At 43.3% G+C, this 1,119,476-nt stretch overlaps 100 protein-coding genes, 4 long non-coding RNA genes, 2 other non-coding genes and 2 pseudogenes across 305 annotated transcripts; 53 read left to right on the top strand and 55 right to left on the bottom strand.

Moving 5' to 3' along the window:
- Nucleotides 1–2,985: 2,985 nt before the first annotated feature.
- Nucleotides 2,986–13,475, top strand: LOC100123262 (60S ribosomal protein L35a). Its single transcript, XM_031930833.1, has 4 exons — nt 2,986–2,992; nt 12,339–12,598; nt 13,011–13,169; nt 13,403–13,475. Exons 2-4 carry the CDS (start codon nt 12,347–12,349, stop codon nt 13,424–13,426), a joined length of 435 nt encoding a protein of 144 aa, XP_031786693.1. The 5' UTR covers nt 2,986–2,992; nt 12,339–12,346; the 3' UTR covers nt 13,427–13,475.
- A 301-nt stretch (nt 13,476–13,776) lies between these two features.
- Nucleotides 13,777–17,069, top strand: LOC100114836 (SPRY domain-containing protein 7). Its single transcript, XM_001607715.6, has 4 exons — nt 13,777–14,118; nt 14,242–14,519; nt 14,601–14,703; nt 14,781–17,069. Exons 1-4 carry the CDS (start codon nt 14,013–14,015, stop codon nt 14,876–14,878), a joined length of 585 nt encoding a protein of 194 aa, XP_001607765.1. The 5' UTR covers nt 13,777–14,012; the 3' UTR covers nt 14,879–17,069.
- On the bottom strand, nt 15,317–21,482 carry LOC100123272 (heparan-sulfate 6-O-sulfotransferase 2). Of its 2 annotated transcripts, none has more exons than XM_031930830.2 (5): nt 20,945–21,482; nt 20,331–20,459; nt 19,657–20,060; nt 19,399–19,578; nt 15,317–18,770 (listed from the first exon to the last, which is right to left on the bottom strand). In XM_031930830.2, the coding sequence occupies exons 1-5, from the start codon at nt 21,207–21,209 to the stop codon at nt 18,453–18,455; spliced, it is 1,296 nt and encodes a 431-aa protein (XP_031786690.1). In that variant the 5' UTR covers nt 21,210–21,482; the 3' UTR covers nt 15,317–18,452. The 2 variants fall into 2 exon arrangements, with proteins under 2 accessions (XP_031786690.1, XP_031786689.1); XM_031930829.2 differs by having other exon boundaries at nt 20,331–20,519; nt 20,945–21,481.
- Nucleotides 21,483–21,639: 157 nt separating this feature from the next.
- Nucleotides 21,640–25,018, top strand: Dctn3 (dynactin subunit 3). Of its 6 annotated transcripts, none has more exons than XM_032598777.1 (3): nt 21,640–21,727; nt 23,831–23,955; nt 24,057–25,018. In XM_032598777.1, the coding sequence occupies exons 2-3, from the start codon at nt 23,951–23,953 to the stop codon at nt 24,622–24,624; spliced, it is 573 nt and encodes a 190-aa protein (XP_032454668.1). In that variant the 5' UTR covers nt 21,640–21,727; nt 23,831–23,950; the 3' UTR covers nt 24,625–25,018. The 6 variants fall into 6 exon arrangements, with proteins under 6 accessions (XP_032454668.1, XP_008214524.1, XP_031786088.1 ...); XM_008216302.4 differs by lacking the exon at nt 21,640–21,727 and adding an exon at nt 23,657–23,729; XM_031930228.2 differs by lacking the exon at nt 21,640–21,727 and adding an exon at nt 23,657–23,760.
- Nucleotides 24,629–44,424, bottom strand: LOC100123288 (protein piccolo). Of its 4 annotated transcripts, XM_016989785.2 has the most exons (12): nt 44,109–44,424; nt 33,409–33,812; nt 33,129–33,300; nt 32,698–32,838; nt 32,065–32,189; nt 30,899–31,984; nt 27,152–30,838; nt 26,679–27,075; nt 26,182–26,601; nt 25,909–26,110; nt 25,638–25,832; nt 24,629–25,555 (listed from the first exon to the last, which is right to left on the bottom strand). In XM_016989785.2, the coding sequence occupies exons 2-12, from the start codon at nt 33,707–33,709 to the stop codon at nt 25,382–25,384; spliced, it is 6,900 nt and encodes a 2,299-aa protein (XP_016845274.1). In that variant the 5' UTR covers nt 33,710–33,812; nt 44,109–44,424; the 3' UTR covers nt 24,629–25,381. The 4 variants fall into 4 exon arrangements, with proteins under 4 accessions (XP_016845274.1, XP_008214864.1, XP_016845273.1 ...); XM_008216642.3 differs by having other exon boundaries at nt 27,152–31,984; XM_016989784.2 differs by having other exon boundaries at nt 27,152–31,984; nt 32,698–32,835.
- A 4,177-nt stretch (nt 44,425–48,601) lies between these two features.
- Nucleotides 48,602–54,279, bottom strand: LOC100123296 (uncharacterized MFS-type transporter). The gene is made up of 8 exons (NM_001160023.1): nt 54,172–54,279; nt 53,437–53,532; nt 53,069–53,359; nt 52,875–52,995; nt 52,569–52,795; nt 52,102–52,277; nt 51,661–51,829; nt 48,602–50,535 (listed from the first exon to the last, which is right to left on the bottom strand). The coding sequence occupies exons 1-8, from the start codon at nt 54,277–54,279 to the stop codon at nt 50,224–50,226; spliced, it is 1,500 nt and encodes a 499-aa protein (NP_001153495.1). The 3' UTR covers nt 48,602–50,223.
- A 612-nt stretch (nt 54,280–54,891) lies between these two features.
- Nucleotides 54,892–59,848, bottom strand: LOC100301488 (uncharacterized). The gene is made up of 4 exons (NM_001160024.1): nt 59,561–59,848; nt 56,388–56,480; nt 56,023–56,304; nt 54,892–55,955 (listed from the first exon to the last, which is right to left on the bottom strand). Exons 1-4 carry the CDS (start codon nt 59,694–59,696, stop codon nt 55,651–55,653), a joined length of 816 nt encoding a protein of 271 aa, NP_001153496.1. The 5' UTR covers nt 59,697–59,848; the 3' UTR covers nt 54,892–55,650.
- Nucleotides 59,849–62,817: 2,969 nt separating this feature from the next.
- Or226 (odorant receptor 226) lies at nt 62,818–64,306 on the bottom strand. The gene is made up of 5 exons (NM_001190657.1): nt 63,525–64,306; nt 63,355–63,454; nt 63,183–63,278; nt 62,939–63,106; nt 62,818–62,871 (listed from the first exon to the last, which is right to left on the bottom strand). Exons 1-5 carry the CDS (start codon nt 64,304–64,306, stop codon nt 62,818–62,820), a joined length of 1,200 nt encoding a protein of 399 aa, NP_001177586.1.
- Nucleotides 64,307–65,400: 1,094 nt separating this feature from the next.
- Nucleotides 65,401–66,885, bottom strand: Or225 (odorant receptor 225). The gene is made up of 5 exons (NM_001190656.1): nt 66,104–66,885; nt 65,936–66,035; nt 65,771–65,866; nt 65,518–65,685; nt 65,401–65,445 (listed from the first exon to the last, which is right to left on the bottom strand). Exons 1-5 carry the CDS (start codon nt 66,883–66,885, stop codon nt 65,401–65,403), a joined length of 1,191 nt encoding a protein of 396 aa, NP_001177585.1.
- A 523-nt stretch (nt 66,886–67,408) lies between these two features.
- On the bottom strand, nt 67,409–68,962 carry Or224 (odorant receptor 224). Its single transcript, NM_001190655.1, has 5 exons — nt 68,184–68,962; nt 67,942–68,041; nt 67,771–67,866; nt 67,527–67,694; nt 67,409–67,462 (listed from the first exon to the last, which is right to left on the bottom strand). Exons 1-5 carry the CDS (start codon nt 68,960–68,962, stop codon nt 67,409–67,411), a joined length of 1,197 nt encoding a protein of 398 aa, NP_001177584.1.
- On the bottom strand, nt 70,749–72,330 carry Or223PSE (odorant receptor 223 pseudogene; annotated as a pseudogene).
- Or222 (odorant receptor 222) lies at nt 73,363–75,050 on the bottom strand. 2 transcript variants are annotated; one of them, XR_004227667.1, is made up of 5 exons: nt 74,225–75,050; nt 74,058–74,157; nt 73,891–73,986; nt 73,636–73,787; nt 73,363–73,564 (listed from the first exon to the last, which is right to left on the bottom strand). XR_004227667.1 is itself a non-coding variant. In NM_001190654.1 (5 exons), exons 1-5 carry the CDS (start codon nt 74,995–74,997, stop codon nt 73,511–73,513), a joined length of 1,191 nt encoding a protein of 396 aa, NP_001177583.1. The 2 variants fall into 2 exon arrangements, 1 of the variants encoding a protein (NP_001177583.1); NM_001190654.1 differs by having other exon boundaries at nt 73,511–73,564; nt 73,636–73,803; nt 74,225–74,997.
- Nucleotides 75,051–76,831: 1,781 nt separating this feature from the next.
- Or221 (odorant receptor 221) lies at nt 76,832–78,381 on the bottom strand. 2 transcript variants are annotated; one of them, XR_004227666.1, is made up of 5 exons: nt 77,558–78,381; nt 77,390–77,489; nt 77,221–77,316; nt 76,976–77,127; nt 76,832–76,898 (listed from the first exon to the last, which is right to left on the bottom strand). XR_004227666.1 is itself a non-coding variant. In NM_001190653.1 (5 exons), the coding sequence occupies exons 1-5, from the start codon at nt 78,349–78,351 to the stop codon at nt 76,845–76,847; spliced, it is 1,212 nt and encodes a 403-aa protein (NP_001177582.1). The 2 variants fall into 2 exon arrangements, 1 of the variants encoding a protein (NP_001177582.1); NM_001190653.1 differs by having other exon boundaries at nt 76,845–76,898; nt 76,976–77,143; nt 77,558–78,351.
- Or220PSE (odorant receptor 220 pseudogene) lies at nt 79,587–81,062 on the bottom strand (annotated as a pseudogene).
- LOC100123377 lies at nt 81,516–98,118 on the top strand. Of its 4 annotated transcripts, none has more exons than XM_032599288.1 (10): nt 81,518–81,648; nt 85,917–86,136; nt 89,713–89,950; nt 94,241–94,931; nt 95,007–95,773; nt 95,845–96,085; nt 96,143–96,406; nt 96,747–96,873; nt 97,187–97,342; nt 97,818–98,118. In XM_032599288.1, exons 4-10 carry the CDS (start codon nt 94,374–94,376, stop codon nt 97,946–97,948), a joined length of 2,244 nt encoding a protein of 747 aa, XP_032455179.1. In that variant the 5' UTR covers nt 81,518–81,648; nt 85,917–86,136; nt 89,713–89,950; nt 94,241–94,373; the 3' UTR covers nt 97,949–98,118. The 4 variants fall into 4 exon arrangements, with proteins under 4 accessions (XP_016845277.1, XP_032455179.1, XP_031786688.1 ...); XM_031930828.1 differs by lacking the exon at nt 81,518–81,648 and adding an exon at nt 84,153–84,549; XM_016989788.2 differs by lacking the exon at nt 85,917–86,136 and having other exon boundaries at nt 81,516–81,648.
- Or219 (odorant receptor 219) lies at nt 82,177–83,659 on the bottom strand. The gene is made up of 5 exons (NM_001190652.1): nt 82,887–83,659; nt 82,719–82,818; nt 82,548–82,643; nt 82,305–82,472; nt 82,177–82,230 (listed from the first exon to the last, which is right to left on the bottom strand). The coding sequence occupies exons 1-5, from the start codon at nt 83,657–83,659 to the stop codon at nt 82,177–82,179; spliced, it is 1,191 nt and encodes a 396-aa protein (NP_001177581.1).
- Nucleotides 84,543–85,921, bottom strand: LOC116417467. Its single transcript, XM_031930834.1, has one exon. It carries the CDS (start codon nt 85,563–85,565, stop codon nt 85,248–85,250), a length of 318 nt encoding a protein of 105 aa, XP_031786694.1. The 5' UTR covers nt 85,566–85,921; the 3' UTR covers nt 84,543–85,247.
- Nucleotides 87,124–89,406, bottom strand: Or218 (odorant receptor 218). 2 transcript variants are annotated; one of them, NM_001190651.1, is made up of 5 exons: nt 88,574–89,355; nt 88,409–88,508; nt 88,240–88,335; nt 87,422–87,589; nt 87,298–87,351 (listed from the first exon to the last, which is right to left on the bottom strand). In NM_001190651.1, exons 1-5 carry the CDS (start codon nt 89,353–89,355, stop codon nt 87,298–87,300), a joined length of 1,200 nt encoding a protein of 399 aa, NP_001177580.1. The 2 variants fall into 2 exon arrangements, with proteins under 2 accessions (XP_016845188.1, NP_001177580.1); XM_016989699.3 differs by lacking the exon at nt 88,240–88,335 and having other exon boundaries at nt 87,124–87,351; nt 88,574–89,406.
- LOC100123369 (protein takeout-like) lies at nt 92,058–93,910 on the bottom strand. Its single transcript, XM_001606953.6, has 3 exons — nt 93,390–93,910; nt 93,076–93,316; nt 92,058–92,622 (listed from the first exon to the last, which is right to left on the bottom strand). The coding sequence occupies exons 1-3, from the start codon at nt 93,472–93,474 to the stop codon at nt 92,181–92,183; spliced, it is 768 nt and encodes a 255-aa protein (XP_001607003.1). The 5' UTR covers nt 93,475–93,910; the 3' UTR covers nt 92,058–92,180.
- A 128-nt stretch (nt 98,119–98,246) lies between the features above and the next one.
- Nucleotides 98,247–101,642, top strand: LOC100114918 (circadian clock-controlled protein-like). The gene is made up of 4 exons (XM_001607758.5): nt 98,247–99,192; nt 100,295–100,675; nt 101,120–101,269; nt 101,341–101,642. Exons 1-4 carry the CDS (start codon nt 99,129–99,131, stop codon nt 101,487–101,489), a joined length of 744 nt encoding a protein of 247 aa, XP_001607808.1. The 5' UTR covers nt 98,247–99,128; the 3' UTR covers nt 101,490–101,642.
- On the bottom strand, nt 101,627–106,039 carry LOC100123390 (putative beta-carotene-binding protein). The gene is made up of 6 exons (XM_001607764.5): nt 105,343–106,039; nt 104,666–104,706; nt 103,909–104,111; nt 102,606–102,777; nt 102,375–102,524; nt 101,627–102,051 (listed from the first exon to the last, which is right to left on the bottom strand). The coding sequence occupies exons 1-6, from the start codon at nt 105,366–105,368 to the stop codon at nt 101,897–101,899; spliced, it is 747 nt and encodes a 248-aa protein (XP_001607814.1). The 5' UTR covers nt 105,369–106,039; the 3' UTR covers nt 101,627–101,896.
- A 1,990-nt stretch (nt 106,040–108,029) lies between these two features.
- Nucleotides 108,030–110,860, top strand: LOC100123397. Its single transcript, XM_001606987.5, has 3 exons — nt 108,030–108,240; nt 108,584–108,946; nt 109,325–110,860. The coding sequence occupies exons 1-3, from the start codon at nt 108,174–108,176 to the stop codon at nt 109,627–109,629; spliced, it is 735 nt and encodes a 244-aa protein (XP_001607037.2). The 5' UTR covers nt 108,030–108,173; the 3' UTR covers nt 109,630–110,860.
- Nucleotides 110,861–111,849: 989 nt separating this feature from the next.
- On the bottom strand, nt 111,850–116,011 carry LOC100123404 (circadian clock-controlled protein). Its single transcript, XM_001606995.6, has 3 exons — nt 115,708–116,011; nt 115,083–115,317; nt 111,850–113,450 (listed from the first exon to the last, which is right to left on the bottom strand). Exons 1-3 carry the CDS (start codon nt 115,775–115,777, stop codon nt 113,009–113,011), a joined length of 747 nt encoding a protein of 248 aa, XP_001607045.1. The 5' UTR covers nt 115,778–116,011; the 3' UTR covers nt 111,850–113,008.
- A 5,369-nt stretch (nt 116,012–121,380) lies between these two features.
- Nucleotides 121,381–125,281, bottom strand: LOC100123411 (protein takeout). Of its 2 annotated transcripts, none has more exons than XM_001607003.6 (4): nt 124,106–125,281; nt 122,966–123,253; nt 122,363–122,512; nt 121,381–121,961 (listed from the first exon to the last, which is right to left on the bottom strand). In XM_001607003.6, exons 1-4 carry the CDS (start codon nt 124,281–124,283, stop codon nt 121,810–121,812), a joined length of 768 nt encoding a protein of 255 aa, XP_001607053.1. In that variant the 5' UTR covers nt 124,284–125,281; the 3' UTR covers nt 121,381–121,809. The 2 variants fall into 2 exon arrangements, with proteins under 2 accessions (XP_001607053.1, XP_008214867.1); XM_008216645.2 differs by lacking the exon at nt 124,106–125,281 and adding an exon at nt 123,922–124,015.
- Nucleotides 125,282–126,205: 924 nt separating this feature from the next.
- Nucleotides 126,206–131,096, bottom strand: LOC100123417. 2 transcript variants are annotated; one of them, XM_008216646.4, is made up of 4 exons: nt 130,676–131,096; nt 127,726–127,988; nt 127,451–127,562; nt 126,206–127,001 (listed from the first exon to the last, which is right to left on the bottom strand). In XM_008216646.4, exons 1-4 carry the CDS (start codon nt 130,725–130,727, stop codon nt 126,703–126,705), a joined length of 726 nt encoding a protein of 241 aa, XP_008214868.1. In that variant the 5' UTR covers nt 130,728–131,096; the 3' UTR covers nt 126,206–126,702. The 2 variants fall into 2 exon arrangements, with proteins under 2 accessions (XP_008214868.1, XP_032455172.1); XM_032599281.1 differs by lacking the exon at nt 130,676–131,096 and adding an exon at nt 128,854–129,477.
- Nucleotides 131,097–133,841: 2,745 nt separating this feature from the next.
- Nucleotides 133,842–137,122, top strand: LOC100123423 (uncharacterized protein). Its single transcript, NM_001160025.1, is given in 5 exon segments — nt 133,842–134,077; nt 134,322–134,455; nt 135,090–135,262; nt 135,933–136,141; nt 136,583–137,122. Coding segments are annotated over 5 exon segments (747 nt in total). The 5' UTR covers nt 133,842–133,998; the 3' UTR covers nt 136,735–137,122.
- A 216-nt stretch (nt 137,123–137,338) lies between these two features.
- On the bottom strand, nt 137,339–139,686 carry LOC100114965. The gene is made up of 5 exons (XM_001607800.5): nt 139,357–139,686; nt 138,813–138,905; nt 138,470–138,736; nt 137,758–137,916; nt 137,339–137,684 (listed from the first exon to the last, which is right to left on the bottom strand). Exons 1-5 carry the CDS (start codon nt 139,436–139,438, stop codon nt 137,533–137,535), a joined length of 753 nt encoding a protein of 250 aa, XP_001607850.1. The 5' UTR covers nt 139,439–139,686; the 3' UTR covers nt 137,339–137,532.
- Nucleotides 139,687–141,511: 1,825 nt separating this feature from the next.
- LOC100123430 (protein archease-like) lies at nt 141,512–144,451 on the top strand. The gene is made up of 5 exons (XM_001607022.6): nt 141,512–141,632; nt 141,824–142,380; nt 142,578–142,602; nt 142,940–143,144; nt 143,571–144,451. The coding sequence occupies exons 2-5, from the start codon at nt 142,323–142,325 to the stop codon at nt 143,754–143,756; spliced, it is 474 nt and encodes a 157-aa protein (XP_001607072.1). The 5' UTR covers nt 141,512–141,632; nt 141,824–142,322; the 3' UTR covers nt 143,757–144,451.
- A 356-nt stretch (nt 144,452–144,807) lies between these two features.
- On the top strand, nt 144,808–154,734 carry LOC100123437 (transcription factor E2F3). Of its 3 annotated transcripts, none has more exons than XM_016989790.3 (8): nt 144,808–144,968; nt 149,823–149,921; nt 150,007–150,170; nt 150,249–150,378; nt 150,446–150,659; nt 150,737–151,010; nt 151,086–151,443; nt 151,684–154,729. In XM_016989790.3, the coding sequence occupies exons 2-8, from the start codon at nt 149,843–149,845 to the stop codon at nt 151,806–151,808; spliced, it is 1,344 nt and encodes a 447-aa protein (XP_016845279.1). In that variant the 5' UTR covers nt 144,808–144,968; nt 149,823–149,842; the 3' UTR covers nt 151,809–154,729. The 3 variants fall into 3 exon arrangements, with proteins under 3 accessions (XP_016845279.1, XP_003428202.1, XP_008214870.1); XM_003428154.5 differs by having other exon boundaries at nt 144,816–146,305; XM_008216648.4 differs by lacking the exon at nt 144,808–144,968 and adding an exon at nt 144,975–145,550 and having other exon boundaries at nt 151,684–154,734.
- Nucleotides 154,735–156,046: 1,312 nt separating this feature from the next.
- Nucleotides 156,047–216,430, top strand: LOC100123444 (maternal protein pumilio). 9 transcript variants are annotated; one of them, XM_032599262.1, is made up of 18 exons: nt 156,047–156,214; nt 158,074–158,295; nt 158,380–158,508; nt 158,584–158,724; nt 176,421–176,550; nt 180,514–180,622; nt 180,723–180,822; nt 180,902–181,029; nt 184,137–184,491; nt 204,005–204,391; nt 204,923–205,163; nt 206,092–206,256; nt 207,020–207,139; nt 208,376–208,694; nt 208,781–209,021; nt 209,237–209,627; nt 209,773–209,941; nt 210,074–216,430. In XM_032599262.1, the coding sequence occupies exons 2-18, from the start codon at nt 158,098–158,100 to the stop codon at nt 210,387–210,389; spliced, it is 3,639 nt and encodes a 1,212-aa protein (XP_032455153.1). In that variant the 5' UTR covers nt 156,047–156,214; nt 158,074–158,097; the 3' UTR covers nt 210,390–216,430. The 9 variants fall into 9 exon arrangements, with proteins under 9 accessions (XP_032455153.1, XP_031786525.1, XP_031786524.1 ...); XM_031930665.1 differs by lacking the exon at nt 156,047–156,214 and adding an exon at nt 156,777–157,563 and having other exon boundaries at nt 208,394–208,694; XM_031930664.1 differs by lacking the exon at nt 156,047–156,214 and adding an exon at nt 156,778–157,563.
- Nucleotides 169,902–170,006, top strand: LOC116417502. Its single transcript, XR_004227752.1, has one exon. It is a non-coding gene; the product is annotated as a U6atac minor spliceosomal RNA (small nuclear RNA).
- On the top strand, nt 173,953–174,057 carry LOC116417501. The gene has a single exon (XR_004227751.1). It is a non-coding gene; the product is annotated as a U6atac minor spliceosomal RNA (small nuclear RNA).
- A 2,633-nt stretch (nt 216,431–219,063) lies between the features above and the next one.
- LOC100123452 (pre-mRNA 3'-end-processing factor FIP1) lies at nt 219,064–221,225 on the bottom strand. The gene is made up of 4 exons (XM_001607046.6): nt 220,937–221,225; nt 219,861–220,817; nt 219,512–219,777; nt 219,064–219,430 (listed from the first exon to the last, which is right to left on the bottom strand). The coding sequence occupies exons 1-4, from the start codon at nt 221,120–221,122 to the stop codon at nt 219,307–219,309; spliced, it is 1,533 nt and encodes a 510-aa protein (XP_001607096.1). The 5' UTR covers nt 221,123–221,225; the 3' UTR covers nt 219,064–219,306.
- Nucleotides 221,226–223,503: 2,278 nt separating this feature from the next.
- Nucleotides 223,504–226,280, top strand: LOC100123465 (pyridoxal kinase). 2 transcript variants are annotated; one of them, XM_001607057.6, is made up of 7 exons: nt 223,504–223,975; nt 224,174–224,273; nt 224,411–224,554; nt 224,653–224,773; nt 224,855–224,997; nt 225,095–225,274; nt 225,351–226,280. In XM_001607057.6, exons 1-7 carry the CDS (start codon nt 223,883–223,885, stop codon nt 225,458–225,460), a joined length of 891 nt encoding a protein of 296 aa, XP_001607107.1. In that variant the 5' UTR covers nt 223,504–223,882; the 3' UTR covers nt 225,461–226,280. The 2 variants fall into 2 exon arrangements, with proteins under 2 accessions (XP_001607107.1, XP_008214875.1); XM_008216653.4 differs by having other exon boundaries at nt 223,703–223,975; nt 224,174–224,300.
- A 10,574-nt stretch (nt 226,281–236,854) lies between these two features.
- LOC100123469 (PR domain zinc finger protein 1) lies at nt 236,855–248,505 on the top strand. Of its 3 annotated transcripts, none has more exons than XM_031930671.1 (7): nt 236,855–237,314; nt 241,614–241,898; nt 241,977–242,105; nt 242,186–242,312; nt 242,486–244,264; nt 244,351–244,692; nt 244,782–248,505. In XM_031930671.1, exons 2-7 carry the CDS (start codon nt 241,620–241,622, stop codon nt 244,874–244,876), a joined length of 2,751 nt encoding a protein of 916 aa, XP_031786531.1. In that variant the 5' UTR covers nt 236,855–237,314; nt 241,614–241,619; the 3' UTR covers nt 244,877–248,505. The 3 variants fall into 3 exon arrangements, with proteins under 3 accessions (XP_031786531.1, XP_016845282.1, XP_008214878.1); XM_016989793.2 differs by lacking the exon at nt 236,855–237,314 and adding an exon at nt 240,672–241,098; XM_008216656.4 differs by lacking the exon at nt 236,855–237,314 and having other exon boundaries at nt 240,672–241,898.
- Nucleotides 248,506–248,619: 114 nt separating this feature from the next.
- Nucleotides 248,620–251,483, bottom strand: LOC100678105 (protein FAM76A). Its single transcript, XM_031930683.2, has 7 exons — nt 250,990–251,483; nt 250,462–250,526; nt 250,167–250,380; nt 249,961–250,097; nt 249,638–249,881; nt 249,318–249,552; nt 248,620–249,243 (listed from the first exon to the last, which is right to left on the bottom strand). Exons 1-6 carry the CDS (start codon nt 251,083–251,085, stop codon nt 249,322–249,324), a joined length of 987 nt encoding a protein of 328 aa, XP_031786543.1. The 5' UTR covers nt 251,086–251,483; the 3' UTR covers nt 248,620–249,243; nt 249,318–249,321.
- Nucleotides 251,484–251,867: 384 nt separating this feature from the next.
- LOC100123474 (DNA-directed RNA polymerase III subunit RPC2) lies at nt 251,868–256,610 on the top strand. Its single transcript, XM_001607066.6, has 14 exons — nt 251,868–252,172; nt 252,261–252,415; nt 252,496–252,672; nt 252,732–253,023; nt 253,110–253,267; nt 253,337–253,442; nt 253,514–253,699; nt 253,773–253,886; nt 253,967–254,167; nt 254,242–254,519; nt 254,594–255,570; nt 255,650–255,814; nt 255,891–256,021; nt 256,099–256,610. Exons 1-14 carry the CDS (start codon nt 252,089–252,091, stop codon nt 256,480–256,482), a joined length of 3,408 nt encoding a protein of 1,135 aa, XP_001607116.2. The 5' UTR covers nt 251,868–252,088; the 3' UTR covers nt 256,483–256,610.
- LOC100123480 (isovaleryl-CoA dehydrogenase, mitochondrial) lies at nt 256,562–259,155 on the top strand. The gene is made up of 8 exons (XM_001607073.6): nt 256,562–257,242; nt 257,421–257,510; nt 257,707–257,928; nt 258,009–258,336; nt 258,401–258,494; nt 258,552–258,642; nt 258,711–258,879; nt 258,938–259,155. Exons 1-8 carry the CDS (start codon nt 257,099–257,101, stop codon nt 259,069–259,071), a joined length of 1,272 nt encoding a protein of 423 aa, XP_001607123.1. The 5' UTR covers nt 256,562–257,098; the 3' UTR covers nt 259,072–259,155.
- Nucleotides 259,156–259,734: 579 nt separating this feature from the next.
- On the top strand, nt 259,735–269,617 carry Zasp66 (Z band alternatively spliced PDZ-motif protein 66). Of its 9 annotated transcripts, none has more exons than XM_032598820.1 (9): nt 259,735–259,987; nt 261,218–261,453; nt 262,041–262,206; nt 265,504–265,659; nt 266,076–266,126; nt 266,948–267,036; nt 268,599–268,740; nt 268,863–268,892; nt 268,980–269,617. In XM_032598820.1, exons 1-9 carry the CDS (start codon nt 259,937–259,939, stop codon nt 269,070–269,072), a joined length of 1,014 nt encoding a protein of 337 aa, XP_032454711.1. In that variant the 5' UTR covers nt 259,735–259,936; the 3' UTR covers nt 269,073–269,617. The 9 variants fall into 9 exon arrangements, 6 of the variants coding, with proteins under 6 accessions (XP_032454711.1, XP_008214547.1, XP_032454709.1 ...); XM_008216325.4 differs by lacking the exon at nt 259,735–259,987 and adding an exon at nt 260,518–261,004 and having other exon boundaries at nt 261,218–261,348; XR_004344815.1 differs by lacking the exon at nt 259,735–259,987 and adding an exon at nt 260,556–261,004 and having other exon boundaries at nt 261,218–261,348; nt 267,676–268,740.
- Nucleotides 269,618–269,625: 8 nt separating this feature from the next.
- Nucleotides 269,626–282,098, bottom strand: Ogdh (oxoglutarate (alpha-ketoglutarate) dehydrogenase (lipoamide)). Of its 13 annotated transcripts, none has more exons than XM_031930260.2 (16): nt 281,318–281,451; nt 278,937–279,191; nt 278,657–278,860; nt 276,336–276,438; nt 275,777–275,839; nt 274,532–274,787; nt 274,216–274,450; nt 273,957–274,136; nt 273,700–273,880; nt 273,333–273,613; nt 272,739–273,246; nt 272,487–272,665; nt 271,974–272,408; nt 271,755–271,909; nt 271,160–271,297; nt 270,014–271,042 (listed from the first exon to the last, which is right to left on the bottom strand). In XM_031930260.2, exons 2-16 carry the CDS (start codon nt 279,183–279,185, stop codon nt 270,943–270,945), a joined length of 3,267 nt encoding a protein of 1,088 aa, XP_031786120.1. In that variant the 5' UTR covers nt 279,186–279,191; nt 281,318–281,451; the 3' UTR covers nt 270,014–270,942.
- On the top strand, nt 281,752–285,132 carry LOC100123501. 2 transcript variants are annotated; one of them, XM_001607095.6, is made up of 10 exons: nt 281,752–281,978; nt 282,064–282,159; nt 282,237–282,794; nt 282,856–283,099; nt 283,165–283,405; nt 283,485–283,787; nt 284,184–284,267; nt 284,363–284,505; nt 284,577–284,712; nt 284,774–285,132. In XM_001607095.6, the coding sequence occupies exons 1-10, from the start codon at nt 281,933–281,935 to the stop codon at nt 284,993–284,995; spliced, it is 2,073 nt and encodes a 690-aa protein (XP_001607145.3). In that variant the 5' UTR covers nt 281,752–281,932; the 3' UTR covers nt 284,996–285,132. The 2 variants fall into 2 exon arrangements, with proteins under 2 accessions (XP_001607145.3, XP_016845350.1); XM_016989861.3 differs by having other exon boundaries at nt 284,366–284,505; nt 284,774–285,127.
- Nucleotides 285,133–285,144: 12 nt separating this feature from the next.
- Nucleotides 285,145–299,812, bottom strand: LOC100123508 (protein FAM13C). 6 transcript variants are annotated; one of them, XM_016989859.2, is made up of 12 exons: nt 299,699–299,812; nt 296,936–297,547; nt 296,289–296,868; nt 295,614–295,866; nt 289,995–290,153; nt 289,688–289,786; nt 289,326–289,494; nt 289,016–289,246; nt 288,739–288,936; nt 288,019–288,675; nt 287,694–287,938; nt 285,145–287,609 (listed from the first exon to the last, which is right to left on the bottom strand). In XM_016989859.2, exons 3-12 carry the CDS (start codon nt 296,833–296,835, stop codon nt 287,396–287,398), a joined length of 2,772 nt encoding a protein of 923 aa, XP_016845348.1. In that variant the 5' UTR covers nt 296,836–296,868; nt 296,936–297,547; nt 299,699–299,812; the 3' UTR covers nt 285,145–287,395. The 6 variants fall into 6 exon arrangements, with proteins under 6 accessions (XP_016845348.1, XP_016845347.1, XP_016845349.1 ...); XM_016989858.2 differs by lacking the exon at nt 299,699–299,812 and adding an exon at nt 298,014–298,144; XM_016989860.2 differs by lacking the exon at nt 299,699–299,812 and adding an exon at nt 298,009–298,132.
- Nucleotides 299,813–299,940: 128 nt separating this feature from the next.
- On the top strand, nt 299,941–301,184 carry LOC103317751. The gene is made up of 3 exons (XR_512958.3): nt 299,941–300,021; nt 300,095–301,058; nt 301,138–301,184. It is a non-coding gene; the product is annotated as an uncharacterized LOC103317751 (long non-coding RNA).
- A 1,838-nt stretch (nt 301,185–303,022) lies between these two features.
- Nucleotides 303,023–310,347, bottom strand: LOC100123512 (protein argonaute-2). Its single transcript, XM_031930669.1, has 15 exons — nt 310,017–310,347; nt 307,010–307,200; nt 306,574–306,918; nt 306,297–306,503; nt 306,103–306,226; nt 305,553–306,025; nt 305,351–305,470; nt 304,996–305,272; nt 304,748–304,909; nt 304,507–304,666; nt 304,331–304,424; nt 304,087–304,250; nt 303,727–303,994; nt 303,472–303,656; nt 303,023–303,386 (listed from the first exon to the last, which is right to left on the bottom strand). Exons 1-15 carry the CDS (start codon nt 310,027–310,029, stop codon nt 303,290–303,292), a joined length of 2,880 nt encoding a protein of 959 aa, XP_031786529.1. The 5' UTR covers nt 310,030–310,347; the 3' UTR covers nt 303,023–303,289.
- A 39-nt stretch (nt 310,348–310,386) lies between these two features.
- LOC100678226 (protein argonaute-2-like) lies at nt 310,387–315,044 on the bottom strand. The gene is given in 13 exon segments (XM_031930580.2): nt 310,387–311,104; nt 311,194–311,307; nt 311,309–311,340; nt 311,413–311,689; nt 311,815–311,969; nt 312,059–312,152; nt 312,239–312,401; nt 312,485–312,649; nt 312,698–313,010; nt 313,228–313,634; nt 313,722–313,845; nt 313,916–314,122; nt 314,193–315,044. Coding segments are annotated over 13 exon segments (2,538 nt in total). The 5' UTR covers nt 314,583–315,044; the 3' UTR covers nt 310,387–311,007.
- Nucleotides 314,441–316,864, bottom strand: LOC103317752. 3 transcript variants are annotated; one of them, XM_031930691.1, is made up of 4 exons: nt 316,362–316,863; nt 315,395–315,809; nt 315,225–315,278; nt 314,441–314,543 (listed from the first exon to the last, which is right to left on the bottom strand). In XM_031930691.1, exons 1-3 carry the CDS (start codon nt 316,372–316,374, stop codon nt 315,266–315,268), a joined length of 441 nt encoding a protein of 146 aa, XP_031786551.1. In that variant the 5' UTR covers nt 316,375–316,863; the 3' UTR covers nt 314,441–314,543; nt 315,225–315,265. The 3 variants fall into 3 exon arrangements, with proteins under 3 accessions (XP_031786551.1, XP_031786552.1, XP_016845337.1); XM_031930692.1 differs by having other exon boundaries at nt 314,445–314,537; XM_016989848.3 differs by lacking the exon at nt 314,441–314,543 and having other exon boundaries at nt 314,810–315,809; nt 316,362–316,864.
- An 82-nt stretch (nt 316,865–316,946) lies between these two features.
- Nucleotides 316,947–322,845, bottom strand: LOC100123519 (protein argonaute-2). Of its 4 annotated transcripts, none has more exons than XM_008216660.4 (17): nt 322,546–322,770; nt 322,277–322,412; nt 321,430–321,917; nt 321,130–321,180; nt 320,693–321,040; nt 320,407–320,604; nt 320,219–320,342; nt 319,699–320,135; nt 319,499–319,618; nt 319,147–319,423; nt 318,900–319,061; nt 318,661–318,820; nt 318,485–318,578; nt 318,245–318,408; nt 317,792–318,059; nt 317,527–317,711; nt 316,947–317,443 (listed from the first exon to the last, which is right to left on the bottom strand). In XM_008216660.4, exons 2-17 carry the CDS (start codon nt 322,284–322,286, stop codon nt 317,347–317,349), a joined length of 3,183 nt encoding a protein of 1,060 aa, XP_008214882.1. In that variant the 5' UTR covers nt 322,287–322,412; nt 322,546–322,770; the 3' UTR covers nt 316,947–317,346. The 4 variants fall into 4 exon arrangements, with proteins under 4 accessions (XP_008214882.1, XP_032455160.1, XP_008214883.1 ...); XM_032599269.1 differs by lacking the exon at nt 322,546–322,770 and adding an exon at nt 322,831–322,845 and having other exon boundaries at nt 316,953–317,443; XM_008216661.4 differs by having other exon boundaries at nt 316,953–317,443; nt 322,648–322,770.
- A 667-nt stretch (nt 322,846–323,512) lies between these two features.
- Nucleotides 323,513–328,161, top strand: LOC100123526 (ubiquitin carboxyl-terminal hydrolase 16). Of its 2 annotated transcripts, none has more exons than XM_001607122.6 (13): nt 323,513–323,967; nt 324,110–324,249; nt 324,323–324,507; nt 324,579–324,747; nt 324,817–324,981; nt 325,064–325,282; nt 325,355–325,617; nt 325,696–325,901; nt 325,980–326,514; nt 326,587–326,851; nt 326,934–327,203; nt 327,291–327,472; nt 327,557–328,161. In XM_001607122.6, the coding sequence occupies exons 1-13, from the start codon at nt 323,886–323,888 to the stop codon at nt 327,627–327,629; spliced, it is 2,754 nt and encodes a 917-aa protein (XP_001607172.1). In that variant the 5' UTR covers nt 323,513–323,885; the 3' UTR covers nt 327,630–328,161. The 2 variants fall into 2 exon arrangements, with proteins under 2 accessions (XP_001607172.1, XP_016845332.1); XM_016989843.3 differs by having other exon boundaries at nt 323,613–323,967; nt 324,113–324,249; nt 327,557–328,148.
- A 76-nt stretch (nt 328,162–328,237) lies between these two features.
- LOC100123533 (ribonuclease ZC3H12A) lies at nt 328,238–339,988 on the bottom strand. Of its 7 annotated transcripts, none has more exons than XM_031930675.2 (7): nt 339,789–339,988; nt 331,608–331,887; nt 330,973–331,480; nt 330,623–330,908; nt 330,246–330,549; nt 329,917–330,169; nt 328,238–329,841 (listed from the first exon to the last, which is right to left on the bottom strand). In XM_031930675.2, exons 1-7 carry the CDS (start codon nt 339,807–339,809, stop codon nt 329,475–329,477), a joined length of 2,019 nt encoding a protein of 672 aa, XP_031786535.1. In that variant the 5' UTR covers nt 339,810–339,988; the 3' UTR covers nt 328,238–329,474. The 7 variants fall into 7 exon arrangements, with proteins under 7 accessions (XP_031786535.1, XP_031786532.1, XP_031786533.1 ...); XM_031930672.1 differs by lacking the exon at nt 339,789–339,988 and adding an exon at nt 334,045–334,489; XM_031930673.1 differs by lacking the exon at nt 339,789–339,988 and adding an exon at nt 334,045–334,344 and having other exon boundaries at nt 330,973–331,468.
- Nucleotides 335,414–339,236, top strand: LOC103317753. The gene is made up of 2 exons (XR_004227709.1): nt 335,414–336,195; nt 336,770–339,236. It is a non-coding gene; the product is annotated as an uncharacterized LOC103317753 (long non-coding RNA).
- LOC100123541 (GRIP and coiled-coil domain-containing protein 1) lies at nt 339,988–342,801 on the bottom strand. Its single transcript, XM_001607138.6, has 8 exons — nt 342,469–342,801; nt 342,349–342,398; nt 342,116–342,277; nt 341,896–342,041; nt 341,580–341,823; nt 341,210–341,510; nt 340,376–341,129; nt 339,988–340,310 (listed from the first exon to the last, which is right to left on the bottom strand). The coding sequence occupies exons 1-8, from the start codon at nt 342,539–342,541 to the stop codon at nt 340,139–340,141; spliced, it is 1,902 nt and encodes a 633-aa protein (XP_001607188.1). The 5' UTR covers nt 342,542–342,801; the 3' UTR covers nt 339,988–340,138.
- LOC100123543 (fatty-acid amide hydrolase 2) lies at nt 342,801–346,375 on the bottom strand. 4 transcript variants are annotated; one of them, XM_031930677.2, is made up of 10 exons: nt 346,022–346,375; nt 345,681–345,711; nt 345,207–345,412; nt 344,902–345,131; nt 344,501–344,830; nt 344,137–344,429; nt 343,971–344,066; nt 343,734–343,892; nt 343,468–343,647; nt 342,801–343,392 (listed from the first exon to the last, which is right to left on the bottom strand). In XM_031930677.2, the coding sequence occupies exons 2-10, from the start codon at nt 345,702–345,704 to the stop codon at nt 343,303–343,305; spliced, it is 1,608 nt and encodes a 535-aa protein (XP_031786537.1). In that variant the 5' UTR covers nt 345,705–345,711; nt 346,022–346,375; the 3' UTR covers nt 342,801–343,302. The 4 variants fall into 4 exon arrangements, with proteins under 4 accessions (XP_031786537.1, XP_003428208.1, XP_016845334.1 ...); XM_003428160.5 differs by lacking the exon at nt 346,022–346,375 and adding an exon at nt 345,914–345,991; XM_016989845.3 differs by lacking the exon at nt 345,681–345,711 and having other exon boundaries at nt 346,022–346,277.
- LOC100115037 (charged multivesicular body protein 1b) lies at nt 345,225–347,878 on the top strand. The gene is made up of 3 exons (XM_001607900.6): nt 345,225–346,764; nt 346,889–347,354; nt 347,432–347,878. The coding sequence occupies exons 1-3, from the start codon at nt 346,743–346,745 to the stop codon at nt 347,544–347,546; spliced, it is 603 nt and encodes a 200-aa protein (XP_001607950.1). The 5' UTR covers nt 345,225–346,742; the 3' UTR covers nt 347,547–347,878.
- Nucleotides 347,879–347,997: 119 nt separating this feature from the next.
- On the top strand, nt 347,998–350,022 carry LOC100115002 (IST1 homolog). The gene is made up of 4 exons (XM_001607902.4): nt 347,998–348,753; nt 348,845–349,409; nt 349,474–349,527; nt 349,597–350,022. The coding sequence occupies exons 1-4, from the start codon at nt 348,485–348,487 to the stop codon at nt 349,777–349,779; spliced, it is 1,071 nt and encodes a 356-aa protein (XP_001607952.1). The 5' UTR covers nt 347,998–348,484; the 3' UTR covers nt 349,780–350,022.
- LOC100123548 (odorant-binding protein 59a) lies at nt 348,287–351,952 on the bottom strand. Of its 6 annotated transcripts, none has more exons than XM_008216666.4 (5): nt 351,565–351,732; nt 350,742–351,296; nt 350,490–350,525; nt 350,222–350,422; nt 348,287–350,128 (listed from the first exon to the last, which is right to left on the bottom strand). In XM_008216666.4, the coding sequence occupies exons 1-5, from the start codon at nt 351,628–351,630 to the stop codon at nt 350,102–350,104; spliced, it is 885 nt and encodes a 294-aa protein (XP_008214888.2). In that variant the 5' UTR covers nt 351,631–351,732; the 3' UTR covers nt 348,287–350,101. The 6 variants fall into 6 exon arrangements, 4 of the variants coding, with proteins under 4 accessions (XP_008214888.2, XP_016845336.1, XP_031786547.1 ...); XR_004344880.1 differs by having other exon boundaries at nt 349,928–350,144; nt 350,490–350,545; nt 351,565–351,726; XR_004344879.1 differs by having other exon boundaries at nt 349,928–350,128; nt 350,490–350,545; nt 351,565–351,726.
- LOC100678218 lies at nt 351,780–354,290 on the top strand. The gene is made up of 4 exons (XM_003428163.4): nt 351,780–352,490; nt 352,914–353,342; nt 353,419–353,561; nt 353,640–354,290. Exons 1-4 carry the CDS (start codon nt 352,473–352,475, stop codon nt 353,821–353,823), a joined length of 774 nt encoding a protein of 257 aa, XP_003428211.1. The 5' UTR covers nt 351,780–352,472; the 3' UTR covers nt 353,824–354,290.
- LOC100123561 (1-acyl-sn-glycerol-3-phosphate acyltransferase gamma) lies at nt 353,820–357,436 on the bottom strand. 4 transcript variants are annotated; one of them, XM_032599276.1, is made up of 9 exons: nt 356,661–356,959; nt 356,191–356,236; nt 355,975–356,105; nt 355,589–355,827; nt 355,339–355,511; nt 355,102–355,263; nt 354,676–355,014; nt 354,384–354,603; nt 353,820–354,290 (listed from the first exon to the last, which is right to left on the bottom strand). In XM_032599276.1, exons 4-9 carry the CDS (start codon nt 355,767–355,769, stop codon nt 354,202–354,204), a joined length of 1,164 nt encoding a protein of 387 aa, XP_032455167.1. In that variant the 5' UTR covers nt 355,770–355,827; nt 355,975–356,105; nt 356,191–356,236; nt 356,661–356,959; the 3' UTR covers nt 353,820–354,201. The 4 variants fall into 4 exon arrangements, with proteins under 4 accessions (XP_032455167.1, XP_032455166.1, XP_008214894.1 ...); XM_032599275.1 differs by lacking the exons at nt 355,975–356,105; nt 356,191–356,236 and adding an exon at nt 357,049–357,436 and having other exon boundaries at nt 356,661–356,899; XM_008216672.3 differs by lacking the exon at nt 356,191–356,236.
- LOC100123576 (F-actin-capping protein subunit beta) lies at nt 357,267–359,500 on the top strand. 2 transcript variants are annotated; one of them, XM_001607181.6, is made up of 4 exons: nt 357,267–357,840; nt 358,194–358,405; nt 358,496–358,868; nt 358,942–359,500. In XM_001607181.6, the coding sequence occupies exons 1-4, from the start codon at nt 357,838–357,840 to the stop codon at nt 359,173–359,175; spliced, it is 822 nt and encodes a 273-aa protein (XP_001607231.2). In that variant the 5' UTR covers nt 357,267–357,837; the 3' UTR covers nt 359,176–359,500. The 2 variants fall into 2 exon arrangements, with proteins under 2 accessions (XP_001607231.2, XP_032455168.1); XM_032599277.1 differs by lacking the exon at nt 357,267–357,840 and adding an exon at nt 357,885–358,058.
- Nucleotides 359,501–362,489: 2,989 nt separating this feature from the next.
- On the bottom strand, nt 362,490–365,291 carry LOC100115070 (eukaryotic translation initiation factor 5A). 7 transcript variants are annotated; one of them, XM_001607926.6, is made up of 4 exons: nt 365,074–365,291; nt 363,650–363,948; nt 363,433–363,567; nt 362,490–363,345 (listed from the first exon to the last, which is right to left on the bottom strand). In XM_001607926.6, the coding sequence occupies exons 2-4, from the start codon at nt 363,923–363,925 to the stop codon at nt 363,274–363,276; spliced, it is 483 nt and encodes a 160-aa protein (XP_001607976.1). In that variant the 5' UTR covers nt 363,926–363,948; nt 365,074–365,291; the 3' UTR covers nt 362,490–363,273. The 7 variants fall into 7 exon arrangements, with proteins under 7 accessions (XP_001607976.1, XP_001607974.1, XP_001607980.1 ...); XM_001607924.6 differs by having other exon boundaries at nt 364,430–365,128; XM_001607930.5 differs by having other exon boundaries at nt 364,969–365,128.
- LOC100123581 (proteasome assembly chaperone 4) lies at nt 365,209–366,434 on the top strand. 2 transcript variants are annotated; one of them, XM_001607936.6, is made up of 2 exons: nt 365,209–365,756; nt 365,862–366,434. In XM_001607936.6, the coding sequence occupies exon 2, from the start codon at nt 365,873–365,875 to the stop codon at nt 366,254–366,256; it is 384 nt and encodes a 127-aa protein (XP_001607986.1). In that variant the 5' UTR covers nt 365,209–365,756; nt 365,862–365,872; the 3' UTR covers nt 366,257–366,434. The 2 variants fall into 2 exon arrangements, with proteins under 2 accessions (XP_001607986.1, XP_016845360.1); XM_016989871.3 differs by having other exon boundaries at nt 365,392–365,710; nt 365,862–366,428.
- LOC100123586 lies at nt 366,429–370,732 on the bottom strand. 2 transcript variants are annotated; one of them, XM_001607939.6, is made up of 9 exons: nt 370,559–370,732; nt 368,747–368,868; nt 368,518–368,629; nt 368,301–368,428; nt 368,033–368,238; nt 367,645–367,940; nt 367,327–367,573; nt 367,058–367,252; nt 366,429–366,974 (listed from the first exon to the last, which is right to left on the bottom strand). In XM_001607939.6, exons 1-9 carry the CDS (start codon nt 370,617–370,619, stop codon nt 366,872–366,874), a joined length of 1,470 nt encoding a protein of 489 aa, XP_001607989.1. In that variant the 5' UTR covers nt 370,620–370,732; the 3' UTR covers nt 366,429–366,871. The 2 variants fall into 2 exon arrangements, with proteins under 2 accessions (XP_001607989.1, XP_031786538.1); XM_031930678.2 differs by lacking the exon at nt 370,559–370,732 and having other exon boundaries at nt 368,522–368,629; nt 368,747–368,867.
- A 302-nt stretch (nt 370,733–371,034) lies between these two features.
- Nucleotides 371,035–372,278, bottom strand: LOC100115134 (coiled-coil domain-containing protein 134). The gene is made up of 3 exons (XM_001607961.4): nt 371,900–372,278; nt 371,491–371,709; nt 371,035–371,426 (listed from the first exon to the last, which is right to left on the bottom strand). Exons 1-3 carry the CDS (start codon nt 372,093–372,095, stop codon nt 371,086–371,088), a joined length of 756 nt encoding a protein of 251 aa, XP_001608011.2. The 5' UTR covers nt 372,096–372,278; the 3' UTR covers nt 371,035–371,085.
- On the top strand, nt 371,998–375,084 carry LOC100678492 (protein YIPF6). The gene is made up of 7 exons (XM_008216676.4): nt 371,998–372,705; nt 372,785–372,922; nt 372,992–373,070; nt 373,141–373,183; nt 373,252–373,383; nt 373,460–373,617; nt 373,684–375,084. The coding sequence occupies exons 1-7, from the start codon at nt 372,679–372,681 to the stop codon at nt 373,797–373,799; spliced, it is 693 nt and encodes a 230-aa protein (XP_008214898.1). The 5' UTR covers nt 371,998–372,678; the 3' UTR covers nt 373,800–375,084.
- Nucleotides 374,065–377,389, bottom strand: LOC100115105 (tetratricopeptide repeat protein 8). Its single transcript, XM_001607953.5, has 9 exons — nt 376,844–377,389; nt 376,346–376,538; nt 375,986–376,124; nt 375,674–375,818; nt 375,351–375,599; nt 375,107–375,282; nt 374,826–374,997; nt 374,553–374,759; nt 374,065–374,469 (listed from the first exon to the last, which is right to left on the bottom strand). Exons 1-9 carry the CDS (start codon nt 376,997–376,999, stop codon nt 374,353–374,355), a joined length of 1,554 nt encoding a protein of 517 aa, XP_001608003.2. The 5' UTR covers nt 377,000–377,389; the 3' UTR covers nt 374,065–374,352.
- A 469-nt stretch (nt 377,390–377,858) lies between these two features.
- Nucleotides 377,859–383,034, top strand: LOC100123591 (sodium- and chloride-dependent glycine transporter 1). Of its 2 annotated transcripts, none has more exons than XM_016989872.3 (14): nt 377,859–378,032; nt 379,475–379,747; nt 380,334–380,465; nt 380,539–380,693; nt 380,764–380,852; nt 380,922–381,054; nt 381,112–381,246; nt 381,327–381,430; nt 381,508–381,632; nt 381,697–381,809; nt 381,878–382,006; nt 382,072–382,272; nt 382,481–382,633; nt 382,690–383,025. In XM_016989872.3, the coding sequence occupies exons 2-14, from the start codon at nt 379,492–379,494 to the stop codon at nt 382,846–382,848; spliced, it is 1,884 nt and encodes a 627-aa protein (XP_016845361.1). In that variant the 5' UTR covers nt 377,859–378,032; nt 379,475–379,491; the 3' UTR covers nt 382,849–383,025. The 2 variants fall into 2 exon arrangements, with proteins under 2 accessions (XP_016845361.1, XP_008214899.1); XM_008216677.4 differs by having other exon boundaries at nt 377,869–378,054; nt 382,690–383,034.
- A 10-nt stretch (nt 383,035–383,044) lies between these two features.
- LOC103317755 lies at nt 383,045–390,597 on the top strand. 3 transcript variants are annotated; one of them, XM_008216678.4, is made up of 6 exons: nt 383,045–383,393; nt 387,239–387,389; nt 388,863–389,003; nt 389,083–389,247; nt 389,567–389,713; nt 390,384–390,597. In XM_008216678.4, exons 1-6 carry the CDS (start codon nt 383,212–383,214, stop codon nt 390,504–390,506), a joined length of 909 nt encoding a protein of 302 aa, XP_008214900.1. In that variant the 5' UTR covers nt 383,045–383,211; the 3' UTR covers nt 390,507–390,597. The 3 variants fall into 3 exon arrangements, with proteins under 3 accessions (XP_008214900.1, XP_031786546.1, XP_031786545.1); XM_031930686.2 differs by lacking the exon at nt 383,045–383,393 and adding an exon at nt 383,620–383,912; XM_031930685.2 differs by lacking the exons at nt 383,045–383,393; nt 389,567–389,713 and adding an exon at nt 383,620–383,912.
- Nucleotides 390,598–391,976: 1,379 nt separating this feature from the next.
- On the top strand, nt 391,977–395,206 carry LOC100678676. Its single transcript, XM_003428168.5, has 4 exons — nt 391,977–392,346; nt 393,133–393,418; nt 393,824–394,067; nt 394,430–395,206. Exons 2-4 carry the CDS (start codon nt 393,133–393,135, stop codon nt 394,620–394,622), a joined length of 723 nt encoding a protein of 240 aa, XP_003428216.1. The 5' UTR covers nt 391,977–392,346; the 3' UTR covers nt 394,623–395,206.
- On the bottom strand, nt 395,169–397,926 carry LOC100678294. The gene is made up of 4 exons (XM_003428049.5): nt 397,348–397,926; nt 395,728–397,170; nt 395,506–395,651; nt 395,169–395,422 (listed from the first exon to the last, which is right to left on the bottom strand). Exons 1-4 carry the CDS (start codon nt 397,761–397,763, stop codon nt 395,298–395,300), a joined length of 2,130 nt encoding a protein of 709 aa, XP_003428097.1. The 5' UTR covers nt 397,764–397,926; the 3' UTR covers nt 395,169–395,297.
- A 157-nt stretch (nt 397,927–398,083) lies between these two features.
- On the bottom strand, nt 398,084–400,406 carry LOC100123613 (uricase). Of its 2 annotated transcripts, none has more exons than XM_001607229.6 (5): nt 400,275–400,406; nt 399,736–399,965; nt 398,880–399,298; nt 398,492–398,802; nt 398,084–398,405 (listed from the first exon to the last, which is right to left on the bottom strand). In XM_001607229.6, exons 2-5 carry the CDS (start codon nt 399,960–399,962, stop codon nt 398,229–398,231), a joined length of 1,134 nt encoding a protein of 377 aa, XP_001607279.2. In that variant the 5' UTR covers nt 399,963–399,965; nt 400,275–400,406; the 3' UTR covers nt 398,084–398,228. The 2 variants fall into 2 exon arrangements, with proteins under 2 accessions (XP_001607279.2, XP_016845485.1); XM_016989996.3 differs by having other exon boundaries at nt 398,880–399,295.
- Nucleotides 400,407–408,013: 7,607 nt separating this feature from the next.
- Nucleotides 408,014–410,685, top strand: LOC100123624 (transcription initiation factor IIB). The gene is made up of 5 exons (XM_001607241.6): nt 408,014–408,141; nt 408,793–408,903; nt 408,978–409,164; nt 409,240–409,710; nt 409,805–410,685. Exons 1-5 carry the CDS (start codon nt 408,125–408,127, stop codon nt 409,964–409,966), a joined length of 948 nt encoding a protein of 315 aa, XP_001607291.1. The 5' UTR covers nt 408,014–408,124; the 3' UTR covers nt 409,967–410,685.
- Nucleotides 410,686–411,325: 640 nt separating this feature from the next.
- On the top strand, nt 411,326–417,795 carry LOC100123632 (akirin-2). Its single transcript, XM_008216786.3, has 5 exons — nt 411,326–412,190; nt 413,570–413,757; nt 413,842–414,004; nt 414,103–414,158; nt 414,233–417,795. The coding sequence occupies exons 1-4, from the start codon at nt 412,004–412,006 to the stop codon at nt 414,111–414,113; spliced, it is 549 nt and encodes a 182-aa protein (XP_008215008.1). The 5' UTR covers nt 411,326–412,003; the 3' UTR covers nt 414,114–414,158; nt 414,233–417,795.
- Nucleotides 417,796–417,909: 114 nt separating this feature from the next.
- Nucleotides 417,910–420,198, top strand: LOC100123635 (actin-like protein 6B). Of its 2 annotated transcripts, none has more exons than XM_016989745.3 (5): nt 417,910–418,161; nt 418,328–418,670; nt 418,747–419,076; nt 419,162–419,611; nt 419,693–420,198. In XM_016989745.3, the coding sequence occupies exons 2-5, from the start codon at nt 418,347–418,349 to the stop codon at nt 419,906–419,908; spliced, it is 1,320 nt and encodes a 439-aa protein (XP_016845234.1). In that variant the 5' UTR covers nt 417,910–418,161; nt 418,328–418,346; the 3' UTR covers nt 419,909–420,198. The 2 variants fall into 2 exon arrangements, with proteins under 2 accessions (XP_016845234.1, XP_016845235.1); XM_016989746.2 differs by having other exon boundaries at nt 417,915–418,257.
- A 493-nt stretch (nt 420,199–420,691) lies between these two features.
- LOC100115165 (arrestin homolog) lies at nt 420,692–423,283 on the top strand. Its single transcript, XM_003428170.5, has 7 exons — nt 420,692–420,935; nt 421,006–421,127; nt 421,202–421,501; nt 421,786–422,013; nt 422,225–422,413; nt 422,490–422,658; nt 422,746–423,283. Exons 1-7 carry the CDS (start codon nt 420,869–420,871, stop codon nt 422,913–422,915), a joined length of 1,245 nt encoding a protein of 414 aa, XP_003428218.1. The 5' UTR covers nt 420,692–420,868; the 3' UTR covers nt 422,916–423,283.
- Nucleotides 423,284–423,493: 210 nt separating this feature from the next.
- LOC100123640 (general transcription factor IIE subunit 1) lies at nt 423,494–426,152 on the bottom strand. Of its 2 annotated transcripts, none has more exons than XM_008216687.4 (8): nt 425,948–426,152; nt 425,376–425,509; nt 425,149–425,315; nt 424,940–425,068; nt 424,640–424,866; nt 424,363–424,573; nt 424,062–424,287; nt 423,494–423,977 (listed from the first exon to the last, which is right to left on the bottom strand). In XM_008216687.4, the coding sequence occupies exons 1-8, from the start codon at nt 425,974–425,976 to the stop codon at nt 423,802–423,804; spliced, it is 1,299 nt and encodes a 432-aa protein (XP_008214909.1). In that variant the 5' UTR covers nt 425,977–426,152; the 3' UTR covers nt 423,494–423,801. The 2 variants fall into 2 exon arrangements, with proteins under 2 accessions (XP_008214909.1, XP_001607311.2); XM_001607261.5 differs by having other exon boundaries at nt 423,685–423,977; nt 425,839–426,151.
- On the top strand, nt 425,962–427,459 carry LOC100123644 (rab-like protein 3). Of its 3 annotated transcripts, none has more exons than XM_008216686.4 (5): nt 425,962–426,154; nt 426,439–426,648; nt 426,734–426,867; nt 426,954–427,067; nt 427,147–427,459. In XM_008216686.4, the coding sequence occupies exons 1-5, from the start codon at nt 426,109–426,111 to the stop codon at nt 427,324–427,326; spliced, it is 684 nt and encodes a 227-aa protein (XP_008214908.1). In that variant the 5' UTR covers nt 425,962–426,108; the 3' UTR covers nt 427,327–427,459. The 3 variants fall into 3 exon arrangements, 2 of the variants coding, with proteins under 2 accessions (XP_008214908.1, XP_001607315.1); XM_001607265.5 differs by having other exon boundaries at nt 425,963–426,154; nt 426,734–426,882; nt 427,147–427,456; XR_004344878.1 differs by having other exon boundaries at nt 426,031–426,373; nt 426,416–426,648; nt 426,734–426,882; nt 427,147–427,452.
- Nucleotides 427,460–427,673: 214 nt separating this feature from the next.
- LOC100115203 (integrator complex subunit 11) lies at nt 427,674–431,446 on the top strand. Of its 5 annotated transcripts, none has more exons than XM_032599260.1 (7): nt 427,674–427,828; nt 428,047–428,204; nt 428,298–428,345; nt 428,417–428,551; nt 429,249–429,546; nt 429,632–430,879; nt 430,979–431,446. In XM_032599260.1, the coding sequence occupies exons 5-7, from the start codon at nt 429,298–429,300 to the stop codon at nt 431,267–431,269; spliced, it is 1,788 nt and encodes a 595-aa protein (XP_032455151.1). In that variant the 5' UTR covers nt 427,674–427,828; nt 428,047–428,204; nt 428,298–428,345; nt 428,417–428,551; nt 429,249–429,297; the 3' UTR covers nt 431,270–431,446. The 5 variants fall into 5 exon arrangements, with proteins under 5 accessions (XP_032455151.1, XP_003428221.1, XP_001608037.1 ...); XM_003428173.4 differs by having other exon boundaries at nt 427,694–427,969; XM_001607987.6 differs by lacking the exons at nt 427,674–427,828; nt 428,047–428,204; nt 428,298–428,345; nt 428,417–428,551 and adding an exon at nt 428,907–429,147.
- Nucleotides 431,447–431,959: 513 nt separating this feature from the next.
- LOC100123647 (kinectin) lies at nt 431,960–446,180 on the bottom strand. Of its 23 annotated transcripts, none has more exons than XM_008216693.4 (17): nt 445,823–446,180; nt 444,530–444,690; nt 444,270–444,424; nt 442,443–442,628; nt 441,935–442,262; nt 439,528–440,330; nt 438,852–439,454; nt 438,600–438,772; nt 438,344–438,518; nt 438,064–438,144; nt 437,706–437,966; nt 437,465–437,611; nt 436,957–437,088; nt 436,719–436,883; nt 436,567–436,647; nt 435,811–436,053; nt 432,303–432,775 (listed from the first exon to the last, which is right to left on the bottom strand). In XM_008216693.4, the coding sequence occupies exons 2-17, from the start codon at nt 444,675–444,677 to the stop codon at nt 432,755–432,757; spliced, it is 3,702 nt and encodes a 1,233-aa protein (XP_008214915.1). In that variant the 5' UTR covers nt 444,678–444,690; nt 445,823–446,180; the 3' UTR covers nt 432,303–432,754. The 23 variants fall into 23 exon arrangements, with proteins under 23 accessions (XP_032455137.1, XP_032455135.1, XP_032455138.1 ...); XM_008216692.4 differs by having other exon boundaries at nt 444,530–444,827; nt 445,823–446,173; XM_008216694.4 differs by having other exon boundaries at nt 444,530–444,827; nt 445,548–446,164.
- Nucleotides 446,181–447,127: 947 nt separating this feature from the next.
- On the top strand, nt 447,128–452,219 carry LOC100123649. The gene is made up of 3 exons (XM_001607274.6): nt 447,128–447,612; nt 448,596–451,341; nt 451,417–452,219. The coding sequence occupies exons 1-3, from the start codon at nt 447,397–447,399 to the stop codon at nt 451,563–451,565; spliced, it is 3,111 nt and encodes a 1,036-aa protein (XP_001607324.1). The 5' UTR covers nt 447,128–447,396; the 3' UTR covers nt 451,566–452,219.
- LOC100123653 (pre-mRNA-processing factor 39) lies at nt 452,220–459,138 on the bottom strand. Of its 22 annotated transcripts, XM_032599251.1 has the most exons (16): nt 459,003–459,138; nt 458,564–458,700; nt 458,027–458,491; nt 457,849–457,936; nt 457,526–457,689; nt 457,324–457,398; nt 456,978–457,149; nt 456,876–456,899; nt 456,652–456,812; nt 456,249–456,374; nt 454,943–455,091; nt 454,466–454,859; nt 454,218–454,382; nt 453,749–454,135; nt 453,382–453,668; nt 452,220–453,307 (listed from the first exon to the last, which is right to left on the bottom strand). In XM_032599251.1, exons 1-16 carry the CDS (start codon nt 459,052–459,054, stop codon nt 453,028–453,030), a joined length of 3,126 nt encoding a protein of 1,041 aa, XP_032455142.1. In that variant the 5' UTR covers nt 459,055–459,138; the 3' UTR covers nt 452,220–453,027. The 22 variants fall into 22 exon arrangements, with proteins under 22 accessions (XP_032455142.1, XP_016845225.1, XP_016845227.1 ...); XM_016989736.2 differs by having other exon boundaries at nt 456,969–457,149; nt 457,526–457,939; XM_016989738.2 differs by having other exon boundaries at nt 456,652–456,803; nt 456,969–457,149; nt 457,526–457,939.
- Nucleotides 458,898–461,065, top strand: LOC100123656 (FK506-binding protein-like). Its single transcript, XM_003428176.5, has 3 exons — nt 458,898–459,168; nt 459,249–459,608; nt 459,675–461,065. The coding sequence occupies exon 3, from the start codon at nt 459,688–459,690 to the stop codon at nt 460,543–460,545; it is 858 nt and encodes a 285-aa protein (XP_003428224.1). The 5' UTR covers nt 458,898–459,168; nt 459,249–459,608; nt 459,675–459,687; the 3' UTR covers nt 460,546–461,065.
- On the bottom strand, nt 459,846–468,974 carry LOC100123659 (atlastin). 15 transcript variants are annotated; one of them, XR_004227721.2, is made up of 10 exons: nt 465,962–466,540; nt 465,793–465,888; nt 464,848–465,110; nt 463,995–464,774; nt 463,702–463,923; nt 463,416–463,630; nt 463,271–463,337; nt 462,620–462,984; nt 462,264–462,379; nt 460,615–462,183 (listed from the first exon to the last, which is right to left on the bottom strand). XR_004227721.2 is itself a non-coding variant. In XM_008216699.4 (9 exons), exons 2-9 carry the CDS (start codon nt 466,158–466,160, stop codon nt 462,046–462,048), a joined length of 1,980 nt encoding a protein of 659 aa, XP_008214921.1. In that variant the 5' UTR covers nt 466,161–466,185; nt 468,843–468,905; the 3' UTR covers nt 460,698–462,045. The 15 variants fall into 15 exon arrangements, 8 of the variants coding, with proteins under 8 accessions (XP_031786680.1, XP_008214921.1, XP_032455148.1 ...); XR_004227720.2 differs by lacking the exon at nt 462,264–462,379; XR_004344875.1 differs by lacking the exons at nt 462,620–462,984; nt 465,962–466,540 and adding an exon at nt 468,843–468,974 and having other exon boundaries at nt 460,698–462,183.
- Nucleotides 468,975–469,313: 339 nt separating this feature from the next.
- On the top strand, nt 469,314–717,533 carry LOC100123674. 11 transcript variants are annotated; one of them, XM_031930806.2, is made up of 21 exons: nt 469,314–469,874; nt 525,880–525,942; nt 560,688–560,741; nt 567,720–567,782; nt 600,803–601,109; nt 618,338–618,475; nt 652,014–652,123; nt 656,904–657,022; nt 660,753–661,065; nt 674,960–675,274; nt 693,585–693,917; nt 696,655–696,769; nt 700,019–700,389; nt 700,480–700,746; nt 701,898–702,896; nt 702,973–703,555; nt 703,634–703,737; nt 703,810–704,193; nt 704,294–704,380; nt 704,912–705,105; nt 706,135–717,533. In XM_031930806.2, the coding sequence occupies exons 4-21, from the start codon at nt 567,765–567,767 to the stop codon at nt 706,490–706,492; spliced, it is 5,115 nt and encodes a 1,704-aa protein (XP_031786666.1). In that variant the 5' UTR covers nt 469,314–469,874; nt 525,880–525,942; nt 560,688–560,741; nt 567,720–567,764; the 3' UTR covers nt 706,493–717,533. The 11 variants fall into 11 exon arrangements, with proteins under 11 accessions (XP_031786666.1, XP_031786665.1, XP_031786669.1 ...); XM_031930809.2 differs by lacking the exon at nt 469,314–469,874 and adding an exon at nt 506,177–508,866; XM_031930805.2 differs by lacking the exon at nt 560,688–560,741.
- LOC100123663 lies at nt 540,969–542,367 on the bottom strand. Of its 3 annotated transcripts, none has more exons than XM_003428177.4 (4): nt 542,090–542,367; nt 541,867–542,029; nt 541,488–541,808; nt 540,969–541,425 (listed from the first exon to the last, which is right to left on the bottom strand). In XM_003428177.4, the coding sequence occupies exons 1-4, from the start codon at nt 542,259–542,261 to the stop codon at nt 541,080–541,082; spliced, it is 1,002 nt and encodes a 333-aa protein (XP_003428225.1). In that variant the 5' UTR covers nt 542,262–542,367; the 3' UTR covers nt 540,969–541,079. The 3 variants fall into 3 exon arrangements, with proteins under 3 accessions (XP_003428225.1, XP_008214932.1, XP_001608076.1); XM_008216710.3 differs by having other exon boundaries at nt 541,488–541,730; nt 542,090–542,366; XM_001608026.6 differs by having other exon boundaries at nt 541,488–541,766; nt 542,090–542,363.
- A 734-nt stretch (nt 717,534–718,267) lies between the features above and the next one.
- Nucleotides 718,268–720,386, top strand: LOC100679392 (uncharacterized protein CG4449). 2 transcript variants are annotated; one of them, XM_008216714.2, is made up of 7 exons: nt 718,268–718,579; nt 718,719–718,810; nt 718,893–718,974; nt 719,044–719,308; nt 719,381–719,602; nt 719,682–719,826; nt 719,918–720,386. In XM_008216714.2, exons 2-7 carry the CDS (start codon nt 718,738–718,740, stop codon nt 720,211–720,213), a joined length of 1,083 nt encoding a protein of 360 aa, XP_008214936.1. In that variant the 5' UTR covers nt 718,268–718,579; nt 718,719–718,737; the 3' UTR covers nt 720,214–720,386. The 2 variants fall into 2 exon arrangements, with proteins under 2 accessions (XP_008214936.1, XP_003428226.1); XM_003428178.3 differs by having other exon boundaries at nt 718,270–718,602.
- Nucleotides 720,387–722,192: 1,806 nt separating this feature from the next.
- LOC100123679 (nephrin) lies at nt 722,193–857,004 on the bottom strand. 6 transcript variants are annotated; one of them, XM_016989967.3, is made up of 17 exons: nt 856,082–857,004; nt 838,242–839,160; nt 745,954–746,086; nt 743,778–743,986; nt 742,608–742,724; nt 738,723–738,926; nt 737,713–737,864; nt 735,141–735,285; nt 734,185–734,315; nt 733,220–733,379; nt 731,028–731,321; nt 730,640–730,957; nt 727,419–727,793; nt 725,165–725,434; nt 724,541–724,674; nt 723,429–723,764; nt 722,193–723,364 (listed from the first exon to the last, which is right to left on the bottom strand). In XM_016989967.3, the coding sequence occupies exons 2-17, from the start codon at nt 838,396–838,398 to the stop codon at nt 723,281–723,283; spliced, it is 3,219 nt and encodes a 1,072-aa protein (XP_016845456.1). In that variant the 5' UTR covers nt 838,399–839,160; nt 856,082–857,004; the 3' UTR covers nt 722,193–723,280. The 6 variants fall into 6 exon arrangements, with proteins under 6 accessions (XP_016845456.1, XP_016845458.1, XP_008214937.1 ...); XM_016989969.3 differs by having other exon boundaries at nt 723,429–723,725; XM_008216715.4 differs by having other exon boundaries at nt 727,452–727,793.
- Nucleotides 857,005–908,091: 51,087 nt separating this feature from the next.
- LOC100123690 (nucleosome assembly protein 1-like 1-A) lies at nt 908,092–909,374 on the bottom strand. The gene has a single exon (XM_001607331.4). The coding sequence runs from the start codon at nt 909,123–909,125 to the stop codon at nt 908,157–908,159; it is 969 nt and encodes a 322-aa protein (XP_001607381.1). The 5' UTR covers nt 909,126–909,374; the 3' UTR covers nt 908,092–908,156.
- A 36,619-nt stretch (nt 909,375–945,993) lies between these two features.
- On the top strand, nt 945,994–950,860 carry nAChRa8 (nicotinic acetylcholine receptor alpha 8 subunit). Its single transcript, NM_001172551.1, has 12 exons — nt 945,994–946,220; nt 946,587–946,747; nt 946,830–946,874; nt 947,335–947,444; nt 947,705–947,885; nt 947,992–948,148; nt 948,232–948,359; nt 948,441–948,616; nt 948,952–949,104; nt 949,568–949,692; nt 950,192–950,304; nt 950,511–950,860. The coding sequence occupies exons 1-12, from the start codon at nt 946,169–946,171 to the stop codon at nt 950,721–950,723; spliced, it is 1,614 nt and encodes a 537-aa protein (NP_001166022.1). The 5' UTR covers nt 945,994–946,168; the 3' UTR covers nt 950,724–950,860.
- A 72-nt stretch (nt 950,861–950,932) lies between these two features.
- On the bottom strand, nt 950,933–956,341 carry LOC100123699 (E3 SUMO-protein ligase PIAS2). 14 transcript variants are annotated; one of them, XM_032599591.1, is made up of 9 exons: nt 956,242–956,341; nt 954,244–954,410; nt 954,074–954,172; nt 953,574–953,739; nt 953,168–953,470; nt 952,991–953,092; nt 952,676–952,916; nt 952,183–952,596; nt 950,933–951,502 (listed from the first exon to the last, which is right to left on the bottom strand). In XM_032599591.1, the coding sequence occupies exons 2-9, from the start codon at nt 954,405–954,407 to the stop codon at nt 951,276–951,278; spliced, it is 1,716 nt and encodes a 571-aa protein (XP_032455482.1). In that variant the 5' UTR covers nt 954,408–954,410; nt 956,242–956,341; the 3' UTR covers nt 950,933–951,275. The 14 variants fall into 14 exon arrangements, with proteins under 14 accessions (XP_032455482.1, XP_003428227.1, XP_008214944.1 ...); XM_003428179.5 differs by having other exon boundaries at nt 955,406–956,249; XM_008216722.4 differs by lacking the exon at nt 956,242–956,341 and adding an exon at nt 954,887–955,322 and having other exon boundaries at nt 953,559–953,739.
- A 537-nt stretch (nt 956,342–956,878) lies between these two features.
- Nucleotides 956,879–968,933, bottom strand: LOC100123706 (transcription factor IIIB 90 kDa subunit). Its single transcript, XM_016989976.3, has 15 exons — nt 968,765–968,933; nt 968,222–968,435; nt 968,056–968,140; nt 967,840–967,976; nt 967,657–967,761; nt 959,378–959,527; nt 959,199–959,292; nt 958,902–959,128; nt 958,653–958,823; nt 958,475–958,563; nt 958,268–958,400; nt 958,092–958,193; nt 957,838–958,021; nt 957,573–957,754; nt 956,879–957,502 (listed from the first exon to the last, which is right to left on the bottom strand). The coding sequence occupies exons 2-15, from the start codon at nt 968,433–968,435 to the stop codon at nt 957,369–957,371; spliced, it is 2,007 nt and encodes a 668-aa protein (XP_016845465.1). The 5' UTR covers nt 968,765–968,933; the 3' UTR covers nt 956,879–957,368.
- LOC100679673 (BTB/POZ domain-containing protein 3) lies at nt 960,711–967,401 on the top strand. Of its 5 annotated transcripts, none has more exons than XM_003428181.5 (7): nt 960,711–960,967; nt 962,613–962,897; nt 962,976–963,123; nt 963,204–963,420; nt 964,727–964,913; nt 965,069–965,247; nt 965,339–967,401. In XM_003428181.5, the coding sequence occupies exons 1-7, from the start codon at nt 960,871–960,873 to the stop codon at nt 965,801–965,803; spliced, it is 1,578 nt and encodes a 525-aa protein (XP_003428229.1). In that variant the 5' UTR covers nt 960,711–960,870; the 3' UTR covers nt 965,804–967,401. The 5 variants fall into 5 exon arrangements, with proteins under 5 accessions (XP_003428229.1, XP_003428230.1, XP_008214939.1 ...); XM_003428182.5 differs by having other exon boundaries at nt 964,727–964,934; XM_008216717.4 differs by lacking the exon at nt 960,711–960,967 and adding an exon at nt 961,691–962,153.
- Nucleotides 968,934–969,468: 535 nt separating the features above from the next.
- LOC116417431 lies at nt 969,469–970,902 on the top strand. The gene is made up of 3 exons (XR_004227691.1): nt 969,469–969,691; nt 969,851–970,651; nt 970,721–970,902. It is a non-coding gene; the product is annotated as an uncharacterized LOC116417431 (long non-coding RNA).
- Nucleotides 970,903–971,013: 111 nt separating this feature from the next.
- LOC100678376 (potassium/sodium hyperpolarization-activated cyclic nucleotide-gated channel 4-like) lies at nt 971,014–973,787 on the top strand. 2 transcript variants are annotated; one of them, XM_008216730.2, is made up of 10 exons: nt 971,014–971,155; nt 971,306–971,367; nt 971,452–971,690; nt 971,750–971,965; nt 972,023–972,194; nt 972,383–972,522; nt 972,609–972,799; nt 972,872–973,077; nt 973,155–973,364; nt 973,423–973,787. In XM_008216730.2, the coding sequence occupies exons 2-10, from the start codon at nt 971,320–971,322 to the stop codon at nt 973,708–973,710; spliced, it is 1,710 nt and encodes a 569-aa protein (XP_008214952.1). In that variant the 5' UTR covers nt 971,014–971,155; nt 971,306–971,319; the 3' UTR covers nt 973,711–973,787. The 2 variants fall into 2 exon arrangements, with proteins under 2 accessions (XP_008214952.1, XP_016845495.1); XM_016990006.2 differs by having other exon boundaries at nt 971,259–971,367.
- Nucleotides 973,788–973,874: 87 nt separating this feature from the next.
- On the bottom strand, nt 973,875–977,607 carry LOC103317756. Its single transcript, XM_008216733.3, has 3 exons — nt 975,721–977,607; nt 975,045–975,372; nt 973,875–974,809 (listed from the first exon to the last, which is right to left on the bottom strand). The coding sequence occupies exons 1-3, from the start codon at nt 976,053–976,055 to the stop codon at nt 974,342–974,344; spliced, it is 1,131 nt and encodes a 376-aa protein (XP_008214955.1). The 5' UTR covers nt 976,056–977,607; the 3' UTR covers nt 973,875–974,341.
- A 359-nt stretch (nt 977,608–977,966) lies between these two features.
- On the top strand, nt 977,967–980,195 carry LOC100123713. The gene is made up of 2 exons (XM_001607357.6): nt 977,967–978,765; nt 979,401–980,195. The coding sequence occupies exons 1-2, from the start codon at nt 978,400–978,402 to the stop codon at nt 979,848–979,850; spliced, it is 816 nt and encodes a 271-aa protein (XP_001607407.1). The 5' UTR covers nt 977,967–978,399; the 3' UTR covers nt 979,851–980,195.
- Nucleotides 980,196–980,281: 86 nt separating this feature from the next.
- On the top strand, nt 980,282–981,959 carry LOC100679754. Its single transcript, XM_003428183.5, has 5 exons — nt 980,282–980,454; nt 980,566–980,650; nt 980,738–980,949; nt 981,030–981,365; nt 981,440–981,959. The coding sequence occupies exons 1-5, from the start codon at nt 980,335–980,337 to the stop codon at nt 981,779–981,781; spliced, it is 1,095 nt and encodes a 364-aa protein (XP_003428231.1). The 5' UTR covers nt 980,282–980,334; the 3' UTR covers nt 981,782–981,959.
- Nucleotides 981,960–982,026: 67 nt separating this feature from the next.
- LOC100123719 (cell growth regulator with RING finger domain protein 1) lies at nt 982,027–1,005,704 on the bottom strand. Of its 2 annotated transcripts, none has more exons than XM_031930514.2 (6): nt 1,004,203–1,005,704; nt 1,001,032–1,001,189; nt 986,121–986,292; nt 985,692–985,833; nt 985,325–985,432; nt 982,027–984,614 (listed from the first exon to the last, which is right to left on the bottom strand). In XM_031930514.2, the coding sequence occupies exons 1-6, from the start codon at nt 1,004,301–1,004,303 to the stop codon at nt 984,144–984,146; spliced, it is 1,152 nt and encodes a 383-aa protein (XP_031786374.1). In that variant the 5' UTR covers nt 1,004,304–1,005,704; the 3' UTR covers nt 982,027–984,143. The 2 variants fall into 2 exon arrangements, with proteins under 2 accessions (XP_031786374.1, XP_031786375.1); XM_031930515.2 differs by having other exon boundaries at nt 985,692–985,830; nt 1,004,203–1,005,692.
- Nucleotides 1,005,705–1,006,252: 548 nt separating this feature from the next.
- On the top strand, nt 1,006,253–1,007,911 carry LOC100123723 (acylphosphatase-1). Its single transcript, XM_001607371.5, has 4 exons — nt 1,006,253–1,006,780; nt 1,006,882–1,006,898; nt 1,007,423–1,007,532; nt 1,007,599–1,007,911. The coding sequence occupies exons 1-4, from the start codon at nt 1,006,636–1,006,638 to the stop codon at nt 1,007,717–1,007,719; spliced, it is 393 nt and encodes a 130-aa protein (XP_001607421.1). The 5' UTR covers nt 1,006,253–1,006,635; the 3' UTR covers nt 1,007,720–1,007,911.
- Nucleotides 1,007,912–1,013,527: 5,616 nt separating this feature from the next.
- On the bottom strand, nt 1,013,528–1,018,943 carry LOC103317758. Its single transcript, XM_008216735.4, has 2 exons — nt 1,018,812–1,018,943; nt 1,013,528–1,017,220 (listed from the first exon to the last, which is right to left on the bottom strand). Exon 2 carries the CDS (start codon nt 1,014,587–1,014,589, stop codon nt 1,013,801–1,013,803), a length of 789 nt encoding a protein of 262 aa, XP_008214957.2. The 5' UTR covers nt 1,014,590–1,017,220; nt 1,018,812–1,018,943; the 3' UTR covers nt 1,013,528–1,013,800.
- A 2,925-nt stretch (nt 1,018,944–1,021,868) lies between these two features.
- On the top strand, nt 1,021,869–1,026,471 carry LOC100123738 (poly(U)-specific endoribonuclease homolog). Its single transcript, XM_001607390.6, has 9 exons — nt 1,021,869–1,022,227; nt 1,023,554–1,024,015; nt 1,024,207–1,024,266; nt 1,024,339–1,024,392; nt 1,024,472–1,024,525; nt 1,024,597–1,024,896; nt 1,024,987–1,025,287; nt 1,025,362–1,025,794; nt 1,025,925–1,026,471. Exons 1-9 carry the CDS (start codon nt 1,022,176–1,022,178, stop codon nt 1,026,156–1,026,158), a joined length of 1,950 nt encoding a protein of 649 aa, XP_001607440.2. The 5' UTR covers nt 1,021,869–1,022,175; the 3' UTR covers nt 1,026,159–1,026,471.
- A 723-nt stretch (nt 1,026,472–1,027,194) lies between these two features.
- On the top strand, nt 1,027,195–1,032,325 carry LOC100123741 (probable 2-oxoglutarate dehydrogenase E1 component DHKTD1 homolog, mitochondrial). 2 transcript variants are annotated; one of them, XM_008216739.3, is made up of 13 exons: nt 1,027,195–1,027,775; nt 1,027,987–1,028,276; nt 1,028,409–1,028,628; nt 1,028,715–1,029,058; nt 1,029,129–1,029,350; nt 1,029,440–1,029,597; nt 1,029,671–1,029,947; nt 1,030,020–1,030,227; nt 1,030,293–1,030,705; nt 1,030,847–1,030,967; nt 1,031,040–1,031,228; nt 1,031,354–1,031,439; nt 1,031,518–1,032,325. In XM_008216739.3, the coding sequence occupies exons 1-13, from the start codon at nt 1,027,610–1,027,612 to the stop codon at nt 1,031,623–1,031,625; spliced, it is 2,802 nt and encodes a 933-aa protein (XP_008214961.1). In that variant the 5' UTR covers nt 1,027,195–1,027,609; the 3' UTR covers nt 1,031,626–1,032,325. The 2 variants fall into 2 exon arrangements, with proteins under 2 accessions (XP_008214961.1, XP_001607444.2); XM_001607394.5 differs by having other exon boundaries at nt 1,027,196–1,027,775; nt 1,029,671–1,029,938.
- On the bottom strand, nt 1,030,730–1,034,121 carry LOC100123744 (NAD-dependent protein deacetylase sirtuin-2). Of its 2 annotated transcripts, none has more exons than XR_004344868.1 (8): nt 1,033,849–1,034,121; nt 1,033,434–1,033,685; nt 1,033,002–1,033,358; nt 1,032,733–1,032,928; nt 1,032,466–1,032,649; nt 1,032,338–1,032,391; nt 1,031,522–1,032,262; nt 1,030,730–1,031,080 (listed from the first exon to the last, which is right to left on the bottom strand). XR_004344868.1 is itself a non-coding variant. In XM_016989849.3 (8 exons), exons 1-8 carry the CDS (start codon nt 1,034,003–1,034,005, stop codon nt 1,031,504–1,031,506), a joined length of 1,305 nt encoding a protein of 434 aa, XP_016845338.1. In that variant the 5' UTR covers nt 1,034,006–1,034,121; the 3' UTR covers nt 1,030,730–1,031,503. The 2 variants fall into 2 exon arrangements, 1 of the variants encoding a protein (XP_016845338.1); XM_016989849.3 differs by having other exon boundaries at nt 1,030,730–1,031,554; nt 1,032,209–1,032,262.
- Nucleotides 1,034,122–1,034,526: 405 nt separating this feature from the next.
- LOC100678448 (protein PFC0760c) lies at nt 1,034,527–1,044,387 on the top strand. 2 transcript variants are annotated; one of them, XM_008216737.4, is made up of 5 exons: nt 1,034,527–1,034,743; nt 1,035,066–1,035,411; nt 1,035,556–1,035,800; nt 1,035,887–1,035,967; nt 1,038,912–1,044,387. In XM_008216737.4, exons 1-5 carry the CDS (start codon nt 1,034,695–1,034,697, stop codon nt 1,043,198–1,043,200), a joined length of 5,010 nt encoding a protein of 1,669 aa, XP_008214959.1. In that variant the 5' UTR covers nt 1,034,527–1,034,694; the 3' UTR covers nt 1,043,201–1,044,387. The 2 variants fall into 2 exon arrangements, with proteins under 2 accessions (XP_008214959.1, XP_003428099.1); XM_003428051.5 differs by having other exon boundaries at nt 1,036,056–1,044,387.
- Nucleotides 1,044,388–1,044,711: 324 nt separating this feature from the next.
- Nucleotides 1,044,712–1,046,344, bottom strand: Ndufv2 (NADH dehydrogenase (ubiquinone) flavoprotein 2, 24kDa). Its single transcript, NM_001172314.1, has 4 exons — nt 1,046,203–1,046,344; nt 1,045,789–1,045,851; nt 1,045,247–1,045,705; nt 1,044,712–1,045,156 (listed from the first exon to the last, which is right to left on the bottom strand). Exons 1-4 carry the CDS (start codon nt 1,046,236–1,046,238, stop codon nt 1,044,983–1,044,985), a joined length of 732 nt encoding a protein of 243 aa, NP_001165785.1. The 5' UTR covers nt 1,046,239–1,046,344; the 3' UTR covers nt 1,044,712–1,044,982.
- A 570-nt stretch (nt 1,046,345–1,046,914) lies between these two features.
- On the top strand, nt 1,046,915–1,053,116 carry LOC103317778 (coiled-coil domain-containing protein 142). The gene is made up of 14 exons (XM_031930511.1): nt 1,046,915–1,047,166; nt 1,049,571–1,049,830; nt 1,050,125–1,050,342; nt 1,050,400–1,050,532; nt 1,050,593–1,050,744; nt 1,050,807–1,050,991; nt 1,051,057–1,051,248; nt 1,051,477–1,051,622; nt 1,051,725–1,052,033; nt 1,052,095–1,052,211; nt 1,052,265–1,052,418; nt 1,052,486–1,052,603; nt 1,052,691–1,052,878; nt 1,052,951–1,053,116. The coding sequence occupies exons 2-14, from the start codon at nt 1,049,660–1,049,662 to the stop codon at nt 1,053,085–1,053,087; spliced, it is 2,220 nt and encodes a 739-aa protein (XP_031786371.1). The 5' UTR covers nt 1,046,915–1,047,166; nt 1,049,571–1,049,659; the 3' UTR covers nt 1,053,088–1,053,116.
- Nucleotides 1,047,160–1,049,273, bottom strand: LOC116417429. Its single transcript, XM_031930512.1, has one exon. It carries the CDS (start codon nt 1,049,152–1,049,154, stop codon nt 1,048,480–1,048,482), a length of 675 nt encoding a protein of 224 aa, XP_031786372.1. The 5' UTR covers nt 1,049,155–1,049,273; the 3' UTR covers nt 1,047,160–1,048,479.
- Nucleotides 1,053,117–1,054,691: 1,575 nt separating the features above from the next.
- LOC100123757 lies at nt 1,054,692–1,063,919 on the top strand. 3 transcript variants are annotated; one of them, XM_031930448.2, is made up of 7 exons: nt 1,054,692–1,054,959; nt 1,055,066–1,055,283; nt 1,056,949–1,057,597; nt 1,057,799–1,058,089; nt 1,059,445–1,060,072; nt 1,060,140–1,060,601; nt 1,061,012–1,063,919. In XM_031930448.2, exons 2-7 carry the CDS (start codon nt 1,055,159–1,055,161, stop codon nt 1,063,096–1,063,098), a joined length of 4,242 nt encoding a protein of 1,413 aa, XP_031786308.1. In that variant the 5' UTR covers nt 1,054,692–1,054,959; nt 1,055,066–1,055,158; the 3' UTR covers nt 1,063,099–1,063,919. The 3 variants fall into 3 exon arrangements, with proteins under 3 accessions (XP_031786308.1, XP_031786309.1, XP_001607463.4); XM_031930449.2 differs by having other exon boundaries at nt 1,054,712–1,054,959; nt 1,055,071–1,055,283; XM_001607413.6 differs by lacking the exons at nt 1,054,692–1,054,959; nt 1,055,066–1,055,283 and adding an exon at nt 1,055,548–1,056,262.
- A 2,939-nt stretch (nt 1,063,920–1,066,858) lies between these two features.
- On the bottom strand, nt 1,066,859–1,072,110 carry LOC116417432. Its single transcript, XR_004227692.1, has 3 exons — nt 1,068,183–1,072,110; nt 1,067,522–1,067,756; nt 1,066,859–1,067,224 (listed from the first exon to the last, which is right to left on the bottom strand). It is a non-coding gene; the product is annotated as an uncharacterized LOC116417432 (long non-coding RNA).
- A 9-nt stretch (nt 1,072,111–1,072,119) lies between these two features.
- LOC100678502 lies at nt 1,072,120–1,073,510 on the top strand. The gene is made up of 7 exons (XM_031930579.1): nt 1,072,120–1,072,129; nt 1,072,218–1,072,370; nt 1,072,442–1,072,525; nt 1,072,831–1,072,911; nt 1,073,020–1,073,088; nt 1,073,205–1,073,267; nt 1,073,363–1,073,510. Exons 1-7 carry the CDS (start codon nt 1,072,120–1,072,122, stop codon nt 1,073,422–1,073,424), a joined length of 522 nt encoding a protein of 173 aa, XP_031786439.1. The 3' UTR covers nt 1,073,425–1,073,510.
- The last annotated feature ends 45,966 nt before the right edge of the window (nt 1,073,511–1,119,476 follow it).

Below are 1,119,476 nucleotides of genomic sequence, written 5' to 3'. Positions count from 1 at the left end.
ATACATAGTCGTACGATCGATATTCTTTCCTTGCGTATGTACTGAAATTTTCAAATGAAAAGCTCAAAGCCGCAATATCAACACCTACCGTACTAAAGCTCTCTCGCGGCAATCATAAGAAACGGCGAAACCGCTGACTCGTATACGAAATTGCGAGTCGCTTCGGGAAAATTAATCGTGTTTATCCTGACTGGGAAAGTTTGCCCTTTTCCGCGCGCAGCCGCTCACAATACACTTGCCACATACTTCAAGGGAGCTATACTCTTAGACGTGAGGGAGAACACCTAGCGTTACTTATACACACTATATATACTGCAGGGCGTCATTCCCTTCGGTGTATATGATGTGCAGCGTCCGAAACTAGTTTCGGAGACACTTCGCGGAGCCGTGATTAACAGCGAGCTTCCGACGGGGCGTTGTTACAATACAGCCTCTGGCACTTGACTTTTTCACAGTTACGGTTAGGTCATCGACCTTATTTATATTAAACTCGCTTTCCTAATCATTCCGACCATCTTGTTTGTACTTGAAGCGTAATTTATCGCGAATTTACAGCACAGAGAGAAGACGTCCGCCGAAGTATTCTCCTCCGCGCAACTCGTCGCAAACGATAATTTTGCAAAAGGTCCCCCTCTATTTCAGAGCGCGGACTCTCTGCTCAAGCAAAGGCAGTTAAGAGAAGAGAGAACGTCGCTGAAATATCGCCAACTCGCGCGGAGAAGCAAACGAGTGATGGTGCTATATGCTCCGGCTCTCTGTGTATATATAGATATATTCAGCTATGGCTAGAATCGCGATCTCGAGCGAGCGGAGGTAATAAAAGGTCGCTATATAATGGATAGACGTCGCGGACGTGATTGAGGACCGATGGCTGCAGGACTCGCGAAATACGGCGCTTTTCATTAGCCCAAGGGGCGCCGATTGTTTGCGGACTCGTGTAAGCTGGTTAATGGCGTGTAAGAAGTTTTCCACTGACCTTTTAGCTGCGCGAGTTTAATTCAGGAGACTTGGAAGATCAGCGATTTGTAGCCGAGTGTCGACATGAATTGGATTGCGCCAAGTAGCTGGAATAAAAATGCAAAATTATTTATTTACCAGAAGAAATTTACATAAATAATATTTAACATTACAAAATGCATAAACTGTTTGTTAAGAACGAAACGGAGGTGGGACGTTCGATCGAAAAGTGAGCTTTCAAGAAAAAAGCTTAATCCGTTTCCACGTCAAGTGGGCCGAATTCATCGAGCTTCTTATAATGCTCGATTCCGAACCGCGAACGATCGTTCTCCCTTGGCTCCGGCGCAAAGCGACTAAAACGGCCTTAAAATTCTTGCCCCGAGGGCTTCCTGAGAGAGAAAACCTGTCTAATTCAATTGAATTGATAATCAAAAGGGAGAAAGAGCTGCTGCAATGCGAATGAAAACAAAAAAAAAGAGGAATTGAAAGAGAGACGCTGGAAAGGGGGATGATCAAAGATGGGGTACCTAGTAGTTACTTAACGCCGGCGATGCTACTACTGCGAGAGAGAGGAAAAGGAGGCCGTAGAAAAGGAATGAGACATCGATTTCTCTTCGATCGACAGTCAAAGTGCGCCAGATAACGTCTCACTTCACGGTATAGACGCCGCCGAGCAATTAATTAAGAAGCCAAGAGCGCGAAAGCGTTGATTAACACTTTTCTCAACGCAATTTTTTTCTCTTCAAGAATTTCGTTTACTCTGCGGCTAAATAATAATTGGTTGTATGTAAGACGCCTTTTATAATATCGCGGCCTGTTTGGAGAGAAGACGCGCGGGTACGTTTAAATTACGGCGAATCGCGAGAATCAACTCTCAACGGTGGTGTTTTCGCGCTGCTGTTATCTCTCGCTGTGCGTGAATAGTCCTCGGTACGGTATTTTAATTTATTTTTGCTTCTGCTCCGCAAGCGCGACGGAGAGAGATGGGAATTGAAATTTAATAGTTTTTTTCAGAGACGCGAGAGCCTGCTTGAAATAACGATGAAGAGCCCCGAGGTAATGGACAAAATTTGTAGTTGTAATTTTACCGAGAATAAAGAACGCAGAAACTGATTTATTTTTCTTTTTATTTATAAAATAAAAGCTTCGCAATTCACGAACGAAAAAAGCTTTTAGTATAAAATTTTACTCGCATTGTGGCTGCCACAGCATTATCGTACACGAGCCTTTGACATATCGCGGAAAAAGATCGACGCACGCGTAATAATTGCTTTGCCAATATAATTATTATCCGCTATTAATATCAAATTGAATGCGACATACGAGCAATGTATCAATCAATCGTGAAATGAGCATATTAGCGACGGTTCGCACACGCGAATTTCGAAATTCGTCCAACAATGCGCTCTAAACCCGAATTCGAATAATTACATCAGCCTCGACAAAGCTCCGCTATTATGTTATATATAGAGAGAGATTAATCAAACTCGCTCTTCGGGCTTTTTCCCGCGGCGACACTTGGCACTCGATACCCAAAAGAAATATCCCGCGGCGATTACACAAAATCGAGGGATTAAAGCCAAGAATCAGCTTTTCTCTCTCTCTCTCTCTCTCTCTCTCTCTCTCGAGCGCGATATTTACCTCTTTTTTGTCGGAAAATCGAATCGAGAGAATAAGCGCGCGAAGTTCGAACCCGCAAGCGGAGCGAATTGAAGAGGGCATTGAGAGAACGCGCCGAGAAGCTGTATTATATAACGCGCGGAAAAGTCGAGCGGGAGAGAAATTTCATTCGGGCGAAATGAGTCGAGCTATGCTGGAAAGTTTTCGCTAGTCGCGCGGACATTTCGTCGAACGACGCCGAGAAAACGTATAATATATATATATATATATATATATATATATATATATATATATATATATATATATTGAAAAAAAGTGAGGTCACTGGACTCGGGCTCTGTCTAGTCTGTCGGCGTTGACTCATTATTATAAGAGTGCTCCCCCTTTGTGCGGCGAAAACAAATGTACACGTCAGGTGACAGCGTGTGTGGGTGAGATATACGAAACGAATTTTTACACGCAAGTATGTATCTCTCTGTGGAATATTCTTTTGTGCCCTGCTGCCGGGAGTGAATTGTCGTGTTTTTCCGCACTCGACGCCGCTTTGAGGGTCTGTTTTGCACTCTCGTTCGTTACATTTGATATCGTCGTGTCTGTGTGCGTGTAAATTTAAAATAGAACAGAAACAATAGCTTTCCAACCTAAGAAAAATCGGCGCGAGCGAGAGAGCCTCTCCTCGAAAAACAAATTACTCTCAGCGAAACAACGACACTTTAATAATAGCCCTCTTTTCTCACGTCCGCAAGCGCGTATGCATCTTATTCTCGCGCGCGAGCCGATACATTATCGGGAGTCAGCTCGGCTACATCCACATCACGTTCGGCGTATCGTCGTATGCAGCAGCAGTAGCTATATATATATATATATATATATATATATATATATATATATCCTCTGACAAATGCGCGAGCCATTAGCGCGTCCCCGAGCATTTAGTTTGCCTGCAGTGGCTATACAGCAGCGCCGGTATGCGAAATGAGTTGAACGGGGAGAAAAATACCGACGATAAATACACAGGGCTAACAATTAAGCGGCTCTAGGGTACAGCAGGGAGGAGATAAATTTTAACGAGAGCCGGCCGAAAGACGCTCTTTCTAAATCGATGCTTTTTTCAATTTATCCTCGCTGCACACAGGCTGCGGATAACGATCGAAGGATTTGTTTACGCCACCCCCGCAGTCCAATTACGCTCCTAAACGAGCGCTTCGAAGCAATTCGCATAAGTGAGCTAGCGCAAGGATAAAACATTTTACAGCATACACCACTGCACTTCCGGCGATGCTTTTTTATGGACAAGCCCACTACGATTCAGATGTCAAGAGCAAGTCGGTGCGCTATATGGCTGAAGAGACGAGAGAGAGAGAGAGAGAGTTGGAAGTGCCGAGTGGTGCCAAGAAGTAGGGCGCGAGAAGCCGAAGAGAAACAAACATAATAAGATACGTGGAGAAGTGTAAGGCAGAGAGGGAGAGAGTCCGACCGAGGCTGAATAGAGTGCTCTCAGCAAATTGGAGCGCTCTGGCTTTTCTATTACCAGCTGCGAGCTCTCCGCTCCCACTTGGCGCTCCCTACCAGCGCACAACAGACGCGCAAGAGTATCAGCCTCCTTGTGCCGCTACTTACTTCCGGCATCGAAGATCATTCGTATTCATCGCGTTGTAATTGCTCATTATCACTTGTGCCTCGTAGCGATGAAAAATCACTGTATGAATATTCTCGCAAAGCCTCGCGAATGTAACCATCGAGATACGAAGAAGCATCGGAAAAATTCCCTAGCTGCAGCCAGCGAAGTATCTTATGTATGTATATATAGAGCAAGACACACGGAGAGGATGAAGAGGATTTCCGATAACCCGACGGCGCTGCAGCGCAGAGAGTTAAAGGGGAGAACCTGTCACCGAAGACGAGCGAAAACCGAGAGAATCGATCCTCCTTCGGAGATATACCGCGCGAATCATAAGAAAAGTTAATTGTCTCGGGTTTCTCAAGGCTATTGTTGACTACTCGACTGTACGAGAGCCTGTGTATAGATAGTTCTGTGGTCGAGCTGTGGCTGTACAAGATTCCCTCGGTTGAATTTGCCGGTTATTTGCTGGGCAAATGATATTTTTATTCGAGCTGAGCTCAAGAGGTGCTGTTGTGTGTGATATTCGTAAGTAATTATTATTTTTGTGAACGCAGAGTTATCGTGGCTATTTTTCATTAATTTTTTTAGTGTGCTTCATCGCAACACGAGAAAATTGGATCTGATGGCCGGAAAAAATATGTTTACCGATCGACGTCTGAAGAGTCGAAAACAACTTGCGGGTCTGGTAAATATAGAAACAGAGAAAATTCAACAAACCCTTTTTTCTCAACCCAATCAAACGTTCCCCGAAGCCGAACAAAGCAACTTCCGCAATAACCTAATAACTAAATATTCCCTATATATACCGATGAATACAACACCGACACCGCAACGTTTTCCCTACACACACACACACACGCATACATCTGGTCGTCGCTCATCGAAAGCAATATACATCCTACCGCGAAAGACAAACACACGACGGCGTCGAAGCTCCGGCATAAATGATTCGCAAAAACAACAAATAACCGCAAAGCCGGAAGGCCGGCTGGCACTGAAATTCCGCAGCGTCGTCTAATCGGAGTATTCAATGTTTGTCCAAAGCAACAGAGTTTACGCGCAGCCAATACACAACACGCTCTCACACACAAACATACCCCTATACTGTACCTGTGTATATGCTTATACGTCGTCGCCCACACACACACACACACAGACACACGTATTATAGATATTCGCGTCGAAGCTGTATAAGCAAAACGTTAGGTCCTTATCGCGGGCGGTCTATACGCAGCCTACGCGGATTATACGCGCAGCTGTGTGTGTGGGGTATTGTTTTCGAAATATAAGTGTGTGCTTGTATAACGAGTAAAAACGAGGACGATGGCATATATTACGGGAGAGTTGACGTTGCATCAACTTATCGGGCGAAATCCCGGTGCACACCGGGGCTAAATAAGTCAGTGCTACATATATAGGTATGTATACTGGCACTGGCACAGACGCGCAGAAATTTAGGCAGTACGTATATACACGCTATACTCTATATATAGGGTGAGAAGAGCAAAAAGGGAGTCTGCATCGGGGCGTCGGGGGGAAAAGCAACGAAATGGACTTACATACATGCATATAGGCAGGTGTGTATAAACTGAAATATACGAGTCTCAGTGAAAATCCAGCGCGGAAATCTGCTCGAATGCCGTCATAAATCTGCCCTCGATATACGCGTGTGTGTATGTATCGAGCGACGACACCACCCACCCACACACATAGACGTATACTTATATCACACAGACTATACATATTTATGCGTCTGCATTGGAGCCATTTCACGTCAAATCTATAAGCGATTTTTTTTTTGTTGAGGGGTAAACGCACGCAATTTTATTTTCGGTTTGCTCGCGTATTTCCGCGCATCCGCGTGCTAAAGCGTATAAATATCCATCATCCGCGAGTTTGACTCGTGTGTGTGTGTGTGTGTGTGTGTGCCTGGAGGAGAGATCGATGCTCGCATGTATGGGCGTATCTCGTAATCTTCTGAGATCGAGCGTTTGGTGACGTTATTTTTTTTTTTATCGAGTTTCTTATTTATCAAAGGTTAGCTAATTATCTGTTAATTAACAGTTAGCTAACTTTTCTTTAAATGTCCACTCATACAAAATATCAATTTCTTCCAGTAAGAATTTCTCCCCATCAAGCTTCACTCGTACTCGCATTAATCAATTAATCAAAAAATAAAATAAAATCTCCACACCCACTCGCGTACTACACACCAAGAAGAAGAAAATCCACCTCGAGCGCGTCAGTCAGTTCGATAGGCGAAAAAATTACGCGAGTGAATTTATTTCCTCCGTCGCGCAGCGTTTTAATTTTCCTCAACGCGCCGCGCTCACGTTCGCCGCCGCGACGACGAAATGCCAAAAGCCAAGCGCTACTCGGCTCTGCAGCAGCCGTACGTGCGCGTCAGAGATCTGGAGCCGGTATATATAGCTAGTCTCGTCGTCCTACGGCGTCGTACGCGAAATTCATTTTCCGCTAGCTCGGCTGCGAAAGACCAGTCCGTGCCGTATACGCAAAAATGTATTTCATTCGCGAGAGAGAGAGAGAGAGAGAGCTGTGTGGAGGCAGATCGAGCGTATACGCGCGTTTTATTCGTCGCGCCGCGAGAGAGCTGAATAATTTTTCCCGAGAGAGAGAGAGAGCTGAGGGACTATTTTTTCTAATTAGCCCCCCCCCCCTCCTCCACCACCGCTTTGGAATTTTAATCCTCGCGAGCGTGTAATCAACCGCTCGTTTAATCACTTTAATCGAGGGGGTCATTATTTCCTGCGCGACACGATAATTGGATTACACAACGACGTACGCGTATAGTGGCTTTTTATTTTCGATGAATAATCAATCCCCTCTGGACATCGCGAAAGAGTAAAGCCCAGCAGCAGCACTGAAAGCCTCTCAATATTGACAACAGCTGTTCCGTCGGCTAATAATCACGGATCCCCTGCTTGAAATTCAACGGGCATCGCTATACTCGCTCGCGCGCACACAGCGATTTCCCGCGAAAAAAAAAAAAAAGAAGAAGAGAGAACGGCCGCAATTGTAGCCCTGTGTATAAGCTCGCCGGCAAGTTAAATTTTCCCAGGCGCGCTCTCTCGCGAGCGCGCCTTTTTCAGTTTCGCCGGCTAAGAAACCTTGAATAATTCAAACTCGCTTTTTCCGCCGCGTTCTCGGAATCCGCTATCTCGCCCTCTCTCGACTCTACGGCAACTTTCGTATCACGAGAGAGAGAGAGAGAGATGAATTTTTGCGGGGGAGGCACTCGTTGGGAGTATAGTTTCGCGAGTGGGCAAAGTTAGCCGTGATCAAACGGATCTCTTTTTACCTTTCTGTGCGAGCGAGGGTATAGTGAGGGGGAGGATGAGGCATGACTTCGAGCGAGCTTGAGCTTCAGTGAGATTATACGCGGAGGAGACGATAAGTTTCTATTAACGCTGCGAGGATGGGTCTTATCAATCGAAGCTTTTTTTCGATTTGGGTATTGTTGGATGTTGAGAGCGTTTAACTTTACAACGAAAAAAGGATAAACTTTGCACATCAGTAAAGGGAACTGTGAACAGTGAAATATTTACTCCAGGAAATAACGAAAAATTGCACTTCAGCTAAAAAGTGCTTCGTACGTAGAATCGCTTATCATGTTAAAACTGTCGAAAATTCCGTAGCTTGTATTCAAATGCTTCATTTAAATGAGAATATTTTTTACTCAAGGGTTCAAAAACACAGTAGCCCTTCATTATTCCCGGAAAACGGCTAAAGATTTGAATTTCTTTCCGCATTTAACGTATACCACACATGCGACGTTCAAGATTAGGCGTACATGCCAAGCTCTCGCGAGTGTCTTATCAGCCTTCAAGCAGAAGACTCCCTCGCAAGCGTCTCTTTCACTGATGTTTGCCTGCAGCATTCACAGAACGAAGCAGTCGCGTGTAACCGCTCAAATCCGCGATATCAAGCGCCTCTGTCTCTGCGATATAGTGTATATACACGTAAGAGCGACTGTCGACGATATTAATACAATACGCGGGGAGTACAGTGCGCCGTCAAGTGTTGGCTGTATGTAAGGGAGAAGAGTGTAGAGAAGTATGGAATGAGCGGCTGTGACGTTTCAAACGCGAAAACCGCGAGTGCGGGGGCGTGAGGTATCTTAAGCGCTGAGGGTGTAGACGTGCTCGTAACAGAGCAGGGATATGGGTTTTGACTAAATAATTGGGATTAGGAGACAAAGGGGATTATTTCGGTCTTTAATTTTGAGGAGAAAGCATTTCGATGGTCGTGAAATTGTGAATTACTCGTTGCGATATAGATGCTGCTTTAAAAAAGTGCCTGGACACCTGAACGTGTGTGTATCTGTGTGGCTTTAATTATTATTCTGCAGCAATTCTAGTGAAAAATCTTTTTTGTATTAAAACCTCACTTCAAATACGAACACACTTTTGATAATTAATAATGTATAGCATGAACAAGCTTCAGCGAATTCAATTGTTCCATCAAGCGAACGCATTCAAAAGTAACAGTCTTCATTAATCCCCCCCTTAAAATTTGAATAAACCAACCATTACCCCAAGAAGACACCTCGATCAAAATAAGGGCCATTAAAACGAAATCAGTACACACAAGCGTCATATCTCTCGAATTCCATCGGGGAGAAATCGTCCTCGTCGTCCTACTGCGGCTCAGGGCCGCGAGTCTAACCAAGAGAAACATAACAAGGGTTCGCCGACGCGTGTATAGCATCGTTGTCGTAATAGACGTGAGACGACCGGCGACGGGATATCGCTCGGAGGGCGCATGGAAGATGGATGATGTTGTTCGCGAGCGAGACGCGGCGACGACTGGCCCGTCATTCGCTCCTGCCTCTGGCCTTGCCCAACATCGACGGGAGCAATTAGCCTAACGGAACTGTTCATGGATAACAATAGCTGGATGACTTGAATCTTATTTATTTATTTATTTTTTTTCGTGAAAATACAGGCGCGAAAAGGTCAAACGTGATACGCGAGGAGAAGAAAAAGACGAGCTGGAGAAGAGAAATCGAAGACGGCAAGAAAAATACACGGAAAATAAACTTGCGGGAAAGTAAAAGGACCGAGCAAACAAGAGCAAAGGAAAGTTGAAGGGCAAGAAAAATACAAAAAGGACAGAGGGTTGGAGATGGCGAAGAGACACAGGCTTAAGTTTGCTCGAGTGAGTGTATAACGCCAGCCTCTGCCTCTTGTTTTCAACAAAGCAATCTTGTGGGTTTGTACATTTTATAACAAGAATTAAAAAACATGATTCTATTGTGATTTTATGAAAACAAAGCTCCAGTAGTATTCTGAAAAGTTGTGAATAGTTTATGGAAATATAATTTTTATTGTACGCGCGTTAATTTCATGTTCGTTGAATTCGATGAAACAATTTACTATCATTTTTGTTTGAGAAGTACTAAGCGATATATCACGGTTCAGCCCAAGCTTCTTTTTGCAGAAATATCGGCTCGTTACGCACTTTGATGAAAACTTTATTCGGAAGCCTGATTGTCCATTATTTTGCGAGATTCACGCGTTTCGCGCGCATTTTTCGACAGATTTGAAGCTATTTTTAATCGCTCGTCACTATTGATTGGGCCGAAGCTTTCCCTCCATATAGTCAAAATATCCATAAGCATTTTAGTACATGACACAAATCAAAGTCGACATTGCTTAAAATCCAACATGAAATGTATGAAATGCTTTATAACCACTCATATGACACAAGGAATAATAAAGTCAACTAAATCCGAGCAATAGAGGCTTATCGCGCTGTCGTATACGTATTTTACTGATGCTTTTGAATACACGCGCGCACTTGTGCTTGGAACAATGAAAATTTGACCAAATGCATTTCGCGATGTATAGCATTCACTTGTTTAATTGAATGGCACACGTAAAATGAACGTTTCTGAAACTGCTAGGACGAAGACTAATAGACGGACCGATGGGGGAATGATTAATTTAGACATATTGCAGCAAGTTATGTATATACATATGAATAATGGTATTTGCCGAAAGTAACTTGTCAATCGGACCCATTATACACTAATGAATATTGATACGACTCTCGTCAGTGTTATAGTCAGACGTATCAATACAGACAATTCATCTGACGGTTACGTAATCGCTTCAAAAGCGCGCGAAAATTCAAACACGTCCAACACTAAATTTTTTCCAAAAAAAGAGAACAATAACGAAGCTACCCAGCCGTCGCATATCGCGTTTAATTATTATTTTTCGAGGCTGAAAAAAAAGCGCGCGCGCAGAATGTCTTCGTTAGATCCCTCTCCGCGGGGCGAAAATATTGTTCCACGATGACGATCGAAAGCCTCGACTGCCAGCTGTAACGAGAAAAGTCAACGCTCGAAAAAGCGAATCCCTAGGGTCCCCCCTATGGCTACACAATAACGAGTCCGCGAAACGATTTTTGGCGCGCTCTGCTATATATATAGTATCGACGTTTGCGGCGCCTCGACTCAAATGTCGTTAGCGGCGACGCGACAGGAAAATCTGACGCGCTAACGAGGCTCCCCAGCATTTTTTTCGCCCGCAGTGTCCTTCCCCCCCCCCTTTTTTTATGTTTGCGCCCACGCGCTTTCGCGTCGTCTACGCGTGTATATACCTATATACCGAAGCTTCAACAGCTGTCAACTTGAAATTTCGTTTGTGGTTCGCGCGTTTAGCGGCAAAGAGCGACACATGTCCGGGCGGGGGGAGGGGGGGGGGGATGTCGTGATTGACGTTTTCCGTATACGTATATATGCGTTGAGGTACGGGGGCCGTTTCTCGGTTTCATTTTTGCGTATAACGATGCAGCGAGCGCCGAATGATTTCCCCGAGCGCGACGAGAGTGCACTTCATGCTTCATTTTGCTGATTGCGTTGCGTACGCGCTCGAAATCGCGTTTTATTTTCGTCGACGAATTGAAGATGTCGCGCGATGATTTTACTGCTTCTTCGGTGTGCTTTTATGATAGTTAATGTAATTAGGAGCGTGAGGGAATTGATGTTAAGGAGGTCGCTGAGTCGATTTGAATATTCAAATTTCCCGCCGTACCGGAGCAGACGACAAAAAAGTAATTTGCTTATAACAAATGATAAAAATGGAATTACACGATGAAACTAGGCATGGTTGCTCTCTGTTGTGTAATCATCCATCATTTTACAAAGTTCTAGCTGTCCATAGGTTTTTTGCTAAATGGCATTTAAATAATCTCGTAAATGCACCAGTTTACAAAATTAATATATAACTGAGCGCAAATACGCATGACTTATCACAATTTTGTTTTTATCGTTAATTATGTAAAGCAAACTGGTTGAAATTTTAATTTTTAGTTGTATATTGTGTATTGTACTCTTATCAATACTTACTGATAAAGAAATTTCCTTCCCAGAATGATATCGGTCGATAAAAAAAATTAGTTCGCATCATTCGATCGATATTTTTGCAAAAATTCACAACAAAATATTAAACCGTCGCGAGTATATTAACATTCCGATGATAACAAAAAAGCTTTCGTTGCCAACGTTGTCGACGCTTCAATTCACACGGCGCTCGCGCCATATGGGCGCGAGTAGCGTTTGCCAACTTAACCGTTAGAGGGGCGCAGTGTTTCCTGTTTCTTTTCATCCGCGGTACACGTCAGGTACGCTGCGTGATTCGGGTAACCCCGCTATTTTTATTAAAAAATGACATTATTTAAGTGAACAATACGAAAAATATTGTTGAAAACCGTAAAAGTGACCTTTGCTTTGTTGTTCTTTCGAGTTTTCGTCGTTGATTTTTGTTTTTTAACACTGATTATCATGGATTACGAACCGGATATCTCGTGTGGTCTACGGACACTTCGCAGCAGAATTGTACAGATACATTGGCGAAATTGAATTTTCTGTGTTAAAATCGTGTTGTTTATTAATTTACATCTGTGTACACTGTTCTATGCGTCTCTGCGAGTGATTGTTAATGTTTTAGATTTGTTGTTCGCTGACCGACGAGTAGTCGCGGTTCCTAACCTGTTTTGTACACATAACCCCGATAATTTGTTGATCGAACGTGACAATACGATGATTTCGATTAGAACACTTAGTTAAGTTAGAAGGAAGATAACTGATCATTGTTTAAATATTTTTTAGGCACCGACATGGCGGACAAAGTTGCAGAAAAGCCCAAGGCTACGACCAAGAAGCCAAAAGAGAAGCCAGTGGAACCTGTTCCCTTGAAGAAGAGGCCTTTCAAGAGGCACGGTCGTCTTTATGCCAAGGCTATCTTCACTGGCTACAAGAGAGGTCTGCGTAACCAACATGAACACACAGCTCTTCTGAAAATTGACGGAGCTAGGGCAAAGAGTGACTCCGATTTCTACATTGGAAAGCGTTGCGTCTATGTGTACAAGGTTTGTACATGAAAACTCTTATTATTTGCTGATGTATGTAAAATTTGTTTCATATTCTCTTGTGAAATTTGACTGTTCGAGTTTTATAAGGAAAAGACGAATAGAAACAGTATTAAACTATACTTTTGCTCATTCGCTGATACTTAGGACAAAGATTAATTATCGTCTTAGTTTGAAAAAAAAGCTCTTTATAATCTTAACAAGACTATTTTTACAGCTAGAACATGATTCTTCAAGTGACATGATTCCATTCTATAATATACTCATTTTCATTGTAATTCTAGATCGTGTTAAGAGAAATTGATAGAAAATTTAATATAAAATATTGAAAATCATTCTTTGTCACCTGAAGTTTTCTTTAAGTGAATAGATATGTAGATCTGAAGTACTTATTGTTAATTCAAATGTTTAGGCCAAGAACAAGACTCCAGTTCCCGGAAAGACCACCAAGAAGACGAAAGTCAGGGCTATCTGGGGAAAGGTCACACGTCCACATGGTACCAGTGGATCTGTGCGCGCCAAGTTCAAGAGGAATTTACCTGCTAAGGCCATGGGTCACCGTATCAGGATTGTAAGTATTATTTTCATTGCAAAATTAAATCCCACAACTAGTGCATTTTAAAAGATATTTTCCTCGTATTGTGATAAATCATTTAAATGTAAGACAGCTTAAAAATAAATAATTCTTTAAATGAGTTAGTCTTTGCCGTGGAGCAGTGATATATGATAATGCGCTCCAAAATAATTAGAATGTAGAAGCAATATCTATATCAATACTAATCACAATTAATTTTTTTGTTGCAGATGCTGTACCCAAGCAGAGTTTAAATTTATGTAAAATATTAATAAATAAAAAAAAACACCTTTTGGTACCAAATACTATGTTTTCTTATTCAACCCTGCAATATCATAATTTTTTTTTAATTTGGAGTCAAAGTATGCACCTAATAGAAACAGCTTTATAAAATAATTAAAAGCATTCTATCTTGTCAGAAACCTAAATTTAGAGCAAATTTAATTTGATAAAATACCACACATGACATATGTTGCTACTAACTTATCAACAAATGATAAAGCAACCACCGTTTCACTTAACACATCGTCATATCGATTGGATTTGTGAATGTGACGGAAGCCATTTTCCTACCACTACCAAGCATATACCTATATATGTATACAGACGCACAAACACTACGACGCGAGCGTCAAAGCAGTGAAAGGTTTTCTGTCATCTGTCGTTAGTCGTGCTGCGATACCTGTGATCTACTGATGTCCACTTATTTATTTTTATTTAATACATTAATTCCTGACTTTGTATAATGTTCAAATTAATCGCTTTATCTCGGTAACACAGACTATAGTGTATTCTATAGGAGTATGGTTATGAAAAAGTGCCAAAAGTGTAACTAAAACAATGTTTGCCTGCTTTAGAAATTGCTTTGATAATTTTGGGCTTGTTACTGCTCAACATGAGCCCCAAAAAGAAGAAAATTATATTTGTCTGGACACAAATAATATGGGTAAGTCTTTATCAATTTTGTTATCAATTGATTGCCCCTTTTAAGGAAAACTTAATTCGACATCATTGATCTACCATTTGTGTTAAATTAATGATAAGTACAACGTTTTCTTTCATTTTTCAGGGCAAGAAGTAGTAGTAGTAAAAAATTGTGGACGAGTATGTGGTCGGGGAGCAGTATTAGGAAATGCTCCATTAGTACAAAGCAAAAGTTATTTTGAAGTAAAAATACAACAAGAAGGAATATGGGGAGTAGGCATTGCAACAAGGTCTACAAATCTGGACACAAGCGTGGGTGGAATGGATGCTGAAAGCTGGGCTTTTAATTCAGATGGAGTAATACGACACAATAAGGAGGAGTTGCATAAAGTGCAAAATTTGCCTCAGGAAGGAGATATAATCGTAAGAGAATGAAAAATATGGTTAAGAAAGAGCCACAGTGAAAGTGACAGTTAATCTCATAGATTTTGTATTGATTTCTAGGGTATCTCTTATGATCACGTAGAACTGAATTTTTATTTGAATGGAAAATCAATGGAAGCACCTATTATGGGCATCAAGGGAACGACTTATCCTGTACTTTATGGTAAATCACTGTCTTAGCATTTATCAATGGTGTTAAAATTGAGAAAATAATTAATATTCAATTTCAAATTGTTTCAGTGGACGATGGTGCAATTTTAGATTTTATTTTAGAAAATTTTGCTCACAGCCCACCAATGGGTTTTGAAAAAATTATGTTGGAGCAATCTCTGCTCTAGAAAACTAGTGCATTTTCTCTAAACAACTACATTCCTTCCGATCATCCATCCACATGTGTACATTTGAGCAGTGTGATTAATCTTCATTTTGTTTACATCTAAAGCATAATCAATATCAAAGGAATGAACCTAACTAATGATTGAATCATTAAGAATGTACTAAAACATACATTTTCAAAGTTCCTCTACCCTTGGTATTGCTGCATGCTAATGTCTTCTCGCAACGAATAAATTTTAATTGTCAGAGAGCAAATATAAACACAGTGTGTGAATATATTAACTTAAGTGTATGCAGTACATTGTAATATAACAAAAAATACTGTTGATACAGAAAAAATATTTATCGATATATAATATACAATTCTATTTAATCTGTGCTGTTGTATAAAAAAATTATTTTTACCACAATGTGATGAAGGTGAAAAAAAATGGAAGAGATTTCAAAATCAAAATACTTGAGAATTCTCAGGATTTATTAAAAGGTTTACATAATCAAACAACTTTTAATCAAGCTGCCACGTATTACAATAACTATATATTTTCTTATTTTTATAATAGTAGTATACTGAAATCTTAAATATAATATATATATATATATATTGTATACGTGTATACAATTCATATAAGATTTTTTATATCCAGTAGTTCAGTAATACTTAGATCTATTCGATACATTATTTACACTCGCATAAACAAGATATAAATGGCTTAGACCTTTTTGTTCACTTCATTAGGCATATGTCATGGGTTCGTTGACCATTCATCTCAAATTTGACTTTCTTATTATTATTATACATTCCCTAATGGACAGATAACTATTCTAAACAAGTGCAACACCCTGTTAATAACACAATTTTACATAATGTGTAATTAACAATTCTAATGATTATAACAAAGAATTTTAGTAAGTATCATTTTCAGCAACTAGATCAAAAAAGTGGGTTACATGCTTCCTCAGTCTGCCATTAGTTTTGCCAATAAACTTTTATTAAGTGTCATTTAAATACTAGTTTTCAAATGTTGCTTTTTGTGAACCTTGGATTCACTTATGGCACTGTTATGGTATTTTGAAACCTGCTCAAATCAGATGTGCAATAGTTGTTATTTACTTTCTCAGTAAATAGAATTTTCAATCATAAATCAATTTCAAAAAATAATTTTTAACTCGTTTGCCTCATTTTCTGGCAAACTTTGTACAATATACAGAGAATATAAATTCCGCAGAAAAAAATTTTAGCAAAAAAAAAAAAATAATAAGTAGAATGATTAAAGTGTAAACTTTTAAAAAGTCCACATAAAAGTCTTTTAATAAATGTCTTTGGTCCTTAATATTATCAATATTTTCCAAAAACAGTAAAACATTGTGTAAAAAGAAGAAAATTGTATGTATGGTATACGTTTGTTTAAGATCTCTTTTTTAGGAGCAAGCAATTAAAATAATTGATATTCCACACAATGGCATAACAATTATTGCTACTGTGTACTTACTTTAAAAATTTACTACTACTAGAATGCATAACAAGATTTCAAACTCAAAAGTTTGTTCAAGATACCATAAAATTGTTAAAATCGTTCAAAACAACATGATTAGATAAACTTACTTAAATCAAATCTACAGTGTAACTACAAAATATGTTAACATTTCTTAGCAATTTTTCGACAACTCAAACCGGAAAGATCGCACTTGATAAAAAAATTCATCAGTATTTAAAAGATATTTGCTTTATGTTACAGTTAGGTTTATTATAATATTCCAATCGTATGAAATAACTACTCTGGTAACCTATAGTCTTATTGCACGTATCAACGTTCACTGTTGAGTATTAGTTATTATCCTATGTGATAGTACAACTTTCTTATTTTTGCTTACATAAACTTTAGGCTGTTTCGAGAGCGCGATTTCTTTTAAAATACAATTCATTGATCGTTCCGCAAATAAATCACAAAGATTTGTAAAATTTGTACAGTGGTAAAGCAACATTTATAAAAAAATATCGGGATAAAAATAGTTTAAATTTTATCGAATAATGTTCATGAATAACTCTTGATTAAAAATCGTTCTTTAACACTATGCTTCTGCCGTTAAGAACTGCCAGTTTTATGATCAATCAGAATCCTTATGAATCAGATAAATGATAGAGTTAATTCAAATCGTAACAGAGACTCCACATAAATAAATGATGTTTTGATTTGTTATCATCTTAATAACGCATAACATGATTGATTAGAAACTACACGTCTGTATATACTGAAGTTATTATATACAAAGTCAATGATATAATAGATTTCAACATTTCTTATGGGGAAAAAATTAAAAAAAAAATCAAATATTAATATCCAATAATTAAAACTACTGGTAAATGTTAATGTGCACAATAATGTTCACTGTTCTGAGATCTTTGTATGGCCCTATCATCAATAAACCTAATAAGATCAACTGTGTTTATGACCCATAACAATTCTTAGCATACACACAGAGGGCAATATCAGAATTTATTTGATTTTGCGTATAAAAAAGATTTTTTCATCATAAGAACAAGCTGTAATTAAATACGAACTCGTATGTAAAATTTTTCTGGAAGAGCATAATTAATTGAGAAATCATCCAACAAGACATAATAATGTGTATGTACATTGATACTGAGTCATATTCGCTGTTTGCCTCTTGTTTACTGCCTTTCTTTGCAGTTAGACCTTTGGAAATAAAGTACTTTAAAGTAGTTTGTATATCACAATTTTTCCACTTCTCGAGCTCTTATTCGCACTATCACACATATATCATTACAATATGAATAAACACGAAAGTTATATTTTATTTTCATTTTAAACTTCTTTGTTAATTAATTTAATTAGAGAAAATGTACAACTACAATAGCAATTTAGTTTTGATCTAATTTTTAAGATTAGGAATAAATTAATGGCACAACTATGTACTAAATGTAATGGCAGTTATTCATATGGATTTAAATGCAAATGAATGTACAGCAAAAAATGTATGAAGATTTGTTTGTAAAATAATTTAAAACGCGAGCTTGATATTGACCTGTTGAAATACATCAATAGATTTCAAAGTCATTTATAGTATTAAGCATTCTGTGTAAAAACGAAACATATGTGCGTACAAGTGGAAGAACTTTGATGAAAAGATGTTCTAAAATTAAAACAATGACGGTCGCACGTGAGATACTTTCTTATAAGATCAAACGCTGTTTACATGTAAAACAGCTGTGAAATAAGTATCGAAGAATGGGCCTATGTTTTTACGGTTTTTCTTTGGTCTCGTCCAAAAAAGCTTCTATAAAACTTTTGGTGAGTTCAACTATGTGCAGCATTGATGAAAATTTCCTATTCGCGTGGAATCGTTAAAATAAAGAAAATTAGTTGCCTCTGTTAAATGTACCACGCAAGCAAAAAATATTTCACAGTACGGCTGTATGCAGGTGAACGGACAAATTTACAAATGTAAAGCGATTTTTAACACTTTACGTAAATAAAATGCATGATATCCGTTTGCACTTGGCAAAGGACAAACTTTCATTTTTGTGCTGACCTCTCTGTGCATTGCACAAAGGGTCTAATCAATGTCTGTTGTATCTTCTATCACTGAGTCCCAATTGAATTCAGTCACACTTTGTCTTGATGGCAACTCACCAAGGTGCTGGAATCGTTGAACAAAGTAGGGGTCACGATCTCGGAGATGTCGAAATCTTTGAAATGCAAGATTCGTCGCGAATTCGTACAGTTCAAGATCCAATTTGTTAAGCCTTCTAACAGCATCCAGTTGTTCGGGAGTAAGAGTTGCCATTGTCGCAGCGCTTAGCGTTGCGTTGTGTTGTTCGAAAGCAACGGCAAATCTCATTCCGAACGTTTCCTCGAAAGAATATTGTCCTACCTGGTGATAATTATTGCATTATTGAATCAGCCGTTAATAATTAATCTAGGCAAGCAGTGCACTTTGAAACGATGAATTCTTGTTTGATGCAGGATAAGGACGTGTGAAAAAGCTCTTCGTAATGTTAGAAAATAGCGTTAAAAAAATCTTCTTTGAAATTTCTTGGAACCCTGTTCGATTTTAAAGCTGATCTTATTGTGGTCAAATAATAATATCCACAATTCTATTGCGGAAAGTTTAAGGTCTTCTGCAAACTTTTTTTAGTCTTTACTGAATTTAATGAAAGAAAGATGTCTTTCAGATCCTTTCTTTCATTACATGAAACTGCTTGGTCCAAATGTGAGCAAGAGGGTTAACACGAAGCAGCTGTGCAGTTCATTTTAAGATAAATATACATAGAGGGAGAAAGAGTAAGAAAGAGAGTAGGAAAAACAAAACTGTGGTATACGTAAGGCATCTGGGGTTCACGTAAATATTTGCATTGAAACATCTTGAAAGATGCCTTTGAATATTGATGATGTTTATGATTAAAATAAACGTACATATTTGAATAATAAATGAGCTATTGAATTGTTAATATGTTATGCTTGACATGCACGCAAAAAATAAATAAACAATTAAAATTTACCTTTTGATACTCCGTAAGCATGAAGAATGGCATGTATTTCAGATTTCTCTTTGCACTAGCTAACATAAGTCGATCTCGTTCTATACTACTAAGTGACGAGTTGTAGCAACCAACAAGAGATAGATCTGCTAACATTCTAGTCTGTCTATTGCTTGCTAAATTATGTGGGCAGGCCATAAACTGCAAAGAAAACGACGTAAGGTATTTGCAGCTGCAATATTTCAAATAGTCAAAACAAGGTGAACGTTGCAACTATACCTGTTCTAAAGTTACTCCCTTCCAATTAGGTCCTGGATAGCACTGGGGTATGTTAGCCTGAGCACCTCCACACCAGTGACGAGCACCTTTCCAAGTGGCTCCTCTTTGCACGTGTCTAAACTCGGATAGGTACCTCGCCACAGGATGTCGAATAATCGTTATGTAAAAATATCTTCTTTTAACATTATCTCCTTCAATTTTGTTCAACTCAGAATCAACGCAACTCGTTAATTCTGTCCAATCCGCGTGCAATCCACATTTCCACCCAGTGGAATATCTTGAGAATAACCAGTTTTCATTTCGGTTTGGACGGAAGCAAAAACAACGTTTACGTCGCCTTTGACAAGAGCATGGCCTTTGCAGATCAAGATCACGAACCAAGTGTTTACCAAACAAAGTGCCTCCTGCAATAGAAATGGTTGCATAAGACAATTGTTGTACCGAAGTAATTGGTTTGAGTACATCATCAAACGGATAATTTCATTGATAACATAATGATGATGCAAACAAGCAATAGGAATGATGGGAGTAAAAAACAGAATATCCTTAGCTCAATGCAAAGAATAACGTACAAAGAGCAGGAAATTGCAATTTTTATGCAAATGACGGGTGCGTATTGAATAATGCAAAAGAAACGTATATAAAGTTGTCATTAAGAAAATAGAATTCATTACCAGTCTTTTGAATGTGCAGGAACACCATGACATCGTGAGCATTGATGTCGAACTGAAAGGTGTCGTTCAAAAAGATATCGTCGTAGCCCAGACTTCCTTGAATGCTCTGCAGCTTGAACGCAGGATGTACTGGCAAAAAATTATTTTTTTCTAGTTCAAGTGAATTAGATCCTAGGCCAAGGGTGTTACCTACAACCAAAAGCACACGCGCACACTCGTTTCATGCAGAACAGCAAATTCGTCTACCTAAATGTAGAGCCTCTCCTTCGATAAACAAGCGGTTAGAGCGTATAGCACACATAATCAAAGCCTCGCATGCATATATACATATGAGACTTAAGCGCGCGATTACAAGCGCAATCTCGGGAAAAATCCCCAAGAGCGAAGAGTGCGCAGAGAGATTCCGCGATTCTCGGCTAAATAAACACACATATGCAGCATCGCGTAACACAATCGTGCTGACTCGGATTATTATTACGCAGCGAAACGCATCGCCGGCGCGTCGTCTCTCGATTAAGAAAAGAAGCGAAAAATGAATCCTCTCCCCGAACGGAAATAGCCTCGCGCGAAAAACGAGCTGCCTCTGATACTTATAAGTGCTGAATGTGTCTCACCCGAGAGAAGAGGTTCGGAGAGTCTAGTCGTCTCCTTGGGATCTCGGCTGCTGAGGGCACAGACATGATCGGGGCAGAAGTAGCCAAGGTAGAGCATACCAGCCAAGGCCAGTAGGAGGCAGATACCGACTATGCCCCGTAACCTCGAGCGCCTCGTCGTCCTCGAGTCCGTCATCGTCGCGGCGCTCGTATCCTCCAACAACAGGAGCGACAGGTCACTCTCGGCAGCCGACGTCGTCCCGTCCGGAGGAGCTCGTTTGCTCATCTTTCTCCATATCACTCCACACCGCTCAGCTTTAGACCGACTTTACGGCCCTCGCCGAGCTCCAACTTTTCAGAGCACACGACGACGAGGATGATAAGAAGATTTTGCACTGGGATGCTGCTGGCTCCGCGCCATCGGCCATGACAGTGTGTAAGTATATGTGTGTGAGCTCAGACTCGACTTTGCTCTCTCGCTCGCCCGCGCAGATCTCTCTGTGCAGCGCCGAGTGTGCTGCTGGCTCGCTCGCGACTGCGGGAACACTCGACGTCGAGAGAGGAGAGATCTATCCCTCTCTCTCTCTCTTTTCGCGCGATGGGGGCGCCCCTACTACGCTGGATATATGCAGACGTTTCGCGGAATATAATGAGCTTATATATGTATAGATATGCAAACCTCGGCTGAAGTTTCGCGGAAGCCGGGGATTTGTTTTTCCTGTACTGCACACACGCGCGCGCGGTGGATGTATATTTTAGGACGACTGTTGCGTCTTGGCAGGAGGCTTCGATGTATGTACTAAGGTTAGTGGATTTTTTTTTTATTGGATATACATAATAGTTGTGATAAAGAAAAGGTTCGAAAAAGACGTTACTAGTCCCCCCCGACTTTTTTCGTTCTTTGTCTTAGAAATTACGCCGAAGCAATATAACACCGTACCAGCTATCAATCAACGTCTTTATCGCCGGAACGATAAGTACCACACGTAACAGACATCATCTAAAAGAGTATTTTAGAGCCCGCGTATATAAAAAAAAGATCCGTCTATATACGCGTAGCGTATATCCCAATAAAGCGAATCGTTTGATAAAAGCGAAACGCGACCGTCTCTACTATACCTTTATATTTGAACTGCAACAACAGCGTAAAACGGCCGACTCGCGCAGTCTCTCTCTCTCTCTCTCTCTCTCATGTATTTCTCTGTCTGTCTGTCGTCGCCGAGGTCTATACAGTTTCTGTTCCCCTCCCGCCATAGGGCACGTACTTTGAATATTGAGTACAGTGCCTGCTGTTGTTGTGTTTCAAGTGTGCGTACACTTATATATCCTCTCTGACTCTCCCTCGTGCTTCTCTGCTCTCGTTGCCGCTCGTTTGTTGTCAACCGCTATATCTATAGCTAATATGTATATAGACGTATACAGGACTTTTTTTAGCGCGAAACGAAAAGAAGAGAGGAGAGGCTAAAACAGAAATCGTACAACTTGTATGGCCGTGATGGTATTAAGGGAAAGCGTATATATATATATATACATCTGTGCGCGTTTATTCCGGGCTCGAAAGGGTCCGAGGGAAAGGGCTATACACATTGCCGCAAGATGCATCAGTGAAGGAAACGAAAATCTGGAAACCAGACGTCGCGGGGATGTTTATGACACGGCTCATTTCCCGCAGAGAGCGGGTATGTGTCTCTGTGTGTGTGTGTGTGTGTCGGAGCCTCCTACGAGCTCCCCATATGACCGGGAGCTTATTTGTAAAATCTCTCAAGGTTTAACCGGCTATACTCTTGGCTTGTGCGTATGTATACCGTTTATACATAGGCTGCAACTATGCAAATGTGGACGCATATGAAAGTTGAAAATTTTGAAATTGCACGCGCGCCGCTAATGAAGAATGCTGTACGGGTAATTTTACGCTTCTGGAGTCCGGTATCGGTGAAGAATTGCGGTTTTTACAGAATTTTTTTTTTACCCTGGTGTATACATTTTTTTTATTCGATTTGGTGTTTGGGTATATTATAGTATATTGTGTACCAAGGGCGTAAAGTGGGCTTTTTTAGGCCGAGAGTGGATTTTGCGGTACGAGTCGCAGACGAGTACTGCAAAATCCACGAGGCCAAAAAGCCCACTTAGCCCTTGGTGCACACCATATTTTATGTAACGCGCGGACGTATTTTCGCGTTTTTTCGTACGTGTTAAGAGGGACTGATGTGACTATTTTTTGACACGGCAACCGTGCTCTTGTCTTGTTCAAACATTGTATAAAATAAATAAATAATGCAAATTTATCAAAATCAACTTTTTTTTTTAAATTACAAAAAAAAAATTTTGCGGGCAATAAAGGCCATTATTGCCCGCTAAAATAACTTTTTTGCCCGCCGGTCAAAAAAGAGTCACTTTAGTCCCTATTAATAGGTACGAAAAACGCGAAAATTGTTCGCGTGTTACATAAAAGATTTTAGAAATTTTGATGTAGGAAAAACTTTTATGGCATTATTACTTAATTTTTTGAGTTTACGATGATGAGGAAATTTGCTCTTTCAAACTTATTTTTAAGTAAAATGGGGTAGAGCAGGAATAAGATAAAAAATTATGTTACAGCCGATTTTATCATTCATATAATTAAGTATCAGATGAACGGTGGATGTAAGAATGAATATTATTGCCTCGACTGAATTTAAATTTTCCCACCCATTAGTATAGTTTCGATTATCGATTCTTACCTACCTTCAGTTACCTCTTTTTACGCCATACTTCACGTTTGTTACCAAATACGCAGATTACAGCAAGTAGAGAATCTGTCAAAAATGTATTTGTAAATAGAGAATGTGATTGATAAAGTATAAGTATTCAATTTTACTGTAGAAAAAACATGCATTTTAGAAATTTTTCTGCTTTTTAATGATATAGGTAACGTGCTATAAAGAATACAGCATCGCCTTTTGATGATACAGTTAAAACAGTAATCGTCATCGACTTCTAAAGTTCTCCATTTGATTTTTCTACATTTCACTTTAAAAAGCCTTTAAGATGAGGTAGGTGTTGTATGGGATACAATCTTCATCATTTTTACACTAACTTTATTATTTTATATGTACAATATTGCTTCAATAATAGTTATGAATTTGCCTTTCAGTTCGTCAGTTGAAGAAATTTTGGAAAATAGAATTAACGAATTGGAAAAAAAGATCTATGGGTTGGAAAAGAAACCTAATACTGAAGGTCCAATGCCAGAAAACAGCATTATTGAAAGTGTTGCACATGCAAATACTTTGATTTCTTCTGCGCTCTCTGGTCGAGAGAAGATCAATACTTTGGTTAAGAGGTGGCCAGAGTTAGAGAGCTATACAGAATCAGATTTTGAGCCTACGGATTTGCAAACTGAAGTGAAATTGGAATACATCTTGGCCGTGGAACCAGAAATCCGAGAGAATGCTCAGAGGTTAATTCAGTTAAAAGAACTATTGCCAGTATTAGAAAGTGATCGTTTTAAGAATTTGCCAGAATTGTCAGAAAAGCTACATGACCTATCATTGATGTACGTCGATCTTGGGGAAAAAGCGGAACAAGTGAATTCAGAAACAAGAAGTATGATCAATAGATATAACGATATTATTATGAATGTTTCTAAAACGTTGATTGCTTTGGAGACTGAAGTAAGCGAATTAGAAAGAAAGGCTGAGCCAAAAAAAGTAATGGATTAAATCATTTTTTATAATTTATAAGAATAAGAATATATTTAAACAATTTTATCTTAATTAAATGCTTTGACTTATAAGCAATTACATGTTTTATTACTTTTTAGCTTATTTCCTAGAATACTTGCACTCAAATTAATGACTAAACATATACAATATTTAATATTTTCAATATAATAATAACTATAACAATCTATGGTTTTATAACTAATGTATTATATACATTGATCTTAATAATATACCTCTCTCTGCTGTTCAAAATCTATGCAGAGGATACATTTTAGTCGATCCTTACTCGCTCTTAATCACATAGACTTATTTATACATAAACTTTTGGAATCTTAAGTACGTCCATTAAAAAATCAAGATAAGCTATGTATAAAACCGTCGAGTCAATTAATCTTTGCTCTATACATTATTTACATCATTTTGCCGAAGCATAAGTACGCGTGTCGATAGCGTGCCTTTAATTGTCTGTTCTTACACCATCTTGGACCAAAGTCCATCAAGATCTGCTTTTGATTTGTTCGATTGAGTTGATAACAAAATTTGTCGCTTTTGGCACTTGTGAATTATGATTATTTCGTCAACAACGAAATAAATAATAAAAACGTCTTAACAATACGAGCCATAGAAAATAATGGCTGATATTTTCTTGTTTTTTTTTTCTTTTTTGTGAACTTTGCCTTTTTCATCGTATCGTACAAAAAACAAATTAAAATTATTTAATATTATGCTTTTTAAAAATATTCTCCGCGTCGAATCAAGTGTTGGCTTGCAGCGCTGGCACGGAATTTCTCAACCAGGAAAGAGCTGGCGTCAAGCTTGAGAATATCGCAGGATGACCTCTTGAGCATCTGCTGTGGTGACTTAGTAGTCCTTGAATTTCCCATCTACCTGTTTCGCTGACACACATCAAAGGTGCACCTTCGTCGTTCTGAAAAAGAAATTCGTCTCGATTTATCTTCTGCGACTTTCAATTTCTGTTAAATCGTTAGAACATCAAAATTAATAATTACATAGCAAGGTCCTTTATCGTTATCGGTAAATCCGGCGCAGATGTTGTTTTTCGTGATAAAACCGGCGTAATGGCTGGTTGCGTTGCATTCCTCGGAGTCGTAAGTGGGCACAGGCAAAAATTTCAAGTACTGCTGTAAATCGACTTCTCCGTTCACGGGGAATCCCCATCCAGCCGTGACGCACAGCTGTCGTGGCTGAAAAATTGAAACATCAACGTTAACAATATTCCTCAAATTCATAACAATTCAATCATAGCAATTCACAATTTACCTGGAACGACTGATTAGGAAGACAAACTGCGCTGACGTTCCTCGAGAAGGTCAGCGGCTCTGCTAGTTCAACGAGTGCGATATCGTTGTTGTAGAGGAATTGATTGTACTTGACTTGCGGGTAAGGTACGATATTCTTGACTGTGTATGGTTTGAGGAGATTTCCACCTACGAAAAGTTGCCATCCGCTGCTCTGTCTGAACCTGGTCACAAAAATGTTCGTTTTAAAACTCGAAACCAAAAAATATTCAAATTCGCGCCAATCATCACTTACCTATGAACGCACGAGTAACTCGCTAAAGCGTGCATAGGGCTGAGGACACTCGCTGTGCAAGCAGCCCCGTGCTTGGGTTCCTTTAGAAGCGCAACGCTGGACCATTGACCTACGCTAGCGGGTGTTCCTCCCACTAGTCGAGCCGTAGGGCCGACGCTTTCGTGAGATCCGCAGGAAAATTCCTGACAAGATACCTCGACGATTTTTTTCGACTTGCAAGCGCTTATCTTCTCCAAATTGATGACCAACGAGGAATTGGGACTCGCGTTCGGAGTTAGTTGAAGCAGGTTCTGATTCGATCCCTGTTCGACGAATTGCGTCACTTCGGATGAAGCGAATCCTAGAGTTCGGCAGTATTGATCGCTGAACTCGTCCGTCCAGCCGTCGGAGCAAACGAATCTGTCGTCGCCGCTTGATTGTCTGGAGAGTAAAATTTAATTAATTTCTCATTTTTGTTTTTTATAAAATGAAATATTAACATCGATTTGCGTACGAACCTTATCTTCACTAAACCACTTCGCGTGGCGAATTCATTCTCTTTGTTTTCTTTGTCAACCTCAGTACTGCTGGTTGTATTTTTACTGAATCCACTCAGACAGTTCCACTCGTCCGATCTATCCGGGCAGTGTTCGACTCCGTCGCACAATTGATCGGCGGGAATACATCCTCCAGTATCGCATTTGAATTGATCGATGGCGCATTCGCACAACTTCTCATCTTCTCCGTTCACGCATTCGGATACGCCGTTGCAGCGCCACGTTTGAGGTATGCACCACTTTTCAATCGGACAGAGGTACTCGTCGTTGTCACAGCTTTCAGAGCACGAATATTCGTCGACGTGATTCTCACAGTCGGGACGACCGTCGCACCGCCACAGAATTGGAATACACCTTCCTGCGAAAGAATAGCGAATATTTGAGTTATACTGCTTTTGTTTTTTTGCATTAATAATAAGATCTTGAGGACTTACCATTAGGGCACTGCAACTCGTCGAAGATGCACTTCCACTGGGAGCATTCTTTCTCGTCGCTACCATCATCGCAATCGACTATGCCGTTGCAGACAAGGTGTCGTTTGAGACACTGACCACTGGCGCACTGGAAGTTTCCTGGACAGCCCTTTTGTTCGCAATCGACCTCGTCTGATCCATCGGAACAGTCGTTTTCCGAATCGCATTTGGCGGACAGATTGACGCAGTAAGCTCCGTCTCTGGAGGTTCCGTTGACGCATTGGAATTGACCACTTTTACACTTGGAGAAGAAAACTGGAGGCGTTTCGTCTTGCGAAGTTAGAATCGCTACTGGGATGCCCAATATTTCCGGCTGAACTTCGTCTTTTTTCTCGGGCTCTTTCGTGGTTTCGTCAGTCTTAGTCGCGTTAGCTGCACTTTCCGTGGAAGAAACCTCAACCGCTGGTGAGGAGGCAGTAGTAACTTCGGAAACGTTTTGCGTATTCTCTGTATTTATAGTGGACTCTAGCATGTCCGTAGTAGCGAGTCGATTGTTGAAAGTTAACAGGATGGTTGGTTCGGTGAAATGGTAATCATCTTCGAGATCTTCCGAGACGGGAATGATGTTCGGGTACGAACTCGAGCTGGTACTTGATTCGGTGTTGTTTGGTTTATTAATTATTTTTATATCAGCATCGAATGTGTGTGCCACTTCGTCGGATTTTGTGTTCGTTTCAGACTCTGATACTCCAGAAGTGAGTTTTGGAATATTGTCGTCCTCTACAGTCCTACTACTTTTTGTGGGTGCATTGTTCGCAAGCTCGCTTGATGCTTCCAGATTCAATTCCTTTTCTTTTTTAATTTTCATCTGTTGATCGTCAGATGGCTTTTTGAATTCTTCTCTTTCTTCCAAAGGAACAACGCGTAGTTGTTCTTCAGTCAGTTCTTCATATTCTTGTGGTGTCATTGATTTTTCAGTAGTAGTTGTGACCTGGAATACGTATTCGAACGATTGTGGTGTAGTATCGTCCGCAATGGATTCCGATACTGGTTTGATATCCTCCATAGTATCGCTCTTCTCCAATAGGACATTGTAATTCATCGTTGTTTTGTCAGGAATTTCTTCGCCTAGATTAATACTCGTCGTTACAGATTCTGATGTACCAGATGCGTGTAACTTATCCTCATCTTTTTCATCGGCATCCTCGGTTGGCTCATCAATACGCTTGCCGATTGTATAATCAGCTGTAGTTTCTGCGTGCTCTTGCTTGTTAGCATCCGTGGTTTGCAGTTCTTCTGGCAATATTGGGATTTGCTCGGTGGTCTTTGCCTCCACGGGTGACAATTTGGATAAGGTAGTTGTCAACATGATTTCTTTATCAGGTTCTTGAGACGTTGCTTGCGCTTCTAATTTTTCCACAGTTTCAGTCGTAGACATGTCATTTTGAATTTCAATCGGTAAAATAGGTACCTGAGACGTCATATTGGGATCATCGGTATGTTTGTCAAGTGCGCTTTCAGTTGTCGACGGTTTTACAGATTCAATATTTTTCATTTCTTTGTAAACCTTTTGAATCTTCTTTTCGTCTTTCTTCACGTCCTGCGAGGATTCTATATCGTTTTGACCATATCCTTTGGGAACGAGCTCGTCTGTTATATCGTTGTATTGATCTTCGGGATTTTCTTTACTCAGCGAATTCTCTGCCTCTTTATTTTTGTCATCCGGTACATCGTTGAGCGAATCAGAAGCGGCAGTTTCTGTTACGTTAGCTTCAACACTAGAGCTTTCTACATCTTTTACATTTGATTCAATTGGGTTAGGATTATCTTGTTCATCTTTGTCAAGACGAGGAGCCTTTTTAACGAATCCTTGATCTATATTTAAGGGGGTCTCCGTCGATGTATGTTTATTTCTACTTATCTCAGTAGTTTCAATCATTTGTAATATTTCTTTGTCTTCGTCAAGTCCTATGACAGTCGCTGGTTCGCTTGTCGATGTTGTGGAGACTTCCACATTACTTATCGATGCTGCATCTGTAACTTTTTTCGTATCAAGAGTTTCGTTATGCGGTTCACTACTTGGTTCGGAGGGTACTTCAGTCTTATTTTCATCAGGAACTTGATTGTCCGTAGTTTCATCGTGTTTTGCTGCCGATGAAGATTCTGATTCGCTATTGGGTTCATCTGCAAGTTCTTCCGAGATCTTCGGTGGCTCTGCAGAGGAGGCCGACGGTTCAGCCGTTGGTTCAGATGTTGAAACTGATAAGTTTACAAATTCAGTGGATGACTCTGGTTGAATAGTAGGTTCAGCAACTGGTTCTGGTTCAGCAGAGGGCTCAGACACACTCTTAGGCTCTGCCGAGGTTTCCGGTTCAGCTGCAGATTCTGAGCTTCGTTCTTTTTCGCTTTGAGGCTCTGCCGAAGGTTCTGGCTCACTTGCCGGTTCAGTGACTGGTTCCGGTTCACTCTTGGGTTCAGACAATGGTTCACTGGAATCCTTTACAGCCGATTCGCTCTTCGACTCAGCAGAAGATTTCTCCCCACTTACAGTTTCAATAACTGGTTCTGGTTCACTTTTCGGCTCGGGAGTAGATTCCAGAGATGGTTCTGGCTCACTCTTTGGCTCAGATATTGGCTCCGAATCGCTTGTTGGTTCGGCAACAGTTTCGGGTTCTTGTTTTGGTTCAGCGACTGGTTCTATATTCGATTCCGGGTCACTGATTGGGTTCAATTCGCTTTTTGGCTCGGCAGAAGGTTGGGAGTCACTCATTGGTTGATCAGCTGGTTCAACCTCGCTTTTGGAATCTGCAGAAGGACTCGGCTCTGATGTGGGCTCTGCTGCTGGTTCTTGCTCACTCTTTGGCTCAGATTCTGACTCTGCTTCACTTTTACTTTCTACTATTGATTCGAAATCGCTCATAGGCTTCAATTTGTTTTTGTGTTCTTCAGTTAAGCCAGGCTCGCTACTTGGCTCCATCTCGGACTCGGGTTTGCTCGTTGGTTCTGCAGTTGGCTCTGGCTCACTTGCGGGATCAGCAGTTGGTTCTGGTTCGCTTTTAGGCTCTGCAGATGGTTCTGGCTGACTTGCGGGCTTAGCAGCTGGTTCTGGTTCGCTTTTAGGCTCTGCACTTGGTTCAGGCTCACTTTTTGGCTCAGCAGTAGGCTCTGATTCGCTTGATGGTTCCGCCAGACTCTTTGGCTCAGCATGTGGTTTTAGATCGCTTGTCGGCTCTGTAGAAGGTTCTGGCTCAGACGCAGGCTCCGGTTTTGCCGCTGATTCTGGCTCACTTTTTGGCTCTGCCGTAGACTCCGGTAGGATTGTTGGTTCTGCAGCTGGCTCAGCAGCGGGCTCGCTCTTAGGCTCTGCCGATGGTTCGCTTGCTGGTTCGGGCTCACTTTTTGGCTCGGCAGCAGGCTCGGAATCGCTAGTTGGTTCCGAAGCTGGTTCCGGCTCACTTTTCGGTTCGGCCACAGGTTCCAAAGCTGGTTCGGGCTCGCTCTTTGGTTCCGCAGATGGTTCCGGTTCACTCTTGGGCTCGGATACAGGCTCCGAATCACTTGCTGGTTCGGCAGATGGTTCCGGTTCACTCTTGGGCTCGGATACAGGCTCCGAATCACTTGCTGGTTCGGCAGATGGTTCCGGTTCACTTTTGGGCTCGGATACAGGCTCCGAATCACTTGCTGGTTCGGCAGATGGTTCCGGTTCACTTTTGGGCTCGGATACAGGCTCCGAATCACTTGCTGGTTCGGCAGATGGTTCCGGTTCACTTTTAGGCTCAGCGGTTGGCTCTGAAGCGCTCGTTACATCTGCAGATGGTTCGGGTTCGCTTTTGGGTTCAGCAGCATGTTCAGGTTCACTTTTAGGTTCTGCTGCTGGCTCTGGTTCGCTCTTAGGTTCCACCGATGGTTCTGGTTCCGATGATGGTTCGGGTTCGCTTTTAGGCTCCGCTGCTGGCTCTGGCTCGCTCTTGGGTTCAGAGGATGGTTCGGGTTTGCTTTCAGGTTCCGCTACTGGCTCTGGTTCGCTCTTAGGTTCTGCCGACGGATCGACCTCGCCCTCAGTTTTGCTCTTGGATTCATCGTGTTCATGGTGAAGACCATGATATGGATCTTGCCAATGGTGATCATCCGTATGATACACATCATCGTGTATTCTACTTCTTCCTTGTACGTCTTCCGTCATAGTTTCTTCGAAATTGATGTTGCTCAATTCCATACCTTCAACGCACTGTTTACCACTTTTATCCAAGATCTTTCCTTCCGGACACGAACACACGAAAATCGCTTCAACGTAATCGTAAACACAGCTATCACTACACCCCATGCTTCCAGACTGACATTGATCGACGAGCGAATCGAAAGCTAATCTGTTCACGTGATATTTGCTAACCGAATTGCCATTCAGTCGGAATTTGTGTTCAAGATACTCTTGAGTGTCTAGCGGTTTATCGAAAACAGGTTGGCTCACGCGGAATTTAACTTCACCATCTTTGGAAATGGAATAAACTTTAACTAGCGGCATGCCTTCGTCTAAGCGTAACATGTTAACTAAACTACTTTCTATGTCCCTGGCGACATCTCTGTATACTCTCGACTTCGGATCATTCATCGCCTCATTCCATTCTAAGTCATCTAATTTAATAACACCATCCAATGCTTTAGGAACAAGTTTATATAGTGTTTCATCCGTTGTTTGCCATGGCGGGAAAGTAGACGTTGCAGGTGGCGGACTCGGCGGAGGATTTTTAATGTACTCCTGACTTCCTGCAGTTTGCACGTCATTGAGTTGTCGAGAACTGGTTTTGTCTCCGTTCAGCAGTGGCTGCGTAGCTTCTTGTGTTAATATAACACCAGCTGAAATTACATATCTCGGCGTTAGCAGCCATCATTGACAAAAATGATATTCCGACGTAACATGTGACGTAAAAACTTACTTCCAGCTAATATGGCAATAATAGCAATGACTGCTACTATCAGTAAACCACATCCCCAGCACAGTACCCTTCTCCAGTACGAACCCGTGGACCGCTTGTCCTTTGTGACGTAGAGTTTCTCTCCTCTGAAAAGAGAAAAGTGAGGGTTAATTATCATCGCCTCGGACGAATTCAGGTTCAAAACGCCATGTAGTCTAAAGCAATTTATACAGCTGTGCAGTGTCCCTCGTGTCAGCCGCTAGTTGCATATTAAAAGCTCCCTCAGTTTTGTTAAACCGACAATGTTTTAAAAACCTGACAAACCAAGAGTGCTTCATATTATTTCCTATATTTATGGTGATATAGTGTTAAATTACATATTTCATGCCATCTGTATCGACAGCCTTCTCCATATGAAGTGATTGTGGGTTTGAATGAGACCTAGTACGACTAATATCTAGATTTGTCTGACTAGATGTTTTTGCTAATCAAGGTACTGCCTAAGATGGAACTCGACCTATATGTCGCTAAAGAAATGCCCCGAGAGAATATCGTATGAAGCGAGCGTTAGTGTGAATAATCCTGGACCACAGCGTCAATTCGGGGCTTCGCTTTGAATATTGGGCGAAAGCATTCCGTGGTTCTGGGAAGTACCTGAGGGCAGTCAGCCAGTGGGAATAGTCGACTAGTCCGGCGGCCGGGTCTCTCAGGCTGAGTCCCTCACGGCCAACACCCGGACCCAAGTCAAATCGGACTCCAGCCACGGTGGTTTCGACTTCTGTGTCAGGGCTTCTGCTGATTTTCGGGTCGTAACAACCAGTAAAAAATACCTCTGAGTTTTTTCAAAAAAATTTTGTAAAAAAATAACATCCTAAGCCTTATTTGCATACGTTTTCCCATGTGACGGACTGTGGCAAATCATTAGATACACACATACACACACGTGAAATGAAAGAGTGAACAAAGCGAATCGATCCCGAACGACGCAAAAATGCAGATTTGCAAACAGAAGAACGGGTGATTAAACAGCACATCGACGCACGCACTTATTACCGAGTTAGGTGTATTAATTAACAATCGCATACCTGATGCATTTTCTGCGCTCGTTGACCGGTACGAAGTACTCCTCGTAAGGGTCGGCCGGTACTTCGAGGGCCTCGTGATTCTTGGTCTGCAGGTTGTTCTTACCGGCGTAGGGCTTCATCGATACCAGCTCGAGATTAACGGCCTCGATCTGCTCCTTCTTATCGGTGACGTCTGAAACATTGGAAAACCCCTATGAACGATCTCCCGGAGAAATCAGCCAATTATCAGTTCACGACCTTGATCGAATCGGGCGATTAAGGTCACGTAAAACAAACTCACCATTGTTGCTCACACTGGTGACGCTCGTATTGAGAAAGCTGACGTCGTTATTATTCCCGTTGCCGTTAACGCCGTTCTGCTTGGGCTTCCCAGGCGTCTGGCCATTATCCTCCGGCAGTTCGATCCTCGTCTCGTTCTTGCCGTTCTCCAGGAGGCTCGTCTCGTTCTTACCGGTCTCGGAGTCGGACTGGTGATTGCTGTGACCGGCACTGGCCGTCGACGTGGAGTTGTTGCAGGAGGTCGTGTCCTCGTCGTTGCTGAAGGCCGGGTTGTCCGTACCACCGCCCCCGTCGTCCGACATTCTTGCTCGAGTTTACTCTCTCTCTCTCTCTCTCTCTCTCTTTCTCACGTTGCTGCAGCAGTAGCCGATTTCACGCGCTCAGTCATGCGGTGGTAGTGTCGATCTGTAAGTGAGAAATACGCGTTATTACAGCTGTGTACTATATTAAAACCGATTCGCGCTACATTATAAACGGGGCAAAATTCATGGAGGCTGAAAAGGACGCGCGGTTCTCGCGCGTGACGTCATCGCAGAAGAAGCTCGAGGGAGATCCTTCTTGGTCTTTCTCAGAGAAGCCTCTTTCTCTTTCTCTCTCTCTGGGCTGCATAGCCACGCACACGCCTGCATATTACGCCGGACGAAGCGGCAGCTCGGAGAGAAGATCGTTTTCGTTTTTTAAAGCCTCTCGGCATCTCTCGGATTCTCTCTCTGCCCCCGCTGCTGTTGCCCTTCGCGACTCGCGATGCTTCTTTTTCTCCGGTGCGCTTTTTCTTCTCTTTTTCTACTCTCTCTCTCTCTCTCTCTCTCTCTCTCTCTCTCTCTCTCTCTCTCTCTCTCTCTCTCGTCGGCGATCCTTCTTCGCGACTCTGAGAGGAGGAGGAGGAGGAGGAGCCGCGTATACGTGCAGGGTATTATATAGGATGTATGAAAGCGAAGATGCCCAACTCTCCGGGCTATAGAGATATGCATAAACGCGTGGGTCATTACACCGTGCGATGCATCGATGATGAAAATCGCGCTCGTTTTTTTCTTCTCGAGTATACAAGCGGCAATAGATCATTTTGGAGATTCGCGGAGGCAGCTCTCTTGGAAGCCGTAAAAATCGCGCGGCCCCCGATAAAAGCCTGAATTTGACGACTCTCCTGCGCAGAAACGCGTGTGCGAGTGTGGACACACACACCCAGAGGGCAAACGACCAGCAGCAGCGGTGGTGCTGTGTTGGCGTGTAAACATCGTCGGGCAGACCTATACGAAACGAAAAGTGGTTGACCCTGAGAACCAGCCTCTCTCTCTCTCTCTCTTACAAAGGACTGAATCACCGCGCGAGAGACGAAGGGTTCGCTCTTTTCGCTTCGGCTGTAACCATACACACGCTCTCGCGGCTGCAGTTATACGCGCAGATTTCCCTCGAATATATATAACTGACGTAATTCGCGCGCGGCTCTTCCTTATTAGCGCTGATTCAGCTGTCCGTTCAGGATGTGCTACGGTGAAAAAATTAGAGGAATGTATATATACCTGTATAGATAAAGAAGAGGGAGTTATTTCGGATTGTTTTACTCGCCGCGTAACTCCTAGGAGGATTTGCAAGTTCGACGACCAGTAAAGCTCGCTGTTTATCGTCGGCTGAAACACCGAGCGCGCAATTAGTCGGATAAATTGTAAATCATCGCCCGGTAATTTACATCATTGTTCTCTACCAGCAGTATGTGGATTGTTATACACGAACGGTATGGAGAGTTACGAGCAGACGTTCCTTTAAACACTGCTATTTCGCGGCCTTGGAAGAGCGGCGACTTTTATTATCGAGAAGAAAAAAGGCTCTTGGAAATTTTACACGAAAAAACTATATTAATCCACTTGCGACTAAATAATGGGATTACGCCAGTATACTCGTCGCGGAAACTTAATGTAATTAATTAACTTGGGAAACTCCGCCGAGTTTGTCAATAACCTGCGCGACTCGAGAGAGAATAGGCTTAACGGGAGCGTCATCCTCCCGGAGATAGATTGAGATCGATCGTCATTGATTAATCGATGCGGGAAAGTAATTCGACTTGGCAAAATAACTTTCGCTCATTGTGCAGCGACTAATTGAGTTTTTTCTGTTCGAAGGGGTCAGTACCAGCTATTTTTTTCTCTGATTTACGACGCCGATCGTATCTTCCCCGTGGAGCATCCTCCTTTCACCGAGAGCCACAGTGAAATCCCATTGTGTGATTAACAGCGCCTTTTTTTTCCTTTGATTAATCGCACCGCTATTAAATGCCTATATCCGAATTCGTCGTATTAAACGCGACTTTCTCGCCTGGAGTATCGGGAAAACGTAAAATTGGATTTATGCAAATGCGTATTTTTAGATTATCCACGCGCACGTACGTGTCTTTACGTAACCTCGAGCGAATAACCGGCTCTCACCGTGTCAAAGTCCGAACGGAAGTATCAAGGTTGTTCGCCATGTGAGTTGAATTCGAAATTTTACAAGAAAAAGCTCCAAACTAATAATCGATTCGCGTAACGACCAAAAAGGTTCGACGCTCGCTCGCTCGGCTACAGTATAAACTTTCTGTCATTTCGCTCTCGGAAGAGAGAGAGAGAGAAACGAGATCCGATTTCGATCCGGTCTGACGAGTTTCGGTAAAAGTGCAGCAAAGCAGTAAAGAAAGCTCCATTTCGATACCGCTTCCTCCTACGGCTGGTATCAGCAGCGGCTGCTGGAATTCTCTCTCCCCTGAACGAAAGGTAAACAAGCGCGACATTGCATTTTCCGCGTTTGTATGAAACTCCTCTGTTTTTCTTCTATCTGTCCATACGTATGAGCCGTAAATTTTATTTACGATCCGGGAAACTCGATATTACGCGTCGAGCTTTCCTCTCTGCAATCGAGTTACGCCTCTCTACATTCTTATTACATAAAAAAAAAAACAAAAGAAAAATCGCGCGGGTCTCGTCAAAACCGACTTTTTCCACTGATCGCAACGTAAACTCAGAAACAAAGTGCCTTGCACTAGCGGCGCAAAATGCCATTTGCCGACGTCGCCTCTCTTGGATGACCTTTGCCGCGCGCATCTTCGTCGGTGTATACATAGGTATACAACACCGCGTGTTGGAGTCGAGAGAGGCTGTGTGTGTGTGTGTGTATTACCTAAGAAACATACTTTACTTTCTACATTCCGTACGGAACAATGCGAGTACGCCCACGCAATAGGCTGCAGTCGAGCGTGACCGCGCGAGTATGGACGAGGAGAATTTTGCAGCGATTATTAGCTGTTTTTTTTTTTTTAAATATCGAAAATTTCACACAGATACCCAAAGTAGATCGTCATCTCCGATACCACCACCTGTGTATAAAAAAAACCTCGTGTCTGACATTGAAGGCAGTTCGCTATGTTCACTTCTCTCCATCCTTCGCTTAATTCTCCTTTCATATACAATAAAGAGCCGATAAAGTGAGAGGATCGAGGACACGCGATAGGGCACACGATCCTCTCTCAACGCCATCAGCCATTCACTTCTCCATAGCACAACACACGTACTCTGCGACGATGACCCGCCGATGCACAGATGCCGCATCTCGATTAGAAAGCTCCCCTCGCACGCAGGAAAACTCGGCAGACACTTTTCCGCGTTGAAATTGCCATCTACACGGCTGAACAAAAAGCTATAATGTTTTCTAAAAAGAAAGTGTTATAAAAGCTCTCTCGAGGCGGCGGCAATTATTTAATGAAGCGTGTAAAGCGTTTTCTATTAACTTAGTTTACAAGTGCTAGTCATTATTAACAGCTGTGCAGTGCACAACATCGCCGTGATTGATAACCTTCCGCGGAGATAATACACTAATTTTCGCGATGTTTATTATTACTTTATACGTTGGGCGCGACGTCTTGCGAAATATCCCCGGCCTTGCATCTATACGTACACCTCTACTTTTTTTTTTTTCTCGCGACCGAGCGCTAATCAGTTCACGTCTGTCATTTCTCCAACTTTGCAGGGAAAAATATTTCGCGACGCCGTGCTGATTGACGATTTCACTTCGCGCGTCTTTTTACTCCATAATAACTGTACATATTCGAGCGCGTATGGGTGACAGTCGCGAGAGACGTTTGTTTGCACTTTTACAGAGCAGCATCTCATACACGCGAGATTGGAAAAGCCGATATTCATAACGAGTGATCGAGATATAATTTTGCATATTAACATAACGGATTAATTCAACTTCCGATAAAAGCCGCAGCTAATATACCAGATTTCTAATACCCAATTAATATTCAGCGCGATTAATGGCCCGCGATTAAAATTCAATTAAATCCCACTTACGGAAGCTTGAAAAAACCGAAAGTCAACGACACTATATAACGTTTTAAAGAAACAGCTCTTCCCGCACACTCCGCTGCGCCGGACCCTTATTGCTATTCCCTCCGTCTCGCGTCTCTCGAATTAATTAAGTCGGGGGCGCGACTTATCGACCGACGCATCGCACGTGACTCGAAGCGCGACGAGGTTGTATATTTTTTTCTTCGCGAAAACTAAAAGTAGTATGTATCTATACGAGGGAGACGAGTTTGTGGAAAGGTATCAGCTTTCGAAAGCAGATATACATGGCTGACGGCTGCAAAATGCCGGATCGGCCGCTTCATAGAAAGTGTATGGCCATATGGATAGACGGAGGCGACAGCCTTGCCTCGAGCCGATACTTATATAAGTGCATATCTTTCTCCTACAGGCGACTTTTACGATTCGGAGTCGTAGGAGGTGAGGCTTAATCGCGTAGAATGTTTTCTGCGATTGGCTTTGTTTGAATTATTTTATCGTCGATTTTTCGCTCCTTCTGGCGATGGTTAGCGGCTCAGATCAAATAGCGAATCTTAAAGTGGCCGTTCGTTGACACAAGATCTCGCGCTCGACTTTCTCCTTCGAAAAAATCGAACTCAAAAGCTACCTCCGAGCAGCCGTTACCCAATGGATAGGCTGCGAAAAAAAACCTGATTTATCATGGAAACATATACACGCACGGTCGGCTTTTGCAATAGTGAAATTTCGTCGATTTCAAGATGTGACCATACCGATATCGGAATTTTCTCTCCGGCACAGCCATGAATTTATACGGTTTTGAGGACTTTTCAGAAGAAACGCGAGTCGAGGCCTTGATTAGACACAGATCTTGATTTCAATGACTCTTCACCTTCGTTCTCCGCGTGTAATAGGGACCTTGCGATCTTTCAAAAAATCCCCTTTCAAAATACAATCGTCGAGCTGTCGAGTCACTTTTCCATCAAACACACACGGCGCCGCCAATACGACTCCATCAATTTCCATCGATTTCGAGCCAGCGGACAAACAATTTTTTATACTCTTCAATGAATCAATCCTTCTCGTATAGCCCACAATTAACCAATATAATCCGGGAACGTCATTCCGCGTAATAATTCCTCGCGCTGCAGAAGAAATCGGTTAACCTTCCCGGAATCGGCGTAGACGGTCGGGCCTATTAGCCGCTGTGGGTCCGCTGGAGATGGAGAAAGAAAACGTTTCGATTTCGTTCGAGACGATCCTATATTATACTATACTTTTGGCGGACGGGGTCGTCCGGTTTCAGTCTCTCGGAGCTTTGTTTTCGCTTTTCGCGCCGACTCGCTCGACTGGCCCCGCCGGTGTATAAATAAAGTGGTTAAACGCGAAAATCGGTAAACATCCTTAACGATCGCTCATTGCGTAATGTAGTCTATAATCGGCTTCGATCTAAGATGCTCCCGATTAGCTATATATATATAAAACACATTACACATGTAACCGCACGTCCGAAACGATCCATTCTTCCGCGAATGGAAGCGCAAAAAGCCGACCTTGAGCGTCTCCTTCTATGCATACACACACGTATCGAATTCAATCCAAGATATATGTATATAAATCTCGCGAATATCCTTCGCGATTTTCAACCGCAGGAATTACGCATCACAAAAGCGCTGCTCCGCGGATTAATTCGTTCTCTCGCATTAGTCCCGGCCACTTTATTACACTGAGGACGTGAGGCGGATTAACGCCTCGAGTTTTGTTTTTTTTTCCTATATGGATCCTTTCGCTCGCGCGCGGCCGAAAAACCAGTTACGCGCCTAACTGTTACGACACAGTGCTCGGCGCGCGCGGAAATAACGAGAGCTATATATTGTTACATATACATATCAAAGGTCGTAAATCGTTTTTTCTCTTATCGGAGGAACGATGTTAATTTTTCAACTTCTACTGTCGGCGCATACTCTTCTCTCTTTTGAGAGGATGACGTGTATGTGTGTGTGTGTGTGTGTGTAGAGAGAAGAATGAGATTTACGAAAGGAATCGGATTATACGGTTTTTATTGTTGCGCTGCGGCGCCAGCGCCGCGTGTCTCGAATTGTGAAATTAACAGCTGCTTTTGTGCATTACGCGCTCGACTTGTCGTGTACATTGTGTCTGCGGGATGGAATTATATTCGTTGCATAAAATGGTGCAATAATTGCGGCTTATTCCACTTCCCTAGGGCCGCGCTATGGCAAAAATGTGAATTTTTCTAATTCAATCGTGCTTTTTAGTTTAATATTACGAGCTATACTTATCCCTCTCGCCTCTAGCATATTAGAGTATAGAGCTTGTGCTCTAGCGCGCGGCGGCTAACGCAAAAAGATAGAGCGGAACAGCTGCGCGCACGTGTACGGCGTCAACCGAAAACTATGCAGAGGCGTGGCGGCGCAGCCGGAATGCTGAAAGCGCCGTGAGTTGTATTAGAGGCGGCACGTGACACAGAGGCTCTGTATACGTGTATTTAGTATACATATAGTATATACATGCGAGCGACTGGACGAACAGAGGAAGCCGAGAGTTTAGAACGTCTGTGATAATGGATAATACGCTTTGATTTTTCGGTTGCGCAATGCGCTCTCCTTCTGGAATTTCGATACTTGATTTATCGATCGAGATGGTAAAACATACGTGAACTAGCAGAAAAATCGTCAACTTTACAATTTTACACGAGGGCCATGTGCATTTCGTCAAACTTTCCATTTTCGCGTTACGCAAACAATGTATACACAGCCGAATTCGAACAAAAAAAAAAAAAAAAAAAAAAATAGAAACTCGAAAGAAAAATAAATCTCTCTAAATGCTCCATCTTGACGCCGTGGACATTTCACAATAAGAGGATATATATGACTATACCGCTGCACTTGTGCATTTCGGGCCTCGTTTCAACGAGCTACTTTCGAATCCGAAGGTCCAAAATGAAAACCTGCAGAAAAGCCATAAGACGCCGTGTATAATCGGACATCGACGCTGTATACACATGTATACATGCATAAGTGAAAGTGTCGCGCGTATACGCTTAGAAAATCCGCGTCAATGCCTCGCTGTATCACAATCAGCACAGCAGCAGCGCCGCGTCCTCATGTATACACATATGCACATTCCAAGCGAATATCATTCCAGAGACGATTTTTCTCCGAGTCGAGGCCGGAGGAAACGATGAACTATACGTACTGCACCTATGCGTGTGTTGAATACTCGAGAATAACGCGCGGATGATTGCGCGCGCTCGTCGGAGTCAACGCTCTCGTAAATGTGTCTATATCCTTTTTTTTTTCTTTTCTTCTGTGTTGTTGTTATCATAGATTCTAAGAGAATCGATCTGCGAGTTTTTCTCGCCTTAATCACGTACATATAACCGCATCTCCTTTTTACGCGCGATGGATAACGCGTAGGCGGCGCTTTTAGTCCAGCTTCTACATTGCGCAACGTCTGCAACACTCGAGACACCAGCTTATAACCGCTATCAGGGCTGATGCGTGTGAAACCACTCGATCGTATACATATATATTTAGCAAAAGCGACGATCGGCCGACTTTTGCCGGAGCTTTTCTCGGTGGTCCCTTCGAAATTTCATCCGGGCGCACCGGTGAAAGTATATTCGCGAGTTTATGTGTATAACTTTCGCCTCGTATGTAGCAAGGGCCGATTTTTACGGATATGCAGCGCGTGTGTGTGTGTGTAGGTACCTGTCGCTTGAATTTTCGATTTTTGTTTTCGATCGGAGCGTCCAAGTGAGCGGTAAAAGTTTTATACGCTGAATTCAGCGACGCGACGACTTTTACTTTTTCTCGGATGTGTGTGGGATCTCCCCTCGATATATATAGTTATAAAATGCTCGATATATCTCAAGGCTGTGCGCTGGTGTGGCTTGTAAGCGCATATCTTAGCGCTGAGGTAATGATTTGTTTTTTTATTGAAAAAATAAAAAAATCGAAAAAGCTGCATTATTACACGGAGAGTGAGAAACTGTGTCGCGTATAAATCAGCCTATTATTCTCTCCTCGGATTTAGCATAAAAAACTACACACGAAGCCCATCTCTCTCTCTCTCTCAGCTCTAATGAATCGTCCTATAAAATCCTTCGGCGACACCTCCGAATCCTTGACCACAATACACTCCAAAATCCATCACGACCCATACAAAAAACAACGAAAAATCCCTGCACATACAGCGAAACGGCATTAGAAAGCATAATGGAAAAAAGGAACGCACATCATCGCTTCCGGTGCAGCAGCGATATTTGTTCCCGCAGCAGCAGCGCAATAAAAGGGCCGACGAGCTCCAAAGGTGCACGAACGCGTGGCCTCGACTCGTTGTGTGTATATATATATATATATATATATATATATATATATATATATATATATATATATATATATATATATATATATATATATACCTGTATAGGCGCGCAGGGCGTCAAGTGTGCCACTGGAATCCCATTGTTTTAAAACGAGTTCCCTCGAACTTATTACCGCGAAAATGATATATGTATGTGTAACGTATGGATATAGGTGACGCGTCGTCGTAAATTTTCGAGGGTTTATGGATGTGTAACTTGTGTAAAGCTCCTCGGGTTGTGATCGAGGAGAAATCGGGAATTTCAAAACTGTATATATATACACGCATTTATATATTATTATATAGTCCCTTACGCGGTGCTGATGGCGACCGGTCTCGCGGCCGTAAAAGAGCCCCGCACGCGCGAGGCTGTTTACCCGCATCTGCGTCTGTATACCTATATATACAGACGAGAAAAGAGAGAGAGAGAGAGAGAGAGAGAGAGAGAGGAGTGTAATGTCTATACCCCTGGCGTAGAGCCATTGTTCGGCGTATACACACTATACACCGCGAGGGCGACGTTCGCGGAAAGAGCTTTTCCTCTCTCTCTCTCTCTCTCTCTCTCTCTCTCGCTTTTTCGAGCGATTTTCTCTCGTGTCTTTTCTCCGACATTCGTATGCGAGAGCCTCGTTACGCAATGTGAAAGAGAGAGAGAGAGTAAATACGAGGATAAGAAGAGCCGGTTGTGCAAGGATGATAATTATTCAACGCGTTTTTTCGTTGTAAAATCGAAATCGAAGCCGATAACGAGTTGCCGATTCTCGATTCTCCGTATTGTGCTGCGCATTTGTGCACCGGTGAATGAGAGATAACGGCCCGTAGACACTGGCCTCTCGACACAATGCCTGTGCATAGGTATATCGGTTCTCTATGCTATCACATCGCAGTTATATATATATAGGTATAGGCTCGTATAATGACGTTCGGCGCGAAAAAGTTGATGAAGCCTCGTGTAATCATCTACTCTACGTAACTCCTGTACATGCCCCAATTGAAATCACCTAAAAACACGTCACATCGCAAATACAGCGAATATACATAAAACTCCGTCAGCCCATTAAACGCTCTCGAGAGCAGCTCTCCATATAAGCGCATAGCCGCCTGCAGCAGCCGTATGGAATTTTGATCGAAAGCGAGTGAGAGGAAAGCTGTATAGCAACACGATCACGACTGGCTGCTGCTGCTGCTGAGCTTTCGCCGCTACGTCGAGCCGACGAGACACATCGCGAAAATCGAGTTTCTTCGGAGATCACATGCATGTATGCGCTGACCTGTTTCACCGAGACGATCAAGGTTAAGAAACGATATCCGGGCCTTTCTTTCGCTCATTTTTTTTTCTTTTTTTTTTTTGTTCGTTTATGCATGTGTATTGGGACAGGTGGCAATTCAGCGCGTTGAGAGAAAGGAAAATTGCAGAAGAGAGTTTGGCAACTGTAACGGCGGCTCTGGTGACACGTGGGAAATGGAAACGGCTTTACGCGCATTGTTATCGTTGTTTTTTGCTGTAACGATTCGTCAGGGATAATTAATTAAGAGGAATATCTCCAAGAGAGTGAAAAGTCAGCGGAGAGATTATTCTCTTTTGCGTTATCGCGACAAAAGAAGAAATGTCGAAAACTGCAGTGTTTCCCGTTTCGATCGTCGGTTGACAAACATCACGGGCATTCAAATCACCGCGAGGCTATTATTTTCCACTCGATATTGGCCAACTATAGTCTCCGATGCGCGCGTTCCGAATCGTTAATTCCACGCAATACACTAACTGTATATAGGCTATATATTTATAAGGTAAAATTGAAAAAGTGCCTCGTCGACCATTACGAAATTCGGCTTACCTAATCCCGCGTATTAACACGTAAATTATCGGTGAAACCACGAGCGAGGTGTATAAACGTCGCGTTATTTATACCCGTGTCTCCCTCACCGAAGAGGCGAGTTCACCCCCGACAACAGGGCGTACAGAGACGAAGAAACGGAAGCGACGACGCTTCCCATAACGGCCGGCCGATTTCGCGGCACTTACCTCTCAACTTATTGGGATTCACTGATCGGCTTCGTCCATATCCTCCGATGCGAATCTCTCTCTCTCTCTCTCTTATTCAGCCTTAAGAATTGCGGGGGAGAATCTCAATGTCCGCAGCGCGCACTGAATGCCAATAACTATATATGTATTATAAAGTCACTTGTCTTCTCATCCCCCACAACAGTGAAATCACTCGTATAGAACAATAATATCGGCGATTAAGGACGTGTATGCTAGTTAAAAAGCGCAGTTGTGCTTCCTCCCTCCGATGCTCGCGCGATACGTTTGGGCCCTCGAGTCGGCGTAGACTCGCGCGCGCGCGTCGTCGCCAGCCGGGCAAAGGACCCGCCGGGGCCTTAGCGCATGCGCGCGGCGCCTCTACTCTCCCCCTTATACTGTGTATAGTAGGTGTATGTGTATACCGGCTACCCGTTTCCCCTTCTCTCTCTCTCTCTCTCTCTCTCTCTCTCTCTCTCTCTCTCTCTCTCTCTCTCTCTCTCTCCAACAGCTATATATATATATATATATATATATATATATATATATATATACACACACACTAAACTCGTGTGTATAATGCGAGACCTGTTGCCAGCGGCTCACCTGCGATCCTCAGGTGGCAGCACCTTGTTACACGCACACATGCGCAGGTATACTGCTTTTTGGAGATGTGTCCGGGGCACAGGTGCCGAGCTGGATATTTCTATGGCTGTGCGTCGCTTTTCCAGCTCTCTCTCTCTCTCTCTCTCTCTCTCTCTCTCTCTCTCTCTCTCTCTTCCTATGTTTATTTATGCACCCTTTTCGATTAATCAGCCTACTATTCGCGCTTGGCTGAAGGAGGATGTGTGTGTGTGTGTGTGTTGGAGTGTTATTGTTGTACTGATTCGTAAAAAGCAGAGGATATACACTGAGAGAAATTTATAGTAAATTTTACTATACTGGATAGGAAATTTTAATAAAAAGTTTGGTAATCCACTCACAGACTGACAGTCTAGTAATTTTTACTAAACTGTATAGTAAATTTTACTATACTGAGTAGTAATTTTTACCCTGACTAAATTAAATATAAAAATGCACATAGTCGAAAAATTATTTTCAATTATTATATGGCTCTAAATTTTTATGGTTATGGAAGGTTACTCTTCTAACGCACTTCATTTCAGAGAACATTATCGATTCACTCGCCGCAGTTGATTTTTAGAGACATTAAACTAACCTAGATAAATTTCCTACAACTAAACGCTTAATTATTATACATATTGGCAATTCACAGTACATATGCTTATACGCTAGCAATTGTTACAACAGGGTTGCTAAACGGACTTATATACTAACTGAGCTAACTTCTTACCGCTTGCGGGTTTTATTTCCCGTGCACCCCCTAGCGGCAGCACACAAAACAGCCATGTTTGCTAAACGCGCATGCGCATAACGCGTCAATACGCATCAGTTCCGATTTTCAGATGAAAAGTACTATACGTTCTATTAAAAATTACTATCAGGTAAAAATTCATACATTGGCGATTTTCACTATAGTTTCTGTTAATTTTTCCTATTGAGTATGGTAAATTTTATATGGAAGTTTAGTAAAAATTGATATAAATCTAGTAAAAAGGTCAGTTTTGTCAGTCTGTGACGAGATTACCAAACTTTCCAGTAAATTATCATGAACATATAGTAAAATTTACGCACTATTTCTCTCAGTGTAGAGGAAGTCGTTATATCGTTGCTTTTTCGAATTGGAGCTAAGAGGAGGAAGTTTATATTCCGGATACTGGATGGAAATTCCGCGAAATCGCGTTTTTCTGTCGGGAGGGAATCGATCGGTATATCACTTTTTTTGCACAGCCGAAAATTCCTGACTCACCTATATCCGTACACGTGATCCCATAAAAATCGAAAGCAAACCGGTCGCTCTTAACTCCCAACTTTTTCACGGCTCGATCGGCTCAAGAAAACAATCAAATTACCTAAATCATCAGACACATCCTAAAAAAATAAGAGACGGTGAAATCCGATGGTCCCGTAAACCCACAGCCGTATAGTAGAACTCGGTCCCACGATGCGATCCACAGTATATACCTGTATATCCGTGCACAGCAGCGCGTGTCGCAGCCAAGAGACCTTGGACAGGTACTTTGCGCTCATAGAGATGACATAATGATCGGCTTGAATGAAAGGGAAAAATTACGCTCGGTTCTTTTCTGCATCTTCTCGTTATGTTATTATCCGAGAAATAGAAGAGCACCGCAGAGTCGCATTGTACACGTCCACTAATTACCGGTAACATTATATACACATATATATATATATATATATATATACGCATATCCGAGAGGGCAGGGAATTTTCAATCTCGACTATATACAGCACCCACGTTTTCGAGTTCCTCGCGGCGAGAGAACAGCCCACAAAGAGGCTGTATATAAACGCACAGCATCTTATCGCGGAACGCAGCGCGTCAACGCAGGTATAATATACCTGCATCGCTCGGGGCTACAGACGCTCACGCATATATACTTGTGTATACGTGTGTGAGTATCCGACGACGGAGAAATTGGACGGCTTTCGTACAGGCTTCAGAGTAGAGACGAAAAGACGCGATTTTTGTTTTTCTTCTACGGAAGTGTGCAAGGTGAACGGCGCGATTTCCCGCGCGAGTTTTTTATTATGTAAAAGCTCGGTGCAGTGACGCGGAGCTTTTATTTTTGGAAAGTCGATGCGTTATATTAACCTACTATTTGAAAGCCGGTTCGATATTCGGACGATTTGCTGTATTATCGTATTCGCAATTACGTGTCGGGATTTTATTATAAAGACGCGCTTACCTTATACTAGAACTAAGCCGATCACAGCTTTTTCCTCTCCTTAAGAAGCTTTACCGTTTAGCCTCGCGATGTATATAATTTAGTCTCTTCTATCGACGATCGTTACATTAAACGACTACTGTTCGTGTAAAAAAAAACGAGACATAGTCGCGCGAGTGGATATACATGGGATATATTAATTAGACTCGCGTAAAACGAGAAAAGCCCTCGTTAAGTAGACTTCGTCCTCGAGATTCCTACATTGCAATAATTATTAAGCGAAGAATTAACGTCCCTCTGCGAATATCGGCTCGATAATACATAAAAAAAACACGCGACAATGTAGCCTAATCAGGTAGTACAGTCCGCGGTACGTATTACGGATACGGCACACAGCGTGTAATTAAATAAAACGCTTCGCATCTCTCGAGGCGCGCGATGCCGTTGCGGCGCTTTTAACAGTAATTGGCTCTCTCTCTCTCTCTCTCTCTCTCTCTCAGGAGATCTATACTCGGGTGTACGATGTGAACTATTGGAGCCAATTATCGTTCCGCTGTGGCGGTGTGCCTTTGGGCGGGAGATTTAAATATAAGAGAGCTACTCTGATTCACGCGTGTACACAACGTTTAATTAAGCCGAGCGTTATGGCTTCGAGATTTTCTTTCGCGGTGAGAAGGTCGTGACAAGCCCTAAAAGCGTGAATATCGTCTCAGGAAACGAATATTTGTTACTACGCTAACTCCTCGCGGGAAGCTCTCTCGGCCTCTTCCCTCCGCCCAGCTTGTTCTCCCTTCAGAAAATAATGCACACACGTATCGAGTGGCTCTCGGGGCAATATACTCGGCTCCTTCCAATCGCGTGTATACTGACCAACATACTTCGATGCACACCGCTGCGTCCACCACATATACATGTATATACCACCTGTGGTGAATTTAATTGTGTGTCTTCTACCATCGCACGTATCGTCGCTTTTCTTCCAGACGTTATAAACGGCTGTATATGGATAAAAAAAAAAAGAATCTTGGAAAAATTATTAAAAATTGATTTCATTCGGGCCGACATTGCCAACGACTCTGCGCAAGAAAATTAGTCACGTTTGCCAATACTGCAGCGAACGCGTTCTTTTGTTCACATTCAGACATTTTCCAATGCACATACTTTCACCGCGTATACAAGCGAGAACAGAGTGTATACAGACAGTAGATTCGAAGAAGTCCTAACACGTTTCGCGGTCCATTATTCAAATCTCCCGCGTAAAACGCATCCATTGTCCCCCAAAGTGCATAAACGCGCGGTTTCTTATCGAGACTCCCACGATAAATAATCCCGCGATCATTAACTCTCTCGGCCTTGAGCATCATCCGAGCTTCCGCTCAATTTGTCATCCCTCTCGTTTATTAACAGCGAAAAACTCTCCGGGATAGCTATAAAATATTTGTAAATTTTCTCCGGCAGGTCGGCTCGTTTGCATATCACGCCGTGTGCTCACAGGCCCCGGGAGAATACCAATCAGTCGTACGAGCTGTATATATATATATACATGTATCTACCGGGAATTCACTCCTCTCGACACTTTGGAATTCAATCGGCTGAGATCCTGCGCGTATTATGCCCTGTGGAGACAGCTGCGATGTATACAGACAATTTGTTCGTTTAAGTGTCCTAAAGAAGTACAGTTGTGACTGTTTTTAAAAACAATTTTATTCTATCGTACATGTGATCGCGTTTGTGCTGCTACAAATAAATTATAAATCCATCCTAAATAGGTGTATTACATTTCATTATATTCATCCACACTAAAATCCATATAATATCGTATACATGTATAAATGACAGTAAAACTAATTAGATCTTCGCTAATCTCCACGTATACTTTCTCTTCCGATCGTAGTGACTTTGTGACGTTCATCCGATACAATTTTCCTCGAAATTGCCGTTACACGCGAGAAGAAAAAGACACGAGGAGAAGGATATACAGGCGTGTTTAAATTATATCTACAAAATTAAGTGATACACACAGGATATGCATCGTGTGCTTTTTTTGATTTTTATAGCCTCCTTTTACGTAAGATAATTGCAGGTTCTGTGTGTGATCTCCAACGGATACCAACCGCTCACAGTTAAAATCATACTTATATTTACAAAATCGTGCTATACGATGTAAAACGTATGTGTGTGTGTGTGTGTGCGTGTGCAATTCACACGTAAAATTAATAATAGTTATTAAAAAAAAAAATTCTCTAAAAATACACCAAAAAGCATCATCCACATCTATACACAGCGTACAATGTTTGAAAGAACGCGCGGCGGGAAAATTCGAATCCCGCTCGTTCCCCGGCGGTTATTTCGAAAATTACATAATGAATCGTTGATGTGCGTCGAGCTAGCTAGCGACTTTCCCGAAAATTGTACACACACGTACTCGCGCGTGCATCCGCGCGAGCTTTGATGTATAAAACTTTCGAACCGTCAATTTCACCTCGCAGCGCACAAACGCATGTCGTTCGATTATAATCGCATACATACCAGGCTCTTATTTTCCGGACGAACGTTTGCGCTTTTTATTGTGTAAATAGATATATAAAAGTGTGATTTTCAAGCTTCCGCGAATCGAAACGAATTAGCAATAAATTTAGCAATAAAAGACGGAATTCGGTGTATTACAAAACGAGACACGAGGGCCTTTATACATACCGGTTCGGCAGAAGAACGCTCATATTTTTCCATCTGCGAATTCCAGCCGCAGCTCATTTCACGCATCCCCAGAGATCCACCTGTGTTCCTGCGTTATGTACACGACGCGCATCATTCATTTGACGTTCAACGGCCAGACACAATAAAACAAAAACAAATAAAAAAGACCGCCCGAGCATTCGTCCGTGGTACTGTATCCTTTACGATTCGCAGAAGAGCCTCTCCTATAACGTATTATGTGTGTGTGTGTGTGTATATATATATACATATAGATATATACTGTATGGGCAGCAGGAAGGACGAGAAACGTGGAACAGCGCTGAGAGCCCTCCCCCGCCAAAAAGAAAGAAAAACGTTCGAACGGTATATATCAGCGGTAGTGTATATAGTAATAATAATAACAACGAGCAGCGAATGCGCGCATGTATACAATATGAAGAAGCGACGAAAAAAGGAAATCTTTCATTCTCTCTCCTTGCTGGGTTTGGCGGTATTGCGATATAAGCAGGTGTTGTATATATCTATGGTATAACGGGTATAGCATAAGGTATGTCTAGGTATACGTCTAGTCCGTCCGTCCGTCCGTGTATTTATCATATTTTTTGCGCAGCTCACGTAGTCCTCTCAAAATAGCGCTTGTTGTCGAAGCTGCCGTAGCTGTTCAAGTAGCGGCCGTTGAAGGAGGCTCTGTGCCAAGCACTGGCCCGATTCGAATAGCTGTTGCAGGCGATGAGACTGTTCATACCGCTTGGCCGGTCGATCGGTACACCCCGGGCGACGCTGCCGTTCACCAGGGCCATACTCGTGCTGTGAGACCGGCCGCTGTCGGTCATCGAGACCCGCAGATCGTCCGTTGGGTTTACCTCCGTGTACGGCTTAGGGCCGCGATCGCAGCAGATGACGAAGACGAACGCTGTCACGCCCTGTGGAGTTGTTGATTTGAGCTTAGATTTTTATTTTAGGGCTGTGGGTGTTTCTGTACCGACCGTCGGTAAAGCAGATTCAGTGTATAGATGAAGGCGTTCTAGACCCCTAATGAAGCATACTAATCTCCTCTAATGCTAAACCAAAATATCGTGAGCTTATAAATGAATTTAGTTGTTCAGTGTACGGTCGGTAATGCCGTTTCGGAGATAATGAATAGGGGGGCGCTACAATCTTATAACTATTAAAAAGCGTCACTGAACTAAAATTTCGATTGTTCACTATAACGAGAATTCACGCTTGAAAAGTCGCGGCGAATCTTTCCCCGTCGCCGCAGCGAAATCAAAACTGTCCCAATCACAGAAATAAAGATGTCTCGTTGCAGCGGAAAAACACGCTTACTGCATTCGAAGTTTGGCAACGCGGAACGGAAGTGAAACCGCTTGATCAATCCAAATTATATATATATCATCGTGGCAGTTCTCGTAGTTTTATACACCGATTTTCACAGATCGTTTACGTAAAATCGTTATAGAAATACTCGCGACTTTCGTAAGCCCCCTGCCGAATCCTTTCGAAAAATTCGGTTTATCATTAAACCTTCTCGTTGATTAAAATTCCATTCGTCGTCGCGTTTTCATTATTGCTCCACGTTTCCGGTTCGCCGCAGGAGTTTCTGTTTGTTTTCGCAGCAAATCGCGCGTGCCAGTTTGAAACACTTTCGGATTTCCAAAGGAGATTCGATTGTTCCGCGCGCGATCTTTTCTTCCCATGGTTTTTCACTCGAGATCTATGACCAGGCAACGCCTGTGAGTAGTCTACGTAACGATGTATGGGAATTTGCATAACTCACGCGAAGATCGACTGATTACACTACTGCAGTGAGTGGATGTATATTAATTTCAAAAAGCAATGAAAATTCGATTCCACTCCGCGAACTATGATACATCGCTCGCGATTCCCTATTTACGAAACATCGAGAGATGTAAAGTTCCGCGAGTTAATTAAATATCGAGAGTCGATATCAATAATCGTGCGCAGTTTTTTTTTTCACATTGCTGCGCGATTTCTTTAAATAACACATAAAACAAAAAAAAAAGACCTGTATCGTAGTCTATACTTACCACGACCAAGTGTAGTATGACGATAAACATGGAGGCGTTCCTGAAGCCGATATTGTCGAACAAAATACCCGCGACACTCGGTCCAATGAACGCCCCGAGAGCGAACGTACTGGTCCAAAGTCCGCTGATCAGTCCGTAAGTGTCGAGATTATTCGGGAATCCGTTCGATCTGAAAATACGATAAAGCGTATTACGATGCATCGCGAGAAAAGTGCGCCTGTGACCCCCCGATGACCCGGTGTACAGCTGTGCACGACTGGTTGCAGTCTCGCAGGGGCCAGTGCAATGTCGATAAGCAGCTTCGAAAAAGAAACGCGCGGCGCCAGAGATTATCGCGCTTTCTTCAATCTCGCGATGATGCAAAACTGCGCGATTTTCAATGCAGCTCTGATAAACGAATCAATTATTAATCGATAGTACAGAAATATCTTCTAGACTCACATGGCGAGCCTCAAGGCGTCGGTGAAACTGGCGACGAGCTGAGCAGCCATTCCTAGTCCGTGAATGACCAGACCGCAGATCGTCATCCAGATCATCGTGTTCGAGGGTATGAAGGGGGCAGGTCCGATCAAGCCGAAGCCGACCATCACCAGGGTACAGCCGGCTATTGTCGCCACCTGCAATAATTGCCTATGAAACTCTTAACTCTGATAAACGTTATATTTAGGATACGTTCTAACGATGCTATTGACTCCGACGGTCTCATCTTGCGATAAACGCGACACATTGCAGCGCGTGACGTAAATTGCGTTATGGGCTTTTTTGTCCTCGTGTTTTCGCTAATTTTTTCTCGAGACAAGATCAGCCGATAACGCATGCCTGGCGGATTCGAATTTTTAAAATATAAAAATCCTCGCGACGTATCGCGTTACACAAGAGCAATTCGAAGCGCTGTACAACACACTTGCCTTAGGGGTAGAGTGTTTATCGCAGAGCCAGCCCCAGGCCGGCGCAGTCATAGCGTAAGTACCGCCGTTGATGACGAACATCAAGCCCAGGACGACGGGGCTCATCTCGAACTGGCGCAAGTGGGGCTCGAGCGTAGCCTGGAGGAAGCCGATGCTCATGCTCGTGACGACGATCGATGCCGTGGCTACCAGTACTCCCGGTATCCTCAGTACCTTCATGAATTTCCCTGCGATGGAAATATGGAAAATTGTTATGCGTGTGGGAGGATTGAATTTTACGTCGTAATTCGCGGGATTAGGTCTCACCTTCGATGCTGTGGTTGTCCTCCTCGTTGTTCTCGTGATGGGGCAGGACGAAGGCTGTCATCACCGCGGCGAGGAAGAGCGCCGAGCCCAGAACGGCGAACGGCGTCGTGTAACCGCCCAGCTGTTTTGTATTACGAGCGGTTTAGTACATTGAAAAAGAGGAGCGAGGACGATCAGTCTTTAAAATATTCAACCTGAAACAGAGCCCCACCAACGGTGGGCCCAACGATGAGCCCGAGACCGAAGAAGGTCTCGAGACTGGCGAACGTCGTGGCGACATTGTTCGGGAACTCCTTGGCGATTATGGCGAAGCTAGCCGTGAGAAAAGCCGCGTTTCCAAGGGCCTCGACTATCCGAATGACGAACGACAGGATTATGAAGGGGTAATGGCCTTGGACCTTGTCGAGCAGTCCGAAGAAGATAGCGCACGTTCCGGTCGTTAGGATGCCTCCGTTGAACAGCAGCTTCGGTCCTATCCGGTTTATCTGAAAGCAGAACGTTTTTTTTTTTTTTTTTTTGCTGTTGAAGATCGAGAGTCCAAAGTCAGTCGATATGTACTTACGTGCTGTCCGTAAATCGGGCTGATGACGAAGACGACGAACTCGAAGATGCCGAAGACCAGTCCGTACTCCGTCGCCGAGGCTCCTTTCTTCTCCGCCTATATGTACATATCAACATCGTCAACACACATGTTCTCTCTGCAACTAGTGCGTTTAGATGCTACGCAGTTTCAGAAGCTGTGCGTGTGTATGTGTAAGCGAGAGAGATGAATAAACGGAGTAGACGATAAACTTTGGACGTGGCTATATCGTCGCGTGCACTCGGCCCTATCGTCACGAGGCGACATTATCGAGGAGATAGAGGATGAATCGGTATGGATAGTCGAATTTCTTTGGAAACTCGTGGCGGATCTTATCTGCCTTTCTCTACAAACTCCGCGCTTAGGTCGAGCGAAGCATAAACATAAACAGCGTTTACGGAATTGTACGATCCTTATTTTCGAATTCGACGCAAAAAGCTGCGTTCGGATGCGTATCTCTCGTCGCGTTTCTTTTTTTGCGACAGAGCTGCGCTTGCGAAATTCGATGCGAAGTCTCGCGGTCGAGCTATTTTCGTACACACGTATCGAGAGACGTCCGATCGCGACGGAAAACAATTTCGTTGAATCGGCAGCGAGACAGGCTCGCGACATGTAAATATTTGCCGGTCATCAGAAATTCACGGTCACTACGCGTGATATCTCTCGAACGTAATAACACGAGGTGTAAAATCGACAAAATCAAAGTAGACAACTTACCTCCTGGGGGTAAAAAGGCGCCTGTAGAGAGACGCAGACCGCGTTGGCGAAATCGGCAATGCTGATGACGATCAACGTGAGCCACTGCCTCTTGGTGAACTGGCCCATGGCTGCTACTCGAGGATTAACCTATACCGCTGATTATCGAGTACGTCTGCGTATTTTCACGCAACCGGCCACATGTGCACGGGCTTACGATCCGGTCGATTGTCACTTTCTGCGACACTACAGGGCCTACGTCTCCGTCTCCTGCCCGAGAGAGAGAGAGAGGGAGAGAGAGAGAGAGAGAGAGAAAACTAAACCGGTACACACAGCTCGAGCATCGTCAGTATACGTGTGAGGACTGCGACGACTTCTTGTATACTCACAGAGTGTCAAAGTTCACAGCTGATAGCCAGCGCGCCACGGTTCCGATTCATTATCGAGAGCCAGTCGTATACAAGCTGCTATAGGCCGCTGTATGCGTGTATCTTCTTCTTTTCGAGACTGTGCTTTCGAGAAAGCGCAACGACGCAGACACTAGATCTCCGCACTTCCTAGAGTCTTCGAGTAAGTCATGGCGCCTGTACCGACGATCACAACAATGTGCTGATATCGTGTGCGTCCGCGGTGTCTATTCGAGAACAGGCTCTGTTTTTATGGATCGAGTTTCCCGAGATCGGCTTAGGTTCTTAGCGTTATGTCCTATTTCACGCTTATCTAAGAGGTTGAATAATTGCATTTTTACTATATGGGATAAATTTTATTTTCACAGTGACTATTTACAATTCTCGTGCTTTCATTATACATACACTAAGAGGGATAATTACGAGCTAAAGGTATATTGGTAATGCTGTCGCGATGCGAATAAGAGTTAGAGTATTGAATAAGAGTACACAGTATAATACTAAGTTAAAATCATGCATATACTCCCACGCTTGTCCCTTCAATACTGATGACGATGATTTTTACAACGATAAAAAACAAAAAAAAAATTTACACAACGCTCTCGGCACCGCATCGGAGAGGCTCAATGCCAGGATCGAAATAGCTTGATTAAAAGTCCAAATGCAATGCGCATTAATATACCGGAACGACGTTCGCTGAATGACAATCGGTTTCGCGCTCGAGCAACGTACACACAGCCCCGAGCGACTTATCGTAAGCTAGACTACAAAGTATAAAATAAAAAAAAATCGGTACGCGTGACGAAACTCGATTTTTCGGCGGCGACGTTGAAGTTGAATTTAAAGTCGACGGTTAAATGCTCGCGTTCGCATACCGTCTGTTATCATAGATCCGCGAAAGCGTCTAGCCGTGAATCAAAACAAACGGACTCGGCCAAAAAAAGAGAGCATAATAGAGAAGTATAAACGACGATAGCCTATACAGCGATAGAGGGGGAAAACACAACAGCGCAGAAGAACCGGTGTTGGATTGTTTGGAACCGACGACACGGATCACATTGACAATACGTGTATCAGCTGGAGATTCGCGCGTCTACGTGTCGTGGAGCCAGACCTTCATGGGGACCTTGGTGAAGGCCGTGTTGAGGAAGGACATGAAGTGCTTGGCGATACTGGCACTGGCAGCTGGTCGCATCTCCTCGATGATCTCCTTGGCGTTCTGGTTGAGGAACTGGTTCATAGCCTGGCCGATGACGTTGTTGCCGTTCAGCTGGTCCACCACGCGGAAACGGGCTCGGCCCAGGCTGAAGTCGACCAGGAGCCGGGCGATCTTCATGTAGCGGATGCCGTCGCGCTTCTCCTCGATCCCCTGGACCCTGGCGATGGCGGCCACGTCGCCTGGAACGAAGAGGAGTGAGTAATTATTTTTTTCAAGTGGAATTCGTAGGATAGGACGAAGCCTTACCGAAGAAGGCCCAGAAGTCGCCCTGCGACTGGATGGGGAAGAGCAGCACGTTACCGGCCACCTCGTAGCGGCCCTGAAGCTCGATCTTCGGTATCGTTAGGTGGAGATCGAGTCGGAGGTTCTTCAGGTCGGATCGGACCTTGTTGACGGAGTAGTTGCCTGGGCCAAAGGCCGTGATGTTGGTGAACAGGGCCTTGATCCGCACAGCGCCCTGGCCGTTCTCCATACCCAGTTCCGGGATCGTCAGAGGCTCGATTGGAGGTAGGTCCAGCTCTGGTATTCCTGTGACGTTGAACAAAAAAATTAGTACATTAAAGCTTCGCGAAAACAAGAATACAGGTATATATTGCAGGTATATACTTCACCTTCGACGAGGTAGGGCTTCAGGTGGTTGAACGCCTTCTGTACGCAGGAGTCGATGGCCGGGTCGGTTCGGGCGCAAGGCAGGATGTATTCGGCTGCAACGGGAAAATTGCTCCGATTAGAATAACGCAATACTTAATAACCTCCGTATTTTGAAACAGTCTCTCTCTCTCTCTCTCTCTCTCTCGCTGGGCTAATTAGATTATACGCACCGGTCACGCGACCGTCTTCCTACTTCCTCGTCGGCCCTCGTGGATGGTAATTATTGAGGTATGCATGAAGAAAATTGATCGAGAATGCGAAATTACCGAGTGAGTGTCGAAACAGGAAGCCAATTAAGCCGTCGCTTATACACAAAGAAAACTCGCTGCCCTCGAGTATAAGGGAGGCTAACGACTTCGACGAGCCGAGATCGACCTTCGAGAGCTTCTTATCGTCTATTGTTTTCCATTGTGCAGTTCGAGAAAGCTCGCGAGCTTTTGAACAATCCATATACGGGTACACGAAATGTTAGCTAGATTTTCATCAGCTCTCGCTTATCTCTCACTATCTAGCGGATGGAAAAACACCCTCGAGATCGACGATAGCGGAGGCTTCGACGAAACTGCCAAGTATTTCGTGTAGTTTTTTGGAGCTTCTGGAACTATACGATCTATATAGGTCAGCGCTTGCAGCATCGCGTCGTGGCTATTTTTAAAGCTGCGCGTCTATGTGAAAAAAAGAGACGAAAAAAAGGAGATGAAAGAGACACAGTAATCTGTCGCACGGGGCGATACGCCAATAGTCGAGCGATAAGCTTCTATTTATAGTTACATAATTGTCATGATAGACGCGCGCGCGCGCGCGCAAAGTTCAATCAGCAATACAGCGTCAGCTTTGATTAGGAATCGGAGAAATGTCTGCGCGCGGAATAATCACAGACGATAGAGACGCCCGACGAGATACACGGAAAGAGTGAAAGCTATAACTATATCATCGGATAATAACCGAAGCTTGCGCACATTAATTCTTTTTGTTTCATCAACGACGGCATTCAGGAGGAAAAATCAACTTCCAGTTCAGAACACAAAAAAAGTAAACGCGCGAGGAACGAGTATTGTAATTCCGCGCTTACGCGCGCCAAATTCAAATCGCTAATTATTGCTTATGACACACGTACACCCAGTGCGCGTTATATTTGCTGACGAATCGCCGGCGTGAATTTATACAGCGCTTTTTATGCTCCCCTCTCTCTCTCTCTCTCTCTCTCTCTCTCTCTCTCTCTCTCTCTCGCGATTAGATAATGTACAGCGTAGAGGATCTTCTTTCGCTCATGGGCATATATTAGATGAAAGCCCGCGTTTTCGCAACGGCCCCGACTATATCGTAGCGACAAAGTATATACAAGCGATAGTGCGCGCAATTAATTATCCGGCGTGAAAAATAACGAAATTAAGAAAGCTCTCACTCTCTAGATAAGCCGGTGTACGTATGTGTAGCCTTATCGTGTTCCGAGCGTCTCGATCAGCGGCTATTTCTTTTCAATAGGATAGACGTGATATAATAACCGAAGGAGTGTGTGTGTAAGGAGCAGTCGATTTTGAAACTCGGTTCCATTGACCTCTTTTCGCTCCTGTAGTGTAACGCGGAGCAAAAAGTTTTCTATGGGGTTTGCTCATTCCTGACCCGTGTATAGGGAATCCCAATTACGTAAGCTAGTACCAATTGGCGAACGATTTATACATCTGTCTTGTGTAAAAACTGTAAAGGTGTAAAATCCAGCTTAAAAAAGGCAATGCAGAGTGTAGTCAACGTCCTCGCGACGCGTCGTCGTGTGCCACTTAAAATTCGCACACTCATAAGGCAAAGCGCACGCGACTCATCATCGCATCAGCTCTACACTGCAGCGCGCGTGTTCTGTTGTGTATAGCCCCGCGGCGCTTTCACTTATACATACACACAAAGACCGGCCGCCTCGCCGTCATTGACTCGCCGGCGCGTCTCTGTGTCTAATAAACGCGGGAGAAAGTCGCGCGTTCTACACATCGAGAGTGCCATACCTGAGCGGCTTATGCAACCTTACGGCTCTGACATAACCTTCGCCACCGCACGAGTTACGCCACTGTAGCGGCTCGCACACATACACGTAGTTTGGGTTATGTGCGGTGAGACTGATTGATTCGGGATTTATGGGTCGGGAGTGGAATTCGCGCGGGGGGGTTTGAACCCGAGTCCGAGTGAGGTTTGTTATTCCACCTGTTGCCTATTTTACGTAAGTATAGTTTTAGAATTACAAAACCGATGGGATGAGGCTTACATAAGTGTAGAACGCGAGAGCCTTACAAATACAGGTAAACAATCCCGAGTCAAGAGTTCAAGTGCAGCCGATTGAAATTCCGATGCGTTGAACCCGGTGTGTGGTTCGATTCCCATACAAACAGCCGCGAACGAAAGCGAAAGCCTATCGGATTTCGGAAACAGGTCACACAGATGTATAACGAGCTCGTAACTCGGTCAGCTCTACATAAGAAAAGATCGAGAGAAAGAGAACGTCCTTGAGTCCAAAGAAGACACGACGAGCCTCCCATCGTCGTAAATAGAGAAAGTCTCCGCAGCAGGTCGCTTCGTGATTCTAATGGAAATCCACGCAACCGATTACGCGATCGGCAGATGCAACGATTCATCCGGAAATCTTCGCTCGTTATTACTCTCCTTTTCTTCTTTCTTCCGCGAACGTCTTTATCCTCTCGCTTGCATAATTGCGGCGGTGCAGGCGAGTCCGTGAGGATCAACCGATTTTCGCCGGGATCGTGTCGTTCTCGAGCATTAAAACTCGCCGATACACTTGTTTGGATAGATTAGAGCTCATACTTCTCACACGTAACCGATTACGCGATACGCGTTTCGGCGTGCGGATAAAGAAGACGACGAGGAAGGCGGAAAAAAATCGGTTTGGAAATCGGCTCCGCGCTGGATGATACACACGTCGCGCCGTGTAATAAAGTCAGGCCTGTTTAGCATTTCATAATTTTGTATTATGAAAAGTAAATGCCCGGGTTACGAATTTTGCCGAAACGCCGTTGTATAACGTGAGAGATCGTTACAAAATCGATTTTTGTAAGGCAGCGTTGTCCGATGTTGTGAAAATACGTTCCAAGATCGGTAAACATAATAAAGAGCAACGCATCCAACTTACGAGTCTTGAAGTCCGGCTCACTGTCCCCAGGACTGGTCACCGGGTCCTCGCTGGCGGTGATGACGACCTGCGCACTGACTAGATACCCGTAGGTCACGAGGAGCAGCAACATCGTGCACTGTATCCGTCCCTTCATCCTCCTCTTCGTGTTAATCGACGTCGAATAAGCAAAATCGAAAATCACAGAGAGACTACCGCAGCGCAACGATCACACAGAGAAAGAGAGTCAGCGGCGGCGGCGCGAAGGTAACTAAGACATGTCACGGAAAACTCGCGCGGGCTTTTTCGAAGCGAGTGAGCTCTCTCGCTCTCCGGCGGTGCCAAAGGTAGAGGGGGCAGACACACTCTGAGTATTGTGTATACGGAGGGTTAAAGAGAGCGAGAGTGAAGCGAATACGCGGCACTAGCTTTGTCTGATAAACTAAAGACGGGCCCCTTCGTATCCAGGCTTATATGCGAGAGTCCCCCTTCTCCCAGGGCCCGGTCGGCTCTCTTCTTTCGCGCGCACGCTGGTAGAGGGGCCGAGCCGTAAACAAAAATTCCTTTATGTTCTCTCCGCTCCGCACCCTGATGCGATATTGCCTTTGGTTTTACCTGCACGAGTGTACTTCACTCTGGATCGTTTCCAGGTCGAGGAAAACCTAGGATGATAAGCAGGTTGCGAAAATGAGGGAAGATGCCATTACGCTGCTGGAATTGCCCTGAAATTCTGGTTTTTCCCGATTATTGTCTCGAAGCGTGGCTCTATTGCGCTGCAGCGCACGACGACATAATAACAGAAGAGAAAGAAATAGAGACGTGCATACACTCGCCCGTCGGCCGTATGAATTCGTAACGAAGCATTGTCTTATTCCAAATTCGGCGGCGATGCGCCAGTAGCCTCTAACGAGCTCCACGCACACATAAAAACTTTTGCGCGTTGCGAGAAAATTCTTATGCTTGTTTGTACCGGTGTGTAATTTATGCGCGACGCGTCGATTTAGATCCCGATTGAGCTTTAAATATAGAATCTCTTAGGGGACAAAAAACGCTCGACACGAGGACGCGTGGTTGTTTTCGCGATTTTCGCGGCGACGACACTATGTCAATCGATTCACGTCCTCGTATATACCAACGGCCGTAACTTTTCCCTTAATCGTCCTTGACAGGAAAAACAGGCGGATCAAAATATGAGCGTCGCGTGTGTGGCCAATTGCGAATGCCAGTGGCGTTTCTACAAGTTACACATGTGCGACGCAGAGTCTCGAAATATCTCGAGCGACAACATTTTTTACGCGTGTGTGCATATCACAGCCGGCTATGTTTTCGCGACGTTACTTTTGATCAGCAGAGATCGAGAGAGAGAGAGAGAGAGAGAGAGAGAGAGAGAGAGAAATCTGGAAGTAGTTAATGACACGTTATTACTGCGCCACTATCTATTAATTTTGTAATATTCTATTGTTGAAATCGGTACACGGATACGCGAGAATATAACATATTATTGCCGAAGCGAGAAGGAGAGAGAGGTGCGAGTTAAGAAATTGCACGATCTTGGCACATGTTGTACGAATAAGAAACATCTCGAGCTAGAGGACCGTGTTTCGACACTGTATGATGTGACGAAAAGAAGGAGCTCAAAGTCGTCCTTTTCGCTTTATTTTTTTTTTACTTATAAATTCAAACGACCCATTGATTTATATTAAAATTCATGAAGGGAAAATTTCGAGCCGACTTATCGGTGGGTATGCAAATCGATAACGTCGATTATCGGGCGTAGTTTACAACAAAAAACGAAAGAGACGAAGGAAAAAAATAGAATTACACAGCGCATTGGAGAAATCCAAGCGCAGAGAGGCATCCGTTACTCAATCTGCTGCTACTGCAGTAAAGGCTATAGCCGACTTGTCTTCTCTCTCTCTCTCTCTCTCTCTCTCTCTCTCTCTCTCTCTCTCTCTCTCTCTCTCTCTCTCTAGCTGCTCATTTGAACTTCGAGTGTATAGAGTCGCGGCGCATAATGCCGGAGAGAAGAAGGAAAGGATTTTCGCCGCGTGTATAACGAGAGCCGAGAAATTTACAGGGAGATTGGATATTGTCCGCTTTGTGCGCTATTCCGTTGTGAGCTTTCGAACTCGAAATTGGATGTTTGCTCGTTTTCGCTCAACGGAAGAGATTAATGTTTATGTCCTCTCTTTAAAAAATGATGGCCTTTGTTGTAAAGTATTTAATACATGATTCTGATTGGTTGCTGGTTGGTTGCCTAGGCAACGAGATCAGAACCGCGCTTTAAATTCATAACCCTCAGAACAGTCATAACTCATAACCCTGGTAGAAATGTTTGAGGTGTTTAAAATGAAATGTGGAAACCTTGATAACAAATAAAATATATAACTAGCAAGAAATTTTAGTAAAAATTAATCATTACAATATGTGTATTGAAAAGTGGCACCCTAACCCTATTTGAAGTAGTAATAAAGTGTGTGAATATTAGTTAGCTTTTTTTAAATGTCAGTGAGAAGTTCAATTAAAAGAATAAAGAGTTTGAAGATATACTGTGTCTCTGTGCCCAAAGTCGCCCTCGATGAGGTTTGAGAGGTGAATTTAAAGAAAAGTTCAGTATCCGAGTCAGTAAGTTTAAGTCTATCATTATACAATGCTGATTCTGATTTAACTGTTTTCGTTTATATTTTCACATCCAGGCTCATGTTACATGCTTATAAAATATTAGACGTTAGTGTGCCGCCCAACACTTATGGTAGATTTTCTACCAGTGTTATTAGACAGAGATAGAATCAAGAGCAGTTCGGAATTCGGATTCATTCCTAGTATTATTAAAATAATAAACTAAAGCTCTTGAAAAATTCAGTGACTTTGTAACACCGCAGCTTTACAGTGTGGCGAATAATTACATAGATTAAGTCCACCTTCAAAGAGGAAAAAAACAAACACAAAGGTTGGCTCGCATCGTTTATTCACGATTCCAAAGGGGTGTTGCGCGACTGCATGCAATTTAAACTTTTTGCAGAGCCTTGCCACGTCATACTTGTTGTGCATGTGATCGATGGACGACAACGTTTGTGTATGCATAAATAAATTTTATACTGTTGTATGGCCAAATTCATATTTATTGTAATGAAAATTCTTCTGAACTGGAATAGCACTTCTTGCGTTGAATTAAATATTTTCGTGCGTCTTCTACCTACTTACTATCCGGGTTTTTTTTTCGTAAGAAAATTTTAACATGTTGATAGATGAAGTAAAAAAAAAACACTGCTATCTCCTCAACCGCTGAAGTTTCTCAAAACCGTAAAGAAGGAGAACGCGCTTTTTGTCATCTGTACAAACATAAAAACGATACAAATTTACGAATCATGATTATACAACTTGTTTATCGAGTCTTACGGCTCCAAAAGTCTGGATCGACAAGTTAACGAATCCACCAGCTGTCAGTTGCACCGGTTTCTGGGCTCTCATTATCATGAAGTACAGTATTCCATTGATCTTCTGTCGGTGACTCGGCGCCTGTGGTCGTAAGCTCGCGGAGTAGGCGGCTACTGCGATGCTTTCGCTCTTTTGAGTTATAGATAGTCAGTTATAGAATCGAACGTTCTCGTACGTGTATTGGAATATTGAGTAAATTTCATACTTCTTCCGTCAGGTATTCAGGTGCCCATTGACAGATGAAGAATTGAAAGTAGTTGTAGACCAGAATCACGATGAATTTGAATTTGTCTTCGTCGTTCTGATTGATCAAAGTCATCGTTTATGCGTGTCACTTTATAATAAATGAAGTGAGACCAAAGTTTTGCAATATTTACCTCCAGAAGCTTGATACCTGCGATGGAGACATTGTAGATGGGAGCAAAGCAACTGACCAGGAAAAGCGTCTTCGTCATCTGACCTATTTCTTCGCAGTATCTGTTGGTTTGAAAAAGAAATAATAATTTCATTTCTCGAACGTCAATCAATACTACTAACCCACACTCACATCATGATCTGCTGATGGAAATGTGCACATCCGACAACCACCTTCAACGCAGCTTCTCCCTTCTCACTAGAGTCGTTGTCGTTTCCTTCGATCTTCAAAAGTCGATTCCGAACTGCTCGCAAATACCCACAAGCCATCAGGACCAGATAAAGCGGAACCGTCTCAGCACTGGCGAATATCACGTCCGTATAAAAAACGACAACGTCCTGAAACACGAACGCGGCGGCGTACCCCGGATTTTCCTGGACGTCCATGAAAAATCTGAACGGAAGCATCCTGGTCTCGGTACCATTAGGTTCCATCGGCGGCAGCTTAACAAACGCCGCCGTTATGGTGTACAGAGTCGCCATGAACATCAAGTTGCCGAAAAAAAAATTCCGAAAGTTGTAGCCCTTGCGCTCAAACTGTCGCACGAAGACGGTCTCACCATCCTCGAGGAGGTCCCAGAGCTTCTCGCAGGACTCGACGAGGTGGCAGAGCAGTTCCCGATTGAGACACAGAATGATGTACCTCAGGGTGAATCCGATCGTAATAATGTTTTCACAGATGAAGTCGATCTCCATTTCGCCGCGTTTTATCATTCGATATCCGTAGCCCTGCCACAACGAGGTGAACGCGATGACGTTGATGTGATCCCAGAGTTGAAGCAACAGGCTTAAAGGGTGGGAAAAGCTCTTGCCCTTCAGTGGCAAGAACGAAGCAACCCTTAGGAACAGGATATGCGACCAGGAAAGCGATAGAAAGGTGTCGCCTTCCTTCTGAACCTTCTTCTTTGCTGACATTGCTTTTCTTGCCGAGGAAAATACTTCAAAGGGTCTAACACTAATTCGGACGTAGAACCTGCGCCGGGTTGCTCCTTTTTAGCACTGGCTTTTAATTTAATCTAACATCGCTGCCAAGCAGTATTTCTTCGGTCGTGTTGTGGAGCTTCTCAGTGTCGGGCAGAAGCGGTTGCCTGGTACTCGGCTACTATACGATTAAAAACAGAGCAACAGACGAGTCATCAAAGTTTTCGCTTTTGCAAGTTTTCCAACCGCAAACGTTGGCTTTGCCTCTACCTCTCTTGGCACTAATTAGCAATCGCAACTTTGCTCCGCGAGGCCGTTGATCGAATTTGATCGAAGCAGAAGAGACCCGTAGAATTCTGTTGCGCCTTGGAGAGAAACGCTTGTCCGTTTGATGTGTAGGAAGATACACCTAGAATACTTGAACAAAACAAAAACTCCGACCGTGAAATTTGTAATTGAATGAAAGTTTAAATAAGCTTTCATGATTTTATATCTCAGGTATGTGTTAATTTTATTCATTTTATATAAGACAGCATGAGGTTAGTCAAAGTCAAAGGTTTACTTAATTAAAAAAATATACCATGTTGATGCATTCTATTGTTCTTATCTTCAATGAATTAAAATAAAGAAATCTCGCGCAGCAATATTTTGTCAAAATTAACAGTGTTATAATGAAGTACGTCATCTCAAGTCCTAATTCCGCAAGACCATAAAGAAGGAGAACACTCTTTGCCATCTGTACAAGCATAAACGATGATGAGAACTAATAAATCACTTGCATTAATTTGCTGAGACTTACCCAACCAAAAGATTTTATCATCGTGAAGTATAGTATTCGATTGATCTACCTTTAAAGAGAAAAAAATACGTAAATCGCGCTCAAACCGTGTAATTAAAACTTCATTCCACCACGCCACGTGCTTCCATGCGTAATTAATAAAACAGAAACTAGTTGCGCGTACTCTTTATAAGCATTAAAAGATTTTTCGTTAAAATAGGTATATATTATATTTTTCTGTAATGTTTCCGTGGAGATTCTCAAAACAAAATACAAATTATCTCTGTTACAATTTACGTCTCTGCAAGTCCTAATCTCTCAGGACCATAAAGAAGGAAAACGCACTCTTCGTCATCTGTACAAGCAAAAACAACGAGATGAAAAATAAAACATCAGGCGCATATTGATCTTACTCGTCGACACTTACCGCTCCAAAAGTCTGGATCGACAAGTTAACCAGTCCACCAGCTGTCAGTTGCACCGGTTTCTGGGCTCTCATCATCATGAAGTACAGTATTCGATTAATCCTTTCCCGGTGACTCGGCACCTGCGGTTGTAAGCTTGCGAAGTAAGCGGCTTCTGCGATAGCTTCGCTCTTTTTTCAGTCATCGAAAATGATAACCGATCATAGAATCGAGTGATTTTGTAAGAATATTGAAAATATTAAATAAATTGTGTACTTCTTCAGCTAGGTATTCCGAGGCCCACTGACAGATGAAGAATTGAATGAAATTGTAGACCAAGAGCGGTGTGAATTTCAAAATGTCCTCGTCGCTCTGTTTTTTGATTAAATCTCACGTTAGCGTTAAAGCAACGAGTGATGATAAAAGTTATCAGATATTTACGTTGAGAATCGCGATACCCGTGATGGACACGTTGTAGATGGGGCAGAAACAGGCGAAGAGGAAGAGCGTCTGCGTCATTCGTTCTATGTTCTTGCAGAATCTACGCAGATAAAGAATTTCAATACGTTTTTATTTGTTCATAAATCAATCAACGGCATTAATCTTCACATCATCATCTGCTGATGGAAATGCGCGCAGCCGATAACCGTATCCAACGCAGCTTCCCCCTGTTCGCTCGTATCATAGTCGCCTCCTTTGAAGTTCAACAATCGGTTCCGAAGTGAGCGCAGATATCCACAAGCCATCATAATGAGATAAAACGGCGCTGCCCCTGTGCTAGCGATGAGAAAGTCCAAGTAATAGTCGAGGATGACTTGCATCACGAACGTCACAACGTATGCCGGTTGCTCTTGAACGTCCATGAAGAACCTGGCGGGAAGCATCCTCCTCTCGGTGCCATTGGCTTCTAAGGCCGGTAGCCTGGTGAAATACGCCGTCACGTCGAATACAGTCGACACCAAAAGGGAGTTGATGATAACGAAGTTCCGGAAGTAGTAAACTTTACGCTCGAACTGACGCACGAAGATATCCTCACCGGCTTCGAGGTAGCTACAAAGCCTCCCGCAGGACTTGACGAGGCAACAGAGCTGCTCGCGATTAACGATCAGCAGAATGTACCGCGCAGTGAAGTCCAGCACGACTATCTCCTCGCAGATGAAGTCGACCTCTACCTCGCCATGCATCACCATGTGGATCCCGTATCCCGTCCAAAACACGTTGCTCGCGAAGACGACGAAGTGGCCCCAGAGCTGAAGCAAAAGGCTTAAGGGATGAGTGAAGCGCTTGTTCTTTAGCGGGAGGAACGAAGACAGCTGCATGAAGATCAGGTGCGATGAGGAAATCGACAGGAAGGTGTAGCTCTCGTGCGGATCCTCCATTTCGGTGGACATGGCTCTAGTTTAAGATTTGGGATCGGTCGGCGATGCGACTTAACACTTGTACTGATCCTGTACTGGTTGTTCTGCCGATAATGCCTGGTTTTATGCATAAATGGGTTTTTAGTGGCTGTATTTTTGACTCAGAATTTGTTGTTTCAGTGCTTTTTAATGCTCTACGATTATTCACAACAATTAAAAGTTATTTTTTAACAAAGGCAACAACGCATTGCCAATTTTCGACCACTGAATTCATGCGCCCGTGAAAATACATGCTCGTAAGAGGCAAAATTAGTACAGCTTGTCTCGACGTAATTGCGTTAATCGTTTATTCACGGCTCCGTATAGGGTTGTTTCGACTGCGCACATCGAAACTTCTTGCGCCAGTAATAATCAATAAGGGACAAACTCGTTACATACATACTGTGCTTATCCAGGACAACATTGTTTTCGATAAAATAGGCGTATATTTTTCCATTGATACTATATTGTATGTACACGCGATAGAATGAGAAAGTATGATTCAATGAACGTCTTCTCAAGAGCTGAAGTTTCGCAAGACCATAAAGAAGGAGAACGCATTCTTCGTCATCTGCACAAGCATAAACGACGATGAAAAATGATGCATAACATTGTTTACCTTAGTTGAAACTCACCGCACCGAATGTTTCCACGGACAGTCGAACGAACCCACCTGCCGTCAGTTGCATCGGTTTCTGGGCTCTCATCATCATGAAGTACAGTATTCCATTGATCTTCTCCCGGTGACTTAGCGCCTGGGGTTGTAAGCTTGCGGAATAGGCGGCTGCTGCGATGTCTTCGCTCTTTTGAGTTGTGGATGATCAGTTATAGAATCGAATGATCATGAATAATTGTCAAATTGGAATATTGAGTTCTTACTTCTTCGATAAGATATTCAGGGGCCCACTGACAGAGGAAGAATTGAAAAAAATTGTAAACCAGTATAACAATGAACTTAAACTTGTCTTCGTCGTTCTGTTCGATTAGGATGACCTACTGTTAACGCAGCATTTGATGATGATGATAACGAAAAAGTTTGGCGATATTTACCTCGAGAAGCTTGATACCCGTGATGGATAGATTGTAGATGGGGCAGAAACACGCGAATAGAAAAATTGTCCTCATCGTATGCTTTATATCCTCGCAGAATCTACGCAGTTGATAAATATTGTATAACAATCTCCAAACACATAATTCGCCAAATATTCGATCTCGAAACGGTTCCGATTGATTTCTGAATCGTTTAAAACCACTTCGAGGTTGAATATATCCACGGTTCCATCAACTCTCACATCATGATCTGCTGATGAAAATGCGCACAGCCAGCGACGAACTTAAACGCGACTTCGCCCCTCTCACTCGTGTCATCGTCGCTTCCTTCGATACTTAAAAGTCGGTCCCGGACTGAACGCAAATATCCACAAGCCATCAAGATCAGGTACAGAGGTACCGTCTCTGTGCTGACGAACATAAAGCAGATAAAGTAAGTGACGACGGACTGCGAGACGAAAGCGATACTGTACGCAGGTTCCTCCTGAACGTCCATGAAAAACTTAAACGGAAGCATCCTTCTCTCTGTGCCGTTAGCTTCCAACGGTGGTAACGTGGCGAAGTGCGCCGTCACGATGTACAACGTGCACATCAGCAGTAAGTTCAACATCATGAAGTTTCGATAATAGTAACCTCTGCGCTCGAACTGACGAACTAGAGCATCCTCGCCGATTTCCAGATAGTCCCAGAGCTTCTCACAGGACTCGACGAGGTGGCAGAGCTTCTTGCGCTTTGTGGCTAGAAGGATGTAGCGCATAGTGAACCCTACCATGATTATGTCCTCGCAGATGAAGTCGATCTCCATTTCGCCCCGTAGTGTCATGCGAATCCCGTACCCCGACCACATCATGTTACCCGCGAGGACGGACCAGTGGTCCCACAGTTGGAGCAATAGGCTTAACGGATGAGAAAAGCTCTTGCTTCTCAATGGTAGAAATGATGCGAGCCGCAGGAAGATCAGGTGCGACGAGGATATCGACAGGAAGGTGTTCTTTGTTTCGGCAGACATGGCTCCTGGCATTACGGGCAAAACGAGACCGCTCGGCATCGCGACTCGATTCCAACTGACGTTGGATTGGTTGATTTAATATTCAAGGGCTCGTGAGACCACGGGCGGAGAACGTTTTCAGCAGGGCTTTCATTTTTAATGAATAGGACGCGCACGGTTGAAACGATATGCGATATTCTATAGCTGTTTTAGCCAGTCGCGTTGCGGAGCTGCTCAGCATCGGACATGAATCGTTGATTCGCACCTGGCTTCTATCCGATAATTAAGCTGCAAATCTTATTTGTAGTTTATTTCATTTTACTGTGGTTTGCATACTATCGATTCTTGAAATTTTTGTTTTGGTGCTTTACCGTCGTCATCGTTCCGAATAACATGGAATCGTTGTCATTGACGAAAACGAATAAGTGCATGCGTACTGCCGTTATCTGACGCGACAATACTTGTTGTATAAAGAAAGCTGGAAGATAATGATTTGGACAATCACGACTGTTATTCGTTGTGCTGAAAATAAAATATATACGAGGCAGGTAAAATAGTGTTACGCGTTATGCTAACTCTTTCATTTCGGAAACTGTGCCGGATAGACGAAAATTTACTTTTTCTATAATAATTGTCTGATACTCTGATACGACACTCAAAAATCTGCCAACAGAGTGATTTTCCAGTATTATTAGTTTTCTTCAATTAATTATACCAGTTTATATTCTGAAAGACTACTGTATTTGAGTAGCTCTAATGATATACATAATCATTTATAGCAGTTTTGGTGTTTTCCAATTTTTTTATCACGACATCTGCTTCTTCGTAAAAAGATTTTTAGTCGCTAAAATACACAAAATTTGTCATTACTGGTATACCTGTTGAGAAAGATACAAAAGTTATATAATTTGAATACAATTTCAATTTTTAATACCTACATGGTAAGATGCTTACATGTACTGTGTTGATGATGGAGTCATCTTCACTGGAATGTTTATACCAAGTAGTTGACCGCAGACTTCTCGATGATTTGTAGACTGGGTCGCGGATGACTAGCCATTAAAGGTCCTTTACTCCAATGACAAATAGTTTTTATCATAATATTTCTATTCACGAAGACTCCTTGAAATTCTCGAGTTTATTTCTGTGAAGCATTCTATTTTCGCATCCAGAGAAAAATACTAATAAATACATGCTTTACACTATGAGCTTCAGTATATAAGCGAGACATTATAGCCACTGATAAAAAATTAATTTCTAGTTAAGCTCTCTGTTTTTTCCGCGCAACAAACGAAGCTCATCAAAAATTCATCGACATGCGTCTGCAGTTTTACAATATCACGGAAAACTATATTATGTACATGCATTGTTTCTACCATCCACCATCCAAGAGAGAAAAAATACGCAAAGCGTGTCTGGAAATAAAAACGCGCTCATTGTTTATTCACGATGCTAAAGGGTTGTTGCCCGGCTGTACCGATGAGCCTTCTAAGCCCACGTCATACAATTATACATGTAATCAATAAGCAGCGAATGCGTAAAACGCACTTTTCATTTAGAATAACATGGTTATATCTCATTGAAATATTAGACAATCATGCGATTCTCAGTTTTTGTATAAATAAGCTACTTGAATTATGAAAATTAATTTATACTGCCATAAAAAAATTTACAATCCTTATATTGCATAATGATATTTCTTCAGGACTACATGGTATCGTCGTCTTCTACCTTTACACTATTCGTCTTTTGTAAGAAGTCCTGTACACGCTTATGAGGTAAAGAAAAAGTAAGCACCGTCGAAGCAGAGTCCGTCGTTTCAAGTCCTAAAGTTTTGCAAGACCATAAAGAACGAGAATGCGTTCTTTGTCATCTGTACATGAATAAACGAAGATAAAAAACAATTACAGGCACGTTCATCTTAATTACTCAGACTCGCCGCACCAAATGTTTCGATCGACAGTTGAACGAATCCACCTGCTGTTAACTGCACCGGTTTCTGGGCTCTCATCATCATGTAGTACAGTATTCCATTGATCTTTTGTCGGTGACTCGGCGCCTATGGTTGTAAGCTCGCGGAATAGGCGGCTGCTGCGATGTCTTCGCTCTTTGGAATTGTTAACAGTCATGGAATAAAATGATCATTTATAACACTATTTATATATATCATAGGTCCTAGAGTCACGAAAATTGATTTTGATCTTTGGCTTCAACATACAAAATGTTCGGGAGCCGAGATTAAACATTTTTGAAACTCTAGGACCTTTGAAATGCTATACTTTTAAATCTTGTTACTTCTTACTTCTTCGGTTAGGTAATGGGGTGTCCACTGACAGAGGAAAAATATAAAAAAATTGTAGACCAGGTTCGCCATAAACTTGTACTTGTCCTTGTCGTTCTGTTCGATTAAAGCTTACTGATATCAGAGCAAGTATTTATAATAGCAGGAAAAAATGTGATATTTACGTCGAGAAGCTTGATACCCGCGACGGACGCGTTGTAGATGGGACAGAAGGAGCTGATGAGAAAAAGCGTCTGCGTCATCCGACCTATGTTCTCGCAGTATCTGCGTATTCGAATAACATAAAATTATGCTTTTCAAATATAAACAACAAAAAGATTACTCTAATCTCACATCAAGACCTGCTGATGAAAACGCGCGCAGCCGGCAACGATCTTAAACGTGGCCTCGCCCTTTTCACTTTTGTCGTCGTTGTTTACTCTGAGGTTCAAAAGACGGTTCCTAACCGAGCGTAGATACCCACAAGCCATCATGATCAGGTTTAGCGAAACCGTGTCTACGCTGACGAACACGACGCTGAGAAAATAAACAAAGACGACCTGCGACACAAACACGGCACTGTACGGCGGTTCCTCGTGAACTTCCATGAAGAACCTGAACGGCAGCATCCTTCTTTCTGTGCCGTTAGCTTCTAACGGTGGCAGCCTGACGAAGACGGCCGTTACACTGAATACCGTGGTCATAAACATCATGTTGAACATAACCAAGTTCCGAAAGTAGTAACCCTGAACACGGTCTCGCCGTCCTCGAGAAGGTCCTAGAGCTTCTCGCAGGACTCGACGAGGTGGCAGAGCTGCCTGCGATTGATGAACAGCACTAGGTAGCGACGAGTGAAACCGATCGTGACTATCTCTTCCCAGATGAAGTCGATCTCCATGTCGCCGCGTTGCATCATCCGGACCCCGTAGCCGTGCCACATGACGTTGAACATGACGACGAGAAAGTGACCCCAGAGCTGGAGCAACAAACTCAAGGGATGAGAAAAGCTCTTGCCTTCGAGTGGCAGAAAGGAAGAGAGTCGCAGGAAGATCATATGTGACGAGAAGATAGACAGGAAGGTGTGACCGTCCTTCGTTTTGATCGACGTGGCTCCTCGTACGAGGTGAAACAAGACTGCCCGGCGCTGCAACTCGATTCGAACTGACGCTGTACAGGCTATTTTAATATTCAAAGGGCTCATAATATTCCGAGCCAGGAACTCCGTCATGTGCGAGGAAATATTTATGAGCATCGTCGGACTACTCCTTTTTAGCGGGGCTTTGAATATTAAAATAGCCGGTAAATAGCCTGCGAAAGATTGAACGACGTTAGATAAAATGGTATTTACTTTGGTTATTGTTTCACGAAGAATATATTTATAATTTTCAAGATAATTTGACTAATGCACTGCTATATGCGATCTTTCGGGTTAACCGGTTATTTGCTGATCGTGAATTCGATTCCCTTATTCTTCTGATGCTTGCACGTATTCATATGCAATTTCCTGCAAAGACAAACCATGGTTTTAATGCATCTTAATTAATTTAGTCGGAATATTTTTTGTTACCTCACCAATTTTCATAATTTTTACCGCAGTTTAAGTCAAGCACGTCCCAGATGTCCACACTCAGCTGAGATTCTCTGAAGGTACGATGGGCTTCATGATTCCAGCAGCTCCAGTCCACTTGGTGGAATACTTTGCTAAGTGCCTAACTCTCAGGGCACATCAAATCTTCCCAAATGAGGTTAAGAAAACTTGGGAGCTTTCAACAGCTAATACAAAACATAAATTGTGTACAAAATAATAAGAAGGTGGGTAATGAGCCATGTTCTTCTCCCAAAGATCATCAAGAGATGTCACCGGCTGACGCTTGGTATTGATGTCATTTCTATTTCAAGTCAAAGTTTCTGCAATTTTGTTACGATAGTTCTGTGTGCTTGGAAGAGTGATCTTGTTTTTAAAGGGTTGATATCCGGCTGTATGGTTGAAACTTTGTGTAAAGCCTTACAAGGCCACGTCATATAATTTTGCGTGTAATCAATAAGCTGCAAATACGTCATACGCACTTTCCATTTAGTACAATATTGTTATATTTAGTTGAAAAACAACAAAAACATTACATTTCCACGCAGCCATAAAAATCACCAGAAACACATTTACACCGATATAATCAAATTCGTATCCCTCATACATTTATTGTTTTACAAATTATCGCTTCATCTTCTACCTGCATGCTGTTCTTTTGTAAAAGGTTTTTAATATGTTCAAACAGAATAAAGTAAAAATAAATACTGTCGCTTCAACTCCGAAAGTTTTGCAAAACCATAAAGAAAGAGAACGCATTCTTTGACATCTGTTCATGCATGAAATAAAAACAAAAGATTATACATCACGAATACATTGATCTTATCTACTGAAACTTACCGCGCCAAATGTTTCGATAGATAACTTAACGAACCCACCAGCTGTAAGTTGTACCGGTTTCTGGGCTCTCATCATCATGAAAAACAATATTCGATTGATCTTCTGCCGGTGACTTGATGCCAGTGGTTGCAAGCTCGCAAAGTAAGCGGCCTCTGCAATGACCTCGCTCTTTTCAGTTATTGACAGTCAATTATAGAACTCAAAAAAGCATGAACGTATTTAGGAAAGATAAGCAAATTGAATCCATTTTTTCACCTCTTCGGAAAGGTATTCCGGAGCCCACTGGCAGAGGAAAAATTGAAAAAAATTGTAGAACAGGTTCAGGATGAACTTGAATTTGTCCTCGTCGTTCTGTTCGATTAAAACTTGCTCATAATACAGAGAGTAATTACAAAGGTAAGATGAAATTTTGAAATATTTACGTTGAGAAGGACGATACCCGTGATGGACGCGTTGTAAATCGGACAGAAGCAGGCGAAGAGAAAGAGCGTTCGCGTCATGCGTTCTATGTCTTTGCAGAATCTATGGAGTTCAAAAATAAAGTATTACGTTCTTGAAACATAAATCTGTAAGGCCGATCCATGCTTACATCAAAATCTGTTGATGAAAATACGCGCAGCCGACAACCAGCTTAAACGCGGCCTCACCCTTTTCACCAGTATCATCGTCGTTTCCCTCCAGACTCAACAGTCTGTTCCGAACCGAGCGCAGATATCCACAAGCCATCATGATCAGGTAGAGCGAGACCGTCTCCGCGCTAGCGATCATGAAGACGACGAAATAGCAAACGAAGAACTGCAACGTGTACATGGCACTGTACGCCGGTTCCTCCTGAACGTCCATGAAAAACCTAAATGGTAGAATTTTCCTCTCGGTGCCGTTAGCTTCCAAAGGCGGCAGCTTGATGAAGTGCGCTGTAGTAATGAACAACGTGCACATCAGGAGCAAGTTGAACAGCATGAAGTTCCGAAAGTAGTGGCCTTTGCGTTCGAACTGGCGCACAACAACCTCCTCGCCGACTTCGAGGTAGCTCCAGAGCTTCTCACAGAACTTGACGAGACTGCAGAATTGTTGGCGCTTCATCTGGATCACGATATACCACACAGTGAAACCCATCACGACCACGTTCTCGCAGATGAAGTCGATCTCCATTTCACCGCGTAGTATCATGCGAATCCCGTATCCCGTCCACATCGAGTTGTAAACCATGACGACGAAATGGTCCCAGAGCTGAAGCAAAATACTTAACGGGTGAGAAAAGCTCTTGTCCTTTAGTGGCAAAAAGGAAGAGAGTCGCAGGAAGATCAGATGTGACGAGGATATGGACAAGAAGGTGTAACCATCCTTCGTTTTGGTTGTCATCGCTCTCCGAATTAAGCGACTCTAGTCTACTCGGCACCGCGACTCGATTCCAACTGACGCTGAACCGGCTGTTTTAATATTCAAAGGGCTCATAATAATACTCTGGGAACTCGACAATGTCGGGAGGAAATATTAATGAGCGCAGGGTTGTTCCTTTTAACAGGGCATTCATTTTTCATCGATAACACGTACATGGTTACAGCAATACATTGTTGCTAAGCTTTTTCAGTCGTGTCGCGGTGCTGCTCATCGACGGATATAAAACTTCTGATACTTCGTGTTATACGATAACAATTCTGAACATTTCAAGTTTATTCAATGTCTCTTGTTTGCCCGATACTGATTCTCAAAATCATTTGTTTTAGTGCCTATAGCATCATAGCATGGGACATCAAAATACGGGTACTACTGGAAGAAATTTATTAATCATTTGCCGACTAATTCCAGTTTGATTATTATCGGTAAAAGAAACGAGAAGAAATGCTTGACAGATTCGAAAGTAAGCTTCGAAACATTTGTTACATGAAGACAATGGAGAGAACACATAATATAGAGGTAAAATAGCGTTACATCAAGTCTGTCCTTTTAATGTACGCAGCTAGGACAGCGGTTAGCAATATTCAGATGGAAAATTTATCTATTCCTAACTGAGTCTGCTTTCTGAACCGCTAAATATATTTATTTAATTTTGGAGTCCTATTCATGTGTTTTTAGAAAGCGGCCATATGGATTATGAATAATGATAGCGAAGTTAAAGGGCTTAAATAGTCTCAACGTTTTTATACCTGTACGGTTAGATTCCTAAATATACAGCCTTGAGTGTAGTCATCTTCGTAAGCGTCGTCTAAGCTCTGCGAAGAGATGCATTCAGTGAAGATCTCAAAAAGGTGTCGCGAGCCTGTTCTTGAACCTTTACCACGAAAGCACAAGGTAGTTTCAACAGCAAATTTGTATTCGGCTGAAAAAAGAAATTTAACTGAAAATAATCATCATAGTATCTTATAATCAAGACTTTCGTGCAGACATTTTATGCAGTAGCATAGAAAGAGCCCTTAGCAGTTCTTGTATGGTTTCCTCAAATCTCTTCTAGAATATTTGTACGCAGATGTCGATGGCAGGTTTTGACATGAGGCGGTTCCAGTGACGAATCATTCTTTTCAATGTTGCTATAATTTTTTCAACTATCTTAAATTTTGCAATGTTGTTTCTGTTAAAAAAAAACCTACGAATCATCCAGAGAAAAAATATCAAGCTCGAGCTTTTTATTTTTAGCTTCAGCGAGACATAGCTACTACTTAAAAATTAATTTCTAGCTAAATCCTCTTCTTTTTCCACGCACCGAACGATGCTCTTTAAAAATTCATCGCCTTGCGTCTGTTGCTTCACAATATTGCGAAAAACAATTTCGGTATGCGCATATTATATCAACCTTTCAGAGAGAAACGAGAGACGTAAATATCTCGAAATAAAACGCACTCATCGTTAATTCACGATGCTAAAGGGTTGTTGCCCGGCTGTACCGTTGAAACTTTGTATAGAGCCTTGGAGGTCCACGTCATGCGGATTTGCGTGCAATCAATAAGAGACAAACGCGTATGCGCGCGCTTTTCATTTCGAACACTTTTTGCGGAGCTGCCTGTGTGATTGTCGAAATGAATTGACACTCGTATAATAAAATTGATTTTTTTTTATAATAATTATAACAAAATTTCACTGGACTAACAACAAAGTGCTGAATTAAATATTTGCATGCATCTTCTACTTCTATTTTTTTTTTCTGTAAAAAGTTTCAAACAAGCTTATGAGATAATGTAACAAGAAACAATGTTGTAACAGAACACGTCTTCTCAATTCTTAAAGTTTCGCAAGACCATGAAGAAGGAGAATGCATTCTTTGTCATCTGTACGAGCATGAAATAAGAAAAAATAGTAAATTATCACGTATACATTGATCTTGGTTACCTTCAATGAGACTTACCGCACCAAATGTTTTGATGGACAAAGGAGCGAACCCACCAGCTGTCAATTGCACCGGCTTCTGAGCCCTCATCATCATGTAGTACAGTATTCGATTGATCTTCTCCCGGTGACTCGGCGCTTGCGGTTGCAAGCTCGCAAAGTAAGCGGCTTCTGCGATGTTATCGCTCTTTTTTAATTATTGAGAATCGATCATAGACTCAAATGCTTGTGTACGTCTATTGGAATATTGAATAAAATTCATACTTCTACGGTTAGGTGCTCGGGGGCCCACTGGCAGAGGAAGAATTGGAAGAAATTGTAGAGCATAAGTGGTACGAACTTCAAGTTGTCTTCTTCGGTCTGTTCGATTATATCTTACACTGTTAACCCGCCAAGTGATGATGATAATATCAAAGAGCTTTACAATACTCACGTTGAGAATCACGAGACACGTGACGGACACGTTGTAGATGGGACAGAAGCAGCTGATGAGAAAAAGCGTCTCCGTCATCTTGCTTAAGTCCTCGCAGTATCTAGGCATTTGGAAAATAACATATTGCATTGTTAAAAAATACTCTGTATAAGTTTGATACATGCTCACATCATGATCTGCTGATGGAAGTGCGCACATCCGACAACGGCCTTGAGCGCAGCTTCGCCCTTCTCACTCGGATCACTATCGCTTCCTTTGAGATTCAACAATCGGTTTCTAACCGAGCGCAGATACCCACAAGCCATCATGATCAGGTAGAGCGAAATCGTCTCTGTCATGACCATCATAAAGTCAAGAAACTGAAGGGCGATGGACTGCAACACAAACACTATACTGTACGCCGGTTCCTCCTGAACGTCCATGAAAAACCTGAACGGTAGGATCTTCCTCTCGGTGCCGTTGGCTTCTAAGGGCGGCAGCCTGACGAAAGGCGCCGCTATGCTGTACGACCCGGCCATCAACAACGCGTTGCACAGAATGAAGGTCCTGAAGTAGTAACCTTTACGCTCGAACTTACGCACGAACACGGCCTCGCCGTCCTCGAGAAGGTCCCAGAGCTTTTCGCAGGACTCGACGAGGCGACAGAGTTGCTCGCGCTTTATGCGCATCACGATGTAGCGTATGGTGAAACCGATTGTGATTATATCCTCACACAAAAAGTCCACCTCCACGTCACCACGTTGTATCATGCGAATCCCGTATCCCTGCCACATCGCGTTGAAGCCGAAGACGGCGAAGTGGTTCCAGAGCTGAAGCAATCGGCTTAACGGGTGAGAAAAACTTTTGCCCTTCAGCGGCAGATACGAAAACATTCGCATGAAGATCAGATGCGACGAGGAGATCGACAGAAAGGTGAAGCTTTCGCGCAGATCCTTCGGTTCCGCCGACATCGCTCCTCGCATTTGGTAAAACGAGCGAGACTGCCCAGCGCTGCCACTCGATTCGAACTGACGCTGTACCGGTTGCTTTAATATGCAAAGGGCTCATTATACTCCGTACAGAGAACTCGATAATGTACGGAGCGAATATTAATGAGCGTCGCGTCTTTTTTTTAGTAGGGCTTTCATTTTTTATCACAGGGTACGTGCACGGTTGTGGGGATACATTGTTGCTAAGCGTTTTTCTTCAGTCGTGTTGCGGAGCTACTGAGCATCGAACTTTAGCCCTTCGATGATACTCGATAATATACGATGACAATTTTTAATATTGAAACATCCATTACTCATTGCTGTTTGCGTAACGATAATTCCAGAATTTTTTGTTTCAGTGGACTACCGGAGTGTAGAAGAATAAAAGAGGAAATTGCAGGGTGACATTCGCCAAGCGTTAATATCTGTAAAAAATTGAATGAATCCAAATGATTAGATTGCAATTTAATTATTCATCCTTTTTTTCAAGGTAAAATAGTTCAAGACAGAACTGAAAAAAAGATCAAATCACGAGAGTATATTGACATACTTAGAACGGTCCATCCACTGCCGTACATGGAATTTTGGTAGTTCATCAAATTTTAGTACCCGAATGAAGTTTCTCACAATATCTTTTCTCGTCTAGCATAGGCTTTTCGTTTTAAGCTTCAACTAAAGCAAGACATAGCTACAATTTTAAAATTTATTTCCAGTCAAACACTTAGTTTTTCACGTACATACATCATAGCTTTTCCAAAATTCATTTTCAAGTGCTGGCAGCTTTACGAAATTGCTAAGTTAAAAGAGGAAAACATTCCGTTCCTAATTTCTTTCTACTAACAAGAAGAGTCCGTACTTTTGGGTCACGGATTCGGCTGAACGTGATTGTGTAGAGTTTATGTGTACAGTGTGTTGGATGTCCATTAGTCGACTCAAAAATTAATTCCTCAAGTTTCCGCCGAATCCGTGACCCGGAGGCTGTGAACTCTCCTCGTAAGCTACTCGAATATTAGAAATGAATTCATCAAGAAACGAAATTTATTATATTCATTCTATTTATTATACTAACATTTTTCTATACTACATGGTTTAAATTTAATACTTGCATACATCTTCTACCCGTATACTAAGAGTTTTTAATACTTTTCGTTTTTTTTTTCTTCTAAAAAAGCTTTAACAAGTTTATAGTATAACGAAAATTTAACATTGCTGTAAAGAAGTGGGTTACTTCAAGTCCTAAAGTTTCGCAAGACCATGAAGAAGGAGAATGCGCTTTTGGTCATCTATGCAAGCATAAATTGCGATGTAAAATGATGTAAGACACGCGAATTAATCTCTCTTACTTACCGCACCAAACGTTTGGATGGACAATGTAGCAAACCCACCAGCTGTCAATTGTACCGGCTTCTGAGCTCTCACCACCATGAAGTACAATATCCGATTGATCTTCTGCCGATACCTTGACGCCAGCGGCTGTAGGCTTGCAAAGTAAGCAGCTTCTGCGATGACTTGGCTCTTTTGAGTATGTACAGGGAATAAATAATGGATTAAATAATTGTTTTAGTACGTATTGGAATATCGAATTATTTGCTTACTTCCTCTGCGAGGTGTTCAGGGGCCCACTGGCAGAGAAAGAATTGAAAAAAATTGTAAACCAGTAGTGGCGCGAACTTGAACTTGTCATCGTCGCTCTGTTTGATTGAATCTTACTGTTAACGGAAAAAGTAATCAAAAAAGTATTAGTATAATGTTTTGCAATATTTACGATAAGAATCACGATTCCCGCGATGGACACGTTATAGATGGGACCGAAACAGGCGAAGAAAAATAGCAACCGCGTCATCCGTTCTATGTCCTGGCAGAATCTACGCAAATAAAGAATAGCACATTACGTTCTTTAAGCATCCATCAACGACACTGATCCACGCTCACATGATGATCTGCTGGTGAAAATGCGCGCAATCGACGACGAACTTATACGTGGCTTCGCCTTTTTCATTCGAGTCGTCGTCGCAGCCTTCGAGACTTAATAATCGGTTCCGAACCGAGCGCAGATATCCACAAGCCATCATGATCGGGTAGAGTGAAACAGTCTGCGTACTGCCGATTATGAAGTTGATGAACATTAGGATGATGGTCTGTGACGCGAACACGATGCTGTATGCTGGTTCCTCCTGAACGTCCATGAAGAACCTGGCTGGAAGGATTCTTCTCTCGGTACCATTAGCTTCCAACGGTGGCAGTCTGACGAATGTCGCTGTTATAATAAAAGCCGTTGATACCAGCGCCGAGTTGATCACTACGATGTTCCGAAGGTAGTAACCTTTTCGCTCGAATTGAGAGACAAACATGTCTTCTCCTTCTTAGAGGTAGCCCCAAAGCTTCTTGCAGGACTCGATGTGATGGCGAAGCTGCTCGCGCTTGAAGAGCAGCAAGAAGTACCGCGCGGTGATATCCAACACTGTTATTTCCTCGCTGATCAAGTCGATCTCCATATCACCGCGTTGTAACATGCGAATCCCGTAGCCATGCCACATTGCGTTAAACCCAAAGACGGCGAAGTGGTTCCAGAACTGGAGTAACAAACTGAGCGGGTGGGAGAAGCTCTTGCCCTGCAATGGCAAAAGCGAACACAGCCGCAGGAAATTCAGATGCGACGAAGATATCGACTGGAAACTGTCGCTGTCCTCCGTTTTGATTGACATCACTCCGCGTATTCCAGGTAAAAAGAGACTGCTCAGCTCTACGACTCGATTCGAACTGACGCTGAACCAGCTATTTTAATATTCAAAGGGTTTAATATTCTCCGAGCAGAGAACTCGATAATGTTCGGAGCGAATATTAATAAGCGTCGCGCTTCTTCTTTTAGTAGGGCTTTCATTTTTTATCACGGGTGCGTACACAGTTGCGGCGATACATCGTTGCTAAGCGTTCTTCTTCAGTCGTGTTACGTAGCTACTGAGCATCGGACTTTAGCCATTCGATGATACTCGATACTATAAGATGACAATTTTAATATATTTTAACTTCCATCGCTTATTGTTGTTTGCGTAACGATGATTTCAGAATATTTTTTGTTTCAGTGACTACCAGAGTATTGAAAAACAAAAAAGAATATTACTCGGTGATATTTTCAACCGCTTGTCTACAGATCACATATCGGATTGTTATGAAGAGTAACAGTCAGAAGAAACGATTGATGTGAGACATAACAATGCTGTAAAAAAATGAACGAATTTCATCATTCACATCCGTTTGCTACAACTGAAGCATAATCTTAATAATAAAAAGGTAAAGTAGTAGTTCAAGTCTAAACCAATACCTGTTATAAGGGTTTTTTATATTGCTTCACTTGCATCACTTGTACATACCTGAATCAAGTTCCTCACAGTATCTTTTCTCGAGTAATATAGGTTTTTCATTTAAAGTTTCAACTTAAGCAAGACGTAGCTACAATCTTTAAATTGATTTCCAGTTAAACGCTCAGTTTTTGACGCACATCAAAGCAATTCATCTCAAGTACTGGCAGCTTACGAAATTTCTAAGTCAAAACTAGGAAAATATTCCATTTCTAGTTTTTCTACTAAGCAACTCGAATAATCAAAATCAATTTATTGAATTACAAACAAATGTATTATATTCATTATATTTATTAGAATAACGTTTTTCTAAACTACATGGTTTAAATTCAATACTTGCACACGTCTTCTACCTTTACCCTAAAAGTTTTTAGTGCTTTTCGTTTTTTTTTCTGAAAAGGCTTCATTTTTTCTAAAAAAATAACGAAAATTTAACACTGTTGTAAAGTAGTGCGTTTCTTCAAGTCCTAAAGTTTCGCAAGACCATAAAGAAGGAGAATGCACTCTTCGTCATCTATACAAGCATAAACGCCGATGAAAAATCATATTACACACACATTGATCTTTCTTACCTTCAATAAGACTTACCGCACCAAATGTTTGAATAGACAATGGAGCAAACCCACCGGCTGTCAATTGTATCGGCTTCTGAGCTCTCACCACCATGAAGTACAATATCCAATTGATCTTCTCCCGGTAACTTGACGCCAGCGGCTGTAAGCTTGCAAAGTAAGCGGCTTCTGCGATGGCTCGGCTCTTTTGATCATAGAAGATTAATCATAGGATCAAATGATTGTGTACATATATTGGAATGTTGAATAAATTTCATACTTCTACGGTAAGGTGTTCGGGGGCCCACTGACAGAGGAAGAAAAGAAAAAAATTGTAGACCAGTAGTAGCACGAACTTAATTTTGTCCTCGTTGCTCTGTTTGATTGAATCGTACTTATAACCCAAAAAGTGAAGGTGAAAAGTATAAGAAGAATGTTTTGCAATATTTACGTTGAGAATCACGATACCCGCGATGGACACGTTGTAGATGGGACAGAAACAGGCGAAGAAGAAGAGCATCCGCGTCATTCGTTCTATATCCTCACAGAATCTATGCAGATGAAAAACTGACGTGTAACTTTCTTCGAACAACAATCAATAACACTGATCCGCGCTTACATAATGATCTGCTGATGAAAATGCGCGCAGTCGACCACAAACTTGAACGTGGCTTCGCCCTTTGCATCAGTGCCATTGTCGCTTCCTTCGAGACTCAATAGTCGGTTTCGAACCGAGCGCAGATATCCACAAGCCATCATGATCGGGTAGAGTGAAACAGTCTGTGTACTGCCGATCATCACGTCGACGCTCAGAAGGAGGATAGACTGCGAAGCGAACACGATGCTGTACGCCGGATCCTCCTGAACGTCCATGAAAAACCTGGCGGGAAGCATCCTTCTCTCGGTACCATTAGCTTCCAACGGTGGCAGCCGAACGAATGTCGCCGTTATGATGAATGCCGTCGTTACCATGACCGAGTTGATCATTACGAAGTTCCGAAGGTAGTATCCCTTTCGCTCGAACTGAGAGACAAACATATCCTCCCCTGCTTTGAGGTAGCTCCAGAGCTTTCTACAGGTCTCGATGTGGCGGCCGAGCTTCTCACGCTTGATCAACAGCAAGAAGTACCGCGCGGTGATGTCTAACACTGTTATTTCCTCGCAGATTAAGTCGATCTCTACGTCGCCACGTTGTAACATGCGAATCCCGTAGCCATGCCACATCGCGTTGAACCCAAAGATGGCCAAATGGTTCCAGAGCTGGAACAACAGACTAAACGGATGAGAAAATCCCTTGCCCTGCCATGGCAAAAGCGAACACAGCCGCAGGTAGTTCAGATGCGACGCTGATATCGACTGGAAAGTGTGGCTGTCCTCCGCTTTAGTTGACATCACTTCCGAGTAAAAAGAGACTGCTCAGCTCTACGACTCGATTCGAACTGACGCTGAACCAGCTGTTTTAATATTCAAAGGGCTTATTATTCTTCGAGCGGAGAACTCGATAATGTCCGGGGCGAATATTAATAAGCGTCGTGCTTCTTCTTTTAGTAGGGCTTTCATTTTTTATCATGGAGTACGTACACAGTTGCGGCAATACATCGTTGCTAAGCGTTTTTCTTCAGTCTTGTTGCAGAGCTGCCCAGTGTTGGGTTCAAGCCATTCATTTTAGTCAATCTTCGAATCGAGCCTTAGTTAACTTGATGGCCAAGTCAAATTACCAAGCTTTATCATGTTCTTCTTCTTTAACATCCATGTCAACGCCAAGGCGGATAATGAGACGAAGTTTAAAATTACCAAGTCTGTAAGAAAAAATAAGAAAAGTCGAATCTCTTTAGCATAACCAAATGAAATAAATTAGTTTTTTATGAATGAAGTACTTGCGAGATTTCTTAACTGCAGATTGTTAAATTCAAGGCCAAGCTTATCACATCCTGGACGCTGCAATCGGAACGTGCAAAGCGTTTTTCTTTAGTCGTGTTGCGAAGCTGCACAGCGGTAGACCGAATCCATTCCATGACTATTTCTGACCCTTAAACGTTGTAGTGTATTTTAGTTGTGTGGTACTAAATTGCAATTTTTTTTCGTGCTTTGGAACATCATGATCATCATGTTGTACCACAGAGGAGAAAATGGATGAGTCCACAAATCTAATAATAGATTGTTATTACAAGAGCAAAGAAAAAGAACGTTAAAGATAAAGATGATGTGGCGAACATTGAATGATGCTAATAATCGAATAATTTATTGCCTACGCTATAATAAACAACAAACTTAATAATAAGGTAAAATGGTATTACTTAAAGTCTCTAGGCTTGGAACCGAATTTCAATTTTATCAGTCATATCGCTCCAGGCTTCAGATAGACTAGGTACTTAAAATAGTTTCATATTTTGATCAGAAGCAGTAAGAAATTGATCATGTTCTTGACGCTGAATTTAGTTTGGTCAACCATGGCAAGTATCTTTTATCGTTAATTAGGTATATAATGTTCATAATCCAGACAACAAACGGTTGGCTTTTCTTCATCTATAACTGCGACTTACGTTTCACCTACGGTTAGTCTACTTTTCTTGGTAATCGGCAACGTAGACTTGTCCGTTACAATGCCAGCAAGGTGAAGTTTTGTAGTTTCACTTTGCTAAAATGTTAGCGGTATCATCCTTAGACTAAATTCATGTATTCGTCACCGCCTTTGAATTCTGTATTTTTTCAAATTTATTTCAGTTTATTTCTGTAAACGAAGCTTATGAATTATCTATAAAAAGAGATACTGGTTATAAGCTTTTTATTTTAAGCTTCCACATAAGCGAGACATAAGCTACTGCTTAAAAATTAATTTTCAGCTAAGCCTTTCGTTCTTCCGCGCTCCAGACGAGGTTATTTAAAAATTCATTGTCTTGTGTCTGCAGCTCTACTATGTTGCAGAATATTATAATAGTATGTCTCAAAATAATACCTTGTTCATCATTTATGCACAATCCTAAAGGGTTGTTGCCCGGCTGTAGAGTTGAAACTGTATGGTGTACCGTATCGTGAAACCAACAGTGATTATGTCCTCACATATAAAGTCGCCCTCCACGTCACCACGTTGTATCATGCGAATCCCGTATCCCTGCCACATCACGTTGTACCAGATGACATTGAGGTGGTCCCAGAGCTGGAGCAGTAGGCTTAACGGATGAAAAAAGCTCTTGCCCTTCAGGGGCAGAAACGAAGACAGCCGCATAAAGGTCAGATGCGACGACGAAATCGAGAGGAATGTGCAGCTTTGGTGCTGATCCTTGGTTACGGTTGACATTGCTCCTCGTATTTGGTAAAATTAGACTACTCGGTCCTGCGACTCGATTCGAACTGACGCTGTGCAGGTTGCTTTAATATGCAAAGGGCTCATTATACTCTACAACGAAGAACTCGGTAATGTTTGGGGCGAATATTAATAAGAGTGAATTTCTTCTTTTAGTAGGTCTTCCATTTTTTATCATAAGTGTGTACACCGTTGCGTCGATAGATTGTTGCTTAGCTTTTTTCTTTAGTCGTATTGCGAAACTGCTCAACGTCGGACTTAATCCGTTCCATGACAATTTCTAACACTTTAACGATATCCGATTTGCTGGTTGCGTGGTACTAATTTTGACATTTTTTGTTTCAGTGCTTTGCAACATCATTATTATCATCGTAAACTAAAACAGAAAAGAAAATCATTGGATAATATCAACATAATGAGCTCGTCAAGAGCAACGATCATTCCTTCGAATGTTCGATTGAAGACAATGATAACGTGGTGAACATTGAACAATGCGGAGTGATCCGATAATAACAGAATAATTACTGCCTACGTTATACGAATAAAAAAGAAACTTAATAATGAGGTAAAATGGTATTATGTAATGTCTCTTATTTTAGAAACGACGGATGGAAGAAAATGTTCGGATAGACAATTCACTTTTTCTATCTCTTTCCCAAGTGGTCCCGCTTCTCAACTTGTTTTACGTTGTGATTCGTTTGGTGTTCTATCTACTCCCATTCCGGAAAAGCAGTGGAATATTAGGTTCCAAAGACGTCATTATCTTGCTTATAATAGTACACATCTGGCAGACTTTCCTATGATATCTCAGTACGTGTCGTTAGCGAATCAATTAAGCTTTTTGTTTTACTATCGCCCATATTATCCTTTGCAATTTTTTAAACGGTACTATCAATTTCATCAGGCGTACCTTTAGAACGTTTCTCTTAATCCTCTGTCACTCCACTTTGATTAGGATTGATATTGCTTCTCACTCGGTATAGCTCAAGACTTTAAATAGACCAAATACTTGAACAGTAGATCTGAATTTCGATCGGAAGCAGTAAGAATTTCATCATGTCCTTTTGAAATTCACTTTCGTTTATTGCCGTAGAAAAATCCTATGAATCATCTATGAATACAATACTCATCACAGGCTTTTTATTTTAAGCTTTCACATAAGCAAGACATACCCGCTGCTTAAGAATTAATTTCTAGTTAAGCCCTCAGTTTTTCCGAGCTCCAGACGAAGTTCTTAAAAGATTCATCGTCTTGTGTCTGCAGCTTTACAATGTAGCAGAATACTATATTAGTACGTCTCAAAATAATACCCCGCTCATCATTTACTCATTATACCAAAGGGTTGTCGTCCGCTCTTTAAAGTCGAAACTTTGTGTAGAGCCTTACAGGGCCACGTCATGCGATTTTGGATGTAATCAATAAGGATAAAGGCGTTGTAAGGACTTTTCATTTTAAGAACATCGTTGTGCACTAAGTTAAAATAAACAAATATTCCATCGTTAGTTTTCCATAAAGCTTAGTGAACTATCAAAATTAATTTATACTCGTATAAACGAATTGATGTTTATTATACCCAGGATGATAAGATTTCATCTGTTCTACATTATGCTACAAATTAAATATTTTCATGCGTCTTCTACCTTTGTACTATTCGATTTTGTGAGAGATATCTAACACGTTTACAAGCAAAGTTAAAACGAACACTGTTTCAAATGAGTGCGTCACTTTAACTCCTAAATTTTCGCAAGACCATAAAGAAGGAGAATGCACTCTTTGTCATCTGTGCAAGCATAAAATACGATAAAAAATGATACATCAAATACACATTGATCTTATTTTCTGGAACTCACCGCTCCAAATGTTTCGATCGACAAATCAACGAATCCACCAGCCGTTAACTGCACCGGTTTCTGGGCTCTCATCATCATGAAGTACAGTATTCGATTGATCTTTTCCCGGTGACTTGGAGCCTGTGGTCGTAAGCTCGCAGAGTAAGCAGCTAATGCGATGTCTTCGCTCTTTTAAGTTATAGATAATTAGTCATAGGATTAAATGCTCGTATAGGAGTATGGAATAGTACATTACGATATATGTGACCTAAGAAGCACTTTTTGCGCGGCCTACACGGGTAGGAATCTTGAACAAATATTGCTCAGCTGTAGAGCAGAGCTGGTTGAGTAATATTTACTCAGTGAGTTAAGCAATTTTTGCCTAGCTCGTCTCGCAAGAAAATGGCCAGAACAGTGAGAGGAATTCAAATGTAGTAATGCTTATTAAAATTACTTACTAATATTTATTAATAAATAATAAGAAATCAATGCTGATGGAAAAATTGTAGGAAAGTGTCCACTCGGCCAACGTGCAAACTGTGGATGTCTCGTTTTTTGCTCAACTAGTTAAGCAAATTTAACTCAACTAAATATCAGCAATTCTTACTTGACCAAGTTCAGTAATATTTGCTCAAAATTTCCACCCGTGTGAGGTTGCAGAAGTGTTACTTAGGTCACGAGTATCGTATCGAATTTTATAGCACAGCCTGTCTAAGCCCTCTGCCACCCCTATTCGTGTCATAAGCAGTACTATTTTGCACCGTGAGGTTAGCGCAGGAACGAGTTGAGTGCGGGCTTGGATCACACTGTGCTATAAAAATATCGAATTGATTTCATACTTCCACGGCAAGGTGTTCTGGTGCCCACTGGCAGAGGAAGAATTGAAAAAAATTATAGCACAGAAGTGGTAAAAACTTGTACTTGTCTTCGTCGTTCTGTTCAATCAAATCTTACTGTTAATCCAATAACTAATGATTAAAGTTACAAAAATATTTTTGCAATATTTACGTTGAAAAGTACGATACCCGTGATGGACACGTTATAGATGGGACAGAAACAGGCGAAGAAGAAGAGCGTCCGCGTCATTCGTTCTATATCCTCGCAGAATCTGTGCAGACAAAACAACAATAAACTTTCTCTAAACATCATACATTAACACTGTTACGCGCTCACATCATTATCTGCTGGTGAAAATGAGCACAGTCGATGACAAACTTCAACGCGGCTTCGCCCTTCTCACTAGTGTTGTCGTCGTTTCCTTTGAAACTTAACAGTCGGTTTCGAACCGAGCGTAGATATCCACACGCCATCATGATCAGGTAGAGCGAAACCGTTTCCGTACTCACGATCATCAAGTCGATGAACTGAAGAAGGATGGACTGAAACGCGAAAACGATACTGTAGGCCGGTTCCTTCTGAATGTCCATGAAAAACCTGAACGGTAGGATCTTCCTCTCGGTGCCATTAGCTTCTATCGGCGGTAGTCTGACGAACGGCGCCGTAACGCTGTACAACGCGGCCATGAGCATAGCGTTAATCAGAATGAAGTTCCTGAAGTAGTAACCTTTACGGGCAAACTGACGCACGAAGATGACCTCTCCATCCTTTAAAAGGTCCCAGAGCTTTTCGCACGACTCGACCAGACAACAGAGTTTCTCGCGCTTGGCGCACAGCAGGAGGTACCGTATGGTAAAACCAACGGTTATTATATCTTCACATATAAAGTCAACCTCCACGTCACCTCGCTGTATCATGCGAATCCCGTATCCTTGCCACATCACGTTGTACCCGATGACAATGAAGTGGTCCCAGAGCTGCAGCAACAGGCTTAACGGATGAAAAAAACTCTTGCCCTTCAGTGGCAGAAACGAAGACAGCCGCATGAAGGTCAGATGCGACGAGGAGATCGAGAGGAAGTCGTAGCTTTTGCGCTGATCCTTTGTCTCGACTGGCATCGCTCCTCGTATTTGGTAAAACGAGACTGAGACTGGTACTGCGACTCGATTCGTACTGACGCTGTTCCGGTTGATTTAATATGCAAAGGGCTTGTTATACTCCGAGCGGAGAACTCGATAATGTCCGGGGCGAATATTAATAAGCGTCGAGTTTCTTCTTTTAGTAGGTCTTCCATTTTTCATCGTAAGTGCGTACGCAGTTACGGCGACACATCGTTGCTAAGCTTTTTTCTTTAGTCTGCTTGCGGAGCTGCTGAGGGTCGGACTTGCACCTTTCCATGATACTTATTTAACATTGAAACTTCGTACGATTTTCGTTGTTTGAGTGGCGTTGATTCTGAAATTTTTTTGTTTTAGTGCTTCACCATCGACATCGTATTGGATCGACAACAAGGAAATAATCGGATGATATTTACTAAACATGTCTATAAATCATACAGTGGATTGATGTGATTTGAAGCAATGAGAAGAGACGTTAGATTAGATATGAAGCCAACTTGCTGTACATCGAATGATGCTAAAGGATCATATGATGATCGAATAAATTGTTGCCTACGCTATACTATTCGAATAAACAGCAACATATAAAAATGAGGTAACAGCTCTTCATCATATTTGGCATCGTTATCCACTATAGACATGTCTTATATCCTTAATGGGTATAAGACGTTTATAATCCTGTATCATTTATCACTTCAGCGTTACAGTAACGCTCACCACATCTCTCCCTAAGCACACGCATTAAATAAAAAATTATAGACTTCCATACAATCCAGTCTTCGATGATTGCACTCTACGCGACGGAATAATGAATTCCAAAATTTATCCTACAGCTTCACCGAGTCTGATTCACCGCAGACATATAAATCAGTCCCTCTTTCTCTCTCCGTATCGAATTTAAATTTTATTAATCGCTCGACATTGCAGGTGCACCTCGTTATATAACGATAATATTCAAGGATTCCGCGAAGCGCTCGATCAAAAGCGACGAGTATTTTATTAATCATCTACCGGATCCACTGCAATAACCTTCTCGTACGTACGTTGTAACAAACCGTAAAAATAACGTACGATCTTAAGAAAATTTTTTTGCTGTACCGCGAGTAAGGAAACAAAATCGGCGCAAAACATTCATTTTCAAGATCGTATGCGTCGGTCTTTTTTAGCGCGATGAGACGTTGACAAATCGATCGTTAAATGAAAAAAAATAATCCATCGCACCACCTGCATTATCTTAAAAATTCAGCGTATAAACGTTCCCTCGTCGCTGAAGACGCTATCAAAGTTAAAAAAGCCTATGGCTCTTTCACTCGACGCTATTCCACATTGCCCAATACGCGCGTAAATCCTTTTTTCCCCTCTCATTACCATTCCGCGTCACGCTGCAGGTCGCAAAAAGCTGGAAAATCGAAGGAAAACCAGCGAGCCGTCTACGAAAACAATAATACGAACTGCAGCGATCGGATAGTTCGTTATCATTAGCCTCACGTAGCCACGAAATCATATACAAATCCTCTGTCGGTCAAACAATGACAACTATACAGAGATGATACGCACAAGCGCTTTGTAATTCATCCAACGTACGTAAACTCGCGCAAACAGCCACGATGATGTACGCGCGGACGTTGTAATGCAGCGTCGGCGTAATGCTTACTTAATTTCGAGCGATATGCCGTTGCCCCACAGGCTGATGTAGTGGAGTTCATAACCCGAGGGAAAATGTAATTCACCGCAGGCGTTAGCCCATTTCGGCCTTTTCGGCGTTAGATAATACAACGCTGTACACAGTGAGGAGATCACGTATAGTGTACGTATTTTTTGTTGTCGATGCAACGAACGTAAAGCCCAAACGTCTCTCGTATGACTCATCGGAATCGTTATTGCCGAAAGTCGACGATGCGCGCGAGTTTTGTTTTATAATTTACGATAGCGATCCTTGATTTCAAAACTCGAGAACGTTGCAGCTGGAGTTTATCGTTGTGGAACACAGCGCAGTGTGTTTGTCGTTTGCGAAAATCCGTCCAATTGCGCGCGAATTATGAAAATCGACTTTTTGCCCCCTTGACGCGCGACTAATTTTTTTTTTTTTCTTTCCACTTTGCTTCTGCATATGCGCGAGTGTGACGGAAATCGCAATTAGTAAACAAAGTTGTAACGAGCCGCATGTCGAGTGCATAACTATTATTATTGTAATTACGCGACTGCGATGTTGTCGGTGGAGAAAAAAGGATGCAATTTTGCTGGTTATAAAGTCGCGGCGACGTTTTTTCTGTAAGCCTTTCGGAGCAGGAAAACTAGAAAGAATAATATTATTACGCACTGAGCTGACTATCGCGAGTTTACGTAACCGCTCCGAATTTGACAGCCTAACGGTCGAGAAAAAAAGCTTACGAAAGAAGCGTCTATTGTGTACTCATGTTACATACACTGTTGCAATTTTTAAAAATAAAACAAAATACACCTATAAATATATTTGCGTCTCGCAAGGTCTCGCTAATCGTCTGTGAGTATTCTCGCTTTGCGTAATCCGCGAATCCATCCGGGACGGCTTAACGCGATCGGAGTTGGAGGGAGAAGCGCCTGGAAGCTTGAGAAGCCGACTTACCCGAGAGCCTCGAGTGGTTGCCCGCTTTCGGGGATACTCGCTCTGTGCGCTGGAGCGTTACGAGGAGTCGGATAAGGGATTATATTAACGGGACTGGTTGGTGTACTTTTCTTTTTTTATAAAGCGTAGCAAAAGTACAAAATTGTTGGGAAAATGCTATTAAACGTTTGTAATAATGTAGAAAGAAAAACTGTGCAACAATGAACATAAACACTAAATCCTAAGGAGGCAGGAGCGTATCGACGGGATACTTGGCGTAAATCTTGTTGGAGAAGCTCTTGAATAGCCTAGACACGGTGTCCTCGAGAGCAGGTTTCATCTCGGCAGCGACGAGTTTCCAGTTGTCGTTGAGGAACAGATTCATAGCGTCGGCGAGTGTCTCGTCGCCGTTGAAGAGATTGTCCAGGTGGATACTCGCGTGGCCGACGTCGAAGTCGCAGTAGAACTCGTTGACCCGGAAGTGGGTCTTGTCGGTGCGTTGGTTCTGGTACTTCTCGCCCTGGATCGTCACCACGACGTCTATGTCCGTGTAGTTACCGGAGGCGAGACCTTTGCCGGTGATCGGCAGCATCAGGATCTTTCCCTCCATGTTGTAGTTAGACAACATCTCCAGGTGGGGGATGTAGAGCTTCAGGCGGATTCGGTCCTTGTCGAGGTCGAGTCTGTTTTGGGAGTTATTTTTGTGACTAAATGAGGTAATTTAAGTTACGTCACGAGGCTCATATGTACGTGAGTATCGCTCGTTGATTAAGACACCTGACAGCTAGTGATATGAGCGCGCGTGAAGATGATTTATACAAAGTTAACGATGTCTTAATGCGCAGCGTCGATTTGATTATGCGATGACTTTTGTTTTTAGAAAAGTGATCGTATACTCTAACGAGAAGACAGTTTATGCAAATTCAACGAGCGTCGGATAATAAAAAAAAATGTATGCGATCTTTACGCAGACTCTTAAAAAGCTCCGTAAAAATTTGTACCAATTCAACAGTATACTCGCGCGATTCATACGCACTAATCCGCCTCGTCATCCTGACTCACCTCGTCGTCTTCTAACTAAAAAAAGCCACTTTCAGAAACTTCGCGAACATTTTGCCCCCGTCGACAATACTCACTTGACGCTCTTGAGAATGAAATCGGTGCCACCCCAGACCTTGATGTTGGTGTAGGCGGAGCTGATGGAAACGGGTCCAGCCGCTTGGCTGAGCTCGATTTCCGGCACGCCGAGTGGCTCGCAGGGCGGAATGTGAAGGGCCGGGATGCCAGTCCTCAGATACGGCCTCAACGAGTCGACGCTACGCTTGATGCACTCGTTCAGGTGCGGATCGCTGCGTCGGCATATCTTCAGAAAGGAAGCTGTCCGACATTTTCACGTTTAATTTACGAGCCATCGGACAGCCACTCAAATAGCATAGAACTATCTACTCACGTATCTCGGCGCTGGAATCCGACGGCACAGCATCGACTCGGAAGAGAGACGCGACAGCGAGGAGAGTTACTAGACGGCCGAACATCGTGCGACGAGTCTGATACGGATATTACACTCCTGACCGAGCGAGAAAGTCTCGGAGGAGCCGTGCAGCCTTTTAGTGCCAAGTCAGCGCTGACGATCCCGATATTGTTTGGCTGTTTACGCAAGCACGATGCATTCCGAGAGCTAAACAATTAACCGATTTCTTTCCGCTCGATCAAATTCCGAGAACGTCGTGTGCAATGCTCTCGCGCACTGTAAATAGACCGTTTTAACGGCCGGTCGCGTTTATGCATGTGTAGAGCTACTTTTAACTTTTATTGAAGTTTCGAGCAAAAACAGAAGGAGAAGAAGAAGAAGGGGAACAATTAACCCGCACCTTGGAATTCATTCCAGATGCTGCTGACACCAGGCTTACACACACACACACACGCATACACGTCGTCATCGTCATCGATCGACCCACTTATACCGCGTGTGTCTTGGCCGTGCCGTCGTTACACGCGCGATGATTAATTCGACACCTGCAGCGCGAGATTCTGCTTTAAAAATAGAGGATTATCGCGAATGCGGAGACGATGCATTGTTTACGCGTATAATACCGACCCTTCCCCGTTCGGTACACACCGTATTCTCGAGATGGACGGAATGAGCCTCAGCGAGTCGACCTTGCCCCCCATTGTGTAGACTTAAGGAAATCTCTGACTAACTCGTAGACTTCGCTTAGCGGTCCATGGCCCAGATCGTACGCCCTTCCACGTTCGCGTATAAAACGCAAGCTCCTGGCCGGCTGAGGTTTGTTTGTGTAGATGTGCATCGCGGTGAGCTGTTCGGTCTTCCTGGTCTGTTTGATGATCGCTCTCCTGTTGGTCTTCCTCTACAAGCCCTTCCACTTCTGGGAAGTTCGTCGCGAGTACCGCAACTGATAGAACAACGTCGATCATGAAGCTTCTGATCGTCCTGGGACTGGTCGCGACGATGACCAGCGCATCGTTGCTGGACATGTCGCAGGTGTTGTGGTCGAGAGTGTTGGACGGTGGTTACCGCAAGGTCGGCAAGGTCGATCCTCTGCTGGTACCGGTGGTCAAGGTGGACCAGTCCGAGGGTAACACCAGCTACCGAGTGATCCTGAGGAACCTGCGGGTCACTGGGCTGAACACCTCGACCATCGAGAGCGTCCACGTGGTCAGGGGGAAGCTCAAGTCGAACTTGAGCGACAGCGAGGCCGGCTACGTGAGCTACAACGAGCAGAAGGGCATGGACTCGATCAGGTACAGGTTCCACACTCTGGTGAAGGAGCCCAAAGGTCAGAGCAGCGAAGTGGAGCAGAGAGCGACAGAGCAGTTTGAGAGGATCGTGCAGTTCGATCCCATGGCCACGAGGGTCAACGGTGAGCAGGAGGATCTGCTGAAGTCTGGACAGAAGATGAGGTCCGGGGTGAGGCAGGAGCAGGGAGAGGACAGGATCTACAACTTCGGCGACATGAGGGTCGTGATGAACGTTAGTACGATTTTGGTCGAATTTCATCCATCAAACATCGTTTCACTTGTCATCCTTCGAACCGTGTGATTACAGTCGACGCCCAGAAACCCATCCCAGGTCCGAGTGGTCTACACCAACAATTACGCCAACCAGCAGGCTTCGAACGTGCGGCCGTGCATCGGCGCCTGCAGACCCTCTTACCTCCTGCAGCAGCAGAAGCAGCAGCAGCAGCAGCAGAACGTCCGCACTCGCGTCGACCAGAACCAGCGTTACGCCGATCGAGTTGCCGATACTCAGGAGTCGAGCACTGCCAGTTACGCAACCAGCCCGAAAGGAGCTGGCAATTCCGGAATGCAGTTTTCCGGCAGTTTCGGAAACGGAAGATTCTCGGTCGAGAGCCAGGCTACTGGATCGACGGTCGCTCCTGCCGCCAGTGGTCCCGGACTGCTGTACTCGGGTAACCTCGGGAACAGCCGATTCTCGGTGAACGGCCAGAGCGGACAGATAGCCAACCCTGGAGAACGAGTCAAGGGAGGTAATGAGTACTCCGGTAGCTTTGGGAACAACCGATTCTCGGTGAACAGTCAGACGGCTGCTCCTGGAGAACAGCCTCCGGCCCAGTTCTCCGGTAGCTTCGGTAACGGAAGGTTCTCCGTCGAGGGTGGAAGCCCCTACGGAGGACAGGAGGAGAACACCGCCACTACCGGCAGCTACGAGGCGACGGCTCAATACGCTGGAGCTACCTCCGACGTCAGGGGAGGTAACAACCCCCCGTTTTACTACTCCGGTGACATGCCGGCCGGCACGACCTTGGACGGGTTCACCGGTCAACCGGTCGAGTACGCCGATCCCGAGTATCGGTAAGGATTTTAACGATTTCGCGACTTTTACCCTTACGACAAAGAATGCCACATAAATAATCGGTTCACAGATACCTCTGCGAAGGCCAGCAAGACTCCCGTCCCCTGCACTTCGAATCCGGTCTGCGCAGCAGAATCGGTAAGGAACCTACCACTCCATTGTTCGATCAGTTCGAGCCGTACAAGGCCCCCATGGTGCGCATCGAGAAACAGCCCGGCTTCGTGGACATCGTCTACGCCGGTGACAGGAAGCAGACCAGCGAGTCCCGGAAAGTCGAGAACCTCAACGCCGGCTTCATGGAGATCATCAAGGTACGCGCAAAACTCTCTCGACCAACCGATCTCGGCAATTAACGCAATCGTACACAGGACCTCAGCGGCAACCAGCGTTACATAATCCACAACTTCACCGAGGGCGAGTCTCTGAGGAGGCGCAACGACGCGGTCCGCGTCGCCGCCGAGTCGAAGCGCATCAAGGACCTCCTAAGATACGCCAAGGACTACCAGGAGCAGCAGGGCTACTTCGAGGAGGGCATGGAACTGATCTACCACTTTGGCGATCTCAACGATAATAAAACGGCCAACGAGACGCTCGCCCGTAGGAAACGACAGCAGAGCAACGACACGGAGGAGGTGAGTGGGATTTTCGTTAAAGTCACATTTGCGCGCAGCGCGTGCGATTTCGCAACGGCGTTAATTGTGCGGTTTTTCTTTTTCGCTGTGTATAGCGACGGCTCGTTGCGAAACTGCGAGAGGCGAGGTATAATAAATAGAGAGAGAGAGAGAGAGAGGGAGAGGGATAAATACGGCTGTTATTATGGGTTTTTGTAATGGCGAACGTTCGGCGTTCCGTCGAATTTGCTTCGAGTGGGATAACGAGTTTTGCTGTGTTCTGGAAAAAGTAATCATAAAATCTTCCGATGCGCCGATTGAATTTCTCGGAATAAAAAATAATTTTCTAACTTCTCTCCAGGAGGACGTGATGCACGTGATCGTGAGGCTGCGCGTCCCGAAGCTTAACGTCAAGGCCAACTACGCCCTTCTGGGTCAGGTCGGCAAGCAGCCGATGCGCGGAGCTGGCCTCCTCGACGGAAACTTCAGTAAGCGAGACTTTACACTCACGTTATATATCCCTCCCCACAGCTGTTCTGTCACTTTAGCCGGCTTACGCAATGCCGATAGTGGAAGTACTAGTCGTCTTCGCGGCTTTATGGAGATAACGAAATCGTGACGCACGTGTGTGCAGTCGGTGCAACATCTCTCAAGCGTGTATATGCTATAGCTGTAGGCGAGTTGCGCAAACCACTGCACCGCCCGCCTCGGTTTTTTTCTGAGTTTTTACGATACAGAGGATCTGAAGCTGCGTTTTACGATGAATCCAGTTATTCGACCGGCTTTGTTCTTGCCTTTCAGCCGACGTGACAGCCGATTTCACGGTCGAGCTGAAGAAAGTCGACAACAAGACTATGGTCGTACGGGCAGCCCGGGCGAAACTCGTCTCCAAAGACCGCAGTATCAAGCTCCAGGGTATGGACGAGAGAGGACCAGTCAGTCGGATTCTGAGTCACGGTGAGTAATTGTACCGCGAACCTTTCGGAAAATCCCCCGCGCGAGAACCGGTATGAAACGCAATAATAAGTGTAAGTGCGTTACATAAACGTTACGCGGTGTGTAATGCAACTGTGTAATAATAAGGGGATAATTCGAGCAGTCGGCTAGAAAGAAACTCATTGTACACACACACACACGTTTTTTCTCCAGTAAGTACAGCTATGATCGTTTCCGTGACTCTACACGATGAAAAAAAAGAGAGAGAGAGAGAGAGAGAGAAGAAACAGCTGTAAAGCCTGTCGTAAGGCTATGCGCCGATCAATTAAGCCGAGAAACCACCCGCGGTTAATAATCGAGAGAGAGAGAGAGAGTCAGGCTTTTCGCAATGGCTCGCGTATAAATCTGTCATTAGAAGAGCCCAAGACAGGAGTTGCACAAATAGAGAGAGAATAATTAAACCTCACGCGGTAAACTTTTTCCCCCACACTTATAGGTCTGATGGCAGCCGAGGCTGTGGCTGCGATGATAGCCGACGACCTGGCGAGTAAGGCCCTGAACGAGGACAACAACGAGGCGATGATCTACAAGATGTACAAGAACCTGCCGATCGTCGAGAAACCGTGACGATACAGTGAGATATGGACGTGGGCCAGATCCTGGTGTACTACAGGCAGCTGATCATCTACCTGTTCGCCTACCTCTTCGTCTACCTGTCCGCCATAATTTTCGCCTACCTGTGCTACTACCTGATGACGACTTGTTTGTACTGACGAATAAAATCTTATTTTTGATTATATGCGAACGTTCCGTTCTATTTCCGAAGCGATCGATTATTATACCAGTCGGTTATTACGGGATGTGGAGGAAATAAGCGCGAGAGCGTAATATGGGAAAAATGAATTATTTATTGCGCGATTATCGATATTCCAGCGAGGATTAATTGGGTGTGGTTACGCAAAAGGGGGATTACGGAAAAATATCGTTGAACCCGCGGACGATGCAAGTGTAAAATTCAAAACTATCCTAAAAGCTAGTGCGACCTACAAAGCCATAAATGTGTATAAAAATCACAGCCTTGCGGCTCTGCGAACAAAGGCCGGCAAACAATGAAATAAATCGGTTAAACCTCTATACCGCGCACATCTGCATCGAGTATTACACGGAGAGAAGACGATAAAAGTTAATCGTCGAGTAGTTACACATTGCGCAAGAGAGCTTAATTAAGCCGTTTTCGAGCCCTAGAATCACGATACATAATGCTCGCGCATACATATATATATATATATATATATATATATAATACAATGCGTCGATCCCTTATCTGCCCCGTTTCCTGTCCGCTCATACCCGCACGAGCGTCGTAGCTTCAAAGGCCGTCGATTACAGAAGGATATAATGAAAACCGCGCGTTTAAAGGGGACAATGACACGGATGAAGAATCATCTCGCGTATACGCACACACTCGTGTTTACCTTAGCAGAAAAGCGAATGAAAAAATGAGTACCTGCGACGGCCCTGACGGCCGCAGGAGAGGGAATCAGTCTAGCGTGATGGATGTGTTCGGCTGTATATAGATATCGAAGGCGCGCTTGGATTCAATATGGCAAAGGGAGAGCGAGTGGGGTTCGGATCGAACGGGAGAAAGTGCAGCTTTAGTTTATATATACGGCCGGCGCCAGGAGCATCGCACGCATTTTCGCAGTCGCGGTGTAAGGAGCTGAGGCACAAGCTCCTTGGGAGGAGCTCGAGGTTCTTTTTTTTTTTTCTTTTTGGTTTGTTGGATTGAGAGATATCGTGGAGCATCATGAGCGGGTACATCGCGTTGGCGGCTTTTCTATGCTTGGCGCAGACGGCGTTCGCTAAATTGCGTGAGTTTATTTTCATCTGTTATTTATATTTTTGTAATAACGCGTTTGTCAAAATTGAAAAAAATAAATAAATAAACTATGTAAACTATAAAGCGTGATACTTGTAGCGTTTCTATAATTATTAGTCGACGCGCGTGTCGGTTATCGATTGTAATACATGGTATACATTGTGGTTAATTGAGTTACAGCAGTATTGTCGGTGTCGAAATGTCCTACTGATTTTCACTTAATAAAAACAAAAATGACTCAGCTAGAAAATTAATATTTTTAATAAGTTAAAGCATTATCTTGCTTATTAAAAGTGTTAGTAATTATAAAATTCTGAATTAAGATATCACATTTTCAATGAAAAATAACCAAAATCCCTTCTCTCCCCTCACCCAACAAAAAGCAAATCTCCACTCAGCCGACTAAAACGTCTCGCTCTTGCTTTAGCTTTCTAAACCAAAGCACTTATCCTCCAATCCAACGTCGCGAAACTGCCGATAATCATCATCGTCGTCATTAAGAGTCCAAACGTAGCAAATCGTAAAATTTCGCTAATCGATGGACCGGCTACTCCCGTATACTATACAGTGCGTGGAAAAAGCAAGCTCGCCCGAGCGCACCTTCACTTTCTACATGGGCGTTGCAGCGCGCTTTCGATTTTCGAACGGCACTTTGACCGCGAGCGATGTAAATATAGGACTTTTGCCGCTCGGTCGGAGCACATACGGCGCTTTAAATTGTTGAATGCACGCGTCGTGTTATCGCGTCTGCCAAAACGCTTTCTTTTGGCATTGTTTTCTGGGAAGGGTAAAAATTTTGAAAAATAAAGATTTGCAAGGAGAAAATCACGAAATTATTTATAACCAAAGGTAAAATTTTAAGTTCCAAAATATTAGAGAGGTATAGTTTTAAAAAACTAAATTAACAAAATCTCAGTTTATAAATTTTTTATTTCTAAACTTTACTAATCCTAATTTTTATTTTTTTTTATTTTTACCCTCGCCCTTCTTTTTTTTCATTCTCGGGGAGACTTTCGGTGAGATTTATATCTTACGCAAAAATTATGCAAACGCGTTAAGTAACAAAAAAAAAAAAAAAATTGTTCAACCACCAGCACCCGGAGTGACGGTCTGTCCTCGTTCCGACAAGCCGAACGAGTACAACAAATGCGTCCTGAAACAGCTGGAGATCCTAACGCCTCACTTGGCAAAGGGCATCCCTGCGATGAAGCTTCCAGCCTTGGACCCTCTGCTCTTGCCGTCCCTAACCGTCGACCGTAATCTCGAGGCTCTGAAAATCAAGGCCAACATGAGCAGCATCCAAGTGTTCGGCGGCTCCAGCTACATCATCGACGAGCTCAAGGCTGACCCCAACGAGCTGACCGCCTTCCTCAAAGTCCAGATACCCCACCTGCACGTCAAGGGCAACTACGACGTCCAGGGTCGGCTCCTTCTTCTGCCTCTCAGTGGTGTCGGCAGCTTTAAGGGCAACTTCAGTAAGTGCATAATTATGCGTCTCTTCTTGTTTATGCTAACCGACGCGGAAGAGCACTCGCGAGTTGCGCACGAGATCCTTTGTTCCATTCAGGAATGAATTATCGACAAAAAGAAAAGGCTGACCCCTTATCTCTCCGCAGGAGGAAGTGTGCGTGTGTGTGACCGGTTACATACCCGTCTTGCCATACCCGACTGGTTCCACTCGTCCGACGTGATTCCACTTCCGTTGTTATTATTCAATCCCGATTGGTTGCAGTATAGCTTACGCTAAAAGCTCTCTCGGAAACGGGAACAAATCCTTACGCAATTTCGATCTCCAACTTTCTATCCACGCACGAGATCGATCTCGTTTTTTTCTGCGTTACGTGATCGATCGTCGATAAAAGCCCGTCATCCTAAAGAAGCTCGTACGTAACGTTTTCTTTGTCTCTTTTCCTCCTCAGCGAACACCGAGGTACGAGTGAGCGCTCGAGGAAAGGAGGTGACCGACAAGAACGGAGTCGGTCGCATCGAGATCGACAAGCTCCAGACGAAGATACGCGTCGGCGATGGAAACATCAAGCTTAAGGCGCCGCCTTCGCACACAGTTACCGGTAAGAGCGCGACCTTATCGACTGACGGTATGCTCGGAAAAAAATACTCGAACGTTTTTTAATCGTTACAGCTGACGCAGCGGCGAACTTCTTCAATTCCAATCCGAGGCTGGTTCTCGACATCGCCAGTCCCATAATCGAAGACACAGCCGCGACCGTCAGCCGAGCGCTCGTCGCCAGGGCCCTGAGCGCCTTCACCAAAGAAGAACTAGTACCTTGATCGTAGTCGCGCCCCCTACTGCTACTTTTTTTTATTCCCTTTGTTGCGTTGTTTATTATTATTAATATTATTATTATTATTGTTTTATACGATCGCGTTTGCGCGCGTTAATGAAGACAGTAAATACACAATTTTCTGTGGTCGTTGAAATTATTTCGTTTATTTCATTTTACAAAAAAACGTTTCGGGTATAACAAAAATTACGAAAATTAATGATTCTAAAGCTACACACGTATTTGAATAAATTTTGATTTACTGTCGATACACACGATTTATTTTGATTTGAAGCACTTTGAACCTTGATTCACGATATGACTGTGTATAGGGATAGTATATGTATAATACGTTCGTGTGGATATAGAATCTATATGATATGCATCTATGTAATAACTTAATAATCGTAAACGTTAATCCTTTGGAAATAGCTCGTCGTAGGTGAAGGATCCGGTGATTTTGTTGGCCACGTTCGTGAAGAGATCGGCAAGGGCCGTCTCCAGAACAGGCCGTAGTTCGTCGAGGAAAACTGCGCTGTTGGCGTTGAGTATGTCGTTGCTGGCGGGTCCTGAAAAGAAAAGCGAACAGTTTCTTTTTTCACGGGTGAATGACTCTCGCGCTAAAATAGAATTGGATATGACGAAATTTTTCGGGCTATTTGAAACGATCGTTAGTCGGCGATCGGGATCAAGATTAAAATGAGGTATATATAAAAATGTAGACTAATCGCTGATGCTGACTAATTGGGAATAACAAATAACACAGCGACGGATCAACGACCGTCGCGAGCCTAGACCTCGATTGTCTCATCGCGCGAGTCGAGCTGGTCCGTGACTGGAGTTTTTAACGATTCGATCTGCGCTTGTATTCGTTTCGAATGAAAAATCATACCTAGAATAGGGTCTCCTCCGAACAGGTTACTCAGGTGTACCTTCGCCGAGCCTATCGTTATGGCCAGCTTCATCTTCTCGAAGTTCAGGTACACGTCGTTGTCCCTGTGGACCTTCCTAGCTCTCAGCACCACATCGGACTCGTAGCCGGCTGAAAAAGTAAAAATAGAATTCCACGTGAAACAAAGGCGCGACAAAAGAAGAAGTTAACAAAAAAAAAATAGTTTCCTACTGAAGTTTCCGGTCAGATCTCCGCTTCCCGCGAGCCTTAAAAGCAGCAGCCTTGCGTCGATCGAGTACTTTCCCTTGAACTGCAGCTTGCCGAACGAAACTCGGAATGTGAACTTGACGTCGTTGGTGTCGGCTTTCAGGTCTCGTATTTTGAAGGAAGACGGACCGAAGACCTGCGAACGATTTGCGTATAAAGTTTTATCGGCTTTTTTCTGATTATGAATTAAAAATCGAGCGATGCGACTGGGAGACCGGTTGTGTCTGCTTTTGTAATTTTATAGCTTTGGATTAATCGCTATACCAAGCGCTGAGCTATCGACTGAACAATGTCGAAGGAAAAAACTGAAAGCGCATCGATTGAATAATCATCGGGTCGGCCGCCTTGCTCCATTTCGAAATAGCGGAGAATAAAGAGAGAAAATCGACGAAATGCATCGCATGTCTCTAACGAACTATGCCAACGAAGAAACTTGGAAGCACAGCTTTATTTTAGTTTTATTCGAGCAAAATATGCCGAATCGAATCGCGAAGAAAAAAAACCGTATGATTCAGAACTCGTCTCGAGGAAAAACAGCGAGAGCTTCAATCATCGTTTCGTTTACACCGGCAAAACAAGTCGGAATCCTCGAGCGATACATTGTAAACCGATGAGGTATAACGATTTTTTTTCTCTCTCTCTCTCTCTCTCTCTCTCTCTCTCTTTTCTCTCCCTACACCAGCGTCGTCGAACGAGTCTTACACACTTTGCGCATTTAACTCGCCTACTGGAATCGCGTTTTTCATGCAATTCCATGCAAATTACATCCCGAGCTAAGAAACCGCTTTTTCAAAGTGGATTTTCGCCGCCGTAGTTGCAGAAGAACGTTAATACGTGCCATTAGAATCGGGCGTCATTATCGTGCACTTATTCCCTTACCGGTGATTAACGGTGTACACGGGCCGCTTGAACTTTAAACTCTGTATTTAAAAAGCGACGTTTCGGAACATTCTCTACTCCGATATTTCGTACGCACGTGATTACAGGCGAGAACTTTTTTTCTCTCCGCCTCGTCTCTCGAGAAAAAACGGTACATTAGCTTAGTAATCAGGTGACTTAGATATACCGATTGTGTTACGTAAAAAATACACATCGTACGGATTATTACATCTGAAAGTAAAATTTATATTGAGAAGCTTCGCTTTGCTTACGCTGACGCAAAACACTTTTGCAAAACCCAACGCATAGTTAGAAAGGCAGAGAGAGAGAGAGAGAGACGGAGAGAGAGAGAGAGAGAGAGTCTTCAGGTCAAGAAGAGCATATTTACCTGGAGACCCGTGACGTTGATGTCGAGTCTCGCGCCGGTTGGTCCCCGGAGCAGCCTTATCTGATCGAGGTTGAGAGGCTCGATCGCAGGTGCCTCGAGCTCGGGTATACCCGTGGCGAGCTTCTCCCTCAGGTCCTCGATCGAGTTAGTGATGCAGGCGTTGATGTTCGGGTCGGACCTTTTGCACACCTTTATGTAAGGCGCTGCAGCAGCGCATAGCTTTCATTATTCAATCGGTTCTTTCGCTTATAAATTTATGTTATCGCGCGTTATTAGTATATATAGTAGTAGTTCCGTAATGCGGAGGGAGGAGAACAATACGACTCTCGTGGGTGGTGGCATTATCGTGTATGTATTTACAGACATTATTTTACAGGATCTGATCGATCGGTATGGTATCGAAAAGAGAAGAGAAGTAAACGTATGTACAAAGAAAAAAGAGAGAGAGAGAGAGAGAGAGAGAGAGAGAGAGAGAGAGAGAGAGAGAGAGCGATAGACTGTCAATCGGTGAAGACGTGGAGGATAAAAGCGACGGAGACGAGGAGGAGTACGTGGAAGAAGAGCAGATAGAATATGGCCACGGTCTGGAAGAGGTAGTCGATGAGGGGAGGCAGGAATCTGATATTGACAGGCGGCAGCTCTAGATCGTCCTGATTATCGTAAAGGTAAGCGTCCGCGCTCGGCAGAGGTACCCAGACGCTGCTGGCGCACGCGTACACGTGAAGCGCCGCGGCTTGATGCTGATGATTGTACTCACGTAACGCGCCGAGCGCCGATCCCGTGATTGTTGCCGCCAGGCTGCAAAAGAATTACTTATTGTACACATGTCGCTCGCTTCTGTAATTATTAGTAGTGTGACCAACCGATCTCTTAAGATCGTTTTCAGTAATTAGTGAATATCGCCTCCCCGTACAATTAGGCTGAGAAAAATCGGTTGAGATCGGTATATTGCACATACCGATCTCAACCGATTTTTACCGATCCACCTCGCCGGTTATACCGATTTCCGCGAGAAATCGAAAAGAAAACGATGCGGCGAACAAAGAACGCCTTTCCTTTTTTTCGCAAGGACCGCCAGTACGCCCCCTACTCTCTTAGGCATTTCGCAAAGGTTTGCACAACAACGCGCGCACTGAGCGCGCTCGCGGAATCCACACCGGCACATTTCACTCTCGTTTCGCGCTGCGCTACAACTGCGCCGCTATTATGCAACTCTCTACGATTCGCCGTTGTATCGCCCCTTTAAATTCGTCCTCACTTTGTCTCATCTCACTCGACGCCGGTGCGACGCGGGTTACGTCACGAGTCAACAAACCGAAGAACCGAATCGACTGACCCACTGCACGCGCGCCGATGTTCGCCGTTCACTTTCGGTGGAGTATGTTATGAGTGTGTTAAAGTCGAAAAAGAAGGATGAAAATTGATGAATCGTACCACACGCGTGCGAGAAGTGCGAACATGTCCACTTGCGGCGGTCGGACACTCGTGTCTGAGAGCCTACAGGCAACGAAAAGCCGAGGAGCCTTTGGTACGAGATGCGGTGGAATTGGCAAAAGTGGAAGCCCGGATTCCTTGCACTATTGCATTCGGCCAGTTGATTGCCTCGTGCCACTTGCTGGCCATTGGTCCAACGCCGTGAGTTCGCCCGTTCGCCGACTCGTTATTGCCACATACATTCGAGCCTGTGTACTATAGCTGCTCGGGCTCTCGGTGCGTTTTATACATGGGAAAACGTACTTTTCCCCCCTTCGAGAGAACACGAGTTGCGATGACACGATGGGTCCGACGCTGGACGTGTACTACTGTATACTGTTCTCCACTCCACACTGGGTCGTGGGCGTTTTGAGCGAGTCGAATAGAGAGAGGCTACGTTAGATGCTTGTCATGGGGGGGTTTGTGCGTGGGAGGAGAAGGGAAGGGGTGATTTTCGTCGAGCTGATTAGACCGTGTGTTTCGCAAGGATGACTCTCTGTGGTTCGTGGATATTACGCTAGGAATTCTAGCGAAATTATGGCTCTTCTTTTTCGGTGGAAGTCGCGTAATCGTACAGCTTCGAACACTGCAATGAGATTCTTAACGAGTTTTTAAACCGACTGTCCTGACTCACCGAAAACATACCATCAACTCTGTCTTCTAATATGTGAAAAAAAAAATTATTACACACGAAAACGTTCAGCCCCCCCCCCCCCCCTCCCTCTCAACTATGCACCTACTAATTTCAATGCAACGTATCGAACTTTCTCTTTCGTTCCCCCGTCGCATTAGCGAAAAGCACACGCGAGCGTGACCCGCTACACTCGTGTGTGTAATACGTCAAAATCGACGAGTTCCAGGATAGTCACGTAGGCGAAACGAGCTCTTAAGGCCCTCTTGGAACGGACTAATTACAGCCGGTGCTCGATTAATCGACCGGCTCTATTTCGAGTGCGTTAGCCGCAGGCTCGAGTTGATTTTCGTCGATTGCGCGCATACCGGACTGTAACGAAATTTGCGGGGTATATGCATAGGAGTGACCTCGTGCGTGCGCGGATATGCCGCGTAATTTTAGTCTGTGGGATTTGAATTTGGGGAGATTTCGTTGCTTTGTGAAAGAGTCGGCGATTTATAGCGGAATCGTTAGTTTGGAAACTCGAAGTCACGGCGCAACGTTTTGATATGTATTAATACTTCATATTTAACATGAATATTCTATCCACGACAAATACAGGAAAAAACTTATTGATCGTCCAACTCTCGGGCAGTTATATAGTATGAACGGCCCAAGCCGACGATTTTGGCACGACCACCGCGCCACTGTATATATACATTCTCTGCGCAGATTGTGATTGGGGAAATGAAGAGTGACCTATGCGCCACCTATCGTCCCTAGCCATTAGCTAGGTCGTATCTCTGATTCGCTTAAAATGTAGATTTGCAAGAAAAAATGATAATTCATACTGATAAAAAGAACATGCATGTTTAATCATTGTTTGAGAAAAAAAATTTCAACAGATGCTTTCGAGAACTAATATTTTATTCAAGCTGTAACGCAGTGTAGATTTAGCTAATATGTGTGCAAATTTTCATATGCATCCGTAAGGCGGTTATGATAAGTGCAAGTGGATTCGGTTACGTACTTGCACACGTATGTATATTTATTTTAAAACGCTACGTTTACCAAAATATCTGAAGAATATTTTTAAAAAACGTTTTGCAAACTCAAAACATAAATAATACTCGTTGCCCATGAATTGACGAGAATCGATCAGACGCTCCATATGAGATCGACGCACATAATTGTTCTTTTTCCAGAAACGCGTATAATCAAAATTCAATCTAGCCGGGTCACTTTTTGCAGTCGTAACAATAAATCATAAGTAGATGCGCATACGACCGATCGATCGTTAACCGCTCGTCGATAGCTCGTAAATTTTTTAATCGTTCGCTTCGTCCGATCTTCATGGAATACATTATAATATCAGCATCCATCGACCTTTCTTTCCTTTTTTTTAAACGATTCTACCGCAAAAACAACACTTGCAAACTCGAAATCGAATCGGAATTTGTTAAGAAATGAATAATTAAGCGATCCATCTTTAAAAATAGCAGTAGATCGAGCGCGATAAACGTTACAGGGAAAGTCGAGAGAAATACCTAGAGACGTCGTAGAGTCGTCATTCTGTCACAATCCATACACTATTTTTAAACCTCGACGTATCCGCATCCGCGAGAGAGAGAGAGAGAGAGAGAGTCGGTGCCGACAACAATGAACTAATGGCCTCTGGGACAGCTTTGAGCTTTTTTCTCTCTTTTTCGAAGGAAGCGGGAGGAAGGCGGCGCCATTCGAAAAGAGAGTAGTAGGGATTTCTCTCGACGCAGCCACAACAATGGCGAAACCGAGAAGTGCTATATCGTCGCGCGTATCGATACACATACACACACACACACACTCACACACACGAGCCATAGCGATGCACACATGTGTCAATGAGACATCGACTCTGGCAGGAGTGTCGAAGTGGGGGACACGAGCACCGGGATAGGTGGATCTCCTCGCGACCTTGAACTTAACAGAATAGGAGTTATTCTAAGGCCGCGCCGCAGCTGTATTGGGATTATGCTGTTGAAGGTATAAATATGGGCTTACCACTTGCGAGAGTCAGCAGTGCGTGTTTAGAAATTGCATCCACTTGTTGTAGCAGCAGCTCGTCTCCGCACTGCTCGTTCGCTCGGCCGTAGCTCAACCGATTTTTGGCTGAAGAATCCAACCGATTTCCTTACCGATCATGGCTCGATTCCTACTGACCGGCCTCTGCGCGGCGCTTGTACTGGGGTTGGCTTCCGCTGTTGTTCGTAAGTACTTGGATGTTAGTTAAATTGTTGTTGTTCTGCTTGTGCGAAAAAGGTCCTTTGACACAATCGGTGTGATAAGTGATTGCTGTATTGATGGGAAACGAGTTTTGCGCGGAGATTATCGCGAGAGATCAAACGATCGGCCTTGATTGATAATGCCAGATATGTGCCGCGATGCAGATGCATGTTATTTTCCATTAGTTTTATTACAATTTCTGATTAGACACCGATTTAATTACGTTTTCTGCGATATTCCAGTAGCTTTGCTTATTCTTTCTCGATTCTTTAAGGTTAGAAAATCGAATTTCGCGCCCTATTTAAAAAGCTTCTTACGATCTTCCAGCATCCTACATCAACGTCTGCGGCCGCAAGAATCCCCAGCTGGACAAGTGCGTCGAGGAAAGCGTGCGTCGACTCACCCCTAAGCTGAAGGACGGCATTCCCGAATTGGACGTTCCATCACTGGAGCCACTTTTCGTCGAGGAAGTAGCCCTGGCTAACCTCGAAGACTTCCGCGCGGTAGCCACCAACGTCAAGCTCAGGGGCCTATCCAACTTCAACATCAAGCACCTCAAAGTCGATCTCGAGCAGCAGAAGATCGACATCGAGGTGACCTTCCCCAAAGTCTACTTGGACTCGGACTACGACGTCAAGGCCAAGATCATCGTGCCGATCAACGAGAAAGGACCGATCAACACTATCACTGGTATGTAAAACGAGGATTTAACGACATTCCGAGATCGCTCGGATAGCCGGTGTGAAAGTGGTGCAGTTTAGGCTAAATGACTAATTTTAGATAAATTTTATTCGAAAAACAAGTTCAGTAGCAGAAGAATATTAGGCTAATGAAAAGAAGGAAAAATGTATTCGCGATTTTCATCAGACTCTTACCAGACGTGTATGTGAACCAGGAAAAATATTCAACACACTCCACTAATTAGTTTCTAATCACCTCTTCTTCTTCTCCGTAGCACAGATCCATCATTAGATCAAAATTCTTTCATCTCGGATGTCACAACAAGTGCATATCCAGACCATACAATAATCACAATACACTCAATAACCTTCCTCGTTCGCATTTCAGACGACGTGTACGCGAAGGTCTCGATGAAGTTCCAGACTGTGGAGCGCCGCGGGCGCAAACTCATGTACTTCCCAACGATGACGACGAAATTAACGATAAAGGACTACACGGCGAACTTCATGCCCGGCGCCGAGGCCAATCCTCTGGCACAGGCCATCAATTCGGTGCTGATGAACAGCCGACAGGAGATAATCGCCAGTATGACGCCGAACCTCGAAAAGGCCATCTCCCAGAAGGTCCTTGACGTGTCCAACCGGATCTGCAAGCACTTCACTTACGACGAGCTCTTCCCCGACACTGCTTGAACGGCTGTGCTTCATCTTCTTCCTTGTTCTTTTAAATCGTTAATTTGAGCGAGCTATTTTTCACACGCGAATAAGAGGATGTTGTTGCGTAAAAAATAGTCTGGTGTAAACGCTCAAGGATTTTTTAAAGTATTTCTCGTCGTTCTTTCCTCTTTTTAATATAATGCATATTTTTGTATAAAGCGTGCGTTGACCAAAGTAACACTGCATTTTCATCGGAGTGATTTTTTTTTTTTTTTTTATGCATTGTAGGGTCTTGTATCCAGTAACTGATTGATAAGGACCTAGAGGCATAATGCATAGCCTAGATAGACATTGTATATTTCGTATATAAAAATCAAAATCCGAATTGTCCATTCTTGTCATTGCGAGCTGCCTATAGTAAAGCTCGCCACCTATAAAGATGCCATGTAAACCTCTATAAACTAGTTATTCTCACGGAAATACACGTGTCACCGCTAGGGTGACACGTTACGCAAGCAAGAAGCAAAATAGTACATTACGATACGTGTGACTGAAATGGTTCTTTTTTGCACGGCGCAGTTAGCACCCGAGCGCAGCGAGGGCGCTAACCGCCGTGTAAAACTGAACCATTTAAGTCGAGAGTATCGTATAAAATTTTATAGCACAGAGTGCTAAAATCCGCGAGTCTCGCCTATTCGTGACTTGCGGATTTTAGCCACACTATGCTATAAAAGAAATTACACACCTTTGCTGCACATCCTAAACAAGTTTGTCAAAATCGCATTACTGGGATTTTCGTGCGAATAAACACTTCCATAGTTATTAAAGTTCTGTTCATTAGCCCGTAGCATCGTTAACAAAGCATCGACCTCTCTCGCGTGTCTGTAACGAGAAGGACCTTGTCGAAGGTGAATATGTAGTATTTTTTTTTTTTATTCGCCTCTACAGCAGTACAAAGAGAAGGAAAGAGCTCGCGCGCATGATTTAGCGCCTCAAGTTTTTGTAAATCGCAGCGCGCGAGATGCACGTATCGACCTTCCTGTGGCCTCCGCGACTTGTGCGTGTCGCGTGTGCAATGGCATCTTGATACATTTTTCTTTCCTTCGAATGCTACATACACTTTTGTAATCTGCACGTGATCCGAGGCTAGTGAAATTTTTGCAAGCTTTTGACCGGCACGAGATCGATGATCGGTATGTATCGGGTGTTTTTGTGTAAAGTGATCGTTATGGATAATAATTATAGAGAAGTGATATTGTTGATGAGATTGTTGTATGTTGTTATTCGATATCCCGTCTTACGTAAGAGTATCCCGAGAAAACACCGGTGAGGTCGGTCTTACCGATTTCCGCAACCGATTTTCAAATCAGAAGAAAAATGAGCGAGTGTTCGAAGGTGCGGATTTTCTTAATTTGTACCTGTAGATCGGCACTTTACCCAATAAGCGTTGTACAGAGCAAAAATAAATATTATATACCCAGCTAGCAAAACAAAATAGAGGGCTTACCGATCTACGATAAAACAGACTTACCGATCCTCTAACCGGAATTTTCGCAGGTAGTGTAGAACACGATCGTTAACAAATACGCTTTAACAAATTGCTCGGCAGTTTAGAAGTGTTGGACTACTTTTGATAGATGCCGCTCGGCAATTTTATGCGAAATTTGATCGTTTGTAAATCTACCGGACTTTGTATCGTTAATAACGTAATAATTCCAGTATGACATTTTTGATTTTGAAATTCAGCACCAAAAAAATCGTTATCACTTCCTGCAGGCTTAATCGAATTTTTTATACAGCCTTCGCGATTTAAAGCTGCTCACTTTTAAGGCAGCTACTACCGGTTTCTGAAACTCGTATTTTCGTTAGCTCTTCTTCGTTCCGCCGATAAACTGAAATGTAGCGCGAAAAATCATCTCCTTTCAGCGTCCATTACGTAATGCACTATCTGTTATCGAGAGACTCGCATTAGCATATCAATAAAATCCATTTCAGATCACCGTTTACGTCGGGCTATTTTTATTTGAAGCCATGAATTTTTTCGAAAAAAGCCGCGGACGCACTAAAGAGAAAATTTTTTTTCTTCGACACCAAACTTCAAAGGATGGTCTTCTTAAGGACGCGCTTGGCCGTAAATTAAACAGACTATCAAAGCTGCATTTGCATTTCGCACCTGCGATTAGCATATCGAGATGCAACTTATTTTCGGTGGTTAACAGAGTGTATGTAAAAAAATAATAAACAAAGCTAACGCTGTACGTTTTCGATGGCAATTTATTAAAGTTGAAAAAAAAAATAAAAATAAAACGTTTAAAAGCTGATTTACATCCAAAGGTGAGAAGATAGTGAAGAGAAAAAAAGGGAATCGCTAACGACCTGTACAGAAGCGGTCATTACAGCGACGCTCTCGAAGATAATCGTTATTAATTATACAGCACATTTTCCTATCATAATACAACGCCTATCATACACAATCAATTAACAAAAAAATTCCTTCAAGATAAAGACATGTATTATAAATTCGCTCGGATCCATGATATACATATATATTTTTTTCAGTTTTTAAATAAAAAGTCACATATAAATTAAACCTTATGTAAAACACACACATATAACGATTATATCGCTCAGCGATTTCCGGCCTCGTGCGCGCACTGGGACAATTTACCGTCGTGTATTTTGAGTATTGCACGTGCAGCACGCGACGATTCGAAAGATCGGTAAGTTTCATCCAACTAGTGTATACATATGCGTATCGTCATCGTCTTTGTCTTCGGGGAAGAATTCGGTATGCATATATGAGAATACGACTGTCGTTACAATATTACATTACATGTACTCGCGGCTCTCCACACACACACTCGTTATTGCGTGTACGAACCGGGGAAAAAAAATTAATAATAATAATAATAATGATAAAAACAAAAAAAATAATAATAAACATCGGGGGGCGAAAAAAAAGTTCTAGAAAGAGAGAGGTAGTATTACACGAGGTCAGTGAAGGAGGTCCGCGATGAAAAAGTCGAGGCTATGCATCATGCGCAGGCTGCGATGCAGCGCGCGGAGCATCGCTCGCTCATCGACGCAGGGTCACCGGTTGTGTGTCGTTTTTCGTACATATACATATACACGCACGCGTCGCATATTGCAATAATAGCACACACACGCACACACGCGTGTATTTCAATAAACGCATAAACGCGTCGTAAAAATTATAATAAACATAAAAATCTAATAATAATAATAATAATAATAATAATAATAATAATAATAAAATAATAAAAATACAATCAACGATGATGGTTTCTGCAGACAGATTAGGGGGAGGGTCAAATAAGGGGGTATCAACGAGTAAAAATAAAAGAGATCGCGCGATTTTTCATATGTGGTAAGTAGCCGTGCGTGTAGAGGGCGCTTATGACATGGGGAAGAGTTGCTCGTAGGTGAAGGGACGGACTATGCTGTTGCCGATGTCCGTGAAAGCGCTGGACAGGGCCTTCTCGATGAGAGGCTGGAGCTCCTTGATGAAGGCGTCGAAGTTGGTGTTGATGGCGTTGTTGACGACGTTGCCGAGGGTCGGGTCGCCGCCGAACAGGTTGTCGAGATTGAGGGATCCCTTGCGGATGGAAATGCGCATGCGGAACTCGCTGAGCTTGAGGTGATCGTTGCCCTGGTCGTCCTTGAACAAACCCGCCTGGATCTTGACCGAACCGGTCGCGTCGGTGAAGTTACCGGTCATCGGGCCGTTACCGCGGATCGGCAGCAGCAGAACACGTCCGTCGATCTCGTACTGGCCCTCAATGTACAGATGGGGCAGAAGGATGTCCAGGGCGAAGCGCAGCTGCGAGACGTCGACTCTGCGAGAGGGAAATATCGGCATTGTTATAATCGACGTCGGAGGAGAAAAAAATCGGTATCGTTATACCGGCGAGACAAAAATCGGTATCGATATAAACTTGCTGAGAAAATCGGTATGCGAGATTCAGAAATCGGTATTGACGAACACCGGCGAGTAAAATCGGTGATAAGATCGGTATTGTTATACCGGCGAGAGAAAAATCGGTAATATCGCATTCATCTATTCGCGTCCGCGATGTAAAAATTTGTATTCCCGACGCGACAAAGTCCCACAAGGTTAATGACAAAAATTCCATTAGACGCACACACAAGCGAGCGAAAATAATTGCCAACCGTTATTGCATAGACTCTCGTCGGCGCGTCGAATTTTTATAATATCGACATGGGACTATCGCTTATACGGCCGTGTCATGGACGCGCGATCGTCGGCTGGAATACAAACGAAGCGCGAGCGCTGCTGTTTATTCCTCGCGAATCCAAAGCAGGTTAAACCGATGTAAGTAACATCCGCGCTCCTTTGCATCTTGTGAATGGAGCTTCGTTCTTTTTTTTTATCGCCTCGCGAGCGGAGCGTGAGAGTATTGAGATTCTTTCGCGAAAATTACTGTACCGCGTGTGCTCATTGAGAATTCGTTTATCGGCCGTTTGAATTCATTGTTTGACACTTCGGCATCGTGTAATTGCTCATAGCCTTCGCTCGAATCTCTCACATCAGCGTGTACGGCAATTAAATTCCGTGCTAATTAGCGATAATGCAGCGCGCTGCATATACAACTAATAAATTAAAACTGTTTGCCTGGCTTTATTTCCCCTTTTCGCGCTAATTTTCTGCTGTCGCGAGCTCATCGCCTCAATTATTACGTAATTCGAGAAAGACCGACTCGCGTCCGACTTAATTATACATGCGGCTGCGGTACGTAAAAAAAAGGCACGAATTCCGCGATACCAAATCCATTACTATATGTTAAAAGAGCGGCGAATTTAGAGATAATTTTTTTAATGCATTTCCGCACGCGCATGAATCGAGACGATTCGACGAAGAAAAAGAGAAAGAGAGAGAGAGAGAGAGAATGGAAAAGTGACGGCATTACGGGATGTCTCCGCGCTGCGACATAACGAATAACGCGTCTTTGTGCAGCAGCGCATTACACCTAATAATTTTCGTCCTTCGCCGGCAAGGCCGCTTTTCCGCTTCCTGAATAAGACGGTCGTCATTTTCGACGGTATTTCTCGCTCCCTCGTAACGATTTTCCAGAGCATTAGCAGGCGCGTCGTCGGCTCTAATTTCGCTTTCTGTTCAATTCTCGCGCATCAAAGAAAAATGAAGATGAAGAATAAGAAGAAACGAATGTCTTGATTTGGAGGTCGAGAAGAGGATACGAGGCATATTGCATAATGGAAGCTCTCGGCGCATAATTGGAAGCGTAATGGAGAGATAGACGTTACGATTCGCGTTCGTACATGACTCTATTGTTTTCCCCGCGGCGCGACAATTTCCGCGAAAATTGTTGCTATTCGTTCTCCTTTTCGATTTACGTCCGCGTACAGGCATCATTCCCCGCACGCGAAATTGACATCCGATCTAATTCATCCTCCCGCGAAAATGTCACCTGTTACGAGAGTCAACTCACCTGAGCTTCTGGACGACGAAGTCACTGGCACCGTAGGCGTGGACATCCTTGGCCGTGATCTTGAGTCCACCGGCACCCTCGGCTGCCACCAGTTCCTTCAGCAGAAGCGGCTCCAGCGACGGGATGTTGTACTCCGGCACACCTGTCATCAGCTTCGGCCGCAAATCCTCGACGCTCTTCTTGATGCACGCCTCGATCTGGGGATCGTTGCGCTTGCAGACGTGGATGAAGTCGGCTAAACGATGCGCCAAGGAAGTAGGATCGTTTAATACCGGCGTTTCGAAAATTCTATTTATATGTGAACGAGACGACCGGATTTGTGTACAGCCGTGGATTCGCGGAACCGACCGCGTCATCGTCCGAAATTTTCCTATGTGTTCGCGGCGAGCGAGTGAGTCTATAGTAGAGGAATTCGCTTTGTTGGTTTTTTTTTTTTTTTCGAAAATTTGCGGTGAACCGCACTCGCGGCTGTAAGTTTTACGCTTCATTAAGCTGAATGGAAGAATTAAACGATCGAATAGAGCAAAAAATTAATTACTCGAGTTGCGACAGACTGACACGGTTTGAATCGCGTGTACCAATTTCCCAACGAAATGCGCGTAAAAACTACATATGTTCTACTCACGCAATTCGATGGCGAAGCCACAGGCGAGAGTAGCGCAGAGGACGAGCGCGAGGGTTGTTCCGTGAGCCATGATGTCTTCTTCTTCTTCTTCTTCACCGAAGAAATCCGTCTCACACGGTGGGTGTACGAAACGAAGCGAAGAAAAAAAGAAGAATCGGTATATACGCGTCCCAACAGTCGAGAGCGCCGATCGGAGGAGATACAATTGTTCGGAGATGGTCTCGTAGCAAATGGATAGAATGAAGCCAGTGTTGAGGACCTTATAGCTGTCCCCCACTCTATATCCTAAGTGAAACCATTGTGCGCGCCGACGACACGCACGCGCGCGCGCATGTAAGTCGTCTCTCTCTCTCTCTCTCTCTCTCTCTCTCTTTCTTTTTCTCCGCTTGCGATCCCCACTGCCGGCGCGAAAATACGAAATACCCGCGTCGGTATAGGAGAGAATGCAGTGCGTTCCTCATCCCCCTTCCCCGTAGGCGTTTGTCTCGACATGTTAAAAATCGAATCGGGAGTTGCAATTGACTTTGGCCTTCGGAGGACGCTTGGTGTCACGACCTGCGCCAGCGCGACTTCCTCCTTTTTCCTCTCTTTCATATCGCGCATACGCTTATATGGAAGACACGCAGGTACCCGGCTTCCGAGAAGAAATTTTCGGAGCGACTCGCCGCTAGAATTCTGATATCCGACGGCGACCCGCTTCTTTTGCTTTATTTCTTGTACGATCGCGAGGGCTCTGACTTTCCCCCCCCCCCTTACCCCCCTCGCCGCGGGTGTCACACGTGGCTTTTTCGGATGAAGTCATGCGAAAACCGGTGCGAATATCTCGCGAGTCGAGGATTTATGTTTATGTGGAGCACGTCCGAGTGTGCGATGGGGACGCGGAAAGCGCTGAATGTATGATGTTTCGGCTGGAGGAGAAAAACCGGTGCTTAGTTGGCGAGAGTATGATGATTATCGGGATTTTGGACAGTTAGATGGGGTACGCAGAGGTCGATCGGTTTGTGGTAGCAGGTTTGGGTGTGTGAATCGTTGAAGTTCAGTGAAACATTTTTAATTTGCTAAATATTGTCCTCGAGATGTCTCGGTCAAATGTTTGGAATCGAAGGGTACCTCGAAAGCAAGGTATATCGTTTAGGTTCCTGTACACGAGGTCTTGTGCGAAGTCGGACTAATTTATGGATTTGATAGAAAGTAAAAAGCAACGAGATAAAAAACTATAATTGGGTATACCTCTAAGTAATGAAAAAAAAATGTTAACTTTAGGATTGGGATAATCACTAAACGAGCGAATATCAACGTTATTTAAAAAACAAAATTAGTCGAACATGAAAATGGTACATTTAGCGTCAAAAAGTGAGTCAGATCAGCTTCCTTATAAAACTTCATATTGACAATTAGAAGAAATGAGTGTACCGTAATTTTCGTAAACAAATAAAATCCATAAAAAGCCTTCATTTAGAATCCGCGACATCAAAGCAGCCCATTAAGAAACTAATTATGTCGCACTTTATAAAGTCTCGCTCGACACCATCGTCCTGAAAAAAGTCGGATTACGGAGTTTTATTATTAAAATTGTTCCAACGCCGCGTGTAATTCTCACACGAAAGCCGCATGCAGCACCGAGAATAAAATGAACGTCCAAAGGAAATTTGCATTTTCGTGTAAAAACAAACGTGCCATTCGGCTTGACATCTTTATATACATACGCACTTGACGCGTATGCGTACGTCGTCTGAAGACGCATAGCTATATAACGTTTTTTTTTTTCTTTTTAAGAAAAAATATACAGAGACACTCGTCTCCTAACAAGTAATTATTATACAGAGACATAAGTGCGGCATAGACGACTCGACACCCCGTATGGAAGCGTTTACTATACACGCGATATCTCCTCAATGCCGGCAATGAATATATACATCATCGTTGTCAGCTCGGCTTTTTTTTCCGCGCCGAAATCTTCCGCGTTTTTTCCGCTCTCAAGGATTCGGACGTGCAGCTGTACTCGTGTATACTTCCTCCAGTCGCCGGAGCCCTAGAATATTAAAGTAACGAAAAATTTATTCCTCGATGCGAGCCCGAGGCGCATCCTCGAAACGCGCAGACGTGCGCGGGGCCGTTCTCGGCTTGATTTAAACCGAGTAGTATATATAAAAACAATATAATTTACGGGTCGGAGTTGAAGAGGCTTTTTTTCGGTGCGTCGCGCCCTCGATCTTGTTTGTTTTTATTTTTCGCGCGGGAAAATTTATCGAGCTTTGAATTTTTTTAAATAGACCTGCGCCGATCAGTTGTGGAAAAATCGGCAGGATAATGTTGAAAGTGTGCGCGCGACGTTTTTATTTCTGTGTAATAATAATAATGGATTTTGCTCGTGTCGTTTTTCTCGGACATAACGCGAAGGAATGCGCGAAAGTGAGTATAACAATAACGAAACTCGACGATATAAACGTAAGAATTTGTCAAAACACAGGATCGAATTGACGTCAGGATCTATTTTCGTAAAAAAAGAAAAAAAAAAGAAAAAAAATTCGGGATCTCGTATGTAAAAGTGACTGCTAAATTCCAGACTGTATCGTGCCCGATATGGGCTATGTATTTATAAGAACGTTAAGTGACGCAACTGAAGTCAAAGTCAAGGAGGATCGTTGTACTTTGCTGGTAATTGCACCAAAACAAAAATAAGTATCCAAGATTACTTCAGCGGCTCGTTCTGTAACGAAGTAGCGCGTAAGATGTAATTTGTCAACGAGATTCATGCTGCGCTGTGCTGTGATTATATAGTGCGAGCTGTGCTGATGTTATTGAAAAGCCATTAGTCCGCGGGAGCTCGACATATATATGGATGTTATATGCGCTTCGAGTTTTCGTACGCAGCTGTTAATTGGAGACTGTATGTGTCATCAGGAACTTGGAGTTTGCACAAATTTGTTGTTTACTTGGGATTTTGTTATTCGAGGTCATTATTGCTAAGGATAACGCGTGATACTTATTTCGATTCGAACATTAGCCGATAGTTAGCTAAAAAAACGTTAACACGCTGAACTTGCTACCACAAGGACAACTACTGCATTTCCTATTATAGACGCTGCGCCGAGATCTAAATTTACAGCCGAATAACTACGTCAAAGGCATTAATTCCGGCTGAGTTTTTCGAGATATAGCGATCGGTATAAAAAATAATTTGCAAGACGACAATGCCTTCACCGCGAACTATAGTACCGACTTAACCGTCGCGGATAACAACAAACTTTCCTCCTGTGTGTTTTTTCGCGAAATGCATATGCGAAACCTGGAAGCTGTGCGATAAACGCGGAAGAAAAAACGATTCTACGAGATCGAGTAATTTTTGCAAATCGTTTGTCGGAGATAAGTGGCGATTGAAAGTTTTTAATCCTTGTCGGGAAAAAATGCTGTGTGCACATGCATCATGTCGACTTGTCATGATTAATAACTTTTCGATTAGCTTTGCGATGATGGATTGGATATAGTTCACTTTTGTATTTTTTGACATTCAATCGAATATTCGTACGTTTGCAATGGTTCTTTGAAGAAATGCAATTTTTTCTTTTTAAAATACTGATTTACATAGCTCCAACTATAATTATACAGTTTGTTGGAAATTCCGACTTTTCTAAAAACGCTTTACAGAGGATAAAAAATCGTCATAATCACGCATAAACTGCTTTTGAGAACGCATGTAAGTAAATATTTACACAAAAGTATAATACCTACCGATTCCTACTAAACACTCATTCACAACTGCATTCGCTACATTCATTATTTTAAATACCTTCTCCTCGTGTTTCCGTTTCATGCTAATAGTATAGTTTTAAACGAAATGCCTTGTTTCGGTTCATCGTAAAAGAGTAAAAAAAAAAAAAAATAAATAAAATCTAGTCGATTTGCATGACGTATAGTCAAAAAAAGCAGAAGCCCAGTGGATCCAAGATATCAATTAAGAACCTCCCAATTCACCCGATCGGTAAGCCGATTTCTTTCGTCAAATCTGTAAAACGTTTATCATCGGCAATAAATACGTATAATTCCCAGTAAAAATCGCTTTAAAAATTGCGAACAAGATAAAAGTCGTCAGAGTATAATACAATATCAACGACGCTCACAAGCCCCGTCGGTTTTCCCAGCAGAACGAGATAATCGCTATACGAGCGACGAAAAACCGGCAGCGCAGCGACGAGAGAAAAAAAGCAACGAAAATCGTCGTCCTCTATCTACGTGACGGCGAGCATGAGGTCGCAAGAAACAGAAAATTTTGAAGCAGGCATCCGTCGCCAAAAAAAAACAAACCACCGACGTCTATACTCGTCGGGGGGAAAATCCAAGCGCTATAGCTATGGCACTATATACGAGGGGGTAAATTAATTCGACTTGTCGATTTGCCGAATAATCTCCTTTCCAGAGAAATCAATCTCGAAATCGCGGCTCTGCTGCTCGGCCAGCGTGACATAATTATTATGCAACGTCCCCGGGCATCGTTCAATTACACACGAGCCAAAACACACGGGTCGAAGAGCGCAGGATGTGTAATGAAGAGACGTCTATATAGTCGATATCAGTATAGTCTCTTGATCTTGAAATCTTCGAACGTGTCGCGCAGCGTTGAATAACGTCGTCGCTCTGCTACTGTGTGTTTTTTTCCGCAGCGACGTGTGTGTGTGTGTGCGTGTGTGACGTCGATGGTCACGTTTTTTCGTTCTCTCCTCAGCGCGAAAAAGGACGTCGCGGTTTGTTTAAATTTATAGTTTATTGTAAAAATACATAAATAATCGTCGTGGATTCGGCGAAAGACGATTAAACGAGTAATACACGTAGGCTGGCAGACAACAGGTTTACGAACTAAATTTTGCAATGAATCAGCGCAACGTATATAACCCCCGTGGATCCTTGCTTAGCATGGGATGCGGCTAAAATTTCAATTTTCCGGTGAAGGTTGAACGACACGCGCGTCTATGTCCTTAGCCTAGAGAAATCATCTCTCGAGTTATAAGTGTGTCTCTCTCGCGCGCATTATATGGATCTTGAAAAACTACTTCTATCCCACTTGTCTTTGCATAAAATTTATGTTCCTTAATTAGTTATGACACTTTGATTGTCATTGCAGGAAACTTTTACAACTTGCAGAATTGATACTCAATCATCGGAGGGATAAGAGGTTTATCGATAAAAATGTCTTCGCGACGACGACTCCTTTCCAACTTTTATGACGTCGAGACGCAGGTTTTTGCGACCCTTTTTAACGCCGCAACGTTTACGAAGCTTCTTTTCCTTTTAGTAATGATGATAGGCACCTCGTGATTGATGCGCTAATCGTTCTTAACCCATATTTTTCCGTGCAGCGCAAAAAGCGACTGCTTTCTATTTTTTTTTTTTTTTATTGTGTTTTTGAAGAAAAAAAGTAAACAATATCAGTGTTCGCAGACGACGACGTGTTCGAGCGTAGAGAAAAATTTTAATGATGAGGATCACGATTCCCATAGCGTCAGAGAGGCGCCAAGGGTTTGGAATACCGATCGACTAACTCTGTGTTTTGCCGAAGTTCACGGAACGTCTTTTGCGTCACTGATGATGTGCGTAATTTTGATTCGTATGGTGGGATGACGCCCGTGGAAGTAACCGCAGAGACGGTTCGCGCGTCGAATGAAAAGAATTTATTCGTTTGTTTGTCCCGCGCAAAAGCTGCGCGGATTTTTTTTTTTTTTTTTTTTTTTATTAAACAAATAAACAAGTGTTATATGTATAAACTTTTACGTACTCGCAACGTATGAATAAACGTACGTTAATACATGTAAATACTACTTGTATTTTTTATAAGTCGACGATTTTCGCGCGGATAATTGAACAATAATAAATTATAGCTTAACGAACTAGTGGCTTATATAACGAAGTACTCGACATAAATATACATCGCAGAGGCTTAACAGTCTATGGCCGCTGCTTTGTTTGTTGTTAACTTTTTCTATTTTCATCGCCGGCGCGATAACGTGGAGTAGCTCTCGTATGTAGCGAGGAAAATACGTGAACGTTTTTATGCATTCGATGGAAGTGCGTATATGTGTGTGTGTGTGTGTGCACGTGTAATTGTACTCAGTCTGTAACGAAGGCATCGTAAGGTACTTGGGCGAAGATTTTTTCCACGAAGGTCGACATGACTTGAACAAGTTTCCTTCTGAGATCCGGTTTCATTTCCTTCAAAAGTTCCTGACTGTTGCTGTTGATGAAGAGATTCAAAGCTGCCTCTGAAAAAATCGCAGATATTTTTCCTTTCAGTGCTGAGTGTGTCGCTTCTTTATCACCAGACAGCCGATATGGGTTTGTAATACTGGTTTAAACTTATTCCAAGCGAGTGGATCAACCGGTCAAGGCGTTTAAGCTTGTCGCGTAAAATTATATTCCGATACAGCAATATGCGCATATTGTTGTGCCAGAAATTTCCAATCCGTTTCGAAAATGTCACTCGGAGTTATACGCTCAGCGATTCTACCAGGAAATAGAGTAGTCTTGTTGTTTGATTTGAAAAACCGAGCGAGCCGAGCTCTCAAGAACACTCATTTTTTCGAAAGTGCAAACGAACCGATCTTCAGGATGTGAAAGTGACTTTGGGATAAGTATCCGAAAAACGTATGACAAATGGACTTACGAAGAATAGTGTTGCCGTCGTGGACGTTGTCGACGCCCATTTTGATGTCCCTTACGGTAAAGTCCATCTTGAGCTGTTGGAGCCTGAGGAACTGCTGGCCTTGAACCGCGTACGGCTTAGCCCTGATGAAGACCTTAGCCTTGACTCCCTCTGAAAGTCGTGTATGCAGTTTTAAATTAGTTTCCTGGACTTTGAGAACGAGACTTTTTATCATTGCCTTCATTAAACATTAATCGCGCTCATTTTTTTCTGAGAAAATTCGCTAACCGTTAGATATACCAGAAAACTAGTTTCTTAATGGAAAAAAATTGTTTGGGCATGAACGAATCAATTTTTTGCAATCTAGTCTAGACAGAAGCAACTTGTTAAATGTGCCTTGGAAAAAATCAAATACGCATATTTCCAGCCGATCGAATTACGGCGAGTAATTAACGATCGATCGGTGAATTCCCTTCCTTACCGACCCGATTTCTGCGAGAGAAATCTCGGAGTAACCGGTTTCTCCCTATCACACATCAGCGTACAAGTGGTTGCCTAGAGTTAAGGGGCCTCACTCGTGTCGGTAAGGAAGGGAGCGACAGGATGAAAGGATAAAATACCAACCGTATTCTCCCCAGTAGTCACCGGCTCCGCTGGCCTGTACGAGGATTAGGGTCCCGCTCGATCGGTACTTGGCATCGGCTTGAATCTTGGGAATACTGAGCGCTAATTGCAGCTGCACCTCGTCGTCGCTGAGACGAGCTCGCAGACCGGTAATTCGTACGGAGGAGACGCCTCGAGCTGCGATGTCTTTGAATTGGGCCTTGTAGCCGTTGGGACCACCGCCCAGAGCTATGTGAAGCTCGTCCAGGACTATGGGCTCGACCTCCGTGTAGCCTAACTGTGGTAGACCTGGAAATCGTTTGGGTGACGTGTTAGTTTTGTTTGTTTTGCAATTTCATATTTATGCGGTATTTATTATTTAAGTATGCCTACATAGATAAATTTTGAAATTGAAAAAAAACTCACGCAAATATGTTGAAATGTGAACTAAAAGTTTTTATTATTTTAAAAATCCGTTTAGAATCACCATGACAATGTTTAAAAAAACGACTTATAAATACGAAAATTTCTTCAAAAAGAACAACGCTACGCGTACCTATAGACCCCGATTCACTGTAATTCTAAAGTAGCTTTCGCAAATTTACAACAACAAAAAAAAATTACATCATTCCAGTGCTTGCGGTAAAAACGTCAAAACTCATATTCGCAAACTGCGCACGATTCAAAAACCGCGGGACTCCACAAGGAAAGTGCTTGCGGTCACGCTCCCGCGTCTCTCGCCGTGAATGCGCCTTTTTTTCTCGCGGCTCTCCACACCAGTGACTCATCCGTCCACAAAGCGCCGCGCGCGCGCGCGCGCGGATTTAGGGTCAATATTTGACTGGAAAGAAGCTATGCAGTCCCCGCAAGACGTCGTTCGTCTGATATGGGACTGCGGCACAAAGTCGTCGCTCCGAATGTAGGACATTCGGTAACGACGATTCAAATACACCGTTATAACCTGCTTTTTTCCTCACCTCTCGCGTCACCTTTTTCCCGAGCTACAACGCGCGACTGCATCCTCCTTGTGCGCTTTCCAAAGCGGTCGCTAAGAAACCATCGCGCGTTTTTCGTTTATTTTTGAATTTAACAATCGTTCGAATTTAAAATTTAGAAGGCGGCGTTTCTCCGCATTCGAAATTCGCTGAATAAGTCACTCACCCCGTCGGAAGTTCTCAGCCAGGCTGTTAGCCGCCCTGGCCAAGCAGCTCTCGAGTTCCGGATCCCTCTTGGAGCAGGGTTCCAAAAACTCCAGTCCCCTGTACTTGCCAGCAGCTCTAGCACAACCGATCGCCACGACCAAGCAGGCCAGGCTCAAAATCCTCGTAGCAGGCTTCATCCTATATCTCGTTCCACAAACGTCCAACGAACCGATCGAACCCGTTCAACGCGACGAATGACCGGTTCTAAGAGATGCGTCCGGACTTATAGCACCTTGACATTGCCCCTGCCCCACCAGAAGATCGCCGCCGCCGGGAGAGTGGGGCTAGCACATCGCGGTGTAACTTTCTTCAAAAGCATCGGCCGATAATAGCCGATGCCTATTATCTCCTCCCTCCAAGAGACGCAGTACAGTAGTGGAGAACACTCTTGGCCTTGAATCGTACTCGGTCTCTGTGTGTATATACACATCGGAGACGAGGGGATCTCGAGTGTGTGTGTGTGTGTATTATATTAAGCACGTTAGGCACGTGTCTTTTGATTGGGCAGAATTTAAAATAAAATTTCTATACCGATTTAGTGGTGCCGATCGTCCAGTTTCACGTAACGCCGATTTGTTGTCCGATCGGTATTATGATCGATGGCGAACAATTTTTGAGGATAAATATAATGCGGACTTTCGATTTTTTCCAGTGAAAACTCTGTACTAGAGATGTACTCGCAAAAAACCGATCCTATTCTCCGGCGGCGCCGAATGTAGAGCGACTAACTGCGAGAGAGCCTTTCCTCGTGTCACGGCTTATTATACTTTGTACCTGACTTTATTTTATAATTTTTCGAGAGAACCGTTAAGGTATACGCACACCTCGGGTGTGACGCACACGCCGGTGGTCTTTGCCGATTTTTCGAACGAGTGAAATCGGTATACTTATAATTCATGAAAAACGAACGTCCTCGCGCGCATTGTTTGGTTGATGGAGTAGGTTAATTGCTCTTTCTGATTCTGCAAAGTGTAAACTTGAGATATTTCGTTGAAAAATCGATACAGTGCTAATACAATTACCCGTACACGGTTTCAATTAAGATATCGCTTTCTCCGGGTGAAAGCTCCTCATTTATTGTTTCAAATTCAAAGACGAGCTGTAGTACGACCGCAGATGAAGAGCCAAAAATTATACTGCACTCGCAAGTGGTTAACCGATTCATCTCTCGCTCTTGATCATCCTTTCCGCGGTGCAGCGCTAAAATCCCTGAATAATGCATTTTTTCAAGTGCACTTTAAATAATAAATGCGTCGTTAAATTGCAAAGCCCGCAAACAAAGCGTATGTGCGATCCTTTTAAATTTTCAAACCCGGTATACACCGGTGTTTACACCACGTCGTCATCGAATAAATTCCAGGCTTACTCGTCACGAGAGTGCATTTACGAAAATCCCGTAACCGTATACCCATAACACACGCGAGTATACGTATATAATACAGGTTCGACAGCCGGAGATGAACCAAACGAGCGGAGGTCAAAGTACGGATGGCTTTTCAAGGTAAACAGCTATACTCGCAGCTCCGGCAGCCGATCGCGGCGAGGAAAATGATTATTTCGACTCGACTGCGGGAAAACGCTGAGAAAAAAACCGCAGCTCACGAATATCCATCTCGCGTGTACACGTTTATTTCGGCTGTGCTCTGCAAATATTACAGTCTTTTGTCGGTTGGCGCGGAGGCGAGAGCTGTGCTGAGGAAGAAAGATCGTTATTCGGACGGACGGATCTGTGATGGGAAATTTTCTCGGATAAACCCGTGAGTAAGTGTATTATGAGGCTGTGTGCATGTGTGGTTTTTTTTTAATTAAGAATAATTAGAGAAATCTCGAGGCGACGCTGATGAGCCGAGTACGGGTTTATCGATTTCATCCGATCTTTACGCGATTTTATACGTTGTACGTGTGGGAGGATGAATTTATAATCAAGTTACACGTCGCTTTAACGACTTGTTTCCACTAATTGTACGTAAATAAGTGACTCTTAGTTTTAGCTCATAAATATTTTTAGTTTTAGACCTCGAAAATTTCGCAGGATTACACCACAACGTCAAACAATGCATACATTAAAGAAGAATTTTTATACAATTTCAAACTTTCAGCATTTACATGATTTTCTTTATTTATTATCGTATATAAACACGTTATGATATGTACAAACAACTGAATGTAGAATATTACAAAAATAAAAAATGATTATTTTACAAAAAAAAGAAGCGAAAGACATAGATACACTAAATTAATTATGGCGAATGAATTAATTATGACAACACGATGTTAGTTACATCTTACGACTCTAAATTAATACGAAATACTTAACTAATAACGTAATACAATCTCAACAGGAAAAATTTGTAAACAAAAATCCTTAGTCATCTCCCATCCAATAACGACTTCCTTTTGAAACGGACGGCGATAAACTAAAACCGCATCTAATTTGGTATTTTTCCGGTTCTCGAATGCCCTTAACAGCCAATTACACGCGTCAACAGACTCGACTCTGCTCTCGTCAGGCGAAACCGGACACTTTTACAAAATTTTCCTTCCCGCAAACGATCATTAGAGCGCGTTGTTGGACTTGGTCCTGATGATCCTTTCGAAGGGAAAGTTCTGGAAGGCTTTGCCGAAGATCTCGGTGAAGCCGGTGGAGACGAGCTCGTTGATGAGTGGCCTGGTGAACACGAAACCGGGTTGCCAAGCTCCGTTGATGATCCTGTCGAGGATACCCTCGAGGACCTCGCGTCCGTAGAGTAGGTTCGAGATGTGAAGCTTGAGGTCACGGATCGTCTCCACGTTTACGCTGACCTTTATCTTCTTGCCCGGCTCTTTCGTGATCGTCGTCGTCTGGACGAGATCGTCTGAAAATTTATAAGGTTAATGAAAAATTAATTTTTTTTTTATTTACGAGCGAGCTTGGAATCTAGAGTAAGAATTCTAGCGAGCGTTCGAAAACTAATAAGAAAAAAAAAACATTACTCAAAAGCATATAATACACATGCAAGCCATTGGAAAATGCGAAAAATCTTTTTCTTGCGATTGGGTTTTTTATCGTCGATGGAAACCAGGTCGCTCCTCTCTCGCGCGTAATTGCAGTGAAATTATGGAGAAAATTCCCAAGTGTCATTTCATTACAGGGGCAAATTTTTTTTTTCCAATAATCGACAATTAAACGCACCGCAGACATCAATTATAAAATTTTCTCCCGTTACACTATCAGCGAATACATCTATTTCTAGGTTTTCCGCCTCGCCAATTTTATAAACATTTGCAGTAATTTCCATCGTGAAAAGAGCGACTCTATACTCACACAGTCCCAAGGTGAATTTTCCTTTGTTCTTCATCTTGGAGCCGAGCATGGCCCCGTCGAACTCGTAGTCCCCGGAGAGGAATTTTTCTGGGAAGCTCTGGGTGTAGACCACCTGCAAAATCGCAAATACACGATTAAGTGTGTTGTGTTGCACAATCTCCCGAAAAAACATATGCCAAAACTAATACACGACGTCTCTGTCAATATACACGAGAGAGAGAGAGAGAGATGTAATACGCGTATGTTTGGAGTGTCGACTGTGTTTAGGCGCCGACCTTGTGGTTCTTCAAATCGCTGACGAATTTGGTGACCTTACTGGCGGACCAGCCGCTCTCGGTGACGTTTCTCAAGGTGATGCTGAAGCCGAGATTCGGCAGGCCCCGTCTGGCGCTTATTTCTTTGGCGAAGAACGGATCGAACGGAGCCACGTTGTATTTCGGCAGGCCAGTCTTGAAGTAGGGACGGATGGCGTTCAACGCCTCGCGGATGCAGGCGTCGAAGTTCGGCCCGCCCATGCGGCAGTCCTTGAAGTGGTCCTCTGCAACGAGACGGCGAGAGTGAGTATTTTTTGTTTATTTTATTTTTATCGCGCTAGGAGAATTCAAATGCGTTTCGCGCACTCCTTGTATCGTGTCATGGATAAAATTTTAATTTTCCCGCCTACTGAGCACTAAGAGTTTAAAACGTTTGTAGGTTATGTAATGAAATTCGCGTTCCTAAATTCTTGTGCCAGCCGATCGATTATCAATTAAATGCTCACGAGAAAGCCCATCGCTTTTTTAAGAAAGGATCACTATAACACTAAGGCATTAGACAGTTTTAGACTTTTCTGCCCTGATATAGTTTCCGGCTGGCGACGGTAGGTGGCGCATGGGCACTTTATTGCACTCCTCATCAAAATCGACACGCGGAAGGTATGTACAGAGGTGTGCCGTCCATTTCAAAACTGAGTCGCTATCATTTGCATTTTATTTCGCATCTTTACTCTATTGTGTTACAACGAAGGAGTTTCTTCTGTTATTTGAATGTGTTGGCAGCTGGTACTTACTGGACGCAAAATAAAATTAATCGCCGTCAATTTTAAAGATAACTTCCAAGCCAATAATCGTAGACAATCAATCGAATGGCTTCGTTTCCGAGAAGTTATTCACATTACATACATCCTTCGATCTATCATTGAAAATCGAATTTGCATAACGAGCTCGCTAAAAATAAAAAAAAAAAAAGTCTATACAAAAAATGTGCACCGTGTACCGCCAGAAAAACTAAAATACTTGATTACGCTTCTTCATGACGTTCTCCTTTTACGAGCCATAATCGATTACACCGTAATTTTCATGTCATCAAAGCGCCAGTACCTATATACACATACCCTCGACAATTTTCGATCAAAACTCAATTACCTCGACTATAAATTATTCTGATCCTCCGGTCAAAACCGACTTTCACTCCGTCGGCGGCATTTGATGAAATCGGCTCCAAACGTCTCTACACACGCACTCCTGCACGTGCCGGTCAACGCGTCGTTGTATACACGTAGGCGCGAAGCTAGGTATACCTCATACTTTTGTACATATACGCGGCGGCGAGTAATTGCGCGCTTCGAACGAAAATTCCGCTAATGGAGAGTTGCGCGTTTGCCAATGCGCGAGTCTGTGTTGTGAAATTTCCGACTTTGATTTTCTAGGATTATTCTTTCTTCTTTACGCACACATACTGCCAGGGGTATTTGCGCTCGTTCTATTTTCGCTCAGGTATATATATATATATATATATATATAGGTATACCTGATGCGTGTTTATCCGTTTGACGAGTAATTAACGTATAAACGGTTGGGTAATAAAGATACACCGGGTAATCGAGACGGTCGGTGATCCTAATCCAGAATAAGAGATGCACTCGTTACCAAACAACCTGATGCATACCTGAAATGCAGTCCGAGACATTATACCATCCGAAAAATAACACGCGGACGTAACATAAGGCGCCGCCGCTGAATAATTAATACTAGCCTGGAAATTTTGAACGTTATACTCGCTACATTTCGTCACGCATATTAAAATCGTGCAATTATATCATTCTATTAACATAAAAGATATATCCAACTCGCGCTCGTGCGCGAAAGCCTCCCGTAGAATGCAGCGTATTATGTAAGAAGCGCGCGGACGAGCTAACGCGGGTATGTAAATTTTTTTTCTCGAAAAAATAATCACAACACACCGCGCGCACACTCATTACAATAATAAACGGACAACTCGCGTCTCTAAAAAATCGAGAACAGAGCCGCTGACCGACTACGCGCGACTTTCCCTATCCTTCGCGAGTTCTAGATAATATTATGCTCGTATATAACGCATACCTGCACTTATAGCCGCGCGCATGCGTAATTTTACGTGCGCGTGCGCGCGTGTGCGTGTTTGTTTAAGATAAATATTCTGAAGGTTCGTTGGGATTTCGGTGAAATTCAGAGTGCGGTAACGTGTATTGGCGGGAATAAAGCCGATTTTGAAATATACGATGACTGTGTCTATTTCGTGATATATATATATCTCGCTCGAATGGTCCACGCCGGCGTTGCAATTATGTAATGCAAAATCGCGTATAAGGTTCCGCGCTCGTGAGCTCGAGATATTATATACATGTCCATCTTGCAATTGGCAATTTCACTCGGTCGAAGGACAACGAGTCCTGGGATATAAGCGACGTTCACCGCTCGCGCTTGGGTTGAATTATCATCGAAATTCCGAGTTTTTTTTCCATTTCCCATGAGGTTTTTTTCATTCGCTGATCGGATATTGAATATATGGAAAAGTACCGAGTTTTTCATTTTAACAGCGGAATTTATCGTCGGAGGATCATTGCGAAAGACGAGTGTATCTCTATTTTGAACAAAAAACGCACCGAAATTCGAAAGGCTTTCGTTACCTCACACTAGCTAGACGCGTTAATCCAGATATACCGATAATCGGACCACAACAAAATTAAAACATCGTCGCGAGATCGAGCTAATAATGAACTTAACACACATAAGTTACATCGATCATTATTAGGCAATAACGCGCGTAACCTAATCAGAAAATCCTCACGTATACCTCCGCACTTAACGAATACCCCAAAGCCAGACAATCTTCCCAATTACACCGGAGCGTCATTAGCCCACGCAATCGCACTGATGCACTGGCTTAATAGCCTCCCCAACACTCTATACTCAACACAATACTTGCCGAAATCAGCAGCAACGGCGATTCCGACCAGTAGCAGCAGCAACTTCCACATGACGATCGATTGAAATAAATAGTAAAATTAAATAAAAAGATCCAACGCTAAGCGAGCTGACAAGTTGTTGGCGCACCGGGACTTATGTACCGTGTGTTGTACCGCTCGCGTTCTCCAAAGGGGCCTTACAAGCGCGCGCGCGCGCTTTCACTCTCGACGACGGTACAGTATACAGTGCATCAGTTGCTGGCCCCGAGAGATCTGTCGGGCGACTGGCTCTGTGTGAAATTCTTTTCGATCCCGGCACTTATGCTCCGTGGATTACAGAGGCGGTTGCACAATTTTTATATTACAGACGGGAGTAGCGATAACCTCGCGAGTCGATGCTGTCCGGAGCTCTGGATCCGAGCTGACCGGAGGTTTAGCTTTTTAAAGCGGCAGCGAGATGTTATTATTCTTATTATTATTGCAGTCGTTGGGAAGACTAGTGGAGCGAACCTGTTTTTTTTTTCTTTCGAATGGGAAAAGTACCGGCGCGGGAAGAATTTCCGCGGATTGGGAGAAGCTTGCGGTTCTGGGAGATTAGCTAATCGGTCGCATCGAGGAGAGATGCCTGTGACGACCTTTGGAGCGGTACATCTGCGATTGGCTTTTCGCGTTACGTAAAGTTGCTACTGACATCTCGTAGTAATTATTGCAGAGGATATTTTCCATTGTGCTCCTGTTCAAAACGCGTAGCGTTGACTCTTTTTCGAAGCCGTTCCGCGGAATTAGCTCATCAGGAAAGCTGATTGTCGCGAGAGTCGATTTGAAAACTAAAAATAAAAATTGACCCGGAAATGAGCGAAATTCGATTTATAACGTCACATATACATACGAGTTGTCCGAGGTCCAGGCTTGAGTTATGCTCGATTCCGAGACTTTTGCACGTCACGTTGTAAAATCCCCGCGTGTATACGTCAGATGTTTCAGGGAAGGTATATAGTTTCGCGGTGAAACTGGAAATTAATTCCGTCAAAGGCCGAGTGCGAGAGCAGAAAAAAAAGGTGCATTATGTTTATCTGATTATACACTTATGAGTTCCGACTAAACGATGCATAATATTTGCATTTCAAAGCAGTTATTGGTGGGAAGTATTTTTTCGAGGCGTAGCTCGGCTGATGGGATTGAACGTAAACAATGTATAGGCAAAACCGCAGCGATGCAGTTTAGTGAGGTTTCGATGCAAATAAAACGTTGTGTGACTGTGATTGGAAAATTTGAAGCTGGAGTTATGGATATAGGTTTTTTTAATTACTAGGAATGAAGGCGTCTTGATTCTATCTCTGTCTAATAACACTGGTAGAAAATGTATTATAAGTGTTGTGCGGCACACTAACGTCTGCTAATATTTCATAAGCATGTAACATGTTAATAAATCCCTCAAAACTATTTTTTAATAAATATATTAATAATGCTCAATGTCGTCATCATTGGTTCGAATAGTGAATTTGAAGAAAAGTTCAGTATAAGTGGGTTTGTCTATCGTTACAATGCCATTTATTTGCATTATAAAAAAATGGCTATACAACTGAAAGTTTACACGGATACTTACTATGCTACCTAGAAGACATGTAACCTACATGATTATGATTTAACTGTTTTCATTCATATTTTCACATCAAGGCCCATATGAATTTTTTAATTTAGCGTATCAAATTTTTCTTGTAGACAGTTACACAGAAACTACCATCTCTAGCACATTGTATTTCTGATATTTTTACATGAAAAAAGTGATAAGTATTTTAGCTTTTTTGTCAAGGCATTAATTAGAATTTTGACTTTTAACAGTTGTGAGAGATTTTGAGACCGATACCTGTTACTCCATTTTTGCATTTTTTCTCATTCGAAAACTAACAGGTCTAGAAAGCTCATATTTTGCATGTAGATTTCTTTTGTGATTGTGGAAAGATAGAAAATTCTAATTACCTAAAACCTTGACTAAAAAGCCAAAACATTTATCAGTTTCTCCATGTAAAAATATGGTAGAAACCAGAAATACAATGTGCTAGAGATAGTAGTTTCTGCGTAACTGGCTATATGTAAAATTTGACCTGCTCAATTAAAAAATTCGCATGAGCCTGGATGTGAAAATATGAAGGAAAACAGTTTAATAATCAGAATCATCTAGGTTACATATTTCTAGGTAACATAGGAAGTGGCAGTGTCATATTTTAGTTGTCTAGTAGCCTTTTTACAATTCAAAGAGCATTGTATAATGATAGACTTAAACTTACTGACTCGGATACTGAACTTTTCTTTAAATTCACCTCTCAAACCTCACCGGGGCGACTTTGGGCACAGAGACACAGTATATCTTCAAACTCTTTATTCTTTTAATTGAACTTCTCACTGACATTTCAAAAAAATACTACACACTCTTGGTAATGATTAATTTTTACTAAAATTTCTTGCTAGTTATATTACATATATTTTATCTGTTATCAAGGTTTTCGCATTTCATTTTAAACACCTTAAACATTTCTACCAGAATCACGTATTAATTGCTTCACAACAAAGGCCATCATTTTTGTAAGAGAGGAATAGGCCCATGAAATAGGCCCTTTATTCCATGCCTGAAATTGGGAGAGAAAATTGATCATTTCTAGCGTGTTTTCAGCAGTGTTAGAAATGGACCCATTCTTTTTAGTTTTATTACGTAATATTAAATTCAATTTATTGTTGTTAATATCGTGTTGTTGCTCAATGTACTATTTCCATGAGATATATTCTTTTCAACGTGAATATAATTCAAAGCGAGAATTTCACCATTACAAAGCTCCAATCTATAGCAGGAAGCAAAACTCTATAACACTATATATGCAATCTCACACAATCTCTCTCCCACACTAACAACATCGTCGCCAAGATCCAACCGAGCGAACATCCAGGACACGCGTCTTCCCGATAACAAACCCACCGCAACGTCACGACACATCGCTGTACGTTACAACCTGTGAGGATGAGCACATTAGATGCACCAGACACACGTGCGGTAATAAGGGAAGTAACGAGGTCAGGGAAGCTGATTCGCGCCGTAGTAGTAGTAGTAGTAGTAGTAGGCGCGGAGTGAAGCCCGCGAGTGGGATAGAGGAAGAAAGAAGCAAAGCCGCTGCTGCAGCGCGAGTCTATAGCAGAGCGACTCCTCTCCGCGGCTCTATTGCACTTCGGCAAGTGCAGTCGCGCGCAGTGAAAGTGCCGCAAGCAGTGCAGTTCTCTCTACCCGTTCTTATACGCGGCGTCTCAGCTTAAGCTGTACAATTCGTTAATTTTAATTCTTTCGAAGTTCAAGATGTTGATGATGTACGCAAAGTTGATGCTGACGCTGCTGGCGCTGGTGGTCCGGGCTGACATCAGCGATGGGCCGCTTCGTGAGTACACGTATATTTTATCAGAGAAGCTCGCGTTTTGGGCTTTAAACGCGTTGGATAACGCTGATCGATATTTGTGTGTAAACGTATGGAGCGCAGTGTCCTGGCGAGAAAGTGGAATTTGCAACGCGCCGACTCTCACCGCAGTGTGAACGGCCGCGAATTCATCCCAGGCACTCGATTGTATCTGAATTATTTGTAAAAACGCACGGTTTTGATAAATAAACATTTGGTGAAATTTCAGCCGAGTACGTGAAGCAATGCTCGAGGAGCGACCCTCAGCTCAAGAGCTGTCTGATCGACTCTCTGCACCACCTGCGGCCGTACCTCCGAGCGGGTATCCCGGAAATCGAGCTGCCGACTGTTGAACCGTTTCACGTAAGTATATATATATATATATATATATATATCCTCTAAAGAAAGGAAAGCGCGAACGTTTTTCGCGGGAAATTCAAATTCAAACGTACAGCCGTATTTCCTAACGCAAGTCTCGAGCATCTACGCGCCGACTTATGCTAATCGCGAGCATTAAATCGGGTTTCTAAAAATAACTTCCTCACGCGCGACAATGTGTTGCCTTATACGCCGATTGACAATGGACCCGGTGAAAAAAGCGATCGTTAACTCTACAGCCGGGCTATTAAACTACTGAAAAAGTTGATGAGCTTGTGTATTACCCTATATGCAAAACTGTTATTAAATCCTCGGCTTTGCCAAGAGTGCGTCGTACAAAGGGTCGTAAACAAAGCGTAAACTCTGCGCCCCCGCTTGGAAAGTTTAATCCTATCCGCGTGAGGCCATTATATTAAAAAAAAAAAAAAAAAAAAAAACAAAGTAAAGTCCCTCTACGCACTTCCTCGTACGCGCAAGTATCAAATCTCGGCATCGATTAGCATATGTATTCCGGCACATCCGCGCGTGTGTCTGAGCGAGAGAGAATCGTATAGTCGCTGTAGACTATACAGAGAGTATAGACTCGGGTGAATAATGGGCCAACTGCGTTTGCCAACAGATGGACGAGCTGAAGCTGTCCCTGACAGGTGGGCCGAACGGTTACACAGTACGGCTGCGCGACCTCTTGGTAAGGGGGGCGAGTAACTACACGGTAGAGGACATCAAGCTTGGCTCGGACTTCGAGGCGATCATCCGAATGCCGGCGCTCATCCTTGACGCCCAGTATACCAGGTGTGTGCATCGTAATAGAGGGAATATTGCGCCCCTTGACGACCGAGGCTTATGTTTTCTTAGCTGCCTTGGATGATTTCTTTTCTTTTTTTTTTCTGTAGAATCGAGTTGACGTAGTAGCGAGATTTTTTACTGTAAATCTCTTTGATTGCCTAATTTAAATGCAGCACGTACGGAGCTGCGCTTTAATCTTTGAACTCTTTTCCTCGTGCGCGCGTCTGCATACGTCGATGCGAGTGATGAATCGTAATTTTAAGAGATAAAATTTTTATGCGATACTTGGTTTGATCAATCCTCGGTTTTTGCGAAATAATCGAAATTCCATGCCCAAATCCAAGCATAACTCGATTTACGACTGGCTCATCGCCCGGTGTCTTCGGTCAGCGCCGACAGGTGGCGCATAGGCGCTTTCCCACTTCCCTCATCCTTATCCGCGAGCCCAGTGCATATGTATAGCGGTCTCTCACCTATGCAAAAACTGACTTTCGTTCGGCCTGCTTGAGCCACTCGTGCTTTTTTACTGACTTACTGTGCAATTGTTGCAGTGCCTTACAGGTCACACATCGATTATCTGAAAAAACTTGAAAAGTCGTATCGAAGTTTTATAACGCATTCTGTAACACATAACGATGATGACTGTGTTCCACACTAACGCTCGATCGCTTTTCAGTTCCGGCGTGCTGATCATCCTACCGGCCAGTGGTAACGGGACGTTCCACGCGAGATTCGGCAACGCTCGGGCCCTTGTAAGGGGTTCCGTATCGACGCATCCGCGCAACGGCAAGACCTACCTGAACGTCGACAATCTCGACGTCCAGCTCGGCGTGAAGGACGTCAATATGAGAGTTAGAAAAATCTACAATAATAATCGGATATTGAGTAAGTATTATTATACGTATGTGAAAATTGAAATTTATGGGTGTATTATAGTTACAAAATTCGAAGCGGTTGCGTATAGGCGTTTGCTTCGGTGTTCGAGTTGACTGAACTCTCCGCGCAATTTCCATTGATGAGTTTGACATTGGGACTTTGAAAGTAGCGTTGGAATAACGCAGTGTTTGTTTACTACAAAATCATCGCGGTATGTGCGATGTAATTCAGCTTTTCAAATTTTCATTTAAAAAATCAGCTCGAAAATATCGCGTAAAAGTCCAGAAGCTGCTCTGTTACGCAATTGATCCGTTAATTAAAATACGAAATTTCGGAGTGAAATCTCGGGGAATACGCATTATTCAATAGCGAAACACGCATACTTAATTAGCAAGTCGGTAAGGCAGAAACCTTCTCTCTGACACGAACGTAAAAATCTTATCATTTCAGCCGAAGCGACCAATCTCTTCCTGCGCGAAAACGGCCAGGAGGTCCTGAAAGTGATGGAGCCTCAGCTGAAAAAGAAGCTCTCGACTCTGTTCGCTGGAATCGTCAATCAGATAGTTCGGAACGTGCCCGTGGAAACGTTTTTGCGGCCATAAATCCTGCAGTATTACACTTCTCTCTACGCCTTTTGTACTTGCCTTAATTTTAAAATTTTTTTTTACTCTCGGTTGCGAAGAATCAAAAGTTGGAAATTTGACATTGTACGAGCCATATATTTATATACCTGTCTGTAAAATTGAAAGCTGACGTCGATATGGGTGCAGCGAACGTTTTGACTAGTTTTAAGAGTGTCGGTGTCTTAATTTTACCTAAATATCGTGGCTATACACACTCTTCAGTGATAACCGGTGCAATTTTGTTATACATATGACATTGCGTTTTGTAGATAGTTGTTTTTACTTTTTGTTAATAATCTAGGCGAATGTTCATCTACCCCTTATGCATCAGGGCGAATCGATAATAAACAGGGTCTCATAGTTGTTAGAAAATTGGTTCCTTCTATTTTCATCACTAGCGATATTTCACGTAAGATTCAGCGAAAGTCCAACTCCACTCGCTGAAACGAAGGAAAGTTTACAACGGCGCCGAGAAAACTTTCTACGATACATCTCTGCCGTACACATAGCGCAACGAGCTCTCCAATCGATACGGAGTACTGTTTACGTGTTTTTGGCGCGAATCGTAAAACTGGAGGAGAAATTGAACGGAAGAAAATTTTTATTTCTATATTTACAGCAAGTACTGGCATCATTGTACTCTCAAAAACAATCATCGTCATGTCCCCTCGCAATACGCAATTTCTCAGCTCGTCTGCTCGTTCCATCCTTGTCTACGTTTTGGTGAAAATCTATTCGACAGCCGCTGGCATTAGAAAAGTGACGAGTTGAGGAAATTCAAGGGAAGACCTTGGAAGCGGAGATCTGGGAGAAGATCAGTCGGTTAACGAAGTCGGTAAGGTGGTAATCCCAGTGCTTCTCGACCGTCGGTAACATGCCCTTGTAGAGTACCGGCCAGTACTCGTTAACGAAGTTCATGGCGACTTTGTCTGAAATAATTTCGATTTGGATTAGACATTATCACTTCAACATTGACTATTCTGATGCGTAAAGGAAACTCACTCATCTCCTCGTTGCCGTTGAACAGGTCGTCGAAGTAAACCTTCATCTGCTGGACCTCCGGGTAGACGTGGAAGTGTTGGATGGACCATCGGTCGTCTTGGATTCGTCCTTCGATGCCCCAGGTGACGCTGATGCCCTCCATGCTAATGTTGAAATAACCTGCGGAAAAGGCGCGAGCGTATATAGCCGTCATACTCCAGTTACCTTAACGCCTATTACGACCTAAATATTTCCCTCATTATGACGAAAGCCCGCCAGCGCGCAAACCTATGCGTAATGGAGTGTAGGTACGACGAACAGGTGAGCATTTCTGATTTATCGTGCTGTTTTTCAATTTTTTTTTTTTTTAGATGAGATTATTTCCTTATTTTTGAAATTATTTCCTTCTAGTTGAAATAACTCGAGTTTTTTCTTCGGTAAGCTTCGCTATACCGGATAAAAAAGAGGCTAGAAAAACGATGAAAATTCAATCGTCATGAATTAAAAAATTCAGTTATTTCCTTGAATATTCAACGATCATAGCATGAAAAATGCATAACAAACGCTTGAAACATTCAGTACTGTTGCACTGAATGAAAATTCCAGTATATCGAGTTCAATTTATTCATTTTCTCGTACCGCATAGCCGTCTGCAAAAACCGCCGATTTCTCCTGACAAAACCCACGAAGGTCCTATATATAAAAAAAAAACAAATCTCTCTCTCTCTCTCACCCTTGCCGCCGATCTTGTAATGAGCGACCTGTCCCTCGGCCTTGTAGTCACCGTCTATGAAAATCTTGGGTATCTCGAGGTCGATCTCCAAGTTCATGACGTTGTCGCTGCGGTAAGGTCTGACCGCGAGGAAGTTGGCCTTGGCCAAACCGTAGGTCTTGACGTCGCGCAGGACGAATCTACCCTGGACCTCACCGGCCACGTACTCGTTCTCCATCATGTCCACGACCATCGGGTCCAGGACCGGCAGGCCCAGCTCGGGGATACCTTAGCATTAAACTTTTATCTTCAGTCGAGAATGAAAAAAAAAATATATATATATATGGTGTCCATCGATTTTCACCTTTGACGAAGGTCATCCATGACTCCTGGATGGCGAGTCTGAGACAGGACGAGTAATCGCTGGACTCGTGCTGGCAGGTCTTGACGCTCCTAGCTGGAATTTCATTGATGGGTGTAATTTGTTTAAAAGGAAGCTCTGAATTTTCAAAATTCGTAATGCTATAATACAGGGGCCGGAACCGAGGATCTCCGCGTAATCGGCGGTTAAGCGCAACCGGCAATCCAAGGGTGGGCTGTGTCATCCTTCCCCGCGATTTCGTAATCTTCCGTTTTTCTTCGCCGGAAAAATTTTCCAAAGTACGTAATATACGCATATACTCTCATGGAGGAATGCGCGAGCGACGTTGCATCAGCGAGAAATACTCGTTCTTTTTTTTTTTTTTTTTTTTTTTTTTTATTATTGTAAAATACGCCTCGCTCGGCGCAGAATTAGCATATCGAACGCGCGATGCATCATACTCTAAATTTCCACACTGCCCGTACACATCAGCCCCCTGTGCGAACACTCGGCTTTTATTAACAAAAAATGAATGTCAAAAACTCACGCAGAAGCACTTCCTCGGCACCGGTCACCTGGGCCACTATGACCGCGCAGACGAGCGCGCAGATCTGCCTCGACGGCGACATTGTTATATCGATATATATATATATTTTTTTTTGTTATTAACAAGTTTAAACAAAATCCTCGCGGACACAGACGCAGCGGCTGCACGCTTGAAAAATGCTATGCCCAGCCGGCCAATTAAACGCTCTCTTTATATAGTTTCCCGAGCCAAGGACTCGCGAAGCAACAGCAGCGCCGCTATAGACTTCTCCTCGACTATGCATACTCGCGGCTCTGACTTAGCTCGCGTTGTTGCAAAATTGCATGTCATTAATGCGCTACTCGGGTGTACGGCTTCTGCTTCGTTGTTTCTTATATGCATGACGATAACAAAGTGCGTACAGTGTAATGGTCGAATTTTACTCGTTGCAAAATTAATTGAGCCGCGATGGGGCTGTTGCAACGAGAGAAGCGTCGGCGGAGGAGGGAAAGTGAAATTGAGGGAAAAAAGCGTATACGATAATGAGCGGATTATATGTGTGATGAACAAAGAGGCTTTTGTTCGAGGAGCAAACAAAAGCCAATATAGCGAGGATCCTGATGCAGAGGCTGCAACGCATATTGGCTCTCTCGCTGTGTACTACTGCAAATACGAGACATGAATACGTCCGAGATATGATGCACCGATTGCCCAGAATAATCGCTGTAGATACTCCGAGAGATCGAAAAAAAAGCTGTTGTTAGTTCAAAAAAAAAAAAAAAAAGAAGAAACTTTCTTTTAGCCTTACGCTCCTATGGAATGCGCGTATCGTATGCACCTCGTACGTGTGTATGTGTACTTATTATGTAAGAAACGAAGAATCTCATTGTGATCGAAGCCGCTGCCCTTGAATAAACGAGAATTAGCTCTCTATATCTCGTATCGAGAAATGTTTATTTATCGAGAGGGATCGAGAGATCGACCTGCTATTACAATACAGTTAGGTGTTATAGAGAAGCTCTCGTGTCAAGGGAATATCATAGCCGTATAAACTTTGCATCTCTCGCGAGAGCATGATGTCATTTGTGCGAGAATCTCGAGTGTAATTCATTACGGATTCGCGCCTTTTTTTTTTTTTTTTCAAATGCATCAGCGATAAAACGTCTCGTCTCGAATTGCGCGGAAATAAAAAAATTGTTTGCATTTTATAGATCGGCGAGCTAACCGATTTTTTAACGAATATACAAAATCGGGTCGATGAACCGTCGTACAAGAAAAAGCATCGCTGTAATATTTCCAACTATAACTATATATAAGATACTGCGCGTTATATGGTTAAATTTATGGCGAAGATTAAAGCCGTTTATTTAAACGAAAAACCGGTTTCTACGAGGCGCTTCGCGATCGGTGATCGACGATTGAAAAAAAAATGACTACTATTATTATTAAAAAAAAAACACACACATACACACACACGAGCACTGCACTCGGAGATGATTAAAAGACTCGCCGTGTTTACCCGTGTCTCGATCTCAAACCTGCGAGTTCCGATCTTAAGGAGAGAAAAAACGCATCGCGTAGCAAATACACATCTCTCTCTACACGCTGACACACTTTTGTTTCGTACGTCTTAAGGACGACGAGATGCTTCTCTCTCTCTCTCGAATTTCGATACCTAGAGTTTCTCCCAGCTTCGCTCCTTTTGTCCAGAAAATAACCAAGTGCGTTAAGCTACTAGTCTCTCTCTCTAAGAATTTATGTAGGTCTGCAGCGACCTCCGCTCTCCGCTGCATCGAGATCATGTGCCGAGAGCGACGATCTTTCGCTTACATATTTATGCGCTCGTGCGCCAGTTCCATAATAAAGAATATTATAACGAGAGCCGAGTGCATTAATTTTTTTTTTTTAGCTGCCAATCCTTGACAATCGCTTCGCTCTGCCGTTAAATGCAAATTCGATATTGCGCAAAGTCGAGGGAACAGTAAAATCCTTTTTGGACGTGCTGATGCGCAATTCGAGTCTTAAAACACGTGCTCGTCGAGGTAATTATCGGATATCTCTCTCGCTTTTCCGCATTCGACTATCGCACTATCCGCACGACGGAAATTTTTTTACGATACGCGATGCGAATAAACAGAGGAGTATAAAAACGTTGAATAAATTGTACCGTTGATGGAGAGGATAAGGAAGTGTTGTTATAGAATAGTCACATCTGAAGGAGATAAACAAACTCGGTGCGTGTGTGTTTGGGTATGGTTCCAGCTGATTTGGCTTAGATTATCGCTAAATTCGAGCAGGTGAGTTTCGACAACACAAATATTTCCCAAATTCATTCAGCTTTCCTACACGTGGCCTTTGCCCTCGGTTATTCAGGATTGTCACGTTACGCAACTTTTTCCTCCTCGTATAAAAGGCTGCTAAATCAAGTCCCGTCATCCGCGTACGAAAACAAGCCTATATATACTTTATAACCATTTTTCATCTGCAGACACGTGCGACACAAATCAAATCGCGCGTTTGAAATTCGCAGCCGCGATTACCTTCGACTCGTAAAAAAGGCTCGTCGTCATCAGCAGTAGAAAATCAGACTCGACGCAGCACAACTTTACCATCTCTCATCGTACCGAAAAGATCACATAGTACTCAACGTGTATATATACTCGTATACACGCAGAGATATCGGTCGATCAGGTTGGGCACCGCTAACGGTCGGTAGTCAGGCTGGTAACATGTCCGACGAAAAAGCGCGCGCAGATGTATCAGCAGGCGGCCGGCCGGCTGAGCGGCGGCAGGTGCTGCCATCTGTCTCTACTACGAGTCCATTGATCGGCGGCGAGCTGTCATACGGGATCAGCTGATTCGGCCGATTCACGTGGGGAGCCGATCAGCTGTGACGCCGTCGAGGAGCGAGAGGGGGAGAGCGAGCGCGCGCATTTCTGCCCCGCAGCAGCGCACGCTATACAGCTTATACATATATATCTTTCATCATGGAAGACGACGAGCTCACCGACGACGATTTTATTGTTCCGCCCTGCAAGTACGAGTGTGAGTATTTTTCTTTCGATGATTATTTTTCGGAGTAGCTTTTGTTTACAAAGAGGCTGGCGGTTGAGAGCCGTTGGGATTGTGGGGATACTCGCGGTGGAAAAGCGGCGAAGGATCGATGCTGGCTCTTCGCTGAGTTTTCCCTTCGGCTCGATTAAGATTCGAGGTGCTCACGGCTTTTTTGTTTACTTTTGCAGATCTGGACCACACGGCGGACGTACAGTAAGTGCACTTGTAAGGATTATTTCGCTCGAACCGCGTTAGCCGTTGCTTTTGAGGTTGGAATGGCAACGTGGTTCGCGCGCCAGAGAAAATTTCCCCGACGACGGTTTTTTTCCTAAAAATCGACGGGATCTTCTCGAGGGACCTTCCGCGAGTAATTTTTCGATAACCCAGCGTGATAATCCCGCAGCGATTACCGGGATTGAGGTTATGGATCGAACTTAACCTACAAAGTCTCTCTCCGGCGCCGCGCGACAACGACGACGACGACGACGAGGCAGGTTAGAATCGCGTTCGAACGCGACGTTCTGAGAATGTTTGAATTTTTGAATTTCAGACTGCACTCATGGGGCGAAACCATGGAGGAGGCGTTCGAGCAGTGCGCCATCGCGATGTTCGGCTACATGACCGAGCTGGAGCGCGTCGAGGTGAAGCAAGTGCACCACGTGGAGGCTGAGGGACACGACATGCAGAGTCTGCTCTTCCACTTTCTCGACGAGCTGCTCTTCATGTTCTGCGCAGAGCCTTTTCTCGTCGCCAGGGTATGCTTCGAATTACGTAAAGCCGCTGTAAATCTAGTACGACTGTCATCCCGGATCACATTCGGTTATCGGAAATATGTCGCTGATAATCATTCCATCGTACGCTCGATTTTAATCTGTGAAGTTCATCTCTGTACAGGCGCCTTTTGTGTAGCTTCATAATCGCGCATTTCAGAGCACGAAAATCTCTACAAGCGATAAAATACCTCGCGCTTGCATCGTAGCAACCCAACTCCGGCCTGAAACGTTGCAAAAGAATGCGTACACGCTTATAGCTCTCCCGCAGCGATTACGCAGCTCGCGTTCTCGAATCGCCTCGAAATACCTACACAATAATCCCCCTACACGTCCGCGATACCATCACACACACACACACACACACACAAGCATAATGTATCCTTCGATTGATTTTCGTCTCTGTTCCAGCGAGTCAAGATCACCGAATTCGACCGGGTGAACTTCAAGATAAAGGCTCGCGCTGCTGGCGAGGAGTTCGTAATCGGCAAGCACACTCAGGGCGCCGAGGTGAAGGCCATCACGTACTCGGCCATGCAGATCCACGACCGGCCGGAAGTCGAGCGGCCGGAGCTCTTCGTCATCGTCGACATATGATCTCGTTCTTGGCGAGGCTCTCCTTTTTTTTCTCGCACTCGCTGCCGCTGGGGAAAAAAAAAAGAAGAAGGAGAAGAAGTATAGGAGCGCGGCTTATACAACATATAACGCTTTAAATGGCTGCGGCGATGTCTCGGCGACATATTTCAGAGTCAGAGGGAGAGGGGGAGGCTGAAATGCAGCCCCTACGAAGTAGGGTGCAGTCCTTTTGTACTCGCGTACGCTTCGAATAAATACGTTACGAAAGAAACGCACCGGGCCCTGTACCCCCCCCCCCCCTTTCTCTCTCTCTCTCTCGGCGCCGGCCCCCTTTTCTCGCTCGGGCCCCGAAGTCAGATGCGTCTATGCTCCGAGTCGCGACTCCTTTTTTTTTGCGCGCGCGACGACGCTGCCGCCGCGTATGTACGTATACTTTTGTTTTCCTGTATACCTAAGGCAGCTCGCTCGCGAATTCGCGAGACATTCTGAGGCGAGAGCGTACTTTTGTACCTTTTTTTTTTTTTTAACGTACGCGTAAGATTGCGAGCTAGAGGGATGACCTCGTTTTTTTGTACAGTGTATAGCGTATATAAATAAAAGAATTTGAAAAAATCCTTCCAAGTATATACGAAGCCTGAAAGGAATCTGCGCTCGCATCATTGAAGCGTGTGTTATATACGGAGGAGAGAAAAAATAAAGACCACTCAATAACCCCCTTTTCGGCGTCGAAAGAACAAAACCAGACTCTCCCATATCCACACACACACACACGTCCGGATGTAATAACACACGCGTAAAAATTGTCCAATTACGCGCGGGGGCGCCAGTTCTTTAGAGCTACGGCCCTGCATACATATATATATATATATATATAAAACGTAGCGTCATCGCCGCGTGCAGTCCGGCGAGGGAGACGGAGGCATTGTTGCGCCCCTCTGGAGGGACGAGGACACGACGCGCGAGAGTGAGAGAGAGAGAGACGGGACTGGTATATACAGCGTATAACCCAGCAGCGCGAGAGAACGCGTCGGGCTGTTTAGTTCGGGAGCGAGCGCTCGCAAGGAAAGCTGCTGTTTCTCTCTTGCGCGCGGGGCATGTAGTGGGAGAGAAAGCGAGTGTACACTGCAGAGGCACCTTCCGCCGCCCCCAGACACGCACGCAGCTCTCTCGCGCAATATTACGGGACTCGGCTCGCAGCTCGTCATCGTTGCGGCGTCCGGCCTGCTGCACCTGGTAAATAGTAGAGCGAGAACGAAATGGGCCCACTGCCAGCGTCGTACGGAAGAAGACCGCAGTTATAGCGTCGCTCGTGCGCGTCTTGCGTGTGTCGCCTTTCCGAGGACATATATATATAAGTATTCTAAGCTACGGGAAAACAAGAGAGAGTAGTGCGCGTCGTTCCCGGGAGAAAAGAGAACGTCGCGAGCGTATGGTTAAAGATCACCGAGATCTGTATAAATATACAGACGTAACGGATGCCTGTGCGCGTGTTTCGAGTATATAGCGAGTGAAAAGCCGAGGAAAATCGCCGGAGTAAATCTCCGTGGGAAAGCAAGAGAGAGAAAGAGACAAAGCTATACATCCTATCCATCGGCGCTCGGTAGGTTGGCAGCAGTAGCGGAGCGGGAAATACGAGCTTCGGTTTTGGCGCGCAGAGAAGCTTTAGTCGAACGACCGGCAGATGGCCGATGCCGGCGACGAGGAGTTGCTCCGCATCAGGCACTACTACACGACGGCGACGGGCATCGCGCACGGCGGAATTACGGCGGAGCAGCCACTACTCGGCGGCGCAGCGACCATCAGCGGCAGTAGTGAGTGAGTGCGCGCGCGAGAGAGAGAGAGAGAGAGAGAGCGAGATATATCGAGGTGATAGGGGCATCGAGTATAGCGGCAGCAGCGGTCTGCAGTGCGCGTAGTGGCCTAAGCTCACGAGCCGGCCTCGTGGCGCCGCTTTTACACACACTCTCTCTCTCTCCTCCGCTGCCCTGTGCAATACTCTCTCCTTGACTCGAGAGAAGACAGGCCTGCAGTAGTAGAAGCCGGAGTTCGGCCAGCCCTTTTCGCGACGACGACGACGACGACGACGACGACGAGGAGACCATGGCCGAGCTGTGCTGAAAAGCTACAAGACAGACGGGCCGTGTGCAGGACGTCGTCGTGCGAGAAAGACGGACCTCCTCGTGTTCTCTTTCTCTGTCTCTCTGGTTGCGGGCGACGATCGCAGAAAATGGAGACCGCGGCGGCAGCGAGGCGCCGCTGCTGAAAAGAGAGACAGCCAGTCTACGTCGCGCGAGTGTGTCTCGAAGGCCCCCTTTAAACTCTCTCGCACGTACACGCATATATACACATACAGCAGAGAGCGAGAGAGAGAGAGAGATACGTGCGAGGAACCGAGTATACAGCTCAGTATTCGGTGAAGGAGTGAACGGCTCGATGTCGCCCCGGATGAGGTACTGACACGCCGCAGCAGCCCGGAGAAGACGACTCCCGGACACACGGCCGCACACCGACACACCCGCGCAACCACGCACACACAGACGAACCGCCTTCCGAGTACCGCGAGCTCTCAAGTGAGTATATCTATATATACACGGCAGTTCTCTCTCGCTCTCTCTCTCTCTCTTCCTCTAAGCTACTTTGGCGTGTACAAGTGCCGCGCGAGTGTGTAACAGTTGCCGTGGCTTTGTTTTCCTTTTCTTTTTAGCCAGGCTACTCTAATTCCCGCTGCTAGAGAGATTTCTCTCTCTCTCTCTCTCTCTCTCTCTCTCTCTCTCTCTCTCTCTCTCTCGCCCGGGCATCGGCTCGATACAGGCTGTACATTATACAGCATATAGGCTGTGCCTATACACACGTATAACCGGGAGGACGACGTCGTCGCCGTTGAGGCCCCCGTGGCTGCGCCGACTCTCAACGGCCGCTCGTAGCTCCGTCCTTCTCTTTCACTCGCGCGCGGGCTGTATATATACATGTGTGTTATACAGGCGGCCGCGCGTATATGGGTGCCTCTCTCGGCGTCGATGCGAAAAACCGTCGCTGATGTAAAACGCAGAGGACGATACCGGCTCTTTAAAACACGCCGCTAGACAATCTGGTCGATTCTCGTGGCAGTGGCTTTTTTCCCCGGTATTTACATGCCCATCGCGCTTTCTCACCTTGGCTCGGGACAGAGCTACAAGGACGACGGTTATGTAGCGTGTTGCTCGCATCCCCGGGTACCGTCGTCGTCGTCGAGATACTACACGCGTGTGTGTGTCGCGTATACACGGCCGAGACACTCACACACGCATATAGCGGGTGCCTCTCTCTCTCTCTCTCTCTCTCTCTCTCGCCACGTTCGACGGAATTCCACGCAGTAGCAGCAGCGGCAGCAGTGCTCCCCGATGCGCGCGTGTGTTGTGTTAGAGCCGAGAGTGGCTCCGCGGGTATGTATACATATACGTACTGATGTATCGCCGCTGTGTAATAATGTTCGCGAGCGACAGCCGAAAAGAGAGCCAAAACGGTACATAACGACGGGAGCATGACGCGCTTAATTGCCACACACAGCTGATCGGGCCAGCTACTTAGCTACTCCGCGACGACGACGACGACGACGACGACGACGACTCTCGGCTCTTACGTTCTGCCAGAGTGAAGAGCTCTGGCTATCCGTTGCGATAAAGATAGACCGAAAAAAAGAGGGGGGAGGAGGCTCTCTCTCTCTCTCTCTATCTATCTATGAGAGATTGACACGAATATAATCCATTGTGCTCGGGGACACACGAGGGTGAGTAGCTTTCTCTCTCGCTCGTTCTCGCGCGATTATACTTTTGCGGTTATAAAGGCACACATGTGAATTTCCATGTCTCGATCTTCTCGTATTCTTCTTCTTCTGCTTCTTCATCTCTGCGAATTGGATTTCCGCCGGCTGCTCTATACGTGGGGTCCTCGGATGCATCCACTGCACACGCACACACACACACACACACACACACACAGAGGGACACCCCTCGCAGCAGCACGTGAGAGCTTTCGCTGCGCTCTCTCACGGCCCGGCCGGCTGCTCTCCCCACGTCGGCGAGCCGGGGGATCGATATTTTCAAAAAGCAAAGCCCTTTCTGCTCTCTCTCTATCTCTCTCTCTCTGCACACATGCAGAGAGAGAGAGAGAGAGAGAGAGTCACTCTCGCGAGAAATTTTGCCGTATAAGCGCAAACGGGTTAAGCGATAATAATTTTCGCGAGAGAGGAGATCGGTTGGAACCGGTTGGATTATGATCCGCGCGTATATGGCTTTTTCGAATCTGGAGTATCGCGAATTTTTCGAACGGTCCCCTCGCGGCCACGTGTACCGGAAGTGTGGATAGCTTCGATCATTTCTTCTTCTAACGCGTTAATCTGTAGAAACGGGATGAGGAAAAATCGTGCTGCTATACACAGCGAATGAAAAACGCGCTTACGTAATGCACGAGATCGCGAGAGAGAGAGAGAGAGAGAGAGAAACGTGGGCACAAAATACAGAAGGTTACACACGCACACTAAAAATTTCGGCCAACGCGATCGATCTCTCTGGCGCTATTTTTAGCGCGTGCAACGCAAAAAAAACACACATCGGATTTTCCATCCAGTATACATAGACACACAGAAGCGCACTTCCTGCCGAAGTACCGCAAGAAGCGCGCGCGCGCGGGGCAGCATTAGCATTTTGCGAGAGAGAGAGAGAGAGAGAGAGAGCCGCCGCTGGGGGGTTAACGCCGTGTAATAGCAGCAGCAGACAGCCGGCGCGGAAAAGTCGCATGACCGGCGCTCATCGATTTCGCGGCTAAAGGGACAACGTCCCCCCCCCCCCTCTATGTGTGCTATACTATTTTCCGAGGGAGTAATTTTTCAGGGCCAGATGCCGTAGAGCGGACACAATCGTTGCGGGCATCTGCCGCGCGCTGATGGGACTGACTCGAGGAAATAATACCTTGTGTGTGTGTGTGTGTGTGTGTGTGTGTGTGTGTGTTGTAGAAAGACTCTTGGAGGAGGAAAGCTATATACGCGTGTGTGACTCCTTGCTTATCAGTCGGACCGGCGATTATACGTTATACGAACGCCAGATAGCGATTGGCGCATATAGGCCTGCGGACGTATGTGAATTTGAGAAAAGGCTATCGCGGGGCTTTTGTGTGTCGAAAAAAAAAAAACTGTATTATATGTTTTTCTCGCGAATATCCGCTTATACAGCTTCGGGGAAAACAAGAGCGAGGACTCGAGGAGATTTACGCGGCGATAAGGGCGAGAACACACGTATACACTACACACACACATGTATGCAGAGAGAGAGAGAGAGAGACGCTTGGCGCATGCAGAGTATCGCTCCATATAGATAAACAAAAAAGCCGCACAGATATCGACTTCCGTTTCTTGGCCTACGACGACGTCTACTCTGTCGTTGTTTTTTCTTCTTCGTCGATTTTTTTCCTTCTCCTGTATGTGTTTATTCGTGTAACTCCTCCGGCTTCCATACCCCCCGTATGTGCAGCAGCAGCGCGCCATCGGCAGAAAGAAAAGACCTTTTGAAAACCGGTAACTTTAGAGAAGGAAGGAGCAGGGAATGCGAAGCTAAGAGAGAAGTGGGGAGGAAGAGAGAGAGAGAGAGAGAGAGAGAGAGAGAGAAAGAGCGATTATGCGAGAGCGCCTTGATCTTCTTTCTTCCCTCTCGGAATGCGCCCGAAAGTCCTGTGGCCCCACTCGGCCAAAGAAGAAGCTCACGCCCTTCGACAGGACGCCGCCATTGCGGCTTCTCTCTCTCCCTTTTGCCCTATGCGAGATTTACGATTAGGCCGCAATTTCGACTCTCTCTCGCTCGCTCGCTATGTGTATAATACGCGTATGCGCGAGAGAGAGAGAGAGAGAGAGAGAGAAAGCGATGAATCTCGGATGTTTTCGGCGCGCGGTATTCGGCCCTGTGTATACCTGTACGTGTATGTGTGTGTGTATGAGCTTGTTGTCTCGACTGGCTTTCGAGAGAGAGAGAGAGAGAGAGAGAGAGCGTGTACTGTATGTGTCGGGTTATGCGTCTCTCGTTGTTAATGAAAGTCTCATTTGGTACTTTGTTTTTGCAGAGGCTTGAAGCAGCAGCACGATGCCACGTGTGAAGAGGCAAGTGATGCTTGAGGATCTCGCCAGGCCTGTCACGCCCGACATGGTCGACACCAAATTGGGTAATTTTTTTATTTTATTTTATCTTTATTTTTAATTCGAGTTCGTTTATCTTTGGTTGTAACCGTCTTGCTTTTGCCTTCACAGTGAAGACCGAGTTCGTCGACGTGGACGGGCTGCACTACGACGAGATGCAGGCGCAGAAGATCGCGGAGGAGACGCCGAGTCCACATCTGCAGGATCATCAGTATGGACAGACTCCTTGTTACCAAGTGACGAGGAGACCCACGCAACCGCCACCTCGAGCCGAGGTAAGAGATCACGATTTTATGTGCATCGGATGACTAGAGAGATTTTTTTTACCGACGCTCTTGGCTCTCGTTTTGCAGATGTCGGTTCAGGCAGTCAAGAGAAGACTGAATCTTGAGGTAGGACCCAGTCAGTCCACCTTCAAAGCGCCAAAAGGCAAACGCAGAAGATCGGGTTCGAGCTCGCTCACGGGTCACACTCCCACGAAAAGTGAGTATACGCACGTCCTTACATAGCTGCGAGTCGCTTGACTGACACGATATGTTGCTTGTTGCAGGCAAAACTGTGGAGAGGACGCGGTACGACACCTCCCTGAGTTTACTTACCAAAAAGTTCATCAACCTAGTGGAGGACAGCAACGACGGCGTAGTAGACTTAAACGTGGCGTCGGAAAAGCTCGAAGTTCAAAAGCGTCGTATCTACGACATCACCAATGTCCTAGAGGGCATTGGCATACTCGAGAAGAAAAGCAAAAACAACATTCAGTGGAAGTGAGTAACGGCGACGAACAACGATGCTTCTGTTAATTTGTCAATGTACTCATGATGTCGATGTTTTGCGAAATCAGGGGTGGCTGCCTGCCCAGCAATCAGAGCGATTACGCGGATTTGCGAAGGGAAGTGGCAGATTTGGACGCGAAGGAGAACGCTCTGGATAGGCTGATTCACGGAGCGCAAAAAGAGCTTAACGAGTTCACCGCGGACAGAACGTACGCCTACGTGACGTACCACGACTTGCGCTCGGTGGCCTCGTACAAAGACCAGTCCATAATGGCGGTTAAAGCGCCACCTGAAGCCACTTTACACGTTCCTCAACCTATCAATAATTTCGGTCAGCCGAAGGTACGCGCACACGCTCTTTGAGTCGCGAGTTCTCGTTTTCGAAAGCGCCCTAAACGAATTCCAATGTGCTTTCAGCTTCAAATACACATGAGGTCCACGCACGGCGAAATCGAAGTGTTCCTGTGTCCGGACGACCCAGCAGTGAAGGCGCCTCTGACTCCGGGATACACGACGACGACAGCTGCTACAACGACGACGACGCAATCCCCTGTGCCAAAACCCACGAGCGAGTACTTGATGAACAATTGCGGCGACGTCAAGGTGGAACCTGTTCCTACCACGGAGAGCTGCATGCCGACCGACAGCAAGACGATGCTCTCGGCGCTTGCCTCGTCTGGAATGAGAGACGCGCTTTTGAGCGAAATGGACGACTTCGGCTTCATCGGCAGCGGCAAGCTCCAGTTGCAGACCGAAGATCAGCACATGTCGTCAGGTAAAGATTTCTCGACATTCACTCCGTGGACGATTCGCGAGCTTGGCGGAAACGCATTGGCCACTCCCTGGTGGGACTCTGTCTGTGACTTGTGTAGTCTTGAATGGTCACATCACAGGCAGAGTTCTAGTTAGGTGGTGGCTCATTTCAACGAGGTGCAGCATTTGAAAGGAATGCAAATATTTCAGCTCATTTTACGATAAGATAAGCATTAACAGCTCGCGTGTTCTTCTGTTGCAGACATGAGTATTCTGGACTTCGGAGACGCGTTACTGTCGCTGGAGCCACCTCTTTCGGAAAGCGACTACTCCTTCTCACTGGGCACAGAAGAAGGCCTCTCAGATCTCTTTGATTTACAATTTTAATTCGCCGGTGTATTGCAAAGACAATGTTCGCATCGAATTTTTTATTGAATTGGGTTCGTCTCCGTGCGGGGTTGATTTGGCCCTTCGTGAAACGCAACTTTGTACTTAGTGGTACCTGTCCATGACTCGACAGAGTCATTGTCATTAATCTGTTTTCTTCTCAGTTTCAATGGACATCAAAGAAGGCACTCGAGACTTTGATCAATTCACTTTTCCCAAATTTACATTAAAACAAATAATGAAGGTCAAAGTACACATATCACACGTTGGCGGTATAATCGTACCAGTTTCCGGATCACTTTAGTTCGCCGTATCAGGAATTAATAGTTATTAATTGATTGCGGGACTAACTGCGAGCCTTCGTAATGCAGCGAACCATGCCTAGGGCTATTTCCGTGCAATTTAGATTTGTGTAATAGTGCGATTGAAAGTTGCTCATGTGTCCAAAACAGTACCAGCGTGAAGGTGTGCAGGAAGCGAGACTGCTAGACTATACGGTTCTAGGTTATATACGACGTGTATTTTTCGCGTGCGGATCAAGAGATTGCAAAGCATCTTAGATCTGAATTTGTAATATATTATTTTGTTTAAACTTCGCGCCTTGGTTCATGATATGGACGCATTGGATCTAAGACTTTGTAATGCAAATCGAACCTTGCAGACTTGAATGATGAAGCTATATGCTCTGAGCTATTGATGGTCTCTGGTTTCCTTTCATCAGTGTGTGTGCGCGTGCGTGTAAACATGTATGAGTGGATGTATAAAAGAATGTTTGCTAAACGCAAAAACAAATGATTGATTCATTAAGGGAAACAAATATAAATATATAATAAGTCAATCTAATTGAATTAGCCTTTCTTAGATTTTTGTAAAATTATTTTCCGTTGTTCGTTTTTTACCCATGTACCTTGCTTAGCACTCACATTTCATGATAATACATCAAAGTACCTTAATTGCGTTGACTGATTATTGTCCAGCGTTAATGTTCAAAGCTCATCACATATTTTGAAACTCGAGTGTCGAAACTGAAAGTGGAGTAAAAGCAACAAAGACCCTTAAAATATATCGTCAAGTATAAACGCATATTTAATATTGTAACGATTGTCTAAGATTTATTCAGGACACAATGTCATTCTGAACCTGATTAAGGGGTTTCCAAAGGGAAATTTATTATTTTTCTTTTTTTTCCATTGACTCAAAGATCGTTGATCAAAATGGCAGCCTTAAACAGTGACACTTCATTCGTAATCATTTTAACGTACTGCGTTGCTTGCGGTAAAACGTAAATTTCTACGATTATCATTCGAAAGGCCAAGTTTTTGTAAATATTCGTTTTTTTTTATTCAATTCTAATTTTTTAAAAAGTTCTTTGCATGAGCATGATTATCTGGATTATTTTCCTTAGAAACCCCTTAAGGATGTACTCTAATGTACAAATTAGTGTACGTCCAAAGCCATAGTGCCTACATTATATTGATCACACTTTTCTGCAATTGTAAATACTTTGTATACCTACGTATGTATGATTGTAAGGACGTAACGGTACCAACGGACAAGAAAGATACTACTGTTAACTCAGTACGCTTATCGTAAATTGTATCAAATGATGATAGTTATTTTTAATTCTCAACATTATTATCGCTATGAATATATTATATTATTATTATTATTATTATTATTATTATTATTATTAATGATTATTATTAAATCATTAAACGAGAGAATGTTAGTTTATGTAGTTACTTACGATATCTATTCACTTGAAGAGAAGATTTTCATTTTTGATCATCCGACGCTGCTTCGACAAAGCCCATTAAGTAACGGTTCATGTGTTCATAATAAAAGTGAAATAACGCCTGTCGAATTAAGTTTTAATTCAAAAATGTAGATCAAGCTCCCCATAAATTGTACACCCTTTTACTCTCACAAAGTGGAACTTTGTGCAAATAAACAAAACCATACGTTTTTATTTGTGTATTTTATCTTAGTGCGTGAATAAGAACAAAACGTCAAATGCAGAGTTAATTTAAAATTATCGAAGTCCAGTTGGAGCATTCAATCAAAACTCGTACTTTCAACAACCCGTTTCGTTGATTTGCACAAAGCCAATACTTGAAAATATGTACGTTGTCAGCGACAAGTAGATATAAATGTACGTAGTTATGTTCGTTTTTCTCTTTTTTTTGTAAATGAAGGGAGCGCGCATTCACCATTTTTTCGTTAAAGTGCATTACAGTGAGAGGAGTTGTACGATATTTTCTAATTGATGTTACACAATCGCGCTAAGGACGCATAAATCGTTATTATTATTATTTTTTTTTTTAAGAAAAAAAAAGAAACCGATATGTCCTACAATTGTTTTTAACAGTATGTCGATAATCGGCAATGCAAAGTCTCTGGACGGACCGTGACGTTTCCGTCCGAAGCTGTTTTTTTTATAGATCCTTTTTTTAATCTAAACAAGCGAATAACGGCTAGTTTCGCCACAGAGATTGTTATTGTGGTTTTCGAAAATCGCCCGCACGCGGCATGTAATAAGGTTCTATACGTCTCTAATAATTCTTTGCTTTTTGTTTTTCTCTTCGATTGTTGAGACTGTTCCTTGCGAAACTGTACGTACTTCAAGCTCAGGATTTCTCGTAGCGAAACTAGCGACTATAGAATGAGCGAAAGATGTGTGTAAACTACGTAAGGATCAAGAGATTGCGAGTGCTATTTGTTAAATTTTCGAGATAAGAAAAAGTCAACGTTTAGAGGAGAGAACATTTTTTTTGTTTATCGCGCGCATGTCATCCCGATTCGATGTACTCGATTTTCAGGACTCACGAGAATCGGAGCACCGGACGACTCTGCGTACGTCAAGAGCTTTTGCAATTTGACACAATTAACTCGTGTAGTTCTGTAAATAAAAGGAAAAATAAGAGAATGCCAGAATATGAGAATTATTATAAAATATAATCTTGTGTAACGGGATAAAAAGCAGGCTTTATCATTTTTATGGAATTATTGTTCCCGAAAAGTTTCTTTTATTTTTTTTTTTTTTGTTCACCCAATATCGATGATGTCTCCTCAACTCGGTTAGTTTTTTTTTTAATTCAACCAATTTTTAAACTGTTACGAATGAGCTATGCATTTATCATCTCTTTTGCCAAATCGTATTTTCAGTAATAAAAATTATGCTATATCGAAATGCAGATGCCATATGTTAGTGATGGATAATGTAAATTTATTCGTTGTATTGATAAATTTGTACTTTTGGAGCACAAATAAACAAATTATTAATAGATATTAATTGCAGGATAAACTTTTTCTAATTATTACAAACTAAAAAAATATAATCCCTATTTAATCAAATATAAACAGTAATTTCGCTGGTTCACATAAAAGTAATACTGAGACTACCCTAAATCACGTTTTTAAAAATAATCATATATTTGAAATTAAATAATGAATCGCGTTATCTCAATAATACTTCTCATGCTACTGACAAGAGAATTTAAAATATTAAAGTATAAAATCTTTTGATAGAGACTGATAGGAAATTATTTAAATTATTCTTCTGTTCTATCTTGCATAATTTGGTTAAGCAGCATAATTAATAAAATCGATATTTTGGTCGTATCTGCCGGCGATAAAAAAGACTACTTATTAATTCTGTGACTAAAAGGCACACAGTGACTTCAGTCATATACTTGTGATATTTTTTTAAGTAAGTGATAACAAATTATCAGCGGTTATTGTTGCCTAACGAGTTTTTTCGCGTATAATTTTAAATTGAAGCTCTTCTTTACTATATGCATTTTTCTTATATGAAAACATGTAATAATTAAAAAGGACAAAACAGAACTTTAACTAAAAAAAGCGTTATATTTTTAGCCAGAAAATAAGCTTATATAATAATTTTGAATATTAATGAATTTTCAAAAATTTTGTTTCTCTGTGGAAGTGTTGTTGTGCAGATTTAAGGCATTTAAGAAAAACGCAATTTTTGAAATTTCAAAGAGGAAGTAGCTTGTACTGAAAGGCTATGAAGATAATTATAATTCGCAATATTTTAATCATTAAATTTTGTTGTTTTCTTATATTTTTTAAAATTTTCGATAAAATTAGCAATTAAAAATTCAACCGTATACTCCTTTGCAAAAATTAAGCCTCCATAAGCCAAATACAAGAATCATAAGTAGACGAAGCATAAGTGAGTGAGTCAAGCGGAGTAAAGATAAAAAAACGAATCATACACTTGAAAACGCGACTGCCCTCGCTAGTCGCGCACATACATGCATGCATAACATCGAGAAAGAAACCCGTCGTACACGCGCGACCATTTGTTTCACGAGCGGCCCAAAATAAAGTGGGACTTACTCGGGGACCGACGTCGGAAAAGTTGCGAAAACCAGCGCTGCCACGTGAGTACTTCAGTCATCCTATTATACACGCTACTTTTACAATACATTTAAATACCTATATGTATAGTCGCGCTCTGCGAAAAAAAGCGACAAGCGCCGCCAAAAAACAAAACAGCGCATTAATGACGGGTATACGCTCCCGTCGCACCTAACCTCACTTTATACAGTTTTGAGCGTCGTCTCCCTCCAAGCGAGAGAGAGAGAACACGTTGTATATCTCGATATTCAGCGTTTTCGCACACTGTGCATAGATCTGTCATCGAAAATTCCGAAAACAGCAGCGAGATTCGCGACGATCCGGCTGCCATTGTTAGGTATACTTGTATAAATTCTCGAAATCTTTAAAAGAATCATCCCCGTCTTGATTTCCCTCGGAAGTGACAGCACAGGTGAGAGACGCCGTGTGATATGTGTATTTCCCCGGATCGTCATCCCGCAACGAATAGAGAGCTGCGATCGGCGTTTTTTTTTCGCGCGCGCGCGCGCGCATCCTACTGCATTTGTGTGCTGATAGCGTGTGTACACATACGCGTGTATACGCTTGTACGTACGTGTGAAGTATAGACGCGAGTCCAAACTGGCAGAAAGAGAGAGAGAGAGAGAGAGAAGGAGCGACGGCAGCGTCAAAGCGCCCTAATAGAGCCAGAGAGCGTACAGCTGTATATCTATATAGACGCGAAGTCCATTGAAGAGGGAGAAGGAGAGAGAGCGCGCAAAAGCGGCGCAGGGCGAAAACGCGTCATGCGTAGTCGGGCAGCTACGGGAGAGGATAGCGCGCGCGCAAGAAGAGAACAGCAGAGTGTATAGTGTGTACATATACGTGTGTGCGTGTGCGAGAGTGTGTATTACATCCGCAGCCGGTTTCTCTCTCCCCCGCCGCCCCGCGGAGAGGTAACCTAAAGCGTAGAGAGAGAGAGAGAGACAGAGAAAGAGAGAGAGAGAGAGAGAGAGCAGTAGCCCCGAGAGAGTCGTGTGTGTGCGTGAGCGTGTTGTACTATAGGCTGTAAAGCACCGTCGTCGTCGTCATCCCCTGGAGTCGTTGTCCTCCTCCGCGTCGTCGTCATCGTCGTCGTGTGTCGAGAGAGAGAGAGATAGAGAGAGAGAGAGTGTGTGCATCACGTCTCCCTCGCGGTGTGCCCCTCCGCCACCGCCCGCCGCTCTGCCGCCGCGCTTAGTAATATACCGCCGCCAGCATCGCCGACACTTATTCGCCCTGGGCCCGTATCGAAGCCCACGACACCGGAGCAGACAGGATGAAGTGGTTAGGCGCGGGCAGCGCCGGAGCTGGAGGCGAACCGGCGCCCCCCATGCAGCTCCATCATCCATCCGCTAATGGACATCTACCCACGGTGAGTCTTCTACTCGTCCTCGCCGTCGTCCTCGTCGTTCGCTCGAGCGTCATTCTCTTGTTCATGGCTATTCTTTCGCACTGCGACTGTGTATGCGATTTTTCCACATTCCCTGATAGATGGGGCATAAAACTGTCAGCAAGTCATTTCCTCCGATGACATTAGCATGGAGTGCTCTCAATGTCAAAACCTGTAGGCTTTGCTGATGATGAATCGTACCTGGTCTCTCCGGTCAGACATTTTCATTCATTAGGCTGATTATTGCTGGCTTTAGTTTTATGACACGATGGCTTCGAGCAGGTATATGCTTGTGCAAAATTCTCGCTCGAGGTTTATTAAGTCTGCGAATACAAGAGTGCTTGTAAGAGCACCGATATGAGTTTTTTAATTTAAGGTTAATTTTAATTAGAGTCGAAACATCGTGTCAATGCACAGCGGTTGACTTAAGAGGAGTTCAGTAATATAAATCACGTGGTTGAGAGTGTGCATCTAATGATTATTGTTTTACAGGACACTGAGACGTGTGGACAGGTTATGGCAGGTGGAGATGGAGTTCGTCTACCACCAGGACAAACACATCCAATCGGAGTCAATCGGGTACAAGACGAAGCAATGGTGGGTTACGTGTTTCAACGGCCAACAGACCAAGACTTTGGTATCCAAAGTTCTGCGTTCCAGACCAAACAAGCACCAAGAGCTTGGGCGTTAGCAGACGATGGAATCATCGATAACGTAAGTCATTGAATCATTTCTTATGTTCCTAATAAGATGCAGTGACAACTGTACCAATTGACTTACTAAATTATCATTTTTCAGAATCAAGAAAAGTGGAAATATCCTATGAATAAACTCGGCGTGCCACAACAGAATCAGCCACAACAGCTCGGCCTGCAAGCCATGAATAATGTACATATGCCCTATGAAATTCATCCAATGCAATTGAAGGTAATTCTTATAAATACTTAAACTGCCAATTTTATAAAACACTAGTTGCATCAACTAATGCACGCAATATTTCAGAGTGCAACACCAGGAACAGAACACCTTGTATATTTAAATAATCAAATGAGTGCGCAGCAACAAGTAGCATTATTTCACCATCAACAGCAGCAGCAGCAGCAGCAACAACAACAGCAACAACAACAATTTAGAAATGGACAGGTTAGTTGTGTTTTAGCATTCATTAGATTCATTGTAGGTAAATTGGAGTTTACAAGTTGTTGGCTGTTTTTTCAACTTTTATGCTCTGATATACTTAATGAGCTTACTTATTAGTATTGAAAAAAAAGTTCTGATATGGATCGATTTACGGAATGGGAAAAAGAAGGAACTTGTAACAACAATGCTTCTGTATGATTTACAAGTTTTGTAGAACTCGCGTGTTACTTCCTATGGGCTGCGAATACCCACTTTCAATAAACCCACAACTTCTGCGTCGCCCACTAGCGTCTGTTTCTCGATAAAAGCGCACCACGCCTGGCAATATCATCACTGCTTGTTTGTGTAAATTTGAGTAGGATCTTTAACTGTGTACAAGTAGCTTCTGCGTAAAGTCAATTTATTCTTTAGAACATTCTGGAGAAAATCCATAAAATGTTGACAAATTAAGAGATGGATATCAAGCTATATTTTCGATTTGCAAATAACCGATATTTACGTAGATTAGGCATATACAAGCGTACCAAGTAGAGCATCTTCAGATGCTTACGATTTTGTTAAGCCTCTGACTTATTTGATAACGTTAGACGTTTGTTAATTGATTTTTCCCTGTCCTTTGCAAAAAGCGACTGCCTTTCCAAAAACTCGAAAAACGAAAATACGTTCCTCTAATAAGCCATCGCAAGCTCATCCACACAAGCTCGCGTGACATCGCAACGGCGATGCTGCAACGTTGTAATTAAACCAAATCAATTTCGCCGTGTATACCCGCGAATCGAACGATAAAAGAAACTCAATTTCCCGGAGATAAGTATAAGCCAAAGGACTCTGCCCCAAAACAAGATCATCGCTAAACAAAGAAAAAGACCTGCAAAAAAAAAAAGAAGTCAAGCATAAAGCCCCAACCGCAGCAGCAGGTCCGTCTCTCGCGGACAAGTAGCCGAACCGGCCGTCGTTCTTGCAGGGCGCTCGCCGACTATTCCGAATCCCAAGGTAGAACTAGGTACGATATCCCGCTCTCACGTACACACTCGCTGCACACATGTATAGATGGTCGGCTCGCTCGCGTTAAAAATGCAGAGAGCGAGCGAGACGAGAGCTCCGAACACCTACACAAGTTCGCGGCTCCGGGGACGAGTAGGAGCTGCGCGAGCGGGGCGCCACCGTCGAGCGTCGTTCTTTGTTTCGGCGTGCGAGAGAACAGTAGCAGCAGCAGCAGAGAGAGAGCAGTCTCCATCGCGGTGTGTGCGCTGCAGAGAGGCACCCGGCTAACGAAAATTTGCCGCTCGACGACGCGCATCGTCGTGTCCCTGTAAATATACACGCTTTTCGAGAGGACACAGCCATCGGCGGGGAAAAACATCGCACCGCACGCGAGAGGAGCATCAGCCGACGTATAGGACAAGGCCCTCCCTCTCGTTCATCTCTCTCTCTCTCTCTCTCTCTCTCTCTCTCTCTCTCTCTCGCGCGCTATCACGTCGGTGTGTGTGTGTGTGTGTGTACAAATCTACACATCAGCGCGACGTACAAGCCCTGCAGGACCAGGCGAGCGAAGAGTAACGACAGCGTCGTTGTCGAGAAGATACGCTACGCGCTCTAACAGAGGACGGAAGTATATCCAGTGCTGTATATAATATATATATATATATACGTGTGTGTGTGTGTTGCGGACGACGTCGGCGCCGGAGACGCAGCAGCAGCAGAGCGGAGTGGAGTAGAAGGGGAGCACAGTCGGCTTGCGAATTCGACGGAAGATAGAGCGCGCGCGAGCTAGCGCCCGTGAACGAACGAGAGAGAGAGAGAGGAAAAGCCGCAGCAGAAGAGGGGCGCTCTCTCTCAGGAAATAACCTCGAAAATTCGCCTGCGTGTTTTGGCGGCCTCTTAACACTGTCATCAACGCGCGCCGCTGTATCGGGTATATACTGCACACATCGACGGCTGGAACGAGAAGAAGAAGAAGAAGAAAAAGAGATATATACAGCAGTGCGGCGGAGCTCTTCCAGCACACATACACACACACACACAGTGCCGGCTGCTTCGACCAAAGCGCCCCTGGTGGCGGCGACTTCGTCTCTCTCTGTTTTTCGCCGCCGTACAGCCGCTCTCCCTGTCATTTGCGATAACGATTTTTCTGCCGGAGAGTCGTTTCTTTCTGTCTCTCTCTCTCTCTCTCGCCGCGGCTCTCCTCGAATGTTTTGCCGCCGCCGGCGGCGCGACCAAGTGAGCCTCTCCGGAGCAGTGTGTAACGTAGCGACGACTGTATAGATCGAGTAGAATCAGTGCTTCGTTTCGGTCAGTGCTGAGTGCTTGTATGTATATAGTATAAGGGTGAGAAGAAGAAGAATAAGCAAGATCATCGACTGCTCGGTCGGTCAGAGTTCTCTCGTGCAACGAGAGGGTTAAAGACTGCAGAAGAGGATCACAGTTGTTGTTTTTCGTGAATTGTGCTGTCGTCGCGACTGTGCACAGTCGGGACGACCCAGGGCGGTCCAAGGGTGAATTTCGAGGAGGTGACGCGACTGGAGAGAGCATTGGAGACGGTGGAGAGTTACACAGGCGGCTGGATGAAGCCGCCGGGGGACCTTTTTCTCTACTGCGACATGAAAGACCTGGGAGCTGACATGGTATATATACTCACACACTTGCGTTCTATGTCTGTATATCCTATGCGCATCTTGCGCCCGAGTTTGTAAACAAACAGTGCAGCCAGTGTATTTTATAGGGCCGACTGTTGCATAAAAATCTCTGCGCACTGTAAACCACCGCGATTCATTATAAAATCGTTCAAAGCCGAATGTCTCTATAGTCCGCGGTACACACCGGTGTATATTTAGCGACGATGTGAAGAAGAAGAAAAGAATCAAGCGATCGAGAAAATAAATATAACCACCGCTCTTTCTCTTGCTGTATCCGAAAATACCCCTGACTCACCTATTTATCAACGTCTCTGCCAAAATAATAACGCTCTCCTCTCCACGCGGAAAAGCTTCGAGAGCTTTTTTCGCCTTTCGTTATCAAACTTCACTCTGGCGAGACTCCACCGCAGAGGAAACGCGCCATGACGTCACGTAGAAGATCGTTGCCTCTGTGTAGTGTGTATACAGCGCTGCTGTCAAAGCTCTCACTAGTCGGTGAGCGCACGCGCTTTTCCACCGCCCGGTTTTCTTCACCGGCGCAGCCGAATCTCGTTCGATTACACCGAGAAATTTTTTCTATTTCGTTTCCGTTTGTACAGGGATTTTTTTTTTCGAATTTTGACGTTGCTGTCGATGCGAATTTTTTTTTCAGTGGTGCTCCATTTCCGGAGCTCTCTACGCAAGCTTCGACCGACTACTCTGTCCGACGAGATTAATATGTAGAAAGCGGCCGCAATTTCATTGTCTCGGAGCAAAGTCTCGCGGCAATTTTCGCGCGCGATTCGATTTGAATATAACGCGTTTTAATGACTCTCTTTGTAGTCGGGAAATGCACGCGCGTGAGACGTAATGGCGTAACGGTATTATGCCAGCCGCGAAATTAGTAATTTTAAATTAGGAGACAGAACTCCCTTTTGATGCAACGTGCCAACAAAACGATACTAAAGCAAGAGTTGGATCATTGTTGAGTATCCGCACACGGTTCGGAATTATACAACGCGCGAAAGTAGAGGATTATATTCGAATTCTTGATTGGCGGGAATTTTAAAATTAGTGGATAATCCAAAGGACGTCAGTAAGCGAGAAACCGAAAGTCAGCAACGCCGCGAGAACAGAAAGCGCGAGAAGCGTATACTTAATTCGGGAAACTTGTGCGTTATAGTCTGTTCCGATACGCGCAGGCGCTCTCTCTCTCTCTCTCTCTCTCTCTCTCTCTCTCTCTCCCACTTCGCGAGGATTCGGAAAGCCGTAACTTATCGTGTTTCCGGCCGCTTCGTCGAATAAACACGTTTTAAAAACCAAAGATACTTCGCACGTTTACACAATATACAAGCGGTTGATGATTCTCGTCGTCCCACACAGGTTAAAAAGTCGGGTTTGTTTACTTCCTGGAACACGAAGCCTTGCATTTCCTAAGCCGGTGTAATCAGCGGCGTTTGGGACACAAAGACGAGAGAGCTTTCAAAGCCCCTCGCCGAGAACGTTCCGGCCGACGACGCGCAGTCTCGTCGCCGCGATGAGCTGCGGCACTTTTGTTGTGTGTACGTTGAAAGGATGGGCGGAGAAGGAGAGAAAGAGAGAGAGAGAGAGAGAGGGAGAAGGAGGACTTTAAATAAATTCATATCGGGTTTTCAGCTCAGCCTTTGTTTGAGCTCGCGTTTTGCCGATAAGGTTCGGTTTTGCGTTTTCGCATATGTTCTGCCGAGTTTTGAGGTTAGGGTGTGAGAGGAGTTTATTTATAAAAAATGATCGAATCCCTATACTCGAGAGCGAACTAATATCCACGGTAGACTGACTATATCATATCGCATACAATTTCCCAAAGCTCTTTCGATCGTCGAATAGTTTTCAATTAAACTTCTCCAGCGCGCGGAACGTCCCCACATGAAAGTACAAGCCGGCATCTATCGAGTCCTTTGTTTTCCCTCTTTTTTTCCATTCCTCTCTGTCTTCACTTCCACATGCAGTCCAATTGAATAACGGCACGAGTATAATATCGAGGGAATCGAAAAACTCGCACGAAAGGGTCATGTCCGTCAGTCCGAGGCAAATGTCGCGTTCTCATCTGCTGCACTAGTCTTCATTCTGTATTTCATCTCGCGGAAGCAAACGTGTAACCTTCGGCTGTCTATTTTTTCGTGTTTCTCATGGTCAGTATTATATTATAGTACACACATGATTTTTCAAAGCGATAACGCCGCACAACTTCAGATAGCAATGATGCCTCTTATCGTTCTAGATCACAGTGCTGTACAACAATGCTCGTGTGTGCAATGTTTCAATGAACGCGGAAAAACCCCGATAAGCAGAGTCGACCTTCGATAATAACGAGTTATACACTCGTTCGATTTTCTCCGTAAGGTCCGGAAGGCCGAGCCCCCTTGGTGCCTTTTTTTCTTCTTCTTCCTTCCTCGTGCCATAATAATTAAAGTTAATAAACAGCCAATAAGGTCTTGCCACAGCAACGATGGCGTCAGAAGCTTCGGAGCACAGCCTCGCCGATCTAATAAAGCCCAGAGCAGCGGTCGTGCCTTTGATTCCATTAACCAATCGATCAGTCAAAGGCGGAAAGGTAGAGCGTGTATATACACGGCAGAGAGTCTCTCTCCTCTCTCACAAAGCCCCATAGACGACGCGTGTCGAAAGGAGCATCTCGTGCAAAATATCCTCGCGATGATAATAATAATAGCCGTAGACTCGTGCGCGCGCAAGCTAGTATATGAGTGAGAGAAAAGAGAGCCGTGTGTTATATAGATATCGATTCGCGTCTGTGTGAGTCACTCCACGCGACGCCCGTGTGTCGGTACACCGACGACTAGTCGTCTCTCTTTCGTTCAGAGGTTCGCCGGCTGACCTTACTTGGTTGGTATATAGCGTGTGGGAGAAGGGGGGGGGGAGACGGTGCAGCGTCGATATTACACACGCGTTGTGTCTTTCCCTTGGGCTGCTTTGAATTACTTACTCACCCCGACGACGCGGATTGTTTTACCGGAAAATTTAAGGACGAGCGAGGAAAGGGCTGTTTACTCCGGGAGATTAAAATTAGCCGAGTTGCTGTGCGGGAGAGTTATCGGGAGAGGTAATCGGATTTAAAGCCAATTCGCGTAGTCGCGTAATGCTGGAATAAGCTTTCAAATTACAGGAAGCTCGGAATACTCGGTGGATTTTTTACGAGTTCGCTTTTTGCTTTGATGTCCAAAACAAAGTTCAACTATTCATTTTAAAAAAGTGCCCGATTTTCGAGTCCAGTCCAGTAAACTTTTATTTTTAGCCTCTAACATCCCACTGTACACTTCACGCGAACAATTCCAAATCGTAAATAACAGCAGCAGGCACATCTACACGCTTGCGCCGAACAGCTGCGCGCAGAGAGAGAGAGAGAGAGAGAGAGAGAGAGAGAGAGAGAGAGAGAGAGAGAGAGAGAGAGAGAGTAGTGGCTCTTTCCGCATTGGCATAAAAGCTGCTTCTCCGCACGAACCGAAAAAAGAGCCCCCGAAAGAAACCGTGCGAGGCACCTGTCACGCGACGTGTACTCGCCTTCTTCTTCTTCTTTTCACTCGTCGACATTTTATTTCCCACAGCGAGTCGATACTTTTCCCATATCTCTCTCTTGAATTAGACCTGTATACACGTCGTTGAGATCGTCTAGAAAAAAAATAGAGCCGGAGAAAAGTTCGCAGAGGGGGATCGATCGCGGCCAGTGCGTCAGAGGGCCGAGATTTTCGACTCGTTTTCTCTCTCTCTCTCTCTCTCTCTCTCTCTCTCTCTCGTTTCGTCAAGGGTGTTCTTGTAATATACCTGAGAGAGTGTCGCCTTCGATTCGCGCACGTCGGAGGAGAAAGAGAGAGTCGTGTGTGTTTCTTTAATTCAAGGTGACGCACGGCAACGTATAACGTAATCGTTACGAATTTATTCCTCATTATGCGTGCGCGTGTTACCATAACCTAGATATCTCTATCTCTCTCTCTCTCTCTCTCTCTCTCTCTCTCTTTCCGTTAATTTTTGTGTCTTGCGTCATGGGTATCTCTCGTGTGTTATAATCTTATGATCCACAATGTACGAATGATTGTTTTAACGACGACTGACCTCTTCTCTGCATCGTGTAGAGTCAATTATCGCTTTCTTCCTAACGATGCGCTTCTTTCTTTCTTCTTTCCTCTCAACCGCGAAAAATCGCGTCGCAGGGCCTGTATATAGTAGCACACGAGTGCCGAGACGTGCTGCTTGGCCGGCCAGCAACAATATCCTCATTAGCCGTGTATATAACACACGGGCGGCGAGGAGAGAGTGTATTTATCGATCAGCCCTCTCTCTCTCTCTCTCTCTCGGTTATATAGCGTATACGATCGCGTGGCAGAACTCGACGTCGCGCGTAATATCTCTCTCTCTCTCTCTCTGTTGTCGTCGCCCACGCTTCGATGATTGCGCGATCGTTATGACATCGAGCTCGATTGTTTTCACTTTTCTTCTGCGCTTGTATAATTGTTCGCAGTTGATCGGCTGATTTTTTACGAATTTGCACGATTTCTTGCGGAAACGATAAGAGTATCTCTCTTTCTCTCGCGTAAGGACATGTATTGAACTGAGAGGGCCGGAAGTTGTTTTCAAGAGAGAGAGAGAGAGAGAGAGAGAGAGAGAGAGAGAGAGAGAGAGAGAGAGAGAGAAGTTGCCGCCATTGGTTTACTGCCTCTATCTCGTATTGATTCGCTTTCGCGGCTCTCTCGCTGTCGTCAAACCGAATTACCCCGCGTGCCTAGCTGCCTCCTATCCGCTCATTCGTAACTATATACCGAGTGTGCGTGTGTGTCCCTCGGACATTTTTTTCATATTCTTCAACTCTAAGCGTTAATACTGAGACTTTAATTCTCGACTCGCGATCCTATTTTTAATCTCTTCCCTTTTCAGCCCGCCGAGGTGTACAACACACCGGGGCTAAAAATAGCTGCCGCTCATGAATTATTACCGAATACACACTGCTCGCGGCGATTAATTTCCCGGTATGACCGCGGAAAACGAGAAGCTCTCGTAATTTTTTCGCGACTCGCCTCAACCCGAGTTTTCATTGCGACTCGCAAATTTAACGAAAGGCTAACTAGCGATCGCGTTAACGAACCTGTGTGTGTGTGGGTGTACGTTACGCGGAAAATTCGACGGAATTTTCGTCGAGTCTGGGATTATACACAGCGAAGGGGAGAGAAAGGAAGGAAGAGAGAACGAGACGACGAGTGTGGGTGGATGGCCTCGCGGTCTGTTTTTTTCTTTGTGTAACAACGCGAAAATGCGAAAGTTAAACAGCGTGATGTATGCACGCGGCGCCTAATTTCGAGACTCCGGTGCCGTAAACTTTCGCTTTTATATTATTCTGGACTGGATTTTTTTGGATGTTGGGATGGTGGTACTTTAGAATTCGGACTATTTACTTCGCGGGGAGGAACGTATGGATGTGTCTTTCTTCGGATAATAGAGATTTGTTCGGAGTTAGATTTATGGATATTCTGTCGCAGAACTTTCTAAGAACTCTGAAGTAACTTCTGCAGCTTGTTGTTATTTGTTAAGAGTATAATACCGTCGAGTGCCAAGGTCAGCGAGGACTACGTGTTGTCTTTTCTGCTGTACACGTATAGTTTTAGATGTAAAAATTATTCGATGCAATAATCGAACGGTAAATTCTCGGATTCGAAAACCGTAATAGCCTTGACCGACTGGACAAGCCACGAGAGAGATCTTTGTCGGATTAAACAGCTTCTTTGTAACGCTTACGTGATATTCGGAATATGCTAATTTTTGATATATTTTAAGCTACTCTTCGCCGGCGCGATTCGCTGGCCTGATTTACTTCTGAGTTTAAAACTTTCGTGACCAGCAACCACTTTAATATTAGATAGTATGAGCGAGTTCCATTAACGTTAGTGGAAAAATGGCAGCAATGATACACATTGCACACATATCCCAAAACAGTATCTAATCAGTTTAAGGGAGTTCCAAAATAAAATGACGCTCAAAAAATTCTGTAACTTTTTATACCGGTTCATGCATGCCTCAAAATCGTCTAAATAAATTTTCAGAAAGCTAGGGTAACTACAAGTCGAGATATCAATGATTTAATTTTTGCTGTTTAACACAGCTTCTTATCAGAAACCGCAATTTCGTCGTACTCATTTATGTATTTAATGCTAAGATGCCATATCAGTTTTTACATAACAGTCTTGGTTCGGCTTTTCATCCTGAATCCTATGGCTTCGGCGTCAAAAAATGCAGGTAGCTGTGTACATGAAAGTTGAATTCATATCATCTAGAATGAATTCAACTCAATATATTGTTGCAACATGCCAACACAAATTAAGTTGCAAAATTTCAACTCTCTGAGTATGATAGTTTTCAAATGAGAGCCAAAATCAAATTTTATTGATTTTGATTACTTTTTTCACAATTTTATTTTGGCTCTCATTTGAAAACTATCATACTCAGATAGTTGAAATTTTGCAACTTAATTTGTGTTGGCATGTTGCAACAATATATTGAGTTGAATTTATTCTAGATGGTATGAATTCAACTCATGTATTGACCCACCTGTATTTTTGTCGCCAAAGCCATAGGGTTCAGGGTGCAAAGCTGAACCAAGACTGTTAAGTGGAAACTGAGATGGCAGGCTGTTTCTAAATAATTTAACAAGTCTTAATGCAAAAGAACAGACATCAAACTTCAATATCAAGGATTTAGCATGATTATGAGACATTTGGTGGTTGACAGTGACTGCGCTCGCATACTGATGAGATTGAAATGCATGTGCAAACCTCACCATTGGTGACTTTGAGCATCGATGACACTTTTCACACAGTAATTGCACTTGAACAACACAAAGTCAGTCAGTACAGCATGCTTGTACGTACTATGTCATATATGACAGTATGCATGTGTAGGGTTAGGTTTTCACTCTTAATGGGCACTTTGAAAATCATATTTTCCCTTCAAATTCATTCTAGATGAATTAATAGGCTAAATATTCATCATTTGACATTGACTGAAACTGTGAGAACTGTAGTTCTGTCTGCTGTGCTATTCTGCTGTATAACATAGCAGACAACCTCTACAATACGCGTCATATACTTCTAGTATTCCTGTGCCTGGCCTGAACCGTACACGATTGCTCGGGTTTCAGCGTAGAAATTACGCATATTTCTCGACGGATTCTGGGTTTCATTTCTACCGAGTCGCTAGGGAACGGGCCAGAACTTATCGACCATTTGCTACCAGGGCACTAATGAAAAAAAAAATAAATAAATAAAAAATAAACGAAAAGTTAAAAAATGTGCGGATTTCGACCAACGTAGTAGCTATAAAACCTTCTTAATTCGTTGAATATGAAAAAATTCAGCGCGAAATTGAAACGTATACAACGGATGCCGGTTACATCCAAGACTGCATAATATATAACACTCGTAATTCAAAAAAGTAACTCTCTCGCGCGCGCGCTTGAGAAATCGAAAGGGGGAACCAGTAGTAGTATAGCAGTGGAGTCGCGATGACTGCTACCGGAGGACCATAAAACATTGTCAGGATCAGGTTGGCCGGTTAGAAAGAGCAGCTCGCCGATTACGCGGACGTACACACATACACAGCGCTATTCGAGCTATTACAGGAGAGTATTATGGCTCGTGGGGAAAAAAAATCGTTGCGAAAGAGAGGGACGAGCTGCCGCTTCCGAAGTGGGAAACGTAATAATGTGCGCGAGTCCGTTTCGACCCCAGCTCTGTATCTTTCTTCTCTATTGCTGGCTTTGAAAACTTTCTCGTGACTGTATATGCTCGTATGCTCGGCATAATCAATTAGCTTTGGCCTCGCCTGCTTAGAAAATATCTCGGCTCTCGGCATGTGTCGTTTGAAAATTTTAGGTGTTGTGTGCGTGTTTATGTATTGCGAATTCTTTAGGCTCACTCTCTGTTTTCACTTTTTGCTCGTTTGTTTTCTAACTCTCGACTGCTGCCTCTATCCCATGCTGCTTTTTTGTGCTGTAAGAATGTGATTTACATGCGTTTGCATTTTACGCCGATAGTACAATAAAAAATATAGTTTGTTGTTCACAAACGTAGGACTGTCGTGTAGTAACGTTCCACTTAAGTCACGAGATTAGTATACTTTCTTATAGTGCGTATGTCCTGAAATATTTTGAAATTATCAAAAATTGAGAAAAAAAATTTAACTTAAATAACTTTTTAGGTCACATGTAAGCGTGACATAAGTGCAAGTTTGAAATGTCATCCAACGACCGACTTCAGACGTGTCATAAATTTTTCTCAATTTTCAATTTCCGAGGTGACGTCAATTGGAAATCGATATTGTTCTATTTACATTCTTGACACAAATAAAAATAATGACTCATAGCATAAGTTGTATTAAACAGATTCATAAATTGGCGCGCAAACGCGGTTCGATACTCGGAGCTTCGAATTTTCGCCGCTAGGCGTCGCTTAGATTTTCCTCTCTCGCAAGCGGCAAGAAGTGATGCCGGTTGGTATATAAGGCGCCTCGCAGTCAGCGCTGAACGTGTTGTATGAAAGGAGAGAAGTTTAGCACTCCCCTAGACAAGGATGGAATACATATACTCGTAAGGCACTCGCCGTGCTTGCACGGTTCTTACGACATTTTTTTGGCAAATCTAGATCCGGACATATCATCATTAATTTTTATTAACCTCGTAAATTAAAAGTTTTCACTATTTTAAGTTTGTAGAGAGTATCAAATAGGAAAAACTAAAATTTGTTTCAACACTTGTCACAAGATTGTTAATCGAACACCCGACACCTAACGCAAATCGATCACACCCTCGATTCCGGAGCACTTGAAGCCCATCCAGAAATTACAAAGTATCCGTCGACTCGGCAGCGCCAATAAAAAGTCTATAATCTCGCATCATTAATCGCCACCTGATCAAATCTCTCTCGTCCCTATTTCCCCCTCCCTCCCAACACATATAACTAACTAACAGTGAGAAGCGCACATCAGCAGTCTGTTGTCGAGCTCTCTCGCGCGCGAGGACAGTGGCCGTGACCTGAGCCTCCTCTCGAGCGCGCTTACTCTGCCCCCGGGGGGAGGGGTCGCTGGCCCCGCTAGCGCTGTGTACGCACACACACACACACACACACACACACCTCAGTTCGCGCGCGCAGCGCATGTACCGCGCACTCGACGAGTCTATGTACTAAACGCGGGTTCGTGTAACGAGACAACGGAATCAATTACACGACACCTGATGCGAGACAGACGTCGGCGGCATCAGGAGTCGGTATATACTACATACTCATATGAGCTTGAGTCATCGAGTCACCGCGACGCCGGCGGTTGTACGAAGAGAGGGATGGAAGGTGAATTAGTGACTTTTGTCGTCGGCTTTTCGTTTTGCTTTGGCTTCGGTGCAGTGTAGGGACTGGAAGGTATAATTTTTTCCTCTTTTATAAGAGTATAAGTATTAAATCACTGCCCTCTCGGTGTGTAATTACGATAACACGTCGAACTGGGTTAGAACAGCGCATTACCGAAGGGTGGGTATCAATTCCAAACTATAACGGACAAAACGAACGACTGTTCACAAGCCGTAGTCGCGCTACGTTTCACGGTTTCCAGCTCACCTCAAGAGAGAGCGATACAAGCCGCGCTATTAGGTAACGCTTATTACATCCTCCACCTCGACGTTGTAAATAAACAATCCGAACACTTATATTTCTCGTGTACAAAACAGTGTGTCGCCGCGGCTCTGTTTTTGCGTCGAGGGAAATTGCTCATTTTTTTTTAAACGTCGAGGGGACCATGCGCTTAATGCCCGAGTGAGCGCGAAAAATTCTCTACGTCGAGTTTTGCATGCTTCGTATACACTCGAGAGAGCCGAGTTTTAACTCTGCGGGAGAGACGTGTGGTGAAAGCGAGGGCATTTGGGTTTTAAGTGAAAATTACTAATTTTTTTCACGGAAATGGAATTTTCCGGATCGGGATTTTCTTTTCGAGGAATCGCGCATACACTTACTATTTTTAATAAACGCTGCCGCTGCTGTGCAGAGAACTACAGAATTTTAAAACATATGCAACGCGGTTGAAAAACCTCGCGGGTCTATTCACTCGGCGCGCTTTCTCAGCGCCGAGTGTTACGACACATTCCTTTGCAACCGAATATGCAGACTTCATAAATTTTTTTCAGACTTTAAAAAGTTCTTTCATAAAAAAAAACACCTGACGCCCACATTCCTCACGCGTATAACACAGCTACGTCGCACAGTGTGTACCATACAGCGGAGAGAAGAGGAGTCTCCCTATTTTCGTGTACACAGTGCGGAGAGAGAGCCGGTCGATACTTTGCCCGGCGTTATCATCAACCCCTCGACTGACCGAGCCTTTCCTCTATACCTTTACTCTCGCCGAACTACGGCTCCGCGTATATAGCTCTCTGTATAATATCGTGTGTATACATGTATCTATAGGAGGTAAGAGGAGGATCGACCTGTCGAGTGGCTGCGTTATTGCGCTGGAGCGAGTTCTAGAGAGGGGGGGGGGGATTAAACTGACCACTTCTCGAGATTGAACTTCGACTCTGCGCCGTCTTTTTCTGTATACTATACAATGCACCTGCTCGGCTTTGTTTACAGTCTCTCGCGGCGCGGCATCATCATCGCTTACGCCACATGTCATTATAAGCGAAAGCGCATAGCTTCTTCGCACACGTATACTATTACGTGGGCGATGACGCGATCGCCTCGGATTAGACAGCTCGGTACAGCAGCAGCAGCAGCAGGCTTATCATCTGTTTCTCTTCCTCGTTTTACACACGACTTTCCTTCCTCTCTGATGTGCGGTGCGCGCGTCCTGCATTCCGATGATAAATTGCATAAGAGCCTCGCAACGGAAAGATAAAACTATTGTTATTGTTATCATCACGCTTAAACGCTATACTCGCTCGGCTTCCAACTTTAATTGGACGAATTAATCAGCCCTCTCGCAGGGGACCAGTGCCTTCTGTGTGTGTGTAAGAAAGTATCTATATAATACCTGCGCTATGCGACACTCGAATGTAGGTGAATGTATAGGTACGCGAACTTGGAAAGCTGTCCCGGCTAATTCAGCGCTATCGGACGTAGAGCACGCGCGCTTAGTCCATATGTATGTATATATTTTAATGCGGACTTGTCTGCTGAGTTCCGACGTGTGTGTGCGTGTGTTTCGCGGAAAACTTCTTATGCCCTTAGAGAACGCTTTGAAGGCTGAGCCAGACTCTCGAACACGCTCGGCTTCTCCTTTCATTCTCTGTGTGGGTGTATAGGTATATTCGCGGGAGCTTTCGTTGGCTTCTTTTTTTTTTGGGGGGGGGTAACTAGTTTTTCTCATTCGCTTTTTTTCATAAGGAGAAGAAATGTGTTGACGCTATGGATTTACCCTGTGCACACATGTATCCGGATAATTGTTGCCGAGCTGTCTCTCCTCTCAGACGACGGGTTAATTCAATGCAAACATTCGTGGATGATTGCTTTGGCTTAATTAATTTGCCTGCTTTGCCCCACCGGCAAACAATCGGGAAGTTTATAATGAGACCGAGAAAATAAATGCTGGTGTTATTACGTTGGCACTGAGAGAAAGATATCATTGCCGTAAACATGTACACACGTTAGGAGCAATGGTTGCTAATATATTCGTGTACATCTTACAAATATTCTGTACGAAACAAAAACAGTTTGTATGTATACTATAGATTTCTATAGTATACATACAAATATTGCGGGAAATATCTGTATGTTAATAGTTAACATATGAATTTCATGGCTATCGTGCGTAGTATTGCGTGCAGATGGCGTTTCTCTCGTACCGCCTAACCTCAAGATCCGTCATCCTCTTTCATACAAAAAATATTCTTGAAGAATTATTTATCATGAATAATCAATAAATCATTAATAATAGAACGAAAAGCAACTGAATATACCTAAGGAAGCATGCAAAGTGCCTTTGGAATGATATAATGTCAAAATTCAAAATTTTGTCTTTCATCGGCCGTTTGGGTCTAAATACCAGATCTGATAGTTCTAGAAATAAAATAATAAGTGTGATTTCAACTGATTCAGCAGCCTCTGGCATGACGGCCGATGAAAGACAAAATTTTGAATTTTGACATTATATCACTGTAAAGTTACTCAGCTTTATTAAAATTCATACAAGTGTGTTTTCTAATGATTTTCATCTGATTACTTCATAAAGTCTATGGAAAATCGTAAAGGGCAGCCATTAGTTAACTATTAACACACAGATATTTGACATTAAAAATTTTCTGGTGAATAAATAAATAAATAAACATAGCTATGTTAACTATTAACATACGTATTATTGGCTCAAATCGAACATGCCTATGTTAACAGTTAACATATATGTTTGCTGCAATGTTACTTTTCTCTCAGTGTAACATAAGTTTTATTAAACAGATTCATAAATTGGCGCGCAAACGCGGTTCGATACTCGGAGCTTCGAATTTTCGCCGCTAAGCGTCGCTTCGATTTTCCTCTCTCACAAGCGGTAAGAAATGATGCCGGTTGATATATAAGGCGCCTCGCAGTTAGCGCTAAACGTGTTGTATGAAAGGAGAGAAGTTTAGCACTCCCCTAGACAAGGATGGAACACATATACTCGTAAGGCACTTGCCGTGCTTGCACGGTTCTTACGACATTTTTTTGACAAATCTAGATCCGGTCATATCATTATTAATTTTTATTAACCTCGAACATTAAAATTTTTTACTATTTTAAGTTTGTAGAGAGTAAGTGTGAGTAGAGTGAAAGTGTATAATCTCGCATCATTAATCGCCACCTGATCAAATCTCTCTCGCCCCTATTATTTCCCTCTAACACATATAACTATACAGTGAGAAGCGCACATCAGCAGTCTGTTGTCGAGCTCTCTCGCGCGCGAGGACAGTGGCCGTGATTATGATCACGTACCATACAGTGCCACATGATATGATGTTTAACACACTACAGAATTTTTCCAATAACTTTTGAACTAATAGTGATAAACTAGTTGATATATACCTTTTTGGAAATGCCAGAGGCTGCTGAATCAGTTGGAATCACACTCATTATTTTATCTCTAGAACTATCAGACGTGGTATTTAGACCTAAAAGGCCGATGAAAGACAAAATTTTGAATTTTGACATTATATCACTGTAAAGTTACTCAGCATTAATAAAATTCATACAAGTGTGTTTTCTAATAATTTTTATCTGATTACTTCATAAAGTCTATGAAAAATCGTTAAGGGCAGCCATATGTTAACTATTAACATACAGCTATTTGACATTAAAAATTTTCTGGTGAATAAATAAATAAATAAACATAGCTACGTTAACTATTAACATACGTATTATTGGCTCAAATCGAACATGCCTATGTTAACAGTCAACATATATGTTTGCTGCAATGTTACTTTTCTCTCAGTGGGGTAGGTGATTCGCGTTTGATAGTGAAAAATTGAATTTACAAGCATTTTTACTAAAATTCTATCTATTGTTATCTGTTGAATTTTTTTTAAGTATGAAAAGCTTAACTCTGCTCAAAACAAACTCGAGTTTGGAAAAAAGAATATACCTCAAATTCAATGAAACAAAATCCTCTACGCATCGAAGCATCAATTCTAACCCGCCGAATAACGTTCAAACGTGCAGTACGCAATGGAAAACGAAAATCCAATTGCTCAAAACTATTCATCCAACCTTCCGAAAATAATCGATGTACGTATGCTCCATAGCGTTCGTCCAATTAAAATTTATTGAATCGACACACATGCAAATTCGCATCGTTGCGCCACGCGCTTCTCACCGCATAATCGGCTCACGCAAAAAGTACTCGAAATTTCGCGAGAAACCGCTATCCGTAACACGCCTCACAATATCGAGTTGCTCAGCTCTCGACGTTGCATTATGCAAGTCCGAAAGTGCGGCATGTACACACACACACACACAACATAATCTACTGACCAGCTGGAATTAGTCGATTGTCGCGCTATGGCTTTTGATGATCGAGCCGCGCATTGTCGCGGCGTCGGGGGAGTATACCTGCTGTGTTACATCAGTGACCTTGATATCGCCTGAAGACCACTGCGGAGAGTATATGCAGCGTATAGCGCAGAGGTTGTATGGAGTGCAGTGCGTAAGCAATACGCGGCGCGCCTCGATGACCTCGAATTATATGCGGCGGCGATTTTCAAGCCAAGGTCAGCTGTCGCTGGTCTCCGTGTTGTTGTATGTGGTGTGTGCGTATGTAGAAGCTGGTATGTGTCGGCTGCGTGATTTGTGGAAAATTGCGTGAGATGGAAGGAAATCTTTCGAGAAGGCGGTGACAACGACACCGAAAAAACTGTACATATGAATACCTTACACAAACGTATTTTTCCTACACGAATAATTTCTACACATTTATTTTTATCATTTTACTACTCGGCACAAACGTATAACCTATTGTTTTAACAATAGGTTTGGTTAAATGTGTCATATAAAAATACGTAAATAAACTCATGCTCTACCATTACAAAACGAAAAATTAATTGCCCAGCAGTAATGCATAATACATACGCCTTAATTACCATCTCCCTTACAATACTCCGCAACGACTTTCTCAAACATGCAGTTCAGCCGGCGCCATTTGTTCCCTCTTCTTCCTGTGACTTTTAATCATCAGCATACAGCGCGTTGTTGCGCTGCGGCGCATGAATAAACTGTAAGCTACTACGTATACGCGCGTCCGTGTTTTCCGCTCTGTCCTGCATGAATAGAGGATAAAAAAGCGCTAAGTAGAAACGAGGCGAAATAATAAAAAAAAAAATCCAAAAAATGGCACGCAATCTTCTCCAGAAGCCCTCCCGCGGATTAATAGGGAAAAACAACAGCCCGCCACTTTTCCGAACGCATACGTGTACGTAATCCCTTTACGCGTCCTTTCGCCACACATAAGCCTGTGGGTACATCGACCTCCCATATGCAGTAATATATAGTGGTATAAGACACTCTCTTTTCTAACGACCCCCTTTTCGCCTGCTTTCAGATCGCTCCCTCGGCAAAAAAGTTATGGGGCGTCGACGAGGGCGGCTCCAAGGACGAAGGTGGTGTAAAAGGCGGTGGGATACTCCACCTGGGCGACCAGATGTGGCGGGACTCAACGTGGAGCACCTCTGGTATGTTACACACACTGTATATTCTAATATTGCTCTAAGATTATTGCCTATACATGAACAATACGTGTGGGCATCGGGACGTGTTCTTTGTTTCGATTCCGCGCACACCCACGCGCATGGTTGAGAATAAGGCTTGTCGTCGACGTTGGTAACCTTGCCATAGGATGATTGAATTTTTAAAGGTCGTGTTCGTCGATGAGAAGGAATTATTAAAACTGTCGTTATTCGAAGAGCGATTTTCGACTTATTGTGGTACAGTTTCTCTCTGAAATATACTGCTTCATCGACCCACTTGGCAAATACAATTTTCTTTTATGCTTCGCCGTTTTTTCGACGACGACAACGTAAATTTCGCAGCAGTATTTGCCCAATCTGAGAGAAACAATTCGGCTGGAGATTCCTGTCGGGGCTTGTGATAATGAATTTGTATTCTCTCGATCGTGATTGCATCGGCTCGGTGTGAATCGAAGGGTGAAATATAGGCGAAATTGCTTTTTTCAAGAATGTGAAGGGGAGTTTGAAATCTTCCGTTGACTTTGGTGCGGAAATTTCAGCGACTTCGGGAATGATAAATTTGATTTAAAAGTGTTCTATTACCGTAGAATGTGATTATTTCTAGCATTAGAATCTACATTCAATTCTCCTCCGAATCGCATTAAAATCTAAATCAAGATAGATAACTCTCCTAACGAAGCAGAGAAAATGGCACACGACTATACTACACAGGCGCTCTTTATGAACTAAAAATCAGAAGCCTCAACGCTTTTCCCTACCGTCACTGTCAATTGAGCGCGCGCGGCTGTAACGTCTCGGGCAGTTTGTTGCCCCCCGCTTAGCGCCAATTGGTAAATCTTCTTGTCAACCGAGTGTATAGCATCTAGAGCTAGATGCCAAGTCGCTCATCCAGATTCACCAGGGCGAGGCTCGTTTTCTTCCAATCTCCTATCTCTCGAGGGAGCTATAGTAGTGGTGGTGGTGGGTTAAACGCGCAGGGAAACTAATTACGTGATTTCGCGAGTCTCGCTAGCTTTCAATCTGATTAAAATATACTAAAGGAGATTCGATTAGACTTGCAAAGTCAATTATATACCCTTTTTGAGACGGCTTTATGTCTTATTGTAGACCCAGTCGGGAGTATCGTATAATCTCTTGTAGCGTTATCATAACACAGTCGATATTTTTCGAAAATTAAATCTGGAGCTTTTATTTGGAATTTAACATTTCGTGTTTCCGACAATGCTAAAATAAAACTATGCTGTCGTAATCGTTATAATAACGTAATATTTAGTAACATATAAGGCTATTTGGAGGTTAGGTGAGGTTTTCTGTACTCGCCAAACACTCAAGTTCAATCGACCTCAAACTTTGACATAATGATTCTACAAGACTGATTAAGTTGCTGAAACCAAAATCATCGCTTCGATCCAACCCCGCACCTCAAAAGATCACAACCTCAACGAAACGAATTCCCAGCTATGATACAACGCAAGCATCGCGTTGAATATCGACTATACAGCGCAGCAGAGCAGCATCCCCGCAGATCAATCGAGCCAATCCTTTCGCTCGGCGTCGAATCTCCCTTCTATTTACCAATCTCATCTTGCCGGCACGCAATATAAAATACATAGAGATTCACCTCTGTGTGTGTGTGTGTATACACGCGCTTACTCACAGAGCTCTCGGAAAAGCTGTATAAGAGCCGGAAAGTCTGCGGGGAAAAAGAAGACGCAGTAGAAGCCCTAGGCTAATCTCCGCGCGCGCGCTCGTCGGAAAAGCTCCGGGCGCCTCTCGCGTCAATATATACATATATACACGTACACACCGCAACGTCGGCAGACGTGTACACTAGTGGCGAGCTCGTCGTCTATGAGGATATCCTCCCGGAGGCAACAACGCCACCCTCCACCACGAGAATCCCATGGATATATAGGAGACACTGTCTGTGTGCGTGCGTGTATTTGTGTGTATGTGTATATATAGTAGAGAGGGATGCGGGGGTGCGTGTGGCGATGGGTGCAACGCGGCTGTTACCATGGCGACAGACGCCCGGCATCGCGGCGGTGGGGGCAACGTCCCACCGCCGCCCAGGCTCGTAACCGTACCACTGCTGCTGCTGCTGCTGCTGCTGCTACACTCGTCAACCCCGAAGCGAGAGAGGGCAACCCTCTCGTCGCCAGGCCGTCGCCGACGCCCGAGCTTTTACCCTATCTCTCTCCCTCTCTTATTCTAATTATCATTTTCTCTTGTCTATTTCTCTCGCTGTAATTGCCTGTTTAGCCCTTTCCTCGATGCTCCGCACTTTTTACGTACAATCATGCTCTACTCTGTTGTTGTTTCGCGTGATGAGAGAGAGAGAGAGAGAGAGAGAGAGAGACTTTGTTTTTCAATACTCTCTAAATCTCTTAGAGTGAAAAATCACTCTAAACCAGTGATAAATCACTCTAAGCTTTCCGCAAAAATTGAGTCACTCGGCTTCGAGTAATTCCTAACTTTTGAAAAGAGTGATATTTTCACTCTTTGCCATGGGTAGGGTGATTTTAGATTTGCAGGTTATGGTTGAGGTTAGGTATTGCAATTACATTCGAGATGATAAAAAATGTTGGAGTCTAGAGCATTACACGCATTTAATGTTTCCTAAAAACACAAAGTATTTGTTATTATTGTTAATGTCCTAACCTAACTTCTTTATATGTATGCACGTATACATGCACATTGCATAGGCATACACATATATGTATGTATATACGAATCGTAAATATATATTTTCATCTCACCTCAGGCAACTTTGATATCATTGTCGACATCCTATATTGTTAAAAATACTGCAACAAACACTTTTGCACATTTTCTAACGAAGCACGTGTTGACGAAGAGAGGGCTCCTTATCAAGTGACTTATTCTTTAAAGAGTGATCGAACAAAGAAAATAGAAATCACTCTACAACGAGTAACCTATAGTTAGGGACTTCACAGTTTTCACTCGAAGGCAAGTCATTCTATGAACTACTCTTTTTTAGGGTGAAAAAATCACTCGAACAGATTTAGAGAGTAGAATGATATATCTATACACACGTATGGATAACGACTGCGTCTCCCGTCGCTATTGATTTTGCTTAAATACCCACGTCTACTCTCGTAGAATTTCTACGTCGCTTACACTTGCCGGAAAGCTCTTTCAATGATTGCAAGTGTTTAAGGATAACAGCGCATTTTCGGTCTAGACACTCGGTGTTAACCCAGAGCGTGTGTGTGAGAGAGAGAGAGAGAGAGAGAGAGAGAGAGAGAGAGAGAGAGAGAGAGACGATTCAGAATTAGGCCGTGATATTACCGGTGTCGGCTCGGTTTCGCTGTTGAATTTCCTAATCAAGCCCTGCATTATTAAAGGGACACCACAGTCTGTATGAAGTACCAGCTGATTAACGCTGGGAAGCTTGTAATTTACAACCTACTCCATATCCCACTAATCACAATCACAGGCGACCTCAGCCAAGGTCGTTTTATGTCTATCTCTCTCAAAAAACAAGTTTCTCTCGCGCAGCCGTTTCCTCAGATGTAATTTCAAGCTCACCGGTACACACGGCCTGACGACCGATAACAGTCGGGGCTGCAGAGAGAAGTTGCTGCAGCTGTCGGCGTTCGGGAAATGGGATGCGAATCTAGGACTGTTTCTCCTCTTCACTTTGTTAACACCGGCCTCGAGACTGGTTATTTACTCCATTTTCTGTCTCTCTTTTCCTTTGATACGTAAGCACTCGTTGAAATAGCTTCGCGACAGTGTACACACAGAGGATCCACTTACACATTGTTCCACGCAAAATTAAACAGCCGTTGCTGCAAGCTGCTGCTGTGGCGCAAAGACAAAGGCCTGTGTGCAGTGTGTATACCTGATGGTATAATTATTGCGAGCCTTTCGATTGGATTTAATATATTGTTTGTTACATCTATGCCGTTTGCATTGTTGCAGATCACGCAGTTTCACAACCGATTTCAATGGGCACCGGAAGGCGAGTCGGTGTCGGCAGCGGATTTCATCAGACGACAGAAGTCGGAACCGTTCTCAGTCCCAGAAGCAGGTTGGCCTTTTAACTTTTTTTTCTATCTTTTATTATAATCGGATTTGGACTCTTTTGTTGTGCTTAAACGATTTTCGGTAATAATATGATTTCTCCACAGCGAAACTGGCGGACTCGGAGTTAAAATGGTCGAATACGTGCTGGGTTCGAGTCCTACGACCCCGAAAGAATTGGAGCCGCGAATGGTGTCCCTCAGATTGGTAAGCAAGTTGTCACCAAAGCTCCCTGGAGCTTTTTTGAAAATCTGAATTAATACTCATCGTTTCATGTCCCACGCAGAACGACACAGATAAGAAGGACAAGGATAAAGGCACAGCTAGCCCCTTTGATAGCTCAAAGGACGACACTGGTCCCCAAGGAAACGGACTGTCTTCTCAAAATGGTCTCGACGATGACAAAGGATTCAAGTGAGTAAACTGTAATTGGAAAGTCAAAACGACGGAGCAACTGCAATCCAGTTGTGTGACGGTGTATCGGTATTTCGAAATGATTATTTTCAAATTCGGCGTCGCTTGAGTCATCGCTGTGACACGGATACATTTTCTGCGCCTTAATGAGCTTGAGCTTGCGAGATTATCAAAATCAGGCTTTCTCGAGGGGTTTCGTAATTTTTCGTGAATTATGCAGATGCACGCGGTTCGTTACTCTCGCGCCACTTTCCAAACGTCAAATTCATTATGTGCGGTATAAAATTGAACACGCGAATATCTTTGTACATTCGCGGATCGACTTTCATTTTTCGATTAACGGCCTGACGTCAATTAAAGACTTTTCAAGTCCACTCGAGGAAACTGGCGTTCTCTCGCGATAAAAAATACTGTAACAATAAATTCAAACCGCGTTGATATCCGGCTCGATCGAAAGTGGCCGCGGAGGATTTCGAAATACTGGTATGTCGCTTCTGGATGTGCAGCTGGCTCGGAGAAAAAAGGCGAAATAGAGAGAGTGAGAGGGAGAGAGAATCGAACGAGAACCATTAAGGAAATTCGCCGAAGAAAATGGCATTTTTCACTTTCGTACAAATCGAGCTGCTGGTAAGACGAGAGAGCAGTACAGCAGCGCCCAACGCCGTCCGCCTCCTTTATATTCAACTCTCGAGCGAAGGATAGATAGAGCGCACGAGCGAGAGAAAGAGCGAAAGACTCTCCGCTCGCGAAGAGCCGAGGCACTGCGTAAGAACAGGACGATAGCTGTCAAGGGCGCGCGTGCACACACACACACACACGGGTTCCAAGCAGAAAGAGAGAGACGGAGAGAAGCAACGGCATGCGGCCAATGACAGCGCGCCGGACGCCGCTGCCGAGGAGAGTGTACATTATATGCTGCACAGGCTCCGGGACGCGCAGGAGACCCCTTCTTTATCGAGTTCGGCTGCTGCGCGCGCGTTGCGGTACACCCGGTTCTCGGCCGTGAGGCCGGTGCCGCGACATCTAGCGGAGGCCCGGTAACGCGCGAACTGCCTTGCCGACAGGTGATACCAAGCCGTTAGAGTGGAATGAGCTTGTAGCGTTCGCCGATACGACGTTGGGAGCTTTTGTATGAAAAAGATGCGTTTTTGTTCAATAATCCGTAGCGTTTCTCTTTTGTTACGAAACTGCAGCGGAATAGAGTCATCGCTGCCTGTTGTCATTCGTATTGAACGATTGTAGCGAGTTTAAATTTATGTGCAGTTTGATATGCGTAGGGAAAGTCTTTCAAAATTAATTCTCGACTTATTATTAAGTTGAATTTTACTTATTAAGAATCCTCCGTCATCCGTGGTAAATTACATTTTTTTCCTCGACGTTTTCGCAACTGTCAATTTTCTGCTCTTCTGCCTCCGCCGCCGCCGCGATAAATAATTTATTTATCCACCTGATATGATGGACTTTCCTTTTAATAAACTCGGCGGAGAAATCAGAAAATTTCTTTTCATATCGTCGAGCAGACGGAAAGAGATAGAATGGTATAGCCGGTGTATAAAACATGAAACCCGTGTCGAGGCAGCGGCGTCGTCAGCTATATAGAAAGCCAGGCAGGCATCCGTTTGCCGCAAACGCTAGTTACGGCTGGGAAGAAATATTACACGCTAGAGGTTGCGTTGGCCTCTCTCGTAACTGTGCTCTCCTTTGCGTCGTTATTGCGCGAACGGGAGACGCGGCCGTCTTGCGGTATCGCAAAGTCTAACCGTTATTACGATACACAAAACCGAGGGCGATTTTTCATTTGCCATTCGGTTTTTCTCCGTTACCGAGTACCCGTCTCACTCTCAAGCTTTTACCTTTGATGCGGGTTTTGCATTCTGTGCAATTTTCCCGTGTTAACCGAGCTTCTTTCGCTAGCGCGCATATTTTATTGTCGAGGAGAAAATTTCAAAGGACTCGTGCACTTAATTTTATTAATTAGGTAGAACATTCCAATTCTAATCTAAAATAAGACGCAGGTGTATTTTAACTAAGAGAAGAAAAGCAAGTAAGGTCAGGTCATTGGCGAAGCAATCACGGGGCTCCTGTCATCTCCGCGGGACTAGTCTTTGAAGGCTTGAAATGCAGGAGGGAAAAGAGGCTTTGTTTACATAATTCTTACATACGGATGCGGCTCGCAGGACCTCGTGGAATTTAAATTTCGTCGGAGGGACATAAATTACTGCGCATTATGTCACAAAGCGCGTTACAAGCTCACCGGGCATTAGCATTTGTCGACACCCGGAGAGCCGCTTCAGTGCTACTGCTACTGTACGCCGTCGCGCTTCATTGATCGTTGACGGGAAACGTCTAACTCCGACGAATGACTCAACTGAATTAACCATCTTCTCGGAGCGCCTTTCTCTCTGCGCCTATAGGTGCTCTTTTTTTCGCGACGGAAATTTCTCTGATTAAACAGCGAATCGTTCTCGCTTCAGAGTCTCGAGAAATTGAGATCTCATCCTGAAAGAAAATGGTCGCTCGAAGCGTATTAATCTGGGCAGAGACGCTTGCCTCGTAATTTTCGTGACTAATTGCAGGTGGAAACTTCGGCCCTTTCCTCAAACTGTATACAAATATTATAAAGGTCTACCGGCTGATCATGAGTAGGCAATACTTTGCTGATACCTGTCAATAATTTCGATTACAGTGCTCACTTACTAGTGGACAGTACCAAGTTATTATTTGAAGTTTTAAAAGTTTTAGACACTCCTGAAGAGTTTATTTCCAGGATGTAGAGAAAGAGATCGCGGCAGTTAGAGTCGTACGTTATGAGTTTTAAAATTAGAACGACTTTCATTCGAGGAATTAACAGAGTTGTAAAACTAACTAGTCAGACATAAATCAGTGGTTGTGCAGGTGCTGAATCGGCGAAATTGTCTTCAACTTTAGCGGTGTGTGGAGAGCATCGAATTACCGAACCTGCACGACCACAGAATTTATGCACGCGCGGCAGCACGTTCATCTCTCTCTCTCCCTCTGCCACATATCCGTAACCAAATAGAAAGAAAATTTCAATAGTTTCCAATTCAAACAAAAGTATCTAATTGTCTCTTTGAAATTCTTTCCAGTCGCACACCGGGCAGCAGGCAACCATCGCCCGGCGAGGAGGAATTCCAGAAGAATGCGACACTCGCGGTGAGCACCGGTGCCGGCGGCGTCGTTCTGTTGAAACCCGGCGTCGACGTGATGGGCGGAGGCGAGGAGCACTTCATGACCGCGTTTGCTCCGGCACCGCCTCACCACCTCCAGCATCATCAGGCCCCACCGACTCATCATCTGCCACATCTACCATCTCACGCCGCTCAGCTGTTCGGTGCTCAGGGTCCACCGCAGGGACCGCCGCCGTCTCAGCAGCAGCAACAGCAACAACAACAGCAAGGACCGCCGCAACCGCAAGACACAACCGGACACTTCGACGTACAGGTTAGTCACGGTTTCTCGATCACGAGCGCGCGAGTGCGTTGACCTACGAGAAAAGTCATCGTAGCTACTTAAATGTTTGTATATTATATTGAAAAAAATAATTAAACTTTCTCGTCGGTCGCCGTGCCCTGTGCCAAGAGCTCGCGCACTCGTCGTTCCCAAAATACACCTGCACTCGAGCATACGAGGACAAACAGCGGAAGAAAAGAAAACACATGCCCAAGAGCGAGACAGGGAAAGGAGTCCAGCGTTCTGTAGCGTTAATTTGAATATGGACTATTTCTTTTTTGTGTGTCGGTGGAAGAAGTGCGCCCGCCGGCAGCGCTAACGAGGCCCCGTCCGCGGCATCGTCGTCGTCGAGCACCTCTCCACGTGCCACCAGAGCACGTAGCTTGTTACAAACGTGTGGGCTTCGGCACAAATAAGCCGGTTAATTTCAATCCGGTGTCCTTGTCGTCTACACCATCCAGCAGCTAGTAGCAACTATTTTACGTTTCTCGACGCCAGACGCCGAGATTCTTGCTCGAATGCTGGAGTCGCGCATTGTTTCAAAGTAGTTAAGATCTTATTTTTGCCACGAGAAAGCGCCAGCGAAGCGCAGTTTCATTGTGCAGCGGGAAATTTAGAGGAGCTTCAATTCCAAGTTCGCTCCCATGAATGGGAGCCGAATCAATTAACGAGGAAAGTCGGATAATGAAAGATTGTCAATGAAAGCGTTGACAAAATATACCTACCCTATTTAAAACTCTTGTACGCGTCTTTCGTAACCCGAAACTTCGGAGTCTCCGACTGGAAATACAAAAACATTTTCCGACAGTGCGAGATAAGCAAATATTATTCTTCCGAAAATACAACGACCGCCTAATCGATCGAAAAGCTTTTCGTGAAAAGCTGACAATCCGTGAGTAGCAGAAATGCTGTTACAAAACATCAATCAACTTGTACGTAAATTATTTTTTGTAAACCAAATACGAAAAAAAAATGGAAAATGTAACCAACGATGCGATGCGTGCACAAAAGGTGTCAGCGGCGCAAGCGCGTGTGTAGGCTTTAAAAAAAATACTCCGAATCGACCGCGGGAAAGTTTTGCTAAAATAAAGAGGCTCGAAACGAGGAAACGCGAGTGAAACAACACACACAGACACAAACAAGCAAGCCGGAACAAGGGAGATAAAGGGAGCGAGAGCGGCGCGCATATATGCATGGAATAAAAAGGTAGACAATAAGCTCGGCGCGCTCGTCCTCGATCCTCGACAGTTCGCAATATAAATCATAGCCAAGCGTGTGACGGCCAGTCACCTACTTTGAATGCCTCCATCGGCAGTCTCACTCTCTTGTATCCCGAAAAATAGAACGACGAGCAAAGCTCGCTCAGACGTCCATAGTAGAGGGAGAGAACACGTGCAAGCTCGCCGGCGCGTTTATCGGTTCTTACGATGCCGCTGCGGCAAGCGGCTTTTCATGCGGTGTCGCGTCGCTCTCGGCTATTGTGTCGGCCTGTAATAATCGCGCCGCCACCGCACGTCGTGAAAACGCCGGAACATTAATGTAAGGAATGCGCGCGCTCGGCCCAGATCGATACCGACGCCGCAGTGCGCGTGATTTTTTTTTCTCTCTTTTAACCCTCGCTCGCAAGAATTATCGACAGGGCTGGAAATATGCAAGTTAAAACTCTTGCCCTCTTCTATGAATAATTTCGCTGGTGTAGACGAAAGTTGATCTTATATTTCCATTGGCACAAAGCGGAATTTCCATTTTTAGTAAACAGCTCGTGAAGATGCGCAATTAAAACTTTCCTCGCGGTTCTCTATCCGCGGAGCAGCACAGAGAGCCTCGTTTCTTCGCCTCGCCGCAGCAGCATTGTGTAGCGAGAGATTTTCAATTTTCGCTTCGTTTTCCGCTGGCCTGCAGCCAATTAATATTTACAGCGCTAATTAAAACTCCGAGGGTTCGATGGCGATAATAACAATACCGTTTGACAATACTCTCTCCTGCAGATGCGGCTGACACAACTCGCTCGCTACTACTGCAGCGCAGCCGCGAGTTAGTTTTCCTCAAGGCCACGCAAGAGAAGCCTCTGTTCTCTGAGAGAGAGAGAGAGAGAGAGAGAGAGGACGCCCTTTCCGGTGCGCGAACGCATCGCGCGAGAGGATTGTTTTCTTGCGCGAGAAACGCGAGAGCTCTCCCACGCTTCGCTGCAGCAGCTATTCATTTTTCAGCGTCGTCGTCGTCGTCTCTAGCCTCGTCTTCCCGTCAAGGAGTTTGCCCTGTCCTCCATTGTTTGCGCTCTGTAAAAACATCACAGACAACTAAGGATTATTATTCGATGGCACGCTCGAGCCGCTCCCGTGTCGTTTGTCAAATTAAACGTTGGAAGAACTAATCTCGACGCAGAAAGAATCCGTTTTATTTTTACAACAAAGTGTATGTGTGTGTGCAAAGCCGGGCCTTCAAAAGCCCGCCGCTCTCTCGTTCACACGTGCGTGTATAACCCCGTCGTCATTTTCCACTCTCTATATTTAACCCGGCGTCTACGTCGCGACTCTCTTCAAAAAAAAGGAGGGTCTTTCTGCTCTCTCTCTCTCGCTAGTTTTTTCCTCAACAAGTTTTACATCATTTAGCCCCTTCCGCGCGACTCTCCCTCTCTCGTCATTATGTTTTCCGCCTCGTTTTTACATTCGGCGAAACGGAAAAAAGAGTAGGCGCGCAGTCTAGAAGAAAAAAAGGAGAGCCGAGTGGCACAGCCTCGTCGTCGGACTGCAACACCCTCTCGTGCGTGGTGCTCTACTATATGTACGGCGACGACGACGAACAGACGTGGAAGAGCAAGAGAAGGAGAGAGAGAGAGAGAGAGACCGTGATCGCATTATTACGCGAACGGTTCGCGCTCTGCTCGGCAGTGCATGAAGCGATTCCATGCCATCGCCCCCTTCTTTCTGCTTCTTCTCGCTTTTATCCTCTTTTTTTTTTTCAAAGTCCGCGGTTTTTCCTCCATACGCGTGCGTTGCACCGCCGCAATTACTCGAGCCGCTGCTCCGGGAAATAGACGAATCGTTGTATTCGACTCTCTTGTCTGTGCGGCACAGAAATATTAAAGGTGAATCACGTGGACAAATTCATTAGACCAGCGGCCGTCCACTCGGCCGACTAATCAATCACCGAGAGCTTTATACAAGGGAATCGTCGTCTAGAGGGGCTTCTTTCCCCGTCGACCCTTGAATCAGTATATATACGCCGATGTAATTAGCATCGCGTGCATTGCGGCCGCCGTCACACTCGAGTTCGCGCACGTCGTCTTCGCCGAGGAGAAGTGTTGGAGCTTTACGACTCGACTCGTCGCCTGTCACTCAGGGACGTATTTTCGGTATATCTCTCTCGCTTATGCGTCTACTCGCGGCGTTACGTAAGCCGATCTTTACGATCGGCCCGGAAAAATTTCTGCCTTTATCTTCGATTTTCCCTCCCCCGCCGCCGTTTTTTTAAAGGGGCGACCTCGTAAAGATCGTTTTTCGAGATAGGTGTAAGAGCTCCGCCGCAGGGCGATATTGATTTCGCGTTAAATTTGTCGCTGATTTTAGCTTTATGATTCACGCTGCGCTGTGTATATATTTCGCGTTTAATTTTGGCACGTGTCGAGAGAACGTTTTACTGCCGTGCGTGCGGTTCGTTAGGGCTAATTTATTGAATTTTCGAAGAGTCTCACTCGCTGATTTTTATTGCGATGAAATTCCTTTATTACACGACGCGACAACGAAACTCGGTTGCAACGAAGTTAAACGATCAAACCAGTTTAGTTAGATAGCTACACCGAATTACGGTGCAAATATAACTTTTTCCCCTGTGTATGTGTGTCGCCTAATCCTTCATCAAATTACGCGAAAGTACAATGCTCGCTCTATCCACATCCCTCGCGCAATTTAGGTTATACGCAGAGTATATATGGCACATTCAAGGCGCTCTCGGTCAATTGCTGCTGATGCACACCTGTATATAGCAGGAGCCGGGGGTATTCGTGTGATTTATCGCCGGCATAGCCAAGCAATTTGCCGGGCTCGCGCGCGCATAATCGCTTTCAATGTTTAATCGGAGTCTCGACTCATTTCTCCCGCGCGATTTGTCGCCGATAACGCCAGAGACGAAACTCGATGGATTTCCCTTGGGATCGAGGAAACTTGTCGAATCCTCGACTAGACTGTCTTTTTTCGTCGCTGCGCCCGAGGCTCAAATATACTCAAAAGGGTCACGGCTGCTGCACTAGGCCTGTCGTTTGAATACACGCGCTTGTGTTAGCCATTGTGTGGCCGAGAGTTTTTTCTTCGCTCTTAAAATAGACCAAGTTTAGCTTGCGGTATTGATGATTACACATCTGTGTAATACGTATACGAGATGTGGCGCAACGACGCGAAATGGTGTCGAAAATTCGACAGTAGCCCCCAACTTAATTAAATTCCTTCCAGCGCTGCTTGCTTGATTAAAAAGCGCACAGCTATACATCATAATAGCTCGAAATTATCATCTCGAGCAGCTGTTTATCGCTGCACACGATGTTACTCGGGAACAAAAGAGAGCCGAGGAGAGCCTCTCGAAAACGCAATCAACCGTCAAATCCGAATCGAATTCCTTGTACTCCCACGCACGGCAGTAGTAAAAGAAAGTGTGACGCGAGACAGAAGTTTTCTCTCTTTCGATGTTTTATGCAGTCGCGAGTCAACGACTCCTTCGCGCATTTTATCTTCCCGGCGAGCGACGTACGCATCGAGTGGATGGCTGTGTGTGTGTGTGTGTGTGTGTGTGTGGGAGGAGGAGGAGGATTTTAATTAAAAAGCTTCGTCGTGCGCTACACACACCAGCCTGTCTCTCTCCTTTTCCAGACGAAGCTTCTAGTGTGGAGGATTATTTATTTTTTCTCTGGAATATCCTCTTTTTTGCCCAATATCGATCGCCAGTCTATTCGGAGCGCATTTAGAAAGCATCGTTCGTTTCGGACAATAAACGCACGGTTTTAACGGGCTAATAAAATTCTAAATTACGCTTTCTTTTCCAGCAGACTCGACGCGAATCTAGATATCCCTATAGCAAACGGGTCGAATCAACGTTTAATACAGGCTGTTCTCGAGTATTACAGACTGGGCACAAACTTCCTTTTGTGTCGCGACGGCTGCTACTTTTGTATCACATTGTTTTGCATATGACGCGAGCTTGCGGATCGAAGCTGAAAATAGAGCAAAACTCTCCGGGCACATTTCTCCTCCTCTAGCTCTGTGTATACAGAGAGGAACAATGCGACGACGGTATACGTGTATCTGGCAAAGTCCATCGGCTCGATTCTCTCTAGTGTATAATACCCAAGAAAGAGACACATATAGGAAAATTACTGTTGATTTTTCTCTCAATCTCGCTTGAAAGTTTTATCGATCGACCTTATAAAATGCCGTGGTCGAGCTCTGATCGATTTTGCGATTTGTCAAAAGCAAATGGGATCGTTCATATGCATACGTTACACGATCGGGAGAGCCTTGGCCGCTTGGCTCGTGTTATAGAAAAATCCTTATACAACACACGAAGGTGTGTGCAAGAATATTACTTTTCTAATAGAGGATGAGTAATTACGTTTTCTCACGTCCTCATACACTGCAGCAGCATCAAACACGCGATACGTATATAAAATTCAGGCCGATGAAAATCCGTCAAAGCTGTGTGCGGAGATAAAAAGCTCGTCGCAGCTCATTAAATAAAACAAGCCGAAGCGAGAGAGTGAAGAAGATCATCGCTGTGTGTGTGTGTGTGTGTGTCGCGTTATATCTAAAACGAAAGGCTATTTTCTCGGTGACTGGCTTTTCCCGCAGCTTTTTTTTTTAAACTCTCCTCTCGACGCCCTGTACGTATGTGTACGTGTGTACTTTAATAAAGGGGAGCACAGAGCCGTGTGTGTGTGGTGAGAAAGGATGAAAAAGAGGGGGTTATAACACGCCAACTCGCGTGCTCGTCCATCCCTTAGATATTCGCGGGGGTTCTCAACTCCGGCCGATCGCAGGCGATAACGTATCAATGCCGTTCGCTCATCGGCGCGCGATCCTATATACGCGCTTGGCAATTTATAGGCAGGTTTTTCTCTCCCCCTGTATACGCGCGCTGTGTGTATGCTTTTTTTATATTCTATCGAGCTTGCGAGCTTTAACGATCGACTGCGCGCGAAATTTAATTCTGTGTACGTGTTGCAGCGGGCCTTGGTGAATTTTTTTTTTTTTTTTTTGCTTTTTATCCGTGCGAGTTTATGCGCGCCAGGAGGAAGGAGTGCATATCTCGGCGATAATTATAAGAAAGCAGAGCATCGCGATTTCGGAATTATCGCGGCGCTGCGCAGTTTTAGATTGTGAAAATTTCTCGAGTTTATATTGTGTGTGTGTGTGTGTGTGTATAAGAGAGACAAAGAAACGTGTACAGCTATGTGTGTATGTATAAGAAGCTCTTCGTGTCAGCCGACATTAAACCAAGCGTCGACGACGACGTCGTCTCCTTTTTCATTATTAAACCATCGCGCGGCTTTATGCACAAGCTACACAGCGGCGGCTTTCTTCTTATTCCCTTCTCTCGCCTCTCGCGTTGAAATGGACATTGAAAAGCGCGACGCGCTTGTAATCGACGTTTATTCCTATATTGGCACTCCGTACACACACACACATACACACACCCACGCAGTTTCGCGCAGGGCCGAGGTTCATTATGTAATGCACTGTTTCTTTGACAAAATGCAGTCGCGGCTCTCTCGCTGAGAAAGAATAAAGAAGCTGCAGCAGCAGTCGGGGGTAGTGGTATACTCAGAGAGAAAAAAACAACAGCATACAGTTCCCCCTTTTTTTCGTACATACACGTATATGCATATGCACGTGCCCACGTCGTCGTCATCATGCTCGCGAGTAGTGTGTCTCCGCACGTCTTCTCTGTTATATATACGTGTATACATTCCCCTCCGGCAGTTTCACCACAGGCTTCTCTCTTTCTCTCTCTCTCGTACTCGAGAGTACTCGAGTGAAAATCAAGGCAGGGTCAATTAAAGCCGCGCGCGAGACGCCGCCCGCGTCAGAATAATACATCACGCGAAATGAGATGAAGTGCAGAGAGTGAGGGTAGAGACGAATGAAAAGAGAATCGAATATGTGTGTGTGTGCGGTTGGGAGGCGGTCGATGATAAAGGAGGCGGCGGAGCGGAGATCGAAAATTTTTCAGCTTCGCTCGGCACAAGATGGAAAAAAATTCGCTCGAGAATTTCCGCTTTGCGTGGCGCTTAGAGAGTGGAATGTTTTTCGGGGAAATTTATACACACAAACAGAGGAGGGTGTTGTGTGCAATCGAGGTTGGATACAGCGGCGATCTGGGGCTCCTGATAAGGCACGCGAGCCGAAGGCGCTGTTACGAGCTCGTTACGCGCGTTCCCGATACTAACAACGTTCCGCAGTATTAGTGCGTGAAAAACTTTGAAAAAATGCATCGCCCCAAGAATATAATCCGAAAGTGCGCGCAGGAGCTCTCCCTCCCTTTGAATCTCAAGAAATTCCCGCCTTTGTGTCGCCCTTGCCAAAGTGCTGCCGGCTCGAGGCGACAGAAGCTTCTCTCTCGGCAACAGTATAGCGAGTGCGGAGTTGAGGAGAAAAAAAAAGGAAAGAATTCGGCGCCAACTCCGATAAGGGATGGAACTCGTCTGCAGCCTGCATACTTTCTCTCTTCGCTTGGGGATAAAGGACACTCGCCGGATTAATCGCGCGAAAGCTGCGCGTTTTGATCGCTTTAAAAAAATGTACTATAACGCGTATAATGCTCTTCAGGGGCCGAGAGAGATTGCGAGCATTTTTACTCGTTGGAGTGATGGTTCCGGCTGCTGGCGATAGGTGGCGCTCAGGCTCTTAACCGTTTCCCGCATCACAATTGCGTGGACGGGTTTTCATCTGTCGATTGCTGATTTAACAGCCAATTCTACTGAGAAGTTTTTTATTTAAAATAAAAATACACACAGCACTCCAGAGCTAAACTGACGCAACAGGACAACACCACCTCGTATACGCGTACAGAGCCCGGAAGAAAGAAGCATAAGCGAGAGAAGAGCACAGAGTACAGAACACATTACTGCACAGCGAGCAAGAGAGCGTCACACCGGCGGCCGCGGCGCGCGTCAGTCATGGGAGAGAAGAGAGGAGGAGGCCGCCACCACCGCTCTCGCGACTCTATACTACACCGCCAGCACCACCGGCGCCGCCGCCGCCGCCGCCGCCGTCAGTTCTCAACTGCCTTTCTACGCGGCAGCAGCAGTCCTTCGCCGAGTGAGAGAGCTCACCGGCCCCCGCGAACGATATAACGCACGCGTGCGTAGCACCTTTCGGTGGAAAGAATCGAACAGTGCAGCCCGCAATCAGCTCTTCCCGCGAGTTCCTATACGTGAAACAAACGAAGAGTACATAACAAGGATCGTCGCAGCAGTTTGCAACAGAGTGTTTTATTTTTATCTGTGCGCCGCAGTAAGATAATAGATGCAAACCTATAACAGTGTTGTCCGCGAGTGGTAGCTGTAAGCCTGTCTTCGTCTTCGTTCTCTGAATAATGCAGCCGAGGCCGTGAAAAACACGTGCGGAAGGCTGAGAGAGAATATACCTCTCCGAGATTTGCATTCCTTGGCTCTGGTTGTTGTTGTTGTTGTTGTTGTTTTCGGAGCCTACGCTAGGGAATATCGCGAGCACAGCTGCGGCGGCGGTTCCATCGCACACAGAGCCGAATAGAGCCGAATATTCAAGGGAAGAAAACATGATCAGCGTCGAGGCGAGTACACGCCGCAGCGGAGAAGCCGCGATACCAGAGGAGAATCTCGAGTAGTGTGTGCTGCTCCAAAGCCAGATTGATGGAGTGCCTTTGGCAGCCGTCGACGTAGCGCTGGGCTACGCGAGAAGAAAGAAGGAAGAAACAACGTCGAGTACATAGGCTCATCGCGATAGTGAGTGCGCTGTAATACCTGGAGCTCGAAGAGGCAGCAACATCAGCAGCCGGCAATATGGTCGTGCTGGAGTTAGAGACGGTTTACGCGCAGGTCGCGCCGCATACGAAGCTTCTCAACAAGCGCTTCGTCGGGGCCCACAACTGGCTTGGGCCTCTCAAGGAGGCTCTAGTCGCGAGGCTAGCTGCTGACAAGGTATTTTTTTTTCTATGGGAAATCAGTTTTCCGATACTTGAAAATTCATCTCGCGGATTAGCCTGATTCGAAAGTAATACCTCCGGCAACTTCTTTCTCTCGCGCAGCGATTATACTTTCATTAAATTTCACGAGAGATTAAGTTCTGCAGCTGGATATCTCTTTATTCATGAGCCGAGAGAGGATCGAGCTTGAGGGAAAACAGTTTGTCCGCGCAGCGATTGAGGTTATATGAGAATTCCTATATCCGCGCGAAAATTTCCAGCCCGTGTGGAAACATGTGTACGGCGTAATTGGATTACACAGCGAGCCTCGGATAAAATAATTTATCAATGTTAGGCTCGCGCGAAATTCAATAACGTTACCGCCGTAATTATTGATTCTCAATACGACTACACACCCCCAAGGGGGGGATAAAACACCGTTAGCGGATTCTGCAAGCTCTAGTTTTAGGCAGAAAAGGAAGCTTTCGATTCGACTGAAAGCCATTGTTGTGTTTATGGCCGATGCTTCAACTAGGCTCTAAACACCGCGGGGGGGAATAACGCTGATTCCAACGACACATGGTTATCGATTATTTTCAACGATGAAACATTCATACCTGCGCTTCCAGCCTCGAGTGTAGTACACGTCCAAACGGTTACAACGAAGCATAAAGCGCGGAAGATTCAAGTTTGTTGCGGAAAAGGTTCCACTCGACGGGCTACGCTTGCGCAAACTTTTGCGCACCACACGGGGGAAAAATTTCACTCGTCGGCCACACGCAAGCCTGTATTATTCAATGCGTATTAGAAGGAAAACGCAAGGAAACCGCTCTCTCTCTCTTCCTCTCAATTCGTCTAATTGAAAGCGCGAAATGAATCGATCGACTTCCGGGTCGAAAAGCTCGCCGACACAAAGAAAAGCTCTGGTTCACGTGTTATATGTAGGACTAAGTAGCGGCAACCCACTTAAAATCGATCACTCGGCGCGCGCTCTCGCCGCCCCTTCCGACGTTAACACGCGTTATATGCGCCTTCTATATACATTGTTGTAGGCTCGTGTGTGTACGTTGGCAAGCGAGACGGACTTTTTACAGGGGTCGAAAAGTTTTCGCCGAAACTCGCGTAATAGCCCGTGTAAGCCTTCGAATTGCTCCTCGTTGCGGTCGAAGCTTCGCTTGCGATGATGCAGTGTGTACTTTTTCTCCTCGTCTCGGCCGTTAAATACCTTTTCTACGTGTTGTATATAGAGGGGAATATCGTCAGGTTACGGATGACGACGACGTGTGTGACTCAGTATTTATGAGTGTCGGCTTACTCTTTCTACAGCGACTATACACACGACGTTAACGGCTTCGTCGAATTTGATTAATCTGTGACAATGCACGAGAATAGTCTCTCTCTCTCTCTCCGGCTTGTTTTCTTTTTCTATAATTAACCCTCGTGTATACGGAATGCTCTAGATCTAGCCAATATTTCACGCTGACGTCTCGCTTCTGTTGCAGCGACGACTGCATAAATCATTAATTTCAAGCGTAGTCCTTCAAAATTCCATTACGCAATCTCGCCAGCTTCACTTTCGAAAAAACAACAACGGCTAAACAGTCCTAATGACTTAACCCTTCCCTAAAAGGGATCAAATTCTTTGTTAATTAGCGCAAATTACTCTCCCAGCGAAGAACCGCCACACAAGCGTCCATCACCGCGTGTGTCTCAAAAGCTCGAGGGTTAGAGAAAAAAAAAATCTAGCCGCGCGTTTTCCCAGCTCTGAAAATTTAATTATCGCATACGCAAAGAGATGCACACGCAGACGCACTCGAGCTGAATTATTCCGGCAGAGCGCGCCCTCGTTAAAAGGTCCTTGCGCTCGCTAGTGCTGTGTGTGTATGCATCGAGGGGGAGGAGCTTTTTTTTTTTCTCTTCTTCTTCTTCTTCTTCTCTCTACTTTCGCGAATAGTCGTATAGTCGTTTCTCTAGATCTAGGCTAGAGATGACGGCTGCGGCGGAGCAGTGGGACCGATAATTAAAAGGTTATTGGAGCGAGAGGGAGGAAAAATTTAACGAAAATTTCCCCGAGTTTCTGTCGACTTGTTCCGCGAGTCTTATAACGAGCTACGTTATATTTCCTTTGTATGTGTGTCTATTATGAGGAAAAAGCTTCTTATGCGATTGGAATAATTGACTTTCTTCGATAGGATCTCGCTAAAAATATAGCGAGCGAGATCAACCTGTTGATCCTCTACGCAAGACAGATCGCTGAGGATCGAATGAAATATCCTATACGCAAATCATCTCGTTACGATTTATGCGAAAACAGCTTGTTTCCAGAGCGCGTCAGCTGTCGAAGCGTAGGCCCGTAATTAATGCGCGCTAATAATCGACAGATCAATGCTCGCATTACACAAGAGCCCATCCGCGATGCATTGCGTAATGATAATGACGAAAACAATGGCTATACTGCGGGGGCGTATAACGCGGATTATCCTTGGCTAAAACCAGAGCGGGAATGAAAGCGCGCGCGAGGTAGGCGACGGTAATTGGCAGAAAAAGAGTATACGGCTTTGTCTCTCTCTCTCTCTCGCGCGCGAGCCGCCGCTGTGGAATGTGTACACGCATCACACGAGTATACGTTGTACCGTTGCACGAGAAGAGCGAGTTTCTCAGGGCTTCTTCGTTCTTCGACTCTTTCTAACGTGTTTTTCCGTGCGGGCGATCGATAATTTCGTAGATCGCGAACGAGAGATAGTCTGTAATCACACTCGTACGGTCTGCTTCATCTTCTTCTTTTTTTTTCGCGTTTCGAGGTAAGCCGCGCGTGATTAGTCGGCTGAGTGACGAGAGAGAAAATTGAGATTCCGAGGGCTGCTGCTGTACACACCGAATGAAAATAAATGGGCCGTGGCATCGATTCCGCGTGATGGTACCAGCATTACGTAATAGCTCCCCATTGACAGCCGTGTATTAGGAGGAAGATCCTCTCGAGGTCGACGACCTCTCGATGTGTATAGACTCGTTTTTTTTTTTGTCGCCTCAACGAGTCGCTGCGATTCGCGATGCAATTGCGTGCACGTATACGTATCACGTCAATTGGCATTAATTGAAGAGCGTATAAACATCAGGCGGAGAGAGAAATCGACTCGGGGTGTCGTCGAGAATATTACAAGGAAGAGCCGCGCGTGACGAGTCTCTATTCGCGGCTCTTTTCCCTATATCGATATAACACCTTCTGTCGCCTTTCCTTTTTCCTCGAGACACAAGTGGCAAGTCTCAGCGCGCGTTGCACACAGAATAGGAGCCGCCCCGGGCCATTGTCTGATGCGCCATTGATCACTCTGGAAAAGTCTCTCTCTCTCAGGGGCGAGAATACAGCGAAGCTCTCTTCCGCAGCGAGGAGATAGCTGCCGCCTAGGAACTTTTCAGTTTCCGATTCCGATGGCTTGCTACATAATGCCTACTTGTCTCTTCCTCTCGATGCCGCGACGACGACCTACCCCCTGCGCGCGGAGAAAAGCCTTTACAGAAAGCTGTTATCATCGTCGCAGCGTTTTTCCTTCCGCAGTCGGCCGTGAGACTGGATTTTCAATGCGGACAGCTGTGTGTGTGTGTGTCTGTGTGTGAAAAGCGTTTTTTGCCTGTTAATTACCAGCCGCTTTACGGCTATTTTCGCGCTATAAAAGCTCGCGGAAAAACGTAGAAAGCTCGCGAACAAAAAGCTATTGTGTCGCTTGTGTGTAGTGTTTTTCGAGGGAAAAAACAATTTTTTCTCTACGTGGTGATAAAATTCCGGGAAATTAAGTGCACTGCACAGGACAGATCTCAATCGGCCCTAGAAAGCGCCCGATCATCGTAATTTTGACTCCCACGCGAATTACCCAAAAACATGGCCTTATGGCTACTTCCTCCAGATAGCATCGCACTCGCCTCCTAATTCCATATCCTTACTATAAAACTCGGCGAACGAGGAGAGCATCAGCGCCGCAGGAGTAATTATCCGGGACGTGTACGAAACAATCGAGCAATTCCACGGCTAGTCCACTGGGGATGTGTATGGACGCGGTCCATATGTGCCTGGACTCGCGGGAGGAATCTAAATACCGAAGGTTCTTTGATTATGCATTTCGATAATTGAACCGCGAGGACGAGCGCTTCATCGATCGTATATAGTTCCTGGAAGGCCGACGCGAAAATAATCGCTGATTCGAGGATATATTATTAAGAAACTGACGAGGAAGATTGTCGTTGATAATTGCCGAGAGGCACAGCAGATAGTTTCTCCTCTACTCGTCGCGTTACACACGTCGTGTCTTGCGTTACCGCGAACCGCGTGAAAAACTACACTATATGCCCTCGTCTCTCGCGGACAAGCTTGTTGAGAAGGGAGAGAGCGTCTACTACTGTGCACTGCTGAGCCGTCCTAAATAAAACTGCGACGTGTGCTAGCTCTCTCGCGAGCTTGTAATACGACAACCTCGATCGTCGCGCGGAAAACTTTTCCGACTAGTGTTTGTATGTGTGTGTGTGTGTGTGTGTGTGTGGTTAACGCCATTATCATCATCGCGATGCTTCTAGGAACGAAGCTCAATAGAATTGCAGCGAAATACGTCATATTGAATGTTCGAGGAAGTCGATTAAAAATTCGAGTTTTAATAATTTCAGCTCCTAATAACGCTTAGCTAAACGGAAAACAAGAGCCCGCCCGTGGTGTCGTTTCGCTCTAGAAAAATGCGCAACGCTGACGCGGCCAGTCTTTCGTTACAACAAAGTCGGCGCGTGTCATGCTGAAGAAACTTGCCGAATCGTCGCAGCCAACGCCAGCGAAAAAAAAAAAAGAAGAAGAAAATTCCTCGAGCGTACGGTGTACGACTTCAGGTGACGAGAAACAATTTCGCAAGCCAGCTTCGCGTGAAAAAATAACCAGAACGTTCCTCTCGGAAAGCTCAGTCTTGCACGCGCGCGTTATCTTATCAGCGCACTTTCCGCTTCGCGGTCGTACTGCTCTCGCCGGAAACCGTGTCTTCCGTTCTCTCCTCACTCGGTGAATATGCGAGCGAATATGCTCGTGTGTTTTCGAAGAAAAAATTCAAAAATTTTCAAGGCTCTCTCGCTTTCAAGGTCTCAAGACACAGAGAGAAGACGGACAGTATCTCGTAAATATAGCGGTGAAACTGCCCTAAAAATGTCTACGGAGAGGCGTTTCAGCGAAATTGGCACTCGTTAAAAAAATGCTTTCTAGAGCGACGTGCGCACGTATATACGAGAGAGGCGAGTTTATGACCAGCCGCATAATTTTCCTCGCAGGCCAGCGGTTGATGCATACGTATACGCGGTATTATTTAACCTCTACCGCTGAGGATTGATTTTCGTGATTGATCGCCGGTACACACGGCAATTCGACGTGTGGAGCGATAATTAGATAATAACAACGGCTTGATTTGATATGCTTTCTCTCAGCGCTGGGATTTATCGTCCTCGTAAAATCCCTCGAGTGTGAAACGACGACGACGACGAATCTCTCTCGTGCGAGCGAAAAAAAAAAAACAAATATACACAAGCAGACACACACAGAGGAGAAGAAGAGGAGAACTCGAATAATTGGCGTCGAGAAAGTTGCGGGATTTTCATTACATTAGAGCCGCGAGTCTCGCCGTGGCGATGACGAATTCATAAGTTCTCGAGAGCCCTGTCAGTCGCATAACTCCCAAGGGCCATCCTCCCTCCCTGTATATACCTTCCAGAGAGCGAGTCAGTCGGGCGCATTCAGACGCAAATTCTTCCCCTAATCGAGAGCCAACCTATGTGCAGCGAGCCTTCGCCGAAGCTATATACATTCGCAGCTGATATTATACATCGGCGGAGTCGAACACTAAAAATAGCGAGCGCTGGCCCTGACGTCCCCGAGGCGTCGTACAGACGTTGTTGTACACGCGAAAACGCCAGGAGAAAGAGAGAGAGAGAGAGACAGTTAAGAGCTCCTAAGTGCAGCGGCCCGTTACGCGCGGCGATAAAACAATCTCGCGAGCAGCGCTCCGTAATGAAAGAGCGCATCGCTCTGAGAATCCTTTCGGAACCGGCGTTGTCGCTGTTTTATCGTTCGAGGGTTTTCTTTTTATTATATATACTGTATCGAAATCGAGCCCTAAACATACACACACACACACACACGTGTTTAATAGGTAGATCGATAGACGTGAATCTCTCTCTCTCTCTCGGTTACGCTCGACGCGTCTCGAAACCAAGCGAGGGATGAGTTAGCATACCTGAAGCTTTTGTTGTGTCATCGATCGCGCGCATTACGCATCCGGAGGCTCTAAGCGTGAGATGACGATTAATAATCGCGTATAGCGTCTCTTGGCGCGTCGCCTTATTTACGTCTCTCTAGCTGCAATTAGAGGAGAGAGTTCGGGTGTCGGCGCGAACTCGTAAAGCTCCAATTGTCCTACACGCTTCGCCGAGTCTGATGTATAACCATTTCTCTATCTCTGATACACGTGAGAATGCGTTATATCTATGCATGCTTGCGTAATCTGGCGAAACTGTGTCGAACTCTCCGATCGAACTCGTCCGTCTATATATACATATATATATATATATATATTCGTTGCAAATTGTTGTACGAATTCATTTGATTAAGGGAAGCCCCTATAGCTCTCACACACACACACACACACACACACACAGGCTGGAGTTTTTAGCAATAATTTGATTCCATCGCGTGCGCGAGCCGTTGTATACGCAAATATGTCTCGGGGCGTAAAATTTCCCCTCGAAATGCCCCGCGCGTCTCGATTTAATTGGATTAAAGGCGTAGCTGTAGACGCGCATCAGCGCAAAGTAAATAAAAGCACACACGGGGGAGTCTATAGCTTCCCTTACGTTATATCGGCTCTGCTCGCTAATGAGCGCAAGTATATACCTGTTCGCGTTATATAGACCGGAGAGCGATTGTGTAACTCTATATAGGCTATATGCGACAGACCGAGCTGTTGGATTATAAGCCCATAGCCGCTCGCTCGCGCTAATGGACTGCGAGGTACATAAAGAGACAGAGTAAAGACAAACACAGATATAACGGCCTAATAAAATCCGGACTGTGTCTCTTGTCAACGTCGCCGCGTCTAGAGACAAAGCCGCCGCCAACGACGGTTTCTCGCAGCCAACGGATATGGCGACTTAATAATACAAATTGGCCGGACATGTGTTCCTCGTCACAGCGGGTAACCCTTGACCTCGACGTCTTCGCTTCCCGTTTTTGCACTAGTCGTGGACGACTGTATGCTATAGCTCACGCGATAAGCGTAATTTCTCGAGCCTATATACTATAGCACCGACAAAGGAATCGACTCGCCGAATAATAGCGAGGATTCTCTCTCGACCTACATGTCGAGGGAAAGAATAAGAAGGACGTGGATACAATGCTTTCCACGCGTACCTGTACACCCACGCCTCGACCCACGTGTGTACGTGGTTAAAATTGTTTTAGCATTCCGGAAATTGTTTGAAAAGAAAGAGAGAGAGAGAGTGAAATTTCTCCGACGACGACGATGATGATGGTTGTTTTGGCAATTTCACGGCCCTGGGATTATAATTAGACTCTAGAGCCAAGGAAAACACGCTGCGTTAATCGAGCTGCATAGATTCAGGCGAATAATGTATTAAGGGTCATGCTTCACAACCGCTCGTATTCGCGGATATCACGTTATCATTCCGAAAATTGCCTCAAAGGCGCTCAAAAGTTTGCAACATTAAAAAAACCCAACGGCACAGCCCCTAATTCACACGAATACATTCTCGTGCCGCTGCGCCCTTACACCCTCCCCCAGGATCACAGCGTATCCTATAACGAATCGAAGAAGGCGAGGCCGGTTACCGACCCATTACACACATACCTGCCCTCTCTCTCTCTCTCTCTCTCTCTCTCTCTCTCTCCTAAACTAAGCGCGGCGCGCCCATCCAATAATAAAATCCGCGTCATTTGGCTAAAAGCCGTCCGTCCAGACACGCGAAACTCGCCCTGTACGTATATATACAACGTGTTATACACACAGGGAGGGTGTGTACCCATCAAGGCGCGGCCTCGCCCTTATCACGCGACGCCTTTCCTCCCCCGCAACCCCCGGCACAGTATAAACGCGTATGTCGTGTATATAGGTGTATACACTATACGGGAGGGGGTGAGAAAAGCGTCGAGCGGGCAAAAGAGAGCCGCTTATATTCAATTGAACGCGCCGCGTGTGTGTGCACTGCCGCAAGTAGGTTAACATCTAACGGGAAAACGGCGTGACGCTCGCTGCTGCAGATATACACTCGCAAGCAGCCTAGTTGGGCCTATATATATATATATGAGAGAGAGCCGGTGCACCTGCACAATGCCTATTGTTGATCGCGCGCGCAGGGCGACGTTGATGCCGCGAGTGAGAATATAATCGAGATGCGCTGCTGCTGCTGCTGCTGCTGTGTTTTAGCTTCGGTCGTTATTAAACTAGCCTTTCGTCGCTAAATCGCGATATTCCTCTCATAGCTACATGAAAAAGAATAAACAGCGCCGTGGGATACAGACTCTTCGCTCGCGTAAACCGAACTTTCTCGGAGAATTTTTCCGGAAGGCAGTAAAAAAAAAAGAGAGCCTCTGCAGAAGAAGAGGTTTATCGAGAAGTATAGCTTCACGCACACACACAAGCGACTGTGTGTATTCCGTGCGCGCAGCGTCTCTCTCAGGTGAGATAACGGTGTCGCGCGCGGTTAAGTAACGGACTGAGAGAGAGAGAGAGAGACTATCGGGATGCGTTCCCGATGCTCCTCCTGCATTCTGTCCACTTCCACACGCACGACGTGTTCCGGCCCTTACGTGAATTTCATAATTCAAGCTCTTCTATATAATCGAATCGTTTTTTTTTTCTTTTTCTGGCCGAGTGAACAGTGGGACGACTTTACGGCTGTTTGATCTCCGGGAAAACGTATAATGCGGATGTTTGAAGAGCACACACACGCGCTAATTCGAGTCCAGTTAAAGAGAAAGAGAGAGAGAGAGAGAGAGAGAGACTGGTCTTTTTTAACGGTACACACGCATATACGCTCGGGATTTTACGCAAAAAGTCAGTGTCTGTGTGTGTGCGTTTGCGCATACGCGTCGCGCGCTTGTCATGAATAATTCACGTCTCTTCCCTGAAAAGCCAAGTGCGCGACTCTCTCTTTCGAGCAAAAATACACATCTAAGGAAGTCGAGGAGAGACGGAAAAGATTATCTTCGTTTCTAGCGACAAATTGTGAACCGGAGCACACAGAGTACATTTCTCTCTCTCTCTCTCTCTCTCTCTCTCTCTCTCTCTCTCTCTCTCTCTCTCTTTCGCTCTATTTTTATTCGCCCCGTTGACGTTTTAATAACACTACGGCCGTTGTCAGGTGTAACGCGTGAAACGAGTTCGCGGAATCTCTCGTATATCTCTAATCGCGAGTATACATAGGCTATGCATTATTCAGGGGGTATGACAAACAGCCGAAATTGCTCCGCGACAAACACAGACTGCGGCAGGTCGATAACGGCGACAGGAAAATAAAAATCAATTCCATAGCACCCCTGTTGGCACGTGTCGTCGCGGGTCGGTGGAAAGAAACGCATCGCCGCTTTTTTCTTTCCCTCCTCCTCCTCCTCGTCTTATATATTATTACCTCCGTGTCTTTTGCCTCTGTTACCATGCGTGTCGCGGTAATGTCGAGAACTCGGCGTTACACAATGACGGATTCAAGGTCAGCGCTCTCTTTCTCTCTTGTATAATCGAGGAAATCCGAATCTCCATCTCTCTAACGTTCGAATATCGCCTAATTCAATTACACCTGGCTGCAGCTCCTCTTGCGTAATAATCCGAAAAAAAACACCGTCGCTCGGTCCTCCAAAGAGGAACTGGACGACGGGGGTAACGAACGAGCGAAGAATCAACGCTCTCTCTCTCTCTCTCTCTCTCTCGTGTGTATAAGCGCAAGCGAGCAGCGAGCGCGTTCCTCCTGGGCGAGCAAGCTCAGCCCGGTGAACGTCCGCGAGCAGAGGTTCGTTGAACCCGAGAGAGCCTCGGCCGCGTTTAACCTCGACTTTAACTCTCTGCAGCTCGCTCGCGCGTTCTCGGCCGTTGCTCGCCGGCCTTCGGCTAACGTCTCCGTTGTCTCGCCGAAGTGTTTGCGTAATAACGCCCCAGGGGGTTATCTATGAGCGGGAAGGCGCGAAATTCGAATGTATAAAATATGCGAGAAAGCAGCGCATTTCGCGTGATTCCCCGACGGCGTAAGGCTTCGTCATTCCCCCCCCCCCCTCGATTAAATCCCGTACAAACGTCTAACCTCTCGTTTCTCTCTTTTTAAATTGCAGCAACTGTTCCGGAGCCAAGCGCAGGGCGCGACTCCCCAGCAGCTCCAGCTTCTCCAGCAGCAACAACAGCAGCAACAGCAACAGCAGCAGTACCTGGCAGCCTCGCAGGCTCAGCAGCAGCAGCAGCAAGCGGCGGCTCAACAGCAGCAGAACTTCCCGGCGACGCCGTACACCGTAATCGGAGGCCAGGAGCCTTACGTCGGTCTCATCACCGGTGCCCCACCTGTGGTACCCCAGTACTACGGGCCATGGGTCTACCCAGCTGGACTTTTGCCACAGGCACCGCCACAAGCTGCAGCTCCACCACCGCCGAGACGACCTCTCACGCCGTCGTCCGCTGCCGCGGCTGCCGTTGCTCAGGACACCGCCAACAATCTCGCGCAAACGGTGAGGGATAGAGCGGTGTTAATGACCTTGGACGCGCGTACGCGGAAATGAATGCTCAAGCGAGTCGTTGTTGTGTGTGTGTGTGTGTTTTTTTTTTCTACCTTAGATTGAGTTTGTCTGCCGGCGTGGAGTTGAAATTACGTCTAATTGTAGCCTACCCCGGAGATCGGTATCTCGCTGGCATTAGCATATTTCACGCTGTATACTCTGCGATGCGCTGCATTTTCATGATCACAGAAAAAAAGAGTCTCCGTGTAATTCCTCGTACGCGCGTTCGTTAGTTGTATCCGCTAATGTTAATTAGACGCGAGAGCGCGCTCACTCTATGCTCTAGTAAGTGTGTTATTATATACCGGCCGGAGATCGTTATACGCGTTTCCAGCGCTGCGCTCGATGCAATTACAGAGATAAATTAATCCCGCCTTCGCCGTGGCCTTATTAAATTAGAAGAAGGAAAGAGAAAAGGGAAGAAGAATCGAAGCTAGACGCGCGTTTTTTTTTTAACATTTCTCCTCTGTTTTTTTCTCGCAGGTTCAAGGCCAGTACCAGGTGATCCCGGCGTACTACGACCAGAACGGCTCGATCGTGATGGGCGGCGTGCGGGGCTTGGGCTCCGCGGCGACGCCGATGCGCCTCGTCAGCCCGGCCCAGGTCCTCGTCAACAGGGCACCATCCCAGCCACCACCGGGACCACAGGCTCCACCGCCACCGAGTCTCTACAGCCAGGCTACCCCGACGTCGCACAGCAACGCTACTCCCGGCGAGTGCTTGGGTACGTACGGACTCGTCGTCTGGCATTGCTCTTCGCTCTCCATACCGTGGACCTCCTTATACCACACATACACCTCTAGCTGCTCTTAGTCGATCCGAGCTCTCTGAATTTTTGGCCACGCTGCGCTGCGTCGTTCGTTTTTCCCCCCAGAGAATCGCATTATGCGAGAACAGGAGCAGAGCTGCAAACGAGACGCGATCGATGCGCCGGCACATGTGGCCAATAATTAGAGAGCGGTTGTACTTCTCAGCGACACGTTTATTAATCACACATATACATACGTACCGGTGGGGGCGGCTCGAGGCAGCCGTCGTTCATTATTCACATTTAACAACCCGCTTCTCACATGAACACCTATACACGCAGACTCTCCTTCCACCTCGTCCTTCATTACGTTCTGTAAATTCTGTACATACTCTGTTTCTCTGCTCTTTCGCTCTCTCTGCTGTCTCTCTCTCTCTCTCTCTCTCTCTATCTCTTTCTCTACCCCGCTCTCTTTAGCGTGAGTGTGCAGTCTCCCGTTTGTCGACTAAAACTAAAGCAGTATATATACATAGATAACGACGACGGCGACGACGCTGCCTAGCATCCGCGTATGTGTCTGTAAAGTAGTTGATCGCACGAGTACACACATATAAATATATAAATATCCTTGTATACATATTAAAAGCGTAGAGAGAATAAGAAGGCGCGCGTGTAAATGTCGAGCATTTCTGTTATACTTTTTCTCTGTGTGTGCGTGTGTCTGTTGTGAATTAACGACTAAAAAACTAAACGAAAAGAGAAAAGAAAGAGAATCACGCGGTTACGAGGAAGGATGATGATGATAATGCTGGCTATAGAATACCTCGCTAATGGCTGTGATATACTTGATTGACAAAACTAAGATGTGCGCGTTGCGTGGTGGTTGCGGGCTTTTGTGGTGCAGGTCTGGCGGCGTGCAGTGCAGCTGCCGTGGTTGCTCAAGCTCAGGCGGTCGCCGTACAGCAGGCCCAGCAGCAGGGCTCAGGATTGGCCGCCGGCTTAGCGGCCCTGGGCTATGGCGGCTCTCCGCTCGGAGCTCTTGGCTCGCCAGCCCAACTACAGAGCACAGGTATACATCCGAGAGATATACCCTCCCTCGCTCCTCTACACAGAAGACTCTTTTTCTCTCTCTCTCTCTCTCTCTCTCTATCTCTATCTTTTATACTGCCTCTTCTGAAAAGTACTCTCTTCATCTCTTTATTTTTCGCCTTCGCGCGCTGTCAATCCACGCGATCAAAGCTTTGGAGGATTCCGGAGATTAAAAGGATATTTTCAATCTTCTCGCTCGATATCTTTTTTTTTCACTACACGCGCCTCGCCTCGGAGATATGTTAATTAGAATGCGTGAGTGGGCGTCTTTGTTGTGCAGAAACGATAAGCAACGCGTGCTCGAGATTATACCGTTCGGAAATATAAAGTCGCCAAGTCGAAAAACAAAGAGCGAAGAGAGTATTATTTATTCTTTTTCTTCTTCTTTTGTCTCTTAACGCCGATTTCCTAACGCTGCAACGATCGAATGAAAACACCGTTCTGGGCTTTTTCACCTATACGTGTACATACTGTAATCTTTGTTCATTCGTTTTGTGTCGTATACCTTTGTTTTCATTGCCATACTTAGTTATACGTACTTGTTGAATGTGTGTATACTGTATACTAAAAATAATACGAAGCAGAGGATCTCTTCTATATGTGTGTGTGTATAATGTTAAGACTCCTGATTTCTCTCTATCTCTCCCCTCTCTTTTTCATTTTTATCATTGTTACACATCCGCATTAAGAAAAAAACCTTCGTGTGGCTATAACCCAAAAATTATTGTAACATCGTGCAATAGGTTTGGGTCTTGGAGCATCGTCCACTGGTAGGAGGGATTCCTTCGATAGAAACACTTCTGCATTTAGTCCCAGCTTAGAATACAACAGAGGAAAATGGCCGCAGAGTTACGGCGCTCTTGGTGAGGGCACGATCCTACTATTTTTTCTTTTATTCTAAACAGACACGATTGACATTTCGGCGATGTTAAACAAATGGATTTTCTAGGAAATTCTGTAGCATATTACTGTAAAATATCGATAACAAACGTGTGCTCTACATTTTCTAATTTTTTTTTTTTCTGTACATGCTATTTCAGTGCATTGATTTATTTTTTCTATGTATACATTGTATACTGCGTGTAAGATAAAAACAATAATATCGCTACAGATGCAAAGCAATAATCAAAGTGACATAATACTAGAATAAATCATGTCTCACACAATAATATAACCAATACTAAAATGAAGTTTTTCTTCTTTATATATCTCAAAGTATTCATGCTTCACTCTTGTATATATACAAAAATCACTAATTTTATCATGTATTTTCCCTATAAATAATTGTCACATCATATCACATATTCGAATTTGTATAAAATACGCAACGTAGCTTCGATTTAATTCAGCAGTCAGATATAGTGCAAAAAAAAAAAATTCTCAACTTTTTCGCCGTGTAGCAATGACGAAGAACCGCTATTTCGACGATGAGATCTGAGAATTCGGTATTCACATGACACACGTGAAATCGCAATAACTTCTTACGAATACTAATGTCTGGCTGCTCTACTATATTAGCAAAGTTATTTTAGTCGTGAACATTTTTATTCTAGACTCTGTACAAGAAGTTTGATTAATTCCCGCATACGCATGGCACACTGAACGAAAAAGCTTTTATAACTTCGTACGTTATGTTATACCTCTCTCGAAATGTTTTATTTCACTTTCGAGAAATATCGACACAGAGAAATGTCTTCAGTGCGTCATAGCTGGCGAAAATATAAAACGTTACTTCGCAAATCCATTTCTTTGGCATTTGAAATGCGAACCACACATGCATCGTTAGAACGAAAGCGTAACGGTATGCACGTACATACGATTGAGTGATACCGAGAGCACAATAAAGTCAGTTACTCGAAAGAGCATCCTGTTCGCTCTCGATCATTATTTTTTCTAATAAGGGCGCAACAGTCTCACTCCAGTTGTGTCGCGCGTAGATCCTATCAGTCGCGTGTACGCCTTATCATTACTCGCGAATCGGAACAATCTGATTTGCTCGTTACGCGTCCGTTCTGTAGGTGCATGTAAAAGTCAAACGAATAAATAAATACATATCAAAGCCGTCGGTCCACGAACAGTAGCCGAAAATAATGAAGTAGAATTTCCAATGAACGCAGGCACCGTGACCGCGTCGCCGAGTCCTTTGGGCCTGTCTCTGACGCCGCCGCCATCCATCGGTGGTTCGCTCGGCGGACTCGTCGGTGGCGCGAATCGCGTGTCAGCTGCTCCAGGAGCCGAAGCCAAATTCCGCACCAACGCCGTACCCACCGCTCTCACGACCAACGGCGTATTTGGATCGAGCAGCTCGCTGTTCCCGAATCTCGTCGGCAAGCCAGGACGAGGCGGTGCTGCTGGAGTCGGCGGTGACAAGACCACCGGCGGTAGATCTCGACTCCTCGAGGATTTCAGAAACAACAGGTGACGATTTCGTTGGATAAACAAGTGTGTGAATTGAAGGCGAATGCGTGTGTGACTAACGATGGGGACTTTTTTTACACCCACAGATTCCCGAGTCTACAGCTACGCGACTTGGCCAACCACATAGTCGAGTTCAGTCAGGATCAACATGGATCTCGTTTCATTCAGCAAAAACTGGAGCGCGCCTCGCCCAACGAGAAACAGCTCGTGTTCCAGGAGATCCTTGCCTCGGCTTACTCTCTCATGACCGACGTCTTTGGCAATTACGTAATACAGAAGTTCTTCGAGTTCGGTACACCTGAACAGAAGTCGACTCTTGCCCAGAAGGTTCGTTCGTAGCGATAACTGTTTGCTTGTGTCCCGATATGTGCGTGGCGATTTTTTTTTTTTTTTTTTTTTTTTTAATGATGAAATACTGCGTGTCAAATGAATACACACGGTGATTAAAGATAAGCTTGGTTTTTCTGAATGAAAAGGCCGCATCAACGGCAATCGCGTTGGCAAAATTTTCCCGACTGTAACGAAATCACTGGTCGATTTAGGTACGTGGACACGTTTTACCGCTGGCCCTCCAAATGTACGGCTGCCGAGTGATTCAGAAAGCTTTGGAGTCAATCGGACCGGAACAGCAGCAGGAAATCGTACGCGAGCTGGATGGTCACGTACTAAAGTGCGTGAAGGATCAGAATGGAAATCACGTCGTGCAGAAATGCATCGAATGCGTGGAACCGCGGGCTTTGCAATTTGTCATCGGCGCCTTTGCCGGCCAGGTTCATTCTCTGAGCACCCATCCATACGGCTGCAGGGTAATTCAGCGCATTTTGGAGCACTGCACGCCCGAGCAGACGCAGGGAATCCTGCAAGAGTTGCACGCTGCCACCGATCAGCTAATACAGGATCAATACGGCAACTACGTTATTCAACACGTTCTCGGTTTGTATTCCGCACTGCATCACAAGCCTCGCGCTTCTCTTATGCCTGCCGACCCCCCATCGGCGCGTTCTAATTATAAAAAATAGAACGCCGGCGCGTTTTATTGATTTTGCGTTATTATTTGTGCTCTCTTTTGCCTTTGTAGAACACGGCAAGCCAGAGGACAAGGCTCAGCTAATCAACAGCGTTCGAGGAAAGGTGTTAGCTCTCTCCCAGCATAAATTTGCCAGTAACGTCGTTGAGAAGTGTGTGACCCACGCGACCAGACAAGAACGAGCTGTACTCATTGAGGAGGTTTGCGGCTTTAACGACAGGTAAATGATACGCTGCTGCTGCTTTTTGAATGAGGGGCATACTTAATTGCACTTTCACTACGAAATTCATTTCGCTCTGGTTTTCTTTCTTCGTCCATGACCAAAGATTCTAACTTTCTTCGCTCATTCTAGTGCATTGAACGTCATGATGAAGGACCAATACGCCAATTACGTCGTGCAGAAGATGATCGACGTGGCAGAGCCAGCGCAGCGCAAAATACTGATGCACAAGATTCGACCACACTTGGCTGGCCTTCGCAAATACACTTACGGCAAGCACATCATCGTGAAGCTCGAGAAGTTCTTCATGAAGACCGCCAACGCAATGGTGGGGGCAGCACCTGCCAGTGGCACAACCGGCGCGAGCGATCTCGGTCCCATCGGACCGCCTGCATCTACTGCTGGATCCGTCACAACTTCGTCTCAACAATCAACACAGGTTTTATAAAAGAAAGGCTACAAACGACCACAGGGTCGATCGCTCCAACCGCGAGCCAAGATCTATGATTAAAATGACTATCCAAAACAGTTAACTTGATGCTGACGCTTCCATTCAGGAGTTTTTATGGGCGAAAATTTAAACTGCGAATAGATTGTACGGAGGTTTTTATTAGGGATCCGAAGCGATGCTTGACAAAGCTTTTTCATTGAATTTTTACTAGGAACAAGAGAAAGAGAGGTAAAGGGAGGAAGATGCATTTTCTCAGATTATACGTGTCAGGAGCGTCAGCACAAGTTTTGAGGCTTTAGTAATCAGTTTATATAGAATTGTGGTTCAAGGTGGACGTAGGCACTGCTTAACGTGCATGGGAACCTTGATATATTATTGAAACTTAGTTTGTGATGTTTTCATATATGTAGGATTTTGAATCAGGCGATACGTACGCGATAAAAATTGTTCGTTGTTTATCTTATAAAAACGTTAAAATTCACGATACACTTGTATCCTTGGAAGATTTTAACTTTAAGTTATGCAGATAACAACGACTTATCAATACGATGTCGGCATTTCAAAAGAAATAAAAAAGATATGCAGGTTTAACATCTCGGACAAACCGATGAGATGAATTCACGAGTTTCCTCGAAGATTAGACCACGAGGTTAGAGTAATAGGATCGATGGGAAATAACGATGGCAAACACTGAAAATCGTTGCCTCAATTAAATGATATCTAACAGCTAGAATAGATCATAGTGCTGCATGCATTTATCGTTGTATGATGATCGACATATGATGTACGTTCCGTATGTGAAATGTCCTGCTTCAGTAGCAGAATTTTTACGTACAGTTTCCGCAAATAGAGCAAATTTGGTACAGATTGAAAGTGCCGAATACTATTAACCAGTCATTGTGCATTCGTTTCTTAATTTCGTGATTATCATTTACTCGAACCTTTGAGAACGCAGCTAGCAGGGTTGCTTTTTCTTTTTTTTTTTTTTTAGATCTTCTTCAGTTGACCAGTTTTTTAAAGATCGGAATGTAATATCTGGTTTTCATTGTTCATGATAAGTTAATGGTATTTGGTAGCTTGAAAATTCGAGTATAGTGTTTGACATGGGAGCAAAGTCGAGAACAGTCCCAATCCGACTGCAAATTTACCCTAAGGCATATTGCGTTGAAACAGTTTGTACCAATCGATTTTCATTCATTTTCAAGCAAGGAAATGCTACGTAAGTGGTGTACACAAATCTGGAAGTGAAGGCATTTTTTTCGTTGACAAGACTTGTATGTACCTCCCAATATCTGCATAAAATGCAAGTTGAGGTACTGTATAGACGTGGTACGCTTTGACTGTGCTTACCAGACAGGTCGACCTGAAAATAATAAACGGGAAATCCTCGGTGAAAATGATGAGAAAAGCCAACAAGTAGGCGGGACAACAAGATTCAGTAAAAGTTCTCCTTGATTTTATACGCGCTCGAGTGAGAACCGCAAGAAAGCATTTTTTTACATGAGCAACGTCCCTGCCGTTTTTTCAGTTAATTTTATCCTATTAAAAAGAAGCCCTCGAATTTTGTAAATTGTGATATAAATAATAAAATGTGTATAGAAACGACGTGACCCCCTCACACCAATCGCGAGGAACCGCAAATTCAACGGTTATTTTATTTTCCACGAAAAAAATTATAATAAAATCCCCTACCTTCTTTTTTAACGGACTCTGTGAATATTGTGTATTATAATAATTACTAATTACTTAAATTTATAAAATATGAGTTACGTTTCGATACAGCTGCCCGAACCTAATTATTAAACGTACCCGTATGATTTGTCCATTCGGTACTCATCTCACTTGAGAATTGTAAAATATGAACTTTCGGAAAATGAAAATAATAGTGACCGGTAACCAATTTTTACAAACTTCTCGAATAATCACACGGCCACCGTTCGTGGCACGTTCGAACGTGTTTGAACTCAATTGTATATTGTACAAATGGTAAAAAGTTTTTTTTTTAAATCAGCAAATCAAGCCCGCACAATGCGCGTGTAAATTAGCCCCTCCGTGCATAAAACGCCCCTCTCGTCCCACCATATTCACTCGCAAATTGCAAGGCCGTTTTCGTTGTATTATAATCGACGACTACCGACAGATCTATAGAAAAGAAGCACTCTCCATGAAATTTTTCCGCCGTTTTACGATTTGCTCACTTTGTTCATACTTGCTTTAATCACTTTCGGTTTACTGAGTTGTTTCGTTCTCTTAAATCATAAGATGTGATTAATCAATTTCTGTGCAATTTTTAAGAGAAAAAACAAGTAAAAGCCCTCCGGAAGAGGCTGAGAGTAATATCGAGTTGCACCCCCCCCCCCTGTACAATGTATAATATTTTGTTAATGTAGGTGTTATATAAACAAAAGTTAATACGGTGTCAAGCAACTCGAGTAAACAAAAAAATGTCCGTTGTGATTCTGTACAAAATAAACGAGATGAAAAAGAGGAAAGGAAAGAATGAAGAAGAGGAATGTAGCAGCTTTCTTTGTAAGATATTGTAAATAACGATTTATTAAACAAATTGACAAATTCCTAGGTACCTTTTCTCTCTCTTACTCTTTCTTCGCACGAGAATTACTTATTTGTAAGGCGATAAATAAATAGCGCGGTAAAAAAGAACGGACGCGAAAAGCAGTAAGTTATACGACAAGTACGTACTTACGCGTATAATCTTCCGACGGCAATTTATGGTTTCTTTTAGACTAAGTTCTTTGTAAGACAAGACTTGTATCTAAGTTTTTCGGGAAAATTTCAATGGAGACTGCACTTTTCGAACTTATATGCAAAAAAGCGCCTGGGCGCTCAAAAGGGGAAAGGTGAAAGAAAACCTAATTAACATTGCACCGACTGCCGAACAGACAGACATTCCAACTCTGAAGAGAATACATAAAATAAAAAAGTAAAAATGAATTAAAGAATCATTTTCAGTTGTCAGGATATTTAATAGAGGAAGGCAATTTATTTCTATAAATAACGGCTTTGTGAACATATTACGAATAATGTTTAAGGAATGACGATAATAGTTCCTTCATCTGTGTAAATCGCGCGTCATTTGTAAATTAAAGAGCAGAGTAACCACGCATCATTTGTAATAGAAATCATCTCATACTCGTCGACGGATTTGCGACTAAGCGAAACTAAGCGAGTTTAAACAAGCAAAGCGAAAGGAGCGTTAATTAAATCAGAGAAGAAAAACTGTACGAAGATTAATCGAATGCAAAATCTCTCTCATGTCTTAACTACTAGAATTTATAAATTTATTACTATCATTATCATTATTATTATTATTGCATTATATTACTATTATTATTAATATTATTTTTATTATTATCGCTATATACTACAATTACTTATACATATTGTTTGATTAATGCCTCCCTCTTTATTATTGATTATCGCTAATACTAATCGCTAAGCATACTATATTATACATACACACATATATAAACAAAATATATATACACGTAAGCAAGCCAGTATATAAAAGGAAAAAACTTTATAAATATGGTATAGAGGAACTCTTTGACAGGAGCGCAAATATAACAATCAACTTCTTTTCTCTCTTTTAAATCTAAATATTCAAGCTTTAGTACAATTATGCTATGTCTACGTCAAATATTTAAAGAAAAAAAATTCACGATGAAATTCTTGTCCATTTTTAATTATACATAGTGTACATTTTTTATATAGCACGTGAGATTAAATTAACAGCGCGTCAATGCTGTGCGAAAGACGTAGCACGTAGCTGTGTATGTAAAAAAAAAAAACAAAGAAAAAAGAAGTTTGAATAACATTTTCACATCCATTGTCTTTCTATGATTCCGAGCGAAAATCGTTTTTATTTTCTATTCCATTTATACTTTACTGGCCTGGTTGCGCGTTGGGGAATTTCGATGAGTCGAAAAGCTGCGAGTTTGAATGTGCCGCGAAATTTTTTCATCTAGACAGTTTGTCTCGTTACCTCGTACTTTTTTACTCTTGTTCATACTTCAGACTATGTTTTCTTCTAATTGTCGTTTGTGTTCCTTAACAGTTTCGTTCGACATTTTACTAAAAAATAGAACATGCAGTTGATTAATAATTTTACTCTGATATTGTTTTTTTTTTATTTTAATTTTGAAATAAAAAATGTCGAGGATAAAAGTACGCTGTGACGATGCGAAGGAATGGTTAATTATTTAACGCCTTTGATACAGCAATGTTGATTTGTATAGATATCGTTATGGCGTTTAAATGATAAACCTCTTTGGGACGCTGCTCCTTTGATTATAATAAACGGTACGAAATTCATAACGTCGTTGAAGTTTAAAAAATCCTTTGTTTTTCTACTACCGTAAGTTTGCAGTACGATCAGTATATTACGAATTTCGCCGATCGTTGTTGATATGATAAAGGTGAATTCGATGCACTATCCCGAAATTCCGTTTTCATACCGAAAGAGTAGCGATAGCGTTTTTAATCTCTCTAAATCTGCATTAGGCGCATGGATCTTGCGAGTCTTAAGGAGGTTAAGGTGAGAAAAGGCTCTTACAACATAATGAAAGAAAAATGAATAAGTAACCCTATAAATATTGATTATATATATATATATAAATATATATAAATATATATATATACCTGTATATGTATACCTAAATCTTACACCTAATCGGTATGACGATATGTATGTAATAAGTAATATTTAAATATTGTAACAATTGTATATGATTTTATTACTACACGCTGATTGTATTATATATTTGAAAGATCTGCGACCTCCCACTTGTAGAACTTACTAAGTAATTAACGAAAATACACGGTTAACACAAGCTCATGAACACACTTACACAAATACACGAACAACATCAACACTGATTTTCATGTGCACATGCGAAATGCAATAGACACGGCATACACGTAGACCCACCGGATTTCAACTGCCATGGCACTGGTGCAAACAAAATGGAAAAAAAATTATATACATTAAAGTAAGAAAACAAATAAAAGAATAAAAATATGAAACAATGAGCGGTTTGTCAATCGTTCTAATGTATGGGCAGGAAAGAGGGTAAACAAATGGAAGAAAAGCGAAGTGGAACTTTGTGTAATCGAACCGAGCATATTGTAAATCAGAAATAAATCGACTAACATCCATTCGGGAATGGTGCGCCCTGATATTAAAGACTGATGTACAGTAGCGCGCTATTCTCCCCTTTTAAGTCTCATCTTCCCCGAGCACACACACACGCATTGACCTATGCAGGCGTAAAGGCAACACTTGTACACTCGCACACCCACACACACACACAAATACACATGCAAATATAAAACTACACCTACACGTTCATAACACACACAACATTGAAACTCTTTTTATCTTGATACCGATTTAACGGGCTGATCGTAAGCGCGAATGCATGTGCATCGCTATACGCAAAGATAAGATCTAGAACTCGACGAAATCCCGATTTGTACTTGTTACGAGGATTTTCAAATTTTTCACTGATCAGCGTTCGAAAAAAATTTCAATTCATATAAGAGTTATATTGTACGCTCGAGAGAAGCAGTGCAAAATCGGGCGATTTCGTCGAAACGTATGCTACTAGTGCGATTGGCAAAAACAAAAAATGTAAAGCGTGATCACAATGTTAAAGAATCGCTTACACGCGTTGTGATCATGTAAATGGTGAACTTTTTGTATGTAAACGCCGGCTCGCATTTTGCTGTGCGCCATCGAACACATATGGGCAACGTGTCAAGCGCTAAAATGAACAAGCAGAAAAATTGTCAGACCGAAAATTGATTGTGAGAAAGAGGTTTCAAGTTTTTCTTTTTTCCGTATATGAAAATACCTTCGCTCGTAAGATCGTTCTTAATAAACGTGTGTATATATGCATAAAACTATAGAAAAGACTCCGCCACGTAGCGCGAGCGTGAGTTGCGTTTTTTTCACTGTATGTCATTTCACGAAAAAAATTTCCGAGAAAAATAATAAAGCTACAAAAAATATATCGATACCGTGCAGTTTTACATATTACGACATACCCCCCAAATCTTGATTCGATTGTCTACATATTACATCCTTGTCTCGAACGCATATGCTATGTTATATGAAGCAAACTCTTGGATTCCATATAATTGTGTATTGTAATTTTGTGGCAGAAATATTCTTAGCTTGAAAGTACATACTTATATATATATATATTTAAATAAATAGCTTTTCATTAAAAATAACACTGATTGGTTCACTTTATTGCTTCAATTCGAAAGATTATGCGAGACGGAGCAAAAGTTTGTGTATTATTGTCTTATAAATATATAGTAATAGCAGCGTCGTGCGAGCCGGCGCGGAAACGAGTGGAGTGGCTTGAAAAGACAGATGCAAAGATTTAAAAAAAATTACAATTGTACTCCATACTATAAGCAGGTAAATCATTATAGATAAGTGGGATGGACGAGCGATGAAAATATAAATTACGTAATTTGTATATTAGTGTATAGAATGTAGAAACGATGAAATAGTCACAAAAAAAGGATCATTTTCGACAATGTTTTTTACAACAGGCAGTACTGAGCCATTAGCATAATGTCAACGTGACGCCATGAGTGTAACACTGATACAAAAGATAAAAACAAATTGACTATATACCAAAAGAATACGATCTGAGGGGAAAATAAACAAATTCTGCGAGAAGCGTATATTTCCGAGATAAGTTTTCCCACACAGGATGATGAAAAAAATCACTGTATAGTGAACAAAACACACTTTATTTGAGCTCAGAGACACGACATTTATTCATCCTTTAGCTTAACGATCGACTGATTTTCTCTGTACGATAAATTTAACAAATTAAGTCACTTCAATAATAACGAGATGAAAATAACAAACAGCTATAATTAAGTAGCTTATACGATCGACGCTTCTGACTGTAGCTTTCGTTCTGATGCCGAAAAAATTTGTATATTCTTGTAAAGTTTTTTATTGTAATAATTTCATTTTTTCACATTGCTATATCGTCTGTTATGAGCTTCGAGTGGCTTGTTACGGAAAGAAGGACATTTTTAAGAGATAACAAAGTACCCGTGATCCATTCAAACTTTTCACTCAATCTTTCTATATTCAGATTCCTATTGATAGATCTTTAAGAAACTCATTATTGCGCATTTTTTAATCAATTCTATCGCGTCTGCCATTCAAACGGACATTATTACGGCCAGAGTAGGTTTTTATCAATTCGAATCGACACAATTATGAGAAAATAATAAGTACTCTCGGTTTGATGTCACTTGCATTTTTTATTTTCGTTCCGATTCGTCGATATACTTCGTGTAGGAAAAAAAAAACTTATAGCCAGGCTTTTAGACGTATTACGGGCGTGCCTCGTCGAGAGAAAAACAATTATAAGCAAAAGCAGCAATTATTGCCATTGACAGGCTAGAAAAATACGAGCAGTATAGGGTCGTCGTTCTTACGAGTACTAGAAGAGGCTGAGTAGCCGTCTGAAAAGCCGTCACTCGACTAATTAACTAAATGATCGTTATGAATAATCAATTTATCGAGTTATAAATATTTCAGTATAGTTATTATTATATAATAAAAAAAGTAAGATTTGTTCGTGTCGCCCGAGAGACGAGCGGCATTGTTATCGTCTAACGGTGTAGATCAAGTTTTATCCAAAATTAATCTTTTACAATAATAATTAATTACATGTATACACCTATATGTATAATTCGCTTCTCTGTATAGCTTGTCTTGATTTAGCTTTCGTATACCGTTGTTTCCTCTTCACTGAGTTTAATCTCAACCGCAATACGCGTTCATGTATCCTTTATTTATTGTTCATGTCGCGCTTTCAACGGGGCGATCTACGTCGAATGTATCTCCAGGCGAATTCGAAGTGACGAATCAATTTTCAATTTTTCGATGAACCGCTCTCGTAAAGGATTTTTATTTCACCGAAACGGTCAAATTGACAAACAATGTCTATCGAAGAGAAACGCCTTGGGAAATGAAGATTTCACGCAGATAGCCGAGCTAGTACATAGTTTTTTCTTACTCAGTTCAAACGGCATTTTTCATTCAGATATAGACGTACTCAAAACAGACATTCTATTACACATCTACACGTACACGCATACCTATTCACATCACACAGATACACGACACTTCTAAACAATTGGTAATGAATTAATGATAATCTAAATGTAACATGTATATGATGGTTGTACAAATGTAACATTTTTTTCCATTATGTATGGATGAAGACAATTATGAAAAAAAAAAGATGAAAAAAAAAACATAGGGACGAATTTGGGATGCAAAAAACATGAAGGTATAATAATAGAACTAAAATGAAATAAAAAGTTCACGTGCGCGATTATCGATGAGGCCTTGATACGAGTCTGTGCACTAGTAAAATGCATCATCGATTGATTGTATCACCCAAGAGTGATTTACCAAACTACTCTTACTTTTCATTATTATAAAATACCATTTCTGTAATAACATGATATAAAACCATACATTGAATGGCAATCAAACTGGTATTGTTCTTTACCTCGTGATTTTCCTCTCCTACACATTGTCTTGATTTCCAAGGTAATACATATCTTCACTCAATCGAGAAGGAGAAATAACGTACGAAACATATACTTTTTGTGTCCAAATGGCTTTATTGGACCAGAATTAAGATTGTTGCTTTTAAAATTTCTGTGTATTTACAGGATGTGGTAATCCGCGTATAGCAAGCCAAAAGTTTATTATTTAATTTATTAAAAATGTTGTAAATGTTTATATACGAAAATTAATGAAAATATATACGAAACTTCGGGGGTATGTTTACAAAATTACCGATGTAAATTACTTTACTAACATTTATCATTAATCATTTAATCATTCACTTTCTTCTTTCGATCTTTCTCGTTCAGATCTTCGAGATTTCTTTTTGCGTCGAGAGGGACTCCTCGACCGCGATTTGTGTCGTCGCGATCGCGATCTGGATCGATGACGGTGCCGACTGGAAAATAAAAATAAAAAAGTATTAATCTTACATTACAAAATTAGAATTAAACTATGATCAAGAAAAAGTAAGTCTTACCTCTCCTTGTGCTTATATTGTGATCGCGACCTCTCTCGATCTCGATCTTCCTCTCTTACCGAGAACTCCGGATCTTCCCTTCGGGACTCCTTTTCGCGATCGCGATCCCGACCTCGCTCTCTGTCCCTGTCTCTGTCCCTGTCCCTATCCCTGTTATCTCGCATCATTTGTGGCATAGACGGAGGTACCATCGCCGGAATGGACTTGGGCCCGTCTTTGACATCGTCACCTGTCAAGGATATGTTGACGTTCGTAGGCTGCCATGTCTGCAAAATAAGGTTAAATTTAAAACCTATTCATTTGAAGAGGTAACACCTCAACGAAATAAGTAGATTGGAAATTTCCTTACAGGATCACCACCCCATTGCCTGTCCTGCGTTGGTTCGTAGCTGTGATAATAAGGATCGGGCTCTGGCATGAAGTATGGCGCTGGTGGTTCCTGATAACCAGGAGGTGGCATGTCAAAGGTTGGTGGTACCACTGGTCCTGGAGGCGGCACTGACATATCAGGAAATGCAGGTCCAGGCGGCTTGCGTGAATATTCTCGCCTATCCGCGGTCATCACTTGGATCACATTTTCTTTGGGTGGCGATTTTTCCAGGTTTCTCCTGGATCCCAGTCCTGTGCTGCCAATAACATCTATGGTTCCTGCCATTTTACGACCTGGCGGGGGTCCTGCTCTTTTTGGTCCAACGATGCCAGAATACTTGCTATTGTAGTTAGTGATCGTGACCTGTGGCACTCTAGAACCTGGATTGGCCACATTTCCAGGACCGCTCGGTCCACCAGCATTCAATATAAGTCCCACTCCGGATTCACTTCTCATGCGCTTCTGCCTCTCGCAGTAAGCCCTCCAAGTTTCTTCGTTAAAACCATAGTTAAAGTAGTCTGTGATATCCGCTCCAGGCTGCCTCCACGGCTTGTCTTCCAGCTGGTCGAGATTATACTCGTGTGCTGGAATGCCATTGATCACTCCGATGGTTTCGAACTCATCTATGCTGAACTTTCCCGTCTGCGGTTTCAGCTTTTCCTGTGCACCACTGGCAGCAGTAAGCAAGCCGGTGCGCTTGATGTTGAGATTACTGTACTGCGCTGGCGTCGATTTGATGTCCCCGATAACGACGTGCACATCGTCGTCGGATTCCGAGTCCGAGGCAGCGTCTCCGTCATCCTGATTCTGATCATCGTTCGTGCCGTTCTCCTTCGTTTGATTCGTCATGGAATCCTCCTCGTCGTCCTGATTATTCGGCTGTGTTTGCTCGTTATCTCCATCAAAACTCTCTGCAGGTACAGGGTCCTTCGTTTGCTGCAACAATGAAATATCGATGAAAAATTCCCTGGCTCGAGATAGACGCGCACGAAACGAATTCTCCGCCAAAACTCGATAACGGAGCAGTATAAACAGAGTTGGATAGGTTAGGTTACCTCTTGGGTTCCGGGCGGCTCGTTTTCCGTCTCCTCCTGGCTGTTTTCGTTCTGCTGATAGGATTCTTCCTGGTTGTCGTAAGGGGCATCGTTCTCCGGCGGTTGACTATCCGAATTCTCCGGGAATCCGTCTTTAGCGTCCGCAGAATCGCCGTACAACCATTGATCCTCGTTTTCGTCCGCCATTTTTCCACCTCAAGCGCGCGACCACCGCTGATCATATATACACACACTACGATCGGCCGCCCGCCTGATGCGCGACTACGGCATCCCTGCAGCGCAATGTTGTGCCGGCCAGATTGTTCGACACGGAGCATGGCGGAAGATAGATAGGCTTAGCAATGGCCAATGCGCGTCGGCGTGTGCGCTTCCGATGTCTCCCACGGACGGCGCTAAACAACTAATTAAGTATTGAAATCTTGATTGAAACAATCAAACTGATAAAGTGATGAGTGATACTTACCTACATTGTTTTAATTTACTATAGCTTATAAGTATAAGAATATTGCAATAGTTAAGTTATTAAAAATGTCAAAGAAGCAAGATCAAGTTTACCGGCAGACTAGCCCTAAATTTCAGTTGGATCAACTTGAAAAGCTTAAAAGTGCTGCAGAGATACACATCGATTGTTCTGAGACTTATCTACTTATGTTGAGAAGCTTGTCTGAACCGTATGGCTCAGAAAAGAATCCTTTTCCTTGGAAAACTCTTGAGGAAGGTTCTTATTATCTACAGAGTGCGTATCACTTAGTCCAGGTGTACAAAGACTGTGTATCTGGTACGATAACTAATAAAAGTATACAGTCAGTAAATAATATACTAGTAGCGCTAGAATTTGATTCTAAACACATAGCATCAGGGTATACAGATGAAGCTTACGGTGGGAAGGTTGAATGCTTTGTTTCCAAAGGGCAAGGCACAAAATATTACAACTTATTGCACAGTGAGTTAAAGCAAGATGTTAGATCGTTCATAGAAATGGTTGAGCTTATTATTGAGGTTCCTGTAAAAAGCTTTTTAGAAAAGCTGAAAAAGCAGGATCGAGTTGATTCACAGTGTTCCCCTGAATTTGAGTTGGATCCACTTGAAAAGCTTAAGAGTGCTTCAGAGATACATCTTAGTTGTTCTGAAACTTACATCTGCATGTTGCGGAGTATATCAGAACCATATGGCTCGGAAAAGAATCCATTACCTTGGAAAACCCTCAAGGAAGGTTCTTATTACCTACAGAACGCGTACCACTTGGTTGAGGTGTACAAAAGTTATGTATCTAGTTTGATAGCTAATACAAATATAAAGTCAATCAATGATATGCTCGTTGAACTAGAATTTGATCCGAAACACATATCTTCAGGGTATACAGATGAAGCTTATGGTGGGAAGGTTGAATGCTTTGTTTCCAAAGGGCAAGGCACAAAATATTACAACTTATTGCACAGTGAGTTAAAGAAAGATGTTAGATTATTCATAGAAATGGTTGAACCTAAAATTGATGTTCCTGTGAAAAGTTTTTTACAAATACTAAAAAAGCCAGATGAAGTTCTATTGCAGATTAGCCCAGAAAATGAGTTGAAAAGACTTAAAAATCTTAAAAGTGCTGCAGAAGGTTGTATCAAATCTTATAAGGTTTCCTTCCCTATGTTACAGGGCTTGTCTAAACCATATGACTCAGAAATGAATCCTTCACCTTGGAAGACTCTTAAGGAAGGTTCTTATTATCTAAGAGATGTATACTACTTTATTAAGGAATACAAAAATTGTACAAATGGTTTAATAGATGATGTAAATATACAGTCAGTAAATGATTTTCTGGTTGAACTAGAATTTGATCCAAAACACATATCTTCGGGCTATACAGATGAAGCTTATGGTGGGAAGGCTAATTGCTTTGTTTCTAAAGGGCAAGGCACAAAATATTACAACATACTGCATAGTGAATTAAAGAAAGATGTAAGATCGTTCATAGAACTGGTTGATTTTAAAATTGACATCCCTGTAAAGAATTTTATAAAAATGCTAAATAAGTCAATTAGAAATTTACAAAAGGCCAATATAAACAGTGGAGTTGAAAGTTTGAAATTATAAATAAATACTGAAATTGTTTATCAATTATCAATGTAAAATATAAATTAAACGACTCATTTGGTAATTTTGTACACATGTACATACTTATTGAAAACAAATGATTCATCAAATAATTATTGATACTTTGAATTAAATAGTTTGGAAAAATCAAGTTCATCAGCATTTATTCATTTACAATCCATTAAAAGTTTACAAAAATCAAAAGTTTTAACGTAATAATATAAGAGGAAATGTATCAACTTAGAATTCTAGATAATTTAAGCAAGGAGATTCATAATTAAAGTTAGCTTCTTACAAATAATTAATTTGCATCAGATAATATACACTATGTACTGTCATCTATATTCTCAGTGCTTTCAAATAACGGCGCGAAGATCAATCAGATGGTACTGCACTCTCGCATATTACGTCATCCGGGCGCACGTTTTATATATATATGTACACAAAAACTCGCATATATATAACGCGCGCAGATGATAGACATAACCTTGAAATAAAAAGCACATAGCAACTTCGTTATCTACTTCGTTCTGTCCACACGTCGACACTCTCGAGACTTCCTCGTGGAAAAGGAGGGATTTTCAGGCGTAGCCTCTCTCTGTTCGCGCAGAAATGGAATTTTCATCGTCGATCACGGAGTGGAAGGGAGGATCCATGCGTCACGCAGCAAATCAACAGTGCAGTCAGTGTGGATTCTCGTGCGCCGTCGTAGCGTCGCCCGACTTTTTCAACCATCCAGCATCATCGGAAGGGCTACTGCGTTCAATACACCCGCGACTACTTTTTTGGGTTATTACGTGAGAGGCTGTGTCGTCTGCCATTTGTTGCTGTCGAGGTTTTTCTTCTGCTGCGTGATCAAAAATGAACGGCGTAAACACGCCTCGGGTTCTCTCCATCCAGAGCCATGTCGTCTCGGGATACGTCGGGAACAAAAGTGCTACTTTTCCGCTGCAGGTTCGCTTATTTATTTGCATATTGCTTTAAACAATTTATCTTGCTCTGAGTATAGTTGAGTGTAGTATCAAGGGCTTTCATTAATGAAGTAGCCTAGCGAACAACTCTGTGCTGATGTATGAGAGCCAATATATTTTAGATGTTTGGAGTAATTTTAAATCTTAGCTGTTTTGATTGATTAATTTTCTTGTTTTTCAGCTTCTGGGATTCGAGGTCGATGTGATTAACTCAGTCCAGTTGTCTAATCATACTGGGTACAAGGTTTTTAAGGGACAAGTCTTAAACGATGAAGACCTAAGTAAGTGTAGGAATAGCGATGCTTTATGTGAGTTGCTGTTTTCCTTTATTGTTTGTGATTGTTATTTGAGGTTTGCTACCTTATGAAAATTCATTTTCCATTGCAAATCAACTCAATATTTATTTTATTTTTTATAGGTCAACTGATAGATGGATTGGCTGAAAATAACCTGGACAACTATACCCACTTGTTGACCGGATATGTGGGTTCTGCATCATTTTTGAGGAGGATAGCTCAAGTTGTTAAAAATCTGAAGCAGAAAAATCCAAAACTCGTTTACGGTATGTAAAAACTTGATTATTAAATCTCATTTCAAAAGTTTTTTTGTCGAAATATTGCCTTTTAAATAGGATAATGATTGATAAATCTTATTCAATAGCTTGTGATCCAGTCATGGGAGACAATGGAAAAATGTATGTTCCTGCTGAACTGAAGGACATTTACAAAACTGAAATTGTTCCTCTTGCAGACATTTTAACACCAAATCATTTTGAACTAGAGTAAGTGCTGTCAAGGGTTTTGAAGACATTTTTTTAAATCCACACATTTCTACATAACATAATAAACTTGTGTCGTTCTAGACTCTTGCTGGGTAAGAAAATTAAGACAATGTCTGAACTAAAAGATGGAATTCAAGAACTTCATAAAATGGGACCAAAAACTGTAGCCATATCATCTACGGATATCGATGAAAAATTAACGTCGATCGTGAGCACGGCGAAGGGTAATTCAAGCTTGGCAAAAAAATACTCAACATACAGTATCTCTTGAGTACACGCGTAATCATAGAATAGTAATTAATAATAATTTGATTTTCGTAGATAACAAGGTGATAAAAATCGATGTGCCAGTCATCCCAGCTGTTTACACAGGTTCAGGCGACTTATTTGCGGCACTATTCCTGGCTCACTCTTACTTGGAAGATAACGTGAAAACAGCTTTTGAAAATACGATAAACTCATTGCACGACGTTCTTCTCAAGACTTACGAGCATTCTTTGGGTACGATAACAAATTGCAGACCTATAATTTAATCTTGCAGTTTTTTACAACGAACTCATGTGAATTGTTGTTACAGGACTGGAGGATGAGAATTTACAGAGGGCAAGGAAAATTGAACTCCGATTGGTTCAAAGTAAAAAGCTTATCGAAAATCCTTCAAAAAAATTGCTGGCCAAAGATTTTTAAAAATATTGCAATAGTATGGATCAATATACTATATATAAATGAATTATAGAAATAAGAGGACGGAGACAATAAGTGTATATTACGTGATTATTTGCGTGAATTGGTTTTCGTCTAATGCCTGCCGAACGGTAAAGTCGAGATTTATTATTGTAAGAAATTTAAAGAAAACGCCTCACTGAAGTACTACGCTCTTATCAAAGATATTTATAACAGAGAAGCATTTGTATTCAATTTACAAATCTACGGAATAATAAGACTAACAATCAGCATTTAGAGCAAATATTTATGATATATTAAATTGATACGACGCGTATGCTAGCAATTCAAACAGTTGATTATCATATCGTTATCAGACATAGGAATACAGCCGATTGGTTGTCTAGAAATAATGGTTACATTGCTTGCAATATTCGAATAAGGCGATAAAGGCGTGGTTATAAACATCAAATGCTGGATTCGTTTGATGGTAATTAAGTATTCAGTAAAGGAATAAATAAATTACGCAGATAAGAGGAGACTAACTAAACAAGTTGTTTGCTGCATTTAATGTCATCCCAAATCGAAGACTCGATGAAAATCGTAGTGCAATTTCCTTTAATAATTTTTTATAAACTTGGAACACTCATCGTCCGTCAAAGTCTTCTCTGTACAGAGGTATAAAAGTAAATCCAACGAGACCAAAAAAAAGTCTTCCAACAGCGCGTAGGCAAAAATTATAACGTTTTAAATGATGTACATATATACTAAAGACCGATCGATCACAGTCGACATTCACTGTTTAAAAAAAGCTAACGATCAATAAATCTGTGAAAACACACAAGGACGTATTCTCTCTATATTGTGTAAAATCATCAGCGTGTTTCGTAACGCAAGAGTGTCACCGAAAAAGCCTGGCTACGGCTATACAGCTTAGCTCTCAAAATAGATAAGATAAAGGCCGATCGCGAGAGATTTTCCAACAACAACGACACGACTCGGAGCGTCGTGGTAGGGGCAGGCGCTAGTGTGTGAGAGAGAGAGAGAGAAGGAACAAGTGTACAGGCGCGAGCTATAGATGGAAAGTGGCATAATCGCGGATGTGGATTATATATAAATCCGAGGAGATCCTTTACCTTCAGCTTAATTATACGTAACGACGCTCGCTCCCTTCTTAATACTCTGTATAAATAGTCTCTTCCACTGTAAAAAAAAAGACACATGCTAATCGTTCGTTTTTTCTAAATTTTATTTTATACACGCGCGTGTCAAGCGCTAGAAATGAATATTATCAAAACAAGGCATTTTTGGACTAGCCCTACCGTATCTCTGTAAGCTGGCGCTTCGTCACTTTTCCGTTTTCCTCGTAACGATACGCGCGCTGAGTCTATATTATAAAATCGTATCGTTCGTCCTGTTGCTTGGGCCGTTGAGACTTTTAACGGACTATCCATTAAAAGAATCAAATAGCCGTCAACTAAAATGGATAGACTGATAAACAGAAGTCCTCCAACGCATCGTTTATTTATTTATTTTTTTCTTATTCCTATCCCTCGCTTCTCTCGGATCGTCTTACACAGTAAAACATAGAGAGAAGCTTTAGAGCGCGTAAAAGACAGCGGCGACGAGAGAGTCTAGCTAGCGAGACCGGTTTACGTGCCGTCAATCCGATCATCCACCTTGCGCCGCGTGGCCTCAACGAGTCCCCCTATTTAATAGCTATAGAGAAAAAAGGACCGCGGGCGGAGGCTCCGCTGTGTGTGTGTGTGTGTGTATGTGTAAAGAAAAAAACGGCCGAAAGTCAAGCCGACTCTTGACGCGCGGCCTTCGCAGGTGTCTATATATACATATATACCACTAAGCAACAGGTAGAAGGAGCGCCTAGCTAAGGGAATTAACGTTCGTTCAACCTGCGCCGCCGGCGGAGCCTATCCTATGCCCATCTCTCTCTCTGTCTCTGCTGCTGCTGCTCCCCCTCTGACACGTAATACAGGCCTATAGGTATATACGCGTTATATGTATATAGTAAGCAAGCGGCTGTCCCTCGAAAATTCGGCGCGTCTGTCGTGTGCGAAAAAAAGTGGAGGGAGAGAACGTTCCGTGGGGAGCGAGTTCTTTGACCCCGCGGAGAGAGAGAGAGAGAGAGAGCGGTTGTTGAACCCCGCTATGTGCATATTATCCTGGCTGTTGCGATAAAGGAATATGTTTAAAAATTGAAATTTTCCCGCCCAAAGGAAATCCGACATATTTCAATGCGTAAGCATATCCGTTCAGAGGTATCCGCGAATACTCCATCGGAAGAAAATCCAGAATTAGAATCCGATTCCTATAGCGCCGTACGCGTAAAAAAAAATTATCGGCAAAGCGTAATGAGCACACACACACATACAGACAGACAGAAGAGCGGTCCGCATGCGCCGCGTTCGAGAGAGAACATATACCTTGCTCGTTGACTTTCCGTTGCGGTGACCGTGAAGTAGGAGAGCGCGGAGGAGAGCGAAAGAGAGAGGGAAAGAGGCAACGCGCGCGCCGCGAGCCTGCGCACAAGGGAGAGGATGTGGAACGATGCCCGCGAGTAACCTCCATCGCGTCGTGCGGCTCTTACGTGCTCCTGCCTCCTGCTGCTGCATTGTGTGTACCTGAGAGAGCTCTCTCGCGGAAGAGAAATTATATAGTCGCACGTAATACGGGAATCGATGCCGATTGCTTTGATTGATTTCTCTCTATCTCTCTCTCTTGGTATGTTACGCGTGCGAATATTATACACGTTGCATCTTTTATACGCTGTTTGTGAGAATTCGAAAAGAGAGCTACGACTCGATATCACACGTATACGAGGGTGTGCGTAAGCGAGGCGACGTCTCTCCCGCGTGCGTTATATATACGTCCCTCCGTTCTTGTAGGGGTCGATGCCCAGGAGAATCTTTCTCTCTCGCTCGCTCTCTTACCGACGCGGATTTCAAGGTCGGAAGCCCAAGGTAAATGTCTGCCTCTGTGGCGAGTTCGTTAAAGGTGGATGAACCTATATAGGGGACGTGCGATCGAGAGGATTTGAAATTATGATTTAGTGGGGGGAGCGTTTCAGGATGGGGTCAGATTAGTTGCGTTACCAGCTGTATAATCGCACACACCCCCCTTTTTTTTTCAAATTTTCCCGCCAGAGAAGCTCGTATAACATCCACACGCTGCGCTATCCAAAGTGAAACCTTTCGTCAGCCGTGCTTACCACACGTGTCGCTAAGAAGAAAACGAGAAAAAAAGTGCAAACCGATCGCGCTGTCAATGAGATTCTTCAACTCTGCAGCATTTTTCACGACGGTCGGTAAAACAGCGCTCTCACCATACGTCCAACCATACACACACACGCACGCCAAAACGGCAGGTACAAACTCACCCAAGAGTCACAAGAGAGAGAGAGTACAATGACACTGACGAGGCATCGACCTCTCGCCGAAATTCCCGGGCCCATTACGCTCTCGAGAGCCCGAGAAAGAAAGTGACGCTCGAGCTGAGAATCTCCCGAGCGAATCATCGAAAGCAAAGCGTCCCTCCTCGTATGCTTACACCGCCGAAAACAAAATCGGAAAATGACGCGAATCACGCGCCGTGGAGTGAGCAATCGAGAGTTATTATACGTTATTGAGTTTTAGGAATTCCGAATGGGTAAATGATTACGGTACATCCTCGCAAGCTCGCAAAAAGCGCACGAGCGCACCGTACATCGTCCAAAGTATCACACATAGATTCTGGGGAGAAAATAACAATATTAAACACGCGTAGAGCACAAGACAACAAAAGAACAGTAGCTGCATTCTAAGAGACAATCAGAGCACGATGAAAAAAAAAGCGCGACACGCGCGGTTACTTGAACTTTTGTTCCTCATTCCTGCACTTGACCTTATACTCCTCTCTCTCTCTCTCTCTCTCGCTTCCGCATAATGTAATACATACACGTATACACAGAGCTCCGCAACTGAAGAAGCTGAATAAGAAGTCCGTGAAACTCTCGCAAACGAGCTTTATGGGTCTAGGTCTGCCGCGAGGGCGTTGACCTTCGGTGCACTTGCACTCGGCTATATATACATGTGACATTGCACAGGTGGCCCAATTGCAGCGGTCGGCTAGATCCTGCTCTTCTCGACTTTTTTTCCATACTTATGTCCGCGCGACGGAGTTTAGCTCTTTGCGCCGTTATATACGTGACGAGCGCGTGCGCGAAAACGAGGTTTTATACATTGGGGCTTTTTATATAATTATGTAATAACGGTTATGTTGCTTTTTGTGAATTATCGAAGCCAAGTCTGCATAGTATACCAAACTATATGTATAACCTTGCCAGATTAGACGCGAAAGTGCAAAAAATTCACTCTAATATTTGTACTTTACAATTTACTTTCTGAAAAAAAAAAAAAAAAAAAACAAGAAGAAGACAATAAGCCCCGTCGAAAGGGAAGAGGCCGACGACGCACGTATAATATGCAAAGAAGCTTCAGAGCTCGAAGGAAACGACGACGACGACGACGATATATATATATATATATATAGTATATACACGGCGTATACCCGATACCGTTATCACGAGCTCGAAGCTTTGCCCCCGAGAGTCTCTCTCTCGAGTGCTCGTTTTCGTGCTCGCTTGCGCCTTCACTCCTGCACGCGCCGCGACGAGAGGTAATATCGGCCCGTTATGTAGGAGAGAACGGCTATCTTCGCTCTCTGCGTGTGTGTGTGTGGGTAACGTTTTGCAGCGCAGTCGAATACCGAAAGTGTTTCAATTGGATATTATACATTTTTTTTTTCTTTTTAGATGCTATCGCGTTGTTCCTCGTCGATCGATCGATCTATAAGAAAAGCACAATTATAGGTATATCATCGAAAGATTAATTCGATTATACAAATATAGAATAATATATTCCTGTATCCGATTATGTCACCTGCCGCCCACCTGCAATATATATATATATAGCTCACTCGGCAAACTTCGCCGGACACAATAGCGCGAGGTGTATTTTTGCACTCTTACTCGCGCGTAGACTTAGAGAGAGAGAGAGAGAGAGAGAGAGAGAGAGAGAGAGAGAAGTGCGCTACTCCCAAGTTTCTCCCGGAACGAAGCGACGCGAGTATCAAGGTCTCGGCCAATGGCCTCTCGCGCACTCTTGCCATACTATATATGCTGTGTATTAAGGCAGCCGCTATTATGTTCTCGATATACGTCTGATGTGGATGTTGTTGTACGATATGTAAAATATAGTGTGAAAAATGGGCTCGTACACAATGACGATGATCGGCGAAGAACTAGTAAACACGATTGACGAAAGATACGGTTCAACGTCCGGCAGCGATCGGTAACGAAAGTGGAGAATCTCCGATGAACGGCTCCTCCTTTTTTATTTATTTATTTATTTTTTTTTTTTCATTTTTCCCTCTTGAGGAAATAGACCCGATGCCGTACGCATAGAAGAAGAATCGAGGGGGAGGGCGCTCGGCGCTCGTTTCCGTATGCGTGTGGCGGCGCGTTCAGGAACTGCAATGCGTGACCTAGTGCCGTTGACTGCAACGCGTTCTACCTGCAAACTAGGTCTTTTCCCTCACTGCTGGGATGTATATGTTTGCGCGGGGCGAAGTGAAGAAATCGAGAGAAGCGCCTAATCGTCCTGCGGCTGTGTTCTGCTAAAAACGACGATACCGATTTTTCCTTCATAGATCGATAATCGAATTTTTTCGCTCTACAAAGCATCCTCGTATAGCCAGCCTAGATCGATCGATCATTGCCCAAACTATAGCATAGCGGTGTTAACGAAGCTTCCTTATCAAATTTCTCAAACACACACACACACACACAATTGCATAAAGAAACAGCTTCGACTCGGCCCAGATTTGTCGCAATAGCTCTCGCTGCATCGCTTGCGCTCGCGCTTACCGTTAGAAACGGATTTGTTTACGCGAATGTAAGTACGCTATAGTATATATAAGCGCGAGCGAGGGTCAATGTCTTCTATGCGGAACATCGAGCCGGCCCCGAAGCGCTGCTATACCCGGGATAAAAACGAATGCGTCACCTGAGGTTTCCTTTTCTTTCTCCTTTTCTCGGGGGGAAAGAGACGAGCGTATACAGATTTTTTGGCGAATCGATGAGTGCGTAGAGTCATTCATGCGCGCGAGAGAGAGAGAGAGAGAGAGAGAGAAGCTATAATTAGTCACTCATTGATGAGCTGGCGGTGCAGGAGTGAGAGCCGTTAATGGATTTTCTATGAGAGCTTCTAACATTGCATTGTCTACAAGGATCAGTTCGACATCCTGGCCGTAGACGTAACCGATCGCTCGCTTATATACAGCCGTGAAAGAAAAGGAAGCAAACTCCCGTTAGCCCAGAGCTCTTAGGGCAGAGCCGCAATCGGCCCTACGGTACACATATATATATATATCGCTTCGGTGCATACATACACACGGCGTCGCGGCCGCCGAAAAAGTAAGAGTGTCTAGCGCGAGTTTCGGTTCCCCGCCCCTTGCGCTCGCGCTTGTACCGTTAACACAATGCTTCCCTCTTGGATTTCCCTTTTCATCATCGCTCGCGTCGAGATAAGCTCGTCGTCGCTTTTTATTTTCTTTCTCCTACAATGGGTACGACTATGGGCCGGTAAATTGTTCACTTTACAGCCGAGCGAAGGGAAAGGGTTTTTGACTTTTGAACGGCTGAATTTTAAGTTGAAAGAACTCGCGCGGAAGAAAGGACGAGAGAATATCCGCAAAAGAGTTCTCTCTCTCTCTCTCTCTCTCTCTCTCGATCGGTTAGCTGGCCGGTCAGCGACCCCTCGGCGAAAAAAATCAACTCTTACGCATTGTGTGTGCCACTTCGCTCGCTCGCTCAGGTCTCGAGAAATCGTAGGAGTTCACGTACACACGCGAAACTGTCTGTGTGTAACGGTTAGTGTCCTCTCTCTCTCTCTCTCTCTCTCTCTTTTCGCGCAAGAGAGCGAGAACTAGTGCAGAGCCGCGCGCACGCAATAGAGTCGATTTTCAGAGGTGAACGAACCGACTCGATATATAATATATACTCGCCGCGTGTCATACTTTGACTCTTTTCTCGGCTCTGCGGATAGTCGGGTGCGGGAGACTGATTGCCAAAGTCACTTGTTATTTATTTATTTATTTATTTTTTTTTTTTTTGCCGCGCGCCTGAGATATAGAGATAAGGAACTGGGAAAATGTGTGCCGTTGCCGCCCGCGGACGTAAGCGCGATAGAATTGAATTTTTTGACACGCAAACTACATCAAGTTTCGCAGCAGCGCAAAGGGCATTGCACTTAGGTGTATATTTCCTGTATTATGCAGTTGCCGAGCGAGAGAGTCAGCTCTCCCGGCATTGCAGCAGCGCAAGGTGAAGGTAAAGGAGAATCGTTCGAGCGGATTTCTCTGTCGCTCGCAAGCGAGCGAGCGAGCGAGTAGTTAGTTGTAAGTAGTGCAAGCGTAAGAGAGTGCTTCGAGAGGTCAGTAACCAGCGGCGCACTTCGTTCCGTTCCGGTTAACGCTCGGGACATTTCTATCGCGCGCGAAGTGTTCTATAGCTCTGCCCCCGCGCCAGAGAGAGTCTATGATGTATGTGTGTGTGTGTGGATAGGTGTGGAGGTCGATTATTATGTAAAAGCGTGTAAGCGTTGCCGCAGCGTTGGGATTGCGATGCGTGGGTGCGAGGTTTTTCGGAAACGATCCGAAACTCGATAATTAATCTCGAACCAGCTGCATATCGTATCGTTAGCGTATGCACTTTTTTCAATTCCCTCACTCCCCTGGTAGAAAGTTTAGCTGAGCATTATTATCAAATTTGAATGTAAAAAAATAAAGCAAAGCTGCGCGTCTATTATACCAACGCGGTGTTATTTTTAAGTTAAACATTGGGTTTTCTGTTTCATCTTTAGCATATATCTATGCATTTATAATGTTCAAACTCTTAAATCTATTTAAATTGTTAACCAAAACTTGGCTTATTAACCGTTAACGTTTCTACCAGAATAGTAACTTTTTGAAATAGTAAAAGGCCGGTCATAATATAAGTGAACTGTATGTTATCACTATCTCTCTAAATCTGTTCGAGTGATTTTTTTCACTCTAAAAGCCTTCGAGTGAAAACTGTAAAGTCCCTATCTATAGGTTAGTCGTTGTAGAGTGATTTCTATTGTCTTTGTTCGATCACCCTTTAAAGATTAAGTCACTTGACGAGGAGTCCTCTCTTCGTAAACACGTGCTTCGTTAGAAAATGTGCAAAGGTGTTTGTTGCGGTATTTTTAACAATATAGGACGTCGACAATGATATCAAAGTTGCCTGAGGTGAGATGAAAATGTATATTTACGATTCGTATGTACGTACACATATGTGTATACGTTAGGTTAGGACATTAACAATAATAACAAATACTTTGTGTTTTTAGGAAACTTTAGATGCGTGTGATGCTCTATAGACCCCGACATTTTTTATCATCTCGAATGTAATTGCAATACCTAACCTCAACCATAACCTGCAAATCTAAAATCACCCTACCCATGGCAAAGAGTGAAGATATCACTCTTTTCAAAAGTTAGAAATTATTCGAAGCCGAGTGACTCGATTTTTGACGGAAAGCTTAGAGTGATTTTTCACTCTAAGAGATTTAGAATATTTAAAAAAAAAAAAGTTACAATACAATCACTATATTCACTATTAAATAATGATAAACTCCACTATATTCAGGATTTACAGAGTACTCCGCACAAGCTCTTACACCTCGCCTATCCCTAATTATTAGCCCCCCCCCCCCTTTATAATATCGCACAGACGCGCTTACAGCCTCGCTGGTTCCGGGTGCTTTTCTCATAATACGCGCTTCACGGACTCCGCGGCTCTCCTCTAATGATGTTTCTCCCTCTTCCTCTCACCGATGCTCTTTCTTGCGCGCCTAGAGATAACATCTGCCCGCAGCCGTGTAGAATAGGCGGAAAAAAAGCGACTTTTATATTCCCGCAGAAGAAACAGCGAGCGCAAAAAAGGTCCGCCGGACCTATTCGCTAATAGCCGAGGAGAGGACGATGATGCTGCGCGTGTGTGTGTGTGAAATTTCAGCCGAGTGCGTTGACCGCTGAGTGTCAAAGTTCTCGGAACAGCTTGTATAGGAGCCGTTCCAAAGTTATGCGGGCCTGTATATACTGTATGCGTGTGGGGCGAGTGTATAGAGAGCTTTGGAAATAGATTTTAGAACGTGTTTTCGGCTGCTCGGGCTATGGAGAGATCGTTAGTTTAACGAGAGTAAAAGCGAATAGTGAAAATGTGATGTAACGGGAAAAAATCGCGCTTTTCGAGCAAATCCACGAGCGAGTGGAAACAACTCGGGTGTTGGAAGTTGAAATTTTCAAATTGAGGGCATACCTACAAGACCAACTTTTTATGCTTCTTTGGGCCGTCCGAAGTGAGAAAATCGCTTGAAATTCTCTTATGGCAATTTAACATTGGGGAAAATTAACGAAAATTAGCCATGCTTCAACTTTATCCACTTGGTGTCTGAAGGCGAAATCCAAAAATGTGCGCGACTAGGATGGAAGTATCAGACGAGATCTTTAAAAAATCACGAAGAGTAAGATGTTTTACGAAAATCGGTGACTTTTCACTTTTTTTAAAAATTTTTATAACTTGTGATCTCAAATTGTATAGCCCCTTTCTTCTACTTTCGTTTTAAAAATTTGGACTAACATTTAAAGGGTATACTATGCCTATCAATTATGGCCATTTTCGTTGTCACGTATACAGCTGATCGTAAAATAAAAATGTCCTGATCAAAAGTTGTAAGGATTTTAAAGATAAGAAAAATAACAATCATTATTAACCCACCAGCACTAAAATTAATTCTTTTTTCTAATACTTAAATGTGTTAAATAAGAGAATTTCCAGTGCCCCGCAAAAAAGTATGGCAAACGATCGGCTATGCACTCGCGCATTTTCTCGCTCCGGACGGCCCAAAGAACGAAAACAAAAAAAGTTGGTCTGGTATAGGTGTTACCTCAATTTAAAAATTTCAACTTCCAACACCCGTTTGCTCTTATGCGAGTATATAGGGAATCGATGCGGCGCCTCGGAGACTTCAACGCCCGCATAAGCGCCGAGCGTTCGCCACACGCGTATTATCACCGCTCGCGATCTTTCGAGTTCACGTGATCGGCGGATCCAAATTTTCACGTGCGTTAAAGGATCGGGTTTATTCCAGAAGAATCACCGATTCGTACTACTGGGACGCACCGGTCAGCCGCTAACTTTCAATACCAACAATACTCGCACACTTACACATAGCTCGCAGTCTCGCTCGCGCGAATTAGGCTCCAGCGAGTTTTTGCCGCTCACGAGCAGCAGCAGCTCTATCGCTGACCCGCTTTCGTGCATGAGCGCGCGCGCGTGCATGTGTGTGCGTGTGTGTGACCTTAAATCCATTTCGCTGAGATTGTTGCATTATATGCGCTGCCTATAGGCAAACGGCGAGTGTGCGATGTTACATATGGGTCGTGTGGGAGTAAAGTTTGAGCGCTGTTGACGCAACGATGGAGATTCGCAGGAGGGTCAATGCCAGGGTGAGAGCGTTGTTGTCGATGTTGTAGCTTGTTTACCGAAACGTATCGCGACGATCGGTACGGTTGGACTAACCGATTTCACTTACGATGCGTCCTTAGGCCACATCTAAGGAAAATACGTTAGGAGTCTTTCCTCATCCGCCGCTTTCTTTTAGTCAAAACAACGATGTATACTATCCAAAATCGAAGCCTCGAGAGAAAGAGAGAACGCGGGGAGAAAATCAGAAAACGTAGAAGAGAGAAAGAGAGAGAAAGGGAAAGGAAAACGGAAAGAGAAGAGCGGCCAATCACCCATACGCGGCAGGAGAGCGACGACGACGCCGAAGAAGAAGAAGAAGAAGAAGAAGAAGAAGAAGAAGAAGAGGAGGAAAGAGCAACGAACGAGCAGCGAACTCGTGTCTCGGTCTGCGAAGAGAGAAACCGAAAGAGAGCTAAATCGAGGGTCTCTAACAATCCCTTCTTCATCGTATCTTCAGCATATCTTCAGCACATCTTCAGCGCTATCCTCTAAACTCGTATGCGGGCATTTTCGGAGGTCAGTAACCAGCAGCAGCAGCAGCAGCTCGCGAGAGAAAAGTCCCGTTGCGTACTCCTGCTGGGGAATGTTGAACTGCGCCGGCCTCTCGCTCTCCTTCCCTTCCTTGTGTGCGTGTATACACACGGGTATATGCACATCGGTGTGTGCGAGAGAACGACGAAGCGCGACGAACGAAGGGAAGCGGAGGAGCACGAAGGAGCGTGTGGCCATTGCTCTCTCTCTCTCTCTCTACTACTGCCTGCGCCTCTACCTGAGCGGCGCTGCCGATGCTTCTCTCGGCTTTACCTCTATACTCGGGGCCTCAGTACGAAGCACGCGGTCCCCACGAAAACACGAGCCGAGAAGGAGAGTGACTCCTCGCTGCTCTGACACTAACGGACGATTCTACTTGACTCTTCACTTCTTCTTTTCTTCAGCTTTCGACTTTATCTATTCAACGTTGCCCTCGTGTGTCGCGAGTGTGTGATACGGAGAGAAGACGGTACTACACTACACGGAGATCATCTTCTACGAGTGTGCGGATAAATCCATCGAGTGTGTTATTGACCTCCAGGCACGCTCTGTCTCTATCTCTACTCGTTCTTCGCATCTTTACGTACGTCGATTGTGCGCGTGTGTGTGAGAGAGAGAGAGAGAGAGCAGCCGCTTGGGCTGCGATAATGGAGCACCTGCGCTTCCACTAGATAAGGAAACTAAAGAGCAACCTGGGTGCCACACCGGAAAACCACACCACGCGGAAGCGATACCGGCAAGGTGAGCGACATCTCCAAATAAACGATGATACGTCGTACGTAAAAAGTGCTATAGCAGTATCTTCCCCCCCCCTCCCAAAAAAAACAACCGTCACATTGTTTACGCGCTCCACTTTGCTCGGGTTTCCCCTTGGAACTTCTCGACTTTTCCCTGGCCTTGATTTCCGCGCGCGCTCGCGAGGACTGACGTAACGCCGAGAGGATGAACTCGAGCGCAGAAGAGAGAGAGAGAGAGGAGCGCCAGCGCGAGCGTAAGGTCGAAAAAGGACGTTGACCTTGGCAGCGTATATCGTATACCGCTCTCGAGCGCTTATCGCCGAGGATAAAGAGATTTTTTTTTCGTAACACCGTTAAGCACCCGCTTGCGCACTAACGTGACAATAACGGTGCTTATCCGTTGCCGCGAGTACGCGATATACCCTTTGTGCCTATACATCCCCCCCCCCCTTTCTATACAGAAAAGTATCGACGCTGCGATAGCTTCATAGGACTCACGCGTCTCTTTCCAAACGCAGGAGGAACGAAAAATGCCGTTATATTAGCGCGAGCGCTGTCCCGAGTTTCCGGTCTCTCTCTCTCTCTCTCTCTGTGCTCTGGACCTTCGCGCTTCATTCATCTCTCCGACGCGGCTGTACATCCAACCCCCTTGAAACGATAAGTTGTCGTTCACTAAAACGAAGCATTGAAATTTCGAGAGAACCGAGCGAGCGCAGGTGTGTCTACAAATGTGACATAACGGTATCGCGGCACTCGCCGCTTACATACGCGCTGCGGGAGAGGGAGCCGATTTATTGGAGCGGTCGTTGCACCTCCAGTTCTGTCAAGTTCTGTCGAGCGAACGATGGGCTTTTCGAAGGAGCTTAATGCGAGAACGAAAGCAGTTTCAGTTTCGCCGCGGATAGCGATGAAGAAGAGAAGAAGAAGGTAATAAGGAAGCGAAGAAGAAATGGCGAATCGACAATGTGAAGAGAGAGAGAGAGAGAGGAGTCAATGACCGTTCTACATTGACGGGCCGGCGGCCTCTCACTGCAGCGCTAAAGTCACGGCCGCGTATAGTCGGAGATTCCCTTCCCTTCTCTTCGCGTCTACATACCCGAGCCTGAGAGAAGCTTCGCTTATGTGTGTCCTTCTTAGGCTCGATTTTTACACTTTTTTAAATCAGCTAACCAGGGAAAAAACGCAATGATCATGAGAGCAAAAAAAAAAAAAGAAAAAAAATAGTCGCGCGGTAAGCAGGACGACCGAGTTCAACGCTACCCGCGCATTATATAAGGTGAAAGGCTGACTCGCTGGCATTGACATTGGGAGGTCTATGTCGGCGGCGCTGAAGTAAGAGTAGCGCGGCTCGAACGCGGAAGCGATATCTTTTCCGCGGGTTATTTCATCTCTTTCGCAATGTCTTCTTTTGAAGCTTACACACGTGGACTTCACCTACTTACGCGATTTTCTTCGTATTTATTGCAATATCTTCATTTGAAGCTCATACCTGAACTTTGCCTAATTACGCGATTTTCTTCGTATTTATTGCAATATCTTCTTTTGAAGCTTATACGCGAACTTCACCCACTTACCCGATTTTCTCGCATCCCGGGAACAACGAGGATAAGCGTGTGCCGTTACAAAATGGGTTATGCAGCGCGTCGGGGTCGCTGACCCCGAGAGGATGATGTACCTCTCTTGGAGATGTACTTTCGTTGTTGCGTAGCGCGCGAGAGAGACCGATAGCCGGATGACGGGTAAAAAATCGGGTCACACACGCGCGAGATCGGCTAGACTCGTTCCTTTTTTGCACGCGCGGGTTCATCGGCCTCAAGGCTGATATTTCGGGTCGTCGCACCTGTGCGAAACGTGTTCTCTCCGCCCTTGAGAGCATATAATATAGTCGTGCGCGATGACTTAATAGTTCGGATCCAAAAGGTGTATTTATAGCCGTTTGAATTTGAATGTAGAATCCGATGCTAATGTCCTCGTTACGTCATCTGCTTTGCAAAAATCACGTAAAAAAAAAAAAAAAAAACGAAGCGATCATCTCGCAAAGTTCAACGAACCCGTCGCACCTTCGTTCCGCGTATCGGATATTCGCAGCGTGTGCGTTACACACAGCGAAAGCTCGAGGTTACACACGCGTGGCAATAACCTCGATAGTTTCGCGCAAAGTGCGAAGAAGAGAAGAAGTCGTCGGGTATACCAGCAAGTGGGACAATGACCGCCGGAGACCTTCTTTCGATCTTTCTCTCTCTCTCTCTCTCTCTCGTGGCTTTCTTCTTTTTCCTCTTCGAAGAGCGGTCCTCGCAGCTCGATTCACTTGCATTCGAACTGCCTCCCCCCCCCCTCCCCTATCCTATAACTTCGCGACTTTTCCTCGAGGCGCGCGCTAGAAATGCATTATACGACGCGCCGTTAGTTCGCGAAAAACGGGGGCAGCTGCGCGCTCTATGACGGATTACTGCGCGGAGAGAAAGGACGCGACCTCGAAGCTTCTGCAGGCCGATGTGTGCGCTCGCGAAGTTTCGAAAAGTGGGACTCGGTGAAAATTTTCGAATGAAAATAACTGAAAAGCCCTTAACGATGCTACCGACGAAAACAAGAGCTATCCGTGACTCTGGCGTTTCCCCCCCCCCTCCCGAAAAAAAAGGAACCTCTCACTCTTAATTTCAGCCGAACGAAACCAAAATATATCGGGGAGGGGGGGGAGGGACCAGCAGGGACTCTCGGAGTTCACCGACCCCGAGCGCTCTTTTCCTCCACGCGCCATAAGAAAAACCGGTGCGCGCATCGGAGATCTCCCATACTTGCGTTCTTTCTTCCTCGGCTACACTATAGGAAGGGGCATACACACACATACACGAGAGAGAGATCAACGACCCCGGGCCGCGCGTATCTGGGTTAGTAGTCGCGCGCGGCGATTCGCGCTCGCGGAAATTCTTCTCTAACGGAGAACCTCTCTCTCTCTCTCTCTCTCTCTCTTTCTCTTTCCCTTTTCCGCGAGCGTGTGTTTCTCCTTCCAGCAGCGCATTCTCTCTCACACACACAGACAGTGTCCTCGTCGGCCGTGACTTTGTGAAATCGAGGTGGCCGATCGCGCGCGTTTTCCGACGAGGGACAAGTAGTACGAACCGAGTCGAGTCCGACGCGACCGATGTTTTTTTTTTTTTGTTTTTTTTTTTTTCGCATACGACAGGATAATCGGTCGGACAGACAGAGCCTCTAGAGAGGGGATGCGACGGCGGCACGGAAAACGAGAGCGAGAGAGGGTATAGCGGGTCGATCGAAAGCGCAGCCAGCGGTGCAGTGCGCGAAAGAGAGAGAGAGAAGGTACGCGCAGGCGCGCGGCACCGCTCTCGAGAACGTTGAGCTAGGTCAGGTCTGCCTTAGCTCCCCGACTCTCCATCATCAGTGTGCCATCCGCCGGACCGGACGCTCCTTTTTCTACTGATACTCAACGAGCTGACTTCTCTTCTACCGTCTCTCTCTTTCTCTGTGTGTGTGTGTGTGTGTGATTCTACGGGATCGGCTTTGTTTTTCGGGATATATATATCTATCGAGAGCCTGTGCCGCGACGAGGGCCATGTCCCCGGGATGCTGAGGAGGAGGGAGATGACCGGCGGCTCGTTGTCCTACCCGGTTCTACTGCCAGAGCTAGCCGGAAGCGTCATCGAGATGTCGACGCGTGTACCAGTGTCGCTGAAGAACCACAGGATTACGTAATTTTACCGAGAGAGCGATTGAGTTTTCGTTATCAACTAGAGAGAGAGAGAGAGAGGGGGGCAGATAGACAGACAAAGGTGAGGAAAGTGTAAACAAAGTGTCGCAGTCGGGTTTACTTCTCTCGATCGTTATAAACGCACTGAAAAAAAAAAAAAAAAAAACAAGAAAGTGCACATCAACATCGCGACTTTTGAGAGAACGGATGGACCAGATCGCTTATACATCGCAGCCCTCTCCCTCGGGCACGCGTACCACCGCCGCCCCTGCATAGTAGTCGATCAATGCACGGACGGGTTTCACTTTCGCGTGTGCAGCGGTGCACTCCCTCCCCCGCTTTTACTCTCACTGTACAGAGCCCCGCTCGCTTGTACCGATTGGCCTATAGCTACTGCTGCCACCTCTACTTTCCATTTTTCCACCCCTTGATCCGGATCTCTACGCTCGCGCGGGGAGTGCGATGAACCCTCGGTGCGCGCGGTGCAGCTTTCGCCATCAGTTTGGGCGTCCCCTCGACGGCGCCGCGCAATATTGTCGTGGGTCAGGATAATGTACGCGTGCATTAAAGAGGATGTCCGACTTGGTCTGATTGCAGTGAAACATGAAGACCGGCGACTGGGACTACACGACGCTGAGGGAGGAGGAGTTCCAGCAGAAGGTCAACTACATAGCGCCGGATACGCCGACCGCGCCGAACGAGCCTAACCGAGCGGAGGCCTCGTTACCGAGGAACCTCGTGCTCAAGCCCTCGCTCAACACCGCGTTCGGCGTCTGGAGCACCGACCGCATACCCAAAGGCACGAGGTTCGGACCTTTCGTCGGGCAGATCTACACGAAGGACTCGGTGCCGCCCGACACCGACAGGAAGTACTTCTGGAGGGTGAGTTGCTTTTTCATTCGCTATCCTCTTCCGCGACCGAGAGCCGGGAATGTCGTTCTGACGCCGAGATTCGTCCAGGTTTACGGCAAGGACAACGAACTCTTCTACTACATCGATGGCTTCGACGTGCAGAAGGCCAACTGGATGCGCTACGTCAACCCGGCTTACTCCTCCGAGTCGCAGAACCTGATCGCTTGCCAGTATGAGGTAAGGCAGAGGATGGTAGAGTGAAAACCTTCTCGTGGAACGGAAAAATAACTCGTGTGTTCTCTTTCTTTCTCCTGCAGATGAACATTTATTTTTACACCGTCAAGGAGATCGACGCGAATCAGGAGCTGCTGGTCTGGTACTGCCGGGAGTTCGCCGAGAGGCTAAACCATCCGGTCACGGGCGAGCAGATGCTTCAGAAGATCCGTAAGTCCGATTTCTGAAATAAAAAAAAAAAGTAGATGATTAGTGCCGATCGCTATCTTACGTGCATTGCATTCAAGGTTACAACAATTGCTTCTCTCTAAACCTGACGCAAACCTATTTATACCTAACGATACCTAACGATACCTAACGAACGAACGCTTCTCGAAACGCAGGGCAACAGGTGCAGCAGTCGGCACCAGCGCTTCCAGTGGTCGACATCCCCCCGGCGATCGAGGTGGTCACGAAGGAGTCTGTGATATACGAGAGGCGTTCCCAGCTGACCCCGACCGACGCGTCGGTCAGGTCGGACGAGGGCTACCACTCGAACGGCTACCACGACGAGATCCTCACCCCTCCGGAGGAGAGCAGCGAGTCCGATTCCGAGAGCAACTACGTCCTCGACTTCTCCAACAAGAACTCGAAGCTCGGAGCCCAGCTACCGCCCCCCACGCCCGTCCTCAAGCACGAGAGCGCCTTGGCTCGCAACGACTACCGCAAGGTCAAGATCAAGATGCTCAGGACGTACAAGACCACGGAGCCGGAGATCGAGAGTCGGCCCCTCACGCCCGAGCCCCAGAAGACGGTGCTGCTGCTCACCTCCTCGGCAACGACGACGACGACGACGACGACGACGACGCCTACGCCGACGCCGACGCCCGAGGAGATGCTCGGCCCGGAGAAACCTAGCGCTAAACCTTACTACGAGTCCGAGGCCAAGGCTCTCGGCAGTCACAGTCCCAGGCCCTACGGGGTGGTCAGCAACCCGAGCTCCTCCATCCTGGAGAACATCCTGCTGCGCAACACAGACAGCAACAACAACAACAACAACAACAACAACAACAACAACAACAACTCCCAGCAGCAGCATCCCGTCGCCGACTCGGTGACGCCGTCGCCGTCTAGCCCCACGGAGATGGCCTACTCGTACAAAAAGTCCCACCGCTACAGCAACATCCTGCCCTGCAGTCCCGACTCCAGCTCGAATCTGCCCATGCAGACGGAACCGGCGAGCAGTAGTACGAGTCTAGACTCGCCGAGCAGCTGTCACGCCACCTCCAGCACACTCCTCCTACCGACGAGCAGCAGTGGCGGTGGTGGCGGTGCAGTTCCTCAGATGCAGCAGCCGCAACAGGCCTGCAGTCCGGGTCTGCACTCGAGCACCTGCGCCTCGCCCACGAGCAGTACCAACAACAACAACAACAACAACAACAACAACAACAACAGCACCATCAACGTCAACAAGCGGAAGACCAAGAGCCCGTCGCCCTCGAGGCTACCTTCCAGCTCCAGCGCGGCCCAGCCCACCAGCACGATCCTCTACTCCGGCAGCAGCGAGTACCTGGGCCAGCAGCAGCAGCAGCTCTCGCCCATCCACTCGCCCTACCCCTACGCTAACCTCTACAGCCATCAGCAACCCCAACAGCAGCACAGCGTCGTGTCGCCGTTGTCCATCAACTGTTCCGGTTACTCGCCGCCGCCACCCGAGGCTATACTCTACAGCAACCAGGCCGAACGAGGCAGCAGTCGAGTGGAAGCCAGCAGCAGTAACCAGATGCCCAGCAGCTCGTCGACGCTGCAGCTGGTGGACGGCAATAGGGAACTGATCACCGGAACGCACAACCTACACCTGGGCGGTGGTGGACACCCGCAGCATCGGTACTCGCCGGTCGGCTCCATGTCGCCCGACGAACACGCCTGCTCGCAAAGCGGATCCCTCAGCCCCAACTCTCAAGCAAGTTCGAGGGGATACAGGTCGCTCCCGTACCCGCTGAAGAAGAAGGACGGCAAGATGCACTACCAGTGCAACGTCTGCTGGAAGACCTTCGGCCAGCTGTCGAACCTCAAGGTCCACCTGAGGACGCACTCGGGCGAGAGGCCCTTCAAGTGCAACGTCTGCACCAAGAGCTTCACCCAGCTGGCTCACCTCCAGAAGCACCACCTCGTTCACACGGGTAAGTCCGATCGATCGATCGATCGATCGTTTGACGAAAAATGTCTGTTATCGTAGAGTAACGTTGAATTTTTCTCCCGAAAACAGGCGAGAAACCTCACCAGTGCGACATCTGCAAGAAGAGGTTCAGCTCGACCTCAAACCTGAAGACGCACCTGCGGTTACACTCGGGTCAGAAGCCCTACGCCTGCGACCTGTGCACCGCCAAGTTCACTCAGTTCGTGCACCTGAAGCTGCACAAGCGGCTACACACGAACGAGCGACCTTATACCTGTCAGGTATGCGACAAGAAGTACATCAGCGCCTCGGGACTCAGGACGCACTGGAAGACGACCAGCTGTCGACCTAACAACATCGAGGACGAACTCGCCCTCGCGACGGCCGTTGGATCGCCAACCTACTACGAGTACGCCCCCGACATGAATGTCGGTAAGTCGTGTCGATGTTTTATTTCAGGCTCAACCTTACGACCTAGTGACGAAAAGTTTGCTATAACGATCGTGATTTCGTTGTTACAGGAAACATGCCAACCTCTCTGCACAACCTCGAGAACTCGGTCGGCAGGCCGAGCGTCATTGAGACATCCCAGCCGCACATAATCGAGTGTACTTAGGTTGCGCCTCTTGCCGATCGACCCCTTTAAAATTAACGCAACTTCTTCCTATACCTAACGTAACAACACGATCAACAGCCCAATCTCAAGTCTGAACTGAAAGAGAACAAAACGAACGATTTTCAACGCAAACGCAGCGTAACGATACTAGAGCCACTATATACAGCCGCCAACTCGCACAACCGACGACGAGGAGCGACATCTCCGACGCACACACCATCGTTTACACACATGCGAGAACGACCTCGCCTATTATATATATATATATCTACTGATGTATATGTATCATGCGAAATTCGCGCGGAATGTCGCTCCTCCTCAGAAAAGGAGGAGAGAAATAAAGGAGAAGAGACGCGGAGGAGAACGAGAAGGCGGATTTGTCGGCGTCCGCCGGGTATTATACGAGTAGAGACGATTGAGCGATTGTTGTTTTTTTTTTTTTTGCAAAGGAAAAAAACCAGTGACGACACGACTGCAACTATGCGAGACCTGTACCTGTAAATACTAACATTACTATTAATTAATCGATAAACTCAAGGCATAACTTAATATGCTCTAATTTATAAACGAGTGAGAGGAGATTATAGAAAAAACGACGAGAAAATTGACGAAAAAGAAAAAAATAAATAAGAGAGAACTGGGTAGGCTGCGTTCGTATTGTGTATGTGTGTGTGTGTGTGTATATGTGCGGTGAAGCGAACGGTTAGGGTAGTCCTTGCGGCGAAGCTAGTCAAAAGAGCGCAGCTGTATTTTTTTTTTTTGTTCGTTATATTTTTTATTAAAAATCTTTTCTTTTTTTTTTTATCAAAAAACAATCGGTCGATTGATTTTCCTTCGAATAATCGAGATCCTTGGCGTATCGTAACGTACATATACGTGATCCAACGATCGATAACTCATATGCAAGGACTACTTTCAACCTGGATTCGAGTCAATTAAAAGAAAAAAAAATCGCTGTATACGTATAATTGATCGTTTATAATTGGCAAACGAGCGTGAATGGGTTCTTTCTTTTTCAAGAAAAATAAAAAGGAGACACGAGAGTGCTTCGCACAAATTCTTATCGTATAAGGTTTATAAATTAAGTTTCGGCGATCGAATTTTCAATTTTTTTATTTCGTCACGTTTCGGAGCGATGTTTCATCCCCATCACAATAACACCCACACAATCATAATCATCGGCAGCTAATCAAACGCTTGCGCATATTATTATGTATATCAATCAAAAAAACATTATACGTATCTCATCAAACACACACACGCACACACTCATCGTCGAGGCTTCTACACGCGCACGTAGAGGAAAAATGGTCGAGCCTTGCTCCGAAACGTCGTTTAAAAAATAAAAAATTCGCGTGTGTAATATATAAATATGTATACTTCCATTAGCGTTAAAAAAAAAAAGAAGTTAATAAATAAATAAAATAAAACGTGTCAGAGAGACTGCTGCGTATACCTCGAGAGAGAGAGAGAGAGAGAGAGAGAGAGAGATGTCGTTTCGAACGTAGCCCACCACCACACACGCGATTTTAGTGGAAGAGGATTTTTAAAGGATATATAGGATACGATGAGTGCAGCTCGTTACAGTATACAGGGCGGCTGCGATTTTGTTTTCGCCGGAACCGGTTGCGTATATATTTTTGTATAAGAGACACGATACTCACACACATACACGCGCGCACGCATACACACACACACACACACAGATTGACACTTCGAGAGGAACTTGATATTATACTTTTCCAGTTTGTACGACGATATATTTATACATACGAGAGCGAGAGAAATCTTCTTCTTATTTTCCTTTCGATTTACACACAATTATAATACTCAGAGAATATATTCAGTTTTCTTCTGAAGAAACGGTCTGATGAAACAGAGAGTAACGAGACGCGGCAACGAGACTTTTGTTATTTCTTTTTTAAGAGAGAGAGAGAGAGAGAGTGAGAGTGAAAGAGAGAGAGAGAGAGAGAGAGAGAATCTTATACACTATATTGTATACTCGAACTTCGATGCAGTATTTCAAGCTACATAAGTGCATAATATAATATATAGCATACATTATACACGAGACTTTTGGGGGACGATTCTATACATCGATTGTATCGAACACACACACACACACAGACACACGCACACTTTTTATCTCACGTACAGCTTCTCATATAAATAATAAGAGACACACACACACACAGATAATTATCGTTTCGGAAAAGAAAGTATACATAACGATATATTCTTCGACAGCGACTATATCGAGACTTTTTTCATTTACTCATGAATATAAAGGAGACGTAAACTCTTGTAAACTCTAACGATATTCTCAAAGAATACACACATACAAACACACACATCCAGATATAAAAGCGGGACAAAAAAGACTATGCATAATTATATATAATAATTAATAATAAAGTAAGGACGAGAGAAGATTCTGTAACGACGAGAGTTGCATTCCAAGCAATATAACTATTTATAATACGATGTAATAACGCAGTATAATAAAAATAGAGACGACTCTTTCCGTTCTTCTTTTTCGCATAAATAGGGAGAGATTTTACTTAATTAGCGTGCGCGAGCGATTAACGATTCGATGAGAAAAAAAAAAATAATAATAACGAGTGGAACACGCGAACAATCAAAAAGACACAGATAACGGTACTATAGGTGCTTGTACATTGTAATCGGATTAATTATTGTTCGGAGCGTCGCCGAGGGTATAACAGTTACACATTCCATATACACACACACACACACACACAGGCGAATTTCAAAGCTGCTCCACACGCCGAGCAAGTACTGATTTTTGAAAATCGCCCCGTCCGCCTGCCCTCGAAGCAAATTATACTCGGATATGAATAAAGACTGCGCTTCGAGGGTCGAGCGAACGGACGTCTCGTATCGTTATACAAAACATCGGCAATACATCACATACGATCGATCAAAAGACTGCTGAACAGTAACAGAAATAGTAATCATCAAAGCCCTCCGCGACACTCCGACGAGCGGTTATCACTATGTATAAATCCGGCCTTGCCTATACGCAGAGACGTGTGTCGAGAAAACCAGTGTAATCGAAAGGGGATTTTGGAGATAATCGAGAGAGAGAGAGAGAGAGAGAGAGAAAAGAGAGAAAAGTTACGCAGTGCACGAAAGAGCGAGACGGGTGATTTTCATTGTAAATAATAAGATATTATAATGCGATAATATTATACTGAAAGTAGTCATCGATCGAAAACGATGAGGGTGAACATTGAGATGCGAGGAAGCGAATTATTGTACGACTATTATTACGTATAGCAAGCCTCGGCAACGGACAAGCAATATTTAGTTTTTATTGTCTCTCGAGTCGATGATGAAAACAATAAGAGCTAATTGAGAAAATGAACAACCACACAACAACAACATTCATAAAAAAACAAACAAACAAACTACCGCTGTACCGTACATCGCGTGCACGCGCACGTTTCGTATTTAAACGACTATAAATTAAATGTTAATTATCCTTATACTTCGTAAATAATAAATTGTTACGCATTTATTATCATTATAATTATGAAATAGGTAATGCTCAATTTAGCATTTGTTTCTTAAAAATACAGAATAAATATATGGCTGTTGGATATTTACACTTGTGTCTTACTTATGTGCCCTTCTACCCCACTGACTTGTAGCAATCGTTTCAAAAGACTGTGCCTATGCATTGATTTACGTATACGGGATCGGTCAATCGTTATTTATTATTTTTTTTTTTCATACTTTTATTGCAAATTTTTCTACAATCACCATGGTATTGGTGTGTCGACGTTTACAATTATAAATAATAAAATATCATAGCAGTCGCTCCTCGCATTTAATTACAAACACGTGTCAGTAATCATCACTACATCGACATTCTAAATTTCTATCTGAATTCCGGCTTCATTCGGAGCGACTGCTATTTTCGTAAAATTTATTTTCTTTGTGGAAAGACTTGATCGGTTTCTTAATGGAATTATAACAGTTTACATTTTCTTTACAAATACAAAAAGAATTGAATATCGGCCTAGCGTTATATATTATACTGTATATAGAGTTTTGGATTGCGGAAACGTAGTGTACACATAGAAAAGAAAAAAATCATAAAAACAAATGCTAATTAATTTAGCAAAATTAGGGTCGCAATTCATTTGTCGCCCGTGGTAGGAGGGCGAGAAATGATTTGCGCAGCTTACAGTACAATTGATAGTTCATATGTATAATGTAATTAGAAAAATAATACATTTTTTTTTCTTTTCCTGATTGGAAACAATTTGCTATTTCATGACCACTTATGCCAAGTGTATCTGGACATAGAGTATGCAATGTTGATGCAGCTGACCAACACCCTAGAATCAAAGAGATACAATTTACAGACTATGATCAATTTTTCGCGCTCACTTTAAACGTATGCTTCATTTACCTCATCAAGGTACAGGACTGTCAGTTCCACTTCCACTGTTGGTCCCTGCTTCACTCTTCGTGATTGACAATCTATCACGTTTTGTACTCTTTGACAAAGAAGCCACTTCTTTCAGTAAATTCGAAATTTTGTGCTGCATATTTGATATCTTATTTTCATACTCCTTTTCTGAAGTTTTCATTTTGTTACGCAGCTCCGACTCGGAGGTGAAATTTTTCGCCTTGAGTTCCGTTATCTGAGAAGCAAAAAAATTCAACTGTACAGTCAAAGACACGATAGTTTTTCTTTCGTTAAGTCGCCTTATTGAAAAAATACTCTACCTGCTTTTCTTTAGCGAGAAGCTGTCCGTCTTTTACGGAAATTTGTTTTTGCAGATTAGCTATCTTTTCTTTCAGCGATGTAACAGCAACTACGTGGTCGGAAATATTAGGATCGTGAGGATCGTGCACGCCAGCCATCCTGGCTGCCTTAACTGGTGTAGGACCATTGCTATCTCCTGACTCGGGTTGTGGTGGAAGCTTTGTGACGTCTACTCTATGTGGCCTTTTATTGTGACCCTTCAGCCTATAATATACCAAAAGTGACGTAGTGAAATTTGTAAAGCTATCTCAGTAGAAGCCAGCAATTGCAATGAATCTCTTACTTTTGTTCTTTATGCTTTGCAGCTTGCTGCTGAACCATTTTCAAATGGGCTTTCCTATCGGACTCGGACTGTTTTGTTCTGGCAAGTGCACGCTTGTAAGATAACGTGCACAGCCAACACAACAGTTTGCCATCGACCTTGAAAATCAGTGATATAAAATTAGTATTCCAGAAATATTCGACATTGAAATCTACTTTGACTATTACTTTTTTGTCTTCGTCATGTCTGTCAAAGGCACATTTTTGCTTGCACTGCTCGCAGGTAACAGGTGGGCCATAGCGTTTCTCCGAGTTTGTACATCTCTGGCACTTGCTTCCGATGAACGCAGCTATGGTATTGCAGTACTCGCAAGCCGAAGGCTTCCCATATGCTTTGACGTTTTGTTCGCATTTTTTGCATATCGCACTCGTGTTTCCTTTCCTGCAAGAGAGCACAGCACGATGATTTTCAAAACTGCAATACTTATCTAATTGGTATTTTCGCACTCTAAGGGATACTTACGCAGTCTGTTGAAATTCAGACCTACAGTATGTACATTTGACCACGGGATACGTTCCTCTGCATTCCTGTATAAATAATTTAACTTTTTGAGGAAAGGTATGATTGAATATGACATACAATGTATCGATGAACTTTAACGTCAAAGTCCATAATAGATCAACGACTATGATAAACAATTATACAATCATTCGTCTTATATACTACATAAACTAAAGAATCTTTTGACAAACAGTACAAAAATAGCAGGCTTCCTCACGTCGCATACGTATATCGACAGTAACGTAACATTTATAGAGTCATCGAATTTTGCAAACTAATAAACGGAAAAATCATTGCCAAAGTCTAGTGAAACGATTGCTTTTTATCCAACATAAATGCTAAACCATCCCTTTCCCATAATCTCGCTATCCCTGCGAGCCTCAAAAGGCGCAAACGAAATAAATACGGATTCGCAATTGTTGTAACCTTGAAAATAGGTTAAAGCCGTCGAGGGGGGGGGCTGAAAGTGAAACTTGCTGATTTTCTAACCTTGCACAATTGCTGGCCGGGCGACAATTCCTCGAAGGGATGCCTCGAGAAGCACCTGGAGCACGCGAAAAGCGGCTGGGAATTATTGGAGCTCATGGCTCCTGTTGTTCAGCTCTCACACTCGCGTCCTTGATGATTTTCGGGAAAAAACAAAGCCAAGCGCAAGTTCGCGGCTCTCGAATTTGGAATCGACCTATACCGAACCGACGCAGAAAGAGAGAGGTTGTATAGGTATGTACACTGTATATTGTGATAACTCGTATTATCTCTCTCGCTTTGATTTCAGCCCTTGCGAGCGAAGCGAACTTTTCTGCGCGCACCCAAAAACACAGGGAACTGATCGACTTTTTACGCGAATGATCCTAAAATTAACCTTCGCAACTCTCGGGCCATTCTCTGCGCGGCCGGAGAGGAGACGCGATTTTAAAGAGTGTTTGGCAACTGTTCCGGCGTTCCACAGCTTTCCTGGATTCTCGTCTATATACAGCAGACTTTATATAGGCTAGAATTTTGTGGCGCTGGATTATTGCCACGCCGCGAATTATACCTATATATATATATGTATGTATGTCCAAGCAAAGGTGGCGCTCTAAGCGATAGCTTAATAATCACCAAAGTAGTAAAATAGAAACTACAGCTTTCGTAAAGTATAAAAAAAAAAAATTAATTTAACAATTGTGATTAATTGATAAAATATCGAAAATAATATCTAGTTTCAACTTGCCACTGATATACGTATACCTACGGCGAAAGAGCGGCGGCGGGGGGGGGGGGAACCGGGAATAACCGTCGGGCGTTGACTCATTCGGTCGAGTCAGCGTTCGATTTACCGATCGATCCAACCCAATTCCATTGTTCCGCGTCTTATTGTGTTTAATCCGAGTGTCGGCGCTTCGGTCGCTCTGCCGCTCCTCTCGGTATATTTGGCCGAAAGTTTCTCAGTTAGCAGTAGGCATGCGGCACTTCGGCACATTATAGGTACGGATATACCTATATATTGTCGGCTCACGCATGTGTTTACATCGGCCCTTTTCCCTCCGCAAGATGACGAGAGATTGACAATTTTTCAAAGTAATTCAACGAGTATCAGGCCCTCACCATGGGGTCTCGCAAAAATTACGACGGAGCCTCCACTTATAAAATGGACGGCAAAAAGTTCAACAAAGTCGTCGATCACATAGAGGTTAGTGCTTAGGTTATAATTTACTTTTGAAATCTACCTTGTTTTTGTGCAAGCCGCACGTGTGTAATGAAATAAATCTTGTCCTTAGAACAAGTGGAAACTCGTGCCGGCGTTCCTGCAAGGCAAGGGTCTTGTGAAGCAGCACATAGATTCCTTCAATTACTTCATAAACGTGGAAATCAAGAAGATTGTTAAAGCCAACGAGAAGGTCCTCAGCGATGCTGATCCACTGTTTTATGTCAAGTAAGTCTTGCCCTGATGTTGACGGTTGAAATTCGATTGTGTATAAACTAATGTGCTCTTTTTCTAATACATAAATTTAGGTACTTGAACGTGTCCATTGGCACTCCTGACATCGAAGAGGGATTCAGTGTGTCTCGTCCCACTACTCCACACGAATGTCGATTGAGAGATTTGAATTACTCTGCACCGATTACGGTTGACATTGAATACATGAGGGGTCATCAACCAATAATTCGGAACAATTTGTTGATTGGCAGGTGAGTAAGAAATTGTAATAAACTCTGTAGAATGTGATAACATGCGTGTGTACTTTTAGGATGCCGATTATGTTGAGAAGCTCCAACTGTGTTCTCTCTGAAAAGTCCAACTTTGAATTGGCAAAGATGAACGAATGTCCCCATGACCCTGGTGGTTACTTCATTATTAACGGACAAGAGAAAGTCATTTTAATTCAAGAGCAGATGCTCAGGAACAGAATTATTTTAGAGGAAGACAATAAGAACTGCATAGTTGCATCGTGTAACAGTGCCACACAAGAGAGAAAAACTAAGACCAATGTGATTGGTAGGGCTGGTAAATATTATTTACGACACAACATTTTCCAAGATGTAAGTAATATAATTATTTGATTGAGTTTTGCTCAAAAAAAAAAATCCTAATAGTTGATTCTTTGAAATCGTAACGAATGTTGCAGGACATACCAGTTGTCATTATATTCAAAGCCATGGGTATCGTATGCGATCAAGAAATAGTGCAACTTATTGGCACAGAAGAGAATTTTATGAAGAAAATTGGAGCAAGTTTAGAAGAATGCCATGCGCTGAACATCGTTGCACAAAATCAAGCTTTAAAGTAAGTAATCACTAATACTTCAAGCCCTGTCTTGTAAGTGAAAATGCTGATGTGTGTTTTAATTTTTAGGTACTTGGGAAACAAACGAAAACAAAAGCGTTTTACTGTAGTCAAGTCTAGCATCACTGACGAAATGAAAGATGTTTTAGCTTCGAATATTCTGAGTCATGTTCCTGTAAGTTTTGTTCTATTTATACTTTGACTATTAAAAATTGGCATTTATCAATAAAAAGTATATTTATGCAGGTAATAGATTTCAATTTTAAACTGAAAGCCACATATCTTGCGTTGATGGTACGCAAAGTTATGATCGCGCAAACAGATGGAAAGTTGGTTGATGATCGTGATTACTATGGTAATAAGAGATTGGAGTTGGCTGGTTCATTGCTAGCTCTCATGTTTGAAGATCTTTTTAAACGTTTTAACTGGGATGTGAGTGACCAATTTTTTTTATTCTCCATAAGATTTAGAATGCAATTTTCAATAAATTATTGTTATTTTTTAGCTAAAAACAATAGCAGACAAAAACATACCGAAGATCAAAGCGGCTCAATTCGATATTGTCAAACATATGAGGCACGATTCGATTACAAATGGATTAGCTGTTGCAATATCTTCTGTAAGTCTCTTTATTTTCAAAATATAAATTGTCTTGTATATAAATTCGTTATTCTTATTTATAATTTTCTGTGAAAACAGGGCAACTGGACAATCAAGAGATTTAAAATGGAAAGGCATGGCGTTACGCAGGTGCTTTCTCGCCTATCCTATATCTCTGCTCTAGGTATGATGACAAGAGTAAACTCGCAATTTGAAAAAACTAGAAAAGTATCGGGACCTCGTTCGTTGCAACCTTCTCAGTGGGGGATGCTCTGTCCTAGTGATACTCCTGAAGGAGAGGTAAAATATTTGCTATCTTACATGATAAATTTGACATTGTTAAAATACCAACTAAATTAAAAAAAATTTTACAGGGTTGTGGTTTGGTAAAAAATTTGGCTCTCATGACCCACATAACGACGGAGATAGAAGAGGAGCCTATTATGAGGCTAGCTTTCAATCTCGGCGTTGAAAATGTAAATATTTTAGGTGGAGAAGAAATAAATAACAAAGATGTGTACATGGTCTTTTTGAATGGTAATATTCTGGGTATCGTTAAGAATTACTATCGATTAGTAACCGTTTTTCGTATGCTCAGAAGAAAAGGTTTAGTCAATCAATTTGTGTCAATATACCCACAACATCAACACAGGTACGCCCACTTCTTAATATCGAATGAAAACCGCTCAAAATTGACTTTCTCACACTCATGCCGTATTATTTCAGATGTGTACAGATCAGCTCTGACGGGGGAAGATTATGCAGGCCATATATCATCGTAGAACACTGTCAACCCTTGGTCAAAGCCGAACACATAAAACTTCTTGAACAAGGAGTGAGAAGTTTCGAGGACTTTTTACACGACGGAACGATAGAGTACTTGGATGTAAACGAAGAAAATGATAGCTTCATCGCCTTTAGCGAATCGCATATAAAGGAGGGCATAACGCATTTAGAAATCGAGCCTTTCACACTTCTGGGCGTTTGCGCAGGTCTTGTACCATATCCGCATCACAATCAGAGTCCGAGAAATACCTATCAATGCGCTATGGGTAAACAAGCGATGGGCACGATAGCCTACAATCAGCGAAATCGAATTGATACCCTAATGTACAACTTGGTGTATCCTCACGCCCCGATGGTAAAAACAAAAACAATCGAACTTATCAACTTTGATAAGCTACCTGCTGGTCAGAACGCGATTGTGGCCGTTATGTCCTACAGTGGCTACGATATCGAGGACGCTTTGATTTTGAACAAAGCCTCGATAGACAGAGGGTACGGTAGATGTTTAGTGTACAAAAACGCAAAGTGCGTACTGAAAAAGTACGCTAATCAGACCTGCGATAGGATCATGCCTGCTTCGGTAGATGCCACCACGAAGAAACCAATTTGGCAGCACGATATCATCGACGGCGAGGGTATCGCCGCTCCCGGTGAGATGGTTTCGAACAAGAAAGTTATGGTCAACAAGTCCACGCCGTCGGCGAATACCGGCCCTGTGACTACAGGCAGTCAAGCGCAAACGGAGTACAAAAACGCGAATTTGGTGTACAAAAATCCCGTGCCAGCTTACATAGAGAAAGTGATGATTTCTAGTAATGCTGAGGACGCGTATCTGATCAAGCTTCTTTTGCGACAAACGCGGAGACCGGAAATCGGCGACAAATTCAGTAGTCGTCACGGACAAAAGGGAGTAACGGGTAATACGAATTAGTTTCGATTCTTTACATTGATGTTTTTCAATTTCTCGCACTGACGTTCGCCCTTTGATTGGTCTAGGATTGATCGTCGAGCAAGAAGACATGCCGTTCAATGACTCTGGAATTTGCCCAGACATGATCATGAACCCACACGGTTTTCCATCTCGTATGACGGTCGGAAAGTTGATCGAGTTACTCGCGGGAAAAGCTGGTGTACTCAAAGGAAAATTCCACTATGGAACAGGTATGCTCCGTTTTTATCTACGCATCTTCAACAAAATAAAAAAAAAAAAAAATTAATTTGCAATGTAATTTTACAGCTTTTGGAGGATCAAAAGTCGAAGACGTTTGCGAGGAACTAGTGAGTCAAGGATACAATTACTTGGGCAAGGACATCTTCTATTCTGGTATAACAGGAGAACCACTTCAAGCCTACATCTACTCCGGACCTGTAAGATATATAATCCTTTTAATAATTTTACATCAGTAACTATACACGATCGATTAACGATTCATTTTGTCCATCAGGTATACTATCAGAAACTGAAGCACATGGTTCAAGACAAAATGCACGCTCGTGCACGCGGTCCCAGGGCAGTACTGACGAGACAGCCGACCGAGGGTCGATCGAAGGACGGTGGTCTGAGATTGGGAGAGATGGAACGAGATTGTCTGATCGGTTACGGAGCCAGCATGATGCTGATCGAGAGACTAATGTTGTCGAGTGACGCTTTTGACGTTGACGTGTGCAACAAGTGTGGCTTGATGGCCTACACTGGCTACTGTCACAGTTGTCGATCCAGTGCGTGCGTTTCGACCATCACCATGCCGTATGCTTGTAAACTGCTTTTCCAAGAGTTGCAGTCCATGAATATTGTTCCGAGGCTCACTCTTAAGAACTACTGCGACTGAATATGACAATAAACACAGTTTTTTAACAATAGTCCACTACAGCTGTGTACAAATACAATTCAAGACATTGTGAATAACTATAGCGCATTTTTTTTATTTTATCTAATAAACGGCAAAAATTGTACAAAGAAGTAACAAGTTCTTGAGAATTACATTTATTAAACCATCCGAACTCGACATCCCCATGGATGCCAGCTCAGTCAAATAGACTTCATTACAGTAATTAATGTTATCTCGATTAATGCTTCAATGTTTAAATCAAATGCGAAAATTTCGCCGCGATTTTCTCGATCAAGCTCATCTTCATGCATGATTCGTAAAAAAAAGATCTAGATTACATAAGGCACACGCGTGTGTAAAGGCCCCCCGGAATACTCGAATATTAAAATACAGCGGGGCTCGTCGCGATAAGTCCACCAATGACGCTCTCGATCGTTCATCGTCCGCGTAAATAACACACACACACACACACACACACACACACACAAACGCATGCGTTTCACCTTATCATTATCGCTGTGCCGTTACCACTACAAACGAGCAAACACGCGATCCAGCGAACAACAGCCGCAGTGAGCTACAGTTCCATCAGTGTGAAAGTGGATCTACGGCCGACATGAGTAGTCACACGCTTCGTCGAGGCCTCCAACCGATTTTCGCGAGATCATCGCCGTTGCTGCAGTACTTTAGCAAGGCTTTGTCCTCGCAATATTACGCTATAGACGAGAACGTCTTCGGACTGTCGGAGCAGCAGAAAGAGGTCAGCGAATCATTGTATATAGTGATACTTTGTGTCTCTGTGTGTGTGTGTGTGTGCGACTCGATTTTTTCCTCTGCCGATCGATTCATTGATCGGTAATACTATCGGTTGTGCGTGTGGTGATATGAAGTGTCTATTGAATTCTGAGTTATTGGTAATGGCGGTGATTGTTTTTCAGTTGAGAAACTTGGTGTTCAACTTTGCGCAGAAGGAACTCGCTCCGAAAGCTGCCGAGATCGACAAGAAGAATCATTTCGACGAGCTTAGGGTAAATAAGATATAAGGATGATTGAAATTTATTACTCCTATGATTTTAAGGTCTTATATATATATATAGTAATCGTATAAGAATTCAGAGCAAATAGTAGCCAATTGTCGTAAACGTGTTTATTCAACATATGTTTGTAATATTCACAACTCCGATAAAAATCTGACAAACACTTTACGGTATCTATTATTTGCAGCCTTTCTGGAGAGAACTAGGAAAACTCGGTCTACTGGGAATAACCGTTAAAGAGGATTACGGTGGAACCGGCGGTGGATACCTCGATCACGTAGTCATCCAAGAAGAACTGAGCAGAGCATCGGCGGCTATATCCCTGAGCTACGGCGCTCACTCGAATCTCTGCGTCAATCAGATCCACAGAAATGGTACCGAAGAGCAGAAGCACAAGTATCTACCAAAAGTACGTATAACAGTTTGTTGAATTTTGATGAGATTCAATGAAATTCGTATCGAATCATCGTATAAATCACGATTGCGCAGCTATGCAGCGGCGAACACATCGGTGCGTTGGCGATGTCGGAACCAGGCGCCGGCTCGGACGTGGTATCGATGAAGCTGAAGGCCGAGAAGAAAGGCGACTATTACCTGCTGAACGGCAACAAATTCTGGATCACCAACGGTCCCGACGCCGATACTCTCGTCGTTTACGCCAGGACGGATCCCAATGCCGCCAAGAAGCAGCACGGAATCACCACCTTCATCATCGAGAAGGGTATGGAGGGCTTCAGTACTGCGCAGAAGCTCGATAAGCTCGGGATGAGAGGCTCCAACACGTGCGAGCTTATTTTCGAGAACTGCAAGGTTCCTGGTACGTTTGAATAGGTTTCAGTGTAAATCGTTGTATATCATGTTGAATGATCGTTTGGTTCCAGCGGCTAACGTACTGGGACAGGAGAACAAAGGGGTCTACGTGCTGCTCAGTGGACTGGACCTCGAGAGACTCGTACTGGCTGGTGGACCATTGGGGTAAGTGAAGAAAAATACGATCGATTGATCATATTGAATAATCGTCCGAATATATAGAATTATGCAAGCTGCCTGCGACGTCTCATTCGAGTATGCCCAGACGAGGAAGCAGTTCGGTAAGAACATCGCCGAGTTCCAGCTGATTCAGGTAGGACCGATTTCACCTCGATATTTAGCAAAAGTTACCGCTGTATTAACGTCAAACTTAAAAACCAGGGTAAAATCGCTGACATGTACACGAGGCTGTGCTCCAGTCGAAGCTACCTCTACTCCGTAGCGAGAGCCTGTGATAACGGCCACGTTAACGGAAAGGACTGCGCCGCTGTGATACTCTACTGCGCCGAGAACGCGACGAAAACCGCCCTCGATGCGATTCAGATACTCGGTAAGTTCATTCGCTTTCGATTTTTCTGTGTGCAACGTTAAAATTGGGTTATTTTCAGGCGGCAACGGCTACATCAACGATTACTCAACCGGTCGGCTGTTGAGGGACGCGAAACTGTACGAGATCGGCGCGGGCACCAGCGAAATACGAAGAATGGTCATCGCTCGGGCTATCAGTGCGGAGTACTCGTGAAGCTTATTATCGTCACTATGTGTCGTGTGAATTTTTGTACATTCCCTTTATTTTTTTCTAAATATATTTTATATCACAGAAGAATTGCTAAAATTCCTTTTTTATAAGCCGTCTTTATTGCAATGTATCGCTGCATCGCGCTGAATGTCTATTGCAAAGCTATATACGTATACGAACGACAGATCTCGTACTGTCATCATCGGCAAGCTTGGCATACCGATTTAATACTAGGTCATTGACGCTGTTTACTTTATAAATACTTATTTATTATATGCTTATCGCTAACTACAGCCTATTGGCAAACCCTCTTCTTTTATAACGTCGCGACTATATAGCGATACACCGAAATTAGCATACACGAATTCCTCTCGAAAAAATGCAAATACACGCAGGTCGAGCGAAAAGTAGCCCCTCATTCTTTCTCCTCTCGCAGAAGTAAAAAGAAGAAAAACACGCGTGTACGTGTGACACAAGCAGTAGGCTAATTCGAGTCTTGCACCAATACAATGCAACGACTTTCTCGTCTGTCGATAGCCCTCTCTCTCTCTCTCTCGTACTCACACACCGAGACACATACGTACACACACAGAGGTACTGGACCCTTAGGCGTTAATGGATACTTACGGCCGGGGCTACATACAGGACGGGGTAATCGGATCGAGAGAGACGAGGAAAAGTCTTCGGATCGATCGGATCGGATCATCGTTCCTGGTAGCCGACACACTACGTGCACCTAGTCCGCATCCCCGTGAGGAGCCCTGATCCAATCCCTGACACCTGCGCTGCTGCTGATACCGCTGATTTCGAGAAGTTCAAGTTGAAGAATTTCAGATCGACTTTAAATTATTATTTTTTTCTCGATAAAATGGCTAGAAAGTCGCTGAGATTCTCGATCGGCAATTACTTCGAGACCTACGTGAGTATTTATTACGTGTGTCCGTGTGTGTGTGTGTGTGTGTGCAGATGTGACTCTCCGATGCATTTATACGTCCGAGTGCGACTATACTGCATCGAGGAGAGAGAGAGAGAGAGAGAGAGAGTCTCAAATTGACTTTTTTCTCAACGCCTCTATATTTATACGCTCACTCTCTTTCGCGCGAGTATATAGTGCGATCTCGATCTCGAATAGACGCCGGTTTATCGGCGCCTGTGTAGCGAGCGCAGCTTATACGCACACGTTATGCTTCGTCGAATTTTTGAAATTACACATATATATATAAGAGCCTTTGTGAAGAAATTGCGTGTTTTATAACGTGTCGAGTAATCGACTTAATTAAATTTTAGAGGAAATTCCAACTTTATAGGTGATCCAATAACGCAGTATCAATTTTGGCAAAATTAAATCTCAGAATTCGCGCTCTAATACATAAGCGAGTAAACGGACTCGAGACATATTTCGGTGCACACTAACTCGCACACGCATCGAATATAAGCGCGGAAGAGAGGGAAACGAGTTGAAGACAATACGGGTACAGCCGCATATGCCAATAGTAAACGAGGGCAGATTTCAGCGCTCGCGCACACTCTTTCGTTTGAGAGCGAAGCTATAGCTGCAGCAGCGCCTAAGACCTGTCAAAGTCAACTTAGCCCTACATTAAGCCGATCGCGCGGAGCGCAGTGGCTTTTGGATCGTCGTATTGTTCGCATATATATATATATGTAACGTATTACTATCGCGCGCGCGCGAGTGCTTTTTATACTTATTGCGCGTCCATTTTTTTTTTTTTGTTTTCTTTCCTTTTCGGAATATAACAATACAGTGTGGACGGAGTCGAGTTTTGTTGCACACATATACATATATATATATTAAGCGTGGATTATGACGAGGCGGCATACGCTGACCGTGAAATTACGAAGGCCGAGCCGAAGTGTGCCCTGGGGTATCAGCATTGCCGGTGGATCTGATTTGGGCACGCCCTTGGTCGTCACCCGTGTGAGTCCTTGCGCTATCGTTACCTTGTCCGTCGGTGACCTTATGAGATTTTTCGTTGTTTTCATTTTTTATTTATTTATTTTTTTTTTTGTTAGTTGTATAACGAAAGCCTCGGAAGTATAAATACAGTGAACACTCGATCGGCGCTAATTATAACGGTATAAAAATAATATAAAAAAAAAAAAAATTGAATAAAACGCTTTCTGTTCGCAGTCTGAGAACGAGGAGCTGCAGAAGGGTGACGTGATCAAGAAGATCGACGAGTACGACGTGCGCGACTTGAGGCATGTTGACGCCCAGACACTCCTGTCAAATTCCGAGTCCGTAAAGCTAGCCATCGAAAGGTCCGAGTCTTACATTCCCTCGAGAACAGACGTATCATCATCGAGCATTATTATCGATAATAATAATAACACTCAGTTGTCGTCCCGTACCGGCACAGTCGAAAAGTTCGTTATAACCGACGCCATCTCGCGAAGCTTTCACACCGTCGTCAAGCACTTGCTCGAGCAGCTTATTCTGCAGCTTTTTTAAATTTACTATTATATACAGTTTTTTTTTTTTTGTCTCGTATAGCAAAACAGCGAGTCCAGTGTGTGCGAGTTTTTTTTTTTTTTAATAGATACGGTGTAATCAGACTCGCGCAGTAGTCCAAGCATTGTTTGTTGGTGTAATAGCAGCGAAACGCCAGACACACACACACAGGGAAGCCGATAAATTTAACCGAGCTTTACAACCGGGCCAACTTTGACGGACACACACGTGCGGTACTCGCGGTTTTTTTTTCCTGCATTTCTCGACTTTGCGCTGAATATTATATAGTTTAGCAATAAAAGCATTTCACTCTGCATTATTTAAACACGTCTGTTCCTCTTTCTCTCTGGACTTGCTGCTTTGTCGCGTAAACAACGCATAAACTCTCACAGCGCATATAACAATAAAAAATCCATCGGCTTCTGGGTAACGTTGATAAAAAAAAAAAAAAAAACTGTAAATTAACCATCTTTGTCTCTGTGTGTGTGCGTCGGCGATTCAGGCCGAAGAGCACGCAGGTGCCGCCCGTGTTGCCCAAGAGCCCGGTTCCACCTCCTGTTCCGATCGACGTCCCGGAATTCACGAGGTGCTCTCTTACACCCGAAAGATTCACACCGTCGCACGAGCACATCGACGAGGTGCGCGAGGAGAGATTCTACCTGTCCCAGGTTAGACAACGATTAAATTTTACATACATATACTTATATTTTCACGTGAATTTTAGACTGACGTTCCCACGTTTGATTTCGGTGTAATATACCTATACACACAAACGTAAGGGGGAGCTGATTCCGAGATATTTCGAAAGATAACAAACGTCGCGTGGAAAAGTTGCTTATTTTTTTTTCCATATGCATAAACAGCGCCGCGAAACAATGGACTTCCGGCGAAATAAACGACGGCTGATCTCGTTCCTGTACTTATAAATCATCCGGAAACTACTGACTACTGCTGTACGCGTGTATGCGTGATATGGAAGGGGTAAAACGCGTGTATTTTCGGTGGCCGGTGTCGTGCGTATAGTCGATACTGGAAGAAGTCAGCGAGAGGTGTGCGACGGAGTTGCGCTATAAATATCGTCTCTTATTTTGCACGTATATTATATACGCGCGGAATGAAGCCGAGATCGAAGAATTAATTTTTGGACATAATTTCCTCTTTATACAATAATACATTCCATTGGAAAAGCTCAGCTTTCAAAACAAAGCTCAGAGGCCAAAGGTTGAGGTCAAGCCCTACGCGCAAACTCTCATCCATGAGAGAGCCAACAGAATAAAAATATACCCGAAAATTCGGCAGCGTTTCTCCCGCGCTCGCGCCGCGAAACCGTAGGAGTATGGCATCTCTCGCCGCCGCAGCACTTGGAGAACGTGCGAGTCGCGGAGTTTAGTGGCCGGCCGCGCATCGATCGAGCCAGTATACCGTGGGATACGAGCACAGTAGTATCCGCGAAATCGCCGCCAATTATTGTTTTTTACTTCACATATTTCCGAGCTTTCGGCGAGCTGCGAAAGCTCCGCGAAGTACAAGAGTATATAACGATAGTGTGGCGCAGAGGGACATAGTTACACATATATTGTATACACATAATAAAGATGCCGTCGTATCGACGTTCGTTAACGACGAGCTACAGCACACCCTTCGACAGCAGGCCGACCAGCGAGAAGGAAGCTGCCGTGTACTGGGTAGGATTGCATCGAGCTTTATTTTTTTTCGAAAATTCGCGGGAACCCGCGGTTATATATTTACATATAAGAGAGAATATCAATGAACTTTCCGTAAACCGACACTCGCTTATTTTCTCATCGGCGCGTCGAAAAAAAAAAAATATATATATATATATAACAATAGAGCGGTGTATATTGGCATCGGCGAAAGCTCTCGTCCCGGTGCCAATAGTCGAGTCGAGCTTTTACCGGCGCTAAACTTAAATCCGATGCTTTGTTGCAAGTATATCCGTGAGATAATACAGGACATATGCGCACACAAGCTTTCAAGGGATGCAGTGCATTGCATACCTATATAGTTTCAAACTGCATTACGGCTATCGATGCAAAGCACCGGGATGCACTTCTTCGATATACACACCTACACACACACACACACACACTATACGCTATTTTCGTTTGTCGGGAAATCTGGGTTACTAAAACACAGCCGCTCTCTCGTCATCGTTCGCCAATAAGTTCGCAAGCTCTGGGCTATGCGTATATTGTATATATATAAATAAAAGACTTCCAGATATCCTATTACATTCAAATCTCCCGCGCGTCGGCACACAGTGTCGTATACATCGTCAGGTATAAGACGCGACCTTGAAAGCTCCCGGCTGGTCGCATAATCGTATATACAGAGGGAAAACTACAAAAGCTGGACACGAACGGATGAGGAATGTCTATATGATACATGGACGAACGGACGCGCGAACGACAAAGTGCTGGCGGTGTATATACCAGCGAGCGTTTTATTTTTACGACTGGCTGCTCGGGGCCTTGATCTATTTCGAGAAAATTCGCGTCTGGGCTGTGCGCGTCGCAGCTCTCTGTGTGTTTGATGCCATCGTCGCAAGCTGCGGTAATGTTCCTGACCCATTTATGCAATATGGAATGCCCCCAAATATCGTTCCGCACCTCGGCGCGTATGAAGCTTTTTGCGTCTTTCTCTCAAATATCGCACGCGGGGTCGTGCGCTTCAGTGGAACGAATTTAGATATAGAGTCGGTGGTTCTGCCCTTCGCGAAGGTCTTCTCTTTGAAAGCGTATAGCCTTGAAAACGGAAGCGGAAATGCCGCCGGTGATAAGGTGGAGACTTTTGGAGTCGAGTGTTTTTCTTGGTATTCTATAATCGATAGATGCTTGAAAGCACAAGTTGGCTCCGGTACCTGAAACTTCGCAATAGATTTTAATGTGAATGAACAGCGGGAGCGGATAAATAAATAATTTTAAATTTCGCGCCAAAAAAAGCTCTATAGGTAATTTTAAACGCTCATTCGTCAGACTATATACATTACACGCCGGTTTTCAAATCCAAAAACTGCACGTCGTCGCAGTTTCGCAAATGCGCTTAAAGACTATAACAAAGAGTACTATATGAAAGCTTATAATTCATAAAGCTCGTCGCGATAGTTTACAAAACTGTGGCCGGTAAAAATAGTCGTCGAATATACGAAAAATAATTACCCTGCATGCCAAAAAGTGGCTGTATAGCGTAGCTCTGCCAAAAATCAAAAACTTTCGAAAATACCAGGGGCACAAACACAAAGCCAAAAGCGACGACTGAAAGCTTCACAGCACACGCATACCGTGTATTTTGGTAAACGACCGAAAAATTAATTGGGGCGTTCGCGATACACGAGAGCGTCTAATTGACAAGCTTTCTCTCGGCTGTGCTTGCGTTATACCTATACGCATTTTGTAAATACATGTATACAGAGCTTGCGCGCTTATTACAGAAGCTCGATATTATTACAGATAATCGCGGATTTTTCTTGGCCGACGTTCAAAGAGAGCTATACTCGCAGCAGCCGGCGAATAAATTCGTTAACGATGCCTCGCGGATCCTATACATATACACGGAGAGCTAGACGTGAACGTGACTATATTATAAAAATACCTCGCTTTTATGGCGTTTACGACGAAATCACACCAGCGCTACTTTTACCATCGAAATGTAATCATAATATCGAGGGAAAGCAGTATACAATATTCAGATCTGCGTCAATACTTTCCTCTAAAAAAAGAAGCTCGGAATAAAGCTCTCGAGCTTAAAAACGATATGTTTGTCCCAAGACTCGAAACACAGTTTTAGCGCTACTCGTAAATTCCAACCAACACACAGGGTTCCAACTAAAAAAATCGCAACGACGTATAACAAACAGTCAGTCTAAGATTCGCACGCATATATCACTTCACCCTCGATTACGCACAATAACAATAATAACAGAAAAAAAAAACAAATTCTTCCAGCCATACCGCACAACGCCCCTCGTCCTCCCCGGCGCGAAGATCAAGAAGGATGCGCCGCTCGGCGAGTGTTATCTGCGCCACCATCCGAACCCCATGGTCAGGGCTCCGCCGCACCACTACGAGGTCGCAAACCCCGAGGTCGCGATGAAGCAGAAAGTACGTACATTCAAATATCAGATCACGCCGGTCGTTCGAGAGCTGAGAATAGAGCGACTGGAGAAGTAAATTTTTTTTCTTCTTCGGGTGTTTATAAGTCGTCGATTAAGAAAAATAATAACGTTGACCGCGAGATTTAAATACACTTCCTACTGTACTTTCTTTTATTTTTCGAAGCGAATCGAGCGCAGAAACATCCGGTTGTCGACTATACATACAATACTCTTCATATTCGTTTTCTCATGTTGTACACACGTCGTCGCTTTCTTGCTCGATTCGTGTTCCTACTACACACTACATGTATTATGTTGTATTTTAAGACGGCTAAACGATTATGTAAGAAGCTTTCGTTCGGAGTTGATCGACGTGATTATCATTTACTATTATTTGCTGTTTCACGTGCGAAACGACTATAGGTGGCGGAATCTGTACTTCAGCGAGTTCTGAGCCCTAACGAGCTTCCCAAGGTTTGCAACACACACTATACAGGCACAAATTGTTTTCTCGTTGCTTCTTTTTATCCAGCGCATTTTCGCAACAATTTTCGAGTGACATACTACGCATACACCGCTGCAAGAGAGTTTGCTCACTCGACTATTAATGAAAAGCTTAGGTGCCAAACGGCCGAGGTGTCGCGCTCTGGCTCTCTAATTTACGTATTTATCTCGCTTTATTCGAAATTGGATCTTACACGAGTAGCATTTCAAGACATTTTTTTTTTTTACTTGAAACTAAATTTTTACTAATTCATTATAACATTATTTAACGCACTAATGCAGACAGATTCAATTTTCAAGCTAATATTATAAGACCAAAATTTTAATCATTAATTTTACTACAAATATCAGCCGCCGGATTCGCACAACTCGAGGAGCTTTGGAATGAAAGTAACGATGCAGCGCATGGCGAATGTATAAAACAAAAAAACATTTGATTTAGTTGTCGTGCGTTCCAGAGATATTCCTGGCACTGGAGCTGCCGCTGACGCCTCATCGCTTATAATACGATACTACATATACCTAATCAATGTCATCACACATAATTTTAATCATCTTTACTATATGATAGCTATAGCGCCGAGTGATATATAATCTGTTTTGTCTCGTTAATTATTTATTGATTAATAATATGCAGTCGTTTTGCCAAATAAAAACAAATCAAAGAAAAAAAAATGAAAGAGTGAACTGCCGTTGTTTTCAATTATCGCTACTGTAATATATAAGCTTCTGCGTCTATTTACCTATATCGACTGTTTTCTCCACCTTTCGTCATGTTCTTTTTTCGACAGGTTGTGCACAAGCAATTCAATTCACCGATCGGCCTCTACTCCGAACAAAATATCGCAGACACTATTAAATGCCAGGCCTCGGCCATACCGTAAGTAAACCAACCATATATCCGCGTTTTTATCATATAACTTTATATATTTCACGAGCTTATATTACATCACATATCTTTTTCTCGTAATCAATCATCTATATCTGACAAACTAGAAAAATACTACTACCATCGCTCTAAATCATCGCAATTATAACTAGTATGATTTACTTATTTAATCTCGTCTCGCTACTACTTATAACTATTAATGCAAAATTTTTTGTTATTGTTGGTTTTGTGATTGCTCTCATATATTAATCGAACTTATTAGCTTTCAACGCTTTGGCTGAACTCACTGCTTAACATAACAACGGAAAAGGGCTTAAATAATAAAATTCAAATTGTAAACGCGATCGGAATACGCGACAGAGCAGCAGCCGGAAAAGACCGTGTGATTCGGGATGTCATATACTTTACCACAGACCTGACACGAGAACTCAAAAATCATCAATTCAGATTCACAATACAAGCAACAGGAGACACTGAACTCGCAGAGAACGTAAAAAGTACGCGTCACACACACGCATTCGAAAGTAAAACACACCATTTCTCACAAAGTTTTAGATGGGACATAAATCGAAGCTACGATATACGACTGCCGAAGATTGACTTAACTTCTCTGTTTGTTTGTATTTCCAGCATTTTCATAGACTTTTCCTTCCTGAAACAGAAACAGGAAATCGAAGAGCAAGCGAGACGCATGAAAGAGCAGGCACGAGAGGCTGCTGCGAAGAACGTGTGGCCGCAGTTCAATAGGCCTAATTAAATTTTATTAATCTTCTCTCGCTCTCGACAGATTCTATTTTCTTTCTTTATTTACCTTCCGTCAATAAACCGAACAGACCACAGCCACACACACACACACACACACACGCACACACACCACAGACCGTGATTTGCACATCGAATCTTCCAAACAACGATCGAAATTACATATACAGCACGAAAAACGAAAGCATATACATTTCAAAGATGTGTATACGAATGAACGACGGTAGAAAAATCGAAAAATACATAATAAACATGTTTGACGTAGATTTGAAACTAGTGAACAATGAATAAATGCACGCGTTGCGCTTTTCAAATGTAAACAAGAACTTGCATGCGATGCGCATCAGTATAGTGGATAATCGCATAGGTTTTCACGTAGTATACACTCGATACTATTATACTAACCAAAAGTGTACCTAATACTATTTATCTTTGTAAATAATACGCCATCGCTCTTCGAAAACTACTGCGAATGGAAAAAAAATAACCGAAAACTGGCAAACCAAAGTCTCTATCTCTCTCGCTTGCTACTATATCTTCTTCTACAAAACTATTGTTGAGCATCCAAAAGAGTATGTATAAGACGCGAGATGCAAGTATAATTGAATAACACCTCTTTGAGCTAGCCAAAAAGTACAGGCTTTTATCTAAAATTTCGTGTCTTGTTGAGATGCACGTAAGAGCAGTTTTGATGTATTGAACGTAGACTCAATTGTATAATCGCAACTGTGTGTCTTATGAGAAACAAACTAAAAAGTCGGTGTGTATTGTTACACGAACGATCCATGCAGTAAGAAGCCAGGCAAATACGATCCTAGCCAAAGCGAGGCTTACAAGGCACTTCAGGAGGAGGGCTACGATGATCACATCCAGCATGTCAGCCAGCCGACGCGTCAGGGAGTCTTCTCGCCGCAAAAAGCCAGACAAAACAGAGTAAGATTTCGTTCATTTCTTTAACGACGTCCTAAGTGCATCCAAAGTTTTGTTCTAAAATCACCAATAATGAGATAAATTGAAGCCATGTGATGCGAAGTAAAAATTTGTCCTATTCACAGCCTGCTCCGTTCCGGCCGAAGAGTCCTGGCGTGAGTATTTTACTTTATCCCATCTGATAAGAATAATTAGTAAACGAACATCTGAAAATAATTTACCTGTCTTTGTCTTCTGTGCAGATCAACATCGTCGATGGCGATGGCGAGACAATTCACCAAAGCAACAGCTTCAAAAGGATCATGTACAGCGTTCTTGGACAAACCGATTACTAGATGCAGAGGAGAATTTCGAAGCAAATACGATGTATTAATTTCACGAATACGCATCTGACATTCGCTACAAAAAAAAAAAAAAAAGTTATTAAATTAAACAGAAGTGGCGAATGACCATTCGAGTCGAACAAATGATACAATAGAAAAAAGAGAAACTTAAATTCGTCGATATTATGAACAAAAAAAAAGCGTTAAACTAATGCATATAAGAGATTTTATTTTTACATGCAAAACCGCTCGAGATCAAACTTATTTTTTTATTCCCATTGAAAGCCCAATTTTTAATCTCTTCCATTTTTTCACAGTCGGTGTAACTCTGCGCTAGCTCACTTGTACTTATTATATTAAACGATCGAACGTCAACTTTTTAAGGAGATGATTTATGAAAAAATGCTTTTAAACCGAGTAGAACGACGACGATGAAAACCAATGTTGAACATGGCAAATACTCGTGCGCGCGCGTGCTTATGTATATATGTTATAAGTTTATTTCGAATCAAACTATTGTAAGAAGATATTGCGAAAATAAATAAATTAACAAGTAACTGGAATTCTTTTTCACTAATGAATTGCAGCTCTATTTATATAGTGAATGGGATTTTGACAGGTGGCAGTGCTTCAAAGCTTCAGTCTGGTGGAAGATAATTTAATTACATATTGGATTTGCTACAATGAAGTGCAATGTAAATTTGTTCATTCTCTTAATCGATAAAACATATCTTCAGCTACTCTTTTGACACTAGGATGCTTAAGTAAGTATGTATTGCACACGGCTCGTCAGTTAAAACCGTGCCTGTATCGGATCGTTAGCACATGACACATTGGGCATAAAATGTCTATTAAGTATCACTGAGGATTCACTTTTAAAATGATATAAGTGCGACTGTTTTCGTTACATCACATCTAGTTCCCGCCAGAAATGACTAACGACTTTGTCGTAGCGCCATTGTTATTATTTTTTCATGTTTTACACTTTTTTTAGTTTTTTTTTTGTCAATGATGATTTATTTTTTATGTATTCGGTGCAATTGTTTTCTGAAGTATGAATTGAACTCTTAACGCAGTCCCTTATAAGAACAAGGAACTCGTGAGTGAGAAATACTGTCTTTGCAGACTATGCAGTGTCCAATATGAAGTAGCCTTTTCTCAAAGTAAATAAATATTAAAACGTACATTGCAAATATCATCACCTCCTCCGTCACATTATACATACAAATGAGCCACCGTTTTTTAGGCATAATGCAATTATAGCACTCAACGATTGACCAATCGCTTAACTTTTTACAAAACAGAGCGACTATAAAAAATTGAAGCGATTGGTGGTTCTTAATTTTCTATTTCATAGAAAACTATCTCTTCAACATCGCGTTCAACGTCATGCGGAGAATCTCCTAGTGTACGGAATCGTGTGCACGCTTAAGCGCATTCATCTTACAAGCTCAGCGTTTAAGTTTAAAATAATACTTTAGTATGTAGTTTTATTACATGTCACGAATTTTTTTTCAAGGACATATAAACAGAAAAATACAATTACTTTTTTTAGCACTCGGCTTTTAAGACCAGCGCGAAACACAAGATTCAAACAAAAGTAAGTTTATAAATAACGCCGATTATCCAACTACTTATAGTTACAAAACTAAAGAGTCTTTTGAATTTTTGGTGTTCATTGCTGTCAATTTGAATTTCGCACTGGCTTCAACATTACTAGCTCACCGCTTGTAATGCTAATTGCGAAGCGCTATGAAAATCATTTAAACAAGAAGGTTGCTTGAAATTATTTAAATATTTTATAGCGCGGGCGATTACCGTATCAACATTAGGGTAAAGAAGGAAAATAAATAAATTCTATTTTATACAAATCTACGAAGATTTAAACGTGTAAGGAGTCGTCAAGAAGTTGTTTCAATTCTCTGAGATGCTGCATTTTGCTGCCGGTGGCTGGAGACGCTGCCGTGGGGCGGCCAGCGTACCTGTGGAGAAAAGATCACAATATCAGTTTTCGATCTTAGAAAGGCATGCTCTTAGAATACTATTAATAGACATAAGTGTTGTTAGGGGTCAGATCTTTTAGGTTATCGTTCAGTTACCTAATGGTTCTTGGCTTTGGTTTTGTTGGTTCTTTCGAATCTGATTCAGAAGCAGTAGTGGTTTCTGCGGGTTTCGACGAAGAGAACCAGCTACTCAACCATCCTCCACTACTATCGCTTGCACTCGCACTTGCCATACTGCAACACGGCCCAAATTTTTTACTCAAAATAATACTTTACGACTATCAACATATTTACGCAACAAATAACATAATTATTGACATTTTAGAAATTAAATGTGCTAAGCTAAGCCGATTGAAACTATTTCTCATAAATCGCAAATCTTGTTCTCGATTTGTAACGTAAAAAATAAGGGCCATATAGACAGTACAATATTGAAAATATCAATTATTAATATACTCGTCTAACCATATTTTTTATGAGAAATATAAAAGAAACTAAAAATTTCACTTCTGGTACGAGTGCGAGCAATACAGTTGTATTGAGGAAAAGGCAACACATTTTATTTTAAATTTAAAACTTGTTAGTTTGGAATATGCTTCCAAGAATGAGAGTTAAAACCAAACAGTTAGTAAATTAATAACATGTACGTGCATGCTTTGAAATGGATTTCGAAGAAAAACTTTCCACTTACGAAATAGGTCGAGTTCCATTGAGAGCTGTATGGAATCTAGGCTGAACGTAAGCCCAGGCTCCCTGGTTTTTGTGTTCTTCCTGAGTCCAAACCAGCTCTGCGTTCGGGTATTTAGCTACTTCTTTCTTGATCAGATCGTAGGGGAATGGGGAGATCTGCGGAGAATGACATTCAAGTTAAAATAGAAATAACGAATAACCATTGTTTTGCACAACGTACCTGTTCCACCCTGGTGATCGCAACAGTGTCATCCAATTTCCTCTCCGATCGAGCCTTCTTGATGTCGTAGTAGACCTTTCCTGAGCAGAACAGAACCCTCTTGACTTTGTTGGGGTTCTCAGCCGCAACGCCTTCCTCTGGGATGATTCTGAGGAACTCGGTGCCTTCCGTCATCAAATCGAAACTCGAGCGGGCCTCAGGATGACGCAGCAACGATTTCGGTGTCATAAGAATCAAGGGCTTGCGGAAGGGCAAAGCGATCTGTCGGCGTAGGATGTGGAAAAGATTCGCTGGTGTACTGCAGTTAGCAACGATCCAGTTGATGTCGTGGAGCTGTCGAACGGCGAATTCTTCGCTCTCAGGTGGGAAATAGTCTGGATCGTCGGCCGACATTTGCAGGAATCTTTCGAGACGAGCGCTAGAATGCTCAGGTCCCTGATTACGAAGAAAAACGAATTATTACTTGTTATCAGATAAACACTGTTAAATCATATCGAATTAGATGTTGCTTACCATGCCCTCAAGACCATGAGGCTGAAGCATGACGAGACCAGATTGTCGCACCCACTTGGCTTGGCCGCTGCTGATGAACTGATCAATGATGCATTGAGCTGTGTTGTTGAAGTCACCGAACTGCGCTTCCCAGATGACCAAAGCGTTGGGATTTGTCATCGAGTAACCCAATTCGAAGCCTAAAACGTGATAATTGAATATAAGTTTCCCTAATAAAACGTTGAAGAAAGATGATGAATTTGCAATAATTACCAAGAACACCGTATTCAGACAAGGAACTGTTGCAGACCGTGTAGGGAGCCTGATCAGGGTAAAGATAGCAAAGCGGCCTGTAGGTCGCCTTATCAACGGTCTGATGGTGCAGGACGTGATGTCTGTGAGAGAAGGTTCCTCTCTCGACGTCCTGACCGGATAATCTCACGTGAATGCCTTCCTTAAGTAATGATCCAAACGCCATAGCCTCTCCAAGAGCCCAGTCGATCTGTCGCGACTCAACCATCTCCATGCGAGCTTTCAGGATACGCTCGATACCTTTGTGGATGACGAACTCGGCCGCATTTGGAGGAGGAGATGAGAATTTCCTTCCAATATGCACCAGAGTGTCCTCTTTGATACCGGTGGGTGAAGATTTCAGCGGATCTTTTCCTTCGAAGAAGCCGGACCACGGAGAGTCGAGCCAATCCTTGTACTTGATGTGAGTCTCCTGCTTCGCGTTGCTGTAAGCTTCCTCGCAGATCTTATCGTATTTCTCGTGAACTTGCTGAAGTATTAAATAAATTCACATTAATTATTGGTCTTCTATATCGATCAAATAACTGAAACTATTTCACATAGTTCCAAACTCACCTTGACTTCCTCTTCCGTGACAACACCTTCAGAGACAAGTTTCTTGGCATACAGCTCAATCGCAGGTGGAGTCTTCTTGATCTTGCGGTACATGAGAGGTTGCGTGAACATGGGCTCGTCGATCTCATTGTGGCCGTTCCGCCTGTATGACACAATGTCGATGACAACATCCTTGTGGAAGGTCGATCGCCATTCGGCGGCAATCTTGCACACGTGCATCACGGCTTCCGGATCATCAGAGTTTACGTGGAAGATGGGAGCATTCACGACACGAGCAACATCTGCATGTAACAGAAACCACAGGACGATAAATCAAGGCAACAAAATAAGCCTTGATTTAGGTTATTTTAAAAGCGTCCAAATTTACCTGTACAGTACGGTGACGAACGCGAATGCCTTGGATCAGTCGTGAAACCGATCTGGTTGTTGACGACGATGTGGATAGTACCGTGAGTCGTGTAGTCCGGCAAATCGGACAAGTGCATCGTTTCAAAAACGACGCCTTGGCCGCAGAAAGCAGCATCACCGTGCAGAAGAATAGACATGACCTGCAAGTCAACATATTAGTTAGCAATCGTCTCTTGGAAAATAAAGGAGCACAGCAAGAATCTAGAATCAGCTTACCTTTTTGCCTTCCCCGTCTCCACGGTAGAATTGCTCTGCACGGGTTTTGCCCTGGACTACAGGATCGACGGCTTCCAAGTGAGATGGATTGGCGACAACAGCCAGGCGAATGTTCTTGTTCGTCACACGGTTCAGACGCTCGATGTACGTACCCAGATGGTATTTGACATCACCGGATCCCTAAAAATCAAATGCAAACCACGTTAGGCCAAAAGCACAATGACAAACTGAGTTTGAGTGAGAATAGCATCGAACTCACGTCATCAGCGGCCTCGAGAGCAGCGAACTGTGTGAAGATCTGGTTCAATGGTTTTCGGCAGACGTTGGCCAAGACGTTAAGCCGACCTCTATGCGGCATTCCCATGACGATGGATTCGACTCCCAATTCCGTCGACTTGTCGATGATCTGCTTCATCGCCGGAATCAAGATCTCGCAACCCTCCAGACCGAATCTCTTCTCGGACGACCACTTGCGAGCCAAGAACGCCTCGAACCTGCACCAAACACAAAGTACACAATGATCAACCATTACAAAAAAATCTTTGATTAATAATTAAAGTAAAAACGATAATTACATGGTAGCACGCGACAAACGCGCCAGAATCAAGCGTTTCTCGTCGTTGTCGATCTCCATGACTCCAGGTGTCTCCATCTTCTGTCTGATCCAGTTGCACTGCTCCAGAGAGTTGATGAACATAAACTCGACACCGATGTGCTGACAGTAGGTCGCCTCGAGCCTCTTCAGGATTTCCCGCAGAGGCAGAGACTTATCTTTGCCGCCGATGAAGGTGGTGGATGGCAACTTGAACACTCGTTCCATGTCCGATTCCTCTGTTATGGTTATTAATGGAAAGAGTTATAAATGCGTTCTCGAGAGAACGTGTGTGTATTATCGACAGTATACTCGTGTGTATTGCGTGTTTGGTGTGTTTATTCGAATTAATTTTTATCAATTTGCATCGTTTACGAACTGATACTGAAAATGATACTACCTTTTTTTCTAAATAAAATGCCGAAATGTCTCGGTATAAAGTTAGTTGTATTTTTAGGTTTGAGAATGTTACATAAATACCTATTTCTGAAAAGACTCGTGTTATGATTTCTGTGACCCTTTTTCGTTAAACAAAATTTTCAAAAGTCTCATGCATTCTCGCAACTTTATACGTATACGGAATAGGTGTCAAATCAGTAAAAAAGAGCACACCATTCACTTTGTGAAAACGAAAAAAAAAAAATAACCAGGGAACTCTCATGACAGTATGCAATCGTATGAAGCAGAAAATAAAACTCAAAAGTGGTACATAATATATATAGCTATATATGTATTGGTGTTCGGCGTATAATAATAACGCGCCGGAGGTAGTAGTATAGGTAGAGTCATCGCGTTTTTCGTTCGTCGATTAATAAAAGCTGCACAAACACCTCAAGCATGTTAGCACAAAAAAAATAAGGGAAAAAAGAAGTCCGGATTTTATTCGAAAAAAAAACAACAAAATATAATAACGTAACGATCCGACATCGCCGTCTGTATCATGAGAGTCTTACGAAAGCTCTACGAAGCTTCTGGAAGGAAACGTCTCTTATCCATCGTTACACAAAAAGATTACCCAAGCACCCGCTGTAACCAGCTAAAAACAATTTTTTTTTCATACACATATATATATAACAGTCCTCAAGATGTACGCTCGCCCAAAAATATACGAAGCATGGAATTTTCGCAGGTTATTAATAGAGGCGCAGCAGCACCGCTTCGTTGGCGGTACGAGAGAATATTTATTTTTTTTTTTTAATTTTTGGACTTGATTGCATATGCTACATACTTTGTGTAAGAGCGGCTACTCGATTTAGATGATCTTGAGCGTAAGTCATACGAGGATTCGGTCCTGTGAAAATTAATCAAACTCAAGCTAAGAAGACAACACACAGAGCCCCGGTGCGTATTATGTTAATTCTTTTTTTATACAGATCTTTTGGGTTCCGGTTCGCGCGGAGCGGGATGTTGATCAATTGTATTAGCAGGTATATATATATAGATACATAGCGCAAAATCATAAATGAATAGTCAAACGATTAAACAGGTGAAATAGCAAATTTAGCTGCTTTAAATGTGAAAATAAAAATAATGAAAAACCAGTGCTATTGAAATAAAAGGTGATACTGCTGCAGTTTTTCATTAATCTCTCGATCAACGAAAGTAATCCATAGATCCAAAGAAGGATCGTAATAGATGCATAGTACATAGGTGAGAAAAAAAAATAGTTAATGAATCATGTCTACTCCCTTCGTCCGACAAGTGGAAATAGAACGATCGCCCGCTAGATCATGTTTAACTTAAAGATTTTGTTTTATATCTTAATTACGCTCTATTGTTCAGCTTACCAAATGAGTAATAATTATAGAGCAACTCTTGTGGATGCCGGTCATCGAGATCAGCGCTGTTGATGCCCAGTGGGTCCAATTTAGCAATATGATGACCACGAATCTGTCAATTGGAAGGCCGTTTTTAAAGCCGGCCGTAAACATTGCTTAGCTCTCAAAGACACTTTGAATCATAGACATTTAAACAAATTGGGCCCAGCGATACTTTGAGCGGTGTGTCATCCATTCTCATACATACGACAATACATGTGAGCCAAACAATTCAATTGTACCTCGTCTTTGCTTCTGTGGTGATACACCGTCAAATGTTCGCTGACCAGATTATTAAACTTATTAACGTAATTCAGTGGTTCTCATAGTTATCGTCACATTGAGTTTTTTTTTTGTAATTATATATATATAGTGAGGTTTTTGATAACCACCTAACACCTCCCATGTGGGGTAGTCAATAAATTATAAAGTAAATCATACGTAAGGAAAATGAGAAAGCAAAGTCAAACTAAACGTAAATGTGCGCTGTTACTCTCATGCAAACGCCAAGTCGTGCGGAATTAGTATAGTTAGGCAAAAGTGAACAGAAGGCTTAGAGCAAAAAAGCGTCATCAGAAACATTCCAAATGTGTGTCTTACCTTCTCATGCTTAAGTTAAGAGCCATACATATTACTTGATTATAGAAGTGAAGATTTTATTCCTAACTGACTATTGGATCTCTAATTTTAATCAGATTGTCTAGTCACTTCTATAATTTTAAAAACATCGACTAACGATTGCAAAAAATATTTTCAGTATCAGCTACATTGATTGTAAAACAACGAATTTAATTTGTACATCGTGATGTACTAGGCAATGAAACATCAAAGTACAAAAATTAGAATAAACTTTTGCTGTTCTAATCGACATTGGATTTTCTGTGTAAGTATATAAGTAAAAATGCAAGTGAAGGTGTGAAACAATTTCAAGGCTGAACACACAGAAAACTCATGGAGGTATCGGGTAATAGGAGTGACCCTGCGATATGACGAGAATGATAATGATAATGAGCAATTCGATGAATACCATGAATTGAGAAACTTCAGCACCTTCACTGCTCCGAGTTTTTGGATTAATGTTGTCTGTTTATGAAAATGAACACGATCGAAGCCTTACCAAGCATATACTGTCGTAGAACTTGCTCCGGAGACCCTTTGCGAGCCGCGTAATGTGTGTGTACCAAGTCGGTTCGCATGATACCCAATGGATCCAAATCGGCAACTAAGTGACCTCGAGCCTATGGGTGAACGAATAATCCCCACAAGAATTCCCACAGATCAATAAATGTTTTTTTTTTATTGAGTGTATGTGAAAGATTACTCAATGACGGGGTCTAAACTTATTTTTGTAACTGACTAACAATCTAAGTTGGTTGTACCCTTGTTGGAATAGCTATTTAGGGAATTCACAAAATTAATATACCTAAAAAGAGTACAGGGGTTACTTTCACCATTGCAAAGTACATAATATGTAAAACTACACATTTAGTGTAACTACATATAACGTTAAAATTGTGATATGTGAGCAATTGATAAATAGTATAGTTGCAGATAACTGATACTTTTTATAACATAATTTAAATTTTTTCTCTTTTTTTTTTCATCAATAATTACCATCCGATTTTCATCTATGAACATGTTCAGATTCAATGATAAAAACCCTTAAACAATGAATGATACATATACATGTCTGACTTATAATTCCATGCAAATCAGCCGATTGTCAGATTTCCCTAGACAGTAAAACACATGTATGTTTGCATAATTATTGAACTCATGCTGCTTGAATGGCAGAAGGTAAGTCAATGAGCATTTAGGCCTATTTCAAACAAAGCATATTTTTTTAACGTGCCTTTAACATGGATAAATTGTGAAATAAATCTGTCACCTCAATTGTAATTAAAAAATACAGAATAAATATAGGTAATTTAACTACTATTTATAAGTTTAAAAAATTGCTAAAACTTAGGATGTACATTAAAAAAATAAAGAAAAATTAAACTAAATTAGTGGGAGGTGCTGAGCGTGGTCGAGCTGTTACGTTTCACTCTTGTTCCAGTTAAGTCTGTAAATTTGCTTTGGCATTTGTTAAATTACAATTGCTAATTGATTATTGTTGTCTGCCTGTGAAATGATTGAGGTTTCAGATTTAGTGACCACTAACAAGTAACCTTGTTTATATTCAAATGTAACTTTCCAGTAAGCATTTAAAGTTTTTGCTAACAGCCATGATAAAGTAGTCCATAATTTATATTTCTCTGCTGGTAGAGATTTTCTCAAAGCTTTCTTACCTGATAAGATCTAATAATGGCTTGCACAGCAAGATGGTCGTCAATGATCTTTTCATTCAAAGGTGCTTGTCCAATTTGTGATCCACCACCCAGTGGCAACAAGGCACCAAGAGGAACCTGGTTGTAACTGGGAGAAAGCGAAGGGGGTGCCTGATAGGCTGGTGATGCTCCAGCTGTACTGTTACGGAAGTAAGCATCCCATGACTTGCAAAAAATAAAAGTTATAGAACTGTTGTTTTCACTTATCAAAACAAATATGAACAGAGGAGTGAATACATACAATGTGCACACTGCTTGGATCTTGGAGCCATGCATTGTACATTTCCTCAACGTAGGAGCTGGTGCTTCCATTGAGGAAAGGTTCCGCAGCGGCACGACTGTTGTGCCGGCGAAGGGGCTCCGAAACCATAACTTGACTAGTTCTTGTCAGAGGGTCGCTTCTCACCAGCCATGATGCAAACTTCTTGGCGCCACAGACCCTTGGAGCCAGAGGGGTCAGGGCATTAAACACCACCCGAGCCTTATACATTTTGACCTGCAAACGTTGAAAAAAATTTAGAAAAAATTCATTCTACGCAGTTACTTTTCAGTAGTAATTGTTGAAACAGGAAAAAAACTAAATTACAGATAATAACTTTGTGCAAGGAGCAACATCAAGTTTGACATTTAAGGTATAATAATAGCAGTCTGCTTTCTGAAGGTAAAGCTCGTTTAAATGCTCCGTTCACAAGAGTGCAGCCAATGTAAGTATTAAATTGTCTATTTAATGAGTCAGTCTTATCTCCAGTAGACAATATTTTATCAATGTCCTCGTTCAACCAATTAGATGCCAGACTTTGTTTTAATGACGCTGAAGATATTCTAAAGAATGCAAAGTTACACAAGACTCATTTAAGCAAGATTCGCGAATCATCCGTTTAAGTGATTAGCTATTATCAGTCAGTTTCATTTAAACCACCCTTGACATTAGCAAAAAATTTGTGTATTATCAGGTGTACACTCTCAAAGCAAACAAAGAGCACATCGGTACAATGAGCCAGAAATGGACCCTCAACATATACAAATTTCTTAGACAAATCCAGGTGTTACGCAAATTTTCAGGACTTTCATGTAATATCGTACAAAGTTGTGCAACGTGCCAATTTTTAAAATAAACACATGTCGAAAGAGATCAGCTAAACTAATCAAGCGAAAAACGGTAGCTATGTCAGCTGATCCATTTAGCAACACATTGTAGCTGCAATAAACCTGGTATAACAACGTTATGCACCGATCAGCTAACGAAACTCCAGTGCAAACGCAACGGTGATCCCCTTATCATAAACAGGAAAATAAAATCTTATACATTGAGTGTTCGAAGACAGCGTACGCACACGAGAGACAGAGTGTCGCAACGCATAAACTCACGGGGAAAATCCCGCGATGCCGTTCTCTCTCTCTCTCTCTCTCTCTCTCTCGCGCGGAAAGCGCGCGACACTGGAAAAGAGAGCTATATATATATATATAAACATATAAAGGCGAGCGCGCGGGCAAGTGCACGAGGCGGGAGCGGCAGAAGAAAAAAAAGTATATCATCTCGCTCATGGAGAGAAAGAGAGAAGCTCGCCGCGATGAGCCCTCGTGACACACTTACTTGAAGCAGCCGGAGATAAAAGTTCTAGTTAAATGTCAATGTCATGTGACGACGAGCAGCAATGCACACCATAAGGCGCGACAGGATTTTCGGAGCGAAAGTATGAGTAAGCGGCTGCTGGGCCGCGCGAAAACGTGGCGACTGCAGCTCGGGGGAAAAAAAGAGAGTCAGCGTGCGCGCGCGCGAGCCCCCCGACGATGCTTACGTATATAAGTATTGTATTAACAATAAGGCTCGACTCGTGGGTGTGCGATGCGCATGTGTACATCCGCTGCTTGTTTACACTCGGGGTGCGTACGTAAGTCGGGCAGAGGGTGTGCGTAAGCACATATATATATATAGGAAAGTTTTAGAAAGAACATTTATCAGAATCAGAGGCTCGCAGGGCACAGCAGTGCGCGCAGTCGCGAAGTGAGTGACCGAAATATATATATATATATATATATATACCGCACATCAGAAATACCTTACGTCGAGCTGTTACACAACGCTTACAGAGCGTTCTTTATATAGGTGCGCGAGAATATATACGTCGAGTCGAGGAGAAGAGTTAGAGAAGCAGAAGCGACCGGCGCGCAATAGGCGAAAAATAGGTTATGCGCTGTGTCAATGTCGCGCGCGCGCGCCCTGGGGGTCGCTGCAGAGCGCGGTATATCTATATATATACATCGAGAAGTCGAGCCCACTTTATATACACCTGATGCGATATTAACCGTCTGCTTTGCCCGCCCACGCGTGAGAGATATTCGAGAACCGTCCTTCGCGCTATTAGGCATATATATATATATATATATAATACAGGACAGCAGTAGATAGCCTTGTGCAACGCGTTCTATTACTTTTTTACGTAACTTGAAAGCTCGCGGTGAAGGTATGTCCTGTTCTCGGAGGATCTAGGTCAAGTCATGCGGAGCGCGAGTCGAAGGACGAGGCTGACCGACTGAAGTGTAGTATACGTGTAAGTATGCGTTTTATGCGAGTTCGGGAGAGGGATGTGTGTATGTGTGTGTGTGTATGTGCAAGCGTACCTGCTGATGTTACCGAAACGACGATGACAGGCCGTCCACCATTAGCAGCGCGCAGGTGACGACTCCGACGGCAGCGGAGACCGGGCGACGATGCGCGCGACCAGTAGCCAGAAAAACGGCCGCCGCGAAAAGACCCTGGCGACATCTCGCGATAGTCGGTAGTAGCTCGAGGGCTGTTCGAATTCGATGATTCGATTCGGTGTCGTTTTTCGCATTTTAAAAAATATAAGCAAGAAGCTCTGTCGTAAGACGTGACGCGTTGGATTTTGATTAATTATACCAAAATCGGCTGGTAGAGTAGCCGACAGAGGAACAGCTATTTTTTACGCGCGTAATCGAAAATTCCACGACGCATAAAATCGACGCCGCCAAAACAAAACAGAATTAGCATACGCGTAAAAAACGGTTGACTTCAGCAACGATATATATATATATATGCGTATATATATATATATATATATATCCCACACCGCAACACGCTTTTGCGTGTGCGCGCGTATCGCGATAATATTTTCCCTTCCTTTTCGCGCGTTACAGAAAATTCTTCATTGTCTACACAGCTAATTATGAACTTTCACAGACGATAAATTGCCGTGTGTGTCGTAGGTGAGGAGGATGGAGCCGATAAGCGATATGGCAATCAAAACAAGGCTTGCGTCAGGTGAGTTATAAATTACAACGAGTAGTAATTACGTAGGTATGCGTGTGACTCTATTCGCGATAACGAGAAATTCACGACCGAATAGCCATCCACCAGTTATCGGACGGCATCGTCGAGAATCAACTGTCGTATAGAGAATCACTCAGCTGTGTGATAAGCAAACCGAAGATCCAGCTGTCAGGTAAAATGCGATTAAAAAACACACGTATAAGTTTGCATCAGCCTACAGACTCGTAATTCAATGTTTCAATGACGCAGAACTGACGGAAAACATCAAGGCAGCCGAAAGCAGCTATGACGCCATCAAGATGCAGTGGGACCGTATGAAGTCGTTACACGTAGCGGAGGAAAGCGAGCTAACCGTCAACCATGACGGCAAATCAGCTTCGTCGCTCGGAAGTAGTCTGGAAGTCGAGGAATCGAAGCAGTCGATCGAGGAGGGCGAATATAGGAATCGAGTTCAGGTCGTTCTTACCCCAAGGTCACAGAACAACAACAACAACAACAACGAGGGGGACGTCCTGACGCCGAGGTCGCAGAACGACAACAACGTGGAAGTGCTCGTCCCTAGTCTCGATATCAAAGGCGCTGGAGTCAGTCTGGACAGTATCAAGACTAACAAGCGAACGAAGAAAGTTCTGAGGTCGAAGAGGAAGCAGCAGGTCAGCGATGACATGCTGAAGACATCGCTCATTTACACGGCTCCGACGAGAAAGAAGAAGATGCACGGGAGGCTGAAAAATTCCAACTCGAAGAGCACCATTGCCACCAGGGAAACGAGATTCTCGGATAGGAGGAGATTCAGGCGGCAGAAAAGTATAATTTACACCTGCTACTTCCTTATACTTACCTGTAAACGCGTGTGTCTTAATTTCAGGCTGCGACACGTTCCAAGCGCCGCAATTCAAAAAGCGCGCCAACGCACTGAAAGCTCGGGTCGAGCCCAAAGCTCCTAAAGCTTTCGTCAGGGCGTACCCCAACGTCGGGAGCATGTCCGCCGTTTCCAGTAGACAGTCGAAACTCAGGCCTGTGGCGAATCATCGCTTCCACGAAGAAACGATCGAGCTCGTAGGCGATACCGTGGATACGTCCACCGTGGCCAAGCAGCGCATCGAAGCAGAGTAGGATAACTGTCGTAAAAATTGTAGATGGTGAATAGCAACGATTTTATTAAAAATCCGTTCAGGCGTTCGAATGCGGAGGAAAAATTAGAGGACAGTAAGGACAATAGTCAGGCGCGAGTGAAGGAAGCGACGCAAGAGCTTTACGAGCCGTTTTGTCAGAGGAACTACGAGATGCCAACGATGGCGTCGAAGATGAAACGAGTTCATCGGCCTTACTATCACCGCTTCGACATTCGCAACATTCCCTTCGTCGTCGGGACGTCGATCAGTCCTAGTCACAATCTAGGCCTGAACATCCAACAGGTTTTATTATTTTGAATGTTCGCAAGCACGACGTTCGAATTCGAAAAGCTCACCGCGCGGTCTTTTCAAATTCCCACAGGTCTTGGGTATGATAAAAATCCGGCAACCTACTGTACCAGGAATAAGCTCATTACTGATTCGCAACGTCAGCAGAGGCACAAGGCAGGTCTCGATGCTGTTCGAGCAGATAAACAGCGAGTTCACGCGCTCCTGTCGCAATCTTTCTTGTCACGATGCCAATCGCGACCAGAAGAGCCGATTCGAATCTAATCACGACATGGGCACTTTTTCCTGCGAACACCTCAGGTCCAACAATCTGGCGGGTCGGGCACCTTTCAATAAGCAGAATCTCGCCTGTGAGCCTCTGTACGAAGAGGACGAGGTATAAGCGATATATATATATATATTGTTATCTCGCGAGGGTCCAAAGTGTTCGGTCGATTAATTGACACATCCGATGTTATGAATTGCATAAAGGCGATATAAATATATACTTAATGTCGCTAATGCGTATAAAATGATAAGCAGTCGCGAGGCTTGATAATTCTCAAACGGTATAATATCGGGACGTAATTTTTCTGGAAACGTATTAAAAACGATGCTCTGCGTTATAAGCAATTGGCATCGTAGTTTCGTCAGAAAATTTTTAGATTTCCGTAGCTTATGTAGAATAACGAAAATATTGTTTCATCATTAGGCCCACAACTGCCAGACGAAAACAAACGTCTAATCTCTCGGAATTAAAAATAAACACAAGCGATATTCGTTTAATATCTAGGAATCCCAGTCAACCACCTCGGATTACCGTGTCAAAAATCAAGCTCCGCACCGTCAGGAAGATAAGCCAACTGCGTCTCGAAAAGTAAGCTCGACGTCTGCCAGAAATCGTCCCCTATGTGTCAACGACCAATTAAGATCCGGCGTTGACCGGTATGTGTACACGATAATTCGTTACAGCAGAGCCACAGGCTGATTCTGGCCGAAGACGCATCAGCTGGTGACTCAATGGCCGGACGCGCCAAGTTCAATTACGCGTGCAATAACAAGGAAATGATGGAAGTTTTCACGAGGCTCTCCGAGCAGTTCGAAAAGATGATCACGTAGGATGCTGCTCCGATTTTAATTTTTTTATTGACAGGATGACGCGTAAATCTTAAATATTTTTTTATAGGCAGCACGACAAGCTGAAAGAACAGTTGGACAAGCGCAAAGACAACAAGTCGTTGGCGAAGGAAGTGGACGAGATGGAGGAGGCGATCAGGGACAAGGAGAAGGAGATCACGGCTCTGGTGCACCTTTACAACGAGGTACTACGCGTAAATTTTCTCGACATTCAAGGAGATATTGATGGCTATCGTGGAAATCCAGGTCATGTCGCTGAAGCAGCAGATGCGACAGCTTCACGAGCGCAACAGCCTCGTCTGCATAGCGTCGGAGGATCCGGGATTCCGTCATGTCACGAGGTCACGGTCTCGAACTGCTCCTTCGCTTGGCTCCAAAAGCCACATCGGTCACACACCGAACGCCCTGAGACTCGCCGGTTTGCTCAGGCAAATTCAAGCTTTTCAGAGACAACTGACGCTGGCGTGAACGAGACGGTTTTTTTTTTGTACACACATTGTCGCGTGATCTGTTTTGTAATCAGAGTCTCGTTCTTGTGCGTGGCGTTCTCGTTTTTTTCCGTCCGACAAAAAGATCGAATAAATTTGCAGATCAACAATCCACCAGAGAGTCGTAAATCTGTTCATCAATAATAACTTTATTTATATTCATATATTTATATTTGTTCCGACGTGCTACTTGGTATAATGCAAATACGCAGCTAATTCTCTCCTCGCTATATAATGCTTTGTCTTCTTTTTATGGCTGTTGCTAATACACGCTCTTACACGTACACATGTATTGTAATATCGATGTACAGACACGGCCAAAAAAGCGCATAAAACGTCAAGGTTTTATATATGCTGTTTTCTCTTTTTTTACATTACAAGATATAGAGTTATTCAAACGCATTTAGATTTTTTTTTTTAAATACACACTGCCGTTTGCCTGCAACATATATATGTATATTTATACTTGAACAAAGACCAGCGCTGTAACTATTGTCGCCGGTTGATGTTATAGTTGCCTAACGTCGTAAGCATTTCGAATTTTGTTTCTGTTTGACACTGACGAAAATTCCGATTGTGGCACTTTACTCGTGCCTCAAGACACAGATCGCTTAAAACGTTTATTGAAAATGTATATGTAACGCCTAGATATGTCGTTGTAATAATACCATGGTTCAGTTGCTTCATTTCTTAATTTTTTCTTCTTCGTGATCGTCAGAATTCTCGCAGTTCGTCTTTTTGTTGTTGCTATCAGTTTTGTAGAGGTTTTCGTAAAAAAGAAAGAAAAAACACGTTTGTCTCTCGTTATTCGCTTTAGACGATTGCTAAGCTCCTTTTACTTTTGGCAAAACAGCTATAAAATGATGTAAAGCAAGTTTAACAACGAATACATGAACTTACAACTACAGACATTTCTAAAAGAAACTCATTACTTAAACACTCACTTTGCCTTTCTCATAAGAAAGAATTACAACAGTGCTATTAAAATAATTAAAACGTTTTCATAACAAAAATACAGGGTTCAATCTTTGCAAGAATGCAATTCCTACATTTAAAGCTAACTTTCTGGCAATCTTCTTTCTATTAGATCCAGACATTCACAGACAAACATTCTTTCTCTCTCTTTTTTTTTAATTTAGTAATTCTCTTATATCACAGACTAAAAATGCTTTGGTCTACAAAAATCATTTTATACCGCAATTTTGTTTTGTCATTCATGAAGTAAATCGTAGTGAAGCGCTTTCAGATGAATCGTTATTGCTAAACACATTTGGTGTGCACACATTAAAAAATTTTCCGGTTTTTGAATCGCAGTTAAAAGTTCGTTTCGTTTAAAAAAATACAGATGTGTCGATAGAAAAAATTGAAAAAAAAAATCACTCTCAAAGATATCATTGGTAGGTATCAAACCTTAACTCTCTCGGCGCATTCGCAATATTGAGTATATATCAACTCACAAGTCATAAATTTCTGCAACTGCTCTTCAACAATACTATGTACATAGTAATTGTCGGTGTTTATGTATAAAATCATTTCTCGTGGAACAAAAAATTCACGAACACTCAGCTAGTGTTGCTTCTTGTCAAATTTTTAAAATCTTGTAACAGTCAATAGTGCTCTCAGATAGCTGTAACACGCAATATTTTTTGGCTTCGTAATATATGCGAGATGCGCGAGTGTATTTACAATTGCAGCAAGCTTTAAGAAAGTAATTCGACGATTAACACAATTTCTGGGTTACAACAAAATAATTCGAAACATCTTTAGAAAAAGTTTTCTCGCGAAAATGATAAAAGTGCTTTCGAGATTCGACACAAGCTGAGGGAACAAAATCGTCCAAAATATCTCCTTACAAAATCACCGCGTACAGCAATACTTTTTCAAAAATGTTTAAAATTCATTCTTCGGTTTAGCAAATGTGGCATCACGACATTTTGATTCATTAGATATAACATTGTATAACTCTGTCAATACGTTAGTTGTAAAAGTATAACTTTCAGACTACTCTCATTTTTCTTGAACAACATGGGTGTTACAGGTATAGTAGTTTATATAAGTATCCCCTAATTAATTAGGTCCTCTAAAAATGTTGAAATGACTGTGCGCAATATGTCATACATGCATATATATATATATATAGATATAAAGCTTAAATACGCAACATTCTATGAAAATAGCAACCCATTGTAATTCAAACAGCTACAGGTACTTAGTTATCAACAAGCTCAGAACGAAATAGAAAATGAAAAAATTATAAAAATGACATTAAGAACGTTCTTATATTAACAGTCTAGAAAATGAAAAAGTTATTGATAGTTTGATAATCATACCGCGGATCAAAGTTTCAAGGTACATGTTCTCTCTCCGTCGATATACTCTCTTAAGCGCTCTTTGCTAGCAAGGCGCTGATCAATCTAAGCTTGGCTTTTGTTTGCTTGTAAGAGTCGTAAATCATGTTGACGCGAGGTCCGCGATCTGCGCGTTGCATCCGTCTGCCGGCTCGAGCTTCAAATTGCATCTCCAGTTCTTTGAGGGATCTTCGAAGTCTCTTCTTCTCTTCCTTGGCGATCAGTTGTTGTTGCAACAGCTCCTCTCTTTAAAATAAAATTTTCGTTCAAGTTTGTACGCTATTTTTTTTTTTTTTTTTTATACAATAGTAGCATGTAATTTAAACGTACTTTGGAAGGGAATGCAGGCTCTCGACTACTCCGCGGCTGCCATCGCTGCTGCTGTGCTGACTGTCACTGTCGGTCGGTATCTCCTCCGACGTAGAGTCGATGCAGTCCAGAATTCCCCGGTGAGACATGTCGGGTTCACTGGCCCGGCGATCGCAATCGATTGGATTTCCCACCGACGATGTAAAGTCCATGGCTTCGTGCTCCAGAATGGTGGCGAGCTCCGACATGCTGTCCGTGTATCGATTCTACGAGAAAGTGCGGAAAATTAATTATCGCAAACTACCTCGCAACTCTGCGTAATAGGAGACAGAAAAATAATGCTTACCGCGCCTGCTCTTATCAGTTGTCGCTTGAGCATCCGATATTTATCGTACAAGGGCCGAACGATCGACCTGTCCTCCTTCGAGACTAGCCTTCCAAAGGCATTCTCAATGTGCAGCAGGGCCTTCTGTACAGCGGTCTTCTCATCCAAAAGTTGTTCGTAAGTCAGATCATCCATGTCCTCTGGCCGGTTGTACTTGAAGCGTTTCTCCGCCAGTTTACGCTCCACCTCCAGCACCATCTCCGTCATCGAGTTCGCTCTCAGCATGTCCTCGCCGTTGTTATTGTTGTTCGCGCCGACGGTCTCGTCGCGCAGCAGCTTCGTTCCACCCAGGAGTGTACCGACGAAACCTTCCTTCAAGATCTTGTGTTCCTTTCGCACCTTGTTCAGCTCGGAGACTATTCTCTTGATGTCGCGGTTGCTCATTTTGTCGGAGTGACTAGGCCGGTAGCCGAAGTTGTCCTCGAACTCGCCCTCGTAGCGCTTGATCTTCTTCTTCAGACTGTTGATCTGCTTCATCAAGTTCTTCAAGCCGTGCTCCTTGATGCTGGGAACATTCTCCTGCTCCTCCGACTTGTCGTCCAGGTAGAATCTCCGCGGGATCAGTATCGAGTTCCGAGGAGACACCATGGCCTCGACGCGCTCGCTCATTTCTTCATCCTGTTGATTACGCTCGAGATTAGCTTTCTCAAGCCGAGCAGACTCGGCTTTGGTAATACTCACGTTGCTCTGACGCATTTGGAAACTCCAATTAGCCAGTGTCGGGTTGTTCACCTCTTCCTGCTCCGACGGCGGTGGTCTGACCGGAGACGGTGATCTGCTAGGACCACTGCTCAGCATTTCGAGGAAGCTCTGACCCTGTCCCTTGTTGGAATCGGAGCTTATCGTGAAGATGACTTCGGAGTCTTCCAGCTCGTTCTCCTGCGAAGATCAAACTCATTCTTATTCACCGTCGCACAAAGCGACGACGCTAGAGGCAGAAACTTTTTGAAAAACTCACCTTGCTGGCATTCTGATCGAGCGAGTTCCTGTGCAGTTTCCTCCTCCTGACTTGCCTGCGACCCCTTGGAGTGATGCTCCTGCTGAATCTCTCGCTGTTCCTTAGTCTCTCAGCATCACAATCGTACTTCTCAGTGGCCAGTACCACATCGCCCGGCGTGTTGACGAGCGACGCTTTCGATGATACAGGAGACACGTTGGTCATCTCCTGCAGTGGCAAACTGCCGTGTCTCTGTGGGCCCATTAATCGTGAATAAGTAGATTAAAATTATCAGAAAATCGATATCGAGACACCGGGGGAAAAAGATTACCGTTCCGTGACCCATGTCTTTCTGCAACTTCAAAAGAATGTGGAGATGCTTGGCGCTGTTGAAATCCTCGTGGCTGCTCACCCGCCTGATGCTGTCCGCAGTGTTGCTGTTCGAGTTGTCACCGGCTACTCTCTTGCTCTTCTCCCAGATCTTCTCCTCGCTGTTGCTCCTATAAAAAAAACCAATCGTCAAAACTTATAAACAAACTCACGAACGTAAGGTCTATAGGTCGAGAAGCAGTGTATTTCGAGAGAAAAAAAATGTCTTCATTCACATAAAAAAAAAAAAAGGGTAATGACAATGGGCTGCGACGTGTCTTACTAAACCCTATATGTATATCCTTGTTACATCTACTGGTATACCTTCTAATAACGTTGCGTCTTGGGGAGGGCTTAAAATTTCGCAAATTCACAATTCTGTCTAAGCACTTGCCGATAACGGGTCGATAAGAAATCTTGTACCTGACGGGGCGGAAAGACATTATTCGTTTTTTGCATCCACCTCATTCAAGCAATAATAATAAACGTCCGCTCGGAAAGAGCGAGAAAAAAAAATAACGTCGATAATCGCATCATTCCAGGTCAGCGGAAACGAAAGTAAACAAGCGGTAATAGACTTAGAAGAGAGAGAGAGAGAGAGAGAAAAAAGTGTATAGAAAATCTCTCTCACCTTATGAGCTTTCTTTCCTGACCGGATGAATCTCTCCTGTCCTTCCGTTTGGTGGGCTGAACGATGAGTGTGTTACCGATGTCGGAAGGATGTCCAAAATCGTCCTTCGGCTCGATGCAGACCTTGCAGTCGACGCTGTTTACCGCCGGCTCTTTGACACTGCAACGGAGGAGATGAAATCATGGTCAAGGTCGACCGCTTTTATACATGCGCGACCGGCTGCTGCGCTTCTTTTTTTTTTTTAATACGCTCGTATTTTTACCGTCTTCTTATGCAACGTCGTAATTTTCACACTCGATTCTATCGTTAAGTGCAGTCGATAAAGAAGCGAAAATAGATATTTTCAAGGAGAGACACGTATATGCGTTGATATGCAGAATTTGGAAATGAAGTGCATAGCTATCGCGAGTCAGGCAGGGAATGCACGATGGAAATTACCTTCGCGCGACCAGTTGCCAAGAGAGCAAGTGCCAAAAGTGTCAAGGAACCGGTTTGCCGCGATCGATATACTTATCTGCCTCGAATAATGTGTATATATATATAGGGACACAGCGTCGACACGTGCGCGAAAACTTTCCCCCGTAAAGTCCACACACGCGCGAGCGTCATCCGAATGACAAAAAGGACCGCCGGGTTATATAGGTGTGTATGTGTATAGGTGGACGTCTCAAGGACGTCGAGCCGCACGCGTTCGACTGTATAAGCGCGAGAGCTGCTATTGTGCATTATTGTAAGAAGTTATTATACGAGCGCAATTAGATGTCATTTTTGCACAGCCAACAGCGTTTGGGTTAATGATAGTTTTTTGCGATCAGGCATTACTTGCTACTTCTGCGTATTATTTTGCACGTGACTTTCGTTATTTCTTATCGAGGAAAATTATCGGGTAGGAGAGTGGCACCGAATTCTCATGGTCGCATAAAAAAAAAAAAAAAAAAATGTTCATGTGCGAAAATAACATCCTGCAATTGTAACTGAACTTGATATTCAACGTACCAAATCGTTCTACGTCCTCAACGCGAGAAAAATTCATTTCTACACCAAATATTATAACAATTCCCGAGCGTAAATGTTCTAACGGAGCTTTCCAAAAATTTCACCCCTCTACATACAAAAATACACTCGGCCGACGGTTTGCACTCAATATCCCAACGCCGCGCGCGTGCTACGAAAAAAAAAAGGAGTCTAGCCCCTTATTAATAGAACGTGACCCGATATCATGACGAACGAGAATTTCGTTCGTAATTAACGAAATTTCTTTCCGCGAACCGAGAGCGCCTGATGTACAAGGGGAATTAATAAACACGCGCGCTTGCCCCGACGATAATGAAAGTGTTTACCCGCCGTACTGTACCGTAATTATCGCTCGGGATGAGATGCGAATTAAACGTTTGCATTAAACGTTGGCTCTACACACACACACACACAGACAGAGCTTTATATTGACCCCAATTATTCACCTTTTCGAGCAGTGTCCGCGTGTGCGTCATTGAAGTCTTGTTTATCCGCACGGCGAAACGGTGCTTTCGAGAGGTCGACTTTTTTCCCCCGCGAGTCAACAGTTTTTTACTCGGTAATTATGTACATGCGCTTACGGTGACATTGTTTGAAAGTTCGCGAATATGTTGTAAACAGAAGTGCCGGAAAACCGAATTAAGTATCCTTATCAGGAGGCTCTCGAGACACTTTTGATTGTAGTAATGGGTAAGCGCAGTATTTTTACATTTTTTTTTTTCGAGCTTCTATTTTCGTATATAGGTATAGTGGGTCATCGGGAGAGAGGAAAACAGACGGATCAGCATTTGGAAAGCAAAAACGCGTGTCGAAAGAAAATATCGAGAGCGTTATGTATTCAAACAATCGAGGCGCTGCAATTTTCCACGAGTCGCGAAACGGATGTACGCGCAAGTACTCGTTATTTATACGTTGCGTCATCGTTCGACTGTCAGTACACACACACACACACACGCACACACTACGAGTATGATGTACGTGAATTTCACGAGAACAGACAGATTACAGCTGCGATTCGTACCGATAAACCGACGGATTTTCGGACACACATTTCAGCGATAAAATCGATCGCACACGTTGGAAAGTCCGCACACCGGCGAACCGGTCGCGATCGAAAATTTCCACTCAGCAGATCGAGCCGCCGACTATACACACACGCGTTAAAAAAAAAGGGAAGAAACTATACACACACGCATCCGCGTGACTCACCGCATTCGCATCAGTCGTCCTCGTATATATATATACACAGAACGATTAGTCCTTTAACCATAAACCTCAGCTGGCGCAGTTCATGTGATCACGAAGACGAGCTTCCTGAGCGAGTGTCGCGGACTCGTCGGCGCCAAGACGATCCTCTCGATGATCCGATGAAACATTTAAGTGGGGACGTCTGTCACTCGGGAAAAGCGCGCGACTTGTATATAGAGATGAGAGAATCTTTCTCTTTCTCGAGAGATTCGAAAGTCGCGTCAGTGTTTCTGTCTTACAACAGCTGTCCCGGCGTTTACGTACGTGTTCGCTGCTTAGCGCCGGAGAAGCGACTGTGGCCGGTGTCAAAGAGCTGCTGCTGCGGGAGAGCACAGGGAAAAAGGGAGGGAGAGACCGGGATCCTATATCTATATATATATACTTGTATCCGTTCGCGCGTGTGAGAGGCACGTTTTCACGACGTTTGCGCTTGCGTGCGTGCGCGTGCGTGTGTTATACGAGGAACCCTTGTGCGCGTTTATCTGACCGAGAGAGGTGCAATAACTGCCTTGTAAATAATGCTTTCACCTTTTTTGGATGGATCGATCATAAAAATTTCAGACGCGAAACTTTTCCATCGGCCGCGCCGTGTGGATAAGCGCATCATGGCACGAGGTGATCGATTTCGCGAGATAGAGAGATAGAGAGCTGTAGCAACGATTGGATTTCCGTTATGCAATAATTCAACGGTGTGCGTATGTGTCTCGCCGTAAGTATGTGCCGATGTGAACGATGCAAAATTTTGCACGTGCGCCGCATGCCCGTTGTTTAGAAATATCACGCGATCGAACGCGAGAGAGTGAGAGACCTATGCCAAAGAGAATCTATTCCTAGAGATTCTCTCCCCGGACGGAATATTTGTGTATACTACGGAATTCAGGAGTTATTAAATAGATTATTTTCGCCGAAATTAATTTGCCCAAAACGTATCATCGCACGTGTGTCTCTGATTTCCAAAAGAGAGAAAGAGAAAACACCGCAGCACACATATCCCCCGTCAACAGAGAGTAAGTTGTTCCTATCCGCCGGCCACGTGCTCTCCAAGCTATCTCGAGTGTGTGTGTATATATATATATAGGAAAAAAAAAGAGCGGAGAGAACCGGTCTCGGGATAGAACGGGTTTTTCTTCGTCCATATAGTTGCATAGCAGTAAGAACGTGCGCTCGCAGTTCCCTGATCTATAGGCCAGATTCGATTTTACACAGGCTACTGCGTAACGACGATCGAGCCGGATGGGATTAGGGTATATAAGCCCTGTGTGTGAGATAATGATGCACAATAGCGACTGACGTAACGCGCGTCGATTGCGCAATAATATCGAGATTTCGTTGCGAGGGTTTCAGTCAAGCTGAGACTATTAGCGCCGATTTTTTCGTTGGCAGCAGTCGCTCGTGTGATTGACAACGATTTTTTGGCCGCTTTTAACGCCCTGTAGTGTTAACGTTGTGTACAGCGTAAATAAAAAGGTAAAAATACGCGGCCCAACGAGGCGCCGCTTGGAAAAAACAAACAGGTATACCAGAAAAGCTATAGATAGTACAGGATGAGTTGAAAACTTGCATTTAAGCAAAAAACGCTACGTGTATTTCAATAATAAGCAGAGAATGAGGCTCGCGTGTCAGCGAAAAACGGCTCACTATCTCGGCGGAATTAGCGCGAAGCTCGCTAATAGTTGTGGCTTTTAAAAAGTAGTCGGAATCTTTCTCGATCCTTCGCGATTCATACCGATCGATTATGTACAATATACAAAGCGAGCGTTCACTGCTCCCCGGCAGCACATGGCATCTTCAAGTTCGCTCTGACTCAGCGCCGGAATTCGAGACGTGCCTGCGAAAAAGCTCTTAAAAATAACCGGCTATTATTTTTACCCTCTGACGAGTCAATGTCAATTATCTTGATTTTTCCATCCATAACAATAGGAAGAGAGAGAGAGAGAGAGAGAGAGACATAGAGGAAATCGACGAGTCACAAGACACGTCACGTGCTCTTCTCTTCTCCATGGATGAGCACTTGCGCAAGAAGACACAGTCTTTGTCACGCGGATTCGTTTTCGCGTTGTGCAAGGCAATTGGGAACGATTAACTCTCGTCTCGTATACAATCCCGTCGATGTGTCCGAGTGTGTAGAGCCGTATAAACGCACAAGTGTGTATGCAAAAGTCGATGCTGATCTGCGCAGAGGAGGATCCTTGGGGAAGTCGTTATACGGAGCCGAGAGATTTACGCGGTTGTTGTGATATGTGTTTGCGTCCTTTGGGACAGACGGGAGGAAGAGGTCGCGCGCAAGATATTTCTTTTTTTTTTATTAAGAGCATATTTTTAGAACCGGATAGGATATCGCGTTATTAAATCCGAATAAATCGTCTATATCCGCGCGGCTATACTGAAGGACGGAGTAAATCTTTATTTCCGCGCATCGATTGAGAACAGTTAATACACACAGACAAGCTCGACCGAGAGAGAGAGAGAGAGGCGTGCACGTAGATGAATTTTAACATTGAACCTCGAGATCTCTATATTATTGACGCGTTCAATAGAAGAGTCAAGGAGCCTGGAAATTACCCGTACACCAACCAGATTCACCTTCTCCACACACGAGCCGATAAACAATTTAATTGTCTCTCTTCCTCTCATCAAAATCCCAGCCGCTGTGAGATAATAGTACCGTTATGAGACTTCATTACAGAGCTGGATTAAGCGGGCTCAAACTCTCTCCCACTATATACTGTCGCATCGCGTACAGCGAAACCCCTCGACTGCGCATCGGAAAGCTCCTTAACTCTCTTGCGGTGTTATAGCAATTCTGACCCTGAGTACACACTTATATTATACATACGCGGACGGCTCTTCGGCACTACTGCGGCTTCGTCCAACTGCGATTCCGTGATCCGAGCGAGGCGGTTTTAAATCTCGCGATCGCGATTACAAAACATAGTGCGCGCGGCTTTTTTTTTTTTTCTTCAAAATTGCGCTCAAGCTTCCTTATCTCGCCGGAGGACAATGGAAAGAAAGCAGAAACTGTAGAGGTGTTGCGTAACGCGCCGCCGTCGATTATCGTCAGCATTGCGACACTGGATATATAACATACGGCGCCGGCGGTGGTTATTATAATTGCGTGTCGTGTGTCTCTCGCCGTTGTGCTTTTTCAGATCTTCTTTCTTCGAAGGAATATTTCCTGAAAATATCAGCCACGACGGCGTAACTGCTTTTTGCGCGCGACAGAGGGCTTGTAAAAACGTTGTTTGGTCAGTCGGCTAATGCGTAATTTCGAGGAACGTGATATCTCGAGAGCTTCCGGATCGTTGCGAAACAGCGACGCTGGAGAAGCGTCGAAAGAAACGTAATAAAGCCTCTCACCTGGAACAGTCGGGAAAGATGAGTTTGGCATCGTGAAGCAGGTCTCGTAGGAGAACAGTGGCAGATGGTATCTGGGGCAGAAGGATGGGGGCGAAGATGCCGCAAACGCCGGAGGTACAGCCGTGCTGAGCCTCGAATCTTCCGAGGAACAAGATCAAGTAGCCCAGGAGTCGATGGTTACGACTCGTCAGCTCGTTATCCAGCAGGTCCCGCGTCTTGTCGATCCAGCGCTCGCGGCTCTTGCTTCTCGTCTCTGCAACGGAATAATAGCTTATGTATATTTACAATAGATGCCTTCGCGGTAACGAAGCATTGTTCGACGATAAAAGCGAGTGTCTAGGATTCCCGGGAAGCTAGTGGTGTAGTGGAAAATTTATAATAAACGAGTTCGTTCACCTGCGCCTCGCGGGGAAAACAAACTCGAGGTTTGTTTGATGTGCGCGGATGTTTGCGTTTTCGCGCAGTGATTCTTCATCAAGAGAGCCGTGGCTAATAATAGAAAAGTCGAGCCGCTCGACGTACGCTAACAGGATATCGGAGACGTACGAGTATACTCGCATCGGACAATTAACCGACGCGTTATTTATTAACCTAACTCTAAAAATAAAAGCGACTCTCCGAAAATAGCATCGGCGTTAACGGCGAGTACAAATACAAAAGCAGCGTTGTACTAACGAAAATGCAACTGCACGAGCTTGGAGACGCAGACGGGCCATACGATGGGACTGGGCAGTTCCTTGAGGTACCGCTTGAGCAAGAGAACCGCGGTGGCTGGACAGTTGGCCGCCTCGAGATCGGCATCGCCCGATCGGTCGAAAGCGAGCCTCAGCCGTTCGGCCAGCTTGGAACTGCTGCTGGCCAGCCGGAAGAGTGCCGGGTTGTGGAAACCATAGGCCTCGAGATAGCTGCAGAGCCGGTAGACGACGTAAGGCACGCCGGTCTCGTTGTGCGTCTCGACGAGCTCCAGCTCTCGACCGAAGCGCGAACTGACGATGTTAACGGATAGCTCATTGTTGCTGCTGCTGCTGGACGAGCCGCGACCGAGGAGAGAGCAGCTGATCGCCCGCTTCACCTTAGCCAGACGCGACTCGTCCTTCTGCTGGTGGCTCACGGTGCTGTCCGGCCGATTATCGACGCTCGGCTTCTTCTGATGCTCCGGTTGCTGCTGCGATTCGCGATCTTGAAGGTGTTGCTCGAAAGATTCTTGTCGAGGGCCTCTCATCCCACTCCGCCTGCACCGCGACCCACTGCCGCACTGTTTTTTAAAGAAAGATCGTTCATTTTATTGGAAAGGATTTTTTTCAGTATAATCATATACTCACAATACACTCTTTCGCGACCCTCCACAGGTTGACTCGTGGCTGTTTCAACGGCGGGTAATGTCGTCGCCGTGTCGGCTAAACGCGATAACTCGGAGTCTCTCGATCTCTCTCCGAGTGTCTCGTAGCAGTGACTCACTCCTTACCGATCTCGATCGAGTCTCATCTACCGCGTACGATCTCTACTGTCTCCGATCCCCGGAGAAGCGATAAAACGATAAAATCAGTAGAAGGGGAGGGGGGTGTCGATTCGTTGATCGGTATTCGTCTCGATCGGTATTGAATTTTATGTATGTATATATATATGTATAGGTAAAATCGTCGAGCAGTTCGATTTTAGATAGAATATATATAGGGAGAGAGAGAGAGCGAGAGAGAGAGAGAGAGTTCTTTGATTCACGGGTTCATGTCCCGATCGCGACACATGGCATCGGAAGTTATAGGCAGACCGCCTATGGCTGCTTGAGAAAGTGGGTCGAGACCAGTCGTAGCGTAAGCATCGAGGGCCCCGCTCTCACAGGTGGATGAGCGGCTGCGCCTTAAATCACCCGCAACCTTACGGTCACCACTCCTGTGGCTCCAACCCGAGCATATTACTCTGCTGGCTGTCTAGATCTGAAACAGTGGGGAAGAAGATGTATTGACGTGACTAGTCGCGAAAAATTAGTTTATTAAGGAACAAAAACAATTTCAACTCCAGACGTTAGATAATTCAACGTCGCAAAAAGTCTCTACTACGTCGAAGCATCCCCCTCTCCAACTCGATGAACTTAACGTCGTAATTCATCGATCCAGCCGAAAATCCTTGATTCCTCGTATAGACGAAGAAAAAATAAAATGTCAACTAGGGGCGCTCGCGTTGATTTCGCGGAAGAATATAAGTCGTCGCTTCCTCCCCGCCCAGCGTAGTACGTCGCAGGAAATATAAGCACGGCGCGTATCCCCATCAGTGTGCATAGAGGCCGGCAAAGGTCGTTCCGGCCAATAGCATCAAAATATATCGCGAGACATGCGAAAAATAACAGCGCAACGATCTCGATTTTCCTTCGATCGAATTAAGATTTAATTCGCCTCACCTTACCTGCGACATGGACGTGCTATAGGAGTCTCGAGTATATAGAGCACAACAGACGAGACGAATGTAATCCTACGACTGAACGGTCACAGAGAGGGACAGAGATCTTAGCTACGTAGTTCGCGATGTGTACAACGCTGCAGCCCGTCCGCGCAGGTGCGGAACCCTCGCGCGCGCGCATGCCGAGAGGAGGAGAGCCACGTGAGTAGCCCTCCGCGAGAACTGCTGCGCTGCTGGAGACGCTCAATCAATAACCGAGACTCGACCTATACGTATCGGTTATGGAAACACTCGACGCGTCCACTCTTCGGCGGACTGCCTCGCTCTTTTGTTTACATACAAGACTATAGTTGCCGGTTGCGTTGGTATAACTATATTATGTGCTTATAGCCGAGCTCACGTATATAGGCGAGAAAAGAGACGTCGATGCGAGCACGATGTGCTCTGGGATGCTGGTAAAGGGGTGATCAGAGGGTGAAGAACGGGGAAGTTGGTGGGGAATTTGTGGAAATTCGACCAAGGTCACGAGAGGATGATCTTTTGTTTCTTTTAGGTTTTTTGAGTTGGAGTATACAGTACCGCGTTGAACTTGCACTTTAGGTATTGATATTTTTTTTTTGCGTTAGACTATTACGGGGAATGTTGTGTTGGTTTACCTTTTATTTTTTTAAGAAAAAAAGATGGCTTTACTGAGCGGGTGTCATGTAAAAGCTTTGCAAGCGAAAGTAGACGATTATTATTCAGAAAATAAAATAAAACTGGAAGGAACGGACCTTCGATTTTTACCTAATTTTTACTCCATTTTTCGCGATATTCCAAAGTTTTTCCATCTATGTATTACTTTTCGAAAAATATTTTCATCACACACTGCTATAGTGTAGAGAATCAGGATCCGTGCGTGAAGCTAATTTTTGATAGTAGAAGAAAAAAATTTTCAATTAAACGATCAAAACTGTCATCAGTGTCTACCAAAAATTTCGAACAAAGAAAATTCTCGCGATTCCAAAAGTTCACCACCAACCCTTTGCATTGCAAGCATTTCGACGACTCTTCCTTCAAGCCGAATCTTCAGCCGCACATCACCGCGCCTATATATGCACAAACGTATATATAACTCGAGCAAACGTGAAAGAGAGAGAGAGAGAGGAATATCGCGCGCGCGCGCATCAGCGGCTCGTGGCCCACGGGCAACGACCTCCTCGCGAGAGAGATTTACACCGCCTGCGAGCCTGTATATCGTATATATGCACGTATATACGTGTATACCTATACACTGTAACTATGTGCGAATTCTGATGCGATTCCGCATGGACATGCCAGAGCTTAATACGAACGTATAGATGTCGTGTCTAAAACGAAGGTTTCTTCCATATATTTTGGAACGATTCTCTCGAAAAATCGATGGCATAATCGCTATACAACTGTATCGATCGCCATATAGTGACTCTCACGACAATCAACACTGCGCGAATTAACGTTTACCTCTCGTATATACGAGAACGAGCTGCCAGAGCCCCTGTCACTGCAGCAGCACACATACATCAAGCGCACGTGCACTATGCGCGCTGAGCTAACCGCATACAGTGTCTATATGTATAGACTTGCATACGATCAAACAGCCCAATCCAATGAGATTCCCCCAAAACGAAGCACATGTCAACTATAAGTATATAAAATACCAAAGGACTTACTACTTCTCGCTTTGACGAGACGACGACAGCAGTAGATCTCTCAGCTCTCGACGTATATACGACTAGTCTATCCCGTGTCGAGCGGACGACTACTGCACTAATAGGGCGCGCGCGCGCGCGCGCGCACAACCCAGCGGCGGTGAAAGCAAGCGCGCGATGCAATATATATATGTATATACGTATACTTTCTTAGCGGAACGAACTTCCCTGCAGCGATTCTGATCGGGTGATATGAGGAAATAACGCGCAGAAGCTAAACGTTGCCGGTACTGATGACGAGCACGACACCACGAAGATTAGGGCTGGCCATCTTGGGTGTTAACGTAAGTTTGTTGGTTGGCTTTTGTGTTCGTTCTTTAGTATATTGTGTATATATGTATATAAGGACTTGCGCAGATATGTGCGTGCGCATGCTCTATTGCACGGAGGGTAGTACCTATAAGAGTAAGTAGAATGTAGCGATGTAAGGTCGAACGGCGCAAACTCAGAGGAAAAGGTGGGAGGAGATTGAAGGGAAATTAAACCTGCTTCGAGTTGGTACACGTCGATGTCAACTGGAAGATGATTCCCACCACGTATAGGAGGAAACGTTGCGGGAACGTCGAAAAGTCACACTACGTTGGAAAGTGAACGTTGCCAAAACGTTTTGAGATAATACTATAGCGGAGAGGGGTTTGGGTTATCGATTGGGACGTTGATGCTTCGTATGTTCGGATTATGTAGATAGCATATTCAAATCCACAAGTGGAGTAACTATCTGATGTCTGTAAAGAGAATTATAGTTCAAATAAAGTTTTAATTAAACTTAAACATTTTTTAATGTACACACGTTGCCAATAGTCATGTAACAAAATTTCGATTCAATCTTTCGTCGCCTAAACGTTTCCAACGCGCTTTTAACAAGTTGAGAAAACGTTTTTCGCAAAACATTTTGGCAACGTTTTTATCGCTTTAGGAGAACGTTCCTTGATTTTCCCGGATTAATTTAGAAGCTGACGAACCGGAACCGGCATCGCACGATGCAGCGAGCCAAGAAAAACCCCGCAGCCAATCAGAGCGCGCAGTCTGCGCATATCCCTCTCCTTTTTAAGTCCCACTTGCATGCCTGTTCCTATATTGGCAATATAACTCTCGGTCGTGACGTCATCAACATGGACGCCCAAGCCACGAAAAATACATTAGTAGTATACAAAGCAAAGTAGTTTTTACTAATTTTTGACAGAAAAATAACGTGACAGCTCTTAAATTTTATATATGTGATAACGCATATAATTTACTATAAGATGATGGTACTTTTCCCTCCCTGAAATTGTTAATATGTTTTATTTAGGATGATCAAAGCATTGTATAGGTTATAGAGGTAAGTCCACAATCAAGTATTTGTAGCTAGATATAGTAAAGATTGATAAATATTAATAAAAAATTATTGTATATTCAAGCAACATGGAATGTAATAACCAAAAAGAGGCAGGCATGCAATTTTCACACAAAAAAAAACCGGTAGTAGAACATATTGTTGTGTTTCTGATTGCACTAGTAATGCTATAAAAAATTCTGTGTTACGTTTTCACTTTGCCCTGCTTTACATGAGCAATTAAAACTATTAATTGAGCCATTTATTCCAATAACTCCACTAATTTCATGAGGTGGTCCTCTCAAATTGGATGTTTGTAAACGCAGTATGCGCGTATATTTAAATTCTCTGCAGATTCTAATTTACCACATTTCAATATGTGCTTAGAATTAAGCACTCTTTCTCCTTCAATAAAATTTCTACTTGAGCTTGTACACTCAACAAATTTAAAAATTTCTTGAATGAATTACTATCATTGTTTATCGTGAGAGGTTATGCTCCAAAACTAGTTTTTCTATTATTAAAGAAAATACAACACTGTCACGCAAAAAAAAAAAAAAATTAATCTACGTATTTTCTGATGTTATATTAATACACCAATAAAACTATTACTCTATAGTTCACTTTTTTACGTAAAAAATTAGAAAATACTGCTCTACTCCGTATTCTGCATGGCCTGGGTGTCCATGTCGATGACGTCACGATCGAGAATTATATTGCCAATCCGACGCGTACCGATTTCCAGGTATATGCAAGTATTAGTCAAGGGAGGGAAAAATGACCCGCAGGGTCTTCTCCAGCTCTCCCCCGAAGCGTCGGAGCCCTCCCCTCTCTCCCCGCGCGTGGCCCACCGCACCACGCAGCCCCGCTCACAGCCAACAAGTTGGCGGTTTTGTTTACGTTTTCGTTCAGTACACGGAATTGGTGTTGTCAATCGTTTTACAATTTTGTGCACATGTTTATAAATCATTTTCCAATGATTTATAAAGTTTTTTATTTTCTTCTTACCATTTTTGAGCAATCGAACTCTTAAGTGTTTTGATCATTTTTAAGGTTATCCCATAAGAGCCTAACTTCGAAGTCAATTATTGCAAAAACTATACTGACAATAGATCGCATGTTTATTAACAGATTTTAATTGTTTTCAAAACATTATAACCATTTTCATTTTGGTATAAAGACAAAAGCGGCATCGAAGAGAGCCATAATCCGTACGTAAAGTCAAACCTAATTGTGAGTTGATTTTTAAGAATATCTCGCGTGTAAGCATCCCTTTTTTGGCGAAGCTCATCAAGGCGCCTACGGCTCTGAAGACATGGTTAGCTTGCCAAGGAATATGTTATGCGCGTTTATGAAGTATTACGGCGCAACGGCCATGCCGGTTATCACTTGAGGAAGTCGTGAGAAACTATGATCGGATGCTGCATCAAGCGATTAGCAAGCTCTTGCACGAGCGCTGTCCCAGCAGCAGCCAGATGAAGGAGCTTCTTCGTTCGTCCAAGCGTGCTGATCAGGAGGCGTTTTACGATACTTTGCCCTATATTCTTGTGGAAAAAAATTGCCCACAGCCTGCTTCAGTGCAAATCGTGTAAACTTAGAGAAATCGTGCTCGATTCTCGAGATAGCTATGATTATTAATTGAGTTACTCAATGGATCCGGACGAGCCGAGAATCATTTTATAAGCTTTAATCGAATAGTAAATATAAAATTATGAGAGGAAGCAAGGGCATGAATGTTCTATCCACAGCTGTGTAGTTAATAAAATTTAAGGGCGCGTTTAACATTTAAGACGACGAATTGTGAACCTAGATTCTTTATCAAGTTGAATAATTAAATAAAGAACTTCTATAAGTATTAACTCTATGAATTTTTTATTTACTAAATGTCCAATCGCCTTAGGAAAAAAAAATTGTATTGTATTTGATGAACGGGAAATTGAGCGGAAATAAAATTGCGATTTATAGTTTGTATTTTCTTATAATTTATTGCTCTAATAATATTTTCACACTGAACATCATACTGCAACTATATAATGCGTTTAGAAAAATATTTCATGCTTTTTAATTACTATGATTTTAAAGCTTTTCTGTTTTGATTTTGCACATATGGATTATTTATTGTCGTCGTCAATTAAACATTACGTATAATAAGTTTCAGACTTATAGAAATATATATCACATTATAATACATTTAAGTCTATAAAAAATTCAAAGTAAAGATTTATAAAAGTGTAAATTTACACAAAGAACATTGGGCTATCCTTCAGCACTTCATCCTTAATAGTCAACTTCCTTAACTGTTCTTGTGGCAAATTATTCATATCGATATGAACACTGTAACATAAATTTACATATTACAAATCAGAAATAATAAGTGAAAAATCGAGAAAATTTCGAGCGAATGCAAATATTAACTCACTCCTGGATAAGGGCCCTTGCTCTGAAGGCAGCAAGATGCGCGTAGTACGTCGGTGTCGGATAGCTCACCGATCTCGTGCAACGCGAGAACATGTGGCAGAGAAAATATGTTAGATTTTCAATTTCATCTTCCGACATATCTGAATCGTCCCACAAGCATCTGTACTTGGTTGGTCTTGCGGTTCCCTAATAGATTTGATATTAATTATAATGGTTTAAGTATCAAAAAATCAATAACAACAAAAGTGATCCTTACTTGAATACTAGCATGAGAAACCAAGTAAAAGTCGATATGTGATGGATGCGTTATTTCAGTGTCCACTATAGTACCAGCTTGAACGTTAAAGTTTCTGTCATCAGAATTACTTGGATCGGTTGGGAACAGTCTCGTGTGGTGCCTTTTCTGAACAACCAAGAATGTTATTTTCGGCCTGTAGTCAGCTTCTATCGATTGACACGCGTTTCGAATAGCTAGTAACTCTGCGTGCATTATTTGACCAAACTGACCATCGGAGACTCCGTCCCTGGAAAATATAATACCGTGTAATATAAACGTTCTTCAATTTTAACGATTTGAAGGCAATGAAAGACGAACTAAATATATTTTGAACTATACCTATAGAAAATTAATCTTTCTGGTTTGTAACCCGTTGAAGTATAGAAATACTTCAATTGTATTTTCATAATTTCTGCAAGGTCTACTATGATTTCCTGTTTCGGACGTTGCAACCTTATTTCCACATTATATTTAAATGCGTTAGGATCATGACTGGCAGCAACCTGATGGACAAACAGATAATGTACACACATAATGACACTGAAATAAATGAAAAAATGTTTAATAATATCAGATTACGCACTGCAGCAATCGATGGAATATTCGTGGCATCTGGCGAAGGATGAGTTACGTCGGCCCCGATAATCATGCATGGATGATCCAGACAAGGCGGCCGGCTGCAATAGAATATTTTTATAAATTTTACACCCATAACAGATAGTCCGAATCACTCATTTACTGTAAAACCAATAATTTTACCTCACAGTCTCTTCAAATATATGATTGATCCCATTCAACTTAGCATTAATTTTTAGAAGAATGTTACCGGCGGTCGCATCGTTAAGTTTGAAAAGAGTTTTACTTTTTAAACATTGTGTCAAAAGACCAACTTCAAGTTCACTCATTTGCTTCACTTTGCCTGACAAAAAATGCACGATATTATAGTTTTATTTTATTTTTAAGAAATTCGATTTAAAAATAATCACAAAGTTTTTCTTACTGTAGGGGCCTTTCATTTCTGGAACTACTACAACAACCAGTTTAATTTGTTTCGTTTTCATTTCATTGAAATATGCCATTAGTTCTCGCATGTCTTGTACCCTCAACTGCATACTTTTAAATGGACTTAAGGGATTCCCAACTGGCATTCCAACAGCGTTGCCTAATCATTGTGAAAAAAAAAGTGCCTGAGTAGATACTTTATTCATTTATCAATATGTATGCATTTTTAAAGTATTAAATGTTTACCTGCTTTTTTCAATGCTTCAACAAGTCTGTAAAGCTTGTCATCTCTGGTTCTATAATCCAGATTCAAAACAGTCCACGTATTGTCGTTCTCAATTAATTGACTTGGCTGTACGAATTGGCTCGCTCTCCAAGCTCCTTTTATGACAGTCACATTTTGATTTTGGTATCTCAGTTGCGGTGGATCCAAAACACGCGCTGGAACCGTCTCGAATTCTCCACTCACAGAGACGCCAAATTCTTTCATGCACGGATCTTCATTATGACGCATCGAGTTGAACTAAAACACGTTTCATAAAAATATATAAAAATTTGGTTCTTGGAAAGTTATGTTAACATTAACATTTAGGGCATTTACCGCGTTCATTATTTTGTTCTTTCGCTCCTCCGTTCCCGTCGCTGCGAACTTTATCATCGATGATGTCTGTCTATCGGTTAATTTCTTCAGGGTTGCTTGTCCACCAACTACTGTGCATATCTGAGAGAACAAAATTTATGTTAGAACTTGTCGATATCAATAGCACGAAATCTTTCTTGCGAATTCTCAATAGTCAACTTACTTCTACTGGGACATGAATATTTTTATCTCTACCGCCAACCCAGAGACAAGGGAAGTCCGGGTGTTTTATAGTATATTTTTTCTCGAGTTTATAGTACTGCTCAACAGTGATTCTGTGACCATTGTGGTCAAAAATATTATCTTTCGGACATATAACCAAGTCGTTGACGCGTTGTGTTCGTCTAGATGTAGGCTGTCCTGGAATCTCTATTACTACTTTTAAGCCTTTTAAAAATTTTCTTATGCCTTCTTTGCAACTGTATATTAAATCTGCATTCAATTCCGTAGGCCCTTCTTGTTGGCCATAGCCTCCCTGATGTCCGTATCCTCTTCGTTGGCCGTACCCTCCCCGGTGTCCATTTCCCCGCTGTCGTCCATATTGTTGTCGTCCGCCTTGATCTTGACCATCACAGCCACATATCGTTTTCATCAGATCCAGTACACTCTGTGGTTTAGGGAACGATTTGTGCGCAACTGCAAAAAAATGTTATCTTGAAGATTTTTTGCGTTAAATTACAATTTATCAGGATAATAAATTAATGTATTCTTACCGTCAACGTTGAAGTAGGGCTTCCAGCCTAAAACAGCCGATTGAAACAACCCCACCCATAAATCCATACCACCGCCTAGAGACATCACTTGACCTTTTGGTGGTGTGAAAAACGAACTCCTTATCTGAAGCGAATATTTAACGTTATTCAAAGTATTATGTGCATCGATATTTTTTATACAATTATGTACTCACAGGTACACACGACATCAAAGCCGCCGGTGCATTTCTTAGTATAACGTCCAGAGCTTGTATACTGATTTGTTGATTTCTCGGCAAATCTTGGGTGCCGGGTTCAAACGCTTTCAACCAAGACAAATCAATTCTGTTAACTATTTTGATAGTGACCTTATACTTTTTCTCTTGTCCATCTTCGTTGTAAACCACTACTTCAGCAGTGGACTAAAAATTAAAAATATATGTATTATTAATTATTTTTTTATTTTAATTGTGGATAACATAAGCTACTTACCGGATCTTCAATAGGCAACTCTCCAGCACTAAATGCATTCTTCCTTCCGTCAAATGCTGGATTTCTTTCTGGAAACAAAGTCTTTTTGACTTCAAGGAACACCGGTCTCATCAAGTATTTTGGAGTATCTGGCACAATTTTCACGTCATAATGCACAACATTGGGATTCATCTGTTTGACATTAATCGCCATCATATTTGTTTTTACAGTAATGGGACGTCCCGTGGTGCCAGCCTTCGTAGGGTCCTTACGCTTTGGAATCTGATCTACTTCTTTGTAGACTATGTCAGCAGGTACAGTAAGATTGGGTGTCACTCTTTCAGATTCGGATGAAACGGCTTCTGGCTGTTTATTAGAAGAATAAAAATTATTATTATTATATGCATTATTTTTAAATTCTGAGAAGTAGATTCTCAAGTAGAATATATGTACATACTTCCAAAGATATTTCTGATAAGAGTTCAGTTGTTTCTTCAACTACATCTGCAGGTTGTGGCTGAGATTGCTGAGGATGTTGGGGCTGCAGCTGGGACTGAGAAGGGTCAGCTTGGTCTTCTGATCCTACGAATGGCGATGCTGTAGATGCAGTTGGAGAAGTTTCTCCAAACTGCTGGTTTTCTTCCTCACCTTAAAATTACAGTTTGCTTTCATTTTTTTTCGAAAAATAATTAAAAAAGCACAAATTTCTTGACTTCAAAAAATCATGAAATTTGCATGATTTTGCCACATTTTCAATTGCAGATAACGTTTGACCAAATTAAACATTTTCAAAGCATTTTTTTTTTAATTAAAGCTTTCTTACACTTTTTTATTTTCCACTAGGGACATTATTCAAACTTTATTCTATCAGAGACTGACACATAAACTTCGAATTTTTAAAATGATAGATAACTACATTATTGAAGGCAACTGTAAGTCGTGGTTTATCGTATTTTTTTTTTTTTTATTATTTGTTATAAGCAAATTAGTTACTTTTGTCGTCTGCTATTTTGCGGCGCGAAATCTAGATTTAAATTGACTTTCAGACTCACTTACATCAACTGTTCGGTAAGCCATTCGGACCTTAGGTCTCAAGATTTATAAAACCGGCACGGTTCCCTAGTAGCAAATATGGCCGATAAGTTCTGGCCCGTTCCCTAGCGACTCGGTAGAAATGAAACCCAGAATCCGTCGAGAAATATGCGTAGTTTCTACGCTAAAACCCGAGCAGAAGTTCTCTGAATTTTTTGCGCATGCGCGTACGGTTCAGGCCAGGCACAGGCATACTAGAAGTATTGTAGAAGCTGTCTGCTATGTTATACAGCAGAATAGCATAGCAGACAGAATTGCAGTTTTCACAGTTTCAGTCAATGTTGAATGATGAATATTTAGCCTATTAATTCATCTAGAATGATTTTAAAGGGAAAATATGATTTTCAAAAAGTGCCCATTAAGAGTGAAAACCTAACCCTACACATGCATACTGTCATATATGCTGTACTGACTGACTTTGTGTTGTTCAAGTGCAATTACTGTGTGAAAAGTGTCATCGATGCTCAAAGTCACCAATGATGAGGTTTGCACAGGTATTTCAAATCTTATCAGTATGCGAGCGCAGTCACTGTCAACCACCAAATCTCTCATAATCATGCTAAATCCATGATATTGAAGTTTGATGTCTGTTCTTTTGCATTAGGACTTGTTAAATTATTTAGAAACAGCCTGCTATCTCAATTTTCACTTAACAGTCTTGGTTTGGCTTAGCACCCTGAACCCTATGACTTTGGCGGCAAAAATACAGGTGGGTCTATACATGAAAGTTGAATTAATATCAGCTAGAATGAATGCAACTTAATATACTGTTTCAACATGTCAATACAAATTAAATTGCAAAATTTCAGCCCTCTAAGTATGATAGTTTTCAAGTGAGAGCTAAAATAAAACTGTGAAAAAAGTAATCGAAATCAATAAAAATTTGATTTTGCTCTCACTTGAAAACTATCATACTTAGAGGGCTGAAATTTTGCAATTTAATTTGTATTGGCATGTTGAAACAGTATATTAAGTTGAATTCATTCTATCTGATATGAATTCAACTTTCATGTATAGACCCACCTGTATTTTTGCCGCCAAAGCCATAGGGTTCAGGGTGAAAAGCCGAACCAAGACTGTTAAGTAAAAACTGATATGGCAGTCTGTTTCTAAATAATTGAACAAGTCTCAACGCAAAAGAACAGACATCCACCTTTAATATCATGGATTTACCATGATTATGAGAGATTTGGTGGTTGACAGTGACTGGCTCGCATACTGATGAGATTGAAATAGCTGTGCAAACGTTTGCAAAGAGTGACTCAATTATGACTTGAATTGAGTGATTTTTTACGCTTTCAGATTTAGAGAGAGAGAGAGATTGAACTTTTTTCTTAATAAATCTAGTGCCCTTTAAAGCCCAAAACTGAAGTAAGTTTGCGGTAGCTGAAATAATGAAAATTGTGATTTTTGGCCTTCGAAGACGTTTTGTACCTGACATATGGTATTTATAAAAATTGTTTGATGATTTTTACAGTATGACTGAGTTAATATAATTGTTTAATCGATTATTTAAACAATTTAAGGTACTTTTACACAAAAAATCAATATCTCTTTTTTTTTTTAATTTAAGGTGGTGAGGTACCAGTAAGGGGACGGATACTAAATTGTCAAAAAATGAAAAATCCAATTGTTTGTGTATATTTTTCTAAATTGTTCAAAAAATGAATTCAACTATTAAATATATTTAGGTACAGTGTAAAAAAGATAAAACAATGTTTATATGTGCCATATTATCAGGTATGACATTTCTTCGAAGGCCAAAATTCAGAATTTTCATTTTTCAGCTACCGCTGACTTACTTAAGATTTGGGCTTCGAAGGGCACTTTTATACTAATAGATATGCTTCTAACACATATAGTTTCCAGATGAATGTGGAGTTTTACAAAAAAATATTATTTAAAAAAGTTGTCTGGATATTAACATAAAATTTGTTACTTTTTAAAGTGTTTAAACAATTTTTGTTGATTATTTTAAGAAAACTTTTTAAATAATATTTCTTTGTAAAACTCCACATTCATCTGGAAACTATGTGTGTTAGGAGCATATCTATTAGTATAAAAGTGCCCTTCGAAGGCCAAATCTTAAGTAAGTCAGCGGTAGCTGAAAAATGGAAATTCTGAATTTTGGCCTTCGAAGAAATGTCATACCTGATAATATGGCACATATAAACATTGTTTTATCTTTTTTACACTGTACCTAAATATATTTAATAGTTTAATTCATTTTTTGAACAATTTAGAAAAATATACACAAAAAATTGGATTTTTCATTTTTTGACAATTTAGGATGTATCCGTCCCCTTAAGTGAAATTTAAAAAATACTAGTGTAGAAATAAAATTAAGATACATCGAGCATTATATTCTTTACCTTCTTTCATCATGTTAAATCGGCAGTTGAACTTCTTCTATCAATTGTAGAATCTCTCGTTTACCCGCGAGTCCCGCCTTCTTTTCTCGCAAAATTATTAAAACAAAATTGTTAAACAAAAAATAATATTCTTTGGATCACGGGATTAAATCTTAAACACACTGCTGCGGCTAAGATTCGATTAAGACTTCTGCCTCTACTGCTCTCTGTTCTAGACTGACTGCATCTGACGCTCTCTCGACCTCTGAGGGCCTCCAGGCCCAGCGTGGTGGGGGTGCCGAAAGCGTCGCCTCATCGTGCGAATTTTCGAAAGCGTCGCTTCTTGCCGCCGCATGTGCAAGCGACGCTTTTCCGCTGCATATGGCGTCAAGTGACGCTTCCCTTCAAACATGGCCGCTGCGCATCATGAGAAAAGTCCTCAAAGTCTTGACGAAACCGGCGATGCCGAGACCGTCTGGACCTTCAACGGTCGAGGGAGGGGGAAACCGATTCAGCGAAGAGAACGTCGAAGCAGTAAGTCTTAAACGGAGTGTAGTAGAGACGAAAAACTTGAACGCAGAGTTTTTACTTAGCCACAGCCGGAGCGACGTGCTCAAAATATAATGTCTGTAGACACTAAGACTAATTTAGCTAATGAACAGGAGATTGAGTGAAGCTAAAATTGCGATATAGCTTAGGTTTTTTTATAATTTAATACTCTTACAATTCTCAAGAAGTACAATTGAGGAAAATCAGATACAATCAATACATCAATATTTTTTATGTTTGTATAACTGTATAAGCGTAAAAGGTACTGCCGCTAGATATAATAAATTGCTAGTTTTATATCGATTCGAATTTTTAGGCACTTATATAAACCATTATTATTTTACTATGATTTTAAAAATTTTTCGTTTGATTTTGCACATAGATTATTTATTACAACCAACTAAAAATTATGCAACAAGTTTCAGACTAGAAAACATATAAAAATACTTTGAGTATAAATAATTCATACAAAGAACATAGGGTTTTTTTTCAGAATCTCTTCCTTAATAGTCAACTTTTTCCGTTGTTCTTCTACCAAATTATCCACGTCGATGTCAACACTATAACATAAAGTGGCATATTACAAATCAGAATTCATAAGTGTGAAAAATCGAGAAAATTTCGAGCGAGTGAAAATATATAAACTTACTCCTGGATAAGGACTCTAGCCCTGAAGGCAGCAAGATGCGCGTAGTACGTCGGTGTCGGATAGCTCACCGATCTCGTGCAACGCGAGAACATGTGGCATATCAGACTCGTTGCGCAAGCATCTGTACTTGGTTGGTCTTGCGGTTCCCTAATAGATTTGAGAACAATAAAATTCGTTCAAACAGTTGATATACTCAACTTATCGAATATAAATTGATACTTGAATACTAGCATGAGAAACCAAGTAAAAATGGATGTGTGTCGGATGAGTTATCTCCGTGTCTACGATAGTACCAGCTTGGACAATATTTCCGTGTTTGTCATCGGAATTTCTCAGATCAGTTGGGAAAAATCGAGTGTGATGTCTTTTTTGAACAACCAAGAATGTTATTTTTGGCTTGTACAAGCCATCTGCTCGCATCGATTGGCATGCTTTTCGTATGGCTCCTAATTCTACGTGCATAATTTGGCCAAACTCACTCTCCGAAACAACATCGCTAAAAAATACAATATCGTACGAGATAAAGAATCTTGATCAGGTAGAGTTATTTTTTTTTTTAAGTCTGCGCGGGAATGCGAAAAATGAAGAATAAATAATATATGTACACTACCGGAAGACAATTATTTTTTCTGGGGGTACCGACGAGTTTGCTCATAAAAAAGGTTCAATTGTATTTTTATGATCTCCGCGAGTTCTCCTATATGTTCCTGTGTTGGCAGTTGCAATATTATCTGAACGTTATAATTGAACGCATTCGAATCATGACTGGCGACAACCTGGAGAAATATAGATGTATACATATATAAGCATGAAAAGATTGATAATTATTATTACAAAAAAATACGACAAGTACGAAATTACGCACTGCGGCGATCGATGGAATACCCTTGGAATCAGGTGAGGGATGAGCGACATCTGCACCCACAATCATGCATGGACTTTTTAGACAAGCTGGTAGGCTGTAATAGAATGTTCTTATAAATGTTTGATCTAGACACGATGCCTATTTTTTTTTTTTTATTTGTTGCATAAGTGAGGAACATACCTCATTTTTTGTTCGATAATGTGATTAGTGCCATTTAATTTAGCATTGATTTTCAACATAATATTATCGACAGTTGTCTTGTTAAGTCTATCGCGAAGAGTTTCACTTGTCAAGCATTGTGTTAAAATTCCGATCTGAAGTTCGCTAACTTGCTTTACTTTGCCTGAAAAACGTGCAAGACGTTGTAGTTTTTTTTTTTTTTTTTATTAAACTCCAAAATTTAGATAAGTATAAAGTTTAGCTTACTATAAATGCCTTTCTTCTCAGGAACCACTACGATAACCAGTCTTATTTGCTTCTTTTTCATCTCATTCAATTCTTCTATCAATTCTCGCATATCTTTTCCTATTGACTTATGCACCTCTTTGAATGGAGTTAACGGACGTCCAACTGTCATACCCAAACTGCTAGCTATGGTAAAGACGAAAATGTATGAATAATATAAGTATACATATTAACCTGATCGTATTAATGCTTCAGCAAGTCTAACAAGCTCTTTATAGATATTAGGCTCAGAACTCAAATTTAAAATAGTCCACGTATTGTCGCCCTTAATTAATTGACTTGGATTTATGAATTGGCTTGCTCTCCACTTTCCTTGTTCGACACGCACATTTTGGCGTTGATACCTTAGTTGTGGCGGATCCAAAACACGCGCTGGAACCGTCTCGAATTCTCCACTCACAGAGATTCCAAATTCTTTCATGCACGGATCTTCATCAGTTTCAAAAAATATATATAAAAATTTGGTCCTTGCAAATGTATGTTTATATTAACATTTAGGGCATTCACCGCGTCCATTATTTTTTTCTTGCGGTCCTCCGGTTTCGCTACTGCCTTCCTAATCATCATTGACTTTGCTTCTCATCTAACTTTTTTTGGATTGCTTGTCCGGCGACTATTCTGCATATCTATAGGAAAACGAAAATCAGTTTCAAAGTAGATCACGATATCGTTCTCCAAATATTTTTTAATAATCGACAACTTACTTCTGGTGGAACATGAATATTTTTATCTCTGCCGCCGACCCAGAGACAAGGGAAGTCCGGGTGTTTTATAGTATACTTTCTCTCGAGTTTATAGTACCGTTCAACAGTGATTCTCTGACCATCACGTTCAAAAACATTTTCTCTCGGACATATAACCAAGTCGTTGACGCGTTGTGTTCGTCTGGACGTGGGCTGCCCTGGAATCTCTATTGCTACTTTTAAGCCCTTTAAAAATTTGCTAATCTCTTCTCTGCGACGGTTTATTAAATCTGCGCTCAAAATCTTAGGTCCATATCCTCGTTGCCTATCATATTGTGACCGGCCGCCTCGATCTTCACCATCACAGCCACACATGATTTTCATCAAATCTAATACACTCTGCGGTTTCGGGAAGCCTTTATGTACAACTGCGAAAAGAATTTCACGATCGTCAGTATTGGAAAATTTTATGTTAAATTACCATGTCTCAGGTTAATAAATAAATGTATTCTTACCGTCAACGTTGAAGTAGGGCTTCCAGCCTAAAACAGCCGATTGAAACAACCCCACCCATAAATCCATACCACCGCCTAGAGACATCACTTGACCTTTTGGTGGTGTGAAAAACGAACTCCTTATCTGAAGCGAATATTTAACGTTATTCAAAGTATTATGTGCATCGATATTTTTTATACAATTATGTACTCACAGGTACACATGACATCAAAGCCGCCGGTGCATTTCTTAGTATAACATCCAGAGCTTGTATACTGATTTGTTGATTTCTCGGCAAATCTTGGGTGCCGGGTTCAAACGCTTTCAACCAAGACAAATCAATTCTGTTAACTATTTTGATAGTGACCTTATACTTTTTCTCTTGTCCATCTTCGTTGTAAACCACTACTTCAGCAGTGGACTAAAAATTACAAATATATGTATTATTAATTATTTTTTTATTTTAATTGTGGATAACGTAAGCTACTTACCGGATCTTCAATAGGCAACTCTCCAGCACTAAATGCATTCTTCCTTCCGTCAAATGCTGGATTTCTTTCTGGAAACAAAGTCTTTTTGACTTCAAGGAACACCGGTCTCATCAAGTATTTTGGAGTATCTGGCACAATTTTCACGTCATAATGCACAACATTGGGATTCATCTGTTTGACATTAATCGCCATCATATTTGTTTTTACAGTAATGGGATGTCCCGTGGTGCCAGCCTTCGTAGGGTCCTTACGCTTTGGAATCTGATCTACTTCTTTGTAGACTATGTCAGCAGGTACAGTAAGTTTGGCTGTCTTTTTTTCACGTTCGGATGAACCAGCTTCTGGCTGTTCCTTGAAAGAACGCAATTCATGTAACACATAAATATGCATTTATGAAATTTATTCGGGACTAGACTTGGCGCAGTGCGCTGCGCGCACTGTAGTAGACTATAATTTCATTAACTTATTAAATGGAATATAAATACTTGATTGATATTTTTAATATTTGTTTTCTATCACGGAAATATATCAAACTTTACAATATATGATTCATTTCGCGCTCATATAAATTTCAAAATTGCCGCGGTTTCGTCGCCAACTTCCTTTTAAAATTTTAAGGTTATGTCTCGAGAGTAGAATGTCTCTAGAATATTACAAATACACAAATTATAATTTGATATGTATTATAGTATTATATTACATCAATTTTAGAAATCAAAAACAAATCAAAAAATTCTAACGATACTTTTGACGCATGCGCACTACGTGAGCCAATCATATTGACGCATTATTGGCATCACTTCATCCGGTCATGACTTTTTTATATAGGGAACGCATGCGCACTACATGAGCCAATCATATTGACGCATTATTGGCATCACTTCATCCGGTCATGACTTTTTTATATAGGGAACGCATGCGCACTACATGAGCCAATCATATTGACGCATTATTGGCATCACTTCATCCGATCATGACTTTTTTATATCTAGGGATAGGGAAAAGTAATCTATTATTGCATGTAGTACATACGTGCAAAGATACTTCTGATAAGAGTTCAGCTGTTTCATGAACTACATCAGCAGCCTAAAAATATGCATACAGTGAATTTTCGAAGTTTCAAAAATCTATCAAATATGTCAATCACAAAACCGATAAAAACTATTCAAAGCCTGTAATTTATGTTTTTTGTATATTTATACTTTAATTTTCGGTGATCCTTCTGGACGCCGTTGCTCCTCAAGTGCCTGCCGTGTCTGGTGCCAAAAGCTTTGCTCCTGAACAGGTTGTTGTTGTTGTGGCAGTCGCTGCCAAGCAGTTTTTTCTTGCGGCGATGGCTGTTGTTGACGATGGTAAGAAATATTCGGCTGCGATCCCACAGCTGGATGCCCGAAACCTCTGCCTTGGCCCCTGCCTCTAACGGACCAAACATATTCTCGTTCGCGTTGTTGGGGCTGCTGAGACAATTGCGAAGGAAACTGATGCTGAGACTGTAGTTGATCTTGCTGTCTCGCATGCTGATGAGCCTGAGGAACCGATCTTGGGATCCTACGGGTGCCGATGAGGTCGATGCACTCGGGGAACCTAATTCTCCAGGCTGCTTCTTATTTCTCCCACCTTAAAGTTACAATTCGCCTTTGTTCTGTACCGTTTATTGCTTGTACATATGAGTAGATGGTTTAACGATTTAACATCAAAACCGATAAAATTTTTCTACAGCCTACGGCGATTTGCATATTAAAACCTTAACGCACAGTGCGGAGTATCCGATACAAATTTTTCCTTATACGAAAACCTACTTGTGCACGTCAAGTTATAAATTATTATATATATATAGTATTTTTTTTTTCGGCAACTCGCGGCTGTTTCGTTCGAACAGTTAGACGCGGACAGCTTATATGGTTGGCGATTTTGAATGAAATCTAATTTTCGGTAAACGATTCAGGCCTTTTATATTATTTTATATAGCAATAATGAGATGTTCTGATAACTTATGAAAGATCTAATTGAAATTACAAAAGATGATGCAACGACTTCGTAACACGATAGAAGCTTGTTTAGGTATCGAAGAAACATTTTTAAACTAAGCGAAATTCAAAAAATAATACACAATACAGTAATAAATATCAAAATATAGCAGTAAAATTAAGACTTTTATGCGTACTTTACCTTTTCTCGTCATGTTATATCAAATATATAAATTTCACTATAGATGCAATACTATGCAATTTATCTTATACACCCGGTGCGAATGTCGCACTATCTGGAAAGTATTGTATTCGTTCGCTTTGACGTTCTAACGGATACTGATGCAATACAAGATTCAACAAATGCATATATATATATATATATACATACATATATACGTGCACCCACCTGCAACTAGTATGAATCATACCGTTATCAACGAAGAGGTGTATATGTATATATTTGATATATGAACATATTCGGTAAACACTTTGAAGTATACGACCAAGCTTCTACACTATACACGTTAACCAAAAGGTATAGGATACACGATACACGTGTTACTACAATTGACAGTTTTTTTTTTACATCAAATATTGCGGAAAATACTTAGTGTCTGAAGTTATTATTCAAAATGCTGGCAGCGGAATCGCTTGTATATTTATACTAATGCTTTCACATATGTTCATTGACGGTTTCGGAGTCGAAACAAATTAAAAAAAAAAAAAATATGCTATTTCGAAGATTTACCCACTGGAGATTAATGGAAAATAAAACAGTTACAGCTTGAGGTTTTTCTACATTTTATTATTTTAATGAAAAAAATTAAAACTCACGCAATACTGCCGATAATTTTGATAAACATAGTATCATGATTAACAAGATTTTGCATAGAAAAAATATTTTATTATATTTAATTAGGTACTGTCACTTGGTGCAAATGTGATTTAAATTTCAAAATATAATCTATTAAACATAAACTAACTCTTATTCTCTTAGAGCTTTTGTTAATTATTATTATTATTTTTTAAATTCTTTTTCCATTTTTCATTGTATATAGTATAAATATTTACTTAAGTAAACAGTTCAATTAAAGTTATGCAAAAAATTGTGAGGCTATAATATATATCACGAATACATCTCAGTCTGACAAAAATACAAAGTAAAGATTTATAAAAGTATAAATTTACACAAAGAACATCGGACTTCCCTTAAGAACTTCGTCCTTGATAGTTAACTTTCTTAATTGTTCTTGTGGCAAATTATTCATGTCGATGTCAACACTGAAACATAAAGTTACACATGACAAACCAGATATCATGTAAGAAACGTTGAAAAATTTCGAGCGATTGAAAATGAAACTTACTCTTGGGTAAGGGCCCTAGCCCTAAAGGCAGCAAGATGCGCATAATACGTTGGTGTCGGATAGCTCACTGATCTCGTGCAACGCGAGAACATGTGGCAGAGAAAATATGTCAGATTTTCAATTTCATCCTCTGACATATCCGAATCGTCCCACAAGCATCTGTACTTGGTTGGTCTTGCGGTTCCCTAATAGATTTGATATTAATTATAATGGTTTAAGTATCAAAAACGATTTACTGTGATTATTAAGTATCATTGATCCTTACTTGAATACTAGCATGAGAAACCAAGTAAAAGTCGATATGTGATGGATGCGTTATTTCAGTGTCCACTATAGTGCCAGCTTGAACGTTAAAGTTTCTGTCATCAGAATTTCTTGGATCAGTTGGAAAAAGTCTAATATGATGTCTTTTTTGAACAACTAATAACGTTATTTTTGGCTTGTAGTCAGCTTGCAGTGATTGACACGCTTTTCGAATAGCTAGTAATTCTGCGTGCATAATTTGTCCGAACTGACCCTCGGAGACTCCGTCTCTAGAAAATATAATATAAGTGTTTATTTAAAGGGCGTAAACATGAAATACCATTTATAAAGCGTGTAAATTTCACAGAAGGTTTTTTCTCAAAATTCAATTTCCATTAATTATCTTTAATTTTAATGATTTTTAAAATCATATGCGCAAGACAATGATAGATCAACGATATATATTTTGAAGTACCTATAGAAAATTATTTTTTCTGGTTTGTAACCCGTTGAAGTATAGAAATACTTCAATTGTATTTTCATAATTTCTGCAAGTTCTCCTATAATTTCCTGTTTCGGTGGTTGCAACCTTATTTCTACATTATATTTAAATGCATTAGGATCATGACTGGCAGCAACCTGGACAAACAAATAATGTACAAACATAACGACACTGCAATGAATGAAAAATACTAAATAATATTAAATTACGCACTGCAGCAATCGAGGGAATATCTGTGGCATCCGGTGAAGGATGAGTTACGTCTGCCCCGACAATCATGCATGGACGTTTCAGACAAGGCGGCCGGCTGTAATAGAATATTTTTATAAATTTTACACTTATAACAGACAGAACGAATCTCTCATTTACTGTAAAACTAATAATTTCACCTCACAGTCTCTTCAAATATATGATTGGTTCCATTCAACTTAGCGTTAACTTTTAATAGAATGTTACCGGCGGTCGCATCGTTAAGTTTGAACAGAGTTTTACTTTTTAAACATTGGGTCAAAACACCGACTCGAAGTTCACTCATTTGCTTCACTTTGCCTGAAAAAAAGTGCACGATGTTAGTTTTCTTTTATTTTTAAGAAATTCGATTTAAAAATAATCACAAAGTTTTTCTTACTGTAGGGGCCTTTCATTTCTGGAACTACTACAACAACCAGTTTAATTTGTTTCGTTTTCATTTCATTGAAATATGCCATTAGTTCTCGCATATCTTGTCCTCTTAACTGCATGCTTCTGAATGGACTTAAGGGATTCCCAACTGGCATTCCAAGAGTTTGACCTAATCATTATAAAAATAAGTACCTAAGTAAATAAATTATTTATTTATGAATATATATTTTTATTACTAATAATAACATTTTCACCTGTTCTTTTTAATGTGTCAACAAGTTTGTAAAGACCGTCATCTCTAGTTCTATAATCTAGATTCAAAACGGTCCACGTATTATCTTCCCCAATTAATGGACTTGGTTTTATGAATTGACTCGCTCTCCAAACACCTTTTGCAACACGCGCATTTTGGCGTTGATATCTTAGTTGTGGCGGATCCAAAACACGTGCTGGAACTGTCTCGAATTCTCCACTTACAGAGATGCCAAATTCTTTCATGCATGGATCTTGATTATGACGCATCGAGTTAAACTGAAACATGTTTCATGAAAAGATATAAAAATTAGGTTCTTGCAAAGGCATGTTGATATATAGTAGAGCATTTACCGCGTCCATTATTTTTCTCTTGCGGTCCTCCGTTCCCGTTGCTGCAAACTTTATCATTGATGATGTCTGGTTCTCATCTAATTTTTTTTGAGTTGCTTGTCCACCAACAATTGTGCATATCTGAAAAAACAAAATTCATTTTAGAACTTGATGCTATCAATTACACGAAATCTTCTTTAAATTCTCAATTGTCAACTTACTTCTGGTGGGACATGAACATTTTTATCTTTTCCACCAACCCAGAGACAAGGGAAATCTGGGTATTTTATAGTATATTTTTTTTCGTGTTTATAGTACTGTTCGACAGTGATTTTATGACCATTATGTTCGAAAACATTATCTCTTGGAGGTTTAACTAAGTCGTTAACGCGTTGTGTTCGTCTGGATGTAGGCTGTCCTGGAATCTCTATAGTTACTTTTAAGCCTTTTAAAAATTTTTTAATGTCTTCTCTGTTACGTTGTATTAAATCTGCACTTAAAGTTGCAGGCCCTTGTTGTTGTCCATATCCTCCCTGGCGTCCATATCCTTGTTGCCGTCCATATTGTTGTCGCCCGCCTTGATCTTGACCATCGCAGCCACATATGGTTTTCATCAAATCTAATACACTCTGTGGCTTGGGAAACCCTTTATGTGCAACTGCAAAAAGAATTTGATTCTGTATTTGACCAATTTATGCGCGCTATATAATCGGTCAGGTAATAATTTTAATAGTTGTTTACCGTCAATGTTCAAGTAGGGTTTCCAGCCTAAAACAGCTGATTGAAACAATCCGACCCATAAATCCATACCTCCACCAAGAGACATCACTTGGCCTTTTGGTGGTGTGAAAAATGAACGCCCTACCTAAAGCAAACATTTAATGTTATTCAAAGTATTGTATATGTAATGATATTCAATTAATACTAACTGGTGTAGATGTCAGAGCTGGAGCATTACGCATTATAACGTCCAGAGCTTGCAAACTGATTTGGTTTCTCTCTGTTTCTTGTAAACCTGGTTTCACAGTTTTTAACCAAGATAGATCAATTCGGTTAGCTATTTTCATCGTAACTGTATATTTTTTTTCTCGTCCATCTTCATTGTAAACTACTACTTCAGCAGTGGACTACAAAATTCAAATATATATATATATATAATATCAATAATTATTATTTTTATTTTCAAGTTTTCATTAGATAATATAAATTATTTACTGGATCTTTAATAGGTAAATCTCCAGCACTAAAAGCATTTTTTTTTCCGTCAAATGCTGGATTTCTATTTGGGAACAATTTTTTTTTAGCTTCTAGGAATACCGGCCTCATCAAGTATTTTGGAGTATTTGGCACAATATCCACATCATAATGCACAACATTGGAATTCATCTGTCTGACATTGATCGCCATCATATTTGTTTTAACAGTAATAGGACGTCCCTTGGTACCAGCTTTCATTGGATTCTTACGCTTTGGAATCTGCTGTGCCTGAATATTTGCTATGTTAGCAGGAACAGTAAGAATGGGTACCACTTGTTCGGATTTAGGTAAACTGTGTTTTGGTTCCTTGAAAAAATATAAATCGTAAAATAATTAATATGCATGACTTTGGAAATTATCAGAAATAAAATCCTAATAATAATTATAGTATATACCTTCAAGGATAATTGGGACAATTCTTCAGTTGTTTGCTTAACATCTGCAGCCTAAAAATATGTATAATAAGCTTATACTTTGCAACATTATGTACTTATTATTAGAGTTTCAAATTTTTAATCCAAAGCAAATATATCAGTTTCATATCAAGGTCTGAAATTTTAAATTCTAGTTTTCATTAAAAAGAATTTTTTAACATCGGCTTTTTATTAGATTTGTAAAAAAAAAATATGTGCAAATGAAATAAATTTAATTTTTTCAAAAGTATTTAATTTAAAATTTATGTTTTTTGATATTACTTTAGTTTCCTTGGATCCTACTGAATGTTGTTCAGAAGGTCGCTGCTGTTGCTCCTGTTGTTGAGGTGGTTTCTGCTGCTGAGCAGAATGCTGTTGCTGTTGTGCAGGCTGCTGCGGCTGTCGACCCCAAGGCGTTTGTTGGGGAGGAACATTTGGCTGTGATCCCACAACTGGATTGCTAAAACCACCTCTTCCTCTACCCTGACCTCTGCCTTGGCCTCTGCCTTGGCCCCAGCCTCTACCCCTGCCAGCAGTATCTTGCGCAGATTGTTGTTGGGATTGCTGGGGCTGCTGGGGCTGTGGAGCCGATTGTGCTGTGACATTTGGCTGGGATCTCTCAACTGGATTTCTTAAATCTCTTCCTCTACCTCTGCCTGACTGTGGCTGAGACTGTTGGGGTGGCTGCTGGGACTGAGAAGGACCAGCTTGATCTTGTGATGTAGATCCACTTGGAGAATCTTCTGTAGATTGCTTCTTCTTTTTTCCACCTTGAAATTACAATTTCGTTGAAATGAAAAGAAGTCTTTATTTCATACTGCTGCTAAAACTGCTTAGCCAGTTTAACTATTTAAATTAACTCGAAATCCATCATTTAATAAGTAATTGGGCTAAAAGAGAAATTATAAAGGATGATGCAACAACTTTGTAACATCGTAGAAGCTCTGTTAATATCCAAGAAGTCTTACGATTGTATGGAATTCAATAAACAAAAAAGATGATGCAATATAGCTGCAGATAAAATGAGGCTCTAAAATATTTTAAATGCTAAATAATATTCTTCCAAAACTTATCCGACCAACTCAAGAAATACCCAAACCGTGTTAGGATAAAGATAGCAAAGGTTTACCTTTTCCCATGTTGAATGTCAAATACTGCGCTTATATGTCAACTGTATTCTCTGGTGGTTCGCGCAAGACTGACGAGCCCGTCTCCTTTCTCGCAAATTGTTAAACAAAATGGAGGTTTGTTAATCCCCAAGTTATCTGTCAACAGAATTTTGTAACTATCAGTGGTATAGGCAATACGCTTTCAGTGATTTTCTCTCTCTCTCTCTCTCTCTCTCTCTCTCTCTATCGCACGTATTTCATTTCAACGCTAAATATAAACTCAAATCACCACAATTTTTACGTCAATGTGAAAATCAGCAAAATTTCTACGTCTAACTGTAGCGGCGCAGATGCCAATTGCACTAGACCGAATCCCAATGATGTATTCTACCTTCAAGTTTGCACCAAGTAACTGCGAATAATTAGAAACACTATCACTATCTGATGTTTCCAGCGATTCTGAATACGACTCCGCGGAACAAGATTCGACACAGGCATCCGCATATCAGGAACAAATGTGTATTCCAGTAGTACGATCTTGCCGCGCTGGAATTTTAATTTTTAGCCAACTTACCTGATAGGCGCGAAATTCAAGATACAATAAATCATATGTACCGCTTTCCTTTTAAATGGACATTAAATCAACAATCGTATAGATAAAATTATTGCTATGACGATAAAATGATTTAATTATAAAGTTGAGAATTCGGTCTACGATGATATACGAGTAGATCCGTGCATAAATTATGCATCCGTTATATGTATAAGGAAGTAGTGTTTTTCAGTTAGCAACACTGTTGTAAAATGAGTGTGTTCACGAATAACTCGAACGAAACTATAAAGTCGCGAATCTCGCGATGATGAGTCATATGTAGTAATAGTTTACAGTAATGCAACCTTTAGTAATTTCAGGGTCTGTTCGCAATCTCACTTTGATCAGTTGTGCCAACACGAAAATATTCATTACGAATTCAAAACTGTTAATAAAATTATGTTAAAAATATCAATTATAATCATTCTTCACGACGTATGTAAACCTACGACTATTGTTCGAGAACACCCCAATACCCTAAACGAAAGCGAAATCTCTTATGATAAATTTTCAAATTTTAATAAATTTTCATAGAAAGTCTGTTCCTCTCAATGCCTCCAGCGACTTTTGCGCCACTAGCAATTCGTATCCGCGACTCTGCCATTATATATATTACTCCCGTTAAAAATGCAGCGAGCTATATATCTATAGCTATACATATCCTATATACCACATGTAATTCATGTATATGTATAGTCGTGCAAGATACAGGCGACGTCGCTAAAACGCGAGCCCGAGCCATGAGGTCGCACGATGAGTGATTTGCCATTTAACATTTCCTCCGTTTCTGAAACTTCATCATTTCGCCCTATCGACGACTGTGCCATCAGTGTTTCGCTTTCGCCTCGCCTTTGGCCGTCCAACAGTCCGCAAGAGTTCACCTGATACTCCCGTCTGTCCTTACCTACGCACCTATTCTCCGTCGACGAAAAGAAAGCAGCCTTCGCGAACAAAAACAATGCGCTAGCGGACTTTTGTTCGTTTTGTCATTCTGAGGATATTTGAATAATCGACGTTGGGCTCGCGAGTCTATCATCATGGGGAAGAAGCGCAGACAGCACGACAACAATGTCGACGGCAGCGAGGATTCAACCGAGTCAGGAGATGGATACAACAGCAGTAAGCGAATCCATAGCTTTTTCTTGCACTGATTTTGGGCATTGTTCTCGTGATCAAGCTTCTTATCAGCGCGTTGCAATTCCTTTGTTGTTCATCGATATGACGTCGTTTTTTTTTTTTTTTTTTTTTTTTTTTTTTTCAGAAGGACCAACATGTGCACACTTTATGCAAGCTCAGAATGTGCTTAACTTGAGGAAAGCCGTGAAAGACAAGAAAATGAACAACAAGTGCTTCGATTGTCAAAAGGCTGGCGTTGACATGATCACGGACAATGAAGATGAGGTATATCAACAGTTTTTGATTTCATTGCGTCGTTTGTAAAAGTTTATACTCATTGTTGGATGTTGCGTTTTAGCTTTCTAACGAGCCACCGCTGTTGTGGATTTGTCTGCAATGTGGACACGTTGCATGCGGACGAGATAAGAAGAGCCATGCCATAGAACATCATGAAACTCCCAGAAATGGAGTTCATTGCGTAGTCATGGATACTCAGAGATGGAGCGTTTGGTGCTACAAATGTGATGATACTGTTAATAATAGGTGCGCACGGATTTTTCATTTTCAACAAAATAGGTTGTACTGAATAACTAATGAATCTTTGGTAATTGCAGTAGTCCTAAACATAAAAGGAAACTCGATGAGATTACAGACTTATTGAAAAAATGGGCGAACAAGCCTGCACCAACGCAGCCAAAACCTCATATAACCATGTGCCAAAATGAAACATCAACCATGGACAATGAGAAGAAAAAAATTTTAAACAATCTTCCCAAAGTTGGTGTAAGTGTTTAAGTAAAACAGTACATTTTTGACTGACTAGAAAAAAAAACTGATTGATTTACTTTTTAGGGATTAGTGAATTTAGGAAATACGTGCTTTTTTAATGCTGTATTACAATGTCTGGCACAGACACCTTATTTAATTAAAGTTTTGGATGATTTACAAGAGCCGGGACAAAAGTTTGTATTACCTGGTGGAAAGTTAAAGGTAGCAGATGAGGAAGAAATTGAATTGGTACGCTTTTACACTCTCAACAAGTCTTGTCTAATATGCAATTCCTATCTTTGGTATAACTATATCCATGCATTGTTTTTAGCCACCCATTGAAGGAGTTTTGGAAGAAAGTGGTAATTTTACTCCAGTTCTGCGCAAAACTTTGTCAGACATGCAGAATTCTGATGGTCAAGTTTATAAGCCGGCTGAATTATTGAATTCTTTGAGAAAAAAAACTATGGCATGTACTGATGGAGGTCAACATGATTCACACGAACTTCTAAGGCATTTATTAGAACTTGTTCGCAATGAGGATGTCAGGGTACAGTAGCATTGAAAGTATTTTACAATTAATTATTTTATCTGCTACATTAGAAATATACCTTTTTTATAGAGATATCAAAAAGTTATTTTGGAAGAAGTTGGCTTAAGTGGAAAAACAAAACCACAGTGCGTAGATGAGAATCTGAAGTCTCGCGTGAAATTTTACGGCAATCAAGCTAATGCTAAACTATTGGGTCCAGAAAGAGTTTTTAGAGGAGAACTGGTTTCAACTTTAAACTGCTTAGAATGCCACCATTCTTCGATAAGGACTGAACCCTTTTTAGATCTTAGTTTGCCCATATTGATAGAGAAACCACTGCCTCCTATTCTAAAGTTAGTTTCTTTGTGCTAGAAGTTTCTACAAAAAGTATGAGGATTTGAAAATCAAATATTTTTGTTTGTCTTTTATAGAAGGAAGAACAGTAGTTATGAGAATTCTGTTGATGCAATGGGTAACAATGTTTCTAATACTCCTACCAAGCATGAATCGAAGAAAGCGTTCAGGCAGGCTAGTAAAGCAAATCATAGATCAAATAGAATAAAAAGTAGGGACAGTTATTGCTCGCCAAACACCAATCGTATATCCGAAGAAAAGAAAGGATATGTAGCTGAATCTGGTAAATATCATTTTGACGAATGAAATGAAATTTAAATATAAGTAACTAAATATTTATTTCAATTGTCATTATTTGCAGAAGAAAGTGACGCGGATGTAGAAGATAACATTGAAAATGAAGATGCTTCCGCTCCAGAAATCGGCGAGTCAGGCTATAGTTCTGAGAAACCATCTGCTGTAACAAGCCCTGTATCATTAGCAGATCTTAGAACTACAGATCGAAACGACTCGCTTGATATGAATGTTTCTTCTATTGAAATCGATGTGACATCCTGCAGCTTTGATTACACGTCACTGGCCAACGATAATAACACTAATTTCAATAATTCGCAAAGCCCTGATGACGTTCCAATGTTAGATATCACAGAAAATAGAAAGAACGATACAATGGGATTATCTCTTTCAAACTCGTTGATCGCTCATCCTGATTGGACTAGCCCCGAAGTTCCAACGATTAGTCCATTGAGTAGCCCACTGACATCGAAAGATAGTCCTACAAGCCCAATTTCTAGCGCTGTTGATGGAGACGACAATGAAAAAGTAAGTAAATTGGTTTTAAGACTCGATAACAACACCGAGAAACAGGAGTCGAGTGATAAGGAAGACTCTACGAAGTGAGTATATTATAATCATATTGCAACTCCACTTTCGTAATTCACTATTGCTTAACGTAATTTAATTTACAGCAAAGCGAGTACCGAGTTGGCAGACGATATTTCGACGAGTAACAAGGGAAACAATACATCGAAAAAGCTGTCGAATGGCATTGGCGACCTAATGTCGAATATAACTAAATTAGATTTATCGAGTCCATTCGATTCCCCCACTAGATATCCCACGAAAGACGGAGAATGTTCTGTCCAGGTGTATCTTAATCAATTCACAGAGCGCGAGTTAATGAGCGGGAATAATAAAGTAGGATGCACTGCTTGCACCGAAAGAGAAAATAAGGTATTACATCATTTAAATTGTCTAATTGACTATATACATTATTTTAATCTATTTCACTTATAAAATTTGTATGGTTATTTAGGGAAAAAAGGAGGGCGTAAAAATGGTTTGCACAGATAGTACCAAGCAGTATCTCATCTCTCGTGTACCAGCAGTTCTTATTCTGCACTTGAAAAGATTTCAAGTACAAAAGTTTAGTTTTCGTAAAGTTGGGAAACATGTTAGTTTTCCAATGCTCTTAGATTTGGCACCAGTTAGCAAAGACTATACTAAACGTAGGATATACGCATTATACGGTGTTGTGGAGCACAGTGGCACTTTATACGGCGGACACTATATCGCCTACGTCAAGGTATTTTTAAAAATGTTTAATTATAAACATATGTGTGAAGATATGTATCGAATAGTTAAAGTTAATTCTCGTAATGATTCAATTTAGTCGAGAGCACCGTTAAAACCTAACGATCCACGGTGGTCCTTTTTACCAACTAGGGACAGCTTTGAGAATAAAGAATCATCGAGCGAGTCCAACTCTGAATTAGAAAGCGATGAAACGTCAGAGAACAAGACTCCCCAAGTTGAACCACCACCTGGTCGGTGGTATTACGTATCCGATTCAAGGTATTTGCTTATTGACGAGTAAAAAAATGAAAGCGATTCAATATTGGAAGAGTTCATGATTGATAACTCTTGTTTTTGTTTCAGGGTTCACGAAGTAGACGAGAAAACCGTTTTAGGTAGCGAAGCTTACTTGTTATTTTACGAAAGAATATTATAAATAAATTTCTTAATGCATGATGGTAATAAAGGCCAATTATGGATTTGCCAGCGTCCACGGTGGATTATCATGTAAGCTGTGTTATAGTGCATATTTTCTCTCAAAACTCTAAAAAAAAAAATACTAACTTTGCTGCACATCTCGTCAAAAGCATCAGAATTGTATGGGTCAATATTAAAGTGGTTTTATTAAATCGATTTTATGATAGTTAAGATGCATGATTTGTAATTAATTTTCAATACATTCAATTTTATCAACGTTATAAGTTTACTCAGGGTACAGATACGCATAATGAATTTTGACAACATACAGGTTCTCGGTTCGTTTAAAAGCATGCATAAAGTTTAAGAAAACAAAATCGAAACTGTATGCGTGTTGTAATGAAATTGCAAAAACTTGGGCTTAAAATGCTCTATATCGCAAATCTTTAAGATACGCGGTTACTACTCGTCTTGCATTTTAATGCATTTGCAGAATAAAATTATTGATAATTTGTAATATTATATCGATTAATAAAAGCTGTTTAAAAAAATGCTGGTCTTTCAATGATTCACCGATAACGACTTAAACCTCCTCATTTTGATAGGGTGATAGTATGTGAACAATGCTTTTGTTTTATAAAATGTGTTTAATCCATCGATAACAAATTCTCTTACAGTGTACAATAATTACATCTAAACGTTTAAATATTACTCTAGAAATGCACCGAAAAATATTTAAAACATTCTTATAATATTTCAGTCGATAGAAATTCTCGCATCAAGTTCAGATTGAAAGAATATCTCGTGTCGTAAATTGCATTATTTTTAGCATATGTTCTATTTTATACGGTATGGTAGGCGTAGAATACATTGGCGTCAAATCTCTTAAATATTTGGCAAACGAAATACTAGGTCTCTTTTAAAATTCACAGCCACTAAAGTGCACAGTGGATTTTGCAGGTCAATTTTAATACAATCAAAAGCGTACGCAAAAGTATCGACTGAAAAAGTATAAATACGCATAATCTTTGGAAATAAAACAACATTGTGAATGCAAATAATAAAAGATAAAAACAATTGTATACGTTAATATGAATGCTTATGATAAAACTAAATAAAATGCCATGAAATGATGTTGATTCAGTGAAATCGTCTTGATATTACTAGGCTCAATGTGAGTCACGCATAATGCCAATATTTTATCATCTACCATGTGTGACTTTCAACAGTACAGAGAAAATAAAGCAAATCTTACAGTTCTACAAAGTTTAATGAAAATATATATTGAAATGCTTAAATCCCATTGTAATGCCCTAATAGCCGATTCTTGCTCTATGCGGGTGAACTTTGGCAAATTTACAATAATAAAATTATCCACTTGCATGCTTCGTATGCAAGTTTACGTTGTACATACGAATGCCTATACAATAAACAAAGGAAAATAAGTTGCCCATTCAACCGACATATAACCGATATTTTTTCGGCTGCAATGGCTTTATTCTTCACTGCGCTGGCTACTTTAGCTAGCTGGTGAAAAAAAGCATTGCTCGGTTGTGCAGTTTGTCAACAAGACCGCAATTCTCGATGGAGAATCGGACCTGTCTACTCAACTCGCTGATGCCACTGCGTTTTCCAAACTGACCTTGGTTACATTTAATCGTTTTTACATAGCGTTCGATCACACAAACGTCGAACGATAATTCTTCGATAAATCGCGCGTTCTAAGCAATTAGAGCATCGATTCATCATGATGCACGTGTTACTCTCACGGAGAGCGCATTATCTAATTTTTCGCAGTGCTGTACAAGAGACAGCAAGCCAGCTTTGCAATACCCCTCTTGAGGCATTTTTTTTCTTTTAGAATTTACATTTTCGGGAACATCGTGAGAATGGCAGCGCAGATCTGCTGTGGATCGGTCTCGTGGGGATGTAGAGCCATGGCTGCCCGAACTTGCTCATCGGGAAAGATGTTTGCCAAATGATAGTGGAGATGTCGTCGAGTGGCTTCCTGCTGTTGTTGCTGCTGAGGAGGCGACGGCCAGCTCGATGCGATGTTCAGCTGTGTGTCCGAGGCACCGAGTCGCTGGCCGGACATTATCGGTGGTCCCATCGCGACGCCGTTACTAGTGCTGTTGCCAGCTCGCGGCGGCCAGGCTCGATACGAGTCTGGTGCCGAGGCTATGCGCGTCACGTGCTGGTGACGAGGTTGACGTTGCTGCTGTAGGCCCCAGCTGAAATTTCGGATGTTATTTCGTTAACTCAATGTATTGCATATCAGTGCTAATGAACTTCTGTACGACACGTACCTCATCGAGACAGGGTAGGAGGATTCGTTACTGGCCAGTCTTGTGAGCTGCCTATTTTGCAACGGAACGACGTTTGACTGGTTTGGATGACACTGCGGCATCTGCTGTTGGTGATATCTGCGCAGCTGATTAATCCTAGGATCACAGCTGGGATTGAGCGTCAACTGTCGCTGTAGCTTCCTGTGCATGTTAGCTGGCTCCGGCTCGGGATTTGACACCCTCGGCGCTACCCAGCCCAGCGACGACGGATAACCTACCGATGAAAATTCAGCGATCGTTATCGTGAAAACTGCACGACTAAATTATAGTCTTTTTTCTAGAATGCACACCTTGGTTATTCTGAGTCGGGGTGACCGAGTGAACGTAATCGGCGCCGCCGACGTTCTCCTCGGACCTGCTCTTGAGCACGGAGCTCGCGTAGGCCGAGGAATCGGCTGCAGCCCAGGACTGCGTCTTTGCCAATGACTTGTGCTGACGGTGAGTTTGTTGCTGCTGCAGAGGCAAGCTGAGACTTGGTCCGCGAGCTTGCAGCTGACGCTGGGCGTGCTCGACTAAGCGCTCCGTCACGGATTTGTGCGGATGCGGTCCGCGCTCCGGGTGCCGGAACTTGCACTTGTTGCCGTAGGTGCACTTCTGCAATAAATTTCATTTTTATAAATAAATTCATTCGTTCCGACTCGCTCACTAATTCGTTAAAAATCACCACCTTGGCGTATGGACAGGGCGGTACGGGCTCGGCTCGCCGCGGCCCGAGTTTGAGAAAGTTGTCGAGGGTAGGTCCGCTCCTTCCGAGTGGGTCATCCGGCGGCATGAACCGATCGTTTACGAAGCTGTACATGAGGATACGCTCTTCCACGACCTTGCGAAACTCCGGGCTCTCCTGTGCGAGGTCCCGATAGTTGTCGTTGCTCACGACGACGCCGTCCACCTCTGCAGCCAGCCTCAGGATGTAGCGGTCGTCGTAGCACACCATTCGCTTGCCTCCGACGAGCCTGTACAACGAAATCAACTCGTTTAGCAAACTCCTCGCATATCCTGCACATTCAACACGCTTACCTGGACGGCGTGAATACGAGGAGCCTCTCGCGTTCGAGCTCTCCGAGGATCTCCTGCTCGACGACGGGATTGTCGGGTCTCGAGGCCTCCTTGCGCCACTTGGGCACGAATACGGTGATCTCGCGGTGCCCTCGGGCTCGGAACCAGTCGACGCAGATGCGAATGCCGCGACAGGAGAACACCTCCTTGTTGCCGTGGCTCATGGCGACGTTGCTGCCGTCGATGACGATCGGCCTCAGGCTTGTCGTGGTTGTCTCCTCCGTTTGACTCTTGACGTCCAGCTGGCTCAGCTGACTTTCGGAGTCGGGCAGCAGAGCTTCGGCCAGATCGTCCGGGATCGTGTCGGCATGCTTGCAACCGGGTCCGGAGCCTAGTCTGATCAGCTCGGCTAGTAGCTCGTTCTGAGCTGGCTCGGGGCCGAGCTTTTGTAGAGCCGTTTGCACGAGTCGCTCCGTGTAGCCGAGCTTCAGGGCGAACTCCACTCGGGCAGTGTAGCCTGTTGGAAGGGCTGTTTGGATTAGTAAAAAATTAAGAAACGAGTAAATTTTACGGTCAAGTGGCTAAAAATACACCTGTGACCTTCGTCTAAATCACCGACCCTGAATCTCTTTAAAAAAAGACATCCTTCTCCTTACCAGGCGTCTGACTCGTGGCATTGGCTCCGTGAACAGTGACATACTCGGCAAACTCGGCAGCCAGTGTGTCAGAGCTGGTTCTCGAGACGTCCGAGTGTTGTTGAAGCGTCGTCGCGGTGCTACGTCGTCTCCTGGACGAACGACGCCGATGATGCTGATGATGTTGAGGCGACGGCGTAGGCGACGAGTCACCGGCCTCGTAGTCACTGTCGTACGACGAGTCCTCGGCCTCGGCTACTCCACCGGCACTACTGCTCAGTACCGAACAGTCCACGTACTTCTGGAACACGCATAGACGACCTTCTTTATTGTTATGCTTGTCTTTTATTTTTAGCTCGATTAATAAAAATTTCCCTCTTTAAAAGGCGCGGCCCGCTTCGAGTTGTAAAGAATAATAAAAACGCTTAAACGTTTAAATATACAAGCGCGCGCGGTGAAAACCCGAGGGGAAAAAAGGGAAAACAGTCTCGCTCTCGGAGCAGCGCATGAAAAGAAAAGAAAAGAAAAAAAAAAAAAAAGCGCCAAGGAATGCGCGCCGCTTACACGTTACACGCGTCGCGAGAACGAGTTTCCACTGGTCGGCGCGTATAATGTATCGAGGAATAGTCGCGCGGAAAAAGGAGCGTCCGCTCGCTCGCACCTACAGCTCTATAGGTATAGAGCGCAGTGTAGTCGTTCCTGGAACGAAGTATATACAGCGCAGAGGCTTAGAGAGACGAGAGAAGCGGATCTATCTGCAGCGCGCGGTGAAAGTAGCGGGACCCCGCGCGGGAAACAGGTGCGTGTATGCGCTCTTCTGTATACAGCTGCTTTCTCTCCTGCGAAACTGCATATAGGCGACGTTTGCCGTTGCGCAACCGTCTTGGTTGGATCGTGTTTGCGCGAAAATTTTGACGTACGACGAGAATCGATCGCTCGCGCTGAGATTGTGCGTACGTCTGTACAGAGGTGGATGACTCGGTGATAAATAGTCGCGTTTATGTAAATTTTAACGAAGATGCACTTGGATAAACTGCGTCCGAGTCCGCTATTTGTAAGCGCGAAATTCCATATCCTCTCGGATCGCAACGTTATCTGCCTGTTTACCATAAAAATTCACGCAACTCTCTCAGCTGTGAGCTGCGCATAATTCTGGATCTCTGCGCGATTTTGTATCGGCTATATAAGAGCGTATTCTCTCTTATCGCGAGAATAATCCATACACACCTGTGTGTGTATAACGACTATCCCGGCGGGTTTCGTTATTTACTATTACAAAACAGCGCCGCCGCGGCGCGTTTCATTAAGGGGTCCCTGACCCGGAGCTGACCTTATCGCTAAAACGAATCCTCTAATCGGCTGCATATCCATCGCGCGCGCAAAAAAAAAACTCCTGTTCGTTTCGTCGCGGTCTCGTCGCGGCCCCTGAGAGTTTTACGTCACACGCAATGCTCTTTCTCTCTCGGCGTATTCGCTCTTTTATCCTCTTCGCGCGCGTGTATAATTGCATGCCCGATAAACTTCCGTGGGGAGTTTATCAAAACACAGTGTGTGTGGGTCCGAGAGTCGGGTGATCGGAGAGCGCAACAAGTGCGCGGAGATGAAAACACGCTACTTGTGCGATTCCGGATCTGGCCGCGTTGAAAATCGACGATTCTGACCCAGTTTCTTTTACAGTTACGTATATTATCCGTGATGTTTACACTATAGTGCTCACCTTTCCGGTGATCGTCATGTCTAGCCGTTGGCACTTGGCGTCGTTCCTGAGCGTGATTCCTCGAAACTGCACCATCAACAGCAGCACCGATAACAACAACGACAACAACAACGGACAACACTTTCGCGGGCGCTCGAAGCCCCGGCGGATGTGCCGCGGAGAAACTCGAGCATAGCCTCGTCGCTGCAGCTTCTTCTCCTCCGCCGCGGAGTATTACAAGACTCCTCTTCTTTCTTTATACGCCTCCTTCGCACGCACACGCACAGCCTCGCCTCTTTTCTCCCCCTCGTTCGGTGTGCTCTACGCGGCGTACATCCGCTTACCCGCACTCGCGAGGGTCCTCATCGCCAGGAGTCGCGCGACACTAGGTGTGTTTGATTTTTTATAGGTAAGCACTGCACCGCGTGTTTTGTGGTTATAAACTAAAGCGGCAACAGCGGCGAACCGTCCAGTCGCGGTGCCGTGCGCTCGTCAACTGTCGGCACTGCTCTGTGAATGGGCAGCTCTTCTCTCTTTGCACACACACACACACACACACAGAGCCAGAGAGAGGGAACCGAACCGCGGAGAGTCGACGTCACACGGCGAAGAGAGAAACCGCTCCCCCACCGACTGTTCTCTCTATATATAATGATTCTCACACACACACACACATGGACTGGAGGAGTGGGAGACTTCTCCAAGCGACGTCGACGAAGATGAGTCGCCGCCGCTGCTGCACAGTATCATATATATACTTACGAATTTCGAAAACCCGGACCTGCTCCAATTCGTGCGCCCGCCGGATCTAAATAATGCAGAAATCGAAACGGGAATAACAAGAGCTGCCACCGTGGGATGAAGCGTGTATATATAGGTATACAGGCATCCGGGATCGGCGCGAGTATATACCGCAGAGAAATCGAGGCCTCGTCGTCGTCGTAGTGAAAGCGCCGATCCTATACGGGGGGTTGGGGGGGGGAGAAAAATTGCGGGAATCGTCCGATGCAGGCGCCAGGGGAATCTATATAGACAGACGCCGGACATCGAGCGAGTTTTATGGCAGCCCTTAATTTCGATTTACGGCCGAGTAGAGGCGGATCGGCAGAAAGGGATACACTCGCTCTGTAGAGACTCTTATTGGAAGGAGAGTATACACAGTCGTCTGCGGTTCTCGCGGACGATGATTATGATGACGAGTCGTTTGGAGTGCAGTAATCGCTCTTTTTGCTAAAGTCTGATACTTATTCCTCGGTGCGGCTCTTTACGCAGAAATATAGCTCGACGATTTTCATCAGAAGTATATATATACAGGCCGCTGCAGCGTCCCCCAGAAGATTTTTACGCACCGGCCAATATACGCTGCAGCGCCGGTGTGTGTATATATATATATATATATATATATATAACGAGGATCCGGTTTAGCAGCCTATACCTTTGCACACATTGTGTACAGCACGATATAACGAGCCGATAAAAAAAAAAGGCGACTCTCTCGTTTCGCGCACAGGTATAATATACGCGTATGTACAGTAGGTACGAGAGATATCGAAAATCGCGCGTTGATGCAGGTATTCTCATTCATAAAAGCGGGGGCGGGTTGCAGGTCGAGAGATACTCTCTCTCTCTCGTTATTATACGGGCTTCTTTCTACGGCCGATGATGCTTGCTTCGTGATAAATGCGCTTCTTTCACGGATATTGTAATGCATCGAGAGTATGTGTGCGGGTAGTTGAGAGTATACGTGTTACGTAAGAACGGGCCAATTATAAGCAGTCGAAAAACAAGTAGGCCGCGCGCGACGCTTTATCGCCGCACCTCTCGCGGACGACGCGTGTGTGTGTGTGTGTGTTATTGTTCGTTCGCTGCGAACGATTTTACACGTTTTTGAATAACATTCGCCCGCGTGTGTTATGCACATTACAGCCGCGTCACGATGGCCACATAGGTGTATATATGAGCTGCGAGAATCCGTGTCAAGGCGCTCTCGCCAAAAGAAGCTCTTTCTCTCGAAGATCCTTTTCGTGCCTCGACTTTACACGAGAATAACAACGCCACTTTTTACACCTGCCCGATAGAGCTCCTTTCGAGAAGCTTCAAAGGTATACACATTTCGGTCCTAAAAATCAGTTCCCTCTTTTAACGACGAGTCTGGCGCCCGCGCTGGATTACAAGTTGCGGCGCGTTTTTCCGCCGCCCCGTATACCGAGTTTCGAGAATAACAACACTGCCGCTTTTTGCGCGTCGTCTGCTCTCCGTACAAGATCGTAAACTCGCGCGTCGTGCACTTGTCTCTATATGCTATAATATATATAGGTATACGAAGGGGGAAAAATAGTGGAATAGAAGAATCGAACGCAGATAGTATATCTTGGCTCGAGAGATCCTCGGTCGTCGTCACACGTATAAACGGCTTCCGGGTTCGTGCTTCTTGTTATCTCTTATTCTAATACAACGAATTTCTTAAACAGGGACGCGTCTGCTTCGATAAATCTCTGCAAGAGAGATGAGTCGAGAGCCTAGACGGAAATAGCAGTTTTGGCGGGGCAGAGAGAGAGAAAAAAAAACTCACGTGTCAATTAAGATCTCGCCTTGGATATCACCGTGAGGATGTGGAAGGCGCGTGGCGATGCATATATTATTACACGGAGAGGATGTAGGATCGTTTTTTTTTTCCCCTCGTCGACGCCGCGCGCGCGTGATAACATCAACACAGTTGACCTCTCTGCTGGCGAAGAGCTACTACACACACACACAATGGATGACACACTAAGCTGGAACTCGGTAGGCTGCAGTATATAGAAATAAGCATTCGTCGTGCAGTTGCAGGAAAAAGGAGAATTTGTAGAATTCATCATTCGCACGAGAGAGAAAGGCGCCCAACAACAACAACAACAACAACAGCGGCAGCAGGTATTCGCCGCGATAAAGAGAAAGAGCGAATAACCCCTCGTCCACGCGAACCTAACCGCTGCACAGACGCAGAAGAGGAGAAAGAACCTCTATAGATATATACACACTGCACAGACCATAAGAAACGAGTGATCAGTGATCCCGGATGCGCCGGTCAACTCGCACGCATATTCCTCTCTCAGCCCACGTGGTCTTCAAACGCACACACATATACGCGAGAGACTCTCTTTCTTCAGAATGTGCGAGGGGAGAGCTCGCGTGCACGAGCGTTTCTCGCCTTTTTCAGAGCTTACTCCTTGCGCAGTATGTACGAGAGGACTCGATTAGAGTATAGATGTTTAGAGTGTGCTTCTCCTTTTTATTACGATAATAATGTATATCTACTATATACGCATCTGAAGGAATATTCGGTGTGGTATTTCCGACCGGGTGGGCCGTGAGAGGGATTAACATTTTAATGTGTCATATAAACGCCGACTTTGTGCGCGCGGCCCTCTTATTCTGCCAAAGTCACCTATCACACAAATTATATATTACAACCCGTTTTTTTTTTTTTTTTTTTTTTTTTTTGCAGATATGGGATTCGCGAAGAAGAAGAAGAAGTTATTTGCCAAGGACGTCGATTATACACGAGGAAAAAAGCCGGCTTGTAAACATTGACGCTAAACGCCGCTACTGATAGCGTTGCAGCGCACGTGTCGACTGTGTGTGTGTGTGTATATATATAGCTGCGGTATATAAGTATACATAACCGGATTGGTTTTTCTTTTTGAGGTCGTATGCGGCTGATACAATTTGTAAACAAATATTATTTTTTTCACGTGCAGGTAATCGAAGCTTGAAATCCCACGAATCTGCATAAATCCGTGCGTGTAATAACTAGGCCATTCACCTCGTCAAAGGTCAGTCCGTCTACAGCCGAGATCGTCTCCGAAACTCGGTATATACTTACTACGAGAGTCGTGTGTGTGTATGTGTGTGTTTGCACCAATAAAATTCCAGGACGTTTCTTTTCACGACTATGCAGCCATCAGATAAAAGCTCTCGCATACGTGTACTCTCCGAAGCGTGCAGTCGAGAGGATCACGATTTTTCGGGGATACATATCGTCGGCGCAGCACGAGTCCGCGATAATACTCACTTACTCGCGTGCGTTGAAAAGGAAGAGCAGAAAAAGAGAGAGTCAGTCGCGCGCGCGTGTGTGTGTGTGCCGTGGGAAAGGCAAAGGCGGATCATCCTCGATTTTGAATTTCGAGCGCACGTCCTATTCAACATCCGGTGAAAGACGTCCGGGTTCGATCTCAGGCTTTGTTATATATACGACGACATACTTTGGCGCGAAGCTGATGCTGGTTTGTAATGGACCTGTATATTGGGACACGGTTGATTAGAAATCGAGAGGATTGACATTGCTGGAAATGAGTTTTATTACGCGAGATAACTAATGTATAGGAACGTGTTTTCTTAGTCGGAGGATAACGATCACTGATGACGTTCGGTTCGGTTCGGTTTTAACGTCACGAGCTTCTGGAAATGGGAATGACGGCGTTTAACGAATTTTTCGAGAGCATCGTGTACCCAACTATACGCGCGGTTTCTTAAATTAAAAATATGAGATTTGCATGATTGGATGAGAAAAAAAAATTCAAAGATTTTACTCTATACGCTCATTTGCATTTTCGGAGATTATTCCAGACTCTTTTGCTTATACATCCCGTATCCCGGAGCTTCGATCTCGGAGTGAATTTATCGCGGTTATTTACGTGAAAATCATACAATAGTGTATTAACGAAAATGATTAAACCCCGTATACCATCGTCGAAATGGAGATCCACGCGGGAATGAATAATGCATGAGACGTACTATTGCATTACTTAACACATCCTGGATTTACACAGAGAGACGACAAAAAAGAGCTACTAACATCACCGTCCTTGGTACACACACACACACACACACATGTAACGAACGTTTAGTTCTAAGTCGCAGGTGCGCAACAAAGCAATCGAAAGTAGATTAGTTCCGCGATGGGTAAATTGTTTTGAAATTCATTTCGTTCTCGTTTGAAAAAAAAAAAAAAATTAAAAACGCAACTCAAAAGCTTTTTGCACTAGAACGCGAGTTAAGTAACGTTTAAAAGTTGAAACCCATATAAAACACACACACACACAAAGAAGCCGCTGAAAGGAAGAATAAAAGACGCTCCGAAACAGTTCGTTCTCCGCTCAATGATATACAGGATATTCGACGATAGCTATTGGGTCAATAGAAAGCTCCCTCTCGTTCATGCTCTGTATGGTAGCTGTGCTGCAAGCGGATCCCCGAGAAAATTTCGGCGTTAAGAATTCACCTTCGATACAAGCTTATAACGATCCCTCTGCGATACTTTTATTGTTAATCTTTCTATAAACAAACGAGCAACTCTACACTTGTACTCCCGGAACTGCAGACGTGAACTCGCAGCTGGATCGATAAAAATGTTAATTTTTTCGTCCGGTTATCGGACTGAGATTACGCGGCATTGTCGAGCTTCCAGAAAAGAAGGCAACGCTCTCTACTGACTTTCTACGTACGTTGCCTAAATCTACTCGTCTTGCGTCGAGTGCGCGTAACGATGCTTTTTTTTTTTTCTCCAAATTGAGCGTGAGAAAATCAGGCAAACAAAAAAAATCGCTTCGACGCGATGTACCGCCGTCTGTATAATGCATACATAAATCTATACCGCGAGTGCAGTCGCGGCTTTATCAATGTCAAGCCCATATTCACACAGGACTATATGTTGTAGCTCTCTCGCAAGGTGCGGCTCTCCGCCGAGAGAGCACAGCCCAATAACCCGAATGTAACCGGACACACGCAAACGCGCGCGAGTGAGCGGTGAGAAGAGAGCTGCAGTGTGTGTGTGTATATATATATATATATATATATATTTGCGTTGAATGTCAGAGGAAAAGTACGGATGAGCTGATTTGACGTGATTATGTATTTCTGAGGAGTGGTTAATCAAATTTGAGTGTAGAATTATTAAAGATAATATAAGTGTATAAAATTGTTCTAAACGATAATTCATAAGGATTCCGAGAGCCGAGCGTCTTGCAAGCATCTTGGACGCGCGAAGGCGTTACATAATATCCCATTAAATTCCGACGTCGTTGACCAATACACTCGCCGAGCGAGAGAAGAAGAAAAAAATCTTCCGATGGCATTGCATAATATACCTGTCGCCTCGTCGCACAAGACTGGAATCTCGAAAACCTACGAGAGCGAGAGGTGCACACGAAACAAAACGAGAGGATATCCTTTCTTCCCTTGCGAAGTCCGTAGAGAAGAACGGAGAGAGAAACACGAAGATAAAGAAGCTGAGATACCCGGACACGTCGATCGACGCGAAGAGAGACCAGCACGAGAGCTGTCGCTCTCGGCTTGTCGTGCCAGATTCAAGTTTATTGACACGGATCTTTCTCTCTCTCTCTCTCTCTCTCTCTCTCTTGCTTCGTCCGGCTGTACTTATACACGTATACATACGCTGTACCTATACAGTGAACACTAGCGACTGGCGCGGCCTGGAAAGGCGGGATAGACACACTCGTATTCACCTTCTCTTTATAGAGTTTCATCCTTCCACGTCCGTCTCACTTATATCTGCTCGTGCTGTATACTTGTATATTTCTGCGCGCTGTCGATCATTTTTCTGCATCGCCGGGCAACGATATCGTAAAATCCAGCCACCGTTATCTTTTGCCCGCTTTTTGCTTCGCTGGACTTTTGATGTTCCAATAAGACGTAGACTTCTAGTTTTGTATATACACTATGTACAGACATTTATTTATCCTATTATCTATACACATATATACAAACACACAAGATTGTTCCTTAAATTTTAGGCTGTACAGATATGTGCCGTCTCTTTTGTACGTATATAAATTTAAAAAAATAAAACCCTTCCTCATTTGATCTTCGCGATTCTTTCGCTCTCCTCGGGCGTGAACCGCAAGACTGTGGATATCGCGTTGAGCATGTGACGCTTGCGAGCCGAGTCGTGGCTCGTCAGATAGTTGATAAAGACGTTCTTGAGGTATTCGAGATTTGCACCTTCCCTCGACTTCGATGCTTCCAGTCTACGGTTAAAAATACACCAGTTAGTTTATTACAATTTTACTCGCAGGTGAAAAATAGCGCATACCTTTTTATCTGCGTTTCCAATTTCTGAATGTCCTCGTCGTGCTTTTCAGCTATGCGGAAAGAGTTCCTCTCGAGGTCGCGCAGCGAGGTTTCCAATTGCACATTTTGCTTCCGTAAACCGGAAATTTGAACTTCCTTGCGAGCGAGTTCTTGGGTATAGTAAAGCATAGGAGGATTATTCTCGATGGTTATGAGGCCGGACACCAGATCGTTAGCTTCGCTTTTCACGCTGCCGTGTCTCGCCAATGGTAAATTGAACTTTTGAGCTCCTCCGTCTAGCATAATACTTTTCTTAGGTAGTAGCGCGTCGAAGGATGACTTCAGCATCTGTATCTCCTTGTCCTTTTCTTGTATCACAGTCAGAGATCGTTCGCGCTGTCTGAGGAGTTGCTGCTCCAAAGCGACTATTTTATTCTGATATTCACTGTCCTTTTGAGCTAGCAACTGTTCAGTTTTCGAATACTGTTCTTGCATAATCTGATGCTGCTTCTCGAGCTTCTTCTGAAACTCTTTTTCCTTTTCCGACATCTCGGAAACTAGCATGCGCAATTTTTCTTCCAGATTTTTATTGTGAGATTTTGCTCTGTGCAGCTGGGTTTCGTTGTTGGAGGTAGCAGTCTCGTTATTTTGCTGCTGTGTTTCGTTTGCAACTGGACGGCTTTTTAGTTCTTCTAGCTCCTGAAGAACCGCTTCGTACTTTTCTTTGTAAACAAAGTCTTGGCTTTGATCACACAGCTTCAAGCTGTTCAGTAAATCTAAAAAAATTAATAATTCGTCAACACCTGCTAATGCATTGATTAAAATAAATTAATTTTCAACGATTGAACGTAATTACCCTTAACATTTGTACACGAACTACTTTTGTCTAATTCTACTAGTTGAAAATAGAGACTTTTAATTTTTTCTGCTAACTGTTGAGGATTATCGTATCTGTCCGATTTTTTATTGTTCTGTAGAGTGATCAACTGATCCTTCAGCTTGTGAATGGACTTTTGATCTTGCTGTCGTAGCCTGTCGTATCCCCCAACAATATCAGATAATTCTGCCAGTCTAGCTTCTAAACCAGCAACTCTTGCCTCGTGACTGGCTGCCAAAGCTTTAGCTTCTTGCTCTGCTAGAGCTGCTCTTCTTTGCTCCTGCAAAGTAAGTCAAACATGTGTAAGGAATGTAAGGTAATTAAAAAATTCATCGCGACATTTTTCTACCTCAAGAATAGCGTTTCTGTGCTTTTTTTTCATGGATGACATTTCCGATTGAAGGTTCAATAGCATTACTGGAGTTTCGTTTGCTGCTGCTTCAGCCTGCTTTAATTTATTCTTTAAAACATCAAGTTCTGCTTCTAAAATTCTGTTCTGAGACTTGCTCGGAATAGAGTTTTTCAGCTCTTTTAGCTGCAACTCTAGATGTTCCCTCGCTTTCTGCTCGCTGTTAACTTTTTTATGTAATTCTCTGTAATAGAATTTTCTCATTATATTCAAGAAAGTTACAATAGATATTAATGTGGAATGATTTGAAAGTTACTTTGTTAATGTGGAATGTTCCGTCTGTTCCTTTTCTCTCTCATGTCGCTCCATAATCAACTTGTACTTGAGATGTTCCACTTCTGACATAGCATGGCCTTGGATACGTTTTAGTTTATCTTTTAGATTTTTCACAACTCTTTCATACTGCGAAATAAAAGAGAAGTTCTTTCAAATTCTGATCCTGATTAAACATCACGTATTGACACAATAATACATACTTCTTCGCGTTCACCCCTGATTTGTTTTTTCTCACTCTGGAAAGTGGCTTCCATCTTTGACTTTTCAGCTGATAATACTGCTAAGGAATTCATCAAAGTTTCGAGCTGACTTTTTAAACCATCCACGGTGTCCTCTTTGACGTCCTCTTTTGCCGAATTGGCCTGTTACAAACAACGCTTTCTTCGAGACCTTTTCAAAAGTTTTAACCTCAAAAAACTCCTAATTTACTTACCTTCGAGTCGTCTTTTTGCACACTTGGCGATTGTTCTGCATTTTTTATATCTGAAAATTAAACGATAGAGTAACATTTGGTTTGTATTCCCGCTAAATCGAAAGCATACGGCACACAAACCTTGAAGGTTATTTTGCGAATCTAGCTGGGCTTTCGGCCGCTTTTCCTTGTGGATTTTTGTACTTTTTTCCATTTTTGACGACTCCTCTTGTTTTCAGATCGATGAAAAGAAGACTAAACACAATTTAAAGACCGCATCACAAAAAAAACCAGGTAATAAGATGTTCTGCGAACACGTCAACGCACCGTGCGTATAACCCGTAAACCGACAAGTTTGTTGATCTGCCCACTCTACCCGCGCATTTGTCAGATATAGCAGACGAAATCATTATCACTCGATAATATATAATATATCTATAAATTTCAAATCAGCATAAATAAATGTAGAAAAATTTAAGTTTTAAATAAAACAGAATATTTATTACAGGGAAACATTGAGAGTATAAAAAATTTATTATTTATGTATCGTATACATAGAATTCAGAAAGTGAAGAATCTTACTTTCCCCATATACCAACACATATAAATTACGTTCTCTGAGTTTCATACACCTTATATACAGATATAGCTAAACAAAAATTTGTACATACAATTACGATTGAAATGTTATAAAAATCATTATGCGAAAATCAGGCTTTGTATTTTTGAAATATTTTAAAATCAAAACTATTCTTGGCTATCATATACATATACGAAATTGTTTCGTTGAATTATGGGATTTGAGCACCTATTTTCATCTAGAACGATACAGGTGTACTCTTCATCTTTTTTACTATGATTTGTACAAATAATTATTATCAAGTTTGTTAGGCTCTTGTATTTATAAAACGTTTGCTTTTAGCTTGAAATGTTAATAACAATAAAGTAAAAATAAGTTAATGACCGAATGATGATTTATGATGGTGGAACCCATCCACCAAAGACCCTTTCCAACTCTTTGGCTACTGCTATGCATAGTTTATCATTATTTGGAGCAGCAACAACCTGTAAGAATGAAAAGAAAATTAATTTTCAACCTTTTTAAATTACAGAACTAGAAATTTTAAACAAATTATTTACCTGGACTCCTACTGGTAATCCACTATCATCCAAACCCATAGGTACTTGGCAAACTGGTAGTTTTAGTACGTTAAAAATAGCCCAATATCCAAAACTGAAAGGACTCACAAATGACGCATAATGATATCTTGCAGAGTTGAACGTCGGATACAGTAATACGCCGTTGTCTTTTAACTTCTCCTACATAACAAGTTCATTATTAACAACATATCTATATCTTTAAGAACAACCTTTAAAAACGAAATTCAACGGCAAAATTTTAGTACCAGTAAATACTCCTTCATTGTACTAGTAACAGCTCTAGCCCATTCTCCTTTTTCTTGTGGAAAGATATCGTGATCAATTAATTTCAACAAAGCTGCCAATGTGATTTCGTTATTGCCTTTCAATATTTTAGTAATTTCTGCTACAGCACTTGTGCGCCCCTGCATATAACAAGTCATTATTTCAAATGTTTTTGATTACAGCTTTATGAATTTATGTTTTAGCTTTATATGCCTTACATTGCCATTTGTTAAATCTGTCTTGAAATCTGCATCTTCCTGGGTCATCCAGTAACGCCACAAACGATAGCTGTACTCTGAACCAGGTAATTTTACCTTCAAAGAAGAATAGGATAAGTTAAAATTAAAAATTTTACTTCACGTATAATTTATATTTAAAACACACCTTTGTTGCATTTCCAGTAACTTGCTCAAAATGTCGTACTGCTTTTGACAAAGCTTTAGAAGCTGCAGAACTAAGTTTACTAGCTCTGAGATCTCCAGAGCTTTCTTGATAGAAAATATTCAAATCCTTGAGATTCACAGAACTGTTATCTAAAGAAGTTTTCAAAAATGTGCCAGACAGAATTTTAGTTAGCAATTCTAAATCTTCAGCTTTTTTACAAAGTGGACCAACTTCAGCCATTGAATCTTCATAGACCTTTTTTCTCAAACCAATACCTTTTAGTGAAGTCATACCTAAAAATATGGGACACCTATGATTAACAATACCTATATATTTTTATAAGACGCAAGTCAGTTAAATATACCTTCACTGGGTTTCAATCCAAATACTCCATTACATGCAGAGGGTATTCTTACAGAGCCACCAATATCGCTGCCAACAGCAAATGGAACACCGCATGCAGCAACAATTGATGCATCTCCTCCACTACTACCACCAACTGTACGAGTTGTATTATATGGATTGTTTGTTTGGCCATAAACTTTGTTTCTGGATTCAATCCATTGATTCAATTCAGGAATATTGGTTTTACCAATAATAATTGCTCCAGCTTTCTTAACATTTTCAATAACAGTTGCATCTTCATCTGAACGGTGACCTTTTCTGCTCAAAGTACCCATTGAATGAAGCATTCCTAAAAAACAGATATTTCTTTTTGTACATTTTACCTAAAAATCTGTACTAGATGAGAAAAAAATTCAATACCTTTCGCTTCATTGCTTTCTTTCGTGGTAAATGGTACCCCAAGCAAAGGTTTTGTTTTTTCTAGTTCTTCAATATCTAACTTTTCATCTTTCAGCATTACATCAACTTCTTTAGCTTGCTTGATGGCATCTTCATATCGATCCTCAACAACAGAATTCAATAAACCATTTACTTCTTTACATCTTTCAATACAAGCTTTCACAACTTCTTCTGCGGTTACTTTCTTCTCTCTATTTAGGAAACAAAAAAATTGTTATTGAAATCATTTAGAGCTTATATGTATAAATATAAATAAATTTCTTTACCTAATTTTTTTAGCTAATTCCAAAGTGCTATCAAGCAGTAGTTTGTTACTGACTGGTGGAACCCTTTGAACTTTGGTATCATAATACAGACTAAAGATGAACTCTATAATGCAGTCTATGAACCAATGAATTTGGATGAAGATGCATTTAGCAATGTCTATTGCTAGTTTTTTGCAAGTATGACCCATGCTGTGTCTTTTTGTGTGCTGTAAAATTAATTTTAATTTTATTAAAAGTGAGAAATTCACCAAACATTGCATTCACTTTTAATTATTGAAAGCAACAAACAACAAATAAAAAAAAAACAGAGTTACAGCACTTAAAAGTTTGTCTTAAACCAACATTAGGTAGCTGTTTTATTTATGACAAAGTATCTTATCTTATTTTATCGTTACATAATGCAAAAAAAAATCTTAATGAGTTAATTAATAATATAAAATTGTGATTCTTATAATTATGTAAGTCTTCAAATACCTTTTCCTTTGCTGCAGTACACATTTTATTGCTGCAAATAAGCAAAAATACGAATGATGATTGGCAAATTGAGGACAGATGACTTGAGAAAAGTGAAAGTGGAGTAGATGGATGATAACAACAAGAATATGCGCTGTTTTTTATATGACTTCGAATGAATCAAGCATTTAAGCAGTAATTTTCGTATTTAACGCAAATTTAACACTGATTACTTTATTCAAACGTAAACTTACGACGCCTCAAACGTTTGAAACATCCAACAGTGAGCACACGTCTGTCGTCATCATCATCATCATCATCGTCTACACTATAATTATTCATACGAAATTATAAAGTCTTACCTGATGCGAGTTTTCGTTCCTAAGACCGAAAAACCGGACTGATTTTATGGAGATTCTTGCGCAACTAGCGGAAAGTTAGACTGACTTTATTGACGCATCGATTAGATGACTACCTGACACTCATGCTCTTGCGAAATTTTACGCACTTTTTTCTTCACGAACCGCCGAGGACCATCGTTCTTTCTGACTTTACACTTTGTAAAAAGTATAGAGGTACGAAATTTTTCCAGTATGTGCTGTGCGTTGTCAGGACACAGACCAGTTCCAAAAACGTACGTGTGTCGCCACCTGACGAATTAAAATTGTACTACACGATGTATATCAGCTGTGTTACTCATTTCTGTTGTGGCATATGATAGCTGATGAGTCAATAACACAAAAATTTCTGTAATAATTTATTTCTCGTGGAGCAGTATTTTCGAACGAGTTGAAAATAATTTTGTAATACTTTATTAGTTTCTCGACTGTGCCTTGTGAATCATAACTGCTGATTATTTAAACAGGGCTTGTCCTTGAATGAACTAAAGTTTAACCAAATGCGTTTCGGAGTTTCTTGTAATAAAGAACCCCTGGATAACGCTATATATTATTGATAGCATTGAAATTGCAACTTTGCGAAGTTGACAACATCTAAAGCGACGACGACGACGCAGACGCAGAGTCATTATACCTTTGAGATTATCTCTTGACAGCTAGCACAACGGGGGCCGAACAATCAGCCATGTCTGTCTCTCAGATGGAGAGTATCCTTTTAAAACTTTGAAATAATACTGCAAATATTATTAATAACCTTGTTCAATAATATTATGCTTGTTTATTTGATTTGTTTTTATAATTATTATTTTCCTTAATATCTCAATTGTACAGAAAATCTTTTCAACCTCAAATTTGCTGTTAAGGAGTTGGAACGTAATTCAAAAAAATGCGAAAAAGAAGAGAAACTGGAGAAGGCAAAGGTGAAGAAGGCGATTCAGAAGGGAAACATGGAAGGAGCAAAAATCCATGCAGAAAATGCAATCAGGCAAAAAAACCAGGCTCTGAATTACTTGCGTATGAGTGCACGAGTTGACGCAGTGGCCAGTAGAGTGCAAACGGCGTTGACCACTAGAAAAGTTACACAGTCGATGGCTGGAGTTGTTAAAGCTATGGACGCTGCTATGAAGTCCATGAATTTAGAAAAAATTTCCGGACTCATGGACAAGTTTGAGAGTCAATTTGAAGATTTGGACGTACAAAGCTCGTACATGGAGAATGCCATGTCCCAAACCACGACGACAAATGTTCCTCAGAATGAGGTTGATTTGTTGATGCAACAAGTTGCTGACGAAGCTGGGTATGCAATATTGTTAATTTTAACATTTTTTATTGTTACATTCAATGAAAATAAATTGAATCTATTTTTCTTTCTAGTTTGGAGTTGAATATGGAGCTTCCATCAGGACAAGTGGGAAGCATTGGTACGTCAACTGCTGTGAGCCAAGAACAGGACGAGTTAACTCAGAGATTGGCCAGACTCAGAGAATAAATGTGAAAAATTAAATTCTGTTGGTATTACGTGTATTATAATTTAATGTACAATATTTTTAATATTAGAAAATTTTACCGCTACTACAAATGCACCGAACAACACCAGATATATGCGCATTATAAGTTTATAAATAATATTAAGTAAAGAAACATTCTATTCAAAAGGAGAATTTTTATAAAAAATTAAAACTGCTTCGCAATAATATCGTTTATCAATGAAATGAAATTTATAAAACACAAAAAGGCTTGTGATAATCTTCTACTGGATTATACAACACTTCTGCTTATGGCTTATTATTGTATTATTCCTAAAGATAGATATTTACAGAATGTCCTTCCTTTTCACTTCTTTCAATACAACCTTTCCATTGCATATTTTTGCAAAACTCAATTTCTATATTTTTACAAAATTAAAATATTTTTATTTACCTGACTTTATATTCATTTCTTTCAATAACCATTAATTTCGATGTTTTTACATGTGCCAACCATCCCGTGACAGCTCAACCTTTTTTTCAGATTTCATTTCTTTAAAAATGACTTTAAAATGATGTTGATATCAATTAAATTGTTACGTTTATCTTTTTTATAACAAAAAATTACATATAATTCAAACTTTGCGCGATAAGTTCAGCGGAAAACGCGCATGCGCAGTGCGCTGACAATTCGATATTCCTGAATTCCTGAAACGTCAGAACCGATTGGAGAGCAGCCCCTTCAAGTCCCCGCTTGTCTGCGGGTATTCCATACATACCTATATGTTATTCACCTGTGATTCATTCATTCGTCATTAATTTCCTTTTGATTCGGCAGCAAACTCGCAAAAACAACGACAAGTACTTTTTAATGATATCAGCTGCTGCTGTACACGACGAAGTTTTTCAGTGTCATAGCACGAATCGCGACTGATTTACACGACGTATTATTATCATCAAAATGTTTTCGAGTGGGCCAAATTATACAAAGTTAAAAACACATCTAAGGTTAGCTATAAACCGATTGAAGCTTTTGGAAAAGAAGAAGACTGAATTAGCACAAAAAGCGAGAAAAGAAATCGCCGATTACATTGCTGCTGGCAAAGTGGAAAGGGCCAGAATCAGGGTGGAGCATATTATCAGAGAAGATTACATGGTCGAAGCAATGGAACTTTTGGAAATGTATTGTGATCTTTTGCTTGCGCGCTTTGGACTCATTCAACAGATGAAGTAAGTAAAAGCTTCACGGTGAAATCTTTTATTTGTTTACATCATCAATTTCTTCTTTGTCTGACACAATGTTTACTTGGTAATACTGCAGAACACTTGACGATGGGTTATCTGAAGCAATATCTACAATTATTTGGGCAGCCCCACGTATACAGACTGATGTTCAAGAGATGAAAGTAATCTCGGATATTTTAACTGCGAAGTATGGCAGACAATATACGGATGCCTGTAGAGAAGAGGCATTGCAAACCATATCAGAAAAGCTCAAGCACAAATTGGGCGTTCAGTCTCCCTCCAAGTTGTTAGTGGAAAAATATCTCATCGAAATTGCAAAAATTTACAACGTCGAGTATGAACCCGATCCTCAAATCATGGCAGAGGGTCAAGATGCTCTATTGATAGACATAGGAAGTGGAGGTCAGGCACCTAACAATTTGGATCAAGCTAGTGGTGGTATGCCACAGCCAGCTGGATTTATCGGATACCCACAGCCACCACTTCCATTGGCCATGAATAATGCTGCTGGAGGTCCTCCATTACCAATGGGTTTCACAGCTCCTAGTACTTCTTCAATTGAGAAGGATGAAAATAATCATTTCAATCCTGCTGCGTTTTCTTACAACATTCCTCTTGATAAGGCCAACACTAATAAACCTGTACGTAAAAGCTTAAGGATTGTCTAATATTTGAATCACGTGTGAATTACATGTCTCTTTGTAGGATGAGGATTTGCCGCCACCTTACGGATCATTCCCTCCAGACTTGAATAAGCAGGTGAATATATAAAAACATAAAATTTCTCAATATACAATATGATACTGACAATTTCTCAATAATTTATAGTCTGATCAAAAACCAAAGCCTCAACCGCGTTCGAAAATGCCAATGAACGATTTTAATCTGCCGGATTTACCTGCTGTTCCTTCCGATACGGACGCTCCACCAAACGCAAGTGGGGGGGAAAACGACGACATTGACTTCGAAGACTTGATGAAACGCTTCGAGAATTTGAAAAAGCGAAAGTGATTTTCTTACGACGTGCTTTCGTATATATAACTAAAAGTATTAATTTATATCGGTTCTTTGACGACTATTTTAAAATACGCTACTTTGTAATTGTTAAACATGCGCACTTCAATAAGGTAGGTAGTGCCTTTGTATAAAAATTGTAAAATAACGCTGAAAACTCTTGTATTTTTAATTCTTACATAGAATTTGTTATTCTGTACATAAATCTTATCAACAAATATATACCTATAAATTATAAAACGCTTGAAAGATAAATAACGCTCATATCGTCTTTTTGCGCAGGTATTACAATCGCTTTTATTCAAATTTGCTAATGGCTCTACTCGTCATCCCAGTCCTCGCATCTCTAAAAATTGGAAAGTCTTTCTCAAGGCATTTAACGATGGATTTTCCATCAAAAAATGAGAATCTGGTACGGATAGAGATAAATTTCGCTTACCTCGCTGCCTTTCTCTGCCAGACAGGACAGCAAACTTTGCGAAAACTGACATTTCTCTTGACGGCCGCTGTTATTGTTGTTAATGTAGTGATAACACTCGATCACAGATTCCTCCACGAAATCTCGCAGTTCTGGATCTTGTATGTTCTGAGTCATTATGCCAATTACGGCCGATCTTTCCGGAAAGCCTCTTTGATCAACCTTAACTCGTCATTCATTATTAGCAAAATTATCGACACAGCTTTGGATTTTATTAATAAATACTCACCAGATTGAGTTCATTGAAAAAGCACTGGGTGACGCACTGCAACAAACATGTTTAGACTGCAATTTTCAAAACAATAAGATGGGTGAATGCGGTGCTGTAAGATTCGATTTCAAACATCAACATTGTGCAATATAGAGATAAACGAGAGGCAGTCAAGCTAGTGAATGATCAGAATTTTTATTATAACAGCATCTGAATGAAATTGCAAGCTCTACTGACGCTTCTATTAATACTTCAAAACAGAACCCTTACAGCTTGCTCTCGTTCGTTGTTGCCATCGTTATTGTAATTGCCGTCGTTGTTACCGTTCATATTGTTCCGGTTCATGTTATTATTATTGTTATTATTATTATTGTTGCTGTTATATCTAGTATTCGAATAATTATTGTCTCCGTAGCCGCCTCGAGAGTTCATTCCGCTGTTCCTCATGCTTCTTCTGTTGGAATTGATCTGTCCGTTATCGTAATACGATCTGTTACCATTGGAGGACCTGTTGCTGGAGTTACGACCGGAGGATGACTGACGAGTCGAATTGTTCCTCGAGTAATCATAACGACTGCTGCTACCGCTGCCCATCTTGTCTCCGTTTTTGCCGTTGTTGTAACGGCTTCCGGCAGACGTCAAGAATTTGTTGTCGAACATGTCCTCGTCGGAGTCCGAATCTGACGACTCCTGGGAGTCGGTGTCACGAGCGTTGAAGTCTCGACTGTTCTCACGATCGTAACCCAGGAAGCGACGCCGGCAGATCTGCATGATTTTTTGAAACTGGTCGTCGCTCTGCTGGTTACCGGTGCGGCATTTTAGACTCTGGAAGATAGTTTTTCCCCATCGATTTTATGATTGTAAAATTTAAAATTAATCTACTGTCGCTCATCAGTATAGAAGATTCAATGCGAAAATCAATTACTTATTAAACTTTCACCGCTCTGTAGAATAGTGCGGTCGATTTTTTTTCTCTTTGAGGTTTATCGGTCTAAATCTCGTGTTATTAATTGAACAAATATTTTCCCGACAAAAAATCTCGCGGTCATTCTTTTCACTAATAACTAAGAGATATGAAACGTCGCAAATTTACCATAACTCGATGCATCGATGAAAAAACGAGATAGCACGAGACAAAAATCAGCGTAAACTTCTTCATAATCGACAGGTCACTATCGAGTCACGCGATTTATAGAAAAAAAAAAAAAAAATCAATTTTTATCTTTGTACGACTATGCGCAACAAGCAAACTCATAATGCGGATGACTTCCTCGTGCGTGAGTTTTATACGGATTGTTGAATGGCGCAAGTGTCATCAATGTGTCGCTCTCCGGGAATCGACGTTTCCGTGAGAACTTTTATGTGGATTACGCGAGCTTGGCAGACAGCTCTGACAAAAGTCGTTGCGAGATGGACAGCCTTTGTTAAGCTCGTCAGGAAGCATCAAGAGATCCTTTCCGTTTCTACAGTCGTGTATGATTAATGGATGGAAATTGGATTCAGTCCTTTGTTCCACTTTTGATCGGACTTTGAAGTTTGTTTTTAATTTCCTTGAAAATGAAAACGTCATGTTTGAGATTTTTTTTTTCATAAATAAATTTAAAAACCATAAAGCAATAGCGTACCGCCGAGCAAGGTTTCACGCGAAAATCTGGGTATAACGATGAATTGCGTAAAAGCTACTTAGAAAATATAGAACAGCAATACTTAATTATGAAAGTACGCGCAACGCAACAGGCGTCTTTTTGTCAAAATTTTTCCTAAAAATCGCCGCCGTATAATATCGTTGTTCTTGTCCTTTGCTACATCGCAAAAAAAAAAAAAGCTTCACGAGGAAATAGAGGAGCGGATCGATCTCGTGTCTTAAGAATATTGCATGAAAGGATACCTATCCTGATAGAGGGGAGAGTAAGAACCGCAGGTACACGGAGTAGTCGCTCGAGCATGCATATCAAAGAATGGGCTGCTCAGTTTTAATCGGGCCATTCAACCGAAAAGACGATGTGCTCGAGATTCACAGTGAGTAAGGCTTTGCCTCAGTTATATTCTCGAAAGTTTCGTCGACTACAGTTTTTACTCGTCGCTTTTATTAAAAAACGGCGCGTTCGCCATGAGGCTTTTGAAAATTAGAATTTTTCGGCGACAGTGCTTATATATTGAAAGAAAATTCGGTTTCCCTATAAACATACACGATTACACGGCCAGAGCTGCAGGTACCGGATACAGCCGAGGCTTTCACTTGACATTGCAAAAAACGTTAGAGTCCAACAGTTATGTAGGCTTTATTCGTCGCGCACGACCGGGCGCCGATCTATCCTCCACGCGTTTCAATCAAAATGTGCAATCGATCCGCCTTTCTCGTATATAGCCCCATACAAACAAAAAAATCACGCGTCACACACTCGATGTCCCAACGAATTTCTCCTTTTTTCTTTCTTCAAGCTCTTGTTGATCCGGTCTCTTTGCGGCAGTTTCTTCTTGCATCCGGTCTTTGCTCAATACCACCACGAGGTCCAACCGCCGGACAAGAGTAGCCCTTACGCGGTGTACTTCTCCCCGGTGGCGGTGAACAATCACGTCTTCAGAGCCTCGAGGAAACAGCAGATCGAGGTAGACGAGAGTCAGAAGAGGTACAAGGAGCTGGTGCCTTACGTCGTCGCCGCTTCGGAGTATCCCTCGAGGTACCTTCTGCCACCGGCTCCTGGCGCCGAGTCGACTTATCTAAAGTATCGGGGACATCCGACGAGCGAGAGATTCGAACAGAAGGGAAATGGCTTGCCGAGGAATCACAGGCCGGAGCCGAAAAAGGAACAGGATCAGAGGCCGGTGTACGCGAGGGATCACGCCCCGATCGAGCTGAACCAGGCGGAGGTATTTGAATTTCTATTCGCGAATGATGTAAAAGTGTGCAATGTTCGGAGCGTGAGACGAGAGACATTTTGTCCAGGAAACGTTGGAAAGTAAACACAAAGCCAAAAAGAAACCGTCCGACAGCTTAGAATTATCCGCCGACGGCGATAGAATTCAGTTTCAAATACAAGGCCACGAGGGACCGAAGACTTACATATTCGGATTCGATACCGGAAACGGGTGAGTTATCTACTTCGAGTTAAAAAATTAACGATCGAGATTAAGTATTTTTTTTAAAATCGCTTATCGGAGTCGCAGAAAGAACCGGCAGTTCAGACTGGAAGAAAGACTGAAGGACGGAACGGTGAAGGGACACTACGGCTACTACGACGCCAGAGGGAAATTGAGGACCATAAGGTACCTGGCCCGACCTTTCGAGGGGTACCAGGAGAAACATCACGAGGGCAACGGCGTGTCCGCGGAAGAACAAGAGCAGAATTAAATTGAAGTTGAACAGTTATTTACTGTAACAATAACAATTTTTATATGTCCGACAAAGTAGAAAGTCAACGGAAAGATACAGTAATTTGTTTTTGTTCTTTTAAATTGACAAACAAAAAAAAAAGAAACGTATTGTACGTGTACAGTATATCTTATCTGGACAGGCTATGTTAAAAAAACATTTACGTCCTGATTTTATCGCACATAACGTAAATTATAGCACAATAACAGGTGTGTCTTTTTTTTAAACGAGTTACATCATTGTTATATATAAATTTCACGATCACTTGCAGCAATCAAAAACAATCATCTGCACAATTTTTCGTTTTCTGTTTTGCGCGCTGCTACAAAAGTGCGTTTTATTAGGTTTTTTTTTCTCTTACTTTGCTTTTTTCGTCTCGGCCGCTCCGTATGACGAACTCTTGCTGATCTCGGACATTCCGATAGTTTTATACATCAATAAGAAAACTGCGGGAGGAAAAAAAAGAATTTTATAATCCTTATCTCGAACTGTGTGCTATTTTCTACTTGAATTTTTACGAAAAAATAAAAGCTACTCACATAAAACTATGATTCCGACTCCTATAGAAAAGTACATCGTTGAGCCAGACAAGAAGAGCCTAACAAGGTAATATAGCATAGGTACAAGAACAACAATCGCCCAAAACATAGTGTTAACAAGAGACCAAATTCTCCTTTCTAATTTGAATGAATCTGTTCTAGGCACGCCACTTGTTTCAAAAAAGTCTCCAGTTTTTACAAAACTATCCGCCATTCGATCCTAAAAACAAGGCATATTTTATTGCAAAAGTTAACAAAACTTACGGATAAAAGTACCGAATTGACAATTTACTTTGACTTGGTAAATATCGTGTAACCATTGTGCTGCAGCTTCGTCACCTTCCGGTACTGTATCGAGAGGTATTCTATTTATGTACATGTGCGCTTCAACTTTTTTTCCAAGCAGGAGATTTGTCATGGTAGGCTTAACAGTGTCGGATGGCTTGAATGCTAATTGAATATCATAAATAGCTCCAACTTTGCCTCTCAAATGTGGAATACTTGCTGTAAACCCTCTTGTGCGAGGTGTCAAATGGTGCTTCAATACGGGCAATCCCTTTTCTTTTGCAAACTTCTGACTAGCCTCTGCCTTCTCAGGCGTGAATCGTGTACCTTCCGCGTACAGTAGAAGCTGAAAGAGTATTTAAAACTTTCAAGTATTTGTGACAGTGTACATTTTTTTTAGATGCACTGATTATGTAATTAGTTGAACACTGACCCACATGGTATCTGGGTAATCAGCCAATTCTCTTATTTGTGCGCCGATTGTTTCTTTGTCTTTGTCCCAACTTCGCTCTAAGAAAATGCTTTCAGCGAATTTCCATGCCCATCCAAGAGTGGGAATGTATTGAATGGATTTCTTAGCGTAAGCTTTACAGTTCTAAAAAAAAAATTATTTTGTATTAATATCTTTATTAATACTTTACATAATGATAAAGATAACTAAGCCACTTACTCCAAGCATACGAATACGCTCACAGAACATCCATCCCATTAGCCAATCAATTTCATAACTGTGATTCATTACTAGGTAACCATGTTCCTTTCCGTAATATTTTTCAAAATCCTTCTTGTCTATATAAATAATGACATCTGTGCCTGACCACCATTCTGCCATAAATACTAATTCTGAAAATTACATATTGAGAATTAGGAACAACTTCATTTTTCAATGCGGGTAAGAGTTAATTAATGTATGTACTTACGACTGTAAAATGAGTAGCAGAGGTAGTAATTAATCTTACGGTACAAATATTTTGAAAAAGGCCTTAATCCAAAATACAGAATACATTGGAAGAAGTTTATAATTAAGCCTGATGTGAAGAAAGTAATTGCAAACATGAGATGCACTATACGGGAACGTTTTAACGTTGCCAAGAACCCCATTTTTAGGCTTTGAACTTATTCTGTGCGTTATGGAAAAGATATTTCTTTGGTGTTTGATCTGCAACAAAAAAAAACATTTTAATTAATTTAATTCAAAGCCAAATTAGAAACTATTAATTAAATAGGCAATTAATCAAGAAACCAAGAAGAGGCTTGTATTTGTACAAATTTGTGTTAATTTGTTTCTTGTTCCGAATCACTTAACTTTGACTGCTGACGAGTACTTATTGAGTCCAAAGTTCACGTGTACTCATTAAATGGATAAAGCATTCCAGTATCGCCAGATGTAAGATTACTTTTCCACACGAATAGGTGCATACAGGCCCGGCGAGAAATCTTTGTATTCAAATGTATTTGAATTTGAGAGCGAACATCATGAAAGTGGAATATCAATATTCAAACAAATTTTCTGTGCTCTAACCTATGTAAACTAAGATTTTTCTTATTTTAAAGAAGCTGAGCTAGAACTGGACAAACAAAATTCCAGAAAATCAATGAAAGCATAGATAAAGAGTAATCATAAGATTGATCTATGACCATTATTATCTCTGATGATGTAATGGTGCGTTAAAGAGTTGTGAAAAAATTCCGATGGACCAGTAAGTAGGCATCATGAATCACGCGCAAGAATTTATCAATTATTTTACACGACGCAAAATAAATAAGTTATAGTCGCGCAGCGGCAGCAAACGAAAAAAATTGCATGAATTATTCGTGAAAACAACCGACGAGCGCGTAAAACAATACCTGCTGAAAATTCGTCGACAGGGACGATGTTTATAATTTGAAAAAGTAGGTACTTACACATATACTTGTTCGCTATGGTACCGACGACAAAAACAATTAAAAGCCCACAAGGGCGACTAAGAAAAATTACATGTATTTATATACCTGTTAAAGCATCGTCGATTGAGAGCGCGTGTTCCAAACAAATCTCACACTGTGGCTCTTTTGCTTTTCTCTTTCTCGCTCGCTCTTCTCAACGCATCATGACACGCGTAACGGCGTGTCAGGACCCTGAACTGCGATTGAACATGAGAAAAAAAAAAGGATGATGATAACGTCACGGCAAGCCGAGGAACTGCTGTGCGCGATGTAGCGGTACCTCCTCGGAAACACGCCGATTCAAACTGAGAAATACATGGGAGAAAAGTAACTTGAGAACTCGAGGCTCTATACTGATGTTGTCGCATATAGTATGACATATATGTATAGGTATGTATATATATATATATATATATATATATACGCGTATAAGGGAGTACGACTCTTTTTTTACCTATATACCGATGATTGCCGATAGCACACGCGTGTTGTACACTTTGTACAAGTCGCGCCTGCGCACTTTGCATCGTGTAGTGGGTGGCGCGACCAGCCGACGCGGGAAAGTTCGAACGTACCGCAACGCAAGTGTTCGAACACTACTCATAAACAATAAGTTGTTAACCGATAATTTACCGACAATCGACACTCGATCTAAAGTCACGTACACAGAGACGATCGAATATTCGCTCGTTGCAGAGCGTCTAAATTAAAACTTTTTCCTTGGCTCGGTCGCGATAGCATGGAGAAAAATCAGATATTACAGACGGCCGAAAGAGGATATTTCATCGAAGTAAAAGATATTTCGGTTTAATCCGAAAATACCTCGACAGCGGCTCGAGAAAAGACTGCATATGTGGCGCCTACGGCCACAGGGCAAACCCGGAGAGCTCGCATCAGCGACACGCACACATCAGTCGAGTCTGGTATGCGGGGCCGCGAGGAAGGGATAGAAGAGAGAGAGAGAGCGACTGGAGAGACGGAACAACGCATCGTATACTGCTGCTGCCTCAACTTGCCTAGTGGCCAATCGCCGTTTGCTCCGACACACCCTTTAAATGTTCATTTTTTTTCTCGGACCACGAATGGATCAAGTACACGAATTCATCGGGCCTAATATAAAGTGATACCGGAGGTGTTGCTCGAGGCCGTTAGTGCGTCCACGGGCTCCGTGCAGCTCGTGTTTTTCCTCTCATCGTAGTCCGTGGCCTGGCGAGTCGTCGCTTGACGACGGGTGAACGGTGTCATGGTAAGCCACTTCTCTCCTTTTTAGATAAAAGAAAAAAAGAGAGTACTTTATCTCCAAATATCGGAGGAGAGACGCGAGATATGGGATGTCTTGGCGCTCGTTTGCTCTAGTGATTCGTGAGGCTCGATTAGGTATTGCCGGAGAGAGGCCGAGTTCTGCTTAAATCGTCGTGCGTTCTAACTATATGCCACAGTACTTTGCGGGGAAATAACAAAAATGTACTTAACCTATTTGCGTTGATCTGTCAAAATGGCGCTCACGCGCAAGAGATGACAAATCTTATTGGAGTGTGCTGTGTGAGGCTGTATCGATGTTGAGGAGGTCTTGATATTCTTGGATTCTTCTCTTTTCAGACGGAACAACAAATGGACTGTGCTTTGGACCTAATGCGTAGGCTGCCACCTCAGCAGATCGAGAAGAATCTGAGTGATCTCATCGATTTAGTTCCCTCGCTGTGCGAAGACTTACTCTCATCTGTTGATCAGCCGCTGAAAATAGCAAAGGATAAGGAATCTGGAAAGGATTACCTACTTTGCGACTACAATCGTGATGGAGACTCTTACAGGTAGGAGGAAAATCGCTTTTGTGTCCGATGAGTCATCTTTCTTATAGTATCTGGGAACAACAAGTTGATCATTGTCCGCTTGTTTTCTAGATCTCCCTGGAGTAATACTTACGATCCTCCACTGGAGGATGGCTCCATGCCATCCGAAAGGTTAAGAAAGTTGGAGATCGACGCCAATAATGCATTTGACCAGTATCGAGAATTGTACTTTGAGGGTGGTGTGTCTTCTGTGTATCTGTGGGACTTGGACCACGGCTTTGCTGGTGTTATATTAATTAAGAAGGCTGGGGATGGCTCAAAAAAAATTAAAGGATGTTGGGACTCTATACACGTCGTTGAAGTACAGCACAAATCCTCCAGCAGAAATGCGCACTACAAACTCACTTCTACCGCGATGCTCTGGTTGCAGACCAATAAACATGGCTCGGGCACAATGAACCTTGGTGGAAGCCTTACAAGACAGGTTTGTACTGACTTCTATACAAATTCAAATTTGCTCGATTTTTTTTCTCATAATAATCAACTTGTTGCTGCAGGTTGAACAGGATGCCGCCGTTAGCGAAACGTCTCCTCACATTGCAAATATAGGCCGCATGGTGGAAGATATGGAAAACAAGATACGAAATACCTTGAACGAAATCTACTTTGGTAAAACCAAAGATATTGTCAATGGTCTGAGGTCAGTTCAGCCACTGGCTGATCAAAGGCAGCAAGCTGCTTTGAGACAAGACTTAGCCGCGGCATTACAAAGGCGAAACGCAAACAATTGATCTCAAGAAGAGCAAGAGAACTTTGATTACGATTGTGATTAGAAAAAAAAGAAAAAAAGATACAAATCAAGTACGACTTGCGTCTTACACATTAAATCGCTAAACTTTGTTATTACGTCTAGAGGTAAAGAAGACATGGAGTTTATTATTGAGCTACTGAAGGTGCTCAAACATCGGTAATTTCTTGAAAAAAAAAATACAAGTGCAAGTACTGAGTTCGACTATACAGTCGATGAGTAGTTAGCCGATGTATTTCTACTAATAAAACGCATTTTGTTACAAAATTCCACAGAGGAGTTTTGGTATGTTTTTGCAAACGATGAAACATGTTGAGTCATGTTTTTTAAGCAAGTGAACAAAATAACGCTTCTTTCCATAAAATCCCTTGCTTTATTTTCATTTTCTTTTTTTTTTTTATTAATATTGAATTACAAAAATTTTCAAAGTATGATCTCGGCGTTTCGGTGCAAGACCAGACAAAGATATACTTTGAAACTTTTACACATTTACAAGTATATTTTTATTTTGATTGATAAAAAAATTAAGAAGTACATATGTAAAAAAAAGCTTTTAGATATATTTATGCGAAAATAATATCTGTTGGTTTTTGAAACTTGTAATATTTTAAACAATATTTGATAAATACCTAACGCAACTGTATTTTAAAATGAAACATATACGACCTGGGAAAAGTACGAAACATAATTATATGTGTATTATATATAATTATCTTTCCTGGGATGTAAATTGGTAATAATGTTTACTAAACTATAAATTCATTTTTTAGATAAAATTTTTTAAAATCTATCAACGTGAGTTTCATTTCAGTTATAAATAGCAATCATAAAACTGAATGATTCACAAAGACGTGATTGCTAGGAATTATCAGTGGTTTAATTTTAAGTATGATGCAGAGCAAACCTTTTGCTTAAAATTTACCGATTCCTTCACAATAATTAATTTTTTTTAATATTCGTTTTTGTGCCTTATCAAAGAGGATCCATTCCCGTGCTAACAAAAATATGTTATTTGTTGCAGTATCCACTGTAATTCAATCAATTATAAATAAAGTTCGATTAATTGTACTTGGATTATAGCTTATCTTTCGTACGTCGATTTCAAATAGAATTTTTTTTTAACTCCGCTTTTGCTGGCGTATACTGCAATAATACGTGGAATAATTGTCGGTGATAATTCGATTTTGTTAACAATATAAAATTAAATCGCACCTCTTTTATCGTTCGTTCTTGCAGTATTGCAATGATAGGATTTTCTTCCTTCGAATTTTCGATGAAAAATTACTTGCGCTTTCGTTTTTACTCCAATCTCAATCGATCGTTTATTCAATATTCTTCGAACATTCAAATGCATGTCCTAGATCATCTTTTTTTTATGTAGGTATATAAGATCGCTGGTGCCACCTACGTCTCAAAGAGGTTTCAAACGTTAATTTACTTTCCTGACAAATTTTGAGTTTTGAATAGAACGTATATATAATCGAGCCGAGTTACATCAGTGACTAACTTCGATTGCTGTAACTTTTACCCTGAAACTATATCACAATTGACATTCTGTGCCTGGATTTCAAAATTTTTTTTTTTGCTATATTTATAACAATTCCTTATCGGAGCGCATATACACAATCAATTCAACATAGGCATGCTTGCTGATAAAAAAAATATATATCTATTGCGGTAAAGTAACATAGCTTTTTGATCAGAGGAAAAGCATATTTGCACATTCAATTATAACTCGTAAAATTTTTCAAATATATAAATGATTTCCATCGATACATCCTTTTTTTTATAAGGGCGATACAAAGCCTCATTTTGTTTTTTGTCGAAAGTGCATTCAATCGTTATATATATGCTATCAATAGAAGGAGTATTAGAACTATACATTCGACAAGCGAGGTAGCACCACAATCACTTTTTTTTTTTGTTAATCGTCCCGCATTTTAGTCGTTACAAAAAGGAAAAAACAGTAAAGGTTGCCGTGCGCGTATTCAGCAACGCGATTGAAAAGTTTGAGCATTGCGTTATAATATTATTTTTTTTTAGCGCATTTACTCCCGCCGCATCCGAGCACGACGTTTTTGTGCAACATTATAATACCATTGGCATCTCGCTGAATTGTTTTTCGTTTTTTTCGTTCGATTTAATCGCAAACCAAGTAATAGGACGTAAGGTACGTAGGTATACGAGTTTGATTCGATATAACACTCGCGTATTACAGATGCCGTTATTCTCTTATTCATATTCGTTACTTTTACGTTAGATTCTTAGCTTATAGTTGGAAACATCAGTTATATTGTTGCATAGATATCGAAAAAAATTTTCCAATAATGGTTTTTCAGAATATCAACTCGGAAGCGATTGGTCTATATACATTTCTGTCTGTTTTAACAACGAAAATTATATAAGGAGCCTTTTTACTATACATTGTTATACGATATTGCGAGCTTGAATTACACATACTGCAAAATTAAAGGCGTCTTTCTTCATGAATCGTCAGTGTTAGTACTTGGATTATTGTTAAATCGTTATTCGAAGAATTTAATTTTCAATGTCCAGGACGATACTTCTCGGAACAATTTTTTTTTCTTATAAACGTAAAAAAGTTGGTTTGAAAGAACGCTAGTTCAACAGAAACAGTTATACAGAAAGTAAACTTTTTTTCATTTGAGGTACATACATACCTAATTGTCTATCAACAAATCATGAAATCTTTTTCTATTTTTTTTCTTTTTTTTTTATTTATTACATAGGATGGTTATTAAAAAATAATAGGTCTCAATATTGTTTATCCAATACCTTAAATGCGCTCATGGCATAGGCGATTTGCTAGACATATTCAGTCTACACTCTTGCATTATTCGGTATTCTTGAGGTTTGAGTAAAAAACACTTTAGATAGGATTGAGAAGTCTGAGTAAAGGCATGTTTTGTTGCAGGTAAGCGTTCTTTTTTTTTTCTTTTACAAACGTACGCATTGCATTTGAATAAACCTGCAGTGACCAAAACTTTTTCTTAACTTTGCAATTACTTGTTGGATGCTGTGTCACAAAACATAGGCCAAAGGATCAGATATACAAGGACACACTTAGACAATTTCTTTTTATTCTTCTGAAAGTTTTGAGAGAAACTTAATCAGAATAATTTTCTTACAACGATGCTATGTATAATTAAGTCCTCTGGCATTTCTTGTCTTATGATTTATAACACTGATACGCAATGGATCACCCTCAGTGTTGGTGGGTAACTTTAACGCATAAAAATTGATAATTTTCCTAACATAAATCACTAAGACAATTAATTCGTTATTTATAGCATTGAGTCATTTTATTAGAAAGTTCATTAAAAAAATTCTTATTACTCATTACAGGTGCTAATGATTCGAGGGCAAGACTTTGCTGTTCAATTGCAAACTTACTTTGATCATTGCAAAAGTAATTTACAGAACAAAATAATCCACCGCCTCGATGAGAAACATGTATTTTGATAGATTTGCAAAAAAATTGTTCCGCTCGGCAGTCGACACAATTATTCTTGGTCTCAAATAGTCATAAGCATCTGTATATCCTTAATATGTGTTATAATAAATTATAAATTTGTCATTGTAAAGCCAACAATACTTTGTTTTTTTTTTTTTTTTAAATTTATTAACATTATGAAATTAGCAAAAAAGAAAAAAAAGATAAATGTGTAAAGGCTTTCTCCAATTTTTATTTTCATTCAACCCTTCGATGAAAAGTCGTCGCCATATATCTTGTATAACAAACAACGTGTGTATTTGTGTTTTTCGTGTATGTGTGTTGATGTGTGTGTAGTTTCTAAAACTGGGATGCACACTTTTTCATAAGCCCAGCCTCCACTTACAATGCTTAGAAACTTTAACGCTATGGGTTTTTGTTTTTTTTTTCATTCACATAATAGTAAGAAAGTAAGTAGGTATTACTTTGATAAAAAGATGCTTTTACTCTGCTGTCGAGTTACTGCTGGTTGAAACTGTTGACTCTTTTTTCCTTTTTTTACCAATGATAAGGTGTCGATTGGCTAAGCAGGTATTGAGGTTGGTGTACTGTTCAAACTGAACACAATTATTTGTCGAGGGCAGTGTTGGTTTTGATAGCAATTACTACCTCCTCGTTGCAGGCCTTCAGCACCGTGCACTGTGAAAAAATCATTAAAAAATCAGCAAAGGAGGTTCAGCATTGTCAGAGGGCTGAAAACCAAAAAGACTGGAGTGCGCAACTTACGAGTAGTTCCTTTCCAGCATCGTAGTCAGCGCGAAGTTGAGTACCCAACTCTCCATCGGGTATTTTGAGATCCTCACGTAAGTCTCCGTTGTCAGCCATCAAACACAAGTAGCCGTCATCGGAGATGTCTGTCAACTGTGGTGAAAACAAGAGTATTGCCTTAGATCCAGATTCTGGAGCTACAAGTGGAAAATGAAGCAGTAGGTTGCAGACGTACCTGATAATCCTCTCGCTTGACAAAGGGTACGTCCATATTGTGTGTGGAAGGACAGATATCCTCGTACTTCTTGGAAGAGAAGATGTCAATACCTACAAGATGGACCTTGGCGTGACCGTGCTTGCCAGTCTTGGAGGTGGACATCTCCACGATCTTGCAGGGTCTGGACTTCAGCATGACGAAACCGTTCTTGCGAAGTGCAGAGCACTGCATGGGGTATGTGACCGAAGCACCGGAGTCTCCAGTCTCGAAATGAGTATCTTCGATGTCTGCCATGTTTGATTAGTGTGTGGGGATCTCTGCAAGAAGAAAAGAGCGAAAATGATGATTCATTAGTCAGCGGTCCAGCCAGCAAGCCATCGACTAACTACAGCTAAATCAACCAGTCACGCTGGTGCAGCATGCACTATGCGAATATATATGTACAATAGCAGAAACATTTGAAATTCGCAAAATCAGCAAATAGCCGAGATAAGACGTGGATCAAGCGTAGGCCGATCGACGGTGAGTTGGAAAAAAAAAAAAAAAAAAAACGAAAAATCCGTGCAAAATTGAAAATCCAGGCTCGTCCGCGTAGCAAAGTGCAGGATGCAACAGCCGGGAGCCGAAAGAGTCTACGTGACAACGAAAACGCGGAGTCCGAGGTGGAATCCAAGTGACCATGTGGCACACGCGAGAGACCAACTTGCAACTTTCGCAAGCTCGTAAAAATCCACGTCCGCGGGTCGAAAATCGCTGGGGAGACGTGGTCCGGGGAAAAAACGGAGTCGCGCTTATTACCAGGATAACGGAGTCGGTGCTTCAAGGGTCGGAGGACGACTAGGAGACTGATCGGAGAGTGCGGAACGCGCACGAGCTAACCAACAATTCTCGCGGCGTGTTCTCTACTACTACTACACTGCTCTCTCGGCAGACACGGGGGAGCGGTGCGTGCGCGCGCGCGCGCGCGTGTATATGTATGTACCACAGCCGAGCGAGAGAGAGAGAGAGATATATAGAAGTCGGAGCAAACGTGCGACGGGGCGTCACGGACCTCGAGGAAGTCGTCGCACCAGGAGTACTGTGCAGCGCACACACGGAGTCTCGGTCAGAGAAAGAGAGAGAGAGAGAGAGAGAGAGAGAGCGAAGAGAGGAGCCGTTATTGTCACACGCGCACACGCAAAGAGTGCCACTATATATATATATATATATATATATATGCTGCGGAGGCAAGCGAGAGAGCGAGCGGCTTGGAGAGAGAGAGAGCCTCCTCTCTGCGCCGAAGCGGAGTCCTATACAAAGTTCCTCGTCGGGGTGTCGTTGTTCTTTTTTTTCTTTACCGCGCACAAAGCTGGCCCAGCAGTGTCTTGGACGATCGAGAGCTGTTTCGCACACTAGGAAGCCCGGATTTTCACCGATTTCGGACAACAGCTCGGGATACTCACATGTGATCAAAATGGATACTCTAACCAGAAGAGCTCGAGGAGAGTCGCGCGCGCATGCGTCAAGCTCGCCCGACGTTATAAGGAGAGAGAGAGAGAGAATGTTATATAGAGAGGAGAAACTTTTTTCCAGCGCGCCAAGAACACGAACGCGGCGTGTACCGGAATTTCGGGGAATCGAAAAGAGCTTCGCCTGCTTTGACAGAGAGGGCGACACTTGGTCTGGAACGATTCTCGCGGACGAACCAGCCGGAATAGACGTGATCCACAACGCGCTATGTGGATATTATGTATATGCGAGGCGGTCAGTTCCGGGCACGCCGGCGCCTTGCGCATACCTGATGCCCCCCCCAACCCCTTTTCAGGAGATCGACAGTGGAGTCTGTCCGAAGACCAACTTTTACTACTGATTCTCTATTTGCGTACTTATACAGCTTTCAAAGAGAGAGAGAGAGAGAGAGCCTGGAAACTCGAATAAAAATTTTCCCACATCTCAGGCAAACATTTTCACTCGACGCGAGAGCGGAGTAACTGCGTATACGTATATATGTAGCGCAGCCACGTCGGAATCCGTAGGAAACTCGACGTGTCATCGCACGTGCGGACGACTTTCTTCTCTCGCAGCACAGCTCCTCATTCGGTAAAGCAGCGCACTTCCCACGCGCACGTGACCGTTTTATCAACAAGTTCGTATATATGAATTTTACGCGCGTCATCGTGTCATCGATTCGCATTATAGAGCTCTCGTTGCACGCTTATACTTACTCCTCGGGTTTACTTTATTTTCGCAGGAAAACGAGCGATGGTTACGGTCGAGGATCCGGAACTGCTGCCCTGCAGCTTTCAGTTCCACAATTTCCACGATCAAGTCGGCGAGGTTAGATTGCAGTGTCAAATAATGAAGATGGACCAGAGTCTGTACCTGTGGGTCGGCGACTACAACGATAGGAGCATGAAGGACTTGGCTCTGGCCTTTGCGATGGACAAGAAACCAGCCGTGTCGACGAAGATCATGGGACCCATCGCCGATGAGATATCCTGCAACGTCGCGAGCAGATTGGCCAAGAAAACGGGCAAGCCGGTTTACGTGAGTTTCAACGTCAACGTTGACAATCTCACCTTGCCCAACGTCGAGAAGAGGATCCACGAAGAGTTTAAGAAGCATCCTGAACTTTTGGCTTTTTAATGCTTGTATACGTACTGTAATCCATGACTATTGTACTGTTGTATACGTGACTGCTGGTCGCTAAGCTCATTAACGATAAGGTAAACGCTTTTATATTTTCTTATTGTTCTCTTCTTTTTTTTTTACAAGATATATATATACGAGTATTATAGAAATAAAGCAGCCTAATGGATTTGAAGTTTTTTCTATTTTTATCCGTAGCTTTCCAAGTACACACTTTCGCACTTGTTTTTCCATGTTTTTTGTATTTATAAGCAGTACAACTTCAACAACATTTGAAATCCTCACGCATACAATATACAATGTATAAGTTTGATTCACGCATCATATTCGTAACAAAATAATCATTTGATTTTAATAATAATATATAATAATAATATTAATAATGTAGAACCTTATGATGAAAAGTCATTCTTCATAAAACTCGCAGCTAAAAAAAAACAGCGTGAAAGTCTATTTTAATGTAAACATTCATAACGCGATTTCACAAGTCTTTGCTTCTTGTCTTGCTCAGTCCCGGAGAGACTTGCAGCAACCATTAATTAGGAAAATGAGTATTCCATTCGATTCTCGGAATCGGAAGAGTCATTTCTTGTATTACTGACGAGGAATTGATTACTCTCTGTCGACACTGTAGTTGTCGCTTGGGTGACCGGTGCCTTTGGCATCTCCTAACCAGGGGTATTTGTTGGGACACTCGGTGCACGTCTCCATATACCTGTTTCAACGCAAACGTGTAAAACGATTAACAGTGAAAACGTTGACTCTAGACAAGTCGTCGAAAATTAGAAATAAGTTTACCTCGTAGCTGTAAAGTTCGCATCGGCTGGCTTGAAGTCAAGGGGGCACTTGTTGGCGTTGTTGCACGGTGGGCCAGGGTCGTTTTCGTTCTTCTTCTTGCACTCCCAGCCTTCGTAGTTGGTCAAGCTTTGAATGGGCTTGGGGTCAGTGATCCATGTGAGAGCTTGGGTCGCGGTGACAAAGTAGACATCGGGCCTGCAAAGAAGGACGATCAGTTAAGCGGTTCATAGCTAAAAAATGTTACTTTGTCATAATAGAAGCGATCGTACAGCGTAGTAGCCCAGTCCAAAAATTTGTGAAGACCCTTCTCGAGTTCCTTGATCTGGAACCAGTTGGTGTGGAAGGGCATCATGTAGGGAGCCCTGTTCTGATCGTACGACCTGCTGAAGTCCTCCTGCAGCCACTCGAAGACCTCCTGCGCATCGTGACTGTGCAGCACGCACTGGTCCAGGTAGGGACAGTGTCCACCTTCGTAGCTCTCGACGTAGTGAGCGTTCAGGGGAATTTCCCAGACACCTGGATTTGGACAGACGTCCGTTATTCGCGATTCTTCCAGTCGTACTAAGATTGTAAAAAATAATCCATACCTGGGAAGGATTTAGTGGGGCAAGTGCCGGCTTTGCACTCGTGGGGTATTTTGTAGTCGAGCGTGTAAGGCCAGATGGGAGTCTTGCCGGGCGAGACGCCGATGCTGCTGTCGTATATGTAGCCAAAGTCCTCCATGACCTTGTACTGAGTATTGCGACCTGGTTTCAGGTATGGCGCTCTCATGCCGACCACGTCGCTGCTGGATATGTTACTGAAGTGCTTCAGGATCTCCCGCATGCCGATCATCTCGCTCACCCACTCGTCGTACTTCTTGTCCTCGAGACCCTTTTGGAGTCTGCAACGAGGGTCATCATTGTCAAGTAGAAACGTTCCGGATTGTTCGGACTAGGTTGTAGGTATAGCTCGTTTTGCTTTCAATATACTCACGAGATAGTCTCGGTGGCGATTTCGTGGCCGTCGTGAGCGAGGCTCTGGACCATGTTGTAGTTGCAGTACTCGTGGGAGATGAAGAAGGTTCCCTTGAGCGGACAGTTGTTGGGGTTGACTCGGTCGGAGTTGAAGATCTTCTGGTAGTGGTCGAAGTTGTTGTGGTTCACGGCTCCGTCGAACGTCAGCAGGATCATTTGCGGCGTCTGAAATCGTTATGAAAATTAGTAAATTTTACTTCGTACAAAACAAAAGTCCATCAACTCACATCGGACGGTTTAAGACCGCCAGGAATGATGGTTCCGTCTCTCGAGCAGAAGCAGTAGGGCAGTTGGCACTTGGCGGTGTCGCATCTTTCCGCGAGATCGGTAGGCGCTTCGGTGATCGGTGCCGGTGCTGTAAAAACGTCGGAAATCGGTATATATCAAAACAGCGCGTAATCGTTACACGCGCCGCAAAGAAAAAGCGTGTAATATAATACTCACTCACGGCAATCGGACCGCATCGCGCCTCGTTCTTGAACGTGCAGAACTTGCTGATGTCATCGAAGTGCAGTCCCGACGGACACCTGTTGAGATAGGGATAGCCGTCGACGCACTGGAATAAAGCGATATATATATATATATATATATTTTTTTTTAACTAATACTTAACTAAACGAGAGAAATCGCCAGAGCGTAACTTGTAGGTCGCGTCTAGGTTATGACAGCATACCTGATAGAATCTACGGCAGGTCGCGGGATCGGCAAAGTTGCCGTTGCCTTGGCCCTCGGGGCACTTGAATTCCTCGTCCTTCTTCTGCTGCGACTGGCTGTTACCGCTGCCTTGACCGCTGACTGGGGTGAAAATGAAAAAAAAAAATTGATGTAGTATCCTATCGGGTTTTTTATAGTATACAGCGGAGGCGCGCGCTCGCGACGAGTATTTAGAAAATTGGTAATACGTCGAGGACGCGGTGACTCGTGGCGCTGAGTGAAATTCCCAGACTATTGCGAGAAAGCGCTATTGAGAGATAAGCGATGCTGTGTTGACGAGACGACGCGATCTTTCAACACCGGATCGAGGTGTATTGTTAATGAATAATGTATTTATCGTTTACAAAATTCTATTTAACAGGAATTCTGAACTAATGAATTTCGTGACTTTTCAGCTTTGAAACAGGAAAAAAAAAAAACATTTTTTCTCTTTCAATATTAACAAGTAACAAGTGAAAATTCTCAAAAAAAGTAATCGGCGACTCATCGTCGATTCGGCAAAAAGGGTAAAAGTGTCATTTCCCCTCTCGACCTTGTAACATAAATATACATATATATATATATATATATATCCTCGCACGCACGCACACACTATACCTATACACAATCCCAAGGTTAGACCACACGAGGGTTTTTCGCTCTCGCCCGTGTGGAGATATAATTACCATTAATTTACAAGCCGCTACTGCGACATCGGCCGCTTTTTCCCTTATATCATATTTTTTACACGCAGACACGCTAAAGTTAGTTTAGTCATCGGGACTAACCGGTATACACGAGAAATTCGATCGGAAAAAGGCGTATAACGTATTTTATAAAAGAAACCAGCTCTCGAGCGCGGAATTTGCATACCACGCACGCAATAATTATTATATATCCGGGGAATTTCGAAAATAGAGGCGGCGCGCGACTCTTATAATCCGAGATTTATACCGATTTTTTTTTTTTTTTTTTTTTTTCGGCTCTTACACAGAATTTTGTAACGTTCGAAATATCGTAAAAAGAGGATCTGTATTTTGGGACGATTTGCCAAGAGCAAACGCGAATAAGTGAAAGTAATAAGTTTCGCTTCTTCGCGAGAGCGTCAGCAGCGCAGGGAGAGAAGAAAAAAAAGAAGAAAAAAAAAGAAGAAGAAGCTGCATCGCAGTCGAGAACCGCTTATATATTCGGTTTTCGGTTTTGATTAAACTTACGCAAAGCCGTGTGCGTGTATATCGGGTGACAATGATAACGCGCGCGGAACTCGTAGTTGTACACGGAAGAAAGTTATATTCGCTGCTCTCGTTGCTATAACGGGCGCAACTTTCATCGATTGCTTTTCTTTTAATATCAATGCCTCCAGCGTTTCTTCCTATACACACACAGGGGATAAAAAAAATAATTGAAAAAAAAAAAAAAAAAACGTAGAAACGAGTACGAAACGTATAACAGTAAAGTGGAAAGTGAAGGTGCACTGGGCGGCATCGCGCATAGGTGCAGCAGCATCTCTACGCACTATAGCACATACACCTATATAGTATAGACTCAGTATCCAGAATAAAAAAAAAAAAAAAAATAAGGAGAAGCAGGTAGTCGATGCTAAAATCGAAAAATCGTCGATACCGATTTATCCGGTATATATACGACGCAAAATCCCTGCACGGAGACTTTCACGCAGCCTTATGCACGCGCTGTGCATTCCGAGAGAAACTTCTCTCTCTCTCTCTTTACCACGTATTCACTCGCTGTACAAGAGTAAAATATTCAGATAAAAAAAAAAAAATATACTCACCACAGCCGATCACCAAAGCGACGACGAGCAACAGTGCCCTGGTAGCTGATATCCTGGCCATCGTGACTGGAGCAGAGCTAAATCGGCTCGCAGTCTTGGTTGAGAGAAAAACACAGAACTTATGCAGCGCAGCTCTCTATTACGACCGGAGTATCTCGCGCGCGAAGAAAGAGTGAGGGAATAGCTGCTCTAGCTGTGCAGCGACGCTGCTTATAGCGCCACCTCTCTCTCTCTCTCTCTCTACGGGGCCTCATGCCCACTTCTTCTTCTTCTTCTTCTTGCGACAGCGCTACGCACACACGAAACCGACAGGCAGCCCATTGGCTGACCACTTTCTATGTGTATAGTCGCGACGCTGCTGCTCTTATCTGCACGCGCGTGTGTTAAGTACTTATAGCTCTGGGCCTTATGTTCGATGCAGCGCTTGTGTTTTGAAACTGGTTTTGTGTGTGATGGGTGTTTAACGACACCGAAGCTAAATTTAAACTGGCTTTTATTATAATTACATCGAAAAGTATGCACAGATATCACAACTCGATGCGAGTCATGGTAGGGCCCTTTTTCCCCTTCTCCTTCTTGGTCGCCAACTTAGGCTCTTTGTTGCTGCTTCTGGAGGGTTTGTTACCGATACGATTGGGATTGAAGTAATTGGGGCTTCTGTCGGTGATGTTGAGCTCCTGAAGCGCCAGTTCGATCATCTCCAAGGTGGACTTGTCGAGGAGGTCTTTGGTCCGGTTGAGGAAGTCGAAGGACCAGCGCATCGTCGCGTTCCATCTAGGTTGTGTTTTCAGGATACGCTGGGTTATGTCAGGGAGATTCAGGACCACGTCGCCGAACAGCGCGACGTTCTCCAGGACACTCGATATGGCTAAAACGTAAGAATTGTTAAAAATTTTTACGGGATTAATTTTTTTCCATAATATTATACCAACCGTCTTGGACGTCGTTCTTGGCGTCGACGGCAAAGGAGACGCTCCTCAGGTCGGCCTCGGTGAAGTTCTCCAGCAGCGGCTTTTTCGACTCTATCAAGTCGAACATTTTATCCGCCAGGACATTAATCATCTTGTATTGTCTCTCGTAGCTGTCCATTTGCCGCAGGTTCCTCACCGCCTCTAAGTGCTCCTTTCTTCGCTTTACGAACAGCCTTTTGACTGGGCCGCGCTTATTGTTAAGGAAAATTTTCATTCTTCGGCGCATCTAGCTTCGTTACAGAAAAAAAAAAAAGAATACGCTTAATCGGATTATATAAAGAATCGCGGAAACTCGGCTGTCGACCGCAGACGTTGCCTAAGCCCGTTGCACAATTTCAAACTTAATTGCCTCTCGAAACAAAAAGGATACAGAGCTCTCTGTTTACGGAATTCAAATTTTCCCGCGCTGGCGTCTCCTCCTCGGCGATTGGCTCTACGTCGTCTCGCGCACGCGCAGTGGGTGCGCCCAGCAGCGCTAGTGCCACGACGATAACACCGACGACCAGGCGAGCTGCCGCGAGTCGTTGGCGAAACTTCCCGGCGACAGCCATATTATCTCGTATCATCCGTCGAAACCACTTGTTTACCAGCTATATACACGTCCCGGCTGTCCACTCGTGCCTTGGAGAGAGATCCGTTTTATCGCGAACTCGCGACACTCGCAGGAGTTTCAAGAGCGACCCGGCGACTCGGCCATCTTTCGACTATGTACCCGCGTGCCATCTGGAGTTTTTCGAAACTGGATGTATGAATGTTATGTGTATGTAACCTACGCACGCATTGACGCATTACACCCACACACTCGCACACCATACAAGTACGCGATCGAACACAGACGTCATTAACAATTGGAAGCCGCAGCCCTCAAGGGTTGACAGGTGAAGGTTAAGTGGAGGCATTTCTTCCCCGGGCACAGCAGGAAAAGCTCGCAGAGCATGAGCTTTTAGAGAGATATCATGCGGTGGCTCAGAGCGAAGAGGAAGTTCCTGGACATGACGATAAGTTGAGACACGTAGATTCTTCGTGAGATTGGGCTTCGCGATCCTTCAGAGGCCTTTTCTGCAGTGTGGACATACCGTATACAGTTGATTAGTAGTAGCTGACTGAACTTTTGTGATAGGAGAGATTCCGTAGACAAGCTCAGCAGTCATGGCGATGAACGAGGCAAGACTCGATGTAAGCATACTGCAGTGTTGCGATGCATGGTAGAGCTGTCTGTTTTGGGGTTTTCATGCGATTTATGGGTTTGTTTTAGATGTACGACGATGGAATGTCGGGGCTTGATCCCACCAACGTGCACGGGGAGATGACCGTGGGTCCAAATATGAGGAATCAGGCTACTCTGGGAGAACCAGACTTTAATACTCTTGATGAACCTATAAAAGTCACAATTGTAAGATCTTTTCTTTGCATAGCTTCTCTTGGCGGATTCTTTGTTTTGCATTGATCTCTTTTTTTACAGCTCAGAGACGTAAGAGCTGTTGGAAGGAAGTTCTATCACGTTTTGTATCCCAAAGAGAAGAAGAGTTTACTTAAAGAATGTGAGTGGAATTTGATATTAACTATTTTCTGTGCAGTGAACGCATTGCTCATTCTATAATTATCTTACAGGGGACTTATGGGGGCCATTGGTACTTTGCACATTCATGGCAATGTGAGTTGATTTTGTTGTACAATGATTCCAGTTTTTCTTCTCCAATTTACAAGTGTATAATGTTTTAGGATTCTGCAAGGTTCTTCCGAAACAGCAGATTCTTCCAATGACGGTGGTCCAGAGTTTGCCGAAGTTTTCGTTATAGTATGGATTGGTTCCATGATAGTCACACTAAATAGCAAACTCCTTGGTGGTAATATGTAAGCATTCAATTTTTTCACCCGCATAGAAATCTAAAAGTATTTATTAAATTGCAACTTTCCTTCTTGTCCACAGATCTTTCTTCCAAAGTGTCTGTGTTCTAGGGTACTGCTTGTTACCAACAGCTATTGCGTTAATTATATGCAGGATCATATTGATGGCCAAACAGACAGTTCTCCTGTTTGCAATCCGGTTTATAATCACAGTGATCGGCTTTGGATGGGCTACTTACGGTAAATATTTGACATCAAAATTATCTACATTATTGGCATCCAACTAAAATTGTTTTTTCTCCTCAGCATCAATGGCATTCCTCGGTGACAGTCAACCCGCAGGAAGAAAAGCATTGGCAGTTTACCCCATATTTTTGTTCTACTTCGTAATTTCCTGGCTAGTTATTTCTCATACCACGTAAAGTTGAGTGGAGAAAACGATGATAGACTGTACAACGATTTAGCACAAAATTGTAAAAAAAAAATTAACACGGATGAACATAAGGGCGGTACAATAAGACGTTATACGATCGTTGTAATACGGAAAAACAAGATGATTATGGATTTTATCAATGAATTGTAAAAAAAAGAAATACTGATACATTTGCCTCTTTGTCAAACTGTATTGCGTTTGTATGACTGGTTTGTATTACGGGAGAGCTTGCGCAGAATAATGTGATAAGACAATTTTTTATTGTACTTTTTAAGCGCCAAACGATGTGTCACAGTATTTATTTTTCTTTGAAAGCCAGATTTCTCTCGAGATGAAGAACACATCCGATACATATTTCAATTACACGTGTAAAGATGCACTTGCCTTTAATGATCTGTACATATTAATTCCTAAGGTTGGCGATAAAAGAATATAATAATAATAATAATAACAACAACAAGAATAAATGTCTGTAGAAAAAAGAAACTTTATTTACACGCGCGCGCGCGCGGTTTCTCGCAACTCTATAGCGCTTCATTTTTCTACATGTAAGTGAAATACTGCTGTAACTTTTGAAAGAGTTCTTGACTGTCGCGATGCCCGGGATAAGCGTTCAAGGCTTTTTGTACCGAAATGTAACTAGTCTGTAAGTCTCCGCTCTGAAACATAAACGATTATAATATTTAGAATCAGTACATACAAATTACCAGTATAGTAGAAAAGCGTGTATAGCAGTGTTTACATTATACGCCAAGTAAGAACTATTGAAATGCGGCTCGTAGCTGTAGTTGGCGATGCTGGCGGCCGCGTGAAAGTATATACGAGCCGCGACAGCGTTTCCATTTCTCATCTCCAACACGCCGAGATTATTGTATGACGGAGCGTGTCTGTTATCCGCGTCGATTGCCAGTTTCAAGCACTCCATGGCCATGATCAAGTCTCCGAGGCACTAAAGCCGAGCTCGGAGTCAATCGAATATTCGATTTATCTATCGGTATTTCATCGGGAAACTTACGATGGCTATGTGAGAAATATTGTACCAAACGTCCGCTATGCTCTCCTCGGTGGCGAGGCTCAAGGCCCTCTCGAAGCAGGATATCGTGAAGTCGTACTGCTGAGCGTAGAAGCAGCACAGGCCGAGATTGTTGAAGAGCTCGGCATTGTGGACGCCCATTTGCAGGAGTCTCCTGTATCGAGGAAACAATTTCAACATTTTTATAAAAGACACTATAATATATATATATATAAAGAATAAACGACGCAAGTCATTCCAACATCGTCTTCATATTCGCGCACCTGTAGTATCTGAGCGCGATCTCGGGCTGATCGTTGTAGAAGTGGTGCAGCCCTATGCTGGCGATAGCCTCCGTGTGAGATGCGTCCTCGTGAGCTACGGCCTTGTAGTACTTGACGGACATGGCGACGTTGTCCATGCCTTCGAAAATTCGCGCCATTTCCGTCAGCACCGAGACCTGCGTCAACGGATATCGTTTTTTCAAACTGTTCTCATTTTACATACATACTTAGATACGATACTCGCATCGTTGGGAAAGTACTCGAGACCCTTTTTGCAAAGCTCCAGGGCGGCGAGCGGCTGGTCGAGTTTGACGCAGACCCTGACCAGTCTCAAGACCGTCTCTATGGTTTTGCACTCGCGCAGGGCCGATCGGAACTGCTGCTCGGCGTCCCTGACCAGGCCCAGGGTGTAGTAGCACTTGCCCAACTGTACCTTCCACCACCAGTCCTTGTACTGGCAGGCTTGGGTCGCTTGAACTGCTAAATCCAGCGCCTGCGAAACGTTGAGTTTTGTTTATAATAGAAAAAAGATTTTTTTTTTTTTTTTCATCTATATATATGTCTTACGTAGCGCGGGTCGTGCTCGTGGTAGTAGATGTACTCGAAGAGCGCTTTGGCGATGCTGGGCTGCGAGGCGTATTTGGAGATGTTCAGGCGGGAGAGTTGTATGAACGGACCTCCGGGTTCCGTCAGCATCGACGCGGTTCCTAGTCTGTGATTTTTAAATTTTGTTACTCCGATAGATTCTCTAGATAGTTTGGAAATTTTCATTTCATCAGCTGTATTACGTTGGAATGTTCAGTTCAGAAGATTATTTAAAATTAATATAGAAAATCGAACGGGATAACGCTAATTAGTTAATTAATTAATTAATCCCACCTGACGCTCCTGCCTGTGCTGGCGGTAATTGGCCGGGCGGTCGAAGCTGTTCTTGGCGTCCGTAAAGTCTGTTCCATACCCTGTGACGAGTCCATCGCCGACTGCGTCGCTGGTCTCACTACGCCGGTGACTGGTCTGCCTTGGAATGGAATACTTTTTTTTTTTTTTTTACAATTTTTACAATACCGAATGTATTTTTTTTTTTTGTTTTTTCTTATCGTACGAATAACGAAAATAATAATTGTATCCGATTCAATTGATTAAATCAGCTATAGCTGTCTGCGAAGTAATTCGATTCAAATAACCCTCTGCTAGATTGTTAGCGTTAAAATTCAACAAAAAAAAAAAAAAAATACCTACCGGACTGCGTTCTCGGCCTGAAGCCTTGACCCGCGAGTGCAGTTCCAGGGTTCCTAAGCGAAGTTCCCGGTCTGGGCATCGATGCTATGGTATCGTTGTCGAGCAAACTCTCCGCTATCCCGTCCTCCTCGGCCTCGATGTCGTCCACGTAAACTTGCAGAGTTAACGCTCGCATCTTCAACACCCACACCGCCTGCGATAAACGCGTTTTATTTATATATATATATATATATATATATATATATATATATATATATATATATATATATATATATATATATATATCAGAACTGCAACGAGTGTCTCGAAGTTGTATGATTGCCGCGCGAGTTTCGCAATTAGCGGCGAACACGTTCGGAATTGATCGCGTCTCGGCGCTATACAGTGTGTGTGTGTGTGTGTGTGTGTATACATGTATGCTATGGCAGCGGCAGAGTAATTAAACAACTAAGCAACTCCTAAATAGTTTCTTTTTCAAAACAAGTTCTTATATCTCACCTGGTCCAAAGGGCTCTTCCTTAATAATTCCGTGCAAGCACTGGCGCACTCTTCGAACTTTCTCCTTCTGAACAAGCTCAGTGCCAGGTACAGTTCCATGTTGTTCCTCGGACGATTGTAAAGCCTCGAGTGACCGTCACCGGCTACTCGACCCATTGTACCTTCTCCCGGCCCCTATGGTATACGTGTGTGTGTTTGTGTGTGTGGGGGGGGGGGGGGATATAAGTATTTCCGCCTCGAGAGCACCTGTCGCCCTGTGGACACTATACTATACATCGAATACACTTACATATCGATCTCCGCAAGCCAGAGGGTGGCGCGCCACGACTATATATATACACCTGCACGTGTACTTGTATGGGTGGATTAGGATCGATTTTCGAATAGAGCGCGGAGCTTGCGTCACTGGGGATTTATTTATCTCTTTTCTTTTTTTCTTTTTTTTTACTTCTTCACCGAGTGCGTCTTATAGCTATACACACATATATGGGGGCGAAAATTTCTCGAGAGTAAATACACTATACGGTCAGCAGCGCAGATCGTTGAATTTACACGGGGGTGGCATCTCCATTTTGCGTCATCCTTGTATAAAGCTATATATATATATATATATATACCTATATACGTTAATGCGCAATCTCGGAATTGTACACACGTGCGCGCCGACGATCGGACAGATATAGAGAGAATAGCCTGAAAATTCTCTAAAACTCGGAAACAGTATGTGTGTGTGTGTGTGTATATACATATAACTCACCGGATCTCTCGAGCCGGAAGCTGCGAAGCAACACGTGTGCAGAGGAATCGAAAGGGCAAAGACAATCGCGTACGGTACACGTATATATATATATATATATACGTACATCAGTAGCGGCTATCAGCATAATCATCATCAGTGCCATCATGCTCTATTTATACGGCGGCATATACCGCTTGCGCTTCTCTCTCTCTCTCTCTCTCTCTCTCTCTCTCTCTAACTCTCGGTGTGTAAAAGCCCCGAGATGTGATTACTCGAGGCTCCTCTCGATCGTGCGGGGACGTGCCAGTGCCTCCGCTGCTTCGCGCCTCGAATCATCCGGAGATCTCCTCCGATCTATTGTATATACCTCTATACATATAGACATCTCGATACAGCAACGCACGGAGGAAGGACCATGGATCAGTGGAGGCAGCTTTGACCGTAGGATAGGTTCGTAGATAACGTTCTCAAGGTAGGTCTGAGAGATTTTGAATTTTCCCGCGCTTTTATCCCACGGCTGGGCTTAAATAACGCCCCGATGCGCGTACGTCGCACGAAAGGCTGTACGCATGCGTTAGAGCAGGCGCAAATTAAAATGTGGTGCAAGGTCGATTAATTGCCGAGCTTTAAAGCGTTCCCTGCTATTCACTGTCGTTAGAGGAGCGAGCTTGCAAGCTCTGCCGTTGGCGTTCGAAAAATGGTCCTTTTTTTTTTTTTTTCAATTCCGCGGAGAGAAGCTTCCGCGCATTAGCCCTCGATTATACGTTATATATGTAAAAATCTTAGAAATTGTTAACGACCGTATATTAAACAACTTGGAAATCACGACATACGTGTGTATAGATAGCAGTTCCGCGCGCAAACGCTAAACGGTACGGACACCCCGTCTATATAAATTCGGGGCATATGTACATACGGTAAAGCGCCTGTATACGGATCACTTACGCCGAGTTAAGCGACGCGACACGTCGCGAGAGATATTCTCTTAGCATATATAACCTACTTTGGGCCATCTCTCGAGTCGAGAGTCGAGAGTCCAAATATAGAAAGCTTGTAGCGACAATAAAAGTTTGCCGCGTTACTTTATATATATATATATATACGATAATTACACGAGGGTAATCTTGTCTCTCGATGAGAGTCTGTAGTTTTTCGGGTATATATATATATATATATATAAAAGTGGCCGGTTCTGCTTTCCGTACGTATAAGTTTCCTCGAGCGAACAAATATAGTTGATGCGTATGCGCGTATTATTCAATTAACGGATAAGAGGTAGCTTGTATATATAGTTAAAAGCGCTACATAAGCTAATATTTAAATAGCAGCTAGCATCGTTCCGATCTATCACGGTCACTTGAGCTTTTCATTCGTAGACGCGCTGGCCTATTTTTTATAGCGACTATTATGCGTACGTTAGAGAGAGAGCTGATGCGCCGAGCCGCGCGCGCGTATACACACGTGTAAAGGCATTATGTGTGAGTTTTTTAGCTGCAGGTGTACTTACCTATGTATAGTATAATATATTGTCTGTTCAGAGTATACAATAATTTCTCCTCTCCTGCTCTCTCTCTCTCTCTATAATACCTGAGCATAACGACGCCAGGTGTCGCATAGTCGCTTTCCTCTTTACCTCATCGAAATCCGCTCACAGAATGTATATATAGAGCTACGCCTGGTTAAGCTTTCGAGGAAAACGAGCCGCTCATGCCGCAACTGCTATCTACGGCTTGATTCATTCTTTTGGATGATGTACGTTAATTCGTTTCAATCGGATTGAATCCGTCGGATTTCGAGCAGAAAAAGCTCAAGCGATTAAGTCATTAGTCCTACATATAGTGCACAACGATATTCGAAAAAAAAAAAAAAAATAACTGAATTCCCACCACCAGCTTAAAAGAAGTGAACAATGCCAAAAGACGCGCCGACGAGGATAGCCGCGGTGGAGTACGTCTTCGCCGACGGCAACGCCTCGAAGAGCTGCGCCAAGGACGATCGTCAACTCGCCGCGTCTCACGACGATGACGACGGGACCAAAGCCGATGACGAACCCGAACGCGGGTCGTGGGCCAGTAAAACCGAGTTCTTACTATCTTGTGCCGGATACGCGATCGGTATCGGTAACGTCTGGAGATTTCCCTATCTGTGCTACAGGAATGGCGGAGGTGAGCTTTTTACGTTATATTTTTACCTCGTATAATTCTGCTATTTTTAATAAAACTGTGCGTGTGTGTGTGTGTGTGTGTGTGTGTGACGAAACGAAATAAGAAACAAAGTCTCCTGATCCTCCTTCGCTCTTATATCCGCGTCGCGCATCAGGATCAACGTCCCGCGCGTGAAATATACACCTTATTTCGGTATACACATCAGGCAACGCGGCGACGTGCATCTCTCTCGCTCTAAAAGCCGACGGCGTTTCCTGCCGCAGTATATATATAGTGTACCGCTTGTCCGTGTATATATTGCGGCTACTCTATATATCTCTATCTACGCGCGCGCGCGACAATTGACGGAGGCCCCCTTTGATTGGATGATTTCATCTATATACACGCGGAGAGCTTATATATAGGAGCTGGTGTGTGCAAATTGCTTTCTGCCCTTGGAAATCTCTTCCTCCGACTTGCAGCTGTGCCGCCGCTATCAGCGATATGGCACTCCGAAGTGATCTCTCCTCGCGTTTGTCTATTACCTATATATCGTATACACATAGCGTTGGAACATAATGCGGATATATGCGCGATGATTTTGCAGGTGCCTTCCTAGTCCCTTACCTGCTGATGCTGTTGCTCTGTGGGATTCCCCTGTTCTTCATGGAATCTTCCATGGGCCAGTTTGGCGGTACCGGCTGTATAACGATGTTCCGTATGAGCCCGTTGTTCAAAGGTACTTTTACATTAACATCCTGTGAATCTCAGCAGACGCTATATATATGTCATACACGCGTATGGGGATACAGGTGCCGGTTTCGCGATCGTCATAGTGAACGTCATCTGCACGATGTACTACAACGTCATAATATCCTACCCGCTCATGTTCCTGGTAATGTCGTTCAAGAGTACTTTGCCCTGGGAGTCGTGTGACAATCCCTGGAATACCTACGGATGCCTCAAGGTATGATTGTTTATACATGTGCGATGTTTATTTATTTATTTTTTTTTTCTTTAATCTTCCTTCATTGCAGCTAGGCGGCGAAGTCTTCGCCGAGAAGAACGTCTCCGATCAGATGCAGCTGATCGCCAAGACGAAAACTCCGGCTGATGAGTTTTTCCAGTGAGATTTCATCTTTGTTACAAAGAGCATATTCACGCAAATATAAGACTAAAATCGCTCGAATTGCAGCAACCACATCCTCAAGATATCCGACAGCATAGACGACATCGGCGGCATAGTCTGGCCTCTGTTCATCTGCAACTTGATATCCTGGATCGTCGTCTTCCTCTGCATCTGCAACGGCGTCAAGACCGTCGGCAAGGTATGACTATTCTCGATTTCCAGACCAGACGATTATAACATCGATTCAACGCTTCAGGTAGTCTACTTCACGGCGACCTTTCCATTCCTCATCCTCTTCGTCCTGTTCGTCAGGGGCGTCACGTTACCCGGCGCTATGGACGGAATCCTCTTCTACATCATGCCCAAGTGGGACGAACTGCTGAATTTGAAGGTACGATCCTCTTATATATCGATTAATCTACGGCTCCGGCGACGTTTCCGTGTAATATAAAGAGAACATTTCATCACCAGGTGTGGGCGGACGCCGCAATCCAGATCTTCTTCTCCCTCGGCCCTGGCTGGGGTGGAATTGTAAATATGGCCAGTTACAACCCCTTTCGCAATAACAATCGACTGTGAGTGCGTTGTTTATTTTTATCGAGGGTTTGTAGCCTCGCAGTGACGTTATATTCTTATCGCTGTGTCTTTGCAGGGACTCGATACTGGTGCCGATTCTCAATTGTGGGACGAGCATCTTTGCCGGTTTCGTGGTTTTTTCAGTGCTCGGCTTTATGGCCTACAAAACGGGGCTTCCCGTGTCCACTGTCGCAACTGGAGGTAGAAAAATACTTACCCAAAGTTGGGATGGAGTATCTTTTAAAAAAATTTTCAATTTCTCCAGGACCCGGACTGGCCTTCGTGACGTATCCGGAAGCGATAACGATGCTTCCCTTTCCCCAAGTCTGGGCCGTCTTATTTTTCTTCATGCTTTACCTCTTAGGAATGGATAGTTGTGTGAGTATACATTGAACACAAATTTTCAACGTTTTATTTAAAAAAAAAATTTATTTCCATTTCGACAGTTTGTACAAATCGAAGCCATCATCTCGAGTGTGACGGACGCCTACCCGCACTTGAGGAAAAGGAAGAGCCTCGTGACTTTCGTCTCGCTGATTCTCCTGTTTTTAGGATCACTTATTTTCGTTACAAACGTAAGTCTCGTGAATTCTCGAATCTCGTCTCTGTATATACATAACTCGACTGTGATTTCATTCAGGGCGGAATGTATATTCTCCAAATGTTTGACTGGTACGCGGCATCGATCTCCGTTATTTCCATCTGCCTCGTCGAAGTTATCGTCGTCGGATGGACCTACGGTTGCGGGAATTTCGTTCGCGACGTCGAATTCATGATCGGCGAGAAGCTGCACTGGTGGTGGCCCCTGTGCTGGAAGTACATCACGCCCATCATTCTGTCGGTGAGCCTTTATTTATTCCTTTATTTATTATATATACATATATAGTATAATTTTAAAAAATGTCGTTTGACATACATTTTACGCACGTTTTGAGAACCATTATAAAACGTCATATAAACGTTATACGCTCTGCGAAAGGTTTAAAACATTAGCAAAGCTCAGGGTATGAATATTTTTCTAACGACGCAACGAGACCTTTCCTCCGCAGTTCATCTTCGTAACGACGATAATCTTCAACACGCGGCTGACATACAACGGAATCGATTACCCCGAGTGGGCCGTCGCAGTCGGCTGGTGTTCCTGCCTGGTCAGTATGCTCTGCATTCCCGGCTACGCGATAGGCTACCTGATCTTCGCCAAGGTATAACTTTTGTTAAAATATTTATTTAAAAATAATAATTGTACAAATTTTTACAGGGAACACTGAGGGAAAAGCTCGAATACGGCACGAGGCCGACGCACAAGTGGGGTCCCCAGAAGCCGGAGGATCGTAACGCCTGGGAGAGGTTCGTTAAGAACCGAAGACTCTCCGATCATTCGCTCCTCAACGGCAGTGTCAAAGTCACCAAGTGCTGATTAATGTATAAGTAATACAATAACTTTCCACTAGGAGCTAAGGTTAATCGGTTATGTTAATTATCTCTGATAAGCGGTACAAAAAGAATCATGGCCTAAGCATAAACATTTTATATAAATAAATACAAGCATTATTATATACTGTTAAAGGATATGATGAAATACACATGGATTTTTTTAAAGAAATCGAGCCTTCGCTTGTTTTCACTTTTATAATTCATATAAACACACCATCTCAGGTTAAGCAATTCTCTCGGCTCTATCCCTCGAAATTTAAAGTCAGCGCGCACAGTCCAAATCCCCAGTGAAAACCGACAACCTCATTCCTCCAAGCTTAAATAGAATATAAAACAGAAAAGAAAAATGCGCCAAAAACACCCAAAAAGCTGCCCCAAGCCAAACTTAACCTGGACAGCTCGAATCCCCAAGCAGAAACAGCCATCCTCTCCAAAGCACAAGGACAACCTGAAGATGATGTTCACCTCATCGATCGACCCCTACGACAAGCCTCTCAACTGGTGGGAACAGTCTCCCGTGAAATATGCGTAAGTGCTCACGTATACCCATCCACAAAACATCCCTATACTCGTATATGTATAATGATCGACTCGTCCACACACACACGTTCGAATGATCGCGTGCTTACGAAGCTCCAATAATGTGTCATGTGCCAGTCGAGCCGAACGCGAGTTTTAACGGCGCCACGCGTTTTATATGGATCGCTATACACTCGGCCGCGATGTGTCTCGAGCTTTACTTCGCGCTTGATGTTACCAGCCGACGCCTCGAGGCTCGGGAAAAGTTCGCGATTGGAATTTTTTTTTTTTTTTTTTTTTGAACAAAAAAAAAAAAATGAGTTTCGCGAGTGGTTTCTGGGCGACGGTCGAGCTTTTGGTGGCTTTGGACGCCACGTCGCAGTCGCACTCGCCTTTCGAAGACGACGTCGAGGACTGGCTGGAGAACGTCTCGAGCAAAGTTCAGCAGTTGAAGAACAACGAAGAAGAGAAGAAGCAGAATTTAGTGGAGGAGGACAGCGTGGATTATGGAAATCTCGTTGATTGCAGGTAGAGAGGGAGAGAGAGAGAGAGCGAAGGAAAAAGTTTACGCACGAAAGCTCTCGAGCTTGCGTAGCTTTTGATTCGCTGCGGATGAAAAGTTACGGTACGGAGGTACTCTAGAGGTAAAAGCCGATTAGGACGTCTCCGCAGTGTCCTTTCGGCTCTTATTAGACGGTACTGTAAACAGCTTGGAAAGAACCTCCCTCGCACCCTTTCATATTACTCCCAATACATACACATCGCTCCCTTCTGCGCGTAATCCAAACACAAGGGAATTATTTTCGGCGGCAAATTAGATTTCCCTCGATCCTCTTATACACGATCAACTCCGCGCTTCATTTATCTCTCCAATTAATTGCGTAATGCTAAAGTCATAAACAACGCGTAATACACATATATTGCTCGAGATTTATACACCGGCGAAAAAGCGAGTTACGAGAAGTCGGAAATCGCTAACGAATCGACACAGCGGGAAGAAACTTCGCTATCCCTATTATACTGCGTGTAACTAACTTTTTTTTGCCCTCGTTAGTCGCGTGGGACGTATGTTATTCGCGCGTCATATGGATTCGTCTGAATTTTCCAGCCGACTTTGCTCGACTCGACTCGAGAGTTTTTTTTTTTTCGTATTATATAGGATTAATCTATTAGCCGAGATTTTTCGCGCGTAAACAATATTTGAATGGGATAGCACAGGCCGGAGTGTAATTCCGTTAGGACGGAATTAACCGCCTCGTCGATCTCTACGGCGATCATGTTTCATTACACGCTTCTGGTGTAGCGTCTAATTACTTATAGTCTCGAGTCGTCGGTGCGTGGTATGATATATATCTTTGGCGACTCGAGTTATAATAGGCTATGTACGTCTGTGCGTTCAGTCTCGCGAGGCTCATCGTCGCGTTCCGTTACGGAGACTTTCGGACTGTTTTGTACACGTTCGAGGCTCGAGGCATTTCCAATTATGAAGTGGATCACGCTTTATCGGCGCGAGATGTGCGTGTGGGATTTATAATAGAGACTCGTGGCGATGACACGAGGATAACTATATATTGGCACTTGAAAATCTTTTTTCTTTTTTTTTTTTTACACGTTGACGTTTTATAGGGACAAAGGGTATAAAACCGAGTCCTTCGTTATTGTTCAGAATTAGTTATGAATTGATGAATTTTTTGAAAAGTTATATACCTGAGGGATTACGAAATATATAATATATTATAACGTATAACTAATTCCACTTGGTCCCTCAAACCTCTATATACAAAGTATCAGGCAAAAAAGGAGGGCTCGGATAGGCCTCCTCTCTAAAATATTCAAATCGATACTCGTTTGGCTTTCGTTTCTCTAAGCACACGAAACTGACGACGTTTTTCCTTTTCCGCGAAGTGATACCGTGAAATGCTTCGCTGCAGCACAGTATAAGTATATATATATATATAGAGAGAGAGAGAGAAAGTATAGCGTCTTAAATCACGACATCGCTGGGGACTACCGAAATTCTTCAGTCGATCGGCTTTTAACCCGCCGGCAACATCATCATGGTCGAGCTCCACGAATTTCTCATCCTGACGTTCCGTTGAGTTAGTTCGAGCTTTTTAAACTATTCCCGATATCCAGACGGCTGTGTTCGCTGATGCGAGACGAAATTTTACGCGACTGCAGCTCGGAAGTACGTTATGTGCGCGATCATTTTTTATCATTTTTTATTTACGTGTTAAAAGTGACAAATCAGTTTATTATACCTTGTAAGCTCAAAACTAATAAAAAAAAATCCTCTGTCACATCGTTCGTACAATACACGTACAAATCTCGATTGAAGCGACGTGTCAAGGCTCGAAGAAGGAAAACGCAATCATAATGAAACATTGCGCTCGACGACGAAGCTCAGAGTGAGAGATAAACGCAACGAGGCGATCCTCTCGTCAAACAGAACACATTTGCCAACTTGTCGGTATTAAAGTCGAGACTGAGATCTGCGCAGTCGGTGGCTCGTAAATTATACGCTGCTACGCATTCCATGAATTTTTGTTCAGGATAGTTTTTCATGTGGGCAAAAATTGTTGTTTATTTTTGCTCGTTTTTATCGAAGCTTATCGATGCCTATAAAAACTTCATTTCTTCAAAGTGCTCGCTCATCTCGTGTCTATTTCCCAGAGGACGAAACATCGGTCGATACTAATTTCTCCTATAACTTACGCGATCGTCAAAGCCACAAGACTCTCCTCGCTAAATTTAAAAAAAAAAAAAAAAAATCACAAACTAATTTCCACCTAAGCCCATACATCCATCGGCTCAACCCCGACTCTCCTCTACGCGTAATATCAATCATCGCTCGGCGATCGATGAATCGCGACGATTGAGCAAAAAGATAAAAAAAAAAAAAAAAAGGGAAGCATAAGTATAACACAAGCGACGCTCGAAACAAGCACCCGCAATTAGTCGATTAATTAACGCCCACTTTTAATCGGATTTCACCGAGTCGCGCACGTGTCCCGCGCGCTCTGTGTGTCAGACAGCCTTGATTGTGTGCTTCTTTTTTTTTTTTTTTGTTTATTAATTCGTAAAAGCTTCGATTCTTCGTGGAACGATCGGCGAATGGCGTTTTGAAAAGTCACGCTCTGTTTTCTGAATAATTAATTGAAAAGGCGAAATTTTTCGAAAAAAAAAAGCTGCGTCGACGAAAGCTTTGACCAGCTCACTCTGCACTTGTAGCTGCTTCACTTCTATTCCGCGTAAAAGTTTAATAACGAATTTAAACCCTCAGCTGACGTCCCCATTGCACAGTGTGTGTGTGAAATTGCCTTTCACCCCCTACTCTCCATCCGGGATACATCCTTTGACCAAGTATAACTATAATACACCCATACCAGCCTACACTGTACACAACACATCGCAGAGCCTCTTGCTGCACCAGTCACGAACGTCTTCGCCCAGTTCGACCTCGGGCTCAGGTGTATCGGGAGTGTATTATAAAGCTCGCGGCCGATTCGATCGAACCAACGCGGAGAGTATCGCTTTTACGTGTGCAGCTGACGCTCGAGTGTTTTTACGAGCCCGATAGATAGACATATAGCAATAATAATAAATGTATCGTCGAGATTTTTGTAAAAGCTCGAAAGCTCGCGCGCTTCTCAAAGCTTGCGTATATACAAGCGTGAGCGCACCGGTGTAAGCATAGACGATCTCATTCCTGCTTATCGTATGTGTACAGAGGGCTGATAAAATATTCCCGTAAAATTTAAATGCAGCCCACGTAGTATATATTTCCTATATTCGAGGATTATAGATAAAGTGTGAGTATATGTGACAGGTGGGTGTCGCTTGTGCTTTTATAGCTTTTCCTGCCCGACGGTACGCTCGAGGCTGGAGCTGCTTATGGGGAGCAACGTCGTCAGGCTTACCGACAGGAAGTACATGCTGAGGCTCATGTCGAGGATTCGACAGGACCACGAGAGCCAACAGGAGGCGAGGATACAGGACAGAAAGGTAGGATGTTTTTTTTTTTTTTTTTTAAGCTTTTAACGCTAGTGTCCGTTCGTTAGTCGGTAATGGATCCGTTTAACTAATTCACGCGTGTGATGTGTGTTGCGGAATGCGATATTATAATATGCACCGCTTGTTGCAAAAAATTGCGACTATAAGAAACTCCAAGAAAAAACATCCCTCCCAATAAAATCCCAATCGTCCCCGCACGTATCGTCGCTCTATTCTCTCTCCCGAAAAGCGTCCAATAATAGCTCTTGGAAAACTCGCGGAAAACCCATCCGAGCACAGCATTCATTAGTTCACAGCAGAGTTTTGTCCCGCACGTGTGCGTCTAATCGCGCGTCGGCAAGTAGGTCGAGCTACGCTTCTCTTGTGCCGTGTGTGTCCAAATGTGCGCAGTATACATCAGTCGCCCAGGCAATAAGTTTTTCGCTCCTCTGTGTCTGTGCGGGGATGTATATTAGAGAGAAAAGAAAGGCCTGCTTTCGGCCCTCGAAAAATGCAATCTTTCAGCGCACTTGGACAAACGAGGAGTGGAAAGAGTCTGGCATTGGTCAGACGCGCGATTGACGACGCTGTGGCCTCGAGTTTTGGAGAGATTTTCCATTTTTTTTTTCTTTGCGTTGCAAAAACGTTTGCTTATTTCGAAGTGTTACACCTTAATCCTTTATACAAGTTAACTTTTATTTCAGCATTTCCAACGTTTTTTAAAACGTAATGCGAACGTAATTGTAACGTTTTGTCATTTACAAACGTATTGGCAACATTTTTTTGCCAACGTTTTGGACTAATAGAGAATATACGTTTCTGAAATGACAAGCTTTGCAAATTTCAAAAGTTTTAACTGTTATATTTACTCAAGCCTAGCGTAGCTAATGCACGAGACGTTTTTCCAAATTCCAGCCGATGTCGCGCTGCACCGGCTGAACAGCGCATTAGAAACTAAATACGTATACACACGGAGGCAAGTTTTGAGCGAAAGTTTGCATGCGCTTAGCTCGTTTGTTATTGCTCTTTCTCTCTTTCTCTCTCGCTCTCTCGTCGTAGCCTGTAATTACGTAGACGAAGCCTACTCTTAAGTGAATGCTCGACCCTACGGAGCTGCATTCCTCGTTTTAACGCTGATTTGCTGCCTTCTTTTCTTCTGCCGAAGTTTTATTTTATTGCTGTTTTGAGGGTTGTGGATTTTTTTTTAAATTAATTTCGATAATGATTAGTCATAGCATTTACCTATTCATACCTGTCGTGCACAACGAAGCATCCGCCGAGGGAATAGATAATCGTTCGGAAGAATATCCATCAGGCTTAATTTCATTTTATTCGATTTTAAAGATTCAAATGACCGAACGTCACGCATACCTTCCGGCGAAGCTTACCATCTTCTCGATCCAGCCCTAAAAAAAACCGACGTCCATGGCGACTTATTTACGCTATATGCAAATCCAAAAAGCCTATACACACACGCTTTTGCAGACGCGCGAACTGATGCGGACGAAGAAGATGATACTAAACCGATTTATCCCCGTGCAAGAGGCTCCCTCTGAAATCCGGCAGTATCCCCTGTTCCAGCTTTACCTCTACTGCGACGCCATAATCGAGCAGCGTCGTAGAAAGGTAAATCCTTAGGTATAGAGATACGAGCTTCTTCTCGACGTTGACCATTATATACTGAACGGGCCGGTTCGAGTTGCAGCGAGTCGCGAAGAAAGTCAAGATTTCCAAGTCCCTGTATCGACTGCTTTATCCGGAAAAGATTACCGACGAAGCGGCTATCGCCACAACGGAGGAGGAAGTAGCGTCGGAGGAGGATAAGCCGGAGCCGACGAAAGAAGCCGTGGTCGACGACGCGACGGAGACGGTGAGGATTGATAAGGGGGTCTGACACCCTACTTTACCGACGGTGCGAGCGCGCGGTATATAATTACTCGCAACAAAAACCAAGAGTATTCGTTTAGTTTCCGTAGTAATTTTCCGCCGTACACTCGTCACCGTCGACTCGGCCGGTAAAACAGGTTTCGGGCCCCCTTAAGCCGAACTCGTTAAATCTTTCAAGGGAGAAAGTAGGCGTGCTTCTGTGAAATTCGAAAGACATATTTTTCAATATTACCCGATACAAAATGCAGTAGAATCGAAGGTAGCGAAACGATTTAAGAGCGGAATCTCTAACGCATTGCCAGGTTCCAGTGACGCGCGAAGAGCTGGAGGCGGCGGCCAAAGAGAAGGAGCTGGCCGAGGACGTGGAGAACGGATACGCGTTTTCGCGAGAAGAATACGAGAATCTGCATTACGAGGCCGAGAACGTCAAGAAGCTGAAGGAAACTCGGGTGATTAAATTTACGATATCGTATAATCCCTCAGTCGAATAATCGACTCGACGTAAGCTACAGTCTCGTTATACACTTTTGTGAGAAAAGAGAATAAATCGTAATTAGATTCGAACGTGTGTATAGAGGAGCAAAAAATCACGGCGTCAAGCTCATGACACTAGCAAAATACGGCGATCGCTTGCCGCGCATATATCGGCTGTGTGTATATATATATATATATATATATATAGGAGGCACTTGTTCGGCTTCCACGCGAGCAGTTCAGCCGTCGCAATCAGCGCGGCTCTGATTGACGTTGATTGTATTTAGCCACGCGATTGGTTTAAATTTCAAAGGAATAGCGAAACGACTCCGCTGCCGTTGGGGCTAACTTTTATGTGTGAGCGATGTTATATACCTATACACCGTACTCGATCGGCGATGTGTTAACCGAGTCAATCGCGTCTCTTTACTATTCCTGATCGATGAAAAATATAAAAATAAAACTATAAAAATTACGACATTACCTGTTCATTCTTAATAAATGTTTCACAAAGTTGTCCAACAGGTATATAATATCCCAGACCATTTTTCCCTATACAACAGTCGCGTCCCCTGTAAATTACACGCCCACTGTACTAGCTACTAGAAAACACAGATACATAAACATCTTCTCGTTTTTCCACAGACGGTCGACGAGATGTACGCAAAGGCTCACGAGATCGTCGGTCTTCTGTTCAGCCTTGCCGGCGACGAGAAGCGCAAAAGATGCGCCGCCGTCGTCAGGGAGGAGGAAACAACTGTGTCGTAGTGTCGATTACAAAGTCTCTGTAAAAGCTTCTGCGAATTTTTTATAAGACGTGTAAACCGTCGAAATAATAATAATAATAATAATAAACATCCACGTATAAATTTTCCAACGACAGGAGGATCACCGAACCTCCTCGGATATAACCTTGCCGTAAGGCACGTGTCTGGAAAAATTTTCCAATCCCAACTGCACACAGCTCTATATATCTAAGGCTATAGGCGCGATTATGCTCCTCCGTTGCGTGCCTACGCCTGTAGCCGCCAGGATTAAGAACACAGCGCTTATACCTCCCAAATCATCTCGCTCGCGAACTGCAGGAGCTAAAATATAGAAAAAAAAAAACAACGAAGCTTTTTTCTTCCATTCTTTTGAATTTTCGCGCCGGTGCTATACTGCGAAGCATATAACTCTTAATTTGGCCTGATAAATTGCCGCGGCTAGCTCCGAGGGATTTATCCCTTTGATTATATATACGCACGCCCACCTTATTTCGCGCGAAGCTCTCTCACTCGGGAATGATTAAAGTGATTTTCGCGCAGACGACAGCGCGGGAAGTTTAAAAATATACGGAATGGAAATTCGAAGAAGACGTATATGCGCGCGTGTGTGCAGTATACGTGTCGAGGAACCGGATCGAATGTGCGTGCGCGAGGGTCTTTCTCTCTCTCGATTCGCTTGGAATATTCAACGCTGGAGATCAGCCGGAGTATAATTAAAATGAAAATTTCATCCGCTTGCGATGCGTTATGGATGCACGAACGCGCGGTTTTCCTGATTTAGTAAAATATACCTAACGCACTGATCCTGTTTAAATTTTCGACGCACGAATGAACGATGAAAGCGAAATCGTTCGCATATATCCTGTATATGTATACTTTCCGTTTTTAACATATCTTCCTTATTATTCTTCGGCGAAATCATCGTCAGCAAAGCATAGTATAGGAGTATAGTCTTCGCTATGAAAACATAGATATATACACAGGGGACGACGCACATGACGCTGGTGTATATAGCTATGTATATATATATATATATATATAGACGGGCGCGTGAGCTAATAAATTGCCATAGCCGCGCGACGCAAATTTCGCCCACCGGTGTATTATTAAATCCGTACATCACTCGCGCATTAGCGGCGCATAAAAGCCTGCGCGGAAAATTCGCCTCGCCTGTATATATGTATATATTTCTCGCGGGGGCTACTGCTCCTTGTTATCAATCTCTTTGTCGAGCGTTTTATTCAATTCGGAGAGATTTTTGATCGAATGAAAATTTGAAATAGCCGCACATTACAAACCCAATGGAATCGTCATTGGAGACAATCCAATTTCCTCAGAGGAGACAAAAAAAAAAAAAAAAATAAAACAACAACAACCGTCACCAAGAACAACACGCTCCTTGCAGCAGGAAATTAATCCTCATTCTATAACACGACTATATATGGGCGTCGCGAGCGAGCGCGCGCACGATATCCCACCCTCGCTCGCTCTTGCGCTCGCTATATAGAGCTAGCCTATATAAAGCTTCGTCGCGCGCCTATATGCCACCAGATAGCCGTAGATTCTTCTCGGAGTACTGCGCTTTTATCCCACTATACAAAACTTGCGGCAATTGCGCTCGGAGTAAGATACGAGCTTGCGAGTGGGATAGCCTATCGGTCTCTGGATTTTCCTCGATCGATACGTCGAAACTGAAGAAGAGGAAGAGGAGGAGGAGGAGGAGGAAGAGGACGAGTGAAAAGTGTTTGTAACCGTGGATAATCGATCGGTGAACAAGTTTCGAGCCCTCGTCACTCGCACCGCTAATCACGCTTAGCTCCAGCTCATCAAACTTCGATAGAGTAAGTGTTCCCGTGTGCTTATCAGTTTTCACGAGGTAATAATTCACTTGTATCGCGAGATCGGAGAGTATATAGTTTTGAAAAAATAGCATCAAGTAGTTCAGCTCGGTTATCGGTCAGACGCGGCGAGAGCAACAGGAACCGCTGTATATAGGGGGGGGGGATGAGAGTAAAAGCAACAAGTTTCCCTCTTTATTCAATACCTCGTATGCGGTATGCGTTGCAATTTCCAGCTGTGTGTGTAGGGACGGATCCCTATCTATATAACAGATTCTAATCTCTCAACAGTAGCAGCAGCCCACGCGAGTCGCATACACGCGAAAGCTTCGATAAAATACAAAAAAAAAAATAAAATAAAACTTTCAACAAGCCGTATATATATATATTCTCAAGACGCACTCGTATACGCAAACCGAGAAAAGCTCTTCGCTCTTTAAGAGCATCACACACACACATAGCGAGTATTATACCGAGAAGACGGCAGTTTGCATCAAATCCGCACGTACATATATATATAATCGATCTTCGCCATAACCGAGCGCTGAACGGATGTAAAATTCACTTATCTCTTGCGCGCACATCCCCGGAGAGTATATACTCTGCATCAACCCGTCGTATACGCACTGTATACTGTATACCTATATATAATACCGCTAACGCGGTAGTAGAGAGCGTCTAATTGGTCGACGAGGTATTAGCGAAATCTGTGTACGTCCAAGTGGGAGGATTTAAAAAAAACAAAAAAATAAATAAATAAAGAAAAATGTATTCCTCGGTTGATTGCAGATGCGCTGTATTCTGTTATTTCTCGTGGCCCTTCTGAAAGTCGGAACGTTAAAGACGGAGACGATCGACTTCACGAGGAAGAATGGCCGAATGGACGTGATATTCCCGTTGGGACAGGGCAAGGCTGGGAAAGAGGTGGCGTCGAGTCCGTCAGAAAAACAGGATTTGGAGCCGATGATTCAACGCGACTGGGAGGACGCTGATTTCAAATTCCCGCCGAACGGAGATACTTCGCTGAGGAAAATCGTCAATCTCGACGACGCCGTCGACGAGTACGAGGATAACGGTAAGCTTAAGATCGAATTTATTTGTCAGATTTTTTGCGTTCTCTGAAGGAACTTTTTCGACATTTTATCGCGGCTAATTGAATTTGAACTTGTATCGACTAAAAGTTATATACGAGCCAATGTTACACGCCGAGTTTTTCAACAATTAACGCCTGAATAAATTTACCAGATTATCGGCGAATTTTCGAAAATTACGCAATCCTGATGCACACGACAAGCTGTTAACTTCCCTTATATATAAGCCCTACATCGAGAGCATATACTTTGCCAAACCATAAAGTACAAATTCGTTCCCATTAAAATCGTTATTTCCAAATCTCATTAACGGCCCGCATTAGCATCGCGCAATAATCGACAAATTTCAATGAAAGCGCTAAAATTATTTGGAAAATTCGAATTCGCAGAATTCCCAGACGATCAGTTCAAGTCGATCGAGCAGTTGGACGACGCGCAAGCAGCTCGTCTGTCGAACTACTTGATAAAATTTCTGCAGCGACCCGGAGTGTGGGAGACGCCGCTTATACTGGTTAAAGATACCCCCGACAACTTGGAAGGTCGAGCGTATCCCGTGGAACTCGACGGCCTGCAGGCCATCGCCAAGAGATCTCGTTACTACAGGAGATATCCCTGGAAGCGGCAGAACTCCAGGTGAGTAACTTTTTTAATGGATTACGCGAAAATGTACCCAAGTGACGTTACAACTACTTCCTTTTTCTATATTGGTAATAAGGTGGTTGAAAATTCAAATTTCGCGCCACGAAATAGCAGACGAAAGCAAAATTAGGAAAAATCAAAAAGTAGTTGCCCTCCTTTATGTAATTATCTATCATTTTCTAAACTTTTACCGACAGTACATACAGTATTTCTATAGTTTCGAGTAATTTTCTACCGAGCGCTTGTTAAGTCGACTCGGTCGGTAAAAGTTCGTCTCGGAGACCCTTAAAAACCGTTTAGAAACTTTTTAAAAATTTTTCCCGCCAGTCGCGTCACTCCCTAAACTTTTTCCTCAGGTCTTACAACAACATGGACTACGATCCCTACAACCCTTGCAATCCCACGAAAATCGAGCTGTTCCGGCTACTGGAGGCTCTGCACGACGCCCGACAAGGTAACAAATCGCGATACGTGAACTTCTGCAATCGGAAGAGACCGGCCAGCGCCGTTTACACGAACATCCGCTTCCTCGGCCGCAGAAGAAAGTAAATGTATTAAGCGATTTTCCGAGATCACGAATTCTTATAATATATATATATATGCATTATCGATCGCATATCGATTTGTCACAGAGAATAATACACCTACACAATATTGAAACACAAAGCGCCAAATATTTTATGGCATATGGTCTCGAGTATTTTATTTCGTTATTTTAGCGTTCGAATATATATATATATTTTTTTTATTTAAAAAAAAAGTTGTACAAAAGTATTTTTTTACATAAACTGCACTTTTTTCCTCCATCGCTTGGTTTCGGCTTTACACACACACAGACACATAGCATACATAAATGTACAATTCGAGAAAAGACTTTCAATCTTTGGACAATCTCTATACTCTATTATACTCTCTCTATATATATATATATTCTCACCGCGTCTGTCTCTTAAGCCTGTATTTAAAGAGGAAGATCTTTACCAATTGTGTCACGATTATAGATCGATCGATAAAAATTGCAATTATTACAATTGTAACTATATCCGTTATGACGTGCCAAAAATAAGTTCGAACCACACACACACACACACACGATTAGAGTTAGAAAAATAAAAAAATTTATTGTTTGCAGACACGGCGGCTCTCATTCATTTGAACCTCCTCAAACTCACACACATGCGCATAATAATACATATATTATGTACAAAGAGCGAAACAAATCCTTCAAAGATTCGCCGACACCTCGCAAGGCAGCTGCGAGAAAGCGATTTCGAAACCTCTTCCTGTCCCATGGGAGTCGGCGGCAAAGTAAACCACAGCGGAATTTCTTCGCGTCAAGTCAAACATACCTGCAAACATTGCGTGTATTGTTATCTATTCTAAAATTCGCGGAAACGAATGACTGCACATATGACATACAATATATACGTACTTCTGTGATCGTTTAAAGAACTTCCGCAGTACTTTCTCCCGTCATCGCTGAAGGACAGATGGTCTTTGGCGCAGTCCAGGCTGTCTTCGAGATCGAAATCCCGAACGTGGAGCTCGAGTTGGCAGGTGTCGGGCGATCGGTTGAACCTGTTTGATATAACGTTAATATTTTCCATTTAACAAGGCTGACGTGATCCGAAATGTGTCGCACCGAGGAGCTTACCTGTAGCATATCTTCGTGTTGTCCGGGTAATTATTAGGATAAAGCGGCGACTTAACGACGCCCTGGCTGACGTTGACGTCTTCGCAGGCGTCCTCGATATCTTCCTCGCTATTGTCCGGATGACTCAGACGCGCGGTAATACCCGGGAAACCAAATCCTCCGCATCTAGCGTTCCGGAGAATGGCCTCTTTCGAGGCGATAGCCCAGTCGATGAATACGCGATTCTGACAGCTATTACCGCCGAAGATACGCTCGTGATTGAAGGGCACACCGGGCTTGGCGTAGCTGTAGCCCAGGTCTCTTTTTTCCCTCTCGCTAGTCGTGGCGTTGCGTTGATATCGTCTCTGAAGGTAGCCGTAACCGGGATAGATCGGATCGATCGATTCGTAGGGATAGGTTGGAATGGTGACACCTCCGCAGGACTCTTGAACGACGTCGATGAGGAAGCCGTTGAACCGGCTTCTGGGGTAGCCAGACTGGCTGACGCTGATGGTCTTGGCGATGTAGTCCGTGAACAGGAGCTGGTAAGTCTGGCCGGTTTTGCAGCCGCAGTAGCGACGGCCGTCGATGTCGACGAAGCCGGAACTGCAGTAGGGGTCGTCGGAACCGAAGTTGAAGAAGCGGAAGTTTAGCCTCAGACGACAGACGTCAGGCGATGATTTGGTGATGGTGTATCTGCAGGAGTAGGGCGTGGACGCGCCGCTGGGAAATCCGGGACTGACGATCGCGAACCTTCGGGATGACTGGACCTGACAACACTCGCCGTTTTGACCCGCGATCCCGGTACCCCAAGCGTTTCCGCCGATCGATGGGTTGAAACCTGGGTTGTAACCCGGGTTGTAACCTGGGTTGTAACCTGGGTTGTAACCCGGGTTGTAACCCGGATTGTATCCTGGATTATAACCAGCCGTCGGGTACTCGGGATAACCCGGATAACTCCCGGACGGATTGAACCCGGTACCCGGATACCCGCCCACCGGATTGTAACCAGATCCAGGATTGAACCCACTTCCGGGGTACAGGCCATTACCGCCGATCAAACCGTATTTCGGATCGTAAACGAGATTCGGCGAAGCCTGTAGCCTCGGATCGTAATTGATCCTCTCGGAAGAGCCGGCTTTCTCGCAGTCGTTACCGGTCACCTGGACGTCGTAGTCCACGACGCCGATCCCCGGCTCGCCGTAGTTCCTCGCCGGTGCACCGAAGGAACTCTTGTCCTTGGCGGCGTCCTTCAACCTCGAGAATAGAACCAGAGAGTTTTGACTCGGCGGAAGGAAGTTATCGGCCGGCGGAGTTACCGATCGGCTGGAATTACTCTCGTTAGGCGGGAGGAACAGGTAAGACGTTATCCGAGGCGGTGCAGTAGTCGAGACGTCGTTATCTCCTTCGCCTCTGATCCCACGCCTGTAGTCGCTGACTCGAGTTTCGCCTCCTTTCTCCGGGCTGGGAAAATTCAACGATTTACCGTTACACACCGAGTCGGATAGTCAAAAGGAGTTGTTATTATGTTTGCGTTGGTGCTAAGTAACTGCACACACACACACAGACGCGCCTTCATTTCGACTTTCGTATATTCGCTTTGAAAAATCGAGAGGCGACAAAAGTAGCGCGTATACTCACTGGCTCTTCAAAGGACTGAGCTTCAGACTACACGGCAGCGCAGTGACGAGTATCTTGAATCCCTTAGCCGTATCCTTAAAATCCGTGTGGAAACGAACGGTCAAGCTATTGTTCCTCCCGGTGAACCTCCTGAGGCCGACAGTACTGCCGCAAAAAACATTGCGCTCGCCGACCAGTAGGTAATCCCCCTTGCAATTCTCGGCGGCCTTTACGTCGAAATCGAGAAACTGCAGATGGAACACCTGCTCGCACTCGGCCAACTCGTCAGTCTGCAGTCGATAAACGCAGTCCAATCCGTTCGGATACTCCCGCGGGTAGTTCGGACTGGTGATCGTGTACTGGAAGCCTCGATACGTGCCCCCGCAGTCCTCCAGGGCTACCACCGCCGAGACGAGACATGCCAGTAAAATCCACATAGTCTCGAGTATAAGTACAAGTGTAAAGGATAGAATCAGCACATGTCACTATAGTGAACGCGTGAACGGAACGGAGGGAACTGAGCCGCCGACTGAAGCGAGCCTACGTCTTATGGCACTGGTCGATGTTTGGACAGGTTAAATATATTTACAGTTTTCACCTTCACACAGCGCGCCGAGAGATTTGTTTGGCGAGTGACGAGCATCGGTGTGTCGTGTGACTAGGAGGATATGGGGCGCGCCGGTTTGTGTGTAGAGAAATCGAAATATGCTCTATGTATACAGTTACATGTTCCCTTCACTTGCAGCTCGAGCGTGTATACGATGGATTGCAGTAAATGTTTATTTATTAATAGAAAAAAAAACAAAACAAAAAAACGAGATAACAACGTTACATACAAGGATAATTGTATGACAAATACTGTAGGTTATTCAGATGAGCGATTATACATCGAGGCGACAAAGTCAAAGCTTCGACCTCGTGTTGAAATCTTTCCTATTCAGCTGCGCGTAGATGATCCCGGAGGGCTTGTCCATCGGCAGGTAAACTTCCTTGTTCTCCGTTGGCACCAGTTTCGAGAACTTGCTCAGATCGATGTCGAAGTAGTGCTTGTTCGGCATCTGCATTTCGATACTGAAAATCTGCCGAGCGAATATAAGCGCAATTGATAAAAATAATGATAATTATATTTTCAAACTAAAAAAAATAGGTAAACAGTATAAAGTACCTGATCGACCTTGCTGAGAACTCCCCTTTCGGCGAGATAGAGCGTATTCTGCACACTCGGCGAGTAAACTCCGCTGACCGGCGGACCGGCGAAATTCTCGAGGATGCAATTCTTGACTGTGCGCCAAACCGCGTCGAAATCGACCCCCGAAGCAGTGGAAAAGTCCCAGGAGGCGGTGACGACTGTGCTGAAGATGCGATCGTTCGCGTCGGGCAGAGTCCGATAATCGTCCTGGATAAAGTCCGTGAACGAGCTCTGGGTCGTCTTCAACACCCTCAGGTTCTTCAGTCCACCTCGGATCCTCGGCGACTCTGCACTCGGAATATAAATCGAACGTTTAAAACGACTCACTGAACGACCTTCCATATCTATAACGATAAAAACTCACCGTTTCTAAGCTGGGTCACTTGGCAGTACCTCGTAGCGGTGGGCGTGAACACGAACGCGTGATTGTGGGACACACCGTTGACCTCGTGTCTGCTCCAGGGATACTCCTCGACCCTGACGTTCACCTCCTCGACGTGTCTGTACTGATAGAGGAAGTGCGAGCACAGAATTATGGCGAATTCCTCGGGCGACTTGACACCGTGTTTTTTGGCCATGAGGTAGACGGTGTTTTTCTGGCTGTCGGTAGCTATGATGTCCCGGTTGTCGCCGACCAGGTAATCCTTCTGTGTGCTTAGACGCAGATGCACGTCGATCTCGTACTCGCGGATCTCGTGGCGCAGGGCGTTTTCGCGGCGGACGTAGAGAAGCTTCACGTTGTTCTTCCCGTAGCCGTAGGCGCCGAGCTCGAATTGATCGCTGCTGTTTTCGAGGAGTTTTAATATTATTTTTCTTTTGATCCGATCATTCACGTAATCAGAGGGTGTATATAATATAAAGGGACATTTTTATTGGAGAAAGATATAATACAAAAGTATTAAATATAAATAAATACACTCAGAAGATAATCATAAAAGACTGGATACGATACGACTGTTAGAAAGATAATAAAAGAAAAAAAAATTGTTTCTGTATGCGATACACAAATTTGTTATTAGAAGCTAATGCCAAATGTATATATCTTAGTTTTAAGTTTTGTTTATATTTTTCTTTTTCCTTTGTAACCAGACTGCGAACAGGTAATTTTATTTAACTCTGCAGGTTTCCAGATATGAAATACATACCTTGTAAATGTCTTCTGGTAATAATAAATAAATAAATAATTAAATAAATACATATATAGTCGAAAAAACGTTCACCTTCCGTCCTCTCGGCCGGCGATAAGATTAGGCCTGACAACGCCCTGTCCTGGAAAAGTCATCTGTGGGTCGTTAGCGAAAGTTTCTTTCCTTCCGGCCATTAAGCACATCTCGTTGTTCTGGCCTATGTTGACGGCGAGATTTGATTTTCCACGAGACGAGCTTCCGCCGCCTCGACTGCTCATCATCGACATCGAGCCGTTGGACAGCGAACCGAATTTGCTCATGTTCTGCGTTTAATTAATTTTTGTTTGACAATATTCGCTAAATTTGGCACTAGAGGATTTTAGCTTGTTATATAGCGATCGTAATGCAATATAATTATTAGACTAGAAGGTTCGTGCGATCAATTTTCCAGAGTTAACAGCATTAATTTACATCGCATAATTTGCAGTACCATCAACGTAGCTAAAACTCGCTCTCTAACATACCTTTGACGTTACACTAACGCAAGCAACATGCAAATCTCACGTATTTGATTATTCCATGCAAATAAAGATTTTTCAAAAATTCAAATCACACGCACACCCCTTACTCACCTAAATTATCAACGCCTGTAATAAGTATCGTAAAAAAAAATCGATCGAGGAAAGCGCGCGCTAACAACTGCTGGCTTTTGAGGCTGCGGAGCTTTTATATGAAAAGCGAAAGCTCGCACGAGCCACGTGGTACTATATGCAAGTACGCGAAGCGATATGACGACACGTTCCGCGTATTATACGTTGTTCCTCGATGATATCGGCGTCGCATAAAAATTCGCTCCGACATCTCCGAAACGATAATTATCAAGAGTCGTTGCGGAAGCTGCAATTGACGCGTCGATGCTTATTCTTCATTCGAGATAGAGTAGGTCTGACGTTCAGCGCGTGGCGACTTTTTTCGCCGCTGTACGATGTATGAATTTATTATTTGCGCATGTTTTATTGGTTGAAAATGAAATAAAATATGTTGTGTTACTTTGCATTGCGAGTGATAAGATAATAATTTTGTTTACATTATTGTATAATTTTGTCTTCTTTCACGACGTAATTCTTTTTGTCACTTGAGTTATTTTGGGTGGCGTTGTTTATTCTCAAGTTATACTTAGTGAGTGCACGTATAAAATAACGGTCAATTGAATTAACATCTCATAGTTTATATTCTTTAATAAATATTCAGAGGCATAATCATAAGCTTTACATTATACTCAAACTGTTCCATACATCAAGGGTCGTTCTCGTGTGCAGAGCACCATTGAGATAAATTTCATTTAATTCATGTACATATTTCAATAATAAATTCCGATAACTATATATACCGATGCTGGAAATAGCAGACAATGACAAGCTGCCACGCGACACTCAGCGGCGGCACGACTTCAAAGGGGAGCCAATAAAATTCTTGGCATATTCCAATTTTTCATTACAACACAATAACCGCATCGATGCAGTTCTTAACGAGACTCTGATAATAATGAATGATACGCCTGAGTTGAAAGCATCTGCTACTTAGTATATTATGTTCATTGTGTATAATTTTATCAATCCAAGACATGCGGGTATTTTTGTACGTGCATATCTCGAATTGATCATTTTTCCCATTCACAACTGCGCTGCAACTATATGTAAAATACGATGGAGTGCCATTTTCAAACGGCGTGTAATAATTTATCATAGGGTGAGATTACGATAATTTTGCATCATAACAATGCTGAAGACAATTGAAGATGATAGAAATGAAGATATGCTTTGTTCGGTGTAATGAACTTGTATACATGGTGGACAACTTTGTCATTTCAAAAATGTTAAACTGTCTAAACATAACGACGATTATTTCAGCTATTTAAAATAATTTAAAAATTCTAAAGCGCGAAGCTCGCTATCATTTTCCTCGTTTACTATATGTATACCGCCACAATTTCGAACTTTTTCGCAGATTCTGCTAAAACGTGCTCGTAAACTGAATTATCTCATGCGTTATGAAAAAGAAAGCTATTTTTAAAATGAAGATAACTATAATTATAATCGATATCACACTGCACGAGAGCGAATGAAATTGTATTTATGTAACACGCGAACGATTTTCGCTTTTTTCGTACCTATTAATAGGGACTAAAGTGACTCTTTTTTGACCGGCGGGCAAAAAAGTTATTTTAGCGGGCAATAAAAACCTTTATTGCCCGCATATTCAAACAGCGGGCAATAATGGCCTTTATTGCGCACAAAAATTTTTTTTTGTAATTTAAAAAAAAGTTGATTTTGATAAATTTGCATTATTTATTTATTAGATATAATGTTTGAACAAGACAAGAGCACGGTTGCCGTGTCAAAAAATAGTCACATCAGTCCCTCTTAACACGTACGAAAAAACGCGAAAATACGTCCGCGCGTTACATAAAATATGGTGTGCACCAAGGGCTAAGTGGGCTTTTTGGCCTCGTGGATTTTGCAGTACGAGTCAAGGCGAGTTAGCCCGAGCCGCAGACAAGACACTCGGCCTAGAAAAGCCCACTTTACGCCCTTGGTACACAATATACTATTATATGCAATGTAATTAAAGTCGCGCATAAAATGTAATCATTCTCTGGTGATTAATTTTAATATTGAATTATATAAAAAGACCTTCCCCGGTAGAAAATTAACGGTTGAAATTCGTTAAAAAGTTAAGTTTAATTGGCCAGTTTTATCAAATTTTAATGTAAAAAAATTAATTAAAATATTGCTAATATTTTAGTGATGCGTATCTATAATACCACATCAGTATTATTATTAAGTTATAAATTGTTTTTCCCCTTTTTTTGGCATTAAAACATTAAAAATATGTCTTATTACGAATATTTGGATTTTTTACGATTGTAACGTATTTTTCTACAATTTTTGGATTGTAACAGTCATTTGACAAATTTCAAGCAAAAGTTTCGTTTTATCATGAGTTAACGCGTCATATCTATGCATTTATAACGGTTAAACGCTTATTTAGTTAAATCGTTAACCACAACTTAGCTAAGTGTCTTAAAACTTAGCTTATTAACTATACACGCGGAGAAACGCATTTCTTGTTAAGTTTTTTTATCAAGATATTATCAATTATTGACACTTGTTAGCAGTAGATTTAACCTATATGACCTTACGAAGTGTCAGCTATTTACTCGATCTAGCCCCGTTGCCCCCTGCGGAAAATGCTCACGTGAGATGTTTAAGTTAGCAGAAAGTGATAGCTCATCTCTTATTGCTTGCGCATTCGATCGATTCTTGGTAAGCGCAACCCCTGCTAAAAATATGCGATTAAAATCGATGGACAAAAAATAAATCGATTCCGAGTCTATATCTTAATCCTGCGTTTTACATTTGAAAGCGATTACATTCAGGCTGCTGCGTGTGTAATATATTGATGGCATTAAAATTGATTTAATAATATCGATTAAACCGGATTAGAATATATAAGTATTAGGATATTCACTTAATCAGTTCAATGCTTATTTAAATCGGAACCAATGATCCATTTGAATTGACATGAATTTGTTTTAATCATGTGTCGTTTAATAAAGTCGATCGATTTTAATAAAGTTTCAATTCAAATCGATTGTAGTTAATAAATCTATTCTGTATTCTACTGCATTTGACCTTTCTTATATAGTAACGGAGAAGAAATCTTGTCAATTGCGAGTGTGAACATTTGAAGCGACACCAAGCGGTTATATTAAGAAACATAAGGTTGATTAAAATCGACTAGTTTCGCAATGAATTTAATCGATTCTAATCAAAATGTGAAGGTTTTTTTTTCATAAGGGATATTACAAAACTTTGATCATTAAGGTCACTTAAACTGTTATCAAAATTATTTGTAAAATTAAACTGATTTAATATAGACTAATAAGTTTATTCATATTTATTGAAAGAATCCCAATGGAACTGCATTAAAATAATCATCGCATGAAAGTCGATAAAAATATCGTCATTTTGAGATTTAGATTGCTATTGAGACTGATTCACATCGATAATTTAAAACGTTGATTAAATCAATCTAATATTTTTAGCAGGGATTCTTTTTTTGATTATTTAAATCGATTGATGTATAATTGAATCTAACCGTAAAAAAGTATCGAGATCGATTAAATAATATAAATAAACGAATTATTACATTATAAATCAATTCAAATGTATTGATAAAATCACGAACAAATCATATTAGAAAAATGATTATTATTCGAATCAATTAAAGTACTATTAAAACCAATCCTTAAAAAACAAAGATTAGGGTCGATTCAATATTATAAATTACCATTCAAAAAGATTCAAGTTTGTTGACAAAATTAAAAATAAATATTAAAAGTATGATTATTGTTGTGATCATTTTTATCGATTAAAGTAACATTAAAAGCTAATCCTTGAAAGATAGATTGTGATAGATTTAATATTTTACTAATAACGTACTATTCAAACAGATTTATATATACTAATAAAATAACAATTAAATGATATAACAAGAATAGTAATTGTTTTAGTTTTTAAAGTTGATTAAAATATATTCAAAGCTATTCATAAAACTAGTATTAAGATCGATAGACGATTTAGTAATGATTAGAGATTTTAAAATCGATTAAAATTAGTGGAATAAATTACAATTCAACTACACTAAAATAATTACTACATAAACATCGATAAAAATGTATTAAATTTAATACTTATTTTTCGTATTAAAACCGATTGTAATTAAAAACGATTTAAATCGATAGGAATTTAATCGACGAAATTTGGCTGGTCGATTGAATGGATTTAAAACGATTAAATTCGATTAAATTTTAATCGATTTCAATCGAATACAATCGCATATTTTTAGCAGGTACGTAATATGATGTATATAGAAGAAAAAAATTTTGTTTGTGCCGAACGTACTTTGGTTTCAGACAAAATTGACGTTTCTAACACTTTAATACGCGGAAACCTGTTTCCACAAGTGTTTGGACTGCACTTTGGTAATAAACACTATATGCATTCCTCGAACAATGCAATCGTAATTATTTCATAACAAATGATCGAACAATATTTACCAGTGTCGTTCATTCACAGCACTTAATACTGTTCGAAAAAAAAAAGAAGTTTTTGCTTTCATTACGAGTAGTAGACTTCCGCGTCTACTAAAGTATTAAAACAATATACTTATGTTAATACATCTTAAGTGTGATTGAGATAGAGACAATCTTTTTGCGACATCTAATCAATAACGTAATGTGATAGCTGAACATTTTCAGAACAAGTATTCGCGCAGTCCAGAAGAGAACGTCTTTGAATCATGAAAACTCGATATTACCTGCTGGTACTCGCTTTTTTGACTATTCAAGAGCTGCAAGGAAATCCACTAGCCTCGATAGGAGGCGAACGCGGAAAACTCGATTTTCTAGCACTCAAAATTGCCGAAGACATCAGCGATGACTACGGGGCCTTGATATTCACACCTGATCATCCAAAACCACTACCCTTTTACAGCATTTTCGTAGAACGTATCTTACAGAAAAGTCCATCGATGGTAACCAAAGTTTCGCACATTGTAAACTGTACTTCAACTAATCTCGACAATAATTATCGTAAGTATGGCGCTATCACTTACATCGTACTGTATCAAGTCGAAAATTCAACGGAAGAGTTGATGTTAAAGGATCCTTATACAACCAGGCGATTCATAGACCAAGTTGGTAAGACTTTTATATTTTCACACGAAATCGATAGATTAAAGTGCTTATTGGTTATTTTCGACAAGGAAAACAATTCTAAAGTTATCAAAGAACAATTTATCCATGCTTGGGAAAACGTGCAGATGCTCGATCTATCGGTTATAAACATAATAAACAACAGCAACTTTTCTTTGGAATATACGCTGCATTATTTCATGCCGTTCGAAAATTATCACATCCAGACGATAATTCGTCCAGATACCATCATATTTCCGAATAAATTAGTCGACGCTAACGGCTATCCATTCAAGATCAAACTAGCGGAATACATGAAATTAGACGACAATGGGATGCTGAAAAATACCAGAAGCGACGAGCAAACGGCTTTGTCCTTTATAAACATGGCGTTGAAGAAATTAAATTTAACTTCGAAATTTGCTAAACAATCCATCAGTGCTTCTACGCCTGTTTTTGAGGCTGCGCTTACACTTACGAGTTTGCTTTGGCGTAGAAATGATTTACTAAAATACGACAAAATGATCTATCAAGATCAATTGTATTTAGAACGAAAAAGATCCTCGGATCATCACACCGAGAGATTGACCAGGTTGCATTGTTTCTACGAGCATCAGAAAATCGTAGCGGTTGTGTCCGTCCGTACGGATTTGAACCTGCAGTATCCTTATACGCTTTTCGTCTATTCCGGTATAATTTTCACGATCATTTGCGTTATCGCGTGTGTCAGAAAATTATTGTCCAATAACGATCGATTCTGGCGTAGCTTCAACATTTTCGAATTACTGACGGGAGCCTCGATCGAGGTACAGCCACGACACCTGATCGACAAAATATTCTTCATGTGTTTCGCCCTCATATCCATGGTCTACGTGGCCGATTTCTATTCCGATGTTCTCGGTATAAAGTACATTCGACAAATAGTGAAATTCGACACGTTTAAACAGCTGTACGATTACAACTTCGATATTTACATAAACTCGTCGTACAGATTCGAAACTAAGCTTTTTGGCCCAACTAGCGTGAGCTCGTATCACACTGACGTACACGCGCACAAAATCCTGGCCGAATCGGAACCAGTTAGTAAAATCGGTACGTGTTTGAAGAAACTGCGCAAGAACCATCGCGTTATGTGCATTTCCAGCGCGACCGAATTTTACGATGAGCTCGACGAAGAAATGGAGATAGCGAAGCCTGTATTTTATTACGAATATTCGTTTTACACTATGATGAGATTGTCACCGTATCATCGTGAATTGCAAAGAATAGTCGACCGAATTTTCGAGACCGGTATCGGTGAATACTTGAAGCGACCGAAAAATATTCACGATTATGCGCTTCAAGATAGGGAATTACGAATGACTACGAGGATACTTGTAATCGTGTTTACAGGAGGTTGTACCATCGCCATATTGACATTCATCGCCGAGGTTTTGGCGGCGTTTTACAGAAGCAATAATAATTTTCGGGTTGATATGTTGTAGGAGTGGTTTTTGAGGTTATATATCGATGCTTGAATGAATAAAAATAGTTATTGAAAATTGGTGTATTCTTCCCTCAGCCCTTTCCCTTTGAGAAAATATCATGTCTATTCATTGAATTATCGATTTTTCATGAAAATTCGCTTGATTGGCACCAGCAATTTTCATTAAAATATTAAAACAATATTCATGCAATCTTTTTGCAAGATCTATAATCAATAGTTATATATTATACACGCTATATTAAAATGCTTCGTCTGTCTCTACCATAAATTATAATTTATTATTTAACGTGTTTAATTATTTTTTAGCGTATATTGAAATTTTTCATTTTTACATTACCTTCTTCTGGCTATCCATGATATATATCATATGAAGGTTATTTATTCAAATTCACGTGCGTTAAAAAAAACTGAAGCAAAAAATCTGTAGACTATCGAGCAGAGCTTTCGGTTGATATTAGAATAATTACTATATATTTGATCCGACTTTTAATAGCGCTGGTATATAAGCCGCATCCTTTTATAGCTGATGTCCCCTCTACTTCCTACATCCGCAGGTACAAGTCGTTTGATTTTAGGAAATACAAATCATTCTATATTCAGGTTATTAGTTCAATTTGAACGTAATATTGTGAAAAACGTCGTCTATTCTCCGTCTCTCGTTTCTTATTGGGAATCATACTTAATTGTCGTCCCAGAAACGTTAATCGTTTTATAATACAATACAGTCGTTTTTAATAACTCGACACAGCGGTAAGTGTGTTCTCTATTCTATTAATATCTAGTTCTATATGAGGAGTCCAACTACTCGGGAAACAATAGAAAAGTTAAAATGTAAGATAATAATCCGTCTCTCAGAACGGAGACCCAAACCGCAGCTAGCACTAATGAGGGTACGAAGAAAACCATCAGGCGCCGATCATCGCACTTCATCAGCCACCTACGCGTAAGTTCTGCTTACTTAGCTATAATATACTTAATTCCTGCTTTTACGTCAGATTAAATCATTGATCAACCTTTCGTCGATTCAAATCTCGCGCGCGTTTCGTTCTACCAACTTCCATACCGACCGAGTCTGCGAGACGCGCGTAATCTCTAGTAACTAGCGCCATCTGAATCCAGTCGCAGGGCAAACATCCTCGCGTATATATATGTATTATATACGTATTATAGAAAGGAAGAGAGAGCAGATACCTGCAGTAGTAGCACAGGAGCTCACAGATTGACAATATAAGCGAAATATGGCTGCTCACTCAAGGTGAGGGATTTTATTTGTTTTTATTAGGGAAACTGACAAAAATCGAGCATTTGCGGGCGAAAAAACGTCGGCAATCGAAGTGTCTTGTGTATAAGCATCGCAGTGGTGTAAAAACAATCATCTGTCCTCGAAGTAGCGTCTATTTATCAACGAAAGAAGCTCCGATTTTTATAGCATCTCGGGCACAGTATATACGCTCAACGACGAGCGACATGAAATTTGCTTAAATATTCTGAAGAAATAAAATTTATATTTTGCGCAGTTGAAATTCGTTGGATGCATATTTTTACAATAACTTTTAGGTTAATTATACATTCCGTTGCTTGACACCAAAATGTATATAGTATTCAGAACAGCCAACAAGTTTAAGGTTGTCAATTTTTATTGCTGTTTTATTACTATTTCGTGTACTTCCTTGTACAGATAAACTATCAGTTCTGTTGTATGTGTTACTTCCAACTTGCTGCTTTTGCTATAGTTAACGCATACACTTTTACGACCTTTTGTTTTCCTTAATTTTTCGGAGCAATAAGTTGAAGATACTGAGGAGGAAAACTTGAAATAAACATGCCAATTCTCATTTTGTGATAAATATTCACTCAATGTTGAATCCTAATGCACAATTACTTATTACTTGCGTAATGTTTACAGGTCGGACACAAACAAAGTCTGTTGTTATGCTCATCCCGAAGCTCCACTGATAGAAGATTACAGAGCTGGTGATCAAATTTGTTCAGAATGTGGATTAGTAGTGGGAGACCGGTAAGCATATTGAGATAACAAAACACATTGCAAGCACTTTGAATGCAAACCATCGATCCATAATTCTTTTCTAGAGTAATAGATGTAGGTTCAGAGTGGAGAACATTTAGCAATGACAAAGCCGGTACTGATCCATCTCGTGTTGGTGGTCCGGAAAACCCTCTTCTCAATGGATCAGATTTGTCCACAATCATTGGTCCTGGTACAGGGGCTGCATCGTTCGATGCATTTGGTGTGTCAAAATATCAGAATAGACGGACTGTACGTATGCATTTCATCACCATGAGGTAATTAATGCTGATTTGAAAAAACTCATAAGAACTTTGTCTTTTCCAGATGAATAGTTCGGATAGAACGCTAATAAATGCGTTTCGTGAAATCAATGCTATGGCAGATCGTATCAATCTTCCAAGAACAATTGTTGATAGAGCAAATAATCTTTTCAAGCAAGTGCACGATGGTAAAAATCTGAAAGGGCGCTCAAACGACGCCATTGCCTCGGCATGTTTGTACATTGCTTGCCGTCAGGAAGGAGTGCCTCGTACATTTAAAGAAATCTGCGCCGTCAGTAAAATAAGCAAAAAAGAAATAGGGCGATGTTTCAAACTTATTCTGAAAGCACTGGAAACAAGCGTGGATCTTATTACTACTGGTGACTTTATGTCCAGATTTTGTTCAAACTTGGGTTTGCCAAATATGGTACAGAGAGCAGCTACGCACATTGCAAGGAAGGCTGTGGATATAGACATCGTGCCTGGAAGATCTCCCATATCAGTTACTGCTGCTGCCATTTACATGGCATCACAGGTAAGAACTATTCTGTTACTATTGCAATCTTTATCTCTTTTTTCTAATTACGATTCTTCCAATTCGTCGATTTTGATGTTTAAAATTGTCGCAGGCTTCCGACGACAAAAAATCACAAAAAGAAATTGGAGATATCGCTGGTGTTGCGGACGTGACAATCAGGCAATCATACAAATTAATGTTCCCACATGCAGCACGCCTGTTCCCAGAAGACTTCAAATTTACTACTCCTATTGATCAATTGCCGCAAATGTAGAATTAGTAGTTTTGTCTCATGGTATACTATTTTTTCCTACTCTCCAAAATAGTTTTTGCCAATTACATAACTGCTAAGCGCTTATTTTTCGTTAAAAATTAAGTTATGTTATTCTTTAAGCTTTATCAGAAGAGAGAAGTTTTGTTTTTTTTTTATCATAATCAAGTGCTCTTCACCATTAGGAAACAGCAGCGTAATATTTTCCAAAATCAGTCTACATTCCTTAAATTACACAAAATCTACTAGTATCCCTGACTAACAGTGATAAACAAATTTTTCCTTCAAATGCATGACCTTAAGTAGAATATTTTTATTTCATATTACCATTAAAATACTTCTTCCCTCCTTACACATTTCATGTAACAAACTCAATTCCCATTGAGTATGTCTTTCCTATAATTGTTATTGTAAAAAAAAAAGAAATGAGGGATATCCTTGTTCTCCCAGATAAGCAAAAATGAACTGTTGTGTAGTAGGATTTTTTTAAAGAAAAGAAAAGTAATGAATGTGATAAGAGACTAAAATCATAAGCCTGCCAATAGAAGCAGTATTTGTACGAAACAAAAGAAAGACATAATTATTTTACATATTACGCAAAAATACTACAATCTCATAAAGTGTGTTTAGTATAAATAGTACTGTATTATATTACAACACGGACGACGAAAGAATGAAAAACGCAATAAAAATATATATGATCGTTTTGAATAAAAAAAAAAGTCTCTAGGTATACTTATTCAAATGAACGATAAACCACAAAATTTAAATCCTCTTTCCAGATAGACGTATAATAGTAGCGCGGATCATCTCGCTTACCTGCGATCGCTTGCGGACCAAAGTTTTTTAAACGTATTTTGGCCGCATTTTTTAAAACTTATTTTTCTTCATAAACATGTTTAAATTTAGAAAAATCGAGTTTTTGAAATATTTAATCCTCTTAAGTTGTTTCATGTCATGTTTATAATGGTTAATTTTGAAAAAAAAAAACAGCGCTTATCGAGTGCTCCAAAAATTGTACCGAGCATCTTCTTAAAAAATAACGCAAAAAAGCCCAAAATTTACGAATTCAGCAGGTCAAAATCACATATAACAGTCGAACCAGCGACCGTTGGACTATAAAGCAAACCTCCTCTGAAAAGAAGTTCACCGGAACTCGCCGAATCGGCAATAAAAACCCCCCTTCGAGCGCGTCTCGAAAAAAAAAAGTCTCTCTCTCTCTCTCTCTCAGGCATCAGGTAGTAAAAGAAAAAAGTGGAGTGGGGGCTTCGAAATAAATAGAAAAGCATTCCCCCGAGGTGACGCGGGCGCGCGAACAAATGCCGTCGTCGATCAGCTTTCCTGGCCTAACCCGTACATACGGTATTATATTATAACCCCCCACATACGCTTTTTTGCAAGTCGCAAATGTAGAGGCGCTGCCTATAAGAGAAGAGTATAGTATACTTATATATAGCACACACGGGTTGAACACAGAGACGGCACATAACTCGCCCGTATAAGCGCGAGTGTAGCCAGAGGGAGATAGCGTCGATCAGCCATCAGCTGCCTTCAGCAGACTCGCGAAGTCGCGACTAGCCGAGCAGTTGGAGAAGTCGCTTCGTACGGACCACATTGAGCAGAGAAAGAAAGAGAGAGAGAGAGAGCTGAGCAACGGTCGTCGCGTATGCGCCATCGGTGGCTGTGTGTTTTCTCGCACGGAAAGGCTCCCAGTAGTAGCGTACAGAGAGCTCAGCGCGCAGCGCAGGGACTGATCCCTTATCACCTGCACAAGATCGCGTGTGTGAAAAAGAGCAGCAACAGCAGCTCGCATATATAGCTTCCGAGAGAGCAGTGCGTGGCGGCCATATTGTTTGCAAAAGTGCGAGCGAGAGAGGAATATATCGCGGAGAGCGAAAAGAGAGAGTTGAGTGTGTGTTTGTTTTGGTGGGCGCAGAGAGAGAGAGGAGAGACATCTCCATACCCGGAGGAAGAGCTCTCTCTCTCAGAGGAGTAAGGATTCGCGCAGCGGCTTGACCCGGCAGTATATAGCGTGCAAAGATGGCCTGCGCCACCCTCAAGAGGTCCCTGGAGTTCGACCCGGTGCACAGCCACGGCCGGCCAAGCAAGAGGCGACGATGTGTGCCTATGTGCGTGTCGCCCCCGGTGACGACCGCCTCGCCGACCAGCACATCCAAGCCCCCGAGCGCCTCGTCCTTCGGCGAGATCGCCGCCAAGATGACGCCTGGTAAGGAACTTCCTCGCGAAACTCCTTATATATATATATATATATATATATACCCACTTCCTTCCGGTCTTTTACTACTCTCCACCTCGCCTCGGCCATCTTTTACAGGCGTTTTTTCTCCACTCCTTCGCTAATCCTCTCTTCTCTCCCCACCTCGTTTTGCCTACTCTCATAATCGCCCTCTCTCGTGCATTTCCTTCGGGAGAGGCTCGCGCGAGTATATAGAGAGAAAGAAAAAAACGAGGCAGGCGCGCCCCGTTCGCGCAGACACATTATACGCGTATAACAATACCGATCCGTAGGGGCGGCGAGGAGAGCCCTGAGCGATTTAAAACCCGTATTTAGGACGGCCGCCACCGCGCGGCTACCTATATAACAACGTGGAAAGAGAGCGCGAGAGGGGCACGGAACGGCGAGAGAAAGAACGGAGTTGCCAGATAGCGAGAGAAGGGCAGAATATATATATATATATATGCCTATACAGTACTACAGTACCGCAGGGGACACGAGGGGATTTCACTCCTCTATGGGGGAGGGCTATAGCGCTCGCTGCTGACGCGCACTAAATCATATGGTAATGCCGTAACGGACATTCCCGTGCACGCACGCGCGCATACACAATGCCAATCGAACGTTCATTATGATGATGAGAGAGAGAGAGAGACAGAGAGAGAGAAAGATGTATGCATGGAACTAGTTTATGTAGATGCAAGAGAGGCAAATAAACATGACGAAACACACGCGTGTATATATATATCGGGAGAGAAGAGAGCGATGCAGGTTATGCGCAAGCATGGCTGCGGCTCTTTTCCGTTTCCGTCGCTTTATGTACTACTACTACTACTACTACTTGCGAAGAGAAATTCTGCGCCGCGCGCGACTCTGTATTATTCTGTGTGCCTCGTGCGAGTGTGTATGTCTATCAGCACTCGCGGAGAGGTTTCGCGCATTGTGCGAAGGCTTTTCTTCCATTTTCCTCAGCGACAGGCGCGTTACTCGGCGCTTTTCGTCATATCTCTCGGGTAGGGGGGTCGCCTTTGTTGTTATTATTTCTAGTGTACGTACGCATATGCTCGAGCGGCTCGAGAGTTGCGAGCTATACATGTTATGTACGTAATAACGGAATTTAACTCGCGTGTATACATGCTCTGGGTTTATATACCTCCTCCAGATCCTATAATGATCAGGATAATTCTGAATGATCAGCTTACGTGTAGGATTATTACTATTGAGAGGCACAATGGCTCTTTCAATTTGCCATGCAAACAATAACTTGTTCTGAGCTCCATTGTTTGCGTCACGTTTATGTAATTTCCTATGATGGCAATTATACAAGGACTACTTACGATTGACCATTTGCTTTTTTATGGGGTTCGCAGAGAAAATGGCAGACAACATCAGAGAAGAAATTCGCAGATTGCAAAGACGCAAACAGCTACAGCTCAATCCACAGAGTGCTCCTTCTGAATTGGAACCTCCAGCCAGTCCTCAACCTGCTCCATCCAGCTCAACTAGTACCAATTCCAGTCCCAGCAGCAAAGAAAAGCCTCTTTTTACTTTCAGACAGGTTGACTCTTTTTTTACAAGCTTATCTCTTGAGATAACGAGAGTATTTCCTGGGTGATTAATTGAAAATCCTTTGATTTTGCAGGTCGGCTTGATCTGCGAAAGAATGCTCAAAGAACAGGAAACACAAATTCGAGAAGAATACGATCAGATCTTGAACATGAAGCTTTCAGAACAGTATGATGCTTTTGTCAAATTTACATATGACCAGATTCAGAAGCGATTTGAATCGGCAGCTGCACCCAGCTGTAAGCACATTTTTTTTACTTGCTCAGATATTTTCTTGGTGACATTGTTTCAATAAAGATATTTAATTATGACTGTCGTTTTTTTTTTTTTTTTGCAGACTTGTCCTAAAGATGGTTGATAAGTGTTAGGAAAAGTTTCTGTAAAGAACGTTAGGTTGGTAGAGCACTTTATTAAGAAGGAATTATAAATAAAGGGAATATATTTATGGCAGACTTTTTTAATTGCAGATTTCTACACAGTAAATGGGTTAAATTTGCTTAAATTTTTGAGCAGCGGTAAACAGCGCCACCTCGTGATAAGGAGACACATAAAGAGTTAAAGCAATGTCATACACATCAAAACCAGAAAAACGGTTCGACAGTAGAGTTGACGAGAAAAGATTTAGCGATGTAAGTTTAGTAAGTTTGCAATGAAAAGCGATCACATTACGAATAAACAAAAAAATCCACAATGTTTGCTAGTTAAACTAACAATGTTTGTACTGTTTAGTATTAGAAGCGCGCTGGTATCAGGGAACTACGTCTAGAGTCCATTACCAATGCAAAATCACTTGTAGATACTGATTTGTTTGTCGCGATGCAAAAGTAGTACCGAAAGTTTCCGAGATATGCTCAAAATGGAAGCTCTTTGCATTTTGATATCTCTCACGATTCTTGTAAAGAAATTAGGTCAATTGTCCTATGATCGAAACACTGCGTTCTTTTTGTAGCGTACCGCAATGCAATGGTGACTTTGCCTTAGCGAAATTACCAAGGCGTAGCACAAACTATCGGTTGGTAACTTCTTGTCAAAGTCTAAAGTCGACATCGTGTACTCGTATTATATAAGAAGAAACTAGTATGGTGCTCGAGTCGAGCCGAAAGAAGTTTGCTACGATTTGCATCCTTCGCGATCTCGACGCGTCGAGCATTACTAGTTTATGGTACCTGCCCTGTCATTATGAGAGGAAGGATCGCTTACATTGAAATAATTTTCCTTATATATTGTCGAGCACCAAATACTTTTGTGAATTATGCTAGCTAGGTACTTTAATTTAAAGCTGCTCGCGACGCCAAGTGCTTTAAAAAGTTGTATAGTTTATATGCCTACAATGTTTTTGTATGTGCTTATTTGGCATAGCAATTGTCATTACTTTTCATAAATAATTCTTATATACATTTACAATTAATTTTTTATGAAAAAACTAATTATACTTAAGTACTATTAAATCAAATCAAGTATTTTTTAAGTGACTTTTTTTACATTAAAAGAAGAACATAATATTTCTCCTGAAAAAAATGTAAATTTTATACTACTGTAAATTAAATATTTTCCTAGACAACATTTTAGCTTTTTGCATTGATATTAATATTAAATTATATTGTATATATGCTCAATATTTTCACGTTGGACAAAGCAATGCTATTCGAACTCATTGAAATTCTGATCATATTGTATCAAAATATAAGCGATATTTATCCTGATACATAAAAATATGTTAAAAATATAAGATTACCGGGTGAATGAAGAGGTGCATACACGAGCATTGTAGGTGGATAGATTGATAATGTAGAATTCTACGCTGGAATATCGGAAGTCGTCGCCTAAACATTTATTAACTATATTTGTAAATTAGGTGCATTATTGAGAATTAAGACTTTTTAATTTTGTATAACTTTTACAGTTATTCATTAAAATTGAAAATTCGTAAGCTCATATTGAGAATGTAGACAAACATTTGTATAAAATTATACTTTTCTGTAATGACGTGATATATTTTTGAAAGAAAAGCAAATAAATTTTTAGCTCCTCGTTATAATGAACGTGCCATTAAAAAGTCGAAATTAACTGCCCGTGTCACGTAAATTATTTTTCAGGCTCGAATCTGCGATCATAATGCCGTACAATCGATTCCTTAATTAATCACACATTTTCAGTGCTTATGGATCATTAATTTGTGTAACCTTTTTAAAAACGGCACTATTATCGGGGAACTCAAAAAAAAAAATAATAGCCTACAATTTGGTTTTATGAATCGTCTCTGGCTCAAAATCCATATCTCATAATACTGTGTACCGACTCACTTTGAAACTATATCGGGCTGTGGAGTCTGGAAAACGGAAATCAAGTGCGGTAGTTTCTTCGTATACTTGCCTCGGTCAATGTATTTTCTCATTATTAAGTTATCATTATTCATTTTGACTTCTATTCTGATGATGTAATATTGTTTATTTGTAAACTAAGAATCAAATTAGCTTGAAACTTGGAATTGTACGAACGCATTGTAAGTAATAAACTTTTGGAAAAAAGTTTCACAGCTCTTTTCTTTTTTGATAAATTTCTTTGTTCCCTGGTAGCAACGGCTTGCCATAGTATCTACGTTTATTGTGCCTACATATTAGTAATATTTACTGCGTTTAGTTGTTACACTATCATTTATTATTAATATTGTTATTGCTCGTTTGGTTTTGTTTTTCAAGTTTGTAACGTTTCGATATTCGCGTAAATCAGAATGCTTATTACTACTTTTTTTGCATATAGATTTTTTTACTTTTTATTTTCTCTAGCATCGATATAATATCTACACACGCCATGCGTATCACAAAAGTTACAAACGTGAAAAAGCGAGCAGCGTTGACTCGGTAAACGAATGTCTAATTTTACTTTATTGTATATCTAGAATAATAAGTTTGTTTTGCCTTAACTTTTTTATGAAATCGAGAAAGTTAGCAGTTATTTTTCTAGAAAACTCGGAACGATAAATGATAAATTTATTTATTACTCTATGATTTATTTGCGTTGTATTTAACATTAAGTTTAGCGCACCCCGAGTTTCAGTTACCTACTCGGACTTTTCGATGCTCTCATCCGTTAATCACATTTAGTAAGAACACGAAAAATTAACAATTTCAAATGTATAGCGTCATTCATTCAACCAACAAAATTTGTGCCACCACCTTCAAATTTGCCCGTTGTGCACTCAACTCAAGAAATTTCAAGTCAAAAAAGCACAAGAAATTACACTTGGATGCGCGTCACGAAATCGTACTTCAAAGTTACCCATAAAATTGCTTGATAATAAAGTATAATTACTATATTCAATCTTTAATTCTTAGTATTGAAAATCTAACGAATGCCTTATTTATTGCTTCTCCGCTACTTCTTCAAGCCAGTAAAAATTTCGACGACGCGCGTCCGTCTGCAATAAATACCGTTTTTAATAACTTCACAATTTGTAAAGCGAAAACAAAAGCCCGAGAGAAATCAAAGTGGAAAAAAGCTATATGAACAGACCAACTATAAGCGTGTTTTTTATACACACATACTTATATACGCCCACGATGTAAATGTGAAAGCGAAACCAATAATAATAATAATAATAATAATAGTCCGAATGTATAGAATTCACACACATACACACAATTCTTTTCCGATGCGCTGATAAATCGGAGATTGTAAAATATATAACTATAAGACGACGAGAGGGGAGCGACAAGCCGTACATATATATATATAACAAAGCAAGTTATAAAATAAAAAAAACAGCAACAACTTAGACTTAAGTTTTATGTAAATTATACGAAAAGAAGAAAAAAACCTGCGCTTTCTAAGAAGAAAATAATATAAAACGGTCGATGATCGCGTATTACGGACACGCGTAGACGTCTATAGAGTGGCGGTGGAATTTGGCAGTTAAACAGCGGCTCTGCGGCGACTTCGAGTGGATTCAAAAAGCTCATCGACTTGAATACCTCCATACTCTGTAAGCATATAATTATCATTGAAATAAAAATAAATCTTAAGACTGAAAGTCGTTGAAGTGTGTATTATCTCGAGTATATGTATAACCCCACAGCCTTCTTATAAGCATCAGTCCATTATTGAGCTGCCGCGGGCGACAATGGCGGTACGTTGACCGCAGAGAGGGGAGAAAGCCGCGCTAATGCCGGCTGCGACTTCTGCAGCGAATGAATGCCGCGGCGCGACAGTTTAGAGTTCCGCGTCCACAATAGACTGTATAGAAGTCGTCGGACAACGTAAACTTCGTAAACTTAGTGAATTCTCTGGAGAAGAGTGTCTCGTCTCCGCGCCGGCCTCTTTTTACACATACACCTATAACTGGGCCGATTTTATTATGCGTAAATACGAACTCCAAAATAAATCATAACCTCTACAGGTAATGAGTTGACCGAGTTTCAATATATGACGAACGTTTCATTGTTGTGAAAAGGCTGTTGTTTAATTGTGACCTTTGAGATAACGAGAGAAATCCGTCAGTCGTTAAATGATTTGCGATTAAACGTTAAACACAGACCGATAAATAACTTTTGTTTTTATTTTAGATCGAATTAAGTCAGCATCATGTCGAATATGCTCTATGGAGGAGACGAAATCGGTGCCCTTGTTTTTGACTTGGGCCACCATTCGTTACGTGTTGGATATGCTCAAGAGGACACTCCAAAAGCAGAGATTCCAGCAGTTGTGGGTATAGGGGAAGATGCGAATTGTAACGCAGCAAGGATAGAGCCGATGGATATAGATGATAAGAAACCGGACAACAACATAACGCAGACTACTCCAAAATACTATATTGATACGACAATTTTGCATGTACCGCGTAAAGGAATGGAAGTAGCTAGTTACATGAAGGATGGAATGATAGAAGATTGGGATCACTTTGAAAAGGTACATTATCATTCAGAATTATTTGCAACTCTTGTAACTTGGTATTGGATTGAGCAATTTTTTGCTTACTCTGCAGGTTTTGGATTACACATACTCAAAAGTCATTCAGTCCGATGCCGAATATCATCCAGTATTATTTTCTGAGTCTCCTTGGAACGTTAGAACTAAGAGGGAAAAGCTGACAGAGTTGATGTTTGAAAAGTATAATGTTCCAGCGTACTTTCTTGTGAAAAATGCTGTACTTGCAGCCTTCGCAAATGGTAGGGCAACTGGTATTGTAGTTGACAGTGGAGCAACGCACACATCAGCCATACCTGTTCAAGATGGATTTGTTCTGACACAAGCTATCGTGAAATCTCCACTTGGTGGAGATTACATCTCCATGCAGTGTCGACAATTATTGCAAGTGAGTATTGCGAATTATAAACCATTATTATTGACCAGCAAAGTCATTGAGAAATGTCTAAATCAATGAATTTTGTTGCTCTCAGGAAAATGACATCGATCTTTCCCCAGCATACATGATTGGAAGTAAAGAAGTAGTGAAAGATCACGATAAACCTAGATGGGTGAAAAAGAAAAATCTTCCAGAGGTCACAAAATCATGGCACAACTACATGGTGAAAAAGCTTGTGCAGGACTTCCAAGCAACTTGTTTACAAGTCTCTGAAAGTCCTTATGATGAGAAGGGAGTTTCAACTATACCAGCAGTTCCTTATGAATTTCCTACTGGTTATAGACAAGATTTTGGATGTGAAAGATTTAGAATACCAGAAGCTTTATTCGACCCTAGTATGGTGCAGATGCGCGGCGGTATGGTTGGAAATACAATGCTTGGTGTTGGCCACATAGTCACAACAAGTGTGGGCATGTGTGATGTGGATGTGAGACCTGCTCTTTATGGCAGTGTAGTCGTGACTGGTGGCAATTCTTTTATCCAGGTAAAACATTTATTTTTGTTAAGCCGATATTCCTTTTTTTGACGTCTTAAAAATAACGTGTTGATTTTACTATTTTCATAGGGATTCCCCGAACGTCTAAACAGAGATCTATCAATGAGGATACCATCTAGTATGAGGCTCAAGATGATAAGCGCCAATGGATGCGCAGAACGAAGATTTGGATCTTGGATTGGTGGATCTATTTTAGCATCGATTGGAACGTTCCAACAAATGTGGATATCAAGCCAAGAGTACGAAGAAAGTGGCAAGAGTCAAGTGGAAAGAAAGTGTCCATGAATACTGTATGACTTATAAACGCGAATTAAATTTATCGAAACAATAGCGGTTCGTTGTGCGCGATTTCTTGTGGATTATGACTGAAAAACTTATATTAAGTGTGTGATTATATTATTATCGTTTCGGTTTGATTACACAATACAAAAGTACAAAGGTTTTATAACAATTTCTTCATTTTCACAAACTCAAATTATATTTTGTATCGTTATCTATAGTACAAAAGACTATGGATATAAAAAAAAACTTAAAATTTTATTTTACGACTCATTAAAAAGATTATACTGAATTCACAATTATACTTATTACTAATAAGGTCCCCAACCTATGTATTTATTACTTTGCAGCAACAGATCGTTATACTTCACGGGTTCGTCCAAACTTTTCGAAAAATGTCGCGCGCCTGACCACAGCTAGACATGTTCTACTGAAAGCTCGAGAGTATACGCCTAAAAGAACAGTTATATCTTCACAAGACGAAAAACCAACCACTGCATACAACGCATACAACGATCTCCCCAGCGATGCATTACCGATCCATCTCAAAAGGAAAAAATCGCAAGAGCTAGTTGCAACCAGTTCGGCGTCACGCTCAACACTGAATTAGCTCCAACTGGCGCGACTTGCAAGACACCTATATCTTCGGTTGGCCTGATACACACGATACACATATATACATGAAAGGATGCTCGCGATATATGCATTTTAATCGGATTCGACTGCAGCAGTGTCTAATTGAATGATCCGGTTAGCTGAGCTCTGGGGGGGCTTCGGGGCGTAGCGCAACGAAGCCCCAGCAAGTCTATATGAGCCAGGGTTCCGTTGCACGCGCCCGTCACTTCTGGGCGGGAAAAAACAAAACTCATCCGGTGCAGGACGCGGAGGAGCGCCTCGTCGGTTTTTAGTTAAACATTTTTTTGTCATCCATACGAGTATCGTGCGAGAGAAGAGCCACCGCCGCAAATGATTCCCCTCCTGTTCTTGGCCTACGTCGTGGCCGTTAAGGTTTTCAAAAAGACCACACCTAATGGTGAGTTTTTTGTTTTTTTTTTAAATAAGTATTTAATATCGTTTTGTGTGACTGGAATTTCGCTGTGCAGGCAAGGTCACGGTCTACCTGGGCAAGCGCGACTTCATCGACCATCTAGACTACGTCGACCCCATCGATGGCATCGTCGTCATCGAGAACGACTACCTCCAGGGCAGAAAGGTTTACGGCCAGGTACGAAGCTGTAATATCTCACATATAAATATACAAGTATTTATTGTACACTTGTATAATTATCGAAACCACAGGTGACAACCACCTACCGATATGGTCGAGAGGAGGACGAGGTCATGGGGGTCAAGTTCAGCAAGGAGCTGGTGCTCTGCAAGGAACAGATCATCCCGGTGAAGAAGGAAAAGCAGGAGAACACCCCGATCCAGGACCGACTGCTCAGGAAGCTCGGCTCCAATGCCTACCCCTTTCTCTTCCAATTTCCGGGCAACTCGCCGAGCTCCGTCACTCTTCAACCCGGTGACGACGACCAGGGCAAACCTCTCGGTGTCGAGTACACCGTCCGCATTTACGTCGCCGAGAGCGAGGACGACAAGGTCGGGGGAATATATTCATAATAATATACGATGTAACGACGTGTCCGTGAACGACGCTCTAGGGAATAACTTAATAAGCCGCGTCATAAAGATTATCGCCTGCAGTCCAGCTATGCGCGTTTAAGAGCATAACTCGATTTCCAGCTGCGGCTTACATAACGCGCGCGTGTGTGGGTGGGAGGGGGGGGGAGGGGCACGTATGCATGTAACCAGGCTTAGACTACTTTCGCGATGCTCGACATTTCGAGGAACGATTTAACGATTTTCCAATTTTCCAATTTTAGGGCCACAAACGCTCCTCGGTCGCCTTGGCCATTAAGAAGCTTCAGTACGCCCCACCGACACGCGGCCGTAGGCTTCCGAGCTCGTTGGTCTCGAAGGGGTTCACCTTCTCCCAGGGTAAGCTCAACTTGGAGGTGACGCTGGACAAGGAGATTTACTATCATGGCGAGAAAGTTTCGGCTAATGTTATCGTTACCAACAATTCTCGCAAGGCTGTCAAGAACATCAAGGTGCGATCTTTAGTATTCAGAATTTCATAATTCCAGCCGCTAATCCGCTTAGAGCGCGGAAAACAAGCAAATTTCATTAAAGTTTTTAATCGGCTAATTCCTTTCCAACCGGCAAATCCCTATGTCTATAATATACGCATCGCAAGCTATGTAAACAAAAAGAAAAAGGATAATTTGTTTTTTTAATTTTAAATAAAACGAATCTTTTCAGTTATTCGTTGTCCAACACTGCGAAGTGACCATGGTTAACGCTCAATTCTCTCGCCACGTCGCCAGCCTGGAAACTCGAGAAGGCTGTCCCATCACACCAGGCGCCTCCTTCACGAAACAGTTTTATCTCGTGCCTTTGGCCAGCAGCAACAAGGATCGTCGGGGAATCGCACTCGACGGTCATCTCAAGGTCCGACTGATTTTTTTTTTTTTCATTTTTAATTTTTAGTTACTCGTTTAATATTAATGCGATTTCAAATTTTCAGGACGACGACGTCAACCTGGCATCCTCGACGATGGTCGCCGAAGGCAAGGCTCCCAACGAGAACATGGGTATCGTAATCTCGTACTCCGTCCGCGTGAAACTCAACTGTGGTACCCTGGGTGGTGAGCTCATCACCGACGTGCCCTTCAAGCTCATGCACCCGGCTCAAGGTGACGAGCTTTTTCCTCTTTTCTCCGAATAATCATATCATGGCGATATTTTTTCACCGATTTTTCTGTTTATATTTACACAAATAGGTGCCGGAACCGGAGGCGAAGGAGGCAAGGAAGCCTCGTCGAAGGCAGAAAGAATGAAGAAGACCAAGAGCATCGAGCGAAACCGATACTCCGACAACTACGCCAACGACGACGACGATAACATCGTCTTCGAGGACTTTGCGCGTCTGCGGCTCAACGAGCCCGAATAGACGAACGGATCACTTCATGTTCCAGGGATGCGGCGGACTTGTTCTGATTGATCAACGATTTGTCATAAGTATCAATTGTGCCGTTCTTTTTTTCAGAATTCCAGAACAAGCCGATTCGACGATCTTCCTCGTGAATTACAAAAAAAAAAAAAAAAAAAGAAAAGAAAAAGTGCTTGGCTACGAAAATTGACGAATGACGCGTTTTTGCACGCGCGCGCGCGCGCTGATGTATACAAAAATATATGAGAGAAAAAGGATAAAAAAAAGAGAAAAAAAATTTTTTAAAACTTTGTTAACATCGTCTTGGGGATTTCCTTTCGATTGTGGTGGTCGAAGGGAAATCCGTTGGGAGGCGAACAAAAAAAAAACAGTGATTTCAAGTAAGCTTTTATCATTAAAGACAAAATAATAATAATTTTAACTTTATAAAATAACACATTTCCCGTCTTACCAGAAGTGACATAATCTTGATAATTATTTATCTTGTATTTCTTATATATAAGTCTATATATAAATATATGGAGTATAATGGGTATTTATTACTAATCAACTCTGTTGACGATTCCTAGTATTGTTACGTTTTTGCTGTACATTAGAAAGATATAAAGTTATTATGCAACAATGTTAATTTGGCTTCTCGAGTGACAATTTTGAAGAATATTTCTCAATGTTATTCAATTGTCATTTTATTGTTATAATAACTGTTGTAACTTGATAATAACAATATTTGAATAAAATAATGTTACAATAAAACACATCTTTAGCAAAGTTATTTATGAAAAAAAAACGCCATTCTTTATTTGTACAAAATATTATACATCCTCGTATCATCACAATCATTCCGACATATTTGCTTGGCTGTTATTATTACATTAAAAATATTTATTCAATCATACATCGACGAATAATAGTCTTGATAAATCTGTATATAAGCTTCTTTTTCTGACGGAGTCATTTCTGCTATAAGCGCATCATTTACATCGGTTAACGACACGCTCTTGCCGTTGACCATAACCGTCGGCGCTTGATCTTCGTCATCCGATTCCATTACTTCCACCTCGCCTAAAACGAATATTTGAATATTTTAATGCACACGCAAGAAATTGACCCGAGTAAATTTATTTAGAAAGTATTAATTTCTCTCACCTGTGTCAACTGTCTGCATCTCCCCTGCATCTTCGTTATCACTGCTATCACTCGATTCTTGAGGTAGTACAGCCTTTACAGCACTTTCATTTACACCACCCTTCTTCTCATGGGCCAAGAGAACCGACATGATATCTTCGCCTTGTTTAATATTTGCTGCATTAGTAGCAGTAGCAGCAGCAGCCGCTTTTTCCAAAATACTGTCTTGATTATTTCCTATATCATTCTGCAAGTAAAATTTCTACGTTGATACTCTGTCCCAAGAAATTTTAAAACCGTGAGTATGTAAAAAATAAATTACCTGTAAAGTATCTGAAGTTATGACTGTGCTCTCCATCAACCAAATAGGTCTCTCCTTCCTCTTATTACTGGCATTATCTTCTTGTATTTCATCTCCAATTAATACATCCACTCTGGTATCTTCCACAACAAAACCTCCACCTCTTGTTGCTTCTCCAGACCATTGTTCATTAGGTCCACGCAAGCTGCTTGATTTCTTTGAGTCGATAATACTAAACAAAAAAAAAATCATTAGAAAACGAAATTAGATGTAGGCATGGTTGCCATGATAAACATACCCTCGAATTGTGTTAATGTCTACAGGTTCTGGCTCCAAAATTTCTGGAGCTAATTTGATTCCTTCAACTTCTCGTAAGAGAATGTAGAGAGGTTCTAATTGTTCATTAAATTTGGCTAACAACAATCTTGAATCCTTTTTTGGAAGAGCTGACGAATCTTCTTCAACTATTTCACGGCAGTATGTACATCTAAATTCTTCAGTAGCCATATCAAACAATTGATCTGCCTGTAAAATAATTGAAACAAGTTATGTTATGATAACATGATTGATGAAATAACTAACAGAAAAGTCAACCAACTTCCAAATCTGTAAAAGTTTTTAGACAACTTGTGCATTTGAAACTAGCTCTGCTGGTTGCATCTCGCTCCTCAGTTTCCATTCTTTTCCTCATCAGATCCAATTTGTACTTCACTACATTTACAAAGGTCTGAAATCAGTTGAAATTATTTATACATATATAAAAGCATTTATCCAGATTCTCAAGAAAATTCTATATTAAAGCATTACCTTGTAATTGATAAAGTAATAGTTAACTTTTTGTGCTTTTCCATCCGAACCAGTTTCCATTTTTAATCTTACTTGAATAAATTTGTCATTTCGAAGTGTTGTTATACGTGCCCTTAACATCTTCTTGTCAAATTTGAGTAGATCACAGATATCATCTTCCTTCATGCCTAAAATTACATAAAATTATATCAAAAATGTTCTAGAGGCATCGCTTATGTTTTACTTACATGGATTTCGAACAAGCATATCAACAATTAGTGAATCTTCAATGGTATAAAAACCACGAACTACCAGTCGTGCTAATTGTTTTAAACTACTAGGAACTTCTGTAATTAATCTCTCTTCAGAACTCATTTTGAAGCTGAAATGTATAAACATACATTGGTTTTACTTAAATAATTTTAATCTATGTGAAAAACTAAACAAATTACATAGATATTTGTTATTTATTATTTATAAATTAATATTAATATCAATATTTACTGTTTTTTTCAAGGCTCTAAGGAACAGCAAAATTTTGAGATGATAAGATTTTTGACGTTAACTTTTAATTATAACTAAAATATAAAATGTTTATCTCGTATAAAATGGATACCAGAAAATAATCACATTCATGAATTAAAAATTGAATTATTTATGAAATTTAATGAAAAAATTTACGATTCAATTTACAGAATATAAAATACTTACGCTGATGATTATTGTTCTTTATTAAAAATTCTTCCTTTAATAGTATATTGATAACAATTCCGTAGAAACTCTTTAACACACATATCTGAAACGCATTTCGTTTACTCACTGAAAATCGAGGTTATGGGCTCCGATCATAAAACGGAGCGGCGGCGGTGCACCTGTCGGCTGTCACTGCAGAGACTGCGAATGGAGTTTTGTATACAAAAATATATACAAAGCGTCGACGCCAAATGATACTTTTTGTTGTTCATAAAATAAATATCATCAATGGCAGCCATTGATAAAGTAAAAATCATAGTGGTTGGAGATTCTGGTAAACATTTGAATAAAACCATATTTAACAATTAATTATTAGCAGTACTTTGTTGTTTACGATCGTTGACGTGTCATGCACAAGATTTAGATTAGATTATAAACAAAATACACTGCTCGAAATGTTTCAAAAAATTTTGAAAATTGTTATATTTACGTTAACGAAGCATGATAAAATGATTTGCAAAAATTAAAAGAAAGATCCCAAATTTATTTTTAGGTTAGTTTAATAAATCGCAAACTTTATTATTGTTTTAAAAAGTCTTTGAATTTTTTCTCGTATAGGCGTTGGAAAGTCATCTTTAACACATTTAATATGTCAACAACAACCAATCAATAATCCATCTTGGACAATTGGATGTTCCGTAGAAGTCAAATTGCATGAATATAAAGAAGGAACACCAAATCAGCGGAGATATTTCATAGAATTATGGGATGTTGGTGGTAGTCAGAGCCACAAAAACACACGACATGTTTTTTATAGTCCAACAAACGGTATAGTACAATTTTTAATAATAATTAATTCACTTTATTGCTCGACATCTATAGCTCATATTATGGACTTTGATTTTTATTTCAGGCATTATTCTTGTACACGACTTAACTAATAGGAAGTCACAGCAAAATCTACAGAAATGGCTAGAGGAAGTTTTGAGTAAAGACAATAGTCATTTCAAACCAAAACAGTTTGATGATTTTGATCCAGAGAAATTTGTAGGGTCAACGCAGGTTTGCTGCATTTTTCATATAAATATTTATTCTGTAAAATGTAAGTTACATTTGATGTAAATTATTTTCAGATTCCAATATTGGTAATTGGTACAAAATCAGATTTGGTATCAGAAGTGAGATCAAGTATCCATAGACGTTCTTCCACCATTGCTGAAGAATGTGGTGCAGATGAAATATTTTTAGTAAATATTAATCTTTACATACATTTAAAAACTGTCTATGATATATTTCATTAAAATTTTATATTTTTATTAATTATAGGACTGCCGACAAACAAGGTCACTAGCAGCAGGTACTAGTTCATCTGTAAAATTGAGCAGATTTTTCGACAAAGTAATTGAAAGAAGATACTATGCATCCAGGGATGGAATGAATGCTGAACAGCGTAGACTTCCTGTTTATACATCTCAATACAGTCCAAAACAGTACCATAATGACTAGTGTAAAGTTAAGTTGTACAAAAATAAGCTTTTGTATACTATAAACGTTATATAGAAAAAGTAAATTGTATATTTTTAAGAATTTAAGTGTAATTTTATAAATGGTAATAATATAAGCAAAATTGATTATATACCATTCTCTAGAATTTGTTTCGAATACATGTTTTCCCCAAATTTATCTCCATCATATAATTAGAAAACGGATTAATTTATTTAAAAAATGTGTTGTTTCTATTACCTTACGTATAGCGGATATTACGTGAAAATAATTTTTGATAAAATTAAAGTACCAATAGATGGCAGCATGGCATTTCTAAAGCGCGGGATGTCGGAGACCAGATGATTCGTTTTTGCGGCGTACCTATACTTATAATACGTTTTAACGCCTTGTACGCGGTACATAAACATAACTGATATATAGTTATAGTCTTGTTTTGAATACAAAGATAAGAACAATTAACTACTTGCGCCTGTTCTGTAGATGACACACCGTGCGTGTCAAGGTTAGTCTATTTTTTAAATCATTAATGGAAAACGAAGTGAAAAAATTGTTTGTTGTAAACCCAAACAAACCAATGAAATTTTGTATATATAAGGGTAAAATGCTTACTATTAAATGCAATCAAATATCTACAAAAATAAAGGTAAAGTAAAGTCTTTTTTCAGTTCGATGATTTTCAATGAACATATAAATGATTTTCATTTCTAAAATTATTTACAGCAAAACGGTGGCAAGGTAACAAACTATGAAGACAAAGATTCTGATTGCATTATCTTATCCCATACGACTTCTATACCAAATGATGAGAATGTATTCAACATTAAATATATTCAGCACTGCATTTCTCAAAATGAAATACTAAATTTGCTTGATTACAGGTAATAAAATATATTCGAACTTATGTTTTACTTTTCTAAATAATATCTAGAAGGTAATAATTTCTAATGGATTAAATTTTTGTTCTTCAAAAGAATAAGTAAATCCCTTCATAAGCAGCACGAAAGAAAAGATTGCATTAGGTAAGTCTCAATTTTGTTTGTGAAATGTCTTCGCACAACCATGTATAAACTAATATACTTATTTTCATTAGTTTGACAAGAATTCTTAAGGATCAAAAATGTATACATCGTAGCAAAAAGACAGCAGAGGAAGTTTTAGAAAAAGTAGAGGCTGCACTCAATTTGTGACGACTGATGGATGGTAATACATTACGATTTGTCAACAAGTAAGTTGAAACAGAATAATCATATTGCTTCTATTTTTGTAAATATTTTGTTCAAAAATATAGTTTTTTAACTATGTTTTCTTGAAAATTATACATGAGCCATCCTCTTTGCGATAGACATGCACATAAAATAAATCAGTAAAATATGTTTAAAATGCATGCAATGTAAGTCACTCATGATGATACTGTGTATGAAAGATACATTGATGATGACAAAATTGCATTGTAATGCATGACTTTTAATAATCAAACTTGTGTTTCTACCCATTCTATGTATTGTGGCAATTAAACCTCACCTCTTTTAAAATTGCTTTCCTTATATGTGTATGTATGTATGTATGTATATACATATATATTTCGTGTATGCGATTGCGCGGAGCGGCTCCGGCATGTTGTGCGAAATTTCACTTAATAAACGTTAAACACTGTAAAACGGCTTTTTTGACCTTGGATAAGTGAAAAAGTACACTATTTCAATAATAACCGTGTAATAACTGATCTTTCGAAATTCACTTTGAGTCATGATTAGCTGCAGTGAATAGCTGTTTAATCTTAAGTAAATTAAAAAAATTACATCAAGTGATGAAAGTTTTGAGGTTACGATAACTTTTTGAGTGGTAGTTTATAAACAATTGTAACCACAATTACACGATCCGTTCATCCAAAACGTACCACTGATTTTGATTTATTTTTTCAGGTGAAAAATTTAAGTTGTGATATTATTATTAACAATAGTTTATCTAAACATGCCAGATATCAAAGTTACACCATTGGGAGCTGGGCAAGATGTTGGCAGAAGTTGTATACTTGTGTCAGTGGGTGGCAAAAATATAATGCTGGATTGTGGTATGCACATGGGATTTAACGATGAAAGAAGATTCCCAGATTTTTCTTACATCGTTCCTGAAGGTCCAGCAACAAATTACATCGATTGCGTTATTATTTCTCACTTTCATCTTGATCATTGTGGAGCACTCCCTTACTTCACTGAAATGGTATAAATATTTGCAAACATTAACATTCGTAGCTCATTTTACAAAGCTTTTGTAAATTAATGATCTTTTTTATTATTTTTTCTAGGTGGGATATACTGGTCCAATTTACATGACACATCCAACAAAAGCTATTGCACCAATTTTGTTAGAGGATATGAGAAAAGTGGCAGTGGAGCGTAAGGGTGAAAGTAATTTCTTCACTTCACAAATGATAAAAGATTGTATGAAAAAGGTAATTGCTGTTACTTTACATCAATCAGTTATGGTTGATTCAGAGTTAGAAATAAAAGCATACTATGCAGGACATGTTCTTGGAGCCGCGATGTTTTGGATACGTGTTGGTTCACAATCAATAGTATACACTGGCGATTACAACATGACTCCAGATCGACATTTAGGAGCTGCCTGGATAGACAAATGTAGACCAGATCTGTTGATTTCTGAATCAACCTATGCCACTACAATAAGAGATTCTAAAAGATGCAGAGAAAGAGATTTTTTAAAAAAAGTTCACGAGTGTATTGACAAAGGTGGTAAAGTACTGATTCCAGTGTTTGCTTTGGGAAGAGCGCAAGAGTTGTGTATACTACTAGAAACATATTGGGAACGCATGAATTTAAAAGCTCCCGTTTACTTTGCTCTTGGTTTAACAGAAAAAGCAAACAATTATTACAAAATGTTCATCACTTGGACCAATCAAAAAATCAAGAAAACTTTTGTCCAGAGAAACATGTTTGATTTCAAACACATTAAGCCGTTTGATAAATCATACATTGACAATCCTGGAGCGATGGTGGTATTTGCTACACCTGGAATGTTACACGCAGGTTTATCATTGCAGATTTTCAAAAAGTGGGCACCTAATGAAGCTAATATGGTTATCATGCCTGGTTTTTGCGTTCAAGGTACTGTGGGTCACAAAGTTTTGAATGGTGCTAAAAGAATTGAATTTGAAAATCGTCAAATCGTTGAAGTTAAAATGACTGTCGAATATATGTCATTTTCTGCTCACGCAGATGCAAAAGGTATAATGCAATTAATACAATACTGTGAACCTAAAAATGTAATGCTAGTTCACGGCGAGTTTGCCAAAATGGAGTACTTGAAAGATAAAATCAAACAAGAGTTTGGCATAAATTGTTACAATCCAGCAAATGGAGAAACATGTATTATTACTACTAAATCAAAAGTACCAATTGATGCATCACTAGCGCTTCTAAAATCGGAAGCCAAAAAGTATTCGGCATTGCCACCTGATCCCAAACGGCGCAGATTATTACACAGTGTATTGATGTGTCGCGAAGATGGCATTTGTCTTCTTGATTCAGAAGAGGTAATTCAGATTGATTGATTTACTTACTTTCGCTTAAGTTTCTAATAAATATTTTAATTTTCATAACGTTAACTCTTAATAAAAATGTTCATTTTATAGGTTTCAAAAGCGGCAGGAGTAACTAGACATATAGTAAGATTCACGTCTGCAATTCAAGTTAGAGATCCTGGACCTGCAGGGGGTACTGCAAGGAAACTATTACTACCTCTTCAAGAAAGATTAGGCGGCTGGGGTATAGAAATGATTGATAGTTCAATAATGGTTGAAACCGTTGTAGTCAAAATTGAAGGAGATGAAGATGAACAGAAAACTGTTTACGTTTCTTGGACCAATCAAGATGAAGATTTAGGAAGTTATATTCTTGGATTTTTGCAAACCATGCTCAACTAAAAAAAATTGTTACTGAGTCTTTATTACGAGCGCGTTATTGTGATGTAAATAATAATGGTAAGAATGTTTCAAAACCTAATTATAAGAGAATATCGAGATCATTTTGTAAAGCAAATATGTATACTTTATCTTTGAAAATTTATATGTTTTTTAATAAAAATACTTGCAATCTGTAAATATTAGGTGTATGTGTGAAATTAATTGCTATCCTTTAAGTAATAAATTGTTTATTTTGTAACTAAAGTGGTTAATCACTTTTGTTATATAAATTACCCCTTTATTATTTTAATCTTATAATGATTTCATAGATCAGAGAATTTTTTTCAAATATGAGGTATGAATCTAAAACAAATAAAAAGCCGATTAAAAAGCAAGAAAATCTTTATATATAGACATGTAATTATTAAATTAACTTTTTAGTAATAAAATGGCAGCTTACAACTAAATTATTTGTAACTAAAATATATATATATAAAACCAGTAACCATAAATACAATTTTTAAGAAAGTAACAAAGATTTTCCTTCTTTTTAACAGACCTATTGTTCACCAGTATGCGTATAATTTTTAAATAACTTTTTAATATATTTATTAATAAATTAAGAAAGCAGCGATTCTGATAACTTCAAAAACTGTTTGAATGGACCTATCATTATTTCAAGGCATTTTTCCAAAACTTGTACAAGCACAGTTAATTAATAATGAATCATCTTTATTTTGTTAAAAAGTCTACTAAAATTTGTCGTGTATTTCAAGAAGATAACAAACCTTCTTTTCATTTATTATTGCACATGCTTCTTTTAAATTTTTCATTTCGCATACAAATTGATTTTACTGCCCGAGACACAGCTCACTTGTGGATTTATGTATGATACAATTTTTAATATTTTTATATTTCAATTTAATTAAAATCGCCTATGACGAACAATCGGTTGCTCGTTAAAAAAATCACCGTTTCGCTCACTTACTTCATATCTTATCCTTCATAAAAAGGACATTTTATCATGGTGCATTTCGTTGAAATTGATTGCGAATTATCAAGATATATATATATAATATATTTATACAGCTCGTATGTATCAGCTATATTCTTTAGACCGTTTGATTTCTATATAACAAAAAAATAATCTCTTCTTGAAAAATGCATACTGCCCTTTGACACATAACATATTCGGTTTACATTTTGCATGAATCGTCATTTACATCTATTAATGTAACCATTACACACACCATTTTCAATATTCCTCCAATCATTTTTACTAACTACGTGTTTAATTGTTTATATTTCATCCACATAATAAAATATGATATTTGTATAATAAACATTATCCGTAGTATTTCAATTATATTAGTCTTCTCGGTAGCAAAGTCTCTGCTGTTTGTGTTATCCCAGCATGACCGCGCATGCATTTGACACATTTATCTTCGTCTCTCCTTTATAAAGCATTTTTCTTCGGACTTGATTAACGGAGTTTATTCCTTGAAGTTACTTTTTTCCGGAACCACCCTGTAAACCAGCCAGAAATTCACTTTAAATACTCATCTTTTCACATAATTGCAAAATTATAATTGAACACATAAATTTCAAAACTTTTACAAAGTACAGCAATGTCTGTACCAAAACTCTTTAAATTTTATTGCATGTACTCAAATAATAACGTACAGAGGTATGTATCATGGTACAAGTATACTTATGAATAAATATCAGTGAAAACAACTTTACAACATACCATGATACTTTTTCCCTCATAACAGTTTTAATTAATGCAAACATTGCATTAAATAAATATTTCAAAGAAGGTACTCGATTGACCTTCCTTTTAAATATTTTATAAACTCAAAATATAATCAATACCTTTACCAATTGCTCATGCTAACATAAACATATTTAAGTAAAAAAAGTTAAATGTATTTATTACGAAAGGCCGAACGCTTAAATGGTATCTAATACACATTTATGAATCATCCATTAACAATCTCGAGATATCACGGTTCGGCATTTCGTCGATTATTTGAAGTATTATGCGATTTATTGTATTTTGAAAAATTAAAACTTCATACATACATAAGTATTTAACTTTTTTTGTAGTGTGGCGTGTCCATGTACAACATAAAAAATGTACATACAATTGTACCTTGCATAGCAACATTAAACTAAACATTTAAACATAAACACAGATGCGTCGTTTGAAAACTACCAAGCCAACAGACAGTTAGTTGCGTTCATTAATTGCATAGTTATTTATGATATCTTCTCCTTCATGGATAAACTTCTGATGACCAAAGGCTATGGATAGGTGTCTTAGATATATGTAGAGCTTGTCAATATAAAATGCAAATGACAAATGGATGAAAAACATTAAGGCAACACCTTTCACTAACTATTGATTTGATATGAAATCTTTTTGGTGGTTTTGGAAAATAATTATAGATAAGAATTATGCTTATAATACTAAAAGTTTTTAGTATGGAATCTACTGACATTAAGTATCACTGTTTTGATTATTTTGAACTGTGCATTTTATATAGCCAGTCAATTGTCTTGTATATTATTTAAAATTATTATTAATAATAATTCTAATAAATTATTAGAAAATGTGCATGGATCCTTTACCCCAGTGTTTGTGCCATTAAAAATTAAAATTGTAACTGTGCTTTTTTAATGCTGCATATTGGTTATTATTTTTCGAATTATTTAATTTTTACATAAAATTTTATGTACACTTGAACCATTTTTAGTGTTATTTGCTTTGGCTGCCCTACATTAGTTTGACTTTGAGGAATTGATATTAAATATCTTGAATCAATATTTAAGCCAATACTGTAATCACTAATATTTTACATTTTAATATAAATCTAACCATCACAATTATACAACGCAAATTTTGTACAAAAAAGCAAATTTATAAAAGCCACTCTCGATTTTCTTTAGAAAGGAACCTTTTCACATCTATCATAATTGTATTAAATATTACATACTAAATAATTTTATTATTATTCTACCAAACGACATTATTCACGGTAAAATCACATGTGCTTATACACACAAAATGGCAAAACAAGAATAAAAAACAAACATGTTAGTGTAACATTCACATTCACACTCGGTTAATTTATCAAAAAATTTCATATGAACAAAAACATTTAAAGATGATTAACTTATCCAAAGTTAATTAAAAGAAATGCATATTCAATACGAATTAGGATTATCACAGAGAGAATGTTAATGTAATCTTTGGAAGATTACCGATTTTATTTTTTAGTAATTGAAAGAATTGTAATAAGTTTTAAATAATACGGAAACAAAAAATATAGGTTCATTTAATCTAAAGAGTGGCTTGAGTACCTCAAATAAACCCATGATAAACCTTGTAAAAAAAATCACTCTGATGAGGCATGATTTGGCAAAATGGCTATTTGTGGAAGACTACGATGAAGAATATTACAAGTGAATGAATTTTCAATGATTGGTCGTTAATGAACATTGAATTAAAACGAAACGGAATTCCAAAGGTGACAAAATGTAAAAAAAAAGATAGCTAGCTGCCTAGCATCGACCCTTTCAATAAAAAGGCAAGGCTAACGTTTTGATGGAATCACATTTTTTGTTTGCATACCTGCGAATCTGCGCCTCTTTGCCATGGGTTTCTTAGTGGACTGTCAGAACAACCAAAACACAATAGACACATTATTGCTATTAATGTTAGACTAAACACAATGGTTCTATGTTTTCAACGATAGCACTGCTGTAACAAGTATTTACTTTGCTGCGCGCGCCCTGTTCCTAGCACTCAGCTCGTTTCTATTTTCTTTTCACATGTAAGTGTCATATAATTCTTATTTTTTTTTTTATTTTGATTTGAAAAAACATATAGGTAGTTTTACCCAATACTGTTTTTTTCAAAGATCCAAGTTTCAATAATTTCTTTTTTTTTTTCTTTTGAAAATGTATATTGGTCACAGCTTATACAACCCATCACCATATTCCAAGAATTCTTTGTGTCAACATCTTACACAAAATGTTAAGCTTTCTTTGATTGTACCATTGCACCGTAATTTCTTTACGTATTTTTCACACAAGGACAAACACTGGGAAAAAGTTTGCATGTAAAATCTTACAGTGAAACTTTGTTCATGCATTGGTATAACCTGTTTTTGCTCAAAGAGGTCTTCAAGAATAGAAAGAAACGTAATCCGGTAAGTAGTATGTATAGACAAAAACATAATTTTTTATCTAAATTTTATGAAGAATTACTGAATTATTTCAAGACTATATCGACTCCCAACAATAACAAATGTGCTACAAATGTAAAATTATGTTATCCAATAATTTCAACATACTTCAAGCCATAGACAGTTGTTATATTGTTTTCTAACATAGCAATTCTGTCACATATTGGATTGATACTTTCACGAGAAACACAAAAATTAAACGTTATACAGTATTATATTTTTCCATGACTACTCGAAGTGCACAAAACAATTTGACTAGTCATTCAAAAGAATTTCACGATTTTTCGAAATTTTTTTTTCTGAGTTTACCTTCCGTTTTTTCTTGTGCTTTTTATGCTGCGGGCCATTTAAAGGATTGCAGCTATTTTGTATAACATTTTCTGTCGTTCGACAGGTATTGGAAGCAAACTTTGAGGTAAGGGAGCCGTCATCGATGTCTTGTTGCGATTCAACCGAATTTTCGGGTTCGGCTAAGGAACAGTTTTCAAGCTCAGTGTTCTTGAGGAGGGTTTTTTCTAAGGCAGCTATCAGACATTGCGCTCCTACCGTTGGCTGTATATTATTGATGTTTGTATTAATTAATGTTCAAACATAAAGTATGAACATGAATTTTCGCAGATTATGGTAAAGTATTTCGAGGGTGCTGGTAACTTAATGTATGATTAACGAATTTTGTTAAAAGGTAAACAACAAAGTGTACGCAAATTTGTAGTTACTGATAATAAAGCATTAATCACACCCGATTTACAAATAATTTATCATAGTCTGCGGGATTAATTATAAAGCGTCTCGGTTAAGAAGCGCATTACAGTATTTTCATTACAAATATATTAATCAACATTATGAGGATAATGCATTCGACATCCTCATAAAATAGCAGTGCCGTTCGTTTGTTAAATGTTAAATAGAATGGAAGTTTTTATTTAACACCAGCAAATTTATTTATGAAATTGCGATGTTTGTTTTAATTTTCATGCTATTAAATTTGAAACGATTGTTTGGTAAAGCGGCTTGTCGTAGATAGTATTAATAATATTAATGATAGTTTTTGTTATTTATACTGACCTCGGATTGTGGGGAATCAGTCACAGGAGGACCATTTAATGTCATTTGATCTGAACTACTACTGCCACCACAAACTTCACTCTATAAAGAATATATTGAATTTGTCTATTCATAAAATAATTCAACACAAAAATTAAACAAATTATATTTACCTTGAGTTGAGACACTTCCTGTTGTAATTGTGAAACGAGTTTCTTTTCCTGTGATAAGTTGGATTCAGTTGTTTCTACAAGCAAAAGCAGTTTTGCTACTTCTGCATCTAATGTTGCTCGTTTACTACTTTCATTCTGCAATTGCTGTGTTAATCGCGCCTTCTCCTAAAATGGTAAAAAAGTTTATTAGTATCGGTTTTCCTGTCTTTATATGCAAACAATAGATGCAGTTATAAACCTCTTGAAGTTGTTCCAGAACCGCTAAGTCTGGCACCCGATTTTGTGTGTGTGCCGATTCAGTTTTTGTTTTTGCTTTTAAAGACTCCGCTTCTGATACCCTTGATTCCAAGTCTGCTATCTTTTGTTGCAGCTGAGAAACAAATGTTGCAAGCATTATTAATTTGTCAGAATGTTTAAATTTGAGAAAACATGGAAATTCTAAAATTCGTATTGCTGCCATTGTTACAATGACACTCTAATAAATGAAATTTACTCAACTGTACAAATCGAACTAGATTTTCTAACAATTGACAAAAATAGTTCAACTTGGATTGATAAACATGTGCAATCGATAAATGTGATATACACGAATATCAAACCAAAAACTACTTGTATACTTATAAATATGAATAAAAGAGTGGATTAAATTGAAATGTAAATTTTTTCCCGTTAACTTTTAAGTTACGGATTACATACATGCGTTGTAAAATCTTATGATAAAAAGAAAAAAAAGGTTTATAAATTACCTCGTTATTATCCGATATTGTTTTATCCTGGAGATCGTGAATTTCTACCCTAAGATTAGAAACTTCATTCTCCTTTTGTCGAAGTTGTGCCTGCCACCGTTTTTCCTCGGATTCTATGTGACTCTGAAGTTTATTCAGCATTCCCTCCTAATATTACAAAATTGTGCTCAATTATAGATATATTTACGTCGCATGAAATTTAACCGCGAATACCAAAAAATACAAATTATTTTATTCGTACCGTATCATATATGATTTGTTTGTAATGATTCACCATAGCCTGCAAGTTTTTGTTAGTCTTTTCGAGCTCTGCACTCGCGCTTTCCGAATAAGTGTCAGTTTTTAATTTGTCAAGAGCTGTGTATACTTGCTCCTCAAAGGCTTTCATCCACTGGTCATGGGACTTTTCTGATACTTTAATCTCTGGGAATATCCTTTGAAGCAGAGCTTTGGTTGCTTCCTGTTCCTCAACTTTAATTTCTTTAAGTTTCTGCACATCGTCCTGTAATTTAATAATATTATTGTTATTAATTTCTATATTTTTGAACAGAACATTCAAATAACAAAATTCATCAAGAGCTTTAAATTCATAAACTTACTATTGGCCGAGAATTTTTATTTAAACGACTCTCCGCTGTATTAAGAGCTTCCATCACTTTCCAATTTTTTCTTCGTAAGTCCTACAGTCAAGAAAAAAAAACGATCATAAAACGATCAGATGATTTGATATATGTTAAGTTAGAGGACTTAATGATCTCATTGATATGAAGTTGAATAAGTAACAGATATCATTTTGTTATTTTAGATGAAGAAATTGAGAAAAGTGATGGAAGCATTCTGAAAGATTATAAAAACATCAATGTTATAAATTAAACATACATTATTTTTTGATCTCTGTTGCTCCAAATCATCTTGCAGTCTAGAAGTAACACTGCGCTGGTCGTTAACCTCGCTCCTCAAAGACTCCACTTGAGTACCCAGTTGATCAAGTTCTTTTTCCTTCTGTGAAAGAGCTGTTCTTAATGCGGCGAGCTGATCTTCCTTTTGCGCTAATCTGAAAAGATAGTGTAAAGCCATGATTAATAAATAATGATTTGCTTGGATGCTAAAACATTTCATACAGAAATATACGTACAAGTTTGTATTTTCGACCGTCTGAATGCTGTTTTTTTGAGCTTTTTCTTCGATTCCGTTCTCTCGACCTTCTACAGCAGGGCGCTCTGTAGATGCTGCCAACTGAGATGACAATGATTCGTTCTTTTCACGAAGTTGTTTGATTTCCTTCTGCAGTTCTCCCATTCCTCCTAACTAAAATTGCAAGCAAATTTACGTTACTAACGTAACTCTATATCGCACGGGATTGTAACAGATGAAAAAGTGTATTTACTTGTGCTGAGAGCCTGTCGTTCTCTTCTTGCAATCTCACAATCTTCAGCTCAGCCTCGCCGTGTTTGTTGTCTTTAGCGGAGCTCGTGAAGCTGTTAATTTTGGAGAATTCAGCTCGAGTTTGTGCTAAGACGTGTTGGATTTCCCGTAGTTCTTCCTGACACTTGATCAAATCGTTCTGCGCTAATTTGTAATTGTCCTGTGCTCTGCCCAGTTCAGACTTGGTTACTTTCAATTCATTTCGGGCTTCCATCAGGTCGCTTTCCAATTTCTTAATATCACCCTGAGTCTTCTTCAATTCCGCTTGAGCCTTGCTAGCCTCGGACAGAGTCTTTTGCAATTCAATTTCCTTCGCCTTGAGTTTAGCCGCGATCTCGGAAGTTTCGCTGCTGTTGCCGTTGTCGGTCACAGTGACGCTGTCGTCGGCGTGTGCCTTAGCTAAATCAGCGCGCGCTTTTTCTAACGCAGCATTAGTCTCGCTGCTTTCAGCTTTAGCAGCGTCGAGCTCAGTTTGGAACCAGGTGATTTGTTTCTGTAGTTCCTGCTCGTGGCGGTGCATGCTCTTGATTCTGTGGTCCATCTCACTCTGAACTCGTCGCGATTCCTACAAATGAAAGAAATTTTCATAAATACGGAGCTTATTTCGTATACGAATATTGCGAAAATTAAGAACGTACCTCCAGCTGACGGTGTGCATCTTGAAGCCTGTCGCTAGTCTCCTTGTAGATCTGTATCTGTGCATCGGAATGCATGACCTGTTCCTGCATCATGCTCAGCTGTTGTCTGAGCATCTCGATCTCGTGGGTGCTACTGTCGCAGGTAGCTTGCAGTTCCTGCGAAATGGTAATGTTGACGTTCTGCAGTTCCTGGAGCTCGGCGTGTTTCTGGGCGAGCTGTGCTTTGAGGGCGTTCTCGCTGTCGCGCATCTGCGCAAACTGTATGTCCATCTGCTTGCGCTGGTTGTGGAGCTCCTGCTGCAGGTGTCCCTGAGAGTTGCCTTGGTCCTCTTTCAGCTTGAGAATAATGGCCGCATCCTCTTTTTCCTTGCTCTCGAGAGTCTCGATCTTGCGGGTGAAGCCAAGCTTCTCGGCCGCGTGGCTCTCGAGGATGTGCTGCATACGAGTGTGCAGCGTCTGGGCTTCGCTCACCTTGGCGTTGAGCGCCTCCTCGAGTTGACGAACGTTGGCCGTGAATCTGGAGCGCTCGCCGTTGAGTTCGGCGCGCAGCTCCAGGAGCTTGCTCTGTACCGAGACACTGGCCTCCTGCTCATCCTTGAGAGCTTTCTCCTTGTCGGCGAGCTGTTTCTTCAACTTGATGACCGGGTCGGCGCGGCTCTCGGTCCACTCGGCGTGCTCCAGTGGGTTGTCTTGTTGCTTGTTCAGCAGCTGGTCGATCAGGATCTGGATCTCGCTACGGCTCAGCTCGGCCTTCTGCACGAGCGGCTTCAGCAGGGAGAAGTTTACGCCGTCCCTGTCACCTCCTGCAATCACACGAATTTTTTTATTTTTTGAAAATTTCCCCACCTCTCAGACGCTGTGCATATATTTATGTATACGTTGTGGCACGTTGTAGCCTACGCTTTGTTACGTCAATATTTCATCGATCCAGTTGAGTGCCCCATTTGATTGTCGAATAAACAACCCCCTCAGACAAAGATACGCACACAATGAAGAGCGAGAAAAAAAATTTGCGAAAAAATTTTTTTTTTTAATCAGCTTTTTTGCGAATTTTTATTGTTATTATTGTTAAACTGTTAATCGGATGTCGGCGCTGTCAATCGGAAACGCGAATTCGATAAACACAAATCGCGTGTAAGAAGGTGTTCCTAATATAGAAGCAGCCTTGACGGTAATACTGTTCAGTACAATGACCCAAGTGTTTGAGGAAGGGGAAGGGGAAGGGGACTGATTCTACCTCAGCCGCATTCCAGCGCTCTCAGAGGTATATGATTTTGACCTGGGCGAATTCCTCGCTGCACAACGCATGTCTAGAGCAACCGGCTCGCGGCTCACATTTATGCAATATACACAAACAATCGTGCATTTTCGTTTGTTTACCACAAACTCGCGTTGAAAAAAAAGTTTAAAGTCCGCGAGAAGAGCCTCATCGATGTGTGTGTATATATATATATATATATATATATATACATACGATACTCGGTAGGAAGAGCAGTGGGAAAAACGGATTCGCGAGTCTCGAAAGTATACCTGCAACATCGCACGCGGAATCTGCGTCCAATGGCTGTTATAGCCTGCGGCGAGCGAGGTTCGAGCATCGCAATAATGAAATCTAGATTTACAACGGCAAAGCTTATTTAAGGTCATCGCAGCTGGATCGATTCTTTTGCTTTAAATTATGAAGAAGATTATTGATCTCTCTCTCTCTCTCTCTCTCTCTCGCAGCGCGCCGTCTACTGCGCGCCTCTATCTCCTCCGTACCTATGCGCGAATATGCCGTGGAACGATTAGACGCCGAATGCACTTGTGCTGCAGGTATATAGGTATGGAACGCGCCAGCGCGACTTATATATTTACGGCCGGCCAGAGAGAGTTAAGGATCTGATGCTCGCGCGCGGTTACGTAAAGCTCCTATAAGCCGATCGATGCTCCACTTAACGGACTTTTTGGAGAAATAATTTTTTCAGAGAACAGCGACGTCCTTTGTACTACTATCGAGCTCATAGATAGCACGTTTCCGCTATTATCTATTTTACACAGAATAGTCGAGCGAGCGAAATTTAAATGCCCGGTTATATAGATATACGTGGCATATGCGCGCGAGACGCACGATTTTGCCAAATTCCACGTGTCAAGGGTCTCGCCATAATCGCCACGAGTCTCGAGATACGCGCGGATATCTCGCGAAAAAAAAAAATAACGATAATTTCTCTGATAAAAGGCATTCGGACTTATTTTTAAGTGGAATCGGCTCTCCGATGCTGTGCGCTATCAGTTCCTCGATACAGAGCTGGCGCTCTCGAAAAAACAACTCCTCGATTACGCAGGGCATTTTTCCGTCTTCTCTCTTCTCGCCGATGCAGATAAAAGCGAGATGACGACGATGGATCTTGAAATTTCGACTCACCGATCTGGGCGAGGATGTCGTTCTTCTTCCTGATCTTCTTCGACTCCTTGTTGGAGGACTGAAGAGGCGTGACGTTCTCTTTGACGGGCTCCTTCGGCTCCTTGACTTCCTTGATCGTCTCCTTTGGCTTCTCCTTCACCTGATCTTTGGCGCTGGCAGACGGCTGGTTGCTGGTGGTCGGGACCTCCTTCTTCTCCTCCTTGTGATCGTCCTTCTTCTTGGAGTCTTTCTCCTTGGCATTTTTCTTGCTCCTGGTCGGAGTTTCCTTCGGCGACTTGTTGACGAGGCCTGGCGGCTCCGACTGTCCGATTTGGCTCAAATTCTCACGCTGTTGAAGAAAAATCGTCGCTCATTAGTGACCGTGGCAAGGATTTTCGTTCGACTTTTGAAAAAGTGCACGTTACGGCGGGATCGTTTTTTGTGTTAGCCTCGAAAATCATCGATAAATCGCACTGGCGAGTGCGCCCCTTACGTAATAAACGCATGCAAAAGCTACCAAAGCACTCACGCTGTGACTTCTGATAAGCTCGAGATCGTCCTTTGGGTGAGTGATGTCAAAGTGATTGCCTTCCTGCGCGAGGACAGGTTGCGAAGGGCTAGGCTCGGTGACGACAACCACCGGCTCATCCTTATTCACAAGGATCGGCTTTACTTTTTCGATTTTTCCCTTCTTCTTACTGCCCTTGCCACTCTCCTATAGGGTGCGCCAATGCAAACAAACAAACGATATCCCAAGAGTTAAGCATTATGTGCAATAGCATCCTAAATAGCAATATCTTCCACACTCGTTAAATCTTATACTTAGGTGTTATAAACCCAAAGCAATCAAAGCAGAGCGTGATATACAAGTACAATGCTCGTTTTTTTTTTTTAATATAGACGGACAGGTATAGCAGAGAATTGTCATGCAAAGTTTGTCAAATACTTTAAATATAGAAAACGTTTTTTTTTCTCTCCAACAAGTATTCAAAATGATGATCATACGTTACAAAGATATTGTTTCTTTACTTTGATTTTTTGGTACTCTTTGTTCATTCTGAATACGTTATTATAAGAATTCTTAAATCATGAGTAAATAAGCAAAGGAAAATAAAATGTCAGCATGAAAGTGACCCTCGTTTTAAAATCATTTTAGCAACATGAACTGTTCGATCACAAGTTGTATAATTTACTTTTTTTCACCTTATAGAGTGTTTTTTTATGACTTCTTGCCAAGCAAAAATACCTGAAATTAACAAATCCAGATTGTCAAGCTCATAAGAAATCCTGTATTTGTTCTTATGTAAATAACCGTGTTATGCTAATTGTGTTGATAAAGTTTTAACATAGAGAAGTTAAAAGTTATTATCCAAATGCATGCTTGTTCACTGATAAATATAATCTGCGATTTTGTAATATGTTATATGCTTTTTATAAATCGTTATTTTAAAAATACATTATCAAAGCCAAGGTTTTTTTAATCAGTCATATTTATTCTCCTGAACTTTGTATGCCTTGATTGTGTTTACTCTACAGATAGTTTGACCTGATCTTGAAAAATAACTTACCAAGGCATAATAACAATATGTAAATTGCAAAAAATCACGAAAACTTTAGAGACATTGGGTTTAAGAAAACTGCAAAAAAAAATAATAAACTTTTACAAAAAATTTATTAACATAGCACTGATCTAGTTGTCAAAAGACATGATGATAATTTCAGTTGCCATGGTTATAAGAGTAGACAAGTTATAAATGCCCATCTATATACGTATCTAGCTACTTATGCATAATAAACTAGCTGCTAATGCTCTGATAGTCTTTTGTAACAGTATTCTTGCCAGTACTATATATTAAAAATGAAAAGTTAAGCACAAGAGCACTGACTGGAACATAACACATTGTATTAAAGTCCTTCTGGATGACCTACATGTGCGACGACAACTGATATGTGAACTGACATACCATGTTTCATGCGTAAAACGGATAAAAATTCAAGTTTCTGAATAGTAATCTTCACTAACTCATGAGCAGTGTTAAGGTTAAGGAAGGTTAGAGAACAATATTCCGCATGTTGCATGTATATAGATATACATATTAAAAATTACTGTCGCCAGCAGACTAACAGATGTAGCTAAATTTTTGAAGGAGTTGCGTACAGGAAATTTAATACAAGTTGTTAGCATGTATCTAACAGTAGATACTGCGCATGCATTATTAATAATTGATTACTTCTATAGACTGAAATTGGGAACATCTATGGGTAATGTATCAGCCAAGCAAAGATAATTTGTGTGCTTCAAAGAGATGTTAAAATATAGACTTTCTTTCAAGGTAAAAAGCAATGGTTAACATACTTGTACGGGAGGCTCCGGTGGTAAGATCTGAGGTGTTTCCTCGAATTGCACGTGTTCAGGCTTTTCTTCCTTCTCCTCTTTCTCCTCCTTCTTTTCCTTCACCTTTTTGCCGGTTTTATTCTTATGCTTTTTCTCTTTAATCTTTTCTTTCTTCCCTGCATCAACGAATCAAAGGATATTTGAGTGAGAGTTGCCAAAGGCTGCTCCAAAACGAAGGGGGTGCGCAAAATGTTAGAATCACAAAAAAGTACAGCAATTACCTAGTAGAAGATCATCGGGTAGCTTTCGCTGTTCGGCGATGGCCTCCTCATAGGATTTCTCTTTCATGGCAAAGACCGAGACAAATCCAATGACTAAGGCAGAGACGAGAACAACTGCCACATACACCAATCCTGTCTGGACATCCATCTTCGCTGTTCTTCTGCACAAGTCAAACACATTCACAGTTTACAATGTCGCATGAACTGGTCAAAGTCAAAATATCTCTCAATGCTTTAAGGAATATGTGTCAGAAGAGAAGCAATTAACTGCACATCTTGTCGATGGTTGGCTGAAATTCTAGAAAATGCAAGAAAAGCTTGAGTGTCAGCCCGGTGAAGCAGCTTGAAGGAATGATCAGAGATGAGAGGGAGAGAAGCATACGGATCCACAGTCTATAGCAGGTTGCAGGTGAAAGCTGGGAAATGAGCCATCAGGCGGCAGCGAGATGATGAGCGAGAGCGAGAGAGAGAGAGAGAGAGAGAGAGAGAGAGAGGAGAGCACAGAGGTGAAGGATCGCGAAAAAATCAGGCAGGAGAGAGAGAGAGAGAGAGAGAGGGAGAGCGCTCTCGTGTCATGGGAATCCCGCGGGCGAGTTACGCGAGCTGCCTGATGGGATTTGCCGGCACCGCTGACACGCACACGATCCGGGAAAATCCGGAATCCGGTTTGGGCCGTAAGTGCGAGAGACACCGGCGAGCTATAATACGGAGCGCGAAAGAGAGCGTATGGGGTTGCTCTGCGCGCAAGAGAGAGAGAGAGAGAGAGAAGGCTGTATGTTAGCGGCAGATTGCACAGTAGTTGCGGAAAAAGCGATTGTCGGTGTGGCGATGTAGGTATGCCGCATCGGCGAGTTTTAGAAAAGTAGATCGAGTAGGTATGCGGCAGAAGAAACGTTAAAGTGTTCGTGCATATAGATAGAGAGAGAGAGAGAGAGAGAGAGGAGGTGTCGGCAGGGGATAATTAGGATAATACACGCCTGATGCGGGCCACTTGGCCCGGTTCTTGCGAATTACGTACTTGCCGTCTACTGTCTTGCGTCGGCCGCAGGCACAACTATATTACTGTAAGGACTTTTGAGGGCCGCGAGCTACGCGAGAGAGAGAGAGAGTCTGTCTCTTCTCTTGATATACTTATATATTCTTTACAGATAATGTCCGCGCGGCGCGAAGAGAGAAAATTATTATGGCGGCTCCGCGGACTGCGGGAGAGAGAGAGAGAGCGAGCGAGAGTATAGAACACGGCACAAGTGTGATAGAGAGACTCGCGAGAGAGGCGAGACGACGACGACGTACCGATGTGTTGCTTGTGGTAGTAGAGTTTCCAAGCCACGCCTATATTCGAGTCACGGAGGTTACGATTGGACGAGAGCCTTGCCACGTATGCAGCAGCGGCGCCAGAGTACAGCAGTCCGGACGACGACGACGACGACGACGACGACGATGACGACCACGACGACTCTCGATCTTGACTGCGGCGGCCGCGGTCTCTTTCGCGACCACTCGCTGCTCGATCTGCTCTCCTCTATATGCGTCTTCGTCGAGCGGCTTTCGCGCGGACGAACTGCGCGCACCGATGAACGATGCTTCTGCTACTGTAGGTATTGGAATGGGTTACCAGTTGAGCTACTCGCGGGGCTTGTGCTATCCGTTGGGGGACCGCGAGACGCGAGTTCTTATCTTCCCTCGTGTGTGGCGCCGCAGGAGAGCTCCTGCGATGATGTGCGTCGAGGCGCAAGCGTAGAGTTGCGAACGCGGGAAGATTTGAAAAAGAAGACATCAACGATCATTTGGGTCTCTTTAACATTCTTACGTATTTTTAACAAATTCTGAGAAGATATACCTAATTATCGAATTCGGAGTTATAGATCATCGGGGTCTTCGGGACTTCCTAGTGATTGGGAATCCAAGCGAAATGTAGATAAAAATATGTTACTTAATTTCGGAGCTATTAATAATTGGACGATAAAAGTTGAGAAGCTGAAATTGAGCTCGACGTCGGAATCGCTGATGCGTGAGTTGCACCAAAGTACTAAGTAGTCGGAGGCCTTCGACGCTTTTGGAGCTGGTTTTTAAAACTGGTCTATTATGACATCAGAACGGAGAATTAAAGAATCAAACGAGTAGCCGAGATTCGAAGGAACGTCTTATTTCCTCGTAAAATATCATTAGATCCAAGCCGGCAAAAAAAAAAAGTGTCCAAAAATATGAGGAAACGTCGTAACGTGCATTTTTAAAGGGACACTTATGCAGCTGCTCCAAAACAGATATGCGCCGCAACCACACGGTTCTCGACCCTATATCCCCTATATTACACGTTAAAACTCGTTCATCTCTATACACACCGCTTCGGAAGATCGCTCCAAAGCCGCGCGTGACAATCATCATCGGCACCAGCATCATTTATCACCTATCTTCTTCCTTCTCTCTCTCTCTCTCTCTCTCCCGAGTCTTCGTACCAGCAACTCAACTCCTCTCCGCGTCCCACGTAAAACGCTCGCATATTATCGCTTGTTATTATACACACACACACACACATCGGTATATATATAGTGCTCCGCCACGCATCATATGTGCGCCGCTGTCACGCAGGAGGGGGGGAGGCTACAGCACACAAAGAAAAAGACAAGCGCAGGTCCGCCGCTCGCTCGCTCGGATTTCCAGCTGCCGCAGTAGTCCCTCTCGGCTCGTCGAAGTGAGAGGCGCAACCGCGAGTTTTGTACCCGTATATACAGACACTGGTATATAGTAGTTTCTTCTTCCGCATTGTTGATACACACAGCCTTTCGAACAAAATATATACCCTCGAGAATAAGTGCAGCCCGAGCGAGCAAAGTGAAAATCATCGAGCGAGACAAGGGGTAGGAAAAATGGCAGCCTCGCGAGTCGGAAAAACGGGACTCGCGCTGTTGCTGCTGTTCCTCAGCTGTGCAGCGGCTCAGCTCAGGGTCGACGAGGCTCCCGTAAACGTGCCCTTCAGCAGCGTCTCGAGCCTCCTCGTTCAGAGCGCGCTGAGCTCCCTGAACGAGAACTCGCCGAGCCGACACACCTACAGGAACGGCGACCTCATCAGCGCCCAGAAACTGGTATGTATAGGTCCTGCGAAATATATATATATACCTCTAGAGCGAATCGCCGGGATACACGCTTGTTGTGTTTTTTTCTTCTGCGCGTTATTTTGCAAACCGCCCGATTTTACAGTTAGATTTATATAGGCGTCCGCTAAGAGTGCGACTTGTGTATCGCTTAGTTCGGAGAGAGAGAGAAAGAGAGAGAATTACGCAGAACTTCTCGATTCGTCGATGAAGTAAGAGCTCCGGGGTTTCAGCGGAGAACGTGATGTATATACATGTATACATGCATTATGTGCCGGAGTTATCGACTACACTCGCGGGAAAGCGCGTTTTCCTCTTCGCGCAATTATGTAAATTTTCGTGCGTTTACACGCTGCACTGGAGACTCATCGTCGCGTATGCGAGGATATGTGCGTCCTATAGCTTGTCGTGCTTTCTTTTTGCGGAAAAGGCACTTTCTATTTCTCCGCGACTCGGGAGTGCATACGCAGTATGTAACTCGATGCGTAAATGTCCGTTTATTTACGTTATTACTATGCAGTGCACTCGCACTGATAATCTATCTTTTTTTCCGCACATGATCTTTTGTCAGGGTTCACTCCGTCTGTGGATGACTTATTGCAGACACTGTTTCACTCTCCCCCGCCCCTTTTTTTCGTCGAAAAAGACCTGCTTTTGTTTGATAAACAAATGTAATCAAACTCTGCTGAATCAGAGCTTTTGAAAGTTAAGTGTGTCATTGCCATCCTCAGGAGAGTTAAAAATACACAAAATTATTGAGGCAACTTTGCTCTGGTATTAAAACTCCTCTGTGTGATTCTTTTTGTTCTTTTTTGTCAAATGGTTGTCATTTATCAGACAGCTGATATTTTTGCATTTGCAAAAGATAAAAATGATGGATGAATTTTGTCATCCGATAAAATAGCTTGATAGACCCTAATAGTAAAGTCATGGAAATGCATATTCTAATACAGTTTATCTTTTCTTATTTGTAGACACAGCCTCCGTACGTCATCTACAGACTGACTCTGAATTTGGAGCCAGTGTGCAAGAGTAGCGAAGAGAACTGTGCTCGTGAGGCATGCACCTTAGTAGTCCGACAGCATGAGCAAGGTGTCATCGACGTACTCCATGACTCGATTCAGTGCATGGAACTGCAGCCCCAGTCCAAGCAGCAGAATGCCCAGGATCAAGAGGTGATAGAAAACATAGAGAAACAAATAATCAACCAGAGCATCAGTCTGGACCACGAAGTACAAACGTCCGCCGATCACAACGATCGACCCTTTATCGCCGTAAGGGCAACCCAATCGGAATACTGTCCAGGATGCCCTTACGAACTAAATCCCTCTCTGCCCGGACTCTCCGCTTTCGGCAACCAAGTTATGCAGTCGATGGACGAGGCCGGTGTGAGCGATTTCAAGCACAAGCTCATCAGCATTGTCAGAGTTACTCGTGCGGTGCCTCCGGGCGCTAATGTTGTGCAATACCAGCTTCTCGTGGAAATCGGCGAGTCTAACTGCTTGAGAACCTCGCTCATTGAGATAGCCGAGTGTCCTCTGCAGTCCAATTTGCCGATTAAATTATGCCTCGTCACTTTCGAGGAGCGTCCCTGGCAGAGCGGCAGTCGCAAAATAACAAGGAACAATTGCACCGACTTGCTCAACACCGACAACGAGGTGAGCGCGAGCGTCGATCCAAAATCGCCGCTGTTTGAGTCAGCAGCTCCATATCGGGAAGATGACGTCTCGACGAAAACCGAGTTCTACGATCAGATAGCTCAGGAGGCGCAAGAAGTTTTCCGGGTTCCCTACATGGACGTGTCTACCAAGGATTCCGTTGTTGTAGCTGAGAATACCGATGCTGCCAAGGAATTGCCTCACAGCAAGATCATTTTGGACAGGGTGGAGGAAAAAGAGAAGCCCTCGAAATTCGCCGAAAAAATGAAAGAGTTCGATGAATTTTTGGAGGATTTCAACATTCCGATCAGGCTCGAGACTACCAGTCCCAAGTACCAGGGTGTTCCCGTCACGGAAGAGTTCATTATAGCCGAGCGCGTTGAGGATAAAAAGGCAGAGGAGCAGACCACCGACAACAAACCCCTGAAGCAAACGGACGACGACATCGTGGACGCCGAGCAAACGGAAAGTTTGGTTCAGAACCCCACCGTCGAGACTGTCGTCAGATCGAAAAGATCGTCTGGAAAAGCTTTGGACAGCAAGTTGACGTCGCGAAAACTCGCGGTAAAAGCTGTGGAACTGTTGGACGACCTTGACGAGGACGATAAAAGGAAACACGTCATTGATGTAATCGATTCCAGAAGAGAAAGGCAAGACAAGGATAATTCCAACGTCGTCATTTACATGACTGTAGAAGTCGCCGCTACGGACTGCAGTGAGAAAGATCAAGGAACCGAGTGCCTGGACGAGGTTCTGCCTGGCCCTACGCAAATTTGCAAACTCGACATTTCCACCAACGAGAAGAAACCTTTGCAATCGCCCAAGTTGCTGCACTGGTCTTGCAGAAACAAGCAAAAGTCGGAGATGAGATACAAGAGACAGCTCGTCGGAGCTCCAACGAGTCACAGCAAAGACGATCCCGAGGTGCAGAGATACGTGCAGCTTGGCTTAGAAAAGTATACCGAGAACTACCAAGGCACCAATCAACCCATGATCAGCAATATCAAAGACGTATCGGTTCAAGTTGTATCCGGTCTTTTGTACAAAATTCAAACGGATATCGGTGTCAGCACTTGCTCAAAGGGCACCGTTACTGGAGACTGTCAGTTGAGTAAGGACCATGGAGTAGAAGAATGCGTCATTGAGGCCTGGTCTCAACCGTGGCTGGACAAAGGAAACCCGAAGATCACCGTAAAATGCGGTCAGAACAGGAGCAAACGCTCGCTCAGAGGACAGAACTACAGCCAAAAAATGTTGCAGCAGTCGAGGCAATTGAAGGAAGAAATATTGTTCCACGAATTCATGGGAAAGTACAAAAAGATGTACCACAATAAAGAAGAGAAGGAAATGCGTTTCCAGATTTTCAAGGATAACCTGAACCTAATCGAAGAACTGCAAAGGAACGAGATGGGAACCGGGCGTTACGGTGTCACGCAATTCACGGACCTCACCAAAGCCGAATTCAAGGCTAGACATTTAGGTCTGAAGCCGACCTTGAAGTCGGAAAACGACATACCCATGCCGATGGCTACGATTCCGGACATCGAGCTGCCTTCCGACTACGACTGGAGGCATCACAACGTCGTGACACCGGTGAAGGATCAGGGTTCCTGTGGCTCCTGTTGGGCTTTCTCGGTAACCGGCAACATCGAGGGCCAGTATGCTATCAAACACGGAGAATTGCTGTCGCTTTCGGAGCAAGAATTAGTAGACTGTGATAAACTGGATAGTGGCTGCAACGGAGGACTCCCCGACACGGCTTACCGAGCCATCGAAGAGTTGGGAGGCTTGGAACTGGAATCCGACTATCCCTACGACGCGGAAGACGAGAAATGTCACTTCAACAAAAACAAAGTTAAAGTCAACATCGTGTCTGGGCTGAACATTACAAGCAACGAGACGCAAATGGCGCAGTGGCTTGTTAAAAATGGCCCAATGTCGATTGGAATCAACGCGAACGCCATGCAGTTCTACATGGGAGGCGTATCTCATCCGTTCAAGTTCCTCTGCAGTCCCGACAGTCTCGATCATGGTGTACTAATTGTTGGCTATGGTGTAAAATGTATGCTGAATAATCTAATATATTTTTAAAGCGTTTGCGTTTAGCAGTTAATTAACGTATAATTCAATTTTTCAGTTTACCCCATTTTCAAGAAGACCATGCCTTACTGGATAATCAAGAACAGCTGGGGCCCGAGGTGGGGTGAACAAGGCTATTACAGAGTTTACAGAGGAGATGGCACCTGTGGAGTCAACAAAATGGTTACAAGTGCAGTCGTTGCTTGATGTGTCAATTAAATTTATATTGCGAATAAATAAATTTAATTAGACACATTGCTTAAACTAATTATAAGAAAGTTAATATTTATAAAATTGGTGGTTTATAAAGCCTCTTCAGAAGTAGGTTTTAATATCGACATAATGCTATCCATAAAAAAAGTTGCTAAGATATGAACGGCAACATTGAACTCTCTATCTCGTCTCGAATGTTGACTGATTCGTAATCAGTTGGAATTAACAAATTTTCTCAGAAAGTAATTAAGATAGAGTATAAAAAATAAAGTCAAACCAAAAATACAATTTACTTCATGACACAGACAAAATTAGTGCGATGTTTGCTCTCCCTATTTGTTACGCATTTTGATCAAAATATTAAGAAGTAAACAAGTAATTATAAATGTTTTATTATTTTTATAAAATTGTATAATATGTTTATTATTGTTATTCTGCAAATTATAATTATACTTTTTTATACAGATAAAATAGATATGTGCCAAACTAACGCTTCAGAGAATTTATAATTTATTACTGTCCAACATTTTCTTATCCATCTTTAGGTAAGCAATCTTCGATACCGTCTTACGCCGACGAATCTTGTAACTATTGAAACTAAGTTGTGATATTTTTTAATGAATATAAAATAAATACATTTAAAAATAATTTGCAACTTTCAGATAAAAAAAAGTTTATTTAATCATATACTTCATGATACAGTTACACGAAGACTATACAGGAATTTCATACGAATTGAAAATTAATCCGAAACGATTCATTTATTCAACTAGGTCCTCAAAATACGCTCTTGAAGTCATAGATTAAATGAGATGTTATCTTCTAAACATTTTTCAAATATATCCAAATCTACTTTTGCTTATTTCTTACCGTATGAATCAAACGCGTCTTTGCAAAATTAATCCGTAATGACGCGTGGACAAATAAAATAATGCGCTTGTAATACACTTTTTAAGCTTGTCTCAAGTGTCTCAACTAGGTATCGCGCACTGTGTCACATGCGTAATACCGTCATCTTTATCGAAGCGAATATACTTATATCTTTCTCTCAGTTCAGAGATTATTAAATTCTTCAATTTCGCGATTCACGCATCATGATCTTTCGGCTTTACGATAAAAAATAGTGAAACCTGAAACAATTAACAAGGCGACATTTGTCATCTAAAAAGCAAATAGTAAAATAATTTGTGCCCCGAATGCCGAGCTTTCGAAAGAAAAACTTTACACATTTAATCTATTAAATACCATGTAGAGAAAACGCTAATATACACAGAAGTATGGCATCGTCATCGATACCGAGAAAATCAATTCGAGAAAACCGTGCTTTCATGACCTTTGTTTGCGTACACACATGTACAATTATCTCGCGACAACCCCAATCTCTCTTTTGTGAAAAAGTGATACGCCGTGCACAAACCGGCGAGACTGTACAGCGAGTCATCTTGACAGAGAATCCTTAGTAGTAGTTGTAGGAGCCCCACTGATTGTATGGGGCATAAGCCTGTGGACCACTTTGACCGTACTGCCAGTTCTGATAGTTAGCATAGTTAGGATCCGAGGGAGGCGGATATTGCTGGTAGCCTTGCTGGTAGCCGCTCTGGCTACCGTACTGGCCACTTTGGAATTGTTGCTGTGACTGATACGGTGCCGTACTACTGCCGTACTGGTAGGACTGTGCTTGAGCCGGAGGCACGCTAGAAGTGTCTGTTTTGGTTTTCTTTGCCGGCGATGCATCACTGAAAAGGAAAAAATCAAGTAGAAATTCGAACACACAAATTTTCAAAGTTCAACATGACTATGGAAAACTTACGCTTTACTGTCATCGCCTTTCGTCTTCTTTCTTTCTTTAGCTTGCTTTATGCATTTTTGGAATTGCTCGTGAGCTTTCAAAACTTGCCGAATGTCAGTACTGAAGTCTTCTAAAAATTCGACTTTACGTTGTGCGAAAAGAACGCGCTGTTCCGCATCGGCATGCTCGCGATCTATGAACAGGTCCATGTAACTGATGACCTCTTGAGTATCAATAGGGTTTCTTTGAAGGCCAAGGTCGATTAACTGCAGATACAATCTCGGATTGTCTTTGTCTTTCTCCGTCGCCTACGGAAAAAAAAATGTAATAGCATTTAAACCCTGAGATTGGAATGCTTATTTAATAACCAGACCCAAAGAATATATACCTTGACTAAAACTTTGACTGCTTTGTCCGTGTCATTCTTAATTTTACATAAAAATCTAGCGTACTTTACAACTATATTATTTGCAATAGTCCTGTTTTTACTGCTATTAATATATGATTCATACAAAGCGCAAGCTTTGTCCAAGTCACCTCGCCTGCGTTCGAGATTTATTCTGCGATACGCGATTTGAAGCATATTAGGAATAACATTGTCAATGTTCTCTAAGATGCTGGCGGCTTTATCGAAATTGCCCTGGCTCTCTTCAAATGTAGCCCATTGCAAGTGTAGGTTCGGCTTTTTAGGATGGTGAACCGTGCACGCTCTAGTATATACATCGCGAATTTTGTCCGCGTTCTCTCCCTTCACTGACTCCAGGAAACGCACGAACTGTTGAGGTAAGATACATTTTGCGTTAGAGGGACTGTAAACTTGATTTTATTAGAACGTGGTATGGATGTTTTTAACTTACTCTCATCCAGAATTCGTCGTACAAAGCACATGCGATCAGACATCTTTCGAACAGAATAATGATACGTTGTTGATCCTTTTGCTCAATTTCGTAGTCCAAATATTCCTTCCAGTTCTTCAACTGACACCTTTCCAAAGGTTTTACGTGGAAGTAAGGCCTTTTAATCTATAAATAACGCAGACCATTTTTATTTACGAAAACCACGAATCGATTTATAACGAAAACACGAATAACAAAATTGAACTCACCCCCTCCTCGAAAGTCCACCTCGCAGCCACGGCGTTGACGTTGGACTTGTGCATCTTTCTTCTGCTGCTGATGATTTTCTCACGGATAGCGCGGGTTTCCTCGTCGGTGGGCGGCGTATCCGTGGTTGGCAGGTCTTCGCCCGGAGGAACGTCGTCGGATGCCGATTCGTCTGGTTTGAGGATAGCCTTGACCTCGGCACGCAACGCCAGGAAATCGTCCACGTTAAGAATTTTGTTCGGACTATTGGTCGTGACAAACTCCTGGAAGGACTCGAAATGCGACATGTAGCCGAGGGTCGGCGTCGTCAGTAGTCTGTCATAGATGCCCATCACTTTGCTGTAGCGCTTGTTATCCGTTTCCCATTTGAGGTAACTCTCCCACAGTCGGTCCGATCTGCGTTGACAAAAATGTCGAGTGTGAGAAGAGTCGATTAGGATGTTAATCCAGACTTCCAGCAGTGCAAAACGGATATTCACCTGAACTCGAGTCCACAAGCCTTGATTGCCCGCTCGTACTGCTCTCTCATTTTTTCCTCGTCCTTTTCGAAAGCGACTTTGCAATGATTGATGTAGTGCAGCCACAAGTCGACACTGAGGGAAATGGATTTCAAACCTTGGTCGAAGACCTGTGCGAAAACGGTAAGAGAAGAATTAGCACTCGGGAAAGCAACGAGCAAACCGATCTCTGCTCGGACCAGCGGCTGGTGGATCGGTATACGGCTTATGTAATTATCATGATTATCTTATAGAAAACCTAGGTATAATATATAAATCACAGCACTGCTTAAGCGTAACGGATTGTGTTTGTCTTATTATCTAAGTTTGTTCATCATAACGTTATTTCATTATACTCACGTAATCAAGATCGCGTACTGTAAATAAATAGACGTAATTAACACAGAGAGATTGCAGAGCATTGTGCATTCACCTTTAAAGTCGGGGAAGAGTTCCGCGATCGAAGTGCCTCCGCGTGTTCTCTTCTATCGCCACTCTCTTTCTCATTCTAGCTCTTGTTTCCCTCTCTGTTTGTCTCTGTGGCCCGCACGTGTGCCTGTCCCAAGTCTTTGTTTCGTGACAAGGGCCCGTCTTTATAACGTGTTTATAGCGCATTATGTTTATCAAGCCCTCCCGTATATAATCACATTCAGTTGGGTCTCAACGCAAGAGCGGTACTTATAAAAATGTTTACAATACTTATATCTCTCATATAACGGATAGTAAGTATATACAAACGCTTATACATAAAGTATAACAACAACACACACATAGTAATAATAATATTCACGCCGACGATCAGCGACAATAGCATTATATAAGGAGACAACAAGCTTAAGACCGGCTTACGTACAACGTGTAGTATTGCATTGTATAAATAATAATAATGATGATAATAATAGTAACGATTAAGTAGTAGCAGTAGTAGTAGTAATAGTAAGTAGTAATTGCATTCTGATACAACTAATAAATTATAATAACGTAATGAGCTCTTTAGTTGATAAGTTGTACGAGTGGCTAATCGGTATACGAGGAGAGTCGCATAGGTGCCGCAAGACGTGCTAGGCTGTTGGAAGGGAAAATCATAATTTACGTGCGTGCACAACACAGTCCACGCGCCTTCCTAACTCGAACTAGTGTTATATATTAGATATTATATATATATATATATATATGCCTTAATGTAACATCATTCTTAATGTACACGATTAAGTAAAAAAAGTAATGTATACTTAATTCTGTCACTTAATAATGCCTCTCAACGGAGTACAAACACTAAAGGACTCACCGTTTGCACTCGATCGGGATCGCCTTTTTTCTTCTCGTAATCGGCGTACTTGCGCCAATAGCCGTAGCAATACGGATACCGCTCCAGAAATTTGTTATAGGCTTCGCGGGCTGCCTCCGCGTCATTCTGCAATGAATTTTTATTTCCAGTTAAAAATGCGTGATTTTTTTCGATCGATCGAATTGCGTAAATAACATCAACAGATTTTCTCTCTTTTTTTCTTAATTGAATAGAAACCAATGCACATAATACAAAACTTGACCGATAACACGATTATCTACTTACTATATAGAAAAGAGTTTTCATCTTTAGCATAATGGAAGCTTATCACATATATAGGAAGTGTAAGAATTAAAATTACAATTTTATGTTAGCTAAATACTGAAATTCTGTCATTGCATACCTCTTGATCTACGTATTGTAAGAGGTATGTCCATCCCGTAAAATCGGCTGGATCGTCATTAACAGCTTTCCAATACTTTTCTAATTCCGGTAACGATTTCTTTTTCGGAGAAGCCGGTTTAGCATCAGACTTGTCACTGGAGTCAACATCTGCTGAAATAGCTGCTTTTTTAGCAGGAGTTTCGTCATTATTTTCAGAAGTTGGTGAGCTAGGATCATATTCACCTTCGATGGTTCTCTTGCGTTTGCCTGGAGAGAGAACGAGTGATTAGAAGCATATTTTTCAATACAGAGACAAAGTAATTGAAAATAGTATACCCGACTTACTCGCTGCGTCAGATTTGGTTTTCTTCTCAGGGGTCTTTGAACTTTTGCTGCCCTTCCTCTTCCTCTCACTTTCAAGGGGCAGTTCATCTTCAGAGACGGATTCGGTTTCTCCGAGATCAGCTGGTTGAGCTGCCGGCAACTCTTCATCTGACACAGCTTCAGTTTCAGGTTCCTGTGTATAAACGAGAACCACATTTAAAAAAAAAAGCAGAGTTAAGACGAACGTGTACTTTATGAACGTGAACAAAATTGCAACTTAAACATAAATGGGGATGTGACTGATCACGTGAAATTAAACTATAATAATTAACGAAAGCAAGCGGGTAGGATGAAAGGAATGTTGTACCTGAAGTGTAGTCTCATTGGAAAAAAATTCGTCCTCTGACACTTCCTCTACATCTTCACTCTCGTGTTTATAACGCTAAAGAATGGTTAGGGAACGAATGGCGTTGGATTAGGATTTGATTTAAAGGCAGGAAATTAAAATAAAAAAAAATAAAAAAAAATTAAGAACAAGCGGATGGCAAAGTTTGGCTTAAAAATTGTACCTTGGTTGATTCTGTGGGGAGTTCGTCTTCGGATACCGCTTCCGTATCTGGTTCAATCTTTTTCACAGCAGATTCACTTTCATGATCACTTATTTCTATAACTTCTTGGGCTTCGCTGTTCTCGTCGTGCACTGCGTAATTTTCAACAGCATTATCATTGCCCTCTGAAATAAATTCCACATCTTCATTTCGAAATTTATCATTATCAGATATTATCTCACTATCTTGCATAGAATGGTCATTTTGCAGTATATCAGATGCTTGGCGTATAGTATTTGAATCTTCATTATTTCTTATATCATCGAATTGCGAAACTTCATTACCATCTATGTTGTCTGGCACATCCTCCATTCCAAAGTTTTGATCTACGTCATCCTCTATTAATATGCAATGATCATCAGCGTTGTCTTCCTGCTAATCAATTTCAATAAATACACATTATTAAGTCTGAAAAAATTACACAAGTATAGAGCATCCACAAAAACTTGAGTGTACACTTACCATCAACTCTGACGGATCCTTAACCTTCAACGGATCGGAGTCGTTATTCTCCACTTCTGCATTGTTTGTCTCCATTGCAGTATTATCTTCAGCTAGATTCTCATCCCCTTGGTTCATCTCTTCCGGATCGAATTCAGGCAGATTCTCAGTCTCCAGAACAGTTCCCGGTGCTGGCATACCCTCCTCTTCAGCCATTTCCTCCTGCAGTGCTTTCATCTGTTCGTCTTGATTGTCAATAGCTTGCTGTTCTTGGCTTTCGTCCACTGGTTCCTCCATGTTGTCATTCGCTTCTTCCTCCATATGTTCTTCCTGTGTCTCGTCCAAGTGCAACTGAACAGCTGAGCTGTCTGGCTCTTCGTTGGTCATTTCCTCCTGCTGTTCTGGCTGCTCTTCCTGTTCCTGCTGCTGTTGCACACCATTCTCGGGTACTCCAGTCTCTTCTGCAGCAGCAGGTGTGTTGTTCTCCTAAGCAAACATAACAGGAAGTGAAAAAAATTGTCTCTGCACACCTAGGCAACCAACCAAACAAGCCCTTACCTCTTCGACCTCTTGAATGTTCTTCGTGTTGCGAGTGGCTCTGGTCGCGGCTTTCTTGCCTGCCGTTTTCTTAGTGCTCACAGCAGGAGACGCAGCCGTCACAGCCTTGACCGCACGTCCGGACCTCGTCCTCCTCACTGAAATTCAAAATCTCGTCAGAACATCGTCCTTTTTGCAGCCTCCGAAACCGGAAAGAAATTTCATTCTCGCGGCTTCGATTCCGCAGACACGTTATATACGAGCGAGTTTTGATATAAATATTATATATTTTGTCGCATGGGATATATATAGGAGCTCGTGTGTATGCGTGCGCTAGACGCCATTTGTTTAATGGCGGTCGGTGCGTTGCGGGCGTTCCGGCCTCGAGATCATCCTGCCGGCGACGAAAACATCGTCTTCGGGGAGGACGTAGTGAAGGCTGGATCACGAGGAGACTTACCTGGCTCGTTCTCGACGACCTCGGTGCTCTCGTCACCGCTTAAGGACGACATGTTCTCGTATCGCTGGGCAACTCACGAAGTCCAGACTAGTCTCACGGCAAACCGCAATCGCTACTGCCGCGCTAGCGAACCACGGACCGGAGCGAGAGACACACACGCACGCGAGTACAGCGCCGTCTGATGATGATATTTTTACGTGTACCGTCTATATATATATATATATATATATACTTATCACGGTGTAGGGGGGGAGTTTCGAGTTCGCATATACATGGCGCCCGGTGTGCGGCATCAAATGCGAAAAATCAGCTATTTCGAAGTCATTTGCGCGATACATGAATGCGGTTTGGAGCAGCCGATCTATTGGGAGGCTTCTTCGGTTTGTTGACATGCTTGGTCGTGCGAAGCAGAAGTACAACGTGCGAAAATTTAAAAAACTCGCGTCGATATTTCTATAGTACTCCAGGCTTGATGTCATTGATTTGAATTGACTCTTTATGAGGCTTTGATTTGAACTTTTATTTTTGGAGCAAGATCAACAATCAACAGGACAGTTCAGTAATTGACGCTGGTAACTTGTTTAGTTTTCTATAACGACTAATAAAGTAAGTATACACAAGCTGGCGTGTATTTATTTTTTGTGGGATCCTCTAAACGTATTGCCTTTCTAGGTATACTCGCAAAATGACCACTTGGGAATCGGCTGACAAACTGATCAAGAAGGAGATTATTCGAGAAGGACAGTTTTCTAACAAGCCTACGGAACTGTCAGTCTGCACTATACATGTGGCCAATCCTCAGTCATTGGATCTGTCCATCGAACAGATGAAAGAGAATCTGTACAGCGATATAATTGATGCAGATTCCAAGAAAGTAATTGTCATAGGCGACGCTTGTTCACATGTTGACAGATACATAGAACGTGCTATAGAAATGATGTCTCTGAATGAGCACAGCTTAATCACGGTACAATTTCCTCCAGATAGAACAAGAACCGAAACTATTATACTGTCATTGGAGGTAACACTGGAGAAGGTTGATTTCCACAAACGAATATGGGAATGGAGTCTCGAAGAGAAGTATCAGACTGCATTGAAGTACAAGGAGAAGGGAGTTGAACTTTTTAAAGCCAAAAGAAATGTTGATGCATTTCATAGATTTAGCAAGGCATGTAAAACTCTCATCACACTGGAGCCCATTGAAGAGACGGACGAGACAATGAAAAATATACTCACGCTCAAGTATGTTCTGTACAATAACATGGCTGAATGCCAGCTGATTCAGGAAAATTATGAGCATACGATTACTCTGTGTAACAAAGTTCTAAGCAAAGAAGAGAAAAATGTCAAGGCATTATACAGAAGAGGAGTGGCTTATGGTAATATAAAGGACTATGAAAAGTCAGTTAATGATCTGAAAATTGTAGTTAGTATTGAGCCTAAGAATAAGAAAGCACAGGAGAAGTTCAATATCTTCAATGAACGATGGCGTGTCTCCGTTCAAGGGTATGAAAATATAGTACGCAAGATGTTCAAAGCTTAAAAAATTGTGATATATACGTATATATTTCTAATACGTATAGAGTTAAGGAATCAAATAAAATTATGAAAATGTTGTTATACAAAAATACACGTTTATTTTCACCTATAATCACTTACACCAAATGTATTCTATGTATGTTTTTTTTGTATACAATTTTTATTCAAGTGCGACCAAAATAAAAAGTGCAGAATTCTCTTGTACGCTTTTATTAAATTACTATTATTTTCTATCGTCTAAGTTTTAAATAATTATGGCTCTGATATATTTTTATAGAATAAAAAAATTTATTATCAGCTTTTAATTTTTTTTATTTATTGATAATGAATTGATATTATATATTAAATTAGAAAAAAGACAACGACCTGATTTCTCCGTAATAAATAAACACAAAACAACAATGCAATAGTTATAAATAATCAATTGGGACCATCACCTAATATGATACAATGCAATAAAATCTTCAATTTTTCACAGACCTTTCCATTATCGAATCCATTTTAGGATCATAAATATTGTAATTCATCAATAATGTCAAAATTGTACGAAAAGTTTATCTAATAATACAACATAGAACATTCCGCAAAACATTTTTTCAACTACAACAATTATTTAATGGCAAGATTCCTTTTGAAATAAAATCCAAACGAAATTTCTAAATATAACTACTACTCTAAGATACTATGGCATGATATGTTTACAATAAATTTAACGAGAGATCCTGGTATATTGTAAAAGTACAATGAAGGGCCTGTGACGTTTACACAATATTCGTTTATTACAAAGTATTCTCAATACAATGTTTTATGTAGAAAGTTTGTGGCACAATAACACAGACTCATTTGGTACTGTTAAAATTAACATTTAACGTTACGTATAAAATTTATATGAAGATAAAATAATTGAATTCTGATAAGTCTTTCAAGTTTTCTGAAAATAAAGAAATGCATCTACGCTTTACAGATAAAATTCTACGAGGATCATCTCTGCAAAATCATTTGAAAATTAATGAATGACGTAATAATTATACTGAATAACTCTTTATACAAAAAGATTACACAACTTTTTTCTCAATTTTCTAAAGACTTCCCAAACATATTAAAAGTTTAAAAATTAATGTTGCTTTGACAATATATCACTTATTAATACAAGGTTTAATTTCTATATAACAATATAATAATTAGTGACCATAGACGTTATTAATAAATTTTTTAACAATCTAACACTGATTCTTAATCAGGATGTACTGTACATACGTCCACAGTTTCTTAGCTGCGCTGAGTGTAACGAAGTCTCAGAATGGTGGCAAATATATTTTTTTTTGTAACTTTTTTTTTATATCTCAAAAATTTTTCTAATTATTTTTCCTTACAAAAAGGGTGATCCTTTCAAACAATCACGCTAGATTTCTCAGATATCAGCCATGGTATTTAATCGAATACCGCCAATAGTTTTGCCATTTCTCGAAAGCTCCACATTTGCGACACCATGAGAGAGCAAACATTACGACAACTTAGGCTTGCCGTTGGCAGTGGCATTGGCAGTGGCACTCAGCGTCGAATTTGTGGCTATTTCAGCAACTTGTGCCACTGCTGCAGACATAGATCTGTTCACGAACTGCTGGGACACCGGTTTCATTACCTAAACAGAAACAACGGAGATTTTAATATTAGCAAAAAATCGAAGCGAACATTTTATAAGACAACAACATGGACAATTACTTAACGCTCTTTTTGTGCATACACTCTTTAGCAGAAATGGATAGCGTTATTAATTAGCGAAAACTTTTAAATCTTCGAGAATAATCTCAGTTTGCATGCCGATGTCCGCGATGCATCTATGTTAGAAGGGAAATTACAAAAGACATTCAGCGTCACTAATAATTACTCGTTGAAATAATTTTTTCACAGATATGGACATCATTTGCAGAAAAAGAAATATACGTATTCTAATTAGTGCACGATACTAACAGACGTGCCCATAACTGCTATGACAATGCTACTCGAGCTTACAAAATCGTTTCTTTTATTCAAGCAAATTAAGAAGCATTTTAGTAACGACGCAATGACCGTCATACCTTTATTGAGCACTGATCCTCATATCACTCGAAATTGTTATAGGGATACAGAGGTTGAACAAAAAATAACAAAGGTTTGGTCAATCAAAATCAAACAAAAGAAGAAAAGAAACGGTTGCACAATGCAATGGGGTTGAGCGCTTTTGATTGCTTTGAGTACGTGAAAAACTTAAAATTCGTAACTCGTAAATAAAATGTTAAAATGTAATGAAAAACATGATTCATGAAAATGCGTCGTATCAGATGAAACGATGTTTGCGTAAATGATTATGGAAAAAAGTAATGGATGGTATGGCAAAAATTGTCACGATCACAGAAAGGATGAGGAATCGTAATTTATGAACGAGGTGAGCACATTGCCAGGCCTGTAGGAATAAAAAGTGCTACATGTTAGTTAGGCCTTCTGTACACAGGTTAGTTGAAATTAAAATGTTAATAATTCTAGGAAACTTTTGTCAAAAAAAGAAGTTTTATAAAGAGGTTTAAGTCATACAGCGCTCGAAGTATTACAGATCAATTATAAGACTATTACATATCACCATATATTAGATAAGATTAAGATTAAACGCGAGAAAAAGACACTCATAGTCAGAGGTAATATCGGTGTAAGAAGAGTTTGAGTTTCTCTTGGATTGTTTGCATTATACTTACGTTTTCCCATATCGCAGTAGCCAGCTCGTCGAGGATCGACCCTAGTTCTCGGAACTCGCCGCTGTACCTATAAGTGTAAACAAAATTGCAATAATTGCGACAATTTGATTTTTAGAAATGATACGAGGAGGAAAAAACATCTTACCTAACGTACGCCCACAAAACGAGTGTCAACAGAGCTACTCCCATTATGACGTTGCAGATATACGCTATGGTGTATAGTCCAACGAGACCGAAAACACCGGATGCAATGTACATCGCAAGAGCTATTACGAAAAACACTGCAGGAGTTCGTCCAGCTTTGAATATATTCTTGCTTTCATTGTGCGCTTTGAATTGTTGGAAAGAGTCTTCGATATCCTGCGAAACGAAGCAATCGCATGTTAGTAAAAAGTAAAGGGAAATCCGTTGTTTTCAAAGACAACCGCTACCTTTTGCAATTTTTCCATATACATCTGGCTGAACTCGTCGCCGCCCATTTTTCTCTTGTTTTGGAACTGGTGCAACGCTTTGTCGACGCACCGTTGATGTTCCGACTCCAAATGGGCGGTCGCCAAGAACGGCTTCGTCCCTCCGCAAACGCACTCCATCATTTGCAGATACAGATCCTTGGCCTCCGCCACAGCCGACAAGTTGTTTGCTTCCGCAGTAGCCTATAAAAAGTGTCTCGTACAGTTTCGTCTCGAACGAGACTAACAAAATAAAGTGCGAGGCGAGAACTCACGACAAGCATGCTCTTGGGCTCGGGCAGTTCGTCGCCCTTGTAGATTTTGATGTAGCTCTTGAAGTACTCCAGCAGTTCCTTAGCCTTGACGATCTGTCCGTTGATCTTCTTCGTCACGAGATTCTCCGGCGCGAGAAGCATGGGAATGAGTACCTTCAGCTGTTCCTTGAACTCGCTCTCGATCTCGGACAGTCTTCCGTCGAAGTTGGGATTGGTGGCTATTCTCAAGCCCGGATGGGGCATGAGGAAGCAGGAGATGTTGGAGAAGCACGAGGCTATGTGTTTCCTCAGACTCTGCAGTTCCGGATGCTGCATGTCCGAGATCTCGAGGCGCCTCTTCAAGATCTTGTGGCCACCTTCGGCACCGTAGGCCGCCTCGTAGGGATAGCTCCAGTCCCGCACGAGGAACTGCAACCTCTGGAAGGGCGTGCTACCCGACTTTTCGAGCGCGAGCCTTCCGTACTCGGTGAACAGCTGCAGGTGTTGCAGATCGTCCTCTTGGATGTTCTGCGAGAGGTTGTAGATCTGCACGGACGAGAGCATGGTGCTGAGGGCGAAGACTGTGGCGCAGTCGCGGACGGTTGACTGACTGTCGAAGGCGCCCTGGGTGTCCATGAGGATGACCGCGACCTTCTCGCCATTGGCGAGGGTCGCCGGGAACACCTTGGACCACATGAGGATGCCGGTGGTGTCGCGCTCGGAGCCACCGCGCCACGAGAAGCCGCCCAGCGGGTCCGTCTCGCCGCCCAGCCAGCCGTCGGTTTCCACCTTCTGGATGTACTGCAAGCGTCGAAAATTGAAATTAGTATACACTTATAGCCTTTCGTACAACCGACTGACTTCACCCTCTCACCTTGCTATTCATGTAGCGCAGGAAAAAGTCGAGCAGGAAACTCTTGCCTTTCCTGAAGGCTCCGGCAACCGACACGACGACGACGCTGCGGTCCTTGACGTCCTCCTGCAGCAGGATCTCAGCCAGGGCTTCCTCGTCCAGCTCGAACGTGTGATCCGGGTGAGCTTGGACCACCTGGACCGGCCGGCCCATGTCCTCTCCCTCGTCCTTCTTCTCCATCGAGAGATTCTCTATCCTCTCTCTCTTTCCCAGACGGTCGGCCACTATTCAAACGAGACAAAAAAAAAGAAACAACTCGTTAGTCATACATCAGCTGTGCACGCAAGCGCTCCAACACACGTTCCAAATCGAGATCTCATTTGAATGCAGCGCAAGAAGCGACATCGACTTGTCCAGTCCTCCGAAGCTTATTAATACGACTTTTTTGTCAGCGACACACGAGCGCGAGCAGCGCGCGATCGCCGCGACGTGCAATAGAGCGTCCCCACGTAAGCGGATGATGACTGTGTGATTTATTAGCCGCGCTGGAAAAAGTATATGACGCCGCGCGAGTGGCGGCCTTGATTCGCGCCGAAAAGGCCTCGGATTTTTGAGAGTCTCGCGTTGGAAAACTGCATAATATACGCGCAAAGTCCAGATCTCGTATAACATTCTATAAATATGCGTTTCTAGAGCAGACGTCGCGCGTATGTATGCGTCTATCGAGAGATTAACGATCGCTTACAAAATCGCTTCCGCTAAAAATACAAACAGAACCTTCGACCTTTCTCACGGCTTTTTACAAACACAGACACGTGTTGTACCGTGTCATCAGCGACAGTAAAAAGCGACTCTGATTTTTAACGAAAATGACTCAGATCTTTTAATAATTTCTTACGCCGCCGTCGTAGTAGTCGACAAAAAACTCAGCCTCATGAATTTTCCAACGTGCATACGTAGACTCACCGACTTTTTCGCTATCGTTGTGGCCCATAGTTTCCGACTGCCTGTAGCGCACGCGGTTCACATTCTCGTCCAGCGATGTCATCGGGATTTTTGCGGCTGCAATGAAAAATTAAAAAAAATTAATAAACATCGTTTAAAAAAAGATAATATTATCGTAGCTGCGATTTACGTCTAACGGACGGCGAAGCTCCACCCGTGTGTTGCATGACTCGAGGCGGCGGTACGACGGTAGCCCGTTCGAGTACGCGATCTTCGTTGTATCTCGGCCTTCGTACGACCGTCGTCGTGGTGGTTTCGATTCGCCGGCGCGGCTGATCATCGTCGTCGGGACGCTTGTGAAGGATAACCGTTCGTTTTCTCTCGCTCATCACGATCGAGCTGTTATACTCTTGTCTATCGATGTGCGGATAAAGTCAGAGCTTATACTCGCATGACACAAGTTCTGGGACTCGAGAAATCGTTGCTCTCCGAGTATAGGTGCGCGAGTGCCAAAAACCACCGAAATAACTCGGGTCTTGGGGAGAGAACGATTTCCCTGGCGAAGCTGCACTTTTTGACTTTGTATAGAGCGTGCGAGAGACGATTGTTTTATAAGGTTGGATTAACGTGTGATATAACACCGACGGCAATTTTTCACTTTCCTCGCGATTCGAAAAAAAAACCGTTTATTAACACTCGCGACGCGGTCGACGCGCCTCCGCGCGGATTCACTGCACTTAAGACGACGACGAGCGGGAGGTGAGTATTCGCTGGGTCTCCTAGAAATATCTGGCCAGCGGCGCTCGACGTTTCGCGGCGAGAGGGAGAGACGAGCAAAAACTTGGCAGAAAATCGAGTAGTCGCGATGAGCTGCGTGTACGTGTGTGTCTGGATGTATATACTTATAAGGTTTTTTTTACGAGTTAACGTACGATATAAAAAGAGTTCGCGCTGTACACGTGTCGGATTTAATTGACAGATTGCTGCTCTCGGATGTTTATTCAAGCTGCCTTATTTCGTCCAGCGCTTTGTGTAATAACGGCCGTCGTCACCTGCCGTAACCGCTGGATCGCGTCATTTAGCTCTCCGAGTGTACCATTAGTCGAGAGAAGCGCACTTTTGCAGCGATTCTCACACGCGAAAATAGAAGTGAAAACATCGATTGTTTTCCAGCCGATAGACCGAGGCGCGAGGATTCAAAGCGAAAAAACGACATTATCGGAGGATAACGCGATCCCGCGTTAAAATAGAACGAAAGTATACAGCGAACGGCGCTTCCGCTTTATTGTCGTAAAGCAAAGCAAGCTTGGGCCGACGGCTAAAGGGCTAAATTAATTTGGAAAGTATATATACAACCAAGTGCGCTTAATGAACTAATTACGTACCAGCCGCGCGTATCCATAATTCACGATCCGACGACGCGTATATTGATACACAACACAACGCCGTAGCGGCGGAACACGTGCTCTCACTCTCTCTCTCTCTCTCTCTCTCTCTCTCTCTCTCTCTCTCTCTGTTATTTTTAAATGAATTATTTACGCCTGTTCCAGGCTGCTAAACGGATTTCGAAAGCAATGTTTACGCGGCTGCGCCAAAATTCGTGCGCGTCGGGGGAAAGAAAAATTTCGAAAAAATCCGGCCTGTATACTTACGCTCTTCGCGGAAAACGCGAGCGCGCGCGTGACGCAAACGAAAACAACGATGTCGTCGTTTCTCTCGCTCTCGCACCTATACACACGCTTTACGCGCTTGTCATCGTTCGATGCGTTTCTTTTACGCTGCGCGAATCGCGAAAATTCGCCGCGAGACAAAGAGGAGAGAGATTTATTAATTAAAACGCAGCGAAATTTAATTAGAGTCGTTGCGCGTCGCCGTATCGAGGAAAACAAGCCGACTCTTGACGTGTGCAAGTATGTGTGTATATACACGACGAGCGAAGAATTTTCTCTAATCGCCGAACGTCGCGACGTTTTTATGCTTGATCTCTCGCTTGTAAACAAACAAACTTACGTTAGGCACTGCACTTGTGTGTACCACACACACACTCACACACACACACACACTTTACTCGTGACAAGTATGGTATACAGTAAACACTTTAAATCATGATCTCATCCATAGAATTGCCCGAGACGCGCGTCGTCGCCGCCACAACAACAGACTGACTCTCGCGGAAATCGATCGCCGTATATATGCAGCGGCTGCCAGCCGTTCGTATATACACACTATAGCAGACCCGCGATCGCGCTGACTAATCGTCCGTGTATACCTCTGCGATCGAGGTTGCCGAACTGAAATTCGAAATTTCGTGGAGAAAAAGCGCCGAGTTTCCGAGATGGCGCGCGAGCGATGACGACGTATATAAACTATACTCACACAGACGTTGACAGGCTGCTGCAGCGAGTGAACAACCGAGATTCTATATACTCGTCGGCCTGTTTTCCTGCGGCCCTCGTGTCAGCTGTCTTTGCCTATATTTTTAATGCCCCCGAGAGCAGCGCGAAGAGGCTCGCGCTTATCGGACTCGCGATTCTAACCTCAAAATCTCGTCCCGCACAGATGATAACTGGTTTGATACACTAGCACACACTACGCGCTCGAGCGACGGCAATTATATGAGCGTGCATATACAGGCGTCCTTGAAGTCATTGACGGGAGCGAGAGAGAGAGACACACGGTGCTGTCGCTGGAGAAAAAGAGCGCGCGCGGCGGGGGAAAGACAAAGGGCAGCGATACTTATATACGAAAAAGTGTCCACTAAGCGTATGCCTCACAGAATGCGAGGCCCCGTTGCAGTGTCACCTTCGATTCTCTCGCATTTCTGGAGCATCGACGCTTCGAAAACGCCATAAAAACATACGACATCTCGCTGCTTATGCTGATGTCTGTTGAGAGTGAGAGAGAGAGGGAGACGAGAGCCAGCAGTGCGAGAATCAGTCGTTGCGTTGGGGAAACGTTCGTTTAGATAGGAGCCGATAGTCCGCGACGAGGAACGGCTACGCGAGCTGGTGATTCGCAAGCGGACACGGGGGGGAGGCAGCTGATAAGGGTAAGAGTCGAAAAAAACTTACCCACATACGAGCCGTCGCAGCCTCCACTATGTTTACGTTGTCTCACTTCGGCCATGTTGGCTGTCTGCGCCGAGTGACGACATTTCCGCGTGTGCGCGCGCAGGCGCGAGTTTTCGATGCGCGCGGCGGTGGATTTCTCCAGTGGCGGGAGATTACGGTTTCTATTCAGTTCCATGATTTACGAGCGATTTTTAGCTTGACTTTTTGATGCCGAGGTTTAGAAACGGCTGGAATTGTACAATCGAAAAATTTTGTTAATATTTCTGTATTTTCGAGTAATGTTAATGCACATTCAATTAGATCTACGTAATCGATTTTTCGAATTAGAAAACAAATTTTACCAATAAGAACACGTATAGGGGCGCTGATGGCTGTTCGGATAATTATATATAATATAGGTACCTATAACTACTTATTCAGTAGTAGTAACGTTCAAGTCAGACTCGTTCGAATCATCGACAGTTTTTCACTGCCAATCAGTGTCCTTCATCGCGACGAACAATCTTCCATCATAAGTTTAAAATTTCAGTCAACGTTCGAAACCAACGGTAACTGCACTCAGCTACTCATTCGAAGCAGTGACTCGGCGGAGGCAGGACGCGTCCGTACCCGCTCCCGCGTTCGGCAAGGTAAAACAGTGTCCTCTCGAACCCGACGCGGAGAGTATCGTTCGTCCCTCCGCGATGAAGAGCGAGATGCCGCTATCACCTCAGCGCGTCGCCGCCATTTTCGCGCTTTTCCCTCCCTTCTGCACACACACACGCATACACACACACACACCCACACACATATATACACACGTGCAGGATGCGCGGCGACCGAAGAAGAGCAGGTACGGGAGGGAGAGTCGGCGCGTGCGTTTAACGAGCGCCGCGCGGATGCTGTGCGTGAGTGTGTTCGTCGCGAGTTTTCGCTCGGGAGCAACGCGTCGTCCTCTTCTTTGTTTGTTGTTTTTTCGCGGTTTTCTGGACAAGTGGACCGGCGGAAGACAGCGGATGGAACGAGATAGACGGATACACGCTGCGGAATGAGGTGAGTGCGGTGATGATGATGCTTCGCTTGTTGCGAGATTATTTCTCCTCGGCATCGTGCGCACACCTGTGTGCTCTTGCGCGGACCTGCGCCGTTGCAGCTTCCATCGTGACGTGATCTCGCGGTGGTTTTTTTTCGACGTCGTGTGGACGATGGGGTGTTTATTTTTAGGCGTTCGCGGAAGTGTTTTGAGTATAACGGGTTTTTTTTTTTTTTTTTGAGAAGTTCGATGACGCTGTGTTTATGGGTGTATGGTGGAGTCTTACTGTATGTGTGTGTAGGGGGAAAATGGCGGTTGTTGTTGGTTTCGATTTTTCTTATGGGCTCGGTTTTGTAAATTTTTCTCGATTTACTGTAATTACGATCGACGTTCACTACATTCTGTGCGCTGCTTATACGTTTTTACAAAAACAATTTTGAATTGGGTTTGGATGCACTCTATTGCGTGTATATACCATTTCAATTTCCGTAATACAAACAAAAGCATATATATAAAACCCCGTGTGTGCGTTACTCAATATTGTTTCGACTCTAAAATATTTGCTTTCCTTTCAATATTTGCTAGCGTTTCTATTCATGTTTTTTTTTTATGACGTTTAATAAACGCGTATAAAAAACGGTGTAAAAAATAAAAACAGGCGTTTTTCTTCCAATTCATCGACGATTAACGAAATCGATAACACGACGTCTCTCGCGTCTTTTCCGTAACTGGTACAACTAATTATAGCCGCGCATAATATCAAAGCGGCGTTAAAGCAAATAGCAATCGAACAAAGTTCGTCGGAAATAAGCAGCGATTCGATATACATATAGGATTATCGATTCCACCATTAAACCTTAGACTCAATCTCTCGGCATTGAAAGTTTTCCTCTTTGACTCGATCTCGCGCACCTTTAGATATATACGCCACTTCCCCCGAGAAGCTGTGACCGCAAATTCTGTCTCGCTTGTGACGTCAGAGCTTCGCGCGCGACGAGGTGTCCTCTGCACGCGTTCTCTCTCTCTCTCTCTCTCGGCATCGCCGACCTGCAGGTCACTTGTGCCCCTCCTGTCACTCGCAGACTATAAGCTTCTCGCACGCACTTTTCCTTGTCTCTGATGAACTCGGGCGTGCGCTTACCCCCCCCCCCCCCCGCGTTTTTAGTGTAATTATGCGTTTAAATTTTATTGATTAATTAGGTTTTTTTCTTTGAATCACCACTTTTTCACGATAATAAAAGGTATGTACGAGCGTTTTTTAAAAAAAAAGTTACGTTAATGTTAACCTCGAGGGTAAACTAACTGGACGGGATGGATTGAAAAAGGCAATAGTAGAAGATCAAATGTGGAAGTGAAGAGTCGATGCGCAGGATATAATGAACCTCGAGAGCTTTTGATCTCTTTTCAAATTGTTTGAAGGACAGAGATTTCAAAGAGCTCGGAAATATGGACGGTTGGATTAATATCTTTTTTTTTGTAAAATTCTCGAGTAGATATTCGTTATGCTATGGTATTCGGCAGAGGGTTATTCAGAATTATTTGCTGGATTTGATTAAGCAAAACAGCCTCTATTGATAAAAAAACTATTCAAGGCACCAACTGAACTCAAAGTTGGTCAACACTACTCACTATCTTCGAACGATTCCTCACCTTTGGGCCTTCGCTCGAGGTTGTGGAATTAGCCAAAGTTTCGTGTCTATACCCGATCTATCGCCTCTTAATGCACTCCAGTCACGGAGTTAAGCTCGTGACCTTCCTTGCCCTGACGACGAGAGACGCGACACGTCGATCCGCGTTTTTGGCACAGCAATTCCGCTTAGTTTTCTTCTCTCCTCTCTTTATCCGACTTTGCTGAAAGCTTCTCCTATGAAATTATAATATACAGAACTATGCGTATGACGTAGCAGCAGATTTTGCCATCGAAAAATTTCCTGCATCCGATTGACCGATCTATTCTTTTCACGGACATTGTTCGTCGCTTCTTTTGTATTAATTAGCTTCGTAATTACATTCATGCAAAATATTTCAAGGGATATTTCTCCGAAGAGAAAGCCCATCAAAGTCCATATAAAGAAGCATTGTTTTTAAAACGCGGCGGCGGCGATGGCAGGAAATACACAATAACGCATAAAATGCGAGTTAATTTTTTCCCCAAACAAGCATTCGCTTCCAGCGTATACATACTCAGTGAGCTTACTTTTCAACTTCGTTACACCCAGAAAGAAAAGCTTGAAAAACTCGTCGTCCAGAGAGCCCAAGTCAAGCCGTACAGGTATTACCCGCGAATACTCCCTCCTAACGTTCCCAACCGGACACGCACACGTGTGTAAGCACACACATCTACACGCACTGTACAAGCGAGCAGCACACGTTTCGCCGCTGCGGCTCGATTTTCTTGGAGTTGTCCCAAGGAGCGCAAATATAGCGGCGGCGTGCGCGTTGCGCCAGTGGTATAGTCGATGACTGAACTTTTGCTTGGATTTGCGCGTACGTGTGTGTGTGTATGCGTTAGAGGAAAGAGAGAGAGAGAGAGGGCCGGCGGCGCAGGTTGTTTCGAAATTCCGCGGTAGCACTGCAAGCTCACCTGTGTATACGCGTCGTCGTCGGGCTGAAGTAGCGTGTTGGAGTGCGCGAACGTTCGGCGCGTGTGAAAACTTTCGAGATCTGCACGCCAGGCCCTTTTTCGTTAATACCGCGTGCGAGGAACAAGTTTTAATTGCGGATGTGCGTCGAGCTTTTACACGTTGCTTTCGACGGGGACTATATACAGATCGACGTTTGCGCGCTGCTGCGCTTTGAAAAAAAAGTGATTCATACGCTCAACGATGTGGTAAATGACGGCTATTTGCGTGTGGACTGTCATCAACGCGCTTCACGAGGGATCGTTGTTATGAAGAACGGAGATATTTAAATCGGTGAGTTTTCTACCACACATGCTTTTCTCTCGAAACCACTAGAAAATAGAGAGCAGCGTTTCAGGTGTGTAATTCGAAATTCTTCTTGGAGCCCGTGCGTACGCGAATCGTTTAAAGTCAGAATTCGAATGATTTGCGAATCACAATAGCAGTCACTCAGAAGCGAAATAAAACGAATTCCTTCCCGAACGCACAGTAGCACGCAGTCGAGTTTATTTACGCCAAAGTCGAACAACGCCCGAAACAGAACGAGAAAACGTCTAGAATTTCCGAGAACGTTATTCGGATTAAAAGTGCTAATTCCCGAGTGATTCAGATAAGCCGCGCTGCTTCTTCCCCACCTCGTGTGTCTGTGTGTGTGTGTGTGTCTTCTTCTACGTCGATTTCGTCTGCTGCACGACGACGACGACGGCCTCCAGACGTGCCTCGGCCAGTGGGCCATTTCGTGTCGTCGTCGTCGTCGTCGTCGTCTGCGTGTTTAGAGGTATAATTACGATGACGTCAGCAGCAGCAGCAGCAGTAGTAGTGCCGAGAGCTAGAGGATTACGAAAGGGTGCCAAATGCCGCGTCTAATGGAGCTCCCTTGCCAAAATGCCAGCTGCGCTATCAATTTATTAATTCCCGGCCGACGTTATAAACGAGCAGGCTGCTCTCGGCACGGCAGACGCCGAAGCTTAATTCCGAATCGTCGTCTGATGCTCTCTCTCTCTCTTTCGCTTCGTCGTCGTGTTTCTCGAGGTGGTGTGTTTTACTCACCTGAGTCGCGGTTCGGTTTCGACGGTTCCTTGTGTTTGGAGATGATGAAATTCGAACGAATGTACCTGTTCCGGTTTCGCGAAACGGCTCTCCTTCGGAGAACAGCGAAAGAGAATATTTTTCTCTCTCGCGCGTGTAATTTGGAAAAACAATTTTTCGCCCCGCACGTATGAAAAACTATGCAACACGATAGTATCAGTTATTCGAGCTTTTACGCAGCGCCGCGTACACTCGAAGCTCTCGCGGACTACACCGTTATATACCCACACTTTTACGCTTTCATATATATTTTTTTATCTTCGGTTTTCACTCGGTCGAGCGTAAAAACTAAGCCAGCCTCGCGAGCGAGCATAAGGTCGTTAAGCGATTTTAAAAACCTAATTAAAACCTGATTGTCGCGTTAAAGCCTGTGTATGTAGACTTTAACCTTGTTATCTCTAAAGACGCGCTATGCTCTTGCGCGCGACTCCCTTTCCTTCCCATTGATTTTAAAGAGGCCGCGCGATGTACGTGTATTTTCCATAAACAAGTTCTCTCTGCTTTAAAAAAGGAAATTAAGAACCCTCGAGCGCACAGGATTATATTGCTTTGACGAAAATTGCCTTCACCGTATTAAAAGTTCCCACTCGACGAAAATCCGTCCCTTTCAATTCTCAGCGACGTCGCACTATATTCCATTGCTGCACTGTACATTGTGCTCGCGCGCGAAAAGCATATAGCCCAGAGTCTTTGAACTTGCGGCCTGCAGCTTCCTTGTTTAAAAGGCACCCCGCCGACGCTCTTTGAACGAGTTGAAAGTGACGTCGATTTTATGCTGGTTTGCTTTGACATGCAGCATTATGTAAATTTTGTGTGACCAGTGGCTAAACGCTTTACGCAGCGCAGCTAAATTGATCTACTTTTATAACTGTGGGGAAGAGAGAGAGAGAGAGAGAGAGAAGCTTGCATTCAATGACGTATTTACGCGTGTGATGTCTGCGCGCGGAAACGAACTTTGTGCAGCGCTCATCCAAGTTTCAGACGCGCGAGACTGATCCTTTTGAAGCACACTTTGGCAGGCGCCGGCGAATCGAATTAATTTCGGTGGAACTGCTCGCAAGTTTTTGGGAAGAGTTTAATTGTAGTGCCTATTTGCCGAAGTATATAAGAATGGTATGCATCGTGGGTCAGTCATTCAACTATTGCGTTATGTCGACGGAAGAATTTTCGGTTGAGTCGAACTAAACTTCAAATGTGGGCTAACGACACTGGGTTCTATATTTAGTATAAATTTAGCAAGTGCAACTTTTGCGCACAATTAACCTTTCACGATTACGACTAGGCTTAAGCTTTTATATAAATAAGTGATCAAGTTATAGGATAAATGTGAGTTGATTAAAAAGTCGCTCGCGGCGACGATAGGTGGCGCATAGATCTTTTCTTGTTTCCCTCAGTGTAGATATAGAGGTATGCCAATATGCCAAAACTGCCTTTTCTGATACCTACTGCCCTGGTAGAAGTTCGAAAATTTAAAATGGGCTGTAAACTATGAAATGGCTATGAGAAATAGCCTAGTCATAGCTTGTGATGAAACGCTTTTTCTCCCATTTCTTGAGCATTTGTTGGAATGAACATAACCTTAAATCTTTCGTATTGATATTATTCCTTGTGTCGTACACTAATTTTAAAGAGGCTTACGGATTTTAATCGATTTCCAAACGGTTTACACAGTTAATAGTCAATTAGAGTTATACAAGCACGACATACGAAGATATTCGTGATTTTCTTATTTTTTCATTTTTTTGACCCGACTTATTTTGCGTAGTACTTTCGTAGCCATCAACTAGCTATCACCTGTGCTTTGCTTTAGACAATGAAATCTATTTTTACAAGCTTGAAAATTCCTTGTAATACGGTATGACTATTCTTACTCCAATAAATGCGTAAAAAATGTCCGAAAAAGCGTTTCATCGCTGGTCGAAAAATGGACCTATTTTTCGCCCATCTCTAGTAATACGTGGTATGTTGTAGCTTTAAACTTATATCGATTTCTACCAGGCTGGTTGGGCCACCCATGCTGTAACTGCAACTGCAACTAATTTATATAGTGTTATAATCAAATGACATTAAGGTTATCAACTGGAGCTAGCATAATTTAATCACACGATACCGAATGATCCAAAACAAAGAGCTATCCTTTTATTTCATTTTAACTGCTACTAGCCTCATTAATTTGAGATATCAACTTCGTGCATTCTCATGCCCACACACACACACACGAGCAATAATCCACAACAACTTCCGACCACCTTAAAATCCACTCCAAATATTATCGATCGAATAAAACTCCGGGTTAACACGGTACAGCGCACTCGGACTCAAATCCGCACTAGGTCACCAATAAAACACGCTTGCCCGAGACGTGCACGACCAAGTGCGGAGAATAGACGGCGCGAGATAGAGAGCAAAAAGAAAGAGAGAGTAGAGACTGTGTCGGTTTATCAGAAGCCAGAAGCGTGCAATGTCTTTGGCGCATTTATATATTACGCGCTCGCGGTTTCTCTCTCTCTCACTCTCTTCTCTTTGCGGGCCTATACGAAAATAGTATGCTAGCGCTATTTTTGACGGGAACTGTGTCAACTCGGCTTTGCGTCGAAAGCGCGACTATGCACTCTATATACCAGAGATTCCAAGCCGCAGACGATTCGTCGTCGTCCGCGGCGTGAAACCCTGTTTACGTCGTCAAGTGGCCCGTATATAGGTGGCGGTGTGCCTTATAGGTATCGTACTCGACGACGAGCGCGCTAACGCGACATTCCAATTAAGTGACTTGCGACGTGGAATTACGACGTAAAGATACGTATTGAAATCTTCCGGAAGAACTTTTAACGATAAGTTGAGCTTTTTCCTATAGTATTTATAATGGTATACGTACCGAACGTTCATAACGACGATCCATTCATTTAGTGTATAATATACGAATGCGCTTACGATCTTGGCTCTGCGAGAACGACGAGTTCTATTCATCGGGCTACTGACGCATCTATCATATACGCTCGATCCTCGTCCAATTAAGAGTAAACGTCGCTTCGTTTTCGCGTAGGACATGTGTGTATAGTATCGGCATACATGTGTATGCGTGACGCAGTAATTGCCGTAATCCGCTTTCGCAGAGCTCGAAATCGTATACTCGCTGAGCTTTTTTCGTCTTTCGTCCCTGATGCGCGACGTGTTCTTTTGCTTTCTCGTATACCAATTTGCGATTTATCGGTGTGTCGTTTGTTAGCATGGGCGCATGATTTATGACAATGGATAACGATGAAGCTCTTGTTATAGGAATTATATTTTTGCTTCTACTTTTTGCCGGGATTCCGTATGCAGACGTACGCGAATTTCAAAGTCACTGCGCTGCACTGACAGAAATGCTCTTTTGGACCAAAAGGTAATAATCTTGAATATGGTTATAGAGTCATTATGCTTCAAACTTTTTACATAAAAATGGGTATTTCTACAGGTTATAGAAAACTAATAAAAAAAAATCCTACATAGGATATAAGAAATTAAAAAGAAAATTCTTATAGCAGAAATTTTGATTCAAAAAGATCATTTCTCTTAGCCAAGGTAAGAGTACGAAGAAAACCTTCTCGAAATCAACAATTTCAAATACACCAACTGATAACTAATCCAAGTTCTTTCCCATCTGAGTATATAGCTCTTAATCAGCCAAAAGCCTGTCGGTGGTTATTTGTCACCGACACTACATCCACACCGTAAAGTTCCACTTCGCGATTCGCAGGCCGATTTGAATAAGGACGCGAGTAACGTGGAACATATATGATCCATATTTGCTCATCGCAAACTCCACCACGCCACGATTATCATTTCGCCAGCAACGACGGCTTACGCGTTATATGTACTATGTAGAAGCCTACACGCGAACTACTGCCTTTGTTCCTCATCGACTGAATTACGCCACGACTGCTTACACCTCCTCTCCCTTTTGTCACACATCAATAGGAGAAAGTGAAAAAAGTCCCTAGAATTAGTCCAAGCGGGGGTGGTAATCTCGTGAAAACTTTATCCATATACTCGACTACTCGGCAGCGACAAAATCTCTTTGTTTGATTTCTCGAGCTTATGAGCGCGATATATCTTCGGGGCAGACTGTGTTTTTGTAATTAGTCGAGTTCCGGGGGGAGGCGTATCTCGTTTCTTCTGCTCCCGCGGGATAATTGCGCCGTGTGCATTAAATTGGCTGCGCTTTTTCTCGCTGTGTGTACATTGTGCTTTTTTTTTGAGACACGTTGTTAGACTGTTTGTACAAGCGTTTTTCTCGCGGTATATTTTTGTTATTAGTGTAGGATAACTCAAGCTGGAACCAAACCCCACACTATTTGTATCCTATACTAGCACCACCGTCTTATCGATGAATACTATGATATGACGAGTCATTAACATTTTTTTTTTATTATTAAACTATACATATAGTACGTCTTTTCTCGGCTGTTTATATTTCAAGTCCCTTAGCCACAGTCACAGCCGCGCGAGACACGGTCCATACTATCGCCGGGCTAATCTCGAGGGAGAGCGGGGTAACCTTCGAAGTATAGTAGAACTGTAGATCACCAACTGGCAGAGACGGATTTACGTTCGACTTCTGTTTGAGAATAACTCCGTAATCCTTTTGACGACGTCGAGATAATTATTCATATATATATATTTTATGCTTTTTTTTCAAACAAGTTACGCAAAGAAAAAAACGGCAGACTTTTTGTGCGCTACGAATTTGTTCTTTTCAAGCATTGAGTATAAGAGTCCCCGTAGATGTATACAAATCATCGACAGCGACGATTTACTGCGGCGGCACTACCCCCTGCGGCGACCTTTATGTACCTATACGAGCTTGTATTTGTGCTTTGAGCGTCGACTATATACTTCTATGATTTGTGGCTTGTTTTTCTAAAGTCTGTTCTATTGCACGTTTGCTTCTGCTGATATGTCGTAGCTAAAATCATTTGTTTTCTATTACGCATAACTTTTTACAAATAATAAGCTTGTAGTGCCGAAGTGTTAAGGTTAATGAATCGTTCTACCGAAGAACTTAAAAAACGAAAAACGAAAAGCTCTCGAGTAAACCAAATCATCTCTGCGATGATCACAGTCCTCACCGTCATCTAATCGACAACAAACAAAACAACACATCAATTTATCCATTCCAAAACACATTCAACCGACAAACTCGTTCGTCTTTCTCAAACACACAGCAGCAGCAGCAGCAGCAGCAGCAGAGAGAAAGCTCAGGCGTCGACGAGAGTTTGTCAACCAGCACACTCCGCGGAGGCTCGTAAATCTTGCGTCGGGCGCAAATGTAGGCCTGACAACGTGCCGGCGTCTCTCGATGCATATAGCTATATGTTTATACGCGAGATACGGGGGAGCCTCGGCGGCAAGTCCAAAATCATTAGTTTGATCGATGGAAATTAATCGAGAAGGAGCAGCGCCGAGGGAGATCCGAAACTTTTGTCTACGTCTCTCGGTTATATACGTATGTATACGCACAATGCGTCTTCGTCGCGGCGGCGATGTTCTCTGGGGGGGGGGGGGCGAGACTACTGCGTGTACTTCGCTTTTTGCTATACCAACTGGTAAAAAGGGGCTTACGGGTTAGTTTGCTTCGAATTACATCTACATAAAGTATACTGTTATATGGTATATAGAGCTTTCGTTAATGTTCGTTGATCTACCGTTGGTGCATGTATGCAAATGAAAGGGATTTTCGCGGAACTCGAAATAATAACGCGGATTTGGTCTTTATTCAAATGTGTATAGGGGAGTTAATAAATTATAATTGAAGCTTATACACAGCTTTTGACATTTTCCCGGTAACAACCCACTCCGAGCTATAATACTATATACCTATATAAATATTTCCTCTTCTTCGACCTTCCCACTGCCCTGTGTATAAGCTCCCACGAGTATTATACACATCATCCACTCGTACACACTCCTACATACACAGGGCATTAATTAATTAATCAATTCAGAAACGTTCCATACCGAACCGTCAAAAATTTTCATCCAGACATGCGCTCTTCACACGTGTCGACGAGTTTCCACTTCTTTTTTTCGTTCGCCCCGTGATTATAACGCTCGCGCGTCGCAACTTTTGTTCTTATCGCGCACCAGCGAATCTCCCAGCTGCATACACACATATATCTATAGCAGCGTCTCTCTCTCTCGAGTTCTCTCGTCGCGTACAGCCGGAAAAGTTGCGAGGATTACGAAAGTTGGCGCGCGCTGGTACTGCGGAGAGAGAAAAGCTCTTTGGAGCGTGAAAAAGGACTCGCTGCCGCTCTCGAGAAATCATCGTCGTAGCAGCGACGCTGGCCTTAAAAAATGCGCGCGCGAAAAATTATCCGAGCTGTGGATCTTGGCGCGCTTTTCGATTATAGGGATGGGCGAGCGCCCCGACGCGGAAGAGAGGACGAGGGAGAGATGGATGAAACGTACGCTTCGCTGGGCTGGTTTGTTTCCTTTTTTTTTTTTTTTGGAAAATAAAATCCGCGCCGCGACAGCTGTGCAGGAGGAATCAACTCGACGGAAGGGGAAATAATAGGCGGGTTTTAATTTTTTTTTTTTTTTTTTTTTTTATTAAAGATTCGACAGTTTTAGCCGAGCGTGCGCAAGCCATTATCGCGAAATTACCACTCGCAGCTAATAATTTCCGTTCGGTGCGCGGCCGCAATCAATCCTTCCGCAAACATAAATCGCGACCGCGAGCGCGTCGCAGTAAACTCGCCCCCCGCGTGTGTGTCTACGTGAGTGGAGGGTAAAAATAGAAAGATTCTTGAACGCAGTGTACGATACCGATTGGACTTACCCTTTTGGTATAACTGACCGCTTATGTTAGTTGAGAGAGAAATAGGGTTGCGTTTGCATGTATACTTCTGTTTAGTTAAATTAGAAAATTTAATTATTTACTTTGCAACATAAAAGTTTAGTAAAACGGACTACTGCAAAGTTTCGCAATGTGGACCATGCGTTTCTATAATTTTACGGGCTTTGATATTCTAAAGCCAGAGCTTAAACATTTTTAATTAGTGTGGATTTTTTTTTTGAAAATTTCACAAAGGCATACTTTTTTAACTCTACTTTATTTTTAATTTTTTGAGGGGGCGATTCAAGGTAGAAAAAATGCTCATCAAATGTATGTTCTTATAACGAATTCTTCATGTTGTTAAAATTTCAAACAGAATTAAATCTAAGAAGAAACGCTAGCTGGCAATTATCCACTGGACCGTATCCACTGGATAATAACAATTTTCAGATTACTCAACTTTTCAGTATACAAATTTCCCTACATTACCATTTCCCCCTCTGTGCACATGACCAAAGCATACATTATCGAGTTCTTTTCCTAAATCAGCCTACACTGCGTTGGCGTATAATATTTCGAATTCCGAAATTAATCATCGCGAGCGTGGTCGTGGTACAGAAAGTTTACACAGTGATTTGAATTATTTATCGAGCGCGCGGAGTAATCAAAGCGAGGATTCATTTAGAATCGATAAGTTGATTGTGAATTATGCCGAGCGAAAATGTAATCAGCGAATGCGCTCTCTAAACTGCTCCGCAGCAGTCTGGCCGTAGCGCATAGAAAGCCCGGCGTGGAAAATTTATAACGAGACCTATACACGCTCTTCGATTAATTATATTGAAATTTCTCGCAATAAAACGAGAGGCGCCTTTGTTCTCCTTAGGATCGCGCGATTCTTAATTTCGTCGTTTTGCAAAGATTGTTGTAAACAGCGGAACGCGTTGTAATATTATCGTGAAGCGGCAGATTCGGAGAAAATTAAATTCCTACATTTATAGCGCTTGTATAGCTCTTCGGAAAATTTCGACACTATACGGGCCTCTCTCTCTCTCTCTCTTGTGCGCGCGATAATTAATTAAATTGCTCTTTCTCGCTTCCTAGTCATTTTTAATAATAAGGATACTTGCTCTGAATATTTAATTACGGCCCCCGACGAGCGAATCGAACAAAAATCGCGTCATAAAAAAAGTTGAAGAAATGGACGTTTCGTACATAATAAGCGGCGCTTATATAGCGTCCCTTTCGGCCCTCAAAGAAGCAGTAGCGGCTAATCGACGCTCTGTTGACTCACGCTATATGTATACAAAGAGAGAGAGACAGAGAGAGTTGGGCGAACTCGAGGGATGGACGTAGTTTGCCTCAATTAGTCGAATGAAAAGTCAACAAAATCAGCGGCGACAGGGACGATCTTTGTTGGACGTGCGGAGGATTTGATTGCCCACGACGGACTCACAGACGTATCGCTCTGTGTGTGTGTGTGTGTGTGTCTGTTCGCGAAATGAACGACTAGCTGTGTCTATGGTCGAGGCATAAATGTGTCACTCGATTTTTGCTTAATAAATTAAGGAGTAGATCCAAAGTGATTGCGAAAATAAAAGCAACGTATGCAGCGACCGCTGATTTAGCTAAAATTCCTCGGCCAACATTGCGGCAAGCGTAGCCTTCTATATAGCACACACACACACGACTATAGGCGAAAAACGTCCGCAGAGAGAGAGAGAGAGAGAGAGAGAGAGAGAGAGAGAGAGAGAGAGAGAGAGAGAGTTCCGGGGGGGGTGTATGTGTAACCAGAGCTAGAGGTTGTACCTATGCCCCCCAGTGCAGAGAGAGAGAGAGAGAGAGAGAGAGAGAGAGCAGTAGTAGCGCAGAGGCGAGCGCGGCGTCGATATTGAGTTATTTGCTCGGAGGTTTTGCGCTTGTTTTCCGGCTTTGCCGAGGCCGCGCTATGGAGGACAGGTGAGCAGGGTCGCGCAGTGGGGGCGCCAAATGAATATTAGTGACGCCCTCGAGACCGAATTAATCCCCGGCACTTGCTCTATACTCGCCTTTTTTGCTTCTTTCTTTTACTTCTCTCTTTGCTGCGCCCGCGCTGTTTCTCCATCTGCAGAGGCATTGAGATTTTCTAGTTTTGTCCCTTATTTTCCTTTTATTTTTTTTTCTCTTTGGTTAATATTCTGTAGGGAGATTAGCGGCGCTGTTGTTAACGCTTTATGGATTTGGAAAAGGTATAAGTGCTTTTAACGGATCTACCGTTTTAAAAAATCAAGCGACCGTGAAATTTCTCTTATTTGTAAGCGGCTTTGGGCTTTTTTTTGTTGTGTCGCGTTTTGTACTTTTTGATGCGGGGAAAAAGCTTTGTTTGTTATTATAGCAAGGAATCCACAAAAGGGTTTTGGTTGAAACTTTGCTGATGGGTTCCTTACTTCAAAATATCAAGTCTTATACGTGCGGTAGTTCCTTTCCAAATATCTTGAAACCTGAGCTTTAGTCGGAGAGTTACGAGATTCAAAAATTTTCGTGGACCTTTTAAATCTCAAAAGTATAAAAATTCGCATCTACGTAATTTTTAAGTTATGAGTTTGACTCAAACACGGTGAATATCGGTGCTGGAGTTTCTGCTTTGTGGCCCTCAAATTTTTCAAGGGTATACTGGTTCAGAAACTTTTAATTTCATTTAGTCGACGCACGATTACCGTAATTGGCGTAATTCGATTAACGCACACAGGAACGCGTAACGTGAAACAGCGAGTCCATGTGAACCTATTGACGTACATAGAAGCAACTCTAATAAAATTGACGGTCGACTATCGTTGCTTAATCGATGGATTCGGAGAAAAGCGCATAAAGAGAGTGAGCAAATTGCTATACACCCCTCAACAATCGATAAATCGCGTCTCTCGAAAACAAGAGCCGGCAGAATTCGAGGTCTACACGCACAGCCATACCCAGAGAGTCAGCCGGCGATGTATATATTTAGCATTAACGAGGTGATTCGCGTTAGGAAGTGCAGAGTATAAGCGAAACACCGCTCTTATACCCGAAGAAGAAGTGAGTAGGAGAGAGAGAGAGAGAGAGAGAGAGAGAGAGAGAGAAAGCGAGTTCCGAAGCTGCGCAGGTGAAACGACGTATATAGAGTGCCGCCGACGCTATTGCTCGTAAAGGCCTTTACGGCCCGCTACATTTCCCTCGGCCGCTTTCTCTTTTCGTCCTTTCCTCTCGTGCATTGACGCGGGGGCGGCTGGTTCTTCTTATTTCCTTCCCTTGGCTCGCTATACACGCCTGGCTTTACACAGCAGCAGCAGCAGCAGCTACGTATACTGCTCTCCCGCGTTTATGGCCGACTCTTCGATTATTAAAGCGCCCGGCACTTCATTCACCATTACTGCTCTTGTATTGCTAATAGTGTGTGAGCGCGGCTGGAGCTGTGAGCAAAAAGGAACGAGAGAGAGAGAGGTGCTGCTGGGGTATATGAGTGTCGTGTTTACGCATGGCAATTGACGGATTTTCTCTTGCGTTTTAGCGCGAGAGCTTATCGAGTCTTTGAATTTTCTTGGAGAGAGCGGCGGTATTTTGAAGTTGGATTTGAAGGGGTTTTCAGTGTAAGGGCTATGTGTGCCATTGTGATTTTCGTCAAGGAGCACACTTATCAATTTTAAGAGTGCTCCACACCTCGAGCGACCTAGCGGAGGAAACGTTTTTTGTTTATAACAATTAATTGACCAACTTTATCACCGTAAATCGAGTTTCAACACTTGCAATGTGTATTAAGGGGATGTCGTCGGGGGTATTTAGTATTTCCAAACTTCTAGAAAAACAAAGTCCGATCAAATTTTTCTGTCGGTAGAACGATTCATTAAACTTAACACTACGGCGCTACAGATTCGGTTTTTCATTTGCAAGCTTTATTCAAAGAGTTTTATGTAAAATTATATTTTAAAGTTGGCGCTGCAATCGCATGCGTACGACGAAGTACGCGTAAACATCTGTTCGTATTTTCAAAATTTTAGAAAAACAAAAAGTCCGATCGAAATTTTCTTTCGGTAGAACGATTCATTAAACTTAACACTACGGCGCTACAGACTCGGTTTTTCATTTGCAAGCTTTATTCAAAGAGTTTTATGTGATAGAAAAACAGTGTTTTTTGTGACGACATCCACTTAAGAAATGTTCGAAAAAATATTAAGCACCTAAAGCAGTTAAATTGTAGTCAGCAAAATGGCCACTGCCTCTTAGAAATTGTCCGACGAAATAAAATGTTAATCTAAATTTTTATCCAAGAAATTAAATTTTATAATATACTCGATACCTACTACACATGCTGAAACTCAATAATACCCACTTTTTGACTGTTAAGTTTGTTTAAGTCATTAATGATTATTGAGGTGTAACGTGGGGGCGCTGCTAAAAATTCAAACTTTCAACATAAGACACTCTTAATAACAAAAGTTTTAAACAACAAACAAGCTTAAATTTTTCATTTTTAACGTAAATCCTACTCAAAGAACTCCTTGCAGCGATCACCAAAGATTTATCCAAATCGATCTCTCTCAGCTTAATTTCCAGAATAACGCCGAGGCCGGAATCCCCTCGTTGAGCAATAAAAATTACAGAGAACGAGAGAGGCCCGCTCACTCGCTCGCGTCTCAAATTAGGGCGTAACGATCGCACACGGCTCGCTGCAGCTCTATCGCACGTGAATGGGACGTGCCCTCCCCTCCCCCCTCCTTTCTCGTAGGGCAAGTTGATCACGCCGCGTGCGGTTTAATTTATTAGAGGGATCGATGGAGCGTGACTAATCGATACGAGCTTACCGGCTGAACGACGTTGGCGCAATTTTCGGACTATAGCTCGCTCACGAGCAATTCCCTCGGCGCGAAAGCGAGTCCTCGTTATATTTTGGGAATCGGCTATATGCAGTGCACATTCGTGTATAAACTAATAGTCGAACCGGTTTTTTCTACGATTGCCTCTACGGGGATTCGATTCTCTCTCTCTCTCTCTCGTGTTTGCGGAATGAATTTTTACACCGCACACGGGTTTACAATTTAATTGCAGTGGGGATGATGAATCCGGATATAATTTCGAGTTACGCGCATATCGCGGGGGCGTGTGTGTATTTTATAGATTAATATAACATACAGGAGTCGAAATTCTTCCTTCTTTATTTAACCGATCATCCCCCTCGTTCAATTTTTCGAGCGAGAAAAGTTCGCGGATATCATTTTTCCTAACGCCGCACTTTGTCCCTTCGTTAAGTAGCAAAGTCGCGGGCTTGTATGCGCGAACGCGGAATCGACGCCGAGAGTTTTTCGCGCGCGTGGCATTCTCAACTTTTTGCGATTCTTTTCTCTCGCTGCTCTTCCTCCTCCTCCTCTTCTTCTTCTTTTGCGCTGCGATTGTGGTTACAAACGAAGGATCGCCAGAGTAGGAGGAGAAAGGGTTGGATAAGGAATTCCGGGCTGAAGGAGATTGTCGAGGTGGTATTCGAGGTATTCTCGGGAAATGTTTCGTTGAATTGACAAATGAATGCCGGGCTGCTATAGTAGCTGCTCCCGAGTGTCTCTAATCGAATGAGGGGATGTACACGTTCGTTTGTTTAAACTTTAGAGAGTCAAGCTCGTTTAAAAAAAAAAAAAAAATTAAAGCAGAGACGAAGGAGATATAGAGAGAAAAAAGTCGGCAGTCGAGAAGTTTATGGGGAACACGTTCCGACAATATTATGACTCGTTGCCTCCCGCGCGACATATGTGAGACGCGTCCTCGGTTCTCCCGCGGGCTTGCAGTTATATATAGAGAATTGGCGCGCAAAAAGCCAGCGTCTGATTGCTTCGTTACTACACCTCGAGAATTATAAATCATTTTTTTTTTGCTCTGCCCTCCGACTCTCGCGCGGTAATGAACTGCAACTCACGACGACGTGAGAGAAAAAAAATGCAGTTCGTAATTTTACCTTAAAAAATAAAGATACGAGGCGTGAATTGTACCGATGTATAAAAGAACGGATGCTCTCGTCCTCGATAAATCCTGCGTTTGTCTCGCGCACACGCTGTACTGCAGCTGCAGCCCTCTAGGTATACCTGCAAACTTTAGCCAGAACTCCTGGCTCTCTCTCTCTCTCTCTCTCTCTCTCTCTCTCTCTCTCTCTCTCTCTGTTCTGTTGCCTACATATATATACACCTACGATATTCGCGAGCCATAAAATTCTCCCTGTCTTCCTGCAGCAGTAGCAGCAGCAGCCGCTCACCGAGCGCTTGCGGGAATATATTAGCCCGATGCTGCGCCGCTGCGCTGGAAGGAAACAATTCCGTTCGGCGGCGCTCTCGCGATATTTCTCGCTACCTAAGCGCGGAATTACGCGCTGCGAGGGAGATCTTCCTCCTCTCGCGCGCGTGTAACGCGGTGGTATGTGCGTATGGAGGACTGGCTTGCGTGTTATCGTGTGAGGGAGTACGTAGAAGTGATGACGATTTTCGACGCGAGAGATGGTACACAAAGGTACATTTTTGTTGTGCAAAAGAGCTATGCTTTTAATGATGTTTCTTTTTAAGGGAGTTACTGAAATAGTCAAAATGAGGACTTTTTAGGTATTTTGTTCATTTACGAAGCCGTACAGATAACAGTATACACTAAATAAGAATCAGACATTCAAATATAACATGTCGATTTGTACTGATTATCAATATCAAGTTTGATAAGCAAGCTGATTTGAATCATTTTTTGAAGTTAAATGTACCATTTTCATGTTCAACTAATGAGGTACCCAATAATAGTTATTTTGAAAATAATAATTATTCCTCAGACATTTGTCTTGCTGTTTAAAAATTTGTATTACAAACTGTTTTTTAGGTTCTGTAAAATCCATTAATTAGCATGACTTTCCATAAAACCCTGTGAATTAGAACCCAAACAAAAATACTAATATCTTGCTTTCAATGTACCGACCTGTTAAAAAAATTTAACTGAGTCATCTAGAGGACAAAATTTAATAGTCCACCAAATTTTATTAAAATCTGCCTTTTGAATCAAAACCAAGATAACTCTCTTATAGAGACAACTGTAGACCCACACCTCACAAATGGGTCAGAAAAGCAAGATATACACGACGACGAAAAAAAAAACATCCCTCGCACATACTATACACACTCGGCTCTGATAACGAGTATGGAGCTTTCGTTCTTCTCGGTGCAGGAATTATACATAACGAGTCGTCGCGTATAGTCGCGCCACCGCAAGATCTAACGAGGGCCGCGAGGAAAAATTTTCACGTAGCGAAACTTTCTTGCGCCTCCCTCATTCTTTCAACTTGTGCATGATTATAAGATTACGCGGGATTGAACTTTGGCGAGTTGCTGCTGCTGCTGCTGCTGATGCACTTTTCGCGAGAGTCTCGGTGAGAGAGAAGAGAAGAAAAAAAGGAGAAGAGAGAAAAAAAGATGTAATCACGATAGCTCGTTACGGAGACGCGAGCAAAGAGAGTCGTCTCTGCGGCTTTTTATTCTTATATTTCGCTTCCTCCTAGAAAAAGCTTTGGAATAGTAAAATTTCAGTTTCGTAAAAATTAAAAAAAATACGTTCTGGTAAGTGTTACAATAATAATTCACTGTTCAGCAGAAAAACGTTCTACTTAATTTTGTGTATTTTTCCGTCCACTTCAAGCCTGTGTAGGTTAGATCAACGAAAAAACGGGCAAAGGTACCGAGAATGCCCAATGAGTGAACCCCAAGAAACTCGTGTATATTATACTATACACTTGCAAGCACTATTACAAGCACTTGACAGCGGTTTTTTTTTCTCGACTAATGCGGAGCAGAAATAATTATTTTGCTTGAATCGTCAATTACGTTTTCTCATTTGTAATAAAGCTGTGTCATACGTTGAAGCCAAATTCCACCCGCTTGATAAAGATATTACACGCGCATCACAAAGATAAGGACCGAAATCAATTGTATCCGCTCTCCCAGCACTGCACACGCTGCAGGAGAGTAAACAAAAATCGAGTGCACAGCGCGATGGAGCAATAAAATCTCTCGCCAATCAAGAGTCGGCCAATCGACATTCAAATGATCCTCTCTCTCTTCCCCTCTGCGGACTGTGCGTGTGGTGGCCATTACGCGGCACATCACGACGTGTATACGCCGTATGGCCATAAAAATTTTCCAAATTGAACGAGCGGCCGAGTTGCGCGCACACACACACACACACACACACTCTTTCCCGTCTTTTTTATGGATCGCCATTACGCACTCGAGGCGTGTCTGGCATATAATGAAATCACGCTCGTAACCCTAAGTTACCCTGTACATCAACCTCCCGCGCTTTAATGAAGGCGATTCCATTGGACCTACGTTATGCCGCATACGTGCGCCATATTGATTCGCTCGTCGTGCGTGTATAGGTGCGTATTGCCAGCAAGAGAGAGAGATACGTAACGGATAATCGTAGGCTCTACGCTCCGAGAGAGTGTCGTTATCGCCGACGGTAAATTTCTCGCGTCGCTATGGGGTGGGCGGATATGTGTGTCGAGCGAAAAGTCAGCTGCGAGATGATGCTGTGCCGCTAAGGAAGAAAAGGGAGGCCAGTAACTAAAATTAGTCGGTTGTTGCGCGCACACACGAACCGGTCGTATTCCCGATCCCTCTCGAAAAAATAACAGGTCGATCCAAGGCCGAAAGCCGAATCAAAGCGACGAGCCGACAATAAAGAAAAAGCGCGCTAAAAAGTGCTCGCGCGAGAGAGAGAGAGAGAGAGAGAGTTATGCAAATAATGACACTGAACGCTGGCGCTCGCGAGCGGGCGGGGAAGATAGAAATAGCTCGTTTAAATTCACCCCATCGCAACGCAGAGCGAGAGCTGGTCCCGTTGGGGCCCCGAAGCTTCTTCCTTCGTCGTCCCGGAGCTAACCCAATTTCGCGCGTGAGATAAATGCCGCGAGAGAGAGAGAGTCGGTCCGGAGATTTTTGAATTATATCATACTGTGCTAGAGAGGGTGAGAGTCGGGCTCGTTTTATTAGCATAAATAATGGCCGCGCGCGCGCGCGACGCACGTGAGTGTACTGTTTATAAGGTGTGCGTGTGTATGGATATGTGTGGCACGCAGTTATGTGCGAGGGGGATTTGCGTGGGTTATGATGGCGGATCGTTGGGACTTGGAAGATGCTTAGTTTGCCGAAGTATCCGGTCGTAAAGAGTGAAAAAGTAGGGTAAGAATACGCCGATATGGCGTGCGGAGTTGAAGCTTTTGCAGATATTGGCGTATTCTGATAAATAGTATAATAGCCAGTTAGAGAAAAATAAAAGTATGCTTGTCGTTTATGTTCCAGGTGAGTGTGCTATTGTGTGCTTTTGACGAGTTTGGTGAGTACAGTATTGGAACACCACAATAAATGATTCTTCACCTCCAAAATTCATTATCCAAGCAAAAAACCTATCTCAACGCAAAAGCTTCGCCCCCGCGATTTCCGGTTCGCGCAGCTATCATCGCCGCGTCCTTGTGTGTACACAAATTGCCGTGTATTCGTTCGCGTCGTATACTCGGAGCAAAGCGAGAGGAGCGAGAGAGATAACGGAGAAGAAGTGGCGCACGAGAGGAGCTTTAAGAACAGCCCGGCTGAAAAGAATGGGCGGTCCTTTTATGCGTGGATATAGTTATACGGAAGAGAGAGAGAGAGAGAGAGAGAGAGAGCCGGAGCGCTGTAAGTACATGCAAGGAGCGAGTGGATGGCTCTAGCGTAGAAAAGAGAGGGAGAGTGCATTTAATTTGCTTAACGAGCCTCGTTCCTCTTCAGCGCTTTTATCTAACGAGTGAAACGATTTTATAAAGAGTTTCCGCCCCGCGGATTTATTTCGAGAGGATCTTCTCTCCCGCCCGCGAGAGTGTATACGTGTATTCGTTCGCGCGTGTATAGTATAGTGGAAAAACGGCGCAAAAAAGCGCGAAGCAGTAGCTTTTTGCGGCGCTGCTGCTGCTGCCCCTAATACTCTTTGCAGCTGCTCTGTTACTTTGGAGGTGTATAGTTGCGAGGGTTTCGAGCTGTTTTAGTCTATTTATTCTATGCATACATTATTGACAACAATGCATCAAATGCAAGTGGTTAGAACAGGAAGCCTCGATCGATTTTCCGCTAAAAATTCTCTCAGTCTACATTCGAAGAGGAAAAAAAATCGATTGTCAACTCGGCAATCCTCTTTACAGCTCCATGCATCCCTCGGAGCTCGTCTGCGTGTCGCGTCCGATAAAAGTAGCAGCTGACTTAGCCGCGTTTCGCCAAGAAAAGAGGATACATACAAGACGGCGGACTTGGGCTTCATACACACACACACACACGCGAAGACTAGGAGCCAAGTCTTTCGGAAAAGCGAGCGAATGCTGTCTGCTTGTAAGCTTCCAGGGGGGTAAGCTCCAAGAGTGGACGTTAATTGGACCGTCCTGACAACTTTTCATTCATCCCGTAACAAGCTACATCCGTCTTTATCCGTATTACTGTGCTACTCGCTCTCTATTTCTTTTCTCGAGCTCGTCGCGCGCAGCCTTCGATTTTCTCCTCCTCCTCCTCCGCTTTCACGCTTTATATGCCTCCTTTATTATTTATACAAAAAGGGTAAATATTTTTCGCTGCCAATAATTCCAGTATCGACATTCGACGAGATGGTTTTTGCCATTCGCATAGCACGTCAAAAACAACAATGCGAGTCTGTTCCATACAACATACACATAACGTCGTTTCATTGTCCGATTACAATATTGTTTGTTCCGATGGCTATCCTAAAGCCAGCTGATCAATCGTATGTAACATACCACGTATACGGTCCATCACGGCATGACGGCTCGTATACGTATTCCGCATCACACGCCCCTCACCGGATCCGACCAATCAGCAATTATATACCCAAAGCAACGATGATACAACGATCACCTGTCTTCCACACACGCGAGATATTTTCCTCCCCCTTCAATCTTCCCCCGTAGCGTCGAACGTACAGGCCGCAGAGAAAGAGCAAATTCGATCGAGGAAGCCTATTACCATACTGCGATGCAAGCTCAAAAGCGTTATAGCTCCTCTCTTTCTCCGCTGAAAAAGAAAGCCCGAGCGTAAAAAGATGCAGAGCGTGCGCGCTGCACACACAACACAGAGAAAAGCAGCCCGCGTGAAGCCACCACAACAGAAGAGGGGGTGGGGGTGACGTCGGTCGAGCAAAGCCTGACAAAGGATTAAGAGCGGCGCTAGAGTGTGAGAGAGAGAGAGAGAGAGAGAGAGAGAGAGAGAGAGAGAGAGAGAGAGAGAGCGAGGGAGATAAATGGAGAAAAAGAGCGCGAGAGGCAAAAAGGGGTTGGAGGCAGGCGCGCGAACGCTGGATTGACGTGGGGGGAGGGAAAAATAATGCGAAAAAATGGAGGGAAGGGGTACAGCGCAGCCACTCGCGGATATCTCGAGACAACGCAATTCCGCGGGCTGTCTGTCGGGGCTCTTCTCTCTCTCTCTCTCTCTCTCTCTCTCTCTCTCTCTCACTCTCGATATATAAGTTACATTTTCTTATGACATCCCGCGCCAGTTCGGATACGTATCGAGTTATGTCCGTGTGTGTGTGTTTCATTCGGCATCGCTCACTCCTCGATAAGTTTTCATCTCGAAAGCGTCACTCACTCGACTTGGATCTGGCGTTCGTGTTTGTGTGTGTGTGTGACGAGAGGAACTGCGGAATTTTTATGGCGAATGACACTCGTTGAGGTCCTGATGGATGGTAGAGAGATGCTTCTCAACGGTTCTACGTCGAATGTGAATTTTTCGAGCTGAGATGGTTTGGATGATATTTTGTAGGTTTTTTTTTAGCGAATGTTGCTCTAGTGCCCGTCGAACGACGATAAGTGGCGCATAGGGCCGTTTTCGTTTCCATTATCGCAACTTGCGCGTGGCGTGTATAAATATAGGTGTGAGTCACCTATGCCGAAACTGCCTTTTATAGCACAGTGTGACTAAAATCCGCTGTTAAGTCACGCCTATCTGTGACTAAAGTAGTCCTTTTTTGCACCATGTTTATCACACTCGCTACGCTCGTGCGCTAACCTCACGGTGCAAATAAGGATTACTTTAGTCGCGAATAGGCGAGACTTGCGGATTTTAGCAGGCTGTGCTATAAAATTTTATACGATACTCTTGACTTAAATGGTTCAGTTTTACACGGCGCTTAGCGCCCTCGCTACGCTCGGGTGCTAACTGCGCTGTGCACAAAAGAACCATTTAAGTCACACGTATCGTTATGTACTATTTCAGGCTTTCTTGCGAGCTGATCATGCTATTATTGTTGACTTTACCGTGGGTTGCTTCTCACTTGGTTTTTCAACGTCAAGCTTGAAGAAAACCTATTAGGTCGCGTCCTGTGTACTCGTATACCTAATATTCTGCAAGTCGTGGAAAGGCATCTTCGACCTTAACCTTTTTTTAATATTTCTTTTAACCTTCAACAATCGTCTCATCGATTTGTTAATGATATTTTAAATCTCCCGCCAACATTCAGCATATACCTACCACACCCAATCCTGCGGCGCAACGTGTTCCTCCATCTATCGCGCCTTTGGACTTACCCTCCCCGCAAAAAACTCATCTCCCATCCGGTTCGACAGTTGCGCAATATATCTCAGAAAACAAGGCAGACGCGCTTTCGCAAATCCATCCGTTCCCTCTCTCTCTCTCTCTCTCTCTCTCTCTCTCTCTCTCTCTCTCTCTCTCTCTCGAGTCTCTCGCGATAATAAATCGAAAAGTCTGGCCCGGCAACGTATCCCGCACACGTATACACGTCACGCTACTATGCTGCTGTCTCCCTCTCTCTCTCTCTCTGCTGGCGCTGCTGTCGGCTGACGCTGCAGTTGATTTTACTACTGGGACGAGGCGCAAAACTACGATGATGCACGTCCGCGGAAGCGATCCGTCTATCAAGGAGGATTCGCCCCTACCCCTACCCGGCTGACACTGCACAGCCACGATGACGAACTGCCCCGTTCCAAGATTGCGATTGACTTTCTTATCGCGTTTTTTCTCTTCGTTTCGTACTCGTTGGCTCGACTCTCGAATTTCCGGTTGTTTAGAGTAGTCGCGCACGTATAAAGCCGGTGAATGAACTTTGTGTGTATAAGGGGGGGGGGGCTGGGTTTGTTGAATAAATCACTTTTGGGGGGGGGTGGTAGCCGCTGCGGGGGGAGAAATTTATAATTTTACGGCTCTGGTCAGGGCGTCGTTACCACTGCTGGTGTATAAGCTTTATGAATCATAAAACGCATTTTACGCATCGACGAATGAATAATCCATCTCGGAATATGACGATAAGCTGCGGGGGCCATACAGCGCTCGGATAATAGTTTATTGCTAGAAATTTATATTACCCTGCGCTCCTCGTTTATTGAAAACGAATAATCCTGTCGCTAAAAGCTCGTCGATGGGTTTTCGAGAAAAGTATAACCAAAGTTGTTGATGCTTGTCCCTCCCGTGTACACGTATGTGCGTATATAATCCCGAGAACGTAATTCCGAGTGGACGAGGACAATAAACGCAAGCTCGACAATGGGCGACCAAGACGCGCAGCCATTCATCGACGGCTTCATTATGCCCGAGAGAGAGAGAGAGAGAGAGAGAGAGAGAGAGAGAAAAAGCGAAGCACTTACAATAGAGCCATCACATTAGCAGATTACCGGGACCGTATGGACTCAATCCGTTCGCTCTCGGTTAGTAGTGGTGGTGGAAAGCGACGACAGGAGGAATCGCAGGCGATCGCTCAATCCTCCCGCGATTTCTCTCGACGCTCTCGATGATGGGAGACTCGAGAGGGCATTAGTCGCGCGAGCAGATTTTCCACTTCGATATCTCGTGCTTTTTTTCTGCACCATCTCTCGTTATGCATTCGAGGTGGCTGTAATTGATGAGGGGCCGTTAGCGCTAGCGACGTGTAATCGATACGTCTGACCGGATACTGTTTGCACTACTTACACCAAGAATCAGTCGCTGGACAAAAGAGAAAAAATTTCTGCAAAGTGTCCAGAAGTAGGGGTCCCCTCTCTCCTCATTGATTACGCTCGCGAGAGAGAAAAATCCCAAGAAAGAACGCGTCCAGCTCTCCGACATCCATCTATATATACGCGGAGCAATCGAATCGTCGTCGCGATGGACGTTCTCCACCCCCATCCTACCCCATAAATCACATCGAGCGACGCGCGCTATAAAAATCCGACTCTCGCTCCTGTAGATACGTACACTCGGCCCCGTCCGACGCTGGCAATCCATTTCAGCCGTGAGAGAACAGTTGAGGGGGAAGGGGTTGTATGGGGCTGTGTATATACATATAGACGGATATTCCAAGTCGCTGCAGTTATGAAAGCGGAAGAAAATGACGATTCATTAGAGTGTCCGGCGTTTTATTATATGCCGAGAAGAGAAGGCCTTGATTTAGCGGAGAGCATTGTGCTCATTGTCCGCGACGACCCTCGACTATTGTCCTCGCGCGATTCGCTTCGCGCAATTATACTGTGCGGGGATTCGTATATAGTACAGAGAGAGAGAGAGAGAGAGAGAGAGAGATGCTTCGTACGGGGCTTTAAAATATCAAGCTTTTTCACGCACGTATCGAGAATAAATCGATCCTAAAACTGCGCTGCAACGCATTCACAGGGGCCGAGCTCTCGCATATCCAAATCTACGATCTCTCTCTCACTGCCCATACGCACAGGCATCAGCAATGAGGATAAAAGCTCGCAGATACGCCGCTCCGATAGGCAGCGAATGCATAATACCGGCCGCTCGCTCGCGAGACTCGCGATAAATAGTAGGAGAAAGGGAGAGGAATCGCGACGTGACGTATGCGATAGGCCGCTGCATGTGTATACTAGTTGCGCGCCGTATTATGCTTTCGCCCGCATATCTGGCCAATGAGGGAGAGAGAGAGAGAGAGAGAGAGAGAGAGGAATTAATTGTTGCAGCGATATTAAGGGGTGGGGTGGGGTGGGAAGGGACATGTGGGAGACACAAAAGGTAAATGCGTGCCGGCGGCGCGCGGTGTTGTACGTTTGGCTTTGCGAAATTAATTGTTTCACGGGCCGACTGACTGGCTGAGCTTGAGAAGATGGAGTATCGAATTCGGCGCTCGGTTTTGATGAATCGAAGGCTTTTGTTCTCGGAATTGGGAAATTTTTTAGGGATTTTCTGAAAATACTTCACAACTTCCTTCTGATATTTTCTACAAAAATTAAACTGAAATCACTCGTTCGCCTCGATTCAATTTACACGACGTTCCATCCAACAGCGCTGTCTGATGGTAATTGCTCTAATGGCACTACGTTTGGATTATTCTCCAATCGGATCTCTCTCGGGTCAAGCCCGACTCAAAACACTCGTTTATTTTTCTCGCCTAAGCCCTTTAATGAACGCATCGACTTCTCTTATTCTCCAAGCACTAATCGCACCCATAACGAAACAAAATCGCTCCCAACAACAGTTCCCCAGCCAGGCATATAAAATAGATTCTCGAAATCCCGAGCCAGCGCGCGTGTGTCACTCAGCCCCTTGCGCTCGTCACACTGCTGCAGCGTCGAACGGTTCTCGTCGTCGTCGTCGTCGTCGTCGTATCCAGAGGCGTCGGAACGTGCCGTCGTCCGATTGTGCTAATATGCGATAGCCCATCCGTCGTCAGATTAACGGACGCCCGCTACTGCTCGCGCGCGAGAGAACTGTGGCCGTGAGAAATGGGTCGTCGTCTTAGTTCCGCTAGCTGCACCTACACACACGTATACGGACACGTATAACGTGAACGTATAGTATAGGAGTCTGTACGCGTCATCAGGGGGCGTCGGAGCGTGGTATAGCCTGGGGGGAGTTCGCGGGTGGGAGAGAGAGAGAGAGAGGAGATTCGCACGGATTCCGAAGCTCGTTCGGCTCGCGAACTATACACATACACACACACACACATACGAGCAAACTCTACTATCCGTATCGCAGATATGAAATCGCGTTCGGGCAGCGCTTGTATTTGCGGTGGTAAAGCGTAAACAATTACAGAAGAGGGGGGGGGAGGGATATCTCGGCGCATAGTTTTATTGGGTGTTTACGCAGCGGCCGATGAATCTAACTATTTGATATTTCCCCGAGTTTTCGTATAGTGCTTTCGACGGTAATGCGATGTATCGATTTGTCGCTTTTTTGACAAATCGAATCGGCGCTATGGACGCGATTAAAATACTCGTTACACATCTGTCACCCAACGAATATAGTATATAACACAAAGCGTAGAGAGCGAGAGGAAGGGAAGGAACGACGTTATATATACGGAAAATAAGTGGCCCGCGCGTCGCGCGAGATGCCGATAAAAAGATAGCCGTTGTCACGAACAACGTGTTTCCGTAATAGTCTCTCTTTATCTAGATCTAGCCGGCGCAGCTAAAAAGAGAGAGAGAGAGAGAGAGAGAGAGAGAGAGAGAGAGAGAGAGAGAGAAAGACACAGTCGGAGAAAGAGAAAAAGTACCGCGCGCACGGGTACACAGACAAAAGGTGAGGTGTACAATATAGATATAGGGGCAGGAGGAGGGGGAAGAAGAAGATAACGACGGGGAGCGTTTGTGTTTAATGGATAGTTAAGTACAGGTTTCCTACGTGGGACGAATGTTCCGCGGGCCGCATACGTCTGAGCCGTGGAGGGGGTGTAAACCCCCCGCCGTGTATATGTGTGTGTGTGTGTGTACTCGGCGGGAAAACAGCGGAGAAAAATAAGCGGAGGAAAACGGAAATATGCGCGAGCCCAGAGGGAAAGAAAAATAGGCGGCGACGGAATGGGAATACGGAATACGGAGGAGCTTCCTCCTCCTCCGGTGAGGGTGTGTTTCTGTGTTTGCGCGTCTGCTCTCTACGCTGTGGTCTTGATTTTTAGGTTAGGCTTGTGTGTGTGTGTGTGTGTGTGTGTGCGAAAAGTTGAAAACAAAGTGTCGTATAGATACCGACAATTACCAAGAGGTAGGGCTAGTCGCGGTGTATACAGTCAACCTGTGCCTACGCTTACACACACGTGTATAATACGGTATATACGAGCGGCTCTTTCATTTCCTCCGCGCGCGGGCTCATAACCCTATACGTATAGTAGTCTCTCGCAGTCCATTTTACGGCCCCGCCGCTCGCTCTCGCGACTTTAGATTACACGGACGAGATAAGCCCACGGCGCGAGTAGCCGTCGTCCTCTCACGGGGTTTTATGGACACACGTGTGCAAGCTGAGGGGGAGAATAGTCGGCTCTTTTTCCGGCGAAGGTCGAGTCGATGCTTTCGATTTCCGACGGGGAAAGGAGCGATGAATGGCATTAGGGGTGTATGGTACTGTGTTGGAAATTTTCGACGAGTGTTGTATAGCGAGGAGTTTTAGGTTGGTATTAGGTTATACCTAGTTTTGAACTTTGAGGAAAATGCAGTGTGATCAGGGTTAGGTATAGCGGTGTGCCGCCTATGCCGAAACTGCCTTGTTCGGCCTACTTGAGCCACTCACGCTATATTTACGAGTATTTTACTTATTTACTTGTCATTTGACACCTTTTTATGTAATGCAGCCATCTTCAAACTAGATCACACACAGAATTTTCTACCGCTTACACACATAACAACAGCACATCCCTTCGGGTGTCAAGCTTATAATAGCACTAGTCCCCGAGCGGACGTTGTTCGCTTTCTAAAATTCATATTTCCCGCGATTTTAAAATGCATAAGTTCTCGTGCGCCGCCGAGCGATAAGAAGAGCTCGCGCACCGTCGCGGCAACGTTTTCGGAGGCAAAAATGTACAGCGCTGCGCCGTCGCCTACGGGCATGTATCCTCGTTTGTTTACTTTTTTTTCACGGCGAAGCTTGCGGATGTGCTCTATGGCTATTATAAAGTGCGCTTTGGTCGGGGCCGAGCTTTATCTTTCGGACGAGAGGAAATAAAGCCGCGATTTGTTTCTTTCTATAGCTTTTTTCGCGATGTTGCCGCTGCAGAGAATTAAATCGTATATACGTATACCAACATTGCGATCGTTGATGCGAATCAGCCTAAGAAAACTCCGTCGAGATGTCGCGCAGCAGCTGCGTCGTCATTTCGCATTAATACGTCATCTGGGAAAAAGGAGAGCTACTTCTCTCGATGTGCACACACACAGCGGCGCGCGAGATTCGAATTTCGAGGCGGGTGTCAAATTATTTTCGCGTCGGCAATTTGCGGCCCCCTTTCAAGCTCCTCACTGTGTATACCTACTTTTCATCTCTCTCTCTCTCTCTCTCTCTCCTTCTTCCGCGTCCTTTTTCGCATCAGCGCGTCGCTGCCCCTATATATATTCGAGCAATTTTCTCTCGTCTTCATTTATACGCCTATAGCTGTGTGTATGCGCTTGCATTGAGTATCTCGTCGTCGCGTATCGGAGCTTAAGTTTTTTTTCCTTCTTTACTGGCTTTTACGACGGTCGAGGAGGAGAGGGAGGTTATTCGACTAAAAGGAAATCCAGCGAGAGAGATTTTGATCGAGGGACTTTTCTCTGCGATTCAATGCGAGTAATAAACGTCGCTTATATACACGCTTTTTTCTCGTCGTACTCGTCCTCGAGCGAAGCCTGATTTTCCAGGTTGTACGGGAAGTTCGATATTTGCAGTTTCCGGTATTCCATTACGGATCGAAGGCCGAATCTCCGTATATTTATCTGTTTACACAACGTCGTGCGCGAGTTTCTTTGAATATTTTCAAAAATAAAAACTTAAGTATATAGTTATAAAGCTTGATTACAAAAGCATCACTCTCACAGGATCGGAATCTCCCCCTCGCGGATCAGAACAAACATATAAATTCCAACCGGCTCTAACGTCCGAATGGAAAAATTATCGGTGTCCTATCTCTCGCTTCGAATCGCGGCGGTGGGGGTTCCTCCTCCCCCTCGAAAACGGAACCGCACGAGGAGCATCCAAACTGCCGCGCGAGAGCTTCATCGCTCTCTCTCTCTCGTGTTTGCGTCGCCGGCGCGGAAAAGACGTGCCGAGATAATCGAAGGGGATACACGTACACACGTACACACACAGAGACACGAAACGACGCTCGTAAAAAGCTTGATCCCCTTATCGCTAACGGCCTTACTTCCGCGTACGGCTGTGTGTATGGATTACCGGTAGCGAAATCCTGAAGCGCGATATCAATAACGCGCGCGAGTTGTTGCGCGTATACGTGTGTGTAAGTGTGCGAAGAGACGTGAGTTTCGAAGGTCTTTGACCCAGGAAGCTTGGGGCTGCAGCCAATGATTTGTTCGGCGGGAAATTAGACGCTGAAGCTGAAGGAGGCAGTAATTGAGGGGTTGAGGGATTAAGATATGTGTGACGTGTTTATGCTGATATGCTTTGCTGTTGATTCTTATGCCTTTGTTGTTGAGCTGATAGTGTGTATGTGGACGTTTAAGTGAAATGCGATACGCTTGATGCGTGAGGACACTTCGCTGGTCTGACCTTACGCTCTGCTGTTCTACTTGACTTTTTATCTTTATTTCAGAACCAGAAACCACATCATTTTTATACAGAGAATTTAATTCTTGATATTTATCGATCCTTTTTTAATGACTTATTTACAAAAAAAATAAAATAAATAAAACTACTATGATCATCAGCACTCAAAGCACCAGCTGACCTCTCTCTCTCGCTGCAAATATACACCTACACACGCACACTTTTCCAAAGCTCACGCGCGCGAGTGCAAATATACTAAAGCCCAAATCCACCTATATATACAATATATACGTATACATCCCGCCGCGCGAACGTCCAATCAAAGTACCTCAAAAAGCAGCAGCGCGTTGCAAAGCTCTTGATTCCCCATCCCCGCGGCGCGTCATCATCATCACCAGCAGCAGCAGCAGCAGCAGCAGCAGCAGCAAAAGCAGCCCCTGAATCCGCCCCTCTGTATTTCAGAGTTCGCCAGCTAACATCCCAGCCTGCGCCCAGCAGTGTATATACGTATAGCTACAGCTAGCGCTGCAGCACACCGCAAATAAAGCGCATTAGTCTCGGATGTACACGCTTTCCGCGTATACGCGCCAAATCGCATTATCGGCTCGGAAAACAGAGGAAAAAAAGAAGAGAGAGAGAGAGAGAGAGAAAGGAATATTATACTCGTGGCACAGCCTCACCTATACATATGGGGTAACAGGTGTTGCCCGAGTGTTTTTACGTAGAGAAGCATGACGAGAGCCAAGACGGAAGTAGACCGAAAGGCGCATTATGCGTCGGCGACCTGTTTTTCTTCCTTCTTTCCTTCTTCTTTTATTTTTAATAAGGGCGCGGAATATACCGCGTGCGCAGGCCTGCTTTTGTTTTAATTAAGTTGAAGCCCTGGAAGAGAGAGAGAGAGAGAGAGAGAGAGAGAGAGCCACACCGCTGCAGGCGAGATTACTCGAAGGCGGGGACGTCGACGCGCGATTATTTAAATTTTTCGAGTTTACGACGGGGCAACCTGCGAGCTTTCGCGAATTTTCGCGCTTATTGTCCCCCCACCCCCCGCCCTCGATATTAAATTCCTCCTCGTGTTTATATAGATTCGTGAATAGTCGTTATTTACAATATATATCCGGTGATCCGGTATGTGATTAAATCATTAGAGCACATCGATTAATTCCATTATAGCCTCGGCGGTCCGTAGGGAATCGACGCGAGGGCTGAAACAAAAATACGCCCTGTATATGGGAAACAACTCGAACGATAAATTATCGCGCGAGAGAGGCTGCGCTCGGGCAAAAGAAAGCTCGCGACGAAGCCGAGTTCGGAGAGGGAAGGAAGAAAACGGCAGCGGAGAATCCGAGAGACACGTGGCGGCGGCTGGCCTCCGTCCAATTTCAAGAGGGAAAGGGAGAAAGACGAACTCTCTCTCTCTCTCTCTCTCTCTCGCTCGCGCTCTTTTCGACTACTGTTTTTCTCTCTTTCGGCTTTGCGAGTGCAGCGCGCGGCTGCCGGGGCCGTGATATATAGAGCCTCTATATTGGGGTCACGAAAAGAAGTTATGCGCTAAGTAAAACGCCGGGTTTTCGGCTTTCTGGCGCTCTCTATACTCTAAGCCCTGCTAAAGGGGACGGCTGCCGCACACACTCGGTATTGCTGTGTGCTCCCTCAGCTGGTTTTTTTTCTCTTTTTGTTTTTGTTTTCTGGGGCTTTCCGAGCTTTTCTCCGTCTCGGCCCAAACTCTCTTCAGCCGCGAGCTTTTACATTCGACTTGGTTTTCCTCGCGGGGAGTGTCTTTAATGAGAAATGCCAAGGTTTTGATTGAATAACATCGTGCATTTTGTGTGTGTTCTCGGTTCGAAGACTCGAAGCAGCTGTTGATTCAATCTTCACTCTCGCGCAAAAGATATCTTCATATCAGCGTTCGGTTCAAAGCTCAGATGTCAACTGACCCATAAATCCAGTGCAATCGTGACTTTACATCATCATCGATTCCCAAAATTTTTCCTCAAAGCTACACTAAAAAAAACTATACATCATACCGCTTCGATTTCGCAAACATCAGAGATACACCTGCAGACGCGAAATCCTCTCTCTCTCGCATCGCGTATACGAACACACGTATGTATCTCGTATATCTTTTTGCCGTATTCTCTCTCTCGCGGGGTATATAGCAAAAAGGGACAGCCGCGCCGCTGAATATTCTTCCGGTGAGCGATTCCGTCCCCTCGACAGCAATATTTATGCGGCGCTGGCTCTGCCACACACGCACGCACACACACACACACAGCGCGCTCTCGTCTCTGTCGCGTCTATATCTGGTCCGCTCGTTAGAATTGCAAATGCCGCGGTCCGGTGATTTCGAAAACGAGTACTCGCCGATAATAGGCCTCTTCCAGCGACGCGACGCTGTATACACTCCTGTCCTCCTCCACCATACCTGTATATACCTAGCCATACCTGGGCGCTGCGTTTCCTCTACGTTGCTGCTGCTTTTGTTTTGCCGCCTGGCGGCGCCGGCGTTTTATGGCTCCATCAAAAATGCCGATTCGTATGAGGCCTTTTTTGCGTTCTAAAGAAAATATCTCTGTTTTTTTACGAGGCCTCGCGCGCGGTGAAATACACTTGCGGCGAGGGGGGCCGATATATATGCGCGGGAATCGGAGAGCGATTGTTTCGTTGCGAAATTCGAGCGTATGCTGCTCGACGTCTATGCGAGAAATATCGGCTTTGTTTGCGTACATAGAATTCGAGGAAGTTGGGATGCGCGCGTATGCGTAGTGTGAGATAACCGGTGAGGTCGAATTGGAAAAACGCTCCGGCATTTCAGGGAAATCTTGGTTAATTAAACACGCGAAGCGGGTAATGAAAAATAGGTTGTACCAGGTCGAACGTCAGGTATCGGATATCGTTGATCAATCGACGTGTGCGCATTGTATCGCTGAAACCCCACATCATCCGCGCGTTGGTTTACCTGACGGTATTACATTGCGAGCGTCGGCTATTGTTTTCGGGAAGAAGGGGAGTAATGATGAATAATAAAATTAGATTGAGAAGTTTTTTTTTATTTTTGATGCCTCTATGTGCCAGTACTTTAACTTTGCGGATTTCTAGTTCAATACAGTGACGCTAGGTGGCTCATGGACATTTTGAAATGGATAAGCTTGAAAAGCCTATGGTTATAATAGTTTTATTCTTCACGTGTGGAGTAGTATTGCAAGGATCAAGCGGAAAGGGGAAGATAAACCTACCATACACACAGGGTAATATTAATAAAATTGAAAAACATCCTCGGACACGCTCTCGCTCGAGTTCTGTTTGTATTATTTTTCACGCTGGCAAACCCAATTGAAACTAAATTCGTGCGCGCGAGAAAGAGAAAAATTACCAATCGCGGCAAATCGAGTTTCGTATATCCCCGTGAGAGAGAGAGAGAGAGAGAGAGAGAGAGAGAGAGAGAGAGAGAGAGAGAGAGAGAGAGAGAGAGAGAGAGAGAGAGAGAGAGAGCGAAATCGAACGCACAAATTTGTCCGACAGAGTCGCGTCGTCCCTTGCAAATTCGATAACGCAATCGCGCGTTTGCTCATTGATTTGTAATACCCTCTTTCTTCTCGCATGTGTATACTATACCTATACACTGCGGACTCGCGCTTTTGTCAACGTCGACCTAGTCGTGTGTGTGTGTGCGGCAGTAGCGGCGAAAATAGAAAAATCGCGAGAGCCAAGGAGAGCAATCTTCTGTTTTCGGTCTCGCGCTGTAGAACCTTGTGCCAATTTCGCCTCTGATGTGTGCATAGAGCGCGAGTCGATTCCACGAAGACCAAAGAGAGACGTATATCTATTATTCATGCGGTGTAGCCGTGGCGCGGACACGTAATTGTGAATATTTTTGCGGCGGTATGCTCGGAAAGTACATGGCGAGCTTCCAATTGTCAATAGCTTCGAGAGCTAACGGACGCGGTAGAAGATGACGATCGAAGGATGTTATATTCGAGACTATATTATGGAGAAAAGACCCGACTTTAGTGCAATGGGAGCATAGTACCGCACGAATCAGTTCTGGACTGGCCTTCGCTTAAACTTTCCGGAGCGACCTTTTGTTTCTGGCCAGCGACGCTAGGTGGCGCATGGACACATTCGCACTTCCCTCATCACAATCTCTTCATGATGGACATATAAGAGCGTGTTAGCTATGCCGGAACTGCCTTGTTGGGTCTGCTCCTTGGACCGCTCATACTATGACTGCATACTGTAGTCCCTTATTATTGATACCAGCGGCAAACTTTGGCTCGAAGTGTTCTTGTATTCGCTGAGCAGCTGTTTGTAAGGTCTTAAATGTTGGAAGTTCATCGACCCAATTAAAAAGTCGACTTTCGCAATATATCGCTGACCCAAAAAAAAACCTGCAGCTATTTCAGATGATGTATACTCAAAATATCATCACACCATCACGCAAATACCTCACCCACGTCCAACCACAATAAAATACTCCAATTTTCCCATATTCCCAACTCACACCTCTCGCAAATAGAACACACACACACAGCCTTTTCGAAAATTTCTACCCATCAAAGGTAGCTCGCGACAAAAAGTCTGCCAAGGCCAACCACAACGACGTCCATTTCACAGCGGCGCAGAAAAAGCTGAAATTGCTCTCTCGCGTTGCACAGGCGCGACTCGTGTGAATATCGCGCGCGAGCACGTCCCTGTGCTCTAAACGGAAATCAATGCGCCGACGATTATCTATTCTCGTATACGCGCGCCTTTGAAATATGTCCACGTGTACGTGTATTTCGCGCACCGGGCTATTACCTCTAGAGCGAGAGAAGAACGTGACTATACGCGCTGCGAGGAGAGGACGACAGGGTATGAGCTGAAAGGTGTGATGCGGGTACGAATTTATCATCTTACGTGTGTCCTTTTTATTTCAAGAAATTCGTCGCTCTTGTATCCCAATAACAAAATCGTCCGACTATTTTCAAGACGTTTCACTAAAAAAAAGCCTACACACAGAGCATCATCAGCTTCACCAATTTTCTGGTCCGATGGCGACTAGCTCTTTCTCTCTCACGAGTTGTCCGAAGGTGTATCGCCCGCGCGCGCAGGTAACGGAGACAAACTGTGCCTGCTTTGCCCCTTCATTACCCCCGGGTAAATACGGCGACCGGTTTTAATTACGGGCCGCGGCGGTGCGGTTCTATATCTCTTCTCGCTTGTTATTTACTCGAGGAGCTGCACGCGTCCCGTAGCGAGTTTCTTAGCTGTGCCGCTGCCACCGTGTGTTGGGGAGAGCTTGGTTAAATAGGGGTCGCGAGAGGAAGAGTCAGGAAACAGCCGAGGACGTCTTCGCTGCGCTGCTTTTTCGTTCTTTGTCTTCTGAGGAGGGGGGGGGGGCTGCGAGAGGGGGTTAGGAGAGAAAGGAACAGCGCGTCGAGAAGAGGAGAGGAAATGAGGATGTCTCCTTTTTGGTTTAAGGGGATGTGCGGCAGACGTGCAGGTAGATTATCGTGGGAGGGATTTTATAAAAGTTTGTTTTGACGTCTGCGTGTGCGGGGGCTGAAAATGCGAAATAGATACCTGTGTACATTTGAAATATTAGCAAACAGATATTGGATATCGACTATTCGCTTTCTTATGTACACTCGACGCTTATATATGGGTTTATCAGAGAGAAGCAAAACGTTCTCTTATTGTTTTCACGTTATCTCCGTATTCGACAAAAAAAAATTTGAAAATTTAATCGCTTCGAATCCCCAACGTCATGTCGCGCAGTGTAGCAGCCCTGACAATTATTAAATCACTCGTCTCGCGATCGACTGGCCGTCTACTCCGGATATACATATTCGGTATATATAAATATCTCTCTCTTCGGCTGAATGACAAATTCATTCAACGCGCGAAATGGGTCTCGGTAAATCAAAGCGTCCCTTTAAACTCTCCGCGAAAGAACTGCAGCGCCAGCGATAATAAATCACCCCCTCGCGATACAATTTAAGAGCTGTGCTATGCTGCAGCGCAAATATTGCATAAATCTTTTTCCATTACACTTCCTCCTCTCGCTCGTCGTTTAAATCGTCGCGCGACACTTTTTCGAAAATCCCGCGCATTTTTCTCTCGCGCGCGTCCCATACCAGCGGCTTGATTAATCGGCGCTTATTAAGCGCACTTCGCTTCTTGTAATTATTCCGTCCGGTTTTTAGCCGGATATATTGGCCCGCGTGTGTATGCGCGCACACTTAATTTGTCGCGGACGCTCGTGTCCATAGGTGCGGCTGTATATGCATATATGAGCTGCCAGAGGAGCGTGTAAGTGGCGGCTTTTTAATTGCGAGAACGAACGCGAGCATAAATTACGGTCATTATCTGGTTAACGGCCGGCTATTAGGAAAGCCGAGACTGACGCGCTGCTACGTGCGTGTGTTTATGCTCTGGATATCGCAGCTGCACCTGCTGACGCTGTCTCTTCTCTCTTCCACTGTGATTTTGTGATTATATTTTCGACGGTTTATTCCTTTTGTTTTCACTTGTGTTCTTTTTCGAGACGTTTGTTCATGCAGGTGTGCCATTCGAACGGGTCAATCAGCAAATCGAATTTCGGAGACTAGATAAACGATTCGACACTTTCGTTTTTCTTAGAACACATATTTATTCATAAACAAGGAGGCAAGACCGTATGGTAAACATTAAAACATCATAAAATATCCACACGATTACGTCCATTCGTTGATTAATCGCATCGGCTTTTCTCCTCCCAACCAAGCCTCGCAACGATAACAAAACAAGGGCAGCAGCAGCAGTGGCTCGACGTTTTTAATTTCGCCTAATCGAACGAGACAAGCAATATCGCGGGCCGCCCGTCCGTCCATCCGTTCGCGCGCAACATATTCGCCGAGTCTAGCGAGTCACCCCTAGGAAAGATTCTCTCTCTCCCCCGGTACAAATATTCCGGGCCGTCCGTCGAGCTGTCACTTAGCACCCCGAGAAATAATATTTCGCCATCGGTCTAAAGAAGAGCTGCTGTGCTGCGGAACAGAGGGAAGGAGAAGGGTGACAAGGCTTTGTACGGTTTACACACTGCCGCGCGCCTCGGATGCCTGAATAATACATGTCTGTTGCAGAACTGGAATTCTCGGGACGCGGGAGAAAGAGAGAGCGTCTTCCCTTGATACTGACCCCTACGCGACTGATGCTTTGCGATCGGGAGGTGCTGGCGCTGCTGAACTTGCGATTTTGTTAATGTTACTTTTTTTTTTTAATGAAAATAATCGTTTAGAGGATGTTGCTATATTCTTTATTATTCATTAATAAATTTTACTCAACAAGCTCTGCTTGGCTTTTTGAGAAAATTTTACTCTATAGCTAAGCAATATTTGCTCAAAATTTCTACCACGTGCGTATCCCACAAAAGTGATCGATAAGAGAAGGACGATTAATAAAAGCGAAAGCGGAAAACTAATCCCTGTAATAACCGTCGCCTCGATTTATTAGGCACGACCGCGACACGGAAGTGCCTTATAGTACAAAATGTGTGAGATGCGATATCTCACGCAATTTTCGACCGATCGGGCTGAAATTTTAGGAGAAGTCTCCTTGTGCAAAAGCTAAAAAACTATTCATTTATCCCGATTCTCTACGTCGTTTTGAAATACGGGCACAATATGTTCGATTTTTAAGCGTTTTTTTAATAAAAATTTTCCTGTGTTGCGATTATCTCTCTGAGAGACTTTAGTCAATCGGGCTCAAAATTTTGTTGGGAACTCGTCTCATAATAGTATGCTAACGGTCCTATTGACATCAAATCATGAAAATGCTTATAACTCGAGTTTACAGCCCAAAATCGATTTTTACAGCTAAAAACCAATTATTTGTCATAAAACATTACGGAGTTACGTTCTACATGAAAATGTTAAATGTAAAAGTTGTAGACATGTTTAAAATACAACTTTTTTCTATTGACATCATATCATGAAAATGCTTATAACTCGAGTTTACAGCCCAAAATCGATTTTTACAGCTAAAAACCAATTATTTGTCATAAAACATTACGGAGTTACGTTCTACATGAAAATGTTAAATTTAAAAATTGTAAACATTTTCAAAATACAACTTTTTACCGTGGCAAACATTTTTTTAACACTTTTTGACATACACAACCGTAAAAGCGATTTTTTGACACATAAATTCAATAATAACTTCGGTGCAACATGCCCCATCCAACCCAATTATTTTCAGCAATTTTCCTATATTATTAAAAGCTGAAAGTTATATTTTGGCCTTTATCTCATACTTATATACAAAATTAAACCACTTTATACATTAAATTATAAAAAATGCATAATTTAGCAAATACGTAATCGCCGAATACAATCCGTGTAACTTGGCATCATATAACAACGTACGCTATATTAATTAAATCTTTTAAGCTGAATCAGTACAATTCACTTTCAAAATTCAAGTTATTATACTGAACTAGAAAAACCTAAACTCTACGTAGCTTACTACATCCCTTTAATCTATGCTAAATACCTAAACAATCAATTTTCTAATATTCTAATTGAAATCCTACAAACGAAATATCATCCTTTTGTTTACTCCCTCTTGAAAACTGCGATACAAAAGTGTTGTATTATTTATCTGAAATTACAATAAAATAAAATTAAAATAAGATATATTTTAAGAATATCTACAAACAAAAATAAATAATTGATACAAATACAAATAAGTTACTAATTTTCCAGTAGTTTTGATGATAGTGTTGATGACCGCCAGAAGAATACCAATCAAAACTTTGACAACAATATTGAAAAAAAAAAACAGGATAATACTGTATAAGCACCGACAGGCATTACGAACGCGAAGCGCGAGCGATGCAAGGCGGCAAGCCAACACGGCCGTAAGGTCGCGCGTGGCGCGCTAGTTATTCCAGGTGAGACTTTACTTGGCTCCCCAATGCGACCTACGATCAAGCGCCAGTAGCATCAGCACAGAGTGACGCACAAACGTCATCGGAGATCCGTCTTGCCGACTGGTAAGTCAAAGTCGAGCTTTAATAATAGCGTTACTTTCATTTTCACCACAGCTCATCCTTCTCTCCCGCAAGACAAGGACGCAAAATTCTCGATATATTAACGCTAATAAAGAGCGGAACGAATGGCAAATTTTCCGCGGGAGGGAGAAGAAGCTGAAAAATCACTAAAGTTGGCTCGGCATTCCCGATGAGAAACGACTCTTTATTTCTCTATCCTTTTTCCTCTATTTCTCTCTCTCTCTCTCTCTCTTTCTCTCTCTTGGTAAAGTCCCGTAACAGGGTTAGCCACGCTATGAATAAATTTTGGCGGTGAGCACGACGACGACGACGATGAAATTACGCGCGGAGCTGCAGCAGCGACGAGTAATGTATGTTACGCGCTATGATTTGCCTCGCGCATACGCGCTATACGGCTCGCGGGAGGAAATTCATTGTTCTCCGAGCTTATTTTTCTTTCTATGCATACCGGTACCGGTTGATCTGCGAGCACTCGGTGTGTAGAGTAGGCTGTGCCATTTTTCGAGGCTGTTATAATCGTCACTGGATGATCGAGTTTTAATAGGAAATATACGCTTGGAAATGGCGGCTTATAATTCCATACACATGAAATTGAAATTGAAATTCGTCGAAAGGTTAATTAATAACGGAAACATTTTCGTTTCCGCTTGCATTACACATTATAATATAAGCTGATTAAAATTACGCGAATTCTCTATCAGCGTAAAATTCAGACAGAGCCGTTAGCGAAATTTCCGCGATAATTTCAGTTATTCCATCTCGAGCATGTGATATGCGTTCGTTCCGCGCGTGTATAAAATATACAAATCGCGTCATTTAAAAAAGTCAAAGCAGCTTCCTTTTTCCTCGTCATCGCGGCTGAAATCAACGAGGATATGGAGGGAAGCTCTATTGAATATTCCGCGCGACTACACAAGACACAGGGTCACATCACGCATGCAGATCTCTGCGTACGCGTGTACTCGGTCGCTGCTGTGGTCGTGGCCGGTTGCGGCGACGCGCGGCGTAATTTGCAATCTGCTGCTCCTGTCGCCCTTTCTCTCTCTCTCTCTCTCTCTCTCTCTCTCTCTCTCTCTCTGTGCTGTGCCTGAGCTTTAACCGTTCTGTCCTAGGACGCGCGACGGGGAGAAAGTTCGTCCCCCGCACACGTGGCGAATTTGTATGCGGCTCTCGAGCGGACGCGTTTGTTGTAGAGAGAGGTATATAGAACGAATACGTAGTGGTGGATGCAGTCGGTGCAGTTTTGGGATGATGTGTGTTTAGTTGAAGTCGTTGGGTTAAGATCGACAATCGAGTGCTGGACGTCGACGAAGAAATCAGTTGTGGTATATATATATTTCTATAATTACATTTGTTACATTTGCTACAGCATTATTTTGTTGACAATTAATTTTGACGAATAGAAGAATTTTTGTAATTAATATCTATGAAATGCTACGCGATGGACATCCATGATGATTTTTCGGAAAACATCAAACTTGCCTAACCTTTTACTTTTTTAAAAGTTAATTTTTTTTAGAGATTTAATAATCGGACTGGACAGTCCCACAAAGTTCTATTTTTTACAGGAAATTAAATGCGAGTGTTTAGAACAGGAAATAGTTATGATAGGATAGGATTTTCCAATCATCGCGGCTATTTTTACGTCGAATAATTTTTAATGCAACCCAGCGCTGGGAATGCTTATGTATACGAGTAAATATGAGATGCCATTGTGGTATAAGTCGAAGGGGAGGAATCGAAAGAGAAAGCGAGAGAGAGAGAACAGGAACGGCGCGTAGGACTCATACGTCATTCCGCCGGAAACTGATTTCGACGGCGGCGTCCCGTCTGTAATTGATTTAATTACCATTCATGCGTCGACGCGACGTTATTATACCCCCCTCCTGTGCTTCTATATATAAAGCTACACGTTGTGCTACTCTGGATTATTGCTTGAACAGTTTTATTCATATTATTTGTCACTTTTCACAATATTTTGTTAATGGACGTGACAAATGCCATTCGATCAATCATCATTAAAACAACAATCATTTATAATAAGCTTCCTCGCCAATTAAATTTCTCGCTCATTTACAAGGCGAAAAATCAGCGAATTTCGGTGTTGTTTACCGAAGCGTAATTCATCAACCTGGTTCAAATTGCAAATTATTCACGGTCACAAGGATTTTTACGAGGTGAACACTCAACTACGCTAAAAACGAGTTTACGGAACACGCGTACGTTCGCCGGTTATTAATTAAAGTCGATCATTTCTCGGCTAAAAAGTTCTCCGCTTCTCGAGCCGAACGAAATTAGGAAAGCAAAGTTTAAGCCCAGCGACGCAAGTTCGCGGCCCAGAGATTCCTTATAACTAATTTACGAGCGAAAGCTCGACTTTCCGCGCAAGGAGAATTCGCAATGCAAACACACACAACTTTCTTCGAATCTAAAATGTCCTATACCTGCAGCCAACTCGCTCGTCCTTTTTTCCCCTCTTATTACTCGCGCGTCCCGATTACACCTGCCAAAGGAAGTCCAATCAGGATGATCCGCAAATATCTCAGCCTCGTCAACTTTTCTTCTCTCTTTTCCTCAGCTCCTCAGCTCCGAAGCCTTCCGCGCCGGAAGTTCTTTGTTTGTTGTCTTCTCCCTCTTCCCAGATATATAGATATACAGCTGGAGAAAGAGCCGTTGCAGCCTCCAAGTTGGAGCGGAGAGAAAGCAACTTGGCGAAATACTTGGCGAACGAGGTTTTGCTCTGCGCGAGAAAGGAATCCCTTTGCTCGTGCATTTTCGTCCTCCGCGCAGCGTCTTTCTGTGCGTCTGTCTCGTTGTGTTCTCCCTTTCTCTGTCTCTCTTGGACTTTTTGCTATTTTCTTTGTTCCTAATTCTAAAAGGCGCGCGCGCTTTGTTTTTCGTTACTTCGGCGATGACTTGCGCGTAATTGGAACACGTATATACAGAGCTGTTTTTTCTTGTTGCAGCGGCTACAAATCCGCGACGCGTATTTAGCATTATTTGTTTTTAAATTGCGCATCTCTCGCGGGCTGAAGTGAAAATAACGAGAGTGGCCGACTCATCAATGGCGATTCATCGCAATTACAAACAATGTTCGCGCATTTGTTTACACTTTTAATTAATTAAAACTTCATGCTTCGCCTCGCGAGCTTGCGCGCGCAAATAAGGCTTCATTAATCACGAACGCGATTTTCCCCCTTTTTTCCGCGTTTTTTATATCTCCATTTTTGTTTGTTACGTGTTCGACAAAAAATGTATAATAACAAACGCAAAATTAAAATCAATTAAGTTCTGTGCTTCGCGCTCTTTGTTCTTGCTTATGCTCTCGACGTGCGCCGCGCTGCAGTGCATGAAAAAAGCACGCGCTCAGCGGCGAGCTTTCAATTTGGGCCACGGCAGAATAAGCTTTTACGTGCGTGAGTTGCGAAAACAACGGGCTTTTGTATACAAGTATATACCTTTGTACATTGATTTTTCGGCTAACTGTGAGCGCATAGCCGACTGCGTGGGTGGTTACATCGAGAGTGAGCGGATTCTACATGCGGCGCTCGGCCCCCGAAAATATTCCCGAAATTTTTTTTCCGATGCGGGTATTGCACAGCGGGCGAAGAGGTAAATGATAATACTGATTAATCAAAGAGAGCTGCATATCGGCTGGAATAATCGATGGGAAAAGAGTCGGATAAAGCAGTCCGATGATTTATCGATCCTTGAAATTCGCTTCGCGTGCGCTCAAAGGAACTATTAATTAACCAGTGCTATTGTTCAGTCCGGGTAGCTATCTACGCCCTGCTCTCTCTCTCTCTCTCTCGGCATTTGCGAACTTCAAGACAATTTAGCGTTGACACAGCAGAATCAACAGACTTGCTCTAGCTCTGTAGCGCAGTGCGGGGCAACAAACAACTTTGTTGCTATTTAGAGGCTGTTGTATATTATCTGGACGGCTGTTTACACGTTGCCATTAAACGAGTCTCGACGGACGAGAAAAAAAGTGTCGTTTTGCAAAAGTATTCCTCGGAAGCTATGTATTTAATTAAATGGATTAAGTACTCGAGATCACTTCGAGTGTTTTGGCACGGCCCTCTTCAGCTGGTGAAGATATGGAGGCTTCCTAGAAAATCTACTATTAGAAAATATACTATTAGAAACAACAAGCGCCCATTAGGGAATTAGAATCGCGCTGAAATTCTGTTTCGCAAAATTTGTCGATAGAGAAATACTTCGAAAGGCTGACTGATGGATCCGCGCTGCCACGATAACGTCGACTGTCCCGTCGCAAAAGCCGGGGATAAAGTAATCAATCCGTTTCTTGATTCTTTATTTTAAAAATCAAAAATTTCGTCGTTGTCGATTACTCCGTCGCAGTTGATAAAAAAAAAAAGAGATAGAAATGATGACGTATGAGGTACCACAATAATACCGCTAAGGCTACCATAGCATGAGCGACTCTATCTTGCCCAACAAAAGCGATGTACTGGTTCATATATATACCAGGCTTGCAAGATTTAGATGAGGGAAACCATAAAATACTTGCGCGCCACCTATCGATTCTCGATTAAATTCTTCACCTCTACCAATAAGCTTCACTACATCAGCTCGCATTAATTACAAGCAACACTGTCACTCCCGGATCCGCTCAATTGTGCAAATCTGCAGAGCCTTACATGCCAACAAATTCGCAAAGCTATACACACACACATACAGAGACACGCAGTCGACTCTCCGGAGCAGGTGCTCTTGCGCGCGTCTGGCTTGGAAGGAGGCATAGTAGTAGTACTACAGCCCTGTTGGCTTAGCCGGAACACGCGGGCGGTAGATCACGGCTTGTTGTCTCTGGCACAACGAAAACGTCGCGGAAACGCCGCTCTCCTACAGCAGCCGACCAAGGAGAGAAGATGCATTTCTCTGCCCGTCTAACAGGCGCAATGGGAGACGAGCTTTTGATTGCCAAAGCTTCGGCCCTCGTCGCGCGTGGAGGTTGTATTTTTTTTGCCGAAAGGAGGGTCGAACGCGCGTATGTTTGCTTGATAATAATAATAACGATTCGACGTGTGTATATAGGGGAAAACCCGCGCAATATTCGAGGAAAGCTCGTGTGGTGCATCGCGCACGCGGTTGTTTTAATATGTAACGGACACGTTTCCAATATTCAGAGGTACACACACGCGTGTTGATTAATTATCGGTATTAATAATAAACAGACGGAGAGGGAAAAATTTCGCTTCAAAATTGCGGAATACGCGTCGGTGGAGCTGCGTGTAAATCTCTTCGGTATATATAACGCCCAGTGAAAACCCCGAAATTTCGAGCATCCTCCATGAATTCTCCGGCCCTTTCCTTTATTAAAAGCCATAAGCTATCCAATCAGACACGGGAAAAATCAAATCGACGTAGATCCTCGCACGTGTGCGGTCTCTGCGCACACATGTTCGCGTCCCTCTTCGTCGTCGTCGCATTGGAAAAGCAGCGAGCGAAGTTTTCGCGCCCGAGCTTTACTTTATCTCGACGAGGGACACAAAGGAACGACGACGACGACGGTGGCGGCAATTTCAAATTGCATTTCCCTCTCTGTGCACACTCCTTCTTCGGATTCTTTGTGCCCCCGGTGCCTACTATAGGAGGAAGGCGAGCTTATTACCTCGGACGATTGCCTATTTCATAGCTTGCGGGAGCTTTTAATTGGAGTTTTTTGTCAAAAGTTTAGATTTCGACAAAATCGCGCTAAAGTACATAATGCTCTGGAAAGGCAATCGCTGTGCGAACACGAGGCAGCCCTGATATGACAGCGTTTGCGCCACGGCACAGCTGGCGCTACTCGGGCCGACAAGATTTGTATAGAGTCAAATGGGAATGGAGAATCTCTCTCTCTCTCTCTCTCTCTCTCTCTCTCTCTCTCTCTCTCTCTCTCTCTCTCTGCTCGTGTCTCATTTCGTCGTACATGTGCGGCCTGCTCTTTCGACCTAACCCTACACGCGAAGCTCGTTTAGATCGATCCCTCGACGACCCTTAACTACCTCCCGCAGTTGTTCGCCGTCGAGTTGCGGGCTTGTTCCTTTCTCTGTCCCTCTCACAGCTTTGGATTATCATTGCATTTGATTCTCTCACTCATTACTTAGTAGTAGTTCGCTGAATTTTAATACACACGACGCTGTTAAATTATCCAAGAACTCGATCTATCAGCTCTTCGCCTCATTAATCCGGAAGCTCTATCCGATCATCGCGGAATCTTACGCACATACACCCGAAGCCTCCAACGATCCAGATCAGAGCTTCTCGCTGCAACAATGGGGGCTGATGCTTCCCTCTCTCTCTCTCTCGCGCTCTCTCTCGCTATCTCTCTATTAATAACCGCCGCGTGTAACATTATCCGCATAATTAGAAGCTAACCGTCACATCGGCCCTCTGCGAAAGCTCCTATTTATAAAACGTCAGAGAAGGCATATACCGGAAGGCAGCGCTGCTGCAGCGTTCGAATTTCAATAGTTTCCAAATGTATGTGCATTTGGCAGGAGAGAGAGTTGCGCACACTGCATTAACATTTGAAAGGCTCTCGACGGAACTTGAGCGAACTTTGTTTTCCCTGTACACTCGCCGGTGTGCTGTTATATATTGCAAACCAAAGTCGGATTTCCTCTAAACAAAGCAACGAGAGGGAAAGAGAGATGAACATCCACGAGAGCTATTGTTCGATTCTCATATTAATCAAATTCGGCCATCGACGCACGGAGTACACGGCTTATTATCCGCTGACGCTGTATCGGTTCATCATTTTAAATTAATTTCGAACTTTCGCGCGCGGGAAACGCAGCCGATAAATTTGTCCGCGACGCTGCAACTCGCCGCGGAAGTATAGAACGGTAACAATAAGCCGACGTGACGTCTTTTTTGTTCGGCCTTTGACTGTATCATCAAAGCTTCGGCTAATTGGAAATAGCCCTTGCGAGAGGCCGTCGCATTTCACTGCACGAGATAGAGAAGAGGAGCCCGCATATACACATAATTCGCCGACGCTTAGTTAATTGATTGATTGTTCGAGCCGCGAGGAATATACCGTCGGTGGTGAAAAGAGAACGAAAAAGTTTCGTCGAATCGCGGAGAGAGCGAATTTTTTTCCAGCCTCCGATCAGACACTGTACTGCACTGCAACAGCAGTACAATCAATCAAATTAATTGAATACATCCCAGAGCCATTATATTGAAATTAATACTTATATACACGCCGCTGCTAATTTCAATAACTTTTCCCTCTCTCGACTTTCCAACGAGTGTGTGTTCTCTCGGAAAAAGAGGAGTAACGCGCACGCGATACGTCGGATTCTGCGGATCAGACTAATTATCGATTTCACGTTTTACACGCGTACGTACATCATATCCGACATAGTATCCCTTCTCGTTACAAACATTTTTTTTCTCGAAATTTTCGTTATTGCACATTTGCATTGAATTCCCGGGGCAACGCCTGGCGCACACAATGGGAAAGTTTATTCTGGGCCGAAAAAAAAGAAACGTTACGCGTAAATGAATCAAACCGAAAAGTTTTAAGAACAGATTTAAATATATATGCACGTGTGAGCGTACACGAGAGCATTGCACGGACGCGTAGAGAGAACGTGGGGATTTCCGTTATTGTAAATTTTAATCCTGTTCGCAGCGAGAGCATCAGGTATGGCACGAATGTTTCAGGTTTTAAAAATCTACTCTACCAGCGTATTCGTCTCTCCTTTTTTATCGACGTTTCTTTTCTATAGACGATTATTCGCGAAGGAAAATTTCATTTTTCGCCATCGCTAGCGTGAAAGAATACGAAAGTAGCTCGATGGAAAAAGGAAATTAGGTCGCTCTTTGTAATACCTAGCGCAGGCACGTAAACAGTTTTGCGGCTGCCGTTATGGAAATTTTATGCGGGGATTGATGTTTCGCTTCGACACGAGAGAGAAAAAGAAAGCTGACGACAACGGCGCACGTGCATAATGTATACACACACGTGCGATGCGACATATTATTCCCGATGCATTGCAAAAGGAGAGCAGATGTCGCTTCGTCGAGGGCTAGTTTGCATGCCTAATTGCACTGGCGCATTACGTTGAATTCCAACCGACCGCCGGCTATAAATCCATTATTTATTAAAATATTCCAATAAAGTCATCGCGATATGGAGCGGTAAAATAAACACCTTCGGGAAAATCCTAATGCCGGGGAGAAATAATGGACTTTTTCCCGCGCAAGCGCGATGCAAATACTGCGAAATCTCATCCGGACGTGCTTCACGCGCTTTTGTTCCGAGCCTACGCGTGGAATTGAATTCTCGTCGTTCTTGCGCGTTTACACGAGCAGCAGCGAAATTTTTCGCTCTTCCTCGAATATACTATTACGCTTCGCGAATAATAGCGCAGTAAAAAGCTTATACGCGGTAGGGGGAAATGTTAAAAGCTCGTTTTTCTTTCCGGATTGCATAGGTTTCTTGGAAATAGCCATGCGCGTCCTTGGCCCACGTGGAAAAGATTAATCCAGTCTGTATACAGGTTATATACAGCCAATTGTATACAGACTTTATACAAAAGTGATCGCTTATTTTATCCAGTCTCTATACAGTCTGTATACAGGCTATATAAAATTGAGAAAAAACAAGAATAATTTTCCTTGGTTGCCATAGTAATGATTCTCGTTGATAAGTCGTTGCCAGGGGAACCGCACATCCGAATTTTTTTTCTATATAGACTGTATATAGTTTATATACAATATGTATACAGACTGGATAAATCTTTTCCACGTGGGGGTCGAGATGAAAGTTTCGAGAAGAGATTGTTCCAAGGTTTAGCGGGGATTAAGAGACGCTAGAAAATGGGAATTTTGAGAAAAATATCAGCACGTTGCATGTAAAACAGACGACATCGAAAAGTTGCTGATCCAGTCCGATTTCAGCGTTCAATCTCCCTCTCACCTCTATCCTGGCCCGAAAAGACAGTCACTCATTCAGTTTCGCCTCACACACACACACACACACACATCCGCAGTCGGTCGTTCATTCCCTTGAGCGGGTCGTGTGCGTCAGCCGATCAGGATAGTGTCACGGCCCGGCGGCGAACGTCCGTCAATCCACGCGCGTCCCTGGACCGCAGCGCCAGAAATTCAGCCCCTATACTGTCCATCCACTTGTCCCGTTCGTGCTTACGCGGCGGCGCCGCCGAGTTTGAATTCTGCCGCCGAGCAACCACAGGGCTGACCCTTCGCCGGGTCAAGAAGGAGGAATTGCTTCTCTGTGTATGTGTGCAGTCCGAAGTAACGAGGGAGAAGCTGGAGAGATGCTGGCTTTGGTTTGAGTTTGCGGATGCTGGGAAGGGATGACCTGTACCGATGCAGCTTTGTTGTTGTTGCTTCTGCTGCTGCTGCTGATGTTTGGAAAAGAAGTTCGTCAAGCTTTGGATTAGCGACGTTTCGTGAGTGGAATGTACAGTGCCAGGGGTTTTGTTACGTATACCTAGACATTCTTCGACGTGTAACCGTCAGTTCGAAAGGAATATTACCTCGCAGCGCACAAATGAACGTTATTGTCTCGAGAACAATTCGAGCGCTGAAAATTCGAATTTCGAGGGCACTTGACCCTACTATATTGTACCTATATAACATAGCAAAGTTGAGTAAGCAGCAGCGGTTTCGACGGTGCCTACTACGATCGCAAAACGAAATATAAAAATTACGCGCGAAAAAGCCAAGCCGCGGCGCACGTCAATCGCTCATATTTAATATATACTCCCGAGCGATATCGCTCGTTCGGAAATAGAGAGAGAGAGACGGAGCCATATTTCTTCCATCTTTCGCAAGCTCGGCAAGTTCCTCTCTTACCTCATACCCGACCGCAGGCAGGCAGCAAACAATCTACCGTATCAATATTGAAGCAGCATTACCCAGATGCGATCTGCATCTTCTTCTTCTTCTTCTTCGTTCTCTCGAGGTAGCATGATGTGATTTTCCCTCGGCATATTCTCTTTGTCGAGAGAGAGAGAGATGTAGGGCGGGTTGACTGACGGTAGCTCCTTACTCTCGATTTTCCTTTGATTACGCATACATATCCCCGAGACTCGAGCGAGGGCTCTTCTTTAGAGTATTTACCCCTCGTTATCATTCGAATGTATCGCTGGATTAGCTTTGGGCTCTTTTTTTAATATAAATGTGTGTGTTTTTTTAGCGTAGAGCCGTGATGACCTACATCCGCATCGGCGCTGATTTATTATAAAAAAGCGCTGAAAGCTTCGTGGACAAATCCTCCCGATTCGCGCGCGCGCGGGAAAATCCATTTGAACTGAATTGTAAAGCGCTAAGCTGCAGCGACTTTAAAGTCCTTTTTTTGCTTGCTTGAAAATTCTGCGAATCGGTGTGAATATTCCCGAGAGAGAGAGAGAGAGAGAGAGAGAGAGAGAGAGAGAGAGAGAGAGAGAGAGTTGACTATTAACGAAGCGACTTTTACCTCCAACGACTGCACCGACGCCGAGGAGAAATGGAAGAGAGAAAAAAGCGTATACAGGATGTACATCTGGAGTTTACGTACCAGCTTTGCACACAAGTGCAGCGAGGGGCTCTCCTTTTTGCCCCCAGATATCGGCCTTTACTTTTATCGCAGCGCCGTTTGTTTTCACTACAGCGCTTAAGATACGGCAGCGGCGCACTTTGCAATCGTTTTCGCAGTCCCCTCGGCTGTGTATAAGCTATGTACGTGTATATACGGGTCGAAATAGTTTCCGGGAGGAGAAAAAGCGACGAAAATCGTCGCTGGCGTGGACGTATGATCGTGCCGAGCGAAATTTACGAGGCTCCTGCGCGCGCGCGCGCGCTCACGTCGGCGGCTTCGAAATCGCTCGGCGATTTTCGACGGAGTAAAGGGGGGACTGCAGCGCCGCCCGTCGAGAGGACTTTATTAATGTATATAGCTTCTCTTCCTCTTTCGCCGTCGTCGATGTGTTTCTGATATTTTTCTGCAATAAATAAATCAACGACTGGCTACGATCTGCGACGGACGTCTACGTGGACGTGCTTTTATAGAGATCGTAACGCGGCTGTGTGCGAGAGAAATATGGAGGTGATCGATGAAGTCGTAACAGCTGCAATATGTATGGTTGTGTGGATTTCAATGGCGATTTTTGATGCCAGACGCTAGATGGCGCATAGGCGCTTTTCCGTTACCCTCATCCTAATTTGCGCGTAGAACGTATATATAAGCGTATGCAATCACTGCCAAAATCGCCTTTTGTTTTAGGCTTGCTTCAGTCGCTCATGTTATAACTGAAATTGGTGGTACAGTGTAATAGATGTAAAACAATAAAACTACATCTTTTTTTATCCTTCGACGTTTCGGCGAAGTAATGCCGCCCTCGTCAGAGAACTGTCAAAGTATTGTTATTTAACGTTATTTAACATCTTGCCAATCGATACAATCAACCCATAAGCTAATATAGTAAAAGCTTTCGAAATCCACTCATAAACGTTTGCAAAAACGCCTAACCAGAACCATATTGTATCCGCATCTCGCAATTCGCGTACACACGCTCGTACACTCGAAACCGCGTCGTATAAGATAGAAATCTCGTGGATGGAATATCCGCGATGTTTGAGAATATTCTATTTCCGGCGCACTGTCTCTTCCACTTATTGTCTCGTTTCGTGCGCGCGGTTTCGATTTGCCGCTTTCTCTCAGCTTGCGCGCGGAGAAAGAATTCTCGCAATATAACCGCTTTCCCCTATCTCTCTCTCCGCAACTTTGTTCGCGGAAGATCCGGAATTTGATGGATTCGTGCTGAATAATTTTTCGCGAGAAGCTTTCCTCGAGAGATGCACGAATGAAGTTTCGCGTCAGTTTAGACTCGAATAAAGTTGCCGGAGCGATTTGATCGAGGAGATTTCATCTTCGGTGAAATGCTGGGATGGATAAGTGCACTCCTCGGCTTGTTGGGAACAATCGCACAGCGGGACGATGATGATCAAAGACGAAATTACGAGTCCCATACACGTAATTCAATGCGAGACAGAGTCATGGTTACCGCCATACACACCGGCAATAATCCAACGACGTCGCGGAGGAAATAGTAGGAAAACGACCGCAATTGCAGCAGCAGCAGCAGCGAGTTATATTACCCAAGGCGCATAGAAGAAGAAGAAGCAGCAGCGGAGCGCTTGCTCGTTATTGTTGTGCCTGCTGCCGGCTTGTGCTCGCGTCCTTTCATAAACGCGCGGACTAGCCGCGGTTGGACTGGTTGGAGAGAGAGGAGAAAAAAAGGAAGACCAGAGAGAGAGAGAGAGAGAGAGAGAGAGAGAGAGAGAGAGAGAGAGAGAGAGAGAGAGAGAGAGAGAGAGAGAGAGCCACGATTAAGGTGACTACTCGCCCCAGGGCTGCGTGTGCATGACGCGATGGGGGAGGATGTTTTCGAGTTCCTGGAATGGAAAAAGTTGGGATAACTTCTTGTGGGGTGTACTAGACTGCTGTTTGAGCTGGATTTATTATTATTGTAGTTTGATAGAACGAACGAATTGAGGTGTAAGTCGGATACTGATTAATCAGTAGTCCATATGCCATAAATATCATAAATATTTCTCGGTAATCTAACCTCTATAGAATGAGGCATCCACTTGAATTACAATTTATCAATTTTTATATTTCAAAGTCTATTAAAACATCAAAAAGTGTGCCGATCCACACAAGCGGTCCCTAACGCTGCCCTTACAATCACCCCAAATCTCCCACATTCAACAATCCCAAACACTTCGATCCTCGCGAATCGAAATCCAACTTGGAATTTCAAGGCAAAACACCGTCCAGAACCTCTACGAATCCTGCGTCCAGTCGACACTAATATTATTTCCTCTGCCCTATACACATATATAGCTACATACAGCGAGATAGAGAGACGGTAACGAGCGCGACACCTGGACGTCGATCCTCTCTCGCCGTGCGCGCGCGACAGTTATCGAGTTACCAGTTTGAATATTCACGCCGCGCTCTGAGCTCCGGCACGTACCCATACACACACTTGCACGAGGGACAGCTTCGCGTTCGATGGGCCGAAGATTTTGCGGACTCGAAGGATCTCGAGATTGAATTTTTGTGTAATGAATTATGTCAAACGCGCGATTGGTTTGAGTCAAACCTCAAGCGCGGACGCATAGGTATATCAGGTATTCATTGAGATTAGCAAAGCCTAAGCCTGGAACTAGGGTCGGTAAAAATAAAAAGCCGATAGACAGCGCTAAGAGGGAATGAATAAGGGATCCTCTCGGCAGCTGAGACTACCGCTCGTCCGTGTGGACTTTGAGGAGAGCGAGAGCCGACGAGTTCTCCCTCTCTATATAGCTCCGCACGTAGATTTCGCCTCGTCGAGAATTTACGAGCGAAGGAGGTCAAGTTGATTTTGTCCCCGCAGAATTGACTGGCAAACGACTGGCTGTGCCGCTCTGCTTTCTCTCTCTCTCTCTCTCTCTCTCTCTCTCTCTCTCTCTCTCTCTCTCGCTCTATACGTGACCGGTGTTATTTATCGTCGATAGGATACGATCAAGAACGTCCGATCGTTATTACTCCGTTAAAAGGGGACTTTTCCGTTATATTCAGCCGCGCTCGAGAGCCCATCCTTTATTTTTTTCGACGGTCATATAGCGCGCGTTGATTGAAGCGTTTGTACATATCGAAAAGCTCTCTCTCTCTCTCTCTCTCGGTTGAAAAAAAATTTCGACCATGGAACCGCGCGATTTTATACGGGTTTTTTTCGTGTACGCAGAGTGTAACGGTAGAAAAGCTGCGCGCAGAGTGTAAAATAGGCTAGCTTTCCGAGAAAAAGCGCGTTTGGCGCGGGTTTCTTCGCCGGAATTATAATCGCGAGCTTTTGCCACTGACAGATCGATGAAACCCGGGTTCATTTCCGCGATTGAAAAAGAAAATTGAATCGCGCACGGAATTCAAGTGCCGGTATGCGCATAAAACAGTTTGCGTAGGTACGCGTAAACTTGTAACCGGCAATTGGGCTTCGCATTTCGGGTTTTAGCGAGTTGAAGCAAAGGACATAAAATGGTTTTAGAAATATTTTTGTACTACAATCACAGATCGAGCCTCAATCCCTGACATTATTCCTCTTTCGCATATCTATTATGACGATTGACGGCCGGCGCTCGCGTTTTCTCTCTGCAGCGGCAGCAGCAATAGCAGCAGATAAAGGAAAAGCAGCCCTGCAATCGTCGGCCGATAATTATAATCAGTTATGCAGTGAGAGAGAGGGACGAGATACGGGCCGGTCCGCGCACTGACCTGGATGAATGCGGGCGCGCCTGGCTATTCGAAAAGCTCGCTCGACAGATCTGGCTTGTTTGCTGTGCCGGGGCTGTCTCGGGACGCAGACTCGCGCGACGTGGAGGGTGGACACAGCATTTACATCATTTAATTTATGAGCCTTCTCCCGACTGCCGCTGCTCTGCTTCTCTCTCTCTCTCTCTCTCTCTCTCTCTCTCTCTCTCTCTCTCTCTCTCTCTCTCTCTACGGTCCCGCGCGCCGTAAAGGTATATGGATGCCGAGGGAGTGTTTGATACAGGCAGTGGGAGAGAGAGAGAGAGAGAGAGAGAGAGAGAGAGAGAGAGACATACTAATGCGACTCGAATAAATTTGCATATGTATGTGGCCGAATGCTGATGCGCGCCGGCGCTCGCTCGCTCTCTCTCTCTCTCTCTCTCTCTCTCTCTCTCTCTCTCTCTCTCTCTCGCAGCGCAGGGAGAGTAGATAAAGCGACCGAGAGCCACTGGACGTTGAGGGTGAGGGGGTGAGGGTCAGCATTGTATAAGCGCAGCACGCCGGCGACTCGCGACTATATACCGTGTATAGTACATACGACGACGTCGATCTTCTGGGAGAGAGTTATGTGGGGGTGGCTGAAGAGAGGAGTATAAGGGGACCTTGGAAATTGCCAATTAGATCTCTGGAGGCCGGCACGCGAGTGCAGTTCTCTCTCTCTCTCTCTCTCTCTCTCTCTCTCTCTCGGGGATGAAGGCACGGCGAGGGCTCTCGAAAGCTTCGGTCTACCTATACACAGAGAGCGTCTTTCGAGCTTCTTGCAGCCTCCTCCTCCCGTGGATGATATCCTCTTTTGTTAACGGCATCGATTACACACACGCATACACACACACGCCGACGAGAGTTTTTTCAACGTTCGCGCGGAATTAACGCGAAAAGCTCGCGGATGTGTCGCAGTGCACTTGGAGAATGTTTATTTTTAAAGTGACGACGAGGAGAGCTTGTTGACACTCGACGGATGCGCTTACTTCGCGGGCTGGTGCACTTCCGCGAATTTTCTTCCATTTTAAAGTGATACTTGTACTGGTGATGCTTCTGAAAATAGAAAATATTCGAACCGTTATTAATCGTCCGCTTTTTTCACAGGAATCTGACGCAGATGTCAGCTGCACGCCTCCAGCTTTATAGCCACACACACATACACGTACAATCGTGCGAATTCGGCGAGAATATTCAGGATTAAGGAAACTCACCAAGTTTGATTAGCCCCGAGTTATCCCGCACCGTCGCTCGACTCCACACACACACGCACACACACACACATACACATACCTGTGAAATCGCTCTGTATTGATTTTCGCGAATAATAACTCAAAAAAAAAGACATAAAAATAAAAATAAAAATAAAAACACGCTCGCGCAGTCAAAAGTTTTCGCGGCCGAGCGCGCGCGCCCGGCCAAAGAAAAACAGAGAATCAGCGAAACGAAAACTCGATCGCGTCCGAAGAATAAACTAACCCTTCATATTTCCGAATACGCAATCGCGTCTAAACAAAGCTTACTCCTGGCGGTGCGGCCGGTCTGTAAATATTTTTTTTCGTCGGCCTCACTCCTTTGTTGACGCGCGCGTGTGTGTGTGTACGATGAAAAATCTCGCCGCTGTGGCGCTCAAGAAAGCAACGAATTTCGCGGCCCTTTTGTCGGCGACGTATAAGTCGCGAAATAAACTTGTAAAACGCTGTGTATATCGTGGAAGTGTATTATCCGCCGGTGTGTGTGTGTGTGTGTGTGTGTGTGTGTGTGTATGGAATCGTAAAATTACAACGAAAAAAAAAAAAATACAGCTGAGGGAGGGAGTCGTAAAAGCGTAGTAGTAACCATTCGCGATTTAAACGCTCTTTTTTTTACGTCTCCCGTATACATACCGGACGGCTGCTGCGATTCCATCCGGCGTATTGTTTTCCTCCTTTCGGATTCCGTTTCTATACGTGTACATATGAGAGCTGCTTTTTGAATACCGCGAGCACTTCGTCCGCAGATAACACACAAGAGTCCCTTATCGCGGAATTATTCCGGCGCTGCGACAGAGCAGCGGTAGCGGCGCTAAGGACGACATCTCTGAATTAGAAAGCACCTCACGGCCAGCGAGAGCACAAACTGCTGGAATGACGAAAAACAAAAAGGAGTAGAACGTTTTACCCCGGCAATTACCTATTTAGATCCTACCGCCTGGAATTGTCCTCGTTTATACCACTCTCCGAGCAGACGACGCATGCAAAAGTCAGCTGCAGTGTACCGGGACGACGATAACTACAGAGGGACCTTCGTGCGCTGCGCTGGATATAATATTCGGTCGGAAGGCTTTATTAAGACGTAACTTCTTTAATTACCCGACCGGTGCAACGCTATATAGTATAGACAGCCCCTTTTTTCGCGCTCGGGCTTGAAATTAAAAGCGAAGGGACCAGGGCAATTACGAGCATAGCGAATTTCCCTTCAATTAGCCTCCGCGAGCGAGATATCGGCGCCTGTGTGTGCTGACCTTCTATAGAAACAATGAACCTGCTGATGTGGGACGGTTATGTCGCGTTGGAAGGGACAGACTGAAATTACAATTAAGGGAGAGTTTTTTGCGCGCGCCTTCCTTTTCTCTCTATCTCGGAATCAAGCGGTCGGCCGATCGAAGCTCGATACGGACTACTTATTTTGAAAACTCGTTTATCCTCTGCTTTCAGAATGTGAGCCGAGGAGCATCGTGGGATGGCTCGGCAGTCGAGATCCGCTTTGTAGCAGCCAGGGTGAGTACAAAGGAAAAAAAATAATAGAATAAGTACCGCTCGACGAGGGACAGTGGTGCAGAGTCGACAGACACTGGAGATTTACCGTCGCGAGCGCTTCTGCGGAACGCCCCTTCCGGATTTCAAAGTCCCGTATATTATACCGTGCGTGCGTATGCGTACACGCACTACGGGCTTGAGCCCTTTTTCACGCTTTTCACCTTGCACCGTTCGAATATTCGAAAAAAAGCACGACCTCCTCGCCGAGAAAAGAGAGAGATAGAGATGTAGACAAAGGGGCAAAGTCCGCTTGAAAAAGGACTCGGTCGAGTCGTCCTGACTTTGTTGAGTGTGCGGCGCCGCGGCGATTAATGCCGAAGCCTCTGCCGCTCGTCCGTCTTCGATTGGTCTCTGCGGTCTCCCGCCCCCCACGTATAAATTAAGTGAAATCGAGCGTGAGGTCATTTCGCTTCTCTTCTTTCTCTCACACACACACACACACGTACGCTGATCTCTGCTTTATCTCGGCACACGATAACGCGAGCAGGTGTATAGAGGTCGCTGTCCTCGCTTTATTATTCCACGAGTTGCTCGCTCTCTCTTTTCCCTCGAATTTCACGCGCGTGTATTGTATCATCTTCGGCCTAACGAAGCTGGCCTCAGGCGTGTGCGGCAGCATCGATCGGACGCTGGAAAAATATTTCCAGCCCCCGCCAAGGAAAACACACGCGATCGTTGCGGTCAGATTAAGCGAGAGAGATAGAGTGGGATGAAAGCGCCGGCGAAATTGAATAATGTATAAAGCGAGAATAATCCACACGTGTGTATAAGTGTTTGCAAGGCCAGCGAGTTTCATCGATTATTACTATACTTTTTTAAATGTTCGCCATAATCGCGGACTAATTATTCACGCGAAAGTACGCGATCATACAGGCCGAATTAATCCCTCGAATTATTCACAAAGTCGCGCGGGGGAAATTCCCAGCGTTCGAAAGTTTTTCGACCATCGCCGCTCTTCCTCCCAACGGAATTACTAACGCAGCAGCGCTAGTAGTAGTAGTTCCGTCGATGCTCAGAGGAGAGGGACGGATGGATGGAGAGAGAAAAAAAAGGAGAAGCGCGTGGGAGTAACCTTTTGAGGACCGCAGTAGTCGAGCTCTCGTTCGCAATGTAAAGCGGCTTACCGAGAGCTGCCTCCGCTGCTGCTTCTATCATCTCTCTCGTGCCGAAATAACGACGAAGAGAGAGAGAGAGAGAGAGAGAGAGAGAGAGAGAGAGAGAGAGAGAGAGAGAGAGCTGCGCCCTTCGAACCAAAATATTTCCCCTTTTCTACCGCGAAGCTTCTCTCTATTTTTCTACTCTCCTCTAGGTACACACACCGGCGTGTTGATCATCCTTGACTTTGCGAAAAAGCTGATTACGCGTCTGTGCCGCGAGTGGAAGTGCGTGTGTACCGAGATATCGATCTTTTTCCAATTCCTATTACACCTACACACTCGTACAGTTTTTCCTATCCGTCTCTCTCACGGTGGGCCGCTTACTCTCTCCCAGTCCGTCTTTAGCCTCGGTCTCTCTCTCTCTCTCTCTCTCTCTCTCTCTCTCTCTCGCTCTCTCTCTCTCTTCCTCTTCTGAAGGAGGAGGGCAGCAGCGGTAGCGAGTACTCGGGACACTTAAAGGATTTACGGGTCTAAGAACTCCAAAGCGCCCTCTCTCTTTCTCTGTTTCTCTCGCTGTCTCTCTTTCCGCGGCGCTGCACACTAGCGGCCGGCTGAAACTAATTGCGAGCACGCCTCCGAGACTCGAATTCTCGATGGTATATGCGATGGGGGTGGAATTCTCTTTCTCTTTCTTTTTTTTCGTCCGTACGTTCGTTGCGGGTGGGATTGTTTTTGTTCGCGGGATTCGCGCTCTTTCGAGGGGAGAGAGAAAACCGACGGAAGTTTCGCGGGAGAGAGCCGATTTAGAGGAGGAGGTGGACACGGTGTGTTGGTGTGGGGAATTATTAGTTCTTGTGAGATTTAACACATCTACACTGCTGTACGCTGTGTGTAAACTGGATCCGAGCTTCTGATCGTCGAAGATAGATGGCGCACTGCTTCCCACAACCGAATCGTCGCACCAAGTGCATATATAGTCTATATCGGAGGTGTCTTCATCAGACCTACTGTTCGGGCTACTCATGCTATAACTGCTCGAGTTTTTATTTTAGTACCTGCATGCAATTCCTATGCTTGTATTAATAGTATATTTTTCGTTTTTAAAATTTGTTTGAAATTTCCACGTGTACCACCAGACTTGGTGTACAGGAAACGTTCGATCAACGAAAAATCCGAAGCACAGCCACAAAGCCAAAAGTCAGTCAGGTGTGTGCAAAGTCGCTTCTCACAACTTCCTGTATACACATCACAACGACGATATGGGTCAGCGTTTACGCAGTCGCTTTGAGTCGGATTTTTCGTCTCGTTCCCTCACACGAAACTGGGACGACAAATAAATTTTTCTTTCTTCGTCGTTCCTCGCTTTTCCTCTTCTTTGCCTCGTACTATATAGCTTGTCCGAGAAAGGACGCAAATTGAAATGGCGCGCGAGCTGAGCGTTTTGCGCCGCGATTGGCGGTTTTCACTTTTCCACTTGAATTTCACCGACACGCTTGTAACGCAATTTTTCTCGCAGTGGTCCCAGCTCTTTGAAGAGGATGAAAATTGCTTTTCAACTCTACAGGGCGTAAAGTGAAGCTTTACTCCCGAGTTTCGCTATAAAACGATTCCTCCTGGCTTGCCATCATTTAATAAAGCTTTAGCACACAGACACACATACGAGAACGATAATAAGCAAAGAAAAGAAGGAAAATAAAGTCCATATAATACGCGTCGTCGTCGATCGCTTATATGACTCTTAGCTAGAGAGAGAAGCCTCCGGAGCTAGCCTCTTTTTCTCCCTCCAGTCAATAAACCGCTGCTCGCTGGGCACTTGAGACGCATTATTGTGTATACGCGGCTCCGTGTAAATATACGCTGCTGCCTGCACTTTTTCCCAGGCCGTATCATGGTAATGCTAGCGGGCGGCTTTCATCGGAATTTCAAACTTTGGAGCTTTTTCCCAGGCGTATAATAGATGGATTGTGTTGACCCACATGGCGACGTTGACCGCTCGCGGACAAAGGAATACGAAATTCAGCTTCTTATCGCCGGACGATATGTCGATAAATAGACTCTGTTTTTGAAATAGAACTTCTTCATCTTCCCAAGTATATATTACATACAGCAGACGACGACGCCTGACCTGTGCAGAGCGATGGCCCAAGGCGCCTCGGCTCTCGTAGTCATGGCAACTTTTGATTGTTCCTTTCCTCCTTTCGAAAAAGGTACAGCGGCATTGTATGCTGCGCCGCCGACAAGCGAATACGTATATATACCCAGTGGAAACCGCGGAAGGACGCGGCAGAGAATACGGGATAGAAAAATAAACGTCGTCGTCGAGAACGAACGAACGAACCCTTCCATATACGCGGCCACATACGTCCTGCGCGCAGCGCAACAAAGCAGCGCACTTCTCGTCTTTTCAGGCTCCTTTTTTTATTTCCTCAGCACGATAGAGCAAAATAAACGGGTGTACACACGCGAACGGCCCGATGTATGTTCGATGAGTAATATCCATTGTGCGAAGGGGGCCGAAAAGTTTTTTTTTTTTTTTTCGAAATTCGTATCCAGAAGCAGCGAGTACAGGCTTGCAGAGACTTACCCGCCGCAAGCTCTCTCCCTCCCTCTCGCAAGCAATTAAAACAGTTTCCACGTGCCGCGTCGGCAAGTAGTCGCTTTAACCCGCTCTCTTGCGCAATAAAGCGAGGCAGTGTGTGCGCGCCTATGTGTATACGCCTCTCTGGGCGAGAGCTAGCTGCGCAGCCGTATAATAAGCAATTTGCATAAGCCTGTTTCGATTCGGCCTTAATAACCCTGGCTCGTAAAATAAACAAACTTTTTTAATGCGCGTAGCGCGAGGCGCGAGGCCGAGAGCAACTTCTATCCTCCGAGAATATTGTGCTAGCGCAGGAGGGTATATAGCCCACGTCGATCGTTCGCGAAAAATGGGGCTGTTTTTTATAATCGGACTCGCGTGCTCTAAAACTCTCTCTCTCTCTCTCTCTCTCTCTCTCTCTCTCTCTTTTTTTAACGCGCGTTCGACTGAAAGGGCTGCGTTATATTCGCAAGCTCGTAAAGAATATAGGCGCGAGTACGAGGGAGCTTGCGGTATCTTTCAGCTGTTTTTTACGAGATTTCTTTGGCGCGTGCGTATAGGAAAAGTTGGATGCGGTGCAACGAGGAATAATTAAGAGCTTGCAGCGGAGAGGCGTTATCGGATATTGCTCGTTGTGAATTTTAAGTTCCGATCGAACGCCTGAAGGTATTTTTATTTCGGCATTTCGGCATTTAATAACAAGTAATGTACAAAAAAAGTACCATTTTCACTCCTGTCGAATAATACTCCATCCACCCGCGCAAAAGAGAATACATCAAAGCCCTCGACTGTCATCCTCGGGCTATACGTATACGCGCATGCATACTGCAAAGAAGCGAGCCAGTACAGGGCCAAAGGCTGAAAACATAATGAACGTCGACAATGAAGTAATTCAATGGCCAGAGATAGATAGATATAGAGCTCCGTATAACCTCATCGAGAGCGACGAGGGATCCGAAACGGATAGGCCGCGTTGAGAGTCAGCAGCACGACCAACGTATGGTACACAGTCATCGACGCGTATTTCGGTCACGTATCCGCGCCGGACAATGCCGCGCGTACGCGACCACTTATACACACCTGAGGCTATGGCTCCTTTCGATGTCTGCTGCTTATTTTTCGAAATAATATCTATACCATAAGAGAACCGTACGAAATCCAACCGGTCGATCTCTTCCCCTGCGAGACGGAATACACCGAAGCAATGATTAATTTAATTAATTAAAGCGCTGCGCGCGTGCGCACTGAGACGAAAATCAACAGGAGCCTGCTGCACGTCGAGCCTCAAAAATATAGCCAACTACAACACACAACGCGCGCGGGGGTGGTGGGAGATGAAAATTCATTATTATGAAAATAAATATAACATATTGTAATTAATTAAATGGAAAACATACGCCGCCGACACGCGCCCTCAGCGCCGCGAGGACCCTCTATATTGATTTTGCACGCCCGCGTCTACCGTCGGTGGGCTCTCTGTTGTTTTACGCGCAATTTTAAGGCGAAATTCGAATTTTAAGCGTCCGCCCACGCGCAGTATGGAAATAACGATTGTTATGCATGTTTCGCTGTAAAATATACAGCGAGCCAACTTTTTCGTGGAGTGCAAAGAGACTTTTCACCGGTTATGAACGAATACGAGGAAAAAAACTCGCGGATAGCGCAGATGCACGAAGCGCGCACGAGCGAAGAATTAGAGAGACGACGAGTTGGCAGGAGTATAATAACGATTCGGGAATTCTCTCCTCGTCGCTATACATACGTATAAGCGAAGAGAGCGAGTGTGTGCGCGTCGATTTAGAACGAGCCCCCAGAGGCGGATATCGTTATACTCTATCTCTCTTTCGCGAGATGTAGGGAAAATAAAAGAAAATAATTGTTGAAATATGCATTCGAGCGTCCGGCGTCTGCCTTTTTTGTTTCTTCGAAAAACTCCCGGACGCGTGTAAAAGCTTCCTTTTTTTTTGATTTTGCGTTTAAAAAAAATTAGGAGTTAATTCGCGCGCGTTTACCATTTTCGTTACACACATCCCGCATCGAGTTCTGCACGCGCTGAAAAATTAATGTCCCGTCGCGCTCGCATCAGAGCCATTAGCAAAGTTTTCTCCCTCTTGCATATACGGTGGTGACATTTTTTTTAACGAGCGTGTTTTTATATTTTTGCATTTTCAAAAGTATTATATTTACTCGCGCCAGGAGCTTGCGGTGCCGCGAGTTCTAATCCATAAAAAGCATTAATATGCAGCTCTCGAAACATAAATCTCGGGGACGACCGGTGCCGGGCGCGCGAGCCTCTCTCGTTTCCATTATAAATTATTTAACGCGACTGCGACGTTTCGCGATTAATTTATTAGTCGTGAATGTCAATTCCGCGGTAAGTAATTTACGGAGAGCAGCTGTGAGCTATTCTCTCTCTCTCTCTCTCTCTCTCTCTCTCTCTCTCTCTCTCTTACTCTCTTAAAATCTTGGTGTTGGAGAGAGTTGGATTTTTGTTGGAGAACTGCGGGGTCATCGGGATGTTATTGTTTAAGAGATGAATCAACAAGTCGACGTGCGACTAGTAAAAAATGTCATATTCGAGAAGAGAAGGTAATAACGACAGTTGAATACTGTGAATTGTCGCTAATGAAAAGATATTAGTTTCGTTTTGTCTTTTCACAAAAGTAACTATATTCTCTTTAAGGCATGCAACGACCCAAAAAGAACAAATATGCAAATAAGTGCATATTGTACATAAAACATTTACTCCGCCATAATGTCCACATACTATAGCAAGTATATTACACCGAAGAAAATATATGAGTTCCGCTCGAAACGAAGCCCGATTCACCGTGCGTGAGTTCTCTCCTTTACATCGAGTACAAATGAAGCCCCGCTCGATATTTTCAACTACACTGCAGCGAACTACATTAATAAAAAAGAAGCTTTCGGCATAGCAGCAGCAGCAGTATCGACGAGAGGATTAATTAGCATCGAAAGGATTCCCGAGAGCGAGTGAGAGGTAATTCGCGAGAGCTGCTCGTCGGACCTATAAGTCAATAGTTGCCTTTCAGAGCCTCTCCCCCCCCCCCCTTCCCATCCCTGCACCAGCAGCAGTAGCAGCGCCATATATATATATATACACACTCTGTCTCGCTCTCCCTCGGCAAGATTGAATTCCTCGGTTGGCGTTATACATTATTGAAGAAGAAAGATATACCCCCAAGGCTTCTTTCCCATATCTATACGTCTACACACAGCCAACCTACACAGCATCCCTCTCTCTCTCTCTCTCTCTCTCTTCCGTATTGTTCGTATGAGCCGGAGGGGCGGACGCCGGCGAAATTCATCCAGCGTCCAGCGCGTCGGAAACATTTTATCTTTGTACTCGCTCTTGTTTTTTTTTCTTTGTTTTTTTTTTTTTTGCCGGGGGAGAAAAAAATGCCGCGCACAGCGCAGTCCGAGGCCGTAATTGCTTGGGCGCAGGACGAATGGCCGCGAAATTCTTTTTCCGTCGAGCATAAGTGTAAAGCGCGCGCTGCTGCTGTGTTCGTTGCGTTTCTTCGCGCGCTTTTGAACCTTATTTACATGATAACGCGATTTTTTTCTGCGTTTTCTCTTGCCGCATCGTCGCGGCGTTTCTATCTCTGGACGCGGCTGTGGTGATTAATTGCACTACGCTTGTGTGTAGGTGCTTTTGGGAGTTTCTTGATTGGAAGGTGAGATGAAGGCTTCGCTGACGAAAATGTCTTGTAAAACTAAACCGAATAATCTTGTGCAAAGAAATGGGTAGAATCATAAATATAAAAAAAATCAAGCAAATTCTCTGAATTATAGAAGAATTATTTAACACAACGCGGATTTTCATCTTGAAGCTGTAGATAGATTAAATTTTTTTTCGATTCCCAAACGAACTCGACGATTCTAAGCAGTAGCCTACAAAGCGAAACGATTTTCCGCCTTTAATAAATGTCTCCTTCAAGTATAGAGAGTTGTATACGACAAGTAACGTTGCGGAAAGAACGCTGCTGCAGCAGCAGCAGCACACTTTGAACTCTGTCACGTCTCTGCGGATTCCTTCCTTCCTCTCTCTCTCTCTCTCTCTCTCTCTCTCTCTCTCTCTCTCTCTCTCTCTCTCTCTCTCTTCGGCTATTTGTTTCCTTTTGCCCGTGTTCCTTCGTTCCTCTCGATTTCGCAACTCTCGCCTCTTTGGAATTCTTTCCTTTGCCCTCTCTCTTTCTCTATCCGCGACGAGCCCAGCGGAGAAATCGAAGAAAGGAAAAGGGAGAGGGCGTATCGAAGCAAAGAGAAAATCCACGCGCGCACGGCGTATACGTATATATAGAGAGAGAGCAGAGCGCAGAGCGAAGGATATAAATTAAAAAGGAGTAGAAGCGTTAGAGAAGCTAGTCCGCGGGCTATGGCTCTCTTTGCCGATATCGAAGTCCCGCAAGAGAGAGAGAGAGAGAGAGAGAGAGAGAGAGAGAGAGAGAGTCTCATAGCCGGAGAAAACTTGGTGATTGTGCTAAAAGGATTCCTTTAAGCTCGGGAGAGAGAGAGAGAGCTATATATTATTTATCCGGCTCGTGTGCTCTCGCCAGCAGCTCTATATTCGATTAGAGCGAACTTTTTGCCGGAGATCGAAATGTATAAGGAGCTACTGCGCGCTTTATGATGAAGCATTTTTCAATCCCTCTGTATCAAAGATTAACGGCCCTCAAGAGCGAAAAATTGATACACACACACAACGAAACTCGAGCATCAGCTGCTTCTTATCGCATAAGCGCGATATCGACGTGCGCCGCTGAGTTTTTCACCCGTCAGTTCACTCCCAGCTGTGCATCACGCGCGAGAGCTGCTGTTTTTTACACACAGAATTTCTTTTTTTTTTATTCGTCTACTGCCCTTTTTCGCGCGCGTCTTGCTCGCGTCTGGTCCTCGGGGGGATGCGGAGAGATGATGCACACCGCTCTCGGATGAAATTTCGGATTCCCGCAGGAGCAGAGGAAGGAACCGCCGCTGGCGGGTCAAGATATATATATATATATATATATATATATATATATATATACATATATATATATATATACTGTCTGACGCGCATATACACCGCTTTTTTCTCCTCTTCTTCGCTCGACGAACTTCGCATCTCTCTCAGCGGTGGATTTTGGTATTTCATTAAGGCGCCTCTGCTCGTTCTACTTGGGCATCCGAGAGTTAAAAACTCACACACTCGTGCACGTCCTTCGCGGAATCGCGACGACGACTGAACTCTTAACCCAGTTTAATTTTCTTCTTTTTTTCACTAGATTGGGCTAAATAGAGGGTGAACAGAGAGGCGAGTGTGCAGTGGAGAGAACGAATAGGACTGCGATAGCTTTGGGAGCTGCGCATTCGTCGCTCGGTGTGTATCGCTTACGTATAGCATACAAGCTACGGTTATTATGGGTATACGTCGTGTTTGCCCGTCGCGACGTGCCGCTGCTAATACACGGCTTCGTGAGCGCGATTTCGATCTCAGATATGCAGCTGCGTATATAGTTTAATGTTTACTGCCTTAGCTGCACATGCAGGAATACGATGTATCTCGAAAGGATATTAATCGCGAGTTGTAATATTTTTCTTGTGATTCAGTGTCTCCTACGCATGCGCTCAATCCGACTCTCGCGGGCAATTCATATTCTTAGGCAAACACATCTCGAGCTTTGCTTTTCATTTTCACACGGGGTATCCTCTCGCTCGGCTATGCAAACATTTTTCCCGATCAAGCGACGACGGCTTCCATCTCCATTTTGCGCGCTTCGAGCCGATCGCAATCGAAGCTCTTCCGGTTGTTTAATCGTCGTAGAGCATATACATTTGACTAAAAAGTCGCGCTTGTATAGCCATACTCCGTTCGATTCTCGTGAAAAACGAAACGAAAAAGCGCGGGAAATTCAGATTCCTAACCTCAAAAAAGTCGAAATATTCATCTCCCGAAGCATAATCCGTTCGAGTATCAGCTGCACTTTTCTCAGCGCGACAAACACACTCGATATAGAGACAGAGAGAGAGACTTTCAAGACTCGACACGTCGACCGCGCGCTCGTCTCGAGAGTAGCCCCGGCGCTGGCGTAAACAGCAAAGTGCGTGTCGCGAAGCTCGTTGAAAAACGAAGGGGAGGAGACATCATCCGGCTGTAAGTAATTCCAGGATCGATCCTCCCCTACTGCCTACACCTCTCCGTCATTCAAAATCCATTCCCTACTCCGCCCCTCACGCGCGAACAGGCATTAGAGCAAAATTCCTTCGCGAAAGGGAAAGACACATCCTTCTCTCTCCGCGAATTACACACAAATGGCAAAATAAAAAGCGGCGTGTAATGCACTTTTAAGAGCTTTTACCTAGGACGTTCGATCATTTAGCTATGCGCAGAGGGAAATATCGCACGCGTCTCTCGGCGTATAAATCAAAGCCCGTCGGGCTGTTCTGCGCGCAGTAGTGTAATAGTCTCCGCTCGTAACTCGCCGATATCTAGAGGACTCTGCAAGCTTATTATACGTACACAGCTACGTCCCGCATATGGAATTCCCTCAAGTGCTGCTTTTTGGGAGCGGACACTTGCGAGATTTAATCGGAAGCGCGTGACCGGATTGCTCCAGCCGTGGAGCTTAGCTGCTGCGGTTTTTAGTCCGCTGGATTCCGGCTTTTTAAAGGCCGCCACCGCCGAGGTTGTTTGTTTGCCACGGCGGTCGGAGGCTCGGATTAAAGTTCGAGAAGTTTGCGGTGGATGTTTCGAATACCAAGGGAGAGCCGGAAACAAGTGCAAGATTCGCGCGATGAGGTCGTTCTTTTTTTTTGGGGATGTCGAGTGGGAAACACGCTTGAGCCGGAAATTCTACAGATTTACAATTAATTTAACAACGAAAAATACGACCTTAAATGTTTCTGTTATCGCATAAGGACGGCTAAAAATGATAGTATTTTCAAGCTCCAACGTACAATACACTATATCTCCTTTCAATAATTCAGCATATTCCCGGAATGCAAAAAAATTGATAATACACGGGGGAAGGTTCATTAAAAAATATATATAGGTTGCCCCCGCGCGCGTTCGATATAATAAAAATCGCGAAAGGAACGAAAGAAATATTTCATCGATAAGTATTATGTATTAGTGCATCGTGAAAAATCTAATAAAGGGGAGCAGCAGCGCCCCGAGGCTAAATTCCTTCGTTAAAGCAGAATTTACAATATACCCCCCCGCGCGCGCTTGTGCATTTTATACACACGTATAGTCGTTTTTAAAGTGATCCACTGCTTGAGAAAAATAAAAATATGTAACAAATTTTCAGCCTATTATTTCGTTACAAAGCGGCTCTTGAGCTGCCAGAGTATTTATTTTTACGCGAGGGCGAGAGAGAGAGAGGGCTGAAATTACAGAATTTAAAGCAGGACTGCACTCTTCATCTTTGCCAGAATTTTTAAGCAGCGCTCAGTCAGTCAGTTTTGCGCGGCAGACGGGCGAGGGGCAGAAAAAAAATCGCTAAAGCCTCGATTTTATTTTCTAGGCGCTTTCTTTTTTTCCCCTCGTTTTTCGGCCAAAGTTGCCGTCAGCCACTTAGTCCGTAGCTTTCGCAAATTCGTTATGCATTTTTATTAGTCCCTCTCTCTCTCGTCGGACTACTTTACGTATTAAATTTCTCGGTAATTCGGTGACGCTTTGGAAAAATTGCGCGTTCATATAGTAAATTTCGTTATGAATTGCTCCAATATTTTGCGAAACGCCGGCGGCATAAATATTTTTCGAGATATTAAAAACAGCTCGAGCGATTAATAAAAGCGACTTTTTTACTACGTTATTACGAGACAATCGAGCGAGTCGATCTCGCAAAATATAGAAAAGCCCTCGAGCTGTCACACAGCGCTGAGAAATTTTCCTTCGTTTTCTGGGTCAATTTCTCGCAAGGCAAGGAAGAGTCGCCCCGCGCGTGCTTCGATTTGCGTAATTGCGGCCCGTCGAAGCTCGCGATGATTACAAGTCTGCCGCAAGTAGAGAGAGAGAGAGAGAGAGAGAGAGAGAGAGAGAGAGAGAGAGAGAGAGAGAGAGAGAGAGAGAGAGAGAGAGAGAGAGAGAGAGAAGAACACTCACTTCGCGCCAGCAGCACCACAGCTCGTTTATTACTCGACACGTGTGGCGCGCGGCTGAGTTTTCGAACAATCGCCGAATCGATTTCGTCGCGGATGACCAGTCGCTTACACGCACTACTGCCGCCTTCTTTTCAAGCCTACTTTTGCCTTCAATTCGTACACACACAGAAAGTTTTCCTCCCGTCTGTTATCGACTGTCTCTCTTCTATTTTTAGCCGCTCGTTTTTGCATTTTGCATTCTTCCTCGTCCCCGTTTTTTTCAATTTTCCCGCGGCGCGCGAAACCACAAGGTCACACTAATCGAACGCGTCGCGCAAAATGATTATCGATCGCGTGTCCCCGACTGGCGGCCCGCGCTAGCACTCGATAATGGAAAGGAAAAAGGTGTATAGCGCGAGGAACTACGCTTTTCCATATTTCTATTCCCTCGCTTTTTTTCGCCGCCGCCGCTGCATGAACTCGACGCAATCGTCGTTAAAAGGTCGCAATTTTCTCTGCGGCAGTAGCTGCGCGAAAATCATCGTGTAGTCGTTCTTCTCCGTCTTTTTATTTCACACGGTGTCTTTTTAAACAAACCCTCGATATTTCGTCGGCGAATAATTTAAAGTAATTAAAACCACAGCCGCGCGCGGCGCAGAGTGTAATTCGGCTCGACAAATTTAATTTCGTTAGCCGCGCCGAAAAACGCCGGCGTGTGCAATAAAGGCGAGGGAAAGCTTGCGGTTTTCGCAGCGGCTTCAATTGTTGTTGAAAACAGGGAAGATTTTTCGTTTTCTTCTGGTGTAATTTTTAATTCTCACCCGAGAGAGATAGAGATAGAGATGAGAGTAAGCATTCAAAAAGGCCAGTAGCGGCAGCAGTCGCACACGCGGGTCGATAACGCTCTCTCTCTCCTCTCGGTCTCTTTCTTCTGCTGTGTGTGTGTGTGTGTGTGTGTCTACCTTCGGCCCCTGTGTACACCCGCACAAAGCAGCCGCAGCGGCAGACGCCCACCGTTGGAGATTCGTCTCTCTCTGTTGTGTTGTTTACGCACCTTTAGCTCTGCTACTATATAGTATACCTATGACTTTTTCCGATATGTATAGTGTATAGAGATATGGCGCTTTGATTAACCACAAGGGGGCTGCTTACGGGTCACTGGGTCGAGAGGAGGCGAGGAATTCATTCAATCGCCGCACATACGCACACAGGGCTCATTGAAACGTCGCAACGTCGCACTATATACTCCCGCCACTAGACTGAAAAAGAAATTCCAAGATAGGTTACCCCCCTAGGGGGGCAGCGCCACAGAGCTCCGGAGAGTTTTGAGCGAACGCGCCGCGAATGAGCAATGAGGAGGGAACGAAGAGAGATGGTTCCTCCTGACAGGCGTATGTATTGTAATGAGGTTTTATTTTTGCGGAATGACAAATGGCCAGCGCCACCGTAGATTCTATAATAAGGGGATGAAAATTTGTCTCTCTTCCGATCGCGCACCTGTCCGAGCGCAGCATCCTTAAAAAAATACAACGCTCACGCACACACACACTCCTGCAGCTCCGCATCATCTCTCTCTCTCTCTCTCTCTCTCTCTCTCCACCCCCGCGCATAGGGGGGTAGAAAGCATTGCGCGCGCGCGTAGCCCACGCTTGCGCGCAATGCCAGCCGGCAATAGCGGGGGACGCGTGCGCTGCGTTCTCTCTCTCTCTTCGAGATCAGTAGCAGCAGCAGCAGCAGCAGCAGTAGTAGCAGCAGCAGCCCAAGCTCTCGCAAGTGTGTGCGCAGGGCACAGAGGCAGGCCAGAAGCCGGGCGCCTCTGTCTCTCTACTCTGCTGTTCGTGCGTGTGTTTATGTGCGGAGATACAGGCCTAACCCAACCCCCCCCCCCTTCCAACGAACCCCTGCCACGACTCTTTCTCAGAATATAGATATATATATATATGTATAGTATACAGTGTATGTGAGTGAGTGCGTTGAAGCGACTCTCTCTCTTTCTCTCTCTCTCTCTCTCTCTCTCTCTCTCTCTCTCTCTCTCTCTCTCGTTCGTGTTTTTACCATAGCTCGCAGTAGTGTAGTGTGCGCTTGGATGTACACAGTGCTGGCATGGAACGTACTCTCTGCACCTGTTGGTGAGCGGTGGCGGCGGTGTGCTGTGTGTCGGACAGTCGTGTGAAGCTTCTGTACGTGGAGGAAAGAACCGAGAAGTGCGGCTGTCCCTCCTGTGATGGGCAGTGCACGCGAGAGAAGTTGTTGTTCTTCGTCCGAGCGATGACGATGAAGTGAGCCAAGATTGTCGATTGTCAGTGCGCGTGTTGTTGTATCATTCTATATACGAGAGTATATTGTCTCGATGTCGAGGGCCGAAAGTGCGAGCTAAGAGAGAGAAGATCCGCGCACGGCTCTCTGCAGTGATCGAGCTCTGGAAATCGAGGTATCGCGACAGGCAGGAAACATTAGTGCGCCACGTGAAAATGAGGAGATCCTCTACCTTCTTCACATCAAGGTAAGCTTGTCTCTTTCAACAGGTCGTGTGTATAATGACGAGATAGAATCGCAACAAGTGCATGTGCACAGGCAAATCGAAAAACAAGCGCGACACTGTCTCCGCGCGTACAACCATTAAGCTCTCAAGTGCCGAATAAAGTTCTAAACACCGCGCGTTTATACGACGAGATTATAGCAATTTTTCCCCGGGGGTAACGAGCTTTATTGTCCCCTCGCGCGAAACGAGCGTGTAAAGCGTGCGTTGTAAAAAAAAAAAAAAAAAATTACTCCCCCCCCCCCTCTCTTCCGCATATGCACAACGCGCTAAAAGTAAATTCGAGGAACGTCGTACAGCCGCCGCAACAAGCGACGATGAGTCGTCGTCGTCGGGGACAAATTTATGAAAATTTTATGTAAAACTCTCGTCCGTCCGCGAGAACTAACTTCGCCACTTGCCGTCGACGACGACGACGACGACGACGCATGCAAGTGTAATGAGCTGCGGAGAATCGGCGAAACTGTGAGAAATCCTACAGCATACGGAGCGAGAGAAATCTCGAGTGGAGGCCGCTTGGCTTTGGTCAGACGCTAGCGGGGAAGGTCTAATCGAGTTTCGCCGCGCGGCTTTCATGCTAAACGGCTCGAGAGGAGAGATTCCGCGCACAGCTGTGCGTCTACGTGTCTTGTTTGACGATGCGACTCTGCGCTTTGTGTTCGATGAAGTGCGGCTGAGATAAGAGTCTGATTATCAATCGAAACTTTTATTGAACGCAACAATGGAACGGCAAACAAGCTCGATAACAACAACAATAACGCGTGGAGGAACACACTCCTCCTAAACTGAAGCTAACCTAACTGCCGACCATGACGGCGACGCTCTTGTCAACCTGAGTGTTTCCGGGCAGGCTGAGATCGTACTCCATCTCGTGAACGATGTTGGACACCTGGACCTTGATGGAAGCTTGCAAGTGCTGGGGAAAGCTCATCACGGTCAGTCCCATGCTCTCGAAGAAGACCCAAGTCGGATCTTCGGGATTGACGGGCTGTCCCTTCGGTCTGATCAGAGCCTTGTTGCAGAGGTTAGTCCGACGCTGGGGATTGTTAACGCCGTGAGCTGTTCTCGGCGTCGGGGCCGGCTCGGAGAATCGCTGTGGGCGGCTCTGCTTGCTCTCGGCCGGCAGAGTCGACTCGAGGTATCTGATACGAGAGCAACGAGTTTCATATCGGAATTTTCAGCTAACGAATCGCGCACGACATACCTCGCGAGGTTCGACGAGGTGGACGCGGTCACGAAGGCAGTCTGCTCGCCGTTCTCCTCCTTGGCCGACGTTGGCTGCGGTTGTACGACCTCGTCGGGCTTCTCATCCTCCTTCTCCACTGGCTTCTCCTCCTCCTCGTGCTCCTGTTTCGGCTCGGCCACGGCTCTGAGGTCGTCCGAAGTCTCGTTGATGGCTTCGAGGTTGCGACGACTGCCTGCTGATCGGGCCGGGGAACCACCGCAACTGCTCGTCGCGCAACTGTTGTCAGTGCTCTCCGGCCTTTGGAGTCGTTCGGTTAGTCGGTGCGCGACCGAGGATAGCCTGATTTTGAGGTTAGTCGACGAGCTTTTCTGCGGAATCCCGGGGGTTCTATACTCACACGGTCGTGGACGCGATGGAGATGGTCTTGTCGATGGACTGGCATCTAAGTGAGCGCCGGGTTGGCTCAGCCAGGCTGGACCGCGCTGATCTCGGGCGCACGGCTTCCTTCTTCGGTTCCGTGCTCTGGCGAGCTTTCAGCCAGACTCGCTTGAGGACCTCGGCTGCGCGGGATTGATTTTTCAATGTTTACGCAAAACGCGTTGAAAAATATGGATAATTACTCGTGCTGTCGAACTCGGCTGCGAGGTCGTCCCACGTGGACTGCTGCTTCTTGTGGCTGCGGGTGATCTGGTTGAGGGTGTTCATGATCTCGGGCCGCTGCTGGACAGCCTGGAGAATCCGAGCCTCGTCCTCCTGGACTTTGCTGTCGCTGCGCGCTGGCGATTTCGGCATCTTTCTTCTTCTTCCTTCTTTCGATGATATCTTGACGGGGCGACGACGACGGCTGGAATGACAGCCTGACACAAACGCGAAGGGACGAAGGAAATGAAAGCGCGAGTGACAATCGAGTGTCGCGCCCGCGTGACTCTTTTATTTCGAGCGTGTGTGTGGAGATGGCTTCAGGAGGATATGCGTGAATGGAACGTACTACGTCGTGTAATTTCGATGTAAATTGTCGGCATTATTGCATTTTGTAAACGATGATCGCCTCCTTGGCGCATAGCCGGGCGTTTTACGAGCGGTACTTTGCGATCGATTATCGAGATTGGATATCGGACGCGAAAATTTCTCGAAAATATAGGTCATCCCTCTCTCGAGCAGGTGCGCGTATAGGGAAAAAATTCCATTTCCTTTGCAACGGAGCTGAGAAAAATTGCTTAATCCCGAGACGACTGCGCCGTTATTTCAAATGGATGCTCGCTCTAGACGATTATACTTTCACTTTTGTTCGTCGCCCGCTTTAAACAAAGGAGCTGCGCGCTGCCCTTAATGTATGAGCGGGGGGGGGGGGGGGGGGGGTATCGTTAAGGAGGAGAAATGGAAAGAAAAGCGGGAGAGAGAATTAATCGCGCTGGCTGGAATTCACACGAATTTGCAATTTCCACGAGGAAAATCGATACAGCCAAGACATCATCAATCCGAGATCAAGCTCCTCCCGGAATTTCCATCTCCCGCATACGTGCGCTGTATATAGCTAGAGAACAACGGCATAACTCGCTGACGAGATTATAATCAGGCGGCGGCCGGATTAAAGCCCTGTCGCCGAACTGCGACACAGAGTTTGCTGACAGCCTTGCGCGCCTGGATGCTGCACACACGTTTATAGGGGGGAGACGCTATTAGCGTTCTTTGAGCGGCAAAAACATCCTTTTATATAAAACCTTATAACGAGTTTGAAATCCTTTTAAATGAGAGGAAGTCGAGTTACATCGCGAAATTTCGTTGCGTTTCAACGTTAATCAAAGAATATCCACCAACGCAGTCGTACCGAAAAAGAAAACGGTTTGTTTTCGTTGTTACACAGGAGGAAGAATTCCCTCCGCGAAATCGAACGACGTATAACACAGTCGAGGCGACAAAAGAGCGCAGGCGCATAGAAGCGAAAGGAAGGAATACGTCGCGCGCGCGAGGAGTAGAAAAAGAGAGTCGCGCTCGCGCAGGCCAAAGACTCAGACACGAGCGACGCGGGGTGAATTGGAAATCGACGTCGTTCCGTTTTCTCTCTAGCTGCAGCTGGTACGTCACAGCTCTTTGAAAAATCGTCGAGATTTCAGGGGAGAAACTCGGCGTTTTTCTCGCTTTGTGGCGTCGGAAATTTCGAGGCGCGGGAAATTTATGTCCATTTTCAGATGGTCGTTATCAGAGAAAGAGCCCAGTGTGACTGAGAGCCTTCCCGCATGTGTAAATCCGAAAAAATCGCGCCGACGCCATACGGGGATCTTATCGGCTCGAAGGATAAGCCTCGCCATATAATAGTCCCTTTTATCTGTCTCTCTCTCTCTCTCTCTCGACGATGTATCTCTGAAAAAAAAAGGAAAACGCTTAACGCGTGCGATTTCCAGCCAACAAAAACCTCGGGGGGGGGGGGGGGGGGGGGAGCTCGCGCGCGATTCATTTATATCCCGCGCTTCAATCGGACGTACACACAGCAGCGGCTCATTGTTCGCCGGTGTATATCGCGAATTTGCGCCGTTACTCGCCGATTCGAGCCGACGACGCAAGTGTCGGGGGTGGCTGCGCGCATCGAAATTGCATTTTCCTACTCGCTCAGACGGTGTGTATAGCGCAAGAGCGACGGTAATTGGAACTTGCTGAGTCGCGCGAATCAGCGAAAAATTCGATGCGCAGCGTCAAACGCGGAATGCGCTCTCGAGAGTTTCCATGTGAAAGGGGCTGTGTGTGGGTGGGGCTTCGATACAGGAGAGGATTCAGCGGCTTTTGCAACGAGCGTTGAAAACTTCACACACACACACACACGAGAGAGAGCTCGACGGCCCGCATTAAAGCGTCAAAGCGATGACGTGTGTGTGTGTGTGGGGGGGGGGAGGGTGACCGGACGCCGTCGCGGATCTTCTATTATTTAAAGCGAGGGGGTGTGATGCGTAGTGGCTTTTTTTCGGGGGAGATGTGGGGTCTAATTTGTTTTTTGTTTTTCGGAAAAATGTAGGTCGGTACACGTCGAGCTCGTTAAAAAAAGCGTCAGGTCTATGCATAATCTCGAGCTCGCGGGACACAATAATAGCGTCAGCTCCATGAAAATTCATGCGGCGCGGGCGATCGTTACAAATTTCGTTAATCCATTTAGCAGTCGTCCCACAGCTGCTCTCTCTTTCTCGGCGCATATAATCCGCTCATTAATGCCGGCGCGCTTCTTAAAGATCTCTCTCTCTCTCTCTCTCTCTCTCTCTCTCGCTCTCTGTGTGTGTATAACGCTCACATAGATATACATACACTTATTCGCGAGATCTGTCGGGCCGAAGGGGTGAAATCTCGGTACGAATTAATCGACGAATGATAAATTGCGAGAGAGAGAGAGAGAGAGAGAGAGAGAGAGAGAGAGAGAGAGAGAGAGAGAGAGAGAGAGCCGAGGGAGAGAGATGCAAAAAGGGGAGATTGTCAAGGGAGATGGATGTTCCGAGCCCTTCCGACTCCTGCACAGCCCCTCTATACATATAGTTATGCGTTCTGCGAAAATCCTTTACGTATATACACGCCATCCGACACACAGGCGCGGAGCCATTAAATCTACCGGTTTGTGTGCATACGTGTGTGTGTGTAAACAGAGTCTCTCGGCGCAGCAGCAGCGCTGCACATATGCCCGCGTGTGCTACTGCCGTATGCAGATAATGCGGTGATGCATGTCTGTTTTTGTTGAACGATGTGCATTATACACGCGTCTTTTCTTTCTCTCAACGATATAGTCGATGCATTGAAAATCGAAGACAGCTCGATATAAATAAAGCGAGATTTCAACATTACGCGACTCTAAAAACATTAATACCACCTCCCACGCAGATACTCGTGTGTTTTCAACCTAGACGCGATGCTGCTACTGCAGCTACCATGTGCGTGTCTGTTTGCCGACGCACACATGCACCAGTCGTGTGTCACATACTCGTGTGTCTGCAGCAGCGACGACAACGCTCATAGGGGCGCCTCTCTCTCTCTCTCTCTCTCTCTCTCTCTCTCGGGATCGTGTACACACACGTACACGTACGCACAGCCAGAGAGAAGAGAGGCTTAGGCCACGTGGGAGCTGCTGTATCGATCATTCCTCATCTCTCTCTTGCCCCTTTGTCTCGCGTGGATAAACTCTTCCATTTGATCGAATTGGATTTTCTTTCTCTCTCGGCTCCTGTTTTCCTTCGGGCGAGCTTAGATGCTGTATGTTTTTCGGGAAGCCAATGATTGCGAGAGCTTGCCGTCGTGGGTGATTTAATTTTCTCGAATTTTTGGCTGAGATACAATTTTTTACAATATTTTACATAATTGTAACAATTTGCCCGGCTTTCGTAACCGTATTATTGTTATTACGATAAACACTCGCTGCCGGGAGAGTATATATTTATATCGATATAATTAAACTGCACTTAGTGTCGCTCATTTACTCGCGAAACTCTAATACCCGTTAGCTGTGTACAATGGCGCAATCCAAACAATGCCGCGCGTAGCTCTTGTCCCATTCAAACCCGGCTAATTTCGGGGCTTTAAAAAAAGGATTGATCGTCGCAAAATACATACACAGCGTTATAAGCTCAAAAAAATTCATCCCGCTCTCTCTTCTCCGGAACTTACTCATCGCGGCCATCTGCCTTGCGAAATACAAATATCCCGCTCGTAACAAACCCATCAGCGTCTTAACAGCCGTATGAATCAGAGAGCGAGCTTGCAACAACAAGGAAAAAAAGGAAAGCCCGCCTTTCGGCGCTTCCGACACACTCTTTCAATGGCCGTCTATTTCTGGACACACACAGGCAGAAGCATCATCGTACACGCGACGCGCTAATCGTTCCTTAGCGCGCGAAAGAGGAACGAGCCGAGTAATGGACTACCAGCATACGTTGCGCTTACGTTATATTCCCCGGAATCGATGTCATCGCATAGTCGTCGACGAATCACCGCTACTTTATGCATATCACTTTTTAATTGGAGTGTTTAGACTCGATAAAGTAGGGAGCATGAAAAGCCCGTAGGTCAAAGGCGCCGCGGACTATTATACCCCGCTATATTATAATATCACTCACCACTGCAGCCTCCGCTAATTATAACGCTCTACGCGGCTAATTGGGTATTAATACCCAATTAAAAGCGATTTACGCGAAAACTGCGGGGCTTGTACCGCACGTAAACGTACGTTCTGAATAGCGTCGCGTTATGAATCACGTGATTAGTTCTTAAACGCGATCGAAGCGCGTCGCGCCAAAAAAAAATCGTCTAACTGCTGTGTTAAAACAATAGAGACGGCAAGAGTGATACTTACGCAACGGCTCGAGCATTATTCTCTTCGGCGAGACTTATGCGAGGCAGCTGCGCGAGTGCAAGCCGCGCGTTATATCGGGATACGGGCACACGTCTTGCGAGAGCCGCTTCTTCTTCTTATCGTCGCGGTCTATAAGAGATCGAGGCGGTGAGATTCGCGCGAGACAATCGCGTCATAAATCTCGCTGATTCATCCGCTCAGTGCGCGTGTGGAAATAGAATTTGCTTTAGCAAACGTCTCATTAACATGCATAAAAATGGTGTTTTACATAAATACTCACGTAAACGATGATTGCAGACGGATCTTTGTAATGTAAATAACAGCAAAGATTCAGGCAAGTTATAGAATGAGTGGCTCAAGCAGGCTGTTTCGGCACAGGCGACACACGTCTATATATGCATTCTTCGCGCCAATTGGAATGTGGAAAACAAGAAAGTGCCAGTGCGCCACTTAACGTCGATAGCCAGAGACTATAAGGAAGGCCAGTCCAAGGCTTATTTCAGAGTCGTATACCTATACGTAAACTTTTTATATTAAGTACACGAATCGACAGCAGCGGCAGCAGAGCAGCGTCTCGATTAATATTTCAAGAAGTAGCTTCATACACCCCCGGCAACGTCAATTCCCATCTCCCTCTCTCTCTTTACCCTCGCGCTGTATTAAGTCGCATAATGACGTTATATTTATGTTTCTGGAATACGTCAGAGAGAGAGAGAGAGAGAGAGAGAGAGAGAGAGAGAGAGAGAGAGAGACCGGGGGCGCATACCGGCGCGACGCCGACGTCTGAAGTTTCTTGCTCTCCTCGAGAGCCCGAGCGAGAGAACTTTGCAAATTTGTTAAATTGCCAATTTACCTTCCGAACTAGTACTTTCTCCGCCCGTCCGTCTCGTTGTCGCTGCTGCTGCTGCTTTCTATGTGTGTGTACAGTGTATGCAAAGGAGTCTGCGGGGTATATACCACTTTCACGTCATAGTATACCTTGACACCTAAGAAAATTCTTCTCTTTATATTTCTCTTTCTCTCGAGAGAGGGAATATTCGTATTTATATCCACGCGGCTCTTACGTCCCTCTCTCCGGTTGCGCGGATATAATGAAAATGCGCCGTTTGCTTTATTAATAAATAAACTCCCCGGCCCTTCGTACTTATTTTTATATTCCTTTTCTTGCCGAGGACGACGTTTCCATGAGTCCTTTACAGCAGCCAAGACGACATCGGCTGACTGTAGTTTGCGCGCGCAGCTCTCGCTTTGTCTCTTATTAGCGAATCAAGGGAACTTTTTAATCTTCGTTTCCGTCCAATTACGAAGGAGAATTAATTATGGAATCTCCTTTGCGCAGCGGCTCTCCTTTTGCGTCGAGCTTTTTACGTCGTTCCTCTCTCTTATCTCGCCCCCGCCGTATTACTCTTTCCTGATCCCTTTCCATCTTACCCGCGACGGCTTAGTACCCCCCGAGTATATGTGTATATGTATATACACACACACACATTCACACGTATACAGAGCTCTTTGATTTCAGCAGCGGAGGTGCTTCAGGGCGTAGGCATAAAATTTGAAATCGACTTTTAAAGCTCTGCACGTGCCTGGGAGAGAATCTTTTTGAGTATTAGCTCGTAAACACTCGATCAACTTTCACTCCTCGACTTTTCACGTGTATAACAATAATAATACAAAGCGCAATAGATTGCTGCGTGTGTGTGTGAGAGAGAGGCGTCGGCAGAGGTGTTGCAGATGTGTCGACGGCACCTATTTCCGGATGCCTCTCGGCGGAATTTCCACTATATTACGCTCGACGCCTTTGATGTTCTCTCTCTCTCTCTCTCTCTCTCTCTCTCTCCCTTGTGCCGCGGCGTTGTATACGTGTGTGAAGCGTGTACACACACGGGCCAAAAAACAAGCCGCCCTCGCGCGCGAGAGCTTGCGTTTGGCAGAAAAGGAAGAGCGAGAGGAGCCTCTAATACAGAACCATTAAAAGTCTCGTGACAATAGCTTGTCGAGTTAATCGTCCGACGATAATGCAAGAAGCACAACTTGCCCCCCTACCCCCTCCCTCTCTCGTTATTTTCTTTCTTTCTTTTTTTTAAAGCGACAAAGTACTGCGGAGGGACGAAAAGGAAGCAGACTCGAGATACCGGCGCTGTACTACTCCGTCGCTGTGCATTCATACACTCGTCGAGGGATGAACGCTGTGTCCCAGAGCACAATGTATAGCAATTGCAGTGTATACGTATATAGAGAGACACACACAGTGGGAAGAGGGAGAGAGAGTCGGGCACGTGTAATTAAATGCAATCAGCCGACAGCGCGGAGTGCTCCGAATTGCCAACATTTAGCTCTCTCTCTCTCGCTCTCCACTTTCTCTGTCCCACTACCAAGACACGTCGTGTCCAGAGAGCGAGAGAGAGAGAGATGCACATTTCTCGAGTTCCAGCGCGTAATAGTCGTGAGCTGAAAGCCGGCTTCGATTCCTACGGGCCCTTTCAGAACTTGCAAGCGCTCTCGCGCGCAATTAATGGAAATTAATTCGACGTTTCTTTCCCCGCCGGCTGCTGCTGCGTTTCTTTCGCGAACTTTCCCCGAGATCGATCCTCGAGCTTTTGATATTTATCGGTAGCGAAGTCTCCCAAGAGGATATAAAGCAAACTCGACCACGTATACGTATATATAAGAGGAGCCGCGCGAGAGTCTAAAGCGAAAACCAATAGCAGTGCGAGTGAGAGAAGTCTGCGGAGGGTAAACTAAAGCTCGAAACAAAAGCTCGGACGAAAATCCGGAACGCGGAGAATCGTCGACAGGAAAAGCGCGGACAAAAGGTTTCTAGGCTCTCTGGGCTATATACCGACTATAATTCAGGCGGAGGCTTGATGGCTGGACACGCGGCTCTTGCACACACGCAAAAGAGAGAGGGGGAGGGCTACTGTAGAAGCTCCGAAAAGAGAAAGCCAGAGAATTACGAGGTCACTTCCGTTGGCGCCCCCGCGTGAGCTTCCGCTTCCGGTTACTGTCCTCTCTCCCACTCTTTCGCGTAGGTCCTGTGAGTTTCGCAGCCTGCGCACGGGGAAACTTTGCACAATGGCACAACTTGGCCATTTACTATGCTGTGTGTGTGTGCGGGTGGTCCTACGGTGGTACTATGGTCCTCGCGATTCCGCGATATCAATTAGCGCCTTTTTGGCGGGAAACGTGTACTTTTTCAAAAACTGCACGAAGAGGTGTAAATCTCGCCGTCGGACGGAAAAAAAATAGCGGCAATATCGCGGTGGTCCTGCGCGATATTTCAAAAGAAAAAAGGAATACACGCATCGATGCATCAACGCTCTCGGGTTCCGGCTATTTCGAGGCGCGAGTACAGCTCGCGCGGATGTACGCGCGTGTATGCTAAAACCGATGCGTATAGGGCTCGAAAATAGTATGGGGCGAACATCGTCGCTCTATTATACAATGTATAATTCGGCCCTTCTCGCGGGTGGCTGTTTCGGCCGCGGGATTTATCGCCATTTGAAATAAACCGATGTCGCTTCATTCGCACGTAGGTACTCTTGTGGGGGGGATGAGAGGAGGAGATGGATAGTGAGGCGAGCTATCACGTGCTTATTTTTGCGGAGGGGGAATATTGTGCCGGTAGTTTTTCAGGCGAGTTGCCAAGAGGCGAAGCGTCGATGAATGCTTAACGATCGTAAGACGTGCAGTTTTCTTTTCCGGCGTTTATTGCCTCGTTTCCGTTGGGCGATATTGTTATTGGGTAAACTGTCCTGTATAATGGACGGGATTTATTGCTGCTAGTTATTGAAAACGAACGATGCAGGCTAACGTATTACGAAGAAAGTATAGATATAAGTAGTCGGTAGTTATAGCATGAGCGGCCAAAGCAGCAAACTCAACAAGGCTGTTTCGGCATAGGTGACACAGCCGTATATGTTCAATCTCCAAGCCTATTCGGATGAGGGAAATATGCGTCTATGCGCCACCTGTCGTTGATAGCCGGAGACTAGCCGTAAAGTTCAAGCGGTGGGGAAAGAAGCCATCAGCTGTTCTTTGTAATCATAAATCAGAATAATCATCAGTAGAAGCGAAAACTGTTTTGAATATTCCGGCAGAGCTTGCAAATCTTGAAAACAACACAGTAAAAGCAAACATTACGAGTCAATTATTCGATGCCATTTACTCCCGCGGAAAAAAGCTCCTCGAAAAGTTGAGCCATCAGTCAGTGCGCGCACAGTGTGCGGTCTTGTATACACGCCTTAGAGGTGACTTAGCGCTCGGGAGAGAAAAGAAGGAGAGAGAGAGAGAGAGAGAGAGAGAGAGAGAGAGAGAGAGAGAGAGAGAGAGGGGGGACGAGGGCATTAATTTGAACTCGCGGAGACGGAACAGGCCGATCACTCCCCCGAGAGACTAGCTAACGGATCGGCGACGACGAATCGATCCCACTCCTTTATATACATGTATACAGCGCGACACTCTGTGTACAGCCAGCTTGAGAGAGAGAGGAGGGAAAAAATAGAGGTCGGAGATGTAATGAAAGGGGAGATTGATAGACTGCGAATTCTGAGATATTGGATGCTTGCGGAAGAATAATATGAAGGCCGCTCCTTCTTCCCCGGAAGGATGATTGCTCCTCGCAGGTGCCGCATTGTTGTGCTTTTTCTCTTCCGCCGCTCACAATTTAGAACGGCTCTGAGCCGCGGATTAGAAATATCCGCGAATAATTAATCACCTCCCGCTCACTTCTCGGAAAAAAAGAGAGCGAGAGAGAGAGAGAGAGAGAGAACCTTCCGATCCGTCGTCGTGAAGCAGTTTTGGCGAGTGTCGCCGCATTCCGATTACGCTCTCCCTCGGCGCGAGGAGAAATGCGCCGAAGTGACGGTAATAACAGAGCTGTCCGTCAAAAGCGCGAAGGTTCCGGCTCCACACTCTGCTGCTGCAACACTGGCCTGCCAACGATCTGTCAGTTATTTTTGCCTTCGCTCTCACTCCCTGTGTGTGATATCCGCTTCCATAATCGTCTCGCGGCGCTGAAAGGATGGCCGTCGCTCCTTTTTTTTATGCGTCGCCGCTATAATTGAAACTACACTTCGCAGCCGCTTGATACAGGGTTCTACGGCCCGAAAAAATGGAGATTTGTTATTTTAGGCGCGCTTGCGTTTGGAAAAAATTACGTAACGTGTCACGCGTGTTTGTGTGTAATTATCGTTAAAATAAACCAAGGTCGGAGAAAAATTGCGGACGACACACTGATGATGAGTCATTACTCGGTGCTAAAAGAAAACGTCGAAAAGCCGGATAAATAAACGACTCGTTTGTTGTTAAAAGTTTCTCTCTCAAAGGAAAAACTTCGTCGCGGGGCCTTTAATCGCACTGTTTACGAACTGTAAATAAAAAGGCGCCGCGGGGGGTGTAGACACAGCGCGATCCCCGCGGGGGAACATTACAAACTTGCGTCCAACTTTTAATTACATTCCATGTAAACAATACACGCGGCGTATAAGCCTGTCCCTGAGATTTTTCTCGTTGCGCGAGATCGTTAAGCTACATCGTGCGAAGGTTAGAATAAGAAGAAGGTAGTGTTATCGTGTACCAATGCTTTATTTTCGTTTCTCTCAGGTAAGTCACGCCAAAGAATCGCTCGATAGCCGCGTTTGCCCTAATTATCCCTGTGGATATACGCAATAACCGCCATAAATCTCTTATTAATTACAGGAAAAAAATTAACAATCATACGGATATCCGGTATGCGAATCAATCTCCCTCTGCGCTATAAATCCCAAGCCTTGTCTCGCGAGCTTACGGTCGTCGCTTTTACGGCATGTGAGCCGCGATGCGTAGGCGAGAGAGAATCGCGAGAGATAGCCAAAGAGCTATACCTACTCCTTTGTTCTAGGTATTCGCTCGTGACGACGACGACTGCATAGCGACTCGGGTCTGGTTGGCTGCCAAAGGTTTTCACGGCGGCGCGTGCGGAGACAATACCTGGCCTGACGTTTTCTCGAAATAACGCGTAATCTCGCGGAGCTTCATCGAGATTAGTCGCGATGCCAAGTGGCGGGTATGTAGAGAGAGGGATGTGCATGTGCATATGTGTTTTTTTATTAGGACCGACGAAAATAGGGGATATATCTCGACGATAATAAATGCGATTCGGGACAATGCTATTGTCATGTTTTGTCTCTCGGCACAGGTGGGAATGCGCGAGACGAGGTCGTTTTGAATCAATCGTTCTCTAGAAGAGCCTCGTGAGATCTTGGTCGTGGGAAGAATTTTTTATTAACGGCTACTCATATAGCCTGCGACGATTCGTCAATTAAGGAAGAGTGAAAAACCGCGTGAATTATCGCCGCTCCAAATTCGCCGAAAGTATGATTTATCGGCCCTCGTATTGTCGTTAGAAAATGCATTACACCGCATTGTTCTCTAACTTTAGCTTTCACAGTCTTCCCCCCAATGACGCAAATCTCACATCGACGAGCCATTTACAAAAGCTACACGGGAGATTCCCATACGTACGTAATATCCCGCGACTCAAAAATACAACACACGTCGCGCTTAATATTCGAACAAACGCTATATCGGCTTGTTTTGTCGTCGCGAGGCGCCATTGTCGGGGGGTCCCCACCGCCAGGAATAGATTTCGGCTCTCTCTCTCTCTGTCCCCACTACGCGAGAGCATAGAGAGCACAAACGCGAGTGTATAATCGAGCGAGACTGGCGCGCAGCATTCGTCGATTCGAACTACGGCGGGAGGAGCTGAACTATGCGCGCGTAAAGGAGTGGGGGGATGGTGGACAGAAGTTGATGGATTTATTTATTTATTTGGCTATTTTGATACCGCCTCGTGTGCGCGTTGCAGCACGCGTGAATAAATGAGGTGTCTATACGCGATGCTGATCGTCGTTGCGGCTTTGATTTCTTAAGGAAAAAAAGGGATGATAAGAACGAGGTGCGAGAAAAAGAAGAGAAAGTCCCTACTCGACGATAATACACACAAGCGCGCGCGAGGAGGTATAGCCCACAGGTGGTGGGCGTCTCGGCGGTCATCTCTCCGTCTCTCTCTCTCTCTCTCTCTCTCTCTCTCTCTCTCTCTCTCTCTCTCTCTCTCTCTCTCTCTCTCTCTCTCTCTCTCTATTCTCGCTGTCGGCTCGCAGCACGCGAGAGTAGCTAGTCAGTCCGGCTTCTTCTTTAAACCGGCGCGGCCGCGAGTGCTGGTGTGTTCTCTTTCTTCTTCTTCTTCTCCACCTCCTTCTTCTCTCTTTTCTCCCGCGCGCTATCTCGTAACACTCGCTTCTCTCTCTCTCTCGTGATGCAGCTCTCGCCGACGAGCCGCACTAGTGCCGCAGTACCGCTGGTGGGGGGCTAAATCATCATACTAATAGTGCGATGAAATCGTGTTATCGTTGATCAAGTGCGCTATATCACCGATGGAAGCTGCAAGCCGCTGATCGAGCGAGCTGAAAAAATGGGACGTAGCGTACCCGCAACGACTGCTGCATCAGGTAAAAATGCTCTGCACATCGTTATATACGCGCACATTTCGCGGTTAACCGGCCGCACGTCTACGCGCTTTTGATAACGACGCCGTACGGACGCTTCCTTTCGCAATCGGGTCAATCTGCGCGGCTGTAACGAGGGATATCGCGCGCGCGTGTACGGACTTTCGTTATATATTATACTCGAGCGATGATTTCGCCAAAGAGAACCACGGCGATGGCGTTTTATCGATTCTATATGAGAGCTGTGTGCGTCGGTGCGAACGTGCAGCGCTCGCGTTATAATTCGCGAGAGATTTACGGCCGGACGACCGTGAACGCCGCGCTGCACGCGGCCCGAGGATAATGCGAGCGACGTGATGTGTCTGCGCCGCTCTGTTGCTGCGTGGAATGCGGAGATGCGATTGTGCGCTTGATGAGTTTGATGGCTCTGCTGTGTGCATGTGGGGTATTGTTTTGGATGGTGGGGGTAAGCGGGGTCTTGAGCTTGCGAATGGCGCGAAATTTGAATTATCGGGAGGTGTAAAATCTACTGGGAAATCATCAAACTCCAAATTTTTCGATTGTCAGCGAAAACGCAGCCGTCCACCGAAATTAGAAAGGAATAAATCAGTCGAGCAGCACGGAGCTTTGACTCGGCGAAATTCCCAGTACAGAGAGAGAGAGAGAGCGACTTATCAAAAGCGTCTTACGCGCCGCCGCCGGTTGCCAAGGTGACAGAGCGCGACGCGAGGGACGTCATTCTTTATCTTTCCATTTCGCTGTGTGCGCAGTGTACAGCTTCGTCCTCGTGAAAAAATATCGAATGCACAATTCAGAGCGAAAAGTTGATGATTAACCGTACATACAGGCCCTCGGGGCTGAATTTAGTTACAAGCCTTGCGCATCAAGTTGCTTAGTTACATCTCAAGCTCTATAGCATCTCCACGTACACAGCTATATACAGACACATTCAGCGGCGCTACTTTCTTACGTGTATGACTTACAAAGTAAGTTTAACTCGTTTTCTTTCTTCGGCTCCTTTGCTCTCCGGTGCAGTCGCCGCCCGAAGCACCGTCTACTTCCTTCCCTCTCGGCTCACTTTCTCCATTTCTCTCTCCCCTTGCAGTTCCGGATTTCATTCGACTTTGGCAAAGCCGGTTTCGAGCAAGAGTTGGCCAGCTCTCTCTCTCTCTCTTGAATTTTCTCGATCTCCCTCCTTCTTTTTTCCCCTTCACACACACTCGCATATTTCTTCTCGCGGTGTAGGAGTTTTCTGCCGACTACGCCGAAGTAAATTATAAGTGTACAGCGAGCTTTTACGCTGTGTGGAGGGACTATTGGATTTATAGAGGATCTTTATCGTGCGAGTTTAGCTCCTTCGATCGATCTGGCGGGAAATTTTATTCGCATCGCGGCTGAGGGATCTGCTTTGAAGGCAGATATTCTCCGGGAAATGGTTCATTGATTGCGCGCAGCTCTATGTATTCGCCTGGATTGATTCGGACGTTTTTGCTTACGTGTCGTGTGCCTAGAGCTTTTTCGTTAAAGACACACATTACGCGGGTATTTTAAATGTTACGAGGCGCCGAGTGAGCGGCGCGACGGGAATAGAAGCGGCTGTGGAAAAAGAGAGAAGATCCTGAAATAGAAAAACTTCAGCGCGATCTCTCTGTCTATATATATATATACACACTTGCACAGTAGGCGAGGGAAAGAAGCGCAGCGGCAGCAGCTCATAAACCGGGAGTCGATAAAAATCCGACGTTCGCCCGGAAAGCTCGTCGTCCGGAACAAGACGAATCGGAGCCAGTAGTATAGTCGATGGCAAAAATGGAGGCAAGTTCATCGCGGGGCCGCGAGCCAACAACAGCTGCGCGCACATGCTGCACGGCCGGAACGTCCCGATTCATCTTGGCTTCGGCGGCTTTATTCCGCTGAGACAATTCGCTCTACATCTCTCCGAGCCTATATATGCCTATGTGTTGTACATCCAAAAAAGCTCTCGGCGCTTTGCAAGCTCGTAACTCATTGTCGCGCGCTTTTTGGCACTATGCGCGTCGCGCGCGGCTTTGCTTGCCGAGTGAATTCTTTAAGCCTCATGTGGCTAGATGAAAGAGTCTGCAAGTGGCCTCTCTCGAATATCGCTATAAAATTCCTAACGGCCCACATAAGCACAAAGTTTCTTTACGGCCCGTCCGCGTATAAAGTCACTCCTTGCATGAAATTATGCACTCGCTTGTGCGCTTAAAACTCGGAAATGAGACGACGAGGCCATTAACGAAACGAGCCGTTATAACAAACTAGTATACACCGTGAATTCGAAATTCGAAGTGTATATACGTATAGTGCGTTCGATCGCGTGTGTTTTGTCTGCAGAGGAGAAACGTGTGAGCCTGGCAGAGAGGTGATAAGTGGCCATTATCCGCAGGTTCTTTAATTTCCACCCCTTGGCTGCCGCTGCCACTTTGCTCCGAGAGGCTATATACCTATACCTCTCGGGATACACTCGAGTAGCTCACAAATAGAGGCAAGTTTGAAAAATCGAAGGTGAAAAAAGGAACAAAAGCTGTTTACACCCCCTCCCGAACGGCAGCACAGCCGTCATAGAATTTTCCAAGTCCCTCAGGAGGAGCCAATGCGAAAGGGGAGGGAATAAGTCGAGGCAGCATCGGAGAAACGACCACAATTTACCCTCTCGAAAGATCAAGCGCAAGAGAGAGAGAGAGAGACAGTAGAGGCGTATACACTCGAAGCCCTGCTTGAACTATCACTCCGTAGTGTCAAGCGCCTCTCTCTCTCTCTCTCTCTCTCGAAGAAAGCCCAGTCGTCTCGCGGCGATGGATAGGGTCGCCTCTGGCTTTTTGGCGGCACTCCAGAGCCTCCACATAAATACCGGAGAGAACAACCCCTGGTTTTCACTCTCTCTCTCTCTCTCTCTCTCTCTCTCTCTCTCTCTCTCTCTCTCTCTCTCTCTCTCTCCCCCTTTATATTATGCTTTCACCTTCTTTTTTTCCACGTCGATTCTCCCCCCCCTGACGCTTGCTTCACTTCATTAGTCGTCCTATGGTCAGCCGTTACCTACTTTTTTTTCCTTCCTCGCCTCAGGCGGCCGTAATCCGCTCCCCCGGCACGAGCTCGCCGACGTGTTAACAGTCCTAATTTAGCCCTAATCGGGATTTCTGGCCCCGGCGCTCGGAGGAAATCTCATCGAGCGCGCGGCTTGTTTATGGAAAAAGTTCGCGCGCGCGCGCGCATCGATTCGATTTTCCAGGGAGAGGAAACATTTTTTAATATACGCCCCGATGATATTTTTTCTCCCCCTCGCGCTTATAACTGCTCTCGTAAAAACCGGATATGAATGAATGAAAAAAGAAAATAAATCCGCTGTCTTTATTATGTTATATATTTCAGATCCCCGCGGAATATCGAGCGCGAATATAATCTCAATGACAAAAGAGCGAGAATAGTGCGCGCTCGCGCGCGTTATCGCGGAAAGATTTAGAAGCCACTTAACGTCTATTTCTAGCGAAAGTATTACGGCCGAGCGGATTCTTTTCTTTTTTACCTCTACTCTCGCCGCGACATATCCGTCGCTTTGATTTATACACGATTTATTTTTGCGCGCGCGACGGGCGTTAAATTTTTACCTCCTTTTTCCGGCTGCGTTTTACGAGCACAGAGAAGCGCAAGGGGCTAATAATACTTCGAGCGTATCTCTGTAGAGCTAATCAGGCAGGTGTCCACCGGCGAGCTTAGTTCCGAGTTAAAACTACATCACACGCGACGAGATTCTGTGTAAATCACACCGGTGCCGTGGTGTCCTCTTGGGTGGCGTTATTAGAGCGTACACACTCGGGGCCGGGACTTTTTCCATTGTACATATTTCTCCCACCCACGCTTCCACTCTCCCTAATAATTAAATCGCTTCGCTGGTAAGGAGAACCGCGTACATGCTTTATCGAGGCGGTTTCATTGTCGGGGCTATTATACCGTTAAATCGTGTAATTGCGGTGAGCGCAGGTGTGTATTGTGTGCCGCACGTATAAGAGAGAGATTTAGGAGGAGGCGCTTGTTAAAGTTCAAGAATTAAGCGATGCGGAGAGATTTCCATTCGAATGCGCGCACCAATGGCTTTACGCGCTAATGAATCGCGTTCTCGCGTATATGATTCGGTTTGAAAAAATACGTGTCGAAATTTCACACAGCGTCTATTCTCGAGAGACTACGCGAAACTCGTTAGAGAGAGAGAGAGAGAGAGAGAGAGAGAGAGAGAGAGAGCTCGAATCCAAATAACGGCGGGGCTAACAGCGCGCCGGCTGTCAGCGGATTTGCTTATTACAAACAAATATCCGCGTCGCGCGCGCTCGTAAACCGGCCAACGCGTTCCGTCTTATAATACACGTATAGATACACGCAGCGCGCGTTCAATAAAGCTCGAGAGGGGGAAGGGGGCTAATTCCTCGGGCTAATACACTCGGCCGCGCGATCGTAAAAATTTTCCCCGCGAATAAATCCAATAACATGCCTCGCCGGCTCATAACCGCGCGAGCACGTGCACTATACATATATACGTGTGTAAGACGGTGAAGGCGTGCGTGTATAAGAAAAATCGCAATATCGGCTTTCCGATAACATGTTAATCTGCGGTTAGCGACGCTGCTCTCTCTTCGTCTTCCCGACGCGCCCACGTTATTCGTGCATATGTGTGTGTATGCGCCGCTGACATGCTTACAGGCTGACTCAGCGCCGAAAACAAATATTGAACTCGACGCTCCGCGAAATACTCAAGGTCGTGTCCGACACGCTGATGGTGTGTGTCTGTGTGTGTGTAGTGCTATAGAGAGTCTGCTTTTCTACGAGAGAGAGAGAGAGAGAGAGAGAGAGAGAGAGAGAGAGAGAGAGAGGAAGAGCCAGACGGAGATTAAACAAACAAATAGGTAAATGGAAATTCTTGGGATGAGGCATAATTGCGCGCACGTGGGGGCCTCTATACTCCCGGCGTGTTGACCGAACCTCGCTGATGCTGCTGTTGACTCGCCGAGTGAGGAAGAGGCTGATTTTCTTTTTTCGTTCCGGGGCAGGGGGAGCCGTTATGCAAGGTTCGATAACCGGAAGACAGTTGACACACGTGCGCCGAAGGATTTTCGAACGTTCCGACGTTGAGCCACCGCTCGTACATAATGAAGAAGCTGCGCCAGACAATGGATCTTCCGCGCGCTAATAAAACAATATTAAACTCCGCGCCCTGAATGCTTTCCTTTATTGTATCTCCTATTTTCAGAATCCGTCGCTCTCGCAGCCTGACAGTAATTAATAAGTTCATACAACAATAAATTCTCTCGCGTGCGCTAAACTTTTATTAAAATCCCGTGACGAATGAAGCCGCCACCGCTTCGTCAATTACTGATACTCTTCTATCTCTCTTTTTTATTTAATTATCTCTTGCTCGATTTCGAGAAGACACGAGACCTCCTCTCTCTCTCTCGGTCTATCTGCTGTATGCTCTCCTACTGTTCGAGTGTAAGCGCGTACGTATGTGTATTAATAGCGCGGGGTTATTTTTAAAGGGAGAGAGAGATAGAGAGAGAGAGAGAGAGAGAGAGAGAGAGAGAGAGAGAGAGAGAGAGAGAGAGAGAGAGAGAGAGAGCGGGAATTATATTCCCGACCGCGTGTTCTGCGGCAGAGCCGACAACAATCGGCTCATCGATCACGTACGTCGCTACTGTGCGGCGAGACTCGCGCACCTGCTTTATCTGGCCCGCTTTCGTCGCTTCGCAGCGGTGGGTTTGGTTTCGAAAAAGCCTTACCTTGCGCGGTGCAGTGTATGCGGTATGTAATGTTGACTCACGAAGAAGCCTTTTTTCAAAAAAAAAAAAAAATCCTTATTACTCGTGAAGATACGTTCAGAATTATTGGTTGATTTGAAATAAATGCTAATATTATGGTTAAAGTATCGTGAGTGAATGAGACTTGAATTCTATTTATAGAAAGAAAATAGAGCATATGGCCGCATATGGTGTTTTGGCCCACTCCTCCCTCTCTCGACCTCGCGACTAGTAGCGCCCTCTGATCACCATGAGATGTTCCCTCGAATGCACGGCGGCCATGTTTGAAGCAAAGCGTCATCGACGCGTCGGTTACCGCCATTTTGTCGAACAAGAGCGTCACCAGTCCTTTGCCTTACCTTGTGGTGTAGAGTACGCGATATGTAAAGTGGACCGATGAAGAAGTTTTTTTACAACACGTTTTTACAGACGAGCGATCGATTAAGAATTGTTGTCTCATAACGTTGACGTGAAAAACGTCGCGAAAAATAAATTAACTAGCTCAGCCACAGCATGGCGCTATTTTCATGAACAATAATATAAATATGTTTTCGACTATACCTTAGTTGACTTCATTTTCTTAATAGAATATTGTTCTTTTCTGTTGCAGGTACGTCTATTAAGCCTATGATTCCCGAAGTAACGTAAATGACTACGGTTGTGAGTAAGTCAATAAACCAAACCTCACATAACCTCTCGTTGTTGTCTTTCTTTGGAATTACAGGATTTTTATATAGCAAAGAGCTTCTTTCCACGGGCGTCTTTCGACATAGATAATCGATCTCACCACTCTTCTACACAGGAAGTCGAGAAAAATCGCGTCTCACCCTCTTTCCTTCTTTAAGGGTAAAAAAAGAAGGGAGTCTCCTCGGATAAAACCTTGTCAGCTTTTCCGATCTTGGAATTCGTTTAAGATCAGACCTTGATACGTTAATTGAGCTAACGCACGCGGATCGATTGGCCCTTTAGATTTAAACATTATACGAGTTCCAGGGGACACTCATAAAGCTGATGATCCTCTGCACAGTGAGAGGGTGTATAACAGTAAAATTTACATTAATTACATATTAATTTTGTTAACAATAATTTCGTGCACTTGAAATCGCTTGAAATTCAACAAATGAGTGTGTATACGCGTATACTGGAGAATATCTCGTGCAACAATCATCCGCACTTGAGCTCGGACTATTACGATTTTCGTCTAGCCGCACGAGTATAGCCACTATACAGCACAGCCTGAGGGTCTAGTTGCGGCGAGAAAATTCTCCGACTATATAGTAGTTCAAGTGCGGCTCCGAAAAAGCTGCGCGAGTGTATCACCTCAAGAGCCGGAAACTGGAACTTCTCGACTACGAGAAAGCGAGAGAGAGAGAGAGAGAGAGAGGTCTAATGAAACTTTGCAGTAGAGACCAGGTGACTTATAGTGTCGGAAAGTTGGCGCAAAGCGATCGGACTTTCCTCGTGAGGGAGAGAGAGAGAGAGAGAGAGAGAGAGGCGGCGAACTCGTGCAGCGCGACACGATATAGCCGGACGATAACGTAAATATATCCCTGGATCCAATCCGAAGACGTCGTGGCCCCGTTAACGCCGAGTTTTACTGGAGGCTCTATCGCGTTCTCGGCATCTTCTTCTTGCGCTCAGCGCGTATTATACCCGCCCCCGCGACTCTCTTTGACCAGAGACGTTTTTATAGAGAGAGATAGAAAGGGATGAGAGTTTTTTGGCTCACTCGCAGAGACACTGCGTCAAAGGCTACACTCGCGCGCTGGCGGATTAATTACCGTTACGATGATTTTGCTTTAAATTACACAGCGCAACGGAAATTGCTTCCGGCGAGTCCTTTGATGTTGTTTTCGGCCTGTATTCGCTGAAAATTTTCCATAAGCGAAATATTATCGGGAATAACATATTCGTAATTTTTTTTTGTAAACACCCGTACCCTACCGTGTATCTATATGTATCGGCAAATATAAAGCCGATGACTCTTCCGAACGTTGCGATCCAATATAAAAAAAAGCAACAAGCATGAAATATTTCACGAACGCGGGTCGTACTTCTTGGAAAAACGCTCGCGATAAAAACGGAAAAATCCTTTTCGAAAAGTATATATCAGCCTCCGATACGGGCGCGCCATAAAAGAAACGGCGTTTATCCGCAGAGCGAGTCACTGTAAACATAATATGCAAAACCGAGTGTGCAGTTTTTGCGCGAAAATAAATCATTTTTCCTCCCATATAGTCTCGCGTTGTTTGCTCTCGGTGTATATTTCTGTATTTTTTATTACGACCGAAAAACGATAACAATACACGCGTATATAACCGTGGAAAAATATATAAATTCCACGTCCTCGAGAGTCCTTTCGTTTAACTGCACGATTTTCTATGTACGGCACTGTGAAAACTATGTATATAAGAATAACGAAGTACCGAGCCGTCCTCTCGAGGAATAAGAGAGACAAAGATGAGGACCACGTTTTCCCATAAATTGAACAACCGCTGCGGTGGCGCTGACTTTCCCTTCTTTGCTGTCTTATTTAAATCACCCGCGCAAAGCCCTTTTAATATTAAAAAATGATCTCCTCGGAGCTACTCCTCTATTTCACACACATATTACACGTGCTATGTCTCTTTGAAAAGCATTTTTCCAAAGCTACAACTGAACTCGATTTTTCGCGACGTATAAAGCGAGTATTAGCACAGACGGCGGCGCCGGACACTCGTTGCGGGGGAACACACGACTTAATCATTATTCTGACACTTTACGAATGCCGCTTGTCAGCGTGATTACTTAATTGGATTGGCTATTTTTACGCGCTTCTGTAAGTAACGTCGGCCGCGCTCGCGGCTGTTCCAAATGACGAGTCGCCGTGTGTGTGTTTTACGAAGAGCCGCGATGACATCTCCTACATCCATTAATCGACTATCCCGAGATCTCTCTTTCTCTCAGGAGCAATTATCGTCACGATACTTTCTCGTGCGAACATACAGAAACGCGTAAAACATCAACGGCACAACTAGCGCGCAGCTGCGCAGCTTGACGATCGGTCCAGAATACAGGAGATATGCGGCGCAGTGTCGTTCAGTGCAGAACGATAAGCTGCGCGAGTGTACAGGAGTAGAGCCTAGACAGATGCTCGCGCATATGTATATAACGCAGTAGCCAAGCGCGAGCTACACACACACACACACACACATACGTGTCGCCCTTTCGCGGCTCAGCTGAGCCGTCAAGCGAGCGGCGGCGGCGGCGGCGCACGGCGATGTCGTCCGTCCGCGCCTGACATTTATGTCAGCGAACAATGCGCATGTAAATTTGACATAGGCTCTCCGGGCGCGATACAAGCGCGCTATCTCCCCCCCTCTCCCACCCCTTTACCGTTGCTAGCTACATTGTCCGCGTAGAAATTCTTGAAGCTCTGCCATCCTCGCGGACAGCTCGTGCAAGTTCGCGCGCTCTTTCTCGCTTCTCTTTCACTATGTTGTGTTGTGTACCGAGAGAGAGAGAGAGAGAGAGAGAGAGAGAGAGAGAGAGAGAGAGAGAGAGAGGGCTGCAGCGCGTGTTCGAGCTTATTGCGAGCGTTTTGTTCACTTCGCGGGCTTTGGGCCGGAGTATATGTAACGCGGGCGCGTGGGTGTCCTGAATTTTTCACGCTGTTACGCGAGAAGAGAGTTGGCGTGTGTGTGAATCGAAGCTTAAAATATGCGCATGCAGATATACATTTTCAAAGTGCATCCATCATGTGTCATTCAATATTTTTAGCGCTTGACGCGAGCCTGACACAAACCCGCTCTCGCGCGTCATTTACACCCCAAGAAGCCGTGTGTGTGTGTAGAGCTTGGTGTAGGAGATGACATTTGAGCGGAGCGATATTTGAACAATGAAAACATGCCGTGTGATGAAAACACTCAAAGTCTACCTAGCTCAATGATGAACTAAGCATGACCATGTTCGGCTTCGTTCGATACACAGTAGTTTTGGATTGGTCCTTACCCTAAACTATATTGGCGCATCGGCACTGTTCGGTTTCCCTCATCGCTTATCTATGCGCGGTATGTATAAATAGAGATGTACCACCTGCACGGAACCAGCTTTTCGTTGGGCTTACTTGAGCCACTCATGCTATAACTGAGTGGCAAAATAACAATTCAATCTGTTAATAAGGCTCTTTAGGAAATATCAGCAGTTTCGATAACGCAATGTTGCGGTATTTGCTGTTTTTACTTTTTGGCGGAGCACAGCTTAGCGAGCGGGTAATTGAGAAGTGCTGTCTCATCTCGACTTCTAGCTTGGGCTACTCTTGCTATATAACTGCCTAATGATCATTTTTAGAGATACTCTTTGGTTAACATCACTTCCATTTGCGACTCTCTTAAGCCACTTACGCTACAGTTGCCTGATGTGAGCATTTTGTTTGTTTAATTGATTTTTTTAAAACTTGGATCGCGTGGATGATAAGTAGCAAAGCCACTTATGATTGCTTTGTTTTTGAGATCAGCATAAAACAAATGGGCCGTTATCAGCATAGAATAAAACCGCATCAGTAGTTCAGAATAAAAATTCTTTTCTGAACTAAAAGAAGCTATACAAAATAAATTTTCAACGCGTTTCTATTAAAACATTTCGCCATCGACGAGAGCAAAAAGTCGAAAAAAATAATATTTCCCCAGCAGGGCAACCATATCTCCGGGAAGTGTCGAGGGCTCGAGCAAAGAAATAAACAGTCAGCGGCAATGAAAGTCACTTTTTTTCCAATAACGCTGTCACGCGCGCGCGCAAACAGCTGCGACGAGCAAGTTGTGTCGAGTTTGTAACACAGCGTCAGCTCTCTCTCTCTCTCTCTCTCTCTCTCTCTCTCTCTCTCTCGTATATTTGGCACGAGAGCGCGTCGTCGATGCAGCCCGAGCTGATTTAACTCGTTTGGCGCGAGAAGCTTCTGCACGATGCGCCGAAGCCCACCACTACTACCTAATAATCGTCCCGCAAATTCGCTCGTTGACAGAGTCACGATTTTTGCATCGCACATTTGTTACTTTTTTGCAAGCTCTCTCTCTCTCTCTCTCTCTCTCTTAATTCGATCCGAAGCTTACAAGTAAAATACATTTCCCGGCCATTAGTTCGGTTAGCGGTTCATCCACGACGACGACGACGTCTCTCCTCGGCTGGTTTAACCCCGCGGTATCAGGGCTAGTTAGCCAAGACGCTATCTGCTTGGAAGAGCTTAATTTCGTTAACTCTCGCCGACAATGGGATTAGAAAACTTGTTACGCACTACTGCACGCGTGTGGAACTTTTCCTGTAAATCATCTCTCTTCCTCGGGGTGTACACACGCGCGAGCTTTGTTATTGCACGCAAACGCGTTCGGTATATAATTTTGTTAATAATTTCGTCGCTTATTTTTACCAACCAATTTCCGCCTCGATTGCGCTCGAACGTTCAAAGCACTTTACATCCGCACACTCGAGTCGAAATCGCTTAACGTGTAATGCCGTGTATAATAATCGCGTATAATTTTATTAAACCCATATTGCTCGTCGATTGTAATACAAAGTCATAATCGCAGCGAATTCGTATATGCGCAGTAAATGCTCTTCACCAAAACGTTTCATTAAATTTTTCTCGATTAATAATTTCGATAAACGCAGTTATATAATCACAGCAGCTGCGTAGGATCGATTTCACCGTAAAACTTTCCTCTGATATCCATAACACAAAAGAGACGCGGGATGAAAGTTAGATTGAAAAACCGCGATCGAATCGAGGAGAAATTAACATAAAAATGATTCCCTCCTTGAATCGAGTAGATTATTAAACTTTCATCGGCTGCAGTCGACGTCTGCTCTGTAACGAAGTCCGCGAGCAATCAAGACGCGTATTTATTATAACTCATCAATGTTTATCGCAGAAGCAGCCCGAGAAATTTATTCGCGCATAACCGATTTGGCGGCGTTTCAGAGAGAGCTTGCAAGCACTACTTTCTTTTTTCTCTCTCTCTCTCTCTCTCGCAGCAGCAGCAGCTTTACGATCAAAGTTCCGAACGACATTTGCACGTCGCCTACTCCTTCGTTCGCTTTTGCGCTCCAGCTGCGATGGCTTTTGTGTGTCGCGCGCACATTCTCTCTCTCTCGCTCGGCTTTTTCCGCCTACGAGCATTTTCATTCTGTGCGGCCGCGTTCGCGCTGGCTGCACATCGGCTTCCTTCTCTCTCTCTCTCTCTCTCTCTCTCTCTCTCTCTCTCTCTCTCTCTGTTTCTGCGCTCTGCGCCAGAGCTTTCCACTCGCGCGCGCTCATTCGAAGGAGCAAACTCGCTCGCTAGTTTCTTGCTTCTGCGGATCCACTCTCCCTCGCAAGCTCGTTCTCGTTATTTTTTTTTCCCCGAGCTTCTTCTTTTTCTCGTTCGTCTGCCGCTGCTGCTTTTTTTTTGCTGTGCCGCTGTTCCTTCTGTTCTTTTTCTCCTTTTTTGCGATGAAAAATACTCGCTTGCTTTGTTGTTGCTATCCCGCTGATATGGAGAATTTCAGAAAATTGCAATAGGAACGCGCGTCATTACTCTAATAGCGAACTCTTCATTGGCCCTTATTAAATTCATAATTCACTCGGCCGTCGTCGCCTTAATCCTGCCAGCGCTGCAGCGGACGCACAAGTCATTCCTATCAGAGAACCCCTACAGCAGCAGCCCAAGGAGAACCGGCATAAATAACTAATTGATCTTTCAAGAGGGCACTTTCGCGCTCCTCGCCGAAAGGAATCTCCTGCTCTCGTTTAATAGAGCACTTGAGCGCAAAAAAAGAAGGATAAAGAAAAAATGACGACCCACCACCACCTTCGAGATCGTATAATTTTAATTACAGCCGAGCGCCTCTGAAAAATGCAGAGAAGGATTTTTTTTCCTTCCTCTTGCTCCCGGCGCATTAATAATCAAGTGCGAGCTCGAGTTTTACGGCCGAACGTAAGTCATTCCGCGATTTTCTCGGCGCGTTTAACTCGAATAAGAAAACTCGCGGCGGTTCGAGGCAGCAGCTATCTCGCGGTTTTCTTATATACATATTCGCCGAGCTTTTCTTCCGCGCTGCCGACGTTTTCTTCCGGTAAATCAGCGGCTTTTGACTCTGGCTAACGATCGTGAAATTCGCGCTTTTCGCTTTATTTTTGCGCAGATTTATCATATCGTGTCTGTGTGTCCTGATTTGCCGCTTGATAGGAAAGCCGCCCCGCTAAAAGGTGGACCCGGCTCTGGTAAATTGGGAAAGATATAGAAGCGTGTGTGTATGTGTATAGAGAGAGCCGCACACGCACACACATTACTCCCCCGTGTGCCGTTCGAGCGCGGAAAATGAGACAGCTCTAACCTGCCGCAGTTCCCGCGGGGACAACTTCGTCTTTATCTTCGCCCGCTCGCGCTATACTTCGCTAATGCCGTAAACTTGGCGGCACGCGCATGCGCGCGTATTGAAAGGAACGAGAAATGTATGTGTACGGAAAAAATTTTATGAGAATTGGTTATTGCCCCAGTTTTGCCATATTGGTTATTGCCCAACATAACCTCAAAATATATAGCAAGCAGAACTATAAAATATAATTTATCTATATATAAAAACGCAATCTGCAAGCTCATAACCAAATATACGCCTTTTACTTTTGCAGAGTGACAGCGGGCTAGCGGACCCAGATCCAGGTCGAACTGGCAGCATGACAGCCATTAATTCGGTAAGTCTCTCACTCAGCTCCTGTCATATCTATATACTAATATGCAAGCTCAGCTTTCTCTCTTCCTCTATTCCTCGAGTCCTGCCAGCGGATGATTCTCGCGCAGTAGTTCGTTTCATCGGCTCCTATACCTACCCCCTACCCCTCTATACCCCCTATACCCCCTATTGACTCTTTCTCCCTCTCGCGTCGCTCGCTTTGAGCTCTCGGCCCGTAGTGTCTGGCAGTTTCGACACGTGCGCACACGCCTTGCGAATTTCTAAGCAGCTTTCGACCTCCCCCCCCTACGATCTATTGCCCCCTATAGCATACCTAGTGTTATTTCGCTAGCCAAGGGGGGGCTTTATTTTTCCCATTTTCTTTTTTACCATGTACACACCGTGAATATATTTTTCATATTCGAGCTTGCGACGCTGCTTAATTTTTAAGCTCCTCCCTCTCGACACCTGCAGGCATTCGACACGTGTATACGACAAAGGAGAGGAAGAGAGAGAAAGGGATGAGGAACGTGACCGTCCGCTGTCGTGGTTTGACGAGGGTCTGCTGTGAGGAGAGAGATGACGGACACACGGTATAGACGAAGGATACACTTTTGAACTCGCTGATTGGGGCGTTAGTTAAGGATCACGTACGCACTGCTATCGTCAACTTTACCCCTTCGATACCCCCCCTTCTCTGTATACGTATATACACATGCGCTTCGAAAGTTTAAAGCGTCGTCGCTATTGTAATTAAATCGCTATTTTCCATAAATCTTCCTGATTTGCAGTCCGCGATGTCTCCATTAACATTATTCAAATTCGGCCTTGTCGAAAATCTCGAGCTTGGAAAAAGCAAACGCTAAATTTTAATCAGAACCCTTTCGGGTCAGCGCAGAGAGATAGAGACGCGGCGAGCATACAGTCCTCATTGAAATATTGATCAACGATGCGCCGGGGATAATTACGAGCTTTCTATCTTTCCGTGGATTATTCGGCCGATGTAGCATAGGCGCCGAGCGCGGAAAAGACCTCGATTTCCCTTTCTTCCCTCTTTCGCGCGGGAAGGATATAACGCAGAGTGCGAAACTCGTAACTTTTTCAATTTCACACCACTGCAGTGCTGAGCTGCGCGAGAGCGAAAACTTGAAGCTTTTTGTGCGTGTGTAGGTGGCACACGCGATAAGCCGCTTTTCCCAAACGGCTGCTGCTGCTGCTGCTGGGCGAAAAATCGAAATAATGCTATTCCAAGCGTACGTACATGTGTATATAGATGTGTACTTATCCGGGGGCGAATCTTGGGGGAAAATGCCCGCGCTAGATTTAAGTTTTGTTTGCGTTGATACCGTACTTTCGAGATAAGCGTAAACATCGAAATCGTAGTACGTTACTTTTAATCAGGTTAAAGCGCGGAATTTTCAGGGGATTAAGTCAGCCCTCTCGGCTGGCTATTCATGAAATCAATGGGAATACCGTGTGGAGACACACAGTACACATTCAATAAGATGTCAAAGCCAAAGTGCTTGGCAAAGCTGATCAACGTATCTGGATATGTAGAGCTTCGTCGCTGCTGCATTCAGCTTCGGAGTTAATTAAGCAACGGCTGCTCTATACACTTTTGATTACTGACCCTTACGAGAATATTACAGTCAAATGGCGCGAGAATAATTCTCTGAATTTATATTTACAAAAACACACCACATACACCATACAGCAAAGCAATCGATGAAAAAGCAACCGCATTTTTTTTTTCATCATACTCTCCACGAGAGCTTTTTGCTGACGCGCCAGCAGCGCGAGATATACACCCCCGCGGGCATGAATGTTTGAAAGAGAGAGAGAGAGAGAGAGAGAGAGAGAAAGCGCACGGGAGGGCTCGTTGATTAATCGTCCGCTCGCGCGATGTTTGTGTTTACGCGAAAGCGTCGGCGAAGTTTTTACGCGGCGGAAGAGGAGAAAGAGAGAGAAAGATACGCATACGCTGCACTGTCCCTCGGATATATGGATGTGCCAAGTCGAATGGAACTGTACGCTGAAAACTTTACTGCATATTTTTTCCCTTTCTCTCTTTCGCGCGATGACTAACTTCGGAAAAACAGCGCCGAACAGAGAGGGAAAAAAATAGAGGTTATCGGCCCCCGCCGATCGAGGAGTAAAAGAAAGCTCTCGGGTGTATCGCGAAAGAACGCCAAGCGGAAATGAATCATCGATGTATTTTCGTTTCGCGGCCGACGTTTGTTTTGCGAAGACACGAAAAAAAAGCTCGTGTGTATGGGTGTGTGTGTGTGATGGACAGTGACGAAGCGGCTGCTGTTCTTCCGTTCGCTCTCGCTCCGTCCTTCTCTCTCACTTTGTCGGTGCGGTAGTAGCTCGCGAAAGTCGAAACTAAAAGCTCGCGCGCGACGACGAACGTGAAACCGGTTTAAATAAAGCACGTGTATGTAGGTCAGCCGCACACGCGTGTATATGCGCTGAGCGCTTAGTACTCGCTCTTACCTATACACGTACGTGTGCGGCGTTACGCAATGCGCTGGGAGAGCTTTTGTCGGCTGCTTCTTCTTCTTATTCCGGAGGGGTATATGCCTGTGCTACTGGTCGCGTGTGTTAAAAGCTCGAGCTTTTCTCGACGGCTTCTTTTTGCTATTCGCGCCGAGCTTCCGATTCTACTGCCCTCCTCGTGCGGTGGAGTGTATGGTTGTGCTCTCCTTTTTTTTATTTTTTTAAAAAAGGAGCTTTTCGCCACACATCTATAATTTTCCTTTATCGACTTCGTTATGGAGTTAGCAGTAAGCCTCTCTCGACGCGGCGTTTTTTCTCCGCCGTGGAAATCCGTACGCTCTTGGATATTTCCTCTCTCTTTCTCTCTCTCTCACGGCCGTTTTACGATCGCGCGCAGTCTTAGCGCGGGCAAACGCTCGTAAAAGCCTCGTCGGTGGAAAACCGAATATAATGGACTTGTAAATTATCCGGGTCAGTCGAGGATCGCCTTTTCTCTTTCCGGCCCTCTCGCTCTGCCTTTTTTCTTCTCTTCCCCTCTTTCCCTCTCCCGTAAATGGTCTCGTTTCGAAGTCTGCAATGCCTGTGGGAGGAATGAGGCCGTTCTTTTTCTCGTCGTCCCGTTTGCTCGGCGACTTGATCCGTAATTGCCGGGAATGCAGATCGAGCTTTCTTCCTTGTATATAAGTTACATAGGGTATGTATTGGGCCGCTATAGGAAAAAGCTCATATTCCGGAAGATAATCTCTGGAAAGTCTCAAAATAGACTATCTCCCTTATCTCGGCGCGCATCTGTCTCTCTTATCGCATCCTGATTTCCTCCCCCCGGTGGCTCACGACTGCTGCTGCAGAGGGGTGTATACGCCGTCGAACGAAGTCGCGTCGTTACTTCCGATCAAGAGAGATACTCGCGCGGAAACAACCGGCGCTGTATACAGCCCTGTGTATACATGTATACAGACACTGTGAGAGCGAGAGAAAGAAGGAAGATCCGATCCCTCAGAAAGGAGGCTGCTGCTGCTGCGTACGTGACGACGAAAATTGCGAGAGGAGAATCTCTCACCCTCTGTACTATCCGTCTGCCTCTCTTTTATTTAAAAAAAGGATCGCCCTTGTACGAAAGCCCGGCGCTTAATTGTTAAATTATTCAAAGCGCGCCGCGATAATGGCCTCTCTCTCTCTCTCTCTCTCTCTCTCGTTCTCTTCTTTTTCGCGCTAATACTCCAGAGCTATATGGCCGTGCACTCTCTGACCGTTGATTTTCCTCGTTGGGCCCCCAGCCTCTCGTTATACGTTTAATAACGAGGTGCTTTCGTGCGACGGTAGAGAGTTTTGCGAAGTTGATCGAATCCGATGGCACGTTTATAGATGTATATATAGGTATGTGTCTGGTGTACAACGCGACGGGGATTTTCGGAAAGACGCAATCGGGGGGACTGAAATCGAATCGGCTTACGGATTTCGAGTGGCCGTGAGTTGGAGGGAAGAGTAGTGCTGCTGGTCCGAGGGCAAGCGGGTGAGCTTTTCCGAAAGTTTAAAGACGTTTAGGCGCTTCTTGAAATGGATGGATTTCCGTGACGTTTGTTTTCGGACTTGTGTGCGAGATGCTGGAGGAAAGTTGTTTCCTTTTTTCGGTAAATCACTAGATTACTTTCGTAAAAAAACAGAACTCATAATAAATAAAAACAAAACGGCAACAACACACAGCGGCTCGAAATATCGACGTGTCTCGCGGCGCGTAATTTTCCATTTTTCGAGAGCGCGCGTGAATTTTTTGCTGCACAGCGTCATCGCCGTCGCCGTCGTCGTCATCGCAGCCGATAATGGCTCCGTAGCGCGTGGGCGCGTAAACTATTTTCTGATCTGTCGTCAGGGCTTTTGAAAAGCCGACATGCCGCACAGCACCGAAATATAACATCGTGACGCGCAGCTCGCGTTAGAGAGATAAAGATTAACCTCCTTGACGAAACTCGCGAGCGTATCTTCTTTTAATAAAGTCGAGCATACTCCGGGACCGAACTTGGCGAATCCTTACGTATACGGAGAGCCGAACGACCCTATATAGCGGCCGATGTTCCTGGAGAAGTTCCGGAGTGTATAGAGAGCCCGGTGCGGAGGGAAGGAAAAAAATGACAAAGTAATGGAGGCTGCAGCTGGCGTAGAAAACTCTCTTTCTCTTCGACGTCGTTCTCTCTCGATATTTTTCTTTTCAGACACGACGCAGCAGCGGTGGCAGTTCTCTCCCGTCGGGCAAATGATCCGTGATTACGCCCGGAGTGTTACTCCGAGAAACTTTTCGAAAACGTATTCGGAGCTTAATGAAAATATTACAAAAGAAAGAATAAAAGCGTAGAGGATACACAATTAAACGTAACCCATTGCGCAGCAACAGCGAACGGGATCTCATTACAAATGCGCGTCGTCGTCTCTTCTCTCCCCTCCCCGTAATGAATGTCCGATAGAATCCCGTAGCAGACGCTCTTTCTAAGAGAGATTATCTTCGAGAACACACAGGGGCTGCTGGAAGCGAAATAGCGTCGCTGAAAAGAGAGAATAAGCCTAAAGTGTCCCTCTCTCTCTCTACGGAGAGAGAGAGAGAGAGTTGCCCGTCCGGAAAATAACCTCCACCAAAACAACCTACCCCCACTGCGCCGCACTCGTTCTCTGGCATCTTTTTTTCCTTCTTTTTCTCTCGGGTATACTACTACGGTGTTGTATACAGCTCGCCATTGATTTTGCGGCGAATTATGTACAATATAGACGAACATCCCATTGGCCTGATTTCTCTTTCTCCCCTTCGACTTTTTCGTCGCTTAAAAGGGTTTTTACGCGAGCAGCGCCGATGATGGTCGCCGACGGGCTTTATGGCGGCGCTAAAGCTTATTATTTATTCAACGCTATGCGGATTCGCTTCTGTTCCCTCTTCTTTAGCTTACTATTAAACAAAGCAAGTCTAGCCGATCCATATTACGAAATCGAAAAAGAAAGGAACACCCCAAATCGAATCAAAAACTCATCGAAGGGCTACAGTAAAAGTAAAAATTCCTTGTAGAAGCGTTAAAGCTCAGCCATTTGGTCGGAGGTACTTTCTTTTTTTTTTAATACGCCGCAGCGCATTGAGAGCTCAGCAGTTTCCCCGCATACGTCTAGCGCTATATATACCCTATACACGCAATAGTAGGCCGACGGTGCTGGTGGCACGTCGGACTAATGGCTTTTTTATTCCGCTCGTAAAATCGTTTTATATTAAACCGATGCTAACGCGAGAATGCATCGGGACGTTTGCTCATTTTCCATTTGTCTCGGCGGCGCGCAAAGCCTCGCGAGAGGCTTTTCTCCTTTTTTCTCGCTTTCTGCGCAGCGATTTCAGCGAGAGAGAGAGAGAGAGAGAGAGAGAGAGAGAGAGAGAGAGAGAGAGAGAGAGAGAGAGAGAGAGAAAGAGCGAGTTATCCATCCGAATGAAATACGAGGACGAAGCCAGGCGCGGAATCCGGTTTCGGGATGAATTCGCTCCTTCTCCTTTTTTTCCGTTTTCTCTGCTGCTGCTGCTGCTGCTGCTGCTCGTCGTCTTTGTCTTTTTTATTTGCCCGGATTGTAGGGAGAATTTATTGCGGGCTTTTATTTTCGTATGTTAATCTCTACGGGATAAGGAGGCTGCAGTACAGCGGGCATTTTAAATTCTTACGCGCGGAACAATCTGTCTCCCGGAATCTAATGAATATTTTCTTATCCTTTTGCTTCGGGTATACGTGTACTGCGTTCTTTATACGTAAGAGTTTTTGAGCGTCAAACGTATACAACGAACGATACAGCCAAAAGCTCGATTTTCCAGGCCGCCGCTGCGCGACAATAAAAGGTCGACAAACTATGAATATTTATATTCTCTGCTGGCCGAACCGGAGATGAAAAAAAGGGGGGTCGAAATTTTTTTTTTTGCGTCTCGTAAAATTTTTACAGTACACGCCACGATGTCGTTTGGTAAATTCGGCATTCATGACGCGGCCGTAAACGAAATAACGAGCTATACCTACGTATTACTATAAAAAAAAATAAAAATTCTACACACGGGCGAATCTCATAAAGTCTCAATCTCCGCGAGATTTCTTTCGAAGCGGAGCTTTATTCACTCCTCCAAGGGCGAGTGTATGCACCTATCTCCCGGGCTTTTTAAATTTGTTTCTACTCCATTAAGCCGAGCTCGTTCCTCGACGAGTTTCCTCTCGCCTTGTACGCGGCAGCTCCTTCTCTTCTCTTTGCTGAAACTCCCGAGATAAAGAAGGGCCGACGCGCGTAATATCCATTTGCTCGCGCGTTGCGCAGCGCTTCGAGTGTGTCTGTTTTTTCTTTTTATCGCGTAGCTACTGCGCGAAAGGTTAAAGACGGCGCTCGTTAATAGCGTTGTTCGAGAGGCCAGGGAAATCTCAGTAGTATTACGAGACATATCGATTGCTCAAAAGACGCGTCTGTTTTTATCATCTCCGAGTTGTGTTCTTCTTCGCGATGTCGTGCCGCCGCTTCGTTATAACGAAGTTTCTCGAGGCTTTGAGAAACGCGATAGGCTTGTTTTTACCCCCCCCATTGACAGAGAGAACCGAGTCATTAATGAATTCGAGCTGAAAATGATACACACGGTAATATTCCTCTTCGTAATTAACACCGGGTGCGAAAGTCTCCCGTTTCTCTCTCTCGTCCCGCCTCTCTCTATGTACTTTCGAAATTTCGCTGATCCGTCTGTCCGGCTACTTATAGAAACTCAAAATCAGCACTTCCCAAAATCCGAAAATATACCGACAGACCGCGACGAAAACACAAGCGAGAGAGACGAAAATCCCAGGGAAACTACCGCGGGTTTTAAACAAAATACAGCAGCTCGACTCGCCCCCTAATCGCTCTTGCTCGCAATCAGGGGAGAGAGACGCATCAGTAGTGCAGTCGTCAGCGTCGCCCAAGTCATTATCCACTAGTCGTCGCCCACGCGTGTCTGCGTCCCTCTCTCTCTCTCTCTCTCTCTCTCTCTCTCTCTCTCTCTCTCTCTCTCTCTCTCTCTCTAAATGCAGCATTCTCGTTTCGCGCGCCGGAGAAGCAGCGCCTGGGCTCTTCCGACACGATAAGTCACTTTGCAGCGCCGGATGTGCGTGCGCCGCCGGCCTCGAAATTCTACTCGTGGGGTAGAGTACTATACAGTCTGTGGGCCGAAATGAGCAGCGGCACGTGAGCGCGGACGAGTTCTTGCTTTATACGATCCCCCTAGGATTAGGAGACCGGACGATTAAGCGGGAAACGACGATGTATTGTTGTGTTTTTTCTTTTTTTTTTGGAGGGTAAATGGCTTGTACGGGGGTGAGAGGGGAGAGTACGATGCGTTTTCAACACGTATTTTGATTTTTCTACTCAATTCCTCTTTGAAAAAGTGATACCGAAAAATTGAAGCTGAAAATGGATTGGTTGATTCTGATGAATCGAAAAGTGTGATTGGATGTTTTCATGGCGCTGAATTTAAAAATTCTAACCTCAAAATGTAAAACGAGAACCTGTGCGCCATCTAGCGTCGCTGGCCAGAGATTCGATGACTTTTCCAATCAACTTTTCATCTCACTCCACCCACGCAGCTGATTAACTTTCAAACGGTAAACACGGCTCAAAATCTCTCTCGTAAATCCCAGCGTTTCATACCCACTCGAAAAAAATCCGGCAGTATAGTAGTTGCTCGCAGCAGCCGACAATTTGAGCATTAACCAGACCGAAATGTCAAATAAATCGGAGCGTAAAAATTCGCCGTCCCGTAAAATCAACCCTATTAGCCTCTCTCAGTCGGCCGCAATTTATACGTCCCTCCCTCTATTCAGACCGTGCGTTTCGCTCTGCGCATACACACATAGACCGCGCGCTCGCGCAACTGTCGCGCAATTTCCGCCGCCGCCGCGTATAGTGTTATCTCAGCCGTACTTCAGCCCTCCCGATGCGCCGAGAGAGTTAAATTGTATCGTGCTGGGCGGCTGAAAACTTTTTGGATTTTTCAAAGTTGAATGTTTAATTTATGAGCGAGAAGCGACGTTAATTTTGTTGACGCTGAATAAATAACGAGAGCTTGCGTATATGCGTGTAAGCTCATTAAAGCTCTTCGAAAATTCCCGAAAAATGGTTAACTCGTCGACGTCATCAGGTTGAAATTTTCTCTTTGCACCGTGAACTGATACAGCAGCGTAATCCAATCAAAATATGACGAAGCGAGTCATAATTCAGACCGTTAAAAATATTTTCCCAACACATCAGCTCTCTGCTCCCTTAATTCCCCCGTCGACAGAAAAAGATTATTCATTATTCTTCTCTACACTGCGCACGAAGCTCTAAAGAGTATTTGCATTGATTAAAATTGATGAAACTCCTGCGCAGGCCGCAATTTGCAAATATTTTCGCGCGAGAGGTACACACCCACACAGAAACAAGCGCAGCCTGGAAAAACAGATCGAGAGAGAGAAAGGGCTCTAGTCCTCGAAATCCTTTCCTTCGCGGCTTGTTTTGCATGACAAGCGGACCTCGTTGAGCCTTCTCTCTCTCCGTCTCTCGACGAAGTTTTACGGTCATTCACCGAGACAAGTATCTTCTTCTCCTTCTCGTCTATTGTTCGCGGCTGCGGATGAATAATCGCTTTTGATATACCGCACAGTTCCGGATTCGGCAAAATTTTTACGCGTCACCAAATACAACACACAATAGCCTTTGAATATAAGCGTCCCAGGCAGATGTCTCTTCGGAGGCCATTACGCGCACACTCTCTCGAGGGGGGTGGCGGCGTATACGTGTGCGCGCTGTCCGCGTTGTTAACCCGATCACGGCTCGCGGAGACGAAAAGCTCGCTGGGATCGTTAACTGCGGCGAGAGCTTGCAAGTACAGCTTTCGCCTCTACGCGTATACGCGTTAGATAAAATACACATCTCGGCGCGCGTCCTCTAAATGTTACTGTTATGGCGGCGCGTATACCTGCAGGCGCCCCTCCCCCTCGGTTTTTCAGCGTTACATGCGCGCTGCAGCAGTCTAAATATAAATACGCGAATTTCTTTCAACGGCGACGTCGAGAGATGGAGACAATTCCGTTGTCTCGTTACACTGATTCGCTTGCTGTCTCGTTGTTAAAATTAGCACGACGCATAATAATCGCCGGGTGTAATAGCGTGGGTGGAATTGTTTCGAAATTGAAATAATAATCCACGCCACACACACACACACACACACACACGTATATGGTCGTCAGCCCGCAGCGACGTCCGTCACTAATCCGCTGTTCAAAATTTGATCCTCCCTTCGTTCACATAGAGAGAGAGAGAGAGAGACGCGGAACACAACGGAGAAAAAAAAGAGCTGCGCTCGCGAGCTAACGAAACGTCAAGAGCGAATCCCCTCCGGCTAATTTCGCGAGCGGCGGGCTGATAAAAATTTCATGCAAACTACAGAGAGGGAGAGAGAGAGAGAGAGAGAGAGAGAGTGAGAGAGAGAGAGAGAGAGAGAGGCTGCGGAGGACGTAATAAGAAAACCATTGCATTTCCAGTTTTGCACACGAGGCAACGCACAAGAGGCCTGTGCGAGAGAAAAACGTCGCGTGCGCGTTACCCGATTTGCGCATTTTCATGCATATTGCGTGGATTTGCATTCGCGCTTTGCATATTTTATGATTTGGCTAACCGCGCGCTGCAGTGCACCGAAATTTCCATTTTCCTCCGATGGAAAAGCCGTATACACATATAACGTTTCTTTTTTTTTTCGTGGCTGACCACCACGTGTCACGTTTAGCAAATGAGAGTGTCAGACTCGGGTGTGCGAAATAGAATGTCCCCCGCGAGGTGGCGCATATAATAATGAACTTTGTCGGCTCACGCGCGCGGATTTTATTTTTTTTCGGCGCGAGGGCTGCAGAGTAATCTCGTAAAAATTATGCGGTTGTGTTACGAGATTTTGATGCTGATGGGGTTTTTTTGAAAAAAGGAGCTTTTTTCTACTCTCGAAACGCATAATGCGGAATGCGATCGATAACCGTGAAAAAATGTCTGATGAATTATTCGAAGCCTCCCCGGAAAATCGCGCATTAATTAGGGAAGCGAGCTGACGTGGGTGTGTAATACAAAATCGTAAAATTCTTCCGTCTGCAGTATATTAATTCAATATAACATCGAGAGCGCTGGGGAGTTTCGAAAATCCAATATTATACGGAAATTCATATCAAAAAACGTTATACATCCATCTCGATAAAAATGTCCGTCATTAATTTCTGCCGCGACGAAAGCACGTTATATACACGTATATATAATAATCCTTAATCTCGTCTTACATATATCTATATACAGGAGCCCGTCTGGTTCATCCGACGTAAGGAATACCTCAACACTTTTCTCAATCCCAGATTAGTAGGCCAAGGATGAGATCACGTCCCGTGTCGAATTCACTCAGTCTCCCCGATATAATGTAATATCCGACGAGTGTGTATACACCGGTAGCCATATATATATAACCAATATAACTTGCTCATCGGAGATTAACCGACAAATTTGTTATCTATCGTCCGCAGCAGTTCTCCTTCTTTCCTCCCTTCACACACACATATACGTATATACACGTACACACGCGTCCGGCCTCATAATGGAGGGCCATTAACTACAGCGTTATATACGCCAGCGACACGTGCGCTACTGCGCAAAATTTTTCATCTCCCTCGCTCGTGCTTTTCGCTTCTTTGATTGATAACAGCAGCTCTGTGTACACACACACACGCACACAGCAACACGTCCCACTTTTTTCCTCCGTGAGTGAGACATTTTCGCAGCCGGCTCTCTCTCTCTCTCTCTCTCTCTCTCTCTCTCTCTCTCTCGTATAATGTATCGTCTTTCAAAGTATCGCGTGTTGCGTCGCGCGGGCGCGCGAGGCCCTTGACTTATTTATCACAGGGATGGAGGCTATGCTTCCTCTCTGTGCAGGCTGGAAAAGAGAGATGTGTCTGGGAGGGGGTGGAAGACGCGTGTTTCCCTGAATTTTTTAGGCGACCCCGTGCAGCCGACAACTTGATGATTTGCTCTCTCTCTCTCTCTCTCTCTCTCTACTCCTGTTTTTTTTCTATATACTACTACTTCTTCCGTATATTTTCGTCAGTCGTGTAACGGCTGTACAGTATAGTGTGTAACGTTTGTTTGCGGAGAGTATCTCGCTCTGTTTTTCCATTCTTCCGAGAGCGAGCGTCACGTGGCGATGTAAATTTTTGATGGAATTTTTACGATCGCGCGTTTTTACGGGCGTTTCCGATCTCCTTTACGACTGTTTAATTTTAGCCCCTGTGCGCCTGCGTCTGTATTGTGCCATACCGACGCGGCGTTTCACGGAGTTAATACAATTTTTGTTTATTCGACGAGAGACTCGTCGTCGTCGTCGTCGAGTGGCATCGATGAATAATCCCTCTTACATCAGCTGCAGCTGCGGCTCTATTTTTAACTTCGGTGTAATTCGGAATATACATCGCATCAGGGCATTAAGAAGCGAGCCGTATATATACCCTCACCGCGGCGTTTATACAGGGGCACATAAACGACAATTCAACAGGCCAGCAAACATCGCGCGCGCGTATTCAGTCCATAAATTCCGCGAGCCCGAACCGCGCGTAGCAGCGGCAGAATATAACGCTCAGATGCTCGGATTCACAGACGCACACAAGCGTAGATTTACATCAATCGCGAGGACCAAAATGATACACTCCGTATACGCGGTAGGATCGCCGCATTGCACGAGTGTGTATAGGAGAGCGAGATTCTCGTGTCCGAATGCCCCCGCAATGACTCTTGCCCAGAGCTCTGTAACGAGAGATGATTCATTGATTGCGATTGGCTGCAATACTCGATCGTTATTTATTTATGTTTCTGATAAACGTTGGGATTGTGCAACAGCATCGCGAAAAATCAAAATTAATGCGAACTAGAATGAAGAAAACAAATAATCTCCTAGCTTCGCGTCAGTGACAAATGATTCTGCGGCAAAGGTCGCGCCGACATAATCGCGCCAAGAGCAGAAAGTAGACGCGGGCGAGTTATATAGCGATCGGCACAGTGGCTATCGGGTTTCTATAAACACAAACACTGCGGCACAGTCGCCCCCGACAGCGTCGTTATACCCCGCGCGTGTGTGTGTGTGTCGGCCTACAATATACTGGCTCGCTTTCGCCGAGAATAGTGAGAAGGCGAAAATGGACGCGCGGCGGCAAGCGCTTCATTATTCATCGACTTCGAGATGTGTATCCCGATACATATGGAATTTTTTATTTCGCTCACGCGGGAAAAGCGATACGCTCTTGCGTGTAGGAGAAACCTCGAGATATAGTATCGTGCGTACGAAGCGTTTCGGAAAATTGCAATTAGCGCGGGGGCGTACAGTGTGAAATTTGATCCAACGCTATTTTTTACAGGAATCTAAAGTGCAGTTTGATTAAAATTTCGAAGTGCGCTTGTAATGCAGCTTGTTTATTAATTAAAATTGAAATTTTTTACAGCCAGCTCCTAGCAAACAGTCGCATATTCGTATACCCCGAAAAATTCGCAAAGCTACAGCCGTCGCGAGCAAAAAACGAAAAAAAAAAAAGAATATCCACTTCCTAATTCCCAGCCCAGAGCTACGGCAACGGCAAAGTTTACCCGAACACGCGCGACTGCGTCAAAGACCGGCAGCATCAGCTGTGTAAAAAAGTAGCCGTCGTCGCGATGAAACTACAGCAGCGGCAGTGGTATAGCGAACTTTTATTTATTTACCACAGCGGCGCAGACTCCGCGCGGGCAAATTCGTTTTCATAAAGCCTCCCCTGCAGCTTGGAGCTTGCAGTAAAAGGGGGGCTGCTGCTGGAGGCGCGGCGTATAACGTTAATTAAACACACGGCTACACATACAGCCAGCGCAAGCTTCAACCTACATATCGAATGGCCCCTGCACGCGCGTTGCATATCCATATTTGCCAAGTGTATTTGCCTCGCGTGTACACAGTATCGGATGTGAGAATTTTAAGCCCGGGATTTCCAACGATAATTAATCACGGACCTCACCGCACGCCGAGAGAGAGAGAGAGAGAGAGAGAGAGAGAGAGAGAGGCTATATACTGTGCTGTATATAGCGAAGCTTCTCTCTGTTTGAACGGCGATTATTAAGTTACAGCTTGTCTATTAGCACGTACGTCGATTTTTCGGCAGATTTTGACTTCGCGTAACGGGAGAGTATAGAGCCTGTAGTATATCGGGTTGCGTGTGCTGCACTGCGGATCTTATAACGCGCTTGTTTTGGCTCTCTCGATGCGACGATGTATAAAGGGGGGGCATTTTTCACGCGAGTATGATGCAAAAGCTTCGTCGCCCGCGGTATAAATCTCGATCCCGAGCGGCGGGCGGCAGCTCTTTATCATAATAAAAGTAATTTTCTTCGTCTCGGCGAGAGACTATAGCTCTCGAGCTCCGATAAAATCACGGGGAGTAGAGAGACTGTCTCGGAAAATGATATCCTCCGCCGCCGCTCTCTGTGACCCTGAGGCGATTCGAAATCAAACGTCAGAGCGAGAGAGACAAGGTAGGAGTATAAGTTCCATCTCGTTGTTCTTCCGGCTTCTCGCGCGCCCAAAGAGTCGGGCCGTCGACCTCGAATCGAATATCTTTACATGCATGAGATTCGCCGTACATAGATCGTCTCGGGGCGAATAAAAATCCCGCGTGAGCCGTTCCCCGGTCCAAGAGAAGGGCTTTTATCATATTCATACCGCTATCGTCTCGAGACACTCGCAACATATAATTGTTGTTGTTGTTGTTGTTATCGTTATCGAAAAGTCCAATTCGTCCACATCAGCTATAAACTTTCTTCTTCTTCTTCTTCTTCACGTCTCGAGTGCCAAGGCGGGAAGATCGTGATTTTCGAAAAATGTGTACACTCGACGGAGGGCGAACAACTCGCAGCGTTTTGCTCGATCTAACTTTTCCTCCTCGGCGCTCTGACGACCCACTCGAACTATATACGAGAGCTTCGCCTCGTCCACTCGACCTGTTCTTTCTCGCTCGCTCTCCTCCTTTCGTTTCAAGGATTATTGAGTTTTCTGTCGTTTCCAGAAGAAATACGCTTTATTTACTCGGCCGAGCTGGAACACGGCGAGGAGAAGGAAAAAAAACGACGGCGACGACTCGGGCTTCTTCTTCTTACTAATATAGGAGGAAATAAAAGAGTATCGTACACCCCCGTCGGCTTTTTCGGTACCGCTTGGATATCATGATGCAAATTTAGCTTTCCTCCTCTTCCGCAGCAGGTACACACGGTTATTGTTGCTATAGCGTCGTCGTCGAGAGAGAGAGAGAGCCAAACAATCGTTGTAATGTATTATTATAGCCGTAGCGGCAGCCGGTGATCAAACAGTGCAGCCCCGCGGCTGTAATTATTTTAAAAGCTCGCAAGCTCTCGCGCACAGGTATTTGGCGGAGCCGTTCCGCCAATCAAATGAAAGGACGAGTTTATGTTTCACGTTATAAAATAACACACACACACACACACACATCGTTCGTTTCGTCGCTCTCTCGTTATGGCACACACGCGCATCGACTTAGGGGTGCAGGCGCGAGTCGAGGCTGATTAATTGGCGTGTTATTCGGCGGCGGCGATAATAACGAAACGCTGTATAATTATGGCAAAGCTGGATTTCGATTCTCGTTATTATGACGCCGCTGATAACCGCGCGCGGGAGATTCGACCTGCGGCTTTTATTGGCCCCGGCGTATACGTTTGTGAGCGAAAAAAAATATAAGCTTTGATGTCGCGGCGGCTTATAACGAGTGCATACACGTCGAACGGTTCAATCGTAAATTTCCGCTTATTAAAGCGTTGCGACAGACTTGGGAAATAAATAACCGTACGGGAGGACCATTAATAAGGGAAAATAGTTCCTCCTTGAGTGTGCGTACGCGTAGTTCCATTAGGGCGCGGAAATATTTCACCGCTATTTTTTCTCTCCGCGACAGCCATGCGTCTCGCGGCGTTATCGGAAAATTATCGTTCCAGGAGACAATTAAAGGGGGGAGAGACTCCCTGGGGTGAAGAGAGAGAGAGAGAGAGAGAGAGAGAGAACCGAAATCCGCCGTAGATTGTAACACCTGCAGGTTATCGATTAAATCTTCCGAAGAGACTGGGTGTGTGAGCTATACTTAGCTACAGCGAGAAGTAATGGGCCGAGCCGATAAGCGATCTTCGGCGGCGCTTTTTCTCGCGAGTATTTCCCCCGATGAAGTAGTTCCGATGCAATACAACATTTCACGGGAAAAGTATAAGGAGAGCGCGGTAGACGACGAAAATATCGCAAAACATCAATCCCAGATCTCTCCAACTTTTTTCCCCTATACTCGTACGCAAGAACACCGCGACGGCGTGTATATCACCGACGCACACACACACACATACACGAGCGAGCGAAACTCCGTAGAGTGAAAACTCTTCCGCTTCTTGGGCCTATATATATTCTGCAGGCTATGCCTTGGCCGCTTTATACTCGCTTCTGCGCGTATGCGCCCTCGCGGTTCAAATAAATTCGTCGTACGTGCTGTGAATCCGTGGATATGGTCTGTTCGTCTATATAGGCATAGGTATGTGTGTGCCGGTGCGATAATTTAACTACTCTCTTAGAATCTCGGAGTGGTGGGGTCGCTCGAGGGGTGGAGTGACGGATAAACAATTTTGTAGGTGCTGTTTTGTAAACGGTGTAGATTGTGACGCGGGAAATGAAAAAATGCTTGTGCGCCACCTAGCGTCGTTGGCCAGGCACTACAGGCCTTTGTTCTCTCTTATTAAAAAATTATGGACTTAATTGTGAAGCGTTAATACCGTGATTCTGATTGGTTGCTAATAAAAGAACGTGATTAGTCGGTATGGTTTGTTACGAATTTCGATCGTGAAACATAATTTAGTTCAGTTTTTAATTCAGCCACTTTGAATTGTTTGTTTGTTTTTATCCTCTCTTAAAAAAGTGATATAACCTTCAAGCGCTTCAAACTGATTTTGTGCTCAGTTAGGCGGTAAAATTCAAAATTTTTCTTAAATTGATATAAAAAAAATATCTCATAATTCAATATACACGAAACGCTGATGATTACCCGCGAATCGACTTCCTAAATTCCCGTCGTACAACAAAGCCGCGTGAATATTCATACAGAGCGCGAAACGTTCGCTGAATATTATTTCCCGCCGCGCGTAATCCCCCGCTAAAATTACAGCAAAGAGAGAAAACGAAAAGAATCCACCTCTCTCTCTCGGTAATTTCAATCCCCCAGCCTTCTTCCACTCCTCTTTCTCTCTCTCCCAAACTTATCCTCCAGCATCGTTACGAACTTTTAATGCGCCTCGGCCCTCTCTCTCTCTGACCCAAAGCGTTTATCAACCGCGCTCGCCTTGGGGACGTTATATACCGTTAAAAACTACACCACCGCGAGAGAGAAAGAAAGAAAAGGGAAAAGAAGCTCCTACCACACTATGCAGGAGCGGAGCAGATCGGGCGGATTACATAGCGGCGCGAAAATTCAGCGAGGGTCGTGTAATAAAATTCGCGCGCTGAATACAAAAGCAAGCTCTGCGGCATACTCGCGTGTGCTCTACTCGAATATAAGCGCCTTATGTACAGCCTAATACGAGGTAGCGGGTGGAGAAACTAGTTAGCGCGAGGCGGTGTTTTCCTATGCTAATTTGGCGGGAAATTCAAATCGGAGTATTTTTTCTTCGGACTTTGGGGCGTAAAAATGTCAATTAGATATCGACGCGGAGCACAGTAAAACGTGGGAAATATGAGACTCTAACGTACGTAACGACGGGAAAAAGGGGAGGGACGATTGCTCTTCGAGCGAAGTTGGCCGAGTCCCGGATTTTCATAAATTTATGGAATGTACAGCGCGCTTTCGGGTAACAAAATGTAACGGCTTCTCCTCGTCTCGCGCTTGGCTGATTCCTACGTCCTTTGCCGAACTTTTCGGGCGCTCGTAAAGAAGGGGCGGCTAACGCTAAATTGAATCCCGCGAAAATAGCCGGCTGGAGAAAGTTGTACATCGGCCGATTCGAACGCGTTTATAATCGCGACTCGACGACAGCTCGTAAAGCAAGCTCTTGTTCTTCCGTTAGAATCGATATTCCATCGGCGTCATTATTATACAGCCGGTGAGCGCGCGAGCACAATCGTAAAAAATAAGCAAATTCCGCGCGTAGCAACTTTTTGATCAGAGCAGCGCGACTGCTGTCGGACTATATAAGCCGAGATCGTAAAGAACTTTTCTGATCACCCCGCGAGAAATTGATAAAATTGAGAATATAGCGAAATCTTTATAACCATCGGCGGCGCAGCTAAGGGGCGTAATAAAAGTTTTATTCATTTTCGTTAATTGAATGTCACCTCGCTTCGATGGATGTGTAACAAAGAGAAGGAAAACGTCGAATAAACAAGTCAGCGCTAAGCTGTTCCACCACATTCACACACTGTATAACGTAATTTCACGCGTGTGGTGAAACGCGAACAAAGCTCTCGCGTGCCAAATGCATTATTGGCACATTTCGCTTATTTCTCGAACAGTGGACTTGTCGCGTGTCGAATGTAATTTTAGTGGTGCTACATAATCCCCGCGCACTCAAAATCTCATTAAATTAATACCGCCTCGACGAGAGCTTGCAAAACTACGATAAATATTTGTTCGCCACTCGGCTATTAATATCCTCTTGTACAGTTCGTTTCGAAAAACTCAGTAATTCTTTCGCAAACACAGAGAGTTAGAGCGTGTATGTCCTTTGTAAAAATCCGTTTCTCATACCCTCGAGGAAACGCATTGCCCTCCCCGCATAGGTAACCAAAGAAGCCGCCCCCCGCGCGGTCTTGTGTAAGAATAGAGAGAGAGAGAGAGAGAGAGAGAGAGAGAGAGAGAGAGAGAGAGAGAGAGAGAGAGAGAGAGAGAGAGAGAGCAACGCGCATCTCTCCATTACCATTTATAGTGATTCCTGAAGCACCTTTCTTCTCGTCGTCGTCGTCGGTCTAACGACTATACCACCCACACACACACACATAGAATCGTCGTCCTCGCGCGAATAAGACAGAGGCTGGTGTGTGTACTCAGGGCGGCGTCGCTACATCTGATTTATAGCCTTTGTCATCCCCCGATGCATCTTTGCGATTCCGCCTCTGTCTCGGGCGTTATTACACGGCGTAGCCTCGAGGCTTTTTTCCCCGTTCCTTCTTTCTTTCCGCGACGAGCGAGCGAGAAGCGTCGGAAAAAGAGAGCCAAAGGAGAGAGGCGTCACCTTACACGGGAATCAAATTCTCGCGCGCTGTAAAAGTGCTTTCTCTCTCTCTCTCTCTCTCTCTCTCTCTCTCTCTCTCTCTCGTTCTAGGTATATGGCTTTGTGCTCGCGCGTCTTTCTTTTTTTCTCTTTGGATTGCCTGGCTCTCGCTCTTTTATTTCGTCTCTCGCCGCAGCTGCTTTCACTTTGAAAACCGAGATCTTGCAATATTTTTGCTCGACTCGTGGATACGCGTTTGGATGTATCCGTTTGAGAGAGAGAGAGAGAGAGAGAGAGAGAGAGAGAGAGAGAGAGAGAGAGCGAGGAAAAAATGAGCGTAATTAGCGCCCTTGATAGAACGCTTTTATGTATTTTGAAAAGAATGTACAGTGGTGAGACAATCGAGCGAGATTAAAATGTGGCAAACCGAGCGGAAGAGCCAAATAAATAATCACCAGCTCAACTTCGGCGTTCGTCGACCTTAAGATATCGCGCGAATATATTTATATGTATAGGAGAAAAAGATCGTCGCGGCGACACAACATCGGTGCGGATTTTTAACAGGCCATTACGCAAATGAACTTTTAGTGCCAGAGCGAGAAACGAAGCAGAGCGTCTGGCTTGCGGCCAGTATTTATTCGTTTGCAAATGCCTTTCGTCTCTTATCTTCTTCTTCTGCTTCTTGCTCACATCATCGTGTCTCGTTTCTTCCCGAAACTGCTCTGGCATCTCTCGTAATAATACCGAAATCGATTTTGTGTTATATCGGGAGCTTCCGTTTATTGAGAGCTTTATTGATGGGTTTATTCGGAATACAAAGGGAAATATGTGGTTAAATAAATTGGGGACAATATAGAGTTTAATTTTACTCGTGAAAAATATGTTGTACAGCAATTATTGAAAGTCAGGATTTTCCGTTTTTAACAAATTTTCTGTATGATTAAAAAAAGCTCTAGAGCCGTTTTTCCGAAAAGCTGGTGGGCGATAAAAACTGGATATAAATTCATAATTGAATTATTGCTTTCTCAATAACCGGAAAAGCTTTGATAAGGCAGTTCCTATGAACGCGCTGAATTAGACGAGGAGAACAAAAAAGGGCCTGTGCCTTGCAAAAGTGCAGACGACTGCCTTGAACTTATAAAATCCTCCTCATAAACGGATAAATCAACAACAACAACAACTCCTAACACATTTAGCCACCGTTTGAAGCTCTTTCCACTCTCTACCACACCACAAAGCACAATTCATCCTTACCGCGAGCTCACTTCTCGCCTTAAAACACACCTCGGCGCGTAATCCCCGCGTCGCGCATCTGAAAAACTCGAGCGTCCCCAGCAGCACGAGAACCCTTCAGCCGAGTGTAGGCAAACACAACAACCGCCTTCGTTCTCTCACTTCGGCATCACAAAAGATTTTTCGCTCGAAAGCTTCCCGCCCCGAAAAAGAAGGAAAAAATCTTTGAAAATGCCAAGAAGAAAGAGAGAGAGAGAGAGCAAACAAAACGCGCGGCCTTGTTAAGAACAAAAAAGAATAACGCCAGCGGTAAGAAAGGAAAAACGCGTATACTCGAGCCTGCCACAGCAGCAGCAGCAGTCGAGAGTAATTAAGTTAGAAAGAATTTCGCGCTGCCGCCCTTTGTTTGCCCGGCGGCGGCAGCGGCGGGATGCATTTTTCATCGTTTGCCCGTAACTGCCGGCGCGACGCGCTTTTCTCGCGCCTCTTCTCTCTCTACAGCAGCATAGTTCTCTCCCTCGCGCCATGTTTATTCAAGAGTTTCGCGAGAGAGCCGGATATTCCCAGCGACGTGACGCGAACTTGCCGGGAAGAGTAAATGCGAGACACGAGAGCTTTCGCTTCTCTCTCTCTCTCTCTCTCACGCAATCTAAGAAATGCTCGGAATGATCCTTTGCCTCTTCTTCTTCTTCCTCGAGGAACAAGAACTTTTGCCGTATTCTAATTGTTGCCTGATGCATGACGCCTCTGAAATTCATTCATATTCGCGAATTATTCCGAAAACAAGGAAGCTCCCGAAAATTACGCTATGCAACAGGGACATCAAAAAGCAGACCCTTATCCCTGTATCTATACCTCTAAAATGTTCCTACCTACAGCAGAACAGCAAATGGCGCTGCGGTAGAGAGCAGCGCGCCGATCGCGGTCAGCGCGGACGAGGCAAACTTTAATTTCGTGGGAATTATTCGGCCTCTGCGGCTAGCGTACAGCTCGGCTTGTCCACACTTTTAACTTCCGCTCGGCTGGTAATTAGTTCGCATTAGCGGCGCACTGATGAGAGAGAAGTGCAAATCTCCACGCATTGATACTCGACGCGAAAATTCGCCCCCGCTAGTGCGGTAATAGCGGTTTTTGGAGGACGTGTGTGTATGCACGAATGCGAAGGGGGGATTAAAAGCGCTGTGGGAAAAAAATTGAAGCTTTTCGGGTAAAGCTCTCCGTTTTTTTGCGAGATTTATTCGATATACAGGAGAGAGAGAGAGGGTTTAACGACGATCGATTCAAAGCTTACCGCGGGTGCCTTAACCTGAACATCAGCTTAATTTTTATACCGCAGAATTAGCCCAGTGTGCACACTAGTATTCGAAAATAAATGAGGAAATACGCGGTGGCGGCCGCAGAAGCTTGGATAGACACCCTCTCGTTCCAGCCACGCACTCGCACATAGAAGCAACGGTCAAGGGGTATATCCCCCCCGAAACTGGCAACCAGCATTCGACCGCGAAGCTTTCGGCTAGACTCAAACGGTGCAGTAGCAGCCCTCTTGTGGATGGAGCAACTCTTGGAGAGGTATAGTAGTAGAGGGAGGATTGCGCTTGGAAAACGCGGCGAATCCCGGAATTGGGTAAGCTTTCGCGGGGGGCTGGGGTACTTAAGCAGCTTTCGTCGCTCCGCTCGCCGACTATTATCCTACTAATATTTGCCACTTGACCCTCCGACCTTCTCTATATATACGCGTGCTGGTGTGGTAGTCGAAGCGAAGAGAAGCTTCGTCTCGCTTTTCGAGCTTTCACGCTTCTTTTCGCTTATTTATCTCCGCGTTCCTTCGCAGGTGCAACGACCTCGAGCTTATTTTTGCGAATTTTTTGATCGATGATGAAGAAAATAATAAGTAAGTAATAATAAGAGGAAGAGAGCTTTCGCGCGGGGGTGTATACCGATGTAATTAAATTCTGCGGGTATTTTATTTTTCTCTCTCTTTATTTTTTCATTCCGAGAAGGTTATGAAAATGCCCTTTTGCGTAATATGCGCAAGCACGTCTGTCGGATTTTAATTAAACGTGTACGAAAATGATCAAAATACATCGCGCGCGTGGGATTAATCTCGAATTCGAGAATTCCGGAGTTATGTTTGAATTTTTCATCAAAAAATAATACCCGCATTCAATTGAAAAAATACCCCCGAGCTTTTTAACTATACATACATGCAGAGAGAAAGAGCGCCGGCTTGGCTGATGCCAAGGAAGCATCGTCATATTCCGTACACGTAGCGGATAATTTGACACGAGCTTTGCCCCAAAAACGTAAAAGTCAAGGAGTGTGTAGCAACTCTCTCTCTCTCTCTCTCTCTCTCTCTCTCTCTCTCTCTCTCTCTCTCTCTCTCTCTCTCTCTCTGTAGCAACAAAAATCCTTCTCTTTCAGGGTAACGAACACAAAAGCTCGCGCGCGCACGCATATATACTCGAAACTTCTCCCGCGCTCGCAAGCTCGAAACTCTTGGAAGAAAAAGCCCTCGCAAGCGCGCAAATATACTGTATATACTGAGAGAGAGAGAGCTGACTGCAGCGCACAGCACTTGTAAATACGAGCTGTCGAGATGAATTCCGTCCACGTCCCGCATTTACGAGTCCCGAGTTTATTTTTCGAGTGCGTGTCGAAATTCCTTACGCTGCAGCAGTATACTCCCTCTCTGATTTCGCCCCCCTCGACGTGTTTTACATGCAAACGCGACCCAATTCCCACCTACTATTCTCGATTATTAAAAGTCCCGTTTATAACGAGCCTCGCCTATACATAATACTTACACAAGTATTATACACGTGTGTACGAGCCCCGCGGGCTGGCAGCCCGTCTTACGTGAGCCATCTATATATACATAGGAGGCACGTGTGTGCAGAGCAGCGTGTTGCAGTACAGGGGGAGGACTACGATCGGGCTGATTTCGTGCGCGCAGCTCAAACTTTGCCCATAATTCCGTGGTAGGGAAGCGAACTAAAGCAGCTCCGGCCCAGGGACGATTATTGGTAACTATTAACTGGTAAAGTTTGTCCTGCTGCTGTGGGAGGGAGAGAGAGAGAGAGAAGACGAGCGAGGAAAGTCTGCGCAGAGGAGGAAGAAGAGGAGGAGGAGGAGGTGGTGGAGACTCGAATTAAGCACCGGCAAGCGCGTGTATAAGCGCGATCTCACATATGCGCGAGCGCGACCACTTTGCATAATTTATAGCCCCGAGGGCACGGCCTAATGCGCGCCGCGAGTTGTTTTCAGCCGTAAACCCCAGCACCGCCTGCTGCCACCGCCGAGGCTGCTGTTGTTGTTGGTCGAGCGCGTTTTGCTCTTTGTGATGCTACTTGCTGCGATTTTTTCGTTTTGTATGTTGTTGATTTTTTGATAAGCGTCATTTGTCCACTGGGTTATACTGTCGTACACGTAACCGAAGAGTTAGTCAAGGTTTGTTTTCTAAAAATAATGCGCAGAACTCGATACCATTGCGCCCTTGACATATAATAAAATTCGCGGAAGCTCCATTCGCGATGTGCGCGCAAAAGAAACGTCAAAGCAGCGGAAGCTTTGAAAGCTCTCCTCTCTTTCGTCCGGTCGCAGTACGCGTGTGTGTGCTTTTAGAGCTATCGGTTTGATATACTCCGCGCGCGAGCTTTTTTCCGTTTCTCATTTCGCGAAGGAGCTTTTTTCATCATTTCATACACTCCGCGACAGCACAGCACACACGCATTGGTCGAAATTTTCGCGAAGCTCGCCTCGCAGATAACTTGTGCCGTGGATGTTTTTTCACATACACACACACACTAACTCGGCGCTCATTAGTGATTTCGTCGAAGCTATCTGCTCTTTCGCGAATCCATTATGGCCCCCGCGGAAACGACGATTACTAATTTACACGCGTAGAGGGCGTTGATCGTAAACAAACTTCATTTTCGGGCATTTCAAAGGCTCCGAGAGCGTTTAATATTGAATCGCCGAATAATAATATATAATTTCAGAGTTACCTCCTCGTCGCGTAATACATATATAATATATTCCGCGCATATCGAATGTTTCGCGTAATTAAAATCCGCGCGCGCTTATAATCCGATTCAATCAGTCGCGAATATTCGCCGTAATAAGCCCCTTTGCCATCAAGTCTCTCGCTCGGCTACACGATTATTATTTCAACTCGAGCGAGTAGCGCTCAATTATAGAACAGCTGCAACGGCATTTAATCCTCGACTACAGAAACTACAGAGCGAGAGAGAGAGAGAGAGAGAGAGAGAGAGAGAGAGAGAGCGACGCAAAGTATATAGCACCTCTCGGGACGAGCCCTGACGAATTTCACAGCTGACAGAGGACAAGTTCGATTGCTACCCCCTCCCCCGCAAGCTCTGACTCTGTAATATTGATGCGCGAGAGAGGCGTGATTCGACGATATAACAATCGATCGTTTCGAACACGCCGCTGTCCCTCTATTTAAATAAATGACGGATTTGAGCTTTTAACTAATTTAAGGCCGACGAGCGTTTCGCTCGACTGCCGCGCGAAAAATGTTTACTTGCCGAATAAATGGAACGAGCTTGCGACGACGATGAGCGTGTGTGTCTGTGTGCGTGTTTGTTGTTCCGTGTGGGGCTGCAGTGGGGGATAAAAAGAGAGTGGATTATTTGCGCGCCGAGAACAGAGGGTGCAGAGCACGTGCTCGAACAAACGGATGAGCGCTGGAAGTGTAAACAACGAATTCGGCTCTTTTTTCGCGATATTCCTCGTTTCCATTTTTTCCCCGAAAGCTCGCGTATATTTTAATGGATTGCTTCCCTCTCGATGCAGCTTTGCGACGTAGCTCGTTCTTATTAATTTTCGCTCGGAAGCGCGCAACAAGTTCGCGAGGTAACGCTTTCTTCCAGCATCGGAGTAGAGCTTTGGCTGCTGATTTTTTTTTTTTTTAATTAAACGAGAGCCGTCGTATCCGCGTGTCTACTGGTGAAATAAAGGGATGAAAAGCTCGCTCCACTCTTCATTTTTCGAGAGAGAGAGAGAGAGAGAGAGAGAGAGAGAGAGAGAGAGAGAGAAAGGGAGAGGGAGAGAGATAAAAAGCCGAGAGTCGATTTTCGCTATGTAGGTATGTGTGCAGCAGGCGTCTAAAAGCGCGGGAAAATTAAAAGCCGTCGTCGGGAGGCGATAACCAAATTTTTTCTTCCACGTGATAGATCGAGGCTCTTTGCACCCGAGGGACTCTAATTTCCCGCAGAGAGAGAGAGAGAGAGAGAGAGAGAGAGTGAGAGAGAGCGCGAGCTGAGCGGACAGTGACATATGTACATGTGTCTCTCTGTATCTCCCTCACTCTGACGCGTTAATTAGAGAGGATGCGCGTGAATGATCTGTTTCCGCGGGCTACTGTGTGTTCGTTTTTTTCGCGAATTCCGCGGTATTACGGATGAATAGCGGTGAGTAATGGAAAGAGCGTACGATTCGAAGTTTATTGTTGTTGAAAGCTTGCGAGAAGCTTGCAAAAATCCCCCAGTTTATCGTATAGCAATTCCGAAAGTTTGAGAACTCTGAGGCTTTTAAAATTTTGAAGTCTCACGTTCGAAATAAAACTTTATTTCTTTTTTCGTCGGTAACGCAGGATTCATCAATCGCCCCTCGACTCCCACCAAACTTTCCAAACATGCAAATATCCTAATCGCACGTTTCTGTCTCTATGTTTCAGGTGAGTTAACAGACGCGCGTATAGCGTCAGCAGCTATTAAATCATCTCACAAGGCGTAAGTTCAAAACTCGTACGTAATTCACTCGCGGCGTATTTATTCTCTCTCTCTCTCTCTCTCTCTCTCTCTCTCTCTATATATATATATATATATATATATACACGCGACGGTGACGAGCATCATTCATCCCCGAGATGTAACTTCTCTCGGCGCTTTAACGCGAGCTTCGCGTGTTTCCCCACACACACATGCGGGGAAAAGGTGCCGAGTCACCTCGTATAAAGCTCGCCCGGAAGATGCAGCGCCGGCAGCTTCCCCCCTTCTCTGCCCGCCTGTCTCGTTCCCTTCATATCACGCGAAAACAAATTACTTTTCGAGCCGCCTCCCTCAACTGTCGAAGGTGCGAACGCTGCTGCTTTTCTTTACGCTCATACGTGCGCGACGGGAAGTTCGAGGGGGCCGAAAGTCGTTGAGGCGTTATCGATGCCGAATTGATTATAATGAATCGACTCCGTGTACTATACTTATAGGTCGAAGAAAATAATTCGTTTGAGCTTTTTACTTTACGCGATTTTCACTCCGCGCAAATTCAGCCCCACACACGTGCACGGCGAGAGATATAATTTCACCGTGACTTTTCCCCTACGGCTACCGTACGGCCGATCACGCGTTGTCCGCATCGTTGAGCCACTGACGAATTGAATTTTTCGCGTTTCACGGGCGGCCAGAGCTTACTTTCCCTTTTTTCCCCAATCTGCTTTCTTTCTCCGCCTTTTTTTTGCCACGAACGCTCTCGGCCGCGCGTTTCAATTATCTTTTTTCCTTCGCTCTCTCTCTCTCTCTCTCTCTCTGTGCTTTTTTCGCTTCGGCTCCCGAGACTAATTAATTTCGCCGGGTGAAAGCTGCTGCGCGGTAATTTTGAAATGTTTACACCCGTCACATCGATGAAACCGATCCGCGAGATCGTGTAACGTGAGATGAAATTAGCTGTACAGATAACGTTGAGGAAAAATCTCGGCGAGTGCGATAAGTCTCGCGGCGTATCAAAGGGTGCCGCGTTGTTGGTTTAGAGACGAGGTGAAAGCAAATTGCTGTGCCGCTACTGTGTCTAATGCATATACCTTGACAGGGTTAGACTCGACTCGCTTTCTTTTTTTGAAGCGGAGGAGAAGACGCGCCCGTTGACTTAACGATGTTTATCCTCGGATGGGCCTCTTCAGACTTGAAAGCCATTTGCCAGACCCTTATTTTGCGCGCAGTTTCAGCCTGTATATTTGGCTTTCCCATTTAGGAACGCGCGCGTGTATTCTTTTCTTTTTCTTCGCGAAAGGAGGGCTGTTAATTAAGCGATTTTTTTTAACGTAAAATCCTTTCGTTCTCGGCATTTTTTATCCGTCGATAATTGCTCGAACGTTTTACGCGAACAATGGAAGTTCATTACTCGATATTAAACTCATCGACGATGATTGTCGTTAATTGCAATTAGCTGCAGCTTATTATTAACAATTCTTTTCCCTTCGAGTAGGCAATAATCCGCAAACGAAAAATACCTCATCATCGAGATATTTTTCCAGCAGATTATACAATATAGACTCTCTTAACAGGCCTCGATACGGAAAAACGTTAAATGTTGCGAGCTTGCGACAATTGACATAACTTCATCAATTACGAGAGCCTTTTACTTGCGCCCTGCAGAGAGAGAGAGAGAGAGAGAGAGAGAGAGAGAGAGAGAGAGCCGAGCGAGAAAAAGGGGGCGAAGAGAAAACGCGAGAGCGCGCGCACCTTTGCGCGAGGAAAAACCTCTTCTCGGTGGCTGCACTAAAGTTAATTGGAAAATTTTTGTCAAATAACGACGGTCTCGTCTTCGACCTTGAGCGGGGGAGGAAAAAAGTTTGTTAATTAATGGCGTTCTTCGGAATATAAACCGGGAGAGGGGAAGAAAAAAGCGTTAGAGTAATTACGAAACGCGTGTCCGCGTGTATTCCGGGAGTAAATAACCTTTTGATATGTCGAATCGATATTTCTAGGGAAGAGGAGAAAATTCATTGGCTCACAAATTGGCTCTCGTGTATATTACGACGCAGTTTATATGACAGAAAAAAATTCATTTTCCAAAAGTTCCGATTACATTCGGGCGACGCCGTGTTGATCAGACTTTCAAATTTAATCTTCGTACGTGTATCCGAAAGCCAAAAAGCTCGGGGAATTCCAGCAGTCGCCCCGGCGTACGTGACTCGGAAAAATGAACGGATTTGCTTCGGCGGATTTTGTATAGTCGATCGCCGCCGACGAAACTTTAAATAGACGGATCCGAACTCTAATAATAGAATCGCGTCGTTTATTTATCTTTAGAACAAAAAAAAGCTCGATTATATAACGCACTAATTAAAATCGAGAAAATCGCGTCGAAAACAGAGAGCTTGCAGAAAAAAAGTCCTCGCTTTTCCATTGAAATCAGACTCGCAGGCACTAGGCCGGAATAAATATGTAAATGCCATTGGAGCCGCGTTCGCTCTCGTTAATCCCGACTGTGTAGGCAGGTTCCATCGCAGCGAGAGACAGAAAAAAAGAGCTTCGCGACAGTCACCGCCACCGATGTGTATAACTTGCGCGAAATTCGCCGAGAGAGAGAGAGAAAGCGAAAAAAAATTAAAGAAGACGCTGCGGAGGAAAAACGAGGTCGAACACAAGCGAGAAAGAGAGAGAGAGAGAGAGACCGGCAAATCGCATAGTCTCTCGCGGCACTCTCGCCTAATTACGTCAGGAATGAAAGAAAAGCGCCTCGGGGGGCGTCGTTGTCGACGTCGACGACGAGAAAGAGATAGAGGGAGATTCATTATTATAGATACGGAGCGCGTCGCTCGAAAGGGGAATAACTTTTCGAAAAGAGCGACAGTGGAGAAGCGTCGAGCTTTTCTCTGGATCTTGTATATGAAGCCTGTTTTGTAAAGCTCGCGCGCTATACTGATGCTTCTTATTTTTCTCTCGCTTCCCCTTCCATACACGATGTGCCGACAGCGGCTGAGAATGAATTTCGACGCGCTGATAATGCGGAAAAAGTTTCGAGGATATGCTTTTGGAAAATGAGGTCTGCGCGCGAGACCGAGAACGCGTGTATTATATGAAAGCTCGACATTCAAGCTCGCTGAATGAGAAAATTTTCACATTGAGCGAATCACGATGTCTGAGCAAAGCTTGAGCTTCACCACTTGTCACGACACTCCTTGGGAAAAACGAGCTCGAGTTCGAAGAGCCAGATAAAACAGGAGCTATGTACGCTATACTGGCCATCAGCTAGACTCTCTCTCTCTCTCTCTCTCTCACGTCTGATTTATCGCCCCCCTCTCGCGTATACTACACGTGTCGCGCGCAACTCGCTGTTCGAGCTTGCGCGCGGTAAAAGGGAAAGGACGAGAAAAAACGCACCTGCAAACAATGCCCCCTCTCTCTTGTTTTTTTTTGCCACAATAATTCATCGCCGACGCGTAAATATTTCGGGGGGTCTAGGCCGCGTACACGCGCTGAAAAAAGCTCGTCCCGGGTTTATGCGCTTTTGAAAAATGCTTTATCGCCGTGTCTGATTGCAGCGGCGCGCTCTGCTTTCCACCATTACTGTGATCTCTCTACGCTGTCCATTTTATACAGCGCGTGGATTTTATTTTCCAACCCAGGGAAAATCGTTCCTGGAATTACCGAGCGACGTGTTTTTCGCCCAGCAGCCTGCACGTGTACGCGCAGTAGCGAAATATTGCCACACGGCAAGGTTAAACGAACTACTGCCGCGAGTCGTTCGGTGTTGTTGGCTTTTTTTTACTATACGAGCTCTGGCTGCTGCTGCGGGTACTTAACGAGAGAGTCGCCCCCGTTCGTCGCTAATAGATTGTGCTGCGTTCATTGGGCCGAAAAACAACTGCGGTATTTTTTTCACGGTCCGCGGATTCATGGGCAGAGGAGAAGTGAGCTTTTTCAATATAAAGTGAGAACAAATGCGCGCGGCATACGATATAGCCAAGAGAGTCTTATGAAGCCGCGCGACAGGAGGTCCCTGTGAAAGCTTCTCGCGAACCGTAAATTTCCCGTGAGTCGCGTCCTTCTCGATTTGCATTATCGCGAGCGGCTTTCTCTGCTCCTCTTCTCTGTCTCTCCGGCGGCGTCGAAGACAACGCCTGGATTAAAGTCTCCCGTTTGCGTTTTTTCTCTCCCCCGCGCGACATCCTCGCTTCCTCGGCTTCTCGACATCTTTTTTTAGATTGGAAAAATGTCAAAATTAAAGAAACTAACCCCAAAAACTCACCCTTCCCCTGCGGTGAATTTATGAATAAAACCGCTTCACCCCCCCCCCCCCCCCTCGCTACTTGTTTGTGTCTCGGCGAATAAAGAACCAAGAGAGAAGCGAACGGAAGGAAGAAGCTAGAGCGACGAGCTGTCTAGGCGACCGCAGTTTTCTTCTACGTCCCACGGACGCTTGTCAACAAGGCTCTCTCTCTCTCTCTCTCTCTCTCTCTCTCTCTCTCTCTCTCGTCTAAAGTCTCCGGAGAAGCGGAGGAGTCTTCCGGAAAACAGGCGAGATAAGCCGGGGCAAAAATAGTGGAGATTCGCAATACGTCATTCGTACGCGAGCTTCCGGATTCGACGCGGGGAAAACACGTGTTTTTCGCGAGCTTTCGAAGAGTTGTAAACTTTCTACGCTGACGTCCCCGGTGATGCATTTCTGTACATTGAATTTTTATACGATTTAAACGAAGCTTACATAGTGCACCGTTAATTGGACCGATTGGCCGAAAGCTGATCAAGGGTGCACATTTCTAAGTGCAAGCTCTCGCGCTCGCGATGTTTACCCTACTCTGAAAAAGCTCGCGCGCGAGATTCGAGAAAAACTCTCGTTATTTTCCTTTTCCCTCGAAACTAACCGCGAGTAAATAAACTAAGCTCGAAGCGTAGCTCTTACCGTCCGGCCAGTCGTGAAAACATTTTCCTTACGATCACCGCCCACTGGAAAGCCTTCTCTGAAAACTCCGCGTATCCTCTCTATCTCCATCTTCCTACTGGTTTACTCTCTCTCTCTATCCCTCTAGCACTGCACGCCATAAAGCGTTTATCGAAGGGAGAGGCGGCTGCTGCTCCTCGTGTTTGCGCGCATACTAACGCTCTCCCCCTCTCTAGCGCGCAGTGAAAACAAGAAAAATGAGCTTGCGCACGGGCCGACCCTATAGATCAGCAGCTGGATTAGAGAGGGAATTTTAATAGAATTTCCTTTTGCTTCTTCTTGCTCGGCAAGCTTTTCCAGAGGAATTTTCAATTAATCCTTTGGTTGTTTTGCCACAGAGTTTGCCCTCTCGAACGTTGATATGGTTGTTGTTGCTCTAATAAACTATTGGTGTGGCCTCAAAGGCGGTATTTATGACGAGAGGGAATGCTATTATAATCTTCGGTGGTTATACGCCTGGAGTATAACAAAGGCGAATTGTTTAAAGCTCGGGGAATAATGATTAATTAGACTATACGAGAGGAATTTGCACGCCCTACTAAAAATTCGAACAGCTCAACCGCGGATCGTAAAACCTCGAAACGGCGTGTTTTCAAGACTCTCCTACTGCTCTGCTCTAGTAATTGTGAGCGAGTTAAAGCGCGGCACGCATGAGCGGTCAAAGACAAACATCGTTCCGCCTGACTTTGCGTCCCTGGCGTTGGGCAACAGCCGTCTCTCCATAGTTCTCGTGTGTGCGCGGGCTTTACAAATATAGTAAATGTTGAATGTAAATTATTGTAAATTTTTTTAGTTGTTCAATTTTCGTTCGCTTTTTCGTCTCATCCTCCGCTTACAATAGATCTTCCTTGGGCGCGCGTCGTCGCCAAATCGCTTTCTCATTTCAATGCAAAATGAGCTCCATAAATTTTCCATCTCTCATCGCTGCGCCTCCTCAGCCCACGCGCGCAATAACTACTTCGGCAGCGGGTAGTATTTACCACTCGCTGCTCTCGCGCATATCATTTCATCCCTCTCTCTCTCTCTCTCTCGCGCACTGGGCGAAAGCTCGTCGATTTAGCGGACGACGTCCGGCTCTCAAAGGGCCATTACGAGAGAACGCGAGAGCATTAAAATAAATTATGCGCCAGCGCGCATTTTGCCTTTTGAAGTGAGCAGAAAAGCCGCTCGCTCGTGCAAGCTCTCGCGTACGAATCAATTTACGTAAATAATGAAGCGGTCAGCGCTGCTTTTGTGAGCGCTTTGCTGTGTATGTGTATGTACAGAGATGTGCTTTCGTACGTATACCTTCGAGGGGGTAAAACGATGCTTTTGGAAAAGGCCATATTCTCAGTAAAGAGAGAAAGAGAGACAATAATATTTCGAGCGTACAAGTTCCGAATCAGATTTTAAACTCTCCGCCGGATTGACCGAGTTTACGTAGCCGTCGAGGAATCCCTCCTCGTCGTAACGTTTACACTATATACGTACACTCGTCGGTACGCGGGGAAATGTTCGTTAACTCGAGATGTAATATAGGCTAAGTAGAATGACACAAGTTTCACTTTAATTAAAGTGAATCCCTCCACTTCGAATATAGTTTCGAGAGTACTTTATACGCAGTTGCCGCCTCTTGAAGCGCTCCAAGCTGAAAGTGAACAAAGAGAGCACAGAGCCCCCCCCCCTTCCCGTCGGTTTTCCCTTGCGGAAATATGCTTTTCACTGCAATTATGAAATAGAGCTTCCTGGCGCGTCATTATCTTTATACTATAAGTAGGTATAACAACTCTATTTTCGAAAACACGTTCCGTCCTCTTTTCGAGCGTCGAAAATAGAAGGAAAGAAAAAAAAAACTCTCGAGAGTCCCTGTGCAGAGGCTGTGAAACTCGGAGTAGAGGGTAAGCCGGCCGCGCACTTTATGAGTCGACGAGGGTTATATCCGGGGCCGATTCCAATTTACGGAGCCGCGGGGCGCGCTCGCGTAAAATGTAAAGTTTAATTCGCGCAAACGCCGGCTTATCTCTCCGCCCCCCCCCCTCGAGCTATACCGATCGAACGGCGAAAGCGTCATTTGCGTGGGAGTCTCTGTGTGTACCGAACTTTGCCGATAATTAGATGGAGTAATCTCTCGCCAGCTGTATTATGAGAGACGGAAGGGCTTTGGACCTTATGCTGCCGGCGCTTGAGCTTTGCTGCTGGTTATATTATACATTCACCGACGAAATAATCGCGCGTTGTTTGCCGACGTTTGAATAATAACTCACTCGTCGAAAATCAGAGACTGAATATTTTTTATAATTAATCAAGCTTCACGTGTTCGACGATGAAAATTAACGTAACCTTGCGATTCTCCAACAGGGCCCGGTGGGCGAGGTGGGCGGCGTCCGACTGCCCCTGCAGTCGCTCCACGGCTACGGCTCGGTCTTCATGTACTCGGCCTCGACGAGTCCCGGGGGCGGCAGCGGGGGCACCAACAGCAGCGGAGTTACGTCTGTCGGCGGCGGAGGAGCCGGACAGTCGGGGACAGCCACGGGCGAGGTGACCCTCAGGCTTCGAGAGCCAGAGGACATACCCGAGGAGGTACTCGCTAGGCTAGAGGACACCGCGACACTCTCCATCTCGCTGCAGGGCGACGCTGTGCTCAGGCTAGGCGCCGCTACCGCAGGTAAGAATTCTTTGTGCTTTTTTTTTACACTGTGAAATTTTAGCGAGAGAATTCGATCAATTTAGCTGGGAATTTACGTATTTTATCTGGAAATTCGTGAATATAATGCATTTTTAAATAAAAGCGATCCAGAAACGAACAAAGAATTTCAACTCCGCAAAGAGTCTCTCGAAGAGAGAAGCTATGATAAATCGCGAGCCATAACACCTTGCGGAAATCTCATCCGAGATTTTATCGTCTCGCCATTCCTCACACTTCCACTACTGCCATATTCCACCGCGAGCAGCAGCAGCGTCTCTTGGAATAGCAAGTAGGATTCCGTAATTGTGCAATAATTCCCGCGAATATCCCCGACACATACACACACACACACACACACTGCGGCGTTAAAATATTTTTCCGCTTACATAAATTCCCGTTTAGGAGATGTGAGGCATATATAGCTATAGTTCGAGATTAGTTTTGCTGTTGCTGCTGTGTATACACAGTCCTGTAGCGATCGGCCGAAGATTAGAGTCTTTTTACTCTCAGTGCAAGAGTAGAGAGAAAGATATATATCTTTTAGTCTCGCGGAACTGACGGATGTCCGGCGGGGTAATTTCGAGGAGCTGCAACCCGATCGCGAGAGAACGAGATTTATCGCTTTGTTTGCGCGCCGCGCGGGTCGCTGTATCTTTCTTATCTTTATAACGTATCTTTGATCCCGTTTTCTCGGCTGTTTCACGCGCGGATGGAGTAGTTGAAAAATAGCGCTCGCTTGTTTTTAAATTATCGCGCGCTGAAGCTTATCGGTGAGCTTTGTTTGACCTTCACGACAAAATACAAACCATATCACCTTGTCGTACAAAAGGAAGAGGAAAAGTAGAAAAGAATAAAAGAAACGGTTTCCGCAACCCTTGACCTCACCCCGCCTCTCATTCTCCTCTCCGCGGTTCAATTACGCGACGAAAGTAATTTCCCACGCGGCGACTTCTCTTTTCCCTTCTCTCTCTCTCTCTCTCTCCCTCTCTCTCTCTCTCTCTCTCTCGCTCTCGTATATTTCTCATTACGGCGAAAAGGCGCGACTGGCCGCAAGATTTATCGAAGCACACGGCCTTTTAGAACTGTGCGTACAGCACACACACACACGTATAGAGCCGAGACAAAGCGCGCGGATTTTAAAGTCTGCTTCTATATATATATAGGTATAAGCAGAGAGCGAGAGAGAGAGAGAGAGAGAGAGAGAGAGAGAGAGAGAGAGAGAGAGAGAGAACGAGCGATAAAGGCTGCGGCGGCGATTGATTAAGAGGGTCGTTTGTGTCGGGGAAACGGCGGCGCTACTTCAAACGACGACGCGCACCGCTGCCCCTTCTTTTTCAGCGCGGCGTGTTTGCCGAGAGGGGGGCGCAGCAGCAGAATTTCAGAGAGAAAGAGGAAGATTTAGTTACGCGCGGTAAATTTTTAGGGCAGGGGGGAGGGTACCCCCCGTTAAATAAGCTGTTTGTCTTGATATTTTTAAAAAAACTTATACATCCAAATATTATATGCGAGTTTTACCAGGAAAAAAAATAATATAGCACGAGCGGTTTTAGAAGCAGGCCGAGCAAAAGGAAGTTTCGCAATAGGTGGCACACCTCTACATATACACTCGGGACTCGGATAGTGTTGAGGAAAATTGAAAAGGGTCCATGCGCCACCTAGCGTCGCTGGCCAGAAGCACGGAGAGTCAATTTTATCAAGCTTATAGATAAAATTTGAATTTTATTTCCGCCGTTCACTTCGCAACGTTCTCCGTGGTGTACTCCCGAGACACCATATAGCGGAACACACTCTCTCAATCACGCGGCTCATTATCCCTCTTTCTCAAAGTCTCCACGCGCAGACGCTAACTAAATATTTCTCCCGCTCTCGGGACTGCGCAAACAGCCAGACTCAAAGTCTAGCTCCGAGAGACGCGTTGGGGCAATGTCACCTGCTCGAAAATGAATCACCTGAAGCCATATAGCTATATACATCCACACAGACAAGCTTTATCCCTCTCTCAGCGCCTCCTTCTCGAGGGAATCGGCAAACGAAGAGTATATCCTCCTATACACGTGCTGCAGGCGAGTTGCAGTATATATAGCACAGGTCAAGCCTCGTCAGCGGCAAACACGTACGTTTATACGTGCAGGGGGGTATAGAGACAAGTTTGTTTGCGAAGTGCCCGATAATCGCCCTCCCCTCTCTACGCGGGACATTTTTCTTTCATATCCATTAACTCCTCCCCGATGATGTTTTTATAGACCTTACGGCAGTTCTTTATTTATGTATATATACGTAATACAACGGGGGGATATTGACGCTTGCGTTTGAGGCGCGAGGGATACAAATTTTCGGTTCGTAATAATTCCCAAATGAAACACGCAGCGAAGGATCGAACGCGCGATTGCGATCCCGAATCGCCGCCGTTAAGCGACGGTCACCGGTATAAACTTTAACGCGGATCGTATATACAGCTTTATCTCGCTCGAAAAAAGAAGGAAAAAAAATCGCGTCGTCTACGGTGGTTAGGAGTCGTGTCCTTTTTCCGTATACAGTCGAGACCACGTGTTACGAGAGAGAACCGGCGACGACACGACAGAGAAAGGGTAGGTACATCGGAGTAAGCGGGAAAAGAAACGCCGTTTCGGTGTCCTGTTCGGAGTAACGCCTTGTGTGTACAGCAGGCGAGGATTCTTTCTTCTTGGATTTCAGCTCGCTATGGGAGGACAGACACACGCGTTGTAAAACGTGACTCGTTCTCGCTTCTTATCGCAGCCGACGGTTAAGGTAACGGCTAACAGATCAATTCCGACGTTCGGATATAGACGTGTAAAGCGAAGCTTCACCTTTTTTTTGGTCTCTATCGAAGTTTAATCAACGCACAAAACACGTATAAATCCAGCTCTCGGTCCACATCGCGCTGTTCCAAGAATGGCTCGCGTTTAAGGCTAACGTCGAAAACGCGTGTAACGCGGCGGCCGTCCGCGGTAATACCATAAACCGGAAAAGAATGAAACTAGGCACGATAAAAGTATACGTGCACATGGAAGGGGCTACGTACGACTCGCTCGCAATAAGTCTGAAATATGCCCGGCGTTTTATTCTCGCGCGCAACGCAATACGCCGTACACACACACACACACACACACGTGTATAGCCTCGGTTGTCTTCTCGGTTTAACTCGCTTCTTTATGTATTAGACGTACGTGTGCGAGTAGTCCCTACTCTCGTATAGCTTTGCGTTATATACAGCCGCGTTGAAAAGTTTGCGCCGCCGAGAGTGATCTTTATGTTCCACGCTGTAAAAGTTTCGATGTAGCTCTGGTAATTCGCTTTTGCGCGCGAGAGAGCGTCCGGTGATTACAGTGAGTGAAAGCTCCGAATTTTTTTTTTTCATCCTTAATAAACGCGATTTATCGAGCGTTAAGCCTCGCCGATGAGGAGAGAGGAGTATATGGAGTGTTCGCCCTCCCGTGGATAATCGCCAATTTTCGCGAGGGCGTTGTAGAGCTTAACGCGAGAGAGAGAGAGAGAGAGTTTTTTCCCTCCCTCGAGAGCTTTTTTCCGTTATCCTTAGCTACAGCCCGCGCGAGCTTGGATGAAAGGGAAAAATGGAGTGGAAAGGAGTTTTTCTCCGTTAATTTCCCTGATGTTCTCTCTCCCTTAACTCAAAGTAAAGCACCGTACGCGTAGCAGCCCACAGCAGACGCATCAAATCTTTCCTCGCAAATTTTTCACCTTCCATGTACAGCACTCTCGTCTCTCTCACTCTCTCTCTCTCTCGCTCTCTCTCTCTCTCTCTCTCTCTCTCTCTCTCTCTCTCTCTCTCTCTCTCTCTCTCTGCGAGACGCGCCGCGAAAAAACGTCCCGACGAAATAAAACATTCAGGGACTCACAAAGACGTCGGAGCAGCTCTGGCGCGTAAACCGAGCACGTAGATACCGAGCGCGTACACGTACACACGGCCTTCGGTTTACTGGAGGTAGAGGACGAGGTGGAGGAGAGAGCCGACTGCGGCGAATTTCGCGCGAGGCGAGAATCTTCGGCGTAACACGGCAGTCACGTATTTAAGAGCAGGTTAAGGGACACGTCTTTTGCGCCGAGCGCGAGCTTGCGACGATGCGCGAGGAGATTAGGAGGCGGGAATCGGGGCATGATTTCAGACACGCCGCACGCGGGGGATGAGATTTTGCTGCTTCGTTAAATCCATTCAGTTTTAACTTGCTGCTACTGGCTCTCGCGCTAATTCCGAGCTACTGCTGTTTGGAATAAAACGATTTTCACAAGCTCACGCCGAGCTTTTTTTTCAAGCCTGTAGGAAGTCGACGGCGGGGAAGACTTGATGAGGAAAATAATAGTTTTTCAGCGACGACTGCTACGGCTACCGTATTGTGTAATTCGATTGAGCGAGCTTGCACGCGTACACGCGTACTACGATGAGTCATTGTTTTTTCCGCATCGCGTGTGGACGTGTACTCCGATCGAGCTGACGATCAAATATTTTTGAGCAGAGCAAACTCGAGGGCTTTCTACTCCGTTGTTGTTTACCGTGGACAGTTTGTTCTGGCGCTCTTTGTTTACATGAAAAAAATAACGTTGGAAATATAGAACAAAGCGCGCGTGCGTCTAAAAGCTCTTTAATCAAAACGATGCAAGAGTGTACACGGCATCAATTTGTCATTCAAATTCGTAATCAATTTGTCCGCGGTGTGCCGTGTCCCGATAAGGCATATCAAAATATGTTCCACCCGCGTTCATCAAGACGACGACGACTTCCCCTCCGGAGCTTTAACAACCTCGCGTCCCTTCCCCTCATTGTTTCGTCTCTCGTTATTATTTCGCCCTTCAGTCCAGCCGTCCGCACACATACACGCAGGATCTCCCAGTCCTTTAAGCGGCTCTGGTTTGTCCTAATTGAGGGGGTTTGTATAATTCCGAGTCGACTCGACGCAAAAATTTGCATGCGCGCGCCCTCGTGAATATGTATGGCCGGCACGCTGTTCGATTTAATTCGCGTCGTGCGCGCGTCGACGAAATATATCGCTTTCAATTAGCCCTGCAACGCCGTGTGAAAACTCCTGATGCGGGTCACTTCGGGATTTTTCTCTCCCGAAGCTCTCCCGACAATGAGAACGTTTAAATGCACGCCGTCGCGCGAAAAGGATTTCCGGTAGAAGCGCTACTTTCGACGAGCTTTCGAGGGATATCGAGCTTTTTGACGATTGTTTTAGAGCGCCTCGCTTGCTCGCGCATAAATCGAGCTTGCGCCTCGAACTAATGAAACACACGGGCGCAAATTAGTTCAAAGCCCGCGATTCCGGCGAAAAAGAGGGCCGTTCAAATAAATAAAGCGCGTCCCTCGAATCGCCATTCGGAAAATATAATGAGCCGCGAGCCGTCGTAAATCGCGCATTATACCGCGTGTCTGCGCGAGAGCGGCGGCCGATTTCGAATTCATAATGCCAGCTCGCGGCTGGTACACCGCAGCGGAACAGCGGCTTTGGCGCGTTCGGAAATACCACTCGCTCTCTCTCTCTCTCTCTCTCTCTCTCTCTCTGTGCGCGGAGATTATTTTCTCGCCTGGCTGTGTTATACGGTCTGCGGTCACGGTATGCTTTTGTAATTCGATTGCGAAAGCTCGCGCGAGAGCGGCGCGCGTTGGAAAATTCGCGAGTGAAACTCGAAGGAAGTATAAAAATCTCTCACAAAAGGCTACGAGCTTTCGGGAAATAAAAGCTCAGTAGCGTCGAAAACGAGGAGGCGGGATATAACGGGGCCGAGCTGCGCGCATTGTTTATTGAAAAAGTAGCGATATCTGAATATTTCAGCGAATATCCCCTAACATCTATGCCATATTCCCGGGGGACAAGTGCACACATGCGCTATACACACACACGAGGAGTGGGCGAGCTTTCGCATCGGAATTATCGCGATGGCTGCGCGCTGCACAATGCGCGCTCGGCTAGTAGGGCCTCCGCGTAAATTATGAATGCCATTTGACTCGATGCCAGCCCGGCGAGAGGATAAATTTTGATGGCCAGGATAGAGTCCGCGGTCGATGGCTTTTTCGGTATGCGCGCCGCCTTTATACGTGTGTATACCCTCGCGATTCGGAAAAGCTCGCTATCGAGTGCGAGAGATAGAGAAAAAAATTAGTTTAGCCGAGGCAGGAATGCAGGATTTAAATTGGAATTATATTCGGCGATTCTCTTTTATCGCTCGCGGAGTGGCACGCGTGTATTTTTTTTTTCACGTTGGCCCTCGTCGGAAATTTTTTTTCCCTGCAACCGCGCAAAGCCGGATTTTTCGAGATTTAGAATATGAAAAATGGCGGGAAAGCTTTTCCATTTGAATCTTGAATTACCACCGGTAGAGATAGTCGAGATTATTAAAGCCCGATTCAATCCCGCGGCATCGAGTCAGCTCTCTCGCCGTCTGTTGATTTTTCGATAGCGCATAAAGTGCGACCTAGCTGGAAAAATCTAAAAGTGCAGCTCTCTTCCTCGCCGCGTTTTTATTCATCTTCTTCTTCCCTGAAGTTCAAACTGCGCACATCTGCGAAAAGGGCCGCCGCTTCGAAAAAGTACACGAAGAGCTCTGGGAAAAAAAGTCCAGAAATGACAATTTTTTTTCCTACCCAGTGTGGGAAAAGCTTAGAGCTCTCCTTTATTAAAAGCGGAGGAAGTAGAGAAAGCAAAAAAAAAAGGAAGGATCCGGCAGCCGAGAAATTAGCCTGAAATATTTCCCTCGGAATTTTCTCATAAATTAAACTTTGTCGTGCGCTCGACGCTCTGTATATATTTCCGCGTTTTTGCCTGCGCTTCGACCGTCGCGGCCCTACGCGACGTTAATCTTCCGAGAGGATGATGGCCACTTTGAAGTAACGCCGTTGCTCTCTGAGTATATCGGTCAAACGTCGAAATTGAAGGAAAAGCTCGCGCGCGTGCGAAGCTTTGATCCTGAAATTGCTTGTCGCTCGCGCAGTAGAAAATCGTCCATTACCGGCTCGCTCTCTCTTGAGGGAGAATTTTTTTTTTAATGGAACAGCTTATGAATTTTTCGTGCGCGAGCGTCTTCGCCCACGCGAAGAGGAAAAAGCTGCAGTAGCGGCTGATATCGAGCTTGAGAAATTAATCGGTTTGGAGGAGAGGGACAACGATTTATATTTCAGAAGCTGATGCTCTCGGCGAAGAGAGGATTCGGCGTTATTTATTCAGCGTCGCTTATAAAAGTGTATAACTAGAATTTTTTGATCGATTGTATACGGAGCCGCTTGGGAGCTTTTTCTCTCTCGAAATTTCGATAATAGACCGAGTCTCTATCGCAGCAACAATATCATAACGAGAGCTTGGGCGCGCCGGCCTTTAACGACGTCGGGGCTTTCCGCGAGGTATTTACCGAGCACATCTCGTCGGTGTCCCGCTGGGACCGGACGACGACGACAGAGTCGAGCAAGTCTTGACGAGGCTCTCTCTACCAAGCGCAGCCCTCGGGGCGTCAAGCACGCGTGGGAGGATATTAGGTGCTGTAACGTCGTTCGCTTAATCGTTCGAGGAGCTTTTTTCGCTCGCGAAGTAGTTATAAAATCCGAACGACCTCGGCATCTATGTAAATTATGAATCAAACACACATACACGTGCACGCACACACACACACAACAGTCCGAGAGAGAGGGGAGATAAAGGAGGCGAGCCGCAAAGCTCGTGACGCACGTACTGCGAGCCGAGTGGGAGGAGAGGGCTGGGATGTAGACGGCGAGAACAGGTGAGCCGCGTGCTCGGCACATATTTACCTTTGGCTTACCGCAATATTGGCGCGCACACAACAGAGCCGGGGCTGCAGTCGTGCGGGGATACTAATATCCAGCAGCCGTTCTCTCTCTCTCTCTCTCTCTCTCTCTGAGTTTGGGCTACTTATCGATGTGCATATAAGACCGGGAGAGTATGTGGGAGAAAGGCAGCTGCGACATGAACAATTTCCGCGTTATTGTTATAGATATATTGTCGACGAAGCGACACCTTCTTCTTTTTTTGCAGGGCCGGGTCGCTATCAAACTCATTTGATATCGACGACGGCGCGTAGCGATAATAAAGAAAGTTTTTTTGCGAAGCTCCAAGTATAACCGAGTGTAGCGTTACCGGCACTGTTGTGTAACTTGCGCTTCAGCCGCGTGTATAACTATAGGGGGAAAAAGAAGGATGGGGAGACAATAGATAAACCGTCGCCTTACTCCAACATTGTTCTTTACTTAGAGAGAGAGCGTTCGTTTATATATCGTCGATGACTGGACAGTATCAATTCCCGGAGCTTTTTATATATATACGCTTCGGAAAAGTTCGCGGCAAATCTATTTCTGCTCGTTAAGGGACGAATTTCCTGTCGGTACAGCGAGTTGTATACGTGTGTTTCTCGGATTTTTCACTTCATCCCGCTTAATCCCGCAAATGGATTTCGATTTCGCTGCTGCTTCCGAGAGAGCTTTGGTCGCCCAAGAGAGAGTCAATATTGAGAACCGCTGCTATACGCGAGCGCGATGAAATGAGGATGAGAAGTCGAGCGATGCGTCATTCGCTTATGCAATCTGGATATTAAATCTTCTCATCTACTAGGAGATCCGTGAGCTTGCGGCGAAAGTCGTGTTATGCTCGGTCAATGTGAAATGGGGGTGTAACGCGTTGATGCAAAAATTTAAAAGTTCCAAACACGCGTGACAAAACTCGGAACTCAAAGCAACACAATGATTCGTCAAGAAAGAGGCAAAAGCTTTCGAAGAGCAAAGCTCGCACCCACCCATACACTCCATCAAATCTTGGAGCGAATGAAGACGCCTGCATCGTTCTCGAAGTCTAATCCTGAGCAACTCTGACGTCCGAAATCGTCCGTACCACTTCTCTCTCTCTCTCTCTCTCTTTTTCCCCGCAGCGGAACTCTCATCTCCATTCGAACGGAGCAACGTCGTATCACGAGCTGCCTCGACTGCTTTACGAGTGTCGCGTTGCCCATACGAGAAAAGCAGCAGCAGCAGCAGCAGCAGCTAAAAGTGTATCGTACACCCACGCACACATGCAGTCTAGTGCAGGCAGTAGTAAAAGCTCGGCTAAGTCAGCCGGAGAGCGAGCAGCAAAAGTGGCCTTTACTGGCTTCGCGCAACTCGCGCACGATTATTCCCCCTCCCCGCGCGCAGTTTCGTTCTCTCTCTCCGAGCTTTTCGAGCTTGCAAGCGACCGGGAGAAAATGCAGTGCTTTACGACTTCCTGCGCAGCTCGCGATGTAGTCGAAATTTTACGGTAACTCAAGTGCTAAAGCTGATTGCATTACGGCCGCTAACTTGCTCTCTCTCTCTCTCTCACTCTCTCTCTTTCTCTCTCTCTCTCTCTCTCTCCCTCTCTCTTCCTTTCCAGCGAGAGATGATTGACTGCAGTGCGCTGATGTGTGCGCCTGGCTGAAATTTGTTCGGCTCTCCATAAACACACTCGACTCGCGGATCGATAACTTTCAATCATATCGAAACACGCCCCCTGAGCGTTTGTACGCTTTATATAGAGCTTGCGAACGTAAATTAAGAATAATAATCAACTTTGCTGGTAAACTTTCCACGCTGTATGTATATAGTATAACGTGTAGCATAACGATGCCAAGCTCCGCTAATGGCTTAAAGAACTTTCCGGACAGCGCTTAAACTTCGCTTTGCCCGGGAGAGAGCTTGCGCGCACATGCTTCCGGTCAAAGGCGCGCACAGTCGAATTCGCGTTACGCGCTGGGAAAACACGCCGAAAGTCCGAGCGCGGCCCTAACGAGCATTGATCAAGTGTACTCCTGTAACGATCGTGCTGGGGGATGAAAGAGGGATATGCCGACGAGTTATAATGTGCTGCGGAGGGAAAAAGCTCGTACTAATGAGACACTACGTTTTCGGTGTATTTTGGATTAAAGCTCGGTCGTAAAAAGGACACAGTTGATGAATTCGCAGCCGAGGACTGAGCTTCAAAGGTTCGCGAAGAATTATTATTAAAAGAAATATTTACTACACTGCGCTACACACTGCACTGCCCTTTCAATCAAGCACTGCGCGCACAAAGCTTTCGTCTCTTTTTTAATATCATTTTCCTCGAAAGCTGCATCGTCCGCCGAGAGAGATTTTTATTTACAACATTTTTTTCAATTCCGCAGCCCTCTCTAAAAAGCGAATATTCCTTCCTTGCGCCATAGATCAGAGAATTCCGATCGAAAATTATTTCCCAAAAAGCCGTTTCGGGGGAAAGCCCTCTCGTCTCTCATCCTCTTACTCCGGCCATTACCGAAGCTCGTAACTTTTCAAAAGGACACGTTCGCGCGATAAAGGATCGGCGCGTGCGTCGCCATCTTGGAAATTCAAATATCAGCGAGCTTGCGAGAACCGGACTCTACTCTCAGCGCGTGCCCGGCTCGTTAAGCGACTCGAGCGATATTTCCATAACATTTGGCATGCATGCGGCCATTTCTAAGCATCGGAGATTGCAGTCAGAACCAATTCGGCCCGCGGAGCCGCGAATTTTCAACTTTATACGTATATTCTACAGGGACGATCTTCCTTCGCTGCACACAGCGTATAGAGCTTTTTTCGGGGGTTGTAAAACGAAAGGAGAGGATAGGACGATGTAAAAAATTTATCGCCTCGCGCCATACCGCTGGTGAGATTGTTTTGGGGGGATGAAAAATTCGCAAGCTCTCTCTCGGAGATAAAATTTTCGCGAAAGCTCTCGCGTCTTCAAACTGTTGACCGCGAAATGATAATCGGAGAGAGAGCTGAGCTAAGCCTTGAAAATTACTGGAACGAGAGTAGAGGATAGAGCTTAGGATAGGGTATACAAAGTAGGCCGTCGGTTGCCCGGAGCGTTTAGACGCGAACGTAGAGCGCAGGCAAAGCCGCAAAAGGACAGGAACTCATTTAAATGTACGATACAGCGCTTGCTCTTATCGCATTATGGTAAACACGTAGCAGGTGAGTCGTACTCGCGAATGCGAACGTGTAGCTCTGCTGCGACGACAAAGCGCCGTCGCTGATTGCAAATTGACTTCTCTCTCGCTCTCTTTGTAGGCAAAAGGAGAGCTGAGAAATAGAGTTGCTCTTATTCGACTCGACAGCCAGTTCATTATCACAAAGGAAGGCTTAATTGTTCTTGTTGATGCCGCTGTGTGTGTCTTCTTTGCAGAGCTTTTCTCTTTTTTCGGCGATCGCTGCAGTGTATTGTAACAACAACACATACAGAGAGAGAAAAAAGGGGAGAAAGGAAATTTTCAATTACACGGCTGCCGGCGCCTCAAAGGCCCGAGAGATTGACACTGCGCTTATTGTATAATTACGCTTCATATCTCCAGAGTTTCTTTGTTTGCGTTTATCTCGCTTTGTGCGCTCGAGCCGGTCGATTTTTCATCGCGGTATATACTCCCACGAGTCGAAATCGCAGGTGTCCGTAACTCCTCGGCCCTAAATACCTCGACGTGTAAAACGACTCGACTCGAAGTCGGCGTCGGTGTAATCCTCGCAATCATCGGACGATTGTGCCGGGGACGATTATCGATCCCCCCCTCTGCAGTCGTCGCCTTAATTGCGCCGCATTAATTATAACGGTATGATCATCGCTGAGGGTAAGAGAGAGAGAGAGAGAGAGAGAGAAGGCATTGATTACCGGCTGTCCCGGAGCGATTAGATTATCTTTGTTCCGCGCCCGAGTCACTGCAGTGTCTCTCTCTCTGTCCTTTGCGATCGTCTGTAGACGGATTTACTGTCGTCGTTATACACATATATCTATATAAACGTGTATGCAGTCGGCATCGCGTCGATTTCGAAGTTAATTGAGCGCGTAAACGAGCTGGCCGCCATCAGCGCTCGGATCGGCCAAGTTTGCACGCTATAATTGTTTTTATCGCCCTCGTGTAGACGAGTGTATGCTATGCTCGTATAGACGTCGATTTTGAAGAGAGCTTTAGTTGATTACTGCTTGGAGTTCGATCGAATTAAACGACGCGATCGCACGCGGTTTCTTCAATTTTGTAATACACGTTATATTTTAAATGGTTAATTATGACGACGTTATTATATAGGCGGTGAGAGATGTAACCTCGTTTTAATTTCTTTTCCCGCGCTCTTTCTCTCTCTTAATTGGATTCGTTTAGCAGAGCAAACAATTAATTCGCGTTGTATAATGAAACGAAAATAATTGACCGTATCAGCGCTTTTAAAAGGTTGCTGTAACCGCTGCGACGGTGATTAAAAATTAACATTCGTGACAAAGGTGAATCGATCATACGCGTGCGTAGAACTTTTCGTAAAACGCGGAGACGTTGATAGATCGATTGCGTCGATTTCAGCGATTAGATCGCGTATATAGGAGTTATTCGCTCCCAAGGGAGAAGGGATGATCGAACGAAAATTTTTGAATTTCGTCGTGACTCGCAGCTTTTGGAAAATTTGCGTTTGCTCGAGAGATAATATAAGCCTGACAGTGAGCGAATACACCCACGCACTCATTCAAGCGAGACGCATTGGCACACCACTCGGCGAAATTAATAAGCGTAATCCCCGGCGTAGCATAAGGCTCTCTCCGGCAAACAAATACTTGACCCAATACAAACACACACCCACAAGTTTAGCTCACTCAGCGTTCCGGAGGCTAGAGTTCCTACCGCAAGAAAGTCAGCACACACACACACACACACACACACACACAGCTAGCCCGAGAACGATATCGAGATAATGGCTAGCCAGCTTATGTCGCGCACAAAGAAGCAGAGGGTCTGCGGGAGGCACGTCACACACAGCCGGGGACTATACTCCTCGTAACGCGACACTTGCGCTCTATGGCTTAACTTTCATAATACGGCGCGCGTGCGACCGCCGAGACTGCAATACGCTAGATACGGTTGACTTAATATAATTTGCATATCAACCGCTTCTACTTCTTCTTTTTTTTTTTCATTTTTTCTTCTTGTTCTCGAAAGCACAAGTTGCGACTCTTTTTTACACGCGCGCCTCAGCTGTCACCGCACGATTAGGAATTATAAACTCTAGATCTGTGTGATATAAAACGCTTTTAATGATTCTGCAAGCATATAACGACGATAAAAAGGCAAAATCACGCGCATATTCGAAAAATCCGATCACGCGCTGCAGATATACCCAGAGCTTGCGCGCGCATGAATCACCGTTAAAAATTATTCCACGCGTACACACACGGCCAATTATGCACGGGCCGACACCACCGCCGCCGGTGGTATTCGAATATCCGCTGCGTAGCGAAGGGCCATTTATAACATGTACGAATTTGAAATTCGAACAGCGTAGATACGCTATCGCGCGAACATATTCGGCCCTCATGCAAATTTTCGCGTAACGCCGCTTGCAAGCTCTCTGATTAAAACTGTCCGCTGCGCTTTCGCAAAACACATCGCCGTGGTGAGCTGGAAGGATATACTACTACTACTACTTCGAAATCACTTATAATCGTTTTTAATTAAATTACCCGCCGCTAATCCAGAATAAATTCCGTCGGCTAATCCTCCCGTTGCTGTGTGTGTATAAGACGCGTTAATTGCGTTCTTGCATCATATTATTATACACGGCGTATCTCGAAGAAGTATCGCGTAATAAAAGGACTTAGCTCCGGGATATAATATTAAAATCCGCGGCTGCAGTCTCGGCAGCTCTCGACGAAATTCATTTCTCCTTCGATTGTTGTATAATATTATACCCACGGAACAATACAAGACTGCCGAGTCGGTCGTTCGTAATTCCGCGACTTTTCCTCGACGTTCTCATCCATATACATCGGCGAAATTAATATCCCAGCCCGCGCCGCCGCTGCGGCGTTGAATAAACCCAGGCTCCGCGGGCGGCTATAGGGGCCGAAATATACATTCGACGAACTTGCAGACCAGACCGATAATGTTATTACGCGTCCTCGCGCGTAATAAAGCCCAGAGCTTTTCTGCCATGTGGCCTCTGCACATGTATAGGTCTGGGTTTTATGCGCCGGGTTGGTTAGCGTCGCGCGCGCTGACTTCTTGAACTTTCGAGGGGGAAATTATCGGCAGAGAGAGAGAGAGAGAGAGAGAGAGAGAGAGAGAGAGAGAGAGAGAGAGAGAGAGAGAGAGAGAGAGAGAGAGAGAGAGAGAGAGAGAGAGAGAGAGAGAGCCGATCGGAGGATTTATGCAAAGTGAGAATTATCGGGAAAAGAATGTTATATATAGGGGGGAGAGGAGTTCGGAAACATTTTTATTGAATAGACCAGGAACGTCAACGTCGTCCTCCTTTTTTCTCTCTTATATCCGGCACTATACTGCGAAAGTTTCGTCATAGCGCGGTCAGCCGCGAATAAAGCTTGATTTTACGCGGCGCGATTGATAATGCCGCGGAATTTTTCTTCCCCTCTCTGGAGTTATCGGATATATAGCTCGAGAGGCTGCTCCCGCAAAGTATGCAAAAAATATTAATCAACTAATTAACACAAGTATAGGGTGAATCCATATCGACGCGGGAAAAGCCTTTTTTCTCTCATTTCCTCAGGAGCTACAAAGAGAAAACAAAGGAAAGCTCGATTTGCAGCCGCAGTCGGAAAGCTCTCTCTCTACGGCGAAAAAGAAGCGATCGTCGGAAGGAACTTGCGCCGGGGTAAACGTTGATTGCGAGCGATAGCCAAAGTAAACTCTGCGTACAGCTTTTCTTATTCGCGATAGACGAGAAAAAGGGCAAAAAATAGAATAAAACAGAGGGGGGGGGGGGAAACGAGGAGCGAAGGCAAAGAAGCAGAAAAAACACGCGGGGCGAAGGAAATTGGAAACGAGCGGACTGCGCGATGAGCGGCCGCTTATTTGCATCGGAATTTTTGCCCCGCGAACAATTGGAGCGAGCTAGCGCTCTCGCATTTGCATATTTAACTAACCCCCGCTCCGCTGCCGCTGCAGAGACACGACGACATCGCTGTCTTCTCTCTCTATCCTGCTTAATATACCCCCGACCCTGGCGCGGAGGGATACGTTACACTCGATACGTGCGCGCGAGAGTGTCTACCTTACACAGTGCCGCGGGCCATTTTCTTCAGCATATACGAAAGCTCTCCGTGAGTGCCGAGAGAGAGAGAGAGAGAGAGAGAGAGAGAGAGAGAGAGAGAGAGAGAGAGAGAATGGAGCTTTTGATTGGAATGGGTTATGCGATATCAAGGCGAGATGGAATATGTTGCTGAACTCGAGCTTTTTACTTCGAGCTTAGGAATTCGAATACATCGCGAGCTTTTATTATCTCGACGCTTATAAAGAGCATCTCGCGCGCGTATTACGAAACTTTAACAAGTTTTTATGGTCGCAGGGCTACTAAAATTTCCGGCGACTAAACTTTTCGCGCTTTACGAGTGTGTCTTTAAGGCCAGCTATTAAGTTAAAATCGCGAAAAATTGTACCCCGGCTCATATATACGCGCGCACACACACACACACACCGGTGGGGACCGGCAGTAAACGCTTCGTACATTCTAAAATAGCCGTGTTATATAAAGTCGTGTGCCCGCGCACTTTTACTACGTACAAGTACGGCAAATTGTTTGCTTTGAGTCTGCGCTTAATTTTTATCTCGATTTTACGTCGGAAAAAATAAGCTACGCCCTGTCTGTAACCAGTGGAGTTTTTCAAGGGAAAATACACCTTCTATTGCGAGCTAATACGTGGAGAATATTGGTTTATCGACTGTGTCTTATACAAGCAATTTTATATTGCCCGATGTGGTGTATCGCACACGTATAAATTACATTTTTCAAAAAAAAGCTTCGGATCGAATTCCAACAAAAGACAGCAATTACAGGCGTTTCATACGTGGCCAAAAAAAAAAGCTCCAACAATAGCCGATGCCGCGACGAATTCAAAATTCCGTCACACGCGGAAATAATAAAAAAAAAATCTCGTCCGTGTTTGCGCTCGCAATTGTAACCACGACTACGTGCGGATCTGCCGCCTATAGGCGGAAGCGCGACGCCCGAGTCACGAACGCGCGCGCGAGGAAAAACCTCGGAACGTCCGCCCTTTCAGATTTCTCTCTCTCTCTCGTCGACAAAGGCGTACGTTCGACGTGTTACGCTGCCGTTTCAATCGGAAAGAGAGCAAGAGAGAATCCGTCGCTCTGATTTCGACCGACGCGGCACAAAAGCCCATTGAAATGCCCTAACGAGGGTCCGAGCGCGCGAGCGGCCCTCGTGTCGGAAGCGAAGACGTCGACGACACGCTCTCGTGTGCTAGGGCAAAAAAAGCTCGTTTCTTGCGATTGCATATAGGTAGTAGCTAGGGGAAGGAATGGTTTTTTCTTTCGGAAATTCAGCGAGATTTAATTTTTTATGCGAATTTCCTTTCCTATACACATACGAGTGTCGTAATCCTCGACAATGTGTGAACGAAAGCTTCGCACTCCACGATAAAACTTTCGCCGCATCTCGCCAGGGGAATTCACCCATCTTCCACCCTTTGTGTCATGCGAGTGAAGAAAAAAGTACATAAACCGCCCAATCTTCCCGCGCAGCCTGACTTTTGATTCAAAACATTCGCCCGCACACACACACACACACACACACACACACACAGCTATAGCTGGGGATTGACCTCCTTTCAAGCCGATAAAACTCCGAAATTCCAAATCGCAGCAGACACTCCCCCACATGCGCGTAAAAAGCCTCGAATCGGCGGGCATAGATTCCAATTTCCCTACACTACACAGCTCCTTCTCCCCCACCCCCGTTTCGCTCTCGCTAATGCACTCTCGCAAATCACCCTCCACCCCCTTAAAAAGTGTTTGCCTTTCAGCGCTCTAGCTCTCTCCCGCGCATATCTATATATAACGAGAGCCGTTTGGTCATATTAGCGGGAGTCGATTTATGTGAACACCGTCAACCCGAATCTCGACTCTCTGGCATACATATATATATATATATATATTATACGCGCGTACACTTGCAGAGAGGGGGTCGAGTCAATATCGGAAAGGGGCGATTTCCTTAATGAGCCCCGGTTATATTGGCGGGGGAAAATATATATACAGGCTTATCGCCGAGAGTCGACGGATTTCCTTCGACTTTCCTCCCCCAGCTTCGTCGATTTTAAAGTGTGTGTCATATATATATATATATATGTGTGTGCGCGTGTGTGTGTGTGTGTGCTGTATTAAAGATCTCTCTGACGTCGGGGGGTCGTGGTCTGTGTGTGTTGCAGGAAACGGAAATTTGGAGCTGTTCGATAGTGAGAGCGGGCCGGATCTCACGCTATCGCCCCAGACGTTCACGTCCACGGCGGAGGCCTTCATCAATGACAATAGCGACAGTCTCGGAGTGCCGGGCGACAATGACACGGGTGAGTCTTCTTCTTCATCTCTCTTTTTTCTTTTATAGATACATAAGCCACTATTTTCTTTTTATCGTCGACGAAGAGCCCGTGTATTGATTCTATACATACGTCCCCCCCCCCCCAGAGAGCGAGAAAGACCTGTCCCGTACGCGCATAGTGTGCTCTCTCTTTCTCCCCCTCGTTTTGGGTAATTTTTTTTTATCGCCCCGGAGAATCGAATTACAGAGGGACGACTGCGCTCCGATTGCCCCTATAAAAAGGCTTACCTATTCGGAGAATTCGGATGTGTCTATATCTTCGGAAACACGCGAGAGTTACTGTACGAATTTAAAAAAAAAAACGTTATAATCAGCGTATTAGTATCCAGGGCCAACGAGTTACACTCTAAAGTAAATTACTCGTTAATTTAACCGTTGCACCAGCCCGCGCGTAGCGCAGCGCTTGACCAGGTACGAGGGATAGGGGGGGGGGGCAGATGAGTTTAACTACAATTTCGTTAAACTAGTCTCAACAGTGTATAACGAGATTACGCCACAAGTACAGCTCTCGGCTGGCCGACTTACATCCAGTGCATCGATCTCCCCTCTCGCTCTCGGCTTTAAAAAGCCTGCGCTGTACCGACGACGAGGCGCAAAAAAATACCGCTCCGCGATATAACGAACGACACTGCCGCGGGCGGGCGCGATGACAAATAGGCGTGGACGAGCCAAAAGCACGAGGCTGTAAATTTCCAGCGCGCTCTGCCCTGGCGAATAATACAAACTCGCGAGCGCTTCTTACTCGCGAGCGCGTTTCGCTCTTTGTGCCGCCCGAATTTATCGGAGCAAACACGGAGGGCCAACTTTAAGTTAGTTTGTTATAATTTCGAGCTTGCGCTCGACATAGAACCCGAAGACTCGTCGTGCAAGCTCTCTCTCTCTCTCTCTCTCTCTCTCTCTCTCTCTCTCTCGCTTATATAGCATATAGTTATGAATAAATTTGGCCCCGGCGATTTGCATATCGTCGCTTAGATGTGTATATGTATGTACGAGGCCTCGCGTCCCCTTAATCTTGTCCCGCGGACAAGCGACAAGCTGACTCTCTGTCTCTCTCTCTCTCTCTCTCTCTCTCTCTCTCTCTCTCTCTCTCTCTCTCTCGCGAGATGCATGTGTGTGTCGCTGCGTTGTTGTTTTCGATGAAATTTTGTTATTCCGCGAAATTGATATTCTTTGCCCGATGTAAACATTACCTGTGTTATATCGAATTTTTATGCGTGTATACTATATAGTTTGATTATTATCGGAGGAACGATTCCTGCACGTCAGCGAAAAACAATATCTCAATTTTCGGCGCGCCGGCCACTTTTCAAAGTCATACCCGGAAATTATCGGACTCGAAAATCTCTATATATATGGCTCCCTCTCTCGAGAGTGCAGTCGTGACGGCCGTTGCGGAATGAAAAGAATGATGTATGCCACGAATCCTCGGAGGGTTGTATACATATATAGAAGAGTATAAATCCGACAATTTCATCTCGAGCTTGCGGAATACGGGATATCTTATCCGTCCCTCGCAAGCGCTCGACGGACTGTGTGTATAGTTAACGGAATTTTGTTTATCGCATGGATACATGCAATTTGCGAATAGTTGGCGCGAACGAAAGTTTAGATAGCCGTGATCTCTGCCCATTGAGCTTTTAATCCCTGACAGCAAATAGTTCGCCTATTATATGTCATTAGGCGGGAGCGATTCGGCCGAGCGTATTTTGCCGAATTTACAACGCGCGCACTGGAAAATGACGAGGAGCTAATCGAAATATTAGCTGCCGATTATAATTCGTTCAATTATACCGTTGAATCAAAATTTCCCTCGACTCAGCGTTAAAAAAGCTAAGCCGACCACTTCCTTACACCCTCGCAAACACACGTCTGCATACAGATCCTCGCGCATATCCCTCGTAAGTTTTTACGACGCATATCGAGAAAGCCAGTGGCTCCGGTTATATATTTCCCCTACGCTGACCGGCACCACGAGCCCAGCGTATATACGCACGTGTGCCAGCATACATCTCTCTCTCTCTCTCTCTCTCTCTCTCTCTCTCTCTCTCTCTCTCTCTCTCTCTCTCTCTCGCTGTAGCTCGTCGCTCGCGGTCATCTCTGTATGTGCGCAAACCTTCGGCCCTGTACACATACCTATACATATATAGAGTAGATAACAGCAGTGCCGCCGCGGGTAATCGACGCTCGGCCCATAACTTTCGTATTTACGGCGTTCGCGCGCTCGCGCTCGGCCAATTCAGCAGCACGCCTGGCTTCTCTCGCTCTCGCTCTCTGCAAATAACGCTGATTCGCCGCGAGAAAATCGATGACTCTTCGCATACTATACGTATATGTTTATAACACACACATACGCATACGTGTGTGTGTATAAATGGCGGGCGCGAGCTTTGCTGAAAATGCGCGATATCGATTGGCGGCCCTTTCGCGAGGGCTTTATCGCTCATCGATATTAACCCAATAATTTCCTCGCGAGCGAGAACTCTGTGCTCATCTCTCTAGTGTCTGTGTGTGTGTGTATACATATGTATAGGAAGCAGGGTTGTGTAATATCAATCATGTCGAGGTGGCGCGCGATAAAATCGCGGGCCACACCGGCGGCTCCGGTAAATAACGACGACTGCCGCCCCATCTTTCTCTCCTGTTTATATGCTTCTCTCTTCTGCGCGTGTGTGTGCGAGAAAGCTGACTTTGGTCCTTTTTGCCGCTCTATGTATACGGTCGCTTCTTTTTTGCCGCGAGTCCGATGCAGCGCACCGCTCGATGCAGCTGCGAGATTAGATTGTCGTTTTTCCATTAATACGCCCCCCCCCCCCCCACTCTCTCGAGCTTGCAGGCTTTGTTATGGCTTGGAAAAAAAAACACGCGTGCTGGAAAGATGTGTGTTTTATTCACGCGCGAGCGTGAATAACGCTCCGATGGAATTCGAGGCAATTAAAATGGGTTATTGGATTTCGAAGCTGTTTCGAGAACTGCGTATAGCGTAGGCACTAATCAAAGCTCATAGACGCACGTGAAACTGAATTTTCAAGCCTGCGTTGATTATTACTCGCAAATCCTAGTACTAAAAAAAAATACACTCACGTAAATGCGTCAGGTGAGATACGCATCAGCCGCCGCGCCTGCATCTCCACGACTACATATACGCGCGTATAAAGCTCGACGGCAAAGACGAGCTTTACGCCGAAGCTTATGGATTCCTTATCCAATCTCCAAGGCAACTGGCACGTCCCGATGCTGCGGTACTAGTCAGCCGCAGACGACGAGGACGACGAAGCCTCAAAGTCCTCTTCTACGCGCCGGTGAGTATACAGCGGTCGTTACTTCGACGCACGAAGGAGCGAGAGCGATGTAACGACGACGACAAAGACGAGAGCTGTATACGACGACGACGACACGTCAACGCGTAGTGCGCGCGTTAACGCGGGAGAGAGCGGCGCTGTCGAAGCAGCTCCTTCAATTATAGATATATTTCCTGCAGTGTGTGTGTGGGTTTAGGGAACGCGATTTTCTCGTTTCGTGTTTTCGGAGGGAGAGAACTGCTTCGAGTGGCTGCGTGCGCGTACGAGGTTTGGAAGACGCGACGTGTGGCACTAGCAGAGGCAATATTTTATAAGGGTGGGATTTTTCGAAGATTTTATTCCGCGGTACAGCTATGTGCAATCCTCGTACTCGATTCAAAGCAGCGTATAACCGCTGAAATTGATTAAAGCTCAGTACCGAATCAAGTTCAACTCTCTCTCTCTCTCTCTCTCTCCCTCTTACTCACAGACCAGTCGCGTGGGTGAGTCGTCCATTGGCCGGGGGGCTAATTACTAACCCGGTGTGCATCATCTCTCGTGCGCGCAATATCATTGTTGCAGCGCGCGGCGGCTTCCGCGATAAGCCTCCCGGAAACTTGAGCTCCTTGCGCCGAGCTTATACTCCCTGCGCCGGTTATACATCCATCTCTCTCTCTCGCTCTCACTGTTTGACGACTGTGAATTCGAAGCGGAAATCTATTTCGGATCGGCAACGCGCACTCGAGCTCAGATAGACAAACCTCTGACGCGCCACTATATTCCGCTCGGCCTGTACTCATCTCGTGAGCCAGATAGATGGATGGATAGATAGTAAAGCGGCAGTTGATTTCACCGAAACGATAAACCTGCGTCTCTCGATCACGGCTATTGCGGAATATTTCGCAGGATATCGCAGCGCGTAAATCTGCTGACACGTCCACTTTCTTTCTTTCGGCAAAAGCTCAGATTTAAACGATAGAGAAAAAAGCACAACGAGCTTTCAATCAGTCGCGCGAGTACGCGTACGTTCAAAGCTCCTGAATTATTCTCCCTCCCTTTGCACCATCACGTGCACCTTTCTATACCTCGCTGTAGCGAGGTGGTCGATCGAAATACATTATGCATCCGGCTAATCCAGCGGGCCCGCGTGCATTAGGTTAATTAAGTTGAGCGAGCCAGCCAGAGAGAGAGAGAGAGAGAGAGAGAGAGAGAGAGAGAGAGAGAGAGAGAGAGAGAGAGAGAGAGAGAGAAAGCGCGACCTGCATATACGGCTTTGTCGCTTCCAGTTCATACATACGTCGTGTACACAGAGGTATTACGTATGGATGACCAGAACTGCGAAAGCTCTCATCGCGAAGAGCAGCAGCGCCGCTCGAGAGATCGATCGATCGTGCCTTTGACGCCGATTACACGTCTTCTCTAATTTACAGCGAAATCCATAAACTTGCCGGCTGTAAACACGCGATATGCGCAGTGTGACGACGCTCTATGTGTCTGTGTGTGTCTGTGGGTGTCGATGGAGAGAAATTGAGAATAAGAGCCCGTTGGGAAATATACACCGCGAGATGTGTGTGATGGGAGAAACAAAGATGCGCAGCTAGTGGTTTACCGGATATATTCTCGACGCGTCCGGCTCTCTCTGTCGCGAGATATTTTTCGATACCTAGCGGGTGTCCGACGAAGCTTAGTTCGCTGGATTTTCGGCAGATATCGAAGTTTCAAATTCATATTAGCCTTCTTAGGCAGTCATAGCATTAGCGGCCCAAGCATCAAGCCGAACGAGGTGCAGTTCTGGCATAGGTGGCCCACCTCTATATGTACATTCTCCGCGCCTGAAACTCATGAGGGAAACGGTAAAGTGACCACCTAGCGGCGCTAACCGGAGGCTATTAACGTACATCATCCGCAACACGTCCAAACACCAGACTAAAAATCCCCAGAAACAAAAGCCAAAGAGTACATCAGCCCTACAGAACTCTATATATTCCTGTAGCTCGAGCGCGGAGTCTCGTAAAAAAGGCGAGCCTTCAATTTCCCAACGACCGGCCGTTACTACTGAATCAGTAGTAAAACTCAACGACGCAAGCTCCCCCCACCCGACTGCATACATACATACACATATACACACGCGCACACACACACACACACACATATTTATATATATATACACATCTCGCTCGGCCGGAGGAAAAAGTTTTCATCATACGTTCTTCCGCTCGAGAAACTTCCTTACACTTCCACGAGCAGGATTTTCACGCGGACGTGGAATATCCTTTGTCCCACGTACTATACCAGTCCCATCAGGTACACGTATACATGTATATATCTATGCAGACGCCCTTGTGAAAATTTAATCCGCCCGGTTCTCGTATAACCGATTAGGCTCCGTCGTCGCGGGAATATGAAAAGAGGCCGCCGTCGTGAATAAAAAGAGCCGGTCCGAGTGGCAATTTCGGGGATATTGCGCATATATATATATATATATATATATATATATATATATAATGCGTACGCTTCCATTGTCGAGCTGTAGCTATTGTAACGAGATGTCCTCTCCTCGCCTTTTGTTTTGATCGTGTTTCACGTGCAGTATTATACATCTTTCAATGAATCATTATTTTTATACGGAATAATATTCGCGCATATATTTTTTTTTAATTTATTATAAAATGAATGTTTGCGTCGAAGCTCATCGAAATAAATCAAAGCTCCCGCGGGGATAAAAGTGCGCATTTGCGGCGCTCGTTATGAGAAAAGATACGATTTTTCAAAGCGCGCGCGGCCCATTACGACACAAAAAATATATTTACACAACTAATTGTGACTCTTTAATAATCCCCGATGAAATATTTGGCGACAGAGCGACTTTGAAAAAAACATCCTTTCATTCGCGGCCGTTCATTCGATACATAAAAGCTCCATCCACAGGAAATGATTGCCTTTTGCGTGTAAACTCGAGGCGCGGCTTACAAAAAAAAAGCGGTTGCAGCGCTGCAGCGATATTTCTGTATTAACGAATAGCGCAGAGGAAAAAAAATTCGCTTTGATTCTAGTTAAAGGAATGATCTGCCGGTACGGTTGCGTATAGGCTCGTGGCTTGTAAAAAGGCCCTTTGAAAGAGATTCTGTACACAGAGAGAGCTTTTTTTATTTTCCCGTTATTACGCTTCGACTAAATAACTAGGCTATCCAGGGGGGAAATAGCGTGTAAAGGGCTTAATCGTCGGCTACTCATTTTTTCCGCTACTTTTTTTCCCCCGCAGTCATCCCCGTGTGCCAAACAGAGAAACTCGCGGAAAAGCGATTCCCACGCGCAAAAGCGTAACATGAATTACTGATTTCCCATCGACGCGAGCGCGCGTTTCTCGATTTTCAATAAATCCGCTTTTATAACGACACGTCGGGATTTATCTCCGGCGCAGTTTCCTTTTTCCCGGACGATTTTTTTTTTCGCCACACACTGTGCGCTCGAAAAAACAAGTCGGTTTCGCGCTGGAAATAAAGCTTGCGAGCGCGAGTATCACCGAGTGAGAAGAGAGAGAGAGAGAGAGAGAGAGAGAGAGAGAGAGAGAGAGAGAAACCAACCGAGCCATTTGTCTTGCCTCGACTAATTCGTTTTCCGCGGGTGACGCTTGCGAGCGAATGGAACGTAGAGGCGCCGCGGACTCAATTTTCTCCGGGTCCAGGTTAACCATCTGCTGCCACATACGATGGTTATACGCTCTTGGAAAGCGACGTCGTCTTTTTAACAAACGTCGAGTGTGCGTGTGCGGGGGAGTTATTCGACCGAGAGTCCATTCGACTTTCTCGCTTTTTGTTTCTCGCGTGCGGCCCACGCGTTACCGCAGAATTTTATCGCGAAAGCTCGCTAGATTTTGAAAATTCGAACGCGCTGTTGACACACGGCTAATGAGGGGAAGTAGATCGACGGCTTACTTTGGGAATTACTTGATTAGATCTTGCTCGTCGATAGTATTGACGCACGTTTTGCGCGTCGCTTCGTTATTTTCCGAGCTTTATTTAGCGCTCGACGATGAATCACGTGTAAACACACCGAGAGTGTATATAATTACCGAGCTTTTTTCGCTCCGTGAAAAATCAGCTTCCTATTACTTCCCACAGTCAACACAGTGGCGATGCTCATTTGTATCGAGCGACGAAAAAGAGAGCTTGTGACGGCTCGTCGTAAAACGCAAAGATTCCCGCGCGCGGATATTGCTTTCCCTCTACTCCCTCGCATCAGCTAGAGTCATTCGTTATTTCGCACACGTCTCTGAGAGAACCGAGAGCGAGAGCTGAAAAAAAACACGCCCGAGCTGCTTAGTATAGCATAGTTCGTCGAAAGTTCAGAAATGGCTAGGTACACACATACACACAGGCAGACAATGGGCAAGTCGATGCTCGAAATTGCAGAAATAATCGGCTTTGTAAGTTCATAGGAGGATCTACTTTTAGCACAAAGAGCCGCGCGCGCCGCATGTAAAGAGCTTTTTGCTTTCGCTCGATTATTAATTGCCGTTCCGCGTTTGTGTGTGTCTCTGCAATATTGATATCCTTCTAAAAATTCACTCTACACATCAGCCTTCGCGCGCATCATTTTCCCGGGCCGATCTTTCAAAAGCGGATTTACGCGGCATTAGCGTTGGCTGGCGTTCAAAACTCGCCGACTCGCTCGGGAATGTTTACGAGGTAATTAATACGACGTTGCTCGTTTCGCAATAACCCAGTCTCGAGAAAAGCTCTGCTGCAGTAGTAGCTAGCGTAATCGTGTTTTTTTTTGTTCGCCCTAATGAAAGGCATTGTTGAAATCGCAGTGGCCTGTGTCCTATATACACCGAAAGAGAGGAAATATACAGGGAGCTTTTAATGCGCGAAGCTGCACGACAGAATACGGGCTTCTCTCTAATACCAAGAGCGAGAGAGACGCCCGCTCGTTTCCCCCAGGGAAATAGCTGCGAGTACCTTCGCATCTCTCCGAGCGAGCGAGCGCGCCATGTAAAGTTCGAAGGTATTGTGCTCGCAGAAGTAGATTTCCGAGTTTTTTCTTCGCAGGGCATCGAAGCTCCGGATAACTGCGAGAGAGAGAGAGAGAGAGAGAGAGAGAGAGAGAGAGAGAGAGAGAGAGAGAGAGAGCTTTTGAATGGGAAAAAAGCGCTCGATAGAATAATAGAGGCGAAGAACTCGCGAAACGGGCCGAGAAAAAAAGCTCTCCCTGAAAAGGTAGTAGAGTGAAGTAATTATTCGTTAGAGTCACTGTCAAAAGAGGCTATTTTTATCGATCAAGCTCGAAAGCTCGAAAAATCCGCGTCGGCATTCCACGTATCGAAATTGGCTCGAGTCCCGCGATTATGCGTCGGCGGCCGCGCAATAAATAAGAGGAGGAAGAAGCTTGGCCACGATCCACCCGCTCATTGTTTTGCTTTTTGGCTATCTCTCGCTATCGCGCATACATATGTATCGCGTATAGGCTGGAGACAGGGCAAGAAGCAGCTCCGACGAGTGATTGATCGCCGCCGTTGTTGTCCCTTTTACGCCTCGAACGATTCTCTCTCGGTACATCATCGACGAGCGATAAAGAATAAAACAACAGCCCCCCCACACATACGTGGAGGAAAAGGAGGAGGAGGACACTTCTGGCGGTGCCAATGGCACTTCCGCGAACGGCTGACCTGACAATGGACCGCACTACTCCCTACTCTTCAAGTGCCCCATTCCTATGCTAACGGTATACCCTGCGCGCGCTTGCCTTAAGTGCGAAACTGCCCCGTCGCTTTATGTATGCGCCGCCGCCGCTGTCTAGAGCCTCTACATATACCCTCCTCCTCCTCTACTTTTTACGACGAAGCTCACGCTTATATAGGTGTGTGTGCGAACGAAGCGCGACGATGTCGAGCTTTATGTATGCGCGGGGACCAAAAGTGTGTGGGCGGGAACTTTGACTCTCGGAGGCTTTTTAAATTCGTTAAAAAGTTCGCGTGTCTATATACGATAATACGTCGACCGAAATTCCGTCGTATACCAGTAGAGCCTATACACGAGGGGGCAAGTCCGCAAACTGGGTAATGCCTTTCTCAAACTTGAGGAGCAAGTTTCTCTCTCGTCGCGATTAATTTGAGGGATTCTTGCAATCAGTGCTCTCTCTCTCTCTCTCTCTCTCTCTCTCTCTCTCTCTCGCAGATATCGTCTGCAACGAGACACACACATACACGCACACACACAGATTCGCGCGAGTATAATGCGGTGATCGGCCGCGGCGGCGCAGAGAAAGGATCGGGAAATCGAGTTTGCCGCGCGGCGCCGAGCGACGAGTAACGATAATTGAATTCCGCATCAATCAAACGTTAAATATTTACCGAATCTACCTAACGCCGCAAATCTCTTGCCTGTGTATACGTATATAGCCTGGATGACACACGGGGCAAAGTCGACGCGCGCTGTGGATCAGCGGATGAATCCTTTGTGCGGCTCTCTTTTGAGCAAGTTTCTCTCGGCACACAGCGAGCGCCGCCGACGGATTCGGACCAGGGAATTAATTAAATAGTTGAACAGAGCCTCGTGTAGATTTAATCGGAGGACGGCCGATGCGCGTCCTCGAACTTCTAGCCGAACGACTATTGAGACTTGTTCAAACAGCGCATGGTCTGATCATCTGATGGCCTCTATTTTTTTGGGGAGTATAAGGCTGTGGATCGGTTATATGACGAATCGATTGTCCTAATTAGCCGAAATATTGTTGCAGAATAAAAGTCACAGAAATCACAGAGCTCGACGAGGCAAACTAGGAAATCTGGGTCAATTGCGTCCGTAATAATTACGGAAAGTATATAATAACTAGAGAGCGCTTTATTAACGCATTCCGGAAATTACCGTGCGCGAACATGAAATTTCAATAAAATTACACCCACGGTCGCTGTAAGTTACACAATACCACCCGATGGATACTAGCTGCATTCGATGAAGCTATTTACAAAGTTTTGTCTGCGCGCGAAAGAAAAGCTCCCCGGAAACCATAACAACAGCGTCAGAGTCCAGCCTCCCCTCCGCAACGAAAGTATACACATATACACAACCCCTTCACCAACACACACACACACACACACACGCGCATCATAATCCCTCGTCCGCGTTAAAGCATAAAACAACCTCTCCTCCTCCGCCCGTAGCATCCTGCGAATCCAACTCCCCCGCGCGCGCGTCGTGCTTTCGTATAGCAGCCTCGGCTATATGCTCCGACTCTCTCAGGTATATATGTATATATACATATACACAGCGTCGAGAGCTAATCCTCGCGCTCGCCATCCGACAAAGGGCCATCGAATATCGATCGCTTATATTCTCTCTTCGAGTGCCGCGAGCGCGCACGTGTGTGTGTGTATGCTTGCCCTATCTCCGAGGGCGCACTCTCGCGCAGCAGCAGCAGCAGCTGCTGCTAAAGCCCCCGCGGCCCCTCTAGTGAGATAAGAGCTGCTCAAGAGAGAGAGAGAGAGAGAGAGAGAGAGAGAGAGAGAGGGAGGGTTTGGCCAAGGCAGCGGATAAGGCGATTCGATGCGTTGCCGCCGCCGCCAGGTATACCAGGTGTCTAAACCCTTGAGAGCCGGACCGGCTGCACCTGCGACTCGCTGTTGCTCGCTGAGAATGTGTTTCGCCGATCATTGCTCTCGTTGCGAGGCCGGTTTGATTCTTAGGGAGGATTTTTAATTTAGATGTAGCGAGAGTTTGATAATTGTACGGTTTTTGCAAGAAAGCTCGAGAAAAGCTCTATCAACCTATTCCTCATACACACTGCCGGGTCTATTACCGACAGTTCAGCACCTTGGCTCCTCTCGCGCGCCGCTGAAACGCTCACCTGGGCTATGTGCGCGGGGAATCCTCCTGAATAATTAAGCTGCATACATTAATACGCAGCGCCGGGAAATCTCGGATCTGCCGAGAGCGAGCTTGCGCTCGCGCGCAATTCCTCCCCCGTGTCTAACACAATTAAGCGGAGATTAATTAAAGCCATTTCACATTTCGCCGAGCTATACCTCCACCTCTTCTCTCTCTTGGCTGATTCAAGCGAGCGAAGGAGACATCGCGCTCGACCATTCAAAGCGAGCTTTATTTCGCCAGCCGGTATAAACTATTTAGCCGCTGATTTTTTTTTTCAAATTTTCTAGACACGATAAAAAAGAAGCTCCCGGATAAAAAGATAATTTCGCGTGAGCGCGTCGAAACGGAAACAAAGACAAGGAACTCTCTCTCGGCTTTCTCATCAGCTCTAACCTTATCCTCCGTCGTCGTCGCCTGAAAGAACTTTTCCCGTGCTTTCCTTTACAGCTGATTTCCCATTTATATCGAAAGGCGCGCTGCACTGCCGTTGGCGTCTCTCTCGCGATCGCGCGCGCGACTTTTACGGACGACGAGAAAGAAGCTGATGCTGCTGCAGAAGCCCCGGCGACGACTTCTTAATTAAAAGCATTGTTCGTGCTTGCGCCTTTATCGCTTAGGAGGTGGAGGTGAAGACGACGGTATGTAAATTCGCGATAATAGCAAGAGGAAGAGAGAGAGAGAGAGAGAGAGAGAGAGAGAGAGAGAGAGAGACGCTAGGCCTTTCTCGCCCCTAACCCTGTGCCTAACTAAGCTTTTATGAGTTAATAACTTGGGTTATCGAGAAATTCGCCTCGAACAGCCGACGCTGATGACAAGGCTTCTTCTAGGCGTTATTAAGCATTTCAATTCGGTGTGTACGGGAGCTTTTTCGCTGTGTGTACGCGCCGAACAGAATTATTCTCGTTTGGCTACGGGACCGAAGCTGTAGGGGGACGTATAAGGCTACCGCTTTAATCGATACTTCCGAGTTTTCACGACACTTTTACGGCCCGACTCCCGCGTACTTGTAAAAGCCAAGTTCGAGTAACTCGGCGGCGAGCTTGCGCTTGTAAAACGTACGTTAATTACTCCTGAAGGGGATTAGTGGAATATTAAGGAGTCGAGACTCTACGCCCGCGTGTGTGTGAGTTTATGTATACGTTACAGCATTATTATTACCTGCATCCACCTGGTTCTCGAGAAAATAAAGCAGAGCTTGCGACGATGAAAAAGCTTTCGGATTTCGCATACACTAATATATAGCGTGGGAGGACTACCCGCGGCGAGCGCAGGGCACAGCGTGATACTTTGCGCACATTTTCGAGAAATATTGCGGGGGATGAAGCTTAGAACACGGCCCTCGACGAAAATTCCATTATCGGCTCTCGCGCAGCCGATAAATATAAATTGGAGTGTGTGTGTGTGTATAGGGTCAGCCGCCGCCGCCGCCGCCGCCGCCGCGGGAAGCGCCTTATGAATCTTTCTCTCCCTTTTCGCTTATTACGGGCTTTTTGTCTCCCGAGAAAACCGGAAAAATGATTCGCGTCGCTCGTGTTCTATAAAGTTTTTATATATTCCATGGCCGTTGTGTATGTATAAAAAAGCTCCTAAAATCGAGGCAACAAAATATACAAAAAAAAAGACACGTAGAACAATGGACCGTGTACGCGCCATCTCGTCCCGTATACACACACACACACACACATGCGCGCATACACGCGCTGGGAGAGCAAAGTTCGAATTAACGGGCCAGCGGCGCATCGCGGCAAACAAGAGAACAATTTTGATCGACGTTCTCATCAGCCGGAAAATTCGGACGCGACGAGCTGGAAATTCAGCAGCGGATGTGCACAAGCGCGAGACGTCGACGTTAGCTATATATATGTCGTACGAGTATGTGTGCTATATGTATATAGGTGCAGTCCAGGGACTGTTTTTGAAAGGTGCCGCTGCGACGGTCATTACGCTGGAAACACGGACAATGCCAGTAGCGCCGTTCGCGCGCGTCTGGGAATCCCAATATCGCGGACGCTCGTTAAAAAGCGCTGTGCGCGAAAGGGGCGATGCGGATATGGTGTGTAGGTATGAGCGAGAGGCTGGAAACGATGACCCGATGCCTCGCGCGGAGCGAGAAACGCTATAGAATCGTGTAAAAAATGCAAAGTAGGAATTATTATATTTATTCTTCAATAACATATCGAATGATCGAAATTATGTCAGCGGTTATAGCATGAGCGGCACGTATAAATAGGCCCAGCAAAGGCAGTTTTGCCATATGGTACACACGTCTATATATGCATTCGGTTCGTAGATTAAGACAAGGGAAAAATAATAGCGTCGATGCGCCACCTATGTTTGGCCGACGGAGTCATGGAGAGTTTGGCGCGAGGAGCCAGACCGAAAGCCCGTTTTTATGATTAAAAACTTTTCACGTTGTTTGCTTATTTGTCCTTTGCAAATTGAATAAAAATTGTAAATCATCACATTCACAAAATGGTCTTCTTGATCATAGTGGGAAATGTCATTAATACGAAATTTTACTTGATGTCAGTACAGATTCTTCCTAAAATTTAAAATAAATTTATTTGGTATCAAATAAAATGTTTCTTCAAATAACGATGGCCAGAACCAGTCAACGTCAATCCTTCATCAACAACCGCCTTTCAGTTCAGCTCCGCGTTCAAACAGCCCATAAACGAAAATACTAACAACATATACCTTCCAGCTACCCTCTCCGCATACAACTTCATTCAATAGTCCTCCAAACTTTATTAAAACCCCCCTATATAAATCCATCCTAAAAGAAACGTCCCTCCAATACAAAATCGTTCGTCCCTGCAACGAGAGCAAAAAGAAGAAGCAAAAAAAAAAAACGTCGTCGCGCTCCCTTGCACGTTTTGCCCAGTCAACCGACCATTAGTGCTCGGTCCAGCGAGTCGGTTATTACACGGGCCGTCTCTCGAATATCGGTTTTGCCGCGGTTCTCGCGTTCTTGCGCATCGTCGTCCTCCTCCTTCGCAGCTCGTTGATTAACCCGGAGCTGGGGGATGCGCTGCTGCTCGCTGATTCGGATATACGCGGCAGCTATTTCTGTCTTCGGAATATTAAATTCCTGCGAAGGTTATACACCGGGAATATAATGATTCCACACGGACGAGTACACCGGTACGCGTGTTTGGTTGGACGTTATATCTACGATGTGTACAGTACGCATTTGCAGGCTGATGTCGTTGTGTGTGGACAAACAGGCGGTACACGCATGAATAATCAGAGATTATTGCTCCCTGTTTAGGATGAGATTTTGAATATAATTTTGATCGCAGCCCGGTGTTTACCCGCACAACCCTCTGCTGTCGGCTGATTTTAAATAATTTTATCGCGCGGATATAATTCGGCAGCAATATAATGAAGCCGGAATCAGATTACCTTTCAATTCAATAGTTGGATTATGTAACTACATCGGATTCGCTATGTATAATCTGCTGACCGTGCGCGCTCGCGCGCGTGTACGCACAATAGAATCGGATTTACGGAGAGTGAGCGAGCTGAATTCACGATTAAAATGCTTATTACACACCAAAGCGTCCACATATTTTAAATAATTATTGCCGCGGCGCGCGATTTTGATAAATTGATAATGCGATTTTTAATTCGACCTATGAGCGGGACGTGTCTGCATCGGTATTTATTTTAATTTGTTTTATTTTTATCCGGCTTTATGTATCGAATACGTTATAAATAAATGCTCGCGCGCATTAATTCTACTGGTGCAGCGCGATTCTACCTTTGTATCTTCTGAATATCAAATCAGCGCGATGATAATAAACGAATCGCATTATGCGCATTTGCGAATTATTATCGCTCGCGTATCTCCGTATTTACGTAGCGTGATTAATTTCACGTTTTTTCCACCGTCAGCTGTTTAAATAAGGTGAAAAGCAAAACGATTTTCAAGAAAAAAGTAAATCGCAAAGAGAATAACTTTAAAAAAGCGGAATTCGTGCATTTGTCGTTATTAGCATGAGAGGCTCGTAAGCAAGCCCGCAAGGAAGGCAGTCTATATGTGCACTGGGCTAGAAGATACCGATGAGGGGAGTATGAAAAGGCCTGTGCGCCACCTATCTTCGCTGGCCAGAAACTCGTAGAGCCAGCCCAAAACTGCTTTGTTTTGACATTTAAATCAATAATAAAAATTATTCAAAGAACAAATTAAGCTCTTCCAAAGAAAAAACCAATATCTCTCGAGCTTGAATTTCCATACCAGCTAAATTAAACATACACCCGACGAGCCGACGTTTTCGCGATCATTAACTTTCAAAGCAGACGACATCCTGTCCTGCATCGTAAAAAGTAAAGCAGGAATATAACCGCACAGCAGCAGTGTAACATCCAACGATGCTACAGCGCTTATTTAATATAAATTACACCTTTAGCCTGCACTTTCGTGCAATAGCTGGGTGCTTTGAATGCTTGTAAAAAAAAAAAGAATAGAAATGAAAAGAAATCTTCTAGAAAATAACCCGGACTTACTCGGATTTAAGTTCTAGATGAGTGAGAGAGGGATAAATGACCCGGTGTTATCGGTTCATTTATCCAAGCGATAGTTTTAGGAACGATTTTAGAGAAGTTAGGACAGTTAATAAATATTTTACTTACTTTTTCTTTCTGCTGTTCACCTGGACCTCGTTGAAGGAAGGTTTTGTCACAAAAAAAAAACACTACAAATTCTATTTGATTTTAGGTTATATATTAATAAGACAAAAAATGGAAAATATGCGACTTAGCGCAAAAACTAACACTACGCGTACTAAGCGCGTAAAAAAAACTATTCTATCGCGTACAAGCGCGTTTTCTGTCTACCGCGTACGAGCGCGTGATTCTATCTTTTCGCGTACAAACGCGAAACTAACCGTGCTGACTGAGAGCCGGGACCGGAGTGATCTTGAAACTGAAGTTCAGCAGCACGAAGGGCCTAGAATCCTCCCTCCTCGATGTTGTTGGGGTCTCGTTCCGCCTAGATGCCGAAAATTAGCGAGTGAGAGAAGCCGTTATATTTCAGCTTTCCCTCACTTACGCCGATTTTCCGCATCTCTCCTCCTCCTATGTATCGTAGGTCAGGCCCTTCGGTCCGCCTACGCCCTCTCCTCTACAACCGTGGTTCACGCGAATACCGTTGCTAACGCGCACGCCAATTTGTGTCGAATTTTCCAAGCATTCTGTTTATTGTAAATGAAGGTTAAATGAAATTTTATGTGAAATAATCAATGTTAAAATGTTAGTGCTTGTAAAATTCTCTACAAACCGATACCAAATAATTATACTTAAACTTAAAAGTAAAGCCTTTATGCGCATTATTCTTAAGAAAAATTATTATGAATTTATTATTGAATTTACTAATGAAAATTATACATTTTATCTGTCCGCAGCCTCAATATTTAATTTAACTACTTTATTATTCTTAGTATTTAATAAATTTACAATGCATCGTTATAACAATCGTAGCTTCACACCGACCGACTATTATAACTCTGCCAAATAATATACCTTACTGTAACAATCGTAGCTTCACACCGACCGATTATTACAATAAAATATAAGACAGAAATAAACAAATAGACATTTGATCCATTCATAAATTATGCACAAGAAGCGAACTGTATAAATCGAAAAATATACAGTTTAGTGCCAAATAATAAATAAATAGATCGCGTTATCAGTTTGTTGTTTGAAAAATTATAATTATACTACAAGCTGCAAACAAACTATGCATTTATATATAGATATATATACTTATATAGAACTATCCCACCAAATCTATTGCTAAAAGCGAACGTATGCAATTCAAAAAAAAAAAAAATGCATAGTTTATACAATAGCCTGATGTAAAAGAATTCTAAATAAATATTTCGAATTTTAACAAAATAAGTTTTCATACTTTGACAAAAAGCGGAAAATTCCGGGATCAGTACACAGCTGCAAGCGTGCGTACTTTCCGAAACTGTCCCTGCAATAAAAAAGAAATTGTCCGAGCCTCGTAGGCTGTCTTAATTACGGTCGCTCTAGACGCTGCCGATAGCTTGAGCAAACGCAGCTGCTCGTCATAAAATTGCGCTCGGTCCGACGCCCCGAAAATTTTCTCCTGCCGACTAATGCGCAGAAAAACTTTACTATCGCTATTCTAATGCATCCGCTGATGCCTCGCGTCGATGCGCGCAGCTCAAGAGATTTACGATAGGGATATCTGTCCCTCGCTTTCTCTCTTCAGGCCCGCATTTTCGGATCTATTTTGAAAATGCGTCACGTACGCATTTATGCATTTAAAAAAAAATATAAAATTTTAAGATTTTGAAAAAATTGGAAAAATCGCACGACGTGACACCCCTCGCCTAAAATGATTGTTATAAGGAATATAATGACGCAAAAACAATCATACGCTTTAGCTTATTATCTATCCTTAGTAAAAAAAAATATATATTTTTTTTTTTGTTTTTATGTGAAATGAAAGAATTATATAGGGATACATAAAACTAAATTAATTAATCAAAAATAGAATTTAATATATGAAACAGCCAAATATTGTCAGATAGAACTGCTTATTCTTTAATGAAAGGTTCATTGCATATTAAAAAATGGTTTCCCATCATTTTTCGGTTGAACATCTACTACTTGTGATGTACTAGGTTCTGGCATTAACTCTAGTACAATATCCTTATTTTCGTTGTCTTGATTTTGTGATTCATTTTTTTGATTATTAGAATGTGTTTTACGTGAAATCAAATAGTATGCCAAGGTATTCCAGATTGCTCCGAGTATATGGATTGAGCATCCATATATCTGATGTAATGCATATCCATTTATGCACATTCCAATTGCTGTCTTGATTATATGAAATATTATTATTACTGCAATTATTCCTGCACTAGCTGTTCCAAAAGAAACTAATTTGCTCCAGATTCTTCCCCATGTTGACTCCACTATCTTCGTTACAGCATCTTCGTTCATTAATTTGAAAAGTGTACCTTGGTCGTTCGGTATTGGATGTCCATGTAACTCTCTTGCTATATCATTTAATACTGCTGGTTGCTCAATTGGAAACATTATTCTTTCTCTGAGTTTTTCTAATTCCTGTTCTGTATATATGCCACTTGTAGCAAGTTCTCCTGGGCTTAAATAATTCCAAGTCATTCTGGTCATTGGTTTTATTACGATTGGGTCGTGTGCGTCTGTTAATCCTGGTATAAATTTATACCAACTGTTTCCAATTTTATAAATTGACGGTAAAATTTTGTTGCAGATTATTTCTGTGCCTTTCCTTTTCAATATGTGAGTCCGCGGTGTTAAGAAATAAGTCTGGTTGTTTCTTGATACTCTTAATTCTGCATAGCAAATTTTTCCATGCTCCAATTTTACTTCTACAGGAATACATTTTATAATGTGGATAACTTCTCCTGCAACTACTGCCATAAATCCTGGTCCCTTCATCAAATTATAAGCGAATTCATCCGGTGAATGCGTGGCTATAGCTAAAGAATTTTTGATAGTTTCTCTTTCTAAATTACAACGCTGAACTATTACATCTCTATATAATTGTTTCATTTGCATTCTAATATGTTTCTCTACATACACAAACTTAGAATTTACATACGCAAATATATCTAAATTAGAAATGGAAATTTTTTTTTTACTTGCAAAAGATTCACCTCGCACGGTTTCGAAAATAACAAGTTTTGGATGTTCGGTTTTTATAATTTTATACCCGCATATACTGTCTATGCTTTTACTCGCCAAGGCAAATGTAATGTCTTGCGTGGATAAAGAATAGATTACCTGTTTATTATAATCGCTGTCTATTAATTTATTCGCATAACCTTCATACAAAATACTAAATTGATTGAATTTACAATAATCGTTAGGTATTGATTCCCAAAATGAATATCCACCTGCCATATCTATGCAGCTAGTATCGGATAATGTACATGTAGTTCCTGATCTTAAATATATTTTATTCTCATTGATATTAACTTTTGCTACAAACTCTTGTAATGTAATTTTTAAAGTACCAGTCACAAATACATTATTATAAGTTCCGTATGGATCTGAATAGGCTTGTCCATTACATACATTATTGCTATCTACGCTTCCTGCTAAATCTATACTGTGAGTGATCGATCCATTTACTCTTAAACCAGTTATTACGTTATCATTAAATTTGAGAATTCCAGTTTTATGCATTTCTGTACAGGCTCTTCTACTTATTTCATATATATAACTCGCTTGTGATTTGGAAACAAAAACTTTGTGAGAAAACATTCCGCATTGATCTACAGTTCTACTTATTTCTAATTTACATTGTATAACGCTAGTCTCCTCGTATTCATTAATCTGTAATAATTGAATATATTTTCTCGTTACATTTAATGGTCCGACTATATCCATCGCGATTTTATCAAAAACAACTCCAGGTGTATCAGTTATTGCCATCGGCTGCTTTGTCTTTAAACGTACTAATTTTTTTAATTGGCAATTTAAGCATTGTTGAATTCTACGCTGTATATCTGCTTTAAGATCTTCCCAATAGTATTTTTGTTTAATCCGGTTATATGTCTTTGAAACGCCCCTGTGCCCTCCTATAGGTGAATTATGCAATTCGTTAAAGATCTCGTCTCGGTTTTCTTTAGGTATATATAATAACTTTCCTGAACAAATAATGACTTTAATTTTTGAATCTTTAAAAACTAACTCTATTATATTTAAAATTTCTTTCCAATCTAAATTTTCTATATGATTACTCCTAGCTAGACAAACTATTTTCTGATTATTTTTTTCTAACAAATTTTTTAATACTATTAATGTGTCAAAAATTAATTCCTTCGACTTTGTTAAAGATTCTGATTTATCTCCTTTTATACATAGTGAATAATATTTATAATTATTTTTTCGTTTAAACTCTCTTACTTCTCCAATCTCTAAGTCATTTTCTGCTTTTAATTTTTCAAATTCTTTTAATTTTCTTGCTCCTTCGTCACATGGTTCTCCTTTACTATTAACAAAATAAGCTACATTATCATTTCTATATTGAATTAATTCTTTGCAATCTACAATTTGTTTATCTATTTCAAATATTTTAATTCCCTTATTATATGAATTTATCATCGAATTTTCATCTTTTTCATTTTTTGATTCATCTTCCGAGTGCGTTTCATTAGTACTTTGTTCACTTATAGAATCATTATCATTTTCTAAAATTTTATCTTGATTCAAATTGTGTATTATCGAATCCTTTTCATTTTTATTTTTAAGCATGTTCTTATTTTTTTCTTTATACGTTTTTATCTGAGCTTCATAATCACTTTCATCAGTAATATCACTTTCTTCATAATTAATTTTTGTAACTCTTCTCTTTGAATACCTACGTTCATTACTTATATCTTCATTTTCATCAAAGTCACTCTTACGTGTCTTATTTAAATCTATATCACTTTCTAATTCTTTATCATCTTGTTCTTTTATACCTTTATCATTTTTCTTACTTAATAAACCTTTATCCTTTTCCATAATTGTAACTTTATCAGTTTTATACTTCTTTTTCTTATTTATTACCTTTTTATCTTTATTAATATTCTTCTCAAGCGCATTTTTCACATCTTTAATCGGTTCATTATGTATATCTGCTTTAGTTATTATTTGGTTCGTATTTTCTTTACTTTCTTTTAATTTTTGTGCTCTCGTAATGACGTTTGTATCTAATGACAATATAGGGTTTCTTGACAATGCATCTGCATTGGAATTTAATTTTCCAGGTTTATAAATAATTTCATAATCGTACTCTCCTAGTTTGAATCTCCATTTCTGTACTCTTGTGTTAAGATTTGCGGATTTAAACCAAAGCAATGGCTTATGATCCGTAATAATGTTGAATTTTCTACCTAACACATAAGGTCTAAATGTTGTTACACCGTGTATCATAGCTAAAGCCTCTTTTTCATAAACTTCATAATTTAATTCTGAACCTCTCAATACTCTGGATGTATATGCTATTGGTTTATCTTTGCCTATTTCTCCTTGGGATAAAACACTACCAACTGCATATCCTGAAGCGTCGCAAGTTATATTAAAAATCTTTGTAAAATCAGGAAATTGTAACAGTGGTGCCGAGCAAAGAAGTTCCTTTAGATTATCAAACGCTTGCTGTGCTTTCTCATTCCATTCGAATTTTTCTCCTTTTTGCAGTAATTTGGTCAACGGTTTTGCTATTTTAGCGAAATCTTTTATAAATCTTCTGTAATATCCCGCTAAACCTAAAAATTGACGTATATTTTTCACTGCTTTAGGCGTAGGAAAATGCTTAACAGCCTCTACTTTCTTTGGATCGGGTTGAAGTCCATCTTTGTTAATTTTGTGTCCTAAATAAGTCACTTCTTGTTTTAAAATTTCGCATTTATCTGGTTGTAATTTAAGGTTTGCTTCGCGTAATCTTTCCATAACTTCATTAAAAAGAGTCTCATGTTCTTCTAACGATTTTGCATAAATAACTATATCATCTATATATACATATACTCCTTTTCCAATCAAATCTCCTAGAATTATCATCATGAGGCGTTGATATTCTGCTGCAGCATTACGTAGGCCAAACGGCATCCTAACAAATTCGAAATGTCCTAACTGGTTTGAAAATGCAGTTTTTGCTGCATCTTCTGGATCCATCATGATTTGGTGAAATCCTGAGAAGCAATCTAAGGTTGTAAAATACTTCGCACCTTGTAATTGATCGAAAATATCGGTAATATTTGGAATAGGATACGCATCAGGAATAGTTTTCTCATTTAATGGCCGAAAATCGAGTACTATTCGCCATCTTGGCTTTCCATCTGGTCCTGGTTTTTTTGGTACGACCCACAATGCTGTATTATAAGGTGACTTTGAAGGTCGAATTATTCCTCTTCTTAATAAATCTTTAATCTGAATTTCAATTTCTTCCTTTAATATATGCGGTAATCTATATTGTTTTGTACATACTGGATAGTCATCTATTGTATTAATTTTATGTTTAAGTATATTCGTTCCTTCTAAAATATCACCTTCTAAATACACTCTATCCGCATGTTTTGTTATTAATCTATTTAACTGTTCATATTCCTTAGCATTTAATCCATTAGTATTAATCAAACTTTTAATTTTTGTAATTCTGTCATCTACACTTAAATCTTCATTACTATACTCTTGTTCGTCTTCTAAAACAATTGAAAATATATTTATGTGCTTTCGTGCTAAATCTATAACTTCTGTAGCTTCCTTGTCATCTATATTCTTTATGTTTACGACCAATTTTAATCCCTTTATTTTATCTTTATTCTTTACTTTTCTATTATTAACTTTATCAATCGGTTTTTTACTCTTTGCATAATTTTGTTTACTATTCTTAATTCTTGCTTTATTATTCTTGCTAATTTTTAATTTTTCTTCATTTTCTTTTTGATCCGGTATATTTTCGTTTAATATATTAATTAAATTCACTTCTATAGTATTCCTACGTTCTTCTATTCCTAATTCGTCTAATAAATTCTCGTTAGTCGTTTCGAAGTAAAGTAACTCTCCTAAATTAGAATGTTCATTCATATAATAATCTTCTATTTTATAGCCATCATAAGGATCATACTTGGTTTTTAATGAATCTGAATCTGAGTCTCTAAGTAATAAATCTAGCCTTTTGCCCAAATTCGAGCTTATATCTGTTTCTGAATTAGAAATTGAAATTATGTCTGAATCAGGATCAGGATTTGAATTTAAATCTGAGTCAGAGTTTAAGTCGGAATCTACACTTAAATCTATGTCTAAACCTCTAATTATTTCTTTAATTACATTATCTGACACATCTTTGCGATGATCATCATCATTTTTAATATGTCTCCTTTTTAACGGTGCATATTTTTCTCTAATATTTAAACTCCTTTTACCGAAATTTATTATACTATTGGATTTAACGAAAAAATCTACTCCTAAAATTCCTTCAGCGGGAATTGGAAAATCATTTTTAACAATATGAACCTTATGGTCTATTTCAAAAATTTCTAAAATGGTTGATCCCATAGTGGGAGAAATATTGCCATCAATACCTCTTAAATAAATGATATCATTCCGATCGATTAAATTTTCTTCCGGAAGCATATTTTCTTTAATTAAAGTTCCTTCAGCTCCCGTGTCTATTAAAAATTGCGAAACTTCCATATCCGATGAATAAATATCTATATACGGTAAATTATTTATAATATTTGAATTTTCTAAATTAATAATTATTTCTCGAGTTTCACTTTCTTTCGCTAGTTGTTTAAATTTAAATAAAATACCGTTTACAGAAAAATGATTTGAATCGAAATCTACAATGCATTTATTTTCAAAAAGAAATTGACTACTTAATATGCCCTCAAACGGTGCTTGAAAATCATCGTCTACTACGCAAAACTGAGTTAATTTATTAAAAACTTTAAATTCAACAAATCCTAATGAATTGATAGTGCTTTCCGATATTCCTTTTAATAAAATATTTTTCGAGTTAAAAATCTCAATATTCTCTGGTACCTGACTGATTTTAATTATATTCCTTTGTGCCCCAGAATCTATCATAAATTTAATAAATTGTTCAAAGCTATTATCGTTATAATTTATACTAACATAAGGTATCAAAGAATTTCTAACAACTGTTGACTCTATTTTGTTAACTCTTTCAAAAACTCCTTCTCGTCTTGGTCTAACGCTGAGCGCTTTTTTGATTCGGCTTCCTGTTTCGCGCTCTGCTTCAGGATACCATTGCCGTTTCCCTGATTATGGCTAGTTTGATATTTTTTAACCCTACACTCTTCTTCCGAGTGTCCTAAACGTTTACAATGATTGCAGAATTTATTTGTATTAACCTTACAATTCGCTGCTGTGTGACCTCTAAAATTGCATTTCTGACATTTAGGTAGCTGTTTGGATTCATTTTGACTTGATTCTCGTTGGTTACATTTATTCGCAGGATGTCCTGGTGTATCACATATTTGACAAATCATGATTGGAACTTGACGTTTACAAGTTTTGGCTGTGTGCCCTATCAGTTCACAAATTTGACATTTTTCAAAACTACGCTGGTCTAAACTCCTGCATTTTTTTGCACTATGACCTATTCTTTCACATAACTGACATTTTTCTTTACTTTGATTTTGATTATTTGGACAATTCCTAGCAATATGACCCGGATTTTTACACAAATAGCAATTAAAACTCGAATTTCCTTTAACATTACACTGTTCCGTCTCATGCCCGTCTTTTTTACAAATTTTACAAAAGCTAATCCTTCTCGTATCTTTAATTTTCGTATTAAATCCATTTCTTAATAATCTTTGCGCTTCAAAAGCTCTTTCGGCTGTTATCGCATTTTTTACTATATCAGTTAAACCTTCAGCTACTTCTAATCTTCTTTCTATTTCGGGCAATAAACCTCTTTTAAAACATTCTACAACATTCGTCTCAACTTCAGTCTTAAAAGCTGCGGACACTGCTCCGTCTAATAATTTTTTTGCGTCAAGGATTCTTTTACCTATCTCTCTTAATCTATTCGCGAATGTTATCACCTTTTCACTTTCTCTCTGATATTCATTACCTAGTTCACCCTGTAATTGATGAATCGATTTTGTCTGTCCAAATATACTTTTTAAAAAATCGCCTAATGCATCTACCGTTTCAAAATTCTGCCCATAAATCGCTTTTCTCGCTTCTCCAACTATTTTGCTTCTAAGAAGTTTTACTAAGTTTTTCACGGATGCTGCCTCTACCATTTCTTTTGCTTCTTCGCAACCTTCTATAAAATAACTTACCGGTATATTACTACCATCGAATTCAGGCACGATCTTAAGCGCATCTTTTAAAGGTACCGTAGCTGCCGCCATTTCTATTTCTGGTTCCTCGTCTAACAAGTCTATACTATTATTTCGCAAATCCTGATTTCGATTGCCTGCCTCAACTACAGTTTTATCTCCTGTCAAATCTATAATTTTATCTCCTGTCAAATCTAAGCTTTCTGAATTTAATGTATTATCGTGTGATGTTGCCGAATCAAATGCCTCTGATGTGTCCGACTCAGACGACTCTAGTTCCTGTTTTTTAAATTGTTCAAATTTATCTACGTACTCTTTTAACTTAGGATCTTTACTCGCGGAGCTTCTAGTTACACGTTTATCTTCTTCCCTTTTTCCGCTCATAAGCTAAGTTTTATTTGAAATATTATAAAATTTTATATAATGCACACCAAATTTGAATGGTGCTTTTAATCAAAACGAATTTTAAAATATAAAAAATATCAATAATTTATTAATTCAACAAATTGTATTTTTTTGAAATATTAAACAAAATTTTTAAACAAATTATTTCAATACACTCTCATATCCCCCTTGCCTAAGTTTTCACTTATAGGTATCAAAGGTCTAAAAAAAAATATGTTTAAACTTTTATTAACAAATTATTATTTATTATTAACAAATTTAATCGTAAAATAAAATCTTAATATTCATTTAAAATTTTCCTTTTAAAGGTCGTTCATTAAATATTTATTGTTAAAATTCTTTTTATTTAATTATTTAAAGTTAAATTGTTAATAATAATTCGATTATTTATTTATACTCAAATCAAAATTTAAACTATACGTTTATATATAAAATGTCCGTTAAAATACTGTATTTTATTAATTATTTCAATTCATCAACCCCCTTTTCTTTTAATAAATAAACTTCTACTACAAGACAAGATCTTTTCAAAATTTCAAATTCAAATTGCGCGGTAAATTTCGAGTGCATTAGATGGCAGCACTGCAGCGTTTCGAGTTCGACTGCAGCCACTCGATAGTGACGCTATCTCCAAGCCGATGCTACTTAGGCTATGCTTGTATTAGAAGAAAAGCGTCTATGAAAATTTAGAAATTGATTTATCTAACAATTGGAAAAAATAGGAGACGTTTTTAGTGTATACATACATACACATTTGTCTATTCTAAATCACTCTCAACCATATCGAAATTTCAAAAGACCGTATATTCAAAATATTATTTAATCAAAAAGAAAAATTTTAAATTTTTTTTTTTTTTTTTTTTAAATGAATAATAATATACTTCGATATTGAATAATAATCACTTTAATTTTTTCTTAAATTTCGTATTTAACATAAAACATTCGTTACAATTATCTATTAATTCAAATAAGCATTTCTTACAAAATTTATTCTTAACTCTTTTCACCTTTTTTGGAGAAGGTGGCAAAGGTATTTCGCTAACTTGAACTATAACACTTTGAATACTAGCCTCTGACATCGGTGGTGGAGGAGCTGGCATATATACTGCGGCAATAAGCTCTAGCTTTTTCTGCCTCAGTCTATTCTTTTTCCCTTTCCTAGTTCTTTTAATGACTCGATTTTCCATAAATAAAAACAAAGATTTTCCTATCAGTCTAACCTTTTTCGCTTTTAAAATAAATTAACATGCAGATAATTCCTTACTCTTAAACAAACATTCAAAGGCTATGTGTACTGCCCCACGTTGGGCGCCAAGAAAAAGAGCATGTAACATCCAACGATGCTACAGCGCTTATTTAATATAAATTACACCTTTAGCCTGCACTTTCGTGCAATAGCTGGGTGCTTTGAATGCTTGTAAAAAAAAAAAGAATAGAAATGAAAAGAAATCTTCTAGAAAATAACCCGGACTTACTCGGATTTAAGTTCTAGATGAGTGAGAGAGGGATAAATGACCCGGTGTTATCGGTTCATTTATCCAAGCGATAGTTTTAGGAACGATTTTAGAGAAGTTAGGACAGTTAATAAATATTTTACTTACTTTTTCTTTCTGCTGTTCACCTGGACCTCGTTGAAGGAAGGTTTTGTCACAAAATAAAAACACTACAAATTCTATTTGATTTTAGGTTATATATTAATAAGACAAAAAATGGAAAATATGCGACTTAGCGCAAAAACTAACACTACGCGTACTAAGCGCGTAAAAAAAACTATTCTATCGCGTACAAGCGCGTTTTCTGTCTACCGCGTACGAGCGCGTGATTCTATCTTTTCGCGTACAAACGCGAAACTAACCGTGCTGACTGAGAGCCGGGACCGGAGTGATCTTGAAACTGAAGTTCAGCAGCACGAAGGGCCTAGAATCCTCCCTCCTCGATGTTGTTGGGGTCTCGTTCCGCCTAGATGCCGAAAATTAGCGAGTGAGAGAAGCCGTTATATTTCAGCTTTCCCTCACTTACGCCGATTTTCCGCATCTCTCCTCCTCCTATGTATCGTAGGTCAGGCCCTTCGGTCCGCCTACGCCCTCTCCTCTACAACCGTGGTTCACGCGAATACCGTTGCTAACGCGCACGCCAATTTGTGTCGAATTTTCCAAGCATTCTGTTTATTGTAAATGAAGGTTAAATGAAATTTTATGTGAAATAATCAATGTTAAAATGTTAGTGCTTGTAAAATTCTCTACAAACCGATACCAAATAATTATACTTAAACTTAAAAGTAAAGCCTTTATGCGCATTATTCTTAAGAAAAATTATTATGAATTTATTATTGAATTTACTAATGAAAATTATACATTTTATCTGTCCGCAGCCTCAATATTTAATTTAACTACTTTATTATTCTTAGTATTTAATAAATTTACAATGCATCGTTATAACAATCGTAGCTTCACACCGACCGACTATTATAACTCTGCCAAATAATATACCTTACTGTAACAATCGTAGCTTCACACCGACCGATTATTACAATAAAATATAAGACAGAAATAAACAAATAGACATTTGATCCATTCATAAATTATGCACAAGAAGCGAACTGTATAAATCGAAAAATATACAGTTTAGTGCCAAATAATAAATAAATAGATCGCGTTATCAGTTTGTTGTTTGAAAAATTATAATTATACTACAAGCTGCAAACAAACTATGCATTTATATATAGATATATATACTTATATAGAACTATCCCACCAAATCTATTGCTAAAAGCGAACGTATGCAATTCAAAAAAAAAAAAAATGCATAGTTTATACAATAGCCTGATGTAAAAGAATTCTAAATAAATATTTCGAATTTTAACAAAATAAGTTTTCATACTTTGACAAAAAGCGGAAAATTCCGGGATCAGTACACAGCTGCAAGCGTGCGTACTTTCCGAAACTGTCCCTGCAATAAAAAAGAAATTGTCCGAGCCTCGTAGGCTGTCTTAATTACGGTCGCTCTAGACGCTGCCGATAGCTTGAGCAAACGCAGCTGCTCGTCATAAAATTGCGCTCGGTCCGACGCCCCGAAAATTTTCTCCTGCCGACTAATGCGCAGAAAAACTTTACTATCGCTATTCTAATGCATCCGCTGATGCCTCGCGTCGATGCGCGCAGCTCAAGAGATTTACGATAGGGATATCTGTCCCTCGCTTTCTCTCTTCAGGCCCGCATTTTCGGATCTATTTTGAAAATGCGTCACGTACGCATTTATGCATTTAAAAAAAAATATAAAATTTTAAGATTTTGAAAAAATTGGAAAAATCGCACGACGTGACAGCAGCGCGCATCTCTCTCAGAAAAGAATCCCAGCGCGGGACTTTGCCGTCGGAGTAGAGACTCGCGAAACAAAGAGGGGCCAGCCAGCTACCGTTCCCGCAGAACTTGTCTCCGCGAACTGCCGCCCGGAATATACATGAAAATAGGAACGTGCGCCCCGTGTGCCTCAAACTAGCTTACCGCGTGCGCCGGCAATTTTCCGGGCTAACCCCGCAGGGAATCGTAAAATTTATGCCGGCGTTTCGCGAGCTTTATGCCTGCGCCTGGCTCTCTCTCTCTCTCTCTCTCTCTCTCTCTCTCTCTCTCTCTCTCTCCACCTACTTCTTCCTTCTTTCGCCACCTTGCACATATACTCGCGCTCGGGAATGTTGTGCGCGTATTATATCTGGCTTCTTTTGGCAGGCTCTCGGTGTGTTGCGACCGTTTTGCTCTTTTATTAGGCAGAGCCGACGCCGAGCGAGAGCTGATTGTAGCCTGCTTTGAAGATTGTTTTGCTTGTATGAACTAAGAGGAAATTTTAAAAGTTAATAAGAGTAGCCTCAGGTGCAGTTATAGCATAAGAGGCCCAAATAGCAAGCCTATTTACGCGTGGTTGACACACATCTATAAGTACATTCTGAGCTCACATTTGGTTGAGGGAAGCCACCTAGCCACCTAGCTTCGCTGGGCAGAAGCTATAGAGACCTAAAAGGGTTTAGCTATTGTTTAATTTTTAAATTGGACACAGTCCACACATTTTTCCAACGCAAATCACACACTTCTTCAGAACCCATACCGCACGTAACCGCAAGACGACAAAGCCCAAAGAACCGAGCGTACACAGCTTCCAGTCCACAGGAATCGTTAAAGCACTTACTCATACAGCGCGTCGCGCGTATAAATTAAAGGAAAACCTATACCATCACGCGCCGGCAGCAAGAAGCCGAGCAAAAAAAGCCGCGAGAGCCACTCAAGACGATTAATCAGAGCGAATACCCGAACGCGCACTTTCCTATACACACACAGACACGTATAAGTACAGTATACATCTATGGAAAGTCGCGCACGCGTAATCGGCTTAAAAGTACATTTATTACTCAACGCTGCTCTATACACTCTCCCGTCGTTACTCTCTAAACAGAAAGAGCGAGCGTGAAAAAGGATGACTAGAAAGAGAGAGAGAGAGAACTTTAAAAGCGCATATAGACACGAGCGAAGGGCAAGCCGCGAAGCGTCGGAAAGTAGCAAAGCCGCTGTTTACCGGAGGCCTCAGGATGACCTATTAAAACTGCTGGCGAATGTGCGCCGTGGAAGAGAGAGAGAGAGAGAGAGAGAGAGAGAGCGAGGGAGAAAAAAAAACAACAACGACGCGTCGAAAACTTTCCGCAGCATTAATCGCCGTCCCTCTTTTCCTACGGGGAAATTTCTCCACATCGGTGCAGTACAAGTCGTCGTGTGTTCGGAACTGGCTTGTTTTTAAAAAGACCGCGAAACTTTCCCGCGGCGCTTCTACAGCTAATGAGCGACGACGAAAGCTCTAATCGCTCTTTTTACCCCGTCGAGAAGTTCTGGCGAGAATATAACCGCTAGACGTTGTACGGGGCTTCCGAAATTGAAAAATGGTTGTTACAGCAGCGTCGCAAGTTCCTCGACATCTAATTCAACCGTCGTCAAGTCGCAGATCCTAATTGATATTTAAAAGCCAGTAATCGTCCAATTAGCCTCGGCGTGTTTACCCTCGCTGAAAACCCAGCAGCTCTGGTACCGACCCATAGAGCTTGACAATCAATTTCGGTTTCTAGGTCTCTCTCCCTCGCACACAACGTTATAATCCGCGTCGATCGCGCTACTCGCAATCCACGTGCGCAAGAGGCATTGTACACACGCGTACACGTCAGTGCACGATCAGATTTAACGATAACGCCACATAATTAGACTCCGCCGCTAATTCCCCGCTACCAATCAAGCCTACGACGCAGCTAGCCCAACGCTGGACGCGCGCGCGAGCGAGGCATTATCAACACTGCGGTAATTACCGGACGAAATTACCTATTCTCCGATCGCTCTCCTCGTCGCTCTTATCGTCGGGAGCTTGAGATTACGGCCGGGGCTGTTTTATCCTCTCGCAAGCACAGCTACATATCTCGAGGCAAGATTCGCGCTTTATGATAAAATATCCAAGACACAGCGTGCTGTGCCTTGTTCCCCCCCCCCCCCCTATAACTTCAGCCGCTTCGTGAATGTGCTTTATTAAGCGCGCCGCTCGTGTACGACGCCACTTACGGCATAATTGAATTATAAACGCATCTCCGAACCTAATCCTCGCGTTGCGGTTGACACTAGCTCGGGCGAGAGAGAACAGTGCGCCGAGATCGAGAAATTGGAATTCGCAATTATGCGCAATTATCGCGCACGACTACACGCCGAGTAGTCTCGTTATGATCGGCTGCAGCCTCGTCATGTCGCGCGAGCGCCTCCTGCGGTCCCAAGTATGCGCCGCGTCGTAGCTCTCTGGAGAGATACCTCGGAATTGCTGGATCGTCGTCGTCGTCCTCGTCGCAGAGATGGATAGATAGAGCTTAATTGCCTGGAGCGTCGCACTGATGTATCCCTCGGAGTGTGTGCATGTCCTTTTCTTCCTCGACGTTTTACATGATTAATCTCTCGCTTTGTTCGATATACCAATCACCGATATACGACTCGAGGCTCGACTGAATTTATACAAAAACAGCAGCAGAATTGGGACTAGCTGCGAGGAAAATTAAACAAAAACACGCATACAACCGAGCGAGTAAATATACGAAACTCGTCATTTTTCCCCGTCGTCGCAAGCTCTCTCCCCTCGGCGCGAGTAAAAACTGTCCTCGACATACCAGCAGCCTCTCCTCGTCGTTGTCCCTCTCTCGCACACACACGCGCGCTATTTACGCATGATGTAGCGTGTCGGCGCGGAAGTTTTACGGATCTTTTATGTGCGCTACTGCTGCTGCTGCTGTTTTTCCGAGCCTGCATTTTACGGAGAAGACAATAAAAATACCACTCGTTTTTAATGCTTCCGTGAAAATTTTCTACCTACCTCCGCGGAATTCCTTGCGCCTCACACTACCAGAACATATTTCCTCTCTTATGCTTTGTCTCTGCATTATTCGCACGGCTTCTTTTTCTAGAGAGAGAAAATATATAATTCGCGCGAATTCGAATTGTTCGTATACCTATACACATACACGCGTTAGCACGGCGAGCACTTATCGCGCCATCAGACGCAGGGAGAGAGAGAGCAATTTCATCCGTCGTGAGCTACACACGCCTAGCATCTCGGAATTCCAGTTCCGCGCCTCCTACATTCGAACTCTCTCGTGTACACGCGAGCTTACGTACGTAGCTTCGTCTGTGCGCAGCTCCGCCTCCACCGCATTCACAATAATTAATTAGCGAACTTGCGGCGCGCAGGTGCCTCGCGGATGAGGCATTGCTTAGTTCGCCTTGGAATATATATATATATATATATATATATATATATATATATATATATATATATATATATATATATATATATATATATGTGTATGTGTGCGTGTATGTGTGTATACCTTCGAGTAGTTCCACGCGAGCGATGAACGTTCCGAGGAGTACACTCGTGTCTTCAATTAGAATTTTGCGATGATCCGTGTGTGCTGCGATAAACTGGGTCAAACGCGGAGGAGAAATATTCATTCGATTCAGTGCTATGAAGCTGTATTCGCACGATCGAAGAACAATCAATTACAAAAAGAAGCCGTACGACTTTCACGCGCCTCTCTGTAATGCGATTTTCGTCCTCATCCGGCATAATAATTCGCGCGAGTCAACCGGGGCTGCAGCGGCGAGCTCGTTCCTCAAAGTCAGCTTTCGCGAAAAGCATCCGTTATCGTCGGCCGGTATAACTGCGCAATGGATCGACGTCGTCGGCAAGCCGCTCGACCATTAACAAGTCCTCCTACTCCAGCTTCTATCTATATATGTATATACATGAGACTCGACGTATAAGAAACAGCAGCCGCTCTGCGGCTCGATCAATCTTCCATAAGTCGAAGTCTCGCGGGCTTTTGACTATCTTCGCTCTCGAGCTTTATTTTTCAGTTTTTAGTGCTATTTACCGAGAGAGTAAGGCTCTGATTTATTTCAGAGAGCCTCGGAATGGATTTTCTTTGTTTCGGCATAATTGGTGCCAGCGCTGGGATATGCGCGAGTGATCGACGCGCATTGTGCGCGACTCGTCGGTAATTAGCAATTTGCAAGAATCGAATGTTGATGTAAACTAATGCGCGATCGACAGGTGGCTGTCGATAAGCTGCCAGCGAGGCTATACAAAAGCGTCTTATCATTGCGCGTCTCGTATTTCCCTAGTCTGCATCCTCGTTACTGTATGTATACCGTTTGGAGGAAAAAAGCAGCTTCGTTAGCGAACTTTCTCAGGAACGCGAGTAGTCGAAAATTCTTCGAGTCTAATTTGCTGAAGCTTTGACGATTTATTAGCATCAGTGCCTCGACGGCTAATTAAGCTCTGCATTTTTTCAAGGGTTGTTTGCTACTGCGCTGGTGAAACGTTTTTTCTAAGCTCCAGCGTTTAATCCATTGAAAAAAGTTTCGTCGAGAGCACGCTGCATATTAGTTTTTTAAAAAGTGTGTCAAGCGCTGTAAACGACGTTATTACAGCGCAGCGAGCAGAGCTTGCGATCGATGCGCCCCCTCAATCTCATTAAAAGCGTTGCGTACTCGCGAGAGATTCAAGCTTTACAACTAATACGATAATATTACATGCATTTGTTAATCTTGATGTTCCAGGTAGCGGCGAAGAATCGAGGCCGGGCGTCGGTGACCCCAGCAAGTTGGGCGTGAAAAAGCCGAGACCCAAGGCTTCCTCGCCTAACCGACAGGGGCCCCAGCAGTGTCAGGTATACATTTTTGATATTCTCCACCTCTCAACGTGCCAAAAATCATAGCGCGCCCGTACTCTCGTTCGAGCGAGAGTTTGCAAGCTCGAATTCAGCGGACCTCGGAAATTCACGCGCGACGAGTAGTAACGCTCGGCGTACAGGCAGCCGAGCGTTCATAGGCAAGCGTCACGGGAAAAAAACCAAACGCGACGAACGAAAAAAGCCAGTGAGAGAGAGAGAGAGAGAGAGAGAGAGAGAGACATCACGGAGCGAAAGAAGGCTGAAATTAATTTTCCAGCCGGCACGCTTCGACGAGCGGTTTCAAAAATGCGCGGGAAAGCTTCTCTCGCATTGGTCACTAACGAGTCTGACCCACTTGCCGTTTATCTCAAAAATCTTGAGAGAGAAAGAGAACTAACTGGCTTTTTTGGAAGCGAGCTTTCGGTCGATCGAAGCGTTAGGCATTAGTTTATTTCGCGGCAGAAGTAGAAAATCCACGCAAACGAGCATCAGCGTCGAATCTCGAATGCATGCGCGGCACTGCTCAGCCGCACCGCTGAAGCCCGTGGATGTATGCACGCAGTGAGGTTTGAGGTTTCTCTAACGACGCCTTCACAGGTGGCTGTGTGCGGGGGAGGGAAAGACTGCTGAATATTCATCCCCGCGCGCTCCCTTACATGCTCGTACGCCCACCAGTGTCTCCCTCTACCTCTACCTCTTCTTCGTGTTTAGAAACTGCTAATGCTCGCTTTGCGGAGGTATGAGCGTCGTCGGGGATCTCTCGATAGCTGATGTCGTGTAGTCGCGTTATTAAAAGACTAGGCTGTATCTAATGTAACCCCCGAAGACAAGACCCGTTGGTGTTTCGAGTTTTCGAATCATTCGATATCGCTCTGCTCTGAGAAAAAGCTCGTCCATTTCCGCAAGTCGCTCGTAAATCCGCGTAGCTCTCACGCGCTCGGCTTCTTTCGCGACCTTAATTACCCGCCACGGTCTGTTTTGACAAACGGCTTTTTCCTCCTGTCGCCGCCGCAGTTACGTTTTCTTGCGCAGCTTTCGCTCGAAAAACTTCTTACCCTCCCCGGATGTGTATGCGCATACCGTCAGTATCAAAGCGGCGGGTGGCCGACGTAGCGCGGCTAATTGAAATTAACTGGCCGATTCGCGGAGGGGGAATAAGGTCGACGAACTCGATTAGCCGGTACTCGATTAATCCCTGAAATCGGTAAATGAGCTCGAGAAAAGGAGGAAAACAACGACGGAAGACAAAGTATAGAGGCCTGCGACGACACACGGCAGGACAAAAGATAAACGAGAGGGACGAGTAGTAGTAGCCCCGTAATATCCCGTGACGTATCGAAGGCAAAAAGGCCCACGTCGATTACCGCGCAGCTAGCGCTTCGTCTCTCGGTTTTCCGATATCGCCTCTCTCCTCGAGCTATCACGCTACACTGGCTCCCTCACTCTGTATATAAGGCATCGCAGTATGTGTGTATGTGTGTGTATCCCGAGTCTCGATCTCCTCTCGGAACAACGAGGACAGAGATCAAAGCGCGATCACGACGCGACGTCCGCTTCGGGTCGTTAAGTTAATTAATTGACCGACGTCGGACGGTGTCGCACGTTAGTCTCTCTCTCTCTCTCTCTCTCTCTCTCTCTCTCTCTCTCTCTCTCTCTCTCTCTCTCTCTCTCTCTCTCTCTCTCTCTCTCTCTCTCTCTCTCTCTCTCTCTCTCTCTCTCTCTCTCTCTCTCCCTCTCTCTCTCTCTCTCTCGGCTATAGTCTGTGTGACGCTCGTATACGCCCCATATATGGAAGAAGAGCCGAGAGCGAGATGGCGAAGATAAAGACACGTGCACGGATGGAGTGTGTATACTGTATACGAAGTGGGGGTGTGTTTGTAGAATATACTTGGGCAAAGCACGAGTCATCTTGTATCCAATTTATGATGGAAATTCAGAATTCCACCTGTTAACTATTGTACGCCGCTCTCTCTCTCTCTCGGCGAACTATCGCCAAAGTGTCCGATTATTAAAGTTATATAGCTAAGAGAGAGAGAGAGAGAGAGAGAGAGAGAGAGAGAGAGAGAGAGAGAGAGAGAGAGAGAGAGGATGCTCTGTTTAATTAAATTCCAATAAGCTCCCGCTCTCTCTTGAGCAAGTTTCGAGCTTTGCCTCTCTCCTCCTGAGTTAATTAATCCCTGTGTATATACGGATATGCCTCGAAAACCAGCCATGGACGCTGTGCCGGGTGTAAGAGAATGAAAAAGAGAGACTCACCGGTCGAGATTAATTTTCAGCTTGATAATAGCCGCATAAAAATACAATCGCGCAAGCTCAGCTTAGAGGGTGAAACGGTCGCGCGTTAGTTTGACGCCGGCTGACACTATCCTTAATTAACCAAACTTCTCGGCAAGTTAGATGCAACATCGTCGTCGGCTCTGCGGTGACCGCGTGCGCGCAATCGCGGCTCCACCAGCGTGATTTCCAGTCCAATTTATTATTAGACGACAGTTGGCCGCGAGCTTGCGCTGAGATTTCCACCAAACGTGCAAACTCTTCCTCTATATATAGTTTATTTTTCAATGTTGTACACGTGTGCTGTATCGATCCATCAGCAGCACGACGCTGAGGAATGCGTCGCTTTGAAATTCAGATCGAACACATCCACACACACAGGCTCAAGAAAGAAGCTTCTTCTTCGCGCACTTTGACATACATCACGTTCTTTGATACAAGCGACATTCTCTCTACCCTGTGTTTCGATACTCTTCCTTTATCGGCTGTGGAACGCTCGCGCGTGCATCGATCTCGTATTACAAATTCCAGAGGTGACGCGCATCGCCTGAACTCGCGCTTGCAGCTGGGAAGACGAGAACGGACAGGTCGCTGCTGTGTTGTGGGTGGAGAGACGCGAAAGAAAACAGCGTCAAAGCGACACTGCTCTTGAATTTCGTTTACTGCTGTGTAGATACACGGAAATCGAAGGGTGGTTGTGTTACGCGTTGAAAAAAGGTAACGAATAGCCCGGTAAAGTTAGAAATTGACACAGCCATGCGGCAGTCGATATAGTGTCAAAGGACTAGAGGGAGAGAGAGTAATGATGTTTGTCTAGCTCTCGAACGGAGGCCACGACGACGTAGAGAGAGGATGTAAGCAGCAGGGGATTTGGGTTTTGGCACGACGACGACTGCGCGAACGACACGCGACGCCTCTGCAGTAGCAGCTGTAAATTGAATCTCCTCCCCGTGTGTGTGTATACGTGTACGTATACGTAAACGGCAGAGGCCAGAGTCGCTGCATCTGCTCGAGTTCCTTAGAAGAGTTAAGCTGCGCAAATTAGATTTTCTGCTTAGGAGGGCTCTTCCCCAGCAGCAGCAGTGTGTCAAACGCGTATACATATACGGTCTTCGTCAGCTCATCCTAACGATCCTTTGTCAAAACAGCTGCTCTGCATCGCCGTATCTTTGATCACTCATAATTTCGAAATCAATTTCCTCGATCCGCGCTGGAGCTTTTCGATTATACAACCGGCGAGCTTGCGATGAAAATCATAATATTTGCCCCGACCAGGAGCTTTCTTAATACACTTTCTTCGCTCGATATCAGATTCTCTAGCTCCGATTTTTTCATCTCCGATTCAACGCCTACGCCTCTGACTCTTCCACGCGCGTGTGTGTGCGGGAGTGAAAATTGCGGAAACTGCGAGACTTTTCCGATAATGAAAGCTCGAAAGTTGGCCGAGGAGCGAGAAAAGTGCGCAACGGCGGCAGGTGCAGCGCTGAAAATTAATTTCATGTACATCTGGGCGCGCAACTCAAGGAGTCGAGAGCCAGTCGCGTGGAAAAGCTCGTCAACCATACCGATCTCCTCACGCTCGACTGGCTGCAGTAGCTTATCGTCTCGTAATATTTAACTCACTCTTTGGGCGAAATCTTCGCATCGGAATTTTCGCGTTTAATAATAAAATCGTTCGTTAAAATTCTCCGCATTGTTCGATCGCCTCGAACTGTATCCGTATATAACGTATAGAGAGTAGTCCCACACACGGAGACGAAATGAAAGCCAAATGGAGCGATAAAGCGTGGCAGGTTTCACGGAAGGCCGAATCAGCGGTTTTCGCGCTCTATTACTCACAGCTGGACGAATAAAACTCGGAGCAAGCGCTGTACCCCCCACCGCGATCAATCGATTCGCGCGTCAATTATTTCGAGCGCTGCTGGGCTAATAAGCTACATCGGAGGCGTAAAATCGGATTTTTTCTCTTGATTTTTCGTATCATCGCGAGTTTCGAGCTCGACTTACAACATTTTCCATGCTGCATAACGCCCCGATGTACTCTTCGATTAGTAAAGCTCTCGCAAGCTCTTTCTCTCTGGCTCAGTGAGAGCGTATAGTTGCCTATTGTCAAAGTAGGAATTTAATAACACACAGCGAACAATGTGCGCTCGCTCGATCGAATGATTTTTGCTCTGTACACGTTTGACTCGTAGTATATAGTGTGCCAGGCGCGCTTGGGCTAATTTGATAATTATTTTCTCGGGATAACGAATAGCAGTCTGGCTTCTGCTGCTGCTGCAGCCGCCGGAGTTAATTAACTCGAATTCGTAATACTCAGCGATCCGAAGCTCGAGCTAAGGAAGTTGTCAGTTGCGCGAGTGCGCGCCTCTCTCTCTCGAGACAATAGACGCGCGCGCGCGCGTGCACAGACACGTATACTAACTCTCGCGGATCGTGCATTATTCCATATACACACCTACGTACGTATCTATCTACATATTTTCTCTCTGTCTGTTCGCAGGTATGCGGCAAAGTGTTCAACAACGCATCGGCGCTCACGAAGCACAAGCTGACGCACAGCGACGAGCGGAAGTACGTTTGCACGATGTGTGGCAAGGCGTTCAAGCGGCAGGACCACTTGTGAGTTCAACCAATTCCTACATCTCTCAGGGCCTCCAACTGTGTGTGTGTGCGTGCGTGTATATATATATATATATATATATATATATATATATATATATATATATATACATACATACATACAAGCATCCTCGCGCGCGAGCTTCGTTTCTTCCGCTAGTGTAGGCATGTAGGCGTACAACTGCTGCTACGCGCATATCATTTCTGGCCCTCCCCAGACCCGACATCTGCATGCAGCGTCATCGCGAATTCAGCCTCGTGAATGTGTCGTCTCTCTCTCTCGGTGTTGTACAAATCGCTGCAGTAGTCGTGTGCAGTCCTGGCTATGCATCGGGAAGGAACTCACTGTCGAGGGATTTCGAAGAGGGATACTTTTTTTCCCCCCTCGTCCTCCGCAACAGCAGAAGCAGTAGCAGCAGCCGTGTGCTGAATCGCGAGAATTTCGCGGATTCCATTCCCGGGAATTCCGCGAGGGAATTTTCGCTTTGACTGATTTTTCAAATGCCTCGCGAGAGCTTTCGGAAATTCGAGCGAGCTTTCGACGATTGCTCTTGTTGTTGTTGTTGTAAAACAATTCCCCGCAGAGTCCGAACAAACGCTGACTTTTACTACTCGCAAGCTCGGTTTATATCGAGAGTACGTAATCGAAAAGTCATAACGACAGAGTCGGATAACAAGCTCCGTATACGTACACAAGGACACACGAAGAGCAGAGGTACTTAGCTTGCAGTGCCGAGCTCTTTAATACTTCCGGGGGAGAGAAGCTTCCAGCGACGTCTATCGGTCACGTAGCGTCTGCGCTTCATTATTACGCGGAACACGCTGCGCGGATGCAGGAAAAAACAAAGGAGCTTGCGCGCTCTGCCGCCACCGCTCCTCTCTCCGTGTGTTTGTATATATCTATCTATCTCGCAAGGATAGAGGAAAAGCCAGGAGCAGAACAAAGAGCGAGGGCGGTCACTTTAACGCGCGCGCGTGCTCCGCAGCGGCAGCGGTGCAGGTAGTAGTAGCTACGCGACGGGTAGAAAAGCGGCAAGAAAGATAGAGGCAGAGCCAGAAGCGCGGAGACTAAGGATTCAATTCCTTCCGAGAGTAAAGAGGGAAAAAGGAGGAGAAGGAATAAAAGAGAGAGAGAGAGAGAGAGAGAGAGAGAGAGAGAGAGAGAGGGAGGGAGGGGGAATCAATAGCTTTGCCAGTAGAGTAGGAAGGAAGCCTGAGCGAAAGCCGCTACTGCTTTCTTTCTCTTTCTCTCTCTCACGAGCTTCTCGATTTGGCTCGGCTAACTGCTCCTTCTCTCTTCCTCTCGCTTGTGTATTTTCCTCAAAGACTCGGCTCGCCGGATCTCTAAATCCCACCCGCTGCGTTCTCCCTTTCTCTGTGGTCTGCTTCCGAGGGGACCACACACTGCTGCGCTTGCCTCTACGTGTACACGTGTGTGTCTGTGAGAGAAACCGGTATTTCATTCGGAGCGAGGTGCACGAACGAGCTGACGCTGCGCGCGGACGTTTCTGCGGATTAGAGAGAAAAAGTTGCGCGACGCTTTTTTCGGCGGCGCGTGCAATCGACGCGTTGGCAGAGCGATTATTATACAATTTCTTCGTCGCTGCGCGTTGTATCGAGGATGTATACAGAAATAAACGTAGCGATCGGAAGTTCTTTTGAGGAAATTTCCCGTCCGATATTTTCTCTCTCGAGCTTCTTGAAATACACTCGAGATGTAGAAAGCTTGGAAAAAGTCACTTTTAACGAAGACAATCTGTTGTGCTGAAAGTCAATACACTGCGACTGTAATAATGCACTCATCGCTCGAATTTACAATTCGAATTAACGGAACCAGGCGATGCCAATTCCAAATTACCATCAGCCACAGCTTTTCCACGCGACGCGCAGTGATCGCGCATTTGCAATAGTTAGCTGGTCGGATGATCCGCGCGCGGCTCTCGTTAACCTTTTCTTCCTCCGATTGTCCGTCCAGCCGTCCGTTCGCGAAACCAATTTGCCTCGACGCGACGCTAACGAGGCTCTCTTTTTTTCGCCTGAATAGGATATACTTTTCTTCACTGGTCGATTGACGTCAGTTTCTTCCCTTTAACGACGACTTCTTTATCTTTTCGCCACTTTTCCTCGCTTTTTATTTTTATTACTTCGCCAAGGACTTTTCGCTGTTGCGGAATAGCCGGCGCGCGCAAAAAAGTCTTATCTCTGTTTTCGCGAGATTTAAAAGTTTCTCTCTCACTGGGAGGAGGGAGGAATGGGCGCGACCGATTTTATCGGCCCGCCTCAGAGATTTAAAGCAGGTGCTTAAATCCTTCAGTCTTCCGAGTTCTTTTAGAAGACAATTTCCTTCCGAAGAAAAGAGGAAAGAGGAACGTCCGGAGTTATCCGAGTTTGTTTCTCCTTAATTTACCGTCCATATAGAAGCCTGCCTTGTATATATCCGTTTCTTCTTTTGCACCGGACGTATCCAGTTTAAAAATACAACGACTGTTTTTTTTGTCGATCGATTGTGAATTCATTGATTTACGGCTCGATTAACTTCTGCAAATTAAAGTCTAAAAAGATTTAAGGAGTCCCGAGCTAAACTTTCTCTCGCAGAGCCATTGTGTTCTCTAGCGTCTTTTGTGTTCTTTATAAATGTTAAAACATTTCCCTCGCACTTATCACCTAAACAGCGCAGCAGAAGCCGTTGAAGTGTACAGTAGCGCAACCAAGATAACGTCACTCTCGTCTCCGAGAGAGAGAAAGTATAAAGTGGCCAGAGAGCAGCTATACACACTCACACAAGTAGGAGCTATCGCCGGCGGTGGTATCGCGCGCTTACGAGCTGTTTTATCTACTCTTAATCTCGAATCCGTTCTTAACGACGTCGTTCCGCTTCCGCCGCGGCAGTCTCGGATTAATGCAATTATGACGAAACTGTACTAGTGGTCTTCTCTCTTTCATTCTCCCCGTCGTCTGCTACTTCTTTCTCAATGACCGCCGGGGAGAGTAGCTCTGTACGAGAGCCCCTTTGCCAGCGTCTTCTTCTCTCGTTCTGTAAGCCGAAGCGTTAGGGGAGGGGGGAGACAGAATCGTGTTGGCTGGCTACTTGTTGCTCGCCGATGACGAGAGTGAGAGAGACTGGCTTTGTTCAAAAGTTTATTTTGTCGACGTTCATTCGACTATGGGGCTTCGTTAACACGCGTGTATATCGACGCTGAATTATTCATTCGGAAATCGGCGCGTCGATGATTCACGCGCGCGCGAGGGCAAAAAAAAAAAGAGAGAGGACCTGTTGATGCTGCATAAACATCGAGGAGAGAGCTTAGTCTATTATTGGACTGTCGACTGTGTTTGAATCGAATAGCCGCTTTTTTTGACGTTTAACCGTTGATTAGCAGGTGTTCAATAATCGACTGAGCTCCTCTGTACTTGTTGCACTGGCACATACCCATATACGAAAATATATAACTTGAGGCTGGCTTATCTTTGAGACGCCTCCCTCCTAGGAATCGTGCCTCGCGGCGCGACCCTCGGATTTTTTAACGCAGCGGATTTCCCTCTTTAGCTCCCCCCCTTAGACTAGTATCGGAAAACGGGTATAGCTTCGAAATAGGTCGCGTCTGCGATGCCTGCCACCGATACGACTTCCGAACGAGCTTCCGTGTAGCGTAAGAGGATTTCCAGATATAGGGCGTCGAAATAGCTTTTCATGCAATTTTCTCATATAAATTCAAAATTCTGTCCTCAGGAACGGTCACATGCTAACCCACCGCAACAAGAAGCCTTACGAGTGCAAGGCCGAGGGTTGCGGCAAGTCCTACTGCGACGCGCGGAGCTTGCGCCGCCACACGGAGAACCACCACGCGAGCAACAAGGTGAACGAGAGCACGAGTCCGAGCAGCCCCGCTACGGGTCCGAATACGCCCAACACGCCTGGGAGTAATCCCAGCACGCCCAGCACACCGGGAGGCTCAGCTGCGGCCACTGCGACGCCACCAGCTCACGGGCACACGGCGCTCAAACAGCTACTCGCTTCCGAGCCTCAACCTGCTCAGATCAAGGTCAGTGTTTTTGTTTTTATTTCTTCGGAGATGGGGGGCTTGCGACGTTGGGTTATTACCGGCTGACCATAGCTGGGCTTTACTACTAGAATTTCGGTAAAAATTATTGGGACAACTATAATTTTCAGTATACAGCGTCAGCTCGTTAGACCCGCTAACGACACACGGCCTTCGTTATATACCCCGCCGCTCTTAGCGCAATCAGCGCTATGTTTCAATTATTTTGTATAATCCTATTTGTGTCCAATATTTCCGTCGAAAAAGCTGCCTTCGTCCTCTCTCGGAATCCCGCTAATTGCTAATTTTTCAAAACTCCCTACGCACATACTAGCCTTTGCGCGAACGAGAATGAAATGAAAGCTGTAGGCAACAGCAAAAAAAGAACATACAATCCACGTAATATCTAGGTCACTTTAGCGAAAGCTCGCGTACTGCTTAATTAAAAGTGAGTTTTTCATTTGTAAGCCTTTAATCAAATACTACCTTCATTGTCTATAGTTCTGTACAAACAATTTTTACGCAAACGCACTCGCGTATATATATATATATATATGTGTGTGTGTGTGTGTGTGTGTGTGTGTGTAGAGAGAGAGAGTGAGCGCACATACCAACCATTACAGTAATTGCGTTATATACATACTTCTGATTCGCTCGCACAACGACGTGTATATACTGCGTGCATAACTGGACGATAAAATTAATTAACTAATTTTGCCAACGCTGCGCGTGCGGGAGTTGAATCAACCTTATCTTTATTCAACAAATTGAAACGAGAGTCATTTTAGCGGTACTGTGTAGTTCGCTCGCAAGCTGTACCAATTACACGTGAAAGCTCATTTTTCTCCTATCAAAAAAGCTTAGCACAGGTCCGTACGTGTTGTAAGTCAAAAGTTTCGGGTGCGCATAAAGCAGCTCGTAAATACACACGCGGATCGCCGTGGAAAAGTTTGACCCTTTATTGCGTTCATTACGATTGCGTAGTCTCGCGATAAAAGAACCGGTGGGAAATTACTTCCCGCTTCGAGTGGAGAGAACCTCGGTGCGTATTATTGCTCGATTTCAAAGAGCACAGGCAGAGGGAACAAAGAAGCCGAAGCAGAGGGGAGAGGGGGGGGGGGGAAAGGCCAAGAGGAGATAATGAGCGTGCGGTGCGAGCGCGAGGTCGTAAAAAAAGTTAAAAAGAAGACAGCAGCAGAGCAGTAGCGCCGACGAGTAAAATGTAAAAAGATGTAAAAACCGGGCTATGACGGTCGGATTCAATAAGCGCGTTCAACGAGAAAAAGAAGGGAAAACGGCGGCGGAGGGATAACGGCCGGTACTGCTGCTGCTGTCGGCGTATAATGTCGAAAAATGCCGTAAAAGCAGCCCTGCCTGCCTGCCTGACTCTCTCTGGGTATGTATATACGTATCGGTGGAGTAATCAGGATGCCGGCTGTAGTCGTAATGGTATATCCATTTGAGTACTTTCATAAAAATTTGTGCTATACCCTCCTGCGCCGCACACACGCGTAAACGCCGCTACGAGAGATTTTATTCCGCGCGCGGTACACGTGTCCCTCGTAATTGGCGGATCACCCTTTCGATCGGCTACACTGAAATCATTCCTACTCTGTATACGTATATAGACAGAGCTGCAGCTTCGCGATATTGAGTTCGAGGGGGGGGGGGGGAGGGGCGAAAGGCGAGTGGTGGGTGGTTAATAAAATTTGATGACCGAGAACTTGGGTAATGAGAAGTCTCGCTCGGGCTCGTATAAGACTCGCAGGCCGGCTATGAAAACTTCTCAGACGCGCCATGATTTATGGCGCTTCATCTAGAGAGCAGCCGTGTAGAGCCGAGGCTTGCGAAAGCTCCGCGAAGCGCGACTGCGAGCTTTCGAATCTCGAGGAATAGGAAGAGCGAGCGAGAGCAGGGATCTTTGAGTTTCTTTGCAGGGAGTTGCGCGCAGTCGTGATTTGTGGGAGTAGAGGGCGAGCAAGAGAGAGAGAGAGGAGATGGAAAGAGGTTTTGAAGAAGCGCTCTTTTATTGATTCGAGAAATCGATTTGCTCCCGAGTGAGAGAGAGAGCTCCTTCTTCCTTTTTTATTTAAAATTCGATTTGCCGTAGTGGCCACTTTGTTGTATAGTATACGCGAAAACGTCAAGTTCGGAAATCGAACTTTCGACTCGTGGAAAACTTCGCGACGATCTAACGACGGTCTATCCCGAGAACACGTGACCTCCGCAATCTCCTTCTCGAAAATAAACATTTCGCCAGTGTATGTGTGTGTGTGTAATTTAATTTTTTTCCCCCGAGTGGTATGAGAGCCCGAGCTTTTTTTTTGTAGGAAAAAAGAGCCATATTTACGTCAGCAATGAAACTTTCGCTCTCGAAACTTTTTTAAAACCAGCAGCAGGTGCTTGCAACCGCAGGGAAAAAGCGCGCGGCACACACGCGAAATCTCTCACTTACGGCTCGTGGGAAACGCGAGCTTTTGCGCGACGGCAACGAGGTCAAGAGAGTAAATAAAGTACCTACGTATACGGAATGGAAGGGCTGAGGCATTCAATGCAACTACACACACACGTATACGCTGTAACATAGTCGATCTGCTCTCTCTCTCTCTCTCTCCCTCGCTTAAGAAAGTGTATACGTGTGTGCGCGCAGCCGCTCGGGGCGTCGACTCTCGAAGTTCGCAAATTACGCGCGAGCGAGCGAGGCAAGTGTTTGCGTATTGGCTCTCGCGAGAGTGGCTCCGCAAGCTCCATCCTATTTATCCTGGCCGTAGCTACTTCGAGATGTATGTTTGATGCTTCCTCCTTTCTTATTTGACTTTTCTAATGTCGATACGCTTTGATCGAGCGAGCGAGTGCCTGGTATCGAGTGAAAACGCAAACGCGCGAGCTTTATTCGAGCTTGCGAGGACTAGAGGTAATTAGCTCCTCGGCGGGATTAAATTTTTAAGAAAGTTGCACAAGTATAAACTGTAAATTGGTTTGACACGAGTGCCGTCGTCGTAGTGACTCTAAATCGCTGCACAGAGAGAGAGAGAGAGGTCGTGTGCAGCTCGCAACGGCACGCCAGAGAGGAGAAGAAAGTCAGCTCGACTCTTTCCGTTTCGCGAGCCGGAAGTGCGATACGGAGCTTTTAATTTAAGTCTCATAAAACTTTTTAAATTAACACCGCTCGCTTTGTCCCTTTTTTCGCTCTTCCAGAGGCTGCGCTACCACCGTCTCGATTTCTCAATGTACTTCACGCTATATTATATGCATAGTGCCCTGTGGATTTAAGAAACTCGGCGCACTGATCGTTTTGCCTAATCGATCTTAGCTTCCAGTATACACAGTATACGAGCGTAACGAGTCTCTTGAAAAATCATCTCGATTCATCAAGCCTCCCTCTAAAAACAATAACTCCACTCGGCGCATTGAAATTCGGCCCTTTCTCTCCATCCGGTGATTAATCCGCCGCAATAAGAGTCGTCTTATTGCTTGTATAGCCGGCGACAAAAATAAGAGCGTCTATGCGTCTTCCACGGTGTGCGTTTCAATCTTACGCAAGCGCCTCGGGATCTTAACGCAATTAGCAGACGACGAGTAGCTGCGACGACGAGCGAGTATGGTGTAGTCCCCTTGATCGTCGCCGACGTCGTCGTGGCTTTGTAGTTTCGTCGACGGGGGATGAAGGAAGAGGAAGGATGGAGGAAACGATAAATTGACGTGAGCTTTCTCGCAGAGAGTCTGTCTCGAGCTTTATCTCGTGCAAGTCTCGGAGAGAGAGAGAGAGAGAGAGGGGGGGGGAAGAAGCTTAAGGAAGTATCTTTCGAGCTGCAGCCGCGGGCGAAAGCTGATGCGCAGAGATGAAGATATACCTTATTTTGATATGGATCCGCGATTAATTTACAGATTTTTTTATTGCCTCTACTGATAAGTTGAAATATATCGAATTCGAACGACGCCGAGCAGTAGCATAGCCAACGAAGCAGACTTCCTAGTTAGCTTTAATGTTAATCCCGGATCCAAGCAAATACACAGCTCTCCTTTGCTTGTCACCTATAGGCTCTGCTCTCTTAGACTCGAGGCAGCGCAGCCGCAAAGCTCTCTCTCTCTCTCTCTCTCTCTCTCTCTCTTCGCCTTGGCTTTCCTCTCGCGCGCAGATCCGACGTATCTCGAGTAAATACGTCCGATCCAAGAGAGAGAGAGAGAGAGAGAGAGAGAGAGAGAGAGAGAGAGAGAGACGGGATCGAGAGATACACACGACGTATCGAGTTCCTTCGCGCGCGTTTCCTCTCCTCCTAGACTTTCTAAAACGCTGTACGTACCAGCGAAATTCTGGACGTTCTTTTTCAAAACTATTATTCGCGGCTAATCCGCGCTCGACAAGCCATAAAGCGCAGAAAGGGATCTACATTGATTCTCGTAACTAGCAGTCGTTGATTGCGCACTACCGTGTGCCACATGGCAATCGAGCGACGCATCGACGAGCTGCTGCGAATGAATGATGCATTATGCGCGCTAGCGGCATTTCTATGCTATAGGCTATAGGTATCAATTAATATTACTGCGCAAAAGCAGCCGGCTGCTGCCAATTTGTTCGCCGTTGACGAGCGCTGCTCGTTATACGCCGCGGCAGCTCTTCTGAAATAGTTCACGTCATTTGCAAATCCAAAATTTCCCGCGGATTAGCTTTCCGAGCCCTGTGTGAGTATGTCTATCAGTTGCAGTAGAGCTGCGGATGTAAAATTCGTGGATATTATATATGGTTGCGGGGGGTGTAACGGACTTTCGAATTTTCGTACCTAATGGGTCGTGATCCATCGATAATATTCATTAGTTTTTAATTTCCTCGCAGAAAACCCTCGCTACTTCAACACACACGTATCCACACCTTAATCAACATCATCCTCACTTTTATTTCCCTCGAGCTCATCATAAAACTCCGCTCTAAACAAACGCAGCTCTCGCTCTTTTTCCACCAGCCGTTCTAATTTCCGCGATATACCTCTCGGTGCGCACAACATCAGCGTACATCCTCTAAGAACTACTGTATCGTTCCCTCTCTCTCTCTCTCTCTCTCTCTCTCTCTCTCTCTCTCTCTCTCTCTCTCTCTCTCTCTCTCTCTCTCTCTCTCTCTCTGTACACAGCAGCAGCAGCCGTACATACTCGTATCTCACGCGCTCGCTCGCTCCGCATACATCGTTCTCGTTCCTCTGGGGAGTAGCTCGACGCGCACACAGACACGCGAATACTCTTGCCTCGACATAAAGTAAATTTTGCCCGGGCAAATTGGCGCGGACCAGCGGATTCCAGTTAGCGCGCCAATGAAGAATAATTTCAGCGCTATGATCGGCGCAGAGAGAGAGAGAGGGCTGACCGCTCATTTGCATATTCTCCGGCGTCGTAGCTGCCGGTAAAATTCATAATTTCGTAATGCATTCCAACGAGCTGTATGCTGCTCGCTAATGAACGTTCGTTCTCGCGCGCTCTCTCCTTCTCTCTCTCTGTGTACTATATACGTATGGAGAGCGTAAACGAAAAATGCACACGCCGTTCTTCGATTCGCGCTCTATAGAGTATTTTATCGAGAATTAGAGGCCCGTAACGTTCGATCGCGCATATCATTTGCCTGCGGTGTGAGTATACGCGATCATCTCGTTATGTCCTCTCTCTCTCTCTCTCTCTCTCTCTCTCTCTCTCTCTCTCTCTATCGTGCAGTACTGCGCGCACTTTATATGTATACGTATTGGAAATTCCGATGCCGAAAAATGATTGTTTTAACTGGATGCATGCGCGCGAGGGAGGATAATTTATGCGCGAGCGAGCGATCTAAATGCGGCGATCGGGAAAAATTCCTCGCTGCACTTTTCGTAATTGAACGGCCATTTGAATTTCAAATTGGAGCAGCTCTCCATATACTGACCGGTTGGAAATTTTCTGTCGCTGATCTATACGGAGAGGGGGGGGTGAATAAAGTGCACACGTGCATAGTTCGTTTTTATCCCCCCTCTGGATATATTATGTGCTCGCGGCGGAGGAATTTTTGATATAACGGGCTCTATAGCTACGGGAAATATTTTGGCCGATATCTTGCGCTTCGGTGTGTATGGTACATAGTCGAGTGTGTTCGTCAGTTATATAATATCGATTGATGTAGCGTATAAGGCTTTCGGAGCTTTAATCAAACGCATTCCAAGCGCAACTTCCGAGCTGCCTTATTACGAACGTGTGGCCTTGTCGCTGATGCTGTTAAGTTTCCAGAATCTTCGGGTTGTAGGAACGAAGACAAGCGCGAGAGAAGGCTGATGGAAGCTAATTTCTAGTCAATTTCTAGTCAGAAAACTGTCAACGCGTGCGAACTGTCTGTCGGTAAATTATCGACCGACCAACAAACCCTGTTGCCCGAATTAATGGAAGCGCATCAAAAAGGACTCTGTGTAGTTATCCAGTTTCTAGCTAATTTCTGGCTAAAATCGTAAAAATACAATATCCCACCGATGATCGACGCCACCGCCTCGCGGCCATCAGCATCAGGATATTATATAAGACGTTGAAGCAACACGCAGTGCAATATCGGCAGAAATTACCGTCAGACCAGCTCTCTCTCTTGCTTCCAAAACCCACAAAGCAGCATCAGCAGCAACAGCAGCGTCATCTATAAGTTTGCGGACAAATATCCGAGGCGCTCGAGGATCACGAGAGATTACCCGTCGAGGTTCACCTGTCCTGACGCTGCACTCTCTAGGTATATATAGCTTGCGCTGCTCTCCCTCTTCCCGAGAAAACGGGGAATTGACGTAAGCTCGACGTATACAGCAACTCGCGTTTGCTCTCTCCAGTCCGTTATGCCGTCGCCAGGATCTTTCGAGCTCTCCGCCTCCTCCCCCCGGCATAATAACCCAGAAATTCCCTTGTCAATGAAGTTAAGTCGGGATCTCTCTCCCTCGTATATATTCCTGACTCCAGAGGTCTATGCTTATACACCGTACACGTATATAGCTGCAGCGTAAGAAGCTTCGCGATAGACGTATAATATAACGCGGCTGCGGATCTTCCACGACGAGTTTTCCATTATATAAGCGCGAGGTCAATCCCGTTGTTCTTCCTCGTGTGTAAGAGGGAAATTTACGTTCGTAAATACGCCCCCGCGTGTTTGTGCGTATATAGACGCAACGAGAGCGCCAGATTTATATGTGTAGCGTTTAACGCTCAAGTTTCCATCGTCGCTCTCTGTTGCCGAGAGTTTTAACAAGCAAAATCCGCCCGCGCGAGCGCACATGACGTTCGCTCAACAGCGAGATATGAGTAGGAGAGATGGGAAATGGATGTTCAGAGAGAGAGAGAGAGAGAGAGAGAGAGAGAGAGAGAGAGAGAGAGAGAGAGAGAGGGAGAGAGAGAGAAGCGGGCCAGGTATTTACGTTCTTTTGTTGTTAAGCCGAGCACGAAAAATTATGATGTTTCGAATGAAATGATAGGTACGGCAGGCGTGTGTAGGCGATGTATAACGGTATATTGTTAAATCCGAAACAACGGAATAAAATGACACGGAGGGGGGGGGGATTTCGTTTGATATGCTTCTCGATTCGATGATAATAATTCAATAACGAGAGCAACAACAATGCGCCTTCTCATCTCGCGTGTATAAACGTCGAGGATCGTATTTTCGAGGGATTTTAATGAGCGTTATCGATTTCAATGATGTATATATTTCTCGGATTCTAAGCTCCTCCGATATTCATCTGTAATTACAGCGGAGAGAGATCTCCACCATACACACACATACACACACACACACACAAAGATTTAAAAAAGAAGAAGCAGAGGAAACTCGCGTTAGAACGCAATCGTCCAAGAGAGCCGTGTATTCCACAGCACAGACACGGTACAGCGCAGCGTAACTACCGCCGCGGGGGGTAGAGATCGCCAGTTCGTTAGGCGCAGCTGGCCAGTCCCTCTCTCTCTTGCGTTCATTTGATATACAGCTAATTAGAGATCAAAATCTCGGAGAGAGAGCGCCTCTCCGTGTGAATACCTACGTTACACGGCCCGCACATCCGCACCCTGGCAACGCCCCTCGCGTGTGTGTATCGCCCCGGTTATTTATACTTCATTTGCCGCGAGAGAGAGCGAGAGATACGCCGCGGATGCGAATTGAATTCGTTTGATAGGAGAGAGAGAGAGAGAGAGAGAGAGAGAGAGAGAGAGAGAGAGAGAGAGAGAGAGAGAGAGAGAGAACTGCGAGAGGATGAGATTTATACTCGCCCGTAACAGATGCGTGCAAATTTATTCGTTTGAATTAAAATTCGCTGCTGCGCAGCTATCTCTCCTTCGGCTTTTTTCCTCCGAGCTTTGCAGCAGTTTTTGCGAGAGAGAGAGAGAGAGAGAGAGAGAGAGAGAGAGAGAGAGACAGAAATCGAGCTTTCGCCGAGAGTGAATTGGATAGATTGTTGATATTCATTATTGGGCATGTGTGTGTTTGACTTTGACTCGCACGGCGATCGAAGGTTTACACGTGCGAGTTTAAATGGTTCTGTAAAAAAAAACAAAAAAAAATGTGTGTACACGATGAAGCTGCACCGATGTCGTTCCGGTGATTACTTAGAGCTTTATGAAATACATCTGCGACTTCGGGATATCGATCGGCGTCGTAAGCTTGCATAGATAGGAATTGACGCATCGAGCCCGGCCCCTGCCACCTACGCGTCTATCTCTCGATACAGGTAGATACAGAGAGAACGAGCGTAAAAGTCGCTCCTCCATCACCTCGCGAGAGAAACAAATAAGCATATCCGCGGAAGGGCCGCGCAACTCCGCCGTAAACCGCGCACGTATGTACACGTGCCCCCGTCATATCCGATGTTACTATGCATGTAAGCCTCGCATCGATGCATACGCTGCTGCTGCGGGTAATGTATTACACATTTTCAGCTGTCGGGGGAAAACAAAGGGGAAGAAAAATTTCGCCCCCGCGATCGTAAAGCTTCGCTGCCGCCGCGCGGATCTTCGTCCGAATAACGGGATTTCGCGGGAGTAGTAGTGAAAAAAAGCGATTTATTGCAGAGCGACGGCTCTGCAGCTGTAGGAAATAAAAGACTTTTATGTGGGGCAATACGCGCTCAAGGCTTCTCTTCTTCTTCTTCGCCTCTTTGTCTCCTGGCTGTCGACATGCTTCGCTGGTCCCGAAAGTCGAGCGGCGGGATGTTCCGTCGTCGTGTATGAGGTACATACATAGAGAGAGGAGTAAAGGAAATTCAAGCGTGACTTTTGAGCTAGCTTGAGTTTCGCGGAAATTGAAATGTATAAGGGACGCGATTCTCGGAAAGCTTCCTATTTTCTCGTATCTTCTTCGCGACGTGGGCAATCCCGTGTGTTTACTCATTTATTCATTGGATTAAAGCTTCGATTATGAACACGATGACGCATTTCGTGATGGATGGCAGGTAGTCGATGAGCTTCGGGGAAAGATTTGATTGCTTATCAATTTGCCATCGATCAATTCCAGATATTTTCAGCGGTGCTGCGATAAAGTTCGCCCCAGCTCAAATCTCAAAATACCCTCAAGCTCGTCATACTCCTTCGACCGCAGTCGCGTAAACGCGTAGGTAGAGCCGCGTAGGGCAGCGGTTGCGAACTTATTCGAGAGAAGGGCGGTATAAGGATCGAGAGACGTCGAAAGCTCCGAGTGACGGCACGGGCAGGTGTCACTGGCAGCTTGCGATATCGAATGAACTTCGTTTCGCCGAGCAACAATCTGCCAGCTAGTTTGATCGTTGGCTTCTACGGTCTGATCGAAGTAATTACGAGAGATTGAATTATACTCCCGATTTTAGCCAAATTCTGGCCAGAAACTCGTCAAGACCAGGAAGTTGAAGGAATCGAACAAGTCGAACGGTTCGGCGGCTGAAATATGATAAGAAAGATAAAAGGAAAGAACTGAAAAGTCCGAAGTGGAAACCCGCGGCGGCGGAGCGAGAGAAATGAGTGGGGCAAAAGCTCTCTCTCACCCTCTGTGTGGAAACTTGTCGGGCGCGGAGTGCGGGATATCTGATTTGTTTGTCGAACTAAACGCCCTTCGGAATGGAATTTTCCGGCGTTATGAACTTGGAAGGCGAGTTTCAAAATGAACGGAAAGTTCCTGGCAAGTTTATACCCGATCGGTATCAAAGCGCAGCATCGAAAGCTCTCCCTCCCGGACTTTCCGCTACGCTCGTCGATAACCTGAAAGTCAGCCGTGTCTAACGAAAAGCGATGCAGATTTTTCTCCGCAAAGATGAGAGCTTTGTGTACACGACCCAATGATTAAGAATCATCCACGCAAGGCCGGATTAAAAGACACGCAAAAAAGCGAGAGCGAAAGCTCCTTCGAACTCACTCCGAGAGTTAAGTGAGATACAGCGAAACTTGCGCTGAAGTGCTGCGAAAAAGCAGCGGCAACTTGGAAAATGAAAATTGACGCAGCTGTATACCCTCCGACGATGATAATAACAATAAGTTCAGCTGCGTGCAGCTACGGGCGAATTAGAAGAATTACAGGGAGGTCAAAGAGCAAAAGGCGGAAAAAGCTCCCTCTCATTCACGCTGCCGCCGCGAAAAGAGTATTGAAGTTTTGACGCCTTGAGATATAATCTGGCTTAATTAATTTAAATCCCGAGAGCCGCGCGAACTTTTTTGTCGTCGACTCCTTTTTCTCTCTTATACTCGCCGCGAGTTATAAAGAATTCTTCGAATACGAATACTCGCGACTAGACCCGAAGATTCAGAAAGTTAAAAACATCGATGATACGAGATACAGGTACGGAGTGACAGGACGTGGGGGAAAAACTCTTCGGCGAATTCGCTAGTTCGCAAATCGCGCCGGCTATTTGTCAAAAGAGCGATAGCGTCAAACTTTGGCTGTGCGCAGTTTCTACTGGAAACACGTCACCGGGGACATCTCTCTCTCTCTCTCTCTCTCTCTCTCTCTCTCTCTCTCGCCCCTCTTATACATATGCTCAGCATATATAGCTGGAGAGAGAGAGATAAAGGGAAACGAAGAAAGTCGTGAGACGGGAAGTTCGGTTCGCGATATACTAAAAAGTCGCGGAGGCGCGACGACTAAGGCGTTTTTAAGTTGTTTCTCTCTCTTTCGTGCGTAGCGCCGGCCTCGAGATAAAAATGTCGCAATAGAATTGAGTTAAATGACTTGGAAAAAGTATTTAAGTTGCGCGCGAGGACGCATACATATAACTCGCTCTTAAATCTTTCTGAAATAAAAGTTTCTTCGCCATCCCCCTGCTCCGTCTTTTGGCTTACTCAAGCTCGCTCTGATTTTTTCAAAAAATCCGCTAGAGATCCGATCAATCGTCCTTTTCTAGTTAAAAAAACCGCGTAATCGTGACAAACACGCTTCGGTCTGGCGAATTACGCAACTCGGTGCGAGAGAAGGACGAGGCTAATAAGGCGAGAGCCGCTGCACCGTTCCCCCCTCTTCGCAGTAATTAACAAATCCAATTTTAATCGGCAGTCCAATCCGCTTGTTCTACGGATTCTCTCTCTCTCTCTCTCTCTCTCTCTCCCTCTCTCTCTCTCTCTCTCTCTCTCTCTCTCTCGCAAACTTTCGCCGCAGCGCTCGCGCGAGACACAGAAAGCCCGAGAAGAGATAATCGTTAAATTAGGACGTTAAACTGATTACCGGGGCCCGTTTTACGATCTAATTATTTGCAGGCTACGCGTTCGCGCGTACAGAGCGCTTCAACCGAAGCGAATTTCCATTTCGATTCGCGAGAGCACGGGGATGTATGGGTTCGAGAGAACGAGAGAATTAAAATCGCGCGTCGCTCGCTTTAAAGCGGCGCAGATCAAAAAGTTTCCGGGAAAAGAACGCGAAGGCTACGAACGTTTTTTGTTAAAATAATTATAACGGGAGGGAGAGAAAGAAGAGGGACGGCCGGATTTCATGTATTAAACATTTTTCTGCTGCTCTAGCCGAGCCCTTTTGTCGCTGAAACTTTGAAGCCGCGGCTAATTACAAAAAGTGGAAGAGAGAGAGACAGAGAGAGAGAGAGAGAGAGAGAGAGAGAGAGAGAGAAGGCTTGCGCTACTGATTTCAATTTTTCTTACGCCAAGAGCGTTTCGCGATTCTCCCTTTTTATACCCGGATTATATTGTTCGGAGTTTCACAATACCGTATTGTTGGATTCGAGCCTCGTTCGGTAATTTATCAATCGATTGATTATATTCGCCGCGAACAATAGCCTCGTTTTCAAAAACGAGCTTTTTACGCGCGTCTCCGCATTCGAATTCGAAAATACGAACAATACCAAGAAAGGAGGAAGCTTCGAGAGAGAAAAAATAAAGAAAGTTCCAAAGCCGCGATATTCCATATTCCCATAGTACGCGCGAACAAAAAAGAATTCCTCTCGCGCTCCGATAAATTTTGCACCTCTCCCGCGCGCGCTACAACTTCCTTCCAAGCCCATCGCTCCTCATCTCCTTCATCCTTCCCGCGCGCGCACGCGGCCGTAAACTTTAAATCCTCCGGCAACCCCGGCTAATCCATCATCTCTTCGCGCTTGCGCTTATATGCAGCTCTGTATATGCGTCTATATATAAGACAAAAAGCGGATGAGGAAAGAATTCTCCCTCGCACACCTTTGCGTATATTACACATCGCGAAGGATTGTGCGGGGGAGGCACTTTGTTTTAGCGAGTGTCTTTTTTTCGTCATACCGGCGACATTGTCCCTCGCGGGAGGCGTAAACGCACGAGCGGGCGGGAAAGTACGCCGGCTCGTATTTTCCCTTTTTCGAGATCGGATCCTTTGTTCCCGTGGTGTATAAGGAAGCACTCAGGAGGAGCTTGAGCGGCTCTGCTTTTCTTTTGACTTCTGCGTAGGATTTTCGAGGACGCTTTTAATTTTGCGGAAAGGTTTTTTTATCAACGATGAATGTTTGAATAGTTAGGTTACAGCCGCAAACGAGCGGATCTTGGAGCATAACTCCGTGGTATTACTCGCGAGGAGGCTTATGGTCAGTAATACCGTCCTATATGGCCCCGAGACATTTATGTCGAACACGTAAGCGGAATGTGGCAGTAAAGGAACTGATCCCCACTTTCTCCGCTTTTATTGTGTCTGTGCCGCCGTCGAAGCTCTTTTGTCTCCGATCCTCCTTCCCGTTCTTACTCCACGCTTTCAATTATTTATTCCTACGTATCAAACTAAAAGCAGAGCAGGTTTGCCTTTAGAGAGAAAAACCCACGCGCTTTATCCACATGAGTAAAAAAGAGGATTAAATGGAACGTTCGTCATCGCCCACACCTGCATCAAACTAATTCGACTGCGCACTACATCCACCCCCGCAAGTACACCATTCGACCAAAGCTTTCTCGTAAAGAATCACACGCGAGAAGCGGAAAACCACGGATTCGCGGCCCACATACCGATGGCGAATCTCGTTTCACAGGATTTTCTCTCTGCGCGACGCGACGATGACGACCGCCATGGCTCCGCAATAACGATGAAAGGCTCTCCGGCGTGTACTTGAAGAATGCTTTTGAAAGGAGTCACGACGCGGCGAAATCGCGCCGCTGAGAACGAAAGTTAATTCGGCGAGTAATTTGAAGCGGCGTAATCGCGATAATTGGTCGGCGCCAGTAGAGCTCGCTCTGCGGAATTCCCAAGTTTTTCCCTCAAAAGAGCGAGAGGGGAATTGAATTTCTGCCTCTTTACTCTCCTGGATAATTAACTCTTTGGGGCGTTTCGCATTTTTATTCGGCTTTCATTTAAACCCCTGATCCTTTTTGAGCCCCGGTCCAAGACGTAATAGTGGACTCGGTTGGCGCGGAACGATGAAGAACTTCGCAAGCTCTCTTCGTAAATTCACACAGATCTATATATCAGTACCAGACACCTAACCTAACTTTTATTTTCGAAACGCAGGGGTCTACCGGTCCGGGCGGCAGCAACGAAGGCCTGACGAAGCAGCAGCTCGAGCTGATCCAGCAGATAATGCAGCAGACCCAACAACAGCAACAGCAGCAGCAACAGCAGCAAGTCACTGTTCAGACTCAAAATCAGACACAGCAACAGCAAAGCACGACGGGGACGACGACGAACGGCCAGGTGCAGAAAACCGGGGCGAAGCCTATCGTCAAATCATCGACGACGATCTCAGGGCCGATAGTCAACGCCGTCACTGCGAGTGTCGCCGCCAGCAGGTCTAGTCCTAAGCCTAAGGTCTGGAATCACGCTCATGTGAGTATGGTTTTGGAATTGATTTTTATTCGCTGTATATGCGGTAATTGGAAGCATTATTCGCTCGGTGCCCGAAACGAAAATTCCGGAAAATCATTTTTTAATTTTTAACCAACGTCGAATTTAAGGAAAAAAAATGTAAACACGAATTCGCGGTACAATATATGGAAAACGTTATACGGATTCTGGGTAATATTCGGTCGGATGTTCGAAAGCGTCGATTTTTCGTTATTAATTAACAGCGAAACTCGATTCATCCAATCGCGGATAGTCGAACTATGGAAGCTCCATATCGTATTTTAATGAAGAGCTTCTGCTCCATTTTTTTTCGAAACTGCTTCAATAGTTGTATAAAAGAAAAAAATTGAAACAATCCAATTACGTAGAATTCCCGATTTGAAAATTCGAGTTTTCGAGAAAGCCCTTTATAATTACGAAACGTATAAACTTCCAGTGTCAAAAGAGGGAAGAGTAGTTGCGCGCGTAGGAAGCGTTATCGAAAGAGAGACATTCCGGGAATAAAGTTACGACTAGTGGCGCTTCTCCCTTTGCCGAGATCAAGAAGCGAAAGATATGACGGTGAAGCTCGTCGTTGCGCTGCTTTCATCATGCCTGATTACTTCTTCTGTCGCGGCCGTTGTCGCATTATCGGAAGCTGTCTCAAAGGACCCTCAAAGGTCCGAGCGTGTAAAGCTAATACGTTACAACTCTATACACTATCCCACCGCTGTAACCAAAAAATTCTGCAAAGCGTAATATACAGTCATCGGCGTAAAAGTGCTTCACTCCTGATTGAGATTCGAGTAAAACCTCGAGAGAGAGAGAGAGAGAGAGAGAGAGAGAGAGAGAGAGAGAGAGAGAGAGAGAAACGAATCCGTGCCATCGGAGCAGAAAGCAATCGATAACGCAGCCGACCATTTCCCCGCGCGTACAACTGACGTTTCCAGCTGCACCTATACGCTCCTCTATAGAGAGGATTATAAAATCGCTGCGACGAGCAAAGCGAGACTCTACTCTTTCCATCCCTTTTACGATCTAGATTATGAACTGGCCCATGTTCGCTCGACTCTGACTGATGGGATCGCGCGACTCGCTAATTGCCTTCGTGTTCCCCTTAGTTTATTTGCTCCTCGGCGTCCTTTCATATCTCGTTATCGAGTGTCTCCGCACCACGACTCCCTACTGCTGCGGTAGCACTTGTGGAATCTCGCGACCTGTGATCCTAACGAAGTTTTAAATCCCGTGGCATGACGCACGACCACCGGATCCAATATAATACCTGCTTATATGTCCTGAAAAATACAGTCCCCTTGGGTAATTTGCCTATACCGCTCGCTTTGATCGTCGCTCGTTGAAATGTGTTTTCGGATGTTGACGTGTGCGTTCCGTGAAAAAATAATCACACGCTCTACTGCGCTTACCCACGTCCTATACTCCGAGAGTCGAGAAAAGTTCGCACTTTTAATAAAGTACACCTATGCGTATAAATCAAGCGCCAGGCCTTTTACGTTAAGTGTACTTTTTCTCTCTCACACTCTCGTCGATTATACGCGGGCTCGCCGCGCATTTTAATAATTTCGCCAGTGCTCTCCTCTCGCTCCAGCGGCGACGTGCGCCTAACATCATTACGTTAATGGCATAATAACCACTGCGGCTGACAGAGAGCTTATGCACGCGCCAAAACGCCGATGCTCTCCCGCCCCCTCTAAACACACAGAGCAGCTGCAGACGGAAACGGATCAGAGCACAACAACTGTATACGTGTGTGTGTGTGTGTGTGTGTGTGTGTGTGTGTGTGTGTGTGTGTGTGTGTGTGTGTAGCTGTATACGCAAAGAGATGTATCCGCTAGAGATGAGGGAAGAAAAGCGACGGAAGAGCAGTGTAACTCGGAGAGAGATCGATCGATCTCGCATTAATATGTATGAGCGAGATACTCGTTCCGCAGCGCTGTACTCCCTCGAGGAACTCGACACGCTCGCGTCGTTATTTCCTTTCTCTCTTCCTCCGCAAAGTGCTGCGCGCGAGAATCATTGCGGAATTTTACACTCCGCGCTCTAGATTTTATGCGCTGCTGTTTTTTTTTTTGCAGTAGAGCGTCTCGTCGTTGTTTTCCGGAAATTGAAAAGCCCGCGTTGCGCTGAGCGAGATTATCGAGGGTTATATAGACGTTTTCATCAGCATCGAGTCTTCTATTATACGCTTTCGAAAAATTGGTTTAATCGAAGCTCTCGCTGACGCTAACGCGGTATCTCGACCCCCATCGCTGTTCATTATACTCGCGATGTCGTACACGCTTTATGACACTTTTAATCATTTCATTAGAAGATATGCGCAGCGGCTCTTCCCGCCTTTTTTCAAATTCAAAAAAATAACGAACGAAAACTACGTTCGACAGCTTCACTCGTCCATAACACACGCTCTTCGCGAGCAAACAAAGTCGTCTATCTTTCCGCGAATAATTAATTAAACCATATATCCGCGCGCTTGTGCAAACTTCGTTATTTTGCACACGCACACACCTATCGGTTTCAGCGCGTCGACGTGACGACGTTCCCTCAGCCCATTCGTTTGTCCAATACCGAATACAATTTCCAATTTCGGTGACTTACAAACTAATGCAATCAATAAACGTCATTTCAAATAAACTCGCGCATATACGCCCGCGGAGTTTGCCGCGAGCATACAGATGGACACAGACACACGTGAGCGTAGCGTAGCTATGTATACGATTACATTTGCAAATTAATTGAATCCGGCCCGGGCGCGCGTCCGTAGCACTAAAATTAAGCCGACCGCAAGAGAGAGAGAGAGAGCCGAATTACACGCGAAACTATAAAATTCTTTGTGTAAGTTTTTCCATTCGCTATATACACCTGCGTTTGATATGCGGTTCTACAGCGACGGATATGTGGAACGAATTTTAATTCTCCGCGGAAATTGGAAATATGCCATCGAAAGCCCCCCCCCCGGATAACAACTAAATACTTGGAATGTACGCATCAGTTCGCTGAAGCAAGTGAGCTGAAAATATTCATACGAAATCAGGACGCTCGAATACTCGTATAAATCGAACGTTATATATTTATAAACCCAAACGCGTATTATAAGCTACAATTCAAATCCTTTAACTACGTGCAGCAGACGTTAATACACAAGCGCCTTGCGCGGAGCTTCCGACGCGCGGGCGTCACCTTCCATTAGCGAAAGACATTAGGCCGGGAAATTCATTGACCTGTAAACCTGGCCTACTATACCTGCGCTGTGTGTATGTGTATACATCCTATACACACACACTAGCGGGCTTCTCGGAAAGCCAAGCGTAAACGCCAAAAGCACTAGCTGTGCCCTCATAAGGGCCTAGGGACATCTCGAGACTCGTTTGCTCCGGTCATTAAATTTACCGCTTCGAGAGAGCGAAAACGCCGCGCGTTTACTTATTCTAATATAAGCGGAATTTCACCAGCCCAGCGGTGGCGACATCTGCATAATATGTACAAAAAGCGCGCGTAAATTCAAACGAAAAAAGCTCCGATATGTGCTTGCGCGCCGCGAGGAAAAAGTTCGACGTTAATATTTATGGCTCGCTCGAACTTTCGCCACAGCGGCGAGAGGGCAAATTAAATAGGAAAGTCGTCGCGGTAAGGCCAGTGTGTGTGTGTGTGTGTGTGTGTGTGCGTGGTTATATAGCGCGAAAACTGGCACGAACTCGCAGGACCGCTTTTAATAAATCATTCCTCGGGATATAAGCGCGGGGAATTGTTTATTACGCGGCGTCATACATTTTCGCGCCGAGCTCTCTAAGCCAGATTTCCCGCGCTTTTATTATACAAACTCGATTATTCATATACGCTCGGAATTAAGGATAATATAAGACGAGTGAAAAAAAAGGGTCTATACCCGTTACACCTACGCACGTCTCGCTTGAAATTAATCTTCGACCGAAGCGAAAGCCTTGCAAAAATCCTCGCCTATACCTACTCCGCTCGTCTTTAAATTTGTCGCGCGTGCGTATACGCGGAGAAAACAAAAGGACGCGATGCTCCAGCTTTATAGTGCATAGGAACAATAACGACGATAATAACGCGCGCTCGCCGGAAACAATATGCAATTCCGCCGCGGAAAGACACGTATATATACATATATACATAAGAGAGAGACGGCGTTATATAGAGGGAAATAAGAATTACGGCCGGTCGTTACCGAGCGTGCTGCCGGGGGGCCGCTTAACCACCCAGTCGTTTGCACTATCCTAAGTTTATGTCGCGCTTTCTCTGGCTCTCTCGCATCTGTTGCCGTAGCGCTGCGCGCGATTACGTCTTCTCCTTCGGCTTTTATTCGGCGGGGGCCGAACTTTCCCTACAGTCTTCGTTCTCGGATATTAAAAAGTCCCGGCTTCCTCCTACATCATCCGCGGTGAGATTGGGGGCCGTGAGTGAGAGAGAGAGAGAGAGAGAGAGAGAGAGAGAGAGAGAGAGAGAGAGAGAGAGAGAGAAAGAGGTGTGCGCCAGTGAGGAGTATATAGAGTCATTGTTCATGCGAGAGGCTACAGAAATTCAATTTTCCCGGGCATTGGACACAGGGAGAATTTTTCTTCGAGTCAAGGCTCTGATGATATACCTTTTTTTCGGAGCGGGTTGCGCTATTTATTTTTGGTGAAATTTAAATTGAAATTATTAACAATATTTACTTTGATTGCCAGTCTGATTTATTAATTTATCAGCGTTAATTTTTGAAATTCAGCATTTTCGCAATAATGACGTCGCTAATTAAATATTACCGTATACCAATGTTTTCGTAATTTTAATAATCTAATCCGTTAATTTAATCATTAAAATTCAAATTACTTCACCGCGTTAAATCTTTGAAAATAAAACGCTCAGATCAAAAATCTTCCTCCACCGCTTACGTGCCTACGATCTTCAAACGCTCCTTTCCGTAACATCCACATCAAAAACTATTCCTCCCGTGAGAAAGCTAGCCTGAGCCATTTGCCCCACATCCCGGCGCACAATGAATCGCTAGAAGAATCCGAGCCTGATCATCTCGCTCTCCTTACACACAACGATATCAAGCTTCCATTTAAATGACCCATTAGCTCTCCGCGCATACACTCCACATCATCTTCCTGTTCCGAAGGGAACTTCTAACACGAAAGCAAAGGGTTGAAAGAAAAAAGTAGAAGAGAATATCCGATTGACAGGACTACGACTTCGCGAGCGCTCAGTGCGAAGGGGGATGTTATATCCGCTGCTGGGGGGCCCCACCGGACCAACAGGTCACCCGGCCAACGAATCTTCTCACACTGTCAGAGAGAGAACCGGTCCGCGGCAGCATCCCCCGACAGGTCCACGGACCCCCAGTCGACGCGATACCACGACCCCCAGCGAGTCTTCTGAGAGAGAGAGAGAGAGAGAGAGAGAGACCAATGGTCGAGATTTCCGGGAAGCTTCGACCAATCGACGTTGACCTTTTTGTTTGTTCGTCGAGTTTGATATTACAGTCGGGAGAAGGAGGAGGTATGGAATAAAAAACGAAACTTGAAATATACGGAACTGAACGTGCGGTTTATACTCGGGGCGCAGCTGCTTGGACATTGTTGCACAGATCGCCGTTCACATCCGCCTCGATGTATCTCGTAGAGGTTGGCGCTTTATCTCTCTGTGTATGGAGCTTCTCTGGCCGTAATTCCTTCAACGTCCGCGTTTGGTTTTTTAAAGGGAGTAGCTGTGTGTTCCGGCTTGGCGATTTAAACGGCGAAAATGCTAATACGACAGCTAGCTCTCCTTTTTTCTCGTCTACTATCTAGGCCTAGCGCGAAAAACCGTTGACCGTAGTTTTCAAACGACGGATTTCATTTTTAAGGGCGATAAATATCATTGACTTGAAAATAATCCCTCGTTTGCCAGTCCGTTTGAAACGCGCCTCGACTTTTCACTGCGCATATGTGTGTGTGTGTATTATACAGGGATATGCTCTTTGTGACGCTTCGCGCGAAATCCAGCATAAATTTCAGTTCGAAATACGGATGCGAAAGTCCCTCTGCGGCAAACTCCATTATGCAGCTATGGAGCTATGCTTTGCTGTCCTTGAATGCTTCCTGGATATTCTCTTTTTTTGTGATCAATGTTTCATGAAAAGGATGAAGGATACGCGTTTGGTTATTTAGCAAGCGCAAAAGGGACGGCGTTTCTCGTGAAGTATATCGATTAATATATAATTAAAAACGCGAATATAAAAGTCAAAACGTAGCGTTTTTTCCCTCGACAAACCTAGAAAGTGCATAGGCAATTAATAAAGGCATCAAAGCCGGAAACATTCCTTGCCCCGAACGTATATTGATTTGGCTTCTCCTTTCATCGAAGTTTGCACAGGCTCTCGCGTTTCCAATATTCCACGCGATGAACTGCGCGGACAGTTATTGCAGATATTAAACTAAATAATATGATTCCCGGGCTTTTAATATACACGAACAGCTACTCCCGTATCGGAATAGCGCAATGTATGCGTTTGACAAATATATGTTATGCGTGTACAGAATAGCACACATGCGTGGGTTCGAAAATGCAATACAATAAGTCAGACACAACAGACGATTTCGTAGCATGAGTGGCCCAAGCAGCTAACTCAACGAAAAGTGACACATCTCTATATAGTGTGGACTCGAGAATAATGACGAGGGAAATGTGGAAAAACACCTTCTAAGAATATTCGTCAACAGAGACATCTCCCTTCCGTATATTCTATATAAACTTCGCATCTTTCAAGAACGCCTCACTCAGGAGCTTTCGAAAGGAAAGCCGTTAATTAAGTGCATCGTCTGGCTATATCCTCGCAGTAGCAGCAGCAGTAGATAGAACACAGAGCTCGGCGCGCGTACTTTGAACAACGGGAGATGCGTGGAGAACTTGTAATCGGATGCCGGTATTCACTTTCAAGAGTATTCCTCTAAGAGCCATGGCCAGAGCCGTTCGGCCGCGTTCGTGTAAAGCAGTCCGCCTTTGAAAATCGCGCTCGCTAGCCTCAGAGAGAGAGAGAGAGAGAGAGAGAGAGAGAGAGAGAGAGAGAGAGAGAGAGAGAGAGAGAGAAAGAGAGAGAGAGAGTGAGAGAGAGAGAGAGAGAGAGAGAGGAAGGCGAGCTGGAGAACACAGTATGTAAGGATATATCGGTTAACAGAGGGACGCGTTGATTCTATATACTGTTTTCGAACGTAGTTTTACATCGGATCGTTAATAACGTCGAGGCTGAAATTATACGTTTGCCAGGGAAAGCCGCTTATGAATTTGTGCGAACACATCGGTGGACAAAAAGGATAGGAAACGCTCGACACGATGATAATAAACTGACGGGTTTGTCGGAGATCGGAGCGAAAAACTCGCGCAGATAAAACGCTGTACATACACATCCGCCGCTATAACGTGTGTGAGAGAGAGAGAGAGAGAGAGAGAGAGAGAGAGAGAGAGAGAGAGAGAGAGAGAGAGAGAGAGAGAGAGACAGCGGCTTATCTCAGCAACGCGGCTGGTTATTCCGAATGAAAGGCACGAATTCGCCGAGCTTAATTGTTCGTACACGCAGGCGTACATCGTCGAAATTTTAAGTAGAAAAAGATCGTTAATACAGCTAAACCATAGAAGGTAGAGCATAATGTATTCAAGACGAATTTTCGGCGTGACACCTCAGCGTGTGCGTCGCTCAGTCCCGCCGACAGGAAAATAGAAAGGGAGAATAAAAAGTAATTGGAAACGCGACAGCTCTATCCCTCTCCATATTATTAAGGAATTTCTCCCTCACTCCGCTCCATTTTCCGCGTGAATAGGGGGGGAAGCGCTTTTATTATTCTTTTCCGCGCGCGTCAGTCCCTCTCGCTCCTTTTTTTCAATATTCGGATAACCGCAGAAAGCGAGAGAGAGAGAGAGAGAATAAAAGTGGAGCGACACACACACATACCTAGTGAGCGAAGCACAATTGCCGCGCAGCTGTTGAAAATAAACGGCTATCGACGTCGTTGCGCATTACGGCGCAAATTGTTTAACGAGCCGACGCGCTTTGCCCGAACGAGGCCGCGGAACGACTGCTTTTTTCCCTCATCTTCTCTTTTTTCGCCTCCTCTTTCGGGGCAGCTTCCAATTTTTTGTTTGCCTCCCGTTGCTATTAAGCTTGATGTCGTCTGTGCAACTGCTGTACCGCGATGTCTTTGTTTAGCGGTAGCTTTTTTCGAGGAAAAATGCGACGCTTTTTCGTAATCACGATTAAAAATTTGAAAATCGAATTACGCAAATTTTCGGCCGCGTTTACTCGAGAGCTCGTAAACGCGCGATTCGTATAATAATATCGAGGGAATATTCGCGCGGCGGAGCGCATCCTTTACGATTTTCCGACGAAAAAAAGAGGAAAAAACTGCCTCGACCGCATCCACCCTCGATCAATTCGAGCCGTGCGCCGCTGCGAGTTACCCCTTAATTGAACGTGCGGCCGACGTAATATCGTCGGTCGAGTGAGTTTAATTTGGCGGGATTTCTCTCTCGCTCCGCGCTTCGCTCTTAATACATAATACAATTATAGACAGTCGTGATTTACGCTCACTTCGAAGCTGTAAATCCAGATATCATCCCACCTCAATTCGAAAACCTCCAAACTGCGCAATAAAGCCGCCGTAGATATTCGAAGAAAATTCGAGTATAATTCATCCCCCTTCGACATACGCCTAGAAAGAGAGAGACAAAGTGGGCCACCGCAGCAAATCTCTCTCTCTCTCTTCTGCCTATACATCCACGTGCGCAGCAGCAGAGGTGGCGCATCAGCGTGTGCATTCAAAAAGCCGAAAAAGGGCAATATACACCGCGCTATAACGTCGCGCGGGAAACTCGACTCTCGAATTTCGCTCGCGAAAGAGAGAGAGAGAGAGGGAGAGAGAGAGAGAGAGAGAGAGAGATGTGTGTAGGCCGGCGCAAATTGGATTTTTCGTTGAATACGACACTTGTCACCGCACACACACACACGTACATACGCGTATACGTACATATATATTCGAAGAGTGAGAGAGGGGCATTATTAGATTTAGCCTTTCGCGAGAGCGAGAAAACGAGTTCGAGCGAGCGAGCGAGAGAGAGAGAGAGAGAGAGAGAGAGAGAGAGAGAGAGAGAGAGAGAGACGGGGATAGTCGCAGCGCGATTTACAACTCGGATCATGCGAACTACTACCCCCTCCGTGTAGTGTGGTGGGACTGGTTTTTTTTTCGCGCCGACGACGAGAGAGAAAAGAGCGAGGGAATATATAAAGTTTGCGGAGAGAGGAGACTTTGAGTCTCCGCGTGGAAATGCGAGTTTCCATCTATATATGTTACGATTTTTTTATTATTACATTTCGTGCTCTCGTCGGATTCCGCGTAACTTTTAATTCGTTCGGGATACCGGATATTTTTTACGGATTTCAATAGCGTTCGTGGAAAAAGCACAAGTATATCATCGTTCAACGTTTTCTGCGAATAACAATTGATATCCCGAAAAATAGAACCTGCAGCGTAACTCGAGCCTCCAATAACAAACGGGGTCATCCGTTGCGGTCCAGTTTTAAAAAATTCTCAGGAATGATCTCCCTCTCCTGCACCGAACCCGGAAATTCCTACATCTCAGTGTACAACACACAGGCATCGCGAGACTCTCTCAACCCCTTCCTTCCTGTTTGTCCTCGCGACCCCCCGGTCAGCTTCCTCCTCCCCTCTCTCCAAGAAAAGAAGAAAGAATCGGGGCCAGTGTGGACCCCTCGCGAATCTTCCCCGGAATTCAGTCGCTCGTCGCTCCTCATCATCGCTACATCGAGTGCAATATAAGTACACGTCAGTTGTGACATGACTTGCGCTTTTCCCACAGTGTTGCGATATTAACAGTGCAAAATAAAAAATTCGTAATTGGCCGCGATTATTCCGTTAATTAACTCGCGTCGCGACGATACCACTAGTACGTGCGAGCAATTATCGACTCTCTCTCTCTCTCTCTCTTGGCAACTTTTCTCTCTTCCTCCGCGCTGGTGGCAATTTTATGCCCGCAAAGTTTTAACGAACGCGCGAGTACACGTAAGGCCGAGAAATAAAGGAACAACGCGTATATAGTGTGCGTGGAAAGGCGCGATAAGCGCGAGTCCGGAAACTCGCTGGTTACTTAGCGTTAATTACCGTCTGCGTTTCTCTCCTTCTCTCTTTTTTTAATACCGCGTTTTTCTCTCTCTTTTTTTCGTCGTTCTTTCCTCGTTAACAAGTAAATCATTGGGCGGTTCTCGCGTTAAACTACTCGTCTCTCTCTTTCTCTCTCTCTCTCTCTCTCTCTCTCTCTCTCTCTCTCTCTCTCTGTCGCGCGGTTGTCTACTTTAGTGTCTCGGCTCGTAAACGCATCGAGTGATATAGTCTAATCCGGGGAGGTAAGAAGCGGATGGTGCGTCGTCTGCTATGTTCGGCCGACTCCGGGTTGCGACTACCTAGCGAGTCGCGACTGACATGGACGGATATAATCAGAGCTGGTATCCGCACCAGCATCAGCATCATCATCATCAGCAGCAGCAGCATTACCATAACCATCAGCATCATGAGCATCATCGTTCGACAGCTGGTCACCATCATCAAAGCCAGCAGCAGCAGCAGCATTACTCCCAGTATTATCCGCCGGATTATCTTTATCGATTTTCCCTACAGGTATAAAACAATCGAAATTCGCGGCTCGAAAAATTTCAACAAAAGTACACACGCATCGATCGATCGATTAAAAAAAATCCATACACCTCTAGGCTCATTACCGGGCCGCCGAATTGAAAATAACGAGCGTTGCCGTGCAGCGCAGTTCCGTAATCGTTATATTGTCCGAAGCCTCGTAGGCCGGTAATTACGCCGCCGCATTATAATAACGGCGGCCGTCGACGGGGGCGAAAGCGTATTTGCTCGCGGATGAGGATGAAAGCTCACGCGTGTGTGGGGCGGCTAAACACGGTATAGTCCCGGCAATGCAGTAATTCGTTCGCCGCAAGCACACGGCGACAAAGGAGCTTTTTTTTATCCCCGGGGCGAACAATAAAGTCCCCTGAACATTTTCGATCGAGAATGGACTGCCGCTGCAACAATCGCCGAGCGCGCTGGAATTTCCCATCCGGAGAGGGCTGGAATCCGCCAATGACATTAGTTTACTTTTGTTGGCCTTCTAATAGCGTCTCGTGCGCAGCCATTCCGACACGAGTGTATGGAGCCGTAGGCAGGTGCCTCGACACAATGCCGATGCTTCTCTGTGTAGTAGTACGTTCCATTCTCTCTCACTTGTGCTCCTATTATGTTCGAGCGAAATGCGCGACGGGTATAACGATTCTTCCGGCTGGATTTATTTACTTTTAGCTATCAGGGATCATCGAGCTTTTTAAAAATTGAATCTCGTCACTGCAGTAATTCCACACTTCAAATTTCCTTCTCCAACTTCGCTTTAGACACAGTTATACCTTCGCTGAAAGCTTCGCACCCGCGCGCTTTGTGTCAAGTAATTAGACACGTCGGCGACTTTACAGCCGGACGTAAAACTCAAACGCTCGAGGAGACGTGTTATACAAGCGCGGCCCTCGTATGTGTGTATGCACGGCTTTGTCTCCGCGCAGAAGTTTAACGTCGGTAAATTAGACTTTCGGCCCCCGCTGCCGCGAAAGAATTGGATTCCGATGTAACTCCAACCGCCTATTTCGAGCGGTAGAACACACCGCACATGTGCAAGACGTAATGGCGAAGCTTCGGCTAAACACCTGCATCGTGTGCACACACACACACACACGCGCGTGTCTCTTGCACCGGTCTTTTGAGTCCTGTACACGTATACGATTAAGGGGTCAGGAGCGAATGGATAAAGTTCGCAGTAACTCCTGCGAGTGTACACATAAACGCGAGTAACTAAGCGGAACACATTGTGCTATTGTTTTAGTGCCCGGTACCACACACACGTATATGATGAATGTGTGGGTTGAATAATAAAATACTAAGTTGAAAAAGTATCGTCATCTCAATATACATAGTAAAACGAGGTCGCGCTGTATACACTCCCTCGTCGTTCCTTTACGACGCTAATTGTAGCGCGAAGGGGGGGAGGCGTCGGTGCGGTATCCGAATTCCACGGATTCCCAGCCCTCTCCCTCCCACTTTCCGGAGGAATTCGTTATTAGCGATTTTTAGAGCCCGGTTTGGCTCCCCCTCATTAGACCGGATCTTGATTAATTTTTGGAGCGGCGGAACGAGAGGCGCTATTATTTTTCCCCCCTCGCGTCGTACTGTGTACAGTTGAGAATGACAGAGATAGTTTGCACATATATATATTTGAACGGAAGGAGAGATTAATCGTGCAAACTCGAAAGAGCTCGGGAGCTTTTTCATCACTGCTTGCTCTCCCTCTGTGTTATTCACGTCGATTTATTCCATAGGAAGCAAAAATCTCGGTTTCTTATAATAAACGCGGCAAGCTCGCAAGCTCCCATTTCCCGGCACTCGAGCTTATACATACAAAGCGAGGCAAGCTATATAAAGCCTATTCGTCTCGCACGACACGCCGGGGACCAACGAGGCGTTCATTCGATGCAGTAACAAGTATCCTTCGCGCGTATAAGAAGGAAAACGGCCCGGGGAGATGGATACGGCCGGCTTGGGACTTGTTAAAAGCTCGCGAAGGAGCTTCGGCTGTACAGCTTTTAAATAGCTCGCTGCTATAATATACGAGGTGTACCGTGGACGAGTCATAATTAAATTTCAGCGGATCGAAAAACAACACCGCGATAACCGCGAGAAGGCGAGAGATAGGCCGAATCTCGCAAGCTCGGAATAATGCGGCCATTAAGCTCGCGCGGCCGCTATCTCTCTTCGCTGCATCCGGCCTCTCGGGAGAGTATATACGTTACACTCGTACCAGCTTTTTGTTTCGCCAGTCGGCGGCTCTGCTAAGGGATTATTAAATCTCGCTGATTAAACAATTCGCGCCTGCAGTAAAGAAAAAGCTCGAAAACGGGGAAAGATCCTGGCGGCGTTCCTCATTTTCGAGCTTTAATCCGGGCACCGTGAAAGCTATATAGTATTATACACGAGTCCGCCTTATCTCTAGAATGTTCCGACGTGATGTGTGCCTTTTCTCCTCCATTACGAGCGAGAGCTTTCGCGTGCTTGCGGCTCAGAATTCAAAGCCTCGCGGCGGAGGAAAAATTGCATTCAGCGAGCTTGAGCTCGAGAGAGACAACCGAAAGATTTAAAGCGAAAGGCACGATCGCTCGCTTAATGTATATATAGCTGTGCGCCGCAGAGAAGCCTTTGTTTTGTTCCCGTTCGCAGATAACCGAGTCCTTTCTCCTCTATTTTTACGAGCTTTCGTTACGCCTATCCTGCCACCGTGTTGCTCGTCGTCCCGTAACGCGGCAACAAGAAAGAGAGGGAGATAGGAGCTATATAGCGTGTATACGTCGCTTGCTTTTGTACAGCTCGTTACGAGAGAGAGAGAGAGAGAGAGAGAGAGAGAGAGAGAAAGAGAGAGAGAGAGAGAGAGAGAGAGAGAGAGAGAGGGAACATCGCGTCTTTGGCGACGACGCTCGCGCGCGGAGCCTCCGTAAATTGGCAAGGATAATGACATTGTGAATAACGTTCTATACATACACTCGCTTCCGCGCACATCCTCTAGTCTCTGTTTTCTCTCGTCGGGGCGGCTGTGTGCTTTGTACGACGTCGTCGACGCCGTGTGTAGTTCTCTGCTCGCTGTGTGTATGGGGATGAGTGTTTAAAACGCGAAATATACTTCCCATGGTACACCATCATCTCAGTACGTATCGAGCACCGAAATCAAACGTTCGCACCTCGCGTCTGATGCCAGCGAAGCGCGCGAGACAGACTCGAGATAAAGAGACCCGAGTAGACAGCAATACTACCACTACTGGCAGCTTTGTCAAGGCGTCTCTCTCTCTCTCTCTCTCTCTCTCTCTCTCTCTCTCTCTCTCGGAAGAAAGTAAAGATGAGCCGGTACGCAGCTGTGCAATTAGTACAATTGTCGAGCGAGCGAGCGACGCTTCTCTATCTCTCCTTTTCCAGCATCTCTCCCTTATCTCAACACCTCGGAGCGTCGCGCGCAGAGCTCTCCCGCGCAATCAGTAAAGCGTAAATCTAGCTCGAGGGGGCACGACAGCGCCGAGAGAGAGAGAGAGAGAGAGAGAGACGGAGTTTGTTATATCGGACTTTTCCGTCGCTCCGTTTTAACAGCTCGTTATTAAAATGTCGCACCGCATGACCCTCCGCTCTGCTCTCGCGTTTATATATATATATATAAGGGCTTATACTTACCTCTTTATATAACTGTCGTATAACAAGGCTCTGTAGCGGAGATAACGCTTGATTACTTCGAGCGCAGCGCGCTTTTATTGAGGTAATCAAAAAAGCGCCGAGCGCGGAATCAAAATTAAAAAAATGAGGAGAACATGGCTCTCGTCGTTCCGGATGAAATTCCCAGCGTCGTCGTGTATACATCCTACGTATAGGTGTGTAGTGGTAACAGGACGTCTTTGTCAGCGGAATTCAATGCGCTGCAGCGGGAAACCGGAGACGAGGCACGACTCTCGAAGACAATGCAATTATTCGCAATTACCGTGTCCGTCCGCGAATTATCCCATTCTGTTTCCATTACTCCGAGCTCGCCTCGCGTCCCTCCTCGGCGCTTGCGCCCACGCACGTGAGCCTCTGCGGTGTGCATCAGCCGCCCTTATTCTGTCCCTCTGTGTAGATCCCCTTTCAGAGGACCGGAATATGCCGACTCGAGAATTTTCTTAATAGGACGAGCTCTGATTTTCGAGGGTATAATTGATAAATGTTGCGCTAAACGCTGACCCAGACGGTCAGAGCTTGAGAAGGTATAGAGATAGATAATAAAAAATAAATGTGCGATGCAGAGATGCGTATACAGAGCAGCGGCGAGATATTAAAGAAGAGAGGAAATAGCCGTCGGATGACTATTCTACCTGCGCCGCCGAGTGGACCGTCTCGAGGGTGAGCCGACAAAGGGGCGAGGGACTACATCGAAACTTGATTACACGCAGTCGCCGGACGACGAATTTCGCAACACACCTGGCACTACTATATTCCTAATTTTTTATCATTAATCGATTCCCATATCCCCCCTCGGCTTTCAATAAACAATAGCGTCCCCTGCAATCGGCTTTGAGGATCGATTCGGTTTACTCGGGAGACGACGTCTTTCGGCAAAGGGCTGTGTTCTCGCAACGAAAAAGCAAGCAAAAAGCCATACACGGGTACGGCAGGAGCAACACTACAAATATTCACCTGTAATCCCTGTCGAGCCCTTAATCCTCCTGGCCCAACGTCGCGCGCGCTGCACTTCCTCGTAAATCTTTCAGCTAGTTTGGCGAGTTCCCTCGAGTCTTCTTTACTTCTATACATGTATATATAGCCAAGCGCGCGCACGAAAACGGACAAAGTCGCGCAGCGGAGGCTTTTGTTAAAAACAGCGCACTTTGCGTGTATTTTCATCCATTTATTTACGTGGCTTTGCTCTCCTTTCTCTCTCTCCGTGGAAACTTAGAAGGAAGAGAGGAAATTAATTTCCCTTCTTCTTCCTCTTTTTTTTCAGCAGCGAGCCGTTTATTTTAAATCAGGCTAATGGCGAGGGAGAATTACGCTGTAATTACTTACGGAATCGCGTCTATATATTATATTGTAAAATTTAACTTTATTCACACACTCGGACGTACAGCGAGTGGACTCGATAATTCGATCTCTACAATTTTGTCGGAAAATTTCTCCCCAGTATATAACAATGGCGTGCGGCATTCGAGAGAGGTGAAACTATTCGAGAGAGAGAGAGAGAGAGAGAGAGAGAGAGAGAGAGAGAGAGAGAGAGAGAGAGAGAGAGAGAGAGAGAGAGAGAGACAGAGAAGCGAGGGGGCACCTGGCATTAACATTCAGAAATCCGCGGACCGCAAGATCGCACTGCTGGATACGAAATCCCTGCGCAATTTCTGTAAAATTATCGAGACTCCCCCTCCCCCGTCTCGATGCTTTCACAGCTCTGTATGTATGTGTGTGTGTATACGTGTACAGGGAGAGAAGGCGAAAACGAGAGCCCGGGCAACTATGCTACGGCAAAGTTCGCAAACTACTCACTCATGTAGTAGTAAGTGGTAACTGGCAAGTTATGCTGACATTGTTCTAATTTAATCATACATGCCAGGACCAACCAAGATATCCGTTGGACTCTCGGACTTCTATAATAGTAACGACCGAGAGAGAGAGAGAGAGTGAGAGAGAGAGAGAGAGAGAGAGCAAGCCGCGCCGCTGCCTCTCGACGCTTACATACTTAACCCTTCTATAACGCCCTCTTCGCTAATCCTCCTAGATTCCACCGACGGGGCTGCCGCTATTGCGAACGTGCTCTTCGCCAGTTGGCTCCTTTGCCCTACACACTGTGTATATCGGCTTATGTACAGTACTCTTCTTCTTCTTCTTTTGTTTTTATCGCTTTCGTTCTCTCTCGTGGATGTACTTGTTGATTGGAAGTTCAGTGGATTAATTTCTAGCTTTAGACGATCTCAAATCAATATGATTTCAAAATGAGAGTACAATAATAACTATTTAGCAGCTTCTCTCCTCTCCGTCTAATCCGAGGATGCAGTAGCAGCCGTAAGTCCCAGGCTTAACGAGCCGCATCGGGAGTTTAATTTAAAACCGGTCGACGAAAATCGGCTCGATTCGACCCTCTCCGGATTACCTCAACGTACACACACGCGCGCGCATACGTGTGGCTTTTGTTCGCCGAGGATTCCAAAATCCCGCCAAGTGCTTCGAGGCTAACCATAGAAGCTTCCGATGATCGCTATAGAGATCGGCGTTTTACACCGCGAGCTTTGATCGGCCTCAAGCTTGTTCGAGGCTTTATATCGTATCTGGATTTGGATTCGTCATCGATCGTTTATTCGTTACGAGAATTACTCGAAAACAGAGTCCGCGAAGCTCGCGTCGCTTCAAAGATTCCGACAACTCGGTGTGGGTTACAAAGTAAGTACCATCAGCGATCACGTTCGCCCCTCGAATAACAGGGCTTCCTTTTGTCTAATCGTATATGGTTATATTACAAAGTTCCCACATTCCCACACACAGAGTAGAGTCACGACGTGGAATGCCGGAAACACGAGAATTTACATCATCGCCCCAACATTCTTCCCGTCTGATGCGTCGTTTCAATTGAAAACAATTTTCGATCCTCGCGCAGTGTACAGGGCCGCTGTATATTCATTCGCCTGTCATCTCTGTGCCAGCGAGGACGGGTAATTTGATGAAAAAGTCATAAAGCTAGGAATCCAGCTTGATGAGAGCGAGAGAGAGAGTATAATACGAGAGGCGGGTTTATATACGCTCCGCTCCTGCTGGGGTCGCGCCCGCGCGCGCGCTGTGGAAAACACAATAACGGACAGGAATTCATTAAATCTATTTAGAGATACAGGAATACCGGGGATTCTTCCTCGTATACATGCGCCCTGATTGTTGAGAATTTTGCATCTAATTTCGCTGTAGTATGCAGCACCCTTTATGTTGTTTTTTATTACATAAAAATGAATAGCGTTTGTTTAAAATCAAAGCGAGATGCGGTTTCGAGCATATCGAATTATTTTTAAAGAATGCGTGTACAAGGAGGAAATATCGTATCGCAAAAGCGCGCGCATAATGAAGCGACGTCGGGGGACGTCAAAAAGACGCGCTCTTTTGATTATGTATACCGGCGACTTATTTCTCCCCGATTTTCTACTTTATTCGTGTTTAGCCTATAGTTCCTTGGAAAATTCCTCCGAGAACTGCGTTGCCTCTTTCGTCTCCTTCATAAAGTCCTCTTTGAGAGGCTCCTTTAAAAAGACTCGAACGAGTAGTCTAATTATAATGATTATGCGGAATATCACGAGTATGAGCGTCGATCGATAGCCTGGTAGAACGTCAGCGTTAAGTTGTACAAAATTAGTTATTACCTAGAAACAAGCCAATTTCTAGCTAGTTCATAGCTCTGTCGGTAAATAATTAGTCCAAAAGCTCGTTGGCGAGTTTCTAGCTGACCCTCAGCTAATTTTTAGTATTCTGTAATCTCGTTAACGTTGAGTTATAAGAAATTAGTTATTACCTAGAAATAAGCCAATTTCTAGCTAGTTTCTAGCTCTGTCGGTAAATAATCGGTCGAAAAGTTCGTTGGCGAGTTTCTAGCTAACCCTCGGTTAATTTCTGGCTGTAATCTGGTTAACACTTAATAACCCCTATAATTCTTCTCGTTTCAGCAGCAGCAAGCTCAGCAGCAGCAGGCCCAACAGCAGCAGCAGCAACAACAACATCAGCAGCATCCCCAGCAGCAGCAACAGCCACAGCAGCAGCATCAGTTGCCGGTACAGGCAAACTCCCCGGGTAACAATAGTACCGGCAAGGTCTCGGGTGGTCTATCGCCGGCAAGCAACAGCAACAGTTCGTCCTCTCCGGGAACTGCCACCGTCGTCGTCTCGGCCAAGTCACCGGTCGAACCGAAGCCCGTCGAGTGCAACCTCTGCCACCGCAAGTTCAAGAACATACCTGCGCTCAACGGCCACATGAGGCTTCACGGCGGTTACTTCAAAAAGGTGTGTGTGTGTGTGTGTGTGTGTGTGCGCGCGCTCGCGCATACGCCTATTCGAAGCCTCGAAGAGACGACGATAATTCAGGCGCTCTCGCGAATGCAAATTGCGAGCTATTTACTTAATTCGCGTAACAAGAGTTACATTGTGTTCCTTAATTTACGTAATGGCCTCCTCCCTCCTTCGAGCAGCAAGTCGAGGCGCGCGCGCGCGCAATGAACAAAAAATAATTAATTGCATCGAGCGCGCAGCAAAAGTGTAAGCCGGTACGCAGAATTCTTACTCGCGAATTTCAACTTCCTTCCTGCAGCTGCAATTTCAAAGAGCGCTAATAGACCTTCCCCTTGGAAATTGTCATTAATCCCCTCCTCTCGTTCTCTCTCCGGTAGCAGTGCTGCTGCAACTCCTCTCGCTTATACTCGAAACTAGCAGAAACTTCGGTACAGGCGCTCGCAATCAAAATAATGGTCTGGAGAGAGAGAGAGAGAGAGAGAGAGAGAGAGAGAGAGAGAGAGAGAGAGAGAGAGAGAGAGAGAGAGAGAGAGAGAGATAGTGAACGGACGAGCTCGCGAGGGATGAGATGATAAAGGTATAGAAAGGCGACTTGACAATTACGCGCGCTCGCCGCAACATTGAAATCCATTTTCTCGGACTTCCTTTCGCCCGAATTAACGCCGGCTCTCGCTGGAAGGAAAACCGCTCGGCGAGTGAAAAGGAGAGAGAGAGAGAGAGAGAGAGAGAGAGAGAGAGAGAGAGAGAGAGAGAGAGAGTTTAAAAAGACCAGTCCCTTTGCCGCGTGTAACAACGAGTTCAGCAGTATATAGTATAGGGGAAGAAAGTGCGAGGTAGAAAGGAAAGCGTTAATAAGGTCAGTCGGAAACAGAAAGATCAGCGTTTTTAAGGGCCTTGGCTCTCCCAACTCTTTTCTCCTACTGCTTCTTCTCCGCCGCGCTGATTGAAAATGTCTTAACGAAGCGTCGTTTGTACAGCGAAAAAGTGCTGAAAAGCCATTGAGAGAGCGAGAGCCATCGTCGCTTGATTTTCTCCTCCGGCGCGTAAATACAAGGAAGAGATAAGACGAGATGATCGAAATGAATCCATTAACAAGCTCTCTTTCTCCGTTTCTATGTACACGTATACATCCATGCCTGTATACACCTCTACAGAATCCAACGCAGTATCTCTCTTGAGAAGCGTAGCGCAAACATTGTCTTGGCTCCATTATGCGAATTGATTCCCGTCGACATCCCCCTCATTCAAATGCTCGCGTCCGCAGATCTCTCAGCTGATGCTCTTCCGTGACGGAGCATGAAAAGAGAAGCGGGAATGGGGGGATTTTTATTGAAAAGTTTCGATGGTCCTCCAGCGGGAATAATCCGGATTAATGCAGCACTCTCCCGCGGTAAGCCGGAACTACTAGGATTCAATCGTCGGGTTTTCAGAAATGTTCTTTTCTCCACCTCCGCGCGCATTCAGTGCGTCATATGCTTCTCCGAATTAAAGCTATGTACGTGTACTACTCGGTATAGAAATTAAACACGACGATCCGAGCTTAATTAGACTCTCGGACTAGGTCGAATTCAACGGCTATTAATCAAATCCCTATATAACCAGGCAACAATACAAGGCCACACACAGAACACGGCAATCGCGATCCACATTAGAGACTACGACGACGCATCTTCATCGCCGGCAGCCGATTCTCTCGATAATTGGAGGGCAATATCAGCCCCGACGCCGCGATCCTTTATCATCCCTCTCTCCCTCTCTCTGTGTATACGTTATATTCATCGCGAACGTACTCACACACATACACGTGCGCCACTGGCCGGCATAAATCTCTGTCGGCGAAACGACGACGCAAGGGAAGAGGTTATAACCGGTCGCGAGAGATCGATCGTATTAGGGGATGCGCGCGTATATAACGCGCTGCACACATGCACGCGACACTCGCGATCAATATTCATGACGGGATCGCTCGCGCGCGCGCGCGTCAAAGACAGAGAGAGAGAGAGAGAGAGAGAGAGAGAGAGAGAGAGAGAGAGAGAGAGAGTTCAATTTCGTACGTGATGTATATATCGGAGTAGGAAGGCGCCGGGGAAATTGAGCTCCCGACCGATCTCTTGATCGTTCCTCTCTCCAGTATACCTGTAGCTGTATGCCGGGGACAGATTTCCGTATTAACGTTTAGACGTCGCTCGCCTTACGTATGTGTGTGTGTGTACCAAGGAGTGATCTCACGCAGGGGAACAGCTGCCGTTGTGATGATTTAGAAGCCGTTCGCGCGAATTAAAACGCGATCCGACGTATGACTTACCGACGGAAAGATATCGATCATTATGCGTGTTTGCGTGTGTATGCGTGTGTGTGTGTGTAAGGTATAAGCGCAGCTCTCCGCACAGACACGGCATATATGTCGGATAGATTTCATCAGCGGATAATCGAATACCGCTTCAATTAGTCTCGCTTAGTGATTAGCTAACAGGCGCCGCGCTTCTAGGCCAAGCTGCGAGATGGCCTATTAATTTGTGGGGGTAGCCTTGTGCGCGCGGCATCGGCGCGGGCCTTTTAATCCGAAGAGACTCCTCTCCTTCATCAGCTGACGTTTTTTACCCTGTCTTTACGCCAAAAGCGTCGACGATGTGTAATTAAGAGACGGATCGCAATTTGATCGACGCTTTGTACACGCCGGAACGTTTAATCGAACTCGGATGATAAACTAATTCCTCTTTTATTCTTTCAGGACGCTGAGAACAAGAAGAGCGAGAAGAAGGAGGTCGTGGGTCCACCTCTTCAAACAGCCTCCGTCAGCGTTCGGGCTCTCATAGAGGAGAAGATCATCCAGAAGAGAACGACAGGTACGGATTAAATTTCAAACGCTGCACTATACGTGTGTGTTTGTTGGGTCCCTAAACAAAGGCCATGAAAAATTCGGGAAATTCGTGTTCTCTCTCTAAAAGCATCGCCGCAGGTATTACGCGTATTCATGATTCATATATAATACCTGCAAATACGCAGGCGGACTCTGCGCACAAAGCGCATTCCCGGAATTCTCTCTCGTTCGTTATATACGCGCACACGGGCATTTAGAATATCGTCGACGTAACTCATTAAGAATCTTTTTCATTTCGAATTTTAATAATTCCTTTTGGAATACGTACGCTCGCGCGAATTAAAATCCATACGCGTGTGTGTACGAATAAAAGCACACGATCTTTTGACCCTGTACACAATACCGGATTCTTCTCTCTCTCTCTCTCTCTCTCTCTCTCTCTCTCTCTCTCTCTCTCTCTCTCTCTCTCGCGTACAATGGAATACCATAAATATCCGAGCTTACAAAAAACTCTCGAACAGACACGCGCGTAGGCATGAAAGCGAATCTCTCTCTCTCAAGATCAATACACATCTATTTCCCGAAGAGCCAAGCTCGCGCGCAAGAAATATTAAGCCAACGCATACTCGCGAAAAGCTTAAAAATCGCAAAGTTAAATCTGCCCGACCACCCTTTTCTCCCCATATACATATACGTATATATTCTAACGGGGCGCATAAACGGATTTGCGGAAAAGAGAGATGGAGATAGATATACGCGCATGTGTATGTGTGTGTATGGGAGACAAAGAAAGCAGCAAAACGTCGAGCCGAGCGAGTTTCCAGCAATAATTTATCGAGCGTATACGCCAGAATATTTCTCGCATTGTCCACGTCGGCTCGATAAATCAAAGCTCTCTAGCGCGCGGCAGCCGAAACCCAGTGAATCCGAACTCGTAACGAAACTCGCTCTCTCTCTCTCTCTCGCGTGGTTAGCGATTTATGCGCGATTTCATCCTCCGCTGCGCTCGACGAGCTTGCGGAAAAAGCTCGCCGAACGCCAAAGAGAGCTCGTTCTCTCTCTATGAAATACTTAGATGAAAGGACGTGGAACTGGTATAGACTCCCTTTCCCTCTGTATGTGTGTGTGTGTGCCAGTGGAGCGTATCTCCGCTCGGTTTTTCGTGAATTCTTAATGCACAAATGCAAGCTCCAAGAATCACAGAGTCGGCTGAGCGAAACGACATGATAACGGGCGGATTTTACCGTCTCTGGGAAAGGGAATTAAATTTTTACGAAAATTGCATATCAGCAGCGAATTACGTGAATTCCGATAATCTTCAGCTCGCCCGATTACAAACAATGAGACCTGCTCTCGCGAAAATCCAGTGGAAGTACTCGCACGCTTGGAATAAAGCAATATCATAAAAGGGAGGACGACGACGACACGGAGTATAGTGGCGAAACTGCACGATAAACCGAAGTGGAATATCCTCCCGTAGGATTCCCGCTCACGTACTGGAAATAGCCTCTGAAATTACGCCGGATTTTGGCTTTTTGCGCCAGAGAGAGTATATTATTGTGATTCTCGAGCGACGGATTGACGCATTAAAGCGCATCGCGCGTGCATTAACGACGTTATATTCATCGATGTTTACTCGGTGGGCTATCGAGTGCGTTGAATATCGCGTCTCTATCTTCTCTCGCGTAATTAAGGCCGCAAGTTCCTTCACATCTCGAGACGCTTTTTCAATTCTTTTAATGATCGGCGAGCGAAAGCTCTAACACGTGACCGCAAGCTTCTGAGCTTTGAGAAAGCAATTTGCGCTCGGCGCTACGCTACACAGTGGGTGATTGGCAATTTGTAAAAATTCCAACTCCGCGCGTCGCGCATCAAAGGGGCTGCCGCCACCGCGTGTTATTGGAAAGTTCGCAGGTTTGAAAACGGCGCAAAAAATTACGCTATACCGTATACGTATGTGAGGGTGTATAGGCGTACGTTTTCTGAAAGGATCTCAAATGGGGAGAGCGTAGAGGGCTGATTTCGCGCGTCGGCGTTATTATCGACGATATAATAAACGCGTAGTACGTTTATTGGTAGTAATTGGGACGCCGCTGCCGCCGAATGGATTATACGTTATACGAGGGACTTTTTTTGTTCCGAACGCTCTAATTAGTTCTCCGAGTTTTTCACGATTTTTTTTTTTTAAATAACACAACAACTAACGAAAAAAAATTAATACACTCCTTTCACGACTGGCATCGCATACAGCGCGCGATAAATAATTCAACGGGATTATTTATTGCAGAATACATCGGCAAAAAAAAGCCGAAAGCGCCGTAAATCAGCGATTACATCGCGCGCGCGTGTGTGTATGAGCTTTTTTTCAGCGGGAATAAATATTAAAGCGAATTTCCCGTGTCCCTGAGCCACACACACACACACACACACACACACTAACGCCACTGCTGCTCTTCGGCTGTGTATACGCGTATAAGCATCGAAGGGAAATTTACGGCGCGAGAATATTTACGAGTATTGCCCTGGAGAAAAGCAAAACTGGCTGTGTTCTCTTCTCCCAACCGCCTTATACGACACGTTCGACCGAAAATCCTTGGCGCGAATCTCCTCCTCGTCGTCGTCGACTTTTCTCGTCTTTTGGGACGCGACGAGAAAGAGAGAGATGGCTCTTGGATATATTGAAAGAATAGGTGTATTGTGGAATAGATTGGAGTTTGATTGGATTGCATGAATGCGCGCGCGAACTCGCGTCGAGTTCTATCCGTGAAATTCTCTTGACAATGTCTTGCGCTTGATGTATTATTTATTGCTCGGGGATCAGTCCTGATGCACTTGGTCTCGGCTCTTATCGGTCGCGGATAAATTTGTGATATAATATCAATTTGTTTATCCCCTCAGCTATCTCCAACTCTCCCCTTTTCATCCTCTGTTCTCTCTCTCCTCTCTTTTTTTCAAATATTTGCGCCGCTGCGTCCCGCTCTCTTGATGGAATGTTTCGCAATACTATGTCACTCTCTTTCCGCGAAGCTCTGATTGAAAAATAAACGATCCCTCGCGCAGCGCGGAGGGAGAGAAGTGTCCTGTTTCCCCCTCTCGATGACCAAGCAGCTGGAAATTGCGAAGCGCGGAATTCTTTTCTGGCCCCGGCGCTATTGAGCTTGTGCAGCCGAGAGAAAGGCGTCGCGATAAAGTCACAGCGCGCTTTCGATGCGTGTCCTCTGATTAATAAACGTTTTCTTTTTCTCATTGAGCCTTTCATTATTTTCCGTTCCAGCAACGGATGCAAACGCAGCAGCAGCGGCAGCGGCAGCCCAACAACAGCAGCGTGCCAACGCGGCGAGCTTTGCCAGCCAGCAGACGACGAGTAGCTCGGCGTCGACGGAGGTCCAAGCACAGCAGCAACCGCAACAGCAACAGCAGCAGCAACCACAGCAACAGCAGCAGCATGTCATAGGGAAGATGAATTTCGCGGTACCGGCACCGCCACCGCTGGCCGGTGTCGAGAAGACGCGGAGACTCTCCGATGGCGAGCATTTCAGACAGCCCAATGTGACCATCGCTGGACATGCTAGTTCCGTGCAGAAACAGCTTCAGGAAGCACAGACGCAGGCGCAGGCTCAAGCGCTCGCCGATATGATTCTCAAGGTAGTTTATTTTTTAAGCGAAAAATGACAAATGAAAGAAATCTAGAGAATCACGAATACGATAAAAAATAACTGGATCAACTCATTCCAGGGCACGACGAAGATGGCCGTGAAGCGCGCGACCTCGGATCCAGGGCAGCGGGTCCAGCTGACTTACCAAAGCACCACCAATGCCCAGCAGCAACAGCAAAACGCGCAGCAACAACAGCAGCCAACCATTACCGAGAGCTTCACGATGACCGGATATCCCGAGGACGGCGGCTACTTCAGTCCCAGTCTGCAGGACGAAGTGTTCCAACAGGTGACCTCCGTGCCGGACAGCGTACTGCTGCATGCTACACAATTAGATGCTTTACAGGTGCGATAGACCCGCGGTTTCGCTTTTATTTTTGCAGTCTGTGGTACTCTTCGCTGCAACGATAATTTAACAGAGCTTTTTTAAGTAGTAGAAGCATGCTCGAATTCCGAAATAGTATCCGTTCATCATAAATCATTCACGTTCGAAATCAAGAATTCTCTTTCACACGGCGAAAAAAAAGCGCATGCAAAAAAGATCGGATTTGCATGACCCACGCTCGCTGCCTGCCTACGCGCACGTATATACATAAAAAGTCAAACTCTGCTACTTTCGCATTCGTTCTCTCTCGCGCGACTTCTGTCAAAGGTAGCATCTCTCTCCCGAAAGAGTTGTTTTTAATTTACATCCGCCTGCAGCTCTCTTCGCGACTCTGCGAGTAGCCCGCATTTACATAACGCTATTAGCTCTTCTGCGCGAACGTCGTAACTTCGTAACGAGAACTAGATCCATTCATAAGTAACACACAAGTAGAGGAAGAAATAGCGCAAGACTATAGGGACGAAATTAATTTTTGCGCCTCGCTTAGCGTGTAATTTTCTGTGACGCTCAACCAGCCACGACAACTCGAGAAGCGTAGTTATATACATGTATATATACGTGCGCGCGTATTAAGACGCGAGTAGAGGGAGACACGCGCTCCGGATCCTTTGACGGGCTAATTAGGCCCGGCAGAGCGCGCGTGTCTCATTATGCATTCCTTGCAGTCGAGCGTCGGAAACGTTTTAGTTTCAATTACATCGAGGGGGACGCGGACGCGTCGGCAATCTAATAAGGCGAAATTATACCCTGGGTATAAGTTGTTATCGCGAGGAGGGCCAACAGTGCAGGAAAAGCTTAAAAAGCTCGAGAGAAGGAGAGTTTTCCGCTGTGTTGCTTGACGGGATTCTCCAGCCCGAAACGAGCTTAGCCTGTTCTTCGTTTCTCTTTGTGTTAGATGGATTCGGATTTCTCGTTATACCTCCAAAGAGAGAGAGTGGGATGAAAAGAGCGTCCTTCTCTCGCGTCTAATCAAAATTCACTTTCGACGCTTGTTGTCGGATTTTCCGCAACGCCTTGAATGGATCTTGACTTTGTTTTCTTAACGAATGTACACTTGATTTATTGTTCGACACAATGACGATTATAATCAAAAACCTTCTTCGTCATTTCAGTTCCAAACGTCGAGTCTGCTGCAAGACCAGTCGGGCAACGAGACTCTCCCGGACATCAACTTGGAGGAGCGTTTCTCATCCCAGCACACAGTCAACCCGGACCTCCAGGCGCTCGTTAATTCACCCCTGCCAGACTCCCTCGCCGAGTTCAGCACCTACGGAGCCAACTACAACGACGGTTCCCACACTCTGCCCAGCCAGTCGCCGCTACCCTCGCCGTTGACGCGACACGACAGTCCCAGCTTCACTTACCCAACGCCACCGGCCAGCCAAGAAGGTTTACTGAGCGGTAGTCTACCTCTGCTCAGTCCTCAGGAGGACAGCGACGCGGTCCACTCGGTCTCGTCGCCGCTATCCGCGGCTTTCTACAGCACGAGCATGTCCTCGGTCGCGGCTATCGAGGAGGCGCTCAGCGAAGTCCTGCCCGACGAGGCCGACAACGACGGCGCTGATCTCTACGGCTCCGGATGTCCCAACCCACACTCACCCTTACCAAGTCCTTTATCCGCCACTCCGGCACCGTCGCCACTCTCCTCGCTACCACCGTCGTCTGTCTCGTCACCGGGACCGGGGAGCTTCACCACCTCGAGTTTTCCCATGTCGCCCCATCACACACTCCAGAGCCAGATGATGCCCAACTCCGAAGATCCTCTGTTGTCCTCCAGTCCCAAGGACTTTGGCGCTGGCAGACGGAAGTTCGAGTTCCAGTCGTACAAGCTCATCACCAATCAGAACCTCGTGGACTTTGGACTGGGCAACGGGAGCGTCGCTGGCATCGTTGTCGATAACAACGGGGAGTTCAAGCTCATACAAACCGCGGGCCTGCAGAAGGCGAACGTCTACGTGCAGGCGGGCGCTCTCAGTCCGGCTTTGGCGTTCAGAAAGGAGATCTGTCAGGTTGGTCCGAAGCTGGAGCAGGGGAACATTAACGTCAACGTTGTTAACGGCCAGAATATGAATCTGCAGAACCATATTTACCAGCAGACTCAAGTTCACCAGGTACGTGCGCAGTCTTCGTTCCTTCTGACCTAGCGAACTCTTTTATCGAACGATCTAACTAAGATCAATCTTTCAGCAGGCCATAAACCCAGCGAAATTCCTTATCCAGATAAATCAAGCTAACAAGCCCAACCTCAAGCACAAGGCTATGTCGGTACCAGCAGAGCAAGTCAAGGAAGAAGAGTCTCTCGACGAGGACGTCTTCCTGAGCCCCAGCAGTGTTCCCATGACGGCCTCGGGTAGTCCGGCTCGTCACTACAAGAAGCGACCGCGACTCGATGGTCCTATGCACTGTAACAGTGGTACCAGTAGCTGCTCAGCGATCAACGGCTCGCACTCGTATCCGTCGCGATTACGACGCGCCTGTGATCGTCACTGGGACAGCAGCTACACACCTCCACCGATCTTGGATCCCTCGAGACCAGGTTCTGGGCTCTATGCCCGACTGCATCAGAACGAACGTGACTGTGTGGACTTCAGCTCGGACGATTCACAGGGCAACGACGGACCGCCGCCGAGGATCAACATCGGTACCAGGTACCAAGCGACGATACCCCAGGTGGTCGAAAACGAGTGCGAAAGGCTCGCCGCCACGGAACCCGAGATGGACCATCTGCTGTGGGACCCTGGCATAGACAGTGCCCTCACCGAGACCGAATGTTAGTTTTGAATATTTTATGACTTTTTGCAATGATCCCAGAGTTTCTCTTGATAATGAGTGGTAACGATTGTTTCAGTGGAAATGTATCTGCAATTCGCCTGCTGCGCTGCTGTTCCCGGCGGTGGTAGAAATAAAGAGTATGCCCTTCATCTTTTACACATGTGCAGGGGTAATATTCGAGTAAGTTGACTGATATAAACGCTGTAATTGTGTCTATCGATTGTGTACCTTCAACAAATGTATATTGCGTAGGAGGCAATGCTGAAGCTTATGAGACCCACGCCGAGTCTAGAATCGGAACACCCACTTCTCAGCTACGAGTGCCAGGAATCCGATCGTTGGACGTCTCACGAAATGGACTTATTCTATCAGAGCCTGCTAAAGTACAACAAGGATTTCGGAGCGATAGCTCGGGAAATCGGAAGCAAAAGCACCAAGCAGTGCGTACAGTTTTATTACCTGTGGAAACGACTCTGCCCGGACGAGTATAAGAGGCTGCGATTGCGCTACGGCAAGCCGAAGATTCAGTCCGATTTTGGCAGAGACGGCAAGGATACTAAGGACCTGTGCGACGCTATCGCTGCGGTCGCGGAGCTGGACTTCAGTGAAGGAAAGTCCATACTCCATCGAACTCTGGTAAGTATTCTTTGGATATTTTAGAAAGTCAATTTCGGAAAAGTTGACTACGTAGCGGTTTATATTCGTGGAGTATAAGTACAACGATTGCTTTCTGCAGATGCAGACGACGAATGAACGAGAAAACTCGGCTACTTTGACAACTAGCGAAGGAGAATTGCGACTCTTTGCGTATGATTGTCAAGATGTAAGTACAATTATGGCGATATTCTGGCTAAATCATCGAGTACTTATTGAGCAATAGCGACGAGAAAGAAAAACGATGATAAAAGAGTTTAAATATTTCTATATAGATAAAATTGAACAGACCAAACTTTTTAAAATTAGGAAGACGAGAATTTGAAAATATTTGTGTCCACGTACTGTATTAACACTGAGCTTATTTATTTCAACAGTTAACTTGTCTATTAAGTGTCGCATGTATATATACAACTAATCATTGTGGTACTATACTTACTATCTGCCCTTTTGATATATACGCTTTATATTACCACTACGAACTAACTATCTATCGCCTCTATATTATATTTTATTTATCAATTAACATTCCTTTGTGTATTACGACTATTATTATCATTATTTTTATTTTGGTAATACGACATTTTGGAAGGCAGTCCCGAGCTGGAAGTAAAAAAAAGAAAGAAGGATGAGAGATAAAAAAAGGTTTGCGTTGTGTTAGTTGTTTATTTTGGCTTTGTGTTTTCTTTGTGTTATCCAGAGCTTTAGCGGGAGCGTAACAGTAACGATGGCCGGGAGCGCCCAAGTCGCTCGTGCCTCAAGCTGCACCGGCAAAGCCGGTGGCGCTACCGGCTACGCCACAGTTGACCACACCAACTCACAAACTCACACTAGTACCGAGCAACAACTACCCGCGCCCACCCCACTTCACTACCCCTGCAAGATTTGCGGGAAGTAAGTCTCTAAATCTCTAATCTTAACTCGTCCGTTTATATCCATCTCCGCGGAGTTTGCATGTGTGTATATACATGATATACATACGCGAACTCGAGCGAAGATCGTATACAGTGGTATTTCAAAAGTCTCAAGAGTTAGCTCTGAAAGTAAGACGACAAAAGATACGAGAGATAGAGAGTTGGATGGATTAGTAGTGATTTCCTTCTTTTAACGTTTTTGTTTGCATAAGTAGAGTTTTGTCATTGTACTCCAAGATTGATTGTGTGTTCGAGATAGTCCTTGCGTATGCCGGTACCCAGTAGGAAAAAATTTCATGCTTTAACACTATCTTTTACGATGTATACTACTTTAGATGTGGTACCATCACTCGCGAGGACTACCTTGACACACGTCAGTTAAAACTACTCTCTTTTGTTTGGAAATCTTAACAATTACACTTTATAAAAAAACATTTTGATACACACGTATATGATACTTATAAATACATTACAAAAATTTGTTCTTTCCAAAATGTACGATGTCATCCCTACACCAGAAATTTGAATTCACTACTACTTAGCACTGACCATTCTAATAATTTTGTTACTAATTTTTTCGTTTTATTTTGCATTGCTATTTAATTTTATTATGTATGTTTATAATATATATTTAAGTGTGTATTGTTTTAAAGTCATGTACAATTTTCGGTCTTCCAAACAAACAAAAGAAAATCACGTCATCAATATATAGATATACTTAATTTTTTCTAGAATACAAAAATTTATGAAAATATGAATTTATCACTCATTGAAATCTTACTTGATACGCATGATTACGTGTCTAAAATCTATAGTTACTTAAATTACAAAATATACTGTGCACGGTGAACTTGATGTAAAGAAAAAAAGTTCAATTCTAGAAATGGCATTATAATTTTCTCACGTTCAACGAGTATGCAATACTTGATAACTAGAGTAAGACGATGTCGAACTATTGGCAGCAAACGAGATATTAACACGAAATTTACTTTTTTTCAAATGTGTCCAGAGTATTCAACAAAGTGAAAAGCAGAAGTGCTCACATGAAGTCTCATCGGCCAATACCCTCACTCGATTCAACGGTACAGGAATCTAGAAAGCAACAGCAGCAGCAGCTTCAACTTCAGCACAACGTGCAACATATTCAGCCTAATCAGATCCAAATCCAGACAAGCAGTGTACAAGTTCAGCACCTACCACAACAGCAAAATCACCTGCTGATCCATGCGCAAGACTACTACCAACAGCATCGACAATCACAGCATCATCACCCAGATCAGCAGCAACAGCTTCAAGTTTCGTCGATGAGCTGTAACGTTCAGACGAGCCACGTATGGCATAACCCACCAAGACTTCGGCCGCCATAGGATGAAATTCGCAGCGCAGCAACACTCAAGATACCTTAACGAAGGCTGTTCATTGAAAACAGCAGGCGCGTGTTAAAAGTGTGATGATGATTGACGATACCAAGCCCCCCGATTTAGTCCGAGTATAGCGAACTCGCCGTGTAAAAGTCGGTAAAGCTGTCGACGACGAGGTAGCTTCTGATGACAAAACACATGTAGCCTAAAGGAGCATAAGAACATTGTTGAATAGTAATCGGCGATATTAAACGTTTTGAATGATTTTTACAATGATTGTACATTAACGAATTTATTTTAGATAAAATGAGATTATTTCTGTTTGTCAGTCGACGCTGATTCAAAGACTTTTTAAGATTTTTCTTAAAACACTACTTTTAATTGTATTGAATGATGACGAGAGGGACAGTATATACGACTGTGTGAGAGGGTGATTGCGCCGTGATCGATCGCGTGAAAAGCAATGTTTTTTTTTTAATTACTTTGGACAACTTGGATTGTTTTTTCGAGCACCGACGATAAGAAAAAAAGCATTTTATTCATTCTTCGAGGAATCAGGATAAAATGCGCGTTAGCTACAAAATAGACGCGAACTACCCCCAATCGTGTTTTTAAAACTTCATCTTTAAAATCAAAAGTGGGATGGAAAGATCAAAATCTTTAAAGTGAAAATAATCTATTAAAATCGCGAAAGCTCCGAGTCCATCGACTAAAGTGGCCTAAAAACCAAAATCCTAATTAAAAAAGCTCCATGACCGCATCGTTAAATTTATAATGTATGATATCAAGAGATGCCTAAGGCAACAATAAAATTAAATGAGAGATAAAGATGAAAAATCAAAGTTACGAGATATAAAAAATAAATGATACGTCCTTATTATTCTTGCACATGAGATTGTTCTCGGAAATTGTGCCACGTAAAGACATCGCTGTTACCTGTTGCGTCTTTCTTGCACTTTGTGTACTATTTGAGTTTAGATGTTTCCCCTTCTATCGTTTGTTTTGTAATAATAACTCTCGTTTTTTATTTATTTTCGCGGCTTAAAAATCCGATGAACTTGGCGACCGAAATTTCTTACTTAAATATAATAATATGTAATATATACGACCAAAGGCAGAGAGTAAAGAATGTAGCATATGTGCTAAAGATATATTGTATCAGTGAATTAAGCGGAGTAGTTAAATTAGCAAGGAATGAAATTACTTTAGACTTAATGATTAAATGGTGCTTTATGTATGCGTTCAACTTGTATTTAAAAGTGCCGCGTTGGCTTCTCAATATATTTCAGTCGCCTAGTTCACAGTGATTGATGGCTCCTCCGCATACGTGGAATCCACTTGTTGCACTTACTCTTTTACTCGTGTATATAATATATATAAGGCGTTAGAAATAACGATATTTTTGTTAATTAACTTTTTGTTTCTTGTTACCATCTCGTTTCGAATCTTTGCGCATTAGTATATTTTATTTTACTCAATTTTAAAGTATAAATTTAAAGTATAAAGTATAAATATAAATATATATCATATATATATATATATATATACACATACAATAATAGTATCTAATGTATATGTGTATAGAAGAAAAGTCGATGTAATTAAAAAAATAATAATTTATTGCTCGAACAATGAGTATTTTGAGGGATAAAACGTTGTTCAAGTTTAACGAGACGTGTAATAAATACAGAATTAAAAGGAAAATAATACATGTGAGAGAAAACGCGGTATACAGAAATATAATATATCGATCGCGAATTTAAGAAAAATAAGCGAACAACGGCTTAACAGGAAGCGCTATCTCATTTAACAAACGCGTAGTTCACTACGTGTATGCACGACGAGAGCCAAGTTAGAATACAAAATTGAGAAATGAATACGACCACTAAAATAATGCATAACGCATGAGCATGCCTGTGTCTATATAGTCAACTACACGCAAATGTCTGTGTTCATCAATCGTTTATTAAGTATTCATATTATTTTAATAATGAATCTATTTACCTGTCAGTGACGAGTAATTCTGGCTAGTATCAGATTTTAGCTTTACTTTTCGGTATACCTTTCGTCAGAAAACTTAATGCAAGACTACTTACTCGTGACAGTCATTTTCTAGTCCAACAAATAAACATTTTTGTTACATCTTTTATTTTTCTCAAGTGAGCATTCGCTTTATTCAATACAATTGCGAAAACTAGTCTTTTTAGCAGTAGTATTACGGACATGTCATTTTTGTTAATAGATACTTCTAAGGCTTAATATACTTATTTAAAGCTCTAATGAAATAAAAAAACATACACAAACACACATGAATTGAAAACAATCAAAGTTCCAGAGAAGTACTTTGTCGTATCTATGTTCCAATTATGTGATATTTTAATTATTTTTAAACCATCAACATACTTTCAAATTAATTTATTCATGCATAGAATAAAAGTTGAACAAATAATTTCATTAGCAGACAACTTATCCAAAATTTTCACTTGGTAAACCTCGTTACTCAAAAGAAAAAATCAAATATCCGGCCAAAATATTAAAAATGTACACGAAGAAAAAAAGCCTAATAAAAATGTGTACAGCGCGAAGAGACGATTAGGCAAATTTTAACAACACAAGTAATTTTAAAAAGATTATGATGTAGGGTATCATTGAATTGAATTCTTAATGTAATGTTGAATGTGCCACAAATCTATATTGAATGTGCGGAGTCGAATAAGAACGTGATCGGAGAGATAAAAGTAATACAGAATAAGTTCTATAATCATATCAAACCAAAAATCACCTAAAACGTTGTCCTGTCGTATGCAAGAAAATTACAACAAGAGTGTCTAAACTTAAAAAAAGGGTTTGAATGAAGCTTAAGGAGATTTTTCGTGCATATGCATCAGAACTTCTTGCAAAAATTTTCTAAAGCCTCTTCTGATCCGCTTCTTGAAGTTCAAACATTCCCTTGTTGATCGTGAATTATCTTCGAGTTAGAAAAAGATAAATAAATTTCTAATTATTCCTTTGGAAAAAATAACGAATGAGACAAAATATTCGCATCAAGTCATGGAAGCGTGCCAGTCTCCAGCGTGCTTATAAAACATATAGTTCTTGAGATACCAACCAAAATTGCAAGTTCTCGGGAATAGTTAATTCTTTTTAAGAGGTCACGATAATGATAAATTGTTATTTATTCCGACCGTAGGCTCGGACACGACTTAGTGAAATGAACGGAAAAAGGGATAATGAAAATTAGCGGACATATCATTTAAGGACAATACACTAATTGTTACTGAAACCAAGTTTCTACTAAATGTATAAATAACTATAATATCAAGCAAAATAATCTTTAACTAAAAACCAAGTCTTTCTTCTTTCTTTGTGATTTTTAAATAGAGCCTAAAAAATATATAAATAATCAAAAGAATTCGCAGTTGTGCAGATGTAGTCAAGATGAAGTTACTCACAAAAGAAGATTATTTTCAGTCAATCAAATAATTTTTCACGGAACTTAAAAATAAGGAAGAAAGGCTTGCGGATGTAGATGTTTTTGAATTTAAGGGATTAACGTTAGGACAATGCGCTGGAGGCTGCGTTCGTTCAAAATTATAAAAAAAAAACACAAAAAGAAAATATAACGTATTTGTGAAATAGCGCGAATAAAATGAGATTAATAACGAAGCAATGAAGCAAGTAACGAAGATATTATGCATGAATTGTACAAATGAATCCCTCCACGTCACAGAAAAAAGTAATATATATATATATATATATATATATATATGAGAAATATTATATATATTAAACAAATGGATAAATATATGTGATGTATTTAAACTTAAATGGTATGTGGTACTATAATATTACATATTTGTATATAAGGCGGACCTGTTCCATCAAAGTAAACCAAGAAGAGAGTTGTACCGATAATACAACTGTCGTATTAATCGGAAATAATATAAATGACTTCAACTTATCTAGGACCGTTGACATAAATCTTCATCGAGTAATAGTTTAACGTATTTTTTAAAAGAAATAATTAGTCAAAATTACAATGTGTTATATATCTTGACATTTCTGTAACAAACTCACGTTTTTCTAAACACATATTTTGTACGAATTCTCGATAGCCACTTTTATGAAATACAAAAAATCTAAAGATACGACTGTTAATTATTTACTCTTATTATTAGTAAATAACGATCACTATTTGTCTCCTCAAAGTTGTTGATTTTCAGTTTTTTTTTACAATCCATATAAAAACTCAAGCTGAAATAGAAAGATAAAATTAATTCAGGAATATCATCATTATGTCATTCAACTGGTCGGACCGTGAAGTATATCGGTACAACTCCTTACAAAGTGAGAGAGGGTTATACACTTGAAACGAATGTGCTCAAAATACTTGATATAAAAAAAATACACTGAAAGATCAACAATGCTGTCGAAGCGAGTAAAGCTAAATATAAATTGTAATTCATCGTCTTATACCTATTGCCGACTTTTAATGTCTATCTGTCTCTACAACAGCATTCTTTATACTATTCCTATTTAATGTCAATCTATTAGCTATATTTAAACTTTTAATACATAAACCAAAAGAACTTAATGATGATCACATAGAGCTTTCCTAGACTAAAGTGTGTAAACAATCAGCCAGCTGTAGAAAAGTCGCGTGTTTGCGAGTCGTTTTTCTATAAACAGAACTACATTAATCAAAATATTAAACTTAGTTTTTTATCTGACATTACAATAATTATACTATAATGTCTAAACGTTCGATAATACATTAAATTTAAAAAAATAGGTTTTCCAAGGTGCAAAAATGCACTTGCATTACGCTTATAAAGCTCTTCCTTTTCACGCCATTGACTGTTCTCTATTTTTGTTAAAATTTTTATCCGTAATAAAAATCAAAGCTGTAGATTAGAAGACGAACGAGCAAAGGCTATATCAATAAATAAAAAACAATTTTCTAGACATCGAAACTGTTACCGACTTTTGTGGTGTGTGTGTTAATAATCGTATCATTATACAAATTACGTATAGCGATTCATCATACTAGTAATACGAATTATATCGGTTATTACAATGCAGACACCCTATCGTTGCTTTTGCACCAGTCTGCTCAACTCTAGTTCTAAATGATAACGAACTTACCATTTCTATCTACCTACTAAAGTCTTCGTAGATTCAAGAGAGAAAAAAATAGTTCGATCCATGTAGCTGAAAACAATCACTAAACTTCCTGCCCTTATGAAAAGTCAGTGTTAGAATAAATCTTTTAGGAGCGTATTGAAGAAAACTGAGCAATAAATCAAATAATTTTCAAACATACCTTCGAGATCGAGGATTTTTATTGTAATTTTTATTGGTTGTTAAATAGAAACTTGTTAAATATGCATATTCAAAACTTTCAACAATTTTAATGCGCTAAAATTTATTAATCTTGAATTTATAACTTTCTATGATTAAACATTTAATTACATATGAATACTTAAAATATTCGTGAACTAATTAAATAATTTACACTTTAAGCAATATAGACAGTATTTTTTCTGACGAAAATAAATTGTTGAATCTATATTCTCGCGAAGAACTACAGCTGGCAGTATTAGCAATTTAGTATCTCGATCATGGAATCGACCTATTTCTGAATAACTTTGCGCAACCTTTCTACATTCTATTTATTTCTCATTGTTGCATGTATCTTGTTACTCATTTGTCATTGCGTATAATTACTTCTAAATTACTCAAAACTACACCCTTTTTGTTTTTAATGTAAACGTGTTTGTTTTTACTGCGATTGTTTGTCAGCTACTTCGTCTGTGAAGTCCTCATTCTTTACGCACAATGCATAATGTGCTACTGAGAAAGAAATTTAGTCAATTTCAAGTGCGATAAGGTAACGAGTCGTAAAGTTGTTACGCGGCCCACTTAATTATAAATATAATAAATATGATGCCAAAGTTAACGGATAATCTCATCCATCATAGGGTACACGAAAAGACATAGAGACCTCTCGGAGAGATTGTGAATGGGTCATTGTTGAAAAATCAAAAACATGGAGCTATTGCTTAACTTATACTTTACGAGATTTCATCCTATAGTTTCGTTCTAATCGTAGAAGAATAGTTGTATCCAATTTAAGTGTAAAAATCAATGAGTTTGGTTGATAATAGCTTCGAATGGAAACCAAATGTATAAGCTTTGTCAGTCGAACAAAGTCGCCATAAAAATTTAACCGAAAAGACTTATCAAGGATAACTGAAGTAATAATCGAAAAAAATAATAAGAACAATCAAAAGGTACTCGAGAGAATTCTTGCGTGTGCAAGTTCATATAGTACCGCGGTGGTGCAAGCACAAAAGTGTTAACTGATCAAAAGCAAAGAGCAAATAAATGAAAAACTATGATGAAAATAACGATGACCAGTAAGCACACAGTTTTAGCCGGAAAGGCGAAACCTTCGCGCATCAGTATTACGTTAAAGCGATAATCATATATTACATTAGTACCTATATATTATATTGCGTATACATACATACCACTTTATTTAATATATACACAGTGTTTATGGAAGCGATATAATTCTTATAATATGTATTGATGCAAGAGTATATTGTATACCTACGTAAGTTGTACAGAGAATAAAAAGGCGGCATATAGAAGCGAATCAATGAAAAATGTACTTTGGACTCGCTAGGTAATCTCGGTGTTATTTATTAATTAGCAAAACAAAGAATCGTATATAAGTAAAACAATTAAATAAATAAATAGGATCGCGTTCCCTCTCTACCACGAACATGTCGACTCTAAAAAAAAAAAAATAATAATAATAATAACTAATGCGTAATTCTTTCCTTTCGCCAACTAAACACCTCTGGGCAAGTAAAAAAATCTAACGTAATAAGTGTGGATACAAAGTAAAATGAAATATATCGCTAACTCAGAATCGTAATTTAATGATAAAACGACATATTTATTTACACTCTCATTGTTCGTCCCGTATTACAGTCGTGGTGCAATGACGCAAAAGCAGAGAAGTATAAGAAAGTTAAAAGTGAAAAATACTTCTATTGAATTCGGGCTTCTTTACTGTGTAATCCAAATTAGAAGGAAGTATAATAATATGAAAAATAGAGTCGAAATACGATAAGAAGAGAGACAGCGAATGACCATGCGGGCCTCACGAAACGAAAAAAAATTAAAAACTGATAAAAGTGAAGTAAAGAACCTATTTAAAAAAATATACTGCTACGAGGATAAAAAAAGAGGATAAAAGAAAAATGATTTTAATACTCAGATCTATAACAAATAATCTAATGTCGTTTATAAATGATTATATATATGATGAAGTACCGAATATATAAAGAATATATTATATATTATTACAACATTGCATACATAGTGTATATGTACGATGTGCGACGATACATAACTATTTTCTTCTATGGATATTGTGAATGACTGATGCGTATATTATTTTTCACTGAGCCGCCAGCTTCGTTTTCTATTCGCTTTTACGGTCTTTTCCAAAATAACTTTAATAAGAGATGACAAAATTGTGAGATACGACAAGCGGGCGGCTACTGAGTTATTGTAAATGACGATTGGAAATAACAATTAAAAAAAACGGAACTGGCGGCCTACTGGCTACTTCGACACCGAGCTATACCAAAAATTGAAGTGGATATTATATATATTAAACAAACAAAAAATATGATGTGTAAGCCAAGTGCCTTGCGTTCTGGTAACTAATCGTTGACTTTTAACTACGATATTTAAATAAATGGCGATAAAAGAAAACGAGAGGGAGAGAGAGAGAAAGAGAGAGAGAGAGAGAGAGAGAGAGAGAGAGAGAGAGAAAGAGAGAGATAGATAGATAGCGCGTCATATGTGTGAAAGGAATAGAAAAATACTTGCCAAAATCGATGAAGAGCGCGTAGAGGAAGAGTACGTAGATGCTTTTAAATAAGAAAAGTGATCGATTAAGAGGCTTCTATAGATGTGAGAAATAATAGGTGGTGAATGAAATATTTGCATTGATAGTGTGTACTTTTAAAATAGAGTCGCTGTGTAATCGAAAAAAAATAATGAACAAAAAAAAGAAGAAGAAATTAAGACGCACGCGATTGAAGCAAAACATAGAACAATGGTGTTTAGGCTCTATTCGAGTGAATATTTTTCTTGAAATAGCTAAATTTTTTAAACTCCGGAAAATGAAAAAAAAACATCATTTCTATACGTATGATATAATTCGGGCACACGCAATGTTCAGAACAAACAAAAGTGTATTTTCAAAGACGACGATGTTCTTCACCTGTTGATATAACTAATACTGAAAAATAGTCGATGTTTATTTTGCGAAGAGTTCAGTCGTTTCAATATATAATGACGTCGGCTAGGATATTTTGCTAAAGAAAAATAAAAGATACACCGTACGATCGCCATAAACTATCAGAGCTCGAATATTCATCATCGCATATAGAAAGTGAACTAAAAAATACTTAAACATTATACACGTAACAAATAAAACAGACGAAAGTTTGTATACGCGTGCCAAAGGAATATGCGTTTGTATATGGCGACAGTGACCGTCTGCACTTTATATGATTCCGTACTTTTTCACTGCCTATCGAGCAAAAAGTTTCTCGAGAATTATACGAAAATTCAAAAATGTTATACAGCTCGAGCACTTTTTGAAAGAGATACAAGCACCTTATACGCTTTATTTGACACTTAACGTACTTACAGAAACAGTCAATCGAGAGAATTTCATCATAACGTATATTGAAATCGTTTATCGTCAAAATCGAGTTTATTATTTATCTTGTTTGTTATTTCTCGTCAATTCAAGCACACAATCACAGACAAACAACTTAACAAACGATATGTTCAAAGAAAGAACAAAATAACGACTCGGCTACGCAAAAAAGAATGTAACCCCCTAATGTTAGCAAGACCCCCGAACGGGTCTTTTTCATTTTGTCGAGAACCAAACAATACGAGCTGAGCCCAAACAAATCCTTTATCTCATAGATATTGATAGAATTTAATGAAAAAAACTTTCACTTCCTGCTGTACAAATTAAGCATCTTACGCAAGGAATTGATGTACATAAAGGATACAACACTAGCTGTCGATATTAGCCAAGTTACTAAGCGTCGACTGTCTTAACAGGAGGATAAAGGAAATTAGCTCTGGACTATACTTTAACGCTCGAATTTTCACGACTATCGCGCAATCGGCACTGAGCTCACGAATTTTCTTTCGTTCAGTAAATAAAATTCTGATATAGATGAGAAGTTTTTTTCGTAAAAAATTTTAGAAATTTATTTCTCGATACTGTATACAAATATAAAGATGCAAAAGTGACAAAACAAATTTTCATACCGAGATGTGTATAAGGAAAAACTGGAATCGTGAGCAATATATATACGAATGAAAAAGACCCTGAGCAGACAATCCTCCTAGTTACGTAGACTTTAAACGTCTTTGTGTACGTGAGAATATGATAATTAAGCGTATGTGAGAAAAAGTATGCGTATATGTGGGAAAGTATTAATTTCTAAGTCGAACATTATATATATCTCACTGCTGCGCGAGAAATATACTGAATGAGTGAATTTGCTATAAGATAGCTCTCTCTGGCCAAGTTTTTTCGTCACCCCCGTCGTCTCTCCTTCATAATATATAATTGATTGTATGTACCATGCGAATTATAATTATATAATTGTTATTGCCAGTTGTATATCAATCGTAATTATATTGCATTACTAAAATGCGTACATGACTGTGCTCGCGGTTATACGCGATAGCGCAAGCGACACACATGTACACACGCATCATTTTTCGCTTCGATGAGAGAAAAAAAGAGAACACTTTCAACTGGCATTCAGTGTAGTCGATTGTACTTTACCTTTAAGTATCTCTCACGCACGACTCTGTAATGGCGAGGCATCTTTTTTTGCCTCTCCGCGCGAGATTTGTAAGGCAAAAACGTAAGCGGAACTTTCGTGTTGTTCTCGTATTATATATTGTTGAATATATATAGAGGGAATGAAAAATAAAGAGGGGTATTAACAATTGTGGCAAAAACAAAGGAAGGCAAATTGATAACTAGGACTGTGCGGGCGGAGAGGAAACGTCAGCTCCCGCCGAAATTGAAAAGATTGTTGCTATTGCACGTATTTTTTCAAGAGAGAAAAAAAGAGAGAAACGAAAATCACACGGCGATGCGATATACTTTATTTCTTTCGAATCGCTAACAATATATATGTAACATACTTTTATGGCGCTATTTTATTTTTAGACACAATTGGATATATATATATATATGAATATATATATTTAAATGTACGATAAATTAATCGTCTCGCGATAAAAGATCTTATAATTCATCGTTACGATATAGCGAATTTGTTCTTCGAGTGCGTGAGTGTGTATAGCACGGGAAAAAAAATTTTGTGCGTGATGTGAAAAGAGACGCGACGATTGATTTTCTCGAACGGAGGACTTGTCTATATTATATGTGAATTTTTAAACTGAACACAAATAAAAGAAACAAAAAGAAAAAAAAATTATAATAATGTAATGAAGTGAAAAAAGGAGAAATACGAGTCCCTCGGTCACTTGCGTCGCACTTTGATTGCATTGTATAATGAGCGTAATTTTTCGATTACGTTATGATACTTCTGTAAATTGTCAGGATCGAATAAATTTGTAAGTGAAATCCAATTTACCCACTGCGTGTGTTTGTCATAAATATGGGACGAGCGTCCGTTACTTCGCATTTCCTTCTTATAGCCACAGCAGTCATTTTAAAGTTTTGAAAAATCAATGATTATTATTTACCATTACTTTGCTTCTTTAGATACGAAATGAATATAATATGCTCTTGTCGAAATTCGGAGTCAGTTTTCAAATACGTAGGTGAATGATTTTTCGAAAGATTAAGATGATTGTGATAACAAATGCTCGTCTATCAACTCGCATTCATTCAAAAAAATACATTTATCTCCGTTTTATACGCTTACAAATAAAGTCTGTGCCAATTTCACTGAGTGACTAATCAGATTCCTAGTCTTAATAAAATAAACATTGTTAAAACCGTAACACTATTTTTTTTTTTCTAATTTATTTATTATCATGCTATTATTCATTCATTTATACTCATTATTTACTTATTTGCTTTGCAAGCTTCTACTGAAAAAGGCAAAAACTAGGGGTTGCTACTATGCACAACGTTCGAGCTCAGTCACAACAATCTAAACGGGATACAAATATACAATACTATAAACAAAATTACTACAATTCATCTAAAATAACACTATGATATTTTTTCATATAAATATTTTTGCCATACCTCAATAGCCATCCTGGGCCTGCGCTTGTCCCATACCGAGGCCATGTCGATGGCTGCTTAATGCTTAGCTATAAATAAACGGCCTGCATTATTTCCTGTATCCTTCTTCATGATTGATTGCCAACATCGGTATAGCGGTGTGACTGGCTTCTTCTTGGTCCACCTTTGTCCACTACCCCCCCCCCCCCTTTATGGATCCAGCCATATAGTGTACGGAGAGAAAAATATATTTTGTTAAATTCTATGAAGTAACTTAGTATTTAAATTTTTTCAATATTTTTTATTCATACTTAGAAATACTCAACAAATAATTGATTTTCATACTCAGAGATTTAAATATTGTTCACGATATAGCTTGTTGGTTTGCCTCCGTATGGGATTTTTTCTAGATTACTCGTGAGTTTTTAGTATGAAGCAGTCAAAAGAGCTGTTATAAATTTCACTGGCACAATTATATTACAAATTCGCGCTAATACCTCACGTGAATATATACGCATGCTCCAAAACTGCTGAAATTGCGCGCGCAATTTCGGAGCTAGGACATCTGACGTTCGTTTTTGAAATTTATACTAAAGCCTTATACTGAACATCAACAATATCTGCGGTTTACAGTGATTTTTCAATAGTTTTCCTCAAAATTATTCGCTTTTTTGCCAAAAAACAAAAAAATGTATATAAGGCGAGGAGAAGTAAGTCGTTGAAACAATTTTATAAATAAAGTATGCTCGAGCATTTACGAGGTAAACGATAATACTTTTTTAAGGTTAGTTTTTTGAATTTCTCTTTGTTACATACAAAATACAACTCAATTACCATTGCTTGCATTTTCAATTAAAAAAAAATGATTTGCTCACTGATGTTAGATTATGCTTCTTTCAGTTCTTGTCAAACGTAAGTAATGGATCTGTCAGGTAGTTCATCCGATGATGATGGTTGTAACCTTTATATTAATGCAGCTTCTAAACTTAATGGTGAGAACTCAATTATTTATTACACTTTGATAATATTTTGCTAATATGTGTAATAGCTAATTTTTTTTTTTAATTGTACTAGCATTGAATCGTCAAGTTGTGCAGAAAAAGAAAGTAGACGATGATGATGAAGACGACGACATGATTATTGAAGAATCAAATAAGTAATATCGGTTCATTCGTTCAGTTAAATGAAAGAAAATTATTACTATTCAAATCTTTTATTATTTTAGCATTACAGCTATAGATCTTATTAATAAAATTGGTGCAAGTGAAAAAAAAGAAGTTATTATCGATGATTCTAATTTGGATGAAGAAGAATGTGATACAGTAGAGGAAATAGATGAAGATGAAATTGTACCTGTAGTTGTGAGTGAAGATGTGATAAACTGCATAGATGATGATGATGATGAAAGTGATAATAGGCCAAATACTAAATCACGTAGAACTACTAAAAATTCAAACAAAATAAGTAGTGCACGTAACAAAATAAGTGATGTAGGTTGAATTTTTATATTCTCTCTCATCCAATGAATCATATTATGATAAATTTTATAAGCTTTTTTACAGGTCCCTCCCATTTTAAGAACAAATATTTCTATTAATGATAGTATCGAGCGTGAACTTAATGAAACTTATGGTGATTCATTTGACCTTTCGCAAGATGAAAACGACAGTTACGTAGTAATAGGGTCTCCACCACCAGCGAAAAAAGCGAATACTGATGATTACGAGGTCAGTGTTAAGGTTTTATGGAAATCATATAAAGTGGAGCGTTTCGAAATCAAAAGGGTAAGTAAAGGATTATAAACCAAATGTCAAAACTTGAAATTTATAATCATTTGTAAAATCTCAAATTATTTTATTACAGACAGAAACATTTCAAAAAGTTTTTCGATATTTTGCAAACTTGGAAGGTGTTCCAGAAGATCAAATACGAATAACTAAAAAAGAGAAACGCATAACTCCTTTTGATACGCCTGTTTCCATTGATTGGTCAATCATAGACATATTAGGTAAAATACACTTATTTAATTTACTCATTATATTTATTTAATGGTCACAAAATAAAAAAGATACATGGTGTATATGTTATCACTTGAATAGATGGAGGAGTTGTAAGCGCAGAAATTGTGAAGAAAAATAAAACGAATTCAAAGAATGAAGTACAAGAAACTGCTTGCAAGATTAAGATTCAATTGTTAGATAAGAGAACTTTAACTATGAATTTGAAAAATGATGAACCATTCACAAGTTTGTTAAAAAAGTGTTCCACAGAATTAGGAATTCCTGAAGCAAAAATTAAACTATATTTTGATGGGGACTTGATTGATGAAGAAGAAACTCCAGAATCGCTAGATATAGACGAGGAAGCTTGCATAGATTTAAAAATATTGAAATGATTTTGTAGCTATTTATTTTAAATTGTAAAAATAATTAGAATCATCCTAACTTTAAGAGTTCCTTAGAAATATTTTTGTTAGGTTAAGGCATGCTGTAATGAACAGTTTGAAAACTCTGTACATAGATTTTAAATGAATTTTCAAAATTAAATATTTATATTTTTAGTAAAAAAGGGCATGATTTACTTGTTCACCTTACATATAAATACGAAATCTTTAGAATTATATTATCTTTATTTTATTAATACGTACATGTTACTTTATTTAACTTTTGTTTTAAATTGAGTCTTGATTTATAAATTGTGTATTACATATACAGTCAAATCGTTATCATTCTTTTTTTGTATACATACATGAATTACGTTCTCACGAGTCATGTCAAGCACATAACCATAATATTTGGTAACAAGGGAGTTTTTGATTCGAGATTTGCTGTTACATAGTGAAAAAATTCCCTGTGTTGTTAATATTTTCAACAATTTAAGATATCCTTCACACATGTTGAATTAACATTTATTTTTATAAAATTATTAGAGCCGTTTTTTATCAATAACGGCTTATTCACATGTGTCAATTTATTTTAATCTATTACTGCATCCAAATCTTTTTAATTTACAGTTATTTTCTAATTTAAGTAAAAGTAGAACTTTGTGCCTTGCCATTAAAGATTTTTTTGTATTATTTTATCATAAAAACATTAAATTACTGGTTCTAATTTATTTAGTACATTCTTGAGTTGTGTTTCAACCGCTCTTATTATATCACATGTACTATATAAACTATTCGTATTTAGTAAGAAAGTGTGCATATGCGAAAGTGTCATAATGTACACAGAAGAACTGTACAAACTTTATTTGTCGAATGAATCAAAAGTAAAAAAACGGTGCATTTTTGTACAATAAAGTTTTTTTATTCGTTGTTTAAACATTTTCAAAGTAATTAATTGAATAAAATCGTTTCGAATGAAAAGCAAATGGAGTCAATCATTATATGGGCATTGATATTTTAAACTTGTCAGTCATTTGTTGTCTTTTTTATATCAAGCAATATTACAAGCTTCAGTTGGAATCAAAGGGGAAATAACTTTATTTGTAAATTAGTTATAAACGCATTTTAATAACGACAAAATTAAATAATATCTTATGCATTAAAAATCTTACTGCTACATAATTTATTTTGTGGAATATAATATGGCATCGCAGTTGAACTTGAAGTTTTTACTTGAAATATATTTATATGTATGCATCAATCAAATATCGAATAGAAATATCAATATATATATATATATATATATATATATATATATATATATATATATATATATATATATATATATATATATATATATATGTATATATAAATTAATAATTTACAATATAAGTAAAATTTGCCACAAAAGAAAAAATGTCGCTTATACAAATGACTTTGTTTTATTTATTATTTTCTTTTAATGTACATACTATAATTGTCAATCTCGAGGTAATAATGGCACTACGAATTGTAAAAACTGTAACTAAGTATATATAGATATTATGTATACTGAAGTACAATATGGAACAACGACCGTCCAATTCGGAATGCAGGGATTTTAGACCTCGTATACGTTCCACGTTGTTACACAATTGTTGACATTTTTTTTACTTTCCTCGCGTCAGTCTTTGTAAAAAATTATAAACATGTACGTACAATATTTTTTGCTCGTCATTCCGGCGGTGCAATACGAATTTCGTATTGTGCGCATAATTTCAATGAAAACCGTATAATCTTATAATCTCTGAACAAATTTTATTCGCGGTGAAATGTAATTTTCATACATTGTTGCCGCGCGTATGCAATATATACTTACTAACAGTGAGCATAACATTTAAGGCGCCTGTTCTAAAGAGTCTGGCATAATTGTCGACAGTGCTTATCGGGTAGTCGAATAATCAACAAAACGTTTTACAAATCTTTTTTCTCTTTATTCTCTTTGATTTTCCTTTCATAACAAATCGTAATAAGGTTTTATATCATATAATCTACATCCAACGCAGGGCAAACCTTTTAAGCTTTCAAATTTTTTTCGGACGGATCTTAGGATTTTCATAAATGCCACAATAATTTAAATATATATATAAATATGTATAGTTACGCTTCGAGCTCGCTATTCAAAACTAAAATAAAGCATTTGTTTCAATAAGACTACAATAATTATATTTAAAAATTATGAATATTCTGCTAAATTAACCATACTATGGTGCTTATATAACATCTACATTCTAGGTATGTGCAATAAGATTCGACGCAACGATCACTACCCGAAATAAAGGCGAATATAACATTTTCCGTGAAATTAAATCGGCGAGATACAGTTAAGCCACGCGATTCTTTTAGCATGTTCGTATCTTAAACCCTAGTGAAAAATATACATAAGTTCATTTTTATATCTTATCGGACAGTCACCCAATTCGAGTTACGAAGCTCAATATCAACTTTACAATAAGTCGGAAAGTTACAGAGGCGACACTCGACAGTCGATAATGTCAACCAATATTCTCTAAATTTCATCAAATCGTGAGTTTGTGTATAGCGTGTAACATACGAGAGCAGTACAACGTTGCGGGACAAGTCGCTTCCACAAAAATAATACACATAATTGTTTATTAAGAAAATAAAGAGTATGTATGTATATATGTATAAATAACTCACATAAGTCAACTACTCGCTATATATAATCGAGACCCTTTGTTTCTCTCACGACGAGGGGGTCGCGATAAATAAAAACTTTGTACAATCTTGTCGGCGCGCTGACGTGTGTTCCGGCGTATTACATAAGCTTTTCAACGCATCAAGCGCGTCTCTCTTCGGACCCTGATCCGTTCTATTAACAGTATTACAATATCGTCGTACATCTCTTATTTCCACCATACTCGTATAGTATATCGCTCGAAATATATAATATAATACACGCGGCGATTCGCAGGGAATGCGTTGACGGCTGCGGCGGCGGCCTGTGTTATAATAAAGATTCTTAGAGGACAGTGTTGATCGTTTCGGCAACTATGACGCTCTCGGCGTCAGCGCAGAGTCATGTCGTCGACGTAGTGGTCGTCGTCGTCGTGCTCGACGGGTCTGTGCGCCACGAATTTGCCGCCTCGCTGATGGTCGTTATCTGTATAAGGAACAGAAATAAATGTTAGTTTCTAGTCTATTGTATAATCAACGTTAAAACTCACCTTATTGTCGCTGCCAATGAGCGGCGTCTCAGCCGTGCTGTCGTCGGTCGAGCGACTGCTCGTCATGTACTGATGAGGCGGTGGTATGTAAATTGGCTTGGCCGAGTGTCCGGCGGCGACTTGCGCGTAGATCGTTGGCTCGCCGCTGACTGAGGAACTCGGCATTCGCCGTGGTAACGTCGACATGGGCAGGAGCTGCGGTCGCTGGACACCCGAGACCGGGACCGGCTGGTAACAATTCGGCGGCACTCGTCGATTGATCCTCAGCGTCAGGTCGGCGTACTGCATCTTCGACGCCTGCCGAGAAATCGTTTCGTACAGTTCTAAAGCTTGTTTCTAAACAGAGAGAAAGAGGCTTCGTCGTATTGCTTTTTCCCTTTTCTTTTCAATCTACTGTATACTGTCAGTCGCACGTACAACCAAGTACGTCTCTTTTGGATAATATTATCACACATATTCGTCGATAAAATATACGGGCTCTTGTTTGACAGAAAAAGGAACTTGACCCACATTCCCGCGGGCATATTGCGTTAAAATTTCAACGCGTCCGCCGCGCGCGCTATGCACGCCTGCACGCGTCACTCGATTTAACTCGCGCATATTTAATAAAAAAGAAAATTTAATCGAACGTCTGCGCTCGACGGGTGTGTGAAAAGTTAATCAACTCAATGATTCATCGGGGGCGGGCTATAACAGAAATAAACGTTGGCTAATTTTCACAACGGCGTATAAGCGTGCGCGAAAAAATTCTCTTCCAAAACTCGAGGCTAATTAGATGTAAATATTCGCCGAGCGCGCATAAGCGAAAAAAATATATATCCTCTCTGCACATCGTAGGTGATACGGCGGTGATCCGTCTGTAAATCTACATCGTAAACGCGTTATCTTCCTTTTTTCCCGTCGTATACGGCCGGAGGCTATATACCGTGTGCGAACGAACGATCCACTGAGCTCGCCACATGCGCGTCCACGCAGCTAATGTTCAATGGATAGGTGTATACTTTTTTTACACAGAGAGAGAGAGAGAGAGAGAGAGAGAGAGAGAGAGAGAGAGAGAGAGAGAGAGAGAGAGAGAGAGAGAGAACGTTGTTCATCGCAGTTTACACACTTACGTTGTTTATCGAGCCCAGCGAGCCGGGCTCCAGTCGAGACGAGGGCAACTGCTGCTGTTGCTGTTGCTGCTGCTGTTGTTGCTGGAGGACGTATCGAGGCGATGTTCCCTTGCACAGCTCGGCGTATGAATTGTCTGCAATGAGGGAAAATCGTGTTTTTTAATTTGTGGAGATGCTTGCTTTGTTTTCTCCTTGCTCTGGAGGTATAAGCAGCGAGTAACGAGAGCTTTGTTATGTTTTTAAGAGAGGGATGGCGAATATTGACTTTTGCGCTGTAGCGATTTGTGCGGGCATCTGTGTTGATCTCAAACAATCGGAGAAAAGCGCAGCGTTATGTTTTTCTTTTGATATTGCAGGATTATCGAATAAAAAAATATTGTTACGTTGGTTACAACAGTATGTTACAGAATTAATTGATATTTCAAATTCAATCCATTGTCAGAACGGGAAAAGGATCTTTTCAATTTAAGAATAAAATAAATAGACAAGCCAAAAGAGACAACAGAGCGATCTAATCTTCTACTTCAGAACCCAATCCGAGAGACGGAGCAATAACACTAAGCCAGGGTTAAGCCGTCTCTCTAAACGAGAACAACTAAAAAGACCGTATCCTGGTGCACTGACCTGTTGTATGGGGTATAATATCAGGATCCTTCTCGAAGCTCTCGACGCTATCGCTGCTGAGCGGTAGCGAGGCAGTCTTGTCATTGGGTGCCGTGAGTGTGGCCATACCGCCGTCGTCGTGTTGCGAGTCCTTGTCGTCCTGAGGCCGTCGTCTGTAGCGAAGCTTCAGCGCCAGTATGATGAGAAAGATGACGATGACGAGGCCAGCCGCTGCTCCGACCACCACACCCAGAAGCGGACCCGACAGCGACAGGATCACCGGCGACAAAGCTGCGAACAAGACAAGATGCTTTTTTACTCCAGTCTCTCTCTCGATCGCAACCATTTTATGGGGGGACACACGAGCTTACGAGGCAGCTCTCTCTCTCTCTCTCTCTCTCTCTCTCTCTCTCTCTCTCTCTCTCTCTGCTTTGCGCGAACTGGCGCTGAGCTCTTGTAATGGCTTTTTTACGGTAATGGATTGAACGGCTCTGCGGATATATATGCAAGGAAATAAAGATTCCCGTTGTTATACGCGGTGAGCTTTTATTTTTAATCAATTTCGGTACGTTAGGCCAGTGTATACACACGCCGAGGTCGTGTGAAACGGACGCGCGGGTCCTGTGAGATTCGGCACATCTATCATCGAAAAGTTATAAGTTTGGAAATTGATGTACTGCTACCGACGGGAAAGAGAAGTCCATTTATATATCTCATCCTGGCGCTCTCTCTCTCTCTCTCTCTCTCTCTCTCTCTCTCTCTCTCTCTCTCTCTGATGGATATGTGAATTTATAAAAGAGAGAGTATCGGAGAGCCTCGACAAAAAGTTGATAACTTTCGGAAAAAAAAGAGAGAAGAGCTCGAAAATTCGATAAATCACACATTCGCGCGCGCGAGTCTTTTAAACTGACGTTATTTGTTACCATTCCGTGATGAATTTCCGCGATGAATTATTTTTCTCTTTTATTTTTATTTCACTCCCCGCCAAGCGCCTTCCAATCCATTGCGAAAGCTCTATCGACGCGAGCTTGCGCGTCTCGAACGTTCGTTTTTCGATGGCGATGCTTTTTCTCGCGATTGAACGCGCTCTTTTATTATCGTCGACGGGAGTTTACTTTTTTATCGCTGGAAAGCTAACACGCGGACAATAGCTGCGACGGTCATCTAATAAACGATGTGTGTTATTATACGAAGAATGTACACATTTGGTTATACCTACACTACTACATCTACGAAACATCAAAGATCAAATAAAATTCGAGCTATATACAGTGTAGCCGAGGATATTTCAGCAAAGCAAACTTATAAATAGACAACATGCAGCTATAGGTCTACAAGCGGAATCATAAGGCAAGTCTCATATTTCGTGAGAAAGCTGTGTATGCAAGTGCAAAAGTACTCTCATTAATATCCATCAAAGCATCGCATCGTCGTCGCCGCCGCGTCGTTTAAAACATGGCTGAAAAATGCGTCAAAAAGTTTATTAAATTTCTTTTCATTTTTCCCTTTTAAACACCTTCTCTCTCTCTCTCTCTCTCTCTCTCTTGCTCCCTCTCTCTCTTCCCATTGCGCGCGAAGATAAATTGTACCTCCTGCATTATACACACACACACACCTTTATGTATGCATGGACAAAATAAATGCTTCGTTTAATTAAAAGGTTTTTCGTTTAACGATAATGCTCGCGTTAGGAGAGAGATGCGTTAAAAACCGAGGATATATTGTATTTCTTTATTGTTCCGCACGGCTCGACGCGTATAATCCTCTTAAGCCGCACGCTTTATTATTATTGTTATTTCCATAGTAATGCAAGTTGATGCGTATATGCACGTTGTTAGCATCGTCGAATTGGGGGATGAATATTTCTCATCTTTCGGGGTATGCGCGTATCTCGATTTTTAGCTCTAAGAATTTATTAATCACAAACATTAATAATAAAACGTAACTCGTAAAAGCTTCTGCCAAAAAGATTTAACTTTTATTTTCATTTTTCGTACTTGCGGATTTGCAGTTTTAATTTCTGTATGTTAAGTGCTACGTTCTACAGTATTCTCGTGCCTGGGAAACACTGCATTTTGAGCAAATCACTCTAATTGCTTTAGTTATTATTTTTATAATCACAGTTTTTTATACGAAATACAAATATTTTTTAATCTAAATTACAATCTTTTCATGAGTTTCTACAAAAATACAGACAATAATATCAGGCATACAATAATACACGAATCGAATTCGGGATAATAAGGGGGACTAATTCTTGGATCATAAAACATACTGTTTATCCATGCAGCAGCCTTGACGTAGATACCTGGAAAGGTCTGGTGCTCCGGGTTCTTGCCATCGCGCAGTAGCTGTCCACTGTGAAGAATCGTAGCGTCGCTGGTCGCGTGAGCCGTCATTACCCTCAGGAACAAAACTAGCCCCGATTGGCTGCGTTGGGCCGGCAGGTCCGTCACCTCGAGCATCGAGGGGGTCATACTCGTCGCCGAGGCGAGCAACCTTCTCGTCTCCGCGTCGAATACCTGCAGGACGTACATGGCACTTTTCGCGTCGACATAGTCACTCTCGGCGCAGCTCACTCGTACGGTCGAACGACTCTCCTCGATGATCGTGCAGTTCTCCGGCGATGGTGGCCTCATTGATTTTTCACCTATGGGGTCATTTTGGTTGTTTTTTTTTTCTGCAGAGTTTTCGTAAGGGATAGAAGAGCGTTTCTGCGAGCGCGGCTGTTTTTTTCATTTAAGAAGTGTTTAACTCGGCTAATATTTTTGAAAGTAATGTAAGATTCTTGCAATCAGCGTGAGAGCTCGTTGGGGAAGCTTTAATTACTAGATTTTCTAGGTGAGCAAATAAGGGTTAATATTTGAATTTCATTCTTTTCGAATTTCAGCGCTATTCTAGAGAAGTATATTACGTTAATGAGAAAAGTTCTTTTTTCCGCATCCTATACTCGAGGAGAGGAAAAAAAAACAAGGTTTGCCAAACTTTGCAAAAAATTCATTTATACGTAATTCAAGCGACGATGATCACTTTGGCAAAGGTACATCCCGATTAAGAGGGAGAAGAACGCTTAAGAATCCGAAATCCCTGGGTATGATGCTGTTTTCACTCTGCAAAGAAGTTTAGAGAGAGAAAGCCGCCCTGAACGTGGCTCCGTGCCATTTTTGCCCGGGGAGCTTTAACGTATGAAACGAGCGGTTGGAACGACAACGACTCTCTTACATATACACGGCGAGAGCGAATTTTTAATGAAAAATTCTCTCCCTCCGCCTCTGTGTGTGTGTGTGTGTACCCGTTGGAAAATGTCTTTCAGTCGGACTTTGTACACAGGATGCATCGGAGTATAATGTGCTTACGTATTAAGTAGTAAAACTTGAGTTATGGATTCTATCTACGAACTAGCAGCTGCCCCCGCAGTACTGTATGTGTACTTTCTACGCCGCATCAAGGCTAAAATATTTAAATTTTTCTTTGCGGCTCTGCGCAGGCTTCCTCTTTTTTTTTACGTCGTAATAAAAGTTATAAGGTCTTCCCGGAGGTAAATTTAAAAAATTTGCATACATCTTTTATATTAAATTTTTTCCCATGTATCTTGCATCGAAGACACGCGAGTGTATAGACACCGCTGCGTCGTTCGAATTACCACGTTATATACCTGCTCTGTATTCATGGTTATTCGCTACTAAAAACATATTGAAGATACTTTTTCAACGCGCGTCCGAAGTAATTATAGAGGTATTCGTTAATCAAGTTGCGTTACGCCGAGCTTTATTTAGCTAAGACGTGGGATTCGCGCGGTTTGCATTTTTATTAGAGTTAGAAAATTAAGTCAATTGAAAGCTCCGCCACAGACGACGACTTTAATTACCCCGCCCGCCGGGTCTCATGCAAATTAAGCTATTGAATGCGAAAGATTAGTGTCAGTAACCCAATTTAGGGTGTCCTTGTGATGGTCCTCTCACTCTCTCTCTCTCTGAAAATTAATTAACTTCGCTCTTGATACTAAGCATTACAAAATATACACCGAAACAAAATTAGTTCTCACTATTATAATTAATGTTGCAAGAGTGCGTTTATAATCACAATCAAAGTGTTTACATAATTATGTACACGAAAGTGAAGTTCGGCGTGTGTGGTGCGAAACTATTAAAAGCTTGTACGGTGAGCGAACGCTTTGATATAACACTGAAGTGAAAATGTGCGTCGATATAACGTATGCCGCTATATCACGAAAAAGTAATCCGCTTCCTCATACGAAAAAGCCAATCAATCAGCGTAGTCGAAACCACGCGAAAATCCGGCGAAAACGAGCAATCGCGCTTCCCTCTCTCTTTCAATCGCGACGGTTTTCCCCCATGGCGCATCTCGCTATCCTCTTGCAAAAGCGAGCCAAAGTGAAAAAGAATAATCTTAGAATCATCGGGAAAGAGATTCTCGCTATCGCTTCGTCTCGTTCTCTTCCTCAATCGCTCTATATACGTAAACGAGCTTTTGCACGCTCGCGCGCGCCTGTTCGATTTCCATAGTCTCTGCCGAGTTTGCGAAACGCCAGAGTGAGGCAACACAAGCTCGCTCCTTTCTTCTTTTGGGAAAGCGTTGAAGTGATCAGCCACACCGAGCAATTCTCCTTGCAAAGGATAAGGATGGAGAGATGAAGAACGAGCGAGGAGAGAGAGAAGCAGAGAGAGAGAGAGAGAGATAGAGAGAGAGAGAGGGGTATAGTCCCGTAAACCGTTTGTTTAGCTGGTCGATCGATGGCGCGCTGGCTTTCCGTGTTCTATGTGTACATATGTGTGTACAGAGTTGTTGTAGTCGGCTCTGTGTGTGTGTACATTGGCGAGGACAATCAGTGTGAAAGTCGCGGGAGAGAGACATGTTTCCAGAATGTGGAAGGCCAAGCTCGAAGCTGTGTGTGTATGTATAGAGAAACTCTATTGTGATGCCGAGGAGGCGGTGCACACAGGACGAAGAGAGAGAAGGAAAGACTTTAGCAAAAATAATTTATCAACTCGCGCCGAAATCACTTTCTAACTTTGTAACTCTCTCTCTCTAGCTTGCTCTGCTATCCGCGTAGAGAAGCGACTGCTGTCGTGCTCGATTTAAAAAGATAACGGAGTTAGAGACTATACACACACTATCTTTCGAATGTTTACACTTTCTTTGACTCTCAAGAGTGATAGCTTTTTCGCGACTCAATTTTATCCTTCACTTTGCCTCGGGATCATTCTATAAGCTCTGTTTGCCGGTGATCGATTAGCTTTTCAGCGAGTCTAGTAGTTTGTACAATTTACTATAACCGACAGAAAAAACTAAAAGTGCTGCAAAATAAATCCCAAAAGCATCAAAGCTCACAGTGTGCAACTCAACGACTTGAGCTTCGATGTTACTCTCACACGAGTGACGATCGACGACAGACTCTCTGTATGTTTAAACACAAGCGCGCGTCGCAGAAGCTCACATATCTCAGTGTTATAGCGCGTTTCCTACGCGACTCACCGGTGCGTCTCTCGGGCATGTTGAGCGTCGTCGTGCGCAAGGTGACAGGTTCGCTGCGACCCTTGGCATTGCTCGAGTAGAGAGTCAGCTGGTAGATGGATCCTGGCTCGAGGCCACTGATGCTGAACGCCGGCACCTTGCTCGTCAGATTGTAGATCAGCGCGCCTTCTGACTTCGACGAGGCCGGACTCGACTCCAGCTCTACCAGCAGCGTGAATTTCTGGGGCAGACCTCCGTCGAAGCTCTCCACGCACTCAGCGTGCAGCGTGTCCGTCGTCGTGTTCTGCACCGTGCAGTTGTGCGGCGAATCTGGCCGACCTACGCGAGAACGATTAATTTAAAATGATTGATTTAAAAGAGGAAATTAGAAGAAAGAACGACATCTCACCAGCAGGCACTACGTGGAAGACGCAAGGATCAGCCTGAGCTCCCTGCTCATTGGTTCCGGAGCAGAGCAACGTCCCGTAGTCAAGCTCAGTCATGGGCGTGTAAGATACAACCGAGCGACTGCCCTCACTGCTGATGAGTTCGATAGGTATGTCCATGGCTTCCATCGTGTTGTTGAACTTCCAAGTGAAGGTGACGTCTCGTGGGTTCGCCTCGAGCTCGCAATTTATGCGTACGGTCTCCTGACGCGCCACGCCGAACACCTTGGTCTGACCGGGACGGCATACTGGCGCGACTATGTGTACATGAAAGAGAAGGTAAATATGGCAGAGAGCAGTTTATGCGCTAGCGCGCCCCGTGGGACGTATAGTCGAGGAGTTTTCGCCTCCCACGAGAGCTCGCGCGACGTGTGAATCGCGCATCAACAGCTTAAACGAAGGACGTGAATTCGAAGGGAGTATATTTTTGAAGCTGATCGTATAGAGTAGATTGGAAATGAAAAATACGCGGCCTTCGAGATTTTCCACGCGCCTGACAAATCTCGAGCTTTACTACTCGATTCGTACGTAACGAGATTGTGCGGTTGATTTTCGCGTTTAACGCGGCGAGTAGCTCGCGCGAGAGAAAACGTTTCTCTTAAAGGTTAGGAAATTTTACACTCGGATAAACTTTGGAATTCCTTGTGTATCCACGGCGGCAACTATTTAAATGCAATAAATTGTCGGAAATTAAGTTCTACGCGTGTATAAAGTAGAGGAAAGCAGCGAGGCGGAGGCCCCTACTGAAAGTAAGGCACACGCACACAGAGAGAACTTCCAGAATTTCAGTTCGCAATAGCTTCTTGATAAACAGTCTGTGGGGGAGAGTCAAAACCGCCGCATACTGCGCGTTGAATAAAGACGAGCGCTACAGCGCAAATATACGTGTGGCTGTATACCCCGCGCGTTCGTTTAATTTTAGTATACTTTCATTTCGAGAGAGTGTACACAAGCACGCGAAAAAAAATTCAATTACGCTTGAACGAACGAGCGCTTCGGAAATTCGCTTTTGAAAAATGCAAAACTTTATTGCAAGCGACGTCGGGAAATATAATTAAACAAACGTTCCGCGTAGTTCAGCGATACAATGCGCAGTGCGCGTACTCATCGTTTAAGAGTATACCCGGGGGAGAGTTTCTTGCTTTCGGTCGCAAGTGTGTGTAGACGAGAATTACAGTTGAAAGCAAAGTTCGTCGTCGTCGCGAGGCACAAGTTTAAAGTGCGCATAGAGGCCTCGTCACGATGGGCCTCGCGCCTCGAAGTGCGCGTAATGAGCAGGTAATGAAAAAGCCAATGGCATAGAACTGCTAGAGAGAAAAGTTCAACGCTATGGAGGAACTATTTAATTAACAATTTCACTCTCTCTCTCTCTCTCTCTCTCTCTCAAGCGAAATATTTCGGTTACCTAGAGCTACCCGGAATTCCGTAATAAGTGCTTCTCGCGCGCGAAAATTTCCAACTGCAGCCGAGGGTATACATATCCAGCTTAATTAGAGCTAATAGCAAACACGCGCCGGATTTCCGAAAGTTAGCGGTTTCGATTTCCAGCGGCAGCAGCAGTGATCCTCCGGAAAAAGCGAGACCATCTGCTGAAAAACCGAGCGAGTTGGCGAAAAAGAGCAGAGCGCTTCCGACCGCAGCGCTGGAAATTCTCCCTCTCTTTATCGAGTGAATGCAACTTTTTCTTATATGTGTCACAACTGACTTGGAGAGTGAGAGAAGAAGTTGCTTGCTCCGCTCTCGAAAGAATAACATTCCATCAGGTTTCTAATTTTCGCATATGCTCGAAGCGTTTGCTACAGCTTTCAAGCCAAATGAAAGAATCTCATAATCCGCGCACAGCCCCTCGGTATAAAAGCAAAAATCACAGTACAGCGATCCCCAATTTCAAGACCGCCGTGCGGGTAACAGCCGCTCGAACTAAAAAACAAAAACCCAGGCCGGAATGTAAAATTCATGTATATACGCGGGAGAGAGAGAGAGAAACTGAAATTCTCCCAACGATTGAATTGAACTTTCCCATCCGCATGCCATACTTCGGCCCAGGCAAAAGTTTCGGTTCTGCAATTTCGATGCAGCCACTCTCCCTCCACTAGTAGGCGATCGATATAGAGACCGAGTCGATGCTCGTTCCGGCGTGAATTCTGAAACTCACACTTTATGTCCAAATTCAGTTGATTGCTCTCGCCGTCGCCTTCTTGATTACTGCCGACGCAAGTGTAAACGCCGGCTCTGTTGCGCGACACGTTCTGTAGCACCAGACTCTGATTGCTGACTATCGTACCGCTTGCCACGCTGTGATACAGCGGATTTCCCTGTTGGTCGATTTTTTTTTTTGCCCGGGCATGAAACAAACAAACAGAGAAAAATGATTTAATTCTATACATGTATGCGTGAGAACGCTGTATTGACGAGGATCGACGCACGCGTTTATTAATTAAGACTCTTGTAAATACAGTCCGCGTATACGCGTGGAGTATCGTTGGATATAACGAAGTTTTGATTTTTCGACATTCCGAGTGTATATTTTAATCAAGTATAAAATTTTAATAAAACGCTCCCCCCGATAAGAAAAGTTAATTTTCCAGCGGATGAAATTTTTTAATACTCGTATTTTTGACGTTCCCTCTTCAACCAAGTGCGGAATTTTCAAATAAAATTCAATTTCCCCGCGCTAACTCGATTGGACCGACATTCTTCATCTAAACAGGAACAATTTGTATTTTTAGAAACTCTGCTTCAAACGAAAAAATGCCATAACAATCGAATCAGCGAAACAGCATCGTCGGCATTTCCCTCGATAATTTGCAACCAATTCGAGCGAAGTAGGTAGCTGGAGGTTATTTCAATTTCGAAAAAACCATCCCCAAAGTAAAGACCGCACGAATTTCCCCAGCGGCCGCACATCTATACCGATAACGCATACCGGATAATGTCCCCGGTAATTTTGGTAAAGCACCGAAGTCATTCCGCATAAAAACAGTTCCTTCGCCTCTCCGTGAGGATATCCGGTTAGATTAGATTAGCGCAGCGTCGTCGCGCCGCCCTTTCTTTTTCTCACTCGCACACACATACAGATATAGAAGTGACTGAGCCGTTTAATGCGGTAAGTATACTTACGTTGTGCTTCCAGGAGACTTTGTAGACCCAGGGATTCGATTTGATGTTGCACTCGAAGTAGACGTCGAGGCCCTCGCGGATGGCACTCGCATTCAAGTTACTGCCGAGTTCTAACGTGATTACCGGCTCGTCTGTAATGAATGCCAGCAGAGAGAGAGAGAGAGTGAGTCGATTGAACTATCGGAACTGGAAAGGGGGATGACGATGACGGGGAAAGTAGGAGAGAGGGTTACACGCGATATTGCCTGCACATGCGCGCGAACTTCCACCGAGAGAGAGAGAGAGAGAGAGAGAGAGAGAGAGAGAGAGAGAGAGAGAGAGAGAGAGAGAGAGAGAGAGAGAGAGAGAGAGAGAGAGAGAGAGAGAGAGAGAGAGAGAGAGAGAGCAAAACTTATAAGCTCGCGGCACACGTCACTTCGAGCTTCACGCTGATGGCTAATGTGTCCGCGTTACAATGCGCTTCGATGGATTTCGATTATAACATCGATAAAACAGCTCTTGTGTGTAAAAATAGCCATCGACAAAAGCGCATTAAAAAAAAACTCGTTCGTCGCACCGATCAAAGCTCGACGACGTAGGCAAGCTATATACGTGCATCCCCGGGGTGCAATAAACTCTAAGCGTCGCTCGCGCATATAAATTCCACACACGCGGTGCTGCGCGTAGTTTACGCGAAGTTCGCAGCCTTTTCCGAGGCTGCGCGCAACCGCGTGTATCAATGGGAGCGCGAAAATCACGGCGATTTTGTTTGAGGTTTCGTTACCCGCAGCCCTTCCACTATACAGACTCTCTCTCTCGCTCACTCTTGAGGGGATTATGAAAGAGAGAGAGAGAGAGAGAGGTGTGGATTTGCATGACAATGCGCGACACCGAGGGCGTGAATTATCCCTTGAGTCGCAGCTCCTGCGGACAATTCGAGGAGAGGTTCGAGGGGAATAGATTCAGGAAGTACTTACGATGTATATCGAGCTTCCAGCCGTCCTCCATTTCAGAATCCGGGATTACGGGAACGCTGCCACGGCAGGACAGATATTTCCCGGCGTCTTCAATGCTCGGCACGAAGGTCAGGATGCTCGTCGTCGTGTTCTTATCCGGGCTGACCTGTTTGCGTAAGAGGGAAGAAGATTTTTTTTCCGATTATTATCAAGCGTATATAGATTCCCGAGCGTTATGCGGCTCGTGATCTAATATGCCGGCGCTATTCGATTGCCGGGAAATTGTGTGAATATGTACAAGGCTGCAATATTCGCCTGGAATTTTCGAGCGCTTTCTTTTTCAGGCGGTAGAGTAAGATAGCGTTTTATAACGCTATCGGTGTTACGTAACGAAGTAGAGGTATCTTGCACGTTCGAAGTATGCGATACAATATTGAATTCGAAGAGTACTGAGAAAACTAGATATTAAAATTTACTACATATGCAGGAAAAGTTACTATATTATATAGTAACGGACGGTTATACTTGCCTTTGTATTACATTTTACTATCTCAGATAGTAATTTCTATACTGAAATGAAATTTTTATAAATTTATTTTTTTTTGCTGGATAATTTTACGCGATTATTCGAATATGATTATTATTATTGATCTTTAATGTTGTTAAGTGAAAGAATTAAACGAAAGAAAGAAATTTTTCTGCGGCGACGGGAATCGAACCTGGACCTCTGGAATGAGAGTCGAGCGCGCTGACCACTTACACAAACAGTACTGTTATGTACAAAATTTCAAATCTGATATATTAATCACATTTACTCGTGAATTAATATTACTAATAAGTTGGCCAAAATTAATAAATAATAGCAGCGAATGATATTTTATCACTTAATAATACCAGATAAACCAAAAATTATAGATTTTGGTCTCTGATTACTGCATAAATCAACTTTATAACCTCAAATTCTGGCACACGGAAAATTTTTACTATATAATATAGTAATTTCTAGTAAACACGTAACAAATTTTAATATAAGTCTAACAATTTTTACTATGAATAAAAATCGTCATGGAGCGAGTATGACCTGCCGTTACTATCTAATATAGTAATTTTTCCTACATACGTAGTAAATTATAATATATAGTTCTCTCAGCGAGGCGTCGGAGATTTTTCCATGTGCGAAAAAAAAACGTAAAATTAAACTAATTTCAATTACCTTACGATCTCCGCTCTCTCCTACACGAGCTTTTAATTAATCGAGACGAACGAATTGAGACGACGCGTTTAATTGGCGTTGCCTGTCGGATTATTAAATCCTCTTGCGCAGCTCTTCAGGTGCATGCATAGCCTTATTCCATTGGCGCAGAAGTGAGACAATATCCATTATAGCCGAGGAACGGAGTTCTTTTGACGAGAGGTATCCGCGAGCGCGAAGAATTAAATTCGACTTATTCAATTTCCTCGGGCTAATGGAAACTTTTACACTCTTCGCGATTTTTCGAATTTTTTTAATTAAACGCGAGTGTTTTTTCTTTATATAATTCACGAGCTTCGATATAACTCACAGGTACATGCAGTCTCGCGGAGATAATGATTAAAAGAGAAATTTACATCCGTCGTTTACACAGAAAAAGCGAAGTGTTATAATCGCGGACAAGCGTCGCGTTCGCATTACAGCCGAGCGAACACGCGGGGCATTGTCGCCCGCGAGTATTTCCCAGTGATCATTCCTCCGAAAAATGCAAGCGCACAAAAAGCTAGTTATATTTTTCCCCGAAAAGAAACGAGCCGCTGCAACGTACATTCCCCCCATCAGGGGCGCAGCTGGGGCGCAAAAAACGAAAAAGCTAGAGATTTGCTCTCTTTCTGTCTCGCACAGAAAAAAGAATCTCCGGCAGTAGCATCCGCGTACTTTAATCGAAAAGTCCGTGAACCGAGAGAGAGTTTTCGACTGCATAGCCCCGCGTTGCTCCCTGGTGACCTGGGCAAGCCCGGTGAGATTATCGCTGGTCGCGAGACGAGAAATTTCCGCCTTGGGAGGCATTAATGTGTACGCGATTCACGAAAATCGAGGAAGCATAATCCTGACCCAATTAGATGCGGCGAGAGAGAGGGGAGCAACTTTGCCTTTATAGCGAGCGGCGATCGGCGCGCTGTGGCTACTACTCGCTCTTTGCGCTGCAGAAGTTAAGAGGTTTAGTTAAACCGATATCCCCGCTCGAAGCAAAGTGCATTTATCCGCGTGTTCGCGATCGCTTGCACCGGCTGCGTGGAGAATTCGAGCCAGCGTCGTTGGGAATCGAGCGCAGATGCAATAAAACCTTTTCATCAGATCGTATAGGGAAAAAAAGGCAAAACAATTCACACGAACGCGCGAGAGAGAAATCGAAGCTCTGGCTTGGATGGCTCTCGCATTCTCTTAAGAGAATTCTCTTTGATCGACATCGGCTCTCTCCACACACACACACACACACACACACACACACACACAGAGCTCTGGCAGAGCCGAGCCGAGCTCTCCCGCATTCTTTATTTTTTTTCCTTTCTCTCTTTTATTTGCTTTACTACCGCTGCCTGCACTCATGGATCTACTCACCGTTCGGCGAACGTTTTGCAGAGGGATGCCTCCCTTGGTCCATTCGATAGTCGGCGTCGGCTTGGCACCGACGACCTCGCATCCTATTTCGTAAGTCTGCCTTGCGCTCAACGGCCGGTTCTCCCCCTGCAGTCGTACCCACAACGGCCTCACTATAAAATATAATGCGCATAGTTTTTCTCAGCTCTTCTCTCTCCCACACACACGCGCACGCGTTTATGCACATAACGACGTTATGTGCAAGCTCCGCAGGCTTGAGATTTTCACGGCTTACGCGCGCGCGTGTGTGTGTGTGTGTATGTGTAGAAACGTACATGTATTATGTAAGCGGAGGCAGTTTTTGGCCATCGCTGCGAGCTTTTTCCTCGGCGAACTTTGCGTCCTCGTGCGCGCGGTTCGATACGCAGAAACGCGAGTGTATACGTAGAGCTTGCGGCTCTCTGTGTGTGCGTATTGACTTTTTGCGGCCCGCGCGGACGGGCTTTGTAAATTAGCGGCGAAAGTTACGCGATAACGTCGACCGGCCAAATGGGACGCTATTGTTTTTTCTTTATGCGCGGCTTCCGGACGATAGCTATTGAACGCTGGGTATGTATACGTTTTGTAACTCTACTGAATCGTCGCAATTCGTTCGATCGAACGGCGTTACTTTTACGCGTCAATCTATAGGATACATTACAAGTGAGTAATAACCGCATCACACACACACACACACACACACACACACACACACACACACACACATATATATATATATATATATATATATAGCACAAAAAATTCACAGCGCTCGCGTGCCCGAAAAAAGGTGGAATATGTAAATCAAAAATACGAAAATTCCGCAAACTCGTAAAAGCACTTCTTCACACACATGACGCGCGAGGCATGCGGAGCACGTACGCGTATTATAATACAAAGTGTACAGGGCCGCCACCGTGGCGGCAGTTTTCTCGCGGTGCTGCAGAGCTGCCAAGTGAAAAAGTTGAATTATACGTATTGCGCGAGCTTACGGTTCATGTCGAGAGAGACGGAGCTTGAGATAGGCGTGACCATGTTGTTGTTGGAAGCCTGACAGGTGAGGACGGCTCGTTCGTGTCTTCGCTCGAGCTTTTCCAATCGAAGCACGTTGCGCACTTTCTTCGTACCGACGACCTCGTAGCTGTCGTCGAGCAGTGCGTTCTCCTGCCACCAGGTCACTCGGGGCTGCGGTCGGCCTGAAATGCATGAAATGGCTTGATTAAATTTTTTAAACAAAAAATATTTTTCTCTCATTGCGGAATCTGGCTTTATAAAGTTGTCCCTTTGTGTCCTTATTTCCTCCAATTTCGACGATGCAGTTAGAGCAGTTACTTTTCTCTCGCGCGATTTCCAAGGCGGAAAATTAATTTGAAACTTTGACCTGTAGGAGTATATCTCGAATCGATGAAACGTCGTCTTATCTCTCGCGGCTCTGATCAAAGTACGTTTGCCGAAGCTCAGACGTCGGCTTGTGCTCGAGGGCGAAGCACATGCGAAAGTCGTTAAAGAGGAAAAATATTTAGTAATCTTCGTGTAATGACCCACATACGTATACGAAGCGCGTTTTAATGACGTCGTAAGCCCTCATTAGCTTTGACGCGGCGATAACCGCAATACCGCAGGATACATACGATACATAGTCGGCGAGATTAAAGGCAAATATTTGAGATATTTTTCGAGACTGATACATTCTGACGTGTATACTTGTAAGGCAGAATTCAATCTCAAGTATACAGCATCAGCTCGACGCATATATCAATTTTAATAAATTTTTCCGCGCTACTTGCTTATACCATCGACATAAGGGCGCCTCGCGTTTTTTCCCTTATAGATACTCACGCTCGAATAATTCAAACGCATCCGGAGCTATTCGATTCCTCCTCGATGCTTTTGATGCGCAAGTTTCACTTCGACGCATTTACTTCCAAGTACATATCCGTATATATAACGACTGACCGAGTTACACACACTACCATAAGGCTCCCTATCATTGAGTGTATCATTATACCAAGTTTAACCCTGTCTATACGTGTATCAAGGCTCTCGTTCGAGTGTTCATTAGTCAAGACGCGTGAACTCGCGCGAAATTTTAACGATCCCCGAACTTTCGAAATTGTATTTACACGGAAAAAAAAGTTCGAAGGTTCAAGTGCGATATTGAGCGGAGAGAAATGTGTACGTGCTCTCTGGCTTGCAGCTAATTACTTCAAGCTATAAATACACGCCTGATGCCTTTTTATACGTATATTGCAAGCACAGCGCGTGTACGATTTATTGATTTTTCAGTACTACACCCGCGGGTGTGTATGGAAAGAAGAGAAGTCCACGAAGCTCATCTAGGGGGTAGAATAAAAAGCGAAAAATTTTCCAGCGGCAGCAAAGGACATTTAGAATGCAAAACTGAAACTCGCTCGCGTTTTATATACGAAAAATCATGCGCGACGCGATTTGCATTTCACTACAGACTAGCTCTTCGATGTGTGTGTGTGTGTGTGTGTGTATGAAAAATCGTCATTCGACATGTAGATGCGTAAAAACCTTAATCATATCTCCCGAAAAATTTAAAAAAGAACATCGAATTTAACGGAGAAACAAACGACGAGAAGGGCTTGCGTAGACACTCCGTCAAAGCACACAAAAGAGTACACCGAGTAGTAGAGGGAATACGAGAGAGAGCAGGACTTAACGAAGCGCTGTTTACACTCTCGGACGATAATAAACGATCCTCGAGGAAAAATCAGGACCCGCGTTCTCGTAGCGCTGTATATACCCAGAGAGAGAGAGAGAGAGAGAGAGAGAGAGAGAGAGAGAGAGAGAGAGAGAGAGAGAGAGCCAACCGCGCTCATTTGCAAGGTGAATCGCGCTTAAAATGCAAGAAGCGCCCGCGCGCTAAACCCAATAAGTCAAGGAGTATTATGTAAATGCTGCTTTTTCTCGCAACAGCGTCAAACGCCGCACCGCCTCACGGCCAGCAACAAGTATATATATATATATATATATATATATATATATATATATATATATATATATATATATATATATATATATATTATATATATATATATATATATATATATATATATATATATATATATATATATATATATATATATAATATATATATATATATATATATATATATATATATATATATATATATATATATATATATATATATATATATATGTATGTATGTATATAAAAGCGTCCGTCGCCGTGTCATCCCTTCTCCTGGCCGCGATACGGTATGCAAATTGGTCACCGTGCGGAATTTTTCCGACGAAAAATTTTCTTAGCCCACTTTTTCCCCCCCATCGTCGTTTGCAGCCGCGAGCGCGGCGTGTTTTCCTCTTTGCCGTGAGCATGCATAATGTTCGCTGGGATAATTTCCCCCCGTCGTCGTCGTTTATTTAACTTATTCCACCGTTTATCGATTAAACATTGTTATTCAGTGCGTGTGTACGCGACGTTTGCTGGATGTGTCTGTATGTGTGCGGCGTAATCAGCAGAGAAGCTGCAGCGGAGGCAGCTCATATGTATGAGCTTCGATCTTTCTCTGTATGTAGACGTATAAGTATAAGTTATCGAACTGTGCGTTTGGCTCGAGATGATGCGGAAGCTCTGGGCTTCTTTTTTTCTCTCTCCTCTTTTGGAGCCGAAATTATGTAAGCCAGAGAGACATTTTACGCTCGATCTGCTAGGAATATGTGCGAGTCAAGCTGTTTTTCTATGCTCTTCTCAAAAGTTCCGCGTCTTCGGAGGAGGCGTGGTGTGCTATAGCTGCAGCCGAAGTATGTTACGGTTTGGGATAGAATTTTTTGCTACGGCTTCTTCTCTTTTTCTTCGAGTAATTTATTTGGATTTCTCTTTCGGCAGCCGTCGGATGTAACATTTCCATTGCAAAGGTTTTACCCTGTGTGTGTATAATGCGCGGAGGATGAGGAATCGTATGAATGATACTTCAAAGGCTGAGTAAATAAAGATAGAGAGGGCTCTCGGCTGTGTTTTAATTGGAAATTTCTCGTCGGCTCTGCGGACTTCTTCTCGGGTAATTTTATCTATGGTAATCCTTATTTTTTCGAGAAATCGGACGAGCGAGGGTTTATAAGCTTGCGATGTAATTTTTTTTTTTTTTCAGAAAAAATGAAAGCTTGTAGGTAACTTTAACGGCATAGAAACCCATATATGAGATCTGTACTTCTTTCGTTACGATACGATTATGTGCTCCGAGCAAACATGGAGGATGTACGGAAAAATTTTCAAAAATGTTCTCGCGTACACGTCGTTTCTGCTCTTTACGAGAGCTAACAAGCTACTGCTCGCTGTTTAATAATTCAAACGCAGGTAGAGCTTGAAATTCAATATACCGACGCAGAGTATATACATCCTATTAATAAAGCCACAACTCGCTTTTCTCGTGTAATACGTTGTTTGCATATAGCTTGAAAAGAAATCTTCCTCGTTAAATCAGCCCTCATCACATCGTTCAAGATAAATAACACACACACTGATATCCCGTCTATTCATCAGTGACTACACATCGTCATATCGACGCGTTATTAAAAAAAATTCAGCCAAAAGCGTATATATCCCACAGCTCTCGATTGAAAAGAAAACTTTCCCGTTGAATACACCCAAACGTTTTTCATTCCCACCAGGATATAACGAAAAGAGAGTCGAGTACACGGTATAACTATGGGCGAACGCCACGGGAATATCAAACGGTTAATTCGCGCTACACACACACACACACATATCCGGGCCGCCAAACTGCAGAGTAGTTGACGCAGATATAGAGGGGAGGTATGTATGGAAAGGGTAGCTGAGTTCCATGGAACGATTGTATATTTAACAAAGTGTTGATTGCATTTACTGACCTCCAGAGGCGACGCAGGTGATGTTGAGCGAGGTGCCCTCGCTGTACGGTCCGAGCACGTAGTACGGTATGTGCGACTTGCCGTCCTCGTCCAAAATGCTCAGCTGGTCCGGCGGTACTGCGAACACACAAACACACACACACGAGAACGTGTATACTACATATAGATGTATATGCGAGAGCAAAATGAACTTTGCTATACTGCAGGCGCGGCGTCTCATTATGCGCCCCGGAGAGCTCACACCCCTCCGAGCTTTCATAAGCAGCTACTTTGAGCGAGAGAAAGCGCTTACGTACAGCTACTATCTATCTCCGCTGCTGTATTTTATTATAAGCTTCGTTTTTTCGCCTTTTTTCGGCGGCTAACGGCTCAATTTATAAATAGAGAGGGCAGAACAATTAGAGGGAGGGATCACAACGGCCGTTTGGTCAATGCGTTTCCGAGCTATTACACAGAAGCGAAATTTCCAATTATTCTAGCTTGCAAGTAGTAAAGCTCGCGATACAGTCGGACGCTCGAATTTTCCTTCGAGAAATTCCTGTTAAATTCAAGCTCTCGCACACGCGTTAATTGTACGTTACTTCGGATAAGAGTCAAGGAGGGGCTGTGTTCTCCTGACTCGAATTCGATATTAACGCGCGTTCCCTCAAGCCCGAAATCCGCTATGCAGCCGCCGCGCGCTGTGTTGTTTAGTGCCTTCGGAGCCCACTGGTAATTTTCGGATGATTGTAATTTCTATAAAGCGAGAGAGGGAACGCTGCAGCAGCGCTAATCTCGTTCGCGGGTAACTGCGTTTGTGAGTCCCGGAGGAGAGGGAGGGGTATAGCGAGCGCTTCACTCGGCTTTAACCGGTTTAGAGTCCGCGAGGCGACTTCTAGCAACGCCTGTTCTCACGAGTCTTAAGGGAAGACAGGAGTGCTGCGAGAGAGAATTTCGGCTGCATTTAATGTTTTGCTGTATATATAGGAAGGAGAGAGGAGCGTAATGGACCGACGCGAGCTTGTTGAGATTGATTTCGAGTGTGCTGAACTATGGGGTGTAACGAGCGGTTGAAGAGGTGCAGGACGGAAGGAAAGGAGCTTTTTTCATGCTTGAAGTTTGAATCGCTTTAGAGAATTACACATTAAATATTACACGAGAGAAAGAAACAAGCTTTTTTTAATATCTCACTTATAACTGTCAAATTGACTTTGCTGTTCCTCGTGGGCGACTGCTTGAAGTCGACGCGGCAGCGGTAGAGGCCAGCGTCGCTCTCCTTGACGGCTTCCAGGTTCAGCTTGGCCGGGGTGTCGGCAAACTTGAAAAAAGCTCGACGTCCCAGACTCGGATCCTGCCAGTGCTTGCCCTGCTCCAGCGTCGAGATGCCTCGCGAGTCAAAACTGCAAAGATACACGGAAATGATCCTTATCATTAGTAAAAGTACGTTTTATAAAAGGATTGTTTATACGTTTCTGCAGCGAGAATTGCAACAAAAGTATCCGATTGAGGAAAACAGCTCTGATTTATACTGCGAAAACTCTCAAGCCCCTTTCGCCCTTAGAACAGCGTCAGGAGGATAGGAGCTAAAAGTTGAAACTGTGAACTACTTCTCGAGCGTGTATTATTATTCCTCCGTTCAATCTCTAGCCGCCTTGAGCGGCTCTCCTACGGTTTTTTCTTCTCGCTTCTTTCGCTCCTCTCTCTCTCTCTCTCTCTCTCTCTTTCTCTCTCTCTCTCTCTCTCTCTCTCTCTCTCTCTCTCTCTCTCTCTCTCTCGCTTTTCAGCAAAGTCCAAGTTAATTTGCATTCCTCGAGGAAGAAAAATCCGTCTGACGATCTTGCGCGAACAAAAGGCTACGTGTAGACATGTATATACATTCGAGCGAGCGAAGCGCCCCTGGAGTAGCGAATGGATGAGAGATTTTCTCTCAATTATTCGCGAATCGTTCAGAGAATCTTCTCTCGAAGTAGAGGAAGGAGAAGAAGTGCTTGTATAAGTGCTATCGCTGATGTACGAACGAGATAGCAGGAGCCTCGCGCAGCAAGAAAGTAAATGCGCCTCGAGATTTTTCTCGTTAAAATTGCCGAGAAGTTTATTATGAGGATTTTTCCGTCGATCTGTACTTAAAATCAAAATAGAACGATGGTAGACTCGGTGGAGATGGAATAGAGAAACGGGTGTTTGCGAGTTGCTCGTATAGTGTATTTTGATCACGTTTTCAATGACAACAAGGGAGAGACGAGCTTGGACGGCGAACCTCAGATCTGTGGGTTATTAGCTTCAAAGAGATATGCTATACATATGCAGTGGTAGGACTGTTCCGTTAATGTAATTAATTCGAGAATTACGATATGTAGTAGAAATGTTAAAAAAAAACTTCACTTGCAAGAGAGCTTTCCGTAAAAAATATTTTCATTTCAAAAAGATTGATTTTTGCAAAACCAGTTAAAATATCCAAAGCAGGAGAAAATTGATATTCCAAGCACAAAGAATCTCGAGTTACCAAGATGCAGTTCAAGATTTTAATTAAAATTACGCTGTACAAGCAAGAAAATCCTCGGCCATAATTAGTTGTTCCTTATTATAAAACACGACTACGATGAAAGAGAAGAAAAAAAAGACGATATCGGCGGTTTCCATCCACTCTGTACAAATAAAATATACGTATACGATACGTAGCATTGACGGGCCGTCGAGCAATTGTTTAAATGAGCTGCAAATGAATAATGAGGGCCGCAGCTCCGCGGACTGTAAAATTGAGATGAATAATTTCCACGAACATTTTCCAATATTGCTAATTTCAGAGAAAGAGTCAGAGGACAGAAGTGAATGTCGGGATGGCAGTGAATTGGAGTTTTATTCGCTGTGTGGTGCTGCTGTGCTCTGTGCCCCGTAATTGGGTTTGGAAATCGCAAATGCAATGGTTGACGGACTCCACTGACTCTCTCTACTGTTGCGCGCATTTAAAATTTAGAATTAATTGCTTGGAAATTGCGATGCTCTCCGCGATAAAATTAACTCGATGCTCCTGCACGTTGTAATAGAATTTATCAATTTCCCTTGATTAAATCCCCTCCGCGAATATTAGCATTTTTTCCATTTACACAGGATCTTTCATTAATTTCTTTCAGTGCATATAAAAAGAACGTTATTTTACGATCAAAATGCTTCGTCTCCAATAAGTCTATCACATCTTCCCCAAAGAAATGAACGATTCGATAAAAAAAGCACACGTCATCACGCCCGCGATAAATATTCAACCACATACGCGGGGGAGAATCCCGAGAAAAGCTTCCATCCATTTTATCATCCTCGAGGCAAAAGCACACAAAAGCGGATGCATTATACATAGGTTTGTCGCACGTACCTGTATATGGGCAGATCGGCAGGCTCCTTGTACCAGATGACGAGGTGCACCTTGTCGCCGGGCACCGGTGGCTCGACGTCGCAAGGCAGTTGAGCGACATTCCCAGCTACCGCCTGAGCTTCGCTCATTGTCACTGAAACACACGAGAGAAGACAGAGCAGGTGAGTGATGCGCCGAAGAGATTGAAAAGGTAGCTTAGACGGAAGAATGGGGTTATATCAGCGCCCCGATCGTCTGTGTGTCAAAGGATTCTCTCTACTATATTTTTATTTTTATACGCAGATATAATTTTTTTTCTCTTTCCAAGGTATATATATATATATTCGGGCCGGTTGCGCACAAAAAATATTGCGCCCCGGGGGCGAAGCTTTGCGAATTTTTAAAGAATTCAAATTTTGGAATCTCCATGCAAACGAGCTTTTTCAATATTCAAGCCCGTTTTATTCGGCTTGGCATACGCGTGGTTCCGACTGCGGAAACATCGTCATGCGTGCGAATTAAAAAAATCATCGTTCTCTCCCTCGCGCACGAAAGCTCTATACGTTTTCATTCGCAACATAATTACAGCACGGCGCGCAAGCTCTCAACAATATTTTCATCCCTTTAGCGCTTTCCACGCAGGCACATTAGTAAGCGGCCAACGCTAATATTAATATATTAAAGCCGCGGCGCTTTAACAGAGCTGCCCTGGGCTTTGTAATTTAACGCTAAATAACGCCGTGGATTTTTTTCTTCTTTCGACTAAGAGCAGCCCAGCGACGCGCCGGCTAGACCGCAGAGCAGTTTTTCAATTTCCTCCTTCGCGGCGCTCGAGATGAAAAGTCAATGGTCTTAATTAAAAACGTTAATTTTCGACTTTCAAGTTCGCTCGTGAAAAAAGCTGTATAAACTATGGGTTAAATCAGTTTGATTTTTCGGATGAAACTTATAACCATCACATTTATTAGAGCAGTCGCGGAGTAGATTTTCGCGTTCATAATAATAAAACGTGTGTTATTTCCTAATATTACTCGATCGAATAGAGCGAGTGATTGGTCGAACGGTATGTACCGCGTTATTCCGAGGAATTAAATTGTCAGCCACCAGCTTTCGGGTCAGCGGGTGCAGCATAACGATTCGAATGAAAAGCGTCCACCATATCGATTCCGAGAATACAGAGAGTTATACACAAAGTGTTTCCAACAAGCGAAAAATCTTTTCTAAATCTCCAAACTCGTTCGATAAAGTTTTTCATATCATATTTCGACGACTGGACGTCTCTCATCAAAAAGCTCTTTTTCCATTATAAATCCCCCGTTGATAGCCATGAAACCCCCGCGCGAACTTTTCCTTGAAGTTCGTCTCTCTCAAAAATTACTCGCCCTCCCGCGAGCACATATGACGTCGACGCCGTCAGAATCATGCATAAAAGATCGTCGCGGCTGAATATAATCCTCGCGCAAACGGACTGTTTCATACGAGCGGCTTCTCGCGACGGAAACTGCGGCAAAAATTAGTAACGAAAGTTTGTTTTTTGTAAAGCGCGAAAAAAATAGTATAAGCCATTAAATACGAATCCGCAAAAAGGGGGCGAGAGAAATCCGAGTTTTATCGCGCTTACTGATCACACGGGGAGCTTTTTGACGCGAGATTCCGGGGGAGGAAGAGTCGGAGCTTATCTGCATAAATACAGCTTCCGAATAAAGTTTCCGGACGCGCTGTTGGACGTGAGAGTAGGGGCTCTTCTCCTTTGGTCGAACGGATTTCGCGCACGAAGTGTGCCGCTGAGTGACACGCGGCAGCTCCGTGTCATTCGTATTCCACGTTACCACACATCAGAGGGATATTCGGACGGCTCTTTTTTGGGAGAGCCGTATAGCGATTTGCTGAGCTCTGAGGCTTCAAAGGAGAGATGGTTTTACGTGATCGGAAGACCGCACGAAATTTTTCTCTCCTGCGTACGTGGGAATTTCCATCTCTGATGTTTTCCTTTTTTATCGCGTCGTCGTTCTCTTTTCGATGCATGGGTTCGGTTATTTTTGATCCGTACGCCTTCGTGGGTTTATTTATCCATTTAATACGTTCTTTTACGAGAATCTTGAAATTCGAATCTTCTGAAAAAAAAAACATACTTCATATTTTGATTGTTTTCAAGCTGCTCTAATTAGCCCAACCAATTTAAGCGCGAGGATCCGGTTCATTTATTCCAGCGTTTATTGAAAAGAGTTCAAAGCTTCCGCGGTCTACAGCCGCGGCGGTTTTGTGTACATAAATTTCTGACGGAATTATGTTAAGTGATTAAATTTCGAACGCGTGCGTTTACTCTTGTCGGCATTAACGCTGCTGCTGCGGAGGCATAGAGGGCCTCGTCGGCGTGTGTCAGCTTCGGATAATGGATTTTCGCTACCCGAGAGATGGTGACAGAGACTATATGCTAAAAATGGATTTAGGGTAACAACGCGACTATGGAGCCCTCGTGCATTGCGGTCTACTCTCTAATGTAATAGCATATTTGATTATGGAGATTTAACGAAGTTGCGTTCGTCGGCAAACTGCGTAATGTTTTATTGCGTTTGCGTTTTCAGAATGTATACACCAGCGCACTTATTCGGCTTGTGCATCGCGCGTGTTATAATTTCATTCGATTCCGCTCTGATGAATTTACATGATTCATCGCGCGAATAATAGCGAGACTAAATTTTGGAATGTCAAAAGGCCAACTCGCGCTTGCAAGCTCGCGCGGGGAATTATCGGGTTGAAACGTTTGCTGTATCAGCGAGTTTTTCTCAAAATCGAGCGATATAATGCAAGAGGATTATGTAATTCGATAGGTGTATCGCTAATTTGGTTCGTCATCGCTGACCTACTGACGCAGCATGAATAAATAACAATTTGTTCATTTAACTGTTTTAAACACAGAAAATATAAAAATAAAAATTAAGCTTGAAAATCCTTGTCTCGGCAATTACACGCAGAAAATGCAATTACACGCACTTCTCTCTCTCTCCAGTGCGTCGCGCTGCTGCACTCGACACAGCTTTTTTCACCTTCACCACCGGAAGACCTCTACGCACAGTCCTCCTCTCGGAGACGAAATAAAGTGCAGCGGCGTGTACAAGGTGTGCTAAAGCACGGCCGAGAAGAGAAAGAGATTTTCAACGAGCTTCGAAGCCGACGGCGACTACTTTTTAAAGCGGCCGAAGTGCTTTAAGCGATCCTTTCCTCTTCCTGTACACCCTCGATTCTATCCTCTGGCTCTTATTTTTGCTCCAGCTGTGTCTCGCCCTCTCTGTTCTTTTCTCACTGGCAGCAAGCTCATCGTTATAACGAGACTTTAACTGGATAAAGTGATTCCGAGTCATAAAGGCACTGGCAATCTATAGGGGCGCATGTCATTCTCGAACGCTGTCGCGCAGATACTTTCTTTGTTCGCGCAGCTCTTATTCAATACTTTTTTTTGCGCGCTGTATTCTTTTGTCGTTTCTTCGCTCGACGTTCTTCGCGAGATTCTTTTTTCCGATATATTGTGCCGTAATCCTGTTTTCACTCGCTGGGCTCGTCAATAATTTGTGCTGCAGGCGTATCGTTAAATTGTATAGCCGAGAAATAGCTAATGCGGAACTTTTGTATGTATGTGTGTGTGTGTGTGTGTGTGTGCAGGGCTGCTGTACTGAGCTGCAAAGTTTAATCTGATCGTTAATATTTAACGCGGTTCGATTCTCGGATTAAGCGCGAATTAACAGAAGTTATTATGATCAATAAACGCTTCGTCGATTTCAGAACAGTTTCGCAATGTATATAGTTTTAATGATTCCATTAAATTTTGCTCGAAGTTACATGGATGTGTAAACAGGATTTGGGTTTCGCGGAGAATGTTCTTTTGAAGGAAGACGTTAAAATTACATAATCGGAAATGTTGATATTCGTGGTAAGCTTGCTTCTGAATATGAATTTATTGATTAAACATTGAGAGAAGGTATAGAGATTCCTGCGATTTCCCAAAAAGGCGAGCTTTGCTTGATAAGTTTCCTGGAATGAAGTGAACATTTTACGAAGAGGAGCTTCTTTCTTTGTGCGCGTTTAAAAAATAAAAAATTTTCAAAATAGAAAAGGCCATTTTCAAAGACTGCCCCGTCACATTGTAAAATTTGATGGAAGGGTTACCTTATAATACCCCAAATCCACCTGTGCCGCGCATCAATAACAAAATATTCAGCGCCAACATCGCGCATCGTTCTCATACGTATAATACCCCTGAAATCTCGCACACGCTCTCTCTCCCTACAAAGCGAGAAAAAAGGGGTAAAGTATACCTCGTGCAAAGAAGAGCCAAAACAAGCAGAAGAAAAGCGCCAAGAAAACGCGTGAGAGCTCCAGGTGCTCGCGCGCTCTGCAACCGAGGGATAGCCGTGTTTACGTACATTACATTCTTTATTCCCGGCCTGGATTTTCAAGCCGCTCGAAAAAAAGCTCACAACCGGACTGAACTGCGCCAAGTTGGAAGTGTGAGAGAGAGAATCCAGGTGACGGCATTGCTACGTGCCCTATTGCTCCGGCCAACTTTGCTCAGAGCTAGAAACAAGACCTGCTCGTAATCTTTCTTCCATCTCTCTCTCACGAGCATTCGACGCAACGGTCGAGCGAGCGAGTGGTCTCTCTCTCTCTCTCTCTCTCTCTCTCTCTCTCTCGAATGAACGAACGAACGAAAACGCATCCAGCGAACTGAGAGAGTTGTGTAAGTACAGAGTTCGGCTAAAGTTGCCTATAGGTGTCGAAAAGTCAAGTATTCCTCTGCAACTATCTCCTCTACTCTATCTTGTCTTCCCAAGCGTTTCCACAAGCCCGAATATAACACGCGGGGAAGATCGACGCGATGGTCTATATATATGCGTCCAACATCGGAGAGTTGGGTATGAAGCTCGAACACGAGGACTTGAAAGCTCGCGAAGCTATTGGGAGAGGCCAGTTATTCTCTTAAACTCGCTGCCTGCGTCGATCCTTTCGACCGCACTCATCAAACAATAATATTTGGGAACACACAACTAGTCCCTCGCGCACAGCTCCCTCGCGAAAGTCGATAACTTGATAATTACGTCGAGCTGCTCCGAACACACGGGGCCCCGCCGTAGCCGCCGTGGAGTAAGTGTGTGTACACACATATATAACCGCTTGATTGCGGTGAAAGCCCCGTTGAATTTCCGCGACATACGCGCGTGGAAAATCCAGGGGGTATATATTGTATATACACGTAGCCAAGGCGCACGGCGCGACCATGTGTTTGTAATCGAACGCGAAGCGCTATACACCGGTGCGTGCGTTGTTAGTGTAACGCGAATTTTTCGGCTATACGTGTGTGTGTGTGTATCCTAACGGTAGCTGCACAGCAGCCCCGTATTATTTTTGCCCGTATGTCAGCGTGTAAACAATGCCGCCGCCGTCGACTCTCTCTGCGAGTGTGTCCTCGGCCGATAGAGGGAATAAAGGTATACACGAGAGAGTGTTTTTAGCCGCAGCTGCACGAGTGTGTGTGTGCGAAGAACAGAAAAAATAACGAACGGGTCGCGCACGAAAAATATCCCCGCACGTTTACATTCATCGACGCGCTCTGGATATTTTATCGATGAGATGAGCTGAGACGGGGAGAAAAAACAAAAGTACTGCAAAACACAAAGTCGTTACAACAACGGTTGAAGCGAAGCGCAGTGGCAATAAGCGCAAAAAACGCTCGGCGCTCTCGCATAAAAATATATAATTATCATCATCGTCGTCGCGACGACAGACACGTCGGGCTCGTGTATGTGCAGTAAAGGGAAAAAGCTCTCTCTCTCTCTCTCTCTCTCTCTCGACGAGGAAAAATCCATCGGGAACATCAGCAGCAGTTGCAAGAGAGAGAGAGAGAGAGAGAGAGAGAGAGAGAGAGAGAGAGAGAGAGAGAGAAAGCGACTTTGCGCCGTAGCGGTGCAGCGGCCGGTGATGAGAGTAGAGGGCGCGGAAAAAGGAGAGAAAGCTCGTGATTCAGCAGACTGTGAATAAATCGCGCGCCGCGCACTACCGAAGGTTAAGCGCATGATCGCATTGTTAAACAAAGAGCGAGTGCTGAGAGGGGGAGAGAAGGAGGGTGGAGGCATCTAAGGAGAAAATGAGAGGTAGCGCTCGTATAATACCCGTGTAGATATTCGATGAAGGGTGCTTTTCTCGCCGCCAGAGCAGGTACATTAATTACGAAGATGTAACGCGGGGGTGTACACGGTATGCATATGAGTAACTACACTTCTCTTTCGCCGAGGCTTTTTTGAGGTGTGGGTATACGCGCTGCGGCTTGTTTTATATCGCGCGCGAGGGAGTTATACACTTTTTTTTAAAGAAGAAAGAGAGATTTGCATCTTTTGATATCGGCGGCCGAGTCGAGGTTGTTGTTTTTTTTCGGACTGTACTTTCGGCGAGTTTGAGATAGCTCCGGGCGCCGACGAGATGGAGAGTTTGATTTATGCTGATTTTTCGTGAATTATTCAATAAAATCGAGCCGCGCGGCTCTCTTTCCTCTGTTTCGCTCGGGAGGGAATTCCTCGCTTTGAATATAACTTCGGAGCTTGCTTCGCGTATTAGTTTTGCATTTGCGATGCGTCGATTAGGGATTGATTTTGATGGATCGAACGGAAAGTTACACGTTTTATTTTGTTATTGACAAACGCGTGTGTGTATTTTCCAACGTCGAGTAATTGACGGTGATGTGAACGATGTGAAAAGTTTTTATTTTGGAATTATTGAGCGAAGCAATTTTTATTGCTATTCGTTAAAAAAAATGAAGTCACACAAAATACTATATGCATATGAAAGTCTCGTCGGCGCAAAATACGCTTTTCCGCGCATGATTCTCCGAAGTAAACTCAGCGTATACACACCAGAAGTTCGTAACGAGACTTTACAAAACAGAAATGAACTCATAATTTCGTCACCTTCGAATACACCACGACGCACACATATGCAGACTCGCTTGTGCCAAGCACGTCTCGCCTACTGCGCCCTAACCCAAAAACAAACTCGGGGAAATGAACATTTACATCCCGGGAGCAAAAAGCCAATCTCTGAAAACTCAAACCCAAAGTCTAATCACACGTACATATCCGTCTCTCTCCGCGTGTCGCGTTTCCGCACGACTGTGCATACATCTATAGGTATACATATAGAGGAGTCGCGCGCTCGAGTCCCTGTTGTGGGCAAACCGACGTATAGTCCGTTGGGACGTCCGCTGCTTCTGATCCCGATGTCGAGGGAGATCCTTTGAATTAGTTTATCATATTCCGTACATCAGCCCGTGTGTGTGTGGGTGTACCGAAAAGAGAGAAGAAGAGGAAGCGGAGTGTATAGTATTCGAGACTTTGACCCGCAGTCTATACGTCTGGGAGAAAAAGAGGACTCGAGAGTCCTGCGAGGATTTATGGCGACGACGTCCCCGATTCCAAAGAAGAGGGACGCATTACGTGTATTATGTGCGTTTGGGGATGCGTCCTTCTTCTCTTTCCTCTTCTTCTTCTTCCAGACTTTCTTTACTCTTGACGCATTGTCTTCGACGTACACACCCCAAGAGAGAGACATACGGGTCCTCTCTCTCTCTCTCTCTCTCTCTGGTGCACTAATGGCGAAGTGTTTTTAAAATTAAGCCTCGTGACGCTAGAGTGAGAGGGCTTTGAACACTAGACTGCTTTGCTTCGCCGCTGGCGTTGAGACTCGGCTGCATTTTCCCCGGCAGCGCATTCATTTTACATTTTGCACGCGCATATACGCGTGCGCCGGTAGTCGGCCGCGTTTAATTTATAGAGTAATGCGGCCGCGCGCGCGAGCTGCGCTCTGGATGTCAGTGAGATTATTTTGTTCGCCGGGCTATGTCTAGTGGCTTGTGGTGCCGGCAATGAAAGGACTAGCTATGCGAAACCGCAACGCGCGTACTTATGTATTTAATGACTCGTGTGTCTATGTCTGCGTGTATAGTATAATATATATATATATAGGGTAGAGATACGAGGAGTTTTGAGTATTCTTATGTTTTAGCTTTGTCCTTTATGCGCGGCGGTTTGGTTGCGATGTTATATGCCCTGCGCTTGGATTTTGGAATTTGCTTATGGAGGTTATGGAACGATTAGTTCGTTGTGGTTGAAGGATGTTTTTTTTTTTAATAGAGTTTTACGTACGATATGCAAAACAAGTAGACAAGATGTTAAATAAAGGATTGATTAGTTACGAATATAATGTTTAGAAGATTCATTCATGATAAGAGCAGTGTACAGCTATCACTTATTCATGTAGGTATTGCAAAACCTTCTGACGCTCAATTTCGGTACCATAACGACTTCAAAAGTTACGAACGAAAATCCAGGTTAGAATAATAATCATATACGATTATCAGCTTAGCTATAACTAATCCTCTATTACATCGAATTTCGTACAAATTTTCCACTGCCCAAACTCCAAAAATTCACCCATTTCATCTCCAGAACACGCAGTCCCAATTTCATTAAAAATCAGCTCCCAACACCCTCGAATATCGAACACTCAGCGTTCCTCTCTCTCTCTCTCTCTCTCTCTCTCTCTCTATCTCTCTCTCTCTCTCTCTCTCTCTCTCTCTCTCTCTCTCTCTCTCTCGCGAGACCCCTAGCAGCAAATCAAAACAATCCCCCAAATCGTCGATCAGATTCAATGAAACCCGACAGTCCCGGTAGCGGCAGAAAAAAGCGAGCAAAATACATACATAACGCTTTCACACGCGGCGCGGTATACGGGAGAGAGGGAGAGAGAGAGAGAGAGAGAGAGAGAGAGAGAGAGAGAGAGAGAGAGAGAGAGAGAGAGAGAGAGAGAGAGAGAGAGAGAGAGAGAGAGAGAGAGAGAGAGAGAGAGAGCAGGACTGTTAGCATTACGTACTATATACAACGAGTTTTCGCTTAAAAAGCCATTAACAGGAGGAGCGACACGCGCCTCTCTCTGTAAACTGCTGTAACATAATTATATAATACGTAGGCGGTATTTTGCGCGTCGAAAATGGGACAACACACCTGGGGTCGTCGTAGTCGTCGTTGACAGGGTTGAATGCCGAGCAAATTAATGACATATGCTCGAGCGACTACCAATACATATCACACGTACGCGCAGTAGGCGCAGGATGACGGTTTAGGTGAAAAAAAGTGAAAGCCTAGCTCAAAAGTGCTGCGGGACAAAGAGAGAAAGAGAGTGAAAGCTGCTGCAGTCGCACGCACTTAGAGGCGTAATTTTGACGCTGCGGAACTCTCTCTCTCTCTCTCTCTCTCTCTCTCTCTCTCTCTCTCTCTCTCTCTCTCTCTCTCTCTCTCTTGCCATATGCGTGATTGCAGAAAGTCGAGCTGCTCCCCCCGAGCGCAGAAAACAAAGGCTCCCGGCAAAGACAATGAGACTATTTTGCGCGACCGGCTCTGTCAGATCGCAAGAGAGAGTCAGGGCATTTCATTCGCCCCCGGTGAATGCGCCCCGCGAACGTACATAGCAGCTAGTGTTGTAGCGCGAAAAATCAAGGGCCTCGGCGCGCGGAAGCCGGAATTGCAGCCTCGCTTTGAGGGGGTTGCAGCGGAGCATTCTCTTTCTCTATACCAGGAGAGAGAGAGAGAGCGTCGATCGCGTCGTGTTGACAAGGCGACTCGTCGTCGTCCGATAAACGGAATAGCTCGAATCGCCGGCGTTTCGCCTTTGTTTCGTTTTCTTCCCTCTCTGCACTTTTTTTTATTCATTTCGAAACTCGTCCCTATGGTGCGGTGCAGCAGTATAGTATACGCATCAGTCGAATGTGTCTTTCCGGCTCTGCTCTGCCGAGTTGAACAAGCTCTAGCGTAAGGGGGTATGGATCGGGAAGGAATTCTTCGAACGACTCGACTATATAGCGCTGTATTGGAATTGTATTGGAGGAGGAAGAAAACGCGCGCGGCTTTCTCGCTCGAAGAATGCGCGCTCGCCTTTCTCGAGGGATTCGATAATTACCAATTAAAGAGGTAAGCTGAATCGCAAACGTAAGGCTGAGTCAAAGGCATTTGTCACGAGCCGTGATTATCATTGCTGTGAGCTCGTATTGAATTGGCATCTGAATGATGCGGACGAGACATGTGGTGGTAAAACTTCCGAACCCTAGTAGATGTCGTGATTTCAAAAAGAGAGTATGCTAAGAGTTATGGGGACGATCAGCTAATTGCATATAAACGTGTTTGGAGTCTCCTGTTGCTCCAGTTTGCATCAATTGCTTACTGTTTTATTACATTGCAATATGAATATCAAAGCAAAAAGAAAATTTTGTTGTGTAGTCAGTGGATGCGAAAGCGCAAAGACGAAGTTGAGTTTTCATAAGTCTCCATTAGAGGCATAATATAGTTTATATTATTTTATATTGCCATTTATTCACCATTTCCCATGCTATTTTTTGAAATTACGACATCTGCTAGGGTTCGGAAGTCCACCACCAGATGTCTCATCGGCATCGTTCAGATGCCAATACGGCTAGTGGAAGTACTGCATGCAAAGGAACGAAAACGAGACGATAATGGAAGAAGGGAGGGGGGGAGAAGAGGGCCAAGAGATAGAAGAAAGATGGGAGCACTAAAACAGATGACAGTACATCATGACAAAAGTACAAGTGCAGTTTTCAAGCATGAGCGACTCAAGCAGCAGGCCGGTGCGAAGGCAGTTTAGGCACGCCTTTATATGTACCTTCTTCGAGCCCATCGTGATGGAGGGAAATGGGAAAATGCTCGTGCGCCATCTATCGCCACTGGCTAGCGATCAGAGGGCCGTAAAGTTTTAAGCGCCGGGTGAAAGCCTGAAAGGCCAGTTCGAAACTACTTTTTGTTTTGCTGGTTACGCGCGTTCGCTGACCGCTGCTGCGGTCGATTTTTGCTCTCTGTGGAAACTCACCCACTAAATTGTTGTTTAAAAAAACGCGAAATTATAATTAATCAAATTAAAATCGCACAATTCCAATAGGATCAGGATACATGCGCTATAGTATACGTTTCATCAAAGGCCAGGGGATGCGGATCCCTTTGAAGCTCAGAAAGCCTCCATATCATCACAGAGCGAGAGAGATAGATCCCCTGGTGCACAGGCTACATCCATCACCTTTCGAGCCTATAGGACATATATGCAGTAGCTGGTATAGCAGTACGCCGTGCCGGGCATCGTCATCTTACATAGAGGTAAACATTGATGCCTCCAGCCTCTCTCTCTCTCTCTCTCTCTCTCTCTCTCTCTCTCTCTCTCTCTCTCTCTCTATTCTAGTTAACAAGAGAGCCCATGTGTGTCGGTCTATATATATATGTATACATATACAGTATACTCAGGAAGTCCAAGCCTATGCGGTAACCCTTGCCATGGAGGAGAGGCGCTCGACAAGATTGGACAACGATTTCGATTACAGGACTCAGCCGAGTAATTGCTGCGACTTAGCGACAGTCTAATTAAGCGAATTATGTATTTTAGAGGAATAGAGGGAGAGAGAAGCTGCTGCCGATGCTGCAATATATACATGTATAAGGGGGGAGTATGTGCATGGGTCAGCCCCGTCGTCGAGGATTACTTAAGTTGATTAGGGATGCCTCGCGTCGTTGCTGCTGCTGCGATACTACTATGTACCAAAGGGGTTATGGACTGGCAGCTCATGGCTGTTAGCCGGTCAATTTCCGAGGCGAGAGAGAGGGATGCAGATTTTAATGCCGCTGTGTATCCTTTGACGAATTTAATTGTTCGCTTATGCGTATATTAATTCATCATCGATTTTAATAATCAACGTGTGTACGTATCGAGTCTTGAATTGCTTTTATTAATTACGCCAAAACGGCAGATCGTAACACACTGACATTCGATATTTAATAGGGCGAAATATTGATACTTGGATAAATATTCATATATGCACGTAGCAAACGAAAATCCATCACCGCCGCTGACAAGTACGAAAGTTGGTTGCACGAGTCACGCGATCTTTGTCGGAGAAATTTCTATAAATTCTCCGTCGCATCATCGCCCATTAAAAAAACTCGAAGCAAAATCAAGCTCACGCAGCTACGCCAAGAAAATCGCACAAAGACACACGCAACGCACGAGGCGGAAGAGAAATAAAGGGAAACTGATTAAAAACATTTCCCCGGCAATAAAAAGCGCGACTCTCGCGTTTTTACGAGGAACGCACGCGCGTGAAAGGAAATTGCTCCGCAAATGAGTCTCGAGCTTCCTCTCTCCCTCAGCTCTCGTGTATATAGTCGCGGTAATGTATGCGCGTATGTATGAATAATACGCGCCTGCGCGAATAATTAACGCGGGCACGAACGGCTGATCTTTGATACGGGGGAATTTTTCGCGCCTCTGGTATGCGATCGATGATTCTTTGTGCGCAGTGCAGCTCTCTTTTTCCGCGGGTTTGGGTAAAAGCTTTGTTAACGAGCGTGAAATTTTGATCGCGATGTCATGAGAAGCTTATTATTAGTTGTCGAAGCGTGTGATAACGCAAATTAAAAGCTTATCGGTCTCTGAGTGTATAATAAAAAATTATCGATTACGCAACGGCGAATCAGGTCATCGCACGCGAGACGTTTCCGCTGGGTTTTAGCGTAAGTTGAATTACTGTACTCGCTGCAACAAGAGATAGAGATAGAGAAAACGAAAAATCAGAAGAGAAAAGCGCCGCGCGCGCACTCAAAGAAATTTCACTTCCATTCAATCTGTCCGCGTTATTTTCAATCCGCTCGCTCTCTCTCTCTCTCTCTATCTCTCTCGAAACGCTGCGCTGCACTCTCGGCATTAATAAATTCAATCAAATAAATCATAACTCTCTCTCTCTCTCTCTCTCTCTCTCTCTCTCTCTCAGCTTCCTTTTTCAACCCTCCATATCGAACTCCTCTTCTACTTCTTCTTCTTTCCCGAGCACGCGGAGGGCTGTACAATGCGTCGGGCGGAACCGTCGCCCGTGTTTATGCCCACTGCAGTAGTAGTGCAAAGTCTTCCTTTTTCCGTTGGCCAGCTCTCTCTCTCTCTCTCTCTCTCTCTCCTCTTCTATGCTGTCTTATCGCGACGTCGCGATCGACGACGTCGCGCAGAGAGAAAAGCTCTCCCGGGCGAGCGTTTCGCGCCTCAATTTTTGTCCCCAACCTATCTTCTCCTTCTGTCTCTTCTTCTTCTTCTTCTTCTTCGTGTCGTCGTCTCTCTGGTCCCTTTAGATGCGCGCGTTACTTTGAAGTGGGGGAGTAGTAGTCGACAATCTCGAGCCATAATACGAAACTTTCCTTCCCCGGGATGAAGAGGCTTTTGAGGAGCTTTATCGGCCGCGACAATACCCTTCTGCTCAGCGCGAACGTGAGTACATAATTCCTTATTCCGCGGAACGAGTTGTCGCGGGTATTGTACGGTGTGTCCTCGTCTCAGCGCGTAGCCCGAATACAGGGCGCGAAGCGTTATTACGCGGCCGTTTGCATTAGTTAAGGTTTTGTCTGAGGCTGATTGTTGCAAGCTCCGCTCGGGAGACGAGGCGCAAAGAGGAGAATCGCCGAGAGAATTTACAGCTAAACGAAACGATCTGTCTCTCGTTGTCGCAATTAAAAAAACAAAACGTGACGTTCCACGAGCTTTACAAGGCTGTGGAGAAAAGGAGCAATTTTTTTCACCTAATTGTTTAACAACCAAAAAGACCATCCTTCCGAGGCCGTAACCACGAGTGCAGCTAACGAACGAGTATGCGTTAATTCGCGAATTTTCTCGTGATAAATAATCAGCGCTCAGGGCGGCGCACGTAACGACGTCGACCTCGTCGTGGCGGATTACGGGGGAATAATAAAAAGCACAAACCGCGTTGGGAAAATAAGAAAGGAAAGAGTCTAAGCAAGCCTCAGCGACTGGAATTATCATAACAATTTAAAATTACGCGGGCGTGTCTTTCTCTCTCTCACTCCGGAGACAATCACCGGGCCTTTCTTATCCGAGAAGGCGGAATCGCGATTTTCGTCGCCTCGCGCAAAGCCACCTCCTTTTTATTCCGCTGCAGCCGGCAGGCAATAAGCTCGCGCGCTTTTTATCTCCCTATATATACCAGCGCTGACATAAACGAGTCGTTAGAGAGAGCTGAGAGCGAAGGAAAAATAATAAAAATTCGCCGCAGCCTTCGAAGACGAAGCTTTAATTGGGATCCGCTTTCGAGCACGACTCTGTGGCGGCTCTTTGTTCGCGCGATGTGTCCTCCTCTTAATACGAGCCGCGCGGCGCTCTCTACACGCGCGCTGCGAAGCTGCAGTTGTTAGTTTGATTTGCACGGGCGTGAACTGCTGTGTGGTATTATGTGTTTTTTTTTTCGACGCGAAAAAAAGCTCTCGAGGATATCTGCGCGTGTGTGAGAGCTTTGTTTACGCGGGCGGCATACGCTCGCTTGATTTATCGGGCCGAGAGAGCTTCGTTATCGCGGCTTTCGTAATTGTTTTCATTTCGCGAATGAGTATTGTTTATCCAGCGCGACGAGAGCTTGCGGGAGAGTAGGGGAAAGTTTGCGCGGCGGTAGAGAGTAGGGTATCCATTACTTGATTGATCTTTGTCGTCGCGCAGGAAACTGGAGGCTCGTCGCGAGCTAAAGTTTAATGATATCAACTAATTGATAACCGTCGTTGGATATAGAGACTCGTAGGAAAGAATATCTCGGGCGGTAACAAGGAAGCACGGAGCTTTTATCAGAATTGCTCCGAGAGCGTCTTCCGCGCGGATATATTGAAATAGAAGAAATGAAAAGCTCTGGATTCCTATGGATTATTCCGATAAGGGGCATAACGTCTGGGTCAGAGCCAATATTTGCAACTAAATAAACCTAACCGCCCTCGATGTTTGCAAACATCCTATACACTTCCTATACAGCGAGCTTGCGGACATATAATAGAAAAATATTTTGTCCCCGCAAGCTTCGTCAACGCGTTGCGTTGATTAATCCAATCTTCCAGGCACGTATATGTGTGCTCCCTCCGTCGTTGTTTCCTCCTCCATATCCACGCACAGCCGCATCCCTATCCAGCTGTGGTGCGCGTAAAGTGCGACGACGACGACGCAGCTCTCGAAACGAGAACGCGCAAAAGGGAGCGAGATTCGGTGGGGCGCGCGGATCTTATTTGTGTGTCGCGTTGTCTCCGCTAAAATTGCCACCACGAATAAGCGTCAGCGAGAGCTCTCTTCCGAGTGACGAGGCGCGAGAGACGACAGGACGACGCGGCGGCGAGAGGGAGACAATATTTTGACGACGCAGTAGTCGCGCTTTCAAAGGGGTTGCACGCATGTGCAAGGGTGAATACATTTTTTTTTTTGCCACAAGCGTAATTTTTATCGCGCCGAAACTGTGATATCGAGCCTGTATTTCTGAAAAAAGCATGTAGGCGAAATTTCGCGCCACTTAAATAAGAAAATAGATGCTTGGAACGCGTCCAATCCCCCTGAAATATTTTACATAAATATGCAAATTTTGCAAAAGCTCGTCCGGCTGCTGCTGCCTGTCGCGCTTTGATTTCCCGCAGCGCTGCCGCTGTCTAACTGTCTGGATGTCAGGTAATTTATTTGTAGGTCAGTCTCGTTGTAGCCACATGTTTATACATTATTATAAAACTCCACACACGCGCAATCGTGTATGGCGAGTTTCGTTAAAATTAATTGAGATAATGCCGTGTACGAGTAGATACGTATACACAGGCCGACGAGAGTGAGCGAACACGGACTTTTCAATCCGCCGAGAGTTTACACGTGTGACACGCGCGCGCCTGTGTAATCGCGTCAAAAATTTGCGCCCTCGCGCCTCGCCGACAGAGATAAAGGGCGCGTACGGTTGCGAAAAAGCGATGAATGTTGCGCCATAGTGTATAGGAGAGAGAGAGAAGCTTTTTGAAAATTCCCGCTGTGCTGCGCAGCACACACACACGTCCCTGATCTGCATGCAGTATGAGGGGAATCGCTTCGCGAGTAATTTGCTCCCCCCCGACGCTGAAAGCTTTAAATTTGCCGCGCGCTCGAACAGCGACGAGATTTTTTTTTTGTTCGTTCCGGGGACTACAAATTCTCGACTTACCGAGTTATAAGCGTGTGTGTGATAAAGGAAATCGAAATCGATTATTCCACTCTTTTAGATATATCGAAATTCAACTATATATACGCAACGTTTTCCAGAGCTCCTGCGAATTTCCGACTCGCTCACCCGCAAGCTCTCGCATCCATAAAGGATATCCCCATTAGCAGCGTCAGCATCCCTGTATACGTCAACCTGAATAGATCAGAATCGATGAAAACCAAGCCGTGTCTCTCATCTTCGCTCCTGGCCTTCGTCTCCCTCGGCGTAGGAGTAGCGGAAGCTAACTCAATCTCCGAACTTTGATCAGAGATGCGCTCTCCCTCTCGGTCTATGAGTCAATTAGACGCGAGCGCGCGTGAATCTGGTGATTAAAGCTTCACTGCGTCCTATAGCTTGTCATTCCTCGAGGACAAGAACGAAGACGAGAGGAGAGCTGCTCCTTATAGCGTCCGTTTACAGCTGCGAAGAGAGAGACCGGGAGGAACTACTTTGGCCGAGCCTGTTTACATTGGGCTTTTCAACTCCAACACAACACAGAAAGGGAGAGGGGGGCGTATAATTTGAATAAATTAACGCTGATCCGAATTTCTGTTTATTGCGGCCGACGCGCGGCGAGGTGCCGATGTTTGCCCTCGGCATAAGCGAGCGAGGGCCAAACTAAAATACGTCTTACGAACTGCGACGCGCACAGGATTGTATATAATTAATTCGGGATTTTGGTCTGAATATTGCATGCATAATTCGTGTGCTTACTTTACACCTTAGAACGTACAACAATAGAAGCTTCTTCCTCTTTCTTCAACTTCAAGAAGAGGATTTCCAAATGCCATTGCGGGCAGAGTCCATGCGCGGCTCACCTTGAAATTTAGCCATATTCCGAAGGAGAGCCTCGTAAAGTTTACGATCTTATATAAGAGCAATTTTCCGAGGATTGCTTCGATTAAAAAGTTTGTCCATTATGACAGCTGAGGGGGTCAAGAAAAGCTCGGGAAAATACTTTTAAGCATATAGATACCACGCGCGGATGCGATGATGTTTAACGCTTACGCTTGCCGATAGAGATTAGTGTCGTTAAAGCGACGCTTCTAAAAGCTCCAGGAATAATTGAAGCTCGTCGGGTGAATCTCTCCCCGTGGGTTTTGAGGTACTTTCTTCGCTAATACGCCGAACTTTCGCATTTCGCTCGGACGAGTTTGAACAATTTTTTTGCGAAAAACCGCACGATATTTCGAGCTCGAACTTTTTAAACAAAAAAATGGGCTGCGGGGACGTCCATTGTGTGCGTGTGTTTCGGACGAACTGAAAATCGGCTTTGCAACTCTCGAGAACGTATAGAGACAACGGTTGAAAATAAAAAAAATAACGCTAGTTCTTAGCTGGCCACTGACTCGTGCAAAATTCTGCGTATCGGCACAAAAAGCAGAGAGGGTGTACAGAGGGAAAAAAGTGGTTAAACGAAACTTCGTTATTCTGAGAGTAAATACAAACAATCGACAAATATAATTTTTTTTTTCTTTTTGAAAAACTAAAATTTTTAACCATCACAAAGCATCCTCCGTATAGGTGGAACCGAAAAAAAAAAATCACAGTAGTCGCCCGCGACACAAAGAGCTCGAATTAGTGGGCCGTTAAGTAGACTCCATTGAATGCAGGGCTCGGGTGTGCCCCACACAGATCGAGGGCCGGACCGCTGGAGGAACATAATAATGACGATGTGGGTCCTTCCTTCGCACACACAAAGAATGCGCCACGTGCGCAGGATACCCGATGCGAGGCTCTTTTCTTTTCTCGTTAGCTGCTCTACCTCTACTACTGCTGGTACACTCAGGATCGGCGCACTTTTAGCACGCGCGAGCGACTATCGGGTAAACACCGAGATCGGCACACACTATACATACATGTGTGTGTATATATATATATATATATATATATATATATATATATATATATATATATATATATATATATGCGTGTGTGTGTGTAAACACTGTCGCTTTAATCTAGATCGGCCGAGGGCTCGAATATGCGTCGGTACGTATGCAAAGAAGAAGAAGAAGAAGCGGTTTTCAATTTCACAGCAGCAGAGGAGGGAAGGCCCTACGGGATACCTATACAGGCTGCAGTGGCCTGGGATTGGAAGGGTAAACATTTTAAAGGCGGCTCTGGATTCTGAATGTATGATTCGACGATGATTCGCTTGGAAGTGTAGTGCGAAGAGAGAGAGAGGGCAGCCGAGCGAATGGATTGATTTTCCGGGAGATCCGGTCGACTGTTTCCCGCTGGCTCTGCAGCGCCCAGGATTTCGAATAGTCCCTTATATTCCTTTTTCTTCTCGAGATATTCTCTGGGCTTTACCCCCCAGAAAAGGGGGAAGGGAAGACAGAGAGAGAGAGAGAGAGAGAGAAAGAGAGAGAGAGAGAGCTATACTTTGTTTTGATATTCTTCAGCGAGTTTTTCGTGATCTGGGAGCGCGAACGATTTATTTGCATTTTGCGGACTTTTCAATCGAGAGAGGTACTCGTATGTATATTTTGCGATTGGTCGAATCGGTTTGTCAGGGGTGAACATTTATTTTGTTTTGGCGGTTTTAGAGTATAATATTTGCTGAATTATGTTGTGTTGCATAAATTTGCGATTAACTCTTGATTTATGCAAACCCATGTGAAATTTATAAATATATCGAGTTAATTTTGAACGTTCGTTTGCTGATGCGAGCCAGTTTTCCGGATGCACGATAATCGAATACGCTACAGCTGTTCCATCATAATCCTTAAAGCTGTCGTCGTCGTCGTCAGGTGATACACACCTTCGCTAATATCCATTAGTTTGCCACACCTGAATACACGCTCCAGATGGCACTTGTAATATTGATGCTTGCCTGAGAGAACATGTATTCCGAGCATCCGTATTTGCTCCAGTCGCTCGAATCTTATCGATTCCCCATACAACACTCGGTTCATACACCGAAAATTCCCACTCTCTAATAACAAAATCCCGACAAAATTAACCGGATCGAGAAAGGGTCAAAGCAATTGTAAAACGAGATCTCGTCGCGCCCCCCCCCCTCCCCCGAGAGATTGGACGAGAGAATCTTGCGTAGTGCGGGGTATATCTCTGTGGAGCCGAAAGTAAGCCCCTTTCGATTCAAACTCCTCGTCGTCGTCGTTCTCTCCTCGACGACTAATTGAATACTTCGGATTAACGGCCGGTGTAATAGGAGCGTCACGTAGCAGCGGCGACGGGAAAATCAAGTTTCGCGAGAAGACGCCCGGCTGTTACCTCGTCCTCGTCAGACGACTACTGCAACCGTCGAAGACATGGTAGTTCTCTCTCTCTCTCTGTGTGTTACAGGATCTGTCCGGAGCTGTAAACAGCAGCAGCGATATCGATCGGATTGTAACGAATTTTGATTATACGTGCGTACGTGTGTACATACCTACTATATTGATGGAAGGATCATGTGTAATGCAGTCTCAGCTCTCAATCGAGGGACGTCTTGTGGATGTAATTCTCTTTCCGAGTGTGTATCGCGTATAATTATGCTGGAATAGCTCTGCGCGAAGGGCTTTGTGCGCATCAGAGATTTTAGCCGGTTTCCGGCGAATTCGCGCGAAAGCATTGTTGGAGAGTACAGTAATTAGAGCGCCCCCGACGACTTGCTCGATTCAATCAAAGCGTACTAGCTATATATCTCTACTACTACGTACTATAGCTCTTCTCCAAAACAATGCGTCAAAGGTATTTATTTACACGAGGAGTCGATGGGACGTGATTCGAAAAAGTATATACCACAGTCGTGTATTAGTCAAGCGACGCACGAGAAATAGGAGGTCCGAAACACGCGACGCATATAACGCTGTTCTCGAGCTTGACACGTTGATTTATAGCGTCGCTTTCTTCCGGCAATCTTATATGTGAGATATAGCTCAAAGGACTCGCGTACAGCTGTTTATCCTCTCGCGCGCAATAAACTGCTTATTATTTACTGTCGCTCGCGCACTTGTTACTGGAAATCTCCCCCGTATAATACGCGAGTGAAAAAGAAGCGTAGGAGACAGAAAAAAGTTTCGATTTATGAATCTGTATGCACAACAGCGAGTGATAAGTTATCGACGCGATTTCGAAGCGCAAGCGCACGTACGACCGTCGGAATAGAGGGGAGAGTAAGATGGATCAACGTGTGTGTGTGTGTGTGTGTGTGTGTGTGTGTGTGTGTGTGTGTGTGATGATTTGATTCCGGCTATTTATCGAGGGCTTCGAGGAGAAGGATGAATAATAGAAAGTATAGGTCGGAGAAATCGATCGTGAAAAAGTGGAGGACTTGTGTATATAATATGTTTCCAGAGCAGCTCTCTTAATTGTCTATTAAATCATCCGGGCGAACGATTCGCTGAAATGTCGCTCTTCGGACACGTATGCGTGTATAGGATATATAGATCGTATAACCGGCTTTCATAGGCAATAAACGAATTCTCAGCGACGATAGAGCGAAGATTGATTGATTAACGGCTTTTATTCGGCTCACTCGACTCCGATATGCGAGCCGCGATGTATGATAGATCAAACGAACGTATACGTTGTCGCGACGTGTATTGGAAACAAAGCGGAAATAAATATATCAGTGTAATTTTTCGTTTATCGTTTATGAATTTTCATGCAACGATAAATCGCATTTTTTTAAATATCCGGGTATACGAGTTCGACGGGCCAATTACTGCATACTCAGAATTCTTTAGCTCGCCGCTTCTCGTGTGTGTGTGTGTGTGTGTGTGAATTAAGGCCGAAGATATAAAAATAAAATTGAGATTCGCGAGAGCCAATTTATATACTTCGCGGAAAAAGGTAAGAAATTGAAACAAACGTACGAGAGAGAAGGTGCTATGCAGCATTTGAAAGAACGTGTAACGGGAAACTATACCGACCGCTTGTGTATAAAAAGCGCCGAGGGTGGACGAAAAGAGTCGAGAAAAGCGTATTGGTATACGCGTGCACTGAATGCGCAAATCGCAGACTTATATAATTCAATATAAAACTCGACGCCGAGGCCGCATTGTCCGGCGGCGCGTATACGAGTCCAACACCTGGCCCCAAGAGGGCGAGAGCTCGAAAAACGCTCTTTTCATTTCTGCGGTGAGGCTTATTGCGTATATATACTTATACGAAGGTTTGTTTACGCCGGGCATGTGTGGGGGTCGAGCTGCGAGATCGTAAAATTCAAGAGGCGACGATCCCGAGATACGACGATTATATTATGCTTCGATCTTTGTTCTTTCTTCGTGAAATTCATATCTCTCGTGGATATCTGCGGGGCTTTGTTGTGCCCTTTGTTCGAAAAGTATATACAGGTCTCGATTGTTTTTTTTTTTCTTCTTTTTTTCACTCGAACTGGATTATTATACGATAAGGTCTATACGGTTTTTCAATTTTTTAATACAACAATAATACGGCTTTTCAAGCAACGTTCTATTATGTTACGTATAAGCGAACGCTTTCCGCGCAAAAACGTCAGAGATTAATTGAAATGTGAAAGGCATGAAAAGGAGAAATGCGCGAGAGAGCAATGAATGCGAATGCGGGTATGATTTTAATTAATTTTACGCTTAATATATGTTTTATGCGGATATACAGACGCGTGTATACAGGTGATCAGTAGCGTTGGCTGTTGCTGCTGTGGAGGAATTTTACCGAAGCTATTCGGAAATTTAATTACGTCTTATCGGACTTGTTATGGACATGTCGAATAATTCGGAAATCCTTTTTAGTGCGGCGTTTATTACACGCGCACGCGAAACCAGTTATTGGATATTTATGAAAATTCCCGTGAAATCCATTCTGCCAAGCTATAGCGCGCATTCAAATAGAAGGCCGTTCTGTATTATAATTATAACATCGAGTTATCATTATAACATCCTTAACGGAATTAAGCATCGAGTGAAATGTTAGTCTATAATTTAAGGGGACGGAAAACTCTTGCGTTTGGAAAAATTATACTTAATTATTCAATTTTAATTCGGTATGTTGATTAAATTAATGCTCGATAACTAGTACACTCATACACGAATGAAAATTCAATCTATATCTATAAATACGGGTTTCGAATAAAAATGAGTTACACGCTCATATCAAGAGTGTATATAGCTCAATGAAAAATAAATAATAAAACTATCGATCAAACGGCCGTAGATTGACAATCTCGATTTCGAATGCGGGCTCATTCAAAAAAATCGAATCATGCACGTCGTGTCAGTGTCGAGCCGTTATAGCCGCATCGAAGAATCCGATCGAATCGCATACACGTTTGTAAAACTTAATTTTCCTGAGTTTTCGCAATCGCGACAATTAACCGAACGTAAACCATCGAATACCCTCCAAACCAAATAGATTTTTGCTCCACCTGCACACTTACACACACATATACAGCCTTACTCACAGGCACACTTACCGAGAAGAACGACTACAGCCTCAGCCAATTGATCGGCCCCAATTAGAGCGAATTAGTTTCGAGGAAAAGCTAGAGAGAGAGAGAGAGAGAGAGAGAGAGAGAGAGAAGGAGAGCCCGAGTGGGGCGGCAAATTGACTTTGAAGGCCGATAAACCGAGATTCTGCTTAACGGCGTTTGCGTTTCATGCCAAAGAAAGCGCGCGCGCTCGCGCGAAATTGCCGCGAGTCAAGCGAATGTATAGCTATACACACACACAAACACACAGACGAAACGTTCTGTCTATCTCGGCTCCGTGCTCCGCCTTCTTTACTGCCTACTTGGAACTTTTCGAGATTGAAAACTTCTCAACTCCGCGCGCGCTGTTGGCCCAAGTTCGAGCGAAGAGAGAGAGTGAGAGAGAGAGAGAGAGAGAGAGAGAGAGAGAGAGAGAGAGAGAGAGAGAGAGAGAGAGAGAGCGTCACTCGATCCGCTGCAGCAGTCATCTCCGTTTTGCAAATGCAAGCAGCGAACTGCACTAAGATCGGGGCTGACGCGCGAGAAGTGTGTGTGTGTGTGTGTGTGTGTCTGCGAAGACTGAATACTCACGCGTATAGTATAGGAAGAGGCCGGAGAGAGAGAGGAAATTATAAGTGTTTTAGAAAGCAAACAGATTTGCAAGTTACAGGAGAATTGAATGAAAGTTCTGCTATTCTTCGCTATATATACACCGATGTCTTATATAGTTAGTTTCAGAAAAGCGTTGCACCCGCTCTACTGAGTGTGCGAAGATTGAATGAAAACGAAAATTCGCGTTAATTGCAGGTCGAATATGCTAATTTATCGTTAAACAAACTTTATCACTTCGCGAGCAGGATATCGTAAATATTGTTGACGCGAATGAATTTTCCGACCTCCGCGCGTTGGGTATAATTGCGATGCGCGAATTCAAACTCCGCTAGGATACTTGAATTTGAATAGCCGCGCGCGCGCTGTAAGTAGTGCGTGTAATGCGCCCGGCCTCGAGAGTGTAATCTGGGGCAAGTTCAGTTTTTTGCGCGCTCAAGTTTTTTCGCGAACGAAGCTTTGAAAGTTGGAAATTTGAGTTTAGACTCGAAAGATTTTCCGAGCGTGAATGCGTATTCGAAATCGCCGAGTTATATAGGGTTCTGTAATTATAATCGCGCTCGTTTGCAAAGGAAATGAAAAGCGAACGCAGTAGGTAAACACAAAAAAGGATCTTTCTCTCTCTCTCTCTTCTCGCGTCAAAGCCCAGTCCAAACAGTATCTCAAAAACGCATAGAACGAAATTTAGAGGCCGCACACGCTGTGACACATAAGGTGACACGTCTTGCGCTGCAATTGTATTAGGTAAAAGCGCTGGTGGCAGCAGCTTGTTCGACGGCCGATTGAAAGTGCGCTTTGTGGCGCAGGAGTCATTGTGTCTATATAGCACCCCAGCAGCTTGGGTAAATAGCGCCGCGTCGCCTCTAGGGAGAGACTCGCTGCTGCTGAGCCTAAGTGCGTATGTGTGTGTGTGTGTACGTTGACGGCGTTATAACGCTGTATCATCACGACGCAGACTCGTTCATTCGCGTTACATGTATAAGGGAGCGGAGGCGTCCTTGGGAAGAGGAGTGTCGCCCCGACTAGTTTCTGCTGGCCTTGCGTCTTCGGTTTCCGGAGCGATGAGCGCACAAGTGCCGCGAAAAAGACGAGAGAGAGAGAGAGAGAGAGAGAGAGAGAGAGAGAGAGAGAGAGTGTTTGGCAAGGATGTGCCTTGTACTGCCTCGTTCGGCGCGCTGTTTGTTCGTCCTCGTGTACGATAATACAGGGCGAATCTAGATGTTATGTATTCGAATTACGACGATCGTGCTATAATTTTATTTAATTATACGCAACACCTGTGCCGTACATTATTCCGCGTCGGAATATCGCCGAGCGCTGCGATAACACCCATTACTACAACTAAACTTTTTCCCTCAAAAAAAAATCCTCGCAATTAAAGCGAACAGCGGTTCATTAAGCGGACAAAGAAATTGTAATATTACGCGGCCACACGCGTATAATAAAAGAAATTTCAGCGCTTTAATCAACAGGTACGAAAGGGATCTACGTTATTACCGAGCGATACGCGTAAATACAAAGAATTTCCCTTGCATGTGTGCAAGGGCACGTTTAGAGGGGTAAATATATAGGCTCCGTTCGTTCGCACTCGTGGATTATAATGCAAACGTGAAAGAATTGAACGCGAAAGGGGGAGAACGGACGGGGCTCTTAATTGCCCTTACCACTTCTTTTCACAGCTAAAAAAATCGCGATGGTGTATATAATGCCTCCTCGTAATAATACGCGAAGGTTTTGTCAAGCTCGCCGGATACGTTCGCCAGATTAGGATCTTTTACCCCTTTTTCCGCCACGTACGTGTTTCCAAAGATTCCTCTCTCTCTCTCTTTAGTTTCTTTCGAGCAAGAGAGTAAGCTCTTTCGAGCAAAATAAGTCCGCGAAGCTTCTTCTCCTCTGCGCGCCTGCTGAGATGAATAATTTGATATCGGTTTTTACTACGCCAGTCCTGCGGTTTTGTGTACACCCGTGAAAGGTCAGTCGTGCCTGTGTATATGTATAATTTAATCCCCCTTTGATATATGGTTTCCTCTCACTCGGCTTTTCGCTTGTACATACACTTTCAAAAGTGTTTGCTCTCTAGCGGAAGTCCTTTTCTAATTACAGTCTTTTCACCGGGGGACGAACAATCGGAACAATCACGATCCGAACGAATTTACACCAAGAGCAGCGCACTATACACTGCTCTATGCAAACGCGTCGCGCTCGTGTAATCGAATCGTTATTTGGACGATTCAGCCGGTGGTAAACATGGCCCGCGATGTGTGTTGACGCTGCCGCAAAACAGACCAGCTCTCTGCATCCAGGGCTCACTTTTTGCTCTTCCTGTGTCCTACATATAATGCACTATATCGCTGCTGCTTCATACATACATTTGGATTATAATGTACAGTGTAGTTCACGAGGGTGTACGAAGCTTATGGCCGCTGATTCCTTATTTCAGAGGAGTTAAAAAAAATGAGCCTCGACAAAGTGTCTGCTTGCGGCCCGTCAGCTTTAATCCTCGGGTCGAGAATGAAAAAGGGCAAAAGAGGTCGTAATAATTAGCCGCGAGAGTCCCGGGAAAATTGCATAATTCTGAAGTTCTCGCTGCGACGAAAGAGAGAGAGAGAGAGAGAAGTAGAAGAAGAAGACTTGCTCGAGTGTTTCTTTTCAACATTTACCTCGCGTACCTCATACACTCGCTGCCTCTGGCACACCTGATGTCGTATTCTTATGCTCTCTCTACACGTTCTCGAGGCAATTCTACATAACGTGCCTCTTTAGCTAAAAATATACGCGTATAGTTTAGCTCCCCTTTTTTTCTTTAGTCACACCTGCGAACTTCCCTCTCGCGCGCGATGAATTTTTTATCAAAAAAATAAATAAATAAAAGCTCGAGACTCATCGGCGAATAACGCGCTGGAAAAATAATTTTTATCGACCGGGGAGCTTGATAGGATTTTCAAAAAATACATAAGCGCTGCTCTCGGCCTTGTTATGAGAGAGGCTTGAAAAGAATGGCGCGTTAAATGCTGAGTGCGGCTTTACTCTCACGCGGGCGGCGCGCTGCATTTATTAGACCGTAACTTCATGTTCAATGAATTCGCGCTTAAAGCTCGCGAGCTTTTTAATTTTTACGCGAATATTACTACGGGAAAATTATACATTGAATATAAACGGAAGAATTAGGTCTCGCTATGAGAGAATACTAATCACGGGAACGGCTCTTGATGAAACTCTTTCCTCTCTCTCTCTCTCTCTCACTCTGCGGTTTGCGAAAAAAGCGCGCAGCAAAAAATGCCGCATTAAGGGCGGAAAAAAGGAGCGAATCGAAAAAAAACGAGAGCTGCACAGCTCGAGCCCGTAGAGTTCAAGATTGTGTAAGCCGGAATTGAAATGATTCACACAGTGGAGGCCTTTGTTTCAGCTCCGCGCGCGGGAGAAAGTAGCTGTGTGCACACGCGGCGGTGGTGGTGAGCTTTCTCCACCACCGGTTAGGCGCATTATCATGCTGCGGTGGACACGGATGCGAACATCCAGTGAGCTTCTCTTCTCTCTCTTTTTTTTTGCGCTCGCGCGCGGGAAATTTTGTTTCGCTCGCGCTCTGATGCTGTATAATACTCGCCGAAAGAGAGAGAGAGATAGAGAGAGAAAAAGTCTCTCTCGTTCATTTTTTACACGTTTTACGACTTTTGCTCCGGCGTGTGAGTGCGCATGACGGCGAAACTTTTCGCGTTATACGCGTCGCATTGACTTGGGGGCGGCCTTCGTTGCTATTATGTTTATTATCGGCGTTGACCGAGCCTGTGTACGTTTGTTCGTGGAGTTTGTCGCGGAAAAAAAGAAAGAAGGAGAAAGAGTGCATGAATAACGCGAGGGAGGAGGAGAAAAAATGTAGAAGGAGGCAACAGTTCGAAGAGTCTCTCTCGGGGCCGCAGTATAGTGAGGCCAGTTGGCGAAAAGTTGGCACGTGTATGCTTTACGCGCGAGTTAAGCCAAACTGTTATGATGCTCTCTTGTGCCGCGCGGCGGTGTACAACCCGGTGTATTGGGTTTCTCGGTCGTTGCGACGTGATTTAATTTCTTTTCCGCATGACCGCTCTTTCTCTTTATGTGTCTTTCTCTCCTTCGCCTTCTCCTTCTTCTCTCTCACTGTAGCTTTACGCGCCCGCATACAAGCTACTTATATACTCGGCCTCCTGTCTTGTTCGATCCAATTTTTTTTTTCGATTCGCCAACTATGCGCATTTTTCTCCGGGACATCTGCTCTGATGTGGCGTAACCGCATAGAGAGAGGAGGGAGTGACTTTGGCGCGTAATCGCGCGGAATCGCCAAGGATGACGCTGGAGGGGGAATAGCTATGGGCAATTGCCGGAGAGAGAAGCCGATAATTGGAAAAGTGAATTCTCGGGTTACCCATGTGTCATCTACGGTTATCGGACTGAATGCATGGAATTCGTGTTCGCCTGTTCGGTCTGCAAGAGATTTGCGCGCGCGTGTGTGCGTGTGACGTTGAATTGAAATATATTGGATGTAATTTGATTTGATTTTTTTTCTTTTTTTTTGGGGATGGGGAGATTTACATGGTCTGGACGATTTTTGATGATGAGTGATGGAGACGTTTACGTGCATTCGGGATACGGATACGTGTACCTTAAAAAAAGACCATATAAGAATTCATCAGAATTTCTCCTTATCCCGCTTTTGAAACTTTGAACCTTCAAAACTGTATTTCGTTTTAAATAAATTTTTCTCCAAATCAAAAGGTATAAGTGTAAGTCTGCCTGTGACAGAATTTATTAAAATATTATCGTCGATATCGTTTACTTTTTTATAACGCGAAATCAAACGCCGCGTTAAGATGCGATTTCGTTAATTCAAGCATAAAAAATTCTATATCGTTCTCTCGATGACTGGCGCGATTATTAAAACATCGGCTGCGCGGCGCGACTGAAAACGATTTTATACGTCCACCCATATACGTACAGAGATTCAGATACCACTAAAACTCCTGCGGCTGACAGCCCCCCGACATATTAATAATCGCTGATATATCCGCGGCAAATTTATAAGCTTATTAATTATCGAAGCGGCGATTTTTAACTGCGAGCAGTCGAGATAATGCAAAGGAATACATATAGTTATACACACATATACATATCGTTCTGTCATAAAACAAGCCGGTTACAAAGCATTAATTAGTATGCTCGCGTGCGGTAATTACTTTTGCTTTTAAAATGTATGGCCCGCCGTTAACTTTTGACGCGATGCTTTGTAGCGCTTAACGACGCGACTCGCGTAGAAAAAGCTACTCGCGCTGCGGGAAAAAAGAGATATTAAAGGTGTAGCGCACGCGCATATTAACAATTATAACGTTACAGCCGTCGCGTGCACTTTCATGCCGTAGCTTCGATTGCTCTTGATTTTCAGGCTTATTTAAACTTGAAAGCTTCTTTGGATATTTAATCGTTTGAAACGCGTCCAAAAAATTATAAATATGCGCAACTTTTGCTATATCCACAGCAGCGTGTCCGAGAGAGCTAAAAGCGAGTTAAACGCAAGGAACAAATAAGCGCGAGAGCAACCTGTTTTGCCCGCATTTGTTAGCAAACACAGTTGGCGAATACTCTCCGCGCGGAAGAGGACGAGAAAAAAGGAGAAGAAGACAGGGGCGGCGCGAAAAATATGAGAAACGTAGAAACGCGAAGCGTAAAATATGAAACTCTCTCTCGCTCCCTCGGCTATTATCAATTTCCTCGCCTCTGGCACCGCTCGGGCTTAAAAGAGCGATAAAGCCGGGAGCTTATGCATTTTGTTACACGAAACTCAAAGACGATACTGTATATGCGTCTGTAGAGTAGAGCACTACCGCAGAACGACGAGCCATTATTATTATTATGCGAAATTCCCGCTCGGCTAGGGTATATAGCCATTAAAATTTAGTCGAAAAAGCCTCGCGTATAGCGAGCTTTGGTATATATTTCGGACGTGAAGATGATTTAACATGCAAGTTATCGTCTCTCCTGCACTTGTTAATGCCGCGATGTATGCGTTGGCCCGGTTTCGAAGCTGTGTTCGTTGGGTTCAAATCGTGAGGAAATTATGCTGTTTTTACTTGAATAGCCTATTAACGAGTGGAACTGTGTTGATTCGATCAGGCTTTGAGCTTTTGAATCGTCAAAAGCAAAGAGATTCGGCGTTTTAGAATCGAGTTTCGTATCGACAATTTATTCACGGTTTTCTAAGATTTTTATCACGACGTTGAACTTTCGAAGTCTAACATCTGATCGCGGAAGTGTCGAAAGTTTTTAAGGACAGTTTTAAAACCGATGCGGGATCACTCCGTGACTACTGTGGGACTTTTTTTTACGCGGGACGGCGAGAGAAGAAGCGGATTCCGGAGCTCTTAAAGCTCCCAAACCTCATGACTCCTGGAGTCGCAAATGTTTAAATTCAGATAAAAAACTTTTACAATATTTCTCAGTAGTTTATTTTCTTAATGTAAAATCAAATTCATCGTCCGTTAGAACTAAAGCTTTGTCAGTTACTCAAAAATTTAAATAATTTAAAAAATTTTCCTCGGCATTCAACACAAGCCGCGTAGTCGCGTCGCACCACCGTAAAAACGCTATTTTAACCCCAATATAATAACGCTTCCTTCCCTCTTCAACCACTCTGAAAACCCCATTTATTATTCGGCCGTAGAGTCTCGGCAAAGAATCATTGCGCGCGACTGGCGCTCTTGAAAAAGTCAAATTATAAAAGGCGGCAATTACCCACAGAAGCCAGCCGCAGTTTGAGGCATTTTCGTGTGAAAATCACGGCAATAAAAAAAAGAAGCTGCAGCGCGGCGTTATTAAAAAACATAAATTATCCGAGGTTTATAGAGGAAATTTCTCTCTCTCTCTCTCTCTCTCTCTCTACGAGAGAGCAACGCCCGCGTCAGAGCAGTATAAACTTTTTCAGTAGAAATCGATCAGTATAGTCAGCCATCAAGCGCACACACAGTCACATCGCGCAGGTGGCACAGTAAAACTCGACGGCGAAACGACAGTCTCGCAGCAGCTCGGCGCCGATGCGCAATATCCTCGCGCGACATAATGCCCCGCATTATACGAGAAAGAGGCGCGGAAAGAGAAAGAGAGGCGCAGCAGTAGTCCTTTGTGCGTGGAAAGTAAGTGTTGGACGTATAAAGCTTATACGGCTCACACGCACACACCTGTGAAGAGGCCTGAAGACGCATCGAGAGAGTTTGCCTGCGTGTGCCTGCTCGTAAATTGAACTAATCAAGGCATTTAACTGCATCAGAGCTGCGACGCAATGCTACACAGACTGCGGTGTGTGCGACGAGGCTGTAATAAGAGGCGTTAAAGAATTACGCGCTAGCGAGAAAAGCTTTGATATACCTGCTGCTGATGCCGCTTCGCTTACGAGAAGGATGTATAGCGGAGGCTGTATAATTGATCGTAAAGCCGCACACAGAGCGCGGAAACGGCTGATTAATCGAGCCGCGAGGATTACATGTGCGTCGGGCGTGTAAAAATTATAGCATTGTATTTTCTCTCTTCGCTGCTGTGTCTAGTTTCAATGATGTACATGAAATTACGGTGACGAGCTTGCGAGATAAACTTTCGCGATTTTATAACGTCGCGCGCGAGGGAAGAGAGTAAACTTGTTTAAGAAAGTTCGCGCGAACTTTCGGCGCGGTTGATAAATAGCGTTGAACCGTCCTCGTTTTTTTTTCGAAGTCGCTCGATGCGGCGTACGTCGTGTCCGAAAAAAAGGAAGACTCGACGCGCGGAATATTTTCGCGGATACTTTCTTATAGCTATATGTGCTCGTGAGACGCTATCTCTCGGCGAAAGAGCGCGAGGCGGTGAAGAAAAAGTGCCGTTAATGGCTTTTTGAACTGAAAAATGACTCGACGCGACGTTTAAGCGCGGCTGTGTATGTATAAGATACGGGGAGGGTTTCATAACCACCTGCTCTCTCTTCCTCGAGGTGGAGAGCTTTTCGCATCGAAGAATTATCTCACGCGGCGAAAATTACACAAACGTCGAAAACAAAAAACCTATCCCCAGCGGTATAAAACAACAAAGACGAAAAGGGCGATAGCCGGCGGTGAAAACAGAAGCCTGGGGGCAAAACACGTATAAATCTCGCTTTCTGAATAATGCGCGCGCGTCGCTCGCACACACGATATCGGCTTAGTTAGCTATACCTACACACAGTATACGCAAAGTATTAAGCAACCGTGTGCATATATCCACGGCGACGCGTGCCAGCACACCTACACACACACAGGGACGCGTTTGCGGGAAACTTCGAAATGCCGTTATTCGCGTGCGTGCTGGGGAGGACTTGCGGCCGAGCGAGAAACGCCGCGACACACGAGTCACCGCAGCGCAGGCATGCGACCGCCGCGACGAGTCTCTGCAGTATAGGCTCTAAATATACGTTTGTATAGTGGAGGAATTCTAGAAAGTGAGAGAGAACCGTTTTGTTATGTTTTTTTTTTTTGGATTCGAAGATCGAGCGGAGATTTGCGTGAGACACGAGCGCTTGTGCATACTCTGGAGAGAGCTGAGACGTTTAGGGAAATTTGGCGGAGAATAACGCCGCAAGTTTATAACGCGCGGGGGCCATTAATTGTGGTGTGCTCGAAAGCGAGCATTGTGTGCGCGTGTGTGTGCGAGGGTGAGTTATAATTAGGCGACTACTTCTGAAGTGCTTATGAATTATGTTTACATAATTGTAATCTCGAGTATAACCCTCTTGCTAGCTCGCGCGGGAAGTTTGAACTGCTGTTTCTCGGAATGGGTTATTACGCGCGGCGTGGTGGAATCTTGCCGTCAACTATACTGCGTGTATACGTAGATTCTTTTGGGATGAATACTAAGTGCCATACCATAACGCTCGTGAAAGTTCGCCGTGATTACTAATTTTATTCCGATGAAGTTTCAGCGATACGATCGGTATTTACATTTAGACGTCAGGCGATAGCTCTTTCTGGATTCCGAAGGCAATTCGTCAGAGCCGCGGCGCGAAATGTACCCCGAGTATACATGGAAATTCGCGTGTGCCGGGCCGCGCGACTTTAATGACCCGAACCGCGTAAGACTGCGCGGAAGGTAATTACCCGCTATGGCGTGAGTGTATCAGACGATCTTTTGTGTAAATATACAGCCCCGCGCGCGTATCTTTTTCACGGTATACATTCATTTATCACGTGTTGTGCAAACTTGTCGCGTTTTGTTTTTATTTCTGGGAATAATCGGTGATTAATGAATCGGTCCTTTTGTTTTTTTTTTCAAGTTTCGTCTAAAATTGATTGAAACTACAGCACAGTAAGCTTTTCTAATGAAACATTCACTCATATCGAAGCGAGATAACATCTTCCAACATATTAACATTCAACGCCACAGCCTACATCTTTCATGGAGCATCATTGCAAATTACAGCACATACGCGCGCACATCAACGTTAAAAGCCCGCGCGATGCCGTGTTCGCAGTCGAGGCGTCCGTACAAACACTCCCCGGAGAGATTTGCCTAAACCTATACATATACAGCTCTCTCTCTCTCTCTCTCTCTCTCTCTCTCTCTCTCTCTCTCTCTCTCTCTCTCTCTCTCTCTCTCTCTCGACCGCGTATGAGATTACAAAATCCCCCGCGTCGAAATGACTCGATATAAAAATAAAGCGGAATTTATCGAATTCACGCAACGGCAAGCACGCTACGCAGGCACACATGAATAAAGCACTTTTATCTCGTAGCTGCATGAGCCCAGGAGCGATTCATTAACGTGTATATACTCGCTCCTCTGAATATTTACACTCGGCCGAGCAGTCGAATATGAGCGCTCGAAATATACCCGCGAGTATACGTGTGTTTATAGTGAGAGAGAACGTTGATTAATAAGTCAAAGCTGCTGCTGCTGCCGTTGCGGAGCATCTCGGCTCCTTAAATCGAATGAAAAATTTACCGAGAGCTGCTCGCGACGCGAAAATAAGTTTACGTCGCACGAGTAAGTATGTGTGTGGCCTAGAATAAAAGACAGAGTAGCGGTGGAGGATGAGGAGGAAGAGGGTTAGTTTGCGCGCAAACTTCAAAAGCAAAATGCCCGAGTTAATCGAGCGACGCGTGGCTGAGAAACTTGCTAGAGGGAGAGAGAGGCATAATATAAAGGGGAAAATTGCCCATCTTAGCTTCTAGAGACTAAGCAACAACACGCGCGACGACGAGAGAGCAGCTGAGGCATCCCTACGGAGTGTTCGAGCCTCGGCGTCTTCTACTCTCTGTGTCATCCGAGAGAGCCTCGTAACTACTTCATGATACTTTGCACGCGTGGCTGTGTACATAGCTGGTGTGGTGCATTAAAATATGTAACACAGGCGTTGCGGTTCTGTATTGAAAACAAATTTTTTCTGATAATAACACGGCGATTCGTAGAAATTGAGATTTTTAATCAGGTTTGCTTGTAATACGCATGTGGGGAGGAAAATGAAGGGTAGAGACGAATTTCTCCTAGCGAGAGCTGCAGCAATGGAATTAGAATTCCATCAACGCCGGAATGCTATGTAAATTCGGATTATGAGGCGGCGAGCGGGTGTAACGATGATAAAGTGAATTAAAAAGCCAGTTAGTCCAGCGCGGAAAACAAAGTATCGCGGCTGCACACTTCGAATGCAATAGCCTCAACGATGAAAAAAAAATCCATACACGGTTATATCGCATAACAATCGTACGTATACTTCTAACGTACACGTATGCAAGACAGAGCGCGCGACCCAATTAATTTTCAATCTCTCTCTCTCTCTCTCTCTCTCTCTCTCTCTCTCTCTCTCTCTCTCTCTCTCCCCTGCACATATCGGATTTGCGTCGCAATTTAATTAAATTTCGTTAATATAATCGACGAGTCGTCGAACCGGTCAGAGAGTGGAGTATATAGAGGGTTGAACGCAGAGAAATCCAGCGAAGCAAAGCTCTCCACAAAGACAGCTCCGGAATTCGCTGATGAAAGAATTTCGCTCGAACGAAATGAAACTCGCCTCAGGGGCTGCAAGCTCTCTCACCTGAACGGCTGTTTGTGATGTCAGAGAGGCGAGCCTATCGTGCGTACGAATTTCGCAAATAAGGAACGATAAACCGCAAGCTCGTGTAGTACGCGTGATGGCTGCAGAGCTCATCAAGTACGATATACTGCGAGCTTTTCGATCGCCCTGAGCTAATTTAGAATTAAATGTTGCGTTAATTGAACGCGGATTTATCCGAACTATAATTATACACATAATAATAATTATCAGCCAGATACGCGCGTTTGATCTAACCACGGCGTACAATGCTATTCCAGAACCCCGTCGACATCCAATTACACAGTCCTCCTGCAACGTAAGATCCCTCTAACAACTCGTTCGATACATACCGCTCGACAAATTGAATATCTCCTCTATCCCAGCGGAAATTTGATTCGCCGATGCGGAGATAAGGGCAAGCATCATCATCGGCAGCAATCAAGCACACCGGTAAACTACGCGCGCACACGCGGTAGTGGGAAAATTTCGAATACGTCCCGAGCCAGTCCATTAATCCGTCAGACATCGACGCTGTGCGGTATGCATTCTGTGTGTGTACGGCTCTCGCACTGCCCGGAAAATCATGCAGAGAGATATTGGAACGCTCATCGTCGCCGCTGTTTAATCGGCCAGTGTGTAGTCGTCATTTTCTCCCGCTGATTGCGGTCGATCGCACGCTCTTGTACAATCCCCTGAGAGCTTTCGATTTAAATTCGCGAAATAAAATTCGGCTCGTGGAAAAAAGCGCCTACAAAGCATTTATCTCCCCCACGGTGTGAGGTGTACAAGAGAGCAGCTGCTGTCAGTCAAGCAATTTGCGAGCGGCGGCTACTTCGGGATGAGACCGCCGTCATAAACGCGCGCGCGCGAGTGAACGTGACAGTATCATTTGAGGACGACGTGCCGCGCGGCGCTGATTCGCCGTCATTATGGAGAGGGAGCTCGGAAAGCTCCCCTGGGAATCCCCGTCCTCTATACATAGCTATACATAAACCTATGTGTGTAAGGTCACACGTCGCTGTGAGACTGACTTCTTCGTGCGCGACTGGAAGAGTAACGAGTTTTGGGGTTTGATACGCCGGCGCTGGCTGTCGTTTGTTGAGTGTATATCGCGAGTTTTCGAGACTTTGGAATTTCGATGTGTACTGGATCGAAATTTAATTAGGGGAGAAAATAATACACCGTATTAGTGTAGAAGGTAATAATAACTTGGTGACGCGCCGGTAATGAGGCATAAGGTAAACGACGCGCTGAGAGCAAATTATCTGATGTACTGCTGTTGTTCAGTGCATTGTGCCGCCGGGAAATTAATTTTATTTCGGACATCGTGCCTGAACATAACGCTATAATAATGCATGCTGAGAATTCCCGTCGAGCCTCGTCACAGAGAACATTTTCACTGCGTTCTAACCGAGACTTCTCGATGTTAAAAAGCATCAAAAGAGCGCGCACAGCAGCAGCAACTCCAGTTCAGCCCACCAACTTTCTCTCTTTTCTTCCGAAGCGCGCGTCCTTTGTCTCTGGCGCTGCAGCCGTTCTTCCTTCCTCTCCCTGCAGCCGGCTTTTTTCGCGGATTCCCGTAGCATAATCGCATAAGCGCACCAGCGCTCTCGCGCTTTTCCTCGGTTTTTCGCCGCGTGGCAGAGCTATACCACCACCGCTGCTGTACAGTCGACTTAGGTTAATACCCGGTTCGCTCTCTGCAGTTCTCGCGCGCTGCTACACCGCAAAGGTACACCGAGTAGTCGCGCGTGAATTGTGCGAGCGTTAAAAGAGCCGAGATAAAAGGGGCCTTGTATTGTGGATGTAGGAGAGAGAGAGAGAGAGAGAGAGAAAGCTGAAGCCTTTTTACAATGCCGAGTCGTGCGGGTGAATTAAAGCGAGAGAGAGAGAGAGAGAGGGTTTAATAAAAAGTAGCAGAAGCGATATAGTCCCCGCCGTACTCAGTCATAAATTGGACAAGAGAGGGTAGTTACTTGTCAGGGGCCTCTACCCTTTGAAAGTCTCTCTCTCTCTCTCTCTTTTCCGGCTGGAGGGTGGTGGGGTCGAGAGAGAAAAAAGACGAGGGTCCTTTAAGCGGCAGCCCCGAGTCCCTTTTTTTTAATATCGGGGAGAGAATATATCCTATGGCGGAACTAGAGGTGATGCTGATATTGTGTCTTGATTCGCGCCCGCGTGAACGCACCTTTGAGCTGTTTTGAAGGTGCGCTGCACTTATGAATTTTTTGAGCAGTTGAGTTGGATGGTTTTTTTGTGATTGTTTTTATTAGATTCATCAATTCGAATCGATGCATCCTTATGCTTTAATTATTTTAGTGCAAAAAAGGAATTTTAATAAAAAGTTTGAATGCATACAGTCTGCAGTGCAGTGGCACACAACAGTTGCCAAGCAAATGCGCTTCGAAATGCTCGAAGGCCCGAAGCTATGCCCCCTAAAAGCTAGATTGTTGTTCCCCGACCGAGAAGCGAATTCGCGTTTGTCGGCGATTTGCTGACGATCGACGATTAATTGCGGCGTAAAAATTTCACGGGCCTTTAATTGCCCTTCGGCGGCGGGAAAAAAACTTTATAACTACATTCAATCGCGCGTACGCAGTAGAATGCCGCAGTTCCGTGACACGATTTTTTTCGCCAATGAAACGGCAAAAACAGGGACAAAGACTCTACAGCGAACGCAATAACCGGGAAGCACGCGAGCGCAAAAAACAATTATTATTTGCGCGACAAATTGAATGTAAACTTCGTTAAATGCAATCGGTAATGAAAATTCGTCGAGGTTATACATACGATGGAAGAATCGTTATGTTCATTGTTTACACTGAATTGCATTAATGAATTAAATTAATTTTGATGGAGCTTTGTTGCTTTGAAGCATGTTTATGTATGATGTACGGTTGCAAAAGTGAAACTTTGTTCATGTAAATGATTTCGGTATGTATATTCTGATGATGCTTTTGAATAATATGCTGTTGTAGATTTGCGAAAGGGATCAATTATACTTACAGTGCAATATTGACTAACATTGATATTTTGATTAATTATGCAGTAGCTTACCTGAAACAAAGAGAAAAGATTTTTATTTAGTATAAAACAACAATAATAAGAAAATGCAAAATACATTATGTGGCATAATATACGTATCGAAATGAACAGCGATATTTTTTCTGTTATTATTATTAGTATTTTTTTTATAATAAAATACCTCATTGTGCCATAATTGACGTTCCATCGACATCAGTCGATTTTAACTGGCTGACATGCAAATGACGAACAATGAGCAAATTTTTCTAATAATAACAGATTGAATTTCGATACACTGCAGTACGTTAATTTACTGCGAAATAATTCCAATCAAGTGATAACCGTAGAGTACGTTTTCACAAATGGAAAAAGCAGCCTCACAGTATAAAACATCTGATATTTTATCCATTCCAATTTATCGCTCCCGATATTCCTCCCCTCGCAATAGTACCCAACTGAATTCTCGCCATGAGCCCACTCGTAATGGCTCCATTCAATGACTCCTGCTTCAAGAGAATCTCGCGCGTAAAGTACCATCGTGCTAAGTAGAGTAGCAGTGTAAAGATCGCGGTGAAGAAAGAATGTCCCCTCTTTGACTTTGATCTTCTTTCCCACACATATATACACCTTCTACTTCTCTCTTTACGTTGTTCCCATCCAGTGCCGTTCTCTCTCGCTCTCTCTCTCTCTCTCTCTCTCTCTCTCTCTCTCTCTCTCTCTCTCTATCTCACTCTCTCTCTCTGTCTGATCGATTTGGCATATGGAATGACCCAAAAAGTCCGGAGACGGACGAAGTGGCAGACGCAATCCGAAGAAAGGAAGCGCATTATCGCCATGTCGTCGTGGTATATAGGAAAGACTGGCGAGAGAGAGAGAGAGAGAGAGAGACGACGAGCTGCAGATAAGAAAACTGAAGGAGGAGATTTGGCTGGGCGCGTGGAAGGAAGCGGTATGCCAAGAGGGATTAGAATATGCCTCGGTCGCTTCGATTGGGATTTATTTCTTCTTCGTCGGGTAGACTGAGTCGAGATCGCGTTGGCTTTTCTATGCCTGGACCCGAAGAGACGTGTAGTCGGAGAGTAAAAAGAGACACGTCGATGTTGAATAATCCTAAGAGTGTATTGAGAGATAATTAATATCGAAGGGAGTATTATTTGAAAATGCTTACCACGACAGTACGTAAATGCGGCTGAATTCTATTCAAACGCGATGCTTTACTTTGAAGCCACCGGTATACGTTATACAATCCATAGTCAGCATGTGAATTAAAGGATTATCGGCGTGTCAAACCACCTGCAGCTCGGAAGCATACAGTATAGCAGTAATAACCTAACCAGCTTTGAATGACGTATGATGAAAAGGGCTGGATGGCTGTTCTATTGTCATAGCCGCTCCAAATCCACGTAAAGGTATAACGATAAGTACTTGATCCCACATTCAAACGCTTCTACTTTTAAGTAATCCCTCGGTTGAAAGCATAATCTTATAAGGTTTTGCGGAACTACGGATATAAGACTATTAGGGGAATTACGATAATTTTGGAAAAGTCGGGAACCTTATCGCGGTGTAAAAACTGAAATCTTCGTGAGAAATTCTACCAGACCTTTTCTTCATCGATCTTCAAACGAAGAGTGACCCTCCAATAATTCCGACGCGCGCAACGAATTTCCCAATCGGTACCATCCTGTGGTATTACGTCTTTGAACAAAGTCCAGCTCCAGCGAGTTAAAGAGCGTCAGCCACCGGTGCTTTTTACAGCTTCTCGCCAGATCTCGTGTCATCCAAAAAAAAAAAAAAAAACGTCAGGAGGACGCTTCGGCAACACCAGTGTCAGTCTCGGGTAGGAAAGAAAGGGTAAAAATCGAAGCTCCAGCATGTAAAGCCCGGTTCTATTTGAGGCGGCTTCTAAAGAATTTCGTTTACGAAGACAGAGCAGAAGAGAATCCTGGATGTTAGTATGAGGGAAACCGGGGTTAGGTATCGGGGCCGAGCAGAGGTAAAGAAGACTCAAAGACGTAGAAGAGAGAGAGAGAGAGAGAGAGAGAGAGAGAGAGAGAGAGATCGGCATTCGACCGTGATAAGCCGAAAGCGAAAGACGCTGCTGCTGTAGTTACGACGGAGAGCTGCTGCTGCTCTGGAAAAGCGGAAAGAGCGGAAAATGTTTTAGTGCGAAATTCTAGCTGCCTCTCGCCCGCTATCTCTTTCTATTTTGCCGTGATATTGCTACGTTTTTCTCTCTCTCCGTTGCGAACTTGAGAGAGGCAAGGCAAACCTTGTCGTCTTTGGAGCCAGGAGATTAAGAACGCGTCGGTTGCGCCTTGACGTCATCTCATCGAATTCGACGAGTGTAGGTATACAAGACGCGCTCCAGATAGCCTCGCTAGAATTCGCCTGACACCAGCTCGTCAAATATTTGCGGAGTATTTGACGCAGTAGTCTCTCACTCTCGCTCTGCGAGATCGTGACACTGTGGGGTTTACATAATCCTGTTTCGGTGGTTATTTTTTAGGTGTTCGGGAAAAGGTCGTGAGCTTGACGTTCTGCTGCTACGCACATCTGTTACATTTTTTACGGGTTTGGGGATAGTAAGATTTCATAATAACACTTAAGAAACTACTTTAAAATTGAATCTTGCCGTTTTAAAAGCGCAAAGTGTTTTAATAACCAGAATGCAGCTTTTACAAGATATAAATTTTGAAAAAGCTGTAGGCTCAAACTTTTGACTTCTAATCAAACGTATACGATGCAAAAAAAGCTCGCAGAATAATAAAAAAACTTTTCCAATCAACAAAATCAAAAGCCCCGACATTCGATTAGCCATCTTTGCACAGCAGCAGGGTTATGTAGTCATTTTCCCCCTGAAAAAAAGCTATATCCCTTTCATATCGATTTCTCTCAGTCTCTTACAATATGAACCACGCAATTACGAGGCTGCACATCGGGACGAAGCCATCATCGATGAAAGCCACGCTCTCTCTCCGGTATTCACTACCACACCCACCTACAAATCTGAAAAGCCTCTCGCGCAAAAGTGGCCAAGTGTCGGCGGCGCGGGGATATATCCTGAAAAAAAGCTCTCAATACAATTCATCGCCGAGCAATATTGTTTCGGCATATTCAATGAATGCTTCAGCTCCATTATGAGCTTGTGTGCAAGCTCTCGCGAATCAAACCACTAATTCACGAGGTCCACGCGGACAAAAATTATTAATTAATAATTTATAGCCCTAGGACAGCCGTCGCTGCAAGCTCGAGCTTGCAATGATTAGTTGTCGAACGCAGGGCTTTTCCTGATAATGATCGGACCTGACAATAGCACTCGGCGGATGCGCGTCGTTCCACCCCTCTCCTCTCTCTTCTGTTTCGTCGCACACCATGAGAGAGAGAGAGGGAGCGAATGAAATGTTTCGCGAATGTCCGTCTGTCCCTCTCTCTCTCTCTCTCTCTCTCTCTCTCTCTCTTTCCCTCGTTTACAATACTCGCAGCGCGCGCGACGGCCTGTTCTGGCATTTCCGAGACGAAAGTTGAAAATATCGCAGCCCGCGCGTCTGATAAACCTCATTAATCATCGGCGAAGCTCGACACGCGAAAGTAAATCCGCGCATGCGCGCACGGCAGCCGGTGGGTTTTATGAGCCGAGGGACGATCGGTGAGCTGATTTTGGATTTCCAGTCGGCCGAGCGCGTGTTATTTGGATTTCCTCGTTTGATTTCCATCGCTGTGATGCGTGTGCGCTTCGTGCTGCCTATTCTGCTGCTGCTTTTTCACGGCGGTCGACACTTTTATACTGTTTACACTTGTAATGCACGGTATAAGTTTCGGATATCGAACTTTTAACAACTTTAATTTTAGAAGTCAAATGAAGCGCGGAAAACGCACGCGGCGTGTACAGTAGTTTTTCACTGTGAACAATTCATATATAGCTGCCAATTAAAAGTTCACAGCAGTAGTCTCGTTGTCGCGAAACTCAAACAAAGAGCGCAGGGGGAAAAAAAGAAACCAACGCGCTGCAAGTTCGTTTAAATTTGCCTCTACTCATCCTCTCGACAGGAAAAAAAGCTTACTCGATGAATGCATTATCCTCGAAACGCGCACTGATTCAATACACGCCGCAGCGTTATATACTATACACACTCGTTCTCTCTCACTCTCGCAGAGGCCATTGAAGAGCCCGGCGCTCGCGCATATCGATAACGTCAAGTACTTCCCTTTTAATTCGCTCGCGCTTGGAAGTAAAAAAAAAGAGAGAGAGACGAGCGACTACGTATACTCCCCTATACGCGTATTATCCCACCAGTGCAGCAGACGGCGTTTTATCTGGCGAGCGATTCCGGGGAGCAGAGTGTATAAAGCGAGAGTTAGCAGAGCGCCGAATGGCTTAATTCGAGGAAAAAGAAGAAGTGGCTATAATATAACGCGTACTGCATAAATCAAGCGCGCCGCGGCGGTGTTTTCGGGCTAAAGCGCGAGGAGCTTTAAGCAAGGTATCAACGCCGCCGCTGGGCTATGGAGACACACTGCGCTGGGCGCGAAAAAATGTATGAATATTATACTCTCCATCTACCGACTGCTCGCTCTCCTGCGGTGTTATGTACAGTGAGAGAGGGCAAAAGCGAAATTCGTGCGCGCCGCCGAGTATGTATCGATTCGAAATGCAAATTTTCCGCTGCGGGCTTTGCGCATTTCCTGCGAAAATGAATTCTCGCGAGCACGCGGATTCCGTTATCACTCGCTCACTCGCCGTATAACACGCGATGGGATACATGTATATGTATATATATTTATTTTAACAAAAGCGCTCAGAGAGGCGGCCAGCTGTTCAATATATAAACACGGCCGTGTCCAACTTTGGCTGCAGGCGGTAGCAAGTCGAGCGAGCGCGAGTTCGTTCCTCCGACTTGCGGCTAAACTGGACGTGTATTTGCCGATCGTGTGGATATATAGTAATGTGCAGCACCGACGCGAATAATTTCGACTGCGGATTCGGCTGAAAATATTATTGCTATTTTGCGGAGCATTTTCTAAATTCGCGTACACAAGTAATGTACAAAGAGAGAGAAGGTCTCGAGATGCGCCGCGGGCCATTGTAATGTATTTCTTTTCGAGAGCGAACGTCGCCCCCGCGCAAGTACAATGTATAGTAGCTTATTTCTTTTGTATCCACCCGAGAGAGGAATAATGAGAAAATGCTTCGGTTTTATTCTTCCGAAAAATCACGTCGGATATGCATATAATACACGCGTGTACGCGAGAGAAAATAATTAGGCCAACTCATACACATTATTATTCGGAATAAATCGAATAACAACAATATTGCGCGGTTCGATCCGCCGAAAGTTTCGGAGCGAATGAAAATACGACGTTATATATCGGCGCAACGACGACGACGATACCGCGTGTCGTCGCTCGCTCGCGAACTTTTTAATGAGAAAACGCGCGCAACTTTAAACAGCCCATATCCTGCCATTCAGTGCTGCTCTCCTATACACACGCATACCGTTCAATTAGCATACACACGTATACACACGTCGAGAGTATAAATCGTGAGGGATGGATTCCAATTTTCAACTTTTCGTGCTTGCGCTGATAAAGAAACGCGATGATCCAAAAAAAGCTCGAGTTCTTTTCTCTCTCTCTCTCTCTCTCTCCCGCGGATTTAACTGCGCCGTTGGGACCGATAGTAATATCTCGCCGGTTAAAAAGACCGAAAGCTTTTTCTCCTCTACGGAATCGGCTACCACTCTCGTTGAGAAAAGCAGCAGCCAGACGCGGCAATCTCCGGGTGTACCAGCCTGCAACTATACCCACAGGCTATATCGAGTGCGCTCTCGCTATGTATATACTATCCGACGGCGCTGCACACGAAGGGGTCGAAAGAGGGTAACGGCGGAGGAGCCATCTTAAAGCGCATCGCAAAGTGCGGCATTAGAAAGTGCAGGGGATCGAGGGAGATCCTCTCTTCTTCTCTTCTACAGAGCTGTGTATAGCTATATGTAGAGAGAAGCTGGGGCTAAGGTAGTCCGCGCGCTTGTATGGGGATCTTTAGCGAATTTTCGCGCGCTAATTAGGGCGTATCACTTCGAGAAGCTTGCAGAGCGGAAAGGAAAATTAAAGACGATATAATCCCAGAGAGAAAGATTGTGTATAAGGATTCCTTCTCTGGAAAGAAGTGCAGCTACTGGCAACGAAATTCTATACTCGCTACAGTCTCTGCAGGTATTATTATCCAGGACGTTAATTTCCATGGCAGATCCGGCCGCTAAATTGCAAGTGAGTAACTGGAAGCTAGTTAATTAACTGCGCGAGCGAGCGAGCGTCAGTCTCTTTGTGTGTGTGTGTGTGTGTGTAGGAGAGAATTATTCGTTCAGTCATTGAAACACACCGGGGCTGCTGATGATATTAGCCTTTGATTTTCGCTGCGCGCGAGCGATAAACGTATAGACGAGAGAATTTCTAATCGAGGAAATATAATTTGATATCACGTGTATACGGATTCGATGTCGGTTTTTAAATTTACTCTATTAATTAGCCGAGCTTTCATATAATCATTCGATGATACTCGGCTGGACATGTAAAACGTATCCCCATTCCCTAACTTTTATTCAAAGCATTAAGCAATTCAAACGCGTCGCCACAACACCGCAAAAATTAAACCGCACTACGTTTGTACGCAGCCACTCGTTTCGAGCCAGCTCGTTACAAGTAGAAATCCATGCGCGAATAAAAGTGCACTACTCTCGCGCAGTTCAACCGCAGCTCTCTCCGTAAATCATCGTAGCGCGAAAATTCCGCGCATAAACTCGCGGCTATACCAGCACTGCCTACTGTAGCACACCATCCCTTCAGCAACACTCGCAAGAACAAAAGTGTGTTCTGCGAAGCGCGTATACGCGCGTCGACAAAAGAGAGAGAGAGAGAGAGAGAGAGAGAGAGAGAGAGAGAGAGAGAGAAGCGCAGAGTCTGTATGCTCAGCGATGCGACTTTACGCGCGCGTCTCTGGGAGACATCGCTCGCGCCAGAGCTGCAAACTGGCCGATTTTCGGCGCGAAGCTTTTGTCATATCCTCGAGACGGCGTTGAAAGCCCTACTGTGCAGTATGTGTGTATGTGTGCAACACCCCCGCGGGGCAACTGTATACTACACTTCGAGAGGGGCTATTCCGTGCGCTATACTGGAAAACTGCAGAGCCACGGTCCAATAATCCTCTTTTACTCTCCGCGAGCTTTTTCTCGCAAGCTTCTTCCGTGACGCCACGAATTTATAACTCTCTCTCGCGCTTGCTGCAGCCGAGAGACGCTGTGCGATACGTATAACTTCGAGGGCGTATGGATCGCGCTGCACAAAAGTTAAACGGCCGTCTATGTGTATGTGTCTCACTCGCCCTCCGCAGCTGTTACCCGGTCGAGAAAAACTCGTCGCCGTATCTTTACTACTTATACGCGGACTTCCCGTTGGGAGGAGTATCGCGTGGGCGATATGGATATAACGCGCAAGACGGAGCTTGTAAGGAGTTTATGCAACGTATGCGAGTCGCTCTTGTATAATATGTAAAAATAGTGAGGGGAGTAAATTAGGGATGCGTTATATGAATTCGAATCAGCTTATACGACGTGAATTTTTCCGGCTCGGCTCTCGCGTATTCCTTTACACGTTCCGAAATAAATACATGCGCTCGACTGAGCTCTTTAGATCCTCGTTACGGGATTTGCCGCAGCGGAAAAATTAAAATTTACATACTGGAACAGAGGCACTAAAGGCTCCAGCTTCAAAATTGATACAGAGAGATAGCCGATCAGCGAGTAGTACAGTTTGACGAGTCAAATTTTGATGCGTCGAATCGGCCGCTTGCATAATTTAACGTGCTAGAAACCCTATACGCTCGTACTCCAATCAGTCGGTTCTATGCCCTCGCAATCATGCGCTGACGAGTCGAGGGCTCGTAAAAGCGTGACTTTTTCACAAGCTATTGGCAAATCCGGATTATAAAAGAAATCCTCGTACAAGTCAGTGCAAACACCCGCGTGCGCAAACCGTGAAATTTACGGCCGAAAAGCGGATATATGCGAGCAATACGGAGAATATCACAGCTCGTCGTGGGCTTGATTTTTTTTATTCCGTATCGTACTCTTCCGTTTTTGCGGACAAATTCTGTGGCATACGGCGCGGAGAGACGGACACACGTGCGCCATACAGGCTTAACGCCCCCACGATTAATGGGATGCCTACCGCGGCGGCAAATCGTTTTCGAATTATATCAATAATTCATGCGCAATTATGATGCTCGCGCGGAGGAAAGCTGCTTCGATATCGCAGCGCGCGTATATACGCTTTGCTTATTGATCGATCGATCAGTGCTGATGATGCGGCAGTCGTGCGGATGTTAATTTATTATTGAAATTGTTATACCGGCGGGTTAGCTCTCGCGAACTTCTTGTTGTAGTCAGGGAAGACAATTTTTATTCGCCCGTTCTCTCGGAGTTTGTTACTTCGCGCGGAGGAGACGTCATGTATAACGGAATACGTGTATTTCTCTGTCGAGCTTGCGTCGTAATCAATCTTAACTTTTGCGCTGCAGCAGCTCTAACTTATATCCTTGTGTACAGTCGCTCTCGAAAAAACTGCGACTATAGTGTACGTCGAGATCTGCAGACTAGGTAAAAGTTCAAAAAGATATTACACGCCGTCGGTTTTTCTCTCCCTTTCTTTCATTATGCGCCGCGCGCACCTTTCGAGGCGAGTTCTTCCCCGATGCGATTATGGGAATTTAAACTTGTCTTCCTTTTTCCGCCAGACAGAACAGACGCGCTTGTTAAGGATACAATGTATAAGCACGCTTCGTCTGAATTCGTTTCGCTTATTCGCGAGAGAGAGAGAGAGAGAGAGAGAGAGAGAGAGAGAGAGAGAGAGAGAGAGAGAGAGAGAGAGAGAAAGAGTTTCTCGGCCGTTTGATCGCGAGCCACGAGAGAGCTTTTTTTTCTCCTCTCATTTTCTCGGCGCTCGCGCAAATGCTGTTTAAAGTATTGCGGTAAATTGTGAATTGGCCGTTAGCTCGCGTTTCACCCCCGACTCGCTTTGAAATGCTGCGCGAGCAAGACGGGAGGAAGCTTTGCTCTCTTTTTTGACGGGAGCTTGCAAGCTCCGAGGGATCGACGGAGCGAGAGGAATTTGATCGGGAGGAATTATTCGCCTACGTGTGATGCACTGGAACGACGAATTTCAACGCTGGAGTCGATGAATGTTTATAATTTGGTTCAAAAATGTATGTTACTTCGCAAGAGAATCCGATAACATCGCGGACAAAACATTCCGACTCCCGGAATTCTCGGTTGAAATAATATAAAAGCTGCAGCGCAACTTCTCGGAGAAACTCTACTTCCGCGAACGGCAGTCGCTAATTTCACCTGCGGAGAACACGACAACCATACTTATACTCACGGCCGATACGGCTCCGTGCATATAAAAGCTCGCTAGAGAGGCGGGAGAACACTTGTAGAACATGCAAATGAAAAGTTTTGCAATCCCGTCTCGCTCCACTGGCGGCGCCAACATCGACGCGGGCCTCCATAATATCTACTTCGTTGAATTTGTTTACGCACCAACGCCAGGCGTAATTTAATTTCCCCCCGTGCGCATGGCATTAACATCGGCCTCTCTCTCTCTCTCTCTCTCTCTCTCTCTCTCTCTCTCTCTCTCTCTCTCTCTCTCTCTCTCTCTCTCTCTCTCTCTCTCTCTCTCTCTCTCTCTCTCTCTCTCTCTCTCTCTCTCTCTCTCTCTCTCTCTCTCTCTCTCTCTCTCTGATGAAACTTTGTTCGCGAATTTTGCCGAGCGTATAATCGTTTGTGCTTTGCGCGTAAAAATATTATTCATTCAATTTATGCGCGGCAGCCAATTAACCGATCTTTCTCTCTCTCTCTCTCTCTTTTTGCTCGAAAAATATAATTCGAATTTATTGTACTGGATTATAGAAAAGAGAGAAGCGTTGGTGGTGAATTGATTCGGTGAAAGGGGGAAAATTTCGTTCGTTCTAATTGACGATCGGAATAATTTGCCGTTGGAGGGATTACGATAAATTACTGAAAAAAGTGACGTGTACTCTGCTTATTGACGTTATTATTCGATGGTAATTTTTCGAAGCGAGTTTTGTCGAATTTATGAGCTGTATTCGCTTATATTATTTTATATTGTGACATATAGTTTAAATCAGAGGCCACTGCATATTGAAGCTAAATTATTAATATATTTATAACTAATTGTTATAGGATGCTATTTTCATTATAGAGAGTTTACAAATAACGAAGCAGATATAGCATTGACGGCCCAAACAGCGAGCATATAACAAGGCTGCTTTGGCATACTCCTATTTATATATTATGGACGCAAATTTTGCTGAGGGAAAGCCGAAATCGCCTGTGCGCCACCTACATGTCATCGCGCGGAACTATTTTCTATGACATGAAATGAGTTCAACGTTATTCCGTCGTTAAAACATAAAACATAACACTTAATCGCAGAAATTTTCTCCGTATTCGTTGTGTTTAATTAACGACTTTTCGATGGAAAAAGAGTAAAAAACACGTACATTTTATCTCATCATTCATTAAGTACTCGTGACCTGTAATTAATCCAAACGTCAACAATACCGAGAGGACTCTTCGTGCTTCGGCAAAACACGATACAGAAAATCGTTATGCACCATACCCTACCCACATAAGAAATTATCACTTCGAAAATAAATGTCGGATAATCGCATTCATTATTCACAATAACTCTGATACACGAGCTGCCATTATTCTCGAAATCGTCGCAGTTAACGAACATCGCCGAGCATCAAAGGCACCCGCGCGCCTCTCTCTCTCTCTCTCTCTCTCTCTCTCTCTCTCTCTCTCTCTCTACAAATCGGACCATATAACATTCCTGCAAAAGCTTAACAAGCCCCCCCTCACCCTCCTCGTTTCACGTCTCTCCACATCGACACCTGCCGAAAAAAAAGGAAACAAACGAAAATCACGACTCTCATACATCGACGATCGATCCGCGCTTATTAATCTCCCTTCCTCTCTCGTGAGCAAGAGGTAGCGATTTGCTCTCGCGTGGCGTTTATTGAAAGCTAATAATCATCCGGCGAAGGAAACCGGTTGATCCGGATACGCTGCTCCTCGCTTTATGCGAGACGCCCCGAAATTTCATTATTTTAATTAGAGTGTGCGCAGCTCTTCGCGCTGAGTTGACACTCTCTCCTCACGTTCGCTCGAGAGAAAGAGAAAGAGAGAAAATGGCAATTACCGTGAGAAAGTATGCGCGCGGATGATTATACGGCTGGTGTGCAGTAGGGGATCGGTTCGCCGCGGTTTGTTTTTTTCCAATTGGAGCAATTATGAATGCTCTGGTAATTGGTGGGGGGATCTGTGCGTCTGAGTGTCGGTTCTCACCTGAGGAGGTAACATTTGTCAATCGATCTTCTCGATTTGGAGCGATCAGTATTTTTCGTGTTAACCAGCATTTGTAAAGTCAACGCCAATTTTATTGCCGTCCCCGATCGATCGAGCTCGTTATATCGAGGTATGCCGTCGATTACCAGTTAAAACTATCAATTTACGACGACGACGAAGACGAGGTGATCGAATGCAAATCTGTAATGAAGATCTTCCCGAGAATTTTCCGCTGTAAAAGTGAGCGAACATAAATAAACAGCGTCTTCTCTCGCCCATTATCATCGATCTTGTACGGCAAAGACGTACGAACCAGTAGTATCCGCGCGCACAATGTGCCCGGCTGCATCGAAACATGGGTAAAACGATCATAGCCGACGATAGGACGACGCGTGTCCCAGGAAGCCATTTCCCGCTCGGTCTCTCTACAAACGAGGTATCCGCGCAAATGCGCCGATAAATAACGCGTCGTAAGAATGATACACTACACACACACGTGGGCGAAGAAGAAGCAGCAAAGGTCTCCCGATCCCTTACGAATGTTATCTCTCCCTTCTGTGCAGCAGCAGCAGCAGCAGCAGTAGCGACGGCGGTATAGAATGTACACAGCCGTAAAGCACCTGTGCGCGTCCTTTAACCTCTCTTCGTAAAAAGATCGAGCGAAGATTAGCGTCGTCGGACCAATTACGCCGCTGCGGTGTGAAATTAATGGCCGAGGATCGCGACTGTTGCTTTTTCGCGCTCGAATTTTTCTCTCCTCCTTTTTTCCCCTAGAGCCGAGGGGTAGATAGAACGGAAGCGTAATGAAAATGCGCGAGCGAGTGCAATTTCCTTATTGAATCTTTGAGAGAGAGATTTCAAGGCGAGATTGCTGAGGTGAAGCTGGGAAGGCGATTTTTTCTCTCTCCCGCGTTTTATCGACCGATGGATGCTGCTGTATTATACATATAGAAAGAGAGAGAGAGAGAGAGAGAGAGAGAGAGAGAGAGAGAGAGAGAGAGAGAAGGAGACGGAGAGAGGAGTAATAGGGCTATTAAATTCAGCGTGTTCTCCGGAGAGTGAGAAATTCTGCATGTTATATAACGGCGCGAGATAATTTCGTATCCGAGTAATTGTCACTCGAGTGCGGAGAGATCGAATTACATACGCTGCTCCTCGCGATGAAGTCGTTCGCGCGAATTTGCAAAAATTATTATTCGCGCAGTAAAATTACGACGTTAATGAAGCTATAATTCCGAAATAGTTCGCTGTAACAGAAATACACAACTCAACTCGAGAGAGAGAGAGAGAGAGAGAGAGAGAGAGAGAGAAAGCGCACTTGTTACAAGACCGAGAACTATTCCGGTGCGCGCGCTGTAGTTTTACCGAATTTTCGCGCAGGAAATTTGAACAATTCGTGTTTCTATCTCTCGCGCGTTGGCACATCATTAAAAATACTCTACCGTTTCGCCTTTTTGCATGTAACTTTACGCGCGCTCTCGAACTTTCTCTTACGCGTGTGGAACTTTATTTACAATTATTATAAACCGAGCGTGAGGGGAGAGAGCAAAGTCGCGCGCGAAACGCATTAATCCTTCAAAACTCGGAATAAAATTACAGCGATCCTCCTCGCGCGGCCGAGAGAGAGAGAGAGAGACAAGCAATAACCCCCCGAAAAGCCCTCCCTGGAGGAGCGAGAGAGAGAGAGAAAAGACGCGCAGAAGCAGCAGCAGAAGCCAAACAAAGCTGCAGCGAAGTTCAGAGTGTATAGTAGGCGCTTCTCTTTTCACGAACATTTAAATTTATAATGGCTCGGCGGGTTCATTAGCCGGCAGCATTTAATTCGCCGGAAACTTATTTAACTCTCTCTCTCTCTCTCTCTCTCTCTCTCTCTCTCTAACACGAGTCTGCGTCTCTCTCTTCTCTCAAAACTCGAGTAGTGCGCGCTGCGTTCTCGCAAAGAAAAATTGCGCCCGGCGTCCTTCGCTCGTCGTACATGCAAATTATCCAAGTCCGCTTGCTTTTGCCCAACTAATATAACTTTCGGCCTTTCGGTCAGTCATTGCGCATATAGCAGAGCAACGGGGACGGCTGCAGAATTCAATGGCACACGCCGCGCGACATCGTATCCTCCCCCGCGGTGCTATTGCCGGAGGCAGGACCAACTCGCGATTCATTCGCTGCGGAGCTGCTTTAATTAATTAGCATTCGCTGCGTCTCTTTCTCTCTCTCTCTCTCTCTCTCTCTCTCTCTCTCTCTCCTTCTCTTGCTCTGATCCTTTTGTGCGAGTATTAACGCGAGCGTGTGGCTTATACACACGTATTCGCTGGCTTTTTCGGAGAGAGGAAGACGCGAGAGAGAACCGGGCAATTAATGTCGCGGAGGTGTAATTTATGGTGTATTAGTAGCGGTGTAAATAGCGTGTAAGTAAGATGTGTGTGCTGATGATTATTCGCGTGTGTGGGTGTGTGTTGCGATGCTCTGGGGCTGGATTTCGAGCTGTTGGGGGTGAGGTGGATTCAAGTTTTATGAGGGAATGAAATACGAGCTGGTGGTGCAAGCGAATGCTCGATGATTTGGGATTTATTAATTATTTTAATGTTTGTAACTATGCATGTATGTATTGCGAGGTATATAAATTGATGACAAGATTCTGCTTATAAGAGTGATTACCATTATTAGTATCGATGCCTTTAAAAAGTTCTTCAGTGAGTTTCGAGCAAACAAGCTTCAAAGATACTCAAAACACACCTCACATCCTAGCAAAAAGTCCACAGCCGATTGCAATTAAAACTCGAGAAATCAGCGCCGACACCGACTATACACGACATCGTCCAACACTCTCCCCCCATAACGACTTATAATTTCCGTTCCATGCTGAAAAGTCACCGCTACCCAGAGACACACGAAAAACTCTGCACATCATGGAAAGCCTCCACGCAGCGCCAAAGCATCGAATTACAGAGCAAATATTGCTCGTAAAAAGTCTATTAAAAGCTCAGGTAAAAGTTTCAGTGGAAAGAAAACAGCACACTGTCCGTCCGTCCGATCGATAAATCTTTATGTTTATCTTTATTTTTCGAAAAGCGAGGCCAAAAAACGAAGGGAGAAAGCAAGAGCGGCACGTCACGGGACAGCGATCGTAACAAACCGCGCGAGCGCCCCGTTGTTACCGGAAAAGTACTAAAGTTCCTCGCGCGCGCGAGAGAGAGACAGCAAAAACTCACACAGATGTGCGCCCGGGAGAGCTTGTACGCAAGCGTCACTCGCGCGACGGCGACAGGGAAAAAAAGAAGAGAGAGAGCTTGCAATAGAGCTTGAAAAAAACGCGGGAGAGATAAAGTATGGGAGTCGCGAAACTAAAGTGCACGTGTCTCTCTCCGGGTAATAGGGAGGAAAAAATAAAGCGAAGTAATTTCGGAGCATTTGAAACGCGGGCCGGGATTGTTGCGTTTATCGCTCGCTCGTGAAAGTATATGAAGAGCGGAAAATCTCTCCTTTCGTGCGCGGCAAGTCGAAGAAGACTACTCGCGCGTCGAGTATGAAATTTCTCTCGACGCATAAGGAAAGTGGAAAATGCTAATTCCGCGCTATACGGCGTTGTTGACCCTCTCAGCGTACGTATACAGCTCTAGGTAGAAAGTAGAGCTTCAAGAATTCTCTACTCTAATCTAATCTAATTTATTACGTCCAGCGCAATGCTTTTATTCCTGCGGTTGTTAGCACAGCTCGCCTACTTCTCCCTTTTCAAGCGTCGAAAAAAAAAAGAGCTAGAGAAGAAGTAGCTCTGCAGCTGGAAGGACGTATAAAAAATGCTTAAAAAGCACACGCGAGAGCGCAAAAAAGAAAAGGCGCGAAACAATAGGACGACATGCAGGTGGAATAGAAAAGAGGGGTCAGAGGGAAAAAAACAACGAGCCTCGTCGTCGTCGGGGCAAAAAATCGCCGGTAAGTATACGAAACACGAGAGAGAGAGAGAGAGAGAGGGAGAGAGCTGAGTACGAGAATTAGAGGAATAGGCGAAGCCGCAACTATCTGGGCGACGCGCGTATGTATAAATGAGAGACTACCGAGAGAAACAAAGAGATAGAGAAAGTGCCACTAGACTCTCTCTCTCTCTCTCTCTCTCTCTCTCTCTCTCTCCTCTCTCTCTCTCTCCTCTCTCTCTCTCTCCTCTCTCTCTCTCTCTCTATCTCCTCTCTCCCTCTCCTCTCTCTCTCTCTCTCTCTCTCTCTCTCTCTCTCTCTCTCTCTCTCTCTCTCTCTCTGGCAGGAGATCCGGCGTCGTGCGGGCGAAAAACGAAAAGACGTCATGCGCGCGTGCTTGCGTTGCGCTTTAAGTGCCCCAAACGCGTCTGAGAGATTGTGCTTGCGCTGCGATGCTAATTGCCGCAATTATCTCAATTTCCGGGTAAGCCATGGGAATGAGAGAGAAGTGCTGGATAATGGGCCGAGCTCCACGCGCACGAGCGAGAGAGACGCGGCTCGTTACGCTTCCATTCAGTCGGAAGCCCGCGGGATATGTATATGTATATACATATATAATATAGTAACGAGTCGGAAGGAAAATTTTTTTTCGCGGCCACACCACTTTGCCCTCTTTGTACAGCGTCTTTCTCAGCCGGGCTGAATATAATATCGTAGTGCTGCATGATCTCGGTTTATTTTATCGCAAAACGCGAAGCCGTTTGTTTTTTCTCTCTCGATATAGTAATTGCGCTGCAGGAGGAATTTCCAGAAGTAAGACAAAGAAGAAGCCGGGAGCTCTCTTCCTCAAAAATATTCGCTCCCATTCTCTCTCGCGCGCGCTGCACTTGAAAAATGACGTTTGAGCTTTTTCATCCAAGCAGGAGAGAGAAGGACCACCGCCGGCTGCACATCGACGTGCAAAAACCGCGCCGCGACGCGGTGAGTCTCCCCGCGATCCGTCTTTCTCTCATGCGCTCTCTTTTCTCGCTCGTCGCCTTCCATTATTTTTCGACGTCATTATCCAGTACTCGAACGTAGTCCTGCCAACCGATCGCTTTATCTCCGACGACTTCTTCTTCTGGGGCTTCGTCTTTTTCTCTCTTTTTCGAGCCCCGAAGCCGTGGGAGCATCTTCGGAAGTCGTTATATAAACAAATAGAAAGCTCGATCCCGGTGAGCTTTTGTGTGAGGAATAAATCAGAGCGAGAATTTTGACAGTATTTCGGCGGTATAAAATGTGATTTTGGAAGGGGTTGATGTGTTTTTAACAATTGACTTTATAAACAACGCTTGCAACATCAATCGAGACAAAGCTCACCACTACAGCATCTAGACCGTCCTCAAAAGAGCTATACATCTAAAAGCCAGGCGCACGTAACAAATAAGTTATTTATCAACCGAAACAAGGCAGCTGGAGAGCTTGTAGTATACACAGCAGTGGAGAATCGCTGGCTGATATTAATCATTCTCACTCTCACCGCTCTCGACGACTATATGCGCTTATACACAAAATCCTCGCCGTACATCTCTCTCTCTCTCTCTCTCTCTCTCTCTCTCTCTCTCTCTCTCTCTCTCTCTCTCTCTCTATCTCTCTCTCCGGCTACAGTAGCTCTTTATCCTCGTCTTTCCCTCTGGCTCTCGCTTGGTTTTTCGCGCTTCCGCGACTCAAGAGCCTCGGGATCTCACACACAGCGAACTTGTAAACGACTTACTCTCTCGCGACACTTAAATCAAATAGAAGATTAGAACGAATCTCATTTCAAAGTTACTCTTCGCGCCGGAGATTCGCTTTCGAGCAAGCCGAGCGCGAGCGCGCGACGGTTTATTTCACAACACAAAGCTTGCACTCAATTTCCGCGGACTGAATAATATATCAGTTTTCATTATTCTCGATGAAACTTTATGCTGATTCGTCCTGAGTTTTTTCCGGCGTCGCTGGGGGCGACCTTTGATCTCGGATAGTTTATGAAAACATTTTGTTGTTTACTGTACTTTCTATCGAACGCTTGTTTGCACATTGATCATTAATGATGATGATTCGTGTGCGCCGTTCACTGAATATAAATTAATTTCGTTATTTATCGTATCGATTAATTATAATTGTAAAACACAATCAATCATCACGTTTCATTTCATCCGAGAGAACTTTGCGGTATGATTATAGTTTGTCATATAAAACAATCGATATTCTACTACGGTTATTCACGCCAACTTTATTTGCCTAATACACTGGAAACATATTCATGTATGCAATATATTGGGACAATAAACAATCACTGCAGTATATGCGAATGGAAATATCGCATATTTCGTTAATAAAATATACGGCAATATCGGTTATTGTTACTTTATAATTTAATTTCCCTGTTCTAGGGACCGTTTACTGTGCTGACAGACCGTAGACTTTCCCAACAGATCGTCAACGAGCGTTTCGCGAATCTATACAAGTGAATAATAAAGCGGCGCTGCAGTTTTACAGAAAAACTTGTCCGAAGTTTGCAAATGAGTTTCTTGACTTTCAGAGAGCTGCAGCAACTTCCCTCGGAATATCGAAAAAGAGAGGGAAAAACTTGGCCTTAATAGTTCCGAAGGAATAATCCAAAGATCTCTCTCTCTCTCTCACTCTCTCTTTCTCTCTCTCTCTCTCTCTCTCTCTCTCTCTCCCTCTCTCTCTCTCTCTCAATGAAGTTTACTGCCGAACGCAAAAAAGGGGGACAGAGGCAACAGAGATAACGATGTCGAGCAATTTCTCTCCCTCTCCTTCCGCCACACGCTGCAATCAAGCAAACAAACTCCATTTCTTTCGAGAGAAGCAGCAGCAATCGTTCGGCAAACGTGACTTTTTTACTTCATAATTTCCGGCTCTGCAGCAGCACAACGCCGTCGTAGATGATGCGGATACATTCGACATCGCGAGTGAGATAAAACCCCGTCGTGCAGCTCTCCTCGACGTCGCAATCACGCGCTGAAACTCTTTTAATAGCTTCGTCGTCGCGCTTCCTCTCGTGTTGGCTCGCGTCGCGCGTCCTCTCGTTTTGGCTCGCGCGAAGCCGAGTTTAACACAAAAGAAAGAAAGAAAGAAAGGGACATGCGGCTTCGTGTGTGTGTATTATATAGCAGAGCTGGGGAGAAGAGGCGCCTATTCGCGGCAGCCGACTTGTTATTTCCCCATTTGGAGTAATTGCGCGCAATTAAGCGCGATTAAGGGAACGTAAGTCGTCGCGAGCGAGGGAACAACGGAGTCGCGCGCGTCGTCGGCACTTCGTTCAATTGTCGGATCTTCCGTTTTGCGGTGCAGAGCGCGCGCACGCCTCTGTCTGATGGCAGAGCAGTGCAGTGTATGTCTCTTTTCCGAAATCGCGATGGAGTTACGACGCGTAGTGCGGCAGACACGTGGTAAGACGAGAGGCTTAAAGAGCCTCTAATGCGATCGGAGTGCGGTGTAGGCAGGGGAGTTTGGATTCGATTTTTGTTTTGGGCTGCTAACTTGTGCAGCTTGTTGGGGGAGTGATTTATTTGATTATATGAGGAGAACACGTGGATGAAGAGCGAAGAATTAAAACGAGCTAAAAATACAATCACATAAAAATATTCATACAGTTTACTCTATACCGGCATTGATCCGCCTCTGTATCCTTCCTCTCGCAAAAAATGTTATTGTATTATCGAAACAATTCAACGACGCGCGAGCGAGAGAGATCCACAACACAAAAAAAAGTCATAGACTATATAGGTGCAGTATCGATCGACGAGCTCTTCTCTGCGAGTGAATTTTTTGCGCGGCGTTCAGCGCAATTAGCGCACACGAGAGAGCGCGGATCGAGGCTGGTGTATATAATTACACGACGACGACCCGCACACTACTACACGCCAACACTGAATACAAAGCCGCACATAGCCGTGGCGCGAGCTACGGCAGTTTTCATGTTTATACAAAATCCCTCCAATATATTCTCGGTCCTCGCAGAATAGCGGGCCACAGCAGCAGCCCCTTCCTCCGGTAGAGCAGATCGTTCCTTGCACTTGCTTCAAATTTACGCTCCGAAGTGTCGTACGTTACGCCGCAGCGCGCGCGGAGTCCTGCCCTCGGCTGGCTGCTTTTTTTGCGCGCGGCTCCCCCGAAACTACGAGCTGGCGCTGTAGCGGTGATTTACAGAAAACTGGGCGGGTCGGGCTTCGACTCGCTATTGCTGCCTAGGAGTTTATAGGCTTTCTCTCTCTTACTACTTGCTCTTGCCTCTGATACGCGGCCAAGATAAATTTTTCGGGGGCTGCCGGCCCCTATTTCTTCTTCTAGCTCTCGTTCGCCTTGCAAAATTTACAATCCGAGAGGTCTGCTTGATTTTATGTGTGCCTCTGAGAAGGAGAGAGAGAGAGAGAGAGAGAGAGAGAGAGAGAGAGAGAGAGAGAGAGAGAGAGAGAGAGAGAGATGGAATGCAGGACTTATTAAGCGGCGAACTGCTGCGCGCTGAAAATGCCTTTCCGTTTTCGTAACGTGTGGGAGAGCTTTGTGGTGTATACAATGCGGTATTCTTGTGCGGATGTTTTATGGTTGGATTGAACTTGAGGTGTGGTATAGAGAGACGAGTTTAAATTAATATCGAGTGTGGCAGTGAGTTGGCTTTTCTGTGAAGTTTGGTATTATCTATCATTGTGCATCGAAGGTTTCTCCTAAACAAAAGTACAAGAATCCTTTTCAGTTGTTTGCCAAGCTTCCCGACACACACCGTGTACATATACATTTTACTCGGATGATTTCGACGCGATAGCGCAACTGCTGGCCGTAAAGTTTCCAAAAAGTGCAAAACTTTCTCCAATAACATTCCCATCGCGAAGGACTTTTGAAAAGTCAATAATTTTAAAAAACAGCCACGCGGAGTCAAGAAAATATGCATATCTTTCTGAAAGGATTTCCTATATATTTTTGTATTGTATACGCGGAAAATTAAGATGCTTTATTTTTCATTTCCTATGTGTGGAGTAAGGGATGTTTATGAAACATCTCTTTCTATATGTACGTGATGCGTGAAACATATCGTAAAGATTTTTCTTGTTCGCTAATATCGCGTTACTAAATATAAGGAAGAAAGTCATAGGGAAGTTATGCTCGCGCGTATAAACTGCGTATTAAAATTTATGCAGTAACAGTCCTAAACTTTTAACGCATGTATAAGAGAACATATTAAGTCGGTATGACTTTGGAAGATAAAAGTTTGGGGGCTTTGTTCACGCTCGCTAAATTTTATTCTTGTTTTTCAATAAATAATTTATGTGCATTGTATTCTGAAAAAATAACAACACTTTTGTCCAAATAAATTATAAATAGAAATCTAGATTAGAAAAGCTCTTCAACTTGAACGCAATGATGAAAGGTTTTATGCATAATTATACTATATGTACATTCCACTCCTGGTAGTAAATGGCCGATAAGTTCTGACCCGTTCCCTAGCGACTCGGTAGAAATGAAACCCAGAATCCGTCGAGAAATATGCGTAGTTTCTATACGCTGAAACCCGAGTAGCAGAAGTTTTCTTAATTTTTTGCGCATCCGCGTACAGTTCAGGTCAGGCACAGGAATCTAGAAGTATTGTAGAGGCTGTCTGCTATGTTATACAGCAGAATAGCATAGCAGACAGAACTGCAGTTTTCACAGTTTCAGTCAATGTTGAATGATGAATATTTAGCCTATTAATTCATCTAGAATGATTTTAAAGGGGAAACATGATTTTTAAGGTGCATTTTTAATAGTGAAAACTTAACCCTACACATACATGCTCTCATACATGACAGTATGTACAAGCATGCTGTACTGACTGACTTTGTGTTCAAGTGCAATTACTGCGTGAAAAGTGTCATCGATGCTAAAAGTCACCAACTATCATACCTAGAGGGCTGAAATTTTGCAATTTAATTTGTATTGGCATGTTGAAACAGTATATTAAGTTGAATTCATTTTAGCTGATATGAATTTAGCTTTCATGTATAGACCCACCTGTATTTTTGCCGCCAAAGCCATAGGGTTCAGGGTGCAAAGCTGGACCAATACTGTTAAGTAAAAACTGATATGGCAGTCTGTTTCTAAATAATTGAACAAGTCTCAACGCAAAAGAACAGACATCCACCTTTAATATCATGGATTTATCATGATTATGAGAGATTTGGTGGTTGAGAGTGGCTCGCATACTGATGACATTGAAATACCTGTGCAAACCTCATCATTGGTGACTTTGAGTGCATCGATGACACTTTTGACACAGTAATTGTACTTGAATAATACAAAGTCAGTCAGTACACAATGCTGTACATACTGTCATGTATGAGAGCATGTATGTGTAGGGTTAAGTTTTCACTATTAAAAATACACCTTAAAAATCATGTTTCCCCTTTAAAAGACATTGTAGATGAATTTATAGGGTGTATATATATATATATATTCATCAATTTATGAATATTTTCAAACAATCTCAATGAAGAGCAGGATCATTGGTGTGAAAAGTAAGGTTATATGAACAAATCATATTGGAGAAAAAATTCTACCGAGATTTCTTCCAGAAATCATATCTGATTTATCGGAGTTTTCATCTAGATTTTACTCTGGCAACCTGCTAGATTTGAAAAATCTCGGTAGTTTCCAGGTACTTTCTCGGGAACGCTGCTACCAGGGATGTTATGTAGCCAAATAAGTTAATCGGATTGTAAATGAATTTTAATATGACATTCCTTGAATTTGGATATTTTATACATTTCATTGTTAATATGCAATTCCATAACGACTGAACATTTCTGCGAAGCATATGCCATACATTCTCGTAATTACCGAAGCCATAACATTAAATTTATAGGTTTGTATAAAATGAAATACTCGAAATGCAATGAAGAAGCAGCTATCAACGGAACGGATTTATTGTATCATTTAAATTAGCTATTAATAGTGACAGTAATTTCACCCACTTGACACACAAAACCGGGGAAAAAAGATTCACGGCAAACAAAATGAAGCGCCTAGTATAGCTATACGATACACGAGAAGGAGAGAGGCAGACGAGCAGCAGTCACATCTCACGTGTCTCCAAATATTGCCAGAGCAAGCTGTATAAGCGAGGGACGCGAGAAAGTCAAGCGTATGCGCGCGTGGAGTGGTTTTGATTTAAAAGAAGAGTTTTCCGAGCCGAGCCAGGAATTTTCGAGGTAGCGGCAGAAGTCGAGAGAAAGAGGAGGGTAGCCCAGAGGCAGTGTCGTACACCTGTTGTAAAAGTTGACGTCGTTTTTCAGGCGACATCTGGCACAGACTCTCGGCCGCATCCCGCTTGCTGCTCTCCCTATTTTTTTTCTCTCTCTCTTTCTCTTTCTCTCTTATGGCTCCGCTATAGCCCCTTGCGTACGTGCGTCCGCGTGCGTGGGCAATAATGCGAATACGGCCGGACGTGCGTTTAATCGTAATTAGTTGCTGATCTCTAAATCAATGGAATATAACGCGTGTGACCTGTTTTGGTGTTGGGATATATTTTCCCCCGAACTCTGTGTGCACAGAGATGTTTGAGGTTCACTTTGGGTTTATGAAATATACATTTTACGATGATTGGATATATTCTACTTTGAATATTTCGGACGCCGCTGTAATATATGCACTGAGTCCGCCTAAAAGCGTTGAGGAAACGGGGAAAGCGCCCGTGCGCCACCTAGCGTCACTAGTCAGTCACTAGAGCAAAACTGTTGCTACTCAAAAGCTTGACGGTCCGTACCACGACTTATAAATTTGCAGTTTCGCAATTCATCAATCACTTCTACGAATCATTTTTTTTCTCACCGATAACAATGTCTCGCGGCAAAGTTCGCAAACACGTGTACGCGCTTCAGTGAAAAAGTTTCAAGCATCGCCTATACGTACGCCTATCTGTACCTGTAATAAAACTTTTTTCCAACAACTTCTCTCTCCCGCTCTACTGTATATAACACATCGAAACTCACGATGCGTATGCCAATACGCAGTGCGAGCACCAGCCCTTCGTCAAGTTGCACAAATCAACCCAACAACTTAAAGTACATCACCTGTTGAGTCGCGAAGCTTGGAACGGAACGAAAGTTGTTTCTCCGTGTAACTATACGTCTCTCTCGTCGCAACAAATCTTCCCTCCACCTTCACTTTAATTGCTTATCACTCCTCGGACTATACCCCTCTGTGTATTCTCGCTCGGCGTAATCGGCCTAGCACCTCTCTGTACACAAAAGAAAGAGTCGCAAGCGCGAAATAAGAAAAGTTTCGAGCGGCGTCGAATGAAAATGTAGATTCTGCCACTCGAGGCCCTTATACACAGGTATACATACCATCTGTTTCTTCCAACTCATTCGGCTGCTCGAATGGAGCGCGAGAGAGAGAGAAGCGTCCGAGGGCTGCTGCCGCCGGTCGAATGAACGAACGACACCCTTTGCCGGGTAAGTACCGGGGCAGCTCGGTGTTACGGCCATTAAAACGCGGCGCGCTTTCGTTATCAAATGCATGAGTAATTGAAAAGCTTGTTGGTCTCCTTGTTCTGCTGGAGTGAAGTGTTGCACGCCGTAAAAAGTAAAGCTTTCGAGGATCGTTAGCTCGCTGTTATTGCTCAAGGACGTTTTCTGGAAAATCGATTTTCCTTGTTGTGTTTTCATGAAAACGTTAGCTATTAACGGAAGTTTGAATTATTACTCAGTGTACTTGTATACTGAGCTTTCAAGCACTATAGTTTTTATTCGTGTGTAAAATAAGACCGGCATTAGCAAACTGGACTAGTTAAAAGAAACAGGTGTTACAAAAAAACTTATAGAATATTAATAATCGTTTGCATTTCGCGTTTAATTCTCGCAAAGAATTATGGTTAGCAAGAAAACAAACCCACGTTAAACATAGGTATAAGCGTAAATTAACACGCTGAATTATTCATAACCTGCGTCGAATCAAACTTCAGATATTTCTCAAATTAATCGAGGCTTTTCGATGTTTGATGACTAAAAACAATGCTCCCGTAATTTGCAGTGCACGGCTTATGCAAGATAAACAAATATAATGATCTTATTCAAATTTTCGCAGCGGTTTGTTTAACGCTCGAGTATCTATAAACGAGAGCGAATTTAATGCAAATCAAGTATAGCTTTATATATTATACGAAAATCAATTTAATCGCGCATACGAGCGAGCGTCATCCAGAAAATCGTGCATTCGTTTGCGTCAAACATTCATCCATTTATTCAGGTTTGAGGAGTACGATTCATTCATGAATTAAAAATCAAAACATTTATACAATTTTCACTCCTTCCTCCTCGACCATTTAGGCGTCACAATAACATCCAGCGTATAATATCCGCACAAAACACACTGTTCCAGCGAGTATAACATCTTTTTAGCGCGCGACAAAAGCCTTTGTCGTATAAAGCAGACAACAAGCATAAAGCCGGCCGCAAAGAAGAATCCACGCCGAAAAAATCTCAAAAGCCTATCAACCACAATGCGATCTCTTTATGCATATAGCCCTACTCTCGCACAGACGGAGAGAGAAAGAAAAGCAATGCTTCATTACCCCAGAGCCGCGCATACGTCATTCACGATTTAGAGATGACTATCTGTCCCGGACACACCGTCGGCTTGCTGCACACACTGTGTATGCAAGGATCGCTGGTGACTCTCTCTTCTTTTTTTACCGCGTCCGGAACCTGTACCTCCCCCGCTTTTTTCTGAATGATATATAGGAGGCTACTGAGCAAGATGTTTTTCGCTCTTGTGGCGCGCGTGAAGCGCTCATAAATATCGCGTCTCCGAGTTCACTCCACCCCCGCGTGTGTGTTTCCGTACAGGGCCAGTCAGAGAGAGAGAGAGAGAGAGAGAGAGAGAAAGTAACAATGCAGCCGCGCTTGGCCATTCAATAGAGTGGTAGTCGATTCCTTTTAGTCCTCCTCCTCTCTTTTTCTGTTTTCAGCGCTAGAGAAAGAGAGAGAGAGAGAGAGAGAGAGAGAGAGAGAGAGAGAGAGAGAGGGAGCTGTCGGTTCCCTGGGAGAGCAATGTATACGTGTCCGTGAAACTCTCCTCGTGGAGGAGGACCATTCTGCGATCGGCGGAAACGCGCTACTATAGCTCGAGAGCGCGGTATTCGCCTCCCTCATTCTGTGTGTAGGTATATAACCCACCAAATAGAGAGAAGCAGAAGAAGAAGCCGACTGGACCAATTGTATGCTCCCGACATTTTTCCGAAAGATCGAGCATCGCCCGCGCGTGTGTGATGCTGCCTGCCCTCTCTCTGCTATGTACCTACGGAACTGAGCCTTTATTCTCTCTAGCCGCACGAGAGAGGAGTTTCTTTATATCTCTCCCACCCTCCTCTCACCCCTCCTGCTCCCTATATATAGGTTTCTTTTTCTTGTTTCCACCGCTATTTCCAAGTGTAGGTCTTCCGCCTTTGGCCTTCTCTCTCACTCTCTGTCTCTCTCTCTCTCTCTCTCTCTCTCTCTCTCTCTCTCTCTCTCTCTCTCTCTCGACTGCCTCCTTTGCCGTTTCGAAATGCCTCCCCTACTACCCCTTTCGACCTATCGCAGCGGTGGGAAGGCACTTCTGGGTTAATGTGCTATATAGGTGAGATAAATTCCCGAAGCTTTTATGTGGTGCGAGAGCGGGAGAGAGAGCCGAGTATGTTTTCGATGGGAATTATCGGATTCGTTGCTGCTGTTCCATCTCCCTCTCGCTCTCGAATGACTTGGAAATTTCACTCTTATTTAGCGCGAGCGTTGCGAGCTTGCAATTGTTTAAGGTTAATGGAACTGGTAGCCGAGTTTTAGCGCCAGCGGTATAATGCGGGCGCGATGTACGTGTGTATTTCGAGTTCTTGTTTAGTTACAGCAATCGGATGTAAATTCAAAGATAAACCTGGAAATCCAAGACAAGTTGAAGTGAGTTAAGGATGCTGGAGCCTTGATTTTGAAAAAGAGCGGGTATATTTGAATTGCAAGTTTTGATTCGTTTATAGTACGAATATTTTTCCTCGATAACGAGTTAAAATCCGAATAAAGTCTAATGAGCTTGGAACTTGGACAACACAAAAGCACGGGCTAACTCATCCCTAAATACACCGCTGAAGAATCTCGGGTCGCCAGGCAAAACCCAAGCTTCTCCGCGCACCGGTCTTCTGTCCGAAAAAATCTCGTCCTATTACTTCTCCATTAATAGCGAGCAAGGCGGAAGCAGCGTCAGGGAGCACTTGCGACGTCACGGCGCGACCTTCTCTCTTTCTGCCTTTTGGCGCGTGAGTAGCGAGGGAAAACTTTTCCTTTTCGGCCGAATTAATTCGCGAGAGCCGCTCCTATCCGTCACTCTTCTCCCTCTCTTCTGTCTTTCTCTCACTCAGTCTCTCTCGCGGCCCGGCTTTAATTTGCAATTTTGATTGTCCGTTTAAAACAAAAGTAATTAGCGAGAACTGCAGAATAATGGGTAATTAGGGGGCGGAAAATTAATGGCACTTTCGTTATTCTTAAGGCCTCTACGTGTGTGTAATATCACACATTTCCGCCTCTATTCAATGAGAGAGATAATTATTTCTCACTGATTAAATATTACGCAACAATGCGTCCGTTCCGCTTCGCGATTTAATATAAGAGCCGAGAGAAGAAAGAGAAAATTACATCTCGCCACACACATTCGTATAATACGTCGACGACATCGTCGAGTGCGCATCTCTCGTCGTCGTCGTCACGGAAGACGTCGCCGGGGCTGCAAACGTATATCTCACGTCGACGTGTCAACGTCCGCGCGCTCGGAGAGAGAACAATGTATTATTTCTCAGCGCTGCATCAGCAGCGTTGACACTCATGCTTAAGCCGAGGGACTTGACTGATCGTCGCCTCCTCTTCGATTCTCTGCATATATAGCGTAGGTACACGTCTTGCTCTATGCAGCCCTAATCTCTGGGAGACGCTGGTAATTCGGTTACTTAGCGCCGGGTAAACAATGCTCCGCTAACGGGACAGTAGATATACAAGACTTCTCGCGAAGTCGTCCCCTGAGTTTAGCCTGTCCGCGCGAGGCTGTGTACCTTGAGACTTGACTTGACCGTCGTGGAGATGCTGAGAGTGTTGCAAATCTTAAGCGCATCTAATTCGTTGACTTGATTTTTCAATTGGTGAGCAACTGATTGGATGAGCTTTGATTTTTTAAATCGATCCGAAAAATCAATCAACCGAATGTCGACTGACAATGTAAACAATGCGCGGTTGATGCTCATACCATCGTGAATACACAAAACGCAAAAATTGAAAATATATCTATACCCACGAGTGTATATTTGTTCCGTCGAGTAATTAGTCGATATTTTCCTTGTCTGTTTGCCGTTGTAAAATATTATTAAAATAACGCAAAAAGCTCTATTTGAACGAAGGCAACCAATTCGTTACAAATACACTCCACCCACACGCGCGTTAATTTAGGTAAAAGAAGCGTAAACAGTCGCAATGAAACGTTATTTTATTTCCTCTTTTTAAACAAAAGTTAAAATCATTCGTATATATATCACGTGAATTCCGGCAGCTCGTTCGGAGAGAGCTTGTTTGCGATCAAACGTTTACTCGTACGTATATACTTTATTCGATCCGCCCTAGATATTAGACCGCCAGGGCAAACAAGTTTATCCAGATCAGCTCACGGCCGATTTCACGGGACAATTCTGACTGATCGATACGCCGTCTACTACCTTATTTATATTGGATCTGCATGTGCTGCACCAGCAGCAGCGAAGGAAGAAAAGTAGAAAAAACAACCTGCGCACGTCGTACATAGCGCGAGAATCTCGTCCGACGAAATTAACTGCGAAATCGAAATAAGCATTCGGAGCTCACTATCGATCAGCGATATAGATTTCACGGGATAAAATCGAGAGGTGTACGGGAGGGAAAATCGGTAATCTACTCCGAATCTCTTTTTTCATTTTCCCCATTTCGTAATTAAGAGCTCGTGCAAGTGACTTGATAGATGGAGGGGTCGCGCGCGAGATTGCATAATACTCCGACGGCGCAGCCTAGTGAATTTCTAATCACCAGATGTGATATTCCGATATACCTGGGAAATCGCTTCGCGTTAATCACGCTCGATTTACTTCGGGATTTTGCGCTTCGAAAATTATGACCGTCACTTCGGCTCCGATTCAAAGATCCTACGGTTGAATTATTCTATTTTTTATTAACACAATAATTCTTTAGCTCGAAGAACGGACTCGCTCGCGTGAAAATGTATGCAAACTACCTGCGCAGTTCTCGCGCCAGCGCGAATCACGATGATCGCTGGAAATTCTTCGATAATATATGTAATCATCGCGGTTTCGACCGCGTGCTGCACTCGTTTGAATAAATAAGCGAGTAGCGCTACAGAGAGGGAACATCGTCGCTCGAGCCGTACAAAAAGCGCTTCCCCCTTTAATTATACCGACTCGCGCTTAATTTCCTCGACGCGTTTAATCTACATTCGACAGAGAGAGAAAAAGCGCTGACAAAGAATCGACGAGCCGCCACTGCGCGAAATAAACGAAACGGAAAAGGCGGTAACTTTTCATACCGGCGAAGAGAGAGAGAGAGAGAGAGAGAGAGAAATGAATTAATAACGGGCGAGAAGTATAGTGCCGGTGTGTTACGGGAATCCTCAATCGTTCGACGCTATATGCGAGGGCGCGTTATTTATGGGATTCATTTGTACGCGACGCCTCGAGATATATAGAAAAGCGAAGGAGAGAGAGAAAGAGAGAGAGAGGGGGGGGGGGGACGAGTTGGCTGCACAGTACAGGCTGTTTATTGGGCGTTTCAATAATTCCCTCAGCGTCAAAGTCGCTGCTGCTTCTGCTGTGGCGGCACTTTAATGAAATGTCAAGCGCACGTCGGTTAGGACGAGCGTTTATCGACGTAATATAAGTTATCGCGCTCGCTGCTCTTTTTCCAACTTTGCCAAGCGCGCACTTCTCGAGAGAAGCGCCGACGGTACTCTTATACTCTTCTTTTTTTCTTTCTCTCTTCGCTTCTCTCTGATGCCGCGCGGCCGTTTTTTTCTCGCTCCTTTTGAGAACTTATTACGGCAGCACGAGACGTGGCCTCGATCGGCCGTCACAGTTAATTATCGCGAGGTGAGGGAGAGAGAGAGAGAGAGAGAGAGAGAGAGAGAGAGAGAGAGAGAGAGAGAGAGAGAGAGAGAGAGAGAGAGAGAGAGAGAGAGGAAACCAGGACAAACGACACGGAGATCTGCATTCAGCTGAGGGAAAAATGTATTTCCTGCTGGTGGAGAGCGGCTGTTTTATTATACTTACGAGAAGCTCGATTGATGGTTTAGATTTGTTGGGCTTACCTGAAACATCGAAAAAAATGTTAAGATTAGTCACTTTCATACATGAATGTTTTAAAAAGAGGAGAAAGCGTCGTTTCGGTATTTTTTGTTATTTCGTTTCTTCAATACTTGCATTTTTATAAAGGATATGTTTCCCTGTATTTTTTTTCCACCCGTCCGAGAGGAAAAATCCGTCTGTGTACAGTATTTCTCGTTTTGTTTACCGATACCGCTTCCATTTTCTCTATGGCTGTCGCTTTACCTTAGTTAGCCTTTTGTTTGCGGGATGCATGTATATAGTTCTATGCGCGAGCGGCTGTCAAAACAAATCCCGTATATTTTCCTAGAGAGTCATGCAAAAACGGGTATAACGGCTGAAATCTGCTTGGGCTGTATACGGAAAAACTTGGTATTTCCGAGTAACGAATGTATCCGCATACACTGAGAGAAAAGAAACATTGCAGCAAACATATATGTTAACTGTTAACATAGGCATGTACGACTTGAGCCAATAATACGTATGTTAATAGTTAACGTATGGCTGCCCTTTACGATTTTTCATAGACTTTGTGAAGTAATCAAATCAAAATTATTAGAAAACACACTTGTATGAATTTTATTAATGCTGTTTAACTTTACAGTGATATAAAATTCAAAATTTTGCCTTTCATCGGCTGTTTGGGTCTAAATACCAGATCTGATAGTTTTAGAGATAAAATTATTAGTGGGATTCCAACTGATTCAGCAGCCTCTGGCATTTCCAAAATGGTATATGTCAACTAGTTTATCACTATTAGTTCAAAAGTTATTAGAGAAAAATTCAGTAGTGTGTTAAACATCATATCGTAATCATTCATTTTTCAGATTTGAATTTTTCCAATAACTTTTGAACTAATAGTAATAATAAGTAATAGAATATTTGTAAGATGTACACGAATATATTAGCAATCATTGCTCCTAACGTGTGTACATGTTAACGGCAATGATATCTTTCTCTCAGTGTAGTGTTAACTAAAAGCACAGCCCAAGTAGTACGATCAGATAACGGTCGGACGTAATAGGTCCAAAAATGCTTTATATTATACCGCAATTTCCTAATTGACTTCGCGCAGTGTGTAAGCAGATGATACGGTTTGTCGCGGAACAATCCGTTCGGCCTGTAATTGAGTTTCGAATGTTGTTGAAGGCCGGAGAGCAGGGGAAGTATATGCACGCGCTTCTCCGCTCGGAATATAATGGGAAGGACGACGAGAGCAGCTAGAGCAGCGCAAGCACAGCGGAAAATATCGTTAGCCAAGAGCGTATAGCCCTTGCGGCGTTATGTATGTGTGTGTGCGTATAATAGTGGGCAGAGCTACGGTAGTAGTCCCCGTGTCCTACACAACACGAGTTGCGGTAGCGCGTATTATGGAGCTTTGATACCGCGCGCGGCTATACGGGCTTGAATCTCGACGAGTTTTCAAGTGGCTGCTGATGCTAGTCGTCGAGACGACGTTTGATCGATATTCGAGATGTGCTAGGGTAGGACGCTCGAGTTTAAATGGATTGGATGTGATACGGCTTTTGTTTTGCTTGAACAGAAATTTAAAAAAGGTTTCCCTCCTTCGGAGCAAATCTGTCACTCGGTGTCTTACTCTTTCGGAATATTTCGTTACACTTAGTCAGCCTTATAACAAAAGGGACGCAGATCACGAGCAACTGCGGGGGATATCCGCGGAGATGGTAAAACAAGAAGGAACGTGAGATGTTTTCATAAAATTCTTATACGGGCGGGAGGCACTCAGTTTCCCTTGTCAAACGCATAAATCTTTTGACAGCGGCGAATTTTTTATTCCCGCGACTCGAGCTTTTAGATCCTCAGCTCCGTGTCGCGCGTGTATTTTCATTAAAATCTCAGAGCGAGCGCGACTCTTCTCCTCGAAGAAATCAGCCGAGACACGTAAATTCGGAAGGTTATATTCGCCGACGACTTTTCGCGGAACGAAGAGACTACTTCTTCGCAAGCTCCACGATAGCTTTCACGGAGAGGAGATACTAAAAGGAAAGAATGCTTATTAGGTTGTTAAAGAGGAGCAGGAGGATTACTTCCCTTCGCCGTAGAGAGAGAGGGAGAAATATCAAAAGATGCTCCGCTCGTTAAATTTTTATACGAAAGGATGAATTTTTCACGAGCTAGTTTTCAGATCCATTTCGCCCAGGAGGAGTACATTCGGCGAACGACTTTTTTCGAATACTCGTGCGCGTAGATTTGAATTTTCTTAAATAAGCGCTGATCTCCAATCTCGTCGCAGAGAAGGTACAAAAGCTCTCTCCATTACGGAATAACAAGCTCCGAGTCTTCAATCCTGCCATCCGCGCGTTGCACTACTCGACTCTCTATTTTTTCGAATTTCTTCGTTTTTTTATACATAACGCCCGCAGCGAGCGCGCAAAGGGTCTCGCGATAAAAAGAGCGCAACGTTTTACCTCTCGCACACACACACACGCCTTCCCCAGAGGCCAGTGCAGCACACATGCTGCCGCTGTTTTCATGAGATAAATATAAAAGCTTCAGAGCTTGCGTGTAAAAATAACAAAAGTCATACACCCGGAAATCTCTCCGCGCGCGGTTATGACTTCGAATACGTATATATTCCGATAACATTGCACGACGAAGCCCTGCGTCGCAGCTAAGTTGCCGCCGCACAAACGGCCTGCGTTCATGAATACTAATTTCATTAAAGTTGTAATGCAGTTATACGACAATATACACGCGAGTATATATACGTGTACAGATACGATCAGGCTTTTCCAGTTATATCCCCTATACGCACATCGCGAGTAGACTCGAAAATGTAATCGCCGAAATAACACGACTATAAGTCGGCTCTCTGTGCTCGACCCCGTATACACCCGCTGACCTAAGCTCTCTTTTCCAACGTGGTTGTCAACAACTGCAGTGAACACAAACAAAAAAAATCAGTGCCAAAGAGAGAATCGAGCGGAAAATAAAAGAAAAAAATCCCACAGTCATACCCCAACTCGCTGACTCGAAGCATTACATCCTCTCTCTCCCCGCAAATTTTTCCGCTTGCCTAGGCCGAAACAAAGCGCGGTGCACGCAGCGAAAAGGAAGAAAAAAAGCCCTCCTATATAAGAAGAGCCGCTCGTCGTCCGTAATTCGTTCGCGTCGAACGAGCCGATAAAAATTATGGCCGCTGCGACGTTATTTACGCTATAGCGCGTAAAGGGTCGACGCGTCACGCTGCCGCTTGTCGCAAGCTCGCACACAGACACGTACACAGAGGAGGTGGAGCCAGCAGTCGGGAAAACTCAATCCACGTATAAATCATGCTCCCACTATCGATCAGTCGGGGAGAGCCGAAGACCTCTTTTTTTTCGTCGTTCGTCGCATGCCTTTCCAGCTTCACCCCTTTGACTGGCGTGTGCAGCTATACGGGTATGTGTGCGCGCAAGAGACGGGCTTGGCCCATATATTTCGTCGTTTCGCAGCTGAATTAAAACGATTTTCCAGCGACGTTGATCGACGTAAGTTTTAATTTATCAAAAAAGTCGTCTGGGTCGTGAACTTATTTTGTGCTATAGATCGATATTCGATCAGAACGATTGAATTTGAAAATCGCAGATTCTGTAAATCAACTCCTCGTATACATACATATATATCCCCTCAGCGAGTTGAGCTTTTTCGTCCATTCACACCGACGTGATCGTCGTCTCTCCCCCTACACTTCCCCCGGCTCTCATCTGTATACATTTATATCGCGCGTGTACTACGAACCATCGTATCAAAGATTCATCTTCCGCGAGGCGGCAATAAACATGGAGGCGGCGTATAAAAATTCAAACTATACATCAAACTGTCATATGGCATCGTATTTGTACACATCCTCTGATATTTTTCAGTTCTCTTGCGATTTCTCCCCATATCTCTCCTCATCCCGTATGCATCTTATACATATCTATATACGTATTCATCTTTGTTGCTGCAAGCTCTCGGGCTGTGATTTTTCCTCGCGGGTTTCCGGGTCGATCGAGAGAGGGTCGTGTCCTTGTCCGTCGCGCTTATAATACGAGAGACGAGGACACGGAGATACGGTCGGCCGAGTCATCGGTGGCTTTTGTAATGGAGAGAGAGAGAGAGAGAGAGAGGAACCGAACTGCGACCGCCAGTGGGACGATTCCATTAAAGAGCTTTTCCTTTCTCTGATGTGTTTCGAGGGGCTGATGCCTTTTTTTATTGACTCTCAAGGCGTGAAGGCTGTGTGTGCGTGACGTCGGTTATGGAGTGACTTGCAATAAGCTGTGTATCGATTCTTTTCGTTGTATATTATAGCGCTGATGTAATGTTTACGTAGAGCGTTATTATTACTATTATTATTATTGTAGTGATCGTCTCATTCAGAATTCAACGAGCAGGGCTAGTCTCTTCGCTGCATTCGCAATCAAGCGCGCGGCGAATAATTAATTAAAATTTCAATCAGCCTAGTTCGTTAGTACATTCAATCCTCGATCGAGTGCGCGGGAAAATTGAAGCAGTAAAAAGGTCCTTTTTCTCTCCTGTCTGTCTCTCTCACTCTCGCTTATAATCGAAAGCTCGTCGTCGTCGCCGAGGGAATCGTATTCGTGGAAAACAATCTCTGTACATTGTCCCGAGCTTAATCCTCGAAAGCTCGATGATTATCAATCATAATCCCGGAAGAGTCTTTAAAAATATAGGTCAAAAGTGTGAGGAGATGGTATAGCCGAAGTCGTCCGCCTGCGGAATCCTTAACTAGCGCAAGCTTATATAAGCTCGAGAGGGACACCTTCGACTACACCGTGTCCCATAGACACGCGCAGACTGCAATAGTCGAGGACAAAGTCTCGCAGGCCCCCGTCATTGTATGGAAATGAAACGATACGGCGAGGACGGCTCGTAAACGCCGCCATTTCGAAAGCTCAACTATCCGGGAGCTTCCGCCGCGCTGTGTTGGACAGGAGCGCGAGATCTTGTCGCGCCGGATAAACTTGGGAAGGATGAGATCGTTGTCGCTCTGGCTTCTCTCTTTATTCTCGATCTTCGCCGAGAAATTGATATTGAATAGGGAATATCATCTCCCTCTTTTTTTTTAATCATCATCCACTCGATATTAGTCGAGAGAGGGCCGAAAGTTTGCTCGGTTATTATAATTAGGCAAAAGCTCGATTCTATACCTATAATCAATGTTCGATATTCGAGGAACGTAATTACGAAGTTACCCGATGTATACAACACAAGAATATCCCTCTGGTTTTATATAATCAGATCCTATATTTTATATAATCACACGCGAATAAAATTCAATAGAGCGTTTTAGCGCGAGAGCTTTTGCAGGGAGTAGCTCAACGGCAAAAGCGCGCGGAACTGCGTGATTTAGAGATGGATTCTTTGGGGGAGATTACGCCGCGCGCGAGGCCCTGTGTGCGAACTCGATTCAAGCGGGCGCGCGCGATAGCTTTTTTGGATCGCTCGCGTTTCCGACTATATATGTATATATACGCGTGTATAAGCGGGGCCGAAATTGCACCAGTAGCTCGCGCACAAGCTATGCGTCACTATTACCCTACATTTTTTTATTAGTTTTAACGGCTATGCACACAGGACATGCACAGCGTATGCACAGAGGACGAGAATCGATTAACGTGTGGGCCGTTTTTCGAGCGATTTTCGGATATGCGATGTAATCCTGTCAAAAGTATGTTATAGGTGCATGTGGTTGGATTGAATAACGATATCGGTGTAAGCCTATCAAAAATTTTATCCGAAAAACAAGGACTCGTTATTTTCCATATCTTTTTTTTAACATCTCTTTTCCTTCGCGATCGCATCCGTGCGCTGCTGTCCATTCTCTCCGGGTTTTTTTTTCAGGGCCGTTATCGCGAAATTTATGCTGCGCTGATTCGCGCGGATGCAGGGAGCTGGATGTGTTATTTTTGCTTGACGACGACTGTACTGCGCGTGTGTATATTGAGCGAAGCTCTGCTGACGGATCGCGATGGCAGAGATTTATTTGCTGTGTCTATTTCATTTGGATTTTTATTCCGTTGGTTCTTCTTCTCCAACGCGTCTTTATCAGGCGAGATTAAATCGGAGTAAGGGTTAATTATTACGACGAGTATTGAAGTCTATAAAGTAACTTCGGTGTATTCAAATGTTCAGAGCTTACATCTTGGAACCTATACTGTACTTTTTGCCCTCGGAATATTCTACACGGAAATCCGATAATATGTTCAGAAAGAATGTAAAACGAAGTTTCCAAAGAGTTATTCCATCGCTGCATTAAATAAAAGCCCTAATAGAAAGATTTTCATCATCATTCATGCAGGCACCACCGCACTTCGAGACATGTTATACCGTATTTCTGTATTATGTACATTTACGGATTCTCGAACTTGTTGCATATTAACCGAACCCCTGAATTCATAGTATACTTAACCAACGTCTTATACACCAACTCGTGAGAGAGACGACACTACCATATACCAAACTTTGGTACACGAGTAGTAGAGAATTCATTACACAGCATCTCTCGCAAGCACACACAGGGAGAAAAAGCTCACACCGCAGAGCAAAACAAGCTTTTAGCTCGTCCTCGAAATTCAGCGATCCGAAATTCAACTGTCGCGCGGTTGCATAAGAAAAGCGCAAAAAAAATTCGACATTATCAATTCCGCGGCGCAGCTTGCTGCTGCGATAATTTTTCCACAAGAGACATCCACGCGCACGCTCGACTGGCTCTCTCTCTGCGCACGGAGGCAATCTCGAAGGCAGCTTGCAGCGCACTCGAACGAGCTTTCTTCTCAGCGAGTGACTCTCGAGCTCATAATATCGCGCCATAACGCATCTGTGTCGCCGCCGCCGGCCTCTATTTTTCCCGATGCAAGCTCGTCTTCTCCTCGCCTCGTTTCTCTCGCGAGCGACTGTATCTCTCTTCACGCAGAGCTTGCGACTGGAATATTTCTCCTCCTACTTTCCTCCTGGGAATTCGAGGCGTGTCAGATACAAGGCGCCGAGACTATGCAATCTTCGGATGGCAGAATCCCCAATGAACCGGACTCGCGATTGAGGCAAAGAATACGATATGAGAAAAAAATTTCTTCGTTGACCCGCGCACCAGATTCCCGGCACGTCAAACTCATTTCTCCATATTTACCCCCGGCGTCGTACACAGCGCGTATACACATACACCTGTACCGGCGCTTGTTTACACACGCCGCCGTCATCCCCCGCGTAATATGAAATAGGCTGCGCACACAGCAGCTCCAGCCTTCCGAGAAGCCCACGCGTGTATATATTTGTCCGCGCAGTAGCAGACAATGGCAGGGCGGACTATGCATAATGGAGAGCCAGTCCCTCGCGTGCGTTTGTGCAGCTTTCGATGGGTTTGTAGCGCCGCCGCGCGGATAGAGGACATTAACGGGTTATGCTTCGATTATCGTTTCCCCTCTACTGTGCTGGCACAGCAGCTACTCTCCGATTTTATCGATAAGACCGAGTATAGCTAAGCAAGCCGACGCCGGTGAGCTGCGCAGCCTTTAATGGGCAAACTAGCGCGCTTAGGACGCGGGGCCCTCGTAAATTTTGCACTTATGTAGACGACGGGGGCCTCCTCACGCTGTCTGCATACTGTGCGGGTATGTGCTGCTGCTGGGGGGTGTTTATGTCTTTTTGTAGGAGTCGACGAATTACTCGTCGTTGTGTGTTATATGGACGGAGTTGGGAAAGGAGATGAGGGATCGTATAACGAAGCGGGGACAGACGACGGGCGACGATGTCTTTTAATGTCGCGCACGTTTCCGTAGTTGAAGGGAAGTTGGAGAGGAGGATGAGATGGGGAATTAATCGGACTACTTATTGCATTGTACGGCCATATTGATATACTGCCTCTGCGCGCGATATCGCCCGCTCATTGATAGAATTTAGTTTGTCGCGAGGCAAAATTAATACTTCTATCGAGGAGATATGGGTTCTCCCCGTGGCGCTTATGATTTTTCCTAATCTCGAGAGTTTCAATTGAGTGAGGAATAATAAACAATTTAATTAAAAACTGCCTTAATTGGCGCGAAGCGCGTCTAAAAAAAGTGAGAAATTACCTAGGTAATACCATGAGCGTCATGAACAAAAAATTTTACTCTTCTCCCTCTGTCTGGGACACGTTAAAGCCCTGCACTCGTAAGAATAAATTTGACACTCGAAACGAGAGAAGCTTCACGCATAACACGTGCGCGCGCGCGCGAATTCCAAGCGAAATTCCGAGCTTCCGAGCTTGCATATCGAGAAGGAAGCTCCTACCACAGAAAAACGCTCGCCCGAGCTTTTGTACAGCGTTTCCGTGTCGTCGTTGCCACATAGCGTTTAACCGATATTACGAGTTTCGAGGTGCGAAGAGTGTAGAGACGACGGCGGCGAAAGCTCGCGCGCGCGCGAATATTGAAAACGCGCTTGTGACACTGCACTCGCGGAAACTGATATTAAACGGAGCCACCGCTTCTATGCCTTCTTATAAACGCCACTCGTCTCCCTCCCTCTTCTCTTTTTTTATTGCCCTGGCCGTCGTCGTTTTGCAAACCGACGAGCTTACCTGTGCGCGACTCTACAAAAGCTCGGCCCCGGAAATATGAGCTTGCGAGGGAAAGTGAATCCGGAGATTTATGCTTCGAGTCATTCGTTTTCCCTTTGACGGGCCGGGTTAAGGCGACGCGTCGAATTTACGATATCGCGCTCGGGAGCAATGCGCGGGGCTATATACTCGCTTTAAAAGCGCCGTGCAAGAGTGAAGCAAAAAAAGAAGGGTGGCGGCTAAAATAACACGGGAAAAAACGAGCGAAACGAGAAAGTACTTCGCGTGCGATAGTCTAATTGCCTTGAAAATCGCGTACAAAAGCTCGGCCTGGGCAAAGTAGTTCAATCTTCGTCGAAAGGGGAGTGAGTGAGAAGCCGGCCGCCACGGCGTAACGGCGGTGCTGGTGCAAAGTTTCAGCACGCCTTCGGCTCTTAGCTCACCCTCCCTCCCTTTTTCCTCTCTCTCTCGAGCTTGCGGAGAGAAAAGCTTTCTCGAGAGCGTAGCCGCAGCCGCATAAGTCACTAATTCGAGTCCCGGCGCCGCCGCCACCGCTGGGATGTAAATTAACGTCCTTGGAATCAATGATCGGAAAATAAAGAGGCTGCTACTGCTGCTGCTCCAGAGAGAAAGACGCTTTGGCACCGGTGCGAGAGGCCAATGGCGAGTAGTACGGAGGGATGGGAGAAAAACGGGAGCAGATCGCGTGTGTATGTGGGGGTGGGCTGATTCATACCTATGGTCGACGCCGAGAAATAGAGCGAGGGGGAATTAGTGGATATAGCGTCGACGAGTTAGTGCTCTGTTTGTCGAGGAGTTTGCATATTTTTAGACGTTTTCTACGTAGAAAATCTCTGCTATGCGCGCGATCATCGTCAAAGCTCGAGTGTTCGTTATATATACCTTGCTATTTCCCGGGATATTTCAAGCAGTCCTGCAAGGCTAAACGAACGGCTCGGAGAATACTTGTCAAAGTAGATTAGGAATTTTAATATTTTCGCTCCGCGCCCAAAAAGCTCCATACGACGGTGTAAGAGCTTTTCCGAAAACGGCTCTTAAAAATGCATGACCCGAAGAAGCCGGCTTCTCTCGGCTTTGATGTGTACGCTTCATCATCTCGGATTTTCAATCTGCATCGCCGTAAGTCGATTTAACTACTCCTTTATGAAAAGCTCGTGACTCGCCTATTTCGATTCTCCGATCCCTATGGCTCTAGTATTCAGGAAATCCGAAAAAAAATCGAGCGAAACAAAAGCGAGGGCAAGTTTACGGGGAAGCGCAGTGCGACGACGTTGCATTAATGGATGGCGCTCGGTGTCAATGGCTGGGAGAAAACTCGGCGGTGAGAAACAGCTCTCCTCGCGCGAAACCGATGTTTGGGGGGAGAGAGCGCTTTACAGCATGTTAGCACTGCGGGGAGAGAGAGAAAGGTTGCTTTCCATTCGGAGAAAAAGCGTACGCCCGCTTTTCAGCGCTCGCCTGCCGCTCCTTAATCTTTTTTTTTCCTCCTCCTCGAGCAATGTATGTATACACTCCCTATCGATGTCCGCGGTTTGAAAAGCAAGATTTTTCGGGTAAATGTAGGCTAGCAGGGCGTGGGCTTTGTGTGTTTCGTCGCGCTGCAGTGATTCAGACGAATTTAGCCCCTGACGAGGATTAGCCGTGAGAGAGGGAGAGGGGTGAGGATTAACGCCGGAATTTTTCAAGTGCTTAATCCTTGTCGCGGATCATCCGGCGACACGGGAGAGAGAGAGGAAGGGACGAAGAAAGGCGTTAATTTCAGCTCTGAAATTACGGAATATTAAACGCGATTATTATTCAGCGAGCCGAATGTTTTTGCAGCGATGCGAACGTCGGGAATATTCAGCTTTTCGCCTCCTGCTTTACGGCTACCCTTTCGGCGATGTTACGAGTGGCCGTAAAAATTGCGTTAAAATATGACAACGAATTAATATCATCATACGTTTTGGAAATTTTCAGCAGCTCAAGAATTATCGCATTTGGACGCCACACTCGATAATGGAGATCGAGAAAAAGTAGAATAATAATCCCTAATTACGGATAAGAGTCACTCTTTCTCTCGCCTACTACAGTGTCGCGATGTCGGAAATCGAGGACTATAGCCCTCTCTCTCTCTCTCTCTCTCTCTCTCTCTCTCTCTCTCTCTCTCTCTCTCGGTAAAGTAAAGGAAAGAAGAAAGACGGATCGCCATTGTGCGGGCCAACCGCGGCGTGTGCGCCTAAAGAATGAGCCGGAATAAGAAGCAGAAGAGAGAGAGGGCCTACAATGGAGAGAGAGAGAGAGAGAGAGAGAGAGAGGGAGTCCTCTCGTTCGTGCCGGCGATAATTATGCAAATTTCGCCGGAGAAGCCCGCGCGCTCTCTCTCTTGCCGCAATAAAACTTCTTAATTAACTTGGTGAATTAATTTTTGAAAATTCATCGGCTGTATAAGCGCGAGGAGAGGACCTATAAAGTCTAGGATTTTCTATGGCTCCTCCCTGCTCTGCTCCCAGTCTCGCGCCGAGAGTACAGAGAGTCTTCTTTTTTCTTTCCGCGACGTAGTGTGCTTGCACGCGGTTAATGGAGTCGAAACCTCCTCGTATTTTCCGGACGATTACTTATAAAAACCGAAGGAGAGAGATAGAACGGCGATGTAAATTTTTTCGGAATCGACGTTTCCATATTCTGAAATTTCCAATTCCGCGATTTAACGTTTATGAGGATTATCCGTGTATGCCGCGACGGAAATATTTATGAAAATAGGCATCGATGATTTATTACGCCTCTACGTTACAGCTCGAGCTTTTTTCTCGCAACAGTTTATACGCACTCGTTTTCAAAAACGAATTGCTTTAATCTTTTCCAGTGGTATACTCTAATGGCGAGCGATTAAACGTGCCATTCCATTAAGAACGGACTATAACTCAAGGACGTATACGCTTTCGCCTTTTGTTTGTCCCGGAAAAAATTGGCTAGCAGCGTGATTCACGAGCTTTTTCAAGAAATGAACCTCCGCCGCCGCTTCTAAAAATATCTCTCTCCGCGTGTAATAAAAACATCCACTCCATCACCGCATATACGAAGAAGCGAAGCCCAAGCCTGTGTATATGCCGGTATAATAAGAGTCGATTCACAAAACGATCGCTGGACCGCGTCTAATTCACGCGTCGCCTCCCTCGTATATCCCGCCCGACACATAAAAGCTCTGCGAGCCGGAAACGTCATCAGAAAAACACCGGTGTCCCTCGTGCGTGAACTCTGTGCTCCTGTCCCGCGAAAATCGTCAAAGATATTATATCCACTCGGGGAAAAAGCACATCTATATAGCTTTTTGCTCGACGCGAAAGCTCGCGGGGGAACAAAGGGAATTCAAACTCTACTCTCTCCGCTTATACGTACACGACGACGTTGCATCTCACGCACTTTTTCCCCTCGACGTTTAGAGCCGTAGTTGACAGTAGGTGACGTTCGGTATATCAAGGCAAGAAGAAAAGCATCTTCGATGCATTGCCAAATCCCGCGTGAACAAAGTGTATAGGATCAAACACACAGATATGAGAAAGAGGAGACGTGTAGACGGCGAGTTACAGCGTTTGTCCGCGGGGAGTATATATACACACGCTGCAGGGGCTGACGTGTATACATATATATATATATATATATATATATATATACACACGCCCCCTGCTAGCATTGTTCTCTCAGCAGAGAGTGAGGCCAGCTTGCGATAACAATGCCGGCGTTTTCTTGGGCGACAGAGACGCGCTTGCGCGTCCGACCGCGACAAATTGACGGCATGATTGTGCGACTTCCGGCTTTAGTGCTGTGATATAGCTAGCACTGCTGCGCGACATACGGAGGATCGATCTCGCGGCGTGTAATTAATTCGATCTGTCTGCAGGACTATATATACGCCGACGACGACTATATACTCTATATACGAGAGCAGACCCCCCGCGAATCGTTGCTTTTTGCCCAGAGAGACAGATCTGTCGTCTCCACGGGGGAGAATATCCGTCGCGACGAGAGATACAGCTTCCTGATCTCAGCCACCCTTATGTGTGTGTGTGTGTGTGTGTGTGTGTGTGTGAGAATTGACCGCGTATGGGGTTATGAAGTTTTTATGGGCCGGCGTTTAGAGAACGAGAGCAGCAAATGCGATTTGGTTTGACATCGGCGAAATATCATATTTATATTGGAAAAGTGTACGTTTTTTCGAATTTATTTCGTACTTCTGCGGTTACTCACGATGACGATAAACAAAAAATCGATCTATATATGCCCCGCGTATCTATGTCTGTTATATCAGTGCAGTGTGTCGGCAAGTCGCTCTTCCACAAAGCGGCGATTTTTGTTTTTTATTTGCGAGTGCTTTATTTATAGATCTATAAAAACGAATTCATATGTGAGTTTTGAAAAGTTTTAAAAGCCCTCTCTTCCCGCGGCGCAGCAATATTCTATAATACGCGGCCACTGCGTATTTATTTTTTTCGAAAGCTCGTCCCCCCCCCCCTGTGTTAAAAGTTAAACGACTCGGCTGCATCGAAAACAAAGACTCTGTTTTTATTTTGTTCTCTGCTTCCATATATAGTTTATACTCTGAATAACCGAACGGTTTTTTGTTATCGCATAGAGAAAAATATTGAACCGAAATTCAGACTCTATAATATATATAACGGAGAGATCGATTAATCTGGGCCGATAAATCGCTTGTATATATTGATGACATGCATGCGGCACAGCATGCAAATGCGAAAATTTAGCTAAATCCGTACAGATAGCGATATCTACTAGACCGACCACCTTCGACTAATTAAAATAATAATCAATTACTGAACAAGTTTGAGAGACACAAATTGGACAAATCTCGAATTCGTATATATGATCCTCGTCGTTCGCTAATTGGATCGTTCTATCGCGATATCTATTTTCGCTATAGAGCCAAAACTCCAGAGCGATATCCTATGCATGTGTACACACATAGACAGGCGAAAAAATATACATATTCATACACACACTGCTGCACACAGGTATGCAACGTAAAACCGGAAATAGAACGCGATAGCTATATATAAGCGCTCGCGGGGCCGTGATTAAACCGATAATTAACGCGTCGGGTGTCTCTCCTCTTAATTATAATACTCCAGCGGGTATATATCTGCCGGGAAACATCTTAATAACACAAGCTCTCTCTCGAGCTGTACGGTCACTAATAAGCGCCTGCGCATATCCCTTCAACCTACATTTCTTTCACAATTAAGCGCGAAAAAATAAGCGCGGGACAAGGTGCTGCTCCCGCGGAAATTCAAAAACTTTCGCGTGTGCCCGCGTAAACAGGGCCGTTATTAACAGTAGGGGGAGAGCTTGCGGTGCAGGAGAACGTGGTAATCAACTAATCAGAGCCGGGCAGATATACGGGTGCTACGCCGGTGCGAATCTCGGGAAAAAGAGGTGGGAAAGACCGGAGAGAGAGAGAGAAAGAGAGAGAAACGGATGGGACTAATTACCGCGGCAGGCAGGGCTGCGCGGGAGAGTTTTTCAAAGTCTCGCCCAACTTTTTTCAATTTCGCGCGCGCGCGTCTTGAGGCAGGTGTTTATATTCGCCGAATTGATGGCGCTGAGATCGATGAGGCTGAATTGCGGTGGAAGAGAAATTATTACTTAGAGAACGGCTAATACGTATAACTGTATAGCTATAAGCTCTATTTGATTTCACGTCACCAGCAGCTGTGAGTCTGTGGCTTTGGAAAATATTTTATAAGGCCTCTTGCCTATGTGCACACGAGACGCGCACTTATTCAGCTTTGATCTTCATTTCTACCGAGGATAAGCTCAAAGCCATGTACCATCGACATTCATTCGAATCAAATGCTATTCACTTTATGCGATGTGTACGTTAAACCCACTGTTTGTAGTAGGGAAACACTAAAGGCTAGAGGTTATAGGATTGAATTTAAGCATAGGCCCTAGTAGAAAATTAACTCTATTTTTGGGCAGAATTTCTGGCTAACGTGTGTTAAAATGAGGTTTATACAAAATTTTGACCAGAAATTCTGCCCAGAAACAGGGTCAATTTTCTACCCATAGCTGTTCCTTTTCAAATTTCACTCACAGAAAAATTCAAGTACCCATTATAATAACCCTCCCATAAACTGCATATTCCAGTCCGCGCGCAAGCAATCAATCTCAAAAGACGAATTTTCGAATCTCCTAAAGCTCCCACGCCTCCCCCCCCCCCCCCCTCTCTGTGTCTCCTCCATAGAAAATTGAAAAGCGCCAGCGCGATAAAGCCCGCGTTCATCCCGCTATTTTTCGCGCTCTCGATCGTAGCCGCCTCCACCGCGCGCCGCTGTCGGTTAGATCGTAGGTAACATAAGTTAACCTTCGCGATAAGGAAAGAGAGCAGGCGAGAGAAAATGAGAAAAGCTCCAGCGCACGCGCGTGGTTTCGCGTTATTTTCTTGTCGCCAGAGCCCACCGAGAGAGGGAGGGAGGGGGAGATCTGGTCCCCGAGAGAAAATAAAAGTTGCCCGTGGACCGATTGGAAGGCAATTTCCCAGGGGGTGACGAGGCTGAGCTCTAGCTTCTAAGAGCCGCGGCGCTATCCACCACCTTGTGTATTACACGCCGGATAGGCGAAATTTCCGCCCGTAGCTGTATCTTCCGTTTTCTATATATCCGCGATAATTCGAGCACCGGCGTTATATAGCAGCCTAGGACTTTGGGCGAATCCTGTATCTACAGCTGTGTGTATATACACCTGCTGCAACGGACGGGGGTCTCGGGTGTGCCATTGGACATTATCCGAGAGCTCGTTTCGCGGCGCGGAGAAGAGCCTCGCGATTGTCTTGTTCGAGTTGGGAGAGCTTTCTCGAAGAGATGCCGACTGGAAGATAGGGCCGTGGCTTACGCTATGGAGGAAATCACTCTGAAATTACGAGAGCGATTTTCGGGTGTTTTGAGCTTAAAAGAGTCGTAAATATTCTGTAAACAGCGAGTATCGGGATCAGTTCTCGAACAACTTTTTCTCGCTTAAAAAAAAAAAGTTTCATCTCCCCTTTATACACCCTGTACTATCGATTTTCCCGATAAAGACCACTTACCGCGGCTTTTCCGCGAAATTAAGCATTCAATCTTTCTAAAACTTTTCGCTCTCACCTTCCTAGCCGCATAATTCGATCGAGCTCTAAGTGAACCAACAGCCTTCACAGCCATTCCCGCCGTCCTAATTAAAATTGTTTATCACTCTCGACGATCCTTGTTTATAAAACTCGCAGCGAACGCATCAACATACACCCGATACATTACCGTGAGTGCTTTTTTCTCCCAAAGCGAAAATGCACTCTCACATTATGACATTTCGTTTATACACACAGAAGCAGCAGTGCGATATAGCAGCTGCGGCGCTGAGAAGCTCGTAGAGAGATGAAGAAAGAAAAGAGAGCAAAAAACAAAGGCAACATTCATCGTGGGATCAATCCGGCAGACTATGACACATTGCCCTTATTAAAGCCACTCACCGCCGAGTAATATTTTTCATTCGTCTCCCCCCCCCCCTCCTTCCTTTTTTCGTCTTTCCCGGCGCCGAAATGAACTCTTTCCCGTCTTGCTTTCGCTCTCTCTCTCTCTCCCCGGTATTATCACATTTATTCGAGTAGAGAAGGCGCCACGCACTCACTCCTCCTTTCTTCTCTCTCGCGCACCCGCCTCCTTTTTCCGAGCGGCAGCAGCTTTATCGGAGAGAGAGAGAGAGAGAGAGAGAGAGAGAGAGAGAGAGAGAGAGAGAGAGAGAGAGGAAAGTTAAGGGAGTACAAATGACGTTATGGGCCCTTAATGCCTCTTTTTTGCGAGATTTTAGGAAAGTAGACCGCGCCCCCTAATAATACGCTCTCTTCCCTCTCTCGCCTCTCTCCTACCGAGTCATTGATCAACGTCGAGCCGTAGCTCTCTCTCGCTCTCCGTTTCTCGAATACGTATAAGGCGTCGCTCGTATGCGCAGCGGCAGCGAAGCAAAAAAAATACGGGGGTGTGTACGGACAGCGCGAGTTTTAGTCCTGATTTGTGCCCACTCATTTGTTCGATCATCGAGATAAGAGAGCTGGGGGAATAATGATATACATAAATAAATAATGCCAATTTGTTCGGATCACTCGGGAGATTAAGTGGGGAAAGATGCGGCATATAAAATTTATTTCACAGCAAAATCACAGCTAATTCCCGCGCGGTTACCGTTACAAGCTCTTAACTCGAATCAAGCGACACATTCGATAAAAATTAGCGATGCATACAGCCGTGTGTCCGGCAATGAAAAAGCCCTAACATTTCGCGCGCGCGCTCGGCTAAAATATTTAATAAAGCGTAAAACTCGCGCGTGCGCTCCACTACATACGCGGCGCGGCGAATAAAAAGCACATGTTCACGCCCATTCGCTTTTTTTACGGCCTGCCGTAAATCAAGCTCGCTCGCAATAAATTTAATAATAATAAAGCTACCCCGCTTCATGTGTGTGTGTGTGTGTGTGTGTATCACTCGCTCTCGCGTACACGGATTTCGTATTAAACCAGGGCGTCCGCAGCGCCGACATCGTTAAGCTTTTAAAATTCACCTACATCCTCGCGCCGCTAACTCGCAAATGCACCTCGGGTAATTAACTGCCTCGAAAAAATCAGCTGATCGCGCAACGTCCAATTATCGCGAGCTAGACGTTTCTGTAAACATTGAGCGGAAATGTCCCTCTCTCTCTCTTGATGGGGTATACGCGTCGTCATTATCGCGTGCGCTAATGATAAGCGCGATTGAGTCGTCGTCAATAGCTGAAGGGCCGCAATCGCGTGTTCGTTAACGCCGATACACTTTCTGTATGAATATTACGTCATATATTGACTGACTATCGACATCGAGTAGTCTCTTTATCATCCTTTTAATTCCCAAGCTCAGCGGAACCGGTTCTCTCCTCTCGGCGTTTTCCCTCGCTTTTCCCTTAGTCTACACTATTGTGAGAAAATGCAAGCCTCCGGGGAGTTGTCATCATCAGTGCGGCAAAACTGCTCTCCTACTTGGCATCGATAAAAATTCTCCCATCAGAGAGCAGAAGCCATCGGCAGCGCAAACGATATTTCCAATTCATCGTCGAACTCTGCAAGCTCTCGCGTCTCGAATTTCCCATCGACGGTACCTCTATGTACCTTTATAATAAGCTCGCGAAAAAAGCTCACCAGTTAATTATAGAATCGAGTGTCTGTGCAAGCAAGTTACCGCTTATAATTGCGCGGTTCTCTCGAGTAAAAGCAAAGAGAAAAGCTCGCTCTCGCCGCGGGAGCTTTGAATATCAGCGGCGCGGACTCTCTCCCTCTCTCTCTCTCTCTCTTTCTCTCTCTTGCGTAAACTGTCCGAAGGAGTTTCGTTGCAATATTTATCGCGGCATTATTATGAAAAATAACCGCCACGAGAGAGCCTCGAGGGCGCAGCGAACTTCTCCTCCGAGAGAGAGCGCAGTTCAACGCGTGCTTGCAAACTCTCTCCACCTCCTCCAAGGAGGAGCTTGCAAGCTCCGCATGCCGCCGCGAGGGCTATATATTTTTCCGAGAAAGAGAGAGAGAGAGAGAGCGCCTTATCCCAAATTAATTTTTCCCCGATTCTTCCGGCAGATAAAAGTTTCGCGCCAACTCTCCCTCTCTCTCTCTCTCTCTCTCTCTATCTCTCTCTTTCTCTCTCTCTCTCTCTCTCTCTCTCTCTCTCCACAAGGATGTTAACACATTCCCACACCAACACTAACACACACAGCAGCAGAAAAGTCAAAGAAAAGTCGGAGAGAGAGAGAGAGTCGAGTACGTGAGTAGAAGCTGCTTTGCAAGTTTTCGCGAAGCAGCGTCATTATCGCGCGGCGGAGCCGCTCCGGAGCTTGCGAAAAAAGGAGACAGCTGCAGCAGCGAGAGTGAGAGAGAGAGAAGTATAGTCGTTAAAGGGAGAAAGATGGAGAGGCGGCAGAAGTGAGATAGCGGTTGCACACCACTGCAGCAGCGCAGCGCTGCTGCGAAGGAAAAGAATTTGCGAACTGTGAAAAAGATTCGCCTTCTCTCCTTCTGTAGAGGGAAGAGAAGCGCAAACGCGCGCTGCGCTAACTTTTCATAATGAAATGAAGACGGGATTAACTTTCGAAGCCCTCCGGAAGAAGGACACGAGAAGATACGCTCTCCCTCCTTGACGTACACGGAGTTTCCTTGACTTCCTCCCTTTTCGCGCCGACACGTTTGACACGACGACGAGGAGGGGGGGAGTCTGCGGGTATAAGGGAAGGCAAATTGGTATATATAGATCCAGGGACGTGAAATCCTTCCCCGACTTGTTGCGAATACCGCCGGCTTTTATATACACTCGTTATATTCTATATACCTATATAGATAAGTAATTTTCTTTATTTAACGTGTACATTGCCGTGGCTGCCGGATTTATGTGCTGCTTTCCTTTCAGAGCTTTGAGGGGCTCGGTCGTGTATACGTACAGTCAGTGCGTCTACGTACGGCTTTATTCCGAGGTAGATTTCTAAGAAGGTAAAAATCGTTTTTGCACGTTGATGACCTTTGAGAGACTGTCTCTACGAGTGAATATCGAATTTCTAAAAGAACAGCTTGTCTAGCTCATTATACACGATGTTGATGAAATTGTTTTGTCAGTTGGGATCATTATCAGGACGAAAAAGGTAACAGAGCCACAAAACAAGCTTGTTTCGCGATGCTTCGCTTTTTCAAAAGTCTCCCTGAATACACACCCACTCGCGACACCATTACTACTTTTTCACTCTCTCATCCCAACGAGCTCGCCCCCCGGGTGTGCACTTCACAATGCCAGTTATATATAATAAAAGATACACCTCTACGTCTCTCTCTCGCTCTTCGCGTGCGTATAACGCGTCTTTGGGCCACGGCCGCGAAGATAAATCGTCCTCCCTATGCGCATATATTCGTCTCGAACGTTATGCATTCAGACAGTCCGAAAAAAAGGAGGAGTAGGAGGAAGAAAAGTGGGAATAATAAAAGCCTCGATACGGCATGAAAAATTGCGGCCTCCGCAAAAATGCAGCTTCCGTGACTTTTGTCCGAGAGAGAGAGAGAGAGAGAGAGAGAGAGAGAGAGAGAGAGAGAGAGAGGAATGTCGCGTATCGGGTGTAGGTATACGGTGATCGCTCATCCGCGTGTCGATCGCGCTTCTGGGGAAAATTGCATTTTGAGTGAAATAAGCAGTAGAGACAGAGAGAGAGAGAGAGAGAGAGAGAGAGAGAGAGAGAGAGAGAGAGAGAGAGAGAGAGAGAGAGGAGCGTAGCCAGAGGAAATTGAATTGTGATTTACGATTAGCCGCTGTGATCAAGCGCGTGTGTACAAGTTCTCTCTCTCTCTCTCTCTCTCTCTCTCTCTCTCTCTCTGTCGATGTTAGTATATGTCGTGTACGCCTTGGGCGTCTGTATTTTGCTTTATCGATGATGACTGTAATTAAGTATCGATTATACATATAACAGGCGACGCTTGTCGAGGGGATGGGGTTGTACACACTCGTGCCAACTATTTGGAAAATATTCGAGGCGAGCTTTCGGTGGAAAATACGATGCGAGAGCTTTTTCAAAGGCTTGCAGAGGGTTTGTGTGTGTGTGTGTGTGTGTGTGTGTGTACTCATTAAGCGCGAATAATATTTGCTTTTTGCCCGCTATACGTATTTCGAGTAATGTGTAGCCTTGCAAAGAATTCTGTGAAATGCTTCTACTGTTGAATAAGCTGAATTTATAGGATATAACACGCGGTTGCATTCAAAATTTCAGCGAAAATTCATTTCGAGCGTTTCACTCCTCGATAATTGAAATTCCGACGATGGGGAATGATGATGTTTACCGCGCGGAATAGTTCGTTTCTTACGGATGATTAATCCGGGGAAATAAACAAACGAACCGACATAAATCCGTTTATGATTTCGGAGGATTTTCACAATTCGATAACACCAGAGATAACCGCGAGCTTGTCGTTGTATAATGCGACACATGGTTGCAGTTCGCATGAAGCGCTGTTAAAAATTAGATCTCCCTCTCTTGTGGCGAATTTCACGGAAGATTTGATCGATAAGCGCTTTTTCGACTCAGTAATAATAATACCGCGTGCGTTTCGTTTCCTCTGCATAATATGCGAGGGAATTTTCGTCGTCCGCTCAATCGAGCGAATTGCGCAATGAAAGCCAGAGGCTGACAAATTCGAGGGGAAAAAGAACGTGTAAAAACGCGGCGTGTAGTCTGGAAAAACTTGTGAACGAAATTGGCGGTAAAGTGCAGTTGATGAGCTATAATGCGGTTGTAGAGAACAGATGGTGAAGATTACCGAGAAATTTGTGGTGCAGCAGTTTGCATTGGGTAAAAATCTGTTGGAAGTTCGTTGCTTTTATAAAATTGTTTCTGATTCTGGATTAATCTAATTTACAACTCTCTTGATCCACAGTGTCTACTTCACTATTTTAATCACAAAAGCTGTGGGAGTTTCGTTGCAAAAAAAAAGCGAACCGATCAAAACGTCAGAATATCAAGTAGCTCTTTCAGTTAGGATTAAAATTCGAGAGGAATCATCGAATCGCCTGCGAATACCAAAAAAAGCGTTTCAATTTTTTTTTCAATTTTTCAAAAAAAAAAAAGCTTCCGTTTTCAGCTCGTATCAGAATAACAGCCCGGAGAGCCTGCGGAATATCAGAAAATGACGTTTGAATTTCGCGGAAAACAATCGCGCGCAATTCGAGGAAGAATCAAATTCTCATCGCGCGGCCTAGACCCGCCAGCGGTATAGCAATTCCGAGAGCGCGCGCAAAATTTGTTCCTCCGGCAAGTATCGTTTCTCGCTTTGATTTCGGTCCTCCACGCATATACGCTACATCTACAAAGACACAATACAGAGCTGCACACGTACACACGCGAAAAATCTCGGTCATTCCCCTTCGTCCACCGTAACACGTTTAATCAATGCAAACGACTATGACGCTTTATAAGGGTCAAGTGCGCGACGGATTTTCCCCATTTCCCGAGGCTCTTTTGCGGCTCTTGTGTGGAAAAATCAATCGCTTCGCAGCCGCGGGGCTCCGCCGTTTCGTTCCAGCTCGCATCTTTTCTAATTGCGCCGAGCGGATTTTTTTCCGCGTCGTGTGTGTAGATAGAAATTAGGGCCCCGGGGCGGCTAATGACGTCAGCGCGTGCGCACCGATCCGGGGATTGAAATAAATGGCGACGCGGGAGAAGGAGCGTTTGTCTTTGTTAAGGCCGCAGCAGCAGCGTAAGAATTGGTTTAGGAGTTAATGAGATACTTGCTGATTTCTATCCGGCTTTTTCGAGTGGGTTTTTTGTGCTCTCTCGGAATCAGGAGAGAGAGCTGCTGCTCTCGTTTCTACCGTGCGCTGTAATTGAAATTGCGGTAACAACTATAGGTATTAAGTATAGGGAATCGAATATCCTGCGCGCACTCTTGCGGATTGAGTATTTTTATTTAAGGTCCCCTTTACTGGTATACGTACAGCTCGTGTAATTGAATTTTTAATCATGGCAGAGCTTGCGCGATTTTAGAAAAATTGACCTTGCAACGCTGGAGTGAGAGAGAAAGCTTGATCTAGATGTTTATGGCTGCGCTTATGGAATCGTAAAATTAACGACGTTGTTGATGCTTCTTTTTCTCTTTCTCTCGTCTCTCTCTTCTAATGACTTAAATGTTCCGAGTCGAATGTTGTAAAACGTGACACACGCGCGCGTGCGGGTATCAAGCTCTTGATATTCCCGACACGTTTGCCAGGACACGAGATAGAGAGAGAAAGGATTGTTTCTTTGTCTCTCGGGTGAAGAATCATATATTTCGCCGGGTTTAATGACATCTCTGCTTTTATCTCTCTCTCTCTCTCTCTCTCTCTCTCTCTCTCTCTCTCTCTCTCTCTCTCTCTCTCTCTCTCTCTTCAGTCTCAAAGTGTAGGAGCCATCGTCGTCGTCTCTCTTTGCGCTCGCGATTCGCCCTGGCATCAGAAAGGCAATTTCAAAAGTCGCGGTGGGTAAAAAAGACGCTTGAAAAACCGACACGTGTGTCCTCCTCGCGAATATTGCGTCGGACATGTGTGTGATTTATCGCGTCTAATACCGCACTGTTATCAGATGTGAGCTTTTTAAGAGCTTTTTTATAAGGCACGTGATATATATTTACGGCTCAGAGGCATGTCGTGTAATTGGAGGAAAATTTTACATAATCCATCCATTATCGATAAGTCGAGTTTCGCGCGCGATAAACAATATGATGCTTAACCGAACATTGGCCATTAAATCGATTTCCACGCTCCGATACATCTATATAACTTTGCTTGTACCGCGGGCATATTCCCTCTCCGCCGTGAAATACGGCTGTACTTCGTGTATAGTATACCTAGTACGCGCACACGTCTAGCCCCCGAACCTGCAGCCGTTTCTACTCGAATTAGCCACTGTTAAAGCTTCGAAAGATTCACTGTTTAGAATATATAATAATAATAATATCGCTTAACTTATCCAATTCACATTTTCATCAAAGCTCCACATAACTGCATATTCCCGAAGAGCCGAAAAATAGAGGCCGCATTACAGTAGCGACATGATTCAATAGCCCAGAGAGAGATGGAGAACGCTCTTTCGCGAAATTCCATTGCCCGTATAACAAAATTCAAACGCCGGAGCTTTCTCTCGACGTCTCTCGCATCAAGAATACTATGCAGCGCGAGTGTCATGGCACGAATGAATTCAAAAACGCGCTAGCGCTTGCGTCGTTACGAGCCTGCGGGAAAGAGCATCTGCAAATTTCATCGCGGCACACATTGTCTATATTCTCGTGAATTGCCTCGTCGCCAAGTATAAAAGGGGAGAAAGGATTATTTATGCCCCCTCGCTCCACTTGCATAATGCGCATCGATATATCATACGAGAGAGCGAGCAGCGACGCTTTGGCAAAGCTTTTCTCTTTCTCCTTCCACCTCCTCCTCCGCGCGAGCGCGAAGAATAAGGGATTACGACTTTTCGCGGCGACGGCGGCGGCGTGTGTGCTTGCATTTCTCTCGCGCCGAGAGAGAGAGAGAGAGAGAGAGAGAGAGAGAGAGAGAGAGGAGAAAGCCTGTCGTCGACGGACCTTGTTACTAGCGAGTAGACGTTTCGAGCGAGGGAAAGGCTGCATATAACGAAGGGAGAGCCAGAGCGACGAGTGTGTCGTTGGCGAAGGAGCTTAATTTGTTCGACGCGTGTATGCGTGTGTGTGTGTGTGTGTGTGTGTGTGGATGGGATACGTCTGCTGTAGAGAGTATGACGTCGAGAATATTATACCTCCGCTCTGCGTGCTCGTGAATTTCGCGAGGGCTGCTTAGAGAGAGCCTTGGAGTATGCAGCTATGCATGCGTCTACCTTCTTTGTGAAATTATTTGATTTTTATGCGGCGGCTCTCTGCTCCGTCGTTTAAAAGTGGACTTCTTATGCGGGAGATTTTTTTCTCGAATTCTTCTTTTATTTTCAACGCTTAACTGAACTTCAATTTAACGATCTCTCCGAGAGTTCAACAAAATTATTACTTTAGTATTTATATAGTAATATTAGTAAAGCACTCACTATAGTATACTTTCAAAGTAGAAGACAGTTATAGCATGACCGGCTCAAGCTGAACGAGGACATCATACACTCAGATATACATACTGCATAGAATTAAGACGTGGGAAACAAGAAAATCCCTACGCGCCACCTATCGGCGCCAGCCGGAGGTTATAAAAGCGGTGTTTCAAATTAATCAACCGAATCTTACCAACAGTTAACACATCAATAGCTCACAACTGACCGAAGTATTTAGTACCTACAAGAACTCTTACAACAACGTATATAAATAAAAAACTCCCGCACAACAGCAGTTCCGAAAAATTCGCACTGCCCCACATCGGCAAAGCCCTTTGATCGAACGGCTAATTAAATTCGAAAGGCTGCAACACGCGAGTTGAAAAAAAAGGAGAACGACTCTCCACCCGAAGAAGCAACTGGAGTGCGGTGGCGCAGCAGCAGAAGGACCGAGTAAGTAAATTTTAATTAATGCCCCGGCCAAAAGCCCCGTGTCCGACGCGGCAGCCGGACTCCGAGAGAGGGAATCCAGCGAGGCACTAAAGTGCTGCTGGGAAGAACAGATGCGCGGCAGCAAAGTTCAGCAACAGCAGCGGATTCGTTCGCGCGTGTAAATGCAAGAGTCTATATCTCCCTCTACCCGACGATGAAAATTCCAAGGACGAGCCTTATACATGCAGTTTACTCTTCTCCGCGGAATCTTTTAATATACAAAGAACTTGTCGCGCACAGGGTTCATACGCGAGATTGGACGAGTTTTCGCGGTATATTGACAAAGTTCTTTTTCCAGTGGCATAGTTTACCCGAAGAATTTCATCGATAAGAAAATACACGAGAGCTAAACGGGCCGGAGGAAGTCCGCCGTTTTAATTAAGAAATTAACGCACCAACGAGCCCGCTCACGGGGCTGCGACGATATTACGCTGAATTTACTTTCTAAGCGCTCGGTATTAGATTCAGCAGGCTGCAGCAGGGCTATCGCGCTGCTGTGGTCGAGAGAGAGAGAGAGAGAGAGAGAGAGAGAAGCATCCAGTGTGTAACGGACTCCTCGCTTCGATGCGCGCACATTCGACTTGGTGTGTTGGAGGATAGTATTCTCTCTCTCTCTCTCTCTCTCTCTCTCTCTCTCTCTCTCTCTCTCTCTCTCCAGTCCGTATACGTGTGTGAGTGTATAACGCTCCCGTGGCCATGAGTGAGAGAGGATTTATAGTAGCACTTACCTATCTCTTGATTGGTAATCCTTGCCTCGGCGAGCGTGCTCAGGCCGAGGGTCAGGGGAATCAGCAGCAGCAGAAGATTCGCCGACGAGTGGATGGGAAAAACCAGTCCTTCTCCTCCTCCACCACCACCACCTTCTCTCCTCTTCTTCACCGACATGTCTGTGTGTCTCTCGTAGAGTGTGTCTACGTCGCGACAGCTCGCGTCACTTCACGTCAGCGTCGCGAGTCACGCGGCACGTCGCTTTCCTCTCCCCGGCTTTTCTGTCTGTTTGCAGTTTGTTGTCGTCGTTGTTTTCTCGCTTTTTTTTGCAAGAGAGGGAGAGAGCACTCAGAGCCCAGCACTTGTTAAATCGCCGACTGCTTCTTCGCACTCTTTTTTCCCCGCGAGGGAGAGCCTGCTTTCCGCGGTTGGTGCGTCCTAGCACACTTGACTAGCGGCACTCGCGCCTGACGTCGACGAGCCTCCCGCCGTTGCAGCAGCAGCAGCAGCCCTATCACTCGACATCACTTCCGCGCCCTCGCGCACCAGACAAAATGTCTCTGTTTATTTGCGCCTCGTCTCTCGGCCCTTTCATCTTCAGCCACCGCTAGCTCTTCTGCCGCTTCTTCTTCTTCTTTTCTCTTTTTTCTATTTTCTTCTTCGTGCTTCTCTCGGCGATGGATCACATTTCGATTTCAATTGCTGCGACACGTCCCTTCGATGCTTCTCCAGCGCCTCGAGCGGGAGGAGATTCTTATTTACAGCCCGCGCGCGCTATTCTTGTCGCCGAGCGATTTTTCCGCCTCGACGACTCATCTTGTATTACGTATTCGAAAAGCGCCTCGGGTGTGTGCGACGATATACCACCGGGCGGTTATTGCCTTGTCCACACTCTGACTTCTCTGTATCGGCGATTCCTGATGCTCTTTGGATCTCGACCTGAAACACACATAATCGTTGGAGGTTTAATCATAGATTGCTGCACACGGGGACTGCTCTCCTCCTCTTTCTCTACCTCTTCTGTTCTCTGTCTCTCTCCGCCGCGAACTCGCCACGATTTACTGCGCTTTCCGGGGAACTAACTCTCTTTATCTGTCCGATTCATCCCTGCGATTCCGCGCTTTCTTTCCCTCCGCACGCTCTGGTTGGCTCTCTACTTTCGCTCTTTTTTCCCGCCTACTCTCTCTTTCTCTTTCTTTCTCGCATACCCTCCTGATTGCGGCCAATATTCCAATAGGGACCTTTCTCTCTCTCTCTCTCTCTCTCTCTCTCTCTCTCTCTCTCTCTCTCTCTCTCTCTCTCTCTCTCTCTCTCTCTCTCTACTTCCCAAAGCTCGCGCCCGTCGCTCTCGGCCCCCTTTCTTCGGCGATCTCGCACTCGTTTCTTTGGATCGACCGGCGCTAGTTCTTTAGGGGCGGATGCGGGAAGCTACTAATTTATAGCGGACTCGTCTTTCCCTCTTTTTCGCCCAGGTGTCTACTGTGCGTATGTATTTGTGTGGAGGAGGGGATGATCTGGGTGGAAAAAATGCAAGAGGAGTCACGGAGATGAAACATTTTAAATGGTTGGTATTAGGTTTAGGTTATACTTGTGACCTTCAAATATTGAGGTTATGTTTGTGTAATAGCATCAACTGAAGCCAATTTTTTCGTTGTTTCTTTTTGCATGTAAAACTAACTTCCATATGTTTTTTCAGATCGGATAGCCCCAGTTCTCCGCACAGAATCGACCAATACCACTGTATAGGTATGCGCACGAGTGAGGCGAGGATTTTCCCTCCCGTGAGCCGTCGTTTCCCACTCGCGTCATCCGCGGTTGCGTTCCTAGCCGGTAAAATCTGGATGGACTTTAGATAGTGTTCGTGGCGAGGTTTTATGCAAAATTTACTTCGGACGACGCTGGGGCGTGAGATTTTTTCGAAAAATGGAATTTCGAGAGGGAAATCCCAACGGAATCAACAAAACGTTCTCGGGATAATTAAATTTTGACCGGTATTAAAATTTACTGGGACGCTGCTCGGGCAGCAGCTTTTTCGGCATTTCTTTGTACATTGTGATAATTTTCCAGAGTATGGAATATTTCTTTGGTTAAAAAGATTTCTTCTAGTATACGAAAACAAAGCAGTTTTGAACTGGCCCTTCTCCCACCGGCCACCACTTAGTATCTTTGTGCCTCTGCCCATCGAAGATAGGTGGCGCATGCAGGCGTTTTCCCATTCCTCTCATCGATATCTGCAAGCCCAGTACTTATCTATCCCAAAGCAGCCCTCGTTGGACAAGCTTAGTACCGTTCACGCTATAACTGCCTCTGATTCTCGAGAAAATCATACTGTGTCGAACAGTGACGTTTCACGACAGACATCAAAATGATCAAGACACATTTTAATTCCGAGATCAATTGTGCAATAGTAATTATTCGCGGTCGAAGTCCACACGAATCCAAGACAAAGTGTACACTGCATACACCCGCACACGAAAGCGGAATTCATTCGACGACGGCAGCAACGGCGGCGGTGGCTCGGAACGAGTACAGAAAGGAAAAGCAGAGGAGGAAAGTCCAGGCTTTCCCGCACTATAATTTCCCCAAATTGAAAAGTTCATATTCGAAGACGGGGCGGCCGCTAATGGAGCTCGAAATTCCACCGAGGTAAAGTGAAACAGTAGAGAGAGATAGGAGAATAACGATCGGAAGAGAGAGAGAGAGAGAGAGAGAGAGAGAGAGAGAGAGAGAGAGAGAGAGAGAGAGAGATGAGAAATACAGGAGATGAGAGCTGAAACTTTGATCATCCCGCGGGCGCTTCTCTCGTGCCCCGCGTTTGACGTGGAAGATGATATTTCGACGCGCTCTGGTAATAATAATCCACTGTGCGCTCTTCCTCTATTTTTTTCCTCCTCTTTCTCTCTCCCTTTCGCTTGGTTAGGCCGTTATTAGGACGCCCGGTCGTCCTATATCGGTTCCCTCTCGATTTTTTCGGGGTCATTTTCCTTTTTTTTCCATACACACGTTTCGTCTCGCGCATCGCCACCTCGGCTGCTCTCTCTCTCTCTCTCTCTCTCTCTCTCTCTCTCTCTCTCTCTCTCTCTCTACCGGGAAACAATTTGGACGGCGCGACCGGCCGCTCGCGCGCGTTCTCCGGGTGAAAATTACAGTGTAATGAATAGCGCCGCGTTATTGGATGTTTCCGGTCGAGATGCGAGTTTTTTTCGCTTCGAGTATTTGTTTTTTTGCTGCTGTTGCTGCTGCACGCGCGAGCGAGCACTTTTTTTCACCCTCTCTCCGTTTAGCGAGAAATTTGTTTATTTATTTCGATGCTACGAGAGAGTCGCCACTGTGGATTTTCATTCAGGCGCGCGTATACTATTCGTAATTCAACGCGTGGAATTTCCCTGCTAGTTGCTAAATGAACGAATTCTTCTTGCGCATTTATTTTTGTTTTTGTTCTCGATCAAATTGTGTTCGCCCCCGAGCTACGTAGAAAGGAGATATTGGGACGTGGGATTAATTCTTGTTTGCACTCTCGTAAATCAAGGCTCTTCGGGCGTGTGTATTTATTCGCGTAATATATAAAATCGAGAGAGAGAGAGAGAGAGAGAGAGAGAGAGAGAGAGAGAGAAAGAGAGAGAGGGAGAGAGCTGGCTAACAAGAATTTCAGGAGGCCCATACGGAGGCTAATCATTTTCAATCATAAGGGCCGACGAGATAATTTACACGCCGTAAAACACACACGTACACACGCGCTCGCTTCTATCTGGTTGGCGCTCTCGAACGAGAGAGCCGGGAGAGTATCAATTATCTGTTCACCAGCCGAGTGAGATGGTCACAAAGCCGGCCTCAACCGATGGCCCTTAGGAATGCAACGATCTCCTTCGATAGACTGGCGGAGGCGCGCATGACTTTGTGAAATTAGCGAGAGCTGTTCACGGTCTACGGCTGAGCAAGCTCTTGACGCCGTCGGTATGTATATTTACAGTCTTGGAGTTTGGAAGCCAGACGAAATTAGATGTAGGCTTGTAGAGATGGTTGATGTAATGAAAAAAAAACTGTATCGAGCAATTCGCTAACATCGTTCTGTTGGATGGAATTAAGGCGACAGCGATAATCAATTTTATATTTATCGAGTTTGAGTTTTTCGATCAAATATTGGGTGCAAGCTCTGTATGAGAGAATTAATATTGTTGGAACAAAAGGGTCGAAATTGCGCCAATTTCTCTTAAATTACGCATTTGTTGCACTTTTTCACTGCAATAACGAAACATTGATTTTCCCCGAAAACCCAGAGCGATATTGCAATTTCAAATTTCGAAAACAATGAATTCATCGCACGATTTCCACCGAAATAATACAACAACATTCGACCACTGGGGTAGAAAATTAACCTTATTTCTGGGCAGGATTTCTAGTGAAAAATTGTAAAATAAAGTACGATTAGAAAATCGTTTCAGAGTATTTTCAGTAATTTCAGATGAACCTCATTGGGAAATTCAAAATTTATAAACTGAGATTTCGAAATGAATGAATTTATAAAACAAAAATGTTGAATTTAAAAAATTGCCAAAGACATTTTTAGTAATTTCAAAATTCAGTTATTCAAAATTTTACCTTTCGTTATAAATCAATTGGTGATTGATTTTCTCCTTTAAAATCATTATTCTTAAAAATTTGTACCCTCACCCAACCTCATTTTAACACGCGTTGGCCGGAAATTCTGCCTAAAACCAGGGTCAACTTTGTACCAAGGGTGTAAATCTAAAAAAATCCACTAACAAACGAATCTACACCATCAGCGCAGCAGAGAATTAAGGCATAGCAGAATGCAGATGACACTGAGACAATGCTGAATTTTCAATAGCAAACAGCTCAAACCAAGCTGCTCCTGTACACACACACACACACACACACACACAAGCATCGTCGCGAGAGGCGTCGCAAGTGCCGCGCGCGCGCGATAAGCCTCGAGAACAAACAATGCTCTTTGAGCCACTGATACAATTTATGCGGCATATCGCGCCAGGCATCGTTTCCAGCTTCTCCCTCTCTCTCTCTCTCTCTCTCTCTCTCTCTCTCTCTCTCTCTCTCTCTCTCTCTCTCTCTCTCTCTCTCTCTCTCTCTCTCTCTCTCTCTCTCTCCTGTATACAGCTATAGCTGCCCAGACACAACGACGACGTAGAGAGAAAGCCAAGGAAATGCCTTCTCCTCCTCGAAAGCTCGCTGCCGTTTTGTCGCTCGATAGCACTTTTATAAAGCTCTCCCTCTCTCCCGACAATCGCTGCATTTTTCTACAAGCTGCGCGTATCTCTCTTTCTGTGTGTGCTGTGCGTCCTTCTTTTCGAGAATTCGCTCATTTGCGAGTGAAGGAGAGAGAAAAGCCGAGAGTCTACACGACGCCTTTCAATGCAGGATCGCGCGAGAAACAAGGAATTACAGCCGACGTCACGTTGTCGCGATGGATATTTTATTCGCGCGTCACAAACGCGCGAGAGACGGGATGAAAGTGACACGTGTGATATTATTCGTGGTTGGATTCGTTAACAATGCCACAACGCAATTTTCCCGAAAAGCTTTTTTCCTCCCATTTCGCTCTCTATACTCCCAATTGAAAATATGTCGGTGTACAATCGTTATAGCCATTATCCACCGCAACTCTCCATCGCCGGTGAAATTTTCCCTCGTAAAAAACGATGCGCCCTGTAAACAGCCCGGAGAGCTCTCTCCCCTTCCACGGCTATATGCACCTGAAAAGTGCTCCCAGGGATGATCCTCTCGGTCTATATAACGAAAAAACGCAACAACAAGCCGACCGAATCACGGCGCATCGGCAAAGCTCTCGGCGGAGGAAAAATTTTCAAGTTTTCCCTCTCTCGAATTTTTTTACACTCATGAAAGCAATAACGATTATACAAGCGCTGCGCGCGTGTATAAAACACCATAGCATTTGCGCGCCGAGCTCGGAGTAATTCTGCAAAGTGCGAGGGCTTTAATGGATACTCTCTCGAAACTTGCGCAGCCGTCCTTTCCTATTTACGTCGAACAAACACGGAAAATCGCGTACGTTCGAATTGATTATAGCCGGCAGCAGCGTCCGCGGCGGCGGCTGCTATATAGTCGTCGTTCATTAAGCGCATTGCGGATATACTTTGCTCTGTCTCTCTCTCGCTGCGGCGCACTGGTTTGATTAATTGAACTGGCATTTTTTCTCGCGTGCGAGCTTCCCGCCCATTCGCCGCTCTGTGTATAGAGACGCGTTTCCGTCTTATTTCCTTTGTCCCACTCGAGAGAGGAGCGATTGTTTGGACTCATCACCGATGAGCTTTTGTCTCTTTCTGATGTGCGTTGAGGGGCAATTAGGTGCGTTATATTCGTGTTTATACTATCAAGCCCTCGAAATGCGTAAATAAATACAGCGACGTGTGAAATCTGGGTCAGCGATCGTATATCATTCAATCGTGTAAATGCACGAGGATTTCGCGCCTATATTATTCTAATTGAAGAAGAAGTTGGTCGTAATGTGGTACATGTATTATTTTCCATCATACGAGAATACGATATGGACGAGAGAGGCTCGCGTGGAATGCGGGTTATTGTACGAACGCATATATCCGCGCGCGTTTCTCTTATTTTAATTTTATCCCGGAAATGCTCGCATAATTATTTTCTCAGCGATGCCATATACCCGGCTTTTAAAATTGACTTCGACGAAATCTCCAGAATATTCCGCCAGCGATATCTGAAATAAAACTCGTCGGAAAATACTCGAAATTAATTATACTTTATGCGTGCACCCACGCAGCAGCACACAAGAGGGACGAATTAGCGGAAGTGCAATTTCGCGTCGGCGAATATAATATCGCGCATTATCATCGAAACGAGATTGTGTTGGGGCACGCGACTCTCCACAGCACACATGACTTATGCGCGTATTTCTCTCTCTCCCCCCGGGAATTTCAAACAGCTAAAGTGGCCACCGCCGCGCACGACGACAAAGTGCCTTCATACATGAAACATTGTCGAATCACTTTGCCCTGGCGCCAAGAGCGCGGGTCGGCGCGCGATATTTGAAGACAAAACATTTTTCCCCCATAGTACACACCACCTACACGAGCAGCACTAGCGTCTCTAGTATTGAGCCAATCTCCTAAAAGGCGCCGAATTCGAATGCAAAGCCTTCTCCTCGTCAGGATCAGCAAGCTCCGCGCGGCGCGTGGTTTAGGCACATTTTTCAACAGTTTCTTTCGGAGGTGGTGGGCGCCGGAGGTACTTTGTAAGGCTTCGCGGGAATAAATAAACATTCGGGGGGAGGGACGGTAAGACCTTTCACGGAGCTAATACCGGCGTGGAAGAGGCCGATTTTTCAAAATCACACCGCTTACGAGATTTAGACACGGGAAAGTTCGTTGCTGCTGTGTAACGTTTTATTTCGACGGTGGTGAATTTTGGAGCTTTTTCTGATTTGGACGAAATGGAAATTGATGAATTTTCGTTTCATTAAAAGCCAACGGCGGATCACAGCGGGCTATATTGAATCGATCTGAGCGATTCAATCTCTATTACAAAAGCTTGCGGAGTATATCCAGATAAAATGCTTTATCTACTCGGCGCGCAGTGGAAAATTTAATCAACTCGTATAAAAAAATTGTTTCTTCATTATTCTATTTTGTAATAGCAAAAAATGTTCACGGCTCGTTTGTGATTAATTTTCACGCAAACGAACCGTAAAGCAGAATCCCGAGTCTGGACAATCTCTCGCTACTTCAGCCCACAAAGTACCTTTCTCACACCTCGTCGGAATAATACCCCGTTGAAAGAAAGCTATAAACGGCGCCGAGGCCCGCAGAAAGTAGCAACAGAGAAAGAGAGAGAGAGAGAGAGAACAGCATAGCCTCGAGCCTCTCTCGGCGCAAAAGAGAGTCGCCTCGTCGTCACTGGTCTTTTGTTATACAAGGCAAATCCGCTGAATTCCTCGAAACATCTACATTTTCTCGCGGGGGAGCGCCGAGGGCACTTGGTCAACGAGCCACTCGCCTAGTTACACTCGACTCTCTCTCTCTCTCTCTCTCTCTGCCCAGAGCTTCACCTACTTGCTGCATGCATCTCGGAAATGGCCGATAAGAGCTTGACACTTGACAAGACGAGGCCTTTTGTGCCCTCACGCGCTTCGTTTCGATTCCTGAGCCCATATATGAAACACCACAGTGTATATGCGTATATACGTGCTCTATACAGGTACACGCAGGGATGGAACGTCGATATGCGAAGGAGAGAGTCGAGGACGATGTCGCTACGGGGATATCCGCAGCAATAATAGAGTCCCTCGAGGGAATATTCGACGACTCTCCGAGTGTGTGTGTAGTATTGAGGAGAGCACGCGTCGATGGGGCCGCTTTAATTAAAGTCACGCGAGTGTGCGGGATATACCTTGCGAGAGAGTCCTAGGCTCTGGCGGTTACGGAGATTTACTACTCTTTTTTATTGCTGCCACTCTGTAGTACTTTTTTCGGATTTCGCTCACGCGCAACCTACGTTTTTTCTCTCTTTTACGGCGCCCAGAGTTTGATGAATAGGAATATAAGGAAACCGGCTTTGCTGCGGCTCTTTAAGCTTTTTATTTTCTTCGGCTGATTCTCCGAGTTTATTTTTACAAGCGCGCGCACATCGAATTTGCATTTAAGCTTTAAGTATAACTAACGAGCTTGTGATGTAGGATATAAGAAAATTTGATATCTACACTTCGAGTCGAGCGAAAATCAATGCGTCACAGTACTCGAAAACAAGAATACGCGCCCACAAAGGAAATCCGTGGAGAGCAACGTCGCTTGCGGCAGGAAAATATGCAACAGCCACAGTATCGGCTCTATATAGCGAGAAAATAAAAAAAAAAGGTTTTCCATAAATCAGTCGGACAAATCGCTAAACGCGAGAGACGAGAAAGAAGCAGTAGCGGTTCCCCTCTCGAACCCGCATCAATGCGCTCGAGCTCATAAAAGTCTCTCCCTCGAGCGTAAAAATAAAAGCGAATGCCCTCGAGATTTTCACTTTCAAAAAGGGCAAAACTACTACTGGAAAAGTCGTCTCCTCCTCCATCGCCGCCACCGTCGTCGTCGTCGCGATCGTTCTTTGCCCGGCTAACAAAGAGAGACAGACAAAAAAAGGCAGCCCACGAAAGAGAGAGAGAGAGCGCGAGCCAAAAAAGCGAGAGACCGAAAATCCAAGAAGAGAAAGAAAAAGGACCAAGCTGCGGACGCAACACACAAAAACGGAGAGAGAGAGAGAGAGAGAGAGAGAGAGAGAGAGAGAGAGAGAGAGAGAAGAAAGAGAGAAAAAGAGGAAGCAAGTATACGCAAAGAAACATGGGGGACTATACCGCGCGCGAGCGCTGCATTGTACCAAGATAATAGCATAGTCGTGGAAAACCTGGACCTGCAGCGCCGCCGCGCGGAATAATAAAAGTTTAGAGGCTTCTGCTGCAGCCGGCATAATTTAAATAAACACAAACTAAACGAGCCCCGCCGCGCATTTCTGTAACTTTATACCCTCGACGACGCGCGCACACCGCCTTCGTTCATCAGAAACAGCAGCAGCTACTTTTCCCGCTTCCTCATTGTCACGCAACTTTCACTCGGTCGCGAATTACTGGCTGATAATTCGAAAATTTGAAGAATAACAAGAAGAAAGAACGAGATGCGAATGTATTAAATTTACTGCGACAGCCGTAGCTGCTTCCGTTACTTTATCTAGAGACGCGCGCGGACACATTAAAGTCTTCCCGACGACTTTAGTCCGCGCCGCGGCTAGTTTTGTCCGCGACGAGTCTCAGCGTGAGGAGAAATTAAATTTGCGCAGGGGGTACTTTTCTCCTCTCTCTCTCTCTCTCTCTCTCTCTCTCTCTCTCTCTCTCTCTCTCGTGTTTGTTTTTTGTACGCCGGAGGAAAATCACGAGTCCGTCTCTCTGCTCTACCTTCCAAATCGCCCGGGCTGTTATTGCATTTTTCACGCTGATCGCCTTAACGAGAATAAAGCCGATGTGGCGTTCGCCTTACTGCATATTCCATTATTGGCTTTTAAATCGGACTTGGATTCGCAGCACCGCCGACGCGGCTGACTCGACTCTCTTCGTTATTTCCTCCTTTGCTTGAGACTCGAATCGATAAGTTGCGGGGGGAGAGAGAGGGCTGATGGAACGACTTACTGGGGCACTTTCGGAGAATTTGACGAGTGTTAAATTCGCACGTGTTCCTCCTTTTGCCGCCGAGTAATCGCGTTTAGCCGCGTGTGTGCTCTAATTATCGCAATCAGACTAATGGTATAATTGCGCTTGCTGTATAGTTGATATCGTAAGCGGCGTGTTTTTTCTGCGTTTCACCTATATTTTATTTATTTACTTTTGATTGGACAGTATGTCAAACGGGCTTTATTTACAATTTCGTTTGAAAACATGAATTGTTTTCTAAAAATCAACGCAAAGCTTTACAACTTTTTACGGGAAGTACAAATGAACGCATTTTTTTTCAAGGTAGGTTTTCGCTTCCAAAGCTTTTGCAATTTCACCGTTTCAATCAAGGTGGAGTTTCAGATTAGATATTTCCTTGAAAAGTAAATTTCTATCAATTCTTCGTAAAACTGATCAACCTTGACGAAATAGAAAACAAACATAACGTTCCTTTCACTCACGCTCATCGTAGTACCTACCAAAGCCGACCTAATTAATCACACAGGTGTGTATCCTCGCGTTAAAAAAAAAGGGCCGTCGCTAACGTAAAAAGCACTGCAGGCGCACGACTGCACATACACGTTTGTCCGCGCGTGTCGACGAGGATGTTCGAACGCCCTTTCTCTCTCTCTCCTCACTCCATCCCTTGTCGGAAAACACAAAAGGCATAAAAAGAGCCCCGGGGTATTCGAGAACTTTTAGCGAGCGTAATCTCGATGTGTGTGACGCGGCGCTGATCCGGCCGATTAAATCAGAGGAATCCGAGAGAACGTCCGCTTGGAGCGCGCACGCCCCCGCGTCAACGCGCTAATAGAAATGTGTTCGATCGATGAAAAACGAGAAATGGAGATGGAGAGAGAGAGAGAGAGAGAGAGAGAGAGAGAGAGAGAGAGAGAGAGAGAGAGAGAGTGGAGAAAAGAAAATGGAATGTATTCCGGGAAAACAAGATACAAATATCCAGGACAATAAGGTGGATACGCACAATATCGCTTCGGTTATTACGAATTCGCGGTAATATCGCTCGTTTCTCTCTCTCTCTCTCTCTCTCTTTCTCTCTCTCTCTCTCTCTTTCTCTCTCTCTCTCTCTCTCTCTCTCTCTCTCTCTCTCTCTCTCTCTCTCTCTCGACTCGCGAACTGGTGGATTTCAATATTGTATTTTTTTGCTTTAATTTGTTCGATATGCGTATCATTGTGTTTCGTATCGAATGCAATACCGGGTAAACTTCTATATCGCGCGCAATTCGTCGAGTTTACCGAAAAATTTGTTTGAACAATCAATCGCTGTGATTGTTATTCCGAGAAACGACTTTGTCTAACCTTACATGGAGATAAAACGGTATAGTTTACACTAATCAAATGTATTCGGTTGAAAAAAGGCAGTTGATTACATTACGCGCTACATGCGATTCGTCGGAAAAATCGTTACGATTAATTTAATGAACCGATTACATTCCATTGGAACCAGTCAATTGATCGAAATAACAATTAACAATAAAACACGAAGTGTCCTGGTAGAAAATTAACGGTTCGAATTTGCTAAGACCTTTAGACTTAGCTAACTGTTTTAACGGTTGCCAAGCTAAAATTTAAAAAAACTAGACTTGGCGCAGTGTGCTGCGCGCACTGTAGTAGACTATAATTTCATTAACTTATCAAATGAAATATAAATACATGATTGATATTTTTATTATTTGTTTTCTATCACGGAAATATATCAAACTTTACAATATATGATTCATTTCGCGCTCATATAAATTTCAAAATTGCCGCGGTTTCGTCGCCAACTTCCTTTTAAAATTTTAAGGTTATGTCTCGAGAATAGAATAGTCTCGAGAGTAGAATGTCTCTAGAATATTATAAATACACATTATAATTTGATATGTATTATAGTATTATATTACATTTTTAATATTAGAATCAATTTTAGAAATCAAAAACAAATCAAAAAATTCTAACGATACTTTTGACGTATGCGCACTACATGAGCCAATCATATTGACGCATTCTTGGCTTCACTTCATCCGGTCATGACTTTTTTATATAGGGAAATGTGGCTTAGGAACTGCTAAGTTTCCAAGATGTCTGCCGGAGCCTAATTTGAGGTTACAAGGCTAGGATAATCACCAGCTAAATGAATTAATTTAATTTTATTAATATTTCAATTTTTTACATTTAATATAGTCCTATTCTACTATCTGAACAAGGTTTGTATGATATGCATGCACTGCACTTCATTTCACTTGACCGTACCAAGTCATGAACTGTTATTTCATAATGTCATGCTGTCTGATCAAATAAAATAAATAGAAATTGTTTGTATTAGTAAACTAAATAGTGCAAAATGCCTTGTTCAACAAGACTAAACTAAAAAAGAACCCATTCAAATATTCATTGTGGTTTCGAGTACATAAGATAAGAATTTTACAAAATCAGTCAATTAAAGTAATAACACAATAAAGATTATTGATGTGCACTCTTTTTGAAAATGCCAAGAGCTGATTAATAAGTTCAAGCAATCTTTATTGTATTATTACTTTAATTGACTGATTTGAAATTTTGGTAAAAAATCACCGATTCCAAGAAAAATGTGAAATTCTAAACCACAATCAATGTCACAATCAAAACCACAATGAATGTTTGAATGGGTTCTTTTTTAGTTTAGTCTTGTTGAACAAGGCATTTTGAACTATTTAGTTTGCTAATACAAACAATTTTTATTTATCTTATTGAATCAGACAGCATGACATTATGAAATAACAGTTGACCTGGTACGGTCAAGTGAAATGAAGTGCAGATAGTAGAATAGGACTATATTATATGTAAAAAATTGAAATATTAATAAAATTAAATTGATTCTTTTAGCTGGTGATTATCCTAACCTCTTAACCTATCTAGATACAACTTAAATATATTATCTACAAATTGTTACATGTTCTTTGCATTTCCTAACCTTTTTTCAATTATAATCAACCATATAGGTAAATTTATATTTATTAATAAAAGTTTTAACCTGACAATTGTATACGTATGGCTAGTAAACTGAATTTAAGCAAATTAACTGCAAGGAGCTGTGCATAAGCTTCTATTACAGTAAGCGGTTATTTAGCGGTTTTCTAAGCGGTTCATTGGCGTTATTAGTTAAATAAGCCATTGCTAAGCCATTGAACCGTTGACATTTCTACCAGGGTAGCAGGAAATCAATTATCGATACCCAGAAAAAATAAGAAACGACGGTGCTAAAGAGGCTCACAGCCTCTCAACACTATTCATAAAAATTTCCTTGTCGGCGATCTTCTAGATCCCTCTCTCCCCCTCCTTTTCCCACTGTGCGTGTTCACTCGCGTTCTTAACTCCCAAAGGGGGCGGTCGGGACGCGATACAGCAGGTAGTAGCCAGAACTGCCGGCGGCGGCTCTTTAGATACATCGGCGCGATGTGGATGTAATAGTGGCCGCCGCCGATCGGTTCTCGATCTCCTCTCAGAGATCCCGACATCATATGCGACGAGGCGTCTCTACTTTACGCCTGTTATAAATACGTGCAGCTTCGGTTGTTCGGAAAATTATCGGTAGCGCGCGTGCGTGAGAATATAAGAAAATACAAAAACAGACGCGCATAAATTAAGGCCGTGTGGTGAGAGAGATTTTTTGGAGATTTTTTCTCTGCGGAGATCGGACGCGAAGATTACGGTGGCGGCGCGATAGATTGCAATCTGGAAATGTTAACGACGATAGTTCATGAATTTTTCATTCGTCCGGAGAGCTTGTAAGCTCGTTTGCTCGCGATTATGGCGTGTTTTACAAGCCGCTTCGGCTGTTTTTCTTTTTGTTTTGATGATAATAAATGCGCAATGGATTATCGCACGCGGGATTACTTCCGGTTCGTTAATTAGCCGGATTAAAAAGTAAGAATTTATAATAAAAGAGAAGAAGAAGACGGAAGGGGGTGGGGATACGCGCTTGAGGATATTTTATTCAGCGCGGTTTCAATTAAAAACTTTTCGTTCCTCCGAGGAGAGCAGAGCAGATATAAAGGGAGAATGTTCCTCGGAGCGAGAAATTTCATTCCTCCCGCATCTTCGAACTCGAGGGGTTCCGAGAAGTACACACCGAGTCTTGACGCTCTCGTAGGGGCGAAACAAACGATCCCGAGAGAGAATTTTTCGTGTGTCGTAACGCTATAGTCGCGTTCATGATTTTTTAATGCAATTTTCAATTCCGAACCTGCTGAAATATTGACGCGGAAAGCTGCCTCTTTCTCCTAAAAAAAAAGAAACTGATGTAATCCGACGTCGGATCTCTCAAAACTACGAGATAGAGAGGGCCAGCGCGCAACTGGACGCGTATAAATACATCAGCAGTAGAGCCGCCTCTCGGTGTGTCACAGGGTCGCGCGGCAGAGCAGCTCATCGACAAGCTACCGGCGCTAGATAGAGAGAAGGATCCCCCCCTGATGTGCCGCTGCATCACACATCCCTTTAGCCTGTACGGCCCTCTCACCTTATAGTCGTCGTTGCGCGCGGTTGCGGTATCTCAGTATCTGGGATGTTCCTTTATGAATTTATAACCACCTGTCGACCTCAGCATTATCGACCATCTTCCCGGCCTCTGCTCTGCTGCAGCTGTGGTGGCTTCTTCTCTCTCTCCCTCACTCGTATAGTCATGAGTACCAGCCTGTTTGCCTCCTCATTGCCCGACCACCACCGACCCGTATAGAGGCATGTACCGAGTACGGAGAGCTCTTCCAGCCTTGTAATTCGACAGGGGTATGCTCTGTGTGTGTGTGTGTGTGTGTGTGTGAGAGAGAGAGAGAGAGAGAGAGAGAGAGAGAGATCCATCGATTTTACGGGTTTTTGCACGGTATACACCGTTGAGCTGCCGATTGGGGAGTAATTTATGGATTCTTTTCTTCGCGCTTGGGTTAATTTATGCGCGGGCGATAATACCCCGAGTTCCGCGCGGAACAGAAGTTAGACGGTCAACCTGACGTTTATACTCTCTTTCTCTCAAAGTGTGTTGCTGATACAGTGCAGCAGCAGCAGCGAGAGGAGAAATAAAATGAAGCGTAAGAAAGTTGAGATTTACACCTGGGACTTTGAAAGTTAGAGTGCTTAAGGGACACTTTAATGCGGTTTGCGCGATATAGAGCTCGGGGACTAAATTTTTTTCTCTGTACCTCTCCGTTGTTGGGAAAAAAGGAGGCTATACGCACTAAATCTTATTGCCTTTGTTTCGCGAGCGCGCTTTCGTTATACGCGTATACGTGCGCACATATCGCGAGATGTGAGATTGCCTATACGCTGTTTGGAATGCATTCGAGATGGCGTAAGTTTGCACCGTTGACTCGACACTCGGAATCGCTAATCTCCGCGAGAGCTGTGAATATAAGCTGCTGAGAGTATGTACATAAGCGTGTTATAGTTTGCGTTAATTTTCAGCCAGACACGTTGTTGGGGGAACAGTGCAACAAACTAATTATACTAAAGCTGATACAGTTGTTTACGCAGTTTAAACGATGGAATAATTACCGCGTGCTTTATGCATCGCATCGCTTTCCAGATGTGTTATTTTGACTTGTTTCGTGATATAAGGTACGTGATACAAAATGCATACGAGTGAAGCTCCAAATTTCGAGCGAGAAATCAAGCGAAATTAAATCTCTCCGTCTCTCTCCCCAAGACACGTCACGCAATAAACTCTCTCGGCAGCCTGTCTCGCGCATCGCTTTAAGATCGTTTACCCCAAAAATTGGATTTCCAAAGTGAACTAAAGCAACAATTTGGAGCAGCCAGAGCTCGCTTCTCTCTCTCTCTCTCTCTCTCTCTCTCTCTCTCCACCAGCCGCGCATACTTCATGCATAATAATCCTTTCCTCGGAGCTCTACCCTTACGCGCGCAAAGTATATCGCGCGGCGGCAACACACGCGAGCCTCCCCCCGCCCAATTTCACGCTGTCTCAGCCACCGAAAATTTCCAGCGTAACATCACCCCCCCCCCCCTTTCTCGCGAACTAACGCCGCAGTCTATCTCTCTCCCACATCAGGAGCAACAAATCGCTCAATCAGTCGATCGATCAGTCAGTCAATCAATCAAGCTCTTTCCACCCCGAAACTCGAGTGTATATATGTAATACTACTCGCTGCCACGCGACGACTTCGATCAACTTTGCGTATAGTGTGCGAGAGCTTTATATATTCGCGTGTGCGGCCAATAAACATGCTTTATCCCGAGAGCTTGCGCGCGCGCGAGAAAGAGACGAATGTGCGTATAGGCGAGGTCGTCGATCAGAGAGGGAGAGCTAAAGGCGCCGAGGCACGCGAATACGCGACGTTTGTGTCTCGTATCAGAGCCGCGATATCGAGAGAGTGAGTTCATAGTTCGGCTAATCGCTGCTGCAGCTATACTCTTTTATCGCCGGGCGTTTAACGACGGATATTCGTGCCGCGGTTGCGTTAGCCTCTGATGCTTCTGATTATTTATTTTCGCATTGTTCTCTTCCGTTGGGAGAGAAAGTTCGGCAGTTGATTCGAAGTATTATGGCCGTGATTGCGGGAAGAATGTTGTAACGTTCCATCGAGAGGGTGTTGTATGGATTGACCGAGAGGGGACTGATGTGTAGAGCGATTGAATGGAATTTATCGAGCGGAGAGAGTTAAAATAACTTTGTTAATTCGAGAGCTAGCGCCGAACGCTGTAACTTATTCCAGAATGCGTGTGTATGGGCGCGGGTTCATTTAAGTATCCGGTTGTAGAGCTGGGTATCGGGATTGCTTTGCTTCGTTCTCGAGGTATGCCGTGGGTTTGAGTTTTACTTGTGGGTACGATGACGAGTTAATTGAGATCGCATTAGGGTGGGTAAACGGTGGTATTTGATATTTCTCGAGGGAATTGCTCAACCAATGCCTAATATGCAATCTTTAGTCGGTGATAAGCTTGAAACGCGTTTGATTCAATTACGTCTTAACTCGATTCTAAGTAACGACAGTAAAAAGGTATCTGTTGAGGTACTGATATAAGAATCAGTCCTCTGAAATTATTCAAGTAGACGCCAGAGAATCCTACTCGAGAGAACATAACGTACCGTTTTAAAGTTTCGAAAAAACGGTTAATCCTTGTCAAACCGTGAAACCAATTTCAATCTTCTCTCATCCAATTAAATCACGATAATCACCTACGCTCGTCGCACTCGCACACAGCGCATTCAGCCCAGGACAAAGCGCAACTAATTCAACATTTCCCTATATACACACTAGCCAATCGAAATAACTCGTCCATACGCAATTCCGAGTAGGAATCATATAATAATTCCACGAGCCGAGCAATAATCATTCGTCGAGCGTTTATTAGCCGCAATGATTTAAATAGCCGATTTGCCGAGGCAAAGCCCTGGCCGTTTAAATATATACTATTCCCCCTGTAAATTCGAGCTTACACCTCCCACGTATAACCCCCTTCTATTCCCGGAATATACGTAAGCCCGATCTTCGAACGCATAATAATCGAATTCATTTTCAGGACCTATGAACATTAATCTGGGCTGCTATACCAACCGATTAATCACTGTCAACTCGAGCTTCACACCGAGATGAGTATTCGCGCCTATATGCATAAAACGTAAACACTTTGCCGCCCGTGCGGCAAAGCCGCAGTTTAACTTACGTTGCTTCCAACGTGTCCTCTTCTTGTTTACAGGTTACATCACGAAAAAACCAACGGCATAGCACACTTCACACAAATCCGGAGCGATTCGTAAACACAGCGAGTTCGCAGAAGGACCGGGACACACTACTGTTGCAGAACACAACTGCGTAAGTAATCGTAAGTCAGAGAGGGCGCGCTGCCGAGAAAATGAACTTCGGAGAATGATGGATGTGCCGGAATATTATACCTATATGATAATGCAATTCGCCGGCTTGTTCGTCTGAGAGAGCGGCGCAGCGCACCGCCGAAGGTATAATCCGTCACGTTGGCCTGATGTAACACTCGCGCATTCGGCAAATTCTCCGGGCCATTATGAGCCCTGTATACTCGCGCACTGCTACTACTGCATCATCCCCGCGTATTCTATCTTCCCTCTCACACTGATGCTTTCCTCGTTGAACAGTTTTTTATCTTCAACTATATCTCAGCGTATTCAACACTCACACACTATATAGCATAGGTCCTGTCACAATTCGGCGGAACAGTCTCTCTCTCTCTCTCTCTCTCGGCAGTGTAGACGCGGCGGGTATCGCGCGCGGCGACTGACTGGGGTCGCGCACAGGCGACTTTTTAGCCGGCTCCCTATATCCCCACCCGCGGAGAGCCTAACTACTCCCTCTCTCCCGTATATCGCGGCACGCGCTCACTGCACACACGTGATGTCCTGCGCCTGTCCGTATATAACACGCACACACAGGGGGGACTCGGACACCTGCTGCGAGCCGATGCAAAATGAAGAAGTCGACTGTGAGCGCCTCCGTAATGCACGATATGTGTGTGTGTGTGTGTGTGTGTAAGAAACGGTATAGGGGCTCGCGCGCGAGAGCGGCCCGTTCGGAAGACAGACCGCGAGCGAAGGCTGCACGGCAAGCACTGACTGCGACTAGCTGCTGCGCTGCGGTCCACACGGTGGCGCGCGCACGAACTTTGCCGAGTATTGCCGAACGGCTCGCTGTATACGAGGGCGCCGGGGATGCGAGATCGCGCGTCGCGCTTTTCTTTTCTCTTCTGTATTTCTGTTGCTAGAGGATATAATAGTGACTGCGTGTGTTATTCGATTTTGCGGTAGAGATCTCGGGCTAGAGCAGTGCGTGAAATCGAATTATCGATCGATGAGAGAACCGGTGGGAGGGGGAGAGGACGCGACGTCGAATCAAAGAAACGAGTTGGCGCGAGAGCGGAAGCCTTTTCTTGGAAGAGACTATGAGGATCCGGAAACGCGCGCGCTTCTCTCGGGAATCGGAGATTTTTTGACGGTTTTATCAAGCGAACGTTATCTAATTATACCGATGATGCAGTTTTTCCACGCGTTGGCGTATGAAAATAGCCGCGATGATTAGCTTCGACGGCCCGAGATGAAAAGCGATCCTGGAATGTGTATTCGCGAATTTAGTAGTATCTCCCCGGGGAGAGATGTTTTTTTACGATTCTTCCGTGCTTCGTCGTCAAACAATAAGCCGTTAGAGCTGAGGAATTGTTATTCGGAGACGAAGCTGCTTCCCCGATGTGATGCAGTGGAACACAGGCGATGTAAAACGTAACGACGCTCGCATGAGGCGATATCCTGATCCGCGGACGAGATAAAAAACACACTTGTTACACGAGAGATGCTTCCGTCTTTCTTTTGCTCTCTCCCATTAGCTGAGTTTCGTGCTCCTGTATACATCGGTCGACGTGTTCTTATTCAAAGGTATGCGAGCATCGAAGCTCCTTTAAATAAGTACACGTGCATCGGTGAAATGTACTTTGTTATATTTCAAAATTTTCAAATCAACGTTACTCTTCGCACACTATCCCAAAAGTACCCCGAACCCCTATAGACGATTTTTACGCGGTTCCATTCCCCGCAGCGCAGTTCAGTTCCCGCATCAAACAAAAACCACACTGTCCCCCTCGAGTGTATAAACGTCACGATGATGTCGCTCGATTGTGAGCGCGATATATAATATATTTACGGCACTTCACTCCAGGTTCGGTTTAGAAAATAAAAAGCGTGAGTTATTACACCCTATAAACAGAAACTACTCGATGCATACGCGATCGATTCCCACAGACTAAGCCAAACAAAGCGGTTCACACTTATCAACTATCCGGCCTCTCGAGCGACAACTAATTCATTAGTCAGCTCGGCGTGATCCGTCTTAAACATTGGGAATCTCGCGCGAGCAGACGTTGCTCCTCGATCTCGAGGATTATCGCGCAGTAGTTCGGAGCCGCTAATGTGCTATGACGACGCCAGGAGACGGAGAGCTATGCGGTAGAGCGGAGAGTCTCTCGAGTGGCCGCACGTGCGTTCGACAAAAGCAGAGCTCGAGGATAGACAGATGCAGGTGACGTTCTGTCCGGATATGGACCGGTTCAACGGAAGATCGATGCATTCACGGAATCTCAGAGATTCGCTCCGACGAGCTTCAGCTCATACGGATATAGATATGTTATTCTTGAAGTACTAAGAAAATGTACTCGAGTTCCGATACTCTATAATTATCTCGTGTAGGAAGCACAAAGAATAGTTCCGAGTAATTTAATTTTACCTACCTCTCGTTGAGTCCAACGGCAGCTTTATCGCGTTTCGCCCGGATATTTGAATACCTGAATGGAACAAATGAGCTGCATAGGGGGAGGAGTGTAGTGGGTCCAAATCCGACGCTTGCGAGTCTAGCTAACTCGGTTACACACGCCGGACAAATTCCAATGGAGATCGTAACGCGAAGCTCTCTAAATGGCCTTTTTTGAAATTCGATGCTGCGGCCCTTGGAAAATTATGCTCATAAAGCCTCTCTGCTTCTCCGCGATACGGGAAACGCGCGTTCTTTTAACGACGGGGCGGGGGGCTCGTAACTGTTTCGGATTTTCGGTGTATACGGCGGATCGAATTTTATTTTAGTGGTCGGCAATTAGGATACGTCGAGTTGTAGAGGTATGTAATGTAATGTGATTTTGAATGGATGGATTCTACGAGCGAGTGGTAGTTGAAAGAATAAGTTATAAGGATGTGAGTTTTGAACATAATAAATCGTAACCATATTGAAATGTTGTTAAAAATGAGCGGTAAATTTTACGCAATTATTGAATATTAATCATTCCGATCTAAAGTATTTGTTAAGTAATCCCCAATATCTCATCGTTTTTCGATCAAAAAGCTCCACAGTCTCTCCGAAATACCTAAAGCTTCAAAACTCGTCTCTCTCTCTCACTCCCAAAACAAAAATCGAGAAATTCACTTCGTCTATACGTTCCCAAAACGCCCCAGCTGTGATGGATCTATCTCGTGGCTGCAAACAAGCCTCCTCCAATTAACTCAGTGATCGCGAATCGACCCAGAAACCAGCAACAACAACACGTGGCTGCACAGAAGACCAATAAAAACTCCAGCGCGAAAGAGCCAACGCGCAGACAGGCTTCGATCGGGCTGGCGCTTCAAAAATTCAATTAAGACCGTTGCAGTTGACACTCGGCCGCAGAAAACGCTCGCACACACGGGCGTGGCAACAGCAGCAGCAGCAGCAGCGCGAAATCCGAGTGTCGCGACAGATGCGCCCGCGCGCGCGCGTCTCAGAGACTGAAGGGCGCGTGCCACGAGCAGCGAAGGAGGGTAATAGAGACGGCCATGCGGAAAAGAGGAGCAGGTAAACTACTCTGCCCGAGCGAGGCCTACTTTTTCCAACTTTTCTCGTTCCGACGTTAAATTCTTAAATTAAAACAGCCTCGACGTTATCCACGTATATGGCACTGCAGTGTGCTGGTAGTGGAGTCCTGCGAGCTTTTGAAGGGCTGCCCGCGAGAGCTTGATATTCATTTGCATTCAAAAATTACGTTTGCTGCACCACCGCGGAAATGTAATACAATGCCGCAGGGCCTTTGTGTCCGGGCGAGCGCTTGATGTGTTCGTGGCTTTTGGACTTTTATTGTCGTTTTAGTCCGCGAGTCGCTCGCTCTTTCTCTCTCTCTCTCTCTCTCTCTCTCTCTCTCTCTCTCTCTCTCTCTCTCTCTCTCTGTTTATGTGCGGCTGGCCTGTTTTTTAATATGAGAGAACTCGGCTGCCCGCGCGAGCGCGCGCTTTTTTGTTTACGAAATTATTCGAATATTAAACAGCGCGGACGTGTGTGGATTTTTTTCTTCTTTTTGTAATAGTGGATATAATACTTTTTTGCTTGGAAATGACTGTTTATGTTTGGACTGGCCTTTTGACACCTAGTTTCTGAGTGGTGACGGTAGGTGGCGCTTTTCTTTCCCTCATCGTTATTTGCCCGGACGCTGCAGATATAGAGGTGCGCCACCGGATTGGAACTGCCTTGTTGGACCTGCTGTTCGGGCCGCTCACGCTATGAATTTGAGAAAAAAAAGTCAAAAATATCCGTGGACTCGTGTGCTACGGTATGCATCAAGTGAAAATCAAACTGCAAATCACACCTGTGCGATAAAAACAAGATCCTGTCCTCACGAGCTTATATAACAACAATCTCGCGCACAGTAGTCAGCCAACTTTTAATTCCGCTTGTAAATACACTCGGCACAGCGAGATACTTGCTACATACTTGCCAGCTATTAGTTGCCGGACTTATAGTATAAACCCGAGAGTAGCTCTCCGAGGATATATATAGCGCGTGCGTCGCGCGTCTCTTTCTCTCTCTCTCTTGCTCCCGAGAAGGTGTCCGTAATTAATAAAGTTTTAGCCCGACCCCTCGCTCTCGCACGTTTCTCGGCCAAGTGCGGGTCAGGCGCGATAACCCGTCGGATAATCTCTGCGTAGGTACACACACACACATGGACTGTATCCCGGAGCTGACCCCCCGCGACGGGTTAGCCCTCCAGGGGCCGCTCTCGTCCTCGACTCTTGACTTTTTGACGATTTATTAAAAAGACCCCGGGCTCTATGCCGGATAGTCCGCACTGCTGTTCAACCATAGCTATATACACGAGAACGCCTGAGAATGAGGACGAATGGAGTAGTGCGTATATAGTATACTAGAGAGAGAGAGGGAAGAAAAATGTGCTCGATGTTTCTTTTTTGCCCTTTCTTGCGAGCCATGCGTCCTGGGAGCTGTAATGGTTTTCGACGCCTCCGCTGAAAGTTTTCGGATCGTCCGAGGGATGATCTTTCAAAAGATGAAGATACACGATGCATTATATCAATGCTCTGAAAGTCGAGCTATTAAAGGGCTTTAGGATTTAAAGATATTCCCTCGCGCTTAATCTTATAATTACCAAGTTAATTAATCACCCAAGCGGCCGTTAAATCATGCAGGAAAATCTTCGCGCGCGGTCGAGAGTAGCCCGAGTAAATAAGTTATCGCACTGCGGCCTAATAACGCTTTCAGCAGCTTTCTAAAATTGATACGGGACAAAGTATAAAGAACGTAATTATAACTTATTCCGTTCTTCAATAATCACACGCTGCACTAATATTAAAACCGACAGACGAGAAACAGAGTAGTATAAAAAGACGGCTCAATTAATCTCCTCGAAATCCACTCCTTCACGATTATAACGACGATACCTGGGCCATAAAGCATTCCGGAAAGCGCAGCGTCACAAATCTCTCTCCCTCACGGAAAGCGGAGAAAAAACATCGACACGAAATAAAAAAATAAAGAGAGAGAAAAGAAAACGAGTTGGGCCGAGCCGAAGAACGAGTAAAAGACAGAACGGTTATGTATATATAGCAGCGAGTCGGCGGTGCTTTTGGGGCTCTCTCTCTCTCTCTCTCTCTCTCTCTCTCTCTCTCTCTCTCTCTCTCTCTCTCTCTCTCTCTCTCTCTCTGCAGCGAGATTAGTAGGTGGCGATAAAGGGCATAAATTATAACGCCGTGTAAGTGTCCCTTTATCTCTCGACCACCTTTGTGGCGTCATGCGGGGCCGAGTCTCCTTTATTTTGATGCCTAATGAGAGAGGACTGAATTACGATGGCGCTTTACGAGAGCGAGTCATCGGATACCTGCTGTTCTTCTTCTTCTTCTTCTTCCGGACGCGACTTTTATTTTTTCCCTCTGCTCTCGTAGATCTCCAGATTCGAATGATTGAAACGTTGCTCGGCCTTATCTAAATTTCTGTTTTGTCCTCCTCTTTGCTGGCATAAGAAGCGATCGAATCATGATGGATCGTTTACGCTTAAAAAAACGCTCGATTACAATTATACGATCATATAGCTACATATAATTACACTTAATGAGCGCACCTACACGCATATGCATCTTCGGTATTCGCTCTCTAAGCTGGCGTCACTGCAGCGGGATCAGTCGCGCGTGATCGTATATTGCGGTAATCTAATTATCTGGACCCCGAGGGACCAGCTCTTAGACGCTCGGCAGACATACTCACCCACTATACATCTATATGTATACACGTGCAACGGAAGCGTCGCACAAATGCATCGCGCGTCGCGCTACACAGAGAGAGAGAGAGAGAGAGAGAGAGAGAGAGAGAGAGAGAGAGAGAGAGAGAGACCACTTTGATATCCGGGTTAATTGCCATCGAACGCCATAACCGCTCTAAATAATACTTATCGCGTCGATGCACTCCGTCATATATTATAAGCGCTATATGTATATAGCTTCTTTTTTCCGCCCTCAAATTGCAAAATTCATCATCGACGCGATCGGAAATTTATGGACTCGTGAAAAAAGGGATGGAAGTGTTTACATCGCATAAAAAGGCGTAAATTAATACGAAACGCGCTAGTCGTAAATTAATAGTCTCGATGTGTAGCACACACTGCGTCAAGCGAGGAAACCCCATAAAGTATCGGTTCGTCGAGTGCGTGTGCCATTAGCGCACACGTGCCCGGAGTGTATAGGTCACGGAGGCTGTGTACATGTAAAGATACAAATGAAATAAAAAAAAACAAAGCGTCGGGATGAAATTTCCATGGAACATTGTTTTTAAGCGAATGCGGCACACGCTTTCTAATGGAATAAACCGCGCGGGTAATATTGAATTTTCAAGCTTCAAACGGTACGCGGGAGCCGCAGCGTCTCAAGCCGTAGTGTGCGGGCGCGCATTTGAAATGGAAATGAAAGTAACTGCTGCGCACGCGAGCCGCCGCGTAAGCCACTCATTGTTGAAAAAAAGAAAAAAAATATGAAACGAAGCCAAAGCGCGAGAGGGAGAGAAAGAAACGCGGAAACTCTACCGGCCCCGTGTACAGGGTGTGTGTATGTATATATACCTTGTCGTCGGCGCGTAAGCCGCTGCCTTATGTGCTCTCGTTCTCTTATTTTTGTGCGGCTCTCTTTCTCTCTCCTTCCTCTTTTGCTCGGTCTCGTGTTTTTCGCACAGCTGCAGGCTTTTGCGCGTGTATTTATGTATACATTTCTTATATTATTTCTGAGGAAAATAGCGGCTACTTCGCAGCTAGTTGTTGTGTACTTTGCGCGAAATTCATCTTGCGTGATTATGAAGGGGTTTTATCCGAGGTTTTATCGGTACTACGCTTAGGGTATTTTTTGGCGCCTCGCGTTGCGATTACAAACTTCAGCGAGGCATTAGTTTGCAGTTTGCACATTTTGTTAGCCTTAACCGTTGATCGACCACTTTAACAACTTGCTGATTCGATGCTGATGTGCCTGTTAAATTCGGCTTGATTTCACTTGGAAATAAACTAGTGAAGTTTGGTGTGCCTTGCACGTGTGGAAAAGTAGTTGTTTAAAATTCCGGAAAAAGGTAAGTTACCGTGAAATATTACTTTTCAGAATTTTAAACGTGAGCGAACAGTATCTTGTAAAATACAATGAACTTGACTTCCTAAGTTTTATCTCACACTTGTTATGCAAATTCAAGGCGCGTATTCATTGTCAAACTTATTATTGTTGTACAGCCATTGAATCTATTATATACACAACGTGTTTTTTAACGATAAAACTAAAATTTTATGAGATTTAGAGCACATGTGTTTTGAAATACGAAAATATTTGCAGTCGGTACTATGATAAGAGTAGGTATAAAACTACTACGGAAGTTATCAATCAGTAGTTTCTAGCGGAAACCACTTTTCCTAAATAATTTTTTTAATGGTGTCTCCTAACAAGTGAGTATTGAATTATTATAGAATTTTAATCCAAATTAATACAAATCTGAAAGAACTCGCTAAGAGACAAAGCAAAATATTATTTCTATTGCAATTTTTCAGGAATTCGAGATATCGAACATGGTCGCACATATTATGGCTAATGGTTTTAATATTTTTCAGATTAGCCGAGGAATGTCACAATGCTATTATTCATGTAATTCACAATGCTAAATTCAGGTAAGAAGGTTTTATGAAAATAAATAACCGAAGCACATATTTCCAATAAATCACCAAATGAATTTACTTAACAATAGGTTTTGTTTTCATAAAAAATGTATCATTTTTTATTTTATTCAAACAGATGTTTGCACAACTCCTGATGCGAAGCTGTAGGTATGGAAATCAGCTAATAATATGATAAAAAATTAAAAAAAAAGAATATTGACTGATTTTATGTTTTAGCATCCATAATTAAGAGCAACATTAACTCAACACAAGACCCGTGTTAGTGATTTCAGGTAATAGTCAATATCACATAATCACAACATATTTTATTTTTCTATAGTCTTAATAGTTTTCTAGGCTGTGCCGATTTCAATGTTGAATGTTTAAGAGATTTAGTATTCGACGTAGTTGGGTATGGGACTTTGGTTTGGGGGATGTACATTATAGGTTTAGAAAGTATTCTGGAGATAGACTGTTTGCTGGGCGGCGGTGGAAGTACTTGAGCAAGTCTTCGGTTTCGGCGACGAATGTGGCGACGAACGCGTTGTCTTGAGGAAGATGTGGATTTGGAAATGGCCAGCCATTTTCGGGAGACTTGAGCAGCATTGAGCAGGGATTGAGTGTCCAGTTTAGAGAGGATGATTTGGGACAGTTCGACGGGTAGTTCGCGAATGAAGTCGACGCCTTGGTGGTGAACGCCCATGGCGATCATCAGTTGCCTGAAGGAGTCCATGTTGGCAGCTTTCTCGAAATGCTCGGCACTCTTCGAAAGCTGACTTTGGATTAATTACGAGTGGAAAATTGCGAGCTTTTATACCTGATGTAGAGCGAATGGGGTGTCACTTGCAAGGTGGGGGTATCACATAGGTACATAGTTAGGGTGACATATAAAGGGGAGGGGTATTGTACAAACAGCAAACTAGGGATTTCTTTTAATTATTACCAATAGAATCGAAAAAAGCATCGAAGACAATACAAAACAATACAAGAAAAGATGTCAATAATTTAGTAAAATACATGGCTGATCAATTAGAATCGCATATAAATAAGGTATGTTGATTTGCTTTTTAATTAAATTGCGTATGAAAAATATGTTGTTGCAGCTTATGTGGTTGCATGATAAAACAAGAGATGGAGCTTTGCAAAAAGCCCGGAGTATGAAGAGAATTATAGGCTTCCCGGAAGAGCTATACAATGCCATAACAATGGATAGTTGGAGTTCTGATTTAGTTATAGACTCAAAAAGTTATTTCCAAAATTTTTTAAATACACAGCGTTTCAACTTTGAACAGCGCTTATCTAAGTTACATAACTTTACTGATGATTTGTATGATGATTCTTATACAGAAGCAAATGTATGTTACTTCCGTAACCATAATAAAATGGGTAGGCACTTGGAAGAAATACTATAAAATAACAAATAACAACTGGTTGCATCTACGTAATTACTATACTTAGAATTCATTTAATTTTGAATTACAGTCATATATCCTGGTATGCTGTTCTCGCCAATGTTTATATGATAACAAGTCATTATTCTTCCATGCAGACAATCAATGGTACACAGACGAAAGTGCATTGAAATATCAAGATAGAATGAAATGTTTTGTTCAACATTATGATAATTATCATGACAAAAAATTACATTCGAAGGTACGTTCATATAATTTCTGTGCTCCTATGAAACATATTTGAGTTATATTCCATTTATGTTTAGATCAATAGAAGTCTTACGCTTGATGAGAATTTAGCCGATTTCGGTGGTAATAAATTGGCATACTCCGGATACAAAAAATGGGTGTCGGAAAATGGAAAAGAATTACCCTTTCCAGGACTCGATTATACACCTGAGCAAATTTACTATTTAATGACTGCTAATACCTGGTGCAGTAAATCTACCGCGGAATATAAAAATCGAACGATGTCGAATGATGAGCATACAATCTTTAAGTATCGTGTATTTGGGATGATGGAAAATTCAAAGGATTTTGGGAACAACTTTAACTGCCCTGCAGGTTCAAGAATGAATCCCACGGAGAAGTGTAGCCTTGCGAAGTGAACCGTATAATCATATTTTAATAAAATTTATACTACATTTTGATACAATTGCATATAGAGCATCCTTGATTCAGCTTCCCAACAAAAACCTATAAATTAGATACACATCGCCTCGAAGTCAGAGCAAGGAATAAAAATTTCAATTAAGATAAGCTCCCCCTTTCTCTCTCTCTCTCTCTCTCTCTCTCTCTCTCTCTCTCTCTCTTTCTCTTCCTCGTTAAACTTTCATTTTTCGCAAGCCCGTCAGGGAAGATCCCCTCCCGTATCCTCGAAATTTTTCAATATGCATGCGCGTCTGCACAACGCTTCCTTATGCATGCGCTTCCGCAGGGCCGTATTCGTATGCACGATTCCCAATAACTCACCTGTGTGCCGATACACACACACACAGCGAAGGAGTTAGCTGGCAGCAGCTGCGCGTCGCGCATTTTCGACATTCCTCTCGTGGCGAGAGATGTACCCTACAGAATTCAAAATAATCGAAATAGTTGACCGCTCGCGAACGGCTGCAGCCCGAACTTCGGATGTTATTCGCCCGTGGCATACTCGAGAGTAGGGGAGAGGGGCAAGAGGAGGATGGGATGCGGGGACGAGAAATTGAACGAGATGCTTGTATGCAGCGAAGGTAGAGAGAGGTTGATAAGATAACGATTAGAGCGAGCGGTTCTCTCGTGAGGCCGTTTCGGCGATCGCGGCGCGATAAAAGAGGACCGTCAATTCGAACTTCCCGTATTAATGAGCATAATGAACAGCCAGCGCGCGAGCGTTAAGTGATGTAGTTCTCCAACTGCCCGGGCGTATACGACACGCGGCGGTTCGTATAATGCTCAGTTCCGTAATTGGTTATGGATGGGAGGGACCGGTCGGACATCGATTATTACGAAAATGATTTCTTATCAATTAACGTATTTTTTACTGAATTACAGCTCCTTCTTTTTTTCATAACCAGATAAAGCAAAGCTCGTTCCTCAAACCAGTCAATCTCTTGACATGACATTCATTACGTGTATACACACACACCTTCAGCTTGTCAAGTCAATATCACTTAGCAAAATCGTCGTCCCGCGCTCGTATCTCGTCTCCCATCTCGCAGTCCATGTCCCCTGAAGGAAAAAAGCGGCCGCCCCCTCGTATACAACAAAAGTGAAAAATGCATAATTCATTGAAGCTCCGAAATCGAGAACAACGTAATCCCAGCAGTCCCCCGACGCAATCCCGAGCAATTAATTAGCCTCGAAAAATTAATCCAACTCCGGGGTATACACACAGCCCGTCCCTAATGACCCAGTGGTCTCGATAACGCTGCTGAAAAAAAGAAACGAGAAAGAAAAGAAGCGAAAGCTCCGAGGGAGTAGATATATCCTCCCCTTGCGTCGCTGCTGCGCAGGAACGACGCTATATCTGATGTTTCGCAATCAGTAACAAGCGCTCTGCCGCCACCGCTGCCTTATCATCGTAAAATATCGCGTTACGTTCAGCAGCCCGTTACTCAAGCAGCAGCCCCTGTACACTCGCCGCAGATAGACGGAACGAAACGAAAAGCCAGCGGCTCGCGCTTCTGTGTATATGTATATATGTATACACCGCCTGTGGGATTGCGGCGTGACCAGTGACTTAGGCTAGATTGAGACACACGGGGATTTGCGCTTATATGCCCTGCGGTCTCCGACTGTCCGAGTATATAGCTTGTATAGAGGGGGGTACACTCTTTCTGGAAATCTGCGCTTCCGCAATTTCACGCCGGACTTGTTTAGAGGAAGTGGACTTTTGTGTTTCGGTGTGATAATAACGCTGATCATATTTCACTTATTCCTTGGCATAACTCTCCGCGACTTCGATTTTATTTACTTTACGGACTCGACAATGCTCTCCAAGTAAGAAACTTCCTCATAATTCAATAAAGTCATACATCCCAGGCGAAATGAATTTGACCTACATTTCAAAAGTTTCCCGCCCTCGGCGTCCAATCTCGCCTCGCGCTAACCCGTATATCTATTTTCGTTATATATAATAAGCAGCCTCACATCCCTCTCATTTATACCCTCTCGATCGTTTCCATCTGCACCTATCGCATATACGTATATCCCCTCTGACCAGCATCAGCGTCTAAGTGAAAAAGCATCCTTGGTTAAAAGGGCCTGCGCAGAGACAGCTGGAGAAGGCGCACATAAAGAAGCTATATACGCTCTCGCGCGGAGTAGTGGGAAGGAAGGATAAGGAGCAGCGGCGAGGGGGTATATTGTTCGCCAGTGCCAAGATATCGACGGATCGCGTTACGGCTTCGGATTATCCGCGCGCTTCCTCTGCTAGCTGATAAGGCTTTGACGGAGATATACCTCGGGCCCTGATGCTGCAACGAGAGAGAGAACCACCGCAGCGATAGACGACGGGAGAAAGGAAGATCGAACGAGGAAGATGCTCCTCGAGACGCTCGTATAATCTCCTCAATTTCGTATAGGTGGCCTGATATGCCGCGTTCGTTTTATACTGGGCGCTTCGAAAAATTTCCCGAAACGGCGCTGGTTTTGAAAATCGATATCCCGAAAATTCTTCAATTAACCGAAATCTCATCAGCGTCAGCGTCGAGTCGACGACAGCGGCGTATGACGTTTTTCAGCTGCGGAACCTATACACACACACACATACACAAAAGGCCATTACTTCAGCGCGGCGGGTGAGATGATGAAGGTGTCCTGTGACGAGCGCAAACCACGGGGTAGCCGGTCTTTATTGTCAACGTCACTCGTCTAACGGGCTGATTTCGAAGGAGATAAGAGGTCACGTCTATTAATCGAAATTCCTCTTATGCAGTACGACACTAATGTCGCGATACGTATGTACTTAGACACCGGTGGACAAGTGGCGGAAATAAGGTCAGCTCGTTGAACGCCCGCGTGGACTCAGGCCAACCGAAGAAGAAGAAGAAGACCCCCCGATGGCTCCGAACTTCCTGCCGTTTGTCTCCGGGGAAAAATACACACACTTGCGGTATGTAACCGGCTGTTTTCCGCAGAAAAACGCAGTATATTACATCTGGCGAAAATCCGATCCGATGACTTTACGAGCTAGGACTCTTCGCCTTTTTTGCCAGAGAAAAGCTGCAGCGGGAGGGATGAGAAATTTTGAGAAAAAGTTTTTCCCTCGCGCCCGTCTTTACGAGCGAATCGTACAAGCCGGAACGTGCAAATGGGACTTGGACAGTCCTTGATTCGATGTAGATGTGCGCCGCTTTTTATCCGCTTAATGTTCAGCTCGTATATATAAAGCTGCGGGGCGGGGGTGTATAGGAACCTAGTTTCCGAAACAAACTCCCATACACACAACGTTCATCGCGTCCATTATCCAGAAGTTACGATTGATCCTATCGGTCTCACACTACTCGTGGCTTTATGTAGCATCGTCATGCACTGCTCTCCCTTATCATAACTGAGGGATCTCTTATTTATAGATTCTCGTCGGTGCCTTTAACAAGATATTCGATATAGCCCGAAGCGATCCTTATCAGTAAATTCCTCGCGACCTGTACGCGCGGGGCGAAAAAAGCATCAAAAATGAAGAACCGCCAGAGCTGCGCAGGCACATAAAGAAAGCCAGAAAGAGAGAGAGAGAGAGAGAGAGAGAGAGAGAGAGAGAGAGAGGGAGAGAGATAAAGCTAGACAAGAGAAGGAGAGGATGCAGTCATAGGGGGGTATACGACGCACCCGGAGACTGCGCTGCAGTATAACGCGGCCAGATTGCCGAGATTTACCGGGGGGTGAGAGCCCCCCCCCCCTTTTGTACCTCTGTAAAATTAACCTTGGGATGCTGAACACGTCGCGGCCGAGACAGAATCGTTAAATCTACCGCAGCGCGCGAATTTATCGCGGAATCTCGGGCCGTCGTCTCCACATATACCTAGCTATGCTGCTGTGCCTGTCTGTACCGTGCAGGGGGTGGAGGTTGAGGGAAAGAAAGAAGGGAAGAAATGAGAAAGGTAGGTGCGGCTGGGTGTCGACGATTTTAAGCGGGAAAGGCCTTCGGAAAATTAAAATACACCGAGGATTAGCGAGGGGAGATTGTTCGTAGTGATTGGGCTGGGGGATGGATTCGTTAAAAATTGTATCTGCTTTATTTAAGAAAGTCAAAGTCGATGAAAAGTAATGAGCGTTGAATTATTTAAGAAAGTTTTACCGTTACATTATATACGCACGCTATATTAGTTGAAGCGGTGGGGGAAGGGTCAGTGGAAAACTAGTACACAAGTTTACATGAATTACATGCATCCACTTTTACATGCATTGAATTTTCACAATTCAAGTCTTTTCATGGCAAAACTAGCGCGCCACGCGAAGCGATGCAAGGCACGCTAACCGCTCGCGCTTTGCGTTTTGCGCAGAAGGCACGACCGCGGACGCCCGCGCTTCGCGTTCGTAATACCTGTCGGTGCTTATACAGTATTATCCTGTTTTTTTTTCAATACTGTTGTCAAAGTTTTGATTGGTATTTTTCTGGCGGTTATCAATACTATCATCAAAACTACTGGAAAATTAGTAACTTATTTGTATTTGTATCAATTATTTATTTTTGTTTGTAGATATTCTTAAAATATATCTTATTTTAATTTTATTTTATTGTAATTTCAGATAAATAATACAACACTTTTGTATCGCAGTTTTCAAGAGGAAGTAAACAAAAGGATGGTATTTCGTTTGTAGGATTTCAATTAGAATATTAGAAAATTGATTGTTTAGGTATTTAGCATAGTTTAGAGGGATGTAGTAAACTACTTAGAGCTTTTCTTCAATCTAAGCAATTTTCTTTATTGAGTTTTCTAGTTCAGTATATATACTTGAATTTTGAAAGTGAATTGTACTGATTCAGCTTAAAGGATTTAATTAATATAGCGTACGTCGTTATGATGCCAAGTTACACGGATTGTATTCGGTGATTACGTATTTCCTAAATTATGCATTTTTTATAATTTAATTAAAAAAGTGGTTTAATTTTGTATATATGTATGAGATAAAGGCTAAAATATAACTTTCAGCTTTTAATAATATAGGAAAATTGCTGAAAATAATTGGGTTGGATGGGGCATGTTGCATCGAAGTTATTATTGAATTTATGTATCAAAAAATCGCTATTAGGGTTGCGTATGTAAAAAGTGTTAAAAAAAATGTTTGCCACGGTAAAAAGTTGTATTTTGAATTATGTTTACAACTTTTACATTTAACATTTTCATGTAAAACGTAAATCCGTAATGTTTTATGGCAAATAATTGGTTTTTAGCTGTAAAAAATCGATTTTGGGCTGTAAACTCGAGTTATAAGCATTTTCATGATAAGATGTCAATAGAAAAAAGTTGTATTTTACAAATGTCTACAAATTTTCCATTTAACTTTTTTTTGTATAATGCTTGGATTTAAAGTTACAGCCCAAAAACCGTTTTTAGCGATTTTTGAAGGCGGCCGCATTTTGTATATATGTTAGGAATCAGGCCCAAAATAGGACCGTCAGTATACTATTATGAGACGAGTTCCCAAAAAAATTTTGAGCCCGATTGACTAAAGTCTCTCAGAGATAATCGCATCACAGGAAAATTTTTATTAAACAAACGCTTAAAAATCAAACAAATTGTGCCCGCATTTCAAAACGACGTAGAGGATCGAGATAAAAAAATAGTTTTTTAGCTTTTGCAAAAGGACACTTCTCCTAAAATTTCAGCCCGATCGGTCGAAAATTGCATGAGATGTCGCATCTCACACATTTTTCGCACACGAAACTATAAGGCACTTCCGTGTCGCGGTCGTGCCTAAAAAGCGAAAGAAACATTTTTCCTCTCCGAGCTGACAACAAAGCCGATATTTTATTTCCGAACCTCCAGTGCAAAAGCGATAATATTCCTCATACTCTGCTCTAGATTTATCCTGAAAATAACGTCGATCTTACATGTCCATCATCTCGTTTCCCTTCAATAAGTATAGATATTCTCAATTTACTGTATACCATCAATACACACAGTAAAAAGAAAAATATCAGCAAGTAATACAACGAGCAAAAACCATAACGTTTCCATCGAATTTACGAAGGTACAACCACATAACCATCCGTCCATGTATAACACTCGAGAAACGAGGGAGAAAGAAAGATAAGGTCGAGCATAGAAGGACGTGCGAAATTATTGGGAGCAGTATCTTCGATGCGTGCGACCGCGAAGTTTCCTCTTTCACTGCATACTTTCTTTCCCTTCTCCGTCCCCGAGTAAATTAGTTATCGATAATCGCATTTGTGATTTCCAAGGGATGGATAAGAGTCGGGATTTCGAGTCACGTGGGCTTTCTTCCCTCCCCCTCTTACACACCAGTTGATTATCTAAACTTTCTTTATGTTTCGCTCTTGAATAGGATCGAGCTTTTTTGCCTTTATTTCCCATAAATCATCATCGAACTTCGCCGGAGTATCGCCAGCCTGGTGATAATTACGAAAGTTTCTAATTAAGATTGCGAGAAATAACATAGCAGATGCGATAGTTCGTCGAATTTTTGCGGTTGATATAAAAGTTACATGGAGTTCAGTTAGAAGTACGTATAATGTATATTTTCACAAATGGAAGCTGCAGCAACAGAAGTAATCAATCAGTGTGCAACGGTCGTTCGATTGATAGTAGTATCAATTTCACTGTAAACCACGTCAATCGAAACGTTCGCATCGCATATCATCGAAATATAATGCGAATACACGCATCCATTCATTACATACCCTACACACAGCCACTAATCAGGCATCTTTCTCCCAAAGCATGATCGGCAGCAGTATACCCCCCCCCCCCCCCCACACCACACACACACACACGCATAGACCATCGCAACTTTGCCGAAACTTTCGTCTTATCGCAAGCTCGCACGAGTTTCCCCGGCGAAAACACGATAAGCGCGGGAGAAAAAGCTCGCGCGCAAGCGTGAAATTTTCGACGAGCATAGAGTAGCCCTTATCTTAATCAAGTCGCCCGATGCGAGCCATAGTCTAAGCGTACACAAACTTCAGCAGCAGCAGCAGCCCACCGTCAGTGTATAGCAAAAAGATACATACGGGGGTAGGGGTAGAGGATAAGCGCCGGGACTTATGCCGAGCGGCACGTACAGGCAGAGGATATAGCGTTATACCGAAGGCTTAGGGAACAGTTTGGGGAGAGAGAGAGAGAGGGCGAGCGCGCTTGTTTGCAGCAGTACGAGCACAGCGTGATGGCAAACAGGGGCGGCCGTCATGACTCTCGCGCCTGTGCAGACATGACGCCGCGCTAATTAGCGCGTGTGACGCGCACGTGGCTCTAGCGTCGGCCCGTACGTGCGATGTCACCTGCGCCGGGCCGAGGTTCGCGTCGTGTCATGCTTGTGTTCTTGTATGTGTAGAGATGAGTCGGTACGATCGGTAAGTTGGGTTTTTCGAGGAGATGCAGGTTTTTTTAATGGGGGAGAGTAATTTAAGAATTATATTTGAGCTTTAATGGATGTCTTGAGTTAAGTGCAGTTTAGATGGATTTATAGGTTTTTACGAGCAAATCAGTTTTGCTAGACAAAAATCTCTAAAGCAATTGTCGTACATAAACTTAAATGTAACGGACGGAAACGTAAGTTATGACTGCATCATTATATTTATATGGTAAATAATATCTATTTATTGTACGAAATAAATGATACAGTTTTCTGACGAGGGCGGCATTGTCTCGCCGAAAAGTTAAGCAATATTAAGAAAAAAGGTTTTCCACCATTTTTTGAATAACAATAAGTATAAGGCTAAGCAGTTGTAGCACAAGCAGCTCAAGTAACAGAGCATAAGTGGCCCGCCCGTAAGTTTATACATTCTCAGCGCTGATTTTGATGAGGGAAGCGGAAAAGCGCCAATGCGCCACCTAGCGTCGCTGTCGAGAGACTAGGGAGCCGAAATGTGGCGGGGAAAAGCATAAGCCAGTCCAAAGCAATATCCCATCCAACTCGACCCAGCCTTACATTCATCGCGTCTCCGCACTCGATCTATCCCCGCGTATATTAGCAGCGTTGGCTGCATTTCAGGCCGAGATGCATCGCACGTCGAAGCCTGGCCAGTTCCGATACTCAACTCACTGCAGTGACGCCCGTCGCGTGTTTATCAAGACACTGGGTGTGTCTGTGTATTATGGCTGCTGGTCCAAGGCGATACCGATCGGCTATTGTCGGCTAATATTCACACGCGCCTGCGCGCCATATACATCTTGAGTGGACATCTCTCACGGAGCTAATGTACATATAGATTGGCCAGACGCTCTGCTCCTTCCCTTTATTGGATATTGCGCGCGGGGCGAAGCTCTATCCGTCACATATCCGGAATACGCGCGACTCTGCGATATATCTGCGGAGAGAGTGTGCAGCGTATTAAGCGATTTCGGATTTGAATAATACGCCCCCGCGCGCGAGTTCTTTTTCACCGTCGCGACATGGACGGGAGTATAAGTGTATTATACGCGCTGCCCGATTATTTGCATAAGTTAATTAGAATCGCGGGGGCGAATATTGCGACGTTTCGCTAGCCCCATGAATATAATCCGCGTATCGAACTTGTAGGGGTTGCGCGGAAAAGATTCTTCTGTCAGGTATTATTTTATAAGAGACGTCGAGAGCGTGGGTTACGAAAAAATATATTATTCGCGGCTTCTCTAATAACCTTGTCACATCGATGATACTCCCCATCTACACCTCACGGCCATTTCCATAACTCGGTAATTCCAGCACAGCCTCTTCTTTCCCCCGCGTACGTCCTGGAATCCTTGGATAATTGAATATAATCCCGTCCCTTGTCTCGATATTCTTCTCCCATTTCGCATCGGCGACGTCGCGCGAAAAAGAAGCCTCGAAACAGCGATAGAGAGAGAGAGAGAGAGAGAGAGAGAGAGAGAGAGAGAGAGAGAGAGAGAGAGAAGCGTAAGAACGAGATAAAAAAGCGACGACGTTTTATTTTCCAGCAAAAAGCAGCAGCAGTGTAGTAATATACCACGTTCCCGTTGGGCTGTGCTGCATTTGTATGCAATGCGTCGGGAATAATATCAATGTCTGCGAAGTGGCAACGTCGGCCCTGTATAACAAGTGAGAAAGAGAGAGAAGCGAACGAACGAACGCGCGAAACCTGAACAAAACGTGACCACCGCAATGCGTTGCGGCGGATCTCTGGGGTCTTCCTTCCTTCCTCCCACTCCTCTCTCTCTCTCTCTCTCTCTCTCTCTCTCTCTCTCTCTCTCTCTCTCTCTCTCTCTCTTTCTTTCTCTGTCTCGCGGTCTTGCCGGTTTCTTTGTTCTTAGCGCGAGCGTAGATTTAGCGCGAGACGACGGCGTGTCGTATCTTATTCGCCGCGGCGATACGCGAGCGACAAATTAAAGATTTATGATAGGCAAATATAACTTTTGTCTCTCACTCACTCGCCGCGGCTGGAGAACTATTTTCCTCCTCTCTTTCTCCCGCGCACGTATAAGGCTGGAACCGAAGGGATCGTGGGAATACGAGCATTGCATTTGAAACTTTAATGCTCCCCGGTGATACTTTGAATCCTCGGCTGCGCAGACACCGACGTACTTCTCTCTATACCTACGTGTGTGTGTGTGTGAGCAGATAGAGCTTTTCCCCGAGACTTGTCATAAAGCCCGTTTTTTCGCGACTAGCCCCGACACACACATACACACACACACACACACACTGCTCTATACTCCCGAGCGTCTCTTTAACCTTTGGGATCCATAGTGCGCGTGTACGTAAACAAGCGCGTGTCTCTCCGCGCGCAGGATAGAGAAAGTTTTTCGGCGGATCGAGATTGCTTGAATTTTTCAAAAAAAGCTCCCTCTAAACGGCGAAACTTGCCGGCGAGACGCGACGCTCTGATGGAGCGATAGAAGCTCGCGCAGTGGCTCGGATATTTATGCCCCTCGCGATATGGACCGAGAGCTTGCGCGCGATTCTCGTCACTGGATTTATATCGTTATTTGGCACCGCTTTCGTCCCCGATGATTCTTCCAGACATGCACACGTATTATGTAAGTAGATAAACTCGACGTTCTGATCAAAACCCTAGTAGAATGACCCGCGCGCACACACACACACACACACACACACCTCGTCCGGAAAATTCATTCGTCCGCGTGAGAAATTCTCTGTGTAAGCCTCGCAGCCCGCGAAAACGTACTGTCTGCGCACGGCCCGTCGCATAAATCAGCTCTCAAGGCTAGCGCCGTATTTCCAGGGCTCGTGCTGCGGTGCAGCCTACGTACACACACGGAGCGCGAGCCAGCAGTAGTAGCATCCCGCGACAAGTCGGCCTCGCCTGCTGCTACTGCTGCAGCCGGGGATATTTCAAATCGCTGAAACTTTAGGTAAATGGTGCGGTATTTCAGCGGGGGAGGCAAAAATTATTAAGCGCGCGTAGACTGCGCGATATTTATCGGTTTGTTATGGATTTGATGAAGATTGTGCTCTTTGTATACACGAACGATAACTTTCTCTTTGGGAAAGAAAAATTTAAGTCGACTATGATCTGACCCTTAAGGTGGTGTCGGAGCCAACGTGACCAATTGTGACCTCTATTTCGAGTCGTAGTTTACGTTGTTTGCTTTTAATATTCTTCGTACCAACAAAACTCAAATTGATAATTGTTTATTATGTAGCTTGTCGCGGAACGCAGAGTTTTTGTTGATTCAATTAGTTCAAAATTTTCATTAGTGAGTCTAAGAAAGTGCAATGACGTATTATTTATCTTAACAATTTTCGAGGTTCGCTTGAAACACTTGAAACAATTGGCATGGCTCCGACATCCCCTTAAGGGGACACAATACTTTTAAACCGTGAAAAAAAGAACCACGAGGGAAAGTTACAAAATTGAAGTAATTAATTTAATATTTTTTATTTTTTAGTATACATGGTGATAAAACCCTCAAAATGACCGTGCTAAAACATGAATTACTACTTACCCATTGTAGCGCTCGGTGCAACTTTTTGTGAATTTGGTCAATGTTCGTAGGATTCCAAGTGAACGAGTGGTTCATTTCAAATTTTAGAAGGACACTTTGTACACTTATAGTTTTGATATGAATGCAGGGATTTTGATCTGAATGTTTTAATAACATTTAATTCCCCTAAATTTCAGTTCCGTTGCCCCCCCTATAATCAGTCAAATCGCTTGGACAACAGCTGACCCACCAAGAGCTATACAATTTTGAATTCTCCATCAACAGTCCACAACTGAAACCCGATTTTTGTTACAAAATTTTCGCGAACCGCAAGAACTGCATCCGTTCTCAGCTCGTGCCTCGCAGAGCCTCGGCAGAAGCGCGAAATTCCAGAGAATTGAATGTTGAGTAAGGAGGGGCGAATTTCGCGCGCATTGAAGGCATCAGCGCGCGGAATTGTTTCGTTATCCCGCGCGTCTCGTTGTTGCGGCTCTGTATAGAGACATACAGTCGAGAGCTACCGCACATGTATGCCCCGCAAGAGTCTACACATACACGTACATACACAAGTCAGCCTCGCTGGTGTACGAGGAGTAATGCATGTAGACGGCCGAGAGAGATGAGGGAGAGAGAGAGAGAGAATCTTCACTTAATCCTTCGCGAAATTTAATGAAATTGTCGAGGTTGAGATTGTTCTGGCATCCGTCTACTATTTCCTTCTTGATATTATAAAAAGCTCTACCAGCCGTGAGTATAATATATATCCCTCTATATGATTTTGAATTTCGCGCGCGTGAAAAATTAGACGATGTTCCGCGAAAGACTGCGTCTTGTTCGCCGGAGCTCATATATTAGTAATTGAAACGATTTCTTGAAACTTTGAAACATATCGCGCTCGCGTGCAGAGAAGTATGGCGGTAGTACCAGCGCAGAGAGAGAGAGAGAGAGAGAGAGAGAGAGAGAGACTCGGGGAGTTATAAGTAGGACCATAAATTCTCGTGAATATAAAAGACAATACGTTTTGCTCTCTGCCATAGTGAAACAGCTCTCTTTTATTAGAGCCGCGCGTGTCTTTTCGAATCGTAAGCGTCTACGTCTGCATAAATTAGCCGCGATAAATAACTTAAATTTGTGCAATACACACTTGACTTTGAAAACGTGTCGTAAACGCTTCAACCGATCCCAGGAATACGAAATATCTGGTTAAAGCAGTGTCTATTGATTAATCTATCTCGCGCGAGCTGTACATATTCCGCGCAGCCATCAAGCCCACATCTGTACACTTCAGAACGCGCATATCGCTCATTTCCATTTCGACTCGCGCGCGATTCATTTGAATTTCGGTAATAACAATCCCCGCACCGAAATTACCCATCAATTACCGCTTATAACGATGTCTCCCATATATTTAATAAATGACCCTCCTGCACGCGTCGTTCGCAATAATACGGCTCGTATTATAATTTATAGAATAATAATAAACATTTACTTTCCACACCTGCTGAAAAAATACGTTCTCGCAAGAGGTGCTGGACAACAGTAGCGTGTCTGTATACGTATACACGCAGAAAGTAGTGCTACGCCCCCGCATCTCGTAAATTGGGACGGCTTGGGCGGGAGCGAAGTGAAATAAGGAAGTTCGCGCTGCTGCTACAGCACAGGCTTTGGGGGTGAGATTTTAAGAGCAACTCGTTCCTTCTCGCGCAACAAGGCTATATATAGTATGCGCGAAAAATTCAGCTCGAGCGAACTACGTTTATTCCTTTCTGTCACTCGCGGCTAGCTCTGATGTAACGCTGGATTATTACGCATGACGCGCAAAGTTCGCGATATAAATTTCGAGCCGAAAATTTTATCTTTCGAAGCGGATTTACGTCCAGGGTGTGTAACAAAACTTTTGTATGTTATACGTGGGCGACGGCGTAAAATGAAAAATTTTAATTAAAACCCCGGAAAATCTTCTCTCTTTTTGTTTCGCCGAAAGAAAAAGAAATACCTTGTTATACGACAGCGTCATTTTAATTCGCGCGACGTGCGTGCGGGCGAATGTTATACCGCGAATTTTCGAGAAAAAATCTCCAAATTTAAACTCCATAATTTTCCCTGTGCAAGTCGTCTCCTCGCGCGCGCGAGACAGAGAGAGAGAGAGAGAGAGAGAGAGAGAGAGAGAGAGAGAGAGAGAGCTTTAAATTTCATTTCCACCTATATCGCCAACTTTCTCGCTAGCGCGGAAATATCCGGGAGAGCCGCGAGTATAGAGTAACCGCAACACACGTGGACAGGTTCCGACCGTTTGTTCAACTTCCCTTGCAAATTTGATGCTGCGCTGGCCTTGCGAAAATCCGCAGCGTGAAATAATGCTGAATTATCGATCTGCCCTCTATCTCTCTCGACCCTTAAGAAAAAAGTATAAACGATCGAAGCTTTTCAAGAGAGAGAAGCCTATGATTGACGCGAGCGTCGAGTGCGTAGTATAACGTTACGGAGAATCTCGTTCGGTACAGCTCCAGCTGTCATCCGCAGCAAAGACTCGGAGACGCATCGGGAAGAGGAGAGCCGAGGGGCAAAAACACAATTCAATTAGACTAATGCAATTCCTCTCCCTCTCGTCCTTTGCCTCGTCTATAAAGCATTTCCCTCGCGCTGTATATAAACTCGATGCAATGGCTAATTCCTCACGTGGTTTACCTGCGCAGCCAGTAGTGCTCAAAGGAACGCATTGCGCACGCGACTGCGTATAAACAGCCCGCGGCTTGCGCTCGATGCGCAAATAAAGTTTCGTTTGCGCGCTGTAAAAAGAGAAGAACGAAGAAACTTCCGCTGTTATACGTGTGGAGCAACGACGCATATCCGCCAACGACCGCAAACGACCTCTCGAGTAATTCAGAGTAATTTACATGCACGCGTTGCTTTTATATTGCTCGTGGGTATATTTTGAGGGAAATCGAGTGGATCGATTCAATTTTCCGAATTTGCCTACCCTATATTTTCGGTTAAAGTCGCTTCTTTACTATTTTAGCTCGCTGACGTACGTTGATTGACACATTGACGAATCGTTCGTTCCTGCCGGCGTCTATCGAGGATTTAGAAAATAATTGAAAATTTTTTCTTCCATATAACGCTCGCTGCTGCGCTGCGAAGCGTTCGATATGAATGGTCCGCGTGCGTGACTATCGCGAATCAATTTTTTTTTTTTCAGTGGATTCTTTGAACCGATCGAAGAGGCTCTAGGCAATGTAACCATGCGTACGCGAAACGTCAAACAGTATACAGTAACGAATCTTAATTAAACAGGCTTAATCAGCCGCGTGTGACGTTCCAATTTCCTAACGCATACATCTCGAGGCAGCCGAGGCACGGCTCATATCCTAATCGATCAATTAACCACAGGCGAAAACAAAAGCCGCAAATTGAATCCCGAAACACGAACAATTTCGCTCCTCCGGTAATCCTTCGCAGCCGCGCGCATACTCAAACTTATACGTATAAGTATAACACGTCGTGTACACATGCAAAAGCTTAGGTATTTATTACACGCGCGGTCTGGCTCTGCGCCGCTGTTTACCACAGAGCATTGCGTATACATTTCCATTCGCGCTTTTCTATTCGCTTTCTCACGCGCTCTATGTACGTGTGAGTGGAAGTGCAGCCGCGAAAAATCTCTCTCCGGTACTCGCTCGCTCAGCTCTTCGTCTCCGTCTTTTTCATGGTGTTCCTGACTCGCCATCTACTCTCAGCAGTGTTTTTGCTCTCTCTTTCTCTTGCTCCGTGAACGCGAGCTTTTCTTTCTTCTCGAGAGCGCGCGAGCAGAGCTTTCTTTGTTGTGGATAAATTAGTTTTTATAACTTGGGCTTAAACTGCCTGCCCGATGATGGTAATAATTGCTCCAGGTAAAACGCGAGGAGTGTATGCTGCCGATTCATTGGTTTACGAGTTGCTTCCTCTAATGAGTTAAATATGCGTATGGTTCTGGACCGAGTGTGGAAATTCGAAAATAAATATAGTTTAAAAAAAATAGTCTGATTTGAGAAATGGCAATTAGGGTGAAAGCAGTTCTTCAATTTTCCTTTTACTTCGTTCTTACCGAGACGCTGCAAATTACTTTATTTTAACCTTTTTTATGCATTTAAATTTTTCTTGTATTCAGAACTTAATTAACGTAAAATAAATATTTCCTTTTACACTATTTTAACATTTGAATCAAGCATAAAGTCATATCATTTGGCTTAGGGAATAGAATTCAACTAGAGTTAAAATAACTTCATGATCATAAAAAATGTATCTTCCTATAATATTTCGAGCAATATTTTACGAATAAAATATAAAGCATACACCAGTTGTATCATATGAACAAGATAATACAGTTCAGGTAGGATTTGAATATTTTCTTTATTTTATTTTAATGGTGCAAGAAATGATATGCATACTGTTTGTACGAATCAACATTAAAAAACACAGCTATATTTGGATGTTTATTCTCCTAAAGTGACAATCGGTAATTACAAAAATTTAAAATCAATGTTGTAAATTGTGTACATGTGCGTTTTTATTATTATTAATTCATTTCCTTGAAATATATTGCAAAAGCCTTTAAGAATTTCTGAAACACAAACAATTGTTATACAGCGGAAACTCCTGTTTCAGAAAATATTGGTTAACTAATCACCTGTTTACTTATGTTTCTGATTTCTTAATTTTTGTGTCACAATATCTATCATAAAAATCAAAGTTGACAATACATGACCAACAACTAATACGTAAATCAATCTCACCGCGAGGGGCCGTTCGTCGTTAGAGTCATCATTGATCTGATTTTCGTCAATATTTATATCTGCAAAGCTAGATCTAGAATCTATAGTATCGTTATTTTTTAACGCAAGCATTCTGACAGCACTTTTTAACCAGTAAATAGGAATTCCAGATTCTATTAATCTTTGGATCATTTTAAAAAAATCGTTCGCATAAGGTGAATGTCGTGCAAGCATAAAACGGACTATATTATTTGCCTGCAAATTTTCTCTCACTTTACTTATAATCCATCAATCTTGAGGTTTGGAGTACTTTTCGATGATATCATCAATTACAATACTGTCACTCATGCATGCATTGACCGTATCATTCTCTGTCATGAGGTTTATACACTCTTGATGTTCATTTGGTATTACTGTGATGTTAATAGATTTAAGTATTCCGCTTGATTTAAGTAATATGTGCGTTCTTCTTTCCATAGTTATATGAATACCCGAATCAATCACATATTGCAAAGTATTAAATACATAATATTGCTTTCGACTGATACTTACATTAATAATATATTCAAGGAGTTCCGCCGAGAACACTGCAGATATGATAAGAAGAGATGAATATATAATTTTTTCTTTTAATTTTTGTGGTTCAACGGGCGTTGACAACCCGAATACAATCATAGCAATATTGTATGCAGATGCGAATTCACTGTTAGATCGAAATAGACGCAACGAATATTTAGTTAAGATTATAACAACCAAGAGCACGGTAACAGCTAGAATCAAATTCCAAGGAATTCTTACATCATAATATCCATATTGCTTTATGAGCATATGGGTAGTTTCATGGAGATAAGGGACGCCCGATTGTATACTGTTTACATACAAATCAAAGTTAGCTCTTAATATATTATCAATCTGCGCAATAGCTTTGGGCCCCTCGGATATGATAGTTGTATTCATGGTAAAATTCAAGGTTTCAGCTATTGTTTTCATCATTGTGTACTCTGTATTAGAGACAGCTTGAGAAAATGAGTCTCGTTTGACATTCTTGGTATAGTACTTGAACGGTACGATAGAAAAATGTCGATCTCTCTGAACAGCCCTTAAAACATATCCATGTAAATTTCTTAATTTTTCATTGTACAATTTACTATTTTCAGACCAAGGCGCAACCTCGTAAGAGTCGTTAAATGGATTGTACTGATGAACAGAGATATTCATTTGTGTTTTGCACGTCGATATACTCAACTGCTTGCTGCTTCTTGCCTGATCCATGACTTCAATTATTGGTATATATAAATAATATACTGTTGACCACATTTCTTTGAAAAAGCGTCGTACATCAAATTTATAATTTCCATTGATAAAAAAAATCAATATATTAGTTTTTGAACCTGTACGTATTTTAAGAGTACTTAATAATTTCACATATTGTATTAAATCCAAGATATGGCTATTAAAACTACTGCAAGAATCTAAAAACATGAATACTGCATTATTACTTTGGAGATATGATATTAAAAATGTTTCGAAAATTGTGCTTGATTTGTTTGTAGAATAAACGAGACGAGTTTTAAATGTGGCCATAATTTTTTGCATTATTAACGAAGATACTGGTGAAGTCTCATTTGGTGATGGTGTTATTATCGTTGTATGTTGCACATTCATATCGTTCACCATACTGTCAACAACGCGATCGATCCAATTCTGCCCGTCTAGACTTACTGCAGGTATTACAAGGAAACTTATCAAAATATATGATAATCGTAACACTGTTTTCAAATCTATAAACTCCATTGCCGATTAACACTGTAATAGTAGAGCGATGTCTGCATGTGCAGGATAAAAAGCAAACTAAACTCACTGAAAATCCGATCCAATACACATTGCACTAGACAGAGCCATGGAAGGACACAACAATTAACTTTTAATCATTGTACCTGTTTTAATAAAAAAAAAACACTGCCAAGTGATTTGGAATTCATTTGGAAAAGTGATTTGAAAAACAGTACTGCGTGCACTTCAAATGTTCATGCATACATATTGTAACAGAGAGTGTTGTACTTTGGTTCTTTGTCCGATGGTTGCAAAGATTGATAAAAAGCTCTGCTTCAACTCATTTTTTTTTTTACATTTTTCTAAAACATTTCCTTTTTTATTCATTTTCCCTTTGATATTAGTAAAATAGATTTGAAAAAACACTCTCGGAAGTTATAGAATCCTACTTTGTGACTAAATCTCGAGATTTCGATCTGCTTCGAATACTCGTAGAAAATATAATCTAAAAATCAATACTAATACATATTCACAACGTTGGACATAAAACTCACATTTGTGCAAATTTTCAATTTTTCACACAAACAATTATCATCCATCAGATCACTTGACTGTTCTCCCCGAGCTGTAGAAGTTCATCGTATTGTCAACATATTTTTAGTCAATCAAAACGGCCTTTTTCTGTAGCGGGCGAAACGCCGGGATATAGACGGGATCGATTTCATACCTGGTTTACCTCAGCACAAAAGAACATAGTCAAATGCTTTTTTTCGAACGGTCGTTATACGCGACTGACTTTTTTGGTTAACCGGACGAGGATTACTGACAAAAAGGAAAATGGAAAGAACAGGAAGAGCGATCAGAAAAAAAATTTTCGTCCTCTCTTTTTTTTTGTCAAAGTTGCAAGGGTATAACACGGCTATTGTTATACGAAGAATCCTTTTACCTCGGCGGAAAAACTCTCTCTCTCTCTCTCTCTCTCTCTCTCTCTCTCTCTCTCTCTCTCTCTCTCTCTCGTCAAACGAAGTCGGATAAACCACTAACAATTGCGCTTGCACCTGTACATGTAGTCATACACGTGAAAAAAAAAACGCTTTCAAGTAGAATTTGATTCGAACTTGTCAGCTGGAACCTGCAAAAGTTGGAATATCAAATAATCCGCAGAAAATTTTCGCAAACAAGTGCGCGCATACACACAAGCTTCGTAACTAATTAACCACATTTGCCGTTGGAAAATACCATCATTAATTCAATTACCCTCGCACAGGAAAACTCGACGATTCGCCTGAACACAAGCCGCGTGACGCTCTTTATAAAAACATAATCGCGAGCTACACCAAATTCAATATTCCCAAATATCGGCTTAAAGCAGAACGACCTCCATTAAATTCAAAGCCTATCCCCTTTTTTCTCCGTATACGACACCTACAGTTTGTACACACACACACACACATTTACATACGTACGCGCCCAAGTGCGTGTAAGCAAACGGCGGAACTCGCGCGCGATTTTCCCTGGGCAGTATATAGTCGGCCCAAGAGTGGGAATTTAAGCCGACGGCGGGTAGAATTATACGCGAGCGCGCGGAGCGTTAACGCGCCCGCGAGCCTCGTAAAGCACCCTGGGCTTAATTAAGCTTTATCGGGACCGAGATCTGCGCGCGCGGCTGGCTATCAGCGGAGGAGAGCTTGGAGCCAGCCGCCGGTCCGCGAGCGTGATATTAACCGGTGCGAACTAAAGTCATTGAGCCGATGAGGAGCGTCCGGTGTGCGAGGGTAGAGGATGCGCGGATTTTCTTATTATCCTTTTTTTTTATTCTCTTCAAGGGCTTCCTGGACAGGATTCATCGATTTCGCTTTTTATTGGCTGGAAATTTTCGCTTGTGTAAGGCCATTCGAAGCAATTTTCCTCGCGCGTATAATGAAATAGATTTATATATTTTGTTTGTACATATACACTGCGAATATTTGCTTTCGATTGACGGTAGAAATGTAATGCAAAAAGGGAAAACACGAACGCGAGGCGTATAAGTTTTAGATTATGCTCATTACTCGCTGTTTTAATTAAAAGGGACATATATATATTTTTTTTTTCCTCTTTTATACGATTTTTAAATTTCGTACATAATAATGGCCGTTTTTACTTGTGCAGATATGCAAATGCAGTCCACCGGTAACTATGTGTGCTTCGTATCCATTTTGGCATCGAATATTTAAAAAATTTTAAAACGTGTAACGGCTATAATTAGTCGGAAATTCATAAACCCTTTTTTAAAATTCTTCAATAAAACAACAAATAAATTTTGACGAAAATATACGGTTTTACGTTCTCCTCCATTTTAATATACCACAAAAATAAAAACAAAGCTGTATCGCTGCAGATTATTTTCCGGGAAAACATTTTAAAAGCGTTTTCGATATCGCGCGTTTCGAATTTCCCGAAAAAGCCACTTTCCGCATTCAATCACCCATATTCTCGAAGAAACACTACACCTCCGAATCAACATTCATACGCGTTTCGGTGTCGATTCTCCAAATATCATTCCACCCACACAGAGGGTGCGTACATAAAAACTCGGAGCCAAAAGCGACGAATATTAGAATACTTTTCCCGGGCCAGTGGAGAAGATAGCGCGAAACATATCGATCGGAAAGTCTTTAAAAAGCAATCGTCGTACGTCTCGGATCCTCTACGCGAAGATGGTATATCCTCTCCATATATCGGATGATATACACAGCACGAACTCGCGGAGCAACACTTAAAGAATCGCTCGTAATTCACGTAATAGCCGCTGCCGCTCGAAACTGCACTCGAAGCAGACTCTCGATCTTTTTCCATACGTACGCGTTTCGCGGAAGCGAAGTACATCAGTGCGAGCTAAGCTGTGCCGGAGATAAATCGCGTAAATGCAATTATTGTTGCTCACGGCGACGATGATTGCGATGCCTCTGCGCTTATTTATCTCGTGGGTGAGGAAGAAAACGGCTGGTTATTATGGGCTACTGGCGCTTGAGAAGGTTTTATGGAGGAAAACATCGCGAGGAGTAGTATGTATTTACGTAACCTATACGAATTGTTTCGATTTTCAGCAGAAATTAGTAAAAGAGAACGACACATTTGTCCGCATTATCGTCGTAAAGCCAAAAACGGCAACGATAAAATCTAATTAGAAGAATTTATTTTATCACAGCCGATGAATTCATGAAGTCGTTAATTGAAACGATCTCATTTACGCCTGTACAATCATCCTGAATCATCACGAATTTTTTGCGCTTCGAGCGAGTTGTAGAAAAAAAAACGAAACAGCAGCAGAGAACGACCGAGTTCAAAAGAAATAAAAACAGCCAGCGTAATCAAGCTGACGCGACAAAGCCGGATTAATTGACGAGAACTGACGACGTCTGCAACGGACAGTGAACTTATTTTCGAACATACACAACATTTCCGCAAGTACACACTCCTGAAATGTCAATTTCACCTCAATCACGTATACAAAAACCCAACGCATCGGCGTAGACAGAGAGCTACTCATAATTTATTCGACGAGAAACATCAAGAGTCTCTCATCGCACTATAGCTCCGATCCGCTCGCTATACTCGAGTACGTATATATTTTCCAAAGAAATGAGAAATTCCACGAGCGTCTAGTGTCTCACGTACACGACTGTACGCGTAAGTGGCTGTGCTGCAGGCGCCGCTGAATTTACACTTTCCGTTTGGCGAGTTAGCGCGAGCTTCCGTTTTACGCTCGGTGTCGCCGCCGCCGCTGTGGTTATCGGATTAACGCCGAGATACAGTCGCGGCCGCGAGAGAGAAGCGAAAGAGTCTGGCTATACACACACACACACACACACACACACAGCGGAGAAAAAGGGAGAGACAGAGCAGAGTGGAGACGACGTCTTTATTGATCTGGACTCGTTTACAAGAGATGGTGGAGGGCTGAGTATAGGAGTGTGAAAATTAACTCGATTGTCGCGGAGACAATAAGCGAGCGTTTTTTTCATCGAGTTTCGAAGGCGTTCGAAGGTTGAAAAAAAAGGAGAGAATATAAGCGGAAGACGAAGGAAAATATACGGGAGAGCGTACGGTGTATACATAACGAAAGAGAGTCGCGGAGCAGCCGCCGCTTTCAGCTGGATAAAGCAAATATGTATCTACATACGCGCGGGGCTAGCGGCAGCAGTTTAATATTGTAAGCGAAAGTTACTCCGTGTCGACTGTACGACGCAGTACGGGTAACAGTGACGAGACGCTTGTTCCTTTAGTTCAATATAACAGTACATAGTGTGTGGAGTTTTTCAATTTAAAACTCGACGCCCGCCTCTATACTGTATGGAAAATTGAATTAATTACGGCTCTATTTCCCTCTTTTGTTTTTCTTTTTATTCGGAAGATCGTTTTGTTTGCTATGCACAGAATTACTCGTGTACACGAACCGAGACACTCGCCAGCTTCGCTTCTCTGAAAAGCCTCCTTTCAAGTCTCGCGATAAGACATCTTAATCGCCGATCCGAAAGAATATTCACATCCGAAACCTCAGTCTCATCAATGACGAGAGTCACGCTCGAGTGGGCCTTCTTTTTACCGGCGCACTCGTGCGTCCGAAAGCTCCGAACAAGCCGAGGCCCTGTTCTCGGAATACGTGTACGCATATCGTACACACGCAGCACTCGAGGCTCATCTCTGCAGAAAAAGTTTATTAATAGGCCCCGAAAAGCGTAGCGTCACCTCGAGAGAGAGAGAGAGAGAGAGAGAGAGAGAGAGAGAGAGAAAGAGGCACTCGAGACTCTCTCGCACGGTGGTAATTATCAGGGCACTATTTTTTTCCTCGAGTGTGTATATGCGCGCCGAGATAAGCCGTGGAAAAGTAACGCTTCGCAGATACACACGAAAGAGTAAAGGGAAGAGAGAGAGAGCGAGAGAGGAATCCTAATCTAATTTCTGCTAAGGACGTTCGAGTGGCCGTAATCTGCTCGCGCAGCGAAGCAAACCCTCTTCATTCTCTAGGAAAGAGACTATCTCTCTTTCTTTCCTCCTCTTCTCCCTACGTAGAGCCAGGGAAAAGGCTCATTCCACTTCTTTATCTCTAATGCTCCCCGACTGTATTTAGTGAATAATGCAGAGCCGATATGCGCTATACCGATTTTTCAGAGCGAAGCTTTCGGAGCCATCTTTTCCCCTCCCATCGATATAGCCGCCTGCGGCGCTGAGACTGATCGTTGTTTTTCGGGGTATTAGCCAAAGTTTATTGATTCGGAGCTGTTATCGCGCCGGAACTTAATTGTTATTGGCTCGAGCTCGACGCTCTGAAGCGCGATGACTTAATCGCGGATTTTTCGCACAGTGTTAGCTGCGCAAATATTAAAATCGATCTCTTATCGGACGGAAATCTCGAGCGAGGTGCGACGAGGTCTCGATAACACTGTCAAAATATTTATTCGACTCGTGGCTTGTTTGTGCGCTTTGGGGAAATCGAGACGCGTACGTCGTCTTCGCGTCGGAGTAAACTGCTTTAATTCGTTTTCGCACTTCACGCGCATCAGCGATAGTATAATTACGAAAATTATATTCTTGATGATTTATTTTTCTCGTTTCCCATGACGCGCGTATGTATAAGCTCTGAACTTTCGGGAAAAGCTATTACTCGGCGCGTCGTTCAATCTGTCGCGCAAGTTTCCCGCTAATTCCGAGGCCATTATCGAAAAACTTTCCCCTCTCGCACCTGCATTTCCATTCGGCCAACACACCTGCCATAAACTAGACTCGCCTCGCTGTGCTGATTTTCCCGCGCGCAATATTTAAATCGTCGCAAGCTCGCCGAGCTTATCTCCATCTCGCAGGCGTGTGTATTTTCCATCGGCGCATAGCTTAGACCAAACAACGCGAGCTTGCACGAAAACATGCATATACACACGGCTTGGTGAGAAAGCCGAGATAAAAGAATGAGGAGTGAGAAGAAACGCCGTCTTTTCTCTAAACACTGTGCACTGCCGCTGTTATTACGTATCGCGTGCGCGTAAGCGGCCCTCTTGACTCCTTTCCTAACAGCTGTGTGTAGCGCAGGGAGAAAACGTTTAATTGAGCCTAATTGCAGCGTGGATTTCGTTGATTCGAGTTAATTCCTACACATAGGGGTTAATTTTTTTTCAGCTCCTCCACTGCGATTAATTAGCGCAATTGACCTAAGGTATAATGACGTATAACAAGCGCACAACGAGCCGAGTAAATCAAAGGGATCGCGTCGAGAACTGCCTTTAAAATTCAACTTTTATCGCGGCCGCGCTCGCACACGTGTGTGTGTGTATATATTCTAATAAGATTTACTACCCCCACATCTATCCTTCTCTCGCTCGAGCGTTTTATCCCCCTCGAAGCATTGCTTATACGATTTATCGAGAGCAGCTCTGCAGTCGCGGTAAAAGGCGTACGTGTGCCGCCCAAGAAATAAAGCATATTTCCCCGGAATCCATTAAGCCGAAACTATATTGATACAAGGAATAAAACGAGAAAAGATATATACATCAGCTGTATAATAATCCCGAGGACGTGGCCTGAGCTTAATCCTATACATGTATAATACACCCGTCGCGAAAAACAAAAGCGACGACTCTCTCGCGACCCTCTCGCGAGTAAAAATCAACAATACTGCACATCACAAAAGCACAGTAGCGCGGTCAGATCCTCTGATGTTATATACGGAAAATGGAGGCCGCGGTTTAGTGTCACTTGTTGAGCGGGAGAGCAAAGTCTCTTGCGCCGCCTACGATACCTCCCTCCCTTTCTCACGCTCGCTCGCTATACTCTCGCCTCCGTGTGTATGTACAGCACTGTGTGTATATATATATACACGTATTTATATATATCAGAGCCTCGATGATAAATCACAATCTGCGCTCGAGCTTTCAGGCGGCAGATACGTGCTCGCGATACGAGTCGGTAGCCCCGTGTGCTCACAGAGAACAGGAGGAGGAGTACGGCAGTAGCCGGGGCAGGTGCGCGCGGTGCGCGTACAAAGAGAGAAATACGACGGGCGAGTGAGAAATGTAGGTACGAATTCGCCTCGAGCTGCGGCGCTTTTTCCTCTGCTCCTCCTGCAGTAGGGTCTCTGTGTGTGTACGTATATAGATATATCTCTACGCACGAGCGGAGAGCTGATTGAGACGCGGCGGCGGCAGTTCTCGCTCGAGAAATTTCAGCAGAACAGCCGATATCAATTCGATGCGCGCCGGGAGATAGCATAGAGATTTTTAACTCACATCCTCGGATTCTTATATTCTCCTCTACCTCCCCAAGGACGACGGTGTATTATTATATGTTTCACGTGCGCGGACGCGTGCGCCGGATAGGTGTCATTTCGCGTTCTGAGTTTCGCGGTGTGCGTGTATGTGTGTTATACGGAGAAGTTTCCATGGCGTGGGATGTAAAATTAGGTAATTTCGTATTCGAACTTTGTTCCCGCGGAAATTTTCGCCTGGAAACAGCTGCAGCTATGTGTGTGTGTGTGTGTGTGTGTGCAGCTCTCTGTTATAATACCGCGAAGGGAAAGTTTGTCCGCGAGAGAGTATACCGGGCTTGTAATATTTGTGTAAGCTCGTGTGTAACGTCGTTGTTAATCAGCCCGAGGTGTATCGCGTGTAGTCGTTGCGTCTATCAAACCGCGGTACTTATCGCCGGGTTATAGCCGCACAACCATCGCTTTGGATTACAGCTGTGTCTTGGGAGTCATACATGTGGACACAACGCGGAGGTAATATGACAAATCGTGGCGACGCAGCGGTCGTCCTAAAAACGAGGTGTGTGATGTGTGTAGTGTGAGCCTATGCATTTTTAGTGAAGGAACATTTATTTTGGAATAATAACTCGGATTTAATTCCAGAGCGTGGAGAGAAAGCTTCGGGTAAAGAAGTGGATTAAGCAAAGGTGTATACGCTTGTAAAATTGATTAAAAACGAGTAGATTGGATTGTGTTGAAGTAACGCATTAAACACGTAACCGGATTAAAGGGAAGCTCGCTCGCGTGAAACAAAGAGCTCATGTGTGAGCCAGCGACGTATAGAAAGCGCTTCGATTGAGAGACTTGCTTTACATTTTAGTGGTCGATATATGTATAGAACGAGGGTATCCGATGCTATCGGCGCGAAAGGGAAAAGTAGCATAAATACGCCCGGTAATATTTCACGTCAGATTCGCTTTGCATCAAGATGTTTGTTTGAGTAATTACTGCGCACGCCTCGACAATTTTTTTTCTCTCTCTTTGTAAGATGGTGAAATATTTGCATATTGTATAGTATACGCCTGGAGAGAAAAATGAAAGATTTATTTCGAGTAGAAACGATATGGGACGCTGGCACGTGCATTTTAAAGGTTATGCTCTTGCAGATATGCGAGCACGAGGTCGTTTGTTGAATCGGCTTTTATATGCGTTTAAAAATTTTCAAATCCTTTAGTTGCGATGATATTCGAATATTTCGATATTTATCGCGTTGAATATTTTAAATGTCCTATAGGATGCTTCGCTTTTCTACAGCATTAGCTTTTTAAAAAAAGCGATATTAATAGCGATACCATTCTCGGAACCGATCGTACCCCATAAAAATCGATACTGCACGATATTCGTTTATATAACTCATCGCATGCAATTAATTATACGCCGATATATCGAAAGCTCGTATAATCGACTCCTCTCATCGCATGTGATAAATTCGCTGCCCGTTAAACGCGACAAAATCTCATAGCGCCCGCTGCATTTTTCCTCATAATCGATTCAATCATCCGTAAACTTATTGCATTTTCTCGTACATAATCATCATCTCTTATAAATATAAAGATACCCGATAAAGCGCGCATGAATATAACCGGCATAAAAAATTTATCGCCGAATCAATCAAACCTCCTGCGTGTAAGCGTATAAGTGTACCTACATACAACGGGCAATTAAAAACGTAAAATTAATCATCCGCCGATGTAGCGCGCGGCGCCTCTATAAAAAAACTGTCATTACGTAAATACGTAAATTAAGCGAGCACAGAGCTGATAAAAACTGGAATCGAAAAAGAAGCAAAAGTCAGTCCTCTCTCGATGCTCGTGTCCGCTGTCGATACGCACACACACACGCCCGGAGATTCAATTATTTTTTTCGGCGCAAAAAAGGCCAAACTCTCCGCCGGCCCCTTTTCACATTCCCATACTGAAATGTATACGCAGAGGATACAAGGGCTCCGAGGACTGGTTTGGAAATTATAACCTGTTCGATGCGTAGCGCACACGTACGAGGCGTCGTATAAAGAGAGGAGATAGCCATCGAGTGGGAAAATTGAAATCTCGTATTATATATATATATATATATATATATATATATATATATATATATATATATATATATATATATATACTGTGTTGTACACGCGCGCGCGCGCTTGTGGTGTCGCGTTACGAATTTTTAACGCGATTGGAATAAATTCGTCCGACGACATGTGCGTGGATAAAGAGAATGAGATATCTCTCTGTGTGTCTGCCGCTGTGGAGATGAAAGTGCCGTGCGCGAGAGTGAAAACGTCGAAAAAGAAATACACATCCATAGATTCTTTGGCGAAGGCCTTTTTGATACGCTTTGCCTATCGGAGTCGAAAAATTCATTCGGGATTCAAAGCGAGATAGATAAAATTTTACTCCAAAGCAACGCATTCGCGAAAGTTTTCCGAAAATTCTCCAACTACCGACGAATATAAGCGCAATTAAATCTCGGCGGATAACTTTCGTGTCGATATATTTCGTTATGTAGAATATCAATTTCGTTTTTGCTTGAGCGGGGGAAGCGTATTAGCATCGAAAAGAAATGGAATACGGAATGTTGCTCTCGTCGCTCTCTAGTATCTCTTTATACGGAAAAGCGATATTATCCAGGAGAAAACACGCGCTGTATGGGCCATAAGTAAATAAGCGCGTTGAAAGAGTTTCTGCATGTGTGCAGAGCACGAGGGGGAAAATAAAAAAAAATAACGTACACAAGAGAAGCAGAGCAGCAGCAAAGAGAGACACGGAGAGAAACGCCAAGTATACGCACTCGAGAGGAGATGGAAGATCGAGAGAATAAATATCAAGGGGAGAGATACTCCTGTGCGAGTATACGACGGGAAAAATTGTGAAAATTGATGAGCCGTAGAATCAGCTGCTTGTGGCTGCGTTAAAGGGGTAGATCGTTATCCGCGTCTTTTCCCAAGATTCCATCCATGTCGATATCACATCTGCAAAAAAGCAGCCTTTCTCTTGATCCCCAATAACCGTAATATCTACATGCAGATCGACCCTCGCCGGAGTTTCCGTAACTTTGAACTCTCCGAATCAAAATCGCCCGAGAGAGAGAGAGAGAGAGAGAGAGAGAGTATACACTCGGTCCAGCGGCTCGGACTCTGTGGCACGCGACCGCAGCAACAACTCTAAGAAGCAGATCCGGACGGACAAGTGAACCCTGCCCGCCCCAGTGAAGAAGAACGGATAGAAGCAAGAACCGAGAGAGCGAGAGGAGAGCTGAGAGTATAAACGACTTTGAAGAGATTAACCACAAAGAGGCTCACGGACGCGGCTTCCGAGCGAGGGTCCAGCTCACACACACACACACACACGCGTACACCTGCGTATAGTATATATACACGTGGCCTTGAGCTCACCGCAGGTTTCACGGAGTGACGAGCAATCGAACCTCGGACGGACGGACCTCCCTGGCGAACGCAGTCCGTGGAATAATGCGAAGGAGGAGAAGTGCGGCCACGAAAGAAGATAAGCTATACCCAGGGAAAAGCGAGAAGCTCGGCTCCGATGCCCTCGTTTCTATATATCTGTACGTGTGTGTGTGTGGGTATATCTGAGTCGGATGTCGCTGGGATCTTTGTCGTGCTCCGTCTTTAATCCAGGAGGATTCAGAGTCGCCGCGGCCCTTTTGCTCCGGCGCAGTATAGAAGGAGATTTCTTAATTGGATCGAGTATTTTGACGGGGCGGGAGAAGAATTCTCAGGGATTACACGCTCATTAGCGGGACTGGGGACATGGAAAATTAAGCGATTTATTCGATGGTATAAAATATTCGTTATTCTATTCTCCTTTTTCTTTGTGATGAGTTAACCGAATGCTTCCAACAATTCTCGTATCTGCAGATTGAAGTGTTTTCCGAGTGGACCATGCAATTGAACTTTCAATCAACGGCCAGCTTAACGAAATAATTCGAACGAACTTCCATCATCGCGTGTAAATATATATGACGAGGAAATTGAATGTTATACGCAGAAATATTCTACCGGTCCGATGCTCTCCTTTCGCGCAAGCGCTTAATTGGGCCAAATCTCGAGACCACGGCTCTTTTTCCCCAACTCTCTCCGTAAACGCTTTCCCTACTATTTTTACCTCTTCGTTTGCTTCCGGCCCATCTTTCCTTCGACTCCTCGTCGGGACGAGGAGAGAAAAGATCACTGCACTCGATAGCTCGCGCAAGAAAGTAAGGAGGGGGAAGATACTTTAGTGATGTAGCTGTCAGGTCGTTTAATTAAGGGATCTTAAGAGTATCGCAGCGCGCGCAGCCAGATGGGAATGATAGAGTGACGTGTACTCGGGCCGATTAAAGATAAATGGAATGCGCTGGAAGCTCTTCTTCTTCAACTATATCCACGCATCCATCCCTCGCGTTACTGGCGCAGAGCCGCGGGCGAATCGGTTGTCTACTTTTTTCTCTTTTCTCGCCGCTTGCGATTGGCCGGAATTTCATTATATTCCCTACTCCGCTGCAGCTCTATTAAGTATACACGGATATGCGAGAATTTCCAGTCCCTCTCACTGCAGTGTACTCCTTTTATCGCACGCGCGTTTCTATTATGCATTCAATTAAACTGCGTATACGCGCTGTGGAGCCCCTCGAGGCCGTGAGAGAGAGAGAGAGAGAGAGAGAGAGAGAGAGAGCCGAAAATTGGAATGCAGTTATACACCGTGTGTGATGTACAGTGAGCGATATTGAAAATTGGAAATAATTTATTCATTTATTTGCGTTTATTACGAGAGCGCGCGGAAGGAATCTTTTCGCCGAGTTGGCTGAATTGTTCAGCAGCTTCCGGTGAAACGATGTGGCATTTAATTTGGACGATGCGCAGAGGATGATTTCGTAATGCTGTTTCAAATTAGCTACGGAACACGCTCTATGCGCGGATTATTGCTTGATTTGTTTTTTTCATATTCTATGATTTATTAAACAGGCATTTCTCGAAATTCGATTTCCTAATCTCGTCGATACATCTGCCCGTAAAAAATACATATCGACGTTAATATATTGACTTATTCTAGCCACTAAAAACTCGACCAATAAAATTAACAGCCCGACGCAAGCGTTTTACGATCGTCTTCTCTTTTGTATATAGGAGGGCCGATATAACTTCTGAAAAAGTATACGCACGACGGTTGTAAATTAGCAGCTTCCTTTCCGTCATTTCGAGACAAGCTAATTTTAACTCGTGTGTATTATGTTATATGCGAAATACGACAGCGCGGTATATTACGTTCGCGTAATGAAGACATCTCTCTCGCGTATGTGCGCGAGCTTCATTACCGCTAAAAATTACGCCTTTACTCTATTTCGCGTGTTCCTTTGATTTTCGGCGGGCAATATAATTTTACGATCGAGCTACGCCTCCAAAAGAATTCTGCCAATCATGAATGGACGTCGTAAAGGGGAATGATGAAATTATCGTTGATTAATTAACGGAATGAACGGCTGTATTATTCCGTGCAATAAAAAGCGTGACGTTATGTTGAAAATAAAAAATAAAAAATGGGAGAAGGTTCGAGGCCGAAACAACCGAAAACCGTCGTCCTTTTTGCGACGCCTGTCAAGCCGCGCGAGATGAAGATTTTCCAGCTGACGTCGTAAAATTGTGGAATGACGCTTCTGCGATGACTCTTTTTTAATTAAACGTAGCCGCGATTTCACACACCGGGTATGTAATACAGAGGCAATTATACACACAGAGTAACCGAGTGTACCTCAAGGCTACGGCTGCTAATATTCCTTTTTCGAAATACCGGTGTATGTCCACGTCAAATTTCCCGTCGGCGTCGCGTTAAACGCTTGGAGTATTTCGTTGGCTATTTTTTTCTCTTTATTCATTGGAATTTCCGCAATTCGTTTGATCGGAAATTCATGCGTGTCAGGCTTCGTTAAACCGAAAATTTTTTCACAGTCGAACGAACCGAGTGACTATTTGAAAAAATCGAAATCCGGCGCAAATATTCGCCTCGAACAAACGCCATAGTATACATTTTTAATACTTTCCTCTCCGTCAAAGCCGTCGTAATCAAGCTCCTAACCCTACTCCGAGATCGTCGATCGATCGACGTATAACACACCCCGTGTACCCACACTAGCCGTATTTTTAATATCCTCGGAGGCCGCGGCGCAGTTCGCCGATATATAATTCCAGCCCTTTTAACGGGCTTAATAAAGGCCCCGAGAATTTCTCGCGGCCGATTTTAACGCCCGCGTAGCTTTAATCCCCGAGCATCGGTATACTCGGCTTTATCGGTTCTACGACCACCGCTCTATAGCCGATCGCGCGATCGATAATTCAGATATAACTATACACACCGAGACAACAACTGCTGCAGCGTATACTCACACAGCCGAGCTTTCTCTCTCGTCTATACGATTCCGCAGCAGCTGCGAGAGGCAGTATTCAGATAAACAGGAATTTATACTGCGCCGCTGCATAGCCGCACACACACACACACACACACACACACACGGCAGAGAGAACGCGCAGTCGAGATTATATTAGTTTCCACAGGCGCGCAATCGATATAAGGAAAAGAAGCAGGAGGAGAAGACAGGGGGCCGCGAGCCAAACGAGACAGTCGGCGAGAAGCTATGTGTGGGAGAAAAAAGGCGCGAGAGATGCGGTATAGCAGCACAGTGGAGGAACTTAAAAGAGGAAGGGGGGAGGTAAAAAGTTATCGGGAAATTCGGTCCCGCAAGCGCGCACCTTATATACGCCACTTTCTTTTATAAGTCGACCGGTATTACGCGCCGTCGGAGAGAGAGCGCCGAGTTGCAGGAATTTTCTGCGAGATTTGCGAACACGCTGCGCTGCGGGGAAAATTCGAGAGCCGGATTTTCGATGTTGAATTAGCGGATTTGAGTTTTTGGAAGAATTTGTGCAACATATAAATAGCGTAAATATATTATAATACCAGTACTTACGTCGAATCAGCCGCATGACGCATCGTTGAGCTCGCAGCCAAAATTTTTGCCTCGAAAGCCAACTACCTCAAGTATATACTATTCTACGAAATACCACCCGATTCTTCCAGAGAATTAACGCGCACGACTGCAGGTATGGGAGTATTTATCGCGGCGAAAAATTATGTTGCGCGAGGATTATGCGATATTTAATTAAAAAGATGGGATATAACGAAACGAAGGAAAAGCCAGGGGCTGCGCGCTCGCTAATGGCAATGAGAAAAAGAGCGCCGGAGAGAATATATACCACTTATACACTGCAGTGCTGCACCGATTCCGCATATATATGTATATAAGGGGGGTTGGAGAGAAAAGGGCGCGCAAGGCATGTGGTACGTTCGGAGAGATATTTTATTGCCCAGGGATATCAATGTCCTTTGCGCGCGAGCGGGAAAATTCATTACGTATCGTAATGCCGCCGCCGGGAAGAATAAAAAGACGAGAGATAGAGGGAAAAGTGCGAGTTGAGCTCGGTTGGAATTTCCGCTGGACTACTACTGCGGGGGGAATAGTTCGCGCTTTGCGACATTTTCGTTTTTTTTTTCTTTCGTCGCGTTTGCTGAGCAGAATATACGCGTTAAGGGATGGCTGTGTAATTGACTCCGTGTGTCTATATATAGCGTATAATTATTTCTGACGAGATGATAATTCACTGAATGGCGATAACGAGAAGACTTAGCGCGATTTTGGCTTAATCTATTAATTGCAAGAGTAAATAATCGCGTCCGTTTCGCGCATAAGCGCGCGCGCTAACCCGAATGTGTCGCATTATCCCCCTTTTCATTAAAAAGCACTCACCGAGATGGCTGCGCAAGGGAAGGTAGATAAATCGAATTTTGCGGAATCGGCTGCTGTGCGAGTCGCTGTATTGGAATAAATTCCAATATAGCGACTCGTATGGAGCGCGAGTGGGGATGATCGAAAGCGCAATTAAGTTAATCATCTATGTAGCCTTTCGATATGCGAGGGAGCAAGGGACGTGATGTGCGCTGCTTTTTGCTGTATACATCTCTGATGCGCTGTGTATATTCGATTTGTTATTGTTGATTCTCTTAGACTTCTTCGTATATTTCGAAAAACTCCCAGGGGAAAATCGGAAAAATCATATGATTAATCATATGATCTTTCACGTGATCAATCACGCTACTCGAAAGCATCACATGATTTATCACATGATTTCGAAAATTTTCATTTTTATTTCTAAATCACACTACACGCTTAACTATCACGTGAGTGCAAAACCTTCGATCTCCCTTGATATATCCAGCCGCTTTCATCACAGATCACTTCTTTCTTCATCGTTATAGACTTCTCCAGTCGTTCACTGCTCAGCGCAGAGTCGCTCGCATATCCGCGAGGAGCAGTAAACTCTCGAGACGCTGGATCAGCGTTAGTTCCATCAGTGATTACATATCGGCTCCCTGTGTGTGAATGGAATCGCGGGTGTACGTGCGGATAGTGTTTGAGGAGGGATATACTACTGTTAATTACGAGAATGCCTAAACGCGATCTGTATTACTTACGAATAATGGGGAAAAGGAGATGACGAAGCGATAAGCTGACAGCACTTTGCGGAGGGATTTGTATCTTTCTTGCATCTCTGTTACATGTTTTTCGAGGGAAAGAGATAGTAATCAGCGTTATTGGTCTTTTATTCATCGAGTAGAGGTCGATAACACGCACTTTTCATCAATTACCAGCGGGGGCATCGACCGTACTTTATAAATATACACGCGAAAATCGCAATGCTGCACGTCCTGTTGTGCGCGCGGTGACGTATTACCGAAATCCATTTCCTCTCGTTCCGTATAAAATATCTGCCGCGGTATCGAGCAGGCAAATATTTTCACCGTCGAGAGCAACGTTTCGCGTAATTTTTCCCAGTCAATTTTACGTAATACGCGTACGCGTACTTTTGTATTATTATAACAACCGCGCGAATATAGTACACGAACGTTTTCGACAAAAAAGGGCACTCGAGCTCGCGTACGTACAGCCGAGCGTCCGAATATCCGACTGTGTTGGATACATCGATAATATGCATCAACATACACACAGTACACTAGCATATATATATAGTACTGTACAGACTAGTGGGCGGTACTGTCAGGTATACGCCGGGTCCCTTTTCTGACCTGACTTTTATTAGACCGAGGCAAGAAGATTCCGACCGACGCAGACGCTCATCAGTTTCAGAACGGCAGTAGCCAAGACAAGACCACTACTCATTATATTCACAATTTATACATTTCACATTTACTGCAACCTTGAGTCGAGCACTGATCACGCAGTGTATTTTATAATTGAATAAAGTTTACCTCAAAATAAAATATACATTCCTGATTTAACCAATAGGCTGTTTGATCTGGCCCCTACCATTTAGCCAAATGGCGTGAAATTCAACAAAGTTTCGGATAGAGCATCGGCTGACTGCAGAGGGATTTCCTCTCTCTCTCTCTCTCTCTCTCTCTCTCTCTCTCTCTCTCTGACTCATTCGGCTGCTGCTCTGTCCACTTGCCGCAACAATGTTTGACTCCATTTCACTCGCGCCTTCTCTCGAGCCCTAACCGTTCCCTCTATCTGCAATCACGGGCCGCTCTCGCGCATCGACAGTATGCATATGCACGCTACATCACCCCGGCGCTCGCGTCAAGTTCAATCCGATATTCTGATACGTTCTCTCCTGCAGTCGTAACGTCGTTCTTGAGAGTCAGTTTTTTTTCTGAATTATCGGAGATCGAGTTTCCCGTAATATTTTTTTTTTTTTTCAAAGGGAGGTGCGTACGAGTAAATATTGTTATTGCGAAATATCACGGGCTCTCTCGGAAAGTTAATTTTAAACTGGTGCACACCGCGCGAGGAGATATCCAGGAGGAGCGCGTGTATGTATAGGTATACACTCTTATTGCCGAGCGTTTCATCAGTAGCCATAGTTCCCTCGGGCACACAATTATGTTCTTTCAGAGATATAAAGCTTGGAAAAATTTCCAGACGCATAAAAACGCTTGATATTTCCAGTGCCGGGAAGCAGGAATCGATTCGCGCTGTTTACACGGAGTATAGCTTTCGAATCTGTAAATAAGATTGTTATTTCGTCGTGGAATGCGAGGGAATATATAAGACACGGGTAAGCTAAGGTATATACAAAGGACGCTTTGATAATCACGAGAGAGTATAACGTTTCGATTTACAAATTAAATTTCAACTCTTCGTTAATCAATAAAAAGGCCTCGAAATCCCGACACATTACATAGTCCTTCACGAATCCAGGTCGGCGGCGTCTTCGATACACACGTACAGCACGTCGGAATCGACTGCGAGCCGCAGCGAAATAGCGGAGGCTTTTAGACCCGGCGAAATTGCTCGAGCTTCCCTCGCCGCGCACCACGTGGAATCTGCAAGTGCTCGCATAGCCCAGAAGGGCGAGTATAGAACGAACCGGCGCACGTATACCGTAAGATTATCGTAGGGAAAAATCGACGATTTCGCCGCGGACGATGGTCGAAAAATTATTATACCTATTCGAAGACTGTCACGAAAGAAAGTTCGGATTTCCTGGGCTAGCTCGCTCTGTCTCCGCGTGTTTGCTTCCGCGAAGAATTTTCGAGAGGGAGAGAGAGACAGAAGTCATACGGATATCGAAGCGGAAAACGCGCGAGTGAAAGCTACTGCAGTTTGTTGGCGCGGAAACGTCAGGATTATTCGGGCTGATATGCCGAAGCGCTGCTTGTATTCTATTTTTGCGCTGCGAAGTAAGAATGCGTCTGTAGGAGTGGAAAATTTTATTCGTTTCGAGTCGACGAGCGCGAAGCGCATTTTGCTTTCATTATGGAAGTGGAAATAAGTTAGATGTGCGACGTTTTAAAATTAGCTCGTCGCGAGTACAAACGCTTCGTTTCGTTTTGCGTGAAACAAAATGCTTTACGCGAAAAGCAAAACGCTGATGTTGGAGACACTTTTTATATTCTTCTATAGTGTTCCTCGAAGCTAACTTTCGCGGAAACGGTAAATATTTCAAATTGCTGTAATTTTTCAATTTCGCCTAACAGCTGTGTCGTCGAAATCAGGGCCCGAATAGAAACGTTGGAAAAGTATGAGCGTCAACGTTACAGCCGATACGAAATTTCCCTGCAGGCAGCTCATAACTACACGCTCTTTCTGAAGCATAATTTTCCAGGGAAGAAAAAAAATTTTACGACCAAAAATAAGCGACTCCGAAGTATTCATGTATATATACCGGGAATTCCCTCGGTCTTCTTTTTTATTGCGCCTCGTAAAAGTCAACCGCGACGACTACGAAAAAAAGAGAGAGAAACAAAAACAACTGGAAACACACCCATATACCTACATATTATAACGACTCTGGGCCCATACGCTTTCGTTCTATCCTTCGGACGCGTTATAAAGCGTCTATTGATGAAAGCGAGAGAGAAGAAGGAGGCCGTATATATTTCTCTCTCGCATACCTACGAGAGAAGGTCGATCATCTACGAGGCGGGATAAAAAGAGCCCGAAAACGCTACCACTAACAAGACGACAACGGCTTCATCTCGTCGACGGTCCCCCTATAGAGTTCGAGTATGCGGATGGTGCGTATTTGTAACGGGCCACGCGTACAGGTATGGGTGTACACAAAGACGAAGGCGCATCGCGTACCGCCTCGAGGGCCATAATACTCACGAGGAGCGAATAGATCGTCTCGACTCGATTATTATTCTGTGTGCATTGTGATAATACTGGAGCTACTGGAACACATATACGAGGATGAGATCTTTTTAGAACTCGATCATTAGGGGCGCAATCCGAGAATGTAAATTGCTAAGAATGCTGGGCTTATCTCACTTGGCGCGTTGGTATATCCATTCAGGGGTAAAGGGATACGGTATTGAGTGAGTCTGAGAAAGGATATTGCATCGTGTTATATAATTTTGCATATGCATATTCGCGGGCAGTTATACAATACGGAGTATAGTAATTTGTAGAATAGGATTTTCTATGATTTAGTCGAAAAGCAAATGACCAAGTCATCCAACAACGTTTTTTTATCTCTTTTTCTTCATCAAAAAGGTAAGCAGGAAATTTAGAAAAAAAATGGTAAAGCACAGTAGTGGCAGTTTTAAAAATCTTTAACCAAATTAGTACAACTCAAGCTATTGCAATATGTATACGTGAACATTAACAGTGTGCAGTATTGATTTTCAGATTAGATTTTCTATATTGTACAAAGTTTTTTTCAAGATCAGAATTCGAAATTACTTGGCAATGTTCTTTTTTATCTATTCCACGAATTAAAAAAAAAATAATTTAAATCTTTAGTTGGACTGGCATTGTCGTGTTTTTCTATCGAATGCATACGCCAATATCTAGTGAATTGGGTTTCCTGTCAGCTCAGTTTGCTTTTTTCCCTGCACATGCAGATATCGCTCTGCTACTGTTTGGTATTAATCGACAGTTGAGTTTCTAGATATTGAAGCAATGCTACGATTATTATATATTCTGATAAGTTTTCTTGAAATATCTGCAGTGAGCCAAGACCGAAGGAATTGGAAAGATCAAGTTGTTAATAGTATGATCATCGATATGAATGTAAAACATACAACATTAATATTATCACAAAAGGAGACTTTACTAGTATCTTACTGGATAATGCAAAAAATGTCGGCTACATTCAGCTCTCGCGTAGTTGATCCTAAAAACACATCAAAAGAAATGTTAATGTTCAACTATCAAAACAGTAATGCAATAAACATAATATTCTTGGATACTTGTAGTAGTTTTAACAGCCCTAGGCTTGTTCTTATAAAATATTTAAAATTATTGAATAAATTAATAGACCCAAATGGTTTAGAGGCTTATATACTGATTTCTTTTATCAATGAAAACAACACATTTGACATACGGCAGTTTTTCAAAGAAATATGGTCAGAAGAAAAATATCTTTGCGTATCAATAATAGAAGTGATTAATCAAGAGAGTTGCAACAAAAAATTGAAGCTGTCGGCATCCATAACCCAAGAAAATGTCTATGTTCATCGGTAGAATCCATTCAACGACTCTTATGAAGTGGTTCCTCTGTCTGAAAATTGTAGATTGTTTAACGAGAAATTAAGAAATTTACATGGATATGTTTTAAGGGCTATTCAGAGAGATACACATTTCACCATCATACCACATGATTATTTTAAAATTAATAATATCAAGCGAGACCTTTTTACTCGAGCTGTCTCTACTACGGAGTATAAATTGATAAAAACAATAGCTGAAACCTTGAATTTTACCATGAATACAACATTAATAAGCAATATTAACCTAAAATATATGTTTGATGCTTCACATTATAATTAATCTGATATCTGCGTGAACAGTATACGAACGTTTAATGTTCGTGGCGTCACAGGGATCTCTGATCTTCACGATACTATGCATCTGCTTATTAAACAATACGGGTATTATGAAGTGCAAGTTCCTTGGAATTTGGTTCTAGCTGTTAGCGCGCTTTTGGTTATTATAATTTTAACTAAATACTCATTACGTCTATTTCGATCTAGCAGTGAATTCGCATCTACATACAATATTGTTATGATCGTATTCGGGTTATCAATCCAGGTTAATCCACAAAAATTAAGAGAAACAATTTTGTATATTTTTCTTCTTGTCATATCCGTGGTATTCTCGGCAGAACTCCTTGAATATATTATTGATATAAGTATTAGTCAAAAGCAATATTATGTATTTAATACTTTGCAAGACGTAACTGACGTAGGTATTCATACAACTATAGAAAACAGAACTGATCGATTACTTCAATATCAAAAGATTTACAAACATAACAGTAATACCATATAAACTAGAATGCATGAATATGATGACCGAAGATGATACAGTTAATACATGCCTCAGTGACGGTATTGCAATTAATGATATGATTGAAAAGTACTCCAAACCTCAAAAAGGATGGATTATAAGTAAAGTGAAAGAGAATTTGTTTCCAGGCTATCGAAATCGTTTTTATCTTTCAAAGCATTCACCATACGCAAACAAATTATCTAAAATAATGCAGAGATTAATTAAATCTGGAATCCCCATTTTTCATTTAAACAATGATTTCAGAACGTTAGTCTTAAAGAATAAAGACATCTAGACTATAGATTTCGTCGATTTTAGATCTAGTTTTTCAGATAGTGATCAAAATCAAATCAATAATAAATTTAATGATGTACGGCCCCTCTTGATAAAATTAATTTACCTACTGGCTGTTGGTCACGTATTGTCAATTTTGATTTCCATCACAGAAGTTGTGACACAAAAACCAAAAAATCATAGACATAAGTAAATAGGTAATTAGTTCACTAATATTTTTTGAAACAGGAGTTTCCAATGTTTAACGATTGTTTGTGTTTCAGAAATTCTGAAAGTCTTTGGAATATTTTTCAAGAAAACAAAGGAATAATAGTGAAAATACATACAATTTTAAACCTTTTTGTTGATTGCTGTTATCACGGATCGTCATTCTGGAGCACAACCATATCCAAATATAGCTATGGTTTTTAAAATCGACTCGTTTAAATAAAATGCACAGAATTTCTTGTACTAATAAAATAAAATAAAAAAAAATACACATAGCACAACTATTGTGCATGCGCTTCATGTTTTATTTATTTAAACAAGAACAAAACGAAAGGAAAGAAAACTCGCTTCTCTACTTCCGACTCAAAGAAAAATACAGAAAAAAATAAATAATAGTTAAGTTGATTTTAAGTTGATAACCATATTTTTAACAAAACTTTAATTTTTACTATAATACATTGTACAGTGCAACAGCTGTATTAACTTGCTTTAGAAAGAATTTCCCGTACGGCTGGATCTTTTCGTCCTTTCGCTGGGATTGAATGCGCAAATGTGATTATCGTATATGCGTATCTCGTTACATGGTTTTAAGGTGATCCCGCTTCTATTCTGATGCGTTAGAGGGAAAACTATGCCGCGTACGTGTGTAACTGCTTTGTCAATATTCCAAGCGACCCGTGGAATCCCAGACGTAAAAGAGCTTTTTTTTCAATCATCTGCGTAGTGGCGTATTGGATTGTGTTTACACGTATATACGTTTCAATTACGGAAATCAATCCCTGGTATGGAATCCCGTGCACGAACGTATGTATTAGTCTACTTTCCCGCAGATATACTGGTAACGCGAAGCTAGTTACAAAAATTTTCTAAAATTTTACAAAATAAAAATGTTCCCCTCCAATGCATCAGCTCTGAAAACTAGTTCACATATTTTTCGAAATTCCCAACACATCCTCCACAGCACACGCGCATCATCATAGGAAAAAAAAAATAAGAAAACAACTAAGGGACGTTCTTTAGGCGCTCAACGCCGTTCCTTTGTCATCCCCTTTTCTACACACGCCAACGTCATCGACACGTCTCCGCATAGACGCACACGGTTTGGAAAAATCCGTGGCGTGCACTTGTTCGGCGTCCCTTTCACGAAAATTGTTTTTATTTATAGCCCGCGGTGGCTGGACACTCGACTTCGCGCGAGCGTGATGGAATTCCGCTGGAAATTTATAGCCGAGAAGAGAGAGAGAGAGAGGAGAGAAAAGAGAGCAAAAGAAGCCGCGCATCAGCCGGGCGAGATGAGGCTCTCCCAGATATCGTCGCGAGTTTGGAAAGCAAACACGAGATATACCCCCGAACGCGTGTGTGGCTCGAAGAAAAAGGAAGAGCGCGATATATCCATTCGGAAGCTTATAATTCTTCATCGACTGTTTGCGCAGCTCTGGCCAGAGATAGAACTAGCCGCGCAAAAAGCTCCATTCACGCACGCGGAGAAAAGTGACGAGGAAGATGGAAAAGGCCGCGCGCGGGAAATAGAGATTTATTCAGCCTTATAGGCTCGCGTTCAGTGCGGCTGCTGTGTATTGCCGCGCCCGTCGTTATTTACAGTGTGCCCGGGCGCTATACTGCGTTTGTTTGCCCCCGTTGAGAGCGTAGTTTTTCGGGATGAATTTTTTTGCGCCAAGAGGACTTTTCTGATATGCTGATGCTGCGGGCGTGCTCTCGATGACGCGCTTGAATTGCGCACGTGCGAGGGATTTTTCCAACGAACGAAAAAATCGATTAGATCTACAAGCAGTATAGGTGTACAATGTAACCTCTATTACTGCACCGAAAGAGAAAGTGATAAGTGTGCCTATACAGAGGCCGCAACGTGCCGCTCATTATCGGCGCTGCTGTGCTTCTCGTCCAGGCCCTCTCGCGTCGAAATCGCCTAATTACGCAAATTCATGATCGGTAAGATAATAACGTGTAATCAGCGGCGGCTGCGGTTCTCTAGACTCTACTGTGCCCCGCTTAGCATATTCATGGGTACCGCCTATGACAAATGAGTGCCGCGCGGCTATTTACTTAGAACCGTGTGCCTCGTGCGTGTATAAATATGCAAGAATCCTTAAATTGGGCAGCGCGAGAGCTGCTTCGAATTAAACCATAGCGACGCCGCGCTCGCTCTGCAGGCTGGCTTCACATCTCGATCTCGGCGCGTCTCACATTTATTTGATTAATAAACGACCTTTTCAAACGCTCCTCGTAAAGATATATGTATATTCGTGGGCTGCTGCGCGCGAGAGCCTTTTCACGGGAAGCCTGAAAAATTGGATTTCACCAGGAGAAAAGAGAGAGAGAGAAGTAGATAGAACGAGACGTGTACTATTTGCCGGAGTTATTATGGAGAGGGAGAGGAGCCTTTTATAGGAATTCTTTTAAGCAATTTGCATTTCGCGACGGTTTTCTTGCTTCCGAGTCCGTTTTATTTCTCTCTCTTTCTGCCACTCGGGCTGCGAAGTTGAGATTTATTTTATTATTTATTATTCTGCGAATGCGTGTACGAAAGGGTGGGCAGTAGTGTCGTTAAATGAATGGAGAGAAGACAAAGTTTATGCAGTAAAGTCTGTGTATTTTGTACGAAGTATTCGAAATAAGCGAATCACTACGGATAAATTAAATCGTATACATGTTCATCGCCTTACATTGCGGTTTATGAATTCTCGGATGCCCATCCTCCAATGATCGCTCGTTGGCTTTCAAATAATAGCCTGTGAAGAATAAGACGGCTTTGGGAACTATATCGTCCTTGAAGCGATAGCCGATTTCGAAATCCGCGTCTAGCAAGATTCTTTTCTTGTTGTCTATTGTTTCTTCCTTTTCCACAACTGGTGGACAGAAAAAATTGAAGAACGATTTATTTGGAACTGTCTTAGTCCTGGCAAGTCCATTGCTGTCTGTCTGTTCCTCGACGACCGTTTTCGTTGTCACATCCTTGCCCGGCTTCCAGTCTATCAAACAACCTTCGGACTTATGAATTTCTAGTCCTTCGTACTTGCTGAGATCCTGTCTCGTGAGTACAGACTTCATGTAATACTTCTTGGTCAGAACTGAATTGGAAAAGTAATCGTTCGGAGAAAAGTAGAATTCCAGCACGAAACCAACGCTATCGTTCGCCAAGTATGTAATTCTGATGTCGTACAGGTGTAGCAGAATTGGTTCGTCGCACTTTTTAGTTATACCTTCCAAAAAGGGACAATTCAGAAATACCTTCATCCAGAAACCAGGAATGCCTTTGAATGTAACAATTACGTCCTCGCTTTCCTTATCTTTAGCTTTCTCTTCATCGTTGCCCTCGAAGGTACAATCCTCATCCGTCGGCTCGTAGATATCAGAGATGATTTCGTTTCTTCGTTGATGATAAATCGCGCAGTGATTATGATACTCGGCTTCAAGCATATACAATCTTATCTGAAACTTGGCATCGAGGCGAAACTGTCTGTGCGTAATTTTCTGCAGTAATGCGAGTCTTCGTTGCAATGTTTGAGGTAGCGCTTTGTAAACTTTCTTAAATTCTTTGTATATGTATGATTTCTTAGGTGTTTCGACATCATAGAGCAAGAGGTGATCGTGGAACCCGTCCATTTTATATCACTGAAAATTGATGTAAACTTGTATTGTTTGAAAATTTTCCACACCCGTGCACTAAGGTATCGCGTCGCTTCTAATAGGCAGGTATATGTCTGTTGCGTCGCGAGGATCAAGTGTGCACGATATGCTCTGTTTACCGTGTGATGTTTACATTGGCGACGTTCGCTTGTTAACTAACTTGCACTAGAAGCTAGAATTGCCGCAGACGCTCCGAGTATAGCGTTCGCTTCCTCTCGCAGAAAATACACATAGTCGGTATAGATTACCCGCGCATGCGCATAGCGGTATGGCGACAAGACAATACCTAATTAGAGTTATTCCATAAACATCATGATATCAGATCAATTAAACAATCTTCATACCTATATATATATATATTTTTTACCATAAATATATACAGATATACTTTACTTAAAGAACTACGTGACTAAGGTATAACTTTGAGGTTTGTTTCAGCGCCCTCTGCCGGGACTTGGAAGTGCGAATAGGTATACGCGCACACTCGCCCAGGCCCCAGCCTGTGGACACACAGAGGTCGAGTAACCTTGGAGTATTTTAATTCGGACGAATGGCTCTTTGATGTTCTCGTCATGCAAATTTAACGGCCGCGTTCGGATCCTTATCTGAGCGATTACCAGCCTTTGGAAGCTTCTGCGGCTCAATCAAGTATCCCCAATTATGCGAGAGAGTTTATCCAATTAGTGAATCCGGCACAAAAAATCCCAGGAGCAAGTTATAACGCGCATAAATTTTTCAGCCGAAAAGAAAGAGATCGCAGTCTCATTTTCGGCTAATAATCCTCCCTGGATCGAATCTCCGGCGATGCATATAGCCGAAAAAAAAATCGACCTCAATCCTCGCGATGCATAATTCGCGTTAATCCCAGAGCTACTCCCGCGTCTCGTTAGTTAATTCGTCCTCTCTGTCTATCGCGTATAGTCCTCGATTTTTCATCAGATCTCATTAGCGCCAGTAGACAGCCTTTCAACCGCTGACCATCATTGCGGCGGCGATGCTATGGGCTCAGAAGTCACTATAGCTGCTGCTGCAGTAGCACCGGCAGCTCGTCTCCCCGATGACCTGTCTCGAGATAACCCTCCCAGGCTCGATACTCTCCATAATTGATCCAGTCAACCCAGTTCCGGCAGACACACTGGCCGAGGCCTGATGCCACCAGAGACACATGTCGGATCATTAAGCGAGTCCCCCCCCCCATTCTAGTAATTTTCGACCTACTGCGCCAGCTGATCTTCTCCTCCGCTCATAATTTCTCGAGCTTTTTGTTCCCAAAAATAGCCCACTAATCTCCGCACAATCCTATCCCGTTGCACACAACGACACTTCTCGTCATCTCGCGCACACGTCAGCCAGTAGTGGGGGGTTAATTTCCACGTTTCCGATCGCTCGACGTCCTTGATTCAGCGGCGCTTCAGATACACCCCCCACCCACATATAGGATACACCTATACAGCTTCACACGTCGCCAAGGGCCATCTCTCTAAATCGGCGGTTCGATTGGACAGTAGGCATTCCGGGCTCACTCCATCTCCCATACAGACGCACAAAGCCAATATATATCGACACTTGGCTCCATAATACATATAACGCGATCGGTTGCTTTGCTCCCACTCCTATATATAGTCGCGAGATGGGCTTAGACGCGCCGCTGTATGCAGAGGGATTTTACGGGAAGAAAACGTTCGACAGTTTCCGCGGATGGATTTAACGGCGCGATTGGAACTGACGCAGCGGATTTAGTCCTGATGGAGATACATGGGGGGGGGGAGGATGTAATAGTTATTGGCCGGAGGAGGGGCTCTCTCTCTCTCTGGTATTGACATACGAACTGGACGAAGGTCGGCCGTGTGTTTCAGTGCGGGATGACGGCGATGCTTTCGAGTATGATATACTCTCGGCGTGATTATACACGCCGTGAGGATTTTCAATCCGCAGTCGTAAATTGATACGTAAAAGCTTCTCAAAATGAATCTCGAAAGTCGTTTAACCCAAGAACGCACTCTCTCTCTCCCTCTCTCTCTCTCTCTCTCTCGTGCGCATCCATATGCATGCGGCTGGTGAAATAATTGGATTTGATCGTCTGCGGGCAGTGTAACCGTGTTATAACGAGCATCACCGCTCTCTCTCTCTCTCTCTCTCTCTCTCTCTCTCTCTCTCTCTCTCTCGCTCTCTCTCTCTCTTTCAAAAAGGAGAAAATTGCTGCTCTCGATTTCATCCGGGGCGGTGTACAGAGGCGAAAGAAAAGAGCAAGCTGCTTCCCTTTTTTGCTCGCTTCGATGGCGTATTCTAAAGAGCAAGGCGAGCACGGCTTCAAAGGAAGAGCTGCTTTTTTTCAGAATAAAAACGGATGGACAGCGGCGGCCGTATAGCCTGCGGGGAGCACTTGGAGAGAGAGAGAGAGAGAGAAGAGTCCCCGGAGGACATGACACTCCGCTTCATTCAACTGTCGTTTGTTTTCTACCGACTGTATACACCTTCTCGATATAGCCCACTTTTCTTCTTCTCCAGTAGCAGTAGAAACACTCGAAGTGCGAGGACGCGTATCTCTCTTTCTCGCTTTGAAGCGAATGAAAGGCTCTGTTTTACACGGGGCAAAGTACAAATTTATTGCGTTTTTCCGCGCGACGAGTTCGCCGATGCTTAGAGATAGGAGCAAAGATCTTGTGTAGCTACTTTCCGAGAAACGAGCGATAATCACGCGCGAACGCGCTTTGTTCTTTCAATTGCGCGGAGGTAGTCGAAAAATCAGAGAGAAATATATCCGTATGCCCGGGGGGGGGGGGCTGAGGACGATGTATCGGAGTCTGCGAGCGGTGTTACGGCCGTTTGAAAAAAAAAACGTTTCCCCCACTATACGTACACCCCTCGGGAGAGATAAGGGAATACATTGAAAGTATTTCCTGCTGTTCGTTATGTTATGCCCTCGATATTTATGGGTACGGTGTCCCGTACAAACTTGGTTGAGAAAAAAACTTTTGCGCGAAATCAATCATCGCGTCGTACTTTTTTCAATAATCTCTTCATATATAATTCCACGGAGTTTCGGATACGCGCGCGGACGGCGAGATAAATCACTTTAATTGCTTTAATTAACGCGGCCGCGCATATACATATAATTATAATGATTTACACGCGGCAGATATCAAAATCCTCGCACACGACGCACAGATAGTTCACACAATGCATCGGCGGTATACGCTGTATACACCTCTATCCATAAAAAATTACAGCGTCACGCATACACTCGTATACCGACTTTCACACCGTCACGTGAAAAAAAAACAAAAAAAAAAGCTCGACGACTTTTTGCCCTGGCGCACTCAGTCTCGCATAAGAATTTCAGGAGCATCGTCCTTCTACTCCACCTGCAGCTCTACCTGCCGCAGCCCCATGAATACGCAATGCTCGCACGCACGCGACTACGTGTGCGTTATATACCTGTATGTGTTGTAAGAAAAAACCGAGAGCGGCCGCAAAGGGTAAAAAAACGGAGAAGCTCGATGCACATAACCGGTAGCCCAGCGCCTACTATATCTCATTACTCGTGCGCGAACGCGCGCGCGCGCTCGTCGTTCCTCGATGATAAACATTTATTCCGGGATTTCGCTGAGTTAACAGCCGACTTTAATGAAGACGCGCGACGGCGCTGGCGGCGTTTTAGTGCCTCGGGCGGCCGTTTACCGCTTTATCGCGGCCGATCGTTTGCGGGAGTGAGAGAGAGAGAGAGAGAGAGAGAGAGAGAGAGAGAGAGAGAGAGAGAGAGAGCGAGACGGTTAGGTATTATATGGAGCCACCCCGCGAACTCTCTCGCGGCGCTGTGTATTTCTGCGATTCGCTTTTATCTGCCGCGAGCGCGCGATGTTGGTTAAGTACGTGCTTGATACTTTTTTTATTGGATGTTTTTGAATTTATCTGGAGGGGGATGCTGTGTGCACAGGGTTGATGAATTTGTTGAGAGTATATAGGGAGTGATTACGGAGATGTGGTTTGGCGTTATTAAAAAGTAATATAGCACAAAACGTTGTAAAAACGTTTAATTGACAACGAAATAACGTTTTTCATAAAGATTGGATGGAAACGTTGCAAGAACGTTGCGATCACGTGGTTAAGTCCACCTCGTTTGCATATTTTATTCAAATAATAAAACGTTATAATTACGTTTAAATTACGTTTTTAAAACGTTTGTTAAACATTGAAAATGCTGGACAGATCGTACTTCCAATTTCGGCAACCAGTTTCAGCCTAAATCTTTTTTAAATCATTTCAATTACCAGTTTTAATGAATACTTTTCTAACGTTTTAAACAACGTTATGCAAACGCTAATACACGTTTTCAATACGTTTGCAAAACGTCATTTTTTTCAAACAATGAGCGGACGTAACCCCGTATTCACAACGTTCGTACAACTTTTCTACAACTCGTTTGAAAAACGTTATTTCGCTGTCAAGTAAACGTTTTAGAAACGTTTGCAAAACGTCAAAACTCGAGGTGATAATATAATTCAGTACTATAACTTCGTATAACATAACATTCCGAACACGCACTGAAAATAAACTCCGGTTAGCGTACATTGTAAAACATCGAGGGGCAAAATCAAATTTACCATAATTTTCATGCGGGCGTTGAAACTTTTTCAAAGAATCATTACCGAGGAACTGCGGCCGCGGTCGGAAAAAGTGCGCGGCTGATTAACCGGTACCGTACACCCATCCCCATCTCCCCCAATTAAACGCCAAGAAAGATATCCATCGAGTAGGTGGAAAAACTAGATGTACACTAGACAGGAATTCGCAATACTCACCGCGATGCGACCACGACGAGTTCATTAAATTAAAAACCACAGGTTCGGCCGGTGCAATTTTAATAACGTCCGCGAAGTAAATATCATTCGAACGAGCCTGGCCTAATCAAAACATCGAGTTATCTCGATCTCCACAGGAGCCCAGTGTATGTGTACGACATAAAGTAACGAGGCCCAACCATTAACGCCTCGCGAGATGATGTTTCACGACAGCCAGTATAGACTACGTCTCTCAAGAATGGCTCTACGTATAAAGCCGTTGAAGTTAGCGAGACGTTGATTACACACGCGCTAGAGCTCGAGGAAGTTTCTCGCGTTGGTCGCTGCTGCTGCACTGAAGGAGGACTTTAATCCTGTTACACAATGTGTATAGCCGAGAGTCTTTGAAGCTTCGCATCGCCGACTTGACTGGATTATATTACGAGGGTATATGTCGCGACCAGGTGTTTTTTTTTCGATGTTACCCGTTAAATTGGGTGATTATATATTATGCATTTTGGTTGGGGGTGAATACATAATATAGAGACTAGAAACTCGATATCACGCTAACCTACATCGCAAGTTTAATTAATCACAACTCGCCTATATATAATGCACCGGCTCAAGCGTGAAAAACACCTATATTAAATTTTTGCTTCCTCCTAGAGGAAACTTTGTAATAGTAAAATTTTCAGTTTCGTTAAAACTTCTAGAAAATACTATTAGGTGTGTTAGAAGTTCAAATCACGTGTTTTTAGAAAATGTCCGTATGGTGTGTGCGTGTGTGTGTAAATGTGTGTGTATGTATACCGCAATATTTCTGGAACTACTACGTCAATATCATTAAAATTTGACATGCATGTATATTTTTGGATTCTGAATTCGGGAAAAACAAACAACAATTTTTTTATGGCCAATTTTTTATTTTTGAAAAACACTATTTTGCGTTTTTTTCAATCATCCCATCGTTACAAACAATTCAGCTTATATGCATTTGAAAGAGAATAAAATTACCTACTTTTCCCCGCTTGGTCCTCGGGATCGACCGCTTTGTTCGGCAGATAAAATGAAAAAGGTGATTTTTTTTTAAATTCATATCTCTGAAACTAAACATCATAAACTCACGAAAAAATGTGTCATGTCGATGGATCGCGTGTCAAACTATATCCCATTAAAATTTCTATTTATTTGACTACTTATTTTTTCAGTAAAAAATCGAAAACTGGAAAAAATGAGTTTTTTTGTGCCTCGATTACGGAAGTAAAAAGGCTTTATTGCACTTGAGATTTTGGAAAAAAGTAGATATTTTATGTGTCTTGGCTAAGTTCATTGCGCAGCTTTCAAACCCCTATGGTTCTTAAGATATCAAGGTTTCAATTTTTTTTTTTTTGAAATTTTTTTGATCCCTTATATCTCTAAAACACTGCAGTCAAATGCTTCACCATAAAAAAAGCTATTTGCTGCTAAAATTTTAAACGATTTTTCGTCGAGCGGTTCTCAAGTAAAGAGCTAAAATGTAAAAAGTGATTTTTCTCAAAACGTTTTCTTCCTCTTATAGGGGTTGCATGTCGTTAAAGTCCCTCCCTATGAATTGTCCCTATGCAACATGTTTTGAGAGTAGAATTATACGGCACAATATATATTTCTTTTTTTATAGTAAAATTATGCGTAAGTTTTTTTAGTTTACAATCTTATTATCTTAATACGATAACTTTATTTTTACAGAGTTATCCTTTCATCAAACTCTTCTTTTTCGCGATTATGAGAGATTTTGATCGGATTTTTCTGATTATTATATATCTTTTGCTATAAGAAAATTGCTCCTGCAGCAAAATAATTAAGCTTTGAAATATTTAAAATAGTATTCACATACTGTATTTTAAAACAATATTTTATTTATTGGAACAATAAATTTCGTTGGAGGAAGCTACGTGTCAATGAATTGGCAGCGGTTTTTTCTTCGAATATTGGCTGCTGATCGGGCGATGCATCAATTTAACAACTGGAAATTTCTCGTATAACTAATATTACGCACTGACGAATTCAGACGTGATCGATCGATCCGTAACTTTGTTGGCTAATTTCCTTTCTCACAAACGAAAAAAGGAAAAATATGCGCAAATCGGCCCCTAGTATTTATCGCGGACTTTTCTCCCCCCTCGGCTTTCACCCTAATTGCCCCGAGTAAATAGTGCGAAAAAAAACACAACTGCACCTATCTCTTATATATAGGCCAATCTACGATCTAGAGTATATCCGACGTCCCTTGTATTATACCGCGTGTGTGTACATACACACCATGTGTCATATATCGCGTAAATTTGTCAAGCAGATATAAAAGGCGCGTGCGACTCGGGCAATCGAGTGGCTTATCGTAGCAAAGAGCCAAAATATTTCCGATTCGCGTAATGCCGCAAGGATTTCTTTTCTTTATATATATATATATATATATATATATATATATATATATATTCCTCAGCGCAGCTCTTATATAGCATATAAGAGCTTTTTTCCACCCAACGTGTACACATAGCGCACAGATTGGATTTTGTCGTGCCGCGAGCTTGTATGTGCGTATATATATCTATCCGTTCGCGCGCATAGAAGGACTGTTTTTCCCCGCGCGCGCGAATTTATTATTCGGTTGTCTGTGTTTTATTTCTCGCGCGATAAGTGCGCATTATGCTGATTTATGGGCAGAGCGCGTGAGATAGGGCGAGCAAAATTTTTCTTCTAATGGGACTATACTCTACACTTATATGGATACATGTGTGTTGTTGTTACACAGGGATGTTTACCTAATCGACGTATACCTATACACTAAAAACTCTGTCTCGTCGAGCGATAACGAAGCCGAGGTCTGAAAAAAGAAACGCGAATTCTGATGTTGCCCGGTTAGCTTTCCGCGTAATTTAATTTCCGCGCGCTCGCGCCTCTATTAAGCTCCTCGCCCCGCGTTTTCCGGCTTTTTATAAATAGCCGCCGCGGTTCTCGCGAATTAAGTACATCATCATCATCATTATTATTATTATTATTATACGGCGCGGGGGCACTCGAGCTTATTAAAAGTTTAAAATTGCAATCAATGAACTTTCACGCGCGGTTCTTTCGTCGAGTAATATATATTCGACTATGTAATATTAGCTAACAAAAGCTACGCGACCTACATAAACAAACATTCTCGGGGGGTAAAAACGAAATTTTAACGCGATCGCTCAAGCAAATCGGAGAGAGAGAAGCTGCAAGCTCCTCTCGAGCACAGCTCACTACTGCTATATGTAGGAAACTTTCTAATTATCCGTTCGCGCGTTCGGCCCACAGACACACTGATATCCGTCGAATCATACGTTTAAGTACATCAGCGAACGATTGCACGTGAAAGGGCCACTTCGAGCGTTGTCTCGGGGAAGAGAGAACAAACGAAAGCTCAGCATCAGCCGGAGTAGAGTTTCAACGCTCTATAGCCTCATCGACGAGGAAATGAAGACTCGAGAGCTGCTTTTGATTTCTCGTTGATTACACGGCGAATAGACCTGTTAATTTCCTGATGCGATGAATACAGGCCGTACGTACGTCGTTGAAAATGCAGACATCGCTGTATAACACATACATTTGTTATAATAGATACGCGCGGGAGGCAACGATGCTGGCAGTGTAGCTCACGGGGTGCAATGTCATATTATGTGTGTTATGAATTTGTATAGGCACATATGGAGCGTGGCTGCAGCGTCGCTCGACTGCAGCAGCGCATTATGCTAATATCCATCTCGTTTCGGTTATGCGAGTACGCGATGCCTCTCTCTGATATGCTAACGGATCCAGTTGTTATTCGATGCAGTTGGGATGAATTAAAGAAGCTTATAAATACATCGCGGGTCTCGCGGCTGTGATAATGCCGTAAATGCTAAATAAGCGTCGGTATAATACGAGCTATCGGTCTTATTCTTCGCGCGGACGATATACTTCATAATTAAGTGAACTTGCAAATACTACGCGTATATGCGCCGAGCGCGATACATCAATGTCTGAGTAGCTCGATGGATGACTCGTGATATTTACGAGGGTTGAGAAATAAAAAAGCAAAACGCGATGGATCGTTCCCACAAGTCGCGCATATGGAAAGAAGTGAAAATCGCAATTATTACTATAGGTCGCCGACATGAAAAATCCAATAAATTCGGAATCCTCGCGCGTGGAAAGGCGACACGGAAAATATTGCCTCGCGCTCGCAAAAACGCTGGCTAAAACAGTACGTAAACACACCCACGCCCGGCTCTCGGGGAGAGATAGAAGACTCTGACGCTATATACGTCCCTAGAATTCAATTTCGATTGAAAAACGAAGCCCTCGCGCGCCCCTTTTATCCCCCCGCTCACGCACGCACGGCACAGCGGATCACTCTTTTATTTTTATAGACTGCATTCCGCGCTGCTTTTTTACACTCTACCCTATACTCCGACGGATCTGCCATTTATACGAAGACATTGCGCTCGCGCGTATAGTGTGTATATTCTGCTTATTCAGAGGTACGTATAAACGCCTACGCGCTGGATCGAAGGCGCGAACGGCCCACCCCTGCGATTGTGTTTGAAAAAAAATGTATAAGGTTCAGAGGGTAGCTTTTTCCCCTTAGGGAGGATGCAGCGTATAGCGTCTGAGATGACCGCTTGATTCGGCTAGGATACCTTTTTTTCGCGGCGGAAAAAAGTTTACGATTCTCTCTGAGCTCGACCGTATAGGTCTATATAGATTATTTATTATTGCGAGAGAGGGAGTGAAAAATTATTTTCGTTAGTTGGCACCGCGTATGCCGAATGTGTTAGGTTCGCTGCTCTCGCGTATATGGATAGCAGCGATTGTTTCTGTAAACATTGCAACGACGATCGCCGTGTCGATGTTAATTCATTCGTCCGATAATATAAACAAGTTTTCGAGAGCTATGTGGAAACACTCTTTGCGTGAATATGGATCATATAATATGGTGATGGATTATATCATAACCATTCCTCCCAAAACTACGCCAGAAGCCAAAACTCCTGCCCAACAAGCTCAGCTCACGACCACAATTGCCGGACACGACTCTCTGACCAGCAATTATCAACGCTGCAAAAAAATAGCGCAATCAAAGGCCGTCATAAGTCCAGTAGCTGCAAGCTCTCCCGCTGGCAAAGCCTCGAGATTAGTTTGGTAGCGCACACACGAAAGTCCAGACTCACACACACGTACATAGAGAGCTAGACGTAGGCGAAAACGGAAACTCTTGCGCGCCTCAGAGGACCGCATTGTTAGTCGCCGGCGGCGCAATGATGACTTGGCTTCTTCAAACACACCAGACCCATACCCACACACACACAGCTGATTGTACGTCCACGCGGTTCACACACACACATACGGCAGTGGTGCCCATCAAACTTTGGGATAACAAGCCGCGTGATGGCCAGGGCAACTCTTCGTTATATAATCCAGTGAAGCAAGACATTGTGCTGCTACTGATGCTAGACTACTCATTGCAGAAATTGCACTCTAGCAGCAGCTTTCGGCTATATCACCCCATGCGTGTATGTGTGGGTGGGTGTCCCGTGCAATATTTGCCAGAGAAGCGTTAATGCTCATTCGGGCTCTCGTTGTCGAGATCGTATGGCGTTTAAGCTTATAGATATAGCCTCGGCTGATAATCCGACGGGGGGTCACCGATCGGCCGAAGCGCTATGTGCTTCGCTAGCGCTAAGCCAGTTGTTTGCCGCGTTAAACTCTATACTGCCGCCACCGTCGCTGTGCCGGATTTCCAATGGAATTTGTTTCCTTTTGCTATTTATCGCTCATGCGGACTAGAGACGATCTAATTAACGCGAAAACGAAAACAAGAGCAGCTGTGCGTTTATACGTATTATATATAACGTCTTGAAAGAGCGCATGAAGAGGAAATTTTTTTTTCTCATCGTCGCCACCTTGAAACTCGCATCCGCTCGCCTCGAGAGTATAAAAGCCTCTTTTTTACGCGCCGCCGGCAGCTCGCTCGCCTCTTTTCTCCTCAGTGGCGAAATTCCAGCGCGCACACTACGTCGGCTCCGGTTAAAATCAGCCTCTTTATTCCCTTCAACACTCGGCTGGCAAATTAGCAATTAACTTCGCAGCCGCCGCTGATGCGCATTTTTTTTCTCGTCCGCTAAACCATCGCCCGATGAGCTTGAGAATATTGTATAAAAGTGTTAATTCATTCCTTAACGAGTATACACGCCGAGCTTGCAAGCTGAGGCTTCTATATACTATTCTTTTTGGTCGTTGGCGTGTGTGTACTGTAACACACGTGAAATAAAGCCGGCGCGATCGGATTATGCGACACACGATGAGAGCGTGTAGGGAGGGTGGGGGGTGTAGCGAGCCGATCGCGCCGTGGTTAATGCAGATTAAGCGGCGCAGCTTGTGCCAACCTCTCGATTGTTAAATGACGCGAGATCCGCAGCGGTGTTTAGTGCTGCACTGCTTTGAGGTCAGCTGGTGAGAGGACGTTGTGTGGAGGTAGGGTTGTTTTGATAAAGGGGGTGGCGAGGTTTGGAGTTTTATTCGAAAATGTTCAAAATATGTCGATTAAACTTACCTAAAATTCTCAAGATATTAACATTCATTTACTGAAGAATATTATTTGATTTACAACATTTATTTTAACTTTTTTAAAAGCTCCTGGATAGCCAAAACAAGGTTAAACTCAAAACTGCTTCCATGCAACGCGTTGAAAAGCCCTTTCAAGCACATTCTGCCCTCGAGTTGGCAAGAGAACGAGATTCATATAATAAACAAGTACTTGCCTTATTTTTTCTGAATATTTACGAAAACATGATTTCTAACCACCGCAAAGCTTCCCCTTTAACACGAGGCAAAATAAACCTCGATTCACAATCAAGAAGCATCATTCACACCGCGTATTCATCATCATCACCTCGACTCTATCACACACACACGCACACACACACACACACGAATGTCCATTGCTCTCAACACAGATCCAAAACCACAAACGTTTCTGTTCCCCTTTGCAGTGGCTAACACCCATACCGATCCCTACTTCACAATGATATGCATGAAATGCACTGAAAAGCGCGCGAAACAAACTTCTAATTCCATTTGCGGAGAATGCAGAGAGAGAGCCGCGGGAATAACCATCGTCGCATCAGCGGAAAATTCGAACTCTCGCGCGTTGGCGGCGAATACGAAATTCCCTCCCTTCACACACGTACACACATGCACCCATGGACGCGCATGTTTTCGAGCGAGTCAATGGCAGAGCCGCGTAATTATATCAGGTTCCAAACCGCACAATAGTCCAGCGGCGCGGGCGAAAACGAAGCGAAAAATCGGAACACTCGTTGATCGCCTCCTGCACGCAATCATCGAAGCTGTGTGCAAAAGTTCTTTGTACCGCTGTAAAATCGTATCGTAAAATTCTTGTTTATTTCTGCGCGTATTTATACGGCATAATAAAGTTTCAATATTGAAAGATCCAATCTACGCCCGCTTGCGTACTCGCGCGATTTCGAATTAAAGCGATATATAACACATCCGCACTTTTATTCCACACGTATATTTATGCGGTTGCCGGCGCTTAGCGCTGCAATTTTAAACAACTCGCTGTAGTGCACGCGCGAAATGCTAATTTTTTTAACGCCGAGCGTTGTTGCAATTTTCGCGCGTCGCGCAATTAGATCTACTTTAGCATCGACGACGGTGTGAAGAGGTCGAAATTAACGCGCATAATCACGCGCGCACCGGGCGCGGCAAACATCGCACGCGCTAGTGAATATATACATTTTGCAAAAATTGTTACACGTTCCGCGCATTAAAGTCCCTCGTTCTAGCTCGCTTACGTTTCTTCTTTTTTAGGAGCTTGCAGTAGGAGCTGTGCGAAAAAAAAGAGCTTCTAGTGGAAAATGGGGTCACGGTCCGGAGCCGTGCGTCTGAATTATGCAAGCCATCAGGGCGATGTCGTACGTCAATGACGGAACAGGCGCATCAATAGCTTCACGCGCTCGCTAGAGAGAGATGGAGTGCGCTACAGTTTTAGAACTTTTATTCTAATGGATTATACAGTTTATTTTTAAAGCTCGCAGCTTGTTTGAAGTGGACGCGCGTGTATTCTTCTGAAAAAATAATTTGATGCTTTTGGCGAACTTCTTTTTCAACGCCTCTGGGATTTGTGCATTTTGGTGAAGCTATTGCCTGTGTCGCATGCAAAAAGCAGTGCGACAAACTATAACAACGGACGGCAACGCGCAAATGTTTGACGAAGGTTACATGGTGCGGATATTAATAATAATCATAATAATAATAGCAGAGAGTATTCGTTTTTAGAGTAGAAACCATTTTTGACTTTGATCAGAAGACACAGGTCGATGATATCAAAATTTGGTAGTATACCATAAAAAAATTTCATTTGATTACAATTTTTAAATGATTATAAAGTGAAAAATATACTACAATTTATGCTAAACTCAAACTTAAAGAAATTTACTTTTAACCGCATGACACAATAACACAACGGTACTTATTTCATGATAAAGATGTCAACATTAACTATGCGTACATAAAGCTCCCTAAGGAGGAAGAAAAAATAAATCAATATGATACTTATAATATAGGAAAACGAAAACTTTTCAAATATAAATCTAAAAATGCACGAAACAAAAAAAGAACAAACTATAATAAACATAAATCCCGTGTCTCACGCGAGCCAATGTATTATCTCAAAAGCAATAATTTCCATTACCCGAAAATAAAAGTAACCCTCACGCGCGCTTCGGCCCCGCGAAACTTCCGCGCCAAAAGTTGTTTTGGAATTTTTTCAATATTTCACGCCCACCCTCACAGATAAGCTCCACTTCTTTAAGTAACTCGCAGCTCCTCGCGAAACACCAAGAAACATCGGTCGATGTCCCTATACACTTCGCATAAAAAACAAAAACACTCGCTTCGTTTCCAAATAGTATACAACGACCCCGATACACTAGCGTGATAAAAGTTAAAAAAGAAATGTGTATATCCGATTGCAAAACAGTCGAGCTTTTCCGAAATTCCGTCAGTGCATAACTGAAAGCTCGGGGCGACACTCGAGCCACGGCTCTTGGAAGGAGCGTCACGCGCCGAGTGAGAAAGAGATATAGGAGCAGGTGAAAGAGGTCCCCCGGAAAAAAGCGCAAAAAAAACACATCCACCGGAAGATCGTGACTACTGCGAGAGCGATGCTTAAGGTAAAGCTCTTTTTGCGCGGCGGATCGAGGAACGAAACGGAAAAAAAGCTCGTCGAGCTATCGAAACTTTCTCTCCGCACTATACACCTCCCTATGGATTTTCATTGCAGTTTTTCGCGCCTTGACTTCCTTGTTTGTCGCAAATTTTTTCTCTCTCCCACATACACACCCTCTTCGGCCCAGTACACAGTCGGAAGTTAAAGGGATAGCCGTACGAGAGCTTATTCGAAAATTTCCCGCAGCTGCTTATAACCTGTCACAGACGCACACGTCTGCAACGCGAGCAGCGAAGACGAGTCAGCGATAAGAGTCCGCCGAGCCGTACTACGATGCATAGCGTCCGAATCCATCGTAGACGTTAGCTCAGTGGTTAGAGCACAGGCCTCTGGCTCTCGGGTCCGCGAGTTTGAGTCCCGTCGTCTACTTTTTCGCTTTCGACCCTGTCTCCTCTCCGTTTGTAACAAACCGCTCTGAGATTACGTATATAGATACGTTTGGCATAAATTCGACAAACTATATTTTCGCGGGAGATTGAACCTTCCCGCGCTTGAACATACGTTATATTATTCGCGGCGTTTGAGAGCAGTTGGCGCGTGAGAATAAAGCGCCGCTGCGGAGAAACAGCATTACGTGTGTTCTCTCTGTACATATATATACACGCGCAGCTTGTGAAGGACTTATATACACGTCGTATACGCATTCGGAGTCTCCGAGCCAGAAAACATCGAGATTCATCGAAGTTTCGAGCCCAAAAACACTCGCCAAGCTCCGTCCTGTATACGTATACAAAGAGAGAGAGAGAGAGAGAGAGAGAGAGAGAGAGAGAGAGAGAGAGAGAGAGAGAGAGAGAGAAAAGTCGCACAAAGAGCGGCGCAGTCACGAAAAAAAGTCAGCCAAAGGCCGAAGCTTCCTCGCTGCAAAATACACACACACAGACACAAGCAAAACTTTGGGGCTGAAAGCGCGAGTGCGAGAATAAAGCATTGAAAAAGAAAGCGCATAAATTCCACGTGCAATCGACTCTCCATTCACGCGTAAAGTAGCGCATCCCCCCAAAGTCCGAAGCGCTTCGGTCTCTCTCTCTCTCTCTTTCGCTGCACACCGGAGCCTAAAGTCCGCGAAAAAGGCGTTTCTTTCTCTCTCTCTCTCTCTCTCTCTCTCTCTCTCTCTCTCTCTCTCTCTCTCTCTCTCTCCCTCCCTCTTCGTTCGCGCAGCAGCTCGAAACTTTTCTGTCCACTACTGCAGTGTGCCGGAGAAAAAGAGAAGGATAAGGCAGCGAGGTAAAAAGCTTAGCTTTGGTCGTTATACCCCTGCTTGATTGGCGCCTGTCCAGGCTTTCGATAAATTTCCCAGGCACACCACACACCCACGCATATCGTCTGCAAAGGGGATTAGATCGCGCTTGTGTGTATAGAGCGAGAGAGAGAGAGAGAGAGAGAGAGAGAGAGAGAGACCGCATTGGCGGCTGCGGTTATTTCGACAATGCCTTTGCCGACGTGCGTATGTATATCTCTTATCGTATCCTTTTCTCCGCTGCAGCTATACCCCCGTAGTGCTGCTGGTGGGGAGAAGGAGCAGAACATGTCTCTTGTACCAATTTTACGGCCCCGCTTTTATGGCCGGCGATTATTCTTCCGAGCCTAGCCCTCTGTGTATAGCTATAGGTATACACACACACACACACACATACGAGTATAGCTGCAGCGGCGTAACGTTATAAATACATCAATTTGTTTTAAGAGAGTCGTGAAATTTTGAGTGTCTAATCTCACGGCCGCGTAGGAGAGATTATATATAGGAGCTGCATTGTGTGTGTGTAGGGAGGGAGCTGCAGTAGGTCGATCGATGATCGATGGTTTGTTGAGTCTTCGTTTGCTTCCCTTATTTTACGGCCGCGCGAGCCGATGGGATAATGCAATGAAGGCCGGATTTAACGGGCTACTTTACGGCGGCTGCCGTTTTTTACTCGCGCGCAACGGATTTGAGCGGCCGTGTCGAGAACACGGTGAGAAATTATCGGCGGGATATTTATGGCTGTGTAGGTTGCGACACCTGTATATGTTCTTGGGAAAAAATGAAACGCGCGTATTAGAAAAAAAGTAATTAAATCGATGTCTTGATTTTTTTATTGCGACGTGGTGAAGAGTTTTCGTTTTGTTATACGGACGTCGTAAAAGCTCGAGGTTCGTTGATGACCGTTAGACAGGCCTACTTTTTCTGAAATTTCATGTCGAGTATGCAGGATTAACTCCGACACTTGATGTCCGTCAAACGATTTAACCTTTACTTTTTATAGCATTTTCCTGCGAGCGAGTTATTCTATAGGATAACGTTAGTTTTGAAAAATGAAAAAAAATCTTTGAAAATGCCTATTTTCGGGCTTGGTTGTACGATATATACTATTGAAGCTCAACGCAAGCGCCTTTTCGTATAGAGGCGACTTACGCCATTATGAACTTCGGCGAATCTTTCTACAAATGGAGGGGATAATCCTCTATTTTCATCCTCGTTTTGAAGTTGTCTTCGCCGTGTCGAGAACTTTTCAAGACCAACGTAAGATGCTTCGAAAATCTCCTTAAGTCTTCATCTCGTGCATCCCTAATTAGTAGCCAGGTATTAATTACTGACTAATTGTGCGATATCTGTAAAGACTCCCTACATCATTACAACAAAACTGTACATTTTATCAAATTGAGATTTTATTTCACGCGGACAATTCATAATTTCCAACGAATACAATTATAAACTTATATTTTAAAACAAAATTATATGATTCATAAATTTCAAAATGCATTATAATATCGAATTCAGAAAATCCCGCACCTACTCCGAGAACAAAATCTCGAATTTCACATAATGTCGTGCATCATATAAATATAATCCAACCCACCTCCACGTCTATACACCCACGCATGTATGAACCTCAGCACACACAGTCGACGCGGCTGCCAACGTTTCCCCGAACTTCATAGCCTGTCCGCGCACACGAAGCACACAAAACAAACTTCCCAAAAAACAATGAGCTCCCGCGCACAATCAGCGCGCCCGACACACATCCCCCGCATTTTCCATTACATCCGCCCTCTCTCCCCCTCCAAAAAAAAAAAAAAAAAAAAAAAAAAAACCCCGCCTCTCGCGGCCGGTAAAAAGCGCGCGCGTCCCAGTACATAAAGAGCGAAAAAATAGCGCGCCGGCGCGATTTACAATCAAGCTGCGCGGCGCTCACGGGCTCCGGGAGAATCAACATAAGCTCGCGCTTTATACATCTCATTCACAGCTGGCGCGCGGCGCTAGCCACCGCAGCGCCGACTGCATTTAAAATGAATCAAACAACGGGCCAAATGGAGAGCATTGTCCCTATAGACAAGCGTCCTCCCACCCCCCCCCCCCCCGCCCCGCGCGTTTTCGGCCCTTTTTTCGCGCATCTCCTGATCCTCTCTTTCCCACGCAGGGCCTTTATCCCGTCAAAAACGGCGGGGCGACGTAAAAAATCGACGCCCCGAAACAAAGCACTTTCTCTCCGCTCTCTGCAGTGCAGCAGCGACGGCGGCGGAGGTGAAATATCGCTCGCGACAGAGATCGCACCTCGGCCCCGTATGTGTGTTATATACACACAAATGAAACTGGGACGTGTGCGCCGCACAATGAGCGCGAAACGCGTATATTCGATTCGAATCGCGGACGTTATAATCACATCTCTAGCCACTTCAATTAATGGCGCGCGCGGGCGCGGCGATTAGTGCTCGCGAAATTTTGCATCAGCCCGCGGCGAAAGTTACGAGAGAAGAGCCGAGGAAAAATCGAGAGAGGCGCTCGATCAACCACGACAAAGGCAAACAGAGGGAGAGAGGGATAGTGGAAAATTAATTGTCACCCTTGCATTCGGAATGAAGCCGCTGATTCTGTCAGCTCTCGCTTTGATTCGATGCGCGTTCGTATAAATATGGAATTTCGCACGCAGAGCATCGCGCTTTTTCCGAGTTTTGTCATTCAGAGGGTAAACTGGATTTTACTCGCGCGATGCCAAATTCCCGATTCGCGGCAGCCCGATGACAGCGAGCGCTATCGAGCGAGAAAATTAATTCGAAAGCTAGTTCGGAAAATTGTTAATAATTCATTCGTTTGGCCTGTTTAATAATGTATCGGTGAATTATGCGCGCGGGCGAGGCTCGAATTACACGCTTGTGCGCTGGCGACTGGGCTGCTTTTGAAATTAATTAGCTGAACGAAGGAATTGAAGGGCTTTGCATGTTTTGGCGGGAAAATTATATTATTTTTACGCGAATTACGATATGCGAGAATGTTTTACATATACGAGTGTGCGGAGGAATGACGATGAATTTAGGTTTCGCTTGATCGGGCAATCGAAACTTATTGGGTTGTGGCGCAATTTGATTGTTCTGCGGATTTGTTATATGGATCGTGTAGAGCAACGAAAAGTACAATTTGGGATTCGTTTCGTTGAAATGTTTGTAATGATGGAATTCGATCAGCCTGAAAATAATAAACATTGTTTTTAAATAATATTCTGGCGCGATATACATTGATTACGTATGACAGGGATGTTATGATTATCGATATGGCGCTTTACTACTCGAGAAACAGGTAATGACCCCATATCGTTATTTATGCAAATACTAATACAATAAATCGTGAATAATTGAATCATAGAACAGCACACATTTCACTTGATCTTATTCACTGTTTGACGTGCATACATCAACAGTTTCGCAACCGATCTGCTCTACAGGTAATCAAATGGTAATTATCATGATTCACGAGGACTATAACGAGTATTCACAGAATTCACGGAATCTGTTCACGGCAACCGGTCCGATCAATTTCCGCATTATTAGCGAAATCCACTATCCGAGCAATGACTCCCTGACGTTTTCCATAACAATGAAAACATACTCAACAGACTATACAGACAATTTATTCACTAAGCCAATTACTCTCTTCTACCGAATTCGAATTTTAAATTCGAATTAATACCCCCGATCCTCCCAGGGTCATTCGCAACGGTTGTACATCTGATTTTATCAGACCAGGTTTTGGATTACCTCGAGAGAGCCGCGAAGTTGGTACGTAATTACCGTTTATTAGCAGTTACTTCTGCTCGAACAATCAGTTGGAACGCGCGACTATGCAGAACTGAAAATCAATCGGCGGTCGGCTAATCATTTATATAGCTTCAGCAGTCTGGAAAATATTTAATTACCCGCGAACGCCGCGAAATCAGCTGAATTATCTTCTATAGCTTTGACTTCAAAGAGAATATTCATTTCCCTGAGATTCCGGAGCTACGGTAAATTAAAGAGCCAAGTGATCGACAGCGTTCTAACGTACACGCGCAGCTGGACGCGAGTCGTCGGGCTCAATAAATCCGAATCCGAATGAAATCCCCAGCCATCGATACACCTGTCGAGTTATGTACACGTCGTCACGCTATATAGGCTCTGTGCAATATCTCGAGGCTTTATCGAGCGCGTACGTTTATATATCGAGAGGCGTCGGCGTGTAGTACTTGGATTATTTCACGCAAATCCAGGCTCTTGTGAGTCGAGCGCAATGCTTTAATAGCCGCGTATAACGTATACGCAGCTACGGTTTACGGCACGGCCGCGTAGGTATAAAGCGTAGGTATTTCAATCTCTTCTATGTGTGAGTGCGATATGGGAGTGTATACACGAGGCTCTTGTTTACAGGCGCGTATAATGAGCTCGATAATTAGCCCGGCGATTATTTCGCGAACTATTGAACGCGTGCTTCTGGTTAATGTAGATCGCGCGTGATTAGGCGGTGCAACTTCGCGTGCGGCTTTTCAATGGCTTCGTCGCGCTATAGAAGATCGCTCGATTTATCGATGCATTATGGAAGTGGAAACTATACTCTTTGGAGATTATGTATATACTCGTAATTGAATTTTCCAGTTGTTCTTCCAGGGCAGCTTTTTTCTACGATGTTATACTTCGAAAATAAAGAGCCGCGGTGCAGGAGAGCCGAAAGGCAAGAGACAACTTTCTCAATATTCAAAAAGCCGCGGAATAATTTTTCCATAAATATCGCTCGCCGAGAAAGAGAGAGAGGAAATTTGGCATCGCTATTCGCGGGGTTATTCACCCGCAGAGCCTGTCCCCCCGACATTGAACTGCTTAGCTGGTAACATAGTGCGGGCTTCGTTCAGCAATTTTCCAAAAGTGCCCCGAGTCGTACATATAACAATTGACTCTCGCAGCATTTTCGGGGAAGTAGCAGTAGGGGATCGTTGATTTTTCACTCGTGAAAATGCGCGAGCTGTCGTCACGGCTCTTAAGCTAATGCGAAATTATGCAAGCTCGTCTCGTGTGCGCCTCGGGTAGTCGAAGGATTTATATGGCTGCTGTTCGAAAGGCTGCGTTATTATTGTATATTGCTTTCTTCCGCAGATCGAGAAATGAGCTATGTGAATCGTAAAAATAAAAGCATATTGTATACGTGAGATTTGAATCGATTAAAAGCAAGCTACATCGAGTTTACGAGTACGAGAACGAACAGAAGTCTAAGTTTCTTCGATTTCGATACAGCGGATGAATTTATTGCATCATTTTTTCCTAGCGAGGAAAGTTATGAGAATATATATTAATGGTAACATTGCTTTGATATCTACAAACTCCATTGTCAACCAACACTGTAATCTCAGAGCGATGCCTGCATATGCAGGACAAAAAGAAAACTAAGCTTACTGTAAATTCAATCCAGTAGACATGGCAGTAAACAAAATCATGAAAGGACACGGCAATGTCATTCAGATGAAAAATTAATTAACTTTTAATCATTTTACCTGTTTTTTGTTCAATTAGTGAACAAGATAAAACAAAACATTGCAAGTGATTCGGAATTTTGCTACTTTAATAAACCAAATTTCAATGTATAGGAAATCTAATCTAAAAATCAATACTGCGTACTGTACTTTAATTGTTCACGTATGCATATATTGAATAGCTTGAATTTTTCTTTGGTTATAGATTTTCTTAGCTAGTCCAAGAGACTCAAATGACTGCTACTGTACATCACAGAATTTGTTTAAAAAGATTTTTTTTTTCATGATTTACGGCAGTTTTGTCCTCGATATTAAAAAAAAAAGCGTTGTCGTATATTTTGCAATTCTGCTTTTCGACCAAATCACATTGAAAATCAAATCTAAAAAATAATACTCCGTACTGTAAATGCTCACGAATTCTCATATTGCAAAATAGATTCTGTTATAATAATCGGCGAAGCTGAACTAATGAAATAGCAATTTCTTGTATAAATTTCTAATATTGATTATAGCGCAAAATTAGAACGCAGTATTTTTCCGGAAGTATGCTAATGAATCCACTCATTATTTTCGGTAAATAAATGTATGTATCGAGATCAAGATCAGATGTAAACTCAACTCGAAACTTTTATGAACAAAAGATAAAAGAAACATTCACAGGCGATTTGCTATTCTTAAAAGTCCTGTTCTTTAGACAAACTCAATTTATATATATAAAATAAATCTAATCTAAAAATCGACCGTACTGCACTTCAAATATTCACGCATGCATATTATTCAATAGATGGATCAGTCGTTTTAATTTTCGCTTCATTTTTTTCCCGGCAAAACATTTTTCCGTGAGTTCAATTTTAGTTCAACATGCCGATGGATTATATAATGCCTCGGACTCAAGCGATACTGTTGGCGACAAACACGAGACGCGGCGTCGAAACAATAAAGCTTTATTCCGAGTCAAATATACTCGGCCCGAAGCGCTGCACACATCGTGAATTTTGAAAAAACTCGTGATGAATCAACTGCGTGCGTATACTTTATATGCTTCCTGCGTCATACATACGAGAGTCGTAAATACATCGATGAAAGCCATAAGTAAAAAAACTTTCCTCGGATAGTTACCCTCGAGCATAACGCTCGCGTATCAACCCGCGCGAGCGCGCAACAATTCACCATAAATTTGGCCTCCTCCAAAGGAAAAGAGAGAGAGAAAAAAAACACAAAAATCAATCTGTATACGAATTGCCGAGTCTCACGCTCTCGATTATACGTCCTCTTAGCGTGAGAGCTTGATTTACAAAGTCTCCGTTGGGGCGTTAAGAAGCGCTCGGAAAAGCAGCAACTCGCTTCCTGCGGCTTTACTGCAAAGTCCGAGACATGCCGAGATTGTCTTCCTTGTCTTTCTCCTCTCTGTGCGAGCTGGTTGTATATATAAGTGCAATCGCCGGAGGGCAGTAAAAACACGCGCGTGTGTACCTGTATCGCAGCGAACTCGATCATCGGATGGATTATAGGGAAAAAACCCTTTGCTCTCTAGTTTCTTCTTCGCGACCTTTGAAATCCATCCACTTAGCGCACCCGCGATTTCACTTTTCTCTAAATCGCCCCTCGCGTCGAAAACACAGCGATAAAGGCGCTTCGAAAAAACTCTTATCGACCTAAAGCACCGTCCCGGAGAAAGAATGAATAAAATGAAATGAAATAAGGACACGAAGCTATCCGGAAAGCCAAGGACACGTGCCTCGCTCTCGAGCGATGATACATCGTCCCATATCTGCGTCTGTTTGAGCTTTCTATTAAGATAATCAGAGCCGTGACTGGGAATATGGAGCGGGGATAGCACGGCGAAACAGACGAGCGCCTCTTTCGGCTATTTGTAAGTGTGTGTGGGTATGTGTATGCGCATCGTGACACGAGGGATCGCCCGCCGGAATTATTCAGTCGCTAATGCAGCGGCTCTCGCGCGCTGTTCCGAGAGAGAAAGAGAGACAACAGAGAGAGAGAGAGAGAGAGAGAGAGAGAGAGAGAGAGAGAGAGAGAGAGAGAGAGAGAGAGAGCGTATAGAGAGACGCATGGGGAGAAAAGTGACCTTTTCGTCGGTGGCGGCCAGCTGACAGGGAGGATTTATCGTCCTCTCCTCCTATTTTGTCTGCCTCAAACACACGCTTCCTCCTCGCGCGCGCATGAGAGGAGTATAAGTCTCGCGTTTTCGACTCTTATTTCTTCCCCGCTTGCACGCGCCTGTATTCGCGAACGGGAGTAAGAGGGAAAAGACAGCAGAGCCGCGAGTTTGAATCATTCAGGAGGGCGGTTGCGAGCATTGCAGCCCCAGAAAATATTCATCCGTCACGTCTGTCCGCAGTCTTATCTTTGACCGTCTCTTTCTCTCTCTTTCTCTTGGTGCATACACGTCCCTCTTTCTCTCTCGCGCGGCTAAGAGAGTCATATCGCACGAGCCATTGAATTTTCCCGGAGCTTTAAGGGACGACGTCCAATCTGCCGAGATATAAATATCGGGCGATTTTTATCCCAAAGCGTGCCAAGCAAAAAGCAGGAATCTCTCTCTCAAGCTGCCGCCACTGCTGCTGCTTTATGGTGGCACTAACGCACAAGTCGCCGCCGGATAAAGTGCTGGGGAACAGCTTAGCCACGTCGCTCGTAATGGGGCTGTCGAAAAACAAGGCGGTAAGTTCGGGTGTTATCGTGTAAAACGACGGCGCGCCGAACTATGCTTTATATATTTATACTGTTGCCTTTTTATTCTTCTGTTTTTTCGTCTTCTTCAGCTTCTTGTCGGAAAGCTGTCGTTGTCGAGATTTGACAGATTTCAGCTCGATACCGTAAGGAAAATTAAATCACTGAGGAAGTATAGAAGTGCGAAAATTAATCAAGCTTCCCGACCTGTATTTGGATTTAATTTAACGTTGTATCGTAGCGTCGTTATATTTACGCTCGCTCGACTCTCGTTCCCCGGCAATAAGGCTTGGCTGAAAAACAAATATTTGCCCGTTGCACCGAAAATCTGTGTGCTTGGCTTACAAGGAAAACGACACTCGCGCTATTTCGTTGTTTACTCTTTTGCTTCGAATCGACCTAATGACGTTATAAATCGACCGGCGACGTGTGTCGCGAGGATAACCAAAATTTTTATTTATCGTATAAGAGAGTAAAGAATAAAAAAGCTTACCTTTCACGCGGTATCGAAAAGTGCACCCATTGATCAGAATCTGAAAACAGACGAAAACGATATTCAGCAATTCAGTTATAATCAAAACCCATTGTTTCAAACCTCCAAAAAAGTGAGCACAAAACAACAAATTCTAACTCCTTCCTCGATTAAAGCTCCATTATTTCCTCCAACAATGGCCAACAACAAACCCCGACTCTCATCAATACAGCCAGCATCGCACTGACCATTCGACCAAGCGCTTTTTTCGCGCCTTCCCAGCGCTTTTACACACACAGTAGAAGCCATCGGGCCGCAGATTGCCCATTCAGCGCATCCATACACGCAACAACGACTGCATAGCGCAGCGAAAACCACTGTATACAGCAGCCGACTCGACTCCGACTATTTTCTAATAGGTACACACACAGGCAGCTCTGTCGCGGCGGCGGTGTGTATCCCCATATAGGCACGGGAGAGAGAGTCATCGTACATTTCGCGCGCGACTGCGGCAATCGGATTATCGGCTGTATATCACACGCAGCCGCGTTTGGTGTTACCCATACAGAGATAGACACGGATATATATATACATAGAGGCGATTGATTTGTCGGACTTTGCGGTGATTCTTGCGCGAAACCATGACACCGATTTTTGAGAGGGCCGAGATATTACGCTACTGCGTATACTGCGCGAATAAATCGCGCTAATTTAACTCTCACGCTCTAGTTGCTCGCGGAGCGTCGTATAGACCTTTTCTTCGAGCTCCGATTCAGAGCTACGGGCCTGGAAACTTATTCCTCCGCGCGCGAGATGTAGCTCTATCGCGAAGTTATATAGGGTAGGGGAATAACGAGGCGAAGCTTTTTTTCAGCGCGAAACATATAATAATCTCGTTTTGTTGCTCGCGGTTATAGGTGTATGCGATTTTTTTGAATGAAATAAACAGAACAAACCAGGTCATCGCGAGGGAACGTTTTGTTTCGAACGTTGCGGGAGAGAGATAGCATAACTGTTTTTATAGGCCGCCGACGAGTAATAAAAGCCAACGAAAAAATAAAAAAAAATAAATCATCCGGTTACGTTTTAATAATCTCGACGTGTGCACCCAACTCTTTGTTTTGGCTCATTCAATTGTATAAAATTGTTGTATAAAATTAGCCAATAAAAGGACGAGAAAAAAAGCAAACAGCTCCGATGAAAATTGCGCTACTATCGCTTACGAGAAAGAGAAAAAGCTCGATAAGGAGTAGGGATATAAGAACGAGCCTAATAATCTAGGGCGAAATTTTTAATTTCCCCCTCCTAGAAGTTATACATACATAGCCAACACACAGCTGCGCGCGCGCTGACTCGCAGAACGACGGGAACGTGCTACTGCAGAAAACTTTTTACCGGCGCGAAATTCCCTCGTTTCGCGCGTGCGCGCTTACGAGCATCTCACTCTTTCGAGAGCTCGCTGAAGAAAAGGACGAGTATTTTCAGCGGAAGAAAAAAAGAAACGAGCAAGAGAGAGAGAACTACTGGGCGAGATAGAGAGAGTGAAAAAGGCAAAAGCCTAAACTTACAGTGGTGCTTACGGCTAAGGGAAGGTAATAACTCCAGCAAAGAAAAGGGAAAAGTCGATGGGGAGGGGGGGGAGGAAAACTGCGGCGATGCTGTCTTTTTCCCCGCGAGTGCGGAAGAAAAAGTGAGAGAGAGAGAAAGCAGCGTGACTAGCTCCATATCCGATCGCTTCGCGTTCCTTCTCCGTAAACAAGAGTCAGATGCGAGAGTTGATAAAGCAGCTTGTTTTCTGTCGGGAAATGTTTTATCATTGCGCTGTAGCTCAGCAGCGCTGTAACGAGACTCGAGATCGGTGTGTATAACGATTTCAACGTCGCGTTTTCGCAAAATTAATTTTCAAAGAGCAGTTCGTTGTTAAATCCTCAAACTTGATATTATTTTTTATTTATTTAAGCTAATTTATCGGAATTTCCGGGAAGTGAGCCCACTGCGTTCGTTTACAGAATCGAACAATATTATATAAAAGCGTAGATAAAATCGAACACTACTCGTTTTTTCCAAATCGTGATTTTTACACGGTTCCAGTCGCGAGAAAAAAAGATAAAACGCACAAACGAGCTAGATTCGGGCATAAAAATCGTATGTCCGCGCGCCTATGTCGACGGCGCACAAGAGTGCCAGCGTATAGGCTATACAAGCCAATGAATTGAATCTGACAAGCCGAAGTGATCTCTCGGTTACAACGGCTCGTTCTCGCGCGCGCGAGCGAGCGAGTGAACGATGACACTCGACGCACACACACACACACACACACCCGTACAAGCGAGAAGTGGCCATCATCCAGTCGCAGCGGCCATAATCGTAATTTACTCAAACGAGCTGACAAATTTATTTACGCCGGCGTCCGCCGCCTCTTCCTTTATGCTCGCGCACGCGCCTCTGGCCTTTATACCCCCTTCGCCGCGGTGCATCTTTACTATCTGTACACTTTTTTCGTTCTCTCTCCGCTCGGTAATTAAGTGCAGGGCTATCGTAACGATCCAATTTAATAAGCCCTCTGGATAAGGCTGCAGCGACTATAGTTTCTTCAGTGGAGTAGATATTCATATAGGGTATACTCGTATAAGCGTGTCTATGTGTGTGTGTGTCGATGGACGCAGCGAAGCTCTCGAAACGTCGGCTGTCAAAAATTTTATATTTTCCCTTTGAGCCGTGCGCGTTTTTGAGTGACGAAAGCTCTTTTGAAGAGTCTCTATATACATATCCGCTGCTGCGCTCGAAAGAAGTGCGCTGATCTCTCTAGCTAGAGCGTAGTCTCTCGTCAAATTGATATTAAAGTTTATTACCCTCGACGTCGACGACTTTTCGCGCTGTGATTTAAGAGTTTTTCATGTTATACGTACACGCTATACTGATGCGTCGTATTTGAATTCAGCTTTAACTTTAGTCGGAATTTTATCCGCTTCTATGTATGACGGCTTTTAGAAATTAGGATGTAGACGAGAGTGAGCTCTTATTCGTACATTCGAATGGTTAAAATTTCACCAGTTTGAATATACGATGAAATTTAAAAAACTGATGTGTGATGAATTACTCAGAAAAATAGTTTTATTAATAACTCGTAAAATCCTATCATTTTAACAATACACACACACACACACACACACTTATAACGAATTTCCATTAGCGCGCGTACGGTCGATTCAATTATTTCTCGATTCGCGAGTATCAGTGCTAAACAGTCCGCGCGAAAACTGTAACTGACTTATCACCCTCTCGTTCCATCCCCACACAAACACACACCCCCCATCGGCATATCGGAGAATAATAGCATCGCGATTTAACTCGTTTATAAATTTCAGGCCGCGCGCTTGCGAGGAAAATTCTCGATTCGATTAAGCTTCAACTCAAGCGCAAACCAAATGCCTCTCTCGTGTCCTGCAGTTGTCCGCAAACGCGTTGATCAGATCGCAATTATGCGCCAATCAAGCTAACGCCATTCCAGCCGAGATTCCGTCCTTTGAAGCTTCGCCGGCTATGGTAGATCGCTTTGTAAAAAGGGGTAATCAATACGTCCGTCCAGCACGCGTCAGATGTGCGAAGCCGTGTATCAAAGAGTCACGCGCAGCGAGCAAATTCAATTCCACTATTCAACATGTAGCTAGTACATTTTAGCCTAGAAATTTCCATTACAAAGCTCTCTTTGGTCTCTAACGACGATAGAGTTAATTCGCGGATGAAATCCTCGGAAGTCTAGCAATTCGAACACGTGTACTACGATTTTTAGTCATAGACACGGCAGCGTTCAATTTCTGGGGCTCACTTATCGGGCGATTTGGGTACCTTGGCACGTTTTCTCGGTAATCTAACCTACGTAAGCTTGAAGAAGACGGAAAAATACGCAAATCTAGGTAGGCTAGAACTTCGGGCAGTTGCTGCTAAGGGTCGAAGTATCGGCTCGTATCTGACCCCAAAAATCTTAAAATTCTGTGGCTCACTTGTCGGGCGATTTGGGTACGACACGTTTTCTCGTTAATCTAACCTACATAGGCTTGAAGAAGACGGAAAAATACGCAAAAATGGGTTGGCTAAAACTTCGGGCAGTTGCTGCTAAGGGCCGAAGTATCGGCTCGTATCTGACCCCAAAAATCTTAAAATTCTGTGGCTCACTTGTCGGGCGATTTGGGTACGACACGTTTTCTTGTTAATCTAACCTACATAGGCTTGAAGAAGACGGAAAAATACGCAAAAATGGGTTGGCTAAAACTTCGGGCAGTTGCTGCTAAGGGCCGAAGTATCGGCTCATATCTGACCTCAAAAATTATGTATCTCGAGGGCGAGTAATCACTCCATAGGTGACCCTGTAGATCGCGTTTTTTTTTTGGTTCACAAGTCAGGCGATATGGGTACCTTTCTTCGTATCTTTACCTTCACGGGCTTGAAGAATTCGGAAAAACATGCAAAAATAAGTAGCGTGAGTCTATGCGCATGTCCTGCTATACAGCTAGAAAAATCAGCTCATACTCTTGCTCTTTCCTCAAGCAATTTAAAAAAAAAGCACACGCACCACCCTCTGCATTCCATCCGCAGATATAAGTTTAATCGAAAACCAGCCTCGACATCGGCGTTGCGCCTTTGGCCGAACACACTGCACACATGAATTACCGGGCAGTTTCGCAAATTGCTCCCACGAGCAATTAGCTCGCCTAGCCGCGCGCTGCAGTACACGTATAGATGTATACATGTATATGGCGCATAGGGAAACTTTGGTGCAGCAGCAGCGGCGGTTTATACGATATACAAATGACGTCGCCCGACTCGGATTACGCGCGCGTCGCGCCACGATTTTTCAGCCGACGCTGTTTGTGCCGTGTATTTTTCATCCGCAAATCGATGCCGCGGCTAATTTTTTCAAATTAGACGCTTGCCGAGAGCTGACCGCGAAAAATCTGAAAAATTCATCGCTACTCCTGCAGCTATTACGAGGCAAAACGAGCGAGCCAATCGAGTTAATTGTGAGAACGCGCGCGTGAGGGATGTATTATACGTGTGTGTGTGTGTGTGTGAGTGCGTGTGGCTGAACTGGAGTATTGGGGTTGGAATGCGGGTTATATCGAGCCTGAGCGTTAACGAGTTTCGGAACAATGATGCAGGTAATTCTAGGGCATTGGAAGATCTGTTCTACTGATTTTTTTTTCGTTATTTCTTTTAAATTAAAAAAAAAACATATAATAGTTTAAGTGAATGAACATCGTAAGTTCATAAAATGAATGATTCATTCATCATATTATTAAAACAAACGAATTTTAAGACCCCATCATCCCGACCACCACCTCGCATATAATAAGAAACCAATATCATTATAAAGCAGTTTAGATTAACCCATTCACGTTTATATATCCTTCATACAGGTATTATACGATATCGCGCGCACATCCGCATGGCACATCGTAAGCCGCGCGCCTTAAGCCTGCATATAGATTACGGTCCAGCACTGCAGCAACGGCTCCCGAAGTATATAAGCGCTGCCACTCAGCTGACTCTCACATCCATGCATACACACACACGGGTCAAATAATTTCACCGCGTGTATACACACATCCCCCTGCAATATTCAAGGCGAAATAATAGTCTGTCCGACGAGATCCGGCTGAAAACGCGTAAATCCAAATGTATAAGCGCATATTATATGCCATCTAAGAAATGTTTCAGTCGACCGGCTGAATATTCCGACAGACGTCATCGCGCGACTCGTTTGAATTTTCCTCTCTCGCGCCCGAATATTCCGATGAGCATAAATATGAGGATATCAGCCGAGCCTGTCCGCGAGAAAAGCTCGAACAAAAGCACATACACGGGTAGAATTATTACGACAGCCGAAAGAATTAATGCGAAGCCGAATTAATGCGCCGCGTGGAATTTTCGCCAGGGGATAAAGTCACATCAACAATCGCGCGATAAAAAGCAAGGAAGCAATAAAAAAAAGCTTATGTACAGCGTCGCAGGTAAATCCAATCAGAGCCTGGGCAGAGGATCTAAAGCGTCTCGCGGTGTCCCATAGCCACACACACAGAGCAGAGTAGAGCCTTTGCCGTCGGCAGCTAATAGCAGAGGCTGGCCGAGCGACAACTGGGACCCGGTCAACCTCACCCTTCACACAAATCCACATTCGTCGCTGCCCTCTCTCCCTCCATCTCGTTACTCGCCACGCCGCTCGTATTAACGTGCAGCAGCTTCTCTCTCTCTCTCTCTCTCTCTCTCTCTCTCTCTCTCTCTCTCTGTACACTGCGCCGCCTATACACATGTATATAGCGGCCGGTGCGCGCACAAAGTCGTAATGAACGCGCGGTTCCAGCCACGAGCTGCTGTTGGTATATGTACATACACGACTGCTGCTGCTGCTGCTGGTGACTAGTGCCGCTCGCATTATTGCATTGCTCCGGCTAAATAAATTGTTCCGCAACGTGCTGGGGAGCTACATTCCCAGCTATACCGGTGTGCGCCTCCGGAAGATAGCAGTGCGCTGCTACTGTCCCCAGAGGCGAATGCCGACGGTGACGACGACACACGCCGTTTCTCTCTCGCTCTACGCCTACTTCCGAGAGAGCAGCAGTATACAGCCTGTAGCTCTTGTACGACGCCGTGTCTATCCGGGGCTTTTTTATGAGCTGTTCTGTCCGTCTGTGTACAGAGAGCGCGGCGGCGAGTCGGAAATGACTCCGTCGTGTAACGCGCGTTCCTGCACATTCCTCGGCGAATGGACTTGCGGCGAGCTTGCAAGCTGCCGAGCTTAAAATCGCGGGTAAGTACGCGACGATACGGACGGCTCGTGATAAGAATAAGAGAAATTTCGATCAAGTTTGTGTATGTACGTTAATCCGTACGTGTGTATAGCGGAGGAACACAGCTTCTATTTCATTCGCACGAGTGCAGGAGGATCGTTTACAAGCAACTAAACTGGACTCTGCAGCGGCGTATATAGCACGCGAGCTGGCAGAACAGACGGACGAGTCGAGTGCACGCGCAATTGAAGCGCATCTTGCAGAGACCAAGTGCCAGTAGGTGTGTGTATAGGGGTATGAAGCGAGGCGCCATACAGAGGGCCTCTTTACTGCGCCTCCGGTATATAGTGTGTGTTTCGATCGGCTTTTACGCTGTCCCGACGAGCGAGTGTCTGCAGGGATGCACACGAATGTCGAGAGGATGTTGTATATATGCGGCTGGTGGATCAATCGCGCGCTTGAATGAGCAGCTGGTGTTTGACCGGTGTCGGGCTTTTTTATTTCAAGGTGTGCTTGCGCGGCAGTGAAAATTTAAGTGGAAACGTCCGGCAGTGGTCGGACGGTTAGATGACTTGATAAAATTCCTAAAATTGCAAGCGTTTGAAATTGAAGAGTTTCGAAGAGAAATAAAAAAAAAATGTTCTGCTGTACGATTGACAAAAACTTGATTTTTTTCATTAATTTTTAAATTCGCTTTATTTACGAACGCATTCGTGAAGTGATTCATGGTCAAATAATTGCCAATTAATGCTTTGTTTTATGCAACTGTGTTATAAAATGATAATTTCCCACTCCGGATGAAACAAGGACGAAATAATAAATACATACTACTATGCTTCATATTCAATTTAATTTTTATTTTTATGCTTGGTTGTTTGAAATTCTTCAAAAAATCGCTTCGACAATGCAAATCCACGCCGACGTTAATTAAAGTTCATAATATCATCAATTTTCAATATATCCAGCGAGCAAAAAGTCACGAAACACACACGTTTCCCAATATCTATTATATTCGCATGTCGTATACATTATGTAAGCCGCGATGAAGCCGAAACAATGTACCATCGGCAAATCCCGTAATTCACCAGCTCAACTCGCAGCATACATACATACATACATCAACGTGTCTTGAAGCTTTATATCAAACGCAGCGCCGACGTCGAATTTCCCACGAATCAATGCAATATAACGCACACACCAGCGCAGAGCCAACACATCGGTATAAGGTATACATCTACGCGCAAGAAAATCCCGGGTGTCGACCGCGGCGCCATAAAGCATCGCAAGACAATGCCGTAAGTAATTCGCGATAAATTATGCATGATCTACGGGCCGACAGAGACGCTAATGGACCGAATATACAATTTACACGTTAGTTCATTTATTATGTATTAGTTACGGCCTTCTCCTCGCAGCCTGGCGCGATTTACACCGGCAGTTCTTGCGACGTCCGATACACAGCAGCCAATGGCTCGAATATGGCCTCACCGACAACCTGATGAGCTCCTTGCGTATACATCTTTTTTTCTTCGTCTCTCGAATGATCGATGCTAATCTCTTCCTAACGCGAATTCTCGACTAGCTCATGTATAGATCCACGTCGAGAAGCCGCGTTAAAATCAAATCTGCATAGCCAACGCATCTAGCGTACATATAGCCGCATATACGTGTCTCCAAAAGCTAGCTCATATCCGTGTTCCTATACGGAATACATCATCAGCAGTTTAAGTCCCTAATCTACTCGAAGATATCGCATCGACTGCGATTCGTTGGGCACGTGCCTCGTTACAAAGCAGAGAAAGGTATAAATGGCATATTAACGGCCCCCGCGCACAGACGATTTGCTCATATCCCACCCGGAGCTTCTCGTCGACGGCTCTGCGTACGTCGGAGCCGCGGAGCGCTTTAATTATGACGGCATTTATGGATGTGAACGCGGACTATTCGATATCGAATAATTGCCCTCTACTGTACGCTTGACACAGCGAGGGAAATCGCTAATTATTCTCGAGAAATGCAGCTGACGATCTCGAAAGCTTTCATCCCCCATATATATATATATATATATATATATATATATATATATAGAAAGAGAGAGAGAGAGAGAGAGAGAGAGACTTGACAATGGGGGGGGGGAGAGCAGCTCTTGCAGGTGACGTGAAATTGGGAAGAGAGAGAGAGAGAGAGGGCAACGAGGTACATTAATCTTTGTACTGGCTAGCTGATGAAGTAGCAATTTCCTTTTGATAGTGAACGGAAATAGGATCGATATACCAGTTGACCGATCTCTGCTCTGTCACGCTCCCCCCTCCTCCGTCTCTCCGGTGATGCAGTCTCTCTTCCTCTCTCTTTCTCTCTCTCTCTCTCTCTCTCTCTCTCCGTTTCTAGTTCGCTTACGCGGGACGACAAGCTCATTCAGTCAAAAGAAGAGGTCATCAATGGAGTTAATTGAATTTCCAGCTGCAGGTTGAAAATTTAAAATGGAAAAAGTTGCCAAATGAGGGGGAAGAGCGCAAGCGAGGGACGCGAGGCTGAGAAAACTTTCCGGAGTCCTAGTCATTCGCCGCGTGTGAGCGAAGTTGTGTGCGTATTACACGCGCTCTTTTAAGGAACGTCGAGCGTGACTCGTTGCTTTTTTTTTATGTTGGCGAAATTTATTCGCATGACGAACTTGGGGTTTTTCTGTGGTTGCTCTTTCAAAATTTTGGAGTTGAGAGAGATTTTGGAGGAAAAAAGCTGTAGAGCTTCAGTATTCTACTTAAGCCGTTTTGACTATTTCACTTGAATTAGAGTCCTAACTAAAAGTTTCAATCGCTCCATTTTCAAGAAGTTCTATTCGTCGTCTGGTTGGTTAGTTAGAAAAGGGCGCGATTACGATTCGATTTTGAATTCAAAGTAGTATTTTGAATTTTATCATAATGATAAGTAAATCAATAATGCTTGTAACAGCCTATAACAGTTGTGTTTATAAATTTCTGAATAAAAGAAAATTTCACTTTTTTTTACCAAAAAGGCTAGTCTACACCTGACTCTTGTGAATGAGCCGTTGCACACGACGCATGTATGCACACGATATCTAAAAACTTTACTTAACTTTAAAAAGTAAAAATTTAAAAAGCGCGAAGCGCATCTGAATTCGCTAGTGAAATTAAATTGTATGAGAAATACAGTACAGTTAACCCCAAGATTTCCAAACGCCGCGCATAATTTACGTGGCGATAGATCGAGCCGCTAAAAAAAAATCAGAGCTAAAAAGCAGTAGCAACAGCAAACCACCCCCCTGTATACCATTCGTCAAAACGGCCGCGCGCAAGAGCCCCAACGGGATAGACTCTCGAGCATAAATTACTCAATCATTCAATCAATCTCTCCCACTAGGTCCGCCAGAAAGCAGCTCTATACAGAGCAGCGGCAGAGAGCGTAGCGTCGTCCGTTGTTCCCACTTGAAATTCCTGCGCGTGTTTCGCCAACCACGGGGAGGCTCGCTCTATTTACTTACGAGACTGCCAAGGCAATTCGTCACCGGCCGGACGAATACGCACACGACCCGACGGACGGACGGGCGTAGCTCTGTTGCGCGTGAAAAGCGTATTATGCGTAAATTTGCATTGCCAGTCAGCTGAGGAGATTAAAGGGGACGTCGACGGCGAGAGCTTTTTGTGCGGCTACTTACACTCGGCTCGCGTTTTTGGGGAAATTAGACTGAGACGCGAATTCGTGGAGGCGCGGATTTTTGGGGGCGGAAGGGAAGCTATCGTGTATGGTTGTTCGCTGTGTTTGTAGTTATTCTGTGGGCACTGAGAGAAATGATCCTTTTGGATTCTATATATCCTATAGAATTTACACATTTTTACGTAGAAAGTTTGAAGCGAAATGATTCAAGTTAAAGTAACCAGTATCCATTTAAATGAGGATTATCGTTACTCCAAATTTTTTTTCCTTTGGACAACATATACAAGATTATTTCCTTTTGGTTCCGCTGCATCCCGGAAAAATCTCGCCCCTCTCGCGTCGTCTCATCTAAATTGGAGCGACACGACGCGACACTTGACAGCCTCGCGCGCGGGCTTGCCACTCTTTCTCTCTCCTCCAGCTCCTAGCACTGTTTTCCCCGACAAAGGGAATACGGACGCGACACTGCGCTGCAGCAGCCCACTCGAGCGTGCGGCTCTCTCGCTTCTTTTGAAATACGGCAAGCTTAATAATTCCGCGAGGCGTTTCAATTACTCTCGCTGCCTGCTAATGCGACACCCCACTGCTGCTGGGCTGAACGAGACAGCGGACGGCTGTGCCTACTGCTGATTTCACGGTTTATCGGAGGGACGATATGAGTTTCGCGTTTTATGGGATTCATTTGACGTTTGGCTTATTCGATTGTTTTTTTCTTTTTGTCGGAATGCACGATGCGTGTGAAATTGTGGGTTCTGAGGGATGTTTGTGGAGTATCAGAAATAGTCAGTAAACAGAGAAACAGAGCGTGATGGTGAATTTGTGTGTGTGTGTGTGTGTGTGTGTGTATGAAAGAGGGATTGCGATTACCTCCGTTTGCCGAGATAGAGAGTTTGTATGAACACAAAGAATAGAGATACGGCCATTGATTATCTGCTTCTTTTTAATAAACGTGAAAAATCGAAAAATCTTTCTCGACTGTTGGGCTATATGAAAAAGTTGCAAAAATTACCGCAGAATACGCACCGCCATATCCGTTCATTCCAGCAACCGAATAAAGTACAACCGGAGAAAATTCAAACTACAAACATTTCCGCACTTCTCCCGCGAACAATTTTATTTACTCGTTAAACGTCTTCCCGCATCGACTTTTCCTCCCCCGACATAAATATGCAAAGGCTTCGAAAAGAGGTGAAAAGTACAGTTCTTTAACACAGCGATTTCGCGTCTGACCATTACGTCTGTAACTACTCTCAAGACTCTATTCGCGCTGGGAAAGTGCGCTCAAGGCGAAAAAAGGAACAACCCTTACCCTTCCTCCAAGTTCACGCAATTACCGTAAGTAGCGATAAAATTTCGAGCTATATAAAATTCGGTATAACCTTCCGCGATTATACCGTGCGCTGTATACATATCGAAAACTGAAGCTGCTTCGCGCGCAGGAAAAACTTTCTGCGGCGCTTGCATTTTTTTTCCGCTGCCGAGTTCTCGCGTGTAAAAAGTCAGCGGGATCGAAGGCCGTGAAAGTTCGAGAAAACATAAACCCGCGCGTATGTGCTGTTCCGTATATAAAATCTCTGAATATACATCAAAACATATACGCTGTGTACTATAAATCTCAGGAAAAATCGTGGTGGATTAGCATAAACGCGAGTTTCGATTAATATTTCCAAATCATATCGCTCAGACGTAATAAGCAGGTATATTTCAAAGTGCGCCTTTATAGAGCTTTTTACTCATAAGCAGTAAGAGTATACGGCAAAAAGCCGAGTTAATGCAATCTATTTAATCTATACATAGCGGACGTATTTCCGAGAGAGAATATTGAAGCGCTAATCGATTCGCCGCGAACATGCCGGCCGACGGTAAAAACGCGCAACGGGTCCCTGCCTTGATAGCAAACGAGTTCTTCCGCGTAGATAAATCATTTTTTGTTCTCCTCGAAAGACGATTTTTAGTTTTTAGACGGCAGTTTAATAAATGATTCCGATTATTGTCTCGCGTTGCAACTTACGGGGGAAATGAGGCTGATTTTTCTGCGAGACGAAGCAAAACGAAATCAGGTTTATTGCCGCCGGTATATCGCCGCTAGATCTCCGAGGAGTTCATTAAGCCTCGAGTTGGAAACGGGCCGGTATAAATAGCCAAGTGGACTATGTAAGTAGCTACGGAGAGATAGCGATCTATACCCGCTTAACTAGGTGTTAATTTACCGCTATATAAATTTTCACTTCGATAAACACCGCTTATATACTCTAATTGCAAAGCGAATTCGAAATTCAAATTCCCGCCAAAAGAAAATCCACCCTTGCAAGCTCGCAGCATCCGCAGCATCGCGCGGGCGGCGCTCTCGTCGCGTATCGATCCGCGGACAATAGCAGCAGCCCTGTAGGGATGCTGAGTCGCTTCTGCAGTCGCGCTCGCTTCGGACATCGCGGAAGCATCCCGAGTCTTGTGAACGAAATTACCGCCGACGCCCTAACACGATATACAGTATAGAAGACCGACACCGGAGTCGCAAGCTCGTCGTCCCCGTCGAGTTAAGCGCTCGACCAGAGGGGACTGTAGAAGGAGATGCGCCAGGTCCTCGCGCTCCTACTGTCCGTCGTCGTTGCTGTGACCGACGGTGAGTGATATAGAGATAATGTGTGCGCCAACCCCTCCCAAGGTTGTCCAAACGCTTCGGGCGTAAACACGAGCTTTCGTGTATACACTGGGCTGTGTGTAGCCGGGATGATGTCTCTTTGCTCTGAATTTCCAGATACACGCATACTACGCCCATTTTTCGCTTTGTTGTGGTTCCTTGTGTGTTATATCGGGGCGGGGGTGGGTGTGAACGAACTGCGCGCCTATGCAATTGTTGCCACAGCTGTATACATGTCGATTGCACGCGATTTTAGATATTATAAATCATCTTATGCGCGAGTAATTGCGGATAATGTGTACACACGCGTGTGTTTACTGTAATGACGCATATTTTGTACGCCCGCAGGTTTTCACCCGGAAATAAATAGCTTCGAGGCGAATCCCGACACTAAACGGCTGTACGATGATTTACTATCCAATTACAACAGGCTCATTCGGCCCGTTGTTAACAATACCGAAACCCTCACTGTATGGCTGGGGTTGAAGCTGTCCCAGCTGATCGAGATGGTAATTATTTATACACATATCTTAGATGTGTGAAGTAATCTAAAGTAAGAATTATAATTGACCACGACGTTGATTTTTACAGAACTTGAAGAATCAGGTGATGACAACGAACGTCTGGGTGGAGCAGGTAAAACGTCGCTTTTAATTCATGCTTGGCAAACATTAAAACAGTGTATAATAACACGCCGAAGCCAGTGCAACCCGCATATTATTTCGATAAAGCAATAAAAGTAAAACGGCGTCGGTCGCCGCGAAATTGCTTGTCAGGCCTCCATATTTTCGCGCCGAAATTTCGCGTTTAATGCGAGACTCATTAACCGTCGGATCCTAAAATCCGACCGCGTATCGTCGCAGAGAGCAAATATCTGGCGTAAATTGGTGAAAAAAATCCCGCTCATTTGCACAACTAAACGCGAACATAAAGGCCGAAATTATAAGCGGCAAACTGGTTTCGGCTCTCACATCAGAGATGCGCCACGCGCGAATCGAATAAGGCCGCCCGCGGCAAACGAGATCTTCTCGCCCTGGCGAATGCAAATAATAATTAACTTCTCGCTGTCTCTCGTTCGCTCGCGGCGGCGCCGCAGAAATGGTTCGATTACAAGCTTCGCTGGGACCCCGAGGAGTATGGCGGCATCGAGATGCTGTACGTGCCCTCGGAAAATATATGGTTGCCCGACATCGTCATGTATAATAAGTGAGTCCAGGCTCTCTTCTCTTTCTTTCTTCTCTCTTTCTCTATGCATGACTGTTGCACGTGTGCTTATACACTTCAAACGCTACCGAAAAGGTAGCGATAATTACACAGGTGATCCTCGCGGTCAGTATATATTCCTTTGTCTTGCTCTTCCGATCCACGCCACTGTGTGCATGAGAAATGATCCTCCCGTATGTCAGAACTAATATTCAGCCTAATGGCTCTCGACGACTCATCATCCACTGCTTGGTATCACGCAGCGCGGACGGCAACTACGAGGTGACGCTAATGACCAAGGCCACGCTCAAGTACACGGGCGAAGTCTACTGGAAGCCGCCGGCAATTTATAAGTCCTCCTGTGAGATCGACGTCGAGTACTTTCCCTTCGACGAGCAGTCCTGCAATATGAAGTTCGGCTCGTGGACCTACAACGGAGCGCAGGTATGTACAGGAGTGAGAGACTGATGTCTTCCTGCGGGACGCACGGAGTGTGTGGTACCTGAAACGAATGACGCTATTATAATTTTGATCGATTCCTTCTCCACAGGTGGATTTGAAGCACATGGAACAAGTGCCTGGGAGTAATTTGGTAGCGATGGGAATTGATTTGACCGACTTTTACCTGTCCGTCGAGTGGGACATACTCGAGGTGCCGGCCTCGAGGAACGAAGAGTATTATCCTTGCTGCAAGGAGCCCTATTCTGGTGCGCAATTTAAGCTTCACGCAATTATCTTCGCCGTAAATCAACTTTCCTCTGATCGAGCCATGTCCATTCTTCTGTTGCAGATATTACCTTTAATATTAAAATGAGAAGGAAGACGCTGTTTTATACCGTCAATCTTATAATACCGTGCGTGGGTATTACTTTCCTAACAGTTTTAGTGTTCTACTTGCCAAGCGACTCCGGTGAAAAGGTGAGTTGCGAAGCACTTGCATACGATCTCATCCAAGCTGTTTCTCTCGATGCCTAATAACTACTGCATGTACTTCAACAGGTCTCGCTGTGTTCCTCGATTCTTCTGTCGTTGACTGTGTTTTTCTTACTACTGGCAGAAATTATCCCGCCGACGTCGCTGGCCATACCGTTGCTCGGCAAATACCTCTTATTTACCATGATTCTAGTCACTCTGTCCATATGGATAACCGTGTGTGTGCTCAACGTACACTTCCGGTCAGTATTTTCGTACATGTTTTTTTTATCTCGCGAGCACTGCCTGTAATCACATGATTTCGATAAATAACACGCCGAGGAATGTACATGCCCACTGGTACAGTTGCGAGATGCTTAACGAGCTCGTGTAACTATGGCAAGATTTTTGCATAACGACGCGATTTCCATAACATTAGGCAAATTGATGGTGTACGGGAGGAAATCCTGGAAACCGATCGGCTGCGAATCGAGTTTTCTTGGAAAATTTATCTGAATGTGTGGTTGGAATAAGTGCCAGGAATGTTTGCTCTTCGAGTCCTTTGAATTAAACATTTTAAAAACGATCCTCATTGCAGTTCGCCAACGACGCACAATATGTCGCCTTGGGTGCGGTCGGTCTTTTTAAATTGGATGCCTCGGATGCTGATGATGCGCCGAACCCCGTACTCGACGCCAGAGTATGACGACACGTACTTGGACAGCGGATACACCAATGAAATGGACTTCAGGTATCCCGACGATTGCCATTACCGTATCTTCTACTCTCGACTTTTCAATAAACTCCTTGAATATTCTACAAGAAAAAAGATGAAATTAGCATGAATCTGAAATTAAGATTATCGAAGCTGGATCTAACAAATTTCAAACTGCGAGCAAAAACAAGCTGTAACTTACTCAACTCCGGCTAATTATTCAAGGCATTCTACACCGACACTTTGCTTCTTCGCGTATACCTAACGTCTGATTGCCTCGCGATGCAAAGAAACTTATCTACAACTTACTTATACTCGAGAAAATCTTAATTACCAAAAACAAACTGGCGACGAGCTTTTTGTCGCGCATCCGGTCCATTAGCCAACGCGCTAATCTCGAGTATCGGCCTCTCTCAGCTCTAAGGCATCGTTAAGCAAATTCAGATTTAATTAGCCCCGGCGCTTTTTCGCGTGCATAATGTGTACAACTTTTTCACAGTTTCCGCGACAGTATAAGCGATTACCCGTCCGAGTCCAAGGGCAGTCCCGACGGCTTCGAGAGCGTCACCGCAGCATACAAGAACATACGCGACGAGGAGATACGCCACATACCGCACGCCTCGGGTGAGTTCTCTGTTTTCTCGGTGTATTATACATATATATATATATATATATATATATATATATATATATATATATATGTGTGATCGGCTGTCCTGGGGCAGCTACGACTCTTATCTTTATTGAGAGATATACACCAGAACCGGATCGAGGGTATGCTGTACAGGGTATTCAAGAAAATGATTCCGGATGAGCGTCGGTGATTTGTTGTACTCTTAAATCTATTGCTAAAGATTTTATCGGAAGTCTTCATATTGAAGAGACTTTATAATTTAAAATCGATAAGTTAGCGATGCGATATCGCATAAATAGTAGATTTCATATCGAAAGCACTATTTCTCGAACACTGTGTATAAGGCTGTACCCGTCGCGTGCCGCTTTTTCTTTACAATCCTTTTTGCTGTTATTCCGCTCTTATACGCTGGCATATCTGTACGAGATAGTACGGCTACTTTTCGCCGATTTTCTCGTTTTGTTCACACAAGTGTATAACTTTGCGCAGTGACCGACAGCGAGAACACGATGCCGAGACATTTGACGCCGGACATAGTGACGGCGTTACAGGGAGTCAGATTCATTGCGCAGCACATCAAAGACGCGGACAAGGACAACGAGGTACGATTCAGATCATCAGTTATTAAAGATTTTTTAGAATTTTTTTCAAGACTTGAAATAGTATACTTTTAAATACTTTCGCAGATGAAAAAGAACAGACACATATATTTTTATTTGCATGTAGCGTATCTTTAATGCTTCAACACATTTCTTATAACTTGACATCTCCGCACATTTTTCAACATGCTCATTTCATACATTCACAGGTAATCGAAGATTGGAAATTCGTAGCGATGGTATTGGACAGATTTTTCCTGTGGATTTTCACGCTGGCGTGTATTATTGGAACGGCGGGAATAATTTGCCAAGCGCCAAGTCTTTACGACACGCGTGAGCCGTTAGATCGGCAGGTCTCGAGTATCCCTCTGCGAAAGGGTACCTACATGCTTCCACCCCAGTCTTTCTTTGATTACGACTAAGAAATTGATCTCAAGCGACCAAATAAAATAAAAACATGAACGATGACGCACAAAACGAATTAATTGTCTAATTTCATGTACGCCAACTTCTTATTGAGGAAAATAACATCGACTATTAATAATAAACGATTTGAATTGAATCCAACGATTGTTTTGATTTATCAAGCATCCCCTTTCTATTGAATATAATAAATAGTCTAAATAGTCAATTAAAACAAATCATTTTTAGTTTTAAAAAAAGTATATTTTAGTCAGAACTCGTTTGACAATGATATTAAAATAATTCAATGGTTAAACATTAATGAACTATAATTACGTAGAATTAAATACTTTATAAAGTCTTTAAAAAACTAAACCATTCTCGTGAGAAACTTACATCTATATTAGAACTTTGTATCATAAACGGTTTTTTCCCTTTTTTTTACACTAACTATACAGGATGATACACTTAAGTTTGTACTGTTCCACGCGAACCTTTTAATGTGTGTATCAACGTACGATTGATGAACGTCATATAATGGATTGGAAAAATAGAAAAATAAAACTGAATTCTTATTCTAAATCGATAATCATCAATTCTGGAGAATCGCTTGTACTACTGATAGCACTGTGAGCACTAGCTTGTGGCTTTGATGGCACAGAAATCGCCTGTTTTTTACTGGAACTCTGGGTTATACTACTGTCATCATCGTCACTACTGTCAGATATTAAATCAATCACTAGAGCACGCTTCTTTTCCCTTGGTGCAGACGGTGTCGAATTTGTATGACTACTTTCATCTGGAAATAAAATTGACGTAAATCTTAGACGACATTCTGATGTAAACATGACACTTAACAAATCCATTTATTATTATTCACTCTTCAAATAATCCAAACGCTGCAAAAAATAAAACTCCGGAAGAAGCAAGTAGGAAGTCTTGATGCAATGATGATTTTAATAGAAGAGGTGAAATGAAGTGTTGGTTAATTGACCTTCTTATCTAATCATTGTTAACTACATCAACGCATTAACGATGTTATATGCTGTGTTGAACGAGTTCAGATTGTAAAAAACATTTGCAGTGCAACCGATGATCCCATAAAAAAACGCATATCAAGCTATTTATTTTATGGATTAACTATTTTAGTACCATTTCCCAATCTTCTAAATCTCCGCATTTAATTGCGGTGTACACCAGTGCAATAAAAAACTTACTTTGGTACTTGGAATATTTTATAAAAATAATAAACCCCCATATTCTTCTTACCAAATTCCAAATAAGAACGTAAATAGGTTTAACACGCGTTTAAAAAACAAAAAATAGATGTGCCAAAGCAAGAGACGCTTAATAATAATTTTGGGTGATAAATAAAAATAGGTTAAAATATTAATAGCAAAAGAAATGGTTTCGATAGGTGATAAAGCCATCTCAAATTCAAACAGTCATGCACAAAAGTAAACTATCTAGAGTACTCACCAAGATCTACGGTAACATCAACATCTTTGGGCCGAGATGGACTAACTTCAACTTTGTCACTCTTCTCTTTGTCTTTTTCTTTCTTTATCACTAAGTTTTCCCAAGACCCATCTTGGAGTAACTGAATTTCATTGACGTCAGGTAGAAGTTTATTTGAATTAAGAACTTCTTGGAAATAACCATCTATGGTTAGATTATCGTATAATGCCGACTTATCGCAAACTGGACAGTTCCACGTTGGCTTTCTCTCATTCATTTGCAGAAATAGAGAAGCATCAAAGCATTGAAGATGTGAACATGTTGAAGCACGACACGGTGTGCTCATTCGCATCTTTCCCAATGGACATGCTAATGATACCCTAAGGGATGTCGTAGCTATTTCACTGTCCGCGTCTTCGTTTAGTTTCTCTTTGACTAAAAGCAATAACATTTGTATAAATATTTTATTTTTATTCTGTGAATATTAAGTTTTGTATTAAAACATTCAATTTACTGAGTCCTCTAGTATAATCTGAATGCTTGCATCCTCTGTTCTTCAATCTTGTCAAAAGTTCGGTACTCGTCAGCTTTCTCACTAAATATACTGCAACTGCATACCGTCTGCCATAGTCAGCAGACCAGGAAATTGTAATTTGATTTCCTACTGTAGGCGATAATTTAACTAAAGGACTAATGTTTACTGGCCTAGGTGGCCTCTTTGGTTCAACTCCAGGTTTATTTGTAGGAATTGGATTCTGAATTAAAAAATAATTAAGTAGAAACATAAAATTGCTCTTCATACGGGGTAACCATTAAATTGATGACTTACTGGCAGGGGACAAAGTTTTCCATTAACTTTGACATTTATACTAGGAGGAAAGTAGTCTTCTTGTTCGCAAGAAGTTTCTTGTAAACAGAACCGCATTTGGACCTACAGGAGAACAGTAGAGTTAGTACACTTGATACATTTAAAAACAACATAAAATGCAATATATTGAAGTTTTACCTGTACTGTGTAATCCATTTTACTGCCTTGACGACAGTCCCGCGAGCTAGCGATATCTGTGGATTGCTGTGGTGTCAGATGAAAAACAAATGAATTTTCTTGTAGTCGCATTGTTCCCTGTGGCATCAAGCTCGAGGGTTTAAGCAGTTCACCCAGCATGTCAAAAAATGGCAGCTTTTTGAATTTTACATCTGGATGAACTGGATACTGATTTGGTTGAATCTGTAGTGGTGCTGGTATAGGCATGACTTTTTGTTGTGCGTACGGCGAATATCCAGGATAAACTGCACTGGTTGACCTAGACTGTAAAGAAATAGATTGTAAGCATTCAAAGTTATACGAATTTTAAACGAATAAAAGTTTAAAAAAGCGGTGTTTCACCAATATTTACATTTAGATCTATTACCTGTGGCGTTACACTAGTATAACCAGGAGTTGGATAAACTGACCCAGATCTCTGAGCCACCTGAGACTGTGGAATCGATGCTTGATGCGCAGGTGGCAAATCTTTTGCCGGTGCCACAGACTGTTGCGATTGTTGCTGTTGACTCAAGGCCTGAGCATGGCCTTGCCTATCATATTATAAGTAAATTATTTATTGGTCTAAATTTGATTTTTCTACAATCCTATACTTTTCAAGCCACAAATCCAATAATATATTTTTTTGGACTTATACTCGAAGAAACTAACTTCTTCTTCGGGCAACTTTCTCCAAAAAAATCTAATACTAATACTAAGATTTATCTAATATTCCAAAACTAAAAGATATCTACAGTACAACCTTAGATTCATATATTACTAAGAATTCAAATAAAACAGATTTATCTACTTTTCCAAAACTATAAAATATCTATATTACGACCTAAGGTTAATCTAAAAAATCTCCAAAGATCCATTAGAACTAACCTTGTAAAATAGTTTCTGGAATGCATTGTTTGTTCGATTTGTTGCTCGGCTGCACCACTGCTTTGAGAATACAATTGGTGAGCAGCAAGTTGGTCTGCCCTATGAGCATAATACATCCATAATCTCTCCATCGTTTTAATTGTTAGCTGATATGTAAAATCAATGCTTACTGTATGGTTTTGTACAATTCACGAATCTTCAATTGTACTGGGTGAGACCTGAGGCGTAAAAGTTCCAAGGCACGTGTTTGGAGTTCGTTCTTTCTTCCAGACTTGTTTCGACCAGCGAAGCCCAATAGCATCTGCAGTTCAGACACTCGGAAACTTAATACCATATTCTGTAACAGACAAGAAAAGCACAAACATGACGTAATCTATAGCAATTACTCGCAGAGATGTCTAGAAAGTGGCAAAGCAAATGAAAAAAATTCTTTAATTTGCTGAATCTACTAAAAGATATATGCACATGTGACATTTCTATAGTAACACACACACACACACACATTCAACAATGATATACGCCATGCAAGTTACACAATGGCTTACCCCAAGAACCCGACGATTATATGTATATATATATATAGGCTTTTTGCAATGTTTGCGAGAGCAAGCGCGATAAGAAGCTACCCTGATGCACAAGAGGACGAACCTTCCTTCTCTCCCATCAACAAGCGAGTAGGTATAAGGCACTTTGTGTGAAACAAAACTACATCGGCAGATCACCTCACCGCGGGCCGCGTGAGTGAAAAGTAACAACGAAGATTATAGAAATATAACAGAGAGAGAGAGCGCGCAATGCTCTTTTTTAGGTTACCAGGTACTCGAGTTCCGAGAACTCCATAGCCCACGCCTCGTCCCCTGCGTGTGCGCCTCTCCTGCGACTTTCGCGCCCGAGTCGACTTTTTTTATTTTTCTCTCTCGCACGAGGAGTAAACAAAAATAAAAAACACACGCACAAACAAGAATAACACAGGCTCTCGACGGAGGGGGTCAACTCATTTCGTCGTCGCTTTTTGGCTATCTGCAGAAGCACTGCTCGAAAGAAGATAACAGCACCGAACGCTCGTATTCTTCAGCTCCGCTCGGGACGTGAATCGGCATGTCACGAGTGCGCCCCCGCGTCCAAGAATATATAAGCACTTATATATATGCATATAGTACACGAGAGCGAAACTTCAATCACCGCGCGGTTAGGTTAAGTTAACGCTTGGCGGCGGACAGCCCACACACGACTGATGCTCTGTTGCAACGAATCTTCCGGACGCCCCTCCCCCGCGCGACGTACTTTCCGGCTATGCAGTGAAACTCCGAACTAGAGGCCAGTTTCACTCACCTCCAATTCTTCCGTTTCCGACATCTTTCCGGTGGGTGTTTATACTAGAGAGGGAGCAAGAGAGAGCCGACCGCGTTCCTTCCCCTAATCTTCCTCTTCACCGTCGGCTCCGCCTCCTGGTGCGCACTTTTAATCGGCTCTTGTCTTCGGGAAAGCAAGGGACGGCGTCTCGTTCTGGAGACGGATTTCTTCGTACACAGCGAGTCTTGGAGGATTATCGTCTCGCTGCTGCCCTTGGCGCCGCCGCCGCCGCACCGAACGCTGCTCTGTCTCTCTTACTACTGCGGCACAACACACGCTACATGCGCGGGCGAATCCATAGGCCTACAGCACCCCGCGAGCGAAGGGCCGGGGGTTGGGATGTATGCCGGCTTGCGAGTATACAAGTCTTTTTTTGACGCACACCGACGAACTCCCACACTTTTTTCGCTTTTCCAACGGACGGCGCCGCGTTTGGCGCGCAAAGATTTGTACGAATGGAAATTTCCGCTCGCTACTTTCGAGAAGCAACTGTACCGGAACTTGGAGCGCCAGTGCAGACGGCTCTCGTGTTCTTCAATTCCGACGATGTCCGAGGTTCGAATAGACACACACAAGAGGGACATAAAAAAGGGATTTTCCAAAATGGCGGCAAACTTCTCACTACTGTCCTACGATCTTCCGCGGGAAGCGAGAGAGAAGCACACTTTGGTCGGGGATATTGTCCCGCGCGAATATGTATGTACTTATGTTCACAGAAACAAAAATGCAGGTCTGAACCTTCCTCTTCCTGCCGAGACAGGCACGGACTTGTTAACAGATATTCGTCGCGTTCGAATGTTGTTTTACGAGCTCACCTGTTTTTTTGCGAATGGATTATTGGAAAATTCGCTAGGCTGGAGTGCGCGGAGAGGGGTCTTGTCCGAACTGTGCCAGTCGACCAATGGCTTCGCGGATTTTCTCTTAGCTTTTCCGATTTAAACGCGTCAAACCGTTTACATGAGAGCGAAATGGGAAATTCGACGATTTGTCCAGATTCGCTGGATCGTGTTTTGCGGCTTGGAGAAGTTTGGCTGTGGGAATAACGTATACAACGATGGCTTATGCGAGGGAGATTAGCACGGTTGCTTTGTTCGATTCTCTCGGAAAATACTTGATATTATTTATTATTGCATTTTTCGCGCGTTTATAAATGCAAACGGCGAAGTAGATAAAATTGTCTCGCAAAGGCGACTGGAATTCCAGAAGAATCTAAGCGTTCTCATGAAAATTCTGGACAAGTTTTGGTCGGACAAGTCGTTGACCGTGAAAATCACTGGAAGGTTCGCGAAACATCATATGAGATGTGTGATACTGTGTATATATAGGTACGGGTGTTGGAAAGTGGGCACGCCTGTGGAGTCATCAATAATAATGCCAAATGGAAAATCCAATAGAAGGCTAAGAAGACGGATTCCAACTTACAGTGGGAAAATAAAAAGATAAAAAGTATCATTAAACATTTTTTTATTTTTTATCACTTTGTAAAAAGCTTAACATGACATTGTTAAGAATTGTATAAATTATATACCTATATACGACTATCTAGTTTTAGTTCACGGAAACTCAACAATATTCTAGGCATTTAACGAAAAATCGATACGAGTAAAACAAATAATAAATAAAAAACCATTTGAGAAAATCTTAGAGGAAAGAAAATAACAGTTACTGTGCCTTAAAAAAACTAACTTACTTGAAACCTAGTTTAAATATAAAATGATTAAAATCACAATTTTCTTTTAATAAATAGATGGACCAACAATGTTTAAAATACTATGGAAGGTGAATGGTTTTAAACAGAAAATCGCATTTTTTGCCGTTTCAGTCTTCACGTTTTCAGTGTTAAATGCATCACTGAATTTTTTCGGTTTGTTCGACAAAGTCTAAAATATTCTTTGCTGCTTGCAGCGAGAAAAAATATTAAGAAATATTGATAATAAATACTTTAATAATCTTCTTCGTCGTAACCATATCCATAATCGACGTCGTCCTGACGTCCTAGCAATCGACCAACTGACATTTCAGCCGGATCTGGCTCTGGCTCTGCTTCTTCATCCAGATAGTCGTCGGCTTCGTCGACTAAGAAAAAATGCAACGATAAATAAAATTTCGAGTTAATAACATACAAAAAATTCTGTAAAGTACCCACCATCGTTACCCGCGTCATATTCTGCTGGAGGCACATATAATGGTACAGGCACAGGTTCTTCTGCTGCTTCCACTGGAGGTGCAGGTTCTGTGTCGGAAATTTTTCTTTTTCTGGCAGCTGGTATCTTCACGTTTGGTGTTCTCCTACTTATTTCTATTACCTTAGGTTGTACTTTTTTAACGCTATAAAAAACCATTGGAAGTCGGATATTAGTCAATGAGTAAAAAAGAGTTAGAGGTAACGAATTCGATTCAAAAATACTTACGTAGGGCTTATTACTGGAGAGGTTTCCTTAATATCTACTTTTTTGGGCGTAACAAAGGATATATCATCGGGTATTTTTTGTGGCGATTTGGGTGCTGCAGGAGTGGCGCTCAAACTCTTCAATACTTCGTAATTGATTTTTGTAGATATTCTCTTTTCCTGCAGCATCTTTTCTATTGCTTCTCCTAGTAAAAAATAAAATACATGAGTACACATGGAAACACTTAAAAGAATTAGAGTTTTCAAATTATTTACCTGCACTATTGGCTGGATTCTGATTTTTCTTCTTGGCTGTTCTTCTCTTTTTCTTCTCTGGTTTACCTTCCGCCAATTCCTTTTGCCGTTTCTCCTCTTTCTCTGTGATTGCAACAATTAAATCAATAAAATGTTCGCTTAAAATTACTTTAAAAAAATTCACAACGATCCTTTACCTTTTTGGTCTTGCAAGTATTTTTCGTTAACTTTGTTCCACAAACTACTTTTGAATTGAGCCTCTTTTTCCGACATAATGTAACTGTCTAGTTCTTCGTCATCCAAATCTGTAATATCGATTTCACCCTCCAGCTGCGAAGAATTTGAAACCCATTATTGATCGATTCATAAATTACTGTAACCATCTAATGATAAGATTCCCTTACGTTTTCAAACGACAGCGCCGACGATTCCTTGCTCGCGTCCTCTTTACCGTGAAAAGACGTCGTCAAGCCCATGGACGCTATATCGGGTCCTGTGTTCGCCAAGTATATTGATTCAAACGCTCCAGTCATTTTTGTAATAAAAATATAGCTTCATACAAAAAAAAATGCAGTAACATACCTAATCCAGAGGCAAGTGAGCTATCATTTCGTCGCACGCTATTATCCACCGCTGGCAACTCGTCGGGGTCGTCGGGGTCGTCGGGGTCCTTTCCGTCAACGCACTTCTCGATTACGGTCTTATTCGCCTCTATGATGAACCTGTTCGCATCGGATTCTTCCACAGCAGCAGCTGAAAATAGCACAACACGTTAATAATATACGAGTTCAAATAAACAAAAATATAAGTTTAAGAATAGCTGATAATTACAATTTTTCAATCTTCCTTTCGCAGATTTCTGCTCCTCGAGCTGACGATCGATTTCCGACCGAAGCTCGCTGAACTCGTTGGCAATGTTATCCAGCTTCTGCAGCCGTTCTCTGTCTTTCTTCCGAGCGGCTTTGAACGCCGGTGGATCCTGTTCCTCCTCCAGGTCCACTGTCATGAATTCGTCCAGAGTCAAAGCGCTCGAGGGAGTCTCACCAAATTCTATCAGTCTGCAACGACATTCAAAAAATGATTCCGCTATGTACACAGGCGGTTATCGCTTCGTACAAACGTATATACCTTTTCCTCAAAGTCGATTCGTGAACCTTGACGATCTTGATGATATCGCTGGGGGACCGGTTGAACTCGTGCAGTCGGGCAGCCATCAGTAGGGCTGAGAAGCGAAAGGTAATTATAAGTTATTTTTACCCTCGAAATTTATCGCGATTCTGTGATGCAGCGAGTAAAGTTTATTATACCTGCGCCGCAGAGGCCAGATGGCCTTCGGCCGCTGTGGATGCTATCCCTCTTCATTCTTTGAACAACGCGCAGCGCGGTCATCGATACCTCGTGAGTTTTGTCTCCAAATTCAAGCTTGTTTGCGAAGCGCATTATGTATAAACACGGATCTGAAATGAAAACACATAATATTATTCCGATTCTGCTTTCTCGAGAAATATATAAATGTATGACTTATAAATATCTTTTATAGAAATTACGAAGAAAATTCTTTATCGTAAAATAAAATTTTTCCCCTTTAATCCAATTAATTATTGTAAACTCTATTAAATTAATGTGATAGCTACGAAACGTTCTAATAATCATTATACAAGTTTTCACTGATAAAATTAATATTTATGAAAAATTAATGAATACATTAAATTAATTAATATTAAAAAAAAATTCTGCCATGGACCAACGAAATTTCTCTCCTCATCGTATATGCCACCCACGCTTTCCGCCATGTGTGCAATCAATCACCGGAGCTGCACATCCGCGTAGCGATGCTCCGTCTCGTCGCTCTTCGATACACATGTGTATATAGTACGCGTGGCGGGTATGCAAAATTCAAGCGGCGCTATTATTTCGGCCTTCTGTCCCTTCGCCGCGTTATATGTATGCGACAGACGTCTCCTATCGACCGACGCATGTATAAATACACATGAGAGAGAGAGAGAGAGAGAGAGAGAGAGAGAGAGAGAGAGAGAGAGAGAGAGAGAGAGAGGAGGGCTTCGTCTGAGCCAAAGTTGATGCGAGGGAAGAACGGCTTTGTTTTATTCGGGGATTGAATTTTATTAAATATATACATTTATTTTCAAGGCCAATGAATGAAATAAATTCATGATAACCCTTATAAATTTGTATTTATCGACTTTGCAGATCGAAAATAGATTTTTCTTCAAACATGCCAGTTCTTATTGTTTCTTTTCTTTGCTTATCCAGAGAGTTGGAAAAATGCTTAATGTACCGTAACAGGAGTATGCGAGACTCTCCGTGTGCATACATTTATCATTAACATATTCTAACGTCGCGTATACGATTAAAACGGCAGATAACCAATCAATCCACAAACTCAGAAAATATCAATGGGCCAACCTAATCTATCCTAAATTAGAAGCAGAGCAACAACAATCATCGAGATAAGCCTCCGCTGAAGCAGCGCTCAAGATCCTCAAGATAAAGCATCCACTGATAACCACAATAACACGCTGCACACGCACACACACACACCAAAACTCCTCGAGAGAGGAGTAGGGGGGGACAGAGCGCGCGCGCGCGCGCTGAAAATGGCGAGGCGTCAGCGGCGTTGAATCTAGTCGTCGGCGAGCCGCAGCACCGACACGTCCTCCACCAAAGGCTGCCGCGTCGCGTCGTCTGCCCTTTACACAATATATACACATACACACATATATATATATATAGTCCATTGAGAGATTTTCCCGCTGTAGAGAAAAAACCGACGGCTGCCGGCATGGCCATGTCGAACCTCTACTCGAAAATCGCGACCAAGCCGGTCAAACGCTTCCAGGACAACATCGCCGTCACGCAGACCAACGCCTGGGTCAATGGTGAGTACATTGTAGACGGCAGGGAGCGACGCCCTGCTCGTTCGTTACCCCCGTGCGTATATACTGCCTGTAGAGCGTGTTTTTCATCGCGCTGTGTTCTCGTACCTATTGGGTGGAGTCGGGATGGGTTTTTCCCGAGTTTTAGTCGGAAAAAGCTTGATCGCCCATCCTGATGCGAAGGGGACAAAGTTCGGCGACCGGACGCCGACGGAATAACTCGGCTCCGGTTTTTTATACGTTTATCGATTCGCCAGCGTGAATATTTCATCCTGCATTCGCAAAGCGCACAGAGGCATTTGTCGAGTAACAACAATGGTCGACTTTTAGCCTTTGAAGAATGAAAATAAAAGAGCATTACAGGTTCATCCCGTAATTGCACTTCGGAGCAGAATAGAAAAAGAGCAGACGACTCAGCTCTCCCTCTGCGCTATGCACAGTATTACTGGCTGCAGCGTAATATAGAAATAAAACAACAAAGAAACGTTCCGCCGTCGCCATTCCCAAACAAACTAGCCGGAGCGGCTGAAATCACGCCTCTGAAAAAATCTTTATGCCGAATTCTGTGCTCTCGTGCGCGCGCGTCTCCCACGCTATATAGTACATAGCGACTCGTGTCGTATAATGCATCGCTAGGCATATACATATATATATATATATATATATATATATATATATACACACACACGAGTGCAGCAGCGCGCAGGCGCAGTTCTCTCTTGAGAATGTTATACTAGTTGCGACGGAGCAGCAGCAGCTTTCCTCGAGGGGCGCGCGCAGATACCAGGAACTCATGCTACGCGAGGAGCGCGCCCGCCTGTGTGCTATATATATATATGTATATATACGTATACAGGCTGCGCAGCGAAAGGCAGCAGCAGCAGTCGCTGCTGCAGTGCACGTCCGCCGCCGAGAGAAAGGGAGCGGAGTGTGTGTGAGCCTAAAGACAGCAACATAGAGAGAAGACGAGAGAGAGAGCGAGGATGTGGTGTCCCCTCAGTCCCAAAAGGATCAGCGTTGCGTAGTTAACTAGAAGCAGGCGACATGTCGAGCAGCGACTCGTCGTCATCCTCGTCGTCGTCGAATTCGCAGTCGACGGCGAGGAAAGGCGCAGCTGCAGCATCGCGGGGTGAGAGGAAGCGCGAGGTATGCGCTGCCAGTAGCCAACAGCAGCAGCTCTACACTGACGGTATAAGCGTTTGAATTAACCTACATTGCCGTAATTGGCCCCACTTGTGCTACTCTATACGCTCTCTGGGGTTCAAGCGTTTTGCGCTGCAACATACACACGTATATAACACAGTAGTGTCTGCAGTCTTTCCGTGAGCGATAAAGGACCTCTTTTCGTCGCGAGTGTGTATGTGTATATTGGAACACGTACGAGTAGCGATCTTTTTTTCGCTCTGCTCTCGTTCGCGACGGTTGTATGTGGATTTCGATCGAGGAGGCTGCCGCTTTGCCCTTTTTTTCAGGCTCGAGCGTTCGAGGGTTGTTGATCGCGAAGAGGTTCTGAAATCACTCGCGCGATATTATGTAACGTCGCAGGAGCGATAATATAAGGGTTCTTTCGCGCTTGGTACCCACTAGCGATAATATATACTTTCTGATGGCGATTGAGGGTCTAATGCTTTTCTGTCTGTGCTTTTAGCGGAGTCACCCAGTACGGTGTCAGGTTCACCACCATCTGTCAGTCCGATCTCATCCTCGCTTGTCCTGCAGCGAGAGGGGGTTATCAACCAGCCACTGAGCACACCAGCCTCACCACTGTCCTCTGTGTCTTCGCCCATAACGCAGAACTTCAACCTACTGTCCCTGGAGGACTGCACTCAAGATCCTAACTGGCAGGCCACAAAGCCCACGATAAGAGAGCGGAATGCAGCTATGTTCAACAATCCCCTCATGGCTGATATTCAATTCGTCGTTGGGAGTCCAGGTAAATTGTAGCTAAGGAATCCTTGACAAAGTTCCTGCGATGAACAGTCTAAACTAATGCGTATGGAAATGCTTTCAGGACACACGCAGACCATACCAGCTCACAAATATGTGCTAGCCACTGGTAGTTCTGTCTTTTATGCCATGTTTTACGGAGGCCTGGCAGAAAACAAGAACGAGATAGAAGTACCCGATGTAGAACCTGCTGCATTTTTGGCACTGTTGAGGTGAATGTTTACTGAGAATCAAAGCCATCAAAGGATGTGGATTAATTATGATATACTGATGAAAAATATTGAAATTGCAGGTATATGTACTGCGACGACGTGAAGCTCGAAGCGGACACGGTGCTAGCTACCCTGTACGTCGCGAAGAAGTACATCGTGCCCCATTTAGCCCGCGCCTGCGTTACTTTTTTAGAAACGAGTTTGAACGCCAAAAATGCGTGTCTACTACTGAGCCAATCCCGACTGTTCGAAGAGCCTGATCTCATGCAACGCTGCTGGGAAGTGATTGACGCCCAAGTAAGTCCGACTCTAAAATCAATATCCTTCGGGAAGCCAAGGCAGCTCCCTTGCCCCGAGACGCAATGTATATATCGCGCACTGAGCTGGAACTCCGAAGAGGACTCGTTGTCCGAGAATCAGTTGCAAAGATGGCAGGGCCAGCAGATCGACAACGAGGCTCTTGGCTCGAGCTACGGCGACTTTCAGGCCCTGCGCTGCAACAAGCTCCTATTCGCCTCCTATCCCCTAAGTCTGTCCGAGAGCAATTGCTTTCTGTTCGACGTTAAGCTGAACAATCCACCGAGGCAGCTGAATGCTCTGAGTCGTACGAGGAGCGAGCCGTACTTTTTGGACGGCAGGCTCGACGTCGAGGTCATTCAGAATATCACTTACAAAGATAGCTTTACGGAGGATTGCAAAGATAGCGAGAACAATTTCGATCTCGAGGCTTACTGCGATAATAATTGCGAGGAGCTCAGGCTGATTAACAGCAACGAGAATCACTAGGAATAATCGAGAGAAATAATCGAGAAATTCATTCCGGCGGTGGGATCTAGCGACAATATCAAACGTGAAATTCAAAAACAAAACTATATGTGAACTCGATTGCTGCGTTGGATTCATTGAATTGTTATTGATTCATTGATCACGAGTATACTTTTCACGCGTTCGCATAACGGGATTCGCTTGCTCAGCTTTATTACTTCGGACTCTTATGTTAATTTTAAGCAATGATATACTCCTCATAGACTTTAAATCGTTCAAGTATAGGGTATTTTTTATATCGGACGAAATCTGAATAATTCTGTGAATAATTAAGTAAAATTACGTTTAAGGAATTCTAAGTTTGTGGATATTCTTGCGTATCCAGAATTGTACAATGTATAAATGATGATCTTTATAAAGTGTACATAAGGTATATATATATATATATATCTATATCACTCGTCGATGAATTAGCAAGAGAATTATTTGTGATGATTTACATTATATTAAGGCTGTGTTCATTTAATGGAATACCGAGATTGCAATTATATCGTGAAGTGTTGTTAAGATGTTACAAATCAAGATATTAAAATATAGTAACTTTTTTTAAACAAAAAAAAACACCTCTCTGCATCATTCTTACTCCTAGGAAACTTTACCGTCTAAGCGCGCGCCACTTGTATTTATTTTTGCCAGCCACGTGAACTCGCTGTCTGATTTCCATTTTTTTTCTCGCGAATTTACGTTTAATTTTCGAACCTTCAAACTCGGCAATCATCTTATTCTTTGTTAACTTTTACCGGAAGGCAAAAACTGAACTTTGAAAACTATTCTACAGGCAGAGATGGCTCTACGCTCGGAAGGCTTCGTGGAGATCGACATACACACGCTGGAGTCGGTGCTGTCGCGAGAGACACTCAACTGCAAGGAGATCCACCTGTGGAACGCGGCCCTGAGGTGGGCGCACGCCGAGTGCCTCAGACAAGACCTAGAACCGACCCCATGCAATCAGAGACGATTACTGGGTAAGCATCGCTCGGAAAAAGGTTCGCATACATAGCAGACACGCTATTTTTTTTTATCTCTCAATATAAAAGTTCCGATGCTCCTAGAGTGTCAGCCAAGATTCTCATGATTCGTTTGCACGACTGTAAAAGATGCGTCATCAATTTAATTGCAGGATCTGCTTTGAATTTAATTAGACTTCCTGCCATGAGTCTGGAAGAGTTTGCCAACAGTGCGGCGCAAACCGGAATACTCACGCAGCAGGAGACGATCGACATATTTCTACACTTCATCGCTAGTACAAAGCCGCAGCTCTGCTTTCCTATAAAGCCTCGACAGGGTCTGAAGACTCAGGTACATTGCATTGAGGAAAATTCGAGCGCATCAGACTCTTGACGAGAGAAAAAAAGGCAAACTAAGGAAAACGATTTTTCTATTCGCGCAGGTATGCCACAGATTCCAGTCGTGCGCCTACAGGTCGAACCAGTGGCGTTATCGGGGTCGCTGCGATTCGATCCAGTTCAGCGTAGACAAGCGGATCTTCGTGGTGGGCTTCGGTCTGTACGGCAGCTCGTCGGGCGCGGCCGACTACAACGTGCGCATTGAGCTCAAGAGGCTTGGTCGCGTACTATCCGAGAACAACACCAAGTTCTTCTCGGACGGCTCGAGCAACACTTTCCACGTCTACTTCGAGAACCCGATTCAGATCGAGCCGGAAAACTTCTACACGGCGAGCGCGATACTCGATGGTGGTGAGCTGAGCTACTTCGGTCAAGAGGGCATGTCCGAAGCAACGGTGGGCAGCGTCACCTTCCAGTTTCAATGCAGCTCCGAGAGCACGAACGGCACCGGGGTTCAAGGCGGACAGATCCCCGAGCTCATATTCTACGGACCACCCTCGGACGAATGACGCAGCTACGGCACCGAGATAATGGTCTGAGTGTTGCGGGCTCGCGGCGTCAATCGAGGCGTCGGGCAGTACTACAGCTACCACGCCGAGAATGTTTAGATTCTATTTTTGACGTGATCATTGTAAATTGAGCGAAGAGTGAGAGTGAGAGAGGACGAATCCCGAGCGAGGCTCGATTGCAAGTGGTGGATATACTAGTCGAATTTTTCAACGATCCTTGCTTGGGATTCTCGTCCATAGAGATATACCTACACGTGAGGGTACGCGATGTTTGCGCAACTTTTTTGGTGAATGCCAGAGTCAATTGGCCAATAATAGCAATTGTTACATATACTAGCTGTTGTTTAAATCTCGACATTATTCATCGTTTACGGCTCGCGTCGTTGTACTCTGCTAAACTCTGAAGTACTGCGTTATTTTTTCTCTCCATTGTGTTCTTTAGGTTCGCAAACTGTTTCTCATGGATACTGCATTTTCAAAGAGAATGTTACGTGTAAGCGGCGTTAAGCGTAACGATGTGAGGATTGTAAATTAACGTAATAGGCGATTTTTATAATAAAAAAAAAAAATAAATAAACGACAGTATCGAATCGAAGCGTAAGAAAGCATGCATTATGTACAATAGTTTCGCAACTGTGTATTAAACGTGCAGAGGTAACTTTTCATAATGGTTGATGACTGTGAGCACAATTTAAAACTGCCTGATTTTGAATGTGAAAAAATCTTTCGAAGTGTTCTATGCATACCGTGCATCAAGAGAAATGCCGCAAACCACCGAGTCACTGGGTATTCCTTTTATGTTATTTTATACAAGCTTTATTTTGTACGTGAATGTTTAAACAAAAATTTAAAAAAAAGGCGATTTTGTTCGCTAATTTGACAAAACGAAAATTATTATATAAGCCTATTTTAGAGCTATAGTACTTTAAACTCAATAATTAGTGGCACGTATAATCCTATTGTATTTACACAGTACTTAACAAAAAAATCGTTAAAAATGCTCTTTCAAGTTCTTACCAAATTTCACTGTTTTAGAAGTAGCATCATTAAGTTAACAATAAGATTTTAAGCAATGACTGTTATAAAATTTGCCAGATTAAGTTTGTAATAGAGAGTTAGCTTGTTTGTTAATTGAGAACTCGTTATCATGAGCTCCAAAGTGACTTTGCCACATTTAACAGTTTTGTGCCAAAAATCTGTGTGTAAAGATAATTGAGTATATGATGATTTTGTTCATGTAATTACATATTTTTACATTGTAAACAAATGTACTTTCTATCAAATTATGTATATTCCACGTTTTTCTTATAATATTATAAAAAAAAATACATCTTAGTCTTTGAATATAGGCTCTTACAACTAGAATTTATAAATATTATTGAATTATATTATGAACTTACTCTTAAAAAAAACTATCTACTTTCGGAAAGTACCCAATATTTTTTACAAAAGATATTTTCTTTTATAAACTGAAAATTTCAAATTGGAGTAGAGATCTATAAAGTTTTTAAGAATATGTATTATAGTACAAAAAGTGCTTTTAGATGTATAAAAGTTATCTGTAAGTGCTGAAATATATATTATGAGCAATTATATTACTTGAATTGGCTCATTAAAGTCTGATTAATTCACCCATCCTGTTTGTTGGAACCGAGATGAATTAGCCTTCCTACCTATTTCAAATCTTAATAATAATCCCATCACTTATTTTCATCAATAATTTAAACTACCCTAGATTTAAAATTTTTCGGTATTCGGTTTCTCACAATGTGATTTCACATTTGTGTGAACTCTCACACATTCAAATAAATTTGGAAGTAACTTGAAATGTTTACTATAAAATGAAAACTCACCCATAGAAGGAATGTTGATGCACAATGCTTGTGTAAACCTCAAATATGTCCTTCCCAATTCATGCACACAAATTTGCAAAACGTCACTAATATCTATCAGCATATCTGAACAAAAATGGAAAATTAGTCAAATAAATTGCATCATCAATAAGTATCAGATTGATCCAAAGTAAATGTACATACGCGCAGTGCCTTCTGTACGACAAGTAATATACACACATGCAGCATGATTGTGTGCCTGTTTTCTTCCTCTAGTTAAATGCCGGTTCAATGCCATTTTATAAAAATTCACTGAGGTGTCGATACAGTGTTGATTCAATCTAGATCACACAAATAAAAAATTCATATCTATCTCCTAATCATAGATTATTTTGAAGTACATAGTCTATAGATACTTACTGCAATTGTCTGCACAAATGTGTGATGCCCTTTTTTGCGTTTTGTAATGTGATCTCTCTCGATTCTTTTCCACTGACCAGGTAGCCTAGGATATTTTAAATTTACAACGATTAATGTTTTGGCCAACAAATAGTACGATAAATCAGAAATTTTCACTAAACTGTACCTGCACCAAAGCCCGTTGCACCGCCAGAACTCTCATTAGAGACGAAAGAACCAATCATCATCATATTGCCAGATGGAGTTTCTTCGAACGTCGTCTCACTGACAATGATATTGTCTTCCAAGACAAAACCACACTCCGTACAGACTGCATCTCCTCGAGCTGGATCTGTTTCAATGTTGGTCGAACCACAGTTCTTACACTTTCCGCCCGACATCTGCAGGATGATAATGAATTGTAAATAAAATTTCACAAATTACAATTTTATCTGAATTTTCTTCTTTGAAACTCATAAAATAATTTCATGCAGCAATATGATTCAGAGAAAAATATGCACATCTCTACAATATGGAAAATCGTCATAAATAATTCCCAATGAATTCTCATCGAATTTCGGCATTGTTTAAAGTAAAACATTTTTAATTGCAGACTAAAAAAGTTAACATGAATTCTTTGTTTACAGTATCCAGAAATTCTAACCCTACCGAACACGGTCCACCACTTCGTCGACTACTCACAGATTTTATACAAGAAATAAGATCGTACCTTGACAGCTTTATTATGACGTCCTCTTATGAAATTGGATCGACAAGTAAAATTTAAAAATCACCAACTCTCTAAAATGCTATCGAAACTCATTGAAGTATTTGATGGCATCAGCACGCACGCACGAGATATACTCAGCTCGACAGTTTCGCAGAAGGATTTTTTTGCTATAGGTATAGCGTAGATATATAGTTATACTTCAGTAGTAAGCATATATACATTCGCTGTGAGCGCGTCGTTGGAGAGGAGGACTGGCGCTGGTGTCACTTTTCACACGTAATCTTATGGGATGTACTCTCAAAATTGCTAATGGCGGCCGCTCGAACTATTTTTTGCCCATAAGATTTAACATGAGATGTACTCCCGAAATGAGGGCGCAACGGTAAGTGCTCACATATTACAAAGGAGGTAAAATAGATCCCTAACTTACCCCTCGCTCATAAACGAATTTATTTTACTGCGCGTGGTTGGCAGCGCTCACCTGTGGTTGGTCAGACTGTATATTGGTTAAGCCTGATTTGCGCGCGAAATTTAAACAAACAGTACTCTATCTAACATAGAATTGGTCTTATAGTATGTATAATACTATATTCGTATGATCATGATAGCACTAAATACTCAACTCAATAAGGTTGGAAACTCTCGATCGATTTCAATGTTCACAAACATTTACAATACAAAGTTATTGATTTTCAGATGGGACTTTCTACGATTTAGTCAAACACCAGAATACCAAATGATTCGACAGTGTTTTTCTGTTATCTCTTTCACGATAATCTAAGATAAAATAGCAGCGCATTGAAGGAAACAGTTATTTAGTTAATTAAAGCAAAGTACAACACCATCCATTGCAGTTCGTTTAAATAGCAGAATTCCGAATCACTTGCAATGTTTTTTTTTTATCTTTTTCACCGACCGAACGGTAAAGTAAGTACAGAGTTTAAAAGTTAATGAACCATTTATCAGATCAAAAATCAAAGCTATTAAAGCTGTAGCTCTGAACGATTCTGATTTCTCTTTGAACACTGTAAATTTTATCGGATTTACGGAAATATTCACATATGTATTTTTTAAATATCCCTATAGTGGCCGCCCGCAAATAATTATAAAGCAAAATGGATATTATGATGTCATAGTTCCCTGGAATTTGATTATAGCTACTAGCGCACTCTTCGTCATTATAATCATCACGAAATATTCGTTGCGTCTAATCGAGCCTGGAAGTCGATTCGCGTCAGCATACAATATTGCTATGATCGTGACTGGGCTATCAACGCCCGTGGAACGACAAAAAAAGTAAGAGAGAAAATTTTCTATTCTTCTCTTCTCCTCGTATTCGTAATGTTGTCAGTGAAATTCCTGGAATATTTGCTGTATGTTCGTTTTCAACAAAAGCGATATCATGTTTTTGATACTTGGGAAGACGTAATTGATTCGGACATCCATATCATTATGGACAATCAAAGTTATAGAGCACTTATAGAAGGTAAAATGCGTACTGCAGTCACAAAGGTAACAGTCATGCCAGAAAATAATGAAAATTGTATAAAAAGGATGATTGGCGAGGATACATTCAACGCATACGCATTTAGCGATTATTTTGTTCCTTTGCTTATTCGCGAAATCACCGAACAACATAACGCGGATGGAGTCAATTGAGTCATTTGAAAGAGAGCGTATTTTCCGTTCCGGAGTTTTACGACGGTGGGACGAAGATTCCCACAGGACTTGTTTTAAATCAGAGAGTAATTCATGAAGATGAAATTTTGGATAACAATGAGCTGTCCATTCTAATGAAATTAATTTATGTATGTACTACAGGTTGGCCATGTATTGTCAATTTTTATTTTTGTGGCAGAAGTTATGTTGATAAAAATAAGAAAACAGGTAAAGTTCACCAACATCTTTCTGAATAATTGTTTCTACTATATATATGTAACAACGTTTATGTTTCAGAATACCTTTATATAAGGCCTTTTTTATTACAATCACGAATGAAGTGCTTCATGAGGCAAATGATTGAAATTCTACGTACACGTTTGAACTTTGAATTTTATTGTTGTTTGAGTAACGCAATGTAATAACTCAAAAAGCTGTGGTTTTCAAAGTTGTTTACACGTATTTTATGGAAACAAGTTGCATCGAAACTCTTGTAAACAAATGAAATAAAAAATATTCCGATTCTACTTTTTATTCTAATCCTATATATTTCCTGTGATATCCTTTTTGTTGACATAAATACCCACGTCTGTTGTAAAGGTCCGCAGAAAATGACGTTTTTAAAAATTAGCTTTTCGTAGTACTTGTATAGCTCGTAAAAAATGTCGAATAATCGTTGACTTTTTGCAGCAAGTAAAGACGAGCATCGGTAATTTTCTAAAAACTTCGTGAGTAAGTAATGACATCTTCGCGCAGATAATTTTATTTTGGGCGATATATACTTACTATAATTGCGCGACAATTTTAGCTAACACTTTTTTCTGACCTACGGCAGGGGTTATGTTTACCACAACTTCATAAGCATTATTGTGTGCTTTACAGAGACAGACTCTCCAATGGATCTAATGGGCCTCGTGCCGAATTGGGAGTCCGATCGCGATAAGGTAAATTGACAATAAAAAGTTACCAAATAATGTTATTCATAAAAGCTAGCTATATAAACAAACAAACGCGTGTTTCGGCCTCAGCGAAGTCCAAAAATCGTCCACGACTGTCGAGAACCACCCGACGAAGACGAAGTAGACAATCTGATAAAAGGAAACGATCTTTTCTCTCGATTCTCCCGATGGGTCGCTCGAAAGCGAATTTTGTCCACCAATCACTACTACGCTCAAGCGTGTTTGAAAAGCAGCACCGCTGTCAAATTCGAAATCAGCAGGCACCTGCAGGACTTTCCCTACATGATTCATCCGTTCAGCCCTTTCCGGTAATTGATTTGTCGCCTCTGAATTACTGACTCCATTATTACAAAAGTGCCATTTTTAGAATATTTTGGGACATAACCATGACCATATTCACACTTGCGGCACTGATCGCGACTCCCTTCTTGAACGCCTTCTTTTTCAACGATCAGCTGAGAAGTCTGCCTTTCATAATGATCATCGACTTCGTCATGCTGTTTGACGTGATTCTTCACTTCTTCACGGGATACTTCGATTATCGCACAAAAATCGTGACCTTAGACCCGAGAATAGTGTTTACGTGAGTTTTATTCTGAAAACTAGATTTTCATGAGAAAAGCTCGTATGATTATTGCAGAAAGTACATTCGAAGTTACTTTATCTTCGACATTCTGTCCGGAGTCCCTGCCGAAGTTTTCGACTTCATGGCTCACGGGGACGAGCACATCAACTGGTACTGCTCGACTTTCAACTTCGTCAAAATATTCAGAGTGAGGAATCTGATTTGCTGCATACGCCAGTTTCACAAAGTACTAGCCAAACGATAGAATTATTTTATTCCAGTTTCGAGCGAAAGGCCACTAATTGAGCCTAAGAAGCAGAGTCAACGTTTTTCAAAATTATAAGAAAATAATAATTCAGGCACAAAAAGTGACCGTTTCAGTCGAGTGTGGAATCAAAACTATTCTTTATTCTTACTTGTTCGATGGTTTTGCAGTCGTACCACATGTCCTTCCATAAGGTGAAAATACTGGAGCTGACGATCATAATAATCATCAGCATACACTGGTCCGCCTGTCTCGTCTACTACGTACCTATGGTAGTGCAAAAGTTCGACGGATTCGACGACGCAGTATCGTTAGTGTGTCTTTCTTCGACTTTTATCGCCATAGCCGCAGCTCTGCTATCTGCATTACATTCTAGTGTGCATCGGTGCAAAATAGGAAGTCGTGGATACTGAGCGCGAGCATGAAGAAGCGGAACAGTAGGCTGAAAAAATACATTCTATGCCTGAACCGAGCCACGATATCCTTAGTCAGTTCGGAGCACTACTTGGACGTCACGACCGCCGAAGATATGATAATGAATTTTCTTCTCGCCGTACTCGGCAAGCTCGGATTCGTCTATCTTCTCTGTGCGTATTATTTAAAAAAGATAAACAAAAAAACATTCGCACGTTACATTGGCTTGGCGAATCTTTTTTCAGCCCAATTTCTGCAGCTCATGACTACCTTCCACTCCTCGGCTAAAGAGCGTTTAAGGCTGCTGCAGCAGCTGCAGGAATACGTGCAGTACAAGGAATTGCCTCGGGTCACGCAAAAGAGACTGATGGTCTACTGCAATTACTGGTACAAGAAAAACTTCAATAGAGACCGACGCATACACGCTCAAGTCTCCGAGCCCCTCCGCGAAGTATTAAACAGCTCGCTCGACTCATTATCACCACCGGGACTTTATTTTTTTTACTCTCCAACGCGAATAATTTCCAGGAACTGATTCTCCACAACTACACGAGCCTCTTGGAGATGGTGGATCTGTTCAAGTATTTGCCGCGAGCGGCGATAGTAGAGCTGGTGAAGTTCATCAGGACCGAAATTCACCTGGTCAACGACGTCATCGTCAAGTCCGGTACTCACGGGGACTGCCTGTTCTTCGTCGGCTCGGGCACAGTGGCCGTCTACACGAGTCTGGGAAAAGAGGTATAAGCGAAGAACTCGTAAAAACGTGAAAATTTTCGATTCCAACCGATGCGCGTAGGTGTGCCATTTGGAGGACGGATCCTACTTCGGTGAGATAGCCCTGGTTATGGAGAACGAGCAGAGAGTCGCGAGCGTCGTGGCGGTCGAGACCTGCGAGATTCTGGTCGTCCCACGCGAGGCGTTTCAACAGGTCGTCGCACCTTACCCGAATCTGCTGAGTCAGCTTCAGAAGGTCGCGCTTGAGAGGCTCGACAAGACGCTGCTTTTGGACGAGATCTACAAACTGGAGGATCCGCGTCCGCGTTACATTAATATTAGCAATATCAGGGGGAAGCGGAGGGATTGAGATTCGCTATGTGTAAATTGTACTCAGCTCAATTGCAATATTCGCATGAATATTTGACTGTACACGACCCCGGCAATGTTGTCTTTTTTTTTAGTCTCTTCGAAAAATAATTTTGATTGTCAGTGAGTTCAGTCTGCTTTCTGTTCTGCACATGCACACATGGCTTTGCTGTTAAGGTACTTTTTATTTCAATTCTATTTTCTGGTTTACACGACGCATTACATTAATATTAGCGCAATACCATCATGGGAAAGAGGAGAGATTAGTGAATTATTATCAACGTGCAGTATACAAAACGGCTGTAACGAATCATAATCGATATTCTATTCAACAAACACTATATAATATATAATCTATCGTAAGTCGATATAACAAAAGTATAGTATATTGTACAAAAATAAAAACACTATATTCCTCTAGCAAAGGTAGTAAACCAATAAGAAAATAGCCGTAACGACCCTAATTTTAGAAATTCGATCATCACAACGATACTCGCCATTACATAATAATGTAAATGCCGAAAACAGAATTAATCAAGCGAAAACTTTTTTTCATTTTTAACGGTCTACTCTACTATTCTAAATCCATAACAATGGTCCATCAACATAAAACAACAGCGCGAACAACAATCCTAAAGGTACGACCGATCGTAGCTCAAAATCGTTCTCCCCTCCCTCATCTTCCTCGGGTTCCTGTAGGACTGTTGGTAAATCGAGGTGAGCCTCCAGTGCTCGGGATAATCCGCGTCTCTGCAGCCGGTAACGATACTGAAAGGCGGCGCGAGGGTGTCGATACAGAAGGACCTCCTGGCGTAAGGGGTCCTGGGACGTGGCACGTGGGCCTTACCGGGCAGTCCGTTGTTCTTGCGAGCGACAACGGTGCAGCCGTTCTTCTGGAGACACGAGGCTGAACGAGCTCTGCAGGGCTTTTTTGGCTCGGATTTATTGCAGCAGGCGACGCAGTGCCTCAGGAAGTGGGCTCGCTTGCAACGGGCTGCGGCTCCTACGCCAGGTTTGCTGTTGCGTGGGGAGGTTATGTGAAGAGAGTCCAAGTTCTTGCAGAGATCGTCGTTCGCTTCGGTGGCTGGATTTATTCCGTTCTGTAGGTAGAAAGAATGTTTTCTTAGAGATTTCTTTCTATATTTACCCCTCGAGAAATTAAGGGGGTTTCGAACTTCCTTCATTACCTACAAATCTGCTTTACCGACCGCGAGCTGAATTAATGAATTCTTTTATTACAATGCGATAAATAAATGATTGGGATGAGATCCCCTTACAAACTTTCCTTCGATAAAAAAAATCTCAAAAATTCTAAAAAGAAAAAACAAAACACACCTGGCCGCACTTGTCGCACGGCTGATGATGCTCGCACTCCTCGCCATCTTCGACTTCTCTCATCCCGGGTATGCAACCGTCCTTGCAATCGGTTTGCGATTCAGCGTGTTGCACCAGAGCGAAAATCGCAGGAGCAGGTCCACCATCCGAACCGTCGATGTGAGCTGGACGAGCTGGTTCGTAGGAGGGATCTATCGGCGTTTCCCAACATATCGCCAGGTCCATGTAGGTCATGGGCTTCTTGCAGCCGAGGGCCGGCGCGTACTTGTGCACTCGATTTATCTCCTTCTTGCGGTTCTGCTGGCGACGCGGCACTATTTTCTGGCACCTATTCTCGCGGTTGGAAGAGATTGATTGATTAGTCGACCTGTACTATTCAATTCTTTAAAAAAATATGCAAATTTTTTTTAACCTTTAGCGATTTGAGAAATAATTATTTACGAAGTAAATTAACAAGGAAAAAGCGCAGGGTTCTGTTGCAATCGATCATTCTGGAAACACTAATTATTACGTCCGCTTAGGTCACACGTACAGGAAATAAAAGAAAGGAAAAATCGTCATCGCGAATCAAATATTCAGCAAAATTATATACGATACAAACTCCAGATTTCATACGAACTGTACATAACGTAAAATAATCTAATCACACGCGAGAACGTCATCAAAACTAAAGCACCTCTTAACAGCCTCGCACATGCAAGGATCCTCGGCCTTCTTGTCCTTGGTGAAAATAGCATCGTCCACCTTATCCGGCAGCGGCTGATGCTGTAGATTCTCCGCGTGAAACTTCTTCGCAGTGGCGAATCTGTCGAAGCACGAACCAGTCGGCTCGGGCATCTCCGTACCCTTAGCCGACTTCGTTCTCCCATCCTTGCACACGTGCCTCCCCGAGAGGGACGAGACCCTTAAACTACCCCCTACGTACTCGGGTACAGTACAGACGTGTTCTCGGATAGGGTCACCCGTCCGGGTCACACTTCCCGGGCAATGAGCGCAACACTTCCGCTGCATGCCGATAAGGCTACTGATGCTTCCGCGGTAACCCGGACAAGCGAGCGCTGAACCGATGCGGAGCTTTCAGTCTGCTCCTGTCCTGAGGGACCATGTTTCGAATCGAGTAAAAGAAACGTTATAGCGGAGCTTCGAAGCGGCCCGATGCCGAGAAAGCTCTGCGCGTCCCTCGCTACCGCGAAAGCTTTCGCAAGCTCTCGGCAGGTTGTTTACTTGACGACGCGAATAGTTCAATACCCAGCCAGTCTCGCCGCGTTACGTAAGCGGGCTGACTTGCAGGAGGAAAAAGTACCTCTCGGACAAAAAAGCTCGTGTCTGTATCGTTAGAGGAGCTTTGTAGGCCATTGCATGCCGAGGCACAATTAACGAAATTGGGCCGATACACTCGTCGTGAGTTTCTCAGTGACGTCGCGCGCGATCGACGGCTTGTTTCTCCGGAGTAGGTATACATATCAATTCGCGGTGCATATTTCGTGACGCTTCATCGCGCTTCCGCGGGAAATACGAAGTTGTGTGAGTGTGTTGACACAGATTTCATATTTCCGCGCGTTATTACGGGTGTCGAGCTTGCGACAGCGATAAAGAGCCGCGAACGCTCGATTTGATAAATTTTGTTTTGGCTTATTCGTGCGGTGCTCGTGGGGAGAGGGAAAACCGCAGTGATGGATTTTGCTATCGACGCGTTTTGTGTTGTCGAGTCTTGCGGAAACACGTGTTGATTTTATTTATTATTTGAAGAATCAGAGAACAAAGAGCTTCGGGTGACTACACGCCGATTATTAATCAGTGCAATTACTGAACAGTAAAGCCGCGTGAACAATGGGATTTTAAACCTTCCTTCAGTCTAATGAGCAGTTTCGCAGCAGTAAATTGTTTAAAAACCCGTTGTAAATTCCAAGGCGAACCAACCGAATGGAACAATGCTCTCCACATCCTGAAATAGATCGCGATGACTTCCCTCATCATCATCCATATACATGACTCCTCATCGACGTCCGCAGAATCGTCGGTTCATCTTCTGTCATTCCCCTTCTTTTTATCATCACTATACTACTCGCTTCGATGCGGCCTTGAGTCTCAGCTGCGTTAAATCTTTTATGTATACAGAATCGTCGGTTAAATTACCGACGGCTGTACGTAAGCGCGAGTCGCGTGTGTGTATGAGTAAGTCCAGTTCAGTCGGGGCTGGTGCATGTGTTTTAAATGGGATGTAGCCTTAAACAAACGTTTATTATTTTACGCGGCCGTATGGTTTCTGGCACGTATACGATGAGAATTTTCGGTGATGAAACTGGAGAACTGTACTAGCTTGACGAGCTACTATAATAGAGTTGGGACAGTTTTACTTTGACACGAGGCACAAAGGGCTGGTGTGAATTATTTGTAGCTTTTTCCTTTGTGCTGTTAAACTTTTGTCGAAAATTTTGATAATTATCGAGCTATAGTAAAATATTAAATTTAATTTTAATTCGATTACGTGTTACTGAAATTTCAAATATTTTGTATTCAAGTTCCATGTAAAAGTAATTGAGTAATCATAAGAAAGTGATTAAATTTTATGAACAGCAGCAGTGACGACTCTTCTTATGGAATTTTCAAACTTTTTCATTCAAAATTCGGTGTACTATAGAAACAGTGAAATTTACATGCACTCGAAAATCTGAATCACCGCCAATTAATCGAAACAAACACGAATAAATCTAACTATACAAAGCAGCCGATTACTCTTTCATCGCTATCTCAGAATTCCAAGGCGATCCATCCCTCTCCCTCGAGTGCAGTGGATCAAGGCAGCTTCCGTCGTCCCAAAAAGATCGAAGCGCTAAACGACTCCGAGACTGAATGAACTCACGAGTCCACCAACACAAACACAAGCAAACCAGCCGGACAGAAGCGTGTATACTGCCAGTGTCTCGCGTATCGGCGAACGGCGCGCACGTATTTTCCGCGCTCTCCCGACTGGTCTGGTGCAGCTCTGCGCGCACGTGTCTGGCTTCATCGTGTCCGTTAATAGTGAGGCTGGATAGTCACCTCGCGATCTGGGTGCAACAGCTCTTTTGTGTTTACGATAATGCGCTGTGCTCTTTGTCATCGAGTAGTATTGACTGTTTATAGTGATTGATTTGTGCTGTTTTATACGAGTTGAGGTATGTGCCAAAAGTGTAACGACGATGCCAAATTATTTTTTCGTGGATCTCGGTTCGATGATTCACCGCTGCTGTGACGGAGGATATCACGCTCGACAATAAAGATTCCTGTGATATACACCACACGAGTTCGCTGAAAACACGGAAAAAGTGACCGCGCGACCGCACCGAATAAAAAAAAAAAAGGAGAAACAGCCATGGCCAACTCGAACAAGTCGAATACGACAAAACCGGACGCCGGCGATGACGATGACGTAATCCTTTACATGGACGAGCTGATGCCGTCGCGGATCGGTAACGGCGTGTCGACGAGAGCGGCTCCGACGAGTCTTATACTCGATGACGACGAGCAGCCGTTCGTCGAGTCATCGATCGTAGCGACGACCTTGGGCAGACGCGGCTCTCGTCTCTTGGAGACCGACAACACCAACAATCCACGGCCGACCTCCGGACCGGAGATCGACGACCTCGAGCCGGAGGTTTTCACTAACAGACGGGAGCATTACCCTGGTATCGACGATGGACTGCTGCCTGATCCCGACGAGGATGAGAAGCCCTCGATGGTGATTTTTTTTTTTAGTTTTTTGTTAGCTTCATTTGGTAAATCGCATTGACGCGAGATTTGAGAGATTACGATAAGTTTTGAGTTTTTGTGAAAATAACTTATGGAGATGGAGGAAGACGGTCGTGGTGAGAGACTGATGTGCTGCTTTGTCGGAGGACGAAAGGTTTGGATATAGATTTTTAATCATGTATACTCTGCACGTAGCTGAACCAGCGCGAACACATTTGAAATATTTTTTAAGAACACCGCGTTCTATTCAGCACAAGTGGCAGTTGAGCGAAATTAGTAACACTTGAAAAAGATTCTGACAGTAAACTATTGATTCGAAAGCCAAAAAAAGGAGAATGGGTGGGGATCATTGCACGGAAAGATAATTTTGCAGATAAACAATATATCTTACCGAAAGATAAAAGTGTCAACGGTTAAAATATTCTATTATTAAAATATGCCGAAAAATTAGTCACGGCGGGTAAAAATGCCGAAACATAGATGTTGACCGGTAAACAAACAAAATTTCAATTATTTTAAATAAAAATCTTCTTTCGCATTTTCAGCTGTATTTTTACTTACCTGCAAAATCAGCTTTTGGTACATCTCTCCCTATACCCTAATTTAACAAATTCCTTATTCCAGGTCCCAGGATCACCGCGACTTCGTCCCGGCGGCGACATCCCGTCGTTCCCAGGCTTCTCGGGAGCACCGGGAACGACCACACCGACCCCCGACATGAACGTCTACCAACAGAAGAAGACTATAGCCCAGGGGATGATGGACCTCGCGCTGATCTCCGCCAACGCCAACCAGCTCCGTTACGTCCTTCAGAGCAGCGGCAGACATCCCTACTACTATCCGTCCCTGTCGATGATCGGTTTGAGTCTGTTCCTCCAGGTGGTCGTCGGTATCGGCCTCATCTGGAACAGTCGGTACAACGTCAAGGTCGACGACCAGATGTGCAAAGCCAACAGGGCCAACAACTGGACCGTCATCGCCGTGTTCCTCGTTACCATTCTCAATGTTTTTATATCGTCTTTCGGCGTGGTCGAGACGTCGGAGATCATTTTTGCGACCAATCCCGGATCTTAGATTTCTGAGGGTTGATTTGTCTGATGTGCTTTGACTGAACTGAATTAGTTTATGTATAATTTTTAGGTTATATAAGGCAAATCATGACAGTTTTGTAATAAGATTTATATAGATTGTTGCTGTTGAATCGTTATTTATAAGCAAACGATACTTACACACGTGTACTGTACAGATGATGGTAATTGTTGTACCGAACGTTTTTATTTTTATATATAACAGTGACGTTATCTTGCCCGGTGTCTTGATGTAAAACAAATTTATGTATATGTATATTACTAAATACTTGTTCAAATATATGCGATTGAATATAAATTAATAAATGATTTTTCGTCGGTAAGGTAAGAATCTGCCTTCGTTCCTTATCTCCTGCAGATATAACGACGTTCGATGTTTATCAACACAAGGCGGCGATACGATCGCCGGACACCTGTTTTTTGCGGCGTTGTTGTGTCCCAGATTCGAAATTATCTATTTACGCGAAATCATGCACGACATAAAGGAGGTGATCACGATTCTTTGCAAATATTTAAACGACACGGTCGATAGTACTTTGACGCCGGAGCATTTTAGATTAGCCAAGTATGATAAAAGCTCGGAGGATGTTGTAAGTATCGAGTTTAGCGATAACTCTGTGGCTTTTGGAGGTTATGATTAGAGGGTTTGTTTTTTTGTTGTGTTTCTAATTGAAATAATTTTAATTTTTCGACACTTTTAGATAAATTCTTTCTGGGCTACGTTAGACAAGCTGACGTATTTTGCGTTGAAAGAATTGAACGACACGATCTCTTTCAACGACTTTGGTAAATTTACTTTTGTTTACTTTTATTTTCGTAGAGTTAGAATGTAATTTTTATTTTCGAAGGAAATTCGTTTTCGATACCTTTCAGACAAATGCATGAGGACCAAGTTTCGCTTAGCATACTTGCAATATCCTTGTTTGGAGATTTACAGCTTCTCAACACACAATTCCAGGAGCAGAGTGTTGATGGTTGCTCTCACATGGTTAATTACAAAATACAACGTTTTAGGAAATGTTGTTCGATTGAAATTGCTGGATAGTTCTCTGGGAAGAGAGTTTTCCAAAGTTAGCACTGATTCGGTAAGATATTTGTTTGGAAACTACCGTCAGCTGTATTATATTAAATAGTTAATCTTTCCATTGTTTATTCCCACTCTCAGGCTGCGGAGACTAATGATGCAAAATTATCAACAGTATCCAACCAAATGAATAATTTATTGATAAAAGCTCACAAATTGAGTAATAATTTGAAAGCTATTTCTGAGCTGAATGTAGAAAAAGTAAAGCTAATGACTAGGGTTCATGCCGCTAGCATAACAACCAGTGGATTACCTCATTTGACTGTATCTGAAATGGCGTTGATAAAAAATATGGCTGTCAAGAAGAATAACAACGAAGCAGAGCTTCTGAGGATAAAAGAAATGGAACAAACAGCGTCAATGTTAGATACAAGCATGAAGTGGAGTAAAAAGAGTCATGTATTTCACACGTGGATGGTAAGTATGATTTGATGAACAGCAACTTTTTCAAGTTAAGTACTTTCACTTTTAAATTCATAATCTCATTTTAGAATACGGTTCTGGACGAATGTGAAAAAATAGAAGAGCCAATATTTTCAGATGAAGCTTCAACTCAATTGGCAAGATTTATTTATCTTCTAAGACATATAATCAAAAGACAACTAAAGTCTTTTAAAAACCATGATCATCGTTTGCCATTCATCAATTCTATTCAAGATTGCCCTTCAAGACTCTTGAGAGTTCAAAAGTGCATCACTGAAGCCCATGCTTGTTTATCAGAAACAAACAACCGGCTTGATATTATGGAGGGCAATCTAGTAAAAAAGAGAACCGATTTAGAAATAGAACTCAAATCTGTTTTAAGTTTGATACCCAATTGTGTTCAAGTATGAATTACGTTATTGTGATGGATAAGATCTTTTTGTACAGCTTCAAAGACTGATTAGCGAGTAAAATTCCGCGATAATTTATAAAAAAAATAATATATTGTCTCTCTGTAAAACTAAAGATTGAATCGTTATGTATGTATTATTATATGAAAGAATATATATTTTATATTTATAAACTTAACCATTGCATAGAATTATTTGGTTTGGATTGAGGATCAGTTTGAAAGAAATGAAAGATATTTAGGAACGACACTCTTTATTAAATAAATTATGTACAAGTCCTTGCATACGGATACTGTGTATTTTCGCATCACTGGAATATTATGCTTATTGCATAAATTAATAACTTGGTAATTAAATTCGTTCTACTAAAATACATTGACTTCATAGGCCTTAGCTGCTACATCGAATGTATAATTATATACAATTTTGCCAAAATTACTATGGCTTGCTGAGACATTTTCGCTACTCAAGTAATAAAACTTAGCAAACATTACTGGAGATTACGAATAAGGCTAGTTTAATAAGTTTCGACACTTTATTTCATTCGATCTTTCAGCACGCAAGTTTTATAATTAAATTACTGCTCTCGATCGTAAAGTATATCTCGACCGAAGCACCTTCCATCCGAGCACAATCCACAACTATACAGATATTATCAGGATTATCACAGACTGTGTATTTACAACTTATCTTTAGAGTTTCCTTCTTTATCTTAAGTTAGATTCTACGTTACCTCATGTTTTTTTTTCTTGATAGACTTACGTTCCTACGTTCTCATAATCAACGAGATCGAAGAAGAAGAAGAAGAAGAAGAAGGAGTGAAGAAGAAGAAAGTTCAAATGTTAGAGTACCTTCGTAAGCATAAAAGCTCTCAAGACTTGGCTTGGGAGAGTAAAAATACTCGAGAAAGTACATGCAACGAGGTTTATATGATAATTTTTGTTATCTGTATTTAGCGTAAACGTAGGTGTAATTTAAGTGATTGTATTTGATCGCTCAATCTATTAATTCATTAAACTACTGTGATCCGAGATGTAAAGACTATATAAAATGGCCTCTCAGAAACCAGTTATTAAACGATTCGTGCTCCTTATTTTTTTTCTTAAATGCAGTTTAATCTCTTAAGAATGACGGCTTCAAATACGCGTTATTACATATCGAATGAGTAATGTCTCTTTTCCAAGTGCAAAGTTAAAAGTAAGAATCGTTATATTGAATAAATATGAAATCAAAACGTTCTACGTTCATCTGTTTGGTTAAAAAGTTAATATACGGCTGCGAGCATTGTTCTAGCTTGTAAATATATATCTATATACTTTCATCGACAATCTACTTGCTAAATAAAAAAGAAAAACGCTACAGGTGATCTATTTACAGTGTTACCGTGTTCTCCGCTCGTCGAAGGGAGCAACGTACCGATCCTGAGAATTTAATTTGGCACCTGGAATCAAATACGCGTTTAACTGCTCGCAGCGTAGTCTTAGTTTTTTTGTTGTCGTTTTGTTTTTCCTTGGTTTTCACATGCACGATAAAACATGGACTTGTGACATATTCTTTCGCTATTAAAAAACGTTACGAATAATATCGATGAATAAAATAGTCAATCCAAAGAAGATTTCAAAGTATATCGGATGATGGAGCAGCTACGTTACACTTGCGTTCTCATTTGTCGATTGTTCAATTATACTCCCGCACGATTATGCGCAATCGAAAAATAATTTATACCGAAACGAAATCCTATAAACGAGAGTGATCGGCATTTTTCGCATTCGAGGCAAAAAAAAAAACAAACAAAAGTTGGATTTCGCTCTTTCGTTGAAATACTTCACGGACGGTTATACACTCACTTATACAAATTCTAAAAAAGAATGTAGTAATTAAAAACAAAAGTCTTGTCAATCACCACTTTGACGAGTCCTTACGAAGGAGGAATGGCATTGGCAAGTCCCAGTCTGTGACGATTTGTAAAAAATAAAGTGAACAAACGACACGAGCCAAAGTCAATAAGAATTATAAGGATAATCAATCGAAGTCAGTGGTACGGATACAATAATATATAGCCAGCATCGGCGTCTATAATGTATCGACGCCGTAATGCTTCTTGTTTTCGCAAAGAGTCAAAGAACAAATGTTTGCTCAGAAAACAGAAAGACAATTTTCGTAGTTTCAAAGTCAAATCGGTCGATTCAATCAAGGTTTACGACAAGTTTCTCCAGTCACAATTAGTCGGACACAGAGAGAGATTACAGAGACAATCAACGAGTCCGTCCGTCGAGCCGAAGACGTCGAGATAGAGATAAAAAAATCGACAGACTCGTCTCCGGAGAGGAGGACGAAAGCCAATACAAAATCGATCTCGCGTCTACCGAGTGAAACCGAGGAAATCGGTGAGCCGATCGTTCCAGTCGTGCAGCCAGTGCGACGGCCCAGTACCGTGTTGCTGCTGCCCACCTGGTCTGCGCTGCTTGCAAGGGTTCAGCTCCGTCTCCGGCGGCATGTACTCCTCGCCTCGGATGCAGAAGTAGCTCTTGATGGGACTGCGGCACATGGGACAGCGGTCGAGCTTGCCGAAGCAAGAGGCGCAGATGCAGGTGTGTCGACAGGGCAGCAGAGCTCGGGACAGCGGGAAGTACTGGCAGACGACGCAGAGCTGCTCACCGGCGCTGCTCCAGAGCGAGCCCTCGTTGTCACCGGCTGCGGAAGCGACCAGGGCGTCCCGGCTGTTGCCGCCGTTGTTCGGACAGGGCTCCGCCAAGGCCAGAGCTGGTCCCAGGCCTGAGGAGACGCCCATCTCGTCGTAGTTCGTCGAGTTGCCCGTGGCCAGGTAGAGTTGCTGGAAATAACGAATGGAACTTGGTGATTTCTTCAGTGCATTTAAATAATTTTACACTCGGGTCTCTCCGAGATTGTAGCTTTTCGCAATTTGACGTTACGAAAATATCTATACGTTAAAATTTCAAATCGCTCCTCACTCGATAACCGAATTCCCGCAAGGTTTTCAAAGTCACATATGCCGCGTTATAATTTCGCAATGAATAAATCGAAAGGAAAACGTGCATCAATCGTCGACGTCATCGTGGAAGATGAACGCGCTGCAAGTGTCTATATATGTATAATACACGCGGTGTATAAGCTCGACGTTCGGCGGCATTATAAGGGAGAGAGAGAAAGGAACTATGGCGATTGTTACGTTATGCTTCGCGTCGTTCGCGAGGTAATTACCAGTCTCTCTCTCTCTCTCTCTCTCTCTCTCTCTCTCTCTCTCTCTCTCTCTCTCTCTCTCTCTCTCTGCTGCAATAGGCCGAAAGTTCGCCTCCTGCGCGAGTATTAGCCTTTCTCAACTTGGAAATCATCATTTTACGAAACGAGCCGCTGGTATACACCGCTAACCGATTTTTTTTCAATTAACGAGGCTGCTTTCAATTCGCGAACATGAGATTTTACGTGCGTATGTAGTTTGTTCGGTAATCGGATTCATATCGGAGAGAGAAATGCACTAGTGAGAGAGTTCTGGAATATCGTCGATAACGGGATGAGGCTCACCTTGAGACAGGACAACTGTCCGTTAGCCTGTTTCAGATACTGGGCGAGAATCGAGGTCGGCAGCGTGCAGACGCTATCCTTAATGTGAACGACATTCACCAGCGCAACCTGCGAACGGATACAAGAGTTAATTTCACATTTATACACGAGTTGCCCAATGCATGCACGTATAGGCTTATGTTTATCGTTGAAAATTAATAAAAGCTTTCTTTTTGATCTTTCGGCGCGAGCGAGCGAGAGATAAAAATTATGAAATTTTCGTCCACGTGGTCCATATATGTTGGCCAAGGATCTTTTGCAAAAAATTGCGTGGATAAATCCTTTGAAATTTTGTCAATTTCGTAAGAGAGCCGATAAAAAAACTCACCGTCTCGTCCGGATGAAGCTCGCGGGTGTCTCTGCGCGTCAGGAAGATGACCAGAGGGTAGCATAGTCTCGGCGGTGTTCCAAGCTCCAGCTCGGGTGCCGGTAATGACAGTCTCAGTGTTTCTTCGCCGTGCGGCTGTCTACTGTTTCGACCAAGTTTAAGAGTCAAGGAGAACACGATGGCTGATGATTCGCCTGGACGCGTTGATACATAAACGAGAATTTCAGAAGCGTTATATTCGCGCTAATTAAAATTAAAGCCGACCTCAACTTTCCGACGAGGTAAAGCCGCGCTTGTTAACTTTAGCAAAAAAAAATTCCCAAGACTAAAAGCTTCAGCCGCGAAATTCAAAAGCCACGTCGAGGCAAAGAAGCTGCAGGATCGCGAAATAATAAGCGACGAGTAAACAATAAAGTCAGTAAAGGATACGCTTGAGGGGGCGTGAAGTACTGCGCATGTCCCTGGAGCAGAGTGCCATTGAGCGAGGCGTCCCTCAAAGCGCTCCAGGGCTTCCAAAGCGCCAGATGAAGCTCTCGGATGCTGACGCCCCAGATCGCCTGCAGCGAGTACTCAACCTGGCTGGATACCTCGCACTCCACCTCTGAAAGCAAGACAAACGTCGTTTGTTACATTATTATTATTAAAACAATTTTTTTTTCTAATTTTTATCTCATCATCCTGTGCCACATCGAGAGCAAACAAAAGAGGAACAGCGCAATAATCGCCGCGGGATACATATTCGAGCTACGGAAAATTATAATTTCAGTGTGAAAGAACGCGATGCATAGCGCCGCGCGCGAGGAAAATTACGCTCCTTTTTCCCGACCCAGTTATACACTGCGGCCGCAAACCAGCAACGGGTATGAAAATATATAAACGCCGCTGCCGCTGCTGTGCCTCGTAAAGCGCTCTCGAGACCGGCCCCGAGAGTTTACCGTTATATATGCCTATATGTATAACGAACGCCGCGAACGCGCTTGTATACATCTACATACTAATTCGGCGAAGGGTGTGATTTTTTCTCCTGTGCGCTCATACTGCAGCCTTTCTCTTCCATGTACACGTCTCTCTCTCTCTCTCGTTAGTTTTTCAAGATCGCGCTCGACCTTTTTTCGGCTCTTGGGAGATGAAAGATTATACATGCGCAGTGGAAACTTTCCGAAAATAATAAGAATCGCTTTTAATTGTAGCCGAGGACTTTGCTTCACTTTTTTGGTTTTTGGGTCGGGGATGGATTTGGATCGAGTGTGATTCATTATCAATACCAACGAACGAGTTCAAGGCGATGCGGGAGTTCCTTTCGCGTATATAATCGTTTTATTCGAGCTGTTGCTCTCGAAGATTCGAGCAGAACATTTTTGGACTAGATCGTCCTGTTTACCATTCGGTTATTTCTGTCGAACGAGTTTTTGCGCTGTTTTCAACCTCATAAGTGTATGTACGCCTCCAGAAATCAACAAAGTACCGTAACGAAAATAGCCGTAGGACAGTTACGAGGAATCCTTCGGCGAAAATTATAAGGATAGGCGTCGGTTAATGCGATATATCGCAGGGGCCAATAGCCCACGCGCGATCCGTATACGATATTACGGCTCCGCGAGACGACGCTTAGAATTATTACACGACGCGAGGTCAATGAATCCTTGGCGCGAAGGTACGTCGACCTCGAGGTCGGCCCGATTTTCATCCTGGATGCTCTCACTTTAAAGATGTGCATGTCTATTGTCATAGGCTCGTTTACGGGGTATTTGGAAGCTTTCTAGAAATCACGATAAGCGATTTCACCGCGAGAAAGCAAAAGTTTGACTTTATTATATATAGTATTTTCGCAAAAAATTAGCGAAGATTCCACTATGACTAGACGCAAATTACACTGACGTCTTTCTTGTTTTTAGGTCGATCGAGTGTGGTCCCATTTGAATTTCGCGCGCGGGCATATTTGAATAACTGGAATTTATACAGCTAGCGCGCGATATTTGAATAAGCGGCCTTTTATCTCCGACAAAGTAGCGCGTGCACGAGCGTCGGTTTTAATGAAAGGAGCTTCACGTGCTTCATCTTTCAGACAAAAGGGACATCGTAAAGTCCGGCGTCGCGGGTAAATACGAATTTTATTATTCACAGCTCGTAATTCTTTGCTCGAGCATATTATTTCCGTGACACGTGGGAATAATTTTATTAAACACACGTGAAATTCACGAGCGAATTTTGTAAACAACTTGATTAGCTTCACAAAAAAACTTAAATCTATAAGAAGAAGATAAACATCACACTTTTAATTTTTTATCTCACAGTCTAAGTGCTTTTCTTGGCTGTGTCGATTGTTTGCTTTTAGAGGGTTTAATGGTGGAAATAATAGAGTATGGAACTTTAGTCTGGGGGATGAGTATCACGGGTTTAGAAAGTATTCTGTTGGTCGATTGTTTGCTGGGCGGCGGTGGAAGTACTTGAGCGAGTCTTTGGTTTCGGCGACGAATGTGGCGGCGAACGCGTCGTTTTGAGGAAGATGTGGATTTGGAAATGGCCAGCCATTTTCGGGAGACTTGAGCAGCATTGAGCAGGGAGTGAGTGTCCAGTTTGGAGATGATGATTTGGGATAGTTCGACGGGTAGGTCGCGAATGAAGTCGATGCCTTGGTGGTAAACGCCCATGGCGATCATCAGTTGCTTGAAGGAGTCCATGTTGGCAGCTATTTCGGAATGCTCAGCACTCTTCGAAAGCTGACTTTGGATTGACTACGAGTTGAATATTACGAGCTTTTATACCTGGTGTCATGCGAATGGGGTGTCACTTGCAAGGATGAGGTCTCTTATATACCAGGTTGGGGTGTCATACCTAATTAGGTCGTCAATACCCCAATCTCTAAACTCCTCGCAAAAAAATTAACTCGTTCACTGACCGGCCCAATTAGTACGCAATATGCGCGCCAACTTGTAATACAATTTCCGTCATAAATAAATCATAAGGTCCCGCTCTCGAATTAGCATTCGGCTCAACTCGATCGACAAAAAAATCCCGTCATCACCTGGAATTCTCCCGATCGTTTGAAATATTCATCTACGCCCGCGAATAGCCTCGTTCACAAGCCTCGTAATCTCGTGTTATACGGGACTAGAGATGCTGTGCTAGAGAGCTGGTCATTGTCCGGTGAAAGGCACGTGGGTCTAGTGTGTATACCATACACTCGTACGTACGTATACCCGGACGAGAAGAAGAAGAAGTAGTGGTGCTGCCTCTCGCTTATACAGCGCATGTATTATGTAGGCTTTTCTTACGTGGACGCGACGGATTGAATTATGAAATATTCTTCCGAGAGAGGAGACTCTACTTTGTCCTCTCGTGCGATTACGTATGGATCGGAGAAATGCTGACGTCTTAGTGTTGCTAATTCACTATACTGTTTAAAAAAATTCGTCGATCTACTAACGAAAACACGCCGTAGAGTAAGTATCGTTTGACCTGGTTCTAGCGAAACCCGTATTTTTGTTTTTTGTCAAAACACAGCGAGCTCGTCTCGCGACAGGTGAGTAAGCCGCGCGCCGAACGACGTGTAGCTATATATACACATCTCTCGCTCGCGCTTAACCGCGCCGATTATCAAATCCAATTGCGCAAGCCAGTCGCGGTTTATATAGTCTCCGAGCACGACGAGCGCGAGCTGTGTTGCGCCAATGCGCGCCATGAGAATTGGACCTCGTGTGCTCTTTTCTTCGGGCGAATGTATGAATTTTTTTTTAATTTGCCGTATACGTTGATGACATGGGTGTAGAACGAGAAATGTGCGAATTTACGGTACATGCTGTCGGCGGCCGGTCCTTTGAGTTTTTACACGACGATGTGTAGTTGTAAATATCACTATCTTCATAACCGTTAGGCCTTAATGGATAAAGCTGTTTGTTCGACACAGAAAATCTGGGACGAAAACGTTTTCTTAATAACGTGCGCAAAAACCGTCAACCGGCATACAACATCCGACGCTTTCAAATCTTCTCTAAAACGGGTACAAGCTGCGTGTATGCATTATCGCATAATTTTCCTCATCCCGCCGTCGCGTAATCGACGTGCAAACATCAATAAGATAGGAGGATAAATTGATCGTGGATTCCGCGCGTTAAACAACCCAGAACAGGAAAACGTTTATCGGATGAAAATAAAGAAGACGACGAGAAAATCGACGAAAAGGAAAATCCGATATATCTGAAAACCGGATTCATCCGAAAATCCCAACGATCGAAATCGCATAAAACAAACACACGTCTGCACAGTCGTGCCGGGATATTCGCAGAATTCTCAATCAGCCCGAAGCTCGTATAAAAAGCGCCTCCAAAAAAGGAGTATGAATGGCTGCCCGAGACAACGTCTACGTGATCGCCGGCAGCTACGCTCGAGGGCAGCGATCTCTCGTTTGAAAATCGATCGATCGAGAGATAAAAGAGTTGCGATTCTAAAATCGAGCTTATCCGCACACTTACTCCGGTAATACCCAGAGTTGACCTTCATTACGTGTACATATGTCGGTAGTCACGTAGTCACACGAGATCGGCTGTGTACCAAGTGATTGGCGGAAGAAAATCGGGTTATTCGCTAGCGAGAGAGAACGTCTAGATTAGTCTAGAAGTTAGCTCGGTAGTTTTCTTTCTCTTTGCTTTGGTTTTTTGCGTGAATCGAACGTTACCGAATGCCACATGCTTAACGTCGGTATTACAGTGTCAATGTGTGGGATATTAAGTATAGATTGGATTAGCGATTGTTTTTTAACGCTCGCACCTGGAGCATATAATTTCGCAGACTCGGGAAAGAGGACGTTTTCGCAGAATGACATTGGGAATGTAAATAAAGGTCCAAGTCGTAACAGCAGTAATAATCCAAGGGTACACATGCGGGGTTTTCCAGCAGTGCGAAAAGTCGGAATGTATCGAGTAATGACCCTATAGCAGATGACATTGATACAGATTGAAGAAAAAATAAAAAATTCAAGCGCGCACGTGCTGTCAAGTATCAAAAACGAGTTTCGATATTCCTCTTTCACGAAGCTCGCGTTATTTTTGGCGGAGCTCAACTTCACGGAATTCCCAAGCAGCGTCGATTTACATTTCATCCTCGTAACGATTAAATTCCGAAGGATTCGTTTTTTTTTTTTTTGAAACACAAGAGTAGCTTCGAATTTATTCCGAAAAATTAGACAATTACAAATTAAACTGCTGAAGACGGCGCGGCGGGACTAACACATCGCGCACAGCCTTGGGGTGGGACGCATACAGATTTCGAAATCGAGTCGCGCGCGCGGCGGTCGAGTAACGTTTCTGATTAGGCTCGTTAGTCTTTACCTCTATAGACGAGCTACGCGCGTCACTGCGAGTTTAATTTATTTTTTTTTTGTTGCTAAATTTAAGCCCGCATGGTGATCACATTGAAAATTTTAAGATATATATCTATACGAGAACGACATCTTTTCAACTCGACAGAATCAGCTTTGTTAATCATTCTTTCAGATTATCTCCTTAAGATTGGCGACAAATTTATGCATCTACGAAATAGAAATGATTTACCAGACTTTGAATACACCGTCGGCTAGGCTATTTTTAAACGTTTTAAAGTGCAAAACGTCTGTCGATTAATCTTCGTAGGTTATAGTGACTGACTGGCAACGACCTTACACACGAATGAACTCGACCCTCGCACGTCCGAATTTTCGCGGTACTTTGAATTCATTCGTGACCTTGTCCAATTGGAGGTCAACAAGCTTCGAACTAAATTTTTATTACCTACAATCAACTCTATCATTTCCATGAATCTAATTCAATCTCCAATTCATGATTAAATCTTACTTCCAACGTATAATTCCCACAGGCACACATGTTCAATACATTCTCCTCCAAAGTGTGTTACAGCGGCTTCTTGAATTTGCAAAAAGAAAGAAGAGATTCCAAACGCCGGACAGTCACGAAGAGGGTTTTGTCATAAGAAGTTTGCCCACATGGAGGCCAAGGAGAAAAAAAGAGCAAACCGCGCTGTGCTGTGGGCCAGCAAAGAATCATGCATAAGTGCATTCTACGACCTCGAGCTGGACTACATCGAAGAAATTAGCGACAGTAGTCTTATCAATACACCAGATCTCGCTCGAGCCTAATCTAAAATTTATAAGCACAGCATACATACACATACCGACGACGGCGCATCGCGTCGAGGCGCAACGAAAATCGAATATTCAAATTGGCGGAAAGTGACTAATCGCCGTACACCACATACATATGTGCAAATCCAGAAAAAACCGGATACTTCAGGGGGTCTGAGTGAACAAATTTGAAATTTGGGAGCAGACCTACCTGACCACTTTTTTTTTCGTTCTTTAGGTCATATAGAACCCGAAAAAACCTTGGGTTCCCAAGATTAAAAAATACCAATTTTTTCGCCGGGCAGTTTAAATTCTCTTATAGGAATTTAACACGGGGAAAATGATCGAAAACAAGCCACAATTCATCTTTACCCACTCGGTGTACAAAAATATATATTGCTAGGATCGAAGTATCAGAAGAGAGCTTTAATATAAGGGCTAGTGAGTTTAAAATGGTTACCTGGGTAAAAAGTTGTCTAGGCTTGAAAATAGTAAAAAGTCACGAAGAGTAAGATGTTTTACGAAAATCAGCGATTTTTCTCTTATTCTTAAAATTCTTACAACTTTTGATCCGAGCAGCCAATTCCAATCATCCAGGGCTAAAATTAAAGCTATTTCCTTCTGTTTTCGTTTAAAAAATTTAGATTAACATTTTAATTTTACGATCAGCTATGTATATGCCTATCAATTCTGGCCGTTTTTTGGCCGTTTTCATCGTCATAAATGAAAATGTTAATCTAAATTTTCAAACCGAAAACAGAAGACAAGAGCGAAAATTTGAGCCCCTGATGGTCGAAATTGGCCGCTCGGATCCAAAGTTATGAGGATTATAAAAATAAGAAAAATTGCTGATTTTCGTAAAAAATCGAAAAATTGGTGATTTTTTGCCATTTTCAAGCCTAGACAACTTTTGACCAGCCATTTTTTACCCACCAGCCTTCAAATTAATTTTTTTTTTAATACTTTGATTGTATTAAAACACATTTCTGGATTGCGCCTCCAGACAAAAAGTGGCAATTTTCTGATATTCGGTTATTTTCCCCGTGTTAAATTCTCATAAGAGAATTTAAACTGCCCGGCAAAAAAAGGTATTTTTTAAACTTAGGAACCCAAGGTTTTTTAGGTTCTATATGACCTAAAGAACGAAAAAAAGTGGTCGGGTAGGTGTGCTCCCAAATTTCAAATTTGTTCACTCAGATCCCCTGAAGTGTCCAGTTTAATCTGGATTTGCCCATATGCACGTCGCGCAAATTTCAAATTTGTTCACTCAGACCCCCTGAAGTGTCCAGTTTATTCTGGATTTGCCCATATGCACGTCGCGCGTGATGTCGCCTGCAGCTCGAGCGATAAGGCTGTGCAATTTTAATTATGTTGATGTTTCGCGCACACGTGAAATACTCTCTCTCTCTCTCTCTCTCTCTCTCTCTCTCTCTCTCTCTCTCTCTCACTCTCTCTCTCTCTCTCTCTCTCTCTCTCGCACACGACTAATTAGCCTCGGAATATTTCCCGATGTTGTCGTTGCGTGTATATACTTTTCCCAAAACATATATCGCTAAGCGTGTGTATGTGTGTGTATAACACGGAAGCGGAACGATTTTCGAACCCGTGCGTGAATGCAAATTATACGTTCTACGGTCATTTGGAAACTTTTTACTCTCTCGCGGTCGTGTCTCTTCTCGTCAACAAAAATATTCCGTGAGAGAAACAATCCTTTATAATTGAGACCAGCAATTAAAACACAAAAAAAGCGTCGCGGTGAAACCGTCGAAACAATGAAGGTGTATCCATTTCTACGGAGTTAAAACGAAAATCCTCCGTCTCCTGTACACAGACTGCCCAGACGCGCACGACTACATAGTATATATACGGAGAGACGACATGAATATTAACGAGTACCAGTCGCCGTGACAATACACGTTCTAATGGACTCTCCTTCTGTCTCGTCCACACAGCGAAGAGAGATAAAAGACACGAAAAAAGAGAGGAGAGAAGATGGGTCACCGTGTGTATCATTGAAATTAAAATTACACGCGATATGCATGTAGGCGAGACGCGACCGGCATATCAAAGTATAACTCCCAGGAAAGACCAAAGTTAAGGCTTTGAAAAAGTTGCTTTCGTCGTGTCTCTTTTGTTGCTGCAGAGCAGTCGCATATAAGCGGAACTTCTTCCAGGGAAAAAAAAATGAACGAACGGTAAGTATTATGCAACTGCGACGAGGGGATTTGCATAAACCGTCGCGCGCACTGCGATCCTATCGACGAGTTATGAATGGTATTGAATTTTTTTTTTTTTCGTCAAGATGTGCTCACCTCAGAGGTTAAGTACCACGTACACGTCGCAGGCGAGTCAAGCCACTAGAAAGTATATACATGTCCGCCGAGAAAAAAGTTCCTTGTGTTTTGCAATTAAACACGGCTGTAATCGAGATTTTTCGCTCCAACTGACGCTGCAGTGCGCCAAATGCGCCCGATAGAGAGAGAGAGAGAGAAGAAAGGATACATATATATATATATATATATATATATATATATAGCTATGTAGTGGTAGAGGGGCGTCGGGGGTCCAGTTAGCGGCTCGTCTGATTAGCAAACCTGCGCGAGAGAAGCCCATAGCGGAAGAGTTGTTCAGGTGTATTAGGTATTACAAGGTGCGACAATGCTGCAACGACACCGAAACATCTTTTCCTATATGTATATATATATATATATACATTCGACGCTAGGAGAGAGATAGTGTCGACTTGCGCAATCGAGCGTAATACACGAAGAAGAAAAAAGGGATGATCGTATACGCAGGCTTATCAGTACATATAGGTATACGACGTTGGACAATTTTTATCATCTGTAAATGTTGTACTGTTTGAGAGAAGCGCAAACTCGCAGACGAGCTAATGATAGCGGTCAATATTTGCGGGGGAACATGTATATGTGCGCGAAAAAGGTGTAACGAGTTTTCATCACGTCGCATGAAAGAAACTCAAGGAATATAATAATATGCGAAATATCATCACCTCGGGAAGTGAAGGAACAGGCCAAACAAAGTTGCCAAAACAGAGGAAGCCTGCATGCACCTGTCGAAACTGTGCACGGCTGATGACCGTCCGCTTATATACATCGTTGCACAATATTGTCATCGAAACGATCTATTACGAAAAGCTTTGAGATCTGCGATGAAGTTTCGCGTCAATTCTCGGCTACAGAAAAAACATCCATCCCAGAGAGTATAGGATATTAATCAGCCGCTGCACACTTGATATTGTATCAGACTGTGGCGTTGATTACTACGTGCGTCCAGGCGTAAATCACAATAAGCAGACGATCGTATAGCTTTTTTTACGTATTCAATTACACACGTCGTCGAGGAAAAAATCTCCAGCGCATAAGTAGCATCTTCCAGGCTGTCACTCTCCGATCGTTTCTAGAATATAATGCAAAATTATTCCGCGATCATCAATTACGATCAATTGTCGCTACGAAAATCAAGCGCACTTGTGCGCCGACCACGATCATCCGATGTATAACTTTACAATAGACGTTGTGCATTTGCATTTGCTCTTTCTAACGCGAGACGACTCACGTGCCAAAGAGACGCGAATGACTAATTGTTCAATGAGTGTATATAACGCGCCATGTGTGTCTACGAGTTTGAATTTTTGCCAGGGCACGTTTGAATTTCTGATTTTCTTTTCGTGCGATAATTCGTTGTGTAACTCGACATATATACCGTTAGACGTCGCGTATTTTTTTTACCCAGTCGTAGCTGATTGATTTTCTTCCTTCTTTTTCGTCAATACGTAAAAAGTCGTCGATGGAAAATACTTCTTTGCATCTCGATTTTTTAGCGCTCGACGTTTCTTGCTGGGACGCGACCTTGAGGTTTACTTTCTTCAATACCTCGATCGTGTACGACTATGTGTTTTTTTAGAAGTGCAGAGTAATAATTATACACGAACGTGTGAATTTCGTCCGAACGGCGATCTTGGCTGGATTTTTTTGGATTTTCGCGCCATGGCGACCTTGCGTCATGCTACACAGCCTCGTGGCGTAACCTGGGGCCTGTACGCGTTTTTTTCCCTTCGTCGTGTATACCGGCCGGCGTTTCGTCATAATCTCCGAGAAATACGACGACGGCTTTGCTCGAGCGCAGCTGCAGGACAGGCCGAAAACGTGACCGATATTACTTTTTGTTAGTCGGTATCGATCGTGAAGTTTTTTTTTTATATTTGGATAGTGTGTGCGTGTCCTCGCATAAACTTGAGTAGCGATTGAATTACCAATGGAAGAATCTATAAGTCTGTCAATTAGACACAGAATATATATTCAAATAGCCACGTTTAGAATCGACACGTTTGGCTCTCTGACGGGTAGGCTTTTTCCATAGACTTAATCGACACTCATAAATAAGAAGAAGTTTATTCGTGCTTGTTTCTTTACGATAAATAAAGTCGTCACATGGGATATGGCGCTGAGATAAAATCTGTCTCTTGCGATAATAAGTTGGTCGAAAATATGTGCAAACTGTACGTCTTATTAATTAAAAATAAAAAAAAAACGTTCTGGAAAGATTCTGACCGCAAAGCTATCTGCGCGACGGGATATACCCATTCTCCGAAGAATCTTTTATGTATACCATCATCAAGGTCACCCGAACGTTTCCACAAAGTCGTTCGAACTCGAATTATTTAACTGATCAATTCGCGCGAAAATATACTCGGAACATATATCTCCAAACGCAATTATTAATGGTCCGTGAATTCGCGTAATGTACGCAGTGGATACTTGAGTCATAGCTGTCACTCGCAGATTATGCATTGTTTGTATATTACGTTCTTATTAATGAAGATAAGCGGCTCTGAAAGTCACTGCGAAATGAAAATCGAATTAATCGTCGCGAGAGAACTGTCGAGAAATATTCAGAATTTAAAAATTAATTCCATTCTAAAATCGCTTGATTAATAGCGCGAACGATGATTTGTAATTTTTCAAGAAAACATATATACTATTTTTCATTCACTTACTCAAGCCCCAGAGGCATTCGCTTCGCAACTTCTTCGCACAGCTATGTATACGCATGTGTGTGTGTGTATAGATATATATTTTCATTCTGTCACCCGTTGGCAAATTCAAGTCGCCGCGTCGTGTATAGACGAAATGCACCTATTCACGGCGATTACCATAATTCGCCTATACTTGACGTCAAACCGAATCCGCGGCATGTTTGAAATGCGAGTGTTTCGACACGAGAGACGTATTATTCGGTCCAAGTGCCGTGTGTGTGTTGCAAAGGAAAAAAATTATAAATTCAGCCGTAGATATGAAGAAACGACGGCCTTTCAAGGATTTACAATTTTTTTTTCTACACGTCAATTTTCGAATGTAAACAAAATCTAAAATTATCCATCGCGTGCCAAAATAATAAAAACAACAAAGAATATTAGCATACGTTGCAAAATTCGAATTACGCCTATACTTGCAGGAAACTTGTCGGCATAAATTGCATAATAATGGAATGCGATGATGCTCACGATATACACGTCTATCAAACTTGTATAGCACGCACTTTGATGAAAAAAATCAAACCTGTTTTTCCTATTCTACGACATATACGCTACTTGCTCATCTCCAAGTGAAGAACGTAAGGCGTTACAATGATCAGAAAGAGGAAAAAACGGCGAGTTTAATCGCGATTTAAGAGAACGTTTATTGATGCATCGCGTCGTCGATTAAAATTTCTAATTGTCCTTTTACGAGCTACCTAATAGGCGCGCGAGCGTTAAGGTATTAATTTTTTTTCCGTATGTGTGTGTGTATAATCGACATTTGCAATGCAGATGTTCGAGTTTCGTTTTAACAACAATTAGCTTCGATGGCCGGGTATACGAGCCCACGATTGTAGTCAAATTAGGCCTTGCACAACCGAACGCATAGCCTTGCGGTCGATGAATCGTGTAGGAATTTTCGTTTTTCACTTTTCTCTTTCGACTGTACTTGTGAAGACAGAAAAAAATTGAATATAAATTGTAAACACACATGTCATTTTCAAATTATGACGTGAAAAAATAGAAGACCGCAAACACACAAACATGCTCGCGATGAACTTCAGAAAAGTTCCTGAAAAATCCGCGACAGCCCTGTGTATAACCTCGATGATGTGTTTATACGTACGCTGGCCTTTTTCCAGAATATAACTTGCGCTAGTACAGCCCACAGTTTCGCAACTGCAGCATCGTGTTTATCGCACACATACATACTCTCGGAGAGTATATAATCGGCCATTAAACTCAGGAAATCCGACGACTATCTCTCTTTCTCTCTTTTTTTTCCGGAACCATCGGATCCAAAGCTCCATAGTTCGTTGACCTCAAATTTCTCCCCAAAACAAACAAGAAACTTCATCGCGACTGTATACAGTGTACAGACTCGATTGGATTCGCGCATCTGTTTATCGAACGCCTCTCGCATAGGATTAAACCGTCAGCCCGCTATATGCACACGTGCAGCGGCGGAGAATAAAAGGTCCGTGTGCAGTGCGTGCATATTATGCCCACTGTGTGCACACGCGAGTCGATGAATCATTGTTCAACGAATTCAGGGGCTGCTCGCGAATGTCAAGCGTATACGGCGCTGGTTAACCCTTTGTGTCATTTGTGATTTTTCGGAGGCGCTTTTTATATGAATAATATATCGCGGGTGCCACGCGATCTGCACTTCTCTCGTTTTTATTATTCATTCCCATCGAAAGATCGTCATTTTAGCGCGTCGACGGTGAAAATTTCGTTATAGCCTTCCTGATTTTTATTTCTTCAGGTTTTGTCTTATCCGACGACACTTGATTCGCGTCGTACAATGCGCCGCAATAAAGCGTCGCGAGCGAGAAAGGGAATATGCAAATTCTTTGCCTGTTATATACACACATACAATCGAGGAGGATAAAAGCGTCGCGGGATTCTTTTTTGTCCGACTTAAAATTTTAACGCATCGACGAGCCTCTTTAACAGCCGCTTTTTGTCTGCACCGGTATATTTGCAAGTAAGATAGACGAACAATTGCCGATTGTTGTGTGTACACACTCGAGAGACTTTTACACTAACGAGCGCCGGCTCGAAAAAATCCTCTAAATATACACGTTATACGCGTTAATATTCTTAAATTACGATTGTTCATTCGAAACCACCTGCAGCACAATGGCAGCTCGATCAGAAAGCACAATAACCGAACGGCGATAAGATCGTTGCACTCGTGCGAAGTTGATAAACAAAGCTCGACCTGCACACCTCATAATATTTCTCCTTCGAGACTTTTCATAATTTCCTGTTGCACCGAGCGACTGTGTGTTTACCAAATAAACGATCTTCGATTTCCCTGAAAAGCCACGAGTTCCTCTATAAACTATACACGTGGTCACACACTATAAGAAAAACAGGACCAACGTCGAAACGAAGCAGCGCATGTGAAGTAATAAATGGAACCATGGTCATCCAGTTCTGTGATCCGCGAGAGCTAGCGTTGGCTCACACACGATTTCTGTCGAAAATCATGCGCGCACAACTCCTGTATATATGTATACACGAAGATATTGCGCAAAGCTCGCTTGAAATTATATCCCGCGCGCGAGCTGCCGAACCTTCTATTTTCTATTAGGAAATTCGTGCGTATATGCGCAAAGCATACCTCGAAAATTTACTCTCCCGGAGTGACTCGCGCTAATGAAACTAGTCCGATCGATTAAGACCAGTTTGTGTATACATATACCTTATACATGTACACAGTATAGTGTATAATATATGCATTAGGCGATTTTATAGGTAATATATCGCGCCAAAAAAAACTCTTGCGCATCACACAGCGTTCGATATTTCAAGGTCGAATAAATCGGTTGGGAAGAAACCGGTATGTATGTGTGCAGGTATCGAAAAAGATCGAGATGACCGCGAGGCGACAGTCAAAAGTGAAAGAGCCGAGGAGGAGGCGAGGACCGAATTTAGGTTATCGACTTGCCAGGCGAGAAGACTTGATCGGTATGCGAGTCTGCGAAGAAAACGGAATTGCGAAATTCAAGCGCGCGCAAGCCTCACCTTGACCGCACGCGTGTTCCCAGGTCAGATGCATGTTGTATATATACGCGCGGCTGCGGATCGATCGTTTATTTATCGGCTATACGATTATTTCGGTTTCTATGCTTATATAGTGTAACTTTCCGCAAAGTTAAATTGCTTTGCGCCTATTTCGAGAAATATCGCTTATCCCGTGATGGGTTTCGCGGGGGTGGATTTGAAATTCAAAAGCGGTGATTGCATCGAAGAACCATTTGCATTTTCATAGGACCAGCGATCGACCTTCCCCGAGCATCTCTCGGTCGGTACTTTCGATTTTCGATTTTTCGTATGACGACTCGTACACGCAATTGCTCAACGCTCCGTTATCGAGAAGTAATTTCAAAATTTTCCTGCACCGCTTCCATGCGTTCACCTCTCTCTCCTGTGGCCTCCGCGTGAACCTCGACGTGTGTTATACGGCGGAATCGCGAAGCTCTCGTCAGCTGATGATCTCCGCGTAAAAATTGCGCCAAAGAGGCTTTTTTGCAAGAACGAGTGTGCGCGTAAGTGTCGAAATCGGTATATACGTTAACTCAAAAGGTAACACTTCTTGTGGGCCGATGTTAACGCTTTGCGCAAACACGCGAGAGATCTCCTCGGGACCATGTAACCATCGAGGCAATGAACTTCGAGCTTTGTGCTCTGTGGTGTACCGAATTTTGATTATAAACCGTTGCATCCATATCTATAGTATATACCGATATAAATATTTCTCGAGAAGCAATTAACGACTATATCGGCATTCCAGAGCGAGACGAGGAAAATATATCAGTACAAAAGAGTCATTCGATCGGTTATCATTATACAGCTCGTGAATATGTGATTTTCGCAGTCACGTACGCAGAAGCCACTTGGAAATGCACTTTTATTACACTTTACATTATATGAGACGAGGCGCAGAGGTACACCTATATAATATACCTACTTGCTTAATACGGCAAATTCACGCAATCCACGCGCGCTTGGAGAGAGAGAGTTTTATAACTGCGATTATTCGAATAACGTAATGTGCGCGAGTGTGTATCGTCTTTTTTTATTACCGTATACACCTACGATTTTCGAAATAAACAACTTTTTCAAACTCAATGGAATATTACATTATATATGTATGTTTATGTTCAACTTACCGGCATAAGTGCTTTTAAAGCTCTCGTGAAGCTTGAAGGTGAAGGGTATGTGGACCTTCATCATTTTCATCTGTGGTATGCGCGGCGAGTGGGCCATCACTCCGCTCGTACCGCCGAACATCAGGTCGTCCCCGTGGACCCGCAGTACCATCATGTTCCTGCACAACAGAATTTCGCAAAGTTATTATATTATACATAGGTCGTGTGTGATGCTGTACACACTTTTTTTTTAAATTTTGAGTTGAAAATATAATTCATTTTTTCAATAATATAACCAATAGTATAAGACGACACGTGAACGGCTGAAAGAGCGGAAGATTCATACACTCGAGACGAGACGCGAAGAAGTGGCGACAGAAGAAGAGCGCCGACACGTCGAGTGTAATCAGAGACGAGTTCCCGCGTCGCTTTTGTTATTCATGATTCACGAGTTTTTCTCCATCAGCTATACGTGTGTAAAAAATATCCCGTATAATGACTTAGGTATCCATATACACGATAATTATTATTAATCAGTGAGAAATGCACTAGTAGTTTTGTTTTTCAAAGCTACACATCGATATCTGCCCATTTACACAACTCACTTGCATTAATGACTCAATCTAAATCGCTCTGCCGAGTCAGCTGTTCCCGTGTGTATACGCATAGGTCACTGCGCTATAGTCGCGGGTATAAACGCTGCGCTAGAGATTAGAAAAAAATGTCTATATCGGGGGGGCTGGACACTCGTTTTTTTTTCTTCTCAAAGATAAGATTTACTATATCAAAACTGTCACTAAAGAACGAGATGATAAGCCAGAAGAATCTATTTAAAGAATCAATCCTCAAGTCGAAGAAACTTCTAGAAATAAATATCCACTCGACGACCATATAATATCTCTAAACCAGTCCACAAATAAAACACCGAAAAAAAGGTGTCACTCTCGAATTTTCGTGTAAGGCGGTACATCAAACGCACACACACACACACACACAGACACAGAGCAGTATAGGCCATAGGCGTCTAGAGCGAGTTTTCTCGAACCGCAGCGTGCGCGAGCGAAGAATCCGCGCGCAGCCCACCGCGAGAAAACGAGGCGGCGGCGGGCCCGGTCAATTACGAAACCGGCGTAATACGTTACATAAGTTGATAGCCCGAGAGCCTTTTCTTTTCTCTCTCTCTCTCTCTCTCTCTCTCTCTCTCTCTCTCTCTCTCTCTCTCTCTCTCTCTTTTCTTGCTGTTTGAGCGAGTAGCGCTTGTTTCGCTATCGGTCTTTTATTATCGTCTCTCTTTCCCTCGAGGAGAGAGACTATGTACGGGAGAATTCCAGCTTTCCTTGGCTTGATGTGCGCGAGAGGAGGAAATTGCGAGAGACGCGAGTGTATAGGGATGTTGCTCTTGTGTGTTTGTCGAAGGAATTGGTCTTTATGTAATTTTAATCGGCGCCTCTGCAGCTTCCGAGGGGGAGAGAAGGAGGGCATTAACGAGGTGACTCTGCAGGCTCGTCTGGAGAGGAGAAATTTTGCGCGATGCTCGAGATTTATTATGCATTATTCAAGAGAGTCGTTACTGTGGATGCGGCATAAGTTCGAGAGAGGATGTGTATAGGCAATACTATACCCGTAAAACAACGATTCGAGCTAGGAATTCCCATTATTCATAAGGATCGAGTTTCTTTTTTTTCTCCAGACGAGCAAATATTTACACCGAATTCCAGCAATAAAATAATACACCCGAAGAAGACGAAACGAAACAAAACACTCGATTCGATCTTTCGAATAACGGCTGTCGAAAAGCCCGAAGAGCATAAAAGGAAGACGGAGCAGAAAGAGCCACACAATTACTCATGCAAACCCAAACACACACAGGGGACCAGGAAGCGAAGACACTGCTCAAACACGTGCGTCAGCCTCGAAAATTCGTCCACACACACAAAGAGTGTTCGTGCCGGTGGACCGAAAACATTCTCAAGTGGGACGTTCGAGACTCGTTCCTTCTTCACCTCTTCCTTATTTCGAGTGGAAATCAAGGTCGGAATCGAGTGAACAAATCGGTTAAGTTTTTCTCAGAAAAATGAAGGAAAAGACTTATATTGTTGGTCGTCGGCAGAGTAGCATGGAAATTTTACAACCTCGCTCGCAAGAGAGGCACACACTGAGCCGACGTGTCGAAACTTTCTCTTTTTTTTTCATAAAAAAGACACGCTTAAGGATTCCACTTCGGACAGAAGGACGAGTATCGAGGTTGTCGCACTTTGGTCTGCCATTGCGTTATCAGCTCCCGCCACTTGGGCTGAAAACACAGGGCTTCTGCCTTTTTCGACCACCTGGAAACTTTCCGAGTATAGCGGAAGGAGCAAAAATCCTATTGCAACGGATAAAGCGTCGCGTTTGCACACGAGGAACGATATTTCGTCATGCGGCGATGGGTAATTGTTTGGCGGGTACACGTGAATCACCGGCTTGTTTTTGACCCGTCGCTGTTGTGAAATTGTGGAAAAAAATCCTTCTCTCTTGAGAAATGCATCGCGATAACGCCGAATTATCATCGTCGTCGTGTCTGTGCGAATTCCACTCTCGTTATTATTGTTCCTCAATTATGTAAAAAGAAAAAGAAAAAAAAAGAGAAACGAGCGCTGCAGCAAAGTTACAGAAAATTTCGCAAATCATATCTGCGCTGCGATGCCTATCTGTCACGCGCTCTGGCTTACGTAAACCTATCAATTTTCGAGCAAAAGCAAACTCATGCGCCGATTTAATTCGGGCGACGGACTACCGCGGCGTAATATCGAGTCCTAAAAATATCCGCTTTTCTGTGTACACACACAGGCGCAGTCGTATCCCTTATCTCGCGCGCATATTTATAAGATCCACGACTGCGCCATGTTTCGAGGCACCTCGCACGATGACAACAATAACACGCGCAACGAGATCACGGCGACGACGTTCGGGAAAGCCGCGTGTTCTATTTTTAAACGCGTCGTTATATGCGCAGAATATAATTTCAGACGAGACGCAGCTGTGTGTTTTTTTCGAAATGATGCAATTTTACGCGGCTCGTATCAGCTGTTGTACGTCGGCTGCTAATTTAAAGCCCCCATGGAAACATCTAGACCATATCTCGGCGTTGTCGCTTTTTAAGTTCGTTTTCAACGAGATAGCAATAAATTAACGGATGTTTTTGCCACGTACCTCATGATGAAGAGGAAAACTCCGCAGAAGCAGATGAGCACTGCGAGGACGGAGAAGATGTTGGAGGAGAGCTCCGCGACGAAGACCAGCATCGCCGTCATCTTGGCTGTGCTTTTTACGTCCTCTTCGCTGAACGAAAAGCGCTGCACTTGATCTTCCTCCTTCTGTGTGTTCAGCGAACACTCGTCTCACAAAGTCGACCAAGAGGTGGACGACGCCGGCTCTCACCAGCTCCACATCCGCGAGTAGAGCCCGACTCGCCAGCCGAGGTGAGGTTATGTAGGCGCGGAGACTACTACACACAGCTATGTACAGTCTGATGCCCCCCAAGTAGTAATTCGATGATGAAAAGCACTAGCAACACACTTCGATGTATCTCTTTTGTTACAATATACACGTACGATGTATCTGTCGCGGTGTGGGAGACTCTAACCAAACAAAAAAAAAAGGAAAAAACAATCGTAGACACAACTCTGCAGAGCTCTGACAGCAAGAGCAGCGCGCACTGTATACGTGTGTGTGTATATAGATCGTCTTATCCCCCTACTCTCTTCCGGTGAGAATCTGTCCTCGTCGCTCTTTCGTGCAGACGTAACTCGAACGTATATTATACGGCGGCACAACAACAGAGCGCTTAGAGAGAGAGACGTCGTCGACAGCTCTCTATCCGGAGCCTAAGCAACGCATCTCCAAGAGTCGATGTTTCCCCTACTTCTCGGCGGCTCTCCGTTATCGGCTATGCCCTTTGCCTCCTCGAACATGCTATTCCCTCTTCCTCCGAGGACGCACTGCGGAGCAATTCGCGCAGAGGAGACTGCTGATGCGCGAACTCGAATAGAGCTCTATATATGTGTGTACACTTGTACATAAATGACCTCGACTGCGTGTGCGCGAAGCCCTCGGTACACTCGCACTCAGACAGCAGCCATGTGTACTACGGCCCTTTCCGGAGTTCGCTCGCACCCGCAGCGACTGCGTGAGTGCGGATGCGTACGTGCATATATATCGCGCTCGGCTCTCTCTCTCTCTCTCTCCTTGTCAAGGACCCCGAGGGACGAGCCTGATGCAGTCTATATATCTGCGATAAACTGCGCGTGCGACGTCCCTTTCTCTCTCTCTCTCTCACTCGCTGTATTATGCCTGCGTACTCGATCGTGTCGATATTTTGCTCGACGGCGTAGGCGACCGCACATATACACACACTCACTCGCGATATTATATTATAGTCTCTCTCTGTTCGTCTGCACCGAGATTCGAGCTTTTGTTTCGGCCGACTGTACGGCGAGCGAATATTGTTCGACGAATTGCTATATTTCCTTTATCTGGATTCTCAATTCTCGCTAAGAACGTTTATATTGCCGTAAATTAGCTGATTTTTCGCGTTTACTTCTTTTCGCAATATGTAGGATAAAGTGGTATAGCTTTCTGATGTGTTTCTCCGGAATTGCAGGATCCGGCGATCCGCCGCGCGGTGCGTGTTGCTCGACACTGAGCTTGGAAGAGCGGTGGGGCGAACCTTATAGCGCCACCGCGCAGCAGCGCTGTCTACTCGCGATATAGCTCCGTCCTTCTCGCGCACTGCGGCTAAGGCTTCGTTCATAAGAGAGGCACAGCTGTTCGCCGGGGCTGCGGTGGGATGTGATCGATTTGTTGAGGTGGACTTGTAGATAGGTTGCTTGTAAGCTTTCAATGATTCGTCGGATTTGGGAGTTTGTTCTAACGGTCGATTTTGAATTTCGAATTTGTAGAACGTAGAGTTCGAGCTTTTGACACTCGAGTGTGAACGGGACTTTAAGGACACTAAGTACGCGTTGCGCTAACGCGAAATTCATCTTTGTATATTTTAATTTGTGAGTGACGCTGACTTATGAAAAGTTGATATTAGCATTGTGCAAGATTGAAATTAGCAAAGGTTTAGAAGGGTTACCAGCTGTAGTTTCCGAAGTGAAAGCTGAAATGAATTTCGGAGCTATTCAAGCTGCGCTTGAAACGCCAGTGTAAGCGGGGCGAGTGCACTTGCTGTGCGCAGACTCCGTTGACACTTTGAAGATTGGATTGTAGAAGAGACGAAGAGACTGACAGGTGTATACAAAGTCGCAAAATATTTAAGAGACGGTGTAATATATAGTATTTAGAGTAAAAATTGAAACTTGAAACTATACAGCATTTCTGTCCAGTAGAAATTTCTTCACAAATTGTTTACTATATTAAGCGTTATATCAATCAAAATCAGTTTAATTATTATATTCCAACAGAGATTAAATACACAAAATACCCGGCTAGTTCGATCTCCAGCTCACAGCGACATCTGAGTACCAGATATAGTTATAGCGTATAGAGGGAGAACACATCCTACCAGTCTCCATAGGTATACCGAGTATGCCGCTTGCTATATACTATTCGTGACCTTGACTACCGCAAAACTGCCTCCACATGTCTGTCATAATAGACTTCCTGAAGAAGTTCGAGGTGTACTCGACGCTGATTGTAGCCTTTCTGATCTACATACAGTCGATATCGTCACCGCCACTGGAGATGACCGTTGGAGTCGACTTCGAAGTCTACGGCAGAGTGCAAGGTAATGTATTAGCGCGAAAAATCGCGTTTATTTCTGTTGGGAATGCGGTGTTTTGGACGATTTGGGAGGTTATTGATTTTCTCGTCTTCTTTTGTTCGCAGGAGTGTTCTTCAGGAAGGTATGGACAGCCGTTTGATTGATCGATTTGACATGTTTTGGACGTGCTTTAGAAGTTTATTGTCGTTTGGGATAAATCGAGGATGAGATTGTGGTTATGATCGGCTCGATATTTTTGTTCGTCGCTTACCGACCGAGGCTTCGCCAGTCAGCTGGCTGGCGCCCTCTGTTTCAAAAGTAAAAGTTCTGTACTATCATTCGAGTCGTGGCGGCAAAATTTAAAATCTGTTTATCGGTATAAGCTTTAATAATCTCTTTTCGAGCCAACCTCGAAAAAGATTATTAATTTGAAGTGAAATTTAGTGTTATATTGGATGTCCGCAATACGATAATACGATAAGTTTCCTCATATGGCTGGCGCAGGTACTAACTTTTTTGTTAGCATACGTGCGAGACTCTGTACTACTTACTGTATAAAAACTTGCACGTAAACGTGACTTTCACGTACTTCTAGTGTAGAAGAAACTCTGTATGTGTATTACTCGTTAATTAAGCAAAATCATACAATTTCGAGAATTCTTGCAGTACACGGAAGCAAGGGCGACTGAACTCGGCCTGAAAGGATGGTGCATGAATACGAAGCAGGGAACCGTTCTCGGCTACATAGAAGGAGAAAGGAATAAAGTCGAAGAAATGTAAGTCTATTGCGTAATATTGTGTTTTTCAAGCGAGTCATAAATTCTATTTTCGTTTGTTTTCAGGAAAACGTGGCTGCAACGCACTGGGAGTCCACAGTCGGCCATCGACAAGGCTGAATTCCGAAACGAGAAAATACTGGACGGCACTACGCTGGAAAAGTTCAGTATCAAGAAGTCATCCTAGATTCTATAAGAATTATGTATTTATTAAATTATTTCGCTCGCGAACGTAGCCAGTTTATACGTAGCCGAAAGAAGAAAAATACCCCTCTTATAGTTCTCGATAACCTGGCTTGTAAAACCCGACTGATTCAAGCGAAGCGCGAATCCTGTGATTTTTTTTAAACTTTAATAGATAAACATTTCTCTCTCGAAACTCGTATTTTATTTCTTATATTAAAAAAAAAATCTTCCGCAAATCAGCGCACGCGTGCACGGAGCCTTAACGCAATCAGCCGCACAGAGTCGCCTCCACGGCTGCAGAGAGCGCAGCTCCGTACAGTACATATCACGGTAGAAGCCAGTGCGATGGCGCGATCAGCTCGCATTGCTGTGAGAGCGGGCGCGCGGTGTAGTTCGTCGTTGCGCTTTTCACCGTCGTTTCCTCAAGCCAGTTTTACCTTTCTCGATCGCTCCAATTTTTTTCCTCAAACGCTGCAGTTATATCCACGAAAATACACACAGTTCCTAGTGCTTCGAGCCTTTGGATAAAAAGTACCGAAAAAAATCATGTGCTCTAGCCGTAGTTTTTTTCACGGAGAGGAAGGAATGTGCTAATGATTCTGCGTAAGACGAACTCCGAGAGATCATCGGTACACGGCTAGCATGAGGTGCTTTAAAAGTTTCTTCAAGCACACTTGGCATCCGCAACAGGTAAGAGCATCGCAGCGCTGAACTGTTCGAATTTTCCCGCATATGCTTGAATATGATAACATGCGCTCGATTTTAAATTTTAATTCCCGAAGGTCTGCCGAAATCAAGCGCGTAAAGTCTCTTCCGGAAATCGGCATTTCACTCGATATGCGCGTGTGTGCAGAGCGTATAAGTTCTAAGCTATGCGATGCGAGAGTAGACTTTGTTGCGCAACGAACGATCTCTCGCTCTCCGGTCGTTACACGCGAGCGTATGTGTATATACTGTGTATGTACCGCATGGACGACGAGATTGTTTCGCTGCGTATTATAATTGTGTGTGCCGAGCCGGAATAACGCGATGCAGGTGCAAAATTTAAAAAAAACAAACTTACGAATGAAGTTAAGTAAATATCGCATTTTTGATAAAAAAATTATCAAACTTGCGCGTGGATACATACCATGCTTATCCTTTCCCGAGTAGCACAGTCTCTTCTTCAAGGTCTTCCTCGTGGAATTTACGGACGTCACATCTCTGTACTAAATTCCAACATCATCGCTATATAATCAGCGTCTAAATCCTCTCGAATACCGCATCTGATTTTGCGGCAGATTATTGTCGTTCTCCGCAATAATAAAGCCGGATGCGGTTCTGTCGCGCTATCGCTGTAGAGCCGAGAAAATATGTTTTTTTCACTGGGTTAACGCGATAGTTAGATTCGAGTGTCTTCGGAGGAAGGAAGCATAGACGAGGTAATAATCAGAGCTTTAAATTGAAATTTATAACGATATACAATTTTCTCATTTCGCGTATTGTGACCAATTTATATCGAGTAAATTAGCGGTGTATAACGGGATGTGCAATTACGGCTAGATTGAAGGGTCTGACGGAGTAGGAGTCGGACGGAGGGGTGGGGTATGGTTTAATTATGCGTTGCAGCTTTGAAATTCGAAATTATGCTTTTAACGAGTCGCCGAGCTATTGTTGACGACGAGCTGCGTGATTAATGATTTATGGTGATTGCAAAATAGCCAGTGTGCGTAACTGCGATTGTTTTTTAAACAGTATTTCCTGCTGGATGAATCACGAGTTCGTGTTTGTTTATAGTGAAATGAAAAGATTTTCAACATAATATAAGTAATCCCTCGAGTTCACTCGACATAGATACAGTTCTATACATTTCACCGTATAATTCCAACGCAAGGTTACAGCGATCTTGAGCTGTAATATAATCGAAAGCCACGATGTGCATATACTCGAATACTTACAAACTTGACTATATATACACACGTGGAACAAGTCCTCCGGTCACCTGCCCACCTATACACATCTCGATCGTTCCTCTCACACTTTCACTTTCGATGACGCCGAGCAGCAGCAGTAGCTTCTATGTAAGCTTTCTCCTTATCGTGACAGAGTTTCGATGTATATGACGATTCTGCGGCTGCAATGCTCCAATAGCTTCTATTCTGTGACTGTCGCGAACTGCTGCTTACTGTGTGCGAATGCACGAAGGAATCGATACTTCCTTCGAGATGAATGGGCTCATTCGTTATTGGAAAAAGGCGAGAGCTATTTATGGACTATGGCATTAATTATCGAGTGTAAGGTCTTTATCGCGAGGATTGTATAATTATTCGCTATGCTGGAAATGGCTTTAGTTTGATGAGTTGTTTATTCGGAGAAATATCGTTTTATGCTCGTTATAGAAGGAGAAGAGGGATATTATTATTCAAGGAAAATGTTATCGATTTCTTCTGCAAAGATGCACGTACGAAAGCTTTCCTCGTATAAATATGTAGAAATTCTTCTTAAAAACGCCTCGTCATAATGTTACACCTAATTGTACGAGATTAGAGAACTTCTGGAGAATTTATAATTAGTGAAGTTTGAGTTTATGTCAAGCATATTCGTGTTTAATTTATCCTCGATGAAATTGCCCTTAATCTGACGCGATTTCGACTCGTAACATGAATAATATCTAGCATAGGTAAATTGTAGAGTGCAACTATTCTATCAACGAACTATCGAATATCACGTTCTTCGCGCTGCAAAGTAGGTACACCCGAGAGTCACATGTCCGTAACGGCGTTGCGAGAATGATAGAAATATCGCAGCGGTACAATTTGCGTAAGGCCGCAAAACTAATGAGGTTTTCTGGGTATAACATGTAAAGGATTGAAATAAATGAACACATGGATTACAGTTTGAGATGCGACACATTGTTGAAAACACACGTACAAGGGTTAGACATATCACTATTGGTATAATGCACTCAATGCGACACACATATTATTCAGAAAACACATCGAAGGGTTAGGGATTAATTAAAAGTTTGAAATATATCAAGATTCGCGCGGTTGAGGCAGACAATAAGCCGGTTGCAGCATGATGGAGCAAGTTCTATGTTTAAAAAAAAAACTAAAACATATAAGTATATGGCTGTGGCAAACTATTCCATGCGTTGAGTGTTTTAAAAAATAAAAAAATAAATCAGTTGTACTTGCAACCAGCGCAAAGTGTGCCCTCGCGGTATGATTCTTTACAATTCTCTTATTTCCTATATATCCTTTCGATTTCTCTTATGAGCAAACATTAAGTAACCAGTCACAAAGATCATGGCCACACATATCGCAACCATAATAAACACCCTCAAGCATACCCATGCCTGTTCCCTCCTCTTCACCTCGTAAATGGGAAGGACGGTCCTGAGATCGTCGAAAGTACGGCAGTCCTGGAAGCTCTTTTTATTTCTAGGCTTACCAGGTATGCCCTCCACGACTAACTTCAGGGCTGTCTCCTCGGGGATACCAGCTTGATTGGCCATACGCCACATTCGGTACATATATCTCTGCAGCGGCTCGTTGTTATCGGGCCGTTCCTTCTTCAGCTTCTTCGTCATCTGCTGCTGGTCGATCTTGAAGGTGAAGGTTTCCTCCAGCGCTACCTTCAGATCCGCCCAGGACTGCAGGTCGCCGCGAAGCTTCAGCCACTCGGCGGCGGATCCAGTTAGCGATTTCTTGGCCGCGTAGAAGATCTCGTCGTTGTTCCAGGCGCTGATTCTTGCCAGTTCTTCCAAGTTACTTATCCACGTGCTTACGGGCTTCAAGCAGTTCTCTCCGGAAAAGCTGTAGAAGGATTGTAGGGTACTATCGATTTGGGCCACCCGCGCCGAGGTCAGGTACTTCTGCAGCGTCGTACCCAGGGACTCGTTTGAAGAATTGCTTTGAACCGCCGCCATCGAGCTGATCATCTGCAGCATTTGCGCTTCGATGGCCTTTTGGCCGCCGTCACCGCTTTGGTCGATCTGCGACATGGCGGATTTTCTTTTCACTCGCGGCTTTTAACTCTACACACACACACACACACACACTTTGTGGCGCTGTTTTTTTTTGTGTGTTCTGAGCAGACACGAGATTAGCACGAGATGATGCACTGAGATTGTTGAGAAAACGCGGAAAGTAGAATAAATATTGAAACTTTACGTAATGTCAGATGCTCGCTCGTTGGAGGACGCTCTGAGAATGATGCTCGTATACACTATAGAGGGTCTGGCTTCGCATCGGCCCTATGCATAGGAACATCTGCTAGAGGGGGGGGGGGGGGCACATCTGGAAAACTCGAGCGTCGTTTCCGAGGAAAACTATAGTATTGTAATATTTCAAATTCACCATTCTTATGTAGAAACATTCGGCGGTGGTGTGACGCCATTTTTTCGATGAAATTTGAAAATTATGAATTATAATAATAATGTGTACTGGCGTTTGTTCATTGTAACGTCGATAAACAATCTGTGCACACTCAAGTGTTAATGCGACATGCAATTATTTGTGAAAATAACTTTTTTATATTGTACTAAATGTGTGGGATTGAACTGCAATTGCAGCGTATATTACGAGGTGTGCGAGGGCGTATAGAGTTGGGCTTTAAATGTATCTACGAATAAACGTGTGCAATACTATGTTATGACGCTACTGTGCTAGAGCTAGCTTGGCGTTGGGACGCGGTCTGCTATAAGGGATACTGTGAGAGCAAGAGAAAGCGGGGGAGAGAGAGAGAGAGAGAGAGAGAGAGAGAGAGAGAGAGAGAGAGAGAGAGAGAGAGAGAGAGAGAGAGGATGGGCAACTTTGACCGTCTGCAACACGCCGAGACAGCTGGTCTTATATTGTGTTCTCAGCATACGAGAAGCTAGCCCTTACGACAGTTTGTCGATAATCCATCTGATGAATTTCGTTAAAAAATTTTACTTCTTGGAGGCTAAACACGAGGCAAAAATAATGTTCGGGCATGTATCTGCATCATCTTTTTCCTTGTTCCGATATATGTCTAAAAAACAAACAAAATAAATGCCTTGTCACATCACACTTCGTAAGTTAGCACAAGTGGCTTATTGTACATTTTCTATGAAATATGAAAAGAAAATTAAGTAAAAGAGAAATTTTTTGGGAAATGATAAACAAAATTTAAGAAATAGATTATTACCCTAGTGGAAAAAAATGTAATCAATTGTAATAAATTGTAATAAAACGTAAAAAAATGTAAGAAAATGTGAGAAACTGTACCTTTTTATTGAATTTCGGCCCTTTTTTCTCCTACGTTTTTGTACACTTTCTTACATTTTCAGACTTGTTAAGTTTTTATTACATTTTATTATATATGTTATTTTACCGCCTAATATAGTCAATATATTTTTTTAATTATTAATTTTATAATAAAATGTAACAATGCATAATAAATTTAAGAGAAAGTAAAAGGATGTAATAAAAAAGTCGCCATTTTCGTATATAATATTACGCTTACAGACAATTTTTTACATTTTGTTATACTTTTTTACATATTGTAACATCCTGGATCAATGGATTTGTAATAAAATGTAGCAAACTGTAATAAAACGTAAAAAAGGTACGAAATCCAACAAAAACGTACAAAATGGTACGATTTGTTACATTTTCTTATATTTTATTACACTTTATTACATTTTTTATTTCCACCAGGGTATATTATAAATTATTCATGTATTTTTTACATGATCGTTGATTGAAAGTGAGCATACTTATACTAACAAATTTATTGTAAGGTAGAATGTGTATTTTTGGATGTTGGATTTTGGGTGCTACAAGGTTGAAATAAATAAACATAATTTTCTTTTCACGTGAAATATATTAGTAGCATAATTATTGATAGTACATTTGATAACGTTATAAAGACGCTAGATATCACAATATGAAATGGAATTAATTATTCAAAAATCGCAGAGGTTTAGAGTATAAATCGTGAGTTTTTAAAATGTATAAGAATAACGGTCGATAATACATTTATAATAACGTCACAAAGTCGCAAGATCACAGTGAACAAAAATCTCTAAATTTATAAGCTGTAAACAAAAGAGCGCGAAGAAATCTTCGCATTCCCCTTATTTGTTGCATAATGCGGTTCTTTTTTTTATCTCATCAAGCATTAAACTTAGACCCAAGTCAATTAACAACATAAAGAGCATAAGGGCAAATAAAAACCAAGAGTAGCGGTCGGTGTCTCCTTTCCTCAGCGCACCTAGAATGTCCAGTTTCTGAAACCAAGTATCCCCTTCTTCCTCTTTCGCATCGTACGCAGCCAGGGCGTTCTTGAGCTGGTCGAAGCTGCTGCAGTTTTCAAGCCCGGCTTTGTTGAAAACGCCCACGGGGATCCCGTCGAGCGTGTAAGCGAGGGCGAGATTCTCGGAGATGGAAATTTTATCGGCCAAGCACCTCATTCGGTACATGTACTCGAGCAGCGACTCGCCTTTCTTCGGATGTCCTTCCCTGAGCTTCTCCAAGACCTGGTACTCGTCGACCTGGTACTGGAACGTGTTCACCAGTTCTTGCTTCAGAGTCCTCCAAGAGCGGATTTTGCTGCGGAACTCGATCCACTTACCGGCGGCGCCACTCAGTCTTTGCTTGGCTGCGTGGAACGTCTCGAAGTCGCTCCAGCCCCCGATGATGGCCAGAACCTCTACGTCTACTATCCACGTGTCGACGGCCACTCCGTTCTTGCTGCCCGAGAACTTTCGAAGCGATTTGAGGGCTTTGTTGATTTGGAGGAGCCTGAAGGGAGAATCGCTGCACTTAAGTTGATCCATAATATTTTTCATGTCATCCTTAATTTCCTTGTCGCTGGTCTTCATTGCGCTGATTGTTGGTGCCATGGCTTCACTCGTTGGATGCATACGGATACGCACTAGAGGTAGAAAATAGATGCTCGCTTGTTATTGCTCAGCTTGCGAATGACAGATGCGGTCGCTACGGCTTGTACCTCGGCCCTCCGCGTGGGCATCAGAAGAGGGGCGAGCTTAGGGGAGAGGTGGCGGCTGGGCCGGCGTGCAGTTGTGTATGGTGTTGTTTGTGAAAAGTGCCTAGTTCTCGAAAATGTGGAGGGCAAGGGGGGGAGGGATAGCGTTGGGACGCGGCGTACCGAGTGGTAGCTTGGCGTTGGGACACGGCGTGCTGAGGGATGCTCTGCAAAAGAGAGAGAGAGAGAGAGAGAGAGAGAGAGAGAGAGAGAGAGAGAGAGAGAGAGAGAGAGAGAGAGAGAGAGAGAGAGAGATTATTGTACGTTACTTTAAAAATGCAGACTTTTCTTAATAGCCGTATGAATTCGTAATTTTAAATTACTAGACTTGGCGCAGTGCGCTGCGCGCACTGTAATAGACTATAATTTCGTTAACTTATTAAATGGAATATAAATACTTGATTGATATTTTTAATATGTTTTCTATCACGGAAATATATCAAACTTTACAATATATGATTCATTTCGCGCTCATATAAATTTCAAAATTGCCGCAGTTTCGTCGCCAACTTCCTTTTAAAATTTCAAGGTTATGTCTCGATAATAGAATAGTCTCGAGAGAAGAATGTCTCTAGAATATTATAAATACACAAATTATAATTTGATATGTATTATAGTATTATATTACATTTTTAATATTAGAATCAATTTTAGAAATCAAAAACAGATCAAAAAATTCTAACGATACTTTTGACGCATGCGCACTACATGAGCCAATCATATTGACACATTCTTGGCTTCACTTCATCCGTTCATGACTTTTTTATATAGGGACTATGATTTTTGGCATTAATAATATACATATGTATAAAGTCATTGCAGTTGTGAATTAATAGTTAGAGTTTTTGAGACAAAAGAGTGCATACATATTTATTAGATTCTGGGTACTATACAAGGTTGAAATAAAAACTTAAACAATAACAAATTTTGTTTGAAAATCACAAATTATAACCTTAATTAACGAACGCAAATAATTGCAGTGTATAAAACAATAGTACATTACGATACGTGTGACTTAAATGGTTCTTTTTTACACGGCGCCGTGTATAAAAACCATTTAAGTCAAGAGTCTCGTGACTAAAGTAATCCTTTTTTGCACGGTGCAAATAAGGACTACTTTAGTCAAGAATAGGCGAGACTTTAGCAGCATGTGCTATAAAATTTTGTACGATACTCTTGATTTTAACGGTTCAGTTTTACACGGCGTGTAAAAAAGAACCATTTAAGTCACACGTATCGTAATGTACTATTAGTCACAGATAGGCGTGACTTAACAGCGGATTTTAGCCACACTGTGCTATAAAATCCATTCTTCAAGAATCGCAAAAAAAGCTAGAGTAAAAAATGCGCAAGTTATAAACGAGGTTTGCGCTGTTGGCAACAATGATCTTAACAGAGCATGAAAATAAAGGTAATAGAAATATAATGAATTTGAAATTTCATGCTTTTCGCGCGTTCGGACCATCATCTTTCTCGACGCCATAATAATAAAAATAAAAAAAATTAACATAGTCAGTGTAATTAAATTTACCTTCGCGTATACGATTATCAGTCGTATCTCTACTAGTGACTCGTTTCCTTTGGCAAAATCAACGACAGCATTATTTTACAAAACAAAAATAATAATAAAGCACCTAATGTTAACAGGATATTCTTCATCTTATAAGATAACGTATTATGCAATTTTTTCTCATCGTACGTAAGCAGAGCGGCTTTGAGTTCGGCGAAAGTTTGACAATTGTTGAGACGTAAATCGTGGAAAGTAAAGGCTTCGATTCTGTTTATCGTGTACGCGAGGGTCAGCTTATCGGATACACTCGCCTGACTGGCTAAACGCCTTATTCGATACATGTACTCAAGCAAGGACTCGCCTCGCTTCGGACCTTCTGTCCTGAGCTTCTCCAAGACCTAGAACTCGTTCACCTCGTATAGGAACGTTTTCTTCAGTTCAACCTTCAGATCTAACCAACACTTGACTTGGCCGGTAGTCTGCATCCACTGCAGCCACTCAGCGGCGGCTCCGGTTAGCGATTTCTTGGCTGCGTAGAAGGTCTCGTACTGGCTCCAGCCATCTATCCTCGTCAGATCTTCCAAGTTTTCTATCCACGTCTTCAGAGGCAGTCCGTTTATGTCGCCCGAGAACGTTTTCAGCGACTTGAGGCTTGTCTCGATTTGGGCGATCCTCGACATTGACATGATACACTTCTGCTGTATGTCCGATTTTTCTTCATTATAATATCCAATTTTTGAGCCTTCAGAGGATTTTTTGCAGGGCCCAGGAGTTTGCTTCATTTTGCTTATCACCTCTGTTATCTGCACTACCGCAAGGGTCTTTGTTGTTTTAAGGCCTTTTTTCACCTCGAGCGTAGTTTAGATGCTTATTTGCTTTTCAGCTCCGTGGAATAAACGCGAAGTAACTGTATGGCCAATACCGAGTGCACTGAGATGCTCATACTCGTCGCTTATCGGCTCGGGAGTGATGCCTTGTGGTATATATGCGGCTACATATCTGAGGAGTAGTGAGGGTAGTTTATAGTGGGGGAGCAGCTATATAGTGGTGGTATAATTTTTGAATCTTTAAAAAAATTCTGTCGAAGCATAGTAGTGAGCCCGAGCTTTGTGCGAGAGAGATTTGCCTTTTACAAGCTCGCAGTAGGATTTGCAGAAAGAAAGAAGTTTTTGAACTGAACGAATTTTGCAACTGATTCTGCATGGATTACTTTAACGGCTTTTAAATAGCTCAAGTTTACTTCAAAGAATATTATTATATACGCGTATAGATTTTATTGCGTTTAAAATCTCTCGTTTCCAGGATTCACACACGCGGCTTACGTTCAGCGGTACCAGTTCGCACCGTTTAAACAGCCGTAAACGATTCTTGCAATAATCTGAATTTCTATCGGAAACTCTTTAATAAAAAATAAAAATAAAAATTTTTGAAGTATTATACAAATAAAACCTAAACAAACCGCTCGCAATTTCAGTCATCGACATACCGTCACGATTCCCCCGAATCACGACGCGAACGTTTGCATCAGCTTCATCGCCTAAGATAACGTCGCCACACACATACCTCCTATGCACTCTCGCTTCTATTCGAATAAAGCAGTGCATCGTATATCAACCGCATATGTACACACGGCGAGTATAGAGCGAAAGAGGCGCGGGATCAAGGGTCGGGTCCCGATAACAATTGATAACAGGACTGCCCCGCGATCTCACGTTGTAACCGGTCAGTTCCTACTTGAGCTGCGGCTATATCGTGTCGCAGCTCTTCGTTATTATCCATAGCTGTGCGGAGCTATGTAGTTACGCGCGAAATTACGCGTGATGACCGCGCCGTTACATTATACTCGCCGAGAGAGATGTAGAGCGAGGAGAAAAAAATAGTTGTTTGATATAGCGAGAGGCAAAAATGAGTCGAGACGGCGGCAACGGATGCGCAACGACTCGTCATCATCATCAGCATTATGGATCGTGGTTCGATCGGGTACGTGGAGCGACGCGAGTTTTTAAAGTGTCTGCCAGCTGTTTGAACTGTGCGTTGGTTTCGTTTGATTTTTTCTGGTCTCTTGAGATAAATCGAAACTATTAAATTTAGTAATAACAAGGTGACAGGGTTTTTGTGACTGACAGGCTTTAAAGATAGAGTAATATGAGATGAGATTAGCGGAGAAAGTCTAAATGACAAACTGATAGACCTTTAGGACAGTCAGTCTAATGCTTGCAACCGTAGTGTACGCGTCTTCTGCAAAAATCAAACCATCAAGATGAGCCTAGGACGACACGTATTTTTCAAAAAATTAGGAATACTACTAGTCCCGCCAAAAGCCGATTACTCGGTATACGTTTACACTTCCAACGACAAGTAGGACGTGAACTTTCGCGTTTCATATTTACGCTCTCGAGAAAACTATGCTGCAGTTGCAAAAAAACCGGTTGTCTTTTATCGCCTGTGCAAACGCGCTGAAACGGCTATAGAAGCTAAACAGCCTTTTTCCTATGCGAGTGTCGTAAAGTTAAGCGATAGCTTTGTGCGCATTCACTTTACACAATATAAGCGGCTTCGATTTGAAAAAACAAAAAAGTGTAAAACTAACCGATTCATCATCGTTCTTTGCAGATGGACAATCCGAAAAGGCTGAGCAGTCCCGCAAAAGCCTGTAACGCCCGGAGCGCAAACGAGACCGAATTGGGCGAGCTGAGGGTTGAACCACACGAGGTCCAGGAAGTTCAAGGTGTACCATGTCACAACGGCGCTTGCAAGAGTTCACCTGTCAAAGGACGTCCAGAGCATCGGCTAGAGAGTCCGTGGCATCATCTGAAAACGCTGTTTCTCGTTTCCATGATTATCGCCCTCATCATCTGGATCATCGTGTATGTTCTGCTCAACCAGTACAACGTTTTGTGAAGTGTGAAACTGTGATGATGTGCGAGAGACTATTATAGTGGAAATGCATTTTTTCAATTTAGCTTTAGTTCAGGGTGAAAGATCCTTGTGAAATTTCGGTGAAATTCCAGTTTTAGAGTAGTTTTAATATCGTATGTAATTATGTGTACACGTATATTTATAGGAAAATGATAGCAAGAATGTCGTTGCGAAAGGAGACAAATTTACGAGTTTCTCCTTTCGAGAATTGTGCAGCGAGAGAGTGAGTGATTTGTGAAAATGCCAAGATGTTTGTGATTCGTAGGGAATAGAAACTACATTGTCGACAAACTGGACGCAAATTTAATTATGATTTTTATCTATACTATTATGCATGCATAATATATATTTTATTGCGTATCTTCGTTTACCAAGTTTTCTATGTTTATAACTTGTACACAGTTTACTGTGCGGGTTCGATTTGTTTAACTTAAAAACACGCGAAATCTATATTTTGTATTGTATATGTACAATACTCAAACTCATTCATATTGAACCACGTTTTTGCTATAGTGAAAATGTAATACATTTTATTATATAGTTTTTGCGATTGTTTACTTTTAAGTTAGTTAATAGTGTTAAATAAAGTAAAAGTAAAAAAAGTGATTTTAATCAAGTATTTGATTTTGCCTAATAAACTCATTTTTAGCTACTATGAGAATATTACAATGAAAACCTGTTTTAGGTGTTGTAAATTGTATTCAAATTCTTTTAATTAAGATGTAAAAATTACATCTAACTTCTAATTCTAAAAAATAAACAGTTTCCTAATTATTATGAAAAAAAAGACTTCATGTATTACCGAATCGTAAATACCCTTATATTTAAACGACACTTATGATTTGTTAAAAAATTTGTAGCTCATAACTCATTTTGTAATTAAATTTGAATTTTCATTTTTTAATAATTTTGATTTGTTCAATAATAGATTATGTATTGTTTAAGCTTTGTTCTTTTGGAAATCATATTGTTTTTTATATTATAAAATTATACATATAGAATCTAAAAGCATGTTTGTGGGACAATTAAAGATTTTTTCACAATTTCAGTTATCTAATAAAAGCATAATTATTTTTTACCCTTTCTACAAATGTGTTATTTTCTATGCTAAGAAATATAAGTATGCGTAAAATAAATAGTAAAACAAACGACTACCTATGTTTTGGATATATGAAATTAAAGAATTTTTTGAAATCTTTTTTCGATTAGGTTAGTTTATACACACGTATCCCTACACGGAGCGTCCAAGAATTGTAATTAAAAATTTGTTTCCAAAAAATAAATATCGTGACTATTGGCTGAAATGATAATTGCATGGACTGATGTGTTAAGGAATAGCTATTCTATTTTCCGATGAAAACATACCTTATATATACGGCTATGGTCATGAAAATATTAACCTGCAAAATCGAGTAGAAAAATTTAATGATAGCTCAAATTTTATTGAATCAGAATTACAAAACGTCAGCAGAACGGCACAGGTACTGATTAATTTCTAAAATCTTAACTTTCGCTGGTTTTGTAGTAAATAATTGTAATTAAAATTTACTGTAGAAAAGAATCAAGGAAACGACGAAAACGATACAATTTTCGAAATAGATGAATCAGAAAGTATTATCGCCCTACCGGGTCCATCGAAAACACATGATTTTTTATTGACGAAAGATCAATCCACCCAATCGACACGAGATAAGGCAGTTCAGATAGAGATGAGACCAGTACGTAGCTATGAAAAATTGAATAATGATTTCGATGATTGTGGAGAGGAAGGATGTGAGGTTAGCACAAACATTTCCTTTTCGAAAAAGTATAAGCTATTTTTATCGTGATTTTTTTTTTATTTTGACATCATGATTTTTCAGACAACCTGTGCAATACCACCGATCAAAGGTTGCCGATTTATGTTGGTCGGATGGGACAGTTTTCGAACGAAGACGATGATCGTCCTACTTGTTCTTTTCGTTTTGTGGGCAGCGATATATTTTTCTTTAATCATGTGACCCTATACAGAATGTAAAGATTTTCTTAAAAAATCCACACACTGCAGACTATATACTTCAAATTATTCAAATGCGACGAACAAAAATTTACGTTACTAAATAAAGCACTGAGACGACATAATGTAATCGCTTCTTAAGTCGAGATTATCTATAGCCTATTTCCTCGAATAGCTAATAAATTCTGCGCATAATATCGGAGAGCGCGACGAGCAGTGGCATTGGGAATTCACTCGATTTTTACAATATTGTTTTCAAACATTGTTCGCAAGACATCCAAACGACCTATTTTTTTCGTGAAAATAAATTCGATAAACAGAAGATGCTCGCGTTGACCTGACCTAGTGGAGATAATAAAAATGTCTCATTGCCACTGTGATACACGATTCTAAGAAAACATAGGGACTACCAAATATTTACTCGTAGAAAATAGAATACACACGCACAAACAACAAGAAAAGCGATCGTCATCTTAATTCTCAAAATGTAATAAAATTTTCCCACACTCATATATAAAAATTAAAAATATAAAAAGCCCAAAAACAAAATATCATACGTCACGCGAATCTCTCGGATCTATCCTTGGCAATCGGCAAAGATGCGAACACCTACTACGTGCTCGACCTTCTGTAGTCCTCTGGATCAGCCAAACAGTATATGACATCATCGTTACCTCACTCACACAAGCTCTAGTCAGCTCCAGACGATATCCAGCACAAGTCTCTCGTTCCGTTTTGCATATAATCTTGCGGACCGGCTGTTTAACGAGCCTGAGAGCGAGAGAGCGAGATAATAACGCTGGCAAAGTGTGAGTATCGCTTTAACGAACGTATATACGATCAGAGCCGAGTCTCAAGGCAGGAGAGGAAGCCAATGAGAAATCACGCCTGGGGGAAAGTGTAATTGGCCGGCGGCGCGTGTGTATACCAGAGGAGCCGCTGCGAGAGAGCGAGTCTTCAGTCGATCTCGAGAAACGCTCTCGAGAGGAGTTTAGTGTTGAAGTTATAGAGCTGCTGACCGATCCGGAGCTGTGGGAAAATGAAAACCGTCTACTTCCTAATTGTGCTGCTGTCGCTGTCGCTCGTCGTCGGTAAGTTGATAGTTTAGTGGAAAATCGCAGATTGTGGGTGTCGAGTAATTGCGGAGGATGATTGATTCTATAATACTTATTTTTAGCTGCAAAACCGACATTTTTACCGCGGTGAATCAGAGCTTTTTGTTTGCATATTTTTGCATTACTATCCGACGGAAAATCAGCTTCGTTTATTCATGTTAAGCAGGAATTTCTTTCGGTTCGGTCTGTGTGCATATCGGTGCATTCGAAACGTGTTCTTGAATGCCAAGTCGGCTCATCCCAAGATCGCTGAACCTGTTGTGCGCAAAAAGAAATGTCGAGCATGTTGCTCAACTGAAAAATAAAACACCCGCATAACCAGTAAATCGTGTTATAACATTCTTTTGAATATTTCATCTGTGTGTCGAGTTAAAAGTGACGTTTTTGTAACAATGAAAATCGTGAATCATAAGCGAAGTGTGCTAAAAATTCCGGTACTAAATTTTTCAACGATTATTCTTAACAATAGCATTGCGAAAACTTAAATTAAATAATTACACCCATGAAAACGCTCCGCCGCAGTAAAACTAGAATCTATAGTCGTTTAGAAGAAAGAAGGATTATACGATACTTATATTATATCTTAGCGATGAAAGTTTGCAAAATCTCGTATTTATAAACGATAACCTTGATAGTCGAAGTTCACTGCGCAGAATAAACGATTTGGTAAAACCCTTGTTACACGTTTCAGCCAATACGTCTATGCAACAATGTTCTTAGAAAAAATTTATCTCTTCTTTATACAAAAAAAGTTGATATACTTACATTTATCGCTGACGAGAAAAAATTCTCAAACGTTCTATACAGCAAAAGGCCACAGCTCTTTCGAATACAAATTATCGGGCTCGCAAACATGCCACGAATGTTTCGAAGTCACGCGAAACAAAAATAAACTATAGCTTCATTGCCTTAGCCATGAAATAACGACTACTACAATGCCGTCTTGAAAAAAAAAAAACATGGAACCAGCCGAGAATTTCTTACTATCTATTCAGTAGATAACTGCTTTTTCTTAAAAAGTCTGCATTCAATATGTTATATGATAGCTCATTCACTCCTCGAGGAAACTTTCTAAACGACATTACTCTTGCAAAACCTCTTAAAGAATAATAACAACAATAAAATGGGTCAGGCTTCTCTTTCTGCGAAGAAAAACAAGTGTTCAATTGATTCTCTTAATCAATGCGTTATAGTCAAAAACGCCGAGTACAAATATCCAGTAAATACATCATAACGATTTATGAAGTAATTTTCGTATAAAAAAGAATAATAATAATAAATAAATCATCGTTCCCGACGTAGACGTCGACGCAGGATGGAAGTTCTGGAAGAAGAAGAAGGACGACCCAACCTCCACCGAAGACCCTCTATCCTCCAGTACCGTCGCCACTCCGAGCACGACCTTAGCCGCAAAGGTCACACCTGCACCGGCTACTCAAAAGCGAGCCACGACACCGGCTAGCGCCAACCGAGGCATAGCAGCAGCAGCTGATCCTGCACTTGCCATCGGAGTCGGAAACATAGGTGGAAACATCCGCGAGGATGCGAGAAACCAGCCGCGCAAACCTAATCCTGGTACCGACGTCGGCCTGGATATCAGTTATCCCAAACCTGCCAGACCTGGAGTAGGTGGAGGCAGTGGACAGGGATACAGGGATTGGGCTGCGGATTTGACTGGAGCTGGAGAACCTGGTAGGCAGAGCCCTAAATTGCCTGCTCAGGGTCCAGCGCTTTCAGGTTTTGGTGGACAGCAACCTAATCAAGGTTTGGTTTTTCGAATAATTTTTTTTTTCCAAATAAATTCTATAGCTGCACTTGTGGCAATAGAAGTAAAATAGCTTATATATGCGCACGTCTTGTTTTAACGATCTATGATGCCTTTATGACATAATTGCGCGCAGATGGTTTCCTTATGTTCCGGCGGTGTCATAATATAAACGCTTATATTCTGTTAGGTAACCGGCCAGCTTCTGTTCCTGGAACTCCTACCGGGCAAAAACCAGCTGTGGTGCCAGGTAAATATTTAAAAAACCATTAAAGGATGGATTCCTTCTGAGCGAATAATTTTTTAAACATTAATCTTTCAGGCAGCAGACCGGCTTCGGTTCCTGGAACGCCTACCGGACAGCAGCAACCAGCTGGTAGGTATTTTTAAAATATTTAAAAATTTACAAATTCATGTGTGAACATCTCTTTTTAATTGCTGGTTTAAATTCTCAGGCAGCAGACCAGCTTCGGTTCCTGGAACGCCTACTGGCCAGCATCAACCTACTGGTTATTATCCCTAAAGTTAATGCACTATCCCAAAGTCACATAAAAGTGACAAAAATAATTTTTATATTCAGGATCAACCAGAGCCGCGACACCAGTGACGCAAGCACCAACACCAGCGGCCCGACCAGTGACACCGTCGCCTCAGCAGAGACCAACCGTCACGATTCCTCCGGCAAATCATGACGGCTTCCCACCACTCAGGGGTAGTGCTAACAACTCCCCAGGAGGTGTCTCACCGGCAACCTCGCCAACGGGCGGCAAGAGCTGGGCTGACGTTGCTGGAACTGGAGGCAACAGCCGACCTGGATCCCCGACTCCAGCACCAAAACTTGCTTCGCCTACTCCTGGTCGAGGCTCTCAGCAACAGTTTGGTATGAGAAAAATTGCTAATCGTTAAAATTTCCATCTTCCAAATTTATTGTATATTTATTAATATTAATTGTACTCTTTCCGTAACTCAGACTACACAAAACCAGGAAACGCCGGTACAGGGCAATCAGGTCGTCCAGGTATAGCCGGAACCGGTGCAGCAGTTGCAGGTGGCGCTGCCATCGGAGCTGCAGCCGTCGGCGCAGCAAATTCCGGCAAAACCTACTCCAGCAATCCGACGTTCAGCAAGGGTAACACCATCACTGACGACGACCTTGAGAAGCTTTCCGAGGCGCTTTTTATCAAGGACGTCAACAACGCCAACAAGTACATCACTCTCAATCTGCAGAAACAGACTACCGGTCAGAGTCCCAAAGACGAAGCACCACAACCGTAAGTACATAGGCTTTTAATTTCTGCTTAAAAAGAAAGAGAACAATATTGACTGTTCAAATTTCTTTGCACAGGCTCTTCCAGGTAAAACCAGAAGCCCTGCAGATTTCCACGATCCAGAAGGTCCTCTCGATCTACGACAACTACAAGCTGGACACTCGCGAGAACGAGTACATCAGTCCGGCTCAGCGTCAGGAGGAGAGTCTTCTGGTGGACACCTTCCTGAGTACCAACGTCATGTCCATGGCCATGCGATTCCTCGCTGACAAGGGCTTCGTCAAGAAGGACTACTACGATTACAAGGACACGTTGCGTGGAATGTGGTTCAACCTGTACTCTCGGGGAGAGGGTAAGATTGGCAGCGCCGGTTTCGAACACGTTTTCCTGACCGAGCTGAAACTTGGTACCGAACTATCTGGGCTTCACAACTGGATCTACTTCAATGCCGAGGAACTGAAGAAGAGGCTGGACTACCTGGGTTACATCAAGAAGGTCGATCTTGGCAATGTAAGTTTTTTAAGACGGTCTTTAAACACAATTCCATACCTTCCCATTCACCGCTGCAATCACGTTAACGGCTTCGAGGCTAACGGAATGCATAGTTTCTAACGATCATCTACTCTTCGTATGATTCCAGAAAGGAGCGATCGTTAAGGCTCACGTCAAGTTCAACGGCATCGACAAGCCAGTGACGACCTTCTTCATCGGTACATCGCCCGAACTCGAGATGGCTCTTTACACGGTCTGCTTCTTCGCTCGACCGGATGCCAACTGTCCCGTCTCCCTTGGCGGCACCAAGTTCAACATCGTCACGCACAAATTCAGATACCGCGGCAGGGATCTCATCGGCTCGGCTTATCCTGAAATTTAAGTGCTTGCAAACGCTTTTGAATATTTACTTTTGACTGACTAAAAAATTGAATACTACGAGAGAGGTTTGCAAGTGTTTAAAAATTCTATAGTAGATGTAGAACTATGCTAAAAGTTAAGAATCTCAACGCAGCTCTAATGACAATTAATTTTAAACCTGTAACTTATTGTAAGAATTCTGTGCAACGATTCATATCCTATAATTTGTATAAATGTACGTGTATAAGATTTCTGAAGTGTCCTTAATACGCTGACGATTTGAAGAAAACTGTGATCTTATGGAGATTATGTAATAAAGCAGTTACGACAATTGACGAAGCTACTCCCCTGGTAGAAAATTAACGAGTGAAAACCGTTAAAAAGTTAAGTTTAGTTAACCACTATTATCAAATTTGAATGTAAAAAAATAAAGCAAAAATGTTGCTGATATTTTAGTGATGCGTGTCTATTATACCAACACAGTATTATTTTTAAGTTAAGAATTGTTTTTTCCTTTATTTCTTGCATTAAAACGTTTGCATGTTTTATTACAAATATTTGGATTTTTCACGATTGCAAGATATTCTTCTATAATTTCTGGATTGTAACAGTCATTTGACAAATTTCAAGCAAATGTTCTGTTTTATCTTGAGTTAATGTGTATATCTATGAATTTATAATGTTTAAACTCTTATTTATTTAAATTGTTAACCACAACTTAGCTTATTAACCGTTAACGTTTCTACCAGGGTCCTTAAAGTCTGTTATTTTCTTTTCAGATTTTGCCTATCAGTAAACACACTATACTACATTACGAAATTTCATACACAGTAGTAGATAAAAACATCGTTGTTTTTACAACTCAAGTTTTAGAATTTAACAAACTTTCGAAATGCATTGTATTTTTTATGATAACCTTTCGTCTCTGATTACATCTGCATCTTTGATATGTGGATTCCCACCCGATACACCGACGATATAGCTTTTTAACGGGACTGTACGAGTTATGTTAATAGAAAAATCACGTGATCTCCACAGGCGTATAGATCACATCAAGTCAGTTCAGTGTATCCGACTGCACGAGTCACTCACCCGCGATGTCGCTTACTATGCGTTTTCGAGTCGATGCACATAGAATTTCAAAATATGGCTCGTAGAAGATAACAAAATTTTAGTTCGGGCAGCTACTTCAAACCAATAAATAAGCCACTCGCATAGACAAAAATTCCTCTAAAATACAAAAGCAACAATCGAAAACAAAAGTCGAACTGGTCTGACACCGCTGATATGGCCGTACGTACATTCTCTCTTTCATCCGACAGTAAACAGATAAGAATCCGTCGAGAGAATCTCAGCCCAACTCGAAGCTTCAGTCGTGCAAGGAGCGTCACCGATCGCGCGTAAATGTCTCGTGTGATCGAAGTTATTTATTTCTAATTCTTGCATCAACGTTCGACATCTCGCTCTCCCAGGATGTACAGGAATCTGCGGCTAGCGTCGAGGAGCAAACGCGAGAGTGCCGCGATATGGTGGAATTTCATCGAGGGAAGAGCGGAGCATCGGAAAATGCCTCAGAGGCTTTATCACAGCGGCTCCGGAGTCTACGGGCATCGGGACAGAGCGCCACAGCAATTCGAAGGCAGGTACATGCCGGGATTATTACTCTCGAGAGATAAGGGGTCGTTGTTTGTCACTCGCTGCGTATCGAGAAAATATTCCGGAGAAAAAAAAATAAAAATTTAAGTGTTATTATCAGACGTTTACGAACTAAATTCAAACTTTGTATAAAATCATATTACAGGCGGGAAATTCGAATACCTCATATTAATATTCCAAACTCGTGATTACAGTGCCGAGAGAGCAGCTGGCTGCTCGAGCGCAGCAGAGCAATTTTTACAGACTCCTGACGGCTTATCGGGAACACGGCCACAAGCAGGCGGTCGTCAATCCGATCGCGCTCTCGAAACCGCGAGCCCTGCCGGAACTTCGTCCGGAACACTTCGGCCTCGATTTGGCGGACAATGTGAGGATGGAAGGTTTGCTGCGAGCCGACAAGGCCGATGGTACCGTCGAGGATGCCCTCGACATTCTGAACAGGATCTACTGCGGTACGATGTCCGCCGAGTTTAGTTACCTCGAGGTGATTTTAGAAACGCTTCATTTTTTGATCCAACGATATTTATACGCGAATGAAAATTAATGAAAATTTTCATTGCACGACCACGCTGCAATTTTATAATAAAGAAATATTCTCCTTTTGTCTCTCTGGCAGTCGGAGGAAGAGAGAGAATGGTTCGCGAAGAACTTCGAGGAATGCTATTACGAAGCGCTCGACGACGAGACGAGGCGCGCCATCGCCCGAGAAATGCTCAAGAGCCAAGCGTTCGACAGATTCCTGGCTGTGAAATTCGTGAGCGTCAAGAGATACGGAGGCGAAGGCGCCGAGAGTATGATGGCTTTTTTCCACGAACTGTTCAAGCTCGCCTCCAATGGTTCGCTATTTATAGCAATAGTCGTTAAATTTCAATCGAATCTTGACGATTACGCTAATCTAACGTACATCCACTGCGAATTCTAGATACGTTGAAGGAGCTGGTACTCTGTATGCCGCATCGAGGCCGACTGAACTTCCTCACGGGAATGCTCAAGTTTCCAGCCGAGAAGCTCTTCCGAAAGTTACGCGGACTGTCGGAATTCCCAGACGACGCGAAGGCGACGGGTGACGTTATAAGCCACTTTGTCTCGTCGATGGAACTGCCTCTCACTGGTCTCCACGTCAGTATGCTGTACAATCCGTCTCACTTGGAGGCCGTCAATCCTGTGTCCATGGGCAGAACTCGAGGACTCATGCAGATTCTTAAGGAGGGAGCTTACTCAGATGACCCTAATGCGCAGTGGAGCGACCAAGTTTTGAACGTCCAGGTAGACAAACTATAAGGAGACATGTGGTTGTTTGTCTTCGGAGTGAAAGTTTACAATGATTTGTTCCAAGGTTCACGGAGACGCAGCTTATACGGGTCAAGGAATCAATCAAGAGTGCCTTGCACTCAGTGGAGCTCCTCACTTCGAGATCGGTGGATCTATTCACATGGTGGTGAACAATCAGGTAGGTTTCACCACACCAGCAGCTCGAGGCAGGTCCTCGAGGTACTGCACGGATTTGGCCAAGTTCATCTCGTCGCCGGTTATCCATGTAAATGCGGACGATCCAGAGGTAAGTCAACGTAAGTCACTCGAATATTCGATTTCGTTGATGATGGACGCTTGGAGGGCAGTTTGGACAAAATTTGCTTTCTGTCACAGTCGGTCGTTAAAGCAACGAGAATAGCCTTCAGGTATCAGAGAAAATTCCGGAAGGACGTCTTCGTAGACCTGAACTGCTTCAGACGCTGGGGACACAACGAACTGGACGATCCCACTTTCACGAATCCTCTCACCTACAAAATCATTCACAACAGGCGGTAAGCGATAGCAAAGTTTTATGACTTAACAAAAAACCTGTTGGAAGTATATCAAACCTGATGATGGTTACAGATCAATTCCAGATCGATATCTAGACGAACTCATTAACGCCAAGGTCCTGAGCCAGGAACAAGCCAACATGATCGTCGAGCAGTTCACCGAAAAGTTAGCGGAAGCTTTGCGTCGGGTCGACGACTACGTGCCTCAAGCGACGTACTTCACTGGCCGATGGTCTCAGCTCAAACAGGCCGATTCCGCGGTGACTACCTGGGACACCGGAGTCGACACGAATCTTCTGCAGTTAATAGCCAACAAGAGTGTACAGTCACCAGAGGAACTGGTAAACAAAGTACTTGGTCTAGCCTAGTTTGTAGATTCATGTCGACGACAAAAGTTGTTGATAATCAATATCCGATGACAGAACGTCCACCCAACGCTGCTGAAAAGCCACGTCGAGAGCAGGCTAAAGAAAATCGAATCCGGCAGCCACATCGACTGGTCTACAGCCGAGGCGATGGCTTTCGGCAGTCTGCTCTACCAGGGATACAATGTCAGGATAAGTGGCCAGGACATCGGACGTGGAACCTTTTCACACAGACACGCCATGCTCGTCGATCAGTCCACAGGAGGTACATATAGACAATACTTTTTCTCTAAAACGTTTCCATTACAAACGATTTTCTTCACTTCACAGAAATGTACATCCCGTTGAACTCGATGGTCGAGGGCCAGACCGGCAAGATCGAACTGGCCAACAGCATTCTGTCAGAGGAAGCAGTCCTGGGATACGAGTACGGCCTGAGCATCACTCTACCGAACACCTTACCGATTTGGGAAGCTCAATTCGGCGACTTCTTCAACGGAGCTCAGACGATAATCGACACGTTCGTCAGCAGTGGCGAAGCCAAGTGGATGACCACTAGTGGACTCACGATGCTGCTGCCTCATGGATACGACGGTGCTGGTCCTGAGCACAGCAGTTGCAAGCTCGAGAGGTTCTTGCAGCTTACCGACAGCCGAGAGGACAGACCTGATGGTGACGACGTTAACATGCAGGTGGTCAATCCAACGACACCCGCCCAGTACTTCCACTTGCTCAGGCGACAGGTATGTGGGTTTAAAAAATATATATTTAGTTAAATATATATAATTTATTACGGGTATTATATTTATAAAGAGTACGTCCTTTAGGGTATTTTACAGAGCATTAATAAATTACGTGGATAACGAGTATATTGTTAATTTCAGATGGTGAGGAACTTCAGGAAGCCTTTGATACTCGTCGCGCCAAAGACGTTACTTCGTCACGTTTCGGCCACGTCAGGTTTGGACGAAATCGCTCCTGGTACTAGCTTCAAGACTGTCATAGGTAAGTCTGCTTTTCGTACTCTCTTGAGTTGAGTCGCTATAAAGCTTGACCGAACTACGCTCTTGATCGCAGGCGATGAAAAAGCACAGGAAAACGCAGTTCGTAAAGTTATACTAGTCAGTGGAAAACATTATTACGCTCTGGAGAAACATAGAGAAATTCTGGGAGCTCAAGACGTTGCGATTATAAGAGTCGAAAGCTTATGTCCCTTCCCAGTGGCTGAACTCAATGAAGAAATTCAAAAATACCAGCATGCAAAAAGTGAGTAAAACTACTTGGAATGCAAGTTTGCTTTTAACAAGTATATAAAATCTGTAGTTCGATTAACTTGCTGTACGTAAATTTTAAACTTTGGTTTGCATGGTATTAATGTAACTTCTTCGTAGCTTTCATTTGGAGCCAAGAGGAACCACAGAATATGGGTGCATGGAGTTTTGTCAGGCCCAGATTCGAAAACCTGTGCGGACGTCAAGTGAGTATACTACTGATGGATACTTTTGAAAAAATGAACAGTTTCATGATGCTAATGGTGATAATTAATGCTTTTTAGTTACGTTATTCTGGGCGAGAGCCTCTAGCAACGTCAGCTGTTGGCATTGGCCAGTTGCATCAACGTCAAAGCGAAGAAGTCGTCGTAAAACCGTTTGCAATGAAATAAAACATAAATTTCGAAGCGTTATTTGAAGCAGATATAATTATATCAAGAGAAGATTTTTAAAATGAAATTCTATGATAAGAATTTTAAAAAAATAATTGTGATACGGATAGAATAAATTTTGAAATTTCTTTGCAATTACAAACATATACATTTTTTTTCTAATCTCTAACAAAATGTTTTAAAAATCTCAAAGCAACTCTTGGAGGATCAAATCGCGATAGTTGAATAAATATGAGTAAAATTAGTTAGAACTATTGAAGATCATCTATTTTGTTATTCGATTCAACGTAATATTTGTCAAAAATATCGTACACCGTACGATAGATAATATGTATATAATAACTAACGTACCTTTGAAAAAATAAAATTAGTTGAAATTTGTGGCGATCGACAAGTTCTTTTCAATACAATACACTCTATATCGTATAAAAGTTTCTAGTTAGTGGTAAGCATATTTACAAAATTATCTCTAATAAATTCGAAAAAGTTAACTATTTGCATAATAACAGTTGATCAGTGCAATTTTTTTAAAATTCTCGGTATCGATATGTCGATTGACAGTGCTATATTATTCGTTACTTGCTTTTTCATTCCCTGGAGGGCGCTTTTCCTTCTCGAGATATTCTTTTAATTCTGCCTGTAAACGAAATCGTATATATTTTTTATTGTTTTTTTAAAATGAATTTCAATTAAATCATGATAAAATACTTACAGTTTCGGTGTCTAATCTCTCATATTCCTTTGCAATTAAGTCTTTTAATTCATCCTACAATACAAAATATCATTTTAATCTATATTCAAGTTTTTTAATAATATATGAAAACTAACTAAACAACCTACCCCCCAGCCAAGTTTTTCAGCAAGTAATTGACATCCCTTATCACATTCACCAAGCAATGCAACATCACGACCATTTGAAGAATCGAAATTCATACCACTGCTTATACCAAGAAATCTTGATAATCTATCCTGCATACCAACTTTTTCTTTGTTTATTAACAACCTCGGACAGCTGCGTTTAACTCTGAAAATTCGTTACACTATATATAGACACATACGTCATTATCGTTTTGATGATTTTGACCTATTTTGAAATATATTGCATACCTGTCGACTAAAGAAGCAAAAGGTTGGACAAGTAAACTAGAGCCCATTATTATTAAAAGTTCAGCTTCTGGAAAATCTTGATCAATCAGTCTATGGAATCTATCAGGTAACATTTCTCCAAAGAAAACAATATCAGGCTTCACAACTCCTTCAGAGCATTCCTCACATTTTGGAACAGTTGCTTTTTTGATTTTTTCTAATGGAACAACATTAAATTGGCATTATTACAGTTTTCTTCACTCAAACAATAATACAACATTAAATATTACCTTTCATCCAAGGCAGATCAAATGATGCTTGGCAATCAAGACATCGCCCAGAGTGAAATGTTCCGTGAGCTTCTACTAGCTTTTCTTCTGGTAATCCAGCAAGCCTTTCTAGAGTATCTATATTTTGAGTGTAATGCCGCAGAAGAAGTCCCTTTTCATGCAACAGACGTATGAAATAATGTGATGGAGTCGGCTTATATCCTTCTGGAAGCAGCTCTTTCGCAAGTACAAAAAAAGGCTCTGGATTGCTTTTGAAAAAATCCAGTTCAAAGATTGCTTGTGGGTGTGGCAAATTATACTTGTCTAAATTATGGTATAGTCCACTTTTGGGAGAGCGAAAGTCTGGTATTCCTGCAGCTACAAAAGGTAAAATCATTTTTATCATCTACAAACATTGAGTAATGAGAAAAAACTTGACAATAATTTACTTACAAGTTGATATACCAGCCCCAGCCATTGTTACTATTTTTTTTACATTGTGAGTTTTGATAAACTCAACAACGCCATCCACAGTTGTTTCAGTTAGGACCTTTTCTACATGGTCACTGCTATTATTGTCAAAAATGTGCAGTTTCTGCTCAAGGAATTTACGAATCTTATCCATGCTTGTATCAGAATCTCCACCTTCAGCTTGGTCAAGCGATGAACTTGAGCTTTCTTGTTCTTCTACACTGCTGCTACTGTCTAAAAAAATGTAACAAAATACTTTTAGTAATTCATGAAGGTTAAGTCTTTGCTCAATACAGAGCACAGTGTATCGGAGCTAATCCATTTAATTCCATGCATCGAGTGTCTGTGCAAGGAGAGAATTGACATACATAGAAAAACAATGCTTTCAGAGCCATACCTTTCTTCTCATCCTCAACTTCCTTCTTATTGTCCATAGTTCTGAATATAGCACTATTCGATAACGTTAAATGTTCGTGTAATAACAATTGGTTTATGCACTGCTTCACGTAGATACTACACTGCCAGAAAACGCATGATATCAAAGTTTTGTGCATACAATGGTATTAAAATTAAACAAATTTCCATTCGACTATACACTGTCACGGTGCTTTCTCACTACCTCCGGATTTTTGTTGTGAATAGTGCGATGTGTGGCTTTTAAACTGGCTTACCAACCTGTGGTAGCAAAAAAACGTATATATTACCAACCATCGTACATGAAAATTTAAAATTCTACCTTTTAAAGGTATACAGATCAATAACTGGTTTATAATTGAAGAAAAATAATTAAAAACTAAATTTCAAATTATTTTATATTAATTTTTGAAATATTGAACACATATGTTGTATACGCCGAGTTTTTATCATCCGAAGTTATACTTCGTATCATCTGAAAACGAAGTACATTCTTAAGATTATCAACGCTTTTTTTTCTCCTCGATAGCGCCGATCGTTACTATTTGTAAAATTTATATCTGTATCGACGACAACGCAGCGAAGTTTAATTTTATTTCTCTGCGCATATAATGCGCGAATTTGCGCGAACGTAGCGCCTATTTTCTAACCTCGGTAAAATTCCGAAACCGAAAGGCGAGATAGAGCGCGGGATACCGGCGTGATGGTAGTTGCAGATTGAATGCTTGGGCGACACGTGCTTTTTTTACCTCTGACCTTTTGATCGCGTTTATCTGGCCCGTTTGATTGATATATTGCGCTGCGCGAATTTTGGGGCTTAATCACGAAGATGCCGCGCCTCGTTCGCGATTCCGACGAGGACGTCGAGACGAAAAGCGGTGAGTAATGATTAATAAACGTCCAAGTTTTCTCACCACGTTTGCTCGCACGCACGTTCTCGAACGTCGACTCGAGGGCTTGAATTTTGTAACGGTCATTTTCGGACTTTCGATGTGATTTTACTTGCTTTTCCGAGAAGTTATTGCCGTTTTCTCGTCCGAATATTGCTCAAACTAGCTCGTGTTATCTTGTTGTTCGATTATATGTTTTAAAAAACTTGAATTTTTTAATTTTAAATCTTTGAGCACTTGGATGTTTGCTCAATCTGTCAGGCTTGTTATGAATATTTTTTAGACTGATTCTACTATGTTCAATTTACAGTTGTTCGAAGAACTCGAGCTTCTTCTGCTGCGAGTTCTATCACAGATTCTCCACGACGAGCTACTAGGAGCAACAAGCAGCTCTCCGTTATAGAGTCATCACCTGAATCGTTAGATGACAGCAATGTTCAGCGGACAGGCCGTGCAACACGTAGCCGAACTGCTACCTTAGATAAGACAGCACCTACTACAACAAAGAACTTGAGGTCTAGGAAGAACTCAGCTTCATCTGATCTGAGTGAATCAGTGGTTGAGGTTGAATCTGAGGTTACACAGAAGAGGCTCACACGGAAAAATACATCAGCATTACCTGCTGTTGGGACTCCGACTAAGGCTAATCTCAGAAGGTAATCTATAAAACCTGCAGTAAAATTTACGCCTAAGACTATTATACTTGATTTAGATTATATTTGTTCTGATATTCTTATAAATGAATATCATTAGATATTTTAAAATTTTAAAAATTTATATACAAAATAATCATGCTCTAGCCGAAGCATCAGAGCAGGCTCTGAAGCAAAATCAACTCCTCCACCAACAAGGAGTAAACGGGTAACTAGGGCTAGTTCGGTTGACCCTATAAGTCTCAATGAATCAACGGGAACACCAGTAAAGCGACGCACAAGAGCATCTATGGTGCCAATGCAACCAACTGTAACAGAGGAACAAGAAGCTAAAAATAAAGCATACAAGAGTTTAGATAATACTGTCGCAGAGGTTGATGAGGATGATTCCGGTAATGTGCAAATCATTTTTATTTTTTTTATTTATTTATACCTTGAACTCTTAATTTATTAAATTTATTGAATTCTACGATTACAGAAAGCGTAAGGATATCGAAAAAAGAAAAGTCCGCCAAGAAGTCCAAAACTGCCAAAGAAGCTGAGGAAGATACGAGTATTGGTGAGTTATATCATTCTTTTGTGCACTATTTTATAATAATTTGATTAATATCTTGACTTAATGTATAACAACAATTTCTTTCTGGCAGTTAATGAATCTATTAATAATTCCAAAAAGTCTACAACGGAACCATCTAACAAAATGGAGGATAGCTTGATTGATAAATCAAGTGCCTCTAATAATACAGTTGAAGAATCAACAATTAAATCTTTTGCGATTCATTCCCTTGATAACACAATAGCGTCTTCTACGTTGAAAACTACATTTAGCGAAACAGTCATTCTAGAATCATCAAAACATGAAAATCTTGTGAAAAAACTAAACAATTTATCTAACGTGATCGACAAAGTAGACTCTTTTATTACTGAAAGTAATATTGAACTTTTGAATACTGACTCCAAATTTAACGACGATGAATGCGAAATTATTGATGTAGAAAATTCAACCGAATCAACTTTGACAGATGAGTTATTTGTTCATGTTGATAATATCGAAAAAGACAAAAATAAAGTAGCTTCAGATAATTTCAAAGTAGATATTAAAGATTCTTACGTTAAATTAAATCGGACTAGTATGATTGAAAAAATATTGATCGAAAGAGTTGATGAAATTAAAAGCAATGCAGAAAATTTTGAATTAAATAGTAGTAATAATGTAAGTCAAAATAGTGTGATAACGAACGCAAAGACTGCAATAGTTTTAGTAAATGATTTTGTTAAAAGCAATGAAAACCTTACGGTAGCACTCTCTGATACAGAAAATAATTCGTCAACATCTAACGATTTAAAAGATAATATTAACCTTGATGTAAATAACAAAAACGTGTCAGCTCCTGTAGATGAGAGTCAAACTGATAAGTTAAGTTTAGATAATGATAAAATTAATATACATGATCATGAAAAAGAAAACTCGATTTATACTAATGAAAGCGAAAGTAATAGCGAAATAGAAGTTTGTTTACCATCAATTATAAATGTCATTGACGATAATTTAGAAAAATCAATTTCGTCAGAAAATCCCGTTTCTGATGATGCGAATTCGATTTCTACAATAAAAAATATTAGCATTAAAGAAAGTTCCGTGATTTTGAACGATCTTAACAATGATAATAAATATTCTACTATGATTAAAAATCAGTCAGAAAATTGCATTGGTCAAGAGAATAAAAAAGTCGATAATTGCGAAATCGCAAATACGTGTGACGATAAAAACGATGAATCAATGCCTGTAAACAAAAATAACGATGAAATTGATAATTTGATTCTTATAGATGAAGATAACGATGAAGAAGCAGACCATTTTATGGATGTGGATTCGTCTAATAACGAATTTAAAAACGCTCCATTTGTCCATGCAAACAATGATGAATTAAAAACTTCTATTTCTACGAATCAGAATAATTTTATCGAAACTTCGGCTACGGATACGCAATATATAAATAATTTACGAAATTCGTTTAGTGAAAATAAGAGTACTGACGGATCGGAAATTTTAATTCTTATTGATGAAGATAGTAATGAGGCAGAAAATGTCGAATCAATGGATGTATCCGATAATGATATAAAAAGTTCGTTTAATTTCTCTAAACACCACGGTGAATCGGAAAATTCGACTGTGCATGAAGAAATTTTTGCTAATTCCTGTAATAATGAATATAAAAATGATGAATTGAAAAACTCTATTGATGAGAAAATTTATAAGAGCGAAAAATCTTCAACAATTGCTCTATCTAATGATCATTTAGACAATTTAATCATAAAAACAAACGCTAAAGAAGATGATGAAATAAAAGACTCGATTTCTATTAAACAAATCAATGACGTCGATGAAATAAATTCGGTATCCACGGTAAATAAAAAAGAAAATATTGCGGATGTAAAGAAATTCGATGATTCGGTAACTTTAAATGAAAACGTTGACTACAAAGAAACCTGTATAATTATTGATGAATTAAGCAATGAAATAAAAAGTGTAGTTTCTGAAAATAACGAGAATGAAAATCCTCTAGCCACAAATCCACTCGATAATGTCACTGAAAATCTAATACTTCCAGGTGAAGACGATAAGCTCAACGAAACGCCTGTAGTCAAAGATGAAGTAGAAAATTCCGTATCTACGGTTAATGAAATTGAAAACATTACGGATCAAAATAGATTTGACAATGTGACTGAAAATTCTATACCTTTGAATGAAATAACCAACCAAATAGATACACCCGCAATTGTTGATGCATCTATAAATGAAATAAAAGATTCGGAAAATCTTCCCTCTTCAGACGTATGCGATAATGCAATTGAGAATGTTATACCTTCAAATAATGAGAATGATAAAAATGTTGAAGCACTTGTATTCGTAGACGTATGCAACGACGAGACAAACAATTCAGATTCGACGACGATCAATAATATAGAAAAGCTCGCGGCTAAAAATTCCTTCGATAACGCGACAGAAACTTCTGAATGTGTTTCTGAAATTTGTAGTTCTATAGATGCTCGCGATCCTCTAGACAATTCTGAGGACACCAACGACACAGACAAAGATTCCACTACTATTAGCGTAGTCAATGTAGAAATGAATACGCCAATGTCCATCGATGAAGGCAACTGCGACACTTGTCCTAATCAAACTCCTGAAATTACAGAACCTGTTTCTACGGATCAAATTAGTAACGAGATAACAGATACAAATGAAAATACCGATAATACAAGCGCCACAACTGTAGAAACTGTAGAAGTAGAAATTGATCAAAACAGTGTTGAACCTGTACCCGAAAAAGGCGCAAACAATGTTGATAACGGAGCAACGTTGGAACCAATGGATATTCCTTTGAACAATTCTAACAGAAATGACGAAATCCAAAACATTGAGACAAATTCCGAAACTAACCAAATTCAACCTAAATTGTGTGAAGTGGATAAAAATAGTCTATCTTCTGCTGTTACAGACGCTGATGGGGATAACGCGTCTTCGCCTGAAAAAGCAGATCAAACCGAGGATGATAGCGCTAAAGACAGTTCACCAGATAAATCTACGAAGGAGCAGAAAGAAGACAAAGAAAAACGCAGAAGCAAGTCATCCCTAAGCGAATCCGAGGATAACGTTGAGAATTTCTTCCATGACGTTTTACCTGAAGAATATTCGACTGAAAAATCCACAAATGAAATGTCCAAGTCTGGAACTCTTGATGGATCTGAGGAACAGGACAAATCAGCTAATGATTCCGCTGAAGGCAAACAGACAAGGAAGACTAGAAGATCCCTGAATAAGTCTCAGGAACTGGATAACAGTAACGCCAACGATACGGCAAGTCAAGGGTCGAATGATTCGTTATCAAAGAAGAATCGCAACAAGTCATTGGTAGACTATGACGATTCGGGATCGCAAGATTCTATTAATAAAACAGTTATTGAGAATGCCGACGTCAGCGACGAACTTTCAAGCAAGTCTCCTAACAAGAGTCGTCGGTCTGCTGACAAGTCTTCAGAGCTGAATACGTCATCCTCTAAGCAGAAGAAAGACGAAAGTATTTCAGAAAAACTCTCAGACTCGGTGAGTGAAGAGAAAACTCCGAACAAGAGTCGCAAATCTTTGGATAAATCAGTAAAATTGAATGAATCTACATCGGAGTCGAAGAAGAATGAAAGCACATCAGAAAAATTATCTACTTCTCTTAACAGTTCGAAATCGTCTAAAAGGAAGAGTTTGGCTGATACTTCGCGTAAATCGTTGACGGAAAATCAAACTGAAGAACTTGTTGAGGATGAACCTATGGAAGTAGATGAACCTATGGAGGTGGACGAGCCAAATGAATACGACAACGTGAATGAAAAATCTCTTAATAAGAGTAGAAAATCCCTCGATAATAGTCGACTTAACAAATCTAAAAATGAAAGCGTCTCTGAAAAGCTGTCTACTTCTCTTAATGATTCCAAGAAAAATAATCTGTCTCGCAGATCTATCGTGAAAGATGAAGTTGACGAAGATATCAAGAATGAGTCTCCAGCTAAAAATCGTAAATCATTGGAAAAAGATGTATCACTACAAGATGAAAACGTTTCTACGGCGGAAAGTTTATCCTCTTCTTTGAACGATTCCAAGAAAAGTAAAAGATTATCTCAAAAACTTCCATCGCCGAATCAGTCTTCTCGCAAGTCCTTAATCAAGGTAGAAAGCGAAGAAATATTCTCTGATAACGGACCAGAAGAAAATCAGGATGCTGAAACGTCTCTCAATAAATCTAATAAGCGTTTAAGCAAATCATCTGCTAATGGCGAGGCTGATCTGTCTTTCAAAAACAAAGATAAATCCTTGCGTGAGACTTCGTTAAGAAAATCGTTGAACAAATCAACTGCTGTGTCAAATGTCGCAGAATCTTCGGACACAGAAACTGAAGATAAAGAAAACAGCAAGAAGCTCAATAAGTCTGCTAACAAATCTCTGAATGCTTCGAAAAAAGGTTTAAAGTCAGCAAACTCGTCAGTTACAAATTCTCCCACTAAAGCTTCTATAATGGTAAACGGCGAAGATCGTGATGCATCTGACTCTAATAAAGATATAAAGAAGGAAAAACTAATTGACTCTGAGTCCGACGAAGATGTGAATCTGCAACACATATTCGAACTCGACAGTGAGGCGACTGAGGAATCGGATGACGAGGTCAAAGAGGTCGACACTGTGGAGGCAAGCGATGACGAAGACGATCAGCACAAAAGCATCGATTCCGATATTGCTAGAGAATATAATCTTGCTGGAAAAGACATTAGCAAGTACTCAGACGATGACGTACCTGGGGACGACTGTCTAGCATCGGAAGAAGAATTTTCGGATCCTGAGGATGAGGGCGAAGATCTTGCAGATTTTGTTGTACCTGATGGGGAAGTCGAGGAAGATGGGAGCGAGGATGAAGACGGCGAAGCCACTGAAGAAGTAGGCGATTCAGAGTCGGCTGAAGAATTTGTAGAAACGAATCAAATAGAAGTCAAGAAAGAAAAAGGCATCTACCTGTCAAATTCGATCAAGGATAAGAGTATAAATGATTCAAAGTCACTTAAAAACAAAAGTGCCAATCTGTCGAAATCACGGCTTCTAGATATTGCGGATGCTGAGTCAGATGATGACGATGACGAAGAAAAAGAAGCAGAAAACGAAGTTGCAGGTAACAAATCGTTGAAAGACAAAAGTCTGAAAAATAAGAGCATGAATAATTCGAAATCAGTCAAGGAAAAGAGTGTTAACCTTTCCAAGTCTATTTTATCGACAAGTAAAAGTGTTCTCAACAATTCTAAATCGGTTAAAAATAAGAGCGTCATTATTACGGAAGAACAGCCAACAGAAGAATCTGACTCAGAAGACGAACAAGTCAACCGGTCGAAGAAATCGAAAATCAAAGCGGAAGCTTCATCGGAATCTGATTCCGAGTCTGAAAAGGGTGAAGACTCCTACCGCATAATAACAACTAATCCAATAAATCCGGATAAGCCCAAGATTCAAAATAAGAAATTAGGTCACTTAATCGAATGCAGCACGCCGAAACCTGGCATCACCAAGAAGAATACAGATAGTTTTGTCGACAAGAACAACAGTTTATCTATTCTAACCAATAAATCCTCTGTTTCTACAAGGCGAAAGTCTGGCAGCTTAGATAATCTGACAGACACGAAATTGATTAATAGTCGCCTTAGCGTCGGAAGCACCAAGGCTCATGAGAGCTCTAAGATACAAAACGATGTCGACATAGTCGATACGCCCGAAGCTGTTCTGGTTAATCGGCAACCGTGGAAGTTAGTTCCTCTGAATAAAACGGTGCACCCAGCCGGCGATGACACACCTCTTACGAAGTTCTTGAAAAAGGCAAAGCTTAACGACTCTGTACCTGTTTTACAATCGATGAAGAGCGGCAGTCTGTCCGATAGTGAAGAACCAAAGAAAAATGATATCTCGAAAAGTTCGAAACGCAAGAGCTTACCGAGCAAGAGTTTCGTGAATTTTGAAGAGCCAGCCGCTGAAGTTGAGGCAGTAGATAAAAAGTCGAAGAAGCGCAAGCTGCAAGATATCTCACACGTGGCATCTTTAGACGACGAGAGCATGATTAATATCATAGGGAAAAAGAAGAAGCGAGCGCGTATTGAGGACTCCATTGTTGTCGATGAAGAAGTCGAAGAAATCAAGGAGTCCGAACAAGTTCAAGAAGGTAAGAAAAAGAAAAAGAAGAAGTCCAAGTTGGCGGAAACGGAAGAGCAAGTCGAAGCTCAGTCACTAGAAGAGCCGGAAATAATAGAAGATGAAAAGGTTAAGAAGAAGAAGAAGAATAAACTGAAGGTTGAGATTAAAGAGGAAGTTCCAGAAGTATTGGAATCTCTAGAAAGTCAAGACGTAAAACAAAAGAAGAAAAAGAAGAAGTCTCTTGATGCTGCAGAAACTGAACAGGCGACTGTGGCCGCCGAGACAGTGAAACCCAAGAAGAAGAAATCTCGCCTTTCCGACGAAAAAGCACAGAAGGTGCAAGAGGTAGCGATCGAAGAAGTAAAAACAAAAAAGAAAAAGACCCGGCTATCCGACGAAAAATCCGATCAAGAGAATCGAAGTGGTGAGGTAGCAAAGTCCAGAAAGAAGTCCAAACTAAGTTTAGACAGCGAATCAGTAGAGAAGGACAAAAAATCGAAGAAAAAGAAAAAGCACACTACGACCGAATCGGACGATGAGGCTCCAGATGACGTAGGTTTCGACGAGGCCAAGCGCTCGGCCTTGACCGCTATGCAACAAGCGGCTGACGGCGTGCAAGCTCTTAAAATGGCCTGTAAGAAGAAGTACCTGGAGCATACCGAGCGTATGACCAAGCAGGAGCCTGTCAAGAAAAGCAGTCTTAAACGGTTGTCGGACGACGTGCTAGAAGGCCTGACAGATGAGCCGGTCATAAGACAGCCCAACAAACGCCAGAAGCTATCTAGAAACAAAGAGCGCAGCTGCGTGATGCCTTCCACATCGATGTTCAGTCCAGGCAAACCCGTACCGGTCAATCTAAAAGTTGACGAGGATTACATTGCCCTCAGTGACGCAGGTGGCACCACGCAGTTCGGAGTCGTTAATCTAGCCAAGGCTAAAAAACCGAAGATCACGAAGACTAGTATTGCTGCTATCAGCTTCAGAGAGAGGATGCTCGCGAGAAACCAGCGGCAGCCTATATCGGCGTATCACATGTATCAAATGAAACAGAAGGCCAAGTCCGGTCTTTGAGTGGAGAAACGGCATTTTGATGGAGGTTTGCTGGAAAAGTTCAAATAGATTTGTTCCTCTTTTACTTCTGAGCAAGTCGGTTTGACTTGAAAAACAATCGAATAGTTTTATACTTGAGACGTTTGCGCGAGAATGATTGAGAGTTGAGTGGAATCTTTGGAGATTGGTGTTATCATTATTTTTTATAAAATGAGCCAAGCTACTACCAGTTAATAACGAGTTTTCTTTTTAATTTATTGATGATGTATATTGAAAGTTTTTCATTTGTAATTAACGTGAAGCATTTTATACGTGAAGGTGCGAGCAAGTTGTAAGATTTTACTACTGGCTCATGAAAGTTTTTCATACACGTGACCACAGACAGGCTATACTAAGTATTTGTTTACTGTCGGTTCTTTTCTGTTCCATTTTAATTGTTTTAGGACAATTCTCAAGGTGCTTAAAACTGTTACGTTATTACAATAAAACCGTGCTTTAAAAATTTGCATGTATTTGATCGAAAAATTAAAATTTTTTGAATGCCTAATGTCAGAGATAATTAAATCCTAAAGCATAGAATTGTTTGGTTTTTTCAAAGATAAAAAAAAGCATAAGAAATGTTTTTTTTTTAATTCTGTTGTCACATAACACATGTTGTCATAGCGGTATATTGTATAAATTGATATGTATAAGAAGTCTTATAAATAAAACTAGGAAATATTCTTAACTTTTTCTTACAAATGCCAGTGACCATTGTTCGTTTAGTCTTTATTTTGGTACGAAATATTTTATTCAACAAACGTACGGATTTATCTTATCCAAGGAGAGATGGCATATCATTTTACTTTGTTGAACATGGTTTCACTTCTGTAACAGTGTGGAAGCTGGAACAGAAGAATGAATTCAAAGTATTCTCATACCATAATAGAGGAATGTTAAGTGTAAAAAGTTATTCTGTTTTCGGTTATGATAACCATCAGTTATGTTGCAAAAGCTTGTATCTCAAGTGACGGTGAAGAAATAAGCAACGGTGAAACGATTTTGTAAACCGTTAATTGTCTGATGATGGTTATAAATAAGAAGTTGTTTTACATATCCCTTTCGATAATTATTATTAGGACATATTTTTCTATCACTTTATAGTTTCAAAAGAGTATGTAAAATTGTATACACAGTAAAAGATAATAAATATTGTAATAAGAACTATTCTTACCTGTACTTTTATTTTTTCACCTCATATATTGTACTGTACTGTATTTATGATTTATTACAAAAATACATGAGTGGAAATGAAAATAAACAGACAACAGTTTTGTAAGTATTTAACTATTACTTAGTAAGTATCAATATTTTTGAATATTCAAAATATTCAGAGGATAAAAATGCATATTATTAAAATACGACGTTGCTTCTGTAAATTGTAAAAAAAATAACAGAAACAATTTCTATACTATTAAAATTTTTAATTAATTTAAGTGAAAATTAAAAATGTATAGTCTGCTAATTATTAATAAAATAAATTAATGTTGTTATTTCAATTTTAATGAAATTGTTTATTATATATACAAGAGTGCAGTACTGCAATCATACTGTGTAGTTATGTGTTACACTATGGATATACAGTTATGCTTCCAGGTAGCCAAAAAATTTCAGCAGTTTTACATATCAAAATGTCAAGGTTTTTTAATGATTCAAAAAGTAATAATTAATTTTTTTACTTGTTTACTTTGGAACCTTCTGAGAACAAATAGTTCTAAGATATAATTCTATTGGTACTCGAATAATTTAAAAGATATTTCATATCTACAAATCTGATCGTACTCCAAAACTAGGTTCTTTTGGCGGAGAAGTCAGTGAAGTAAGACCTCCATTTGGTTCAGCTGCGTATCGATTTTTACACTGAGGTCCTGGTGCTGGCCGTTCTCCTCGCTTTAAAGCGTTTATAATAGTTGCTGTTGTTTCTGGTGTCAAATCCTCCTATAAATAATATTCATAGTTGTCAAAGTACATTTAAAATAGGAAGCACATTATTCGTATTGGAAAGAAAAGGTTTATACTACAACGCACATAGTAGTCATCGTTGACTTGTAACATCGGAGCATTGGCACAGGCACCTAGACATTCAACTTCAGAGATGGAGAACATGTTGTCGGGCGAATTTCCACCGACTTCGCAATTAGTAAGTTCCTTGACAGCCTTCATAATACTATCAGAATCTCTTAACCAGCATGGGGTACAAGTACACACTTGAACATGATATTTGCCCATTGGTCTGCGATTGAACATTGTGTAAAAAGTAGCGACCTCGTACACTCTCATGTTCGATACTCCAAGAATTTCTGCAACTTTGTGCATCGCTGAAATTGGTAGCCAACCATGCTGACGTTGAGCAAGATCCAGCAGTGGAATCATAGCTCCTCGCTTGTGACCTTCTGGATAAATCTTAAGAATTGCTTCAATTCGCTTCTTATTTGCAGCGTCAAACTCAAACGGTATGTTAGGGTTATCCTGTTCTGTATCTCTATGCTGAAATCACATTGATATCTGCTGTATTTCTTCTGGTATGAAAATTAATAGTACTTTGAATTTACAAAATCTATGTTACTTACAACGAATAGAGCATCAGAGGTTCGCACAGCTGATGTTTGTAGATTCCGTATATTCTTTAGCAGCTACAACAGTAAAGTTAGAAAAGATGAAGAATGCATTCATATTTCAAATACAGAGCTAGAATCAAATCGGTTTTAGAGAAAGGAGCAATAGCTAGTATGTCTACTGCTACAATATCAAATTTCACTTCGCGAACACGATCTCAGACTCGCAGCTAATTTCTATCCGTTAATAACACTCAACATTTTCACTGTCAGAAAAACAGCTAAGTAATGTCTCATCATAACAAAAACATTTCTTTCTGTACAAAAACTTCTTTTCATTTAGAGGTTACATAAGATTGAGGTTAGGACGGTGAAAGAAATTGAATTTTTTCGCGAATCGCGAACTACAGACATCGAAATCTTACTTACCGAAAGGCTGCAAGCCTTTCGAAGCGACGTAAACATAACTGTGCTTTTATTTCTTCTTGATTGGGAAGAAATAAACTCGTTAAATACTTTGCAGAAAGCTCAGCTGGCTGATGTTCGCTGCTCGGCTGCTGCGGCCGTCATCAGCTGATCGTGTAATTCGGTATTGCCGCAAGGTGGTGCAATAATGGACAAGTGCTTCGCGCTTCTTTTCGAATCGTTGAACTATAATCGATCGCAATACACCTGTATGTTTCGTTAACTCGATAAATTTTGATTTTTAGTGGTATATAATTTATTGCCAATGAAAAAAAAATATATAATTCAGTCTAATCTTAAACGGTATATCAACACGTCCGAAAGACTTTACGCAAATTTACACGATATTATATCCTTGTATGTATAAAATATAAAACAATCGCATTTTTCAAGGTTTTCTCAGCGACATTTTGTTATAATAACTTGAAACTTTGGACAATGATGGAATTACATTACGGAGGGCAACTAACACTTGGTTTTTCGTAATTTTGCTTTATTTTATTGTTATGAGTGAATTAATTGTTTTTTCGTCTGCTATTTTTTGGCGCGAAATTTGAATTTTGAATTGACTTTGAGACCCCTTTATCACGCATATAACGATCGATCGATATATATGCTGCTGATCGAGAGTCCTCGAGGGCTACTCCGAAGCGCGCACGTGACGGTGCATCTCCTTGACGACCGTAGGGGTTTGTTGCCGTAAGGTCAGAAGGCTAATAAAAGCGTCAGCCACCCCCTCGCGACGTCGAAGAAATGCAGAGGAAATTGCTCCATTGCAAGGCGATGCGCCAGTTTGTTTATTCGGCGGAAGGACACATCACCTGGTTATACGCTGCTGCGGAAATGGTGGAGTGACGGTGTTTTACGGATAGGATTATTGGATTGGGTGGTTATGGAGATGAACTTATGGAAAGTGGGATTTGAAGAGGTGAGTTTGTTATTTATCTCCATTGTAAAAGTAAACCACTCGTTTCAAGCTTGCTCAACAATGATATAATTTATTGTGTTGATTAGTGAACAAAATCACAGCTCTATTACACTTGTAACTGTTGCATAATATATTATTATTTTTAAAAATTGCTCATATAAATCATTTTCACTGAAAAATCTATTTTACAACGATTTTTGCGATATAATAATATCATTATTTACGCTCCACCTTTACTTGAGCGAATATCCAAGGTTTCTTTGCCCAACACGGAGTAGAATATCTCTAAAAAATGACAGCGAACGCCGAACAACAACCAATAAATAAAACTGCACTCAGGACGAATAGATCAGAATTGGTTAAAGAATCGATCATTTTTTCTGCGATCTTTTCATTCGGTGAATTATTGTTTATGAATGTCAAGGCCATTCCAGATTCAAAAATCGCCGCCAAAAGTCGTCGCATTTTAAAAACATACGGAGAGGCTTTTTGAAACGCGAATGTTTTTAACATGTACTGAAATTCAGGATAAACTAATTGAAACAATGGATTCCCGTCTGGATCTCGATATTTTTGAAGAAGAACTTTTGCATCGAAATCCTCCATAAAGCAGAAGCAGCTTCTGTTGTTCAGAATATTATTGATACATTCCTTGAGGCTGGGTACAACACACGTTGATTTGCAAATAGATGATCGTACCTGGTTTCTAGTCGTTCATACATGGAATTGTACTGACTTATATAAACAGGAAATTTAGATTCGTTTATTTGTTCAATGGTATCGAATGTCAATTCAGTGTCTTGCAATTTAATGCCCAGAAGATTTTCGTAAAATACGATAGAATATCTGAGAGACAATGCAATGATGAGTAAACTTATTATCTTTCCGGACAATAACTTCGGCCTCGATACTCTGCTTAACGGAATTCCAAATAACAGTCTAAGAATGTAAAAAGTGCGACATGACTGGGGCATTACGTTGCATTTGCGCTCAATCGCAGTGAGCAAAATGAATATAAATGGAATTACAAACAGATCGACGATTATATTCAGAGGGAAATTTAGGATTTTCTGATAGATGATTGGACCAACTGCCACTATTGAAGTGCAGAGATCTGGTACGTGGATTTTTAATTTTGGAACGCCATCGACAATTTGGCATGTTATGTAGCCAGCACTTTGGTGATGCGAAGTGGTTTAAAAGTTTAAAGAAGAATTCACGCTTTTGGCGGCAATAGAGAATTCCATTCTCGAAACGATCCCGTTTTTCGTTACGATTTTTCTGGGAAGGTCGATCGCATCGTTTTTAGTTGATTAGTGCAGAGCTTCTACAATGAACTCAAGGCCATTTAAATCTACTAGCTTGTCTGGAAAAATTGATGCAGTTTCGTTGAAAAATTCTTGTTGATATATTTTAAAGAACGGATTGTAGGAATAGATGTAAAGCGAATCATCTTCAATATTCTTATCATTCAAAAACACTTCGATGACTATGAGATCCAAAAATTTGAGACTCCAAGCTCGTTCTAGAAACGACTCAAACTCAACCTTCAAGCTTGCGATGTTGTTGAAGAAAATTATTAAGCATCTTGGTCGTGGGAATATTCCATAAGCTTTCGTAAAGTCAATCAAGAGGCCTTCCAACTTCTGTAAGTTTGAACTTGAATCGTTATCACGATGATACAGCACCAAACTTAATTCCAAATCTTTATCAACCAGCTTACGTTCTGGCACAATCAAAGATTCACCGTAACGTATACGTTTAACATCTTTAAAATCAAGAGTTAGTACAGGAATCTCTTGGTTGACTTTCTGTATGAGCAAGTCGCTTTTCGACGTTACAATATTGTTAGCTTTAGAAGTGTACACAAATAAGTTTTTGGGTTGAATTTGACGCGCGATTTTACTTGTGAGAGTGTCTACCCAAACGTTTGCTGCAGTTGTTATTGAAATTCCGGTCAATATCCAGGTCAATATCGTTAGATGCATACTGCACTTATATAATACACTTTTATCCTAGATTTTGTCGAATTCGTATAAAATTATAGTATAAGCCGTAAGTTCGATGGTTACTGACGCTTCTTCTTTTCAAGCTGAAATATGGTTTATTCGATTTTTACTGACGTAAGTACGTTTTTAATGAAAGAATTATGGACTGTTTATGTAAAAAAATGTAACATTAATCGAGATTGTGTATGAATTTCAAATCAAGTATATTCACCATTGGTAAGCGCTTGGTGAAGTAAGGTCGTGGTTGAAAATAATTCCGCACATTCGAACTGTAAATTATTTATTCAAGTACGATGTTTTTTGCAGCGTTTGTTTTCAATGATAAACGCCGAAAGCACTTATGTATTCACGCTTAAATCATCGCATATTGATCTAAAGCTATTATATGACTTCAGCAATGACACTCGACCAAATCACCGACAACCGTCGAATCGACTTCAGTTGAGGAGTAAAAGCACCAGCAGATACCCAGAGGCATAAACAGATGGACAGTAATTACAGAGCGAACGTCGGCAAATGGCTGCCTCGAGTCGCAGCCAACCTCGAGAAGTACTTCGCGGATTCGTCGGCACTGAACGAGACAATGGGACGCCTCGCGCGAAGGATAGCAGCCCTATTGAAGAACGCCTCGAGAAGCGATTCCTACGATCAGACCGTACGTTATTTTCCGGCCCTTTTTTGCCTCTCCGCCAAACATTCTTTTTCCCACTTTGCCTTTTCTACGCCTTTTCCCTTGCACTGCTATACACTCTTTCCTCTTACAAATATACTTGTACACCGCAGTGCTGCTGAGTTGCGGCGTTCTATGCCGCTGAAATGCGCTTTGCCAGATTCTTATTCATGCAGAACCACGAAACTTTCTTCGTTTCCGCTGGCTGAAGCTCGCGCTGTGCCGCAACGCGAGCCGGGATGAAATTCGTTTTTAAAAAGCCCGCGCTTTACTTCACAGGAACTGAAGTCACTGATCAAGGAGCTGGAGTCGGTTATTCCGGAATACAGGATGATGTCCGAGGTGGTGGAAACGCAGAATCTCATATTCAAGTACAAGATCGAGCACTTGACGACCAGTTTGAAGAGGAGCGTTAACATCGTTGCCAGATGTACCCGTCTTCTGATCAATGAAATTTGCAGCTGTACGAATCACGAGTATCTGAGAATGATCTTTAGGTAAGTTTGAACGTAATAAGATATCATTGGAAATGAAATCTAATTAATATCCGGTAGGTTAGTCAACGTTTACAACGACTTGCTGAGTTTGGACCACGACGTGTCTGAGCCGTCTGTGAATATATTCTACAACGACTGCCCGAACATGTTGGAGCCTCTAAAGATCATCTCGGTGTCTCGAATACTTCAGGTGAGAAGCGCGAAACCGTCGGTTAAACAATTTTTTTTTAAAATCGATTTTTGATTTTAGATCATAGCCAACAAACGAGCTGAGGAATACTGCCACGAGCTCATCGACTGTCTCCTGGCGAATTATCGATCCAGCTGTGATAAAGACGATAGCCGATTCATGGCTTCGAACGACATCGAAGTCGCGGAAAATTCAAGCATAGAAATTTATCGGTACAATGTCCCTCTCTTCATTGGCTTCATTAATATCTTATAATTTTTTGCAATTTTTTCAGGACTTTAACCAAACACCTGACACCTCCGATAACAGCAGCGACTGGAGCTCGAGAAGCCGTTTCCAACATTGAAAGTATGCAGGCTTTGGTGAACACCCAAAACGAGCAAGTGGTCAGGCTTCTGAACGTCGTGAAAATCATATCGCCTCAACTGCTCGGCTCCGATGCTACGAGAATCGAAAATGGTAAGTTTACACATTAGTTATGAATATTATCGATATAGATTAATATTTTCGTGGTATCGTCGCAGACGAGCTGAAAATACGCAGAACGGCGGTGAAAAAGGTGACGGAATTTTATCAAGAAGTCGCTTGGGGCTCGGTCTCGAGCATATTGGATCACGTAGTTCTCTGGTGGTCGAGGGAAGCTCTCGCTGCGCGACACAGTCATGGTTCGCAGCATTTAAAGGATTGGCTGCATCAGTTTATTCAAGGAAGTGAAGGTGATATACTATTTTTGTTATATTTTTATGGGATAACTCCACGTGGATTTTTAGGTGAAATCCGTTGAGCCAATTTCCCTATAGGTATAATAGAAAAAATAAGTTCCCAACTCTGCATCTGCATGATGCGTGTAAAAAAGTTTGATTTATTCGCTCGTCTAGAGTACAGTGAAAAATCAAATGCTTTAGCAACAAAGATAGTTTCGATTGATTACATTCTTCTTTCAGTTCCATCCACCGTAAGACCGGCTCTTCAAACTCTCTGCGACGCACTCGGATGTCACGTGACCATCACAGCTTGGGACCAACTTTTTCGACTGGCTTATACGGCCGCGTTTGAGTGTCAATCAAAGGCGCCGCCTGAAATTGCCGAGGTAAAGTTTGATGCTTTCTATTCCAAAGAGTAGTTTTTTTGTATCTTCTTTTATCGAACCAGCGCGTAAACTTCACAAATGTCAACGTTTCATTTACAACAGAGCTCAAGGGAGTGCATAACAAAAGGCACGGACACGGGCCAGAAATTCGCGGAGCTGTTCGAGCTACTGATGACTCTGAGCAACGCCTGCGAGACCGGCGGCGAGTGGGTCATCGGCGCACCTCTGGTCGAGCTTCCCCTTTCCGAGCAGATCGTCGTGCTGCATCGAATGGATCACTCGGTCCACACGATGCGACTATGGGCTATGCAGGAGGCCCGGATGATCGCCCACACTTGGGAACTCGAGGTTTTCTTCCTCATCGTCAAGGGCGACATCGTCAACTGCCTCGAAATCTTGTCCTATCTCAAGGTATCGACACTGCACAGTTTACCCTATTTTTAAGCTATACCAATCGACGTGTTTACCGTAGCTTGCGGATCACTCGAACGAGTTGGAAAGCGAGCCGGTGAGCGTTCAAGTTTACGTGTGTGCCAAGATGCGGGCGAAAATCGTCTCGGAAGTCACGGCGAATATTCAGCTTTTGAAGGTAATATTTGCTATATACGTTCGCGGGTAAACAATAATCAAAGCTGCTTTCAGGAAGCTCCAGCTCTGTGTACAAAGATTCTCGCGCAAATCGGCCGTGTCGTCAGTCTGGCTAATCTCCACATGTGCTTCCCGAAGTCGAGCTATTGGAGAAGAAATCTCAGCGTGGCTCCTAATGCCCCGAGTCTCTACGTCGAAAGTTACTTCGGTAAAGTCGACGTATACTCTCTCAAGGGTGAAAAACAACGAGCTACATACTTTTATGAATTTTTCAGAACGCGTACTCCTTCCGATCCTGGAAGTGATAAACGACCCCGAGACCTCGAACATGGTACTGCGAATAATGTGCGAAGCTTGGCTGGACTACATCTACCTCCACAAGATAAAATTCAGGTAGGAAAATTGATTTTTCGCATTTTTCGCCCAACCGCCGTACATACACACACACATGACCCTGATGAGAAATCGTCCTTCGTACAGCGAGTGGGGTGCACTGCAGCTGCTCAAGGATTTCGCGCACGTACTGACGTGGGTGACGGAATGCGGTATAATCTCGGAAAAAGTTCGCCAACATCTTCTGAAAAACGAGGTACTGCGAAGATGCGAGGGCGTAGGTCGTCTGCTGCTGCGCCATCCCGGCGAGGCTATATCGATGAACAAGAAGCTCCGTGAGTGCTGACTTCGATCAAAGCTTTATTCATTAGAGCGCATACGACTAATCGGACGGTACGATGTTTCAGCTCAGAGGACGAGCGACAACGGCTCGCCGGAATCCCTGGGCCTGGAACGTATGCCCGCAGAGATGTACGTGCCGAATCAGGAGCAGTGGCTGGAACTTCGAGCTTCGAAGGGATTGAGCTTTTGTTGTATGGATTGAGCTTGAAAATAAAAGTGTACAAAGGACAATCTTGCTTTGATTTGTAGGAGGAAAATTAGTTTCGCAGATCAGCGCCAAAGCTGCATATCGATCAATACGTACGCAGAGAGCTTGCGGGGGTACAAAGCGAACGGCTTTGCTTCTGCATTGTATCTCCGAAGATTCAACGCAATATTCCGTCGTCGGCGCATACGAGGATTCCGAATATCCTCCTCAGAAGCCGTAGGAGAGACGGGGATAGAGGGGAGATCGAATCGACCGTCACCGCTGGCACAGAGAGCTTGCTGCTGGATATAGTTTAGGCGAGTTGTTCGACTGTTCTGCAGGCATCTCTGTCTATTCGTCTGTACAGACGTATCCTAGAGGACAAAAGCTTCAAAAGAGTCGGCGGCGTCCTTTCCATGCCGATTGTTCGTTTGAGCTATTTAACGCGCGAGCTTTGTGCTCCAGTGCGAATCCGAGAGATATTTGGCAATTCTGCAAGCACTGATGTATGCCGGCGATGCTTCTCTCTTGCTCTGCCTTTCCGCGCTTTATTTTCCGCGGGCCCGCAGCTTGCGCTCGTGAAAGCTCGGATCAGCACGCTCGAACGGAAGAGAGAACCCTTGGGAATATTGGGATTGGATTGTGTATAGCTTGTCATATTCTACTGGCTTTTATTACTCTCTGTTGTAATGTATGTGGATTTGATCCTCTATTTTCTTTTTTATGTATCAACAATTGATTCTGCGGTTTTCGATTAACTAATAACACTGGAAAATGACGGAGGAGAGTGAGTTACGCGATTATGTGCAAGTTTTGCCTCACGCGTATGTCATCGGTCAACAATATCGAAGACAAGTATAGTTTGTTTGAGTTTAGAATAATTATTAATTGCAGAGAAAAAAAAGATTTCATACAGCCTCGCCAATGCTAAGACTATGTTTGCAGTTGTCGTTATCGCGAGCACCTATAATTAGATACCGAATTTACGTAATTTCATAGCGTAATTCTTGATGATAATATGTTTTAAGATAAAAATTGAAAACAGCACTCTTGATTTAAAAATTGATTTGATTTTCATGAATTTGTATAATATGTTGGACCATGCATATTCAACTTTTTGCGTATACAGTCTGTGCTAACCGAAGCCCACTAGCGAAGCCCTTTATTCGCCTGTATCCCCTTACACACGAGAAGAAGGTTACTGACCGTTTTCCGTCTGTCGGCGGATCGATTTTCCCGCGCACGATATCAATCCACACACTTTGATTATGAAAAATCCATAACTCGTACAAAAAATTTATTTTAAAAACCACGTAGGTCCACAATCCCACCTTTGAAAAGATAACAATTCCTGATTAGCCCGTTCTCACAAACAAACGCATAGCGAACTCGAATCGATGCTTGCGGTACACATATTGCATCCAGTGCGTGAAAAAGGAAAAAAAAAATTGTAATGCATCTCGCTAGTACCGCAGGATAAAAGTGCAACCTACTCGTATTACCTTAGCCCTCCGTCTGCAACGCGCGCTTACGTAACGGAACCAGTCTCTCTCTTTCTCTCTCTCTCTCTCTCTCTCTCTCTCTCTCTCTCTCTCTCTCTCTCTCGGCCGAAGGCGCGCATAACGCTTTGAACCTTACAGCCGATCGAGTCTAGCGAGTCTTTTCTGAATTCATATATTGTATAGAATGTGATTGAATAATTTCTACTGGATTTCCACGGCGAAACGCGAAGTAAAAAAGCCTCGTTGTGCAATTCTGTAATGTATAAGATTGTAAGAATAATCTGAAATAATTTATTTTTTATTTTTTGCGAAAAATAAATCGAAACGATGAGTCAGTGAAGAAAATAAGTGTCATCAAAGGAAAAGTTATAAGAATACAGTCCAGGTAAGCGACACACCATGACGTATATCGCTCCCATCAAAGCATCAGCACCGAGACGTAAGAGCGTCGCTTATACCAAGTATCTCTATAACCGATTTCTTCAACTCAGTTCAGTCTCGGTGCATGTAGTGGTGCGAAAATCAGCATAAGGGACACGAGGGTAATCTCGCAGCCGTTAGTCCAACAATTACACGAGGCGAGTATGGAGCAGCCTACGGAGAGGACGTTGCTAACGAGGCCGTCGGAGCACACCAGCTACGCCGGGATCATGCGAAATCGCAGAGGGAAAATTCAACAGTGCCAGTGCTGCGTCTGTGCGTTTATTGCGTAAGTTTTTTCAGATAAATTTTTCAGTTTGATGTGCACTGCGTTATAAAACAAAAATGAAAGCGAATCTCCCTCAAAACGCATCTTTGAGTGTGCTATATACAGCTCGTATAGGATTGCATGGTAATGTACTAGCGACTCCCACCGACTGTACATATACCTGCCGGTGTGTGCACACATAGCTGCGACACTCTTATGGCGTTACATAAGCCGCGCGGTGTACCGGCGCCGTTAAAGATCCGGCGGCTCTTTTTCTCCGAGGTCAGTCGGTGCATCGCGCTCAACTGTTGGGCTGCATTTCTCTGACAGTAGGCTTGTATTGTGTGTGTGTAGAAAGGCTGTTTTTATTATTTTGTCGTAATTCAACGTTTTTATCGTGGTACATATATTGGTGTCTGACTATTTCGTCGTGTACTGCGTGGGTGTGTGATACGTTGCTGGTGGGATTTCTTGAATTTAGTTCAAATCCTCGAATTATTTATTTAAAAATATCGATAACTCGGTCGTATGAACTAGAAAAGGGCGTATCTACGCCACATCGCAGCCACATTGCGTCATTTCGTTCAATTCAAGGAGACATTAACTATTAGCCCTTGACCGTTATTAAAAATAAAATATAGTTTATAAATCAAGTAAAAATTCAAGCAATACCACGGTAAAAAGCGTTTTCAGCTCGAAACGCTGTAATTACAAAAACAGTCTCGTTACGTATTACACACATCCAGGAGTTATAACTATAACATTGCCAAGACGCATCGGATCTCGCAGTGTCGCGTAGATGCTGTCCGTTTATTGCTTAAGAGCCAAGAGGAAGGCGCGAGAAAACAATAATGTCGACGGAGAAGACGCCGTTAGCAGGGCCGAGCCAAAGTTTCGGCTCGATGCCGGCGGCACCTTTTTACACGCCGGACACCTACCGGTTTTACTCGAGGCGTAGGAGGGAGCGCCAACTGCAATGCATCATGTTTGTCACCATATTGTGAGTTTTTTTTTGAATTTTTGGCAAGTTTCGGTGTTGCATAAATTGTTCCTCTGGCGTGGGTGGATGGGAGATTCGCTTGTACAAGTCGACCTATATTTTCTTCTTATCTACGTTTTGCACTGTTATCGTTTAGAATATGCGAAAGCGGAAAGGCTGGGGCGTATCGAAGTGTATAAAGGTATTATCACGTATTTCATTTTTACTGCGGTATAGGAGAATTGCCTATGAAAACGTCGATTAGTGGATATTATGAGTATTTCATTATGTAACGAGATGATAGCTCGTTGTTGATTGCAATGAAAAATGCATCAGAGATGAGGTTCTAATGTACAGTTGTGTTTGTTTACAATTTAAAAACAGCTAGTTCATCGAGCAGGTGTATTTTCTAATCAAGTCAGGATTTATTTCAAGATTTCACGCACTCCTCTATCGGAGTAATTAGCAGAGCGCAGAGCCTATAATTTCGACGGTTACGTGATGAAACCTTGTCATTCCACTTCGATCAATTTTAAAACAAAAATTTTTCAAACACCATCGCTAAAAAAAGAATAAAGCTTCGTAAACTCGCCCGTTTACGTAACTTGTTTATCCACTTCAAAAAAAGTCCTTTTTCCTCCCTATCAATAATTCATAAGCAGACTACTCTGGCTCAAAATTACTCAATCATATCAAAATACTTCCAGAGCCACCTTCATCATGGCACTGATAGTGACGGTCAGCTACACGGTGAACCACCCTGACGTCCTCCCACCTGAGACCAACGTTTCAACCCCGGACCAGGTAGTCAGCGGTTTACAGTCCACGGGTCAACGGCCATCTCTAAAACAGTCGGGACCACCCGCCAGCAACCTGACCGACGAAGAGCTAAAGGAAGCCGTGGGAGCAGGTCGCGCAGCCTTGGCAGCTCGTTGGCAGGCCGACAGCGTGACGAAACCCTTACCTTCACCTTCGCCCAACTCACGGCACCAGATGGCCGTCAGCACGACTTCCGTCGCCAACCGGCTAGCTCTGGTCGGCGTCGCGGAAATAGCCGCTACTCAGAAGATCGAAACCAGCAGGTCGTTCATGGGCAAACCGTCGAGTTTCGGGAGTTACATAGACGGTGGATGGCTTCCCGAGGTCGTCTGCCCCAGAGACCACAACGTAGTCTGTCCCAGTGTCCCGTCGAAGTACAGGAGGTTCGACGGTGCTTGCAACCATCCGGAGAATCGTGGAATGGCGTACACGCCTTTCGCGAGGAGTTTACCACCGGATTATGCTGACGGTATCTCTGCACCAAGGGTTGGGAAGTATGGCAATCCTTTGCCGTCCGCTAGACTCGTTAGACGCAAGGTTAGTGTTTGAAAAAATTGCGAAGAAAATGCGGTGACAGGTTACGTAATAATTTTCTTCGAGATCAGGAATCTCGAACGATTGAAGGCTACTAGACATGTTAGACTGTACGCAATCCTTTACGTAAAGCACTATGCTCTCGGCTATCGACTGTTGTAGTTAGAGTTTAATTGCGTTTTAATAGAAAGTACAATATTCCAGGTACACCCGCCGTCTCCGAGTACGAATCCGTCATTCACAGTGATGCTGGCAGTATTTGGCCAATTTCTCGACCACGACATAACAGCCACCGCGGACAGTCGCGGCAGAAACGGAAGCTCGTTATCGTGCTGCGAACCGAACAGCGACGGCGTAAGACATCCGGAGTGTTTCAACGTCGAAGTGGGACCGGGTGATCCGGTCTATGACTCGCTGGGCTTATCGTGTATGGAATTCGTTAGGTCAGCTCCTGCGGCGCAGTGCAAGATCGGACCGAGGCAGCAACTGAATCAGGTGAATGTCACGTTCTTGTGTAGATGCGGATTTGTCTTTGAGACACTGCGCTTACGGCCTAATGCCTTTACTTTGTTTTCTTTAGAGATTTTGAGTAGTGCTTGCACACTGAGAATACAACATTTCGTATGGTTGTTATTTTTCTTTTTGAAAAATGTTAAATTTTAAGATTTGATCAAGGGGCGCGACAGCGCCGCGCTGGGGCAAGAAAAAGTACGAAGTACGATTTGTCGACGGCGCAACCCTATATACTTTGAAATTGGGTTTTCTTAACCTTACTTGAATATATTAATCTAATCTTTCATGATTAAAAAGATTCATCCAAAAATATTAAGTTATTAACTTAATATTGCAAGTTGAAAAGTTGCTCGGTATATTTCTTTTCATTCAGAGTTTTCATTCTCTCCCGATTTTTTTCGTCTACTCCGGTCACGTGACTTCCGGTGAGTATTATATTAGGTATTATACACCAGTGGTTAAAGTGGTTCATCTACTTTACCGACATTCGTCTGCTACTCGGCGACACACGCGCTTATATGCATATAATAATGCTATACGATTATTTGCGCGATGCGATCAATGTCTAAAGGAATAGTATCTTATTGTCTATCGAATAGATCAAGATTTCATGAAGTGCAATAGCAAGGAGGATATGCTTTGTAAAAGATGTGGAATCTCCTAAAAAAACTTTTTTCAAAAGTGAAAATCTTGCCAATAAAAAGACTAATAAACGTAGTGAAATCTCTAAGTATTAAAATGTCAAGTAAATGTTTTTTGCTATAGGCATTAAGATATCATTTTTGGGAAAACTAATTTTAACTTTAATTTTATATCTTAATGCGTATAGCAAAAAACATTTACTTGACATTTTAATACTTAGAGATTTCACTACGTTTATTAGTCTTTTTATTGGCAAGGTTTTCACTTTTGAAAACAGTTTTTTGGGATTATTATTTCTTTAAATTACAGTATATTGGTATTTATTTATCAAAAATCGAAATTCCATTTGAATTATCGAATATCCGCGCACACTGCCCGCTGTGTTCCCCTTCGATTTATACAATTTAATGATGAGCTTAATCTCAATTACGCATGCAAAATGGGTATGCACACACGAAAGGCAAACTCTTGCAGAATCCCGGCGAAGCGCGAATTTGTTTGCGAACGACGACAGCGCGTTATAAGTTGATTCATCTTCGTAATAAACCATGAATTATTCATGTTTCCCTCTGGCAAACACGGCATATTTTTCAGCCCGAAAGATTCACCGTCGAAATCCGCGCGAAACATCAAATATCGCGAATCTGATTACGCCAGTACACGACAATCGCGTAATTATTTCTGTTTCCATACAGGTGACGTCGTTCATCGACGGCTCGGTTATCTACGGCGTGGACATGGAAGTGGTCGAGGGTCTTCGCGAATTTTCGTCCGGACGACTGCGCATGCAGATCACCCCGGACAATCGAGAATTGCTTCCAATAAGCACGAATCCCAACGACGGCTGCAACAAACAGATGCAAGCGGCCCGCGGTCGATACTGCTTCGCGTCGGGCGACAAGAGATCCAACGAGAATCTGCACCTTACGACGATGCATCTGCTCTGGGCACGACTGCACAATCGCATAGCTCAGGACCTGGCCGACGTCAATCCGCAGTGGGACGACGAGAAAATCTTCCAGGAGTCCAGGAGGATAGTCGGGGCTGAGCTTCAACACATAGCCTACCGCGAGTTCCTGCCGATCGTCTTGGGCGAGAGCGAGATGAAGAAACGTGGGCTGGAACCGCTGAGCATGGGTTTTAGAGAGAAGAAGGACGACGAGGTAGATCCAGCGATCGCCAATCACTTCTCCGCTGCGGCTTTCAGATTCGCTCATACGCTCATTCCGGGATTGATCAAGATGACCGACGAGGAAAAGGGAACCGAGTCCTGGATTCAGCTGCACAAGCTTTTGTTCAACCCTTATTCGTTGTACAATGAAGGTACGTCGAATTTATAAAAAAAAACTTGCTTCTTACTTTGAGCTATTTCTCATTCTTCTTGCTGCAGACGGCGTGGAAAGTTCGATAAGAAGTGCGACCTCGAACAGCATTCAAAAGACGTCGACCCACGTCACTTCCCAACTGACCGACCACCTCTTCGAGGATCCGGTGAGCAATACGACGACGGTCGGATGCGGTCTTGATCTCGTGTCCTTGAACATCCAGCGAGGCCGAGACCACGGACTGCCAGGCTACGTCAAATGGAGAGAGTATTGCGGTCAGCCAAAACCATTAAGCTTCGCTGAACTGAAAGATGACATGGATCCCGAGTCACTGGATGCTATTTCGAAGCTTTACGACAACGTCGACGATATCGACTTGTACACGGGTGCACTGTCCGAACGGCCTAAAGGGGACGGACTGTTAGGTCCGACTTTTACGTGCTTGATCGCTAATCAGTTTGAGAAGTTGCAAGTGGGAGACAGCTACTGGTACGAGAATGCGGGTCATCCGGGATCGTTTACCGAAGGTTTGTTGTGAAAACGACTGATTATTGGCATTGTTTTATTTTTTATTTCAAAAGATACACTGCGATAGTCGGGGTACGAGGATGTCCCTTTGCTCTTTACTTCTCGGCTCACTACTCTCCGGCTAGCGGCGATAGGTGGCGCATAAGCGCTTTCCCATTTCCCTCATCATAACCTGCACTCCGAGTCTATATAGACGTAGCGGTATAAAACCTATGCTAGAACTATTTTTCGTTGGGCTTCTCTGCTTGGACCGCTCGTGCTATACGGCGCCGGGTCGATATCCTGAAAAAAGTCCGAATTGCACACAATAATATGTATTTCTTTGCCGCACAGCGGCAGTGCTTACGCGATAAATCGTTTGATTTTTCATCCAAACTTGATCATTCTAAAAATCATCTTTTTTTTTCAGATCAATTGCGAGAACTGAGAAAGGCATCGCTCGCTCGCGTGATCTGCGACACGTCTCACGGTATCACTGAAATACAAGCTCGCGTTATGCAATCCGTGGGTCCGAACAATCCGCTCGTTTCCTGTGACGATATCCCCAATCCTTCCATCGATGCATGGAAGACGGACGGGCCCTTGCTTACCTTGTCGGCGTATCCGGTTCCGGCAGAAGACTGGCTTCGATTCAAAAACGAGGTCAATCAAACCATAATCGACATAGTTTCCAATATCATGGCCAAGAAACCACCTCCGGGAAGCTTGCCCACGGATTGGTTGGCCTTCCAGAAGGATATCAACATGACGTTTATGGATCTGAAGGATAAATTCTCCGCACTGCACCCGAAGGTAGTGACGAATGTGAGTCTGGCTGAGAAGGAAGCCGCTGATTCAAACAGTTTCGATTGGATGGCTTTGAAAGGTCAAGTCAACGCGACAGTTCAGGATATCATGGACGTCATCTATGCCAATAAACCTCCTCCGGGAAGCTTACCCGCTGACTGGTTGATTTACAGGAAGAAAATCGATGATTCGTTAATTGGCTTCCGGAAAAAATTCAAAATTTTAGACCTGAAGGACGCACCTAGTGATATAACAACAGGGCAGTCTACTCCGAATCTGAAACAAGTCGGCGATATTCCGACGATCGATTGGTCAGCGATTAAAAACGACATTAACAAAACGATAATGGATGTCGTTATCTCAATAAACGGAAGCAAGCCGTTGCCCGGGAGTACACCCGCCGATTGGTTCGCTTTCAAGAAGAAGATAAACGACACGCTGGCTGGTTTCAAAAACAAGTTCAAAGGTCTCCATCCGAAACCTGTGACGCCAGTTGAGAAATTGGGGGCGTCTGGTAATCAGTCTACATTTGACTGGGCTGCATTGAAAGATGACCTCAGTGAGATCTTGAAACAATTCATCGAATCTAAGAAGCCACCTCTAGATAACGTTCCGGCTGATTGGGACTGGAACGCTTTTCAGAAAGACGTGAACAACACTTTGGACCGGTTAACGGACGAATTTTTGATGAAACTGAACTCAACGACGTTTTCGAGTGAAAGTAACGACGAAGCTAAATCGAAAGATGATACGAATGTTCCAGCTGATGCTGAAGACAGTAATGCCAACAAAACGATAGCGGAGATCGTCGCGGATATCAAAGCGAGCAAACCGGCGGCAGGTAGTCCGCAAGCGGATTGGGTAGCTTACAGTAAAAAACTGATCAAAGTTTTCACCGACCTGAAAAATAAAACCGCTAATACATACGCAAAGGGAAAACCTAAAACCAAGGTCAAGCTAAGCGAAAACGCGGTGGATGTGAATAAGATACTTACCGATCTACTGACGACTGTAAAAAACAAACCACCGATCGATAGTCCCGTGAGTGATTGGCTTGCTTATAAAAAACAAATAAAAGCAATGACGACCAAGATAAAAGGTGAGTTCGCTGAGATCAAAAAAACGGAACTCGCGAAACCTGATTTGGTCACAGAGAGCGACGTGACATTCGACTGGGCAGAATGGAAGAATCAGATAAACAGTACACTCGATAAACTGATTGCTGAAGTGGCGATCACACCACCGGGAGACACGAGATGGCCAGCTTTTAAAGTGGCTTTGAATAAAACTTTAATGGGTTTTAAAAATCAACTTGCAAAAATGCAGGAACATCCACCTCTCATAAAATTAATGCAGGTACTGAGCAGCGATTTGGCTGATTTCAAGGAGCGCGTTAATAGTACAATAGAAGATACTCTGGACGATATTCTCGGCAACATGCCGCCTGCTGGAGATCCCGCATGGCTGAATTACAACAGTTACATAAAAACTAGGTACGCTCAAATGCGAGAAGATTTGATGGCGATTAAAACTGAATGGCTGGAGAAAACGAAGATGGCCACGGAAGTTATGATGGTAAGCAACGCGAAACTCTCCGCAACGAGTTCTGCGTCCACTTTTCAAAGTACGTTAGGTAGTACGAAATGTCAGTTGCAAATTAGTATTTTGTTTGTGAGTACTATCATTCTAGTACGTTGGTCGGAAACGTAAGTTTTATTAAACTAACGATAAAAAAAATTTGAATTTGGTTACGATAATTTTAAGAGTTAATTTGTAGAGGAATAAAAAAATATATCAGGCATCGTTACAATTAAATGCGTTTGTAATTATATTGTCGTTTAATTAAAAAAAAATATGTTAATCTTCTGTCTCTTATAAGGGTTATATTTATTTTTATAATTTTATAAGTAATTCAATCAGTCAATAAGAAAATGAATTATAGCAATAGACTAGGAGTAAAGACTATTAGTATATAATAAATGTTAAGGTGCAAAGAATTATTGAAAAACTAGCTTCCTGTTATACTGTAAGCTTAAAAATTGACTGACAAATTATTGCAGAATACTTTTTTTGACTATCTAAATTATTGCGTGATTATTGTATCACAAATTCTGTATGATACGTGCTTTATTATTGTATCTAATATTTAATTGATGTTTTGGATAAGCTTTTGTCAGCTCTTAAAATATCTCGACCAGATGGATGAAGGTCTAGTATCAACATAATCTCTTAGGTAATAAAGAATAAATAATTTTTACGATTTCATGAGCGCTAATTCATTTTGAATACTGAGCCACGAATTCTCACAAAAAAAACTTCTCAAATGCTTTATAAACCTTATATTTTTATAATTAAATAACCATAGAGTATTTGACAATTGTAGGTATAGTTTTCAATGACATAGAATAAGTAATGCTGAACAAATATCATTTTTAAGAATTTTATTGAATATCCAAGAATAACAACAATGTGTAATTCTTGATATGAAATGTATGATGAATTTTGTAATGAATAAAATCTAATAAATGTATGATTGTAGAATCTTATTTTAATATAAACTACTATGGAAGATAAAAATTACATAGACGAAATTACTAAAACAAACAGAAAGCACTAGAGAAATTACAGTAGCCAGACAGCATTGTACATTACGTAACAAGGATGAAGTTCTACCATGTTTGGTCCAGAAAGTAGCACTGTATGAACCAGCATTTAGATCAACGTAGGTGGGGCTGCCTTAGTGATGTGTTGTAGATAGCAGTAACGAGAAAACTTGCAATTCCATATAAATAAAAAAAATTTTAAATAAAGCATAGTAGAGGTAAAGGTAAATGTAAAGATAAATAAGTAAAAGTATTTTGTTAATCTTTCTGACTAATCAACAAGGAAATAAAACTAATTGCTAGGTACAGCTCATCTATTGTAATTTGTGTACGGGAATTTCTGGATTAGATTTTCTGCGATTTAGTAGAAAAACAGAATTTAAAATCACTTAAAAATGTTCTTTTTTTATCTTTTCCACTGATTAAAAAAAAAAAAAAAATGTGCCAAGTTTAAAAATTCATTAACTTTTTATTAGAGCGACATTTTCGTGTCCTTCCATGGCTCTGTCAGTGCCACATGTATTAGATTGTATTTCAAGTGAGTTCAGTTAGCTTTTTGCCCTGCACATGCTGACACAGCTTAGCTATTACAGTGTGGACAGTGACATTTATAGATATTAAAGTTATGATGTTACGATTGATATACATTCTTATAACTTTTCTTGTAATATCTGCGGTGAGTCTAGACCGGCGAAATTGGATAGATCACGTTGTTGATAGTCTGATCAGCGACATAAATGTGCAGCATGCAACATTTTTAGTATCATCACCAAACAAGATTTCTTCTGTGTCTTGGTTAATAATGCAAAAAGTGATAGCTGAATTCCGATCTTGCGTGGTTTATTTTAAAAATGCATCAAAAAACTTAGATGAAACGTTAGATTTAAATATAGAAAATAGTTATACAATTTATATAATGTTCGCGGATGCTTACAATAATTTTGACATCCATAACCTTGCTCTAATAGAAAATTTAAATTTTTTGAGAGATTTCGCAGGATCAAGGGCACCTACCCTCCACATACTGGTTTTTTTTATTAATAGAAACAATGAATTTAATATACAACACTTTTTGAAACATGTATGGTCAACAGAATACTATTTACATGTAACAGTAATAGAAGTAATTAAGCAAACAAGTAATTGCAGCAAACAATTAAATACATCGCTATCTACAACAGAGGAGAATGTCTTTGGTCACCAGTACAATCCGTTCAACGACTCTTATGAAGTAGTATCTCTATTTGAAATTCGTAAATTTTTTAATCAGAAATTGAGAAACTTACATGGACATATGTTTAAAGCTATTCGAAGAGAAACACATATAGGCGTCTTTCCGCACGAGTATACAACCGTGAACAAAAGTGTGAAACGAGAGATTTTTTCTCGAGCGTTCGCTGTCACGGAGTATATGTTGATCGAAACAGTAGCTCAAACCTTAAATTCTACCATAAATACAACTTTAAGAAGCGAGCTATCACATCATACGTTCCATATAGAGATGTCTGACGCTTTAACATTGAATAAATTTGATTTTTGCATGAACAGTTTTCGTTCGTTTTCAGCTCACGGTTATCAGGGTATTTCTTATCTCCATGAAAGTTCGCATTTACTCGTAAAACAATATGGATATGATACAGTACAATATCCAAGGAACTTGATACTCTGTGTTGGCGTTATCTTAGTTATTATAATCATTACGAAATATTCTCTGCGTCTACTTGGATCTGAAGGTCAATACACATCTGCGTACAATATTGCAATGATTGTAATCGGACTGTCAACACCCGTAGAACCCCAAAAATTAAGAGAAAGAATATTGTATGTATTTCTTATTGTCATATCCGCAGTATTCTCAGCCGAAGTTCTTGAATATATGATTAATGTAATCATTAATCGAAAACAATATCAAGTATTTCATACTGTGCAAGATGTTATTGACTCAGGTATTCATATTACCATGGAAAAAAGAACTCATGATATCCTTAAAACAGCTAAGACTATGACATCTATAAACATCACAGTAATACCATATGAACAGAAATGTTTGGATATGATGACTAAAGATGATAACAAAGTCAACGCATGCATTATTGACAATATTATGCTTGATGAGATAATCCAAAACTACTCCAAACCTCAAGATGGATGGATTATAAGTATGGTCAGAGAGAATTTAATGAATATTATACTCCGTTTTCCAGTTGCAAGATATTCACCATATGCAAAAAAAATTTCTAAAATTATTCAAAGAATTATAGAATCCGGAATTCCTATCAAATGGTTAGAAGAAAACTTTAGAAATTTCGCGTTGAAAAATAATCAGACAATAGCATCAGTTGATTCTAGATTTTTGTATCATACAGATATTGCTGAAAATCAAATTACTGATACAACTAAGAATGAGCAGCCTCTCGCGGTAAAATTGTTTTATGCGCTATTTATTGGTCACGTATTATCAACACTTATATTTCTGGCGAAAATTATTATTGAAAAATGTAAAAAATTTAAAAATAAATAATCAGGTAACATATTTACTAATATTTTAGATCAGAACAAACTATTACCTGTACCAAGTCGTTTATGTTTCAGGGCATCGTTTAGACTTTTCGCAATTTATTCCAATATCTTTCAAGAAACAAAGAATAAATATAGATATAATTTTAAACTTCACTTTCAATGGATCTCACTTTTGATCGTTACTTCAGGAGCACCACTGTGTTGAAATGAAAGTGGTTTTTAATGTTGGTTTGTACAGAGTTGCACTCAATTTCTTGTATGCTTAAAATAAAATAAAAAATCTCACTGACTTGTAGGCTTGATGGTATTGTAAAATATTACCACACCTACCTTTAAAATTTGTTGTTAAAAATTTATGGTTTGCAATAAATTTATTTCTTAGCACATACGCCAGGAATATTTTAATTACGACAAAAATTGAAAACAATTCAATTAATATTTTAAACACAATCTTGTTATTTCTATTGATTCTTATTCATCGATTCGAATTTCGAATCTCTTTCTCGAAACCTTCGTACAAGTGCAAAAGAAGAGAAAGAGCTTACAAAGTTTTTCGCAAGAGAAGGATATTATCGCCTTTTTTGCATGTGTGCGCAGCACGTGAGATATTCGTGAGAAAACGGTTCTCGCGAGCATGAGAGATAAACTTTGGTCCGGTCCCAAGTTTGGTGTAAAGTAACTAACATCGATGTCGATTTTCTTCACGGTAAACCCTGTAACGAAAAATTAACATGGAAATGAAAAAGGAGGACTAACAACCAGCACGTATTGGAGAATAAACAAGGTAGTCGAACTTTTTGCAATCTTTTTTATTGCTGATATGCATAAGAAATTCGCAAACTTTTTTCTCGAAGATTTTATAGGTAAATTGATTATGAGATCGAAGTTCTTATCTGTCAAGTTTTGCTATACGAATTGAATAAATTCGAACGTTCTCATATATGTTTCAAAATTCACAAAAACTGTAACTTTCTAGATACCGTTTTCGAACTATTCCATTTGACCAGTACCTCGTCAGTCCAGATGCGAGCTCATCCCTGTAATTAGAAATAAAGGCTTCCAGGTAGGAGATGTAGGCGGTAGCAATCAGGCAATCGTTCGGCAACGAATCGAACAATCCGTTGAGTTCCCGAACACTACTCTCCCTGCATCTGGTGCACTTTCCATCAAAGAGACCTTTCACTAACGTAGCAGTACATTCCAACTTTAACTTCAATAACTCCTCCTACATGTGTTTTGTTTGACCTGAGAAAATTTATAATTTTCAACACATCATATTTAACGAAAATGATGTTATTTATATATGAACGTTGAATTTTTATATTTTTAATCACCGGCTGTTCTCAATCCACGCGAAAAGAAACTTTATTCTTACTCTGATAATTAATTATCAAGTTATTATACAACTGCCAGCATTATACATTGGATAAGAAATAATTATGCGGAGGGAGAAATAACTTCAAAGTACAGGCGGAAAGTTGCGAATGATCGAGTGTTCGTGGAAGGAGATTCGCAAGCTTTCCTTGGCATAAATACGAAAAAATGGAAAGAAAGTGCAAAGGAGGTATGTAATAAGAGAAAAGCGAGAGAGTATATAAGAGCCGGAGCTCGTGAAAAGGGAAGAAAAGGAGCAATGGTATAGTGACGGGGAAAAGGGCAGCAAGCACTGACCAGGCTAATTAAGTATTCTTTTTTTTCTTCATCTTTGCGTCGTACACTTTCTGCAGTCGCTCCAACTCCTTCTGCAACTTTTGCAATCGCAAGCTCGACTCAGCCTAAGCAGCTCCTTCTCCTGTGTGTTGATGCCTGCGCCGCCTCCGGTGGATTCCATAGCTAAGTTTATTCTTTTAATCGAACTCACTATTTTTTATCTTTTTTTCCAAAGCTTACACGATCAAGTATAATTTAAGAAGTTCCACCATAATTTTCAAAGTGAGTTCGAAACGAGATAATTCTTTTTCACACAACAACACCAAGAGCTTACATCCTATAAGCTTGTACAAACTCAGGCCGGCGCAGTGAATCTTGCAAAGAGGAGGAAAAAAGAAGTCGGTGGCCATGTTGGCTCGGTCAATCTCCTCGAGCCTCTTGCAGACCTTGTACTCCTCGACTATCCTCACCGACCTCGCCGAGCTTCTGCGTCTCATCGGCGTCGCGCCTCTGACTTACGATGCTCACGAGGTACTCCTCGCACTCGGCCGTCGAGCACTGGACCCGTTACTGTGTAGCTGCGAGCTCCACCGCCATCTCGTTCACTTTTTCCCTGGTGGCAAAACGTTAATTTGTAGTTTGATTAAAATGCTAGAGGGTATATGTAAGTGGTTGCTGTGAGTATCTGGAGTTCCGATCGACAGCTCGACTACACGTCGATCAAGTTTCTCGAGATTATTGCTACTAACGAGAGCATCAGGTCGGCAGCATAGTACATTTGCCTCGAAGAAAATTAGTGACGCATTATGAGCACCGGTAGAAACTTACATCCTCGAGCTCGTCGGTTTTGTACAAACTATAGCGACTTCCTCGGTGCTCAAAACGTTGTTCACGATTTCGAGGAACTGCTCCTCGACGATTCGAGTGTCATTGAAGGGAAAGCTTGAAGGCTTGTTTTCAACGCCCGTCAAGTAGCAGATGCTTCGTTGAATTCTGGCAGGTGATAATGCTTCGAAATCTCGACTTGGATGCTTGCTGATTTTGACCATGAGCTTGTTGCTCCCTGGTTGGGCAAACGTTTAGTCGTTATTATACTTTTATTTGGATACTTTTGATGATAAATATTCTTAACTTGAATTAACATATACAAAGGAGATGGAAAATCGATATGATATGAGGTCGATTTGCGACCTTAAGAAAAATAAGATAGCCGCAATGATAGCAACGGTGACGTATCTTTCTCGTGTGCCATATGATTACGCCCTTTATTCTCACCGCAAACATCGCTGAGGAGTTCGACCGTTTTCCCACACATCGCGTCCGCCCCTACGGCGTGTAAACGCTCAAGGAAATCATAGATTTAACGCATCGCTTCTTTGCTTACTCCTGACTCGCGTCTGTATTATGTATGTGTCTCGCATAATCATCTGCGGAAAATCTTGTGGTATGAAGATACTCAATTATGAATGGAAAGGCTTTTTTTCTTCGTCGTGTACTGATATGGACAAACAGGAGCGGTTGCATCAGTAATTAATATCGTTGGAAAAATAAATCGTTATGAGAGAATTGCAATCGATTTTGTGGGTATTGGCTTTCATCGATGTATAGCATTCTTCCTTTTACCCAATGCAATTGCTGGTTATCGGGTTTGAAATGGAAATCAGCAACTTTCAATGCTCGTTTGTTCTGCGATTCGTACACTTTACGTTTTTGCTCTTTGATCGCTTTGTCATATGAATACATGGACTTTAATTCGTTGCGCTGGAATGCGTACACAAACACATTCCTTTCCGAATATCCATTGACGAATTTTTCACGAAGCGAACAAACATTTTAAATCAATACGCGGGAGTATAATTAGCCATAAAATTAAATTAGATAACGGACAAAGGCAAGCTCGTCGTTTCCTGTTTTTAATTCTCGGGCTTGCTTCAGCCCGCCGGCTAATTATTTTTTCAACAGCAGCAAGCTTCAGAGTTCAAAAAGATCTAAAGTTACTTACCAAAAATCGGACACCTTTATCCCGTGCGACAAAGCTCGTAAAATGTTGATTCAACGTATCGACCGAGGGAGAGACCTGTCGGTTCAATGAGGGAAAACAAACCATTCTCTGTCCCTTTGAAAGGCAAAAAAAAACAAGAATAATCCTTTGTTAGTGCTCTTTTCACCTGCGACGGATTTCCATTACGACGATGCAGGCCAACGGTCGTACGCTCGCCGATATTTTATTAAAACCTGTTAAAGCTGTATAATTTTAATCCGCTTCCAGCCGAAAAAGCTCGTAAATTTCTGCAAATACACTTTTCGATTCTCTGAAAGAGAGACGAAGAGAAACATTTTCCATCCCTTGCATTTGTCGCTCGTGCTAGAAGGAAAGTAGAGGGAGACGGCGAGAACGGACGTGTCTGAGCTTCGAGTGGGCAAGAAAGGAAGCGAAGAACTTACTGATCGTCGACGAGTTGAAGACGCGAAAGGTCTCGTGAATCCAGAGGCGTGGGAAGGTCTGCTACGAGTATTGGTAGTCTTTGTGGCTGCGCAGCAGGGCCTGAAACGGCTGGAAAAATGAAAGCGCGCAACGAAGGGACCAATTCAATTTTCCTTCTCGTATTTATTACAATACGGCGCCGATTGGAGCTACAGGCGCGTATTTGATGACGTGATTCCTTTCGAATTTTTTTTTCGAGTTCGGTGTTGGGAATCTTTTGAAACTTGATTCTCTGCGACTTTATGTCATATATTTTGTTTTGAAATCACTAGGTACTTTTTATTTTTGATATGAAGTGCCATCTATAGAGATGAAGTTGATTTCGGTGTATAGGAGATGACAATTTAGATAGGCATAGAAATCTTCGCAGGTTTATCCTTTTTGCTCTAGATAGCGTTACGATATAAAATCGGATACGCGACTCTCGCAGAATAATAATGAGGTCAATGTGGGAGGGAGACAAAGTGCACCGTTTGCACTTTTCTAACAACAACGTTCTCGAAAATGCAAAACGTGCGATTTCTTGAAAAAATTGAACTATGAATGAATATTCAATACAACTAAACATCCTATGCATACGCATATGTTTTTCTAGCGTCAACATCAAGTTACCTTTACATCAGCGAAAATCAAAAGAGCGTGGAATGTAAGAATTATTCACTTATCGTCCTGACCGCCTTATTGCCATGAGAATTCGTGAAAAAGTAGTTGGAGGCAAGTTTATGTAAAAAATGCATTTGGCAAGGAGAAAAGGTATATATTCGTATAAGCGTTGTGACATTAGACATTAGACTAGACTGTGCGATTTTTCAATAAAACTTCATTTCAACTTTACCTTTGATTTCTGTGGTAATTTTTTTCAAACTAATGCCGTGTACGAAATTATACATACCAAAGCAAAAACCACAATAGTCACATACTGTTACAAGCATCCTGGTAGTCTAATAGCTTAACTCTATTCTGTGGTATGACCAGGGCCTTGAGAGGTTTGCAAAGTGATTTAACGGCATTAAGTTCTGGAACCGTATGACTTAGTTGAGTGAGCCCATTTAAACTCGAAAATTTCGTCAACGTAAATATTAAAATGTTCGTTCATCTAGAAATTATCTATCATTCACCAGATTCAGGACTTGATAGGGAAGTCGTGCGTCACGTATACAATAATTTATTTACGATCTAAATTTTTTAAAATTGTTCTAACGTCGCAAATATACGGCACTTACTATCCTTGATTTTAGTTTTGCTATCAGATGGTCCACTATCAGCTGTTTTAAATTTTTACCTAAATAAATGTTCAAAAAATACTATTTTTTTGCCAGTAAAATTGTAAAATAAGAAAATTTTTTACTACAGTTCTAGCGCAGATCTGCAGGTCGACTTTGAAGTATTTCCGAAGTTTCCTCACACAGAGTGTCTTTTATTATTGTATTGGTCACGATTTCATAAAGCTATATCAACATTCATTGGTGAACAATGTTTATTTGTTTTTTAATTGAGCGCAATATAACAGAATATTAAATATTTCAAAATGTTGTCTTATTTTTCTTTTCTTCTTGCTGTATTATGTATAGCTCACGGTTTAAAACGTAAGAAAATTACAATTACCATAAAAAGATTGAACGAATTGTACAATATTTTTTTTTTGTGTTCAAATAATCTACTATCGGATAAAAAACAGGCGGGGTCAATTGAATTAAAACTTGTGTGTTCCGAAAAATGTCGAGGTATGTTTGATACGTTGCTCAGTGGAATGTTTGCATTGAGACTATTTATTTAAAAAAATATGTTATTACAGGGCCAACTGAGGTAAAATGGTTACAAGAATTTTGCAATGTTCATTGTGCTGATAAATTGCATACACCTCAAGACGTAACGCCTCGTAAGTGTTCAAGAATTTTTTCATACATCATTATTCCGTTATTTAATGTGACATTTTTAAGGCAGTATAGTGTTAAGATAAGAAATCGTGATATTGTAAAATTGTAATTGATCAATGTGAAGTTAATTATTGATAATCAAATTAATTAAATGCTATCCTCTAAACAGTAAAAAGTGAATGTGTAAGGTAATGAAAAGTATATATTCATGCACCCCTGTAATAGGTGTTCGAATTCTGATATATTTCATGACGAATATATGATTAACTATTGTTTACTGGAGTTTATTGAGAATTTTACATTTAAGTTTTGTACTCAGATCAAAAGACAAAACTAGAAGAGAGATTCGACAATCTAAAACGTATATGTCAAGAATCATGCTTAACAGGTAATAATTAATGATTTTCGTTACGTTCACGCGAAGCATTAGCATTGTATATGTTGCAAAAACTATAAGTTAAAAAATAAATAATATCATAAATAATTTATTTTTTAGAAGAGAAAGGTCATTTCATATCTCAATTTTGTGACGACTACTGTAAACCTTATATCAACCTTAAACCAGGTAAATATAATATTATGTATTATCAGTTATTTAACTTAACTAATTTTTGAATTCTGAAGACGCAATAGTTTAACTTATGACTACTTATGTAATGATTCTATCTACTACTCTTGCAGTACCAAAAACCAAACAAGAAGAACAAGACAATTTGAGAAACATTTGTGATAGAACTTGCAAAGGTATCGTATTTTCCACTTTTTCGTTAAATCTATTCGATCTCGGAATACAAAATAACTAGATTTGTTTTAAATAAACTCTCGAAAATCCGTTTCAGGTGAGTTGGGAGAACGAACTAGAGATTTTTGCAACAGTTATGGCAAAACGAGCCGTGGATGAATAAAAAATAATTATTTTTTACCAACATAAACAAGCTTGTAATATGCAAAATAAAATAGAAATAAAAATTTCATTGTGATGTAAAATTCGTTTGTTAAGATAAAATGAAAAAAAAATGGTCTAGTGCATAACGTCCCGTATTTTTATATCGTCGCTCTCTACCAAGACCAGCACAGCTCAAAATTTCCAGTGAACACTAGCACAACTCATACTCTTCTCGTAAGAAAATTCATGTCTGTATAGAAAGTTCAATGTACCATCATAGGTATCTGCTGTTCACTGAGTCGAAGCTATACGCGATTGAAATTCGGTAAAAATGGAGATGCGGCGTTTATATTGAAAAACAAATCAAACCTTCTAAATTAAAAAACAATAAGGCATAGGAAATAAATCCAAAAATCAATATTCAATCCAGGAGCCAAACGCAAACAGCTAAATCCGCTCGTGTACAGGCCAGCGCGCGCGGTCGCCGGATTTGAAAAGCGAAGAGGACAGCGGACGAAAAGAAGAGAAAGAGGAGATAGAGAGAGGCACTGGCTCTTGAGTCGGGCGAATTTACGAGCGCGCATCGCCAGCGAGTATACATCAAGGTCGGGTCGCGATAAATTAGAGCGTCCATTTCGTTCCTTTTATCGCGATTAAATCGATACTCCTTAAGCCGGGATGAATTCCCGGCGACTCTCTCTCTCTCTCTCGCTCGCTCGGCACGGGACAAATAAACGACGGGGATGAGAAATAACTGCAGTTATAGCAGAGGACCCATTGAACAATGGGACAGCTACGCTGTCGCGTGTTGTGCATTTGCTTGCGTAGCACCAAGACTTTATACTCGCTACACTGTTTCCAAACTTTTGCCGACATAGTTCTATGTTATATACTAGATACGCGTTGCTCGAGAGCTGGGCTCGTTCGAAAACACGACACATCAGATACTTCGTATATTTCCATTTTTTGCGTTTTTCGATTTTAGTCGAATTATTTCTATTATTAATTTTTGAATTAGCGATATTATTTTACAATGTGCATGATTAACGATGGCGTCATTTAGTAAAACCAATAGCATGCATTATTATCCAGGCATATATTATATTCGCTTACAGTGTACGCATGGAGCATTATTATTTATATTAATGTGTAAAGGCAATAACTGCGCGATATTAGCAATAATTCGATGTTGGTATTAATTAATTTATTTGCGATGTATATTATTCTCTGTATACAATTTATATCTCGATGCAGCGTATTGAGCTCTCCATAGCTCCTGAGTATCTGGCCTAATTTTATCGACACTCGATCTATTTTACAAATAAAAAAAATAGCACCAAGTTTATAGTCATCAGTATAGTATTTATTAATAAGAGGACGTATCATTCAGTAACACTGCTGGATATCGTCTCCGTAACCAAGTAACTCATGCACCAAGCGACAAAAAATACAAAATCGCCGGCAGATAGATTAAATCGTCCGTCCTCGTCACTTAAACTATTCACAGTGTACACCTCCAGTATATGCAAACGAAGGGAAGGGTTCGAAGCTCAGAACTACCCTACCGAGGAATATGCAAAATTTCTCTTATTAGACTTACCTCTGCACCGCACCTTTATCCCACTAAACTGTCCCTTACTTCCGGGCAACGCCGTCGACGCTCCGAGTTTACCGCACACCCGATACTTGAATTTACGTACATGCATAAACACTCGGACTACGACGTCGGTGTCGCGCGAGTTGCGGACAATAATATTTTCCGCTGACGATAGATCGTCTCGCGAAACTTTCACGACGGGTATTCACTGGCCCGGTTATCGCGCTCGCGTAAACAGCCGCTTTACGAGCCGTTTACGCTCTCTTTACCGATTGCTCTCCCCTCTGCATAGACCGCGGTGCAAAGAAGAATAGCTGCTGGGTATGGCTTTTCGGTGAATTGAATCTGCGAGTGTCGTTTTTTGGCCTCGGGATGATTTGGAATTGTGTAGGAAAACTTGGAGTACAGGAGATAGCGAAAGCCAATAACAGTGAATAAAATCCACAGCGCAGGTCGGTATTGTTTTTCGAATTTTCAATGGGAGAGAGGAAGCGTAAAAATACTTAGAATTCAAGGCATTATTGTACGAGGCAAAAGTTTTCCAAAGCAACTACAGCGAGTAGAATAACGAATGAGCTTTATCTCGGCTGTTATTATAATTGTTATGTTTTAATTGCCAGAAGAATCGTGGTTTTTTTTCGGAAAAGTCGGTGGCAAAAAAGCTCTCAGCGCTGTGAACAAAAGCGCCAGTGTTTCGTAATACGTTAAGCGAAACTTGAAGAGAATCGCGCGATGGCAAAAAAGTAAAAATAATAAAAAGGAAAAGAGACTCCACTCGTTAGAGTGGATCATTCCCGTCGGCATTTTTCGACGTAAACTATCTTCAAGTCGAATCGCAGCGAGTTTTCTCTTTTGCATCAACGTCGCCGTTATCCACGCGCGTTAAATTTCAAACTCGGAAAGGGCTCATTACATTCTTTTATTTCTCCAGCGATATATTACCTTTTCAGCGGTCCGCGTCATCGCTACCCTTTTTCATTCCATTTTCTATATCTGTTGCATTCGCGTCGTGTATCTAATTTCGTCCTCTTCATACACACCGAACAATTCTTCATTTGACAGCGAACAGTCGGTTTACGTTGTATCTGAGTGGACGTTATTTCGGACTGGTTTTGCTACCCTCTTTACACACTGGTCCAGTTTTGCTGGTATTTTTTGCGGAGCCACTCGGTGAACATCGAGAAGTTAAATTTGAAATTTTACGTAGATATTACGTAGAGATAATAAAAAACTTCTCCTAATTACGTTTGATGGTTATTATAGAGTTATGATTAGTGGTTTCTATAAATAATTCATTCCCGATATTTTATAGCCGCCGGTTTAATTGACGCACGTGAATGGAGGGCTTTTAATATTTTTACGATGGGGTGGTTTACGCGAGAAAAGAATATCCTGATGCAGAGCTTTACTGAAGCCGTTGGTATAATATAATTATATTTCACAAAGGCTGTTGTTAGTACCTTGCCGAGGTTTATGTGCTTAATTGATGCAGTCGAAGAGATTTTTTATGGGAGGCTAAATCAACTCGGGATTCTATGAATTAGCGAGAATCTCAAGAAGATTGTCCGAAATTAAGTGGAATCTAGAAAGATAGTATTCATTTTAAAAATGGACGAGAATACTTTTCGTTTGTGCAAACATATCACTGTACACATAAAACAGCTGGAAAGAAATATCACAAAGCGTTTTTGTAACTTTCCACAAGAAACGAAGAATGTTAGCAGTCGAGGAAAAGCAATAGAAACTCCTTATGCAACATCCATCATCGTTTCCTCGTTTACTTATATATCTGTCAGTCGTATCATTTTCTCGTTTGCTGTTGTCAAGTTTTGACGTCAGTCGAGTTTTCCTTGCCCGGTGTTATAGAACTTATTTTTCCAACCGAACAAATATCACAACGAGGTTTATCTCACAGCTTGTAACAATATTGCCAATTGTTTCACAATAGTAATACCGACGTTGGAATAGGAAATGGAGTCAAGGAAGAAGAAAAAAGAATTTGCAAACGGCCTTGGCGAAACTGCCAAAAGTCGCAGAATTTGCACTGGTACCCTGCAGGTAGAAAATAAACCAACCAAAATGGCCTGTGAATTAAGAAAAAAAAAAAATTTTAAATGTAGTAATTTAAGGTTATGAAATTTTAATACTATTATAGTGATTTATAATTTCGGTTTGTGATATACCTATAATAAATATATAGAATATGCTAAGCTCTCGATGTTTACGTGAATGTTCACCGTCTGTGTTGTTCAGGTCACCCGGAACTCTCTAAATTTTTGTCCAGGTGTCTATTATGGGAAAAAATGTTAGGCTTAGTAATGCGCTTCGTGGTTTGCGGTGTGTAGGTGTAAGTTCTGCTCGAAGATGATGGACACGTTACCCGCGAGTCTCGTAGACGATGTCCAGGTGTCCGAGAACCTCAGCGGTTAGTAATGATTCCTATATCCAGTCTAGTTCTGAGTACAAATCGCAGTTTATTAGTGAAATGTAAAATTGTGGAAATTTTAAACATTTTCAAAATTTTCTAATATTTTCAAACACTTTTTGAAGTCTTGTATAATAATTATTTCCACAGAGCGCGCTATCTATATTTTATTATTTTTCTCTCGTCGAAGACCTAGACATCGTCTACGAGAGACCCGGGTGACGTGCTCATCATCTTCAAACAGAACTTTCATCTGCATATCGAAAGCCACGGAGCGCGCCAACTAGATTTCATTTTTTTCCCCGATGGGCATCTGGACATCGTCAGCGAGAGTCCCGGCTAACGTGCTCGTCATCTTCAAGAAGAACTTACATCTAAATATCGAAAGCCACGGAGCGCACTACCTAGGTTTCCTAAATCGAATCTAAGCTCAAACGAGTATTTCAAATTAAACCATCTGTTTATCAACCGAACCGCTTGTAATGTGACGAAATAAGCAGTATTTAAGGGTAACTGTTGGTTAAACCGTTGGCCAAGTCGTTCGGATTTGGCCAACAGATGGCGAATGAGTTCTTTACGTTTCTACCAGGGTAGCGACTGAATTATTGACTTTTTCTCTAAGGCAAGTCTTTTTTTTCTCTGTTAAAACATAAACTTTTCGACTTATCGTATGGAAAGACGGTTGTACTAATGAATTAATAAATCTTGGTTGACGATCCATATGTTCCGAAAAGACTCTCACGTCGTCAAGTAGTTTTGGACTCGTGTGAAGTAATAAGAAACTTCGTTGTTCGACATCTGCCGCCATCGATCGAGCCTCTCGTTTTCGAGATATACTTTCATGATATAGGCATAGTTTCCAAATTGTGTAATTTTAACTTTTCTACTACACGTGGAATTATTTTCAATGAATCTAGAAGTTTGTAAAAAATAGAAACCGTTTGTCTGTATCAGTCTATAGCGAAGTGAAATTGTTCTAAAAAATTTCTAAATCGGCTTTTAACTAGCAGATATATATCAGAGGGAGACATTATCCCCGTATAGAGGTTTGTCCATAATAATTATTTATTAAAAGTTTGAAGGCTTCGTTAGATCATTTGCTAAGGATTAGTCGAGTACTAAATGGAAAACGAATTTTTATTTTGTAAACGAATACACTAACGTTTTCAAAGATTTTAGTATTGCGTTTCTCGTACTTGTTAAAAAATGTTACATTATAGTTAATACAAACATCAAGCTAAAGCTACCGTAATTAATAATTTTTGTAAGCTTGGACGATGTCCAGGACGTCCTTGTAGACGAAATGAGGCTTCTCCAGGAACCTTTGCAGGAATCGCAAGTCGAGTCAATAACAGGCTTCCTTACAGAGGCTCAACAGTCGCGGAACGTCCCTGCACTTGAGTAGCCGTGTCTTATCGCCGCCGCAACCGTTAACGGTCGAGCCGGCTTTGCGGATTATCGCCGAGTTCGGTGGGCCAATTGTGATAAAGATCGGCGATCTGATCGGCAATTGACTCGACGAGAGCATCGCAGTGATGAGAAGCCTTGGTGTGAGTTTTATTACCTTTAAGCCGAAGGCATGCTTGTTAGAAATAAAAAAAGTTATACTTATCATATCATATCGGTTATATAAGGTTGTCATGACACGTGAAATGTCGAAATCTAAGAAGTGTCTGCAGGGAATCCTCGATATTTCCAGCTTCCTCGAACGCGTCTTCCACGAGGTTTTCTACGACTGGTTCCAGCTTCCTAATCTCGGTACGAAAAGCGACATGTCGTGCCAGGTTGATTGACGGACTCCAGGGTCTTAGGAGAGATTCGCCGCCGCCCGGACAATAGCTCACCAAAGCGGTGCTCAATCTTTAGACACGTTTGTTCGTACTCAGAGTCTTTAGTTTCATTGAATTGTAGGCTGATGGATATCTTATTTGTTTCGTTCATTCCAGTTGAATAGTTTACATAGGCATACGATTTAATTCTTTTTTCAAATAAATAAATTAATAAGTAACAGCAAGAAGTAAAAGAATTGCGAAAATTTCCTTAAGTTTTCATATCGACGGAAGCCGATAATATTAGTGTTGTGAAATTTCAATAACGCGAAAAAATGTTTTTGCACAGCATCTTCATCTCGTAAAGAAGAGTCAAAGTCTTTATTGAACAAAGACGAGCTTGAATAAGCTGTGTCTCATAAAGGATAAAGAATGAACCGGTGAAAATTGTCGTTTGCTATTAAATTTCTAGTGCAGAGAACAGGATGAAATGTTAATATCTCGACGTAAAGTATGAAGAGAAGGCAAAAAAGCAAATTGTTGAAGGTAAATGGATGAAAGACAAAAAATCAAAAAAATAAGGGACAAATCGGAAGGAGCAAAACGATGGGAAATATTATTCAATTCAATTTTATTCAGCCTCGCAGTCTCTGTACTTCGAATATTCGTTTTGTGAACATTAGCCGACAATTTTGCACTTTATACCTATATATCTTATTAAGCATTGAAAATCGTTTTGCGCAAGCAGTCTGCTAGACAATGAAAAATTAATAAACTTTATTGAAGCCAAGCAGAAAAAACTTTTTCTTCTCTCTGATTTTATAAGTAAACTTGGCCTCTTTGTTCATTTCAGTGTTTTCAAACAATCTCGAGCTTTTATTCAGCAGTTTTTGGCTAATTGACTTCGACTGCCGTTTTTGCTTGCATATATTTAGCTTGCAAAAGTCAATCAATAAAAAAAATGTTTTGCATTTAACTACCCCAGATAGTCGATCATCGACTGTGAATTTTCAACTAGTTTTTGGCGTCGATCCCCAGCTCTACCATTTGCGATGCGTCGGCTTGTTACGCCCTCGAGATCTGCGGAATTTCGATGCGAACGTTGGACCGGCAATTTGCATAAATATTTGCGCCGTGATTTAGCGCTTTGCATGTGAAACGTCCCCATTTTCCTCGCCTCCATCTCAGTATGTACCGCTGAGACTCGTGGCCCATCTCCCAGCCTGATTTACCGAGGCAACGAGGGTGGCACGATCGACTGCTAAACATTCCGTCTGATGGCACAAGATCGTTCGTGCGCGAAATTTTAAATTCTTTGCCCTCGCCTTGAATATTTTTCTTTCGACACTTCCAGCGACGACTATACTTTATATGCCTGGATCTGTTGTGTTTAAGTATATACCCTCGACGATCATGTGATATGCCGTTGTTTTTATTGAGACTCGAGAGAAAAATTTCGAGCAGACGAGAAGCCCCAAACATGTGCTAGTTTTTAAATAGCTGACACATGTGGATCAAGAATTCAATTCGCGTAAAGACAGCCACATCTCTTGAGAAATAAGTATTGAGATTTACTGATGAAATTACTACGTTATAGGACATGAAAAAGTGTCTTTTCTGAAGTCTGTTAAAAAAATGTAAAAGTCTCTTTCATTTTTTAAAATATATAGCATGTTCTAATATCAGGAATATGCGTGAAGTATGTGACAAATATAAGGATACTTTATTTAACAATGGTTAAAAAGATGTACAAGACTGAATAACTGAATATTTAGAATAACTGTATGTATGATTGAATGCTCTGCTCGGTGTGTTGCTCTGGTCGTGTCCGTACTGGAACTGACGCACTGCTGCGCTGGGGGGCTTAAGTCCGGCGGGGTGCAATAAAGTCCAGGTAGTGGACCCTCTCTGCTTGGGCCTCTGTACGCTGTAATCTGTAGCTGTATGTGTGTGTGCGTGCATAAAGCGTACACATTTTCGGCGTATTCCAACATAGCAAATAGATGTTATCCATACGAAACATCAGATCAAAATCTTTAGTAGAATTTTAATTTTTTTTTACACAAACTAATATACAATATCTTGGGTTACCATTGCTACAATCCCACAAGACTTTGTCATTAAATCCACGCGACTCTGACTTGCTCGTCACCTGAGTACGTTGCAAATTGTTCCATCTCACGGAACTTCAGTCACGGTTAGGGTTTCAAAGATGCGGTAATTTTACGGAGGAACCGTACAAAATATAATACTCGGGTCCAAGATGCAGAAGCGTCAGCGAGGTGTTCCAATTATTTTTCCCGTCTTAAGATAATGGGAAAAGACAAAAGAAAGATGAAAAGGATGAAGGTCGTAGGACCGTGAGAAAAGATTACGAAAATTGGTAGGTGCAATTATAAAAACTTGGGGGAACTTTTAAGGCTATATCACTCTGCACGCGAGTTTTCTACTTTTCCCAACTTTTGTCTTTTCTTTTTTATTCGCCATGAAGAACTCATCTGCTTGAATAAAAAATTACGCTGTATAAAATTTTATCACGATTGAAAATTGTCCATACTCAGTGCTTGCGATAGCAGTTGAAGTCGCATAAAGCACTTTCTCAATTAAACAAAAGTTGCGGGGATTAGAGTTATGAGACGCGAATCGGAGTTTCGAAAGTTGCTAATTTCTTCGTTGAAGCTAAAAGGCTGGCGTTTGTACAAACCGAAGCTTTCATTGATTTATGAAATTTGTCTCGGAACCCTCAACTCTTTCATTCAATAACGTTACCATAAAATTTTATGAGTTGCAACCATGGACGAATTTCCACGCGTCACGACAACATTCACTTTACCTTCAAGCAGAAACGCTGCCAGCTGATTCGGTATACTTGAATTTATCGAACATTCTTATAATACGCAGTATTAATTTCTAGATCAGAGTTTCTGCTATGCTTTTTCTGACCTCTTTTACTGATTCAAGAGAAAAACAGTAAGTCAAAGTTGAAATGTGTTTAACCTGTTTGACCTAAAAATAGACTAGTAATGATGTGCTATATACGTGTCAAAAGTCATTCTTTATGGTGCACGGCGTTAACCGCACTCGCTACATTATACCCTAGTATCATAATGTATCCTATCTAAAAGTTTCTATTACTTCATCTTGGCAGAGTTTTATTTATTCTATGATTAGTCGGTCAAAAAAGGGCATGCATACTGCTCGATTTTCAATTCGAAGTTGTATTTTAATTTGAATAAGTACGCAAAATGTAAAGTAATAGCAAGGCACTGATATTTAGAATCTCTTAACTTTTATTGGTTTAGAATCTTTTACTACTCCGATGCACTACATAACCTATAAAACTTGCCTGTTCGTTTCCACTTGCAATATGTATGAATAAATTTGAAATCTCAGACTCTTAGAATAAAATGAATTTTTTGTTGGCTGCTAAAAGAGATAGCCTGCGCCTCACTTTTTTTAATCAGTTGATACGCGCGAAACGCGTCTAAACTCGCTATAGTTATTATAAACGCCTGATAACAATTTTGAAAAACTTCTTTACATTGTAACCTTTTGTAACCTACCTATACTATTCCTAAAGTCAAACTGACTAAAAAAAAAAAATAGATTCGGGAAGGTAAAAACTGGAATAAAAAATTCACAAATCAATTTTCGATCAATCTTAATTTTTTTTACCGAAGTAGCATTTGTTTTAGCAAAATACTGTCATTGTTAATGAGATCTCATCAAAATTTTTGAGATACGTATGTGTCAGCAAAAGATCAATTAAAACACAGGAAAACTAGTGAAACGTAAATAGGTAATAAAAAGCAAATTCACAGAATAATGACAGCAATTCCGGCATATTTTAAACTTCTATAGACTTTTTATTCTTTCTTACTTAAAAGGTATTGAAATATATTACAGAAGGCCTCAAAGAAGTCCTAAAACACAAACGACGCAACATGTAATGAAAACTTCATTCTAGAAAAATACAAGTCAACTTTACCTATTTATTTATTTTTGTATTTTTTAATTTGTTTCATAATAACTTCTATCACAAAAGAAAAGTTGCCAATGCGTAACCAACCAGTAGTATATAAATCAATTTCATCCTGATTCGTTGTTCATTATTAGTCAGATTAGTAATTTGATTTTCGTCATTATCTTCATGATACAAAAATCTATAATCAACTGGTACTACTTCTTTATTTCTCAACGCGAAATCTCTAAGGTTTTCTTCTAACCATATCATAGGAATTCCAGATTCTAGTAATCTTCGAACTATTCTAGAAAATTCGCTTACGTACGGTGAATATCTTGCAACCAAAAAACGGGGCAAAGTAGTAAATAAATTCTCTCTGACACTACTTATAATCCAACCATCCTGAGGTTTAGAGTAGTTCCGAATCAGCTCATCGACCATAATACTGTCACTGTAACATGCGTTGACTTTACCATCATCTTTAGCCATCATATCTACACATTCTTGTTCATATGCTACTACTGTGACGTTCATAAATTTCATCATCTCTCTTTTTTGCGCATACTCCAAGTGGGCATAAGATTTTCTTTCTACAGTAATATGAATTCAAAAGTGAAAATCTTGGCAAGAAAAAGGCTAATAAACGTAGTGAAATCTCTAAATATAAAAATGTCAAGTAAATGTTTTTTTGCTATACGCATTAAAATATCATTTTTTGGAAAAACATAATTTTATATCTTGATAGGGACGGTCATTTTCGAAAATTTTTTTTTTTTAAATTCAAGATCTCGGGCTAAGCTATTTAGTAATGCTGGAAAAAATAATGTTTGCTCGGCCAGGTAATAAATTACCCGGGGCGCAATAAAGGCTATTTTTTGGTAACTATTTGTAATTGTGGCTTATTATATTTGTTATAATATTATATTCAGTGGTACACCTTTAAATAAAATTATAACAATTATCATAAGCCACAACTATATGCTTTGGTATTATGTAGCGTCTATCGTGACGAGTAAACGCATGCGCAAAAGGTTATAAAATATACGTTAGTGCGGTCGATCCGAGTTATCGGCAAGATTTCTCGAGTATTTCTGGTCGGTATTCTACCGAATGAATATGCCGAGCCAATAGGATATTGACTGGTTCAACCAGCCAAATTTCTACAAGGGCCACGCATGGTTAGTCAGCCAAAGCCAAAACAATAAGTATTGTTTCATTATAATTGAGCATATATTAATGATCATCTAAAGAATCACTGTTAGTAATTACGAACAGCTTATGGTTATCCTATAATCTCATTATCGGAAAATTTGAATCACGCAGACCGTGAAGATAGTACGTCCAGTAACTCAACGTTGGACTACTTGGGCCTCTCGAGCGTTTCGTTTGATCTCCTCGGCGCAAACGGCTTGAGTTGTCGCAACTACGTCAAGTACTTAGACTCCAAGACGGCCCCGAGAGCACTTTGTCTTAACCTTGGTCCGCGCAAATTACCATCCAGAACAGGTAGGTGAATATTCCCCGCCACTTCGAAGATCCCTAGATTAGTTCGCCGACGCGGATATTGCTTTTACTGGGGAAAATTTCGAGTGCTGTTGTCGATAGTATCGTGTACGTGCCCGGAAGAATTTCATACAGGTATGACGCAAAATTGCTTTTCGAATAAGCAGTTCTGCGCAAACGGCGAGTTTATAGCGGGAGCGCGCTTCCCGCTCGTAAAATTGCGCGTGGCTGCGTGAAATGCGCAAAAAGGAAAATCGATGCACACACAGGAGGTGTATTGGCCGATTTGATCTAATAACTCATGATTTACGGTGTAGTGATTAAAGGCTGATGAGAGTTCGAGGAGAAGTGGCGAAGGAGGAGCGCTTGAATTGTGGAGCTGGAAGTCGCGAGGTGGAGGAAAATATTGGGACAAATTTTATCTCGACTGACTGCCAGTGCGGAAGAGATTTAGATAGAGAATTATAGAGAGCCGAAGCGGGAGAGATTAATGGCGGGAAAATAGGAGAAATGCTAGGAATTTCGCAGAGTATAGAAATTCACTTTCTAAGGCGAGATAAGGATAACTAAATGTTTTTTACTAAATCCACTGAAAAAATATCGTACATCGTTTCAAAAGTACAATAAGAAAGCACCTTTCCCTCCAAGAAGCGAATATTCAGAGATTCTCGCTGACGAGATCAATCGCTGGGCAGCTTCTTACAGCCCACAACAGCGGCAGCTCATCGGACAGTATCGAAATTGCAACCACCACTGCACGATAGCCGCTGATCTAAAATCGTTAATCTGCCAATGCCCCCACCTAAATCTCAAAGCTGACCGTGATTCGTTTTCCGCCCTGGCGCTTGATTTCTTTATTGTCCACGCGTTCGACTACTTTTTGCTCAGCGATTGGTTATGCGTTGCTGCAGGACAAGCTCGGATACGTGTGACCGTTGCATCGGCAGAAAACCTCCGTCCCGTCGTGAACTACAATTTTCACCCTGTCAAGCTATACAGAAGGAGGACAGTACTTTATACGAGCAGCACACAAGTCGATGATCTGAAATTATGTCGATACATCACTTTTTTCTGGACCGACTGGGTAATTTCGGAAAAGATATCGATGCTTTTTACGTGACAATCGAGCGACTCGATGAACATTGTTTTTCTTTTTTTAATATTGTGTAGCATGCATGAGCCACAAGTAGAACCACGCCGATATAGTCAGACGAAGACGTGATTGTTTTGCGGTTAAAATATCGGATGCAATATTTTTCTATAATACTTCGCAATTCTATACCTGTTTATTTTCATAGAGTTGGTCAATTCCCCAACGTGTCTTTATATTATAAATCTATGATACACCTTCGACGCGCTTCCGCCCTCATGAAATTTGTAAATTTATACTCGGAGAGAACAGCGCGTGCAAGGCATCTCTCCATTCTCTCCTCTCCCATCTCATATCGGCTTGAGTATCTGGATAAAATCTAGTCCGCTTTCTCGTGCGGCTTGCGCCGAAATTTTCATTTTGTCTCACGCACATACCTTGTATACAATACTCTCTTCCTTTTTGCCTGCAGGGAATCGATTTTGCGAAAAAAGCGTTTTTATCCTACTTCTTTCAATAGTGTATAGTAATAACTGTAAGTATCAATCTATAGGCTGTAGAGCAATCGACGTAAACATAGAGCCACTCGGCCGTGAAATGGACTGAGGAGCGATTCTCATTCTCTCGAATAGCTCTTTCGACGGCTCTGACGTGTAAGTTTTAGCGGCGCGAGGAATTGCTACTTCCGCGCCTGGCTATAATACAACTGAGTGCAGTCTTCGTTTCTTTTGTTCCTCTCCGCTTTTCTCATCCCTTAACTCTACGCGTATAGTCGATGCAATAACAACGCCAGGATAATCCGTTACCGACAACGAGATGTATACTCGGTTCTGTTTAGTTTATCCTTTTCTTGTGTTCTTTCTGTGTTGCGATAAGCTCCGATACTCTGCGGACTGGATAAACTGCAAGGCTGGGATGAATTTAAGAAATCTAGTGCATTATTAAAATTAGTAAAAATTTATTTAAATTTAAGATTCAGAAATCACTTTTTAAATAACATTACTAAGAAATGTCCATCCAGAGTTTTTCACATGGATAAGAATCATATATAACTAATAAAAAATAGCATAAACAAACAAGAGTTGTCTGCACTTCCATTACATCTCCTTCCCTCGAACAACTGTGTAAAATCGAAAACAGCATCTCTCATACAATCCAAATACAATAAGGAATCAAACGAAGCTGATAAAAAAGTTCATAAACGACATTTACAAGGACTTACAGCGGTAGAGCCAGAATCCATGCTCGTCCTTAAAGCAGAGCAACTGCCTCACGGTGCTCTGATCCTGGTCTCCGAGGGCGATTCTGATTTGCCTCGACCCAGTGGACGACGACCTCTTCAAGCCGCTTTACCGACTCCTTATCGGTGCTCCTCTTCTCAGCGGTCAGCTTGCAGGCCTTCCTCGGATGATGTATTGCGGTAGAACCCAGCATTTTATACGTCTGTTCAGAAGGCTTTCCAGAAAGCTCTGCACGTTCGAGCTGAAATCCTCTTTCACGAATGTTTATATCTCGTTCAGGAAGTTACATGTGAATCTTTTGATGATATATATGTAATGGGATTATTGCTATATCGAGCAACTATTTAGATTTGCTCGATAGCTTCTCTATAAACATGAATTTTGCAGCTGGATTCTACGTTATATTTTATAAATGTTGTGCAAGCTTCGATATGGTCGAGGACCGAGTTTTGTATTTATATTGAAATAGAGATCGATGTTATCAGAAGCGCACAGGCGAGTTTACTTAAATTTTCAATGTTATATTGGAAATAAATATGATACATTGTTCGCGATTCTCGACATCTTCAACTGTATTTTTTACATTTTCTAAAAAGGGTTTTTGTCAAAATCTTTCAAAATTTTATGTTAACATTTTTTAAAAATAGTACACAATCAAAAACCAAATTGTGAAGAACGAAACCTCGTAAATTCGCGGAACGCAAAAATAAAAGAAGAAAACGGTAGCGTAAAAGATAAAAACGTTATTTAGCCCGCTTGCAAGGCTATAGGACAATCGATGCGACCCTCCATATTCCGAGGGATTGTTATTTCATCAGGGCTCGTCAGGGGCGAGCACAATGAGCTCGCGCTGCCGCACATTCGAACTCGCTAATTCGTCGAGTTCTTTCTCTGCGTACGTGATTCTCGATAAAATCCCGCTGAATCCGTCCTCCTGGCTGCTCTCGCCTGTAATTAAAAGTTCATCGAGATCTTTCGTTTATCCCCTCCCCCCTCCCCCACAGCGGCTCGACTGCGGAGTCGCGATTATTTCTCCTAGTTCATTGGCGAATGTTTTTTCTCTCGATTTTTCATTGTTGAATGGATTCAATTCAGGATCTGTATCGGCTGCGGGAAGAATGGTACTTTTTGCAAAAGAACTTTTCTTTGGATTTTTGAATAACCCATACTGGATTATCCGATTATAAGGAACGTTTCGTTTAAGGTCAATGCTATAAGTGATTTATCGCATAGTTTCGAGACTGCGCGTTTCCATTACAACATAAACAATTTAAAATAAATTTTAGTGCGCTCCCTCGCATTAAAAGCATTTCACGTTAACGAGTACATCAGGCGTGCTGCGGAGAAAATCCGGGATATTCGCTGCGCGGGCTCGACTACTCAAAAATAAAAGAAGTAGCGCGTGAATAACTCTAAATCTGGAAAAAATTTCAATTTAAAATTACGCGTTTGGCAATCCGATTGCGCACTCGCTAGCGAAAATGAAGTTTGCCGATGCATCAGTGCAGCGCGCGATTTTACTACTTTTTCCATAAATCTCACTTTTCTCTTCGGCCTCGTCGCCTCTCTCTCTCTCTCTCTCTCTCTCTCTCTCTCTCTCTCTCTCTCTCGCTAAACTCCTCGTCCGAGTATTTCGCGATGCGCATCAGCGAACGGCTTATCTCGGCCTTTATCTCTTTCTGGCCTTGCGTTTTATTGACGCCCTTTTATTTTCGCTCTCGACCTAGCCTTTAGCCATATACCTTCGGCTCTTCTATTCCTTCTGATAGTTCTGATTTATACCTTTCACCGGCAGCAGTAGGTTTTCCTTTTCACCTCTTGCTTCTTCGTATGTAGGTTTATCTCTCTTTAACTCGGTTTTTCTCTATCATATACTGTACTGCAGTTATAGTTATGCTATTTTTGCCCTTGAAAAGAGAAGGAAAGACAGAAGAAACACGTGTGGTGGCTTGTTTTACGGGACTTGAGCGAGTAGTCGCCATTAAAGCTGTGCACGTGTCAAAGGTCATTCACTACGATCTTTTCATGACGGTTAATGTTGCAGCATATGTATTACGAGTGCAAACAAACTATTTCAATCATCAGTAAACATATTTTTAAAACGTATTTAATTAGTATGTGAATCAATACAGTTTGAAGCTTTTCGCATTGCGCACCAGATTTAAAGCACACAAGATATCGCACGCGCACATATAACGTATGACGTATTTAATTAGTATATGAATCAATACAGTTTGAAGCTTTTCGCATTGCGCACCAGATTCAAAGCACACTAGATATCGCACGCGCACATATCGATTAACAAAATTCAAAACTTCCCTCATAAATCTCGGATACAGGTACCTCTCATTGGATGAACATTTTTTTTCCAATCCCTCCAAATATATCAAAGTCTCGCCGAGAAAAATGGCCATAAATTCAAAATATATATAAAATTTCTGCCCGATCAGCGCATATGCTATTACATCCCCTCTATGATGTTCAAGCAAAAGTAAGTATACACTACGTAACTTACCAGCGAGACAGCAGTAACATAACGCGTACAAGCGGAAACAAGTCCCGACAAAAGCTCCACAACGAACATAAGAATAGAGAGAATCGAAACGAAGAGAGAGAGAGAGAGAGAGAGAGAGAGAGAGAGAGAGAGAGAGAGAGAGAGATTTAGGGTGCACATCTATATTTATATACGCGACTACGCACACGAGCTTATCCTCCTCGAGAGATGAGTATACAGGAGCACAATCGTAAAGGATAAGAGGCTTAGGCTCATCCTATTGGTCCGAGCATAATGGATTTTCTCGTACTACCCGCGAAACTTGCCACTTTCCTGTGATGAATTCCACTTCATGCATGTGTGTGTGTCTTTGGGTCTTCCTTATTTCCATTTGCGGGTCGGAGCTTGCGAAGCTCTCGCGTATCCGGGGAAACGGCAAAGTATCGATCTCATTGTGCGAGGAAAGACGTCAATCATATCCATGGAACGTGTTTCTGAGGAGAAGCGAGTATTACGATTGATCTAGGATGAGTTCCAGTCCTCTGGCAGACGAGAGCGAGCTTTTACGATAACAGGCCGTGTGTCCCACCGCAGTGTGCTTCTCAATGAATGAATCGTCGATCAAATACCCTTTGCCGATGCTCCGGTTTTCTTTGTCGACCTATTTTACATCGAAAGGGAATGTTGCAAGTATTGCTGTTTTGTCGTGCTGTGTTTATCCTAGTCTCTCTCGATGAAGAAAAAGCAATCCAAATTAACTTCAGCCACTGAACTTCAACGTCGAAGCGTACTGTTGTTAGTGCACCCGCGCATTATCTCTCATTCCCTCGTTTTTCGGCATGCACGACGCCTCAACCCTATACCCGTGTATCCAAAAACCCGGTACAGGGTCTGCAGACAGCGGCCCGAGAAGCTCGCGATAGCGCGAGGGTTAGTAACCGATCATCCTTAATCGGAAAGAAACAAGAGCAGGCAACCGTGAATATGGAGCGAAAGAATCGCGCGGGCCGTCGCTACGCCGGCCCTGCAGGCAGTCGAGCGTCAAAAAGTCCTCTCTCTCTCTCGAGGGAGGAAAGGTCCATTTGTCCTGCGAGTCAAGCGCAACGGGAAGGGAGAAAGGGGATCCTTTCAAAGTGTCAAAACCGCGCTGGAGATTTTCATTTTTGCATGCATTTTTTACCACCGCAGCCGAGATTCTAGATGCACTGCGTCCGAGATACTTGCAGTGCTTGGCTCCTATTGTTACGTTGTAAGCCAGGAAAATGAATACTGGCTTTTTTACGGGCAGGGAATGCTGATATTTCATGCCGAAAAAGATCCTCTTGAATTTTCACGGAACGTTTTGACGCAACTTGTTTTCTTTACGTGAATTTTTGTTTGGTTTGGCAAGTTCATTGTTCGGTTTTCTCGGCATTGAAGCTCATGTTACGGAGATCGTTGCCTCTATTGTAACTCCTTATGAGAAATATTAGAAAATCATCAAATTTTCAGTTTACTTCGTCCCCTAGGTATCGTTACTATGAAAAAAGTGCCTCGCAGTTGTTCCGTAGAGAATTTCCAAAAATTCATGGTAATACGCAATGAAGGTGGTATGGGGAAAAATCGTTGCAGTGTCTCTGGCAGCACAGTGTGAAATTTGTATAATTTATGTGCATTCCTCTATCTTCTTTCTCGCGCGTCGTCTGTTTCCGTTTCCTCTCCCTCCATCCAAGACTTTTTTTTCAGTCTCTCCTAAAACGACACTTCTCCCTCTACGCTGGAAACTCGCAGGCGAGTAACTTTTCATTCCTTCCTTTTACGCCATTTGTTTCGCTCTCGTTGTATCTTATTTCAGCCAGAGCCGTACCGACAGCCTTACTGCGGCTGTGCCAAATTTGTCACGAGCAGTGCAAGGATAGTTTTCTGAAAAAGCAAAGGCTATCGTTTATACGCAGCGCGATGCTGCCTTTTCCCACGTTGGCCATATGTAAAACAATTTCCATTTGCAAGATTGCTCGCGCGACGTTCGCCGTATTTGTAAGCTTATGCAAAGTGCTCTTGGCTTGTATCCCTTTCTCTATCTGTGCTTGACAAGTTTTATTTCATTACTCTTGACCATTTGTCTCTGACTGTCCAATTTGACGCTATAAAAAAACGTTTTGTCATACCGTTTTTTCCTTAATTTTATTGAAACATACTGTAGCATAGTTCGTTTTTGTCCTTCTTTATTATAAATAATCAGGCTCAATCGTCACTCAGGCTTGCAGCAAAGGCGAGAAACTTGTCAGGCTTTGCGACGGACTCTGTCGTTACGTTTCCCAGAGTTGCGGGGAGAAAGTTTCTTCTTATCTTTCACAGTGCGTTGTTGTGTATCATCACTCTAAGACCTGGAATCCTTCTGCTAATGTCTTCTTGAATTCTCTCTTCTTTCACAATTAATCATTCTCTTTGAGCCTATGTAGGTTCGGTTACGAAAATTTGACCTACGTATTTTGCCCGTTTTCCGGCTCAGAATGTATGCGTTATTAGTTGGTTACGTATTACGCAATGCTGTACCATGAAGAATTTTGACACGCGCATCGTACAATTTTCATGGCACTGACCAACATGAATTCGCTGTCACGCCTTATAATTATCAGTAGATAGTCGTATAGCAAAATATACAAGCTTTACCATTAATAATAATTGAATGGGCCCATGAGATTTTGCAAAGTAAATTCAGCATACAACGGTCATATTATGTGAACAGGGGAGTGAAAAAAAAAAAGAATTCATGCAAAATTAATATATATATTTTTTAATTTTATTTCAAGTGTCAATCAAAATGTACAAAAATTTCAGTGCAAGTTTTATGATACGAATCAGCTTCAAAAACAAAAGCTATTTCAACACTGCTGTGCTCCAGTGACACTCGATAAAGACAGCAATGCTAGTGGATTTTAAGCTTGTATAGACTTTTTATTCTTTCTTACTTGACAAGTATTTACATATTTTGAGAACAGTTTTATAGATGTTCTAAAACACAATCAACATTATGTAGTGAGTGGTTTTGTTTGGAACAAAATTTGACAATCAAAATTATCTGTTTACCTAAATTTTTTTGTTTTTTTTTTATGATAACTTCTATTACTAAAATAAAAGTTGCCAATGTGTAACCAATCAGTAGCAAATAAATCAACTTCATCATGAGCCGCTGCTCATTATAAGTTATATCAATAATTTGATTTTCATCAATATCTTTATGATACAAAAATGTGGAATCAACTGATGCTATCTCTTTATTTTTTAACGCGAAAATTCTAAAGTTTTCATTTAACCATATCATAGGAATTCCAGATTCTAGTAATCTTTGAATCATTCTGGAAAATTCGTTTAAATATGTTGAATATGTTGCAATCAAAAAATGAGGTGTATAAACCAAAAAATTCTCTTTGACTCTACTTATAATCCAACCATCCTGAGGTTTGGAGTAGTTTCGAATCATCTGACCGGCCAAAATACTGTTACTGAAGCATGCGTTAACTTCGCTATTATCTTGAGCCATCATATCTATACACTCTTGTTGATATGGCACTACTGTGACGTTTATAAATTTTAGCATCTCTCCTTTACTATTAAATTTCAGAAGGACATAAGTTCGATTATCTATAGTAATACGAATACCTGCATTAACCACATCTTGCAAAGTATCAAAAACAAAATATTGCTTGGTATTAAATGTTATATTGAACATATATTCAATAACTTCCGCTGAAAAGAATACGGATATGGTAATAAGGAATACATACAAAATTTGTTCTCTTAATTTTTTTGGTTCAACGGGTGTCGAGATTCCGATTACAATCATTGCAATATTGTACAAAGATGAGAAATGACTTTCAGGTCCTAATAGAAGTAACGAATATTTAGTAATGATTATTATTATCAAGTGCAATGCCGGAAAGATCTCCCGTAGGCATACTGTTCATTGAAAAATCGAGTTCATTACGTCTTAGAGCAACCCACATGTCTAATACGGACATACCTCTTGTTAAATTTATAGTAAAATTCAAGGTTTGGGCTATTGTTTTCATCAACACTAATTCTGAATTAGAAGAAGCTAGAGAAAAGACGTGTCGTCTGGTATACTTCTTACCAGAAATACCATTGCTAGGTATGAAGCTTTTCTGTGTTTCAGAATGACTACCTCTTAAAACATATCCATGTAAGTTTCTGAGTTTATGATTGAACAATTTACGAGTTTCAAACAAGGGTACCGCTTCATAAGAGTCGTTAAACGGATTGTACTGGTGAACGAAAACATTCTCTTGTTTTGTGGATTGTGATGCATTTAATTATTTCTTGTAACTTGTCTGATTGCTTACCTTTATAATTGTCACATATAAATAATATTGGGTTCGCCAAATTTTTTTGTAAAAATAGTCGCACATCGAATGTATTGTTTCTATTGATTAAAAATATCAGAATAAAGGGTCTTGGGCCTTTCAACTCAGTGCTATGTAATATAATTAAATTTTTTTGTAAAGTAAGTCTTTCTCTTTCGAAATCACTGCAAGCATCCAAAAATATTATATGTACTGTATTACTAGTTTGAAAATTGATAATTAATATTTTTCTTGATGCATTTTCAGGATAGACGACGTGAGATTTGAATGTAGTCAACATTTTTCGTATTAACAACAAAGAAACTGGTGAAGTATCGTTTAGTGATGATATTATAAGCTTTGTATATTGCAAATTCATATCGTTACCATATTATTAACAACGTGATCTATCCAATTTGACCCGTTTGGACTTGCCGCGGATGTAACAAAGAAAGTTATGAGAATATATATTAATGGTAGCATTGCTTTAGTATCTTTTAATTTTACCGTCGATTAACACTCTAATAGCAGAGCGATGATTGCTTGTGGAAGATAAAAAACAAACTGAACTCACCGAAAAGCCAATTCAATACACGTGGCACTAACAGAGCCACGTTATTAACTTTTAAACATTGCACTTGCTATCTCCTCTGCAGTCAGTGGAAAAGATAAAAAAACATTGCCAGGTATTTTAGAATTCTGCATTTTAACTGAACACAATCCATAGAGGAAATCTAATTTGAAGATCAACCAGTGCTGCACTTCAAATGTTCACGTATACATATACCTAAATAGATTGAGTTGTACTTTATAATTGGTTTTGATTTGTTCTTTTATCAGTCGAACTAATTAGCAACAAAAACATCCATAGCAAGGCTTCTGTCTGTTCGGATTACATCTACATATTTTTACTTGTTTTTTCGCCTTCTTTAAGTTTATGTAGGTTAGATCACGAAGAAAACGTGCCAAGGCATCGAATACGCCCGACAAGTGAATCCCAGAATTTCGTTATTTCCGAGGATGGATACGAGGAGATATTGCAATATTTAGTATGCGCTGCCCCAAGATTAGATTCTACGTGTTTTTTTCATTCTCTTCGAGCCTATTAATATTAGAATCTGGGGGAAATGTTTTCTTGCATTAATATTTTCAATATTGTATTCTTTTTCACCAAGAACTCTGACACAATTATATTTAAAATCCTTATATAATAATAAAATTTCTTATATATGAGTCGTAAAATATATTCTTATATGTTTTACGAAAACTTGGTCTGGTGAGTGTGTCCTCAAAATTACAAGAGCTCAATTTTTCGACCATAAAGTGTCCGACTTTTCGTCGAATGACTTATATACTAATCCTGTCCTTATACATTTTTCAAATCACTACATTAAATTAATATTACCTGGCATGTTCAATGTTAAACTATACTGCAATACCTTAATATAATCAGTACCAGTATACTTATTTCCAATGCATATTACACTGAGTAATAAAAACAATGACGGAAAACCTGCATAACCGTTCTATTCCGTGGTGCACCCGTAACGCTGCTTCACGAGGGTTCGCAGCCGAGCGCAATTAACAATTTCGCTCGGTTGAGTGAAATTGTTACCTACCATACGTCGGCGTTATGGTACTTACGTAACTTTTTTATCTCTGCGGCTGCAGCACTGCAAAAAGCATTACTTTATTCCCCTCGCATCAAGGACGCAATTAATGTAGTTCCACGAGCTCGGCTCTCGTTCGAATTATGGAATTCGCGCGCGTGGTCTCATTGAATTAGCGTCATCCTTCCCGCGTCTTGATCAAAGCCAGTGGAGCATATTCCGCCGTGACTTGGACAGGATCCAACGACCTGGCATGTATACTTGCAGAATTCGCGGGTTATCATATCTCGAAGAGGCTTCCTACATCGCAAGACTTGGAAAGCGTCTATACTCCGCTATTCGCGATGTTTTTTCAAATGCATGAGTGTACAGTTATTTCGAAACTTTTTGCAAATACACCGTTCATTATTAAGTGCGCCTGTGGGTATCGATTCCGGTATAACCGAGCGGCTGACCATGCTCGGCTACTACTACTCGACGTTATTTCAATCTTCTCTGGAATAAAAATCACGGAATGTACGATAGCTTTGTCAAAGATTTCATCAGTGGGTCGAAGATGCAACACACTGTGCTTCAGAGAACGCAGGTTATCTCAATTCCAATCGGACTCGTCGCAAGTTTGGACATATCGCTTGGGCGCGGAAGGTCAGAACTCGTGATGTGCTTTTCTCTTCTTTACCTCTAATTCGTAAGAGAGATAGGGATATGCTAGAAAGAGGAGAAAAGAGATAAAAGAGAAATTGCAGCGGACGTCGAAGGACGGCGTGGATTGGATCGATAGAACGAGATTAAAAGAGGAAAGGCTGCGAGATTAAAAGGCAACGCCGAAAGGGTCAGACATTTATATTCCCCGCGAAAGCGCACCGTTGACGCCCGCTTCTGCGGAGGTAACCCTTCGATAAAAGTTAGGATTTCTCTCGCTCTCGCGGAGAGGGTGTAGGGCGAAGGAGTTGAAGCCGACAGTGGAATTTAGATTGCTCGCGATTTTCCCATGCTCGCCGGCAATGAAATCTCTATCGTTCGAGTTGCCAGACTTAATTGCTGTCCTGGAGAATAGTCTGATTGGCCAGATTGGAACTTATATGGATGAAGGTATATTAAGTCAACTATCCTTTATACGGAGCCTCCCATTGCCACAGTGCATCAAAGGCCACAATAATACTGATACAATGATATATCCAGATGTCTATTATTCAATGCTCCGCTATTCACTTGTGTGATTTAATGCGTTCCTCAAACCACAGATTTTTCCACTAACTCGTTCGCTTGTATAATTTATAGGCATACGTTTGGATTTTTGCTTACTCCTAAAGGACCCTTAGCAGCAGCTGGCGATAATTCTAGTCTACACGATTTTGCGTATTTTTCAGTTCTCTTCGAGCCTATGTAGATTGACGAGAAAACGTGCCAAGGAACCCATATCGCCCGATTAGTGAGCCCCAGAAATTCGCGATTTTCGGGGTCAGATTTGAGGCGATGGTTCGACTCTTAGCAGCAGCTGCCCGGAGTTCTAGCCTACATGATTTTGCGTAGTTTTCGATCCTCTTGGAGCCTATGAAGGTTAGATTAACAAGTCTGATTTGAGGTGATGCTTCCACCCTTAGCAGCAGCTGCCCAAAGTTAGGCTAGGCCTAGGTTTCTTTTTTCTTTTTCTTTTAATAATCATTCATTATCTATGAAATAGACAAGTAGAAAAACTGTATGTATTTATTTATGACTTTAAAACCAATTTTATATTAAACAATACGTAATGTTGAAGGAAGCTACGTGCCAAAGAATTCGCAGCGGTTTTTTTACACGTTAAAAAAAACTAACTTCTGCATTCATCGACAAACTGCAAAAAAAAAAAAAAATCCGACTCCTTGGCCAGAGAGCCATGCATAGTTTCACGTGCTATGGTACACACAAACTGATGACGTTTATTCTTTCGTTGTCCATTCGGCCAAATTGGCCAACCAAGCGAGCATCTCTGGTGCGAATCAGTCTAGCGCGCGAAACTTTAGCTCTCGTTGAGCATAGATTTCGCATGGGCTACTACAGAGAAAAGAGAGAGAGAGCGTGAGCAAACAAAGCGAGAGATTCACTGCGGCAACCCTCACTCGCTGCTTTCATCGACACGGTTTTGGGTTTCCTATACCAATTTTGTTTCCTTTCGGCATAGCTTTCAGTGGCTGACTGCGGCTAAATGTGCTTTTTCACTGTACATGCATACTCCTGGAAATTTTCGTGATTTTATCGTGATGACATTGATTTATTATATTTGTTTACGTTTGGAATACGTTATTAAATTCGATTTAACGAAGTGTATACTTTGATCACGTAAAGAAACAATCGATTTTTTCGATTCGCAGCGTTACCAGTTAAAAAACTGAGTAGACCGAAAAGTATCAAAGTATTACAAATCCCTCGAAAAATTACTTGAAGATAATTTGGAGCAAAAGAAAACAACCTGGAAATAAAGAAACCAATGCATCCAAAGCTTTTGGAATTTCCGCAAGCTTCTTTCAGCAGGCCTTGCAAATAAAATCTCGGGATTTCTATGGCTGTTAATTTTTTTCACGTTCCTTCGTCCGACTCCTTCTACCCTTACTTACTACTGCTTCAGCTTTTCATCCGACGCTCGTCTGATCGCACTGCTCTATTTCGATTTCCTTCTTTACACGTAGCTGTATCCTCCTTCACTTTCGTTACTTTTTGCGAACAGCTCGTTTCACCTTTTCTCTTTTCATTACACTTCACTTAATCTTTTTCTATACTAGTTAGTATAACGGCACGCTCGCTCTATTGGTATTTTTGCCTCCCTCGTATTTCTCCCTGTCCGAACGTTAACCGGCATAAATGAAGGTTAATTATCGCAGCGGAAAATGAACGGTGCGTGCTTATTGCGGAGAAAGGAGACTTTTTACTTTGTATACATTTTCCAATGCTCCAATAATTTGCTGATGATTGACGTTATTCGTTGGTGTTGGGAGCTTGTATTTTTAAATATTGAATTTTTATGCATTCTGTTTGATATTATGAATTACATAATATCAAATTGGTATTGTATGACGAGATGGATTCGCTCACATTATCTGTTGTAATTCATCGGAATGAAGGGAACACCCTCTATAAGCTATAGAGATATTCACTTAGTAATACATTATTAAAATAATTCATCCTTTTTACGTAATATAATGTGAAGTTATTTTTTGCTGACTAGATACAATTTTTTGAAAATTACGATGAATAGATCAATGGCATTATGATTGATTATGAAATCGAGATATGTTTTACTACAGGTAAGGGCCTTGATACAAAACCTTTTTCTCGATACACACTCTGGACTGAATAACAATATATTATCCTTCTGCCGAAAAACATATTTTCCGCAAGTATCAATTTAAACAAATTTATCATTTCACACACTAATTCGTTTCCCAAATCCGCTAAAATCACCGGCTGTATATATAAAGCCAAATCCAAAGTTGATCAACACGCGACGCACAAATTGTTTAACCGGGGTGTCATATATACGCAACGTATAGTATCGCTTCAAGCTCCATTGATGGTCGACGCGTGTTCCGAGCCCGCAAAGCCATGGTCACGCGGCTGACCGCGTAAAAACAGTTCACCCCCGCGACTCCCGGATGCATCGAATACGGAAGTCGGAAATCGAAGCGGAACCCGAGCGAAATTGCGAAGAAGCGGGAAAATGTCCGATATAACGGGCAGCAAAATATGCCGAGTGAGCGAGTTCCCTACTGCTACTACTGCAAGAGGCAGCAAACTTACGATGAACTTGTTACGGATACACCGAATGACTTCCTCTCTATCCTGTCCGCGCTTCCGGCAATTTCTAAGCGGCTTTTCACTCGCCCGTTTTCTCATTTTCTCTCTTACTAGGGCTTGGCTTAACTTGTTAAGGACGTGCTTAATTATCGAGAGGCACGTCTGACTGACTCGTAAAGTTTGTAGTTTGCGAATCTTCTGTTTTCGTCGTACTTACTTAAGTAATGTTTCAATTCTACAATTTACTATTCTTAAGTTAATTTATGATAACCAGGACAATACATCTCAAAGGCTGCTCACAGCGTCGATACTCGATTTTTACGAGTCTCGGAAACGCGAAGTTTCTAACTACAGTTCCAATTTCGATTACGTCTCCGGTATAGCAACGAGAATTTTTACTTCGTGTCGCCCGTATAAACCATCGGAGCTTTCCAGCTCTGCTAGACTGATATTCTTCTCCAGCGTAACGGAATCGATCAGTCCGTAATCGAAATTCATGCGGGAGTATCGAGGGAAGAAAAAAAGAAAGGCGGGTAAAAAAGGAACTATTGCTCTTCGTTGGAATATTAATTTTCGAAAACTCATTATGTGGCATCAAACTCGATTTTATCGTTTAATGAATTCTTTCTACTGCGGAGTAAAACTCGCAAAAATGCAAAGTTAAGGATTTGCATTGTAAAGTTTACTCAGTTCTTCATTTTTAATGAGCTTTCGAGTCGAATGGCAGATATTTATGTAAATACTCAATGATAAACAACCGATCCATTTTGAAACCATCTTAACAATTAGTTTGTTTGTCCAAATAAAAAAAACAGCGGAATAAAGTTAGTTTTTCCCAAAAACAGTCGAAATGGCGCAGTCAAGAAAGAAGAACTCGCATAAAATCTGGAAAGAACTGCTCGCAGTCGGCAAAAGTTTTAACGTACACTAGGGTCCCCCGGTCAACTCGGTCATGCAGTCGCACGGCGGCTCTTAAAGCTAAATATTAACGAGTCGCAGTGCAGTCGATTTGGCCGATCAATCCGGGTGGGAGATTGGATCGGCGGGTGTTCGATTCTTCCGAAATCGCGGCCAGCCGTATACCCGGGGATGCTGCAGTGGCTCGATATCGATCGCTTAGCACACGCGAGGACACGGCTATAGTAGCCGCATCGCGACATACTACTAGTCGGCCTTCGAAAGTGCAGTCACGCCGAGCTGGATGCATAAAGCTTTTATTACGCTGTGTTACGTGAGAAGAGCCTCGAGATTCTTGCAGCTCCCAAGGCGAAGCTCTGCAGACAAGGCAAGGGCCCGATGTAACGTTGTACGCGAGGACGAGTCCGAGTTTTGGTTGGAAAGGAAGTTTTGCTTGACGTTTGTTTAGTACTTTAGTTTGTATACTTTGTATGATTTCACGTCGTATTTTTTGTAAGTTTAATTGAGAGCTCGAAAATGTGTCTACTTATACCAATTAATAATAATTAACGAAATTACGTTCGCAAGCTTTTACAATTATTTTCATAAAGTTAAAATTTTGTGCGTAAACCGAGGTTAAAAACTACTTCGAAATAACACCAAAAGTTCCCCCAGAATTATGCTCGGTACGTGTATGACGTTAGTCGATTTGCCGCAGACAAGCAGTGGAATGATGGGGACGTGGGAGCTTCGAAGGCTGATAGGGAAATTATAGTCGTGCGTCTCGCGCAGACAGAAACGCTAATATATTGCCGTCAGCGATAAACGTGCGCGACGTCACCGGAAAGCTATCAGCGTAGTCTACTCGTACGAAGCTATACGTTCGAGCGCGATATGTTTGCCTCTAGCGCGCGAAAGCCGCAGGAGAGAGAGCGAGCGAGAGAGAGAGAGAGAGAGAGAGAGAGAGAGAGAGAGAGAGAGAGAGAGAGAGAAGCGCGAGTGTTGGATAAATAAGAGAAGCACGAAATGCAAAAGTACAGAAAACGAAGGTGAAGCACTGTGCACATATGGAAAGCTGGAGAAAAACGAGCTCGTGACGAAGAATGCGTGTATGAATGAGTGAGAGAGAGAGGGCGACGAGTAAAAAGTAAAGAAAGCTTCAATTTTATCCGAGTTCAGCTGGAGCTTGAAGGAAAAAAGAAGAAAAGCAGAGGAGATACCTATACAGAGGGAAGCGAGTTTCGCGTTTGGGAATTTTTTTGCTGACCGTTCGCGGCGGATGTTTATTTCCGGAAGGTGGAAGCTATGTTACGACGATAACTCGCTCACTCTTGGGACTCAGACGTTTGTCACGATTGAATAGCGATAAGAGGAAGAGAGACAGCAGCGACCTGGAGACTGCACAAAATTCATTAGAGGATGGTGTAGGTGATGGATTTTCCTTTTACAACAAAGTTCCCGGTTTGAATAAGAGTGTATAGAATGTGCTGGTATTTGTGTTTGCCAAATCAACGGTTATGAGGTTGATGAGGTAAGGTAGAAGGCTAAAATATAAATACGCGAGATAGGATTAAATAGCAGAGTATTATTCATGTAAACATGATACATTGTTATTAATTATTGCGAGAATTCGATTTGTTAAATTAATTGTACGTTATTCTGCTTTATAATGATAACAATACATATGTAGTGATTCTGGATTTTCAAATAAAATTATAATAATATTATACATATCATTGCAATGATGTTGCATTCTTTTTTCTATTTATTTTACATAAATGCAAATTATTGCTTTGCATAAGTCAAGTTTTTGAACAAGACATAGTCCATTTTATGCGGAGAATAGAAATTTGGCAAAAGCAAAGATGTGTCTTTCATAGGCGGATCGCGTTGAGGCCGTCGTAAGTAAAATGACGTTACAGGCTTAGCAGTTCAAGCAAATCGTGATAACAGAAAGGTCTTTGCATCAGTTTGATGGCAGCTCCAGAGCGCTGTCGCCAGTAATGTACGGCTGTCCAATTCGCCGTTTCTAAACAGAGACAGGTCCGGCATCACATCAGGAGTCGAACGATTACAGTGACAATTCCCTCACACGATTATTCGCGATTTCTTCCCGTTAGCCGGTCCCCGTAGAGCTACCCCGTCCTTTGCTTACAAGACTGTCCCGTTACTTTGTACGCGTTTGATCAAGTTACCATTGCATTTTACAGTCACAAACCTGCTTACGAAAAAAACCTTAAAAAACATAATTCCACTCGATACATATACCGAGGGCCTATCGCGTGAATTATTCATTCCGATCCATCAGCGGCTTTTCCGGTTATTAGCTCCGCCGCAGAGATGGTGCAGGCCAGGCATCGAAAATTTATTCAGTACGCGCATAAACTTTTTTCGCCTTGAAATTTCAAGCCGAGCGACGAGTGAGTTAAGCGAGCCGTTCTTTCGCCTCGCGCGCACCGAACGCGATCTCTTCCGCGAAATGGCTTAAGGGAGAGGAGCAGGGGTGAGGGTGAAATCGTCGGAGGAAACGCTTGGGATGAAACGAAGCAGCTGCACTATGTCAAAGATGTCTCCCGCAGGCGGATGCACGCGAATACCGTGAGCTTCGCGTATGTGGGAAGGTCGGCAGAGTCGAAAGAGACGAAGAAAAGGGAGGGAAGTGTCTTTGAAGCGTCGGCCGTAAAGTCGAGAAATTAAAAGTGGCCTCGGAAGGCAGTGAAGTGAAGTACGCGGTATAGGAGTAAGAGAGTTTTTTGAAAACAATAAGGGCATAAAGGGATGTTGGGGAAAATTAATAAATTAATTATTTTAAATTCTCGAAAAACTCATATAATAAAGTAGAGGACTAAGGGATGAGTAAGAGGAAAGAGAGAAGGAGCTATACCTTCTATTGCATCAGTGGCAGACAGTAGCGAATTTACATACAGTCCACGGCTCGTTTCCATACCAGATCAGTCAGGCACTGCATCATCCCGGCTAAATCGTAGAGGCAACGCGCCATCATAAGCTGATGTTGGCGCCAGTTCGAGCGCGACCTCCGCGGACTGCACCAGTGCGCGCCACAGCGCCAGCGGATAAGACAGGCGTCTCTGCGCGATGCGCCCTAGTTATCGCGCAAATTATTCGAATTTCAGCGGGCGCGCCGTGTATCTATTCATTAAGTAGATACCAAACACGATTTTCATCAGTAATTTCCTTCCCCCACATCGCGCAGACTCCCTCATTTGCCTACCCCCTACTCCTCTCGTGTATCTCTTTCCCTTGGCACACGGGACACAGACTCGCCGTCGTCGCACGTGCACACAGGTTTGCACTATTTGCATATTATGCCGGTAGGACCGATGGCAGAGAGCGTGTACGCGTCGGTTCGCTGGGCGTGTGCACCTCGTACTTTCCAATTTCAGCTTTGAAAATGCACGTGTCCTCGGCTCCGGGATGCTTCCCCCCACCCTCTCCCTTTCCCCCACTCACGTGGCTGTCGAGGGACGGGATTGGACGGCTGAAATACGCGGGCAAAAACGCGCACTGATCGCGCGCCGACGGCTTTGCAAATTATAGAGGATTGGGATGCGCGGCTCGAAAATTGCTTTCGCCGAGCTCTATTATTAAATAAAGGCTGAATGAGTCGAGTTGTTGCCGAGAGGATGGACCGAGCGATTAGGATCAGTCGATTACTTCGCAGAATGAAAAATTAGAATATATAGTTTTGTGCAGGGAGATTACTGCACTCGTAACCTGTGAGTGAGGGATCAGGGTGTAAATAAATTTATAAAGTTCGACGTTGACGCTGGAAGAATGTGAATTGCTTGCAGTAGTATGTTATATAAATTATTGAATATAAATAAATCAGACTGAATGTTCACATTACAAATCGTCGATCAATGTACCTTGCAGATATTTCAAACAAAGCTTCAGACTGTTATTATCTGTGTGCTGGTGAAATTCGGCGTTTACGATCAATAGTTCCCTGAAATGAAAATGCCACACTCACTTCGCGCTTTTAGCTACATACCTATCGATAATCGCCAGAACACACACAGCCGGTATACACGTATATGGAGAAAATATATTTTTGAAATGGCTCTCTCGCGCTGAGGCTGGGAAGCGATAACTCGGAATTACAGAGAGGGTAACTTTCCGGTATCCGGAAATTTGTGGCGTGTCCTCGCGCTGGTAATTCTCATAAAGTTGCGCTTTGCGGGACGGCCGCGCACCTTTCTACCGTTGCTGCTATATACGCCGAGGTGGGTTGCGCGCGGCGGGATAATCTGATAGTGCGCGCCCAGAGGTACCAATTACATTTCCCGCCTTGTCGTATTATATCGCGCGAGTTGCGAATTTTTCCCGCTGCATACGGATATTTGGTTATCGTCACGTTCTAACGGCTTTTATTGCGAGCGTTAAAACTACTAATTTGTTTTCGTGCGTCTTTTTAATGCATACGAGAATAAAAGCGAACTGAAATAGACGTCGTTGAAAGAATCCGAACGATCGCAAGCCTTGAAGCGAGAGACGGTCCAATGAAGATCGCTCGCAGAACGGCGATAAAACAGTCTGAATTACGTGCTGGAACGTACGGGGACGCCGTTGAGCTATGAGAAGTCAGACGTAGCCTATGGCCAAGCGGCTTCTGGCTTGCGCTGCGACAGGGTCTATGTGTGTATATGGATACTTGCTACAGCATCGGATTGAGCGCGACGAAGGGATTTGCTTCGTTAACATTCCCATCTGATCGATCGAGGAATACTGCAGGGTTATCAACGCACTGCAATCTCGTATGTCATTTGTTGCCGAGTTATGTGACTACGTGGTTAATGTGGAATTCGTCTCGAATTTCGGATTATCGATGCACTTTGTTTACATTTTGATTGGTTGATTAAACAAGCGAACGTATGTTCATCCGGACTTCGGAACATCTTCTACAAGATAAAATATTACGAATATTTCGGGAGCATAAATCACCTCGTTATACAGAACAGCATCAGCGAGCTATGTTCGTGCCATAACGCGATTTTAATTGCCCCTCGCTCTTCCTCAACTCCGCGCCGTCACTACGGCTTCAATCGTTCGTTCATTTGGCCTTTGGATGTCTTGCTTGAGTAACGATCTCGAGAAAATCGTCACCAAGAACTTCTCCTAATGCTCGTTTAATTAATCGCATCATCGTTACTCAGGCGAGATAATTGCGAGCACTCGAATCCTTCCTTCGCTTTAGGCCGGTAAGAAACATCGAAATTACCATATTCAAATTCGGAGTATCCATTTACATTTCTGCAGCGATAATCTCGAATCTCGAATTGAATATTGCGTAAATAACGATGCAATAATACTTGACGTCTATTATTGCGAATTATAATTACGGTACAGTATTTTATTTTAAATCAATAAATTCTATTTTGATAATGCATTTATACGTACATAATCAAAACACTACACGATTTTCATTGAAATTATAATTTTCGAGAATTTAATTCCAGTCGTTCTCAAACTGTACGCTATACTGATTGGAATTTGGTCTGGTTGGCCGACCGGAAGTGATCAATAGGTGCGCTTACACGGCTCGTTTGCTGAGCTTATTTGAGTTACTATCCTCTGGGCCTACGTTTATTGCACTGGATTCTCCATCAGCTGCAACAATTCACGCATACTTGTTTATCTCCACCCGACGAATTGCAACTGCATTTCGAGCTTTGTTGTGCGAAAACACTACAATTATTCGGGGGACAATCAGCAAATATTACGCGTTTATGAGAGCAAATATTACCGGAAGATTTGAAAAATCAATAATTCTCGTAAACAGTCGGGCGTCGGCAAATACACGCAGATTTTGATCGATTATTTAAATTCACGTCACGTGGTATAAACAAACGAATAGCCGGAATTGTCCGTAAATATTGAACGTTTCAATTCGCGCTATAACAGCGATCGACATTACTTTTGTAAGCTTCAATTCGCCTGACAAATGCGCAGTAGCGCGCGCGGAAAATGAAATAATTTTTTAAAAATTTAATCCGAGAAAAATGTATCGTAGCCCGTAGAGAGGAGGGAACAAATAAACGCCGTTTTTGGCCTGCTGTATACTCTTTCTCCGCGTTAAAAATTCTATTTCCACGAAATGAAGGCGCGCATTTGGGATTCAAGGCGCAGGCTGAACATCAGTCGGCGGACGGAAGACTCGTCGGCAGATACCTTTTATCCGACGGATATGGTCCGGCGAGGTAACAACGGAAATTATGCCGCATGATTTGCATTATTTCTCTGCTCTATACAAAATAAACCAGGATTTTATGATTCTCTGAAATAATAGCCTGCATAAATTGAAAATCTACAGAGAGAATAAATCGCCTCGCGTATAAGCTAAAGTATCGAGTTTCGCGGAATTCATGTTTTCGAAAATTGAAGTTGAATAGCTTTGTTGTAAATGTAATAGTTTCTCTGCGTGCATAACAAGCCGAAATTAAGCATTCAAATAATTGAGAATTTCAGGATATTATGAAGCTTTTGCATTATGCCCTTTCGGCGTCAGAAAGCTTTTAATTACGAATAGCGAGTAACAGCGCAATGTGTAATAATCAAGTGAATTTTATAATTAGTTCTTCCCACTGTTTAAACGTTACCCTGTACAATTAAACGGATTCGTTGAATCTCGTCATTCGTTGATTAAAAATAACGATGATTTCTTCGAAATTGAGTTTCCATATAAAACAGTGTCGGCAGCTGCATTTCGCCTAATTAAAGTTGATTTATGCTAAAGAGAATCTACAAGCTGAAACGAGCTTGCACAAACGGGATTCGGAAGAAAATTTTAAAACAAAGAAAACGTCGGCTTTTCGCGATAAAGGTTCGAGCCAAAAGTCTTCATTCGACATAATATAATATCATTTTATGAGGGGACCAGCTGTTGACCCGTTTTCCAAGTCGTTGAGCGCTCAAGCCATTCTTCGGGTATATAGTGCTTTCTTTCTGCGCATAAACAGCCAGTATAGTGGCTGTCCTTAACAAGCTCGGCAGTCGCGCGAAATTAAATTAATACCAAGAGGCGTTAACGGGGGACGAGAAAATTTATTCGTGGCGCCGATGCGCTTCGTGTCGCTCAAATGTAACATCCCGAGGTTTTTGTGTGATAATTTTAAATTGGAGAGGGCGCGGCCACTGGGAAATCCATTTTGCCTGTCTGTTGTGTTACTGCTCGCTGATAATGTAAGCGATTTTTCTCGTTGTACAGATTTTTTTGCTAGCGGTTCGATCTTTCATTTAGGGAACATCTATCGTTGAGTATGTGACGTGTAAACATTTTTCTTTCTGTAGTATTACGCAAATACATTCGAGCAATTTAGAAATTTCAAAAAGAAGTTAAAACTTACAAAGACTTTTTATATACCTAATCTACTAAATTATTCCTTGAAATGGACTATGTATGTCGTAATGAATAAGTTCTGTTGTTGTGAAATAGAGGAAACTTACTTTTTTCATTCTAAGTCCAGCTGCCAATGTAAATAAGATATTAATAGATCTATGAACAAGCCACTTACCACTCGCGCTCGCGCGTAAGAAGTAAAAACTAGTTTACGCGAAGGGGCAACTAAGAAATGGAGGAAAATAAAGTACGTCTTTTCCTAAGTGGCAACGTAATAATCGCAGCTCGTTTTCTCGTCCGACGCGAAGCGAGACTGTCTCGGGCGCGTCTTCTCTTATACTCTCTGAAGAAGCTTCGCTGCAGCTGAGAAAAGTAGGCAATGTAACAGCGTTAAACTGGCCCGTTTCGCTCGCAAATATACTCACGCAGCTTGTCGTCGCGGGCTCGTGCCGCATTAAACTTCTCCCCGTTCTTTCTTATCATAATCGCATTTGCAGATAATGGAGCGGGGATAATTTGTTATCGCGGTGTGTCATGGAGCAGAAACTTTTTAAATTACTCGTGGCGCGAGCGCGCATGCGGTGAGTTTTGAGCCAAGTTTCCCGCACCGAAATACGAGCGTAGTTGGACATTCGGGCTGGAGTAGGAAAAACGCTTTTCTTCGCCGCACAACCACCGCCGAAACGCGCGCATATGAGACGCGGGAGAATATTTTTCTGACTATTACTCTTCAGGAGCCGAAAACACTGCCGCGGAGCGATATCAGCGAGGGCAACCGCAGAGTTTGCGGTTCCGAGCGTTTAGCGGCGAATTAACGGTGAACTTCCGCCGCTACGGCATCCAGTGTATAGCCGAGAGAAACTTTTCGACTGCTGCTCAGAAGCAATATGCTAAATCAAGCGCTGGTCGCTGAGTTACGTTATGGCTCATGGGAATATACAGCAGCTGCGGCTCCTTAGCGAATTGTTTCCCTCTCGCGGCGACGGAGATGAAAACCGAAAACCCGCGAGTGTCCTCTGGCGCGAAACATCGACGCTTCTACGTCAAAGTCGAACGAGTTCGCGATGGGAGTCCCCGAGAGCGAAATAGCGCCAGCCAGCCAGACAGACAGTCGGCCAGCGCGTCGCGCGAGTGATTGGCTATAAATTGCCGGCGCTAGTTTCGCGTTGTCACGTTTGCAGCTTTATTTTCGCCCCGGTGTTCCCTCTCTGGCACACGAATATACACACGTTCGATAAAGGGGTAATGTCGAGTGTTTGTTACGGTGGGGTGGGGGGAGGGGGGTCGCGGAGACAGAGAGCTCGTCGGATGTAGGTTCAAGAGTGGAGCGCATATCGCAGCGGGAGCGAGAGCGCGCGAGCCAAAACGGGATTACGTTTCGCCAGGATCCACACTTCTGGACGCCGATATGTGACTGTCGTCTGTCGCCTTCGAAAGTGTGTATAATCTCCGCACTTCCCCCCTGTGGAGGTGCAGCGCGCGGGGCCAAAAAATTCCACTTCCTTGCGACAACTTTGAAATCAGCTCTGGTGCTGCAGTGAAAGAAAAAATTGTTCTTATTTACTCGAATCGTCATAGGTGTGGAGAGCGCCACACTCCAGCTTCATTATTCCCGGACCGCCGAATTATCCAATGATCTTGTTAGCATCACGTTCGGTCCACAGGTTTAATATAACCGATACGAGCTCTTAACATTATCAAACGATCTCCGGGACGGTATTAGGGGATATGTTGAGATATGAGAGATTAACGCCGCGTGTGTATGCGTAACGTATAACACACTGCTCTCGTGGAGCTTATAGGTGGAGCCCATTTGACTGTGTACACGAAAACGACGCTCGGCGCGTACACGATATACTGTGCTCACTATCAGATACACCCTATACGTACACTGTAGACTGTAACTTACAGCCTATTTCCCATATCCGCTGCTATCGGTTCGAATAGCTCGAGCGATGTATCTTGAACATTTTTACTGGAAGAGAGAGAGAGAGAGAGAGATGTGTACTTCAACCGATCGTTTAATTACAGAAGTGTACGTATTTCTCGTAAAAGCTATAAAGTACAAATCAAGTTCAAATCATAATTTGTTATTTCTTATTGTTTTGGTGAAAAAAATCAGAATTTGAAAACCAAGATATAGTGATTTTAGAAGACTTGATTTTTTTATGCTTATTTGTCCTGAGGGCTGAAGCTGAATAAGATTTGACCCTTATGCATGACTAAAATTCTCAAAGTTTCCGTCCTCAAAATTGACTTTGTCGAGTCATTCAGTAGCTTTGCAAGAGCTGAGCTTGGCTGAAATGCCCGAAATTGTTTCAGCAGTCTCCCCGATTGTATGATTTAGAATCTTTTAGTTGTCATTTACCTTTACTTTTTCTCTTCTTCTATATATCCTTTGTTTCTTAAGCAAAAAGAAACCTTTTGATTCTCAATCGTATCAACAAACATAGGTCGATCTTTTACTAGAATCTTTTATAAAAAGTGATCCGTGTAAAGTGAAGCCGATTCAAACAATATGCAACAAATCGATTATTACTTCACTTGATGTAATTAAAACTAGATTTTATTTTACTCGAAAAACTAAAATTTAAAAATAATAATTCTAAATTCCGTAATTCAGTGATCCATTAGTGAATATTAAAGATTTATGAAATTTGAACTCAGAATAATAACTAATATAATGAAAGGTTAGAAATGGCCCTGCAAATTTCATAACTCCGTTATTACAGTGTGCTATATAGTTTGTACTGCATGATCTGCATGAAGTAAATCAATATTATAGAGGAAATATATGTTTTGTGATGGATAACCAATTTTAATATTAGATTATATACAGCGATTAATTTACACGCATACATGATTAATTTAATAAAGCCATAAGAATTTATAATTCCAAAGAAGCCATAATTCCAGCTGTGATTAAACTTTTTTAACATTGCATAATGCATCTCTCGTTAAAATTCAATTGTTCGTTTCGCATATTTGTACAAGGACGGTGAATGTTATTCAAACAAATAATGCTGAAAAATAAAAGATACCATCAAAGTCCCACACAGAAGTTAAACATTTTAAAGCAGCATAATTTTTCAACGCATCAAATTAAGCGCGTTTCTCTCGGCTTAGCTAAACAACTGAATTATCCCATCATGAGATAATCTTCCACACTGGCACGCGGAAAGAATGAATTACGAAAACATCCCGTATAATTAACAGTTCAACGCAAAGCTCGACGTTCAAACACCAACAAAGCCGTAAAAGCGTTGTCTAATGAGGCACAGCGCTATAGCACAACAACGTCAATAACAATTTCACTCGCGAAAGGTGAATTCGAAAAGGCCGTCCGTCATCAGAACACGAGGATATCATTCCTGGCGATCGTCGAGGCTGTCCGCTATATTCGCCCCATCGCATGTGTACCAGCACATGACAGAAACTACACTTCCGTCCGTGAGATCCGTCCAACGTTACGCGTCAGGCTCAACGGACGCGTGCCGCAGGAGAAATGAGCGAATGTGGGCTGGATTTGAAAGCCGCCCGATTTTGGTTAAAATGATAGTGGTTGCGGACAACGCGCTGAAATCTTGCTGAGCGAAATTGTTTGCCGAAGGCAGCCAACCAGAAACGACATGGCATATTCGCTGTAACGGAGGGATGCAGGGCTGTAGTTTGCAAAATTGGTCATCGCGCGTGTATACGCTGTGTACTGCGAAGGGATAATGATGATTTTCACCGCTTGGAGCTTGATTCACGTGTGCTTGAACGTTGCTCCATTTTCTGGCTGTCTACTGAATTGAATTTCCTGATGATGTTACAAATTATCCGATGATTTAATAATTTTTTAATAATAATCCAAAAAACATGAAATAATAATTTATATTTTTTAAATGATATTGAAAATCTTGGTTATAAAGCAAAGTACGATTATCAAGCTGAAAATCACTCGACAAAAGGATCGTTTTCATAAATGAGATCTATTCCCGCAAGTATGAAACGGAGAGAGAGGGAGAGAGAGAGAGAGAGAGAGAGAGAGAGAGAGAGAGAGAGAGAGAGAGAGAGAGAGAGAGAGAGAGAGAGAGAGAGAGAGAGAGAGAGAAATATGATATACGCAGTGGTGTGCGCTGCTGCAAATTCCTTTTTTCCTCTCGGCTTCACAGTGGAACTTCCCTGTCGTATTTCTTCCTCGTCTTTCCGTCTCATAAAATTCGTCGTCTGGGCCGACATTACTTTTTCGTCTAATGTATTTTTCAATTCTTCGATCCTGCCCAGGGCTCTTCTGCTCTCGCCCGAAACGCAGCCTCTATACATACATACAGCTCCCTGTCTATGTGTATATGGTATCTCGTTGCCGAAACAAAAATTGAACGAAACGGAAGCCACCGGGACGGAGCTAGAGGCAGAATCGAAAATTGAATACTCGCGCTTTTTCTCTCTCCTCGTCGCATAATGCAAAACCAATAAGTTTGCCCGAGAAACGCCGTCGTTTCGCCTGATATCCGAATACTGCACCCATAACGCGGCGAGAGTTTAAATGCCGCACAAATTTACTCCTTCGTAAATCGATGGTCTCTACTCCAAAATTTATCTTCAATTAGATAAACAGTCCATCCGAGTGTATACTTATGAATTTTGATAAAGCATAGAGACGAGGGCTAGTGCGTAGGTAGTGGCCGGAATTTATGCATACATTTACGGAGCATCATCGGCTAAAATTTCCGCCCGCGGCTGCTGAAGAGCTATATCCAGCGCAGGGTCCTCCTTCCATCGGTGTCTCGAGAGATATATGCAAGCCCTGCCGCCGTGGTCCCTTACCCTATACGCGGAGGGCTATTATCATACGCAGCACGGCGATGAAGATTTTATTGGTTTAACGAATTTACGCGGCACCCAGTGCTGCCAGTAAAATCTAATACAACGAGGCACAGTTGGCACGACTCGCCACCTCGTAAAACATCGCCGCCCGTCGTCTGGTGCAGCCTCCAGAAAACGGAGGGACATGCATCACGCGGCTCGAGACTAGCGCACTCGGCTATCAATTTTATGTAAATATACGCGTATACGTATATGTATACGGGCGAGGGAAGCCCGAAGCGACGATGCAGCGTGTGCGGCGATGTATGCATGTATTCAGCATCCATTTCCCAGCCGGTCGCTCTTCCCAGCCGGCAGACAGGACCTTAGGCAATATCCACTGACTTCTCACCTTCTGGCACTTTGCTATTCCAACTTTGCTAACAAAATTACGAGCTTTCATCCTAGTTTGGACCTGCGTCGGCTTTTAATAGTTGAGCGAACGAAGCCGGCTCTTGATGGGCCTCTCTTGAAGTGACTCTCGCCTTTGATGTCCGAGAAGAATGTCTCGTTGCGTTTTCGACCTTCCTTTTTTGCTCATTGGGATGAATACAAAGCGAGAAGTTAGCAAAAACGAATACCTTGTGCGATTTTCTCTTTAGAAGGTGAAGTTCTCTTTAATGAGCATTTGTTTACAGCGAATTCATCCTTCGTGTCACAGTATTTCTTCTTCAAAACAATCATATCGAATAAGTTTTATTTTTATTTCACCTCTCTCTCTTAATTTGACAGTCGCGCATCTTGTACGGCTTTCCAGAATGAGAGCCCAAGAGTAGACGTTCGTCACATTCTCTCTGGACTGGCGAAAGCCTTGGTTTGATTAACTGCGTGAGCACGTCCGTAACTTGTTTTCAGAAAGAGGCTTTACGTGAGGGATGTCTTTGTACGAGTAGTCCAGCTATGCGGTCTCTCGTGCTTCTAAGTCATTGAACTGTGTGTCCTCCAATAGTAGAGAAGAATATAGCTGATCAAAGAATTTCTCCATTACAAAAAATTTTGTTTATTCTCCATCGAAATCGGAATTAATTTTATCAATCCACGAGACATGTAATTTTCATGCTTCAACGTGTGTAGAAGCTCAGACGAATAGAAATCTTGCAGATCGTATATAAAATCGCTATTTTTCACTAGCTCACGTACGAAGCATAAATATTGCTGCCCAGGCGTGCAGCTTCCACGCTCGTCTTATCCAGTGTACGTGCCTCGTCCTCCTCGGTAAACAAACCTCAGACTTAGAGCAACAAATCACGCGCAGAGCCACAAAGTGTCATCTATGGGGATGCTGCCTTTTTTATGTTCGATCCTCACGAGCCATGTGTATAATGTTACATTGCATAATACCGTCTTTTTGATAAAAAGTAGGGAGACATAAATACGACATGTGTAAGCGCAGTAGTTAGAGCTGCAGCCGTCATCCGAAAGCGCATTTGCCGGAATAAGAAATCTGCAAATAAGATGAATTTCCTGAGCGCACAGCGTCTCCACCTTTGAATATAAAGTTTTCCCCGAGCTTCCATTTCTTCTTCTTCTTCGTCTTGGAGCTTTTTCTTTTTTTCTCTCTTGTCTTCCGCTCGACGATCCCTTCGATTTTAAAAGGTTGTTTAAAGTCGAGCTCGCTACCGAGCATCAATTGTATGTGGCTGTAACGAGATAGTGGGGGAAAAGGGGGGGGGGGTGCGCGAGAAGATCGCGTTAAATTCCGATTGTTTGTACAGTATAAACTCGACGAGCGTCGACTGGGAAAACTTGTGCCTTGCCCCTTTCGAGTCCATTTATTGTTATTAGCGACGCCCGGGAGTATAATAAAGAGCCAAGTTAACTAGATTCCGGTGTTCTCTTTACGCCTCTGCTCTTCCTCTTCTATATTTCCTTCCCTCGTCACTCGGCCCAGGTACAGTCCTTGGGCGCGTTTGTTCTTGAACAATGGGTGGATCTTTTCGAAATGTCGCGATGCGCCGGTATTCTTCGATACGATGCGAATCGTTGCAATCGGATTTTATCCTTCTTGGGACAAGGCTTGGCAAGTGAAGGTCTTTTCAATTTAGGTAAGATGCTTCATGCATGCAGTATGTGTTTGGAAACTCGACGCATGTCTTACATGAATGTTCACGTAGTCGGATTGAATCATAAATATACTGTTTGATACATTTTTAGTTTGATGGTACAATGATTCAGTTACGCGAATAAGAAAGATCATCGGTATTCAAGTTTTTATTTCTTTTGGATAAAAAAGCGACTGCACGATTCATTAAAATTATGGTTAATTGCGTAGTTTCGTAGAAAGAAAAAAGATCCCTTACCACCCCAACGAAAGACGGACAGGTCTTTATATACTTTTTCTCGTCTGCTCGTGCGAGAAACCGATGAACGAGGTCGCGAGGTGGAGAGTCAACTCGCGGGAAGCCACGAGTAGAAAAAAAAAGGGAAGTGTGAAGAAAACGAGGAGAAGACGGATAGGATACAGGAACACTCCACGGACGGTAGAAAGGAAAAGGGAGAGACGAAAGTGGAAGCTTAAGCGTGAAGGAAGAGGAGAGAAGTGAGAGAAAGCGATGGGTGAGGACAATGAAAGGACGGCAATAAACCGTGTAACCTCGATGTTGATCCCGAAAGAATATTTCGCGAAAAAAGCTGTCAAACGCATTCTGCTAATGCGTTGTCAGCCACAATAGCTCTGATCTGTCTATGGATCGATAGTTTATTGTAAAGGATATTATTGTGAAAATTTATATTGCAATTAAACTTTTAAAATTTCCATCAAGGAAACATGTAGGCGAATCAGCATTAATTGTCGGAAGCGTACACGAGTGACGGGCAGAAAAACGAAGTGGTCCTAACCGATTAACTCGTCACGTGACCAGTCAGTTAGAAACAGGAGAGAGAGAGGCAGAGTAAAGGTAAAAATGCGAGTAGGAGTAGCAGAACGATACATCGAGATAGAAAGAAAAGAAGCACGATTAGGAGAGAAAAAGAGAATGATAGAGAGACAGGGAGAGGGTTAGAAAAAAAGAAAAAAGCAGACGACGTCGGGGGGTTAAGATCTCATCAGTCTTGCTTATCCTGGCGAGGCAGCTATAGATCGGCTCGAACGCTGCCTCACTCCATTATTCCTGTCACTGTCAAACGACTCGGCTACCTGTTATCTCGCACTTGCGACGAGCAGCCATCCACCACCAGGATTCCTCGCGTAATTGGACTTCCAGATTAAAGATTCGCCTTTTTGGCGTCACAACCCTTTAGCACTGCTGCTGCTCACTATGATTTCCTGTTTCGTCTATATATTAATCTCTTCACTTAATTTTAAATTTTTCTCTTCAGCCTTTGCTATAGTGATTTAGTCATTTCATTTCGTCAGTGGATTCATCGTACGTCTTTAACCCTTGGTTATTTCTTCTATTTGTGAATTTTCATAATTTAATAGGATTATTAATACATTTTTTGTTTTAAAGCTTGATATTTTAGCCAGTGGATGGAGGCATTAACTTAGAGGAGAGAAAGAGAGAATGTGCACCGTAAACCTTTAAGCGCTTTGTTATAATGCATCTACATAGTAGCATTAATGCGTAGAACACAGCCCACTGCAACTTTGGGTATGTCAGAGTGAGCTGGTCTGTGGATGAATTACCAAATAATCTCGTTCCGAAATTAGATATCCTATTCAAAATTCCCCGAATTTCAGATATTCCAATTTCACGTACTATCTTTAAAAATAAAATATATAAACCCTTATGAATTATACCAAATGTTATTCTGTGCTCGAAATTTAAATAACTTTTTAGAAATATTCAAATTACTGGTTGTTGCGAGTATTCTCGATGTGATTAAAAAAGCTTGTTACGATAACAAATATTCCTAATTCTCATAATTCAAGCTCTTGTGGTTTTAGCTTGAGACTTGCGTGAAAATCACGATCCCAATCTTCTTCCTCGTCTAAAGCACACAGCGGTCGAAGTAAACAATTTAGGATCAGCGGGCTTTCCAACTCCACGGAATCAAAATGTAGCAGCTCGACGAAATCAATTTAGCGCAAACCTCTTTATCCCAAAAAAGAACATTACCTCACGCTTCTAAACACCCGCTTGCCGTCAGCGACTAAAACTCGTGAAAACATTAAAACAAACGTTAAGGTTGTTAGGAAGCCAACCGGAAGTTTCATCAGCTTAATCATTTTTCCTCGAGAGTGATTGCCGTCCTTTCACGCGTGAGCGAGCTAATTTCTCAGCAGCAACGTCTGCGGCAGGGAAGCTGCGTCTGGGGTGAAGTAAAGCGAACGAGAGAGCTTTTGCGAGAAGTACTGATGGCGTTTGTCCGTAGACTGCTGTCGTGTGATGTGCTGAGCGGGGGAGGGACGCCGAGCTGGTGTTCGTCGAGCCGGAAGTTCCGTCAACGTCTTTTCGATTTGTCAGGCTCCCGGGAAATGCGTGCAAGCTCGCGGCCCTCTCGCTCGTCGAGTCTCGCACCTTCGCATGGGCTGCACAGGATTTCGTCTGAGGTTGACGCGTTAATGACGCACTTTCGATTAGCATGGTAAGGAGCCTTTTGACGAGAAATATTATATAAGCGTCGTTGCTTCTTGCCCGAGGCGGATCGACTGTTGTATTAAGTCGAAGCTCCTGGTTGATTATACTGCAACGATGAGTCAAGGTGTTGTCGCGCCCAACCCGAGAGTTTACCGTTAGTTAGGTTTGTTGACATCTTTGCTGTTGGCTGAAATCAGTTCGTTTCCTGCTTAAGCAGGTTTTACGCGTTAATTAGTGAGCTTGGCTTTGAGCTTCGTTATCGAGACAACGAATGAGATAAGTGTTCCTTACTTGATTAAGTAAATTATATTTTCAGAATTATTGTTTCTTAACAAGAAAAAATGAAATAGTTATTTACTTATAAATAAATGGTTATAATACGTTAATCTGACTTTACTATAGAGGCGAGAGCTTTTAAGCGAAGTACAAAGGAAAAACGTACGACGGCCCACAGGAATAAAATTATTCCTGTGCTGCGCATAAGTCGTCGGTGTTTTTAATTGTAATGGTAGAAAGTTTTCATTTAAAGCACACTCTCGCGTGTGCGCTCGGCGACGAACGAGACGACGTATCTCTTTTCCAACGAGGACGAGCGCCCGACCGCGAAAATTCAAGGCACGTCTCGGTGCGGTATTTAATTCGCGGCTTGGGTTACGTCGGACAATCGTATCCCTTGCGAGGCTAGAAAGAAAATAAAAGAGAAAAAAAGAGTTGAAAAAGTAGCGCAGTGAAAGGCAGTGCCGACAGAGAAATAAATTTGTTTGTAAAGTTTAGAGAGAAAGAGAGAGAAAAAAGAGATGAGAAAGCAGATAAGTTTAATTATCTGGTAAGCTCGCTATTTCGAGCCTGTCCGTATCGTAACATCAGTCACTTTCACCCGTTGCAACGGCTTAACGGTGTGAGCCGAAGTTATTTAGCGGACAGTTGAGGAGCTTTTGTGTAACGTGTAGAAGTTTCTCGAGAAAAAAAGTTGAGCCTGCTGTATTAGATGCAAGCTCTCCGTGCAATCTGGCCTCTCGTGCATGCAACTGCGGAAGCGTGAAACGCCTAAAGGAGAGGCAAGTTTTGAAAGTTTGTGAATTGTTTGAATATTCGTATTGATAAAAAACTCCATGAACCAAAAGTTTAATTGAACATGCTTCTGAGAAGGAGTGTTTAGAAGCTTGCAAGCACAGCTAAAATTCTTAAGTGAAAAATAAATAATAGGAAAACAAATTAACCAGAAAAAGTGTGGCAGGTCGTAAGAAACAATTAAACTGTCATCCACTAACGCTCATTTGTCCTTCCACGTACTGAGTACAAAACGTTAAGGAGAATAGCGCACTATCCGGTATAAGGACGTCCAAACGACCTCTCTATTCGAGGATCTTCAATGCAGGGCCCGCGAAATAAATTCAGCGCACGCAGCGCCGCGTGTCCCATAAAGGATGATGGTACAGAGCGACGATATAGCAGGAGCAGAGCCAGGGCAGCCCTTCCTCGCAGACACCAGTTCCGCTCCACCGTGGAGACGCGAGAATAGCCGGAGCACGTGTGCACAACAAAGAGAGATAGGTCTCGATACGTACACGTCGGCTCGCGGGCCGAATTCTCGGCGGAAGCAGCAGCAGCAGCCCGGAACAAGGGTGGAATCAACCCTCTGTTATACCGACACATCCGGCGGCGTTGGCCGCAAGCTATCGGTGCAATTAGGTAGGTCAAGTCCTTTTCGAGCCCGCCGGTATTAATATCGGGCATAAGGAGTTGGCTGCTGCAGCAGCTAACTCCCTCTCCCCTGTCACGATCAACATTCATTACCTCTGTTCGCTCGTTACGAATGGTCCTCGAGATTAGGAGGTGCCGCGATGCGTGCCTGTCGTTGTTGCTGCGAGCTTGCGACTCTATGCGGATCGATTAAAAGTCCGAGCGACGCTAAAAAAGCAATAAAGTTTTTTCCGTCCATACAGCAATGACTAGCTCAAAGTCGCTGAAGAAATTTTGAGGCCATGACGTTTGTAATTAAGCCGCTGTAAAACGAAGATGAATCACCCTAATTCGCACCTCGTCCGTTTTTACCCACAGCGGCTGCTGATGACCTTTTCGGCGATGAATAATGCTTCTCTCGTCGAATCTTTTGAAGAATTAAGTTTCTGTAAAGAAAGTTTTCCGTGCGCGATGCTTTCCACAAATATATGGATTGCAAGGATTTTAATTTACGCGACATTTTGACAACTATTAATGAAACCATTGCATCAGGTGAAGTATTTCGATGCAAAATCGCGATTCTAATCATAATTCATTTTTCAGAATTTTTCGTGTTTCTGAATTCCAGCGTGTGCTCGGGAAATATAGCGCTTTCCTTCATCGCTCCCCCCTCGACGCAATCAGTCGCTGTATCTCCGTCCCTGTTCATTCTCTATATCCGCGAGCGCTATATCTTGGTTTCGATACACAGATATACAAGCAAGCCGGAGAATGAAGGAGAGGGCTATCTAAGGTGCATGCTCGTATAATGGTGGAATGTTCTAGTTGCCGAGGTGCCTTCCTCGATCGAGTCCTCTCGCGGTGTATTACACATGTGTAGGGAGATTATTTTACAAAACACAGTTACATAATCAATACAATATTTTAATTTATTTGTACTTGATACTTGAGA

Source organism: Nasonia vitripennis, chromosome 4 (assembly GCF_009193385.2).
Source record: "Nasonia vitripennis strain AsymCx chromosome 4, Nvit_psr_1.1, whole genome shotgun sequence".
In the NCBI taxonomy this organism is placed as follows: Eukaryota; Metazoa; Arthropoda; class Insecta; order Hymenoptera; family Pteromalidae; genus Nasonia; species Nasonia vitripennis.
Note: the sequence above shows the minus strand (reverse complement) of the source record. Positions and strands in the feature narration are given on the sequence as shown.

Excerpts from the sequence above, each read along its gene's own strand:
- LOC100679673 (XM_008216716.4), top strand. The coding sequence starts at position 962,009 with ATGTCGAGCAGCGACTCGTCGTCATCCTCGTCGTCGTCGAATTCGCAG. Across the intron at positions 963,421-964,726 it reads GGGAAGTGATTGACGCCCAA|GCAGAGATGGCTCTACGCTC; the intron begins GTAAGTCCGACT and ends ACTATTCTACAG. Across the intron at positions 965,248-965,338 it reads GACAGGGTCTGAAGACTCAG|GTATGCCACAGATTCCAGTC; the intron begins GTACATTGCATT and ends CTATTCGCGCAG.
- LOC100123647 (XM_008216693.4), bottom strand. The coding sequence starts at position 444,677 with ATGGATGTCCAGACAGGATTGGTGTATGTGGCAGTTGTTCTCGTCTCT. Across the intron at positions 440,331-441,934 it reads CGACATCCTCGCCCAGATCG|GAGGTGACAGGGACGGCGTA; the intron begins GTGAGTCGAAAT and ends GTGTGATTGCAG. Across the intron at positions 439,455-439,527 it reads ATGCACACCGTCAGCTGGAG|GAATCGCGACGAGTTCAGAG; the intron begins GTACGTTCTTAA and ends TTTCATTTGTAG.
- LOC100678492 (XM_008216676.4), top strand. The coding sequence starts at position 372,679 with ATGGCGATGAACGAGGCAAGACTCGAT. Across the intron at positions 372,706-372,784 it reads TGAACGAGGCAAGACTCGAT|ATGTACGACGATGGAATGTC; the intron begins GTAAGCATACTG and ends GGTTTGTTTTAG. Across the intron at positions 373,184-373,251 it reads CTTTGCACATTCATGGCAAT|GATTCTGCAAGGTTCTTCCG; the intron begins GTGAGTTGATTT and ends ATAATGTTTTAG.
- LOC100115165 (XM_003428170.5), top strand. The coding sequence starts at position 420,869 with ATGATTCCCCTCCTGTTCTTGGCCTACGTCGTGGCCGTTAAGGTTTTC. Across the intron at positions 421,502-421,785 it reads CCGAGAGCGAGGACGACAAG|GGCCACAAACGCTCCTCGGT; the intron begins GTCGGGGGAATA and ends TTCCAATTTTAG. Across the intron at positions 422,014-422,224 it reads AGGCTGTCAAGAACATCAAG|TTATTCGTTGTCCAACACTG; the intron begins GTGCGATCTTTA and ends GAATCTTTTCAG.
- LOC100678376 (XM_008216730.2), top strand. The coding sequence starts at position 971,320 with ATGGATCTAATGGGCCTCGTGCCGAATTGGGAGTCCGATCGCGATAAG. Across the intron at positions 971,368-971,451 it reads GGGAGTCCGATCGCGATAAG|CGAAGTCCAAAAATCGTCCA; the intron begins GTAAATTGACAA and ends TTTCGGCCTCAG. Across the intron at positions 972,800-972,871 it reads CGGATTCGTCTATCTTCTCT|CCCAATTTCTGCAGCTCATG; the intron begins GTGCGTATTATT and ends ATCTTTTTTCAG.
- LOC103317758 (XM_008216735.4), bottom strand. The coding sequence starts at position 1,014,589 with ATGCATCCAACGAGTGAAGCCATGGCACCAACAATCAGCGCAATGAAG.
- LOC100123635 (XM_016989745.3), top strand. The coding sequence starts at position 418,347 with ATGTCGAATATGCTCTATGGAGGAGACGAAATCGGTGCCCTTGTTTTT. Across the intron at positions 418,671-418,746 it reads ATTGGGATCACTTTGAAAAG|GTTTTGGATTACACATACTC; the intron begins GTACATTATCAT and ends CTTACTCTGCAG. Across the intron at positions 419,077-419,161 it reads AGTGTCGACAATTATTGCAA|GAAAATGACATCGATCTTTC; the intron begins GTGAGTATTGCG and ends TGTTGCTCTCAG.
- LOC100123437 (XM_008216648.4), top strand. The coding sequence starts at position 149,843 with ATGCCACGTGTGAAGAGGCAAGTGATGCTTGAGGATCTCGCCAGGCCT. Across the intron at positions 150,171-150,248 it reads AACCGCCACCTCGAGCCGAG|ATGTCGGTTCAGGCAGTCAA; the intron begins GTAAGAGATCAC and ends CTCGTTTTGCAG. Across the intron at positions 150,660-150,736 it reads AAAAACAACATTCAGTGGAA|GGGTGGCTGCCTGCCCAGCA; the intron begins GTGAGTAACGGC and ends TTGCGAAATCAG.
- LOC100123624 (XM_001607241.6), top strand. Across the intron at positions 409,165-409,239 it reads AATATCAGAATAGACGGACT|ATGAATAGTTCGGATAGAAC; the intron begins GTACGTATGCAT and ends TGTCTTTTCCAG. Across the intron at positions 409,711-409,804 it reads CCATTTACATGGCATCACAG|GCTTCCGACGACAAAAAATC; the intron begins GTAAGAACTATT and ends AAATTGTCGCAG.
- LOC100678676 (XM_003428168.5), top strand. The coding sequence starts at position 393,133 with ATGCGCTGTATTCTGTTATTTCTCGTGGCCCTTCTGAAAGTCGGAACG. Across the intron at positions 393,419-393,823 it reads CGACGAGTACGAGGATAACG|AATTCCCAGACGATCAGTTC; the intron begins GTAAGCTTAAGA and ends TCGAATTCGCAG. Across the intron at positions 394,068-394,429 it reads TGGAAGCGGCAGAACTCCAG|GTCTTACAACAACATGGACT; the intron begins GTGAGTAACTTT and ends CTTTTTCCTCAG.
- LOC100123744 (XM_016989849.3), bottom strand. The coding sequence starts at position 1,034,005 with ATGCACAAAACTTTGATATCATGCGTTTTCTGGCAGTGTAGTATCTAC. Across the intron at positions 1,033,359-1,033,433 it reads TGGGGCTGGTATATCAACTT|CTGCAGGAATACCAGACTTT; the intron begins GTAAGTAAATTA and ends TACCTTTTGTAG. Across the intron at positions 1,032,929-1,033,001 it reads TGATCTGCCTTGGATGAAAG|AAAAAATCAAAAAAGCAACT; the intron begins GTAATATTTAAT and ends TTGTTCCATTAG.
- LOC100123474 (XM_001607066.6), top strand. The coding sequence starts at position 252,089 with ATGGGGTCTCGCAAAAATTACGACGGAGCCTCCACTTATAAAATGGAC. Across the intron at positions 252,173-252,260 it reads AAGTCGTCGATCACATAGAG|AACAAGTGGAAACTCGTGCC; the intron begins GTTAGTGCTTAG and ends TCTTGTCCTTAG. Across the intron at positions 253,887-253,966 it reads TAGCTGTTGCAATATCTTCT|GGCAACTGGACAATCAAGAG; the intron begins GTAAGTCTCTTT and ends CTGTGAAAACAG.
- Or218 (NM_001190651.1), bottom strand. The coding sequence starts at position 89,355 with ATGCCAGTCGAGACAAAGGATCAGCGCAAAAGCTACGACTTCCTCTCG. Across the intron at positions 88,509-88,573 it reads TTTCACCAGCAGATAATGAT|ATTCTGCGAGGATATAGAAC; the intron begins GTGAGCGCGTAA and ends TTGTCTGCACAG. Across the intron at positions 88,336-88,408 it reads CGGGTATCGTACTTTTCAAC|AACGACGAAGACAAGTACAA; the intron begins GTAAATATTGCA and ends TTGATTGAACAG.
- LOC100123541 (XM_001607138.6), bottom strand. The coding sequence starts at position 342,541 with ATGGAAAAAAGTACAAAAATCCACAAGGAAAAGCGGCCGAAAGCCCAG. Across the intron at positions 341,511-341,579 it reads ACAGAAACGCTATTCTTGAG|GAGCAAAGAAGAGCAGCTCT; the intron begins GTAGAAAAATGT and ends CTTACTTTGCAG. Across the intron at positions 340,311-340,375 it reads TTGGAAACGCAGATAAAAAG|ACTGGAAGCATCGAAGTCGA; the intron begins GTATGCGCTATT and ends TTTTAACCGTAG.
- LOC100678502 (XM_031930579.1), top strand. Across the intron at positions 1,072,912-1,073,019 it reads TCAAGAATCATGCTTAACAG|AAGAGAAAGGTCATTTCATA; the intron begins GTAATAATTAAT and ends TTTATTTTTTAG. Across the intron at positions 1,073,268-1,073,362 it reads TTGTGATAGAACTTGCAAAG|GTGAGTTGGGAGAACGAACT; the intron begins GTATCGTATTTT and ends AATCCGTTTCAG.
- LOC103317755 (XM_031930686.2), top strand. The coding sequence starts at position 383,701 with ATGAGTTTCGCGAGTGGTTTCTGGGCGACGGTCGAGCTTTTGGTGGCT. Across the intron at positions 389,004-389,082 it reads TCGAGCAGCGTCGTAGAAAG|CGAGTCGCGAAGAAAGTCAA; the intron begins GTAAATCCTTAG and ends TTCGAGTTGCAG. Across the intron at positions 389,248-389,566 it reads TCGACGACGCGACGGAGACG|GTTCCAGTGACGCGCGAAGA; the intron begins GTGAGGATTGAT and ends ACGCATTGCCAG.
- LOC100123452 (XM_001607046.6), bottom strand. The coding sequence starts at position 221,122 with ATGGCGGACGAAAACGAGGATCAATGGTTGTACGGCGATTCTGCGGAC. Across the intron at positions 220,818-220,936 it reads AGCCGCCCGGAACCCAAGAG|CAAACGAAGGACCCTGTACC; the intron begins GTAACCTAACCT and ends TCATTGTTGCAG. Across the intron at positions 219,778-219,860 it reads GGCAATGGGGTGGTGATCCT|ACATGGCAGCCTACGAACGT; the intron begins GTAAGGAAATTT and ends CTTATTTTGCAG.
- LOC100123576 (XM_001607181.6), top strand. Across the intron at positions 358,406-358,495 it reads CGTGATGGAGACTCTTACAG|ATCTCCCTGGAGTAATACTT; the intron begins GTAGGAGGAAAA and ends CTTGTTTTCTAG. Across the intron at positions 358,869-358,941 it reads GTGGAAGCCTTACAAGACAG|GTTGAACAGGATGCCGCCGT; the intron begins GTTTGTACTGAC and ends TTGTTGCTGCAG.
- LOC100123561 (XM_032599275.1), bottom strand. The coding sequence starts at position 355,769 with ATGGGGTTCTTGGCAACGTTAAAACGTTCCCGTATAGTGCATCTCATG. Across the intron at positions 355,512-355,588 it reads CTGCTACTCATTTTACAGTC|AATTAGTATTTATGGCAGAA; the intron begins GTAAGTACATAC and ends TGTAATTTTCAG. Across the intron at positions 355,015-355,101 it reads ATTACCCAGATACCATGTGG|CTTCTACTGTACGCGGAAGG; the intron begins GTCAGTGTTCAA and ends ATACTCTTTCAG.
- LOC100123411 (XM_001607003.6), bottom strand. The coding sequence starts at position 124,283 with ATGAAGCCTGCTACGAGGATTTTGAGCCTGGCCTGCTTGGTCGTGGCG. Across the intron at positions 123,254-124,105 it reads GGCTGAGAACTTCCGACGGG|GTCTACCACAGTTAGGCTAC; the intron begins GTGAGTGACTTA and ends AACGATTTCCAG. Across the intron at positions 121,962-122,362 it reads CGACGGCAACACTATTCTTC|AGGCAGCTTTGAATCTCTTC; the intron begins GTAAGTCCATTT and ends CGATTTTTTCAG.
- LOC103317778 (XM_031930511.1), top strand. The coding sequence starts at position 1,049,660 with ATGGACAGTAATTACAGAGCGAACGTCGGCAAATGGCTGCCTCGAGTC. Across the intron at positions 1,050,992-1,051,056 it reads TGCTACGAGAATCGAAAATG|ACGAGCTGAAAATACGCAGA; the intron begins GTAAGTTTACAC and ends GTATCGTCGCAG. Across the intron at positions 1,052,034-1,052,094 it reads AAATCTTGTCCTATCTCAAG|CTTGCGGATCACTCGAACGA; the intron begins GTATCGACACTG and ends TGTTTACCGTAG.
- Ndufv2 (NM_001172314.1), bottom strand. The coding sequence starts at position 1,046,238 with ATGTTTACGTCGCTTCGAAAGGCTTGCAGCCTTTCG. Across the intron at positions 1,045,706-1,045,788 it reads CCTCTGATGCTCTATTCGTT|CATAGAGATACAGAACAGGA; the intron begins GTAAGTAACATA and ends ATGTGATTTCAG. Across the intron at positions 1,045,157-1,045,246 it reads AAGTCAACGATGACTACTAT|GAGGATTTGACACCAGAAAC; the intron begins GTGCGTTGTAGT and ends TATTATTTATAG.
- LOC100123690 (XM_001607331.4), bottom strand. The coding sequence starts at position 909,125 with ATGGACGGGTTCCACGATCACCTCTTGCTCTATGATGTCGAAACACCT.
- LOC100123465 (XM_008216653.4), top strand. The coding sequence starts at position 223,883 with ATGAACGGCGTAAACACGCCTCGGGTTCTCTCCATCCAGAGCCATGTC. Across the intron at positions 223,976-224,173 it reads GTGCTACTTTTCCGCTGCAG|CTTCTGGGATTCGAGGTCGA; the intron begins GTTCGCTTATTT and ends CTTGTTTTTCAG. Across the intron at positions 225,275-225,350 it reads GACTTACGAGCATTCTTTGG|GACTGGAGGATGAGAATTTA; the intron begins GTACGATAACAA and ends TTGTTGTTACAG.
- LOC100123272 (XM_031930829.2), bottom strand. The coding sequence starts at position 21,209 with ATGAGCAAACGAGCTCCTCCGGACGGGACGACGTCGGCTGCCGAGAGT. Across the intron at positions 20,520-20,944 it reads CTCCGAACCTCTTCTCTCGG|GTAACACCCTTGGCCTAGGA; the intron begins GTGAGACACATT and ends TTTTGGTTGTAG. Across the intron at positions 20,061-20,330 it reads CCTGCACATTCAAAAGACTG|GAGGCACTTTGTTTGGTAAA; the intron begins GTAATGAATTCT and ends TTTCTATTGCAG.
- LOC100123469 (XM_031930671.1), top strand. The coding sequence starts at position 241,620 with ATGAAGACCGGCGACTGGGACTACACGACGCTGAGGGAGGAGGAGTTC. Across the intron at positions 241,899-241,976 it reads ACAGGAAGTACTTCTGGAGG|GTTTACGGCAAGGACAACGA; the intron begins GTGAGTTGCTTT and ends AGATTCGTCCAG. Across the intron at positions 244,265-244,350 it reads GCACCACCTCGTTCACACGG|GCGAGAAACCTCACCAGTGC; the intron begins GTAAGTCCGATC and ends TCCCGAAAACAG.
- LOC103317756 (XM_008216733.3), bottom strand. The coding sequence starts at position 976,055 with ATGCAGCGGAAGTGTTGCGCTCATTGCCCGGGAAGTGTGACCCGGACG. Across the intron at positions 975,373-975,720 it reads ATGTGCGAGGCTGTTAAGAG|GTGCCAGAAAATAGTGCCGC; the intron begins GTGCTTTAGTTT and ends CCGCGAGAATAG. Across the intron at positions 974,810-975,044 it reads CGTGCGACAAGTGCGGCCAG|AACGGAATAAATCCAGCCAC; the intron begins GTGTGTTTTGTT and ends TTCTACCTACAG.
- LOC100123613 (XM_001607229.6), bottom strand. The coding sequence starts at position 399,962 with ATGAGCAAATTCGGTTCGCTGTCCAACGGCTCGATGTCGATGATGAGC. Across the intron at positions 398,803-398,879 it reads AGTGACCCAGCTTAGAAACG|AGTCGCCGAGGATCCGAGGT; the intron begins GTGAGTTTTTAT and ends TTCCGAGTGCAG. Across the intron at positions 398,406-398,491 it reads TTCTCAGCAAGGTCGATCAG|ATTTTCAGTATCGAAATGCA; the intron begins GTACTTTATACT and ends TTCGCTCGGCAG.
- LOC100123757 (XM_001607413.6), top strand. The coding sequence starts at position 1,056,114 with ATGTCGACGGAGAAGACGCCGTTAGCAGGGCCGAGCCAAAGTTTCGGC. Across the intron at positions 1,056,263-1,056,948 it reads ATCATGTTTGTCACCATATT|AGCCACCTTCATCATGGCAC; the intron begins GTGAGTTTTTTT and ends AAATACTTCCAG. Across the intron at positions 1,058,090-1,059,444 it reads CGAGGCAGCAACTGAATCAG|GTGACGTCGTTCATCGACGG; the intron begins GTGAATGTCACG and ends GTTTCCATACAG.
- LOC100115037 (XM_001607900.6), top strand. The coding sequence starts at position 346,743 with ATGTCTGTCTCTCAGATGGAGA. Across the intron at positions 346,765-346,888 it reads GTCTGTCTCTCAGATGGAGA|AAAATCTTTTCAACCTCAAA; the intron begins GTATCCTTTTAA and ends TCAATTGTACAG. Across the intron at positions 347,355-347,431 it reads CAAGTTGCTGACGAAGCTGG|TTTGGAGTTGAATATGGAGC; the intron begins GTATGCAATATT and ends TTTTCTTTCTAG.
- LOC100123719 (XM_031930514.2), bottom strand. The coding sequence starts at position 1,004,303 with ATGACGGCGATGCTGGTCTTCGTCGCGGAGCTCTCCTCCAACATCTTC. Across the intron at positions 1,001,190-1,004,202 it reads GTTTTCCTCTTCATCATGAG|GAACATGATGGTACTGCGGG; the intron begins GTACGTGGCAAA and ends TCTGTTGTGCAG. Across the intron at positions 985,834-986,120 it reads TACTTCACGCCCCCTCAAGC|TAGACAGCCGCACGGCGAAG; the intron begins GTATCCTTTACT and ends TGGTCGAAACAG.
- LOC100123674 (XM_031930805.2), top strand. Across the intron at positions 618,476-652,013 it reads GCCGGGCGACAATGACACGG|GTAGCGGCGAAGAATCGAGG; the intron begins GTGAGTCTTCTT and ends TTGATGTTCCAG. Across the intron at positions 693,918-696,654 it reads ACGGCGGTTACTTCAAAAAG|GACGCTGAGAACAAGAAGAG; the intron begins GTGTGTGTGTGT and ends TTATTCTTTCAG.
- LOC100678105 (XM_031930683.2), bottom strand. The coding sequence starts at position 251,085 with ATGAGCTCCAATAATTCCCAGCCGCTTTTCGCGTGCTCCAGGTGCTTC. Across the intron at positions 250,098-250,166 it reads GACATGACGAAGACAAAAAA|GTCGATGGCAAACTGTTGTG; the intron begins GTAATAGTCAAA and ends CTGATTTTCAAG. Across the intron at positions 249,882-249,960 it reads GCAAAGCATAAAGAACAAAA|GCTGAAGGGTCACAATAAAA; the intron begins GTAAGAGATTCA and ends GGTATATTATAG.
- Ogdh (XM_031930260.2), bottom strand. The coding sequence starts at position 279,185 with ATGTATAAGGCTCGGGTGGTGTTTAATGCCCTGACCCCTCTGGCTCCA. Across the intron at positions 274,788-275,776 it reads AGTAGCCGCTCTTACACAAA|AGGAATCGGACATGGAACGA; the intron begins GTATGTAGCATA and ends TAACCATAACAG. Across the intron at positions 273,881-273,956 it reads GAGACGGGGAAGGCAAAAAG|GTCATGTCTATTCTTCTGCA; the intron begins GTAAGCTGATTC and ends GTTGACTTGCAG.
- LOC100678218 (XM_003428163.4), top strand. Across the intron at positions 353,343-353,418 it reads TCGAGCTGAACCAGGCGGAG|GAAACGTTGGAAAGTAAACA; the intron begins GTATTTGAATTT and ends CATTTTGTCCAG. Across the intron at positions 353,562-353,639 it reads GGATTCGATACCGGAAACGG|AAAGAACCGGCAGTTCAGAC; the intron begins GTGAGTTATCTA and ends TCGGAGTCGCAG.
- LOC100123741 (XM_008216739.3), top strand. The coding sequence starts at position 1,027,610 with ATGTACAGGAATCTGCGGCTAGCGTCGAGGAGCAAACGCGAGAGTGCC. Across the intron at positions 1,028,277-1,028,408 it reads CCGAGTTTAGTTACCTCGAG|TCGGAGGAAGAGAGAGAATG; the intron begins GTGATTTTAGAA and ends TCTCTCTGGCAG. Across the intron at positions 1,030,228-1,030,292 it reads CGTCGATCAGTCCACAGGAG|AAATGTACATCCCGTTGAAC; the intron begins GTACATATAGAC and ends TTCACTTCACAG.
- Or225 (NM_001190656.1), bottom strand. The coding sequence starts at position 66,885 with ATGTCCACCGAAATGGAGGATCCGCACGAGAGCTACACCTTCCTGTCG. Across the intron at positions 66,036-66,103 it reads TTCCATCAGCAGATGATGAT|ATTCTGCAAGAACATAGAAC; the intron begins GTGAAGATTAAT and ends TTATCTGCGTAG. Across the intron at positions 65,867-65,935 it reads CGGGTATCGCGATTCTCAAC|AGCGACGAGGACATTTTGAA; the intron begins GTAAATATCTGA and ends ATCAAAAAACAG.
- Or221 (NM_001190653.1), bottom strand. The coding sequence starts at position 78,351 with ATGCGAGGAGCGATGTCGGCGGAACCGAAGGATCTGCGCGAAAGCTTC. Across the intron at positions 77,317-77,389 it reads CGTGTCTCGTGATTCTCAAC|ACCGAAGAAGACAACTTGAA; the intron begins GTGAGTATTGTA and ends ATAATCGAACAG. Across the intron at positions 76,899-76,975 it reads CCATCAAAACATTTGGTGCG|ATGACAAAGAATGCATTCTC; the intron begins GTAAGTCTCATT and ends ATGCTCGTACAG.
- LOC100123679 (XM_016989967.3), bottom strand. The coding sequence starts at position 838,398 with ATGTCGGTGAAGAAGAGGAGAGAAGGTGGTGGTGGTGGAGGAGGAGAA. Across the intron at positions 738,927-742,607 it reads CACCTGCGTCGCCTCTGGAG|GCCGACCGCAGCCCCGAGTG; the intron begins GTCAGTAAATGC and ends CATGCATTTCAG. Across the intron at positions 735,286-737,712 it reads TGCAAAACGTTCGCCGAACG|GTCAGCCCGGATAAGAACAC; the intron begins GTGAGTAGATCC and ends TTACGCAAACAG.
- LOC100123699 (XM_008216722.4), bottom strand. The coding sequence starts at position 954,913 with ATGGAGTTCTCGGAACTCGAGTACCTG. Across the intron at positions 953,740-954,073 it reads TCCAGAAACTATTTTACAAG|GCAAGGCCATGCTCAGGCCT; the intron begins GTTAGTTCTAAT and ends ATAATATGATAG. Across the intron at positions 953,471-953,558 it reads CACAGGTAATAGATCTAAAT|TCTAGGTCAACCAGTGCAGT; the intron begins GTAAATATTGGT and ends ATTTCTTTACAG.
- Or219 (NM_001190652.1), bottom strand. The coding sequence starts at position 83,659 with ATGTCAACTAAAGCGGAGGACAGCCACACTTTCCAGTCGATATCAGCG. Across the intron at positions 82,819-82,886 it reads TTTCATCAGCAGATCATTAT|ATTCTGTGAGGATATAGAAC; the intron begins GTAAGCGCGGAT and ends TCATCTGCATAG. Across the intron at positions 82,473-82,547 it reads CCGAACACCTTACCGTAGAA|AGCCGAGCCATCGCAGAAGC; the intron begins GTATGAAATTTA and ends TATGATCAAAAG.
- LOC100123288 (XM_008216642.3), bottom strand. The coding sequence starts at position 33,709 with ATGTCGGACGACGGGGGCGGTGGTACGGACAACCCGGCCTTCAGCAAC. Across the intron at positions 32,190-32,697 it reads CACTGGCTGACTGCCCTCAG|AGGAGAGAAACTCTACGTCA; the intron begins GTACTTCCCAGA and ends TTCTCTTTTCAG. Across the intron at positions 25,833-25,908 it reads TTCCTAATCAGTCGTTCCAG|CCACGACAGCTGTGCGTCAC; the intron begins GTAAATTGTGAA and ends TCAATTTTTCAG.
- LOC100114836 (XM_001607715.6), top strand. The coding sequence starts at position 14,013 with ATGTTTGCCTGCTTTAGAAATTGCTTTGATAATTTTGGGCTTGTTACT. Across the intron at positions 14,119-14,241 it reads TCTGGACACAAATAATATGG|GGCAAGAAGTAGTAGTAGTA; the intron begins GTAAGTCTTTAT and ends TTCATTTTTCAG. Across the intron at positions 14,520-14,600 it reads CTCAGGAAGGAGATATAATC|GGTATCTCTTATGATCACGT; the intron begins GTAAGAGAATGA and ends ATTGATTTCTAG.
- LOC100115070 (XM_001607926.6), bottom strand. The coding sequence starts at position 363,925 with ATGGCAGACATCGAAGATACTCATTTCGAGACTGGAGACTCCGGTGCT. Across the intron at positions 363,568-363,649 it reads TCAAGCGAGAGGATTATCAG|TTGACAGACATCTCCGATGA; the intron begins GTACGTCTGCAA and ends TTTTCACCACAG. Across the intron at positions 363,346-363,432 it reads ATGCTGGAAAGGAACTACTC|TGCACGGTGCTGAAGGCCTG; the intron begins GTAAGTTGCGCA and ends ATTTTTTCACAG.
- LOC100123480 (XM_001607073.6), top strand. The coding sequence starts at position 257,099 with ATGAGTAGTCACACGCTTCGTCGAGGCCTCCAACCGATTTTCGCGAGA. Across the intron at positions 258,337-258,400 it reads CGAGAACTGCAAGGTTCCTG|CGGCTAACGTACTGGGACAG; the intron begins GTACGTTTGAAT and ends GTTTGGTTCCAG. Across the intron at positions 258,643-258,710 it reads CCGAGTTCCAGCTGATTCAG|GGTAAAATCGCTGACATGTA; the intron begins GTAGGACCGATT and ends CTTAAAAACCAG.
- LOC116417467 (XM_031930834.1), bottom strand. The coding sequence starts at position 85,565 with ATGTCAACCGTAACCAAGGATCAGCACCAAAGCTGCACATTCCTCTCG.
- LOC100114965 (XM_001607800.5), bottom strand. The coding sequence starts at position 139,438 with ATGTCGCCGTCGAGGCAGATCTGCGCGCTCGTCTGCGCGGTCATAGTG. Across the intron at positions 138,737-138,812 it reads ATGGATGACCTTCGTCAAAG|GTATCCCCGAGCTGGGCCTG; the intron begins GTGAAAATCGAT and ends TTTAATGCTAAG. Across the intron at positions 137,917-138,469 it reads TTACAAGATCGGCGGCAAGG|GTTATTTCAACATTAGCATG; the intron begins GTGAGAGAGAGA and ends CCTTTTCCGCAG.
- LOC100115134 (XM_001607961.4), bottom strand. The coding sequence starts at position 372,095 with ATGATACGAGATAATATGGCTGTCGCCGGGAAGTTTCGCCAACGACTC. Across the intron at positions 371,710-371,899 it reads TTCCGTAAACAGAGAGCTCT|TCAAAAGGCTGTTCGTAAAG; the intron begins GTATCCTTTTTG and ends AGCGCGGCCCAG. Across the intron at positions 371,427-371,490 it reads CAAGAACGACGTCCAAGACG|CCATATCGAGTGTCCTGGAG; the intron begins GTTGGTATAATA and ends CTTACGTTTTAG.
- LOC100123543 (XM_003428160.5), bottom strand. The coding sequence starts at position 345,936 with ATGTTTCAAACGTTTGAGGCGTC. Across the intron at positions 345,132-345,206 it reads GAATTAGCTAAAAAAATTAG|AGAGAAGAAAGTAACCGCAG; the intron begins GTAAAGAAATTT and ends TTTCCTAAATAG. Across the intron at positions 344,831-344,901 it reads AGAAAGCAATGAAGCGAAAG|GAATGCTTCATTCAATGGGT; the intron begins GTATTGAATTTT and ends TCTGTTTTTTAG.
- LOC116417429 (XM_031930512.1), bottom strand. The coding sequence starts at position 1,049,154 with ATGCATCTAACGATATTGACCTGGATATTGACCGGAATTTCAATAACA.
- nAChRa8 (NM_001172551.1), top strand. The coding sequence starts at position 946,169 with ATGCGCCAGGTCCTCGCGCTCCTACTGTCCGTCGTCGTTGCTGTGACC. Across the intron at positions 948,149-948,231 it reads CTGCAAGGAGCCCTATTCTG|ATATTACCTTTAATATTAAA; the intron begins GTGCGCAATTTA and ends CTTCTGTTGCAG. Across the intron at positions 948,360-948,440 it reads CAAGCGACTCCGGTGAAAAG|GTCTCGCTGTGTTCCTCGAT; the intron begins GTGAGTTGCGAA and ends GTACTTCAACAG.
- LOC100301488 (NM_001160024.1), bottom strand. The coding sequence starts at position 59,696 with ATGAAGGGACGGATACAGTGCACGATGTTGCTGCTCCTCGTGACCTAC. Across the intron at positions 56,481-59,560 it reads TGAGCCGGACTTCAAGACTC|CCGAATACATCCTGCCTTGC; the intron begins GTAAGTTGGATG and ends TTCCCGTTGCAG. Across the intron at positions 56,305-56,387 it reads GAAGCCCTACCTCGTCGAAG|GAATACCAGAGCTGGACCTA; the intron begins GTGAAGTATATA and ends TCAACGTCACAG.
- LOC100115105 (XM_001607953.5), bottom strand. The coding sequence starts at position 376,999 with ATGGGTCGAGTAGCCGGTGACGGTCACTCGAGGCTTTACAATCGTCCG. Across the intron at positions 376,539-376,843 it reads GGAAGAGCCCTTTGGACCAG|GCGGTGTGGGTGTTGAAGAT; the intron begins GTGAGATATAAG and ends CGTTTATCGCAG. Across the intron at positions 374,470-374,552 it reads GTTCTTACTTGGCGTATAAT|AGCGGAGACTTACAGACTAG; the intron begins GTAAACACTGCT and ends TTTATGTTTCAG.
- LOC100123653 (XM_016989733.2), bottom strand. The coding sequence starts at position 459,054 with ATGTCGTCCTTAAGCGGTGACGAGAGCACCGAGGTCGTCGAGAACGAG. Across the intron at positions 457,940-458,026 it reads AGGATCCGTCAGAGTTGATG|CAGGAAGACAACGCTGATGA; the intron begins GTAAGTGTACAC and ends GAAATTGATTAG. Across the intron at positions 457,399-457,525 it reads TCCCCACAGAATCAACCAAG|CGTTATAAACACGAGAGTGA; the intron begins GTACAATTTTTA and ends ACCATTCTTTAG.
- LOC100123262 (XM_031930833.1), top strand. The coding sequence starts at position 12,347 with ATGGCGGACAAAGTTGCAGAAAAGCCCAAGGCTACGACCAAGAAGCCA. Across the intron at positions 12,599-13,010 it reads GTTGCGTCTATGTGTACAAG|GCCAAGAACAAGACTCCAGT; the intron begins GTTTGTACATGA and ends TCAAATGTTTAG. Across the intron at positions 13,170-13,402 it reads TGGGTCACCGTATCAGGATT|ATGCTGTACCCAAGCAGAGT; the intron begins GTAAGTATTATT and ends TTTTTGTTGCAG.
- LOC100123526 (XM_001607122.6), top strand. The coding sequence starts at position 323,886 with ATGGGGAAGAAGCGCAGACAGCACGACAACAATGTCGACGGCAGCGAG. Across the intron at positions 323,968-324,109 it reads AGGAGATGGATACAACAGCA|AAGGACCAACATGTGCACAC; the intron begins GTAAGCGAATCC and ends TTTTTTTTTCAG. Across the intron at positions 327,204-327,290 it reads ACTATATCGCCTACGTCAAG|TCGAGAGCACCGTTAAAACC; the intron begins GTATTTTTAAAA and ends GATTCAATTTAG.
- LOC100123430 (XM_001607022.6), top strand. The coding sequence starts at position 142,323 with ATGGAAGACGACGAGCTCACCGACGACGATTTTATTGTTCCGCCCTGC. Across the intron at positions 142,603-142,939 it reads GACCACACGGCGGACGTACA|ACTGCACTCATGGGGCGAAA; the intron begins GTAAGTGCACTT and ends TTTGAATTTCAG. Across the intron at positions 143,145-143,570 it reads AGCCTTTTCTCGTCGCCAGG|CGAGTCAAGATCACCGAATT; the intron begins GTATGCTTCGAA and ends TCTCTGTTCCAG.
- LOC100678294 (XM_003428049.5), bottom strand. The coding sequence starts at position 397,763 with ATGTGGATTTTACTGGCATGTCTCGTCTCGGCGGTGGTAGCCCTGGAG. Across the intron at positions 397,171-397,347 it reads CTCAGTCCTTTGAAGAGCCA|CCCGGAGAAAGGAGGCGAAA; the intron begins GTGAGTATACGC and ends GAATTTTCCCAG. Across the intron at positions 395,652-395,727 it reads AACACGAAGATATGCTACAG|GTTCAACCGATCGCCCGACA; the intron begins GTAAGCTCCTCG and ends TATATCAAACAG.
- LOC100123586 (XM_001607939.6), bottom strand. The coding sequence starts at position 370,619 with ATGGCCAGGATATCAGCTACCAGGGCACTGTTGCTCGTCGTCGCTTTG. Across the intron at positions 368,869-370,558 it reads CGCTTTGGTGATCGGCTGTG|TCAGCGGTCAAGGCAGCGGT; the intron begins GTGAGTATATTT and ends TTTTCACCCCAG. Across the intron at positions 367,253-367,326 it reads TTGGACTGGGCTACTACGCT|GCCCGATGTCTACTTTGTCA; the intron begins GTACGATCGCTT and ends CCTTCTTTGCAG.
- LOC100679754 (XM_003428183.5), top strand. The coding sequence starts at position 980,335 with ATGCACGACATAAAGGAGGTGATCACGATTCTTTGCAAATATTTAAAC. Across the intron at positions 980,651-980,737 it reads GATCTCTTTCAACGACTTTG|ACAAATGCATGAGGACCAAG; the intron begins GTAAATTTACTT and ends GATACCTTTCAG. Across the intron at positions 981,366-981,439 it reads ATGTATTTCACACGTGGATG|AATACGGTTCTGGACGAATG; the intron begins GTAAGTATGATT and ends ATCTCATTTTAG.
- LOC100123296 (NM_001160023.1), bottom strand. The coding sequence starts at position 54,279 with ATGGGCCAGTTCACCAAGAGGCAGTGGCTCACGTTGATCGTCATCAGC. Across the intron at positions 52,796-52,874 it reads GGACAACCACAGCATCGAAG|GGAAATTCATGAAGGTACTG; the intron begins GTGAGACCTAAT and ends TTTCCATCGCAG. Across the intron at positions 51,830-52,101 it reads GACGCCTTGAGGCTCGCCAT|ATCGAACGGATTCCCGAATA; the intron begins GTGAGTCTAGAA and ends TCGTATTTTCAG.
- LOC100123649 (XM_001607274.6), top strand. The coding sequence starts at position 447,397 with ATGGCAGCCTCGCGAGTCGGAAAAACGGGACTCGCGCTGTTGCTGCTG. Across the intron at positions 447,613-448,595 it reads TCATCAGCGCCCAGAAACTG|ACACAGCCTCCGTACGTCAT; the intron begins GTATGTATAGGT and ends TCTTATTTGTAG. Across the intron at positions 451,342-451,416 it reads TGTTGGCTATGGTGTAAAAT|TTTACCCCATTTTCAAGAAG; the intron begins GTATGCTGAATA and ends TCAATTTTTCAG.
- LOC100123417 (XM_008216646.4), bottom strand. The coding sequence starts at position 130,727 with ATGTGGAAGTTGCTGCTGCTACTGGTCGGAATCGCCGTTGCTGCTGAT. Across the intron at positions 127,989-130,675 it reads CGCCGTTGCTGCTGATTTCG|AGGACCACTTCAAGGACTGC; the intron begins GCAAGTATTGTG and ends GTCTCGTTGCAG. Across the intron at positions 127,002-127,450 it reads AAAATTCACCTTGGGACTGT|ACGATCTCGTCCAGACGACG; the intron begins GTGAGTATAGAG and ends ATAAATTTTCAG.
- LOC100123397 (XM_001606987.5), top strand. The coding sequence starts at position 108,174 with ATGGCTCGATTCCTACTGACCGGCCTCTGCGCGGCGCTTGTACTGGGG. Across the intron at positions 108,241-108,583 it reads GTTGGCTTCCGCTGTTGTTC|CATCCTACATCAACGTCTGC; the intron begins GTAAGTACTTGG and ends ACGATCTTCCAG. Across the intron at positions 108,947-109,324 it reads ACCGATCAACACTATCACTG|ACGACGTGTACGCGAAGGTC; the intron begins GTATGTAAAACG and ends TTCGCATTTCAG.
- LOC100123369 (XM_001606953.6), bottom strand. The coding sequence starts at position 93,474 with ATGTTCGGCCGTCTAGTAACTCTCCTCGCTGTCGCGTCTCTCTTCCGA. Across the intron at positions 93,317-93,389 it reads GGATTCCAGCGCCGAGATAC|CTTCCTTTCTGAAGATATGC; the intron begins GTGAGTAGATAG and ends AATGTCGGACAG. Across the intron at positions 92,623-93,075 it reads TTCATTCTCAAGAGCGTCAA|ACTCGACCTCGACAAGGACC; the intron begins GTGAGTATTGTC and ends CTCCCAAAACAG.
- LOC100123519 (XM_032599269.1), bottom strand. Across the intron at positions 321,041-321,129 it reads TGTCCCAATTATCCTTGAAG|GAACCAAAACACAGTTTACC; the intron begins GTATATACTATA and ends TATTTTTTCAAG. Across the intron at positions 318,821-318,899 it reads AGAAATGAAAGGCCCCTACA|GCAAAGTGAAGCAAATGAGT; the intron begins GTAAGAAAAACT and ends ACTTTTTTTCAG.
- LOC100114918 (XM_001607758.5), top strand. The coding sequence starts at position 99,129 with ATGAGCGGGTACATCGCGTTGGCGGCTTTTCTATGCTTGGCGCAGACG. Across the intron at positions 99,193-100,294 it reads GACGGCGTTCGCTAAATTGC|CACCCGGAGTGACGGTCTGT; the intron begins GTGAGTTTATTT and ends TTCAACCACCAG. Across the intron at positions 100,676-101,119 it reads CAGCTTTAAGGGCAACTTCA|CGAACACCGAGGTACGAGTG; the intron begins GTAAGTGCATAA and ends TTTCCTCCTCAG.
- LOC100123632 (XM_008216786.3), top strand. The coding sequence starts at position 412,004 with ATGGCCTGCGCCACCCTCAAGAGGTCCCTGGAGTTCGACCCGGTGCAC. Across the intron at positions 412,191-413,569 it reads CGCCGCCAAGATGACGCCTG|AGAAAATGGCAGACAACATC; the intron begins GTAAGGAACTTC and ends TGGGGTTCGCAG. Across the intron at positions 413,758-413,841 it reads CTCTTTTTACTTTCAGACAG|GTCGGCTTGATCTGCGAAAG; the intron begins GTTGACTCTTTT and ends TTGATTTTGCAG.
- LOC100123656 (XM_003428176.5), top strand. The coding sequence starts at position 459,688 with ATGACCACTTGGGAATCGGCTGACAAACTGATCAAGAAGGAGATTATT.
- Or226 (NM_001190657.1), bottom strand. The coding sequence starts at position 64,306 with ATGTCAGCAAAGAAGAAGGTTCAGAAGGAAGGCGACACCTTTCTATCG. Across the intron at positions 63,279-63,354 it reads CAGGTATCAAGCTTCTGGAG|AACGACGAAGACAAATTCAA; the intron begins GTAAATATTGCA and ends TTGATCAATCAG. Across the intron at positions 62,872-62,938 it reads CGATCCAGACTTTTGGAGCC|ATGACAAAAAGCGCGTTCTC; the intron begins GTAAGACTCGAT and ends ATGTTTGTACAG.
- LOC100123644 (XM_001607265.5), top strand. The coding sequence starts at position 426,109 with ATGGCAGCCATTGATAAAGTAAAAATCATAGTGGTTGGAGATTCTG. Across the intron at positions 426,155-426,438 it reads CATAGTGGTTGGAGATTCTG|GCGTTGGAAAGTCATCTTTA; the intron begins GTAAACATTTGA and ends TTTCTCGTATAG. Across the intron at positions 426,883-426,953 it reads AATTTGTAGGGTCAACGCAG|ATTCCAATATTGGTAATTGG; the intron begins GTTTGCTGCATT and ends AATTATTTTCAG.
- LOC100123390 (XM_001607764.5), bottom strand. The coding sequence starts at position 105,368 with ATGTTCGCACTTCTCGCACGCGTGTG. Across the intron at positions 102,778-103,908 it reads TCAACGTCACGGGTCTCCAG|GTCTTCGGTCCGTCTTCCTT; the intron begins GTAAATATGCTC and ends AATCGTTCGCAG. Across the intron at positions 102,052-102,374 it reads CGGAGGAGACCCTATTCTAG|GACCCGCCAGCAACGACATA; the intron begins GTATGATTTTTC and ends TTTTCTTTTCAG.
- LOC100123377 (XM_016989788.2), top strand. The coding sequence starts at position 94,374 with ATGAAGCTTCTGATCGTCCTGGGACTGGTCGCGACGATGACCAGCGCA. Across the intron at positions 95,774-95,844 it reads TACGCCGATCCCGAGTATCG|ATACCTCTGCGAAGGCCAGC; the intron begins GTAAGGATTTTA and ends ATCGGTTCACAG. Across the intron at positions 96,086-96,142 it reads GCTTCATGGAGATCATCAAG|GACCTCAGCGGCAACCAGCG; the intron begins GTACGCGCAAAA and ends AATCGTACACAG.
- LOC100679392 (XM_008216714.2), top strand. The coding sequence starts at position 718,738 with ATGGATCTGTCAGGTAGTTCATCCGATGATGATGGTTGTAACCTTTAT. Across the intron at positions 718,811-718,892 it reads TGCAGCTTCTAAACTTAATG|CATTGAATCGTCAAGTTGTG; the intron begins GTGAGAACTCAA and ends TAATTGTACTAG. Across the intron at positions 719,827-719,917 it reads GTCAATCATAGACATATTAG|ATGGAGGAGTTGTAAGCGCA; the intron begins GTAAAATACACT and ends TCACTTGAATAG.
- Or224 (NM_001190655.1), bottom strand. The coding sequence starts at position 68,962 with ATGCCAGGAGCCATGTCTGCCGAAACAAAGAACACCTTCCTGTCGATA. Across the intron at positions 67,695-67,770 it reads CTGAATATCTTATCGAAGAA|AGCGAAGACATCGCAGCAGC; the intron begins GTAAGAACTCAA and ends ACAACTCAAAAG. Across the intron at positions 67,463-67,526 it reads CCGTGGAAACATTCGGTGCG|ATGACGAAGAATGCGTTCTC; the intron begins GTGAGTTTCAAC and ends ATGCTTGTGCAG.
- LOC100123723 (XM_001607371.5), top strand. The coding sequence starts at position 1,006,636 with ATGTCTGTCATAATAGACTTCCTGAAGAAGTTCGAGGTGTACTCGACG. Across the intron at positions 1,007,533-1,007,598 it reads AGGAATAAAGTCGAAGAAAT|GAAAACGTGGCTGCAACGCA; the intron begins GTAAGTCTATTG and ends GTTTGTTTTCAG.
- LOC100123508 (XM_016989859.2), bottom strand. The coding sequence starts at position 296,835 with ATGAGAGGCCCTCGACAAGAATCTTTCGAGCAACACCTTCAAGATCGC. Across the intron at positions 295,867-296,288 it reads GCTCGTGCAGTTGCATTTTC|AGACGAGAAGCAAGAGCCGC; the intron begins GTTAGTACAACG and ends ATTCCGTTGCAG. Across the intron at positions 288,937-289,015 it reads TCGATCAGAATGCCAGCAAG|GAGAACGAGCTGGAAGACTC; the intron begins GTGAGTTTTTCA and ends TGATCTTCGCAG.
- LOC100123663 (XM_003428177.4), bottom strand. The coding sequence starts at position 542,261 with ATGCCGAAATCGCCAGCGCGCAGCGACAGCAAAGTCCAGGAGGACGAG. Across the intron at positions 542,030-542,089 it reads AGCCGAGTTCGACAGCACGA|CCGAGGTCCTCAAGCGAGTC; the intron begins GTAATTATCCAT and ends AATCCCGCGCAG. Across the intron at positions 541,426-541,487 it reads ACCTCGTCGAACCTCGCGAG|ATACCTCGAGTCGACTCTGC; the intron begins GTATGTCGTGCG and ends CTCTCGTATCAG.
- LOC100678448 (XM_003428051.5), top strand. The coding sequence starts at position 1,034,695 with ATGCCGCGCCTCGTTCGCGATTCCGACGAGGACGTCGAGACGAAAAGC. Across the intron at positions 1,035,412-1,035,555 it reads ACTAAGGCTAATCTCAGAAG|CCGAAGCATCAGAGCAGGCT; the intron begins GTAATCTATAAA and ends ATCATGCTCTAG. Across the intron at positions 1,035,968-1,036,055 it reads TGAGGAAGATACGAGTATTG|TTAATGAATCTATTAATAAT; the intron begins GTGAGTTATATC and ends TCTTTCTGGCAG.
- LOC100123404 (XM_001606995.6), bottom strand. The coding sequence starts at position 115,777 with ATGGCTCACGGAACAACCCTCGCGCTCGTCCTCTGCGCTACTCTCGCC. Across the intron at positions 115,318-115,707 it reads TGGCTTCGCCATCGAATTGC|CCGACTTCATCCACGTCTGC; the intron begins GTGAGTAGAACA and ends CGCATCGTTTAG. Across the intron at positions 113,451-115,082 it reads TTCGTCGTCCAGAAGCTCAG|AGTCGACGTCTCGCAGCTGC; the intron begins GTGAGTTGACTC and ends TCCCTCTCGCAG.
- LOC100123444 (XM_031930664.1), top strand. The coding sequence starts at position 157,468 with ATGAAGTGGTTAGGCGCGGGCAGCGCCGGAGCTGGAGGCGAACCGGCG. Across the intron at positions 209,022-209,236 it reads AGTCGACTCTTGCCCAGAAG|GTACGTGGACACGTTTTACC; the intron begins GTTCGTTCGTAG and ends TGGTCGATTTAG. Across the intron at positions 209,628-209,772 it reads CGTTATTCAACACGTTCTCG|AACACGGCAAGCCAGAGGAC; the intron begins GTTTGTATTCCG and ends TTGCCTTTGTAG.
- LOC100115203 (XM_032599260.1), top strand. The coding sequence starts at position 429,298 with ATGCCAGATATCAAAGTTACACCATTGGGAGCTGGGCAAGATGTTGGC. Across the intron at positions 429,547-429,631 it reads TCCCTTACTTCACTGAAATG|GTGGGATATACTGGTCCAAT; the intron begins GTATAAATATTT and ends TATTTTTTCTAG. Across the intron at positions 430,880-430,978 it reads GTCTTCTTGATTCAGAAGAG|GTTTCAAAAGCGGCAGGAGT; the intron begins GTAATTCAGATT and ends TTCATTTTATAG.
- LOC100123713 (XM_001607357.6), top strand. The coding sequence starts at position 978,400 with ATGGCCAACTCGAACAAGTCGAATACGACAAAACCGGACGCCGGCGAT. Across the intron at positions 978,766-979,400 it reads AGGATGAGAAGCCCTCGATG|GTCCCAGGATCACCGCGACT; the intron begins GTGATTTTTTTT and ends TCCTTATTCCAG.
- Zasp66 (XM_032598818.1), top strand. The coding sequence starts at position 260,891 with ATGACGAGGCGGCATACGCTGACCGTGAAATTACGAAGGCCGAGCCGA. Across the intron at positions 261,454-262,040 it reads CGTACCGGCACAGTCGAAAA|GCCGAAGAGCACGCAGGTGC; the intron begins GTTCGTTATAAC and ends TCGGCGATTCAG. Across the intron at positions 265,660-266,075 it reads AGGTCGCGATGAAGCAGAAA|GTGGCGGAATCTGTACTTCA; the intron begins GTACGTACATTC and ends AAACGACTATAG.
- LOC100123533 (XM_031930672.1), bottom strand. The coding sequence starts at position 334,329 with ATGTCCGGCGTCTGTCTATATAGATTCCCCTGGCGCCTGCATCGGACG. Across the intron at positions 331,888-334,044 it reads GGTCCGGGTTTTCGAAATTC|AAGTACGTGGACTGTTCGGT; the intron begins GTAAGTATATAT and ends TGCGTGTTCCAG. Across the intron at positions 330,550-330,622 it reads CGCCCTGTCCATACGCCAAG|AAGTGCACCTACGGCAACAA; the intron begins GTGGTGATTTTT and ends AATTTATTGCAG.
- LOC100123501 (XM_001607095.6), top strand. The coding sequence starts at position 281,933 with ATGGAGCCGATAAGCGATATGGCAATCAAAACAAGGCTTGCGTCAG. Across the intron at positions 284,506-284,576 it reads CAGTTCGAAAAGATGATCAC|GCAGCACGACAAGCTGAAAG; the intron begins GTAGGATGCTGC and ends ATTTTTTTATAG. Across the intron at positions 284,713-284,773 it reads TGGTGCACCTTTACAACGAG|GTCATGTCGCTGAAGCAGCA; the intron begins GTACTACGCGTA and ends GTGGAAATCCAG.
- LOC100123581 (XM_001607936.6), top strand. The coding sequence starts at position 365,873 with ATGGTTACGGTCGAGGATCCGGAACTGCTGCCCTGCAGCTTTCAGTTC.
- LOC100115002 (XM_001607902.4), top strand. The coding sequence starts at position 348,485 with ATGTTTTCGAGTGGGCCAAATTATACAAAGTTAAAAACACATCTAAGG. Across the intron at positions 349,410-349,473 it reads AGGCCAACACTAATAAACCT|GATGAGGATTTGCCGCCACC; the intron begins GTACGTAAAAGC and ends GTCTCTTTGTAG. Across the intron at positions 349,528-349,596 it reads CTCCAGACTTGAATAAGCAG|TCTGATCAAAAACCAAAGCC; the intron begins GTGAATATATAA and ends AATAATTTATAG.
- Or222 (NM_001190654.1), bottom strand. The coding sequence starts at position 74,997 with ATGACAACCAAAACGAAGGATGGTTACACCTTCTTGTCCATATCCTCG. Across the intron at positions 74,158-74,224 it reads TTTCATCAACAGATTTTGAT|ATTCTGCAAAGACATAGAAC; the intron begins GTAAGCATGGAT and ends TGAACTCCATAG. Across the intron at positions 73,987-74,057 it reads CGGGTATCGTCCTTCTCAAC|AACGACGAGGACAAATTCAA; the intron begins GTAAATATTTCA and ends TTAATCGAACAG.
- LOC100123706 (XM_016989976.3), bottom strand. The coding sequence starts at position 968,435 with ATGTCGGGCGGAAAGTGTAAGAACTGTGGTTCGACCAACATTGAAACA. Across the intron at positions 967,977-968,055 it reads CATTTGTGCAGACAATTGCA|ATTGAATCAACACTGTATCG; the intron begins GTAAGTATCTAT and ends TGTGTGATCTAG. Across the intron at positions 959,293-959,377 it reads ATCTGGCCTCTGCGGCGCAG|CCCTACTGATGGCTGCCCGA; the intron begins GTATAATAAACT and ends TTCGCTTCTCAG.
- LOC100123548 (XM_031930687.2), bottom strand. The coding sequence starts at position 351,630 with ATGAAGAAGTTTACGCTGATTTTTGTCTCGTGCTATCTCGTTTTTTCA. Across the intron at positions 351,297-351,564 it reads CATCGATGCATCGAGTTATG|AGTCTAAAATGCCGCACCGG; the intron begins GTAAATTTGCGA and ends ACTATCTTCCAG. Across the intron at positions 350,423-350,489 it reads TTTTCAATGAACTCAATCTG|GTTGATCAAAGAGGCTTTCC; the intron begins GTGAGTATTTAT and ends TGACGAGTTAAG.
- LOC100123512 (XM_031930669.1), bottom strand. Across the intron at positions 306,919-307,009 it reads TATCAGAAATATCTTTGGAA|CCAGAAGCCGTTTCATCCGA; the intron begins GTATGTACATAT and ends TCTAATAAACAG. Across the intron at positions 306,504-306,573 it reads AGTTGCCTATTGAAGATCCG|TCCACTGCTGAAGTAGTGGT; the intron begins GTAAGTAGCTTA and ends TTTAATTTTTAG.
- LOC100123591 (XM_008216677.4), top strand. The coding sequence starts at position 379,492 with ATGCCAAAAGACGCGCCGACGAGGATAGCCGCGGTGGAGTACGTCTTC. Across the intron at positions 380,694-380,763 it reads ATACCTACGGATGCCTCAAG|CTAGGCGGCGAAGTCTTCGC; the intron begins GTATGATTGTTT and ends CCTTCATTGCAG. Across the intron at positions 382,273-382,480 it reads TCACGCCCATCATTCTGTCG|TTCATCTTCGTAACGACGAT; the intron begins GTGAGCCTTTAT and ends TTTCCTCCGCAG.
- LOC100123738 (XM_001607390.6), top strand. The coding sequence starts at position 1,022,176 with ATGAAAACCGTCTACTTCCTAATTGTGCTGCTGTCGCTGTCGCTCGTC. Across the intron at positions 1,022,228-1,023,553 it reads GTCGCTGTCGCTCGTCGTCG|ACGTCGACGCAGGATGGAAG; the intron begins GTAAGTTGATAG and ends TTCCCGACGTAG. Across the intron at positions 1,024,267-1,024,338 it reads AAAACCAGCTGTGGTGCCAG|GCAGCAGACCGGCTTCGGTT; the intron begins GTAAATATTTAA and ends TTAATCTTTCAG.
- LOC100123640 (XM_008216687.4), bottom strand. The coding sequence starts at position 425,976 with ATGATCGGAGCCCATAACCTCGATTTTCA. Across the intron at positions 425,510-425,947 it reads GCCCATAACCTCGATTTTCA|CTTCAAAATGAGTTCTGAAG; the intron begins GTGAGTAAACGA and ends TATACATTTCAG. Across the intron at positions 424,867-424,939 it reads AAACTTTTACAGATTTGGAA|GCAGATCAATTGTTTGATAT; the intron begins GTTGGTTGACTT and ends ATTATTTTACAG.
- LOC100123659 (XM_008216699.4), bottom strand. The coding sequence starts at position 466,160 with ATGAGCGAGAGAAAACGAACGGTTATCCTTCACAAGCGTCCCGACGAC. Across the intron at positions 465,889-465,961 it reads AGCTTCGCCGTCCGTTAGAC|CCGCAAAAATCCCGATGACA; the intron begins GTAAATCGCAGC and ends TTTTCATTGCAG. Across the intron at positions 464,775-464,847 it reads TGCGCTACATGAATAGCAAG|TACATCCAGAAGGTGGAAAC; the intron begins GTGAGAGGGTGA and ends CGACGCTTGCAG.